Raw genomic sequence first — 1081536 nt, forward strand, 5'->3', positions numbered from 1 at the left:
ACTGACTGCATTTTATTATATTAAAGCTCGTTATTTGATTATTAAAGCATGGGGAGTATTTACTTCAATATTAATAATTATTATTAATATTTTTGTAGTAAATAAACTTTTATGAGTGTCATTAAAAATGTAAATAATTATTAGAATTTCTTTTATTGAACTAAGTTTTTAAAAAATATATTTTTCTTATTTTCTTTCATTAATTTAGACAGACTATCTTATTTAAATTAATGCCTAATTTATTATTATTATTGTTAATAATTATTTAAACCTATACTTTATGTAACATTATTAAGAATTATATACAAAACACTTAAAACTAAGACGGAAAAATATCGCACGCACAGGGGATCGAACCCTAGACCTCGAGGACGCAAGTCGAATACACATACCGCATAGCCACGCAAGCTTGGAAGCGACCTCGCTTAAACTTCCTTTTGAATCATGGGACCGTTATATACAGTGTTATCATAATAAATTGACTCTATCATATTTATTTATAGAAAAATTATTAAAAATGTATGTTATATATATAAATTAATATGTTTATCATAATAATATGGTAAAAATTATTAATCTAATTATTTATTCTCTATTATTTATAATTTAACTATTTTTTAAAATAATAAAAATTTTTTTATTATTAATAATTTACAATAATACTAAAAATTATTAATTAATAATAATTTATTTTTTTGCCTTAAACATGGAATTTCAATTTAAGTGCGAAAAATAATTAAGAGTTTTTAAGAGTTATAAATGTAAAAAATAATATGTCAATATTATAACCACAAATAAATTTAACATTTTAGGCAATATTTTCGGTTATCACCATGATAACATCGACAAATGGTTCACCCTCGACAATTAGTGCGTTTGTCCTATTGTTTTAAATTAAAGGAGAATAAATTCTTAAGACATCCCTCGAGGCCAATTTTTGAGTTTTTGATTGTTTATAATTTTTATTTTTAAATTTCAATCAAAGTTAACAAATTAACACAATTTTTTAAAAACGGACGTTTATTTTCTTATTCCGTTACTGCACATGCTCTAAATCAGTTCAAATTAATCCAATATTACCAGCAGACAATTAAAAACCCATAAAGTAATATATTTCAATTGTCATAAACAACATTAATTAACAAATAGTTAACTTTGATTCCTCTCCAATAAAAAATATTTTTTTCACATTTTCTTTTTAATTTTAATTCATTTGAAGAATATTTTTCCTTTATGATTAAAAAATAACTTATTTAAATTGTTATAAACAATATTAATTAACAAATAGTTAACTTATGATCCTGTCCAACAAAAAATTTTTGTTACAAATTTTCTTTTTTACTTAGGTTCTTTTAAAGAATATATGTCTTTTTTGCTTATAATAAACTTATTTAAATATTTAATATTATATATCCGTGGTCTTTTAACATTATCTAAATAAAAAAGTAAACGTGAAAAAAAAATTTTTTGTGGAAAGGAACAAAAATTAACTATTTGTTAATTAATATTATTTGTAACCATTTAAATAAGTTATTTTTTAAATAAAAAGGACACATATTTTTAAAATGAACTTAAATTAAAAAGTAGACGTGAAAAAAATTTTTTTGGTGGACAGGAACATAAGTTACATAACTATTTGTTATTCAATATATTGTTTATAACAATTTAAATAAGTTATTTCTTAATCAAAAAGGACAAATATTCTTTAAATAGAATTAAATTAAAAAGAAAATGTGAAAAAAAAATTTTTAGTGGAATAGGAATCAATGTTAACTATTTGTTAATTAATATTGTTTATAACAATTGATATAAATTACTTTCTGTTTTATTAATTGTGTGGTGGTCATATTGTATTAATTTGAACTGATTCAGATCATATGCAGCAACGGAATAAGAAAATAAGCCTCCTTTTTTGAAAAATTGTATTAATTTGTTAATTTTGATTGAAAATAAAAATTATAAACAATTAAGAACTAAAAAATTGACCTTAAGGGATGTCTTAAGAATTTATTCGCCTTTAATTTAAAATAAAGAATACTGAAACCGGATAAGAATTGTAGGCTGTAGACAGTTTTGAACAGTAAATTGTTAAAAAAATCCCATTGTGCGCTGTTTGTAGATCCTTGGGCAAACCCGGCCTGGTCCTGGTCGGGGCCACGAAGTCGGGGCCAGATCATGAAAACCCGACCGGGGCCAGGGCGGTAATCGGGAACAAAAGTGGCAATTTCTGCACGGGAATTTTAGGTCAAAAATTGAAGGACTAAAGAAAAGTACAACTTTTAAATGTTGCTCAATAGTCAAAAATAAGAATTTGAATTTTAAGTTCAACTCGTAGGTCAAAAGACAAAAATTCTAAAATTAAGGTCAACAGTAGCAATTGAATACCTAGAAAACTAAAAAAATTATTAATTAAAATATTATGAATATATTATAAATTTATTAATTTAGTCAAAAAAGGTCAAAAATCACAGGTCTAGAGGTAAATTAAAATAAAACATTTAGTCTAAATATAAAGGTGGTAAGGTGGATATAACTACTAAAATTATTGACATTATTTATTTATTTATTTACGGTCATTGAGTTATAAATAGATTTTTTAACATTTTAATAAATTAAATAAGTTACTTGGATATTTTACCATTATTTTGATAAAAAACAATTCTAGAACTCTGTTAATAGAGGAAAAAAAGGTAAATCATATCTGGTAATGAACAGCGGAAAATTAATCTGGTAAAAAATTCTTTTTTAACAGAGAAAAAGACAACGATATGATCTTTATTATATACAAGCTAAAGAAAATCTCGACGGTATTTAAGTCAGATGTCCAAGGAGTATCATTTTTTTTTTTGCTAAAGCTGGATTATAAGAAAGCAGACAAAAGATTGTCATCATGAGAAGAGAATATGTTGAAAAAAAACTATCTTTCCCCTTCACCATGACAAGATTAATGAAAGTAAAAAGTTTCCTAAAGGTTTTTCCGATAAACTAAAGTTAGAAATAGGTAAATAAATTTGAAAATTTTTCCTTCAAAGCCTTAAGGTTAAAATAAATAAATAATTAAAAAAAATTAAAATTAAAAAATATAACATATTTCTTCAATTCCATAATTTTTTTTCATTCAATTACCAGATTTAGAGAAAAATCGTTTCTTTATCATTATTTTTACAATCCTTTGAACAAAACTATGACCATCTCCCCGGACTTACCTTAGAATTTAAAAAAAAATTGGATCAAAAAGAAAAAATTTTTTAATGAAAATTTATCTTTAAAAAAAATTGAATATAATTCGATAATATGAAATTTATAATCAAATTTTAAGTTTGAATCAAACATAAAATTTCTAAACATAATTTTTGTTTAAATTAAAACAGAAAATATGTTTGAATTAAACATAATTATCTATTCAAACAAATAATATTTTTGAATCAAAGCAGTAGATATTTTTTATATAATGGGATTAAGCTTACAAACTAATTTCAATTAAACAAAATCACTTAAAATTATTTTCTCCAACGCCTTCAGAGAAATGGAGTCATTGTTCACTAGACACCAGTGGAGAAATGAGTGTGACTGAGAGAAGAATGAAGTTATTTGTATTATCATTTGTGTTTTGACTTACAATTCATTTATTTCTCTAATTCTTTTTTGCAAATATTGCTTTAAGGAAGTAACTAAGTAAACAAGTAAGTAAGCAAGTAATTAACTGAGTAAGCAAGTAAGCAAGCAAATAATCAAGTAAATAAGCAAGTAGGCAAGCAAGTAACGAACCAAATTCATAAGTTGATTTTTAAAAATTGTAATAAAATACTTTTAAAAAAATATATTATTTTCAATTAAATTTTAAAAAATTTCTATTATTCTAAAATTGTTTATAATTGTACATATTTTTAATATTTTATGATCGTAAAAAAATTATTCAAAAATATAATTTTGAAAGACTTGCCTATAGTTATGTTTAAGAGTACAGAAATCAAAATAAGTTGCATTTATACTAAAAATGTGTTATTTTGTTGTAATATTTTGAAAAAAGTCGAAAAAATCCCAATTTTTGAAAGTAAGTCGAAAAAGTCATAATATCCGAGGCCTGGTACTAGGGTTAGTCCGGGGGAGATAGCGAGTTCAAATGTTTTACAGAATTTGTAAATAAATATCACTTATTAAGGGTTATTCTTCAACCTTTTGTGACTACTAATAAATGTAAACAACAAATTGTTAAAAAATAATAAAAATGTAAGCGTAATCCTTCTACATTTTTTTGCATGTGTCCAAAATAATTTGAGAATTTTATATTTCTTACTGATACATTGTTATTTTTTAACGGATTTTTGAATTTGAAGTTTTATTGAATAGTTCATAACCCACGCTTTGATATACACAAAAAAGAAATAGAAAAATTATTTTACTTATTTAATATTTTTATGTTTACTTTTGTCATGTATTTTTGGGTGAGATGGCCATTAATGACTTTTATGTAAAAATTTTTATGTTAATGTTAGATACTTAACAAAAATCAAAGAAAAACAAATTAAAAATGTCTGAGAACAAAATAATTCATCTAATTGACACTAGAGATGAAGATATATTTGTAGGATAAGTCGAAAGTTACAATCAAACGACATTGATTGAAGATTGGATTCAGTGCAGTATTTAAAATTTTTTGCTACATGAAAACTGCACTGAATCCCATAATAAATGTTCAAAATGTGACCAGAATAAGAGAAAAGTAATTTGAACGATTAAAAATTAAGTTTAAACTAAAAGTAAAAAATTATAAGTATTGGCCATCTCTCTTAGAATGTCCGGGAGAGATGGCCAAATGCACTTTTTACAAAATGTAAATTTCGAGATTGTTCCTATGAAAATATTTTATTTTACTTTTCGTTACTTTAAAGTTAAGTGTTCAATGTTTAATTGTCAATAAAAGTTTAGACATAAATCGCTTTTTTTTATTTTAACAGTACTTTAAAAAAACTATGGCCATCTCCCCCGGACTTACCCTATTAAAAATACTTTTTTTGATAACAAATCTTTTTAAAAATAAAAAATAAATCTGTAGTGCAAAATTTAAAAGTAGGATAAACAAATTGTTCCTATTGTGAACAATAATAACAAATATAAATATTAATAATAAATAAATATAATATATTTATATTTGTTTAAAAATTTATATTCATATTTTTAATTTATTTAATAAATATAAAATTTTTTCATAACCTTCTTTTCATTTCATCAGCTTGCGAGATCTTTAAGGCGAGACTTCGACTATATTTTTAACTACTATATCAAGAAAATGATCTAAATCACAGATGGCAACCGGAATTTTATCGGTTTCGGTTTCCTTTTTCTGTATTCTTTTAAAAAAATTCGGTTTCGGTAATTCTGTTACGGTTTTTTTTCAAAGAATTTGGGTTTCGGTTTTTAATGTGAATAATTACGGTTACGGTGTCTTGTTTTCGGTTTCTTAAAAATTTCGGTTTTTCGGTTGTTTTCCCCGGACAATATATGAATCAAAATATTTGTGTGCATTTTAATTATTTAGAATTAAATATGTGTATTAATTATTCATAATTTATTTATAAATTTGTTTTATATTTTATAAGATGGCCATAGCGTTGTTAAGGAAAAACTAAAAAATTTTTGAAAAAACGGTTTTTCCTTAACTTTTACATTATTTGACCTAATTAGCTAAAAATTGTTATACTAGTGTATTTTTACAGGCTGATCACAAATAATTAATTTAAGAAATTTTTTTTCTAATTTATGTTCAACAAATTTTTTTTAATTAATTATTTTTAATCTGCAAATTTGGTTCCTCTACTTATTATTTACTATATTAGACATATACATCAATATTTCTTTTTCATTTATTCGGTTTTGGTTGCTATCCCTGATTTTAATCTTCTATAAAATTATTTTTATAGCAATTTTTTCAGAGGAAATCAATGGTCAGAAAATAAAAATCGGCAGAAAATATTTATTAATATAAATATATTTTTATAATAGGTATTCATATCATAGAAATATGGATTTTTCTTTTTCTTAAAAATTGATAGAATTTACAATCCATCCGTAATTTTGTAGAAAATTTGTTTTTGAATCTATAAAAAAGTTGCCGAATGAAAAATTTATTTTTACCAAAATTTGAAGCTTTTTTTGAAAATCGAAAAATTGTTTTTAGGCTGAAAATGCCAAAAAATACCATTGTTTTAAAGTTTTTTTTATATTGGAAAATTCACTAGTTCATTTTTCCAACTAATTTTAAATCATAATCTTATCATAATTTTTTTATATTTTATATTTTAAAAAATAATGATTTGAAATTTGTTAGAAAAATAAAGAAGTGAATTTCCATATAAAAAAATTGAATAACAGATTTATTGTTTAGCATTTTCAACTTAAAAACTGTTTTTTTTCATAAAAATTCTTCAAAAATTTTAAAAATAATCAATTTTTCCATTCGGCAATTTTTTTGTAGATATCTACAAAAAAAATTTGTTCTACAAAATTACAGATGGATTTTAAAATCTATCAATTTTTTAGAAAAATACAAAAAATCCAAAAAGTGACAAAATATTTTCTAACCATTGATTTCCGCTAAAAAATTACTATAAAAATAATTTTATGATTTAAATCATTTCCTTCATATAGTTAAAAATGTAGTCGAAGTCTTCCCTTAAAATCATTTCCTCGAAATAGTTAAAAATATATAGTATAAGTCTCCCCTTAAAATCATTTTAGCAAAATATTACCTACAATTTTTAAAAATTAATTGATGTCGACTTTAGTATCATTGACTCAAATTTTTTTTTATCTTCTAATTTTATATCCTAAGAACATGACTATTACAGAACAAATAAGACACTCATCACTATTAAGCTAAACGTTTCAAGTTGTGTAACAAGTTTAAAAAGAAAAGAAAAAAAGCAATCAACTAAAAGAGTATATATATCCTTTAAAAGGAAAAATAAAAAAAAATGATGGATTAAAATCACTCGTCCTGAAAGGCATTATAATAGAGCGGAGAGAGAGAGAGAGAGCCAGGTGAAGCGTGACGACAAGGCCCGATGGCCTACATTTTCCACGCGACGCACGCTTTTTCATACTCTTGACTGTTCATAGTGTTCATACAATACACGTTATCCATTTCTTCTGTCACGTAAAGTGTGAGGGGTAGAAGAGGGGGAGGGGGCGACGGTTAATTCGACCGCGGTCAGTGGTCGAAGGGAAGTTGCTCTATATTTTCCGCCCACGGTGTTCCGGCAGCGTTACTTTTTACACGGTTTGACCCCACATTCATGTGATAGCCTCCCACCCCCTTAAGAAGTGGCAAAGGGGGTAAAAAGGGCTGCGGGTGGGAGTGACCGAGTCGTTGAATCCTGCGACAAGCCTTTCTCTCCACATGCTTCTTTGGCGAGCCAACGTTCGCCATTCGCGTATTTAACCGGGGAACCTTAAAAAAAATGTGCCTCGATCACGGCTAAGCGGTAGTGAATTGCATTTTTTTACTGTTATTATTATTGTTGTTGTTGTTGTTCTTGTTGTTGTCTTCCCTTCAATTTTATACAATGAAGGTACAAAGAATTTTCTTCGATTTTCAAATTGAGAAATGTCTTTTTGTTTTTTCGATCAAAAAATAAGTGTTCATCAAACATTTTTTTCGAGTGCTAAATTTATTTAATTTTAATGTTATTTATTTACAAAATTTCTATAAATAATTAATAAAGGACCTGTCCAGTTAAAATTATAAATAAATTAATTTGTTTTGCTATAAATTTTTATAAACAATTCATTTATTAATGAATGAATATAAACAATTTGTTGGTTAATTTATTAATTAATTATTATTATTATTAAATATTAATTATTATTTATTAATCGATTTATAGTTAATTAACATAATTAGATAATAATAAATTAATTAATATATATTAATAATAAAATATATTATTAAACAATTTATCAATAAACTAATTTTTAAGAACAGTTTATTATTTTGTTAATTTTTGTAAACAATTCATTGATTGATAATTTTATCTAAATAATGCGTTCGTTGATAAATTTTAATAAACAATTAATTAATTGATGAAATTATTTAAACAATTTATTAAGGGCATTTGAACTATGACATTTGCACTATGACATATTTTTGAAACACATGCTTTGCACAAATTGTAACGTCATAATGGTTCCAATCCTCTTTATTGATGAAATTATTTAAACAATTTATTAATTAATAAATGTATGTAAACAATTTATTAATTGACAAAATTTATGTGAATATATTTTATTTTCAGATAAATTATAAATAATCAATTAATAGACAAATTTGCGTAAAGAATTTAATAATTAATAAATTAATATAAACAAATAAGTCACTTACAGTAGGGGAGACTGGGGCGAAAAGTTAAATTGTGAAAACAGTTAAAATTCATTATCTTTCGATCGGAAATAGTTAGAGCATTGCAATTTTAATTACAGAAGGGTGTTATCACCCTAAATAAATGTCTGGAGTTATGTGACATTCTGCTAATTTTTGTGGTGTCCATATTCAAATTTTTTTTTCACCCTACTTTTGAAAATTTTTTCGTAAAAGAAAATATCAACTTTTAAGTATATTTTTTGCATTTATTCTCACCGCGATTTTTTTACTTCATTAGTTGGGTCCCCTGAAGACATACCTGAAGGTATTTGCTGAATATCTTTAGTCAGATTTTTTATATTTGTTGTTAAAGCCAAAAACGCACCCTGGGGCGAAAAGTTAAATATATTTGTACATGTTATTAAAATTTTTTTTTTATTTTTCGTTTTTTTGGGTTTATTTGTTTAAAAATGATTTATTTGACATTAGGCAAGTACTCTATCAAAAAACAAGACCGCTCACGTGAAAAAAACCAAAATTTTTTTTTTTTGAAATTTCAATTTATTAACTTTATAACTATTCTAAAGCTTTTGTTAAGTAAACAAAGATCTTTTATTAACTAAATTACTTGTTTACGTATACTTTAACTTATCTACTACTTAACACCTATCAGAAAATAGTTTTAGTAGGCTAAAAATAGAATTTAACTTTTCGCCCCAGCATGGGGCGAAAAGTTAAAAAAAAAAAATTTTCAAAAAAGGACAAAACATGAATTGTTTGCGAAAATATCGGAAACTTTTTTATTGAAAGTTGTAGGGAACAAGTTGCCCTACAATATTGATCTATAAATATTTGCATCTAAGCGGATTATATTGTCTAAAAAAAATCATTTATGCAAAATTTAACTTTTCGCCCCAGTCTCCCCTACCTGTCAAAATTGAGAGACCACCCATTTTCAGGGGAATGAAAACAATTTTTAAACATAAAATTTAAAACTAAAATTTTTTTCGGTATATGTTTTGAAAGATGATAAAATTTTGAAAAGAATAATATTTTACAGAAGTCATTTTGCCAGTATTTTATTAAGATATTTTTAAAAAATCGTAATTTTCAAAGTTTTACAAAAATTTGAATAACTTCTAAAATAACGAATCCTTTTTAATGGTCTTAAGCTTATTTTAAAGGTCATTTTCTACAGAATGATAATTACTTATAGGCATTAACGTGTAATTTTTTTCTTAGAAAATACAGGTTGTCAAACTTGGACAAAAAGATTTAAAACAATCTCATTAACAGAAAAATAATTTTAAAAATTCAATCATATTTTTTTATTAAATTCTCTTGAAAAATCTACACCATATCATGTTTTATATATTTTCTAGAATAGTTTTTAGTACAAAAAATTATTTCAAATTTCTTGAATTTTTTTTTTCTAACTTTGACGACCTGTATATTCTAAGAAAAAAATTACACGTTAATACCTATAAGTAATTCTTATACTGTAGAAAATGACCTTTAAAATTAATAAGCCTAAGATCATTAAAAAGGGTTAATTATTTTAGAAATTATTCAAATTTTTGTAAAACATTGAAAATGACGACTTTTCAAAATATCAGAAATAAAATACTGGCCAAATGACTTCTGAAAGAACTTGTTCTTTTCAAAATGTTATCATCTTTCAAAAAATAAAATGAAAAAAATTTTAGGTTACATAAATTTTATGTTTTAAAATGTTTTTCATTCACCTGAAAATGAGTGGCCTCTCAATTTTGACCGGTAGTGTAATTTTAAAATAATTTACTAATTAATTGATTTTGTTTATGAAACAATTTATCTGTAAATAACTTGTAAATTAATAAAAGTGTAATCAACAAAATAATTTATACAAAGAATTTGTTGTGTATTAATAATTTTCCAAAAATATCATCTTATTTGCAATATAAAGTAATAAATACTTTGTTGTCAACCATTAATATATTAATAAACCGTTTTTTTTAAATTAATAAATAATTTTATCATTAATGTAATTAATCAGTATTTCATTACTAATTAATAATTATAGTAACTAATTAATTAATTCATATTATTATTTGTTACTAATTAAATATTAGTAACTAATTGAAAATTATAATTTTATTATTATTATATTATTTACTAATCTGTCAGTAATTGATAAATAGTTGATTAATAATTAGTTATTAATAATTTAATAATTAATGTTATTTAGATGTAATTTTTGTTTTAAAGTAAATCCATGATCTTAGTAAAATAAAAATAATTTATTTATAAGCTTTCGCTCGCTGAAAGCAAGCCTCTTCAGATACATTTATTTTAATCTGTAGAAATATAAAAGAATTATTCCATGAGGATATATATCAAAAATACATGTTTTTTGAGGTTATGTGTTTTTTCAAATAAGTTATTTCATAAAAAGAAATGCATTTTATACAAAGGTTTTTAACAAATTAATAACTTACCAAGAATGTTTCTTCAATTGCATTATATGTATCTAATTTTCAAAATGTTACCAATGAAAAAGAAAGACATGTTCTTTTTTATAATTATTTTTTTTTAAAACAAAATAAATTTTATCACATAATGCAATTGAAGAAACCTTCTTGGTAAGATATTAATTAGTTAAAAATCTTTGTATAAAATGCATTTCTTTTTATGAAACTTATTTGAAAAAACACATAACCTCAAAAAAACATGTATTTTCGATATATATATCCTCATGGAATAATTCTTTTATATTTCCACAGATTAAAATAAATGTATCTGAAGAGGCTTGCTGTCAACGAGCGAAAGCTTATAAATAAATTATTTTTATTTTACTAAGATCATGGATTCACTTTAAAACAAAAATTACATCTAAACTAAAATTTCTAAATCCAAACAACCAAAATATCATAAATTTAATAATTAATGTTTAACAAATAATTAGTTATTAATCATTTAATAATTAATAATTAATAAATAATTAGTTATTAATTAAATTATTAACTTATTATTAATTAGTTGTTAATTAAATAATAATTATGTATTGAACGATTTTTAATTAGTTACTAAATTACTAGCAATTAGTTACCAAATAATAAACAATTAATTATTACAAAAATCAGTAGAATTTGTTATTTATTAGCAAAATGGTATTTAGAATCTAATATTTACTAATAAAATTCATATAAACAATTTATTATTATTTATTATTTATATTCATAATTTATTATTTTTTAATAAAAAAATTCATATGTAAAGAATAGAAAGCGCAAATGAAAAGATAAGTAATAAATTAGCAACAACTTCAATCTATTTGTAATATTTGTGAACCTATATTTGAACTAATAATTATTTGTTTATTTAAAAATAATTATAATCAATATAATTATATTAAATATTCATATTAAATAATTTTTTTAACAGAACTCATCAGTGCTTTTAAAAGTTATTAAAGTGAAAATGTGGATACGGACATTTTGACAAAAATCAACAATTCATTGAGTGATTACATTTAATTATGTATTCTTCTGTGACTCTCCATTTTATTGAATGACCCAATCAGGTGAGTTTTAAAAATTCAATATTATAATTATTATTATTAAATTTATTTTCAGTAAAAACTCAATATTATCACTATAAATATTAAATATTGTCAAAACATTAAATCAACACAATTATTGAAACAAAAAACATTTTTTTCACTTTCTTTCTTTTTCTAAATACAGTTGAACCTGTCGGAATGCAACTATACATATTTTAAATAATTTTTTTGTATTCAAAAATGTTTAACAAGAATTATTTGCACTTAATTACAGAATATTGTAAAAATATTACAAAATTAAATTATAAAACAATTTTTTAAGGATTATTTACTGCAATAAAATTTGAAAAATTAAGTTGCATACTGACAGGTTTCACTGTAGTAAGAAAATTGTATTCTTGTATTTCAAGTATTAAGTCTAATTTAATTATTTACTTATTTATTTATAAATTTGTTATATACTTATTTATTTATCTACTCAACTGCTTATTTACTTATTTATTCCCGTATTTTTTAAAATGAATTATAAATTATTCTACTTATTTGTTTATTTACTTATTTAAGGGGACACCTAAGTCATCTAAAAACAATGCAAAAAGAGTCAACTTTCGGTACACTTTTCTCAAAAACTATTATTCCAATTGCGTTCGCCCTTTTTTCATTCGATTACAAATATAATCAATTATATGAATAAGAAGTAATACGACGTTATCTTCAATAGAAACTTTTTTATGAATATTTATACCAAAAGCAAAATAAAAATCCCATTTTCTCTGATTCATTGACTCATATCTCCGTTTGTACAACTCAAAATGATGTTAAACTTCTTATTCGTATTCTTGGAACCTTACTGAACAAAGTAAAAAAAAAAAATTACAAATCGGTTTAGTAGATTCGGAGAAAAGTGTATTGAAAGTTTAAAAATTGGAAAAAAACAATTTTTACAGGAGACACGAAAAAAGAAAAAATACTAAAAACTCATGGTATTCAGAATCATGTAATCAGATTTTTATGAAATTTGGAATACTTGGGTTTTTGGGGTTTTCTATTCCTAATTGAGTCTACTTTTAGAAAATCAAATAAAAAAAATCGATTTTTTGTCATTTTTCCACTTCGGTGTCCCCTTAAATATTTACGTACTTTTTTATCTACTTACTTATTACTTTTATTTACTTACTTATTATTTTTATATTTACGTACTTTTTATTTATACTTATTTATTAATCTACTTATTTGTTTGTTTACTAATTTTTTTATTTACATAGTTTTGGTATTTAAGTATTTGTTTATTTATTTACTGACTTATTTATTTACATATTTATTTATTTACTCCTTTATTTACTATTCATATTAAAAAAAATTTATTTACTACTCACATTTAAAAAAAAAAATTCAGACCAATTTAAAAATTCTCATGAAAAAAAACTGTAAGTTTCTTTTTACAGTTGTTTTTTGTTTTCTTTTTGTAATCAACAATAATAGAAATTGAAAAAAAGTGTTAATATGGCGGCTTATTTCAAGATGTGAGAATTATATCCTTTGCGGTATTATAAATTAAGAGACTAAATGTAAATTGTGCATTTCCTGTTCGAGATGTAGTATTGCAGAGAAATCCCTAGGGAATTGAGTCACGTGACACACGCAAATATTCTCATTGTTCAATCTACGATCGCTCCACATTTTGTTTGTCATGTTTGTTGTATACTTTTCAATCAGTTATTTCACATAAAAGCGCGCGAAAGTCGTTCAAGTTTTCGCTTTTAGATTACTTTAAAAAAAAACAAAAAGGAAAGAAATAGAGTAATCACAAAATTTACTTTTTACTTACTTACTGTTAATTTTTCACTTTCCTGCACAACGTGATTGGAGAATATTTTTTAAAAAAAAAAAAAAAATTACAATTAAATTTTATTTTTATAAATTTTAATTACTATACGTAATTATTTTTTTACGATAACAATCTTACACATTTTTTAATTATAAAATTTGTTTTTTATTTTTTCTGTCTAATGTAACTAAAATATATTTTTTATTATCGATATTTTTTATGTTTTTCATAATTACGAAGAGTACTTTTTACTCATATTAATCACTTTTTTAATTATGTTTTTAACTAAATAGAAATTAAATTTTAGATTGAAATAAGAAGAAGAAATTTTATAGTAAAATTTTTTTCAATGAATATTTATTAAAAATTTTACTTATTATTATTGATTATAAAAGTTTTATGAGTTTAGAAATTTTTAGAGTTTATTTGTATTATTTGTAATAATAATAATAATAATAATAACAATATTATTATTTTTTCGAAGTTATCACTTGGTCACTATTTTTTTGCCTGACTTGGATTGGTTAATAATTATTATTAATCACATATAACAATAACAATAATTAGTATATAATAATGTATAATATAATATTATATAATAAAAAAATTAAAACTAAATGAAAATAAAATCATTGACGAATATTGTAAATTTATTTTATTGAGTTATAAAAATTATAAAATAACATCTGAGTCAGGCTCTATGAACCTCCCTGTTTCACCAACATTCATGAAAATTAAAACCAAATACATTTTCTTGTAGCTATTATTGTAAGTAATGATATCTTAAAAGGATTTAAAAAATTTTTTAAATTAAAAAAGTTAAATAAGGGGCATTCCAGGCCAAATCGGAAATAATTTTGCTTTTGCATCTCAAATTTTTTTTAAACATTTTTTTTCTTTTAGCACTCTTTGAAACGAGTTACCTTGATTTTTTTCAAATTTTTTCATAAAGCGGTTCAGGAGATACAGATTTTTAAAAAATGACGTTTTGTACGTAAATTTTTTTTTTAAATGCTTATAACTCGGTCAAAAATTGATCGAATTGGACGTTTTTATAATGAAAAGTTTTGTTTTCATATCGATCAATTTTTTTCAAAATCTTTTGTAAGAAACTACCCAATGGGAAATGCCAGTGTAATGCCGATGTTCACCACTGGCTTAGTACTCAGACGATTGTTCGGCGTAGTCTAGCCGAGCCTCGACAATTAGTGCTGGCGCAGTACAGAATTTTTGTTTCGCCAAAGCTTGGACAAGCCACGGCGGCAAGTGCTGGCTGAGTATAGAAAAATTGTTCACGACGCTCTTTGCCAACATTGCTTTTTTGACATAAACTTGAAAAAAATTATAAAAAAAGTTTATGAATGTTTATAAATATAAATTTATTGAAAAAAATTAATATTTTACTTTTCAGTTGTTCATTTTTTATTTTTATTAAATTTAATAATAACAATTTAACATAATTGTCTAATTTTGTAAATAATAAATTATTTAAACAAATTAAAATTATAAACAAAATTTAAACTTTAATCTGAATAATAATTTGGTTCCTATTAAAATACTATTATACTTCTTGCTATGAATAAAAAATTATTAAAAAATTACCACGTAATTTAAGAATTACGTAAAATGTTAAATGCAGTAAGTAAAGTAATTTAATTTAATTATTAAAAATTTATTTTAATTTATTTTATTTCAATTTATTATTTCTAATGTATCCCTATTTTTTTCTCATCTTTGACTCAATAATTGTATGTCTGAATGATACTGAGATATTAATACTTTACTGTACACATGTGTCGTTAGCATAGAGGTTAGAGCGTTAGTCTGTTAGTCTGTAGGTCGTAGGTTCGATTCCCCTCGTCAGCAATTTTGTTTATTTTAGTCTTCATCTTTAATACAATTTCTTTAAGAAGAGAAATATTTTATAAATAATAACTATTTATTAATATTATTTACCATTTTGTTGTTAAATTATTTATAATTATTAATTTACGACTCATTAATAACAATACGGCATTTATTGCGGCAATATTCTCAGCCAGCACTGGTCCAGTGCTGCGCCAGCGCTGCCTGGCAGCACTGGCAGGCAGTACTTCGCCAGCGTTAGACAGCGTTATCATCCCAGAGTTATACCAGTGCTGTCTGTCAGCGTAGCTGCCAGTACTGCCAGTGCTGGCGCAGTACTCCGCCAGTTGTAAATTTCCCATTGGGTAGCAGTAAATTAACAATTTTTAAACCTTGTCCGATTGTAAGCAAACGATGGGATCTATTTATTTTAAAATTTTTAATTTTCATATACACAGTGAAAACGGTAGGCCTAACTTGGAATTTGATTAAATCACAATTTTACACGGAAAGAAGGTTAAGTTTGGAGAGACTCAGTCTGAAAACACATTTGCTGTGAAAAATTTGTGTGATTTTGTCAAATGGCAAGTTAGTCTTTGCCACCACTGCGTATATAAAAATTAAAAATTTCAAAATAAATAGATCCCATCGTTTGCCCACGATCAGAGAAGGCTTAAAAATTGTTAATTTAGTGCTAGTTTCTTACAAAAAATTTTGAAAAAAATTGATCAATACATACATTGTTAATAATGAAATTTTATTTTAAAAATTTTAAAATCTTATCGTAAATTATTTTAAAATTTTTTAAAAATATTTTTATTAAAAACTACGCGTGAAAACAAAACTTTTCATTATAAAAACGTCAAATTTCGTCAATTTCTGACCGAATTATAAAAGCATTTAAAAAAAACTTTTTGTAAAAAACGTCATTTTTCAAAAATCTGTATCTCCTGAACCACTTTATGAAAAAAATCAAGGTAACTCATTTCAAAGAGTGCTAAAAGAAAAAAAATTTGAAATGCAAAAGCAAAATGATTTCCGACTTGGCCTGGAATGCCCCATAAACAATTTAAGTTTTATACACCATTTTTTAAAAAAATTCAGTTTTTAGAGGTTAGGTATATTAAAAAAATATTTTAAGACCGGGATTTTATTGACAAATATATGTACTTTTAAGGATATTAAATGTTAAATTGAAAAATATTATTTTTTAATGCAAAATTCGGTAATTTTTTTATAAACAAATAGAGTTATTTTAGTGTTCCAAATCGAAAAATGAAATTCTTTTTTTACATCATTAATCCTCAAATTCTTAAGAAGAAGTACAAAAAAATATTTTAGTATTCTCTAATTTTGAACAAATGGCAAGAGTTTTGTTGTATAAAAGTAGGTATATAATTTTACCAGACAGACTGAGAATGTTAGATAATTTTGTAAAACAAAAACGAATCTTTTGTATTTAAAATGGAGGATAATTTAAACATTTTCGTTTCTTATGGTAAAATTATATACTTTTATACAACAAAACTCTTGCCATTTGCTCAAAATTAGAGAATACAAACAATTTTTTTGTACTTCTTCTTGAGAATTTGAGGATTAATAATTTAAAAAAAGAATTTTATTTTTTGATTTGGAACACTAAAATAACTCTATTTGTTTATAAAAAAATACCTAATTTTGTATTAAAAAATAATATTTTTTAATTTAACATAAATTCCTTAAAAGTACATATATTTGTCAATAAAATCCCGGTCTTGAAATATTTTTTAATATAAGCTCTAAAAACTGTGAATTTTTTTAAAAAATGGTATATAAAACTTAAATTGTTTATAACTTTTTTAATTAAAAAAATTTTTTCAAATCCTTTTAGAATATCATTACTTACAATAATAGCTACAAGAAAATGTAATTGGTTTAAATTTTCATGAATGTTGGTGAAACAGGGGGCCAGTTCATGAAGTCTGACTCATATATATTTAACAAAATAAATTGAAATACGTAAAAACATTACAAAATTAATAAAATATAGAAAATTAATTAGATAAATTTTATAAATTATATTACAAAATTATTTCATTATAAAATAATTATAAAATTACTGTACATTGTAAACTATTTATTTATTTAAATAATTACACGGTCTGAAAATCCAGAGTAAATTATAAAGGCATTAAAAGTATTTTAATAATAAAATAATTACATTACAAAATAATAAATATTTTTAATAATATAACAGAAATATAAATATTTGCTCGCTCGACACTAATTTTGACCGAAGTTAATTAATATGATATATTCAATAATGTTTGCAGAGGAAATTATTAATCTATTAATAATAATAATAATAATAAAAGTAGGGCTGAAATTATTTCGTAAAATGAAATTAATGTATCTAGTGAATATTTATAAGCGTTTTAATGATAAGCAACAAACATTAATGAGCCAAGTTTATTTTCTCAACAAATTTTATCGATTCACATTATTTTGTAAGAGAGACGAGTAGTAACTGCCCAATATATACTTACAAAACCTTTGGTAAATAGAGAACTACAATAATCGATTGTACTTTACTGGACTTTGCTCCTTGAATTCGTATTAATTTTTTATGTCACTGAATTTTCCACATTCAACACACGAAATATCTCCACTTAAACAATGTTGTCATTAGTGAAAATAAAACAAAAAATATTTTAAAAGAAAAGTACTTTATGTTTGAATTTTAGTCTTAATTTAACAAAAAATAAAATACTATTTATTAAATTAATTATTTTTTAAAAATATTGAAAGTATTACTTTAGAATATTGAAATTACTACATAGGAATATTCCATTCATATTCTTGGAATATTCGTCTACAATATTCCATCCGCATTTTTCGAAATATTGCAATGTCCGACCTTTGGAATAATTTAGGAATATTCCATCAGTCTTTTGGGAATATTTTTATATTTATTAGTATTATTTATGATGTCCTAATTAATTTTTTCTCTACTTAAATAAATTCATCAATTTATTTTGAACTAAAAAAGTTGTAAAAAGTAATATTCCAATAAAATATTTCTACTACATTCCAATTACAATATTGCAATAGAATTTTTTGAAATTTTTCCAATGGAATATTTCAAAATTTCAACATTTTCGTATTCCTGAATGTTGGATGGAATATTCCAAATGTTCCGACAGAATACTCCAGGAATGTAAATGAAATATGTCGTGCTAATTGAGATTAAAAAAATATTACTTTGGAATATTAGGGAAAAATTTACGGGAATTTTCTAAACAAAATTACACCCTGTTTTGGAAAGTATTAAAATTTCTAATCCACCTGAATATTCCTTTGAAATAATTTTGAATTATGGAATTAAAAAGTTGTAATTAAAATGCGAATATTCCAAAGGAATATTACTTTTTAAGTTTACAACTTTTTTACTTCTATGTTCAAAATAAATATATTTAAAAATGGTGCGAAAATTGATTAACAAATAATCAATAATACTAAAATTTAAAAAACTTTATTTTACAAAATTCCAATAGAATATTTTTGGAATATTGATATAATTAATATTCATTAAATATTATTGAGAAATGTAATGAAAATTTTTTCATTTTATTTTAATTTTAGTATAGAAATTCAAATACATTATAATTTGAAGAAATATTTTATTGACATTCCTGGAATATTTTTGGAATGTTTTGAATATTCCATCCAATTTTTAAGAATATTATAACGTCCAACCTTTGAATTGTTTTTTTAGATTAATGTAGGAATATTCCATCAAAATATTGTGGTAATATTTCATTGGATTTTTTAAAAATATTTTTTATTATTATTAGTATCTTTAATGATAATATAAATTTTCGCCTTATTTATATAAATTCCCATTTTTTTAAATGAAAATATGTAGAAGTAAAGTAGAAGTGTAATGTGCCATTGAAATGTTCCTGCACACCGAAAAAAATAAAATCTCAAAGTGAGAAGAAAATTCCGCTTAACAATTATTTTTACATTTTATTTTTAATATGCGAATATTCATTTACAAAAAAGAGGAATTTTTGTTTACATTTAAAAGTTTTTTAACTAAAAGATGAATTTTAACCTTTCTTCTTTGTTTGAAATTATTCCTCTCAAATTGAAACAAATTTATACTAGAAAGAAGATTTTTAAGCTGTTTTTTGTTTTTCTGAACGCACCTTCAAACTGCTTAAAAAGTGACATTTAATGGAAAATGTAAAAGAGGAAAAACCTCTCAATTAGAAATGAAAACTTTAGTGCCCATATATAAGAGGAAAAAATGCGGCAAAAGAAGAGGAATAGTCTAAAATTGAAATTATTTTTTTTTCGGTGCAGTATTCCAATGAAATATTACTACTGTATTTCAATTACAATGCTTAAATGAAATATTTCTACATTATTCCAAAAGGAACATTCCAAAGGCCGGACATATTGATATTCCCAAAATGTGAAATATTCCTTTGGAATATTCAGAAAAATGTGAATAAACAAATAAACTATTCCATATTTTTGAGAATGATTATATTTTTTACGAAATTGAAAAAAATTAGTATTGGAAAATAAAATATAAAGAATTTGTATTACTACATTTATTTAAAAGTTGAAGTTTTCTTTTTTGCAGAAAAATTAAAATTTTTTTCCAGAAAATTTAATTCAATTTCTCTTTATTTAAAAAATGATAATTGTTTTTTTCTCTTTTATTTCTATCTATAGACGAATGTGCATATACATAAATTGTTTTGGAATTGATTTATTTTTTCTTTTCCGTATTGCACTCAAGTTTGTATAATAGTGTTGTAAAAACCAAAGTTCAGTTTGCATGCAAAACGTGTTTTAAATAGTTTAACTTGAAATAGAAAATAGAGGAAATTATAAGTACCATACCCCATTCCATTTCCCTTTTTCGTCACACTCTAATTGAAATTTCTCGACTCTCAATATTTTACTGGATTAGTGAAACATATATTGTAAAAACAACCCCTTTCACATTTTTTTGTAAATATTATTTATATAGAGGTACCTACATACATGTTTTAAACATTTGTATTTTTCCAAATTTACAATTTTTATACGCAAGAAAATCATTTATTTTTCGATAAAAGTATAAGTTATTTATTAGTTATTATTATTAGTTTGTTATAATTAATTATATTATAATTTATTATTAGGTATCTACAATAATTATTAGTTACTTATTATTTCTTATTATATTAAATAATTATTTATTAAATAAGAAGTAAATATTCCATTCACATTCTTGAAATATTCCATTAAAACATGCGGAATATTTATTCAGAATATTCCATCCACATTTTAGAAATATTTCTTTGGAATATTCTGTCTGTATTTTAGGAAAATTGTTTGGAAATATTCCATCCACATTTAAGGAATATTAAAATGTCTGATCTTTGAAGATTTTTTTTAAAATAATGTAAACATATTCCATTGGAATATTTTTATTTTAATATAGTAAGAATATTTCAGAAGAATATTATAGGAATTTTTTTATTGGCATATGATAAGAATATTTCGTACAAAAATGGTAATTGGAAAATAGGAGGAATATATCATTTAAATATTATTATAGAAATATTCCATAGGAAGATTGTTTTTTAAATTTACAACTTTTTGAGTTCAAAATTAATTAATAAATTTATTTAATTGACTTGGAAATGGAATATTATATTATCGGTATTACCAATAAAAAATATTGTTACTGATTCTTAAAAGAATATTCCCACAATATTTTGATAGAATATTCATACATTATTCTAAAGAAAGATTGTAACGCTAGGACATTTTAATATGCTTAAAATATGTATTAAATATTCCAGAAGAATATTCCCAATGTTCCAATGGAATATTCCAGGAATTATAATGAAATATTCCGTGTTTGTTGGAGTCGTATATTCCTAGTGCAATAATCCTATATTATTTTAAAAGAAAATTTCCAAAACTCAGTCATTTTAATATTCCTAAACTGTCGATTGAATATTCCAAAGGAATGTTCTCAATGCTTCAAAAAGATATTTCCATAATATTTTATTAGAATGTTTCTAAAGTATTTGAGAAGAACATTCCAACTGTGGGACGTTTTAATATTCCCAGGCGACACCGAGGATATAATTCCATTCTCATTCTGGAATATTCCTCTGAAATTTTTTATTCATATTTTAAAAATAAAATAATTTCCGACTTATGTTTCCGAATAATATTCTTTTGGAGTAACGTTGAAATATTCCATCAAAATGTTGTATGAATATTCAATTGGAATATTTTCTAAATATTTTTCTTATTAGTATAATTTTTTGTTTCTAATCAATTTTTGAGCCACATAAATAAATTTACCAATTTATTTTAAACTGTAAAGTTTAAAATTAAAAAAAACTAATATTCTTTTGAAATATTCCTATAATATTCTAATTATATATTCCTACACTATATTCCAATTACAATATCCCAATGGAATATTTCTACATTATTCTAAAGGAACATTCCAAAGGACGGACATTGTAATATTCCTAAAATGTGTATGGAATATTCCAAAGTAATATTTCAAATTTTCCAATAGAATATTCCGTTCGATTGATGTAATGTAAATAAAAATCAAATTGCTCAAAAATAAATAAAATAAATTTCGTTTAAGAAAATTTAAATTTAAAAAATTCTTCTTCATATAAATAAATTATAAAATCAATAAACAAAAAATGTAAATCAAAAAGTTAAATAAAAAAAATAAAGAACAGTAATTAAATTTTTTTCTCTTTGCTTTTATGATTACAGTGTTTAGACATAAATTTTATAACTGAATGAGGTTATTTAAAATCTGTGTATTTATTCAATGATTTTAATTTACTTATATATATTATATACAAGGGTAATAAATCAGAAAGCACAAAACACTAAAGTTGTCTCATTAAAAATATGATTCATATTTGAGAGAAAGAAAAACGTAAATATCTGCTTTTTTAACGACAGAGTAGAAATCGTGTATTTACAAATGAATAGTAGAAAGATCTAGTCTTCTGATAAAATCGCAAATATCGATTTTATAATCAAAAAATGAGGTCGAGAGTTAGGTACAGGTGAGTTGAAATTACCAATTTTTTATCATTTAAAATACAAATTCTGGATTATTTTTCTTTTTCTCGTCTATTGTTTAATTTGACAATTATTTATAATTTAATAATTATAAAAAAATAAATAATTGTAAATTTAAAAAACATAAGTAATTATTAATCTGTATAAAATTTAGGTTTAATTTACCTTTCTTTTTATTACACACAAGGAATATTCCATTGATATTCCCAGAATATTCTATAGGAAAATTGAAAGTATTCTTCTGGAATATTCTATTCACATTTTAGGAATATTAAAATGTTCAATTTTTGGAATGTTCGTTTAGAATTATTTAGGAATATTACTTTTTAAATTTGACACTTTTTTAATATAAAATTAATGGATGAATTTATTTAAATGGCATGAAAATTGATTAGTATATGATTAGTGATGCCGCAAGACTCGAGATTTTCGAGACGAGACGAGACAATCATCGTCAAGACCAAGACCAAGATGAACTTTTTTCTCGTCTTGTCTGTTCAAAGCGAGTCGAGACAATAACTATCAAGACCAAGACAAGATTCAAGACTCGAAAACTATCGTTAAATACATTATTTTTTAATTTCTAAATAAAATTATTCTCTGAATATTTTATAAATAACAATTTTATGAAACTTTTTCAAGATTTAACTTATTTAAAATAAATTCAATTTCAGATTCTGTAAAGATCAATTTTATTGTCAGAAATGGAAAAAATTAAAAGTTTAGCATTAATATTTGTGGTTGATTTTAAGGTTTCCAAGCAGAACATGGAAAATTCAAAAATATTTAAATGTTTTTAATATCTTCAAAGGTTGCTGGACACAAAAAATTAAAACTTTTTCTTCAATTCTAGAAAGTTAATACTTATTCCAGTATTTTTGATAAAATTATCATATTTTTATAATATTTTAATGAAATATTCCTACATTATTCCAAAAGAGCATTCCAAAGGTCCGACATTTTAACATTCTCAATATTCCAATGGAATATTCTACGAATATGAATAGAATATTCCAATGTACTATTCTAGGAATATGTATGGAATATTCTAAAGATACCTATAAATGAAATATACCGTGCTTACGAAATTTTTATATTCTTCAAATAAATAAACAAAATTAAAAATAAATTACATCTACCTTATGTGGAAATTGTATTATTTTTTCAAAATTCTCCTCAAAAATAATGTTTTACAAAATTTAAAAATAATATTTTTTTTAGAATGCCCTTGATAGAAGCATGGCTCAAAGCATGGCTCTACTTGGGATTTATAATTGGATGGTCCGAGGGAACACGTCCGCAATTCGACTTTTCAACGGATATGGGACACGTTTTAGTTCCAGCCGATGCCGAAGTCAATTCTACAATTTTTCGCTTACGTGCTACCGATCAAGATGCCGATTTTCCATTGACTTTCGATATTTATGGTAAATTTTACAAAAAAGATGAATATCAATATATTTATTCCTATTTACAACTAAATAGAAAAAAATATTTTTCAATCCTATATCATATTAATAAAAAAATGTTTAAATTAATTACAAATAATAATAACTTTAATATTAATAAATAAAATAGAAATAGAAATATAATAAAAATAAATAAAATGAATATGTACCTAATAATTTTAATAAATTATAAATGTTATTAAAAAAATATTAATATTAATAATTATAAATAGGTAGAAACTATTTTGTGAAATAGAAATAATTATTTAATTTTATTAATAATAAATTTTTTCTATTAAAAATAATTTCTAATGCTGGTTCAAATTTCCACTGAATAATAACGAAACTTACTAGAAATATTCCATTCACATTTCTGGAATTTTCCATTAAAATATTCCATCCACATTTTAGGAATATTTGACGGAAAAACTTTGTAACGAAGTGTTTCGTTACTTACTCTGCCTAATTTGCCATGTGTAGGAAAAGCATTTTCAGCGTTTAGAGAGTCGTTTGTTTGTCTCTTTCTTATCTTAGGTCTGTCTCGTTTTTTGTCAAGTCTCTTGTATATTTCTTTCGAATCAGCGTGTGAGGAGATGTGGTTTTCGTGAAATCAGAATTTAAATGATTTTGCGCATGATTAATTGTCAGCGAGGGATTATTTACTTGTGTATTAGCGTGTATGCTCCTCCCGTAATAGCCACGTAATAGAGCATTATTACGTCAGTGTAATACCACATAATATAGAGGTAATATTCTGTAATAATCAGTAATACCCTGTAATAGTTCTGTAATACCCTATAATACTAGATAATACGCGTAATAGCAGGAAAATTTAGTGTATTAGAGTGTACACCATTTTAACTAGTAATTACCCCCTCGATTGTCAGCGTACGTCACATATGGTCAGCGACCCTTTCCAAGTTTCTTTCAGGTTCCGTTCCGTGGGGATAAGAAGAAGGGCTCTTTCGAAAATTGCGAAGGAAAAACGAGGAAACGATTTGATAATGAGGAAGCCTACTCCCAGGCGGAAAAGTCGGACGAACGTCGGAGTTTACAACCGGCTGGGATCCGCGCCCGTACAGACCGCAAGTACCGACGGTCTGTACCGATTCGGATCTGAAAAAGCAACCGGCGCGGTACAGATTATGCTCCGACTGTCGGAACCGTCTTCCCACTCCCAATGGGAAGTAAACGATTGGTTCAATAACAATTTATTTATGACACAATAAAATTGTACCTAATCATTAATCTTGTAAAAAAATGGTTTTATAATAGAAAAACTGTCCTTTTTAGAAAAGGGCCCATATTGTCGATTTTTCGTATTTTCAAAATTAAGAGGGTGGGATGGTTTTAAAAATTTTAAACCTTTTGGGTTTTAATCTTTTAGGTACCCTGGACTGTAAACAATTCTTATCTGAATAACTTCCCAGAAGAACCAGAGATATTAATGTTATAGTCTTTTTTTTCGTAATTGTCGAAATGAAAATTTGGATATTGCGTCAATTTCTTCATAATAGAGCTGTAAGAAAATTTTAAATAACCCAGTGAGAAATTTCTTACCCGTCCAATATCGGTCCAATATTGGGAGCCAAGAGACCAATCATCGGTCCAATAAAGGCTCCCAATATTGGACCAATATGGGCTGATGCTTGGGATGTAACGGGTTCGCCAAGCATCGGTTGTTATTATTGGTCCAATATTGGCTGAATATTGGCAACCAAGAGAAAAAAATTTTTTTAAATAAATTTTTAATTAAATAATAATAATAAAAAATTAATGTTTATAATTTTTGTTTAATATATTTATTTGTTTAATTATTTATTTTTAATAATTTATGTAAATAATAAATAATTTATTATTTATAAATTATAATTATTTAAAAATGCAGCAACTATTAGGAAATAATCGAAATACCATTCTGCAAAAAAATTCTATCATTGAAAAATCAATGATATTCGGCCAATATTAGACCAATATTAACAACCGATGCTTGGCGAACCCGTTACATCCCAAGCATCAGCCCATATTAGTCCAATATTGGGAGTCAATCGGCGCCCAGCACGGCAACCAATATTGGACCGATATTGGACCGATTAAAGTCTATTGGCAATTTCTCACTGGGAAGTTTAATCTCTATTCTTTTTCTTTAAATGACACAACAAAATTGTACTTAATCATTAATCTTGTGAAAAAATGGTTTTTTAATAGAAAAACTGTCCTTTTTAGAAAAGGGCCCATATTGTCGATTTTTCGTATTTTCAAAATTAAGAGGGGGGATGGTTTTAAAAATTTAAAACCTGTTGGTGTTTTATCTTCAAGGTTCCCTGAACTGGAAACAATTCTTATCTGAATAACTTCCAAGAATAACCATGAGATACAACAATTAGTTGCGGTATCGCAATCTTTAATTCCGTTTTTCTCGAAATGAGGTTTTTGGCGTTCTAAACTTTGAAATTCCGTAACTCAGCGAATTTTTAACCAAAAAAGTTCTAAGACCACTCAAAATTTACCAAATTTTGACAGGAATATGCCCATATAGATAACTCCAATAGTGCCAAAATGGGCCCTTTTCATGTGGACGTCCACATATAATTGTTGGATTAGTATATAAGAACAGTGACTTATTTTCTCGATATGAATTGTATATGCGTTCCGTCGATTACAGTGTGCGTTACTTTATCTGTATGTTAGCCGAATTAGATTAGGTTGCGTTAAAATTAAGTTATCAATCAACATATGTAAAATAGATTTCTTCCTTACTTATTAGTATGAGTGGCGACATTCTGAATACCTGTCACTGACATTTGACATTGTTTTTTTTAGTGAAATCGTGAATTTCAAATGTTGATCAACTGACTACTAAATTTTCAAACTCTCTTTCCGTGTTTAATAGTCAGACTACGAAATATTGATACCGTCGCAGTTTTTCCCCACTTTAGTAGTCAATTCACTAAAAACACATGGTGAGTTTAACAGAAACTAGTATACAAAGTTTCTCCGTGTTCCCTAAAAATTGGATGGAATATTCCTAATATTCTAATGGGATATTCCAGGAATTTGAATAGAATATTCCGTATTATTGGGATGTGAATGGAATTTGTCTAAAAATAATTATTTTATTACAGCTACAGCAACTCCAGTTGTCCGGGTTGAAAATTTACCGTGCACTTTGTACAACAAAGTGTGTCAGGCTAACGTGATTCTTGTGAGACGGTTAATACCCGGAAGACTACACGACTTCGTTGTTCGAGTTAGAGATACTAAGGGTGAATTAAATTCAATGCAAGCAACTATTTCTGTCACCAATTGCACAACACCTCGTGACAAAATATTTCCACACATTCCATCACTTGTCATGGTTCCCGAGGTGAGTTTCACTTTAAATTCATCGTGACGATAAAAATTAGAATTGATTGTTCATTTGTGGAAGTTTACTCCCTCATCACTTTTCTTTATCAAAAAATAAAAATTTTTGTCAATAAGGGTTATTAATTATTAATTTTATTAATTATTTAATTTATTTATTTTTTAATCAAAAAAATTCGTAACGTTTTTTTGAAACTTTTAATTTCCCAAGCGACAAGCTTGGCAAGATTGTACAGTAAGCTTGCCGCAAGCTTGCTTCTGTAGACTCTCGAGCTCTCAAAAGTATTTTTTAAATTAAAAAAAAATGTTAGTTTTAGTTTTTTATTTTTTGAATTGATGACAAATTTTTAGAAACAAATTATTCGAGGGGTACGCTTGCTGCAAACAGAAAAAATGGCGTTATTGCAATATAATATTATGAATATTATACTCATTATAATTATCACAATAATATTAGTAATAATAAAAATAATAAAAATAACAATGATAATAATCATAATTATGATTTTTTTTGTCAGGATGCGAAGCCAGGTACAGAACTTGATTACATTTTAGTAAGAGGAAATCCCTGGAGTGGAAAACCAGTCTACATAGAATTGTTGGTACGAGAAATGTTTGCAATTATTTCTTAATGAATAAATTAATTACTTAATTTAATGTATAAATTTTGTTTCCTATATTGAATCTTCCTAAACATATTTATCCTTCTTAAAATTGGAATATTCCTTATACTAGAATGAAAGATTCATTTTAAATATTTCTTCTTTAATATTTCTACTGTTTAAATGAAAAATTATTACTTTAGAATATAATTAATTTTCCAATTGGATATTGTAGGAATGTGAGTGGAGTATTCAGTGCGTTTGAAATATTTGTATCTTTATAAAATTAAATTTAAATTGTCAACTCTCCCAACTAATGTTTCAGTGGAATATTTCCAATGGTTCAATTAAATATTCCAGAAATGTTAATAGAATATTCCGCACTAGTAGTGCAAAATTATCTGTGACATATTCCCCAGTATCACGAAGTTTTTTATTCACATCCCTGGAATATTTCATTGGAACGTTCGGAATATTCTTGTGGAATATTCCATCAAAATATTGTGAGAATATTTCTACTTTATTCCAAAGGTCAAAAATCTTAATATTCGTATAATGTAGATAAATTATTCTACAGGAATATTTTGAAAGTTTCAATAAAATATTCCATCTACAATTTATAACAATTCCATCTACAACGGAATATTTAAATTATATTCCAGTTAAATATTCTTTTATTATTTTAAACAAATATTCCTTTTTTAATACATTTTTATTATTCAAAATATTAAAAATAAAATATTCTTATTTCCTAATTCAATTCACATTCCTGAAATATTTCATTGAACATTGGAAATATTTTTCTGGAATATTCCATGAAAATATTGATGGAATATTTCTACATTATTCCAAACGAACATTCTAAAGCTTGAAGATTTTAATATTTCTAAAATGTGGATAGAATATTTCAGAGGAATATTCCCAATGATCCAATGGAATATTCATGTAAGGTAAATTGAATATTCCGCGTCATTGGGTTTTCTGAAATTAATTAATATTTTTTATTAATTATTATAAATAATCGTTATTAATTAATTTTAATATAAAAAAATATTGCAACTATATTCCAATTATATTCCAATGGAATATTTTATTATTATTTCAAATAAATATTCCGACTTTCAAGTATTTTTATTATTCCAATATTAACTATAAAATATTACTTTCCATTTCCATTCACATTCCTGGAATATTTTATTGGAACATTCAGAATATGCTTCTGGAATATTCCATCAAAATATTATGGAAATATTTCTACATTATTCCAAGGGTTGAAAATTTTAATATTCGTAAAATGTAGATAAAATATTCCTTAGGAATATTTCTAATGTTTCAGTGAAATATTCCATCTACAAGTTAGGAATATTAGTAGAATAATAAAGAATATAATGCAATATTAGTAAAAATATTACATTAAAGTATTATAGAAATATTCTAACAGAATATTATATAAATATTCCATCGTAATATTATATAAATATTACATCGGATTATTATAGAAATATTCCATCGGAATATTACAGAAATATTCCATAGTAATATTATATGTTCCGCGTGATTGGGTTTTTTAAAATTAATTAGTAATTCGTTTTCATTAATTATTATAAATAATCCTTATTAATTAATTTTAATATTAAAAACAAATATTTCGTTCCATGAGGGAAATTTCACTTCGGGGAATATTTAAATTTGGAAAATGAATTTTATAATTTTAGGAACCAAAAGGCTTGTTTAAAATCATACAACGACAAACCGCAGCCACTACGCGAGGGGTAATTACGCTTATCGGAGAATTGGATTTTGAAACTCAATCCATGTTCACCCTCACACTGTACGCAACGGTACGTGACATTTATTTAACCAGGACATTACAAACAATGGAGAAGAATTGCTAATTAAAAGAAACAACCCTCGAAAAAAAATTAATTGCATTTTTCCATTTAGGATGCATACACTGAATTAGGAAAGGATACACGTAACATTGCCGGTTTGAAGGTCGTTGTCGTTGTCAAGGACGTTCAGGATGTCCCTCCAATTTTTACACTTGCACCGCCATTAACAAAAATTAATAACACCGTAAAACCGGTAAGTTCCTTTTTACGCATAACAATTACAAACAAAACTATTTTTTTCTAATAAAAATTGTAAATGAAATAATTTTTTTTATATCATAAAAATTGTAAACAAAAATTTATTTCTTTTTTTATTAAATTTATAAATAAAACTATATTTTCTTTCACAAAAAATTATAAGCAAAATATTTTCTTTCTATACCCATATAAAATTAGAAAGTACAATATATTCTTATTGGTGATAAAAATTGCTTATTTTATTGTTGTATTTTATGTTGTCTTAAAGGGCGATGTTGTCTTAAGAGTTCACGCTGAAGATGGTGATAAAGGAGTTCCCAGAGAAATAACGTATGGTCTCCTACCGGATAACAATCCTTTTGTTACATTCTTTAACATTTCGGAAAGCACAGGTGAGTTTGATAAAATTCTTTCTTAAATCAATTTTTTATAATAAATTGAAAAATGAAAATATTAGAAAAATATTTTTCGCTATTTAACGCTTGTTATAATACAGCCAAATAGCATGAAATCTTCAATTCACATTCCATGAAATTTTATATTGGAATATTCCAACCATATTTTAGGAATATTAAAATGTCCAAACCTTTAGAATAATGTAGGGTCAAATTTTCTCAAAAAAATCAAAGTTGGTCATGGGTCTTTCAATTTTTGTGAAACTTGGTATAAATGCAGTGTTTTATGACAGAAGATTGTAGGAAATAAAGATTTAAAAAAATTTTTAAAATTGTTAATTTTAACGGGCATTAAACATTAAAGTACATTTTTTTAAAAAAACGAATAACTTTTGTCCATTTAGTTAGATTTTGTTTATATTTTAGGTAATAATAATTGATTTTCTAAAAATTTAAAGTGCAATATTGAAAAACAAAAAATCCAAAATTTGACCGGAAAAAAGATGTCCAATACTTATAATTTTTGGCTTTTAGCTTAAACTTAATTTTTAATCGTTCACATAACTTTCCTCTTTTTCTTATCGCATTTTGAACATTCTTAATGCAATTAAGTGCAGTTTTCATGTAGCCAAAAGTGTCGATTATTATCCTCAATCAATGTCGTTTGGTTGTAACTTTCAGCACAACCTACGAATAGATCTTCATCTCTGGTGTCAATTCGATCAATTATTTTGTTATCAAAGGTTTTTAAATTTGTTTTTCTATAATATTTCTTGAATATCTAAAATTAACATAAAAAATTTAAGTAAAAGTCACTTATGGCCATCTTACCCAATAATATATGACAGAAGTAAACATCAAAATATATTAAACAAATAAAATAATTTCTCCCTTAATTTTTTGTTTATATCAAAGCGTAGGTTATTTACTACTCAATGAAATTAAAAATTTTTAAAAAAAATATAAATGTAACAATAAGAAATCTGAATTTCTCAAATTTTTTTGGGACCATGCAAAAAAAATTAATGATTCTACCTACAATTTTATTATTTGAATTGGTCATCTCCCCCGAACTTACCCTATATTGAATATTTCTTTAGAATATTTTTGAATTTTTTCAGTGGGATATTCCAGGAAGGTAACTGGAATATTTGATGCCTTCGGAATATTTTTTTTCCTTGTGAAATTTAATTGTTATCTAGGATTAGCGTATATAATAAATGATAATAAAAAATGACATTTAGTAGACAAATTGTTGTTTACTTTTTAAAGTATATAGGATAAAGAAGGGTACAAGAGTTTTAAAGCGCGACGATCGATTTAAGTGATAAAGTACAAGTAAAATCTCCAGACTACTGAAAAATTACACATGTATATAATTTACCCTACGACCCTGATACTTTGAAATGGACATTTTCCTTATCTCGCCCTTTAAATCAGTGCTGATACTTAAAATCGAAATGAGTCAAAACTGTACTGAGAGTTGTAAAAGAAAGTATGAGGAAATAAAAAAGGGAGTCCAGTTCAGTCACCACATGGATATCGATCGAATGGTCAGGACTCTCCTCGTGATTGTTATCATTTCTCTCTGAGACGCATGCGATCCAAACTCACCCCCTTTTCTTCTCCACCTACTTCATTACCTTATTTAACCCTTGTGAAGGTTTTCTTAGTCCAAGCACCTCTTTTGGTCTCGTGCCAAAATATGCAAAATAAAACCGTGGCGCGTGTTTTGTTCACGCACATTTTTCTTTTTTCTTTAATATAATTCCCCCATCTTTTTTGTATATATGTGACTGTCCACGAGAAAACAGGGCTTAGCTTTCACAGGGCGAGTGATTGAAGTAGAAGCAGAACGAAGGAATGCATACAATATAACATCTTTAAAACGTTGTATTGTCAAAAGTAATTGACAATTTACAACTTTTGATTTTTGCATTTGAAAAAGCAATATAATATCTATCGATTAGCATAAAAACTCAAAATTGATTTTTTAGAGCTAAGCCCTGTTCTCTCGTGGACAGTCACATATATATATATATATATATATATATATAATATTATCAATAATATTTTCGCGGCGCTACGAACGTAAACACAGTACTCTGAGGTTAACGCTTAGCACCACTCTACTATAGTATCCTCGTTTGATAGATTAATTCCTTTTTCAATATATGTTTTATATTATTGAAAAAAATTTATTTAAAAAGATGTTAATACTTCATAATTGTGACATATTTATTTATAACAATATTAAATGTTTACAAGCTTTTATTTTAAAAGATTATTTAAATCTAATGTAATAATTAATGTTATTTTATATTTATTTTAATAAATGTTTACATTTTATTCAGTAATCAAAACTTATTAAATTACTTTGCCTTTATAAAAAATATATCTATTTTTATATTTTAAATAAAATACAAGTAATTTGTTAAAAATTATAATGAAAAAAGTAGTATATACGTTAACCTCAGAGTACTGTGTTTACGTTCGTAGCGCCGCGAAAATATTATTGATAATATTTCGTAAACGGCTAATGGAATTGAAATCAAACTTTATAGAAAACTTATTTATATATCTATAAACATTTCATTCACTGGAAGTTTGTTCTCCGTAAAAATTTCCTGGATAAACGAAGCGTTTGAAAATTATCAAGCATTAGTTGAACATTGATTAAAGAAATTATTAATAATTGTTTTTTAAATTCAAAAATTTATAATTTTTAATATTTTTCACCAAAAGGATAGCATAAACTATAACTTTCGTGAATTTCATGAAAAATATTAATAACTTTTCATTTTAGAACGAGTTGAGGAGAAAAAATGAATGAAATGTTATTTCATAAAAAAATTAGTTTTTTGCCTTTTTCTTCTAATACCTTAATAGATACGAAAAATTTTTATACAAGAAAAAAGATGCGCAATAAAATTTCCTATTCAGAAGTAATTTAAACAAATTTTTTTTTTAAATTAATTTTTCAACCTTCAGGGACTCATATATATATATATATATATATATATATATATATATATATATATAGAGAGAGAGAGAGAGAGAGAGAGAGAGAGAGAGAGAGAGAGAGTTATATATTATAACAAAATAATGTACATTCATAATGACATGTAGCCTCGCATTTAGCAAGAAAGAAGGAATTCTTCGCTAATTCGCTTTATGTTTTATTCATTTTGAAGAGAGAGTTGGAATTAACGAAAGCGGTATATAGAGAATGCAAAAGGGTTATAATTGAACGCTGAGAATATGTACATCCCTTAAAAACACGGGGAAAAAGGGGTGTGGGATTGAATTTTATCTTTTTTTATTCTCAAGACAACACGAAATATACACTCAGAAAAATGATCTATTAAACATAAAACTTCTTTTAAAACAAGTTCTTTAATAGTTAGAAGAAAAATTTTTAAAAATAATAAATAGTTTATTTGTTACAACTTCAACTTTTTTTTATTTCTACACTGAGAAAAAAAACTATTGGCTCAACGCAACAGCGCCAATGCCAGTTCTTATTTAGTACTGCTTGGTACTATCTAGTACTACTCTACTGCTCAAAAGATTTTCCAACACTATTATAGTCCTACGTAACATTTCCTTAAGTATATAAAATTTCATAACTCCTACTTAGATTCTCTCTAATCTTAGAGAATTCTCTAAGATTAGAGAGAATCTTAGTAGGAGTCATGTAGATGTTAAGTAGAACTTAAATTTCGACTAAGGTAAGTTTCAGAAGGTTAATTTATTTATTAAGTCTGATAGAAATTTAAATTTTTGAAAAGAATTTTCATTCAAACTTACTTTTTTAAATCTAATCTTTTATTTGGCAAAAAATCCAGTTAACTGCATTTATTAAACTAAAATCTCATTTAACAAAATTCCTATTTCTGAGAAATCTTATTTAACCGGATGTTATTTATTTTAAATTTATACTAAAATGAATTTTTATGGTGCACAATTAGTATTGTTTACTACAATTTGTACTAAACGCAATTTTTAATTCATCTACCTATCTAAATTTGAATTAGTTAAAAATAAATAATTTGATAGTAAAAAGCTAGTCACTAATTTAAATAGTAATATTTTACTAACGAAATAGTTAATAATAACTAATTTATTTGTTAAATTTAATTTTATACCCAAAGAAAAATTTTATTTGAACCAAATATATTTTACTTGGGTTAAATAAACGTCTCAGAGCCAACTAGGTTGATTTATTTATTTTTAATAAAAATTTTATTTGAACTGAATAATTTCCCACGTGAAACGATTCAACGAAAACCACTCTGCTGAAATTCCGTATGGAATTCCGTAAAGAATTTCCCTACTGAATTTTTGCAAATATTCCACATTGTATATTTTTGTAGAGTTTTCGATAACTTTTAAAAAACTGTTAAACTGGTATCAACTTTAATTAGAGTTGGTAACATTTTTTTATACTTTTTAATATTTCCTTATTTAATTTTTTTAATTTTTAATTTTTTTAATTAATTTTATACGAAAGAAATCCTAAGCTGATAAGAAACTGTTAAACTGCACTGAAAGAATTTTGGGGAGGCTGCAGGCTTTACATGAATGCTGCTAGAGCTCGCTGCCTCAAGCTCGCAGTTTGTAACAGTTAGTTTATTAACGAGACAAGGGGATAAAATTAAATAAATAAAATATTAAATTTTAGTTTCGAGATCATGTATATATTGTTAATCAGAAAGAAATAAATCTCAAATGACCCGATTAATTCCGTCATGTATAATTAATCATGAATTTTCTTTACAAATAACAATAAAAGAGATTAAATTGAAAAAACGAATATAAATATAAAATATATCGAAAACTTTATCACACGTGACGTCACTTCACTCCTCAATATTCGCACACACATACAAATATATAAAAATAAAAATTCTCAGCATGACGAACGAACAATTATAAAATGTTAATAACATTCGAATCAGTATTTGAAAATTTGATAAATAAAAGAAAAAAGATAAATTTGATTACAGACCAAATTGACGAGCGGTGTAATTTAAGATCGTCTCTGGAAAAAGAGGCAGTGGGAAAAAGAAGCTGGCGTATTGTCGAAAGATATGTAAGATGATGCTGAGAGAATCCAAATGAATCCAGTATCCTCTTTTATCGATCTTTATGAGTGCACCTCAAGAACAACTGCATCGATTCAATATATTAAGGAAATTCCTCAGCACGTGTCAGCATGCGTCGTGATGAATATCCTCGCCAACGACTTCTTTTATTCCCATTTGCTTCTGGCCCTCTAAATTCGCCACACTGCGATTTTTATATAAAATAAACAATGATATGATTATAAATTTAATTAGAGAATAAACACCACAACTCAATCTTCTACAATAATGATACCTGCGATTTCTCGGCGAGATACGTAGCGTGGCCAGAACTCCAGAGACCATATATATATATAAAATGATTTGCGTGACTCTCAACGACGCGATTACATTTTCAGAGACATCCCTACCAATTTAATTACGTCATGAGCAGTAATAAAATTTTCGGGATATCGCGCATTCTTTGAGACGTCACTCTCTTACAAAATTCTCCCACATACTCATTCGCCGTACCCACATTGTCAAACACACCATTGTATAAATATTGTCATGCTTCATTATCCCCCTTTGCTTTTGACTAGACATAGTAACGTCGAAAGTAATTACATAATTTTAAAACATTCACATCCTAATTTTACAATCAACAATACAACTCACTAACATTTTCTTTAGATGCAATTCAACAAAATTTTCATAGATTACCTCAACATAACATTTTCAATTTATCGGCCTTTTAAGAATTATTTTAAAATTAAAATTGTTCTTATTTATAAACTTGAGAATAATGTGACGAATTCATGATTTAAAATCTCACGCTTATTTCGGCGATCGATATTTTTTCAAATTGCATCTATTATATGTTCCGATTATCTTACTCGATTCTTCGGGTGAACATAATTGATAGGAATTGTTTTTATAGTCCTTTAAAATTTTATAGGGACCATAATATAAGTGGATAAATTTCCTTGTCACTCTCTTCAATGCGTCCGATTGCTTAGGAATGTGCAACAAAACTAAATCGCCCTCCTTCAAATCTACATTGGAGGTTGTCTTCTGAGTTCGAGCACGTTTCTTATAATTTTTATTTATTCGATCCCTAGCCAATAAAATTTTTGCGTCTTTAGACAACAATTCATTATTTGGAAAGCTTACAATCCTCTCAATTAAATCAACAGGTTTTACCCCAAATTGCAACTCGAAAGGCGAAAATCCGGTACTGTGATGCGCAGTGATATTAAAAAAAAATTCAATATCGCTTACATGTCTACCCCAGCGAGTGTGCCGGTCCGAACACAACGTCCTGAACAACCGTCCCAACTCCCTCATCACCCTTTCAACAGGATTGCCTTGAGGATGTCTTATAGAGGAGTATATCACTTTAATATCCGCCTCTCGCAATTGTTCAAACCACTTTGGGGACGTAAACTGAGATCCATGGTCAGCCAGGATGCGCTTTGGCTTCCCCATTTCTGGAAAGTACAGGTCAAATAATTTTTTAAGAACGATTTTCGTGTTTTCCTTTTTTATGGGATATAACTTAATATACTTCGAAAAAACGTCCATTACTACAAAAATGAATTGCAACCCTCCTGTAGACCGAGGCAAAGGGCCAAAAAAATCAACGCATACAAGGTCACCTGGTTCAGAAGATTCAACCAGACGAAATTTCCCCTCCATTTTAATATTAGGTTTTTTACACGCTGACATAAGTCGCAAGTCAATACGAAATTTTTTATTTGCCTATTCATGTTCTTCCAATAATAATATTGTCTCAGGTACATCATTGTTTTATAAACCCCAGGATGCCCTAAAATCGTATGGACTCGTTCTATCAATTTATCTGTTATAAAAGCAGGAATTACAACTTGCCACAATTGCAAAAACTTATCCCTCCGAAATAAAATACCTTTCTCTATCACATAAAACTCGAGATTATCCCCCTTCGAAATTCGTTCAAAAATTAATTTGCATGCGTCATCCTCTTTTTGTAATACCGACAAATTCTTTAGAGAATTTGTAAGATTTTGACCCATATCGATTTCATTCGACCAACAATGGATTTGATCGGGTTGATTTTCTATTGACAAAACATCTATCGACAAAATATTACTTGAATGATCCTCAAAAATCCCCCTTGGATTTCTGCTGAAAAAATCTGCTATAATATTATCGCTACCTTTACAGTATGATATTGTAAAATGATACTGTTGAAGAATCAGGCACCATCGAATCAATCCTGCACTCAGATAAGCAGTTGATTTTAAAAAAATCAACCCCTTATGATGAGTGATGATTTCGAACTCGCGACCGAGGAGACATACTCGCAACTTTGTGACCGAATACACGATGGCCAAAAGCTCTTCTTCGGTCGTCGTATAATTCAGTTCAGCAACGCTGAGACAACGACTCACCAAGGACGCGATTCGAGGATTTCCATCACTATCATACTGGTACAAGATTCCACTCACTCCGGTATCTGACGCATCAGTTTGTAGGATATATTTAGCATTTGAAATATGATGACCAAGTTCAACACATCTAACGAACGCCGATTTCATTTTCTGGAATGCCAAATCATGAGATTCATCCCAATTCCATGATCGTTTGGCCTTTAGAAGATCTCGAAAGGGTTCCATAAGATTCGAATGACATGCAGTAAAGTTACGATAATAAGTGCATATTCCAAGGAATTGCTGTAATTCATGTACATTTTTTGGTTTTTGAAAATTTTTAATTATATCGAGTTTATCAGATAAGGGTCGAATTCCGGTTGTTGACAACTCATGACCTAAAAATTTTATTTTCTTTTGACAAAACAGGGATTTATCGAGCTTCAAGGTAAAATTTTTATTCTGCAAAATTTCAAAAGCGGATTCGAGCCCGTTCAAATGATCATTAAGGGGTAACACTACCCTAGAGTCAGAAAAAGAGACCTATATTTTTGATGATTTGTTTTGAGAAAATGGAAACTAGAATAGGATTTCTTTTTGGAAGGTTTATTAAATACATATTGAAGAGTAGAAAAACAAATTTTATTAAAAATTTTATAACAAAATGGCTGCGGTAAATTTCATAGTAAAAATCGACTATTTTGTTTACGGCCGGAAAGGTTTCTTGAACAGTTTAAGTCCTAAAACACAAAACAAAGAAATTTTATAATCTATATAATATAAACTTGAAAAGTACATAGGATTTTTTTAATTGGATGTAAACTTTAATTTTTATAAACAATTTACTTTTTATTTTTTGTCGAAAAATTGATTATTTTACTAAAAAAGAGCACCATTTCTACAAAAATTGATATAAAAAAAACTCCTATGTACTTTTCAAGTTTATATTATATAGATTATAAAATTTCTTTGTTTTCTGTTCCAGGACTTAAACTTTTCAAGAAACCTTTCCGGCCGTTTTGGTAAAGAAAAAAATAGTCGATTTTTCCTATGCAATTTACCGCCGCCATTTTGTTATAAAATTTTTAATAAAAATTTTTTTTCTACTCTTCAATATGTATTTAATAAACCCTCCAAAAAGAAATCCTATTCTAGTTTCCATTTTCTCAAAACAAATCATCAAAGATATAGGTCTCTTTTTCTGACTCTAGGGTAGTGTTACCCCTTAAATGAACCGCGGGTAGCGATCAAGAAATCATCGATGTATACAGTCAACACATCATTGAACTGATTACCAAGAGCGAAATTTATAGCACGAATGAACGCCGACCCAGCTGTTTTCAACCCAAAGGGCACACGGCAGAACTGATACATCTTAGAGTCATGCAAAAATGCCGTGTATTTTCGACTATTAGGATGTAACGGTATCTGCCAGTATCCCGTTTCAAGGTCAGCAGTAGTCATGTACGTCGTCCCATAAAATTTTTGCAATAATTCATTAATCAATGGTGGGCATTCGTGATCATCCTCAATGATTTCATTTATATATCGAGCATCGAGGCATACCCTAATCGAACCATCTTTTTTACAACAATCCGCAAAGGATTACAATAACAACTATCACACCTCTCGATTATCTTGACTTTTTCCATTTCCTCCAATTTTCCCCCCACTGATACCCTATGCGTCATCGGTACTGGATAATGTTTCCTAACAAATGATTTGTGTTCCTTTATTTTTAATTCATAATAGAAAGTGTCCGCACTTTCATTCTTTGGGGTAAAGAGTTTCTCAAATCTAGACATTCTGTTTACAAATTCCTTTCGTTCCCTATCAGACAAATGAGGAATGCTTTCCATAAGACCCGTTAATTTTTTAATAAAAATATTAGGATCATTTAATTCTTTATCAGAATGAAGATCAATATTATTAATGTGACATGAATCATCGCCCTGACAATCATCAACAAAATAATTAGTTTCCACACTATCAATGAAAATGTTTTTAATCAATTTATTTTTCACATAAAATTGAGATTTATCTTCAACAAACAAATTATTCAAAGTAAAATCATTATCCTTGAAAATATCATATTTTATAAATTCATTATTATTAAAAATTTTATTTTCTTGAGATTCAATAACACCATTATTTTTATTTCTTTCTTTCGTAAATTCTACAGTCTGAATATAAGCAATATCATCCTCAGAATCTGAACACATTAAACCAACAGATGGACCAGTGTTAAATTGAAGAACATCAGCGGGCATTTGAACCCCCTGAACAACAATAGAACCTTTTTCATAATCGATAACAACACCATTTGCCAATAACCAATCATTCCCTAGAATAATTCCATTTGAGAGTTTAGGAACAACCAAGAAACAAGAGGAAAATCGATTATTTCCAAGAAAAACTTCTTGCATTACCTGCTTCTTTATATTCGTGGGTGATTTCCCTATAGCTGTATATAACGATACATTCGATACGGGCAACTCATTTAAATGGCCATGCATTGATAAATATTTATACAAATTTTCAGAAATTGCAGTAATTTGACTGCCAGTATCGACTAAAGCGGGGATAGGCACTGAAAATAGTGAAACAATTATTCGTGGACACGGTGGTATTCGAGACAATTTTTTATCGCCATCGCTTGCTTCATCCGGTTCTAAATCATGTGATAAATGCTGGAAATCGTCGTACAAACACTGGCGCGACGTGCCGACTGATGACATCGCGCCTAGTACCCGTTTAAATGATACGATCCTTTACTACTCCTTCCATCTCTCTGACTCTGCGGATTAAATGAGGGGGGAGGGACGAACATGTCAGGAAGACGTCGAAATTGCTGCGTTTGAACCGACGGCACTGGAGGTACCGGCACCGAGTAATTAATTGATGAATTGACTGCAGCATCATTATCATTAAACCCCTGCGATAATATTCATCCCCTTGAATTTGAATATTATTAATTTTAGGTTTATTTCTATTTTCTTGATAACCATTATTATAATTATGCGATGCAGGACCATGAGGATGATTGTTTGTTTGATTAGCATTATTAGGTTGAGGTTTTTTAGTAACATTTGTTTTATCATTAAACGTGAGATCTAATTGCGTTAAAGCTTGTGAAATTTTGTCAAAACTCGAAAAATCAACGGTAGCCATTGCTTCACGCACACGAATTGGCATTTGCGAAACAATGGTATAATGCACCTCATAGTCCTCCATCTTTGGTAAAAAATATTGTGCTTCCTGTATTTGACTCAAAAAATAAGAATGCAAGCCCTCCTTATTTGGCTCAAATCGTTTGGCCAACCAATTAGATTTAATTTTTACTCGAATAGGGATGGAATAAAATTCATTTAAAAATTTACTTTTAAAATCATCAAAATCAGTAAAAGTATTTTTTTTGTTTCAAACCATATCTTTGCTCTTCCCTCGAAAACTCCCTCCAACACATTTAATTTATTCTCATTAGAAATTTTTTTGACTACAAAAAATTTATTTAATTTATCCATATATTGATTAGGATTTTCTGATTCTACAAATTTAGGTGGTTTAATATCAATGTTTATAGAACGCAGACCTTCAATTAAAGTTTCTATTAATTGATCGCCCGTGTTTATATTATTCTCGGTTCTTTGTTGCCTAAGCATGGTCAACTGTTCGTTTTGCAAATTACTTAACTCACGGAGCCTCATGATTTCATCATGAAGCTGTTCGACATTCATAGCATTGAGTGTTTCATCGCTATTTCTCGACATTATATTTAATAATCTACGATGAACAGTATTTTTATTTGAAATTGAAATATTTCTCCTTAAATAACTTAAACCCGGAACCAAATTTCCGACTTGAGAACGAGTCTTGCGAGTAGGAGTTATATTTTCGGTCATAAAAGAAAGCGACAAGAAATATTATTTTATATGAAAATTATTTCAATTCGATAAAATGTAACAGTTAGTTTATTAACGAGACAAGGGGATAAAATTAAATAAATGAAATATTAAATTTTAGTTTCGAGATCATGTATATATTGTCAATCAAAAGAAATAAATCTCAAATGACCCGATTAATTCCGTCATGTATAATTAATCATGAATTTTCTTTACAAATAACAATAAAAGAGATTAAATTGAAAAAACGAATATAAATATAAAATATATCGAAAACTTTATCACACGTGACGTCACTTCACTCCTCAATATTCGCACACACATACAAATATATAAAAATAAAAATTCTCAGCATGACGAACGAACAATTATAAAATGTTAATAACATTCGAATCAGTATTTGAAAATTTGATAAATAAAAGAAAAAAGATAAATTTGATTACAGACCAAATTGACGAGCGGTGTAATTTAAGATCGTCTCTGGAAAAAGAGGCAGTGGGAAAAAGAAGCTGGCGTATTGTCGAAAGATATGTAAGATGATGCTGAGAGAATCCAAATGAATCCAGTATCCTCTTTTATCGATCTTTATGAGTGCACCTCAAGAACAACTGCATCGATTAAATATATTAAGGAAATTCCTCAGCACGTGTCAGCATGCGTCGTGATGAATATCCTCGCCAACGACTTCTTTTATTCCCATTTGCTTCTGGCCCTCTAAATTCGCCACACTGCGATTTTTATATAAAATAAACAATGATATGATTATAAATTTAATTAGAGAATAAACACCACAACTCAATCTTCTACAATAATGATACCTGCGATTTCTCGGCGAGATACGTAGCGTGGCCAGAACTCCAGAGATCATATATATATAAAATGATTTGCGTGACTCTCAACGACGCGATTACATTTTCAGAGACATCCCTACCAATTTAATTACGTCATGAGCAGTAATCAAATTTTCGGGATATCGCGCATTCTTTGAGACGTCACTCTCTTACAAAATTCTCCCACATACTCATTCGCCGTACCCACATTGTCAAACACACCATTGTATAAATATTGTCATGCTTCAAGTTTACCTCAAAAAGGCGAGAATAAGCAGCCTCTCCAAAATTTGTTCAGTGTGTTACCAAATCCAATTGGAGATGGTAACAGTTTTTTAAAAGTTATCGAAAACTCTATAAAAATATACAATGTGGAATATTTGCAGAAATTCTTTACAGAATTTCCGTAGAACGGTTTCCGTAGAATCGTTTCACGTGGGTTAAATCAAATAAAATTTATTTGAAACATGTTTGAAACAAATAAAAAGTATAGTTGGCTCTGAGTCAAATATATCTTTTTCTGGGTGTGGGTTAAGTCAAAATAACTGAAACTTTTGGTAACTAATTTAACCCTTTAAAGCCCGAATTATTTCCACCGATTCGATTTCAACCACACTTGGTATATAATGGTTTTTGGGGTCGCTGATTACGAATCTGAAGTCAAAATTGCAAAATTCAAAATGGCGGATCCAATATGGCGGACGAAAAAATAAAAAATAATGGGATTTATATGAAACTTGTCACTCGGGGGTTTTTGGGGTCGCTGATTACGAATATAAAGTCGAAATTGCAAAATTTAAAATGGCGGATCCAATATGGCGGACAAAAAAATAAAAAATAATGGGATTTATATATGAAACTTGTCACTCGGGGGTTTTTTGGGTCGCTGATTGCGAATATGAAGTCAAAATTGCAAAATTCAAAATGGCGGATCCAAAATGGCGGACAAGAATTAAAAATTAAATAGGATTTACTTGAATATTGTTACCAGCTGACTATCATTTATTCTTTTTCATTCAAGTCATGCGCTCCAGGGTTGTCAATTGTTTTTATTGATTGGCCAGCTGATTATCATTTGTTCTTTTTCGTTCGAGTCAAGCGTTCCAGGTTTCCTTTCACAAATGGATTAAATTTCTTACATTTATTAAACATAATTCGCCCTATTAAATCCACCATTATGATTCTTAACATTTTAACCTCAGAAACCCCAAAAACCCAAAGCATCAAATTTAATGTAAATCCCATTAATTTGTTATTTTTTTGTTTTTCATATTGTATCCGCCATTTTGAATTTTGCAATTTTGACTTCATATTCGTAATCAGCGACCCCAAAAACCCCCGAGTGACAAGTTTCATATATCTCCCATTATTTTTTATTTTTTTGTCCTCCATATTGGATCCGCCATTTTGAATTTTGCAATTTTAACTTTATATTCGTAATCAGCGACCCCGAAAACCCCCGAGTGACAAGTTTCATATAAATCCCATTAATTTTTATTTTTTCGTCCGCCATATTGGATCCGCCATTTTGAATTTTGCAATTTTAACTTCATATTCGTAATCAGCGACCCGAAAAACCCCCGAGTGACAAGTTTCATATAAATCCCATTATTTTATATTTTTTTTGTCCTCCATATTGGATCCGCCATTTTGAATTTTGCAATTTTAACTTCATATTCGTAATCAGCGACCCCGAAAACCCCCGAGTTACAAGTTTCATATAAATCCCATTAATTTTTATTTTTTCGTCCGCCATATTGGATCCGCCATTTTGAATTTTGCAATTTTAACTTCATATTCGTAATCAGCGACCCGAAAAAACCCCCGAGTGACAAGTTTCATATAAATCCCATTATTTTATATTTTTTTTGTCCTCCATATTGGATCCGCCATTTTGAATTTTGCAATTTTAACTTCATATTCGTAATCAGCGACCCCAAAAACCCCCGAGTAACAAGTTTTAAACGAATCTGATTAATTTTTTAAAATTTTTTCGTCCGTCATAGGAGAAAATGTATCTTGACACTTTTTTTATTTATTATTATTTTAATTATTTATTATTATTTTTTTACTTTTGTTTTTTTTAATTATCTGCTGGAAGAGTTTTACTAGAGCTAAGAATTTAAAATTTTTAGTAATATGTATTAGTTTCAAAGTTATGATGACTTTAATGCATTTGTGGTACAGCGTATGTACCACTGGGCGTTAAAGGGTTAATTAGGAAAATTTAACTATTTTTATAGTTATTTATTTACCAAAAATTAGTAATTTTCTATTCATAATTAATTATTTGTAGATAAATATACTTATTATATGGCACAAATAAATTTTATATTTAGAGCATATCAGAGTCAAATAAACCTTTTCTCTAGGTGCATTTAATTTGTATTCGTTTATTATATTAATTAAGCTTATATGGAAAATTTACTCTCTAACAGCGATTTTTGCAAAAAATTAATAATTGTAAACAAAAAATTACTTAAATAATACACAAAACTCTATTTAAAAATACATTTTTATATCTTTAATACTCAAAAACTTTCAAGATTGAATAATCTTGCAAGTTTTTTTCAGTAAGTGGTGAAAAAAAAATTAATGGTAATGGTATCAATAGATTTTCCAAGCTAGTATTAACTAATATTAATTTTTATAATTGTTAAATATTTGTTTAGATACATGAATTTATATTATCCTTAGACCCTCTATATAAGTCCCCGCAGATTTCATTTGATACGCAAGCGCTAAGAATAAACCTATATCCATTAAATATAGGAGTTGGAAGGTGCTACTGAGCAATAAATCAACTTCTACTTGACTAAGAAGCTAAGTAGGCTTTATTTTCAATGAATCAAACTCCTACTTATATTATCTTAATACCTAAAATTTCAGAAGTTTGTAGATGTTAAGTAGGCGAGTTAAATTTCGACTCGGAATATATATAATACATAATTTAGAACTAGAAGCATAATGTTGTCTAATGAAATATGTAAAATGGTTGAGATAGGGTTGATACTATTAAAAAAATATTAATTAATTTAAAGTAAGTGCTTTTGTTCAAAAGCAGATGCTATAAAATTTACAGTCCCGTGCAGTAAAATTGTAGTCATACTTATTTAAATTAAAGATGTTAGGTATTGTCTTGTTGAAAATAATTTTTTAATTAGAAAGTATATTTATACTATTTAATAGTATTTGCCCACACAGCACATGATATTTCCTAAATATTTCCTGAATATTTCACTGAAAGATTGAAATATTTCAGTGCAAGGTCCTTGAAATATTTCTGCAAACAGGAAAATGTCCGCTTGTGTGGAAACATTGACGCAAAAGTTGAGAATATATTTCATTGAAATATTTTGGAAATATTCAACTGAAATGATGCGCACTGGTCGAACTCAGTTTCTATGGCCTGTAGAGCCTCGCAGTAGTTTTTGGCTTGCTATATCCTATGGGTTTTAAAATATTTCAGAAAATTCCTATTGGTTTCAGGTGTTTAACAAATTTTTTAATTTTGTGAAATATTTTCATAATATTGCAGGAATATTTCAATGAAATATTTTCTCAACTTTCGCGTCAATATTTCCACAAAAGCGGACATTTTCCTGTTTGCAGAAATATTTCAAGAACCTTGCACTGAAATATTTTAACCTTTCAGTGAAATATTCAGGAAATATCATGTGGTGTGTGGGTGCATTTCGAATAAAAATATCATGCTATAAACTTAAAAAAATAGGATTTAACAATGATAAAAATAAAGTCTAAAGAAAATTTATAAAATAATGTAATTAGGTTATTAAACATTTTTTGCCCCTGAATATACCCTATTTGAAAAATTAATTTTTTCTCTCACAAGCGGTATTAAGGAAGTTCTCCGGCGTCAGTGGTTCTCAATATCGACCTAGCTTTATACGAGTTTATACTTTAAAGAATTGCTTCTCCCTCATAATAAAAAGTTGAGAACACTTTCGTATCTCTCTTCGCCTCAGCCCGGCGCAGAAGTGCTGACTTTATAATTCTGCGCAGCTTTTCGTGAGACGGCAACGTAGTGTCGAACAGATAATACGAGTTTACTCTTCGCGCGGAGTACATAACCTATGCTTTTAAATGTTTCCGTACGGAAAAGTTAATAAAAACCGTACAAAGAACTATTTAAAATTTTTATACTATTAGACGATTGTTAAATTACGATTTTGTTTTATATTACTACTGTTTAAGAAAGTATCTCTTTGTTAATTTGTTTCAATTTATTAAGAATGACAAAAATAAGGTTGTGAGAACTGTTGACATTATACATATTTATTTTTCTGCAGAGATTTTATATAAATAATATAAAAATTTCTCTCAAAATTTCTAATAGTAATAAAAGAGATTTCTCCTAATTAAAATTAACATACATTTAAAATTATTTGGTTGGTTGGTTTTGTTTTTGGCCTGAAGTCCCCGAAGGTCAAATAGCCATGATTTTTATATTTGAATTTTCTTTAAACTGAATTGAATTTCATAGATGTCTTTATATTTCCTTTATTTTGTATTATTTTATTCATCGGTTGAATTATATATTGTAAGTGTTGATTGCAATTCTGGATTCTTTGAGAATTATGTTGATCCTTTCTTGTGAGTATAGTTAATTTATGAAGGAGATTAAGATAGAAATTGTTGAGCATAGGCATTGTGAATATTAGGTCCCACCTTGCCCGTCTGGAGCTCATCAAACAACTATAACATTAAATCAATTGAAATGACAGGTAATACATTTAAATCGTAACATTTGCTTGTTTAAAAAATTTGGGGACCTCAACATGCATGCCTTCCAACAATAATAATACCGCCCTTCTGATATTAATGACAGAGTCAGTAGTATCAGAAATACCCCCTTAGAGAAACTCCAGAAATCTACCCCTGCCCTTCGCCAAGAGTATGCAGTTACACAGTAGATGTCTAAGAGTGAGTTCGGAACATCCACATTTGCAAAGTAATTGTTTATCCCACGAGATTCTAGCAAAATGTTCATTTGTACGTGTATGACCACACTGCAAAAAATGGCGTCTAAAAATAAGACGTTTAGACGTTTATAAACGTCTTATGTAAATAAGCGTCTTATTTGACCGTCTTAAATGAAAAACATAACCTCGGAATACATGCATTTTAGAAGGCAAATAAGACGCTTATAAACGTCTTAAATGTGACCACGTAAACGTCTTAAACCAAGACGCCCTTTTTTACAGTGCAGTTCTTATGTCGTGATTAGGTTAGTAGAATATCTATTTAGATTAAATTTTTAAACCAAGGTTTAACAGTTTTCACATTAACGTCCAATCCTCATTGTCTTTTTTAATTACTTTTTTAAGATCTTCATATGAAATTTTATTACGTTGGAAGAAGGGTAACTTGGCTGCAGTCTTTGCCATTTTGTCTTTAGTTTCATTACCACTTATGCCCAAGCGTCCCGGTATCCAAACAAAATTTAACCCTCCCAAATCTAAATTTTTGTATTTGTCGGCCATCTTTACAATGGATTGAATGTGAGTTGATACCTTATATTTTCCATACAGTGGAGTTGATAATAATTTGACTGTCTGGAGTGAATCTGTAAATATTATAAAATTTTTCAGTTTTTCAGTAATAGCGTGATTTAATGCTTTGGCGACCGCTAAGTTTTCAAGGGAAAGAACAGAGTGCAGAGAAGAGGTCCTCAGACCTAATCTATTATTTGTAGATGGTATAAAGAAGGATATAGAAGATCTATTAGTTAGGTGATTGTAAGAAGCATCAGTGTATATAGATGTGTGATTTTGAAAATTTGATTTAATAATTAAGTCCAATTTAGAGTTAGGATCAGGATCGTTTTTGATTTCATTGCCAATGTGTGCGTCAGTGGAATTGGATTGAATAATTTGATCCCAAGAAAGGTCAAAGTAAGATGGCTTGGAAGGAATAATCATGAGATTTCTCAATTCTTCTGTAAATCCATATGAGGCCAATATGCCTATTTTGTCAATAACCTTTTTCTTTGATGATTCTAAGTATTCGTCTTGTAATGTTTTAAGTTTACTATTAGAGACACTAGTTTCATATTGAGAGGATCTCAGAGATGACTGTTGTGCACTATGTGATCTAGTAAATGACGGATGAGGAACTCCTGCTTCGGACAAAAGAATCGGGATAGGAACCGTGCGAAAGATACCCATTATAATCCTAATAGAGGTGAATCAATGCCTATCAATGCCCTGCAAATAAGTTTTGCTTGTCGTCCATGCGAAATGTATACCCCAGTTAGAGAGAGCACACATCAGTCCCTTAAAAACTGTTAATATTTAGAACTTTAGGACTAGGACCATAAGTAGTTTTTGAAAGGATACGTATGACATTGTTAGCTTTCATGATTTTTTTAATGATATAATCTACATGAGAATGCTAGGTGAGCGACTGATCAAGTACTATTCCGAGGTACTTTAATGTCTAATTGGACTGTAAAATTTGCAAGTTATTCTGATTTGCCAGTGCAATGATTTGTCTGTCCTTGAGTATGTTTCGATTTTTTGAGAAAACAATATATTGGGTTTTGGGTAGAGAGATATCTCCAGGCCCCTTTCCTTTAACCATTCGGCCAACTGGTTGAATACTGTTCTTATTTGTGTGTTAGCCACTTTGATGTCTATGGAAGATGAATAAACCAAAATGTCATCAGCATACATTATTATTTTTACCTCTTCAGGAATGATATCTTGTATGGAACGCAAGGCCAAGCTGAAAAGAAAAGGAGACAACACTCCACCTTGAGGTACTCCAATTCCAGACTTTTCAGGATTACTTTGATCCATAGAGAAGAAGAGATTTTTTTCCATAATGAGAAAACCAACAAAATCCACTAGTCGAGAGGAAGCCTCAAGCAACCTCATCTCCTGAATTATAAATTCCGGTAGAATGGAGCTGACAGTGTTGCCAGATCAGGAATTTTATTCCTATATTTAGGAGTAATTTAAAAAGTCAGGAGCATTTTCCGGAAAAAGAATATTTTAGGATTTTTATTTTGCGTATTTTTTGTTCCCAAACTTGTCCTTTACTTAAATTTGATGCTGCTACCCAGCGTTGCATCAGCAGTGTACAATGTTTTGATCGCCTGTAAAGGTTATAACCATATTATAAGCATGTCCACAAATTCAAAGTTTCTAGAACCTATTCGAAATATAAATTATTTTACAATTGCCGAAAATCCGAAATTAAAAATGCCACCAGTGCAATCCAAAACATATATTCAAAGATATGTAAAATCTTGAGAATTATTGCCCATTTTTAAAGGTAAGAGTGCAAAACAAAATTCAAGTTTTGTATTTCTTAATTTTTTAAAGTCAATTAGATTTTTTATAGTTATTTATTTTTGAAAACATATTTTAAAATAAACTAATTGTTCTAGAGTTAAAACTTTTTTTGTAATTAAAAATTCTTTGTTAAATATAAAATATTAAATAACTATTAAAGTGAGGTTAGAAAGATAAATTAGTATTAAAAAAAGATTATTTAAATTATAAATAATTTATAATTTTAAATTATACATAATTTATAACTTTAAATTATAAATAATTATGAAAAATTTGAAATTTACGACGATATATTTACTTAGGATGGTTGAAGCCTTTTCCTGGAGATGATACGAGGGCTTTTTGTGCTTTCTGCAAGCAAGATCTCTTGGCACACAAGAGATCTCTGGAAGATCATTCTAAACGAAGGAGACACCTTAGAAATATAAGAATTGATAAAGATATCAGCCAAACAACAAAAATAAGTTCGAAATTAGTAACATTAATTAACGATAAACGAAAAATAGCCGAATTAAAAATAGCTGCATTTATAGCAGAACACTGTTCTGTACATACTGTTGATCATCTGTCTGAAGTTATTACTTCCTTGGATCCAGAATCAAAAGTTCTGTCTCAAATTAAAATTCACAGAACAAAATGCACAGGACTGATCGTAAACGTTATATCACCTTGCTTGTTTGAAGAATTGATTGTAGATGTGGGTGAATCTTGGTATTCATTAATTTTAGATGAAATAACAACTATCGACACAAAAAAAGGATTAGGTATTATGTTACGCTATTTTAGTAAAAAATTTTAAAAAGTGAGAACTACTTTCTACAGATTGATTGAAATTGAATCCGGAACTGCTGAAGCTTTGACGAATAATACAATAAAACAGTTAGAAAATGACGGGTTAAAATTAAACAAACTCTTAGGAATTGGTGTTACGGAGCTAACGTCATGGTTGGCTGTAATAATTCTGTGTCTTCAAAACTGACTGAAATAAATCCTCACTTAGTCACTGTAAAACGTCTTCCTTACTCGTTACACAAATGTGCTGAAAAATCATGTGATGTTTTACCGCGATTCTTAGATTATATGGTCAAAGAATCTCATAACTGGTTTTCCCTGAGTACGAAAAGGAATATTGATTACAATTTTCTTCATAAAGTCATGACGGATAGATTGAATCCGAAAAAGATTCCTAAGGGGTCAGGAATGCGCTGGTTAGCTAGGTTAGCATCTATTGAAATAATACTCGATCAATGGGATTCGTTGAAGTTACATTTTAATCTAGCCAGAACTAAGGAAAGAGCCGATTCCGGATTTAAAGCTATACAATTGTATAATATGTACAACAGCCCAGATAATAAATTATATTTGTTATTCTTGCGTCAAATTTTGAGAAAGGTTGTAGGTGTCAATAAGTTATTTCAATCAGAAGATGTTAAACCTTTTAAATTACTGAAAGAATTGAACAACCTTTTGTATAATACCCTAAAGATAATTGTGGTTCCTGCTTGCTTAGATTTAGCTGTATCAGGCAAGGAAAATTTATCAACATTTGAATTTAAAAATCACCTCGTGCCAGTAACTTGTATAAACTTTGGTTATTCGTTCAACAACGAGAGCGTAAACTGTAATGCCGAATCTGTCACAATAATAAAACACAGATGCAGAGATTTTTTAATTAAGCTCTGTGAAGAATTGCAGTCCAGAACACCAAATAACATTCGAATTTTAGAAAAACTTAATCTTTTCAGTCCTGAAATTGCATCACGCCAATATAAGGAAAGCATTGTAAATATTGCTCAAGAGTTTCAAAGTTTATGCGACGATATGGATGCTGTTTGTGAGGAATGGGAACTTCTTTATCGCTTAAGAGTAACATTTAACTTGACCGATGAATACTGGACGAAAGTAAGCGAAGAAAAAAATGCAGGTGGTGAACCGAGATTCAAACACATCTCACAGTTGGCCTTGTCACTACTAAGTTTGCCTTTTTCGAATGCTTCAGTGGAGAGAGCATTTTCCATTCTTAATATTATTAAAGAAAAATTAAGAAATAAGCTGTCTTATCAAACTGCAGATGCTATCTTACGCGTGAGATACCTTTTGAACAATCGAAATTGTACCAAATTTCAGCCAACTGAAAGAATGTTACAAAAATTCAGAAGTGAAACTGTTTACGAGGGCAATTTTGATAACGATGTTTTAGATGCTATAAATGGAAATGTCCTCATATAATGAAATTAATTTTAAAAATGTAGTCAATTTATAAGTTCAACTTACAGTATTAATATGATCACCAAATGTAACCTTCTGTACTGATTAGTTTTATGTTAAAAAATATATAAATGTATATTGTTTAATCATAAAATATCCTATTTAAGTACTAAATATTAAAATTTATATACTCTTCATTATGTTATTAATAAATAATAATTTTATAAAACAAGTAAATTATTAGTTACAATAGTAATTAACATTTATGAACTTAATGTTATATATATATATATACATGTGTATTTGAAAAATTTCAGATTATTCAATCTAGGAATATTTATATTTTTCTAGGGGAAATTCTAGTGCATTTAGGATGTTTCAGAGAAACTCATCTGGCAACACTGGCTGAAAGCTCCCTTTATATCCAATGCAAGAGCAGAAGTAGATATACCTTGTAGAAAAGAATTATAAATATCAATAATTAGTGAGGAAACTGCATCTGTAACAGATTTACCCCTACGGAAGCCAAATTGGAAATTCGGGAGCTAGTCCCCCGTCTCGGATAAATACTCCAATCTACCCTGGACCAATCGCTCAAACAGTTTGGACAAGCAAGACGTTAGAGAAATCGGTCTAAATCCACCGCGGACCTTGGGAATAAATTTGACCAAAGTATTCCTCCATGACTCTGGATACTGTCCTGTTTCAAACATGCGGTTAAATTCTTGTAGGATAAATCTATGAGTAGAAGCAGAAAGCTTTTGAAGTGTTTCGTAGGACAATCTGTCCATTCCAGGTGAAGACTTAGCGTTACTGTTTGAGAATTGTTTATTATAGGGGTTATTATTATCATGATTCAATTCAGATTCGTGCAATCTAAGAGGAACATCTCTCCTGATCAGTTTTTCTTTCATATTCCTTAGTTGAATATTTCCCTTGGCTGTATAATTGTCTTTAATAACAACTCCAAGTCTAGGCATCATTCCTTCTACGGTCCTCCAAATATTGAAGGTTCCCCTGGAGAAATCTAGTTCTGTGCAGAAATTCTTAAAAGATTCTGTCTTGATTTTCCTCAACTCTCTTTTGACTTTATTTTAAATTTTTTTATATTTTATGATGTTCACTTCACTTTGTTCATTTAAGTAGATTTTAAGAGCTTCTCTTCTATGATCGACCAGCTCTTGACATGTAGCGTTCCACCAGAGTGGCTGTGACTTTCTATTACCCACAATGCCAGAATGTAAATACGCTCCGCACTCCAAAAGCAATTCAATAATGGACTTAGAAAGTTCATCTATGACTTTATCTGCAGAAATTAAATTTTGATTATCATTTAACAGACTTAATCTTTCTTCAAGTTTTGAATAAAAACGAATCCAATCTACATTTTTGGTATTAACTCTTGTTGAATTCGAATGGACTTGTTTGGTTCTGCAATTATAATCGATTACGACTGGGATATGATCTGACTGGTAAGAATCGTTTCCTATATAAAAAGAGAATTGGTTAGCCTTAACCAATGGTACAATGATTAGATCGAGATTATTTGCCACATTTCCTGTTCTTGGTATAGTCGTTGGGTGCTTATCATTAATGGGTACCATCTCACAGTCCTCCATGGCCTGGCACAGTTTGTTTCCCTTGGAGTTTGAATGAGCTGCTCCCCACGCCGGAGAATTGTCATTAAAATCTGCACATACAATTCTGCAACCGCCTCAAACCCTAGGGGTCAAAATTTTCTTCCATGTTTCGACATTAGGACAAGAATTAGGTGGAGAGTATACCGGCTGAACATCTACAACCCCAGTCACAGTGTGTATGTTAATACCCATGATGTCTGTTCCGTACAAATCTCCGATATCGTTGAATTGTATTTTCAATGATGATGTCTGTTAGATTTATGGACTGCAAAAAGAACACCTGCCCCCCTTTCTTGCACGCGATCCCTTCTAAAAATATTATATCCAAGTTATAGGTTAATTTACAAAACAAACAGTCCTACCGTTTCGGACCAAAAATAATATTTATAAATTTTTGTTCTAGGCTGCTACTATATGATCGACCAAAGGAATTATTTATAAATATAAACTCTTGTAATTCAAATTAATAAAATTCTCTTTTAAAATTAGATAAAATTTAAATTTTTAATTCTAATCATTTTGAATTGTTTGCTTTAGTTCGATCTGGTTTGACCCCCATGTAGCTGTGATCACGACTCTATTCCAAAGAGTCAGACAGAGCTCGGGAATCTTAGGATAATTTTAATTTAATTTAAATTGGACAAGGGCTTTTGACCAAGAATGGCACCATGAACTAGCATGAGGGCAACTGGCCAAGCCCCAGCCAAAACAAAAAGAAATCGATAAATAATATTATATATACAAGAGAAGAATTTAATGTTACTCAGGCTGCTTAATTTTTGTCAACCTATATTTGAGTAAAGGTAAACTATATATATATATTGGCGTTCTATGCATTTATCAATCAGATCCGACCTTTTTTGGGATCCTTCTGAGACATCTCAGGAGGACTGAGAGAATAAGATTGTCGTTGTGAGGTTTTGCCTCTATTTTGTATGTAAGATCTGAAAGTGAAGCTAGTGAATTATTTGAGTCTGATAGACCAGGTTCGTACTTGCTGGGTAATCCCTTATTTTGTGGGGACAACTTTATGTCCATAGGATGATCCTTGTCTGCAAAATACATTTGTCGATTGAAACCTACAGGTGATGTTGGATTAGATTTGGGGTTATCCTGTTCTGATCTTGGAAATTCTCTAAGTTGAAATTGTTTTTGCTGATCATTTTCACTTCCAGTCAAGGTTAGATCATTTTCTGAAGTAGTATCATTAGATTCCTGTTTTCTTAAAATCTCTTCTGCCTCCTGATACCCAACTCCATTTTCCGCCCTAATTCTCGGAATTTTAGCTTCCCTTTGGTAAATTGGACACTGGTCGGAAAAGACTAGATGTCTTTTCGAGCAATTACAGCAAGTTTCCCGTTTTAGACCATTAGGGCATTTATTTGGTTCATGTGATTCCAGGCAAAAAGCACATCTAGAATACGTTGATTTACACAGTGATTCAGTGTGTCTGTATCTCTGGCAGAACAAGCAACGTATTGGTTTCGCTGATACGGGTGTCAGTGGAAATTCAAAAGACGAGACGATTATGATGGTTGGTGAATTGAGACCATAGAAAGTGAGTTCCAATGATTCCAACATTTGTTTATCAAATGTAATCCTACGACGAACAGACATAATCCTGTCGACATCTTCAGCCTGTATTCTGTCGATAAATTCCACGACTGATATTGAACGATAAAAGTCTTTGATAAGACATCTAGAAAACCGACAGATTAGCTCCAGGCGCGGATCCACGGTGGGGCGAAAGGGGCGATCGCCCCCCCCCAACACACTTACTCACAGTGTAATGTTACGTATTAATATATCTGTGCCTTCATTACTATAAGGTTTTAATTTACGAATCGCCCCCCCCCAAAATTTGCTTCTGAATCCGCGCCTGATTAGCTCAGTCGAATAGATGCCTCGCTTGGCGGTCGTCTAAGGACCAAGTGTAAGTACCCTTGGTTCGCGCCGATTTAGCTTGGTATTTTTCCGGCACGTGAGACAATCTGAGCAGGAGGTTTGACGTCGAGGTATAATGATGTGGACCGTCGATTATTGTCCGGTACACACCATTAGAACTCGACTGTCGATAAACCGGTTGTACTCAGGAGAGGTTTTCTACAGTTTCCCTCTCCACTGGCGAGAAAACTCATTTGACGGGTGTTCCAGGCAAATGCGAGTACTCCTAATTTTTAAGTCGCTCTTTAGGCGCAAAATTTAGTATTAAGTATAGAAATAGAAAAATATTGTATGAGAGAAAATTTGTAAAGAGACACTTGTATAGCCAAGTTATGTAGACTGAAGACAGGTGTATAAACCAATAAATAAATAAGACATCAAGAATATTTAATAGAATTTGGGATATAAACCTTATAATTTTCTGTCACTAGCAATTTTGATTGGATTAAGAGATCAGCATCATTCCTGGAATCACAGGTGATTTTAACCCGATTAAGACCACTCCTATGAATCAACCGCTTACCCTTGATCACTCTTTGGATTAGATGCGCGATTGCGATAGGATTTAGTTTACCGACATTTAGTGATTTGACTACTCCCTCCATCAGTACTATATAGGGAGGGAGATCATTTTATTTAAAGGTCTCCATAGGAGGCTGGACCAAGAAGTCATCAGAATACTCTCTTGTTCCTGGATCTGATTGTGTTTCACCGCTAGTCAACATATTTTGAGATAAATAAAAAATTTGAGATATAAAGTTAGATATTTACTTTTAGTCTCCAAAAACCAATAAGCCTATTTTTTTACTTGTAAAGCTTGCATATAATTTTTAAACATATTGCAACAAGTTCGTACATAAAAACTAAACATTTTTCCCTTCGGAACCCCATCGCTAGAATTAACTGTGTGGTAAAGTGTTTTTTTACCACAATAAATAAATAATAATAATAATACCGATTTAATATAAATAAATAAATCAACACAGCTTTAAATAAACAAAGAATTTATTCCTTAAAACTCGAATCAGGATACACGAATCGCCAACAATTAAATATGATATTCTGAGATGCTGAATTCTCAAACAGATAAAGTGCATCTTCACACTTTGGACCCAAAACGGCAACTGCCCAAGCCATCCCTTGGAAAACCGCGCTTTCCTTGGGAGTCGCCAAATTCATATCCCTTGCTGTCCTTGTCTAGCATAGACCATATGGTTATCATATGGTCCTCGTACCGCCTAAATCTCTGAGTCTCTCATTGTTCCTGTGAAGTTAGACCCAAAGTTGTTGTCAAGCCAGTTTAAGACATTTCACAAAAATTTCCTCTCCGACACGGCCTTTCCTGACCACAACAAGCCGTCCTCGACTTTATTCTATTTTCAGTTGGATCCTGTAATTTCTGTAACAAACAATTCATCCAACATAAATGTTTCATACAAATTAATCCTGTGTAGAACTAAACCGTACCAATAGAATTCTCAATCTAATTTTGGCCCACTGTACAGAGTGGCCACTCTCTGACAGTGCCCTATTGTTTTGAGAAACCATTGTACTTGCATTCAGAATTCAGAAAGTGAAAAATCGACCATAGAACTTCCTAGGGCTTTACTCTGTAGAGCATCCCTACAAGATCACTTCTACAGATGCCTAGTCGGTCCTATCTGGATCTGTTAGGACTTTATTCCTTTTGAGCACCACGTTCGAGCGTAACTCATCAGGGGAACCTGTACAGACCTACCCGAGATTAGCATTGGCCTTTACCTCACTGAGCATATCTGCCTAGCAGACCTCGGCTACAACTACGTGCTCACCAGAACCTGGAAAGATGCAGACCTACAGTCCGTACCATCAAACCCAAAACAATTTTCGTGCGGCGATGACACACGTCACGCTGACCAATGTCCAGGCAAAGCTCACGCTTTCCCAACCTTGCTCAGACCCAAGGCCCAACAGTCTCAAGCGCTGACCTCGTTCGGACTTTAACTTGTCCCAATGTCACGCAGCTTACTGAGCAGCAGTATCGTCATGACCCATTTCCGCGGACTGCAAATACCACAGCCCTTGAACAGGTCCATGTCCATGATAGCTACGGCAATTCCAAATGCCCGATCACGGATTCCAGTCACCCTTCTCGCCAAAAGCTTGATGTCTCTCTACTATCAACTTCGGCAGTTAAAGGTGCAACCATTCTGTGAACATTCAAAATATTGTAAACAACTTCATACCAGCAGTATATTACAGAGTCAACCTTGTTTGATACTCGTAATACTTAGCCACTTTGTTTCTCTTTATTTTCTCGGTTCTTCTCCAACAGTGAAACCTTATGGCTCCAATCCATTTCATACGAGACGGTTTATTATCTATTGCTATTGACTTGACCTAGTGCTATTATTAACTCACACGGAACAATAAATTCCAGAAAAATACGGATTGATACAATTATCAATCTAATTCAAAATGCCAAACAAAATTTATGTAATAACCAATAAATTTTCAAACGTTAATGTTTTGCATTTACTTATTAAGAATGAGAACCTTAGAACAGAAAATGTCTACATGAATAAGTACCTATTTCCTTCTTATTTACAAAAATTTAATTTCGAAAATTAAATCATGACCAATCAATATAGGGAAATCTATATCTCAAATAGTTTATGAAAGAAGTTTGAAGAAAGAAGTTATTTAACTTAACTAAAATAAGTTACTTAACTTCGAATTGACAAACTCAAACCGCTCAGATTCAAATGACTCAAAATTTGAGTGAGTTCAAGCTTTATTACTCCTATGAGTAGACAAACAAAGAATAAATTACTAACATGAGTATAACCACCATTGTAGGAATAAAATCAGTGCCCTAAAAGAAACTCATTGCTCTCACTGCCATAATTTTGAGTGATTTTGACACATTGTATTGACACTTTGTCATGATCTCGTTTTTGTCAAACCTTTAGAGTGTTCCAGCCAAATGCATGGCAACGCATATGTTATTATGAATTAACCTTAACCTGCTCACAGTTATTTTGATTAACGAACCGATCAGACAACTTAAACAGCAATCAAAATTCACAACAAAAATTAATGCCAGTAGTCCCGAAAGCTCAAGTATCCCTCAGTGCAACTAATCAAGCATCCACACAATTTACTTTGTGGTATACAGACTCCAACTTTAACTTAGCAAAAATAAAATGCTATACATCCCCATAAGGTGGTGTTAAAATGAACTCACAACCATTTTAATACCAGTTGAAGTTCGTCACAGTGTATAACATTGTTGGTTAAAATAACCGATGACAGAAGAACTACCATCTTCTTTTCCTTTTTCGTAAGTTTTGTCTGCATGTTTTTATTTACCCAAACAATGCAGCAACGAAAACATGTGTCTCGTCTGAGACCTCACGAAAAATACCGTACCTTGTTAACAAAATGTTTTAAACATATCTAAAACATTTAGAACAAGAATTATTTCCCGCATTATGAAAATGCTCTCAACATTTTTAATTTTCCCAAAAAATTTTAATATTGAACAAAATTAAGACGTAAAGCTTTAAATTTACAAATCCTAATAGAAAACTAATTTTCTAGATTTAAAAGAACCTTTTTTTCATCTGTTTGAAAAACGAGTCGAAGAATCATTCAGAGTGGAGTACCCACTAGATTCACACTCAAAAAAGTCATAAAAGTTGTCCCTTTTTTTCTATCTATCTGATACTTCTCTAGCGGTCGGTCCCCCGCTGTGCAACGGACTTATTTCCTTCAACTATGCACATTTGGCATAACAAAATTCAGTTTTCACATGAATTCAATTTCCTTTTTCAATTTCAGTTCGAAACAAAAATTAAAATTCCAATCTCAATTATCAGTTACGTTTACTTTAGTTTTAAAGAAAGAACAACGTTACTTATACCAATAAATTATTCAATTTATTTGAATTGATAAACTACTATTTATCCTTGTATTAAAACAAAACCAATATGTTATTTTCCTTTTTCTAGTTAATTTACATAACCAATTTTCAAAACAAGAACTTTGTTAAATAGCAAATAAATATTTACTGTGAACTTCACAAAAACATGAGTAAATATTTATACTGAACCTTACAACGAAAGTTATACAATCCTGAAAAGATTATCATAACTTACATATTTCAAATATAAACATTAAATAATACGAATTTTATTTCTTTGCACAAAATTGACGCAAAAGCAACAACAACCAATAACAATCAAAGGTGAACATTTTTCTCCAAAAATCCTTACACCCTGTTAACTAATTATTTCTCGAAACCGATATTTAGAACAAAAACTTTAACAAGTAGCAAACAAATATTTGCTGTAAACTTTACTACAACATGAGTAAATATTTATGTTGAACCTTACAACAAAAGTCATATAATCGTAAAGAGATTATCATAACTAACATAGTTCATAATACATAAAACAGCTCTAAATAGTTATTCAAATAAACGTTAAATAAAACAAAGTTTATTATTATCTTAAAAATTAATGTAAAGCAACAACTAATTCAATTAAACGATGAACATTTTTCCCAAAATAATTACACCCTGTTAATTAATTATCGTTCTGTCATTAATATTTCATTTAAACCATCTTTTTTTTCAACTCATACTTCAAAAAGTATAGTTTCAAGATGAACTAAAATTAAATTAAACCAACGCACAAGATTCCAGATTTCTAGAATTAACTTCAAACTAGAAAACTGATTAATCACATCTGATTAATACAACTCATTAAACATAGACAATAACATGAAGAACCATTTTCTACGATTCATTACAGTTTATAATTTCTTTCTATTCAAAAATATTACATCCTTTCGCATTTATTGTTACAAATTTCAAAATGCAAATAAACAACTTCAATAGCACTAGTCAATCAACAAAGATCTGACTTACCGCTCGTTGAACATCATTGTCATTAAATCCTTAGCCATACCTTATTTCAGGTGTACAATACAACCTCAAATTTTCCATCATCTCTCAGGTCATCTCCAAACAGTCAGCTCTGTTATTCTCGCCCAATCACTCAATGATAATACCGATGATGATTTCCTCATCAGAACTGCTTCCCCATTGTTCATATGCGATTTTCCACTTGCAATATTAAATCACTTTTTGCACTTTAAAATCGCACTATTTTTTCACAGAACCAGTTTATTGTTTTTCTTATAATTAGATACACATGAACGTATGTGTATCCCACTTCTGATATGTGGTAAAATGTTTTTTTACCACAATAAATAAATAATAATAATACCGATTTAATATAAATAAATAAATCAACACAGCTTTAAATAAACAAAGAATTTATTCCTTAAAGCTTGAATCAGGATACACGAATCGCCAACAATTAAATATGATATTCTGAGATGCCGAATTCTCAAACAGATAAAGTGCATCTTCACACTTTGGACCCAAAACGGCAACTGCCCAAGCCATCCCTTGGAAAACCGCGCTTTCCTTGGGAGTCGCCAAATTCATATCCCTTGCTGTCCTTGTCTAGCGCATAGACCATATGGTTATCATATGGTCCTCGTACCGTCTAAATCTCTGAGTCTCTCATTGTTCCCGTGAAGTTAGACCCAAAGTTGTTGTCAAGCAAGTTTAAGACATTTCACAAAAATTTGCTCTCCGACAACTGTTTATGAGATATTCCATTTGTAACAACTGCACACTGTAACAACCGCACCTAGTCTCCCCTACTGTAAATGCTCATGTACTTTAAAATTGATAGCAGGATTGAAAATAAAATAGAATTGAAATCACTAGGATATGCTTTTAAATTGATTTAATTATACCTAGGAAATGCATTTCTTGATATTATATAATTTCCTATTAACACTATAACTTCCGTAATAATATAATACAAGATTTATTTAAATCTATAGTGCAATAATCAATAACACATGTTATTAAACCAACAGTATTTGTATTCGAACGATATTGAATATGCCGTTTATTGCGACAAACAAATATGTCATTGATTCGATAGCATTTTTGTCTCAGTGTAAAAATTTATTTACAAGAATTTCGAGTCTTATTTGAAAAATTAATTACTAATTAATTACAACTAATTAATTGTAGAAGATAATGAAAAAAGAAATTGTAAAATATGCTTCAACCAGAAAATTCAAGAAAAAAGTGGATTTCTTATAATTAAGAAAGAAATAAAGAAAGATAGAAAGAGAAAAGGGTGTGAATTAAATGTCAATAACGTGAAGAATGTAATGTTTCAGGAGAGATATTTTTGGCACGTCCGTTGCAGGAGTTGACACAAATTACTTATGTGGGAGCACCAGTGGTGTTGAAAGTGGTCGCCGAAGAAATTCGACGAAGGAAAGAAGAACCCCCTGCACAATCAACTGTCGTTGAAGTTGGATTTCTTCTCGGCGAACCCGGAAATAATCCACCTCATTTTGAAAACGATAAGTTGGTACCTAAGTTTTACTTTTTAATTTTATTTCCTTATCATATTAATATTTAATTCAATTAACAAAATTAAAACATGTTTCTTTTCTTCTTTAAAAAAACAAACAAATTATTTTAATTTCAAAATTATAAAATAAAAATTACTGAAAATTTGTTCTTATGGACTTCCAGAAGAAAATTGTGGTTTTGCAATCTCATTTTAAAAAGAAAAGAATATTTTGTGTTGAAATTTTTTGGAAATAATAGAGAAAGGTACTCTGATTGTTTAGATAAAATATTTAGAAATTATTTTTGTTTTTCATGTAATTTCCAGACAAAATGTTGACTTTTCCCCTGAACCTCAAGAATATTCTGATTCACTTTAAAAATGATTAGATATTCAAAAAAAATTTATTTAAGAATTTCTTTAATTGTTAAATAAATATTTAACAATTTAATTTATTATTAAATGAATATTTAATCATTATTATTTCTCCATTCAAATTAAGATTTTCAAAAATTCCAATTCAAATCTTTTGAAATTCAATTACTTTTCATCATTTCAATTCAATTAGAGTAGAACGGAGTGAAAAAGCCACATTTTTACATTTGACGCTATAAAATCTAAATTTAAAATTTTTTTCTCAAATTTCCAATTGGCATTGAAAGTTTAGTTATTAAGCTTGAATATTCTTGACGGAAATATTTTTTATCTAATGAAAGGACTAAGTTATAAGAGTTTTACGAAAGCATTGCAAGTGGCTTTTTTGTACCACCTGGGGGGGGGGGGAAACCACCTCGCGATTTTAGCAAAATATGTTATTAATTTTGGTATTTTTATAGTTTTTCTTTATTTATATGACAAATAATCTTAGTTTTAAAATATTTTAATAAATTTTAAAGAGGCTTTTATCAAGGAAAATTGAATATTATTAAGTTTACCTGTTTTCGATTTACACTACCAAGTTTTTGTACCTTTTTTAAAAGCCTTCCTTAAATTTTACCACAGATGCCATATTTTGTTGCAACAGTTTTTTTGTTATTTATTTTTTTACCGCATTTTGAACTATTTATTCGTCGTGTTTAATTAATTTAATTAAGTAAAAACGCGAAAATTTTGTAAAATTAGAATGTTAGTTTAAGTAAAAAACAAATGAATTTCACATAATATTTAATGGATTTTTGTCCCTGGCTTTTTCACCCCCAAGACCAGTTTTTCTAAAAGCTATAATATATTTTAAATTTAGTTCAATTTCCAAAAATTAACATTGTATACGTTTTGAGTATAGTTTTCTCCTTACGTACAAATATTTACTTTTATTACCCGTTCACTTAAACAGGTTGTGATATGTTGGAAAAGTTTATCGAAATATTATACGCAGAGAAACTCAAAAATTAAAATTACAATAAAAACCATGTTACTATAGGTACAACATACAAACTAGTATAAAAAGTTGAGTATTACCTACCCATGTAGAAATTTCCCTGCGTGTCCCTATCAAATAATGGATTCTGACTAGAATCACGCTAGAAAATCTAGTCTGGAACAATCTGACTAGAACCTGTTTAGATTCTTCTGAGGAAATTCGGACTAGAAATATCTAGCTAGATTCCACATAAAATCTAGATATATAATTCAGATTAGAAATCACTGGTTAGACCCTTGATTAACAGTGGTTTCATTTTCGATGAACCCATAAATTAAATACATAAAATGTCACAAACATAAGTTTGCGCGCATCAGATCGTACACATTTTCTGCGCAACTTTTAACCCTCAGATGTAATGGGAGAAAATATACAAGTAGATTTCCATTATCAATTCAAAATTTATTTTAGAAGGACTATTTAACTCTCTTCATAAGCAAAGAAAACATACACTTTTTGAACCTCTGAATTTGACTCTCCAGTTTTCTCAGTGTAAATACAATATATTTTGATGTTACAATACATTTTTTATTTGATTAAACAAATTATTGTTGTTATTTACCAACTTTTTACAGAATGCACCTAGAAAGTTGCATTTTGATCCTAATTTTGCAATTTACTAAACTCTATATGATTACAGATAAAGAAAAAAAATTGAATTATTATTTAAACAATTTTTAAACAAATTAATAATTTGCTTATAAATTGTAATCTATAATCATATAAGGTTTAGTATGTTGCAAAATTAGGAAAAAACTGCAACTTTGTAGGTGCATTCTGTAGAAAGTTGGTAAATAACAACAATAATTTATTTAAAAATTGTTTAAATAATTTAATTTTTATCTACAATATGCATAAAAACATTATTGAAATACAGTATTTGTATTAACACATAATTGTATGGAAAAACTTTGATGAATTTAAATCGTTTTTGGAAAATAAAAACAAAAAAGCGTTTATTTATGAAAATAAATTGATAAATCATGAAAATAATTGAAATCTTGATTAGACTTTTTAAAATAATCTTTGAAAATAATTGAATTTCTGGAAAGAATTATATTACTTTTGAAAATAATAGAACTCTTGTGATAAATATTGTTATGGAATTTCACTGAGAATCAGTAAAAACCACTGATTTATCAAAGAAAACTGGGCCACTGAATTGAAATCAGTGAAATTTTCACTGATTCAGATATAGAGTGTACGAGAATTCATTTATTTAAATACAAAAATGAATAATTTATTGAATAAATTAATGATTTTTATTATTTGTGAAAATAATTGAATTGAGGAAAATTTTTGAAAATAATTGAATTTCGGAGAACAATTTTGTTTAGAGGTGTGCAAAATTCTAATCGAGAAAAAATTAGATTCGAACTGCCAATTCGAATCCAAAGTTAACCGAGTCGAGTTGAGCAATTCGAAATTTGAAGTTTCGAATTGCTCGATTCGACTCGAGTTTCGAATAAAGTCGGCCAATTCAAAAATCGAAGTTAGACTTTCGAATTGCTATGTAAGGGAAGTGTGCCGGTTGTGGGCACCCTTTTATTTTTGCCTCATAACATTTGTCCATGTGCATATTATACAAATATATGACGGGTTCCACGTCAAGTGACCCAGGTCAAAAATTTACATGGAATATTTGAAAAATTTGTAGTTTCTTTAAAACAAAACGAAAATACGTTTTCTATTTTGGGTTTTGCTGCTGTTTTTCAACACTTTCTAATAGTGTGATCAAATGTAGAGAAAAAAAATTGTTTGACCTTGAAAAATTAAATTAAAAAATAAAATTTCATTTTTTTATCAAATGGGGAGTTTGTATTTTTTTAAAAAAAATTTATCATAAAGGTGAGGTTTTTTCCTAAAAAAAATGTATAGGTCAAAACGTGGGACAAGAACTTTTAACTAGTCAAATTAAGCATTTACTTCTGCCGTGCACCGTCCCACAGTGGAATTTTTTTTACAATTTACTATTAAAAAATGTCTATAGCTTACAATTTTTAACCGATTTGAGTGTTCTTTATCTTAAGTTAAAGGGGAATAAATTCTTAAGACATCCTTTGAGGCAGATTTTGGAGATTTTAATTATTTATAATTTTTTTTAAATCAAAGTTAACAAATTAATACACTTTTTTAAAAAAAGGAGGTTTATTTTCTTATTTCGTTGATGCACATGATCTAAATCAATTTAAATTCATCCAATATGACCACCAGATAATTAATAAAGCATAAAATAATTTATTTCAATTGTTATAAACAATATATAGCCCAACAACGAGCAGGGGCGGTGGATTGCAGAAGTAAATGTTTATTTTGACCAGTTAAAAGTTCTTGTCCCACGTTTTGACCTATACATTTTTTTTAGGAAAAAACGTCACCTTTATGATAAAAATTTTTTTTAAAAAATAAAAACTGTCCATTTGATGAAAAAATGAAATTTTATTTTTTAATTTAATTTTTCAAGGTCTAACATTTTTTTTCTCTACATTTGTTTACACCATTAGAGAGTGTTGAAAAACAGCAGAAAAACCCAAAATAGAAAACGTATTTTCGTTTTGTTTTAAAGAAACTACAAATTTTTCAAATATTCCATGTTAGACCAAAAATTTAAACTTTGACCCCCTCCAGTTTTAATATTTGTTTAAATAAATTAATAATATTTGGTATTTTTAATTGTATCTAATAGGACTACTGTTTCTGCAAAATTTTAACCCGATCCCAAACATTTAAAATTTTGACCTGGGTCACTTAACGTGGAACCCGTCATATGTGTACGAATTTAAAGCTAGAGGTCTAAGGTGACTGTCAGTGAAGGAATTAAATTGATTTATTTAAATAAAAAAGTTTTATTAGAAATTTAGTGAAATGGAAATTTTTTGACAAAAAATTTTTGTACCCGGTTGTGGCACAGTGGGATTTTTTACAATTTACTGTTCAAAAATGTCTACAGCTTACAATTTTTAACCGATTTGAGTTTTTTTTTTAATTAAAAAGAATTAAATTCTTAAGAGATCCCTCGAGGCCGATTTTTAAATTTTCAATTGTTTATAATTATTTATTTTAGTCAAAGTTAATAAATTAACACGATTTTAAAAAAAAATACGTTTAATTTCGAATTATATTACTGCAGATGACCAGAATCAATTCAAAATCATGTAATATGTTCTCTAGACGAAAAATAAAGAATACAAAATTTTTTTTCATTTGTTATAAACAATATTAGTTAACAAATAGTTAACTTTGGTTCCTCTCAACAAAAAAAAAATTTTTTTTTCACATTTATATTTTAATTTAGGCATATTTTAAGAATATATGTCCTTTTTTTAAAAAGCAAATTATTTCAATTGTTATAAACAATATTAGTTAACAAATAGTTAACTTTGGTTCCTCTCAAACAAAAAATTTTTTTTTTTACATTTATATTTTAATTTAGTCTTATTTTAAGAATATATGTCCCTTTTTTAATAAACAAATTATTTTAATTGTTATAAACAATATTAGTTAACAAATAGTTAACTTTTGCTCCTCTCAACCAAACAAATTTTTTTTTTCACATTCATATTTTTTAATTTAGGCTCATTTTAAGAATATATGTCCTTTTTTGATAAACAAATTATTTCAATTGTTATAAACAACAATTTTTTGAAAAAATAAATATTTTGCAGAAGCAAATTTTTATAATTCCACTCTCAGCCGAACCCAGAGTCATGAACGAGGACATGGCGGAAAATTTTTTTTTTGGTTGAGAGGAACCAAAGTTAACTATTTGTTAACTAATATTGTTTATAACAATTAAAATAATTTGTTTATTAAAAAAGGGACATATATTCTTAAAATAAGACTAAATTGAAATATAAATGTGAAAAAGAAAATTTTTTGGTTGAGAAAAACCGAAGTTAACAATTTGTTAACTAATATTGTTTATAACAATTGAAATAATTTGCTTTTTAAAAAAAGTACATATATTCTTAAAATATGCCTAAATTAAAATATAAATGTGAAAAAAAAATTTTTTTTTTGTTGAGAGGAACCAAAGTTAACTATTTGTTAACTAATATTGTTTATAACAATTGAAATAATTTTTTTATTAAAAAAAGAGATATATATTCTTAAAATAAGACTAAATTAAAATATAAATGTAAAAAAAAAAATTTTTTGTTTGAGAGGAACCAAAGTTAACTATTTGTTAACTAATATTGTTTATAACAATTGAAATAATTTTTTTATTAAAAAAAGAGATATATATTCTTAAAATAAGACTAAATTAAAATATAAATGTAAAAAAAAATTTTTTGTTTGAGAGGAACCAAAGTTAACTATTTGTTAACTAATATTGTTTATAACAAATGAAAAAAAATTTTGTATTCTTTATTTTTCGTCTAGAGAACATATTACATGATTTTGAATTGATTCTGGTCATCTGCAGTAATAGAATTCGAAATTAAACGTATTTTTTTTTCTGTCGTCGAGTCGATTAATTTTCGGTTCGACTCAATTAAATGCACACCTCTGATTTTGTTATTTATAAAGATAATTTAAATTTTGACCAGAATTTAAAAAAAAATTTTAACACAATTTAATTCCTGTGTTTTTATGTTTTAAACTAAAATTCTTTTATAAAATCATTATTATTAATAATTAATTAAATGTATGTTAAAAAGTTTAACTTCGTTTAGAAGAATTCGAATTATTACCTATAATTTTTAAAAAATCCAAGTTCTTTAAAATTTCTAATCAAATTCATTAAAAATTAAAATTTTATAAAATTTATAATTAAAACCTATCAACATCGTTACAATTTTTAAAACCTTTTGAAATTGATTTATTTATGAAAATTGTAAATTACGCAACTCTTTTAAAATTGAATTAATTTTGAAATATTAAGGTAAAATTATTCATTAATAAATTGTTTAAAAGTAGGTAATAATTTTATGATGGTTCTGCAAGAATTAAGTTATTTAAAAAGAAATTATTGTCAGAAATTGGAAAAATTAAAGGTTTTGTATTAGAATTCGTAGTAATTTCATAATTTTAAATTTATATTAAGAAAAATTAATTTTTACTTTTATTTTGTTTTCAAGTTACATGGCATGGCTTGTTGAAAATCCAGAAGCGGGTACAATAGTGACGTTCAGCGACCCTTATTCGACAAAAGTCAAAGACGAGGATGTCGGAAAAGCTGGTGTGTTTGCACTCAAATTGGAGAACAACAATGGGACCTTTGAAATAAGTCCGACAGTTGGTGAACGAGCAGCCAATTTTATAATCACAGTTCGAGATAATACGCTCATTAATTACGAAATTCATCATAGCCTTAATTTTAGAGTAAGTGACAATTAAAAATCCTTAATTCAAATCAATTAGTAGTCACAATACTATACGGAACATACGTTGAAAAAAATGATTTGATTTAGCAGGTAACAATTACTTGTCCATTATCAAATAAATATTTACTTGATTCAAATAATTTTTATTTTGAGTCAACTAAATTGTATTTTAAATCAATAATTTCAGTTTTTGAAGCAAATAGAATTTAACTGACTCACATAAGAATTATTTGATTCAAGTAAATATTTAATTTATAACAGAGCTTGTGTACACAGTAAAAAGAAAATCTTATTTTAAGGCACGAAAGCTGCCTTAAATTAAGATGCAACATTTTTGAGACAGTCAATGTTGAATTTACGCACGTTTTTCGTATCCTTTAACATTATAGCAGACAGTGTTAAATTTAAGGCAGCTCTTAAATTAAGATTTACTTTTTACTGTATACACCGAGAGGCATAAATTTATTCTCCGCGCATAAACGGATATATTAAAATTTTTTAAAAAATGAATTTTTTCGTGAAATTGTATTAAAATTTTGTTGAAAATAGGTATTTGAATTATTGCAAAAAATTTTATTAAGTATTTATAAAAATAACTGAATTTTTCAGAAGAATGTTATCCTTAATATGAAACGAGTAGATATGCAAATTAGGTAAAGAGAGACAGTCTAATGTTGCTTATCCTCGAAAAAGAAAGAAAGCAATAGCGTTAGATTTTCTGCGTTATAAACAGAGACCGATTTATGTTATTTCTATTTGGAAAGAGGAAGAAAGCAATAGCGTTAGATTTTCTGCGTTATAAACAGGGACCGATTTATGTTATTTATTTAGAAAGAAGAAGACAGAAAGATATTTTAAATATATATATATAAAATTTAAAGAGAAATGAAAGGTCTGCTCGAGTACCTGGCCTATTGTTTGAAGGGTTTCTTTCAACCAGTAGGCAGTCTATTGAGTGACCAGAGAGAGAGAGAGAGAGAGAGAGAGAGAGAGAGAGAGTTGGTAGTCTATTTTATACTTGAGTATACATATATATACACTGTAAAAAATTTAGGGAGTTAACGGACTCGGGAGTTTGGAATGAAATTTTTCGAGTTAAAAATCAACTCCAAAAGAGAGTTAATTTCTAACTCCCTTCATTCAACACCCGCGCGAGTTATTTTTTCATTGGGGAGTTAGCATTTGGGTGTGAAGTTTTAACTCTCTTTATTTAACTCCCCTAGCATTAACTCCCCAATGGGTGCGACTTTTATAGAATCCCCTGGGGAGTTAAAATTTAACTCTCTTTTTTTACAGTGTAGTTATAGTTTATTAACAGATTTTCGCATTATATAATACAGAAAAATAAAAGTGCAATGTGAAGAACACTTTTTTTCTCTTTTCAAAATTAAAAGACGAAAAAAATTTTTGTGATTAAAAATAAGGATAAGGAGGTAAGTTTTTAAAAATTGAGTAAAATACTACTTTTTAGTGATATAAAATGATTTTTCTTTTTTGTAATTAAGAAATGCAAGTAATAAATTAACAACTTTCCCGTCTAAGTCACTAACATTATCTACTTTTTCAACAATTAAACTTGTAAAGAAATTTAAATAACTTTCTAGAATCATTTTAAAAATGCTTGATCTCGTCCTTGAGTTTGCCTTGTTTTATTAAAAAATTAATATAATTTCAGAAATACTTTACATGGTTTAATATTTTTTTAATAAATCTTAAACCAGTACCCAGTTTTTTATTATAAAAAAGTTTATGTTGTCTTAAACAAAAAAAGAATATTTTTTATTTCAGTTCAAAATTAGAGTCTTGAAGGTAATAAACAGGTGCCATAATAATAAGGTGCCAGTTTTAGAATCATTATAATAATAATATTTATTCGCCAAAATATGACTATCAAATAAACACAATTTAATAGCTTCAACAAGAGCATTTAAATTGATTTCTTCTGAATCAATTGACTTTTTTTCACTTGACATGCCCAAAAATACTAGAAAAAAAAATAAAAACAACATTTAAATAGTATGTCTGCAAAGTCGTATTTTTTATGCTGCCCACACTGAGAAAACTGGAGTATTGGACTAAACATCTGGAGGGACAAATCGTTCATATTTGAGAGTTAGCTATTGGATAACAATCTAAATGTTCAAATACACCATTGACAGATATTCGTGCCATTTCTCTTGGAGGGAAAATGAGTTTATAACAGAGGGACAAATTAACCATCTTGAGAAATCCCTTCCTTCTCCGGCGCGAAATGAATAAATATGGCAACCTAACCCCTAAATTAAATACATAAAATGTCAGAAAAATAATTTCGCGCGCATCAGATCGTACACATTTTCTGCGCAACTTTTAACCCTCAGATATAATGGGAGAGAATATACAAGTAGATTTCCATTATCAATTCAAAATTTACACGAAAAAGTTGGCTCATATAAAAAGAAATGTTTTATATAAACCAATCGGCTTTTTAATATTGCATGTTAAAGAAAATTGACTGTCTCACAACTGGAGGTGTCTCACAACTGGAGACTCTCCCCTAAATATCAATTTTTGATACTATTTTTTTAAATGCGTTTTTCTCAAAACAGGATTTTTAAAATTGCCGTACAGTGTAGCTCAAAAAGTTATTGACCGATTTTAAAATGAAAAATTGGAAATTGTTCGTTATTAAATTTATTATTAAGTGAAATAAACTTGAAAAAAAAAAAATTTTAGTACCTTTTTTAAAATAAAAAAGTTGCAAAAAAGTAGGCAAAAAATCGAATTTTTTTTAAAGTAGTGTCAATTTTTAATATTTTCACTTAAAAGTTAGTTTACTTAATAATAAAATATTTATAAAATATGAATAAACTTGATTTTTGCTTTCGAACAAAATTTGTGGGCTCAGGACTGCACGGCAGTCATGAACTCCGGCGGAGCAGCTCTATATGCAATAGCTCCTAATTTGGAAGATTTTTGATATAAACGCTTATAAAAAATATGAGTTACAGTTAAATATATGAACAACATAGTAGAAATGTTTTATTTCATTCAAAAAAATTCTTACTTTAAAAAAAAAATTCGCGAAAAACGGCAAAAAACATTTTATATTGTAAATGTTTTGAAAGAGACAATTTTTGTTTTAGCTTGATACTTTTTTAACTAGAAATGGCCAAGCATTGAAGTTAGGATAATACATAAAATTCTGTCATGTTTGGCTTTTTTATTTACATATTTACTTGTAGATTTTAATGTTAAATACTATTAGCATAAATTAATACTATTAACATTAATTGTATTAAAATAAACTGAATGCTTATTTCAGCTTTATCTAAAGAACATTAAAACATGTAAAGTATTTCCAAAATTATATTAATTTTATTAAACAAGACAAAGTCAAGAAATTTTTTAATGATTTTGGAAAGTTAATTAAATTTTACTTTTAAGTTTAATTTTTGAATACTTATATTGAGTTTTAATGTCTTAGACGGGAAAAATGTTAATTAATACATTTTGCAAAATGAAAAAATTATTTATAGCACTAAAATGTAGCATTTACATAATTTTTGCAGATAGTGTACAATTAATTAAAATTGATTTAATAAATGGTAATAAATCATTAATTAGAGAATAATTTAATCCCAACAAAAACATCTTTGATGTTTTAATATAATGGGTTTTGACCCAATAAGGAAAAAAAAATTTTTTCCAATAAGGGAAACTTTTTCAAAAAAAAAAAATTGTATTGTTAAAGTAATTTGGTGTTAAAGTTTTAGATCATTTTATTTTCATGTTATTATTACTTTGAAACAAATAAAGAAACCGCTGCCAAGTTGTATATTTTTTATAATTTTGGTGCGCTCATTTCATGAACACTTTGCTTCCTCATAGAGATAATAATAATAATAGGAAAATATATGAATAACTTTTTATAAATATGGTAAAAGTGATTGAATCTTAGGTCAATCAATGTATTTTTAAATACTCTACAATATAGTTTTTGGAAAATTAAAAATCCAAAAAAAATTTAGTTAAACTTTATTAATCTATCACAAAGTACGCTCACTTTATGTCCGCAACTCCTGAGGTCAAATAACATAAAGATATATCAAGAAATCGAACTCGAATAATTTTGGTACACGGAGAGAAGGGCGTAGTAGATTCTACTGACATGGCAGTTAAATCTACTAAACAGAATCGTTAGGTTTGGACTGACGGTACAGACAGTGCCATCTACTGCACTGTTTAGTAAGATAGTAAGATACACTGAGCAAACAGTATATTCTACTAAACAGAGAGGTGTCGTAGTGTATTATACTAAACATACAGTTGGCGCCACTAACCGGTGCACTAAATGATTTACTAAACGCGTTCTGTCACATTTACTGCAACTCTTCTCTCCGTGTATTACAATACTTCCTCTATGAGGAAGTAATAATTAAGTAATTTTTTTTAATTAAAGCTTAAAGTCTATACTTTAATGATAAAATAAAGGGATTGTTAAAAAATGAAATTTTAAAATTGTTATTAACAATTCTTTAAAACAATTGCAAATTCAAGAATGTTCTCAATATTTTGGAAAAATTAAATTACCCTGTATTGATGTGCAAAACTCCAAGTATTAATTTAAAAAAAATTTCGCCTGTATTTTGGGAGAAAAATCTACACAATTTCTGTAATATAGAAGGTTACTGATTTTTCTCTTTTTAAATTAATCCTTGGAGTTTGTACATAATTTTTCAAGTCATTTAATCAATATTTTATTTAGACATTTTTAAAAAATGATAATTTTCAATGTTTTACAAAAATTTTAATGACTTCTAAAATACTGAATGCTTTTTAATGATTTTAGACTTATTTTAAAGATGATTTTCTCCAGAATGAGAACTTTTTATAGGCATTAACGTGTAATTTTTTATAGAAAATTCAATTCGTCAAACTTAGATTAAAAAAATTAAAAATTTTTTAAACAATCTTATTAACAGAAAAATAATTATTAAAATATAAACAAATGTTTTTGTTAAATTAAGATTTAATGTAAGGTTACATTAAGGTTTTATTTTGTGTGTCAAAGGACCAGGAGTGGGCGCGCAACGCGCGCCCTTTTGGTTCTAGTTATTTATGAAAATAATTGAATTCTTGCGAAGAGTTATATTAAAAGTTTTGAAAATATAAACAATAATAATTAATTATGTTCTTAATAAGTGACTTTTTAAAATTTTGATTATAAAATTGTTAAAATATTAAAATTTGAAAATAAAAAATTTTGTAATTTGTATAATAATAATAATAAATGGAATATCACGGAGAAAATAAATCATATTTAATAATAACCATAATCTATATTACTAATCGTTGTATTCCTGTAATCTGTTCGCAGTTCGAAGTTAGTTGTTGTTTGCTATTTTGTTTCATGTTTTTAATAATTTTTCTTTTTAAATTTAAAAAATTTTAAAATTACCTCATTGAAAATTATAAAATACCTAGTTACAAAGAATTTTACAAAAAAATTTGAAAATAATTGAATTCTTTCAAAGAATATTATCAAAGTTTTTGAAAATAATTAAATTGTCGCCAAGAATTTTATTATTTATGAAAATAGAATTCTTACGAACAATATTATGAAATTTTTTTAAATATAATTAAGGAGTAAGTTTTCAAAACCTGACCAAATTTTGTCATTTCGAGAAATTTAAACAAATGACAATTTTCACATACCCATTAAAATTAACTTTAATGTAGAAAAATTGTAATAAATTATTCATTTTTTAATATTTTTTCTATTTAAAACTCTATGTTTGTAAATAAATTTTATTGTTATAGGGAATTTAAAGGTTTTGGTAATTTTTTCTAATAAAAAGATCGAAATAAAAAATCATCAAGGTTAGGCCGAAATATTTTTTAAATTTTAAATTCTTTAGTAATAAATTTTTTTTTTAAATTGAATAGTGACAAATCGATTTCTAAGGATTTTAATATTTTGAATATGTGTTTATCTTAATTTTTTAAAAAATGGATTTATCAACTTTTAAAAAATTGCTCCTCAATTGAATTGTTTTGAAAAATTTCTTTGATTTTTCCAAAAATAATGGAGTTTCTTTAATAATTTTAATTGAAAAGTTCGACGTTAAATGTGATTTTCTATGAAAAATTGCAGTTTATAATTAAACATAAAGAATGTTGTAATTTTTATAATAGAACATTATATTTCATTGTCATAATTTTATATTATTTGAAATTATTTTTAATTTCAAAATACAGGAAAAATAATGTTAGGACCTAATGAAGCGACTATGTATGCGATCGTTTGCTATCTACAGGATGTATGCGCGGAGAATAAAATGCCTCACGGTGTACACAAACTCATAGTCAAGTATTATCAAATCAATGTTTACATAAATTTAATTAATTATAAAAAAATCAATAGCAAATATTATGTTAATAATTGTTCTGAATATAGATTTTGGAATTTTTGGATTTTTCTAGATTATAGCTCAAGAAGTTGGTCCAGCTACAAATTTATCGACGAGTGTTCCTGTAACAATTCTCTTGCGAGACGTGAATGACAATATACCAATATTTGACGAAAAAAAATACGAAGTCGATCTTTCCGAAAACACAACAATGGGAACAAGAGTTATTCAGGTAGAAGAATAAATTTTTTAATAAATATTAATCAATCATTTTTAAATTTTCTTTTCTTTAATTTATTATTAAAAAAATTAATAATATTAATTCATAATTATTAAATACAAGCAAATGATACACGTGCAACAATGCACAAAACGCAATGTTAAATTTTGTATTATTTTGCAAATTACAAAATTATATCAACTTCAATATTCAAAATTTAAAAATAATACATATTAACTAATTAGAGACTGGGGCTAAATGTTAAACTGTCAAAACAGTTACAATTCATTATCTTTCGAAAGGAAATAGTTAGAGCATTGAAATTTTGATTATAGAGGGGTATTACCACTCTAAATAAATGTCCGAAGTTATATGACATTCTGTTCATTTTTGTGGTGTCCAAATGTAGAGTGTGTTTTGACCCTACATTTGTAAATTTTTACGTATAAGAAAATTTCAACTTTTAAGTATATTTTTGGATTTATTCTCATCGCCAAAGGTATTTTAGCCTATTTTTGGTCCCCTAAAGATGTACCTAAAGGTCTTTGCTAAATATTTTTAGTCAGATTTTGTATATTTATTGTTAAAGCAAAAGACGCACCCTGGGGCTAAATGTTAAGTGTTTTTTCCCATGTTTTTTTTACATTTTTCGGGTTTATTTGTTTAAAAATTATTTATTTGGCATTAGGTAATAGTCTAAGAGCTGGCTACATAAAAATGCATGTTATAAGGTACATGAAAAATTAATATTTAGATAGGTTCCATTTGAGTCCCTGAGTACCGAATGCGAAGTCTGCCTGCGCGTTCTGGAAGATTAAGCCCGCGAATTGACGGTCGAAAATGATAAATTTGATAAGGAAAACATGTGATAAAGGTCATGGATAAAAGTTATAAAATTTAAAAGTATTTATCACCAGTAAGCTTATAAAATTTTGGCAGACAATTTTTTGGACGACAAAGTATTGGCAGACAGTGTCAAAGTTGCGTAATCCGTAGTGAAAAAAAGATCATAAGAGTCATGGCTAAAAATTAATGGAAATAGTTAATGAACTCTTATGGAAGCTATATGTCAAGTGGCAGACAAAAATTCGGATGATAACATCGAGGCAGACAACGATAAAAAGCGCGGTTCCCATGCGATTTCGCTGATTTCGCGCTATTTGCACTAAATAGTTAATTTTTGAAAAATGTGAAATTTTTTTGGGCTACATTAATTTTTAAACATAATTTAATGATTTTATAAACTTTTGAATGAATATGATTTATTTTAAATTAAATTTTTTATAAAAATAAAAAAAATAAAAATTGAAAATGTGATTTTTGTATAGAATTATTAATTTTTTTAATAAATAGATAATAGATTGAAACTTCTGAGAAAAATGTATCCTAATTTAAAAAAAGAAAGAGCAAAATCGGTCAGTTGGTTTAAAAGTTAGAGCAACTTTTCAGAATTTGAAAAGTTGGTATCAATTCTGGCGTGAGCGATTGCTGCCGCGTGTCGCTGGATTCCCCCACTCTGCCCACCTAAGGAAGGTAAAATCTCGCACTCACTTTTACCTCTATTTTAAACAACTAAATAGTGCAGTATGGATTCCATAATTTTTTTGGTAATAGTGTTGTTAAGAATCTTTATATTTGTATAAAAAAAATTGTAAAATGTTAATAAATAAAATGTCACGATTAGAAATATTTAAAAAAAATTATTTCCCCCCCCCTTGGAGTTAGGTGCAATTTTTTTCTTTTAAAATTTCAAAAAAATATGTTTAATTAAATTACTTTTTTTCCCGATATTATGAAACAAAAATTGGCTGAGATACGCTTAATTGTTTATAGTGGGAAATATTACCTCTTTTCTGCAACTATTTTTATGCAAATAAACAAGAAAAATCATTTAGTGTGTATATGTAAAGGATAGATCTCATCTTCGCAAGTGAAACGATATTTTGAAAAATGTGATTTTTTGAGTTTCCTTCATTTTTCATACATAAAAAGAAACATTGTTTTTAGTAAACAAATGGATTTATTTAAAAACTATTTATCCCATTGGGCTCAAATTTGATACACTCTTTAAAGGTATCAAGGGCAATACTTTCTGTCAGTTTAAAAGTCATCTCATTAAAATTAAACAAATTATTAAACAATTAAGAAATTGCAATTTTTATCTGTTTAAATTAATCAATCCAATCAAGAAGAGTCTGAAGGTACAAATCTTTATACATACACTGACAATTTTATTTATTAAAAGTATGAGTTATTAATTGTTTTCATTTTTCAGCTGACATAAATGAAATCGAATCTGAGGATGATATCGAGTGCGACAGTGAAGAAGATGTGGAGGAAATTGAATCAGATGTAAATAATGAAGCATAAGATTCTATTTTATACAATTAAAAAATTTATGCTATTAATTGATAAGTTCATATTATCAGGAAAGTATAATATAAAACTTATAATTTAAGGTTAAGTGTGCATAATTATATTATTATTACAGTCTTTCGTAGAAAATTTATTATAAACATTGAGGTAAATATTATTTGGCGAAATAAAAATTAGTATTTAATAATTAAGTAAATTAATTTAGTAAATTTACTTCAAAAAGTTAACATTGTATGTATAAATTTACCGAATACAAAACACTATTGTAGAGTGAAATTAATAAATCACATATGACACTCCTTATATTCTCAAAATCACTATTAACTGTATTTCTTAATTGTTTAATAATTTGTTTAATTTTAATGAGATAGAGCTTAAAAAGACATATAAAATGATAGGTCGCAAAAAATTTTCAATTATTTGTTCATGAGAAAATTAATTTAAACAGATAAAAATTGCAATTTCTTAATTGTTTAATAATTTGTTTAATTTTAATGAGATGACTTTTAAACTGACAGAAAGTATTGCCCTTGATACCTTTAAAGAGTGTATCAAATTTGAGCCCAATGGGATAAATAGTTTTTAAATAAATCCATTTGTTTACTAAAAACAATGTTTCTTTTTATGTATGAAAAATGAAGGAAACTCAAAAAATCACATTTTTCAAAATATCGTTTCACTTGCGAAGATGAGATCTATCCTTTACATATACACACTAAATGATTTTTCTTGTTTATTTGCATAAAAATAGTTGCAGAAAAGAGGTAATATTTCCCACTATAAACAATTAAGCGTATCTCAGCCAATTTTTGTTTCATAATATCGGGAAAAAAAGTAATTTAATTAAACATATTTTTTTGAAATTTTAAAAGAAAAAAATTGCACCTAACTCCAAGGGGGGGGGAAATAATTTTTTTTAAATATTTCTAATCGTGACATTTTATTTATTAACATTTTACAATTTTTTTTATACAAATATAAAGATTCTTAACAACACTATTACCAAAAAAATTATGGAATCCATACTGCACTATTTAGTTGTTTAAAATAGAGGTAAAAGTGAGTGCGAGATTTTACCTTCCTTAGGTGGGCAGAGTGGGGGAATCCAGCGACACGCGGCAGCAATCGCTCACGCCAGAATTGATACCAACTTTTCAAATTCTGAAAAGTTGCTCTAACTTTTAAACCAACTGACCGATTTTGCTCTTTCTTTTTTTAAATTAGGATACATTTTTCTCAGAAGTTTCAATCTATTATCTATTTATTAAAAAAATTAATAATTCTATACAAAAATCACATTTTCAATTTTTATTTTTTTTATTTTTATAAAAAATTTAATTTAAAATAAATCATATTCATTCAAAAGTTTATAAAATCATTAAATTATGTTTAAAAATTAATGTAGCCCAAAAAAATTTCACATTTTTCAAAAATTAACTATTTAGTGCAAATAGCGCGAAATCAGCGAAATCGCATGGGAACCGCGCTTTTTATCGTTGTCTGCCTCGATGTTATCATCCGAATTTTGTCTGCCACTTGACATATAGCTTCCATAAGAGTTCATTAACTATTTCCATTAATTTTTAGCCATGACTCTTATGATCTTTTTTTCACTACGGATTACGCAACTTTGACACTGTCTGCCAATACTTTGTCGTCCAAAAAATTGTCTGCCAAAATTTTATAAGCTTACTGGTGATAAATACTTTTAAATTTTATAACTTTTATCCATGACCTTTATCACATGTTTTCCTTATCAAATTTATCATTTTCGACCGTCAATTCGCGGGCTTAATCTTCCAGAACGCGCAGGCAGACTTCGCATTCGGTACTTAGGGACTCAAATGGAACCTATCTAAATATTAATTTTTCATGTACCTTATAACATGCATTTTTATGTAGCTAGCTCTCCGTCTATAAGTACTCAGTCAAAAAACAAGACCGTTCACGTAAAATAAACCAAAAAAATTTTTTTTTTGAAATTTTATTTTATAAACTACAGTACCGTCCGAAATTGTCAGTCCACCCATTCTCAAAGGAATGACAAAATTTTTTTAACATAAAATTCATGAAAAGTAAAATTTTTTTTGGTTTATATTTTGAAAGACAATAAAATTTTGAAAAGAATAAGACCTTACAGAAGTCATTTGGCCAAAATTTGTAGAAGATATTCTTAAAAATCGTCATTTTCAATGTTTTACAAAAATTTGAATAACTTCTAAAATAATGAACGCTTTTTAATAATCTTAGGCTTATTTTAAAGACCATTTTCTACAGAATAAGAATTACTTATAGTCATTAACCTGTAATTTTTAACTTGGCATAAGCATGACGTCAAAGTTTGACAAAAAAATTCAAAAAATTTGAAATAATATTATTAAAAGAAAAATAATTTTTGAAATTCAAACATATATTTTTATTAAATTTTCTTGAAAAATCTACACCATATCATGTTTTATATATGTTCTAGAATAGTTTTTAGTACAAAAAATTGATTTCAAATTTTTTCCAATTTTTTTGTCCAATTTTGACGTCATGCTTATTCCAGGTTAAAAATGACAGGTTAATGCCTATAAGTAATTCTTTTTCCGTAGAAAAAGACCTTTAAAATAAGCCTAAGATTATTAAAAAGCGTTCATTATTTTAGAAGTTATTTAAATTTTTGTAAAACATTGAAAATGACGATTTTTAGGAATATCTTCTACAAATTTTGGCCAAATGACTTCTGTAAGGTCTTATTCTTTTCAAAATTTTATCGTCTTTCAAAATATAAACCAAAAAAAATTTTAGTTTTCATGAATTTTATGTTAAAAAATTTTTGTCATTCCTTTAAAAATGGGTGGACTGACAATTGCGGACGGTACTGTACATAACTGTTCTAAATACAGTACCGTCCGAAATTGTCAGTCCACCCATTCTCAAAGGAATGACAAAATTTTTTTAACATAAAATTCATGAAAAGTAAAATTTTTTTTGGTTTATATTTTGAAAGACAATAAAATTTTGAAAAGAATAAGACCTTACAGAAGTCATTTGGCCAAAATTTGTAGAAGATATTCTTAAAAATCGTCATTTTCAATGTTTTACAAAAATTTGAATAACTTCTAAAATAATGAACGCTTTTTAATAATCTTAGGCTTATTTTAAAGACCATTTTCTACAGAATAAGAATTACTTATAGTCATTAACCTGTAATTTTTAACTTGGCATAAGCATGACGTCAAAGTTTGACAAAAAAATTCAAAAAATTTGAAATAATATTATTAAAAGAAAAATAATTTTTGAAATTCAAACATATATTTTTATTAAATTTTCTTGAAAAATCTACACCATATCATGTTTTATATATGTTCTAGAATAGTTTTTAGTACAAAAAATTGATTTCAAATTTTTCCAATTTTTTTGTCCAATTTTGACGTCATGCTTATTCCAGGTTAAAAATGACAGGTTAATGCCTATAAGTAATTCTTTTTCCGTAGAAAAAGACCTTTAAAATAAGCCTAAGATTATTAAAAAGCGTTCATTATTTTAGAAGTTATTTAAATTTTTGTAAAACATTGAAAATGACGATTTTTAGGAATATCTTCTACAAATTTTGGCCAAATGACTTCTGTAAGGTCTTATTCTTTTCAAAATTTTATCGTCTTTCAAAATATAAACCAAAAAAAATTTTAGTTTTCATGAATTTTATGTTAAAAAATTTTTGTCATTCCTTTAAAAATGGGTGGACTGACAATTGCGGACGGTACTGTAAGCTATTGTTAAATAAAAACAGATGTTTTACTAACTAAATTACTTGTTTACGTATACTTTAATAAACTGCTAGATTTCGACCTAGCTTTCGATTGGTATAGATTAGAAAAAAATAAAAAATACCGATTTTGAGATATATTGAAATTAAGAACTTGACTTTGAATTTCAAGGTTAAATTGAAAGAAAACAACTTTTTTCGTCATCAGCTTATAGCTCGTAAAAAACCCTTCAAAAATCACTATTCATACTTTTAATTTTATTAATTCTTTTTTATCAATATGTGACGGGCTCTGAAGAAAGGTACCTAATAAGCAAAAAATTTGAGGTTATGTTCTTAATTTTTCGAGTGAAAATACAGAAAGTGAATCAATTATTAATTAAAAATTATTGGTCTTAAAGTCTTCATTATATCCAAAATATTCAATGAAAATTGGTTTCAAATTCAAATAGGGTCAGAATTCGTGAAATTTTCACAGAAAATAAAAAGTATTTTTTTTAAAATCGAAATGTTGAAAAAACATTTCTATTTGGCCTTAAGAATGTGTCCACCAAAAAACAAAAAAAAATTATTTTTTATAAAAGTTATTGCAAAATTAATTTTTTTGCAACTTTTTAAACAAAATTTTATTTCTCCTAAATGAATGAACCCAAGTGCGAAAACCAACGCGGCCCAACACTGGCCCAGTATTGGCAAAGCTGGCATCGAGACTTGGCAGACAATATTGGCCCGACTTTGCGCCGACTCTTGTGGTGTTAACAGCGGTTGGACGTCGGCAGCCAGATCTTGGCAGACATTAATGGCCCAATATTGGCAGCCAGATCTCGGCAGACATTAATGGCCCCTTATTGGCAGCCAGATCTCAGCAGACATTAATGGCCCAATATTGGCTGCCATTACTCCCCCAGTGTTGACAAAATTAGAAAAAAATAAATTTTTTTTTATTCAATTAACTAATTAATTTATAACATTTATACGGCTTATTTCCCTAAATTAAACGCAAACTTACAAATATTTGAAAAATTCTTACCTCTCGCGGGGATCGATACCTGAACCTAACGCACCACAGCCTAACACTGTGACCACTCTGCTACTCTGACATGATGTCGAGGAAGCAAAAGGATTCTTATAAGCTACACTACACTGGCCGATACTGTGCCATTATTGGGCCGAGCTACGTCCCAATATTGGCAATTATAATTTGCCATCATAGATACAAAATGATAGACATTAATGTGCCATTCCTGGGCCAAGCTACACCCCGATTCTGGCAATTATATTTTGCCATCAAAGATACAACATTTTTGCCATTAAAGTGCCACTAATGAGCTATTAATGAGCCGATCTTCGTCACATCACTGGCAATTGTCTTTTACCATTAAAGATTGATCAACTTTACCAATATTGTACCGTTATTGAGCCAAGCTACGTCCCAATACAGGCAATTATAATTTGCCATGAAAGATACAAATTTTTTGCCATTAAAGTGCCAATAATGAGCCATTAATGAGCCGATCTTCGTCACATCACTGGCATCATTGTCTTTTACCATTAAAGATTGATCAACTTTGCCGTGAATGTGCCATTATTGGGCCAAGCAACGCCCCAATTCTGGCAATTATATTTTGCCAACAAAGATACAAAATTTTTGCCATTAATGTGCCTTTAATGGGACAATCTTCGTCACATCATTGGCAATTGAATTTAAAAAAATTTTAATATCAAAATTCATGCTATGTTTTTAATATTTAATTATTATCTAAAAATTTGACTAGAATCCATTTTGAAATCAATTTTTACTAGAAAATTCTACGAAAATTTAATTATTTAAATGCAAAAATAAATAATTTATTGAATAAATTGAAAATTTCTTAATTTTTAGATAATAAAGGGAAAATTTTACTCAAAAAAAGGTTTCTGTTACATTTATTTACGAATTTCTTTAATCGTAAAATTATTTAAAAACATTAATAACTTCTTTTTTAAATTAATACTTAATTAAACTTTTTCAAAAAAATTAATTCTTTAAAATTGACAGTAAAAAATATAGAAAATTCAAAGTTTCGAATATTTTAATTTGAATCCTTTTTAAGCTTATTCAATTATTTAAATACAAAATAAATAATTTATTGAATAACTGAATGTTTCTTAAAATTAAATTCTTATAAAAAATTTTACCAAATTAAAATGCCATTAATGTACCTTTAATGGGCCGATCTTCGTCACATCACTGGCAATTGAATTTTCCCATTAAAGATTGATCAACTTTGACAATAACGTGCCGTTATTGGGCCAAGCTACGCCCCAATACTGGCAATTATAATTTCCCATCAAAGATAAAAAATGTTTGCCATTAAAGTGCCATTAATGGGCCGATCTTCGTGATATCACTGGCAATTGAATTTTGCCATTAAAGATTGATCAACTTTGACAATATTGTGCCGTTATTGAACCAAGCTACTCCCCAATACTGGTAATTATAATTTGCCATGAACGATACAAATTTTTTGCCATTAAAGTGCCAATAATGAGCCATTACTGGTCCGATGGTCGGCACATCACTGGCAATTGTCTTTTGCCATTAAAGTTTATTGATCAACTTTGCCATTAATGTGCCATTATGGGGCCGAGAGCTGGCCTAGTCTTAAAAAATTTGAAATTCTGACCATCGGCGCCATCATTGGCCCAGTAATGGGACGTTTTGAACACCAATAATGGCCCAGTAACTACTGCCAATTCTCGGCAGACATTACTGCACCAATGATGGGCCGTTTTTGCAGTCTTGGCATTTCGCACTTGGGAACCGATTTAAATGAACCAAGCGGGAATATAAAGGGGATGAAATATACTTTCGTTTAGAATTAGACAATTTTTAAGAAGTTTATTTTTTAATAATAATTATTTAATAAATTTTTTATAAACAATTAATTTTTTTTAATGTTCTACGCCTTTTAAAAATTTGAAAAAAATATTAACATACACTTAAAACTATAAGAAATCAAAATCCGTTGAGAAAATTTAGGAGCGACAATTATTTTAAAAGTTATAATGAATATTATATTGAACGGAGATGGGATTTTGATTATTTTCAGAATTGAAACATTATTTTTAACTACGAAATGAATAAAACACTATCAAATTAACATTTTTATTCAATTATTATATAACCATAAAAATTGATAAAAACCCAATGGAAAATTTACAACTGGCGTAGTACTGCGCCAGCACTGGCAGCACTGGCGGCAAGGCTGAGAGCCAGCACTGGCATGGCACTGGGATGATAACGCCGTCTGGCGCTGCCGAAGTACTGTCTGTCAGTGCTGCCAGACAGCGCTGGCGCAGCACTGGACCAGTGCTGGCTGAGAATATTGCCGCAATGAATGCCGTATTGTTATTAATTAGTCGTAAATTCATAATTATAAATAATTTAACAACAAAATGGTAAATAATATTATTAATTAGTTATTATTCATAAAATATTTCTCTTCTTAAAGATATTGTATTAAAGATGGAGACTAACAATAAATATAGTAAATGAAGTAGAAAAAAATTGTTTATAACATTTAAAAATTAAATAATAAACAATTACAGTAAGTGTGCATTAGATTTTCATATTTTAGTACCTAACGATTGGAATCTAGAAATATCGCAAACCTATGAAAATAAACAAAACTGCTGACGAGGGGAATCGAACCTACAACCTACGGACTAACAGACTAACGCTCTAACCACTATGCTAACGACACATGTGTACAGTAAAGTATTAATATCTCAGTATCATTCAGACATACAATTATTGAGTCAAAGATGAGACAAAAATAGAGATACGTTAGAAATAATAAATTGAAATAAAATAAATTAAACTAAATTTTTAAAAATTAAATTACTTTACTTATTGCATTTAACATTTTATGTAATTCTTAAATTACGTGGTAATTTTTTAATAATTTTTTATTCATAGTAAGAAGTATAATAGTATTTTAATAGGAACCAAATTATTATTGAGATTAAAGTTTAAATTTTGTTTATAATTTTAATTTGTTTAAATAATTTATTATTTACAAAATTAGACAATTGTGTTAAATTGTTATTATTAAATTTAATAAGAATAAAAAATGAACAAACAAAAAGTAAAATATTAATTTTTTGAATAAATTTATATTTATAAACATTCATAAACTTTTTTTATAATTTTTTTCAAGTTTATGTCAAAAAAGCAATGTTGGCAAAGAGCGTTGTGAACAATTTTTCTATACTCAGCCAGCACTTGCCGCCGTGGCTTGTCCAAGCTTTGGCGAAACAAAAATTCTGTACTGCGCCAGCACTAATTGTCGAGGCTCGGCTATAATACGCCGAACAATCGTCTGAGTACTAAACCAGTGGTGAACATCGGCACTACACTGGCATTTCCCATTGGGAATTATCAAAAACTAAGTTCAGCGTTGATGCACTACACCGCGCCAATATAATTATCATTATAACTTTTAAAATAATTGTCGCTCCTAAATTTTCTCATCGGATTTTAATTTCATATAATTTTAAGTGTATGTTAATATTTTTTTCAAATTTTTAAAAGGCGTAGAACATTAAAAAAATTAGTAAGAATTTGATGTAATCGATCACACTGAGTCAAGGAAGTTAAAAATTAAAAAACTCTCTTTTTACGTTTCGACAGCGCTGCCGTCCTCATCAGAAACTACAATTTATTAAAAAAAAAAAAAAAGTTAAAAATTATTACAAAATTTTGTACATTATTAATTAATTTAAAACTATAGTAATAGAAAATTACCAGAAAAAAGAATATATTTACGCGTTCACATTATTGAAATAACGTACTACACGCTATAAGCGAAATGTGACACTGAGCAAACAAAATATTAAGAAGTAGACATATACAAGAAAAGAATCGACGATGAAGGGTCAACGACATTTCAGTAAACAGAGAAATTAGGTAATAAGAGAAATGTCAGAGCATCAAAATATGACAAGATTACGAGTATTTATTTTCATTGAGAAAGTGTGTATAATAATTATTAAGATTTTGTATGTCATCCCTTTTATTAATCGGGTTAATTTGTAAATTAATATAAATCATTTCTGATATTAAACGTTTTTTGTAATTATCCTCTCTGTCAAGAATTGCAAAATTAACAAAATCAAATCTGTGTTTTAAAGAATCACAATGATGTGCAACTATATTATCTTTAGAATTTTTATGTTCATTAATTCGGACGCCAACCATTCTTTTTGACTGTCCAACATATGAGGCAGAGCAATCATGACAATTAATCTTATAAACAGTATTAGTATTTTCAGTTTTTTTATTTTTGTCTTTATATTTAACGATAAGATTGTGACTCATATTAATATTACTAATAGGAATAGTTAAAATGTTGTAATTCTTTAATAAGAATGAAACATTCTCAAAAAGATTAGGAACATAAGGTAAAAAGACCTTGGGTAACATATTGTATATTGTCCTATTATTATTATAACTATTCCCATTAGAGTCATTGTGTTTATTTAAATTAATGAAGGAAATACGTTTTTTAGTATATTTACGGATAAATTCTATTGGATAATTATTATTCAATAGTAACTGTTCAACAAATTGAATGTTTTTTGAATGAAATTGCTTATCTGACAACCTAACAGCTCTGTCAATAAGATTGTATACAATAGCAACTTTTTGTGAAAATGGATGTTTTGATTTGTAATTGATAGTTCGTCCAGAAAATGTAGGTTTTAAGAACCAGTCAGTAATGAGCTTTTTATTGTCAATAATAATAAGAACATCTAAAAAGTTTATACTATTGTTATTTAACATTTCAAATGTAAATTGTAATCTTTCATCATAGCCGTTAAATTTATCAACAATTTCATTAATTTTGTCAGCTGGTATGCAAGTGATTATATCGTCAACGTATCTATAAAAAAACAATGGTTTAAAAGAAAGTTTAGAAAGACAAATAGTCTCAAGGTCCTCCATGACAATGTCCGCGAACAATCCAGAAATGGAAGAGCCCATAGGAGTGCCATAGATTTGTTGATAGTACTTATCATTAAACTTGAAAAAATTATTATCAAATAGAAATTGACAAGCATTAAGTAAATCATCCAAAGGAATATTTAGATTCCTAGAAATAGTTATATAACGTTTTATAATAGAATCACGAACATGCTCAGAACCAACATTTGTGAACAGAGAAGAAACGTCAAGACTAATAAGCGTATGATCAGTAGGAATGGTAAATTGTGTAATTTTCTTAATGAAATCACTACTATTTTGTATATATGATTTTGGTTTATTTATGGATTTATCCAGTAAATCAAATAAATGTTTAGATAAAAAATAAGTTGGAGAATTAACTGTAGAGACTACAGGTCTGAGAGGAACATTTATTTTGTGAATTTTTGGTAAACCATAAAGTTTTGCTATATTTGTGTTAGTTTGTGTAAGTTCAAGGTCATAATATTTTCTATTAAGAAAACCACTATTATTCCAATATTTTAAAATTTTATAAGTGTCAGTTTTTAATTTATTCAGAGGGTTTCTTTTAATTATTTTATAAGTTTTAGTATCATTAAGTAAATTGTTTTCAATTTTATTAATATATTCAACTTTGTCCATTGCTACTGTGACATTTCCCTTATCAGCTATTGTAAAAAAGATTTCACTATGATTTTTGACAAACAATTTAGCGTTATTTAGTTGTTTTGAATAAATAAGATCATTTACATTAATGTGTTTTGAGTTGCTTTTTACATGGCTTCGAAGATTCGTAATTAATTTGTTTCTTATGTCATTAGATAATTCATTATTTAAATTATAATTATTAATAAAAGTTTCAACAGATTTTATATAAAAAAACTTATAAAATTTTAAAATATTGGAATAATAGTGGTTTTCTTAATAGAAAATATTATGACCTTGAACTTACACAAACTAACACAAATATAGCAAAACTTTATGGTTTACCAAAAATTCACAAAATAAATGTTCCTCTCAGACCTGTAGTCTCTACAGTTAATTCTCCAACTTATTTTTTATCTAAACATTTATTTGATTTACTGGATAAATCCATAAATAAACCAAAATCATATATACAAAATAGTAGTGATTTCATTAAGAAAATTACACAATTTACCATTCCTACTGATCATACGCTTATTAGTCTTGACGTTTCTTCTCTGTTCACAAATGTTGGTTCTGAGCATGTTCGTGATTCTATTATAAAACGTTATATAACTATTTCTAGGAATCTAAATATTCCTTTGGATGATTTACTTAATGCTTGTCAATTTCTATTTGATAATAATTTTTTCAAGTTTAATGATAAGTACTATCAACAAATCTATGGCACTCCTATGGGCTCTTCCATTTCTGGATTGTTCGCGGACATTGTCATGGAGGACCTTGAGACTATTTGTCTTTCTAAACTTTCTTTTAAACCATTGTTTTTTTATAGATACGTTGACGATATAATCACTTGCATACCAGCTGACAAAATTAATGAAATTGTTGATAAATTTAACGGCTATGATGAAAGATTACAATTTACATTTGAAATGTTAAATAACAATAGTATAAACTTTTTAGATGTTCTTATTATTATTGACAATAAAAAGCTCATTACTGACTGGTTCTTAAAACCTACATTTTCTGGACGAACTATCAATTACAAATCAAAACATCCATTTTCACAAAAAGTTGCTATTGTATACAATCTTATTGACAGAGCTGTTAGGTTGTCAGATAAGCAATTTCATTCAAAAAACATTCAATTTGTTGAACAGTTACTATTGAATAATAATTATCCAATAGAATTTATCCGTAAATATACTAAAAAACGTATTTCCTTCATTAATTTAAATAAACACAATGACTCTAATGGGAATAGTTATAATAATAATAGGACAATATACAATATGTTACCCAAGGTCTTTTTACCTTATGTTCCTAATCTTTTTGAGAATGTTTCATTCTTATTAAAGAATTACAACATTTTAACTATTCCTATTAGTAATATTAATATGAGTCACAATCTTATCGTTAAATATAAAGACAAAAATAAAAAAACTGAAAATACTAATACTGTTTATAAGATTAATTGTCATGATTGCTCTGCCTCATATGTTGGACAGTCAAAAAGAATGGTTGGCGTCCGAATTAATGAACATAAAAATTCTAAAGATAATATAGTTGCACATCATTGTGATTCTTTAAAACACAGATTTGATTTTGTTAATTTTGCAATTCTTGACAGAGAGGATAATTACAAAAAACGTTTAATATCAGAAATGATTTATATTAATTTACAAATTAACCCGATTAATAAAAGGGATGACATACAAAATCTTAATAATTATTATACACACTTTCTCAATGAAAATAAATACTCGTAATCTTGTCATATTTTGATGCTCTGACATTTCTCTTATTACCTAATTTCTCTGTTTACTTAAATGTCGTTGACCCTTCATCGTCGATTCTTTTCTTGTATATGTCTACTTCTTAATATTTTGTTTGCTCAGTGTCACATTTCGCTTATAGCGTGTAGGACGTTATTTCAATAATGTGAACGCGTAAATATATTCTTTTTTCTGGTAATTTTCTATTACTATAGTTTTAAATTAATTAATAATGTACAAAATTTTGTAATAATTTTTAACTTTTTTTAATAAATTGTAGTTTCTGATGAGGACGGCAGCGCTGTCGAAACGTAAAAAGAGAGTTTTTTAATTTTTAACTTCCTTGACTCAGTGTGATCGATTACATCAAATTCTTACTATTTAATACGACTGAGTGATAGAATAAATCCATTATTCTTAATTAAAAAAATTATTTGTTTATAAAAAATTTCTTAAATAATTATTAACGGTGTTGGAGGTCGAGAACTGTCCAGTGTTGCCAACCCACTTTCTTACACTTTCCTGTATATTTTTACTTTGAGAATTTTTTGTAAAAAAACGAAGCACTTAATCAAAAAAGTGGGCCTTTACTTGGAAGCGAAATTAAATGAAGAATTTTTTAGAATTTATTTTGTCTCGATATGATGTTTCTACGAGCCACATTCTTATTTCCGCCACGAGAATTTACAGCTGCAGGTGACTTGGCATAGGGAAAAAATGGCCGCACAACAGAAAGGTGGAGTAAAGCGGGTTGCCTACGTAAAGGCATAACACTAGGGGAGAGTGGGGCAAAATGGGGTACCTTTTTGAAATTGGCTGTTTACAGAGAACCAAACGAATAAATCGATTCAGCTAAACTTCAGAATTCTTCTTTGTACACTTAGCTTTGAGGAAATTATGATAATAGCGGAGAAAAAAATTTTTGAAAGAACTTATATCGTATTTTCTGAGAAAGTGCTAAAATCCCATTTTGCCCCACCCGTGGGGCAAAATGGGGTGGTATCAAATAACTGTACAAAACATTGAATTTTTTTTCAAAATTCATTAAATTCTTGTTGTATGAGATTATAAATACAAACAAAAAGTAGGATTCTTTATTATTATGGAAAAACAAGTAATATTTATTAAAATTTAACAAAAAAACATGGATATTGCAAAATATCGATATATCGATAGTGAAACATCGATAGAAATGCCTCGAAACAAAAATATCGATTCTTCTGCAGGAAACCTTTAAATATTCATAATATAATGTTTTTAAATAGTTTTAATGAAACGGCGTAACTTCCGGCATGCCCCACACTTAGGTACCCCATTCTGCCCCACACTGCATATTAAAACAAAATGCAATGTTCACAAGTTATTGTAAACAATTAAACAATCCATTCTATTGAAAATTACTCTAGAATAAGTACTGAAAAAGATCCCACACTTGCCAAATTAAATGCATTGTCCCAAAAAGTTTGGTAAGCACTTTAATTTTGAAAAAAATTCATATTTTTTTTGCTTAAAACTTAAAAGTTAAAATTAAGATCCAATTAATATTAAAAGTTGTATTACTTTCAAAAAAAATTTTCTTTGGAGTGTCTTCATAATTAATAACAGTTTCTTATCAACATGAATGATATATGTCGAGGATAAAAAAATTAAAAGTACCTATCATGGAAAAACAGAGGTACCCCATTTGACCCGCCTACCCCATTTTGCCCCACTCTCCCCTATAATAAAACAGGGCAGTAACTTATAATTTGTTAAAAATTGTAAAACTATTATTTTGCAATAACCAAAATTAAACCAAAAGACATAAATAATGAGATTTTTGTTTATAATTATGCACATAATATAAAATATGTAAAATTAAAAATAAAAATATGAAATTTTTTTTTAAATTTTGATATTTTATTAACATAATTTTTTACAAAGAATAAAAATATAAATTGCTAATTAGTACTTATAGAGGTACAATTTATTAAATTGTAATTAATAAAAATATTACAAATGACAAATATATAGAATTTTTAAAAATTAAATTATATCTAAAATTTATTAAATGTTTTTTATTGTTTGGGAAAATTAGTTATTAAGTAATTGGAATATTAGATAAAATTAAAAATAATCTATTAATTACAATAATTAAAAAAAAATTAATCAATATTTACCTTATATATTGGTTTAATTATCTTTAATCATGTTTTTTAATCTATAAAAATTTATTTACTTTATTTACTTTTTTGAAAATAATAAATTTAATTATTTTTTCTTATTTTTCAAATATATAAGATATTAAACAAAAAAATGTCGCTAATTAATTTTTTATTCTTAAATAATAATTACCCCTTTCTATAGGCAACAAGTGTAATAAGTTTATTTTCGACGTTAAAGCTGTAAATTTGTATGGCGAAAATAATATTGACGCTCGTAAAAACATCGTATTATTGCAAACAAATTTTTACTTAAATCCTCATTTCATATAGAATTCCAATAAAGAGCCCTTTTTTCTAAAAATTTCTGCTTTTTTTCTTTCTTTTTAAATTATCCAACACTTTTGACTGATTTTTACAAAACTTTTTACATTTGAGAATTTTTTAAAAAATAATTTGACGCTTTCTTTTAAAAAAGGGCTCTTTACTGGGAAGTAAAAATACATAAATAAAGAATTAATTAAAATTTATTTTGTTTCGATACGATATTTCCATGAGCCACAATCTTATTTCCACCATAAAAATTAAGAGCTGAATGTGACTTGTGGAAGAAAGTGTCTAATTAGAAATGTTGAGCGGGTTGCCTACGCAAAGGTTTAATAGTATGATAAGAAAAGAAATAATAATTTTTAGTTTGTAAAAATTATAAAACTATTATTTTGTAAGTAAAAAATTAACATGAAAAGATTAATAAAGGGATTTTTATTTATGGGAACATTGTAAAAAAAAGGTTCTAAATTAGAGCTAATTTCGGTATTAAAATAGAACCAAATTACGATTTAGTACCAAAATTAGTACTAAATTAGTACCTTTCTTTTTACAGTGAAATGTACCTACATAATATAAATATGTCAAATTAAAAAAAAGATTAAAATTGCTAATTTTAAGAAAAACTTATTATTTAATTCTCTTTTCTGAAAGAGAGCCCTTTTTTGAGAAAGTGTCAAATTATTTTTTTAAAAATTGTTAAAGTAAAAAGTTTTTTAACCCTTGGGCGGGCAAGCTAAAAAAATCAGCGGGCAAGTGAGGTCCATTGGACCTCGCTTTAAAAACGCTGAAGGGGTTATACCTGTTTGGCATTTTTTATTTTTCAATTTTTTCTCTATTGGCTTAAAATATACTATAACATCCCTAGATTAATAATAATCTATAACGACCTTGCATGAAAACAAGTTTGGAAATATTTTTTTAAATTATTTTTTCTGGATCAATTTTTGTGAGACTTTCAAAATCAGCATTGTAAATAAATTCCTGGAGAAATACAGGACTGGTCTATAATATTATCGAAATTTTGTCGTAGAAATTATATTTCTTCTAAAATAGTATTTACAAGCGTCTAATCAAGGAGAACTCCAGTTTAAATTTCATAATAATTCCCGAACTTCATAGAAAGAAAAGATGTGCCGACCCCGTTTCTCACAAGCGCTGAATAAAAGTAAAGTCTAGTATATATGAGACTTCCCAGGTCCCTACAACCAGCGTGCGATTCAATGCGTCGTGTATTTGCGTTTATTTGTGTATAAATTATGTGTGCGTTAGAATATATGTAGGTAGCTATAAGTGTATTATGTATGTATGTATGTGTGTGTATCCTCCTCAACCCATAGAGTTATTAGAATAGAGTGCGCAAGCGACCAAAATGTTTCTTAGGCGCATAGACGGAGACAGCCATACGAAAAGAAGACCCCTTTCCTTTCTTTCTCTAATAACGCATGCGCGATAGTGAAACAGCTGATGCATCGAAACAACTGTTGCTTGCTTGCAATTATATTTTTCTTTTATTTACATGACAAATAAATAATTTAAAATAAATTTAAAATTAAAATAAAACATTTATAATATTTAAAACAATTTTTCATGCGATCTTTTTAGACAAAAACCTAACCAAAAACTTTCATTCTTGCACATGCGCCAATAAACAAGGTAAGAATAGGGGTCTACTTTCATGCTTTTGTCTCTTTCTATGCGCCTAAGAATGCCTCTCACGGTAAAAGGTATAACTCGCGCACTCTATTCTAATAATTCTATGCCTCAACCAATCACAGTTCGCCTTGCTTGACGAATGTCGATCAAGTATATACGCGTATACACAACTTCTTTTTTTATTTTCTTTGCTACGGAATTGTTCCGGAACTATTCTGTAATCTGTAGCCCTTATAAGAGCTTCTTCATATATGAAGCGACCCTCTGAATTTTTCCCGAACTAATCGGAAGTTCTACCGTCCAGACTATCTGAAATACTCAGCCGCTACATTTCGTAAAAACTATCACATAAATACCGAGTTCTTACCATATAATTCCTGAATATCTATTTTGAAAGTTCGACATTTCTTCCAAATAACAGCTCTATAATAATTACCGACTTTTGCTCATATCCTCAATTTCGGAACGAATTCAGGAACTATTTCCGAATTATTTTTTTTCGTGTTCATTTGAAAACAAAAATTATAACCTCTATTAATATTATAAAATTAAGGAGGCAGAAAGGAGCGACAACCTTAAAAAAAATGAATTAATCATAAAACCAAAAATTATATTTTTCAAAAAATTTTAAGTTTTTCTATTCTTGAAATTATATTATTTTTATCATTTTCACTTTTAAATTAGTCAAAATGACTATAATACCTCATTATGTTATGTATAAATATGCTGTATATATAATGAATATGTTCATTATGTTTCTAATATAATAATATTTTTAATTACAGTAATTTTATTGTAATTTCCCTATTTTGTAAAGTTAATTTTATTCAAAAATTATAGTCATTTTGACTAATTTAAAAGTGAAAATGATAAAAATAATATAATTTCAAGAATAGAAAAACTTAAAATTTTTTGAAAAATATAATTTTTGGTTTTATGATTAATTCATTTTTTTAAGGTTGTCGCTCCTTTCTGCCTCCTTAATTTTATAATATTAATGAAGGTTATAATTTTTGTTTTCAAATGTATAAGTAATAATTAATATTTATTTAATAAATATTTTAAATAATATTTAATAAATATTTATTATTAAAATAATATAATATATATACAAACCAAATGATAAATGCACAGTAAAAAAAAAGTCTGACTCCGTTTACACCTTAAATTCAGCCCATGTATTTCACATAAGTCTGTCCTTGTTTAACGGGGCTGACTCCGTTTACATCTTAAATTCAGCCTCAAAAATAGGCTGAAAGTAAAACTTTTTTTTAGTGTGTGCATCCTATAAATTAATAATTATTAAAATTCATTAAGTATAATTTATTAATAATAATTGTTTATTAATTATTATTTTTTAAATTCATAATTTTTATTTTTAAATAAATGTATAATAATTAATTATTCAATAACTATTATTATTCGTTATTTATAATTTAGTTGTTATTATTAATAAATAAACTTTATTATAATATTGTACTTAAAGAAAAAAAATTATATGTATTTTCGTTTTTTAAATATATTACCATAATTATTTTATAAAGTGTTTTAAAAGAACACGCTTTTTTAACTTAAATAACTGTTTTAAAAAAGTTAATTTTAAAAAATTAAATTTATTTACATGCTTTTAAAACGAGGAAAAAGTGTAGCATAATTACTCCGTTTAAGTAATTTCTTCACTTGTTTATAATTTTATTATAGGAATTAATTTTTTTAAATTAAAACTTAATTCATTTACACTTTATTCAAACGAGAAAAACTGTCGAAGCCCTGATCAGAGCCCTATTTAATATCTAGTGAGCACCTAACTTGGGGTTTTGGCCAGAAATTCTGGTCAAACCCACAAAATAATAAAATTATTAAAACGATAGTATAATTACTCCCTTTAATTGTATTCTTCAATTGTTCATTATTTTTTATTAAAAGTAATTTTAGAGATTAAATTTTTTTACACTTTATTTAAAGAAGGAAAACTATCGAGGCCCTGATCAGTACCCTATCTAAAATCTAATGAACACCCTACCTGGGGTTCTGGCTAGGAATTCTAGTCAAACCCCTAAAATAAAAAAATTATTAAATAACTAAAATAATGATTGCCTTTCATTGTTAATAGCTTCTACGACAAAAAGGAATTCTAAAAACTTTATTAAAAAAAAAAATTTTAATAGGGAAAACTGTCGAGGCCCCGACCAGAACCCTGTTTTAAATAGGGCAAAGTGGGGCATTTTCTGCACGGGTTTGACACTCCGCAATTGATCCAGAAAAAATAATTTAAAAAATATTTCCAAACTTGTTTTCATGCAAGGTCGTTATAGATTATTATTAATCTAGGGATGTTATAGTATATTTTAAGCCAATAGAGAAAAAATTGAAAAATAAAAAATGCCAAACAGGTATAACCCCTTCAGCGTTTTTAAAGCGAGGTCCAATGGACCTCGCTTGCCCGCTGATTTTTTTAGCTTGCCCGCCCAAGGGTTAAAAAACTTTTTACTTTAACAATTTTTAAAAAAATAATTTGACACTTTCTCAAAAAAGGGCTCTCTTTCAGAAAAGAGAATTAAATAATAAGTTTTTCTTAAAATTAGCAATTTTAATCCTTTTTTTAATTTGACATATTTATATTACGTAGGTACATTTCACTGTAAAAGGAAAGGTACTAATTTAGTACTAATTTTGGTACTAAATCGTAATTTGGTTCTATTTTAATACCGAAATTAGCTCTAATTTAGAACCTTTTTTTTACAATGTTCCCATAAATAAAAATCCCTTTATTAATCTTTTCATGTTAATTTTTTACTTACAAAATAATAGTTTTATAATTTTTACAAACTAAAAATTATTATTTCTTTTCTTATCATACTATTAAACCTTTGCGTAGGCAACCCGCTCAACATTTCTAATTAGACACTTTCTTCCACAAGTCACATTCAGCTCTTAATTTTTATGGTGGAAATAAGATTGTGGCTCATGGAAATATCGTATCGAAACAAAATAAATTTTAATTAATTCTTTATTTATGTATTTTTACTTCCCAGTAAAGAGCCCTTTTTTAAAAGAAAGCGTCAAATTATTTTTTAAAAAATTCTCAAATGTAAAAAGTTTTGTAAAAATCAGTCAAAAGTGTTGGATAATTTAAAAAGAAAGAAAAAAAGCAGAAATTTTTAGAAAAAAGGGCTCTTTATTGGAATTCTATATGAAATGAGGATTTAAGTAAAAATTTGTTTGCAATAATACGATGTTTTTACGAGCGTCAATATTATTTTCGCCATACAAATTTACAGCTTTAACGTCGAAAATAAACTTATTACACTTGTTGCCTATAGAAAAGGGTAATTATTATTTAAGAATAAAAAATTAATTAGCGACATTTTTTTGTTTAATATCTTATATATTTGAAAAATAAGAAAAAATAATTAAATTTATTATTTTCAAAAAAGTAAATAAAGTAAATAAATTTTTATAGATTAAAAAACATGATTAAAGATAATTAAACCAATATATAAGGTAAATATTGATTAATTTTTTTTTAATTATTGTAATTAATAGATTATTTTTAATTTTATCTAATATTCCAATTACTTAATAACTAATTTTCCCAAACAATAAAAAACATTTAATAAATTTTAGATATAATTTAATTTTTAAAAATTCTATATATTTGTCATTTGTAATATTTTTATTAATTACAATTTAATAAATTGTACCTCTATAAGTACTAATTAGCAATTTATATTTTTATTCTTTGTAAAAAATTATGTTAATAAAATATCAAAATTTAAAAAAAAATTTCATATTTTTATTTTTACATATTTTATATTATGTGCATAATTATAAACAAAAATCTCATTATTTATGTCTTTTGGTTTAATTTTGGTTATTGCAAAATAATAGTTTTACAATTTTTAACAAATTACACAGTGCAACATTTTTGAGGTCATCGAATGTGCACTAAGTTTTGACTTCAGTTTCTGAAAGTACTTATCGAAACTAGCAAAAACCTATTTCAGTTTTGCTAGATTAGCTCGGATTTGAATTTTATCGATATTTGAATTTTTTTTTTTGAATTTTCACATTTTTCAGTTTTCTGATACGGGAGGATGGGAACACTGGCTATTAAAAGTTTATTAAAAAAATTCGCAATGCTCACAATCTGAAAAGAAATAATCCCTCTTTAATTACAGAGAAAGAAAAAAAATTTGGTCAAAAAATGTTCCAGTTACGAATTTTTTTTTGACATTTTTATATTTCTCGGTTTTCTGAAACGGGCGGGTGAGAAAGCTGGCTATTCAAAGATTATAAAAAAAAAATTCGCAGTGGTCACCATTTGAAGAGTAATAATTCCTCTTTAATTTTTGACATTGAAAAAAAAATTTGGTCGAAAATTATTCGAGTTATGAATTTTTTTGTGTAATTTTTCAAATTTTTCGGTTTTTCTAATACGAGCGGATGGGAACTCTGTCTATTAAAAGTTTATTACACAACATTCGCAATTGTCATAATTTGAAAAGCAATAATCCCTCTTTACATTCTATTAAAGAAAAAAAAATTTGGTCAAAAATTGTTCGAGTTATGAATCTTTTTTTGACTTTTTCACATTTTTCGGTTTTTTGATAAAGCGAGTGGAAACGCTGGCTATGAAAAGTTTATAAAAAAATTTGCAATGGTCACCATTTGAAGAGCAGTAATTCCTCCTAAATTTCTGACATTGAAAAAAAATTTGGTCGAAAATTGTTCAAGTTATGAATTTTTTTCGTACTTTTTTAAATTTTTCTTGTTTTTGATTCGGGCGGGTGAGAGCGCTGGTTATTTAATTTTTTTTTTAATCGTAATGGTCACATTTTGGAGAGCAATACTTTCTCTTTAATTTCTAACAAAGAAAAAAAAATTGGTCAAAAATTGTTCCACTTATGAATTTTTTTTGAATTTTCACATTTTTCAGTTTTCTGATACGGGCGGATGGGAACGCAGGCTATTAAAAATTTATAAAAAATTTCGAATGATCACAATTTGAAGAGCATTAATCCGTCTTTAATTTCTGCCCAAGAAAAAATATTTGATTCGAAATATTTGATTTCGAAAAAAGTCAAAAAAAAATATAAACCCGCGGTTCGACAGGACCGCGGGTATACAAATGTACAGAAATAAATAAATAATACGAATAATTTTCTACTAATTTTTTTTTCTTTGTCAGAAATTAAAGAAGGATTATTGAATTTTAAAATTTGACCGTTGTTAATTTTTTAAATGAATTTTTAATAGCCAGCGTTTCCACCCGCCCGGATCAAAAAACCGAAAAATGTGAAAAAGTCAAAAAAATTCATAACTCGAACAATTTTCGACCAAATTTTTTTTTCAATGTCAGAAATTAGGGAGGAATTACTGCTCTTCAAATGGTGACCATTGCAAATTTTTTTATAAACTTTTCATAGCCAGCGTTTCCACTCGCTTTATCAAAAATCCGAAAAATGTGAAAAAGTAAAAAAAAATTCATAACTCGAACAATTTTTGACCAAATTTTTTTTTCTTTAATAGAATGTAAAGAGGGATTATTGCTTTTCAAATTATGACAATTGCGAATGTTGTGTAATAAACTGTTAATAGACAGAGTTCCCATCCGCTCGTATTAGAAAAACCGAAAAATTTGAAAAATTACAAAAAAAAATTCATAACTCGAATAATTTTCGACCAAATTTTTTTTTCAATGTCAAAAATTAAAGAGGAATTATTACTCTTCAAATGGTGACCACTGCGAATTTTTTTTTATAATCTTTGAATAGCCAGCTTTCTCACCCGCCCGTTTCAGAAAACCGAGAAATATAAAAATGTCAAAAATAAATTCGTAACTGGAACATTTTTTGACCAAATTTTTTCTCTTTCTCTGTAATTAAAGAGGGATTATTTCTTTTCAGATTGTGAGCATTGCGAATTTTTTTAATAAACTTTTAATAGCCAGTGTTCTCATGCGCCCGTATCAGAAAACTGAAAAATGTGAAAATTCAAAAAAAAAAATTCAAATATCGATAAAATTCAAATCCGAGCTAATCTAGCAAAACTGAAATAGGTTTTTGCTAGTTTCGATAAGTACTTTCAGAAACTGAAGTCTAAACTTAGTGCACATTTTATGTGTTGCACTGTGTTATAAGTTACTCCCCTGTTATGCCTTTACGTAGGCAACCCGCTTTACTCCACCTTTCTGTTGTGCGGCCATTTTTTCCCTATGCCAAGTCACCTGCAGCTGTAAATTTTCGTGGCGGAAATAAGAATGTGGCTCGTAAAAACATCATATCGAGACAAAATAAATTCTAATAAATTCTTCATTTAATTTCGCTTCCAAGTAAAGGCCCACTTTTTTGATTAAGTGCTTCGTTTTTTTACAAAAAATTCTCAAAGTGAAAATATACAGGAAAGTGTAAGAAAGTGGGTTGGCAACACTGGACAGTTCTCGACCTCCAACACCGTTAAAAAATAAACTTTTAAAAAATTTTCTAATTCGAAACAAAAGTATATTTTACCCCTTTATATTCCGGCTTGGTTTATTTAAATTGGTTCATTCATTTAGGAGAAATAAAATTTTGTTTAAAAAGTTGCAAAAAAATTAATTTCTCCAACACTTGCTCTGAAAGGAGTACTTTTCTTGGTAGAAAAGTGTGGCGAAAGTAAAATTTGGCGTGGCGAAAGTAAATCATGACCTAATTCTTTTTTCTTGTTCTTTGAACGAGATGTATTTTGTATCGAACTTCTTCCCCACTCAAAACATTCGTCTTTTATTATATTAAACATAAGCACACGTTAAATTAAAATTATACGAAACTCACGAAGAAACCTTTCAACATTTCTATTTAAAAAAAATACTTTTTATTTTCTGTGAAAATTTCACGAATTCTAACCCAATAATTAAAAATAAACTTTTAATCAAGATAAATCTAACACGAACCTAACATATAATTCGTTTGCTTCTTAGGTACCTTTCTTGGAAGAGCGTCACATTTATGTTAAATCGAAAAAAGATATTTTTAAAAAAATCAAAATTTTGAAACTTCATAACTCAAAAAATATTTTATGAAATTAAAGAAAAATTTATATTTACACTTCTACTAATTATAGTAACATTTTATCAAAGTTTCGAGAAAATTCATTTTTTTCCCTGGTCAGTTGAGGAATTTTTCCCCATATGAAGGTCAAAAGATAGAATTGTAAAAGTACAAATAAAAATATCAGAATAAGTTAAATTAAACAGAACAAATAAATAAAAAGACGATTAAAGACACAATTTAAAATGTAAAAGTCTAAAATTACGCTTTTTGCCTATTTTTGGTCCTTGCAAAAGTCTTCTTCGCCTCCTCAAGGGCAGTTCGAATGATCCCTTTAGGTTTCACTTCCCACAACGTGATGAAAATGTTTCTTTTCGTTTCCTCTTACAATCCACGACCTTGTAATCGACTTCTCCGTCGTGTTGCATTCTTATGCTGGGTGACCATATCCGAGGCATCGGTGACACCTCACTATCATAAACCTCCTTCTAATCGGGCATGACAAAGGCAACCTTTATGCTTCCGAGAACCTCCAGCTTCTCAGCCTGATCCTTGTCGGTGACAAAAACTGCGAGTTTTATCCCCCGCTTGTTAGGTCCAAGGACCGTTACCTTTCTGCTTACTGCCGGTTCCTTAATGAGACCTGATAGTGCCTCATCCACCTCGTCCTCTTGGGTAAGTCAATTCACGTTTCGGATCTCCAGAGTAACCCTTCGGTCCGCATTCTGCACCTTATCCAAGTCACCCACCACTCTTGTCAGTTCCTCAGAAAACCCGTTCATGTCTGAGGAGCCTCCTATCCTAATAAGGAGGTTACCCTTCTTGGTTGATCTTGCTCCAACTACTCTTGTCCGATTTACCTCCGAGTTAACCTTCTTACGGATCTTTCCCAGCACCTCGGCAAATGACCTTCCTTCCGCGACCCTGACGATCATTGTTGATTCTCCAGCCGCCGACCTCGCCCTACTACCATGACCTGATTTTGGCTTCTGTGTCTTAGAAGGCACTTCCTTTCTTTTCTTTACCTATTTTGTCATCTCTGGACTACTTTCACTTTTCTTCCTTTTCTTAGAGCACTCTAGCACGACATTTCTAATGACCTTTGCTTGGAATCGCTCTCATCTTCTCTTCCGATTCTCACGCATCTCTTCCGAAATGGAAATACCGTGGTAGAAGCGCGCATCTTGCTCCTTCGCGGCTTTATGCTTCTTCCTAACCTCCTGTACAATTTCTGTCAGGTTCTTCAGACCGTTTTTAATCGTCATACTGACGTTCGTCTGTACCTTACAGGACTCCAGGATCTTGCGTACCTCTTCCTCGATTTTTCAATGCAAGCCGCCTCCTGCTCTCGCAGCTTTATACAAGTGTCTCTATCCTGTTGGTCAATAGCGATAGCATCAGTAGAAGCGTTGCTGAAAACGCTAATGGTACGGTCACAGCTCGGCTGCAGCTGCCCACACTTGAATCGCTACCTTCTTCTTTTTTGGTTGTCCTTTGTCCCGTGTCGAGAAACGAGCGAAACAAACAGGGTACTATCGTTTGGCTATGATGGATCCTGAACCGCTTTCGTTAGATACATAGAAGTTATAGCATTTCCGAAGCATTGATGCGACGTCTATGATATGTAAGGGCACGTGAACATGTTGGTACGGACGTGGAGGTCGACGTGTCTCTCCAAGATTGCAGGAAGTATCCGCAAGGGATATGCATCCTGGTATCTCTTCACAGAGTTTACGCTTCAATAAGTTGTATAATTTCCTTATGTTTACACTAATGGGATTTAGTGTATTGTATTCTTGAGGATTTTACTTTTCTTCCAGACTGTCGCCTACAGAGCATTACCCCGCAGGTACTCTTCCTTGTTTTTACAATCGCTCATAACGGATGATTTTTTTATGGTTTTGGTCCGCTACGAGTATTTAATTTCTTCGATACCATCTATTTCTAGGAGGCACACCTATCCGCCAACTCGTACACGTCCAATAGAGGTCCAGCAACCCTCCGCAAGAGAACAAGTCCTAATGCGCTCCAATTAGAACGAGGAACTTTCGTTTTAAGGAGGTTCTATCGCTTGACGCAGCTAGTCAAAACAGTGAGAAATATGTAATGTTTTGACTCACTTGGTAACGTCAAACGTTTGGCAACGCAGAATTATTTCTAACATGTGATAAAAATTATCATTTAAATTTCGTGCTCAAATTTAATGTGTATAGTGCATGCAACGTTGCCAAACGTACTAAGTGTTGTTTATATTTTTAGATGAAACGTAAATTTTGTTTACAAATTGATTTATTGTAAATCTCACAGGTACCTATTGACAATTGTTTTAACAGATATGTAATTATTGCATATCGGTTTAGTATTTAAAAAATTTAGATCAATATCTGTTCATTTAATACTTTGCAGTTTGTAAATATATATGACAAACTACTCAATTCCCATAAGACTCAATGTTAAATGTTGAAAATCAAAAATGTTTATAACTTTTTTCCTAGGTACCTAGAGATTACAAAAATTTAACTACGCCTTTATATTAACTTTATCTAGTTGCTCATAAAATTTTATCAAAATCTGTTCATTAAATCAATTACACAGGACCACAAAATTTTTTTCGGGAAAATATACATTGATGGCACCATGTGTTCTATACGTATTTTGACGTAAAAATAAAAAAAAAATTTCAAATTTCTATAGGGATACAAGTTTTTCTCATAATTTTCTTCATATTTGTCAGAAATTTTATGTTAATTTGTAAAAATTAACCCTTCATTGTTCTCTAAATATGTATTTAATGTTACAAATAGTGCAAGTAAATAAGTAAAATGTATTCAATATATTAATGACTTACTTCAGAGATTTTGAATACTACGAGATCTGATATTACTTTCAGTTCTATTTAAAGTTAAACATTTTGTTCATAAATACAAAAATCTCAAGTACATTTAATTACATAGTAACTTTATATAAATCGAAGTAACCATCTACTTAACGATTTTTTCCATTAATTTATTTAGTAATTTCTAGATTTTATACACATTAACAGGTGTCAATTCTCATAACAAACATGAAATTATCAACAGATGTAAAGAAAATTATCAGAAAAATTTGTCTTTTTGTCTCTTTATAAACGTTTGCAAATAATGGTAAAAATGTCTAGTTTTTGGAGAAATTTTAATTTATCTCGGAACTGTGACGTGTTGGGGCAAAAGTAGACCCAGATTTGGATTCAGGACGTCAAAATACGTATAGAAGACATGGTCCCGTCTATGTATATTTACCCGAAAAAAATTTTGTGGTCCTGTGTTATCGATAGAACCTCCTTAACTGGAGCGCATTAGGACTTGTTCTCTTGCGGAGAACCATGTCTGGTTGGAACCAACCAGACATAGAAAATTAATTCTTCTTGAGTTTTCACTTATTGCTCGTAGTAAAATAGGTATATTTACTAGATGTTGTACCGAAGTCTGTTTCAAAAATATACTTGGGGATAAAGTTTATTTAACTTCTAAACTGTATACTGGGGTTTCATTTTGAGTTGACTTAGATGTCATCAGGTTGATTTCCAAAATATACTCTCTCTTTCGGAATTTATTCCTCTTTTCTCATGTGACGTAACAATATCTGCTATTTTAATACAATTTTCCAAAAGAATTCAATTATATAAAAAAAATTTGATCAAATTCTACACTAACATTCAATTATTTTCATAAGTAGGGGAGAGCGGTATTGAAAGTGGTGGGGGTAGGTTGTGCCATTAATTATATCTCAAAACCAAAAAAAGATTTTCAAAAAATTAAAATGAGGGAAGTATTGTTTAGCGGCTGCGCACCTTTGTCAGACATTTTTATTTTTTCTGCAGCGCGAAATAAATAGCTGTTAGTATCTTGGTGCTTCGACGCTACGCAAGTATAAATTTTCAGGTGTGCAACTTTAGGTCTATTTTTTAAATTGTCAAAGCTATCAATGCGTTTTTTCACAAAAATGATTCATATTTAATTAGGAATCAAATAGTACATAATACCTAACGAATTAAGTATATGTATAAGTATTATTATTTTAATTAAGGTTTTAACCTCTCCAGCAAGCAAGCGGTGGGAACCGTGTTTTTGTGGGTAATACTGTTTCCAGTGGTTTACAGAGATCGTTCAGTCCAGCGGCTAAAGTCAGTTATAATGGTTAGGTAAAAGTGAAAGTATATGGACTATTGTCTAGGCTGTAAATTAGATAAAATAGTGATTGTATGTAAGAAATTTTCCCAACTCTCTGACCACTTGCTCATTGGGCGAGAATACGAGTTCGTCAATGTCCGCCCAGTTGGGGTCTGCGTTGGGAAATCTGTTTTGCTAAAATCTTAGAAAGTCATGTCTTTCCGGAGCCAGACATGGACATTCATTTAATACTTGATTCAAGGAACGACGTTCTACGCCACAGTCGCAGCGTGCCGCTCCAATCCAATTAATTCTCAAAAGATGTTCACTCGTTAGATTGTGGCCTGTTCTTAGTCGAGTAACGATGTTTATCCAACTCCTCGGGAGCTTGAGATCATGAAACCATGGCCTGGCCGCCTTAGGATACACTCTTGAGAAGTATCTATGCTCCGTTAGGTCTCGCTCTAAGTAAGGCCAGAGATAAGAAAGCCAAGCTTTCCTGTCTGGGGCAAAGATACTCATTCTCAAATTATTACAAGGGAGTTTCAAATATATTCTGTTGTTGTTTGAAATATTGATTTCGCGGCAGATTGCATCAATATAGTCGTTACCTAGTATGCTGTTATGTGATGGTATCCAGAGGAATTTAAAGTAAGGAGGGGTGTTTGGAACAGAATGTGTGTCTGTTGTAAGTTTTAGTTTTCTGTTAAGGGTATACAAAAGGGGATTCATGAAGTTATCAGTACACGAGTAATTGCGTTGTATAAAAGAGTTTGTCAAAAATGTTCTACGAAGCGAAAGGGGGGGTCGCCCGCCTGCGACAGAAGGACCAGGATGGATGTTGATTTCATATAACCCAATGCTATTCTGAGGGCTGCAAACTGCACTCTGTCCAGACATTTCAGGGAGGTCATAGAAGAATAAGAGAACAGGGGAGAGCCCCAATCTAAGATAGCCCGCATTAGGTTTTTATAGACTGTCAATGCCAACATGGGAGAAATGACCCAGGCAACCCTTGTTTCCGGTCCAAAAGTATGCCCAGATGCTTCATTATGGGATCACAAGTGATCGAAGTAGAACCTAATTTTATTGTAAAATTTTCATAGGATGATCGGGATTTTGTGAATATGCAACAGACCGTTTTTTAAGGGCGACATCCATTCCCACCACAGACTTTTGAATCTGATCCGTCAGCTTTAAAGGAGACGAATCTTTTTCTAGTCATGTGATTGATGAAGTTTACCAAACAGGGATGGAAATTTAAATCTCTAAGCATTGTATTAAGTATGTGGGGGCGAACGTTACTAAATGCGCCCTTAATATCTATAGACACAGACAAAGTATGCTCTGAGTCCGCAAAGCCGATCAGGGTATCTGTGACAAAAGTTGCCATACAGTCAACCGCTGATCTTTGCTTTCCAATCCCAAACTGGTAAGAAGAGATGAAGCCCCGCCTCTCCACCTCATGTTCCAAATGTCCCAGAATTAATTTTTCAAAAACCTTTGATAGAACTAAGGTGAGAGCTATGTGGCGAAACCCCTTTCCACCTGGTTTCGGCAGTAAAATTTGAAATTAAAAATATTTCCGAATCGTGGCACAAAAATGTCATAGCTGGTCAAGATTGGCTTACTAGTTTCTTGAAATTCTTTTCAAGAAACTAGTAAGCTAATCTGGACCTATTTTTCCCTTTTGATAAGGACACCTGCATTAACGAGTTTAAGTCGTGCAATGTCGTTTAACCGACATAATGTAAAACTATTTTTGGAAAAACTCTGCCAAGTGCTTCTGAAATATAAGTTTAGTCCTTCTCGTATATGGGATTTAGACGATACTGGTGCCCAAACCGTGATAAGTCCAAGAAAAATTGTTGCAAAGAAGGGTACCAAACAAGTAGGAGCAATTGTGTCAGCAGAGCGTGGAATAGTATATTGTGCATCTAGGGAGGAAAATAGAAGATTTCCACGAGTGTGGATTTTGCAGTTCAAGGCGTAGCGAGCGCACGAGCCGAAGGCGAGTGCTGCGAGCGAAGACGAGAACTGTAAACACACTCGTGGAAATCATTTTCCTCCCGTGGTGCACATACTATTTTTTCTAACACACGTAAACGGAAAGTACAACCACTTCATAAAAAATTTTAACGACAATAGTGTTTTTAACCGAAAGTTTATTATAATAATAGTATAATTTTTGAAAATGATTAATTATTAAAAATTAACAATTTTAACAATAACAATAAACAACAATTTAACAATTAAAACCATTTTAAACAAAAAAAACAATTTAACAATTTTCAGTAAAACATATATTTAGTCGTAAATAAAGATATATTTTATCTTTACATTGTTATTAAAATATATTACATGTGATTTTGGACGACAGGGAGGTAAAGTACTTTTCCCTCCCCGCTATGACGTCATGGGGAGGTAAAGTATACTTTTCTCTCCCCGTTATGACGTCAGAGGGAGGTAAAGTAACATTCCCTCCCTCTCGTCGGAAAAGACATACTTTCCACCTTCTACACAGGTAAGAAATGATGTACTTTCCGTGCGTGTGTTAGAAAAAAGTCATTGTTGAGTTAGCTGGAAATGTTGTGGGAAATTCAATTCCACCTATGTTTGTGTTTCCACGACTAAAATTTAAAAATATGTTTCTTTACAACGGACCTTTTGAGTCTATTAATGATGGTAACAAATCAAGATGGATGTCGAGTTCGGAATTTCTCGAGGAATTTCTGATATACATGGATCATTTTATTAAATATACAAAGACTTTTCCTAAAGATCCAGTGCTTTTATTTCTATATAATCACTTTTCCGACATTGATATCAACGTGGTTCAAAAAGCAAAACAAAATCCAATTGTCACGCTTTCGTTCTCATCACATTGCACTCATCGGCTTCAACCACTCGACGTCGGTGTCAATGGACCATTTAAAGCGTACTCTTCTGAAGATCAAAATACCTGGATTCGAAACAATCCCAATCAATGCGTTTCAAAAGTCTGGAATATGGACCTATAACCCGAACATTTTTATGACGAAGAGTTTGCACCTTCTTTTGTCATTGATCGACCACATCAAGAAAATCAACTTTCAGTTGCAAATCCCAACAATGAACCCGGCTCATCTGGTATTCAGCAAAAGCATTTTACTTCTAATTCTAACCAAATTTCAAGTTCTCAAGTGCCTAGACTTCAGAATGTTTCAATTTCAGATTGAATCTGAATATACTTCTGATGATGATACCCAATGTCAACCACCTAAAAATGCTGTAATATTTTCACCGGAGATTATTAGACCATTTCCTAAAGCACCGGCTCTATCAGCAACAACAAGAAAACGACACATCAGAAAAACAGCTGTTCTCACTGACACTCCTGAAAAAATGAACTTGCTGAAGAACAGGCACACTGTAAAGGAAGAAAATTAGAAAAAAGTAGCTCTAAAGAGAAAAAAGTAAGAAAGAAAATAATGCTTCTGAAAATCCAGCTAAAAGAAAATTTTGCTAGACGAAATAAATAAGAGCGAAGATGTATCAGAATGTTATTGTCTCGTTTGTTCTGATAATTATTCAAATTCAAAGCTAAGAGAAAAGTAGATTCAATGCATTAATTGCAAAAATTGTGCACACTTAAAATGCACTAAAAACAAGAAAACGCTAGTTACACATGTGTTCATTGTGCCATGTGAAACCTGTTTGTAGGTAAGTATTATTTCAGAATAAGTATTTTATTTTATACATTTTAAGAATTTTTTATTAAATAGTTAATTTTATATATTTTTTATAAACATTAATATACAATATTTTATTAAGAAAACTGTATTAAAATAATAATGAACAGTATTATAGTATTTAAGTTCAAAAATGTTTATTTATACCCACTAAAAATGGTACCAAAATGTCTGAAAGACAAAAATTGTTCGAAAAAATGTTTAAATGTTTATAATAAATAATTAAAATACAATAATAAATAATATTTGTTAATTATTTTATTATTTCTTATGCGCAAAATTATTTACTGTAGGTAGTTAGTTAAGACTTCATGCGGCACAACCGGCCCCGCAGTAAGGGTCGTCGGGACGCGTCGCCGCGCTGCAGAAAATCACATTTTCATTGGAAACTATTAACATTTTCAAAAAGTATAAATGAATTCAAAAACTACACAAAATACTGCAATAAATAAAATCAAATAGTTGTTATTTTACTATTATTTTCTTTCATTTGGTCGAAATCGTCACTTTCAACCCCGCTTTCCTGTATTTAAATTTTTTTTATAAAATTTTTAGCAGTATTTCAATTATTTTCAGAAATATTAAAATTTTTTACAGAGATTCAATTATTTTTATAAATAATAAAATTATTTTGAGGAATTTAATTATTGCTTCCTCGTGAGAAAGCTTTGTAGTCGTTTAATTTACAAAAATTTTAAAAATCCTTTTAACAAATTTTCTTCTATATAGGACTATGTTATATAAGACCCTGTGAACAATTGTCCGGATCTATGTATGTGTGTGTGAGTGTGTGGATCCCGATTTTTGTGAACACGATAACTCGAAGAGGTTTTAACGAATTTGGCTAAAATTTACCAGATATATTTATGATAAAAATATCTCGAAATAGATTAATAGACTTTAAAAAATTCTCAGAAAAAAATTTTTTTTTTACTTTTTTCAAAAAAAATTTTTTTTTTTAAATTTTATAGAATTAAAACCAATTTTAGACAAAAAATTTGCACTTTTAATAAAAATTAATTGTTTCTTAAAAATCATGTTGCTGTACAATAAAATGTTATTATTTATTAAAAAATAAATAAAAAATCTTATTCTTTGCATCAAGACGAATCGATTGATGTATATAAAGTATATATTCTATTGGAAATTATAGAATTAATTACAATTTAAGTTAAACAATTCACTTTTTTACTAAAAATTTTTTTGTTTATTTAGATTCATATTACTGTATAAGAGAATTTTATTCTTTATATTAAGACGAATGAACTTTATTTTATAAATGTTAAATTAAAATTCGTCAAAAGAATTGAATTATTTAAAATATTGTTGATAAAATTCTTTACAAGAATTCAATTTTGAGAAACATTCAATTATTCAATAAATTATTTATTTTTGTATTTAAATAACTGAATTCTCTTAGAATTTTCTAATAAAAATGGATTTAGAAATGAATTTCAGTTGAAATTTTAGATAATAATTGAATATTAAAAGCATTATAGCGTAAATTTCTAGAAATAATTGAATTTTGAAAATATTTTAAATTAAAATCTTTAAAAATCTGAATTTTTCATACTTTTATTAATTTGTTTGTAAAACGTTATGTAATTGAAATTTTTTTTGAAATTATTTCAAGTTTTTATTTTCTAATTTGATTGGGTGATTCTCCGTGTAGCGCACAATTTAATGTCCCTCATGTTTTATAAGAAATCAGTTTCATATATTGTAATAAGTCTAATGGGGAATAGTAATTTTTATGATGACAAATAAAAGTCTATAGTTGTTTTTATTCAAAAGTTTATAATTTTGCTTAAAAATCTGTTTCAAGGTGCCAAAACGTCATAGTGTAATCAGTCCCTACTACCATTTTGTAAATTAAGTTTTATTTTATTTTTTCCTATGTTAGTGGAAATTAGAAAAACAAAACACTTGTGAAAAGAAAAATTTATTTTTTAATATTTTTGTAGTTACAGTAGGATCTTTCAATAGTGCAGTTCTGAACAGTGCAGTCATTAATGAGTTGAGTAGACAAGGGGTTTCGGGGGGTAAAGGGAAAGGGAATCTGTGATGTCAAATACAGTGCCGTCGCTCATTTGATTATTTAGTATTATTTAGTGGTGCCCGGTATTTAGTAGTGGGGGACCCTTAATTTTCTTGACACGGACCTGAATGTTTTAGTTTTTGCACGCTTCGAACAGTGCACAATATTCCCGACGACTGCACTATTGAAAGATCCTACTGTATTTTTGTCCCCAGTTTTCGCGTCATGGTAAAATCACTTTGTAAAATTGCATAATTTATATAGAAAATCAAATCGAAAAATTACTTAACATTCATAAAAAACAGCAATAAACTCTCCTAAGTAAATTATTAAAAGAGAAACTAATTAAAAATTTTTTTTTCTGTTTTATATGTGTTACAAGCATGAAAGTTGCATAGGGAATCACAGAATCGTCATGGTCGAATCATAATATATTTGCAATAAAATGAATAATTATTCATATTTTACGTCAAAACAAGTTTTGTAGTCTGGGTTAGTGAAAACAAAAGACGTGGAAAAAAATAATTTTTGAAATCGATAATAATTTGCTAAAAAAATTAGTTTTTCTTGTGCGTCATGGTGTAATCACAGCATGGTCGAATCACTCTTTCATAGTAAGGTTTTTCTGTGTTGAACTGTATCACCGAAGCACTCATAAGTGTATGGAAGATTTTAAGTTCCGAATATTTGAAATTTCGTTAAATTTAATTGTAAACAAATGGATTTGAAAATTCTCAAAAAAGTTTGATAAAAACTTTTATAAAAAAACTAATACCTTCTCATGCGATGAGAATGTAAAAAAATAAAAGTTTTGTTATTTCTAAAAAAATTCGAAAATTATTTAACAATATGTTAAATATTATTAACAGAAAGCTAAGAAAATTTATATAAGGTAAGTGCATCAATTGCTGCCGATGCTTCAATTGCTGCGCGTTTGTGAAATGTATAATTATTTGTCACATAAGAAAATATTAATGTTTAAAAAACTGTGAAAAAATTATTTTGAACAATACTTGATACAATTGACTATAAAGAATATACATTTAAAATAAAATTACTTTAATTATTTAACTTTAAATTATGCTTGCCACAGAAACTGAAGCATGCATGTCAAATGCATGTGCTTTAGTTGCTGCGGGCAAAATGACATCTAAATGCATGTTATTTTGGCCGCAGAAACTGATGCGCAGCAATTGACACAGCGCGCAGAATTAGACGCTTTTGATATTTTTTTTAATTATTTAAATTTTATCAAATGCTATAATATTTTATAGGCTATTAATTTTTGTAAAAATTTCTTAAGAATACAAACAATTAGTTTAATAAATTTTAAATTTAATTCCTTTGTTTTAAATATTTTTTTTGCAAAAGATACCTTGGCTGAAATGCCGCAGGAACTAGTGCACTTACCCTAATTTTTTTTAATGACGATTTTTAAAAAAATTCTGATTTTGGGAATAAATAAAAAAAATTGTCATAATTTCCATTTAATAATCACAATGTTCGTTGTATTTTTATATATACTACGTACTGTCCATAAGTCTGATATTCTTAATAAAGATTAATAATACTATTATAATATAGGTTTTAGTACAATTATAACTAATTTTTTCTTTAATTATTTTTTTTTAATTTAACCCTTTAGCTAGTGGATCCAGCTAGTGGATTTTATTGAAACGTGTTAGTCGGGGGTTTTTGGGGTCGCTGATTACGAATTTAAAGTCAGATTTTCAAAATTCAAAATGGCGGATCCAATATGGCGGACATTTTATTCAAAATTGCTCAAATTTGCATAAAATTTGTTACTCGGGAGTTTTCAGGGTTGCTGATTACGAATCTGAAGTCAAATTTTTGAAATTTAAAAGGGTTTGGAGAGTAAAAAATCAAAAACCAAGTATATTTTTTACAATTTATGTCCCTTTTATTAAAATTTGTTGGAAACCGGCCATTTTGCAAATTTTTTTAAAATGAATGTATTAAAGAAACGGTAATAAAAGAAATGAATTAAGCTATAAATTTTGAAAGTGAAAACGAAAGTGAACGGTATGGACGAGGGGGAGGGGGATAATTTAGTGGAGGAAGGAATTATTATCATGAACCATATGGTGAAAAAGTTTGATTACATTTATCGTTTAACAATTTGGTTCGAATATGTATATAAATCTATTTTATTGACGATGTTTAGGTACATGCAACTGATAAGGATTCAGGATTGTATGGAATGATACAGTATACGGGCATAACGGGAACTGGTAGTGAAGCGTTTACAATGGATCCCAATAGCGGCTTAATATCCGTCGCTATGGGGAATAAACTCGATCGAGAAAGGACTCCCCAACTGCAATTGTCGGTTGAGGCACGAGACGAAGTTGGCAGGGGTCTCAGAGGCGTCGTTCCCTTCATCGTTAACTTATTAGACGTCAATGACAATGCTCCAATTTTCGATAAACCCAGTTACGAATTTACGCTCAACGCCGATCTCACAAATTTCACTCTGCGAGCTTTCATCAAGGTACACATACATTTTCCTAATTAGCGATAAATTAAACATATTTTTTAGATTTTTAATTTTTCTTATAAATTAATTGACTATGTCAAAAATGTTTCCTCAACTCTCTAACTTTAGATTAGTAATTTTTTTACTAATTCATAACAATAGTGTACGGAATATTCTATTCGCAATCCTGGAATATTCCATTGCAATTAGAAATTAGGGCAATATAATGGCTGCGTAGTTTCTGTATACAGCTATATTAACATCGGCAAAATAGTTACAATATTATTGTAATATGTAGGCAAGATAGTGAATATATTGCGGCAAAATAATGGCAATATTATAACAATATAAGGCAAGTCAATGAAAATATTGCGGCAAAATAATGGTAAGATAGTGGCTATATTTTGGTAAAATAATGACAATGTAGTGAAAATACGGATAAAACTGGATATTCAAAAGTAGATATTGAAAAAATATGTGACGCGCTCCCAAGAAAGGTACCTAAGAAGCACAAAATTTGAGGTTATGTTTAAAATTTTTTGAGTAAAAATACAGAAAGAGAATCAATTATTAATTAAAAATTGTTTGTTTTCAAGTCTTCATTATATTCAAAATATTAAATGAATATTGGTTTCCAATTCAAATAATTAAAAATGAACTTTTAATCAAGATAAATCTAACTCGAACCCAACCTATAATTCGTTTGCTTCTTAGGTACCTTTCTTGGGAGCGCGTCATATATATTAACTCTTAACATCAAAAATATTAAACTTTAATATCTAGATATTCAAATCACATGCTAAATATTAACGCTTAACATCCAGCTATTTACTTTTAATATCTAGATAGCTGTCCCTATGTTAAAGAATAAAAATATTAAACTTTAACATCTAGATATTTACCTTAAATATCCATTTTTCTCCGTAAATATAGATGCTATGTTTTTGCAAAATAATGGCAATATTTTTACAATATAAGGTAAGATAGTGACAATATTGCGGCAAAATAATGGAAAGATAGTGGCTATATTGCGGTAAAATAATGGCAAGATCTCGGCAAGATAGGGGTCGTACACATAATACGTCACGCGAACAGAGGAAGGGGAGTCTAGACATTTGTGACGACCTATAGAAAAAATGGCGCTAATGTATGAGACAGTGTGTGACATGGGGGAGGGAGGGTCTAAAATGGTTAAAAATCACGTGACGTATTGTGTGTACGGCTCCATAGTGACAATATAAAAGCTATATCTTGGCAAAAAATGTCAATATTATTATAATATAAGGCAAGATAGTACCAATATTGCGACAAAATAATGGCAAAATAGCAGCTACATTTTGGTAAAATAATGGCATTGTAGTGACAATGTGGAAGCTATATTTTGGCAAAGTAATGGAAATATTATTATAATGTAAGGCAAGATAGTACCAATATTGCGGCACAATAATTTTGGTAAAATAATGGCATTGTAGTGAAAATATAGATGCTATATTTTTACAATATAAGGCAAGGTAGTGACAATATTGCGTCAAAATAATGGAAAGATAGTGGCTATATTGCGGTAAAATAATGTCAAGATAGTGACAATATAGATTTCAATAAATTATTAATTTGTTTTAAACTGAAAAAGTAGAAAATTTAAATATGGAATGAAATATTCCATTAAAATATTGTAGGAATATTCCATTGGAATTTTGCAAAAATATTTTTTATTAGTATAATTTACTAGTATATATTGTGGACGTCCACATGAAAAGGGCCCATATTGTCGGTTCTAGTTTTCGAGATAATCGCAATTTAGTAATTTTTGAGGAAAATCTTAATTTTTCTTATCAATCTACATGTTTTGACAAGTCGAATCATGCGGTTTTCATTAATTTATCGATAATTTAACTGTTTGATTTCATTGGTTCTTTAGAAAAATGAAAAGGGTCCATTTTGTCGGTTATTTTCAAAAGTAATCCGTATTTTAAAAATAGAGGTGTGGAAAAATTTAAAACATCTTGATTTTTCATCTATAACCCCTTAACTGTTTCAGGAAAATACAACATGATTGTCCCAAACTGCCCAGCGGAATCTGATACTTTTTCAAATAGTATAATATATTTAAATTATAACTAATTATTCAATTATTTTCTAAAATATCATTAATGACCCTCATAATTTCTTATAATATTGATATAAAGAAAAATATCTATCAATTTATTTACAAATTATATTTATTTTGAGTGATAGTGAACACGACCCACGGGTGAGTCGGAAACAGTTATGGCCATACTTTTTCACGACCCACCCGTGGGTCGGAAACAGGCAACGGGTTAAGGTGTCCTGGACTGTGAACAATTCTTATCTGAATAACTTCCCAGAAGAACCAGCGATATTGATGTTAGAGTCTTTTTTTTGTAATTGTCGAAATGAAAATTTGGATATTGCGTTATTTTTTTTATAATAGAGACTGTCAAAAAATTTTAAATAAGTTTAATTTCTATTCTTTTTCTTCAAATGACACTATACAATTGTACCTAATCATTAATCTTGTAAAAAATTTGTTTTTTAATAGAAAAACTGTCCTTTTTAGAAAAGGGCCTATATTGTCGATTTTTCGTATTTTCAAAATTAAGAGGGGGGATGGTTTTAAAAATTTAAAACCTGTTGGTTTTATATCTTCAAGGTGCCCTGAACTGGAAACAATTCTTATCTGAATAACTTCCAAGAAGAACCAAAGATACAACAATTAGTTGATATCGCAATTTTTAATTCCGTTTTTCTCGAAATGAGGTTTGTGGCGTTCTAAACTTTAAAATTTCGTAACTCAGCGAATTTTTAACCAAAAAAGTTCTAAGACCACTCAAAATTTTCCAAATTTTGCCAGGAATACGCCCATATAGATAACTCCAATAGAGCCAAAATGGGCCCTTTTCATGTGGACGTCCACATATGTTATGTTTTTTGGTTAAAAATTCGCTGAGTTACGAAATTTCAAAGTTTAGAACGCCACAAACCTCATTTCGAGAAAAACAGAATTAAAGATTGCGATATCAACTAATTGTTGTATCTTTGGTTCTTCTTGGAAGTTATTCAGATAAGAATTGTTTCCAGTTCAGGGCACCTTGAAGATTATAAAACCAACAGGTTATAAATTTTTAAAACCATCCCCCCTCTTAATTTTCAAAAATTTCGTACTTAAGTACTAAAAAAATCGACAATATGGGCCCTTTTCTAAAAAGGAGAATTTTTCTATTAAAAAACCATTTTTCACAAGATTAATGATTAGCTACAATTTTATTGTGTAATTTGATGAAAACGAATATATATTAAACTTATTAAAAATTTTTTGACAGTCTCTATTATGAAAAAAATGACGCAATATCCAAATTTTTATTTCGATAATTACGAAAAAAGACTCTAACATCAATATCTCTGATTTTTTTGGGAAGTTATACAGATAAGAATTTTTTACAGTACAGGGTACCTATAAAAGATTAAAAACCAATAGGTTTTAAATTTTTAAAACCATCCGCCCCCTCTTAATTTTGAAAATACCAAAAACCGACAATATGGGCCCTTTTCTTAAAAGGAGAATTTTTCTATTAAAAAACCATTTTTTTGCAAGATTAATGATTAGGTACAATTTTATTGTGTCATTTGAAGAAAAAGAATAGATATTACACTTATTAAAAATTTTTTGACAGTCTCTATTATGAAAAAATTGACGCAATATCCAAATTTTCATTTCGAAAATTACAAAAAAAAGATTCTAACTTTAATATCTCTGGTTCTTCTCGGAAGTTATTCTGATAAGAATTGTTTACAGTCCAAGACACTTTAGAGATGAAAAATCAAGAGGTTTTAAATTTTTCTACACCTCCATTTTTAAAATTCGGATTACTTTTGCAAATGACCGACAAAATGGGCCCTTTTCATTTGTCAAAAGAACCAATGAAAGCAAACAGTTAAATTATCGATAAATTAATGAAAACCGCATACTTCGACTTGTCAAAACATGTAGATTGATAATAAAAAATAAAAAAAAAATTAAGAGTTTGCTCCAAAATTACTAAATTGGGATTATCTCGAAAACTGGAACCGACAATATGGGCCCTTTTCATGTGGACGTCCACATATAATCCGACTAATCATGATCTAAAACCTAAATTGCTAAAAGCAAAATGAAATCTGTATTGTAGGCTAAACGCATGGATTAAATTTTAATTTGGGTCTGTTTACATAAATATTACATCAATAAAAATTAAAGTAAAAATGAATTTTTTAAAAACAAATTAATATAATAAAACTCTTTTAATTTGGAAAGAAAATTCCCGGTTTGTCATAAAATTACCGTCTTATTCCTGTTTTTCCTGGTCAAATTAAATTCCTGGTTATTTCTCCGTTTTTTTCCGCGCGGTTAGTAGACATTCTGTTATAATTATATATTAGTAAAAACTAAAACCCGTCAAAGACTGGTACGACAGCTAGTAATATAATATAACATGTGAACTTAAAAAAGAGTCTCTTTATAAAGTAAGTCTCAATAAAATAACATGTAATACTCAATGATAGAGAGTTTAAAAGCAATTCATCAAAAAATATGTAAAATTTTGAAATTTTTGAAAACATTTTTTATACTTGGGTGATTCTCCGCGTAGCGCAGAACTTGGTTTTTTTCATGTTGTAATGAAAAAATAATAAATAATTTTCATATATTTTTACAATTCCAACGTAAAAAGGTTATCTATATATGTTTAGAAACAAAAACCAATAATTACTTTTGTATCTAATATTATAATTTTTCATATACATATAAGTGGTTTTAAGGCTGAAAACGTCAAAATTTTACCTGTCCCCACAGGAAGTTAAGAAAAAAAAAAGTTAATAATTTTAGTAATATGCAATAATAAATACAATTACTATTGACATTTTAGTATCGTCTACTTTAGTACAGTTGAATAAAAAAAAATTTTTTTTTTAAATTCATTTTATGTATGTTTTTTTTCAGTTTATGCTTGACAGAAAATTTTGATGCTATTCATTATTTTATTAACAAACAGTAAATTATTTAAATGAAAATCAAATGTTAACTTAAAATTACTTTTGTAAACACAAAAAATAACTTCCTTAAGTTATTTCAGGAAAAAGAATCAATGTTCTATTTGATTTATTCATTTTTCACTCATTTTAAGTTGGAAATTTGATAAGGGAATCACAAAATAATCTCCACCGACATCCACTGATCCTTAAATATTTTACCACAAATTAAACAATTATTTAAAAAAAAGTTTTAAATAAAGCGTAGTTATATTGTTTTGGTCAATACGAATGAGATCCACTTTAAACCGATTGAAAATTAATGATACTTTTTTCAAAAAATTAAAATATCCAAAGTCGGTTGAAAAAGTTCCCACCAGCCTGAGTTTCCACCGACCTCAGAATTTCCACCGACCTCAGAATTTCCACCTTTTCCCAGGAGAGGGAAAAGAGAAGGTGAGAGCGTGGCGAAGAGTTTCCGATATCTCTAACTCGTTTCCTACTACTAATACAAGTTAGCGACCGTGTGTTCGGCCGTCATCGGCAATTAGAGAGAGATGGACTGAATGATTTCTTTCCGCTATGAAAAGAGTCAGGCGCTGAGTTAAAAAAATTCGATTCTTATGGAGTCGTTTTAATTATTTTATTATTAACAATATAATTATTATTTAATACAAATTATTACTCTACTTAAATTTGAAAAAGAATTTTTAATCTTTTTGAGATATTTTTCAAATTCAAAATGGTAACTAATGATAATCCAAAACGATAATAAGCACAAAAAATATTATACAGTGAGTTCTCGCGAGTCGTTCAATTCTCGAAAATTTTCAAGATCATAAAACTCACGAGTCGTTCAACGCATAAGCCACGCCTCCAAGGCGATTTCAGGGATGTGTGAAACATATTTATCGCCCCGAAAGACACAATTTCAATGACTTTGGTCCGTTTAAATTACACAGCACTGAGCACCGGCGCGCGCATGCTAGAAATTGAACGACTCGTGAATCGGACACTGATCAGCTGTTGAACGACTGGCGAGTTTGAACGACTCGTGAGTTGAACGACTCGCGAGAACTCACTGTATTCTAATTTTATTCATAACTTTTAATTTTATTTTCATTACAGTCAAATAAAAAGAATGCTTTGTTTCTTAGTTTAAATAATACTAAATTTAATAAAAAAATATTAAAATACTTTAATTTTGTTTTTCCCTAATTTACAGCCATGACTTTTTCGCTGAGCCTAAAGAATATTCTGATTCACGCTAAAAATGATATACTGAAAACAATGTTCTATTACATTTATTTATGAATTTCTCTAATTTTACAATTATTCGAAAACAGTTCTATTTAAAAAAAATATTTAATATTATTATTTTTTTTAAATTTCAATTTTTATAAAATCTTTCGCAAGAATTCAAATACTTTTACAAGGAATACAACTTTTCACATGAATTCAATTATTGAAAAATGTAATAAAATTCGTTGCAAGAATTCAATTTTTTTCATAAATAATAAAATTTTTCTAAGGATTTCAATTATTTTTAATACAAATTTAAATAAATTCCTCAAAAATGTAATTATTTTTAAAAATTTTTCGAAAAAATTTAGTTGGTGGTCGTTTAAGGACCAAGGGTATAAGTACCCTTGGTTCGCGCCCACTTGGCTTGGTATTTTTCCGGCACGTGAGACAATCTGAGCGGGAGGTTTGACGTCGAGGTATAATGATGTGCACCGTCGATTATTGTCCGGTACACACCATTAGAACTCGACTGTCGATAAACCGGTTGTACTCAGAGAGGTTTTCTACAGTTTCCCTCTTCTCTGGCGAGAAAACCCATTGACGGGTGGTCCAGGCGTAATGCGAGTACTCCTAATAAAGTCGGCTGTAGACGCAAAATTAGGTTAATATATAGAAAAATTTCTAAAGTAGAATGGTTATGCTTAATCCAAAAAAAAGTATTTCTCGGGGACTCTTGTCGAAGTGCGTAAGACAATAGGGCAGGAGTATAAACAATTAAAAAAAAAAAAAAAATAATGAAATTCTTTCCTAAAATTCAAATATTTTCGAAATCTACTATTTTAATAAAATTTTTCAAAAGAATTGAATTATTTAAAAAAATATAATAAAAGTTGTTGCAGTAATTCTATTATTAAAATTCCTTACAGGATTTCAATTATTTTTAATACAATTTTAAGTAAATTTCTCCAAAAGAAATAAATTATCAATTATTTGGAATGAAGAATTTCAATTAAATATTTAGAAAATAAAAACTTGAAATAATTTTTTTAAAAATTTCATTATTTCTAATAATTCAAGTTATAATGATTTTAATATTCAATTATTATCAAATATTTTAAATGAAATTCATTTTTAAATCAACTTTTGTTAAGAAATTCAACGACAATTTAGTTATTGAAATACAAAAATAAATAATTTATTCAATAATTGAATGTTTTTTAAATTTAATTTTTACGAAGAATTTTGTTAAAATTGTAAAAAATAATTGCAATTTTATGATGAGTTTTATTATTAATGAAAATAATTGAACCTCTAAAAAATTGTATTATTCATGACAATATTTTTTTAGTGTTTTTAACTAAAATTTTTCTGAATATCCATGATTTTGAATAATTAATTAAATATATATTAAGAAATTAAAAAAAATAATTTCAGAAGAATTTGGATTATTAAAATATTTTAAAAATCTAAGTTGTTTAAAATTCAATTAATTTAGAAATATTTAAGTAAAATTATTCATTAAATAATTTCTAAGTAATAATTTTATGATAGTTCTTGAAGAATTAATTAAATAAATTAAATAAAATTAAATAAATTAAATGCTCTGGGACAAGCGGTGCTCTCGGAATTTATAAAAATTTTGATAAATAATTATTGAAAAAAATTGTTTAAATATGCGGAAAAAAGGGTTTATGAACGGTTTGGTATAGACGTCTCATTTTGAGAGGATAAAATATTTCGGGTTCATATTTGGAGGGGTGATAGAGGAATTTCACTCTCCGAGGAGCGGCCCTCTCCGTTTTTGCAATAATTTTGCGAGGAAATTGTTTTATTAACGATTGAAAGTAGAGTAATTTGAGATTAATACATTTCCTTAGTTCAAGTCGCGACCACTTCCGAGAATTGGCGCCACCTCCTTGACCACTGACACATAGGACATAGATCCAATTGTCTGTGTGCTCACCGCCATATTGTCTCTCACTTTCGCCAAAAATCCAACTTTTGTAATTTCGTATTATGTTATGAAAACTTTATTTTCTCAAACCTTTATTAACTCAAATTAGTTTTAAAATATAATTTTTAATGTTTATAAATGTAATTTGACAGAATGTTTACTTTAACAAATATTGCAATTAGCATTGCAAACAATGTTTTTATACTCGAATAATCACTTTTTTTAGGTTAAAAAATCCAAATTTTGTCAACTGACAATTATAAACATTAAAAAATATATTTTATACTAATTTGAGTTAATAAAGTTTTGAGAAAATAAAGATTTCATAACATAAATATTTTATTACCTTACACATTTTCAAAAATTCAGCATTTGAATAAATATGACAAATAGAAAATAAAAATACAGGATAAATAACAATGTTGCCGATTTAATTTTTTTCTTCTTTAGAATTGGACGGTAATTTAATTCTTTAACATTATAATTATGATTAAATAAATCTAGGTCATTTTAACATTTGCAACTTTTAAATTCAAAAAAGTACCTATACGGTTAAAAGTTCTTCAAATGAGGAGATACAGGCGCGTATCTATAGAACACGTGCTTTCGTAGTGCGATAGAACGGTTTAGTCAGTGCGTCTCTCTCTTAATCCTGAATTTCGCCCCGAACTACAAGTGACACACGGATACAGTAAGAGGGGAGCGTAGATGAGTGTGCGTGAGGAGAAGGAGGCTCAACTCTAAGCATTAAATGCTCTTTTTTAAATCGTTATTACGAAAAAAGTATTTCTTTAAAATTAATTTTGACTTCAGATAATTCGAAAAGCAATCTATAGTTTATCTGAAACAATCAAAATATGAAAATTGATTTTTTGCTTCTTTTAGGTGCTTTTCTTCGCGACGCGTCACTATTATTATTTTTACAAATATAAGGCAAGATAGTGACAATATTTCGGCAAAATAATGTCATGATAGTGGCTATATTGCTGTAAAATAATGGCAAGATACTGAAAATATGGATGATATATTTTGCCAAAATGATAGCAATATTATTACACGCAAAAAAAGGTTGGATAGTACATCCAATTTTAATTGGATATAAGGAAATAAGCTGTTATATCTATGTAAAATAATATATGAACAAACGGCGTTGGTTCCAGTGACAATTTTAAATTTATACTTATGATTAGTCATTATATCTATTTACACTGGAACTCCCAAGAGAGTCCATCGCAGAGTCTTATGTGACTCTCTTGGAGAGTGACCTTGACCTTTTGAAAATGTAAACATTAAGGGCCGTAGGGTCTGTGAAAACAATATTTGTACGTCCACATGAAAAGGGCCCATTTATTCTATTTATATAAATGGATATAAATTTTTATATTTTTTAAAACTTTATATTATAAATTAAACAAATTTTATCAATATCAGCAGAATTGTATAATGTTTATATATAATTTAAAACTTGAAGAACAATATTTTTTAAGAAAACGTGTTAAATTCCACATATTTAGGATCAGAGAGTAAAAACAGAATTTTATTATTATTATTTAAATTAATTATGGGTCAGAATTCGTAAAATTTTCACAGAAAATAAAAAGTATTTTTTTTAAATCGAAATGTTGAAAAAACATTTCTATTTGGCCTTAAGAATGTGTCCACCAAAAAACAGAAAAAATTTTTTTTTTATAAAAGTTATTGCAAAATTAATTTTTTTGCAACTTTTTAACAAAATTTGATTTCTCCTAAATGAATGAACCGATTTAAATGAACCAAGCGGGAATATAAAGGGGATAAAATATACTTTCGTTTAGAATTAGAAAATTTTTAAAAAGTTTATTTTTTAATAATTATTTAATAAATTTTTTATAAACAATTAATTTTTTTTAATAATCTACGCCTTTTAAAAATTTGAAAAAAATATTAACATACACTTAAAACTATAAGAAATCAAAATCCGTTGAGAAAATTTTAGAGCGACAATTATTTTAAAAGTTATAAACAAATTATATTGGCGCGGTGTTGTGCATGAACGCTGAACTTAGTTTTTGATCATTTTTATCAATTTTTATAGTTATATAATTGAATAAAAATGTTAATTTGACAGTGTTTTGTTCATTTCGTAGTTAAAAATAATGTTTTAATTCTGAAAATCATCAAAATCGCATCTCCGTTCAATATAACTTGTTTATAACTTTTAAAATAATTGTCGCTCCAAAATTTTCTCAATGGATTTTGATTTCTTATAGTTTTAAGTGTACGTTAATATTTTTTTCAAATTTTTAAAAGGCGTAGAACATTAAAAAAAATCAATTGTTTATAAAAAATTTATTAAATAATTATTAAAAAATAAACTTTTTTAAAATTTTCTAATTCTAAACGAAAGTATATTTTATCCCTTTGATATTCCCGCTTGGTTCATTTAAATCGGTTCATTCATTTAGAAGAAATAAAATTTTGTTTAAAAAGTTTGTAATAAATATCTACTTCATTTTTTCAAGAAAATATAATAATTTAAAATTTTTGTAAATTTAGATAAAATAGCAATATGAAAATTTATAATTAATTAGACACAAAATAACGAATGATATACCGTCAACTGGGGCTATTTTGTGCATCCGGGGGCTATTTTGTGCACGCGAGTTTTTTAATGAAAAAAATTATTAAAATGAATTATTTTAATCTGCTATTTTGTAAAATGAAAGTTTGATTACATGACAATAGAGAGCACTAAATGTTATTATTTAATTCTTTGTCAATTAAGAGAAAAAAATTCCTAAAAACGGAAAATTTGTTTAAAAAATTTTGAAAGTTCGGAAAAATTATACCAGATCTTCTAGAGTTTTAATGTGTCTCATAAACTGAGTTAGATATTTGTTGTCAATTGTGTTGTGATGATACATACGTAATGCGCTAATTTTTTATTCATTATTTTAAGAGAAAAGTGGAAAAAACTGAAAAACCAGGATTCCATGGGGCTATTTTGTGCACTTAAAAAAATCAAATATTTTTCATAAATGTTTTATTTAGTAAGTAAAGAAGATTCAGTTTATCATTTTAATACATTTTTGTCTTACTTTTCTGTCAAAAAACTGTAAATACGTTAATTAAAATCATTAAAACGATTAAAAGCTCAACCGGGCGTGCACAACGTAACCTCAAAAAATGAACATTAATTAATATTTATAAGTTTTTCAAATTAGTTTTAAAACTATTTTCTCGTTTCTCTTAAAATAACTTGAAAAGCATATTAGATATTAAATTGTTATCTATTTAACCTTAAAAATATTTATTTCAAGTTTTTTAAAAATATCATTCAAAACTATTAAAAAAGCTCCTATTGAAATGATGTTTTTAAGTTATTTATAAGTGTTTAAACGATCATTTTATAATTATATTAGTATATTATTATAAAATATATATTAAAAAAGAAAAAAATGTTATTTACTATCTGCGTAATATACAATTTAAAGAAAGATTGTTAATTTTTAGTAAATTCAGATTTTAGCAAAATTTTAGTGCTTTATTTTACATTTTTTGTAGAATATATCTACAAAAAAATTGTACTAGGTCATTCTTTTTTTAACTTACTCTCAAATATATACACAAAAGATTTCATGAAGCAGAAACGATTAAAAAAATGTTTACGCAACATTATAGGAAAACAAAGTTCGATGCACAAAATAGCCCCATCCCGGGAGTTATTGTGTACACGACTTTCAATGACTATAACTAGACAAAAAAATTTTTTTCTTTGCCAAATTTATAGGAAACCTTCAGAAGGATGTCCACAACATATATCAAAAGTTGATTTTCTTTATTCTCTTAATTCTGAATTTAAATAAATCTTTGAATAAAAAAAAAGCTATTTGGTGCACAAAATAGCCCCGGTTGACGGTATAGATGAATTGTTCAATATAAAAAAATGAATTTATAATTATGAGTATAAAAAATCCGACAAAAATACATGTGCGATAATAAAATTTATTATAAATAAATAGAAATAGAAATCAATATAAAATTACGATCGCAATATATATTAAACATTATTCTACAAAATTCGTTCTTTATAATATTCAAAATTCGTTCTCGTCACAACATTCACACATATACATATACATAGACACAATAAATAGACGAATTAAGACATATATAAAAAAATAGTCATAAAGAGAGTGTTTAGAATAATGATTATAAAAATAAAGAAAATAAAATAAGACTCATCGTTCGGATGCTTTCTTCATATCTGGCGGAATCGTGGCACTGGTCCGGAGGAAGAGTTGACTCAGTCGTCAGCTTTTTATTTGATTTTCAAAATACGAGCATATTTCTCTCGTCCTTTTAGTCCTTGAAATGTGGGCCCAATCTGGCCAGGATCGCGCCTATATTGGAATTTCAAAGGATGCCTCGTGACTCTCGCCTATATCATCGCCTCTGAATATAGTTTATTTTCCGTCCATAAATGGATTACGCGCCACACTTTAATTTTACAAAATAATACAAAATTTAATCCATAAAAAAATCATTAATTATCACACTATTTATTTATTTGTTAGATTTTACCTTTATTGTCTCGGCGTCGGATATAAAATATGGCGCGGAGTTTTTCTTTTAAGTTCAGCTATTTCCGAACGATAGAGGCAAAGAATCACGAAACAAATCACTTTTATGAAAATCCGACAATTTTCCCCACCTTTACGAACGAATACCACGACTTGCCGAAATCTTCATTCGCTATTCCGACATTAACCGATCTTTTCGTCGGCCCGTCAATTATAAAGTTGAAGTCTCTCTCATACATATATATATATATCAGTATAATACAAACATATCCAAATGCTTCAAGTTGCTAAAAAATTAATTTTGCAATAACTTTTATAAAAAATAATTTTTTTTTCTGTTTTTTGGTGGACACATTCTTGGCCAAATAGAAATGTTTTTTCAACATTTCGATTTAAAAAAAATACTTTTTGTTTTCTGTGAAAATTTCACGAATTCTGACCCTTATTCTTCTATTAAAAATTTATTTATCTCGTCCAATTTTTTCAAAATTTTGTTAAATGTCGGACGAGAATTTATCTGCCTAGCCTAGGTTTGCAGTAAATTTATGCTTTAATTTTATGATACTATATATTTAATATTTAATTTTGAAACAAATTTTATGTTTAAATAAAGTATATTATTTGCGTTAATTAAATAAACAGTTTTCTCAAAAATATTAAATAAATACCAAATTTGATCAAACTATTACCAAAAATTTAGATCAAATTATAAAAAAATGTTTGGTATCAATTCATTGCAATTTGATCAATTTTATTTAACAGTGAAAAAAAAGTTTGAAACAAAAAATCTTTAAAAAATAGGTTTTAAATATGTAAATAACCAGGGCCTTGAAGGAACACTTTAAATTTACACTCCTGCTTTTCGTTAGTTGATTTTGACCCCGCCCATCTGTACCCCCCTGACGTCTCTAAACGCCGCGACCACAGCTGGTGACTCTCTTGGGTCAGACTCTCTTGGGAGTTCCAGTGTAGTTGGATACGGTTTCCAACGAGTTGGATGTAGCAGCCAACTGAAATTTGTAAGTCCCGATTCCTTTAATGCGCATGCGCTGTCAAGAAGTTGCGACTCGATTCTGACAATTTCGTGCGTGAACGTGAACTGTCAAGACGAAAATACTATAATGGACGAAAACACGATAAATTTTTTGAAAATAATCGCGCCAACAAACTGTGAACATTTAATAACATTGTTAAACGAAAGTGACTAAGTGAAAGTGTCAAGTAATAAAGTAGCAAAATTGAAATCAAAGTTTGTAAAATTCTGTCTTCGCTTTTACAGAGAATCTTATAGATTATGGAACACTATTATCTCTTAAAGAGAATAATTATGATTTTGATAAATTGATTTATTTGTGATGAGGAACAACCGCTCCACGATGAGGAATACCTAAAGCGGAAAAAATTTTTAGGTTATGTTTGTTAATTTTAAAGTAAAAAAATCATAAAGAGAATTAATTTTCAGTGATAACTAATGATATTTATATCTTAATTATATCTAAAACATTCAATAAGAATTAAATTAGTAAAATTAAATAAACAAATAATTTTATTAATATTCATGTGTAAATTTAATTAAATATGTAAAATATAAATGGTTATTTCACTATTAGAAAATAATTGCATTATCCAACTTAAAAGTAGTGATAACAAAAAAAATAGACAGTACACAAAACAAATTGGCTCCCCTATCCAACAGAATTGGATAGTACATCTAACATCTAAGAATCCAATTAAATTGGTTGTCCTGTCCAACTAAATAGATCGCGCTCCAGACAAAGTAGAGATGTAGAAGATTTCAAATCAACTATAGGGGAAAGGTGTACGAGATGATCCCCCTAAGGGAGAATGACCATTATTCAAAGAAAAATCAGCATTTTTGAGTTTGTTTTGTACGAACTATAGTAGATAATTAATCCATCTAACTTTTCTGATTAGAAATGTATGCAGCTAATTAATATTTTACAAGTAAATTTAATTTTTCTAAAACCTTACAAAAGGATCATCTTGGACACCGGGGTGTCCAAGATGGTCCCCCTGACATGGGCAAAATTATCCGTAGGTTTATCTTACCCCAATTATTGGAAAAGGAGACTAAATTGAAGAAATAACGTATATCAATATTAAATATGCTTTTTATCCCACATGCACAAAAATGGCGCTTTAAGATAGCTGACGACAGGGAGTAATGTCACTCATTTATTCGACCATATGAAAATGGCGTCCATTTTCTCCCAAGAGGCAAACATAACAGCTGATCCCATGCGTTATTTTTGCTCATGGGAGAAAACGGCCGCCATTTTCATATAAGTCGAACAAGTGAATGACTTTTACTCCCTGTCATCTGCTATCTGAAATCGCCACTTTTGTGCATTAGGAATAAAAAATATCGTAAGAAACACGGGAATAAAGGCAGTCAATTTGTTTACGATGATTTTTGTGACACTTGTTGCTTAATATACTATTATTTAGGTTATAAATGCCTTTGAACACTCACCAAGATTCATTTTTCCATTTTATAATTACGAGGCATTGTCTACAACAAGAAAATTAATAAAATATATGTAGATTTCAACTTTTTGTTTTAAATAAGTTAGTTTTGATAATAAAAACATATAAGAAGAGAGAAAAATTGAATTTTTTATTAATACTAGAAAATTCATTTTGAGGTGAGACGAAATACATGGAAATCAGGGGGGATCATCTTGTACACCCATTGAGGGATCATCTTGCCCTAAATGCCACTATTTTGTAATTTGTTCGTAACTTAACCTATGAGCTCTGTTATTCAATAATATACCAATCAGAACACTTAATTGAAGATATACTGAAGCTGTGAGTACAAGAAAAATGGAATTTCAGCTGCTACAACAAAAGTTATCTAAGTACAAAGTTAAGCTTTCCTTAGATCAAAAGTATGAAATTTTTATTTTTTACAATAGAATTTTTTTAATGACGCGTGTTGTCATGACAGTTTGACTAATTCATATGTATGTCATTGACAACGTATTACCGTATTTGCCTAAAAGGTTACGCTAATAGCCCAGTAAAAAAAAGTATTGAGTGATGCGTTTAGGAATTAAGTGAAGCTCTGAGCCAATACGCATTCGAGTAAAAACCGTATTGGGACGTTTGACTCAATCTTTTTTTCATCCGCCGAATACGGTCTTATTTTAGTATTAAAATTAAAATCACATGAGCAGAGTACACATTATAAAAAAAACATTATAAAAACGCTCAACTCGATACTTTTTTTTTACTGGGAGGCTCTCCAAAATTCAAAAGGATCATCTCGCCCCAGGGGATCATCTCGTACACCTTTCCCCTAGTTCGTATTCGAATCAAAATTTTTTTATAAAAATTAATTATAAATTATAATTATTAATTATAAAAATTTTTTATTATAAAATATTTTTTTTCTATTCTGTATCGAAAAAAAATAGAAACGTATTTTTTTATTTTTGTTTAATTGTCCAAATTTTCGAGTTATGAATTTTCGAAATTTTGGACTTATAATTGAAGATCTACCCAGGCGGAAATTTCCCACTGGCAGGGTACCGCGCCTGTACAGACGTCGGTAAGACTGTACTGGCATGGATCCGCCTAACGACCGGAGCGGTGCAGACATTGTACTGGAACCTGACAATGTGTTGTAGTGGCTGCGCGCCTGGCTCGGTACAGATTTGATGCTGATTCCACACTTACCCAGTCGCCCCGCTTTTCCGTGGCGCTTTGCGTGAGACAGAAAAAGATAGAGATAGTCCCTGTCTTTTTCTATCTCACGCAAAGCGCCACGGAAAAGCGGAGCGCTGGGTAAGTGTGGAATCAGCATGATGCCGCCGAACAACCGGCGTTGTACCGGCATTCGTCCGTCTGGCAACCAGGACGGGCCAAATTTTGTTCCGAAACATGACTTTCTACTGGCGTTCTACTGGCATTCGTCCGCCTAGCAAGCGACGCGGGCCAAATTATATTCTCTATTGAAAAATAAAATAAAAAAAATATTTAATTAACTATGCATGGTGCATGTTAATTAACATTTATTTATAGATCGTTTGAAGCATTTTTTACACATTTTACATTTTTTTTACACATTAAAATTCTAAACGCTCGCAGTGGGATACGAAGCCCAAGCCTATCCTAATCTACGCACCGAAGTCTAATACGCTAACCACTACGCTATTCGCTCGCTTGCGGATGTGAGCATAACAACGCCAATATACAATACCGCTAAACAAAAACTTATATATAAAGTGAATAATAATTTTTACTCAAATATTTTTTAATATTTTAGAATTTTATTTATATTATGCAAATAAATTTAAAGTTTTATTATATTTTTAATTAATCTTCAATGTTTTTAATATTTATCTCTATTTTATTATTTAGGAATAATTAGTTGAACACTTCACTTTATAACTATATATTCGAAATCAATACAAAATTAACTAAAATAAACATTTGTAACTTAGTGCGTTTCATTTATACTTTATAAATGTTTTTAAAAAAGAGAAAAAGATGAATGACGGGCTGAAACCTGCACCGAGCCGGACGCATTTTGCAATAGAATGACAGTGCGAATGTACTTTCGACTCTTAAAAATTATTAATAAAAAAAATGTTTAAAGCATGATGGATTAAATTTATTATTATTAATTTTTATTATAAAAAATAGCAAAACTTGTCAGATTTTAAAAGATATTTGTGGTAAGATTTTTAAAAGCGCATTTATAAAAAAAATTATCCAATATAAAAATAAAACTAATTTGAAAACTAGTAACAATTCTATATTCTAAGCATATTCTTATTAATAAATTAATTAATTAATAATTTTTAATTCACTTATTTATTGATTTATTATCAATAAATAAACAAATAAGTAATATTAAATAAATTAAATCAAATTTATTTAATATTACTTATAATTTATTTATAATAAATCAATAAATAAGTAAGTAAATTAAATTAATTAATATATTAAAAATAAGATAAATTATATAGTTCTCAGTCGGTAGAATGCCTGTACCGTTCGGGTCGTTAGACGGACGAATGCCAGTACAACGCCGGCAGCGAGGTGGTGTAAATTTTGATCCGGCGGTCGGATCAAATTTTGTACCGCGCCTGTACTGCCGACAGTAGAAAGACTGTACCGAAAGTCGGATCCGACTTTGTACCGCGCAAGCAGAAATTCTGATCCGAATCGGTACAGACTGCCTGCACTGGCATTGATGCTGATTCTACACTTACCCAGCGCTCCGCTTTTCTGTGGCGCTTTGCGTGAGATAGAAAAAGACAGGGACTATCTCTATCTTTTTCTGTCTCACGCGAAGCGCCACGGAAAAGCGGAGCGCTGCGTAAGTGTAGAATCAGCATAACTCTCCAATTCAACCGGCGCGGGCGCTAGACGGTTGGACGATCCGGTATTCGTCCGAATTTTCCGCCTGGGTATATTCAGTAGCTTATAAGTCCGAAAATAATGAGTTTAGGAAAAAGTTGTCAAAGAATGAAAGTTTTAGTTTTCTTTCGACTTTTAAGAAATGTAAACAAAAAAGTTTTTTAAAAATTGTTATTACCAAAAAATTTTTTTTTATAAACATATTAATTTTTTTTTATTTTTTAAAATTTATTTATAGGTACCTTATAATAAAGAGAAGATTTTCCAAAAAGTCCCGAAATGGACCTGATATGTTAAATGAGTTTTAAAACATTCTCAAAAATCACTTGCAAGCATCACAGTGGGATTTTTTTACAATTAACTTTTTAAAACTGTCTACAGCGTAGAACCTTTAATTTAAAACAAAGAACACGCTAATAGATTAAAAATTATACGCTGTAGACAGTTTTAAGGTACTACTACACTTAAGAATTAAAAAATTTTTTTTTATTGTATTTTTTAACTCCTTATGACTTCAGAAAACATCTCCTAAAGTATTTATAACCAATTGTAAAAAATAAAAGTAAATTTTTCAAAAAATATTGAATTAATGTAAAAAGTCTGACAAATTAAGTAAGTCTTTAAGGAGATGGTGGGGTCCAGGTTTTTGTTACGACCAGTAGAAACATTGGTGCTAATGTATGTAACAGTGTCTGGCATAAAAAAATGGTGGGGTTTCAATTTGCAAAAGAATTTTAGGTAATTTATGGATGGCCTCTAACGATACATATAAGTTTAAACGCGTTTTTCTCAAAATAACGTTTTCTCAAATTGCGGACAGTTTATCTCTGAATCTACTGAACCGATTTTAATAAATAATAACTCGTTTTGTTTGTTAGCATGTCCTGTGTGAGAATTTATCAGACTAGAAAAATACTGAAAAACATAGTGTATTTTGATAAAAATTATTGAAACATCTGCTTTTTTTTATTTTAGTCCATTTTTCATTAATAGTGGTAGATTTCTATGCCAGACACCTTCCTTTTTAAAAAGCAATTTGGATTTCTTGTTCCCGATTTGTCAATCTTGAGATAAACTGTCCGCAATTGGACAACTAACTTTTTGGAGTTTCGATCTGAATGCTGTCTGCAGATTATGATATTAAATAAAAATTAAAAACAAACCATTATTTTTATTTTCCAAATATGTACTAATATAGGCAAAAAAGTTTTTAAAATATTTATAATAAAAGACCTAAGAAATTTTTTTTTAAATTTGGTCTTTTAAGAGCCTTCTAAAGTGTAGTAGTACCTTAAAAAGTTAATTGTAAAAAATTCTACTGTGATGTTTGCAAGTGATTTTTGAAAATGTTTTAAAACTCATTTAACACATCAGGCCCATTTTGGGACTTTTTGAAAAATCTTCTCTATATTATAAGGTATAAATAAATTTTTAAAAAATACAAAAAAATCCGGCTCAAAGTTAAAAAAAATTAATTTGTTTATAGAAAAAAATTTTTGTTAATAAAAAATTTAAAAATAATTTTTTGTTTACATTTTTTAAAAGTCAAAAGAAAATTAAAACTTTCATTCTTTGACAACTTTTTTCTAAACTCAATATTTTCGGATTTATAAGCTACTGAATATAGATCTACAATTACAAGTCAAAAATTTCGAAAATTCATAACTCGAAAATTTAGACAATTAAACAAAAATGAAAAATACGTTTCTGTTTTTTTTCGATATAGAATAGAAAAAAAATATTTTTGGCCGATTTTAAGAGGTCGACTAAAATCTCAGGTGGAATTACCCATATGTTAATATTTTAATAAATGAAAAATAATGACTTTTTACATTAATTGAATATTTTTTGAAAAATTTACTTTTATTTTTTACAATTGGTTATGAATACTTTAGGAGGTGTTTTCTGAAGTCATACATGGAAAGAAAAAGTCCGTCAATCATTAATATAGACTAGTATATTACTTTGAGACGGGACACAAAATCATTGAATGGATAACATACTTTGAGTCACAATCAGTGACGAGTTGCTTGCTAAAATTTAGAAAACTTTCATCAATATATAAAACTCGTTCACTAAAATTTAGAAAACTGTCTATTAAATTTTCTATGACTATCAAAAGCATTCAAAAAATTCAACTTCTTTCAGAATTATCCCTAATTTTAGACACTATTTGGTACAGAATGAACACATTTTTTTCGTTGCACAGTTCCGATATTTTATTTACACTCTTAGATGCTTTAGACCAACACATTTTCGCACTTATAATAACTACACGTAGAAACGCACACTTATAACACTTTAAGTTTAGAAGCGAACTGTTCTTATATACCAAATAACAAAATTTTTCACAACTTGTGAGAACCCTGCTGGAAGTAAATAGATAGAAACCTTTTCTCTTTTAATCCCTTTCTATTGCTAATATAGAAAGAGATATGAATATTGTATAACTTTTAATCTCTTACCTATACTTCTTTATGCCTTTCTATTCCTACCTTTATCAACTTGTTCGCTATTTCTTTTAATCACCTTTTTTGAATAACTTTTAATAGCCTTTTTAAACCCTTCTATCTCTTTTTATATACAATCTTATTGCAACTTTTTGTTATCCCCTTTGTCATGGCGTCGGGTCAGTAGATCCGTAGATCAGAAAGCGTGTGTTATGCACTGTGCGATTTTACGTTTTTGTTTGAGTTTAACTTTCATATTTTTGTAGTTTATTGTAAATATATTTAACCAATAAATGCTTATCAGTAATAGACAACCAAAATTAGTTTTAAACTCACACAGCACCGAAACTTTTCTAAAAATATATTAAAGATTTACTTGCAAATTTTTTATAGTTAATAGTAATGAATTAGAACAACACGATTAAGAAACTCAATTAACAACAATAGAGAAAGTTTTTAATTGAAATTAATCGATTTCTTCTATAAGGGATATCTCTGTTTTTACTTTCCTGTGGATTAGAAAGGATGTGAAAATGGATAGAGAAAGATAGCAATGTGTGAATAGAAAGAGATAGAAAAGTTCTATCTTCTTTAATTCACCACTTTGCATCCCCAATTTCTTATCTCTTTTTATATATTTTTTTCTATATATTTCTATATCTGAAACTGTATATAAAGAGATTAGAAGGGATAAAAAGATATATAAATATAAGGTTATAGAAAGAGATAAACAATTTGTATCTCTTTTAAGTATCCATTTTGCATCTCCAAACTATTATACCTTTTAATCTTTTTTTATCCCCTTTTTTTAATCTCTTTGTATCTCTTTACTTCCAGCAGGGAAATGATTTTGCACTAATAACTACTTTTTAATTAGCGAGAAATATAAAAGAAAATATATTTTTATCGAGGTCAATTTCTAGACGCAATTCAACTGCAAATTATTAGTTAGGTTAAATATTCACATTACACATAATAGTATATAGGGATATGTATAGCAGACAGCAAAAACACATGGACTATAGAGAAACCGGAAGAAATGCGCATCGGTACACTGCGCAACAATGCGCTAGTGAAGAGCGCCGATTTAGAATACGAGTCAACTAACGTTTCACAAACTTTCACTAATGATTCGTAAACATTTAAACAGCCATTAATAACAATTCAGCATTAAATCTAAAACAATTGGTCACATACTGGCCTTCTAATCAATCCATGACTCGTTTTCAATCGTTAAGTAAAGTTAAGTAACCATCAACGGAAAAAGTGTCCCGTCTCAAAGTAATATACTAATCCATTAATGGTTGACGGACTTTTTCTTTCCGTGTAAGGAGTTAAAAAATACAATAAAAAAAAAATTTTTTTAATTCTTAAGTGTAGTAGTACCTTAAAACTGTCTACAGCGTATAATTTTTAATCTATTAGAGTGTTCTTTGTTTTAAATTAAAGGTTCTACGCTGTAGACAGTTTTAAAAAGTTAATTATAAAAAAATCTCACTGTGATGCTTGCAAGTGATTTTTGAGAATATTTTAAAACTCATTTAACATATCAGGTCCATTTCGGGACTTTTTGGAAAATCTTCTCTTTATTATAAGGTAGGGTAACTGTGGGTATTTCTGCGAATTTTTAGTATAGGTTAACTTTGCGAAGCTCGTCTAAGTATACGAAAAAATGAAATGCAGTTTTTTCAATTACAAATTAGAGATCAATTATTATATTTTCCAAAACATTAAACTTAATCAAATTTCGTTACTTATTTAAACTTAAAAAAGTAAATTAAAAACTAATTGTCAACACATGTATTATTGTTGACACGCGAGTATTATTGTGTGACATTTATGAAGCGGAAGTACCAATTATTGTGCGAGCATTATTGCAGAAAATCACGTGTCGCATAACGCGCTGGTTGTCAAAAAAGAGGTTTTGTTCAGTATGCGTTGCGCAGTAAACGTATTTAAAAATCGCAATAATACTAACATATGAAATATTAGCAATAAAATTGTTTGAATTATATGTTTTTTAAGTTGGCACGTCCTAGTTCTAAATATGTACTCATAGTTTTGTTTTTTGGTATAATGTTGGCGGCACTGTTAAATAAAGGACGCATCTTGACTCTTGACGTTGAGAAAGTTCGCATCGTTCGATTTTGTATTTTTTCCTTTTGTATTATAAATGTAGTTTCTTTTTTGGATTTAATAAATGTTTTAAACCTTTTATTGGTTGTCGGTTCGATAAAATTACTCCTTGCTTAACAGGTTATGGGCCCAGACCCGCTGGATTCGAAATAATCTGTACAAGGAGGTACGCGTGTGTGTTTTTGTAGGTTATGAACTTGGTGAGACACGAAACTGATCGAAAAGTGAAATTACGGTTCTGAAAGTTTACGACAATCATTAAAAAAGGGATAATAGTAAAAAAGGGTCTTCAAAATGGAACAGGTAGCACCGATAATAAAATTTTCGGGAGATAACTGGAATTTGTGGAAGTTTCAAATTCAGGTAATTTTAAAGTCAAGAGGATTATGGGATGTTGTTTCGGGAACAAGTGCAAGATCAGAGGAAAATGCAACTGAATGGGACAAACTTGATTCAAAGGCCCAAGAAATTTTTGTTGTTAGGATGGACGAAAAGCCTCTCACACATATTCTGACATGCACGACTGCAGCAGAAATGTGGAATAAATTAAAGACAATATATGAACACAAGTCTCAAGTGAGTGTACATTTGCTGCAACAAAAATTTTTCATGTTAGAATACAACGAGGGTGGTGTGACGGAGTTCATTTCTCGGATCGAGGATATTAAGAATAACCTAAAGCAAATGGGTGAAGAAATTAGTGACAAAATGGTTATTACAAAGGTGTTAATGTCGTTACCTGAAAGTTTAAAACATTTTGTATCAGCATGGGAATCTACACCCAGCGATAATCAGACTCTATCAGATCTCATGTCTAGATTGATGATCGAAGAGGAAAGAAATAAAACTGCAGAGCAAGTGACAGCTTTATCTATGAGAAGTAAAGACGGTAAGGGACAGATAAAAGTGAAATGTTTTTCGTGCAACAAGGAAGGACATATGAAAAGAAACTGTCCACAGTTAAAATCGAAACAAAGTGGCAAAGTTTGTTCGTATTGTAAAAAAGAAGGACATTTTTTAAGAGAGTGTTGGTTTAAAAAAAGAAGAGAAGATAATAGTGGTAAAACAGGTGATGGTTCGTCGAGTAATGTACCACAAGCTTTTGAGGGAATGTCAAGTGTGATAATGTGCGCGGATTTAAAAGCTCTAATCGGACAATCACATGATCTCGAAAATAGGTGGTGGTTGGACAGTGGAGCCACGGAGCACATGAGTTTTAATCAGGAAAATTTTGTGGAATTAAATGTGATAAATCACAAACGACACGTGAAAGTAGGGAACGGAACACTTTTGGAGGTTAAGGGTATAGGGAAAGTGAAACTCGAAGCTTGGAATGGAAAAGAATGGCGAGAAACCGAATTGGGTAACGTCTTATTTGTGCCTGATTTAGACGTGAATTTATTTTCGTTGAGCGCAGTTTTGGACAAGGGATTCGTGATGCAATCGGATAAAGAAAAATGCCAATTATTGGATAAAGATGGGAATATACGGGCAATAGCGAGCAGAGAGGGCAAATTGTTCGGAATGATTTTTAAGAGCAATAAATTATCCCAATGTAACATAGTAGAATCTTTGACCGATTGGCATAAAAAACTTGCACACATAAATTTCGATCAGGTGAGAAAAATTTTAAAAATGCATGATATAGATTATAAAGAGGAATTAAATTCTGTTTGCATTGACTGTCTTGCGGGAAAGCAGCACAGACTCTCATTTCCAAGGAGTGAATCAAGAGCAAAAATATCAGGTGAGCTTATACACATGGATTTATGCGGTCCATTTGAAGTGCCATCGCTGGGAGGATCGAGATATTTTTTATTGCTAAAGGATGATTTTTCTGGTTACAGACATGTGTATTTTGTGAAAAATAAATCTGAAGTGAAAGAAAAGGTGTGTAATTTTTTCCAGTTAGTAGAAAATCAGACTGGAAATAAGATCATTACTGTACGTAGTGATAACGGATTGGAATTTTTAAACAAAGATTTGACAGCTGTAACTGAGCGAATGGGAATATGTCACGAGAAATCTTGTGTTTACACGCCGGAACAAAACGGTAGGGCAGAACGCGAGATGAGGACGTTAGTGGAGGCAGCCAGAACATTTCTTCACAGCACACAATTAGATAAAATGTTCTGGGCCGAAGCGATAAACTCAGTAGTTTTTGTGCTGAATCGAGTTGGCAGTAGTCCTCAAAAAGAGCACACTCCTTATCAACTGTGGTACGGAAAGGAGTGTCAGATGAGTGTTTTCAAACAATTCGGATTGAAAGTTTCGGTCCATGTACCCAAACAGAAAAGGTTAAAACTTGATGCAAAAAATAGAATCGGAACTTTCGTGGGATACGACGATTGTGTGAAGGGTTATAGAACCTATTTCTCCGACAAAAACAAAGTAGAAGTTCATCGAGATGTTGTATTTTTGCATAGGGAATTGAAATCTGAAGAGAATAAACAAAAAAAAAGAAATCGAAGAGGTTATTTTGTTAGACTTCGATTATGATGATACAAACGGAGGAGAACCGGAAACGATCAACGAGGACGAGAATAATGGAAGTGTGATAAGTGAAGAAAATTTCGAAAGTGTCGGATCTGACGATTTGCAGCCAGAAGAAAATAGTGACAACGAACGAGATGAGCAACATCCAAGAAGAAGTGGAAGAGAGAAAAGAAGACCAGCCTGGACAAACGATTATGCAATGGATTGTGACACGAGTTTTTTCACAATTACAGAAAGTCCGACTACATATGAAGAGGCAGTCTCGTCGGAAAATGCCGACAAGTGGAAGGAAGCGATTGATAAGGAATTGAAAGTGTTACATGAAAATAATACCTGGACTATAGTGCAAAAACCGAATGATAAAAAAATCATTGAAAGCAAGTGGGTTTTTAAACAAAAGAGCGAAAATGAATTTAAAGCCAGACTTGTAGCTCGTGGTTTTCAGCAGGAGAGTAGTGATGAACTTTATGATGTGTATGCTCCAGTCGCGAAATTGGCTACTTTCAGGATCTTGCTTGTTGTCGCCAATAAGTTACAAAAACCGATACACCAAATGGATGTCAGGAGTGCTTTTTTATACGGCGACATTGAGGAGGAAGTGTATATGTCTCTGCCAGGTAATGTTGACGATATTGTGGTTTGTAAGTTGAATAAGTCCATTTATGGACTCAAAAAGTCACCAAAGTGCTGGAACACGAAATTTGACAATTTGATGAAAAGTGAGGGATTTACAAGGTCTAAAAATGATTATTGTCTTTATTTTAAATGTTCAAAGAATGGTAAGTTGTACGTATTGATTTATGTAGACGATTTATTAATTTTGGGCACAGATTTAAACGAAGTTGAAAGATTAAAAATCACATTTAAAAATAATTTTTGCATGAAAGATTTAGGTATTGTATCCCAGTACTTAGGAGTTGAAGTCAAACAAAATTTAGACGATGGTGTTACGGAATTAAGTCAAACAAATTATCTAAAAAAGGTTTTAAATGATTACGGTATGCAAGATTGTAAACCAATGAACACGCCGGTTGAATATAACATCGATTTAAACTCTTTGAGAAGCGAAATGTCAGACCTAAAAATGCAGAAAATTTGTCGAAAAATTGTAGGCAGTTTGATGTATGCAGTCATGGGCACGAGACCAGACTTGTGCGAGAGTGTGAATTTGCTTAGTCGTTTTCAGGATAAGGCGAATGAGAATTTGCTCAAAGCTCTAAAGAGAGTATTAAGATATGTTAAAGGGACAATCGATATGACACTGTTTTTTAAACCGAATTGTGAAAAAAATATTTTACATGGCTTTGTAGATTCAGATTGGGGTGGCGACACCACAGACAGGAAATCCACTACAGGTTATGTATTTAAGATGTATGATTGTACTGTCTCATGGGTTAGTCGAAAACAACAAACCGTGGCTATTTCATCTACGGAATCAGAATTTGTGGCTCTGAGTTTGGCGGTGAGTGAAGCATGTTGGCTGCGAAAAATACTTGCTGATTTTCACTTTGATGTTATAGAACCAGCTATTTTGTATGAGGATAACAAATCAGCCATATTCATAGCGAATAATCCTGAAAATAACAAAAGATTAAAACATGTCGACATCAAGTATTTTTTTGTGAAAGAAAAGATTGATCTCGGCTTTATTGAGATTGTTTACATTAAAACTGAGGATCAAATAGCGGATATGTTTACGAAACCGCTGAAGAAAATTAAATTTGAAAAGTTTAGAGCAGGATTAGGTTTGAAATGTAAGAATTTGAATGTCTTGAGCCGATAAAAGCGTAATTTTGTTTTATTAAATAATTTTATTGAGAGGCAGTATGAAATATTAGCAATAAAATTGTTTGAATTATATGTTTTTTAAGTTGGCACGTCCTAGTTCTAAATATGTACTCATAGTTTTGTTTTTTGGTATAATGTTGGCGGCACTGTTAAATAAAGGACGCATCTTGACTCTTGACGTTGAGAAAGTTCGCATCGTTCGATTTTGTATTTTTTCCTTTTGTATTATAAATGTAGTTTCTTTTTTGGATTTAATAAATGTTTTAAACCTTTTATTGGTTGTCGGTTCGATAAAATTACTCCTTGCTTAACATAACATGCAGTAAAAATTCTGCTACTAATATAGTTTTAAGTATTATTAATTGAAAATCAATAAAAGATTGGTAAATTAATATATTTTTCAAATAATAAAGTGTACTTCTTTGATTAGTAACACTAAAACGTGTATACTACAGTGAATATTGGAAATATCAACGGTTTTTAATATGTATTCATGACTGTCATATTTGATAATTTCACAGAATTCTGTCATAATATATTTCAAATTTAAATAAATAAATTAATAATTGTCGGAATTTACATTTTTATGAGCTATTCCATTAAGTAAGATTCAGAATAATTTTTTAAATTATTTTGAAAAAATTAGACGTAAATTCCAAAATGAAAATAATAATTTTTTAAAAATCGCAATAATTGTGTCCACGAAGTAGTATAAGGAGACCTCACGCCAATGCTTAGCAGCGGCAAAAATCAACACATTTTGGGGGGGTTAGAGTTATGAGTATTTGCACCACTAGCAGAGGTTGCGCCATTACGGCTGAAATGTAAACCATGGCCGCCATAACACTTCGTTGTATTTCACTAATTTGTAGGTTATGTTCATACACAGTAGCAGACGAACAATTTTAGTACAATAGTTTAACCACAGAGGCGCAACCTCTGCTACTGGTGCAATCTCCTATATCTCTGTCCCCCCAAATGTGAGCAGATTTTTATGTCCCGTTAGGTCTCCTTATACTACTTCGTGATTGTGTCACTCGCAGGAATACCCACACTTATCCTATAAATAAATTTTAAAAAATAAAAAAAAAAATAAATATATAAGATGTTATTGTTTTTTGGATTGTAATTAATTTAAGTAATATGTTGATTTGTTTATTATTTTTTAATCCATATTAAAATCATTTTCAAGCACGAAGCTTTTCGTCCATCAACGATGGACCTCATCAGGTGAAATTCGAAAATTCAAAATCTGTAAACAGTTCCTTAACTTTTACAAACAATTTACACTTAAAATTAACATCCATAAATTACATGTCAAAAAGATGTTCTGATTTAAAATTACATTATATAATACTAATAATTTTTATAAGGTTTTTTTTAAAAAACACAAAAATACAAAAAACATTAAATTTACAAAAAAACGTTAGAATAACATAACCTCACTTACTAATAGGATCTCTTCTCTCACATGTCGTCATTCATTTATAAAAGTGATATGAACATTGTAAGAAAACATTGTTGTGAATCCTCACAAATGTTCAACTTTTTCCAAAAAATAAACAAAAATAAAAAGATCATTGTTGCAAAAAACAGACACTTTGTGGGAAATAAAAACCACACGTATAATTTAAATCAAATGTAATTCAAAAAAAAAGTGAAAATTGGTGATTTAATTATTGGAAAATTTGAAAACTGCTTTATCAATACGGATATAGAAGTCTACTTTATCATGCTTTCACGAAAATTCAAAACGCGTTAAAACACAAAGTATTATGAGTTCGTAATGAGCGAGTGATAGATCTTATTTAATGATGTCAAGTCGCTTTTTTTGTTGACTGTATCATTTCTCAAAATATGAAACATCTCTCTAAATTTTCTTCTATTATTATTCTGCTCGTTACATATAATCTTAGTGTTTTGGAATATAAATTTGTGATCATGAATGTGTGAGTGTTCGACGAGAGCCGTACTTCTCTTATCAAGTTTGCAGTCTCTTTTATGTTCATATATTCTGTCTTTAATATATCGACTTGTTTCACCTATATAACAAGATCTACACTGGCATGGAACGCAGTATACTACATGATTTCTATGCTCAAAATCAATGGTATCTTTATTTTTCGAAAAAACTTCAAAAGGATCTTTTTCATAAGAGAAAACAACTCTGATATCATAATTTTTATATATATTTTTAAAAAAATCTTTTAACTCATTAACGAATGGGAAGACGATAATGTTATTATAATCAAAAGGTTCCTTAATGATGTTACACGGAAAGAAAAAGTCTAAAGAATATTTTAATGTTTGTATTAAAAAGTTGGACAAGAGTCACTTTTTAAAAATGTTTCAATACTGTATCTCTAATAAATATTCATAACAATTACAATAAAGTTTAAAGAAAATAAATACAAATATGAATAAAATTTGGATCAATATGAAATAAATTGCAATACTGCTTTAAAATACAAAGCCTTTCTATGAAATATTTAATCCTTACATTCATTGAAAGATTCTTAATACAGTATAGTAAATACGTTGAATCAATATAAAGTAAATTACTATACTGTATATAAATGTAAAACCTGACAATGAAATGTATAATAACTTATCATACAGAAAATTTATTTTAAAAAAATGTATATAGTTTACCTTTTAGTTTTTAAACTTTTTTAAAGCACCACGTATCTTGATATGGCACCCAGAATTCATACACTATAAACTCTAAACATTTGTTTATACTTAATGATAGCCTACCTAACAGAAAATCTACTAACGACTGGAATCGAACGCACAACCCTAATATTAATAGAACGCAACCCTAACCAACTAGCTACGCAACGCACGCTGCAGGTGGTCCTTCGATACTAGAGGACATTCTCACTGTGCAAATGTATGCGCAGCACACTACTGCGCAACTGACGCGTGCGCGATTCTTCAAAATATTTCATACAGTATAGTAATTTTTTTAAACTTGTCTGGAATACACATCTGAACTCATCTTTCTTATAAGTATTAAAATAATTTGACTTCTGTATATTGATAGTTTCATAAAATATAATAATAATTTTACGACAATTAAAAACATTTTTTTTATTATATGAGAATATTTATAATCTATAATTTTTTTAATACATTTCAAACGTTTTATCATACGCAACATAAAGTTTCTTAGACATCTTGAAATAATTTTCAGGAAATCAAATAAATATTATAAATTGTCCATCTTGTCCAACTTTTCTATAATATATTAGAATATTCTTTAGACTTTTTCTTTCCGTGTATTGTTATGAAAAATATTATCCCTTCTTAAATTGACATATTTTGACAAAAATGAGAGTGGGTAACTATTCTCAGTTAACACATCATAAATAAACTTAAAATTACTTTCGTGAAATCTACAATCGGATAATTTGATGGCTCTGTCAACAAGGCCAAAAATAACGGATATTTTGTCTTTATTTGAAAAATTGGAATGAAAGTTGACAAATCTTCCTGAAAATGTATCTTTATGATACCAGACAGAGTCATCAAATTATCCGATTGTAGATTTCACGAAAGTAATTTTAAGTTTATTTATGATGTGTTAACTGAGAATAGTTACCCACTCTCATTTTTGTCAAAATATGTCAATTTAAGAAGGGATAATATTTTTCATAACAATAACATCATTAAGGAACCTTTTGATTATAATAACATTATCGTCTTCCCATTCGTTAATGAGTTAAAAGATTTTTTTAAAAATATATATAAAAATTATGATATCAGAGTTGTTTTCTCTTATGAAAAAGATCCTTTTGGAGTTTTTTCGAAAAATAAAGATACCATTGATTTTGAGCATAGAAATCATGTAGTATACTGCGTTCCATGCCAGTGTGGATCTTGTTATATAGGTGAAACAAGTCGATATATTAAAGACAGAATATATGAACATAAAAGAGACTGCAAACTTGATAAGAGAAGTACGGCTCTCGTCGAACACTCACACATTCATGATCACAAATTTATATTCCAAAACACTAAGATTATATGTAACGAGCAGAATAATAATAGAAGAAAATTTAGAGAGATGTTTCATATTTTGAGAAATGATACAGTCAACAAAAAAAGTGACTTGACATCACTAAATAAGATCTATTACTCGCTCATTACGAACTCATAATACTTTGTGTTTTAACGCGTTTTGAATTTTCGTGAAAGCATGATAAAGTAGACTTCTATATCCGTATTGATAAAGCAGTTTTCAAATTTTCCAATAATTAAATCACCAATTTTCACATTTTTTTTTTGAATTACATTTGATTTAAATTATACATGTGGTTTTTATTTCCCACAAAGTGTCTGTTTTTTGCAACAATGATCTTTTTATTTTTGTTTATTTTTTGGAAAAAGTTGAACATTTGTGAGGATTCACAACAATGTTTTCTTACAATGTTCATATCACTTTTATAAATGAATGACGACATGTGAGAGAAGAGATCCTATTAGTAAGTGAGGTTATGTTATTCTAACGTTTTTTTGTAAATTTAATGTTTTTTGTATTTTTGTGTTTTTTAAAAAAAACCTTATAAAAATTATTAGTATTATATAATGTAATTTTAAATCAGAACATCTTTTTGACATGTAATTTATGGATGTTAATTTTAAGGTATTTGTCGCGCGACTGGTCATTGTCAAATGTTTTTATCCGTTGACTGTACTTATGAAACGATTATGAATGCGAGTTTCCGAAAAACTTTTGCGGACGTACAGTTTGACACACAGATGTTCTCAAAGTATATTCATAACCTATCTTGCATGAAAAACGATCGTGGCAACGTCGCAAGTTTGGCGTATGGCCGTCTTTAAAATTTCGCGCCAAAAGTAGCAGACAAGCTGTAGTATTTAACAAGCGCTATTGCCACGTTTACAAATTCACCTGTCATTTACAGTAAATGTTAAAATAATTTTTCATGTTTGATGTTAAATATCTTTTAAACAAGACGGTGAAAAATTTTCATTTTTTTATAAAAGTTCATTTTGGTTCAATAGATAAAACTTTAGTTTTTCTAAAAAATCTGACGATTAGTATAAGTGCAAAAATTAAAAATCTGTGGTTTTCATATGGTTTTCCTATATCGTACATGTTAAAAATCGAAACTTTGATTTCATTTTTTGAGACTTACAGACGATCAATTTTATTTTAATAGGCCTTATTTTGTAGATAAATATCCAAAGAATAATTATGTGAAATTTAAAAAAATTCTGTCGAAAACGAATTTACGCGACAAATACCTTAAGTGTAAATTGTTTGTAAAAGTTAAGGAACTGTTTACAGATTTTGAATTTTCGAATTTCACCTGATGAGGTCCATCGTTGATGGACGAAAAGCTTCGTGCTTGAAAATGATTTTAATATGGATTAAAAAATAATAAACAAATCAACATCTTACTTAATAAATTAATATGTTTATAAAAAAAATTTTTTTGGTAATAACAATTTTTTAAACAATTTTTGTTTACATTTCTTAAAAGTCGAAAGAAAACTAAAACTTTCATTCTTTGACAACTTTTTTCTAAACTAAAAAAAATATTGATTTTCGGACTTATAAGCTACTGAATATAGATCTACAATTATAAGTCCAAAATTTCGAAAATTCATAACTCGAAAATTTAGACAATTAAACAAAAATGAAAAATACGTTTCTTTTTTTTCGATACAGAATAGAAAAAAAATATTTTTGGCCGATTTTAAGAGGTCGACTAAAATCTCAGGTGGAATTACCCATATGTTAATATTTGAATAAATGAAAAATAAAATATGTTTATATTTATATAATATAACTATAATATTATCTTTTAAATATTTTGAAAAGCGTGAATTTATTACATTTTTGATTCACTATTTGACACAAATTTACTTGACCACCTGAGAAAAGTTTTTGAGATGTATTTAATATGTGTGCAAAAAAATTGCTAAAAGTAAGTTTCGAACGAAATTTTGATACTTTGTTATGCGACACATATTAGATTCTTGTTATTCTAATATTTACCTTAACAACTGTTGGATATCCTAGTTTCATGAAATGGTTTTGTTTTTTTGTGTCAGTCTCGAAATTTAAGATAAAAAATAATTATTCGAACCGATGCACAATTTTTCGCACCTAGGCAGTTTTATATTATGGCTTTAAAAGTATTTAGAGTTTTACAAATTTTCGTGTAAATCACTTTCATATTTTCGAAAGTAAAAAAAATATTAATAAAAATATTTTTCGAGTTGCTCTTTCATACATACGAAAGTTAAAAATCATTTCTACTTATAGGTTTTTTTGGTAATATTGAGCTTGTTGCTTTATTATTATTATTATTATTCCTCCTTAATTATTTAAAAATTCGCAGACAAAATTTGATTATTCTTAAATTTCTATAAAATATATTATATAATATTATTTTAAGCTATTATAAAGCTCAAATTGTTATTATAGATCGTAATTAAATACCAAAGATTGGTTTAAAATATCTAATTAGTGTTAAAGAAAACGAAATATGTGATGACCTAATTCCAAAAATAAATGAAGAATGAATAAATTTTTGGCTGAGTTATACTGGATACTGTAAAAATCGTTTTAACTCACCTCGGTCTCTCCTACGCATTGTAAAAGTATTCACTCGATTATAGATTACAAAAAAAGGATAAATTGAATTTACAAAAGCAAACAATTTAAAAAGAAGGGAAATTTATTTTAGCTTTACATATATGGTGTTATTTGTCGTTCAACTATATATTTTCCTCAACACAATAATTCTTTTTCATTTCAGGCAACGGACGCTGATTCCGAGCCGCCAAACAATGTGGTACATTACGAAATTATAAACGGCAACTACAACAACAAATTTTATTTGAACGAGGTTACAGGTGAATTGGTTTTACGAGAACCTGTTAACAAAACACGATACATTAGACAAAACACTCATTTAGAGAACAAAAAGCAACAACCGTCATCAAATTATAATTTCAATTTTAATGGAAATAAAAGTCTAAATTTTTTAAATTTCACAAAAAAATTTAATAACAGAAATTTGAATTATAGAAAAAATGGTGAAAACATTTTTTCCAATAGTGGAAACTTTAGAACGAAAAGAGCTGAGAATAATCCACTATTTACATTGACTGCAAGAGCCTACGATCAGGGTGAGTAATTTTTTTAGCAAAATAATATTTTACTAAGAATATTTTTTAAATTTCTACAGTTCAAGAATATGTGACTTGGTCTATGAAAAGGGACCTTAAGTGTCAAAAAATCATTTTTCACTTTTTTGTTGATTCGTATAGTTTGAAACGCTCTTTAAGATGATGAAAACCAAAAAGTCATAATTTGTTTAAAAGTTTTTTTAAAACTTTGTTTAAAGTCAAGAGAAACAAGAGTGCAAATACGAAAAAACTGATTATTTGTTACCATACAAATTAAATTAACGAAGACGATAATTTATAATTATTGACAGTTTCTTCGACAGCTGTCAACTGTCAAAATTCAAATTTGATATCATATTCGCAATCAGCGACCTCGAAAACTTTATTACGGTCTTTTTTTATTAAAAATAATCACTTTTAAGAGAATTTGATATTTAATTCAATTGACAGCTGTCAACTACTGTAAAATTGTCAATTTAACATAGATCACAATTTCTCAAACGGACCACTTAAAAAAATAATTTTGTTTTTCATTTTAAAATAATTTCTTTTACTCCTCGTAGAGTAAAAAAAAGACTGAAAATTCAACAATATAATAAAATAACAATATTAACAATATTTATAATTATATTTAACGTCCTGTATCGCTCTTCATTGACACAGTTATTATTTAACTTTTTTTGTGTGGGTAGAACACAATTTGTTATTAACATTTTATAAACAAATTATACAAAAAACTATTAAAAATAAATTTTTTAAAAACAAATAGTATATTACATTATAAGGGCAGAAAGTTCGAAATTCCCGCATAGTTTAGGGCTTTCGAATTTCTGCCCGTGTAATGTATACTCTTTTTCTTTATATACGGTCGAAAGAACGCTCGCAAATTTATTTTTTAAGAAAATTGCAATCGTGTTTCATTTGACAGTCGGCCATCTTTATTTACTTTTGCTCCTCGCTTCAACGCCTCTAGCGGACACTCGTGAAGCTCTAGTTTTTTCTCTGTCTCTCTCTTGCAAACAATATTCGCCTGCCCCGACATTTGATGCACGAGCGAAGCGAGTGCTTCTGGTCGGGGGCAGGCACGAAAAAAAATGTGAAAGATAAATTAGGGGCAAAATTCCTCAATTGTCCTAACTTAAAATCGAAAGTCTTCAAATCGGGCTGATTTTTGTACAAACTTTAATACTATGGGAGAGAACTTTACCCATAAAATATTAAGATATTTTATTAAAAATTGTAGGGGGGAGAGGGGGTTAAAGTTTTTGGTAACGTGTAGACAGTGGATTCTTTTAGCTAATATAGCTAAAATACTGTAGAGTGGACAAAATTTTGACCTATATGTTTTCGAAAGGTTTTTTCCTCCTCTTTCGAATGGTGTAAAAAATTTTTTTTTAATTAACAATTTAAGGGCATCCGGGAAAAATCGAGCCCAAAAAGTGTTTTCCCGCGTGTCGTCTCACTCCTAACACAGTGCAACAGAATTTCACTTTTTTATTATTTCTGGGATCGCATAGGGTGATTTTTATAGGTTTTTTGATGCTGAATGCGAATCCGTAATCAGAATTGCTCCATCACCCAAGGTTTTCGAGAAATTTGACCTTGAAAATTGAAAAAAGGACGTTTTTAGGATACTTTTTGGTTTTTTATCAGGGTACAAAAATTTTTTCTAGGGTTTTCATGATATGCGTACGAAAGCTCACATCCTTCTCAACAATCTCCAATTTAAACATTTTAAAAATATCTATTTTTCGATGAGTTATCTTTGTTTTTGTTAAATTATTGTTAAAGAATTTGAAATGATAAACAAAAAAAATGGTCAATTTATTTTTGATTTTCCTAAAAATATAATAATTTCTTTAATGAATCATTGGTATCTGTTTGAGATTTAATGGGTTAATATTAATAATATTAATATTATGTTAATATTTTTCTCACTGTTATCCCATTTGACGTTACGATGCGAACTTCAAACAAGGATAGCTCATCGAAAAATAGATATTTTTAAAATGTCAAAATTGGAGATTGTTGAGAAGGATATGAGCTTTCGTACGTATATCATGAAAACACTAGAAAAAATTTTGGTACCCTGATAAAAAACAAAAAAATACCTCGAAAACGGCATTTTTGCTGATTTTATGATGCGACGCGAACTTCAAACAAAGATAACTCATCGAAAAATAGATATTTTTAAAAGGTCCAAATTGGAAATTGTTAAGGAAGATATGGGCTTTCGTACGCACATAGTGAAAACCCTAGGAAAAATTTTTATATCCTGATAAAAAACCAAAAAGTACCCCAAAAACGGCCTTTTTTTAATTTTCAAGGTCAAATTTCTCAAAAATCTAGGGTGATGGAACAATTCTGATTACGGATTCGCATTCAGCATCAAAAAACCTATAAAAATCACCCTATGCGATTCCAAAAATAAAAATGCTGTTGCATTGTGTAATTAATTAGAGATATTTAGTTCGGATTTATCATGATAATTAGGGGAATTCATGATGATAAAGAATATTCTCGAAAATTGCAAGTAATTTTTGAAATAAATATTGAAAAACGAAATTACAAAAGTTGGATTTTTGGGGAAAGTGAGAGACAATATGGCGGCGAGCACACAGACAAGTGGATCTATGTGTCAGTGGTCAAGGAGGTGGCGCCAATTCTCGGAAGTGGTCGCGAGTTGAACTGAGGGAAATGTATTAATCTCAAATTACTCCACTTTCAATTGTTAATAAAATAGTTTCCTCGCAAAATTATTGCTAAAACGGAGAGGGCCGCTCCTCGGAGAGTCTTCCTCTATCACCCCTCCAAATATGAACCCGAAATATTTTATCCTCTCAAAATGAGACGTCTATACTGAACCGTTCAAAACCCCTTTTTTCCGTATATTTAAACAATTTTTTTCAATAATTACACTGGGTAACAAAAAAATGATCATGTCGTGTTTATTTCAAAATTTTTGTGTTTATTGAAAGTTTGGGTGTCAATGAACAAGAAAATACCAAAAAAAATTTTCAATTTATTCAGACCCCTAAAAAGAGGGGTTGAATTATTAAAAAACGGTGTTTTTTGCATTTTTTGAAGTCCTGTAAAAAGAAAATGGGAAGACATAAAAAGCTCTAATATGGCTTAAAAGAAAGCTCAAACCTTCATCTTTAAGAACCAAAACTTAAAAGTAATGTAAAAATTGCAGGGACCCTGTATTTACCGATTACCCCCCCTAATGTATCATACATTCTGGTAAAAATGACTGGGAATCTAAGCATATCAATTTTTCATAATCGGATTGGCTTCAAATTTGTTACTCGGGGGTTTTTGGGGTCGCTGATTACGAATCCGAAGTCAGATTTAAAAAATTCAAAATGGCGGCTTCAACATAGCGGATAAAATGTTAAAAATTGTTCGGATTCGCTCGAGACTTGGTTGAATCCGCCATGTTAAAGCCTTCATTTTGAATTTTTGAAGTCTGACTTCGGATTCGTAATCAGCGACCCCAAAAACCCTTTGAGTAACAAATTTGAAGCCAATCCGATTATGAAAAATTGATATGCTTAGATTCCCAGTCATTTTTACCAGAATGTATGATACATTAGGGGGGTACTCGGTAAATACAGGTTCCCTGCATTTTTCACATTACTTTTCAGTTTTGCTTCTTAAAGATAAAGGTTTGAGCTTTCTTTTAAGCCATATTAGAGCTTTTTATGTCTTCCCATTTTCTTTTTATAAGACTTCAAAAAATGCAAAAAACACTGTTTTTTAATAATTCATCCCCCCTTTTTAGGGGTCTGAATAAATTGAAAATTTTTTTTGGTATTTTCTTGTTCATTGACACCCAAACTTTCAATAAACACAAAAATTTTGAAATAAACACGACATGATCATTTTTTGTTACCCAGTGTTATTTATCAAAATTTCTCTAAATTCCGAGAGGACCGCTGGTCCCAGAGTATTTCTCTATATTTACCAAAAAATCCCGACTCAAAATATTCTTTTCTTTTTAAATGAGACGTCTATCACGAAACCAGTATTATTTCCCGGATGCCCTTAACTAATTTTTTTCAAAATTAAAAATATTTTTCACTTTTTTTTAAAAAACGGCATTTTTTTTTCTCTTTTTTTTGCTTTAAAATAAAGCTTAATATGTGTACTTTCCATAACTGATTCTGAAAAAATGACGTTTTTTTTGTTTTCGAATTATTAATTAATTAATTAATAAAAAATCGGGCAAGTGCGAGTTGCACTCGCATTAAGATCGAGGGTTCCGTACACCAAAATAAAACTCATTTTTTATAAAAAAAATATATATAAGAAACATAATTGATTAATATTAACATATATAAACCTATTGAGCTGAAATTCGGTACACATATGTATTTTTATTACATATAGATTAAGATTCCTAAAAGTTAAAAAGGGGGAGAGAAAAGTGTCATTTTTTGCAATTTTTTCGTAAAAATTAAATTTCTTTCCCTCCTAGTTCGCAAATATGTCCGTCAATCGAGTTCGCTATATTTTTCCTGTAATCTACACTTGAAACTTAAGATCCCTACGGAATTTTAGCTCATAATTTTGAGATTTGTAAAAGTTAAGGGGGGGGACAGGGTCATTTTTTGCAATTTTTTCGAAAAAATTGAATTTCTTTCCCTCCTAGTTCGCAAATATGTCCGTCAATCGAGTTCGCTATATTTTTCCTGTAATCTACACTTGAAACTTAAGATCCCTATCGAATTTTAGCTCATAATGTTGAGATTTGTAAAAGTTAAGGGGGGGGGGACAAAGTCATTTTTTGCAATTTTTTCGAAAAAATTGAATTTCTTTCCCTCCTCGTTCGCAAATATGTCCGTCAATCAAGTTCGCTATATTTTTCCTGTAATCTACACTTTAAACTGAAGATCCCTACCGAATTTTAGCTCATAATGTTGAGATTTGTAAAAGTTAAGGGGGGGACAGGGTCATTTTTAGCATTTTTTTCGAAAAAATTGAATTTCTTTCCCTCCTATTTTGCAAATATGTTTGTCAATCGGGTTCGCTATATTTTTCCTGTAATCTACACTTAAAACTGAAGATCCCTACCGAATTTCAACTCACCAGGTTGAGATTTGTAGAAGTTAAGGGGGGGGACAGGGTCATTTTTTGCAATTTTTTCAAAAAAATTAAATTTCTTTCCCTTCTAGTTCCCAAATATCTCCACCAATCAGGTTCGCTATATTTTTCCTGTAATCTGCACTTAAAACTGATGATCCCTACCGAATTTCAGCTCATCAAGTTAAGATTTGTAAAAGTTAAAGGGGGGGGACAGGGTAATTTTTTCAATTTTTTCGAAAAAATTGAATTTCTTTCCCTCCTAGTTCGCAAATATGTCCGTCAATTGGGTTCGCTATATTTTTCCTGTAATCTGCACTTAAAACTGAAAATCCTTACCGAATTTCAGCTCACCAGGTTGAGATTTGTAAAAATTAAGGAGGGGGGACAGGGTCATTTTTTGTAATTTTTTCTGAAAAATCCAATTTCTTTCCCTCCTAGTTCGCAAATATGTCCGTCAATTGGGTTCGCTATATTTTTCCTGTAATCTGCACTTAAAACTGAAGATCCCTACCGAATTTCAGCTCACTAGGTTGAGATTTGTAAAAGTTAAGGGGGGGAGACAGCCCATTTTGCGTAGCTGGGACGGACACACGAGTGATTTCATAAGGGTTCCGTCAGTACACCTATGGTGTACGGAACCCAAAAAATTACTAAAAAATGAAATATTTTTTAAGCAAGTAAACTTTTCTGAATTATGAGATTATCATCGTAAAGCTTACCTAATTCCGCATCCAGCAAGCATAAACTAAACTTTTTTATAAATAATTGTTAAATAAATAAATAATTGATTATTTATTTATTCATTTTTGGAAAAATGACATTTTTTATTTTTATTCTTATTTCAAGCAAAGCTTAATATGTGTACTTTTAATACCCGATTAGGAAAAAATGACATTTTTCTTTTCGTATTATTTATTAATAAATTAATAAAAATTATTTTAAAAAATTATTATTTTTCAAAGAAATAAACTTTTCTTAATTTTGCGCTTGCAAACGTAAAGCTTACCAACTTCAGCACCCAACAAGTTTATTTTTAACTATTTTTTATAGACAATTTCAAAAAATTAATAAATAAATTTTCAATTATTTATTTATTTAACAATTATTTGTAAAAATAGGTGTAATTATACTTGTTGGATGCGGAATTAGGTAAGCTTTACGATGATAATCTCATAATTCAGAAAAGTTTACTTGCTTAAAAAATATTTCATTTTTTAGTAATTTTTTACTGATTTTTATTAATTAACACTGTGTTACAAAAAATGAAAAAATAAAATTACTTTGAATCGGACCTAATACAACTTGTTCGTCTTGAAAAACTGAAGAAAATGGTATATAATAAATTGCTGAAACACCCCCAAAATTTCATTTTAGAGCAAAAAAACCAATTTTTTGTAGTTCAAGTATAAAATATCTTATAACTTTGTAATTTTTGGTCCGATTTCAACGATTTTTATATGATTTTAAAGCTGAATAACAGGGCTTTCCAATCATTATCGGTATTTTTTGTTATAGTTAAATATGAATTTAGAAAATTAAGAAAAAGATCGAAAATAGTACTTTTTTAAATAATTTTTCAACTTTAGTACTAATTTTCTGCCCCAAATTTTATTTGAAGTAGTTTCTTTCAATTACACGTTTAAAGAGTATTTAATCCTGCGTCGAATGCAATATTTTTTAAGAGAATTCGTTAAAAATTGACTGAGTTATTCCATTTTTTAGTTTTGCAGTCATATTATTGAATTTATGCTTAAGAGAGTATTTTCTTTTTTTCTTACCTATATTTGTTGCTTTTTCTTTGTTATTGATTTCGTACAACATTTTCTTAAATTTAACAATGCAGTAAATTATGTTCTTAATATAAATATTAAGTATTAATGATAGAACACAAAAAGATAAATTTTAAAATTCAAATATACTCATTAACGATTAATTTTTTTTCAGTTTTGTTGAAACAACTTTTTTCCTAAAATTATATTACACATAGTTTCTTTTAAAACAATTTATTGTTTTATTAACGATTTCCACAAGTTGTCTATTAGATATGTAATATTGAAACAAATGCAAACGACATTTATGACAGATTGTTCTTTCCTTGGTTACTGGTTATTTTGTGTACGTATCGAGTTAGAGTTTGAATTTATTCGATTTCATTTAAATTGTTTTATTGTACGTATAGTTCGTTCATAAAATTTGGTATTCCTTGTTGATGTGCAGAAGATAAAATGTGCGATAAACGTAATAGTTTTTGTTATATATGTGGCTATTTTGTGGACAATCGCCATCGGTACAAATTTGAAAGCAACAAAGTTGCCATTGAAGAATATAATAAATTATTTAATACTTCTTATGACGGTAGTTCTTGGTATGAGCCGGAGTACATATGTTTACTTTGTTTAACAATACTTAAAATAGGAAAATCCAAAAATAACGAAAAGCACACTTCCTTGCCCTTCTCGGTTCCAATGACATGGCATTATCAAGTTTATCATAAATCGGATGATTGTTACTTTTGTCAAACAAATATTGTAGGTCATCAATATAAAACGCGTAAGTTAATAAAATATGCCGATGTTTTGACTATCACAAAACCAGTACTTCTTGAGTCTTCTAAGACTGAAAAAGCGGAAAAAGAGGAATTGCCTGATTATTTTGATCAAAAGATGAATGATCTAAAGATTTCTGAAGATACAGATTATGTTCCACCCTCATCGTGTTCAAAGGAACCACATTTTGTTTCAAATCTGGATTTTATCGATCTTTTACGCGATCTAAAATTATCTGGAAGACAGTCTGAAGTCCTTGGTTCTAGATTAAAACAGTGGAATTTGGTCGAAAGAGATTTTAAAGTAACTTCCTGCAGAAATAATGATAAAAATTTGTTTAAAGAAATTTTTAAAACTGCCAATGACTGTAGCAATCTCGTGTATTGTTCGAACATTCCAGAGTTATTTTCAATTTTAAATCACGATTACATACCAGAGGACTGGCGACTATTTATTGATGGATCATGCAAAAGTAAGAATTTTTTCAACAAAATAAGGTGAAAATAAATTGTTTTTATAATTTAGCTAGAATGTACATACTTCTTTTTCTTTAGGTTTGAAGGCTGTATTGTTGCATAATGAGAATAAACTCCCATCAGTTCCTTTAGCGTATGCAACTGATTTGAAGGAAACATATGGGACATTGGCAAAAATTCTTGAATCCATCAATTATGCTGCCCATGAATGGAAAATTGTCAGTGATTTAAAGGTTTTAACAATTTTGTTAGGGATGCAAGGTGGTTATACGAAATATCCTTGTTATTTCTGTGAATGGGATAGTCGCGCACCAAACAAGTATGATCGAAAAGAATGGCCAGCACGTAAAATGTTTCAGCTTGGAAAGAAAAATGTTTTAAACATTCCTCTAGTGCAACCAGAAAATATTATATTACCACCCTTACATTTGAAACTTGGCTACATGAAGCAATTTGTTAAAGCTTTAAATTCGAATAGCGAAGCATTTCTACATCTTCAGAAAGTGTTTCCTAAATTAAGTGACGCTAAAATTAAAGCAGGTACGGCAGATTAGGTTGTAAAATATTTTTTTAGGCCTCAATTTTGCTGAAATAAATTACATTAATCACGATATTAACTGAATTCGTGGTCTTCGTTGACTTAATACTAAGTAAGCATACATATTAATATTTAAAACTAATTTTCTCATACTTTGTAGGTGTATTTGTTGGACCTCAAATAAGAAAGATTATGCGAGACAAAGAGTTTGCTGATAAATTAAATGATGTAGAAAGAAGAGCCTGGGATAGTTTTATTTCATTGTGCATTAATTTTCTTGGAAACCATAGGAGTGACAACTATGTTGATGTTGTCCAAGAATTTTTGACAGCATATGCTGAAATGGGATGCAATATGTCAATTAAGGTCCATTATTTACACTCCCATTTGGATTTTTTTCCTGACAACCTTGGTCAGTTCAGTGATGAACAAGGGGAGAGATTCCATCAGGAAATTCAGCATATTGAAAAACGCTTTCAAGGGAAAAGTTCTGTAAACATGATTTCAGAATATTGTTGGTCTCTGAAACGAGACACTGATGATTCTTTGTTCAAAAGAAGTACAAAAAATAAGCATTTTTAATTCAGATTGTACTTTGTTTCTTATGATTAAAATATTCAGTTCACAATTAATGAAATTGTTAAAATTTACAAACGATTTCAAGATACTTAATATTTATGTTAAGAACATAATTTACTACATTGTAAAATTTGAAAAAATGTTGTCAGAAATCAATAACAAAGAATAAGCAACAAATATAGGTAAGAAAAAAAGAAAATACTCTCTTAAGCATAAATTCAATAATATGACTGCAAAACTAAAAAATGGAATAACTCAGTCAATTTTTAACGAATTCTTTTATACAATATTGCATTCGACGCAGGATTAAATACTCTTTAAACATGTGATTGAAAAAAACTACTTCAAATAAAATTTGAGGCAAAAAATTAGTACTAAAGTTGAAAAATTATTTAAAAAATTACTATTTTCGATCTTTTTCTTAATTTTTTGAATTCATTTTTAACTATAACAAAAAATACCGATAATGATTGGAAAGCCCTGTTATTCTGCTTTAAAATGATATACAAATCGTTGAAATCGGACCAAAAATTACAAAGTTATAAGATATTTTATACTTGAACTGCAAAAAATTGGTTTTTTTGCTCTAAAATGAAATTTTGGGGGTGTTTCAGCAATTTATTATATACCATTTTCTTCAGTTTTTCAAGACGAACAAGTTGTATTAGGTCCGATACAAAGTAATTTTTCACTGTTGCACAGTGTTAATTAATTAATAATTCGAAAACAAAAAAAAGGTCATTTTTTCAGAATCAGTTATGGAAAGTACACATATTAAGCTTTATTTTAAAGCGAAAAAAAGAGAAACAAAAAATGCCGTTTTTTAAAAAAAAGTGAAAAATATTTTTAATTTTGAAAAAAATTAGTTAAATTGTTAATTAAAAAAAAAACTTTTACACCATTCGAAAGAGGAGGAAAAAACCTTTCGAAAACATTTAGGTCAAAATTTTGTCCACTCTACTGTATTTTAGCTATATTAGCTAAAAGAATCCACTGTCCACACGTTACCAAAAACTTTAACCCCCTCTCCCCCCTACAATTTTTAATAAAATATCTTAATATTTTATGGGTAAAGTTCTCTCCCATAGTATTAAAGTTTGTGCAAAAATCAGCCCGATTTGAAGACTTTCGATTTTAAGTTAGGACAATTGAGGAATTTTGCCCCATTAATATTATATTTTTAAAAGAATATTTCTGGTGGTACAAAATTAATTTTATGTTTCTAAAATTCTAAACGTTCTAATGAACACAATTTCATTATTTCTTCAAAATATTAAAATTTTATTATAACATTTTGGCACGTATTAAAAAAGAAATTAAAAATTTTTTAATTATTTTATTTTTGTTTTTAATGTTTATTAAAATAAGTTTTGAAAATAATTATATCAGCAAAAGATTTAGTTCATTTCAATATTCAGAGCATGTGGATAATAAATTTATAAAGTATAAAAAAAAAGTTTTATTGATAATTTTTTTTCTCATTTTATATTGCGATAACAATTACTCGTTAAATTGGCATTGAACTCGAAATTTTCTTATTTACCGACAGTGGTGTTTTTACTGACAGAGAATTCTTTTACTCCCGCTGTAATAGAGGTTGGGTATGAAAATCAACCGGGGTGACACTCCGAGTTGAGAGTTGCACATATGTCGTTATTCACCGGCTGGTGGCGCCACGTATGCGCTGGCCCTATATCTAATGTTTACGCTGTTTATAACGGTTATAAGCGTTTAAAGAGAATGAAATGAGTTCGCAAATTTGTTATAAAGTATGTAATAATAAAAATTTATGTAATAATAAAAATTTCAATAAATTTAAAGAAAATGGTGAAGTGTGTTGCTTTCGGATTCAAGTCGGGGTACAGGGGCAATAAAGAAATAGACAGAACTCAGAATATAAGTCATTTTAGCGTACCGAATGATCCCAAAATTATTAAACTGTAGCAAGTGGCTTATTACTTCTTTTAATTTAAATTTTATTTATAAAATTTTGTTTTTATAATTAAAAAAATAATTACAGTCAACTCTACGAATAGTGCCGCTATCAATAGTGCCACTTCTTCTCTTTCTCGCTCGAGCTCTATCCCCACTTTAGCGACTCAGCACGGCTTCTGAATTTCGAGTTTCCCCTAAGAGAGAAATATACAAACAGTGGGGGTACTACAGTTCCAAGAAAAGTCGTAAACGCTGTGCAATTTTGCGGCACTATTCATAGAGTTGACTATAATTACAATATTTTTTGAATTTTAGTCTTGTTACGATACATTCAAAGTATCGTTTTTTTATTATTGATTTAAAAGTTATACTTTGAAAAATCGGATCTCTATTTGATTATGTGCCATATATAATAATTAATTGTTATTTGAAATTTAAATAGATTATTAAATTCAATGAACTTATTTGTAAAAGCCGTAGTGTCGCAAACAGGTCAATAACATAAGGATTGCTTCGAGTTCATAACAGTCTTTTTGCATGATTAAGAAATTCCAAATTCTTTCATATTCTATTCCTTCTTACGATTCTATAATTTAAAATAATTAACAAGCACAAAATACAAGAATGATTTCACCACTTTTATGCATTAACTCGAAAATTTAAGTGTCAAAGACTCTTTTGGTTCAATGACCAGATTGTAGTTTGTTGACAAAACAGAAATTCTGAAAAGGTCCTTAACCTCACAGACCTTATTGCCATCACATGATGCAAAATCAAAAATGAGTTAAGCATTTTTGTACAATAAGAAAAAGTGCAATGAAATCATAATTATTCAGTTTCATCAGAACATATTTCCTAATACTTAACCCTTCCCAATAATTTGTCACACCCAAGCCTCAATTTCATGCAATAAAACTGGTGTGCTTACGATGTAATTCGCTTCTTCGCGACAGTTGACTCCTGGAGACAGATTATCGCGAGGTTGACCGTCTGCGAAACTCGACCAGTTCAAGGATTCGCCACGGGCAATCGAATTCGGGTAGACTATAAACTCAAAAATCGCGAAGTGTTTGGAATAGATAAGACTGAGAAGTTATAGTGAACACAAAATAAAGAAGTGGAATAATTTAAATCAATTCATTAAAAATAAACTAAAAATTGTTAATTACTCTCTCTCGCATATTATACAATTTTGGCAGCCCTTTCGTCACACTTTGAATTGCTCTGAATATATGACAGTGATCATATAACAAACTCAAAGCAATAGATAGTCGAATTAAATAGCCGCGTAAAGATTGAGAAATTAAGACGAGTAGAGACGAAAACAACATGAGGTTAAAAATGAGTGTTATAAATTGTCCCATTTAAATAAACCGTTAATAGTGAAAAGTTCAAAATAGTAATGACTGAGAATTAACAAATGAACAACCCATTAACAAAATAATCAATCATCAAATTTGCCCGTTCTGACCAGAAGAAAGGTTAGTTTTAAATGACTCTCTCTCTCATTCTTCTTGTTTTAGTGCGGTAGGGATTAAGGTTACATAATATAAAGATAATTGAAAGTAAAAATCAATTATGACTATTGCTAAATAAATATAATATCTTATTTGGTCTAAACAAGATGTTAAATTGTTCTGAACCCATAGTTCTTATCTGCAATCCCTAATGAAATTCCTAAAAGTCCTAAATTAACAATAGATTGAAAATTAAATTAATCGAGATATAAAGAGAAGAAGAATACACGATCCTATAAATAAAAACATTTAAATTTATTTTAAGTGGTTGTTGTGAACCGAAGATTAAGCTACAACTTTTGTTTTATTAATTAAATAACGAAGGACCTTATTGAATAACCTATATATATTATAAACATTTTTTCACAACAAGTCTATTATTTGTTAAAAACATTAAAGCATAAAAAAATATTTCGTTCATCATTTGAACGTTTAAAAGGTATGGAGTCAAAACCCTGTAAAAAAATAATTGGGTGGTCCGGGATTTCGAATTGGGATGTCGTTTCTTGAATTCGAGAAAACGACTTTTTCGAATTGGACTGATTTCTGAATTCAGAAATGTATGGTTCCGCGATCAACCCAATTCGACAGATATTTTAAAGATGAAAATAAAGAGTTTAACACTTCACTGGACATTGAACAGAAGTTAATTGAGACGGTGCACGTTATTCACGTAGGTGAATACATTTCTTTAAGCAATAATGTTCATTTTCAATAAAATAGAGAGAATTAAAAATTTGATGTGGTCTTTGTTTACAATATAAAAAGTTTTCTACTTTTAGGGTTATTAAAACAGCTTACTTACCGACAGCTGAGAAGTATTATGATAACAAATCAAATGATGATTTCTATACGAAAGTATCATTTACGTCGGTAATTGAATATTAATAAATTAATTTTAAATTTTTAAACGGATTAAAAATTTTTTATTAAGAATATTTAAAAAAAATTTACAATAATTACTGTAATTAATATATTTTTCAAAATATAATTATATGTTTGTTATAAAAATAATAATTTTAAAACAATTTATTTGAATCAACAAAAAAATAATTTCTTTTCTTGATTTTCATAATTAAAACGTTTTTAAATTATTTATTCTTCATTTTTATAAATTAGGATTAAATTAAGTATAAGTAAATAATGTTAAAATATTTGGTTTATTTAAAATCTTGTTAAACAATTAAAATAACGTTTATATATAAATTTAAAAAAAAAATCTGCATAAAATTTTAATTCATAAATTTTCTCCTTCTAATTCCTGTGACACTGAAGCTTTATAAAATTAAATTTTATTCAGTATGAAAAAAATATTTTATTTTAATACATTTCGATGACAACAATGATGCTCTCTTAAATATACTTAATATAGATGATTCCTAAATGTAAATATTCACAAGAGAAATAAAGAGTAAAGAAAAATAATTCTGCTTTAGCCTCATTTATTTTCATGATACAATTATTGTAATTTGCTCCATTTGAACTAAAGAGAAATTTATATTTAATTTAACATTTCTTGATTAACATAAAAAAATCAAATCAAGCTGTACAGTAAAGCAAATTCTTTTTAAAAAATAAGGTTTTGTTAATCAAATTTAAAAAAAATTATGGAGACTAAAATGAGCACCAAAGTTGAAATCGAAATGTCCTAGAACAACAAACCTTCACGGAAGTAAATTTCTTTTCATTATATATTCAGAAACAAAACTAAAAATGTTGAAAGAAAAATTCCTCGTAAAGTAAAATAGACTTTTTTAAAACTTGCATAGCAAACTTGTTGACTTTTAAATACATTTAAAAAACAAAAATTTAAAATTAATTTATTAATATTCAATTACCGACGTAAATGATACTTTCGTATAGAAATCATCATTTGATTTGTTATCATAATACTTCTCAGCTGTCGGTAAGTAAGCTGTTTTAATAACCCTAAAAGTAGAAAACTTTTTCTATTGTAAACAAAGACCACATCAAATTTTTAATTCTCTCAATTTTATTGAAAATTAACATTATTGCTTAAAGAAATGTATTCACCTACGTGAATAACGTGCACCGTCTCAATTAACTACTGTTCAATGTCCAGTGAAGTGTTAAACTCTTTATTTTCATCTTTAAAATATCTGTCGAACTGGGTTGATCGCGGAACCATACATTTCTGAATTCAGAAATCAGTCCAATTCGAAAAAGTCGTTTTCTCGAATTCAAGAAACGACATCCCAATTCGAAATCCCGGACCACCCAATTCTTTTTTCTTACAGGGAAGTTCCAAAACAAAAGTTCCAATTCCGAAGGATCCAAATTATTATTTTCCCAAATGACATTTTTTCCAAAGTATTATTTTTCCAAAGGCCATTTTTACCAAAGTATTATTTTTCTAATATTAGTCGTTTTTCTAAACATTTTTTTTTATTTTTCAAATTTCAAAGTGCAACTTCAAGTTAGGAAACTTTCAGTTATTATCGTTGTTATTTTCATAAATTGTCATTCGACGTGTGCTCATTTCAAAATTATGTTGTAAAATTCAAAATTTTATTCAAATTAAAAAATAGTAAACAGTGAAATTATATTCAATTGTAAATTAGAGAAATTAAAAATTTTATTTAAATTATAAAATAGTGAACAGTGAAATTATAATAAATTGTAAATTTTAATTATGGCAGAATTAATACAAGTCGGAAAAAAATTATTTACATATCGAAGGATTTCTGTATTACAATCATTCAGATGGGAAAAATAATGTAAAATATTGGAGATGCCTTATTTTTTCAAACAACTCCAATACTTTTCACTTATTTAACAATTCAACACTTTTTATTTAGAAAATTTCATACTTTGGAAAATTTATATTTTGGACATTTTGGGCTTTGGTACTTTTGTACAGTGGAAAAATAAATTTTTAATCTTTTCATTTTGGGAATTTTTTCTTGGAACTTTTTGATTGGAACTTTTTTTTGGAACTTTTGTACCCCAATCGTTTAAAACATATGGAAAATATGAACCCTATAAACGGTATATTTTTTAAAAATAATGTTTTAGTTATAAATCCAAAGTAATAAATTTATCCTAATATTTACTCACTTAATAACGCAAACAAAATCGTAAAGGATTATTTAGAATAATTTTTTACTGAGAATTCGGTTATTTCTTTTTTTAATGTAACTTGCAAGCGAAAAGTGTATTTTTTATTCAGTACTACTAAATAAAAAATAATTTATTATTATTTAATTACAATTTCTAATTTACAATAAATATATTAAAATTATTTAAATTCATTCGAAGTATTTGTAGAACTGACAATACAAAAAAAATATTATTTATTTGGATATTTTAGATTAATTTATTTTAATATTTTAGGCTCAGTATGAAAAACCACAACTAAAAATCAAAGATTATTTATTAATATAGAGAATTGTTTAATATTTAAAATATTAAAACAATAACTATTGATTATAGTATTTTATAAAAAAGTTCGAGAAATTTTATGAAAATGTGTTTTTCCTATTAAAAAATTTGATTACTTGAATTTTATATTCTATTTTTTTTCTCCTATCCTTTTTATTATTATATGTTTAATAAAATACTAAAAGTAATTAAATTTAATTTCAATTATTATTACATATATATTCTGAATTTTTCTAAATATAAAAATATCGAGAAATTTATTTTCAATTAGCTAGAATGATGTTTTCTTTAACAAACTCGGTAAAATTTCTTAATTTAAAAAAAGCTAACTATTCATGAATGCAATATTAAAAGCAATTAAAACAATTATTTATGAAGAATGACTAAAAAGAATATTTTTAAATATAAACAAAAAAATTTCATCTTTTATTGCATGCATTTTTGAACTTTTTGAATAATGTGAGGCCAATGCATAGGTGGCGCCGCCCTAGTGGTGAATAACGACTTTCATGACACCTTTCTAAAGGGGCTTGTATACCTCCTCCGTTCTAAGTATATCAGAAACGTCCAGCGTTTTGATTGGCTATGCTCATAGAGAATTTCCAAAAAATTTAATGTTTTGGAAATTCTCTATGAGCATAGCCAATCAAAACGCTGGACGTTTCTGAATATACTGAGAACGGAGGAGGTATACAAGCCCCTTAAACCAGCAAAAGCACGAGTGTCACCCCCATGAAATCAACCAAAGCACAAATGCTTGACTTTCTGCTGCGAAATCGCAGAGGGAAGTACGTACTTTCGACCGAGGTATGAAGAAAAATTATTTTTTTTCCTACAGGCAAAATTTTTCAAACTTTACAAATAGAAGGATAACTCTATAAAGAATGTATAGTTAAAATTCCAAAACAATATATAAAAAGTCGATTAACCGATGTACACTCGTGCTTATCGATGCCTTCTACCAGAGAAGGCACTAATTTCACGAAGTTTGCCTACCTTCTATACTGCCTAAAAAATCAGCCAATGGAAAAGCAGAATTCTGTTGACATTATTGACACGCACTATAAAGAATATAGAAAGTGGGTAAAACTCGTCAAATTTGTGCCTTCCCTGAGAGAAGACATCGATGAACACAAGTGTACTATCTTAATAACATTAACAAAATAATTTTTTTGTTCTAAAATTTACAAGCTCTTCTTTTACTCTATGAGGAGTAATAAATTATTTTAGAGGGCGCAGTAGGCGCCCTGAGACCTCCACTTTTGTCACAAAAATCATCGTAAAGAAATGGCTGCCTTTATTCTCGTGTTACTTACGATATTTTTTATTCCTAATGCCCAAAAGTGTCGATTTCAGATAGCAGACGACAGGGAGTAAAAGTCATTCACTTGTTCAGGCCTCAGCACAATAGGTTCGCGAAAGTCGTTCGCGAACGTAAAACATGAGTTAGAAAAGGACAAAGATATATTTGTGTCCTTGTCTATCTCATCCCAGGCGCGGAAGACCAGTGCTGACGATGGGTTGAAACTTGACTGAGTCTTGAACGCCCAGCGTGGGTAACCCAAAGTTGAAGCAGTCTTTATATCATTGTCACTAATTATTGGTTCAGCATGGAACACCAATGTTCGTCCCATGCTCGATTTAACACTCGGTCAATCTTCGTGAGTGGAGCTTCAACATCCCGTCTTTATTCAACCTTGAATCAATCTTGATAGTTTATTTATTACCGTATGTACCTACCAATATTCGATATAAATATTTATAAATTGAGCTCCCGCGTCCAATAACTCGATCTGCGCTTGAACTGAAAAATTCAAGCCAGTCAAGCCGTCAGAAAATGGAAAAAATAAAAGTAGGAATTTTTAATTTTAAAACATACTACCGTATAGAGCATAAAAATGCCCAAACTTTTTGTCTTTGAAATTTTTTTGTAGGACTTTTATTTTTAATAATAATGGACAAAAACTGAATTTTTTTTATTCTTCAATTTCATGGAATTTCAAAACATAAATCGACTTTTCTCAAACAAATCTTAATGAAATTAATTAAAAATTGATATACTTACTTATCAGGGTCTACCGAAGACAATGAAATGATTGAAACATTAAAAAATATTTATTGCAAAATTATTTGTTAATATAAATACAGACCTGTCGGTAAATACGTTTTCTCAACTTTGACGAGAAAAAGTGTACAGTGAACTTTCGAGTTGACACAACTTCCAGTGAGACATTTGTTTATTAACATGTGAAGAAGTTTTTTGGGAATTTTTATTTAAATCGGATGAAAAATAAAGAAGATACATAATGTTTAAAAAAATATGCGTAGTGCGGCGTTTTGACATTTTGACGCAAGAGGAGAAAACTATTGAAAACTATTGCTGTTTTCTGTTGATTTATTTAAAAATAAGTTTATTCATGTATTATATTTAAAATAAAAACAATTCTATACTTTAGAATTGTTATTAATTTATACTATAACTAACTATACTATACAATTGTACAATTTCTAGACTTTATATTTTAATAGAGTAGAACGGGGCGAGGCAGCCAATTGCTTCTTATTTCTGCGTCGCTTTTTGAAATCGCGCGCCGTCGATAATGTAGAGTGCTTATAGTAGTTCAATTCAGTTGCTAACAGATGGGCGTTATTACTGCACCAGCTTAGAAGTGACAGCATCATTTACAAAAACAGACTTTTGGATGTATCTTTTTAAAGAGTTATTTGTCTGATTTTCGTTAATTGAGGTGTATGAATAAAATTCAGGTAAGTGTTTTTTAATGCAGAATTTAGTGCTGAAGACGATGGTGTAAATGGAATCGCTATATTTTTAATATTACTGGTCCTGTGAATGTTTTTTAAAAAAAGTACTCGTGGGGTTAGACGGCCAACGAAAACATGGGGCGAGGCAGCCAACAATAATTTTTTTGTTTTTTTGTGTTTCAGTATTATTAGAGAATGGTAGATTATGCGATTGCATAATTGCATAATTTTTTAAAATCAAGTAGAAACATTATAATATTATGTTAATTCATGTTTTAAACCTTTTACAACATGTTTCTAGAGCGCATAATATTGCATAATTTTTTACTCACTGCATAATTGTACTCTTTTTGCATAATGATCGCAGAATAGACTCAAAATTTTCAAAATAGTGCTTTTTTTTACTAAAAACCATGAAATTTTTTTTTTAGTTTCTTTATTTTTAAAATATTTTTTTTAATTAAATAATAAAATAAATAAGTTTTTAAACTATTAACTAACATGTTAAATGTTATTGAAAAATTAAATAAATCTTAAATTTTAAAAATCAGTAAGTACTATATATATGATGAGTAACATCGTTTCCGGTCATTTTCCCGAAAGGCCGTGTCTGAATGTCTAATTTATTAAATATCTAAAATCCCGAATACTTTTATACAAAATTTTGTATAAAGATGTTTCCGTTGTTAAAATTTTTTTCGGAATCTCAAAGAAACCACAGCAAAGATTTGTTTAGTGTTTGCCTCATTCAATTTCGTTTGGTCGTTCAAGAGTTATTTAATTATTATTTAATACCTGTTTTGTTTATAAAAATATGTATAAACATAATATAAACAATTTTTTCATTTTTTTCTGAATTAAGTATGGTGGAAACATTTCTTTTTATGTGTAGATTAAAATTCCTGAATTTTATTGCAATTGGTTTACTTACTCCAAAAAAACTAAATTCTTACTTGGAGTCGCACATATACCATTTTTAATAAAAAACAAAAAAAAATTATGGGTACATAAATCTTTGGGAAATTAGATTCGGGAAAAAGGTATTTGGGATTTTAGACATTCGGGATAGGGCCTTTCGGGAAATTGGTTTCATAAAATAACCAGTAACTGTTCCAAATCAAAAATTTTTTTTAAATGCAACATAATTTTGTAAAATGAACATTTTTTAGCGCATAATTGAATCAGAATTCTTTTTAATTGCATAATTCTGCATAATCATGCTCATTTTATCGCATAATTAACGCAGAATTCATCTTTTTAGTCGCATAATTCCGCATAATTGTGCACAATTTAAGCGCATAATTCCGCATAATTGTGCACAATTTAAGCGCATAATTAGAGGGACTCAAAATGCATAATCTACCTTTCTCTAAGTATTATGGTGCGCACTTATGTTCGAAAAACTGAAAAATTAAATGAAACGGGAATGTCGGCGGCACTCGATGCCGTGAAAAAAGGCAATAGTATTAACAGCGCAGCTATGAAATTTGGCGTTTCACGAGGAGCTTTACGCTGTCGATTAAAGAGTAAAACTCCTGAAAATCCTCATGCATATAAACATGTAAACTAATGATGCCTTCTTTTGTTTTCTCGAGTGTTTTTTCTTATTACTTAAATATTTTTGCTTTTATTTCTAGATTTTCAGTGCAGAACAGGAAGCATCGCTGAAAAGATATTTATTGCGCTCAGTGGCAATGTATCACGGTTTGTCTTATCCTGCGGTTCGTAAACTTGCTTACGAGTTTTCAGTAACTTTAACAAAGAAAAAATTGATCAAATCTGTTCCGAAATCATAGAAAAAATCAAAGTGCGCTACCACGGATTGGCTTAATGGATTTATGCTTCGTCATCCAGATCTTTCACTGCGGAAACCAATGGCAACTAGTCTCGGCAGGGCGACTGCATTTAATCGTCATAATGTCAAGGAATTTTTCGGAAAATTGAAAGACGTCATTCAGCTATTTAAAATACAACCGCAAAACATTTGGAATGTTGACGAGTCAGCACTAACCACAGTACGAAAACCTGTTTCTGTCGTAGCTCCACGTGGTGCAAGAAGTGTAGGTGGCATTTCATCAGGCGAAAGAGGAACTCTAGTGACGCTCACTCTCGCATGTTCAGCACGTGGCATGGTAGCACCACCTTTTTACGTTTTTCCACGGGCGAAATTTCAAGAACATTTTTTGTCAGGCTTAGACGCAGATGGTGCGGCAAATCCATCCGGTTGGATGAAAAGCGAACAATTTTTTAAATTCTTGAATCACTTTGTCAAGTACGCACATTCGACGAAAAAAGTACCAGTTTTACTATTATTGGACAATCACGAATCGCATCTGTCGATTTCCAATTTAGATTTTTGTAAAGAAAATGGAATTGTCGTCCTTTCTTTTCCACCACACACTATGAATAAACTGCAGCCACTTGACAGATCCGTGTTTGGTCCCATTAAGCGCTACTTTCATGCCGCGTGCGACACTTGGATGCGATTGCCGCAAAATGCTGGAAAGACTATCACGATCTATGACATCCCACGGATTTCTGCGAAACCTATCGAATCGGGTGCGTCTGTTTCCAACATTAAAAGTGGGCTTCGCCGTGTCTGGAATTTGGCCATTGAACGAAAATGTGTTCACGGACATCGATTTCTTACCATCGGATATAACTGATCGCGAAAACACTGTTAATCGGGCATCCACTTCTGCGGATTCTGACATGGAGCAAGAACGGATGTCAGCTGTTTCCGATGTCAATGAAACAGTTGATTTGGATAAAACTCTAAAAGAAATTCATCCGTACATAAAGGCTTCACCGCGCAAACAGACAAAACGTGGCCGCAAACGTAAATCTGCGATTTTCACCGATTCACAAGAAATGGCACCATTGCGCGCAGAGCAGCAAGCCCTCAGTGAGAAAAAAGCAAAGAAAGCAGCTTCCAAAGCTGCTGCTGTAACAAGAAAAATATTAGCAGAACAAACCAAAAAAGCAAAAGTTGATAAGCAACTTAAGGAAGCGGCAAAAAGTTCAGGTTTGGATATTGAAAGTGCTAAAAAGAAAAGTGTTGGCCGCGGCCGTCCCAAAAAACAATAAGTAGATAGATTCTATTAGTTTTTCTAAATGTTTTTTCTTTTTTACTACTTCAATAAGTTTTAAAGTTCATATTTAATTTTATGAACTATTTTATTTGAGAATAAAAAATTTATATTTTCTTTAAATTTTAAATTAAATTTAATTAATGTTAGTTTGTTATAATATTATTGAAATGTAAATTTTTAAAGTTTACTAACAAAATAAAAGTAAATTATGAACAACTATCTTGTTAAACTTCATTAATTTAAACTTTAAGTTATGTTTATTTATTATTAAAGCAGTTGGCCGTCTCACCCCACATTTTTCAAATAAGCCAAAAACGTAGTCTTTTGGGAAACGTTCGTAGAAATTTTTAAGTGCAACCTACCTCAAAATGTTCTATAGCAATTTTTTAGCCAAGAAGGCAGGCTTTCTAACGCGATATTTCAATTGAAAAAACCTATTTAAATAACTGCCTAGCAATCTAAAATGTGTCGTGTTGGCTGCCTCGCCCCGTTCTACTCTATTATTAAATTTTTTATTATTACTTTACTATTAATTTGTAATTTTAAAACACGTAGTTTATTGAAAAACTTAACAGCAGTAATAAAGTAAACTGTGAAAATACAAGGACCTGCTTTGTTTACATTAACGGTGTTGCCCAATTTCAAACAGTGGTCGCCTTTTAAAAATGGCTGCTTGAACGTAAACGAAATTTCAAAAGGATTTTTCTCCTAATTTGGACAATTATTGCAAAATAGGGAAAAATACTAGTTATACTGAAATTTTGTTCTTTCATTTGTGCACAAGGAATTGAAAATCCAATATAATACACGACGTCAGGAAGTAAAATGAAAAAATTAGATGTGCCCATTAGGTGCTGCCCTCTGGTGGCAATTTTATGTATCGCGCATTTGTTTAACATTTTCCTATTTTTCTTCCTGTCGTTGTAAATCTAAATAAATCTTTTACTGCCTATCATATTATAAATGTATAGAATTCTTTTTATTTTAAATATAATACATGAATAAACTTATTTTTAAATAAATCAACAGAAAATAGCAATAGTTTCCAATAGTTGTCTCCTCTTGCGTCAAAATGTCAAAACGCCGCACGACGCATATTTTTTTAAACATTATGTATCTTCTTTATTTTTCATCCGATTTAAATATAAATTTCCAAAAAACTTCTTTACATGTTAATAAACAAATGTCTAACTGGAAGTTGTGTCACCTCGAAAGTTTACCGCACACTTTTTCTCGTCAAAGTTGAGCAAACGTATTTATCGACAGGTCTGTATTTATATTAACAAATAATTTTGCAATAAACATTTTTTAATGTTTCAATCATTTCATTGTCTTCGGTAGACCCTGATAAGTAAGTATATCAATTTTTAATTAATTTCATTAAGATTTGTTTGAGAAAAGTCGATTTATGTTTTGAAATTCAATGAAATTGAAGAATAAAAAAAATTCAGTTTTTGTCCATTATTATTAAAAATAAAAGTCCTACAAAAAAATTTCAAAGACAAAAAAGTAGCGCATTTTTATGCTCTATACGGTAGTATGTTTTAAAAATAAAAATTCCGACTTTTATTTTTTTCCATTTTCTGACGACTTGACTGGCTTGAATTTTTCAGTTCAAGCGCAGATCGAGTTATTGGACGCGGGAGCTTAATTATTTAATATTAAAATATTATTTCTGACAGTTTTTAGTAATTTTTTATACTATTTAAAAATTATTATTCTTATTATTAATTACACAGGCACACAAAAAAATAAAAAAGTTAAAACCCAGAGGTCACACCCCCCTATCTCCATGTTTTTGGGGTCGCTGAAACTGAATATGACCATGAAAATTTTTTTTCATCGGTCATTTTCCCGCTACCACCCCCTTACACCTGCTCCCGGGGGTTGATATTTCAGTTTAAAAAAAGTGGAGTAGGGTGTCTATTCCTATGTTTTTTGGGTCGCTAAAACCAAAAAAGACTACCAAAAACAAATTCTTCACTCCCTTAACCCCCTACAACCCTCTTAACATCCGAAAGGTGGGGGGTCGAAATTCGAATTTTCACGAAAAGTCGATTACGGTGTCTAGACCTACGTTTTTTGGGTCGCTGAAACCAAAAAAGACTACCAAAATCAAGTCCTTTCCACCCTCGACCCCCTACAACCCCCTGCAATAATTTTTGATAATTAATATTTAATTTTAAATTTCCCAAAAATCGGTTCGTTTTATTTGAAAAAAATTTTTGCAGGGGGTTGTAGGGGGTCGGGGGAGGAAAGGATTTGATTTTGGTAGTCTTTTTTGGTTTCAGCGACCCAAAAAACGTAGGTTTAGACACCGTAATCGACTTTTCGTGAAATTCGAATTTCGACCCCCCACCTTTCGGATGTTAAGGGGGTTGTAGGGGGTTAAGGGAGGGAAGAATTTGTTTTTGGTAGTCTTTTTTGGTTTTAGCGACCAAAAAAACATAGGAATAGACACCCTACTCCACTTTTTTTAAACTGAAATTTCAACCCCCGGGAGCAGGTGTAAGGGGGTGGTAGCGGGAAAATGGCCGATGAAAAAAATTTTTCATGGTCATATTCGGTTTCAGCGACCCCAAAAACATGGGGATAGGGGGGTGTGACCTCTGGGTTTCGACTTTTTTATTTTTTTGTGTGCCTGTGTTATTATTAAATAATATAATAAGTATTATTATTATTATTACTGTTATTAAGATATCAATTGGTAAATAAATATTAATATTTATTTAGTGTATAATATTTATATTAATTATATAAGATTCATATAAATAAAGTTAAATTATATATTATTTTTTTTCTCGCACAGTGTCAAATTATTATTTTCAAAGTTCAAGAGTTTCGTTTATCTGAAAAATTTTCAGTGAAAAAAATGTTCATTAGGTAGTAATAAATATTTATGCCTAGTAGTTTACACTAGGTTTAACTGTTTACTGAATATTATCAAAAATATATTTTTCGTCAAACGCGCGCGACTAAACACAAATAACCTTGAGACGTTGCGATTGTCGTGCTCCCACCATCCCATCTACTCAATGCACTCCCCGCCTGTGACGTCATGAGGGGAAAGCATTGAGTAGATGGGATGGTGGGAGCACGACAATCGCAACGTCTCAAGTTGAGTCTCCAATAAGACAAGGTGCGCATCGATGTTCATAGCTATAGGTATACTAAAGTATGATGTGGTATATCTATAGCTATGAACATCGATGCGCACCTTCTCTCACATTGGAGACTCAACTTCAAGGTTATTTGTGTTTTGTCGCGCGCGTTTGACGAAAAATATATTTTTGATAATATTCAGTAAACAGTTAAACCTAGTGTAAAACTACTAGGCATAAATATTTATTACTACCTAATGAACATTTTTTTCACTGAAAATTTTTCAGATAAACGAAACTCTTGAACTTTGAAAATAATAATTTGACACTGTGCGAGAAAAAAAATATATATAATTTAACTTATAAAATTATCAGAAAAAATATTTTAATATTAAATAATTTATTAATATTTATATTTAATATTGTACAGTGCACACGACAATAAAGGAACTGAATATTGTAACAAGATTACTGAGACTTGAAACGAGTATGGGACGAACATTGGTATCCCATGTTGAGTGACGGCACTGGCATTGATATAGTAGATTAGGCGAGAAGCCTTCCAGCCTTCTGTGGCCGAGCGGTTTAAATGCGTGCGTTGAGAACTTCCGGTATGCGTCCTAACGCACTGGGTACGTGAGTTTCGATCCCACCTGCGAGCGAATATTTTTCATTCTTTGTTATAAGCGTTTATATAAAATAATAAAATTGTGTGTTGTGTTGTGAATAAAAAATGGTAACATGTTTATAAATAATGTTAAAAGTCTGTTAAAAACCAAGAAAAAAATGTAACGATTAACAGAAAAATTGTCTTTTTTTACTAAAATTATTTTTTTTAAATTACTATTCAAATGATATTTATTGTTAGTAATATATTCTTATTTATATGAAAATAATATAATTATTACAAATAATAACTTATTGTCATTAAATGTATATAAACACATACATGAATTAAAATAATAACAATAATATTTATTATTAAATTTGAAGAAGTTAACAATTTTCCCGAATCAATCTACACAAATAAATTAAATATCTTAAATAAATCTCGATAAGCTCATGGGCTTCAATGTATCGACAGCACAGCTGCCCTAATACAGAAACCTGCTTAATTTGAAAAATATTTTCGAAATTAATTAATAATTTCAAAATTATCAAAGAACTCAGAAAAAAACGGTAGCATGGTGGGATACGATCCAACGACCTTTCTATTGTCGGTAGACTGCTCTGACCACTGAGCTTTTGAAATTATTAATTAATTTCGAAAATATTTTTCAAATTAAGCAGGTTTCTGTATTAGGGCAGCTGTGCTGTCGATACATTGAAGCCCATGAGCTTATCGAGATTTATTTAAGATATTTAATTTATTTGTGTAGATTTATTCGGGAAAATTGTTAACTTCTTCAAATGTAATATTTAATGACCGAATGATAAATTCACTTCCTTCAATATTTATTATTATTATTAATAATTTATATATTCACATTATATTGAATAAACGTGAGAAACGAGTAAATTTGGGAACAGTGGAAGCAGTCTTGTTTCAGTCCTTCATTAGGCGTCCGCAGCATTGATTGAGCATTGGTGCCAATGCTGAATCAAGGCTCGCGCTGCAGTCTGGAATCGGGTGTTACATTAAAGCTTCGATCATTCTTGCTCTCGCTGATTCACTCATGCTCAATCCATGTTGACCAATGCTCGGCCAATCTTTATAAAGCCTGAACTCGGCGTCACTTCGCGCCTGTGATGCATCTCGTTCGCGAACGACTTTCGCGAACGTATTGTGCGTTGGACTTGAGACTTGTATAAAAATGGCGGCCGTTTTCTCCCATGGACAAGAAAAATGCATGGAAACAGCTGATTTTCTTGCCCATGTGGGATAAAAAATTATTTTTTATCCCACATGCATAAAAATGGCGCTTTTAGATAGCTGACGACAGGGAGTAAAGTCACTCATTTGTTCGACCATATGAAAATGGCGTCCATTTTCTCCCAAGAGGCAAACATAACAGCTGATCCCATGCGTTATTTTTGCCAATGGGAGAAAACGGCCGCCATTTTTATATAAGTCGAACAAGTGAATGACTTTTACTCCCTGTCGTCTGCTATCTGAAATCGCCACTTTTGTGCATTAGGAATAAAAAATATTATAAGAAACACGGGAATAAAGGCAGCCAATTTGTTTACGATGATTTTTGTGACACGAGTGGAGGTCTCGGGGCGCCCTCGACCTCCACTCGTGTCACAAAAATCACCGTAAACAAATGGCTGCCTTTATACCCTTGTTGCTTAATATACTATTTTTTAAAGTGGTCCGTTTGAGAAATTCTGAAACACATCATATTCGTAATCAGCAGCCTCGAAAACCCTTACAAACATGTATGACTTATTTATACTAATTGTTGCTATTTGGAAAACTTAGATTATTTTTTCGATGTTTGGGGATTTTGTTATTAATTCATAAGAAAAATGATTAAAAAATAGTACATTGCGTAACAAGTGTGAACTAGCGGCCTTTTTGGAACGAGCGCTAAGTTTTCGTAACGAGTCGTAGGTGAGGGCGCCGAAGGCGCCCTCACCGGAGACGAGTTACGAAAAAGAAGCGCGAGTTCCAAAATGCCGCCACACGTGTTGCGCACGATACTTTTCATAACAAAATCATAAAAAGGCGTTGACACTGAAAAACATATATAACTGAAAAGAATGTTGAGAAACGCAAACATAAGATTCGGAACACAGAACCACTGTCAAGCGTACTTACTAGCTGATCGCGCGGGGGGGTTCGGGGGGCGAAGCCCCCCGACTACAAAAAAACCAACTCAAAAGAATAATAATAATATTCGACATTTCAAAGAATCGCATTTTATAATACCCCAAGCCACCGGACGCGTCGGGGGGCGAAGCCCCCCGAAACCTAGTCGTGTACTTCGACGTATTAATAAAAATAATATCATTAAAGAATAAAAACAGAATTTTTCACACGAGTGATCACGAAAAGGAGGTTAGAAACTCTCAGTATTTGATAGATACTGAGTTGCTGCTGTAAGACACGGTAAATGTAGTTAACTGAACGAAAACATAATCACGCCTCTTCTGGACGGAATTGCAACTACTCGAGCGTTACAAAAATACTCGAACAAGCACAAACAAAGCTCTTTTTTGAACTGAACTGTCATTCGCAGTATTTTCGTAACTACGTACTAAAAAGAATAACTTTACATTGGCCTACGGAGAGACAAATAACGCCATTTTTATGATTGCGTTATGAAAACTTTTTTTTATTACTTCTACGTTTTTTATTTTGATACTGTGATCTACACTGAAGAAAATAAGCCAAACTTGATTAAAAAATATTAATATTTAAAAAAGATACCAGGGTTTTTCTAAGTTTAAATTTTAACTGCTGTTTTCTCGTAAACTGGTTTCCGCACGTTAGGTCTTTTTAATTTTTCATAGACCAGGTCACACATAAGAATTTTTTAAATTTAGAATATTAATATTGGAAAATTCCATTAACAGATTACACTACCGGTGAAAATTAAGAGACCACCCATTTTCAGGCGATTGAAAAATGTTTTAAAACATAAAATTTATTGAAACTAAAATTCTTTTCTGTTCGTTTTCTGAAAGATGATAAAATTTGGAAAAGAACAAGATATTTCAGAAGTCGTTTGGCCAATAATTTATTTAGATATTTTTGAAAAATCGTTATTTTCAATGTTTTACAAAAATTTGAATAACTTCTAAAATAATGAACACAAACTATAAACTGCACTATAAGAATTACTTATAGGCATTAACGTGTAATTTTTTCTTAGAAAATGCAGGCCATCAAACTTGGACCAAAAAAATTCAAAAAATTTGGAACAATCTTTTTAACAGAAAAATAAGTTTTAAAATTCAAACGTATTTTTTTTATTAAATTTTCTTGAAAAATCTACACCATATGATGTTTTATATATTTTTTAGAATAGTTTTTAGTACAGAAGGTACAGAAGGTTTAAAAAATTTCCTATACTAAACTATAGAAAAAGTATCACACAGGAGGGGGTCTAAAATACCTAAAATATCTATCACGTGATATGTGAATAACCCCATAATAGGTATTTCTTTAGAATTTTTTTTAAACCTTGAGAATATTTCAACCATTCGAAAGAAATATTGAATGTCCAATCTTTAGAATGTTCCATTGGAATAATGTAGGTATATTCTATTACTTAATAGCAGTAAAATTATTTCACTGCTTATTTTAGGAATATTCCAATGGAATGTTACTTTTGAGTTTACAAATTTTTCAGTATAAAATAATTTAATAATTTATTTAAGTATCGTAAAAATTGATTAGTGCATCAGCAATAATACTAATAATATTCCCTAGAAAAATAGTTTTACAATTTTCATTGCAATCTCATCACAATCTGTGGGAATATTCCTACACTATTGACAAAGAAGTATGGCAATGGTCTAACATTTTAATATTTCTAAAATGTTTGTGTGGGATATTCCTAATGTTTCAATGAACATTCTAATGGAATATTCTAGGAATATGATTTAATATTCCAATTTCAGAAATATTCAAGGAAATTGATTGAATATTCTAGAAATTTTTCAGGAAAATGACTGGATATTCCTGAAAAATGACTGAATATTCCAGAAATATGTACATAATTGAATAATCCTTGCTATGGAGGGTTGAATAACATTGTTATACTACACTAAACTAAATAAAATTAAAAAATGTTTCTCTGCAATAAAAAAGAAGAAAGAAATACGAGAGAAATAAATTCTATATAAAAAGCTTTTTATGTGACAACAAGAGAGTATATTAATAAGACGTGTGAAATTGAAAAAAAGCTTTTGGCATCCTTTAGGTGTACCACATCTTTCAAGTCAGACGCAAATACGAGTGTTCAGAGGAACTGAGATGGGTGATCGCATTGTGTATTTTGTAATGCCTGAAGAACATCCGGATCCAGTGAAAACTGCCGACACATTAGCTACCATTACTGGGGGAATTGTTATTATTAGGAAAATTCGACCATACATACCTCAGACAAGTGATGATCCTGAGAGTGGAAAAAAGTCAGTTTTCTTCCTCCTACTATTCACTATAATTATAATATGATTAATGTCTATTAGTAACTGCACACAAAAAATTTCTCTCACATTTTAATATTTCACTAGCTACATATACCTCACTCGCTAACGCTCGTTCGGTTGTAATTAAACTTATTTGTTTTTATTTATTTCTTTGTTTTTATTTATTTGTGCTAAGTAAATATTTACTGGATATAAATATTTTAATTTATAGTATCAAATATATAGTTATTTGTAGCAAATTCGAATTATTTGAGTCAAATAATTGGATCTAATAAATATTACTTTAAATCAGTTATAGGAAAATTACTTGATTCAATAATGCATGGTTTTTAATTCAAATAAATATTTATTTGCATCAATAAAATATTGTTTTTAAAATAACTAAATACTTATTTGTATCAAATATGCAATTATTCTTCATAATTTATTATGTTAATTCAGACTAATATACTTTTAATTGCTTTAAATATAGTCCAAATACTCAATTTATTTGCATCAAAACAAAGCAGTGTTAGATTCAAATAAATCTCAATTTGTATTAACCCTTTAACGCCCAAATGTGCTGATTTTTAACTTCAGTTTCAAGCTCATAATATTGAAAGAACAAAATTATTTAAAATTCTACAAGGACATATCCCTACGTTTTTAGGGTCGCTTTTTCGAATGGCATGGTCAAAAAAGTGACTGATTACGAATCTGAAGTCAGATTTAAAAAATTCAAAATGGTGGATACAATATGGCGGACAATAAAATTAAAAATGCATAGTATTCGCTTCAAATTTGTTACTTGGGGGTTTTCGGGGTCGCTGATTACGAATCTGAAATCAGATTTTAAGAATTCAAAATGACGGATTCAATATAGCTGGATGATAAAATTAAAACTTTATCCTATTGGCTACAAAGACGTTATCGTATGTTAGAATATTTAACAGGGCATGAGCAGTTAATACGATGCATTTTTAATTTTGTGGTCCGCCATATTGAATCTGCCAATTTGAATTTTTTAAATCTGACTTCAAATTCGTAATCAGCGACTCCGAAAACCTCCGAGTAACAAATTTGAAGCCAATACATGAAGTTTTAATATTGTCGTCCGCCATATTGGATCCGAAATTTTGAATTTTTTAAATCTGACTTCAGATTTGTAATCAGCGACCCCGAAAACCCCCAAGTTACAAATTTTAAACGAAGGCGATGCATTTTTAATTTTTAGTCTGCCATATTGGATCCGCCATTTTAAATTTTTTAAATCTAATTTCAGGTTCGTAATCAGCGACCCCGAAAACACCCGAGTATCAAATTTCAAGCGAATACTATGCATTTTTAATTTTATTGTCCGCCATATTGAATTCGCCATTTTGAATTTTTAAAATCTGACTTCAGATTCGTAATCAGCGACCTCGAAAATCCTCAAGTAACAGATTTCAAGCGATTTCAAGAACTTTGGAAAATTGTATCGGTATCACAACTAAAATTGGATTTAAAAAAATACTTCCCAAAATTTTATATTTTTTGAGTATTTTTGAAAATAATAAGGGTTAAACGTCACTTTTTGGAAATTTTGACCATGCCATTCGAAAGAGCGACCCCAAAAACATATGGACATGTCCTTGTAGAATTTTTAATAATTTTTTTCTTTTAATATTATAAGCTTGAAACCGAAGTTAAAAATCAGCACATTTGGGCGTTAAAGGGTTAAAGAAATGAATTTTTTTCCATTTCTATACGTAAAAGAATTTTAAAAATAGGGGAGAGCCTTCAGTTGTGAGACGGGTTTTATTTTTGACCCGTAAATTGTAAACGGGTAAACGAAATTGTAAATAAAATACACCGTTCGAAAGGTAACAGAAATACGCAACTTTTATTAAAAGAAAGTGTAGTATTTCGATGAACTCAAAAAATGTTACGATACATTTTCCTAGCACATCGCTTTTGTCAAAAAAAAATGTCTCCAGTTGTGAGACACTCATTAAAAATTGCTAAAATTTAATAAGTTTGACATAAAACGTTATGTTTAGTGGAAATAATTAAATATATTAATAATATATATTATTACACTGAGAGAAAAGAAGGTACACTGCTGTTCATTTGGAGGTTGATCCAAATTTGAATTGCGATACACAACCTCCAAATGAACAGCAGTGTACCTTCTTTTCTCTCAGTGTATATACTAAATAATAATATTTATTTGACAAAATATGACTATCAAATAAACACAATTTATGAGCTTCAACAAGAGCATTAAAATTGATTTCTTCTGAATCAATTGACTTTTTTCCACTTGACATGCTTGCAAAGTCGTATTTTTTATGCTGCCCAGATGGGTGTTGACACCGTCTCACAACTGGTGATATGCTGTGTCTCACACCCAGAAATTGGCACTATTTTGAAAAAGGAAAATTAAATTATTTTCAACCGTAGATTGGAACAATGCAATATTGCATCACAAAATATAAGGAAAACACTAAAAGAAAATGCATTACATTTACCTTTTCTAATTAATTAACTTGGAAAAAAAGTACTTTGCATTTATTGAAAAAACGCTTTTTAGTCGATTATCACACACAGTGTTGGTATTTAACAAAAACAGTTTATATATCCGCTTCGGCGTACACGAAAAAGTTGGCTCATATAAAAAGAAATGTTTTTATATAAGCCAATCGGCTTTTTAATATTGCATGTTAAAAAAATTGACTGTCTCACAACTGGAGACTCTCCCCTAATAAAAAACTATTTAGAAAATTATATCAAGATTCGTGGTAGAGAATTGCCGCTAAGTAAAAATTAAAAACCGTGTATAGGGTAAACCAGACAGTAGTCGGCCACTTTTCAATTTTGAATAGCTATAAAACCGTATGAAATAAAAATATTTTGTTTGTTGATAATCATTTCTAAGGTGATTATAAACAAATCTAAGCTTTTGTAATTGAAAAAAAAATTTTGTACGGTTTTTGAAAGCTTTTTTAAGTGGCCGATCACTGTCAGAATCTTACTTGTTTATTTACTAATTTTGTTAACGAATAAAAATTTATTTTTTATAAACATGATTGTTTTAATAGTTTTGTGTGATCGTAAGGAACAACATTACATAAAAGAATTCGAAAAAAAATATGAAATGGCACTTTTAAAACATTGTTAATTAAAAAGATTGCCTTAAGTGGCCGACTACTGTCGGATTCTTACTTTTTTTGTAAATTTTTTTAACGAATTAGAAATTTATTTTTGTAAATATCAACTGTTTATCGATAAAATCGAATAACTCGAGTAAATCTTCACTGATTTTGCTCAATTTTTTTGATGGATAAAGAATGATAAAAGAAAGAATTATGATAAGGTTATTCAATATTTTGGATACTTTTATAGAACTGAAGCAAAGAAAACTAAACTTCTGAACGGATTTGTAAATATTTTGGAATATTATTAATTGGTTTAAAATCTCGATATATATTTCAGGCAATTTTAAAACATTTCGTATTTTTTGAAATATTTAGATTTTTCCGAAAACAATTCGATTATTTTTAAATTTTGACAAATGTAGAGCCTACACTGAAAAAAATATTTCTGTCTTAAGAAGATTTCTCTTATTTCAATTCATATATTAATTTGGTTAAAATCTTATAGAATTAAAGCAAAGAAAACTAAATTTCTAAACGGATTTGCAAAATATTTTGGAATATTATTAATTGGTTTAAAATCTCGATAATATATTTCAGGTTTCAATACATTAAATATTTTTTGAAATAATTGGATTTCTTGACAGTTAGACAAACGTATAGACTAAACTCCTTAACGGATTTGCTAACAGTCACATCCCACATAGCACCATATTTTGCGGGAAACTAACCATGTTAGCTTCTATAGCTAACATGGTTAGCTTCCCGTTAGCTTCCCTTGGCCTATAAATGTCCTACGCTTTTTAGTTTTCCGTGTTAGCTTGCAGAAAGTTATCTAAGAAACTTTTCTGAAAACAAGTAGAGAAGAGTTCTTTAAAACTATCTCTGGTAAGTATCTGTAAGCATTAGAAGTTAGTTTCTAGTAAGCGTCATAAGGTAAGTAATATAATATAAATTGATATTATACAAATAATCATTTACGGAATTTCCGTAATTATCTATTTAATTTGCACTTAAACTTATTTAATATTTCAGTTTACTTATTGCTAAAAAAATAGTATTTATAAATTTAATAAAAATATAAAATAAAAAATATTTCTCTCTATAATTTATTTATTGCCGCGAACTGATTACTTATTTATTCCTCAATATCAATATTATATTATTGAAGAATAATTTTGAAAATAAATTTGGAGGGACTGGGGGTAGAACCCGGGTTCACAACGCAGAAAGAAACAACCTAACCAACTAACCTAATCAACCATGTGTAGGGAAGAATATTTCGGATCCTTTTAAGCTTCAAGTGATCTCATTGGTTGGCGTCACTAATGGCGGGATAATTTAAAAAAGGATTCACAAAGATATTTGAATTTTCTCATTACAATAAATAATTTAATTTCTAATATTATTTATTAATTGAATCTTTAAAAAATAAGAATAAATAAATTATTAAAAATGAAAATATTAAATTAGAAAGTTAATAGATAAGCATTAAACTAAACTTTATTTTTTTCCTTACTTAATTTGACTTCACATCTATTCGCAATTTGAAGTTAGTTGTTTCTGTTTGCATTTTGTTCTCTAGTTTTTTTTATAATTAATTTATTATTCTTTTTAATATTTTAATATTTAAAATTAATGAAAATTCTAATGTATAATAAAATGCTTTCAATATTAGAAAAGCAATTAAACAAAATTTTTGTCAATTAAAAATATTCCTTATGCGTTATTTCTTACTTAATTCTATAATTTTTAACCTGCAATAATTTAATTTTTACAAAAAAATAAATCCAAAATTTTCAAAATAATTAAATTTTTTGCGAAAAATTAAAATAAAATCTTTTAAAAAAGTTTATTCTTACGCAAAATTTAATTAGAATAATATTTAAATTTTTATAAAGAGTTTTATCAAAATTTCTTATAATAATTTAATTCTTTTGTGAAATGTTATTAATTAATTATGAAACTAATTGAATTTCTGAGAAGAATAATTTTATTAAAATCTTTGAAAATCCTAATTAAATTCATTTGAATTTTTTTCAAATAATGGAGTTTCTTTAATAATTTCAATCGAAGATTTTGAAAGTAATTGAAAATTATGAACATTTTTATTTTGTTATTTGCATAATAATAGTAAATCATTCCGTGCATAACATTTGCTGATTTATTGATAACTTTTGCAAAATAAAATTTGTAAATACGTTAAGAATATTAAAATTTGAAAAAAGAATAGCAATTTTTATTAATGAATTATTTAATATTACAGGGTTGCCACAAAAAATTAATTTACTTAAAAAATTATTAGATAAAAAAAATATTCTATTACATTTACTTACGAATTTCTTAAATTGTAAAATTATCGCAAACATCAATAACTAAATTTTTAAATAAACATTTAATTATTATTTTCCCATAGAAATTAAAATTCTTCAAACATTCAAATTCAAACATTTTTAAAATTCAACAACTTATATAAGAATATTATTATAAAACATAGAGATATCAATCACTCCGAGTCTTCGACTCGGAATATAGAATATTTCGAAAAAGTTAAATTATTTACAAACATTAGGTATAATAAAATTCGTTGCACGAATTCAATTATTTTCATAAATAATAAAATTTTTCACAGGATTTCAATTATTTTTAAAACAATTTTTAATAAATTTCTCGAAAAATGAAATTATCTTCAAAAATTTTGTTGCAAGAATTTAATTACATTTCACGAATATAATGAAATTCTTCGTTGAAATTCAAATATTTTCAAAATCTACTATTTTAATAAAAGTTCTCAAAAGAATGCAATTATTAAAAAAAATGTAATAAAATTCATTGCAGGAATTCAATTATTTTCATAAATAATAGGTAAGATTCTTTACATTATTTCAATTATTTAAACAAAAATTTGAAATAATTCATTGCAAGAATTCAATTACTTTGATTAAATAAATAAAATTCTTCACATGATTTCAATTATTTTTTATACAATTTTAAGTAAATTCTTCGAAAAATGTAATTATTTTCAAAAATTTGATTAAAATTCTTCAAAAGAATTCAATTATAAATTATTTTTAAAAATTCATGCCATAATGCATTTAATATTCAATTATATCTAATATTTTAACTGATATTCATTTTTAAATCAATTTTTATTGAAAAATTCTACAAGAATTCAATTATTTAAATATAAAAATAAATAATTTAATTACTAAATAAATGTTTCTCGAAATTAAATTATCATAAAGAATTTTATCAACAAAATTGAATTTTTTTGAGGAATTTTAATAAAATTTTCAAGAATAATTAATTTTTTCGAGAAATTCAATTAAAATTGTATTAAAAAATTGAAATCTATGATGAGTTTTATTATTCATGAAAATAATTGAATTTTTTTAAAAAAATATTATTTATGAAAATAACTGAATTATTGCGAAGAAATTTAAAAAAAATTTTGTAAATAGTTGAACTCCTGTGAAATTTTTATTATTTATGAAAATAATTTAATGTTTGCTTAGAATTTTATGATTATTTTTTTATAAATATTTGAATTCTTTTGAAAAATTTTATTAAAATATTAGTTATTGAAAATCATTGAATTGTATTATTTTTAAAGATAATTGAATTTTAAGAAGAATTTTTTTTAATTTTTGAATATAATTGAATTTCTGCGAAGAATTTCATTACTTTTAAAAATAATTGAATTTCTGCAATCGTTTGTAACTTATCCAAAATTTAATTATTTCCAGTACTTTAATAAAAATCTCTGACTTTTCCGTGATTTCCCTTGCCTCTGGCAATCCTGTAATAGAAATAATTTATTGTTTAAATTATATATTTTTTTAAATCGATTCTTTAAATAAAAACATTTCAAATGAATATTTATTTATTTACACTTGTTATTAACACATTTACGTGATTACAAGGGAGTTTACGCGAAAATACACTTATCAAAAAATAAATACATTTAAATTCATATAAGTACATAAAAATAGAAAAACCAATAATATAAGACACAAGACGAAATGTACATTTAAAAAACGACTAGACATGACCTTAATAAGAGTATTTACAATTCCTTTAATTAATGTCCTATTACTGGACGACAAAACATTTAGGCACCTGTCCACTGGCTCAAGATTATTCAGTTCGCAATTATATATTACCTCAAATAAATGTTTCCATGCCGGGCAGGCAGAAAGGATATGATATAAGCTTTCTTTCTCAAAGTTACAAAAAGTACAATATGCATCAGAGTCGAATACAAATTTTCCATTGTTAAAAACAATTCTAGAAACATGTTTATTCAGGAGTCGGCACTGAGCAAAAATTTTTTTATAAAAAATAGGCATACTCAAAAAAAGGTAGTTTTGACTCCTTGTCTCATTAAAAATATGGGGATAAATCTCTAGGCTTTTAGAGTTTCTAAGACTCTCCATGTCGCGCGATCTAATAAAGTGCTCAAATTTTTCTAGAACCATCTTCTGGTCAAGGTAAAAATCCTGCGGGCTCATTTTGTCCCACAGATTCGATAGGCCACACGGGTCAAAAAATTCTGATTTTAGTCGAGTAATCCAATTGAATTTATTACTTGGGTTATTTTTCGCAAGTTTTAATAATTTTTCAAAGCATATTTTGGGGTACCGAGAACTACTCATTAAGTAAATTTTATTGATCCAGGATAGATTAATTTTGAAAATTTTATAAGCAAGGTGTAGACTTTTTGTTTCCAATCTTACCGCGTAATTCTGAGTGCAGATAGGAAGGTTCAATAATCTTTTAAAAAAGGGCAGTTGAATCCTCTCGATAAGCTCTACGAAATTTATTCCCCACACCTCGCAACCGTAAAACAATGTGCTCAGTGCACAACTTTGAAAAAGGTTAGTACAAGACAGAGATGCCATTGGGCGGAGGAATTTCATCCCCACTCTTGCACCATTTTACATTTAAGTCAATGTAAAATGGCGCAAGAGTGGGGATGAAATTCCTCCGCCCAATGGCATCTCTGGTACAAGATTCCCATGAGCTTACCCCGACCGAGAAAATAGCTCTTAAGATCGAGCCTACTGCTGTATTAGCAGCACTACTAAATTTTTTAGCGGCTGGCAAAAACGAGCAAGAGTTATGAAAGGGAACTCCTAAATAAACATATTCATTTGTCACTTCCACATAGCTCTCGCCAAATTTAAATAATTTAAACCTTTTTGCCTTCGAGTTACCGGACCTGGTAAAAATTACAATTTTTGTTTTATTAATGTTTACTTCTAGCTGATTCAAGACACAGTAATCATGTAAAGCTCTAAGCTTTTTATTAAGTTCAATCGGTGAGTCAGCCAGGAGCACATAATCATCAGCATAACCCAACATATTAACTTCAGTAGAACTGTCAATCGAAATTCCTTTACAATCGCGCTCAATAAAAAAATCCTCCATATCAGAAATGAACAACAAAAACTCAAGTGGGCTGAGAACCTCTCCCTGCAATACCCCTCACGTAACATTAACATTTTTAGTAAAACCGTCATTCGTTCTAATACAAGTGGAAGCCTTCGAATAAAAATCACGCTTAATGTTAATTATTTTAGAACTAAGACCAAGATAATATAGCTTATTCCATAAAAGTTGGTGAGAAACAGATGGGAAGGCCCCTTTAAAGTCGATAAATGCGGCGTAAACAACAGAGCCCGGATTGCTTAAATGAATCTGAAAGAGTGGCCAATTGAAGGACTTGTAAACCCTGAATAAAAGGAAGGGCTCCCGTCAAGCACCAAGCCAGATCTATTACGCTCGCGCCATTTGGACCCAAGAAAGTAAAATTAGCTGGGACGTCTCCCAAGCAACGACCATTAAGTAAAATGAGATCATTTAGTTCTAAATTATTAACAAGAGATTTAGCCCTGCTATTTAAAATTTTATCGAGAGATACTCTTTTACTAAAAACAGAATTAGAAAATTGAAAAGAGTCATGATCCAGTTGATTTAAATCAGCCACTCTTGAATTAAAATCACAGCCTACAATTAACGGTGTATTTGGAAAGTCAGAAAAAAATTTGTCAATATTACAGTTAAAATCATCTAAGAAAGATTCAAGACATTCATCCGGAGCAATATAGATAAGACCTAGTATAAAACAAAAATTATTCGAAATCACTGTAAATTTTACAAATATTTGATTATTAAGAATTGATATTACAGTAGCTGTATACAAACGTAAGTTGAAAATCATGAGAAGGCCTCCCTTCGCTCTCCCATACTTGTTGTTTCTCGTTGCTCGAGCCTGAATATATTTGAAATCGTTATTACAAAGTAGGGGTCTGACCAAGTCCGTCTCATTCCAGGTCTTGACTTCTTGAAAAAGGTTTCAGAGAATTATTTAAAACAGAATCGAATTTAGAGTCCTCCAGAATTTGAATCTTATTTTTAATTATTTTCGCTCTTATACCCTTATCTTGCATTTCATGGACTTTATGCAATAACTGTCTGTGCTGTTCTCTCTCTTCAGCGGTGCGGTCGTTTGCTATAAAAAATTTATTGTTTTTAAACTCTTTCACCTTCTTAAATGCCAGTTTTACCCATCTTGCACCAATGAACTTAATTAATACCGGTCGATTAGGTTTATTTTTTCCGAGGCGGAAAGCATCTTCGATAGCCAGATCGGGGATATTGAGATCAATTGCATTGAAAATTTGACTTATCACTTTTATTAAACTCGTTGTTAATTGCATCGGAATCTTCCAGGTTGAAGAGAACAATATTTTTTGCTCTTTGATATCTATCAGAATGAACGGAATTTTTTTCCACAGATTGTATTCTATTTTCAAGTTTGTCGAATTTACTGTTCATCGTTTCCAAAACATTGTTAATTGTAGATATTCCTTTCTTAAGTTCCGATTGGGACGAAGTGACATCATTCATTTGTGTAAACAATTGATTCCATCTCTCTTCCTCCATTGTGGACAATGTAGATGCTTAGCAATATAACAATACCTCAGAACGTAAAACCGTTATATCAAAATCCTTTCCAAAGATGCCAGGAATGATAAACATGGGTAAAAAAGAAAAGATGCACATCAAAAGGGGAATGCACATAAAAATAGGACAAATATATTCACTTCAAAAGGTGCACTGAAACGAGATGCATAGTTTAATCATTATTTTTCACCACAGAAACACGTAGTATGAAAAATAACTGTTTTCTATATTACAATTAGAAAAATTGCAGAAATGATAATTGCAACTGTTCCATATATAAAACACAAAAAACAATAGTTCACTATATCGGGTAATAAAAAATTGATAGAAAAACACAGTACATCATAAAATAACAGGAATCACTATAAATTTGAAAAGTATCAAATATTATAAATTTGAAGAGCTATATACAAACACGACCGCACTGATCGACAGTTCGAGCGAAACTCTCCAAATGAATAAATAACATAAAAATGATATAAAAAAATAGTAAAATAAATATAATTTAAAGAATAAATTATTTCTATTATTAAATAATTCATTAATAAAAATTGCTATTCTTTTTTCAAATTTTAATATTCTTAACGTATTTACAAATTTTATTTTGCAAAAGTTATCAATAAATCAGCAAATGTTATGCACGGAATGATTTACTATTATTATGCAAATAACAAAATAAAAATGTTCATAATTTTCAATTACTTTCAAAATCTTCGATTGAAATTATTAAAGAAACTCCATTATTTGAAAAAAATTCAAATGAATTTAATAAGGATTTTCAAAGATTTTAATAAAATTATTCTTCTCAGAAATTCAATTAGTTTCATAATTAATTAATAACATTTCACAAAAGAATTAAATTATTATAAGAAATTTTGATAAAACTCTTTATAAAAATTTAAATATTATTCTAATTAAATTTTGCGTAAGAATAAACTTTTTTAAAAGATTTTATTTTAATTTTTCGCAAAAAATTTAATTATTTTGAAAATTTTGGATTTATTTTTTTGTAAAAATTAAATTATTGCAGGTTAAAAATTATAGAATTAAGTAAGAAATAACGCATAAGGAATATTTTTAATTGACAAAAATTTTGTTTAATTGCTTTTCTAATATTGAAAGCATTTTATTATACATTAGAATTTTCATTAATTTTAAATATTAAAATATTAAAAAGAATAATAAATTAATTATAAAAAAAACTAGAGAACAAAATGCAAACAGAAACAACTAACTTCAAATTGCGAATAGATGTGAAGTCAAATTAAGTAAGGAAAAAAATAAAGTTTAGTTTAATGCTTATCTATTAACTTTCTAATTTAATATTTTCATTTTTAATAATTTATTTATTCTTATTTTTTAAAGATTTAATTAATAAATAATATTAGAAATTAAATTATTTATTGTAATGAGAAAATTCAAATATCTTTGTGAATCCTTTTTTAAATTATCCCGCCATTAGTGACGCCAACCAATGAGATCACTTGAAGCTTAAAAGGATCCGAAATATTCTTCCCTACACATGGTTGATTAGGTTAGTTGGTTAGGTTGTTTCTTTCTGCGTTGTGAACCCGGGTTCTACCCCCAGTCCCTCCAAATTTATTTTCAAAATTATTCTTCAATAATATAATTTTGATATTGAGGAATAAATAAGTAATCAGTTCGCGGCAATAAATAAATTATAGAGAGAAATATTTTTTATTTTATATTTTTATTAAATTTATAAATACTATTTTTTTAGCTATAAGTAAACTGAAATATTAAATAAGTTTAAGTGCAAATTAAATAGATAATTACGGAAATTCCGTAAATGATTATTTGTATAATATCAATTTATATTATATTACTTACCTTATGACGCTTACTAGAAACTAACTTCTAATGCTTACAGATACTTACCAGAGATAGTTTTAAAGAACTCTTCTCTACTTGTTTTCAGAAAAGTTTCTTAGATAACTTTCTGCAAGCTAACACGGAAAACTAAAAAGCGTAGGACATTTATAGGCCAAGGGAAGCTAACGGGAAGCTAACCATGTTAGCTATAGAAGCTAACATGGTTAGTTTCCCGCAAAATATGGTGCTATGTGGGATGTGACTGTTAGACATTCAATGGTAATTTTTTTTACCACATTTCTCTTTAAATATTTAATAAATTGAGCTGAAAATTTTGTAAGAAAGTCAAAAATATAATAAAGAAGGGCAGTAATGTGCAAAAGTTTTAATAATTAAAAAATATATTATAATAAAACACTTTGAAATCGGTAAAGACGAGAAATTGATTAGAAGTGACCGTGACAACTGATAATTTTAAAGTAATTTGTAATAATTGATTTTAAAAATACACTGTAAAAAATTTTTGGGGAAAATTCCCCAAAATCTTGGTGACGCAATTTTAACCAAAAAAGGTAAATTTCCACCAAGAAAACTTGGGGAATTTTCCCCAAGAAAACTAGAGGAATTTTCCCTTTAAAATCTTGTGGAATTTTCCCTTTAAAACCTTAGGGAATTTTCCCTTTATAATCTTGGTGAATTTTCCCCAAAAAACTTTAGGAATTTTCCCTTTGAAATCTTGGGGAATTTTCCCCAAGAAACTCGAGGAAATTTCCCTTTAAAATCTTGTGGAATTTTCCCTTTGCATCCTTGGGAACTGTTCCCTTTGAAATCTTGGGGAATCTTCCCTTTGCAACCTTGGAAAATTTTTCTTGTAAATTCTTAGAAAATTTCTCTTTTAAATTACTTATTATGGAATTTTTCTCTTCGAACATTGGGATATTTTTACTGTAAAATAGTACAGAATTTTTCAGTAAATTTTATCCTTTCATATTTGGGAAGATTGGTTTGTAAGGTTGAATAAATCTTGAACAAATTTTTTAAATACTGTTTATTATATTAGGTACTGTCAGTGAACGATAAGTACTTCAATTAAAAGTACTACATCTGAACTTTACAACATTAATAATTAATTTTTTGCTTTCGGATCGCAAATAGTCTTTGTGTAATGCGAAAGTTCTCCGTTTATATTGCCTTTAGGGGGTTGATTGTCCAACAACATACTGTAAAAATAAACTATCATTTACCTTTTACAATTGACATAAAAATACATAAAAATTAAATTGAACAATAATATATTTACCAAAAACTATGAATATATAGTAGTAATGGGGATATGACTTTTCTACTTCAATATTATATTTTATATTTTTATTTATATATTTGTAAAATAAATTAAAAAATTTTTATTTTGATTAAAATATAAAAAATACCTAAACTACGTTATCTAACTAAAATATTAAAAATTAATTGAATTCTATAAGTCAATTGTTAAATTAACATTATATGGCAAAATATGAATAACTAACTAAATTTTTTGATAAAACCAAAAATAGTTTTAAAAAACTTAACAATACAATATGTTACACTTACAATATAATTATAATATATCTTTAAATATTATTTACCTTTTTAATAATTTTTAAATAATCCTTAAATATCGTTCTAGAATATTATTAAATATTGTTGAATTGTCCACTTCACTATTATACATATAACCATCACTATATATTTAATAACTTTGAATATTTTTTTCACTCAAGGTTTTACTCTTACGAAGGCTGAAAAGCAACTAACATGTAAAATCATCTTGAAAGACTTTTCGAAGAAGACTTCTTGAGAATTTCTCAAACATTCTAGCTAAATAAATTTATAAGAAAAAAACGGGTCCTGCGAGAAACTCATAAAATACGTCCCCTTGCAACGAGAAACCCTTAGGTATTGTTGGTCATCCAAAGACAAACCAGATGTGCCAAATCTTTCAAAATGAGAAAATGCTTCAAAACATTTTATACTTTTGACTAAGAGCAAAAAAATTTTAAGGCCCCCCATAGTATATATCTTTTAATAAACCTAACTATTTATGGCAATAATGCTTTTTATAAGTAAAAAATAGTTTATAATTGTTTGTTAAACATGCTTTATTAAAAAATTTTTTACCAAAGTATTAATTGTATTTTTAATATAAAATTTTTACTATAAGTAGAACAAAAAATTTATGTAGTTTATAGTGAAAGTATTTTTTATTATATAATTATTAAATTATTAAAATTATAATAATTGTAAAGTTTAATTAATTTCATTTCTTCTAAATGCTTTTTCTAGTAAAAATTGTTATTTAAATTATAAATTAGACAAAGCTCATTTGTTTAAAACATTAATTTAATGAAGTATTATAAAAAAACATTTCACTGTAATATAAATATTAATTTTTTAGCCCCTAAATCATACATTTTGTAAAAATGTTAATAATTTTGTACATGCAATTTAGTAAAAATTAACCCATTTTATAAAATTTAAAAAAGTTTTTTCAACTTTGTGGAAATTTTCATTAAATTTGGGAAAATTCCACAAAGCTTTCATAAAATGACATTTTCTTACTAATATGTGGAAAATTTCCTAAAATTATATACAAATTTCCCTATAATATTGTTGAAATTTTCACTATTATGTGGAAAATTGCACAAAATTGTAGTGGAAAATTTTTTCCCCTTCGCTTTGTAGAAAATTCCCTAATATTTTATCACTTTTCCCCAAGTTTGTTCAAAATTTCACTAATTTGTGGAAAATTCCCCAAAATCGTAGTGAAAATACTTTTCCCCGTGAATTTGTGGAATATTCCACAAGGAACCTCAGGGAAAAATCCCCAAATTTTTTACAGTGTAGTAATACTTTTGCACATCACTGACCTTCTTTATTGTATTTTAGACTTTTGTACAAAATTTCAGCTCAATTTATAAATATTTGAAGAGAAAAGTGGTTGGAAAAATTACCATTGAGAGCCTAACAATCACATGCTGTTGAATACTCTAGAATTTAATAAATTGGGTTAAAATCCCGATATATGTTCCAGGAAATTCCAATACATTAAGTATTTTTTGAAATATTTGAATTTTTTCTAAACAAAATTGGATTCTTTGACATTTAGACAAACGTAGAGCCTGAAGTACTAAACAGTTTCATAAATACCCTAAAATTTTATTAATGATGCAAAAAGTATTTTGATCCCAATAAAAACATCTTTGATGTAAAAAGATCCGCCAAGTAAAAGTTTTTGCAAATGTCCAAACAATTAGTGAAATAAAAGTTTACCAAGTAAAATTTAGAACTAAAGTTTTAATATAGAATTGTAACAAATATAAAATTTAATTTAATACCCATTAAGTCCCATGAAGAAACCAGACGTTTTATTTAAAAAGTAACAATTGGATTTATAAGAAAATTGAAAAAAAGATAGGCCTGTTTTTTGTTTTTAATTTCCAATTGTTTAAACAAATTAAAAATAAACAAATTATGCTGAGTATAGGATGTTTTATCCCAAGCATAAACAAATGCATTTTGAGTAAAAAATTGAAAAAAATGTACCTGTTTTTGTTAATTTACAATTATTTAACAATAATTGTTTAAACCAATTAATAAAAATTAAAAAATTATCGAAAATTCTTAACGTAAATCGATTCTGTGTAGAAAATTAAGAAAGTTTTGTATGTGTTATTTTCTTTTCCAGGTCGTATTTTGTTTATAAAATTGTTATTAACAAATTATGCTGGATAAATGTGTTTTATCCTAATTAGTTTCTGAGTTGGCACAAAACTATTAAATTAACAAACTGAGTTTAGTTTCGTGTTGAATCGAAACTAAATTCCGTTTGTTGGTTTAGTTTCGTGTCGACCCGAAACTAAATTAACAAATTAGATTTAGTTTCATGTCGACTGCAAACTAAACTAAAAAAAATAAATTAGATTTTTAAACACTTGAATTTATTTTAGTACAGATCAAAAAAAATATCTGAGAAACTCAATTACCTAGTTCTAATTAAAAAATCACAGCTAACAATAAAATATTTAAAGAAATAATAGAATTATAACTTTAATAATAGATATACAGTAGTATGAGGAGACTTCAATAGAATTATAATTTATTTTTAGTTGACATGAAACTAAATTAAACGTAAATTTTTAATTTAGTTTCGTTTTAGAATCGGTCCCTGAGATTTACATGACGTACAAACATGAGAAAAATATGTTTTTAAATTATCATACATTTAAAAAAATTGTTTATTGGTAATTGCATTTAAACAATAATGAAGAATATGTTTTTTTCAAATTTATTATTTTGATATTATGAAAGTAGAAAATATTAGCTTTGAAATAAGATCTTAACTAACTTTCTATCCTTACTAGAACTTAAAATAAATAACTTTGTGTAATGTCGGTCGGTCGTTCTTCAACTGAATACCATAGAGTGGAAGAATGGATTGATAGAACACTACTGCGCATGCGTAAAACTGACAGAACACTACTGCGCATGCGTGATTTGATAGAACACTATTGCGCATGCGTAACATTGATAGAACACTACTGCGCATGCCTGACATTGATAGAACACTACTGCGCATGCGTAACATTGACAGAACACTACTGCGCATGCCTGACATTGATAGAACATTACTGCGCATGCCTGACATTGATAGAACATTACTGCGCATGCGTAACATTGACAGAACACTACTGCGCATGCCTGACTTCTTCTTCTTATAGTCATGGGTTGAATACAACTCACGACACATTGGCAACGTACTGTGGACTAAAGCCTTGTACATACAGCCATGATCTATCTGAAACATAAGTAACAAGCCGCCTCTCCACCGAGTCCACACCGTACTCGGAGGTAAAGCAGCACACAATCTCCCTCTCTCTCCAACCGTAGTTGAAGAGAGAGAGAGAACGACACCGCACCAATCAAGCGGACTCGTGAACGCATGGAGAGAATTTTAATCAAAAAAAAAATTAATAATAATAATAAATGAATTAATTAAAAAAAAGCGCATGCCTGACATTGATAGAACACTACTGCGCATGCGTAACATTGACAGAACACTACTGCGCATGCGTAACATTGATAGAACACTACTGCGCATGCGTGACATTGATAGAATACTACTGCGCATGCGTAACATTGACACAACACTACTGCGCATGCCTGACATTGATAGAACACTACTGCGCATACGTGATTTGTGAATATGTATACATGTGTTAATATTGTTTTTAAAAGATATATATATACGGCTAGGGTCGGTCGGTCGTTCTTCAACTTAATATAATAGAGGATTATTGCAGACCTCGGATCGACTTTAACGAGCCAAAAAAGTCGCTTTAGTCGATTAAATATAGAAAAAAGTAGAAAAGTTTATATTAGGGGAGACTAGGTGCAGTTGTTACAATTTTGATAAAATCAGTTACAGTCATTAGAGTTTAACTCCAATTTGTATGGTCATACGATTAAATCAAAGGTATATTATATTAAGTATAGTTTTAAAAGGCCATAATTGATTTAGCTCTATATCTATTTTTTAATTAACTAGAAGCATTTCAGTGACAGCATGTAAATTGTAACAACTGCACAAAGTGAATGTCTGTTGTTACAATACCAAGAATCATCTATAACATTTCTAAATTGAAGACAAATAATTTCATAATTTTCTACTCAACGTAATAGTGCGTGACAGTGTCATAGAGATGGCAGCACTAATATTGTTTCGAATTTTAAAAAAATATCCGTTCTCATCATCACTTGTAACAACTGCACAACAGGTACATTTTTTACAATAAATCACTTTATTAAAAAAGTATACACTAAATGTGGACAACCAAGGCAGTTTGTTAAAGCTAAATCCTCATAGAATTGATATAAAAATTTATTTATTTAAGTATAAAGGCCTATTAGTTTTTTAAAAAATATCAACCACAGAAATATTTATTTATTTTTTAACATATTGCAGCAAGTTCGTACATAAAAACTAAACATTTTTCCCTTTGGAACCCCATCGCTTTAATTAACTGTTTCTGAGATATTCCCTTTGTAAAAACTGCACACTGTAACAACCGCACCTAGTCTCCCCTATTTAATTCATTGTTGTCACAAAAAATTTTATTTTGTATTTCACTGATTCTTCACGGATTTCTAAATTCAATTAATCAAAACTTGAATAATTTTGCTAAATAAATATTAAAATACATCTTATTTCTTTTTTCACGGAAAATAATTTAAATACAAAATTTCAATTTTTTATAATAATTGAAACTGGTCATTTTTTCTATTAAAGATATTAAAGTAGAATATTTTCAAAAATTTTAATAAAGAAATTCTTAAAATTTTTTAAAAATTTTTTTATAATTACAGACAATTAAAAAAATTCCAAAAAATTGAAATTTAGTAAAATCTTTTAAAAAATAATTGAAATTTGGTAAAATTTTTTCAAAATAATTGAAATTTGATACAAAATTTTCAAAATAATTGAGATTTTAAAAAATATTAATAAAATAATTAAATTTTAGAAGAATTTTCATTAAAAATGATTACTCCAAAATTTTAATAAATCTAAAAAAGTAAATTATTAAAAAATTTTAATTTACTTTGTTCGAAAGTAATTAAATCATAAAAAATTATGATAAAACAAATTGCAGAATTAGTTTTTTATAAATATTATAATGTAATTTTTCGAAAATAATTGAATTTCTAAAAAGAATTTTTGTATAATTTTAAAAAAAATCGGGCAAGTGCGAGTTGCACTCGCATTAAGATCGAGGGTTCCGTACACCAAAATAAAACTCATTTTTTATAAAAAAAATATATATAAGAAACATAATTGATTAATATTAACATATATAAACCTATTGAGCTGAAATTCGGTATACATATGTATTTTTATTACATATAGATTAAAAAAAAACTATAACTATAATCCACATTAATATTAACATATATAAACATATTGAGCTGAAATTCGGTACACATATGTATTTTTATTACATATAGATTAAGATTCCTAAAAGTTAAAAAGGGGGAGAGAAAAGTGTCAATTTTTGCAATTTTTTCGTAAAAATTAAATTTCTTTCCCTCCTAGTTCGCAAATATGTCCGTCAATCGGGTTCGCTATATTTTTCCTGTAATCTACACTTGAAACTTAAGATCCCTACCGAATTTTAGCTCATAATGTTGAGATTTGTAAAAGTTAAGGGGGGGGACAGGGTCATTTTTTGCAATTTTTTCGAAAAAATTGAATTTCTTTCCCTCCTAGTTCGCAAATATGTCCGTCAATCGAGTTCGCTATATTTTTCCTGTAATCTACACTTGAAACTTAAGATCCCTATCGAATTTTAGCTCATAATGTTGAGATTTGTAAAAGTTAAGGGGGGGGGGACAAAGTCATTTTTTGCAATTTTTTCGAAAAAATTGAATTTCTTTCCCTCCTCGTTCGCAAATATGTCCGTCAATCAAGTTCGCTATATTTTTCCTGTAATCTACACTTTAAACTGAAGATCCCTACCGAATTTTAGCTCATAATGTTGAGATTTGTAAAAGTTAAAGGGGGGAACAGGGTCATTTTTAGCATTTTTTTCGAAAAAATTGAATTTCTTTCCCTCCTATTTTGCAAATATGATTGTCAATCGGGTTCGCTATATTTTTCCTGTAATCTACACTTAAAACTGAAGATCCCTACCGAATTTCAACTCACCAGGTTGAAATTTGTAGAAGTTAAGGGGGGGACAGGGTCATTTTTTGCAATTTTTTCAAAAAAATTCAATTTCTTTCCCTTCTAGTTCCCAAATATCTCCACCAATCAGGTTCGCTATATTTTTCCTGTAATCTGCACTTAAAACTGATGATCCCTACCGAATTTCAGCTCATCAAGTTAAGATTTGTAAAAGTTAAAGGGGGGGACAGGGTAATTTTTTCAATTTTTTTGAAAAAATTGAATTTCTTTCCCTCCTAGTTCGCAAATATGTCCGTCAATTGGGTTCGCTATATTTTTCCTGTAATCTGCACTTAAAACTGAAGATCCCTACCGAATTTCAGCTCACTAGGTTGAGATTTGTAAAAGTTAAGGAGGGGACAGCCCATTTTGCGTAGCTGGGACGGACACACGAGTGATTTCATAAGGGTTCCGTCAGTACACCTATGGTGTACGGAACCCTAAAAACTAATTAATTTCTTGAAGAATTTTAATTAAAAATTTTGAACATGATGTTTTTCTCCAAAATGTTAAAAATAATTTTACAATGTTATTATTTTTTTATGTAGGTATTTAAATTTTCAGAAATATGTAATAAAAAATAATTGAAAATAATTAAATTTTAAAAAATTTTAATGAAAATATTCTGAGAATTATTTTATTCAAAAATGTTTTAATATTATTTTTATAATTTAATTTTCATTAATTTTTATTTTTATTAAATTTATACCTTGAAGATTTTTAATTAAAATTTTTGAGAATTCAATTATTTCAAAAATTTTTAATTAAAATTCTTTAAAAGTTAATTTTCAAAAATTGTAATAAAATGCTTGAAAAAATGATTTATTTTCAATATTATAAAATTTCAATTATTCAAAATATTTTTAATTATGTATATTTTAAAAAGTTAATTAGGAAAATTATTCAAAAATATCTTTTCAAATATTTGTCTATAGGTATACTTTTTACAGTATAAAAATCGAAATAAGTTGCATTTTATTCTAAAAATGTGGTATTTTGTTGCAAAATTTGGAAGAAAAGTCGAAAAAGTCGCAATTTTTTAATATCGTCTCGGTGCAGTAATATGTAAAATATAACCACGATTGGTTAATTCGTTTGTTAAATAGAGCCGGTACCCTGTCTTACCCGCAATCCTGTCTTGACCTACTCTCCCCTATTTTATACTTTATTTTTTATCATTTTTTTTCAACAAAGCAAATAAGGGAGGAAACATTTTTTACACATGTTATTTTAACTAAGGAATAACAATAATATTTCTCCTTACAATATGTTTATTTTCTGGTCATTTGTTATATATTAATAATAATAATAATAATCAAAGTCGCCAGAGTGGGGTGAGACGAGACTCGACAAGAGAGGAATTCGTATTGGAGAAATGATCTCCAGAAACGACTTATTGGCTGTAAACCGAGGCAATACATGGACTTTTAGACGAGGTGCGATCGGATCAATTATAGATCTAACGATCGCATCGTCTAAACTATTTAGCCGCATAACCGACTGGCGGGTCTCTGAGGAATATACCGCAAGTGACCACCAGTACATTGAGTTCTCAGTCTCGATGGGAGACACACGAGAAGGAAAAAGACAGGATGTTCCTAGTCGCAAAACCTCCTCGTGGAATATAAAGAGACTCGACAAGGAAAAGTTTGGCCGGTTCCTAAGAGAAGCCCTTTTAATTGAGGACTTGGGCTGGGTGAAGAGGCCGAGCAGTCTGGATAGGGAGGTGCGAGCGGTGAGGAACATGATAATCACCGCTTGCAATGCGTCAATGCCACGCAAAAGCGCTATTCCCGTAAGAAAATCCTTGCACTGGTGGTCAGAGGAGCTAGCCTCCTTGAGGAAGGAATGCCTCAAAGCAAGAAGGACATATACCCGATCTAAGGGAGATCCCTTGCTGAAAGAGGTTTTCAAGGAGGCGAAAAAGAACCTCAAGAAAGAGATCCGCAAGTCGCGACGCCGTAGCTGGAAGGACCTAATCGAGGAAGTCGATAAGGACCCATGGGGTCTGGCTTTTAAAATCGTTACTAAGAAATTAGCGACGAGGCAAAAGACCCCCGGCCTGGACAATCCCGATTGGGTCAGAAAGATAATAAATTATTTGTTTCCTCCTGCAGAACCATACCTTAGAAGTGACTGGAGTTTTTGCAAAGTCGAAGAAAAAGAACTCTTCACACTTAGTGAACTACAAAAAGCAGGCAAAAGATTGAAAACAGGCAAGGCGCCTGGAATCGATGGGATAAGTAACAAGATCCTAAAGTTGGTAATCGACACTTCACCCCAGATTCTGCTTCGATGCTTCAATCTTTGCCTTGAGAGAGGAGAGTTCTTCCGCGACTGGAAGCGACAGAGGTTAGTCCTCCTAAGGAAAGGTGAAAAACCTATAGATAAGGTTTCATCGTACGGGCCTTTATATCTGTTGGATACGATGGGTAAACTTCTAGAGGATATGGTTTTGTAGAGAATGCAAAGCCACTTGACCGGAGAGAATAGTCTATCGGATCATCAATTTGGTTTCCGTAAAGGCAAGTCCACAGTTGATGCCATCCAGGCAGTTGTGGACATAGCAAAAGCAGGAAAAAACAAGTTGGGACTCGGAAAAAAGAAGAGCTTCTGTGCGTTGGTAGCAATTGACATACGCAACGCGTTTAATTCCGCAAGATGGAAAGATCTCATCGAGTCGATGAAAAAGAAAAACATGCCGCCCTACTTGTTGCGGATAATGGATAATTATCTTAGCGACAGGTGGGTTATATATGAGGGAGACACCTGCACTCTCAAGGAAGAGATGCAGCGTGGGGCTCCTCAAGGCTCGAGGGTGGGTCCATTTGTATGGAATGTATTTTACGATGATTTTCTGTGAATGGATCTGCCCGAAGGTGCGGTGATCATCGGCTTTGCGGACGACGCGTTGTTCGTGTGCACTACCGAAAGTGAGAAGGCTCTTGGGACATTGGTGAACGAATGTCTGCGACTAGCAAAAAGCTGGCTGGATACCAGAGGTCTTGAAATGGCCCTGGAAAAGACCGAGGCACTGCTGGTCACAGACAGACGTGGTTATGAGCTCCCACGAATCGTGATAGACGGATGCGAGGTCAAGTGGAGTAAACAAATTAAATATCTTGGTGTGGAGTTGGATGGAAGGTTAAACTTCCACCACCACATGGCTACGGTGTCAAATAAGGCGATCGAGTGTGCGGCTAATCTTTCACGGCTAATGCCAAATGTTGGCGGACCCCGTGAACAAAAAAGAAGACTGGTGGCGAGTGTCGCCCACGCTAAAATACTCTATGCAGCACCAGCGTGGGCCCCATCCCTGAGGAGTAAAAGATGTGTGACCATCTGTGAAAAGATACTGTCGGCGCAGAGATCGATAACAACGCGTATCATCTCTGCATATAAGACGGTATTTACGAGTGCTGTGCAGGTCCTTGCAAGTGTCCCGCCAGCAGATCTTTTGGCGAGGGAAAGAGAAGAAATGTTTCTCTTTTCTAAAGAAAGCAGTTCCTCGGATGAGGAATTAAGACCAAGCAAGGGCCTGATACGCAAAGAAGCGAGGCACAGGCTCATAGAAAGATGGGATGGTGAGGAAAAAGGTCGATGGACATATCGCCTTATCCCGGCACTCGCCACCTGGATAAATAGGAAACACGGTCAGGTTTCCTATTATCTGACTCAGGCGCTCACAGGTCACGGGTGTTTTAACTCGTACCTGTGTCGCTTTAAATTACGCGAGGACGAGGTGTGTGCATATTGCTAGTTCCCTGAGGACAACGCGGAGCACACCCTCTTCTTATGCAAGAAATGGGACTTGGAGAGGCGGGCCATGTTCGAAGGTGTAAACAGTCAAGTTACACCGGAGAACATGGTAGCGCTGATGACCCAGTCAGAAGAGAATTGGCGGCAAGTCGAGAACTTCATAATCTCGGTTATGTCGAGGAAGGATCTCGACGGCCGCCAAAAAGCGTAATTTAAACAGCTTTTAATTCGTTTGTTTGTCTTTTTTATTAATTTATTTTGTGATTTATTTGTCCTTATACATTTTTTAAAATTTGTTTTATGTTTGTATTTGTCTTTATACAGTCTTATGTTTTCAATATTATACGCGTTTTTTTTCTTTTTTTTATATATATCCGTTTACAATTTTATCTTTAGACTTCGTACACTTAATTAAACATTTGTTTTTTTTATTGTTGTGCTGTTAATTCCGCTTTTATATTGATATAGTTTTAATTTTTATAACTATTAACGCAGGATTACCGCAGAGAAAAGCAGAAAGTCGCATTAGCGACAGAGTTGGAGCGCCACCCTCGAAGGCTAAAGTCTTACGACAGTTCCGAGGGAGGGTAAAGGGCTCCAGAAGAAGGGTTACGGGTTTTAGTGGGTCGGGCTGGCAGTAGGTCGCCAGTGTATTAAATTTAATTTTTTATAGATTTATTTTTCTTTTTTTTATTTCCTTTTGTTTTATCATACGAACCCCACATAACCTTGGAGCGCGGAATCTAAGGTATCTGTAGGCAGATTTCCCAAAAGTCCCTAAGCAAAAAAAAAAAAGTCTCCACACTAAAAAAAAAGTTTTACTTTTAGCCTGTTTTCGAGGCTGAATTTAAGGTGTTAACGGAGTCAGCCCCATTAAACAGGGACAGACTTATGTGAAATACATGGGCTGAATTTAAGATGTAAACGGAGTCAGACTTTTTTTTCCTGTGTTTTGCCATCTCAAGCGTAAAATAATTCCTCCATTTACTACCCCTGTTGGAGCCCATTTTTTTGTCTACACAGCTTCTTTCAAAGGAGCAGTTAATCGTATCTTGCAGATATTCCGCTGCAAGTTCCAATTCTTCCTGCGTTCCATACGAAGTGGGGAAGCACGCCATGGAGGCCTTGAGGTCCTCAATATACGAAGCCCAGTCAGTACTCCTAGAATTATGTCTCCACTTATGTTCAAGATCCTCCGATTCCATTCTGAATTTAATAAGTCTGTGGTCCGAGAGGGAATCCTCATCAGATACCTTCCAGTCCCTCACACCACCACACAAAGACTTGAAACAGATTGTAATATCCACACGGAAAGAAAAGGTCTGGAAGAGATATCCATAAAAATATTGTTGAGCAGAATATTGTTGTGTTATCCAATTCAATGGAAGAGACAACTTTCAGAATGGAAGCACATTCCATATTCAATGGATGAGGAAGCCATATTATATTGTTGAATCAAATATGGATGTGACATCCATGGGCATGGTTGGGCTTACAATTTATGCTATGGATTTTCACATATGGCTGCCTCATCCATATAAACTTTGGTTGGGAGATCCATAGTTAGTTCAAAATTTCAATACATGTTGCGCACAATTCATTATCATGGCATCCATTTAAAAATGGTCGTCTCAATTTGTCCGTCGCGTCGGTTTCCTGTCACGTCTATATAATCGCATTGTGAGTTTATTGTGTATAAATAGTGTTATAATTGTTTATTATTTATTATCGTTATTGTTTATTAAGTGATTCAAATTTTTTTGTTTCCCATTTACATTACAATGGATCACCCAACCATAGATCTTTTGCTGCTCCAATAATATACAGCTAGCCATAGAATATGGAAGCAGCAACCTTAACTATGGATATCCCGTATTTTTCAATATAATATGGTTGTGATATCCATGTATCTGAATGTGTCAACTATTTATTTTTCTCCGTGCAACACTTCTTTTCTGTTAACAGTAACGAAAGTTGGCTCATTACCCTGATTTAAAATTTCTAAATCTGTGTCTATCAGAAAATCTAAGAGTTTTCTGCCTCTGTCATTAATGTCAGCGTTACCCCATACGACATGGTGCGCACATTGAAAAAAGAGGTGTCTTATTTTGAGACGTTTTTAGTGTCTAAGATACCAAAAACGTCTTAATTTAAGACGTTTTTGGTGTCTAAGACACTAAAAACGTCTCAAAATAAGACACCTCTTTTTGCAGTGCATTGGCATCACAACCTATTACCAAAGGGAGACCTTGTGTTTGACAATAATCTACCAACCTCTCCACTTCTCTAGGTGGTGCAGGTTCATCCCCTGATCCTGTAAAATAAACGGAAGCTGCTACTACCTCCCTTTTATTTCTGTTCTTTTCCAGGTACTTAGTCTTAACTACAGCTAAGTCCCTAGTAGTTAATTCCATTAGAGGGAAAGCGTCTAGACCTTTATAGAACAGGCAAGCCCTTGGAACTGGTTCCTGTGGTGAACTAACTAGCTCCCCACAGCCATTTAGACCTTCAATTCTCCCCTCAAAAACCCAAGGTTCTTGAATAAAGGCTAAAGCTGTCTGCATCCTTGTCAAGCTCTTGGCTAAAATCGCCGAAGCGCGTTTACAATGATGCAAATTAATCTTCGTACAATGAATCCCGGAAGCTGCCATTTTAAGGCTGATTCACGGTCTCCTCAGTCGCATCCTTCCCTGAGAACCCTGCTCAGCAACTGCGTCTGTCCCTTGCCTCGTCACTCTTAGAGTGATTTGGCCCAGTCCAAAACACAGTTTAAACTGCCGAGCTTGGAGAGCTTCAATCTCGCTCACCGGTACTCCAAGCGCGAGAGTCCATTCCACAGCCGCGGCTTGGTCAGTCCCTCTCTCGCCTCCCGAATACACCCTTCAAGCGGATGTATCCACCCCGGTATTCTGTCTACCGAGGTTCTTAAGGATTGAAGCTTGGTTCACCGTAGGACCGGGCTCCCAGGCAACAACCCTTACCAGCTTGATCAGCTGTGCCGGGTTATTACCTTATGGATGAGACCCCCTACCGCCTGGCTAAACCTAGGTATACGGCTGTTTAGCCATTCCCTAGAGTCTGAGTCCAGGCACTCTACCAAGAACGCTCCCCTAGTGAGACGAACCTCTCCAAAGTGAGGGTAGGGTCCTATTTCGTCCCCCTCTACCTCACCATGAATCGCTACCCTTAATTAATCGAGATGAACCGTCGTCATCAAGTCCATCCTTAAAGAGCCTCTATTTAAGGGTAAGGCTAAATTACGTCTAAAAGTTCGCCTGGTATCTCAAAGTCTCGTTCAAGATACCTCCATTCGGAGCCCCACCATGGGGGGGGGCCCTCCTGTAACACAACCGTTCCCGAACTTTACGAGAGCTAAGTAATGCCCAGCGATGGTTGTCCCCCGTCCAACCCATCCCCTGCAAGAACCCGACGGATTTGGTAACCCTGGTATCATTCATCCATGGACACGAGTCCATCACGAATTGGGTGGTAGCGACTCGCGCCTCAATCGCCATGGCACAGCCAACGAAACCATGGAAGGGTTTCTTCTTAGTCAGACTCCGCCAGCAGGAAATCTTCGGAATGGACCCGCGGTTAAGCCTCTGTCCATACCGTCTCTCTCGATAACCCTCTAAATCTCCATGCCCTGGGACACTGTCCAGCGAAACACAGAAGGTTTCTAAAGCGACCGACCCATTTTGAAGGGTTCGCCCCAGTCCCCACGAGAGACATCGAGAAGTAACTTCCCGCTGGGTAAGAGCCCCTCAAGCAACCTCCCACCAACGGCAAGGTCTTGAAATTCCTAGGAAGGGTTGAAACACGATATAAAAGCCAGATTTTTATTCTAACGAAATAAATATTATTGTTTAATTCAAAAACAAGAATTGAAGGGAACATTTTTTTGAATTCAAAAACAGGTATTTGTTCCTCTAAATGAAAATCGTCTCGAGAGTACAATAATTAAAAAATAAAATCATGCAAAATATTCCATTTACATTTCAAGTCCAGTGAATATCACTCATAAAAGTTTTAATTGCCTTTTAATAGTTGCTCTCATCATTAAAACTGGAATTTCGTGAAAACGAAATAAAAATCTCCTTTTATTGAGAAATATTTCAAATTTAATCGAATTAAAAAATTAATTGATTATATTTTCAAAAAAAAGAAAACAGAAATGTATTTTTGAAATTATACTTCTATTTTCGAAATTGTTTCAGTGCGATAATTATTATAATAATAATAAAAATGGTCTTTTTATTTATATCAATAGCATTAACAATAAATATTTTAGTTATTTTACTAATAGTAGAAATAGTTATTTTATTTATTTAAATAACAGTAAAACCATTTATTTAAATTATATTATTAATTATATTTTAATTATATTAATAATATTAAAATTAATATCAGTTTTTATTTCAATATTATTAAATATAACTATTTTCATTATTTTAATAACAGAAAAATAATTTTATTATTCATTTCGATAATTAATTAACTAATTATTTTTAATAATAAATAATGCACAAAAATTATTTCGTTTAGCTCAATACTATTAAAAATAATTATTTTTTATGCTATTGAAGTAAAATAATCATTTTTTATGCCATTGAAGTAAAATAGGGTCAGTTGGGGTAAATTTGGACAAAACATCTATTTTTCACAAATGACGTAAGTTTCTTATTAAAAAAGGCAATACTTTCGGTTTTCTATTGCATTAATTTCTTCCTTGTGTTCCCCAGATTAATTTTATGGAGGATAAAAGAATTTAGATAAGTTTCAATTGCATAAAACTAATTGTCCGGATTTACCCAACGATTTACAAAATTTCCTAAAATTTGGGGTAAATCCGGAGAGCTTAGTTTCTAAGAAAAGTTTTTAAAAAAAATTATTTTAAGTATACTACTGTTTTAAGGGATGGAACAACTTGGAAAAAATACATGGTAGATGTATAAAAGTTAATTCAGTTAAAAGTTATAGTATCACAAATGATAAGGAATCAACCATTCAAAAAGTAGTAATGAAAAACTTAAATAGCTAACAAATTTTAATGCATTTTAATTAAACTTGGTAAAAAAATGTTTTTGGGGTCGCTGAATAAGAATACAAAGTCAAATTTTGAAAATTCAAAACGGCGGATCCAATATGGCGGATAAACGTAAAAATTTTCTAATAAATTGACTAATTTAATTGATTTAATTTAAGAAAATTTGCTTGGATGAAATACTGAACTAGTCTGAAAATTGATGTCAAGATAAAAACTTGTAAATGCACAGAATCTCTTCTAGGTAATCTGAGCTGAAAATATTGACGTCGAACTTAATTTTTAATTTGTAAAATTAGGCTCTAATACCTCTTGTCCACATTTACTCCAACTGACCCTAATTATTTTGTTTATTTAATATTATTAAACCTAATTATTTTATTTTTTTATTCATTGTTGTAATACACGGAGAAAAATGGAGTTTGAAAAACTGGGAGTCAATATTGAAAAAACAGGACTCAGTCCAGTAAAAGTACATTAATTCATTTCCATCAAGCATCTTAGGGTATTGCGTATAGTGTATAGAGGGCCTTAGTTCCAAATGTTACTGTAAAGAGCATTGAAACACAGGCGAAGATTATAAGGCGCGCTGCAGTGTGCATAGTAGAGAAACTGGACTCAGTCCCCTACTTCGAAATTTTCATAATAAGGGAACGCAGGCGCGGAACCTGTCAAAATAAATGGCCGACGCGACGTGAAACGAGTGTTTCCTTTTATTCACTTTGTCAATTTTATATAAAAAAGACAATAACCAATCATTAAAAAAAAAGAAAAATATGTTAAATGCACTCTTTTTATATTCATATTCATTAATTCACAAGTTTTATTCTTCCCACATCTTCATACTTTCAATTAACAACTAAATGCATCAGAAAATCTTACAATCATACGGGATTGAACACCTACCTAACCATACAACTAAATATACGCATAATTATAAATCGCACGCTTTTACATTAAGCCTCTCGGCTACGCAATCGATGGGAAAAATTTCCTATTTAAGAAACATCCCTTACCAATGAAATAAATTAGATATTCATAATATTAAATAAATAATATTGTCAACTAGTTTAAATTTGATACGCGGTTATTAGAATTTAATAATAAATAAATAAAAAACATTAATTTTTTCCTAACCTTTTTCAAGTTTGACACTCCTCATGGTAAATTTGATTATTCTTTTTTTTTCGTGTACAAAATAGTGAATTGACCTTGAATGAAATGTATAATTAATTATTCTCACAGCAATATTTAATAATTTAATGAACTTAACTGCACTGCATAATAGTTGAGAGTAGTAAGAGTAAGTGAAACGGTAAGATAAGTTTACGACCATTAGTGTGTGAGAGAAAGAGAGAGAGAATAACTTGTGGTTTTCGAGTAGGTATCTACTTTATGTGCACGGCGTTCATTTTTCGAAAGAACTGGACTTAGTACTAGTTGTTCAATATTCGCTTCTATTATTGACTTGTGTTTTGTACACTGCCGCGTTCTTTTAACAATTACATGAGAAAGTAATTTCTCATTCCAATTTTTTATACTCTTATTCCCTCTTAGACTATATAAACAGTCTTGTTTAAGCTGATGAATGGGATAACTTTGTGTTGAGTCCCAAACTGTTCAGCTATGAAACTTTTAATACTATAGTGTGTACCTGTCATATATTATTCTATAAAGGAGTACTACACTGACTGCATAAATCATTTTTCCATTTTTCTCCGTGTACTAATAAAAATAATTATTGTATTTATTAAGGCTATTTATTTCAATTGTTACAATGACGTTAGAAATTACTATTAATCTACTTTAATATAATAAGAAATAATTATTTTTAATACTATATTGAAATAAACAAAGTAATTACCTATTTTTTTAAGTATTATTAAAATTATTAGTTTTAGTATTATTGAATTAAATATAAAATAATTATTTGTATTGTTATTAAATTACATTAATTAATTTTTATTAAATTACTTTAATTAGTTTAAATAACATTAGAGATAATTATTTTATTATTAAAAATAAAAATAATTATTCGAATAATATTAATAATAATTTTCGTAATATTTAAATGATGTCAATAGTAATTGTTTAATTCGGTTGTAAAGCTCTTTGTCGAGAGGCAAAAATTAGTAACATTTGACTGTGAAATAAATCAGAGGAAATGGATCTTCAAGGGAATAATTTACCGAGCGTCCAAAAGCGTCTTTCAGCCATGATCGGACTAGCATGAATAATGCAGATTGACTGTCTGACTAGGAAACCTTTATTCACTTTCGAGGATAAAGTGTATAAATTGCGCAGTGGATACAAACGGTTTTGGTCAGCCGATCGATTCGATGGACCGCACATGTGTTAATGGCGCGTGTCGTACTCATCACTTTTCAAAACCATTTTCGATGAGCAATGCCACCACTCTCCCTTTCCACAATTTCAGATTTTATAACTGATATACACACTCTTCCACTGGAATATATCTGTATACATTATTTCATTCTACCCACCCCCACTCCCAACTTTCCTTGAAACCAACATGACGAGAAATAGAATAGGGAATGTAACTTTTTTTCGTCTGATCACATAAAACTTTTACTACCGGAAATTTTTTTTTCGTCTGTTTCACTGTCACTCTAAATCAGGAGAAACCAAACAATAGGTTTCTAAATGGACCTTGACAGTAACATTGAAGTCCACTCGACCTTAGCCTTCAGTCATGACATCTTGAAATTCTCGTGATTGAGTTAATTGGGGGAAATAGTTTGATATTTAATTGATTTTATTTGCTTGGATATTTTTTAGCTTTTTTAACCCCTTCACAGAGCTGTAAAAATAACGTTTTGTATCAGTAAAAAAAATGTTTTCTAATACACTGAAAAAAATATATTTATGATACTGCCATCGTGCCATAAATATGGCCAATACTAACATATTATATTGGTGGATATGGGATAACCATACAGTATTGCTGTTTCAGCTATACGCAGTGTAGAACAGCCATATGTATGTGAAGAACACCAATACTGTATTTGAAGAACAGAAATACAGTATTGCTGTTTCAGCTATACGTCCTTACTATACTCGTATGACAAAATCGACAATATCATTTTTTTCAGTGTAAAAAGCGGTATTACCAAATTTTATACACGAAGAAACTTGAATTTGGAAAATTTGATATTAAAATACTGAATTAACTATATAATAATATTAATATTAACTATATTAATCTTCGTATTCTTTCATTCATTCTGTCCGCAGTTTGAAGTTAGTATTTGTGTTCGCTTTAGTTTTTTTCTTCAAAAAATATAAATATATATAAATAAATATACATGCAGGTATTTTTTCATGATTTATAATAAAACAATAATATTAGAAATTAGAAAATTTAAAAAAAATTATGATTAACAAATAAAAAATATAGGGTAGGGTGGGGCATTACTATTCTTGTTTGGATTTTTGAGTCTAAAAATTGTATTTAAAAAAAAAATAAAAAAATGAGTAGGACCGTTTGAAAACTCGACTTCTTAGCTACAATTTTGCCATTATTATTTTGCTGTAACTCGATTCTGTTCCGAACTATAGCGATTTTACGAATTTTTTTGATGTCGAAAAAAACAAGGGGCGTTACTATTATTGCAGCTATTAATGATATAATACTAAAAATAATATAAAAATTAATTTGTTAATTGGAGGATTTTTTCTGGTTTTTCTCTTCCAATTTCTTACCATTCTAACCTAAATTGGCACGGACCATACTAATTTTTTGTATTACTTTGTTAAAAGCTGATACGTTCGTACGATTAAATAACATAAAAACATCGTTTTCCCCTGTTTCAAATGCATCATATTAAAGTTTGATATGAATTCTATTAATTTTTAAAACAAAAAGTTTTTCAGTGTATTCGTGTATCGTGTTCAGCACTAAATTTGACTTTAGAAATAATTTTTCCGACTGTTTATCACTATTTACAATAGCAGACTAAATGAGTCAAAACAAGTAAGCGAGTATATCAAAATCACAATTTGAGTACCTAACTCCCATGATAGATGGCTCCAGAAGCTCAAATGTGGATTACAATGTTCATTTCACATGACAAGTATACAGTGTAAAAAAAACTTTAATCGGATAAATAGTTTTCTCTCCAGGACAAAGAATAGTTACCTACGCCCCGCGAATAGTAATGCCCCACCCTACCCTACCTATTTTGTTTATTATATGCTTTTTTCTATAACAAATTTCGTTTGACTAATCTAAATTATGCAAATTTTTCTCCTTTTTATTTACAAAAAATAGAAAATTGTTAATTGTTAATTGTTAAAAAAATATCATTAAGAAATAGGCACCTCAAAGGTGTCACTCCCCCTCAAAACTTTCTGAAGTTGATTTATTTATATGGATATTGTAAACGCAACTTTTTTAAAATTCAATTAATTATGAAATATTTAAGTTAAGTTATTAATTAGATAATTTCTAAGTTACAATTTTATGATAGTTCTTCAACAATTAAGTTCCCGTGTAGAAATTTACCGTGGAAGAGTATGAGAAACTGTCCAGTCGCGCTAGATTCAATCTAGCAACTAGATGGGAAAAATGGACATGATTGAACGAGGAATGTGACGCTAGCAACGTTAAGATTTTGTACAGTTATTTTGTCTAGTCCTTGTCTAGTAAAATAAATCATTCCTAGCTAGTTCATATTTTGCTACATTGGATTTTTTCTTTAAAACGCAAACACATTCACTATAAAGATTCGTACTTGTATACCGATAATAAAATGAATTGTATATTATATTGTTGCAATCACAAAAAATTCACTTAAAATTACCAAAGTTTTATTACTTATTATGAACATTATGATATGAAAAACAATCTGAGACTATGAATAATGACATCACATGTCCTTTTTCTAATAAATCTTCTTTTCTCTGTAATATATTTAAACTTGTACACTGTCCCTGTTCAGAAATGGGAAACTGAAAACTTTTCACTAGATTTATAAATTTGATTTTATCTTCACAACAAGATAAGTTACAATTGTAGACTCTTGGTTTCTTTTCATCAAGCACTACGTCAAAAACTGATTTCGTCATCTAGCTTAGTAGACTCTCACTCAGAGCCACCTTCTCCACGATCTTGTACTAAATTCTTAAGTCAGCGTCCTAGACAGTGGCTAGCTAATTCTTGGACAACCTGCTATACGAACTTGTACTGAATTTTCAATTCAGTATCCTAGACAAATTTTAGCCAGATTCTAGACTGTCTTCATAGCGAAGAAAATTAAGGGGAAAACTGTACATTAACATTTCGGGGCCAGGACAGTTTTTTCAGAATAATTTTCCACGACAAATGCTATCTAGCTGTAGTCTATTTCTAGGAAGGCCACGACAAATTTCTACACGGGCAGGACGATTACATTCGACTCTATGAAAAAACATGCCATCACTTTTTCAATCATATCTCGGAAATAAAAGGAAATAAAAAAAAATAAATACGGTTAGAAAGCTGATTAAATTTTGCTTAAAATAAGCCATCTTTGAAGTCATTTCGTTAACTATTTGTTGAGTCGTAGAGTGAGAAAGAAATAAAAAAAATGATAAAATTTTCTCATTTTTGTCTCTTGACTTCAACTTTTTCAAAAATCAAGAAAAATTTAAATAAAATTTTTCTAAAAACACAGAAATCTTTGTTAGAATTTCAGCTTTAAAATATGCCTTCGAAAATTAAAAAAGGTTAATCCGTCTTCGATATATCATTAAAAATGTGAAGCCGTATTTCGACCGATTGGTGGATTGAAATTCAACTGTGACGACTCGATTCTGGCTTCGCGCGGCAGCGAATGAGAGAAAACAGGGATGAATTTTTGCTGAAGAATAATAAATAATGATGTTTCACGAGTAATATAAAGAAACTCGAAAGTTCATCGTTCCCCCGCATGAATTCGTCTCTGTTTTCTCTCTCATTCGCTGCCACGCGAAGCCAGAATCGAGTCGTCACAGTTGAATTTAAATGCACCAATCGGTCGAAACACGGCTTCACATTTTTAATGATATATCGAAGACGGATTAACCTTTTTTAATTTTCGAAGGCATATTTTAAAGCTGAAATTCTAACGAAGATTTCTGTGTTTTTAGAAAAATTTTATCTAAATTTTTCTAGATTTTTGAAAAAGTTGAAGTCAAGAGACAAAAATGAGAAAATTTTATCATTTTTTTTATTTCTTTCTCACTCTACGACTCAACAAATAGTTAACGAAATGACTTCAAAGACGGCTTATTTTACGCAAAATTTAATCAGCTTTCTAACCGTATTAAAGTTTTTTTGTATCTCCTTTTATTTCCGAGATATGATTGAAAAAGTGATGACATGTTTTTTCATAGAGTCTAATGTAATCGTCCTGATACTCGTGGACGGTAGTATATTTGAAAAGAAATTAGAAAATAGAAAAATTTGAAGGTTTTAAATAAGAATTAGTTGCAATTTTGTAGCTTATGAAGCAAGCAGAAAAGACACCAAAATTCAGAAGTTTCTCATGAATTCTAAAAAATTAATTTTTTCAAAACTTTTTAATAAAAATCTCTGACTTTTTCCTGAATTCCCTGTCGCAGAATAATATTCATAATAGTATTAAGACTATATTCCAATTTATATTTTGTTTTTATGAGAAAAAATTTTTAAATTCTAGGTATTATTTTTAAAATTGCTAATTTCATTTAAAAAAAATAAGTAAGAAGTTAGCTAGTTTGATAATAAAATACTGAATTTTACAAAAAACGAATAGCGAACGAGAATATATCAGCATCTTTGTAAAAATTACTATTATTCAAATATTATATACTGAGTGTGTACTAGGGTGTCCCAAAAAAATAAAAAGTTTTTTTTTTATTGGGTCTCATCCCCTAAAATTCTTTCAAATTGTGTAAAAATAAGAACACAATATTTGGAAATAAAAAATTTTAATATTAACCCGTGGTTCAGAGCCTTTGAACCATAGAAACGCTAAAAATGTAGTGTTTTTTCATTTTTAACATAAATATAAATGTCAAAATATAATGAATAGGGTGTCATTGTAAAGATAATTAAATTACCTTTTGATCCATATGTCATAGTATAAGATTCAATGAAAATTAAGAGTGTTACAGTCGATTAAAGATTAAATTTCATGAAAATTTTGATGATTTTTATTTTTTAGACACTCAAGTAACTTGTATTTTTTTTACATTAAACAGTAAAAAATATTTAGGTTTTAATTTTTTTATTGAGAGTCTGTAACATTACGAAAATTTTTAGCCCTTGTGGACCTCGATTTGATTGAAAATGACAATTATACACTAGATTTAGTGAAGGAAACTATTTTTTTTATTCTTATCATTCCTTCAACATTTGGAGCAAAAATTGAAACAATAAATTTAGATATAACCACTAAACTTACTAAAATCAGTGATAAAAAAATACTGAAGTCGCTGATTTAGAGTCCAATGTCAGTTTTTCAAATTTCAAAATGGCGGAGAACTTCATAAAAGTCGATCGAATTCGTCTCAAAATCGGGTAACGGATTTTGAGACGAATTTAATCGACGATTAAATTACGGATTTTTGTAATGTTACAGACTCTCAATAAAAAAATTAAAATCTAAATATTTTTTACTGTTTAATGTGAAGAAAGTACTAGTTACTTAAGTGTCTAAAAATCATCAAAATTTTCATGAAATTTGATCTTTAATCAACTGTAACACTCTTAATTTTCATTGAATCTTATACTATGACATATGGATCGAAAGGTAATTTAATTATCTTTACAATGACACCCTAATCATTATAATTTTACATTTATATTTATGTTAAAAATGAAAAAACACTAAATTTTTAACGCTTTTATGGTCCAAAGGCTCTGAACCACGGGTTAATATTAAAATTTTTTATTTCCAAATATTGTGTTCTTATTTTTACACAAATTGAAAGATTTTTAGGGGATGAGACCCAATAAAAAAAAACTTTTTATTTTTTTGGGACACCCTAGTGTGTACCCTTAATGTCGAAAAACGTAATATAATAATTATGGATTTATATTTCTAAACAATAGCAAATTTTAATATATAAAAATGAGAAACTATAGTTAATGAATCGTTGAAAACGAACTTTATAAATATATAGGTATCAATAACAAAAAAGAATCATGAAATTTACAAAAATTGAGATAAAAATCCATCCTGTGTGAAAATAAAATTATTATAGTGTTTTATTGTCATTTTTATCACTATATCCTCTCTTCCTATTGGTTTTTTTTGTAAAAAGAATCATTACAATGTAAAATTTTCCAAAGTTTCTCCGTGTGTTTTTAGGGTCGCTGAATCTGAAGTCAAAATTTAAAAAATTTTAAATGGCGACCACTAAAAAGTCCTTTACTATTAAAAAATATAGAAAAGTAAATATAAATAAAATACTATTTCAGAAGTATAATTGAGGCACAAGTCGAGCAAAAAGGAACTGGCACATTAGTGGACATTGAAAAAATTCGTCACATACTAGAAGCAAAAGGAGTGGGTGTAATAATGCCTACGTCCAATACAGGAGTCACTGGAGACACAAAAATTATCACCAACAGTTCAGTTACAATTCACGACAAAGAAGTAGTGAGTAAATTTATAAAATCAATCAATCAATCAAAAGTATAAAATCAAGACTAAAACAATTTATTTGTCACTAAAAATAAAAGTTTCTCTTATTCGATCTGAATAAGATCTGATTTTTCCACTATTCATAACTCTCACTTTTGAGAAATAAATAGTTAAAGTTTAATTTCAGATAACATACAAGGCGGAGAATAAAATTTTGACATGGCTATTGATTCTCTTGGGACTTCTTATCCTGCTCGCTATTATATGCTTGATAATCTGTTGCATATGCCCTGGATGTCCCTTTTACATGGAACCCAGAAAGAGAAGAATACATTCGACTGAAACGCTCATTTATCGGGACGATGGGAGACCAAAAAAGCATCTTCGTCGAAAGCGGACAAATCTTGATGGTAAATTTCGAAATAATGTTCATAGCAACTATTTTTTAGACTCATATTTTATAGGAATTTAATGATTTTCTAAATAGACGATTATTTTATCAGCTATCGTGTCAGATGGTACGAAAAAGCAAGCATGGAGTGCAGATCCCATAAAGCAAAATTGGCAATTCAATCGAAGGAATACGAAACAGTATGGTTTGGCATCCCTTCCTGGCGACGTGGCTCATGAAACTTCAGTGGACATTGAGGCAAAAAGGAACGCCTTGTCTTTAAGATTACAACCCGATAGTCCAGCTCCGATCCACAAGTTTCGCGATTTCGCGCGTAAATCAGATGATGACAGAATTTACATCGAGGACGTTGAGGGCCAAACGAGAAATTACGAGGCAGATATGGATTCAATTCGAAGACACGAGATCGCCAGGGGATCGGATATATCGCGCCAGAGACATTTGGCTCAGCAGATTGCCAATCAGAAAGCGAACGTTCGCGAGCAGCACTTCTTTCGAGAAGGCAACGCCGAAGTCCTCCGACTAGTCACCAGAGGCCAAGAAGAGGAGCGTCTCAGGGAACTTCAAGAACATGGCCAAATCCATCGACCAATGACTCTGGTGATTGATCAACAATCTCATCTCTACCGAGACGGAAAAGAAATCCTCCTGCAAAGATTCATCGAGGATCAGGAAATCAGACAAGACCTTCTGGGAAGTAGACTTGATATCGAGGGTCTCAGTATGGAATCCCATCAGCATCCGAAGGAAGTATCGCCAAGACGTCAGGAAATTTTGCTAATTCCCCAAAGACTAGAGACTGACACTCTTCAAAATTACCAGTTTGAAAGAATCGCGCCATCTGGTCAGAGAATTCTTGTCGATCAAGGAGATTATGTAGAGACACGTCAAGTTGACGTTAGTCTCAATCTACAAGGTGGAAGGGAACCGCAAGGACCCAGAAATGGAGGTGGCGAAGCGTTGGCCAGCAATCCAGCGTCAAAAAGCCTTGAAAATTCAACCGACGACACCAGAAATCCGGACCAGACAAATGTTCAGACTTACACCATAAACGAAGTGGAACTATTCAGACAAAATGCCCTCCTAACTCGCCTTCTTCTAGAGAAGGAAGCAAATCGCGGTGCCATAGGTAATTTAGATACAGGCAGTTATCTAGAAACCCAAAGTCTTCCAGGTCAAGTGGCCATGGCAACCCAGACGGACAGAACGACCTCCACTCAAACAGACCGTCAACTACGCAGCCGAAGTGACAACGACGAATCCGATGATGAAAATCAATTACGAAAGAAAACGAAGGTCAAGAAAAAGGTCCAACCTAAACTAATGAAAACTATATGGATCAAGTCGATACCAGAAGAAATCCCCAAAAGTTCAAAAACCACTAAACGAACACCAGTTTCACCCGAGGTACTCCAGGAGATTTCCGATTCGCTCGACGATGTTGTCAATAGCACATCCCCAATAGACGAAGACGAAGAAGAATCTTCCTTCCAAATCCATCGGCGAACCCTAAAAGACAGTTCTGTTAGTAAAACTGAAGATTCCACTACTCCCGAAACAGAAAAAGAACAAATCAAAAACAAAATAAAAAAAACCCTAATTGAGAGGAAAAAAGAACCCAGTTTTCGCATACTAGAAAAAGAAATTACAAGTTTACAAAAAAGAATACGCACCTTCGGTCAGAAACAGTACGAAAAAATCAATCATCAAACGGAGGACGACTCTGAGGAGAAAAAAGATCGAAAAAAAGAAAAATTAAAAAAAGAATCAGCTTCAAGAAAAGATTCCAAACAATCGACAAGGGATTCCAAATATTTTGCAAAGCATAAAACAAACTCGTTGCCAAAGGAATCTGAGAGGAGAAAGAGACCAATTGAACGAAAAGAGAAACAAACTGCGTCAAATTCCGAATTTTCCGAATCGGATAAGAAGGAAGCAATTTTCAAAAAAACTGACGAGAAACCGACTAAACGACCGTTTAAAATAAAAAGGCAATCGAGACTACAAGTTTCAAAAGGAGCAATGAAAAATATAATTTCCCGAACTAAGGAAGCAACTAAACGAAAAGTTAGGGAACTGAAAAAAAGCGACGATTCCTCTGGCGAAAAGCAATTAATCACAAGTTTAAAAGTTACGCAAGCACCTAAAATTCACGAATCAGATACAACACAAACTGCCTATACGATCGTTAGCGCCCGCATGGAGAGTCCTCCGACGAAACTGATTTCTGACAAGCATCAAAAAGCAGAAAATCCCACAAAAATAAAAGAGGAAAGTAAATTTGCTACTCAAGACAATATACGTTCAACTGATGATAGAATAAAAAGAATTTCCCCTACAGATAAAAGAGATTTTTCTACCATTGAAAAAAGTTCTACAGAATCAAAATTTAAAGACGGAACGTCGCCAAAGTTGAAAAAAGATGAAAATACAAGGAAGGAGATTGTAGAGCAAAAACAATTAGACTCGTCTGGGAAATTATTTTCGAAAGAAACAATCGAAAATGAAGTGATAAAGGAACTGAGGGAAATTAAAAACGGTGGGAATAAAATAATAGCGGAGAAGAAGGAGCAATTGGTAGAAAAGGCGACCGTCAAAAAAGAACAATTGAAAGAAGAGGGAAAAATTAACAAGGAACAACTAAAAGAAGAGGGAAAAATTAACAAGAAGCAACTAAAAGAAGAGGGAAAAATAAAGAAAGAGCAGTTTCTAGAAAAAGTATCATATAAAAAGGAGGAAGCAAAAATTAAGAAGGAAATGGTTGAGAAAATAGAAGATAAGAAGGAGCAATTGGTGAAGGGGGCAGAAATTAAGAAGGAGCAGTTGGTGGAGGAAGCGAAAATTAAGAAGGAGCAATTGGTGGACGAAGCAAAAATTAAGAAGGATCAGTTGACAGGAATAGTAACAGACATGGTAGCAGATGCAAAAAGTAACAAGGATCAACTTGTAGAGACACTGTCAGAAAAAAAGGACCAATTGCTAGGAAAAGCAACTGATAAGAAGGAACAATTAGCAGAAAAAATAGCAGATAAAGCAGACCAATTTATAGGAAAAGTAACCAATAAGAAGGATCAAGCGATAAACGAAGTAATGAATAAAAATAATCACTTGATAAAAGAGGTAACAGATAAAAAGGACCAGTTGCTGAAAGAGGTAACAGATAAAAAGGACCAGTTGCTAAAAGAGGTAACAGATGAAAAGGATCAGTTGTTAAAAGAAGCAACAAACACGAAAGACGAATTAGTTGAAGAAATAACAGACAAGAAGGAACAGTTAATGGAAAAAGTAACGTCTAAGAAAGACCAAATAGCAGAAGAAGCGAGAGGTATTAAAAACCAAATAGTAGAAGATGCGTTGAATATTAAGAACCAAATAGTAGAAGACGCAGCAACTATTAAGAACCAAATAACAGAAGAAGCAACAGGTGTTAAGAAAAAAATAGTAGAAGATGCAGCAATTATTAAGGACCAAATAAAAGAAGAAGCAAAAGGTGTTAAGAACCAAATAGTAGGAGGAACCGTAAATACTACAAAGCAAATAACAGAAGAGACAAAAGGTGTTAAGAACCAAATAGTAGGAGAAGCAATAAGCACTACAAAGCAAATAACAGAAGATGCAAAAGGTATTAAGAACCAAATAGTAGGAGAAACAATAAGCACTACAAAGCAGATAACAGAAGAAGCAAAAGATGTTAAAAACCAAATAACAGAAGCATCGAAAGGTATTAAGAACCAAATAGTAGAAGCAACAGGTATTAGAAACCAAATAACAGAAGAAGCAAAAGGTGTTAGGAACCATGTGATAGAAGAAGCAACAGATAAAAAGAACAAATTGTTAACTTCAACAGAAAAGGATCAATCGGTAAAAGAGTTAACGGATGACAAGATGCAATTAATGTATACAACAGCAGACACAATGGACAACTTAGTAGACGTAGTAAGTGAAGCAATGAATAAACTAATGCCATTAGCAACAAGCGATAAAATTACCAAACAAGCAGAAGTACCTACTGACGAATCTCCAAAAACTTTCCAAAAAGACGAAAAACAAGGTCTGAAAGACAAAAGTTCTACAGATGTTGCAGAACAAAAAGAATCCAGTGACATTCTAAAGTCACTAATGCTGGAATCGGATGACTTGAGGTTCATAGACGATTCCCAGGAATCAACAGTGGACACAAGTGATGAGACTGACACAACAATTAAGCAATTTGAAAACATACAAGAAATCAATAAGACTGACAGTGATTCAAGAACGATATCGTCTGATGCACAATTTGAAGAAAAATCTAGTGAAACTTCGAGTACAGAGAAAGATGGAACAAAATTTACCGAAGAGAGTGAAACTTCTGACGATTTAAAAGTAGGAGAAATATCTGACTCGATTCGACAGAATCCCGAAAGTAGTTCCGATAGTTCGCGAACTGTTTCTAAAGAAAAAGCATTCAGGTTACTACGTACATCTACTGATTCGTTTGTAGATCATGAGCAATCTCTGAAAAGTTCTATGGATTCCCAAACATCTGAAGATTCTCCCAGTGACAGAAAAAGCGTTACAGAAGAAAATGCAAATGGAGAAACTAATAACACAAAGGATAAGAGCATAAAAACTGTGTCTAAAGAGACGTCACAGTTTGTTAATTTGGATCAAAGTAGTCCGTATAAAAAATTAGGTGTAATTGTCGAAAAGGCATTGGCAGATAGGGACAAATCGGGTATGAAAAAACAATTAGCGGAAATTGATAAACAAGACCCAAGTGTGATTAATTTAACTTTCAGACACGAAGAACATGAGCGTAAAATGGCTAAAGTTTTACTAGAGGAACAACAACGGTTGCAAAGATTGGAATTACTGTACAAACAATTTAGTGGTACGACAGACTCCGATAGTGATTCATCAACCGACAGTGATATGTCCAGTAAAACAATGTTGACAACTCAACCGTATCATACTCCTCGACATTCACCAAAAGTCTCAGCTACTAAAGATTCGAAAAAGATTTCTGAAAATCTGTCGAAAAATAAAACAGAAAAAGAAAGTACTTCGCGAATATTGAGACAAACTGCACTTGACATTGAAGATACATCGGAAATTAGGAAGCAAACCAAACTGCCTCCTACTGTTACAGAAGTAAAGAGGAAAAACATTAAAGAACAACAAAAATTAAAGACACCAAAACCCATGCCAAAAAAAGAGAGCAAAAATCAAAATTTGGTCCCTAAACAGCAAAATCTTCAAGAGGAGAATGTAAGGAGACAAATCAAAAGAGATAAATCACCGATGGTAAAAGTACCCAACGACACCAAAAAATTTGCAATTGAGAAAACGACAAAAGTCGAAGATGCAAAAAAGGAGAAAGTTAATGTAAAATCTCCCGCAGCAACTGAAAATGGAAGAGTGTTAAAAAAGGGAAAAACCGATCATGAAAAGAGAAAACAAAGAAATATATCTCCTCAGAAGGAAATAAGACTTCGAGATAAGTCGCCAATTCTACTTCAGACAGAACAAAAATCACCCCGAAGAAAATCCGCCAAGGAGCAAACAGCAAACAAGTCCCACTTCCCCGAATGGGGACAACATCCTGAAAAGCAACCTAAATCAAAAGTTTCTTCTAAAACAGAAGGTTTCGAACCTGAACAACATCCTCCAAAGCATCCTAAATCAAAAACTGATTCTAAAACAGAAGGTTCTGAACCGGAACAACATCCTGCTAAGCAACCTAAATCAAAAACTGATTCTAAAACAGAAGGTTCCGAACTGGAACAACATCCTGCTAAGCAACCTAAATCAAAAACTGCTTTCAGAACAGAAGATACCGAACCAGAACAACATCCTCCAAAGCAACCTGAATCAGAAACGGGTCCCAAACAAGAAATTTTTGAACTAGAACAACATCCTCAAAAGCAACCCAAATCAAAAACGGATCCCAAAACAGAACCAGAATCCATAAAGGCAGAATCAAGATACATGTCATGGTACAAGCATAAACGAGAGGAAATGAAAATGAAACGACAGGAACGAAAATCAGCAGAGGAGGAAAAGCAGAAACCCCGTTGGATGAAAACATCACCACACGGGAAACAAAAGGAACAAGCAAAATCACCAAAATCAGAGGGAACACCAAAACCCAAACACAAAGTGAAACCGTCAATAAATGTTGAATCCGAGCAACTAAAAGCTATCGTTCGCCAGGGAAGAAAATTGCGAAAAGATAAATTGGATGATGAAGATGTGACTGTGCAAATTTTTACACCAAAACGACCACCACCATCATCATCAACAGAAAGTATATTGCAACCAATTCCAAAACATCCTCTAATACAACATTCCGAGTACAAGTACGAGAAAATACCGCAGCCATTTTATCTTCATCCACCACCGGCACCATATCCCTCGCCACAAGATTCGCCTGAACATTATCACGTGCATGAGACAAGAAAAATTGACGACGATTTAGATTCTGGAATTGCAGTATCACTACAAGGTGGTACAAAATTGAGACATCAACAATTGTTGGAGAAAAAAAGTGTGTTCGATATTGCCTATAGTGAGGCTGCGCCTTCACATCTTCGCTCTGACAGCAGTACACCGCCATCCTAGACAGGAGATTAAATTATTTTTAAAAAGATTTATCCGTAACTGACAGAAATGATTTGTTCAAGAATTTGTTACTTTGTAATTGAAACAGTCAAATTTAGTTTGAATGATTTGTAATTATGTGCCTACTGATTATGCAAAACTAGTGTATTTGTATCTTTTAAGAGGAATACTGTTATCTAAACTTGAATTTAACAATTACCCAAGTGGGAAAATAAAAAGGGACAAAAAACCGAAATAAATATTTTAGAAACTCCAAAAATTTCGGATACAACATAGCAATCAAATTTTTTTAAAATAGGTAGATTTGCTTGAACTCATTACACTAGAGACTCCATAGAGAGTGACTCTATATAGAGAGTAAAACTTTGGTCGCGACGCAGTAGGGGGACAGAAGGAGAGAGGCGTTAACGAAATTGAAAAAGTCGAAACAGGAGCGGTTGTTTTGAGTGTTCCTTTGATAAATATTCGTTACGTTTAAGTATGGTAGTTTCGTTATTGTGGTTTTGTTTAAATAAAAGTTATTAATTATTATCCGACATCTTCTAGATGCATAAAAAAATAAAATATATTAGAATGTATATTAAAATAGGCATTGTACAAAGAGACACATTTTTATTATTCAATGTACAATCCTGTGTGTTTACAGTTTTCGTCGCCGGGGGTGGCGTCAAAGAGGAACTCCATAGAGAGGGCTACGGACTCGGACTCTACTCTCTATGGAATCTCCAGTGTAGTAGGGGGTTTTACAAATGCTAAATTGAAATTTTATTGTCAATTTAAAAATTCAATATGTCGAACCAATATGGCGGAAAATTGTTAAATTGAATCTTTTCCATCAAAATGTGATACTAGAGAGTTTTTGAGCTCGACAAAGCAGAAGTTTATATCAGATTTTAAAAATTCAAAATGGCGGATATCTTATTTCTCATCATCCAAACATTTTGAATGATAATGTAACTAGACAATTTTTTTAACTAAAAATCTTAAAAAATAATCGTAAAACAAATCATTTCTTTCAGCTTGTAGATATCGATAAGAATTTAGATATAAGTTTATCATTAATCGATGTTGAAATCCGTCCATAAGATTTATTAAGTGCAATATGTCTAAATTTTAATGAGTAATTATAAAATGGTTAGAAATTTAGCAACTGAAGAACTGATTTAAATTTTAAAAGTGCTCGTAAAATGGTTTTTGAATTATTTATATTTGTCATATTAATTGTATAGTAAAAAAATTTAAAAAGTATCAAAAAACTTTAAAAATTATTTTCAAAGCTGCTTCAAACTTTTGCACAATTTAATCTTCACTATATTCTTTAATAATATCATAATCGAAAAAAATTTATTTTTTTAAATAAAAGTTATTCTTTAATTGGAATAGGCTAAAAAATCCATTTTTCTCAATTCTCCAAATAGAAATCATCAAGTTTAATATGGTTTATTTTACACAAAGCCTATTTTATTCTTGTATTTATTTATTCTATTCGAAAGTTCATCTCCAAAACTACGTCTTTTGTGTAGCAATTTGCACGAGGCCGGAAAATCTTCTTTCGTACGTGTTGCACACAGTACTTTGTGCAACACCTGTTTACAAAAAAAGTAATTTTTATACTTTTCTAATCAATAAATATAGTTTTATGTTGATTATAGTGTATATTATACAGTTTACAGAAAAGTGTGCAGAAAAGTACACTTTCCTGCACACTTTTAAATGTGCAGAAATTGACCACTTTGTGCTGCATTTATGTTAAAGAAAAGTGCTACTTTACTTTGATGTAAATGCAGCAGAAAGTTGTTGATTTCTGTACTTTGAAAAGTCTGCAGGAATTAAAGTGTACTTTCCTGCACACTTTTCTGCAAAGCATAGTATAAGCATAGTATACTACACTATAGTATACTATACTATAACTTTTTCAAATGGTGTTTTTTTACACAGGTGCACTGTAAAAAATTTAGGGAGTTAACGGACTCGGGAGTTGGGAGTTAAATTTTTCGAGTTAAAAATCAACTCCAAAAGAGAGTTAATTTCTAACTCCCTTCATTCAACACCCGCGCGAGTTATTTTTTCCATGGGGAGTTAGCATTTGGGTGTTAAATTTTAACTCTCTTTATTTAACTCCCCTGGCATTAACTCCCCAATGGGTGCGACTTTTATAGACCCCCCGGGGGAGTTAAAATTTAACTCCCTTTTTTTACAGTGTGTTACACAAAGCACAGTATGCACCTCGTGCGAAAGAAGCTTTTACGATGAGTTTAATTACTGCTCTCGTTTTACTCGAGCAGCAAACTTCAAACTCATCGGAAAACAGCTTCTTTCTGTACTTGGTGCACAATGTACTATTCTACATAATTACGGATGGATTTTAAAATCTATCAATTTTTAAGAAGAATAAAAATTCAAAAAGGGTCAGAATCTCAAAAAATACTGTAAAAATAATTTTATGGAAGATTTAAATCATTTTCTTGATATAGGTAAAAATGTAGTCCCTTAAATTTTAATTATCAAAGGTTATATTTTTTTCTTTGCATCATTTTCAACTGAAAAACATAGGATAGTCAATAATAAGAAAATTGAATTTTTTTTGAGTCGTGATAATTCACGACTTTATTGTTTATACAAAATAAATTAATCATTCATAATAATAATTAAAATATTCGAAATTTTTTATTTAAAAAAAAATGAAAACGTTAATTTATTATTTGAAATATTTGACAAAATTTTGTTATCAGTAAAAAGAATTCAAAGACCATTAATGTTTTTTTTTAGAAAAAACAATGACATTTATATACTTTCAAGTGCCTTACGGTAACAATTGATGATACGAATTCCTTGAATAAACTTTTTTATAGTAAAAGAAATTCTATTTGAATTTATATACATCAAACATCGACTTCCTATGGAATCTATAAACTTTAGACAAAAATTAAGAAATATTAGTATATAAAACTTAAAATATAAACTACGTATACATGTGTATGTATATGTACACTGCCATTTATCAAATTGTTAGGAAATTATTGTTGTATTCTTTTTAAGAAGGTGCCAAGCAGTTTTAATCGGAAAAATACAGTTCTTTTTACAGAAACTAAAAAAAATTATTTTTTAATTTATCTTGTGTTAGAGAATAACGAGAAATAGTAAAAAATTATTTTTTACAATAAAAAATATAAACGGATCATTAAAATTAAAATATCATTTTCATAACGCGGTGCTGAAAAGGGCACTTTTTTGAACCTTGTTATGAAAAATATCGTTCGTAACTAGTACCAGCAGTTGCCAATTTTTAAACGAGCACTTTTTTTGGAACAAACTTTAGGCAAAGCGAAGCTTTTTTTCCAAAAAAAGTGCTCGATCAAAAATTGGCAACTGCTCGCACTCGTTACGAAATATACCTACTATTTTAGTTCCCGACTGACGAACTGAAATATCTATATAAAATTGTCTATAGAAACGCCAAAAAATAACATTTTAATTTTCATCATCTAATCATTGGCACTAATTATTATTCATGTTTTATATAAGAGAAAAATATTTTTTTGGAATTCAATTTACTAAAATTTATTGGCTATTATTTCTTTTAAAGTCTTACACATTCTCAGTAGGGGAGGATGGGGCAAGGATAGTTAGTTGCTGTTATGCTTAGACGGCTTGCTCAAAAATCGCGTAATTCATGGTATTTTCGTGTCTTAACACCAAAAGATGATAGTAAAAATTTGAAGGCAATCTATCACCATTTGCGAAGTTAGGAGTTTATTTTTGAAAAAAGTATGTTTTGCTAAAATGTCAACGTAATGTTTATCATATTGTTTTCTATATTAGAGTTTCGTATTTATTTTCAAATTAATTCACGTTGTTCCATAAAATTTAGAAAAAACTGAAATATGGACTCATGGGGGAAGGATAGTTAGAGATAAAACGCCACGGTAAAATCCTGTTAATGACATTGCAAATTTTAAAAAAGTGTTTAATTGTTCTTTTTAGGATGATATACATGATGGTGCGTAATTATTTAAGGCAAACGAAGCTTATTGACCAAGAAATTGTTGGTCGTCTGAAGAAAATTGGTTAAACCTCTGATTCTAGTTCAGATGAATTTTAATAGGGGAGAGTCTCCAGTTGTGAGACAGTCAATTTTTTTTAACATGCAATATTAAAAAGCCGATTGGTTTATATAAAAACATTTTTTTTTATATGAGCCAACTTTTTCGTGTACGCCGAAGTGGATATGTAAACTGTTTTTGTTAAATACCAACACTGTGTGTGATAATCGACTAAAAAGCGTTTTTTCAATAAATGCAAAGTACTTTTTTTACAAGTTAATTAATTGGAAAAGGTAAATTTAATGCATTTTCTTTTAGTGTTTTCCTTATATTTTGTGATGCAATATTGCATTGTTCCAATCTACGGTTGAAAATAATTTAATTTTCCTTTTTCAAAATAGCGCCAATTTCTGGGTGTGAGACACAGCATATCACCAGTTGTGAGACGGTGTCAACACCCATCTGGGCAGCATAAAAATACTACTTTGCAGGCATACTATTTAAATGTTGTTTTGATTTTTTTTCTAGTATTTTTGTGCATGTCAAGTGGAAAAAAGTCAATTGATTCAGAAGAAATCAATTTTAATGCTCTTGTTGAAGCTATTAAATTGTATTTATTTGATAGTCATATTTTGGCGAATAAATATTATTATTTAGTATATAATAATATATATTATTAATATATTTAATTATTTCTACTAAACATAACGTTTTATGTCAAACTTATTAAATTTTAGCAATTTTTAATCAGTGTCTCACAACTGGAGACATTTTTTTTTGTTGAAAAAAGCGATGTGCTCGGAAAATGTATCGTAAAATTTTTTGAGTTCATCGAAATACTATACTTTCTTTTAATAAAAGTTGCGTATTTCTGTTACCTTTTGAACGGTGTATTTTATTTACAATTTCGTTTACCCGTTTACAATTTAAGGGTAAAAAATAAAACCCGTCTCACAACTGGAGACTCTCCCCTACAATATGTAATATAACATTTTTAGCATTCGAATTCTTTTAACTATCCTTGCCCCGGTGCGGTGCTGGGGCAAGGTATCTTGTAGGGATTTGAGTCTACAGTAAAATAATGTATAGCAAAATTATAGCCAAATAACCAGGCTTTCCAAAAATACTTTTCATTTGCAGATACAAATTCAAGTTTGGCCGCTAGATCCGAAAAGGTCTTAACTATATCTATCCTTGCCCCATCCTCCCCTACACTGAAAAAAATTGTCTAAAAAAATAATTTCTGTCAAAGTAAGTTTTAGTCAGACTTAAAGTTTTTAATTTTACTTGCCTTGCTTTATGTAACTCATTTGTTTCTTCTTTTTGATGTAGTTTCTGTTTTTACATAACACTATGTTATTGTTTTGTTATTTTTACTTTTGTTTTTATTTATGTTTTTGCTTATTTATATTTTTGTTTCTTTATATTTTTGCTTTTGTTTATTTATATTTTTATTTCTGTTTATTTACTGTAAGTGTTAATTTTGTTGTTAATTAAATTATATAATTAATTGTACGGAATTAAATTATATAATTAAATGTATTTTACATATTTAATACCTACATAAAAAAAATAATATTAGGTTTTAATTAATATTAGGAAATATTACGTAATATTACGTATTATAATTTTATTACCTATAACAAAAATTTGTTATAAAAGTAAACGGAAAAATTGCAAGAAAATATTTTTCGAAGTAAAATAATTAGGACTTGGTACCTCGCCCAATGTAACTAGTGTAAACTTATACGAGGCCTGCACAAGTAATCAACTAGCGAGCAAAGAACTAGGGGAAGCGGCCCCCCACCATGCCACCGAATTTCTTTCACTGGGGGGCCGCTTTTCTTATTATAGCTTCGTGCTCGCTATTTGTTAACTTATACACGCCTATACTATAAAATAGCAGAGATTGTTTATAAACTTTTTTGTAAAAATATACTAAGTGTAAAAAAACTAATACTATTTATTTCCTTCCTTCCCAGAAGAAAACATAAAAATGTTTATTTTAACTTTTAGTCTTATTCAGAAAAAAACCAAAAGAATTTTTTACTTAATTTTAAGGGGAGGCACCACCCCCAACTTTGACAGATCTAGACTTTAATTACCAAAGTAGTTCATATTTCTTTCTTCCGCACCATTTTTAACCCTGAAATATATTGTCAAATCCACGGAATTGGTCCAATATTAACTTATAAAAATGAAATTTTTCAAATTATAAGCACACCTCTCATTTATGGTTCATTTTTTCAAAATTTACATCAGTATAATAAAATTATCTTCTTGCATGATGCATTTGATTTTAAATAAATATTACAACACGAAGGAGAAAATTCGAAAAAACTTTTGTTCGTGCAGAAAACTTAAAATGAAAACTGTATTTTTGGTTATATTTTCTTTCGGTGTTTTTTTTCGTCCTAAATCTCGACTGTGTTTTTTTTAGCATCGGATCTAATATTCGAAATAATATCAGAATTGACATTTGAAGTTATATTATAAACAACATCAGAAATTACATCGTAAATGACATCGGAAATTATATCGTGTTTTGGGACTATAAACGATGTCGTATTTGATATCATTTATGATGTTATTTTGCAATTTGTATTGTCATTTATGATTTTTTATATATTTTTGTTATAAATAGATGAAAAAGAATATAATAATTTTTTTATAAATGTTATCTAATGAAAATAATAATAGATATATTAAAAGACAAAAATATATATTATCTTGCAGTTTATTCTAATTATATCTTTATAATATAAAATAATAACATTTATAGTTAGTTACCAAGTAATATATAATCATAATATAATTTTAAAACAGATAGATATACATATTGTAGTACTATTTTTGTTATTTTTTAATTATCGAAATTATTAAAGAGAAGTTTAAATTTCAGTCCATTTTAACTCTTTGCTTTGATCCGTTCGTCTGAGATTGTGAGAGTCATTGTTCTTGACAATTTAGCCATCCTAACATTTCTGGAGTGGGCATCAACTCCGCTAGATGTAATTTTTTCGTACAGTAAATCTAAAATGTGAAAGTTATTATTACTATTTATTGAAAAAAAATTTAGCTTTTTATATAAAAAGAGAGAATTACAATACCTTTGACTAGCTGTCGTTTCTCTGGTGTTAGTTTTGTTTTTCGTTCGCCAGTATTGTCTTTGTTAGCTCGCTTCTCACAAAGGCATTTATTACGCAAATTTTCTTTGCCCCAAATGAGACCAAGTAATGATCTGACAAAGACTGAATCGTTTTTTCGAATTATGGCTTCCCAAACATCGACATGTACCATTATATTTAATCCAATATTTACCTGCAGAAAAATAAATTAATTTTTTTAAATTATTAGAAATATTTTTACGTATTTTATTAATTTTCTAACTGTAATTATTAAATTGACTTATAACAGGGTGTCTACTTAAAATATGACTTAAAATTTCAGGACATTTTCAGGACAGGTTTCTTATTTTTCCAGGACATTTATATGTGTAACAGCGTTGCCACAAGTAAGGGAAAAGTCAGGGTTTTTTATTATAAGTACTGGAAAAAATTTAATTTTTAGAATTTATAGGAAAATTCTGAATATTGGTGTCTTTTTTGTATGCCTTACAAACCTTGAAATTCGCATAAATTGAATTATGTTCAAAAATTTTTGAAAATTCTCATCAAAATTTAAATTATCTTTATAAATAATAAAATTCTTTTCCAAAATTAAATTATTTTCAAAAAATTTAATAAAATTCTTGGAAAAATTTCAATTATTTTCAAAAATTTTCCTCATTTCAATTATTTTTTATATCTACTGTTTTAATAAAATTTTCCAAAGAATTCTATTATTTAAACAAACTTTTAATAAAAAATGAACAGGAATTCAATTAGTTACCAATTTTTTAAATAAATTTCTTCTCATCAATTCAATTATTTTAAAAATTAGGGAAAATTAAACAAAAACATTCGGACAATGAATAAAATATTTATTTACTCCAACGTTTCGAAATCTAAATGATTTCCTCTTCAGGGAGTCAAAAAATAATAATTAAAATATATAAAAAGAATTATTATTTTTTGACTCCCTGAAGAGGAAATCATTTAGATTTCGAAACGTTGGAGTAAATAAATATTTTATTCATTGTCCGAATGTTTTCGTTTAATTTTCCTTAATTTATAAAGGATCTCGGACGGTAAAGATTATAAACTAATTATTTTAAATTTCTTAATGAAGTTTCTCGAAAGAATTCAAATATATAAAGAGAATTGAAAACAATAGCCTGAAAAATTCAATTATTTCGAAAAATTTAAATAAAATTCTTTTAATAATTCTATTATTCGAAAAAGTGTTGACGAAATTCTTTACAAGATTTAGATTATAAAATTGCAATTTTAATAAAATTTTCCTGAACAATTCATTTCTTTTTAAGAATTTAATTATTTTCACAAATAATACATTTTTTATGGGAATTCAATTATTTAAAAGAATTTGAATTAAATTCTTCGTTGGAAATCAATTATTTTCTTTCTTAAGAATTCAATTATTTTAAATAATAGTATACAATTTGCTAAAGCGTCTCTTCTTAATAAAGTAGCATCACATCCGTTAGATTTACCGAGTAAATAATTTGGTTGTTTTCTTTTGCAGATTTTATATTCTACTATGTTTTTACAATTGGTTTGATAGTCATTTTTTAATGGAGTGTATGATCCTTTATATTTTATGAAATATTCATGTTCAGGTGTATACCCTAAATAAGTGTCCTTAATTTTCTCTGGGATTGGTATTAGTCGAATAATATTTCCTTCTTCTTTCTCGATTACTGGTATTCTTAAAATGTAAGTCAATAACCCTTTTATTATTGCTACTTCCACTTCACTTAAGTCAATAATATATTGATAAGTTTCTTCAGTATTTTCAAAATGGTATCTCGTTCTATGGACTTGTTCGAATTCTTCTATAGTATTTTTTAATATTTTTGGTGTTAGTAGTTGGGGATGAACTATTCCATGTTTTCCGTCGTTAATAGCGTCTATTGCAATATTAATGTCTTTGTTTAATTCGTCAATCAGAAGTGTTACTATTACTAATTTTGAATTAATAAAATTTTCTTTTATAGTTTCGTTTATTGTCAATAAAGGCTTTGCTATATCTCCCACAAAATTGGCTAAACCTCTTTTTATTCGATGTCCTCCTAACAATTTATTTAATAAATCATGTTTACTTTTTAACCTGTCGAATCGTCCTCTTATTAAACGAATTTCGTTCTCAGAGCTACAATAAATAGAACATGCTGCTTCACTCATTTGAATTGTTTTCTCAATCATATCAAATCTACTGTTTACATTAGTGACGTTTATTCCAATTATTAATCGCCATTCTTCGTGATACTGGTGTACAGGTCCTATGTCTTCTATATACAAATTTCCTTTTAATTCTGTTATATTGATATTTCCATATGATAAACTAATCTTCAGAATTATCAGTAGAATTTTGCTGATCATCATTTTCATCATCTGAAAAATCGTAATATAGCATTAACTGGTTAGCATGAAATCTACCACTTTTCATGCTTTTCTTTCCATTGTTAAATTAATTATGGGTACTTAAGAATTGGCGAATTTTCAAGAGTAGAAGGGAGGTTTATTTCTCTTCCAAATGTGAGTTCAAAAGGTGTAAATCCTGTTGTTTCGTTTGTAGTTGAATTATGTGCAAGACTAATAATTTTTAAATTCTCGTCCCATTCATTTTGATTGTCTTCCATTGCAATTTTTAGAAGATTTTTTAATGTAGAATGCATTCTTTCTATTGGCCCATTACTTTGTGGATGATATGTAGTTGTCCTTATTGGTTTAATTCAAAAAAGGTTTTCGAAATTTTCAACTAATTCAGAAACAAAATTTCTTCCTTGATCGGTAAGAATGCTTTTGGGCGAACCAAATATATAAATGTATTGTTCTAATAAACTTTCTAATATGTTTTCACTTGTTGCTGATTTTAATGGAATAAGCATGATATATCTTGTTAATTGAACTTGGATACTTAGTATAAATTCGTTATCTTGTTTCGTTTTAGGTAAAGGGCCAAAAATATCCATTGCTATTTTGTCGTTTGGTTTTAATGGGATATCAGGGATAATGCCTTCTGCTTGTCTTTTAATACGTGTGCTTTTCTGTAACACAGCCCCACAAAAAAAAGTGTCGTGCGCGGCAGACCAGACTAGTCATTTCCTATGTATTTTGACGCGCTGAACACGAATCCGAAGTCCGTTTTGCTCCATCACGTCAGGATTTTTTTCTAACCTCAAAAAATCTGTCGGATTTTGAGAGGTAGGCTATTTTTTCTTAAATTAATGGATTTACTTCAAACTTGGTAACTAGGGGTTTTCTGGGTCGCTGATGACAAATTTGAAGTTAGATTTTCAAAATTCAAAATGGCGGCTCCAATATGGCGGACGAATTTTTTAAAAGTTAATGGATTTACTTCAAACTTGGTAACTAGGGGTTTTTTGGGTCGCTGATGACGAATTTGAAGTTAGATTTTCAAAATTCAAAATGGCGGGTCCAATATGGCGAACGGATTTTTTAAAAATTGATAGATTTGCTTCAAACTTGGTATCTAGGGGTTTTTTGGGTCGCTGATGACGAATTTGAAGTTAGATTTTCAAAATTTAAAATGGCGGATCCAATATGGCGGACGAATTTTTAAAAAATTGATAGATTTGCTTCAAACTTGGTATCTAGGGGTTTTTTGGGTCGCTGATTACGAATTTGAAGTTAGATTTTCAAAATTTAAAATGTTGGCTCCAATATGGGGGACGAATTTTTTAACTATTGATGGATTTACTTCGAAGTTGGTATCTAGGGGTTTTTTGGGTCACTGATTACGAAAAAATGTCCGTGCACCGCTTGTCTCACTTCCAGTGCAGTTGATGCAGAGGTTGTCCGATGGAAGTGCGTTTGCTGTCTCTAAAAAGGGCCGTATATGATCCCTTTTCAAAGTGTAAGATTTGTACTGTAATTAAGGACCATTGGTGCACATATAGAGATAAACAGAAATTTTTTTCGTGTGGCTGCTCCGAAAGATTTTTTGGTAGAGTGTTGTGTAGCGGGAACTGTAATTTTTTGTTTTGTAATGAACTACTCTCAAGAACTGACAGTTTGGTCTCATTGCATCATAGATATCAATTCGGCAAATGCACAAAACTTTTTTCATTGAGGTAATAATGTGACAATAAGATGTAAAAGTTAAATAATAAATTTTTAAGCAACGAGATAAAAAGGAACTTTAATATCCTCTATCCTTCACTACCTTATTCCTTAAAAATACATTGTTTACCTTGTACGCTTTGCACTTTTATTGTGTTTCAGCACAATACTAATCCTGCTGCTTCGATAAATGTAGTAGGCGATGACAACTGCCTCGAAAGGGGATGTGTAGAATGATTCGCTTCCTGTTTATCGAAGTAACGAAGCCAGCGTAAGCGCGTTGCCCTGCAGGGGGACGTTAGGGTGTGAGGATGATGCCGTAGTGTGTCCGACGACGAGTTGACTTTGTCCTCGTCAAAGTCGGAAAGCTCTCATACTTAGGCCTGGGGAGGTATGAGGGTTATCACCCCTAGGACGGCGGACTCACCTGCGATCGGGCCAGGATCCCTAACGTGCAGGTTTTCACATAAATCATGGCTTCTCAAAATCAAAACAATAATAAAACTCCAAAACTTATTTTGATCTTGAGATAACCAATCAGGATAAAAATTTTGTTCCACACAAAATTTGCAGTTTTTGTTACACAATGTTAACTCGTTGGAATCATAAAAAAGAGGATAAACTAAAGTTTATAAAGCCAACTTTGTGAGAAAAACCATTAAATCAAAAAGATTGTTTCCTGTGTTTGTGGGACAGTAGAGATCGAGCAAATCACTACATTAAAAAACAATGGCCAAAAAGAAATTCTTTCGAACCAGGTTCAAAAAATATAATAGAAAATCCCCTAATCGACCCTTCAAAGGTGATAATTCCATCTTTACACACGAAACTAGGAGGAATGAAACAATTTGTCAAAGCCTTAGATAAAGAAGGAAACTGTTTTAAATACCTGGAACAAAAGTTTCCAGAAAAATCTGATGTGAAACTAAAAGAAGGGGTTTTTGACGGACCACAAATTCGCAAATTGTTAAAAGATGAGCAATTTATCACCAAGATGAATAAAAAGGAGAAAGCCGCATTGGCTTAGTTTCAAAGCAGTTTTGTCGAAAATTTTCTAGGTAATCACAAGAGTGAAAATTGGGTGCAAATAGTTAGTGATATGATTAAAAATTTTGGTAAGTTAGGATGCTTAATGAGCATAAAGATGCATTACTTAGACTCGCATCGGGATCGATTCCCTGAAGATTTGGGAGATTACAGTGAAGAACAAGGAGAACGATTCTATCAAGATCTTAAAGAATTTGAGCGTCGTTATCAAGGAAGATGGGATGTAAATATGATGTCCGACTACTGTTGGATGCTGAAAAGGGTTATTGTACCTGGAGGCACCAATTTGAAACGAAAACCATTACACAGATCCTTTGAGGACAAAAGAGTGCGCTACCATAAAAGGACGTGAATACCTTACTTATGTATATAAGAATTTCCATTTCGAGTTTTGAAAATCTAACTTCAGATTCGTAATCAGCGACCCAAAAAACCCCTAGTTACCAAGTTTGAAGTAAATCCATTAACTTTTAAAAAATTCGTCCGCCATATTGGATCCGCCATTTTGAATTTTGAAAATCTAACTTCAAATTCGTCATCAGCGACCCAAAAAACCCCTAGTTACCAAGTTTAAAGTAAATCCATTAATTTAAGAAAAAATAGCCTACCTCTCAAAATCCGACAGATTTTTTGAGGTTAGAAAAAAATCCTGACGTGATGGAGCAAAACGAACTTCGGATTCGTGTTCAGCGCGTCAAAATACATAGGAAATGACTAGTCTGGTCTGCCGCGCACGACACTTTTTTTTGTAGGGCTGTGTAATTGACAAACTGAACATTTTTTAACAAAGTCAATTATCTCTTCGTCCATACCTTTCCATTCTCCTAATCTTTTTGCTTTTTGAATAGTTTTATTTTCCCCATAATGTTGACCTACAACAGATCCATGAGCTTCTTTTAATATTGATTTTCTTTCTTCTTTTGTAAGTTCTCTTATTTGACTAAAACATAAATGGAAAGATCGATCTTCATATTTTTTACTAAAAAATTCCATAACTTCTTTTATAAATGCCTTTTCTACAGGTGAAATCAAAGGATCCCCTAATTGAAATCGAACTATTACCATTTTCCTATCTATAAATTCTTTAACACGATTTTCAAAATATTTTAACCAGTTTTCTTTATTGAATGGAGGTAAATCTTTTTTTAATATTGTTTTCCATAATTTTCCTTGAGCGTTAGGTTTTATTGTAACATTTCCAATTTCTTTATTCCTTTTCCAGTCCTCAAAATATTGCGTTAAAATATTTGAATCGTCATTTTGTTCGGTTATAATGTCATTTTTATTATAGCTCGTTTGTGGAGTGTCATCAAACCTCTGTGTGTCGGGTGACATATCTTCGTCTTCTGTTGAGCTAAGTTCATTGTCTTCTGCACTTTCTGCTGATGCGTCTTTTTCACTATCCTCATCTTGTATTGGAAATAACCGTGAAAGACAGTCAGCTGCATTATTTTCTTTTCCTTTAACATATTCAATATCATATTGAAATTCTTCTAAACGTAATCTCCATTTTAATAATCTCGAACTAGGATCTTTTACATTATGTAACCAAATTAGTGCTTTATGATCTGTCTGAATAGTAAATGTCCGTCCTAATAAATATTGTCTCAGCCTTTTTGTAGCCCACACGATTGCCAGTAATTCTTTTTCTGCTGTATTGTAATTTTGTTCTGCTTTATTTAATACTCTTGAAATATAGCAACAAGGATGTCCATCTTGAGAAAGTACAGCTCCTATTCCTACATTACTAGCATCCGTCGTTAAAACAAATCTTTTGCTAAAATCTGGATATTTTAATACTGGTGATTTACACAGCAAATCTTTTAATAATTCAAAACTTGTACTGCAGTCTTTTGTCCAATCGAAAATAGTTTCTTTTGTTGTTAATCTTGACAAAGGTTTAGCTATATGTGCAAAATTTTTAATAAACTTTCTGTAATATCCAACTAGTCCTAAAAATGACTGTATTTCTGTCACGTTTTTTGGTTCTTTAAAATTTTGAACTGCTTGTATTTTTAAAGGATTTGGTTTTACTCCTTTATCCGTGATAACATGTCCTAAATATTCTAGTTCTGGTCGAAGGTATTCACACTTATCCGGTTGTAATTTTAATCCTAATGTTTTTACTCTTTCCATAAATTTGATTAAATTTTTATTATGTTCTTCTAATGTGGATCCAAAAATAACAATGTCATCCGAGTATACAAAACATACATCACCAATTAATCCTTGAAAAGCGCGATCCATCATTCTTTGAAACGTGGCAGGTGCATTTTTTAAACCAAATGGCATTCGGATAAATTGATAATGTCCTCTAGTTGTGCTGAATCCTGTATATTTTCGACTTTCTTTTTCCATTGGAATTTAGTGAAATCCTGAAGACAAATCAAATGCTGAGAAGAATTTTGCTTTTCCTAACTGTGAAAGAACGTCTTTAATCACTGGCAAAGGATATGCATCTTGATCTGTATCCTCATTTAATTTTCTAAAGTCAATGACCATGCGCCATTTTTGTATACCACTAGCATCCTTTTTCTTTGGTACTATCCATATTGGAGAGTTAAATGGGGTATCAGACGGTTTAATAATCTTTTTTTTGTAATAAATCGGCTATCTGTTTGTTGGTTTCTTCTCTGTGAAATTCAGGGGGTTTGTAAGATTTTACATTGATTATTTTTCCACTTTTTAATATAATTTTGTGACTGGTTAAATTAGTGCAGGGAATTTCGTCATTATCTAATGTAAAATTACTGTGATAATTTTCGATTATTCTCTAAATGTCTTCTTTTGTATTTTTGTCCAAATGATCTAACCTTGTTTTATTTTTTAATTCTATTAATCGTTTAGGCAGTTCTTCAGTTTTTAGTTTTGATTCATTTCCGAACGTTGTATCGTTTGTAACGTCATAATCAATTTTCTCTATAGGTATTCCTTCAATTTTGTTCGGAACTTCCAAGGGTTGATTAGAATAATTATAAACGGGTGCCTTCATAATTCCGTTTTGTATTTTATAAAGTCCGGTGGGAATATTTGGATGATCTTCTACTAATATATCACCATCTTCTTTATTCATTATGATGTTGCAAATCCGCATTTTATTTTGCTCTACAAAATATCCATCTTCATGTAAAGGTGTCTTCCACTTTTCTATGATAAGGAATTTTGGGGTGATAGCATATTTTTCATATTTTTGTAGAAATGGTAATCCAATTATTCCATCCTCGGGTAAAGGGAAATTTTCATCGACAATATGAAACAGTTGTTGTTTGCCGAAATAATTTAAATTAACAGCATATTCTGATTGGTACTTATCTTTACCCATACAAAAATTCTTTTTCACTTTAAAAGTCGTGTAATTGTTTCTGGGTATTTTATTTTCTTTTATTATGTTAACTGATGCTCCTGAGTCTATTAATAATCTGTATTCTCCTCCATTATCAGCTCTTCCGTATACAGATTGTAGTCGTCCACACAAGAATGATACTCGGCATTCTTTTCGTAATCCTCGTGGTATTGAATTTCTTCTTCGGTCATTGTCTGAGAGTCTAAAAATTCTTGGTCTTCGCGTGTCATTCTGATTGCTTGCGGAGGTCTCTTTGGCAACCAACCGTCGCGAAAATTTGCTGATGTTGTACATTCTTTTGCCATGTGTCCAGTCTTTTCACACTTGTAACACGACACCGGTCTTATATTTGACTCTTGTGCTGCAGGTGTATTCATTTTATTTGTCAACTGTCTATAATTTGTTAAAGGTTTAGATGTTATGTTTAATGTATTAGGTCTAATTGGAAATCTCGGTAAAATTTTATTTGTTAATTGTGTTTTATGCACGTTACTTTCCTTAAACCATAATTCTAACTCCGTGGCTTGCATTTCAGCTTCATTCAAATTAAGCGGTCGTTGAGCCTTTATCTGTAATCCTATATCTCGACGAATGTTCATCATGTATCTTTTTAAAATTTCATTTTCTTCGTTTTCTATTGCAATTTTTCGTTGAATTGGCTTTGTGTATTCCGATTGAATTGCGTATTTTAATTCGTGACAAATTTTCCTATATCTGTTGTTGAAACTTTGAATATCTTCAAGAGGATTTTGTCTGCAATTTAATAATTTTGATCGTAGCATTGACACTGAACCGACTTGTGTTAAATTTGCACGTAAAGCCTCGATAAGTTTTGCATAGCTGGCTATATCTAAGTATCGTATTGCTCTTTCTGCATTTCCGGTTATTTTTTCAGAAATAATAAAATCTAATAATAGATCTAGTTGGTATTGGTTGGTATCTGGTTGGTTCATTGTCCTTTTGCTCTTTTAACGTTTCTAATAAAATCTTCAACTCCACAATCATCTTGACCCGTTAATGTTTTTATAGTTCTAATTATATCTTTCGCTGCGATTTTTCCTAAATTTTGATTATGTAATGTTTCTCCATCATTCATTGTATTTGTTCGGATTTGAGCACCATCTTGAGATTCTTTATCACCGAATTGACTTGCGTTATCGGATCCATTTTCAAAGTCGTTTTCTGTTTCTTCTGTAGGATGTAACCCTAATTTTCTTCCTAATGTTCCTATCTCCTCTTTCCGGTTATCATTTTCTCGAACTAATCTCGTAACTCCTACATTTAATCGTGAAAGTTGATCCACTACAGATGCAAGAATCTCCTCCGTACTTCGCGGTGTTGATGTTTCGGTTGAGTTAAGGGCATTTTTAAATTAATTCTCCATTTTTGAACTAACGTCAGTCGAGTCAGAGTCTTTGTCAGATGTAGAGTTTGTGTGTTTGAAATCCCTATAAGTGTGATATGCCAGTATAAAAATTATTTTGTTTCGGGTGTAAGTGAATGTCTCGCGTAAGAATAATTATATGTGTGTTTAATTCTCTTCACTTGTTCAAGTGGCTACACACTTACAACAAGGTTAATCAGAGAAATAGTTTTATTTTATTGAGGAAACTAAGACTTACTAACACGCGTAGTCTAGTTACCATTTAATAAATCAAACATATAAATCAAATATGATTCATTCGTTGAATAAGTCTTACGTATTTATGCTTCTTCTGGACCCTGGTGATGTGTGAAAAGTGGCCGTAGACACTGCTGCAAAACACCCCCAAGTAAGTGGCTGACGTATCTGCCTAGTTCTCCAGTTGGATGAAATTCCTCCAGAAGTCGTCTTCTTCTGAGTCTTATTGTCTAGATCGACAAGCTCAAGCACCTCAATTACTATGACGTATTAAATTTCTCGAAGGTATCCGTAGAGTACCCACGGAGCCTTTCCTCCTTTGGTTGAACAATTATATTTTCCGTAGAAAATCAGGTTCACACTCGAAGATAGCACAGTTTGACGAATTACTTTTACGTCGTTTGTTGCTATCCTGGCAGGATCGCCAAAATGTTATGGTCTAATTTATAAAATAGACAACGTTTATTTTATATCACTTCTGAGAGTGACAATTTATTAATGAAATTAATAATACACTTCAAAGGTAGAAATGAGACTGAGTTGCAAAAACGGTTTGCAGCTTATGTCGAATATGAAACGATACAGGTGGGGATATTATTTTTGCTGACTATAACACCAAGAATTTTATAAAAAAAATTTAAATATAACTGATTTCTGTCGACTAATTTTATGTAAATTCGAATTTAAATAATTCAATTTCAGAGAAATTTTTATTATTCATAAAAAGAATTGAATTCTTACGAAGATTTATACGAAAATTTTTTAAATAATTGAACTCTGTTTGGAGATTTGATGAAATTAGTAGATATTGAAAATCAATGAATTGGGAAAAGTTTTTTAAAATAATTAAATTTTGCAAAGAATTTTATTAAAATTTTTGAGAATAATTGTATGTCTGTGTGGCATTTCATAAAATTTTTGTAAAAGTAATTGAATCCCTAAAAAGCATTTTATTATTTATGAAAATAATTGATTTCTTTTGAACGAGTTTATTAGAATTTTTTAAAATAATTGAATTTCCAAGAAGAAATTTATTAGTTCAAAAAATAATTGAATTCTGGTGAACGATTTTATTAGAATTTTTAAAAATAATTAAATTCTTTTGCCTTTTATGAAAATACTAGACATTAAAAATAATTGAGTTCCAAATATTTTAAAAATAATTGAATCGTTTTAAGGAATTTTATTATAATTTCTGAGAATATTTATTTGATTTCTAATATTAGCGAATTTAAAGTAGTGGAAATTCTAAGAAAAAACAGAAATAGTAGCCTTTAATGACTGAAATCTAAAAAAGTACCCAAATAGTAGAATAACGTAAGAAAAGTAGTAAATAGTAGGTTTTAGTAAATGAGTGCGAAGCCTGTATAATAATTGTGATTTTAAGTTTTTAAAGTTAAATTTTTAAATATTGATATTACTTCTTTACAGTCAGAAAAACATCTAAATGATTCTTCTGTGGCTCGTGATGAAAATTGTATTGAAATGAGCCAAGATTTTGCAACAGAGGAACGCGTTGAAATTGAAATGATGATTGGCGATAGTTTGGAACATAATATTGTTCATTCTGAGGAACAGGTACCTAAAATGTTTTTTTATGCATTAAAAAAAGTCTTTATAGTTTTTAATAAAAAACATAATTACGCAATGATTTATTAATTATTATATTGATTTATCTCCATCTTATTTAAATAATTTAAAAAAAGAAATAATTGCTATTATGGTTTTTAATGATTTTGGAAATTCTATGTAAAATGATCCAATAAAAAAAATTAGATATTAAGCGAGATTATTAATTTCAAATCAGTATAATTTCGACAAAACTTGATAGATTTTAAATTTAATAAGTATAGTGAAATTAAATGCATTTTTTGTACCTTTTTGATTGTAAAATTCTTTTTTCAAAAAAAATTTTAATACCTCTTTTTTTAAAAATAATTTATTTTTATAAAAACTACATATTTTTTTATTCTTCTATCATTTACATTGCATACGGACAAATTTTTGCAATAAATCATGTAAAGTTAGAAAATGGGATAATAATGGTATTTCAAAAAAAAGTTATTTAAAAGGTGATCGTTTCTTTATTTCTCGAAAGTATATTGTTGTCCAACTTTAAAACCTTACAAATTCTGATTGAAATTAAACAATTTCGCTTAAATCTGCATAATTGTGATGCCCATAATTTACACAATTAATTTTTTAAAAAGTTCTATATAGGAATAATTTACCAAAGTTTCAAACCATTTCCAAAAAAAAATTTTTTACTTGATTGTTTCGCTTGGATTGCTCATTCATTTAATTGAAAATTTCAGATTACCTGTCCACAGAAAGACATTTTAATATTAAATCTTATATATTTACTTAAACTTAATCAAAAGTTAAAAATAAATTCATACAAAAATCTAAAAATTTTACTTACTGATATTTACAGAGTTTACTATGAAATATTATATAAAATTGTAAAATATACAATATATAGGGGAGAGTGGGGCAAACCGGACCCCCCTCAATATTTCCGAAATGGCGAAATTGTCAAAAGTGTTGTTTACAAATTTAAAACAACCATGTTTAGTATACCTTATTTTTTTAATCTGACAGTTTTAGCTTGCGTTTGTGCGACGAAGGAAGCAAAAGTTTTTTTTAGTTTTTTTCTCCACTTTTACCAATTTTTTCTTAAGGAAATTCTGAAGAAATCGTGTAATGTTTCTAAATATTAGGTCTTAGGTTTTGAAGGTACACACCTCACGAATATTTACCACCAATCACTTTGATGAATTTGCAAAGCGTTTCTTTTTGACAAAAATTTATTCTCAAAATGGGCCTTTGGGGCAAACCGGACCGTTTTCGGTGGGGCAAACCGGCCATAGGATATTTCCATTGAATTAAAGTTTCATAAAAATTATTTTTAAATAAAATATTTCTTTCATTAAAATATTTACTTACAATGAAAAATAATTGTCTTCCAATGAGAATTGGACCCTTTAATATTGTTTCTCTGATAATGACAAACATTTTAATATTTTTATTAAAAAAAATATTTATTTAATTAAAATTCAATCCCGTATTATTATTTTCATTACTAAAACCATTGTTTACATGATTCTTTATTATTTATTAGGGGGTCCGGTTTGCCCCACTCTCCCCTATAGTAATATTAATATAAATGCAATATCAAAATATTATACAGTATAATTATAATAAAAGGATTTATTAAATATATTGGAAAAATTTCAGCCATCTTCTAATAGCGGTCATCTGCATTTAATGCCTGAACAAGATAATGACCGTATGCATATTGTTATTGATTCTCTGGCAGACGACATTGACGATATTGAAAATGAAAGTTCAACAAGATTTGTTCAGGTACATACAGCATAATATTATTAATATAGAGACGACGACTTATTTATGGAAATTTATATCGTCTATGAAAAATTCTGCAATTAAAAATATTACAAATATTAGAGAAGTTAAAATTTTAAAGTAACATCAGTATAATTTAAGCCAATAAGAATCGCCCTAATTTAAGGGTATCAAATCATTTTGACATTTTTTTAGTATCTAAAATTATATTACATTAAGAGAAATTTAAAAATATAATATTTTTAAATGTTTTATAATTAACTTTTATTTTCAAAATATAAAGTATACTTATTATAATTTTGAATATTAAAAATTGTGAGAAAAGAATTTTCCACCCATAAGACAAAAAAAATTTAGATAGGTTGAAATTTTATTAACCGCTGTCCAAAATGAAATTAGAAACAACAGTTTTATGTAGAGAAATAATTTAGAGTAGTTTTAAAAATACAGCTGTAAAAAAAAGGCATAGGCTAAGTGCTTCAATTCCTGCGCGTTCATTAAATGTGTAATTATTTATCACTTAAGAAAAATAAAAAAGTTGAAAAAATTATTTTGAACAATATTTGATCCAATTCCCTAAAAAGATGTTCATTTTAAATATAATTAGTTTAATTATTCAACTTTTAATTTTGCTTACCGCAGAAACTATAAAACATCCATGTGAAATACATGGGCTTGAGTTGCTGCGGGCAAAATGACATCTAAATGCATGTTGTTTTGGCCGCAGAATCAGACGCGCAGCAGTTGACACAGTGCGCAGGATTAGACGCTTTTGATACTCTTTTTAAAATTATTTAAATTTAATCAAATGCTAGAATTTTATAGACTATTACTTTTTGCAAAAATTTCTTAAGAATACAAACAAATAGTTCAATAAATTAGAAATTTAATTCTTTTGCTATAAATATATTTTCTTATATGCAAAATATATTTTGGCTGAAATGCCGCAGGAACTAGTGCACTTATCCTAGTAGGGAAAAGAAAATCTTTCTTTATCCATTTCAATTTAAATACACTTTGAATTAAAATTTTAAAAAAGTAACATTTATTTATCAATGTTGCTTGACTCAAAAATTTCTGATTAATATTTTATAACATTTTAGGAACTACCAGAAGATCACTACTTCTTTGATATTGATGAGGAAGATGACATTTTTACAACTAATGTTACTGATGAATCGGAAAACACCAATCAAGAATTTCAACGCTTCACTTCTCTAGAAGATTTAATGAACAATGAAAGATTAAAAGAACCAATAACCGCCCCTGTTAACAAAAGTGTTTGTGAAGTTATACTAATGGTTTTAAAGTATGCAATAGTGCATGCTTTATCTCTTACTGAAATCACTGATTTGTTTATGCTTATTAATTGTATTTTCTCCATTAACATTTTACCAAATACCAGATACTTCATTGATAAACTATTTTTTCCAAAAAGTTGTACTGAACTTCACGGCACTTGCCCAAACTGCGGCGCTTATGTCGGTCGCTTTAATAAAAAGGATCGGTCCTTAGAATGTATAGTATGTAAGTTGAAGATAGATGTAAAAGATTATGATTACAAAGACCTTTTTGTCATGTTAGATGTTGCATCACCAATCTCAAAGTTATTAGAATCTAATATTGATTATTATAACTTCGTTGTAAAAGAGCGAGTTTACGAAAAAAATATTCGCGATGTCTATGATGGGAAAGAATACAGAATACAGAATACAGTCTTTGTCGACAATTTCCTGAGAATTCTTTAGTAATGGAATTTATTGTCAATGATACTGCTACAATGCTGAGTCTGGCACGTCTTATTAATTTTTCAAGAATTTTAATTTTTTTGTCACGAATATTTCTGATACAGAAATTTTCACAATCGCTGAGGTATGATAACAATTCTCTTATAATTAAAATTATTTTTTCCTTATTATACCTTCTTGTCAGAAAACTTTTTGTACAAGGCTTGGGTTCTTGCTTTTAAAAGTTTTTGATTTTAAAATTTTCTGCGTATTTGTAAGACTTTTTGTTTTTGTTTTGTTTTTTTTTGTTTGTTTTTTTTTTTTAATATTCTTCTTCCTTCTTAATTGTTTTTGGCTAAGCCGATTATCAGACTCATATTAAATATATTTAATTTTGTTTGAAAAACTATCAGCTGAAATAATTTCAGACTTTTTCCTTACAATGTATTTGAAGAATTGACGGAAGTAGCGCTCTTATATTTAACGAAACATTTGTCGTTAATTGCATTTTATTATTTTCCGTCCTCAACTCATGATTGAGGATCAGAAATCCCTCTCGGCTATTGGCAGCAATTCGGGATTGAAGCTCAGCCATGTTGGGAAAAGCAATGCTTTCATGTTTAAATTACTTACACGTACATATTTGAGCTTACTTCCTTATTATTCGGAGACTTTGTCTCCTCATGCTGTATAGCATGAACTTTCTTTAAAATCCTATACTTCTTTATTATTCGGAGATTTTGTCTCCTCATGCTGTATAGCATGAACTTTCTTTAAAATCCTATAAACGTTCCGCTTCTGCTCTTCCACTTCCAGTTCTTCCATCTTCTTCCATCTTCTTCACACTTCACACACTTTTAATTTCGTTGAAAACGTGATGTGGCTGTCACCAACGCCAAGAAACGAATGAAAGGTAGAGAGTAGGTAGTAAGAGATAGACAAAGGAGAGAGAGAGGGAGTGAGTTTTTCTCTTTCTATCTCTGAACAGTGGCGTCATCTGACAACAAGTTGCGGTACTACATTAGTTATATCTTCGAACAAGTAAATGAAATATAATTAATATTTTTACGTTCTTTTAACAATATACACTATTTTTTCCTTTATTTACACCGTTTTCATAACTAATTATGAAAAATAACCTTGCTATAAAATCACAATGACATTTTTGCACATTTCAGTTAATTATTAATTATTCAAAGTTTTCTTTATAAAAATATTTGCATAATTTCATTCTCCAAATGTACATTCACGAAATGTACAATTCAACACATGAAATCAGCAGCAAAATTAAATAAAACAGTTTTTGGAGTCAAAGGTCCATCACATTTGATTAATTTAGTAAACTTCGACATTATCAAAGGCGTTGTACCAGACAGTTTACATTGTTGCACAGGCGTTGCAAAACAGTTTGCAACAAAATGGTTCGGAAACAAAAAAAAAGGCTGGATTATTTCCTAAGAGTTTTGTTTCTGAAATTGACACTTGCTTAAAAATTTGAAAGTGCCAAATCAAATAGTACGATTGACACGTTCCTTTTCTGAAAAAGAGTTCTGGAAAGCAAGGGAATGGGAGAACTGGATATTAAACTTCAGTTTACCGATTTTGCAGAATATATTGCCCTCTAGGCTGCTTATGCATTGGTCTCTTTTTGTTTCAGCAATGTACTTGTTATTGAAAGATAATATCCAGTTTTTTGATATAGATATGGCTGATAAACTGTTGCGACAATTTGTTGGTCAAACTGAAATTTTTTACTCGAAAGTATCCATGACTTTTAATATTCATCTACTTCTGCATTTGACACAAAGTGTTTATGACTGGGGACCACTTTGGGCGCATAACACTTATGCTTTCGAGTCTCAAAATAGAAAACTTTTAAAAGTGATCCACGTAGCTAAAGGAGTTCACCACCAAGTGTGTCGTCGAATCAGCTTACAATATAGTATGTTAATTTTAAAAGATCGTATATATCCTGATTGTTCGTATCACGTAAAACATTATTTTGACAATATTGGCACATCAACGGTTCAAAAAACTGCCAGAACTTTTTCAGTCAGATATTTTGGCTCTAGCCGTTGTGTTAATAAAAGCTTGATAGAAAAATTTGGTTTGTCTAGTCGCGCAATTTCATATATGGTCAAAATCGCGGACTATTAGGTTACACTCTTAAGCACTTTTTAATGGAAATTTTCCTAAAAGCGCATGAAATTGACCTTAATTAATATTTATTATTCATGCATCTCAAATTTGGCATTCGTAGTGACATTTTCTATTAATATAAATTTTTCTGTACATACTGTTATTTAAGAGTTATGAACGTCTCAAATGGACTGTTACGTTACATAATTTTGGAAGTAGGTTTGCCAGTTGATCGATACTTTCGAAAAAGTCTGCTCTTCTGATTGACTGTTTTTAATGAGTAGCGCATAATTTTGTAGCTTTGGGTTGGAAGTAATAAAGAAAACTTGAGTTATGTCAAAAAAAATATTTTTTACTTTTCTGGAAGCAAAATTGTTCGGACTGTTACGTTACATGAAAAGACTGTTACGTTACATGTGCGATCTTCGATTGCGAAAAAACTAAAGTTGGTTATGAAAAATGTCCTGAATTGTTTAATTATGCATTAAGTAATATAAATTCGGTTTTCTTATAATAAGATACATAAAATTCTTTAATTAGTACACGAATTAACACGAAAATAAAAAATACAACAATATTTAAAATATTTCTAAATACTAATTAAACTTTCTGACAAATAAAACACAAAGTGTAAAACAATTAAAGTTACAAAATGTATCCTTGTTTAGATGTGTTAAAACTGGTAATCACTCCATTAATTACTTGAATTTGGTGAGCTGACGCTATGTCACGGACACTTTTTGCTCTATTAAACAGAGCAGATGTATTCATAATCTCATTTGTGTCCAAAAAATCACAATCTGTAACCTCTTCGATGGTGATTTTTGATTCTGTACAATTAAATGCAGAAACAAAATCTGATAATAAACCCGAGTATATTATTATTGAAATTTCGAGTAAAGATGTGAAGCCTTTACTTTTTGTTGTAGTTTATAGACGACCTGGAGGCGAGAATCTTAATCATTTTGAATATAATTTTAGTAGATTTTTAAATTTTTATGAAAATGTTGTTATATGTGGAGATTTTAATTATAATCTTAATAAGAATACATCTGACTCAAATTATGTAAGAGATTTTTTTGATTCTTTCAATTTGTTTATTGTGCCATTCGCGGCAACTCATCATACGGCGAATTCGTCATCATGGTTAGATTTGTGTGTAGTGGATGATAAGGATAAGCTGATTGCAATATCTCAATCTCAAGCTCCTTTTGTGGCGGGTCATGAACTTATATCAATATCTTATAGATGGGAATTTGAGAATAAAACATGCTCTACTAAAAGTTATAGGAATTTGTCTAGGATTGATGATTGTACTTTTTTGTCAACTCTGCGTTCTTTTAATTGGTCTTGTTTTAATCAATCACAATCTGTTGACAACAAACAATCTTTGATTAGTGAAGCAATCACTAGTGCGTTAGATGAGCATGCGCCCCTTCATAACCATGTAATTCGAGGAAAAGTGTGTCCATGGATGAATGATGAGATTCGGGATCTAATATGCCAAAGAGACTCTGCTTTTAGAGCTTGGAAGAGAGGAGGAAATACTTTGACAAGAAGTAATTTTAAAAAACTTAGAAATAAGGTAAAGTCTTTAGTTAAGCAAGCGCGTGATAGGTACAACACTGATAGACTAAAAAACATAACGGATTCGGGAAAACTTTGGAAGGAGTTAAGACGTATTGGCATTGCTAAAGATAAAAGAGATGATTCTCCACTTAATTTTAATGTGAATATAATTAATGATTACTTTTTATCTGTTTGTGGAGACTCATCTTTTAATGTGACACCTTCCTTTATTTCGAACTTGCTTGTTAATTATGAGTTTAATGACGGTCTGTTTTTCTTTGAAGATATTTGTCCCTCTACATTATTAAAAGCTCTTAAAAGTATGAAAACAGAGGCGCAGGGATCTGATGGACTGTCTATAAGTTATATCATGAAAGGAATACCAGTGTTGTTTCCTTACGTGCTTGATCTTTTTAATATGTCTTTACAGACTTCTATTTTTCCGGAAGATTGGAAGAGGGTTTTGATTAAGCCTATTGGAAAGGTAAAAGTTCCGCAGCAGCCGGGGGACTACAGACCTATTGCTATTCTTTCTTCATTGTCAAAGGTTCTTGAGAAAGTTGTGTTTTACCAGTTGAATAAATTTGTTGAGACTAATGATGTTCTTAGCCCTTTTCAGTCTGGTTACAGAAAAGGGTTCAGTACACAAACACTCTTGGCTGGTGCAACTGATGATATATGTAAAGCAATTGATCAAAAGAAGGTAACCATAGTGGTGTTCTTTGATTTTAGTAAAGCTTTTGATTCGGTACCTCATACTATCTTGCTATCGAAACTCAAAGCCATAGGTTTGTCGGGATCAGTCATAAGATGGTTTGCTTCGTACTTGTCAGGTAGAACCCAGGCTGTTGTGGGACCAGATGGAGAGCTATCTGAGTGGGGACATATTGGAACTGGAGTTCCTCAAGGTTCAGTGCTGGGTCCTCTATTGTTCCTACTTTATACTAATGACTTCAGGGGTGTTCTCAAGTATTCTAAGCATATGTATTTTGTGGATGATTTGCAGATCTATATACATTCTAGTTTGGAAGACTTGCAGAATAATATAAGGTTAATAAATGAGGATGTTAAGGCTGTATTTGATTGGGCGAAAGTAAATATTCTTAAAATAAATTTTAATAAGACTTATTCTATGATAATCGGCTCTACTTGGTACGTAAATAAAATAAATTTGAGTGACTCTTCTGTAATAAAAATTAATGATAATACCATCCCTTTTGTTGATTTAGTTAAAAATTTGGGTGTTATCTTTACGCCAACTCTTTCTTGGGATAAGCAGGTTGGCAAAATGTGCAAGAGCGTCTATGCCACCTTATCACAATTCAAAACAAATAAGAAAGCCCTTACGGTTGAATTAAAGACGAAACTTGTTACGTCATTGGTTTTCCCTCATTTTGATTACTGTTGTGTTGTATATAATGATATGACTGAAGAATTAAATTATAAACTTGAGAAACTCCTGAATTCATGTATAAGATTTATATTTGATTTAAAGAGGGATGAACATGTAACTCCATATAGGTTACAGCTAGGTTGGCTTAGTGTTAGTAACAGACGACTTTGGTACATCGGCTGTCTTACACATGTAATTTTAAACAATAAAAAACCTTCGTACTTGTATGAAAAGTTTGTCTTTAGAGAGGAAATTACTACTAGAGAGTTAAGATCTCCTTGCATTCTTAGGGCTCCAAAATGTAAAACAGAAAAATATAAAAACTCGTTCATGGTTACTGCCATAAATTTATGGAACTCTCTCCCTCGTTCTATGACAAATATTGAAAGTCCAAAAACATTTAAACTACAATTATATAAATATTTATTTTCGTTGGATGTATAGAGTATATAGTGTATCTTGATTGGTATGTCATCTGTGTGTGAGTTGCTGTGATAATTTGTAAATCAAAGTATTTTATTTTTACATCTGTATATAGCTTTATTTAACTTTATACGATATATATGTTATTAATTACTGTATTTTTAATGGTTGTCCTCGTGGTATTTACCTAGGACATAATAAAATATATTCTAAAATATATTCTATTCTATTCTATTCTATTCTAACAATCATTTTGGTAGTAGCGCCAATTCCATCGATACAACCATTCCCATGGGAAGTCGCAAAATAGTTCCAGTAGATTTTTATTTCGAATTCACTTTCGAAAAAAGGAATAATTGCAGCAATAAACTTATTTTTAAATTGTGATGAAGGCCCGTCGCTCCAAATTTTTAATATTTTTACCGAGTTTGGCAATCCTGTTAGCAGTATGTACAAGTAGGTAACAATTTTTTCTTTTGTGTGTGTTAAGTTGTTAGAAACGAAAACCTTTGATTGAACTTCTTCATTGTGATAAAAGGCAGTAGTGAACAAAGTTAGCTGTTTTTGATTCCAATGAGCACTTTGCACTTCGTCTTGTCCCACACAGACAAAATTTTCAGCAAAATCAATTTGCAACATTGCCTCTTCAACAAATTCATTGCTTGATGCTCTTGGCCGATCGTATTTGTTAAAGATGTCCGACTTTTCGCGTTTAATGAAGCTATGGCACAAAAATTGAGACTATAACTTTGATATGTGTAAAAGCAAGTCCTCCAGTGTGCCAGATTCCTCATATTTCTCTAGAAAGAAGAATCATTTTTTCGCCAAAACATCCATTTTACGGGAGTGATTAGTGCCACTCCATTAACAGATTCCTTCAGTAGCTCAATCGATATTCCCTTACAGTTTTTGCAATTCGAAAACCAACAATCTATGTCGTTATCTTTGCACAAAAATTGCTGAACAAATCCATCATCATATGTAGGCACTGACGGAGCGAATTTATTAAGAGCAGTAACACTCTCAATAAAGTTAGCATGATAAGAACACATGCACATGTCATGAGGTAGATCCTTATTTAATTTAACGTGATTTGGTCTATGTTCTCCAAAGAAGGTGAGGCCACAACCATCTACCAGAAATAATAAAATAAGTTATTAAAACAACTTAAAAAAAATAAAAAGTCTAAAATATTGTTAAATTAAAATTTTTAAAAAATGAATAATTATATTATATATTAAATAATATAATATTATATTTATATTTTATTAAATATTAAAATTTTTGTTATTTATTATATTGTTTATTAAATCATAAATAAATTTAAATACCTTTCCCTTTGGTTTTTGCTTCGTCGTTAAAAATTAAGAAGGCTTCTTTAATTGATAAAAGCATATGTCTAGTTGATAGAAGGTTTTTTTCTCCAGTTTCCACATTATGGTACTGCTTAACATCTTTCATTTTCGGCGAAACTCTAGAAATATCATCACGTTCATAAAATACCTTAATTTCTTCGATAAGCTCAGAATTTATAAAAGCGTTTTTTCCAGACGAAGGTACAATATTGTTTATTAACTCGTTTTTCTCGGTTTCTTTCATATGCATAATGATTTTGGCCAAAACTACTGTTTTCCGTTCATCAGCAACAGGCAGTGCTCTCATGGTTTTTTTCACTGCTTTACCAAGCGATTGTGTGGATCTATAAGGATTATTTTTTTCACCTATATTGCTTATATTTGCACAAGCATTTTCCTTAGCATTTTTTTGGATCGAATTCAATTTCAAATTTTTTGTATATTTTTTTACTCTTTGACAATTCTCTATACGACGTCTTTCGTGGAGTTTATTCAATTGCGAAATCGGCATATTATTTTCCACCTCTTTCATCTTCTTGCGCCGCTCCCTCTGATCAGCTGCTCGTTTCTTTTTAAAATCTTCAAATTTTTCCGAGATTTTTAATTTCTCAATGAAATTTTTGTTTTTTTGAGCCTTGCTCAACTTTACCTATACATAAAAAGGTTTTTGAGGTTAGAAAATCAACATAATAATATAATATTTAATTATCAATAAAAAAAGACTGTTACATTACTAATATTTTAGTCTTAAAACTAAGGCATAGATTAATATATTTCTAATTTTATGTTTCATTTCAAAAGTAGGATAAAATTGATCGAAGAAAAGTTAATACTACTTTTTGTTGATGCTATAGATTTCACGTAAAAAAACTTTTAATAATTTCGGACTGTTACATTACATTAAAAATTGCAGTCGAATTCTTTTTATTTACAAAGGCAATCAACACTTTTTTTGAAAATATCTTACTCAGTTCACTTCAGTATAACCTAATTCTACTCGACAATATTAATAATTAAATAAAAATGACTTGAATTTATAATTACGTACCTTTTTGTCACCTGCCATGTTTTCGCTCATTTTCACTGACAAGGGTGCAACTATATGACAAGTGTGAGTTAAGGAAAAAATCAACAGATGTCGTGTTGGCAATTATGTTTCCGGATACGTAGGGATCTGTATAACCTAAAAATAATTAAGAACCCGCGAAATTTGAAAAAAAACAATTTTTTCCCGTGGTTTCGTTTTTCGCGATTTTGACCATATAAAGATTGTAAAAGATAGTTGCCTATACATGTCTTGTAAGAAAACTAATAAAAGATCTGACAATTCTTTTGCAATCTTAAACGATGGTTCTTATGTAGAATTGCTACAATTTATTGTGGATAAAGAATGTTTCAACGAATTTACCATAGTTAGAAAAAATAACACTGAACATTTTTTGCAGAATGATGCTTGTAGCATAAAAGAAATTGTAAAAATTCATTCTTATAAATCTTTGATCTCCACTATAAGCATTTATAAATCATGTGTTCATATGACTGTGAGTGATAACACACAATATTTGTCTTCGCTACCAAATTTATACCATTATTGACTTCTTTCAATTGAAATAAAGAACTGACCACCAAGGATTAAATTGTGAGTTATATTTTATATAAAATAAATTATGTAACAGTATATCTTCTAATTTTTTAATTTACCTATTTTATTTCTATAATTTATTATATTTAATAAATATTTATAATAATTTTTAAAAATTCTATTAGCTTTATCTATTTATAACAAAAAAAAATCTGCCCGCCCTTCGGGCGGACACATTCTCATCCGCGCTTCGCGCGGGAGGCTCGCTTCGCTCGCAAGTTTCAGCGCGCCTCGGGGCGCGCGAATTTTGGTCGTCGCGCTTCGCGCTCCGAGGATTGTTGCGCGCAAATAGCTCGCAGTCATCCACGACCGTTGTGCATTATTTGCGTTCTTTTCCTTTTTTCTATTATATGTTTCAAGGAATTATTTTTTCTTAAAGTTACTACGACTTTAAGGATTACATTCTCATCACATATTCTTACTTGCTGATAATTGCGAGATTAAGTGAACTTAAATGCAAATTTTTGTTCTTGCTGATCGAAAATGAGAAATTATTTTAACTACTAAATATTTTCGCAGAAATATGGGTTGTTGAAGAAGCTACAATATTTTAAAAATACAAGTCGGGTAACAGTGACAAGCCTTAAGCCGCTCACTGCTACTTGACTAGTATTATTCCTTTCAACCACGCGTTCGTCCCCTTATTGCAGCCAGCCCTTCATTTGTCAATAACAATTATTTGTATAAACTGCTGCTCAAATTGATTAAATCATAAAATATCTTTATGTTTTTATGAACATCTTAATTATTTGCAAAATTTAAAAATAACCCTAGTTTTTAGGCGCTTTAGATAAGAAAAATAATAAAATAATAATAACTACATAGTATACTTCTTATGAGATTCAATGCAATTCGAGGGGTAAAACATATAAAAAATTCAAATTGCTTATAAAATTATTATTAAAAATATGAAATTTTTAAATTTACAATCATGAAAATATTTTCATTTGAAAGAGTGAACTACTATGTGTAGTCAGTGTAAATTTCATTAATTTACTGTAAACGCATTTTAAGTTATTAATTATTTTTTAAAATGATGTAGTATTCTGTTCTAATGCAAACAAAAAATTTCAAATTTAAAAAAACAGTTAAAAGTTTTACTTTATATATTCTAAACAACAGATATTTATAAAAGTTTTAAGATTTTAAAAAACAATAAATTTTTTTAACACAGTAGAACTGGTCGGGCCCAAAAACTTAAAAAAAAAAAAAGTTTTTTAAAAAAAATGATTTTCAGTGTTATTTTAAGATGTTTTTAGTTTTTTTGACCATTTAAGAGACTATAACTTCGAAAATTGAGTTTTCATGAAAAAATGTTGTAAAGAAAAGTTGTTTGTATTTTCCTAATCTAAAATAATATAAAGTTAAAAATTCTGAAATTTGAAAAAATTGAGTTTTCAAAATTTTGAAACTACCGTAGTTTTTGTAGTTTTCAACGAAAATGGCTCGTTAACGAACTTAACCTTCATTTTTACACCAACTTTAAGTGTGTTAAATTTAAAAACGATCAGATAAGATTTTTAAAAGTTATTGTGTCAACAACATTTTGGTCTACAGACGGACATACATACATACAGACAGACAGACACACAGACAGACGGACTCGCCGGACCATGTTTTTCGGGTTCAGGGGACCTCAAAACGTAAAGATTTCATAAAATTATCAAAAGTCAATTTTCGACCAAAACTAATACTTTCTCATGTGATGAGAATGTAAAAATAAACATGAAAAATAATAAAATAAATAGAATAACAAATCAAAGTAATTTAAAAAGAAATAATTATATTTAAAATTCATCGCAAAAATTAAATTATTTTTTATAAATAATAAAATTCTCCTGAGGAATTCAATTATTTTCAATACAATTTTAATAAACTTTAAAAATCAAATATTTAAAATTACCTATTAACAGACACGATTATTTTAAAAAGGTAAAAAAATTCTTTGTATAATTCAATTACTTTCAGAATTTTCAATTATAACTATTAAAGAAACTCCATTATTTTAAAAAAGTTTAAAGATATTCTTCAAAACAATTTAATTAAGATTTTTATAAATTTTAATTAAATTTTTCGCGAGAATTCGATTATTTTCATAAATAATAACATTCTGCGAAGGAATTAAATTATTCTCAAAGTTTTTGACAAAATTCTTTGCAAGAATTCAATGATTTTTAATACATATTTTTAAATAAGGTTATTAATAAATTAATTATTTAATTATTTATTAAGATTTATTAAGATATATAAAAAAAATCAAATTTAAAAAAAATTTTGGTATTACAATACTTCCTCTATGAGGAAGTAATTTAAAATTTCAAAAAACAGTTAAAACTGTTCTTTTGTTTTATTGTAAACTACAGATTTTTATAAAAGTTTTAAGATATTAGAAAATCAATAAAATTTTTTTAACACAGTAAAGCTAGACGGGCCCAAAAACTTAAAAAAAAAAAAAAATTTATGAAAAAATGTTATAGAGAAAAGTTGTTTGTATTTTTCTAATCTAAAATAAAGTTAAAAATTCTGAAATTTGAAAAAATTGATTTTTCAAAATTTTGAAACTACAGTAGTTTTTGTAGTTTTTAACGAAAATGGCTGGTTAACGAACTTAGCCTTCATTTTTACACCAACTTTAAGTGTGTTGAATTTAAAATCGATCCGATAAGTTTTTCAAAAGTTATCGTGGGAACAACATATTACCGTCTACAGACGGACAGACAGACAGACACACAGACAGACGCACTCGCCGGACCATGTTTTTCGGACTCAGGGCACCTCAAAACGTAAAGATTTCATAAAATTAGCAAAAGTCAAAATTCGACCAAAACTAATACCTTCTCATGTGATGAGAATGTAAAAATATATAATAAATCATAAATGACAATATAAATTACATCATAAATGATATCAAATACGACATCGTTTATAGTCCCAAAACACGATATAATTTCCGATGTCATTTACGATGTAATTTCTGATGTTGTTTATAATATCACTTCAAATGTCAATTCTGATATTATTTCGAATATTAGATCCGATGTTAGTTTTTTCAACAGGGGTAACACTCATCGATTTATTTCTGCTTTTGTTTTCTCTGTACATTTTTGTAATATGTGCAAAATATTTTGAATAATAGAATGTGATTATAATTATTTGTTTAAGACAATTAATACTAATATTCTTATGATTAATATAATAATTAAATAATTTCATTTTAGCATATATTTTCTAATTCTGTAAGTTAAATAACACAAGCCTGCAAAAAAATAAAATTTTCCGTTGTCTGAGATCGAGAAGTCATTTCCCGCAGTATTTGGTGCTCTGAATCCGAATCTGGCAACAAAAACCTCCCATCACGTCAGGATTTAGAAAAAAGTGGGGGTAAATTCCCAAAAATCATATTTTTTGCAGTTTTTGAAAATTTCTACCGGGTAAATCCGACGTGCTAGAGACTTGTCATAGGAGTCAAATTAAAGCCTGAACCCTGTACTTTAAGATGATATAGCGATATTGTAAACAACAAACTAAATTAGCAGTCAAAAATCATTTTTTAACAGTTGGCAAGCATAACAATTGACCGCAAATACAACCATTTTAAATTTTCGGGGTTGTTGATTACAAATATGATGTCAAAATAAAAAAACCTGTGGTTAGATTCATAATAAACGTTCCCGACAACCCTTGAGTAACGAGTTTTAGACAATTTGAAATAATTTTTAACAAGTAGTCCGCCATAATGGATCCGGCATTTTGAATTTTGAAAATCTGCCATGATATTCGTAATCAGCGACCCCGAAAACCCATGAGTAACAAATTTTAAACGAATCCAATCATTTTTCAAAATAGTTTTATTTACGGACAGTGTCAGTCAATTTTTATACTTGACAATATTAAAAAAATCATTTTTGCGGCTAACTTAGTTTGTTGTTAGCAATATCGCTATATCTTCGTAAAGTAGAGTGTTTGACTTCTATGAAAAGTCTCAAGCACGTCAGATTTACCCGGTAGAAATTTTCAAAAACTGATAAAAATGTGATTTTTGGGACTCTTCTCAAAATCCTGACGTGATGGGAGGATTTTTCCTAACCGCAAAATACATATTAGATTTTACGTGAGAGACAAAATTCTATAAATATTGATGGATTTACCTTAATCTTAGTATTGAGGGTTTATTGGGGTTGCTGATTACAAACTTAGAGGTAAATTTTTAAAATACAAAATAACAGATCCAATATGGCTGTCAAATTTGTAAAAATTTCTTAAAATATTTACAGAACTTGGTATCTGCGATTTTTTGTACTCTGACAGATCATGGAATAACTATTCGCTGTCAGTGACCTTAAAAACACCTAGATACCAAGTTCTGTAAAAATTCAAAATTTTTTAAAAATCTGACCGCCATATTAGGTCCGCCATTTTGTATTTTAAAAATCTGCCTCTAAGTTCGTAATCAGGAAACCCAATAAAGCCTCGATACCAAGATTGAGGTAAATCCGTCAATATCTATAGAATTTTATTTGTCACGTAAAATCTGATATGTATTTTAAGGTTAGGAAAAATCCTGAAGTGATGGAGCAAAACGGACTTGATTCGTTTTCAGCGACCCCAAAAACATATAAAACACCAGGTTTGGTCGAAGGAACCTTTCATCGAATTTTTTATGTGGACCTGTGTTATTAGACTCTAATTACACTGTGTGACAAAATAAAAAAGTTGCCTGCACTTTTATAGAGACCTAGTACAAGTTGTAGGTCTAGTAAAACTATGAACAATAATGTGTGAGAAATTTCCCAAACACTCCCAAAATTTAATTTTAGGGGCAAAAACCGTTTATTGTGTGAATTCATGTAAAGAATTACTCGTAACTTCTGTAATTTTCAACCGATTTTCAAAATTTTTTTTTGTTTGAAAGGGGAAAGGCACACCTTTTTAACCGTGTATTACTCGTTTAGTCAAAATAAAAATTGACAAAACCGCGGTTGAAAATATTTGCGATTTATCGATTTTCATTCCATTTTTTCAACTTTAACGAGGTTTTTAAAATAGTATTCGAATTGACAGATTTTTTTCATAATAATTTCTTAAAAGTATACTTAATTCTGCGTAAAATGAGCATTTTTTGAAAAATTTTTAATACAAATTGAGGGAGATACGTGAATTTTAAGATTTTTAAATTTTTTCGCTAAATTTACAAATATTTTAATTTTGTTGTGCATGCATGTCATCAGGGCAATTTAAATTTTTTATTCACTAAATTTAATTGATTAACTAAAATGGCATGCATGTCAAACTTGTTTTTGATAGATTTAAATACAGTCAGAGTCCGTATTTAGAGGGGGAGGGGGTCCGGTTAAATTTTAACTTTTCTATATTTATATTGTTCAAGTGTGTCAATGTTTTTCAAACATTATTTAGGATTTAAATCTCTTCTATATTATCAAAATTAATAAAATTAGTTCAGTATGGCGAAAAAGCATATGAAAAGTTCGACAATAAAAAATAGTTAAAAAATGTGGTAGAAGTTCAAATTTATATTTTACAAAATTTTAAGACATTCTTATATAAATTGTCAAATAATGATCTGTTATTCTTTATTTGAAGATTTCAGAATAGATTTTAATCCTTAATAATCTTTGAAAAACATTGACACACTTAAGGGCATCCGGGAAAAATCGCCCCCCAAAAGTGTTTTCCCGCGTGTCGTCTCACTCCTAAATAATAAGAGATATTTAGTTCCAATTTATCATGATAATTAGGGGAATTCATGATGATAAAGAATATTCTCGAAATTTGCAAGTAATTTTTGAAATAAATATTGAAAAACGAAATTACAAAAGTTGGATTTTTGGCATTTTTGGCGAAAGTGAGAGACAATATGGCGGCGAGCACACAGACAAGTGGATCTATGTATCAGTGGTCAAGGAGGAGGCGCTAATTCTCGGAAGTGGTCGCGACTTGAACTAAGGAAATGTATTAACCTAAAATTATTCCACTTTCAATCGTTAATAAAATAATTTCCTTGCAAAATTATTTCAAAAACAGAGAGCAGCCCGCCTCGTAGAGTCTTCCTCCTCCAACCCCTTTTTTCCGTATATTTAAACAATTTTTTTCAATAGTTAATTATCAAAATTTTTCTAAATTCCGAGAGCAGCGCGGGTATATTCTTTTCTTTTTGAATGAGACGTCTATCACAAAACCTATTATTTTTCCCGGATGCCCTTAAACAATATAAATTATAGAAAAGTTAAAATTTTTCCGAAGCCCCCTCTAAATATGGACTCTGTCTTAATTTAAATCTATCAAAAACAAGTTTAACATGCATGCCGTTTTAGTTAATCAATTAAATTTAGTGAATTGAAAATTTTAAGTGGCCTGATGTAAATTCCACAACAAAATTAAAATATTTGTAAATTTAGCGAAAAAATTTAAAAATCTTAAAATTCACGTATCTCCCTCAATTTGTATTAAAATTTTTTCAAAAAATGCTCATTTAACGCAGAACTAAGTATACTTTTAAGAAATTATTATGAAAAAAATCTGTCAATTCGAATACTATTTTAAAAACCTCGTTAAAGTTGAAAAAAATGGAATGAAAATCGATAAATCGCAAATATTTTCAATCGAGGTTTTGTCAATTTTTATTTTGACTAAACGAGCAATACACGGTTAAAAAGGTGTGCTTTTCCCCTTTCAAACAAAAGAACAATTTTGAAAATCGGTTAAAAATTACGGAAGTTACGAGTAATTTATTACATGAATACACAAAAAATGGTTTTTTGCCCCTAAAATTAAGTTTTAGAGGTGTTTGGGAAATTTCAAACATACTACTTTTTTCAGTTTTTTAAGACGAACAAGTTAGGATAGGTCCGATTTAAAGTTCGATTTTACTGTCACACAGTGTTATAATAGAAATATTACAATATTTCCAGTGGGTACTCTATGGGATTTTTTGATGTGGGTATTATTTTACAATAGGAGAGCGTGGGGAAAAATGGGGTACCTTTTTGAAATTGGCTGTTTACAGAGAACCAAAGGAATAAACCGATTCAACTATAAATCAGAATTCTTCTTTGTATTCTTAGCTTTGTGGAAATTATGATAATAGCGGATATCGTATTTTCTGAGCAAGTGCCAAAACCTCATTTTGCCCTACCTGTAGAACAAAATGGGGTGGTATCAAATAATTATACAAAACATGGAATATTTTTTCAAAATGTATTAAATTCTGTTGTAAGATTATAAATATATAATAACAATATTTGTTAATATATTTAATAAATTATGTATAAAATAATATATTATAATATTCTATAAAATTTAAATATTTCTTTACAAAAATAAATTTTTTCCTTTCTGAAGGACGGTTGCCGTACTGCCGACAAGACGCCGTAATGTGCAGAGAGGCGCGTCCTGCCGGAAGGCTCTTCCAAAAGTTTAGGCGCTTGAACGTTCTCTTAAAAAAATCATGCAGAAAATTCATCTAATTGTTCATTTTTAAATCTTCAGTAAATGTAACGTTTTTCTTATAAGAATTAAAATATCAAATCCACTGTATCCGGATTTACATGTTTTTAATCATACATTTATATTTACAAATCACGTATATAGGGGGAACGGGACATAATGGCTAAGGGGCGTAATGAATAATTGTAATTTATTTAAAAATCGTAAATCGAAATGATTTCTCTCCAAACACAACTTGATGTACTGCAAGTTTCTACAAAGTTTGATTATTTATTATTCAATCACTATTGTAAGAAATATAGTAGAGAAAATGTATTTCACATATGAAAGTAACTTTTCAAAATTTTCATTTTTTCGTTCTAATTTTTTTAAAATAACTTTAAAAAAGAAACTAAAATCGCGTTTTAAGCTTGAAACATATTTTGAGGGCCAATTTGAGATTTTTGTTTCACACTTACTGTATTGATAAAAATTACAAAATATTTTCCAACTACCCTTGGGCGTGTTGGCTAATGCAACACGATATGCATAAAGAGCAACCTACGATACCTACGAAGTGTACGTTCATTGTAGAAACAAATGTGAGAGTAATATAGGGACGTTCGTTTTTTTAAAAGAAAGCTGAGATACCAGAGTAACTTTTCTAGGAGATGTCCGAGTAAATCAACAAAGAGTGAAAAGTTAGCTATTACGCTCCGGTCTACACTACACAAAAAATTTATAATAATACTAATACTTTAAGAATATTTTAGCTGCTTCTGCAAATCATGTTTCTGCTAAGAGAGTTAGTAGAATTAAAAATAACTTCACAATTTTATCATCAAGACCAAAAATATACATTTAAATGCACTTAATCTCGCAATCATCAGCAAACAAAAACATGTGATGAGAATGTAATCCTTAAAGTCGTAGTAACTTTAAGAAAAAAAAATATTTTATAAAACATATAATAGGAAACAAGAACAAGAACACAATATAATAATGCACAATAATGGCAGACCACCGCGAGAAAAGCGAGCCATTTGCGCGCAACAACACACGGAGCGCGAAATTTAATATTATCTATCAAAACATATAAAAAACAAAAGCATAAATTTTGTTAAAAAATCGTTATTTTATATTTTATTTCTATTTTCTATCAAAACGAATAAAAACAAAAGAATAACCATGACTAACTTCAGGTGTGGACAGACTGGACAGAATGAATACGACGATTATTATATCGATATATTGATAGTGAAAGATCGATAGTATAAATGCCTCGAGAAACAAAAATATCGATTTGCCTGCGGGAACTTTTAAATATGCATAATATAATGTTTTTAAATAGTTGAATGAAACGGCGCGGCGCAGCACCCGGTATGCCCCACACTGCATAATATTAAAACAAAATGTATAATGTTTCCAAGTTATTGTGAACAATTTAACTATCTATCCTATTGACAATTACTCTAGAATAAGTTTTGAAAAAGATCCCATACATGCCAAATTAATGCATTATCCCAATAAGTTTTGTAAGCACTTTAATTTCGATAAATATTCATATTTTTTGCTTAAGGGGACATTCCAGTTCAAAACAGGCAAAAAGAAGGCTTTTTTAGTATATATTATTAAAATAACTATGACATTTATTTAAAAAATTTCTATTACATGCAATAAATAATTTATTTAAGAATTTTAAAAAAAAAATTTTTTTCATTTTTATTTCAAAATGGCGGCGATATACGCCATTTTCGAAAATGCCCATTTTCGGTGGTAAGATCGATTCCAAACTTTCTAAAACAGATAAAACCAAAAACGAAGTGACATTCTCTTCGTTAGATATTTCTTTAGGTGTGGAACCTCAAAAAAGTGGAATTTTCTCCCCCCCCCCTTTTTTTAGAGTACTTTTTCCCCAAAATATGCAAAAAAAGGTGTTTTTATTCAGAATTTCTCTTATAAAAAAAAGGGAGTTGGAAATTTTTCAGTTTTTGAGGTTCCACTTATAGGCATGATGACGCTGAATCAAAAGCCGTTTGATTTTTTAAAATCGCTTCAGACGAACTTAAGATATCACTCTTACCAGATCAAAAAAAGACATTTTGAGAAAAACGCATTTAAAGTTTTTGTTCATAAGTTTCGAATTTTTTTTTAAAAATCATCGGATTTGCTTGAAAATCGTTACTCGGGGGTTTTTGAGGTCGCTAATTACGAATATGGAATCAGATTTTTAAAATTCAAAATGGCGGACATTTTTTTTTCAAAATCATTGGATTTGATTGAAAATCGTTACGGGGGGGTTTTTAGGGTCACTGATTACGAATATGACATAATTTTTTCAAAATTAAAAATGGCGGATGCAATATGGTGGACGAAAAAAAAATTAAACGAAAAAAAAATTTAAATAAAAAAATTTTCTTTTCCGCCATATTGGATCCGCCATTTTGAATTTTGAAAATTTGATATCTAATTTGTGATCAGCAACACCAAATACATTTTTGTTTGTCTTTTTTAAAAAATGCAAATGAGAAAACATTTAAATCATTCCCAACGGGAAGTTGCCAATGTTAACGATTGGTTCAATAATGGGCCATGCTTGGTACCCAATGGTTTTTTCTTGGCAAAACAATTGGCAACCATCGTTGGACCACCAATGGTTTAAACTTGGGATGATCACGCTACTGCCAATGATCGGTAGCCAAGCATCGGGCCAATATTATTTGCCAAGGAATTGCCAAGGAGACAAAATCGATTTTCAAAAGCTTGATTTTTTATTGGCAGCCAACAAAAAACCAAGGTTTTAAAAATTGATTTTTTTTAATTATTAATTAAAATTTATTTTTAAAAAATATATTTTTCAAAAATTTATTTTAAAAAAATATATATTTTTTTAAATTAATAGAACATATTAATTTAATTTGTCACCTCTGGTAAAACAAAGATGAAAGACTGATAAATTCCCTCACTTTATATTTTACAGTGGAGGGATGACTGTGAATGTCTTTGCGAGAGAGGAGCAGGTACTTATATAGAGCCAGTGAGAAAGGTCACAAGCGAGAACAAATCACTAGCATGCACTCTGGCGGCGCTTGTCGGAAGTGGCGCAACGTTGGTTGCCAAGCGCTGTGTCGATAATGTCAGGATATGCATGCGCGCCAGAAAACAGTTCCGACAAGCGCCGCCAGAGTGCATGCTAGTGATTTGTTCTCGCTTGTGACCTTTCTCACTGGCTCTATATAAGTACCTGCTCCTCTCTCGCAAAGACATTCACAGTCATCCCTCCACTGTAAAATATAAAGTGAGGGAATTTATCAGTCTTTCATCTTTGTTTTACCAGAGGTGACAAATTAAATTAATATGTTCTATTAATTTAAAAAAATATATATTTTTAAAAAATATGTTTTTTTAAAATAAATTTTTGAAAAATATATTTTTTAAAAATAAATTTTAATTAATAATTAAGAAAAATCAAAAACCTTGGTTTTTTGTTGGCTGCCAATAAAAAATCAAGCTTTTGAAAATCGATTTTGTCTCCTTGGCAATTCCTTGGCAAATAATATTGGCCCGATGCTTGGCTACCGATCATTGGCAGTAGCGTGATCATCCCAAGTTTAAACCATTGGTGGTCCAATGATGGTTGCCATTAATGTTCCAATAATGGAACGGAGTTCGCCAAGCATGGCCCATTATTGAACCAATCGTTTACTTCCCATTGGGTTTGATTGCTTATCCGAATACAAAAACATCTTTGACATGGCGAAGAATAAGGATGTATAACTTTTGTTTTACTTTGAATTTCGCAATAATATTTTAGGAGAGTATTTTTGACACTATAAGAAATCCGAAAATAAAAACAAAAAAAATCGATTTTTTTGACATTTTGAACTGGAATGTCCCCTTAAAACTTTAAAGTTGTATAACTTTAAAAAAAAAATTTTGGTAGTGTCTTCATAATTAATAACGTTTTCTTAATAATATGAATGATATATATCGAGGATAAAAAAATTAAAAGTACCCATCATGGAAAAACAGGGGTACCCCATTTAACCCGCCTACCCCATTTTGCCTCACTCTCCACTATGAGTGTTGTTTTAAAAAATTCTACCTATTTTATACTATTTTAATAGTTTATATACTATTATTCTTTATACAACGAACATAATAAATTCTAGTTTACATTTATTTCCAATTGAAGGGCGATACATTTTCTGTAAGAGCTTAAAAAGTGTTAAAATAACAAACAAAGAAAGAAAGAAAGAAAAAGCAAAATCTAAAGGGAATAATAATAGAAAGGGGGAATGGAGAATGAAATGAAAACTTAAACTTCTAATTAAACTTTGAATCCTTAAATTCTGATATCCGCGCAGTGAGTCGTTTCTCAATGTCGATTCACTTTGGATCCCTATTGAAGAATAAAGGAATGAATTTCCCTCGGCATTGTTGCGGGGCAAAGTTAAAGTTTTGAAATTGCCGGTGTTCCAAGGCGAGTTTTACAAAGGTGCTTTAAACCAAGTTTCAAAACAATAGGTCCGTGCACCCGATCATTGTCATCAACGGGCGGCAATCGTGTGGTGCATTAAACCTTTTAGGTTAACGTACATTTGTTACGTGCCGTTAGATTTTTCAGAGACGCTCTCATCGCTCTTAAACGCGGGTTGAGTGCGAGAGTTTTTCAGCGACTCTGCTTGTCGCTTACATGTATATACAACTCTCTTTTTAAAACACCGAGAACACCGTTGAAAAGCTTCCAGCAATCCTCAAAAAGCTTACAATCTCACCAAAGTATTTCCAACAGCTAGACTTATATATATTGTCGCAGAAAAAGGAGAAAAAAAGGAATGAATTTATTCCACGAGCCATTGTGTCGTTTGCCAATATAGGGAAAAAAGAGATTTGAAGAAGAAGCTGCATGAGAAATCATGTTCAAAAAAAGAAAGCATTGTTCGGCCAGGGCTAATAAATGGCCAACAATGCGTCACTTCAAAGAAAACGGGAAAGAATAATAAACACAAAACAAGAATGGGGAACCAATTTTCCTTTAGACTATCTTTTATCCGTAGAATTTTGTCCCTTCTTTCAATATTTTAAAGTGCTGGGCTTTATAACAAAGAAATGATGAGAGAATGGCATTTTCATGAAGATATAAATAAACGTGTGATTGTTCTTCAAATTCCACTTGATACTATAATTACATTTTGACCACAACTAACAAAAGTTACATTTGACAAAAAAAGACATAAATTTCAAATGAGAAAAATTACTTTCGTTACAAGTTTACCGAAAATGATAATTAGCTTTAGTGAAATTTAAGTCGAATGGCAGTTTTTGACAAGTGAATTTTGTCATGTGAAAATTATTCCAAATTGCTAAATTATGTCAAATCAGACAAATTATACAAAGCATAATAATATTTATTTATAATGATACTTGATCCAAAAAAAGTGTATACCAAGTGAGTATTATACAAAAAAGTCAGTATAATTAGTTTGACAAAAAAATCACTTGGTATAATTCTCATTTAACACAATTTTCGCTTTGGTCATTTAGTTATAATTATAAATGTAACTTTTTAATTTTATAATTTTCATTTGACATAATTTGCACTTGATGTATTTTCACTTAACGTAAAACTCACTTTATGTAATTTTTACTTGACAAAAAAGTCACTTGGCACATTACTCATTTGCAATATAAATTTTCTTGGGACAATTTTCATTATAAATGTCCACTTTATTGTTCTTGTTTAAGGTTAAATTCTCTTTCTGTAATTTTCACTTGGAATAAAACTCACTTGCCAAGATAATTCACTTGGCATAATTTTTCATTCGACAAAAGCTTATTTTAGAATAAGTCTTACTTTATGTCATTTTCACTTGATATAAAACTCACTTGACATCATTTTTACTTAACAGACATCAAGTAAAAATTACGTCAAATGAGTCTTATGACAAGTGACAATTAGATAAAGTGACATTTATAATGAAAATGATTCCAAAAAAAGTTTATGTCAAGTGAGTATTATACTGACTTCTTTCAAGTGAAAATTACTTCAAGTGACTTTTTTTTAAGTGAAAATTACTGCAAGTGAATTTTATATAAAGTGAAAATATATTAAGTGAAAATTATATAAACTGGCATTTATAATGAGACTTATTCTAAAATAAGTTTTTGTGCAATACAAAATTATTCAAAGTAAATTATCTTGTCAAGTGAGTTTTATGACAAATGACAATTATATAAAGTGACATTTATAATAAAAATTATTTCCAAGAAACTTTTATAAAATTATACCAAGTGACTTTAGATATCAAGTAAAAATTACTTCAAATGCATTTTCTGTCAAAGTGAAAATACATCAAGTGACTTTTTTATAAAGTGAAAATTACTTCAATTGAGTTTTCTGTCACAATGTAAATACGTCAAGTGAGTTTTATACCAAGTGACTTTTTTATCAAGTAAAAATTACTTTAAGTGAGTTTTCTGTCAAAGTGAAAATACATCAAGTGCAAATTACGTCAAACTTTAGAAATGCTTTCCTCAAGTGCGTTTTATATCGAGTGACTTTTAATTTAAGTACAATTTTTATGATAAATGAGTTTTAGATCAAGTGCATTTTTTGAAATTTGTAACTTATTGACAATTTTAGGCACATTAGTTTTATGCTAAGTGAATTGTAATTTCAAGTGCAACTTCTGGCAAGTGGGATTTATGTCAAGTGAATTGGGATTCAAATGTAATTTTTAAATGGTATTTTTTATGACAAGTGAATTGTTAATCAAGTGCAATTTTCGTTATGTAATTAAAACTGTTTAGAAATTTACTTCCTAAAAATTGTACTAAACAAAAATTTTGTTTTCTAAAAATTTGTCTAATTAAAAAAGTATTTAATTTTAAAAATATTTCTTTGGAAATTAGGCATAAAATTCGTCAAAATAAAAATTTTGTTCTTCTCAAAAATTCTCCTAATTAAATATTTTATTAAAAATTCGGCCAAATAATAATTTTGATAATTTTAAAATATAATTATAATTTTTTTTAAAATGATGCTAAATAAAAAAGACTTTTTGTTAAATTTCTCTAATTAAAAATTTTATTACTTAAAATTCAGCTAAATAAAAATAATATTTCTCTGGTAAATTAGGTATGAAATTCAGCAAAATAACAATTTTGTTTTAACAAAAATGTTGTAAAATAAGTTAAAATTTCATTTCTTGTAGAAATTCCACTAAGTAAAATAATTTTTGAAAATTAGGCCAAAATAATAATTTTTTTAATTTGGAAATTCGACTAAATAGAAATGTTTCTCTTTTTTAAATTAACCTTCCATTAATAAAATCTGTCCGAATTTAAAATTATCGAATTTATCTCAGATAAAAGAAATTTCAATTAAAAAAAACTTAAATCTATTCTCAAAAGAAAAAAATTTTGAAAATAAATACATAAATATTAACAAACTGATGAAAAAAAAATGAAATAATTTGCTCTCGAATGTTCGATTGCCGTAAAAGACACCGATAGAAGTTAATAAAATTTTGATATCCTCTGATCTTTTTTCATTTCCTTTTATTTGTTCCTACTCCTCCCCCCACCGCTCTATCTCTCTTTTCCTCTCATTCTTTCTTTGCTTACTATATAATATCCGCTTTTTCTCACTCCCTCGATCGCTATTTTTTCCTCCCTCTCACTTTTTCTTTAATTCTTCAGATTTTTCCTCTTTGTTTTTACCGAGTTGCAGACACACACACATAACCCCCTCTCCTCCTACTCACTTTTCTCTCTATCACGTCGATTACTACTGGTACCTCTAAAGCTCCTGGGGATTCGTTCGAAAATTCTTCTGTTTATTGAGTCCAACGCAGATACGGACACTGAAGTCAACAAAGGCTCTCTCTCCCTCTCTTTATTTTTTCTTTTTTTTTACTGTACAAAGTATTGAAGCTTTGAGAATGTCTATCCCATGGAAATGTCTGATTTTCAAAAGACAATTTCATATTGAGAGGGAAACGTTCGATTGAATCAACCAAGTGAAAAATTCAATGAATATGCTGATTTTTTTTTATTTTTAAATTCATATTTTTTCATTCGATTTAATACACTTATTCATTTATTTTAAATTTGTAATCATATTGGAGATTATTTACATTACACGTTAATATTAAAAAGTAAGAATTTTTTGAAAAATATTTACATTCTTGTTTTACATTTTTTGACAGAGGAATTTTTCACGCTGTAGGAATATGAAATGCTCTTTAGATATCGTATATAGTCTGTGTGACCCAGTGAAAAAAAATTTCGTATTCAATACGGTTTAAGTGAGGGGAAAAAAGTTATGTTTCATTCTTAATGTTATTATTGAAACAAATTCTGTGATCTAAATTATAAAACTTTGAGTGTATCAAGATACACTTAAAGTTTCATACCTATGACTTTTTAGCAGTAATGGCAACAAATCTGATAACAGAAAAAAGATAAATTTTTAAAATACCGAAAATCAGAAACCGAAAAAAGATTATATGAAACCGTAAACCAAAACTCGTATTTTAAAAATTTAAAACCCATTATTTTAAAACCTAAACTTTGTTTTTCGAAGGTAAAATTTAATTTAAATCACTTACTGATCATTGAGTTTTTTCTTATTTATTTCCTATTTTTATAGGGGAGAGTGGTCCTAAGTTGGCCACCTATTGTTTTTGTTTGTTTTTATTTATGTTTTGCTTCTTTTTTGTGTTTTTCATCACGAGAAAGACCGTGAAAGTGTAATGTAGGAATTAAACAAAGACAAAAAACAATAGAAAAGACATACTACAAAAACGCCAGTCTCCGCAGCCATCCAGCACTGCAAATAAATAAAATAAAACAATGCTTCATTTTCTAAAAAAAAATAGTTAAATAATGCGTTTTTATTCTCTTAAATGTATGAAATTTGTAAAATTTCTGCGTAATTGAAACGAATATTCATTTCTTCCTTATACTCAAGCAAAAAAAGTGGAGGCCAACTTAGGACCGCTATTTCTGAAATGTCCAAAATGCAACTTTTCACTATTTATTGTATTAAGACTACAAAAGCTATTCTATAACGTTCTAAATACCACAAAATTATAGCAAAACGATCTCTGAACACTAATATATAATTGCCGAAGTGATTAAATTTCATTTTGTTAGTATTTTCGACCAATTTGCTTAGGCTGCCAACTTAGGACAACTCTGCCCTATAAGTCGATAATAAAAGGATACTAGAATTAGAAGTCTTACTTTGAGGTCTGTTTGAATATACATAAGTGTTCGTAAACCTGGTGATATCTGGACGTTAATCTTTTTGTGTTCCAAACACAAATATTGAGCTCCCACAATGGTTATGCAGATGTTATGGTAGTTAATTTGACCTTTGATGTAGAGATAATCTTCTTGGTGTCCGATACCCAAGTAGAAATGTAATACTGGCATAGTACTGACCCAGTACTGACTCTAGAACTAAATCAGTACTGGGATTTCCATAGTTAAGGTCGCTGCATCCATATTCTATGGCTGACTGTATATTGTTGGAGCAGCAAAAGATCTATGGTTGGGTGTTCCATAGTAATGGAAATGGGAAACAAAAAATTTTGAATTACTCAATTAATTAAATTCAATGTCACTTGAGATATTTTATACCCATTTTTGTTAATTAATGCACACCACTTATTGAATAACCGCATATTTACGAAATAAATTATTAACCGATGGGGGAGACACGAACCCTAGACTTAGCGCATACTAAACACTAACGCTATCCACTATACTATACACGCAACTACAATATTTGAGCATATAATATTCCTTATATACTCTACACATATTTCATGAAAATGAATTTACATAAACACTAATAGACAATAAAAATAATAAACAATTATAACACTATTTATACACAATAAACTTACAACGCGATTATATAGATGCGACAGGAGACCGACGCCATGGACAAATTGAGACGACAATTTTTAAAAGGATGCCATAATAATGGATTGCACGCAACATGTATCGAAATTTTGAACTAAATGTGGATCTCCCAACCAAAGTTTATATCCCTGTTTTTTCTCCCATTCGCAGCCACGCGATGCTAGAATCGAGTCGTCACAGTTAAATTTCAATGCACCAATCGTCGGAACTCGGCTTCACATTTTTAATGATACACCGAAGAAGGATTAACCTTTTTTAATTTTCAAAGGCTTATTTTAAAGCTGAGATTCTAACGAAGATTTCTGTGTTTTTAGAAAAATTTTATCTTAATTTTTCTAAATTTTTGAAAAAGTTGAAGTCAAGAGACAAAAATGAGAAAATTTGATAATTTTTTTAATTTCTTTCTCACTCTACAACTCAAAAAATAGTTAACGAAATGATTTCGAAGACGGATTATTTTACGCAAAATTTAATCAGCTTTCTAACCGTATTTAAGTTTTTTTTTGTATCTTCTTTTATTTACGAGATATGATAGAAAAAGCGATGGCATGTTTTTTATAGAGTCGCGTGTAATCGTCCTGATACTCGTGGACGGTAGAATAAATATTTAATAAACTAATTTGAGCAAAAAATTTCTTGGAAAAGAAAGGCATTTTCATAAGCAAATATCTTTGTGTTTCTGATTGCAATGTGAGTCCAGAATACAAAAAAAGACAGCTTGATAGCGCTCAACATCCCGTGCTTTAAGGTAAAGTGCAAATTTCCTTAGAATAAACTTACTGTCAAGGCTCAAAAAAACACTCCTTCAATTGTACAAACCAGTTGAATTTTTTTTTGGGTCTGACTTTGCACTAATTGCCTTATTTGCCGCAGGGGCAAAGGAGCACGAGTTGTGGAACGGTATCCCTAAATAAGAGTAAACCTTCACAACTTTGTAATGGGCCATACAAATCACAGGGCCCAATAATTAAAATTTCTCCCCTGACCCGAGTGACTTTGGTGGGAAGACGAATCCGGGAATTCTGACGACCTAGGCGAGAAGAGCAGAACCGACCGGTAAGCCCGGGAGACCGGTCATAAATATAAATAATAGTACTATTTAATTAATTAATGAAATATAATTATGCATTATTAATTGTTTGTGTAGGCTCATATAACAAAGCCTTGTAATTCCTGTGGATTGTTCCATCAACATCAGCTGAATCCATCCTACATTTTGGAGGAGTGCAATATTCGGGGACGCCCGAGGAATATTTACACTGCAGACTTATTGGATCATTTTGTAAAAAGATCTCCGGAGAGATAAAAGGGCCCAGTCATAGTGAGAAATGTACATTATATTATTTGTGTCAGTCTTTTAATTGAATTGTAAGTGTGTAAGTTGTTGAAAATTGTATGTATATTGAGGTGAATGTTTGTTGATGCAATTTTAAATTTCTTTTAAAATTAATTGTCATTTGATTCATTATAGTTTATTGTTGCGTGCATATATGAATAAATGACAATAATTAGCCGATAATAAAATAATAAGAAATTGCTGCGGCAGAGAATTTATCTCGGTTTAATATTTAATTTCAAATTTTAAATTTCGTTGAATCTTTATTCGATTCTGTAAGAAAATTAGAAAATTTTAATTGTTAATAAATTTTAAACAATGAGTCAGCATAATAAAACGTTGTACTGATCATTCAGCGAATCACAACTTCAATGCGCTCCTCACCAAATTTAACATATTTATATCTTTTTGCTTTAGAATTGCCCGATCTAGTAAAAGTTTCAATTTTAGTCTTGTCAATGTTAACAATAAGCTTATTCTTTACACAGTAAGAACGCAGAGCACAGAGTTTTTTATTCAGCTCAACCGGTGTATCTGCGAGAATCACAAAATCATCTGTGTAACTTAACATAAAAACTTGTAATTTATTATTTATAGAAATTCCTCTACATCCAAAGTCAATAAAATATTTTTCAATGTCAGATATGAATAAAATAAAAAGTATGGGATTAACACCTCTCCCTGTAAAACTCCTTGCGTGACCTTCACTTTATCTGTAAAGCTATCGTTAGCCTTGATACAAGTACCTGCGGACGAATAAAAATCAATAAGAATATTTATAATTTTCGAGCTGACTCCTAAAGAGTGCAACTTGGACCAAAGCAGGCGGTGACTAACGGAGAGAAAAGCCCCTGTTCTTTCTGAAACCAGCCTGAGACTCCGGAATCAGCTGCAACGACTCAGCCCAGGAAACAAGACGTTCACATATAACTTGAGTAAATATTTTGTCCAATGAATTTACCAACGTAATAGATCTAAAATTTTCTGGATTAACAAAATCAACTTTTTTATGTAACATAGAAGTAGCCAGATTTCCCCATTCTTTTGAAACTTTTTCTAATTTTAAAATTTTATTGAAAAATTGAACAATATATAAAAGCCAGCTTTGAGGTAATACCGTCCAATCCAGGGGCCTTTCTACTCTTACATTTTGCTAAACATTTAATTAACTCATCCAATGAAACATCAACATCCAGAACCGAAACAGATTGTTTTGGGAAATCAGTAACTGCCTTTGGAAATAAAGTATGTGAAGGATAACATTTTTGCAAAAACTCAAACCAAACATCAAGACCAATTCCCGGGATATGACAGGATTTTCGTTTAGACGCGTTGATAACCTTCCAGAAAGCAGAAGAACTTCTACAATTATTAACAGCATTACATCTGGCCAAAAAATAATTTTTTTTCTTTAAATCCATAATTTTACGAAAATCTTTTTTGAAACAATAATAAGAAGTTCTAGATTCAATGGAAAAGTTCTCTACCCTGCAACGCTTCAACGCGTCTAGTGTTCGCTTTTTCGCCCTGACAGTCTACATTCCTCATCCATCCAAGGTTTTTGTCTACAAATATTCTTACTAAAATTCTTCTTAACCATTTTCAAATCACCGGCTACGTCTTTAATAGTCGATAAAACATTCACATTAAGAGCATCTATGTCATCCTCCAAAAAGCCACCTCTCTTCTCCAAGCCATATTATTAAAATATAATTCATTGATCTCTTTATTAACATAAAATTTATCCGAAAATTCAACAACAACATCCATGCAGAAAAAAGAAATAGATAGTGAAATCGGATAATGGTCTGAGAGAGTGTCCAATTGTAAAACGCACAAGTTCTCAACAAAGGCTAGAGCCCCAGATGAGGACCGCACCAAATCGATTACACTTGCCCCTTGTGGCCCCAAAAAAGTAAAATTAGCAGGGGTATCACTTATTGTGCGACCATTTAAAATAATCAAATCGCTAGTCTCTAAATTATTAACCAATTTTTTTTCTTTACCATTATACGTTATATCACATGAAAGTCTTTCTGCAAAAATTGAAGAATTAGATTGTAACACAATAGAGTTCAATTGATTTAAATCGGCAACTTTTTTAACAATTTTCTAACTTATTTATCCAAATTATAGAATTTTACAAATTTTAAGAAAGTAAATATTAGGAGAGAGTTGTTAGGAACTACTCTGGTCTGGAGACCTGGTACTATTAAAAATAATTTTACTTCCTCGTGAAGGAAGCTTTATAGTTGTTTAATTTACGAAATTTTTAAAAATCCTTTTAACAAATTTTCTTCTATACTGGACTATGTTATATAAGACCCTGAACAATTTTCCGAATGTAGGTATGTGTGTGTGTGAGTGGCTAAAAAATTGCTAAAAATTGCTAGGTATATTTATCATAAAAATATCTCGAAATGGATTGATGGACTTAGAAAAATCCTCAGAAAAAAATTTTTCTTTGACTTCTAACAAGAAAAATTTTTTTTAACTCGTCTATTGAAGTTAATATATGAGGCTCCGGATCTTAAAAGGGCACTTTCAGCATTGTTTTTAAATGGTAAAAGTGTCCTTTTAAGATCCGGAGCCTCATATGTGGACGTCCACATGCACGGTGGTCTTCAAGCACTTTTAGGTTCACCTAAAATGAGTAAAAATTGTGCTAACGCAGTTTTATCTGCAATCGTCCCAAAATTCCAAATTTTCATTTCCGAAAATCGTAGCTGATTCTTTTTTGAAAAAACATATATATAGGCAATTCCACGTGAGATTTTAGTCGACCTCTTAAAATCGTCCAAAAATATTTTTTTTCTATTCTGTATCGAAAAAAAACAGATAGTACGTATTCTTTTATTTTTATTTAATTTTCCAAATTTTCGAGTTATGAATTTTCGAAATTTTGGACTTGTAATTGTAGACCTATATTCAGTAGCTTATAAGTCCGAAAATATTGAGATTAGGAAAAAGTTGTCAAAGAATGAAAGTTTTAGTTTTCTTTCAACTTTTAAAAAATGTAAACAAAATTTTTTTTTAATTTTTTATTTTAAAAAAAAAATTTTTTATAAACAAATTAATTTTTTTAATTTTGGGCTGGATTTAAAAATTTTTTTTTAATTTATTAATACCTTATAATATAGAGGAGATTTTCCAAAATGTCCCGAAATGGGCCTGATGTGTTAAATGAGTTTTAAAACATTTTCAAAAATCACTTGCAAGCATCACAGTGCGATTTTTTTACAATTAACTTTTTAAAACTGTCTCCAGCGTAGACCCTTTAATTTTGGAAAATTTCCTCTATATTATAAGGTCTTAATAAATTAAAAAAAAAATTTTTAAATCCGGCCCAAAGCTAAAAAAAATTAATTTGTTTATAAAAAATTGTATATTAAGCAACAAGGGTATAAAGGCAGACATTTGTTTACGGTGATTTTTGTGAAACGAGTGGAGGTCGAGGGCGCCCCGAGACCGGAACGAGTGTCACAAACATCATCGTAAACAAATTGGCTGCCTTTATTCCCATGTTACTTACGATTTTTTTTATTCCTAATGCACAAAAGTGGCGATTTCAGATAGCAGACGACAGGGAGTAAAAGTCATTCACTTGTTCGACTTATATGAAAATGGCGGCCGTTTTCTCCCATTGGCAAAAATAACGCATGGGATCAGCTGTTATGTTTGCCTCTTGGGAGAAAATGGACGCCATTTTCATATGGTCGAACAAATGAGTGACTTTACTCCCTGTCGTCAGCTATCTAAAAGCGCCATTTTTGTGCATGTGGGATAAAAAAAATTTTTTTAAATAAAAAATTAAAAAAATTTTTTGTTTACATTTTTTAAAAGTTGAAAGAAAATTAAAACTTTCATTCTTTGACAACTTTTTTCTAAACTCAATATTTTCGGACTTATAAGCTACTGAATATAGGTCTACAATTACAAGTCCAAAATTTCGAAAATTCATAACTCGAAAATTTGGAAAATTAAATAAAAATAAAAGAATACGTACTATCTGTTTTTTTTCGATACAGAATAGAAAAAAAATATTTTTGGACGATTTTAAGAGGTCGACTAAAATCTCACGTGGAATTGCCTATATATATGTTTTTTTCAAAAAAGAATCAGCTACGATTTTCGGAAATGAAAATTTGGAATTTTGGGACGATTGCAGATAAAACTGCGTTAGCACAATTTTGATTCATTTTAGGTGAACCTAAAAGTGCTTGAAGACCACCGTCCACGAAACGGGCCCATTTGGTCACTATTGGTCTCATCTACATGGGCGAATTCCTTGCAAAATTTGGAAAATTTTGAATAGTCATAAAACTTTTTTGGTGAAAAATTCGATGAGTTACAGAATTTCAAAGTTTAGAACGCTAAAACCTCATTTCGAGAAAGACGGAATAAAGATTGTGGTACCAATTGATGGTGATATCTCTGGTTCTTCCGGGAAGTTATTCAGATAAGAATTGTTTGCAGTCGAGGGCACCTTTAAGATGAAAAACCAATAGGTTTTAAATTTTTAAAACCAACCCCCCCCCCTCAATTTTGAAAAATACGTAAATTCGACAAAATGGGCCCTTTTCTAAAAAAGACGGTTTTTTATTAATAAACCATTTTTTACAAGGTTAACGATTGGGTATAACTTTATTGTATCATTTGAAGAAAAAGAATAGAAATTAAACTTATTTAAAAATTTTTTGACAGTCGATCTCTATTACGAAAAATTTCACGAAATATCGAATTTTTCATTTCTATGACTACAAAAACAAAGAATCTAACATCAATATCTCTGGTTCTTCTGGGAGGTTATTCAGATAAGAATTATTGTTTACAGTCCAGGGCACCTTACAGATGAAAAATCAAAAGGTTTTAAATTTTTCCACACCTTTATTTTTAAAATACGGATTACTTTTGCAAATGACCGACAAAATGGGCCCTTTTCATTTTTCTAAAGAACCAATGAAATCAAACAGTTAAATTATCGATAAATTAATGAAAACCGCATGATTCGACTTGTCAAAACATGTAGATTGATAATAAAAAATAAAAAAATTAAGATTTTGCTCCAAAATTACTAAATTGCGATTATCTCGAAAACTAGAATCGACAAAATGGGCCCTTTTCATGTGGACGTACACATCTAATAAAATCTTATTCTTTGTATCAAAATGAATCGATTAATCTATATAAAGTATAAATTGCATGACAATCTATAGAGTTAATCACAATTAAAGCCGAAAAAATCGCATTTTTATCAAGAAATCAATTCTTTCAGCAAAATTATGTTGCTGTACAATAAAATCTTACTCCTTTCTTTCAAAAATCTTATTCTTTGCATCCAAACGGATCGATTGGTATATATAATGTATATATTATAGGGGAGACTGGGGCGAAAAGTTAAATTTTGCATAAATGATTTTTTTAGACAATATAATCCGCTTAGATGCAAATATTTATATATTAATATTGTACACTGAGAAAAATAGAGTTTGAAAAACTGGGAGTCAATATTGAAAAAACTGGACTCAGTCCAGTAAAAGTACATTAATTCATTCCCATCAAGCATCTTAGGGTGTTGCGTATAGTGTATAGAGGGCCTTAATTCCAAATGTCACTGTAAAGAGCATTGAAACACAGGCGAAGATTATAAGGCGCGCTGCAGTGTGCATAGTAGAGAAACTGGACTCAGTCCCCTACTTCGAAATTTTCACAACGAGGGAACGCAGGCGCGGAACCTGTCAAAATAAATGGCCGACGCGACGCGAAACGAGTGTTTCCTTTTATTCACTTCGTCAATTTTATATAAAAAAAAACAATAACCAATCATTAAAAAAAAAGAAAAATATGTTAAATGCACTCTTTATATATTCATATTCATTAATTCACAAGTTTTATTCTTCCCACATCTTCATACTTACAATTAACAACTAAATGCATCGGAAAATTTTACAATCATACGGGATTGAACACCTACCTTAACCATACAACTAAATATACGCATAATTATAAATCGCACGCTTTTACATTAAGCCTCTCGGCTACGCAATCGATGGGGGAAATTTCCTATTTAAGAAACATGAAATAAATGAATAATAATAATAATAATAATAATGAAATAAATTAGATCATGCGTGAATTTTACTTTGTAATTAATGTAAGTATGGATGTCAACAATATTCATAATATTGAATAAATAATATTGTCAACTAGTTTAAATTTGATACGGTTATTAGAATTTAATAATAAATAAATAAAAAACATTAATTTTTTCCTAACCTTTTTCAAGTTTGACACTCCTCATGGTAAATTTGATTATTCTTTTTTTTTCGTGTACAAAATAGTGAATTGACCTTGAATGAAATGTATAATTAATTATTCTCACAGCAATATTTAATAATTTAATGAACTTAACTGCACTGCATAATAGTTGAGAGTAGTAAGAGTAAGTGAAACGGTAAGATAAGTGAACGACCATTAGTGTGTGAGAGAGAGAGAGAGAATAACTTGTGGTTTTCGAGTAGGTATCTACTTTATGTGCACGGCGTTCATTTTTCGAAAGAACTGGACTGAGTACTATTTGTTCAATATTCGCTTCTATTATTGACTTGTGTTTTGTACACTGCCGCGTTCTTTTAACAATTACATGAGAAAGTAATTTCTCATTCCAATTTTTTATACTCTTATTCCCTCTTAGACTATATAAACAGTCTTGTTTAAGCTGATGAATGGGATAACTTGTGTTGAATCCCAAACTGTTCAGCTATGAAACTTCTAATACTATAGTGTGTACCTGTCACATATTATTCTATAAAGGAGTACTACACTGACTGCATAAATCATGTTTCCATTTTTCTCCGTGTAGGGCATCTTGTCCCCTACAACTTTCAATAAAAAAGTTTCTGATATTTTCGCATAAAATACATGTTTGTCCTTTTTTGAAAATTTTGTTTTTTTTAACTTTTCGCCCCATGCCTACTAAAACTATTTTCTGATAGGTGTTAAGTAGTAGATAAGTTAAAGTATACGTAAACAAGTAATTTAGTTATTAAAAGATATGTGTTCATTTAACAAAAGCTTTAGAACAGTTATAAAGTTTAAAAAATAAAATTTCAAAAAAAAAAAAAATTTTGTTTATTTTACGTGAACGGTCTTGTTTTTTGACAGAGTACTTGCCGAATGTCAAATAAATCATTTTTAAACAAATAAACCCAAAAAAAAACGAAAAATAAAAAAAAAATTTAACAACATGTAAAAATACATTTAACTTTTCGCCCCAAGGTGCGTTTTTGGCTTTAACAACAAATATAAAAAATCTGACTAAAGATATTTAGCAAATAACTTTAGGTATGTCTTCAGGGGACCCAAATAATGAAGTAAAAAAATCGCTGTGAGAATAAATTCAAAAAATATACTTAAAAGTTGATATTTTCTTTTACGAAAAAATTTTCAAAAGTAGGGTGAAAAGAGAATTTAAATATGGACACCACAAAAATAAACAGAATGTCACATAACTCCGGACATTTATTTAGGGTGATAACACCCTTCTATAATTAAAATTGCAATGCTCTAACTATTTCCGTTCGAAAGATAATGAATTTTAACTGTTTTCACAATTTAACTTTTCGCCCCAGTCTCCCCTACCTATTTAAATTTATAGAATTAATCACAATTATTGCCGAAAAATTCGTACTTTTATTAAAAATTCATTTTTTTCTTTAACATTATGTTGCTGTGAATAAAATGTTATTCTTTACTTAAAACAAATTAAAAATCTATTCTTTGCATCAAAACAAATCGATTGATGTATATAAAGTATATATTGTATTGGAAATTATAAAACTAATTACAATTAAAGTTGAAAAATTCACTTTTTTACTAAAAATTTTTTGTTTCTTTAGAATCATATTACTGCATAATAAAATTTTATTCTTTCCATTAAGACGAATGAACTTGATTTTATAAATGTTAAATTGTATTAAAATTATTTTAAAATTAAATATAGGGGAGACTGGGGCGAAAAGTTAAACTGCCAAAACCGTTAAAATTCATTATCTTTCGAACGAAAATAGTTAGAGCATTGCAATTTTAATTATAGAAGGGTGTTATCACCCTAAATAAATGTTCGGAGTTGTGTGCAATTCTGTTTATTTTTGTGGTGTCAATATTAAAAGTTTTTTTTCAACCTACTTTTGAAAATTTGTTCGAAAAAGAAAATATCAACTTTTAAGTATATTTTTTGCATTTTTTCTCACCGCGATTTTTTTACTTCATTATTTGGGTCCCCTGAAGAGATACCTACATGTATTTTCTAAATATCTTTAGTCAGATTTTTTATATTTGTTGTTAAAGCCAAAAACGCACCCTGGGGCGAAAAGTTAAATAATGGGTGGGGCGAAAAGTTAAATGTATTTTTACATGTTGTTAAAAAATTTTTTTTTATTTTTCGTTTTTTTGGGTTTATTTGTTTAAACATTATTTATTTGACATTTGGCAAGTACTCTGTCAAAAAATAAGCCGGTTCACGTGAAATAAACCAAAAAATTTTTTTTTTTTTTTGAAATTTCAATTTATTAACTTTATAACTATTCTAAAGCTTTTATCAAATAAACAAAGACCTTTATTTACTAAATTACTTGTTTACGTATACTTTAACTTATCTACTATTTATCACCTATCAGAAAATAGTTTTAGTAGGCTAAAAGTTAAAAAAAACAAAATTTTCAAAAAAGGAGAAAACATGTATTTTTTTCGAAAATATCAGGAACTTTTTTATTGAAAGTTGTAGAGGACAAGTTGCCCTACAATATTGATATACAAATATTTGCATCTAAGCGGCTTATATTGCCAAAAAAAAATCATTTATGCAAAATTTAACTTTTCGCCCCAGTCTCCCCTACTTGTCGTTAATGCTTCCTCCACATAATGAACATCTGGATTCACAACTTGTTTTTGATACATTGGTGATTCCTGAATGAGTTTAAGATTTTTAAGGAAATTACAATATTAATTTTGTTATTTCAATTATTAGCTGATTGAAAATAGTATAACTTTTCAAAAAGAAAGGGAAAAATTATCTTTTAGTGTCACAAATCTAAAAAAGTATCTACACAGTAAAATATATATTTAATCGTAAGTAGTAATCGTAGAAAAAGTAGTAAAATTCTTTATAGATAAGTGCAAAGCCTGCAAAAATTATTTTTTAAAAAATTTTTCTGACAAGGAAAAGCAGATTTCTATCTAAAATATAAGAAACTGAAAAGAGAGTAGAAAATATAATTTTTTAAAAGTAAAGAAAATTTTCTTCACAGTGGCTCCTTTTATAGGAAATTGGTTTTAAGACGAACTCTTGAATCGTGAAAAATACGATAATTGAAAATACAACATACACACGATAAAAATAAGTGACAGGAAATTGAAATATATATTTTTCTCCTTTCTTTATCTTTTCTAACAAATTTAATAAAACGAAGGAAATTCATTTTACATGATTGGATCTACTTTGAAAATAGGGAAGGTGATATAAATGAGTACTTAATGGGTCATAACAAGATGACATCGCTGGAAAACTGAATTAAATCAACCGAGATTTCGCGCATGTGCCATGAAGAGGGATGTTAAACGTGCCGTATATTTCGGAGGGGTGGTTCGGGGTTTTCAAGATCCACGTGGATTTTCCTCTCAGTCGCGTTAGCGAAACCGTCGCGGGTCCAATTCGTTCCGTGATTATTTACTCTCAATTTCTCACATTTTTCAAAACAAAAAAATTTTTAATTTCTAAATTTGAAAAAATTGAATAAAATTAATTGAATTCAATTAAGAAATAAATTTTTAAACATTTATAAACAAACAAATCTTTTGTATTCAGACGGGAAAATAATGATAAAAAAACCACTTTACCGAACAATAAATTCTCTATTTAAAAAATATTTACAAAAAATTCTGTTGGATAATTTTTTTAAATTTAACATAGTGTAATTAAAAGTTTGTGATTAATCGTTTTTTCGGAATAGAGCTCAGTGGAATTTTTTTTCAAAATAAATTATTGAATGTATAAAGTAATTTATTATACAAGTGAAATATTATTGTTATTATGAAAAACATATTTTCCAAAAGGTTTAATCTGACAAGTGACAATTCTACACGAGTGTAGAAGAGAAAATTCGTGTTTGAAACACTAATTTCGTCATTACAGTAAGTAGAAGAAAATTTATTTGGAAAAATATTTTTTAAAAATATATAATATAATTCTATTAACATTTATATTTATTAATTGTCAAGAAATTTATCAATCCTCCAAGTCAAATATTAAACAAATATTAAAACTCAATTTTACGTTTCGACAGCCCTGCTGTCCTCATCAGAAAACTGAAAATATTTATTAAAATTTAAAATATTATTACAAAATTAGAATATAACGTTATAAAAAACATAAATTGATAAAAGAAAAATTTACCGCAAATTAATTTAGATTTTGTGCGAACAACACAACCGGCTTAAGTTGACTGGCAAATATTATAAATAAAAATGTATAAAAGTACGAAATCAAGGGTCAGTGAATTTATCATAAAACAAAGGTGTTAATCATCGAAGAAATACAATAAGTGTCAATGAATACACACACACACACTTGACACGGAGATCGAGTATTGATTTCTGAAAATTAAAATTTGAATTTTTTAAAGAAAGTTTTATAATGTTGATTTAGATTGTTAGTGCCATCTTTTTTATTAAGCGATTTTTTATATGTCTGCAATATTCTGGAACTAAGTGAAAATATTTCTTGTTAAACATTTTTTGAATCCAAAGAAATATTTAAAATGTAGTTGCAGTCGGACAGGTTCGACTGTATAATTAAATGTTAATTATACATTATTGTTAATTAGATATATATATATATATATATAAATATATATATAATTACATATTAATTATTAATAAAATAACATTATTAATTATGTTACTAAATGTTAATAATATTAATGTAAGTAACACATATTTTTATTGATAATAATTATGGGACGCATGAATATTCCCCACATTGAACTTGCAACAATTTTTGTGGTATCGAAATAAAAAACTTAAAATATCTACTTATTAGAACTGCAATAATTCGAGTTTTCTTTTAAACAAATTTTTATAACAAGAAATTAGTATTTGAAAAAATATTTATTAACTACTTTTTTCATTTGACTGTATATTAATTTATAAAAATATCCATGTAGGGAAATATGAAAGAATAGAACATTTAGTTGTTCAGCGTTTTTTTTAGTATGTATTTTAAAAAATAAAAATTTTGCTTAAATGAAATTTTAAGTGCATAAAAGTTTATTTAAAAGGATTATAACCTAAAAAATTTGTCAATTATCAGAATTTTCATATCGTAGTATTTCTATATTATCGAATTTTTATGTAACGTAAAATATATGTAATTGAGCTATAATCTCACAGAATTTATATTTAACATAATTTTGATGTACAACTATTTATATTTAGTTGAAATTATATTTAAAATAATTTTTATTTAATCAAATTTTTATTTAACCATATCTGTAGTTAACCAAATTTTCGTATGAGTGAATTTCCAAAGTACCAAATTTATAAAACATAGAATTTTCAAAACGTCGAATTTCTAAAGCATTAAACTTTTAGAATGTCGAATTTTCATCTGTCCTAACTTTTTGTCACTATAGAGTTTACTATCTATGTTGTTAGTCGGTAAGGTAGATTAAAATTGCGCGCGAAATTTGATTTAACATATGATTTCAAATTTCCCGCACAATTTAAATCAACCATATCAATAAGAATTACAGAGAGGAAACTCTTGTGGCAAAAAAAGTTAGGACAAATGAAAATTCGACATTCTAAAAGTTTAATGCTTTAGAAATTCGACGTTTTGAAAATTCTATGTTTTATAAATTTGGTACTTTGGAAATTCACTCATACGAAAATTCGGTTAACTACAGATATGGTTAAATAAAAATTTGATTAAATAAAAATTATTTTAAATATAATTTCAACTAAATATAAATAGTTGTACATCAAAATTATGTTAAATATAAATTCTGTGAGATTATAACTCGATTACATATATTTTACGTTACATAAAAATTCGATTATATAGATATACTACGATATAAAAATTCTGATAATTGACAAATCTTTTAGGTTATAATCCTTTTATATAAACTTTTATGTACTTAAAATTTCATTTAAGCAAAATTTTTATTTTTTAAAATACATACTAATAAAAAAATCTAAACAACTAAATGTTCTATTCTTTCATATTTCCCTACATGGATATTTTTATAAATTAAAATACAGTCAAATGAAAAAAGTAGTTAATAAATATTTCTTCAAATACTAATTTCTTGTGATAAAAATTTGTTTAAAAGAAAACTCGAATTATTGCAGTTCTAATAAGTAGATATTTCAAGTTTTTTATTTCGATACCACAAAAATTGTTGCAAGTTCAATGTGGGGAATATTCATGCGTCCCATAATTATATTACCTATTAAATACTAATAGTACAATAGTAATTACATAAATAAATATATTAATAAATAAACTGAGTCCACAATTAAGAATTAATAATATTATTAAAAGTATATTTTTCTCTCATACGAATTTAATCAGAAATAAAAAAAATAAAACAATTTGTCAATTTTTCATTTTTGATATTAATAAAATTGTTGGAAAATAATTATGGATACTTGTATAGCTATATTTCATACGCGGAATGTCTTTGTGACATTCAGTTTTGAATATTATTCATTTCTCAAACTCTCATCGTTATAACTTTCATGATTAGCGAAAATTAGTGTAAATTTCTCATTTTTGACAAGAGAAAATCACTGCATAGTATGAAATATAAAATCAAAATTCCACCTTCATTCCATTCAAATATTTCGAGTTACAAATTTAATTATTAAAATTAAACTTCAACTTGAGTTAACATAAGAAAATTTCAATATAATAAATTATAATCAATTTTAATTTAATTATTTCTCGAAATATTACTAAAACATTTATTAACTAATTATTGTAGAAAAATATTTTAATTAAATTCTTAATATTAAATTCTTAAATTATTATTTTGTCAACATGTACACTACCGTCGGGAATTATCGGTACGGCTGCACACGCACGGCCCAAAAACATACCAATCTATAAATCACGATTTTTTTGTAAATACAAATGTCAGAAAATTAACAAATATACCATTCGAAAGATTATTAAATTCTACGATTAATGGTACATAACTGAAAATTTTAATAATTTATACAAAGATTGCAGCAATCGACAAATTTGACAAAAAAATTTTAAAAATACAATTTTTTTGGAAATTTTTTCAACCTCTGCACATTTTTTTAAAAATTGCAGAAAAAATTTGAAACTTATATATATTAATTTTTAATTTTTTACACACAGTTTTCCGTGTGTAAAATTCAATTTTAGAGGTTAGTGTTGCAAAATATTATTTTATTATAAATCATGAAAAAAAACCTGAATATTTTCGATTTGTCAAAGAATATTTTTTAAAGAAAAAAAAATAAAAGCATACACACAAAAAAAATATGGTAAATTTGACTACTTTTTTACTATTTCCTGTAGTTCCTATAGGCGCCCGTAACATTATTTAGTAAAATGAACTATCCCAGGCGGAAAAGTCGGACGAACGTCGGAGTTTACAACCGGCTGGGATCCGCGCCCGTACAGACCGCAAGTACCGACGGTCTGTACCGATTCGGATCTGAAAAAGCAACCGGCGCGGTACAGATTATGCTCCGACTGTCGGAACCGTCTTCCCACTATTGTCAGTACTGGCTCGGTACTGGATTCCTTCCGCCGGCGGATCTTATTCTTCTGCAGCGTCGGAAGAATGACGGATATGTTGAGTCTGTACTGGCTCGGTACTGGGGCGGATCCGACTGCGGATCTCATCATTTATTGTCACATTATAAATTAAATAATTATTACAAGCAATTGCATTATTTTAGAAAATAATAATTATTAAATAAATCTAATCAATATATTAAGTAATTATTTATTGAGACTTTTTTAAAAATTAAATAATTAAAACAATTCGTTATTAATTAATATTATATATTATTAATTAACATTAATATTATTGAGAATTAATAATAAATTATTAATATTAATAATAATATTAATTAATAATATCTCAATAATAATTGAATAATTGTTTCTCAATATAATAATATTGAAGGTAATGATATTAATAATTTTAATTAATATCTCAATAATAATAAATTTATGGTTATTGATATATTATTAATTAATATTAATATTGATAATTTATTATTAATTATCAATAATATTAATGTTAATTAATAATATCTTAATAATAATAAATTTATTATTATTGAGATGTTAATTAAAATTATTAATATTATTACGTTCAATATTATTATATTGAAAAACAATTATTCAATATAATATGTATTATATAATAATAAAAATATAACAAGTTTCTTTTTTAACGAAATATTGAAATAGTCCTAAATATACATTCAATAAAGTATTGAAAATATAGCGGTATCATTGACGCGTAGTAATTCTGCAAGTTTTATTTGAGCTAGTGACACTTGAGAGTATTTAAGATTTGAGAGTCCCATGCGAGCGTAGCATAGTGGTTAGCGTGCGAGATTTCGGTGCGTAAATATTCGGTTAGGCGTAGGTTCGTACCTCCAAGCGTTAGGATTTTTCAAATGTCTATGTAATAAAAAATTGCGTTTAAGTGTATAAAAAAATAAAAAAAATGTGTAAAGTGAACTGTCAATGAATTGTCATCAGTATTTATCTTTTGCAATTAATTATTATTTTTTGTATTGATATTTGTTGAAATTATCATTTGGATCCGACCCGGTTGTCAGTCGGTAGAATGCCAGCGCTCGGCTGGCTATTAAATGAAAAATCCACGGTCGGTAGAGTGCCAGATCCCAGCCGGTTGAATTATACACGGAACGGCTTCTCCCGGCCGGTCAGCGGGCGGTAGAATGCCAGTTCCGAGCCGGTTGCCAGCGCGCTCCTGGCCTAGTCACTATTCGGTAGAATGCCCGTTCACATTCGGTTGGCAGGCGGTTCCGAGCCAGTACAGTTACACCGGCGTCAGTACGGGCTAGGATCCGCGCCGGTTGGAAATTTCCGCCTGGGATGACAGAATAGTTAGTCTAACTGTAAAATGTAGTAATAAATACTATTTTTACAGTAAATTTAACTACTAAAACAGTTATCTTAACTATTTGCTGTTAGTCATACTAACTGCTTCATTTAGTTGCAGTAACTAAATTTTCATAGTTCCTATAGGCGCCCGTAACAAATTATTGTAGTTGTAACAACTGTAAAAAATAGTTAAATTAACTATTTAAAGTAGTAAAATGAAATTATTTATTTGTTTTTTATTATTATTGAGGTCCATTTTTTTATATTTTCTCTTACCTATTTTTGTTCATATATAATTTATATTAAATTCTTATACACCTAACAGAGAAAAATCCCCAAACGCCGGGGATTGAACGCTCGATCCTAACATTCGCAAACCGATAACCTAACCACGCTCGCACGCTACGATGACTGGCATTGTACTTGAGGACATTCTTCTTAGATTCCGTCATAATAACTACTCCGTTTAGTTGCAGTAACTAATTTTTTAAGCTCAAGGACTTAGTTGAAATGTAGCCAGCATATGATTTTAAATGAATCAACGATAGTGCAGTAGTTAAAAGTACTGTTGAGAATAGTTATTTTCAAAATTTCTGTAGTAAAATTATCCACTTTTTACTAGTTATAAAAAAATTAAACTTACTATTTTCATATAGTAAAAATAACATAAAAATTGTTACTTTTATGACTTTTGTAGTTATAAAAATAAATGTTTCTTACCACCATAGAGATAAATTATTAAAAGCTAGTAAGAATTGGTTCTTTTAACTTCATTGAACACAAAAATAACAAATTCCAGCGGTTGTTTTTACTCTTTGGAACAGTAAATTTTAATTTATTTTGCAAATAGCAAAAAATGGATATTTCTACTACAGAAATTCCGAAAATAACTATTTTTAACAGTACTTTTAACTACTGCACTATTGTTGAGTTATTCACAATCATAACGTGTAGTAGTAATTTTAACTACATAAAACCTACTATTCAATTTTAGTTCCACTAACTATGGAAGTTTAGTTAAAATGCTGCTGAATATGGTAGTTTTAACTATATTTTTTTAACTGTACATATGTGGATGTTTTTACCACTCACGTTTTTTCTCTGTAGAAAAAAATGATCTTTTCAACTGCATAAATAGTAAAAATAACTATTTTCAACAATTGATTTTACTATATGAAAACAGTAAATTTCTTTCTTTCTCTGCAACTAGTAAGAAATAGTTGTTTTAACTACATAAATCATAAAAGTAACAACTTTCAGAGGTTGTATTTACTGTATAAAAACAGTAAGTCTCATTTTGTTTGCAACTAATACAAAATAGTTATTTTTGCTACCACAATAGTAAAATTAACTATTTTTAACAATAGTTTTTACTACTACACTATAGTTGAGCCACTTACAAGCATCTGTTAGTTATTTCAACTACGTAAAGTAGTTATTTTAACTACACAGAGAGAAATTTATAGTAGTGGGTAACATAATTGTGGTTAGGGTGACCATCTTTAATGCTACGTATACAGACAGCTATCTAGATAGTCACCGTTACCATCAATAACATCAGGAGTAACATCTTGGTAGTAAGGGGTAGCATAACTATATTTTTTTAGCATCTGTGATGGTTGGCAGTAACATAATGATAGTATCGTGTAACATCATCTTTTTAACATCAAAATCTGACTATTCATTTCTCTCAGTATACATAAAACCAACTACTTCATTTTGGTTCCACTAACTGAGGAAGTGTAGTTAAAATGCTGCTGAATATGGTAGTTTTAACTACTTTTTTTCTAACTACACAAATGTGGTTGTTTTTACCATTCGCATTTTTTTCTGTGTTCACAAAAACTAACTTCAAACTGCGGACAGAATGAATGAAAGACAGAATTATCAGATTATTAAATAGTTATAGTAATTATAATAATAATATTAGTAGTAGTAGTAGTAATTAATTATTGATTAATTATTAAGTAACATACATAATATGCACTGAAAAAAAAATTCATTTGGTTATAATCCAATAAATATGTATTTGAACCAAATACATATTTATTTGACCTAAATATTTTATTTTATCGCATCAAATAACTATTTATTTGAATCAAATACAAATTATTCAAATAAAATAAATGGAATATTTCAAACTAATAAATAATTTTTTGAATCAATTATAGAAATTATTCAACTCAAATAAATATTTACTAGACCTAAGTAGTTTGTTTCATCGTATCAAATAAAAATAGTTATTTCTATCAAATAAAAATTATTCAAATCAAATAAATGTAATATTTCAAGCTAGTAAATAATTATTTGAATCAATTATGAAAATTATTTCATTCTATATTTAATACAAAAATTTTTTTTTAAATATTTAGTATTTTTTTAAATTTATTAATATATTATTATACTATATTTATATACAGTAGAATCCCGCTTATCTGAGATAATGTGGGGAAGGGGCACCTCGGATAAGCGAAAACTCGGATAACACGGATGAAATAAAGAATTTGAGAATTTTAATAATTTTTTATGTATTTTGAACGGAAGAATGAAATATGCACACAAAACTCGCAACCGTAGGGCACACAAATCGTGTTATAACAAGTTTATGTGTTCATAAGCCACGGCAACTTTCCGCATTATCCGAGCTGCACCTCGGATAATGCGGATTGGTCAGAGCGCAACGGGTGCCTCGGATAACCCGGAAGCTCGGATAAGCGGGATTCTACTGTATTATATTATATATATTAATTTATTTTTTAACAGACTTTTAACATTATTTACAAACATGTTCACACAGTTTTTATTCACAACACAACACACAATTTTATTATTTTATATAACGCTTAAAACGAAGAATGAAAAATATTCGCTCGCATGTGGGATCGAACTCACGTCCCCCGGTCCCTAACGCATACCGGAAGCCTATAAACGCACCTATTTAAACCGCACGGCCACTGAGAATTGATGAGGACTCGGGCTAATCTACTATATCAATGCCAGTGCCGTATATTCTGTATCCAAATAACACATTTATTTATAGAAATATTTTTTATTTGTCTTCATAAAATAGGGTATTAGTATTAACTAATTCATTATTCGTATATTAAATAATTAAGTTAATTAGAATCGATAAAATAAATTTATTGGATTAAATATTTTTTATTTGTATTAAATAAATGAAATATTTAAGTGAAATAAATAAATGAACAGTTTCAAGTGATTTATTATTTTATTTTCAAATAATTATTTAATTGATTGAAATATTTTTTTATTTGTCATGATAAAATAGTGTATTAGCTTTGAATAACGAATTATTCGGATTAAATAGTTAAGTTTATTAGAATCAATAAAATAAATTTATTGTGTCAAATAATTTTTATTTGCATCAAAAAAATACGAAGTAATTGAGTGAAATAAATAAAAGAATAGTTTCAAGTAACTCATTATTTGTATTAAACAAATTCATTTATTCAATTTAATTAATTATTTAATTGAATCAAATACGACTTATTTGGTTCAAATAAGTGTGATTCAAATAATTCAAGTTATTTGAATCAAATATACATATTTTTTTGATCCAAATAAAAAGTATTTGAATCAATTAAATATTTTTCAAATAATTTGAATTATTTGAATCAAATAAATTTTTTTTCAGTGTGGTATATAATAATATAATTGAGGGGCTGGATGCTATAATGTGTTACGCGCCATTCACTTAAAATGGCGCGTAACGCCTTACAGCATCCAGCCCCTCAATTACAATAATTATTATGTTATTATAAACTTATAAATATAAATATAAATAGGTAACTTATGCATAGAAATTATTTTTTGATGGAATGAATTTTAATAATTAATGAATTTGAGAAAGAAAATAGTTAACAAATTTGAAAAAGGTGAAGTCACTGATTCAATGAATGCAGATATTTATTTTTGCAAGTGATTTGTGATTGAACACCATATAGAAGATTCAATGGCAAAAGCACTTTTGAGAAATGATTGATGGCATGAAGTTTGGCTCACCAAATATCGTAAAATTTTTTTTTTCCGAAGGGGGGTGGAGAGTGTCATCTTGAGACTAATGGAAACTAGACTGATTGACAAGTGGGGATGAGATTTCACTGGGGAATCTCTTTTCCGTTGACAGTTGAATATCACATTTGTCAACTCTTCTTTTCTTATGCTTTTTCGATTTATCATTTTGACGTTACCATTCACTCGAGAAACTGTAACTTTATTTTAACGAACTTAAACATTGAGGTCTGAAATTTTTTTTGTTTCCGTTTTTTGTTTCACTAAGTTGCTTTTTATTCTCTTACATAATAAAGTGTTGAATATTTTTTTTTTCTTTTTAGAAACAAGTTTTATTGTCAAAGGAGAACATTTTTTTGTGGATTATATGTTTTTGTTTATTTTCTTTAACATACATAATAATAATGAACGATTTTTGTACGTATATCAAACAGTACTTAATCCTTTTGTGCCTCCGGGACATTATACGTCCCACTTACAAATTTTGATGTAATTCTTACAAATTTAAAGAAATCTTTACGATGCAAATTTTTTTCTTTAATAAATGCTCACTATTACATGTAAAACAAGTTGTGAATCCAGATGTTCATTACATGAACATTTTGCTTCCTCGTTGAGGAAACTTTATCGACAAGTATATTTAATTTTTATTTATTTATTTAAGTATCAACTGGCTTATAAAAATAAAATTGCCCTTTCGTACGAAGTACTAATATTAAAGAAAAAAAAATAGAATTATAATAAAAAATTATATAGCTACGCTGTGTTATTATAAAAATTAACAATAGAAGTAATTATTAATTATTATTAATTTTCTATACAATCTAACATTTACAAAATCAAGTTCATTTGTCTGAACGGAAAGAATAAAAATTTATTCTACAGTAATATGATTCTAAATAACCAAAAAAAATTTTAGTCAAAAAGTGAATTTTTTAACTTTAATTGTAATTAAATCTATATAAATTCCAATACAATATATACTTTATATACATCAATCGATCCGTCTTGATGCAAAGAATACGATTTTATTATATCATTATTATATCAGACATAAAATTTTTTTTTTGAAAAGTCAAAAAAAAATTTCTGAAGATTTTTTAAAGTCTGTTAATCTATTTCGAGATATTATTATGATAAATATACCTAGCAATTTTTAGCCAAATTCGTTGAAACCTCTTCGAGTTACCGTGTTCACAAAAAACGGGATCCACACATATACATCCGGACATTTGTTCAGAGTCTTATATATCACATTCTTATATAGAGGAAAATTTGTTTATAGCTTTTTTAAAAATTTTATAAATTAAACGACTACAAAGCTTTCTCCACGAGGAAGCAATAATAATTAACTACGTAACTCAAAGTGCAATATTGCGATATAGTGAGGCCGAAAATTAAATAAGTTTAAACTTCATTTCCATATAATAGGGTAATGTCACCTTGAGTGGACCGCCTGAGCTTTTAAGTTATCTGACAGCGGAGACGTGAAATAAATAGTGCGAATAGCAGCATCGCACCTAGATACCGTAAGAAATTAAGTTCCACGATAAACATATATACGTTATCGTTTGATGTAACGCGTTTTTAAAAACACAAACCAAAAAAAGTCGCTCTTTCAATAAGTAAAGTGATTCGGAAGTGTAAAAGTAGTGTAAAATTTAAGTTTTAAAAGGTAACTTATTTTTTTCCTAATACTTTGGACATTGAAATTGATTGTCTTAGTTTAATTAAGTGATAACTTTGACTGACAAAAAAATTGTGGTGGCTGCCATAAAAAGTTGCATGTCACCATGAGTGGACTGGCTGTTTTTTCCATTTTTAATGTCAGTTTACCATTTTTATGGATGTAAATTGACAATGAATTGGTTTGAAACTATGTATTATGTTCTTTATTAATTTCTTTGTGATATTGATGTGATATGTGCCAAAATTATTAAAAATGGTTTCACTTGCAAACATTGAGACACATACATGTTCTAAAGCTGCATAAGCATAAATTTTGTTTTAATATATCATAAATATTAAATTCATTAAAGAATTTAGAATAACTTTTGCCTTTTTTTGAGATTTTATTGATTGTTGGACCCTTTTCGCAATTTTGTAGGAGTGGTCCACTCAAGGTTACACTTTTTTTATTCCTTAAAAATTAGCTTTTTTTAAAGTCAATTTTTTCCAAATAAAAAAAATCAGAGCTATTATGGTATAAACACTTATCTAGGGATCTAAACTAAAGCTTGGAATAGAAACCTCCTATATTAATTTGCTTTCATAAAGTATTTTTTCGAAAAAAAGCTTAGGCGGTCCACTCAAGGTGACATTACCCTAAGTTAGGTACATTTTTTTTCTCTAGAATTGGCCATTTTATAAATATTTGAAATATAAATTATTTAACATTATTTTTTAAAGAGATTTAATTAATTGAAATTATTTTTTTATGAGATTTAAAATTTTTAATTGAGATTAATATCAAGTGATTATATTGAAAGGATATAATAGAAAGGACTTAAATAATTGGAGGACAAACTTTCAATGATTTTTCTTCCAACTCATCGAGATTACTTTAAAAATTTGTAATTAAAATTACTACTCTTAGCAATAAAATAGAATTAATGGAAAGAAATTGAATGCTAAAATCCCTAAATATATGAGAGGATATTCCAGCAAGAAAAACACAATAATGAGGGCGATATATGGTGTCAAAAATCATGACTCTAATTCCCCGTGGGTGTTAAGTAATCGCCTTGGGGGTAAGCAATCAGGAGAAAAACAGGACAAGCCCTCCAAACACCAATGCAATTTCGAATCTTGTAAGTCACCGTTTCTCTCTTTCTCTTTTACTTTTTTCCTCCTCTCTCAAGACACCCTCCACCAGTCGAAGCTGTTCCCGACTAATCAAGTGCGGCACTTTTTACGATCTAATACCAGGCTTTGGAAAACAAGATCAAGCGAGAAAATTGAGGGAAGGGAAAACTTGTCAAGAGCAGAGAGAGAGAGAGAAGAGGCGGAAAATCTAAGATGAGTATAAAAAGTAAAAATAGTGAGAGAGAAAAAAAAGGATACGAAAAAGAAAGAAGGAGGAAAAAGGAGTATAAGGATGAAAATGTAGAATCTAGATGATAAGGTGAAACGAGGAGAGGGGATGATTGAACGAACGATCAAGGAGAGTGGAGCAACTCTTCGAAAATTGTCTGCTGGAATGAAAAAGAAATGGTTGGAGGGGAGGGTGGTATCCTTCCTCTACTGTCCAGTCTAGATTAGATTGCCCTACACTCGTCGACTCTCGATAGATGCTCGTTTATAAGATCACTTGGAAATAAATATCTTGACCACCTCCTTAATTTCATGAAAAAGAACATCCGCCCGTGCATTTCATGTCTCTTGATTTATTCAAAAATCAATTTCATTTCGTGAAACCGCCAGGAAGATAAAATGGATTTCAAATACATTCGTCAATATATATTCATATTTCAAAGTTTTTAATAAATCAAAAAACTTTCTTTCATTTTCATATTTTCAAATCGAAAAAATTGAAAATCAAATTTGAACCGTATCGGTCGAGTACTTTTTCTCCTAGAGCAAGAAATGTAATTTTGTCAAAAAAAGAGTGTACGCAACACTAAAAAACTAGTTTAATAATATTTTTTCTTTGAGAATTTTCTAGAAATTAAGTAACTATAATAATCTTATTTGTTCCAATGCCAAAAGAAATTAATACGTATTTTTTTATTTTAAGTAATATTAATATTAACCTTTGCGCTACCAACGACATTTTATAACGCGGGCTCCGATGCAATCACCCGGGGTGACCAAACGCTTTTCTATTTTTATTTTCCAAAAACGATTTAAATTCATCAAAGTTTTTCGATATAATTATGTGTTAATACAAATACTGTATTTCAATACAGTATTCAATACATTTCAACTGTTTGAAATAATTAATTGTTATTTAATTTCCAATTCTCGTAAAATTACCCTAAAATTTTTGTTATTTTTAGTAGGTAGTTTTAACTGTACAAAGTATTTATAAATGTTTTTCAATTAATTAATTATTATTTAAATAATTTTAATTTGTTTAAACAATTAAATTTAAAAAATTATTTTTTAATTTTGCATTGCAGTTACATTTTTTTAAAACCAAATTTCCAATAAAAAAAATTGTCTTATGTTTTTTAAACTTGTAGGGGAGAGTGGGGCAAAATGGGGTACCTTTTTGAAATTGTCTGTTTACAGTGAACCAAACGAATAAATCGATTCAGCTAAACTTCAGAATTCTTCTTTGTACACTTAGCTTTGAGGAAATTATGATAATAGCGGAGAAAAAAATTTTTGAAAGAACTTATATCGTATTTTCTGAGAAAGTGCTAAAATCCCATTTTGCCCCACCCGTGGGGCAAAATGGGGTGGCATCAAATAACTATACAAAACATTGAATATTTTTTCAAAATTCATTAAATTCTTGTTGTATGAGATTATAAATACAAACACAAAGTAGGATTCTTCATTATTATGAAAAAACAAGTAATATTTATTAGAATTTAACAAAAAAACATGGATATTGCAAAATATCGATATATTGATAATGAAACATCAATAGTATAAATGCCTCGAAGCAAAAATATCGATTTTTCTGCAGGAAACCTTTAAAATATGCATAATATAATGTTTTTAAATAGTTTTAATGAAACGGCGTAGCTTCCGGCATGCCCCACACTTAGGTACCCCATTCTGCCCCACACTGCATATTAAAACAAAATGCAATGTTTACAAGTTATTGTAAACAATTAAACAATCTATTCTATTGGAAATTACTCTAGAATAAGTACTGAAAAAGATCCCACACTTGCCAATTTAAATGCATTATCCCAAAAAGTTTGGTAAGCACTTTAATTTTGAAAAAAATTCATATTTTTTTGGCTTAAAACTTAAAAGTTGTATAACTTTCAAAAAAAAATTTTCTTTGGAATGTCTTCATAATTAATAACAGTTTCTTATCAACATGAATGATATATGTCGAGGATAAAAAAATTAAAAGTACCTATCATGGAAAAACAGAGGTACCCCATTTGACCCGCCTACCCCATTTTGCCCCACTCTCCCCTAATTGTAATTTCAATAAAAGTAAGAATTCCTTACTCACTCAAAAAAAAAGAAAATTTTTTTTAATGGAAATATGGTTTAATAAAAAAAATTAAAAAAATAAAATATTATTTTTTTAAATTAATTGTTTCAACAAATTGAAATTATTTAAATAATTGTTAATTAATTGAAAAACATTTTGAACCTTTAAAGCGCACACTTACGAATCGCGGTTACTTGTCACTCAGTTTAAGTATGTTTTAGTGTTTTTGTCAAAATTTTCAAGTTTTGGTATAAAATTTGCAAATAGTAGATTTCAAGCTACGATTATAGGGGAGAGTCTCCAGTTGTGAGACACCTCCAGTTGTGAGACAGTCAATTTTTTTTAACATGCAATATTAAAAAGCCGATTGGTTTATATAAAAACATTTCTTTTTATATGAGCCAACTTTTTCGTGTACGCCGAAGCGGATATATAAACTGTTTTTGTTAAATACCAACACTGTGTGTGACAATCGACAAAAAAGCGTTTTTTTAATAAATGCAAAGTACTTTTTTTCCAATTTAATTAATTGGAAAAGGTAAATGTAATGCATTTTCTTTTAGTGTTTTCCTTATATTTTGTGATGCAATATTGCATTGTTCCAATCTACGGTTGAAAATAATTTAATTTTCCTTTTTCAAAATAGCGCCAATTTCTGGGTGAGAGACACAGCATATCACCAGTTGTGAGACGGTGTCAACACCCATCTGGGCAGCATAAAAAATACGACTTTGCAGGCATACTATTTAAATGTTGTTTTGATTTTTTTTCTAGTATTTTTGTGCATGTCAAGTGGAAAAAAGTCAATTGATTCAGAAGAAATCAATTTTAATGCTCTTGTTGAAGCTATTAAATTGTGTTTATTTGATAGTCATATTTTGGCGAATAAATATTATTATTTAGTATATAATAATATATATTATTAATATATTTAATTATTTCTACTAAACATAACGTTTTATGTCAAACTTATTAAATTTTAGCAATTTTTAATGAGTGTCTCACAACTGGAGACATTTTTTTTTTTTTTTGAAAAAAGCGATGTGCTCGGAAAATGTATCGTAAAATTTTTTGAGTTCATCGAAACACTATACTTTCTTTTAATAAAAGTTGCGTATTTCTGTTACCTTTCGAACGGTTTATTTTATTTACAATTTCGTTTACCCGTTTACAATTTACGGGTCAAAAATGAAACCCTTCTCACAACTGGAGACTCTCCCCTAATGATAAATTACAAAAAAAATGAAGAGAGTGTCAATATCACAGGATATTATTGAAAAGGCGATAGGAGAAGTATTGATAAATAAAAATAGCATACACGGAATATCCAGGTACCTTAATTTACAATATACAATAAGATTGGAAACTGTAAATAATAATTAGCAATCATTATTCATTATGCCCCGGGAGTTATCCAATATGCCCCGGTTCGAGGCGTTTTAGAGAGCTCTGCATTGCTCCAGAAAAACTGTTGTAGAATAAAAAGTAAGAGTCATATCGGGACGTTTTTAAAGAAAGCTGAGATACCAGAGTAACTTTTCTGGAAGATAAACATTTAATTAGAACAAAAATGTCCAAGTAAAACAACAAAGAGTGAAAAGTTAGCCATTACGTCCCGGTCTCCCCTAATAGAAAAAAAATTTTTAGGGTAATTTTACGAGAATTGGAAATTAAATTACAATTAATTATTTAAAACATTAAAAAATGTTTTAGACAAAACTCAAGTTTACTTGGAGTTCATAATTCAAAAAAAAAGTTCAAAGTGCAAAAAAATAGTTTTGAAAAAATTTTTTGTTTAAATTTGGATTTTAATAAATAAAAAATTTTAATTAAAAAGTTCTAAATTAGTTACTTTTTTGAAAAATTTTTATTTAAATTATTATATTTAATTAAAAAATTTTCAAATTGTTGAAATTTTATTAAATTGAAATGTAGACAAGTATATTTCAGAAATCCAAATGATATAATAGAAAAAATGTTATTGTTGAATTCAAAAGGACATTGTTTTCCCTTTAAAGATCCTCTAACAATGAGGCACGCGTCAAACTATATCAACTGATAAGATCTTATTTTGTCAACATATAGTAATAAATTTAATGAATGATATCATGTAATCTAAATTTCTCTTTAAATGAATATAATATTTTATTTTTGAGAAAATTTGTCGCTTTTTAACCAAATTAGAGGAATCTGCTCCAATAATTATTCGGTAATTCAGGTTTTGTTCTTTTCTATTTTATCCACTACTAAAAAATATAATTTTTTTATCTTTATTTCGTAGGATAATTATAAAATAATAAATTAATAAATTAAAGTTAAATCACAATAATCAACACAATTTTAACTATAAAGAAATCTTTTCTTATGATATAGTTTATTATAAATAAAATAATTTAGTAAGTTCGGTTACTATTTTCTATATGAATTGACTTAATAAAATAAAATAAATAATAAGTTGCATTCATCTTGGAATACTTGCCTCTTTCGCTTAATTAAGATAAAATTGAACCGCTTCAAATAGCCCTTTATATCGATTCTATAAAGAAAATTTAAATAAAATTTAACTTTTAATCTTCACAAATCCTGCCTACAATCACAAGGTCAAGCTTTCCCTATTCCCTAAATTAACTATTTCCTAACCAAATAAATATTCTTCAATAACGTGAATTTTTCAAATCTTGATTTATTTTAAATATTATAATTTACTAATATTGAAAAATGCTCAAGTTTTGTTAAATTCAGCTACAGAAATCTATTTATTTCTCTGAAAATTTAACTAAATAATTAATTCAAGTGAATTAATTATTTCCTATTATAAATAATGATTTTGGAGTGTTATGTTCAATATTTATCAAATCTTTCAAATTCCCACATTGATATAGTCTATTGCTATATGAACACGGCTCATAAGAATATTTGATAAACTTACGATTTGCTTTTTATACCATTTAAGGATTCAGATTGAGGTGGAACAAAGATTTCTCAATAGCCCCTCAGCACTTTTACCATGGCTTGACTTTGTAGAAAATATTTTTGTACAATTATTGATTTAATAATTACCTAATAATTATTTTTTATTTACAGTAAAAACGATGTGTTTAGTGTTTGCTTCATACAGGTAGAACAAAGATTTCTCAATATCCCCTGGATATTAATATAAGTGTATTACCATTGTAAGTTTCTTTCTAATTGAAAGAGCGACGCTATCACTTTCAGGGTTTATATAGTCGTGATCAACCCCCCAATTCACAATTTTAGTGTAAATTCAAATTATTGAAATAGTGTAAGTGAGCTTCTTCCCTTTGATTGACTAGATTTAGACGCTTACCCTTACCCTTTAATGATGCTCATTTTTGCCATGCATTTCTTACCGACAATTCTATCCCACTTTTCACTTTTCGGAAAACGTCTTTTTCTTTTCGCCAATAATATTTCACACTTAAAGACAGATATATATTTTTTCTCTCTCTGGTCTCCAACGTATCTAACGTTTCCCAAGAACAATGCCATTGTTTAGCTGTCAATCACTTTTCTCTATGAATCTATTTTATTTCTCTTTATTTAAATAATTCTTTAAATAATGAATTTTTATTTATTCTAATTTTTCATAATAATATCTACTAATTTTTATCTATTTATTAATATAAATTTTATTATATCTTTATTTGTTGTAGCTTATTTTAATTAAATAATTAAATAATTTTAATTAATACAATTAAGACTATTTTTATAAAACAAAATATACAATTTAAATACAAAATTAACATTATTTTAAACTTTTATGATTTATTTTTATAGGGAAGTGTTGTTAGAATTGGGCATAGTTTTGACTTTTCTTCATAACTTACCCTTTAGAACGAATTTCGCGATTTTGCGCATATTGTTGGAAAGATCAACTCAAATGCAATGTTTTTGCTGAATATTGTAAAAAAATTTGACCAAAAGATTCAGAGTTATAACCATATTATGCATTTTCATATAACTTTAGATCATTTATTCCTCATAAACGAAATCCAAAATTGAAAAAATGAAAAAAGGTTATCAAAAAAATTTTTTCCTCTCTTTCCAATGGGAATGTAGTTTTTAACACCTCTTTAAGTGAAAAAATGAATTTCTGCTGCAAGTACGCTTTGTAATTGCAAAATTTAGGGTGGCTCAACTCTAACAACCGCTCATGGCTCAATACTGACACACGCGACGTTTTGCGTCATATCGCACAGAACACAAACGCGTGACACAAACACCAAATTACTTTACACATTTTCACATATCATCTTAATGAACAATTTTTGTAAACTTACTTTGTCTTTGGCACATTTCTTCTACATTTAGTTCTCTTTTTTGACACCACAAAAAAGTTTTTGCTGAGCCTATATCACAAAGTGGTATATGACAGTAAAAGTATAGGTTCGTATACTTAACTGCGACTCATATGAAAAGATGGCTGACAATTAGTAGCAAGAATTTTCGTAAAAAGATAGATGGCGCTAGTGCGATAAAACGAAATAAACGCGGTGGCTCAACCCTAAACACTGCCCAACCCTGACAACTCTCCCCTTATATTTATTTTAATTCCAAATTACACAGTAAAAACAAAGTCTTAAATTTAATGGTGGCTAGTTTTAATTTTTGACTTATCTTAAGCCATCAACTTTATTTAATCATAAAAACTAACTGAAAATTAAAGTTAGTTGTACTCTTACTTAAATAAAACTCAGTTTGTAATTTATTTGTAATACACCGGACTTAATTTCAGATCCAATGGTATTAATAAAAAGTTAGATGAAATTAACTTCTAATAAGGTACGCTAACAGCTGTCTGTAAGTCTGGCGAGGCTGAAAAAGTTGATTGTGTTTTATTAATAATGTATAAGTCCATAAATTATATTTATAATTGGTGAATCTTAGACAGAAAGTTTAGTTTTATTAGTATGTTAATATTTTAATTCGATTATAAACAAGTTTATAAACATTTTGTAATCTTAATTTCACCTAATATTTGTGCAAATGCATTTAATTCTTTATCTTAAAGAGAGAAATTTCCACTGATAGTTTTAATAATTGTTGTTTGTTATAAGAAATTAAATGTGACATATGTTTATTTTAATAAAATTCAAGAATATGAACATACACTGTAAAACCCATTAACGCCTGAAACCTTTGAAATTTTGTGTTTAATTTAAGATATAATTTTATATATTAAACATGCTCCCTAAAAATAACTAAAGCGTTTCTTTATGTTTTCGGGGTCGCTCTACAAGATTCCATGCTCAGATTTTAAATTTATCGCATAGAAAATTAAATATGGCGAATTTTGTGCACCAAATTGCGAAAAAAATGAAATTTTTTTTTTAAATAATTATTTCTTACTGAAAACATTTTTATTAAATGAATACAAGTGTCACATATTGGCACAAACTTATTAAACTTTCAAAATATGCAATAGCGGAAACAAAAAAAACAAAATGGCGGCTTCAAAATGGCGCTAATTTGAGAAAAAATTAATTAATTTTTTTTATAGTGCACCGATTCAGGCAATAGCTATGAAATGTAATAGAACTTAGTGTTTATATGTTTTTGAGGTCTCTCATCACGAATATGTACTCGGATTTTCAAAATTCAAAATGGCGGATCCAATATGGCCGACGAAAATTTTAAAAATTTACTCGATTCGCTTGAATTTTGTTACTCAGGGGTTTTTGAGGTCGCTGATTGTGAATCTGCAATCGGATTTTCAAAATTCAAAATGGCGGATCCAATATGGCCGACGAACATTGTAAAAATTCACTCTATTCGCTTGAACTTTGTTACTCAGGGGTTTTTGGGGTCGCTGATTATGAATCTGCTATTGGATTTTCATAATACAAAATGGCGGATCCAATATGGCCGACAAAAATTATTTAAATTTACTAGATTCGCTTGAAACTTGTTACTCAGGGGTTTTTGGGGTCGCTGATTATGAATCTGCTATTGGATTTTCAAAATACAAAATGGCGGATCCAATATAGCCGATAAAAATTGTTTAAATCAATTCTAGTCGCTTGGAATTTGTAAAATGATGACCATCTATTTGCCGTCAGAATAAGACGTTTACCAACTCTCACCACGTGGAGGTTGATGGCCTTAAGAGTCATATTTTTTTTTTAATTTTTATTTTTTTTAATTTTTGTTTTTTAATTTTTAAGTTTTTAATTTTTTTTCTTTTTTTAATTTTTTATTTTATAACGTTTATATTTAAAAATAGCAATAATATTTGAACGATGATTAATTATTATTTCTATGTTCATGCAATTCGGGAAACCTTAATGGCTTTGAGGGAAACAAACTTTACAAAAGTACAAATTGCAATCGGAGCAAAATTTGTAAGTTTTTATACTGCAAGATGAGCATTTAGCTTGTTTATCTATTCTTTTAGATTCATGAGGTTTTTTTCGATTTTTGATTGCTGCATCTAAGTAGTACTTGCTGATGCTTAGCGCAAATGCTTTCGTACCTTCCTTTTTATTTTCATTATTGGCTGCATTAAACAAAACCACCGAATTTGTGATAGCTGCTTGTATCAATAGCACAAAAATAACCCATGTCCACTTTTTAGCTCTAATACATGGGAGTAAATTGTTGCAATGCATGTCGTGAATATCGACACCTCCCATGTATTTATTATACAAGTGAATTGCCCTTGGAAAAGGAATCTCAACCTTGGAATGTTCTTCAGAACTATATCGTCTACAAGGTAGCAATGAAGTTACGCCAGCAGTACTTGATGCTACTGATACCTGCTTTGAATCGATGATTGAAATATAATTTATACCACTCTTCTTGTCATTTTTCACAGCATATGTTCCTCTAGTAGCTTTCTTATCAAATACTATCTTATCATCTTTTTTGATTCGATTCTCTCTAATTGTACCAGTTGACTGTAACCCTCTCTTTTTTAGATGCAAAACCAGATCAAAGCTAGTGAAAAAATTGTCAAAATACAAGTGGTATAAACTTATATTTCTGAGAGTTGTTTTATGCAGGAAATCCTTCAATAAATACATTACCACTTGAGAACCCATTGCGCATTTATTTAAAACCCTATCGCCAATTGCACTGTTTTTTCCGCAGTAAAGATCAAAATATAAAACAAATCCATCGGAAGTACACAACGAAAATATTTTTAGTCCAAATCTAATTGGCTTACCTTTGATGAATTGTTTTAACACTGTCCTAGCATACGACTTGACCATCATTTCGTCGATGGATAAAGCAGTTCGAAAATATCCGAATAAAAGTATATTCTTTTGAAACAATTTCATTACAGCACGAACTCTCCATCCTCTATCATTAGGATGATTGTCTTTTAATTTCGAGTACTTAACTTTCGACTTTATACTTTCAAACTTATCACGTGACATTGCTGACGAAACAATTTGAGATGATAGATAAGGATCAGTTGACCAATAGTCTCGTTGTGACTTCCTTTTATTGAACGAGGAGTAAATTATAATCCCCATGAATGTATTCAAATCGTGTAAATTGAGATCATATCCATTCTCCTTTGTTGATGAAATAATATAATTTTTTATTTCCTCAGAGAAAAACGTTTCAAAAAGTTGAACAGGTGAACTTTCAATAATTTTTTTTTATCTCTTTCAGATAATAGAATTTTATCTTCAATTTCATCAGAATAAACTTTTTCACCACTGATCCACTGATATTGATGATCATTTTCCAACTTACTTTGTTTATCTGTATAGTTTTTATACACATTCGCATAACTCATTTTAGTAATAAAGTCATTGTCATTAGAAATACTCTCTTCGTCTTCAGATTCTTCATTATCAATATCTGAATCTTCTGCATTAGGAAGCATAACCAAATCGTCACAATCTTCATCAGAATCATGTAATTCCAATTGTATTTCACGAGAAGCAGTTTTAGAACGTTTCCGTTTAGTCACTGAATTTTCAGATTCAATTTGTTTTCTTTTTGGCATTGTATTTTCTTAAGAATAAAATACAGCTAAAAGTACAGAGGTATAAATAATAATGTTGAATTCAAGAATATCTCCTCTTATGAAAAAAATGACACAACTAAGATATTCATTTGTTTGCCATGTATTGCTAGGTTACCAAATAACAAAAAATTAATTTACGGAAAGCAAAGACGATCACAGTTTTGTATTAATCCTCAGCAAGTTCATTGCAATGAAGTTGCTAAGGATTCATGTAAAATGCCAAAAATAAAAAAATTTGAATCTGAAAATTCAGTGACAAACGGATACGTTTTTACAAACGCTTCTCCTGAAATATAATTTGAATTACATGATTTTGATAAAGATTGTGAAGATTTGGTTATACTTTCTAATGAAGATGATTTCGACGATGATTTAGATATTGATAATGAGGAATCTGAAGAAGAAGAGAATATTTCTAATTACAACGATTTTATTAATAAAATAAGTTTTGCGAATGTGTATTAAAACTATACAGATAAGCAAAGTAAGTTTGAAAATTATAATCAATATCACTGGATCATGAATGAAAAAGTTTATTCTAATGATATTAAAGCTAAAATTCGATAATATTGGTCAACTACTCCTTATCTGTCATCTCAAATTGTTTCATTAACAATGTCAGGTTATAAGTTTTGCAATATTAAGTCTTATGCTAAGATAGTGTTGAAACAATTTATCTAAGCCAATTAGATTTAGACCTACAATTTTTTCGTTGTGTACTTCTGAGGGATTTGATTTGTATTTTGCCTTATTCTGACGGCAAATAGATGGTCATCATTTTACAAATTCCAAGCGACTAGAATTGATTTAAACAATTTTTATCGGCTATATTGGATCCGCCATTTTGTATTTTGAAAATCCAATAGCAGATTCATAATCAGCGACCCCAAAAACCCCTGAGTAACAAAGTTCAAGCGAATAGAGTGAATTTTTACAATGTTCGTCGGCCATATTGGATCCGCCATTTTGAATTTTGAAAATCCGATTGCAGATTCACAATCAGCGACCTCAAAAACCCCTGAGTAACAAAATTCAAGCGAATCGAGTAAATTTTTAAAATTTTCGTCGGCCATATTGGATCCGCCATTTTGAATTTTGAAAATCCGAGTACATATTCGTGATGAGAGACCTCAAAAACATATAAACACTAAGTTCTATTACATTTCATAGCTATTGCCTGAATCGGTGCACTATAAAAAAAATTAATTAATTTTTTCTCAAATTAGCGCCATTTTGAAGCCGCCATTTTGTTTTTTTTGTTTCCGCTATTGCATATTTTGAAAGTTTAATAAGTTTGTGCCAATTTGTGACACTTGTATTCATTTGAAAAAAATGTTTTTAGTAAGAAATAATTATTTAAAAAAAAAAAATTCATTTTTTTCGCAATTTGGTGCACAAAATTCGCCATATTTAATTTTCTATGCGATAAATTTAAAATCTGAGCATGGAATCTTGTAGAGCGACCCCGAAAACATAAAGAAACGCTTCAGTTATTTTTAGGGAGCATGTTTAATATATAAAATTATATCTTAAATTAAACACAAAATTTCAAAGGTTTCAGGCGTTAATGGGTTAAGGCGGTGTCAAAGTCGATTGGATTTTTGCATTGAACTTCAATGGAAAAATCGCATCGACTTTGACACCGCCTTTAAGCTCGAAATTTGTCTTTTTTCAAGGTGTAAACGGAAGACTCCCCAATTGATACAAGTAAGGTGTTAAATAAACTGAAATTCAACTGTAAGCTTGTAAGAAGGCTGAAATTTAGCTAGATGGTTTGACTAAATTTTAGCCTTCCCACATAGCACAATAGTATGAGGTAAGGTTATGTTGAGTACTAATCGTAAGGCACATAAGGTTACACAATATTGCTGCGGTAGACCTGAGGTGAACTAAAAACTTCCGCCATGGAGGTAAGGTTACATGTTAGGGTGTGGTGAGTATATATGATAAGGCCATGGTAACCTTACACGTTAAGGTTAAGGTAACCTTACACGTTAAGGTTGATGTAACCTTACACGTTAAGGTTGAGGTAACGTTACATGTTAAGGTTGAGGTAAGGTTACATGTCAAGGTTGAGGTAAGGTAATTATTAAGTTGTAAGGTTGAGGTAAGGTTAAGGTAAGGTTGTGATAAATTTACCAGTTATGGAAAATATTGAAAAAATAATTAATAAATAAATATTCAATTAAAAAGTTAGTTTGTTGCTCCTCTCTATTTTGGAAACCTGATATGAAGCAGAAAATTTTGAAAACAAATTTGGGGGGACTGGGATTTGAACCCGGGATCGACGCGCATAAACCTATCATTCTAACTAACTGAGCTAAGTAGAGAACTGGTAGAAGGAAAATTAATATTGCCTTTAAGGAGTTAATCATCTTCTTGGTTCACCTTAAAGGCAACATTAATTTTCCTTCTGCCAGTTCTCTACTTAGCTCAGTTAGTTAGAATGATAGGTTTATGCGCGTCGATCCCGGGTTCGAATCCCAGTCCCCCCAAATTTGTTTTCAAAATTTTCTGCTTCATGTCAGGTTTCCAAAATAGAGAAGAGCAACAAACTAACTTTTTAATTGAATATTTATTTATTAATTATTTTTTTAATATTTTCCATAACTGGTAAATTTATCACAACCTTACCTTAACCTTACCTCAACCTTACAACTTAATAATTACCTTACCTCAACCTTGACATGTAACCTTACCTCAACCTTAACATGTAACGTTACCTCAACCTTAACGTGTAAGGTTACATCAACCTTAACGTGTAAGGTTACCTTAACCTTAACGTGTAAGGTTACCATGGCCTTATCATATATACTCACCACACCCTAACATGTAACCTTACCTCCATGGCGGAAGTTTTTAGTTCACCTCAGGTCTACCGCAGCAATATTGTGTAACCTTATGTGCCTTACGATTAGTACTCAACATAACCTTACCTCATACTATTGTGCTATGTGGGTTCTTACTAGCTTACAGTTGAATTTCAGTTCATTTAACACCTCACTTGTATCAATTGGGGAGTATTCTTCTTAAACTTCTAATCATTACTGACATTCAGCCAATATGGTCTACTTCCGTTTACACCTTGAAAAAAGACAAATTTCGGGCTTAAAGGAAGACTTTGTTTTTACAGTGTAATTTTAAACATCTGAAATATTAAATTTTCTTTTCTCTTTCTTAACCTTGGCCTTGAATCGGCTGGGCCTTTTTCATATGTAGTTGTGTGTCTCAGTACGTTTGTACTCTATTGACCTTATTTTGAATTTCATATACTTTAAATTTAACTGAAATTATATTTCTTATTGTGTAAATTATCTTTAATTTCATATTTTCATTAAATACTTGTTTTATAATTTATTTTTATTTAAATAATTTTTTATAATTTTAATTTTGACTATTGAAATACCATTTCAGTGTCTACAATTATTTTTAGAGTGAAATAAAAATATTCTTTGCGGTCAAGGAAAAAGTCACAATAATTTTGTCTGAAAATCAGGGAAAAATAAAATAAAATGTTTGTGCGGCAACCCTGAAAAATAAATAAAAGAAAGAAAGAATTAATATAAAGTACGGCGGAATTATTTAATTAATTACGAAATTAAAAATACAAAAATTTGTTAAATCTAAACGTAAATAAAGAAAATAATGAAATTTTCTTAATATTTTTTTCGTGTGAATAATTTATTAAAATTTAGAGAGTATATTGAACGTTAAATTGGATAGAATATCAAATAAATAAAATATGTAAAAAAAAGTTAGTTGCAAAATAATTTCATTGGTTTTGAAAATTGACATAATTTTGTGTTGAAGCATTTACAGCTACAGTAGATTACTTTACTTTGATTTAACGAATTTGCTTACTGCAAGTCTGGACTTAAATCCCGGAGGAGATACGCTCAAATCTGCGCAGACAGACGTGAACCTCATTTGCTAACTTTGATGTGGTAACATCAAAGATTCCATGATATATATTTTTCATTTCCGTATTTTTAGTCGTAAAACGCAGAATGAGGGGAAACGACTTTGTCGATATTGTAAAATAAACTATTATAAATTATCCAAATTACAAAACTACGAGCAATCGCGTTGAATAGGTTAATATATTTGTCTAAAAATAAAAATTAATTTTTCACATGAAAAATATCGTTTGTAACTAGTGCTAGCAGTTGTCAATTTTTAAATGAGCACTTTTTTTGGAACAAATTCTGGTCGAAAATTCAATTATCTTCATAAGTATCAAAATTTGTCGTATAAATTCAATTATTTTCAAAAAGTTTGATACAATTCTTAGAGAAAATTCAATTTTCTTCAAAAATATTAAAATTCTTCGCAGGAATTTAATTATTCTCAAAAATTTCAATAAAATTCTTAGTAAGAATTCAATTATTTTCATAAATAATTTTATAAGCTCTAAGCGAGCTTGCGTAGAAGAGTGATCTACAGTTTAGATAGTTAAGTGTCAATACTTCGCATATTTTGTCAATTTAGTTGAATACCTTATATTAAGTACTGCTGTACGAAAGGGCACTGCCAGTAAATTTGTAAAATAAATAAATAAAAATTCTTCACAGAACTTTAATTATTTTAATAAATTTCAATAAAATTCTAGTCGAAAAATTTAATTATCTCCATAAATAACAAAATTCTCCCCATTAATTCAATTCCCCAGTAGCACGTAATATTACATCGATATTGGGAACATTGCCTTAACATTACCAATATTGCCTCAATGTTGTGGCATATTGCTGGAATGTTCCCAATATTATTATTATATGTTTTACATATCCGTTTATTGAACTAAATTTAAAATTTATTATAGCTTTTAGAAAAACTGGTCTTGGGGGTGAAAAAGCCAGGGACAAAAATCCATTGAATAATATGTGAAATTCATCTGTTTTATACTTAAACTAACCTTCTAATTTTACAAAATTTTCGCGTGTTTACTTAATAAAATTAATTAAACACGACGAAATAGTATATTAAGCAACAAGGGATATTTTTTATTTCTAATGCACAAAAGTGGCGATTTCAGATAGCAGACGACAGGGAGTAAAAGTGATTCACTTGTTCGACTTGTATGAAAATCGCGGCCTTTTTTCCCATGGGCAAAAGCATGGGACCAGCTGTTTTTTTGCCCTTGGGAAATAAGGTCGCCATTTTCATACGGTCGAACAAATGAGTGACTTTACTCCCTGTCGTCAGCTATCTAAAAGCGCCATTTTTATGCATGTGGGATAAAAAAGTAGTTTAAAGAGGCGCATGAAAAGTCTCCAATTTTTATTTTCCGAATCTTTATTTTATCGAAATTCTTTTTATCTAATAAGAATTAATTATAATTTCTTTTAATCGAAAGAATAATTATCAAAAACATTATCTTTTTGAATGACTAATTAACAGAATGTTTAATACTGCGAAAGAAAATTTTTTATAATCTTCAAATAACTGAATTATCATTTCTAAAAATTATTATTTTTTATATTTCTTATTTACACTAATATTTTTATTTTCTAAATGTCAATTTTGATAAATATTATTTTTTAAATTTGTTAATAACTATAATAATTATATTCCCGAATTATTATTCAATATAATTCAAATAATACCGAATTACCAATTCTTAAAAAATTTATTGTTCCTAATAATATTTTTTTAAAATGTGTAAATGTTCTAAATTCTAAAGTCTCTAAATTTTGTTTTATCGAAATATCTTTTGTTATAAAACTTTTTTCTTATAAATGTTTTTCAAAATAATTTTAATTTTTACGAATTAACATTACTCATAATTATTCTTCTTTATAATTACTATATTTTCTAACATGTATTTCTTCTAACTATAACTTTACCGAATTGTCACTTCTCATAATTATTATTATATCGAAATATTATTTTTCAAAATTTTTGTAATATCTAATAATTTTTTATACAAATTTTTTTATTTTATAATAACCAGTGTTTATAATTTTATTTTATTCGAATAATTATTTCGTATAATTTCTTTCTTACCGAAATTATATTTTAAATAATTTTTTATTAATCAATTTTTTATTTTTCCTAATATTCATTTTTCCAAATAATTCTTTTTCATAATTTTTATATTTCCTAATTCGTATTTTACATAACATCCATTTTTTCTAGCATTTAAATTCTCTAATTTATTCTTTTCCTAACCTATAAATGTCATAATAAGAATTGCACAGAATAGTTATTTCACATACAAAATTTACGGTTTCGACGTTTCCCATCTCTGAAGAATATGGCGCCAAATTTGAAAAAAGTTTATTATTTTATTATTTAAAAATTATTAATTATTACAAATATTGTTTAAAACAATTAAATATCATTAGGAAAATTGTTTTAAACAATATTTGTAATAATTAATAATTTTTAAATAATAAAATAATAAACTTTTTTCAAATTTGGCGCCATATTCTTCAGAGATGGGAAACTTCGAAACCGTATATTTTGTATGTGAAATAACTATTCTGTGCAATTCTTATTATGACATTTATAGGTTAGGAAAAGAATAAATTAGAGAATTTAAATGCTTGAAAAAATGGATGTTATGTAAAATACGAATTAGGAAATATAAAAATTATGAAAAAGAATTATTTGGAAAAATGAATATTAGGAAAAATAAAAAATTGATTAATAAAAAATTATTTAAAATATAATTTCGGTAAGAAAGAAATTATACGAAATAATTATTCGAATAAAATAAAATTATAAACACTGGTTATTATAAAATAAAAAAATTTGTATAAAAAATTATTAGATATTACAAAAATTTTGAAAAATAATATTTCGATATAATAATAATTATGAGAAGTGACAATTCGGTAAAGTTATAGTTAGAAGAAATACATGTTAGAAAATATAGTAATTATAAAGAAGAATGATTAGGAGTAAAGAAAATTATGAGTAATATTAATTCGTAAAAATTAAAATTATTTTGAAAAACATTTATAAGAAAAAAGTTTTATAACAAAAGATATTTCGATAAAACAAAATTTAGAGACTTTAGAATTTAGAACATTTACACATTTTAATAAAATATTATTAGAAACAATAAATTTTTTAAGAATTGGTAATTCGGTATTATTTGAATTATATTGAATAATAATTCGGGAATATAATTATTATAGTTATTAACAAATTTAAAAAATAATATTTATCAAAATTGACATTTAGAAAATAAAAATATTAGTGTAAATAAGAAATATAAAAAATAATAATTTTTAGGAATGATAATTCAGTTATTTGAAGATTATAAAAAATTTTCTTTCGCAGTATTAAACATTCTGTTAATTAGTCATTCAAAAAGATAATGTTTTTGATAATTATTCTTTCGATTAAAAGAAATTATAATTAATTCTAATTAGATAAAAAGAATTTCGATAAAATAAAGATTCGGAAAATAAAAATTGGAGACTTTTCATGCGCCTCTTCTCAATATAATAATATTGAAGGTAATGATATTAATAATTTTAATTAATATCTCAATAATAATAAATTTATGGTTATTGATATATTATTAATTAATATTAATATTGATAATTTATTATTAATTCTCAATAATATTAATGTTAATTAATAATATATAAAATTAATTAATAATATCTTAATAATAATAAATTTATTATTATTGAGATATTAATTAAAATTATTAATATCATTACCTTCAATATTATTATATTGAAAAACAATTATTCAATATATGTATTATATAATAATAAAAATATAACAAGTTTCTTTTTAACGAAATATTGAAATAGTCCTAAATATACATTCAATAAAGTATTGAAAATATAGCGGTATCATTGACGCGTAGTAATTCTGCAAGTTTTATTTGAGCTAGTGACACTTGAGAGTATTTAAGATTTGAGAGTCCCATGCGAGCGTAGCATAGTGGTTAGCGTGCGAGATTTCGGTGCGTAAATATTCGGTTAGGCGTAGGTTCGTACCCCCAAGCGTTAGGATTTTTCAAATGTGTATGTAATAAAAAATTGCGTTTAAGTGTATAAAAAAATGTGTAAAGTGAACTGTCAATGAAGTGTCATTAGTATTTATCTTTTGCAATTAATTATTATTTTTTGTATTGATATTTGTTGAAATTATCATTTGGATCCGACCCGGTTGTCAGTCGGTAGAATGCCAGCGCTCAGCTGGCTATTAAATGAAAAATCCGCGGTCGGTAGAGTGCCAGATCCCAGCCGGTTGAATTAAACACGGAACGGCTTCTCCCGGCCGGTCAGCGGGCGGTAAAATGCCAGTTCCGAGCCCATCTTGCCCGCACCTACAAAATTGAATAAAATGATTAATTAGGGTAACAGATACAGTGACCGACACCCATATAGTGAACGATACCTGTCGGTGAAAAACAGAGATATTAACATATGGGCATGCTGACATTTATTGCTGTTTACGTTAAAAAAAAAGGACGATTTGTTTCGAAAATCTCGAAAAAGTTTTGATATTGTTATATTGTATACTTCTCAAGAAATTAAATTTTCTAAAATCAGCCTCAGGGTTGTTCTATTTTGTCGAATATTTTTTGTAGAAATAAGAATATTTGCAGTGAACTAAATGTGAGTTTTTTTTTAAGTATAGTGCTTTTTGAAGGTTATGCTTGTACAATTAAGTTTAAAATAAGTTTATAGAATAATAGAAAATTTGAAAAACACTATAAATAGCGTGAGTTTCTTAATAATTATTGTGTCGTTTACTGAAAATGTAAATTTCGTGCAATAACAGTGAACGACATAGAAGTGTCGTTCACTGTTTTAAATCAATAATTGGTGTATTTTTAGTGAACGACACTTTTGAAAAACATAACAATAATATTACTAACAACTAAAAAATAACGATTTATTTTATAAATCATTAACTTATTATCATTTATTGTGTTAATATTCAAAGTATCTTTAATAATATATGTATATTATTTATTATATTACACATAATTAATTTTTAAAAAATGAAAGTTTTTGAATGTTTCTTATTATTGATTATTTATTTAAATAGTAAAGGGAGATTTTTTAATAATATTGTTAAAAAATATTTCTCATTTAATATTTACAGAGATGCCGCAAGTTAAAAAAGGTGAAAAATATGTTAAAAAATACACGGAAATCGATTTGCAGTTTTGCATTAATGACATACAAGATGGTATGTCAAAGAAAAAAGCGTGTGAAAAGTACGGTATTCCTCGGGCTACTGTAATAGATAAAATAAAAAAGCGCTATAAAAAAGACACTTTCGGACCTAATTCGATTCTTTCTAGTAAAGAGGAGCAGAAACTTCAGTCTTGCCAGATGAGTTTCTCTGAAACATCCTAAATGCACTAGAATTTCCCCCTAGAAAAATATAAATATTCCTAGATTGAATAATCTGAAATTTTTCAAATACATATAAGTATAAACATGTGTATTTGAAAAAATTAAAAAAAATTTTTTTTTATAACATTAAGTTTAATATAAATGTTAATAACTATTGTAACTAATAATTTACTTGTTTTATAAAATTATTATTTATTAATAATATAAGGAAGAGTATATAAATTTTAATATTTAGTGCTTAAATAAGATATTTTATAATTAAACAATATACATTTTATATATTGTTTAACATAAAACTAATCAGTACAGAAGGTTACATTTGGAGATCATATTAATACTGTAAGTTGAACTTATCAATCGACTGCAATTTTAAAATTGATTTTATCATATGAGGACATTTTCATTTATAGCATCTAAAACATCATTATCAAAATTGCCCTCGTAAACAGTTTCACTTTTGAATTTTTGTATCATTCTTTCAGTTGGCTGAAATATGGTACAATTTTGATTGTTCAAAAGGTATCTCACGCGTAAGATAGCATCTGCAGTTTGATAAGACATCTTATTTCTTAATTTTTCTTTAATAATATTAAGAATGGAAAATACTCTCTCCACTGAAGCATTCGAAAACGGCAAACTTAGTAGTGACAAGGCCAACTGTGAGATGTGTTTGAATCTCGGTTCACCACCTGCATTTTTTCTTCGCTTACTTTCGTCCAGTATTCGTCGGTCGAGTTAAATGTTACTCTTAAGCGATGAAGAAGTTCCCATTCCTCACAAACAGCATCCATATCGTCGCATAAACTTTAAAACTCTTGAGAAATATTTACAATGCTTTCCTTATATTGGCGTGATGCAATTTCAGGACTGAAAAGATTGAGTTTTTCTAAAATTCGAATGTTATTTGGTGTTCTGGACTGCAATTCTTCACAGAGCTTAATTAAAAAATCTCTGCATCTGTGTTTTATTATTGTGACAGATTCGGCATTACAGTTGACGCTCTCGTTGTTGAACGAATAACCAAAGTTTATACAAGTTGCTGGCACGAGGTGATTTTTAAATTCAAATGTTGATAAATTTTCCTTGCCTGATACAGCTAAATCTAAGCGAGCAGGAACCACAATTATCTTTAGGGTATTATACAAAAGGTTGTTCAATTCTTCCAGTAATTTAAAAGGTTCAACATCTTCTGATTGAAATAACTTATTGACACCTACAACCTTTCTCAAAATTTGACGCAAGAATAACAAATATAATTTATTATCTGGGCTGTTGTACATATTATACAATTGTTCAGCTTTAAATCCGGAATCGGCTCTTTCCTTAGTTCTGGCTAGATTAAAATGTAACTTTAACGAATTCCATTGATCGAGTATTATTTCAATAGATGCTAACCTAGCTAACTAGCGCGTTCCTGACCCCTTAGGAATATTTTTCGGATTCAATCTATCCGTCATGACTTTATGAAGAAAATTGTAATCAATATTCCTTTTCGTACTCAGGGAAAACCAGTTATGAGATTCTTTGACCATATAATCTAAGAATCGCGGTAAAACATCACATGTTTTTTCAGCACATTTGTGTAACGAGTGAGGAAGACATTTCACAGTGACTAAGTGAGGATTTATTTCAGTCAGTTTTGAAGACACAGAATTATTACAGCCAACCATGACGTTAGCTCCGTAACACCAATTCCTAAGAGTTTGTTTAATTTTAACCCGTCATTTTCTAACTGTTTTATTATATTATTCGTCAAAGCTTCAGCAGTTCCGGATTCAATTTCAATCAATCTGTAGAAAGTAGTTCTCACTTTTTGAAATTTTTTACTAAAATAGCGTAACATAATACCTAATCCTTTTTTTGTGTCGATAGTTGTTATTTCATCTAAAATTAATGAATACCAAGATTCACCCACATCTACAATCAATTCTTCAAACAAGCAAGGTGATATAACGTTTACGATCAGTCCTGTGCATTTTGTTCTGTGAATTTTAATTTGAGACAGAACTTTTGATTATGGATCCAAGGAAGTAATAACTTCAGACAGATGATAAACAGTACACTTGAATCTCGCTATAACGAGAAGTTCGGGAGTCAAGTCTCCCTCTATTACGAGCGCAAGAGGAGAAATGAGAAAGCCCCACTTTTAAGATTCTTCATTCATTTTAACCAAATTTAAACCAACTGAATGTGCATTTGTTTATAAATAGTGGGGGTAATCGGGAGAAAATTTTTCTCGCTATACCGAGAGACAGAGCCCTCGTTATAGAGAGCGCTCGTTATAGAGAAGGTCGTTATAGAGAAGGTCGTTATAGCGAGATTTGAGTGTATGTACAGAACAGTGTTCTGCTATAAATGCAGCTATTTTTAATTCTGCTATTTTTCGTTTATCGTTAATTACTGTTACTAATTTCGAACTTATTTTTGTTGTTTGGCTGATATCTTTATCAATTCTTATATTTCTAAGGTATCTCTCTCGTTTAGAATGATCTTCCAGAGATTTCTTGTGTGCCGAGAGATCTTGCTTGCAGAAAGCACAAAACGCTCTCGTATCATCTCCGGGAAAAGGCTTCAACCATCCTAAGTAAATATATCGTAGTAAATTTCAAATTTTTCATAATTATTTATAATTTAGAGTTATAAATTATGTATAATTTAAAATTATAAATTATTTATAATTATTTATAGTTTAAATAATCTTTTTTCAATACTATTTTATCTTTCTAACCTCACTTTAATAATTATTTTATATTATTTATTCCACAAAGAATTTTTAATTACAAAAAAAGTTTCAACTCTAGAACAATTAGTTTATTTTAAAATAATGTTTCCAAAAATAAATAACTATAAAAAATGTAATTGACTTTAAAAAATTAAGAAATACTAAACTTGAATTTTGTTTCGCACTCTTACCTTTGAAAATGGGCAATAATTCCCAAGATTTTACATATCTTTGAATATATGTTTTGGATTGAACTGGTGGCATTTTTAATTTTTGATTTTCGGCAATTTTAAAATAATTTATATTTCGAATAGGTACTTGAAACTTTGAATTTGTGGACAAGCTTATAATATGGTTATAACCTTTACAGTCGATCAAAACATTAGGTTTGTTCTCGCTAGCTACACTTTCTACACTTTGTACAAAAGTGTACACTACGGCGTTCTCGTTACCAGAAGTGACGCAATAGTGTACACCTAACTCCCTAGAAGCCTCTGCACTTTTCCCTATTTTATTACACCCGATTGCGAGCGAGTGTAATTGAGTGTTCTTATTAAAATGGCGGTAAATGGACATTTTATTTAAAATGCATTAATTACTTTATGAACATAAAGTTATAATATATTTCTTAGTGACTTTTAATTTATGAAATTATTAGTAAGCAATCCTTATTTTGTTAATATTTATATAAAGTACCACCTAATAAACAATTGCCATTGTAAAGCAATTTTTAAATAATTATTCTCCCATTTATTAAAACCAAACTTTATTTACAGTGAATTTAAAAAATAATTTCTCAATTTTATGATGGTAAACATATTTTTTTAAAAATAATAGAATTTATGAAAAAAATTAAGTTTGAAAGATAACCTTTAGAATATTTCAAAACATGTCGCTTCCGTTTTTCTTGAAACTTATATGAAAATATAGCTTAAAAATTCTAGTTTTATTCTCTGTAAACATTATAATGAGAAATTCGGTTGAAATTAAGAAATTAATTAAATTTTACAAAGATGTCAGAGTTAAAACTGTGTAAAAATTTGAAAAAATAAATTTCGCTCGGTACATACATTGAACCTTCGAAATTCTTGTAAAATTTAATTAATGTCTCAAATTTCCATGATTGGAAATGATGTCCATTATGATGTTTACAGGGAATAATAGGAATAAATCCTATTATTTAAAAAAAAAATTTTACTATATCATAAAACTGAGAAATATTACTTTTAAAATCACTAATAGTAAATAAATTATGGCTTTAATAAATGAGAGAAATAATTATTTAAAAAATTGCTTTACAATGGCAATTGTTTATAAGGTGGTTTGTTTTGAATTACAGATTGTATGCAGTTTACAATTAATCTTTTTTTCATTTTTTCGTGCACTTTCTCTACACTTTTGCGTTCTCGCTAGATTTTGTACTTTGTTTAAGTGCGCATGCTCCGTTTCACACTCTCGCTACACTCGAGTGTAGCGGTGTAGTTAGCGAGAACAAACCTAATGTACACTGCTGATGCAACGCTGGGTAGCAGCGTCAAATTTTAGTAAAGGACAAGGTTGGGAACAAAAAATACGCAAAATACGTAAACCTGGAGACTTATAAAAAATTCTAACGCGCATTTTGTAACTAGACAAAATTTTTACTCTACGTGACACAGAATTCCTAAAAATTCCTAAGGACCTAAAATTTTCTCCGAAAAAAAATCCTAAAATATTTCTATTCCGGAAAATGCACTGACTCTTTAGATTACTCCTAAATATACGAATAAAATTCCTGATCTGGCAACACTGAGAAACTTACTACATGGCTAATTAGAAATGCAGAGAAAGGTTTTCCTCGTAGAAAAGGGGATTTACAAGAAAGTGTTAAAAAATTTGTAACTAATAATAAAAGACCGAATCCCTTCGCAGATAACAAGCCTGGTGATGGATGGTATAAACAATTTTTGCGACGTAATCCAACCGTTGTCGAAAGAACCATTGAAGGTGTAACGCCAGCAAGTGCTCAAGTTTCGGAAGCAGATATTAGAAAATGGTTTTCAGACATTTTTAATTATTTAACATCAGAAAATTTAGCAGATATTTTAAAAGATCCAACAAGAGTTCTAAATGGAGACGAAACCTGTTTCCAACTTTGCTCTAAAAGAAAGGCGCAAGTAAATGCAATATTACTGTTACACGGAAAAAAAAGGTCTGGAAGAGATATCCATAAAAATATTGTTGAGCAGAATATTGTTGTGTTATCCAATTCAATGGAAGAGACAACTTTCAGAATGGAAGCACATTCCATATTCAATGGATGAGGGTGCCATATTATATTGTTGAATCAAATATGGATGTGACATCCATAGGCATGGTTGGGCTTACAATTCATGCTATGGATTTTCACATATGGCTGCCTCATCCATATAAACTTTGGTTGGGAGATCCATAGTTACCCAAGTAGAAATGTCCGGAGTTAGGACGGAGTTAAACACCGACATGGTACTGACTCAGTACTGACCGTCGGTACTGACTTTCGGAACCCGATCAGTACTGGGAGTATACTGACTCCAAAACCGAATCAGTACTATGTCGGAGTTAGAAAAGTTCTAAAATCAGTACTGGCAGAAAACTGGCTTAACACTAAATCAGTACTGCGAAGGAGTTAAAAAAACAATCAAAATTTGTTATAATGTAATTAAACATTAAACATCGTTTGATTTATTAACAATTAAAATATTTGCAAAGATTTGTAAAAACATTATTCATCAACAATAATATCAAACATTTTATTAATTTATTATTAACTAATAGATATATTTTAATAATATAATAATAAATTATTATTAATTAATTATTTTTAGAATTATTACGTATTATTAATAATAAAAAAAATTTTATTTTTTAAAGCTGTATATATATTTTATTTATTTATTTAACAAAAATTTTTCTTAAATAAATTTTTTTTTATTATAATTTTAATAAATAATTAGATTATAAATAATAAATAAATAATTATATTAATAATTTTTACCATATTATTATGATGTATCTATTAATTACTACATAATGACTTGATAAAATGTATATAAAGATATATGTATAATAATTTTTCTTGAAATAAATATAATATGCAGTGGATTTATTATTAAAGCACTGTATATATCGGTCCCACAATTCAAAAGGAAGTTTATGCGAGATAACTCCCGAGCTTGCGTGGCTATGCGGTATGTGTATTCGACTTGCGTCCTCGAGGTCTAGGGTTCGGTCCCCCGTGCGTGCGATATTTTTCCGTCTTAGTTTTAAGTGTTTTGTGTATAATTCTTAACAGTGTTACATAAAGTATAAGTTTAAATAATTAATAACCAGTAATAATAATAATTTAGTCATTAATTTAAATAAATAAGATTTAAATAAATAATGAAAAAATAAGAAAAATATTTTTTTAAAACTTATTTTAATAAAAGGAATTCTAATAATTAATTAATAATAATTAATACTAATAATAATTATTAGTATTCAATAAATTACTCCCCATGCTTTAATAATTAAATAAGGAGCTTATACTGACCGCCGGTAAAAATCAGTACTGGACAGCGTTACCAGCCAGGGTTTTGCCAGTACTGACTTAGTACTGGAGTCAGTACTGCAATACTGGCAGTCAGTACAAGATCAGTACTATGCCAGTATTACATTTCTACTTGGGTTTCGATACATGTTGCGCGCAATTCATTATCATGGCATCCATTTAAAAATGGTCGTCTCAATTTGTCCGTCGCGTTGGTTTCCTGTCACGTCTATATAATCACGTTGTGAGTTTATTGTGTATAAATAGTGTTACAATTGTTTATTATTTATTATCGTTATTGTCTATTAGTGTTTATGTAAATTCATTTTCATGAAATGTGTAGAGTATATAAGGAATATTATATGCTCCAATATTGTAGTTGCGTGTATAGTGTAGTGGATAGCGTTAGTGTTTAGTATGCGTTAGTTTTAGGGTTCGTGTCTCCCCCCATCGGTTAGTAATTTATTTCGTTAATATTCGGTTATTCAATAAGTGTTGTGTATTAATTAACAAAAATTTGTATAAAATATCTCAAGTGACATTGAATCTAATTAATTGAGTGATTCCAATTTTTTGTTTCCCATTTCCATTACTATGGATCACCCAACCATAGGTCTTTTGCTGCTCCAACAATATACAGCCAGCCATAGAATATGGATGCAGCAACCTTAACTATGGATATCCCGTATTTTTCAATATAATATGGCTGTGATATCCATGTATCTGGATGTGTCAACTATTCCTTTTTCTCCGTGTATGTTCACATTTACTGCTGATGGCGTCGTCACTCCTCCTATGGTTGTTTATCCAACTAAAAGAAGAACTTTGGAGATCGCAAGAGGTTTGCCGAACGATTGGGGTTACGGATTAAGTGATACTGGATGGATGACAGCAGATTTATTTTATGATTATCTGAAACATCAACTGTATCCAAGTTTAACAAGAAAAGATGTGAAATTTCCAGTAATATATTTTGTAGATAGTTACTCGTCACATCTAACGTACCAAATTAGCGAATTTTGTTCTGAGAAAGGTATTATTCTAATCGCTTTGTACCCAAACGTTACAAGAATTCTTCAACCAGCAGACGTTGCAGATTTAAACCTTTAAAGAATGGTTGGAAGGTAGCTGTTATGGATTGGAGAAGAGAAAATCCATCAGATGAGTTAAAGAAAGAACACGTAGCTCCGATTCTCGACCAAGTTGTTCAAAATTATTTAAAAATGGAAACAATTTCGAATGGATTCGCTGCGTGTGGCCTTTATCCATGGAATCCTGATGCAGTCTACTATTCAAAACGTCTTGGAAAACAAAAAGATTTGGATACTGCAGAAGCAATAGAAAATGCTGGCCAAAATTGCCCAGTTCTTAACTACAAAGTTTCCAAGAGAATCATTGGTTCTGAAACTTTGAAAGAATGTGAATTATACAATGAAAACGTTGAACACTCGAGTCACTTCAACGAAATTTACCAAATCTTGCTTTTTTTAATGAAAAAGATAATCTTGATTTTAACAGGTCTTCTACAAGCTCAATTGACCATGTACTATCATAAAACGTTAATCATTTTGAAATTATTGAGCTTATAAACTCTGTCGATTAAAATGTATTGGATTCTACAGAATATGTTGAAAACGAAGAGTTAATTCTTGAAGCATTAAATTTTCCAGATGATGCGATTATTATACCATTCAGCAATATTATAACAGAAGGATTAGAAGCACAAAACCTGCAAAACTACAAAAACAAAGAATCTAACATCATTATCTCTGGTTCATTATCTCTTCAAATAAGAATTATTGTTTACAGTCCAGGGCACCTTTAAGATGAAATATCAAGAGGTTTTAAATTTTTCCACACCTCCATTTTTAAAATACGGATTACTTTTGCAAATGACCAACAAAAAGGGCCCTTTTCATTTTTCTAAAGAACCTATGTAATCAAACAGTTAAATTATCGATAAAATTATGAAAACCGCATGATTCGACTTGTCAAAACATGTAGGTTGATAATAAAAAATAAAAAAAATTAAGATTTTGCTCAAAAATTACTAAATTGCGATTATCTCTAAAACTAAAACCGACAAAATGGGCCCTTTTCATGTGGACGTACACATATAAATTCTGCAAATTCAACCAAAGGTCAGGTTAAAAAAAACGGAAAAAAAGTTACTAGGAAACAGGCAAAAGCCTGTTAGAAGCTATAGAAACGAGTGAGTTTATTTTAATGAATGGGCGTTCATCTTCAGATTCCCCAGCTAATTTTACTTTTGCGGGTCCTCAGGGTAATAGTGTCATAGATTTGATCTGGTGTAACGTCGATGCGCTTTATTTTTTCACCAATCTCCAAGTTATGCACATTACCACTTTATCAGATCATTTTCCAGTTATACTTTCTTTTGCAGGAGATCGGCGAATTGAGGTTGGTGAGCATTCTGTTTCTGCCAGTTGGAAATGGAATGCTGATAAATCACCTCATTTTGCCGACTCCATGGCTTGGAGGAGCGAGGTGGCTGGTGTAGGCTTGGGGGTGGATGAAATGAATGTAAATCTTATTAAAACAATAAAGGAGGTAGCACTGGAGCAGGGAATGCAGCGAAGTGCATCCAGCTCTAGGTTTTCTAATCGTAAACCCTGGATTGACCTTGAGTGTAAGGCTGCAAGAGAAAATTTAAGGGTTGCTTTGAAAGCTTTTAGGTTGAGTAATTTTGCTGCACGACCGAAGGCGCATTTTCTGAATGCAAAGAAAAAATTGTCTAAGATAGAAAAATTTAAAAGAAAAGTATATATGAAAGCTCGCATAAGTGACATTGAGAACTGTAACAACTCTTGTAATTTTTGGAGAGCCATCAATGCACTGCGTTCTAGATTTCCTTCTAAAAGTTGTATCTTGACAATTCCTATGCTGGATGAATGTATAACAACTGAGGAACTGATTTTGGTTTTAAATAATTGTAAAAATGGGAAGGCCCCCGGCTTGGTCGGTTTAAACTACAATTTTTTTTATGAATTTACCTCAAAACTGGATTCTCTACACTACCGTCCGTGAGTATCAGGACGACGCCCCTTTTTTCATGAGTGGAAAAATGCTTAAAACGTAGAAAATAAGAATGACAAAAATTTTTTGTATTTTTTTCCTGAAAGCTAATGAAATTATGAAAAGACTGTCACCTGATCAAAGAATTTTCATTGACTATTCGGTCAGATACAGAAAAAATACTGGATTTTGCATGCTTTTCGTAATTTTTTAATTTCTCGAAAACTAATTAATTTTTTTAGCGCTCTTGGTCTTGTTTCAATCTCTGTTCAATGTAGAATCTAAATTAATTAATGGTATTGTGATGTAATTTTTTCCAAAAAAATTTGAAACCGTAAAAGTAGGATTAAAAAATTCAAAAAATTATCATAAATATTAAAGTGTCAAAAAGGTCAATGTAAAATATGTTCATTTAATAGATATACTAAAAATCAAAAAAGCTTTTTAATTACTTAATTATTTAATTTTAAAAAAAAAATTTTTTGTTGAAAAAGTGTCAATCTGTTTTTCAAATTTTTTTATCCGACTTTCACAGTTTCAAATTTTTTTGGAAAAAATTATATCACAATACCATTAATTAATTTAAATTCTACATTGAATAGAGATTGAAACAAGACCAAGAACGCTAAAAAAAGTTAATTAGTTTTCGAGAAATTAAAAAATTACGAAAAGTATGCAAAATCCAGTATTTTTTCTGTATCTGACAAAATAGTCAACGAAAATTCTTCAATCAGGTGTCAGTCTTTTCATAATTTCATTAGCTTTTAGGAAAAAAATACGAAAAAATTTTGTCATTCTTATTTTCTACGTTTTAAGCATTTTTCGACTCATGAAAAAAGGGGCGTCCTGATACTCACAGACGGAAGTGTATATTCAAAATTTATTTAATAAAATATTATCCACTGAAAAAGTCCCTAAGGACTGGTGTAGACTCACCACTTTTATGCTTCATAAAAATGGCAGTTTTGATGACCCTGGGAACTACAGGCCGATCACACTGGTAAACTGTGTGGCTAAAATTTTCACGCAGATTCTGTGTGATCGCCTTGTGAGATCGGCTGCGGAATCTAACTTGATTCCGGAGTCGCAAAGCGGTTTCAGAAAGGGTAGGAGCTGCATTGATCATATTTTTACTTTACTTTCTACTATTCAAATACATTTAAGCAGACCTAAAACCGTTGTGTATGCCGTCTTTGTCGATTTTAAAGGGGCCTTCCCATCTGTGTCTCATAAGTTGCTTTGGCACAAGTTGTATTCTCTTGGTATGAGCTCTAAATTAATTAATATTTTAATGGATTTTTATACTTCGCCAACTACGAGAATTAAAACAAATGAAGGGTCTACTAATGAGGTTCGGGTATCGCAAGGTGTTCTTCAGGGAGAGGTCCTCAGCCCCCTAGAATTTATTTTATTTGTCTCGGACTTCGAAAAATTTTTTATCGAACAGGGGTGCAGAGGCCTTTTGATTGACAATAATGTGGAGATTTTGTTGTTAGGGTACGCTGACGATTTTGTTCTACTTTCTGATACCCCAACCGAGTTGAATAGGAAGCTGGATGTGTTAGAGCTTTATTGTTCAGAAAATAAGCTTACTGTAAACGTTAAGAAAACGAAAATTGTGGTATTCAGCAGATCTGGAAATTCGTCAGCCAAAAGATTAAAATCTTTCAAGTTTTCTGATAATCGTATAGAGGTGGTTGATGAGTTCACTTATCTTGGAGTTACGTTTTCGGGTAGCTGTTCCTTTTTGCCTGAGGCAAAAAGGGCCGTTAGTGCTGCAAGTGTGGCTGTGGGCTCGGTTTTGGGAGTGATTGGTAAGTGCGGAGCCAACTCTTGGAATTCGTACGTAAAATTATTTGAAAGTTTGGCTCTTAGTAATCTTTTTGCGCTGTTGTCACGATCTCCATGCTCGTAAAATTTTTTTACGAAATTTTTTAACGTAATTAAATAATAATATTTTTAAATATTTTTTGAGAATAATGAATTGGAATTATTAAAAATACTATTTTTTATGTCTAACATATTAAGTATTGCATATTTCACTTATAAAATATATATTAAAACAGTTGGTATTTGCAGTTTTAATCCCATATAAAAGCATGTGAATTCCCCTCTCGCCGCCTGCCCCAAAAAGACAGTCACCACCCTCCTTAAATTGAAATATAGAAATTATTGAAATTATTAGTAGAATGAGAAAAAAATAAAGATTTTTTATGAAAATTAGGAAAATGGCTAAAACGAATTTTTTTAGTTGTCAAATTTAATTTTTCGATTGATACTTTTTTCAGTCTTAAAGCTACTTTTTGCTATTTTTTTAAAATTAATTATCGAGTGCAAAGCCTGTTTTTATAATAAAAAATAATTAGAATCACCAGGCGAAATAGTTAGGAATATTATTGATAGTAACTCAATATTAACCTGTTTTTTTATTAGTTTGCCGTGAGAAAAAAGTATTGAACATGTTTTGATCAGAAACTCAAACATTTGGAAAATGAATTTTCTGATGATCCTGATATTTTTTGTTTTGATGAGAATGAAATGATAATAAATCAGAAAGTCATGGATTATTCTTTTGGGGGGAATTGTTAAGTTTAGTGAAGACGTTAAAGAAATTTTCCCTTTTCTCCAAATGAAAAATATAGTGCGAGTACATCCCATTAGATATCGTGAATTCTGTGGCACGCTTCGCATTATGTGCCAATACACTTTACGCCCTTAGTGTAAGAGGGGGGGGGGGGTCATCGATCAATTACGAAATAGCTTCCGAACGCAATCATGGTTTATCATCCATTATTCGATTCCATTTCATTACGTCTATCTAGCGATGAGAGGCGTCGTTTCGCATCTGAATTACATAATCTTCTCTTTAACTCCTTGACTCGAGGAAATTTTGTTTTTAAAACTATATAGGAAATGTTTATTTTTTTTCTTTCTTGCACTGCTAATTGTAAATTTAATTACATTTTTTTGTAGTTCTTGGAAATTAGTGAGATATTTGCCAAAGTGAATTTTGAATTAAACTGCCATAAAGTTATTACTTATAAATCATTTAAAGAAGTATTTTTTGAAAAATTTTAATTTCAATTCTGTTGAAATTGTTGAAATTTTATAAATTTTAACGCAATTCTTTGAAAGAATTCAACTATCTTAATAAATATCAAAATTCTTTGCAGTAATTCATTTTTTTCAAAAATTTGAAAAAAATTCTCAACTTTTCAATAATTATTATCTTTAAACATAACAAAATTCTTTGCCGAAATTCAACTGTTGTCAGGAATTTTAATATAAAATTCATTGCAAAAATCAATAATTTTTATAAATAACAACATTCATCATAAGAATTCAATTATTTTTAAAATTAATAAAATTCTTCGTCGAAAATCAATTATTTTCAAAAAATCTAAAAAAAATTGTCGTCAACATTTCAATTTGTATCTTTATAAACGAATAGCGTAATTCTTCGCCAAAATTCAAATATTTTCAGGAATTTTAATAAAAATCATTGCAAAATTTCAATTATTTTCAAAAATTTTTCTTAATTTAATCATTTTCAATATTCTACTATTTTAATAGAATTTCCCAAAAAAATCCAATTGTTAAACAAAAATTTTTGATAAAATTCTACACAAAAATTCAATTATTTAAAAAAAAATAAAAAATTAACATGAATACAATTATTTAAAATAGAATTTGCATACATTTTTTCGAAAAAAAATTAATTGTTTGAAACTTTTTTAATGCGTGTTACAGTTAATAATTTCAATTCTCTGAAAAGTGAGTATGTCAGTTGTAATAAATATTTACTTAATTTTTCAAGACGAACATTTTTTCTTTTTGAAATTTTGTTGTATTTTGTAAAGGTAGAAAAAAACTATGAATTTTCATTTTTGAAAAAACAAAAAAAATTTGTATTTCTCTTCAAGTCGCGGGACCCGATAAATTCTGTTGGAAAATAATCTATAAACTTCCAAAAAGTAATAAGAAAATCGGAAGGAAAGAAAACGCTTGGGTTTATGAGAAAATTTGATTTAAATGTTTTTCGAAAAATAGTCGCCATTTTGTTAAATTTAAAAGTTTTTTAGTTAAACCTGTGGAATTTCAAAGAACATTTAACCCGGAATTAGGACAAAAAGAATCATTACATTATAGGTAGATGCAAGAAAGATACAATTATTTTAATATTTTTTACCATCATTTTCTTGAAATCAGACTTCGCAGTTGGATCAGGGAATTCAGGGAAAAGAAGGTCAGGGAAGAACTAAAAAAATCATTTTGTTCTAGAAATTTTCTACAAAATAAAAAAGAACACTTTGGAAAAAATCCTGCATTAATCTACATTTTACTCTTTCCAAATAATAAAAAAAATATCAAATTTTGTAAAATTTGTAAAATTTGAAGACTTTCAATAGATGAAAATTCAAACGATTTCTCTTTTCCAATAATATTGTACATATTGGAAACCTAGTGCGCACTTTGAGATCTTGGCAATGGCCCTGACAAAGTCTGCATAATCACTTATCAGAGAACGATATTCATCGAAGAGTATAACATTCGATGAAACGAAAAGGGAACACATCAAAAGAGAAATATTAGATGGGAGGAAATTTTTTTCTACTATTTTTTCGCAATAGAAAACTTTGCAAAATAAACAATGTTGTTGGATATGTTTTTTGATAACAATATAATATGCTTTTTTATTTTTTCAATATAAAAGCTGATATTTAATACATTACATAAGAAAATTGTCAAAACTTATTAATAAAATATTGAAGTTCTATTGTTGCCTAAAGGGTATACCTGAATGTGAACCACAGAGAGAATATTGTTTTCCTTCAATTTCCCCCAAAACAAACAGCCTCTTATATCTAGATATGTGTGTACTATAAACTCGTTAATTTCCAACGAGAACGAGCTTTTGTACTGTGGACAAAATATCATATGAACTGTACACATTAAAATTCTCTAAAGAAAACTGAGTACACTTTTCGAAAAGGTTTTTTCTTTATTAAACTTTCAAAAAAAAATTCATTCTCTCTTGTATTTTTTGTTCTTCTCGTTCAATATTTTCTCTATTCGTTTTACTTATTTTCTCTCTCATTCAGAATCAAAATTATTACTACTAGCAACAATTCGCGAGCGGCTAACGTCTTACTCACTTTAATTAATAAAATTAGCAATTTTAAAAATAATAGAGTTCAAAAATTTTTAATTCAAATTATTTTCATGAAAATAAAATATGAATTGGAATACAGTTACTTAATATTATTATAACTATAATGATCATATATTCTGATACAGGCAATTCTGGAAAAAGTCAGGGATTTTTAATAAAAGTAAAAAAAATTAAATTTTTAGAATTCATAAATAAATTCAGAATTTTAATGTCTTTTTTGTTAGCCTCATAAACTGAAATTACCACGAATTCTAATACAAAACCCTTAATTTTTTCTATTTCTGACAATAATATTTCTTTTTAAATAACTTAATTCTTGAAGAATTATCATAAAATTATTACTTAGAAATTATTTAATGAATAATTTTAATTCAATATTTCAAAATTAATTGAATTTTAAAAGAGATGGGTTAACAATTTTCTTAAACAGATCAACTTCAAAGGGTTGCCGGGTTGCAATTTGAAATTTTGTAACATTTAGATTTTCAATGGATTTTTAGAAATTTTAAAGAACTTAGATTTTTGAAAAATTTCCATAATTCAAATTCTTCTAAAGTTAGTTAAATTTTTCAATATAACTATACATTTAATTAATTATAAAAAATAATGGATTTATAGAATAATTTTAGTAAAAAACACTAAAAAAATTGAATTTTGGAGAAGCTACAAATGATTGCAGAAATTCAATTATTTTCGAAAGTAATAAAATTCTTTGCAGAAATTCAATTACGTTCAAAAATTTAATAAAATTCTAGTCAAGTTTTCAATTATCTTTAATTGCAATTTTGTGTAATTGAATTAAAAATAATTAAATTTGATAAAGAGTTTCCTTAGATATTTTCAAAAAAATCGAAGTTTCAGAGAATCCTTTAATTTTAATTTATTCCTTTTGTAATTTTTGTAACTTTTTTATAATTTTCGAAACTGAAATAATTTTATTCTTGCATTGAATTTAATAAAAATTTTTGAACGTATGTAATTGTAAATTACTCTAAAGAATTTTATTATTTATGAAAATAATTTAATTCCTAATTTTCTACGAAGAATTATATTAAAATCATATTCAAAATAATTCAATAAATGAATTGATATTTGAATTCTTAAAAACATGTTATTCAAGAATTATCAAATTAATTTCAATTTCGTGAAATGAAATTAAAAATAATTAAATTTTATAAAGAATTTCATTAGATATTTTGAAAAAAATCAAAATTTCAGTGAATTTTAATTTAATAATCATAATCATAAAACGCAAATTTTCATGAGGAAGCAAAGTATTTAGGAAATTAATACAAAATTTCCTGCATTAACATTACCGTGGTTTAATATTATTATTAATATTATTATTATCACTATTAATTTAGTTATTATTACTGTATTTTTATAGTTTGCAATATAATTATTAGAGATCTGTCGTTTATGATTTGAGTTATCCATTATTATCGGATGCGAATACATTCGATGAAATTTATATGATTAGTGCCGTATTGGATCAATAGATGATGTAATAAGAAGCCATTAGTCCCATTAGTAACATATTAGTTAATAATAGACCAAGAGGATAAGCACGTGCAGTTAATGCACTTCAAACAAAGTAACAGAATAATTATACTTTTACTTCCCCAATTTAATGTCTACGAAATTATTAACCACATAATTCAAAAGATTATGAAACTTTGTCAATTTTTTATCCTAATTATTTATCAATACCGAAAGCAGAAAAAATAAAATTTTTTTTTTAAATCAGAATTCAAAATTACCACAAAAAATATACTTTTGCTTTTTAAATCATTCATTTATTCATTCTCCTCAAGGTAAAGAATTCTTTTATTCATATACTCTTTAAATTAAAATTTTAGTAATCATTTTTACTAATTTAAATTGATTAATTTTATAATTAATTTATTTAATTAATTTACTAATTCAAAAGCAAAAAGTTTAAATAATTTTTATCCAATTGTTACCCAATGGGAAATTTACAACTGGCGGAGTACTGCGCCAGCACTGTCAGTACTGGCAGCTACGCTGACAGACAGCACTGGCATAACTCTGGGATGATAACGCTGTCTAACGCTGGCGCAGCACTGGACCAATGCTGGCTGAGAATATTGCCGCAATAAATGCCGTATTGTTATTAATGAGTCGTAAATTAATAATTATAAATAATTTAACAACAAAATGGTAAATAATATTAATAAATAGTTATTATATTCATAAAATATTTCTCTTCTTAAAGAAATTGTATTAAAGATGGAGACTAACAATGGATATAGTAAATGAAGTAGAAAAAAATTGTTTATAACATTTAAAAATTAAATAATAAACAATTACAGTAAGTGTACATTAGATTTTGATATTTTAGTACCTAACGATTGGAATCTAGAAATATCGCAAACCTATGAAAATAAACAAAATTGCTGACGAGGGGAATCGAACCTACGACCTACGGACTAACAGACTAACGCTCTAACCACTATGTTAACGACACATGTGTACAGTAAAGTATTAATATCTCAGTATCATTCAGACATACAATTATTGAGTCAAAGATGAGAAAAAATAGGGATACGTTAGAAATAATAAATTCAAATAAAATAAATTAAACTAAATTTTTAATAAATAAATTAAATTACTTTACTTATTGCATTTAACATTTTACGTAATTCTTAAATTACGTGGTAATTTTTTAATATAATTTTTTATTCATAGTAAGAAGTATAATAGTAGGGGAATGTAGTCAAGGTTGGTCTACTGTCTAGGTAGGCCACTCGCGTTTTTTTGTCAAGTTCACTAGCGCCACCTACGCGCATATTTGTCGAAGCTTGTCTTAGTGAAACCTAACTTTTTGTTCAATTACATTTTCGGAGGATCGAAAATTGTGTTTTCTGTGACGTCGGTACAAAAAAAGCTCAAAAAAAGTTTTGTGCATAATGTGAAAAACCATTAATAAAAGATAAAAAACAAATTGAATCGTCAAGGCAAGTATGCAGAAAATTTGTGGGACTCATGGTTGAAAGGAAAACAAAGTAAAAAATCGAATCCCGAAACGTATTTTTTTATGGTTACAACAATTCGGCAATGTTACTTACTGTCAAGGTCGGCCACTATGTGTTTAAAATGCGCAAAGATGAGGACGAGCTACTTCATTTGCAAAATCTGCAATTCTGTATAACTCATAATATAATTGATCATCTTACTAATATTTTTATTTAATTTTATTAATATTTTAGTGCAAAATTTTTTTTTATTTATATTTATTTTTTTATATTGTTTATTTTTATTATTTTATTATTTCATTAAGTTACAAGCTGTAAACAATAAAGAATCAATTTTCCGTAACTCCAAACATGTTATTTTATTTTTTAACGATTAATGCCCTTTGAATTTTAAACATGGCCGACCTTGACTGTAATGTCCAACCTGGACTACAAATTTTTTTTTTTAAATCTTTATAACTTTTTCATTTTTAAACCTGTCAATTTACTTTGTACAGAAAAAATGTTCCTATTAAACAGGACTTTCCAACCATATACTTCAATTGTCCAAATTCATTTTTTAAAAAAAGTTATAAACAAAAGTCAAAAAGGTGGCCGACCTAGACTATGTTCCCCTATTTTAATAGGAACCAAACTATTATTGAGATTAAAGTTTAAATTTTGTTTATAATTTTAATTTGTTTAAATAATTTATTATTTACAAAATTAGACAATTATGTTAAGTTGTTATTATTAAATTTAATAAAAATAAAAAATGAACAACTGAAAAGTAAAATATTAATTTTTTTTAATAAATTTATATTTATAAACATTCATAAACTTTTTTTATAATTTTTTTCAAGTTTATGTCAAAAAAGTAATGTTGGCAAAGAGCGTCGTGAACAATTTTTCTATACTCAGCTAGCACTTGCCGCCGTGGCTTGTCCAAGCTTCGGCGAAACAAAAATTCTGTACTGCGCCAGCACTAATTGTCGAGGCTTGGCTAGACTACGCCGAACAATCGTCTGAGTACTAAACCAGTGGTGAACATCGTCACTACACTGGCATTTCCCATTGGGTAATTACAATTTTTTATGAAATTAATTTTTTTTAAATTTCTAAATTAAATATTCAATGCTTCAGTAATTTTGTTAAATTAATTTCAATACTTATCATTTATTTTTCCACAAGAACTACAATTTTTTAAAAATTACAAATGGGAGCGTTCACAAATGATGTCACGCAATTTTTGCAATTTCTCATGAGAAAAATACATTGTGTCACGTTTAGTAAGACCCCCCCCTACCCCCAAAAACGTGACATCATTTGTGAATGCTCCCAATTCAAATTTTTTAAAATTTAATTGTTTCTAAAAGTTACATCAAGAATTCTTCCAAAATTCAACTACCTAATTTTTAGAAATCTTAAATAAAATTCTTCTTTAAAGCAATTAGTTTTAGTAATTGTTTAGTAATTGCTTGAATTTTTGAATATATATTTAATTGAAATATGTTCGAAGAATTGAAATTTAGTAAAATTGAATTTTTAACTAAATGGATTTCAAAATTATTTCAGGTCATCTTTCTTTTTTTGTTTAAATAATTGAATTCGCAAAGAACATTCTCAAAAATTATTTAAAAAATAATTAATTTATAATTGAATTTTATAAGAGATGCGTTTACAACTTTTATAAATAATTAACTTTAAAAGTTTGTCAAAAAGTTAATTTTTTCAGAATTTTTAATTATAATTATGATTAAAAATTCTGAACAAGTTAGTTTTTTGAAAATTTGTTACACAAATTATTTTGAAATTGCTTGAAATTTTGTAAAATCGAATTTTGAACAAGTGGATTCTAGTATTATTTTAGATGAACTATTTTTTTAAACAACTAAATCCTCAAAGAACTTTTTAAACATTTAGGTATCATTAAAAATAATTATGCCATTTGATATGGAGAAGAATTTTCATTAGACATTTTAGAAAATATTTAAATTTAAATCTTGAAAATACTTTTGGAAACGTTACAGTAGTATAAATCAGAATAAAATGTTTGACCAAGGAAAAAGTCAAAATTCTGTCTGGAAATCAGGGAAAAGTGAGGAAAAAACAAAATCAAATTTAGTGTGGCAACTCTTAAAAAAAGTCGCATTTTTTGTAAATAGGGTAGTTGCACCAGTGAAAGAATTGACACCAGTAAAAGATAAAATTAATTATTTGTTGGAATATTGTATATTCGCGCCTAATATCTCGCTTGACTCTAACAGTAGTTGAATCTACGTCACTGCCGTGTGGCACGCACTCCTCCTTCTTCTTCTCGATATCGCTTCGACCGTGAACGTCTCGATCGTCAACGAGCTCTTAATAAACGACCGATTTCATCCGTATTTGTGTACTATTATTGACTACATCCTGCTCTAAATAATCTGCATGCCAACAGGTTATGGGCCCAGGCATGATTCAACTGCGCTGGATGTAGTTTTCGGTAAAATTAACGAAAAGTCGGTTCGTCGCGTACGGCGTGCTCGCGGCGTGCATGGACTTGTCGCGCGGAAGCCATTGTGATACAGTGTATGCTCAGGACTATAAAAAGTGTTCTAACGATTGGAAACGAAGTGTTTAAGACAGAAAGGATTTTTCAAAAAGGCCCTTTAAAGAAGAAAATATGTTACCGAACGAATGATTTTTGCTACGATACGAGACGACTGTGGCTAAAGCATTTTGTTTACGAAGGAGAATGAAAATTCCAGAAAACTAATTTCTTTGACGACTGTTACCGAAAGGAATTTGGATTAAAATAAATAAATAAATATATATGGTTATATATGGTTGCCATGGGTTGCCACGCGGCTCAGTGCAACCGCGACGCAGCGCGCCGCAATTTATTCTTTGAAATTCAATAACTCAAAAACAAAAAAAGGGCATTCTGAAAATTTACATGCCGATAGGAAAAAACCTCAGCTTTCGTTTGCAATAATTTATTTAAAAAAAAAAAACGGACCGATTTTTGGGTAATTGAAAATTAAATATAAATCATCAAAAATTAGGGTAAATTTTTAAAATATTAAAACTTAAAATACACCATTGGAAAGAGGACGAAAAAACCTTTCAGAAACATATTCTAAAAAATTTTTCCCATTACAAGTATGTTCAGAAAAAATTCACAAAGTAGCCGATGTTGGCAAAATTGGTCAAATTGACCCCCCTCTACCCCCTCCAATTTTTCGAAAAAATCAAAAATATTTTTTGGATCACATTTCTACTTGATAGAACAACAAATTTCTCGAGTTTCAATTTTTTTCAAGAAGTTGAAATTTCAACTTAGGACGTTTCACGTAAAATGCCTCATATATATATATATATATATATATAACGATTGTGTCTACTAAGGTAATAAAAATAAAGAATAGTTTGACATACGAAAATGGGTATCAACTTAAAAGCCAAGTGAAAATCAAAAGCGAATTTTTGACCGTAACATATGTTACGGATGGGTGAACTACGAAATTACGACGAATTCGTCGTCACTTCGTCGTCACTTCGTATTTCGTTATAATATTTTACAAATTAGATGAAAACAGTTTAAAAAAACTATTGAAATGAATAAATGAATATCTTAGGATGAAATTAATCTATTTTTTAGGATAAATTAAAGTTAAATTATTGAGAAATTAATGTTTAAAGTAGGAAATGTCAGTTTTAGTGTAGGATGTATGTGTGTGTAAGATCGATATTAGAATAAACTGTTGATATGTCGCCGCGCGTTTTGCGCGACAGATGGCGTAAGTGACATTTGTCCATGGCTTTAAATTACATGGTTTATTACAGAAAAATAAAAAAAGGAAACATAATAAGAAAGATTATTAAGATTGAAAATTTTTATACAATAATAGAAATAAAAATTGCAGAATATTTTTTAGGAAGTTAATTTTATTTATTTTAAGGTTTTATTTAAAAAAATTAAGTGTTAGACTTTAAATAGTGGAAAAAAGTTCATTAAAAAAACTAAAAATGTTAGAAAAAGCTCTTATAATTAATAAATTAACTATTCTATAGTCGATTTATTCATTATTTAAGTTGAATTAAATCGTAAATTGTGCAATTATTAATGATAAATATGCGAACTGTGAGACCTGTCAATGTATTGGTAACATGCGTGATACTTGTAGCAGACTACGATTGACTACAATCATATTCTGAACGGCGGAACGAAAGAAACTGATTTGGATAAACGCGCGAAGTTTCAAAATGATGTGTAAATATAGTAAACATTGAAAAAAATTGCTTTCTTTGATTTAAGAGATATTACTAATATATCATATCTTTTACTTTTAAAAAATGTTTTTTAAACAATGTGATCAAAAATTAAAAATTTAGCAAAACTTTTTGGATTATTAAAATAAATTAATTTATTTAAATAAATATTATTCATAGCTAAAAATCAGTATTTTACTTAGAAAAATAAATTTAAATAAAAATTTCTTAAACAATTTCATGTAAAAAATAAATAACATGAACAATTAATTTTGATTGAAAATTAATTATTAGGTATTATATTCAGTAGAATATAAAAAATAACTCCTCCTACTTTAAGAAAGCAATTTTTTTATTCGTTGGTTCAACAGTACAAAAAGGGAGTGAATATTTAATTTTTAAAAAGTTACAATTAGTCTTAACTCATTAAGAAAAAAAAGCTTCTGGCCAATAAAAATAAGCACCTCCTATTTTCAAACTGCAATTTTTTATTTGTTGGTTGAGTTAAAGAAAATGGAAAAATTATTTCAAAATGATGTGTAAATATAGTAAACATTGAAAAAAATTGCTTTCTTTGATTTAAGAGATATTACTAATAAATCATATCTTTTACTTTTAAAAAATGTTTTTTAAACAATGTGATCAAAAATTAGAAATTTAGCAAAACTTTTTGGATTATTAAAATAAATTAATTTATTTAAATAAATATTATTCATAGCTAAAAATCAGTATTTTACTTAGAAAAATAAATTTAAATAAAAATTTCTTAAACAATTTCATGTAAAAAATAAATAACATGAACAATTAATTTTGATTGAAAATTAATTATTAGGTATTATATTCAGTAGAATTTAAAAAATAACTCCTCCTACTTTAAGAAAGCAATTTTTTTATTCGTTGGTTCAACAGTACAAAAAGGGAGTGAATATTTAATTTTTAAAAAGTTACAATTAGTCTTAACTCATTAAGAAAAAAAAGCTTCTGGCCAATAAAAATAAGCACCTCCTATTTTCAAACTGCAATTTTTTATTTGTTGGTTGAGTTAAAGAAAATGGAGAAAGTAATTAATATTTGAAAAATAACATACGCATATTACCAACCCCCAAAGAAAAAATGGACGATTTAGACCAATAAAAATAGTAAACAAACTCCTCCCATTTTTAAAATTAATTTTTCTAGTTGTTGGTTGAGTTAAACAAAATGGAGAAAAAATTAATATTTGAAAAATAAATCATATAATTCCAACCCCCCAAAAAAATGGATGATTTAGACCAATTAAAATAAAATTTAAACTCCTCCTTCTTATAGAAAAATATTTTTTATTTGTTGGTTCAATAGAACAAAATGGAGAAAATATTAAACTTTAAAAAATTTAAAATTTAGTCCCAACCCTTGTAAGATACAATGGATGTTTAAGACCAATTAAATTAAAATTTAAACTCCTCCCTTTTAATAAAAACTATTTTTCATTCGTGGGTTCAAAAGAACGAAATGGAGAAAATATTAAACTTTAAAAAATATAAGTCTCAACCCCTCACGAAAAAAACTGCTATTAGCCAATAAAAAAATCAAACTCCTCCTAAATTTTTATTTCGTTCTTTTGAACCCACGAATAAAAAATAGTTTTTATTAAAAGGGAGGAGTTTAAATTTTAATTTAATTGGTCTTAAACATCCATTTTATCTTTTGGGGGTTGGGAATAAATTATATATTTTTTAACGTTTAATATTTTCTCTATTTTGTTCTATTGAACCAACAAATAGAAAAAAGGTTTCTTTAAGAAGGAGGAGTTTAAATTTTATTTTAATTGGTCTAAATCATCCATTTTTCTTTTTGGGGGTTGGAATTATATGTTTTATTTCTTAAATAATAAATTTTTCTCCATTTTGTTTAACTGAACCAATGAATATAAATTTAGGAGGAGTTTGATTTTCTTATTGGCTAATAGCAGTTTTTTTTCTTGAGGGGTTGAGACTTATATTTTTTAAATTTTAATATTTTCTCCATTTCGTTCTTTTAAACCCACGAATGAAAAATAGTTTTTATTAAAAGGGAGGAGTTTTAATTTTAATTTAATTGGTCTTAAACATCCATTTTCACTTTTGGGGGGTGGGACTAAATTTTATATTTTTTAAATATTAATATTTTCTCCATTTTGTTCTATTGAACCAGCAAATAGAAAAAAGGTTTCTTTAAGAAGGAGGAGTTTAAATTTTATTTTAATTGGTCTAGAACATCCATTTTTCTTTTGGGGGTTGGAATAGTATGTTTTAAATTTAAATATTTAATTTTTTCTCCATTTTGTTTAGCTCAACCAACAAATAGAAAAAAAGCTTTGATTAAGAAGGAGGAGTTTAAATTTTATTTTACTTGTTCTAGAACATCCATTTTTTCTTTTGGGGGTTGGAATTATATGTTTTATTTCTTAAAAAATAAATTTTTCTCCTTTTTGTTTAACTGAACCAATGAATAAAAATTTAGGAGGAGTTTGATTTTTTATTGGCTAATAGCAGTTTTTTTCGTGAGGGGTTGAGACTTATATTTTTTAAAGTTTAATATTTTCTCCATTTCGTTCTTTTGAACCCACGAATGAAAAATAGTTTTTATTAAAAGGGAGGAGTTTAAATTTTAATTTAATTGGTTTTAAACATCCATTTTATCTTTTGGGGGTTGGGACTAAATTTTATCTTTTTTAAAGTTTAATATTTTCTCCATTTTGTTCTATTGAACCAACAAATAAAAAATATTTTTCTATAAGAAGGAGGAGTTTAAATTTTATTTTAATTGGTCTAAATCATCCATTTTTTTGGGGGGTTGGAATTATATGATTTATTTTTCAAATATTAATTTTTTCTCCATTTTGTTTAACTCAACCAACAAATAAAAAATTGCAGTTTGAAAATAGGAGGTGCTTATTTTTATTGGCCAGAAGCTTTTTTTTCTTAATGAGTTAAGACTAATTGTAACTTTTTAAAAATTAAATATTCACTCCCTTTTTGTACTGTTGAACCAACGAATAAAAAAATTGCTTTCTTAAAGTAGGAGGAGTTATTTTTTAAATTCTACTGAATATAATACCTAATAATTAATTTTCAATCAAAATTAATTGTTCATGTTATTTATTTTTTACATGAAATTGTTTAAGAAATTTTTATTTAAATTTATTTTTCTAAGTAAAATACTGATTTTTAGCTATGAATAATATTTATTTAAATAAATTAATTTATTTTAATAATCCAAAAAGTTGTGCTAAATTTCTAATTTTTGATCACATTGTTTAAAAAACATTTTTTAAAAGTAAAAGATATGATTTATTAGTAATATCTCTTAAATTAAAGAAAGCAATTTTTTTCAATGTTTACTATATTTACACATCATTTTGAAATAATTTTTCCATTTTCTTTAACTCAACCAACAAATAAAAAATTGCAGTTTGAAAATAGGAGGTGCTTATTTTTATTGGCCAGAAGCTTTTTTTTCTTAATGAGTTAAGACTAATTGTAACTTTTTAAAAATTAAATATTCACTCCCTTTTTGTACTGTTGAACCAACGAATAAAAAAATTGCTTTCTTAAAGTAGGAGGAGTTATTTTTTATATTCTACTGAATATAATACCTAATAATTAATTTTCAATCAAAATTAATTGTTCATGTTATTTATTTTTTACATGAAATTGTTTAAGAAATTTTTATTTAAATTTATTTTTCTAAGTAAAATACTGATTTTTAGCTATGAATAATATTTATTTAAATAAATTAATTTATTTTAATAATCCAAAAAGTTTTGCTAAATTTTTAATTTTTGATCACATTGTTTAAAAAACATTTTTTAAAAGTAAAAGATATGATATATTAGTAATATCTCTTAAATCAAAGAAAGCAATTTTTTTCAATGTTTACTATATTTACACATCATTTTGAAACTTCGCGCGTTTATCCAAATCAGTTTCTTTCGTTCCGCCGTTCAGAATATGATTGTAGTCAATCGTAGTCTGCTACAAGTATCACGCATGTTACCAATACATTGACAGGTCTCACAGTTCGCATATTTATCATTAATAATTGCACAATTTACGATTTAATTCAACTTAAATAATGAATAAATCGACTATAGAATAGTTAATTTATTAATTATAAGAGCTTTTTCTAACATTTTTAGTTTTTTTAATGAACTTTTTTCCACTATTTAAAGTCTAACACTTAATTTTTTTAAATAAAACCTTAAAATAAATAAAATTAACTTCCTAAAAAATATTCTGCAATTTTTATTTCTATTATTGTATAAAAATTTTCAATCTTAATAATCTTTCTTATTATGTTTCCTTTTTTTATTTTTCTGTAATAAACCATGTAATTTAAAGCCATGGACAAATGTCACTTACGCCATCTGTCGCGCAAAACGCGCGGCGACATATCAACAGTTTATTCTAATATCGATCTTACACACACATACATCCTACACTAAAACTGACATTTCCTACTTTAAACATTAATTTCTCAATAATTTAACTTTAATTTATCCTAAAAAATAGATTAATTTCATCCTAAGATATTTATTTATTCATTTCAATAGTTTTTTTAAACTGTTTTCATCTAATTTGTAAAATATTATAACGAAATACGAAGTGACGACGAATTCGTCGTAATTTCGTAGTTCACCCATCCGCAAGGGATACACTGAAAGGTAAAAAACGATTAGTTTGAGTAAGTAAAACGTTTTACATCTAACTTGCAAGTTTTTACACAAATTACACGATTTACACATTTGCATGCATAACATTATTTTGAAATGTTTAAACAGATCTGTTATTGAACGATTATTGGATATGAAAAAATGACACTATTTTTATTTTCAGAATCAAATAAATATGAACGTTTTGATGTTTAATTATACAGGAAATGACTGTTTTAATATTAAAATTAATATATGGTTAAACTCTGGTTAATGACTGTTGTCGCGTCACAGGTTGAATTCACAAATAACCAATGGCTGGATTCTTTTTACTGTTATAACCGCTTGAAAGCGGGCACTGAAATTAAATTCAAATTTATTATTCAGATTAAAGGTGGGATAAATAAATATACACTTATAATTAATTGGAAAAACCCCTTTCGGGTAAAAAACCAATTTTATTTAAGTTCAAATATTGTTTCTTTAAATAAACACTTCACAATTCTATTTTACATTGCTTGTCGAAGATTTGATTTAAGTTTAGTTTATTCACACTTATAAGATTCGTTGATTTAACAATGTATAATACTTAAAAGATTTGCACTAACAAATAGTGGTCTCTTCTCAAGTCTCGAAAATTGTCTGAAGCTTTGGGTCTCAGGCGCTCTCTTTATATACCTAACTCAAAGGGGGGAGGTTTACCCTCTCCTCTTTGTTTAACCAATCACAGCGCTGATGACGTGGCATTCGACCAATAAGCGTTGAACATTCAAGGTCAAGTTATTGCGCATTTACCAAATGCCCAAAATAATGACACGTGTCAAGGTTAAATTATTACGCATTTAACAGATCTCAAGGTTAAATTATTACGCATCCTACAAATGACTCATTATTATCATATATTCTACTGCGCAGTTTTCAACTGCGCAATAAAATAACCGTCATACGAAGATTTACAATATAATTTCACAGTTTTTCTTATCAATAATAAGAAGTACAAATTCAGTATTTCATAATCATAATTTCGTTTCATTTTTAAATTATAAGTAAAATATTTAATGCATATTCCTTAATTAATTAAACACTAATAATAATAATAAACTTAAATTAATATTAATATTATATCTAATTACAGTTTTATATAATTATTTATAATAATAATTTTACAATATCTTTAAATAATACAATGATTACACGATAGAGAGAGAAAATAAAATTAAATAATCCTTATTAATAAAATCAGATGTCTGTCTGTACATTGCTTAAAACTTCAAAATGTTAACATGATTAGTTATTATGGACATCAGGGATTCCAAAAATATTCTTAAAAAATTTAATGTATGTACGTATGTATGTACGTATGTATGTACGTATGTCTGTCACAAAAACTTTGTAACCCAATCACACAAAAACATGTAAATCGATTTAAGTCCAACTTGGTAGGTTATTAGGTATTGACCCAAGGAAGGTTTATAAATTTACAGATTTAAAAAATATTAATTAGAACGGGAGATATTCAATTTCTTCAAAAAATTCAAAAAATCGAAAATTTTAAAATTTTTAATTTTTTTATGGATTGCTTTTAAAGTTTCTATACTTGAGTATCACATGTTATTTAGTCACATTTTAGCATAATTTTGCAAAAAATAAAGTCCTATAACTAATATGTAAGTATACAAATGTTTTCAAAAAATCAAAAATTTCAAAATTTTACATTTTTCATGGATTGCTTTTAATCTTTCTATATTTGAGTATTACATGTTATTCAGTCACATTTTAGAATAATTTTGCAAAAAATACTATCCTATAACTAAGATGTAAATATAAAAATATTTTCAAAAACTTCAAAAAATGGAAAATTTCCAAATTTCACATTTTTAATGGATAGCTTTTAAACTTTCTAAAATTCAATATTATATGTTATTTAGTCAGATTTTAGCATAATTTTGCAAAAAATACTATCCTATAAGTAAATATAAAAATATTTTCAATATCAAAAAATCGATACTAATTACTATGAAGTTTAATTCAGTAGTATTTTTGGAGTCTCTGATTATTATTTTGACGTAAAAATAGTGTAATTGAGAATTATTTATCAAATTAATCTAATATTTTCAAGAATTTCAGAAATATTGAAAATGCAAATTTTTTATGATTAAAATGATATTGCAGGATGTCAAGAAATTGTAAGTCACCTCTGATACAATACAAGCATATTATATGCCACTAGGCAAAAACTTATATGTTAAAACGTTTTTTTATTTTAACTCTAGATTTAACTTTTAGAGATGTTTTGAGCAATGTAAAGACAAAAGTTAACACGGTGTCTATTTTATTTAACAAAATTTCCTGCTTTGTCCTTTTTCACGGTTTATCTTTTTTTTGTTAAATTTAAATTTACTTGATTTTATCCATAAATAAATCTACAAATGGCTATAAAAATTTACTTATTTTTATGAAAATACTCTTTCTTAAGTTCATATAAAATATAGATTATATTACTAGCTGTCGTACCCGTCTACGACAGTTTTTTGTTTCTACTAATACATTTAACAGGGTAACTACCAAACGGGGAAAACTGGAAAAAGCTGGGAATTTTCCAATCAAATTAAGAAAAAGTTTCATTATATTAATTCGCTTTTAAAAAATTGCTTTTTACTTTAATTTTTATTGATGTATAATATTTATGAAAACAGACCCGGGTCAAAATTTAAGCCCTACTTTCAGTCTAAAATATAGGTCTTATGTTAGGTTTTAGCAGTCGTAACCTTTGCGATACAATTAGTTCCAATTAGACTCTACTATAACTCCAAAAACTGGGTGGGAAATTTGATAAATTTTTAATGCATTAATTAAAGTACTACAAATTGACAAATATTGTTCTCTGCATTTGAATTGGTTAAAATAACTAATTTGATAATAAAAAGTCAATCACTGATTCAAATAGTAATATTTTCCTACTGAAATAGCTATAATGGTACCTAACTAATTATTATTTTTTTCCGGTCAAATTAAATTCCTGAGCTATTTCCTTATTTTCCAAATTGGTAGACACACTGTTAAATGTATTGGTAGAAACTAAAACCCGTCGAAGACGGGTACGACAGCTAGTAGTAAATATAATAGTAATATTTTAATTACTATTCATTTTATTTTCAAATATCTGTTTAATTCTAATTTTGGCCATTTTTAAACTATTTAACTAATGCTATAATAAATATTACTAATAAATATTATTAATAAATATTAAAATTTACGACTGTTTAAGAATTTAATAACCAGTTAATTATTTATAATAAAATTTTTGAAAATATAAAATGTATCGATACATCAACATCTCTAAACATAAAATATAGTGCACAAATAATTTTGAGATCAAATAATATACATGTATACAAAACGATGTTTTAGTTAGAAAATATTACGACTGTTCGACTGTGTTAAAAATTCTTTTGTATAGAAAAGAATTAAAATGTGACAGAGTACACATTTAACGACTATACATTTTAATAAATGTATGTTTCTATATTCTATTAATTTTATTATAACTATATAGTTTATCAAAAAGTACTTTATAAATAAATATTTAAGTATTTATTTAATTTATTATTTGACGTCGTTAAAAATAAAACGCTACAACGAACGAAGGACCAGATTCAAACTAGAGGTTATTTTTTAACAAAAAGTTTTGTTTTCTTCAGAATGACAGTATTTAATGACGATGTGTTATAAACTCTTTATATTTCTTTTATAAAATTTTAAGACACATGAAACCGTTTTTCTGGGTTGTTTCTTTTTGGACGGAATTGTGTTCATTCCCAATAAACTGAAACAACTAGGTTTGTTTTTCGTAACAATCGATAGTAACGAGGGTTGGAAAAACGAATCAGTTCCAAATCATTTTAGCATGTGTTCTGTTTTAATGGTTTAGGAGCAGACAATTTTGAAGTACGGAAAATATTTAATGACAGTTTTTCTAGTTTTTGACAAACAGCGAATGTTTATTTTGAAATATAATTAACAATTTATTTTTAATGTACCATTCACTTGAACAGCGAATTGGACATTACAAAACGAATAGATAAGTGTGGAAAAAGGGTCAAATCCAGTTGGCGGCGTCGTCCAATAGCGTTGGGAATTTAAAACCCAGTGGATCATACCACAAATAATAAGTCTGAATATGCGAGAAGGTTGACAGAAAATTTATTTTCTGATTCAATCAAGGAAACAAATTGTTTCGATAATTCAGAATGTTATAAATGACTTTATAATTTCTACAGGTGATAAACGATTGGTAAACGAATAGAAAACGTATTGTTTACGACAGTATGCGAATAACGACTGTGTATGCGATTTATTAATATCTAACGACTGTACGAGGGGGTTGTCGACAACATAAATTTAAATGACTGTTTTATATAAACTTTTTAATTTGTCTGGTAAATGTGTCACCAGAAGAAAGTAGAGGTCCTAGAAGCAGCTACTACGAAGAAAATTGATTAACGAAATGATTGATATTTTGATCTCTCAGAACGAAACTGAGACAATTAGTAACGACTGTAATTCATAGACAACACTGTCAAAGACGGTTATAACAATAAATTATAAAACGACATGTATTATAGCGACAGTAGAGACGATTGTTAATTAAATTATAATAATAAAAATTAATAATTTTTATAAATTAAACAATGTTATATAATAGAAAGATAGTAAATACGAAAGTTAATATGATGACAGTAAATAATAAAGAAAAATTAAAAAACGAATGTTCATAATTTAAATGATATGCAATATAAATTTATAAAAAACGAAAGTATTGTTAATAAAGACGATGGTGATCACGATGAGTTGAAAGGCAGTATTGACGATCAATCAGAGACGAAAAAGGCGGTAAATCAGGCAATAACGAAAGGATATTTGTTAATTTTTAATAATAAATGACAGTTTAAATATAAACGATAGTGCTGACTTCAATTGACTGAATCTTACCCCCTTTTTATATGACCTTGACGATGCATAACAAAAATAAAACTACAGATTCAGCAACGAATGAACGATGATGAATAGCTAAAGCTACTTAGAATTATAGATAAATCTATTTGTTCAGTACTCTTAGATAATGACTGTTCCTTTAATTCAGACGAAATTTAAAAAATAAATAAATTTAAAAAAGTACATAAATAAACGAATTGTTAACAAAAATTAAACGACAATTACTAATAATAACTTTAAACCAAATGACTGATCTTTCCATGAATTCGCTTCAGAAAAAAAACTTAAAATAAATTTTTATTAGCGAATTAGTAACGACAGTATAGTATTAATTATTTAATAATTAATAATGGTTTCAATAAATTATAATTATTTTATAATTTAATAATTAATTAAATTGTTAATGAATAAATAATTGAACTTTAAATTAATCTATAACCTTATGTGTATTTTTACGAGTTGTTGGCGGATAAATTACAGACGATAGATTTGTTTCATATTTTAAAATTTTAAATACGACAATTATTTCCTTAAAATTCTTTTTAACAATAAATAAAAAAAAATTACTTGAAACTTAAACAAAACGAAATGTTCAAATAAACGATATAAGTCACAAAAAAACGATCGCTCTTGAAAGAATCAAGAATTCAAAAACAATATTTTTACGAATGTCAAAACTACTTTTTATAAGACTGCCATCAGTCTATGACCACTGTCGCTCATTAAAAAATTATAATTAAAAAAAACGTTAGGAAAACCAAGAAGGCTAGAGACAGGAGGTGAAACTTCGGTAGTGGGGATGAGTCAAAAGCCTTTCATTAACCAGACGTTTTTCGTTTCGAAAAGTCGCCGGCGCGGTGCTTCTGCACATCACTCACACATTCAAATTCTTGTATACCATGTTTTACATATGTGTATGATATGATTTTAATTTGAGGTTAACTTTAAAGTGCAATCAGTGCAATCGAGACACAATTGACAATGTGTGTCATAACGGATATATAGAAATAATGTGAGTGATTATTAAATTAAGTGTTATTCAAATAGTTAAAAATTCCGAAAACGTGCTGTGTGAAAAGTTGTAACAAGAAGAAAGATAAACCTACACAACACTATGACTATTACTTTTTCTTAACTTTTAATACACTTCATGCTACAGTTTACACATTTTTTTGTTTTTAAAAAGTTTTTTTAATAACTAAAAGATGTTTGAAAATATAAACACTTATATTTCATATTGTATTTGTATAGAATATATTTTCCCGTGTTTACGTGTGTTAGATTGCGCAGAAGTCCGTCTGGTATACTGCGGCGAAAACTTTTTTTGAAAGTAAACGCCTGACCATACATCAGCTGAGCGACTCAGCATTGCCATACCCCCACTACCGAAGTTTTACCTCCTGTCTCTAGTCTTCTTGGAAAACAAAGAGGTATTACCGGTAGGAGTTTAGTCAGCTCAAATAATAAGCCTAAGTGTTACTGATTCAGCCAATAATGAAAGACAGTTTTCAAAATTAAATATTATGACGAAAATGTTAATTTTGATCTATTTGAATGATCTTGTAATAATATTATGGTAAACACTTTTACAAAAAAAAGTAACGACAGTCAACTATTAAAACAATTTGATTATAAAATGACAGTTTAAAAACTCAACAACGAAAGACACAAACAAGTACGAATTGAGAACTAAAAATTGATTTCACAGAACATCGGAACCGAAATGTAAGTATGTTAAATCAAATCATTATTCCGTAAATGCCTAATAATATTTTCACCTTGGTAGAAAAATATAATTCACCTAATTATTTCTTCAAGCATAAGAAAGTCCGATTATAAATGCAGCAATAATTATAACGATATGTCTCGAAAATAATATTTATTATTTCGATAATAAAAAAATAATAATAAACGATTAGTTTCTCCTAAAGTAATCACAAGATTGATTTAAAAATATAAATACACGAATTTATGTTTTTTAAGAAACAGTAATCATTTCGACTGTTATTTTAGACAGGTTTTTCGATTTATTTAAACGATATTTATGTAAATAGTTTTAATCCTAAAACGAACGAATTGTTTGCATCAAACTTATATATACAAAACTTTATAGGTTTAACACTTCAGATACTTCGTATTGTTTTTGACACTACTGTAGATTACAAAAAAAAGCAAATCAAAATAACGAAATTCTCAAAAATAAGTGAAAGCCGAAATAACGATTGTACAAAAAACGACTTAATGAAAACAACTGAAAAATATATTAATACTCTAAAAATTACATTTTTACCAAATTTTACAAAAGGACAATGATAAAATAGTTAACGAAAGTTTCTAAAATGTCAGCAATTGCAAAGGTTCAAATTTTTACATCACAATAATAAAGCGAAAATTAACGAATGTAAGTAAACAATATTCTAGCTGAATTCAAATTATTCTCATAACGATTTTGTTAAAACAAATAAAGCTATATTGTAGCGTATACAAACTGATTAAATAACTATTGGTTATTTACGAAAGTTAGAGGAATATAATAGAAATAAAATAAAAGCCTAAAATCTAAATAATTTTCGACGACAGTCTTCTAAATTGCAATATATACATATATGTAAGAATATATACGAAAAAGTTTTTACAATACAAAAATATATATGACAGTTTAATAATTTCGATATTTCTTGACAAATAGAATCCTAGAAAGATTTAACCAAATGATACGATAAATAAATTAACTTTCGAATTTCTCTAAGTAAATTTATAATAAACGATTATTTTAACGAAATAAAATTAAACGATTCAAATGTTTAGATTATTTGTCAATAACAAAAAAAATGTTCATAGTAAGAGATGATAAAATAAATACTTAAAGCAGAACAATTTCATAAACGAATTTGTCATTAAACGATTGGTTCATTAAAATAAAAATTAATAAGACAGTAAATTTTTAGAAAAACAATTATATATTATTAAAAACGGAGGGAGTTAAAATAAAGAACAGTTTACTAAACCTTAAAGACGGATTATTAGAAACGGAGGGAGATGAATTAAACAAAAGTATAAATAAATAATTAAATTCACAAGAGAAAATTACGAGACTCATATAGTCAGAAAACAGTTTAAATTAGTAAAAACTAAATTTTCTGAATTTGCGATTGTTTTAAAGAATCTAATATAAAAGACGAGTTCATTAGAACAGAAAATAAGACACATAGAAATTTTATTTTACATTTATATTAAAGATTAGTGAAAATCAGTTGATTGTTAAACAAACGATAGAGTCTAAAAATTAAAACGATTGGTTGAGAAGAATTAGTAACTAATTGTATTTGACGACAAAGTATAAATTATATTCTATAATAGATTAACTAATGATAATTAAAAATAGTAAAAAGTCAAAATATTTATTTAATATGAGTTTTTCAATCGAAAATACGACAGTTTAAGATCTTTTAAATTGAAAGCAAGGTCAATAATTCCAGTATTTAAAACATAAAAATTTATATGATTTAAAATAAATTTATGCGACAGTATCTAAATATTAATTTTTATACGAACAGTGTTAACAACGATAACTCATAACGATCTTAATTAAACTCATGTGAAACTGAATGTCTGTTAGATATGAAAATACGACTTAGAGACAACAGAAAGCATGACAGTTATACAACAAGCAGATGTGATCGAAATTCTGATCAGCTAACAAATTTTATAAAATCAACAAATGTATTAGAACAGTTATCAAATCAAGAACAAAAGGAACGTGGAAACAAATGACAGTTTGGAATTCTATGAAAAAGCTCTTGATATTTCTGAAAGAATAACGATTGATTATTTTTCTATCACGTAGATAAAACTATAAGTTAAAATAAAATTTATATTATAATCTTACTGGAAACGAGTGGAACTTGATCAACTGAATAATTTAACGTTTGACTGAAATTAAAATTATATTTGAACTTTATAAGTAGACGAAACGATCTGTTTGCTAATTTAAACATAAGTTTTTGCTAATAGCAAATAATGTTTTTCAAATGTGATTCTTGTAATGCGACGGTTTCAAGACATTATCTCTTGAAATACTAATAATCAAATTTACATTGTTTATTAAAATTTGAGATTGAATATTGCTATTGATGAAAGTCAATATTTTAACAAAACTATGACGATAAGCGAATCCCTGACGAAAAAGTTTGACAAAGTTTTATTTACAACGACTAGTTAAATATGATAATAAAGCTGCAACGATATGTACAAAACTATTGGCGAAATAAATTAAGGCATATGACATGACGGATGTTCATCAAGAATGTATGAAATAATATGTTAAGTACGATTCCATTGCATATTTTTGCAAATCCATGCTAGAGGTTGTTCCAAAGTGTAAAATAAGCTTAGAAAAAAATGTTAAAAGTTTCAAAAGAAGATTAATTTTTAATGTTTAAGTTTTATAACTCTTGTCATTTTTCGAAATCCTATAATTAGGACTAGAAGATTATAATCTTTTTGAAAAGCACTGACTACAAAAATCATGCGGTTAAATTTGTCGCCTAACTCACTTCCTTGGTTAAAATTATAACACACATCTCAAAACTATTGTTTTTTTGCAATTATCTTAGTAAGTACATTATAATTTTTTTAAGAAAATAAGTCAATCCACAAATTTAACGATGATTTTTGCAGTCAGCGTATGAATTTATGTAAGCACACATAGTTTCAAAAAGTTTATATCTGTTGGGCTTTCGAATAATATCAAAAGTTAAAACATTTGAACATTAAAAATTAATCTTTTCTTACAACTTTCAATATTTATTGACGTTACTTTTTTTCTAATTATTCAAATTATTGACCATCCCAAGTGCGAAATGTCAAGACTGCAAAAATGGCCCATCATTGGTCCAGTAATGTCTGCCGATAATTGGCAATATAGTTACTGGTCCATTTATGATTTTCAAAACGTTCCATTGATATGCCAATGATGGCGCCCATTGTAAGATATTCTAATTTTCCAAGACTGGGCTGACTCTCGGCCCAATAATGGCACGTTATTGGCAAATTTGATCAATCTTTAATGGCAAAATACAATTGCCAGTGATATGACGAACATCGGCCCAGTAATGGCTCATTATTAGCACTTTAATGGCAAAAATTTTGTATCTTTCATGGCAAATTATAATTGCTAGTAATGGGACGTAGCTCGGCCCAATAACGGCACATTAATGGCTAAAATTTTTTAATTATGATGTTAAATTGTAATAGCCAATATTAGGACGTAGCTCGGTAAGAATTTTTCAAATGTTTGTAAGTTTGCATTTAATTTAAGAAAAAAAGCCATATAAATATTATGAATTAATTAAAAAATATAATTATTATTATTTTTTTAATTTTGCCAATACTGGGGGAGCAACCGCGGTTAACCTCCCAAGAGTCGGTCCAGTACTATTTGCCAAGATTCGGCACCAACTTTGGCAATACTTGGCCATTATTGGGCCGTTTTTAATTTCACACTTGGGATTGAATTTTTAGGTTGAAAATGATGCAAGGAAAAAAATATAACCTTCTTTGATAATTAAAATTTAAAGGGATCAAAGTTGGGAGTGTTGCCTCCTCTTAATAGTTTGTTAAAAAGGCAAAATCAATTTTAGAAAAAGCAATATTTCAAACCCGAGGGAGAAAAAACAATGTTTCGCGTAAAAAGAACAATAAAACACACTTTTTGCGCTCCATTAATTTTGGATAATGCGCAAAAAAAACAGTGATTGAATTTATCGAATGTTAAAAAAAACGTAAATGAAAAATCTATACACCCGATAACAGATTGGGAAGTAATGAGAGAGTGAGAGAGAGAGAGAAAATGTGAAAAAAATCGAGTTTTGAAGAGGTAAAGGTAGAGGGTGGGGAGGGGAGGGGGATAGTTAAAATGTTAAATGAGTGTGAATAGCCATGCAAGAGAACATGAGAGAAGCGTAATATTCACAGATTGGTCAGTGTATGCGAAACTAAAAGGGGAGGAATTTTCCTTGCACGTAAAACAGAGTTGAGAGCGGGTCTAATATGCTTTAGAATTGCCACGAGAGGCTAGAAAATAAGAGAGAGAGAGAGACGCGAAAACTGGAGAATATTCATAATACGAGGTCGAAGAATTAAGCTGACCCTGCAAACAAACCCCCTCGTTGGCACCGACGCGAAGAGAAAGAGTGAGAAAGTTCTTCCTCGTACGCTCGTTATTCCACAAAGTTCCCTCTTCTTTCTTTTTTTCTCTATCTTCTTATTCCAATTTTCCTCTCCTCTCCTACTCGTTCCATTCTTTCCACTTATTTTACGCCCTCTCACAACCCTATATACCTGGTACTCATCCTTAGTATATTCGCCTTGATAATCATTTTCCGCTCGTCTCGCATTTTCACTCAAATAAAACTAAACGTTCCCAGTCAATTAAAGAAGTAATGCTTCTTCTGAGGATCATTAAAACGAAAAGTTGATAATAGATAAAAGGAAAATCAAATACTTTATAGGGACTCGAGTAAATAATTTCGAAACACTGGCTTTTATTTTTCGTCTTTTTTGCGGAGAAGTACTTTTTAAAATAGCGCAAAATGATGCTTAATATTCTGCAAAAATATTGCCATATAAATGTATTTAATATTAGGCCGATACTAGTAGATAACTTAGTGACAATATTTCGCCAATATTTCCATGCAATATCGGCGAAAGTTCTCCACCAATTTTGCCGTAGGGGAGACTGGGGTAAACCCGCTCGCAGGGTAAACCCGCTCACTAGCGATTTGACGCTATGAACTCAACTTAAGATGGAAATATTGGTACTGTGAATAGTACTTAACATTCAACTTATATTAACGAACTTTTGTTTAGTTTCATGAATTCAACATAGAATCAGAGACAATCAAATGTTTTTAGAGGTGTCAGAAAAAAAACGTTTTTCGGATTTATGAGTTTTTCGATCATTATTTTTGAGTCTTAATTTATTTGGCAAATTTTTTTTGTTGCTATTGGATGTCCTTCTTCGAAGTACATATATAGTTTTGTCTTATTTTAAAAAGTTTTTGTAAAATTTATTCTGAAATGTGAGGAATACACTCGGGGTAAAGCCGCTCACTTTGTTTTAAATTTAAAATTTAGAATAAAATAATTTCACGTATTATATTTTAACAATAACACAATTTATGACTTATTAAAACCAAAATTGTAACTACAGTTCACTTTCTCCTAATAAAATATAACATTATTTAAATCCATAGTTGTAATTCATGAAACCTATATTCTTTATTTATTAAACCAACTTGTTGTTTATATAATTGTTTATAGAACTCATAGTTTATCAATAATAAATCATACTTAAGACGGGAATAAGACAAATTTTAATATTTAAAAAATAAAAATTTTCCGTCTTGAAAAGATAAAGTGAGCGGGTTTACCCTGGAAAATTGTAATTTTCAAATTTGGTATATGTGTATTAAAAAGTTTCTCTAAGTAAAACTAAAAAAGATAAATCAAAAAATCTTTTTTGTTTTTTTAGTAGAAATCATAAGCTTTCAAATGATATAAATTAACTTGGATTTAGAGAATAATTTCCTAGATTTTTACCGATCTGAAAAAAGTAAGCGGGTTTACCCCAGTCTCCCCTACTATGAAGTGTCAATATTCTGCCAAGTTTTATTAAAAAATTCAGCCAAAAATGCGGTGTAATATAGGAGAGAGTAGTCAGGGTTGGACATAATTTTGACTTTTCTACATAACTTCCCCTGTAGGACGAATTTCGCTATTTTGCGCATATTGTTGGAAGGATCTACTCAAACGCAATGTTTTTTCTGAACATTGTAAAAAAAATTGGACCAAAAGTTTCAGAGTTATAAGCAATTTAAAAAAGTGGTTAGGGCTGAACATGGTTGTCAGAGTTGAGCCACTGTAGAAAATCAATGAAATATTTAAGTAAATTATTAAAAATGACCTTTAAATGATAGAATGTTACTTGGGAATGAGGAAAGGAACCATGAAATTAAAATAAAATCCCATGTTATGCATTTTCATATAACTTTAAATATTTTATTCCTCATAAACAAAGTCCATAATTGAAAAAATGTTAGCAAAAATTTTGTTTCCCTCTCTTTTCAATGGAAATGAAGTTTTTAACACCTCTTTAAGTGGAAAAATGAATTTCTGATGCAAGTACGTTTTGTAATTGCAAAATTTCGGCTTTACTGAGCATATAGCACTGACTTCACTGCGGCTAAAATATAAAACGTTTGCTGACATTGGTTACAAGTGTGATAAAACAAAATAAACGCAGTGTCTCAACCCTAACCACTGACCAACCCTGACAACTCTTCCCTAGTACCAACATAACATTTACACAATATTTAGCCAATATTGTCCTGTCAGGGTTGCCACAAAAATTTAATCTTGCTTTTTCCTGACTATTCCCTGATTTCCAGACTAAATTTTGACATTTTCCTTGACCAAAAAGAATATTCTAATTCACTCTCAAAATGATTAGATATAGATATTCAAAAAAATGTTCTATTACATTTATTTAAGAATTTTTTTAATTGTAAAATTATTCGAAAACATTAATAACTTCATTTTTAAATAAATATTTAAATAAATATTTAATATAAATATTTTTTTTATCGTTCCCACACTGGGACAAATCGCAAATTTAGTACGACAAAAATGAAAAAAAAAATTTTTTTGATTTAATCAGTAATACATTTAATATGTTCTATATACCTGTACGAAATCAACCTATGTGTAGATTACACATTTTTATTACTCACTACATTTGTCTGTATGTATGTGCAAAGTCTTATATCTGTTCCATGCACATATATTTGTCACTTGCATCAACAGCGTTTATTGTTGCTACACACTCGAAAATTTATTATAAATTTTCAGTTTAAAGTTTTTTAAAATAAAGTTTGAAGCTTCAGGTATGTATTTTAACTTGCGATTATTATTAAAATACAATTTTATGTATGTAGTGTAAGTGTAGAGACTGTTTTTATTACAAAGTATATTCAAAAATTTAAGTTATGGATTTTTAATTGAAAAAAATACGTGGTTTTTTTCATGATTTTAGGAATAGCCTACTTTGAAAGCATGTAGCTCATTTCAAAAATATTCAATCGACATACTGATTTTCTTCTATATAATATTTGCATCTTTCTTAAATATATAGTGGAGAATTTAAAAAAATTTTTTAATAACTTTCGGAGATTATTTAAATTGAAAATAAAAAGTTATTTCTCTTGCGATCAGAAGCACAGATTTGAAATAAAATTAAAATATTTTACCGATATTCCCATGGAATATTAGTGTTAATATTGCACTAATTTAGCTCGAATGTTTTGCTAATAATTTCTCTAAAAATACCGCCATAATTAACGTGTAATATACAAAAATTTTCAGTTACGCTACAACAAGAGAAGAACATTTTTTTCCAATCCTACACGGAGAGACCAAGGTTACTAATTTTTGTATAAAATCACACTAGAATTAACTATTTTCACATTGCAACCACCGGAAATAAGGGGCCTTTTTTATTTTTTTACTATTTTCTACACTAAGTCACTAATTCGACAAAAGTTCACTAAATTAGCAAAGTTTCTTACTATTTCGTCCAATAGTTCCAAACAACTGTAGTAAACTCAGAAGTATTGTGTACATAAAATTACTATAGTCGTTTGTAAATGCAGAAAGAAAGAGTGAAAGAAAAAATACGGATTTTTATCGCCGGTTTTCCGTCAATTCTTGACTAATGGAGGTAAACTGGAAGGATTTTTACATACACAGACACACACACTCACACACTTATATATTTGTTGGATAAATATTTGAAGACACACACATGTTTATTTCACTTATATGTATAGACGCGGTTAATTAATACACTAATACACAACTGCACGCACGACAACGAATTTCACTGAAAGTATACATCTTTGTTTCCTTATATATTGAATGATGAAAATTTACAGCACTTACGAGAAAGCAGTTTACTTTTAACAACTCATAATAAGACATAGTTCTTGGGACAGGAATAAATGCAAAATTTATTAATTTATAATGGTCAATTTCTGAGTTAACGAACGACCTACGTTTCACTTTATATTTAATTATTGTAGATAATATCCAAATTTATTTTACATACGCGAAACATAGTCACTGTCAATGATCGGATGGCATCGGCTCATTTATGGAGATTGACGAAATTAGCAACCAATAGAAATGCAGGCGCCATATGACTGCACTCGCTAGCCACACTTGCTTACCAAAAATTACTACAGTGAATAGTAGGTTTTAGTGGAAAATGTTTTCATTTGTCAGATTTTGTCTAATTAAATTAGAGAAAACTATAATCAATTTTTGCTACATTTACAACTCTTACACAAAATATTAAAACTTGCTATTTCAATGTAGCAAATTTATCTATTTCTTTTGTAAATTTATCTAATTCTGTAGTACATTATGCTAAAAGTCCCCTTATTTCCGGTCATTGCAACCATTTTTAGTAATTTTTACGAATGTGGGTCTCTCCGTGTAAAAAATAAGATAAAATAATTAATATTTTCTGTCAAGTCAAGCAAAAATTTTTCCTTATCCCTTTATTCTTGCAAATTAATAAATATTTTTTTGAATAGACTCAGAATTAGAGGGAAGTTTGAAAATTAATTCACATTAAATTAAAAAAATCTTTCAAACAATAAAAATAAAAATAAAACTGTAATTAAAAGCCGCTGAATGAAACGGGCAGAAAGCAGACAATTCGATATCAGAGGAAGCTTTTAATTCGGCAATACGAAATCGGGAGACAAACATAATGAATGCAGTTTTATTTCAAGAGCTATTCATTTCAGTGTTGGAAAAGAGTTTGTTGTCAATCGAAAATAACTCTGAATGTCTACTTTTTTTTGCAGGTGCAATTATAAAAAACAAAAATACTATTTTTCGCAACTACTCTGTTCTTTATTTTTATTTTTATTTAAACAAATTTCTAATGAACACTACTCTTTTTGTTTTATAGTAAATTCTCTAATTTACTGCAAAAGATAATAATTAAGAACAATATTTTTAAAAAGAACAAATTTTAAAATAATAATTGCAATTTGAAAACATTTTAAACAATTTCAAAATTGAAGCGAAACAGTTTAAAAACAAGTAGTATATTTTTGTTTTAAGTTTGGCGCTCATTTCATGAACAATTTGCTTTCTCATAGAGATAATCATAATAATAATAGAAATATGAATAGAAATATGAAATTTTTTAGGAAAGTCTAAAATATAATAAAGAAGGGCAGTGATGTGCAAAAGTTTTACTATTTTTAAAATTAATTATTACAATTTACTTTAATAATATCAGTTGTTACGGTCACTTCTAATCAATTTATCGTCTTTACCGATTTCAAAGTGTTTTACTATATATTTTTTTTGAATTATTAAAACTTTTGCCCATCACTGCCCTTCTTTATTATATTTAAGACTTTCTTTCAAAATTTCAGCTCAATTTATTAACTATTTAAAGAGAAAAGTGTTCGAAAAAATTACAATTGTATTTCTAACAGTTACATGCTGTTTGCTAATAGTTAAAGAAAAGTTTTCAAACAAAAAAGTTGAGAAAATGTCATTTTCCACAATTTTTGGTTTTTAAAATATCAATAATTTCTAAATTTATGATCGAATTAGGTTCAGAAATAGGTCAATCGAAGCGTTTTTTACTTACTTACTTACTTACTTTAGGGGAGACCGAGGAGGAAAGTAACAAAAATCAGTTTTTTTATTGTAGCGTTAAAACTATTTGAGCAATAATTTTTGTTGATACCTCCCAATGGGAAGTGCCAGTGTAGTGCCGATGTTCACCACTGGCTTAGTACTCAGACGATTGTTCGGCGTAGTCTAGCCGAGCCTCGACACTTAGTGCTGGCGCAGTACAGAATTTTTGTTTCGCCAAAGCTTGGACAAGCCACGGCGGCAAGTGCTGGCTGAGTATAGAAAAATTGTTCACAACGCTCTTTGCCAACATTGCTTTTTTGACATAAACTTGAAAAAAATTATAATGAAAGTTTATGAATGTTTATAAATATAAATTTATTGAAAAAATTAATATTTTACTTTTCAGTTGTTCATTTTTTATTCTTGTCAAATTTAATAATAACAATTTAACACAATTGTCTAATTTTGTAAATAATAAATTATTTAAACAAATTAAAATTATAAACGAAATTTAAACTTTAATCTCAATAATAATTTGGTTCCTATTAAAATACTATTATACTTCTTACTACGAATAAAAAATTATTAAAAAATTACCACGTAATTTAAGAATGACGTAAAATGTTAAATGCAATAAGTAAAGTAATTTAATTATTAAAAATTTAGTTCAATTTATTTTATTTCAATTTATTTTATTTCAATTTATTATTTCTAACGTATCCCTATTTTTTTCTCATCTTTGACTCAATAATTGTATGTCTGAATGATACTGAGATGTTAATACTTTACTGTACACATGTGTCGTTAGCATAGTGGTTAGAGCGTTAGTCTGTTAGTCCGTAGGTCGTAGGTTCGAATCCCCTCGTCAGCAATTTTGTTTATTTTCATAGGTTTGCGATATTTCTAGATTCCAATCGTTAGGTACTAAAATATTAAAATCTAATGCACACTTACTGTAATTGTTTATTATTTAATTTTTAAATGTTATAAACAATTTTTTTCTACTTCATTTACTATATCCATTGTTAGTCTCCATCTTTAATACAATTTCTTTAAGAAGAGAAATATTTTATGAATAATAACTATTTATTAATATTATTTACCATTTTGTTGTTAAATTATTTATAATTATAAATTTACGACTAATTAATAACAATACGGCATTTATTGCGGCAATATTCTCAGCCAGCACTGGTCCAGTGCTGCGCCAGCGCTGACTGGCAGCACTGACAGACAGTACTTCGGCAGCGCCAGACGGCGTTATCATCCCAGTGCCATGCCAGTGCTGGCTCTCAGCCTTGCCGCCAGTGCTGCCAGTGCTGGCGCAGTACTACGCCAGTTGTAAATTTCCCATTGGGCTTAATTGAAAGCTTGGACTTTCACCTGTTAATTAAAATTTGAATTAGACATTGAGATTAAATAATCAGTTCACAGCATGACTTTTTCACGACCTCTGCATTTGTTACTTTCCTCCTAACCCCCGAGGAGGAAAGTAACAGCACCTAGGAGGAATGTAACATTATAGAATTATGGCAAATATTATAATTTGAAGACTATTATTAATTTCAAATATTTTTATTATCAACTTAGAAAAATACAAAGATACTTAAAGTACAAATTGTACATATTTGGCACAAATTTAATACATATATTTAATACATTTTGGTACATTATGTCTCCTAGATATTATCTTCTTATCTATATCACAGATATAACATCTACTTTTAAACGTTATAATATTAAATTATTAAAATGTACAACAAAAATACGAAGTATTTATATTAAATTAATAATTAATAACGTAATAGTTTTCACCACTTAAGAAAATTTGCCTAATTTTGCATATGCTTCATATTTTTGGCATGCAAAAAATAAAAAATAAAACATTAATTTTTTAAAACATAAAAGTAACTTTGTCTAAAGTTTAAAAGCAAGAATTAACAATAATAACAAACGGAATTATTTTCACCAGCTGTACAATCTTCGTGTGCCCAGAATTTGCACACTAGACATTTTAAGGCTATGTCCAAGTTGTAAAATGTAAACAAACCAAAAGGTTACTATACCAGCGACTATTTTTTTTCGTGTAAGGAACAAAATTTAATCTAAAAATTTAAATATGATTTACTTCACTCATTTCATAATGAATGCACAATATACTGAAACGAGGAGGAAAGTAACAACGTGTTACTTTCCTCCTCACTCTCTTTTTCAACAAAAAAGTGAAAATTACACAAAAGTATTACACACAATTTAAAAATACACTATTACAACTTAAAGACAGATAGTTAAGCTACAAAAAATCGAAAAGCACATTTTATTTAACTGTGTAATTGAAAAAATACGAGGGTTTGAAAATTTAAACGAAAACTTACTTTTGACGTGTTTTTGTAACGTCACATCACTAGCGGACCTAACCTCACCAGAAATGCTCTTGCACGCTATGGAGAAGTTGTAGGGGGCACTACTGACTACAAAAAAATTTAAACTCTGTATATCCGCTAATTTGTTTAAAAGATATTAGCATTGTTTCTCTCCTCCTCTGTTACTTTCCTCCTCGGTCTCCCCTACTTGTTACTTCTACATTTTTCAAAAAAGTTTTATTTTCCAAAATTTTAGATTTTTAAAAGTTTAATATCTCCGGTTAATATGAACGATAAATGTCCAACTAGGACTCAAAATATGCGTCTAAAAAAACTCTACAAAATTTTGGAAAAACATTTGTTGGTGTTCTAACATTTTTTTAAAATTATGGGCAAAAAACGTTTTTTTCCAAAATTAAAAATCCAAGAAAATATAGTTAAGCTTGATTAATCTATCTCAAAGTACTTTCATTTTATGTCCACGTGTGAGACCTGCAACTTAAAAAAAATTCATCCCTAAAGCTCTTCATATTTATATTATATTCATATTATATTTATGAAAATGTAATGTTTAAACACACACCCACACATACGGAATGACATTTTTTAAAAATGCCTAAATTTTGAACTTTTGAGGTGAAATAACAAAAAGATATGTCAAAAAATTGAACTTGGAAAATTTTGGTATTACAATACTTCTTCCATGAAAAAACAATATTTTAATTACAGAATAAAAAAAAATTTTTTTAAACAATTTCCAAAACGAAGCAAAACCTTTTTAATTTAGAAATAAGAAGCTTATGTCAGTTTTAGTCAGACTTGACAATTCTGAATTTGTTTTAGTTAGAAATCAGTAGTTCAAGTCAATTAAAGCTAGTTTTAGTCAGACAACGTTGTTAAACAGTTTTCACTTAAAAATAAGTAGTTTCAGTCGCTATATCAGTCAGACAAAATTGACTTGAATTTATTGAATATAAAGATTTAGTAGTTAACGTCAATTTTAGTCAGACAACTCACATGAAACAATTTCTACGGAAGCCGCTCTACGGAAATTCCGTAAAAAATTCCGCAAAATTTCAGAAAACATTTCACTTTGTTTATTTTTGCCGAATTCTAGAGGGAATGCCGTAAATAATTTCTGTAATTCGGTTTTCGTATTAGAAAATAATTCTTAGATTTTCAATTAGAAAATTAGTAGTTAAAATTAGTTTTAGTCAGACAAAATTTGTTTAACCCCTTGACTGTTTGAGGAAAATACAACATGATTGTCCCAAACTGCCCAGCGGAATCTGATACTTTTTTAAATAGTATAATATATTTAAATTATAACTAATTATTCAATTATTTTCTAAAATATCATTAATGACCCTTATAATTTCTTATAATATTGATATAAAGAAAAATATCTACACTGAGAAAAATGGATATTAAAACTCTTAATATATTAGATATTAAAAATGAGATACTTAAATATATTATCTAGATTTTAACGCTTAGTATATCAGATGTTTAGATTTAATATGTAGTGTATTGTAGAATATAACGTTTAGATATTGAACTTGACAATCTAATATATTCAAATCTAATATCTGTGCGTTGCGCAAGCGCAACGTCTAAGGCGCCTACAGCAGCCTACAATAAAGCAAAAGTGAGGTTATATTATCACCCTGTTTTGATGGGCGAGCATCAAAATGGAAAAACTTACGTCGTAACTGCCAGCGAAAATTAATATTTTTTAAGTTCATTAACAAAATTAAGCAAAAAATTAAACAAAATTACAATAATTTTGCAAGGAAATTATTTTATTAAAGTTTTAAAGCGAAGTAATTTGAGTTTCATTAGTTCACCGCGGCCACTAGAATTGGCGCCACCTCCTTGACCACTGACACATAGACCCAACTTGTATGTGGTTTTTCCCACATGACCATAATAAATAAAAAAAACATGTTATAATATTCTTTAGTAGTAATGTCGCGAGTATATAATTCAAATTTATATGACATACGAATTAATAAATATTGACTACAATTTCATGTGTTTTTTTAGAATTTTTCTTGCAATGACTGGGAAAAATAATAATTTTTCCCGCAGTCTCATCAAGAAAAATAACCGGAAAAAGATCAGGATTTTTGTTTTAAATTAGGACCCTGATTATTTATAAAAATTAAAAGATTGCTATAATTCTATTAATATTATTATCATTTATAAATATTAATTAATAAATTATGTATTATATCTGTAAATATATATTATAGAATAAATTAATAATTATTAATGCACTAGTAATGTAAGTATTTGGTAATAATGAATAGTAAATTATATGCACTGTTTGTCAAATTTTGGAATTTTAGGAATTTGATTATATGTTTAAGAATTTCTGTCAAGTTTTGAGCTCTACTTCGTGGTTTTCAGAAACGAAATGTTGTTATTTTACCGCAAGATTTAAAAATAAGGTACATTTAACCTATAATTTGAAATGACGTTTGCGTATATCTTTAGATAGTAAAATTATATATCCAAGATACTTGTCTTACAGTTCACTTTCATATAGATATTGAATTTTAACATCCTGGATATTATAGGTTAATATATTCTGTCCAATATATTTAGATAGTGAAATTAAATATCCAAGATACTTGTCTTATAGTTCACTTTCATAGATATTGAATGGTAATATCTAGATAGTAAGCCTTAATATCCATTTTTCTCAGTGTATCAATTTATTTACAAATTATATTTATTTTGAGTGATAGTGAACACGACCCACGGGTGGGTCGGAAACAGTTATGGCCATACTTTTTCACGACCCACCCGTGGGTCGAAAACAGGCAACGGGTTAATTCTTATTTTCAATCGGATATCGAGTAGTAGAATTAAATTTCAGTCAGACATAAAAATTATGAATTTCTTTTTACTTAGAAATAAAAAAAATCCTTGGGATAAAATTATTTTACTGTATAAATTCAGTTGATTAAAATTGTCAAATTTTTTTTTTGGTAAGTGCTAAATTTTTTACTACGTGTTCGATTCCCGAGAGTGTCAAATATTTTTTTATTTCCGGTTTGACATTTAAAATAAATGCATTAAAAATTAAATAACAATTTAATTATTTTCTACTATAAATTCCATACTTAGAGAAAATCTGATCCAATTTGGCTAAAAGAAATTTTTAAAAGAAATTTGTCGTTTAAGTCAAACAATTTTGTAATGAAAAAATATTTTTAAACAAAAATGAAAAACTCATTTATTACATATACAGTTTGCTTTTTTCAATCATAAATTGGCAACAGGCAGCAATTAAAAGTTGGAAAAATAGATAATATTTTTTTTTGCTTTTTATTTTTCACATTTTTTAAAAAATATTATTCCAGTCGAAAATTCTTCATTTATTTATTTTTTTTTGATGAACGATACGAATGCTGTATTGCATTGCAGATTCGTTATCCATTGGTAATAAATATCATGAGGTTATTCTCTCCCTGAGGTTTTCAAATGAAAATGCGTACAAACCGCAGGCTGTATTTCGTCTCTTATTTTATAATGTACATATATACAATTTTTATGACATGAGCGCACAATTGATAATGTGATTGGTGACGTGTAAATATGATTCATTAACATGCACTGTTTACATATTCTTTTCACTAATTAATCCCTTTAGTTGATTTTTGTTTTTAAATTCAAAACTTTCATGGAGAAAAATTTCACTCGATTTTTATACTTTATCGAAAAGTATCGCTGAAAAAAAAGTAATTTACAAACATGAAATTTTCCAATAATCCTGGAAAACAATGTTGTGTTTAATGTTTATTTTGTAACTAATTATAACACGGAAATTCTTTTCGCTAAAGCAAAATGTTTTTCCAACTCGATGCCAATTATTCTATCGAATTTTATATTAAAATTTGTTTGATTTTACAAAAGTCTGTAAAGCAAGAAAAAAATCACGAGAAATGTTTAATAGAAACGAGAATTTAATAAACAATCATTTTCAACAATTGAACAAATATTTTTTATTTTTTATCACAGAATAATTAATAATAAATTAAATTTTTATTTATTATTATTATTTTTATTATTTATTTTTTTTTTGCTTAGGGAATTTTGGAAAATCTGCCTACAGATACCTTGAATTCCGCACTCCAAGGTTATGTGGGGTTGGTATGACAATTAAAAAAAGAAAAATAAATGTAAATTTAATAAACTGGCGACCTACTGCCAGCACGACCCACTAAAACCCGTAACCCTTCTTCTGGAGCCCTTTACCCTCCCTCGGAACTGTCGTAAGACTTTAGCCTTCGAGGGTGACGCTCCAACTTTGTCGCTAATGCGACCTTCTTCTTCTCACTGCGGTTTTCCTGCGTCCGTAGTTAAAAAAAATGATTTAAACTATTTCATAGTCTAAGCGGAATTTACAGCACAACAATAATTTAAAAAAACAAAAAAAACAAAAAATTTTTAAGAAGTTTAAAAAGTCAAAAGATAAAATCGCAAACGGATATAAAAAAGAAAAGAAAAAAAAGTAAACACGTATATAATGTTGAAAAGACAATACTGTACAAAGATGAATAAAAAACACAAAACAATTAAAAAATGTATAAGGACAAATAAATCACAAAATAAATTAATAAAAAACAAACAAAACAAATTAAAAGCTATTTAAATTACGCTTTTTGGCGACCGTCGAGATCCTTCCTCGACATAACCGAGATTATAAAGTTCTCGACATGCCGCCAATTTTCTTCTGACTGGGTCATCAGCGATACCATGTTCTCCGGTGTAACTTGTCTGTTTACACCTTTGAACATGGCCCGCCTCTCCAAGTCCCATTTCTTGCATGAGAAGAGGGTGTGCTCCGCGTTGTCCTCAGGGAACTGGCAATATGCACACACCTCGTTCTCGCGTAATTTAAAGCGACACAGGTACGAGTTAAAACACCCGTGACCCGTGAGCGCCTGAGTCAGATAATAGGAAACCTGACCATGTTTCCTATTTATCCAGGTAGCGAGTGCCGGGATAAGGCGATAAGTCCATTGACCTTTTTTCTCACCATCCCATCTTTCTTGCCATCTTTATATGAGCCTGTGCCCTGCTTTTTTTGCGGATCAGGCCCTTGCTTGGTCTTAATTCCTCATCCAAGAAACTGCTTTCTTTAGAAAGGAGAAACATTTCTTCCCTTTCCCTCGCCAAAAGATCTGCTGGCGGGACACTTGCAAGGACCTGCACAGCACTTGTAGATACCGTCTTATATGCAGAGATGATACGCGTTGTTATCGATCTCTGCGCAGACAGTATCTTTTCACAGATGGTCACAGATCTTTTACTCCTCAGGGATAGGGCCCACGCTGGTGCTACATAGAGCATTTTAGCGTGGGCGACACTCGCCACCAGTCTCCGTTTTTGTTCACGGGGTCCGCCTACGTTCGGCATTAACCGTGAAAGATTAGCCGCACACTCGACCGCCTTATTTGACGCCGTAGCCATGTGGTGGTGGAAGTTTAACCTTCCATCCAACTCCACACCAAGATATTTAATTTGCTTACTCCACTTGACCTGAAATCCGTCTATCACGATTCGTGGGAGCTCATAACCACGTCTGTCTGTGACCAGCAGTGCCTCGGTCTTTTCCAGGGCCATTTCAAGACCTCTGGTATCCAGCCAGCTTTTTGCTAGTAGCAGACATTCGTTCACCAATGTCCCAAAAGCCTCCTCACTTTCGGCAGTGCACACGAACAACGCGTCGTCCGCAAAGCCGATGATCACCGCACCTTCGGGCAGATCCATTCGCAGAAAATCATCATAAGATACATTCCATACAAATGGACCCACCCTCGAGCCTGGAGGAGCCCCACGCTGCATCTCTTCTCTAAGAGTGCAGGTGTCTTCCTCATATATAACCCACCTGTCGCTAAGATAATTATCCATTATCCGCAACAAGTAGGGCGGCATGTTTTTCTTTTTCATCGACTCGATGAGATCTTTCCATCTTGCGGAATTAAACGCGTTGCGTATGTCAATTGCTACCAACGCGCAGAAGCTCTTCTTTTTTCCAGGTCCGAATTTGTTTTTTCCTGCTTTGGCTATGTCCACAACTGCCTGGATGGCATCAACTGTGGACTTGCCTTTACGGAAATCAAATTGGTGATCGGATAGACGATTCTCTTCGGTCAAGTGGCTTTGCATTCTCTGCAGAACCATATCCTCTAGAAGTTTACCCATCGTATCTAGCAGGCATATAGGCCTGTACGATGAAACCTTATCTAGAGGTTTTTCACCTTTCCTTAGGAGGACCAACCTCTGTCACTTCCAGTCGCGGAAGAACTCTCCTCTCTCAAGGCAAAGATTGAAGCATCGAAGCAGAATCTGGGGTGAAGTGTCGATTACCAACTTTAGGATCTCGTTACTTATCCCATCGATTCCAGGCGCCTTGCCTGTTTTCAATCTTTTGCCTGCTTTTTGCAGTTCACTAAGTGTGAAGAGTTCTTCCTTTTCGACTTTGCAAGAACTCCAGTCCCTTCTAAGGTATGGTTCTGCAGGAGGAAACAAATAACTTATTATCTTTCTGACCCAACCGGGATTGTCCAGGCCGGGGGTCTTTTGCCTCGTCACTAATTTCTTAGTCACGATTTTAAAAGCCAGACCCCATGGGTCCTTATCAACTTCCTCGATTAGGTCCTTCCAGCTACGGCGTCGCGACTTGCGGATCTCTTTTTTCAGGTTCTTTTTTGCCTCCTTGAAAGCCTCTTTTAGCAAAGGATCTCCCTTAGATCGGGTGTATGTCCTTCTTGCTTTGAGGCATTTCTTTCTCAAGGAGGCCAGCTTCTCTGACTACCAGTGCAAGGATTTTTTCCTTGGAAAGGCGCCTTTGCGACGTGGCATCGACGCATTGCAAGCAGTGACAATTATATTCCGCACCGCTCGCACCTCTCCATTTAGACTTTTCGGCCTCCTGACCCAACCAGAATCCTCAATTAAGATAGATACTTCTAGAGACCGGCCGAACTGCTCCTTGTTGAGTTTTTTAATGTTCCACGAGAAGGTTTTGCGACTAGGAGCTTCCTGTCTATTTCCTCCTCGTGTGTCTCCCATTGAGACTGAGAACTCAATGTACTGGTGGTCACTTGCTGAATATTCCTCAGAGACCCGCCAGTCGCTTATGCGGCTAAATATATTAGACGATGCGATCGTTAGATCTATAATCGATCCGATTGCACCTCGTCTAAACGTCTATGTTTTTCCCCGGTTTACAACTAATAAATCGTTCTTGGAGATCATTTCTTTAATCAGAATTCCTCTCTTGTCGAGCCTCGTCTCACCCCACTCTGGTGACTTTGCATTGAAATCGCCAGTGATGATGACATTCAGCTTGGATTTTATGAGGCTCGATTCTAGGTCTTCTATATTGGCTTCGAAGGCGGCCAGTGGGTCGTTGGGTGAGAAGTAGCAGCTATACATAAGTATATTAGCCACCTCTATCCACACAAACCCGCTGCTTGTCTCCAAGAACTTGTCAACCCGCAATTCTGGGTTGCACAGCTTGATGGCGGCTCTCTTCGCCTTATCCTGATACCAAGGTGCGAGGTCGCTTCCTTGATACTGCTCACTGCAGAACAGGATATCGACCTCATTTTCCCTAGCTGTTTGCATCAGGAGCACCTGTGCATCCTTACTTGTATGCAGGTTGACTTAAAGGAGCTTTAGGGATTTGCCCTTTTAAGTTTCTCCAGTTCCTCCTTGTAAACCGGGCAGGAAATTCTTTCAGGGATATGGTTGACTTCCGTTTTTCCCAAATCTGTACACGTTATGCACTTTGGCTTGTCGCTAGTACAACTCTTGGCGAAGTGTCCCGCTTCGCCGCAGCTCCGACAGTTTTTTGTTCTGTCGGGGCCCTTGCAAATTCGGGTCACGTGTCCATAGGCTAGGCACTTTTGACAACCTGTCACTTCTAAGTGCGTTCGAATGGATGCGTTTATCCAACCAATACGCACTTTGCCCAGCTTAAGCAGACTCTCTCCGTCCGTTTCACTCAAGCGTACTAGTGCCACTTTTGTACCACCAAAACGTGTCAGAAGTCGGCAAGTCACATCTAATTCGGGCTTCTCCTAATTTTCACAATCTCGGTGCCAGTTTCCTCTGGCTTTACCGAAGTTGTTGCCAGTTTTATAAGATCATAGTAGGTCTCTGGATTCTGGGCCGAAATTTTTATTGCCTCCGTGGTTCTAATTTTGGGGGGGCGCTTCTGAAGTCCCTCCCTCTCCTCCGCTCTCTTCAAGGCCTTTCTCTTAAGGGCCTCCCGTTTCCTATTGGAGACGGTTTTAAAGTCTTTTTCCTTTTCAGGCTTATTTTCCACAGTTGCCTCCGAATAAGAAGCAACCCTGGCCGAAGCAACCTTACTCACCTCCGTCTCTAGGGCGCTTCCTTGGGTCGATGGACTTGCTCTCGCTGGATGTGGCGTGCGACATCGATCTAGGAGTTTCAGGATTCGACCTTGGTTTGCTTGGGCTAATGAAGGGCATAGGTATAAAACGCAGGTTACTGCGAAGCACCTCGTGCACCTTTCCCAATGCCACCATTCCATCCTGAACATCCTTGCTAATGTTTCTTTGCTTTTTGCAAGCACGCCACATACTTTCCAGTATTTTAGGGATCAGATCGACCTGTTCTAAAACATTTCCTTCGAATCTGCTAAGTCCCACATCCTCAGAATTTTTGCTTTGGCTCCCTCCAAAATCCTTGGAGCCGTCTGCACCGACTACCGGGGCTTCAACCCGATCAGAATTGGTGGTGGGATTACTCTCTTCTGAGGTACCCACTTGGAGTAATTTTTTTAAATCTTTATCCATTTCATATTTTTTTTATTCTTTGTCCCGTGTCGATGGACAATCGGGCCTTAACAGGGTACGACCATCTGGCCAGGATGGGTCCTGAACCGCCTCCGTTAGTTACATAGACGTTATATCATTGCCGGAGCATTGATGCGACGTCTATTTTTTGTAGTCGGAAGTGGAAAATTTGCGAATTCAGATACCTGGTTAATGAATTCCAGGTTATGTGGGGTGACCGCTCTTGTTCTGGTGTACCCACTAAAAACCACTCCCGTCTTAATTTGGGACACTTTATCCACCTGCGGAACTACCGTCAGGCCTTCAACTTCACAAGTGGTGGTCCCCTTGTCCTACTCCTTAACTGGGCCATAATACGTGGGTGGGAGGAAAAGTAAATTATTTTCTCCCACCAACACTCACACACAGCAGAGCACTGGATTCCTCCGGTCAACCTCGTCTTCCGTATCGTGCCGCTCTTGTTCTGGCATTATTTCCTCCTTGTCCTTGACAAAGTCTTCTTTGCTTCCTCGAGGGCAGTTCTGAAGACCTTGCAACCTCCTGATCCGGCGACATGCTGGATATTCTCCTTCTCGCCGAACTTTGCCTGGCATAAAAAGCAGCATGGGCTCTTTTTACAATCTGCTGCCTTATGGCCAGCTTCCCCGCACTTGAAGCACGCAGCTGACCTATCTACACCTTGGCAATCTCTACCTAGATGGCCATAGTCAAGGCACTTATGACACCTTGTGACCATAGTTCTGCTTCTTATCTTACAGGAGACGAACCCAATCTTTATGTGCCCGATTTTCTCCAGCTTATCAGCGTCTTCCTGACTGGTGACCACGACAGCGAGCTTTACTCCTCGCTTGTTTGGTCCGAGAATCGTCACCCTCCTACCTCCTGCTGGTACCGTAGAAACTTTCTCCAGGGCACAGAGTACGTCATCTTTTTCGGTAAGGGCATCCATATCGCGGATTTCCAACGTAGTTCGCCGGTCCGCCATCTGCACCTTACCCAGATTGCCGATCACCTTTGTCACCTCTTCAGTGAACAACTTCTTGTTTGAAAACCCCCCAATTTTAATAAGCAGGTCTCCCTTTTTAGTGGGTAAAGCTCCCACAACCCTTGTCTGATTGGCCTCCATGTCAGCCTCTTTTCGAACTTTCGCCAGCACTTCGGCGAAGGTAGCTCCTTCAGCCACTTTCACGACCACTGTAGCTCTTCCCTTCTTATCTGGATTTGGCTTTGGTGCCGGTTTGGTCTCCTAACCTTTGGACCTTCTAGGGGGTCCCTCCTCCCTTTTCTTTTTTGGGTCCTTCGTAATCTCAGGATCACTTCTCTTCCGCTTCTGAGACTCCAGGACAACGTTTTTAAGCATTACTGCATTAAGACGGTCACGTCTCATTCTTCGGTCCTTTCGTGCATCCTCTGGCCAGGCTTGTTTTTAGGTTAGAATGGTAAGAAATTGGATGAGAAAAACTCCTCCAATTAACAAATTAAATTTTGGATTTTTTTAGTATTACACTGAAAAAAAATTTATTTAATCAAATAACCGATTAATTGACTATTATCAATTACATATTTAATTGAATCAAATAATATTTATTGGAGTCAATTAAATGATATTTGCTTAAAATACTGAAATTATTGGTTGAAATACCATTTAATTGACTTCAATAAATATTATGTGATTCAAGTAAATATTTAATTAATAATAGTCAATCGGTTATTTAAATCAATTAAATTTTTTTTAGTGTATATCATTAATAGCTGCTGGAATAGTTTCGCCCCTCGTTTTTTTCGACATAAAAAAAGGATTTCGTAAAATCGCTGTAGATCGGAACAGAATCGAGTTACAGCAAAATAATACATGTCAAAATTGTAGCTAAGAAGTCAAGTTTTCAAACGGTCATAAGCATTTTTTATTAAATACATTTTTTAGACTCAAAAATCCAAACAGGAATAGTAATGCCTCACCCTACCCTAATTAATTTTATATTAAATTTAATTAATAATTTAGTTAATAAAAATTGGAACCAAAAAAATTTCAATTTAAATTCTATTTAGAAATGTTTTAAAGAAAAATAGTTTGCCCTAAATTATTTTTTCTCCGCATTTAAATATAGAACTTGAAGATTTCTTTATTGAAGAAATAACAATACAGAATATATTTTCTTGCTCGTTATCGAAAATTCAGAGTGCCAAGAAAAAAAACATTCGATAAAGAGTGTACATATTTTTTCTAAAGCATAAACCGTAAAGTATAAATTCTCCCAAAAAAAGAAAAAAAAAATTTTTACTATGGCTGATTGAAGAAACAAAATCTTCAACGCCCTCAAGGCTCAGACAGATTATGTCGTCGGTTGACTGGAATAATTCGTCAAAAGAAAAATTCTTTCGACCATTTTTATAAAAATGAAGGAACCAACCATCATTTCTTTAAGTTAAATATATATAATATATATATATATATATATAGAAATAGAAGGAATAATAAATTTATTTTATTATTAAAAAAATGAGAATATTTCCGCTTGTCTATAATAATCCAACTAACAATGAACAACACGTAAATAAAACAGAAATGAAATCATAATATAAAACTATATGAAATATGGATTTTGAAAAATAACACAATTTTCTCATTTTATTTTTCTATATATATATATATATATATATATATATATATATATATATATAATAAACTGTATGTGATATGCACATACTCAGGCTCTCCAAGTTTCTATCTATTTTTATTGGTCCGTGCTTTCATCTCTCGTGACTAGAATACGTAGTTGAGAATAGTTGCTATTCTACTCTCTTATATACAACTTCTTTTTCTTATTTCAGAATTGTTTTCAAAGATCAGAACTGATAAAATTGTTTTTTGTATAATAGCCCTTTTTTCTACACCAAAAAAAATCAGTAAAAATATTACTAAATATTTTTAAGGAACAGAGTTTTCATTGAATAAAATTCGAATTTCAATTCTCCTTTTTATAGAGAAAGTTTCATCGAAATTTTATTTTGCAAAATAATTCAACCAAATTTTCATTTAGCAAAAGTTTTAATGAACAAAACTTTCGTTTAGCAAAATTGGTAATTAACAAAAAAGGTATTCTACGAATGATAAAAAAAGAAAAAAGTGGTTTTCTTTATAAACAAAATTGTTATTAATTTTTTTCTTTATTAATGTAAAAATCATGAACTACAATCTTCACGGCTCTCGTTTAACGGGCGAATTTTCAGTGAGAAAGTTGTTCATTATGATCCAAAAAAGTTTTCTGGAAAATCATAAAGCTAATAATTAATTAGTGTCGAAATGGTGAATGTTTAAAGTTGCTAGCGACCAAACGTATAGCACGCGTCACTAGCCATAGGTGCTTGGGGGTGTTGTTTCATAGGTTATGGCCAGTGGCGCGTGCTACACGTTTGGCTGCTAGAAACTTTAAACATTCACCATTTCAACACTAATTAATTATTAGCCCTATGATTTTCCAGAAAACTTTTTTGGATCATAATGAACAACTTTCTCACTGAAAATTCTGTTACTTAAAATTCGTCCGTTAAACGAGAGCCGTGAAGATTGTAGTTAGGCTATGTCCAAGTTGTGAAATGTAAACAAACCAAGCACTAAAATCGCACTTTTGTAACAGCCATTTCTCCCACAAAAATTAACATATTTACACTTTCTTTACAAAAATGGAAAATTAGAGTGTCAAATTTTCCAATGAAATCATTTTTGACTATGAGCAATAAAAAACAATTAGTAAAATAACTAATTAAAATGACCTGTAAAATAGCATTTTTACGCGTCGCGAAAAATAAACTGTTTGAGTATATCAACCGCACGGACGATGAAGATGGTCCCAGAGAGCGATTGGACCTTCAACATGTGGAAGGGAAAATTCTTCCCTTTCCTCCTTGTAATTACAAGGGAAAGGGTAAAAACTTCTTCATCGTCTGTGCGGTTGATATAGTCCAACACTTTAATTTTTGGCGACCTGAGACTCTGTTGCTCTCTGCGCATGCGCAGACCGTACTAAGAATGCATTGACAGCACCATGTGGAAGTGCACATTTTGTTTTGAATGAAACTTAGTTGTTTTCTCAAATAATTCAATCTTGTAAAAATTTTTTTATTATTTATGGAGATAATTGAATTATTATTACGAAAATATTTATAAAAAATGGTTAAATAATTGAATTTATGTTTCTTTTGTTCTTTGTAAGCCCGTATATATTTTTACTAAATAAATAAATTATTTATGAAAAATAATTAAACATTTGCGTCGAATTTTATTAAAATCTTTTTTAAACAATTGAATTCTTTCGGAAAATTTTATTCAAATAGTAGATATTGAAAATAATTTAATTGATGAAAAATATTAGAAAATTTAAAAAATTTCTTTGAAGAATTTTATTACAATGTTTAAAAAATAATTGAATAGTTATAAAGAATTTCATTAAAACTTTTGAAAAGAATTAAAATCATTTAAGAAATTTAATTAAAAATGTATGGGTAGGTCAATGCCTAAAAAAATCAAAGTTGTCCCCTACTTTTTCGATTTTGTTGAAACTTCGAAATTTTGAAGTGGAATACATGCCAGTAAAAGGCCCAAAATCGATTTCGAAAAATTTTGAAAAATATGGACGGCCCCGCATTGACAGAAATAGAAAAATTTGAAAGTTTTGTATTAGATTTCAAGAATAAACACAATCAAAATTCCCTGACTTTCCCAGGTTTTCTAGTTTTCCAACTCTGTTGGATTAAAAATAGCGGAAGAAAAAAATATGAACTTTTTTGATAATTAAAAATTGGGGTTGGTGCCTCCCCTTAAAATGGAACACTACATATGAATAAATTGTGAATTTCGAATGATAATACACATAATTTACTGTACATGACATGACAATAAAATTATCCAACAATACTGTGCGGGACAAAAATCGAATTTACATCATTATAACGTGTTTTAATTGATAAGCGAGAGGAGAATATTGATCCTATAGCAATATTCTGTTACCTATAAATCAGACTACAAGCAGACGTAATGTACGTACAACCCATATATTCAATGTATACGCTTATCCAACAACAAATGTATATAAATATACATCACATATATAATATTTACTTATATATGTGTTCTGAATGTGTGCACTCTATGATTTTCCACTCGAAACCATCTTCTAGTCACGACAGGTTAGAGTAAGTTTAATGTAGGCTGCCGCCTTCCTTCTGACAGCCATTGTAGCAAGGGAAACGTTCATAATAATGCGCATCTCAAGGGTAGCAGCAACTGTCGGTAGCAACTCATGAATTTCAGTTTAAGTAATTCTTCAAATTTAGAATTGTGCACGAATTAACTACTATTACATAAGTGTTTTGCTTGAGAAAACAGACTAATTGCATAATCTTCGTTTAAACAGATTCTCTGTATATATAATAGAACTATAAGAATATTTTTATTCACTCTAAAAATGATTATATTTTCAAAAAAATGTTCTATTACATTTATTTACGAATTTCCCTAATTGTAAAATTATTCGAAAACAGTTCCATAGGAACTAAGATTTTCAAAATTAGAATTAGCATTCAAACCTTCCGAAATTCAATAACTTATAAGAATATTTTCATGTTTTATAAAAATTAAAGATGACCGAGTGATAAAATCATTATTTTATATTATAAGAATATTGTTACTGTAACTCCTTCAAAATTATTTTCATCATTTTTAATTCAATTATTATTTTCTACAATTTTTAACTATATTAAAATGTACAAAATTTGTACATAATGTTTAAGGACATATTTCAATATTAAAATGCAACAAGAAAAATTTTTGAATACACATTTTTTTATGTATCAAGAGTTCCTTTTTCAAATGGCGTGCTCAAAAAACTAAAAAATAATGTTAAATAAACAATTTATACAACATTTTTTAAGAAAAAACACGATTTTTTAAGATTTTTTAATTGGTTTTTTTAATTTTTTATAATTAAACCCTTCAACATACCTTCTGCTGTTATAAATATCTCGTCAAAAATAGTATGGCTACAAGATAGTACAATTTTGTGAATTAAATTTTTAAATGTCTGCCACAAAATGGCGACTAAAGTTACTTTTTTAAACTATATTATAAACAAATGGAGGAAATGTTAAAAAATAGTTAATTCTGCTTGAAACTTGTTATTCGGGTGTTTTTGGGATCGCTGATGACGAATATGATCTTATTTTTTGAAAATTCAAAATGGCGGATCCAATATGGCTTACGATAAATTAAAAAAATAATTGTATTCTCTTAAAACTGGTCACTCGGGGGTTTTCGGAGTCGCTGATTACGAATATACCCAAGTGCGAAATGCCAAGACTGCAAAAACGGCCCATTATTGGTGCAGTAATGTCTGCCGAGAATTGGCAGTAGTTACTGGGCCATTATTGGTGTCCAAAACGTCCCATTACTGGGCCAATGACGGCGCCGATGGTCACAATTTCAAATTTTTTAAGACTGGGACAGCTCTCGGCCCAATAATGGCACATTCATGGCAAAGTTTATCAATGTTTAATGGCAAAAGACAATTGCCAGTGATGTGCCGACCATCGGCCCAGTAATGGCTCATTATTGGCACTTTAATGGCAAAAAATTTGTATCGTTCATGGCAAATTATAATTACCAGTATTGGGGAGTAGCTTGGATCAATAACGGCACAATATTGGCAAAGTTGATCAATCTTTAATGGCAAAATTCAATTGCCAGTGATGTCACGAAGATCGGACCATTAATGGCACATTAGTGGCACTTTAATGGCAAACATTTTGTATCTTTGATGGCAAATTATAATTTCCAGTATTGGGGCGTAGCTTGGCCCAATAACGGCACATTCACGGCAAAGTTGATCAATCTTTAATGGCAAAAGACAATTGACAGTAATGTGACGAAGATCGGCCCATTAAAGGTACATTAATGGCATTTTAATTTGGTAAAATTTTTTATAAGAATTTAATTTTAAGAAACATTCAGTTATTCAATAATTTATTTATTTTGTATTTAAATAATTGAATAAGCTTGAAAAGGATTCAAATTAAAATATTTGAAACTTTGAATTTTCTATATTTTTAACTGTCAATTTTAAAGAATTAATTTTTTTAAAAAAGTTTAATTAAGTATTAATTTAAAAAAGAAGTTATTAATGTTTTCAAATAATTTTACAATTAAAGAAATTCGTAAATAAATGGAACAGAAACCTTTTTTTGAGTAAAATTTTTCCTTTATTATCTAAAAATTAAGAAAATTTCAATCTCACTTTCAATTAATATTTGCAATTGATAAATAGAATTTATAAACATTTTTTTCCTTTATTTTTTAAAAATCTTTGAATTTTTCTTAAAGCAATTGTAATTAAAAAATAGAAATGATGCAAATTATTTCCTTAAGAAAATTTATTGAATAAATGAATGTTTTTTAAAATTTAATTCTCATAATTCAATTTTAAGAAACATTTAGTTATTCAATAAATTATTTATTTTTGCATTTAAATAATTAAATTCTCGTTGAATTTTCTAGTAAAAATTGATTTCAAAATGGATTCTAGTCAAATTTTTAGATAATAATTAAATATTAAAAATATACCATGAATTTTGATATTAAAATTTTTTTAAATTCAATTGCCAATGATGTGACGAAGATTGGCCCATTAAAGGCACATTAATGGCACTTTAATGGCAAAAATTTTGTATCTTTGATGGCAAAATATAATTGCCAGAATTGAGGTGTAGCTTGGCCCAGGAATGGCACATTAATGTCTATCATTTTGTATCTATGATGGCAAATTATAATTGCCAATATTGGGACGTAGCTCGGCCCAATAATGGCACAGTATCGGCCAGTGTAGTGTAGCTTATAAGAACCGTTTTGCTTCCTCGACTTCAAGTCAGAGTAGCAGAGTGTTCAGAGTGTTAGGCTGTGGTGCGTCAGGTTCAGGTATCGATCCCCGCGAGAGGTAAGAATTTTTCAAATATTTGTAAGTTTGCGTTTAATTTAGGGAAATAAGCCGTATAAATGTTATAAATTAATTAGTTAATTGAATAAAAAAAAATTTATTTTTATTTTTTTCTAATTTTGTCAACACTGGGGGAGTAATGGCAGCCAATATTGGGTCATTAATGTCTGCTGAGATCTGGCTGCCAATAATGGGCCATTAATGTCTGCCGAGATCTGGCTGCCGACGTCCAACCGCGGTTAACACCACAAGAGTCTTAAAAACTGCTGAAAAAATAAAAAAAAATAAAAAATGTGAAACAAACAAAATTATGAAAAATTTTTTAAAACGAGATCTGGCTGCCAATATTGGGCCATTAATGTCTGCCGAGATCTGGCTGCCGACGTCCAACCGCGGTTAACACCACAAGAGTCTTAAAAACTGCTGAAAAAATAAAAAAAAATAAAAAATGTGAAACCAACAAAATTATGAAAAATTTTTTAAAACTTAAAAAAAGATTTACCAAAATACTTTAACCTCATGCGGTGAAAATCAGGAAACGTTCTATATGTTTTTAATTTTCTGAAGGGTGAAGGACGTTACTATTTAAATTAAATTAAAATATTTTTTGTCCGTTATATTAGATCCAACATTTAAAATTTCTTTAAACTGAAGTTATATTCGTAATCAGCTTCTCCAAAAACACTCGCGTTATCAGTTTCAAGAGAATACATTAAATGTAAACTAAAAAAAGTTTTTAAAAATTCTCATCAGCCATATTGGATCCACCATTTTTAATTTTTGAAAACTAAGGTTATATTCGTAATCAGTAACGCCAAAAATCCCCAAGTTGCAAGTTCCAAAAGAATATGATCGATTTTAAAAAAAAAGTCCGCCATTTTGAATTCTGGAAATCTAAGGTTATATTTGTAATCAGCAACCCCAAAACCCCCAGAGTAACCAGTTTCAATAGAATAAAATCATCTTTTAAATTCCTCGTTCGCTATATTGGATCCGAAATTTTTAATTTTCAAAAAAAAGTCATATTCGTCATCAGCGACCCCAAAAACCCCCGAATAACAAGTTTCAAGCAGATTTAATTATTTTTCGAAATTTCCTTCATTTGTTTATAATTATGTTTAAAAAAGTAATTTTAGTCGCCATTTTGTGGCATCCATTTAAAAATTTAATTACCAACCCCCCGAAGTACCCTTCTCCTTGTAGGCCACACCAAAGGTTTTTCAACATTAATACTGAAATAAATTGTTTACCTTTAGATTGTCAATGAAAATTAATCTTTTGAGTCGGTTTTTTTTTGCAGTCCCCTTGGCCGGGGCTCCGCCCCTGGACCCCGTGGGGGAGGGCGAACCCCCCCGCGCGACAAAGCATGCCATGGGTGTCTCGTTTTTAACGCCTTGACCCTGAAAAATTTACATTAACAAACGGTAATTTAAAAAAATGCCGCACTGAAAAAGCTGTCAAATACAAAATTAACAATTTTTCGTCAGTTGAAATATTTCTTTTGGTATTAACTAAATCACGTATAATAATAAAAACAAGATATGGTTTGGTTCCACTTTCAGAATCAAAAAGACCAGATTTTTTTTAATCTGATGCTGGTTTTATTATTTGCAACCAAAATATCGAATTCGAAAATTTCTTCGTCAAATATTTTATAGATGCAAAAGAATTTGAAACTCAATTAATTATTCTAATGTATAGCCAAAAATGCCCTACTAAAAATCCCTGTATAAGATCTTGTACAAGAAAATGCACACGTTCAGCAGCTGAACTTGTACAAGTTCTGGTAAGAACATGTACAATTTCTTGTACCAGGATTTTGAACAAGTTCTTGTATTAGAACTTGTACAAGAAAATGTACGAGTACTTGTACAAGAAAATAAACTTGCACATGAACCCGTACAAGATTTTGTACAAGATCTTGTACGGGTTCATGTGCAAGTACTTGTACATTTTCTTTAAACATTATTTTTAAGTTGTAAAAATTAAAAACATTAAAGGCTGCGCAGTAGTTTTTATAAACTTTTAGAGCTGCGCAATAGTTTTTGGCTTGCCTAAAGTGGAGAGTCTTAATGCTTATAAGTTATTAAAATGCCAATTTAAAAAAAAAAATTTATTTATTAATTTACTTAATCCAATTTTCTAAAAAAAAATTATTTATAAATATACTTGTGCAAGAACATGAACGTGTTCATGTACAAATACTTGTACTTGAACTTGTACAAGATCTTGTACATTTTCTTGTACAAGTTTATTTTCTTGTACAAGTACTCGTACATTTTCTTGTACAAGTTCTAATACAAGAACATGTTCCAAATCCTGGTACAAGAAATTGTACATGTTCTTACCAGAACTTGTACAAGTTCAGCTGCTGAACGTGTGCATTTTCTTGTATAAGATCTTATACAGGGATTTTTAGTAGGGTGTACTTCACAATTTCCATTTTTCAATAATTCTCTTTCATATTGCATATAGGTATAACTTTTGCAGAATATGAGAAGTTTTTTAAATTATAATATATACCTTCGTAAGTTTTTAATTCCAATAAAGAATTTAGTGTGCAGTTGAATCAAATGAAATGATATAATGGAGAATGTATCTTGTCCTCTTTCAAGGCGATTCTTTTTCCACTTTACTTTTTTTTCCTTTTTTTCTTTTTAAAACGATATTGGAATTGCCGTCAAAGCTATTAAACTAGAGAGAGAGGGAGGGAGGAAAAAAAGAGTTAAAGCAGTTGTTATTTACAAATACTGTCATCAGCTGTGGCTGAGTTCCAATATTCGTTGCACTGAGAACTTCCGGTTCCGCATCTTCAGTAGTCATTCTGACATTCATTTGTTTGGTGCGTGAAGCAGTGGAAGTGCTTTACTCTGTCGATTACTCGAACTCATCACATTAATGCGGGATGAGAGGCACAAATGTGAGAGAACAATCCTTTGCCAGCAAATTTCGGCCTCGACGATCAAAGTCATTTTCATCCTGTAATGAATCTTCTCTGTCATATATCAAATTTTCCTTCGAACTTGAATCAAGTCATCTATACTTAATCATTTGGAAATTGATAGAATGTTTCAAATTTTAGTGCAGAATTATTATTCCGATTTCTAGTTTAGAGCAAAACTGTCATTTGCTTTATTTTAAGGGTAGTTGATTATTTAAAAAAGCATGATACTCCCTAAAAAGATAGTTGGTTTTACCAAGAAGCTTGTGTTAATGTTCTGCCTGTTTTCTCTACGTAACATCATTTTTGCTCCCGCTACTATCGACCAATCAGAAAACAGTGATTTTGCCTATTTCGCCTTTTTTTGCTGGTCTTGACAATTTTTTTCAACAATTTTTGAAGGCGAATATCAAATTTCGCATTTTTTCATCAAATTGGAGCTTTTTTATTCATAAACAGCTTTCCTGAAACACAGAGATACTTAGAACTCTTTTTAGAATTTACTTCCAATTAAGCAAAAATTGGTATTATTTTAAAAAAAATTAATCCAAATTTAACCATCAAATCAGATACTTTAACTAGATTTATATTTTAATCAAACTGAATACCAATATCTAGGGTAGATGCACCGGTTTTGGCCAACCACACACTTTTATCAATTTTACTAGTCTTCTGTTACCTTCACTGTTTATTTTTTGATAAAACGTCATTTCACAATTAGTGTTCTTGACAAATTCATTGAATGCTTATAATAATTACATTTATTATTCATGAAAATAAGGTGGCCAAAACTAGCAAAATTGACATTTTTATATATTTATTAATTTATTATATTATTAATATTTTTTTAACCGTTAAAGACAAGAAATTCATAACTAAGAATGGTAATTAATCTATTAGCAAGTGTCAGTCACTCATTTTGTATAATTAACATAAAAAAATGTCCTAAAAATCAGGAATTCCTTAAAGTGGCCAAAACTGGTACATCTACCCTATTTGGTATTAAAATATGCAAATTACACAGGTCAACAAAAAAGACTTATTTATTTATTCAAAAAGCATACGGACAAATAAATGCCCAATCGTACAAAGTACTAAAGTATACATAATTCTAAATATTGTATAAAATCAAATTATCTGGCTGCATCATAATTATTGTTACCATCAAATACAGTTTTTCGCAATTCCACTATGAATTTATTTAGTGAGACACCAAAAAAGTCAATATTAGAATTATAGTGATTGGTTAGCTTACGTAATCTATTTACCACAGAATTGCCCTGATAATCGGTTCTAATAATAGGAATCAGAAATAATTGTGAATGTCTACTTGGTCTAGGAGGCACATAGAATCCGAAGAGACTCAACAAATTTGAACAATTGATTACACCATTTAGAACTTTGAACATAAATAATAAATCTGCGTATAAAAATCACTGAGATAACAAAGGAACATTAAACATAGCCCTCAAAGTTGTATAATCATGATTATAATAGTTAAATGGTACATTATTTTGTTTAGCCATAAAACGAAGAAATCTATTTTGTACACGTTCAATACTATCAATAAGATAATCCTGATAAGGCCTCCACAACGTTGACGCAAATTCTTGAATAGACCTTACAAGCGCAAAATACAATATTCTCAATACTCTAATGTTACGGAAGTTTCTAGCATTTCTAATGACAAAGCCCAAGACCCTTGTAGCTTTATTAATTACATTCAGAATGTGGTCAGTGAAAGAGAATGAGTTATTAATCTGTATTCCAAGGTCACACACCGTTAACACTCTTGAAAATACAATATCATCGATAATATAATTCTGCTTTATGGGTGTCAAAGAAGTAGAAAATGTTATAACTTTACATTTATTCAAATTTAAAAATAGTTTATTGTTCTTACACCACAATTGTAGCTGATTTAAATCATATTGCAACTGCATGTAATCACTTTCATTAGTTATTGACAAATATAATTTTAAATCGTCCGCAAACAACAGAAACTTACTTTTTTTTATGAGATATCCGAATGGTTTCCGATGTATTTTTGGACGCTGAACACGATCCCGACTTCCAAAATTGTCCATCACGTCAGGATTTTGAGAAAAGTGGGGGTAAAGACCCCAAAAACGCTTTTTTGAGGGTTTCAAACATTTTTTTCCTCTTTAACGCAAAATAGGTGATTTCGCCAGAGTCGTAATCACCTTTGCGCCCATGATGCAAACATAATTTTTTGTCCTAACTGCATGGAAAGTATGGCATTGAAGGCACGAATGATTACGCTCATTAGTTGAAAATTAAACTCTATATGTGGACGTCCACATGAAAAGGGCCCATTTTGGCACTATTGGAGTTATCTATATGGGCGTATTCCTGGCAAAATTTGGAAAATTTTGAGTGGTCTTAGAACTTTTTTGGTTAAAAATTCGCTGAGTTACGAAATTTCAAAGTTTAAAACGCCACAAACCTCATTTCGAGAGAAACGGAATTAAAGATTGCGATATCAACTAATTGTTGTATCTCTGGTTCTTCTTGGAAGTTATTCAGATAAGAATTGTTTCCAGTTCAGGGCACTTTGAAGATGTAAAACCAACAGGTTTTAAATTTTTAAAACCATCCCCCCTCTTAATTTTCAAAAATTTCGTACTTAAGTACTAAAAATCGACAATATGGGCCCTTTTCTAAAAAGGAGAATTTTTCTATTAAAAAACCATTTTTTACAAGATTAATGATTAGGTACAATTTTATTGTGTAATTTGAAGAAAAAGAATATATATTAAACTTATTAAAACATTTTTGACAATCTCTATTATGAAAAAAATGACGCAATATCCAAATTTTCATTTCGAAAAAATTACGAAATTACGAAAAAAAGACTCTAACATCAATATCTCTGGTTCTTTTGGGAAGTTATTCAGATACGAATTTTTTACAGTCCAGGGTACCTAAAAGACTAAAAACCAATAGGTTTTAAATTTTTAAAACCATCCGCCCCCTCTTAATTTTGAAACTACGAAAAACCGACAATATTTGCCCTTTTCTAAAAAGGAGAATTTTTCTATTTAAAAAACCATTTTTTTACAAGATTAATGATTAGGTACAATTTTATTGTGTCATTTGAAAAAAAAGAATAGATATTACACTTATTAAAATTTTTTTGACAGTCTCTATTATGAAAAAATTGACGCAATATCCAAATTTTCATTTCGAAAATTACAAAAAAAAGATTCTAACTTCAATATCTCTGGTTCTTCTCGGAAGTTATTCAGATACGAATTTTTTACAGTCCAGGGTACCTAAAAGACTAAAAACCAATAGGTTTTAAATTTTTAAAACCATCCGCCCCCTCTTAATTTTGAAACTACGAAAAACCGACAATATTTGCCCTTTTCTAAAAAGGAGAATTTTTCTATTTAAAAAACCATTTTTTTACAAGATTAATGATTAGGTACAATTTTATTGTGTCATTTGAAAAAAAAGAATAGATATTACACTTATTAAAATTTTTTTGACAGTCTCTATTATGAAAAAATTGACGCAATATCCAAATTTTCATTTCGAAAATTACAAAAAAAAGATTCTAACTTCAATATCTCTGGTTCTTCTCGGAAGTTATTCAGATAAGAATTGTTTACAGTCCAGGACACCTTAGAGATGAAAAATAAAGAGGTTTTAAATTTTTCTACACCTCCATTTTTAAAATTCGGATTACTTTTGCAAATGACCGACAAAATAGGCCCTTTTTATTTTTCTAAAGAACCAATGAAATCAAACAGTTAAATTATCGATAAATTAATGAAAACCGCATGATTCGACTTGTCAAAACATGTAGATTGACAATAAAAAATAAAAAAAAAATTAAGATTTTGCTCCAAAATTACTAAATTGCGATTATCTCGAAAACTGGAACCGACAATATGGGCCCTTTTCATGTGGACGTCCACATATAAATGTTAACTCTTTGAAGTCTAGAATGATAGAAGTTTTAATATAGAAATAAGAAAACAATTTATTTTGGAAATATAGTATTTATTTATTTAGAACGTAGTAATTAATAATTAAATAAAACTAAAACAAGAACGTTTAAAATTGACAATTTTTACAAACGAAATAGGAACAAAACCAAATATGTCATAACTTTTTTTAGAGAAAATCGAAAAAAGTTGCAAATTTTTATAGACAAAATAAAACAAGTTGAAAATGTTTGCATTTTTATAGTCAACATAAAAAAAGTCGAAAATGTCGCATTTTAATGAAGAAAATCGAATAATTAACATGCGGGGGCAAAATACTTTTCCGCCTACTCGGAGGTAGAGGAAGCGGGTGGAATGTGTTACTTTGCACCCTCCTTAAGTGCTCGAAATGACATACTTTCCGTGCAGGTAGGACAAGAATAACTATTTTTTTATTTTATGGATATGGGTCTTGTAGTGCACATTACAAGCTTTAAGGGGGATCCCTCATTAAAAGTGTGCAAATATGTAAAAATTCAACATTTTTTTTCTCGCTTATATTATTATAAAATTTAAAAAGCCTTTTTGCATAATTAAAAGTATAATTTAAAGTATTTAAGACAATTAAAATTAAAAAAATGTTATATTATGTTAGGCTGTAGAGGGTGTCATAAACGAAGCATTTATTTTGAGGTGCTTCACGGTTGCAGGTCTAGAGCCGTCCCCAGTGGTCTAAAACAAAAAACTAAAAGAACTTTTACAGTTAAGGTAATAATCTAGTGTTTATACCTAAAATAACCTTAAAAAATCATAACTTTAAAAAATGACACTACTTTTAACAAAAAATTGAAAAATTACATTTTTTTCCCGACATTTTTTGTTAATAAAAAAAGTATTAAAAATGTTTTTTTTTAATTTTTTAGGTATACCCACTAAAAAACATATTTTTTAACAATATGCAAAAAGAATTTGAAAAACGGCAGTTAAAGTTTAAGTACGATTTTTTCAGATTTATTAACGTTAAATGTTTTTATAAGAGCTTACCAAATTTTAATTTGCTATCCTAGGTCAATAAAGTAAGTTATAAGCTTCCTCATAAGTCTCTTCATGTTCGTCGCGAGCCTTTTTATTATCAAAAACATACAAAATTGACTAATTCAATGCATTTGTACAAAAACATGCACTGGCATTTATAAGGATATCTCGCAAACCCCCGTGTGGAAAAATATTGTGGCAGTCTAGAGTCCAATGATTTCCCGATTAGCAATCATCAAATCCGTCTAATTCTAGACGGTCCATCAAGTCCCGAATCAGTGACTTAACAGATGGGCTTATTAGAAAAAATCTAAGTCAAATGTGTCCGCCTAGTACGGTGTTATTAAGACCGTCTAGATTTGGTCTAGGATGTTATATGCGCATGCGTCGATGTATGCCCAGCTGTTAAGTAACATGGCGCCTAATGGCGTCGCGTCGTTTGGCGTCGTTAGATCAGTCAGCGTATGGTGCATTTTCTTTGTGAATTTTAGTATTCGTTGTGGTTCCTGTTTTATGTGAATAATAATGTGCTATGTTGTTGCTGTTTTCTGTATAATTTAATTTTAAATGTGCACTAAAAAAATAGATTTTGATGTGTTTCTATGTGTTTTGACTAGTCGGCTGAAGCTAGCAGTCGCACTCAGCATCAATGTTTAGGCGTCATCTACCAATATGCCTCTCCTTCAAATTTAGTAATACTTAATGATTTAAAAAACCATCGAGTATTGTTATTTGAAAATTAATATCCACTAAATAGCAAATTTAGTAAGTTTTTATTTATTAATTTCATTAATTAGTGGTTGACGCCTAAAGATTGGTGCTGAGTACGACTGCTAGTTTCATCCGGCTGTTTTGATTTGCAGTAAATTTTATTTTACAAAAAGACTACTATATCTCCAATGCCAAAGATTGGGAGAGACACAAAGCCTTACGCTTAAAGAAAGTTGAAGTGAAAAATACAGAAAATTAAAATATTTTTTTATCCTTTTTATGTAAAAAAAAGTCATCAAAATTATTTCAAATATAATTAAGTTTTATCATTCTAAGAATAGTTGTCATAACATATAATGAGAAATTTTGAATAGACGTAGATTAGAATTTACTAGCACTGCTGATCAGACCAGAAACGCTGGTCTATTCTAGACGATAGCGTGGAAGTTTCGTTTCAATTCTGAACAGCCGCTCGACAAGACCGTCTGCCCTGGGTCTAGAAAGACGTTAGACAGTCTATTAAGCGCTTGGTCAGCGCCCTAAAACTTTTCCACACGGGCCGAACAAGATTTTTTACTAAAATCTTGGTCTTAAATTAAAGATGAGACTTGAAGGATGACACCTATATAAGTTTTAAATTTTGTCTGCAATTTTTAAAAAATATGCCAGATTTAAAAAAATTGTCAAAAAAACTATCCTAAAATTTCGAATTGTATATCATTTAACACAAAATATTATAAGCTTTCAAACGGTAGCTTTGTTAAGTTTCTGACATTAGTTTTTACAGGAATATCTTGATTTAAAGATTGGTATGTTTCTGGGCCATGCGCGTTTAGCCATACCGGTGGTAGTGTGATGTATTATAATTTTTGATAGTAGCTAAATTTCGTCATAAAATTTTAAACCTGTATTCTAGAGATATTAAGGATTTTAAAACAGCAACAACAAAAAATTCGAAAAAATGTTTTTTCTCATGAGTAATCTATCTTAATTTAAGACCTTGTGGAAGTCTCTAACACGTCAGGTTAAAGAGGAAAAAATGTTGAAAACCCTTAAAAAAGCGTTTTTGGGGTCTTTACCTACACTTTTCTCAAAATCCTGACGTGATGGGCAATTTTGGAAGTCGAGATCGTGTTCAGCGTCCAAAAATACATCGGAAACCATTCGTATATCTCATAGAAAAAAGTAAGTCTTATTTTGTTGACCTGTGTTATTATTTGTTAAGCAGTGTACTTTATTTTGGATTACGTGAACAATATTAGCTTGTATTTTTAATAGAAAAATTCGCGAATCAAATAAGACTAATCTAATGGAGCAACAATAAGTCAATCTTTTTCAAAGAAGAAAAACTTTAATATTTTAAACAATTAATTTTGCGCAACCCAAAAATCTTACTCTTCACTGAGAAAACTGGAGAGTCAAATTCAGAGGTTCAAAAAGTGTATGTTTCCTTTGCTTATGAAGAGAGTTAAATAGTCCTTCTAAAATAAATTTTGAATTGATAATGGGAATCTACTTGTATATTCTCTCCCATTATATCTGAGGGTTAAAAGTTGCGCAGAAAATGTGTACGATCTGATGCGCGCGAAATTATTTTTCTGACATTTTATGTATTTAATTTAGGGGTTAGGTTGTCATATTTATTCATTTCTCGCCGGATAAGGAAGGGATTTCTCAAGATGGTTAATTTGTCCCTCTGTTAGAGAAATGGCACGAATATCTGTCAATGGTGAATTTGAACATTTAGATTGTTATCCAATAGCTAACTCTCAAATATCAACGATTTGTCCCTCCAGATGTTTAGTCCAACACTCCAGTTTTCTCAGTGTTGAGTATGAAATAAAAAAAAATTGAAGTTCAAAAGTAGCACTTTCAGAAAAATCACCTGAATGTAAAATTAATTAGATGGGAATAGGGATTCCCACCATGCTTCAAAGGGTTAATTAAATACCATTGATGCTATTGAACCAATAGGTTTTGTTTCTCAGCGCAGTAAATGAAATTGCCCCATTTTCAAAGTTACCAGTTAACATATTTACTTTGAACCCATTTTATACTCGACCGGAATGTTGAGAGGGAAAATCGAAGACTCAGGAATAAGCTATGCGATATCCGCATAGGCCCAATTATCTTGGTCCATGTACTGCAATGGATTCTGGAGCAGAGTTGTCTGGGTCAGGTTCCACAAGACGATTTCCCATCCCAGAAGGAGTGCTTCGTTTGACCTCTGGGTTCACTGGAAGCAGGAAACTAGAGATCCTGGTGCGGATGACGGGTCTCTGGAGTAGAAATCGGGGGTGGTTTGTGGGTGAGAAGAACGTGGAAAGCTTTTGGTATCAAGGGATGGGTGTCAGTCGCGGAAAACGTGGAGGCTGAGAGGGGTGGTTGGCCCCTCTCCCTACCCTTGGTCACCATGAGGCGTTTAATTGTGTCGCGCGGAAATACTCAGACAGACGGATTCCTTTAATAATGCGCCTGACGGCGCGCTCAACCGTTCAGCTTCTCGTCGACATCGCTTTTCTCCCTTTTCTCTCTCCCATTCCCTATACTTTCTTATACACATAAGCTCACTCTCTCTCTCCTTCTCTCTTCTATCTATGCATGTGTGTACTTGTCTACAACTAAATAAAACTGAACGAGAATGGCACGAAGATGCACCCTCGAGAGCTTACTTCCAGGATCAAATCCTTCTCTCAGGATGCACCAGAGACCAAAAAACCCGTTTTTCTTTTTCTCTTTTTTTATTTCCTCTTCTTTGCAACTCTCGAAGAGTATTAAGAAAAAAGCTTTGCTCGATGCTCTGCTAAGTTTCGACATTTTTTTTCTTTTTTCTTGTCTTTTTTTCTCCACTAACCATCTTCTATGTGAAGTTCACATAAGGTTTCAAACTATTGTTATCTTCGTGAATTTCTCACATAGAATAATTCGAGATTCAGTGGTTTTTCTATTTGGGAGTACATATGTGTATTAAAATAATGTTGCCTTAAAAAATTTGGTTCTAGTGACAACAAAATTTTCTTTTTTAACTCAAAGACAAAACTGATTTTTGGATCAAATCTAGTCTACTAGTAACAATTATAAACTCTTACTTAGTTTTTGAAATAAAATTAGCAATTTTAAAAATAATAGAATTTAAATATTTTTAATTTAAATATTTTTAATTCAAATTTTTTTTATTCATAAAAATAAAATATGAATTACAATATAGTTTTAAATTTTGAATACTAATTATAACTACAGCTGTTTTGGGCGCCGAAATGTCGAATGTCGAAAATTCGACATTTGAATCTCCTAGTTCCAATGTCGGATGTCGCAAACTAGGCTAACTCGAATGTCGGTTTTTCGACATTCGAACTGGACTGACTCGAATGTTGAAAATTCGACATTTGAACTAGGCTATTGAAATGTCGAATTTTAGCCCCTACACTGAGAAAACTAGAGGTTTGGACTAAACATGCGGAGGGACTAATCGTTCATATTTGAGAGTTGACTATTGGAAAACACTCTAAATATTTAAATACACCATTTACAGATATTCGAGTAATTTCTCTTGGAGGAAAAATGAGTTTATGGTGGAGGGACAAATTAACCATCTTTTAAATCCCTTCGTTATCCTGCGCGGAATAAATAAATATGGCAACCTAACCCATAAATTAAATACATTAAATGTCACAAAAATAAACAACTATTATATTAATGTTAATCAATTAATAAGGAATCAATTAATTTATTTAAACATTAAGGGGACTGTTTTAATTAATGAATTATATTTTTTATTTAGTAACTCATCTATTAAACGACGAAATAAATAGAAAAACATTTTCAATAACCTAACCTCATTATCAGTGACATATATCGAGTTGAAACTTGGTGAAAATAAGTTTCATAATAGGTCAAAATTATTCCCTAAATATGGACCCAATCCAGGAGGGGGCACTTTTTACATGCTTATACTGCTACGGCCTGTCAATTTTGATTGAATTTAATTAGAAATTTTAATGAACTTAGATTTTTGAAAAATTTTAATAATTCAAATCTTTCTGAAATCAGTTAAATTTGTCAATACATATTTACTTAATTATTAAAAATAATAGAATTATAGAAGAATTTCAGTTAAAAGCACTAAAAAAATTGAATTTTGGAAAAGTTACAAATTGTTGCAAAAATTCAATTATTTTCAAAAATGTCAATAAAAATTCTTGTCTAAATTTCAATTATTTTCCAAAATTTGCCTCATTTCAATGATTTTTATTTCAACTCAATTATTTTTCAAAAATTTTATTAAAATTTTACACAAACATTTAATTATTCTCATAAATAATAAAAATTTCACAGGAATTGAATTGGGGGCGGTTCGGATTCTGCAAATATGAACTGTAGGGGAGAGTAGGCTACATTGAACCAGCGTCAACAGTGAACCACTTCAATTTTCTAAGAAATGACTGAGTGAAATTTTTTCTTATTCAATATATAAGTTAGTTTTACCGAAGCAGACTATGTCCAAAAATTTCCGGCACGTAAGTTTATTATTTACAAAGAAAAACTAAAAAAAACTGTTTTTCACGTACTACAAAACAAAAAATTTGGTGGAATTATAATGACGTTTTTTTTATTGAAGTAGGAAGTTTTAAAAATTAGTAAACTTGTGATTTATTTCGCTTAGGGTGTCAACTTCAATATTCCGATGTGATAAAGAATTTTAAACCTTACATAAATTTATTAAAAACAATTTTTGTTGTGAATGTCATGTGTATACAATGAGTGCGGCATCATTGAACCACCCGAAAAAGCAAAGAATTTTCAATTTTAAGAGTTGTAAAGTTGTCTGCTCTACTAATTAGTAAGAAAAATACTGGAAGACATGCTTTCATCACAATTGTGAACGAGATAAATTTAAACTGTCACTTTTGCTACCTAACCTGACATCGAAATATATTAATCTCCTATACACTGAAAAACTTTTTGTTTAAAAAATTAATAGAATTCATTTCAAATTTTAATATGATGCATTTAAAACAGGGGAAAACGATGTTTTTATGTTATTTAATCGTACGAACGTATCAGCTTTTAACAAAGTAGTACAAAAAATTAGTATGGTCCGTGCCAATCTTTAGTATAAACCATATTAATAGTTGATACGTTAATACGATTAAATAACATAAAAACATCGTTTTCCCCTGTTTGACATGATCATGTTAAATTTTGAAACACAAAGTCTTTCCGTATATTAACAAATAATAACTATTTAACAACAATTTTATATTTTTTTGAGTGGAAAATAAGATTTTTTACAATGTGTAAGTGGAAATATTATTTTCGAAGTAAATTGTAGTGTTTCATTAGAGGTGGTTCAATGTAGACACATATTCTTCAAAATAAGAAAAGTGTAGCTGGTTAGAAAAAATTAAATTTCATTATTTAATCATAATAATTTGTGTTTGTAACGTGTGTATCTATAATAAAACTGTATACAGTAAAATTATTTTCATTTGCAAAATTACATACAGCTGTTCTCTACACAAGCAATATTAAAAAGAATTTGTAATTTTTGAAAATCTTAATTTCTGTAGAAAAATAATAATTAAACATTTATTTAAAAAAGAAGTTATTGATGTTTTCGAATAATTTTACAATTAAAGAAATTCGTAAATAAATGTAACAGAACATTTTTTTGAGTAAAATTTTTTTCTTTATTTTCTAAAAATTCAAAAATTTTCAATTTCATTTTTAATTAAAATTTATAATTGACAAATAGAATTTATAGGGGAGAGTCTCCAGTTGTGAGACACCTCCAGTTGTGAGACAGTCAATTTTTTTTAACATGCAATATTAAAAAGCCGATTGGTTTATATAAAAACATTTCTTTTTATATGAGCCAACTTTTTCGTGTACGCCGAAGCGGATATATTAACTGTTTTTGTTAAATACCAACACTGTGTGTGATAATCGACTAAAACTAAAAAGCGTTTTTTCAATTAATGCAAAGTATTTTTTTACCAAGTTAATTAATTGGAAAAGGTAAATGTAATGCATTTTCTTTTAGTGTTTTCCTTATATTTTGTGATGCAATATTGCATTGTTCCAATCTACGGTTGAAAATAATTTAATTTTTCTTTTTCAAAATAGCGCCAATTTCTGGGTGTGAGACTCAGCATATCACCAGTTGTGAGACGGTGTCAACACCCATCTGGGCAGCATAAAAAATACGACTTTGCAGGCATATTATTTAAATGTTGTTTTGATTTTTTTTCTAGTATTTTTGGGCAGGTCAAGTGGAAAAAAGTCAATTGATTCAGAAGAAATCAATTTTAATGCTCTTGTTGAAGCTATTAAATTGTGATTATTTGATAGTCATATTTTGGCGAATAAATATTATTATTTAGTATATAATAATATATATTATTAATATATTTAATTATTTCTACTAAACATAACGTTTTATGTCAAACTTATTAAATTTTAGCAATTTTTAATAAGTGTCTCACAACTGAAGACATTTTTTTTTTTTTTTTGAAAAAGCGATGTGCTCGGAAAATGTATCGTAAAATTTTTTGAGTTCATCGAAACACTATACTTTCTTTTAATAAAAGTTGCGTATTTCTGTTACCTTTCGAACGGTGTATTTTATTTACAATTTTGTTTACCCGTTTACAAGTTACGAGTCAGAAATAAAACCCGTCTCACAACTGGAGACTCTCCCCTAAACATTTTTTTCTTTATCATAATTTTTTAACGAATTTTTTAAAGGAAAAAAAAATTGTATAATTTAGATCAGTCAAACGAAATTTTTTATAGAAAAAAGCATATAATAAATAAAATGTGTATATTTTTTATTTGTTAATCATATTTTTTTTAATTTTCTAATTTCAAATATTATTTTATTATGAATCATGAAAAAATACCTGCATATTTTCGATTTGTCAAACAATATCTTTTAACTTAGAAGTGTGGACAGACAGAAAAACTGAAAGAATACGAAGATTATTATAGTTAATTATTAGTTGCATATTTAAAGCCACTTAATATTTACTTGACATATAGGTACAGTGAAATTTTGATAATCTGAAACTTATACTTATTTATAAGTACTACTCGTATAAAATAATTATTTAATAAAAATTTGTTTAAAAAATGTTAGTTAACAAATGCATAAAACAGTCAATTTGAAAGATAAAGGGTTTGTTTTAATTCATATTATTTACTAATGAACAAAAGTTATTATAAATACATTTTATGGACATTTTCTGCAAGATTCCAATATTTTTTTATAAACAATAGTTAATTAACAAATGAACAAAAATGTCAATTTGGAAGATAAATGGTTCTTTTTAATTCACATTATTTACTAAGGAACAAAAGTTATTATAAATACATTTTATGGATATTTTCTGCAAGATTCCAATATTATTTTATAAACAATAGTTAATTAACAAATGAATAAAAATGTCAATTTGGAAGATAAAGGGTTCGTTTTAATTCACTTTATTTACTAATGAACAAAATTTATTATAAATACATTTTATGAACATCGGGTTTTGTACATCATAAAGCCCTTAAAAGCCCTTACTGATTGGTAAGACTGACTAAATTCTGGAAAAAGATCAAGATCAATAATGTTTCATTTATAAAACAAAATTTTTTGAATTTACTTAAAAAAGATTGAATCTAAAGAGAAAATTTGAGAACTATGCCGCAAAGGGTTCATCAGAATCGTTAAAAAGCAACTCTTTTGCTTCTGGCAACAAAGGTTTTTCTTTTACTGAAAATTCGCTTCTTAAACTATTTAAATAAATAGTGTTACTATAAATAGTTAATAGTTCACAGTAAAAACCGAGAAAAACAAAGTCTTAAATTTAATGGTGGCTAGTTTTAATTTTTGACTTATCTTAAGCTATCAACTTTATTTAATCATAAAAACTAACTGAAAATTAAAGTTAGTTGTACTCTTACTTAAATAAAACTCAGTTTGTAATTTATTTGTAATACACCGGACTTAATTTCAGATCCAATGGTATTAATAAAAAGTTAGATGAAATTAACTTCTAATAAGGTACGCTAACAGCTGTCTGTAAGTCTGGCGAGGCTGAAAAAGTTGATTGTGTTTTATTAATAATGTATAAGTCCATAAATTATATTTATAATTGGTGAATCTTAGACAGAAAGTTTAGTTTTATTAGTATGTTAATATTTTAATTCGATTATAAACAAGTTTATAAACATTTTATAATCTTAATTTCACCTAATATTTGTGCAAATGCATTTAATTCTTTATCTTAAAGAGAGAAATTTCCACTGATAGTTTTAATAATTGTTGTTTGTTATAAGAAATTAAATGTGACATATGTTTATTTTAATAAAATTCAAGAATATGAACATACACTGTAAAAACAAAGTCTTTCTTTAAGGCGGTGTCAAAGTCGATTGGATTTTTGCATTGAACTTCAATGGAAAAATCGCATCGACTTTGACACCGCCTTTAAGCTCGAAATTTGTCTTTTTTCAAGGTGTAAACGGAAGACTCCCCAATTGATACAAGTAAGGTGTTAAATAAACTGAAATTCAACTGTAAGCTTGTAAGAAGGCTAAAATTTAGCTAGATGGTTTGGCTAAATTTTAGCCTTCTTACTAGCTTACAGTTGAATTTCAGTTCATTTAACACCTCACTTGTATCAATTGCGGAGTATTCTTTTTAAACTTCTAATCATTACTGACATTCAGCCAATATGGTCTACTTCCGTTTACACCTTGAAAAAAGACAAATTTCGGGCTTAAAGGAAGACTTTGTTTTTACAGTGTTTTACTATACCAGTAAATAGTGAAGTAAATCTTCATTTGTGTTTTCCAATGAAGATTTTCTAGTGTGAGCTTCTCTGCAGTGTTTAAAATCTTTGTTTCTTGATTCTTGGGCTTCTTCAGAAAGTTGCCCGATAGGAATCACGAAAGATTTAATGATTTTAGCACCATGCAATAAAACTTTGTGCATTGAAACAGGCATATAATACCACTCATATGATTTTATATAAATCTCTGCAGACTTTAAACAAAACTCATCAAATTTGTCTGTATTAATTGCTTTCCCGCATGCCATAACCTGCAAAATAATATACAAATTTTTTATTAAATCTTTGCTCACTCCTGTAACATTGGCTACAATCTCAAAATTTTCGAAAAACCTTCTTGCGGTATTTCCATCATTAGTAGAACCTGTCCCTTGTTTTACAACATCTACAATTATGCCAATTTGTTTTCGAAGTTCCTCTTGAATATACCTTTTTCTATTTTCAAAAATTTCCTTCTGCTCTTTCGTTTTTGATCGCCATTGTTTAAAAGGTAATTTATATGCAATATGCAGAATGCATTCCATAAAACGAATCCAGGCATGTAAAGTTTGTAATCCAAACTGGAATGCATCAAAATTTTCTTCCTTATCTTTCACCTTTTTCAAATTGTTCATCTCAGATGGTTTAGCTCCACAAATTGTACAATTTGAAGCAGATGAAGTTCCAGTTATAGCTTGACATACCTTTCCGTCAATCATTGTACACATCAATTCGTAATTGATCTTGTAAATTTTATTACAGATTTCGATACACCCTTTTTTTAATCCGTTAATTTGGTTTTGAATTTTCTCAAGTTTAGTTACAATTGTTTGTTTCGTTTCAGGCATAAAATGGAAGGATATAGGTAAGCAAGATTTAGGAGATGAAGTTCGAAGGTTTTGCCAAACTGTTGTTAATTCATCAGTAGTCTGAAGAGAAATTGGAACAAGTGACATCATAAAAAGGCTAGATGAAGAATTTTCACCATTCTCAGCTTTATATTATTTATAAGGATTCAATCCGGATATTTCATCACAACCATATTTAATTTTCAATGTTTAATTTTTCGTTGTTTCCGGTAGATTTAAACTATTTATTTTCAAAATTCTATTAGATGTGTGGTCCAGTAAATCCTGTAATTTCAGGCTTGCACCTTTATCAGATATTTCAGTTGCAGATTTTGGCGGATAACATTGGGTTTTAGCATTTGTGATTTTTTTATAAGAAGGAAGAATATCAACTTGCTTATCTTTTAGACGTTTTCTAAGTAGCTCGTATGCATTTTTGGTTAACTTTAAATCCATGAAAAGAGAAAAAGCTTTATCATCAGTAAATATTGAGGAATTTTCATTTACTGTCTCTTCGGTTTTTACATCTTGCACAGTTAGAATTTCCACTTCTTTTTGTTCCACAATACTTTTTTTACAATATGAATTAAAATTTCTTAATTCAAATTTCTATTTTGTCAGTTTCATCAACATCATTGTTAAATATCAATGATTTTACTTGATCAACTCTTCTTTTTTTAATCTTCTCTGAACATTTATCAATATTTTCAGTTTTTCGGACATTTGAAAATGATGTTTCTGATACAAAAACGTACCTTTTAGCCAAGAATCATTTTTCTGCAGAAATTGAGTCGTAATACTTAAGCTAGATTTATATTTGCTTTTAAATGTTGGCAAAAAAAATTGCACAAGTGTTTTTAACAGCTTTTTCTAATTCTGCAGAAAGGTTATATTTCTGTTTTAAATATAACAGTAATACTTCTGCAGTTTTTGATTCCGTTTGTAATAATACATCGACAAGTTCTCTATTTTTTATTTCAATAGAATTCATGTTTAAAATGTATTATGAAAACAAAGCTCATCAGAATAGTGTATTTTAAAATTTATAAAAAGCTTACTAAAAATAAAAGACAATGAAATGGAAAAAATAAAGAAAAAAATTAAGAAAAACTAAAAAAAAAAAGATAGAAAATTAAAACAGCAATGAAAAACGGACTTTATGATGAACTCAAAAAAAACAGAAATATAGCTCTGACTAGCACTGATTAATAGATAGTTTTTAAATATCAAAATATAAAATACCACTTATCTGCGAAAAACACGAAAGATTCGTAATGTTTTCACATAAAAAGTTTGCTGTATATATATTGTTCGTAACGCGTTTCAATAGTGAAACGCAATAGTTAAGATAAAATTTAAGAAATAAATTTAACACAATTTGAATATTGTTTATTAAATTGTGATTAAAATTCTTTTATTATTATTAATTAATTATTATTTTTCAATTTTCGCACTATTCTCATAAAAAAAGTAATATTTTTATAACAGCTTTTCAAAAAAATCAGTTAAAAAATTAAGCTAAGAACTTTAGTTTACTAACTCATAATATAAATTAAAATGAACTTCGTAGTTTTAAAATTAGTAAACTTACGCATTTGTTAATTAACAATTTTAACAAAATTATTATCATCATTTTAAACAATTGCAGGAGCTGCAATTTAACAAAATTTAAGTAAATTTTGATATCAACCAAAAAAATTCTCTCGGTAGTAAGAATTACGAAAGATATATGATTGTTAACTAATTATTGTTTATAAAATAATAAACAAATTGAAGAATGCAATTTATTAAATTATGACTTGTTTCCATATAAAATAATCAAATCTCATATCTTGACTTATCTTCGAAATTCACATTTTTATTCATTTGTAAATTAACTATTGTTTATAAAATAATATTGGAATCTTGCAGAAAATGTCCATAAAATGTATTTATAATAAATTTTGTTCATTCGTAAATAATGTGAATTAAAACGAACTCTTTATCTTCCAAATTGACATTTTTGTTCATTTGTTAATTAACTATTGTTTATAAAATAATATTGGAATCTTGCAGAAAATGTCCATAAAATGTATTTATAATAACTTTTGTTCATTAGTAAATAATATGAATTAAAACAAACCCTTTATCTTTCAAATTGACTGTTTTATGCATTTGTTAACTAACATTTTTGAAACAAATTTTTATTAAATAATTATTTTATACAAGTAGTACTTATAAATAATATGATCCTTGTATTTTCTTAAAAAAACATTCTGTTAAAAACATAAAAACTTTAATTTGTCTTAAAAAAGTACGTGTCGTAAATTTATTTGTTTATAACTAATTAAATAAATTTTTTATTTAGTCTACACTTATAAATATTGTTTATCTGAAATTCCTTTTTCAATTATTGTAACATAGATGAATAGAAATGCATTTTAATAAAAAATATACTTGAATACAATTTTTTTTCTCTCTTTTTTTCATATTTATTGTTAAATAAAAAAAATTGTTAACAGTTAAATAAAATATATTATATTATATATTATTATATAATAATATATATATATATATATATATATATATATATATATATATTATATTATATTTTTTTTTATATTATTTTTAACAGATTGATGCGCAATTTTATAAGTTTTCATTTAAAAAGAAATTATTAAAAAAGAATAATATTTGTAACCTCTAGACTGATTTGTCCACGATAAACCACTTTTGCCCCACTGTGCAACGGGGTGAGGCAGCCAATTGCTTCTTATTTCTGCATAATTTTTTCAAATCGTGCGCTATTGATAATGCAGACTGCTTATGGTAGTTTACTTTAGTTGCTAACACATGGGCATTATTGCTGCAGCAGTTTAGCAATGACAGTGTCATTTATGAAAACAGACTTTTTGGATGTAACTTTTCTAAAAGTTATTTTGGTGATTTTAGTTAATAGAGTTACACGAATAAAATTCTTGTAAAGTGATTTTTAATGCAGAATTTAGTGCTGAAGACGATGGTGTTAATGGAATTGCGATATTTTTAATATTACGGGTTTTGTGGATGTTTTCTTAAAAAAGTACTCGTGGGGTTAGGCAGCCAACACTAAATTTTTCGTCTTTTTGTGGTGATTTTATTGGTTCTTCTAAATGTTTTCTCTTTTTTTCCTACTCCAATACATTTTAAACTTAACATTAAATTTTATAAACCATTTTTTAAGAATAAAAAATTTATATTTCCTTAAAATGTTAAATTGAATTTAATTAATGTTATTATTATAATATTATTAAAATGTAAATTGTTGAAGTTTACTAACAAAATTAAAGTAAGTTAAGGACAACTACCTTGTTATGTTTCACTAATTGTAACTTTAAGTTATGTTTTTTTAACTATTTAAATAGTTGGCCGTCTCACCCCACGTTTTTTCAAATATATGCCAAAATGTGGTCCTTTGGGAAAAGGGTTGTAGAAATTTTTAAGTGCAACCTATATCAAAATGTTCTATGGCAATTTTTTAGCCAATAAGACAAGCTTTCTAACGCGATATTAAAATTGAAAAAACCTATTTAAATAACTGCCTCGCAAACCAAAATGTGTCTTATCTACTCTTTGCGAGTCTCTTTGCCACATTTTTTAGTTTCATAAATTTCAATTTTTTAATTTTCAATGTAGGGGAGTGTACGGTATGGTGGCGGACACTTTGTTTTTTGCATCTCTCTCTCTCTCTCTCTCTCTCTCTCTCTCTCTCTCTCTCTCTCTCACAAATCAATACATATTTTTGAAAATTTCAAAAGCAGGCAGTTGCTGACATCTATTCAGCATATTTATGTCACAGAAAAAACCCGACTCACTTTTGTTGCAACGCATTTGGAAGTCGGTCTCGAAATGAGTAATCGACAATTTCAAGTCACTCAAAATGAGTAATCGGCAACTTCAAGTGACTCAAAATGAAAAAATGTCAGGTTCTAGTTTTTTTGTGTGTGTCATGTTGGCAACAACTATAAAAAATTAATGATTAAACGAACTTACAAGTGAAGTTCGATCATAATTATATGAATAGTACTTGTTCGAAGATATATAACTTTTAGTACCGCGACTTATCGCTGGATGACGCCACTGTTCAGAGATAGAAAGAGAAAAATTGTCCGGACTACCGTGTTCCCTGAGACGCATGCATATCCCCTAATCGCCAAGTCGTCGAATGATCAAATAATCGAATGCCAAGTAATCGAATGGACAAAACGTCGAATGCTAAAAACATCGAATCGTCATTTAGTCGAATGATAAAAACATCGAATCGGCATTTAGTCGAATGTTCAAAACGTCGAATGATTAAAACGTCGAATGCTAAAAACGTCGAATCGTCAATACGACGAATGTTCAAAAAGTCGAATTATCAATTCGTCGAATGTTAAAAACATCGAATTGTCAATACGTCGAATGTTCAAAACGTCGAATGATAAAAACGTCGAATGCTAAAAACAACGAATCGTCATGTAGTCGAATGCTAAAAATATCGAATCTTCAGTTAATCGAATGCTAAAAACATCGAATTCTCAATTCGTCGAATGTTCAAAACGTCGAATGTTTAAAACGTCGAATGCTAAAAACGTCGAATGTTCAAAATGTCGAATGCTCAAAACGTCGAATGATAAAAACGTCGAATGCTAAAAACTTCGAATCGTCATTTAGTCGAATGATAAAAACATCGAATCGTCAATACTTCGAATGCTAAAAACATCGAATTGTTAATTCATCGAATGCTTAAATCATCGAATTTTTCATTCGTCGAATGTTCAAAACGTCGAATGATCAAAACGTCGAATGCTAAAAACGTCGAATTCTCAAATCGTCGAATGCTCAAATAATCGAAACGCCATCTGTTCGAAATGTCAAGTAGTAGAATGGTAAAGTAGTCGAATGGTAAAGTAGTCGAAACGCCATCTGTTCGAATTGCCAAGTAATAGAATGGTAAAGTAGTCGAATGTTCAAAACGTCGAATGATAAAAATGTCGAATGCTCAGAACATCGAACTGTTAATTCGTCGAATGCTCAAAACGTCGAATGATAAAAACGTCGAATGCTAAAAACATCGAATCGTCAAAAGTTCGAAAAAGTTCTTTGTTTTAAGTTAACGTCTACTGAAGACAAAGAACTTTTTCGAACTTTTGACGATTCGATGTTTTTAGCATTCGACGTTTTTATCATTCGACGTTTTGAGCATTCGATGAATTAACAGTTCGATGTTCTGAGCATTCGACATTTTTATCATTCGACGTTTTGAACATTCGACTACTTTACCATTCTACTACTTGGCAATTCGAACAGATGGCGTTTCGACTCCTTTACCATTCGACTACTTTACCATTCTACTACTTGACATTTCGAACAGATGGCGTTTCGATTATTTGAGCATTCGACGATTTGAGAATTCGACGTTTTTAGCATTCGACGTTTTGATCATTCGACGTTTTGAACATTCGACGAATGAAGAATTCGATGATTTAAGCATTCGATGAATTAACAATTCGATGTTTTTAGCATTCGAAGTATTGACGATTCGATGTTTTTATCATTCGACTAAATGACGATTCGAAGTTTTTAGCATTCGACGTTTTTATCATTCGACGTTTTGAGCATTCGACATTTTGAACATTCGACGTTTTTAGCATTCGACGTTTTAAACATTCGACGTTTTGAACATTCGACGAATTGAGAAATCGATGTTTTTAGCATTCGATTAAGTGAAGATTCGATATTTTTAGCATTCGACTACATGACGCTTCGATGTTTTTAGCATTCGACGTTTTTATCATTCGACGTTTTGAACATTCGACGTATTGACAATTCGATGTTTTTAACATTCGACGAATTGATAATTCGACGTTTTGAACATTCGTCGTATTGACGATTCGACGTTTTTAGCATTCGACGTTTTAATCATTCGACGTTTTGAACATTCGACTAAATGCCGATTCGATGTTTTTAGCATTCGACGTTTTGTCCATTCGATGTTTTTAGCATTCGACGTTTTGTCCATTCGATTACTTGGCATTCGACTATTTGATCATTCGACGACTTGGTGATTAGGGGATATGCATGCGTCTCGTGTTCCCTCTCTATCTCCCGTGCAGAAATTAAAATGTGAACCTGATAGGGTACTGGACAGTTTTCCCGATCTCTGGCGTGGCTCTGGGTAGAAAAACTGACCAGTGCCCGACTACCCGTGTAGAAATTGCCCTACTAGGGCCATAGTAAGGAATGAAACGCCGCGCCCGATCAGGGCGACAAGAAAATGTGGATTTCCTGATCAGGGCCACATCGTGCGCGGCGTTTCATTCCCTAATAGGTCGGCCCTATCCGGCCCTGATCAGGGCCCCAGCGAAATTTCTACACGGGTAGTGTGTGACGCTGTTCCCGACCAATGCCCTACTTAGGGAAAAACTGGTCAGGGCCTCGTCAGTTTTTCTTAAAATTGCCCTATTTTGTGAGGTTAATTTTATTTAATAGAAATTACAATAAAATTACTGCAATTAAAAATATTATTATATTAGAAACATAATGAACATATTCATTATATATACAACATATTTATACATAACATAATGAGGTATTATAGTCATTTTGACTAATTTAAATGAAAATGATAAAAATAATATAATTTCAAGAATAGAAAAACTTAAAAATTTTTGAAAAATATAATTTTTGGTTTTAAGATTAATTCATTTTTTTTGGAGGTTGTCGCTCCTTTCTGCCTTCTTAATTTTATAATATTAATAAAAGTTATAATTTTTGTTTTCAAATGTATAAGTAATAAATTATATTTATTTAATAAATATTTTATTCAAATTTATTAATTATGTTTAAAAAATAGTTATTAAATATTGAAGGTGTTAAATTTAACAATCTCTCCGAATCATTTTCTCACTTTAAGCTAATATAATATAAAATAATCTTCAATAATCTTCAATAATATTAACATATTCGTCGTCGTTTTGTCGTCCGTCGGTCGTGTAATTCCGTACTTCATCGTTCGGTCGTTCGACTTTTATCATTTATTCATCGTATCGTATATATACATACTCATTGTACATACATATACGCATGCGCAGTAGTATTCTATCAATGTCAGACATGCGCAGTAGTGTTCTATCAATGTCAGGCATGCGCAGTAGTATTCTGTGAATTTCAGGCATGCGCAGTAGTGTTCTATCACTATAACGCATGCGCAGAAGTGTTCTGTCGATGTCAGGCATGAGCAGTAGTGTTCTATTACTATAACGCATGCGCAGTAGTGTTCTATCTCTATAAAGCATGCGAAGAACATTCAGAACTTTAAAATTGAATTTTTTAATCCATACACAATCTAAAAATTATTTTTCTACAATACAAAATTCCCAAAGCCCAAAATTTCCAAAATATGAAATTACTAAAATAAGAAGTGTTGAATTGTACTGTAAGTGAAAAGAATTAGATTATTGAGTATTGAGATTTAACAATTCTATTTCTGTGTAAGATATTTTTAAAAAATCATTATTGTCAATGTTTTACAAAAATTTAAATAACTTCTAAAAACATGAACACTTTAAATGATCTTAAGCTTACTTTAAAAGTTATTTTCTACAGAATGGGAACTACTTGTAGACATTAACGTGTAATTTTTTCTTAGAAATTGCAGGTCGGCAAAGTTATACACAAAAATTTCAATTTGAAATAATTTTTTTTGTACAAAAAACTATTCTTCAAAAAATATAAAACATGATATGATGTAGATTTTTTAAGAAAATTTAGTAAAAAAATGTTTGAATTTTAAAAATTATTTTTCTGTTAACCCGTTGCCTGTTAACGACCGTTGGTTAGTAAACTTCTTATAAAATAAATGCAATTTTTTATGTAAATTATAAAATAAATTGTTTTATATCATTATTAACACACTATTGATTGCAATGATCCTAAATTAAGTAATAAATAAATTATTATTTATTATTTTTAAATAATATAACAATTTAAAAAACAAGTAAAATTTATGAAAATTTATTTTTAATTTAAGTCACATTTAGTGTATAAGGGTTTTTGGAGTCGGTGAATTCGAATTTGACCTTAATTTTAAAAAATTCAAAATGGCGGACATCATTTTTGAAATTCATTTGGATTTTTATCAATTTCAGTACCTAAGGGTATCAGGTCGCTGAATTCGAGTTTGACGATCATTTTTAAAACTTCAAAATGCAGGATCCAAATTGGCGGACATACTTTTTGAAATTCATTTGGATTCTTATTAATTTCAGTATCTAGGGGTTTTTCGGGTAGCTAAATTCAAATTTGACCTTCATTTTTAAAAATTCAAAATAGTGGACATAATTTTTAAAATTCATTTGGATTTTTATCAATTTCAGTATCTAGGGATATTTTGGGTCGCTGAATTAAAATTTGTCTTTCAAAATAAAAAATTATGAATTTAAAATGAGGGACGTAATTTTTTTAATTCATCCCGATTTTTATCAAATTTTGTACTTTATTCTATATCCTTTGCATTAGCTGATAAAACGAATTACGACCCCAGAATGTGCCGAGTGGAGGCTGCAAAGGTTTTACATTACACTTTATGTTCTTTGTTTTTTTTTGTTTATAATATCTGTTTAAAATTTAAAAATTTTGTTCGATATATTGGATCCACCATTTTAAATTTTTTTTGACAAAAACCCTTGTATACTAAGTTTTATAAAAATTCATCTACCAGATTTTGCTGAACATTTTGGGCCAATCATATGATTATTTTTCCAAACAGCGAAGGGGTTTATAAGATTGTTTCAAATTTTTTAAATTCTTTTAGTCTAAGTTTGCTAACCTGCATTTTCTAAGAAAAAAGTTTTGTATATTCGCATAATTCAAGTTATTTGAATCAAATAAATATATAGATAAAAAAAATTATTTGAATGAGATAATTTTTTTTAGTGTGCTAATACTTTTACGTATGCAAATGGAAGAACATTAATTTATTTATTATAAATTTGGTATAAGGACTACATAAATAATTATTTGACGCAATTAAAGAGATATTGCTAAATTAAAATAATTAATTATGAAAAATAATTGCATATTTGATATAAATAAGGGAAATTCCACGTCAACACGGACAGAGCTCTAAACAAAAATTTTCATTTCCGATGCCAATAGAGCTGTCAAAAGTCAAAAGGTCCAAAAATCTCAAAATACTTTTATGAATTAAAAGCAAAAAACGGGGTAAATTATTTTGTAACTCATTCTTTAACAGTTTTTAGGGTCATCGAATATAAATCTAAAATTTTTTTTTAAATTCAAAATGGCGGATCCAATATGGCGGACAAAATTCAAATTTGAACAGATTCGATTAAAACTTGTTACTCGGGGGTTTTTAGGGTCGCTGATTACGAATATAAAGTCACTTTTTAAAAATTCAAAATAGCGGAAAAAAATTTCAAATTTGATCCGATTCCCTTAAAACGTGTTACTCGGAAGCTTATGGGGCCACAGATTCCAAATATGAAATCACTTTTTAGAAATAAAAATGGCGGATCCAATAAGTTGGACAAATTTTTAAATTCGATCAGATATAATTAAAACGTGTTACTCGGGGGTTTTTTAAGGTATCTGATTACGAATCTAAAATCACAATTTAAAAATTGAAAATAGTGGATCCCATATGACTGAAAAAATGCCCAATTTTGATACATTTCGCTTAAAGTTTGTAATAATAACAAATTGTTTACATTATAGAACAGTATGAAGCTAGAATTTCTTAAAAGTAACTTTAAATTTGTAATCAGATACGCTTAAAACCCCCGAGTAACACTTTTTAATTAAATGTGATCAAATTTAAAAATTTGTCCACCATATTGGATTCATCATTTTTAATTTCTACAAAGTAACTTTATATTCATAATCTGCGACCCCAAAAGCCCCCGAGTAACACGTTTTAAGGGAATAGGATCAAATTTGAAAATTTTTTTCGCCACATTGGATCCGCCATTTTAAATTTTTAAAAAGTGACTTTACACTACCGGTCAAAATTGAGAGACCACCCATTTTCAGTCGAATGAAAATCGTTTTAAAACATAAAATTTATTGAAAATAAAATTTTTTTCTGCTCATTTTTTTAACCCCTTGACTGTGGATGACGTGTATACACGTCATGAAAAAAACTAGCCCAAACAATAAAAACATCTTAACGTAATATATTCGCAAAAATTCATACTCGGGGGTTTTTGGGGTCGCTGATCACGATTCTGAAGTCAGATTTTCAAAATACATGATTTTTTATCCAAAATGTCCGCCAAAATTTTTTAAAAATATTAATAGTGGATAAATTTTTCTAAAAATTCTTACTCAGGGATTCTTCAGCTCGCTGATCACGATTCTGAAGTCAGATTTTCGAAGTACATCATTTTTAATAATCGTCTGCCATATTATCTTTGTTAAATTTTGAAAACCAAACATCGGATTATAGCAATCAGCGACCCCGAAAATTCCCGATTAACAATTTTCAGACCAATCTAATGAATTTTTAAAAATGAGTTGCTATATTGGATCTGCCATTTAAAATTTTTTAAAATTAATGACTGTTTCGTAATCAGCGACCACAGAAACCCTCGAGTAACAAATTTTACACGAATCCAATGAATTTTTCAAAACCATGACCGCCGTATTGGATCCGTCATTTTGAATTTTTAAAAACTAACACCGGCATCGTAATCAGCGACCCCAAAAAACCCCTTAGTACCTAGTGTCATTAAAATTTATTCATAAGAAGGTCTTACACATTTCGGGACCATTTTGTTATATTTTAGCTACACACTGAAGGGGTTAAAGATGATAAAATTTTGAACAGAAGAAGATATTTCAGAAGTCGTTTGGCCAATAATTCATTTAAATATTTTTAAAAAATCGCCATTTTCAATGTTTTACAAAAATTTGAATAACTTCTAAAATAAAAACTTGAACCAAAAAAATATAAAAAATTTGAAACATTCTTATTTACAGAAAAATAATTTTTTAAATTCAAACGTATTTTTTTAAATAAATTTTCTTATAAAATCTACACCATATAAAGTTTTATATATTTTCTAAAATAGTTTTTAGTACAGAAAGATTGTTCCAAATTTTTTGAATTTTTTTGGTCCAAGTTTGACGGCCTGCATTTTCTAAGAAAAAAATTACACGTTAATGCCTATAAGTAATTCCTATAGTGTAGCAAATGACCTTTAAAATAAGCTTAAGATCATTAAAAAGCGTTCATTATTTTAAAAGTTATTCAAATTTTTGTAAGACATTGAAAATGACGTTTTTTTTAAAAATATCTAAATAAAATATTGGCCAAATGACTTCAAAAAGATCTTGTTCTTTTCAAAATTTTATCATCTTTCAAAAAATAAAAAGCAAAATATTTTAGATTCCATACATTTTATGTTTTAAAATGTTTTTCAATCACCTGAAAATGGATGGTCTCTCAATTTTGACCGGTAGTGTAGATTCGTAATCAGCGACCCTAAAAACCACCGAGTAACAAGCTTTAATCGAATCTGATCAAATTTGAATTTTGTCCGCCATATTGGATCCGACATTTTAGATTTAAAAAAAAAATTTTTGATCTATATTCGGGGACCTTAAAAAACTGTTAAAGAATGAGTTACCATTTGACTTTTGACAGCTCTATTGGCATCGGAAATGAAAATTTGCAAAAAACGCCTATCGCCATTTTAAAGTACATGAATGTAGAAATCTTTTAAGCCCTAGAACGTTTAAATCTATCAAAGCAATTTTTGTTTAGAGCTCTGTCCGTGTTGACGTGCGGAGTGTCCCATAAATATTTATTTATTTTAAAAAAATTATTTTATTGATGCAAATAAATATTTATTTAAATTAAAATCCATGCATTACTGAATCAAGTAATTTTCCTAATTGATTTAAAGCAATATTTATTAGATCCAATTATTCCATTCATTTGACTTAAGTAATTCGAATTTACTACAAATAACTATTTATTTGATACTACAAATTAAAATTTTTATATCAAGGGCAGTTCCATACGAAAAGTAAATGGTGGATCACCGATTTTTCTTAAAGTTTGTAATTTTGTAGTATTTGGGGTACTAAATAACTGTGCAAAACAGTTTTGCAAAAAAAAAAATTTTTTGCAAGATATTTAGATTTGAAAAATCAGAAACTGAAAATAAATAAATAAATGTCAATTTTTTATAATATTAAAAAAAAGTTTAAAAAAATTAAATTTTCAATTTAATTGATGCCTACAGGCAAAGGAATGCAGATATTATAAAAGTAACTATTGAAATCCTGGCATGGGATCTAATGATAATTTTTGTCGTTGAATGTTAAAAAAATATTTTTTTAACAATTTTATTTTAAAAATAAATGAAGAAAAATCGATTTTCATAAGAAACTTATAGCGCTATTTGATTCTACGCTAAAAACCACTACAAAAACATATATTACATAATTTTTTAAAAAAGACCTATTAGTGTAAAAATGTTATAAACAATTAGCCTGCATTCATATTGTATGAGGTATAAGGATCGTTTTTGAAGTTAAAGATTTTTTTAAACAAAATTAGCTTAATCAAGAGAGTTTTTGACGTTAAAAATTTTCTTAACAAAATTTTTACCTCAAAAACTATTTATGTAAGTAGAAATAAATAAGAAAATGTCTTCCGAGCGAGCGAGGAGTATGACGCTAGTTATTATTAATAAAATAATATAATATATATATATACAAACCAAATCTGTACCTTACAAAAATTACGCCATCATACCTTACAAGCTATTATTGGAAATATGATGGTGTCACTTTCATACAGCGCGAATTGAGAAAAATATAAAATACCAAAAACTGTAGTTAAAGATATAAATAGTACGTTCCATACATTAACCTGACTCAATTTTAAAAAAATCTCCACTCTGACACTGTTAACACACATATATGCAATAACACTTTTTAATTATTACAATTGAAGCGTTTTGTGCAGAAACCGCATAAGTCCATTTTTTTCGAAAATCACTTTTTTATTGAAAATTTATCTTTAAATGAAGCTTTTTAATCTGGTAAAATATTACATAAGTGACTAAACTCAAAACCCTTAAAAAAAATAATTAAAATATCATTTTGTGCAGAAACAGCACAAGTCAATGATAAGTTTTATATTTATTTGTGATATTCTTGACGTATTTTAATAATTTATATTAAACAGTTTATATTATAAATAAAAACACTCATGGGAAGCAAAAAGTGACAGTGGTGACTGAATTATTTTAAAATTAGAAAATATTGAAAATTGGTTAAATTTATTCTTAAAACAATTTTATTATTTATAAAATGTTACTAAAAATTATCCAAATTTAATATTTTATATAAATGTTATTAAATATTTCATAAAACTTTGATATTTCACTGGATTTAATAAATTTTCTGTGTTTTTCATTTTATTTTGTGCAGAAACAGCATAAGTCCAAATGTTAATTTATTTTTTAATTTTTTATATTAAGTAGATAATTAATTAATCATATTGGATTTTTTAACTTATAGGTTAGTAGAATATAATGCAAAAAGCCGAATTAAAAAAAATCTTAACATTTACGAGAAAAACAGTTTTTATTGATTCCTGAACAATTTCGAATTATGGACTTATGCTGTTTCTGCACAAAACGCTTCAATTTAACAATTATTCTCAATATATTTTTAATTAAATTTTTTTTTTTCACTACTTTTTTATTCAAAATCACTTAGAGTACAAAGCATGCGTCCGCTTATTAAAACTACTGCATATAAAATGTCAGCACGTAAAAGACATCGACCACGCAGTGATAAGGCGTTTCAGATGTGACGTTACATGCCAGATTTGACAAGTCCGCCACCATACCTTACACGCCACGATACCTTACATTCCCCTATATTATTTATAACATATTTTTTAAATATTTTCATTCTGCTTTAAAAGTTTCTAAGGTGAAAAAAGTTCAAGAAGAATTTAAGGTTTTTAAGGTCTACAAAAATGTTTTTGAACATTAAAAGCAAGAATTGTTGTAGTAATTCTAGAAATTTCATATTTTCACAGTATTTTTGATCAAATATCAAATTAGTTCCCTGATTTATTTTGTAAATAGCCAAACAATAGCACTCTTATATCATGTACTAATTCGGGTTTCACCGAGACGATATAATTACAGAATGTAATTCACCGCAAAATTATTATTTTGTGCGAAACAAGGCGGGTAATTGATAATAATAATCATAATAATAGTATTTCAATGCCTTCATCACTAATAATTAGGATGTGGGCTTCTCTCTCTTGTTCAATTAACCTGATATTATATTGTGCAAGCCACTTGAGCTACCGTAACATTATCTCACGCTTAATTTTTCTTTTTGCTTTTTCACCTCTCTTTTCTCTCTTTAAAGTTTTCTTTTCACCATCCTCGTCTCTATTCTCTCTCTTTCTCTTTTTAACAATCAGTATAGTAACCATTTTCTTATATACAGTGGAAAAAAGCAAAGTTTCCTTTTACTTTGATATTGACTCTCTTTAAGAGTGATAAACGACTTCGTATAAATCATTAAGGGTGAACACTCTAGTTAAGAAAAGTAGAAAAATAGAAACCTCAAAGGAAACTAAATCTCGGCAATTTAATTAAAATGTTGTGTAAAGAGCCTGCTTTATCATTGACAAAGTATTAAATCAAGATCGGTTATACTTTTAATCGGATTCAATATAGAAGAGGAGGGAGAAAAGGAACTCAAGAAAATGATTTTCTTTTTTTTTCTTAATTGCAATTTTATAAAATAGATGAAAACGATTAATAATGCGGTAAAACTGCAAATTGTATATGAACGCTAGGAAAAGAGTAATTTTTACTATTTGTCTAAAAATTTCTGACGGTTTCTATAATAATTCTTACTATTTTAGGATTAAATTTTACTATTTACGGAATAAACTCAAGTGCAAATAAATACAACAAATATTTATTTTCGCCTTAAAAAATTTAATTTCGAAAACCGTAAAAATTGACAGAACTTCCAGACATTTTTAATTTTATTTTTGTAAAAGTATTTTCTTTTTTCTTTTTGTAAAAGTATAAAGTTTCCTTTATAATATTCTTCCCATCTAGTAAATTCTTTTAAAAGATTAAAAATCATCATTACATTTACATTACAAATCATTTAGTATCAGTGCAAATAGAATATACTCAAATTTATGCGTATAGTTGAATATTTGTTTTCAATATATTGAATTGCAGTATCAATCAATTACCGCTGATTGCAAATATAAATATTACGTTTCACATTATATTAATTATGTAATTTTAAGGAAGAATCGAATGAACGAAACATGAAATTATACACATTTAAACTAATTAATTAATTTCAATTACTACATTTTCATGTTTTCTTAATTACAAGAAACTTTGTTTCCACGTTTGGATATTTTTGTGTTAAATATTTATTAAATTATATTTTATTTACTGTATTATGGGTGATTGAAATTAAAATGTCGTATTTTTATGTTCTGTCTGAAAATCTGGTATTACTAGTTCATGTGTAAAAGTTTTTTAAGTCAATTAATTATCTTAGAAAAATGTTAATTGTTAAAACATTATGATTAAGAAATACGAAATTTATATTGTTCACTAACTGATTCTTTTTTTTGGGGGGGGGGGGTGGAAACATATTCCCGTTCCTTAATATTTTTGTAGAAAATTTTCAATTTTGATACGGAAATAATTTGCATCATTTCTATTTCTTAATTACAATTGTTTTAATAAAATTCAAATTAATGTTAATGTTTATATAAAATTTTTTTTATTGAGTAGCTAATTTTTCATAGAACTAAAAAAAATCTTTTTATCCCACATGCACAAAAATGGCGCTTTTAGAAATCGCCACTTTTTTGCTGATTTTATTCGCATCATTAAAAAAAAATGGTGAGTGAAATCTTTGAAAAATGTCAGGAGTGTCCCTTAATGTTCATATGTTTTCTTGGTCTTCAAAAGTGTATAATTTATGTCAAAATTAATTACAAATATTTCCACTATTTAAAGTACAAAGAATGTCTTTGAGAAAAGAATAAACAAAAACGTACATACAGAATGACATTTTTTAAAAATGTGATTTTTGAATTCTGAGATCAAAAAACCTAAAGATATGATAAATAATCGAGATTGAAATTTTTTGGTAAAGCAATGCTTCCTTGAGGAAGCAAAAAGAAGGAAAAATAGAAAAAAGCAAGAAAAAATGTGAAAAAAGGAACAAGGCCTAATAAGAAAAAAGTCTTTTTTTCCCTGTCTAAATGTTTCTGAAACCAAAAAACGAGTGATTTGCCAATTAGCATACGCTCAAGTTAATAAAGAGTCTTGGTCCTAAAGCAGGCGAACATTGGCTTGTGTTTGCGGATAAATTCTAAGGATTGCGTTCATGGGCTCTCTTTCTCTCTCTCTCTCTCTTTCTCTCTTGAGAATTCACTGGAGCGTTAAAGCGTCAAGTCATAACCACCCTGAGGGTGGTTGACGTTGACAAAGAGACTTCAAACAGACTTTTGGTTTGCTCAAGAAAATCATCAAGATATCTTGAGGGATTCGATTGTTGCTTCTAACAAGTTATTCTATATACTATTGTTTCCATTAACCACAAAGAAAATATTATTTCGAATAAACTACTATTCGTGCACAATAACATATTTTTCACACAACAATTCTCAAATTTTGTCAAAAGGAAACCCAATTGTGTTTTTTTAATGGTTTTTAACATGAAATTAAAAATTACGCCAATTTGCATAATCATTTTCATGGTCAGCGCATCAGAATACATAAAGAAAAAGGTATTTTGTTAAAATTTGGTGTCGTTTTAGGTGAAAGTATATTTTAACTAGTTTTTATGATATTTTATGATTTTTTACATTTTTCTCGAAAACAACAGATTTTAACAAAAAGAAAATGAAAACAATATAAAATGAGTAAACTTTTGTTTAGGAAGCCCAAGAAGGCTAGAGACAGGAGGTGAAACTTCGGTAGTGGGGATGAGTCAAGAACCTTTCTTTAACCAGGCGTTTTTCGTTTCGAAAAGTCGCCGGCGCAATGCTTCTGATGCACATCACTCACACATTCAAATTCTTGTATACCGTGTGTTTCACATGTGTATGATATGATTTTAATTTAAGGTTAACTTTAAAGTGCAATCGAGACACAATGTGTGTCATAACGGATATATATAGAAATAATGTGAGTGATTATTAAATTAAGTGTTATTCAAATAATTAAAAATTCCGAAAACGTGCTGTGTGAAAAGTTGTAACAAGAAGAAAGATAAACACAGCACTATGACTATTACTTTTTGTTAACTTTTAATACACTTCATGCTACAGTATACAAATTTTTTTGTTTTTAAAACTTTTTTTTTTAATAACTAAAAGATGTTTGAAAATATAAACACTTATATTTCATATTGTATTTGTATAGAATATATTTTCCCGTGTTTACGTGTGTAGCTGCGCAGAAGTCCGTGTGGTCTATTGCGGCGAAAACTTTTTTTGAAAGTAAACGCCTGACCATACATCAGCTGAGCGACTCAGCATTGCCATACCCCCACTACCGAAGTTTTACCTCCTGTCTCTAGTCTTCTTGAGGAAGCCTTATCGTTTGGCTTTTTTAAAAAAAAAAATTTTTTTTATACTTTTTTGACCCATAAAGTAAAAAATAACCAGGGTAAAAAAATGAGTTTTTTCTTCAAATAGCCTTTATTTTGCTAAAAAAACGTTTTTTAAAAAAAGCAAAACGATAAGGCCCCCTAAATTTATCCTATAGTTTAATAAATAATTTATTAAGAATTTTTTATTCCGCCCTAGTAGAAATTCGTCGTGGCATGACTAGATTCACTCAAGTTACTGTACAGTTTTTCTCATGGACGTTTATTCTAGTTCAACTGTCGAATTACTAGATAGCTTCCGCATAACACTGTTGAAGAAAATATAAAGTTGAACTTGATTATTACTGTATAGAAGTCCTGTACAGTTATTTTCCTGGCACTGTCTTGGCGTTCCGAGAAATTATGTTTCAAAGTTTGTCGTGGCGTTAGCGCTACCGTCAGGCATCAGTCCAGTAACTGAACATTTGTGTACTGACATTTTCAAAATATTTTAGTTTTACAGTTTTTATTTTTTTAATTTTGTTTTTTTATTTTACTGTTTACAAATAAATAACAAATTAAAAAAATTATTTAATATTAAAATTTTGATTTAATAATAAAAGATTCAATTTCTTATACTATTCCGTGGGAGTGAACCTCCTATCTGTATAACAGAACTATCTATAATTTATGGTAGTAGCCAGTATCAGCTTATTATGTAGGGGAGAGTCTCCAGTTATGAGACGGGTTTTATTTTTGACCTGTAAATTGTAAACGAGTAAACGAAATTGTAAATAAAATACACCGTTCGAAAGGTAACAGAAATACGCAACTTTTATTAAAGTAGTGTTTCGATGAACTCAAAAAATTTTACGATACATTTTCCGAGCACATCGCTTTTGTCAAAAAAAAAAATGCCTCCAGTTGTGAGACACTCATTAAAAATTGCTAAAACTTAATAAGTTCGACATAAAACGTTATTTTTAGTAGAAATAATTAAATATATTAATAATATATATTATTATATACTAAGTAAAAATATTTATTCGCCAAAATATGACTATCAAATAAACACAATTTAATAGCTTCAACAAGAGCATTAAAATTGATTTCTTCTGAATCAATTGACTTTTGTTGGTATTTAAAAAAAACAGTTTATACACGGAGAAAATTTATTCCTGAAATTTTACTGAATTTAGTTTGGTAAAACTGGGATGAAGTGTCAAAACAGTAATTTTTCAAGAACTAGACTGTAAAAGAAATTGCATTGAAAAATAATGTAAAAATCATAAAGCTCACGATACATGTATTAGCGCTTCAGTTACAGTTCGGTAAAACGTAAGCCAAGTGCTCGCTACATTCATATTTATTGAATAGTTCGGTAAAACGTAAAATAAAGTCTTCGGTAAAACTGACGAGTTGCAATTTATTGAATAGTTCGATAAAACGTAAGATAAAGTCTTCGGTAAAACTGACGAGTTGCAATTTACTGAAAGTTCGGTAAAACTTGAAGAACAAAAATAAAAAATAATGTTACTTCAGTAGATCTATATTAATAATGCCGTAACTCTCAATTTACCTACTTCAATCACTACCTAAACCCCCTACAATTGTTTACGAACAAATACTAATTGATACACCTGCCTACAGTACATTCTAAACGCATACACTAATACATACATCGCACGCTTTACATTATTGCTTCAGAAAGTTTCAACTGTCCTTATATATTAATCTCAATTTTATTTCACCGCTTGTGAGAAAGATTATTCTCAAATTTTTGTGTTTAAAATTAAAAATATACATATTAAAAGTGCAAGTTGGAAATTATTAAATTAATAATTAGAAAATTAATCTTTCTGAAATATTAAATAATAATTGTGAGGTATTAAAAAGCGAAAAGGAAATAAGCAAGTAAGCAAATAAGGAATAAAGTAAGCAAGAAGGAAATAAGCAAGTAAGAAAGTAAGCAAATAAGAAAGTAAGTAATCAAGAAGGAAATAAGCAAGTAAGCAAAGTAGGAAAGGAGGAAATAAGCAAGTAAGAAAAGTAAGCAAGAAGGAAATAAGAAAGTAAGCAAGTAAGCATATAAGGAAGTAAGTAAGCAGAAAGAAAACAAGCAAGTAAGCAAGAAGGAAATTAGGAAGTAAGCAAATAAGTAGGTAAGCAAGTAAGAAAAGTAAGCAAGAAAGAAATAAGCAAGTAAGTAGGCAAATAAGAAAGTAAGCTAGTAAGCAAGCAAGTTATTTCCTTTTTGCTTACTTGCTTACCTACTTATTTACTTACTTACATACTTACTTATATGTTTAATTGCTTACTTATTTATTTCCTTTTTGCTTACTTACTTATGTTTACTTGCTTACTTACTTGCTTTCTTGATTGCTTGCTTACTTACTTATTATTATTCATATTTAATTAAAATGAATAAATTATATGTTGAAAAAATAAGTATGTTATTGCCATTTTATATTTTCTTTTTACATGATTTAAAAGCATTTATTACATATTTGGCAATTAATAAGTGTTTAAAATAATTAATTAATTGAATTTTAATTTAAATAATAATAAAATGATTATTAATTAAGTCTAAATAAGTTGGAAAAATCAACTATTAGTGTGAAAGTCTTTCATTTGGCTGCGGGACACTTGAAATAAAGTATTTCAATCCAGAAAACTAAAACTTTAGGCAAGTCAAGGAAGTTTTACCGAACTATTCCTGAAAACTAACACTTTAAGCAAGTCAAGAAAGTTTTACCGAACTATTCCTAAAACGTTAGTGCCCATCAAGGAGGTATTTATTTAATTTACATTAAACATTCAGTTTCAATTTTTTTTCAACTTTTACAGTACTAGTTCTTAAGGAATAAAGATATCACATTAGATTTTAAATATTGTTACCAAAAAAATAATATAAAAATTATTAAAAATTACGATTATGCTACTATATCCCAACTTTATTGAAAAATTCGGTAAAATGTAAGGAACAAATTTTCTCCGTGTATATTCGCTTCGGCGTACACGAAAAAGTTGGCTCATATAAAAAGAAATGTTTTTATATAAACCAATCGGCTTTTTAATATTGCATGTTAAAAAAAATTGACTGTCTCACAACTTGAGGTGTCTCACAACTGGAGACTCTCCCCTACTAATTCCTTATGGAAAAAATAAACATAATTTTATCTATACCGGCAAATTATTTCTTTTAGTGTATACACTGTATTTATGGAAAATGTCTATGTTACGGTTAATGTGCGAAGTTGGTGAATGTGCACATTGACCGGTGAATGTGCACATTACCCGAATTGGGCGTTAGTTGAATGGTGAATCTGAGAATAGAATACGAATTTTTTGTTTCTACGCACTTTAACCTGTGAACGTACACATTCACCAAATCGTTTTGGTCAAAGTGAAAAATTAGTATACCCCGAACAAATGGCAGGGTAGTGCAGGTATAGTCGGACAGTACCGGTGGTCGGACACTTTCATGTTTTTTGTCAAATAAATAATAATGCATTGCAATAATTACTTTAAAGTAATATGAAAATAGTGTTATTTTACAAAATAATTAAACAAGAAATATTTTATTCATTATTTTAAAAATCATGTTGTCCGAATGTAGATGCAACCATTTTCGAGTAGCGCAATGAGTAGCACAAAGTTTTGTTGATAATTAATCGTAAATATTAAAAATTATAGGATTCAAATATTAAATTATTAACTTCTAATAAGCTCTAATTCAATTTTTCAGTAGGAAGCAATTACAAAATTATCTTTTTTACTGTATAAATCCAAAATATCTGACATATGTCACTGCCTCGGTCACTGCAGAATGCAAACTAGAATAATAACTGAGGTTGAGAATATAAACAGTCAACTGTTACAAATTTATTGTATTTGTAAAAGTTTGATTCTTAAACAATTGACATTTTAATTTCCATTTGTTACATTTGTATTTCTGTATTATATTATTCGTTCTATTTATACCTTTATTTGTTTTTTAAAATTAATATTATTTAATTACTTATATTAAGAATTAATTTATTTATAATAATTCCTTACATTATCATATTTTATAGTAATTATAATTACTGAACAAATAACTTGCTTTCAATTTCTACATTTACCAACTAACGTTGGTCAATGTGTACAATCACCAATTTACTTGGGAAATGTACATAATTTCTTCTGTGAATGATAGATTATTCACATTTACCAAAAAGCCCGGTAAATGTGCACATTCACCGGACTTCGCACTTTACCGTAACATCTACACAACACTGTTCAGTTGCTAGACTGACGGTAGCACTAACGCCACGACAAACTTTGAAACATAATTTCTCGGAACGCCTAGACAGTGCCATGAAAATAACTGTACAGAACTTCTTTACAGTAATAATCAATAAGTTCAACTTTAGAGTGTTATGCAGTAGCTGTCTAATAATTCGCCAGTTGAGCTAGAAAAGATAAAAAAGGGAACTGCTTTACCTGCCGGTAGAGAATGGTTTTTACTTTTCTGGAATCGTCCACCGACTAGAACGACCGTGATGCGTAAGCGTGCGTATAGGTATTTCGTCCTAGCGGGGACCCGAGTTCGTTCCCAGTTACCGCTAGATATTTTTCGTTTAAACTCAATTAGTTCTTCATTAGGGTTTACTTATAAGTTTGTAGTGTGATAAAATAATAATATTTATTTCAGTGTTGTGCTTAATTTAAGGAAAAAGAAAATGTTGCTTAATGTAGAAAATTACACGTGTATACACACTAAAAAAAAAGTCTTACTTTTAGCCTATTTTTGAGGCTGAATTTAAGGTGTAAACGGAGTCAGACTTTTTTTTCTTGTGTACAAGAATCATTTTTTTTTTTATTCAAAAATAGTTATTCAAAAATAATTTTACAGATAATTTATTATGAATCATTTATTATACGGAACAATAGATATACCAACAGTAAAAATATAGTTTCGTATAAAATTTTAATTTATTTAAGGGGTTACATGGGTCAAAACGACCTGAAAACGTATGTTTTTTTAATAATTTTTTTTTCATAAAATAAATAAATTTTTTTATTTGAACACTTTGGTATTTGGAAGTACACTATTAAATGAGAAAGATATTAAATTTTTGATAAAAAATATTAAAAATCAGGCCCGTAGCAACAGTTCTTCGGGCCCCTTTCAAAAAAAATTGCTTTTGCGGTGGTCAAGATATCTTTTGACTGCTTCATCTAAAATCAAAATACAAAAAATTTTCTGTTAGTGGGTGAATATATCTCGTGATTGAACGAAGGGTTTTCAAAGAAATTGAAATTTGGATGTTTGACAGTGTCTTTTATCAAAAGTTAAAATTTTTAGAACCATTAAGACCATGTAAAATCGGTTCTAATCAACAAAAAAAATATTCTTTCGTTCAATCACAAGCTATACTCATCCACTAACAGAAAATATTTGGTTTTTTGATTTTAAATGAACCGGTCAGAAGATATTCGACGGCTCCCGTTGATATGATCTTGTTTCAATTGTCAAAATAATATAATCGTCTTTGGAGCTCAGTTCAATATGATCTCTATTCAATTGTCAATTTAATATAATCTCGCAAAAGTTTCCGTGTAATAAAATCTTAATTCAGAGTAATTTTAAATTCATTTAAAAAATAAAATATTAATTCGTTTTTATTATTATTTACTGTTTTATAATGATTAAATAATGATTAATAAAATAAAATTTAGAAAAATAAATGAAGAAAATTATTAAAACTATTAAAAAACGATATTAATAAATTAATTTTTAACAATTAATATAAGAAATAAATATTTAAAAAAATAAAGAAAATAATAAAATTATTCGAAACTAATTAATAATAAAAATACTAAATAAACTAAAATTAATTAAAAAAATATATATCTATTGTGTAAGTACCTATATATCAATGAATTAATTTTTATTTTGTTACGTTTTAATTATATTTTATTTTGTTAATTATTATTTTAAATTTCTTTGATTTATTTTATTAACTTTATTATTGTAGGTTAATTATTGTTTTTATAACAATATTTATTTTTTATTATTTATATATTACCTACTTTTATTTCTACTTTTCTAATTTTCTTTATTTATATTTTTTGTTTTTTATTGTATTAATAGTAATTAAAAGTAAAAATTTAAAGAACGTTGAAATTAAATACATTTATAAGAGAAATTAATTATTTTATACTTACTAAAATAACCTGACATTAAAATACTTACCAAACCGAAGAAATTATAGGGATTTTTTACTAAGGCGTAAATAAATTATTCTGAAAAAGTTTTTAAAGTGTGATAATAAAAATAATAAAGAAATAAATAAAAATTGAAAACCTGAAAATGTTTTTAATTAGCTTGAGCTCTCTAAATGGGCCCATTATCACATTTCACTTTATTTACTTACTGTGTTACTGATTTTCATAATAATTAACCTTTTTTCAATGAAAAATAATTTATTTTATTTTTGTCAATAAATTAACTAGAGCAATAATCTGAACAAAATATTAAACATTTTTAGATTAATAATAAAAGATTCTTTTTTTTATTCTTCCTTTTCATTCTCACTTTCATCATCGGCAAATAGTCTTTCTTTAAATGTTTGGTAATAATTGTGATACTTTTCAGGGATGATATTGCTTGTACACAAAGCTTTCAAATCTTTCAGTTTTGGAGCAGTGAGTCCTTGTTGACTTGAATAAACATTCTTAAGAATGTACTTTTTGACATTCATATTACTTTTTTTTGTTCTTGTTACATGTGTCTTAAAATCCCTTGTAAATGATGTTTTGTAATCAATTTGATTTGATTTTTCTTTAGAAAAGAAGAGTTGCTTAATTTGTGATATTTTTAATGGATCTTTTTTTCCTTTTGTAGAGCCTTTTAACTCTGTATCTTTCCAATTCATTTGGCTTGATAGATCCTTGAAGTCATAGATCATGTCGAAGGTAACTTTTATTACTTCGTAGTAGGGTTTTGTTGTTTTCGCTTCCCTAATTATGTTACACCATTCATCGAGACTGAAAATTTTCCGACCTTTTGAGTATCGCTCAATCCTGGCATGCACCGAGTCACCCTCGTTTTGGGTGTGCCCAACTTCCAGAAACGAATGTTTAATATTCACCGAAAACTTCGAGGAGGCGTAAGCATACATGGCAAAAACATTTCTATTGCGGTTTTGACCGGCGCAATTGTCTGACCACATAAAGAAATCAGTTGTACCTGAAGATGACTTTTTTTCTATATAATCTAATAAACAACTGGCCACTTCGTTTGATCCTTTTTTGGCATCATTTTCGCACCAGACATAACAGATTGCTTCACGAGTTATTATATCATATACAGTAAAATTGTAAACGGACAATTTTCGTTTATAATATACTGCACCAGCATCTGTTTTTGGAGTCGACAACACTTTTTGAAAGTCAAAAAAAACCATGCATATGTTATTGTTTCCTTTAGCTGCAATTTTATCAAGCTCTTTAAGTTTTCTGGCCTCTTCTTTATTTTCGATATGAGAAGTGTATTTAGTTTCTAATGTCCCATTTTCGGATGCGTTTTTATATCCTTCGCACAGGTTACATTGATCCTTCTTGGGCTTGAAAAATCCAATATTGAACTTGGTATTGAACACATCAGAATAATAGTGTTTTGTTGCAAAAGGCTTTCCATTCTCTTTTCTCGATGTTACGTACAGTGAATACATTTTATTTAGAGATAAATTGTCCTCCAAGTATTCCCTGCTTGAGTCCTTTCGGGTGTAATGTGACTCGATTCTCGGAAACATGTTTATGTGTTCCATAACGCTGGTCGAAATTTCTTCATCCACAGCCCTTGGTCTTGTTTTTGAACAACCCCTTTTGTCAACCAATTTCGATTCTCCGCTTTTAAATTTCTTAAAAGCTGTTTTGACAACTTGCTCACTTATATTCAAAGTATTCAAGAACATTGTTTTGCAAACAACAATATTTTTGTTTTTGTCATTAATTGTATATTTTCTACGCAAATTTGTTGACTTTTCTGAATTTTCTTCATTGTACGTTTCGGTAACATGACGCAGAATAAAGTCGTATTTTCTCGAATGCTCTTGAATACTCCAATATTCAGTAAAAAACCCATTTCTTGCTGTTTCAGGAACTTTAGTTTCACATCTGAACCGACAACCAGGACCACATGATGTTAATAAATTTCGGGCAGGCATATCTTTTTTTGTAAAAGATGACGTGTATGGTAATCCTGAATTCGACGCCTTCTTTGTAATATTAATTTTCCATTTTTCAGGATTACATAATCTTTTTCTTGTCAAAATTTGTGGTTCTTTATTACTTTTCCTCTTCTCTCCTGTGGTTGCAGGTATTGATTCGTTTAAATTTTCATTGGATTTACTTAACGAAACTTCTTCGTCTGAAGACGAAAGGACTGCTTCATCTGAAGATGAATACACTTCTCCATTAAGAGTAGACGACTTATTTGAAAGATTCGTATCACTTAATTCATAATCGTTGGTATCATCAAAGTGATCAATCATAACCGCTTCTTCATAATCTGAAGATAAATTCGTCTCTTCATTATCTTTAGATGACTCATTTGCAAGATTCATATGTGTTAAATTGTAATCATTGACTTTACTTTCGAATAAATCTGTAAAAAATATATTAAGAAATACTTTTTATTTAAAGTGCACTATGTTTTTTAACTAAAATTCTGTTTGTAAATTATAAGTATACATACCGGTCGAAGTAGATGGTCTAGAATCCATTATAAAAGAGTATACTTTTCTTCTTTAATTAACACATATAATCTCATTCGACAAATCTGCATAGAAAACATTAATATTATAAATATTTGATTTATTTTTTATAATTTATAACAAAAAAGTTAATACAATTTTGTTACGTTTATTTAAATAAATATATCTAAATTATTAATTTATTCTCGTAATATATTAAACAAATAATACAAAAATTAATTTCAAGCACGGAAAATATATTTAATAATATTCATTATTATTTAAAAAATAAATTATATTAGGTTATAAATACAAATCAGAAAATTAAATCTAAAAATTGTTACTTCTGATAAAATTTTTTATATTGATAGTTCTATAGCACTCTGAATTAAGATTTTATTACACGGAAACTTTTGCGAGATTATATTAAATTGACAATTGAATAGAGATCATATTGAACTGAGCTCCAAAGACGATTATATTATTTTGACAATTGAAACAAGATCATATCAACGGGAGCCGTCGAATTATCGTGACCACCGCTTTTTTGGAAGGGTTCTCAAAGAACCTGTAGGTACGGCCCTGATTTTAAATATTTTTTAACGAAATTTTTACAAGTTACTCTTTTAATAGTGTACTTAAAGATATAAAAACACTCAAATAAAAAATTTATTTATTTTATGAAAAAAAAAAATTAAACAATCATACATTGTCTTGACGTTTTGACCCATGTAACCCCTTAATTTGTTCAGTGCCCTTAAAGATACTACGACAAATTTCTACTAGAGCGATAACTTGGCGAGGCTGTGGAACGTCAACAGTTATCCAACTCCCATTTTCGGTTTTTCTTTTATATACGACCATCTATAATTAATAAACAAATTCGAAATTCATATAATCTCCTATCTCCTATAATATTAACATATTCGTCGTCGTTTTGTCGTCCGTCGTTCGTCTACTTCCGTACTTCATCGTTCGGTCGTTCGACTTTTATCATTCATTCATAGTATCGTATATATACATATACTCATTGTACATACATATACGCATGTGCAGTAGTGTTCTGTCAATGTCAGGCATGCGCAGTAGTGTTCGGACAATGTTACGCATGCGCAGTAGTGTTCTGTCAATATTACGCATGCGCAGTAGTGTTCTATCACTATAACGCATGTGCAGTAGTGTTTTGGAATAAATTTAAATTTGTCTTTCAAAATTAAAAATTATGAATTTAAAATGAGGGACGTAATTTTTTAATTCATCCCGATTTTTATCAAATTTTTTACTCTATTCTATATCCTTTGCATTAGCTGATAAAACGAATTACGACCCCAGAATGTGCCGAGTGGAGGCTGCAAAGGTTTTACATTACACTTTATGTTCTTTGTTTTTTTTTGTTTATAATATCTGTTTAAAATTTAAAAATTTTGTTCGATATATTGGATCCACCATTTTGAATTTTTTTTGACAAAAACCCTTGTATACTAAGTTTTATAAAAATTCATCTACCAGATTTTGCTGAACATTTTGGGCCAATCATATGATTATTTTTCCAAACAGCGAAGGGGTTTATAAGATTGTTTCAAATTTTTTAAATTCTTTTAGTCTAAGTTTGCCAACCTGCATTTTCTAAGAAAAAAGTTTCGTATATTCGCATAATTCAAGTTATTTGAATCAAATAAATATATAGATAAAAAAAATTATTTGAACGAGATAATTTTTTTTAGTGTGCTAATACTTTTACACGGACAGAGCTCTAAACAAAAATTGCTTTGATGGATTTAAACGTTCTAGGGCTTAGAAGATTTCTACATTTATGTACTTTAAGATGCCGATGGACGTTTTTTGCAAATTTTCATTTCCGATGACAATAGAGCTGTCAAAAGTCAAAAGAACCAAAAATCTCAAAATACTTTTATGAATTAAAAGCAAAAATTGGACAAGTGCAAGTTGTACTCGCACTGCAATAACGGGTTCCGTACACAAATATTAAAACAATACTTGCAACATTTATCGGTAATTGGTAGAATTAAAATAAACAATTAAAAAAATATATTAAAATCATTTGATAAAAAAAATAACTAAAAAAAATTAAAGTATTGTATATCTAATATTGTAAACAATACTTTAATTTTTTTAAGTTATTTTTTTTTATCAAATGATTTTAATATATTTTTTAAATTTTTTATTTTAATTCTACCAATTACCGATAAATGTTGCAAGTATTGTTTTACTATTTGTGTACGGAACCCGCCATTGCAGTGCGAGTACTTGTCCAATTTTTTTTTATTTTTAGTTAAGAAATTAAAGTCAGAAAACAATCTCTCATTTATTCTCTTAAAATTTCACTCTTCCTTAAAATATTTAATGCCACGTGTTTAAACTAAAAAAAATTTAAAAAAATTTTTTTTTTTGAAAAAAAAATTAAAAAAAGATTTTTTTTGATTTTTTTTCAAAAAGTTTCTTAAATAAATTTTATGTCGTCAGACTGTAATAATACACTAGGATACCAATTTTCAGCTCATTAGGTCAAATATGTAATGTAAAAGTTAGGAAAAAACAATTTTTTAAAAAAATTTTTTAGTTTTTCCTTGACAACGCTATGGCCATCATTACATATCAAGTTCTCTATATTTTTCCTGTAATATTCGAGTAAAAATACAATAGCATGCAAAATTTCAGCTCTCCATGTCGAATAGTTTAGAAGTTAAGGGGGGGGAATGGTCACTTTTATGCATTTTTGGCCAAAAATCTTGTTATTTTCTTGACAACGCTATGCCCATCACGTCCAATCACATTCGCTATATTTTTCCTGTAATCTACAAGTGAAAATACATATTTGGGCCAAATTTGAGCTCTTTAGGTCAAATAGTTTAGCCGCTAGGGGGGGGGGACACGATTTGGCTACGGACACAAAAGTCTCACCAATAGGGTTCCGCCGATACACCGTAGGTGTACGGAACCCTAAAAACAGGGTAAATTATTTTGTAACTCATTCTTTAACAGTTTTTAGGGTCCCCAAATATAAATCTAAAGTTTTTTTAAAATTCAAAATGGCGGATCCAATATGGCGGACAAAATTCAAATTTGAACAGATTCGATTAAAACTTGTTACTCGGGGGTTTTTAGGGTCGCTGATTACAAATCTGAAATTACAATTTAAAAATTGAAAATAGTGGATCCCATATGACTGAATAAAATGTCCAATTTTGATACATTTCGCTTAAAGTTTGTAATAATAACAAATTGTTTACATTATAGAACAGTATGAAGCTAGAATTTTTTAAAAGTGACTTCAAATTCGTAATCAGATACGCTAAAAACCCCCGAGTAACACTTTTTAATTAAATATGATCAAATTTAAAAATTTGTCCACCATATTAGATTCATCATTTTTAATTTTTACAAAGTAACTTTATATTCATAATCTGCGACCCCAAAAGCCCCCGAGTAATACGTTTGAAGGGAATAGGATATCCTATTCCCTATAAAAAATTTTCAAATTTGATATCAAATTTGAAAACTTTTTTCGCCATATTGGATCCGCTATTTTGAATTTTTAAAAAGTGACTTTACATAGATTCGTATTTATCGACCCTAAAAACCACCGAGTAACAAGTTTTAATTGAATCTGATAAAATTTGAATTTTGTCCGCCATATTGGATCCGACATTTTAGATTTAAAAAAAAAACTTTAGATTTATATTCGGGAACCTTAAAAAACTGTTAAAGAATGAGTTACAGAATAATTTACCTTTTTTTTTTGCAAAAAACGCCCATCGAAATCTTAAAGTACATAAATGTAGAAATCTTTTGAGCCCTAGAACGTTTAAATCTATCAAAGCAATTTTTGTTTAGAGCTCTGTCCGTGGGTTGGTAGACGCTTTTCCTAATCCGTTTTTCCCAATGGTTTTTTTCCCAATTGACGTTCTTCCCAATGATCACTTTTTCCAAAAACAAGTCGTTTTTTCCAATGTTCTTTTTTCCCAATGAATATATTTTCATTTATTTTCTATTAAATATTATTATACAATAAAAAAGTTATAAAAATTATATAAAAATGGTTTCTTTGCAATTTGTTTAACACTAATAATTTGAAATTTTGTAACAAATTTAGAATTTAATGTGATAGCCTAGTGTTTTTAAATAGTTAAAAATATCACTCCGCTCTAGATAACATTCATATTGCTGAACAATGTTTAAAATTTTCTCTTCAATTTCTCTTCTTCTTTTGTCCAAGCCTTTCCGTATTCGTTGCCCAATCTGTAGTTGTACTCTCTAAATCTGAATCAGCGATAAGTATGCCACTATTTCAATTAGCGTATATGCGCTGTGAATTAGTGAAATTTCACTAAATAATCAGTGAAACTTCACTGATTAATTAGCGCATATACGCTGTTTTAAAATAGTGGCATACTTATCGCTGAGAATCAGTGAAATTTCGCTGATTCAGATTTAGAGAGTAGAAGCATTATTTCCGTATCTGCTTGTTCTTTTCTCAACTCGTCGTAAAAAACAAACAGACTCGGGTGGTGCTTACCAACAACTACTTGAAAACGGTTGTGCCATCACTCCGACAAATTATTAGTACGAACTGAACCTTCCAAAACTGATCTGTATTGGTTCCATAATGGAGGTGGATAAGTTGGAGAACAGTACTGTAATCGCAAACGAGTTCCCAATATTCATCCTCGTATTGATTTGACCCGACGAATATATGTGGATTCAAAGTAATCTGTAATAGAATTTAATTCTTCTGGCAGAAGATCTCTAATTTCCATAAAATGTTGTACAACTCTCTCCGTTGGAACGAATGCCAAAGCGCATAGCGCATGGACGCTTTTTTTAAACAATCTATCTTCACTCCTATATCTTTCTTGGAGTCCCTCTGCCTGGATTCTCCGATAAACGTTTTGACATAGGTGAAAGAAACAGCATCTCCGTCATTGCCAAGAACTTCCTGAGCAGCGTTTATAATGGCGAGTTCGAAGTCACTCATTATGTATATAGGGTTGCTTGGCATGTTCCGTAGACGGACACGAAAAAATTTGTTTTCTAAGGTTTGGCCGATCAGGCATCTATGCCAGAATTTCTAAATAAATATATAAATAAATAAAAATAAATATAAATAAAATAAATAAATAAAATAAATCTATTAATAATATTATAAATATAATTTAATTTAAAGCCATTTATGAAATGTACCTGATGTAACGCCTCGCAACTCTCTACGCAAAATTTGTGCTGGAAGTAACTCTAGATTTTCTTCAGCCTTTCTTTTAATTCCTTGTATTATTCTCTCAGCATCTACAGCATCTTGGTTTGGAGCATCTAAGTGAGGCGATTCCACAGGTCCCTTGAGAAGAATTAAATTTTCTGCATTGCCAAATGTTATTGCTCGAGCCGAACATTCTCCTTTTTGTTTACAATTCCAGTATGTCCGATTTTGATTTTGAGAATGTTTATAGTAAAAGAAGCCATCAACGTGTAAAAGCAAACTTTTTTTTGTATGAATTAGTTCGACATTTTTTTAATTATTTATTTATGTACTAAAAATTTTGACACAATTCGAATGGTTATGAATAACAAATGAATGACAAATTTATTTATTATACATCTTATATGTTCACTGCGAATAAAAAGATTTTGGGAAAAAACAAAATTTTAGAAAGTGTGACCTTTGGGAAAAATGATCATTGGAAAAAACGTCTATTGGGAAAAAAACCATTGGGAAATGCAGATTGGGAAAAGTGTCCCCTACCCTGTCCGTGTTGACGTGCTGAATGTTCCATAAATATTTAGTTATTTAAAAAAAATTAGTTTATTGATGCAAATAAATATTTATTTGAATTAAAATCCATGCATTACTGAATCAAGTAATTTTCCTAATTGATTTAAAGCAATATTTATAAGACCCAATTATTCCATTCATTTGACTTAAATAATTCGAATTTGCTACAAATAACTATTTATTTGATACTACAAATTAAAATTTTTATATCAAGGGCAGTTCCATACGAAAAGTAAATGGTGGATCACCGATTTTTCTTAAAGTTTGTAATTTTGTAGTATTTGGGGTACTAAATAACTGTGACAAACAGTTTTGCAAAAAAAAATTTTTTTGCAAGATATTTAGATTTGAAAAATTGGAAACTGAAAATAAATACATAAATGTCAATTTCTTATAATATTAAAAAAAAGTAAGAAAAATTAAATTTTTAATAATTTGTTTAAACAATAATTTTTTATTGTTAAAAAAATATGCTAAGGACATCATGGAGTTTCCTAAAAAAATTATTTTCTCAAAATTTAAACCTTCTTTAATAAGTGGTTAAATTTTTAAAGAAGTGCTTTTTGATGTTTTTGAGAAAAAAATTTTTGAAGTTTGCGCTATGAGTTTTTGTGCGTTGCGCTAACTAAGTAGCGCCTATATCAGTGTATTTTAAAAGATGATATGACCTTTACTGCTCGCCTCTAATACATTTATCAATTATATACGTATATATTATTATTATAAACAGTTTAACTATATATTTTTAACTTTTCTATACACTGTAAAAAATTTAGGGAGTTAACGGACTCGGGAGTTGGGAGTGAAATTTTTCGAGTTAAAAATCAACTCCAAAAGAGAGTTAATTTCTAACTCCCTTCATTCAACACCCGCGCGAGTTATTTTTTGCTTGGGGAGTTAGCATTTGGGTGTGAAATTTTAACTCTCTTTATTTAACTCCCCAATGGGTGCGACTTTTATAGACCCCCTGGGGGAGTTAAAATTTAACTCCCTTTTCTTACAGTGTACACATTATTTTCCTTTTTTATTGTAAAAAATCTTTTCCTCCACACTTTATCCAGGCTTATATTTCTAATTTTTTATTTTTATGGTCTTCAGTGGAGCAAAAGTCAAACGTTATTGTGTCAAATTTATTTTCTACTAACTGAAAAAATGCTTTAAGGAAAAGATTTTTTACATTAACCCATTGATGCCTATAGGCAAAGGAATGCAGATATAATAAAAGTAACTATTGAAATCCTGGCATGGGATCTAATGATAATTTTTGTCGTTGAATGTTAAAAAAATATTTTTTTAACAATTTTTTTTTATAAACAAATGAAGAGAAGTCGATTTTTATAAGAAACTTATAGCGCTATTTGATTCTGCGCTAAAAACCACTACGAAAACATATATTACATAATTTTTTAAAAAAGACCTATTGGTGTAAAAATGTTATAAACAATTAGCCTGCATTCATACTGTATGAGGTATAAGGATCGTTTTTGAAGTTAAAGATTTTTTTAAACAAAATTAGCTTAATCAGAAGAGTTTTTGACGTTAAAAATTTTTTAAACAAAATTTTTACCTCAAAAACTATTTATGTAAGTGGAAATAAATAAGTAAAATGTCTTCCGAGCGAGCGTTAGCGAGCGAGGAGTATGACGCTAGTTTTTAAAAAAATATTACAATTAAAAAAAACCGCTGCTAAGTTGTACATTTTTATAATTTTGGTGTTCATTTCATGAACACTTTGCTTCCTCATAGAAATAATTATAATTGAAATATAAGAATTACTTTTTATTAAAGGGTTAAAAATCATTAAATCTTTATCCATAAAATGTGTTTTTATATATTTTATAGGATGGTTATAGTAGTGTAATAATTACACATAAGTTAATAAACAAAAATGTTGAAAAAATAATATTTTCCACAATTTTTGATTTTTCAAATACTAATAATTTGACAATTTCTCACCGAATCAGGTTAAAAAATAGGTCAATCGAAGCGTTTTTTAATGCTCTACAAGTTGGTAATGATACTTTTAAAGTTACTTTTACATTTTTCGACAAAATTTTCAGAAAAGTATGATTTTCGAAAAATTTAGATTTTAAAAACTTTAATATCTCTGGCTAAAATGGACCAAAAATGTTCAATGCAGGCTCAAAAGATGCCTCTGAAAAAACTCTACAAAACTAAAGAAAACATTTATATGTAGGTGTCCTAACATTTTTTTAAGTTATGGCCAAAAAACGTTATTTAACATAATGAAAAATGCAAAAAAATATATAGTTAAAACTTTATGAATCGGGCTAAAAATACTCTCATTTCATGTCCTCCGGGGAGACCTACAATTTCAAAAAAATTGAAGACTTTAGCTCTTTCTCGTTCTGAGATATTAAGGCAAATGTAATGTTACACACACACACACACATGGGGACATGTTTTAAAATCCGTTTTTTGGACTTCTGTGGTCAAATTACATCGAAATTTTTATTGGTTTATTTATAACATTTATACGGGCAGTGCCCATTCGTATATAAAGTACTAAAAGATTAGGTATAATAAAAATAAGTTTATAAATATGTCAAAAAATCACAATCGAAAATTTTACTAATACAATCCTTCCTCTATGAGGAAGCAATATTGATTAATAATTCATAAGATTTGTCAGAATAAAAAGTTGTACCTAACCTCAAAGAAAGACAAATAGAAACTTTGATACTATTTTAAAATAACTAAATACTAAAAGCAGCAGCAATTATAAAAATTTTATTATACCTTACATACTGTTAATATGAAACAGATTACTTACCTTCCATAACAGAAATTTTGTGCAATCCCTGGTAAAGATTTCGGACTAATTCCAGATTAAATACGGACAGATAAGTACGGATTAGTCCGAAAATTGTACGAAAAATGTCCGAAAATGGGCGCGTTAGTCTGATATCAATCCGAAAACACTCCGGAGTAATCCTGAATGTCTACGAATTCAGTCCGTAATTAGTCCACAACAATCCAAAATTATGACCGGTGAAGAATTTTTCTGAAATATGTACGGAATTATCCAAAATCAGTATGTAAAGAATACGAAATCAGTCTGCAACAATCCGAATTTAATCTAGTTAAATAAACTTAATCCGCAAAATCTCCGGAGCAATCCGAACTCTGTAAGCAAGAAATCCGATATTAGTCCGCAACAATTTGAAATTAAGTGTGGCAAAATCCTATTCTGAAACAAGTACGAAACAATCCGAAATCTGCATGCTAAGAATCCGAAATTTTCTGCAACAATCCGGATTTAATCCAATTAAAAAGCATAATACAAAACAAGTATGGAACAATCCAAAATCTGTATGCAAAGAATCCTGTAATAGTCAGCGGCATAATCCGAATAATATCCGATCAAAACACCCCAGTTTAAAAATAAGTCTTATAATAATATGTAATTTGTAAATATATACAATCCACAGACAGTCCAAAACAATTCATATTCAATCCAATTCAAAGACTAACTTCGGACTAGATCGGACTAATTTCGGATTCACTGGTTATATACAAACCGTATTGAGGTTGGATTTATCCGGACTAATTCTGAGTGACAAAAACTTGACCATAAGCAGACTGTTTCGGATTAGCTGCGGTTTCACTGGTTAAACCAACCGGATTACTTCTGCATTTACTAGTTGCATATGATCTGACTATATCTTCAGACTAAACCAGACTAATCACGGATTCAATAGTTATTAAAAAAATTTATTAATTTCAAACTTAATTCAGGGTAAAAAACTCCACAATAAACCGTTCTGTTGCAGACAAATTCCGGATTAGTCCGAAATCGGTCTCACATTTTATTCAGGGTACTTACTTATGGTAAATAAAAAATTTAATTCTGCAGTCAATTTGTTTTTAAAAATTTACTAGTATTATTAGTTATCTTGTTTCAGCATTATAATTAGCAAGTCTCTGACAAGTGACTGAACAGTTTATCTGGTCATGATTTCTGATCATTACTTCTGACAAGTCACTGGCCAGAAATTCTGGTCACAATCGGAATAGAACTTCAGTTCTTAAACTTGTAGTTATGATAAGTTACTATCTAGTCACCGTGGCTGCGTGGTAATGCACATGCGTTGTGCCTCCAGGGTCTAGGGTTCGATCCCCCATGCGTGCGAATTTTTCATTCTTACATTTAAGTGTTATTGGTAGAGTAATTGTTCATTAGTCAATTTTTATTTGAATAAAGATAAAAATATAAATAAATATGTAATTATAAACAAAATAAAAAAAGCCGGGAAAAATTATATTTTATTCTAGATTTTGAGCAGAAAACTGTCCAGTTACTGGTCAGTTACTTGCCAGTCACTGGCCAGATAATCTAACCAGTGACTGCTAAAGCAGCGCGTTACATTTCTAATCAATCACTTTCCAGATTTTCTGTTCAATTACTGGCCAGAATCTAGAAAAACTTCCCAGTGACTGGTCATTATAGAGTTGAACTCTACCTGGGACTGTTGAACGGATTTTAAGTTTTAAAGGCTGAAATAAAAGCTGAGACTTTAATGATTATGTTGCAGGAGTTTAAAATTTTTCTCTCAATTTTTCTAGACTGTGCAGCCACACAAACATATTGTACGAAAATAGAAAAATTAATCAATTTTCAAAATCTCTTACGTGATAAAATATCTCAAATACATTGATTAATGTTCATTTACATATCAATCGACGCAGAATTTAATAGGCTTTCAAACAATCCAAGAACCAAGTTTCTATCATTTTTCAATAATAAAATATGTTAATTTAATTTCGGCTGCAACTTTTCTTAGCTCGCCCGTCGTTCGTACCGACAATTTCTGACGGTAGTGTATTTGTAAATAAAGAATACATTTGGAAATTATTTGTAAATAAAATATAAATTAAAAAAAACAAAATAAAAAAGTTGCAAAAGAAAATAAAGTAATTTGAGTTAAAAAAAATAAATTTCTTTCTCTACAATTGCAAATATATCTTTTGCAATGAAAATTATAATGAATCGTTGAAATGTAAATTGAGGTACAAAGTGAGTATTCCCATTAGAGTTGCTTTTGATCAGTGGTGATATTCGAGTAACACGTATAATTCAGAGGAGTGCGTATGCGACTCTCCCAACTCTCTCACTCTCTCGTTCTCGTTAAATAAGTTAAATTTTGGTGTTTAGTTTAGTTTTGCTTAATTTCCATTGGCTTGCTTCCTTTTCATTAATGGGAGGTTGGAACGTAGACATAATATTTTCTACTCAACGAGTAAACTAATAATTAGGTATAAACATATATAAGCTTTCCAAAACCAAAGTTATATGCATATATAAAGTTCTCTTTTAAAAGTTTTAAGAGATAATTTTCAATATGGATATAAATTTACCTTTCACGATAATTATACGGATGATTTCACACAAACTCCTATACATACTTTTGTACTATGATTTTCAATTTTCAAGATAAGTGTTTTAACTGACTTGTTAATTTTACTAGGTTATTCATGTAAACACATTTAGTTAGTAAACACATTCAGGCTAGTAGATTCTATAGGGGAGAGTGGGGCAAAATGGGGTAGGCGGGTCAAATGGGGTACCTCTGTTTTTCCATGATAGGTACTTTTAATTTTTTTTTCCCTCGACATATATTATTCATGTTGATAAGAAACTGTTATTAATTATGAAGACACTCCAAAGAAATTTTTTTTTTGAAAGTTATACAACTTTTAAGTTTTAAGCAAAAAAAATATGAATTTTTTTCAAAATTAAAGTGCTCTCCAAACTTTTTGGGATAATGCATTTAATTTGGCAAGTGTGGGATCTTTTTCAGTACTTATTCTAGAGTAATTTCCAATAGAATAGATTGTTTAATTGTTTACAATAACTTGTAAACATTGCATTTTGCTTTAATATGCAGTGTGGGGCAGAATGGGGTACCTAAGTGTGGGGCATGCCGGAAGCTACGCCGTTTCATTAAAACTATTTATATTATGCATATTTAAAGGTTTCCTGCAAAAGAATCGATATTTTTGTTTCGAAGCATTCATATCGATGTTTCATTATCGATATATCGATATTTTGCAATATCCATGTTTTTTTTGTTAAATTCTAAAAAATATTACTTGTTTTTTCATAGTAATAAAGAATCCTACTTTTTGTTTGTATTTATAATCTCATACAACAAGAATTTAATGAATTTTGAAAAAATACTCAATGTTTTGTATAGTTATTTGATGCCACCCCATTTTGCCCCACGGGTGGGGCAAAATAGGATTTTAGCACTTTCTTAGAAAATACGATATAGGTTCTTTCAAAAATTTTTTTCTCCGCTATTATCATAATTTACTCAAAGCTAAGTGTACAAAGAAGAATTCTGAAGTTTAGCTGAATCGATTTATTCGTTTCCCTATTGAAAATCCCCATATGGGAAACCACATGGGAAACCACATGGGATCCTATGTCAAAAACCATGTAAAACCCTACTTCCATGAAGGAAACCACGTGGTTTACCATGTGGTTTCCCATGTCAAACCATATAGGAAATTGAGACAGGATTTTAGTTAGGAATAGACATGGGGAATTTGAACAGTTCATCTATGCATAAAACCATATCAAATCCCACATGTTTTTCCCAGTCAAATCCTAAACCGAATTCCATGTGAAAAACAGTATCATTTATTTATAATTATTTTCCCAAGTCAATCCCCAAGTGAAAAACAGTATCATTTATTTATAATTATTTTCCCATGTCAAATCCTAAACCAAATCCCATGTGAAAAACATTATCCGCCTTATTGAATATCCCTACATGGGAATCCACTTGGAATTTTACAAGGGATTTCACATAGGATTTTATATGGGAATTGACGAGGCGCATGAAAAGTCTCCAATTTTTATTTTCCGAATCTTTATTTTATCGAAATTCTTTTTATCTAATTAGAATTAATTATAATTTCTTTTAATCGAAAGAATAATTATCAAAAACATTATCTTTTTGAATGACTAATTAACAGAATGTTTAATACTGCGAAAGAAAATTTTTTATAATCTTCAAATAACTGAATTATCATTCCTAAAAATTATTATTTTTTATATTTCTTATTTACACCAGAGAGAAACTGAGAGTACGCACGTAATGCAAATCGCTCTTTCCTTTGAAAGTCTGCCCCCTCGCGGCCAAAAGTCCCAAGCTTAGGTGGTTGGCTATATATATTGCCCACGAATTGCCTAAATCGGTGAGCTTGCACACATGGGTAAAACGCAATGGCTAAGCCGAAGTATATAATCGGAAGCACTCGTGATCGTTCGTAAAATGCAAGGAACGCGAACGCGAGGAATTGAACTAAAAAAGAGGTTATGACAATGTTTTGACATTTGTACACATAGTTTATGCAAAGTTTTTTGTGGTTTTTATGCTTATAAAATTTTGTATTTACACAAAAATTTTATTTTAGGGATTTGAGCGTATAACATTTTAATTAAGGCTATTTATTTTGATATATTTACATATTTATAGGAACAAATTCTCCTAAAAAAAAGGAATTCAAATATAGAGCAAATAAATATTGCAACAATATTCTTAATTCTCAACATTCATCAGTATTTTTATACTGAGTGATAAACTCTTACTATTGCATAAATTAGGAAAAAATTCGGGAATTTTATGAAAAGTACTGGAGAAATTAATATTAAATTTACAAAATTGAGAAAAAAATTGTGGTTTTTCCGGTGTCCACAAATTAATCTTTGTTAATATTAATACGTTTAGGAATTTTTCTTATAATTCACTTTCTAAATTTTGAAATCATTACTAATTTTCATACAGAACTTTGGACTTTTTCCATTTTTGACAATAATTGCAATTTATTTTAAATAATTTAAATCTTGAATTAAAAAACTTTCATAATATTATTATTTATAAATTTTTCAGGGAATAATTTTACTTAAAAAGCCGAAAAATGATTGAATTTTCGAAGAGTTAGTTGCAATTGCAATTTTTATAAATAATTGAGTTTTAGAAGGTTTTATATTTATAATTTTTGTAAATTATTAATGTTTCAAATAAAAGTTTAGAATTGAAAAAATTCTCAAATAAATGTGAAAAAGTCAAAATTCTATTTGGAAATCAGGAAAAAACAAAATTACTAATTTAAATCAGTGACGGACTTTTTTACTTTTGAATTAGTACATTTTACTAATAAAGTAAAGTTTTACTAATAAAGTAAAGTTTTACTAATAAAGTAAAGTTTTACTAATAAAGTAAAGTTTTACAAATTGAATTACTAAAGTGTCTAAAGTTAGTGTCTATGTTGAGCATCGAAAAATATTTTTTTTTACAAAACCGAAAAAATGAAACAATTATTTCAAAGATTTTAGATTTACAGGGTGGCCACATGTCAGTAAAGTCAGGGAAATGTCAGGAAAAAATTTTTTGTCAAAGAAAATTGAGACTTTTCTAAACTTACCAAAAATTGCAACTTTTTCGACTTTTCTTCCAAACATTGCAACAAAATATCAGAATTTTTAGTAAAAAAAAGTACAATTTATTTTGATTTTTATAATGCGAAAAATAACTATAAACAAATCTTTCAAAAATTGTTTTTGAATCATTTTTTAAGATAATTAAAATTTTTTAAATATATCTATAAGAAAAATCTTTTTAAATAATAATTGAAATTTTGTACAATTTTATTGAAAATAATTAATTTTTTTAAAGTATTTTGTTACAATTTTTGAAAATCAACTTTTAAAGAATTTTAATTGCAAATTTTCAAAATAATTGAATTATCAAAAAACTTCAAACAATGTAAAAAAATTATTTTAATATATTTTTACAAAATTAATTGTAAGAATTTCTCTGTAATTTTTTGAAAATAATACATTAATAACATAAGAAAAAACTATGGAGAGCTACAATTTATTATTATAAAAAATTAAGATTTTTGTATTTAAATAATTAAATTCTAGAAGAACTTTTGAAAAATTATTTAAATTAATTGATTCAGAAATTAAGTTTAGTTGAAAATTGTAGAAAATAATTGAATTCAGGATGAGTTATAATTGTAATTTTTAAAAATTATTAAAATTCATAAATTTTACTCATTTTTCCGTAAACATTCATATTTTCCTGTAAAAAGAATTTTGTCAGGAAAAGCAATTTTAAAGTCAGTAAATTGTCAGAAAAATTGATACTTATGAAATCACCCTGATTTAAAAAAGTAAAATTTACAAATTAAAAAGCGAAAAGTCAGTCACTGATTCAAATTAGTAAACATTGTCACTAATTCAAAAATAGCTAGAGTACACTTATTCTTATTAGAAAACATTTAATTTAATTAAATATGCTTAATTTTTCGCAATATTCCACACCGTAAAATTCTAAATTAGAAAAAATATAAGTTTGGATGCTTTAATTTAATTATTAACATTAAATTACAAAATTACAAAAAACAAATTACAATTAAAATTTTAAAAAAATTACACAAATTACATAAAAAATTACAAAAAAAATTACAAATTACACAAACATTCTTAAATAAATAATATTAAATTAAAAAAAAAATAAATTAAAATATTAAGAAATTAATTCCACCCCATAAATTTAGTAAAGTAAATATATATAAAAAATTAAGAATTAAGTTAAATTAAGTATATTCAATTATATTGTGTAGAATTTTTTTTTGTAAAACTTTCGTGTGTAGAGATTAATTTTCTAAAATTAATTTGAAGAGAAATTCAAATTGAAAAAATGTAATAGTGTAAAGAATTTAATGTCATAGATTTTCTGAAAACTATAGATATTTATTTGTGTAGAATTATTTAGTGTTTAACGGCGTAGAGTTAATAATTAAATTGGCATCCAAAATGATATTTTCTTCCCTGAATAATTTTACGTATACCTAGAAATTAATTCAACATGAACTATACAAATTTAATAAAATTAAATTTTATTTAAAATTATTAGGTACGTTTATACTAATTATTAATTTAAAAAAAATGTAATTAATTTTATTAAATTTAATTTACCTTTTATTTTTAGTTGAAATAATTTCAATTTATAAATTAAATTTCTTAAAAATTAATTTTTATTGTTATTTCATTTATTAAATTTATCACTTATAGTAATTAATGTGTAATAATTTTTAAATCACAATATAGTAAGAATGAATAAGAGAAGGAAGCAGACATTTCGCTGTCCTTCACTTTCTCATTCTCAGCATTGCGATAAATTTACTTTGGGGCCTTTGGGGACTCAAAATCATTTCTCGGCCTATTATCAGATTAGTTCAGTTCTATTCCTCGCGTTTCTTGAATTTTCCGAGCGATCACGAGTGCTTCCGATTAAAATTCGGCTTAGCCATTGCGTTTTACATATGTGTGCAAGCTCACCGATTTAGGCAATATATATAGCCAACCACCTAAGCTTGGGACTTTTGGCCGCGAGGGGGCAGACTTTCAAAGGAAAGAGCGATTTGCATTACGTGCGTACTCTCAGTTTCTCTCTGTTTACACTAATATTTTTATTTTCTAAATGTCAATTTTGATAAATATTATTTTTTAAATTTGTTAATAACTATAATAATTATATTCCCGAATTATTATTCAATATAATTCAAATAATACCGAATTACCAATTCTTAAAAAATTTATTGTTCCTAATAATATTTTATTAAAATGTGTAAATGTTCTAAATTCTAAAGTCTCTAAATTTTGTTTTATCGAAATATCTTTTGTTATAAAACTTTTTTCTTATAAATGTTTTTCAAAATAATTTTAATTTTTACGAATTAATATTACTCATAATTTTCTTTACTCCTAATCATTCTTCTTTATAATTACTATATTTTCTAACATGTATTTCTTCTAACTATAACTTTACCGAATTGTCACTTCTCATAATTATTATTATATCGAAATATTATTTTTCAAAATTTTTGTAATATCTAATAATTTTTTATACAAATTTTTTTATTTTATAATAACCAGTGTTTATAATTTTATTTTATTCGAATAATTATTTCGTATAATTTCTTTCTTACCGAAATTATATTTTAAATAATTTTTATTAATCAATTTTTTATTTTTCCTAATATTCATTTTTCCAAATAATTCTTTTTCATAATTTTTATATTTCCTAATTCGTATTTTACATAACATCCATTTTTTCAAGCATTTAAATTCTCTAATTTATTCTTTTCCTAACCTATAAATGTCATAATAAGAATTGCACAGAATAGTTATTTCACATACAAAATATACGGTTTCGAAGTTTCCCATCTCTGAAGAATATGGCGCCAAATTTGAAAAAAGTTTATTATTTTATTATTTAAAAATTATTAATTATTACAAATATTGTTTAAAACAATTTTCCTAATGATATTTAATTGTTTTAAACAATATTTGTAATAATTAATAATTTTTAAATAATAAAATAATAAACTTTTTTCAAATTTGGCGCCATATTCTTCAGAGATGGGAAACGTCGAAACCGTAAATTTTGTATGTGAAATAACTATTCTGTGCAATTCTTATTATGACATTTATAGGTTAGGAAAAGAATAAATTAGAGAATTTAAATGCTAGAAAAAATGGATGTTATGTAAAATACGAATTAGGAAATATAAAAATTATGAAAAAGAATTATTTGGAAAAATGAATATTAGGAAAAATAAAAAATTGATTAATAAAAAATTATTTAAAATATAATTTCGGTAAGAAAGAAATTATACGAAATAATTATTCGAATAAAATAAAATTATAAACACTGGTTATTATAAAATAAAAAAATTTGTATAAAAAATTATTAGATATTACAAAAATTTTGAAAAATAATATTTCGATATAATAATAATTATGAGAAGTGACAATTCGGTAAAGTTATAGTTAGAAGAAATACATGTTAGAAAATATAGTAATTATAAAGAAGAATAATTAGGAGTAAAGAAAATTATGAGTAATGTTAATTCGTAAAAATTAAAATTATTTTGAAAAACATTTATAAGAAAAAAGTTTTATAACAAAAGATATTTCGATAAAACAAAATTTAGAGACTTTAGAATTTAGAACATTTACACATTTTAAAAAAATATTATTAGGAACAATAAATTTTTTAAGAATTGGTAATTCGGTATTATTTGAATTATATTGAATAATAATTCGGGAATATAATTATTATAGTTATTAACAAATTTAAAAAATAATATTTATCAAAATTGACATTTAGAAAATAAAAATATTAGTGTAAATAAGAAATATAAAAAATAATAATTTTTAGAAATGATAATTCAGTTATTTGAAGATTATAAAAAATTTTCTTTCGCAGTATTAAACATTCTGTTAATTAGTCATTCAAAAAGATAATGTTTTTGATAATTATTCTTTCGATTAAAAGAAATTATAATTAATTCTTATTAGATAAAAAGAATTTCGATAAAATAAAGATTCGGAAAATAAAAATTGGAGACTTTTCATGCGCCTCGGAATTGACATAGGATTTTATGCAAGATTTCACCTAGGATTTAATGAGACATCACATAGTATTTTATTAAAGATCCAATGAAGAAATTTTCAAAGGATTAAAAATTATTAAATAAAAAATTAAATAATAAATAGTATTAGAATTTAGAATTTTTTTGAATAAATAAAACATTTCCATAAACTAAGCATTAAAATTAATTTTTTTTATTAAAATCACAAAATTTGCAACTGTTACAACTAACGTCGACATGTGTTACAACTCACCTTGGTACTACATGGAGAAAATTTGTTCCTTATATTTTACCGAATTTTTCAATAAAATTGAGATATAGTGGCATAATCGTATTTTTTAATTATTTTTAAATTATTTTTTCAGTAGCAATATTTAAAATTTAATGTGATATCTTTATTCCTTACAAGATAGTACTGTAAAAGTTAACAAAAATTTAAACTGAACGTTTAATATAAATTAAATAAATACCTCCTTGATGGACACTAACGTATCAGGAATAGTTCGGTAAAACTTCCTTGACTTGCCTAAAGTGGTAGTTTTCTGGATTGAAATACATTATTTTAAGTGTCCCGCAGTCAAACGAAAGACTTTCACATTAATAGTTGATTTTTTCAACTTATTTATACTTAATTATTAATAATCATTTAATTATTAATTAAATTAAAATTTAATTAATTAATTATTTTAAACGCACTTATTAATTGTAAAATATGTAATAAATGCTTTTAAATCATACAAAAAAAATATAAAACTGCAATAACATACACTGGAACTCCCAAGAGAGTCCGACCCAAGAGAGTCACCAGCTGTGGTCGCGGCATTTAGAGACGTCAGGGGGGTACAGATGGACGGGGTCAAAATCAACTAACGAAAAGCAGGAGTGTAAATTTTAAGTGTTCCTTCAAGGCCCTGGTTATTTACATATTTAAATCCTATTTTTTTAAGATTTTTTTGTTTCAAACTTTTTTTCACTGTTAAATAAAATTGATCAAATTGCAATGAATTGATACCAAACATTTTTTTTATAATTTAATCCAAATTTTTAGTAATAGTTTGATCAAATTTTGTATTTATTTAATATTTTTGAGAAAACGGTTTATTTAATTAATGCAAATAATTAGAGTTGTGCAAAAAGCTCGATCGAGTATTTCAAGCTTTTCGTTTTTCTAGCAGAGCTGAGCAGAATCAATCCGAACTTGAACCAAATTCCATCCGACACGTGCAGTATTAAACCTAAAATAATTTTGAGCACTTGAATTTTTCGAGCACTCAAATATTTTTGAGTAACTAAAACTCGAGCCTGGCTCGAGTATGGAGCCCGGCTCGAGCTCGACCATGCTATTCGAGCTTCTTGCACACCTCTACAAATAATATACTTTATTTCAACATAAAATTTGTTTCTAAATTAAATATTATCTAATAGTATCATAGAATTAAACTAAATATCTGAAACATAATTTTTGTTTAACTGAAATAAAATTTAATTTTGAACTATCAATTTTTTTTATCTAAAAATGAATAATTTTTGTAATCAAACGATTAAAAAGTTATTTTTAAAGATAGTAACTGTTTCATACACTTAGAATATATTGAAATCTTAATATTTACTGTCCTTACGAGACTTATTATAAACACAATACAATTATTAAGTGAAACAATAGCTAAGAATATATTTATTTTCGAGTGATAATTCTGTTTTTATACTCTCTGATCCTAAATATGTGAAACACACGTTTTTTTTAAGAATATTGTACTCCAAGTTTTAAATTATAAATAAACATTATACATTTCTATTCATATTGATAAAATTTATTTAATTTATAATATAAAATTGTAAAAAATATAAAAATTTATATTCATTTATATAAATAGAATAAATGGGCCCTTTTCATATGGACTTACAAATATTGTTTTCATAGACTCTACGGCCCTTAATGTTTACATTTTCAAAAGGTCAAGGTCACTCTCCAAGAGAGTCACATAAGACTCTGCGATGGACTCTCTTGGGAGTTCCAGTGTACTTATTTTCAAGCAAGAAGAAATTAAGTAAACAATTATACATAAGTAAGTAAGCAAAGAAGTAAGCAAATAAGTAGGTAAGGAAGTAAGCAAGAAGGAAATAACTTGCTTGCTTACTAGCTTACTTCCTTATTTGCATACTTACTTTCTGATTTCCTTCTTGCTTACTTTTTACCTACTTATTTGCTTACTTGCTTATTTCCTTCCTGCTCACTTACTTACTTATTTGCTTATTTTCTTATTTCCTTCTTGCTTACTTTGCTTACTTTCTTATTTCCTTCTGCTTACTTGCGTCCTTATTTGCTTACTTACTTGCTTATTTCCTATTTGCTTTTGAATACCTCACAATTATTATTTAATATTTCAGAAAGATTAATTTGCTATTAATTAGTTTAATAATTTCAAACATGCACTGTTATTCAAAATATGTATATTTTTAAATTTTAACACAAAAATTTGAGAATAATAAGGATTTTGATAAATTATTATTTTATTCCATTAAATACAAATTTTAACATTTTTCTTTATAACAATAAAAACATAATTTAAAAATATTTTATAAGTTGACCTTGAATACAGTTAGAAATGATTAATTAATATATACAATTTTAATTTTGTACAACGATAGTTTATTAATTTGAATCTTTCTCACAAGCGGTGAAATAAAATTCAGATTAATATATAAGGACAGTTAAAACTTTCTAAAGCAATAATGTAAAGCGTGCGATGTAATGTATTAGAGTATGTGTTTAGAATGTACTGTAAGCTGGTAAGCAAGTGTATCAATTAGTATTTGTATTCGTAAAAAACACGGCAGTATTAATATAGATCTACTGAAGTAACATTATTTTTTAGTTTTGTTCTTCAAGTTTTACAGAACTATTTAATAAATTGCAACTGGTTCCATTTTACCGAAGACTTTATCTTACGTTTTACCGAACTATTCAATAAATTGCAACTCGCCAGTTTTACCGAAGACTTTATCTTACGTTTTACCGAACTATTCAATAAATATGAATGTAGCGAGCACTTATAGCTTACGTTTTACCGAACTGTAAGTGTAGCGCTAATACATGTATTCTAAGGTTTATGCTTTTAACATTATTTTCCAATGCAATTTCTTTTACAGACTAGTTCTTGAAATATTTCAAAAGATTCTTCAAAAATTTCGACAGTTCATCCCAGTTTTACCGAACTAAATTCAGTAAACAGGAATAAATTTTCTCCGCGTAGGTGAGTTGTAACACCGGGAAATGATTTGGATTTTGCAATTTTTTCGTAAACCCTTACAACTTTTTACATTTTTCATTTTTGATTCACATACTACACAGAATTATACCTATCCAAAAATACAAAGCTCATAAAAATAGGACAATTTTTGGCAGAGATATACTGGATAATGTAAAAATCATTTCAACTCACCTCCCCAGGAGGAAAAGTCGGACGAATGTCGGAGTTTACAACCGCCTGGGATCCGCGCCCCACAGTGTGCCTTTTTCTGAAAATCTGTTCAAAACCTAGTATCTCTTGAAGGAATTAACGAAATTTCATGGTTCTGGGACGAAAATAAAGCTTAATAAATGCAGAATACAAGAAAATTATACAAAAACAATGTTAACAAATTTTAAGGTTAAGAAGCAGCGTCAAAAGTCAGAAATTCCGTCAAAAAAATCACAAATCTTAGTCTGTAAGCCATAAAAATAACTCAAATTAGGTAATATTACATATTTTAAAGGTTTTTGGGTCGCTAATTACGAATCAGAAGTCCGATTTTAACAATTCAAAATGGCGCATCCTGTATGACAGCTAAATAAAGCAAAAATTTTTAAATAATTTCATTTGAATGACACTGGGTACATAGGGGTTTTTGGGGTCGCTGATGACGAATCTGATGTCAGATTTTCAAAATTCAAAATGGCCGACCCAATATGGCCGACCAAAAATGCAGAAAGTTAATGAATTCAAAATGGCCATATTGGGTCGGCCATTTTGAATTTTGAAAATCTGACATCAGATTCGTCATTAGCGACCCCAAAAACCCCTGGATACCGAGTTTCATGTAAATTCATTAACTTTTTGCATTTTTTAGTCGGCCATATTGGGTCGGACATTTTGAATTATGAAAATCTGACATCAGATTCGTCATCAGCGACCCCAAAAACCCCTATGTACCCAGTGTCATTCAAATGAAATTATTCAAAAAATTTTGCTTTATTTAGCTGTTATACAGGATCCGCCATTTTGAATTATTAAAATCGGACTTCAGATTCGTAATTAGCGACCCAAAAACCTTCAAAATATGTACTATTACTTAATTTGAGTCATTTTGATGGCTTACAGATTAAGATTTGTGATTTTTTTGACGGAATTTTTGTCTTTTGACGCTGCTTCTTAACCTTAAAATTTGTTAACATTGTTTTTGTATAATTTTCCTGTATTCTGCATTTATTAAGCTTTATTTTCGTCCCAGAACCATGAAATTTCGTTAATTCCTTCAAGAGATACTAGGTTTTGAACAGATTTTTAGAAAAAGGCACACTGTGCGCCCGTGCGGACCGCCAGTACCGATGTTTTGTACCGATTCGGATCCCAAAATTCAACCGGCGCGGAACAGATTAGGCTCAGAATTTTGGATCCGCCTTTCTACTTTCGTCAGTACTGGCGTGGTACTGGATTTGTTCCGCCTGCGGATTTCATTCTTCTACGGGCGTCGGAAGAATGACGGATGTTAGGTCTGTACTGGCTCGGTGCTGGGGCGGATCCGACTGCGGATCTCGTCATTTATTGTTATAGTTCACATTATCAGTATAATCATAAATTTATTTTATTATATATATCATAGCTAATTAATTATTACAATAACTAATTGCATTTATTGTAATAATATTATTATTATTATTATTATTATTATTATTATTATTATTATTATTATTATTATTATTATTATTATTATTATTATTATTATTATTATTATTATTATTATTATTATTATTATTATTATTATTATTATTATTATTATTATTATTATTATTATTATTTAACCAATAAATAAATTAATTGTATTGATGCAAAGGAAGAATATAAGAAACTTAATTTTTTCATTATATTTATAAAAATCCAACTTTATTAATGTGCAATTAAATAAATAATTTTTAATAAATAATAATATTAACTTGAAAGAAAATGTGTTCAATATATAATAATACCTACAATAAATAACACATTAAATAAATATATAAAAAACAGATTATTAATTAATTTATTTATTGTTAATTAATTAATAATCTCTTTTTAATTTAAACAATATATTAAGTAATTATTTATTGACTTTTCTGCAAATTAAATAATGAAAAAAAGGTGTTGTGCATTCAAATTTCATTTAATTATTAATAATTACGTAATAAAATATTAAAAAATATAATAATAAAATAACAATTTTAACAAGTTCCTTTTTAAACGAAATATTAAAATATTCATAAATACCGATATAACATCAGTCCGTATTTGAAAATTGTTTATTGCCGCGTAGTAATTTTACAATTTTCATTTTAGCTAGTGAGACTTGAAAGCATTTAAGATTTGAGAGTTCCATGCGAGCGTAGCATAGTGGTTAGCGTGCGTGATTTCGGTGCGTAAATATTCGGTTAGGCGTAGGTTCGTACCCCCAAGCGTTAGGATTTTTCAAATGTGAATATAAAAAAATACCGTTAAGTGTATAAAAAAATGTGTAAAGTGAACTATCAATGAATTGTTATCAGTATTTATCTTTTGCAATTAATTATTATTTTTTATTGATATTTGTTGAAATTATCATTTTGATCCGAGCCGGTTGTCAGGCGGTAGAATGCCAGCATTGCCAGCGCACATCTGGCTAGGAAATGAAAGATCCGCAGTCGGTACAGTGCCGGGTCCCAGCCGGTTGAATTATACACGGAACGGCTCTTCGCGGCCGGTTACCGGGCGGTAGAATGCCAGTTCCGAGACGGATGGCCAGCCAGCTCCTGGCCAAGTCATCTTTTGGTAGAATACCAGTTCTCGGGCGGTAGGCAGGCGGTTCCCAGCCAGTACCACTACTCCGGCGTCGGTACAGGCGAGGATCCGCGCCGGTTGCAAATTTCCCACTGGGTCGGTCTCCCCACACAAAAAACCTGGACTCATTTTTGTTGCAACTCAAAATGAGCCCATGTTAAACGCCATATAACGTGGCGCCATCTACGAAGTTCATTTTTGTTGCGAGTAGCTTACGCTACTCAATTTGAACCTAGGTTTTTTCAGTGCCCTATGACTTTTTTTTGACTTATTTCGACTATTTTCAAATAATGCTACTTTTATCGCCTTATATTAAAAAATTGAGCCTTTTTCGACTTTTCTTCCAAATTTTGCAACAAAATACCACACTTTTAGTATAAAATGCAACTTATTTCGCATTTTATAGTGTGAATAAAATATAATTATAGACAAATCTTTAAATAGTTATTTTTCAATAATTTTTCTAATTAAATTTTTGAAATATGGATTAAAAATATTTTGAATAATTGAAATTTTGTAAAATTTAATTAAAAATAAAACATTATTTTCAAGTATTTTATTACAATTTTTAAAAATTAACTTTTTAAGAATTTTAATTGGAAATTTTGGAAATAATTGATTCTCAAAAATTTTAATGAAAAATCTTCAAGTGTAAATTTAATAAAAATGAAAATTAATAAAAATCAGATTATAAAAATAATATTGAAATATTTTTCAATAAACTAATTTTCAGAATTTTTTCATTCTAATTTTTTAAAATTCAATCATTGAATTTCAATTAAATTTTTCAAAAAATTCAAATATTAGAGCTGTTCAAAATAATTCGAACCGAACAGTTCGAATTTTTTCGGCTAGTTCGAATGCCGAAAATTCGACATTCGAATTGCCTAATTCGAATTACTACGAAATTCGAACCGAACCGAGTTTTGTTCGGTTTTGGAGAGCTAAAATGTCGAATTTTCGACATTCGACATTTCGGCGCCCCAAAACCGAACAAAACTCGAATCGGTTCGAATTTTGCACAGCCATATCAAATATAGGGTAATGTCACCTTGAGTGGACCGCCTAAGCTTTTTTTCTAAAAAATTCTTTATGACAACAAATTAATCAAACGTTTCTATTTCAAGCTTTAGTTTAGATCTCTAGATAAGTGTTTATACCATAATAGCATTGATTTTTTTTTATTTGGGAAAAACAATTGACTTTAAAAAAATAGCTCATTTTTAAGGAATGAAAAAAGTGTAACCTTGAGTGGACCACTCTTAAAAAATTGTAAAAGTTATTCTAAATTCTTTAATGTATTTAATATTTCTGATATATTGAAACAAAATTTATGCTTATGCAGCTTCAGACCATGTTTGTGTCGCAATGTTTACAAGTGAAACCATTTTCAATAATTTTGGCACATATCACATCAAAATCACAAAAAAATTAATAAAGAACATAAAACAGTTTCAAACCAATTTATTGTCAATTTATTTCCATAAAAATGGTAAACTGACATTAAAAATATAAGAAACAGGCAGTCCAGTCATGGTTATAAACAGTGGTCCACTCATGGTGACATGCAACTTTTTATGGCAGACACCAAAATTTTTTTTTGAGTCAAAATTATCACTTAATTAAACTAAGACAATCAATTTCAATGTCCAAAGTAGTAGGAAAAAAATAAGTTACCTTTTAAAACTTCAATTTTACACTACTTTTACACTTCCGAATCACTTTACTCATTGTAAGAGCGACTTCTTTTTTTGTTTGTGTTCTTAAAAATGTGTTACATCAAACAATAACGTGTATGATTATCGCGGAACATAAATTCTTACTGTTTCTATAGGTGCGGTGCTGCTATTCGTTTTATTTATTTCACGTTTCCGCTGTCAGATAACTTAAAAACTCAGGTGGTCCACTCAAAGTGGCGGTCCACTCAATGTGACATTACCCTATAAAAAAAATAATAACATTTCAGAATTATTTTTATCTTTTTGGAGAAAAAAATTATGTTTAAATTTTTAATTTGTATTCTTAAAAATTATTAATTAGTTTTAATTAATTAATTAATTTTTATTAATTAGTTTTTTTTAATTCTACAAAAATTCTTTTTAGAAATTCAATTATTTTCGAAAAATTATATAACAATATTTATAAAAAACTAATTCTTCAAATTGTTTTATCATAATTTTTTAAGATTCAGTTACTTTCAAACAAAGTAGAGTAGAGGGGCCAATGTAGTGCACTGGCTTTACTGACTAAACGAATGAATTGAATTACTTGCCGTTGGTATGGTAGGGTTAAGGTATCAAATTATAGTAATGTATATCATTTTGGCTTTATTGTGCTTCTTCTAAAAGAAGTTTCCGTTTTTTTAATGACTTGAAGAAAATGTAAGGCTCGTTAAAAAAGTATCAGGTAAGTGCTTTTTCCATGTAAAATTTACTTCTGAACACAAATTTAGTATTGTTCTGACGTTTAATTTTGTTTTTATTGAGATATTGAAGTCAACGTGAAAAAAGTGCTTGGGGGCATTCTAGCGTGCACGGGGTTGGGGACAATGTAGTGCAATTATACAGAGTACCGTAAATATGTATTATTTAACCATGTTTGCTTTTTGCAAATGTTTCCAGTTTTCTTTCAGTTTTATATAACACAGGACCAAAGAAATCTCTAGTTTATAGTGCTGTCCACGAGATGAGATGATACCATGCAAAGTCTAGATCTCGTCTCGGTTTTTACATGCAAAGTCTCGTCTTGTGGGCATCACTATTATAGTTTATAGTTTTTTAAGTTTCTTATGTTCCTAATATTATATCTAATAAAATAAAATCGTTTATATTATATTCTCTGCTTTTTATTTCACTCATAAAGTGGTGCACTACATTGCCCCACAAATTTTAGAATGTCGAAAAAAGTGCCTTCAGTTTTTTGGATATAGAAAAGCTCCATCTACCATCTACAAAAAAAATAATGTACTCCATAAATGTAGCTAGAAGCATTGTCTTTCCAACGAGTCCTTAGTGATCAAAATTGGTTGAAAATTGCTACCACATGAGTCTTTGAAAGAAAAGTGCACTACATTACCCCCTTCTACTCTAATATAAAATGTTTTAATAACTTACTTTTTTAGATTTATTAAAATTTCTGAGAAATCATTTTTAATTGAAATTCTTCAAAAATTTAATTATTTTTTAAATATTTCTTAAAATCTCAATTATTTTGAAAAGATTTTACTAAATTTCAATTTCTTAGACATTTTTAAATTGTAGGGGAAAGGCTTGCAGGTTGCCACACCTAAGCTTTTTTCTCATAACTCAATAAAAAGAAAAATAATAATTTATATGAACATACCATCGGAAAGAGGACCTACAAAGCTACAAATTTGACCCATAGATAATTTAAATTGACAAAAAATAAAATTTTTACATCAATTTTTAAAAATGATGTAAAATTAACGTTTCGAAATTTAGGCTTGCAGGATGACCCACCTTGAAAAATTGATAATAATATGGAACAACTCCAATAAATTTATTAAATTTCACTTACATTTAATGTTTCTAAACATAATAATTTCAATTTAAATTTTTTAAACAATTTATTAATAAATAAATTTTTTTTTAAATAAAAAATATTTTTGAAAAATAAAATTTTTTTTTAATTGAAAATCAAACGAAAAGCAAGATATGTGAAAAAAATTAAATTTCGGATATCGTGTAAATTTACTCCAAATTATCATTGCAGATTCGCATTTTGGACCTGCGAACCGTAAAGTGAGTCAACCTGCAATTTTGAACTCTATTTTTAAATCGATGAAAAAAAATGTTAATTCATGATATTTTAAAAATTTCTTTTGGATTATTAAAATTGATTAAAAACGCAACTCAGAAAAAAATTGTAACTTAAATTATCTATAAAAATATTTCATTTGTAAGCACATCAAAAAGTCACATTTTTAATTTTTCAATTTTTCTACAAGTCAATTTCAGAATTTGTTTAACAATAACATTTTTATTGCTTCTTTTTGCTCCAAAAGATCATAAAAAGTAATAACTAATTATGGCATTTCTATAATAAAAAAATAACAAGTGGGACAACCATAAAAATGCAAAATAAAATTGTTTGTAACAATGAATTAATTAAACGACTTTTTCAATTTTTTTCTCTTTTTAATCGACTAAAGCAACTTTTTTGTCTCGTTAAAATCGATCCGAAGCCTGCTATAATTATATCTATAGTTTTTTCTAAAAAAGTTCATACATACTTGTAATTAATAATAAAACTGTTCAAAAACGAGTTGAACGGTTGGAATTCATGTATCAACTGAATCCGAATCTAATGACAAATTTAAAAAATTTAAAGTGAAGAATTTAATATATGATGACTGAAAAATTTCGAATATTGGTAATTTCATTTTTTCTCTGACTTTCATTTACACTTTCATTTTTACAACTTTTAATTTTCACTTTGATAATTTATTTCACCTTCATTTTTATTTTAATAGATTTTTATTATTTACTTTCACAGTTTTTTATTTTCAATTTCGTTTTTAATTTAACAGATTTTTTTTACTTTTATTTTCATTCAGATAGATTTCTACTTCTACTTACTTTTATTTTCTCTTTTAAGCCCGATGAATTTTTATTTTCACTTATACTTTGATAAAAAGTGAAAATAAAAATCTAACAAAGTGAAAATAAAAAAATAAAAATTTGTCAAAATGACAATGAAAATAAAAATCTATCAAAGTGAAAGTAAAAATGAAAGTAGAAATAAAAAACAAAAATGAAAATAAATGTGAGATAAAAAATCTGACAACGAGATAATAAAAGAAAAAATAAAAAATTGTCGAAGTGAAAATGAAAATAAAATTTGTCAAAATGAAAGTGAAAGTAGAATTAAAAATTTACAAACGTGAAAATGAATGTGAAAATAAAAATGTTTTAAAATGAAAGTGAAAATAAAAGGAAAAATAAATTTTGCTTCGGAAATAAAAAAATGATCTTAAATGAATATGATGTCAAATTACATTTAAGTCAAATAAATTTTATTTAAAACAAATTTTATGTCAGATGAAAATGTCAATTAAAATTTGTATCATAAATTTTATTTTTTCAAGTGCAAAAAATCAGAATGTTATTATTGAAAAAAAGAAAAATTTAATAAAGAATATCTTTTACCATTTTTCCAAGCATTGTCATATAATTTTAAGTTTCTTTTTTTCATCTTTCCTTTTTTTTAATTCCCATTTCTTTAGTCTCTAATCTCTCAAGCCTCGTGCTCAGGAATTTAAATCACGAGACAGAGGAAGCGAAGCGTGCAGAGAGCTTAATAAGAACATCAGTCTATGGCGAACTATGGAATAAGATTTTCGTTGGTCGTTATTCTTAAGTGATACGTCTTTAGTCCTTAAGACGAAACTTGTACCATTTTCGTAATAAGTACGCAAAAAAAGAAGGAATGAAGAAAAATGAGACGAGGATTGCTTCAAGAATCATTCAGAAGATTTTAGAGAGCTTCATTATATTGTCAACAACACTGATTATTCTCAAGAGTCAATTGAAATTTATGGAAATTATTATCCATTTTATGCAATTATATTTTTGTTATTTTTCTTTGCGCCATTTACATTAAGTTTTTATATTTCATCAAAACATCGTGTGCACAAAAAAATGGAAAGTGATTTTCACTGTATTTGGAAAGTGAGGAAGAAAAAGAATATGAAAAATATGAGTTAATTTTTGCAACAAATTTTTGCCATTTTTAGGACTAAACACCACGCGCAGTCATATTAAATTTCAGTAATTTTCGATTAAATTTATTAAAAACGAAGCCTAACTTTTTACCGACTTTTACTAAAATTTACTTAGGAAATAGTTAAATTTACTTCGAATATAGTAAAATTTACTACGGCAGAATAAACTAAACAAATTTTTACTGGAATTTAATCTGAAAATATTAACAATTACTACGACCGCACCACAATTTACTAATTTTTACTAAAACTGTCTTTGCAAAAAGTAAAATTTACTACGAAATTTATTACAAATTTATTACGATTTACAAAAATTTTACTAACTTTTACTGAAATTTTACGTCGGAAAAAGCCGATGTAAAGCCAAAAAAAAATGTTAACTAATATTTTTACTAACATTTTTTTTGAAAATAGTCAAAATGTTTTGACATAGGGGAGAGTAGGCTACATTGAACAAGGTTTTTTATAAAGTACAAGAACTAATTGAATTTTACAAATTTTGATCAGGTTTTTGTTTAAAAATAAAACTGAAGTACTCCTTTAGTTAATATACACGTTACAAACACAAATTATTAAATTTTAGTTAAAAACAGTAAACTTTTTCAGTAAACATTTTTTTAAGTTCGACGAAAAATAATATTTTACTAAAATTTTCTAAGATCGAAATAAATTTTATACTCATTTTAACAACAATAATTCTCTTCGAAATGAATAAAAATTTTCTCCGATTGAAATAAACTTCAATATAATATTTTTCGTTAAAATTTTCTTCAGAAATTTAAAAAATTTTCTAAAGTAATAGGAAATTTTACTAATATTTTTACAAAAATTTTTCTAAGGTCGAAGTATTTTTTTTATTAAAATTTACACCGGCTGCAACAAATTCTACTAATTTTCATTAAAACTCTTATCAAAAGAAGTAAATGTTTACTACGGTAAATGTAAATTTCACTACTAACTTTTAATAATATTTACTGGAAAAATTGTTAAGTTTTTCTGCGACCGCAATATATTTTACTAATTTTAAACAAACTGCTCTTTGAAAATAGTAAAATTTACAACTAAAAATTTATTACGATTCACAACAATTTCACTAGTTTTTACTAAAATTTTTCTTTAGAAATGGTTAAAATTTTCTAAAGCTGAGATAAATTTCACAATAATATATTTTTTTAAATTTTCTTTAGAAATAGTAAAAGTTTTCAAATTTTTACAATATTTCTTTTTTTGTAATGAATAAAATTAAAATTTCAAAAATGAAGAATAAAGAAGATAAATACAAAAAATGTATTACTTTTTATTACAATATTCATTAAGTTTTACTGAAACTGTATAAATTTGAAATAAAATTCATTAATATTTTTAGTAAAATATTCTTGACAAATAGAAAAAATTTTCTTACGGTCGAAGAAAATTTAAGCAAATATTTTTACTAAAATTTTCTAAGTTTAATGAAAATTTCACAAATACTTTACTTACTTTTCAAAATTTTCTAAGATGGAAGTCAAGTTTAATAATTTTTAAAAGAATTTATTTCGAAATGAATAAAATTTACACTAACCGATGTAAATTTCACTAATTTTTATTAAAATTTGTATTGGATATATATTAAAATTTACCGCTAAAAATTTATTACAATTTACAAAAGTGTCACCAATTTTTGCTGAAATTTTTTGAATTCGAAATAAACTTCATTAATATTTTAACTAAAACTTTCTGCGGGCAAATGAAATTTCACTAATATTTTTTTTGTTATAAAATTTTCGAAAGTCAAAGTAAATTTTACTTATTTTTACTAACAATTATCTTTAAAAATTTTTTAATTTCCTGCTGCTAAAATATATTTAATTAATTTTTAATAAAATTACTATACGGTTACAGTAATTTTCACTATAATGTTTACTAAAATTTGCTTCGGAAATAGTAAAATTTATACTTATTCGGAAATAGTAAAAATTAACCAATGCACTGAGAGTATAGTAAAAATGACAGACCTTGGACTAAAATTACAATTAAAATTAAACAAAAAAATTAAAATGAAAAGTGTCATAAAATATTCGTAATAGTTGCAAATAGTCGCACATTATTTATTTACAAACAATCTGATTTTATTAACTAAACTGCCATTTAACGGCGACCTTTGACGTTCGCAGGTGGAGAGTAGCATCTCCATTATTGAATCTCAAGAATGTTCGTAAGTATTCGTAATTCTATAATTATTTACAATCAAATCTAGAAAGTTTGATAATTAATATAAACGAATTTTAAATTTTAATTTACTTTAATCTGTGCTATTTTAATAGTCTTGAATTTTTTTCGAGTCTTAGAATTAATATCTTTATTAAATAAATTGATATTTAAAATCTCGGTTAAGGAAACAATACCATTAGTTGCGTTTTTTAACGAAATAAGTGTCATTAGTAGGTAACTTACTTATAAAAATAGTAGATAAAAATAGTTGCATGTGGCAAAACAAGTGTCAGAAAGTATCAATAGTCGCGTGAGTCCGGAGCCTGAAATTACTTTATAATTTTATAGTACAAATTAATGTAATTTAAACTAAAAATTATTATATACAGTAAAAATTACTATATCGTAAAAAATACAATATAATAAAAATTACTATACTGTAAAAATTACAATATAGTCAAAATTACTATATATTAAAAATTACTACATAGTAAAAAATACTACTTAGTAAAAATTATTATATAGTAAAAATTACTATGTATAGGGTAAAAATTACTAAATATATTGTTTCCCACTATAATTGCAATATTTTAAATTTAAATTATTGTAAACTAAATTTCCGCACGAAATTTACAATTTAAAAGGATAAATAAATTTTTTTGAAAGTAATTTCAAGGCTAATTGCGACCAATAGACCTTTTCATTTAAGGAATCTGTACTGCGCAAGCGCGGAATATATATAGAACTTCCGACAAAGTTTCGAGCACTTTTTGTACAAAATGCACAGGTGCCAATAGTGAAAAGTAATTAACAAATATTACTTTATGAATGTAGAAAAAAAATTAGCGTGTATTAAAAATGAGCAATATCCCTGAGAAAAATAATCCACAAAGGAAAAAAATTGATGCACAAAAGAAATGTTGTTTTGGGAATTGCAAAAGTGATACTCGTTGCAAGTCTTATTTGACTGAAAATTATTACTTTATTTCTTTCCCAAAACCGTTTAACAGTTAAAAAATGAAATATTAGGAATTAAAATATTCGAAGTAATTGCAAAACTTGTCAAGTATGTCGAAAATGAGACCTGTTGGTAAGGCTATGTTCATAACATACTGCCGTACTTGGTAAAAACTTAGTTAAGTCATATTTTAGTGAAACCGAGAAAATGACGAAAAACTGTTTGTATTAATAAACCTAATATAGTATAAAAAATTATTTAATTTAACTTTACTTCCTAGGTAAATTGATAGAGTTCTTTTTAATTCTGCAGTCAAAAATTAATTATTTAAGCAAATTATATTAAATAATGGACTTAAGTGTTATTTTTATAAGCAAAACTTAGTTAAATTGACTTAAGAAGTGCTCAGCGAAAAGGTAGTCGAGTTCAGGCCGCCGATCAGAAGCAAGAACTCAGTTAACTCCACACGTGGTGGAATCTTATGACTTAAGGAGTCTGCTTTCGAAACACAGTGTCTGGCTCATGCCACTTTTCGAAATAAGAACTCAGTTAACTCGACTTAAGGTTTTTGCTTCGTAACGAAAGCTGAGTATTCACTATGTTTTTGATAGCAGAAATATTATTTCGACTTGACTAAGTTTTTGTTTCTTATCTTATGCTCGAGCTCATTGCCTTCTACGATTTTTACACTACGTAACTCGAGTTACTATACTTTTTCTCAAGTATATTTCCTTATTTTCTCGATTTTCGCAGATTTTTAATAATTATTTTTTGCAATAAATAATTAAAATAAAATTTTTTAATAACATAAGTAGATGCAGTTTTTTTTACGAATCCATTGATATAAAAAACTCATTTTTCACAAAAAAGTGACTTAACCAAGTTTTTACCAAGTACGGCAGCATAACATAACCTTATTTACATGTAAACAATATAGACTTTTTTACCCTTTAAACACTGACTTCGTCTTTATAACCATATTTTTAATTGACAGACAGTATTTTTCTCTACCTGTTCAAACATTAATTTTGCTCTTAGAATGTCATTTTCATCGAGTTTTTTATTTGAATTGTTATTAGCACAATATACATTCTGACACAAAGTTGCTCGAAAATTTTGAAATCGTGCCGTCTGTCATGGCGTAGCTCCAACTTCCGGTCTTAAATGAAAAGGTCTATTATTTTTTCACAGCCAATTATATGCACAAAATCAATATTCATTGCTGGGTAAATAATTTCTGGTACGAAGGAAGTATGAGGATATTTTTCCTGACTGTCAGTGAACCCAGTGAACTTGGACTGAATTCTAAAGGAGAGTGCTTCTTCCTGAAGCTGAGCGTTGCTAATTGCGAGTGTCTTAAACGTTGGAGGGGGAAAACGAGGGTGGAATGAAAAGGGGGCGTTTGGGGGAAAAAGTGAAAGTGCGGTTCTTCCGAGAAAAACCGTGAATCCGCAGACAATCAAGACGAGGAGGCATATTTCATTTGAAAAAAAGGAAATAATAAAACATTCGCAATCTTTTAGCCATTCTTTTTCTTTATTCGAATTTGCGCTGATAGAATGAGTAATTTTCCTACAGAAAAAAGGAGAGAGAGAGAGAGAGAGAGATACTTTTGTAAAAAGAATTTATCCAAAATCGAGTAAGAAACTGCTTCACTGCCTTAACATATGCATTACTTTCAACCGCTGGACAATCTTCTTTATCCTCTTTCTCAATTCTCTTTTCCAATTTCTACCCTTCCGACGAAAACGACTTGAAACTCGAAAAGGGAAGTAGACAAGCATATAATATAATCCTCAACCTTCGGTAAAAGTGAGCGCAATTTTTAGAATTGTTCACATATTTCCCAACACTCTCGAAAATTCTCACTAAATGACTAAAATTAATTCTATTCAATTTTCAATTATTTCCTTTTTCTTATTTATTTTTTATTCATTACTTCAACTTTCTAAAAATAACAAACATTCAGTTTAATAAAACTACATTTTTTATTTATTTTTTTACTTTTATTACTCGGATAAGTATATCAGTTGCTGCGACTTTCTGGTTAATGTATTTTCTGCATAGAAATGAAACATTTATGTTAAAGGAATTGAACTTAAAATTCGTGTTATTAGAGAATTTTTACAGAAAATAATACTCTAAATAAAAAAGAGCATTTAAGCCCGGAAATTATTAACTATATGAATACAATTAAAATATGAATTGGAACATCCCAGGCGGAAATTTCCCACTGGCAGGGTACCGCGCCTGTACAGACGTCGGTAAGACTGTACTGGCATGGATCCGCCTGACGACCGGGGCGGTGCAGACATTGTACTGGAACCTGACAATGTGTTGTAGTGGCTGCGCGCCTGGCTCGGTACAGATTTGATGCCGCCGAACAACCGGCGTTGTACCGTCATTCGTCCGTCTGGCAACCAGGACGGGCCAAATTTTGTTCCGAAAGATGACTTTCTACTGGCGTTCTACTGGCATTCGTCCGCCTAGCAAGCGACGCGGGCCAAATTATATTCTCTATTGAAAAATAAAATAAAAAAAAATATTTAATTAACTATGCATGGTGCATGTTAATTAACATTTATTTATAGATCATTTGAAGCATTTTTTACACATTTTACATTTTTTTTACACATTAAAATTCTAAACGCTCGCAGTGGGATACGAAGCCCAAGCCTATCCTAATCTACGCACCGAAGTCTAATACGCTAACCACTACGCTATTCGCTCGCTTGCGGATGTGAGCAAAACAACGCCAATATACAATACCGCTAAACAAAAACTTATATATAAAGTGAATAATAATTTTTACTCAAATATTTTTTAATATTTTAGCATTTTATTTATATTATGCAAATAAATTTAAAGTTTTATTATATTTTTATTTAATCTTCAAGGTTTTTAATATTTATCTTTATTTTATTATTTAGGAATAATTAGTTAAACACTTCACTTTATAACTATATATTCGAAATCAATACAAAATTAACTAAAATAAACATTTGTAACTTACTGCGTTTCATTTATACTATATAACTGTTTTTAAAAAAGAGAAAAAGATGAATGTAATTAATTCGAAAGAAATATTAAATATTAATTAACATACACCTTGCATAGTTAATTAAACTTTTATTTTAATTTTTAATAAAGAATATAATTTGGCCCGCGCTGGTTGCTAGACGGACGAATGCCAGTACAACGCCGGTTGCGAGGTGGTATAAATTTTGATCCGGCGGTCGGATCAAATCTTGTACCGCGCCTGTACTGTCGACAGTAGAAAGACTGTACCGAAAGTCGGATCCGACTTTGTACCGCGCCAGCAGACATTCTCATCCGAATCGTTACAGACTGCCTGCACTGGCATTGACTCTCCAATTCAACCGGCGCTAGACGGTTGGACGATCCGGTATTCGTCCGACTTTTCAGCCTGGGATAATTTAAATACTATTGAAACTATAATAACACAAGTCAACATGAGATTTGCGCCTAACATTTAAGATATTTTTTATGATAGATTTGTCGACAGATATGAGGAAAGAAATTATATTTTATCAAAAAGTTTGTTTTTGTAGATAGGAGAACGTTTTTACCATATTTTTGAAAATTTATGATTTTCTGAATGAAATGGTCAATCAAAAATCTGTAAAGTACGTAATAAAAGATTTTTTATTTACAGATTTTTGATTGACAATTTCATGAGTATTCATGTGCAAAATAAATATATTTTTAAATATTATTAAAAAATGGTAGCTGTGCAGCATTTCATTGGAAAGCGTCTCGTTTCAGGATTCCATGACCATAGATGTCCCCCCTTAAAATATCTGCAACTATACTACAAAAGCAAACTTTAAAAAGAATATGTATATTTTTCTTTTATTTTAGTGAATAATAAATAGAAAAATCATTATATAACCCAAGAAGACTAGAGACAGGAGGTAAAACTTCGGTAGTGGGGGTATGGCAATGCTGAGTCGCTCAGCTGATGTATGGTCAGGCGTTTACTTTCAAAAAAAGTTTTCGCCGCAGTAGACCAGACGGACTTCTGCACAATCTAACACACGTAAACACGGGAAAATATATTCTATACAAATACAATATGAAATATAAGTGTTTATATTTTCAAACATCTTTTAGTTATTAAAAAAACGTTTTAAAAACAAAAAAATGTGTAAACTGTAGCATGAAGTGTATTAAAAGTTAACAAAAAGTAATAGTCATAGTGTTGTGAAGGTTTATCTTTCTTCTTGTTACAACTTTTCACACAGCACGTTTTCGGAATTTTTAACTATTTGAAAACACTTAATTTAATAATCACTCACATTATTTCTATATATCCGTTATGACACACATTGTCAATTGTGTCTCGATTGCACTGATAGCACTTTAAAGTTAACCTTAAATTAAAATCATATCATACACATATGTAAAACATGGTATACAAGAATTTGAATGTGTGAGTGATGTGCAGAAGCACCGCGCCGGCGACTTTTCGAAACGAAAAACGCCTGGTTAATGAAAGGCTTTTGACTCATCCCCACTACCGAAGTTTCACCTCCTGTCTCTAGCCTTCTTGATATAACCCCATGGTTATTTTGGCCTGCAGGCGCAAAATTTTTTCGTTTTTTTGTTGAGCTGTGTTATCATATATTCTAAGACAGGGAATCCAGTGAAAAATCAGGGATTTTAATTTTAATAATGATTTCATCAATCGGTCATCTTTAATTATTATAAAACGCGAAGAAATCGATCGATATCATCATGTCCTATAGGGGAGAGTCTCCAGTTGTGAGACACCTCCAGTTGTGAGACAGTCAATTTTTTTTAACATGCAATATTAAAAAGCCGATTGGTTTATATAAAAACATTTCTTTTTATATGAGCCAACTTTTTCGTGTACGCCGAAGCGGATATATAAACTGTTTTTGTTAAATACCAACACTGTGTGTGATAATCGACTAAAAAGCGTTTTTTCAATAAATGCAAAGTACTTTTTTTCCAAGTTAATTAATTGGAAAAGGTAAATGTAATGCATTTTCTTTTAGTGTTTTCCTTATATTTTGTGATGCAATATTGCATTGTTCCAATCTACGGTTGAAAATAATTTAATTTTCCTTTTTCAAAATAGCGCCAATTTCTGGGTGTGAGACACAGCATATCACCAGTTGTGAGACGGTGTCAACACCCATCTGGGCAGCATAAAAAATACGACTTTGCAGGCATACTATTTAAATGTTGTTTTGATTTTTTTCTAGTATTTTTGGGCATGTCAAGTGGAAAAAAGTCGATTGATTCAGAAGAAATCAATTTTAATGCTCTTGTTGAAGCTATTAAATTGTGTTTATTTGATAGTCATATTTTGACGAATAAATATTATTATTTAGTATATAATAATTTATATTATTAATATATTTAATTATTTCTACTAAACATAACGTTTTATGTCAAACTTATTAAATTTTAGCAATTTTTAATGAGTGTCTCACAACTGAAGACATTTTTTTTTTTTTTTAAAGCGATGTGCTCCGAAAATGTATCGTAAAATTTTTTGAGTTCATCGAAACACTATACTTTCTTTTAATAAAAGTTGCGTATTTCTGTTACCTTTCGAACGGTATATTGTATTTACAATTTCGTTTACCCGTTTACAATTTCCGGGTCAAAAATAAAACCCGTCTCACAACTGGAGACTCTCCCCTACAAGTTGTTTAATTTCAAAAAGGTTTGAATTTGAAATTTTTTAAAACATTAATTCCTATGGAAAAATAATAATTATTATTTTTAATAATAATTAATAAAAAGAAGTTATTGATGATTTCAAATAATTTTAAAATTAAAGCAATTCGTAAATAAATGTACCTAATAGAACATATTTTTAAGTAAATTTTTTTTTATTTTTTAAAAATTCGAAAATTTTCAATTTCATTTCCAATTAAAATTTTTAATTAACAAATAGAATTTATTAACATTTTTTTCCTTTATTTTTAAATATTATTTTATTATAAATCATGAAAAATACCTGCACACCTATTTTTAATTTGTCAAACAATATTTAAAAAAACAAAAGCATGTACAAAAAATAACTTCAAACTGCGGACAGAATGAATGAAAGACAGAATTATCAGAATATTATAGTAAAATTACTAATAAAAAATAGTAGAAAATAAATGAAACCGAAATATAAATAGAAGCAACAATAGAGAATAAATTAAAAAGAATGAAATAGAAACAACAATAGGGACTAAATAAGATAAAAAAAAACAAATATAAAGGAAAATATTGAACACGAACATAATTGATTGATTTAGTTTATATATGCGAGTAAATAAATAAATTCTCATCTCTACTCATTCGTGTAGTTTATAAATATCAATAGAAAACTTGTTTTTTTCGTTTCCCAAAGCTAAAATTTGAATTTGTTTTTTTAAAGAGAGAGAGAGAGAAAGACAACAATAACCGCTCGTATATGTCATGGATCGTAGTATTTGCCTTGTAATCGCATTGGCGATTTCACGAATAAAAAAGAATCCGCGCGTTCGCATTTCAACAGAGAGACATAAAAGTTCCTCTCGAAACCGAACGAATACAAATTCAAGTTGCATTGATCGCAAACTGACGCTTCCTCTAAAGCTATATCGATATATTCAAATTTTCATATATAAATATATATGCGATACATGTACATGAATATAACAGAAAAAAATTTTAAATATATATATATATATATATATATATGTATTGCCAACAGTGGAAAAATCAAAAGTTTATTTGTCTACGATGAATATTTGCATTAGCGAGTAAAAAGGTGAAATTCACTTTTTTCCAATAAGCCAAAAAGCAAATTACGTTTGATCGTGAATGTGATAATATTTGAAACATTCTAAAAGTCGAAGTTGAAAAGCAGATATTATAGTATATAAAAAAATTGAAATATAGTCCTTTGAAGATACTTTTCATATAAAATTCAGTGGTACAAATTAGGAGCACGGCATCATTGACTGAAAGTTCAGTATTATTTTATTTATTTGAATCGTTTATAAAATATATAATAGAACAATATTGTTCACTTCATATTTTGTTTCCGAATTATGATAAATAAATTTCTTTCTACATCACATGCACGAAAAACTCGTGTTTTTTCCCTGTTAAGGTACTACTACACTTTAGAATAAGGCTCTTAAAGGACCAAATTAAAAAATTTTTTTTCTTAGGTCTTTTATTATAAATATGAAAAAAACTTTTTTGCCTATATTAGTACATATTTGGAGAATATAAATAATGGTTTGATTTTAATTTTTATTTAATATCATAATCTGCAGACAGCATCCAGATCGAAACTCCAAAAAGTTAATTGTCCAATTGCGGACAGTTTATCTCAAGATTGGCAAATCGGAAACAAAAATCCAAACTGCTTCTTAAAAAGGAAGGTGTCTTGCATAGAAATCCACCACCAATAATGAAAAATCGACTAAAATAAAAAAATAGCAGATGTTTCAATAATTTGTTTAAAAATACACTAAGTTTTTCAGTATTTTTCTAGTCGACAAAAATGTTTCTTTTTAATTTTTTGACTATTTTCTGGTGAATTCATACACAGGACATGCTAACAAACAAAACGACTTATTATTTATTAAAATCGGTTCAGTAGATTCAGAGATAAAGTGTCCGCAATTTAAAAACACGTTATTTTGAGAAAAACGCGTTTAAACATTATATTATATGTATCGTTAGAGGCCATCCATAAATTACCTAAAATTTTTTTGCAAATTGAAACCGCTCCACTTTTTTTTATGTCAGATACTGTTACATACATTAGCACTAATGTTTCTACTGAACGTAACAAAAAGCTGGACCCCACTTACCCAGTAAAAAAAAACTAATTCAAACGGATTGAAATGAATTAAGATTTTTGGTAGAAAGCGGGAATCATTCAAGCGCTCTTTGTATATTCGATTGAATTCAATGCAATTTGCCTGAAGTTGTGCAAACGAATTCGCATTCGTAAGAAATGACCAAGGCATGCATTGAATTCGTGCTGACGAATTAAAAAAAATTAAAGGCCCCAAAACTTGTCCATTGAATTAGTATGAATAGAAGGTTTGGAAGTTCAATACAGTTTGACGAATTCAGGAAAATTGCAACATAGCTCCAATTCGTATTTGTCACAAAGCGGGATTCACTGAAACTCTTTGTGAATTCTTTTTAATTTATTTCAATTAGTTATTGTTTACTGGGTACTTAATTTGTCAGTGGCTCTTTATATTTATTAAATAATTTTTGAAAAATTTACTTTTATTTCTTACAATTGGTTATAAATACTTTAGGAGGTGTTTTCTGAAGTCATAAGGAGTTAAAAAATACAATAAAAAAAATATAATTTTTTAAATTCTAAACATGTCAAGAAACAGACTTTTCTAGACTAGTAACTCGCAGCGAGGAAAAACTCTTTGAGCAGGGAAAAAAAACTCTCAAGCTTCAATTTCATTGGCTCCTGTCGCTCGTGTGAAGTGTACGATGTTTCCAGAAATATTCGTACACCATTTAGAGGGACCAACTCTTATATTTGAAATATTACTGGGACGTTTCACGTTCAGCGGGCCACCACGATGGCCAAAATTGAGAGCTTTATAAAAAATTGCTTATACCCAAAAATTATAAATAATAATAAGCTTATTAAATATGACTGTGAATACGACCCTAAATACGGGCCTTAGAAGGGTAGTGTAATTGAAACAGCAAATACAGCCGTTTTTATGCCCGTATTTAGGGTCGTATTTACGGTCATATGTGAATTCCATTTTTTTAAAAAATATATATATATACCCCCACAGCACCGAAACTTTCCTAAAAATTTATTGAATATTTACTTGTAATATTCGGCATATTTAACTGAAATGTTTAGTGAAAATTGTATTTTACACAACTTTTAATAAACATTGCAAGTAAATATTTAATAAATTTTTGAGGAAAGTTTCGGTGCTGCCCAATGGGAAATGCCAGTGTAGTGCCGATGTTCACCACTGGCTTAGTACTTAGACGATTGTTCGGCGTAGTCTAGCCGAGCCTCGACAATTAGTGCTGGCGCAGTACAGAATTTTTGTTTCGCCAAAGCTTGGACAAGCCACGGCGGCAAGTGCTGGCTGAGTATAGAAAAATTGTTCACAACGCTCTTTGCCAACATTGCTTTCTTGACATAAACTTAAAAAAAATTATAAAAAGAGTTTATGAATGTTTATAAATATAAATTTATTGAAAAAAATTAATATTTTACTTTTCAGTTGTTCATTTTTTATTCTTATTAAATTTAATAATAACAATTTAACACAATTGTCTAATTTTGTAAATAATAAATTATTTAAACAAATTAAAATTATAAACAAAATTTAAACTTTAATCTCAATAATAATTTGGTTCCTATTAAAATACTATTATACTTCTTATTATGAATAAAAAATTATTAAAAAATTACCACGTAATTTAAGAATTACGTAAAATGTTAAATGCAATAAGTAAAGTAATTTAATTTAATTATTAAAAATTTAGTTTAATTTATTTTATTTCAATTTATTATTTCTAACGTATCCCTATTTTTTTCTCATCTTTGACTCAATAATTGTATGTCTGAATGATACTAAGATATTAATACTTTACTGTACACATGTGTCGTTAGCATAGTGGTTAGAGCGTTAGTCTGTTAGTCCGTAGGTCGTAGGTTCGATTCCCCTCGTCAGCAATTTTGTTTATTTTCATAGGTTTGCGATATTTCTAGATTCCATTCGTTAGGTACTAAAATATGAAAATCTAATGCACACTTACTGTAATTGTTTATTATTTAATTTTTAGATGTTATAAACAATTTTTTTCTACTTCATTTACTATATCCATTGTTAGTCTCCATCTTTAATAAAATTTCTTTGAGAAGAGAAATATTTTATGAATAATAAATATTTATTAATATTATTTACCATTTAGTTGTTAAATTATTTATAATTATTAATTTACGACTAATTAATAACAATACAGCATTTATTGCGGCAATATTCTCAGCCAGCACTGATCCAGTGCTGCGCCAGCGCTGCCTGGCAGCACTGACAGACAGTACTTCGGCAGCGCCAGACGGCGTTATCATCCCAGTGCCATGCCAGTGCTGGCTCTCAGCCTTGCCGCCAGTGCTGCCAGTGCTGGCGCAGTACTACGCCAGTTGTAAATTTCCCATTGGGTGTGGGGGTATATAATTCAGGTCACTTCTACCCAAACCTACATACAATTTTGAATTTCTTAAGACAGGAAAAATATTTTGGGTGTTTACACCTCTGTACATCCTTAGAAACCAGATCTTCAAAGTTATAAATCAGTTTCAACCACAGAAAAAAATGACCAAAAAAAAGGTAGTAGTGCCAAACTTGGAGTCTCGGACAAAAAGACTTACAGTAGTATGATGCACCTGACTGCTAATGGTGCAATAAAGCAAAAAACTGAAAATACTTTTGCAAATAATTACTTAAAATAATTTTGTTTTCCAAACTTTTGTTGATGAATCGTAATAAGTGTCGTATTTTCCGTAACGTGTACTTTGTCTCATCTTCGTACCTTAATTTCCAACAAAGATAACTCAACTACGGTTTCGTTTAATAATCTCAAAAAGTTATTATAATAACGGTTATTTGTTTAAATAACATTATTCAGAAAGATTTAAGGAACATAGAAAAAAATCAGGAATATCATAGGACTCTCATTAAACGAGTTACATGTTACCAAAGTAGGCCTTATTGAAAATAGTGTCAAAAAACATGTTCCTTTTCCCTTCAAAAATTAATAACTTTAAGAAAAATTTTTTTATTTGTTTTTAATTTTTTACACTAATGTAGAAATAAATTACTTACTGATTCCATACAGTTTCAATATTGTGCGATTTTTTTTATTCAAGTTACAAGCCTTCAAAGTCAACTGACTACACTTTTTGAACCGATTGTAGATGCATAATATACTATTTTTTAAAAATGGCTAAAAATGTTCGAAAAGTATCAAAATATTAAAATTTTTATTTAAAAAAATTATTAATTACATTAGTTTTCTTTAAAAACTCTTAAAGTTTTAAATAAATAAAAAATAATTAAATTGTAAAAAGTTTTTCATTGAAATTATTTGAAATTTTAATTCCTGTTTGGAAAAGTAAATAAGAATAAGTTTTTACATTTTTGTTTAACAAAAAGTATTGAACTTTTGAATAATTTAATTTAGAAATTCCGAAAAAAGTTGTTTTTTTGAAAAAATGTTAATTAAAATTTTGCTTCCTCATAAAGGAAGCCTTATAGTGATGTCGATTTCCGAATTTTTTAGAACTAATTATTTTTACAAATTTTCAAGTGTAGTATATATAATTCGTCGAGAGGAACAAATGTCCGGATGTATGTGTGTATGTATGTGTGTGTGTATGTGTATGTCACCGATTCTTGTGGACAAATTTTCTCTTACACGTCTTGACGGATTTTGATAAAATTTTGTAGGTGTATTACGGTCACGAATACCAAAAATCAGACAAAAGAATTTTCAAAAATATCTAAAAAAAAAATTTTTTTTCAACAATTTTTTAATTTTTGAAAAAATAATTTTTGGATTTTTTGAAGTAACTTTTTTCTATATTAAAATTTTTATTAATTCTTGTCAAAATTGCATTCCTGACATAAAAACGAATCGATTCATGTATATAAAGTATATATTTTATCAAAATTTATAGAATTAATAAATATTTTAAATTTTCACAAAAAATTGAAATTTTGTATTTTTTGACATTTTATCTTAACACTTTAAAATAATTATTCTAAAATAAAAAATTAAACAATTGGTATATATAATATTGAGGAAGCTTAATGATCATGAAATAAACAACTTGTTTTTTAAATAATTGTATTTCCGAAAATAATTTTAAAAAATTGAAACAATTGAAAATTTGTAAAGTAAGTAAAAAATAAGTAAAGATTTGGAAAATAAAATTGAATTTAAAAAAAATTTAGAATTAAACTTATTATTTAACCTCTAAATTAAGAATTATGAAATTTTTTATGTAAGATTAAAAACAATTTAAGCTCAAATACCAACAAAATTATTAATTTCAAGCTTTATTAAAAAGATTTAAGTAGGAAATTTTCAAAAAAAATTAATTTTTTTAACAAGAATTTCCGGACTATATTTACCCCGAAAACGAGTTGCTTCACTAGTGACTGCGAAGAAGTTAAAAAAGCGCAAAGCATTAAAATCTTTACTTCACTTCAAGTAACTGAATTTTTCATATTCCCATTCAATACTTACACAGTATTTGAAGAAGAAACATTTCAGTCAACAAAAATTATTTACGTAGATTTTCACCTCCTTTTTTGAACAGTACAAGATAAAACTTTTATGAATTGGAAAAAGTAAATTCAAAGTGGAAGTTTCAATCGACAAGAAGCGAAGAACTTTTTATCGTCCAGTGAAAAGGAAAAAACTGTCAACGATTCAAGTGCTGATGTTATACACTATGTACATATATATATATATATATATATATATATATATATATATATATATATATATATATATATATATATATAGAATACATATAATATGACTTTTGAATTTACTTCCAAAAACGAGATGTAGATAAAAAAAGAACAGAAAATGAAAATAAAAATGTAATAATTTTTATTTCGAACCCTTCGTTTCTTATTATAATACGAAAGGGCATATTTCTTTTATATTTACTCTTCTCCCTTCTCTCTCTTTCTCTCTATATATATAAGAACCAGTTGAAAATACTTCACTTAAAATTAAAGTGGAAGCTTAACTTCAAATTTAACTGATCGCGAACGTTCAGAATGGAAACTCAGAGCTTTAAGTCCCTCTTAAATGAAGATGCTGAAATTACCACTTAGGTGGGTGGAAAAAAGGGATCAAAAAGACTCGAAATGAAATAAAATTCTTTCGGCAATGTTCCATCATTTCTAAGTATATATAACTTAATTACATTTCATTTTTTCATTTAAAAAAACGTCTACTTCCATTATTTATTTTTTTTACCCCGAAAACGAGAAAAAACGAAATATTCACATGAAACGTAGTCAATACACTGAAAAAAAAATTTATTTGAATCAAATAAAAATTATTTGATTCAAATAAATCATTTATTTGGTTATAATCCAATAAATGTGTATTTGAACCAAATACATATTTATTTGACCTAAATATTTTATTTTATCGCATCAAATAACTATTTATTTGAATCAAATACAAATTATTCAAATCAAATAAATGGAATATTTCAAACTAATAAACAATTATTTGAATCAATTATATAAATTATTCAACTCAAATAAATATTTACTAAACCTAAGTATTTCGTTTTATCGTATCAAATAAATAGTTATTTGTATCAAATACAAATTATTCAAATCAAATAAATATAATATTTCAAGCTAGTAAATAATTATTTGAATCAATTATAAAAATTATTTCATTCTATATTTAATACAAAATTTTTTTTAAGTATTTAGTTTTTTTTTAATTTATTAATTTATTATTATATTATATTTATTAACTGATATTTTAACAGACTTTTAATATTATTTACAAACAAGTTCACACAGTTTTTATTCACAACACAACACACAATTTTATTATTTTATATAACGCTTAAAACGAAGAATGAAAAATATTCGCTCGCATGTGGGATCGAACTCACGTCCCCCCGCCCCTAACGCACCTATTTAAACCGCACGGCCACTGAGACTTGGTAAGAATTCGGGCTAATCTACTATATCAATGTCAGTGCCGTATATTCTGTATCCAAATAACACATTTATTTGTCGAAAATTTTTTTATTTGTATTAGGGTCATTTGGGGTAAATGTAAACAAGGGGTAAATGTAAACAGTAGATGTTTCAGCTAAATTTAGTAATTTAAAAATAAGTACGACGTCAATATTTTTACCTCAGCTCACCTACAAGATGTTCTGAGTATTTCCAATATTTTATTTTAACAATTGGCAATGCCATAGTGTAAGTTATTTTTTAATGCAAAAAAAATTGAAAATCAAAGTTTTACTGTTTCAGTATTTTGTCTCGCATTTGCATAAAAATAAATTTAAAAATCAACCAAAAATATGTCATTATTCCTTATTAATGCACTAACAAAAATTAACTTTGATTTTTGATTTTCGTCAATTTAGTTAATAAATAATTAAGTGTTTACATTTACCCCGAGAATTCAAAAACTCGGGGTAAATGTAAACAGAACTTCAACTACATTTTAAAAGAAAATAATTGAATAAATTTGCTTCTATTTCACAATTTCATTAATTTGTCAATGTAAAATTACATAGAAAAGGAAATTAGGTCCTCTTTAAAAAAAAAATTGAAAAAAAAAATTTTTTTTGAAAATTTGATCAATTTTTAAAAATATTTTTAGGTTTATCCGCCATTTTGAAAATTTGAAATTTGACTTCAAATTCGTATTCAGCGACCTCAAAAACCCCCGAGTAGCCAGATTCAAGCAAATTTGATCAATTTTTAACAATATTTTATGTTTGACCACCATATTGGATCCACCATTTTGAAATTTAAAAATTCGATTTTAGATTCTTATTCATAAAAATAAAGAAAAAACTTCTTTTTACCAAGTTGAATGAAAATTTATTAAAATTTGTTCAAGTTATTCAAGTTTTTACATTACTAATTTTGTAATGGTTGATTGTTTATTTTATATGATACATTATCAGTCAACTGGTTAATTTACTATACATCTACGAAGAATTTTTTTCAGTTTTTCCATCCCTTAAAACAGTAGTATACTTGAAATAACTTGTTTCTTAAACCTCGCTTAACTACAGTGGTGTTTACATTTACCCCGAATTTTAGGAAAATTTCAAAATCTCGGGGTAAATGTAAACATTCAGTTTTAGGCGATTCAGGTGCATCAATATTTTTTTGTACCTCGTAAAATTTTTCTAGGGAAGTAAAGTAACAAGTTCATGCAAAAGAAATCCGTCCGTTTTACCTTTTAACAAAAAAAACTAATGTTTTTGGTCAAAAACAGATATTCCGTTTACATTTACCCCAATTGACCCTAAATAAATGAAATATTTAAGTGAAATAAATAAATGAACAGTTTCAAGTAATTCATTATTTTCGTTTCAAATAATTATTTAATTGATTGAAATATTTTTTTATTTGTCTTGATAAAATAGTGTATTAGCTTTGAATAACGAATTATTCGGATTAAATAATTAAGTTTATTAGAATCAATAAAGGGTCAGAATTCGTGAAATTTTCACAGAAAATAAAAAGTATTTTTTTTAAATCGAAGTGTTGAAAAAACATTTCTATTTGGCCTTAAGAATGTGTCCACCAAAAAACAGGAAAAAAAATTATTTTTTATAAAAGTTATTGCAAAATTAATTTTTTAGCAACTTTTTAAACAAAATTTTATTTCTCCTAAATGAATGAACCGATTTAAATGAACCAAGCGGGAATATCAAGGGGATAAAATATACTTTCGTTTAGAATTAGAAAATTTTTAAAAAGTTTATTTTTTAATAATTATTTAATAAATTTTTTATAAACAATTAATTTTTTTTAATGTTCTGCGCCTTTTAAAAATTTGAAAAAAATATTAACATACACTTAAAGCTATAAGAAATCAAAATCCGTTGAGAAAATTTTGGAGCGACAATTATTTTAAAAGTTATAAACAAATTATATTGGCGCGGTGTTGTGCATCAACGCTGAACTTAGTTTTTGATCATTTTTATCAATTTTTATGGTTATATAATTGAATAAAAATGTTAATTTGACAGTGTTTTGTTCATTTCGTAGTTAAAAATAATGTTTTAATTCTGAAAATCATCAAAATCGCATCTCCGTTCAATATAATTTGTTTATAACTTTTAAAATAATTGTCGCTCCAAAATTTTCTCAACGGATTTTGATTTCTTATAGTTTTAAGTGTATGTTAATATTTTTTTCAAATTTTTAAAAGGCGCAGAACATTAAAAAAAATTAATTGTTTATAAAAAATTTATTAAATAATTATTAAAAAATAAACTTTTTAGAAATTTTCTAATTCTAAACGAAAGTATATTTTATCCCCTTGATATTCTCGCTTGGTTCATTTAAATCGGTTCATTCATTTAGGAGAAATAAAATTTTGTTTAAAAAGTTGCTAAAAAATTAATTTTGCAATAACTTTTATAAAAAATAATTTTTTTTCCTGTTTTTTGGTGGACACATTCTTAAGGCCAAATAGAAATGTTTTTGTGCAACACCTGCAAGGAAAGTAATACTTTGCATGCCTGTAAAGTAGGCGCAAAACAGTACTTTGCTGCACTAGTGCGGCAAAGAGCTTACTTTGCTGCACTAATGCGGCAAAGTGGTTATTTTGCTGCACTAGTGCGGCAAAGTGCTTACTTTGCTGCACTAGTGCGGCAAAGTTCTTAAACTTTTGGGTTTTTTTGGTGATATACATAGGTATTTGTTTTCTATTTGTAGAATACCTGTTTTTTACAGTAATATACGCGTAAAAAACCACGAATATTAAGTGCGGTAACATACGTTCCAAACCCTGCTAAACAGTACGTATGTTGGCGTCAACTAGCGTTTCCAAACAGCTTTTTTTATCAAAACCAAAAGGTGTTGCACAAAGTACTGTGTGCAACACGTACGAAAGAAGATTTTCCAACTTCGTGCAAATTGCTGCCCTCGCTTTGCTCGGGACAGCAAACTTTGCATTCGTCGGAAAACAGCTTCTTTCCGTACTTGTTGCACAATATACTATTTCAACATTTCGATTTAAAAAAAATACTTTTTATTTTCTGTGAAAATTTCACGAATTCTGACCCTAAAATAAATTTATTGTGTCAAATAATTTTTATTTGCATCAAATATAAGAAGTATTTGAGTGAAATAAATAAAAGAATAGTTTCAACTAACTCATTATTTGTATTAAACAAATTCATTTATTTAATTCAATTTATTATTTAATTGAATCAAATAACGATTTATTTGGTTCAAATAAGTGTGATTCAAATAATTCAAGTTATTTGAATCAAATACATATTTTTTTGATCCAACTAAAAAGTATTTGAATCAATTAAATATTTTTCAAATAATTTGAATTATTTGAATCAAATAAATTTTTTTTTCAGTGTATTCAGGGTTGCCACGAAAATTTAATTTTGTTTTTCCCTGATTTCCAGACAAAATTTTGACTTTTTTCCTGACCCTATAAAGAATATTCTGATTAATTTTAATAATTAATAGATACTCGAAAAAATGTTCTATTACAGTTATTTATATGAATTTCTGAGGTGCCGTAAAATCTTATAATTACCAGTTATCCAAATTACCACTTGTCCGAAAATCAGTTATCCGTTTAAAAAATTTTCAAAAATTCTGTTTAATATACTAACCAATGTCAAAAATTTTGATTTAATAATATTTTAAATTAGTAAAATATTTGAAATTGTTAACTTGCCATAAGTGTAATTTTTGTTTTTAATAATATTTGTATAAAATATTATTCATTTAGTACAATTTTGAACATACCTAATACTTCTTTTAATTAGAACGAAATTCACATATTTTTTTCTTTTCTTAACTATAACTTTTTATAACTTTTGATAAGTTTAAATGCCAAATGACAAAAATTTTCGTCGTCAAATTGGCATTTGTTTAAATTTTATACATCTAAATTTTTCATTCAAGTCATGTCTTATAAAATCAAATCGCAATAATAAATATAAACCCTTTTGAATCTAATGGTGAAAAGGTTTAATGTTTCTTTTATAAAATCATCATTTGTCACAATTTTCAAACAACCTAACAATAACTTAACAGAAATACATTGTCTGCTAATTTTAATGTGTCGTAAATTTTTTAAATACGTAAACAACTTATTCCATATTTTCGTTTGTCTAAAATTACATATCAGACGATTTTAGTTTAACAGAATTTATAAATGTCATAATTACCACTTATCAAATTTACCATTTTTCCTAAAATTTCTTAGAAAGCCTGTATTATCTCCTATAGGAAACCATTATTGTTCGTCTTCAACAAAAGGAGATAATACAGGTTTTCTAAGAAATTTTAGGAAAAATGGTAAATTTGATAAGTGGTAATTATGACATTTATAAATTCTGTTAAACTAAAATCGTCTGATATGTAATTTTAGACAAACGAAAATATGGAATAAGTTGTTTACGTATTTAAAAAATTTACGACACATTAAAATTAGCAGACAATGTATTTTTCTTAAGTTATTGTTAGGTTGTTTGAAAACTGTGACAAATGATGATTTTATATAAGAAACATTAAACCTTTTCACCATTAGATTCAAAAAGGTTTATATTTATTATTGATTTGATTTTATAAGACATGACTTGAATGAATAATTTAGATGTATAAAATTTATACAAATGCCAATTTGACGACAACAAATTTTTGTCATTTGGCATTTAAACTTATCAAAAGTTATAAAAAGTTATAGTTTAGAAAAGAAAAAAATATGTGAATTTCGTTCTAATTAAAGGAAGTATTAGGTATGTTCAAAATTGTACTAAATAAATAATATTTTATACAAATAATATTAAAAACAAAAATTACACTTATGGCAAGTTAACAATTTGAAATATTTTACTAGTTTAAAATATTATTAAATCAAAATTTTTGACATTGGTTAGTATATTAAACAGAATTTTTGAAAATTTTTTAAACGGATAACTGATTTTCGGACAAGTGGTAATTTGGACAAATTTTTTGTCATGTAGGATTTCTATTTCTGCGTTTCTGAAAATTACAAAACTGGAATAGAATCGTTTGATGCGCAGTAAGCACTACGCAAGTACAACGGTGTGAGTGGTGATTAAGACCTTAGCCTAAACTGACATAACCGGCAAACGATAATACTTGGTTAACGGATTATTTAAAAGTGCTAATAATGAATTGATTAAATTCATAGTATAATTCGTAAAAGTCATAATAATAGTTTTTTGAAAAATTAAATTTGAACATAAATATGTTAGTAGATAGACAGGGAGGGTTCTAGACCAAGATCCCTGCACCGACATGTTACCGACACTTTTAGCTAAGACTCAAACCACTTAGCCCAGACTCAAACCATTTTGGAGGTGCGATTCAGATTATGATGCTGAGCCGGATATGACGTCATACTTCCTATAATTATTCGCGGGGGGGGGGATATTGAGATCATGATGCAAATGTGATTCTTGGAATTTATCTAATTTCTTGGAATTATAAAACAATCCTAGAATTTTCCATAGGGGTTGATGACTCAGAATTTTAGAATTTTTTATTGGAATTTCCCGTTTTTGTTTTTTTACAGGGTGCATTCTTTAACGATGACGCATAATTTCTTTGTTTTTCGCAAAATGGGGTTGATGACTCATTATCATTGGTATTTCCTGTTTTTGTTTTTTTACAGGGTGCATTCTTTAACGATGACGCATAATTTCTTTGTTTTTCGCAAAATGGGGTTGATGACTCATTATCATTGGTATTTCCTGTTTTTGTTTTTTTACAGGGTGCATTCTTTAACGATGACGCATAATTTCTTTGTTTTTCGCAAAATGGGGTTGATGACTCATTATCATTGGAATTTCCTGTTTTTGTTTTTTACATGGTGCATTCTTTAACGATGACGCACAATTTCTTTGTTTTTCCCAAAATAGGGGTTGATGACTCATTATCATTGGTATTTCCTGTTCTTGTTTTTTTACCACAATTCTAAGAAAACCATAATTAACTTGAAATCAAATTAGTCATAATTTGTGTATACCCAAGCAGCACGTAAGCTTATCTTGACATCACTGTATTATTACATTGGAGATTCGTCATATTACACTGTAATATTACAGTGATCTTACTGAGATATCAAAATGTCCGCCTGGAGGTAATATTACGTTGTTATATTAAGAGAATATGACATGGTAATATTACATAGGAATATTAACGTAATGTTAAGGTAATAGTCAGATAAAATTAGAATAATTTTATAATTTTGAAAAAAAAACATTTCACAAAGCTGGACTTGAACCCTGAACCTTGTGCACAGTAATCAAGAGTCTTACCACTGAGCCAAACGTACTTATAGTGTATTAAGATTTTTGATGAAATCTGAAGAACTTTAAAAAACTTACAAAGATTATATACCGTCGAGAATCTTAATACACTACAAGTAAGTTTGGCTCAGTGGTAAGACTCATGATTACTATGCACATGGTTCAGGGTTCGAGTCCAGCTTTGTGAAATGTTTTTTTCAAAATTATAAAATTATTCTAATTTTATCTAAATATTACCTTAACATTACGTTAATATTACAGTGTAATATTACCTTAATATTACCAGGTAACATTCTCTTAATATAACAACGTAGTATTACCTCCAGGCGGACATTTTGATATCCCAGTAAGATCACTGTAATATTAAAGTGTAATATGACGAATCTCCAATGTAATATTACAGTGATGTCAAGATAAGCTTACGTGCTGCTTGGGTATAAAGAAGGCAATTTTTCTTATCAAAATCATTCCTGCAGTTTAAGTTGTTCAATCAACATATCAGAAAAACATCGTGAAATTTAAGTGCGCTTAAAAAATCTCGTTTAAAAAAAATCGCTATAGCTAAAAGTTCAATTTTAGTCTGATCGGAGTCAATCATTGTAGTGAAAAAAATTGACAGTTTCAATACAAGTGATAAAAATGAATTTGGATAAATTAAATGCAGCAATTAAAGTTATGGAAACTGATAAAAGCTCTAACTATTGTAAAGATTTTGTGAAACTTATGAACAATGCTTTTAAAACATTAAGTAAAAAAACTACAACAGAGGAATTAAATTTTTGGATAAATAATAGTGTAAAAAACATTAAATTACTGAATAAATTGTTAAGGAATGGATCTGTGTCATGTGGAGAGAAAAAAAGATTTTGTCAACTGTTGGACTATTGAAAGCAAACAGCAGAAAGTTTAAGAAACTAAGAAGAACAGGAACTGGTTTATTTAAAAAGGATGAGAGATGGATCAGGTGGGAAGAATTAGAGAATGCTTTCGATAATCGAATTAGAACAGGTGTTGTTATTAATTTAAAACATAAAAATATAGACAGCTTTCTAAGTGATGCAAAGAAAATGATCATTTCTCGATTAAAAATTGCGTTTAAAAATGTGGGAAACATGAAAGTTAATGTTGTTCTTGCGGCAAATTATACTGTTTTAGAAGAAGGTGAGGAAATTGAAGATATTAAATATTTCAATACTAGAAATTCAAAAATTTTAGAATCAACAAACTTTGATGAATGGTTTGATCATAAAATTCGTGAAAAACTTTTTGTTAAGATTGATGATTTTCAACAAAAAAAGTCAGGTTGGTCTTTAAATAAAATTATAAATTTAAATGTTAATATAAATAAATATGTCCCTCTTGCGGCTGGATACTCAACTTTTATAAGAATGCCAAAATTTATAATTGATAAAAGAGCTGTTATTAATGTTATAAATAATGACAAATTCTGTTTTTTATGGTCAATAATTGCACAACGTTATCCAGCTAATAGTCACGTTGATCGTACAAGTTCATATCCCCACTTTAAAGATACTGATTTAAAGTTTGATAATTTTGAATTCCCCATTTTTCTCAGCGATATTCCAAAATTTGAAAAATTAAACAATTTAAGTATTAATGTGTACGGAATTGATAAAAGCAGTAATAAAAAGAATGAAATTGTTCCACTTTATTTAAGTAAAAACAAATAAAATGAACGTACTTATCACTTATTAATGATTGAAGATACAGAACTTGATTTAGACGATGATGATGTTATTAATTTTCAAATTAACAAAGTTTATCATTTTGCATTAATCAATAATTTATCTCGATTAGTAAAATCTCAAATAACAAAAGATCGAAATCGAACCATACTTTGTGATAGATGTTTATGCCATTTTAAATATGAAAAATCATTTAATAATCATAAAATTGATTGTGATAAAATAAACATGTGTCTAGTGATTTTACCTGAAGGAGAGAATAAAATTTTAAAATTTAAAAATCATAGAAATAAAGAAAATGTTCTCTTTGTCGTGTATGCTGACACTGAAAGTCTCTTAGAACCAATAGCAAGTACACACACAAACACATCAACATACCAAAAACATATCCCGACAAGTTTTGCTTTCTATGTACATTGCAATTTCAACGAATCTCTTTCAGAATTTAAATCATATCAGGGTCCAGATGATTGTGTTGATTGGTTCATGGCTGAATTAGAACAATTGGCTGAAAAAGCAAATACTTATTTTACAAATATTATTCCAATGGAAAATTTAACTATTTTACAACAAATTCAATTTGACACAGCAACAGTTTGTCATATTTGTGAAAAACCTTTTAAAAATGATGACATTAAACACCGCTATCATTGTCATTTCACGGGAAAATATCGTGGTCCGGCACATCAGAGTTGCAATGTAAATTATAAAGATTCGCATGTTGTTCCCATAATTTTTCACAACTTGTCAGGATATGATGCACATTTCATTATTAAAGCTTTAGCAACGTCTTTTGAGGGTGAAATGAAACTGTTACCAATAAACAAAGAAAAGTACATTTCATTTTCAAAATATGTGAAGGGTACTAAAGTGGTATTAAGATTTCTTGATTCATTTAGATTTATGCCAAGCAGTTTAGACAAATTATCCTCCTATCTTGAAAATGATGAGAAAAAATTACTAAAAAGTATTGTAAAAATATGGACGAGTTTAATTTATTGACAAGAAAAGGAATATTTCCTTACGAATATGTTAGTAGCTGAGAAAATTTAAAAGAAGGTCAATTGCCAGTAAAAGACTCTTTCTACTCTAAATTAAATGACTCTCACATTTCAGACGAAGACTATGAGCATGCTTGTAACGTATGGAAAACGTTTAATTTAAAAACAATAGGAGAATACTCTGACTTGCATTTACAGACTAACGTTCTACTACTTGCCGACATTTTTGAAAATTTTAGAAAAACTTGTTTTACAACTTATAACTTGGACGCGTTACATTACTATACTGCCCCAGGACTGGCATTTGACGCTATGCTCAAGTACACAGACATAAAACTTGATTTGTTGACAGATGTAGAAATGTTGCTTTTTATTGAAAAGGGAATAAGAGGTGGTGTTTCACAATGCTCAAACAGATACGCGAAAGCTAATAATAGATTTATGGAAAAAGATTTTAATCCCTTAATACCAGAATCTTATATCATGTATTTCGATATAAATAATCAGTATGGTGCTTCTATGAGCGAGAGCTTGCCATATACAGATTTTGAATGGTTAGAAAATTATAGTAATGACTTTTTCCTAAATATTCCAGATGATTCTCCTGAAGAATATATTCTTGAAGTAGATTTAGATTATCCAACTCAACTTCATGATTCACATAAAGACTTGCCCTTATGCCCTGAACATTTCATACCTCCTCTCCCAAAATGTACAATTCCTAAATTGATTCCAAAGGAGGAGGGTCTATAAGGCCTATTTTCGGCCCACTTCAAATTTTTATTTAAAAGCTTGAAATAAATTTTCCGCCAAAGAAAAATGATAATTATGATGATTGAAGGTTAAATGAGGGTGTTTGGAGAATATTAACCCTTAAATAATAAGGGTTTTCGAATAAAAAATGGGTAAAAAATAAGGGTAAAAAAATTTTCAATTATGAATCAATTGGCTCGAAACTTGTTACTCTGGGGTTTTTGGGGTCGCTGATTACGAATCTGGTGTTAGTTTTTCAAAATTCAAAATGGTGTACGACTTTTTTAAAAAATGAATTAATTGTCATGAAAATTGTCACTCGGGGGTTTTTGGGTCCTGGATTACGAATCTGATGTTAGTTTTTCAAAAATAACATCATATTCGTAATCAGTGACCCTAAAAACCCCCGAGTAATGATTCTCAAGCGAATTAATTCATATTTTAAAAAAGTCATCCGCCATATTGGATCCGCCATTTTGAATATTGGAAAACTAATACCAGATTCGTAATCAGCGACCCCAAAAACCCCTGAGTAACGAGTTTCAAGCCAATTAATTCATAATTGAAAATTTTTTTACCCTTATTTATACCCATTTTTTATTCGAAAACCCTTATTATTTAGGGGTTAATATTCTCCAGATACCCTCATTTAACCTTCAATCATCATAATTATCATTTTTCTTTGGCGGAAAATTTATTTCAAGCTTTTAAATAAAAATTTGAAGTGGGCCGAAAATAGGCCTTATAGACCCTCCTCCTTTATTACCAAAGAAGAACTATTCACTATAGAAATTTAAAGCTATATTTATCTTTGGAAATAAAATTAACTAAAATACATAGAGTTTTAAAATTTAAGCAAAAGCAGTGGTTAAAACCCTACATTGATTTAAATACCGAGCTTAGAAAAAAATCGAGTAATGAATTTGAGAAGAATTTTTACAAGCTAATGAACAATTCCGTATTTGGCAAGACAATGAAAAATGTTAGAAAACACAAAGATGTTAGATTAATATTAAAATGGGAGGGAAGGTATTGCGCGAAAAATTTAATTGCTCAACCAAACTTTCATAGTTGCACCATATTCGATAAAGATATGGTTATTATTGAGATGAATAAAACAAAGGTATACTTTAACAAACCAATTTACATAGGATTCACTATTCTAGACATATCAAAAATAATAACATATGACTTTCATTACAATTACATTAAAGAGACTTTCAGTGATTCTGCAAAATTACTCTACACAGATACTGACAGTCTTGTTTATCATATTACAGTGCCAAATTTTTATGATTATATTAAAAGAGATTTACATAAATTCGACACATCCGATTATCCTGAAAACAACATTTATAATATACCACTTGCAAACAAGAAAATCCTGGGTCTTATGACAGACGAAAATAACGGTAAAATTGTAGACGAATTTATAGGTTTAAGATCAAAACTATATGCATTCAAGTTATGGGGTGATGAGGAAGCTAAAAAGAAAGCAAAAGGGGTAAAATATTCAACTTTAAAAAAAATAGGATTCGATGATTTTAAGCATACTCTCAATGAAAATGAAAACCTGATCCGATCTCAGCACTTTATACGCAGCAAAAAACATGAAGTATTCACTGTTAAACAAAATAAAATTGCTCTAAGTTGGCAGGATGATAAAAGAATTTTGATACCAGGGAAAACTGACACCCTTCGTTGGGGTTACCAACAGCATGATCCAATGTAAATAGATGAAATTGATGTATAAAATGTAAATATTTATTTAAAATGTAGTTTGTATTAGTTCTCTACTATTCGCTTTATACAATTTTTACAATAAATTATACTTAAAAAATATTGTAATTTATTATAATAAATAAATGTATTTAAAATAAATGTCGTTTCTTATTCCTGAAAACAATAAGGTTAGGTTAGAAATAATAATTACAGTGCAATTGATATTTTATAATTTTATTGAGCAAAAAAATAGAATACATTTTCAACTAAAATACTCAAATATTGCAGTTTTTGCAGAACCAAGTTTTTAAGTTTATAACATTCTGAAGAGCACAAGTAAAAGTTTTCTTGTTGATTAAATGTTTTGAACAAGTTCCAGTACATGTTTCAATGTTTAACTTTTTTAATGAAGGACAATTTAAATCATTCATGTCGATAATTTTAATACAATATTTTTCATCGATTAAGCTTTTTAACCATTTTTTCTTCTCTAAACCTTTAACATAAATTGTCTTTGCTTCTTTAAACACATTTTCTAAACTTTCTTTTAAATAAACGTACGGTACATCACCAGCATTCCAACGAATACCATGGAAATTATTTTCTAACCAACGATTGATACATTTATATTTGTTTGTGACGCAATTCCATGGACAAGGAGGTTGGAAAACCATATTTATTGGTATTGAATCATTGTTTAAAGAAACTATAGCTAATTCTTTTAAAACAAATTTATTAATTGGCAATTTGAATCCTTGCACATCTATCAAGTACTGCATTTTTAAATCAACTAATCTCATTACGCGTAAAGAGTTAAATATATATAGGTTGATTCTATTTCAATTCATGTAGGGCGAATAGGTTGAAAATTCTAAATAAAGTTAAAGGTAATTTTTCTTGTTCTTTAGGACAAATAAAGAGACACGTATTTTTTTATTAAGCGAAAAAAAATTTTTTAGCTGAGTTATGTGTGTTTGAAAATCTACGGACATACCTTGATTTTAGAGCTAAACAGTTGAAAAATTATTTTCAAATCTTTCTAGTTTTTGCAAAAATAAATTTTTTTAAATTTTTTTTCTTGATTTTAGTAGTGTTTTTGATACTTTTTCTTTGCAAACTTGAAAATTTGAAAAATTTTGAAAATTAACAAAATGGCGGCCATTTTTCGATAAATCAAAAAAGTCAATTTACTCAAAAACATCATTTCTTATTTTTGTTAAAATTTTTTTGTGATTACTAGATGAAAAAAGGAACTTTTTCCAAAAGGTTTCATGTCCGCTAAAACTGTTTGGAAGTCGCTATAATTTTTTTCAGAAAATAACAAATCTCATTATTTTGAGTAATGTATCGGCATATATATATTTTGCATGTTTATGTTTTTCGATGATAAGTGGTGTTTTTGGTACCTACTTTTTATTTGCAAACTTGAAAATTTTGAAAATTAACAAAATGGCGGCCATTTTTCAAAAAATCAAAAACTAAAAATGCTAAAAATAGTTGAATAAAAATATTCATTTAGAGGTTTTTGGGGTCGCTGAGTTCGAATATTTGGTTAAAATTTTATAATTCAAAATGGCGACCAAGAAAATTTAACGGTCGCCATTTTGTTAATTTTCAAAATTTTCAAGTTTGCAAATAAAAAGTAGGTACCAAAAACACTAAAAATCATCAAAAAACATATAATGCCGATACATTACTCGTATCAACTCTTTAAAACTGAATAGTGAAATTTGACTGACAATCAGTGACTCTATTGTCTATTCTCGCGATCTGAATCAGTGAAATTTCTCTAAAGATCAGTTAAAAATGATTGAAATTTCTGTCATTTTTCACTGACTGGCTAATTAAAAAATAACTAAAATTTTCAATATGTGTGACAGAAATTTTCAGTAGTTTTTTAATTGTCAAATCAGTGGAAAATAACTAAAATTTCAGTTATTTTTAACTGATTTTCAGTGAAATTCCACTGATTCAAATCGCAAGAATAGAGTCACTGATTCTCAGTCAAATTTCACTGATTTTCAGTGGAATTTCACTGATTCAGATTTAGAGAGAAAATAATGAGATTTGTTATTTTCTGAAAAAAATTATAGCGACTTCCAAACAGTTTTAGCGGACATGAAACCTTTTGGAAACAGTTCCTTTTTTCATCTAGTAATCACACAAAAATTTTAAGAAAAATAAAAAATGATGTTTTTGAGAAAATTAATTTTTTTGATTTATCGAAAAATGGCCGCCATTTTATTAATTTTCAAAAATTTTCAAATTTTCAAGTTTGCAAAGAAAAAGTATCAAAAACACTACTAAAATCAAGAAAAAAAATTGAAAAATATTTATTTTTGCAAAAACTAGAAAGATTTGAAAATAATTTGTCAGCTGTTTAGCTCTAAAATCACGATATGTCCTTAGATTTTCAAACTCTCATAACTCAGCTAAAAAATTTTTTTTCGCTAAATAAAAAAATACTTCTCTCTTTATTTGTCCTAAAGAATAAGAAAAATTACCTTTAACTTGATTTAGAATTATTAACCTATTCGACCTGCATGAATTGAGATAGAATCGGCCTATAAGCTTAAAGTTAAACAATTTTTTTAACAATTCCACTGATTGGTTTATATTCAACGATGCGGTCATGCAAAACTAAGCAATAAGCTGAAGTATTGGCGGGGAAATTTTCTTTGGATTCAAATTCTAGGCGGATATCAACTGGTCCACTTTTTTAAGACTCATTTTGTTTTGAACAATCCACTACAACTAAAGGAGCATATTGTAAAAATTCTTTTTTTGTTAAAATTGGTTGAGATTCTTTACTATAATAAGATGCTTGAAAATTTGTAAACATTTCATATAAAGTAGAGTACTGGTTTCTACCAATATTCAGATTCATGTTACCATAAGGATAACATTGTGAATTTAAAAATAATTTTACATCAGATAAATCACAATGATCAAAATAACTAGAGTTTTGAACTGTATTATTTTTTCTGTTTCTCTGAAACCCTAATACAATAAATCTAGGTTTCTCTAATTGACTTGAAGTTTTTACACTCCAAATGTGCTTAGGAGTAATTGGTACTCTCTAAATCTGAATTAGCGAAATTTTACTAATTTCCCAGCGATAAGTATATCACTGATTCAATTAGCGTATATACGCTGTTAATTAGTGAAATTTCACTGATTAATTAGCGTATATACGCTAATTGAATCAGTGATATACTTATCGCTGGGAAATTAGTGGAATTTCGCTAATTCAGATTTAGAGAGTAATAAAGGATATACATACAATTCCCAAGTTCTAAAACTTATTGGAATAGATGGATCTTTTTCAATATATTTTAATAATTTAAACTTTCGAGCATCTGATAATTTTATGTACGGTAATAACCATTCAATTTTTTCAATGACAATTTTAAACTCTTCTAAAGGTGCTACTTGCAACACTGCGTTAGCATCAGTTTTTGATCTGATTAAAATAAGCTCATGTTTAGCGTTAATAATGACTTTTTGGTAATCTTCAGCAAAACCAAAAATCATACTCAGAGGAATACAAACATCAAAATAACCTTGCGCATTTGTTAAGGTAGGTTCATTGGTAAATTCTAACCAGCCAACATTTTCAAGAAATTTATTTTGACTAGAATCGAGAGAAATATAATTTTTCATTAAACTTGTAAGACCAACAGTTTTATTTTTATCAATTTCTACACCATTAAGTTCATACTTTGCTTCTTCAAATAAATGACATATGCCATTAGAAATTAAATTTGTACGCTCTAGAGCTGTTCCATCAGGTTTCACAAGTTTTCCAGTGATGTGAATCGAGCTTTTGCTTGGAAATAAGCAATGATTAATCTGATTCTGTACCGTAATGCGGATTTCATCACTATTGTTGTATGTTGATGAGGTGTATGGTTGTTGCGCATGAACTTCATAATGAGCAATAGATTCATCAAAAATTACTGGTGAATCAATATTTAAAATTTCCCTTTCCATAGCAAATAATACGTTGAAATACAAAGGCACAAATACAAGTAAAAATAAGTTTAAATCTCTTTTTTACTCTCTTCCTCTTTTTACAATCTTTAGACCGAGATTTTTCAGTAGTTGCAGGTTCTGAGGTGTTAATCTCTTCAAGATTCGCCGACGACTGATTTGATTCTGGCATGGTGTTTTAATTTTATAACCAAAACCAATCCTTTTTCTATTATTAAAAACAATACCCATTATTTTAAGGATTTAATATGAAGCCTTATTGTTAAAGTTTCCCCTCGAAAATTAACTAAATTTCCGTCTTGGTCTACAATTCGCAATTGAATATATAGTCTATTGTCTTGACAGCGACTGGCAAGTAAATGACGTGATTTGGTACTTCCACTATTTTATATCCTGGTGGAACAATAGGAAAAAATTCATGAATTGTATGCACTTTTTCATCATTGATGTATGCTCCCGTTGTTATATTACATTCTACTCTTAAGGAATTTATTTTAATGATTGATACTGGTTGATCAGACTCATGGTATTCTTGAGCTTTTAATTTGCGAGGAGAAAATCCTAACAAACTACCTATAGAATCATTGGGTTTAAAATTAATTTCTTCATCACAATAAACTGTACATTTTAAAGTATTATTATTTGGTTTAATTCTAAAATTAATACCTTTATTTTTTAAAATTAAATGCAAAACTTGATCAATATCACTAACTTCATAACTTCCTGTGGGTATAATAATTTCTTCATTTCCTACGTAAAATTTATTTTTCCCAACATCTATATTAGGAATAGAATTAAAAGTTAAAAATTCAACAAGACCAAGAGCATAATTTTTAAAATTAGACAACTCTATTGGTGGGAAAAATTGAGATTCTAAGATGGAAGAATTTCCAGACAACATTAAAATAAGTGAATCGTCCATGATGAGGTCAAATTAATAACTGACGTTTAAACTAAAAATATCATTTATTTATATGCAAAGTATACAAGTCAGGAATATTCAATTGATTACATAAAAATTTACGACATAAATGTCCGCATACATATGTATTATAGTTTTGATATCGTTTATGATTATATTTTATGCTACCAACACCAAAATATTTAACAAGATCCGAAGGTGGTCGAAGATTACCGAAGCTATCAAAATATACGATTTTATCTTTATTCTTTTTATAGGCACACCAATGTGTACCAGGATCATCTTTATCATCTAGATTAATAATTGCAAATTCATTTTCTTTAGGACCACGCATAGTTAGTTCATTTCGCATAAAAACTCCTCGAAAATATAGAATTTTTAAACTTTTTGCAAATTTTAGTAAATCTAAGTCTGTTAGCGCACGGTGAGGTAGCTTTACTTCAAGTTTTTTGACTTGCAACCTTGTCCTAATTTGTAGGGTTTCAGATGAAGGCCTAGTCCTGCTTTATATGGTTTTAGAAAGAGACCTTTTCCTAAGGCAATAGAATCCATTGTTTGATTATGTCGCTTGCTTTCCTCTAGTTGACGTTTTGCAGAATTTGCATCATTTACAGCTTTTGCTATGCCAACTGCTCCCCCTGCTAGAGCCCCTGTTGCACTTAAACCCGCAAACAAAGGAATAAGAAAAGGTAAAATTCCTCCCACTTTAGAAGGTATCGGTAAAACTCGAGGTTTATTAATTTTTCGCCTGCCACCAGCAATTTTAACTGCCAAACGTGCACCTTCAAGTGCTGATTTAATAGTAGACTGCGCATTTGTATCTAATTTCATAGATTTTTTCGCTGCGGTTACAATCTTTCTCAACGTTGATTTTTTATTTTCCCTCTTTTTCTTCATATTTTCTTTTGATTTAATTCCCATGCCCAATTTTGATTTGACCTTCATTGCATTTGTTATTGCGTAAGCTGCAGCTTTTTCACTATAATTTGCGTCAGGAGCAAACACACGATGCCAAGCTTTGTCAGCAAGTACTCTATCAGCTGCGTTTCTCGCTTCTACACTTTCCCTATTTTTTGAATAGGAAATATCGTGCTGTTTACAAGCAGCGTCGAGAGGGTTGATTCCTGGATCACCTCGTTCTAATCTTTTCGCCAATTTTGTTCCTAGACCACAGTATTGATAGCCAGGTATATGAAGTTCGAAAGGTAATTTATTGATAATTTTATTCAAAATACCTCTACCTCGTCTTACTCTTTTCGAAGTTTTCTTTAAACTAATTTGTTTTTTATTTACACCCATATTTATATTCTTTACGGTAAGAAAACTTTTTCAAGACTAAAGGGGAAATCTATATAACCAATGTATTTATAGTTTTTTGCCATTTAACTACAAACAGTCGACCTTTAATGATCTAACAAAAAAATTATGACAGTAATAGTCAATTATCACAGTAATAGTCAATTATCCCAGTTGCCTCCGACAGTAGGGCCTAACGTGGACCTTGCCCAAAGCATGAAAGAGTTAACCATCGACACAAAATCGCAAACATCTCCTAAAAAATTAGACCTAGCAGCATGAAGGAGTTAACTATAGACACAAAATCGCAAACCTCTCCTAAGAAACTAGATCCACATAAACGTCATTATTAGATTTGCATGCGAACGTTAAAAGCGACTACAGTAAACTGACATTGAAACTATTAAAAACCTTGTATTTATAGTTGTAACCTCAGTTATCGTAAGAATGGAGTTTGAAGCACAATAGATTAAATTGCCAGTCTACAATTTTGACACTCTTGTTCAAGATTGTAATAAGAAAACAGAAAAACGTCATGGAAATTTATTGCCAAATAGTGTGCGAGCAATATTTTGTGGACCGTCAAATTGTGGAAAGACAAATGCTTTACTTGCTCTTTTAATACATCCCAATGGATTACGATTTGAAAATGTTTATGTGTACTCAAAATCGTTATATCAACCAAAATACAAATTTTTAGAAAACATTTTGCAACCAGTAGAGGGTGTTGGCTACTTTCCATTTAATGAACATGTGGATGTTGTAGAACCAAACAATGCATTACCAAACTCAATATTTATATTTGATGACGTAGCATGTGAAAAACAAGATAATATTAAAGCTTTTTTTTGCTATGGGAAGACACAAAGCTGTGGATTGCTTTTATTTATGTCAAACATATGCGCGCATTCCAAAACATTTAATACGTGACAATGTTAATTTACTAGTTTTATTCAAACAAGATGAAATGAATCTTAGACATATTTATGATGATCATGTAAATACTGATATGACATTTATAGAATTTAAAAAACTTTGCAACTCTTGTTGGAAAAATAAGCATGATTTTATAGTGATTGATAAAGATCGTGATATTAATGAAGGTAGATATAGAAAATGTTTTGATTGTTTTATAAAATTAGAGAAATGATATTCTTTATAAACAGTTTCATTCAAGACATTGGTCAATCAACATGTCTTCTACACATTTGAAACATTTGCAAAAACAAAAAGATATTCTTGGTCAAATTGCAAAAGCCAGTGATGCTATTCGACGAAAGCATAGACTGATGAAATTGGGCAAGGAAGAAATTGAACAGACTTTAAATAATACCTTTAAACCTATAGTGACACCAATTCAGAAATTAGTTGACGACATTGAAATTGTTAAACAAATTCGACCAGAAAAAATTGAAAGAGAGGGAGACCTTCCTTTAGAGTTTGAAGAAGATCAAGAAGTTAAGAGAGAGAATGATTCATTTTTAAGAGATGACTTATCATTTGCAACAGCTGCTGATGATGACGATAACGGTGATGATTATGATGATGATAAGGGTGATGATTATGGTGATGATGATGATGGTGATGGAGATGTTAATGGAGATGGAGATAAATCAGAGAAAGATGGTGCTATTTTATATCTTCAAATGTTGGATGAAAAGGGAAAAGATTTAGATTCTTCATATGGAGTTCGTAAATTATCTAAAGGGCAATTAATGATTGGTAATTCAGGAATAAATTTTGAACAAAATAATATTAGTGTAGGTAATAAAACATATCCTGCAACGAAAGGTTTACTTGAGCTTTTATTTAAAAAAGTTCCAGAAGAAGCTGTTTTAAGTGTAGTTGATCGAGAAAATTATAAAAATATTGTAATATCAACTAATGCTCATAAAAAATATTACAAAGCAGATGGCGCTGTTAGAGATCAAAAGAGTTTAAAATATCTAAACTATATAGCAGTACATTCTGGTGAAGGTTTAATTCCAGAATATATGACTCAACAAGAAGATACAAAAATTGATTATGTTTATTGGGATGATCTTAATGAATTGGTTGATCGTTTAAGATTGCTCTTGGCATCTCAAGCAGCTGGAAATCCCAGTCATAATAATGAGATTATATCAATTATTGAAGAGTTGAGAGAAGCTGGAATTGTTTATTAATTAACATTTGTAGAAATTTTTATCACTTTCATGATGAGTATCGACATATTCGGACGTCAGTTTAAAAGCACAGAAACTTCAAATCGAGGTCCACCAGGACTTGGTTTTAAGTTGACTGCTGAAGGAGATTTTAATATTGTAAATAAGAAACTTTGTAACGTAGCTGATGCCGAGAGCAACGGTGATGCAGTAAACTTGAATATTGTAAACAAAGTTATTGAATCTAAAGCAAACGCCATCTATGATGTAATCGGTTCTGTAAGAAATAATGTAAATGACAATGTAGTAAAGATTTTAGATTTAGAAGATTTGATAAAAAAATATTTTGAAAATCTAAGAATCAGTATTGAAAGAAATATAGAGATGATGTCTACCAACAAAGACATTATTTTACAATTAGACAGCAGACTGCGCACACTTGAAGGTAATTAGCAATGGAGTATCAAAAACTACAGTTGGTGAAAGAGTTACATAAACCAGCGAGAAAAAATTATAAGCGAAGAAGTGTTGACATTCGAGGTTTTGACGAGACTTGGCAAGCTGATCTTGTTGAAATGCAACCTTATGCGAGAGAAAATAAAGGTTACAAGTACCTGTTAACCGTCATTGATACATTTTCAAAGTTTGCCTGGGCTGTTCCAGTAAAGTCCAAAAAAGGTGAAGTTGTGACTGCGGCAATGAAATCTATTCTAATTAAAAAACGCATACCGAAAAATTTGCAAGTAGATAAAGGAAAAAAATTTTATAATTCACATTTTGAAAATCTTATTAAAAATTATAACATTAATTTGTATTCTACTCATAGTAATTTGAAAACGTCAATTTGTGAACGATTTAATCGTACTTTGAAGAATAAAATGTGGATGCAATTAAGTTTACGCGGTAATTACAAATGGATAGATATATTAAGTGATTTAGTAAATGCGTATAATAATAGTAAACATCGAACAATAAAAATGAAACCAATAGATGTAAATGCTGAAAATGAAAATAATTTGTTGTTTAATGTATTTAGAAAAGTTGCAGTAAACAGGCAATATAACAAATTTAAAGTTGGAGATAGAGTACGTATAAGTAAAGTTAAACATGTTTTTGAGAAAGGTTATACACCAAATTGGACTACAGAAATATTTACTATAAGCGATGTAAAAAACACTAATCCAATAACATATATCTTGAAGGATTATCAGGAAAATCTAATAAGTGGATGTTTTTACGAGTAAGAACTTTCTAAAGTTAAATATCCAGATGTATATTTAGTTGAAAAAGTATTAAAAAAACGAGGATCTAATGTATTTGTAAAATGGTTAGGTTTTGATAATTCTCATAACAGTTGGATAAACGAATCTAAATTATAATGTGTTATAATGTGTTATAATGTGTTATAATATAATTATAATGTGTTTTAGTTAAAATAAAAATAAATTGAATTGTATGCATTTTTGTATTTATTTATCCTCTTTTTACAATAATTTACTATTTATATATTGAATATTTGACATTTGTTGAATAGCTTCATTTGATATTTGTTTACAGTGAAATGTGACAAGTTCCAGCAATAATGTCTCTAAATTTAAAACATTAGTTCTTCCCATCACTTTTTAAAGTATTCTACTGTAATGTTTTTTAATAAAATCCGTGGCATGTTTTGTAGACTTAACATTATTTTTAAAGATTAATTCTGCAATAAACTTTACAATTGAGGCAAAATTTCTCAAGTGTACCAATGTCAAAATTGCAAGTTGTTGTATCGGGCTAATATTTTCACAGTATTTAGTACTATGTATGAGTACTTCAACCACCAAGTATTATGAAATTTTATAACAAATTGTAGAGGGGGGAGGGGGTTGAAGATTTTGGATAAGTATGAACAGTGAGTTTTCTAAAAAATCGTAGCTTCTATATAATAAAGCAAAAAAAATTTTGACCTATATGTTTTTGGTAGGTTTTTTCACGCTCTTTCAAATGGTAAAAATTTTTTTTAAAAATTTTTAAAATTTAACCCTTTTTTTTGAAAATTAAAAATTTTTTTGATTTTTTTTTCAAGAAGGACCCTTTTTTTTCTTTTTTTTGCACCAAAAGAAAGCTTAAGATGTGTACTTTCAATAACTAAAACGAAAAAAATGACGTTTTTTTTTGTTTTCTAATTATTAATTAATTAATTAATAAAAATTAATAAAAATTGAAATATTTTACAACAAAATAAAGTTAACGCAATTCTGAAGTTACTACTGTGAAGCACTACAAAATCCGCATCCAACGAGTCCAATATGAAATATTTTGGATAAATTGACGTTTTATTAACAAATATTTATAAAAATTAATTAACAAATAAATATCATTTATAAAAATAAAGATAAAGTGTTAGTTTTTTTTACACAAATGTTTATACAATTCTACTTTTAAAAAAATGTATTCCAGTTATTTGCAATAATTGTTTAAATAAAATATTCAACACCTTATGCGTGTGTTCCGCTATATAACTATCTTCCCGGCTTAATATTATTTGACATTTTCGAAAGAATATTTTTTTATTTTTTACATTTTTAATGTAAGAAAAGATTGTTTCTTTTTTACATTAATAATTTTTTATTATTTTAATATCAACAAGAAATTTTTACGTAATTCCTAATAAATTAATTACAAAATAATTTAATAACAATAAATAATATTAAAATAATAAAAAATTATTGATGTAAAAAAGAAATAATCTTTTCTTACATCAAAAATGTAAAAAATAAAAAAATATTCTATAAAAAATGTGAAATAATATTAAGCCGGGAAGATAGTTATGCAGCGCAACACACGCATAAGGTGATGAATATTTTATTTAAACAATTGTTGCAAATAACTGGAATAGGGTAGAGTGGGGTAAAAAAGCCACATTTTTACTTTTGATGATGTAAAATCTGTATTTAAAATTTTTTTCTCAAATTTCCAATTGTTATTGAAAGTTTAGTTACTAAGCTTGAAAATTCTTGACGAAAATATTTTTTAACTCATGAAAGGACTAAGTTATAAGAGTTTTACGAAAGCACTGTAAGTGGCTTTTTTGCACCACCTGGTGGGGTGAAAAAGCCACCCTACGATTTTAGCAAAACATGTTATCAATTCAGGTATTTTTATAGTTGTCCTTTATTTATATGACAAATAGTCTTATTTGAAAAATATTTTAATAATTATGAAAGAGTTTTTAGCAAGCAAAATTGAAAATTATATTAAGTTTACCTGTTTTCGATTTGCACTGCCAATTTTTTGTACCTTTTTTAGAAGTTCTCATTAAGTTTCACCACAGATAACATATTTCGTTGCAACCGTTTATTCATTGTTTATTTTTTAAATGCACTTTGAACTACTTTTTCGTCGTGTTTAATTTATTTTATTAAATAAACACGAGAAATTTTGTAAAATAAGAAGGTTAGTTTAAATAGAAAACAAGTGAATTTCACAAAATATTCAATGGATTTTTTGCCCTGGCTTTTTTACACCCAAGACCAGTTATTAAAAAAAGCAAAAATAAATTGTTAATTCAGTTCAATTTCCAAAAATTAACATTGTATACGTTTTCAGTATACTTTTCTCCTTATGTACAAACATTTACTTTTATTATTCGCTCACTTAATCAGATTGTAATATGTTTAAAAAGTTTACCAAAATGTTTTCAAAAAAGCAACAAAAAATTAAAATTACAATAAAAACAATATTAATCTAGGTACAACATTCAAATTAGATTCAAAAGTTGCGTATTACCTAATAGTATTTATATTCTAAACAGCTGATAAATCGGTTTAATAGTTTTTAAATAAAACTCAAATGGCTTTTTTACCCCACTCTACCCTACCTTTTTTTTAAAGTAGAATTGTATAAACATTTGTGTAAAAAAAACTAACACTTTATCTTTATTTTTATAAATGATATTTATTTGTTAATTAATTTTTATAAATATTTGTTAATAAAACGTCAATTTATCCAAAATATTTCATATTGGACTCGTTGGATGCGGATTTTGTAGTGCTTCACAGTAGTAAGTTCAGAATTGCGTTAACTTTATTTTGTTGTAAAATATTTCAATTTTTATTAATTTTTATTAATTAATTAATTAATAATTAGAAAACAAAAAAAAACGTCATTTTTTTCGTTTTAGTTATTGAAAGTACACATCTTAAGCTTTCTTTTGGTGCAAAAAAAAGAAAAAAAAGGGTCCTTCTTGAAAAAAAAATCAAAAAAATTTTTAATTTTCAAAAAAAAGGGTTAAATTTTAAAAATTTTTAAAAAAAATTTTTACCATTTGAAAGAGCGTGAAAAAACCTACCAAAAACATATAGGTCAAAATTTTTTTTGCTTTATTATATAGAAGCTACGATTTTTTAGAAAACTCACTGTTCATACTTATCCAAAATCTTCAACCCCCTCCCCCCTCTACAATTTGTTATAAAATTTCATAATACTTGGTGGTTGAAGTACTCATACATAGTACTAAATACTGTGAAAATATTAGCCCGATACAACAACTTGCAATTTTGACATTGGTACACTTGAGAAGTTTTGCCCCAATTATATCTTTACTATACTGCAAATTGAATTTTGATAGTTCTACATATTTTTGTTCAACACAAGGAATAAGTTCATTAAAAATTGCAAATGAAGTTTCACTAAATGTATATGATTGATCTAAACGCTCAATTGATATTAAACGATATGTAACACTAAAACGTATTGTAAACGTTTCACAATCCAGCACTGACGCATCACAATCTCCGTTGAAAAATCGCATTATATGTTTTACTGCATCACACAATAGGCGCCATTCTTGAAGCTCCAAAGACAATGATACTCGTGGATGGCTGCTTCTTAGTTGAATTTTAGGTATTATATTCCCATTTATGTTTAGTTCTGCTCCAACGACAACTTGCTTTGTAAATGATGGATTCAAGTTGTAAATTTTTGATAATAACATTTCTCTGCATGGTAAATATGACATTTTATGTCTTCTACTGGTCAACTCCCTCAGGAACAAACTCTATCTGATTGTAAGGTCTTCCACGATTTCTTAAATATACACCACCTCTGACAGCTTCAGCTTTTAGACTGTTGAAAAGATTTGCATCCTCTTCAAATATTTTTAGCATTCTTGGTGGTAGGAAAATGTTAAATTCATTATTTATTTCAGCAACAATTTTCGGACCAAATTTCGTATCAATTTTTCGAATGTCTGTTACTTTATAGAATGCATCGATGATTAACTCCTTTGTTGTTTTGGTGACAAAGACTTTGCTTGCTTTGTTTAACTTATCGAAATTCATTTTTATCACTTAAATTTAAATTTTCAAATTTTTTTATTAAAATATTTAACTGCGACCTTGCTTCAATTAAACTTTTAACTTTATGTATTTCTTGAATTAATTTGTTCAAGCGCACTTGAATTTCACGACGTTGACTGCTAATATGTTCATTAACCAACTTAAACTGCAGGAATGATTTCGTTTATAAAAATTGCCGTCTTTATGTACATGAGATATGACCTATTTGACCTTCAAGTTAATTATAGATTTCATGGAATTTCGGTAAGATCAAAAGCATTCTTATGAAAAGAACCAAAAATGTTTGTAAAAATTCCTTAGATAAGAATCTAATAAACAGTGATTCGCAATATTTAGACGAAAATAAAAATTCCAAGAATAAAATAAGTAAAAAACAAAAACAGGAAATACCAATGATAATGAGTCATCAATAAAAAATTCCAAAACAATGAGTCATCAACCCCTATTTTGGGAAAAACAAAGAAATTGTGCGTCATCGTTAAAGAATGCACCATGTAAAAAACAAAAACAGGAAATTCCAATGATAATGAGTCATCAACCCCATTTTGCGAAAAACAAAGAAATTATGCGTCATCGTTAAAGAATGCACCCTGTAAAAAAACAAAAACGGGAAATTCCAATAAAAAATTCTAAAATTCTGAGTCATCAACCCCTATGGAAAATTCTAGGATTGTTTTATAATTCCAAGAAATTAGATAAATTCCAAGAATCATATTTGCATCATGATCTCAATATCCCCCCCCCGAATAATTATAGGAAGTATGATGTCATATCCGGCTCAGCATCATAATCTGAATCGCACCTCCAAAATGGTTTGAGTCTGGGCTAAGTGGTTTGAGTCTTAGCTAAAAGTGTCGGTAACATGTCGGTGCAGGGATCTTGGTCTAGAACCCTCCCTGTCTATCTACTTATGTTCAGAATATTATTTTTTTATTGTTTCACTAGAGATCATGGAGCCGTTCCGAAATGAGGTAAAAAGTGTTAATTAGTTTATACTGTCAAGTTATTAGACCTATAAAATTTATGTATTAAAGTTAATGGTTTTTTTTTTAAATTATTAAGTGTATATACTATTTAAGAAAATAAAATTGTTTGTCACAAATTGTTCCACTTGAATTCGTAATTTATAATAGTAAATTATTATATTGGTTAGCATTGATTTAAGGAGTGGTTTTGCATATATATTCTTTAAATATTGTAATAAATAAATTTAAATGAATAAAACATTAAAATTTATATAAAAATATTAAAATGTATAAGTAAAATAATTACTAGCTTTTTAATTTCGTCAAAATATAGAATCTTTTTAGTCGAAAAAATTAACCTTTACTTAATTATTCCATATTACATTTATTTTAATTTAAATTAATTAAAAAAAGTTAATTTTAATAAAACCTTATTTCTTCTCACAAGTGGCTAAGAAAACGCAGGTTTAGTATATAAGAGAGATTCAAAACAACTCGTGGTATGTTATATGCGTGCGTGCGAAAGCGAGCGTTATATGTATTCGTATAGTTGTAAGATAGTGTTAGTTTTAGGTGCGTTATTATAGTGTGTGTAATATGTGACAGAATAATATACTTTGTGTGTGTCAGTGTGTGTGCGACCCCTCCTAAACCCGTGTGTCTGCGCAGGTGTGTTCCTTCAGCGTAACCAAGAAGGCTAGAGACAGGAGGTGAAACTTCAGTAGTGGGGATGAGTCAAAAGCCTTTCATTAACCAGGCGTTTTTCGTTTCGAAAAGTCGCCGGCGCGGTGCTTCTGCACATCACTCACACATTCAAATTCTTGTATACCATGTTTTACATATGTGTATGAGATGATTTTAATTTGAGGTTAACTTTAAAGTGCAACCAGTGCAATCGAGACACAATTGACAATGTGTGTCATAACGGATATATAGAAATAATGTGAGTGATTATTAAATCAAGTGTTATTCAAATAGTTAAAAATTCCGAAAACGTTCTGCGTGAAAAGTTGTAACAAGAAGAAAGATAAACCTACACAACACTATGACTATTACTTTTTGTTAACTTTTAATACACTTCATGCTACAGTTTACACATTTTTTTGTTTTTAAAACGTTTTTTTAATAACTAAAAGATGTTTGAAAATATAAACACTTATATTTCATATTGTATTTGTATAGAATATATTTTCCCGTGTTTACGTGTGTTAGATTGCGCAGAAGTCCGTCTGGTCTACTGCGGCGAAAACTTTTTTTGAAAGTAAACGCCTGACCATACATCAGCTGAGCGACTCAGCATTGCGATACCCCCACTACCGAAGTTTTACCTCCTGTCTCTATTCTTCTTGAGCGTAACTTACAGACATTTAATTTTTTTCACGCGAGCCCGTATTTTTACGAAACTGTTCTTGAATTCTTATTTTGTGACGCCTGACTTTGTGCGAAATCAGAAATAGAACTCTTCTTTCAGATCTTAATATTAAAATTACTGAACAATTTATCAAGACCTTCAAAATTTTTCTTTATTTTATCAGAAAAAACCATTAGTAATAATTCAATAGACACTTTAACTATTCTTTTAAATTTTTTTCCATATCCTCATTTCCTGAAGAAATTTTGTAACCTTTCTTGAACAAAGATTTTCCGTGTAAAATTATTCCAAAAACACCAATAAATTTATTTTCAAATAAATATTTAACCATTATTATTTTTCCATGGGATCTAAGATTTTCAAACTTTCAAATTCAAACCTTTTGAAATCCAATTACTTATAATAATTAAAGATGGTCGAGTGATAAAATCATTATTTTGTATTATAACTATAAGAATAGTGTCACTGTAACTTCTACAAAATTATTTTCATCATTTCAATTCAATTATATTATTTTCTAAAATGTTTAACTAAAATGGTTAAAAAAATTCAATTAAACTTTTTTAAAAAGATTAGATTTATAGAATTTGTAATTAAAAGTACACTGAGAAAAAAATGCTATTAAATCAATGACATATTTGTTTGTCGCAATAAACGGTATGTTCAATATCGTTCGAATACAAATACTGTTGGTTCAATAACATATGCTATTGATTATTGCACTATAGATTTAAATAAATTTTATATAATATTATTACAGTAGTTATAGTATTAACGACAAATACTATAACATCTATAATAGTTTTAAGAAAAAAACATATCTTTGCTATCTTATACAACTGAATCTTATTTCAAGATTCACTTTTTTGAAGTTTTTGCACACAACATACACAATTTGAGATAGAAATTCATAACTTGACTTAAACTCATAATTTATGACAATATAAACTTAACACACTATTTAACATTACACATGCATACATACAATCATAATACATTAAAATGATATTGATTTGAATTTCCTTATATACAAAACTGATTAAATTATCACCGCTTGTGAGAGAACAAATTAATTTTTCAAGTAGGCATAGCAAATATTCAGTGAAAAAAATGTTTAATAACCTAATTACCTTATTTTATAAATCTTCTTTAAGGGGTAAGGCCACTGTAAACGCCAAAAAAAGACCAGTTTTCAAAAAAATTTTTTTGTTGGAAAATACAATTATAATAATGTAGTATGTTGTTAGTCATATATTGAACTAAAAAAATGTAAATTTTCAACAACAAAAAATACAAAATGGCGGAGTTACGGACATTTTAATAAGATGCTTTTTTTTAAAGAGCTCCGCGGCACGCAGCACATAGGGTGCAAAGTTTAATCTGAAACAAAATAAAAAAATTTTTTTATCCCACATGCACAAAAATGGCGCTTTTAGATAGCTGACGACAGGGAGTAAAGTCACTCATTTGTTCGACCATATGAAAATGGCGTCCATTTTCTTTCATGTGCAAACATAACCGCTGATCCCATGCGTTATTTTTGCCCAAGGGAGAAAACGGCCGCCATTTTCATATAAGTCGAACAAGTGACTGACTTTTATTCCCTGTCGTCTGCTATCTGAAATCGCCACTTTTGTGCATTACCCGTGCAGAAACTAAAATGTGGGCCTGATAGGGTACTGGACAGTTTTCCCGATCTCTGGTGTGGCTCTGGGTAGAGAAACTGACCAGTGCCCGACTAGTGTGTGACGCTGATCCCGACCAATGCCCTACTTAGGGAAAAACTGGTCAGGGCCTCGTCAGTTTTACTTAAAATTGCCCTATTTTGTGAAGTTAATTTTAATCAATAGAAATTACAATAAAATTACTGTAATTAAAAATATTATTATATTAGAAACATAATAAACATATTCATTATATATACAACATATTTATACACAACATAATGAGGTGTTATAGTCATTTTGACTAATTTAGATGAAAATGATAAAAATAATATAATTTCAAGAATAGAAAAACTTAAAAATTTTTGAAAAATATAATTTTTGGTTTTATAATTAATTAATTTTTTTTTGGAGGTTGTCGCTCCTTTCTGCCTTCTTAATTTTATAATATTAATAAAGGTTATAATTTTTGTTTTTAAATGTATAAGTAATAATTAATATTTATTTAATAAATATTTTATTCAAATTTATTAATTATGTTTAAAAAATAGTTATTAAATATTGAAGGTGTTAAATTTAACAATCTCTCTGAATCATTTTCTCACTTTAAGCTAATATAATATAAAATAATAATTATTATTATTAAAATAATATAATATATATACAAACCAAATGATAAATTCATCCTATAAATTAATAATTATTAAAATTCATTAAGTATAATTTATTAATAATTGTTTATTAATTATTATTTATTAAATTCATAATTTTTATTTTTAAATAAATGTATAATAATTAATTATTTAATAACTTTTATTATTCGTTATTTCCCACAAAGCACAGACATTTTCTGCAAGTTTGCATCTAGAGCTGCGCACTATATTTTAGTCACCTTCCCTGCAGGGAAGGCATCGTTCATCAAAATATATGCAATTTGAAAAAAAATTTTTTTTTTAATTTTTAAAGTTTTGAGACATATACAACATACCTATATGAAAAAATGAAAAATTTTACTTTTAAAAATTTTTTACCATTAATTTGTAATTAAAGCATCATATAGACATCCTTCTGTATTTGTATCATCATTATCTGAGCAGTTTCTGCCCAACAGGTAGCCATCAGGCGCAGGTAGTCGTTGCGGAACGGCCCGGCGCGCTCGGTAAAAGGGCTCGAAATTCCAATTAAATCGATTTCAGACACGTATAAAACCTTTTGCTCTATATTCTACAAGGTTCAAAGAATTTTTTCAGCTAATAAAAAAAAAATATTCCGGAAATTTATTTTTTTTTACGGAAATCATCCGGAAATTTTTTTTTTTACGGAAATCATCCGGAAATCTTCCGGAAACTTTTTGGAAATTTATTTTTTTTTACGGAAAGTTTCCGGAAATTAATTTTTTTTGTACGGAAATCTTCCGGAAAGTATCCGGAAATTTATTTTTTTTGTACGCAAATCTTCCGGAACATTTCCGGAAATTTATTTTTTTTTACGGAAATCATCCGGAAAATTTCCGGAAATTATTTTTTTTACAGAAATTATTCGAAAAATTTCCGGAAATTTATTTTTTTTTTACGGAAATCATCCGGAAAATTTCCGGAAATTTTTTTTTTGTACGGAAATCTTCCGGAAAATTTCCGGAAATTTATTTTTTTTTACGGAAATCTTACGGAAAATTTCCGGAAATTTATTTTTTTTATACGGAAATCTTCCGGAAATTAATATTTTTTTACGGAAATCATCTGGAAATCTTCCGGAAATTGTTTTTTTCCGATAATCTTCCGGAAATTAATTTTTTTTAACCAAGTCACTTTGAAAACTTTCCGAAAATTGATTATTTTACGCAAATCACTTCGGAATTGGACCCTGCACAAAATACACGTAAAAAATCTTCGAGTGAAATTGTTTGAAACTTCGTGGGAATGAAGTTTTTAGAATGCTAAACAAAATACTGAAGTCTAAAGTGCCCCACTTAAGGTCAGAAATAGGACTAGGAGAGGTTAAAATCAATTTGTAAATTGTCATAAATTTAATAAATAAACAAAATCTGTTTGGATTTTACGTAATTGAAATAATTTAAATTTAATTTATTATGTTCAGAAACATTAATGGTAAGTAAAATTTAATAAATTTATTGAAGTTGTTCCATATTATCTATTGTTCATGGTTGGTCAACCTGCAAAACTAAATTTCGAAACGTTGATATTACATCATTTTTAAAATTGTATGTAAAAATCTAATTTTTTGCATAATTTAAATTATCTATTGGGTCAAATTCGTACTTTTTTAGGTCCTTTTTCTAATGGTTTGTTCATATAAATTATTTTTTTTTTAGTTATGAGCAAAAAGTCTTAGATGTGTCAAACTACAAGCCTTTCCCCTAAATAATGTTTACTATAAAAAATTTTTTATTATATGTTTTATTTTATTTAGATAGCCCATTGAATGTCAAACATATCAAACTATTATCAAAGTGTACAAACTATAAAAATAATTAATTTTAAAGCAAACTAGACTTGCCCTTTCCTACAAAATGTACTCTTAAAATCTAAAAGATGGGCATACTAACAGTTTCGTCATGGTACTCAATCTATCTATGAAAATATTCCCAGGCTATACTCAGAATTGGTCAATTTTATGTGGGTAGGTGTATCTCACACAGGTTCTCATTATGATTATAAAACTAGTCCTTAAAAAGACCACAACCGATCTTAAAAATGAGTCCTCAATTTAATACTAAAACTAGTCCTCAAAGAAATCCTCAATATGAGCCTGAAACTAGTCTTCAAATAATTCTTCAATTAGACCAAAACGCAAGTCATAATGCATAATGCATAATGCATGATTTGTTTTAGGATCAGATTAACGACTTGTTTGATGACTACTTTTAAGATCATATCTAGGACTTGTTTTAGTATCAGATTCAGAACTCGTTTGAGAACAAGTTTTATGATCAGATTCAGGACTTGTTTAAGGACTAGTTTTAGGATCAGATTGAGGATTTGTTTCAGGACAAGTTTTAAGATCAGATTTAGGACTTGTTTGATGACTACTTTTAGGATTATATTTAGGACTTAAATAAGGACTTGTCTTAGTATCAGATTGAGGACTTGTTTGAGGACAAGTTTTAGGATCACATCTAGGACTTAAATAAGGACTTGTTTTAGGATCATATCTAGGACATGATAGAGGACTAGTTTTCATCATAAAACTAGTTCTTAATCTGATCCTAAACCTAGGCTCAAATAAGTCCTCAATCTAATCCAAAAAATAGTCTTCAAACAAGACCATAATATGATCCAAAAAACTAGTCCTCAAAGAAATCCTTAATATGAGCCTGAAACCAGTCTTCAAATAATTCCTTAATTTGACCAAAACGCAAGTCTTCAAAAAAGTCCTAAATCTAATCATAAAACAAGTCCTTAATTAAGTATTAGATATGATCCTGAAACTAGTCCTTAAACAAGTGCTAAATCTGATCCTAAAACAAGTCATGCATTGTGTCCTAGATATTATCCTAAAACTGGTCCTTATTTAAGTTCTAGTTATTATCCTAACACAAGTCCTGATTCAAGTCCTAAATCTGATCCTGAAACTACTCCTAAAACTATTCCTTAATCTGATCCTAAAGTAAGTTTTCGACATGATCCTAAAACTGGACCTCAATAAAGTGATGTGATTCAAAAACTAGTCCTTAAACAAATCCTAAATATGATACAAAAACCACTTCTAAAACATATCCTCAATCTGATCCTAAAACAATTTCTGAAATAAGTCTCAATCTGATCCTAAATCCAGCCCTGACATAAGGCTTCGATATTATTCTAATACTTAGTCTAAAACAAATCCTTATTCTGATCCAAAAATTAATCCTAGCCGCGTGAAGCTGGCAGACCAGCAGCGGTCCGCAGCCACACGTGGCAGCTGAAAATATGTGGCTGCGGACCGGTGTTGGTCTGCTAGCTTCACGCGGCTAATTAATCCTCAAACAAGTCCTAAATCTGATACTAAAACTAGTCCTTAAACAAATCCTCACTCTGATCCAAAAACTAGTCATAAAACAAGTCCTCAATCTGATTCTAAAACAATCCCTGATTTAAGTCCTAGATATGATCCTTAAACTGGTCCCCAAACAACTCTCCAATCTGATCCTAAAAGAAGTCCTGAAATAAATTCTAGATATGATCCTACAACTTCTCCTAAAATAAGTCCTGGACTTAAAAATTCATGAATGTGAAAGTCTTTGGAATTTTTATAAGTTAAATTCATTTCATTGACAAGGAAGATCATTAACTTTGTAGAGGTTCATATCTATCTTAAATGGCTGGGATGCTGAAGGCGCAGTTTTTAAGCTCAAGGTATCCTAGTTCGATCCCAGCTTCGTTGGAATTTTTTCATTATTACTCAACATTTTAGAAAAAGTAAAATTAAACTTAAGGCTTACTTGCGTTTGCGAAGGTAAAAAATAGGCCCCACTGTAATGTTTTTTTCACAGACATTTTATTTAAAATATTAAAAACGATTTTTGCACCTTGAAGTACATTATAAAAATTACAAAAGGAAAAAATTGTTTCGTTTTTTAACCGTTATTTATGATTCGTAGAGGTCCCCAAAAATTGTCGATCTCAAATTTGTAAGAGTTTGCGGTGCCACGCATAGAGCCTCTCCTGACTGTCTACAATCAAAAAAACAAAATTTATTCTTTAGTATACATTAATACCTAGTGGACGTATATGATGAAATTAAAAAAAAGTTAAAAAAACGAAAATGCGGTACTTTTAAAGTCAAAAATTCAAAAGATCAAAATCATCATTTCTTAAAAATTGACTTTAAAAGTACCGCATTTTCGTTTATTTAACTTTTTTTTAATTTCATCATATACGTCCACCAGGTATTAATGTATACTAAAAATAAATATTGTTTTTTTGATTTTAGACAGTCAGGAGAGGCTCTATATGCGGGGCACCGCAAACTCTTACAAATTTGAGATCGACATTTTTGGGGCCCTCTACGAATTGTAAATAATGGTTAAAAAACGAAACAATTTTTTCTTTTTTTAGTTTTTATAACGTACTTTAAGGGGCAAAAATCGTTTCTAATATTTTAAATAAAATAACTGTGGAAAAAAACATTAAAGTGGGGCCTATTTTTTGCCTTCGCAAACGCAAGTACGCCTTAAAATAAATTTAATACAATATTACTGAGTTTCAACTTAGAAAACGTTATAAAAGAAATGTCTATTTAAGATCTGGCGAAAAGTAAAAAAGACGTCTTTTAGACGTCCCTTTTATGTCTTTTAGAAGTCCAAAAGAAGTCTTTGAGACGTACTTTAGTCGTGCTTTCTTATGTCTTACAGACGTTTTTTTGACCTCTTTTGGACTAGACAGAGAACGTCTTTTAGTTGCCTTTTTGATAACTCAGAAACATTACTATCATTGTCCACGAATAGTCCGCGGACAAAAAGGGACGTCTTTAAGACGTCCATGTACCCTCTAAGAACTTGTCCTGAAAAAAGTCTTAGATATGATCCTAAAATTAGTCCTAAAACAAGTCCTAAAACTTCTCCTCACACAAATCCTTAATCTGATCCTAAAACTAGTCCTTAATTTAGTCCTAGATATGATCCTAAAACTAGTCCTCAAACAAGTCGTAAATCTTATCCTAAAACTAGTCCTGAATTAAGTCCTAATATGATCCTAAAACTAGTCTTTAACCAAGTACTAAATCTGATCCTATCACTAGTCCTCAAACAAGTCCTTAATCTGATCCTAAAACAAATCATGCATTATGTACTAGATATGATCCTAAAACTAATCCTTAAACAAGTCCTAAATCTGATCCTAAAGCAAGTCCTGAATTATGTCCTGGATATGATCCTAAAACTAGTTTTTTGATCAGATTAAGGACTTGATTTAAGACTAGTTTTAGGATGATATTTAGACATTATTCCAGCACTAGTTTTAGGATCAGATTAAGAACTTGTTGTAGGTCTAGTTTTATGATTAGATTGAGGACTCTTTTGAGGACTTGCGTTTTGGTCTAATTGAAGAATTATTTGAAGACTAGTTTCAGGCTCATATTGAGGATTTCTTTGAGGACTAGTTTTAGTATTAAATTGAGGACTCATTTTTAAGATCGGTTGTGGTCTTTTTAAGGACTAGTTTTATAATCATAATGAGAACCTGTGTGAGATACACCTACCCACATAAAATTGACCAATTCTGAGTATAGCCTGGGAATATTTTCATAGATAGATTGAGTACCATGACGAAACTGTTAGTATGCCCATCTTTTAGATTTTAAGAGTACATTTTGTAGGAAAGGGCAAGTCTAGTTTGCTTTAAAATTAATTATTTTTATAGTTTGTACACTTTGATAATAGTTTGATATGTTTGACATTCAATGGGCTATCTAAATAAAATAAAACATATAATAAAAAATTTTTTATAGTAAACATTATTTAGGGGAAAGGCTTGTAGTTTGACACATCTAAGACTTTTTGCTCATAACTAAAAAAAAAATAATTTATATGAACAAACCATTAGAAAAAGGACCTAAAAAAGTACGAATTTGACCCAATAGATAATTTAAATTATGCAAAAAATTAGATTTTTACATACAATTTTAAAAATGATGTAATATCAACGTTTCGAAATTTAGTTTTGCAGGTTGACCAACCATGAACAAGAGATAATATGGAACAACTTCAATAAATTTATTAAATTTTACTTACCATTAATGTTTCTGAACATAATAAATCAAATTTAAATTATTTCAATTACGTAAACTTGAATTGCAAACAACAGGACTTCAGTATTATTTTAGGTTAGATTTTTTTTTTTGAGTAATAAATTTAATTGTCAGAGAACTTTCTCAAAAAATTATTTAATTTTATGTTATAATTAATTAGTTAATTAATTAATTAATTAAAACATTTGTTTAATCATACAAAAATAGTCACAATGCATTTCCCAACAGATTTTGTTTATTTAATAAATTTATGACAATTTAGAAATTGATTTTAACCTCTCCTAGTCCTATTTCTGACCTTAAGTGGGGCACTTTAGACTTCAGTATTTTGTTTAGCATTCTTAAAACTTCATTCCCACGAAGTTTCAAACAATTCCACTCAAAGATTTTTTACGTGTATTTTGTGCAGGGTCCAATTCCGAAGTGATTTTCGTAAAAAAATCAATTTCCGGAAAGTATTCAAAGTGATTTGTTTAAAGAAAAATTAATTTCCGGAAGATTTCTGTACAAAAAAAATATATTTCCGGAAAGTTTCCGGAAGATTTCCGTAAAAAAAATAAATTTCCGGAAATTTTCCGGAAGATTTCCGGACAAAAAAAATGTCTGGAACTGTTCCGGAAGATTTCTGGATGATTTCCGTAAAAAAAAATAAATTTCCGAAAATTTTCCGGAAGGTTTCCGTACAAAAAAAATAAATTTCCGGAAAGTTTCCGGAAGATTTCCGGATGATTTCCGTAAAAAAAATAAATTTCCGGAAATTTTCCGGAAGATTTCCGTACAAAAAAAATAAATTTCCGGAAAGTTTCCGGATGATTTCCGTAAAAAAAATAAATTTCCGGAAATGTTCCGGAAGATTTCCGTACAAAAAAAATAAATTTCCGGAAAGTTTCCGGAAGATTTCCTTACAAAAAAAATAAATTTCCGGAAGATTTCCGAATAATTTCTGTACAAAAAAAAATTTCCGGAAAACTTCCGGAAACCGCTTCCGGAAACCCTTCCACATGCCCTTAATCTTTATTTGTATCACCCAGTGAGAAATTTCTCACCGGTCCAATATCGGTCCAATATTGGGAGCCAAGAGACCGATCATCGGTCCAATAAAGGCTCCCAATATTGGACCAATATGGGCTGATGCTTGGGATGTAACGGCATCGCCAATCATCGGTTGTCAATATTGGTCCAATATTGGCCGAATATTGGCAACCAAGAGAAAAAAATTTTTTTAAATAAATTTTTTTAAATTAAATAATAATAATAATAAATTAATGTTTATAATTTTTGTTTAATATATTTATTTGTTTAATTATTTATTTTTAATAATTCATGTAAATAATAAATAATTTATTATTTATAAATTATAATTATTTAAAAATGCATTAGAAAATAGCATTCTGCAAAAAAATTCTATCATTGAAAAATCAATGATAGGCGAGAGAAATCCGCGTCTTTAAATAGATTCGCAGATGATAGACAAGAGACATCCGCGTCATTAAACGGATTCGCAGATATACTCTGGTCTCGCGACGAATCTCTCGATACTTATATACACTGGAGTCGCCGTGTCAGTTGCGAGAACGGTTACAGCGTCCCTCTTGCGGCAGAGATAAGAATTGTCACGTAAACTGCTAAATCGCTTTACCGACCGCCTTATTATACCCGCAGTTTACGTGACAATTCTTATCTCCGCCGAAAGAGGGACGCTGTAACCGTTCTCGCAACTGACACGGCGACTCCAGTGTATATAAGTATCGAGAGATTCGTCGCGAGACCAGAGTATATCTGCGAATCCGTTTAATGACGCGGATATCTCTTGTCTATCATCTGCGAATCTATTTAAAGACGCGGATTTCTCTCGCCTATCATTGATTTTTCAATGATAGAATTTTTTTGCAGAATGCTATTTCCTATAATAGCTGCTGCATTTTTAAATAATTATAATTTATAAATAATAAATTATTTATTATTTACATGAATTATTAAAAATAAATAATTAAACAAATAAATATATTAAACAAAAATTATAAACATTAATTTTTTATTATTATTTAATTAAAAAAAAATTTTTTCTCTTGGTTGCCAATATTCGGCCAATATTGGACCAATATTGACAACCGATGATTGGCGATGCCGTTACATCCCAAGCATCAGCCCATATTGGTCCAATATTGGGAGTCAATCGGCGCCCAGCACGGCAACCAATATTGGACCGATATTGGACCGATTAAAGTCTATTGGCAATTTCTCACTGGGCATTGGTAAATAGATTATTTTTTTTAAGTTTAAGACATGATATTTTTATATGAAATGCAAGTGCTCTTAAATAGTAGAAATATGTTTTCATATTGAAAAATCATTTCAACAAAACAATACCTAACATCTTTTATTTAAATAAGTATGACTACTGTTAATTCTACACTGAGAAAGATGGGAAAATGATTTATGCAATCAGTGAAGTACTCCTTTATAGAATAATATGTGACAAGTACACACTATAGTATTAGAAGTTTCATAGCCGAACACTTTGGGACTCAACATAAGTTATTCCATTCATCAGCTTAAACAAAACTGTTTAAAAAGTCTAAATTAGAATTTGAACAAAATTTGAACGTGGTTGTATGAGAAAATATGGTACAAATGTATGAGTAAATGTGAAGAAAATAATTTTTATTTTTTACTTTATGAAATCAGAATTACAGTTGTGATCCGTTATGATTACAGAACTGTTTGTGAACGAGGCACGCCTGCGCCTTTTCTGCGCAGGTGTCACTGGTTTCTTATTTAAAAAAAAAAAGATCTGTAGTTAATAAGGGTACGATCATAATTTTTTCCAATTTTATTCCGTCTTTATTAATAGGCAATTTTATTTAACCATTATTGTTCGTGGCATTTCGTCCGAGCAGTACCGTGACAGTTCTGTAATGGCTACAGATAAAATGTTTTCCGTGTATATATAAACACAACTTTAAAAACAGTATATTATCTTATTAACAAATCTTACAATTGTTTATTACTCATTTATTATGTTATATAATAATTATATTATTCAAAAAGTGTATGTTTCGTCGTGAGTTTAACATTGTGTTATGTACAGGCGATATACTGGTGTATATGCGTGTGCGTATGTCCATGTGGTTCCATCCTTCGAGTTATTCGATTCGATTTGAATATTTCGAGTGTTTCTCGAACTGTCTTTTTTAAGAAAGGATTAAATTCCAATAACCGTATAAAATTTAAACTAGTTGACAATATATTTATTCAATATTATGAATATTGTTGACATCCATACTTACATTAATTACATAGTAAAATACACGCATGATCTAATTTATTTCATTGGAAAGGGATGTTACTTAAATAAGAAATTTCCCCCATCGATTGCGTAGCCGAGAGGCTTAATGTAATGCGATTTACAATTATGCGTATATTTAGATTTATGGTCAGGTAAGTGTTCAATCCCCCAGGTGCGAATTTGGGTTGGCCGCCACACTTAGAAAAAAAATTATTTGATTCAAACAAATTTTGTTTAAATCAAACTTAAAATATCTTTGCTATACAGTCAAACATATTTAAGTTTAATTCAAACATATTTTCTGGTTCAGTTTAAGAGATTATATATTGAAATCAAACATAAATTGTGATTGACTTTAAATTATCTGTAGTCAATTTTTAAGTTTGATTCAAACATAAAAGTTGCAAATATAATTTTTGTTTAAACCGTAACAGAAAATATGTTTGAATTAAATATAATTATTCAAACAAATAATACTTTTAAATCAATGTAGTAAACATTTTCTATATATTGAGATTAAACTCATAAACTAATTTCAATTAAACAAAATCGTCTAACATTATTTTTGTGTTTCATTTAAGTATAATGTTTTCTCAGTGCAGAGTTTGAAGGTTGGCCTAACTTAGGCAAGCGAAGTTTTGGTTGCCTGAGTTTGCCAAACTTTGGCAAGACTAGTGCCCACAGTTGGCCCGACTTTGCAAGCCAAACATTACATGCAGAGTCTAACCAACCGTCGAGCCAACTTTGGCGACAAAGGTTGGCACATCTCATCGAAACGTAGTTTAAAAGACTTTCAGTTTTGGTTGGCCAAACTCTTGGCCTTGGTTGGCCCAACGGTTGGCAAAACTCTATGAAACGCAGTTTAATTGGCTTACATTATTTTGGTCGACCGAACTCTGGGCCACGGTTGGCCCAACGGTTGGCAAAACTCTGTAAAACACAGTTTAAATGACTTGAACTTTCTTGGTCGGCCGAACTCTGGGCCACGGTTAGCCCGACTGTTGCAGCTTTTATATACATTGAACGTTATATATCCCCATGTAAGCGTAGCATAGTGGTCAGTGTATAAGTCTTTGGTGCGTTAGGTTAGGGATTCGATTAACGCGAGCGTTAGATATTTTCGAAAATGTATGAATGAGATTGTGTTTAATAATAATAGGTAGGGGAGAGTGGGGCAAAGGCGCTAGTTTTACATTTATCGATGTATATTTTTTAAATTAAGCAATTAATTTATGCGGTCTTTGTTTTTCATTATTCTAAAACTAATCAACTAGAAATTTTAATAGTTGTTATTTAGTATATTATAATTATAAATACATTATTTAATGAAATTTAAAAACAATGCAAAAAATGCCTTTGCCCCACACGCTGGGGCAGCGACGTTTTCGCTTATATTTCTAAAGAAAGCATTTATAAGCCTTAAAAAAATTAACAAGTGATATTTATTAGTATAATATTTACGAAACATAAGGTTAACAACATATTATTAAAAGAATTAAACTATTTAAATAAAAAATAAAAACTTTTAGTGATTTTAACTTTATATTGTGAATTAATACATAGAAAATTCGAATATTCAATTGTTTTTAACCAAATTATGTTCAATATTGCATTTGCCCCACATAACAAACTTTTTTTTCACTTTAAATTTAAAATATTTAGATACAAAATTAAACTAAAACACCACGCCAGTTGTATGGAGAAATATTTAATTTATTTACATGTTACGTTTTTAAAAATTAATTACTTAAACTTATGTTTTAAAAAATAAAAGTTTGTTCAGTAAAATTATCATTTTATTTTTGCAAAACAATTTTTTTGTTATATTTCTTAAAATATTTTATATTTTTAGGTTTTTCTTTTTTTAATCAATTGGTCTGATTGCATTGCAGCTTAATTTTTAATACCAATTGGAATAGACAGAAAATAAAGGAGATATTTTAAAAAACGTCTTTGCCCCGCATAGCGCCTTTGCCCCACTCTCCCCTAAAGGTTATATCTGATGTTCCCGCTAATAATAACGTGTTAATTGTATAAATAATTTAGTTTTTTAATAATTTTTTACCTTCGGCAGTTGAAGTTGGCCAAACTTTGAAAATTGTGGTTGGCCCAACTTACGCATCTAAAGTTGTGCAAACTTTGGCGTCAGTCTTTGGACCAACCATTGAAATGTATGGTTGGCACAACATATGCATTTTAAGTTGGACCAACTTCCTTATGAGTTGTCGGGCCAACCATCGTCGCCATTGGACAGTGAACCGTTATCATCTGTATGGTTGGCCCAACTCTGGGCCGACCAAAAAATCGCACCTGGGGGCCCTATGATTGTAAGATTTTCCGATGCATTTAGTTGTTAATTGTAAGTATGAAGATGTGGGAAGAATAAAACTTGTGAATTAATGAATATGAATATATAAAGAGTGCATTTAACATATTTTTCTTTTTTTTAATGATTGGTTATTGTTTCTTTTTATATAAAATTGACGAAGTGAATAAAAGGAAACACTCGCGTCGCGTCGGTCATTTATTTTGACAGGTTTCGCGCCTGCGTAATTACTTCCTTTATTGTGAAAGTTTCGAAGCAGAGGAGCCTAAGATGCTTGATGGAAATGAATTAATGTACTTTTACTGGACTGAGTCCTATTTTTTCAATATTGACTCCCAGTTTTTCAAACTCCATTTTTCTCAGTGATATAGCATGGTACTATCAATTCTATAGCATCTGTTTTTGAACATATTCAAATAAATTTTTTATAATAACAAAAGCACGTGCTATTGATTCAAAAGCATATTGCATCGTCTAAGATATACATACAATATACAAACAAATATACAAATTTACAATATACAAACTGTAAATTTTATTTATTAATTTATCAAAATTTTATTTAAAATAATGGCAACAATTATTTCATACTAATTAATATTTTTTTAATAAAATTGTATCAACCCTACATCTCAACCATTTTACATATTTCATTAGACAACATTATGCTTCTAGTTCTAAATTATGAATTATTATATATATTTTCTTAATTCAACACAGAAATTATTCTCTCAACAAAAATAAATTCAATAGCATTGGTGCTATTGGGCCAACAGTTTTTTTCTCAGTGTATGAAAAATTCAAATTTTCAAAGATTTTAATTTGAAACTTTTACAAAATTCAATTATTTCTAAAAATTGTAATTATCAATAACTTCTCAAAAATTCAATTATTATCTAAAACTTTAACTGAAATTAATTTTTAAATAAATTTTTATTAGAAAATTCTATGAGAATTCAATTATTTAAATACTAATATGAATAATCCGTTGAATAATTAAATGTTTCTTAAAATTGAATTCTGGTAAAGAATTTCATCAACAAACTTTTAAATAATTGAATTCTTTCGACGAATTTTAATAACATTTTCCGAGGAATTCGATTAAAATTTACACGGAGAGAAGGACGTAGTAGATTCGACTAACATGGCAGTTAAATCTACTAAATAGAATCCTTAGTTTTGGACTGACGGTGCAAATAAATGTTTTTGAAAATACTTGAACTTCTGTAAAGAATTTTAATATTTATTAAGATGGTTGAATTGAAATAAAAAATTTTCAAAAGAATGCTTCATTAAATGATTTATAAGTAATTAATTTATGGTAGTTCTTCAATATACCCGTGTAGAAATTTTGGCAGGGGCTTGGCCGGGTCCAGACCGGGCTTCCCTAAGTCGGGGTGAAACAATATAACCGGCCGGGGCCATGGCGAAAGCCCGATTTGCCCCCGATGTGCCGAGCTTCCAGACCGGGGCCCGGTCGGGTTCCCTGTTTCATGGGGGGTCAGGGCCCGGGTGGGCAATTTCTGCACGGATAGAATTAAGTTATTTAAAATAAATTGTCAGAAATAGAAGAAGTTTAAGGTTTTTGTTTAGAATTTGTGATAATTTCATAGTTTATGAAGCAAACAAAAAGACACAAAAATTTAGAATTTTCTTACAAATTCTATAACTTAATTGTTTCCAGTACTTTTAATAAAAATCCCTGACTTTTCCCTGATTTCCCTGGCCTGTGTCAACCCTGATATATTCCATTCCCAATAGCCATTGCATATTCCAATCACATTCCTGGAATGTTCCGAAGAAATATTTCATCCCAATGGGAAGTAAACGATTGGTTCAATAATGGGCCATGCTTGGCGAACTCCGTTCCATTATTGGAACATTAATGGCAACCATCATTGGACCACACCCAGAGAAAAATATTATTTAAACCAAATATATTTTATTTGAGTTAAATAAACGTATATTTGTCTCAGAACCAACTAGACTTTTTATTTCTTTTAAATAAAAATTTTATTCGACACAAATAAAACATATATTTGAGATAAATAAAATTTTATTTAAACCAAATAAAATTTATTTCAAACAAATAAAAAGTCTAGTTGGTTCTGAGACAAATATACCATTTCTCTGGGTGCACCAATGGTTTAAACTTGGGATGATCACGCTACTGCCAATGATCGGTAGCCAAGCATCGGGCCAATATTAGTTGCCAAGGAATTGCCAAGGAAACAAAATCGATTTTCAAAAGCTTGATTTTTTATTGGCAGCCAACAAAAAACCAAGGTTTTAAAAATTGGTTTTTTTTAATTATTAATTAAAATTTATTTTTAAAAAATATATTTTTCAAAAATTTATTTTTTAAAAATATATATTTTTTTAAATTAATAGAACATATTAATTTAATTTGTCACCTCTGGTAAAACAAAGATGAAAGACTGATAAATTCCCTCACTTTATATTTTACAGTGGAGGGATAACTGTGAATGTCTTTGCGAGAGAGGAGCAGGTACTTATATAGAGCCAGTGAAACAGGTCACAAGCGAGAAGAAATCACTAGCATGCACTCTGGCGGCGCTTGTCGGAACTGTTTTCTGGCGCGCATGCATATCCTGACGTTATCGACACAGCGCTTGGCAACCAACGTTGCGCCACTTCCGACAAGCGCCTCCAGAGTGCATGCTAGTGATTTCTTCTCGCTTGTGACCTGTTTCACTGGCTCTATATAAGTACCTGCTCCTCTCTCGCAAAGACATTCACAGTTATCCCTCCACTGTAAGATATAAAGTGAGGGAATTTATCAGTCTTTCATCTTTGTTCTACCAGAGGTGAAAAATTAAATTAATATGTTCTATCAATTTAAAAAAAAATATATATTTTTGAAAAATATTTTTTTTTTTAAATAAATTTTTGAAAAATATATTTTAATTAATAATTTAAAAAAATCAATTTTCAAAACCTTGGTTTTTTGTTGGCTGCCAATAAAAAATCAAGCTTTTGAAAATCGATTTTGTTTCCTTGGCAATTCCTTGGCAACTAATATTGGCCCGATGCTTGGCTACCGATCATTGGCAGTAGCGTGATCATCCCAAGTTTAAACCATTGGTGGTCCAATGATGGTTGCCAATTGTTTTGCCAAGAAAAAACCATTGGGTACCAAGCATGGCCCATTATTGAACCAATCGTTAACATTGGCAACTTCCCGTTGGGATCCATATTGAATCCATTTTAATTTTCGAAAATCTTACTTCAGATTCGTAATCAGCGACCCTGAAATCTTCCGAGTAACAAATTTTATGCAAATTTGAGCAATTTTGAAAAAATTGGACGCCATTTTGAATTTTGAGAATTTTGAAAATCTGACTTAGATTCGTAATCAGCGATTCCAAAAACCACCCCTGAGTAACAAGTTTTTATAAAATCCACTGGCTGGGCTTCCCAGGGGCAAGAAAGGGTTAATTCTCACTTAAAAATAACTAAATTTAAATGAAAAGACGACACTTAGATGACACTTGATTACCATCTTACAAGAAAAAAATTAAATAAAAAGATTATTAACAATACTTCAATAATTAAATAGCTAAAGATAAGAAAAATTTGTTCCGAAGACTTTTTGTTAAAAAATGAATTTAAAATTCCGCTTTTATTAATGTACACGTTAGAAAAGTGTCTACTATAAACAAAAATAAGTCGAGATTGTTGAGAAGATTTGGGAAAATTTAATATATGTAAAGTATCATTGAAGCTTATGTAAACTGTTTCCTTTATGTAATCCTCCTTCTTCTTCAGACAGGAACGTCCCAACTGCAGTTATCTAATGCCTCTTCTGCTAAAACATGGTGAAACTTAACCGAACTCGAAACTAGATAACATGGAGTGCGCATACGTGTAAAGTGTTTCCATAGGGATCGTAATGCGCATATTATCTCTTTGGTTTACCAAATATTCCTTGTGTACAGTCTGTATTATATACTAAATTGTTGAAAATTTATCTCCCCCGCCCAACTCAAAAGAAAAGTCCTCATTTTTATCCTTACAGGAGAAATATTTTAACCATTTTTAAGAAACTGATTCTGAATATTCCATTCTTACTACTAGAATATTGGTATGTAAAAACGTTTACATACTCAAAAAAATGTTCTATTTGTACACTTATTTACGAATTCCTTTAATTGTAAAATTATTCGAAAACATCAATAATTTTATTTCAAATAAATATTTAATCATTATTATTTTTCCTTGGGAATTAAGATTTTAAAACATTTCAAATACTGTAACTTTTTCAAAATTATTTTCATCATTTCAATTGAATTATTATTTTCTAGAATTTTTAACTAAATTCTTCTTTCAATCAATTATTTTTATTAATTTCTGAAAAAGGTCTTTGATGAGAATATTCAAATTCATTTGTTTACAATTCAATTTTACGAAATTTCGATTATGCGGAAATTCGTTAATTAAATGTATGTTAGAAATAAACATTTAAAATAATTTCAAAAGAATTGGAATTAAATTTTTTCAAAAACAAATTCTACAAGGAGAAAATTTGTTCCTTATATTTTACCGAATTTTTCAATAAAGTTGGGATATAGTGGCATAGTCGTAATTTTTAATAATTTTTGAATTTTTTTTTCAGTAATAATATTTAAAACTTAATGTCGTATCTTAATTCCTTACAAGCTAGTACAGTTCAAAAAAATTTAAACTGAACGTTTAACCCTAGAAGGAGTACGTTAATTTACTCACCCTCTAAGGAGTAATTGGGGTGTCCCGACACCTCACGCTTTAAACTTGTTTTATAAGGTTTATATTTGACGTAAAAAAAATTTATTATAATGAATTGATTGGTTTTTTAGTAAGAAATACAATAATATTATTTAAATTTTGATAAATTAAAAAAAATTTGAAGAAAACCATAAAAACCCAAAAAACACCCAAAAATTGCAAAATTGACTTTTTTCTCAAAAAACGTTGTAGTTTCTTAAAAATTTTACTAATTTAAAAACTATTTTAGGTTTTTAAAGTTAAATAAATACACTTTTAGGGTAAAAAATTAGTTTTTGTATTACTTCCAAAAAACATAATTATTTGAACATCTGAAGTGAAAGGAATTAAAGACAATAAATTGACGAATAGTGAAAATCATAAAAATGAACTATAAAATGGACTTAAACAATTAATATTTACTAAAAATGGTGTTATAAATTAAAAATTTTACAAACTTAATATATGGGTGATTAAATTTAAAATGTCATTTTCATGTCCTGCCCAAAAATCTGGAATACTAGTTCATATATTAAAGTTTTTGAAGTCAATTAATTTTCTTAGTCACTCCTTTTACTTAAATTAATAATTCTTAGTCGCTAGAAATTCTCTGAAAAAATTTAGCAGAAAAATTAGAAGCAAAATGTCAGTGGTGTCCCTTGTTCGCACTTAAGAAATCAGAACTTTACCTAATAATAAAAATTGTTGATTCTCACATTTTAAGTACCAGAAAAATTATTTTGTACAGCTAAGAGTCTATATTTTTATATAGTAATTGTGCTAGCAGAATAATTTTGATCCAGTGCTAGAAAAAAAATCAAAATCGCCTGTCCGTAAGTTTCATATTTTTAAGTAATTATCGCAAATTTTGAATATCATGTCTGATATTTAAATAACCTAGTGCAGATTAATAGTATTGATAGTAATTAATATTAATAAATATAATAATAATAATATAATATAATATAATATAATATAATATAATATAATATAATATAATATAATATAATAATAATAATAATAATAATAATAATATAATAATATAATATAATATAATATAATAATATAATATTAATATTAATTAATATTAATATTAATAGTATTTATAGTATTTTATTATTAATAGTATTGGTGATATGTATAGCTTCTTAAAGAAAAAACATTACAACATTCTATCACATCTATAACTTGTACGGTTGGTGGCAGAAAGCAAGTATCAGTTTGTCGAGCACACCATGTCAGTGGTGTCCCCATCGAAAAATTGTTTATAATATTAATATTTTTTAAATATTATTGAATCTCGTTTTCAGGTATTACGCGTAGTTTAAAAACCGCACCGACTTTAACTTAAAAATAAAGTCTTTCTTTTTCGAAATTGAGAAATCAAGCAAAATGTCAGTGGTGTCCCCAGTCCCCTCAAAATTCTGTTTCTTGCAGCTTATTATTTTATTTTTAATAAATTTGTGTTAAATTTACTCCTTATATGCAGTTAATGAAGATTTGATACTGGATTGTAATTTATAAGCTGATTTTATTCTCACTATTCAAAAAAAATTATCAGTGAAATCTTTCAAAAATGTCAGTGGTGTCCCTCAATGTTCATATGTCTTTTTTGTCTTCAAAAGTATATTAATTTATGGCAGAACCCATTACAATAGTTATTTTCGTAACAAGGGCGCAAAATAGGTGATTGCGACGATGGCGAAATGAAGGGACCGAGGGGACACAATTTCGCGCCCGAGGCGAAGCCGAGGGAGCGAAAGTGTCCCCGAGGTCCCGAAATTTCGCCAAAGTCGTAATCACCTTTGCGCCCATGATGCGAACATAATTTTTTGTCCTAACTGCATGGAAAGTATGACATTGAGGGCACGCACGATTAAACGCTCATATTAGTTAAAAATTAAGCTCTATATAAACATTACATCGAATGAAGTTTATAATGATAGAAGTTTTAAAATAGAAATAAAAAACTATGTATTCTGGAAACATAGTATTTATTTAGAACGTAGTAATTAATAATTGAACAAAACTGAAACAAGAACTTTTAAAATTGACAATTTTGATAAACGAAATGGGAACAAAACCAAATGTCTCATTATTTTTTTTAGAGAAAATAAAAAAAAAATTGCAAATTTTTATAGACAAAATAAAACAAGTTGAAAATGTTTGCAGTTCTATAGTCAACATAAAAAGAAAGTCGAAAATGTCGCATTTTAATGAAGAAAATCGAATAATTAACAAGCGGGCGCAAAATACTTTTCCGCCCGCTCGGAGGTAGGGGAAGCGGGCGGAAAATACTTTACCGCCCGCTGACGTCATACAAGCGGGCGCAAAATACTTTTCCGCCCGCTTCCCCCACTCCCGGGCGTAATGTGTTACTTTGCGCCCGCCTTAAGTGCCCGAAATGACATACTTTCCGTGCAGGTAGGACAAAAATATTTTTTAAGTCATGTTGAAACATTCATTATTGTAATTTGAAATATTTTAACTTTTTAAAGTTGTAAGAATTTATTTGAGAAAAGAGTAAACGAAAACAGAAAATTTCTTATCATTTCTGCCTATCGTTTTTCACCTGGTGAAAATTAAAATTTGCTTCCACCTGCTCGACCACTATTATTTTTGTCCATCATATATTCTAGTCAACCAAAATAGAGTATCGTTAAGTTCAAAATCCAACATCGAAAAATCAAAGTTAGTAGGATCAAAAATGACATTTTAAATTTAATCACCCATATATCTGAATATATTAACATTAAAATTAATAACTTATGAAATGATTCTGTAAATTAATATTTAATCAAAGTTTTAATTAACAATTCTTAATACCTTTAATATATGTTAAAATATTATTAACAATATAGAATTTATAATTTAAATTTGACTGTCATATACTACATTTTTCTGTATTAGAATTTAATTTCTGACTGTAGAGAGAGCACAGAAATTTTTAATAAATCTTAACTTAAATTTCATAAGTTGTTACAAATACAGAATGTCTATTTTTCATAAAAATAGAATTTTTGTATAAAAATGTTTCTTTTTTATAAAATACAACTTTTTCATGCATAACCTATCAATTTATACTTTATCAGATAATTGTAACTGATTAAAAACAATTTTTTAAAAAATTTGAATTTACTTATCTTGACAATTTTTCTAACGTTAGGGAGTAACTGGGGAGTCCAGACACCTCAGACGTATTTTGACAGGAGATAGAGCTCTTCCTAGAGCAAAACTTTTGGCGGCACATACAGGTGTCAAAAGATAGAGGTTCAAACTAAATTATCAACGGGTTTTAAGCGTAAAAAAATTATTAGTTAAGCCATGGGAATACTTTGAATTTTGCTTGGGGTGTCCAGACACCCCAGTTACTCCTTTTAGGGTTAATATAAATAAAATAAAATTTTAACGTTTATTTTAAATATCTCCTTGATGAGCACTTACGTATCAGGAATAGTTCGGTAAAACTTTCTTGACTTGCCTAATTAAGTGTTAGTTTTCAGGAATAAGTCGGTAAAACTTCCTTGACTTGCCTAAAGTGTTAGTTTAGGATTGAAATACTTTTTTAAGTGTCCTGTAGTAAAATAAAAAACTTTCACATTAATAGTTGATTTTTTCAACTTATTTGTACTTAATTAATAATTACTTTATTATTAATTAAAGTAGAATTCAATTAATTAATTATTTTAAACACTTATTAATTGTCAGATATGTAATAAATGTTTTTAAGTCATACAAAAAGAAAATATAAAATAGTAATAACATATACTTATTTTTTTAACACAACTTATTCATTTTAATTAAATCTCAATAATAGTAAGTAAGTAAGTAAACCACAGAATTATTATTTAATATTTCAGAAAGATTAATTTTCTATTAATTAATTTAATAATTTCAAACTTGCACTTTTATTCAAAATATGCATACTTTTAAATTTTAACATAAAAATTTGATAATAATAAGGATTTGAATAAATTATTATTATTGTTTTATTCCATTAAATAGGGGAGAGTGGGGCAAACCGGCCAGGTGTCAATATCTCCGAAATGGCGAAATTGTCAAAAGTGCTATTTAGAAATTTGAAAAAACCATGTGTAGTATACCTTATTTTTTCAATTTGACATTTTTTACTTTTGTTTGTGCAACGCTGGGAGCAAAAGTTTTTTTTTAGTTTTTTTCTACACTTTTACGAATTTTTTCTTAAGGAAATTCTGGGGAAATCGTGTAATATTTCCAAATATTAGGTCTTGGGTTTTGAAGGTACACACCTCAGGAATATTTACCACCAAAAACTTTGATGAATTTGCAAAGCGTTTCTTTTAAAAAAATATTTATTCTCAAAATGAGCAAAGCGGTTTTTCTCTGTGTGTGAATTCTAGAAAGTCAGAATACAAAATACGACTATTTTTTAACTACAATTTGGTGCTACGAAATTTATAGATGATCTCTGATATATATGTTACCGTTAAACCCCGAAATTAGTTAATACTAGTATTACCTAGTCAAAACTAGTTCTAACATTGGCCTTTCGTCAGTACTAATATTAACTAGTCAATACTAGAATTAACTAAAAGCACTTTAGGGAAAACTAATATTGACTGAATTTCTATTTTTTTACGGCTTTTCATTAGTTAAAACTAGAATTAACTAAAATCAATGATAAAATTATTTTTTGATTTTAAATTGTAAGGTGAAGAGTGGTACAAAAACATACAGGGTCAATAAATAACAATACAGGATCAACCACTTTATTTCTCATAATGTATTTTTGACCTTTATAAAAAATTTCAATACTTTGGGAAAATATTTTTATCTGTTTTGGGATGACGAAATGCATGATGATGTTTAAAAAAATAATTACATTTTATATAAAAAAGATGTTTTAAATTGAGAGTACATGAAAAAAGGTTACATTGACAGACATTACAAAATATTTAAAAAATGAGGAAACTCTTTAAGAAATATAAAAAAAGCGGTTGATATTTATTTTTAAAGGCTAAATTTGTGTTTTGTACTTGATAAATATCAAATAATTTATAATAAACTGTAAAATATGTTATTTAAGTTTCTGTACGAAATGTCAAAAATCGATCATATTTAACAATTTTTTTTGACAAAGTAATTTAATTTTAGCAAATCAGAATTATTTAAATAATAAGTATTTTAAATACTCTTTAATATTATTTAAATACCTTTTTGACTATTAGCTAAGAAATAAAAAAAAATTTACATTATAAATTAACCATTCTTCCCAACCCTGGTAAAAAAGCCTCATAGGAAATATTAGAAAACGCTTAAAAACCTTCTAGAAACACAATGTAAGATGAACTAGGTTCTACTATTTTTCTAATAGGTTTTTGTCCCAATGAGGAATGTACAAGGTTCCAATGTGTTTTTAATAGGTTGAGAAAATAATAATTCAGAAGGTTCCTAATGTTTTCTACTAGGTTCCTATGAGTGTAAAATAATCAAAAAATATTCTACGAGGTTGAACAATGTTTCTAATGTGAAATGAAAATAATATTATGAAATTAGGAAAATTGTCTTCTAAGATGATTTAACAGGTTTCTAATAGTTTTTTTTAAACAAATTTGTATTGATTTTATACGAGGTTTTATGACGTTCTTTATTTATAAGTAAATCTAGATTCGTAAAATTGCTTTTTAATAATATTAAGAAATATTTCAAAGCTATGTTGCACCCTAAGGAAAGTAATCTTGATCTTATGGATGTTTTCCTTTTATATATGACATCAAAAGTAATAGTTTTCACATAACGGTAACATATACATACTTCCCAATGGGAAATTAACCATTGGCGCAATAATGGGCCTATATTGGGAGCCAGCAGTACCAATAATGATCACGACTTTGACAAGCATTGGCAGCCAATATTGGATGACTATTGGCTGACAAGGCAAATGCCGGACTTTCAAAGCCTTGATTATTCATTGGCAACAAACATTGGATTAATATTAATGACCAATTATTTACCAATGCTTTAAAATTAAATTAATGCTTGGTTATTTCTTGGTTACCAATACTGAACCAATGTTTGAAAGCAATATTTTACAAATACCAACACAGCAAAAATTTTTCAAAAAAAATTGAATTACTAATCTAGAGAAGGAAAAATAAAATAAAAATAAAACCTACACGCTTTTGATATGTCGCCGCGCATTTTGCACGACAGATGGCGGGAGTGACATTTGTCCATACGTATTTTATCACATGAAAATTAAACAAAAAATACTATTTTTATAGTGCCAGATACTTATTACCCTTATTACCTTTCTTTAAATCATTTAAATTCAAAAAAAATAATGATAAATTTAAAGTAAAATGATAAATAATATACCTACTTAATTTATCAATAATTACTATTAAAGAACACAGCACCAAATACATGGTAAAAAACTCTCTGTCAACTTTCTTGCTTTTAGTAAACAGAAAGAGTTTTAATCTTATATTTATTGACAAAAAAACTGTTTTATCACATTCAAAACAAGAAAAAGGAAAACCAACTTTTCAAGATGATTTTTATTTAAATCAATTCTAGAAGTTGTATGATTGTATACTGGACTTAACCTTTTTTTAATTTAATCAATATTACAAAGACAATAATTAGTATTCAATAAAATATAAAAAATAAAAAAGCAGAAAATATAAATAATTATACTAAGACAGATAAATTAGGCAATTTTTTCCCGTTTTTTTAAACTTATTAGAAAATTTACTTTTTACACCAATTAAAATGAGATTCTAACTCCTCCTACTTTAAGAAAGCAATTTTTTTATTCGTTTGTTTAACAGTACAAAAAGGGAGTGAATATTTAATTTTTAAAAGTTACATTTAGACTTAACCCATTAAGAAAAAAAAGACTTCTGGCCAATAAAAATAAACTCCTCCTATTTTCAAAATGCAATTTTATATTTGTTGGTTGAGTTAAACAAAATAGAAAAAATAATTAATATTTGAAAAATAAAACATTATTCCAATCCCCAAAAGGAAAAATGGATGTTTTAGACCAATTAAAATAAAATTTAAACTCCTCCACCTTAAAGAAAGTTATTTTCTATTCGTGGGTACAATAGAACAAAATGGAGAAAATATTATTAAGTAGATAAATATATAAAATTTAGTATCAACCCCTCACGAAAAAATAGACTGCTATTAGCCAAAAAAAGATTCAAACTCCTCCTATTTTCAAAATCAATTTCTCTATTTGTTGGTTAAAAATGGAGAAAAAATTAATAATTAAAAAATAAATCATATTAATTCCAACCCCCAAAAGGAAAAATGGATGATTTAGACCAATTAAAATAAAATCTAACCTCCTCCCCCAGTAAGAAACGAAAAATTGAAAAGTATTAAAAAGATTCTATTCTTTTGAATGCCATTTCTGTCCAATACTTTTCTATCCAGTGAGAGCAATATGAAAAGTAACGATATCAATCCTCTTGAATACCCAGTAAGAAAGCAAAGATTAAGAAGCATTAAAAAAATTCTATCCTTTGGAATACCATTTCTGCCCTATGCTTCTGAATTCCGCGACAGTAGTATAATAATATAATACTAATATTATTGACATATAGAATGTTCAATTACTTTCAAATAACTGCACTCATGAATTTATTTGCTATTTTAAAAAGGAATAATTATTAAATTATCAGTTAAGAGGGTTAAAAGTGTTTAAAGGTCTCTGAAATTTTTAGGTTATGATTTATTGTCTAACAGAATAACGGCCCTGACTCGTTTAAATGACGTTAAATTGGTAAACAATCAATTTTTCAGCAAGTTTTTCTTTGAACACAAACACTTTTTACAAAATCTGCCACTGTATGTATCTTATAAATTACAAAAATCCAGAAGATTGCTTGAATGCATGCAGAAACGCGGTTCCAATGAAAAATTGAAAAGTGATATAATGACAGGCTGTAATAATTTCGGATGGGATTGGAAAGCATTCAGAAAAAAATTTTGTCTTTGTTAAAAATTACAAAAAGAATTGAATAGCATTGATTTTTAGACGAAACGTGGTCCTATCATGGTATAGAAAAGTATTGGACAGAAATGGCATTCAAAAGTATTGGATAATTTCTACTACACCATACAGAGTTTGAATTATTTCAATCCTTTTCAATTTTTCGTTTCTTACTGGGCCCTCTTAAAGAAAGCTATTTATTTTATTTGTTGGTTCAGGTATGAAAAAAATTGAAGAATATTTATAATTTTAAAAAATGTAAAATTTAGTCCCAACCCTCAAAAGATAAAATGAATGTTTAAGACCAATTACAATAAAATCTAAAATCCTCCTTCTTAAAGAAAGCTATTTTTCTATTTGTTGGTTCAGTTAAAAAAGTGGAAGAATATTTATAATTTAAAAAAAAATAAAATTTAGTCCCAAACCTCAAAAGATAAAATCGATGTTTAAGACCAATTAAAATAAAATTTAAACTCCTCCCTCTTAATGAAAACTATTTTTTATTCGTGGGTTCAATAGAAGAAAATGGAGAAAATATAAACCGACAGATTGGCTCAGTCGGATAGATGCCTGGCGTTGGTGGTCGTTTAAGGACCAAGGGTATAAGTATCCTTGGTTCGCGCCCACTTGGCTTGGTATTTTTCCGGCACGTGAGACAATCTGAGCGGGAGGTTCGACGTCGAGGTATAATGATGTGCACCGTCGATTATTGTCCGATACACACCATTAGAACTCGACTGTCGATAAACCGGTTGTACTCAGAGAGGTTTTCTACAGTTTCCCTCTTTTCTGGCGAGAAAACCCATTGACGGGTGGTCCAGGCATAATGCGAGTACTCCTAATAAAGTCGGCTGTAGACGCAAATTAGGTTAATATATAGAAAAATTTCTAAAGTAGAATGGTTATGCTTAATCCAAAAAAGTATTTCTCGGGGACTTTTGTCGAAGTGCGTAAGGGCAATAGGGCAGGAGTATAAACAATAAAAAATAAAAAAAAAAAAAAAAAATGGAGAAAATATTAAACTTTAAAAATTCAAAAATTTAGTATCAACTCCTCACGAAAAAATAGACTGCTATTAGCCGAAAAGAAAAGATTCAAACTCCTCCTATTTTCAAAATCAATTTTTCTAATCAAATTTTCTATTTGTTGGTTGAGTTAAACAAAATGGAGAAAAATTGATATTTGAAAAAAACATATAATTCCAACCCCCAAAAGGAAAAATGGATGATTTAGAACAATTAAAATAAAATTTAAACTCTTCCCTCTTAAAGAAAGCTATTTTTTTATTTGTTGGTTCAGTTGAAAAAATGGAAGAATATTTATAAGTTCAAAAAATATAAAATTTAGTCCCAACCCTCAAAAGATAAAATGGATATGTTTAAAACCAATTAAAATAAAATTTAAACTCCTCCTTCTTAATGAAATCTATTTATTATTCGAGGGTTCAATAGAAGAAAATAGAAAAAATATTAAACTTTAAAATATATAAAATTTAGTAACAACCATTCACGAAAAATTAATAGACTGCTATTAGCCAAAAAAAAGATTCTAACTCCTCCTACTTTAAGAAAGCAATTTTTTTATTCGTTGGTTCAACAGTACAAAAAGGGAGTGAATATTTAATTTTTAAAAGTTACATTTAGACTTAACCCATTAAGAAAAAAAAGACTTCTGGCCAATACTAAATTTTTTAATTTTTAAAGTTTAATATTTTCTCCATTTTCTTCTATTGAACCAACAAATAAAAAAATAGCTTTCTTTAAGAAGGAGGATTTTAGATTTTATTGTAATTGGTCTTAAACATTCATTTTATCTTTTAAGGGTTGGGACTAAATTTTACATTTTTTAAAATTATAAATATTCTTCAATTTTTTTCATACCTGAACCAACAAATAAAATAAATATCTTTCTTTAAGAGGGAGGAGTTTAGATTTTATTTTAATTGGTCTAAATCATCCATTTTTCCTTTTGGGGGTTGGAATTAATATGATTTATTATTTAATTATTAATTTTTTCTCCATTTTTAACCAACAAATAGAGAAATTGATTTTGAAAATAGGAGGAGTTTGAATCTTTTTTTTGACTAATAGCAGTCTATTTTTTCGTAAGGGGTTGATACTAAATTTTATACATTTATCTACTTAATAATATTTTCTCCATTTTGTTCTATTGTACCCACGAATAGAAAATAACTTTCTTTAAGGTGGAGGAGTTTAAATTTTATTTTAATTGGTCTAAAACATCCATTTTTCCTTTTGGGGATTGGAATAATGTTTTATTTTTCAAATATTAATTATTTTTTCTATTTTGTTTAACTCAACCAACAAATATAAAATTGCATTTTGAAAATAGGAGGAGTTTATTTTTATGGGACGCATAAATATTCCTTACATTGAACTTGCAACAATTTTTGTGGTATCGAAATAAAAAACTTAAAATATCTACTTATTAGAACTGCAATAATTCGAGTTTTCTTTTAAACAAATTTTTATCACAAGAAATTAGTATTTGAAGAAATATTTATTAACTACTTTTTTCATTTGACTGTATTTTAATTTATAAAAATATCCATGTAGGGAAATATGAAAGAATAGAACATTTAGTTGTTCAGATTTTTTTATAGTATGTATTTTAAAAAATAAAAATTTTGCTTAAATGAAATTTTAAGTACATAAAAGTTTATATAAAAGGATTATAACCTAAAAAATTTGTCAATTATCAGAATTTTTATATTGTAGTATTTCTATATTATCGAATTAACTATATTATAGAATATTTAAAATGTTATTAAATTGGTTAGAAAAAATTTATGATATGGAAGTTGAGAGATATCCTAGAATCTGTTTTGAGCGTCTTAAATTTTTGTCGGATTGTAACAAGAGTGAAGAGAAGTATAATTGGGCCTCTCAAGTCAAAAGAATATTTTTTGATAGCATAGGGGAGGAGGAGACCTGGATTAATCTATCACCTGAATTATTAAAATTTTCTAAAAGTAAATTATTGGAAAAATATAAAAACTTCTTATTTAATGAGGATATATTCAGTCTCCAAAAGTCCTCCTCTCTTAAGCTTTATAATCAATTAAATTTATATGACGGTACTCAGCCATACTTATTGGCAAGATTACCATTAGAGATCATGAAGGCATTAGCGCAATATAGATTACTCAATGTTTTTCAATGTAGAATAATAATAAAAAATAAATGTTTTAAACTCTCTAAACAACAAAAATGTAATTGCGAAGATCAGAAACTGATTTCTGATGAATATCATCTCCTTGTTCAATGTAAGGCTTTGGTGGGTATTAGGAATAAATATTTTGTTAATCCTGACGATGAGGAATGTGTGAGAGTGTCTTGGCTAGAGTTGTTAAATGATAGAAATCCTGCTTCGTCTAAGAAAGTGGTATACTATGTTTACGAAATTTTAAGTAACATCTTTTACGAGTAAAATTCTTTTTTTTTTGTATTTAGTTTTTAAGTATTATGTATCAAACTCTTTTGTATGGGTTCTCAAGCAACCCTATAACAAATAAATAATAATATTATCGAATTTTTATGTAACGTAAAATATATGTAATCGACTTATAATCTCACAGAATTTATATTTAACATAATTTTGATGTACAACTATTTATATTTAGTTGAAATTATATTTAAAATAATTTTTATTTAATCAAATTTTTATTTAACCATATCTGTAGTTAACCGAATTTTCGTATGAGTGAATTTCCAAAGTACCAAATTTATAAAACAGAATTTTCAAAACGTCGAATTTCTAAAGCATTAAACTTTTAGAATGTCGAATTTTCATTTGTCCTAACTTTTTTTGCAACAAGAGTTTTTTCTCTATAATTCTTATTGATATGGTTGATTTAAATTGTGCGGGAAATTTGAAATCATATGTTAAATCAAATTTCGCGCGCAATTCTAATCTACCTTACCGACTAACAACATAGACAGTAAACTCTATAGTGACAAAAAGTTAGGACAAATGAAAATTCGACACTGAAAGTTTAGTGCTTTAGAAATTCGACGTTTTAAAAATTCAATCTTTTATAAGTTCGGTGTTTTGGATATTCACTCATACGAAAATTAGGTTGCCTACAAGTGGTTAGATAAAAATTTGGTTAAATGAAAACTATTTTAAATATAATTTCAACTATATATATTAATGGTTGCACAGCAAAATATATGGTTAAATTTAAATTCTGTCAGGCTACAATTCGAGTGCATTATATTATACGTTACATAAAAATTCGATAATATAGAAATGCTGCTATATACAAATTCTGATAATTGACAAATCATTTAGGTTATAATCCCTTTATATTAGTTTTTATGTATTTAAAATTTCATTTAAGCAAAATCATTATTTTTCAAAATACATACTGTAAAAAACTCTGAAAAACTAAATGTTCTATTCTTTCATATTTCCCTACATGGATATTTTTATAAATTAAAATACAGTCAAATGAAAAAAGTAGTTAATAAATATTTCTTCAAATACTAATTTCTTGTGATGAAAATTTGTTTAAAAGAAAACTCGAATTATTGCAGTTCTAATAAGTACATATTTTAAGTTTTTTATTTCGATACCACAAGAATTGTTGCAGGTTCAATGTGGGGAATATTCATGCGTCCCATTTTTATTGGCCAGAAGTCTTTTTTTTCTTAATGGGTTAAGTCTAATTTTAACTTTTAAAAATTAAATATTCACTCCCTTTTTGTACTGTTGAACCAACGAATAAAAAAATTGCTTTCTTAAAGTAGGAGGAGTTAGAATCTCATTTTAATTGGTGTAAAAAGTAAATTTTCTAATAAGTTTAAAAAAACGGGAAAAAATTGCCTAATTTATCTGTCTTAGTATAATTATTTATATTTTCTGCTTTTTTATTTTTTATATTTTATTGAATACTAATAATTGTCTTTGTGATTGATTAAATTAAAAAAAGGTTAAGTCTAGTATACAATCATACAACTTCTAGAATTGATTTAAATAAAAATCATCTTGAAAAGTTGGTTTTCCTTTTTCTTGTTTTGAATGTGATAAAACAGAAAGCAGTTTTTTTGTCAATAAATATAAGATTAAAACTCTTTCTGTTTACTAAAAGCAAGAAAGTTGACAGAGAGTTTTTTACCGTGTATTTGGTGCTGTGTTCTTTAACGGTTTGATTCTCGTTAATGTTAGCATTACCTAGTTAATGTCCGAATTTCTTACTTAGGGGGAAGAAAAATTAAATTTTTGTGGCAACCCTGTGATAGAACTAGTAAGTTGGATTTTATATTACCTGTTCAATTGTAATCAGCGGTTCACTGATGTTTCGAAATCTAGAGAGTGTTAAATGTTTATGTAAATTTTCTAATATTTTAACCTTCTGTTCTTCATTTTGGAAATCAATTGTGAAATAAGTTCCAACTTTTTCAATCATTTTTTCAATTGATTGAAATAAATCATTCTCTGTTGTATTTCGCAAAATACAAAAGTCAAGTATTATCTAAAAATAAAAAAATATATTTTAGTTCCTGTTTTATTTAAATAGGTGAATTATATTTAGAAATTAGATTATAAAAATGATTTAAAAATGGGCAATTAAATTTTGAATTAGAAAAATAGAAATTTTGATACAGTATTCTAATAATATTAAGTGAGAAGGAAATTTTAATTTCAAAAAACGATTAAGTTTTAAAAAAGTAGAATTTTCAAATTAAGTTAAAAATTATTGTATTAAGTATAGAGTATTTAATTTATTTAAAAATTTTTCCAATTTTTTTCTTAATTAATTTTTTTAATCAGAATATATTTTTTGATTATTGATATTTTACTTTCTACCTTTTCCGTAATCTGTAAATTTTTAAAATTTAAATCAAAAATTTTAATATAAAGCTAATTTTGTTTCAAAATTTTATAAATTCAACTATATTCCTAGTAAATTGCAATACAAAAATTAGTAAAATTCAATTCGGACTTGGTAAAATTAACTTCAAAAACAATAAAATTTACTATTACAATTTTTTATTTGCAGAATAATCTTCAATATTTGCAAAAACTATTTTTTTATAAAAATTAGAAAAATTTATTACAAAAATATTAAAATTTAATATAAAAACAAGAATTTTTAATAGTTAAAGTACTATGTCCGTAGAAAGTCTGAATAAATATTTCTGAAGTTACAGTTAAAATGTTACAAAAAACAACTATTCTATACGGGGCGGTATTAATCCTACACAAATAAACTCTACACAAGAAAATTCTTCACCGCTAACTGTACACGAGAAAACTCTCAAAAGAATTTTAAAAAAAATAATGCTACACAAGTAAATACAACATCCTAAAACCCTACACAGTAAACTGAAAACTAAAAAACTCTCACCGTAAACTGCACACGAGTAAACTCTGCACATGCATGAAAAAATGAAAATAACATTTTCAAATAATTCCACACAAATAAATCCTACATTAGTAAACTCTCCACAGCTCTAAAAATTAATTAATGAATTCTTTTTATTATACTACACAATTAAATTCTACACATGAAAATTGTCATTAATCATTTTGGTTTATGTCTAAATTTCTACACAATTAAACTCAACATTTGTAAATTCTACACATAAAATGAAACTTAATAAACCCTACACAAGTCAATTCTAAACATTATGTGAAAATTAAACTCCACACGAGGTAACTGTACACATGTGTCATTTGTTGTTTGGAAAACGTTTCTCTTTTGTCTCTTTCGTAACGACATTTAATTGTTAACAACAAATGACACATGTGTACAGTTACCTCGTGTGGAGTTTAATTTTCACATAATGTGTAGAATTGACTTGTGTAGGGTTTATTAAGTTTCATTTTATGTGTAGAATTTACAAATGTTGAGTTTAATTGTGCAGAAATTTAGACATAAACCAAAATGATTAATGACAATTTTCATGTGTAGAATTTAATTGTGTAGTATAATAAAAAGAATTCATTAATTAATTTTTAGAGCTGTGGAGAGTTTACTAATGTAGGATTTATTTGTGTGGAATTATTTGAAAATGTTATTTTCATTTTTTCATGCATGTGTAGAGTTTACTCGTGTGCAGTTTACGGTGAGAGTTTTTTAGTTTTCAGTTTACTGTGTAGGGTTTTAGGATGTTGTATTTACTTATGTAGCATTAGTTTTTTTAAAATTCTTTTGAGAGTTTTCTCGTGTACAGTTAGCGGTGTAGAATTTTCTTGTGTAGAGTTTATTTGTGTAGGATTAATACCGCCCCATTCTATACTTACTAATGAATGAACTTGTAGTTGAGGATATTGTTGAATAATATCCACAACGTTTTTGGCGTTGGTTTCTATCCATTTTCTTCGTTCAGCATATGTTTCCTTTAGAAGGCGTTGCACATGTTTGGAGTCATCATCAGGTAAACATTTATTTAATTCGGACATAGCTTCTTTATTGTCAAAACTACTTTCGAGATTATTTACAGCTTTGGATGAACTTTTCCTATCGTGTAAACACAAATGTTTGTTAATTTGACTATTGTTACCACAACGCCGATTACGAATCAAGCTTAACATTTGACTCTTGAGAACATCCTGTAAAAGAGTTAGGAATAATTATTAAAATAATTTTCATCAAATCATTTTTAGTCTAAAATGAGTTCTCTTTAAATCTGAATATGTCAAATTTCATTTATAAGTCGCTTTCAGGGTCAATAAGTGCATATAAATTATTATGAGTAAAAATTCACTTATTGTAAAAGCGTATATATGCACTTGTTAAACGATAGAGCGAATTATACCATTTAAATGTGTGAATTTAGAAATTTAAAGAGTTAACATTAATAATTTTTTTTTTCATTAACATTTTTAGAAAAATTAATAATTTTTGTTTGGATAAAATAAATTTATGCAACACTTACGAAATTATTTTTACTTCCACCCTCTAACTCCGGAAAAGTTTCAATAATTGTTTTACAATAATTGAAGTACTCAATTTTTGTTGGTCCATTTTCAGTCAGTGATTCCAAGTGAATTGACCAGTGGTAAATAAATGACGATTGGAATTCGTTAACTTTGTCCTTTTCTTTTAATTTAATCAAATTTGAGGCAGTTTTGGCAGTTTTGCCGGATATGAAACTCGCGGTGTTTCAAAGCATATCTTTTTTGACGACGAGGGAATTTCTTGATTCTCCGATGTGGACGGTAGATTCGCCAATTTTGCACCAGAACATTTCTAAAATAAGGTCCATTTATAAATTATTTTTACTTTATAAATTATAATCTCACAAGAATTGAAAATATCGTACGTTTATGTAACTTACCTCACTGTTTATTATTATGACATCAGAATTAGTTTGCACTAACTGTTTATTTACCTCTAGGTTATCCAATATAGCAATTTCTTCGTCACCGCATGTCATTAATTGATTAGAAGGTTTCTCGGCTTCAGCACGGGTTTTCGGAACTAACAAAACGTTTATTAAACTATTATTTTCAATGATATCGTCCTCCTCGATGTCGCATTGTTCATTAATTACTGTATCCATTTTTTGTAACACTATAAAACTAGTCGACAAAACTGTGTATTGCAAAATTAATGACAGAAGGGAGAATCGAATCAAAAAAATCAAATATAGTGACGCAGGAAATATTGATGACTGCAGAAGCATTAAAGAGGCTCTTCTAAAATCCTGTGAGGACGATGAAAGTCTATCTTCAGAGTTGTCGAATAGTTTTATAGTGTTACAAAAAATGGACACAGTAATTAATGAACAATGTGACATCGAGGAAGACGATATCGTTGAAAATAATACTATAATCAACGTTTTGTTAGTTCCGAAAACCCGTGCTAAAGCCGAGAAACCTTCTAATCAATTAATGGCAGGCGGTTTCCAAGTACTTGCCACATTCGAAAATCCTGTAATAAATGAAAAGTTGGTGCAAACTAATTCTGATGTCATAATAATAAAAAGTGAGGTAAGTTACATAAACGTACGATATTTACAATTCTTGTGAGATAATAATTTGTAAAGTAAAAATGTGACGCGCTCTTAGGAAAGGGAATATAAACAAAAAATTATAGGTTATTTTTTCTATGTAGGAAATGAAAATGCATGGAAACAAAAATAGCAATTAAATTATAAAACTTAAACGACCATAAACATAACCAATAATTTTTTGGTGTTTAGGTTCCTTTCCTTCTTAGTATTTATTTTTTCTATTAACCCTCCTACGGTTTTAGCATTTTTCAATTTTTCAAGAAAAAAAATTTATAATTTTGTTGAAATTAATTTTGACTATTTCATTTTTACTTTGACATTAAATATAACTATATAGCTTCAATTTACACTGAAAGTTTTATTTATATGATTCTCAAATTAAATTATTTTAAAGAAATAAACGAAAGATACACCCCGAGTATACTCTGCTTAAACCGTAGGGAGGATAAAAGGAATATAAATATTAACATTTATTTAAAAATTATCAAGCTCTAATTGATAAATGAACCTTATTTTAGGAATGTTCTGGTGAAAAATTGGTAAATCTCTCGTCCACATCGGAGTATCAAGAAATTCCCTCGTCGTCAAAAAAGAGATGCTTTCAAACACCGCGTGTTCCATATCCGGCAAAACTGCCAATACTGCCACCAAATTTGATTAAAATAAAAGAGCAGGACAAAGTCTATGAATTCCAATCGTCATTTATTTACCACTGGTCAATTCACTTGGAATCACTGACTGAAAATGGACCAACAAAAATTGAGTACTTCAATTATTGTAAAACAATTATTGAAACTTTTCCGGAGTTAGAGGGTGGAAGTAAAAATAATTTCGTAAGTGCTTTGTATATTTATTGATATTAAAATTACTTTAATTTATGTTTTTTAAATTAATATTTCTGCTTGATTCGTAGGATGTTGTCAAGAACCAAATTTCTACTTCTATTCGTAGTCGACGTTATTTTTATAAAAGAAAAATTAACAATACCGGGAAATCAGGAGAAAAAAAGTTGTCGTCCACTGAAGCTGCAAGGAGCGAATGTTCTCTAAATTTAGATAATAATGAAGCATTAACAGAATTAAAAAAATGCTTACCTACAGAGGAATCCTCGAACGTGCTACGCTTGCTTAGAGAAACTTTTGCTTTACGCAGAGAATTTATTGAAACAAACGCCAAAACTGTTATGGATATCATTCGTGAATATCCTCAACTACAGACATACACGGCAGTATGTATAATTTTACTTTTTCAAAAATTAAGCTTTTTAATTAAACAATTATTTCCATATTTTTTCTTCAAATAAAAAAAATTTTCAGATTATTCTTGACTTCAGTATCTTGCGAAATACAAGTGAAAATGCATTATCTGATTCTACGGAAGAAATGATTGACAAATTGGGCACTTATTTTGCTATAGATTGCAAAAATAAAGAACAAAAAATCAAAGTCATGAAATGTCTTTATGACAATTTGACAGTTTCCAAATTTCGCAAAATAAGTGAACCGTTAATCTTAATCGAAGAAGTACTTTTTTTACGTTATTTATTTTGCACGATACTATAGTTAAAATTGATGAGTCGATTTAAAGAACCGACACATCGGTTGTTTGTAGCGACAATTCAATAGTACTATAGCTTTAACTTTTTTCGGTAAAATAAAAATAATTTTTGAATTTTAAAAAGGCAGGTAAAAGTACTTCTGCACTCATATCAACACTAAATTCTTCACCAAGGCTTGTTGCATACACAGCAGAGGAAAGATTGGCTGAAGCGTTCATCGTATGTGACGGGGCGAGAATAAAAATTGCGGAACCAACTGCAATAAAAGTAGTAATGTGTCTTTTTGCTACTTATTACTCTTGGAATTGCTCTTACCCAAATGTTTATTTAAATACATTGCAGTACTTTGAGTATGCAATATTAGGAAAAGTAAATGTAAATAAGAAACTTGACAAGCTCATTCGAGACGTAGAATATAAATTTAAAAAAGTAATTTAGTAGTTCAAAAGCAATTGGAAATTAAGATATTCATGATCAATATATTTTTTCTTAAATAATGATTAACTTTAAAATGCTTTTAATTAAAACTTTATGATACTGAGTTCAACAGAACAGTTTGTTTAGACTCGAAATGTGATTTACATTAGTTAAATAACTTACCTGATAATTATTATCTCCAAATGACTCGAAATGTGATTTAGATTAATTAATTAACTTACCTGATAAGTATTATCTCGAAATGACTCAAAATGTGATTTAGATTAATTAATTAACTTTCCTGATAAGTATTATTTATCTTACACTCTGTTCTCTTAATTTAAATATAGAGAACCACAATTAATTGTTATTTGTTATTTTTAATAAAATAAAGTTATAAATTTTTAAAACATAAAACCATAATTAATTGTTATTTCAATAAGTTGAAGTTATAAATTTACATCTTTTTCAATTACATAAACAAATTAATGTCAATAAAATCGGGTTTTATTATTTAATTAACTACATTTAATATTAATAAAATAGAAAAATTACAGTTTTTTAAATTTTATTGGTGAAAGGGAGTTAGGCTAATAGAAATTTTTGTAATATTTAAAGTACATAATGTAAATAGTTAAAGTATATTTTATTGATCTAAACAATATTAAGTTTTCTTAATAAAATGTGTACAATTTAGGCTTTTATATTTAATTTACAATATAAGTATATCATCCGTAAAATTCTGTACGTTCGTGATCGAGTAAAAAGACATATTTGCTGTTTTCAAATTTAAATTCAGGAATCGGATGTGGAAATATATTAGATCCTTTAGCCTAATTACATTTTGAGAGATAATACAAGGTTTATTAATTTTGTAACTATTTAAAGTTTCCTTGTAGTGTATCGTATCTAATTTAATGTAACAAAACAATATTATGTCGTCGATAACAAAGATTTCTTTAATCACTCCAAATATGGGGAGTGAATTTTCTTCGCATTCTAACAAAATAATTGATCCTTCTTTATATTTTGTTCCATGCGATTTCACTCGAAGACAGCGAGAAATATTAAAAGTTTCTATTTCATCCTGTGGAATAAAATCGAAAAGTAATTCCATATGCGGCAAATTTCTCAATAGCACTCTTTGACCGATAGTGATTTCATCTCCCTGATATAAGAATTTTTTGGATTCTCTTCCACGGAATGTAGCGAGTTGAAAACAAAGTCGCGCTTGATGTCGATAACACAATGTCAAGGACATGTTTTTAAAACTTCGAACTACCGGCACTAGCTGCTTGAAGTATCCGTGTTCTCTTTCAAATCCAAAACACCACTGCTGACGAGCAGGACCAAACATTCGTATATACTGAGGCAAGTGCGTTATAAAATGAAACTTTGGTACAAGCCATTCCGGAAATAAACGCTTGAATTTTAAATCAAATATTTCTATCATTCTTGCCAATACATACGTAGTATTGCGATGAATTTCATTTGAAAAGCAAACATTTACAATTTGTAACATACTTACATGAAGTAAAATATGCTCCAAATGTTCAATGTTGTCTTCTATAATCCATTCATTCAATAAAAACGGTAGGCTATGAGCAAGAGCCAATGTTTGCGATGCACTTTGCTTCAACTTCATATCCCTTCTGAGGTGGTCACGTAGAATTACCCCAGGTTTGTTGTTTTTGAAATGACCAAACTTAAAATTTTCCATCTTTTTATTTAATTGTTCCACAGATAAAAGTTCTTTCTCAATAATAAAATACCAAAGAATAGCTCTGGTGGTTACTTCCGTCACACCTTCAGGAAATAAATGCATTGCATCTTGGGGAAGACATTTAGTCACGTCCATAATTTCGAATAAAGCGGATTCCGAATTTACTCCATAACGCCGTTTCCAAAAGGAACCAACAGCCTTGGGTGCAGTTAGATCTGTTATAGCATCCAAATGTTGTCGATGAGACTCTGCATTTGAATGTGTGAACTCATCCTTAAAATTCGTATTCTAGTCTTCTTTTCTTACTAAACATGTTCTGCATAGTCGAATTGATGACACTGATTCTTTAAAACCACCTAAAAAAGCAGAAGCAGGAGTATCCCCGCACAAAATAGTAAGGAACCTTTGAAAAGTAAATCTTCGCCGTCAACTGTAATAAAAACACCTCTCGTTCGTAATATTTTCATGTCATCAATGAATGGCTTCAGTAACTTTTCAAGTCCAAATTTTTTTATTAACTTTGCCTTAACTATTGCCAATAAAAATATTGAATTTTGACTCGATCGTAATTTTGGGTCTATGTTTGCTAAAGTCCAATAAAACATTCCCAGTTTTTGGGTCGTCGAATGGCTTCCAAGAGGATTTGCAATCCCTACGTCATCATAATACAATATTACGGCTAGAGGATTTTCCATTTGTCGAAAAACTTCGTTTTCTCTATAATAAGTTCCATTCAAAACTGTCCTAAGAACACCATCATTTATGAAGTTTGTTTCATTAATATTGTCATGAATTTCTTTATTTAACAATAAATTTTTTAGGTTTTTTAAAAATGGAACAATAAAAACTTCTTCCTCAACTTCTATTAAATGTGGTATTTCTTGATTTTTTTCCATTTTAAGGAAACACCAAGTGTCACTGGTTCTGCGCAAACCATTAATAACTCATTAATTAAAAATTTATCTAAATACCATTTAGATTTGATTGGTTCAAATACCAATGTCGGATCATACGTTTCTTGTAATAACCTTTCCAATTGGTTAGCATCAACTAAATTTGTATTTGGATCTCTTTGATTTTTAATTTCATTCTGTAAAATAAATAAGAATAATGTTAATTATTTTTCTCTGTTGCTTTAAGCAAATTTTTTTTAAACAGCAATTTTATCATTTTGTTAATTAAATAATTTAACTAAAAGAAGTTGTTGTTAAAATAAATCTTTGGAAATACGAATAGAAACCATTAAAGTATTAATAGAATTAATTGGAAAAATGTTCAAAAGTTACTTAAAATAAAAACGTATACAAAATATATTTTTGCTAAAGGAATTGAATGTAAAAATTAAAGAAATACATTTATACAATACTTACTAATATGTTTGTCGTATACAATTTCATTAAATCTGTTACTCCATTTATAATTTTGTTCGTTGCGACTTGAGAAACTTTACAATTTTCTCGTATGTCAACTATAAATTGAGCTGCTGTCCAATTAAATTCCTCTAAGGGTGCAACAATTGGATCTCCAATATCTATAAAAAAATTAATTGATACATGAGTAAGTTCTATGCAGAAAGTGTAAAAGGGACTAAGAAGAATCTGACAATAAAAAAAGTTGGTCCAAATCAATATTTTGGTATATTAAAACAAAAAGTAAAAAAGTTTAATTTCAAAGTGATTTGAATAACATATTAAATTATATTTTTAACACTTTCTTACGTTAAAATCTGTACAAAATTGTATTAAAATGTAATGTAATATAATTAATATCATAATTTAAAAAAATGCAATTTTATTTTCCTTTAGAACAGTAGGATAAAATAAATAATATCTGAATTAATCTTACTTTGTGCATTTTGTACAATAACCACATTATTTGGTATGTTATCCACAATATTTTCTTCACCATTATTTTGCACATGTGGTTGACAATGATAGCGACTCTTATGTTGCTTATAGGAGCTACACTTTTTAAACGTAACTCCACATTGTGAATAATGACATGTCACTTTAAATAGTGGATCAAAACGATGAATTTATAATATAAATTTATAAAAATAATTGAATTCCAGTGAAAAATTGTATCACTTGTGAAAATAATTTTATATAGAAAAATTGTAAAAAAAATTATTTTCGAAAAAATGTATGACAATTATATTTCAAATAATTGAATTTCCTGTTTAATTTTTTTTTATTTATGAAAATATTTTACTGTTTGCGTAGAATACTACCAAAATTTTTTTTAATTAGTTGAATTCTTTTGGGAAATGTTATTAAATAGCAGATTTTAATAGTCATTGAGTTAAGAAACATTTTTGAAAATTATTGAATTTTATTAAAATATTTGAAAATAATTGAATTCTTGTGATAAATATTGTTATTTATGAAAATAATTGAATTTGGCAAAGAATGTTATTAAAATTCCTAAAAATAATTAAATTTCTGAAAAAATTATGATATTTATAGGCATAATTGAACTCTTTCGAAGATTTGCTTTAAAATTTTTGAAATAATATATATATAACCTATATATACATATTTATTAGAAAATTCTATGAGAATTCAATTATTTAGATGCAAAAATAAATAATAATTTATTGAATAGTTGAATGTTTCTTAAAATATAATTCTTATAAAGAATTTTATCAAGAAATTTTTAAATAATAATAGATATTGAAAATCATGGAATTGAGAAAAACTTTTTAAAATTTGAAATTTTGCTATAAATTTTATTAAAATTCTTTTTTCGGAAAAGTATTTTATTATTTATAAAAATAATTGGAATTTTGACGAGAAATTAAAAAAAAATTTAAACATATTTGAATTTCTGTGAAGAATTTTATTACTTTTGAAAATAATTGAATTTCTTTAATTGATGGAATATTCCTACATTATGCCAAAAGAACATTCCAAAAGTTAGGCATGTTAGTCATTTCAATATATTCCTTGAAAGTTTATAGAATGTTTCTTGGTAATATTCCTAATGTTACAATTAAATATTCCAGAAATGTGAATGGAATATTCCGTACTATTGGGGATAGTTGTTTTTATAATTCATAAATTGAGAATAAAATGGAAGGTTAAAAAATGGAGAGATTTATTGTGGGTTTGTTTTTGGATGGAGAAGAATTGTTGGCAGATGCATATTACATAAGTCCCTTCCAAAAGTTTTCTCTTTCTCTCTCTCATAGGGAAATGAAAGGGTTTGTTGCGTATTCATATTTGGTAACAAAAGAAAGGATTTTGCTACGAAGAAAAGGAGGTGCAAACTTAAGTGGCTGGGAAAAGAAGAACTTGACTTAGTATAAATTTGTAAAAGCCATGTTCTCCAGTGGGAGGTACGTCTTGTTATTTCATGTTCGTTACGAGGAATAACATATCTTCTCTCTTAGGATATATAACCATGATCCCTACAATGTTTCCTTCGAAAACCGCCAGACCTCATATAGCGCCTCTCTTCTCAAGTTAAGCGACGCGTGAGAGAAGGTTTTGCATATTCAAAAGCATTGCTTTGCCTGGAAGCTGACTTTTCTACTTCCTCTCTCTCTCTCTTTCTCTTTCTCTCTCTTTCTCCTTCTCAATTTACCCCTTTCGATCCCCTTCTAACTTCACTTAACCAATCCCTCAAGACGAATTTATTCTCCTCCTACTTTCCTTTTAATTATTGCGATTAATTAAATTGCAACAAGGACATCGCGCGTTAAGAAAAAGAGTTCGAGAGGGTTAAAAAAAAGTAGCGAGAGAAGGTAAAATTTAATTATCGTGACACACTCGAAAACAACAGACTAATCACTTGTTGATTAAATTTCTTTTATTTCATTTACTACAATGTCTGCGGAGATTTTAAAAACAGTTCTCTAATGCTTATTTGTTTACAATTGCTTCTCGTTTCTCGTTTTGTTATTTGACATTTGGTTCAATTTGAAAAACATCAAAAACATCTCAGTAGATTTAAAAGAGTTCTAGAGTTTTCTACAGTTTATGTAAATAGTTCTGATCAATAAAAACCCTATAATTAATGAAAGGTTCAAAAATTTTACGTAAGAAGAGTTCTGATCAGGCGAAAGGAGATTTATGTTAAGTTTGATTTCTGTCAAATGAGATTTATGTCAATTGATTTTTTTGTCTTGTGAGATTTATGTCCAATGAGATTTATGTAAGGTCAGAATTCTGTCAAATGAAATTTATGTCAAGTAAGATTTATGTCAAATTAGATTTATGTTATAGGGTGATTCTTCGCGTAGCGCAGAACTTGATTTTTTTCATGTTGCAATGGAAAAATAATAAATAATTTTCATATATTTTTACAATTCCAACGTAAAAAGGTTATTTATATGTTTAGAAACAAAAACCAATAATTACTTTTGTATCTAATATTATAATTTTTCGTAAATAATCGGTTTTAAGGCTAAAAACGTCAAATTTTTACCTGTCCCCACATGAAGTTTAGAAAAAAAACTTAATAATTTTAGTAATATGCAATAATAAATACAATTACACTGTGTGACAGTAAAATGGCACTTTAAATCGGACCTATTCTAACTTGTTCATCTTGAAAAACTGAAACAAGTAGTATGTTTGAAATTTCCCAAACACCCCCAAAATTTAATTTTAGGGGCAAAAACCGTTTTTTGCGTATTCATGTAAAGAATTACTCGTAACTTCCGTACTTTTCAACCGATTTTCAAAATTGTTCTTTTATTTAAAAGGGGATAAGCACACCTTTTTAACCGTGTATTGCTCGTTTACTCAAAGTAAAAATTGACAAATCCACAGTTGAAAATATTTGCGATTTATCGATTTTCATTCCATTTTTTCAACTTTAACGAGGTTTTTAGAATAATATTCGAATTTACAGATTCTTTTCATAATAATTTCTTAAAAGTATACTTAATTCTGCGTAAAATGAGTATTTTTTGAAAACATTTTAATACAAATACAAATACAAAACTCATTTTACGCAGAATTAAGTATACTTTTAAGAAATTATTATGAAAAGAATCTGTAAATTCGAATATTATTCTAAATACCTCGTTAAAGATGAAAAAATGGAATGAAAATCGATAAATAGCAAATATTTTCAACTGTGGATTTGTCAATTTTTACTTTGAGTAAACGAGCAATACACGGTTAAAAAGGTGTGCTTATCCCCTTTTAAATAAAAGAACAATTTTGAAAATCGGTTGAAAATTACGGAAGTTACGAGTAATTCTTTACATGAATACGCAAAAAACGGTTTTTTGCCCCTAAAATTAAATTTTGGGGGTGTTTGGGAAATTTCTCACACATCATTGTTCATAGTTTTACTATAGACCTACAACTTATACTAGGTCTCTATAAAAGTGCAGGCAACTTTTTTTATTTTGTCTCACAGTGTTACTATTGACATTTTAGTATCGTCTACTTTAGTACAGTTGATTAAAAAAAATTTTTTTTTTTAAATTCATTTTATATATGTTTTTTTTCATTTTATGATTGACAGCAAATTTGGATGCTATTCATTATTTTATTAACAAACAGTGAATTATTGAAATGAAAATCAAATGTTAACTTAAATAACTTTTGTAAACACAAAAAATAACTTCCTTAAGTTAATTCGGGAAAAAGAATCAATGTTCTAATTGATTTATTCATTTTTCACTCATTTTAAGTTGGAAATTTGATAAGGGAATCACAAAATAATCTCCACCGACTCTTAAATATTTTACCATAAATTAAACAATTATTTATAAAAAAGGTTAAATAACCGATTGAAAATTAATGATACTTTTTTCAAAAAATTAAAATATCTAAAGTCGGTTGAAAAAGTTCCCACCGGCCTCAGTTTCCACCGACCTCAGAATTTCCACAGACCTTCGTATTACGAAGAACCTAGTGCAAATGTAGTGTTATGGTGCCACATATATAAGGAATAAAAAAAACCTATAGCTCAGGAAAGTTTACCATAAATTACTTAAATAAATTACCGAAATAAAAATTTTTAATTGTGATTTCTACTTTGCATATTTTTAAAAATTACCGATAAAATTTCTTTAAATTACCTTACAAATTTCCATAAATTACCTTATAAATTACCATAAATTACCGCGAAAATTTCCATAAAGTACCAAAATCCAAATTTTTAATAATAATTAAAATTTTACATATTTTGATAAATTATCGCAAAAATTTCCATAAATTATCAAAATAATAATTTTTAAATGAGATTTACGCTATAATATTGTTTAAATTACCGTAAAATTTTTTTTTTTTTGACAGAATGTGTCCAAACAGTGAATTAGTTAATTACTACACTTGTTTACAACAAAAATTATAAATAATTTTTCCGGCCCGCTATGGATATTTCTTTCTAGAGCCTTTATCTTCAAAAAAATATATTGATAATAATCAGAACGATAAAAAAAAATTTTTTTAGTTTCATAAACCAAATCGTGCGCTACACGGAGAAAAAGGAACAGTTGACACATCCAGATACATGGATATGACAGCCATATTATATTGAAAAATACGGGATATCCATAGTTAAGGTTGCTGCATCCATATTCTATGGCTGGCTGTATATTGTTGGAGCAGCAAAAGATCTATTGTTGGGTGATCCATAGTAATGGAAATGGGAAACAAAAAAATTAGAATCACTCAATTAATTAAATTCTATGTCACTTGAGATATTTTATACACATTTTTGTTAATTAATACACACCACTTATTGAATAACCGCATATTTACGAAATAAATTATTAATCGATGGGGGAGACACGAACCCTAGACCTAACGCATACTAAACACTAACGCTATCCACTACACTATACACGCAACTACAATATTTGAGCATATAATATTCCTTATATGTGACTGTCCACGAGAAAACAGGGCTTAGCTTTCACAGGGCTAGTGACTGAAAGAAGCAGAACGAAGGAATGCATACAATATAACATCTTTAAAACGTTGTATTGTCAAAAGTAATTGACAATTTACAACTTTTGATTTTTGCATTTGAAAAAGCAATATAAAATCTATCGATTATAGCATAAAAAACTCAAAATGATTTTTTAGAGCTAAGCCCTGTTTTCTCGTGGACAGTCACATATACTATACACATATTTCATGAAAATGAATTTACATAAACACTAATAGACAAGAACGATAATAAATAATGAACAATTGTAACACTATTTATACACAATAAACTCACAACGCGATTATATAGACGTGACAGGAAACCGACGCGACGGACAAATTGAGACGACCATTTTTAAATGGATGCCATGATAATGAATTGCGCGCAACATGTATCGAAATTTTGAACTAACTATGGATCTCCCAACCAAAGTTTATATGGATGAGGCAGCCATATGTGAAAATCCATAGCATGAATTGTAAGCCCAACCATGCCTATGGATGTCACATCCATATTTGATTCAACAATATAATATGGCTCCCTCATCCATTGAATATGGAATGTGCTTCCATTCTGAAAGTTGTCTCTTCCATTGAATTGGATAACAAAACAATATTCTGCTCAACAATATTTTTATGGATATCTCTTCCAGACCTTTTCTTTCCGTGTACGCGGAGAATCACCCGTTAAGTAATTTTTTGTATCGTGAGATTTATGTTAAGTGAGATTTATGTCAAATGAAATAAAATTTATGTTCAATAAGATTTACGTTTGGTGAGATTTCTGTCAAATGAGATTTTTTTATTGTGAGATTTATGTCAAATTAGATTTATGTTAATTGTTTTTTTGTCTTGTAAGATTTATGTCAAATTAGATTTAGGTTAATTGTTTTTTTGTCTTGTGAGACTTATTTTCAGTGATATTTCTGTCAAATAAAATTTCCCAGGCGGAAATTTCCAACCGGCGCGGATCCTAGCCCGTACTGACGCCGGTGTAACTGTACTGGCTCGGAACCGCCTGCCAACCGAATGTGAACGGGCATTCTACCGAATAGTGACTAGGCCAGGAGCGCGCTGACAACCGGCTCGGAACTGGCATTCTACCGCCCGCTGACCGGCCGGGAGAAGCCGTTCCGTGTATAATTCAACCGGCTGGGATCTGGCACTCTACCGACCGTGGATTTTTCATTTAATAGCCAGCCGAGCGCTGGCATTCTACCGACTGACAACCGGGTCGGATCCAAATGATAATTTCAACAAATATCAATAAAAAAATAATAATTAATTGCAAAAGATAAATACTGATGACAATTCATTGACAGTTCACTTTACACATTTTTTTTATTTTTTTATACACTTAAACGCAATTTTTTATTACATAGACATTTGAAAAATCCTAACGCTTGGAGGTACGAACCTACGCCTAACCGAATATTTACGCACCGAAATCTCGCACGCTAACCACTATGCTACGCTCGCATGGGACTCTCAAATCTTAAATACTCTCAAGTGTCACAAGCTGAAATAAAACTTGTCGAATAACTACGCGTCAATGCTACAGCTATATTTTTATTATTATTTAATATATTAAATAATTGTATTTCAATATAATAATATTGAACATAATAATATTAATAATTTTAATTAATATCACAATAATAATAAATTTATTATTATTGAGATATTATTAATTAACATTAATATTATTGAGAATTAATAATAAATTATTAACATGAATATTAATATTTATTAATATTAATAATTTATTATTAATTCTCAATAATATTAATTAATAATATCTTAATAATAATAAATTTATATTAATAGTATAAATTTATTTATAATAATTATAAACTATAAGTGCACAACAAATTTTTTTAATTGCTTAATTTTGAAAAAACTCTTAATAAATAATTACTTAATATTTTGATTAAATTCATTTATTAATTAATCATTATTTTCTAAAATAATGCAATTAATTATTGTAATAATTATTTAGTTATGACACATTTATTGAAAATAAATTTATAATGTGACAATAAATGACGACATCCGCAGTCGGATCCGGCCCAGCACCGAGCCAGTACAGACTAAACATATTCGTCATTCTTCCGACGCCGCAGAAGAATAAGATCCGCCGGCGGAAGAAATCCAGTACCGAGCCGGTACTGACAATAGTGGGAAGACGGTTCCGACAGTCGGAGCATAATCTGTACCGCGCCGGTTGCTTTTTCAGATCCGAATCGGTACAGACCGTCGGTACTTGCGGTCTGTACGGGCGCGGATCCCAGCCGGTTGTAAATTCCGACATTCGTCCGACTTTTCCGCCTGGGTTATGTCAAGTGAGATTTATGTCAAATTAAATTCATGTTAAGGCTGAATCCATTTCAAATCAGGCAGACTGACAAACTTTAAGTCATGGATTTAACTGCTGATAAAATATGTTATTCTATATGAAAAATAAAGAGACCCGTATTTTTTTATTTTTCATAAAAACTATTGGTTTCGCTTGTAATTTTTTTTCTATTGAGTATGATCAAATTTTTTTTCTTGAAACTTGTAGATGGGCTAGTCCTCTTCAAAATCCAATTTGAAATTTGAAAAAAATTCAAAATTAACGAAATAAGAGATAGTTTTATAAAAAAAATAATGTCGATTTTCTCAAAAACCCCACTTTTTTTCTTTCTAATTTTTACCATAAATTCTCATCAATATGAAGAACAAATCCTATAATTTTCAAGTGGGCTAAACCATCCTGTCAGCGAGGAGAACTTTTTTTCGAAATATTTCTTTTTACAAAATTTGAAATTGTTTACGTGCACTTTGGAAAACAAATGAACGAACTGAAGTAAATCATTTTATAATTAATAATAATAAATGCAGGCGAAATAACCGCAAAATTAATTCTGTCAAAGGTTTTCAATTTCAATACATTTAAAATTGTACATTTTATGTAATATTTATTATCAACAATAATTAATTAAACCAACCAATAATTCGTATATGGCTCGAACCGCCAAACATGATTTGGAAAAAATTAAATAAACACTAACACAAACACATTCAAATCAGATGAAATATAAAATTGCGTCACTTTTTCGTCGGGTTAACGAACAAGTGAAAAAAATATTGTCTAGACTTTGGAACAAGCAAACGTTGATTGCATCAGAAAATTGTCTTCGGACACATACACTGTCAATATACTCTCTCATTCTTTAAATAAAACATCACCTGATACTTTTAATCTATATACAAAGTTAAAGTATCTCATGGATCTATAGTGTGATTCACTTGTCGCGATTAAATTCATCTTCTCACGAGATAATTCAATAATAAACTTCCTAAATTTTTATTTTACTTCGCGCATTGTGTATCATGAATTTTATCGTTTGGAGAGTAAAATATTATCATATGATACTAAAACTAAGTACATAAGAAAGTATATAGAGAATTTTGTGTTTTTCAAGAAAATATGTTTCGATGTAGTATCTCAATTTTTTTTACAATATTATTGCTACTTGAATTGGCCGCAATTCAACAGACATCAGTTAAAGTGACAGAAACGGAAAAAGTGTTTTTTGATTTTCGATCGGATAATGGAACAAAGAAAAATAAACCATTTCGGATCATTTTTCCAGGTAAGAGACGTGTTCATTAATTTAGAATATAAAAATTCATTATAATTATGATAACGAAAACTATTTTATGCTATTGCATATAAAATTGTTAAATTCTTGTATCTAATTTTGTATTTTTATATAAAATTACAATTTTATATGAAATCTTTTATATTATTAAATAAATTAAAATATTTCATTTGTATTTTTTGTTTTTATTTCAGTGAGTAATTTTTGAGAATATTTACCGTGCGGAAAAAATATTTTGTTTGTTTAAGCTTTCAATATGTTTTCAACAATAGGAAAATAAATTTTAAAAATCGATCAAATTTTCTCACTTCAAGAAGTTTAAATAAATTTGTATTATGTAGTAAAAAAATTAACTAATGTCAAGATTTTTTGCTTTTAAATTAGTAAATTTAACTAATTAATTAGTAGAAATTACTATTTATTAATAAAATTTACAAATTCAAAAACAGAAAGGCAGTTACTAATAATTCAAATTAGTAAACATTTTTACTAATTAAAATTTAGAGAGTAGGGGAGATTGGGGAATTGTGAGCCACACATTTTTAGCTCAATATCTTACACACAAAATTTTTTTTTCAAATTTTTAAATTTTTCGTGTTAGTAGGAGGTATAAACTAACATATATCATGGTCAGTTTCCCAAAATTATCACTTACCTTAAAGAAATTTCAGTTTTACCATAGAGTGCAATTTTATGATTTTTAAAAATGTTGGGGAATTGTGGGCCACTGCCTAAATTGAGTTCAAAATCAAAAATAACGATGAAATATATTTTATACATGGTTAGAAATATTAAAAATGTTTAATTATTAGTTTAAAAATTGAAAAGAAAAAGTAAGAAAATTAAATTAATCGGAATCACAATTAGTTAATTACAAATTTTTAAGTAAACAGCTTTATCGCATGAATCGCAATGAAACAAATTGTTTTTGTTAAATTACTATATCTATGAGTGATTTTAATAATATTTGCAATTAAATCGCCAAAAACAAGCAATAAATACTACCCTAAAAAAAGTGTCCCACAATTCCCCAAATGCTTCATTTTACAAAAAGCTTTGTATTATTATTCATTTTAATTTGATGCAAAGTTTCTTTTTGGAGTCAAAGTACCAATCCCACACAATAATTAAAAAAATATTTTTTATAATTTATTCTTGAAAATCCTTGTAAAAACAATAAAAACATGAAGGTCCAAAATAAATATTTGAATGCAATTTTTCAGGTGATTTTTGTTTACGGTTTATAGGTAATTATAAAGCGTTGTAAAGTAATAAAATGCTAATGAAAAATTTACTTTGGATGAACAAAAAAAAAAATAAAAAAAAATTGGATGATCAAACTTATAAATATTATTAAATAATTGAGGTGGCCCACATTTTCCCAATCTCCCCTATGATAAAATAAATTATTACTATAAGGGACACGTTGGTGTGGTGATGGAGACATTGCAGAACACAATGACGATTTGGGACATTTTAAAGAAACCGATGCTTGCTGCCGACAACATGATCTTTGTTCAAATATAATATATTCTGGAGAATCAAAATATGGCCTTTCGAATGGTGGACATTTCTCAAGGTTTATCCTTTTTTAATTAAAATAATATGTATATCATTGATTTGATTTACTCAGATTGAAATGTTTAACTAATTAAAAAACATTCCTCGAATATTCCATCCACATGCTAGGATTATTCCTACTTTATTTCAAAAGAAGCTTCCAAATGTCGAAAATTATTATTTTTTTCATTATTATTATAAAAATTTTTTTGTAATTTTTTTTTATTATAGAAAAATATGTTCCTTTTGAATAAAGTAGGAATATTTCATTAAAATATAGTATTTTGTAAATTTCCTACGTAGATTTTTTTAATGAAGCTTTAATTTAATTATTTTGTTGATATTTTAGCTAAAATTTTTTTTAATCTTATATAAACATTTTCAATATTTTTAATTTAGAGGTTAAATAATAAGAAGTTTAAAAAAGTCAGGTTTTGTTCATTAATAATAATACAAATAGTGTAAAAAATAAAAATAAAATGTATTCTGAGCATTTATTATTAAAATTATTATTTTAAATTTTTTTATTCATTAAGAATTCAGTAAAAAGTAAATAATAATAGTAGTAAAAATAGTAAAAATAACAATAATAATAATAGTAATAAAGAAATAATAAAAATAAAATAATAATAGTTCCAACAACGATAAAAATAGAAATAACAGAGAAAAAATGTGAATTCATCTTGACAAGTGTAAAATGAGAATCGCACTGTATAACAAAAATGAATGAGACTTCGCTCGCGCCACATTTCATACGATTTTCCCATTGTAGATGATAAACTTGAAGCGGACCACGGTAAATTGTAAAGTGTCAAAAATGATCCCAAGCAGGATCAAAACCTCTATCGAAATACTGCAAACAATTGAAAGTAATACATATATAAATTTATATATATACAAACTCACACAATGTATGTAGCGTTGTAACGCTCAAAAGTAATTTCAATGCCATACGAGTCAGCAGGAATGAAAAATCAGAATTCAAATATAAGTAAAATAAGGAAAATAAAATAATAAGTGGATAAAGCAAACAAAAATAAAATAAAAAGCAACTAAAAGAAGAATAACAAGCAGGAAATTTATAAATATGGAAAAAATTGTAACCAAACATTAGCCCATTCTTTTTGTAATTTAAATGTCAAAACTTAGAAAAAAGAGAAAGAAATATAACGAATTTAAAATGTGCAGGCTTCGTACTCGATAATAAATTTTAAAAAATAAGCAAAAAGTATTTTAAAGACAGAAAAAAGTAGTAAAAAAGTAGCTACACGGGAGTGGACAGTGAAGGCACTATCGGTTAATTTCTGATAAATGCAGTTTAGTTAATTTGTTAAAAGTCAGTTTTTGGATCGTAATATAATTTGTGTTTTGACGTTTAGGCCAAAGCCTAAACTTTCTTTGGCCTAAACCTCAAAACAAAAAGTTTAGTTAATTTTCGATAGACAAATCCCACGTCGAAAAATTCCATGGAAGTACCCCCCTGGAAAGTCCCTGGAACTTCTACATGGCATTTTTTAATGAAAATAATTTTGACTTAAAAAACAAATAAATACAAAATAATATTTTAATGGTAAGTATTACACATGAGTATGGATTTCTATTTATAAAAAAAAATTAGTATAGAATTCTTTCTTCTTGCTTCTTTTAAAACATTGCTTTTATCCAGGAAGGAAGAGTAAGCCCGAACTCTGTGTAGAAAGCGCTTTAAAAAAATCTTAGATATTTCCTAGCCAGATGTGCGCTGGTAATGCTGGCATTCTACCGCCTGACAACCGACTCGGATCAAAATGATAATTTCAACAAATATCAAAAAAAAATAATAATTAATTGCAAAAGATAAATACTGATAACAATTTATTGATAGTTCACTTTACACATTTTTTTATACACTTAACGGTATTTTTTTATATTCACATTTGAAAAATCCTAACGCTTGGGGGTACGAACCTACGCCTAACCGAATATTTACGCACCGAAATCTCGCACGCTAACCACTATGCTACGCTCGCATGGAACTCTCAAATCTTAAATGCTTTCAAGTCTCACTAGCTAAAAAATGAAAATTGTAAAATTACTACGCGGCAATAGGCAATTTGGAAATACGAACTGATGTAATACCGGTATTTATGAATATTTTAATATTTCGTTTAAAAAGGAACTTGTTAAAATTGTTATTTTATTATTATATTTTTTAATATTTTATTACGTAATTATTAATAATTGAATGAAATTTGAATACACAACACATTTTTTTAATTATTTAATTTGCAGAAAAGTGTCAATAAATAATTACTTAATATATTGTTTAAATTAAAAAGAGATTATTAATTAATTAATAATAAATAAATTAATTAATAATCTGTTTTTTATATATTTATTTAATGTGTTATTTATTGTAGGTATTATTATATATTGAACACATTTTCTTTCAAGTTAATATTATTATTTATTAAAAATTATTTATTTAATTGCACATTAATAAAGTTGGATTTTTATAAATATAATGAAAAAATTAAGTTTCTTATATTCTTCCTTTGCATCAATACAATTAATTTATTTATTGGTTAAATAATAATAATAATAATAATATTATTATGATAAATGCAATTAGTTATTGTAATAATTAATTAGCTATGATATATATAATAAAATAAATTTATGATTATACTGATAATGTGAACTATAACAATAAATGACGAGATCCGCAGTCGGATCCGCCCCAGCACCGAGCCAGTACAGACCTAACATCCGTCATTCTTCCGACGCCCGTAGAAGAATGAAATCCGCAGGCGGAACAAATCCAGTACCACGCCAGTACTGACGAAAGTAGAAAGGCGGATCCAAAATTCTGAGCCTAATCTGTTCCGCGCCGGTTGAATTTTGGGATCCGAATCGGTACAAAACATCGGTACTGGCGGTCCGCACGGGCGCGGATCCCAGGCGGTTGTAAACTCCGACATTCGTCCGACTTTTCCTCCTGGGAATATCACAATTGCAAATAAATAAATTTGCTTTTAAAATTAACACTGTTTAAACTATGTAATATTTACCTTGACATAACCACACTTTTCATCTATGTCAACACTGAACTTTAGTTCAATGCGCATGATCGACTTAATTGGTGATCAACTAGAACACAGTGAGTCTGGCACTTTTCGTGCATATTTCTCAGACATTTGTAGAAGCAGAGTTCGGTCTCCTTACTCTTCCTTCCTGCTTTTATCCCACATGCACAAAAATGGCGCTTTCTGATAGCAGACGACAGGGAGGAAAGTCATTAATTTCTTCGACCGTATGAAAATGGCGAGCGTGTTCTCCCATGGGCAAGAAAATCAGCTGTTCCCATGCGTTTTTCTTGACACTTTTGTGCATTTGGAATAAAAAATATCGTAAGCAACAAGATGATAAAGAAATGGGTTAATATACTATTTTTGTTGTTTCAAAGTTAGAAATTATTCTCAGATAGCACGTAACCTTATGGTAATCTTACTGTAACCTTGCCGTGCAATGTTAATAAGATTTCAGGGCAAGTAAAGTAAAGTTACCATAAAGTTAAAATGTCCTACCTGTCGTAAGGTTACACTGTGAGGTTTCTGTAAGTTTACACTGAAAGGTTACTACAATTTACAAAATTTTAATTTTTTAAATATACGCGCGTATTAAGAAATAAAAATTATAAAAGAGATAAAGAAACTTAGAAATTTTTCGTTTTTAAAATTTGCAGACATTTTTTGTAACCTTGCGGCAACCTTGCAATAACCTTACAGCAAGCTTACCAAATAACATTGTGACAATCTTACAGTGTAATCTTACGACAGGTAGGACATTTTAACCTTATGGTAACATTACGGTAACCTTGCGCTGCAATCTTAGTAACATTACACGGCAAGGTTACAGTAAGCTTAAGTTACGTTAGTAAGCATAAGATTACGTGCTATCTGGGATTGTTAATTATTATCTGTAATCTTTATGTTCGACAAGATTTTTCAAAATGACGATAAAAATTTAAAAATAAGCTAAAATAATATTTTTATGGTAAATAGTACACATGCGTACCCGTACTGAAGAGTACACACTTTTTTGACTAAATTTTCAAAAATATCAATTTTTTCGTTGAGAACCATATAAAGATCAACTCCAAATATTTTTGCTTTACACTGAAAAACTGTTGGTAGAACAGTTCCGCTATTGACTGTTGTGCAGCGCTACTTGACTTTAAACTCACAGCTCTATCAAAATTGGGCGAGCTGCTCTCTTAAACTTGACTACCGCAATGGCGTTGGTGAGAGGCTGCTTGACAAATAGTTCAGCAGCTCTATCAAAAAGGAGAGTTGCTCGCCCAAAAATAAAGTGAGCTGTGCGTTTCTTTTTAACACAGCAGTTCACCGCATTGGGCGAACAGCTCTACCAACAGTTTTTCAGTATATTATTCCTAAAATCTACACATAAAAGTACATAAATAATGCAAAACTGCAGTCCACTAAGCCAAGAATGTTACTTTACCTTCCTGTGACGTCATAGCGGGGAGAGAAAAGTATTTTACCTCCCTGTCGTCCAAAATCACATGTAATTATATTTTAATAACAATGTGAAGATAAAATGTATCTTTATTTACGACTAAATATATGTTTTATTGAAAATTGTTAAATAATTAATCATTTTAAAAAATTATACTATTATTATAATAAGCTTTCGGTTGAAAACACTGTTGTCGTTAAAATTTTTTATGAAGTGGTTTTTGAGACGCAAAGTATGCCTTTACTTCAAGCAGCAGTTTTATCAGCAGTTTTACCGTCCTAGGACGGTAAAACTCCTGCTTGAAGTAAATCCATCCCGAATAAAAATATAACACGGACTATGTACTAAATACTACGTAGTATTTATGTAGCCTTAAAATCGGCCTTCTATGTAGGCCAAGTTATGTATATTCTATGTGGAGTGTACGTAGATTTTCCTATAAAGGCCTATAAGATGTAGTATCTATGTAGGATATACGTAGGCCTTTCTATAGTCAATTGATGTAGGCCTTACAATGTAGTGTCTACATATGTTTTGTGTAGACATATCTATGTAGGCCTGCAATTTCTGAATCTATGTAGGATCTACATCAACATTCCTATGTCTGACAGATATAGGTCATCCAACATAGTATTGAGGTAATATTTGGGTAGGTAATGACCTACCTATGTAGGCCCATATTTATATTAAATTTATTTAGGATCTACATTAGTATTCGTACATAGGAAATATATAGGCCACCCTACGTAATGTTGAGGTAAGTTTTGTATAGGCTTTTCTATGTAGGCCTTTATTTCGTAAAATCTATGTAGGATCTACATCTACATTCGTATGTAGAAAAGACACAGGCCACCAAACGTAATATCGAGATAAGGTATGAGTAGGTCTCACTATATAGGCCTAGAGATGTAATATCTGTATGGGATATACGAACACAATATGATATTCATTAATATAATTTAGAAAAAACCCTGATTACATATGAGCAATCAAAAATCAAATAAAACAAGCTATTTTTCTGTTAATAGAAAATCATTTTTATCCAAAATCTTATTAAAAAATGTTGACTGCCAAAGATTTAGAAATATTTTTAGAAGTATGTAAAATATATTTAAAAATATAATTATTTTACAAACAATTAAAAGCAACTTTTTAATTTATTAATATTATTAAAACTGTAAAACATTTTTCATATGAAGGCAAAAATATAAAATGTTAAAAGAATATTCTTGTTTTTAAGAGTTTGTCACATCTGGTTAGTCGTAGTTGACCATCTTAAGGGTTCCTCATTGTAAGAGGGGGACTATTTTATAGCTGTTCCAGTTCTCTTTTTTTCTTATAGATTTACTTAGACAAAAACTTAGAAGTTTTTCAGATTGAAATATACAGAGCAAATGTTCAGAGACTTCAAATATTTTCTGTAAAATCTTTTTCCGAAGGTCTTTCGAGCGTCAGTTGCTCTTTAGCATTTGTCATAGAAAGAGTCTAAAATCGCATGGGATAAAATTATTTTGAAGTTAATATTTTGTTGTGAAGTGAGTTTTTTTGTGAATTGTTGCATTAAAATGGATATTTTTAAGTGAACAATTTGTTGCAAAGTGAATTGTTTAAGTGTTATTGTGTGATATGGAATTTTAAAGGAGTGATACATTTTAATTATATTTTATAGAAATTATTAAATTGATTTATTCAATAAATTTAAAATATGTATATAAAATAATTATAAATAAATTGTGTATCATAAATACGAATTTAATTTTTTTTATCTTATGAAAAACTGGAACTGAATAAATGTATATAAATATAATGAAATTGTTTTAATTTTATTCTTTTATTTAATTGTAATTTCTGTTTGTTTATTAGAACTAGAATAATAAAATATTTACAATTAATTTTAACACCAAACTAAACTTAATATCAATCCCTTCTATTTGTAGAGAATAAATTACACTCTATATAGACTGTATATTATTTGGCCTAGATAGATACTACATACACATAGATTTGACATCAGTTTGTCTACGTAGAGATAACATTTACACTCTATGTAGATTCTATATTATTTGGCCTATATAAATATTACACTTTAACCCTACGTAGATCGTATGTATATTTACCTACATAGAGCCTATTTAGAACTTTTATATAGGTCCTACATTGTTAAGCCTATATGTATAGTCTATGTAGCCGAGCGTTACATTTCCGTCATAGGCTGTATGTTAGTTTTAACTCGCAGGCTTATGTCGCATTGTTAGTATAGGCAAGATGACATAGGGTCTACATATAGAGCGGAGCCTAATTTTTATTCGGGCGGTAACACTTTAGTTTGGACGAATATATTCGGCTCTATGCGCAGGAGGGTTAACATGACAAATAATCTTATTTTTCAAATATTTTAATAAATTTTAAAGAGCTTTTAGCAAGGAAAATTGAATATTATGTTAAGTTTACCTGTTTTCGATTTACACTGACAAGTTTTTCTACCTTTTTTTAAAGTCTTCCTTTAATTTCACCACAGATGCCATATTTTGTTGCAACCGTTTTTCGTTGTTTATTTTTAACGCACTTTATACTATTTTTTCGTCGTGTTTAATTAATTTTATTAAGTAAACACGCGAAAATTTTTGTCCCCGGCTTTTCACCCACAAGATCAGTTTCTCTATAAACTATAATAAATTTCAAATTTAGTTCAATTTCCAAAAATTAACATTATGTATACGTTTTGAGTAGGGGAGACCGGGGCGTAATGGCTAACTTTTCACTCGTTGTTGTTTTACTCGGACATTTTTCTTCGAATTGAATGTTTATCTTCCAGAAAAGTTACTCTGGTATCTCAGCTTTCTTTTAAGACTACAAACGTCCCTACATGACTTTTACTTTTTATTCTACAGCAGTTTTTCTGGAGCAATGCAGAGCTCCAAAATACGCCCCGAGCCGGGGCGTATTGGACAACTCCCGGGGCGTAATGAATAATTATTGCTAATTATTATAATTATACAGTTTCCAATCTTATTGTATATTGTAAATTAAATTTCCTAGGTATTCCGCGAATGCAATTTTTATTTAGCAATACTTCTCCTATCGCTTTTTCAATAATATCCTGTGATATTGGCACTCTCTTAATTTCTTTGTAATTTATCATTTTAATCGTAGCTTGAAATCTACTATTTGTAAATTTTAGACCAAAATTTAAAAATTTTGACAAAAACACCAAATCATACTTAAACTAACAATAAGTGACAAGTAACCGCGAAAACGAACCTACGCACTTCGCCGATATGGTAGTTTGCTATACATATGCTTTACCTCTCTTTCTTTATGAAAAAACCTCAGCTTTCCAATGAAAATAAAATAAAAAAAAACGAGCCCGAAGATGAAAAAACATTTTTATTTTGGTTGGACATTTGGCGTGAATTCCGCCATAATCAAATCCTAATGATGCGCAATCATGCTCCGGATATCAAAACATTACCAAAAACCAAGGGTTAAAATTTTTAATAATGTTAATTGATAACTTATAAGATATCACACTTCATTAGACCAGATCACGACTATCTACAGATCTCTCACTCAACACTTTTCGACTCACATTACATGCATCCAATCACACATTCATAAAAAAACAATATTACAATAATACTCAATTTTTTTCCAATCGGTTATAAATTTCTTTAACAGTGTTTGGTGGATCTATTAAAACTAATTCGCACGCATTTGAACCAAAAATGCGATTTATTCGGTATGGTCGAAAATAAATGTGAAAAAATTTATAAATTTTTCTGCTCTCTTTGCTCGATTGATGAGGAACTTTTAATAATAAGAGTTGTCCTATTTGTATGTCTATTTTGCTTGTCGATTTTTGTTTCTCACTTCGTACTTCGCAAGCCCTTTTTATTTTTAATTGTACTATTTCAATTTTTTCCGTGTGAGAATTTTCTTGCCCGTCTGGAAACTCTAGTAGCGTTCTGATTTTGTCAATTGGATTTTGTTCATAGTTCAATTCGTATGGGGTATATTCGGTCACATTACTCGTAGAAAGATTAATCCAGTCTTGGATTTTTTAACGTATAGGGACCATCGCGTATGTCTATCGCTGCAGTAAGTGCGAAATAAACGCCCTATTTCTTGTATAACGTGCTCTGCCGGATTCGACTCAGGATGCCTGACAGAAACGAAGGCCGACTGCACTTCGCTTTCAGCCAAAAATGCACCCCATTTATGTAAAGTGACTTGCCTCCATTATCGCATAGGACACGTATAGGTTTCGCAACAGTTCCAAAATATTCTTTTATTTTATTTATTGCTGCCTCGGTTGTCTCACGCTTTATTGCAAAAAGTGTCACTAGTTTAGAAAACACGTCAATTAACATGAATATGTATTTTACTCCCCCACTCGACTGCGGGAGAGGTAAAAAAAAATCAACTGATACCGTATCATTTGGTTTATCATTTATCACGTTTCCAAAAGCCCCTGTCATTAAGTAATTTTTTTATTTCACTCTTTGACATAAATCACAATTATTAACGAATTTTTTGATATGGATTCGCATCCCTTTCCAATTATAATTTCTTGATAAATGCTTGAAAGTCTTGTAAGCTCCCATATGACCTATACTTTTGTGAACTTGTGATAACAACCCCCTTGTTAAATTTCCTGGGACAACTAAACGCCACAAATTTTCATTTTTCGAATTATAGCATAAAATTCCGTTCTTTTCGCAATAACCATCCATGAGTTTACCTTCCGATAAAAAATCAAAAATATCTTGTAATATAGCATCCTCATGCTGGATTCTTGCAACATTACGTAATTTTGGCAAATCAATACGATCAATTGCACCTATTTCCATGTATGACTCATATATAATATTCTGTTCATTAGATTCCCGAAAAGCTGCACAAATTTGAACTATTTTAGAATCTTCCGCACGTTTAGAGCCTATACGACTACAATAGTCTGCCAAACCATTATCAACTCCCTTACAATGCGATTTAATAAATGAATATTCCTGCAAAATCAGGGACCAACGAATGATGCGCGAACTCTAATACGATGTTTTTAACAAAAATGTCAATGCCTTATGGTCGGTGTAAATTTGAAAAGTTGAGCCCAGCAAATATGCTCTTAACCGAACCACGGTAAAAACTATTGCTAATAGTTCTAGTTCTGTTGCGGAGCAATTTGCCTCATAACTAGTAAGACAGCGACTAATAAGAGCTATAATCATTTCCTCACCCGAATCATCAACCTGACAAAACACCGCGCTAATACCACTTTTCGATGCATCAGTGCGCAAAATAAAAGATCTATCATTCAAATAATGTCTCAGCATTATGCATTCCGCAAATTTATCTTTTTTTTAAACTGCTCGCTATGTTCTTTTGTCCACTTGAAATCAGATTTGGAACTACGAATCTGTCGAAAACCAGCTAATAAATTTGCACATTTTGACTGAAATCGACGATAATAGCCACAAACCCCGATGAAACTTTGCAATTCCCGTCTAGATTTCGGTTCAGTAATATCTTGAATGGCCTTGATCTTACAGGGGATCCGGTCTAACCCCACTCGTGCCTAGTATAAAACCCAGAAAAGGGATTTTCTTTCTAGCGAACAAAGTCTTATCCAATCTGAGAGTTAACCCACATTCCCCACAAACGAGAAAATATTTTACTTAGATGCATTATATGATCACCGAAGCATTTTAAGGCGACAACGAGATCATCTGTAGATCGTCATTCGTCAAAAATTGTTCAAATTCAGATCCAAAAACCTGACTCAACGCACGAACAAATATGCCTCCTGCAATCTTTACTCCGAACGGCAATCGACAGAATTGATAACACCGACCCTCTACTACAAATGCAACGAACGGTCGCGATTCCTTGGCCAATAAATAGTATCTGGTAATAACCCAAGGTGAAATCTGAACTAGTGAAAAATGTAGTTCCTGCATATTTTTGTAATAATTGTTCCACTGATGGTGGGCCCTCGAGATCAATATCTATATATTGATTAAATTTTCGTGCGTCTAGACAAAGTCTAACACTGTCATCTTTTTCCAATACAACCCTAATCGGATTACAATGTCGACTATTGGAGCGCTCGATTACCTTTAGTGCCTCTAATCTATTTAATTCTCTTAAAACTTGATCGGAATCGTGTAAGACATTCAAATATAAGGATGATCAGAAGTCAATTTAAAAACATGTTCATATTCCTGCAAACAACCCGGATTGTCACTAAAAACGTCTCGATACTCCACCACGAGAACACTCAGGCAGCGGTAAACGACGGAAAATCTAGTTTGGAAATGTGTCACAAACGTTTTGGTCCCCTAAATGAACAAGATTTGAAGAAGATGACTGATAATTTGTCGAATTGCAATGTTTGTTCCTTTTCCGAAAAATGCCGATCGCTCTACAAAACCACCTAAAATCATTCACACCGATGTATGCGGACCGATAAGGGTGGAATCGCTAGGATAATAAAAATACTTCATTGTTTTTATCGATGATTGCACAAGATGGTGCGAAATACGATTCATCAAAGAAAAGTCCGATGTACTGGAAGCTTTCAAACAGTACAAATCTCTGATGGAAAATCAATTTAACGTGTCTATCAAATGTGTGCAGTCAGACAATGGAAAGGAGTACTGTAACAATGAATTTAACAATTTCTTGGATCAGTCTGGAATAAAACCAAGATTGACGGCTCCACACACACCCGAACAAAGTGGGATTGCCGAAAGGCGAAATCGAACTTTAGTTGAGATGGCTAGGTGTATGCTGCTCGAATCGAATCTGCCGCCGACGTTTTGGGGAGAAGCTATCGCCACAGCGAATTACGTCAGGGTCAGGAGCCCATCAAGGAGTGTAAATGGAAATACCCCATACGAAATTCTATTTGGATCAAAGACTAACATTTCGTACTTCAAGGTCTTTGGAAGTCATATGTGTTAAACAAAGATCCCACGAAGGGGAAGTTTGAACCCCGATCCATCGAATGTACATTTGTGGATTACTCAGAAAAATCGAAAGCCTACAGATTCTGGATTTCGGAAAAACGAAAAATAATCACGACTCGTGATGTAAAATTTTTGGATGAACTCGAAAAATCAAGCAACCGAAAACATCAAACTAAAACTTCACGGACAGGAGACGAACGAAAACGAAGGAAATCGAGATCGAATATCCCATTAACAACATCAATAACGAAGATGATGAATTTCTCTCAATTTCATCTAAAGAAGAACTTGATAAAATCGAAGAAGAAGCTGGAGAGGAAATCGAAGAAGAGATTTTACCTGAAGGGTAAGAAGTCCAACAACCTGAAGGTCAATGACGTCGTGGTAGTGGTAGACCAAGTCTAAGTCAGCTGATTGGCTACTTGCTGTAGGCGACGAAATTTAATCCTTAATCAACGACACCTGGGAACTCGTTGATAAACCTCAGGGTAAGAATGTTATTAGCTCTCGAATAGTGCTCAGGAACAAATATAAACCGGATAGAAACTTGGAACGACGAAAAGCACGGCTCGTGGCGAGAGGCTTTTCGCAGCAGCCTGAAATCGATTTCCACGAATCGTTCGCTCCGGTAGCGGCTTTTAGTTCATTCAGGATATTAACAGCTTTTGCGATTGAGAACAATATGATAATCCACCAATTTGACATCATCACTGCGTACTTGAACGGGATAATTGAGGAAGAAATTTTTATGAAATTGCCTGACATGTATGAGGAGATTTTACTTCGAATGATCAAGAAGATGCAACTGGATAAGGATCAATGCGATAAAAATTTGCACACAAAGGCTGTCAACTTACTGAAGAATCTTAAAAAAGAAAATCAATTTTACCTGTTGAAGAAGGGATTATCCGTTTTGCGACAAGCAGGACGACAATGGCACGAAAAATTAAACAAGGAACTTCGCAAACTAGGATGGAAGCCTCTAAATGCAGTTTCATACATTTACATGGCAAAACGTAATTCAGAGATTGTGATAGTAGAAACTTACGTAGACAATGTCATATTGATATCCAAAGGTCGAAAACGGATCGAAGAAATCACAAAATAAACTCGGACCGATATTGCGTTTGCTGTCAACTCTCTAAGTCAATACAATTGTTTTATGTTATACCAGAGAACATTGGATCGCCGCAAAAAGGATCTTGCGATACATAAAGGGTACTTTGGAATACGGAATTGTTTTTAGGAAAACAGGGATCGAACTACAAGGATTTTTTGATGCCGACTGTGGCTACGTGTTCACTTTTGCTGGACCTGCGATCAGTTTGGAGTCGCGAAAGCAACGTACCGTCGCACCCTCGAGTACTCAGGCTGAATATGTGGCCTTAACTGATGGAGCAAAGGAAGCAATTCATTTACGGAGATTTTTACAAGAAATCGGAGTCAACATGGGAGAACCAACCCCTATTTGGAACGATAACCAAGGAGCCCAATTGCTCGCACAGAATGCGGTATTCCATAACCGGACCAAACACATCAGTAATCGCTATCATTTCGTACGTGAGGTCTTGAGGAAAGGAATAATTAAAATCGTATACATCCCAACAGGCGAGATGATGGCAGATATTCTAACCAAGGGACTTGGAGGTTCTATGCATCTAGAACATATGAATCGAATGGGATTAAGTGTTTTGTGAATTTCGAATCAATACACGCATTTAAGGGGAACTGTTGAAACATTAAATATTCGAATCACCAGCGTGTTCATTTGAGACTTAAAGTAGTGGGGACAATTTAAATTCCGTGACTTGCACAGACAAAACTGTAGTCAACTCTCAGTCAATAGTCTTTTTTGAGATACACGGCGGAAGCCATTATTAGTGTACTTGTCTCTTATACTTTTTATTGTGCTAAATATATCATGATTCTTTAACTTAAGGGCATCCGGGAAATAATACTGGTTTCGTGATAGACGTCTCATTTAAAAAGAAAAGAATATTTTGAGTCGGGATTTTTTGGTAAATATAGAGAAATGCTCTGGGACCAGCGGTCCTCTCGGAATTTAGAGAAATTTTGATAAATAATTATTGAAAAAAATTGTTTAAATATACGGAAAAAAGGGGTTTTGAACGGTTCAGTATAGACGTCTCATTTTGAGAGGATAAAATATTTCGGGTTCATATTTGGAGGGGTGATAGAGGAAGACTCTCCGAGGAGCGGCCCTCTCCGTTTTAGCAATAATTTTGCGAGGAAACTATTTTATTAACGATTGAAAGTGGAGTAATTTGAGATTAATACATTTCCCTCAGTTCAACTCGCGACCACTTCCGAGAATTGGCGCCACCTCCTTGACCACTGACACATAGATCCACTTGTCTGTGTGCTCGCCGCCATATTGTCTCTCACTTTCGCCAAAAATCCAACTTTTGTAATTTCGTTTTTCAATATTTATTTCAAAAATTACTTGCAATTTTCGAGAATATTCTTTATCATCATGAATTCCCCTAATTATCATGATAAATCCGAACTAAATATCTCTAATTAATTAGGAGTGAGACGACACGCGGGAAAACACTTTTTGGGCTCGATTTTTCCCGGATGCCCTTAACAATCATTGTTTATTTTATGAGATTCTATCACCTATATAATTCGAAAGCAAAAAGTCAGTCACTAATTTAAATAAAAAAGTTAAAATCGAGATTAAAATTTTGACTGATTTAGAATTATAGAGAGAGTAGAAAATTATTAATAAAATATATTTTTCATTGACAGAGTAGAATGTTCCTGTGATGAAGAGTTTTACAATTGCCTATCAAGTCTCTGCTCACCACTTGCTTTAAGTATTGGAATAACTTACTTTGATATTTTAAGACCACAATGTTTTACACTTGATTATCCTTATTATGACTGCATTCAAGAAGAAAGGTACGTATTTCTCGAAACCATTATAATTATCATAAATTATTAATTCATTAATAGCTATTAAATATTTATTTATTATTATTAAATTTATAATTATTATCAAGCATTGCAATTTACAATTTACGAAAAATATTTAAATGACATATAACTTTACAAACCTGCAAAATATAAAAAATAAAAATTAATAAATTACGTTCAATTAAAAATATGTTTAAATTCAAACATATTTTTTGTTAAGCTACTTATTTTTTAATTAAAAAATGTTTTTCTCAGTGAAATTTTAAATTGCAAAATTAAATAAAATTTTATATATATGTACAGTACCGCTCAAAAGGATTTGCCCACCCTACGCCATGCAAGGGCATTACAAAAAGTTTTGTATCTTCAATAATAATAAAGATAAAATCTTAATCAAATATTTATTTTAAATCTTAAATATTTGACTTAAAATGCAAAAAAAAATTTAAAAAAATTTTTTTTTATTGTTTAATTGCTGAAAATAAAAAAAAAATTTCACTTTTTTTGAAAATTTAAAATTAATACAATTTTTGAAGAAATCATCACATTTAAAATCTACAAATGTCATTTGTTTATAAAAATAGCCTATTTTTTCAATTGTTGATAACTTGAGAACAATTGATTTTTGAAAAAAATTGTTAAGGGAAAAAATGTGCCTCTTTGTGCGTAGAATTAGAAAAAAAATATTTAAACATTGAAAAAAAATTTTTTTTTTTACATTTTTTCCTTCTGTATATATTTTTAAGACGAATAACATATACTTATCAATACATATCAATAAAATTGAATACAACATAAATTATCACTATTAAAAAGAACAGTTAATAATTACACTTTTTAAATATTTAAATAACATTAATTATAAAACATTTATTTGTTTATAAACAATTAAATCATTGTTGTTAAAAATAACATTCAATATAAAATCACGAAATTTAATATTCTTCCTAATAGAATTTAACACTTTTATTTTCATTAGTATTTGAATAGCTTTTAATGTGGAAACCGATATTGTTTATAAACAGCTTGAAGGTTTAGTTGTCTATTTTGTACATTATATTGTAATTAAAATATCAGTTTTATGAAAATTGTAGAAACTATCACATGCTTTATATTTCTATTTAATACGTAATCAGTTTGTAATATGTTATAATTATGTTTTAAAATAATAAATGATTGGTGTAAAAAAAAGTGGTAAAATACAGGAGTAAAATAATGTCTAAAAATTTGACTGTTAAAAAGCGCGTGAAAATTATTCTTCTTTATAAAAGTGGGAAGAGTTATCGTGAAATTTCTAAAGAATTAAAAATATCAAGACGTACCGTCGATTACAATGTGAAAAAGTTTTCGAAGTTTCATAGTGTTGAAAATAGATTTTTTAATCTTTCAAGACCAGGAATATCTACAAAAAGTGAGGATACATTTCTAGTGCGAACAAGCATTTTAAACAGACGTTTAACAGCACCGGAAATCACTTCTGAGGTTAATAAAGCTTTTAACAAAACATTAAGTGTGAGCACCGTAAAACGACGTCTTAATGAACGCGGAATTTTCGGAAGAATCGCAGTAAAGAAACCTTTATTAAAAGAAATTAATAGGAAAAAGCGACTGAAGTGGGCCAAACAGCATAAAAATTGGACTTTAGATGTTTGGAGAAAAGTTTTATGGAGCGATGAATCCAAGTTTGAAATTTTCGGTACCAAAAGAAGAGTATACGTTCGAAAAAAAGTAAATGAAAGATTTTCTAAAGATTGCATCGTCCCCACAGTTAAACATGGTGGAGGTTCTGTCATGGTGTGGGGATGTTTTGCGGGTTCAAAGGTTGGTGACATTAAAAAAATTGATAGAATTTAAAAAAAGAGGGTTATAAAACAATACTGCAAAAGAACGCTGTTACATCGGGAAAGAGGTTAATAGGTAAAGCAATACAAAATTACAACAAATGTACATAATACATTATATAGTATTTCTTAAAAAAATATTTTATTAAATTTATATCATAAGTTAATAAGTAAATATTAAAATTTTATAACGAAATATGAATGATTATTAAATATCCTTCTATAAATTAAAAGCTCATTTATTAGTTAATTTAATTTTTAATTTAATTTTTTATTTGAAATACATTTATAATTTGTTATAGGTAAAAATTTCATATTCCAACAGGACAACGACCCGAAACATACCTCAAAAATTTGCAAAAATTATTTAAATAACCTTGAAACCAAAAATGTACTGAAGGTCATGGAATGGCCACCGCAGTCACCGGATTTAAATCCCATTAAGATGCTATGGGAACATTTAGATCGAGCAGTGCGTAAATCTTGTCCTACTTCAACTCATAGTTTGTGGAGTATTTTACAAGAGGAATGGAAAAAAATTTCAAGCCAGACTTTAGAGAAACTTGTATCAAGAATGCCTCGAATTTGCCAGGCTTTAATTAAAACTAAAGGATATCATTTCGATGAAAAAAATATTTAATATTTTTACTCTCAAAATGTTTAAAAGTAAAATTTTTAACAACACTGATTTAATTGTTTATAAACAAATAAATGTTTTATAATTAATGTTATTTAAATATTTAAAAAGTGTAATTATTAACTGTTCTTTTTAACAGTGATAATTTATGTTGTATTAAATTTTATCGATATGTATTGATAAGTATATGTTATTCGTCTTAAAAATATATACAGTAGGAAAAAATGTAAAAAAAATTTTTTTTTCAATGTTTAAATATTTTTTTTCTAATTCTACGCACAAAGAGGCTCATTTTTTCCCTTAACAATTTTTTTCAAAAATCAATTGTTCTCAAGTTACCAACAATTGAAAAAATAGGCTATTTTTATAAACAAATGATCATATCTTTCTTAAAAATTATCGTAGAGGAATCTTCAAAAAATCGTTTGAAAGGTTACAAAAAATGCTTTCCAATGACATTTGTAGATTTTAAATGTGATGATTTCTTCAAAAATTGTATTAATTTGAAATTTTTCAAAAAAAGTGAAAATTTTTTTTTTATTTTCAGCAATTAAACAATAAAAAAATTTTTTTTTAAAATTTTTTTTTTGCATTATTTCAAGTCAAATACTTAAGGTTTAAAATAAATATTTGATTAAGATTTTATCTTTATTATTATTGAAGATACAAAACTTTTTGTAATGCCTTTGCATGGCGTAGGGTGGGCAAATCCTTTTGAGCGGCACTGTATATGTAATTTTACAGTGATTCAACATCATGGGAGACTTGTAACAGTTGCAAGATTGATAAGACAAAACCAAAAAAATGGCAATGGAGGGAAACAAAAAATTTCGCCAATTCTGAAACATCAAAAAAACTATTCACATGTTTTGAAGATGTTACTGCCGAAAAGTTAAAAATAACACAGGAAAAAATATCGAATTTCATTCAAGAAAACGGAGTCGAACCATTAATCAAAATGTGTTCTAATTTACCATTTGACTCGTGGTATAAAAAATTCTTATGTCCCAAAATTCTTCCCTTTTTTGTTTGATAATTAATTTATATACAAACTATTAAATTATAATAATGATGTATTTTTCTATTTATAGAAATCACAGAAAAAAAATATTAATTTTATCTCAGAAGCTAAAATTTTTTTGAATCAAATATAAAATTTGTGACGATAAAAAATAAATAAAATAATTATATATTTATCTTTTATTTAAATTTTAATTTTCATTTAAATAAACGATATAAATAAATATAAATTGTATGTAATTTTTTTTCTGTGTCACGTACTAAATAGTTCGTAAATTGTATAATCCTGTAGATATGTTATTTATTAATAAATAATTTATAACTATTATTATTATTATTATTATTATTATTATTATTATTATTATTATTTAAGAATAGGATTTTCAAGTTTTGTAAGTGTTTTTAATAAAGAAAAAATAAAAAATTTTATATATAAATTAACTACGAAAGTATCTCGAATTCTAATACAAAACCATCAAATTTTTCTATTTCTGACAATAATTTCTTTTAAAATAACTTCACTCTTGAAGAACGTACTATTATAAAATTATTACTTAGATGGGCTACATTGAACCAGCGTCAACAGTGAATCACTTTAATTTTCTGAAAAATGACTGAGTAAAATTTTTTTTTATTCAATATATAAGTTAGTTTTACCGCAACAGACAATGTCCAAAAATTTCCGGCACGTAGGTTTATTATTTACAAAGAAACAATAAAAAAACTATTTTTAACGTATAAAACAAAAAATTTTGTGGAAATATAATGAAGTTTTTTTATTGAAATAGAAAGTTTTGAAAATGAGTAAACTTTTGATTTATTTCGCTTAGGGTGTCAACTTCAATATTCCGATGTGATAAAGAATTTTAAGTCTTATACTTAAATTTATTATAAACAATTTTTGTTGCGAATGTCATGTAAATACAGTGAGTGCGGCATCATTGAACCACCCGAAAAAAAAGAATTTTCAATTTTAAGAGTTGTAAAGTTGTCTGCTCTACTAATTAGTAAGAAAAATACTAAAAGACATGCTTTCATAACAATTGTCAACAAGATAAACTTAAACTGTCACTTCTGCTATGAAATCTGACATTGAAATATATTAATATCCTATATTAACAAATAATAACTATTTAACAAGAATTTTCTATTTTTGTGAGTGGAAAATAAGAATTTTTACAATGTGTAAGTGGAAATATTATTTTCGAAGTAAGTTGTAGTGTTTTATTACACGGAAAAACTTTTTTCAAGAGTTATTTAGAAACTTATTCAAGAACTCAGGATATGGAAAAGAAACAAAAAATGCTACAAAACCGTAGATTGAAGTATTATTTTAAGCTGTTCGGGGATAACTGTAGTAAATTTCTGGACTACTTGTTGAATTTGCTTGAAAAAGTCTTGAACTGGTTTAAGAATTGAAAAATGTGAAATTAAAAAAAAAAACTTGCTCGCGTGAGTAGTCGAACTTGAGACCTCGAGATTTTAAGAAAGATCTCTCCACCTTATGCCACTCGGCTGTGGACGCGTTACGATATTATAGCTTTAGATCATATTTGAAGCGCTTAAAGCCATCAGGCGCTGTATACCTATTGGTTACTCTACGTCTTCTTTCTTAAATAATTCGAGACTTTTTCAGCGCGCAGTCACTGAAGTATTCAGTCGCAGCGTCAAGAACAATTATTTACAAGCCATTAGAAAAACACCTGAAAATTCTTTAATGAATATTGAACTTTTCTAAAAAAAGTTCTTTTTTTTCCATATCCTGAGTTCTTGAATAAGTTTCGTAATAACTCTTGAAAATAGTATATTGTGCACCTAGGGAGGAAAATAGTGATTTTCCCGAGGGTGAAGTTTGTAGTTCGAGACATAGCGAGCGTACGAGCCGAAGGCGAGTGCGAGCGAAGTCAATAAGAACTGCAAACTTCACCCTCGGGAAAATCACTATTTTCCTCCCTAGGTGCACATACTATTTTTTCTAACACACGTAAACGAAAGTACAAATCTGCAATTATTTAACGGAATTTTTTGAAATAAATACTATTAATTTTATAATGTTAATTTATTACTAGATTATTAGAAACAAATATTCACAATACTGATTATATTGAGATTAGAATGTTTGACAATTAAAAATAATTAATAATAATATATACATTTAACCACAATTATAATAATTATTATTGTTGTAATATTTATTTAAAATCCATTATTAATTAAAAAAACAATATGATATGTACATATTTAAGCTTAAAAAATATATAGCTCTTTTTATATTTTGCATTTATTAAAAAAAATTACAAATTATTATAGCAGCAGGAAGAAAATATTACTTTCTCTCCCCATGACATCCCACCCCGGGGAGGGAAAGTAACATTCTCTCCCTGCCTCCGGGAAAGACGTACTTTCCACCCTCTTTATAGGTGAGAAATGATGTACTTTCTGTGCGTGTGTTAGAAAAAAGTTTTTCCGTGTAGAGGTGGTTCAATGTAGATACAGATCCTTCAAAATAAGAAAAGTGTAACTGGTTAGAAAAAAATTAAATTTCATTATTTAATCATAATAATTTGTGCTTGTCACGTGTGTATTAACTAAAGGAATATTTCAGTTTTATTTTGATACAAAACCTGATCAAAATTTGTAAAATTTAATTAGTTCTTGGACTTTAGAAAAAACCCGGTTCAATGTAGCCTACTCTCCCCTATAGAAATTATTCAATAAATAATTTTACTGAAATATTTCTAAATTACTTGAACTTTAAATTTACAATATTCATAAATAGATAAACTCAATTCGCGCTGTATGAAAGTAACACCACCATATTTCCAACAATAGCTTGTTAGGTATAATGTCGTAATTTTTGTAAGGTACAGTAGCTGATCATTTTTTTGCAAGAGTTTCAATTGTCTTTGCACTTTTTGTGTACTAATGCCTCTTGTGCTCAACCGCAACAATTCACGAATTTGCGACACTTTTGGTCGAGAAGTTCATGCTAGTTGCATTAAAACATCCACCAGCTACTTCACATGTCCAAATTGTAACCATAACTGAAGTGAAACTTTTTTTTCTTTAATTTAAAATCATCAGTTTTTTCTCTTTTTGTTATTTTTCATCATTTCTAGTAGTTTTAATAAATGATTTTAATATCTACATAATGTTTTAGTAGAATACACCAATCCGCCACCATACCTTACAACTTTCGAAAATAAAAAAAATAAAAAAAAAAAAAATCTAAAAAAAATTTCACTGCATTTAAATTTTATCAACCGCTTCTGACAGAAATATGCTGAATAGATATCAGCAACTGCCTGCTTTTGAAATTTTTAAAAATATTGATTTGAGAGAGAGAGAGAGATGCAAAAAACAAAGTGTTCGCCACCATACCTTACACTCCCGTATTAAGTGCTAACAAATATCTAAAGAGTTTGAATTTAAAAATACTAATACTTTCTGCATTTGTTATTGAACTAGGAAGAGAGTTCCAAAATGTTACAGCAGTGACAATAAAAGAATTTCTATATTGTTCAGTTTTACAAACGCCTACAGAACGACTTGAAAATTAGGAGCACTCGCATTTACCTGGACCACCTGTCTAATGAGTTTTCTCGCCAGTGGAGAGGGAAACTGTAAAAAACCTCTCCTGAGTACAACCGGTTTATCGACAGTCGAGTTCTAATGGTGTGTACCGGACAATAATCGACGGTGCACATCATTATACCTCGACGTCAAACCTCCCGCTCAGATTATCTCACGTGCCGGAAAAATAAGCCAAATGGGCGCGAACCAAGTATCTTTGGTCCTAACACGTCCGCCAAGCGAGGCATCTATTCGACTGAGCACACAGAAAACCTTAACTCATTTTTGTTGCAACTCAAAATGAGCCCATGTTAAACGCCATATAACGTGGCGCCACCTACGAGGTTCATTTTTGTTGCGTTTCAAATTGAGTAGCATAGGCTACTCAATTCGAAACCATGTTTTTTCAGTGAGCTAATCTGTAGGTTTTTATAAAAGAATTCAATTATTTAAAAAAAAATGTTTATAAAATTATACGCAAATATTTAATTATTTTCATAAATAATAAAAATTTCACAAGAATTCAATTATTTACAAATTTTTTATAAACTTCTTAGCAATAATTCAATTATTTTCATAAATAATAACAATTTTAATCGAATTCCTCGAAAAATGTAATTATTCTTCAAAATTTAATTAACGTTCAACAAAAGAATTCAATTATTTAAAAATTTGGTGATAAAATTCTTTATAAGAATTTAATTTTAAGAAAAATTTAATTATTTAATAAATTATTTATTTTTATATTTAACTAATTGAATTCTCGTAGAATTTGCTAATAAAAATAATTGTAAAAATGATTTTTAGTTTAAATTTTGGATAATAATTGAATATTAAAAATTTAAAAGGATTAGAGTGCATGAATTTTTCGAAATAATTGAATAATTTAGAAAAGGTTTCAAATTAAAATCTTTGAAAATTTGCATTCTTCATACTTTTAACTGGCAATTCTGCACTGAGAGACCTTTGGGTCAGCAGCAGACTTTCGATAGGCTGCTACTGACCATTTTGGAGGAAAGCTACAGGACTATATTTTTGGGTTGCTGCGGTACATGAAGGAGTATAAGGAGAAGTATGTATATGTTTCCCTATTGACTGTACTTGACTGCGTAAAATCGCCATGCACGAAAATTGGCATACCGGAAATTTGTTCACTGATATTAGCGCCCCTACAGGAGAAAATATATACCCTCCATGCTGTCCATGATAAAAGTTTTGTTTACGTAGTTTTTTGGTTATGTACCAATAAGTTGATAATAACAATAAAATAATAGTTATATGAATTGTTTTATAAAAAATTGCATGTCTAGTTATAAAGCAAATAAAAATGCTTCTGAAAAAAGTGTTTTTTCAAAGCACCGAGAATGATAAGTTTATTTAATATACTATTTTGTAAGGGTAAAAGTTTTTATACTTTTACCAACAGACATTTATGAATTTAATGCAAAGAATTTTTGGTTGTTTATTTGAAGTCCTTTCTATTTATATAACGTATAAAACAATTTAATTCTGTTCATCTATTTTACAATACAACACTCAGAGGATCCTCTAACCTTAAATATCAATCAGCTGTCAAAGATAAAAATACTTAAAATGTAAAATTGCACTTATTTCTCCCGTTTGGCGGCGCTGTTATCAGTGAACATGAGGCTATTACTTTTCGCGTGCCTGTCGATTTTACTGCAGAGAAGTACAGTCAATATCAGGAAATTTTCCCATTGGAGATATGTCTCCTTATACTCCTTCATGCTGCGGTACAATCCAAAAGTTGTTCAGCTGCAAACCAAAGGCGGCATCCCCACTACTTCAATGAGCTGCTTACCAACATTTTGGATTGTCACGCACCCAAAATTGTACCGCAGCTCACCAAAACCATAGTGTAGCTGCTATCGCATACGTTGTTCTGCTACGGTCCAAAAGGTCTCTCAGTGTGTAGAATTAATTTTTTTTTAGAAAGTTTAATTGAATTTTTTTTGAAATTAGTATATTTTTTTATTTCCTATAATATATATATACATATTTAATTCAGGAACCTCCGAATAATCGAAATTTGGTTAAATTGAATTTTAAACAAATGGATTTGAAAATTATTAAAAATAGTTGATTTAGAGAAGAATTTTAGTTAAAAATTCTAGAAAAGAATAATTGAAAGGATGAAGATAATTTTTAAGAAGTTACAGTATAACAATATTCTTAAACTATATTTATGAAGATACTTCATCATTGTTACGTCAAAACAATATAACAACCATCCCTTGTAACTTGAATAATAATAATCATATTAAAAAAGGAAAAGATGTAACAAAAAAATGCGATAGGACGAACTGTGCACTGCAAAAATAGGTGTCTTTTTTGATATCTTAAAATAAGATGTAAGATGGAAAAATGGTATCATACATCTTAAAATAAGATGTTTTCTAAAGCATCTTACTGATATTTAAGATGCTTTATACGTTTTAGCAGTGATGAAGATATTTCTTCCATATTAGAAAAGTAAGATACTTTTGTAAGTTCTTTAAAGTATCTTAAATTAAGATGTTTCTGTTGCAATAAGATGTTTAGCGATAAGTTACTTGAGAATCATAAGATGCGCCATAAGTGTAAGTTACTAAATACTAAGATACATAAAGTGTTTTCCATAAGAGCTCATAGTTAACCTCAAAACTTTTTGCCCCAAAAATACACAGAAAATGTGTACGAAGATACTTTTAACATCTTAAATTAAGATGTTTCAAGTGACTAAAAAGTGTCAACCAAAACATCTTAGAAATGACTACCAAAACATCTTAAATTAAAATACTTCTTTTTGCAGTGTGTATATAAACTTAATTGTAACAATTGTTCAGTTTGCTATATTGACGAGTCTAAAAGAATGATTAAAAAAAGAATAACGGAACACATGAAGTCAAAAACAAATGTAATTTTCCAACATAAGAATAGTTTTAAACATGATTTTGACTATGATAAATTTCAAATTCTCGACAATGAACTAGTGTGGCAAAAGAGATTGATTTCTGAAATGATTCATATTAACTTGCAAAAGAAATCGCTTAATAGAAAAGATAACACTAACAATCTAAATCAACATTATAAAACTTTTTTAAAAAAATTCAAATTTTAATTGTCAGAAATCAATACTCGATCTCCGTGTCAAGTGTGTGTGTATTCATTGACACTTATTGATTGTATTTCTTCGATGATTGACACCTTTGTTTTATAATAAGTTCACTGACCCTTGATTTCGTACTTTTATACATTTATATTTATAATATTTGTCAACTTAAGCCGGTTGTGTTGATCGCACAAAATCTAAATTAATTTGCGGTAAACTTTTCTTTCATTAATTTATGTTTCTATAATATGTTATATTCTAATTTGTGTAATAATATTTTTAATTTTAATAAACATTTTCAGTTTTCTGATGAGGACAGCAGGGATGTCGAAACGTTAAATTGAGTTTTTTATTTTTTAATATTTGACTTGGAGGATTGATAAATTTCTTGAAAAAAAAATATATTCTTAAACTATAAAATAATGATTTTTTAACCTATCACAAAAATGGCGCTTTCTGATAGCGGATGACAGGGAGGAAAGTCATTCATTTCTTCGACCGTATAAAAATGGCGGTCGTGTTCTCCCATGGACAAGAAAATCAGCTGTTTATATGCGTTTTTCTTGCCCATGTGAGAAAACGGCCTCCATTTTCATACAAGTCGAATAAGTGAATGACTTTTACTCCCTGTCGTCTGCTATCTGAATTCGACACTTTTGTGCCTTTAGAATAAACCTCTTAGTTGAATCAATAACTAAGTAGAGGGGGAATCCACTACCTTTACAATTTCTTTGCCCGAAGGACACGTGAGTTAAAGTTTTAAAAACTAATCTTTTAAAATTAAATTTCTAAATTCTACTTTAACAAACTGGTGGCAGCGGTGGGATTCTTTCTCTTTATTCTTGGGAAATAGAAGATAGCAAAAAAAATCCAGAAAATACTAATAACTAAAAAAAAAATTTTTTTTAAAAATATTTTGATTATACACACAGGGTTACACTATACACATTAACACAAAAGGTTAATATATTTTATGAGATATAAATATTTACATATGTTCATATGCATTGAAAATTCTATTTTATAAAATTGTCTATCTGTTTCTTCACAGGAGAAAAATATATTAAATTTAAAAAGTGCGGTAAAAGAGATTTTTTTTGTTCGCTAATGTCGAACACAGGGAACAGTAACTACCCTTGCAACGGCAAGCTCTGGTTTCTTTAACAAACCGCGCCCAATTCCTTGACTTATCCTTGCCGGAAGTGTGTAGCCACTTGGGCAAGTGAAGGGATTAAAAAAAAACCGAAAAAAACTATCGCGTAAAACAACAATTTAAAATAAAAATTACCTTATTCGGTTAAATAAAAGCTTTTACTAAAAAAGAATATAAGTACTATACATTTTTTTTATGTTCAAAATAAAAAAAACGAAAATATAAGGGCATAATAGAAAGAAAATCACGAGTAAATTTTATTTAAAAAAATTATTATTTTAATATAAGTAATATAAATTGAGAGAAAAAAAAGAAACCTGAGAAGCAAAATTAAAATTCAACGAAAATCAAGAAAAGAAGCCTCCTTCTTAAAGAGCAACAATGAAGATAAAATTCGGGAAATGACAAAAATTATTTGCGAAATTAATTAAATTTATTTTTATGAGTAAATAAAAAGAATAATTGGAAATAAAATATAAAGAGACAATGTGCTAAATTAGATAGGTATACGAACTCGGTTACGCGACACTGTGTCAGGTTACACTTCAGGTGTGTAGGTCAGTAGGAAGTAGACATCAAAAGAAATGCTTATATAGACAATTAAAAAAAACTCATTTACTTCTTTATTATTTAAATGAATATATACTTTTTTATTGTTTCTTTTTCAATAAAATTCATATTTGACAAATAACAAATAAAATTTTAACGAAATTAAAAAACCTAAAATTACAAATTGAATAAAAATCCTAGTTAAAACGCATAGAAAAATGGAGGAAAATTCAGTATTTTATTGAACTTCGAAAATTAAGAAAACTTAGGCATTTTATTTAAAATTTTATAGCACAAAAAAAATTTTGCAGATCATGACTTTAGTGAAATCAGTCTACGAAATAGAAGAATGAAAAGTAACATATTAAAAATAAACCTTCATCAGTTGGTAGAACAATAAATAAATCATACTGAATTAACAGAAATACGCAAACAGAGGATTAACGTTTAAAAAAAATGTCGGAAGTAAACCGTGGAGAAGACTCTCGGATAGTCAATCAAAGATTAAATCTTGCATTGTCTTTAGCACTATTCGAAAAACAATTAAAATTTTTTGATGGATACAACATACCAGTTGAAGAATTCATAGAACAAATAACATTTGTAGCGTCACAAATACCAAGTACTTGTGAAGCCCTTATAATAACAATTATACTAGATAAATTAGAAGGTACCGCAAAAGCTAGCACTGTTGGCATCCAATTTAAAATTTTGATAGACTTATTAGATCATCTAAAAGAAAATTTTTCTCCAAATGTTCTATTCGACGACTCCTCTCCCTCTAACTACGATTTTTCGAGAACAAATTACAATGCCATTGATCATTATAAAACGTATGAACCAAGGAATCAGCGACAAAAATGGGGTCAACAACATAGAAGAAAAAATAGAGGCTACAATAAATTTAACAATCAGAATAGGAACAAGAGTTTCAGAGAAAATGGACAAAACAGGGACTTGCATTCGCAGGATTATGGAAGAGAAAACTTTTATGACTATGATCAGAATTTTGACGAGTTTAATATCGAATACAGAAATTCACAACACAAATTTAGAAACAGATACAAAAGCTACAAGGACGTCCAGGATGGTTACAGTAGAGATGATCATAGAGACCACAGATATGACAACTACGAAGAGACTTCTATGAGCTTAAACGGAATATTTTATAATATTTATCATTCAATGTGTTTGCAGAACTCGCTCACAAACCAAACTCTTTTAGAGGACGAAAAACAACTAAAATATGGTGTTTCACCTTCCGCAAATGATCCACAGCTCGCAACAGAAAAAGAAGAATCAAGCAACAAGAAAGCTATTCAAAATGAAAAAAAGTCTCTAGAGGAAAAACAAACAGCAGTGTATATGAATCCTATTATAGATACTTTGGACGATGAAGAAGATATCAGCCTCAATGAAGAATTTCCAAATAAGAAAATGGTGGACTCAACTAGAAGATTCGATTTGTCATTAGCGAAAAATCAAACTCATGTTTGTGACAGCAAAGTGTTCGAAGGAGAGAAAGAGAATAAAAAGGAATCTTTACAAAAGCAAAATTCGGAAAGAAGCAACAATATAATCGAATCAGAAGAAATGAGTGAATTGAAGAATTATAGTTGTCATGATGACGAAATTTCACAGCAAGAAAATAATATTTCAAAATCTAAAATTAGTCAGGAACTAATCGAGACAAAACCGGATCAAGAAATAAGTGAAAGAACAATGGAAGAAGAAGAACGTCAAGAACATTTTTGCGAAAAAATTTTACTCAAAACAAATAAGGAACAGAAAATAAGAAATAAAACAGATATACATAACTTAAAAATGAAAGCAGACACTATAAACACAGAAATAAAAAAGAAGGTAATATTATTAAACACCACAACTCAGCAAAAATTGTCTACTACGAAAATTCTGCCAATCACACGGGAAAATAATTTGGTGAAGTTAAAATCAAAAAGAAAACTTCGCACTTTACAAATACGGACAATATTACGAAAATTAGTTGAAGAAAAAGGTGTTCATCTAGTTAAAGAACAAGAAGTTAACCTCAAAGAAAATTCGAAACGCAAGTCAAATACGCCTCACCTTGAAGAAATCGAAAAATTACAGGATAAAACGTGGAGGAAATTCGTAACAAAAGTTAACTCGGAAAGGTTAGGAATAGGTTAGACGTATGTAAAATGAAGCAGGAGACAGAAATAATAACAGTGAAAGCACAAAATATCTTCAACGATTTTTTCGGGTAAAATAGTTAATTTACTCGCACTTTACAAGTTTCAAAGACTTAACTGTAATATATATTGTTACGATCCTAATTATTATAATTTCCCTAATGTTTCCCGATTTTATTTTAAAATTAATTAAAATAGGGACGGGGTAGTAAATAACAAGAAATTACTTTAGTTGAACAAATGTATGTGTATTTTATGAAATAAGATAAAATTGATGAAAATAAGAGATGGACACAGGGTTTCTAATGTGAGTCTTAGAGTGGTTGATTGTTTACCTTGGGACAAAGGGTGATGCTAGACGTTCAGGTATAATGGCACTGGTCCTTTAATGGTTGACTAATTGGATGCAGTATTGTGTCTCGAGAAACAGGAACACTCTTTTCAAATGGCAAATTTGACTTCCAGATCGACTTTCCAAAATGCACTTTTGAAATATACGTAGAGTAAAGGACAACTACTGAAACTGGGTTTAGGGCACTGTGTCGTGAAGAACCACTTGTTATAGATAAAATTTTAAGACTGACTTGTGCAGAGCACCACTTCTCAATTTGAGACTTATAATATTGATGACTACATTTTCTTGACTGCTTTTCTAGACTGAGCTGCTGTTGATGGTCTGGCTCTTCTTATACCCAAATTTCCCTGTGTATTTGAAGAAACTGTTCATTTTGCCATGTATTTGAAGAATCGTTCCACTTTGCCATGCATTTGAAGAATCGTTCCATTTTGCCATGCATTTGAAGAATCGTTTCATTTTACCATGCATTTGAAAAACCCTTTGTTATAGGAACACTTGTAGTGACTCATCATTAGATCGCACGTGTACATTCTCTTATTACTCATATTATTTTATAATTTTGTTATTAATTGTTACAATTTGTTAATTAAAATTGTTTAATTTTGTTGTTAATTATAATTATTTAAATTTGTTATTATTTGTTATTACAATTTTGTTGTTGTTGATATTTGTTATATTTAACTATTTATTACATTTTGTTATTATTTGCTAATATTTATTATTACAATTTATTATTGTTTACGTTTATTATTACAAGTTATTATTGTTTATGTTTATTATTGTTTATTATTATTTCTTAAAGATTGTTGTTAAGATTGTTATATTTAACTTATGTATTACAATTATTGTTTATGTTTATTATTACAATTTATTATTGATTATTATTAATATTTATAGTTATTATTTATAATAATATGTAAATAACAATTTTGTTATTAACTTTTATTATGATTATTACTATTATTATTAATTATTATTAATATTATTAATTAACATAATTATTATTATTAATTATTAAGATTAATTATTATTCTACATATTATTATTGAAAATAGGTTACGGTGACGTAACACCTCCCCCTTCGAAAATTTGGAAATTGGAAAATGAAATTGATCAATTTCCAAATTCAAACTTGTTTTAAAAACTTATTAGAATCGACGGGTTATGTTACTTATTACAATGTTTTGGATTAATTTTAGAAATTACAATTAGTGAATTTAATTATTATTTATAATTTAAAATTATTTAGACATTTGATATGAGTAAAATTTTGTTGATTAATTTTTCTGAATAGAATCGACGGGTTATGTTACTTGTTACAATGTTTTGGATTAATTTTAGAAATTACAATTAGTGAATTTAACTATTATACATCATTTGAAAGTAGTTAGACATTTGAGATCATCTTTTTATTATTGAAATCATATTTCTGAAATCATATTTTTGATTTAATCGTATTAACATTATTTTCGCTAATTTTTTTTTTTTTTTTTTTTGTTTGTTTTGTAATTTCTCAATGTTAATTTTAATGTAATTTTTGTCTTGTTCAACAGAACAAGTGTCAATTGTTTAAAGATTTAGATTAGATTTAGATTTTTTTATTTTAGTTCATGCTTTTTCTGTTATTTACTAAAAATTTTTTTTTCTTTTTTACTTGTACTTATACAATATTTGACTCTTTATAATATTTAAAATTTGCATGTGCAACTAAAAGAAAATTTTATTTGACTTGACTAAGTTGCTTATATAAAAATATGTTTAATTGTTTGTATTGATAACAAGGTATTGAGTTCTATATTTTATATATGTAGATATACTAGTTTTTATTGAATTTAGAAAATGAAAGAATTGAATATAATTTGTATATATTATATTGATGTTTTGAGATAATAGGTATTGTAAATGAAAAATATAATTTGTTTTTTAAAAATAATGTAAAGTTGTTTTGAATGCAATTTTTAAGATTTTCTTATTGTATAGATTTTAGTAATGTAGGATGCCATTGGTTATTGTTAGAATGTGTTATGATGTTTATTAGAGTTTGTGTATAGAAAATATATTGATATATAGGTTTTCTTAATTCTTTTATCTATAATTTTACGAATGATTCATAATTCTTTTTATATTGACTTGGAAAATCATAAAACAAATTTGTATAATTTTTTATTGTTCCATTAATGCGAGTTATGCTAATAATTTCATTAGAGAATTCTATCGGAAAAAATATTTATATCTTTTTGTATCCAAAATGACATTGGATTCAAATAGTTTTTTTTTTTTTTTTTTAATAATTTCTTGAAATATTTCGTTTATTTTCATCGTTATTATTGATGTTATCAAAAAGGTTTTCAATTTATATTAAAGTTTTTTTGTAATTTAAATTCTTTACTTTTTATTTGTTCTGTAATGTGATCATTTGAGCATTCATTTGTGCACTGTGTTTTTATTTCTTTAAAAAAATTTATTAATAACCTTCCAAATTCTAATATACCATTTATATTTACATAGATGTTTTTGTTAGTTGGAAAGATGACTGATTCAAAAAGAATATTGGGATTATTAGGTAGAAATATTTGTGTATATGATTGTGATGGTTTGAGAAGTATGGTGTAAAATATAATATAAAAATAATAAACCTTATCCATATATATCATGCTGGTTTCTTGGTTATCTATAAGAAAAGAAAAGAAAGAGACAGAACAAAAATTAATTAATACTTCTTTCTTGGAGATTGGCATGCAAATGTAAGTGGTATGGTGTTAGATCGCTATAACAGAAAAATTTATATTAGTTTTGATTCTTTAAATTATTATTTTTTTTTAATATGGTTTAAAATGAAATAAAGCTAAATTATTTCATTCTTTTTTATGGTTTTGTTGTCTAGAATATTTTTTGTTTGTTACACTGATTCTTCTGCCAAGAAGAAATCACTATTTCTTTTTAATTCAAAAAAAAATTTAATTCTTGTTGTTTTTAGTTTTTTTTTAAGTCGATTGATATATACTACTTGGTTTCTTGTTTATTTATATATATTATTTTATTTAAATTTTTTTTTTTTAGTAAATTTACTTTTGGAAATTTATTCTCTACTGGGGGGTGGTTCTGGAGGCGGTCGATCTATATTGTCTAATGATTGAGCCTTTTTGATTAATTGCATATATTTTTCTTTAGTGGGATATTTTGTACATCCATTACATGTAACAAATTTAAAAAATGAATTTTTATTATCTAGAGGATCTTCGTTGACTGAAACAAAATAGGTTAAATTGTCTTTGCGCATTGGTGATTGGTCTCTACAGTTTATAATATATTTTTCTTGTTTCATATTTGAATTATCGCTATCTTCTTCTTCAGATGATTCTTCATAATTGGAGGTTTCGTAGCCTTGATCAATTTCTTCGTGTTTTTTCAATTTTGATTTTTGTTTAACACACTTAGAATCTGAATCAATTTCGTCAATATAAACTTTATTATAAAATTTCTTGTGTGTATTTCCTTCTTGAATTTCTTGATTCTTCTTTTCTTGCATTTTTTGAGTCTGCCTTTCCTGTAGTCCTTGAGTCTTCTTTTCTAATGTTTCATTTTTGTTTTGTTTCTTGTCCCCTTGTATTATTTCTTGATTCCTTTTAATAATATTGCAAGTTTCACTACTTGCACTAAAATTTTTTCGTATATAATGTATATATTCTTTTTCCTCAATTTTTTCTTGCACACATTTAATTATATTTTCTTGAGTTTCTTGAATTATATTAACTTTTTCTTCTTTTACTCCTTGTACTTTTTCTTCAATAATGTTCTAAAAAGGATTTCTGGATAAAGCGTTGACTTTGGTTTCACTTGCTTTGTTAAAATTAGTTACTGGTTCATCTTTGTTAATTACTTCTTGCGATAAATTTTGTCCTGAAGCCTCTGTTTTTAGTATAATTGGTTGGGAGAAGTCTAGTATTTTTAAAGGTTGCTCCTCACGAAGTTTGTTTATGAATGTATTAAAAGCCGTTTGCTGTTCATCAGTCCAAAAAAAGGGTACATCCTTTTTTATAGGTTCATTTAAATGGTTTGCGATGTTTGAAAATGTGCGGTTATTGTTATTATCCCATATCTTATCTTTACAATTAGTGGAAATATGTCCTAATTTTTTGCAATAATTACAAGTTATTTGAGTTCTATCTGCGAAGCTTGTTGTAGTGTTAGTTCGTGGTTCTTTAGAAAAATGTTGTTGTTGGTTTTGGAAAAAATTTTGTTGTTGATTTTGCGAAAAAATTTGATGTTGATTTTGCCTTTGATCTTGAAACGGAGTGTAGAATTGATTTTGTGGTACCTTCCTAAATTTATTTTGTCTTCGATTTTGTTGTGGATTTCTATAATAATTTTGACGTTGAAATTCATTAAACATTGGATTTTGGTAGTTGAATCGATTTTGATTTGAAAAATTTTGTCGTGGGTCTGGATAGAAAAAGTTTTCTTGTCTTGATCTTGATATTTTATTAAGTTGAAAACAGTTTGTTGCAAAATGACCCTTTTTTCCACAGACTAAACAATTTATTACATTATCTTGAACAATATTAATTTTTGTTGTTTTAGCAAAATCTTTATTTGTATTATGCTCACTTTTACGTAGTTCACGGTATGATGATAATCTTCTTTCAATTTCTATTGCTTTATTAACTTTCGCTTGAAAAGTATCAGCTGTTCCAATTCGTATTTCAATTTCTGGTGTAAGTCCTCGCGAAAAACAATCGATAGTTGCTTTATCTAAACTTGTTTTAAATGCTTCGTCTACTCTATTTTCATTATTAATAATATGTGCGTCTAATATTCTTTCTGATGCTTCTGCAATTCTTGATCCGTAAGAAATTACATTTTCGTGTTCCCACATATACATTGCTCCTAACTCTCCTTGTAACTGACATACAGATTTTACTGGCGCGTAAATTTGTTTTAATCTTTCTGTTAATTGTTTTATTGTATTAAAATTATTTCCTATTATAATTCTTCTTGCTTCACCCGAAATTCGACTTCTAATTAATTTAACTAAATTTGTTTCTACTTGTGCAACGTCAGGAAGCATAGATTTTGCTTCTAAACAACTTTCAATAAAAATTGACAATGGTAAATTTTTTCCATCAAACATAGGTATTATTTCTAAAGCATCACGTAATGAGACTTGTTGATTACTTGGTAGAGCCATGTTATTTTTTTAAATTGTTATTATTTTCAGTACTTTTAAAAGAGTTATTGTCAATTAAAAAAAATGTCATAATATTAATTTGATAATCTTGTTTTTGTAAAAAAAAAATTTATAGTTAAAAAAAAAAAATTTGTTTTTATAAAATTTGAATATTTTCTGGAAAATGACTATTAGTAATGTATAGGCAATTTATTTCTATTTGCTTTGCATAGCATGTGTGTTTATTATTCTTTAATGAATAGGAATTATTTCGATAAAAATATCTATATCACTTTCGTTTGACAATTGGAATATGGACAGATATAAGAATGTTTAAATATGTAAATTTGAACTTATGCAGATATGTTCAGAGTAAATATTATAATGCAGTGAATATTATAAAATTAAGTGTGACAAATTTGTGTGAGTAATAAAATAACAATTTATAATTATATATTTTGCTGAAATTTTATTATATTTTTGTTAATAAACCATATAATTTATTATTTATTTGATTTTTATTATTATTTGTTATTATTTTTATTATTATTAATTTTATTTGTTATTTTTATTTATTATTAATTTATTTAATTTTTATTTATTATTTTACTTAATTTGAAATTATTAAAATGTAAAAATTTATAAAATTTTCGGATTATTATTGTTTTTAATAATTTATTATTACATGAATTAATTAATTCTGTTATATAAAAAAAATTTACTAAAAAGGGTGAAAATTTATAAAAATGTTACAAAATGTTAATATTAATTAATTTTATTTTTATTTAATTTTAAATTATTATCAGAATTAAACAATTTTAGACAAAAAAAAATGTAAAAATTTATAAAATATTACAAATTGGTATTTTTTATTTTATTTATTTATGATTATTTATTAATTTATTTAATTATAAACTATTATCAGAATTATATAATTTTGGATTAAAAATTTAGAAATTTATAAAAATATTGCAAATTATTATTATTTATTTAGTTATTATTTATTAATTTTATTTATTTATTTATATTTTATTTTTTTATTTAAATTATTATCAGAATTGTATAATTTTGTATTGGGAAATGTAAAAGATTTTAAAATATTACAAATTATTATTATTTATTTTTATTTATTGTCTTTATTAATTTATTATTATTTTAATTTTAAATTAGTATGTGAATTATTTAATTCGGTTTTAAATTTTTTTAGTTCAAAAATGAAAAATTTGAAAAATGTTAAAAAAATTGTTATTATTATTATTATTTATTTATTATTATTTATTTATTTTAAATTTAAATTATTTAATTCTGTTTTATAATAAAATTTTTGTCAGAAATGAAGAATTTGAAAAAAATGTTAAAAATTGTTATTATTATTATTATTGTTAATTAATTTTATTATTATTTATTTATTTTAATTTTTAGATTAGAATATGAATTATTTTAATTCTGTTTTAATTTTAAGTCAAAAAAATGAAAATTTGAAAAATGTTATTAATTTTATTATTATTATTATTATTTATTAACATATTATTATTTATTAATTTTGTTTAATTTTTAGATTGGTGTAAAAATTCTTTAATTTGTTTAATTTTTAAGTCTCGAAATGAAGATTTGAAAAAAAAGTTATAAATTTTATTATTGTTATTGTTTATTAATTTATTATTATTTATTAACTTTAATTTTTGTTTAATTTTTCAAATTAGTACATAATTTATTTAATTGGTTTAATTTTTAAGTCAAAATAAAATTTTGAAAAAGTGTTATAAATTTTTATTATTATTATTGTTTATTAATTTTTTATTATTTATAAATTTTTATTTTCGTTTGATTTTTAGATTGGTATATAAATTATTCAATTCTATTTAATTTTTGTATCAATAATGTGAGAATTTGAAAATTGTTATAAATTTGTATTATTATTAATGTTTATTAATTTATTATTATTTATTTTATTTTATTCTCTTAATTTTTAATTACTATTTAAATTATTTAATTCTGTTTAATTTTTTAAGTTAAAAATGTGAAAATTGGAAAAAATGTTATGAATTTTTATTATTATTAATGTTTATTAATTTATTATTATTTATTTATTTTATTTTTGTTTAATTTTTAATAAATATGTAAATTATTTAATTCTGTTTAAATTTTTAGTTAAAAATGTTAAAAATTTGAAAAATGTTATGAATTTTTATTATTATTAATGTTTATTGATTTATTATTATTTATTTTATTTTTGTTTAATTTTTAATAAGTATGCGGATTGTTTAATTCTGTTTAAATTTTTAGTTAAAAATGTGAAATTGAAAAATGTTATGATTTTTTATTATTATTAATGTTTATTAATTTTTTATTATTTATTTATTTATTCTGGTTTAATTTTAAGTTATTATAGGGTTTATTTAATTCTGTATCAATTTTTTAATGAAAAGTAAAATTTGTTATAATCATTATTTATTTATTATTATTATTTAAAATATTTATTATTGTTATGAATTAATTTTTGTTTAAATACCAAATGTAAAATTTGTAAGAATTGTGAAATTTGCAAAAAAAATTTGATATTATTATTGACTTATTTATGTTTATTTAATTTTTATATGAATTATTTGTTTGAAAATGAAAATATTATAATTTGTTATTATTATTATTCTTGTTTATTCACGTAAAATTCTTTCTTGTATTTACTAATTTATGACAAAAAATTAGTTGGGTGATTATTTTTTAAAAAATACTTCTTCCGTATTTATTAATTTATGACGGCTAATTAATTAAAAGTGCTCTTTAATTTTTAATTCACGACGGTTAATGCATAAAAAATAATTAAGATATTTACTCAAACTAAATGATTCTTGAATTTACAAATTTCACGACGGTTTATTTACCAAAAATAATTATTAAATATTTATTCAAACTAAACTACTCTTGCAATTACCAATTCACGACGGTTAATGCACCATTGAAAAATGAGACATAAAATGCTAAAAAATTCTTGCTTACTACAAAAAAAATATAAGTTTTTTTAATACATTTAATAATGCCTCGAATACTAACACATTAAAGAAATATAAGTCTAGTAAATGCTTCTAATGGAATAGCAAATTTAATAAAGTGGGATATGCTGTAATAATAAATTAAAATTATGGTAATGAATGAAAATATTAAAATGTCAAACAAAACATATTTTTAACAAATTTCAAAAATGAAATAAAAAAAATTCTAACCTTTTAATTTACTAATAAAACAGCAACTGCACATAATTTTATTATTATTAACCAAATTAACTAAATCCATAAACGAATAGTATTTCAAAAATAAAAGTACTGCAATGATTTAAAATAAATAATAGTATTCGTTGAAATACCTAAAAAATTAAGTTTCATTGATGCTCTTGTCAAATTATATTGAATTTCAGATTAAAATACGCTTTAAATACTTCTAGAATCTGCGACTATTTTTCTTATAACTCCTTAAAAATACATGATGCACTAAATAATATTAAAGGGAATGCTTTAAAGTTCGAGCACAAATGAAACTGTTGTAACACCAATAACACTAATATAAATTAACAAAGTTAACACCCTTAAATTATAAATATGAATAAAAATACACTTTGAAAAGATTAAATAAAAAGAAAAATTTATCTTAGAAAACGTAAAGCCATTTTTAATGTTTTTTTTTCTAAAAAAAACAAAAAAACATGAATCAATGGAAACATAAATATTGAAAGGCAAATTCTTAAAAATATTTTAAACAGCCATTTTTGATTAAAAGTGCCGTTTATTTCTTCTTTTTTTTAAAAAAAAAAGTTAAAGTATGATAAACAGCATTTTTTGTAAAAGAAAATCTAAAACGAAATGTTTTGTCTTACATTTTCTTCGTCAAAAAAAAAAGATAACTTATTCAATTTACACTATTTCTAAAATGAACTTATAAATAAATTTTTAAAAGTTGAAAAATTTCAATACAAAGCACTATATTTAAATGCTGTAAATAAAATTTTAAAACGGATAAGCATAATAAATAATTTAAAAAGTTTTGCTTTATCAAAACTATTTGACCAGAATTCCTATTAGTAATGATATTAAAAAAAAAATCAGAATGTTCCGTTCTTCTATAAATTCTCAATATTGTTTACCAATTTCTAATTGATACTGCACAAAAATGTAATAAGGAAACAGAGTTAAACTAATACAATTTAACATTTTTTTCCTTAAATTTTGTACGTCTTTTAAAAGAACTACAAAATATTCACAAAATTTTATAGTTAAAAAGACATTTTTTTAAATAAAAATCTATTCTCGCTACCACATATTAAAATAATTTAATGATATAAAGAAAAAAAACATTTTACTACAATTCAAAAAAAATATTTTAAATAGAATTTTTTCAAGAAAAGTATAAAAATCCACAATATTTCAACCTATGAAAGTATTTTTTTGCAAAAATAAAATTTTATCTTATTATTGTGTAATAAAAATATTCTGCAACCTATGTAAAATTATTTCATAACGGCATTAAGAAAAATTGAAATGATAAATAAATTCGACAATCTTCGTTAAAAAAAAAGTTTATAATTATAAATTTCTAGCAAAAACAATTTGTTATGATAAATTCAAATTTTAATACTATGAAATTATGTTTATTCAAATCAATAAAAGTAAAAATATTTAATGTATTCTTCGTTTGAAATTAATAGCACCCTAAATAAATGGTATACTAAAATTAGCTATAGGTTTTATAATTTACAATATACATTTAAAAATAAGGATCAATTAGAAAATACTTGAAATAATAAACGTTGTCACTCAAATTTTATAAAAAAGTGAAATGGAAATTTAGAAAAATTACATATCTTGAAATAAACGAATGCCTAGATTGGTAAAAATGCAATTAAAATATAAACCATTAAAATTCTGTTTTTTTTAGTAATATAATTAAAAAGACATGATTAAGAAAAAAAATAAAGCAGTTTTTTTTACCACTCTAGACCTTAAAATACTTAAAAATGTGTCAAAATAAATACAAAAATAATATGCAAATCAACAAAAATATTAAAAATATATTTTTTTTATATAAATAATAAAATTAATCATGCCTAATTAAAAGGGGGGCATGACAACAGAATTGTCGTCACAATTTTTTTTCTTCTCTTTTCGAAAATAAAAAAAAAATTTTTTATTATGACAGTCACATATAAACGTGACAATAAAACTTAGGTAGTCATGGTTACGTTAATTCATATGATACTAGTGAAAGACGATGTCAGCGTTTAAAGTCATATTCGACAAAATTCTTTTAAAATTGTATAATTATACTAAATCACAATGACTAGTATAACCATTTTTATCAACGATAAAATAAAAACATTGTAGAAAAAACAATTTAATCAAAGAACTTAGGCATACGGCATGTTAAATCGCATTTCATTTTTAACATGTTCTATAAATGAAAAAATATTAAAATTTGTAAGGCTAGTTTTTAAGAAAGATTAACATAATCACTCTTCAACATAAACTTTTGTAAAAAAAAATAACCAGGAAACGATTTTTTGTAAAACTCAAACGAGTTATATCTACAAATTTTAAAAGAGGATTTTCGATAACGCATTCATAGCAGCTGACAAGGGACGTCAGCCTAATAAAAGGGGGGCATTTGTTACGGCCGAACTCCGTAACTTTTCATATTGTTAATACCTTTTTTAATTATATTTAAACTAAAATTACATGCAACAATTACACGCAACATGAGATTTTGTTAAACATCACAAAAACATTTACACAAAATACAACCCTTTGTAATTTCACAAAAGGGGCATTCGTCTTTTTGAATATTTAAATCTAAAGTATTTTAATCGGATAAAAATCTAATTTTATATAAATAATAGATTTAATGGAATTTGACATTCCTTTAAGTTTCACAATTTAAAGTAAAAAACCTAAGAATAAAACACGGTATTTCTTAATAAATTCCTTTCTTGGACAAACAGTTTATTGACCCTTTTGAGGAATAGTTAGAAAATATGAAAAGTAAATTGCTCAATATAAGGAGTGGTGCATCTAAGTCACTGAACTCGGATCGCGCCACTGCCTAAATCTGCAAGCTTGCAGAATTGGCTTGGCAACAGTCAAGTGCAATAAACTTAACATACGATTTCCCCACTAAATCGTCTTTCAATAAAATTGATTGACACTGGGAAATCTGGGCAGTTTAAGCCAGGCCGTTGTAGCCGGCAGTTAGCCCGGGCAGTTTGGGCCCGCAGTTTAGTCCAGGTCGTAGTCACCTGTAGTTGTAGCCGGCAGTTTTGGCCAGGCAATTCTAAGTCCGGCAATCGGCCGTGTTCAATTAAATTTTGTAATCCCTGAGCAAGGGATTTCCTTAGAAGTTAACGGGTTTAATAAAAAGTTTGATCAGAAAAGTGAATTTGAATTGAGAATAAAAATATAAAGAAATAAAAAGTAAAGAAAGGTTGAATTTAAAAGTTATATTGAGAATAATAAAAGTGACAAGTGAAAAAGTAAAATAATTAAAAGAAAATATAGAAAATAAAGTCTTTATTTTGTGCAATAAAAGGAATATTAAGGTTCAAGACGAAATATCAATCTAGTGAACCTAGATTGGGTATTTCTTTAGTTTTTCGGAGATACAACGCGAAATTTACGAAGTCAGAACGTGTCATTGGATTAATATTTCAAGGAGATCGAATTACTGAGTAGTGAGTATAAAAGACTTACACCACATAACACACACTACAAGTTCATTCACACATATATAAAGTACTTTCTTTACACACATAAAAATTAGATTACTTGTATTAGGGACTTTTTGGGTAAAATATATAATTCATGGTTTACATCTTAATTTGGCATTTTAATTTAAACATCCTAATTAATTTTCCTATCTTCTCATTTTTCTTAAGAGTAGGGTTCTCAACCTCTTAGTTGAATCAATAACTAAGTAGAGAGGGAATCCACTACCTTTACAATTTCTTTGCCCGAAGGACACGTGAGTTAAAGTTTTAAAAACTAATCATCTAAAATTAAATTTCTAAATCCTACTTTAACAATACAATAAAAGAATTTTGTAAATAAATGTAACAGAACATATTTTTTAGTAAAATTTTTTCCTTTATTTTCTAAAAATTCAAAAAATTTCATTTTTAATTAATATTTTTAATAGACAACTTTCAATAAAAAACTTTCGGATATTTTCGCATAAAATACATGTTTTGTCCTTTTTTGAAAATTTTTACATGGCTGGGGCTTAATGTTAAATTCTATTTCTAGCCTACTAAAACTATTTTCTGATAGGTGTTAAGTAGTAGATAAGTTAAAGTATACGTAAACAAGTAATTCAGTTAATAAAAGATCTGTGTGTATTTATCAAAAGCTTTAAAACAGTTATAAAAATAAATTAAAATTTCAAAAGAAAATTGTTGGTTCATTTCACGTGAACGGTTTTGTTTTTTGACAGAGTACTTGACTAATGTCAAATAAATAATTTTTAAACAAATAAACCCAAAAAACAAAAAATGTAAAAAACATTTTTAACAGCATGTAAAAATACATTTAACATTTCGCCCCAGGGTGCATTTTTGGCTTTAACAACAAATATTTCCGTTCGAAAGATAATGAATTTTAACTGTTTTGACAGTTTAACCTTTCGCCCCAATCTCCCCTATGTAAATTTTTTTATGAAAATTGACAATTTTTCTAATTTCTTAATTTCTAATATTATTTTTTATTATAAATCGTAAAAAACTACCTGCATATTTTTGATTTGTCAAAGAATATTTAAAAAAAAGCAAATACTAACTTCAAACTGCGGACAGAATGAATGAAAGACAGAATTATCAGATTATTATTATAGTTAATTTCTTTTTTTTATTATTAATATATAAAATGGCGATTTATTTAATAAATTTTTAATTTTTAGCAAATCCTGTATGCAACTCGATCTCTCTTTCGAAACTGTTTTCCGTATAGTGAAAAATCTGAGCCTGATCCGGATTTTCTCTAGTGATGATGGTCATCCCTCGCGCTATACGCAAATCCAGTAGTTACGTTATCATGGGATGGCCACCATTATTCCGGTGTATTAGGCAAGAATTTAATATAACCTGCCAATATGTTTGCAGAAGCGTCATCCGTATCGTTATGATGGAAATACGAAAAAGCGTCTTTATCACTAAATCAAAAAAAAATCAAAATAACCTAAACGCTAGTCTGACTATTAAAAAAACATTTTTAAACAAGATAGGTAAATGAATCATTGGCTACAAATAATTAAAATAATAATAAAATGAAGATGATTGACAAAAAATGTAGTAATGAAATAATATTAATTATTTATTATTCACTTAATTATAATAAATATTATCAAAGTTTGTAGAAAACAAAATAAACAAGAATGGATTATATAAAAAGATTAAAATAAAAGAGAAATATTTCTATTTTATCGCAAATTGAGTGTTTTCTCATATTTGCATTTCGAATCTTTGACTTATATATAAGAGAAGAAGCAGAAGAAGAAGAAAAAAACAAGATCTTGAAATGCAAGATTTATACTTTATAAAATCTGGAACAGGAAAAGTAAATGAAATAAAAACAAGGGTAAGTGGACTGTAAAAATGAGGAATACTCCAACAATGATCATCCTCACAAAGTACCGACATTACATCCGTTTTCATCGTCCTTCGACAAAAGCCATTCTTTGTCTTACAATAATTACTGCTGCAATACTCTCAGTCGATCTTTCATTCGCCTCAGCAGTTTTTAAGACAATGAGTTTCCTTCGTGAAATCAGAATTCCTTCTACATTTTTCTGTTAATTTTGCTACTTCCACTGGTTTCGTTTATTTATATACATCACTAATATTATTACTCCCCCGTAGAGAAATAACACAAATATAAAAATGTATAAAATTCCATTCACAAGACTTCTGTCATTAAAATCAGTCATAAAAAAAACGAAATTTAAATTCTTTTTAATTACTTTATACATGCGCTGAGAACAATTTTTTTAATCCAAAAATATGTAGCCAACCAAAAAAAAAAATTAGAATTCAACATATTTTATAATTGAATTATTAATTTTATTGAATCAAACTTATTATGAACTATGCTTCTAATATTCAATTATCTAAAACTTTAATAGAAATTAATTTTTAAATCAATTTTTATTAGAAAATTCTGCGAGAATTCAATTATTTAAATACCTACAAAAATAAATAATTTATTAAATAATTGACTGTTTTGCAAAATTAAATTCTCCGGGAACTAATACGTCCCATGCGAGCCTTGAGTGGCACTTTTGAATGCTTTTATGTGAACCCTCGAATCGGAACGTCTCAAGCCCCGATGCGAAACGTGGAACGTCCCGAAGCGCGATTACGCAGAACTTGAAGTTTTTTCCACCAGTCTGTTGTTCTCTCACATGCGAGAACAATGTTTGACTGGATTCGGGGCGTCTCAGCACCAGATTCGAAACAACTCAAACGCGACAAGCAGAGTAGCACATAGCGACGTCTAGCGGGAACTATTATAAAAAAACTATTATAAAAAAAGTTTTAAAAAAATACTGATTTTACAGAAAAATTAAAATTAATTTTTAATTTTCAAGGTCAAAAAAATTTTTTTCTTTAAAAACTAACATAGCCATTGAAAAGTACACATAAAAACCTTTCCAAAACATATTTTGCGAAATTCACATCTTTTTTTAAGGGGAGAGACCGGCGAAATTTGAACCTATCAAAATATCCATCGCTGAGAGGTGCCAAATTTTTTTTAGCATCATTTTAGATGCAAAATTATAATTTGGTGTCAAATTTAAAAAAAAATTTTTTTGTAAATTTGAATTTTTCAAAATTGATACGATTGATTGTTGGGGGACATCTGAAAAGCTTGTAAAAAAATTTCGTTGAAAAATATTAAAAATTGTAGAAGTAGTTCCACTTTTTAGGTTAAAATTTTGCTAATATTGCATTAAAAACGCTCTTTTTTACCTATTATTTTTTATTTTTTACTCAAAATACATAAATACACATACACACACATAATACATACATAAACACACACATATATATGTGTGTGTATGCATGTGTGTGTATGTATGTAAACATAACGATTTCGATGATTCAAGTGATAGTCATTCCGATCAGTTACCCGAGATAAATAAAAGAATACAAAACAAAATTGATTTATTGTCGGATGATGTCCGTACAAATGATTCTGAGTTAGAATATGCTTTCATCGATATTTCGCAGCTCAATCCCCTGTTAACAAATGTGAAATGTAATGATTGCAACGGAACTGCATTGAAGTTCAATTTGGATTACATTGGTAATGGATTTGCTTGTAAAATCAATTTGCAATGTGAAGATTGCGATAGAAGTGGATTAGACTCTCTAAAGTCACAAGTTTACACTTCTAAAAGAACAGAATCGGAAGAAAGAATGACCAGACCACCTTTTGATATAAACTTACGTTTAATAACTGCCTTTTTGTATATGGGAAAAGGTTATGCAGCGATAGAACAGTTTGCTATGTTTATGAATATGCAACCTTTTGCTAAATCTACTTTTCAAAGCTATGTTACTAAAGTAAGTAAAGGCATTGATATAGTAACCGAAAAATTTATGGAAGAAAGCAGATCGCTTATTAGGGAAGCATACGAGAAAAACAAAGATCTATTGGAAGTTTCTCAGGAGGAAAATGATTTTGAAATGGCAGTACCAGATGTACAAGTTCTATTGAAAGATTCTCAAGAGGAAAATGATTTTGAAATGGCAGTACCAGATGTACAAGATCTATTGGAAATTTCTCAAGAGGAAAATGATTTTGAAATAATAATACCAGATTTACACGAGAAAAACAAATATTTATTGGAAGTTTCTTAGAAGGATAATGATTTTGAAATGGCAGTACCAGATGTACAGGTTAAACTACCAAATGCAATAGAGAAACAAAATGAACAGATTTTGCATATCAGTGTCAGTTATGATGGATCCTGGCATACTCGTGGCTTCAAATCAAAACATGGAATCGGATGTGCTATTGATTTGGAGACTGGATTGATCGTTGATTTTGATTTTTGATGTCATGTCAAAATTTTGTCTGGCCTGCAGTATATCAGCAAATGAATTAGGAGAAGATTCTTCTGAATTTTATATATGGCAACAAGGACATGCAAATGATTGTCAGAGTAATCACTCTGGTTCTTCAGCTTCAATAGAAGTAAAAAATTGGTGAAGAAATTTGTAAACGTACGGAGTCATATGGTTTCCGCTTTACTACTTATGCTTTCAGATGAAGACGCAAAAACAAATACAAAGTCTAAATGTATATGGAGCAGAAGTCGAAATTGTAAAAGAAGAGTGCGTGAATCACGTCGGGAAAAGGTAAATAAAACATTAATTTTTTATTATTATTATTATTATTATTATTATTATTATTTGCTTAGGGACTTTTGGGAAATCTGCCTACAGATACCTTGGATTCCGCACTCCAAGGTTATGTGGGTTTGGTATGATAAAACAAAAGGAAATATAAAAAAAAGAAAAATAAATATATATTATAGTAAATTTAATAAACTGTCGACCTACTACCAGCCCGACCCACTAAAACCCGTAACCCTTCTTCTGGAGCCCTTTACCCTCCCTCGGAACTGTCGTAAGACTTTAGCCTTCGAGGGTGGCGCTCCGACTCTGTCGCTCATGCGACTTTGTTCTCTCTCTGCGGTTATAATATGGTGACAGAAGAACGAGCACAAAAAAATACACTTGGAGGAAGAGGATTTGGCCAATTAAAGCAGACAACCATACAAAAGCTTTCTGAATATTATAAGAATGCCATATATATGCAACTAAGGGAGATATTCAGGTATGTACTTTTAGGTTTTCTAAAAATCTCAAAAGATCAGAAGAAGACAATTCAGAATTATTACGATATTCCATGGATGTCCTGTGGATATCTATGTATATAAAGATATACATAGAATCTCTAGGAATATACATGCATTTCTTCCTTAGGGGCGGTTCACCAAGTACGTAACGGTGTATTTTGAAAATTTTACCCCCCCCTCCCTCATGTGACAAACTATTGCATACATTAGCGTCTTTATTTCTACTGGCTATAACAAATAGTATTTACTTATATATTTTGTGAACGGTCCCTAGCAACGCATGCCGACGACTATTCATAGTAATCCTTAGGACTATTGTTTTAGGGATATCCACCGGTAGGAATATCCCTGGAACATCCTTGATAGAATGCCTCAAATATATGTGTGGTAAAAGAAACAATAAACAAACAAAATAATTTTATAGAAAATGAAGAATGCAATTCTGGCTTCAATATACCATGCTGTATCCACTGACTAAGAACCCCAACACTCAAAGTGTCCTGAAGGTGAATCTTCCTGGTGCTTTTTCAATGCATCATTAGCAAGAGGAAAAATTCCCGGAGACCACAAGACCAATGTTTATACACAAATCGCAGTTGCTTTTTGAAGCTCGTTCTTAAAGCACGCTGAAATGTGTTGAAACTTTTATTTATTTCTGATTATTGTATTATTTGGATATTTATATTATGGCGGATGTAAATGTGTGTGAAATGATGGAGTGTGATCTCAGTGATAATGAAGAAATTAATGAAACTAAAGATAGTGTTATTGATAGATTTTTAAAGTTGCGTGAAAACAGTAAGATGAAGCATGTTTTAACTGTTGAAGAGAAATTATTACTTTTGAAAGTAAGAAGCTTTTTTGAAAATGAAAAAGAAACTAAAAACTGTCGTGCACCTGTTGTCAAACGTACATCGGAATGTTTACAAATTTCTGTAAGCACAGTAAAACGTGTAACTCGGGAAGCTGCATTATTGAATTTAAAGAAACCACATCAAAAATATGGACGGCCACCTATCTACATTGACGACTTTTTTTTAGGAGTTGTGAGAAGGAAAGTTTTTGATTTTTATATGTCAAAAACTATTCCCACTGTAGAAAAACTTCTTAAAACCCTTAAAAAGACGTTTCTGATTTTCCCAACATATCTCGGACAACTTTATGGAGGCTTCTAGAAAAAGTTAATTTCAAATATGGAAAGTTGAATAAAAAGCCTATCCTCATGGAAAGTAAAAAATTACTGAAAGTCGGAGGTACTATTTAATGCAAGTACAAAAGTTCAGGAACATGAATTATTCTATTTTTTTTTACTGATGAATCATGGTGCGGTGGAAATCATACACTTTCCTATGGATGGATGGAGCAAGTTTTGACAGAGTATGTGGACAATTACGATATGTACCGTTCAGGGGTTCAGAAAATTGGAAATTATCGAGGCGGTTTTGTTACTCCGTCAGGCGCTGGTAAACGTGTGATTTTATTACACATTGGAAATGAAGATTGCTTCCTCCCAAACTGCATGAAGTGTTTCATTGGAAAGAAAAGTTCAGCCGATTACCATGGTGAGATGAACGCTTTACATTATGGAGAGTGGTTCAGGGACGTTCTTATGAAAGTGCCAAAAAATTCTGTAATCGTATTGGATCAAGCACCGTACCATACGATGCTTGATCCAAATTTTCGAAACGTAACTTCAGCTTGGAAGAAAAGTGATATTATTGACTGTCTAGTAAAGAAAGGTGTCAACATTCTGGAAAGTCATTCTTCTTTTTGTGACATGAAAAGAAACGAATTATATTAGTTATCACAACAATTTCGTTATCCCAAAGTTTATCTTTTAGATACGATAGCACAAGAAGTAAGAAACAGAGAAGTAAAATTGTTGTGGCTTCCTGTTGCCCACTGTGAACTGAACCCAATAGAACTCATTTGGGCCTTCATTAAAAAACGCGTTGTTGCTACTAACAAAACGTTTAAAATCCAAGACGTTTTGGAATTGTGGAAAGAAATAATGTCGAATTTGCCACCAAATTTGTGGAAAAATTGTGTGAGGCACGCAAAAGAAATTAAAAACGAATACTGAGGACGCCATTCTGCAATTATGGAAGCAATGAGGTTAGTTTTGAAGATACAATCGTCTTCGCTGAGGACTGCAATAACATTTAACGTATGTATTTTCATCAATCAAAATAATTACAAAAATCAATTCAGAATAATAAAAACAATAATAAAAATATTAAATAATATTAAATAATAGTAAATAATAATAATAACAATAATTATATTAGTAATAGTAATTATAACAATAAAAATAATAATAATAATAATAATAATAATAAAAATAAAATTAATAGTAATAATAATAATAATAAAGAGGGTAAACTCTGTGAAGAGATACCAGGATGCACTCCCTCTGCGGAGACTTTCTGCTATCTTGGAGAGACACATCGACCTCCACGTCCGAACATACATGTTCACGTGCCCTTGGATATCATAGACGTCGCATCAATGCTCCGGCAATGCTATAACGTCTACGTAACTAACGGAGGCGGTTCAGGGCCCATCCTGGCCAGATGGTAGTACCCTGTTAAGGCCCGATTGTCCATCGACACGGGACAAAGAATTAAAAAAAATGAAATGGATAAAGATTCAAATAAATTACTCCAAGTGGGTACCTCTGTAGAGGGTAATCCCACCACCGATTCTGATCGGGTTGAAGCCCCGGTAGTCGGTGTAAATGGCTCCAAGGATTTTGGAGGGAGCCAAAGTAAAAATTCCGAGGATGTGAGACTTAGAAGATTCGAAGGTAATGTTTTAGAGCAGGTCGATCTGATCCCTAAAATACTGGAAAGTATGTGGCGTGCTTGCAAAAATCAAAGAAACAGCAAGGATGTTCAGGATGGAATGGTGGCATTGGGGAAGGTGCACGAGGTGCTTCGCAGTAACCTGCGTTTTATTCCTAAGCCCTTCATTAGCCCAAGCAAACCAAGGTCGAATCCAGGAACTCCTAGATCGATGTCGCACGCCGCATCTAGCGAGTGCAAGTCCATTGACCCAAGGAAGCGCCCTAGAGAGTATGAAGGTCCGGAGACTGATTCTACTGTAACCACTCCCAAGGGTAAGAAAGTTAAGAGCAAAGAGACCAAGGCAAACCCTACTGCTATGGAGACGGAGGTGAGTAAGGCTGCTTCGGCCAGGGTTGCTTCTTATTCGGAGGCAACTGTGGAAAATAAGTCTAAACAAAAATGACTTCAAAACCGTCTCCAATAGGAAACGGGAGGCCCGTAAGAGAAAGGCCTTGAAGAGAGCGGAGAAGAGGGAGGGACTGCAGAAGCGCCCCCCCAAAATTAGAACCACGGAGGCAATACAAATTTTGGCCCGGAACCCAGAGACCTACTATGATCTTATAAAACTGGCAACAACTTCGGTAAAGCCAGAGGAAACTGGCACCGAGATTCTGAAAATTAGGAGAACTCTTAAAAAGGAGGTTCTTGTTGTGGTCAAAAAGGGGGGTGAAACTTCAAAGTTCGCTGAGAAACTTACCTCCGTCCTTCAGGACAAGGCCGAGGTTACGGCTCTTGTCAGTAAAAAGACCCTCGAAATTCGGGAACTCGACGAAACAACTTCAGAAGCGGACGTTTTAACCGTCTTAAAGGAGAAGTTGCAAAAGCCCGAACTAGATGTGACTTGCCGACTTCTGACACGTTTTGGTGGTACGAAAGTGGCACTAGTCCGCTTAACTGAAACTGACAGCGATTGTCTACTAAAGCTGGGCAAGGTGCGCATAGGTTGGATAAACGCATCCATCCGAACGCACTTAGAAGTGACAAGATGTCAAAAGTGCCTAGCCTATAGACACGTGACCCGAATTTGCAAGGGCCCCGACAGAACAAAAAACTGTCAGAGATGCGGCAAAACGGGACACTTCGCCAAAAGTTGTACTAGCAACAAGCCAAAGTGCATAACGTGTACAGATTTGGGAAAAACTACGGAAGCTTCTACGCGCCACCATGCGGCACTCACTCGTGTTGTGCGGCACGCAGAGAGAAACCGGCCTGTTCGTAAGTTCCTTGATGCGTGCCTCCCTACGTGCCTAGTAGCGTTCCTAGTTGTAGCAGAAGAGTTTTGAAAATATTTTGTTACTGAGTATTTTACTTATGAAATTGAAATAAATCTAATCGAATTATGTTTTATTAATATCATTTCCAGTCTTTTATTTTGCATATATTGTCATTGGTTTGCTCGAAAATTACAAAAATTCAATTGAATACCTTGACATAAACATAACCGCAAAAGTGATTATTTTGAATAGCAAATAAAAGTATATAATTTAAATTTATTTCAAAAATATCAATTGCAATGTTTCTTGTAATTAAGATGTTTTGTTTGTATTTAAAGTCGATCTGTAATTATAATTAAGGGAATTTTAAGGGGCACACCTAGTGTGAGCGCCTAAAAAAACGGTGATTTTTAGGAATTTTTTTTGAAGAATGTATTGCCTCAAATGTTTTCAATTTTTTTTACCTTTATTTGTCTATAAATCAGTTATTAATTTTTTATTTTTGTAAAGAAAAATACATATTTTTTTAAAAGTTATGTCCCATCTTGCAAGTGTAAAAAAAAAAGTTGTCCCACTGCTGCAGTGATTGCGGCCTTCTGAGTGACTGAAATCAAAAAAACCAAAAAGATTATTAAACTAGAAGACATTTGCCGTACTATGACCCTCGGATAGAAAAAAATATTGAATTTCAAAAAAATGGCGGAGTTTTGAAAAAAAATTATAAATTTCGACTAAAAAATTCGATAGTTTTTGGCATCCCAAAATTTTATGTTTCATCCAAAAAAAAACTGGAGCCTCAAAGTACGGAAAATATCTTCTAGTATAATAATCTTTTTGGTTTTTTTTATTTCAGTCACTCAGAAGGCCGCAATAACTGCAGCAGTGGAGAAACTGGTTTTTTTATACAGCGAATAACTCTTTTAAAAAAATATATTTTTCTTTGCAAAAATTACAAAATGTTCACTATTTATACAAATATACATGTACAAAACTTTAAAAAAAATTAGATGCAATAATTTCCTTGAAAAAAATTCCTAAAAATCGACGTTTTTTTTAGTCACTCACACTAGGTGTGCCCCTTAAGGTTTTGGTAATTTTCTATAAAAATTGAAAATTACAATTCATTTAGGTTATGGGCAGAATTGAAGCAAGCGAATGTATCAAAGATTATAAAAAATTGAATTGAACTTATAATTGAAGAACAATTTTTCAAAAGTAGATAAATCAATGTATTTTTAAAGAAAATTGAGATGAAAGCAGATTTAAAATATTAAGGACCTTCTGAATCGATCTGTCACTGTTGAATTAAAAAAATATTTTGTTATCAAAGAATTTTTAATTTTAAATACCTTAATTGTATTTATTTAAATTAAAGGAAAAACACAAATAAATAATTTTCAATAACAACAATTTATTCTAAAAAATTGATATTGTTGAAATAAATTTAAATTATATTTTATTTGCTATTCAAAATAATCACTTTTTACTTTGCGGTTATGTTTATGTCAAGGTATTGAATTGAAATTTTGTAATTTTCGAGCAAATCAATGACAATATGTATATGCAAAATAAAAGACTTGAAATAATATTAATAAAACATAATTCATTAGAATTATCCTATTAATCAAAATAATCACTTTTATTTACTTTGCGGTTATGTTTATGTCAAGGTATTTGTATCGTTCAATTAGAGAAATATCTCATGTAGGTGAAGGAAGGATTCCGCAGAGGAGTTGTTCCAGATAAAGAAAAATAGTAACTTTAACTTTTGAAGAAAAAAGGAATTTATTAACTGAATTTAAAGTTAATGAAATGAATTTCACAGAAAATGAAAAGGGTACTCATCGAGTCGATTTAACATGTGGGAAGTTGGGTCCAAAGGGTCCAATGCTGAAGTTGAAAAGGAGATCCAGTTCGATTCAAGCACGTGGTGAATTTGAGGCCAAATGATCCAATGCTGAGGTTGAAAGGGAGATCCAGTTCGATTCAAGCACATGGTGAATTTGAGGCCAAATGATCCAATCCTGAGGTTGAAAGGGAGATCCAGTTCGATTCAAGCACGTGGTGAATTTGAGGCCAAAGGATCCAATGTTGAGGTTGAACCATAGAGGTGCGTCTTCTCTTGCTGCCGGAACAGGACTGCTATCGCCAGCCTTCTCCCCTCTCCAGTAAGGAACACTGTACCCGTCGGCAAACGAAAAAGGCCGAAGATTGGATTCGGAGCGAATCGTAGCAACGCGACTGAAACTTTAACTCAAAAGGAACAAGAAAAAAAGGAAATAAAACGTATAACTCCGAACAGTATTGAATTGAAATTTTGTAATTTTCGAGCAAACCAATGATAATATATGCAAAATAAAAGACTGGAAATAATATTAATAAAACATAATTCGATTAGATTTATTCTAATTTCATAAGTAAAATACTCAGTAACAAAATATTTTCAAAACTCTTCTGCTACAACTAGGAACGCTACTAGGTACGTAGGGAGGCACGCATCAAGGAACTTACGAACAGGCCGGTTCCTCTCTACGTCACGAGTAAGTGCCGCATGGTGGCGCGTAGAAGCATCCGTAAAAAACGGAAGTCAACCATATCCCTGGAAGAATTTCCTGCCCGGTTTACAAGGAGGAACTAGAGAAACTTAAAAGGGCAAATCCCTAAAGCTCCTTCAAGTCAACCTGCATACAAGTAAGGATGCACAGGTGCTCCTGATGCAAACAGCTAGGGAACATGAGGTCGATATCCTGTTCTGCAGTGAGAAGTATCAAGGAAGCGACTTCGCACCTTGAAATCAGGATAAGGCGAAGAGAGCCGCCATCAAGCTGTGTAACCCAGAATTGCGGGTTGACAAGTTCTTGGAGACAAGCAGCGGGTTTGTGTGGATAGAGGTGGTTAATATACGTATGTATAGCTGCTACTTCTCACCCAACGACCCACTGACAAACTTCGAAGCCAATATCGAAGACTTAGAAGCGAGCCTCACAGAATCCAGGCTGGATGTCATCATCACTGGTGATTTTAACGCAAAGTCGCCAGAGTGGGGTGAGACGAGACTCGACAAGAGAGAAATTCGTATTGGAAAAATGATCTCCAGAAACGACTTATTAGCTGTAAACCGAGGTAATACATGGACTTTTAGACGAGGTGCGATCGGATCAATTATAGATCTAACAATCGCATCGTCTAAACTATTTAGCCGCATAACCGACTGGCGGGTCTCTGAGGAATATACCGCAAGTGACCACTAGTACATTCAGTTCTCAGTCTCGATGGGAGACACACGAAGAGGAAAAACTAGGATGCTCCTAGTCGCAAAACCTCCTCGTAAAATATGAAGAGACTCGACAAGGAAAAGTTCGGTCGGTCCCTAAGAGAAGCCCTTTTAATTGAGGACTTGGGCTGGGTGAAGAGGCCGAGCAGTCTGGATAGGGAGGTGCGAGCGGTGAGGAACATGATAGTCACCGCTTGCAATGCGTCAATGCCATGCAAAGGCGCTATTCCCGTAAGAAAATTCTTGCACTAATGGTCAGAGGAGCTAGCCTCCTTGAGAAAGGAATGCCTCAAAGCAAGAAGGACATATACTCGATCTAAGGGAGATCCCTTGCTGAAAGAGGCTTTCAAGGAGGCGAAAAAGGACCTCAAGAAAGAGATCCGCAGGTCGCGACGCCGTAGCTGGAAGGACCTAATCGAGGAAGTCGATAAGGACCCATGGGGTCTGGCTACATAGAGTTATTAGAATAGAGTGCGCGAGTTATACCTTTTACCGTGAGAGGCATTCTTAGGCGCATAGAAAGAGACAAAAGCATGAAAGTAGACCCCTATTCTTACCTTGTTTATTGGCGCATGTGCAAGAATGAAAGTTTTTGGTTAGGTTTTTGTCTAAAAAGATCGCATGAAAAATTGTTTTAAATATTATAAATGTTTTATTTTAATTTTAAATTTATTTTAAATTATTTATTTGTCATGTAAATAAAAGAAAAATATAATTGCAAGCAAGCAACAGTTGTTTCGATGCATCAGCTGTTTCACTATCGCGCATGCGTTATTAGAGAAAGAAAGGAAAGGGGTCTTCTTTTCGTATGGCTGTTTCCGTCTATGCGCCTAAGAAACATTTTGGTCGCTTGCGCACTCTATTCTAATAACTCTATGTCTGGCTATTAGAATCGTGACTAAGAAATTAGTGACGAGACAAAAGACCCCCGGCCTGGACAATCCCGGTTGGGTCAGAAAGGTAATAAGTTCTTTGTTTCCTCCTACAGAGCCATACCTAAGAAGGGACTGGAGTTTTTGCAAAGTCGAAGAGGAAGAACTCTTCACAATTAGTGAACTACAAAAAGCAGGCAAAAGATTTAAAACAGGTAAGGCGCCTGGAATCGATGGGATAAGTAACGAGATCCTAAAGTTAGTTATCGACACTTCACCCCAGATTCTGCTTCGATGCTTTAATCTTTGCCTTGAGAGAGGAGAGTTCTTCCGCGACTGGAAGCGACAGAGGCTAGTCCTCCTGAGGAAAGGTGAAAAACCTCTAGATAAAGTTTCATCATACAGGCCTATATTCCTGCTAGATACGATGGGTAAACTTCTAGAAGATATGGTTCTGCAGAGAATGCAAAGCCACTTGACCGAACAGAATCGTCTATCCGATCACCAATTTGGTTTCCGTAAAGGCAAGTCCACAGTTCATGCCATCCAGGCAGTTGTGGACATAGCCAAAGCAGGAAAAAACAAATTGGGATCTGGAAAAAGGAAGAGCTTCTGCGCGTTGGTAGCAATTGACATACGCAACGCGTTTAATTCCGCAAGATGGAAAGATCTCATCGAGTGACTGTCTGTGAAAATATACTGTCAGCGCAGAGATCGATAACAACGCGTATCATCTCTGCATATAAGACGGTATCTACGAGTGCTGTGCAGGTCCTTGCAAGTGTCCCGCCAGCAGATCTTTTGGCGAGGGAAAGGTAAGAAATGTTTCTCTTTTCTAAAGAAAGAAGTTCCTTGGATGAGGAAATAAGACCAAGCAAGGGCCTGATCCGCAAAGAAGCGAGGCACAGGCTCATAGAAAGATGGCAAGAAAGATGGGATGGTGAGGAAAAAGGTCGATGGACTTATCGCCTTATCCCGGCACTCGCCACCTGGATAAATAGGAAACACGGTCAGGTTTCCTATTATCTGACTCAGGCGCTCACAGGTCACGGGTGTTTTAACTCGTACCTGTGTCGCTTTAAATTACGCGAGGACGAGGTGTATGCATATTGACAGTTCCGGGAGGACAACGCGACGGTGTTAACTGTCAGGTTACACCGGAGAACATGGTAGAGCTGAGGACCCAGTCGGAAGAAAATTGGCGGCAAGTCGAGAACTTCGCAATCTCGGTTATGTCGAGGAAGGATGTCGACGGCCGCCAAAAAGCGTAATTTAAACAGCTTTTAATTTGTTTGTTTGTTTTTTTATTAATTTATTTTGTGATTTATTTGTCCTTATACATTTTTTGGTTTGTTTTCTGTTTTTTATTCGCCTTTGTACAGTTTTGTCTTTTCAAAAAAATTAAAATTTGTTTTTTTTATTATTGTTGTGCTGTAAATTCTGCTTAGACTTTGAAATAGTTTTAATCATTTTTTTTAACTACGGACGAATGAAAACCGCAGAGAAAGGAAGAAGGTCGCATTAGCGACAGAGTTGGAGCGCCATCCTCGAAGGCTAAAGTCTCACGACGGTTCCGAGGGAGGGTAAAGGGCTCCAGAAGAAGGGTTACAGGTTTTAGTGGGTCGGGCTGGTAGTAGGTCGCCAGTTTATTAAATTTATTATAACATTGATTTATTTATCTTTTTTTTAATATTTCCTTTTGTTTCATAGTACCAACCCCACATAACCTTGGAGTGCGGAATCCAAGGTATCTGTAGGCAGATTTCCCAAAATTCCCTAAGCAAAATAATAATAATAATAATAATAATAATAAAAATAAAATTAATAGTAATATTAACAGTAATAATAATAACATTAATAATAATACTAATATTTATATTAATAATAATAGCAATAATGAAAATAACAACAACTTTAACAGTAATAAAAGTAATAATAATAATAATGAATACTGACGTTGATAATTTTAAATTTTATTATTATATTTTTTCGTTTCTACGCCTATGGAGTTTGAAGCACTCACTACTTCTGAATTTCTTTTCAGGCATAAAGGATACAAAGAAAGGACCAAGTCTTTTCCTGATTGTGGTGATAGTATCAGTTTCAAGAGCCAATAAAAAATAGTGATGAAAGAAGAATCGCGTTCTAAACTTATAATAATTTTTATTGTTAGGGGAGACTGGGGTAAACCCGCCCACTTTTTTTCAGATCGGTATAAATCTAGGAAATTATTCTCTAAATCGAAGTTAATTTATATTATTTGAAAGCTTATGATTTCTACTAAAAAAATAAAAAAGAGTTTTTGATTTATCTTTTTTAGTTTAAATAATGAATATAGGTTTCATGAATTACAAATATGGATTTAAATAATGTTATATTTTATTAAGAGAAAATGAAATGTAGTTACAATTTTGGTTTTAACAAGTCATAAATAGTGTTATTGTTAAAATATAATACGTGAAATTATTTTAATTTCTCAATTTTAAATTAAAAACTAAGTGAGCGGGTTTACCCCGACTTCACGTGAGCGACTTTACCCCGAGTGTATTCCTCACATTTCAGAATAAATTAAATTAAATCTTTTTGAAATAAGATAAAACTATACATGTACTTCGAAGAAGGACATCCAATAGCAACAAAAAAAATTTTCCAAATAAATTAAGACTCAAAAATAATGATCGAAAAACTTAAAAATCCAAAAAACGTTTTTTTTCTGATACCTCTAAAAACATTTGGTTGCCTCTGATTCTATGTTGAATTCATGAAACTAAACGAAAGTTCGTTAATATAAGTTGAATGTTAAGTACTATTCACAGTATCAATATCTCCATCTTAAGTTGAGTTCATCGCGTTAAATCGCTGGTGAGCGGGTTTACCCTGTGCGCGGATTTACCCCAGTCTCCCCTACTTAATTTTTTGAGTTAATTGATTTTTTTGAAATTTATTGTTTTTTGAATGAACTTTCTATCACTGTTAGAAGCTCAGATAGCATTGTCGTGTATTATTGGTTGTATTTCTAAAAGTTAATAACATTTTTGAATTTTTATTGTCACTATTGATTAAGGAGAAACCAAAGAATATGCTTGATTTTTTTTAATGTTTTATTTTGAATCGTGCAATTGCCAGAATTCGCCAAAGTTCGTCAATCGCATTTTCCTGTATTTCCCTGTGTTTTTATATACTCTAATGCTAATTACTTTATAAGAAATGAATGTATGTATGTTTCATGAAAAGAAAGTATGTACTCAATAAAATGATCTATACAGTGAATGTTTTTTCGCTTGATTTTTTTTTGTTGAGTTATTACAGTTTAAGTTTCAGGGCTCAACATTTATGAAACGCATAGTAAGTATGTATACCTAAGTATCTATGTAGGTATGTTTGTGAGTATCTATGTATGTAAGTATCTACGTATGTGAGGCATTCCATGTCAAGTGATCCAGGTGTCTTACGGTGTAATGCTTATTTCGATAATTTTTTACTCTTAAACTATTAAACATAAAAATTTGGCAAGGTACATTTTGGAAAGGTTTTTTCATGCTCTTTCGATTGAAAATAAGCATTTAAAAAAAAAATATTTTTTGACCCAAAAAAATCAAAATTAAAAATAAATTTTAATTTTTTGGAAAAAAGGTCCCATTTTTTTTTTTATACGAAAGCTGAGGTTTTTTCCTAAAAGGACATATAAATGAAAAAGTGGGACAAGAATGTTTAAACATTGAAAAACAGAGGTTTCTACTCTCTAAACCCGGTTTTTAGCTCTGTTTACGAGAAAATTCATTTTTTCAATGTTTAAACATTCTTGTCCAACTTTTTCATTTATATGTCCTTTTAGGAAAAAACCTCAGCTTTCGTATAAAAAAAAAAATGGGACCTTTTTTCCAAAAAATTAAAATTTATTTTTAATTTTGATTTTTTTGGGTCAAAAAAAATTTTTTTTTTTAAATGCTTATTTTCAATCGAAAGAGCATGAAAAAACCTTTCCAAAATGTACCTTGCCAAATTTTTATGTTTAATAGTTTAAGAGTAAAAAATTATCGAAATAAGCATTGTACTGAAAAACCCAAAAATTTAACCCCCTCCCCCTCGGAAAATATTGGACTAGGTAAAAAAATATTTTCACGAAAAATTACTATCTATTAGTACTACAAAAGCCCCAAGTTTTGCTACGATTGGAGAAAAATTTTTCTCCACCCGGATCACTTGACATGGAATGCCTCATGTATGTATCTATGTATTTGAGTGTGTATATATGTATGTGTGTATGTATGTGTTTATGTATGTATTATGTGTGTATGTGTATTTGTGTATTTTGAGTGAAAAATAAAAAATAATAGGTAAAAAAGAGCGTTTTTAATGCAATATTTGCAAAATTTTAACCTCAAAAGTGGAACTACTTCTACAATTTTTAATATTTTTTAACGAAATTTTTTTTACAAGCTTTTCAGATGTCCCCCAACAATCAATCGTATCAATTTTGAAAAATTCAAATTTTGAAAAAAAAATTTTTTTTGAAAATAGCCAAAAAATTTTCTTTTTCAAATTTGACACCAAATTATAATTTTTCATCTAAAATAATGCAAAAAAAATTTGGCACCTCTCAGCGATGGATATTTTGATAGGTTCAAATTTCGCCGGTCTCTCCCCTTAAGAGAAATACAAGTCACCAAAGTATGAAGGAGTTTACACCGAGTGGCATATATTTATATACTCGTGCGCCCATAAACGGATATACCTCCAGAAGAATAGACTCGCGCCTGCGCATAATGTTTGCCTGCAGCTGTGTAGTGAAAGACTTTGCCTTGACCACGTGTTTGCGCAGGCGCGAGTTTATTCTCGTGGAGGAATATCTGCTTTATCTGCTTATACTCGCACGAGTATAAATATATGCCTCTCTTCTATGAAGGAGTTTACACCGTAAGCCTTAAATATAAGCCTCCGCGAGCATAAACGGATATGCCTCCAGGAGCATATATTTGCGCCTGCGCGAACACGTGGTCAAGGCAAACTCTTTCACAACACAGCTGCAGGCAAACACTTTGCGCAGACGCAAGTATATCCTCATGGAGGCATATCCGTTTATGCTCGCGGAGGCTTATATTTAAGGCTTACGGTGTAAACTCCTTCTATGACGTGTAAACGCATGAGCCCAAAGTGTTCATGACGCATATATGCGCAACTTCAAAAAGGTGATTAAAAACTTCTTAAATATTTCTGAAACCGCATACTCGGGGGTTTTCGAGGTCGCTGATTACGAAACTGAAATCAGTTTTTAAAAATTCAAAATGGCTGATACAATATGGCGGACGACAAAATAAAAAATTAATTGGATTGGCTTGAAAGTTACTTGGGGGTTTTAGTATTACATAGCTGCATGCAACGATGCGTGTAGTATATAATCTAGTATATAAAAAATAAAATTAAAGAAAATAAATAAAAATTTTTAAAAAATGGAATGTACACTGAGAGAAATGGATAGTCAGATTTTGATGTTAAAAAGATGATGTTACACGATACTATCATTATGCTACTGCCAACCATCACAGATGCTAAAAAAATATAGTTATGCTACCCCGTACTACCGAGATGTTACTCCTGATGATATTGATGGTAACGGTGACTATCTAGATAGCTGTCTGTATACGTAGCATTAAAGATGGTCACCCTAACCACAATTATGTTACCCACTACTATAAATTTCTCTCCGTGTAAAATCCTATGGCAGCCTCCTTGTGGTACATTCTAGGGTAGTGAATTTAAAAAATTTAATAAACTATAAAAATTAAATTGAATCAGCTATTTTGAATTTTGGAAAACTGATGTCAGATTCGTAATCAGCGACCCTAAAAACCCTCGAGTATTCAGTTTTAAGACATTATAATTAATTTTTTATTTTGTCGTCCACCATATTGAATCCGACATTTTGAATTTTTGAAAACTTATGTTAAATTCGTAATCAGCGACCCTTAAAACCCCCGAGTAACTGGTTTCAAGCAAATTCGATGAATTTTGAAAAAATTTTCTCCATCTTGGATCCGCCATTCGAATTTCGAAAAACTGATCTCAGATTCGTAATCAGCGACCCCAAGTTTCATAAAAATCCATTAAAAATTGTTTCAACACACTTTTGGCCCGAACAGTGGAAATCTCGTTGACAACCAAGGGGTTAATAAAATTTCTTTGATTTTTTTGTATTGGTTGTCGTATAAAGTACAAGCCACAATTTTAACATTATTTTTATGGCAAAGTTTTTAGCAATTGACTTTGGACCTCATTTTGAGGTTATGTTAGCCTTTTGTAGGTTCAAAGTTAGGTCAAAATTGATATAAATTGATATAAGGTCAAATTTAACCTCAATTTTGATGTATCGTAACGAACCATTACCGTAAATTTTGACGTAACCTGAAGGAAGTCAAAAATGGTAAATTTGACCTAAATTTTAAAGTAGGACAGTTCCAAGGGAAAAGCAAATGGTAGATCACCGATTTTTCTTAAACTCTGTAATTTTGTAGTACTTGGGGTACTAAATAACTGTGCCAAACAGTTTTTCAAAAAAAAATTTTTTTGCAAGATATAATTACATTTGAAAATTCGGAATTTGAAAAAAATTACTTTTTTCGAGGATTTTTATTTCGAAAACTATTGATTCTACAAAAAAAAGTCATTTATTCAAAATTATAGACAAAATGTCAATTTTTTATAATAATAAAAAAAAAGTTAAGAAAAATTAATTTTTTAATAATTGGTTTAAACAATAATTTTTTATTGTTAAAAAAATATGGTAGGGACATCATGGAATTTCCTAGAAAAATTAGTTTCTCAAAATTTAAACCTTCCTTAATAAGGCGTTAAATTTTTAAAGAGGTGCTTCCTGATGTTTTTGAGAAATTTTTTTGAAGTTTACGCTACGAGTTTTTGTGTGTTACGCTAACTAAGCAGCGCCTATAAAAGTGTATTTTAAAAGACGATATGACCTTCACTGCTCGCCTCTAATACATTTATTAATTATATACGTATATATTATTATTATAAACAGTTTAACAATATATTTTTAACTTTTTTATAAACATTATTTTCCCTTTTTAACCCATTAATGCCCATGGTCCCAGGAACGCAAATATAAAAAAGTAACTATTGGGATCCTGGCATGGGGTCTAATGATAATTTTTTTAAACAATTTGTTATAAACAAATGAAGAAAAATTGATTTTCATAAAAAAACTGATAGCGCCATTCGATTCTACGCAAAAAACTACTACGAGAACGTATATTACATTATTTTAAAAGAAAGACATATTGTTGTAAAAATATTATAAACAATTAGCCTGCATTTATACTGTATGAGGTCTAAGGATAGTTTTTGAGGTAAAAATTTTGTATAAAAAATGTTTAACGTTAAAATCTCTCCTAATTAAACTAATTTTGTTTTAAAAAATTTTTAATTTCAAAAACGATTCTTATACCTTATTCAGTATAAATGCAGGCTAATTGTTTATAACATTTTTACAACAATAGGTCTTTTTTAAAAATTATATAATATATGTTTTCGTAGTGGTTTTTAGCGTAGAATCGAATGGCGCTATAAATTTCTTATGAAAAACCATTTTTCTTCATTTGTTTATAACAAATTGTTAAAAAAAAATTTTTTTAATATTCAACGTCAAAAATTATTATTATACCCCATGCCAGGATCTCAATAGTTACTTTTATTATATCTGCATTCCTTTGCCTATAGGCATTAATGGGTTAATGTAAAAAATCTTTTCCTTAAAGCTTTTTTTCAGTTAGTAGAAAATAAATTTGACACAATAACGTTTGACATTTGTTCCATTGAAGACCATAAAAATCAAAAATTAGAAATATAAGTCTGGGTAAAGTGTGGAGCAAAAAATTTTTTACATTAAAAAAGGAAAATAATGTTTATAAAAAAGTTAAAAATATATTGTTAAACTGTTTATAATAATAATATATATATATGTATATAATTAATAAAAATGTATTAGAGGCGAGCAGTTAAGGTCATATTGTCTTTTAAAATACACTGTTATAGGCGCTACTTAGTTAGCGCAACGCACAAAAACTCATAGCGCAAACTTCAAAAATTTTTTTCTCAAAAACATCAAAAAGCACTTCTTTAAAAATTTAACCACTTATTAAAGAAGGTTTAAATTTTGAGAAAATAATTTTTTTAGGAAACTCCATGATGTCCTTAGCATATTTTTTTAACAATAAAAAATTATTGTTTAAACAAATTATTAAAAATTAATTAAATTAAATTAATTTTTCTTAACTTTTTTTTAATATTATAGAAAATTGACATTTTCTCTATAATTTTGAATAAATGACTTTTTCTTGTAAAATTAATAGTTTTTGAAATAAAAATTCTCGAAAAAAGTCATTTTTTTCATTTCAAATTCTAAATTTTCAAATGTAAAAATATCTTGCAAAATATTTTTTTTTTGCAAAACTGTTTGGCACACTTATTTAGTACCCCAAGTACTACAAAATTACAGAGTTTAAGAAAAATCGGTGATCCACGATTTGCTTTTCCTATGGAACTGCCCAGTATCATAAAGACAATTGACCTAAAGGTAAAAAAATAAGTCAAAATTGACTTAAATTTTGACCTAACATAACGGCCCTTATGGACAGCCTCAAATGGGATATTTTAGGCCCCTGAGAGGCCCTTTGGGACCTCCTTTTGACGTGTAAATCAAAAAATAGGTCAAATTTTATCTAAATTTTGACGTAACATAACGACCCTTATTAGGGGCTGTACCTTGCGGCTTTAATCTTTTTGTAATTTATTAAGATAAATGATAATAGAAAATTTTATAATTTGAACATTTTACTAAAAAAATTTTTATTTCCAAAATTAAAGAAATATAAAACAATTTCTTCAAGGTGTGAAAAATAAATAATATCTTTTCTATTCTTCTTTTTTCCAGAACAAATTCTCAACAGCGATTGGCTACGTCACAAGTGGATCAGAATATGAAAACCAAATGGAAGAGTGAGTAAAATTTGATTGTCCTCATTTGTAACTGTGGATTCGAGACAAATCATAAAACATAAAAAAAACAAGTCGAGTTTTTTCCATGTCATTGGTAGACGGCTTAGGAAAAGAAACTGGGCCAGCTGTTCAAGCGAATACTTCACAAGGGTTTCCTGCTTTTTATAAAGTATCTTTCTCTCTTAGTTTTTCATGCTTTTGTCAAACGTTGCTTGTTTTTCTCGACTCAATATACACACACATATACATATAGAAAACCTTTTTAATAAAAATCGTTAATGGCTCTGCCTTTTTCGACTATCTATCTATACTCATAAACTGTTCTCAGCCTTTTTGACCTTATTTTTCTCTAATTAACATTCCATTATTTATATTTTAATAAAATGATACGGAAAAGAGCGCAAGATTTTTTTTTATCATTAATTTTTCAATAAAAAAATATGACGCATAAAAACTAAACTTATTGCTGAAGGTAAAAAAAATGTTTGCAATTACGAGAAGATTTAAAAAACTGAAAGAAATAATTTAATTCAAATAAACGATTACTCGTCTAGTAATAAATGAATATTTATTTCAATCAAATAATTCTTATTTAAATCAATTAAATTGTATTTGAAACAAAAATTTCAGTATTTGAAGAAAATATGAATGGAACCATTTAATTGATTTAAATAAAAATTATTTGATTCAAGTAAATATTTATTTGAGAATAAAGAAATTAAAAATTTTTTTACTCTCTCGAAATTTTGTATTTAATTTTCATTAATTTTTTTATCTAACTTTCAGTCACGCTATGTTAATATTTATTTATTGTGAATTCACGAGTAAATATCTGACCATATAAAAAAATTGTACAATTTTTCATAAATATACAGAAAGTTTGAACACGTAAATAAATATACATGTGGCAATTTCATTACTTTAGATTTGGTTTTCGGCCAAATACTCTTGGTCCATTTATTTAATATCGTAGGGACGCGAACGAAATTTGCTCTAAAATTAATTAACTGACCAGTATGAAAAAGTAAATTTTAATTAAAATATCATCGAAAATAATGTATTTCATGAATTATTCGTTTTCGTACTTGTATAAACACGAAGCAATTCCCTTTGATCAATAATATACAACAATTGGAATTTTGTCATTTAATTACCCTATTTATATCGCTTTTGAACATGTCGGAGAAAAAAAACTGATTTTAAATCGCTTTGTTCAATTTTCCAACGATATATATTCAGTTCAGTCATCAAAGTTGAACATTCAATTGCACCGAAAATGAAATACATTCCAAAAAGATAAATTTGTGTAATAAAAGAATCAAAAAAAGACCAACCTTTAAAAATTACTATAAAGAGAATAAATTATTTTATAGTAATAACAGTGAAATGTTTTACAATATGAAAATAATAAATTATTTTACAATAAAATTCATATATGTGACCGGGTCTGAGAAAAGGGACCTACTTACCAAAATCAACTTTTCGAGAAAAACGCGTTTAAAGTTTTCTATCCAAATAAATTAGATTTCTTGAAACATTTTACATTTTAAATTAACATGATGAGTGTTTTGAATTTTCCCAGAATTATTCACGAAATGATGAGTGTTCTTTATGTATTTTTTATGCTGAATCCGATTTTCATTGTTAAATAATTGTTCAAACAACCCTGTAATTGTTATAAACAATTTATTTTGCAAAAGTCAAATTATGGAATTTTAAAAATTAATTTAAAAGACTTCCGGATGTCCTAGAGGTCTGAAATTTTTTATGCAAGTTCAGAAATGATACAATAATGAATAATTCTGATCTCTACAATAATCCATAGTTATTTTTTGACTCGCAGAACCAGGTTGCCGATGACGGGTATACTTGGGGATCATCTTTGAGGAATTAAGTCGAATTTTTTGTAAATGGTTAAAACCATCATAAAAAAATCGATTTTTTGGTAAGTAGGTCCCTTTTCTCAGACCCGGTCACATATATTATATTTTTCAAAAATATGTACCTAATACATTATTTTGTAATAAAAAATAAAAATAAAACCGCTGCCAAGTTGTACATTTTTGTTATAATTTTGGTACTCATTTCATGAACACTTTGCTTCCTCATAAAGATAATAATAATAATAGAAATATACATATGAATAACTTTTACTTCCTCATAGAGGAAGTATTGTAATACTAAAATTTTTCGAGTTCGATTTTTTGACATATCTTTACGTTATTTGACCTCAGGAGTTCAAAAATTCCGTGTGTGTGTGTATAAACATCACATTTTCATAAGTATCTCGAAATCATGAAGAGCTTTTGGGTTGAATTTTTTTTTTAATTGTAGATCTCACCTGCGGACATAAAATGAGAGTACTTTGAGATAGATTAATAAGTTTAACTAAATTTTTTTTGGATTTTTAATTTTGCAAAAAAAACGTTTTTTTGTCCATACCTTTGAAAAAATGTTAGGACACCTATAGGAAATGTTTTTCAATAATTTTGTAGATTTTTTAGACGTATCTTTTGAGCCCTAATTAAACATTTTTCGTCCATATTAACCGGAGATATTAAACTTTTAAAAATCAAAAATTTTGGAAAATAAGACTTTTTTGAAAATTTTGTTGAAAAATGTAGAAAAAACTATTATAACTATTTTGTAGGGTATTTAAAAATACATTAATTGACCCAAGATTCAATCACTTTTACCATATTTGTAAAAAGTTATTCATATATTTCTATTATTATTATCTCTATGAGGAAGCAAAGTGTTTTTGAAATGAGCACCAAAATTATAACAAAAATGTACAACTTGGCAGCGGTTTTTATAAATATGATAAAAGTGATAAGATTTTGGATAAATCAATGTACTTTTTAATATCCTACAAGATAGTTATAATAGTATAATAGTTAAAGAAAAATTTTCAAACAAAAAAGTTGAGAAAATGTCATTTTTCACAATTTTCTGTTTTTAAAATACTAATAATTTCGAAACTTTTTATCAAATTAGGTTCAAAAATATGTCAATCGAAGCGTTTTTTACTGCTCTACAAGTTGGTAACGATAATTATTTTAAAGTTGCTTCTACATTTTTCAATAAAATTTTCAAAAAAGTCATATTTTCCAAAAATTTTAGATTTTTAAAAGTTTAATATCTCCGGTTAATATGGACGAAAAATTTTAATCATGGATTAAAAGGTGCGTCTAAAAGACTGTACAAAATTATAGAAAAACATTTATAGATGTCCTAACTTTTTTTTAAGTTATGGGCAAAAAACTTTTTTTTGCAAAATTAAAAATCCAAAAAAATATAGTCAAACTCTATTAATCTATCTCAAAGTACTCTCATTTTATGTCCGCACGTGAGACCTACAATTTAATAAATATTCATCCCTAAATCTCTACATGATCTCGAAGTATTTATGAAAATATGTTTACACTCACACACACACACATGTAATGACATTTTTGAACTCCTGAGGTCAAATAACATAAAGATATGTCAAAAAATCGAACTTGGAAAATTTTGGTATTACAATACTTCCTCTATGAGGAAGCAACCCAATGGGAAATTTACAACTGGCGGAGTACTGCGCCAGAACTGTCAGTACTGGCAGCTACGCTGACAGACAGCACTGGTATAACGCTGAAATGATAACGTTGTCGCTGGTGAAGTAGGTACTGCCTGCCAGTGCTGGCTGAGAATATTGCCGCAATAAATGCATATTGTTATTAATTAGTCGTAAATTAATAATTATAAATAATTTAACAACAAAATGGTAAATAATATTAATAAATAGTTATTATTTATAAAATATCTTTGATACAATTACAAATAATCCTAAGTGACACGCCAAATTCTGAACCGGCTATATACTGCTATTTAACCGTGGTGACCGTTTTCTCAATTGTCACTTAGCCTAATAGATATTTAACTGAAATTTTGGCATTTCGGTCAAATATCAATTCTGTAAAATTGCAATTTGTTTAAAGACAAGACAGAATTCGATAAATAAACAGTTTGGTAAAATAATAGTTCAATTAATAAATTGTCAGTTTGTACTATTGACAATTCGGTCAAACGACAATTTGATTAATTATCAGTTCGGTCAAACGACAACTTGGTTATTTGGCAGATAGGACTATAGATCATTCCGTTAATAGCATTTCGAACAAATAATTGTTTGATTTTTCGTCAAAGTAGCCAATTGACAATTTCGACAAAAGATAATTGTATTAATTGACAGATAAAACAATTCAGGCAAAATACAGTTTGATAAATTTACAGATTGGACAAACGACAATTTGGTTTATTAGCAGTTCGGACAAAAAACAATTAGATTAATTCGCACATTGAACAATCGACAATTTGGTTAATTAAAAATTAGGATACAAAATACTATAATTAATTGGCAGATTGGACAATTAGCAATTCGGTTAAAAGACAATCAGATTATTTTGCAGTTCAGACTGTCGCCAATTTTGTTAATTTTCCATTAGGATAAATGACAATTCGGTTAATTGTCTTTACAGTGAGATAATACGTGGATTAATTATTGTCATTTTGCACAAATTAATAGAAATGTCTACCCAAGTAGCAAGTAATATTAGGAATATTCAAGCAATATGCCAAGACATTGAGGCAATATTGGTAATGTTCTAATGTTAAGGCAATGTTCTCAATGTCGCTGTAATATTACGTGCTACTGGGGTATTGACTAACGTACTAATTGTCTAATCTGACAATTAATCGATTTGTCTTTTAACCGACTTGTCAACTGTCTGATCGGTCAATTAGGTAATTACATGACAATTTGATTAAATGACAGCTTGGTGAATTACAAATTCTGCAAATTGAAAGTTTGGTTAAATGTCTATTCGATTAATTGACAATTGGGTCAAATGACGGTTGGGTTACTTGTCAGTTTGGTCATAAGACGATTCGATTTACTGTCAGTTTGGACAAACGACAATTCGCTAATAAGCAATTTAGTTACATTATAGTTCGATTAATTATTGTCAACTTTGACAATTGAAAATTTGGATTAATTGGTCAATTAGACATTTGACTTAAATGGCACTTCGATTACTTAATTAATAATTCGATCAAATGATCATTCTGTCAAATGACAGTTGAATAAAATTGACAATTGGCAAACATTTTCGTGCCTAATGTTTATAACGAAAATTCTTTTCCTTTTTTTGTCAATTTTAGCTGCGCATATTTCACAGATGTTGACTCTTGTCGAGAAGATTGTCTTTTCACTAAAAAGAGAGTTTTCTGAGCGTATAAAAAAAGAAGAAAAAAGAGAAAAAACAAACACACACACACTTTTCCACATATAAAGTGAGATCGCTTGGAAATGTAGGCGAAATACCCTTGTAGAATGGGTTTTAGAAGGGTTATCAATCAGGATAAGGGCGATATACCCACACAGAAGAGCGACCGGCATTAGTCTCTGCCGCTTGGATTACGATATGAGTTTCGCGCTGCCAATCACTTCGAAATGCTTCCCAGTCTCTGGAGCCCAGACTTACCGCACACGATTCCCAAACCCAATATAACATCAACTTCGCACCTATTTCAAATTTCGAACAAGAAGAATAAATTGCCTTTGCATGAAATAATATCCAATTTTAATAATTTCCATTTTTCATATATTCAAACGCAGGAAATCAAAATTTTTTGTTGCAAATCACTAACTCCAGTAGAGGATTAATTTTTTTTCATCTTAAAAATGATTCATTCCGAAACAAAACTGGTGGAAGAGGAAGAAAATTTATATTTCAATATCAGTTTCATTTTAATATTATTCTCTTCTCTGTTTATATTAATATTATTTTTTGATATGCATAAATTGCATATAACATGAATTTACATATTTAACATTCATACTTCATTTGATATAAAATGTGTAAATATCCTCAAAAATATATATTACGGCATTTGACATTTCTTTTGATACAATTATGCAAAATTTGACATTAATACCATAGAACATAAATATCGTTTAAATTTCTGTTAAATGTGATAGACTGTCTAACGTCTTTCTAGACCCAGGGCAGACGGTCTTGTCGAGCGGCTGTTCAGAATTGAAACGAAACTTCCACGCTATCGTCTAGAATAGACCAGCGTTTCTGGTCTGATCAGCAGTGCTAGTAAATTCTAATCTACGTCTATTCAAAATTTCTCATTATATGTTATGACAACTATTCTTAGAATGATAAAACTTAATTATATTTGAAATAATTTGGATGACTTTTTTTTACATAAAAAGTATTAAAAAATATTTTAATGTTCTGTATTTTTCACTTCAACTTTCTTTAAGCGTAAGGCTTTGTGTCCCTCCCAATCTTTGGCATTGGAGATATAGTAGTCTTTTTGTAAAATAAAATTTACTGCAAATCAAAACAGCCGGATGAAACTATCAGTCGTACTCAGCACCAATCTTTAGGCGTCAACCACTAATTAATGAAATTAATAAATAAAAAATTGGACAAGTGCGAGTTGTACTCGCACTGCAATGGCGGGTTCCGTACACAAATATTAAAACAATACTTGCAACATTTATCGGTAATTAGTAGAATTAAAATAAACAATTAAAAAAATATATTAAAATCATTTGATAAGAAGAAATAACTAAAAAAATTAAAGTATTGTATATATCTAATATTGTAAACAATAATAAGCAGAGGAACTATAATTTTGAAAATTTTGTGCCTCTGCTTATTATTGTTTACAATATTAGATATACAATACTTTAATTTTTTTTAGTTATTTTTTTTATCAAATGATTTTAATATATTTTTTTAATTGTTTATTTTAATTCTATCAATTACCGATAAATGTTGCAAGTATTGTTTTAATATTTGTGTACGGAACCCGCCATTGCAGTGCGAGTACAACTCGCACTTGTCCAATTTTTTTTTTTTTTAGTTAAGAAATTAAAGTCAGAAAACAATCTCTCATTTATTCTCTTAAAATTTCACTCTCTTCCTTAAAATATTTAATGCCACGTGTTTAAACTAAAAAAAATTTAAAAATTTTTTTTTTTTTTGAAAAAAAAATTAAAAAAAAATTTTTTTGATTTTTTTTTCAAAAAGTTTCTTAAATAATTTTTTTGTCGTCAGACTGTAATAATACACTAGGATACCAATTTTCAGCTCATTAGGTCAAATAATGTAAAAGTTAGAGAAAAAAATTTTTTTTTTAAATTTTTTTAGTTTTTCCTTGACAACGCTATGGCCATCATTACATATCAAGTTCTCTATATTTTTCCTGTAATATTCGAGTAAAAATACACCAGCATGCAAAATTTCAGCTCTCCATGTCGAATAGTTTAGAAGTTAAGGGGGGGGGGAATGGTCACTTTTTATGCATTTTTGGCCAAAAATCTTGTTATTTCCTTGACAACGCTATGCCCATCACGTCCAATCACATTCGCTATATTTTTCCTGTAATCTACGAGTGAAAATACATATCTGGACCAAATTTGAGCTCTTTAGGTCAAATAGTTTAGCCGCTAGGGGGGGGGGGACACGATTTGGCTACGGACAACAGAGTCTCACCAATAGGGTTCCGCCGTTACACCGTAGGTGTACGGAACCCTAAAAACTTACTAAATTTGCTATTTAGTGGATATTGATTCTCAAATAACAATATTCGATGGTTTTTTAAATCATTAAGTATTACAAAATTTGAAGGAGAGGCATATTTGTAGATGACGCCTAAACATTGATGCTGAGTACTACTGCTATGCTAGCTTCAGCCGACTAGTCAAAAAACATAGAAACACATCAAAATCTATTTTTTTCAGTGCACATTTAAAATTAAATTATACAGAAAACAGCAACAACATAGCACATTATTATTCACATAAAACAGAAACCACAACGAATACTAAAATTCACAAAGAAAATGCACCATACGCTGACTGATCTAACGACGCCAAACGACGCGACGTTATTAGGCGCCATGTTACTTAACAGCTGGGCATACATCGACGCATGCGCATATAACATCCTAGACCAAATCTAGACGGTCTTAATAACACCGTACTAGGCTAATGATATTTATGTCACATTAGATGAATGTTAAATGAGATTATGTTAAAAAAAAGATTATACCGGACACAATTATTTTTATCAAACAAGATTTATGTTAAATTTATTTTAAATACACTGAGAAAACTGGAGAGTCAAATTCAGAGGTTCAAAAAGTGTAACTTATTTTTGTGACATTTTATGTATTTAATTTATGGGTTAGGTTGCCATATTTATTCATTTCGCGGCGGATAAGGAAGGGATTTCTCAAGATGGTTAATTTGTCCCTCTGTTATATAAACACATTTTCCCTCCAAGAGAAATGGCACGAATATCTGTCAATGGTGTATTTGAATATTTAGAGTGTTTTCCAATAGTCAACTCTCAAATATGAACGATTAGTCCCTCCAAATGTTTAGTCCAATCCTCCAGTTTTCTCAGTGTAATAATCATGTCAAAGGACGTCTATAACAAAGGAGATTTACGTCTTATACAATTTATGTCAAATGAAATGAATGTCAAAGGAGATTTATGTTGAAAGAGACTATTGTCAAATTATAATTATGTCATAACCCAGCAAACATTGTTACATAAAAGTTATGTAACAGTTATGTCACAGAATATCACACGTGATATAACATGATATGAACATGTGACACGAAATGTCGTAACATGAGGGTCACAGTTACATAATTGTTACAAGAAGGGTGATATAACAATTATGTTGCAGCGTGATATTTAATTATTATATCACAGTTATGTAAATATGTTACATAATTAGAAGAATATGATACATAATTGCTATATCACACTTATATCACGTTGTGACTTATTATTATATCACAGTTATGTAAATATGTTACATAATTGTTATATCACACTTATATCACGTTGTGACTTATTATTATATCACAATTATGAGATTCTGTTACATAATTTGATGAGCTTGTTATATAATTGTAACATCACTAATATGACCTACGTGAAAATTATTGTTATTATTTTTATTCAATAGATAATAACAAATGCCATTTGACATGGTAATATCCAAAAATAATTTTAGTAAAAAACTGATTTACTAATTAGTACATTTTTTAAACTTGATTTTTTTAAAGATCTTTAATATTATTTATAAACATGTTCACAAGTTTATTTTATTCACATTTCACAACACTTATATACAGATTAAATAGTAATTTTATTATTTTACATAACGCTTAGAATGAAAAATATCCGCTCGCATGTGGGATCGAACTCACGTCCCCCCGCCCTTGACGACCCGACGCAACGCATTTAAACCGCACGGCCACTGAAGGCTTGATGAGAATTCTCCTAATCTACTATATCAACTGCAGTGCCGTATATTCTGTTACTTACTGTTATGTAACTATTACGTAACAAAGACAAACTTGTGGTTTTTTTTATTTGTAATATACGATTAACGTGTTAATAAAAATATCTACCACACATTAGTCAGTGTTCAGTAACAATTCTGTAACATTTACGTAACAATGTTACACACATATAAGTAACAATTTTGTAGCATTTACATAACAATGTCACACACATGTAAGTAACAAAAAGAAACGATTACAATTATACTAATCGGGATTACAAATTTTTATTTTATTCTGAAAATTCTATTTTTCTTCACATAAAATTTGAGAGTTATAAACTTTAAATTAATTTTATATAAATTTGTTCAAATTAAAATTTTTCTTTATTAATTTCTGACAACTTTTTACAAAAAAAATTAAGATATTTTTTAAATTATTAATAGACAAACTTTTCAGAGTACGTTAAAAAATTTTAAATAAAATTAAAAGTGAGTGATATTATATTAAATATCGTAAAATGTTCCAAAAGTCGGCTTCTTCACCCCACTTTACTTTTACGTACTTCTTTAAAAGTTTTGGACATTAATAATTATAATAAATAATACTGATAATAATTATTAATAATAATTTATTGTAAATTAATAAACTTAAACAGTTAAACTAGATTTATAATCAAAAATATTTATTCGAAACAATAATTATAAAATAGTGTTTCATGTTACATAACAGTTATGTAACAATTACATAATTTTATTGCGTAACAGAGAGACTACAATTTTACGTAACAATTTTGTAACGACAGTTACAGAACATTGTTACTTTTATGTTACATAACAATTACATAACAGTTACGTAATTTAGCTCTTATTACTACAGAAATGTTACGTAACAGTTACAGAACATGTTTGCTATTTAAATAATTTGTTTTTAAATATTTTAGTTGTAATAAAGACTTAAAATGTCAATTATTTATATTGACGGTTGTTACTTTTTTGTATTTTCATTTAAAAAATTGCAAACATAGCCTACAATTTTTTGCTTCTAAGTTCCCTTTCTTCAAATCGCGTCACATATAATTAATAAAAATGTAAAATATAATTTTTTAATTTTTAAATAATAAACTATAAAAATACATTATCATTATATTCACGATAGTAAAAATGAATATATATATAATATTAATTCTGTTTATAAGGTTTAATCTCTTCATTGGATAAGTTGTGAATATTGGAATAAATAAATTTATTATTTCATATAGTATTCTCTAAATATTCAAATTAAAATTTGCCTTGTTATGTTAACCTTAGGAACTAAAGCAAAAATTTCTTTTTAAAAGGAAGCAATTGCTTTGCGTGTATTGCTTTTGTTTTTAGGAAGAAATTGCCTATGTAAAAAACACATTCTGCCTATTATTTATTTAAGTGCAGTTTAAAAGAATGTATCACATTGTTGTATAATACGTATATTATGAAACTATGTTACTGTTATATCACGTCCCAGTAACAGTGTTAATATTTCATTATATAATAGTTACATAATAATATTGTCACAGTGTGATATAATAATGTGACCTACTTTATTAATTATAACAAAATTATGTATTTATTATGTCACACAGTTTCGTATCAGTTATGTAACAATTAGAGAACGATGCAATAAGACAAAAATTATTACTCTGTGATGTAATGAATATATCACACAGTTATATAATAGTTATTTGAAAAAATTATGTAACTGTTATATCACCATCCAGTAACAGTGTTATATAACAGTGTTACTATCTCATTATATAATGGTTACATAATAATATTGTCACAGTGTGATATAATAATGTAACCTACTTTATTAATTATAACAAAATTATGTATCTGTTATGTCACACAGTTTCGTAACAGTTATGTAACAATTAGAGAACAATGTAACAAGACAAAAATTATCACTCTGTGATGTAATGAATATATCACACAGTTATATAATAGTTATTTGAAAAAATTATGTAACTATTATATCACCATTCAGTAACAGTGTTATATAATATTGTTACTATCTCATTATGTAGTTGTTACATAACAATATTGTCACAGTGAGACATAACAAGGTGCTTTATTTGTTATGTAACACTTACGTAACGTGTTTGCTGGGAAAAGTTTCATGTTAATTCGATTTTTCACAAGGACTAATGTTTAATGCTACTTATCTGAAATTAGATTGATGTTTACTGCGATTTTTATTCAATGAGATTTATGTCAAATAAAACTAATTGTTACTTGATAATAGATTCATATGATATTTGCATCATACGAGATTCATCACAAACGAAATTAGTATTATTTACTGTAAATTAAATTCAAGTTAACTGATTCATGTCAAATAAGACTAATATCAAATGAGATATGCCAAATGATATTTACGTCACTTCAGACGAATGTCAAATGAGATTTGTGTTAAATAGGAATAATGTCAAATAAGATTTAATACATACGAGACTAATACATATTAAATAATATTTATGTCAAAGGAGATATTTATTAAAAGAGACTAAGGTCAAATTGTCTAAAAAGATTCATGTCATATACGATTTGTCAAACATTACTAATGTTTAATGCTACTTATATACAATGAGATTGATGTTTAATGCGATTTTTATTCAATGAGATTTATGTTAAATAAAATTAATTGTTACTTGAGAATAGTATCAGATGGGATTTACGTCATACGAAATTCATCGCAAACGAAATTAGTACATATCATTTACTGTAAATGAAATTCAAGTTAACAGAGATTGATGTCAAAAAAAGATTTTTTTGCAACACTAACCTGTAAAATTGAATTTTACACACAGAAAACTGTGTGTAAAGTACTTCATTTTATAGCGGTGTGTAAAGTGTTACTTTACACACCGCTAGCAGTGTGTAAAGTGTTACTTTACACACCGCTAGCAGTGTGTAAAGTGAATTCCAGTGTGTAAAGTGATTTTCAGTGCGTAAAATAATTACTTTACGCATTCTTGTGACTGTTTGATGAGAAACCATGAATTAAAGCTTTTAAACAACAATTTACAATCACATTTTTATTTTAGCTTCTAGAAAACTTCATTTAACAGTTCCCCCACTACACCTAAACTTTCAGTAATATTGGCAATATTGCTGCAAGTTTAGTTGTTTTAGTGTTGCAAAAAATTTTGTATGACACTCGTGCGTAAATCAGATTATACGCACTTGTATCATAAATAACTATTTTGCAACACTAACCTGTAAAATTGAATTTTACACACAGGAAACTGTGTGTGAAGTACTTCTTTTTATAGCGGTGTGTAAAGTGATTTTCAGTGCGTAAAATGGTTACTTTACGCATTCTTGTGACTGTTTGATAAGCAACAATGAAATAAAGCTTTTAATTAACAATTTACAATCATATTTTTTTATTTTAGCTTCTAGAAAACTTTATTTAACAGTTCCCCCACTACAACTAAACTTACAGTAATATTGGCAATATTGCTGCAAGTTTAGTTGTTTTAGTGTTGCAAAAAATTTCGTATGGCACTCGTGCGTAAATCTAGTTAGGAGCCCTAAAAAATGTGGTTATTCAAAAATTTTTCCTGAGAAAACTTTTGAATTTATTATTTTAAGCATTTGTACACATATTATGGTAACTTTGAAGAGTATTTAAAAAATTTTTATTTGTAAAAATAACAGTTTTTGAAGCAGATCTCCAGGAACCCCTCCCAAAAACTGCGTTTTGCTGTGACCACTATTTCTCTGAAGTGAATCATTCGAAATAAAAAACCAAACGGATTTCGTTAAAGTAATGTATAATCTTGTAATTAATCAAAGGAATAAGCAAAAAAAAATGTTTTGACAAAATGGCTGCTTCTCAAAAAAATCTATTTTTTGCCATAATTTTGGCCTTAATTTGTTTATAAAAAAAAATTGTTATCGGTAATAAAAAAGCTTCAATTAAGTACTAGAAAATATAGTTCAGAAGCCTGTATAAGAATTTGAGACTAATCGGTTCAGCCATTTCCGAGAAATCTTGGTCAATGACTTTCAAAACACAGTTTTGAGAAAAACAAGGTTAAAGTTTCAAAAGCATTTTGCAAGAGTTAAAAAAATTTTTTTTGTGAATGAAAAATGTACATTTACAGTGTAGGTGAAGAATCTATACTAATACACTGTCACTTTAAGCATCTGATTACATCAGAAGGGAACATTAACAAAAGGGAAAAACAAAATCTCTGACGTGTCGTTACAATTATTATGCGTGTAACTTCAAAAATAACCGTCGGATTGACTTGAAATTTTCAGAGTGTTTACTTGAATACATGTACATTACGAAAATAAAAAAAAATCGATTTTTTGAAAATTCTAACTAGATGTAACCCCTTAAATAATACTTATAGAATATGTGTCAAAGAAAAATAGAATTTATGTCATAGAAAATGAACATTAATCACTTAATTCTTTATTTTTCCAAATTAGCTTACTTCTTAAAGAAGAAAATTTTCACCTTTAAAGACCATATAGTCATGCATTTATATAATTATCAACTAATTTAATACGTGCAGTAAAATTTTGAAATAGAATAGAAAGTTTCATATTACGTCTAATGTTTATTGTGTACGAGTTGTGATTCGTGTAATTCGTACAATTGGATGCGTGCCAGTCCCCTCGTAAACGTAGAATATTAAGCATTCTCGAGATATTCAAATTTTCCGAAACATTAAAATTTTAACCACACAGTGTTTATAGATCCCAAGAGAATATAATTTTTTCTTATTCTTAAAACTGTATTTATTTATCAATTAAACTTTTAAACCATAATCTTCAAAATTTCATAAGTCTGAAAATATAATAATTAACGAACGCAGCAGGCCTCGGATCGACTTTAACGAACCAAAAAAGTCGATTTAGTCGATTAAAAATAGAAAAAAAGTCGTTTACTTAATACATTGTTGTCACAAAAAATTTTATTTTGTATTTCCCTGATTCTTCACTGATTTCTAAATTCAATTGATAAAAACTTGAATAATTTTTCTAAATAAATATTTCAATACTTCTTATTTCTTTTTTCACAGGAAATAAAATTTAAAAAATTGTAACTTCTAAAATTTATTAACAAATTTCTAAAAATTATAACTATAACCCTTCAAAAATTCAATCATTCTACAATTTTGAACTAAACTTTATCTCTAAATTAATTACCGATATTTTCAATTTTTAATTATTAATTTTTTATTAACTAAAGTAAAGTAAGTTTTCATTGTATACCTGTCATAAGGTCTTTCGAAGTCATCATTTTTGTAATCTGCATAAACTTCGTAGCTTTATTTTTGTAACTTTTTGACCCCATGCTTTCTAATCTGGCTACGTGTATTATGGACGACCCCAAAGATTTTAAAGATTTAACAATTCAACAACTGTTTAAACAGATAATCGTTATTTACTAACTCCATTGTTAAATAAAGGATCTAAAGTAGACCTGATTACGGTATTAAAAGAGAACCAAAATACGATTAATCACCAATATTGGTACTAAATTATTTAAAATTTGGAATTTCTTCAGCTAACCATGTTTCTACAAAGAAAAGTAGTAATCAAAAATAATTTCGCATTCGTAATCTACGATCCCAAAAATTAAAATTAACCTTAATTAATCTCGTAATCAACAGCAATAAATAATATGTGATGAGAATGTAATTCTTAAAGTCGTAGTAACTTTAAGAAAAAAAGGCTTTTATGAAATATATAATACCAACAGCGGAGAAGAAAACAACATTTTACGAAAGAAAAAGGCATAAGCCATATAAAAAATTCTAGTAGATCATGATGTTAGGGGCCGCACTGCGAGCAAAGCGAGCTACTTGCGCGCAATTATTGTCGGAGCGCGAAGCGCGATGACCTTTCTTCGCGCGCCCCGATATAATTTTTCAAAAATAATTGAATTTCTAAAAAGATTTTTTATAATTTAAAAAAAAAAAATTTATTTTTTGAAGAATTTTTATTGAAAATTTTGAACATGATGTTTTTCTCCAAAATGTTAAAAATAATTCTAAAATGTTATTATTTTTTTATGTAGGGTCATTTGGGGTAAATGTAAACGGAACATCTATTTTTCACCAAAAACATTAGTTTTTTTTTGTTAAAAAGTAAAACGGATGGATTTCTTTTGCATGAACTTGTTACTTTACTTCCCTCGAAAAATTTTATGAGGTACAAAGAAATATTGATGCACCTGAATCGCCTAAAACTGACTGTTTACATTTACCCCGAGATTTTGAAATTTTCCTAAAATTCGGGGTAAATGTAAACACCACTGCCCAAGTAGAAATGTAATACTGGCATAGTACTGATCTTGTACTGACTGCCAGTATTGCAGTACTGACTCCAGTACTAAGTCAGTACTGGGAAAACCCTGGCTGGTAACGCTGTCCAGTACTGATTTTTACCGGCGGTCAGTATAAGCTCCTTATTTAATTGTTAAAGCATGGGGAGTAATTTATTGAATACTAATAATTATTATTAGTATTAATTATTATTAATTAATTATTAGAATTCCTTTTATTAAAATAAGTTTTAAAAAAATATTTTTCTTATTTTTTCATTATTTATTTAAATCTTATTTATTTAAATTAATGACTAAATTATTATTATTACTGGTTATTAATTATTTAAACTTATACTTTATGTAACACTGTTAAGAATTATACACAAAACACTTAAAACTAAGACGGAAAAATATCGCACGCACGGGGGACCGAACCCTAGACCTCGAGGACGCAAGTCGAATACACATACCGCATAGCCACGCAAGCTCGGGAGTTATCTCGCATAAACTTCCTTTTGAATTGTGGGACTGATATATACAGTGCTTTAATAATAAATCCACTGCATATTATATTTATTTCAAGAAAAATTATTATACATATATCTTTATATACATTTTATCAAGTCATTATGTAGTAAGTAATAGATACATCATAATAATATGGTAAAAATTATTAATATAATTATTTATTTATTATTTATAATCTAATTATTTATTAAAATAATAATAAAAAAAATTTATTTAAGAAAAATTTTTGTTTAATAAATAAATAAAAATATATAGGGTAAGTGTACTAATTCCTGCGGTATTTTGGTCAAGACGTCTTTTAACTATAAAATATAATTTTTATATTGATCAAATTGAACTTATGTCTTATTAAATTTGTAGTTTGTGTTATTAAGATATGTTTACAATAAATAACATCTCTAAAATATAATTTATTTTAATAAATTTAATGAATTAAAAATAATATTCAATGCGTTTAATTCTGCGCGTTTGAGTCAGTTGCTGCGCATCAGTTGCTGCGCGAATTTAATTCCTGTGGGTCAGTTTCTGCGCATAATTTTGTGCTTATGTGTATAATACCGCAAACTACTATGAAATCAAAATGGGACAATGATTTTAATCAATGTTTAATTGAATAGAATATAAATTTATTAAAAATAAATATATCATATATTAACAAAAGTAACAAATAATTTCTGAATTATCACATTTTTGAAACATTTAGTTAAAACTTAATAACAGAATTCTTCCTTAATTAATTTATGTATTTATTAAATTTTCTTTAGTTTTTCCTCCATAATCTTCATTTTTTCTTTCATTTTCATAATTTTTTCTTGCTCTTTTTCAAAATAGATAGTCTATTGTAACCAGTCTTAGTTGATTTTCTGAGGGTGCAGAAATTAAATCAAGCCCAAATTCTGTGTTAATTACTACTCTTAAAAATAAAATATAATAACAGACAAAAATAAAGTAAAGTTTAATTTTTCTTTTAAAACAAGGTTTTCTTTATCTAAAATCATCATAATAATAACCACTTTAAGTCTAAAAACAATAATAAAGCCTTTTTTATGTAGGTATTTTTGCACCGCCAGCAAAGTTAGCAATGAAAATAAATAAAACCTTGCACACGTCAACTTTTAATTAAAATAAAATACATAAATATTAAGTTTTGGTATATACTTCCTATATCTATTTTAAAACTTACATCGTTAAGTAATTTTTAAAAAAAATTTCAAAATTATTTGTGCCCTGAACAAATGTATTCACTTAAATTATTAAAATGCCGCAGAAACTGAAGCACCCGCAGCAATTGACGCACTTACCCTATACAGCTTTAAAAAATAAAATTTTTTTTATTATTAATAATACGTAATAATTCTAAAAATAATTAATTAATAATAATTTATTATTATATTATTAAAATATATCTATTAGTTAATAATAAATTAATAAAATGTTTGATATTATTGTTGATGAATAATGTTTTTACAAATCTTTGCAAATATTTTAATTGTTAATAAATCAAACGATGTTTAATGTTTAATTACATTATAACAAATTTTGATTGTTTTTTTAACTCCTTCGCAGTACTGATTTAGTGTTAAGCCAGTTTTCTGCCAGTACTGATTTTAGAACTTTTCTAACTCCGACAAAGTACTGATTCGGTTTTGGAGTCAGTATACTCCCAGTACTGATCGGGTTCCGAAAGTCAGTACCGACGGTCAGTACTGAGTCAGTACCATGTCGGTGTTTAACTCTGTCCTAACTCCGGACATTTCTACTTGGGTGTAGTTAAGCGAGGTTTAAGAAACAAGTTATTTCAAGTATACTACTGTTTTAAGGGATGGAAAAACTGAAAAAAAATTCTTCGTAGATGTATAGTAAATCAACCAGTTGACTGATAATGTATCATATAAAATAAACAATCAACCATTACAAAATTAGTAATGTAAAAACTTAAATAACTTGACAGGGTGTCTAGTATTTTCGTTCAACAAAATTCCCGGTTATGTCCAAATTTTTTCCCGGTTTTCTTTCTCATCAAATTTAAATTTAAATTTAAATTTGATTCTGAAAATAAATAAATCTTTAAATTTTTTTAATTTTTCAAAAATAATCTTGTCTCTTTATAATTATAATTGAAAATTTGATTTTTCAATTTTATTAAAATTATATTGATAATAATTGAATTTCTGCAAAAAAATTTCACTATTTATAAAAACAATTGAATCATTCCAAAGAATGCTATTATTTATGAAAATAATTTAATTCTTGTGAAGAATTTTATTAAAATGTTTGAAAATAATAATCATTAATAACTAATTATTTACTTAATAAGTCATAAACATTTAATCAGAAATTTAAAATTATAAAAATTTAAGAGAAGTTTAATAATATTTTTAGAAGCAAAAAATTGATTTAAAACTGTAAGACGGACTTTAAATTTTAAAAATTAAATTATAATTACGGTCAGTAACTTCCCTTGATTATTTTCGAAAAATTTAAATAAAATTCTTTAAAAGAATTCAATTATTTTTCAAAAAATGTAAACAAATTTCAATTATTTAAAAAAATTTCAATTATTTGTTTAGAAAAATTCAATTATCTTGAAACAATATAATTAAAAAATCACAACAATCTTATTTTTCAGAATTAAAAAAAAATTTGCGAAAGTTCAATTTTATTAAACAATTTTAAGTATGTATATTTTTTTAAATTAACTAATAAAAATTTTAATTATTAATCTTTGCAATAAGAAACATGAATACATTAGAATTTAACTCTTTATAATATTCAATTATTAATCAATTATTAAATTAAAATACTTTGAAAATTCTATTTGTTAAAAAGTTTCTAATGAAATTCTTTAACAAATTTAATTACATATTTTCAGTCAAATTGAGGCCTTGGATCCAATAACTCGCCCGACGCTTGGAGGAACGCGCAACTGCCAGTCAGTGAGCAGTGAGCGCCTCTGGGCCACTCACTGCTACCCGACTGGTATTGGCGCGTGCCTTCGAGCGTCGGGCGAGTTATTGGATCCAAGGCCTCAATTGATTTTTTACTATGAAATTAATTATTTTTAACTAACTTAAATTTAGAGAACAGTATAAATACCTATAAAAATATTTCTATTAACTCCATATTTTTTTAAAAATTTATTTACATAATATGTTTGAATTGGTGACTGATTTTTTACTATCAAATTAATTATTTTTAACTAACTAAAATTTAGAGAACAGTATAAATACCTATAAAAATTGAAATAAAAAGTGATTTTTTAAAAACAAATTAAAATAATAAAACTTTTTTAATTTTGGTAAAAAAATTCCCGGTTTGGTATAAAATTCCCGGCTAATTCCCGGTTAGTAGACACCCTGAATTGAACAAATTTTAATAGATTTTCATTCAACTTGGTAAAAAGAAGTTTTTAAGGTTGCTGAATAAGAATCTAAAATCGAATTTTTTAATTTCAAAATGGTGGATCCAATATGGCGGTCAAACATAAACTATGCAATACAAAACTGACTAACACGAAGGAGGTATATATATGAAAGAAGTCCTAATTTCCTTTTCTATGTAATTTTACAATGCTAAAGTAATGAAATTGTGAAATAGAAGGAAATTTATTCAATTATTTTCTTTTAAAATGTAGTTCAAGTTCTGTTTACATTTACCCCGAGTTTCCGAATTCTCGGGGTAAATGTAAATACTTAATTATTTATTAACAAAATTGACGAAAATCAAAGTCAATTTTTGTTAAGACATTAATAAGGAAGAATTACAAATTTTAGTTTGATTTTTTAAATTTATTTTTATGCAAATGCGAGACAAAATACTGAAACAGTAAAATTTTTATTTTCAATCTTTTTTACATTAAAAGATAACTTACACTATGGCATTGCCAATTGTCAAAATAAAATATTGGCAATACTTAGAGCATCTTGTATAGGTAAGCTGAGGTAAAAATATTGACGTCGTACTTATTTTTAAATTTGTAAATTTAGCTGAAACATCTACTGTTTACATTAACCCCTTGTTTACATTTACCCCAAATGACCCTATTTCAATTTTCGGAAATATGTAATCGAAAATATTGAAAATAATTGAATTTTAAAAAATTATAATGAAAAAATTCGGAGAATTAGTATATTCAAAAATATTTTATAATATTATTTTTATAATATTCAATATTAATTTAATTGGCTTTAGGATCCGTGAAAAAAGATGTCACTTTCTCTTAATAAAATATAACATTATTTAAATCCATAGTTGTAATTCATGAAACCTATATTAATTATTTATTAAACCAGTTTGTTGTTTATAGAACTCATAGTTTATTAATAATAAATCTTTAAGACAGGAATAAGAAAAATTTTAATATTTAAAAAATTAAACTGTTCCGTCTTGAAAAGATAAAAAGAGCGGATTTACCCTGGAAAATTTGTGATTTTGAAATTTGGTATATGTGTATTAAAAAGTTTCTCTGAGTAAAACTAAAAAAGATTAATCAAAAACTATTTTTTATTTTTTTAGTAGAAATCATAAGCTTTCAAATGATATAAATTAGCTTGGATTTAGAGAATAATTTCCTAGATTTTTACCGACCTGAAAAAAAGTGAGCGGGTTTACCCCAGTCCCCTCTAAGTATTATTTTATATTATAATATTTATGTTTTGTTATAAATTAACTAATTGTCTAAATTTTTAATAAATTATTTTAATAATTATTATTAATTGTTATTACTATTGTTAATATTATTTATTATTATTAATTAATTTATATTAATGAGTCTGATATAAGGAATGTTTTTTAAAGCAAAATATCAAAAATTCATTTTCCAAATTTAAATAATTCATTTCTAATTTTCATGTGTTATAATGTGTAAGAAAAAAATGAATGCAATGCAATGACTATTAATAAGAGTCAAGGTCAAACATTTGATATGATTGGAATCGACTTATGAAAAGATGTATTTAATCATGGACAATTATATGTTGCATTTTCAAGAGTTCGTTCTTGGGAATCTTTTAAAATTTTTCTTGGGAGTCAACGAACATCTAACATTGTTAAAAACTATGTATATGTATAAAGAATTGTATGTTTAATTAATTAAATACTAATTGATTAATATGATTTATTATTTAAACAAGTATTAAATAAAAGAAGAAGTAAACACGCGCGCTCGGTCTCGTATACTAAAAATGTGGTATTTTGTTGCAAAATTTGGAAGAAATGTCAAAAAAGTCACAATTCTTGCGAACGTTTACCCTAGTAGAAATTTGTCATAGTAGGGTAAGAATTCCTGAAGTGGGCCCCTATTTTTCATTGGGTCGGTGGATTTTTCTCATTCTTATATGTTTCGATAGCCTATGATGGCATAATAAAAACTTGTAAATAGTTTTCCGAAATTCGAATATTTGCCAAAGTTATTCAAGGTCAAAGTTATTTGTAGCGTTTTAGTAAATAGCTAATTACTCGCGATCGGATGAACCGATTTTAATAAAAATTGGAGGAGAGTTTACCTAAAGAATTGTACTTTAGATAAATGATCAAAATTTTAATTAAAAAATATAATTTGTTTAAATAAATTAACTTTTCAATTTTTGGGGTTAAAAAAAAATTTGTTCTCCATCTTTTTTTTGGATTTTTTTTAATAATCAAATAGAGAATACTTTTAAGATTTTATTTCAACAATAAAAAAGTGGGATTCTCTATCACTTTAGAAAATATAATATTTTTAGTTACAAAATTTTTTGAAAAGTTAAAGAAATTTGAAGCAAAACAAATGAATGAACTAAACTTGGTTGGTTAAAATTGTCGAGTTTAGTTCATTCATTTGTTTTGCTTCAAATTTCTTTAACTTTTCAAAAAAATTTGTAACTAAAATATTATATTTTCTAAAGTGATAGAGAATCCCACTTTTTTATTGTTAAAATAAAATCTTAAAAGTATTCTCTATTTGATTATTAAAAAAAAATCCAAAAAAAAGATGGAGAACAAATTTTTTTTTCAACCTTAAAAATTGAAAAGTTAATTTATTTAAACAAATTTTATTTTTTAATTAAAATTTTGATCATTTATCTAAAGTACAATTCTTTAGGTAAACTCTTCTCCAATTTTTATTAAAATCGGTTCATCCAATCGCGAGTAATTAGCTATTTACTAAAACGCTACAAATTACTTTGACCTTGAATAACTTTGGTAAATATTCGAATTTCGGAAAACTATTTACAGGTTTTTATTATACCATCATAGGCTATCGAAACATATAAGAATGAGAAAAATCCACCGACCCAATGAAAAATAGGGGCCCACTTCAGGAATTCTTACCCAGTATCTTTAAGAGTACTGGACAGTTCCACTGGAAAATTTTGAGGCACTTTACAGTTAAACTGGCTAAAAACTATAAAGTGATGTCACGAAAATTTCTTCAAGTTATTGTCCAGTCAAATTTTACAGTTTTTGATCATCAGTCCTGTAGAAAAACTATACAAAATAATTCATTTGTAAATGTCAAAACTTTCTTTATATTGACGTTTCGTATTAAACACGGACAAATTTGAAAATATAACGTTACATTTTTTTGTCAACAAATTAAATAAATTAAAATTTTATACGAAACTATATTTTACTGTTGGTATATCTATTGTTCCGTATAATAAATGATTAATAAATTATCTGTAAAATTATTTTTAAATAACAACATAATAAAAAAATTATAAACATCACTGTAAATATATAATCTTTAAAAGAAATCTTCTTCTGAATTAAAAAAATTAGTTATTTTAATTAACTCAATTAATTAAAGCGAATTTTAAAAAAGTTTTATTTTTTCTAAAGGAATTTTCATTAAAAATAAATTTTGATTTAAAAAAAATTTTTATTATTAAACCAAAATTTTTATATTAAATAATTTAAAAAATTTGTTATTTAGTTGTCAACAGTAAAATAAAAGAACAAAATTAAAAATATATAAAAACTGTAATCTGGAAAACCAAAAGATTTATTTTACAGAAAATATTTCGAAAATGTCAATACACAACTGTTTAGTTACTGAAACTGGCTGTAGCGCTAACGCCACGACAAACTTTGGAACATAATTTCTCGGAACGCCTAGACAGTGCCATGAAAATAACTGTACAGGACTTCCATACAGTAATAATCAAGTTCAACTTTATATTTTCTTTAACAGTGTTATGCAGTAGCTGTCTAGTAATTCGCCAGTTAAGCTAGATTAAACTTATATGACTAAAACTGTACAGTAACTTGAATAAATCTAGTCATGCCACGACATTCTACTATTTCTTATCTCATAATTCATGCGAATTTACAACGTGTCCCAGTTTTCTATTAATGAGAAATGTCTTAACGTAAAAATAATGCCAGACGAATTTTTAATCTGTATACAAAAAACTTAATACAGTGTTTAAAGTGAAATCGTCCGTTATTTAAATATTGTCTAGCTCCGTCTCTATACATTTCATCCCAAAGCCTTTTTTAGTTGCATTCTAATCTAAAGATGAAAAATTGCAGTTAAATCTCAAGAGAGAGAGAGAGAGACAGAGAGAGAGAGAGAAGAAAATTTTTTTCTAAAGATTTTCTCCACTAGATTCTCCTTAAAAAATGATGAATATCTTTTCCTCGGAGCTAAGTATTAAGAAATATAAAAAAAGAATAAAATACTAGTAAGTAAAGGATTGGTAGGTTGATCAATGTGAAGTTCTGTTAGTAGGTTTTCCGGATAAACCCCGGATTTCCTCGAGAGATATCTGGCACGACCAGATATTCCTTTTTCAGATTTCTTCCTTTTTTTCCCAACTGCATTCCTATTTCGTAAATGTCATGCAATGCAGAGAGCAATACGAGAGCCACCTTATCGCATCTATATATACAGAGAGAGAGAGAGAGAGAGAGAGAGAGAGAGAGAGAGAGAGAGAGAGAGAGAGAGAGAGAGAGAGAGACTATATTCCTAGCCTATTCTAAACCCCTATATTTCGGTTTTCTACTCAACGAAAGTACAACACAGCAGTGATACTCTCATACGACACATATACATACATACTGGGCGGCAAAACGCAAACGCCGACGGCCGGATTTCCCTCAGAAACTTCCTATATATATGTATATATTCCATCCCCATTTCATGTGAGGGTAGAAACTTTCGCGGTTGTTACGCGTGGGACCACGATTCTGTTGGCGATACCAAGCGAGAATTCTTTTCAGCTTTCACATTGCTATATATATAGGAAAAAAGGACACACGGTGAGACGACCCGCCACTCACGTAATGATCACAAGTTTTGAGCAATGTCCGGCCTTCTTTTCTCTCCTTTTACTTGAAAATCTTTACTTTTTCTTTTCCTTTCTTTTCCTGATACTGTCTGCAAAAGAAACTTAGCCCAAATCCTTCAAACTTCTCCTCGAAAGGCGACTCTGAAAATTGGATATCCTCTATCAAACAATTTTTTTCTATCTCGTTATTTATTTTTTTCTATGCAAAAACTATTTTTTCTATTCTGAACCTCAAATTTTTAGATATGGGCAATTTCACGTGAGATTTTAGTTGACCTCTTAAAATCGGCCAAAAATATTTTTTTTCTATTCTGTATCGAAAAAACAGATACACGGAGAAAAATGATTTATGCAGTCAGTGTAGTACTCCTTTATAAAATAATATGTGACAGGTACACACTATAGTATTAGAAGTTTCATAACTGAACACTTTGGGACTCAACCCAAGTTATCCCATTCATCAGCTTAAATAAGACTGTTTAAATAGTCTAAGAGGGAATAAGAGTATAAAAAATTAGAATGAGAAATTATTCCCCTTCAATTTGAAACAAAGAACACTCAAATAGATTAACAAAATCTGACTAAAAATATTTAGCAAATACCTTGAGGTATATCTTCAGGGAACCCAAATAGGCTAAAATTCTTTTGGCGATGAGAATAAATCCATCTCTTTTACGTAAAAATTTACAAATGTGGGGTCAAAACACACTTCATATTATGGACATCACAAAAATGAACAGAATGTCACATAACTTTGGACATTTATAAAGAGTGATTGCACCCTGCTATAAACAAAATTGAAATGCCCTATGTATATAAAATATTTATATAAAAATAAATTTTGTCAAAAATTGTTTGAGTTATGAATTATTTTTTGTCCAAGTTGTAATTTCGTTTGTTCACCCACTAGAAAATTAATTCCACACTCCAAGACTAAGTTACAAACCAAAAAAGTCGAAAATGTACATTTGTCAGAAGTCAGCTAGTGAAATTATTTTAACAATTGGTGTGAATGTTGAATTTGTTATTTCTTACGTTTGTCCAAGTTGTAATTTCGTTTGTCCACCCACTAGAAAATTAATTCCATGCTCTAAAACTGAGTTACAAACAGAAAAAGTCAAAAATGTACATTTGTCAGAAGTCAGCTAGTGAAATTGTTTAAACAATTGGTGTGAATGTTGAATTTGTTATTTCTTACGTTTGTCCAAGTTATAATTTCGTTTGTCCACCCACTAGAAAATTAATTCTACACTCCAAGACTGAGTTACAAACCAAAAAAGTCGAAAATGTACATTTGTCAGAAGTCAGCTAGTGAAATTATTTTAACAATTGGTGTGAATGTTGAATTTGTTATTTCTTACGTTTGTCCAAGTTATAATTTCGTTTGTCCACCCACTAGAAAATTAATTCCACACTCCAAGACTGAGTTACTAACTAAAAAAAGTCGTAAATGTACATTTGTCTGAAGAAATTTGTTTGAACATTTGGCGTTTGATTTCATATTGTTGATTATAATTTTTTTTCGTATATCTAACTTAAAAAAATGCCAGAATTTTTTGTTTTGTTTAAAACTTTATTTTGGTGGACAAAAAATATAATGGGTGGACTAATATGGACCTATCTCGGACCTGCAAAATGGGGTAGGCGGTTCAAATGGGGTACCCCCTGTTTTTCATGATAGGTACTTTTAATTTTTTTTCCTCGATATATATCATTCATATTAATAAGAAAATGTTACTAATTATGAAGACACTACAAAAAAAATTTTTTTTTGAAAGTAATAGGTACAACTTTAAAGTTTTAAGCAAAAGAATATGAATATTTATCGAAATTAAAGTGCTTACAAAACTTTTTAAAATAATGCATTTAATTTAGCAAGTGTAGGATATTTTTCAGCACTTATTCTAGAGTAATTTCCAATAGGATAGATTGTTAAATTGTTTACAATAAGTTGGAAACATTAAATTTGTTTTTAATATGCAGTGTGGGGCATACCGGGTGCTACGCCGTTTCATTCAACTATTTAAAAACATTATACATAATTATACTCCTTTGGCCGATACACGGCATCCTCATGAGAGAAGCTATTGAAAATTCGCCCTAAACTAATACCAACACAAGTTCCCTACCTCTTTTACCGTAGTACCAACGTAAATGTTTCATTTACGTACCAGCTGCGCAGTAAGTTGTGCGTCTTAAGGCCAACGCAGAATAGATCTGTAACCAGAACCGCAATCGTAACCGTAAGCGTAAGAATGAGTTAGAGAAGGATAAACAATATACCTATCCTTCTTTAACTTATTCTTACGGTTACGCTTACGATTGCGGTTCCGGTTACAGATCTATTCTGCGTTGGCCTTTACCTCATAGCATTGAGAATTTTCGCCGCATAAAGACGCTTAAAAATTTCGGCATCTTGATATCTCGAAAAAATTGTTAATATTTTTGGTTTAACTTGCTAAAGTGCAATAGTTTTTTGTGTTTTAGGGAGACATTAAGTTTATTTTGCAAGCTGACTAGTGATCCTCAAGTTTCTCCTGCTACTGGCGAGAAACGTGGCAGGGAAGTTTCGCATCTGACGGCGGCCATTTTGAACCCAATGATGATAGTGAAATAGTTAATCCAGTGAAAAAACAAAAAAGTAAGGATAGTGTAATCATACAGAAATTAAGCGAAAATTTTAAATATTTGACTGACTTATTAGGTAAGGAAATATTTGTCAATTTACTCCTGATGAATCAAACCTGTCACAGTCCGAAACAGATGGAATTATGGATTTTGGCCAGTTAAGGACTGATATTGATGAAAGAAAACTTGTACAGGCTGCAGACAAGGAAAGAGTAGCTTCTTTAAATAATTTACAAAGATTCAATACACCTGACTGGACGGAAGTCAGATATGCGAATTCCTTAAGAAATTTGATTGCGACTCCAGGTTTCACGGAACTCAAGGTAAATGAGGAGTTATGTTATCTCGACAAAAATAAAGATCCTCTATTGACAACACAAAGGGTCATGGCTTGTTTGACGAACGCAATTCTTCTACAAAAAGAAATACTTCAGGGAAATCTTTAGGGTATTATCAAAACCGTTAGAGAGAATGACGGCACAATTGATGTTGACTCATTGACTGAAATCATCGCACTTAATTTTGGACCTAGTTCTCCTATTTTTAACCCTAGAAGGAGTACGTGAATTGACTTACCCTCTAAGGAGTAACTGCGGTGTCTAGACACCCCAAACTTCAATCTTGTTTTAAAAGGTTTCTATTTAACGTAAAGTCAATTAAAGATAGTAAATTTTATTGGTTTTTTAATCAGGAAAGCAATGGTTTTATTTATTTTTTGTTAAATTAAAATTTTTTTTTGAATAATGGCTAAAGTTTGAAAGCGAAAAAATAATTTTCTAAGTTAGAGGCGTATTTTGAATATTGCGTGGGGTGTCCAGACACCCCAGTTACTCCTTCTAGGGTTAAAAGTACGAAGCAGACTCTGCAAGTTCTCTATGGAAAGAGAGCCGAGTGTGTCGAGACCAGAAGAGATCGTCTTCTACCTGAAATTAATAACAAAAATGTCCAGGTTCCTTTACGTCGAGTACCTCCAAGTGACGAATACTTATTATTTAACAAGGAGGGCTTGACTTCTCTTGTTCAACCATTGGAGGGAATGCAAATCTGGTTGAATACACCTTCTTACGCTATGTCTAGAGCGATAACTTTAAGGGGAGATTCTTTTTAAGGTAAATCTAATAGATCTTTTCAACATCCATCTAAAATGCCTTAACGCTTCAGAAACAACACTGAGTAAAAACATTCTGGTAACGCCTTTAAGTCTAAAAATAACAAAACAGATTTCTCGAGACCCAGACGTAATGATTTTTTTGTAAGAAATCAATGGCAGCAAGAGCAGCCACTTTTACAGGACACGGTGGGCGGGAAGGAATTTAGAAATGGAAAAAAATGACGACAAAATCTAACACTGACATCTTTTTTGTCACTAAAAATTATGTAAGAAAATGTTTCTGCCAAAATCTAAATCGCAGAGTTTCGCTTCTTTTAAAGTATTTTGAAGAACAGACGTAAGAAATCAAAAACACGTTTTTATTACTTAATTATGTTTAAAGCTTTAACTTTTTCTGCAATATCTGATGAAGATTAGTTATTCTTATTCTCATTTTGACAGACAATATAAATTAATAATGATTGACATGAATAAAGATACGAAATTTACTGTTTTTATCGTTTGTAAGAGTGAATGGTGTCAAAAATATACTTTGTGAGCAGCAAATAACAACACAATGTTTTCATAATAGACCAGACGGGTCAAATAAGGATACGTAAAGTTGTTTTGTTTTGAATAGGAAAGCCTCTGCACACAACTAAATCGACGATCAGAAGCCACCATTCATAATAAAATAATTAATGCGTGCAGTAATTGATTGCTGAATCCATTCAATGTTTGCAGAACAGTTATGTCTTGTCGAAAGTATAAATAAATAAAATAATAAAATGACGTTTCCTCTGACCCACAGTGAAAATAGAAGGAAAGTGTGTTTTGTGTGTGGTGAAAAAATAAAATTTGGAAATAAAAAACGAAAATTTCACAGAATTAGCGATAAATTATGTGAATTAGTTAGAAGATTTTGCGACAAAAAATTTTCTATTGAACACGAAAGGTACCCTTGCAGTTTATGTGCGTCTTTGGATAACATTTACAGAACACGAACAAAATGTTACCAAATGGCCTTTACCATCAAAGAGTATTAACTTTAAAGATATTCAATTAGTCAAGGAGACAAGAAATATCAATTCATGTCAGTGCGTGTGTTATATTTGTTTAAAAGCTCGATCGACTGTTTCCAATGTAAAAACAAAAAAAGGCCGTGGACATGTACGTAAACTTAAAAACGAAATAAACGAATCTACTGGATTGTGTGGTACAATTAATTCTAAGTAAGCTTCGAATCTTGAAGATACTGTGCAAACTACAACTGATCTTCGTGAAGAAAATAACATTTTAAAATTGTGTAAAGTTTGTTGGCAATCAATCAGCAAAAACATAGAGCATAATTGCTACAAAAATGATTCGAAGAAAAGGGCAAACATTGAAGTTTTAATTGACAAACTTCCCAAAAAACAAAAAATCCAAATTTCTAGTACCATAATAAAAAATGTGGTAAGTACTGAAAAGTTAAAAGGCCAAAATTCCGAACTCCTTTTACATACAACTGGAGGAAGAAGAAGGAAGATTGGACTTAATTCGCAAAAGGTTACCCAAGGCCAGTGTAAGTTTTCAGAAGAGCAAATACACACCTATCGGATCAAATCTGGAGCTTCGTTGAGAACCATGAAGAAAGAGGCAATTTTTCTACGCAGTGCTGCGGGTAGAAAATCTGTCCTAGTTGCATTGAGGAATATGTATCCCAGAAATCGAAATTATTACACGATTTTTATAAGTCAACGGTTCTTACCTTTGAAATTGATAAAGACAGGAAAGAGAAACGACCGGTTATATATGCTGATGCCGAAGAATTTTTGAATTTCGTATTACAAAAAAAAAATTGGAGCCCACGTCGTGTAAATTATAGCTTATGGAGGTCAAGGCTTTTTTAAAATTAGTATGGCAATTTTACCCAAGAACTACCTTGACGAGGATGATAATAACAACGAAAAACCAATGCGGAAAAAAGTCAGTACCAGGGAGGAAAGTAAACTAACCTGTGTCGATCGTTTAATTTTATTGTTTATTGTACCTAACATAAGGAAACTCATGCCAATATCAAATTACTTTTTGATCTGATAAAGATAAATAATATATCTTTCAAGTTTGTCGGGAACTTTAAAATTATTTTAATAGTCATTGGGCAACAAACAGCAACATACCTTACTGTTTTGTAACTTTAGGTGATTTGCGTGTAAATAAAAAAATTTAAATCAAATCAGAAGCGCTTCAGCCTCACAGCATGAAAAAAATGAACTTAAAACTTTTGGAGATTTAAAAACTGATTTTCAATCCTATTGCTCGATTGGTCGAGATAAGAAAAAAGCTCGCGAATGCCGCAGCACAATTAATTCTTCTATTTTTGAAGAAAGCAACGAGATTACAGCGCTAGAAAAGTGCATTATTTCAGAGCTACACATTGTAAAGGGCTTCGTTAATCACCTGTTTTTGGATGTTCTGATTCCTTTGTTAGGACGAAAAAATGCTTTTAAATGGCCTCAAAAAATGAAGGTAATTCACAAAAATTACCACGGAGAAATCTTCGAAGGAAACGCTTGCCGAAAGCTTCTGAAATGTGCAGACCAGCTCAACGATCCGGATATTTACAAAAATTTGGGAAATTTAAAATTTTTGCCTTATTTAAATGCTCTGAAAGCAATGAACAAAGGTAGTAAACTCGTCGTTCGAGGCTAAACGTGACAGCCCAGATGTTGATAAACACATTGCTGAATAGGAAAAGTTTTACGCGGCATTATAAATAAATGAAACTCTTAAAGTTCACGTCCTTATCAAACATTTAAAGCAGAGCCTGTCATTCTTGGGTGATTATGGACTCGGAATCTGGTCAGAGCTGGTGAAAATTAATTAATATTATTAATATTATTAATATTATTATTAATATTATTAATATTATTTTTTTTTTTTTTTTTTGCTTAGGGACTTTTGGGAAATCTGCCTACAGATACCTTGGATTCCGCACTCCAAGGTTATGTGGGGTTGGTACAATGAAACAAAAGGAAATATTAAAAAAAAAGATAAATACATAAATGTTATGATAAATTTAATAAACTGGCGACCTACTACCAGCCCGACCCACTAAAACCCGTAACCCTTCTTCTGGAGCCCTTTACCCTCCCTCGGAACTGTCGTAAGACTTTAGCCTTCGAGGGTGGCGCTCCAACTCTGTCGCTAATGCGACCTTCTCCCTTTCTCTGCGGTCCTCCTGCGTCCGTAGTTAAAAAAATGATTAAAACTATTACAAAGTCCAAGCGGAATTCACAGCACAAAAATAATTAAAAAAAACAAATATTTTAAGAAGTGTAAAAAGTCAAAAGATAAAATTGTAAACGGATATAAAAAAGAAAAGAAAAAAAAAGTAAACACGTATATAATGTTGAAAAGATAAAACTGTTTAAAGACGAATAAAAAACACAAAACAAATTAAACAAAATAATGTATAAGGACAAATAAATCACAAAATAAATTAATAAAAAACAAACAAACAAATTAAAAGCTGTTTAAATCACGCTTTTTGGCTCCTTTTAATACTTCTTATTTGCTTTTAGTTCTTGCGAGAGTCTTCTTCGCCTCCTCAAGGGCCGTCCTGAAGACTCCGCATCCTCCGCTGCCTGCAATATGGGTGGTTGACACCTTATTGCCAATCTTTTCCTTGCACAAAAAGCAACTTGAGTTGTTTTTACAGTTGGAGAACCTGTGACCGGCCTCACCGCACTTAAAGCACGCAGCCGATCTGTCCTCCTTCTGGCATTTGGCTCCAATATGGCCGTATCCCAGGCATCGATGACACCGGACGACCATTACTCTTCTTTTGATTGGGCAACACATAAAACCAATTTTTACGTGTCCCAATTTCTCCAGCCTGTTCGCCTCTTCCAGGTTGGTGACTACAACCGCGAGCTTCATCCCTCGGCGGTTGGGTCCTAAGACCGTCACTCTCCTGTTTACTGGCTTACCCATTGCTTCAGACAACACTTGTTGCACCTCAGCTTCTTGGGTAAGGCAATCCAAATCACGGATCTCGAGTGTAACTCTTCGATCCAATGACTGCACCTTACCCATGCTTCCAACCGCCTTGGTGACCTCAGCGGTGAAAGCGTCCTTATCGGAGTCTCCTCTGAACTTAATCAGAAGGTCCCCCTTGTTTGTAGCTTTTGCTGCTACTATTCTCGTATGGCTGTCCTCTGGGTTGACTTCTTTGCGAAGCTTACCCAGAACGTCAGCATACGTCAATCCTTCACCGACTCGGATTAGAACTGTGGATCTTTTTGACCCAATTCTTTCCAATTGAGGAATCTTTGGATCTGGTACTTCCGTTTCCATTGGAGGAGCTTCCTCCTTCTTCCTCTTATCGGTTTTGGTTCGAGTCTCTTCTGGACTGTCACCCTCTCTCTTCCGTTTCTGAGCATCTCTTAAGACGCTTTTGAGATTACGCCTATAGAAACGCTCTCTCTCTTTCTTACGGTCCTTGCGGTTGCATTCCGCACCGCTCAGAACGCATGCCAAATCGAAGTCCGACTCATCGGCCGCGGCATGCTTTGCCCTTGCCTCCTTTAGCAGGACGTCGATGACCTTGAGTCCATCCTTTACCGTCCTATTGACGGTCTTCTGAATGTCGCAAGATTTTATCATCTTTGCGACCTCCAACTCCATTTTTTCGAGACAAGTCGCCTTCTCCTTTCTGAGCCGCAAGCATATCTCGCGAGTCTCTTCTATCGCCTCGTCGTCTACTTCTGAGTGGATAGCGCTATGAACGGTTTTTCCGCTACTGCAGCTTGACACACTCAGAAGGCTCGACGTGCTTCCTTTCCTCGTTTTTTTTATTTTCCACGATGTTCTGTGGATTTACCCTTTCCACGATCACTCGTGGCACTGCAAGAAATTGTGCGCCCCCACAATCCGCGCGCACTTGAGCATCGGTCCTGGGACCGATGGTGAGATTTCCCGTTTCCGGCCTGCTCACATGGGGTACCTTCTCAGAATTTTTTGAATTCATTTTTTCTTGCTGTTTGGTTGTCCTTTAGTTGAAAGCCCCGCCACCACGACAAGGTCTACCGAACATATCCATGATGTCAATCATGTCTGGCAGTGGATATGCATCCACTTCTCCCAGCACATCGAAGACATCGATGATGTTCGGCAGTGGACAACCAGCGGCGGAGATTATTAATATTATTATTAATATTATTAATATTATTATTAATATTATTAATATTATTATTAATATTATTAATATTTAAAAGAGAATGCTAAAAAAAATTGTCAATAAGAGTTTTTAAATCAATCATCTTACATATCCAGACTGAGAAGAGCTGTCGTCGATTTCTCATTAAGTCATGTTTAAATACCGCGTTTGTGTAATAATTCCATCGATTATAATTTGCAATGAATTTAGTGTTTATTGTTCAATTCAGGTATATACTGTTATTCTGTCATCATAAAGTGTATACAATTTTTACTTTTTTCATTGTTTTACATAATATTTTACTTTTTTGGGTAAAATTTAGCATACAATATTCAATATTGAACACATGTGTCAATAAAGTTCTAAAACTTGAAAAAACTGAATTTTTCACGATTTTTTTCAAATTCCTTCAAAAAACGCGAAACTCTCCGATTTTGAGTCTATCTAGACGACTTCCTCTTGGCTGCTTAAGACAGGACAACGTTGAAATCTTAAGTATTGTCAGCAATAAATCTGTTGGAATCCCTGGGCTGTTAGATAAACAAACAAAAGAGTATTCTAGAACCTTGCCAGTGTCTAATATTTCTAGGGATTTCATGGAATACCAAAGAAAATCAAATGACTCTTTCGAGCGACAAGATCGAGAGGATCACTCACCTGATCAGGGACATCAGAAGAAGAGGAAGTTGTACGCTGAAACAACTCCAGCAGTTACTTGGCCATCTGAACTTCGCCGATTTCGTCATATTCAGAGGTCGTTTCACTACCGCACTTACAAAAATTCATGACTCACTTCACACAGAATCGTCCTCGCGAGAGACGCTTTCTATACTACCAGGTTGTTCAGGAACTAGAGTGGTGGCTCGGAGCCGCAGCTACAACGAGTTGTATACACAGGATTCCTGTTTCCAATTATTTGACAACAGACGCAGCCGATTCAGGTTCGGGTGCACAGTTAGACGGCATTCAGATGTCAGGCTCCTGGACAAGAGCTCAGAGGAGTTGGCATTCCAACAAAAAGGAATTGTACGCAGTGTATATATCAATAAAGCAGCAGTCCCACAGATTGAGGGATGCTCATCTGCTCCTCACATCAGACAACCGCACAGTAGTTTCATACATCAAGAGGGAGGGGGGCACACGATCAGTACAGCTATACAACCTAACTTACAAATTATTGGAACTGACAGACAGTTTAAATCTAACATTGTCCTATCCTGTAGACTCACAAGAATCATAATTTATGGGAATCAATATTCATACTATATCCGGTATACTCAAACTTGTCTTGGTTTATTCTCTACTGAATTCAAACCCAGAAACCGAAACTTGGCAAGAATTATTTACTAAAACTCAAAATAATACTAATAGAATCATTTGTGGGGATTTTATCGCACACTCATATAGCTGGGCTTGTATGCACATTAATTCTAAGGGCAATCGTATATCCGAAGCTTTGAAATTTTGTAACATGATTCCTGTTAATGATAAACATTCAACATATATTCACAAATCTGGCGAAAATGCAAACAATTTAAATTTAATTCTCATACCTACTTCCTTAACCCCTTAACTGTTTGAAGAAAATACAACATGATTGTCCCAAATTGCCTAGCGGAATCTGATACTTTTTTAAATAGTATAATATATTTAAATTATAACTAATTATTCAATTATTTTCTAAAATATAATTAATGACCCTTATAATTTCTTATAATATTGATATAAAGAAAAATATCTATCACTTTATATACAAATTATAATTATTTTGAGTAATAGTGAACACGACCCACGGGTGGGTCGGAAACAGTTATGGCCATACTTTTTCACGACCCACCCGTGAGTCGGAAACAGGCAACGGGTTAAGCGACAAAACTAAATACATAATTTTGGATTCATCCTTTGATCAGTTCACATACCGATTATGCTAAAACATATAATTAAACCTAATAATGTCACTAACAACTCTACCAGAATTAATACTCGTACATAATGTTAATTGGTTACAATTTAAGGAAAAACTAGAAACACTAACCTTAGAACTATATAACACACGTAAGGAGATACTTCCGGGACCTTTTTCAGAATTTATCATCAGCAGAATAATGAAAGATCTACAGGAGAGTGGTGCACACTACCCTGCTGATTACAAAGGCAAAAGAAAGCTGCAACCACTCTGGATGAGCGCTGAATGTGATATACTGAATAAAAAAAGAAAGAAGCACTTTAAAAATATCTGAAAAATCAAACAACCGAAAATATTATTGAATATAAAAGCGTCGAAAATAGGGTCAAAAGAGAGTTACTCAAAATTAAAACAAAGTCTTTTACTGACTTTTGTGAAGGACTTAATTTTGACAAGGGTATGTCAAATATTTGGCAAACAGTAAAAGGAATGATTTCCAAATCTGGAATAATTACAAATAACACTCACACTTATGAAGAAACAGAGGAGATTATAACCCTGAGAAATAATCTACTTAAAGAACATATTCCCCCCGCGTTCACACTCTTATTGAAGTTAATGATTTAGACAAACAGATGAACAATAGGTTTAATAAGTACGAATTTAAGGCCGCTTTACTGGCTTCTAATATTCGCTGTTCACCAGGACTAGACGTGATTAGCTCTGACTTCTCGCATGGCTAGACTTTTCGAAAGAATAGTACAAAAGAGGCTGAAGTATCTCTCTGAGGTTGAAGACTAGATCCCTGACTTTCAGTTTGGTTTCAGGCGGGGTAGGTCTGCGATGAATGCAGCATCACTTTGGTCTGCAATATCTATAGAGCTTTTGGTAAGGGATCCAACTCTTAACTTTATCAGTTTCTTAATATCAGAAAAACATATATATTTTAATAAAAACTCAAAAACACCAAAAATTTCCGGAGTGAGAGTCCCTCAGGGAGGAGTTCTATCTCCTATATTGTTTATCATTGCACTGCGTAAGATTGGTGAGTGCCTTCCCCTGGGAGCACAGACTATTATGTATGCCAATGACATCATCATTTACGTCACTTCAAAGGACCTAATTGCGGCAAAGGAGCTCCTTTCAGAAGCGTTTAATATTATCTCTGAGTGGTTAGCAGAAATAAGTCTTGAAATATCCATTCCAAAAACCCAATATATCTCATTCTCGAAATCTAATAATAACATCAACAAAGATCGAAACACACAACTTGGAGATCAGGTACTGGATGGCTCTAAATATATAAAATATTAGGTATCTACTTGGACCAAAGTCTGTTATAACATCAACACAGATAAATCTATCACTAAAATTAGCAGAGCCAACAATCCCTTAATAGTGTTGAGTAGAACTTCTTGGGGTCCCATCCAAATTATACTATAGAAAGCAGGTTTCCCAGATTAAGATTTAAGTAGGACAGAAAAGGCTCAACAATTTATAGCGAGAAACTTACAATGGACTAAAAATCCAATAATCCAAAACTTAACAGATATTTTCAGAGAGTTAAACACATCTAAAACCAAACTTAAAATAGAGACAATAGGTTTATTTTCGTCATTTGAAACAATGGAGGGAATAAAAGATATCATCTTATCCTCTTCTAACCCTTCATACTTTGATTTGCCATGGTCGCTGATTTGTGAACAAGTTAACACAAATACATCATTTGGATTAGATATTAAAAACACGCAATGTCCAACTCGAAAATATCCAAATAAAACATTGGTATTTACAGATGCTTCCTTTAACTTTTCAACGAACAGGGCAGCTATTTCATTTCATATCCCCTCGAAGAATATTGATTATGGAGTACGAACCTCCAACCTCCACTCTATTCTAACCCTTGGAACCTTAGCCATAATTACTGCAATTCAACACTCTTACACATTAGGTTTTAGTAATATCCTAATAATCACTGATTCTAAATTTGCTATAAATTTGATTTACAAACCCATTCTATATAATCCTAAAACTCCTCTACTCACTAAGTTGTTAATTGGATTAATGGAAAAGTACAGAAGCAAAGGATTAGGGGAAGTGGAGTTCCTCTGGATTCCGGCTCATGCTGGAATCCCGGGGAACGAAGAGGCTGATAGACTCGCAAAAATCGCCACAGAATTTCCGACCTCTATGAGAAACCAATTGGTGTTTGATGATATCAAAAAACTTATCAGAAATTATCTTGGAGATTGGGGAAAACTTTTATGGCCATTCGGCCCAATTTAGAATAATATTTATTGTATACATATTAACGTTAAGACGAAAAGACCGTGGTTTACAAATGTAAATGCAAATAGACGGCTAATTTCTCTAATCACAAGACTAAGATCTGGACATGTACATACGGCTGAATTGTTTCAGAGATTTAATTGGAATATTGACTTACCTTGTATTTGCGGATTTGAATATATGACATTAAATCATATTTTGCGTCATTGTCCGCTTTTCAGCAATGAGAGATATCGATTTTTGGAATTTTTAAGCAGTTGTGAATTTTATACCACTGATCCGGCAATTAATTTAAGAATATTAGCCCTTACACTTCCGCCATGTACATTATTAGAAATAAAAAGATTTTTCAAACAAAACAAAATCGTGATTTGATGCATGAAATAATTTGAATAGGGTAAGTGCGGGTATAGTCGGACAGTACTAGTAGTCGGACACTTTCATGTTTTTTGGCAAATAAATAATAATGCATTGTGATATTTACTTAAAAAAATGTACTGGACGAATGTGTAAAGTTTATATTTTATGAAAATAGTGTTATTTTCGAAAATAATTAAACAAGAAATATTTTATTTAATGTTTTAAAAATCATAGTGTCCGACTATAGATACAACCATTTTCGAGTAGCGCAATGAGTAGCACAAAGTTTTGCTGATAATTAATCATAAATTTTAAAACTTATACGATTTAAATATTATATTAATAACTTCTAGTATGGTTTAATTCCATTTTCCAGCCGATAGCAATTACAAAATTATCTGTTTTACTTTATAAATCCAAAATATCTGACAGATGTCCGACTATAGAAACAAGGAAAAAAAGTGTCAGACTACTAAAGCATTCGTAATTTTTCATTAAAATGTTTATATTTTATTAAATACTCAAGTATTTGTAACAAATTTACATGATTTTTAATCCTGAAGAACTCATTTAATTGATAATGTGCTTATAAACACAGTAGATATTTGCTATTTCAAGAAAAAAAGCATAATATAAGATCGTATCCTTAAGTGTCCGACTACTAGTGCATTTACCCTATATAAGGACATGAAGTTCTATTTAAAAAAAATAATATATGCGACCTGGTCTATGAAAAGGGACCTTACGTGTCAAAAAATCATTTTTTACTTTTTTGTTGATTCGGATAGAGTTTGAAACGCTCTTTAAGATGGTGAAAACCAAAAAGTCGTAAGTTGATTAGAAGTTTAAAAAAAAAATTTTTAAGTCAAAAGAAACAAGAGTAAAAATACGAAAAAACTTATTTTTTTGTTATTCTACAAATTAAAATAACGAAGACGATAATTTTTTATTATTTAGAAAAGTTACAAGAATTTTTCTAAGTTAAAGTTTAACTGCTGTTTTCTCGAAAACTTGTTTTCGCACGTAAGGTATCTTTTCATGGACCAGGTCACATATGGTGGATATCACGTCAAAAGTCCACCCAAAAAAAATGTCCAATTATTCCCAAATTTTTTTATGATATGCCCTATAGGTTAGTAATTTGTCAGATAAATTTTTTTGAATTTTATAAAAAATTGTCCGAGGGGGAGGGGGTAGAAGTTCTGAACTTTTGTGTGACATGCTCTACTTTGATTATTTCTTATAATTAGAGGAAAAATTTTTTTAAAAAATTAGGATATGGGTTTTTTAGATTTTTTCATGGGCTTTCGAATGGCACAGTCTATTTTCAAAATTCTTTTTATTTTGACACAAATTTTGAAAAAATAAATTTTCACTTTTCGCATCTTTGTGTCCATTTTTTCTTTTATTTTTAAATGAAAGCTGAGCTTTTTCTGATGAAATACTTATTTTCCAAAAATAGTATATTACGATACTAGGCCAGAAAGTTGGATTTCCTGGCCGGCGTGATATATAAGGCCGAGGCTTTATATATCACGCCCGCTAGGGTATCCAAATTTCTGGCCGTGTGTCGTATACAATTTTTCTGTATCCCCAGCCGAAAGTACGTTAAATAATTATTGTTTGAATAATAAAATAGCTCAATAAGTTGCCCGCCCGACTTTTGCAAAGTCGAGGCGAAGCCGAGACTTAGCTGGTCGGGGCGGGCATGAAAAAAAAATTATAAGTAAAAAATAATTGGAAGTAAATTTAAAAAATAGTTAACAAGAAATTTTCTTTTACAAATAAATATTTAATACTTAAAAAATAATAAAAGAAAATAAGAAATTTCATGCATTATTTTGATGACTGTCAGTTGTTTTCAAAACGTGAGCTCTGTAACTAACGTGTCTGTGTGGTTGCTATGCTAAAATGTACGTGTGTTGAAATTCTTGTAACCAATCAGAGCGCTCGTTGGGTCTGTCAAGCCGGCCACAAAAGTCGCTATTCCCGGAGCCAAATCAGACCGGGAAGCTCACGTTTTGAAAACAACTGACAGTCATCAAAATAATACATGAAATTTCTTATTTTCTTTTATTATTTTTTAATTATTAAATATTTATTTGTAAAAGAAAATTTCTTGTTTACTATTTTTTAAATTTTACTTACAATTATTTTTTATTTATAATTTTTTTTTCATGCCCGCCCCGACCAGCTAAGTCTCGGCTTCGCCTCGACTTTGCAAAAGTCGGGCGGGCAACTTATTGAGCTATTTTATTATTCAAACAATAATTATATAACGTACTTTCGGCTGGGGATACAGAAAAATTGTATACGACACACGGCCAGAAATTTGGATACCCTAGCGAGCGTGATATATAAAGCCTCGGCCTTATATATCACGCCGGCCAGGAAATCCAACTTTGTGGCCTAGTATCGTAATATACTATTTGAATATAGCGCATCACGTCGTCGCGCCGCAATTTAATTTATAAAACGTTACATTGAACTATTTTCTGCATTTTACAGGGTTGAGACTGACATTAGAATAATATAATGCCTGCATTATAGTTTTTTTTATTTTTTTTAAATTTAAAAAAAAATTAATTTTTTAAAATGTTTAACAAAATTTTTTAAAAAAATTTTTTTAGACTTTTATTTCTAATGTAATGCCTACATTTTATTTATTTTTATTTCTTCCCATTGTTTTTATTTTTTGATGTTGAAAAATTTCCTCCGATTTTTAAATATTTCAAAATACTGATTTCGTTACATTTTCAAAACAGGTATTTTATTTTTTCTTTTTTTTGGCTTTCTTACTTTAGCTGTTCTCGACTTTGTCTCTGTACTTTTTGTTTTAGTGCCCTTATTTTTCTAATCTTTTGACTCAACGGGATATCCCTACAAATGACGAAAAATTGTTCTTTAAAATAACTTCGTTGGGTTTAAATTATGTGGAGTTTCCAGCATCAACAGATTCAAAAAGTAAGGGCACAAAAACAAAAAATTCAGAGACAAAGTTGAGAACAGCTAAAGTAAAAAAAAGCCAACAAAAAATAAAATACAAGCATTAAATTAAAAATAATATTGCAAAAAAATTTTGTTAAAAATTTAAAAAAATTAAATATTTTTTTTTTTTTAAAAAAATAAAAAAAAACTATAATGCAGGCATTATATTGTTCAAATGTCAATCTCAACCCTGTAAAATGCAGAAAATAGTTTAATGGGACGCTTTATAAATTAAATTGCGGCGCGACGACGTGATGCGCTATATTCAAAAATTCATTTCTCGAAAACAAAAAAAACGGTTTTTTGAAAAACAAGTATTTCATCAAAAAAAAGCTCAGCTTTCATTTAAAATTAAAAGGAAAAAGAAAAAATGGACCCAAAGATGCAAAAAGTAAAAATTTATTTTTTCAAAATTTGTGTCAAAATAAAAAAAATTTTTAAAATAGACTGTGCCATTCGAAAGCCCATGAAAAAATCTAAAAAACCCATATCCTAATTTTTTAAAAAAATTTTTCCTCTAATTATAAGAAATAATCGAAGTGGAGCGTGTCCCGCAAAAGTTCAGAACTTCTACCCCCTCCTCCTCGGACAATTTTTTATAAAATTCAAAAAGATTTATCCGACAAATTACTAACCTATAGGGCATATCATAAAAAAAATTTGGGAATAATTGGACAACATTTTTTTTTGGGTGGACTTTTGACGTGATATCCACCACATGCATAAATTATTAAATAAATCAATGTAATTCTTTCTAGTATAATCCATGGATTTCCCGAAAATCTGAGGTCCTGAAATCATACTAATTCTATCATTTTCCTTACTTGCCTTCCCCACAAGATATATTCACAAATATAAACAGGAAACGAACATCTCAACGCAGACTCTGGGAACATAACCATAGAAGTGTAAAAGAAGAAATTCTTGATCTGATTACAATGCATAACACGACAAAGGTGGTAGATATATTTAAGAGTTTTCACGACGCAGCAACAGAATTTGATGTTGCTCCATCCATGACCGGTAAGGACAATGGTTTTTGTGGACAATTAAAAAAGAATGGAATTAATTGTATCACAATCCATTGTATGGTTCACCAAGAAGCCTTATGTGGTATTAATTTAAAATTAACTAGAGCCATAAAATTTGTAACGTCCGTTATTAATTTTTTACGAGGTGGAAGAAAAGCTTTAATGCACAGAAAATTAAAAAATTTTCTAGAAGAAATTGATGCAGAGTACAAAAATTTGTTATTTCATTGCGAATCACAGTGGTTAAGCTCAGGAAAATGCTTAGAGCAATTTTTTGCTCTTCGAAAAGACATTTTGACATTTTTGAAAGAAGAAGTAGATAAAACTGATACTACAGAGTTTGAAAATAAATTAACTGATGAGAATATGCTAAGCGAGATTGCTTTTTTAACAGATTTTACGAGACACTTAAATAATTTAAATTTACATTTACAGGGAAAAGACAAAACTGTAAGTGATTTGTTCCATTTTGTAAGTGGTTTTTAAATTCAATTAGATCTATTTAAAACTGAAATTTTGAAAGAAGAATTTCATAACTTTCTTTCTTGCAAAGAAATTGCTCAAGAATACCCAAATGTGGACTTAACAGAATTTGAGGATTCTTTGAATGAAGTTCAGTTAGAATTTAATTCCTGTTTTCAAGACGTTCTTAAATTGCGAACGGAAATAACATTATTCAATAATCCATTGAATAGTATAATAGAATATCAAGAACCTAAGTATCGTCTCGAATTATGCAATTTACGTGCAGATCCTTACCTATCCCTTAAAAAAGAAACAGGTGCAGAATTTTCCAAACAGCTTCCGACTAATTTGTACCCAAATCTTAGTGATTTTTGTTTAAAAATGACCTCAATGTTGGGAAAATCGTACCTACGTGAAAGCTGTTTTTCAACAATGAATTTGATAAAAAAGTAAGCATTGATAGAAGGAAGAAATATCGCAAAAGAAAATTCAGAATAAATTAACAAAGGATATTACACATTGAATTTAAAATTTTTTGAACTTAATCTATTGAATACATGGCTATTTGACTTTCGGGGACTAAGAGGCCAAAAACCAACCAACGAACCGAATTATTAGAACTGACAGACAGTTTAAATCTAACATTGTCAGCGTTCTACCTTCCAGGAAGGTACAACAGTACGGCAGATCGGCTGTCTCAAAGGGCGTCATTTCCGGAGCTGCATCTGTTACCTCAGGCGACAGAAAGGATTTTCGCAAAATGGGGTATTCACGAGATTTCTCGTTTTTTTCGAGCGATTTCTCGATCGAATGCAACACTAATCGTCCAGCTTCACCGATGCATTCAGTCATCCTTGGAAATTCAACCTGACATGAGTGTTTCCACCCCCCAATCTAATGCCAAGGGTTTTAGCCAAATTGAACATAAGCAAGGGGCTATTCATAGCAATAGCACCCAGATGGGACCAAACATTTTGGATGACAGATGTTATATATATTGGAGCACAAGGAAATCAAAGTGAAGTGACAAATGTTATCAATCGAAGTCTGGAACCACCAATAAGGATCAAGAAACTGAGCATAGTTCTAGTGGATCTCTCAACGAACCTTCTTCCTCCACAGGTAGATCAGGTGATCTTAGAAACTTGGATAATTGGGGGTGGGAAGAATGTGTCCAGGGTTGGTCTGAGCAAGAAAAGGACCTGGTCAAGAGTAGTTGGAGAAAATCCACTTTAAATACTTACAGAGCTCCTATTCAAAGGTGGATTCGCTGGTGTCAGGAAAGGGAGATTAACTCTAGAAATCCAAAAGGCCAAATACTCAAGTCGACATCAGTAGCAAGACAAAGAGAATCTCAGGCTCAAATCTGGGATGTACAGATATTATTTAACTGCTTATTGAGAAAGACGGATAACTTATCGTTTTTTGAGGCTTCGAAAAGAGCTACGACAATACTTTTATTAGCTTCCGAGAGAAGGATTCACGATCTCACATTGTTAAAAATCTCAAAAGATTTTTTGATCAATCTTGGAGATGAGATCATACTTTGGCCTGTATTTGGATCTAAGACGGATCATGCTACATTCCGACAATCGGGTTGGAGGCTCAAAAAGCACCCGAATCTTTGGATCTGTCCAATCACGTGGATTCAAGTTTTATTAAAAAGATCTGAGGAAAGATGAGCTAATAGCAACCTTGATAACTTGTTCATCACAATTACTGGCCCGGTAAAACTAGCTTCACGTACTATAATAGCTGGTTGGATTAGATCAGTGCTGACGGAGGCAGGTCCTAATGCTTCTTCAGAAAGTGTCAGAGCAGCTGTTGCGTCGAAGAGTTGGATGGAAAATTTACCTATTCAGGAGATTCAAGTCATTTAAACTGCATTTGACAAAGATTTGCCAACCGTTGGGCCAACCGTGGCCCAGAGTTCGGCCGACCAAAATAATGTAAGTCAATTAAACTGCATTTCACATAGTTTTGCCAACCGTCGAGCCAACCGTGGCCCAGAGTTCAGCCGACCAAAAAAGTTTAAGTCATTTAAACTGCATTTGAAAAAGTTTTGCCAACCGTGGCCCAGAGTTCGGCCGACCAAGAAAGTTTCAGTCATTTAAACTGCATTTGACAAAGTTTTGCCAACCGTTGGGCCAACCGTGGCCCAGAGTTCGGCCAACCAAGAAAAATCAAGTCATTTAAACTGCATTTGACAAAGCTTTGCCAACCGTTGGGCCAACAGTGGCCCAGATTTCGGCCGACCAAAAAACTATAAGTCAATTATACCGCTTTTCTTGAGTTTTGCCAACCGTCGGGCCAACCGTGGCCCAGAGTTCGGCCAACCGAAACTGAAAGTCTTTTGAACGACGTTTTGATGAGTTGTGCCAACCTTTGTCGCCAAAGTTGGCCCGACGGTTGGTTAAACTCTGCATTTAATGGTTGGCTTGCAAAGTCGGGCCAACTGTGGGCACTAGTACTTGCCAAAGTTGGGCAAACTCTGGCAACCAAAACTTCGCTTGCCAAAGTTAGGCCAACCTTGGGCCAACCTTCAAACTCTGGCGGCCAACCTAAATTCGCACCTGGGTAGTGATATCTGACTATCTCTTTTGCACTGACGAAATTCTGCTTTGCATTCTGTTTTCTGTTCATCATGGGACCGTACCCTAAGTGTAACTTTTACGCCACCGCAAGAGTAGGTGCATAAAGTGTAGCGAAATGTATGGTAAAATTGCGTCACATCCGGTAAAGAGAACAACATAGTGCAGGTTAGGTGTTAAAGTGTAAGAAGTGCAGGCAACGAAAACATACCTATTGTATGTTTTGTTGGAGTTCAAAACATTATTATTATATATCTTTGTTTCGATATTATCGAAATACTATCGATGTTTTACTTTCTATAAATCGATATTTTGCATTCTCGATGTTTTTTTGTTTAAATTCTAAAAAATATTACTTGTTTTTTTCATAATAATAAAGAATCCTACTTCTTGTTTGTATTTATATTCTCATACAACAAGAATTTAATAAATTTTGAAAAAATATTCCATGTTTTGTATAGTTATTCGATACCACCCCATTTTGTCCCATGGGTGGGGCAAAATGGGGTTTTAGCACTTTCTCAGAAAATACGATATAAGTTCTTTCAAAAATTTTTTTCTCCGCTATTATCATAATTTCCTCAAAGCTAAGTGTACAAAGAAGAATTCTGAAGTTTAGTTGAATCGGTTTATTCATTTGGTTGTTTGTAAACAGCCAATTTCAAAAAGGTACCCCATTTTGACCCACTCTCCCCTATAATATTTTCTAAATTCCTAAAAAATAAAAGTAAATACGCAAAACCGATCCTCCATTTATATGAACAATAAGGAAGAATAAAATAAACAATTACAATGTAAAAATATACTCGGGTTCGGACCACCCCCACTATTTTCACAAAATGTTTTGCCAATCATTTATATCAATGGAATCAATTTAATTTGAATATTGTGCGTTGAAGTTAAGGTCATAAAGAGTCAAAATTAATTACGTTTAAATTTTCCTGTGTACAAAAAACACTGTCATCTCGAATTCCGTATATGTAAAAAATTAATTTAACCAATGACAAAAACTAATATTGGTTGAATCCCCAAAATGAAATCAAACAAATTGCTATAAAAACCTGTGGCCATATTGTTGATGTTGTGAAAGTGTTCGACTGACGGTACTAACGAATTTTCTAGTCGTACCATCTTTAAGAAACAGAAGGAGGTCGGTATGGGACCACCCTTTTCTTACGATTTTAAAGTAAATCCGAAAAATTAAAATTTCTAACGACCGCTATATTGAATCCGACATTTTGAGTTTTTCAAATCTGACATCATATTTGTAATCAGCGACCTCAAAAACCTCCGAGTACCGATTTTAAAGAAAATCAGATCGACTTTCTGTTCATTAACTTTTGGGACGTGAATTTCCCAAAAAACGTATAAGACACACTGTATTTTTCGCTCTATGTCGCTTTCGGAAATATTTGGAATACGTTTACACTTATTATACAGTAGGTGATCTTAAGACACCGCAAAATAATGCAATATTACATAAAAATTGCTAACTTTTTATACTTATTTATAATCTGAGCCCCTCGGACCCAGCTTGAGCCTTTACGTATGTTCGACCTAAAAGGTAATTTACCAGAGTATATTTTATAAACAAAAAATTATTTGAAAAGGTGAAAAATGTGTGGTTTTACGTTCCCAAGTCTAATGTGAAGTTGATTTTCTAATAATATTTTCTTAACCGGAAGTAGATCAAAAAAACTTTACTCTGGGTCCGAGAGACCTACCTCGAGCCGGTGAGGGTTAAGGGGATGAAAATGGGGAACAGAGGAAAAAGGAGATGAGATAAAAAAAGAAGACTAACTTTTGATCCCTATGTAGTTTTATTAAATCAAATTTTCGAATATTATAATAAACTAAAGTTCCGCAGATTACAAAATTTCGTTTAATTTGTCAGATTTTTACTCGGCTGACCATTAGTATACATATAAATTCATACAGTGAATCTATAGAGATTCTCAAGAAGAGAGGTTATCACGCCCGGAAATTAAAGGTCGGAAATTGCCACCAAAGAGTTAGAGGCATAACGAATCTAAAAGCCTGCGGCTGAACACTCACTTACTGCATTTCCAATCCCCAGAGACTCATACCTTTGTCAATGGTATCTTTGAGTGCTACATCACTCTATTTTATAGCATTCCAACTCCCGAAAGGATATTACGGCCTTTACTCTACATCCTCTAGACTATAAGGACATCTTTATTTAGGTGTCTTTTAATTTATTTCATTTTCCACACTCAAGTAACGAAATTTCAAGACAACAAAAGAAAACAATTCCAGTATCATAAAAAATTCTATTCATATTCCTAAAATAGTTTATTGCAATATCCCACGTCGAAAAATTCCATTGAAATTCCTTTGGAAATTCTGCAAGTTTTTAATTTTAATAATATTTTAACGTTTCTATTACAATTAGAGTCTAATAATAAACCGAAACACGGGGGTACTCAGAACTTTTTTAGAATTTATTTCCGATTCAGACAAAATTTGTATCTTGAAAAACGACGCTGGTCTTAATAATTTTTTCAACAATGTTTTGAGTCGAATATCAAATTTAGTCTTTTTTCATCAAATTGGAGCTATTGTTTATTAAAAAAGAGCTTTTTCTGAAACATGGAGGTACTCAGTAATTTTATAGAATTTATTTCTGATACAGAAAAATTTGTGACTAGAAAAACGACGCTGCCTTGACATTTTTTTAAACAATTTTTGGAGGCGATTATCAAATTCAGGCTTTTTTTCATAAAATTGGAGTTTTTTATTAAAGAAGAGCTTTTTCTGAAACACGGAGGTACTCAAATCTTTTTTAGAATTTATTTCCGATTCAGAAAAAATTTGTGTCTTGAAAAACGACGCTGGTGTTGCCCACGTCGAAAAATTCCATGGAACTTCTTCATGGAATTTTCTTGTAGATTCCAGGAAAATTCTGCAAGTTTTTTATTTTAATAATATTTTAACATTTCTATTATGATTAGAGTCTAATAATAAGCTTTGTTGCAATTTTTGGTAAAATGCGTATTTCAATCAAGTTTTGCAAATAAGGATATTTTTCGGAAATGTTTGACCCACCCCCTCCCCCCATGTAACGCAATTTTGTATACATTAGCGCCATTTTTTCTGCTGGCCATAACAAATAACCCCTTCCCCCCAGAAATCGTTACGTTATTTTTTAAACGGTCCCTAAATTGCAACAATATTTATTATTAGACTCTAATCATAATAGAAATGTTAAAATAATATTAAAATAAAAAACTTAAAGAATTTCCATGGATTCTTTTGTAAAACTTTATTAAAATAGTAGATATTGAAAATTTTTTAAAATAATTGAAATTTTGCCAAGAATTTTTAAGAAAATTTAAGAAAAATTGTATTATCTTTGAAAATAATTGAATTTTTGCAATCATTTGTTTGCAGATTCCTATTTTTAAAGATTTTAATTTGAAACCATTTCAAAATTATTGTATTATTTCTATAATGTCATGCGCTAGAGTGCTTTTAAAATTCAAATACAATCCAAAATTTTAACTAAAATTCATTTTGAAATCAATTTTTATTAGAAATTCTACGAGAATTCAATTATTGAAATATACAAAACTTAATAATTTTTTGAATAATTTTAGAATGTTTCTTAAAATTGAATTTTCATAAAGAATTTCACCAACAAATTTTTAAATAATTGAATTTTTTAAAGGAAAAAATTATATTAAAAATTACTGAAACTGTGCGATAAGTTTTATTATTTATGAAAATAATTAAATGTTTGCGTAGAATTTTGTTAAAATGTTTTTTTCATAACGCAATCATAAAAATGGCGTTATTTGTCTCTCCGTAGGCCAATGTAAAGTTATTCTTTTTAGTACGTAGTTACGAAAATACTGCGAATGACAGTTCAGTTCAAAAAAGAGCTTTGTTTGTGCTTGTTCGAGTATTTTTGTAACGCTTGAGTAGTTGCAATTCCGTCCAGAAGAGGCGTGATTATGTTTTCGTTCAGTTAACTACATTTACCGTGTCTTACAGCAGCAACTCAGTATCTGTCAAATACTGAGAGTTTCTAACCTCCTTTTCGTGATCACTCGTGTGAAAAATTCTGTTTTTATTCTTTAATGATATTATTTTTATTAATACGTCGAAGTACACGACTAGGTTTCGGGGGGCTTCGCCCCCCGACGCGTCCGGTGGCTTGGGGTATTATAAAATGCGATTCTTTGAAATGTCGAATATTATTATTATTCTTTTGAGTTGGTTTTTTTGTAGTTGGGGGCTCCGCCCCTGGACCCCGTCGGGGGGAGACCCCCCAAACCCCCCCCGCGATCAGCTAGTAAGTACGCTTGACAGTGGTTCTGTGTTCCGAATCTTATGTATGCGTTTCTCAACATTCTTTTCAGTTATATATGTTTTTCAGTGTCAACGCCTTTTTATGATTTTGTTATGAAAAGTATCGTGCGCAACACGTGTGGCGGCATTTTGGAACTCGCGCTTCTTTTTCGTAACTCGTCTCCGGTGAGGGCGCCTTCGGCGCCCTCACCTACGGCTCGTTACGCAAACTTAGCGCTCGTTCCAAAAAGGCCGCTAGTTCACACTTGTTACGCAATGTACTATTAAATACACTCGACTCTCGGATCTTTTGCACTTTATGGGACCAAATCCTTTCATATCTTTTACCAAAACAAATGCCATGGTAACGCAAAACAATACAATATGTATAACCAAATATATAAATTAATGACAGTATTTATGTTTTAGTTTTAATATTTACATTTATAGTAATTAAAATTTTAATGTAATTTTAATCACATAATGGAGGAACTGCTATAATCCACTTTAGATAACCTAAGTTATTGTGATATAAATATTTTGACACTCTGATAGTCATTTATTTATTTAATGTAAAAGGTAAAAGGTGCGAGAGAAAAATTGCAAAAGAATCGAGAGTGTAAAAGGTCTGAATGCAAAAGATCCGAGAGTTGAGTGTAATTGAATTCTTTTGGAAAATTTTATTAAAATAGTAGATTTTGAAAATCCTTGAAGTGTTACAATCACTTGTAACTTTTCCAAAATTAAATTTTCTAAGGTCTTTAAAATTTTTAATTAAGTTCATTGAAAATTAAAATTTTATAAAATTTCAAATTCAAACCTTTTGAAAATCATCTTTTATGAATATTGTAAACGCAACTCTTTTAAAATTCAATTAATTTCGAAATATTTAAGTAAAATTATTTATTAAATAATTCATAAGTAATAATTTTATGATAGTTTTGTAATAATACTAAGTATAACAGATCTTTTATTAATAATCAATTAATTTGTATCGACCGTTTAATGATCAACCACACATAAAATATCGAAGAGGAGATTCCGCTTCAGACCAAAACCGACGGATACAAAATAATGATAGCGAGACAATAAAACGATGAAACTGGACATGATGACTTACCAACGGCGACTCTTATTAAAAATAATCCTTAACAACACAAATAACTAGTAACAAATAAAAACAATAAAAACACAAAAGATTCCACTAAAGCAATTGTTAATTTATTAAACCCAAAAAACTCTCAAATACACTATACAAACGACTCTAGAGTTTCCACGAGTAGAAAACCCTGAGTAAAACTTGGCCCTACTATTTACATGACCCATGAGCTACAGAAAAAAGATTGGACAGCGACAACCTGTAAAGAAAACTCGGAAGGGACCGCGGAGATTCGGGACTTTTCGCAACCTCGCATTCGCAATTCATTTTCACAGAGATCTCCACAGAGAATCAATCCCTTGACTAAATGAAATTTCTATATTCCCAATGACAGGAACCACACAAGATTCATGTAACGAATTGCTTCGTTACATAAGTTATTTAAAAAGTCGTACACAGTCGTACGCAAGCAAAAGATCCAAATTTGGGGAGAAAGACGTTTAAATTTAATTTCTGTATTTATTACGAAAAAACGGAAGATTTATTAAAAAATTGTGATTGAGAAATGTAAATGGTACAAATTTATTTCTTTTTCTGATTTTTCAAAAGAAAAACAGGATTTTGTATAAAACTTGTAATTATAAAATAGAAAATCTTCTAATTTTTTTTATAAATCTCTAAATAAAATTTACAATAATTTCGATAAGAGTTGTGATTAAAAAAACCTCTAGTTGGACAATTTTTTTTCTAAAAGAAACTAAAAATTTCGTATCAAAAAATGTTGTTGACAAATCAACATTAGGGAGCGTTCATAAATGATGTCACGCAATTTTTCGGGATTTTAGACCCCTCCTCCCCCTGTCACGCAATTTCATGCAACTTCACATGTAAAAATACATTGTGTCACGTTTAGTAGAGACCCACCCCCCTACCTCTCAGTTTTATAATTTGCAATAAACATTCAAAAATTGTGATTCACAAATCAAAAATCATATTTTTTCATTTCTTTATCTTTATTTTACTAATACCTACATATTTAAAAAGCTATCCGGCTATTATAAAATTAAATTTACAAATTATTCAATGAAAGCGTAAGGCCTCTAATGATACAAGTAAATAATATTTGTATAAAGTCTTGATTAAAAAAAATTTATTTTTAATAACCCAAACCAGTGTGTCTTAAAAAACACGACAATACAGACGGAAAATTATTTTTTTTTAAATGCATTTCCTTCATCAAAAGAGAGCCCCTTCAAAAGAGCAGATTGTAATACATGCTTGTAAACTTCGCTGCAAAGCTACAGGCATTCTATTTAAATTATAGAGAAATATTTTTTTTCTCAAAAATTTTGTAATTTATAATAATGTTTAAAAATATTCATATCATAAAGAGTTAAAAGGGAAAAAATCCTCTTATTAAAATTTAAAAAAAGTAATAAGTAAATCTTCAAACATAATTCCGTACTACTTTTCAGTTTAGGAAAAAATTATACATTTCAATTTACGTTAATTTAATTTATTTATTTATCTAATTTAAATTAATTAATTCATTTACTTATTTAATTTAATATTAATTTTCTTACCGTGTATATTGGTAAAATTATATTTTCTCATTAAAACATTTTTCTTTTCTTTCGTGATTCGTATTGATTGACGTTCTTTAGTACCTGAAACAAAAAACATTTGTATTACCTACAATTTCAATTAACTATTTCTTAACGTTTAATTAACCATTTACTATAACAATAATTTAAAATTTTTTCAATTTTTATAACTTAATAATAAATTATTCAAATATAATGTTAAAATAATTGCAGTTCTTGTCTTCTATACGAATTTGGTTTTTAACTATTTGTTTACTAATTAATTAAGAAAATAATGATAATAAATTAAAAAAAATTGTGGAGGTCGAGGGCGCCCTCGACCTCCACTCGTGTCACAAAAATAAATGTAAATAAATAAATGGCAGCTTTTACGTACCTTGTTGCTTAATATACTATTTGTTAAATAAAATAAATTAAAATAAAAACTAAACATTTTAATTCTTTTCTCTATTTTATCTATATTAAATTATTACTAATAAATTCTAATATAATTTAAGCAAAAAATACGAAAAAGGAAAAAATTTTACAAAAAAGATTTGTAAAATTCTTATTATTGCTTATACACAAAACTTGTATTATTGACTACAGTGCTTTCACATAACACTCGAAAGTTTTTCGAGCATGTCGCGAAAGTTCGAACAAGCAGAGAACAGAAAGAGCACTTTCAGATAAAAAGTTAAATCACATATTCACTTAAAAAAGTGGAAACTATACATACATCTATATAATATGATCGGATCTATACGTCCGAGGGTGACAATATATAAAAGCTCTGTACTTTATCCTATATAAGAAATCTCTAAACGAGAATCTCTCGAAATATCTCGAAGTATAGTAACGCCTTCAGATATATTATTGACGTAATAAAGTGATTTAATCCAATTAAATAAATTATAAATTAATAAATTATTATTGATAAGAAATTATTTAGATAAATATAATTGTTAAATAAATTTAATTGAATTAATTTTTAAATGATTAAGTTTTATGTATTCAATTTATGTAAATAATATTAATATTTAATTTATTCTAATATAAAATTGTTAAAATTAAATGTTAGAAAATGTTATAAAAGATTAAATTCAATATAAAAATTTTATACATATTTTAATAACTAATACAATAATTAATTTTACTAATGTCTTTCATTGCAGATAATAAAACGTATATTTATCTGCTTCATCTAAGAAGTGTGTATTATCTATAAATTTTAAAACATTAATTCTAAAAGAAATTATTAAAGAAATACATAAACCAACAGAGAAAAGAAGGTCAGAAGAAACTGACAACATTAATAATAAATAAAAGTGTTTGGTTATTAAAAGAATTTTATTATTAGAAAACGTTTTGAAATTAATAATAATAATATTATTGATTTAAAATAAAATATACACTACAGTCAGAAATTGTCGGTACGAACGACGGGCGAGCTAAGAAAAATTGCTGCTGAAATTAAATTAACATAGTTTATTGTTACAAAATGATAGAAACTTGGTTCTTAGATTGTTTGAAAGCCTATTAAATTCCTTCGACTGATATATAAATAAATATTATTTTATATTTTTCAGAGATTTTATCACCTAAGATATTTAAAAAAAAAATTGATTAATTTTTCAATTTTCGTGTAATACATATGTTTGTGTGGCTGCACAGTCTAGAAAAATGGGGAGCAAAATTAAAAACTCTTATAATATAACATAATCATTATAGTCTCAGCTTTTATTTAGGTCTTTGAAATTTAAAATTTATTCAACAGTTTTTGAAATATCTAAAAAATGTCCAAGTATGTTTTTCTAAAATTTGATTTGATTCCGAATCCTCTAAACTGAATGCATATTTTCCTCTTATATATGGTATAAAAATTAATACTCTTCACTTTAGAGGATTTTTCTCTCGCATATTATTTACTAATTACGATTATGAACTTATGAAGGAAAGTTAATTTGATGCACTGAATTTAATGTTTTTAATTAAATAAATATAATTAAAAACTAATAGTTAATTACTTACAATTATTAATATATTTATTCCTTTATTTATTTCATTTGAATTCAATTTTTCTGACATTTGAACATCAAAAAATTGTTTTGTTCTATTATTAACCACCAAAGAATAAAAATAATATACATTAAATTGGAATATTTTCCTTTGGAGAAGAAAACTTTAGAGGATATTATAAGAGGATTTTTTCTTTAACTATGAGATTACTCTTTTTAGGGTGCACGAAATTAGAAAAATTAATCAATTTTTTTCAAAATGTCTTAGGAGATAAATCTCTCAAAAATATAAAATAATATTTATTTACATATCAGTCGACGCAGAATTTAATATAGGCTTTCAAACATAATATTTTTAAACATATTTTTTGTTTAAACCAAAACAGAAAATACATTATAATTAAATATAATTATTCAAATAAATAATACTTTTGAATGAAAGCAGTAGATATAAATAATTAATATATATTAATAAGGGTGTCCAGCGGTCAGGGAAGTCAGGGAATTTTAATCAAAGTCAGGAAATTTTTTTCTTAGTACTTGCAGGACACCCTGAATTAATTATAAAATAAATGTATATGCATTTTATAAGTAAATAAAATTTATTTTTGAATAAATACCAAGAACCGTTTCGAAATTTTAGTTTCGTTTTAGTTCCTGATCTTCAGTTTCCGTCATTTTTAACTGATTTTCAGTTTAATTCCACTGCCCGTGCAGAAAATGCCCCACTTTGCCCTATTTAAGACAGGGTTCTGGTCGGGGCCTCGACAGTTTTCCCTATTAAATTTTTTTTTTTTAATAAAGTTTTTAGAATTCCTTTTTGTTGTAGAAGCTATTAACAATGAAAGGCAATCATTATTTTAGTTATTTAATAATTTTTTTATTTTAGGGGTTTGACTAGAATTCCTAGCCAGAACCCCAGGTAGGGTGTTCATTAGATTTTAGATAGGGTACTGATCAGGGCCTCGACAGTTTTCCTTGTTTAAATAAAGTGTAAAAAAATTAAACCTCTAAAATTACTTTTAATAAAAAATAATGAACAATTGAAGAATACAATTAAAGGGAGTAATTATACTATCGTTTTAATAATTTTTTTCATTTTGTGGGTTTGACCTAAATTTTTGGCCAAAACCCCAAGTGAGGTGTTCACTAGATATTAAATAGGGCTCTGATCAGGGCCTCGACAGTTTTCCTCGTTTGAATAAAGTGTAAATGAATTAAGTTTTTTAAATTAGTTCCCATAATAAAATTGTAAAAAATTGAAGAAATTAATTAAACGGAGTAATTATACTACATTTTTAAGAATTTTTTTATCTTATGGGTTTGACCAGAAATTCTGGCCAAAACCCTAAGTGGGGTGTTCACTATATATAAAATAGGGCTCTGATCAGGGCCTCGACAGTTTTCATCGTTTTAAAAGCATGTAAATAAATTAAATTTTTTAAAATTAACTTTTTTAAAACTTTTATTTAAGTTAAAAAAGAGTGTTATTTTAAGGCTATGTCCAAGTTGTGAAATGTAAACAAACCAAAAGGTTACTATACCAGCACTAAAATCGCAATTTTCCGACAGCCAATTCTCCCACAAAAAATAACAATTTTACACTTTCTCTACAAAAATGGAAAATTAGAGTTTCAAAATGTCCAAAAATATCATGTTTGGCTATGAGCAATAAAAAGCAATTAGTAAAATAACTAATTAAAATGACCTGTAAACAGCATTTTTGACGCGTCGAGAAAAATAAACTGTTTGAGTATATCAACCGCACGGATGATGAAGAAGTTCCATGTCAGCGATTGGACCTTCAACATGTGGAAGGGTAAATTTTTCCCTTTCCTCCTTGAAATTACAAGAGAAAGGGTAAAAGCTTCTTCATCGTCCGTGCGGTTGATATAGTCAAACACTTTAATTTTTCGCGACGGGAACTCTGCTGCTCGCTGCGCGTGCGCAGACCGTACCAAGGTCGCAATGACATCACCATGCAAAAAGGCACATTTTGTTTTCGACTGAAACTTAGTTATTTTCTCATTTTTTTCAGCTATGCAAGGTGTAGTAACCAAATTCGATACTTTAGTTCACCATTTCCAAAAAGAAAATGTGAATTTATATTTATTTACGCAAATGCGAACCGCGAAAAAATGCTTCACTATTCGGTCTATAATGAAGCATTTTTTCGCTGTTCCCATTTGCGTAAATAAATATAAATTCACATTTTCTTTATGGAAATGGTGAACTAAAGTATCGAATTTGGTTACTAAACTTTGAATAACTGAAAAAATGAGAAAACCACTGAGTTTCAGTCAAAAACAAAATGTGCCTTTTTGCATGGCAATGTCATTGCGACCTTGGTACGGTCTGCGCACGCGCAGCGAGCAACAGAGTTCACGTCGCGAAAAATTAAACTGTTTGACTATATCAACCGCACGGACGATGAAGAAGTTTTTACCCTTTCTCTTGTAATTTCAAGGAGGAAAGGGAAAAATTTACCCTTCCACATGTCGAAGGTCCAATCGCTGACATTTAACTTCTTCATCATCCGTGCGGTTGATATACTCAAACAGTTTATTTTTCGCGACGCGTCAAAAATGCTGTTTACAGGTCATTTTAATTAGTTATTTTACTAATTGCTTTTTATTGCTCATAGCCAAACATGATATTTTTGGATATTTTGAAACTCTAATTTTCCATTTTTGTAGAGAAAGTGTAAAATTGTTATTTTTTGTGGGAGAATTGGCTGTCGAAAAATTGCGATTTTAGTGCTGGTATAGTAACCTTTTGGTTTGTTTACATTTCACAACTTGGACATAGCCTTAAAACACTTTATAAAATAATTATGGTAATATATTTAAAAAATGAAAATACATATAATTTTTTTTTCTTTAAGTACAATATTATAATAAAGTTTATTTATTAATAATAACAACTAAATTATAAATAACGAATAATAATAGTTATTAAATAATTAATTATTATACATTTATTTAAAAATAGAAATTATGAATTTAAAAAATAATAATTAATAAACAATTATTAATAAATTATACTTAATGAATTTTAATAATTATTAATTTATAGGATGAATTTATCATTTGGTTTGTATATATATTATATTATTTAATAATAATTATTATTTTATATTATATTAGCTTAAAGTAAGAAAATGATTCAGAGAGATTGTTTAATTTAACACCTTCAATATTTAATAACTATTTTTTAAACATAATTAATAAATTTGAATAAAATATTTATTAAATAAATATTAATTATTACTTATACATTTGAAAACAAAAATTATAACCTTTATTGATATTATAAAATTAAGGAGGCAGAAAGGAGCGTCAACCTCCAAAAGAAAAATGAATTAATCATTAAACCAAAAATTATATTTTTCAAAATTTTTTAAGTTTTTCTATTCTTGAAATTATATTATTTTTGTCATTTTCACTTTTAAATTAGTCAAAATGACTATAATACCTCATTATGTTATGTATAAATATGTTGTATATATGTCGTAGGCAACTAGAAGAATCCGGCATTAAGCTTAATTCCTAGGCAATAAGCTTACTGCCGGCAATTAGACGAATACACGACAAAATTGTTCAAATTTGTCTATTTGCCTAGGCAGTAAGCTTAATGCCCGGCAGTAAGCTTATTGCCCGATGAAGATTCGGCAATTAGACGAATCACATTAGAATCCATTTGCAGTGCACAAACGTCCTATAAAAAATTAATTAAAAACAATAATAATGATAATAATAATGATAATAATATTCCTTGACTCATATAAATAATTCTCGACTAAAATAAATATTGCTTGAGTCAAATAAACATTTCTTAACTGAAATAAATCATTCTGGACAGAATTAAATATTTCTTGGGTAAAAAAAATATTACTTGAGTCTAATAAACATTTCTTGGATCAATTAAATAATTCTGGACAGAATTAAATATTTTTTGAGTAAAAAAAATATTTCCTGAGTCAAATAAATAATTTATATTTTCCTAAGAAATATTTTTTTTCATCCAAGAATTATTTCTTTTTGAGTCAAAAAATATTTATTAGACTCAAGAAATATTTCTCAATGATAACAAATATTTATAAGAGTCAAGAAGCATTTATTTGAGTCAAGAAATATTTATTTAAGTCAAACAATCTCTATTTGACACAATAAATATTTATTTCACTAAAGGAATATTTTAGTCAAAAATTGTTTGATAGACTTAAACAAAATTTATTTTAGTCGAGAAATATTTTTCTTTATGCAAAAGTAAAAAAATTATTTATTTGACTCAGGAGATATTTTTTTTACTCAAGAAATATTTAATTCTGTCCAGAATTATTTAATTGATCCAAGAAATGTTTATTAGACTCAAGAAATATGTTTTTTACCCAAGAAATATTTAATTCTGTCCAGAATGATTTATTATTATTATTATTATTGTTTTTAATTAATTTTTTATAGGACGTTTGTGCACTGCAAATGGATTCTAATGTGATTCGTCTAATTGCCGAATCTTCATCGGGCAATAAGCTTACTACCGGGCATTAAGCTTACTGCCTAGGCAAATAGACAAATCTGAACGATTTCGTCGTGTATTCGTCTAATTGCCGGCAGTAAGCTTATTGCCTAGGAATTAAGCTTAATGCCGGATTCTTCTAGTTGCCTACGACATATATAATGAATATGTTCATTATTTTATGTTTCTAATATAATAATATTTTTAATTACAGTAATTTTATAGTAATTTCTTTTGAATAAAATTTATTAACCTCACAAAATAGGACAATTTTAAGAAAAACTGACGAGGCCCTGACCAGTTTTTCCCTAAGTAGGGCATTGGTCGGGAACAGCGTCACACACTAGTCGGGCACTGGTCAGTTTCTCTACCCAGAGCCACACCAGAGATCGGGAAAACTGTCCAGTACCCTATCAGGCCCACATTTTAATTTCTGCACGGGTGATTCAAATCGCGAGAATAAAGTCACTGATTCCACAGGCACACAAAAAAATAAAAAAGTCAAAACCCAGAGGTTACACCCCCCTATCCCCATGTTTTTGGGGTCGCTGAAACCGAATATGACCATGAAAAATTTTTATCATCGGCCATTTTCCCGCTACCACCCCCTTGCACCTGCTCCCGGGGGTTGGAATTTCAGTTTTAAAAAAAGTGGAGTAGGGTGTCTATTCCTATGTTTTTTGGGTCGCTAAAATCAAAAAAGACTACCAAAAACAAATTCTTCCCTCCCTTAACCCCCTACAACCCCCTTAACAACCCCGGGGTGAGGGGTCGAAATTCGAATTTTCACGAAAAGTCGATTACGATGTCTAAACCTACGTTTTTTGGGTCGCTGAAACCAAAAAAGACTACCAAAATCAAATCCTTTCCACCCCCGACCCCCTACAACCCGCTACAATAATTTTTTTCAAATAAAACGAACCGATTTTTGGGAAATTGAAAATTAAATATTAATTATCAAAACTTATTGCAGGGGGTTGTAGGGGGTCGGGGGTGGAAAGGATTTGATTTTGGTAGTCTTTTTTGGTTTCAGCGACCCAAAAAACGTAGGTTTATACACCGTAATCGACTTTTCGTGAAAATTCGAATTTCGACCCCCCACCTTTCGGGTGTTAAGGGGGTTGTAGGGGGTTAAGGGAGGGAAGAATTTGTTTTTGGTAGTCTTTTTTGGTTTTTGCGACCCAAAAAACATAGGAATAGACACCCTACTCCACTTCTTTTTAAACTGAAATTCCAACCCCCAAGAGCAGGTGTAAGGGGGTGGTAGCGGGAAAATGGCCAATGAAAAAAAATTTTCATGGTCATATTCGGTTTCAGCGACCCCAAAAACATGGGGATAGGGGGGTGTGACCTCTGGGTTTTGACTTTTTTATTTCTTTGTGTGCCTGAGGTCTTAGTCAAATTCCACTAATCTTAAGTAGGAATTTCACTGATTCTGATTTAGAGAGTAAATTTTAATAAAATTAGGCCTAATTTTTGATGATTTTGTTCGTATTACTTCATGTAATAAATGTTTTTTATAATAAACAAAATATGATCATTTATTTTATATAAATATGTCTATTTTTTATAAATTATGTTTAATTATTTGATTTTTTAATTATGTTTTGAAAATTAATTTTTCATCGTCAAACTCGAAACACTGTTGGCGCGCGCAATTTGTCGTCTAGTATACATTATATATATATATAAAATACAGAGCTTTTCCTGACTGTAATGGGATAATCGTATAAGCTCGCAGATTCAACGAGACGAGCGTTGGAATAGATGCTGTGGCTGCCTAGGTAAACATATTGCCAGAATACTACAGAACACTTTAACCCCTTCCTAATCCTGCATAAGGATTAAAGCACAACCCCAACGTTCGATGCCCTTCACCTTCCACGTTTCACAATATAAACTTCATCCAACCTTCCTGTTCTATATCATTTTACTTTTTAAATGCGCAATTTTTTTTATTTCCTTTATTACCCGAAGATTAAAGTACATTTTTTTAAGAGATGACTTTTACGATAATTTTTTTCTATTTTTTTGACAAAATATTGTATATTTTTCAGCATTTTTTTGTAATCTTCTTCCAATCCTTTGGGCTATTCCACTCTCATTACATACGTGGGCGATTTTTATAAAATTGACATTTTTGTACTTTGACTTTTCAATTTATTCACTTTTTTTATAAATTTATATCGTTTTTTCTTTTAAAATTTCCTTTTTAAGATAAAGATCACGTAGTGGACTGTGAGGGTGCTCTTATGGTTTTACTCATTTCCGTGCACATATTTTTTTAATATGTGTTTTTGATGCGTGTACTTTTCAGATGGTGTTGTTTTAACACAATTTTTGTGTTATTTTGACCCCATTAAAAATGTATATTAATTTAACACACTCTAGTGTTATTTTAACACCAATAAAGTGTTAAAATCACAGTGTCGGTAAAAAATGTTGCGTGTTGTTTTAACACTAGGACTTTTAGTGTTAAAATAACACTTCTTTTTTCCTTTGTGTATGAAATAATGCCCCCATGCAAACTTGACAAAAACAAAATTTTAAGAGTTGAAGTTACTTCAAATGAGAGTAAATTGTACTCTGAGAGTTTAAACAAGAGTAATCCAAACCCAATGAAAGTCCCAGTAAGAAGTAAGGAATTGAGAAGAATTGGACATTTTTAACTTTTTACAGAAAATGTTAAATTATCAATTTTTTTGAATTCCGTTTCTGTCCAATTCCTATGTATTCCTTTTTGAGGCAAAGATTTCTTGAAAGTGAATTCCAATCAATTCCGTTTTAATATTTCTTTAATTTTTGAATTTTTGTGAATTCCGAAATACTGTGTGATACTCGGTAAGTTCAATTCCTGTCTATTCCGTTTTAATATTTTGTAATTTTTTAATTCTTTTGAAGTTTGCAAGACTTTGAGATAAGTGCTTCTAAAATTCGGAAGTCATAGTACAGTTTAAATAGCTGAGCGGACAAGCTGTTTGTCTCCGACAATGAAGCTTGAGGGTTCAAATCTTCGAACAGTCAAATTTTTTTTCCGCTTAAAATATTAAAACGGTATTCAAAAGAATAAACTAAGCTTCTTTTCCGCTCCTCCAAATGAAAATGAAAAGAATTGGTCACAAACGGAATTCAAAAGAATTAAAAATTTCGAATTCTTATATATTAATTCCTTACTTCTTACTGGGGTACGACATATTGTCTTTTGTCCACTGAAAAAAATTTTTATTTTGAACACACAATATTTTAAACAATTTTTATAAACAAATTATGATTTGAAATATCAGGGTTGACTCAAAAATTTAATTTTGTTGTTCCCTGATTTCCAGACAAATTTTTTTTTCAGCAATCTTATAAATAATTCTTGAAAACAAATTACTTAATATTAACAACTGGAGGTGAAAAAATTTATTTTTTTTTCTGTAGGATGAACGAAATGCATAAAATTTATCATGAATATTTTTTAACTAAGTTATAAACAAATTATAAAGTAGCAATTATTGCAGCATCTCTAAACTACTGGTATCATCAATAATGAACAGCAGAAAAAACTTTTTATGAATTTCGAAAGAATAAAAATTGCTAATAATGCCTAAATGAAAGGTCAAACATTTTGGACGCATCATTTTGTCATTCTAAATTTTTCCTGAAGCGATTTCCAATCAAAAATGTAGTTTTAAAGAAAGAATATCCCAAAAATTCTGTCTTTTTTGTTTAAGGGCATCCGGGAAATGTCCCTCTCAAAAAGTGGTTTCCTGCCTGTCTTTTTATTTCTAAGTGAAACTCGATATCGAGCTGGGATTTTTCGATGTAATTAGAGGAAAGCTAACTGATAGAGAATTTTCTCCATATTGACAAATAAATTTTAACTCCAAATATCGTATTCTAACAATGAAATACGAAAATGAAGTACGACCTTTTTCGCTCAAAACCGAATATTTAAACAATTTTTTTAACAATTATTTATAATAATTATGCAAAATACCGAGATGTTCCCCCTGCAGGTTCCCTTCCTCTATTATTTCCAAAAAATTCCAACCCGAAATATGCTTTTCTTTTTGAATTAAGTGTATTTTACGAAACCACTATTTTTTCCCGGATGACCTTAAACAATCACAACTTTTTATCCTTAAGTCAGAAAATAAATTTTCTTGTAAATTCTGAAAGAAGGACTAAAAAATATGTAAGAAACACGCATATATGCAAATTTTTCTTCCACCATAATTATTTTATAAAAATCAAGAATTAATATACAGAGAGAGATAAAAATAGAAAGATTTTATAAAATATAAGCTCTGGATGTTGAGAATATTTTATCATTTTAATTTATCTTTGGAAAATCCTGAAACCAGGTACGCTAATCATTTTTTTCTCATTTTCAGATGAGTCTGGATTTTCTTTGTCTATGTATACTCTTTTAACTTTTTAATGTAAAATTTATAAAATACTAAAAATTTAATTTATTAAAAGCAGTTAGTCCCTCAAAACGAAAGTAGGACGTAATCTATAATACCAAACGAGTTCATAATAATTAATATTCTTAATAAAGAAAAAATGTACAAATTGTTTTATAAAATCAATTTTTCTACCTTTTCGTGTGTAATCAATCGATTAAACCGAAGGCATATTAAATTCTATAGAAACTAGAAGAAATAATCCGATTGACTTCATTAAAGTTTAAAGTTGCATTCGAAATTTAAGCAGTCGTTCGCCATCTGGCTGAAGGAATAATTAATTACAAGCTGCATCTTTTCTACTCAAAAATTAACTGAAACTTAGTCTCAGTTATTCACACAATGCTTCTTTAGAAACTTTTAAAGTTGTTAATTTTCGTAAAGTTAATTACAAACTAGACACTCTCTGGTAAAGTTTTTTTAGGGAGATATTCATTTTTTAAATAAATTTTTTAATATATCATGATTTTGATGAAGAGAAATTTCTTGTTTTTAGGGTTCCGTACACTGAAAAAAAATATTCTTAATTTAAGAATATATACTAAAAAAAAGGTGCCTAGGATATTCCCCACTTAAATTAAGTGGGAAATATTCTTACAATAGGTGTACTGACTGAACCCTATTAGTGAGACTCTTGAGTCCGTAGCCAAATCGTGCCCCCCCCCCCTAGCGGCTAAACTATTTCACTATTTGACATAAAGAGCTCAAATTTGGTCCAGATATGTATTTTCACTCGTAGATTACAGGAAAAATATACCGAATGCTCGAGCAAATGTGATTGGATGTGATGGTCGTAGCGTTGTCAAGGAAATAAGATTTTTGGCCAAAAATGCATAAAAAGTTACCATTCCCCCCACCCCTTAACTTCTAAACTATTCAACATAGAGAGCTGAAATTTTGCATGCTGGTGTATTTTTACGCGAATATTACAGGAAAAATATAGAGAACTTGATATGTAATAATAACCATTGCGTTGACCTAATAAGCTAAAAATTGGTATACTAGTGTATTTTTACAATCTGATCACAAAAAATTAACTTCAGAACATTTAAAAAAAAATTTTTTTAATTTTTTTAGAAATAACTTTTTTTGGTACTAAATGATCTAAATATTAGTGAAAAGAACCCGCCATTTCAGTGCGAGTGAAACTCGCACTTGCCCGGTTTTTACTCTTCAATATTAAATAAAGTAATAGATGAATAAAGGGTCATTTGGGGTAAATGTAAACAAAATATCTATTTTTTACCAAAAATTTAAGTTTCTTTGTTAATCCACAGTTTTTCTATGGATATTAAATTGAGACAAAAAACGAATCAAAACGTTGCTTCTCAACACTTATGATCCATTTTTTGAATCTTTTCTTTTAATTTTTAATTGTTTATACTTTTTTTGTTACTCAGAGTTAACAAATTAGAATATGTTTGGAAAAAATCATGTTTATTTTTTTATTTTTTCATCCCTGCTGGAAGTAAGGGGATAGAAATCCTATCTCTTTGAATATTTTTTTATCTCTGAGATAGAAAGAGATAAAGTTTCTCTATCTTAGTCTATCCCCACTTTATCACTTCAATCACTTTTTATCTCTCCTTCTGTATAAATCTTTTTCAATAACCTTTATTTAATCTCTTTTAATACTTTCAATATCCACACCTATCTCTTTCTATCTCTAATTTCATCTAAGAATATACTTATCTCTTTTAATAATCTTGTTTCTATCCCAGGCTATCCCTTTTTTATTCACCTCAATTTCTTTCTATCTTCCCTTTTTATTCAATCTCTTTTAATAACCCTTACTTTATCGCCTTTTATCCTCTTACTATTCACTTCTTTTCCTTTCTATCCCTATTTAAATCTCAGTCCATACTTGTCTCCTTTTATTTCTTTGGTTCTATCTGAGTCTATCTCTTTTCTATTAAATTTTAAAAAATTCGATTTTTTCTTTTTTCTTAATCTTTTTCAATAGCCTTCATTATATCCCATTAAATCCTTTTTCAATCCCCAAAGATAACTTTTTATACCTTTTTCAATATCACTTCATACTTATCCAGTTTTATATCTCCCTGCTGGAGGTCAAGGGATAGGAATCCTATTTCCTTGAATATTTGTTTATCTCTGAGATGGAAAGAGATAAAGTTTATCTCTCTTAATCTATCCCCATTTTTATTACTACTATCGCTTTCTATCTTCTCTTCTTCTCAATCTTTTTGAATAACATTTTTCTTATCTTCTTCAATTCTTTTCCTATTAACTTTCTTTCCTTTCTGTCGCTGCTTTAATCTATTTAATCTTTAAACTTTAATCCAAGAACACACTGATCCCTGCTTATGACCTTCCTTTATCCCAGGCTTTTCCTTTTTTAATCTTTTCAATCTCTTTTTATCTCATATTTTTTCTCAATCTCTTCTAATAACCCTTATTTTCATCCTTCTACTATTTACTTCATTCTCTTTCTATCCACATTTGAATCTTAGTATTTACTTTTTTCCTTATCTTTATAAATAATCTCTTTTAATAACCTTTACTTTATCTCTATATTAATTCTTTTACTATTTACTTTCTTTTCTTTTTATCCTAACTTTATTCTAATGCCATACTTTTCTCTTTTTATCCGCTCGATTCTATATCAGTCTATTTCTTTCTAATTCGATTGAAAAAGGCCTTTTCTTCTTTTATCTCAATAATTTTGTTATGACATTTTTATGCTCCTTTTAGCCCTTATACTATTCTCTTCCTTTGCTTTCTTATACCAATTACATATCAGTACATACAATACTTATCACTTTTATTCATTTAACTCAATTGCAATTGGTTGCAATATAGACTGCAGTCTGTTTCCTTCCTATACATTGAATTAGCTACGTGACGATTTCATGATAAATAAAGAGAAATTAAAACTTTAAAAAGGAGATCAACTAAGAGATAAAGAGTGATAGAGTAAGAGATAAAAAGAGATCAATACAGTCCCAAAATTTATAAGGTAGTTCAAGAAAAATATCTTCCAAGCTAGCGTGGCTAAGTAACATGTGTATTCGACTTGCGTCCCTAAGGTTCAGGGTTCGAGCCCTCCTTCGTGCGAGATTTTTCAAATTTGGTTTTAAGTGATATATGTACAATGTTGGTTAATAATGTGAAATGAAATATAGATTTAAACAATAAATAATAATTTCATAACAAATAAATAAATAACTTGAATAGTTAAAAATAGGTTATAAATAGAAGTACGAAAACTCAAAAATATTTTTTTAAAATAATGAATTCAATTGAAATTGTAATACTTCATAAAGTCTTTAATATTGTTAATAATATTGGTTAATTAATTCTTTATATATTAAAAAGAGATAAAATTTTGCAGCAAAGACAAATAAAAAGAGATAAAAGTACATAGGTATAAAAAGAGATAGATAGGGGATAATAAGGTATAAAAAGATATATAAATTTGGAGATAAAAAGGTATAATATTTCGGGTATGCAAAGTGGCTATTTCAAAGGGATAGAAAAAACTTTATCTCTTTCTATCCCCAAAATTCTATCTCTTTCTATCTTTTTACTTCCAGTAGGGATTGGACATGATCGAAATCAATTCAAATTAGTCTAGTATGACCACCAGATGAATAATAATGTAACTTATTTAAATTGTTATAAATAATGTTAATTAAGAAATAGGTGATTTTGGTCCTTCCTCATAAAAAATAGATTTTTTTAGACAAATTACCTAAGCATAAACAAATTATTTATTTTTTAAACAAATAAATTGATTATTTTTGCAAGAAAAATTATTCATTTTACTTTTTTATATTTAGTAGCATAAAAATAAACTACTCAATGAAATAGGAGTGAATAAAATAATTTATTTAATTTTCATAAACATTATAAGTTAACAAATATTTAAATTTGCTCTTTTTCACAGACAAAATTTTTTTTATTTATTTGCATTTAAATTTATGGTTATTTAACTGAAAATTTGTTTATTTCATTAACCTTCGCGCTCCGAAGCGGTCACCTGGGATGACCAAACAATGAAGAAAGTTGTAAATCTGCTCGATTTTTACATCAATCGAATCACGATTTTAATTCACTGAGCAAAATTTTATCTACTTTCGAAAAATAAAAAAATTTAAGTTTTTTTACATTTCTTCTTGTTTATTTATAACATTTAAAAAAGTATGTACGAGACGACCGAAAATTTTCCGGGTGTTTATTTTGTATATTGCAAAAAAATAAAAATAAAATCATTAAAGTTTTACAAAGAATTGTTTTATGTCAATAAATACCATATATTTTGATGTCACGATGAATTTTTTATTTGTTTAAACAAATTATTGTTGTTATTTACCAACTTTTTACAGAATGTACCTAGAAAGTTGTAGTTTTTTCCTAACTTTTCAATTTACTAAACTCTATAAATGATTACAGATAAAGAATAACAAATAAATTATTATTTAAACAATTTTTAAACAAAATATTGTTGTTATTTACCAACTTTTTAAAGATTGCACCTAGAAAGTTGCATTTTGTTTCTAATTTTGCAATTTACTAAACTCTATATAATTAAGAATAAAAATAAAAGAATAAAAATTAAATTATTATTTAAACAAATTTTTAAACAAATTAATAATTTGTTTATAAATTGTAATCTATAATCGTATAAGGTTTAGTCAGTTGCAAAATTAGGAAAAAACTGCAACTTTCTAGGGGCATTCTGTAAAAAGATGGTAAATAACAACAATAATTTAGTTAAAAATTGTTTAAATAATAATTTAATTTTTATCTGCAATATGCATAAAAACATTATTGAAATACAGTATTTGTATTAACACATAATTATATATGGAAACACTTTGATGAATTTAAATCGTTTTTGGAAAATAAAAACCCAGTAAACAAAAACTAATTGAAATAAATTAAAAAGAATTCACAAAGAGTTTCAGTCAATCCCGCTTTGTGACAAATTCGAATTGGAGCTATGTTGCAATTTTCCTGAATTCGTCAAACTGTATTGAACTTCCAAACCTTCTATTCTTACTCATTCAATGGACAAGTTTTGGGGCCTTTAATTTTTTTTAATTCGTCAGCACGAATTCAATGCATGCCTTGGTCATTTCTTACGAATGCGAATTCGTTTGCACAACTTCAGGCAAATTGAATCGAATTCAATCGAATATACAAAGAGCTTGAATGAATCCCGCTTTCTACCAAAAATCTTAATTCATTTCAATCCGTTTGAATTAGTTTTATTTTACCGGGAACAAAAAAGTGTTTGGTCACCCCGGGTGACTTTTGGAAAATCTGCCTACAGATACCTTGGATTCCGCACTCCAAGGTTATGTGGGGTTGGTAAAATAAAAAAAAACTGGGCAAATGCGAGTGGCAACCGCACTGTAATGACGGGTTCTGTACACTAAAATTTAGATCATTTGGTACAAAAAAAATTTTTTCTTAAAAAAAATTTTTTTATTCTTTTTTAAAAATTTTTTTAAATAAATTTTTTGCGATCAGACTGTAAAAATACACTAGAATACTAATTTTTAGCTAATTAGATCAAATAATGTAAAAGTTAGAAAAAATTTTTTTTTAGTTTTTCCTTGACAACGCTATGGCCATTATTACATAGCAAGTTCTCTATATGTTTCCTGTAATATTCGCGTTATAATACACCAGTGTGCCAAATTTAAGGGGGTATTCTGGTCTAGAGGTCTCAATTTTAAGGCGTTTTTCCGAGTGGGATAAAAAAGAAAGTTTAACATTTTTAATATTTACTTTTTTTGCAAGTTGTTTATTAATGTTCAACGAATACAGAAAAAAATTAGGAAAAAAAATAATCAAAAATTTTAAAAGTTATGATCTGGTGAAGTGGGAATTGAAAAAAATTCTTCTTGACACGATAACTCAAAATCTACTTAACCGATTTACTTCAAATTTTGCAGAAATGTTCTTTGTATATCTCTTTATGGTCGGAACCTTGGATTTTGAAAAATATTTTTTTTACTATTTTTAAAAAATTCAAAAAAGTTAAAAAACAGAATCAAAAAACAGCATTTTTTTAAATCGTCGCCATTTTGCTAAAAAATTTTATTTTTTCTTTTCCAAGGTACCGACCATAGCGAAGCCTTTAATAATCAAGAATTTCTTTGAGTTTTTTGTTTTAGAACATTACAAAAGTCTCCACACTGTCAACCAGTACGCACTTTCTTTTTTTCAGTCCCCACTTCATCAGTTTATAACTTTTAAATTTTTTTATTATTTTGTTTCCTAATTTTTTTCTGTACTCTTTAAACATTAATAAACAACTTGCAAGAAAAGTAAATACTAAAAATGTTAAACTTTCTTTTTTATTCTACTCGGAAAAACGCCTGAAATTGAGGCCTATAGACCAGAATACTCCCTTAAGCTCTCCATGTTGAATAGTTTAGAAGTTAAGGGGGGGAATGGTCACTTTTTATGCATTTTTGGCCAAAAATCTTGTTATTTCCTTGACAACGCTATGACCATCACCTCCAATCACATTCTCTATATTTTTCCTGTAATCTATATATGAAAATACACATCTGTACCAAATTTAAGCTCTCTAGGTCAAATAGTTTAGCCGCTGGGGGGGACACGATTTGGCTACGGACGCAAGAGTCTCACCAATAGGGTTCCGTCGGTACACCTACGGTGTACGGAACCCTAAAAAAAAAAAAATATAAAACAAAATAAATGAAATAATAAATTTAATAAGCTGGCGACCTACTGCCAGCCCCGACCCACTAATGCCCGGTTCCACCAACCTCGATTAAGACATAAACGGACCGTCAAATTTCTACTTGCGTTTCACAAGTGTTTTCTAAAGTGACAGATAGTGAAATTCTTGTTGCCAGAAAAATAAATTTTATAAACCATAAGTCAGAGAAATTAAGAGAAAAGTCAAATAAATTTTATTTGAAAGAAATTTTAAATCAGTTGTTCAAAGATACTTGAATTTTTAAAATAAATTTTATTAAAAATAAACACATTAATTGAAATTTTCTTAAAATTAATACAAGTTATAAATAATGTTGTTTAGAATTCTGATAAAATTGTAAATTTCAATTCAATTGTTAAAAGATTTGAATTTTTAAAATAATTTTATTAAAAAATAATAAAAAATGAATTGAGATTTTATGAAATTTTCATAAAAATAATACAATTGGTTGAGGTGGTACTAATTTCCCACAATTCAAATGTATATAGAAAAACTGCATAAGTTAAAATACATACGAGTAAACTGTATTTAAAAAATAAAATCATTAAATTATCTACTTTCGATTCAGCCATAAAAATGAGCAACTCAAAAAAGGACATTTTCATTCAAGACAACCATTTAAATTTTTATATCTCAAATTTTTCATTGGATTTTTAACTTCTTTGGACTTTTTGATCAGGACAAAAAACCAAAAAATAAGTTCAAAGTGAAACTATTTTATTTTTACTTATTTAGATTTTTTAGCTTGGACTTTTTGTTTGGGATTTCTTGTCCGACCCTTGTATACAGTTAAAAATAATTTTAATTCTTCATTAAAATGTGTTATTTCTAATAGTGTGCTGTTTTCTCGTGGTTGATGATCCCTAATTTGATAATTAAATACTTTTTTTGTTTTTTTTTTTTGCTTAGGGACTTTTGGGAAATCTGCCTACAGATACCTTGGATTCCGCACTTCAAGGTTATGTGGGGTTGGTATGATAAAACAAAAGAAAGTAAAAAAAAAGAAAAATAAATAATAATTAATTGATTGTTAATTATTAAAAATAAATAAATAAAAAAAAATAAAAATTATAAAAAATAATTGAAATTTTGTGAAACTGTCTTAAAAATATTACAATTTGTTAAAAAATTTAATTAGAAATTTAAAAAAAAAACAAAGTCTCAAAGAACTTTTATTTAATAATTTATAAATAATTGAATTCACAATTTTTATTAATTAGTAAATTTTAAAATAATTTAAATTAAGTAATTTATTTAATAAAAGTCTAGAAAAATTTTACTTAAAATTCTAAAAATTTAAGTTTTTAAAATATTTGAATTTTGTTATTATTAATTGAATTGAAGATGATTGAAATTTGATAAAGAAGTAATTGAAAGTTTGTAAAATAAGTTTATAAATTCTATTAAAATTTATAGAATTTATAAAGAATTTTATAGTAATTTTTAAAAATAATAGACGCAGAAGTTTGGTCCAGTAACAAATTTTATTTTGAACTGTTTCAATTTTTTAAAAAGGGATAAGGGAAACAGTCAAAATTCTATCTAGAAAACGCACACTTTTCGTTAGAATTGACCAATCATAATAGAGAAAGTAATGTTATTACGAACATAGTATACGTTTAGTTAACCATGGCTTATAACATGTTGGTGGAACGCACAGGCGGTTAAAGTCAAGTTAACAGCGCCTTTAACTTTAGCGGACCGTCAGTTAATCGAACTTTTAACTACGAGTTGGTGGAACCGGGCATAAAACCCGTAACCCTTCTTTTGGAGCCCTTTACCCACCCTCGGAACTGTCGTAAGACTTAAGCCATCGAGGGTGGCGCTCCAACTCTGTCGCTGGTGCGACCTTCTTCTTTTTCTGCGGTTCTCCTGCATCCATAGTTAAAATTTAAAACTATTTCAATATAAAAGCGGAATTTACAGCACAACAACAGAATAAAGAACCAAATTTTTAAATATAAAATTGTAAAAAGTCAAAAGATAAACTTGTAAACGGACAGAAAAACAAAAATAAATTAAATAAACATTAAATAAACATATATATGAAGGTTAAAAGATAAAATTGTAAAAGGACAAATAAAAATCACAGAATAAGTTAGATTAAACAGAACAAATAAATTAAAAGCTGATTAAAGACACAGAATTTAAAGTGTGAAATTAAAAGTGAAACTATGCTTTTTTCCTACTTTTCGTCCTTGCAAAAGTCTTCTTCGCCTCCTCAAGGGATCGGTGACACCTCACTATCATAAACCTCCTTTTAATCGGGCATGACAAAGGCAACCTTTATGCTTCCGAGTACCTCCAGCTTCTCAGCCTGATCCTGATCGGTGACAACAACTGCGACTTTCATCCCCCGCTTGTTAGGTCCAAGGACCGTCACCTTTCTGCTTCCTGCCGGTTCCTTCATGAGACCTGATAGTGCCTCCTGCACCTCGTCCTCTTGGGTAAGGCAATCCAGGTCGCGGATCTCCAGAGTAACCTTTCGGTCCGCGTTCTGCACCTTACCCAGTCACCCACCACTCTTTTCACTTCCTCAGTAAACCCCTTTCTTGTCTGAGGAGCCTCCAATCCTAATGAGGAGGTCTTCTTGGTTGGTCTTGCTCCAACTACTCTTGTCTGACTTGCCTCTGAGTTCACCTCCTTACGGACCTTTCCCCGAACCTCGGCAAATGATCTTTCTTCCGGATCCCTGACGATCATTGTTGATCCGCTAACCTCGCCCTACTACCATGATCTGGTTTTGGCTTTGGTGTCGTAAAAAGCGCTTCCTTCCTTTTCTTTACCTCCTTTGTCACCTCTGGACTACTTTTACTTTTCCTCCTTTTCTTAGAGCACTCCCGCACGACATTTATAATTACCTTTGCTTGGAATCGCTTTCGTCTTCTCTTCCGATCCTCACGCATCTTTTCCGAAATGGACGTGGTAGAAGCGCGCATCCTGCTCCTTCGCGGCTTCATGCTTCTTTCTAACCTCCTGTACAATTTCTTTCAGGTTCTTCAGACCCTTTTTGATCGTCATATTGACGTTCGTCTGTACCTTGCAGGACTCCAGCATCTTGCGTACTTCTTCTTCGATCTTTTCAATGCAAGCCCCCTCCTCCTCTCGCAACTTAATACAAGTGTCCCTGTCCTGATTATCAATAGCGATAGCATCAGCAGAAGCGTTGCTGAAAACGCTAATGCAGCTGCCCACACTTGAATCGCTACCTCTTCTGGGTCCAAGTACACCACTTTTGTCTACTTGGATTCTTTTCACGATGATCTGTGGAATCTTTAAAACGTTTTTCCCTCCTGCATCCACGGGCCACCGGCCATCGCCTCTCCATGCTATGCGCTTGACGATCGGAACCGGAGAGGGATTTAGCCGAAGAATTACCCTGCAGGTAGTCATTTTTTTACCGCTCATTTTCATGATTCGTGCTGTTTTATTCCATGTTCCGTGTCGAGGAACGAGCGAGCCAAAGCAGAGTACTACCATCTGGCCAAGATGGACCCTGAACCGCCTCCGTTAGTTACATAGACGTTATAGCATTGCCGAATCATTGATGCGATGTCTATGATATCTAAAAGCACGTGAACATGTTCGTTCGGACGTGGAGGTGGATGTGTCTCTCCAAGATAGCAGGAAGTTTCCGCGCAGGGAATGCATCCTGGTATCTCTTCATAGAGTTTTATTATTATTATTATTCAATTTTATTAAAATGAAAAATTAATACTTTTGCATAAAAATTCAAATCATGTAATATAAAATTTTAAAGAAAAATCATTAATTTATTAGGGGAGGATGGGGCAAGGATAGTTAGGTAAGACCTTTTCGGATCTAACTGCCAAACTTGAATATGTATCTGCAAACGAAAAGTATTTTTGGAAAGCCTGGTTTTTTGGCTATAATTTTGCTATACATTATTTTACTGTAGACTCAAATCCCCCTACGAGATATGAATGAAAAAGTAAAAAAAAATTGTAACTATCCTTGCCCCAGCACCGGGGCAAGGATAGTTCAAAGAATTCGAATGCTAAAAATGTTATAGAAATTCAGTAAATTTTCGTTTTCTTTATTTTATTGGATTTAGACTATTCAATATTGATATCTCAAGTATTAAAAATATGTATTGAACATTTTCTGAATTTCAATTATTGTATCAAAATTCATCTGAACTAGAATCAGAGGTTTAACCAATTTTCTTCAGACGACCACCAATTTCTTGGCCAATAAGCTTCGTTTTCCGTATATAGAGTAGAACGGGGTGAGGTAGCCAAGACGGCACATTTTGGTTTGCGAGGCAGTTAATTGAATAGGTTTTTTCAATTTTAATGTCGCGTTAGAAAGCTTGTCTTTTTAGCTAAAAAATCGCCATAGAACATTTTGACGTAGGTTGCACTTAAGATACACTTTAGAATATTTAAAAAAAAAAATTTTATTGTATTTTTTAACTTCTTAAGGCTTCAAAAAAACACCTCCTAAAGTATTCATAACCAATTGTAAAAAATAAAAGTAAAATTTTCAAAAAGTATTCAATAAATATAAAAAGCCATTGACAAATTAAGTAAGTCTTTAAGGGGATGGTGGGGTCCAGCTTTTTGTTACGACCAGTAGAAACATTAATGCTAATGTATGTAACAGTGTCTGACATAAAAAAAGTGGAGGAGTTTCAATTTTCTAAAGAATTTTAGGTAATTTATGGATGGCCTCCAACGATGCATATGTCGTAGGCAAATAGAAGAATCCAGCAGTAAGCCTACTTCCTAGGCAGTAAGCTTACTGCCTAGGAAGTAGGCTTATACTGCCGGATTCTTCTATTTGCCTACGACACATATAAGGTTTAAACGCGTTTTTTTTAAATAACGTTTTCTCAAATTGCGGACACTTTATCTCTGAATCTACTGAACCGATTTTAATAAATAATAGGTCGTTTTGTTTGCTAGCATGTCCTTGTGTGAATTCACCAGAAAATAGTCAAAAAATTTTAAAAAAACTTTTTTGCAGACTAGAAAAATAGTGAAAAACATAGTGTATTTTGAAAAAAAATTATTAAAACATCTTCTTTTTTTTTTATTTTAGTTGATTTTTCATTAATGGTGGTGGATTTCTATGCAAGACATCTTCCTTTTTAAAAAGCAGTTTGGATTTTTTGTTTCCGATTTGTCAATCTTGAGATAAACTGTCCGCAATTGGACAACTAACTTTTTGGAGATTCGATCTGGATGCTGTCTGCAGATTATGACTGTTTTAATAGTTAAAAAAACAGAACTTTAAGTTAAGATTAGTGAAACATATCAAGGTAGTTGTCCTCAACTTACTTTTATTTTGTTAGTAAACTTCAAAAATTTACATTTGAATAATATTATAATACATACATTATAATTAAATTAAATTTAATATTTTAAGGAAATATAAATTTGGTATTCTTAAAAATGGTTTATAAAATTCAATGTTAAGTTTAAAATGTATTGGAGTGGGAAAAAAAGAAAAAACATTTAGAAGAACCAATAATAACTTTAATTACGCACTATTATGTATATCAACCTTAAAAGAACACTTTTTTAAAATTTGCAATATGGCATTAACAGGATTTTACTGTACCGTATTATCTCTAACTATCCTTGCCCCGTGAGTCCATATTTCAGTTTTTTCTAAATTTTATGGAACAACGTGAATTCACTGAGAAATCATTATACTTAATTTAAATAGAAAAATAATTTTAAGTAATTTTGTTTTTGAAATTATTTTGTAAGCTTCATCCCAATATATAGAAAATATTTACTGCTTTGATTCAAAAATATTATTTGTTTGAATAATTATATTTAATTCAAACATATTTTCCGTCTTGATTAAAACAAAAAAAATTTTATGTTTGATTCAAACTTAAAAGTTGATTATAATTATTTTAAAAACAACTGTAACTTATGTTTGAATTAAATATATTATTTCTTTAAAGGAACCAAAAAATATGTTTGAATTAGGGTAAGTCCGGGGGAGAAGGTCATATAGGAGAGATGGACACCTTTTGTGACTACTAATAAATGTAAACAACAAATTGTTGAAAAATAATGAAAATGTAAGCGTAATCCATCTACATTTTTTTGCATGGGTCCAAAATAATTTGAGAATTTCAGAGTAACAACTTTGCTATTTTTATTTTACTCTTTCGATCAACTAATTATAAATTTCAATAGATTGCTCTTAGATAGGTTTTACAAGAATGTCGAATTTTCCATTCATCGGACAATTTAGTCAATTACTCCCTACTTCTAGATTATATCCCTTCTACTCTCATTATTCAATACATACATATACACTTATTGATTCATTACATTATATTTTCATCGTTAATCGTCGACCCCAGTAGTACACTCAATAACATATATGCTTTCCTTCCGGTTTGGAAAACTTTTTGAAAAGTGGTGTGCCTTCTATAACAATGTTTTAAGTCTATAGCTTAAGTCTATGGTTTAAGTCCATAGACTTAAAACATTCTTATAGAAGGCACACCACTTTTCAAAAAGTTGTCCAAACCGGAAGGAAAGCATATATGTTATTGAGTGTACGTAATATTACAGCAATATTGAGAACACTGCCTTAACATTACCAATATTGCCTCAATGTTGCTGGAATGTTCCCAACATTACATGCTACTGGGGGATTCTTCTAACAATCATCACACAATGCATTCACATACCATCAAACTACTACAAGTGCAGTATTTAAAATTTTTGGCTACATGAAAACTGCACTAAATCCCATAATAAATGTCCAAAATGTGACCAGAATAAGAGAAAAGTAATTTGTAAATTTTGAGATTGTTCCTATGGAAATATTTTATTTTTCGTGACTTTAAAGTTAAGTGTTCAATGTTTAATTATCAATAAAAGTTTAGACATAAATCGCTTTTTTATAATTTTTACAGTACTTTAAAAAAACTATGGCCATCTCCCCCAGACTTACCCTAAACTTAAATATGTTTGACTGTATAGCAAAGATATTTTAAGTTTGATTTAAACAAAATAAGTTTGAATCAAATAAATTGTTTTCTTATTGTTAATTTGAAAATAAATACGATATTCGTGTTCAGTAGGAAATTCCACTCCGGAAAATACTTACGTAAATAAATATTCTGAAACTCTAATGTAGAAAACAATATGATAAACATTACACGGAAAAAAAAGGTCTGGAAGAGATATCCATAAAAATATTGTTGAGCAGAATATTGTTGTGTTATCCAATTCAATGGAAGAGACAACTTTCAGAATGGAAGCACATTCCATATTCAATGGATGAGGGAGCCATATTATATTGTTGAATCAAATATGGATGTGACATCCATAGGCATGGTTGGGCTTACAATTCATGCTATGGATTTTCACATATGGCTGCCTCATCCATATAAACTTTGGTTGGGAGATCCATAGTTAGTTCAAAATTTCGATACATGTTGCGCACAATTCATTATCATGGCATCCATTTAAAAATGGTCGTTTCAATTTGTCCGTCGCGTCGGTTTCCTGTCACGTCTATATAATCGCGTTGTGAGTTTATTGTGTATAAATAGTGTTATAATTGTTTATTATTTATTATCCTTATTGTTTATTAGTGTTTATGTAAATTAATTTTCATGAAATATGTGTAGAGTATATAAGGAATATTATATGCTCAAATATTGTAGTTGCGTGTATAGTGTAGTGGATAGCGTTAGTGTTTAGTATGCGTTAGGTCTAGGGTTCGTGTCTCCCCCCATCGGTTAGTAATTTATTTCGTTAATATTCGGTTATTCAATAAGTGTTGTGTATTAATTAACAAAAATTTGTATAAAATATCTCAAGTGACATTGAATCTAATTAATTGAGTGATTCCAATTTTTTGTTTCCCATTTCCATTACTATGGATCACCCAACCATAGGTCTTTTGCTGCTCCAACAATATACAGCCAGCCATAGAATATGGATGCAGCAACCTTAACTATGGATATCCCGTATTTTTCAATATAATATGGCTGTGATATCCATGTATCTGGATGTGTCAACTATTCCTTTTTCTCCGTGTACGTTGACATTTTAGCAAAACAGACTTTTTTCAAAAATAAACTCCTAACTTCGCAAATGGTGATAGATTGCTGCCTTATAATTTTTACTATCATCTTTCTTGGTGTTAAAACGCGAATATATACCATGAATTACGCGATTTTTGAACAAGCCGTCTAAGCATAACAGCAACTAACTATCCTTGCCCCATCCTCCCCTATTATTTATAATTATCATTATTATTATAAACATTGAGATAATTTTTAATTAAATAAACAATTTTCAGTTCACTAACCGTAAATTTAAATGTAAATAAATAAAAAGTTTATTTTTATGCAAGTAAATATAAAAAAGGAAAAGAAAATTTTTTTCAGTAATAAGGCATTTATTTGTTTAAAAAGAAAATAATTTGTTTATAACAAATGTAAATATTTATGCTAATTAATTTTTTATGTTTTTAACAGAATGTACGTATATATTATGATATAAACATTTTAAGTTTAAGAAATGCCGAAAATGTTTACATATGCAAAAGAAACTTGATTATTGTTCATATAATTGTTAATAACAATGATAATTATGAACAAAAAAACAATTTTTTATGAAGGACCAAAGTCATCTATATTTGTTCATTGACATTGTTTATAACATTTTAAATAAATTGCATTCTTATTTTTGGACTAATTTGAGTTGATTTCAATCATCTGCAATTAAAAAATAAAATAATAAACATGATTTTTTCCAAAAACGTTCTAATGTGTTAACTTTGAGTAACAAAACAATTGTAAACAATTAAAAATTCAAAAATCGACTTCGAGGAATCTCTTTGGAATTTTATCACCTTCAATATCCTTGGCACCTATTTTTAGTATATATTCTTAAATTAAGAATATTTTTTTTCCTGTGAACATAATTTTTTAAATAAGTTGTGAAAAATTCGAAGTTTAAAAAATATTGAAGTTTCAATTTTATAAAATTACTAAAAATTTGATTTTTGTTATAATCTTACTTTAATTGATATTGAGTTAATATTTATGATTTCTGATTTATAATTAATGTTTTAAATATTTGTTGCAAATTTCTAAAATCGTTTTTTGAGAATATAACAAGAAATAATTTATTTTCATGAGGCATTCTTTAGGACCCCCTCCTTCAGATAGCACGTAACCTTGCAACTTTACACAGCCTGTGACGTAATATGTGAATGATCGCTAACCTTCTGGCAACATTATTATGCAATATTTCAGTAATGTTATTTGGCAACGTCTCGTCAATATTACTGTGCAATGTTGGCGCAAGGTTGCACAATAAGCTTGGAAGTAAAATATTTTAAGTATTTTTTTATCAATTTTTAATCTTTAAGCAATAAGATGTTTAATGTAATTAAAACAATCAAAGAATTCTAAATTATTTTGCTAGCTTACTTTGAAACTTTGCAGCAACATTACAGAGCTCAGAATTTGTGTCAACATTACTCGGCAATATTGATGCAACATTTCCAAGTAACCTTACAACAATATTGCACGATAACGTTGAGAAAGGTCGCCGTGTAATGTTGGATAACCTTGCAACATATGGGTGGCAACATATTAAGCTTTTAAAAACATTGCGACAACATTATCGTGCAACATTTAGATGTCAAGTGACAGTTTTTGAAAATTCAAAATGTCGGATTCAATATGGTGGACGATATGTTTAAAACTATTGCAGTTTTTATCAAATTTTTTTACTCGGGAGTTTTTTGGGTCGCTAATTACGAATCAGAATGATTAATTAATTACGAACGAAGATATGGGATATTCGGAGTAATATTAACTTGTATTTAGAGTATAAAATAAACTCATCGCATTGAACCACTTCTGAACCAAAATTTTTGCCACCAAGATTCCAATATTATCCTAATTGCTCAAAAAATGAATTTTCCCTTATTTTGACACCAAAAAAGAAGCATTTGACCACACTCTAGAGTTTAAAAAAACGCTAGAAACGAAAACCACACACCTTCTCAGCTTTCATCCACATCCTCCCTTCTTGTCGCTTCGTTTTTTCCCACTGGAAAGCTGTTCGCCATAGGGACATGTCAGCAAAACTCATATCAAAAACTGTGCGATTTGGAAAAAGGTCTGAATGTTCTTCGGTTTGGTATCCGCGTGGAGGTCAAAGAACGTCTCTTTCTCCTTCTCTCTCTTGTACGATCGCTTCAACTTGGAGTCAAGGTGGTATTTGCCAGCTGCCGTTGATCGTGTTCAATGCCGCAGTCGGAGCAAGAAAGCTGCCTTTAAGTAGAAAAAGAAGTGGGGATAGAGTTCGTACACAGGCTATGCCACAGCATCGGCTTCGGTTTCAGTCTCTCCATACACCAATATATTCTTAACCCTACACTCGACTCTCTTTTAATATACACTCCACCTTACATTTATATCTATATCTACATCCTTCTTGTTCATCCTTTCTCTCCTATCCAAAGCAGCTCGTCACCTCTCACTTGCACACGCAAACCACTCGAATCACTGATGGTGATGGTGATGCTGTGCAGTTCAACTGGCATGTTCGTACCGTGTGGACGTGCCACTACGTGGATTGAGAATTTTCAAAAAAAGGAAAAAAATCGAATTCCAACACCCGTTCCTTGTCGCTTCCTAGTCAACCAGTGATACCATTATAACTAGATAGGATACAAACAACCGGAAACTACAAATTCCCCCCGTTTCCATTTTGTGATACGTGGCTTTTCCTTATCACGTGCAGCAACATCAGTGCTACTCTCTTCAAAAAGTGTTTAATCGTATCAAAAATTCGCGGAATAATTATTATTTTTGCAAATTTTGGGTAAAGAAAACTTTCTAAATTGGAATTTTTTGTTTTCCATTTGGAGAATAGAAATATAGAATATAGATGTACAATTGTTGCATATATATACCTTTAGAGAAAGCAATGTATATTGTATGTCATTGAGGAATTTGGATTCTAAATATACAGTGAAAAATTATTCGCTTCATTCAAATCAACTATTACTTGTCTAGTATTAAATAAATATTTGAACCAAATAAACCTTTGTTCCAAATAAACATTTGTACCAAATAAATATTTGCATCAAATAAATATTTGTACCAAATAAACATTTGTTCCAAGTAAATATTTAAACCAAATAAACATTTGTATCAAACAAATATTTGCATAGAATAAATATTTATTTTTACCAAATAAATATTTGTATGAAATAACTTTTATTTAAGTCAATACAATGGAATATCGGCAGTTCTATAAAGAAGGAAGAAAACGAAGTGAATTTTGACAAGACAATTATCTTGCAAAAAAGACCACAGGTCAGGGAATTCAGCAAATTCAGGGAAAAGTCAATAAAAGTAGAATTGGTCAGGGAAATCAGGGAATAGTCAGATATTTTTATCAAAAGTACTGGAAGAAATTAAGTTTTTGAATTCATAAGAAAATTTTGAATTTTGGTGTCTCTTAGGTTTGCCTTATAAACTATGAAATTAACACCAATTCTAATACAAAACCTTAAATTTTTTTCTATTTCTGACAATAATTTCTTTTTAAATAACTTAATTCTTATCGTTAAATTATTATTTATAAATTATTTAATGAATAATTTTACTTAAACATTTCAAAATTAATTGAATTTTAAAAGGGTTGCGTATACAATTTTATTAAATAGATGAACTTCAAAAGGATTCAATTTGAAATTTTATAAAATTTCAATTTGAATGAATTTTATCAGAAATTTTAAAGAACTTCAATTTTTAAAAAATTTTAATAATTCAAATTCTTCTAAAATTAATTCAACTTTTTAAATATACATATTTAATTAGTTGTTAAAATTAATGGATTTATATAGAAAAATTTCAGTTATAAATTTCTTTGCAAGAGCTAGATTATTTTGACAAAAAATAACACTTTTTTCAGGGATTCAATTATTTTCATAAATATTAAAATTCTTTTTAGAAATTCAATTATTTTGATAAATAATAAAACTCATCGTAGAATTCCAATTATTTTTAATACAATTTTAATCGAATTCCTTGAAAAATGTAATTATTCTTAAAAATGTTATTAACATTGTCCAAAGGATTCAATTATTTAAAAATTTAATGATAAAATTCATTATCAGAATTCAATTTTAAGAAACATTCAAATATTCAATAAATTATTTATTTTTGTATTTACATAATTAAATTTTCATAAATTTTGAACAAAATGTCAGCCATATTGAATCTGCTATTTTGAATTTTTTAAATCTGACTTTATATTCGTAATCAGTGACCTTAAAAACCCCCGAGTAACGAGTTTAAAGTGAATCCTATGAATTTTTAAAAAAAAGTCGTCAGCCATATTGGATCCGCCATTTTGAATTTGAAAAATCTAGTTCTGAATGACCTGAAAACTCCTAGGAAACTATAATTTTTATCTAAATATTCTAATGAATGTTTCTTAAATAACATTAAAAATTATGTTCCTATTATATTTTGACATTACACTCAAAAAAGTATTTATTTAAAAGTATTTATTCAAATAAACATTTTATCAAACATATTTTTGTTTAAATTACACCTATATCTTTGTGCAATACCTGCTGGAAAAGAGCTACTTTTCATTAACATAAATGCAGCACAAAGTGGTCAATTTCTGCACATTTAAAAGTGTGCAGGAAAGTGTACTTTCCTGCACACTTTTCTGTAAACAGTATAACATACACTATAATCAACATAAAACTATATTTATTGATTAGAAAAGTATAAAAATAACTTTTTTCGGTAAACAGGTGTTGCACAAAGTACTGCTCGGAGCAGCAAAGCTTTGCACTCGTCGGAAAACAGCTTCTTTCTGTACTTGTTGCACAATATACTATTGCTATACAATCATACATATTAAAATTTAATTGAAACATATTTTTTGTTTCATTTGAAGAAACAATATATTTAATTCAAACATAAATAAAATTATGGTACATATTACTGAAAAAAAATTTATTTGAGACAAGCAATCGGTTATTACAATTACAACAACGAAATACATTTTTTTCAGTGTTAGAATAAGGTTTGGGGACATTCGAAAAAATAGTTCGGAATTTTTATTGCAGCAACTTTTTGCTGTTTTTTTTTGTTACTATTTTATAACAATTCGGAAACGCTTCTTACCAGAATTTGTTAATTTAGTATATTTTATTACCTTCTTTTTTTATGCTTTGCAGCATTATAGTAGCATATATTATTAGAAATTCTTTAACAATTTTGTAGCAATTTTGTAATACTTTTTAATAATCACAAAAAATAGCAACACAGTAAAAAGAAAGTCTTATTTTAAGGCAGAAAAGCAGTCTTAATTTAAGACGCAAAATTTTTAAGGCAGTCAGTGCTGAATTTAAGTAATGGATTTTGTATGATTTAACATTAGAGCCGACAGTGCTGAATTTAAGACTGATCTTAAATTAAGATTTACTTTTTACTGTGAAATAAGGATGCTACTAAATTGCTACTTGACATTAATTAAATATATTTTTTGTTAACATTTTGGTAGCAATTCAATAGTAATGTATAGCTTATTAATATTTTAGTAGTAACTTAGTATATTTTTTGTCATCACTTTAAAAAAGTTTCTTATTTGAATTTTTGTTTCAAATTACTAAATTTACTACAAAAATGATACCAATTTGCTACGAAAATAAAGAATGCTTCTAAATTACTATTTATTAAGAATAAAAACAATACTTAATTGCTACAAAAATTCTTACAGAAGAATGATTCTAAACTACTATTAAAGCTAATGGGCAAATGCTACAAATGCTAAAAAATTATCTACAAAAATGCTTATAAAGAATGCTTCTAGATTTCTAATAATGCTAATAAAAAATGCTACCAAATTGCTATCAAAAATTCTTATCAAAAATTCTTCTAAACTGCTTCTGATGCTAAAGAAAAATACAACTAAAATTATTCCATAAAAGCATAAAACACTGCAACAAAAATCTAATTCAAAATCAAGAAATGTACTCCCAATAACCAAAACTTACGTTACTAAAATTTTAGTACAAAAAACATTTTTAAATCTTCAAATGCAAAATCTATATTTACTCGCATCTGCCTCTCAAAAAATGTCAGTTCCAAATGCGAATAACATTGCAAAAGGCCAATGCAAAAAATACATTTAGAAATACAACCATTTTCACAAAGAATGTGTTTGCACTTTGGATTGTAAATATTTTTTAAAGCATTTTTCACATTTTTCTTTTCCAATATGTACATATATACAACACATTTTGTAACACACGTTTTGAAATATACTAAATTTTTTTACAGTAAACCATAAAAGAAAAATTTCGTATGCACTTGGTATTTTAGTGAGATGAAATTGCCGTATAAAATGCGTGTGTTCCAGTACAGTATTAGGAGTGTAAAATAAATGCATTTTCATCCGTTACTGTATATCGTTGAGTTGTGTGTAAAATAAAACGCACATACAAATTACAATCGTTGATTTTTTACATTTACGTTCACATTCACATAATTGAAAAAGTAAAGAAAAATTATATTACATAATTTTGTTTGTAGCAATAATTTTTAGAGTATTTTAATTTTGTGAGACAAAAATTCATTAAACAATATTAGAAAGTACTGGGGAAATATTAAATTTATAGAATTACTACAAAAATAAATCGTTTTTGATGAAGAAAAATATTTTTGAAAACCTTAAAAATCATGAATTCTCCTTGAAATTTTTTCACTTTGAAAACTTTTAAATCACAAGGTTGAACAAGGTTCAAGGTTGAACTTTTCGGTTTCATAAAAAGTCGTTTATACTTTTCATAAAACCAAAAATTTTAATCCCCTTTAGGGATACTTAGGGAGTGCTAGTGGATGGAGGAGGGGACAAATTTATTTTTGGTGGTCTATTTCGGTTTCAGGGACCCAAAAAACATACGAATAGATTTTTTACAAATGTTTAGCGCGAAACGCGGTATTCGAATTACAAGTATATGTCCTGATTATGCAAATTACAAAAATTTTTATATGCAAAATTTCAACTTCAATTTTTGAAAAATACCAGATTCACAATTTTAAAAAAATTTACTTATTAAATAATTCAATATAATAGGATATTATTTATTATTTTCAAAAATGTTAATAAAATTCTTCGAAGCAATTTAATTACTTTCAAAAGTTTTCAAGAATTTCTTCGAAACAATTCATTTATTATCATAAATTTAAATAAAATTCTTCAAAAAAATTTTATTAATTTCTATTCATTGTTTTGTTAACATTCTTCATAATAATTCAATTATTTTTAATACAATCTTAATTAAATTTATCGAAAGAATTAAATTATTTTCAAAAGTTTCCAAAAACATAGTTTGAAAGAATTTAATTATTTTCAAAAATTTTAATGAAATTTGTCAAAACAATTCAGTTATTTTTAAAAGTTTTAATAAAATTCATCGCAACAATTTTAACTATTTCTATAAAAAATAAATTTCTTCGCAGGAAATCAATTATTTTCATTTTGAATAAAATTCATCAAAAAAATTCTATTCCTAATTTCAGATATTTTGATGAAATTATCTAAAACAATTCAATTAATTTCATAAATTTGAATAAAATTCTTTAAAAAAAATTCAATTAATTTAAAATGTTTTGATAAAATTCTTTATAATAATTCAATTGATTTCAAAATAATTTTAATTAATTTTATCGAAATAGGGTCTCAGTTGGGGTAAATCCAGACAAAATACCTATTTTTCACAAATAACATAAATTTTTTATTATAAAAGGCAATACTTCCTGTTCTCTATTGCATTAATTTGTTACTTTAGTTCTCTAAAAAATCAAATTCTCAAAGAATTTTAATTGAATAAATAGTAATTAATTAAATTTTACAAAGCAAATTGCATTTATAAATTTTAAAAAGATTTAAATTTAAAATCTTTTTTAAAAATTGAAGTTACAAAAAGTTTTACTTAAAATTCTAAAAAAATGGGGTTTAAAAATATTTCAGTTCTATTTTTTCAAGATTTTTGAATTTTATAAATAAGTGATTGAAATCTTCTTTGTTTTTTTTCATATTCAAACCTTATAAATATATAAATTATTTTTAATGATTGAATACAATTAGAATAAATTTAAAATTTGAAAAGGAACTTATTTCGTCCATTTGAATTTTTAGAATTTTAACCATAATTTTATATTTAAAATAGGTAAAGAAATAGTTTAAAAATTAATTTTTGCTTCTATAAATTATCTTTTTTATAATTGAACTCCCGTTGAATTTATTTTTTTAATAACTATCTGGGAAGAGGTTAAAATTCTGTCTCAAAATCCGGGAAAAATGAAATTAAACTTTCGTGCCAGAAAAAAGGAATAGGCCAAAAAGTGCTACTTTGCTAAGTTAAAACGTCTACAAGTAACATTCGCTTTAAGGTCATGTTATTCAGTGTGAAGTTTTTCCATAGTAAAGTATATGGGGCACGTGACCACTGAATAACATGACCTTAAGATCGATTAGTAGACTATTTTAATATTTGTTAACATCTATTCTCCAAATAGGAAAACATTTCTCTCCAAATTGAACAAGAAACTCAAAATTAATCTCAATTTCAGATCGTTTAGAGTGAAAAAAATGTTCTCGCTTCCATCGATGGAAGATCTTGAAGACCTCAATTCTCAGTGTTCTTTAGTGTTCAAGTTCTTATTTTGGTACAGCAGATGATATTTGATGCACCTGCTCGCAAATTGAAGCAACTAATTTTTTGCTAGCCAATTTTATTATTTGCAAAAGAAAACTTTTCGCTTATGGAAAATATCTAGAACCGGTTTTTATTTTTTTTCCTGTTTTTTTTTTTGCCTTGCTCAAGAACCCTTTTATAGAAATTTCTTGAAGAAATCAAGTGTTGGGCGCCAATGAGCACCACAAGCAAGAGAGCAGTGTTAATAGCGAGAGACGAGACGAGGTACCGTAAGCAGCCTTCCTCCACGGGAATAAAGGATATATAATGTGTCGCGTCGATGCAAGCAGTCTTGAGAGTCAGCCTCTGGAATTCGATGGAACGAGACCATTGCAAGAATGATGAGTAAGCGAAAGGAATTTTTGTGAGAAAAAAAAATTACGAAAAAAAAGTAAAGTAAAGTAAAGTAAAGTGAGAAAGTGTAACGATGACGACGACCATGATGATAATGATGATGATACTAAGCTGCAGAAAGGGTTTTCGAAGAAACCTTGGGGAAAAGAAGTGAAAAGTGAAATGTCCATGTGACTCGTGACAGTGTGTGCTGTGTGTGCCCTCTTGTGAGGAATTTCTTCCCTCATTGGGGAAGAGGCATTTCTTAAAGAGGGACTTCACCAAGGTGTATATATACCTTTTGCCAAAGGTACCCAACATCCTTCAAGGAACCGCTTTAAAAGTGTTAAAGAAAAGGTACCAAAAATGTACTTTTCTTCTTCATTCCATACGTTTCTCAAAAAAAAATTGCCGATCTCAATTCCTTTAATAATCGAGTTTTTATGTGTAATTATTTTTAAAATAGTTCTACTGCTCGAATACTCTCTAAAACTGAATCAGTGTTTGACTGAGAATCAGTGACTCTATTCTCGCGATTTGAATCAATGAAATTTCACTGAAAGTCAGTTAAAAATGATTGAAACTTCAGTCATTTTTCACTGATTGACCAATTAAAAAATAACTGAAATTTTCAATATGTGTAACAGAAATTTTCAGTAGTTTTTTAATTGGCAAATCAATGAAAAATGACTGAAATTTCAATCATTTTTAACTGACTTTCAGTGAAATTTCATTGATTCAAATCGCGAGAATAGAGTCACTGATTCTCAGTCAAACACTGATTTTCAGTGGAATTTCACTGATTCAGATTTAGAGAGTATATAGTTACTGGGTTAAACACCTTATGAAATATCACTCTTTAAAGTGCCACTTAAAGTGCGTCGTAAAGTACACATTTTAGAGTACAGATCACTGTACCATAATACGATTAGAATAGAAATTTAAAATTATCTCATTTCCAAAAAATTAAAAAGCTTTCACATATCCATGTGGCTCTCTAAATCTAATATTCCTAAAGTTTCCAAACACGATACTTTTTTTTACTTCTTTTAATTTGTATTTTTAAGTGCAAATATTATTACCGTCAACCGGATCTTGACTCAACGATTTATTAAAATTCAGAATTAAAAAAAAGAAAAGTAAAAAAAAAAAAATTGATATAGTTGTAGACAACCTTCTAAAGGTGTCTTCTAAAGGCCGATAGAAAAAATTTTTGGTCTAAATTATAGTCATTAAAAGTTGTGCACAAATACTAACAATAAGAATGCTATTAATATTTTTCTGAAAATAGTTTCCTCTAAAATGAAAATCGGAGAAGTTTAAACAAAACATAAAATTATATAAGTTCTCATTTAAGTTGTGAGTTATTTAAGCATCATTATAGTAAGTTATTAAAATAATCCTAAATGCAAGTTTGCTCTAAACCAAAAATTATGAGTAAATATTACCAAAAAAATCAAGTTCCATGAGTTCTATAAAAAATTGTATTAATATCTTTCCAAAATCAATTCCCTCTAATTGTGAGCTTAAAATCTGTAAAAGTTGTTGAACTATAGAAAGATTACAAAATTTAGAATTCTATGAGTTTTGAGTAAAGTTACATGAGTTCTATAAGAATCATAACTTCATTACAAAGATTTTTTAAAGTACACTGAGACAATTTTTTTTTAATCCAAAAATAAGTAGCCAATTGAGGAGCTGGATTCTAGAACCGGCTCTTCGCTCGGACGCACGCGCTAATACCAGTCGGGTAGCTGTGACAGGCCCAGAGGCGCTCACTGCCACCCGACTGGTATTAGCGTATTATTTTTATTGAATCAAACTTATTAAGAATTAAATAAAACTTATTCTCGAACTTATTACGAATTGAATCAAAATTATTATGTTTAATACAAAAATAATTTTTTTGTGACTGTACAACAAAGATAATTATTTTTGATTCAAATTTATTGTTTTCTTAGTGAAATCCTAAAGACAGTTTAATATTATTAAAAAATTTCGAGTTTTATGAGTGCTGATTAAAGTTTTGTAAGTTGTGTTAAGAGTTTTGGCATAACTATCAAAGGTTATACAAAGAATGTTATAAATATTTTTCTGAAAATAGTTTCTTCTAAAATAAAAATCTGAAAAGTTTAAACAAAACTTTAAATTATTGAGTTCTTATTTAAGTTCTATGAGTTATTAAAGCCTTATTACATCATTCTAATAAGTTATTAAAATAATTCTAATACTGCATAATTATAATAAGTTATTAAAATAATCATCTTACCAGTTCACTTTCAACCAAATATTATATAAAAACAATTGTGCACCTTAAAATTTTTAATTTTGAGTCCTGATTAAAGTTCTGAGTTTATGATTCTATGAGTTTTGATTAAAATTTTGAGTTATGATTCTATGATTTTGAATAGAAGTCCCATGAGTTTTTTTAACATTATTAAAGCATTAAAATTTTAAGTTTTCAAAATTTAGAGTTGTATGAGTTTTGAGTAAAGTTGCATGAGTTGCTTAAAAATTATGACATCATTATAAAGGTTTTTTAAAAAAATCATAATGACAGTTCCTTTTGAAGCAAAATTTAGGAAAAAATGATCAGGTTAAAATTTACGAAAAATTAATTTTAAATTTAAATTAATTTTAAACAGTTCACAAGACTGAAAATGTTATGAGTTTTCAGTAAAATTGCATGAGTTCTATAAAATTTATGACTTCATTACAAAGATCATCATTACAAATATTTCTATTACTATAATTCTTCTAAAAATACGCACTTCTAAACAAAAAATCCGTAAAAGTACTTAAACTTCAAAAAGTTTACAAAATTAAGAATTTTCTGAGTTCGAATTAAGGTCGTAAGAGCTTTATTAAAGTTATAACATCTTTAAAGAGAGTTAATAAAATAATCCTACTGACAATATTCTCTATAGCAAAAATTACAAAAAAATATGCACTTTAGACTTTTTTTTATGAGTTCTCATGCATATTCTATAAGTTTTCTTAAAAATTGTGTCAATATTGTAAAAAAAACTCTTCAGGCTTATGATAGTAATTGAATCTGTTAAATAAAAACTCGGATGAATATTAAATAGAATTTCCGGTAAATGAAAATTCACAGTAAAAAGAAAGTCTTATTTTAAGGCAGGAAAGCAGCCTTAAATTAAGACGCAACATTTTTAAGACAGTCAATGCTGAATTTAAGCAATAGATTTTGTTAAAAAAAAGTTAAAAAGTAAAGTTTGTTAAAAGTTAGCTAATGCAACTAATTCTTAGCAATCGCAGCTAATTTTAATTGCTATTATATGAATAGCAATTATATTAGGTACTCCAGCTACTAAGCTGGACTATCTAGGCGTTGTTAGCTATAGCACACCGAAAAAAATAAAATCTCAAAGTGAGAAGAAAATTCCGCTTAACAATTATTTTTACATTTAATTTTTAGTATACGAATATTCATTTACAAAAAAAAGAGGAATTTTTGTTTATATTTAAAAGTTTTTTAACTAAAAGATGAATTTTAACCTTTTTTCTTTGATTGAAATTATTCCTCTCAAATTGAAACAAATTTATACTAGAAAGAAGATTTTTAAGTTGCTTTTTGTTTTTCTGAACGCAGCTTTAAACTGTTTAAAAAGTGACATTTAATGGAAAATATAAAAGAGGAAAATCCTCTCAATTAGAAATGAAAACTTTAGTGCCTATATATAAGAGGAAAAAATGCTGCAAAAGAAGAAAAAAAATACTGTCTAGTGCATGCGTGAAAATCTATGGGGTTCACAAGCACGGATTGCTAACTTATTAGCTGTAGTTGCTAACTTGTTTGCTGTAATGGCTAATTTGGATAACTTTTACAGCTAATGATTATTAATCTGTATAGCAAATTAAAAATTAGGTGCTATAGCAAATAATTTGCTCACTCAGCTAAATTATTAGCATCAACAGCTAATAAATTTCTGCTAATGCGCTGCTGTTGCTAAAGTGTTTTTCTCCGTGTATGATTTAATATTAAAGCAGACAGTGCTGAATTTAAGACTGCTCTTAAATTAAGATTTACTTTTTACTGTGTTTTATTAAAAAATATTCTTTAAAGTTGGAAATTCACATTTAAATGTAATAAAAATGATATAAAAGGAAAAGTTCGTTAAATAAAGAAAATCTGCTTGAAGTGAAAAATCGCCTAAACAGAGTTTCGCTTTAATAAAAATTCAACTTCATAAAAATTCAGCTAAATAAAAATTCTACTTACTAAAAATTCAGATAAATAAATATTCGACTTAATATAAATTTGACCGAACAAATATTTCGTAGCTTAATAGAATTACGCTTAATATAACCGGCTTAACGGAAAATCTAATTAATATGAATTTCCCCTTGACAAAACTTTCGTAGCATAAGACAATTAAACTTAATTGAATTTTGATACTAAAAATTTAACTAGACAAGTATTTATTTCTAATCAATCGAATTTTTTGTGTACTTTACGAGTTTTTAAATTTCCTACGAACATTTTTTTCCTATTTTCTTTTGACATTTTTCTTGTTCAACCCATTGACATGTAACATTAGGTTAACAAAATTCGAACATTTATCAAACAAAGTAATACAATTTAGTAACGGTTGTGCTAAATTCCGTTAACAAACTTTTATAAACTCACTTAAAAATCTGCTCAGATTGAAAAATACGAACAGAGACAGGGAGAAAGAGAGAGAGAGAGAGAGACTGTAATATTAATTCAACATAATAAAATTTTATTAATTTATGGAGAAATAAAGTTTCCAACTAATCAAAAGATACAAATTTTATTACGTTTCTTAATTACCAAAAAAGAAGGAGAAATGAAAATATTGCGGAAATTATTTTATATTTATAATCATCTTAAAGCTACCTTCTTGCTCTAAAAACTATTTTTCAACTGATTTCAAACAAGTTTTTTGACGTAACTGCAATTTCTAATTCAATCTCAAATATAGAAAAAGAAAGGTCATGAATATTTGAAAGGCAGTTTATTGAAATAAACTGCGCTGAAAAATCTATGAGAAAAAAGTTTCTTGTCTCTTTTTCACAGTAGGAATGCAACATTTTTTAAGAACTGAAGTAAACAATTTAAAGATTTTCATTAAAATAATTTTAGAAATAAAACAATTTTCAATGATTTTTAAGGAACAAATTTTTATAAATATTCAAAGAATTCTAATATTTATTTTCAAAACTATATGTATGTATTACTTTATATGTATTTACAACTAAAAATACTAAATTAGAAATAAAATATAAACAGGGTTCGAAGTAAGGAATATTAATTGATTTATTTATTTTTAAAATGCCCTGAATTAAGGAATATAAAAAAAATTAATTCCTGGGAAAAAATTTTATTATAAAGTTATATATGTCAATCGATTGAACATGTGAATAAGAAAAAACATTCACTTAGCGATTATCCAACTCGCAGATTAAAGGAATTTTTTGTTTATTTGAAATTTCCGATTATAGGAATAAAATAGGATATCTGATCCTGAAAATTTTTTTGAACTTGGGTATGAGGAGATTCACATGCAGGCGAAAGACCCTGGCAGCAATTTCGGCGATTATGGGACGCCTCGGAAAGAGTCTACAGAATACAACTCGACCCATTTTCAATGTACATTATCGTAAACTCGACGACGAATATAATCAAAATCATCATCAGCAATATCAAGAACAAGTGAGGTGCATGTCATCATTACCAGAGTACATGTCATACTGTTGCTGTCAGTGTGGACACACGCAAAAATTGAAAGTAAGTTTCACTGCGTTTTTAATCAACTATTCACTTTGACACACGATAAACGAAGAAAATTATATTCAATAATAATATCCAGACAGTCGGAATATAAAATTTAAATTTTTAAGCAAATCCTGTCATTTTCAATAATGATGCAGTTCATCATTTGCACCAAGTTTCTTTTTTAATATTTGTTTCTTCCCTGACCCTAAAGAATATTCTTATTCACTCTAAAAGTAATTATAGATACTCAAAAAAAAATTTTATTACATTTATTTACGAATATATTATTCAAAAACATCAATATAACTTCATTTTTTAAATAAATTTTTAATCATTATTTTTCCATAGGAATTAAGATTTCAAAAAATTTAAAATTCAAACCTTTTTGATATTTAATAAAGTACAATAATTAACCCTTTGGCAGTCGATGTCATATACAGCGGGGCTCAAACTGTCGATGTCGTGTACAAACGCAAGCAGATTTTTGGTTAGAAAAACAGACAGATTTCTCCTAAAATTGTTACTCGGGGGTTTTTGGGGTCGCTGATTACAAATCCGATGTCAGTTTTTAAAAATTTTAAATGTCGGATCCAATATGACGGACATCTTCAAAAATTCATCGGTTTCATTTGAAACTCGTTCTTACGAAGGTTTTCGGAGTCGCTGATTATGAATTCGATGTCAGTTTTTAAAAATACAAAATGGCGGAAGACATTTTTAAAAATTCATCGAATTGACTTAAAACTCGTTACTCAGGGGTTTTCAGGGTCGCTGATTATGAATATTGCATCAGATTTTTTAAATACAATAATGTGGCGGTTCCAATAAGGCGGACGCAATTTTATAAAATTTATCAGATTCACATAAAACTTCACTGACCAAACGATTTATTTGGTTCAAACATATTTTGTTTAAATAAAACTTAAAATATCTTTGCTATACAGTCAAACATATTTAAGTTTAATTCAAACATATTTTTTGGTTCATTTAAAGAAATAATATATTTACAGTAGGATCTTTCAATAGTGCAGTCGTCGGGAATATTGTGCACTGTTCGAAGCAAGCAAAAACTAAAACATTCAGGTCCGTGTCAAGAAAATTAAGGGTCCCCCACTACTAAATAATCAAATGAGCGACGGCACTGTATTTAACGTCACACATTCCCTTTCCCTTTACCCCCCGAAACCCCTTGTCTACTCAACTCATTAATGACTGCACTGTTTATAACTGCACTATTGAAAGATCCTACAGTACACTGTAAAAAATTTAGGGAGTTAACGGACTCGGGAGTTGGGAGTGAAGTTTTTCGAGTTAAAAATCAACTCCAAAAGAGAGTTAATTTCTAACTCCCTTCATTCAACACCCGCGCGAGTTATTTTTTCCTTGGGGAGTTAGCATTTGGGTGTGAAATTTTAATTCTCTTTATTTAACTCCCCTGGCATTAACTCCCCAATGGGTGCGACTTTTATAGGCCCCCTCGGGGGAGTTAAAATTTAAATTTTATTTAAAAATGTGTTTATTTAAAAATATGTTTATAAGTCATTTAAATGACTTATAAAAAACGAAACGAAAATTTCTATCAATACACAGATATAAGTTATGGTTGATTTTAAATTATTTATAATTAACTTTTAAGTTTTAATCAAACATAAAATTTTTAAACATAATTTTTGTTTAAATCAAAACAGAAAATATGTTTGAATTAATAGTACATTGCACAACTAGTGGCGAAAGTGTGATTTTTCGAGAGTGAAGTTTGCAGGGGCTCGAGCGTAGCGAGAGCAGCAATCACTCTCGAAAAATCATTCTTTCACCACGTGTTGTGCACTACGTTTTCTCCAACGCCTTGCGAGAAAAGGTTTCTTCGTGAGTTTCATATATATCAAATAATGGATTTTGACTAGAATCACGCTAGAAAATCTAGTCTGGAAAAATCTGACTAGAACCTGTTTAGATTCTTGTGAGGAAATTCGGACTAGAAATATCTATCTAGATTCCGCATAAAATCTAGATATATACCTAATTCAGATTAGAAATCACTGGTTAGATCCTTCCCAGGCGCGAAAAACCAATGCTGACGATAGATTGAAGCTTGATTGAGTCTTGAACGCTCAGTATGGGTATCCCACAGTAGAAGCAGTCTTTACATCACTGTCACTCAATATTAGTTTAATATTGGTTCAACATTGGACCCAATGCTCGTCCCATGCTCGCTTCAAGACTCGGTCAATCTTTATGAGCGAAGCTCGAACATCTAATCTTGATTCAAGCTTGAATCAATCTTTACACAATATTCAGTTTATCTTTATTTATTATCGTGTTCACTTAATTAAATAATATTATAATATTTTTTATAATAATTATAATTATAATAATTGTTTCAAATTATAATAATAATTAACATTAAGTTATCAATTGATAAATAAATATTTATATTTATTTAGTATAAATATATTATTAATTGTAACATTCATACACGGAGAAAAAGGAATAGTTGACACATCCAGATACATGGATATCACAACCATATTATATTGAAAAATACGGGATATCCATAGTGTTAAGGTTGCTGCTTCCATATTCTATGGCTGGCTGTATATTGTTGGAGCAGCAAAAGATCTATGGTTGGGTGATCCATTGTAATGGAAATGGGAAACAAAAAAATTTGTATCACTTAATTAATTAAATTCTATGTCACTTGAGATACACTACCGTCGGGAATTATCGGTACGGCTGCACGCGCAGGGCCCAAAAACATACCAATCTTCAAATCACGATTTCTTTGTAAATACAAATGTCAGAAAATTAACAAATATACCATTCGAAAGATTATTAAATTCTACGATTAATGATATGTAACTGAAAATTTTAATAATTTATACAAAGCTTGCAGCAATCTACAAATTTTACAAAAAAATTTTTAAAATAAAATTTTTTTGGAAATTATTTCAACCCCTGCACATTTTTTAAAAATTGTAGGAAAAATTTGAAACTTATATAAGTGTAATCATTGAAATCTCATCTTTAATTTAAGACCAAAAGAGTTAAAAAATCTTATTCGGTTCGAGAGATATCATTATAAACGGCCGAGCATTTTCAGCCAAAAAACGTTCAAAATCGACTAATTCAATGCATTTGTCAAAAAACATGCTCGGACGTATATAATGATATCTCACGAACCGAATAAGATTTTTTAACTCTTTTGGTCTTAAATTAAAGATGAGACTTAAATGATTACACCTATATAAGTTTCAAAATTTTCCTACAATTTTTAAAAAATGTGCAGGGGTTAAAATAATTTCTAAAAAAATTTTATTTTAAAATTTTTTTGGTCAAATTTGTAGATTGCTGCAAGCTTTGTATAAATTATTAAAATTTTCAGTTGCATATCATTAATTGTAGAATTTAATAATCTTTCGAATGGTATATTTGTTAATTTTCTGACATTTGTATTTATAAAGAAATCGTGATTTGAAGATTGGTATGTTTTTGGGCCCTGCGCGTGAAGCCGTACCGATAATTCCCGACGGTAGTGTATTTTATACACATTTTTGTTAATTAATACACACCACTTATTGAATAACCGCATATTAACAAAATAAATTATTAACCGATGGGGGGAGATACGAACCCTAGACCTAACGCATACTAAACACTAACGCTATCCACTACACTATACACGCAACTACAATATTTGAGCATATAATATTCCTTATATACTCTACACATATTTCATGAAAATTAATTTACATAAACACTAATAAACAATAACGATAATAAATAATAAACAATTATAACACTATTTATACACAATAAACTCACAACGCGATTATATAGACGTGACAGGAAACCGACGCGACGGACAAATTGAAACGACCATTTTTAAATGGATGCCATGATAATGAATTGTGCGCAACATGTATCGAAATTTTGAACTAACTATGGATCTCCCAACCAAAGTTTATATGGATGAGGCAGCCATATGTGAAAATCCATAGCATGAATTGTAAGCCCAACCATGCCTATGGATGTCACATCCATATTTGATTCAACAATATAATATGGCTCCCTCATCCATTGAATATGGAATGTGCTTCCATTCTGAAAGTTGTCTCTTCCATTGAATTGGATGACACAACAATATTCTGCTCAACAATATTTTTATGGATATCTCTTCCAGACCTTTTCTTTCCGTGTATTTAAAGAAAGTTAAATGGGGAATTTTTTTTTATAAAAGTTTTCAAAATTATTATAGATAATTAATAAATAATAATTAAAATGTGCAATAAGTATTCCTGACACTGCATCATATTTAATAATTTTATTAATTTAATTATGTTAATTTTTAGGGTTCCGTACACCTACGGTGTATCGGCGGAACCCTATTGGTGAGACTCTGTTGTCCGTAGCCAAATCGTGCCCTCCCCCCTAGCGGCTAAACTATTTGACCTAAAGAGCTCAAATTTGGCCCAAATATGTATTTTCACTCGTAGATTACAGGAAAAATATATCGAATGTGATTGGACGTGATGGGCATAGCGTTGTCAAGCAAATAACAAGATTTTTGGCCAAAAATGCATAAAAAGTGACCATCCCCCCCCCCTTAACTTCTAAACTATTCGACATGGAGAGCTGAAATTTTGCATGCTGGTGTATTTTTACTCGCACTGAAAAAAATTCTTAGTAGATTTGACTACTTTTTAACTACTTTCTTTAGTTCAATAAGTCCCCAAAGATAATTTTGAACTTACATTAATTATCAGATATGTAGTTGAATGAAGTGATAATACAGTTGCATTAACTACTTTTCTTAGTTAAATAGGAATCAATGACAGTTTTGCAGTAGAATTAACTGCTGATATGTAGTTAAAGTTACTAAGATAACTCAGTAATAAAGACAACTACTGAAAATGGTAAAATAAAATTATTTATAATTTATTATAAATATTATCGAGTTGTATTTTTTTATATTTCCCCCTACCCACTTTTGTTTACCTATACCTTATTTATTTAATGTCTATATACCTAACGGAGAAAAATCTCTAAACGTCGGGAGTTGAACGCTCGACCCTAACATTCGTAAACCGATAACCTAACCACCTAACCACGCTCGCCCGCTACGATGAGTTGCTTAATACTTAAAGGCATTCCTGACACAGTTCAACTGATAACTGTAGTTAATTTTACTACTTAAAGTAGTTGCATTTACAACTTTTCACAGTTGATAATCTTCTATAAAAACCTATAACATAAATTACATGGAAAATAATTCAACTCCTAGAAGAAGTAAAAACTACTACAAAATTAGTCTATCGAACTACTTTAAGTAGTAGAATCTACTACTTTCTGTAGTCATTTCTGTAACATACCTGCAGTTACAAAGTTAACTATAAAATTACATTAATTTAATTAATAATTTTTAACAACATAAAACAGTTAAAATAAGTATCAAAGTAGCCAGACTAACTAAAAAAGTAGTTCGTTTTATTACTTTTTACTCTACTAAGGGAATGTAGTTGAAAATGTCTCATGTATTTTTTTCAGTGCGAATATTACAGGAAAAATATAGAGAACTTGATATGTAATGATGGCCATAGCGTTGTCAAGGGAAAACTAAAAAATTTTTTAAAAAAATTTATTTTCCCTAACTTTTACATTATTTGACCTAATGAGCTGGAAATTGGTATCCTGGTGTATTATTACAGTCTGATGACAAAACATTTATTTAAGAAACTTTTTAAAAAAAAAATTTTTTTTAAATTTTTTTTTCAAAAAAAAAAATTTTTTTTAATTTTTTTTAGTTTAAACACGTGGCATTAAATATTTTAAGGAAGAGTGGAATTTTAAGAGAATAAATGAGAGATTGTTTTCTGACTTTAATTTCTTAACTAAAAATAAAAAAAAATTGGACAAGTGCGAGTTGTACTCGCACTGCAATGGCGGGTTCCGTACACAAATATTAAAACAATACTTGCAACATTTATCTGTAATTGGTAGAATTAAAATAAATAATTAAAAAAAAAAAATATTAAAATCATTTGATAAGAAAAAATAACTAAAAAAAATTAAAGTATTGTATATCTAATATTGTAAACAATAATAAGCAGAGGAACAAAATTTTTAAAATTATATAGTTCCTCTGCTTATTATTGTTTACAATATTAGATATATACAATACTTTAATTTTTTTAGTTATTCTTTTTTATCAAATGATTTTAATATATTTTTTTAATTGTTTATTTTAATTCTACCAATTACCGATAAATGTTGCAAGTATTGTTTTAATATTTGTGTACGGAACCCGCCATTGCAGTGCGAGTACAACTCGCACTTGTCCAATTTTTAATATTGATTTAATTAATTTATTATTTATTTATTTATTAATTAATTATTTTATTAATTATTAATAATTATTATTTAATTAATAAATATTATTATAATTAATAATAATTATGATATTTAACATTATAATTCATTATTATTCCAAATTATATTTATTTAAATAATATATTATTATTATTAATATACCTAATAATAAATGTTAATAATTTTGTTACTGAATAATAAAAAAATATCAATTATCGATGTTTATTAAATTATCCATTAAACATTTTTAATTGTAAAATGTTTTAAAAGTAGAATTTTGTAATGATTGTGTAATGATTATAATTTTATTATGAATTATTTAAGGGCATGTCCAACTTGTGAAATGTAAACAAATCAAAAGGTAAACAAACCAAGCACTGAAATCGCAATTTTACGACAGCCGATTCTCCCAAAAAAATTAACATTTTTACACTTTCTTTACAAAAATGGAAAATTAGAGTGTCAAAGTTTCTAATGATGAAGAAGTCCCATGTCAGCGATTGGACCTTCAACATGTGGAAAGGGAATTTTTTCCCTTTCCTCCTTGTAATTACAAGAAAAAGGGTAAAAACTTCTTTATCGTCCGTGCGGTTGATATAGTCAAACACTATAATTTTTCGCGACCCCATCTCTATAACTAACTGTTTCTGAGATATTCCATTTGTAACAACTGCACAGCGTAACAACCGCACCTAGTCTCCCCTACTTAAATTATATATTACTGTAATTTTGTAAATTAATTAACTAAAGTCTAACTAAGTCTTAGTCAAATTCTTAGTCAAAGTCTTAATCTGAGTCTAAGTCAAACTCTTAGTCAAAATCTAAACTCAAAATCTAGACTCAGACTTAGACTTACACCCTGACTAAGACTTGACTTAGACTTGACTAAGAGTTGACTAAGACTTGACTTAGACTTGCTTTATGCCGAACTATTCAATAAATATGACTGTAACGAGCACCTAGCTTACGTTTTACCGAGCTGTAAGTGAAGCGCTAATACATGTATCGTAAGGTTTATGCTTTTTACATTATTTTTCAATGCAATTTCTTTTACAGTACAGTTCATCCCAGTTTTACCGAACTAAATTCAGTAAAATTTCAGGAATAAATTTCCTCCGTGCACCAAATAATCCTGCCTTCTCTCTCTCTAAATCTGAATATGTGAAAATTCACATATTTGTACGTTATAAGTCGTCTTCTCGATCAATAAGTGCATATACACTTATAATAAGTGAAATTTCACTCAGAATAAGTGAAAAATTCACTTATTTATAAGTGCATATACACTTATAAATAAGTGAATTTTTCACTTATTCTGAGTGAAATTTCACTTATAAGTGTATATGCACTTATTGATCGAGAAGACGACTTATAACGTACAAATATGTGAATTTTCACATATTCAGATTTAGAGAGTTGCACTCAGAACTGTGTCTTAATCATCATTTTTATATTTTAATGCATTAAAATTCATAATATAATAAAAAGAAAACAAAATATACAAAGATCTACGTTTGGTTAAGCGTTTTTAAAGCGGGGTATAATGGACCCCTCTTGTCCGCTTACGTAATTTGTTTAGAAGGGTTAAAATTTAATTCTCATAAGAAATTTTATTAACTATCTTTTAAATATTAAAGGAGAAGAAGCTATCAATAATCTGACAATTTTTCAGATTAAGCAGGTTTCTGTATTCGGACAGCTGTGCTGTCGATACATATGAAATCCATGAGCTTATAGAGATTTATTTAAGATATTTAATTTGTTTGTAAAAAATTTGATTCGGATTATTGATAGCTTCTTCTCCTTTAATATTTAACTGCCGAATGATAAATTCACTTTCTATAATTATATCTTTTAAATAATTTAATTCTTTTGATGAATATTTATAAAATTTTTAAGAATAATCATGTAGGGGAGACTAGGTGCGGTTGTTACGCTGTGCAGTTGTTACAAATGGAATATCTGAAAAACAGTGAATTATCTATAGAGATAGGGTTCCAACCCGTGTGGAAAAATATTGTGGCAGTCTAGAGTCCAATGATTTCCCGATTAGCAATCATCAAGTCCGTCTAATTCTAGACGGTCCATCAAGTCCCGAATCAGTGACTTAACAGATTGGCTTATTAGAAAAAATCTAAGTCAAATATGTCCGTCTAGTACGGTGTTATTAAGACCGTCTAGATTTGGTCTAGGATGTTATATGCGCATGCGTCGATGAATGCCCAGCTGTTAAGTAACATGGCGCCTAATGGCGTCGCGTCGTTTGGCGTCGTTAGATCAGTCAGTGTGTGATGCATTTTGTTTGTGAATTATAGTATTTGTTGTGGTTTCTGTTTTACGTGAATAATAATGTGCTATGTTGTTGTTGTTTTCTGTATAATTTAATTTTAAATGTGCCCTGAAAAAAAATGATTTTGATGTGTTTCTATGTGTTTTGATTAGTCGGCTGAAGCTAGCAGTCGTACTCAGCATCAATGTTTAGGCGTCATCTACCAATATGCCTCTCCTTCAAATTTTGTAATACTTAATGATTTAAAAAACCATCGAGTATTGTTATTTGGGAATCAATATCCACTAAATAGTAAATTTAGTAAGTTTTTATTTATTAATTTCATTAATTAGTGGTTGACGCCTAAAGATTGGTGCTGAGTACGACTGCTAGTTTCATCCGGCTGTTTTGATTTGCAGTAAATTTTATTTTACAAAAAGACTACTATATCTCCAATGCCAAAGATTGGGAGAGACACAAAGCCTTACGCTTAAAGAAAGTTGAAGTGAAAAATACAGAAAGTTAAAATATTTTTTAATAATTTTATATAAAAAAAAGTCATTAAAATTATTTCAAATATAATTAAGTTTTATCATTCTAAGAATAGTTGTCATAACATATAATGAGAAATTTTGAATAGACGTAGATTAGAATTTACTAGCACTGCTGATCAGACCAGAAACGCTGGTCTATTCTAGACGATAGCGTGGAAGTTTCGTTTCAATTCTGAACAGCCGCTCGACAAGACCGTCTGCCCTGGGTCTAGAAAGACGTTAGACAGTCTATTAAGCGCTTGGTCAGCGCCCTAAAATTTTTCCACACGGGAAAGGGAAAAATGTTTAGTTTTTATGTACGAACTTGCTGCAATATGTTTAAAAATTATATGCAAGCTTTACAAGTAAAAAAATAGGCACATTTGTTTTTGGAGACTGAAAGTAAATATTTCTCTGCTTGATATTTTTTAAATGACTAATAGACCTTTATACTTAATCAAATAAATTTTTTAATATCAATTCTATGAGGATTTAGCTTTAACAAACTGCCTTGGTTGTCCACATTTAGTGTATACTTTTTAATAAAGTGATTTATTGTAAAAAATGTACCTGTTGTGCAGTTGTTACAAGTGATGATGAGAACGGATATTTTTTAAAAAATTCGAAACAATATTAGTGCTGCCATCCCTATGACACTGTCACGCACTATTACGTTGAGTTAAAAATTGTGAAATTATTTGTCTTCAATTAAGAAATGTTATAGATGATTCTTGGTATTGTAACAACCGACATTCACTTTGTGCAGTTGTTACAATTTACACCCTGTCACTCAAATGCTTCTAGTTAATTAAATAATAAATATAGAGCTAAATCAATTATGGCCTTTTAAAACTAGATAATATTAAAATTGTATTAAAAATAATTGAAATTCTGCGATGAGTTTTATTATTTATGAAAATAGTTAAGTGTTTGTGAAGAATTTAATTTTTTTTAAATAATTGAATTCTTTTGGAAAATTTTATTGAAATAGTAGATATTGAAAATCATATTGAAGCGAGAAAACTTTTTGAAAATAATGAAATTTTGCCAAGAATTTTATTAAAATTTTTGAAAATAATTGAATTTCTGCAATCATTTGTAACTTCTCCAAAATTTTCTTTCTACAAATTTAATTTTTTCCAGTACTTTTAATAAAATCCCTAACTTTTCCCTGACTACTTTGACCTGTGGTTACAATAGCTAAAAAAAATATAAAAGCTTCGAATTAAATCCTCGTAAAAATTACTACTCAATGTTTGTTGGCATCGAATTCAGTACCAGATTTTCAAAATTTTAAATTTAAATCATTTTACAAAAACAAGATAAGAAGAGAATCAATTTGAGATTAAGAGATGGACATAGCTTCAAAATTTAGGTCAATAGGAGAAAAGAAAATCTAAAAATTTTAAAATAAGATTAAAAATACGTAATCAAACTGCAAATTTAAAGTTCAAGAAAATTTACTGGTCGAAATTGAAGAAAAAATATCAAAATTCGGGTCAACATATCGTGATAATTTATAACATTTAAATTAAATCCATTTTAAATATTTCCAAAATACAATCGTTAATCACCAAAAATATATAATGCTTAGAATTAAAATTGTTTCTGAAAGTTCAATATGGTGGAACCAATATAGCGAACAAAAAAAATTACAATTTTTTAATATTAAAAATTTATATCATTCTTTCGAAATATACAAATTTTACCCTCGTAGGTAGTAAAATAAATAATAATAATAATAATAGATAATAATACATTTAATAACAAAGAGGCTAATTTCACACGCTGTCAAGAATCAGACCAAGTTTTTTCTTTGCGAAGATAACTTCAAATTTTATGTCAAAACGCGACAAGAAAATCTCAAGATTTAAAAAAACATTCAATATAGGTATATATACAAAATCAACAGAAAATTTAAATAAAAAAATATTATGTCAAAATTGCAAAAGAATATCAAATTTGAGGTCAAGAATAATTGAAAATGCATATTAAGACAAAATTGTATTATTAATATTTCTATATTTCTGTTATCTAGACCGACAGATTAGCTCAGTCGGATAGATGCCTGATGGCGTTGGCGGTCGTTTAAGGACCAAGGGTATAAGTATCCTTGGTTCGCGCCCACTTGGCTTGGTATTTTTCCGGCACGTGAGACAATGTGAGCGGGAGGTTTGACGTCGAGGTATAATGATGTGCACCGTCGATTATTGTCCGGTACACACCATTAGAACTCGACTGTCGATAAACCGGTTGTACTCAGGAGAGGTTATCTACAGTTTCCCTCTTCTCTGGCGAGAAAACCCATTGACGGGTGGTCCAGGCGCAATGTGAGTACTCCTAATTTTCATGTCGTTCTGTAGGCGCAAATTAGGTTAATATATAGAAAATTTATGTAGAATGGTTATGCTTAATCCAAAAAAGTATTTCTCGGGGACTCTTGTCGAAGTGCGTAAGGCCAATAGGGCAGGAGTATAAACAATATTTCTGTTATCTAAATTATCATTTTTTATTAAAAATCAAGAAATAAAATTTTATTTAAAAATTAGCTTAAAAGTTATATATGTCAAAAACAATCTTAAAATTAAGGTCTTTATTAAAGTGAGAAAAATTATTTCACGTCATAAAAAGATTGTTAAATATTTATTTAATTTAATCTTTTATTTAATCAAATTTACTTAAAAATAAAAAATTTTCGAAAAAATAACTAAAAAACCCTCCGAAAAAGTGTTTTCCATGAAATCATCTGTTTGAAAAAAAAATGTTGCGGTTAAAACTTTTTTTTTGTACCACAGAAATGATAAAAATTTAAATTAAAAAGAGTGCTGCGTGTTGAATGGTAAGGGAAATGTTTTATTATCTAAATTAAAAGAATGTTTCCTCGACTCTAGAGAATTGAAAAGTTTGAAAAAAGAAACTTTTGGTATAATGGGTGGGGGGAAATGAGTAATATTCTGTGAAGGGCAGTCGGACAATATATGTATAATAAAAAGTGAAAGATATGGCATCGGATCAGTAGATATAGGGAGGTATACTGTGGAGGAAAGTAGCTTGGCAAACTCTACTTGATATTTGAAAGTTTCCCATCCGCGCGCTTTTATGAGTCTGGTGATGATCGATAGCGTTCACGAATATATACTTTGTGCGGAGTTGTGACCATATATATATATATATATATATATATATACGTACCCACTTTGAAAGCTCAAGTATAACGAGACCAGTTAACGAGCGACGATCTTTCGCGATCGAGATTATCAAAGAAATTGGCAAAGACAAAAAAAAAAGTTTACTGACGAAAGTTGATAAGAAACAACAAGAACTTTTAATGGAATTTTTTTCTTCAGCGAACTAATAACTCTAAATCTGAAATAAAAATAGTATAAAATATTAAAGAGCTTTTGGATTCTTGGAGATTTTGATTAGCCACTGTTTTTAATTTTTAATATCTGACACTAAATTCGTAATTAATAATTCCGAAAAACTTTCAAGTAATGATTTTTAGGAGCTGAAGTCGAAATTTAAATTTTTTCATCGCCAAATTGACTCCGACATTGGTAATTTTCAAAAATTGACACTTCCCAATGGGAAATGCCAGTGTAGTGCCGATGTTCACCACTGGCTTAGTACTCAGGCGATTGTTCGACGTAGTCTAGCCGAGCCTCGACAATTAGTGCTGGCGCAGTACAGAATTTTTGTTTTGCCAAAGCTTGGACAAGCCACGGCGGCAAGTGCTGGCTGAGTATAGAAAAATTGTTCACGACGCTCTTTGCCAACATTGCTTTTTTGACATAAACTTGAAAAAAATTATAAAAAAAGTTTATGAATGTTAATAAATATAAATTTATTGAAAAAAATTAATATTTTACTTTTCAGTTGTTTATTTTTTATTTTTATTAAATTTAATAATAACTTTAAAAAAATAACTTTTAAAAATAAAAACTTTTAGTGATTTTAACCTTATATTGTGAATAAATACGATAAATATATAGAAAAATTCGAATATTCAATTGTTTTTAAACAAATTATATTCAATATTGCCTTTGCCCCACATAACAAACTTTTTTTTTACTTTAAATTAAAAATATTTAGATACAAAATTAAACTAAAACACCACGCCAGTTGTGTAGAGAAATATTTAATTTATTTACATGTTACGTTTTTAAAAATTAAATACTTAAACTTATGCTTTAAAAAATAAAAGTTTGTTCAGTAAAATTATCAATTTATTTTTGCAAAACAATTTTTTTGTTATATTTCTTAAAATATTTGATATTTTTAGGTTTTTATTTTTTTAATCAATTGGTCTGATTGCATTGCAACTAAATTTTTAATACCAATTGAAATAGACAGAAAATTAAGGAGATATTTTAAAAAACGTCTTTACCCCGCATAGCGCCTTTGCCCCACTCTCCCCTATTATTATTTACATATTGTAATTAATAATGTTATTAAGTATATAGATTTAAATATACCATTTACAAACAATTTATTATAAATAAAGGCAAAAATTGCAGTCTCGAAACTGAAAAGGTATTTTAAGCAACACATCTTCCAAGTCAGCGTGGCTGTGTGGTATGTGTATTCGTATTGCGTCCCAAAGGTCTAGGGTTCGAACCCCCGTGCGTGCGATATTTTTCCGTCTTAATTTAAGTGATTTATGTTAATAATGTGAAGTGTAGTATAGGTTGAAATTCTTAATTAGAATTTAAAATAATAACAAATAAATAACTGGACTTGTTAAAAATAAAATATGGTATAAAAGAAGAAAGCGAATAATCGAAATTTTTTTTTAAATTCAATGAAATTTTTGCACCTTTTAAAATCTTTAATATTGTTAAAAATTAACAATAGTTTATATACTATAATTATAAACTTTGTTAATATTGTTAACTTTTATGATCTTAGGTGAATGAAAACAGTGACATTAGTGAAAAAACGGAAAAATAATTTTAACCCTTTAATGGCCAGTGGTACACATACGTACCACCTACTTCAATAAATCATAACTTTATTAAAACTTAACGGATCAACTCCACTAACGTCTCATTTTGAAGGGGTATAAATTCAAGAAAAAAATTTTTTTTTCGGTTTTCAAAGTAACATATGTTTTATAATATTATAAACTTCGTAAAAAAATTAATAACAAAATTTTACCTCAGGTTAAAAAAAATAAATAAAAAAATTCAAAATGGTGGATCCAACATGGCGGACGATAAATTTAAAAATCTACCAAAGTCGCATAAAATTTGTTACTCGGAGGTTTTTATGGTCGCTTATTACGAATCCGATGTCAGTTTTCAAAAATTAAAAATGTCGGATCCAATATGGCGGACAAAAAAATTAAAAAAATTTATCAGATTCGCCTGAATCTTGTTATGCAGTAGGGGTGGTTGAGAGGGGTGTGCTTATTAATATTATCCATATCTGTGTCACTTAGAAACATTTTTTTTATAATTTAGAAGCATTTAGAAGCTATAGATTTTTTTTATCATTCACAAAAACTTTTATCAACAAGGGGTGGTTATTTGACCATAGGGTTGTTTTTAGAGGGTAGTTTACATTTACTATCATTACCTAGTCATCATAAAAATATTTTTTTGTATTCCCAAGTGCGAAATGCCAAGACTGCAAAAACGGCCCATCATTGGTGCAGTAATGTCTGCCGAGAATTGGCAGTAGTTACTGGGCCATTATTGGTAACCAAAACGTCCCATTACTGGGCCAATGATGGTGCCGATGGTCAGAATTTCAAATTTTTTAAGACTGGGCCAGCTCTCGGCCCAATAACGGCACATTCATGGCAAAGTTTATCAATGTTTAATGTCAAAAGACAATTGCCAGTGATGTGCCGACCATCGGCCCAGTAATGGCTCATTATTGGCACTTTAATGGCAAAAAATTTGTATCGTTCATGGCAAATTATAATTGCCAGTATTGGGGCGTAGCTTGGCCCAATAACGGCACATTCACGGCAAAGTTGATCAATCTTTAATGGAAAAAGACAATTGACAGTGATGTGACGAAGATCGGCCCATTAAAGGTACATTAATGGCATTTTAATTTGGTATAATTTTTTATAAGAATTGAAATTTAAGAAACATTCAGGTATTCAATAAATTATTTATTTTGTATTTAAATAATTGAATAAGCTTGAAAAGGATTCAAATTAAAATATTTGAAACTTTGAATTTTCTATATTTTTAACTGGCAATTTTAAAGAATTAATTTTTTTGAAAAAGTTTAATTAAGTATTAATTTAAAAAAGAAGTTATTAATGTTTTCATATAATTTTACAATTAAAGAAATTCGTAAATAAATGTTACAGAAACCTTTTTTTGAGTAAAATTTTTCCTTTATTATCTAAAAATTAAGAAATTTTCAATTTTACTTTCAATTAATATTTGCAATTGACAAATAGAATTTATAAACATTTTTTTCCTTCATTTTTTAAAAATCTTTGAATTTTTCTTAAAGCAATTGTAATTAAGAAATAGAAATGATGCAAATTATTTCCTTAAGAAAATTTATTGAATAAATGAATGTTTTTTAAAATTTAATTCTCATAATTCAATTTTAAGAAACATTTAGTTATTCAATAAATTATTTATTTTTGCATTTAAATAATTAAATTCTCGTAGAATTTTGTAGTAAAAATTGATTTCAAAATGGATTCTAGTCAAATTTTCAGATAATAATTAAATATTAAAAATATACCATGAATTATGATATTAAAATTTTTTTAAATTCAATCGCCAATGATGTGACAAAGATTGGCCCATTAAAGGCACATTAATGGCACTTTAATGGCAAAAATTTTGTATCTTTAATGGCAAAATATAATTGCCAGAATTGGGGCGTTGCTTGGCCCAATAATGGCACATTCACGACAAAGTTGATCAATCTTTAATGGTAAAAGACAACTGCCAGTGTTGTGACGAAGATCGGCTCATTATTGGCACTTTAATGGCAAAAAATTTGTATCTTTCATGGCAAATTATAATTGCCAGAATTGGGGCGTTGCTTGGCCCAATAATGGCACATTCACGACAAAGTTGATCAATCTTTAATGGTAAAAGACAACTGCCAGTGTTGTGACGAAGATCGGCTCATTATTGGCACTTTAATGGCAAAAAATTTGTATCTTTCATGGCAAATTATAATTGCCAGAATTGGGGCGTTGCTTGGCCCAATAATGACACATTCACGACAAAGTTGATCAATCTTTAATGGTAAAAGACAACTGTCAGTGTTGTGACGAAGATCGGCTCATTATTGGCACTTTAATGGCAAAAAATTTGTATCTTTCATGGCAAATTATAATTGCCAGAATTGGGGCGTTGCTTGGCCCAATAATGGCACATTCACGACAAAGTTGATCAATCTTTAATGGTAAAAGACAACTGCCAGTGTTGTGACGAAGATCGACTCATTATTGGCACTTTAATGGCAAAAAATTTGTATCTTTCATGGCAAATTATAATTGCCAGAATTGGGGCGTTGCTTGGCCCAATAATGACACATTCACGACAAAGTTGATCAATCTTTAATGGTAAAAGACAACTGCCAGTGTTGTGACGAAGATCGGCTCATTATTGGCACTTTAATGGCAAAAAATTTGTATCTTTCATGGCAAATTATAATTGACAGTATTGGGGCGTAGCTTGTCCCAATAACGGCACATTCACGGCAAAGTTGATCAATCTATAATGGCAAAATTCAATTGCCAGTGATGTGACGAAGATCGGTCCATTAATGGCTCATTAGTGGCACTTTAATGGCAAAAATTTTAAATCTTTGATGGCAAAATATAATTGCCAGAATTGGGATGTAGCTTGGCCCAGGAATGGCACATTAATGTCTATCATTTTGTATCTATGATGGCAAATTATAATTGACAATATTGGGACGTAGCTCGGCCGAATAATGGCACAGTATTGGCCAGTGTAGTGTAGCTTATAAGAACCCTTTTGCTTCCTCGACTTCAAGTCAGAGTAGCAGAGTGGTCAGAGTGTTAGGCTGTGGAGCGTCAGGTTCAGGTATCGATCCCCGCGAGAGGTAAGAATTTTTCAAATATTTGTAAGTTTGCGTTTAAATTAGGGAAATAAGCCGTATAAATGTTATAAATTAATTAGTTAATTGAATAAAAAAAAATTATTTTTATTTTTTTCTAATTTTGTCAACACTGGGGGAGTAATGGCAGCCAATATTGGGCCATTAATGTCTGCTGAGATCTGGCTGCCAATAATGGGCCATTAATGTCTGCCGAGATTTGGTGCCAATATTGGGACAGTAATGTCTGCCGAGATCTGGCTGCCGACGTCCAACCGCGGTTAACACCACAAGAGTCGGCGCAAAGTCGGGCCAATATTGTCTGCCAAGTCTCGATGCCAGCTTTGCCAATACTGGGCCAGTGTTGGGCCGCGTTGGTTTTCGCACTTGGGTTTTTGAAACTTATAGAATCTTTGGAAATTATTTTTTTAATTGTTCAAAACTATTGACAGTTTGTAAGAATAATTATAAAATAGGGGTGGGTTCCAAGGGGGGTGTTTAACATTATTATCCATATTTGTGTCACTTAGAAACATTTTTTATAATTTAGATGCATTTAGAATATATAGATTTTTTTCAAATATTCACAAAAACTATTATCGTCAAGGGGTGGCTATTTGACTTTAAGGGTGATGTTCAAGTGGTTATTTATAATTATTTTTTATTTTTAAACAACCAGAGAATATTTATAAATAATTATAAAGCAGACAGGAGCTAGAAAATATTTAATTTATCACTTAGATTAATTATTATCAATTTTTTTGGGTACACTGAGAAAAATGGATATTAAAACTCTTAATATATTAGATATTAAAAATGAGATACTTAAATGGGTGATTCTTCTGAAAGTGACATTTTTTATGTCTCGATTAATTTTTAAAAATCTACTATCTAATAATTAATAACAATTTTCATAGTAGAAATTTAGCATTTACTTATCATTAAAAAAAAAATTTTAAACAATTTTATTCAACTGAATTTATATAATACCTAAAATAATTTCATCTCCGAAGCCTTTTTAGCATGTCTCCAATAGGACTTCCAGAGGGAAAATAAAATTTTATGGTATTTTTCAAACTCTTAAAATTTTTTTGAAAATATTGTCAAAAAGTACAATGTTTTTTTTATTATTACATGAATTTTAAAAATTTGTATATTTTGGTTTTGTATATGATAAAAATGTTTAAACTTTGTCTTCAGTTTTAGGTTAAAATTACTTCATGATGATTAATCGTATTTTCACATATTAAAAATACATTGAACGAAATTTTTATGTATATTGAAATAAAGCTGAGAGTCTGCTGTTTACTTTTTTCATATATTACTTTTAAAAAGAAAGAAAAATATTGCTTCTAGAAATAATCTAATTTTCAATATTGATCCGAGTAAAAATTCAATTTCATCTCCGAAGCCTTCTTTTTTATTAAATAATTTAATATACAACTAAATTTAATGGAATGTTTCGGTGATAATATAAAATTACGGTATCATATTTGTATACTCTACTAACAAATACTTTTTAATTGTGCCCTGACATGAATAAATATTAAAAAAAAAATATTTTTCATCTCCGAAGCTTTTCATCTCCGAAGCTTTTTCCTTGAATGTGCGAGTTTTTCTTCTGTTTTTAATACTTAACCTGCCTTGTTTTGAAAAAATTAACCTAAATAAATGCAAATAACTATCAAACTAGATACGTCAAATGTAAACAATTCGTCAATATTAGTCTTTTAATTGAACTGAATGTAATTGGTAAGTATTACAATGTGCATATTATAATTTTTGTAAATAGTGTGAATCATACGTAAATGACAATAGCGTGTATTTTTTTATAGAAAAACTCCCAAACCAAGTAAAAGTAATAAAATGGAGCAACAAACTCAATCTTCTTCGCAGAAAAAAAAAGCAGAAGATAAATTAAGAAAACGAAGAGAAGCTCAGAGAAAAAGAAGAGAAAAAATAAAAAATGATCCAATAAAATATGAGTTAATTAAGAAAAAAGAAAGGGAAAGATTTGAATTCAGAGTATTGAATGGCAAAATAAAATCAAAGGCTAGTATGACGAAAGAGGAATTAAAGAAACATCGTGGAAAAAATTTGGAAGCAGTTCGTCGTTATCAAAGGAAAAAATCTCAGAATATTGAATCGAGTGAAATAAGAGCGAATAAATCTGAAAATCACGATATAAACTTAAAATCGAAAAGAGGACGGAAAAGAATTAGGAAAAGTCAGGATTCAAAATTGTATAGAAACAATATTCAGTTAACGGAAAAAGTGAAATCTTTAGATAAAAAATTAAAAGCTGTCCAAAAGAGACTATTGAGAGTAAATAATTCAAATAACAATTCAGTACGTAAAAAGAACTCTAAAATATTAAAAAAAATACTAGACAAGGATACAGTTAATTCGACGATTGCAACAAAATTAGTAGAAGGAGAAAAATTCAAAGAAAAACTTAAAACTATTTATACAAATACAAAAAATTATAAGAAAAAACAAGAACTTAGATCTGTGTTTAAAGATAGTGAAAGAAAAAATTCTAATTTGCTGGTCTCCTATAAAGAAAGAATGCGAAAGAAGGTTATGATTCGAAAACAGAAGCAAAAATATCTTGAGGAAATTGTGATAAAATTTTACGAAGAAAACAGTCGAATTCGTCCAGGTAAAAGAGATTGTATTACTAAAAATAAAATTAAGAAACAATCGTCCTTTCTTAATTCTCCATTAAAAGATCTTCACAAAAAATTTTGCTTTGAAAACCCGAATGTTAAAATTAGTTATTCACACTTTTCAACTTTACGTCCTTTTTGGATAATTCCGCCAAAAATTAGCAATCGTGATACTTGCTTGTGCATGAAACACGAAAACATGCATTTAATTACAAATTCACTAATAAAAAATAATATTATTGTTGGTAAAAATATCGAAACTGTCATTGATTCCATTGTGTGCCAACCGAAAAGCGAAGATTGTATGCTACGTAGGTGTAAAAAATGTAATCTGAAGAAAATACAATTCAAAGAAAATTTAAATGGAAAGAGTGAAGTAAAATACCAAAAATGGAAAACGAAAAAGGAAAACAGAATTTCGGCAAAAACAAAGAAAGAAATAACAGTTCAAATCACTTGTAAAGAAGAAACTGCAATGACAATTAACGATGTGAAAAAAAACTTTCAATCCAATTTGCTTGTTGATTTTATGGCCCACATTCAACGCATCAATCGACAATTTAATGCGACAAAATGCATCAAAGAAGCACTTTCTGAAACAGAAATTTTTATTTTAATGGACTGGAGTGAAAATTATGATTGTAAATTTGCAGAAGAACCTCAAGCAGTACATTTCGGAGCGTCAAGGGAACAAGTGTCTTTACATACTGGTATGTTTTATGCTCAAAATTTTTCACAGGGTTTCTGTACATTTTCGAAAGACTTACGCCATGATTGTGCAGCAATTTTAGCTCATTTAAATCTAGTAATGGAACACATTTTAAAAAATTTTCCAAATTTGAAGACAATTCATTTTCAAAGTGACGGGCCATCGACTCAGTACCGGAATAAAAGTATGTTTTGGTTACTTTGTACTCAGTTTTCCAGAGCCTACAATTTACAAAACATAATCTATAATTATTCTGAATCTGGCCATGGAAAAGGTCCAGCCGATGGAATTGGTGGTTTCATAAAACGTACGGCAGATTCTATTGTAGCTCATGGCAAAGATGTCCATAATTATGACACTCTTGTAAATGTAATTCAAGAAAAATGTAAGAATATTTTCATCGGTAAAGTTGGTGAAGATGAAATTAATCAAATAAGTGCACTAGTACCAAAAACAATCAAGACATTTAAAGGAACCATGAAAGTTCATCAGTGGAAGTGGAACACATTATACCCAAACTTGATTCGATTCAATGAAATGAGTTGTTATGACTGCAGCGTAAAAGAAAAGTGTAAACATTTCTATTTAGGAGAAATAGAAATTCAAGCTACACCATCAGAAGTTGTTGAAAAACGAAAAAGGCAGAGCAAACAACATAAAACTGCTTCAAAAAAAGTAAAAAAATAAGAAAGTTAAAAAGCAATAATTTTTTTCATTTAATTGTTTAATGTAAAAGTTTATGAATTGTGTAAATAAATTTCGTTTTAACAAAAGTGACTTTTTTTTACTAAAAAATTTGCAATAATAATATAATTTAATCAAAATTTATCAAACTTATTTTCCTTCTTAACCTTAAATTAAAAAATGTGCTATAACTTTAATATTTATAATAATTAATTTTGCGCAACTTGAATTCTTACTCTTGAGTATGAAATAAAGTAAGTTCAATAAAAAAAACCATATAATTTAAAAAAAAAATTAGTTGCAAAATCGAATTTCAAAAGTGGCACTTTCAGAAGAATCACCCAAATATATTATCTAGATTTTAACGCTTAGTATATCAGATGTTTAGATTTAATATGTAGTGTATTGTAGAATATAACGTTTAGATATTGAACTTGACAATCTAATATATTCAAATCTAATATCTGTGCGTTGCGCAAGCGCAACGTCTAAGGCGCCTACAGCAGCCTACAATAAAGCAAAAGTGAGGTTATATTATCACCCTGTTTTGATGAGCGAGCATCAAAATGGAAAAACTTACGTCGTAACTGCCAGCGAAAATTAATATTTTTTAAGTTCATTAACAAAATTAAGCAAAAAATTAAACAAAATTACAATAATTTTGCAAGGAAATTATTTTATTAAAGTTTTAAAGCGGAGTAATTTGAGTTTCATTAGTTCACCGCGGCCACTAGAATTGGCGCCACCTCCTTGACCACTGACACATAGACCCAACTTGTATGTGGTTTTTCCCACATGACCATAATAAATAAAAAAAACATGTTATAATATTCTTTAGTAGTAATGTCGCGAGTATATAATTCAAATTTATATGACATACGAATTAATAAATATTGACTACAATTTCATGTGTTTTTTTAGAATTTTTCTTGCAATGACTGGGAAAAATAATAATTTTTCCCGCAGTCTCATCAAGAAAAATAACCGGAAAAAGATCAGGATTTTTGTTTTAAATTAGGACCCTGATTATTTATAAAAATTAAAAAATTGCTATAATTCTATTAATATTATTATCATTTATAAATATTAATTAATAAATTATGTATTATATCTGTAAATATATATTATAGAATAAATTAATAATTATTAATGCACTAGTAATGTAAGTATTTGGTAATAATGAATAGTAAATTATATGCGCTGTTTGTCAAATTTTGGAATTTTAGGAATTTGATTATATGTTTAAGAATTTCTGTCAAGTTTTGAGCTCTACTTCGTGGTTTTCAGAAACGAAATGTTGTTATTTTACCGCAAGATTTAAAAATAAGGTACATTTAACCTATAATTTGAAATGACGTTTGCGTATATCTTTACATAGTAAAATTAAATATCCAAGATACTTGTCTTACAGTTCACTTTCATATAGATATTGAATTTTAACATCCTGGATATTATAGGTTAATATATTCTGTCCAATATATTTAGATAGTGAAATTAAATATCCAAGATACTTGTCTTATAGTTCACTTTCATAGATATTGAATGGTAATATCTAGATAGTAAGCCTTAATATCCATTTTTCTCAGTGTAGTAATATACGTTAAGGGTGGTTTTAAGGGGTGGAACATGTTAAAAAAAATATTTTTCTCATATTGAATAATAGAATAATCGAATTTACTAAACATTATACATTTATAATAACGGCAAAAAACTCGGCCATTAAAGGGTTAAACGCTTAGCGACGCCGCTAATTGTAGATACCTTTAATTAAATCAAAACTGGAAAAATTCTGCTTGTTTAAAAACAATGTAAACTAGAGATTTAGGTCAAAATAACCAAGCGAAAGTAACCTCGTGATATTCGTCAAAAGTCAAAAGGGCAAAGAATTAAAAATTACTTCAAGATTCAAATCAAAAGAGTCCAAGAGATGAATACATAATTTCAAGATTTATGTCTAAAGGCAAATGTAAACTTAAAATTTAGGTCAAAATCTATAGGTCGGGAGGAGAATACATATAGTATAATGATCTTTTGTCAAATTATTCATTTTAAAAATTTCAAAAATGTCAATATTATCAAAAATTTCAAAAACTAAAGTTAAACATAATTTTGAAACCCTTTTTTGTAAATGAAAAAATTGAGGAAAAATATAAATCGCTAATTTATAAAAAATGATTTTATTTCGTCAAATTGCCTGCAAATTTTGGCTTAGTTCTGTTACAGAAAAAGTGGTAGGTGATTCTTATAGCTTTTTTGACGTAGAATAATACGAATCCGATTTCCAAAATGGCCCATCACGTCAGGATTTCTTGTATAATATTGCCTTAAATAGCCAAAAAATGGCTATTTTGGACACTTTTCGGAATTTTTTTTGGTTAACCAAAATTTTTTTGTTCAATTTGCACAATTGAATCGTATAGTACTATATCTAAGCTTTAAAACCCATTTTTCAAAATTGCTTTACGATTTTTTAAAAAAAAGTTATGTAGATTTGAAATTTTTTTATTTAGGAAAATGTATGTATAAAGAAGTTCAAAATGGCATTTAATTTCAAATCTACATAACTTTTTTAAAAAAAATCGTAAAGCAATTTTGAAAAATGGGTTTTAAAGCTTAGATATAGTACTATACGATGCAATTGTGCAAATTGAACAAAAAAATTTTGGTTAACCAAAAAAAATTCCGAAAAGTGTCCAAAATAGCCATTTTTTGGCTATTTAAGGCAATATTACAAGAAATCCTGACGTGATGGGCTATTTTGGAAATCGGATTCGTATTCTACGTCAAAAAAGCTATAAGAATCACCTACCACTTTTTCTGTAACAGAACTAAGCCAAAATTTGCAGGCCTGTATTATTAACTTTTCAAATTAAGGCTTTCAAAATGAACATAATTTTATGCCCTTTTTCCAAAATAAATTAATTCAGAAATAATATTTAATCATTTTTTTAAGAAATTAAAAAAAAAAAATTTTTAATATTTCTCTTTTGGTCAAATTATTTATTTTAAATTTTAAGACTAATTTCAAACTGAAGTTAGCTGCCGTATCCAACTGAATAGTTGCTGGAGCGCGATCCAATTAATTGGATGGAGCAACTATTTCTTGGTTGATACATCCAACTTTTTAGCTGCATTATATTTGCGATAGCTGGGGTACCTTCTCGCATGGAAACAGTATCCAATAGTTGGATGTGTTAACCAATTTATTGGATTGCGCTCCAGCAACTATTTAATTGGATATGGCAGCTAACTCTTTTTCTGAGTGTAATTTTTAAATCTTTTTTTTTGTAAATGAAGAAATTGAGGAAGAATATAAATCGTTTATTTATAAAAATAATTCATTTTATTCAGTCAAATTATTCATTTTTAAAATTAAGGCAAATTTAAAAGTGTCAATATTAAAAAAAATTACGAAAAAAAGAAGTTGAACATCATTTTAAGCCCTTTTTCGTAAATGAAGGAATTGAGAAAGAATGTAAATCGTTTATTTATGTGAGTTAGAAAGCAGTTTTATAAAATGTGAGATTCTTTAAATTCTTTTCAATTGAATACACTAAATACAATTTATTTCCCGAACAAAATTTCACAAAAAAGACGGTAATTTAAATTTAACATTTTGATCATTTAAAATAAGTATGATTTATTAATATGCAGATTTTTTGGAAAAATATTTCTTTCAGATTCGTTTCATTTATAAACCAACTGACCAAAAAATAAAATTATTATTTATATCTTGTTAATAATTACAATATTTATTATATTATAGGGGAGAGTGGGGCAAACCGGCCAGGTGTCAATATCTCCGAAATGGCGAAATTGTCATAAGTGCTATTTAGAAATTTAAAACAACCATATGTGTAGTATACCTTATTTTTTCAATTTGACATTTTTTCTTAAGGAAATTCTGAGGAAATCGTGTAATATTTCCAAATATTAGGTCTTAGGTTTTGAAGGTACACACCTCAGGAATATATACCACCAAAAACTTTGATGAATTTGCAAAGCGGTTTTTTTAAACAAATATTTATTCTCAAAATGAGCCTGTGGGGCAAACCGGCCACAGGATTTTTTCATTGTATCAGAGTTTCACGAAAATTATTATAATTTAGAATGTTTTTTTCATTAAAATATTTACTTTCAATGAAAAATAATTATCTTTCAATGAGAATTAGACCCTTTAATATTGTTTCCCTGATAATTTCAAACATTTTTATTTTGTTACTAAAAAAAATTATTTATTTCATTAAAATTCAATCCTGTATTATTATTTACATTATTACAACCATTGTTCACATGATTCTTTATATTTGTTGTTATTGTAGATTACAAAAATGCAATATTATAGATAAAAAACCCAACTGGCCGGTTTATCCCAGGGGGTGGGGCAAACCTGCCAGTTTGCAAATTTTTTTAAAGTTAACACAGCAACTAAACAATTAAAGATAAAGTATATGTGTCTCTGGGAAAAAGTTGCGCAATTAAATGATCTTTCAAACAAGCCATCGAAAAATGAAATCGGTTGATTCCTTTAGTCACAAGAGTCAAAAAACCGTTAGGGGGTCCGGTTTGCCCCACTCTCCCTTATTCTGTTTATATATATATTTATTTTTTTTTCTTTCATTTAATTGAATTTTATTAAAAAATTAATTGAATTTTATTACAAAATTAATTTTTTAATTTACATGGGTAATATTACAAAAAGTAAAACACACATTTTACTATTTTAATTGGATGAAAATAATTTTTCTTTATAAAAAAAAATTTAATGTCACTCAGAAAGAAAAGAGGTTCTATAATAGTTTTCCTGCAAATATTAAAATACCTCTCGCCTTTTTTCCACATTATTGCAATTTCTGTTCAGTGGTGAGCGACTCCGTGAAAAAAATGTGTCGCTGACACTAATTAAGCTAATTAAAAATCGTTACCGGACGTTATCAACGGTCACGCAATTTGTCGCAATTATTTCAGACCATTATTTTTAATGAAAGAAAACTTTCGAGTCAATTTTCTGTTCAAAAAGTTTCTGAACAACATTTGACAACTTTTTTATTTTTATTTAAAAAAAAGGAAAAAACAACTACGTTGTGTCTTCAATTTGCATTTCATTTTATTCACTTATCATAATTTAATTACTTAAGTGCATTTCTCAATTGGTTTTCATATTATTATTATTATTATTATTTTTTTTTTTTTTTTGCTTAGCGAATTTTGGGAAATCTGCCTACAGATACCTTGGATTCCGCGCTCCAAGGTTATGTGGGGTTGGTATGATAAAACAAAAGGAAATAAAAAAAATTGGACAAGTGCGAGTTGTACTCGCACTCCAATAACGGGTTCCGTACACAAATATTAAAACAATACTTGCAACATTTATCGGTAATTAATAGAATTAAAATAAACAATTAAAAAAATATATTAAAATCATTTGATAAAAAAGAATAACTAAAAAAATTAAAGTATTGTATATATCTAATATTGTAAACAATAATAAGCAGAGGAACTATAATTTTGAAAATTTTGTTCCTCTGCTTATTATTGTTTACAATATTAGATATACAATACTTTAATTTTTTTTAGTTATTTTTTCTTATCAAATGATTTTAATATATTTTTTTAATTGTTTATTTTAATTCTACTAATTACCGATAAATGTTGCAAGTATTGTTTTAATATTTGTGTACGGAACCCGCCATTGCAGTGCGAGTACAACTCGCACTTGTCCAATTTTTTTTTATTTTTAGTTAAGAAATTAAAGTCAGAAAACAATCTCTCATTTATTCTCTTAAAATTTCACTCTTCCTTAAAATATTTAATGCCACGTGTTTAAACTAAAAAAAAATTAAAAAAATTTTTTTTTTTGAAAAAAAAAATTAAAAAAAATTTTTTTTTTAAAAGTTTCTTAAATAAATTTTTTGTCGTCAGACTGTAATAATACACCAGGATACAAATTTCCAGCTCATTAGGTCAAATAATGTAAAAGTTAGGGAAAACAAATTTTTTTTTTTAATTTTTTAGTTTTTCCTTGACAACGCTATGGCCATCATTACATATCAAGTTCTCTATATTTTTCCTGTAATATTCGAGTAAAAATACACCAGCATGCAAAATTTCAGCTCTCCATGTCGAATAGTTTAGAAGTTAAGAGGGGGGGAATGGTCACTTTTATGCATTTTTGGCCAAAAATCTTGTTATTTCCTTGACAACGTTATGCCCATCACGTCCAATCACATTCGCTATATTTTTCCTATAATCTACGAGTGAAAATACATATCTGGACCAAATTTGAGCTCTTTAGGTCAAATAGTTTAGCCGCTAGGGGGGGACACGATTTGGCTACGGACAACAGAGTCTCACCAATAGGGTTCCGCCGTTACACCGTAGGTGTACGGAACCCTAAAAAAGAAAAATAATTCTATAAAAAATTAAATTTAATACACTGGCGACCTACTACCAGTCCGACCCACTAAAACCCGTAACCCTTCTTCTGGAGCCCTTTACCCTCCCTCGGAACTGTCGTAAGACTTTAGCCTTCGAGGGTGGCGCTCCAACTCTGACGCTAATGCGACCTTCTTCTTCTCACTGCGGTTTTCCTGCGTCCGTAGTTAAAAAGATGATTAAAACTATTTCATAGTCTAAGCGGAATTTACAGCACGACAATAATAAAAAAACAAAAATTTTTAAGAAGTTTAAAAAGTCAAAAGATAAAATTACAAACGGATATATAAAAAAAGAAAAAATAAACGTGTATAAAATATTGAAAACATAAAACTGTACAAAGATGAATAAAAAACACACACAATTAAAAAATGTATAAGGGCAAATAAATCACAAAATAAATTAATAAAAAACAAACGTACAAAATTAAAAGCTGTTTAAATTACGCTTTTTGGCGGCCGTCGAGATCCTTCCTCGACATAACCGAGATTATGAAGTTTTCGACTTGCCGCCAATTGTCTTCTGACTGGGTCATCAGCGATACCATGTTCTCCGGTGTAACTTGACTGTTTACACCTTCGAACATGGCCCGCCGCTCCAAGTCCCATTTCTTGCATGAGAAGAGGGTGTGCTCCGCGTTGTCCTCAGGGAAGTGGCAATATGCACACACCTCGTCCTCGCGTAATTTAAAGCGACACAGGTACGAGATAAAACACCCGTGACCTGTGAGCGCCTGAGTCAAGTAATAGGAAACCTGACCGTGTTTCCTATTTATCCAGGTGGTGAGTGCCGGGATAAGGCGATAAGTCCATCGACCTTTTTCCTCACCATCCCATCTTTCTTGCCATCTTTCTATGAGCCTGTGCCTCGCTTCTTTGCGGATCAGGCCCTTGCTTGGTCTTAATTCCTCATCCAAGGAACTGCTTTCTTTAAAAAAGAGAAACATTTCTTCCCTTTCCCTCGCCAAAAGATCTGCTGGCGGGACACTTGCAAGGACCTGCACAGCACTCGTAGATACCGTCTTATATGCAGAGATGATACGCGTTGTTATCGATCTCTGCGCCGACAGTACCTTTTCACAGATGGTCACACATCTTTTACTTCTCAGGGATGGGGCCCACGCTGGTGCTGCATAGAGCATTTTAGCGTGGGCGACACTCGCCACCAGTTTTCTTTTTTGTTCACGGGGTCCGCCTACATTTGGCATTAACCGTGAAAAATTAGCCGCACACTCGATCGCCTTATTTGACGCCGTAGCCTCGTGGTGGTGGAAGTTTAACCTTCCATCCAACTCCACACCAAGATATTTAATTTGCTTACTCCACTTGACCTCGAATCCGTCTATCACGATTCGTGGGAGCTCATAACCACGTCTGTCTGTGACCAGCAGTGCCTCGGTCTTTTCCAGGGCCATTTCAAGACCTCTGATATCCAGCCAGCTTTTTGCTAGTCGCAGACATTCGTTCACAAATGTCCCATGAGCCTCCTCACTTTCGGCAGTGCTCGGATAGACGATTCTCTTCGGTCAAGTGGCTTTGCATTCTCTGCAGAACCATATCCTCTAGAAGTTTACCCATCGTATCTAGCAGGCATATAGGCCTGTACGATGAATCCTTATCTAGAGGTTTTTCACCTTTCCTTAGGAGGACTAACCTCTGTCGCTTCCAGTCGCGGAAGAACTCTCCTCTCTCAAGGCAAAGATTGAAGCATCGAAGCAGAATCTGGGGTGAAGTGTCGATTACCAACTTTAGGATCTCGTTGCTTATCCCATCGATTCCAGGCGCCTTGCCTGTTTTCAATCTTTTGCCTGCTTTTTGCAGTTCACTAAGTGTGAAGAGTTCTTCCTCTTCGACTTTGCAAAAACTCCAGTCCCTTCTAAGGTATGGCTCCGCAGGAGGAAACAAAGAACTTATTATCTTTCTGACCCAATCGGGATTGTCCAGGCCGGGGGTCTTTTGCCTCGTCACTAATTTCTTAGTTACGATTTTAAAAGCCAGACCCCATGGGTCCTTATCGACTTCCTCGATTAGGTCCTTCCAGCTATGGCGTCGCGACTTCCGGATCTCTTTCTTGAGGTTCTTTTTCGCCTCCTTGAAACCCTCTTTCAGCAAGGGATCTCTCTTAGATCGGGTATATGTCCTTCTTGCTTTGAGGCATTCCTTTCTCAAGGAGGCTAGCTCCTCTGACCACCAGTGCAAGGATTTTCTTACGGGAGTGGCGCCTTTGCGTGGCATTGACGCATTGCAAGCGGTGACTATCATGTTCCTCACCGCTCGCACCTCCGCATCCAGACTGCTCGGCCTCTTCACCCAGCCCAAGTCCTCAATTAAAAGGGCTTCTCTTAGGGACCGGCCGAACTTTTCCTTGTCGAGTCTCTTCATATTCCACGAGGAGGTTTTGCGACTAGGAGCATCCTGTCTTTTTCCTCCTCGTGTGTCTCCCATCGAGACTGAGAACTTAATATACTGGTGGTCACTTGCGGTATATTCCTCAGAGACCCGCCAGTCGGTTATGCGGCTAAATAGTTTAGACGATGCGATTGTTAGATCTATAATTGATCCGATCGCACCTCGTCTAAAAGTCCATGTATTGCCTCAGTTTACTGCCAATAAGTCGTTTCTGGAGATCATTTCTTTAATACGAATTCCTCTCTTGTCGAGTCTCGTCCCACCCCACTCTGGCGACTTTGCGTTAAAATCACCAGTGATGATGACATCCAGCCTGGATTCTGTGAGGCTCGCTTCTAGGTCTTCGATATTGGCTTCGAAGTTTGTCAGTGGGTCGTTGGGTGAGAAGTAGCAGCTATACATACGTATATTAGCCACCTCTATCCACACGAACCCACTGCTCGTCTCCAGAAACTTGTCAACCCGCAATTCTGGGTTGCACAGCTTTATGGCGGCTCTCTTTGCCTTATCCTGATACCAAGGGGCGAGGTTGCTTCCTTGATACTGCTCACTGCAGAACAGGATATCGACCTCATTTTCCCTTGCTGTTTGCATTAGGAGCAACTGTGCATCCTTACTTGTATGCAGGTTGACCTGCAAAAATTTTAAGGAATTGCCCTTTTAATCTTTTGCAGTTCTTCTCTGTAAACCGGGCAGGCTCTCTTTCCGGAATCGTGATCCGTCTCTGGCTTCCCCAGGTCCAAGCACGTAAGGCACTTCGGCTTAACTTTACAGCTCTTCGCGAGGTGTCCCTCTCCGCCGCATCTCCAACAGTTTTTACTTCTGTCGGGGCCTTTGCAGGTTCGGGTAGAGTGTCCATAGGCTAAGCACTTTTGGCACCTAGCTACTTCAACATGCTCGCGAATTTGAGCATTTATCCAGCCGATTTTGATTCGGCCAAGTTTAAGCAGAATGTCACTTTCTGCTTCTGCCAAGCGGATTAGAGCAACCTTAGTTCCTTTGTAGCGCGGCAGTAATTTGCACTCTATAGGCAGGTCGGACTTGCCCAGCTTTTCTTCCAATGCTGAAGTCACCTCACTCTCTGTAGTGGCTTCATCCAGGTCTCTGATTTCTAGAGACCTCTTATTTACAAGAGGTATGACCTCGGCCCTGCCATGCAGGGCCAAGGACAGACTTTTCGCAAATTTTAAGGTCTCTCCACCCTTTTTCACTATCAGGAGAACTTCCTGTTTAAAAGTTCTCCTGATTTTCTGTACCACGGTGCCTGTATCTTCAGGTTTAACCTTTTCTTTTATCAGCGGCAAGATACCCTCGTAAAACTTTGGGTCTCTTGCCGTGATCTTCACAGCTTCCGTGGACCTGAGTTTCGAAGGGGGCTTCGTGAGCTCTTTTTTCTCGCCTTGGGTCTTTCTTCCTGGAGCCCGTTTGTTTCTTTTTCCAACAACCTTAAAGTCTTCCTCAATGTCCGCTCCGTCTTTCAAGACGGTATCGGCATACGTCTTACTAGGACTACTTGAGGACGCCCCTTTTGCTTCAACTAGCGACTCAGGATTAAGCTGTGGAGCATCCTTTTGCTTAATCCTCTTTTCACTTTGAGTCGCTCGTTGTGGACTCACATCCGGGCTTACTCCTTCCCTAGGGCGCTTATTAACCTTTTTCGTCTTAGTTGCGCCTGCAGCCGCGCTATCCCGGGTTGCAATAACACTCTTCGTCTGCCGTGGAGTTTCCACAGTTGGAAATTGCGGCTCTTGGTCTTTGAAAGGCTCGGGGATAAAACGTAAATTCTTACAGATTATATCGAACGCATTTTCCAAAACCGTCACGCCATCCTGGATGTCACGACCGACGTTTTTTTGTCGCTTGAATCCTTGGCGCAAGCTTTTAAAAATTCCCATAATAGCCAGGAACTGATTTGCGACATTTGATTCGTAGCATGTCACCTGGCTATCTATTTGGCTCCCTCCAAAATCCTTGGAGCCATCTGCACCGACTATCGAGGCTTGCACCCGATCAGAATCGGTGGTGGGATTACCCTCTTTCGAGGTACCCACTTGGAGTAATTTATGTGATTCTTTATCCATTTCATTCATTTTTTTTGGTTTTAAAATCAGGGAACCACCCTGTTGGTTGTCCTTTAGTGAAAAGCCCCGCCACCACGGCAAGGTCTACCGAACATATCCAAGATGCCAGTCGTGTCTGGCAGCGAACCCACTTCTCCCAACTCATCAAAGAAATCAATCATGTCTGGCAGCGGACCCACTTCTCCCAGCCCATCAAAGAAATTAATGATGTTCGGCAGTGGATCCACTTCTCACAGCACATCAAAGAAATCAATGATATTTGGCAGTGGATCCGCTTCTCCCAGCACGTCGAAGACATCGATGATGTTCGGTAGTGGACAACCATCGGCGGGGATTATTATTATTATTATTATTATTATTATTATTATTATTATTATTATTATTATTATTATTATTAATATTGTTTATATTTATAATACCATATATAGGTTTGGAAAATGGAAAGAAACACAAAATCTAATGGATTTTTAAATATTCATTTTTTCTTCTTGGGTAAGAATTCCTGAAGTGGGCCCCTATTTTTCATTGGGTCGGTGGATTTTTCTCATTCTTATATGTTTCGATAGCCTATGATGGCATAATAAAAACTTGTAAATAGTTTTCCGAAATTCGAATATTTGCCAAAGTTATTCAAGGTCAAAGTTATTTGTAGCGTTTTAGTAAATAGCTAATTACTCGCGATCGGATGAACTGATTTTAATAAAAATTGGAGGAGAGTTTACCTAAAGAATTGTACTTTAGATAAATGATCAAAATTTTAATTAAAAAATATAATTTGTTTAAATAAATTAACTTTTCAATTTTTGGGGTTAAAAAAAAATTTGTTCTCCATCTTTTTTTTGGATTTTTTTTAATAATCAAATAGAGAATACTTTTAAGATTTTATTTCAACAATAAAAAAGTGGGATTCTCTATCACTTTAGAAAATATAATATTTTTAGTTACAAAATTTTTTGAAAAGTTAAAGAAATTTGAAGCAAAACAAATGAATGAACTAAACTTGGTTGGTTAAAATTGTCGAGTTTAGTTCATTCATTTGTTTTGCTTCAAATTTCTTTAACTTTTCAAAAAAATTTGTAACTAAAATATTATATTTTCTAAAGTGATAGAGAATCCCACTTTTTTATTGTTAAAATAAAATCTTAAAAGTATTCTCTATTTGATTATTAAAAAAAAATCCAAAAAAAAGATGGAGAACAAATTTTTTTTTCAACCCCAAAAATTGAAAAGTTAATTTATTTAAACAAATTTTATTTTTTAATTAAAATTTTGATCATTTATCTAAAGTACAATTCTTTAGGTAAACTCTTCTCCAATTTTTATTAAAATCGGTTCATCCAATCGCGAGTAATTAGCTATTTACTAAAACGCTACAAATTACTTTGACCTTGAATAACTTTGGTAAATATTCGAATTTCGGAAAACTATTTACAGGTTTTTATTATACCATCATAGGCTATCGAAACATATAAGAATGAGAAAAATCCACCGACCCAATGAAAAATAGGGGCCCACTTCAGGAATTCTTACCCTCTTTAAATTTATCTTTGACTGAAACAAATGAAACAGTCATGTTGCATTAATGGCAATTAAAGGATTCGATAAAAGCTGGGATTAACTTCGAAATCGATGAATTTACAAGATTCGTATCTCACTATAACGAGTTAATTTTAGCAGTTTAATTTTAATTCCCGACAGGGAGAGAGACTGGATTTTATTCTAATGCTAACTGGTTCAGCAATAGATATAACTATCTTCAAAACCGGAATTTAATCTTCCATCGTCAGCTACTGTTTATCCTCCTCTCCCTCTCCATTAAGAAAAAATATATACATAATATATAATTCTCCTTAAAATATAATTTATTTTTACTTGAAAACATACACTTGAATAAAAACCACTGATACACATATTACACAAGACATGGTTGTCAAATAAAAAATGGTAAAACAGTAAAAAAATAAAATAAAAGTCCCAGTTATGGAACGCTTTTATAATTTCGTCCCTATTATGGAACAGTATTACAAAAATTAAAATAAATGCAATATTAAAATTGGTGATAAGAAAATTCTAGTTATTTCAATAAATTTTACACGATATAAGAATTATTATTTCTGTATTGATTTTATAATTACCTATTTAACTAAAATTTGTTCTTTGTATTTAATTCTTTATGCATGGAGAAAAAAGGATAATTAAGGATAATTAATTTTACTATGAGAAATGTAAATTTAACTCTCCTCAGGTTAAGTTCTAAACAGAATTGTATTAACTTTTTCAAATTTGACACTCCTCAGGGTAAATTTGATTATTCTTTTTTCTCCATAGATAATATTCAAATTATTGGGATAAGTCAATAAAATTTTAATTAGGTACTAATTGAAAAAATAGGTGTTTCATAATCGAGACATTCATTTTGAAACACCCGTACATACAGGAAACCATCGTTTCATATTCGGTATACTATATAGTGCAGGGTTTCACAATTTAATTAATATTATTTTTATTTCATGAAAAATAAACATTTTAGGTCCTAAATACTGTTCACAAAATATCAACTTTTAAATCTATACCCAAATTATTCATATTAAGAATCCTAATTCCAAGAAATTTATCATAGAAATTTAGTTAGCTTAAAAAGCGTTCAATAATTGGGACCTTTGCCTTATATGGCGAAAAATGTGGAAAAAAGGCAAAAAGAAAAGTAAAAAAAGAAATAAAATCGTCAAAAATAAAACTGATAAACAAAAAGTCAGACAGATAAACCAAAAATTACCGAAAATAAACAAAAATCAACTAACCTAGCTAAAAGCCATTGAAACTAAAAAAATTTCAATAAAAGCAAGAAACCAAAAATATACCAATCATAAAACTAAACAAACAAAAATTAAAACCAAATTAATAAAAAGTAATCAAAAAGTTGAAAATAAATGCAATTAAACTACAAATGAAAACGAAAAAGCAAGAAATAACACCAAAATTAAAAAAGGAACCATTTAAATTAACATAAAAATTAAAATAAAAACAAAAAACTAGAAATATACCAAAAAAACTCAATACATAATTAAACAAGCCAAAAGTAGACACCAATTAAGAAAAAATAAAAAAACCAAAAAATATCCAATTAAACCAAAAATGAAACCGAAAAAGTACAAAATAAAACCAAAATTAAAGAAAATAACCAAAAACAGCCAATAAAATGAAAATCAAAATTAAAATAAAAGCAAAAAAACAAAAATATAACAAACAAAGAGAACATTTTAAAAATAAACGAACCAAAAGTAAACAAAATAACAAAAAAGAAACAGAAATCCAATTAAACCATAAATGAATCTGAATAAGTAAAAAATGAAAACAATATTAAATAATAGAACCAAAATGAAAACCAAGAAAACTTAAAAAAACCTAGAATAAAACAACAATAAATATATAACTAAATTTAAAGAAATTAATCGAAAAGAAAACCAACAAAACTAAAATAAAACATAAAATGAAATGTAATAAACTAAAAATGGTAATAAAGAAAATAAGAGAACTAACAAACAAACAAAAATTTTAAAACCAGACAAAAAATAAAACTAAAAGAAAAGAATAAAAATGAAGCTCACAAAAATTTAAATAATTGACAATTGATAGTTGATAAAAAAAACCAAATAAAAAAAAGATAAAACTAAACAAGCAGAGAATAAAACCAAATTAATCAAAAGCTTAACCAAAAATGAAGCCAAAATTAGACAATAGTTATTATCGTATCAAGGGCGCAAAATAGGTGACTGCGGCGATGGCGAGATGAAGGGGCCGAGGGTGCGAAAGTGTCCCTGAGGTCCCGAAATCTCGCCAAAGTCGTAATCACCTTGGCGCCCATGTTGCGAACATAATTTTTTGTCCTAACTGCATGAAAAGTATGGCATTGAGGGCACGAGCGAAGCGGGCGCAAAAGTACAGCAAGCGGGCGTAAAAGTACTTTTGCGCCCGCTTCATCTAGCCCGAGCGGGCGAGAATCAGTTACTTTGCGCCCACTTTAAGTGCCCGAAATGACATACTTTTCGTGCAGGTAGGACAAAAAAGAAATTCAATATATATAACTGAGAATGATACAAAAGAAATAAAACCAAAATTTAAAAAACAAACCAAAAGGAAACCACTAGAACTAAAAATAAAACCTAAAGTAGAACAAAGAGAAAAAAAACTAAAGTTAAAAAATAAACCAAAAAGAAAACCAACAAAACTAAAATGACACATAAAATAAAACGTATTAAACCGAAGAAATAAAATATGAAACTGAACAAAATAAATATTAGATAAAAAAAATTAAAAACAAACAGAAAATAATTATAAAACTCGACAAAAAATAAAACGAAAAATAAAGAAAAGAACCAAAATAAAAATCGATAAAATTTAAAAAAAAATTAAATAAAAGCCTAAAAATACTGTTGCCAAATAGACGTGTTACTATTTACTTTATGAACGCCTTGCTTCCTCATGGAAAAAGATATAAACATATGCCAAAAATCGAATTTAAAAAATGTTAGTTTACGAAAATTTTTAAACAAAAAAGTTCTTACATTTTCTCTATATATTTTAATCACCATTTTCGGTAAAAATAAATTTGCTCTCTTTTCTGAATATAAATATAAATTATTTACATTTACAGAAATAGAGAATAAAGCAATTTTTATCAATTTATGCTTAAATATAAAAAAACCGCTGCCAAGTTGTATATTTTTTTTATAATTTTGGTGCTCATTTCATGAACACTTTACTTCCTCATGGAGATAAAAATAATAGAAATATATGAATAACTTTTTATAAATATGGTCAAAGTGATTGAATTTTGAGTCAATGAATGTATTTTTAAATACCTTACAAGATAGTTACAATAATTTAATAGTTAAATAAAAATTTTTAAACAAAAAAGTTGAGAAAATGTCATTTTTCACAATTTTTGGTTTCTAAAATACCAATAATTTCGAAATTTATTATCGAATTAGGTTCAAAAATAGATTAATCGAAGCGTTTTTTAATGCTTTACAAGTTGATAACGATAATTTTAAAGTTACTTCTACGTTTTTCAACAAAATTTTCAAAAAAGTCTTATTTTCCAAAATTTTTGATTTTTAAAAGTTTAATAACTCCGGTTAATATGGACTAAAAATGTTCATTTAGGGCTTAAAAGATGCGTCTAAAAAAACTCTACAAAATTATGGAAAAACATTTATAGGTGTCCTAACATTTTTTTAAAGTTATGGGCAAAAAACGTTTTTTTACAAAATTAAAAATCAAAAAAAAATTTAGTTAAACTTTATTAATATATCAAAAAGTACTCTCACTTTATGTCCGCAGGTGAGATCTACAATTTAAAAAAAAATTCAACCCAAAATCTCTTCATGATTTCGAGATATTTATGAAAATGTGATGTTTACACACACACACACACACACACATACGGAATGACATTTTTTAAAAATGTCATTTTTGAACTCCTGAGGTCAAATAACATAAAGATATGTCAAAAAATCGAACTCAAAAAATTTTGGTATTACAATACTTCCTCTATGTTCTATGAAGAAGTAATTATAAATATAGATTGAAAATTTAAACAAAATAATTAATGAACCATGTTTTATTATAAGAGTTGCTAAAATAAGCACCGACTATTTTTGTATTCTCAATATCTTGCATTTAGCACAAGAAATTTTCATAGCGTCAAAAATAATTTATGTCGTGTATTTATATCCTTCTAGGAATGTTTCCAGGACACAGAGTTATTTTCTGCGGCTCAATGAATCGATAGTTTCAATTTTACTCGTAATTTTAGCTGAGAATGGTGTCACATTATTAGATTTCAAAGATTCCTCATGTTACGAAAAATAAAATTTCTAAAGAAAAAAAAATTTAGTTATAAAAGAAGAAAAAGCATGACTTTATATTCTTAAAAACAAACATAATATGTTTAGTGTTTATTTTGATTTCATTTTGAAGATTATGTTTTTTTTACCTAATATATATCATAAAACGTATAAAACTTATAAATTGTCATCTCTTGACCTATTATTTTTATAATAGGTCTATAACAGGTTTATAATGAATAAATTTTTATTATAAAGAAAAACTTTGTATTAAAATTTTCATGTAATTTTAAACTTGGAATCATTTTAAATTTTTGAGGTTTTTTATCGTTTTTTGACACCTAAATATTGGGGTTTTGTTATGTCAATATTTAACGCTGAGGAGCTCTTCTATATTTAAAACAACTTTTAATTAAAATTCAACAAAATCTTTAAATCACAATTATTATCAACTAATATGTAAATTGGAAAACGCTTTTAATTAAATTGATTGATTGTCTTTGCATATATGTATATTTATAAAAAAAAGCGATGAAAAATATGGAAACTTGAGTGTTTTGCGATATTTAAAAAAAACCCTTAAATATTCTTTGTGCTGCGCGAATAAACGGTTAACAGCCTCGATTCTTATCGTTTCGCCTCCACAAGTGTTTTTTCAAATATCAATTTGCATTTTGACGTGCAGTTACACAACGCGAAATTATACGTTATAGTGACGCGATTACGTAATCTGTCAGGTGTCATTGTTCTCAAAATTGCCGTAATTCTTTTTTAAACATGTCCATTACAAGATGATCCATTCAAAATTTATACGAAAAATGAAAAGAAATAAAAAAAGAAGAAAAAATTAGATAAACAAATTTTGACTGTATATTTTTATACTATTTAAGAATTTTGGTAAAACGAACAAAATAAAAACAAAAAAAACAAAATGCAGAATTAAAGAAAAGAACAAAAGAGAAAACCAATAAAACTAAAAATAAAACCTAAAGTAAACCAAGAGAAAATAAAACCAAAATTACTGAAAAGAGTCAAAACGATTACCAATAAAATTAAAATGAAACTTAAAATAAAAGCGAGAAACCAAAAATGCATCTAACAAAATTTTAAAATAAACTTACAAAAAAGTAAAACCAAACTAACCAAAAATAAAAAAGCAGTAAAAAAATCCTAATCTTCTTCTTCTTAAATCACTGGCATTGCCAAATGTCGGAACAACAAGAAGTCCAAATAAACTACAATTGAAGGGCTGGCTGCAATAAGGGGACGAACGCGTGGTTGAAAGGGATAATATCAGTCAGGTAGCAGCTAGCAGCTGATGGTTTGTCACTGCTACCCGACTGGTAGTATCCCTTCCAAGTCTCGCGTTCGTCCCCTTATTGCAGCCAGCCCTTCATTGAAACTAAAAAACAAAAAATAAAATCAAAATTAAATGAAAGAACCAAAAAAAAAGCAATAAAACTAAATTTTTTTTTTAAATTAAGGAAATAAAGCAAAAGGAAAACCAATAAAACTAAAATGAAACATGAGATTTAACGTAATAAACCAAAAATAAACCAAAAAACCAAAGCGTAAAACTAAGCAAAGGAAATAAAGGAAAGAGCCAGAAAGAAATGCAATAAAATAAAAATAAATCAGAAAGAAATAAAACTAAAATTAAAGAAATAAACCAAAAATAAACCTATTTTTCTTTTGCTTAGTGTTAAGTTTTGTTTATTAGCTTTATTACGTTTTTTTGTTTGGTTTTAGTTTCTACTAGTTTTTAACAAAAAATTAAAAGTAAACAGAAAAAAATTAAAGACACTCGACAAAGAATAAAACTAAAAAAGTAAAAAAAATTGGACAAGTGCGAGTTGAACTCGCACTGCAATGGCGGGTACTGTACACAAATATTAAAACAATACTTGCAACATTTATCGGTAATTGGTAGAATTAAAATAAACAATTAAAAAAATATATTAATATCATTTGATAAAAAAAATAAATAAAAAAATTAAAGTATTGTATATATCTAATATTGTAAACAATAATAAGTAGAGGAACAAAATTTGTTGCTGTTTTTATTGTTTTATTTTTAAAGTTTTGTAAAAAATTTTTAAAAAATGTAAAAAAAAATTTTTTTGTTAAAAAATCTAAAAAAAAAAATTTTTTTAATTTTTTTTTTTTTTAGATTTTTAAATATATTTTTTGTGATCAGACTGTAAAAATAGACTAATAAACCCATTTTTAGTTAATTAGATTAAATAATGTAGAAATTAGAAAAAAAAAAAATTTCAAAATTTTTTTTAGTTTTTCCTTGACAACGCTATGGACATTAATACATAGCAAGTTCTCTATATTTTTCCTGTAATATTCACGATAAAATACACCAGTATGCCAAATTTTAGCCCTCCATGTTGAATAGTTTAGAAGTTAAGGGGGGGGGAATGGTCACTTTTTATGCATTTTTGGCCAAAAATCTTGTTATTTCCTTGACAACGCTATGACCATCATCTCCAAACACATTCTCTATATTTTTCCTGTAATCTACGTGTGAAAATACATATCTGTACCAAATTTGAGCTCTCTAGGTCAAATAGTTTAGCCGCTAGGGGGGGGCACGATTTGGCTACGGACAACAGAGTCTCACCAATAGGGTTCCGCCGATACACCGTAGGTGTACGGAACCCTAAAAAGAACCAAAAAATAAAACTAATGTTGAACCTTAAATAAACGAAACAAACCAAAAATATACCAAGCAAGCAAAATAAAAAACTAAACAAACAAAAAGTAAAGGAAAACTAACTATAAACTACTAATTTTATTAACCGAAAAATAAAATTAAAAAAACCAAATAAATGAAATATAAATCTAAACAAGCAGAGAATAAAATCAAATTAACCAAAAGCAAAACCAAAAATAAAGCCAAAATTAGAAGAAGAATTTTTTAAAGATTTTTTTGGCATAAATTAAGTTATTTTGCTTTGAAAGATTCGGGAGGCAAAAAAAAAAGTTCGGATAACAGAAGTTCAAATAAAATTATTTTCGGTTCGGATGATCGAGGTTCCACTGTAACTGAAAATGATACAAAACCAACAAAAAATAAAACCAAAATTTAAAAAAACAACCAAAAGGAAACCACTAAATCTAAAAATAAAACCTAAAATAAACCAAAAAAAATAAGACATTAAACTAAAATTATAGGAAAGAACTAAAAAGGAAACCGAAACAAACAAAATATAAGTAGAAGTACAGAAATTGGAAATGGAACCTAAAGAGAAACCAAATAATTAAACTAATATTGTAGCGAAAAAAACCAAAAAGAAATCCAATAGAACTAAAAAATAAAAAAAAATCGAAATTTAAAAATCTGTTTCGTCTTAATTTGTTGTACTAAATTTTTTTGTATCACAAAGAGAAAAGGGAAAATAAAATAATATATCAAAATCCACTTATGTGTATATAAAGAAGTGCTAAAAATGAACAAAGTTTAAATCTAAAGAGTAATGTTAGCCTTAGGAGTAATACCACGTAAGTTGAGAGGGGCAAAGGGGTAAGAGCCGTGGGATCGGACGAGCGCATTCCTTAAGTCCCAACTTGCTTCAGTATTGGATCCCTCCTGTAAATGTAAACTGCTTTCGCTTTTGCCTCTCGCGTTATGTATGCACACGTGCGTGTTTAAAAATTCCAGTTATCCAAATTTATACATTTTTTATTTTCCCTTAAAAAATGATAGAGCAATCTTACAACGTACATCTACTAATCAAATGTTATCTTTAATGCTTTAAAAAAAAATATTTCTTCTTCTTTTTTCTACAATAACCTGATTTACAACTCTGACAACTCTGACAATATTTATGATATTTACAAACAAATATCATAAATAATTTATAGTGTACTTTCCACCAAAATATTTCTCAAACTATTATAAAGTTTTTTTATTTTTAATGGTAATTCCAATTTTATTTCCTTCTGAATATATTTATAATGCTATTTTATTATTCTTTTTATTTGAGAAATTTAATTTTTTCTACATTAAAAAAAATTATTATACATAAAAAATGATAATATGTATATGATTTTATGTAAAAAATAATTAAGAATTATTTCTATTTCAAAAAAGTTAATAATTCATTTTTTATTGGAAAAAATTTATTCCTCTTTTTTTAACACGTAAAATAAAAATGTAAAATATTTTTAAACTCTGAAAATTTGAAATTTTCGTAAAAATGAATAATGAGAAAATTTTTGAAAAATGACTACAATAATTAATAGAGGCACGTAAAATATTGAAAGTTGAAAAAAATGGCGAAGATTCAAAATAACAGTCGATTTATTATAACGCATAACGAGGGCCAAGAGCGAGAGTGAGAGAGAGAGAGAGACGGATTGACAGAAAACAAGATGGGGTTGATAAAAATAAAGAAAGAACAAAAAAAGAGAAAAGGCGGAAGAGATAAGGGAAAGGAAAAAGAAGAAGAGAAATCGGAATAAATAAAAGTAACACAAAAAGAACGAGGCTGATATTAACGTATACGAAAATAGAAAACAGGAGAAAGGAATGTATATACATGAGATACGAAGAAAAGAATAAAAGAAAGAGAAGGAAAAAAAGTGAATGAAAAAAAGGACTTGACATTGGGCAAATAAGACGGGAATGAAGAGACAGAAAGGAAGAGATCGATCGTCTTTCTGCAGGAAAAAAAATTCCACTGATATTGGCAACTGTCCATTTATTGGTATTTTTTTTAACTCTAAGTTCTTTTTTTTCACATTCGTATATTTGAGAAAAAAAGAATCTTTTTTTTGAACAAGGAACAATTTTTTATTGAAATTAAACGAGACACGATTGTCAAATAAAAAATGGCAAAACCGTTAAAAAAATACAAGCGCGAAGAATGTGGAAAAAAGACAAAAAGAAAAAACAAAAAAAATGTTAAACAAAATAAAACAAGAAAGAATATAACCTGAAACAAAAATTTACTAAAAATAAAACCAAGCGAATCACAAAATAAACAAAAATAAATACAGAAAACAATTAAAAAACTAAAAACAAAAGAAAAACTAAACATACTACATAAACAGACAAAAACCAATTGCAAAAACAGAAATAAAACCTAAAAAATGAAACTTAAAAAAGGCAACTAGAAAAACCAAAAAAGGAAATAAAAAACTAACAACAATCAAATTCGAAAAATGATGTGAAACAACAAAAAATTCAAAAAAATTACCGAAAAGAAGCAATTAATCCACAAAACGTTGAACCTCATAAAAAATGTCAATAAAGGCAAGAAACCAAAAATATACCAAAGAAAATATAAAATTAAACAAACCAAAAGTAAAAACAAATATTATTAACAAAAAGCCAAAATTAATAGCGAAATTAAACCATAAATGAATCCGAATAAATAAAAAATAAAACCAATATTGAAGAAAAGAACCAATAAAACTAAAAATAAAAAATAAAACTAAAAGTAAAGAAGACCACCAAAACTAATTGAAGCATAAAATAAAACGTAATAAACCTAATGAACAAAATGTGAAACTAAACAAACTAAAATTATATACAAAAATTAAGAACAAAAAGAAAATGAAAATTATCAAACACAACAGAAAATAAAGGGACGCACGATTATTCGCCAAATGTCATTTTACCGAACTGCACTTTTGCGAATTGGCATTTTTGCGTAAACCCATTTTTGCAAATTGTCATATTTGCGAATTGTCACTTTTCCGAATCGCCATTTTTACGAAAAGCCATTTTTGTGAAATGTCATTTTTGCGAAAAGCCATTTTTGTGAATTGTAATTTTTACGATTAGTCATTTTTGCGAATTGTCACTTTTGCGAAAACTCATTTTTGCAAAAATTACTATAGTAAACTTGTATATATAGATTCACTATAGGAATTTTCGCAAAAATGACAATTCGCAAAAATGACTTTTCGCAAAAGTGCCAATTAATAAAAATGGCGATTCGCAAAAGTGACAATTCGTAAAAATGACGATTCGGAAAAATGGAAATTCGCAAAAGTGACAATTCGCAAAAATGGCGATTCGCAAAAGTGACAATTCGTAAAAATTACGATTCGGAAAAATGGCGATTCGCAAAAGTGACAATTCGCAAAAATGACATTTCTCAAAAATGACTTTTCGCAAAAATGACTTTTCGCAAAAATGACTAATCGTAAAAATGACATTGCACAAAAACGGCTTTTCGTAAAAATGGTGATTCGCAAAAAAGACAATTTGCACAAATGACTTTTCGCAAAAATGACTAATCGTAAAAATGACATTTCACAAAAATGGCTTTTCGTAAAAATGGTGATTCGCAAAAATGATAATTTGGACAAATGGCTTTTCGCAAAAATGACAATTGGGACCGTTCACAAATGATGTCACGCTTTTGGGGCTAGGGGGGTTTGACTAAACGTGACTCAATGTATTTTTCTCATGTGAAATTGCAAAAATTGCGTGACAGGGGAGAGGGGGGGGGGGGTTGATAATCTCCAAAAATTGCGTGACATCATTTGTGAACGCTCCCATTCGTAAAAATGACTTTTCGCAATAATTACTACACTCGACTCTCGGATCTTTTGCATTCAGACCTTTTACACTCTCGATTCTTTTGCAATTTTTCTCTCGCACCTTTTACCTTTTACATTAAATAAATAAATGACTATCAGAGTGTCAAAATATTTATATCACGATAACTTAGGTTATCTAAAGTGGATTATAGCAGTTCCTCCATTATGTGATTAAAATTACATTAAAATTTTAATTACTATAAATGTAAATATTAAAACTAAAACATAAATACTGTCATTAATTTATATATTTGGTTATACATATTGTATTGTTTTGCGTTACCATGGCATTTGTTTTGGTAAAAGATATATGAAAGGATTTGGTCCCATAAGTGCAAAAGATCCGAGAGTCGAGTGTATTCGCAAAAATGGCTTTTCGGAAAAATGACTATTCGCAAAAATGACATTTCGCAAAAATGACAATTAGCAAAAATGACTATGCTCAAAAGTGCAGTTCGGTAAAATGACATTTCAGAAAAATGACATTTGGGGAATAATCATGCGTCCCAAAATAAAACTAAAAGTAAAGAAAAGAACCAAAACGAAAACCAATAAATTTAAAATGAAACCTAAAAGAATACGAAGTAAATCAAACAAACATAAAAAAAAATTTAAATAAATTAAATTAAAACTAAAGAAAACTTATAAAACTAAAATTAAGCCTAAAATAAAATAAAAAAACGAAAATTAAATCAAACTAATAATGAAAAAATATATAGAAAAATTCAATAAAACGGTACAATCAAAAAATAAAAGTAATAATAAATAAAATACCGAAAAGACAACTATAAATCAAACCTGTTAATCAAAACCGAAAAATAGAGAAAAAATCGAAACCAAATAGTCAAAAATAAAACCAAAAATCTTATCACTATAAAATGTAAAATAAAATATATTTAATCAAACAAACAAAAAACAAAAATAAACCAAAAATTCATAACCAAAAACGAAGAAATCAATGAAGGAATCCAAGACAAGGAAAAATAAAATCCAAAAAGTAAACAATAAAACCACAAGTAAACCACTAAAATTAAAATCAAACAAGAAATAATAGAATTAAAAATTACAAACGAAAAACGAAACTATCAAAAGGTGAAAGTTGCAATAATTTCTGGGTAAATTGTGAAAAATTTTAACAATATACAAAACGAGAAATTCTCGCAGGAAATTATATACGCGGAATTTAAATAGATTTCATCGTGAAACTCGTTCAGGATGCAAGTAATCTCTTCGCCAACCAGTGCGAAGAAAATAAAAGGAAAAAAAGAACGATACTTTTTTCCCTTGCAACTGTTGCAATTGTTTACATAAATTAAATCAAACCCATATGTTTGCGCCAGATGAATAAATAAACTTAAATAAAACCTGAATAATTACTGCGAAACACAGATTATCCTATTTAGGGTGAAGGAACCAGTTGTCGAGTCGACACCAGTTTTCGAGTCCTGGTGACTATTTATGCTCATAAATAGTAAATTATATTAAATACGTATGTAAAATAAAATAATATTACAATATTCCCAATTTAGTAAAGTTATTTATAAAAAAAATGTTTTATATTGTAATGTTAAATTGTTTTTCTTAAAAAAATAATTTTATGTGCATTGCTCACGAAATCAGAGGAATGACACCATTTGCTATTTTCATTCGTAATGTGACTAGTGTTATTTTACTTCTAAAAAGAGTATATTTTTTAATATTTAAAAACCTTCTTTAATACCATCAAATTCAGAAGAAAACAAAGAGTATATAACTGTTGATAATTACTTTATATGATTATTTATATGTTTAAATAAAATTAATACTCGGTAACTGGTACTGAATTTTGATTGCTCTCCAATTGTCGATTTGTTGACTCGAGAAATGGGTTTGGCATATTTTATTATTTGACACCATTTTTCGATTGTCAATTAAAAACGTAAGCATAAATATTATCTGTCATTTTCGTAGATTAATATATGGTTAGGTTTATGTAAACATCATCTACACGGAGAAAATTTCTTTCGTAATGATTACAATAGTCTACCCACATAGCACAATAGTATGAGGTAAGGTTATGTTGAGTACTAATCGTAAGGCTCATAAGGTTACACGATATTGCTGTGGTAGACCTGAGGTGAACTAAAAACTTCCGCCATGGAGGTAAGGTTACATGTTAGGGTGTGGTGACTATATATGATAAGGCCATGGTAACCTTACACGTTAAGGTTGAGGTAACGTTACATGTTAAGGTTGAGGTAAGGTTACATGTTAAGGTTGAGGTAACGTTACATGTTAAGGTTGAGGTAAGGTTACATGTCAAGGCTGAGGTAAGGTAATTATTAAGTTGTAAGGTTGAGGTAAGGTTGTGATAAGTTTACCAGTTATAGAAAATATTGAAAAAATAATTAATAAATAAATATTCAATTAAAATGTTAAGTTTGTTGCTCTTCTCTATTTTGGAAACCTGACATGAAGCAGAAAATTTTGAAAACAAATTTGTGGGGACTGGGATTCGAACCCGGGATCGGCGCGCATAAACCTATCATTCTAACTAACTGAGCTAAGTAGAGAACTGGCAGAAGGAAAATTAATGTTGCCTTTAAGGAGTTAATCATATTCTTGGTTCACCTTAAAGGCAACATTAATTTTCCTTCTGCCAGTTCTCTACTTAGCTCAGTTAGTTAGAATGATAGGTTTATGCGCGCCGATCCCGGGTTCGAATCCCAGTCCCCCCAAATTTGTTTTCAAAATTTTCTGCTTCATGTCAGGTTTCCAAAATAGAGAAGAGCAACAAACTTAACATTTTAATTGAATATTTATTTATTAATTATTTTTTCAATATTTTCTATAACTGGTAAACTTATCACAACCTTACCTCAACCTTACAACTTAATAATTACCTTACCTCAGCCTTGACATGTAACCTTACCTCAACCTTAACATGTAACGTTACCTCAACCTTAACATGTAACCTTACCTCAACCTTAACATGTAACGTTACCTCAACCTTAACGTGTAAGGTTACCATGGCCTTATCATATATAGTCACCACACCCTAACATGTAACCTTACCTCCATGGCGGAAGTTTTTAGTTCACCTCAGGTCTACCACAGCAATATCGTGTAACCTTATGAGCCTTACGATTAGTACTCAACATAACCTTACCTCATACTATTGTGCTATGTGGGTATATTACAGCTCTGATATGTGACCACTTTTTGTAATGATTACGAAAACTATGTAATTTATTAAGAATTTAGTAGGAGCGATTACTATAGTTACTTTAATGAATCCAAACACTGTATTAATCGTGTTGAAATTTATTTTTTGGAATCATTAATAGTTTAGATGTACAGGTTCAGAAAGGGTACTGTAGGCATTCACGCAGAGACTTGTTATAATTACAATAGTCTACGTTAAAAGGAAATCTTGGATTCTGTTCACATTTGCAGCGGTCTAAGGGAATCAGTGATACAGACTGTAGTAGCCTTTACAACAGGACTATTGTAAAATAAGGTGACCGCGGCTGCCTTGCCTTCTTAGTTTACTATAGTTCTTCGTAAAGACTACTATTGCTATATTTCTGATTACAAATGACTGTTGTAAAGTTAAAAAATAAAATTTTCAACTAAAATAAAATTTTTTTGTAATTCATGACTTGCGTAAAGTACGTAAGTTACCTAATTAGTACAATTTACAATAATTCGCCCATTACGTAACTTAAGTTATTTACGTAAGTGCAACTTACGTACCTTCGGTGCGTGTGTTAGAAAAAAAATTTTCACTATGGAAATGTAATAAAAAATAGACCTTACAATATTACAGACTAACAATGAACAATAATTGTATTAATTATTGAGAACGAAGTGATTTTTTTACATTTAAAGTGTATAAGTCTTTCTCGTAAGCGGTGAACTTTCATAGCAGTTAGTATATAAGGAAGTTTAAGTCATGTATAAATAATTATGTGTAAATAGCGATCGTTATTATGTTATGCGTTTAGTATTTAAGATAGATTTATGTACTTAGGGTTTAGTGAAATTGTCTAGTTTAATAATATAATTAATCTTGAAGTGGGTAGTCTTGGAAGAGTGAAATTAATGTGCAATACATTATTAGAAGTCATGAATTACAAAAAAATTTTATTTTAGTTGAAAATTTTCTTTTTTAACTTTACAACAGTAATTTGTAATCAGAAATATAGCAATAGTAGTCTTTACGAAGAACTATAGTAAAATAAGAAGGCAAGGCAGCCGCGGTCACCTTATTTTACAATAGTCCTGTTGTAAAGACTACTACAGACTGTATCACTGATTCCCTTAGATTGCTGCAAATGTGGATAGAATCCAAGATTTCCTTTTAATTAATAAGTTAATAATAATAATAATAATAATAATAATAATAATAATAATAATAATCAAATTAAGTTTGACCTTCTTTTCCATTCCATTAAATTTTGTTGATGGAGAACGAGCTACTTTGTAGTTTTATTCATGTTTAAAAAATCGACATCCAAAAGCGAGTTTGTTGGTTAAAATGTAAGTAATTTTATAACACTGAAGTTGGCTATCTCAATAGTCTTGCAAAAATCTACTTGCATTTTAACCAACAAATTCGTTTTTTCAGCAGATTTTTTAAACTAAATTTAAACTGAAAAGTAGCTCGTTCCCCACCACAAAAATTTAATAGAATGGAAAAGAAGGTCAAATTTAAATATTAAGACAAAAATTGGATTTTTTAGTCTTGCACCTGACAAGAAATAAGTGATTAAAAAAACTGAAAATCATTAAACACTCAATATTAAAGGTAAAATTTTTCATATTTCTATATTTTAAAATTAAAAAGTTAGCACATATTATGGAAGTACATTGAAAATACTTTACATTAAATAGTAATAAATTTTTTAATATTTATAATCTTTTTAGAAAAGGGTAATTAAAATGTAGTAACTTTTGACATTTCATAGGTAACTTTTAAAATTAATTTTTATCTATTATTTCGGGTATGTTTACATAAAAATCTATTTATACAAGTGAAATAGCTCATTTTAACCAAATATCAATCAAGAAATTTGTATTATCTAAATTATTTCCATGCTTTTTTATTAAATTTTCATAACTGTCAATCTAACCTTTTTTTTGGCCAACTCAACTTAAAAATTAAAATTCTAAGTTAAATTCGAAAAATTTTATAAAATAATTCTCAAAAATGAATTCTATGGATATTAAACATCATTTTTACAAATTATGAGATTTTTTTAAAAATAGGCCGCAACGGCTTCAGGTGAAATATAATGGACTAACCCAATAATAATAATAATAATAATAAATAAAATAATTATTAAATAAATAAATTTATTATTTAATAAAATTTAATAAAAATTTTTTTTTTTATTATTGGTTTTTTAATGGCAGCCAATAATGTGCCAATAATGGTTGCCAATTATTGGCATCGGCGTGGACATCACACGATTTTACCATTAGTGGTCCATTATTAGGTGCCAATAATAAACCCAGAGAAAACCAATGGCTTCCAATATTGGGCCATTAATGCACCAATGGTAGACTAATGGCCAGTTCCCATTGGGTTTAACATCTATTTTTACAGAAATATTTGAATTTGAAGTGAAGCGAGCATTTAAAAGTAATCAGTACAAATGTACTGAAACTTTTTGACCCCAGTGTATCTCGCCATTTCGATCGACTAATTGTAAGTACCTCCCTGAAGTATAAGACAATTATGTACCAGTAAACACGATGTAAATGCTCGTTGTAGATCGTTAAAGCAAGTAAAAAGCAATGTAGGGTGCAGCATAAAACTAAGTAGCCTTGGCCGTGGCTCAAACTATCTTACATGAAAAACCCTTTTGCGAAAGTGTAACACATACTCTTAGTCCCGACTTGACTTTTTTAAAAAAAAGAAAAAAATATTATCTTTTAAAAAAGCAAAACCTTAAAAGTTGCATTTACCAAGTGCAAAATTGGTAATAAGAAATTTAATAATTATAATTATATTATTATTATCATACTAGCTTTTGTACCCTTCTTAGAAGAGTATAATATTGAGATATTTAAAATTTTGAAATTTATAAGTGTATGACAAATTTTGATTTAATATTTAAAAGCTATACTTACTTTTTTAATGCTGTAAAGATTTTTTTATTTACTAAAATGTATTGCCTAACATTTTTTCCCTCTAAGCAATTATAAAATCTTTTTAATTTTTAAAAATTAAACCTCAAACAAACAAATTTTTATTAATTTCCTGTAGAAAAAATAAGAGATAGTAATACTTTTAAAAAGTAATTACAAGAAATTAAACATTTTTTGCAAAATATTAATCGAAAACCTCTCGCAATTTATGAAAAGGACGCAGGTGTTTATTGAATGACAAGCAATTAGTCAAAGAAAAATATTTTTAAAAATTGCGTTTGAAGTAATTTGTAGATAATTATAAAAAGAAGAAAAATCTACTTTTTGTATGTATATTTCTCTTTAGTGAATTTCCATTTGATGAATGATAAAATAATTAATATTTTTAAAAGAGAAAAAAAGAATATAAAAAGTCAGTAAAGAATAAAATATTCAACTGGTCATAAATAGAGTCATTAAAAGCATATTTTATGTGAAAATTGTCTGGACAGGAGCACACATTGCCCAGCAGCTGCATTTATTGAATCTAGTGCGGGCGAACTTCTTTCTTTCTTTTCTTTTTTTTCATGTATTTTAAGGGCACACGCACGCAATATTTTTAAAGGCTTTTGTGATTCACATTAATACCGAGTTAAAAAGCGTGCCTGTGATTATGACCATGTACTTCTTCTCCTTTATGTAAACGTATGTCAATTTGTCAAACTTAACATGTATGCAATTATTTTATTTGAATTCTGTTTTTTTATTCTCAACTTTTTTTGTATTGAAAATAATTAATCAATAATATTATTAAATAATGTAAATAATTACATTATTCAAGAAAATCTGACATTAAACCTAATGTAAATTTTTACTTTCATGCTTGAATTTTTCATAAAGCGGAATTATTTTAGGTACCTACTTAATTTATATTCTCTTTATGCGGAATTCATACGGATTCTTCTACAAATATTATTTAAAATTTTTAATTATTTAAAATTAAAATTTTTAAATTAAATTATTTTAAATTATAAGAATATTGTTACTTTAATTCCTTCAAAATTAATATAGGGGATTAATATAGACTTGCAGATTGTCCCACTTGCATTATTTTCTATTCTTGAAGTGTCATAATTAAAAACGCGACTGACATTGTTGTCAAATGATTAGTTATTACTTTTTATGCTCTTTTGGAGCAAAAGGAAGCAATTAAAAAATCATGAATTAAGGCCTTGGATCCAATAACTCGCCCGACGCTCGGAGGAACGCGCAACTGCCAGTCAGTGAGCAGTGAGCGCCTCTGGGCCACTCACTGCTACCCGACTGGCATTAGCGCGTGTCTCCGAGCGTCGGGCGAGTTATTGGATCCAAGGCCTCAATTAATATTTTTGTTCATCGATTTAAAAATAGAGTTCAAAATTGCAGGTTGTCCCATCTCTTTTTTACGCTTATTTACACTAAAATGACATTTTTATGATTGTTTAATGTTTGAAATGGTTATCAAGCCAAAAATAAAGTGTATTTATTACATTTTAGTTTTTCGTTTTATTTTCAATTGAAAAAAATTTTTATTTATTAATAAATTGTTTACAAAATTTAAATTTAAATTATTATGTTCAGAAACATTAAATGTAAGTGAAATTTAATAAATTTTCATAAATTTATTTGAGTTTCTCCATATTATTTTACGAAATTTCGACTATTCGGAAATTCTTTAATTATAAATATATATGTTACAGTAATAGTACGTAGCTGGTAAATGTATACATACCATTTTAGATGTCAGAAGTGCGAATAGTAAATGTAATATTTGGTTTGTGTGTACTTTAACCGGTAAATGTATGCATCCAGATCGTTCTGGTCAAAGTAAAAAATAAATGACAACCATGTTCAAAAGCAATCTAGAATGAATAATAACTGTCATTCGCAGTATTAATATTATTTTCCGATTTCGATTTATAATTACAGGGTGTCTAACGGTGAGAGAAGTCATGGAAGAGTCTGGGATTTTTTTTGTCTTGGAAAAATCAGGGAATGTCAGAGAATTTCATTTAAAGTCAAGGAAATTTCTATAAATTTATACCAAAATTGAAATTTTTTGTGAATTAAAATTTTCTTTTAATCTAACAAAACTTAAAAGACCGATTACCGTTTGTTTATATAATTACCCCAGTAGCACGTAATGTTGGGAACATTCCAGCAACATTGAGGCAATATTGGTAATGTTAAGGCAGTGTTCTCAATATTGCTGTAATATTACGTGCTACTGGGGTAGTTATTAATTTAATGTTAAATAGTAATCATATTTTTGTCCCAAGAAAGCAGAATTAAATTAGTAAAAATAAGGGAAAAAGTCAGGGTATGTTTTTCTCAATCCTTGTTAGACACCCTGAATTACAAGTTTTGTTTTTGAAACTATGACTAATACATACTAGAATAATAAACAAAATATAGAGTATCAGTTGTCTAAAAACATTCAAAATAGTATTGTACAAACATCTATTTTCTCAATCACTCTAGAGTGTCTTAGAATGTTGTATCTTACAATTGTACATTTATTTTGTTGTACTATTGTGTGTAAAGGGGAAATTAATAGTTTATTAATAATTACTCAATTTAAACTATTGCATCGATAACCCGAAAAACAGTCACTATCATCTCAAAACTCTAATTTACAAAGGACACAAATTCAACAAAATCTCATTAAAGGGGGGAACTGCTGAGAATTAAAATCGCGATGCATCGATCTCCAGTGATAAATAAATTCAAACCTTCGTAGAATGAACTCGCCAACAACCAACGGCGTCTCCAAACTCCAACGGTCAATTCGAACACAATTAACAAAGAAAATAATTCAAAGGTTAAAACACCAAATAAAATAACATAAATTAATTAAAAAAAACAATACTGATAATTTATTAAGAAATTAAAATATTAAAATAATGGCAATAATTAAACTTTAAATAACTTTGATTTTCGCACAAACGAAATTACAAATTCAGACCAATTACAATTTCAAAACTCAACCAGCTCGATTAATATCTGGGCGACGAGTGTTCCTCCGATCCGCGGCTTTTCAGGAAACCAGCAGCGAATTTGGGAAAACTCCTTCCTTATCACACCTCATGATTTTTCCTATGAATCCTTCCTTGTCGAATATCAACGATACCTATTAGAAAGAAGGGAAAGGGTCGCTAAAAGCCATGTGACATCTCCCTCTTATCAAACAGACGAGAAATCATTCAGGGAAGGGGCACTAGGTGAGAAGGACACAAGACGCTGAAAGGGGCAAATAAGGTCGGTCACAAAAAGAAAAAGAAAAAAAAAAAAAAAAAAAAAAAAAAACTCAAGAAAATACTCATTTCTTTCACTTCTACCGTTAATTTTCCCTCGGGATTCAGGGCTACATGCAACCAATGCATTCCCCCCTCCCTAAATTCTACTACCCTTGGTTCCGGTAAAACACAGGAACCACAATGGTCTCTAATTTCTCATCATTATAAAAAAATGAGTGTAAGTCTCGTTGGCACACATTTCCCTCAGAAATAAACTCTTTCTCCACTCAACTTAGTACAAGGCTGACTGCAGGGTACCCATTAAATATCCCCCACTCGACTCAGCACTCTGTACCTTACGCACTTCCCCTCTCGCTATACTCAACACCACGCACGGTATCTCTGAATATACAGCGTTTACACCACTAACGCTTTTTCTCTCTCATGGCCCGTTTGGTGCCATGATACATTACTTTAACTATTTTGAACTATTTAAAATTTTCGAGCTCTTCTTTCCTCTAGTCTCTAAACGTACTAACTTACGTCTCACTGCCACACTCACATATTGGACCTGGGTGCTGCCATGGGAAAAATCATTTGGTCTCTAGAGGGGGGTGGGGCGTAACGACTGTCAATCCTCTTGATTTGCTCAAAATTTCGCAGAATTTTCTCCAAATCTTCTACACAATTGACACTGAAAGACGAGACGTAACGCCTGTTTTCCGGATTCAACCCACGAAAAGCAATACGCAATAATTCACCATCCGTCAAAGGATTACGAAAGTGTTGAGCAATAGAACGCAAACTCAACAAGTAATCTGTAATCCTTTCACCCTTCGCCTGGGTACGGGCCTTTAACTCATCATAGACATCCTCATCGTCTACAATCTCTAAAAATTCACGCTTAAATAGTCTCTGGAATTGTCCCCACGACCTAATCTCAGGCTTGACGATACGATACCACTGACTCGCCGATCGTCGTAAGACACTAGGTATTACACGCAATAATTCCAGGTCACTAATAAGATTAGAATTTTTACAATCATTCACTCGGTCTAGAAATTCCTCCGGATCTTCTTTATCATCAGCAGAAAAACGAATATCCCAGTCCTTTAATAATTTAACCAATTTAAACCCTAATCCTGTACTATGGGTCAATTGGGGGCGAGCCGGGGCCGGGTTTGCCTCACTATCTAGACTCGAAAGTGAATCTCGATTACCAAATTTCAACTGTGCACCAACACCAATATTCGAGTTGAAACTAGTCGAGGGGCCTAGATATGGCCAAGCTTGCGAACAGTTATCCAGACCCTGAGCAAAAACACTCGAAAACTGGCTTCGAGAAGAACGCTCACAAACTGGTGTTTCAACTTCCCCAGGTGCACTAACAAACGTAACTCGGCGCTGGGCAGGCCCAACTTGGTCAATAGACTGTTCTGCATTTTGTCTATTCAAAATTTTAGGCACTGCTCCCCTGGACACAACAAATGGGGTATTAACGGGTCTCAAAAAATCATCATCCACTACCCGGATTCCCCCCGGACACAAAAAAGGGTGTACATTAGAACTACAGGCCCCATTCTCTAAGAAAACAACGTCCTGACCAACACTGGTCGTGTGGACCTGCGCGAAGGACATCCTGGCCACACCAGGGCTTAAACTCAACGAACTAGGTACACAACAAGGTGACGAAATACCCGAACTCGGTAAAGACCATGTAATTCTGGTTGGACATGAAGTCGAAAACCCACTCGACATAGTAGTCATGGGCGAAGAAGTTGTCGCTACAGAGGTCACAACTAACACCTGCTCAACTGGGCCCATACCCACACTACTCTCTAATAAATCACTGTGGGCCATTTTAACTACAGTCGTATCGGCCCCTATACCAAAAATTAATTTTGGTCTCTAACCCAAAAGTAAATTTGGTCTCCAACCAAAAATTATCTTGGTCTCTATCCCGAAAATTAATTTGGTCTCTAACTAAAAAATTATTTTGGTCTCTATCCAAACGTCAATTCGGTCTCTACCCACAAATTAATTTGGCCTCTGACCCGAAAATAAAAACAAGTTCAATCTCTCATAACACCACTCTAATTTGCTCACCGCGGTAATCAATCGAGCTGGTTAATTGGTTTCAATAAAAAAAAAACAACATAAAAAAATGGGGTATGTCATTAAATGGTCGCTAAACCCTTACACAGACACTAAAATAACGGGACCAAAAATAAGACATACGAAATACACAAAACCCAACTCAAAAACCACGAAAATAATACTCTCAAGAAAAATAATTTTATCTGAAAGGAAAAACGGAAATTTCCAAACGTCAATGACACACCGGTTTGTGATTATTTACAAACGCGTGCTACACACTGTCAGCTCACTCGCCTTACTCCGCTTCACCGCCAAAACCGCGACCCGCCAAAACTACCGCGTCTCCGTGCGGACTTGAAAACCGTTGGTCGACAAATTAACTCTTGACGACGCCCAAACCATTTTAGGAATTCACATCAACTTTCTCGAATAATTTATATTTTTTAATGACACAGAAAAAAGGACACTAAAAATTATTATTGGAGGAAATTCAATGGTCTCTATGGAAGGGAATAATTACAGGTACAATCCGCACTCAAGAACTGGTCTCTTTGGTCTCTAAATCAGTCACAAATCACATCAGACAAAAATTATAATTTCTTTATCACAAATCCTCTGGTCACAAAACAGAACTACTCGGTCACTATTTTTTTAAAACTGGAGATCTCAGCGTGGCCCCACGTTGGGCGCCAATTTGTAAAGGGGAAATTAATAGTTTATTAATAATTACTCAATTTAAACTATTGCATCGATAACCCGAAAAACAGTCACTATCATCTCAAAACTCTCATTTACAAAGGACACAAAATTCAACAAAATCTCATTAAAGGGGGGAACTGCTGAAAATTAAAATCGCGATGCATCGATCTCCAGTGATAAATAAATTCAAACCTTCGTAGAATGAACTCGCCAACAACCAACGGCGTCTCCAAACTCCAACGGTCAATTCGAACACAATTAACAAAGAAAATAATTCAAAGGTTAAAACACCAAATAAAATAACATAAATTAATTAAAAAAAACAATACTGATAATTTATTAAGAAATTAAAATATTAAAATAATGGCAATAATTAAACTTTAAATAACTTTGATTTTCGCACAAACGAAATTACAAATTCAGACCAATTACAATTTCAAAACTCAACCAGCTCGATTAATATCTGGGCGACGAGTGTTCCTCCGATCCGCGGCTTTTCAGGAAACCAGCAGCGAATTTGGGAAAACTCCTTCCTTATCACACCTCATGATTTTTCCTATGAATCCTTCCTTGTCGAATATCAACGATACCTATTAGAAAGAAGGGAAAGGGTCGCTAAAAGCCATGTGACATCTCCCTCTTATCAAACAGACGAGAAATCATTCAGGGAAGGGGCACTAGGTGAGAAGGACACAAGACGCTGACCAACGGACTATACCAAAATTGGGAAAAATGCGACGGAACGATAGAAAAGACGGAGACAAAGTCACCAACTATAGCACTGGACTCAGAACGAAAATTTGCCTATACAAGTAACGATTTACTTCGTTACATGTGTTAACTTTACAAATTTTACAATTGTTAATTTATTTTGTTTAAGATTAATTTTAAGTATTCTTTTTGTTACATGATTTATGAATTGTACGTTTTCTTTCACTGTATTCTTAATGCTTGACCACGTGGATTTCCTAGGACAAAATAAAGAAATTCTAATTCTAATATAATACCTACATTTACCAAACGATGATGGGCATTCTGTACATTCGCCAGTTTACTTTATAAATGTACATAAAATTTTCATTCAGTGAACTATTTTTCACTTTCACCAAATAGCCTGGTGAATTCTCACATCTGTACAACGATTTTTGTACTGATCGCGGTTGGTACAAGCTGTTTTGTTGTTTGTACAGAGCTGTTATTTCTGGGCTTTGTACAGAGATATTTGTACTGAGCTAGCTCAGTACGATTCCTCCTGTACAATGTTGTCCATAACAGTTGATTGGAAGAGGGTTTTGATTAAGCCTATTGGAAAGGTGAAAGTTCCACAGCAGCCGGGGGACTACAGACCTATTGCTATTCTTTCTTCATTGTCAAAGGTTCTTGAGAAAGTTTTGTTTTACCAGTTGAATGAATTTGTTGAGACAAATGATGTTCTTAGCCCTTTTAGTCTGGTTACAGAAAAGGGTTCAGTACACAAACACTCTTGGCTGGTGCAACTGATGATATATGTAAAGCGATTGATCAAAAGAAGGTAACCATAGTGGTGTTCTTTGATTTTAGTAAAGCTTTTGACTCGGTACCTCATACTATCTTGCTATCGAAACTCAAAGCCATAGGTTTGTCGGGATCAGTCATAAGATGGTTTGCTTCGTACTTGTCAAGTAGAACCCAGGCTGTTGTGGGACCAGATGGAGAGCTATTTGAGTGGGGACATATTGGAACTGGAGTTCCTCAAGGTTCAGTGCTGGGTTCTCTATTGTTCCTACTTTATACTAATGACATATGTATTTTGTGGATGATTTGCAGATCTATATACATTCTAGTTTGGAAGACTTGCAGAATAATATAAGGTTAATAAATGAGGATGTTAAGGCTGTATTTGATTGGGCGAAAGTAAATATTCTTAAAATAAATTTTAATAAGACTTATTCTATGATAATCGGCTCTACTTGGTATGTAAATAAAATAAATTTGAGTGACTGCTCTGTAATAAAAATAATGATAATACCATCCCTTTTGTTGATTTAGTTAAAAATTTGGGTGTTATCTTTACGCCAACTCTTTCTTGGGATAAGCAGGTTGGCAAAATGTGCAAGAGCGTCTATGCCACCTTATCACAATTCAAAACAAATAAGAAAGCCCTTACGGTTGAATTAAAGACGAAACTTGTTACGTTATTGGTTTTCCCTCATTTTGATTACTGTTGTGTTGTATATAATGATATGACTGAAGAATTAAATTATAAACTTGAGAAACTCCTGAATTCATGTATAAGATTTATATTTGATTATAATTACAGCTGATTATTATTACAGCTAGGTTGGCTTAGTGTTAGTAACAGACGACTTTGGTACATCGGCAGTCTTACACATGTAATTTTAAACAATAAAAAACCTTCGTACTTGTATGAAAAGTTTGTTTTTAGAGAGGAAATTACTACTAGAGAGTTAAGATCTCCTTGCATTCTTAGGGCTCCACAATGTAAAACAGAAAAATATAAAAACTCGTTCATGGTTACTGCCATAAATTTATGGAACTCTCTCTTCCTCGTTCTATGACAAATATTGAAAGTCCAAAAACATTTAAACTACAATTATATAAATATTTATTTTCGTTGGATGTATAGAGTATATACACGGAAAAAAAAGTACGTGAAATTTTCATTGACTCGGTACTTGACTTTTGGATACGACACAAAATACTAAAAACAGTCTAGTACTTTTGCATGAGAGTTTCAAAAGCAGTCAATGAAAATTTCTAGTACCTTGCTTGAGAATTTCATTGACTTTCAAAAAAATTGTAAAATAAAAAAAATAATTTCCACTTGTTCACACAGTTTTTCTGAAATTCACTCATTCATTCACATATTTGGATAATTAATCACACAAACAAAGAACAATTATTGTATCACTTTTCGACGTTCGTCAACACTTATGAACTAACCTATAACACACACATATATTCGCGTATAACTTAAATATAAACACACATTTAACACTTAAAAGTACGTATCGAATTGTTCTTATATACCACATGGTGAAATTTTTCACGACTTCTGAGACATGCTATTTCACTGAAAACTGAGACTTACATAACATTCTGTTTTGTGAGAAACAAAAAATAAAAAATATTTTTTTGAAAGTCAATTCTTGAAGACAAATATATATTAACACTATTTGTTTTTCATAAAATAATAGTATATTCACATCTGAAATTAACACAAATGGAAACAGACGATCAGCTGGCATTTACCTTGGGTAGAAACGCGCAACGCACACTGCGCATGCTCTACAGAATTTTCAAGCGCAGTCAACTAATCTTTCACGTACTTTATAAAACTGAACAAATGACTTTTCGTTAAAATTTAAAAAACCATGTTGCCCATACTAGTACTAGAATAACTCTAGGACTTTTCTATATTTTCTAATAAAAAGTATGATACAGCCTTTTATTTTGTGTCCTATCCAAAAGTCAAGCACTTTCAAGGAAGGATTTACGTACTTTTTTTCCGTGTAGAGTGTATCTTGATTGGTATGTCATCTATATGTGAGTTGCTGTGATAATTTGTAAATCAAAGTATTTTATTGTCTGAAAGAGATGTATATAGCTTTATTTAACTTTATATGATATACCTATATGTTATTAATTACTGTATTTTTAATGGTTGTGCTCGTGGTATTTACCTAGGACATAATAAATCTATTCTATTCTATTCTATTCTATTCTATTCATAATAATGAAATTTTTAATATACTGAAAGCTGATTATACTATTATGTACTAGTCATGGTGGAATACAATAAAATGCATAAATAACGCATTATAAAATTTATGCTTAAAAATTTCAAATTTAAATTACATAATAAATATTATACAAAATAATATTCATTTGTTTTAATCGACTGCTATGGACAACATTGTACAGGCGGAATCGTACTGAGCTAGCTTTGTACAAACATCTCTGTACCGAGCTAGCTCAGTACAAATATCTCTGTACAGAGCCCGGAAATAACAGCTCTGTACAAAACACAAAACAGCTTGTACCAACCGCGATCAGTACAAAAATCGTTGTACAGATGTGAGAATTTACCAGGCTATTTGGTGAAAGTGAAAATAGTTCACTGAATGAAAATTTTATGTACATTTACCAAGTAAACTAGCGAATGTACAGAATGCCCATCATCGTTTGGTAAATGTAGGTATTATATTTTGTTTATTATTATAGTACGTATTAACCATAGTGTCAAAAACAAAACAGCTTGTACCAACCGCGATCAGTACAAAAATCGTTGTACAGATCGGGCTTTGTACAATTTCGGGCTTGGTACGTAACATATATACATTACAAAATAAAAGCTTCAAATAATTTAAAAAAAAATAATTAAACTTTTTCAAGAAGCTTAATTCAACAGAATTGTTAGTTAAAACTATAAAACATTCAGATTTTTAAAAATTTTAATTTGAAATCTTTCCCAAATTCTGAATTGTCATAAAGAATTTTATCAACAAATTTTTAAATAATTGAACTTTATCGACGAATTTTAATAAAATTGTATTGAAAATAATTCAAACTGTGCGATGAGTTTTATTATTTTTTAAAATAAATGGATTCATCTTGCAAAGAATTTTGTTATTTATGAAAATATAAGTGGATTTCTCCGAAAAATTTTAATATTAATGAAAATAATTGAATTTTTGCACAAACTTTTTATTATTTATGATGATAATTTAATTCTTGATAAAATTTTTGGAAAAAATTGAATTCTTCCGAAGAATATTAGGCTGGAGGCCCATGGTAGCGTTTTGCGTTGCGTTTTGTAACTAGGCAATGAGTGCAAATAGAGCAAACCTATATCTGTATCTCTCTCACACTCATGGCCTAGTTACAAAACGCAACGCAAAACGCTGTCATGGGACTGCACCCTTAATATTTATGAAAATAATTAAATTTTTGCCCAGCATTTTTATTATAAATGAATTCTTCCCAAGAAATTTATTAAAATTTTTAAAAAATAATTGAATTCCTGAGAAGAATTTTATTATTAATTATGAAAAGAATTGATTTATTGCGAAGAAATTTAATAAAAAATTTGTAAATAATTAAATTCCAGATCAATTTTTATTATTTATAAAAATAATTAAATGTTTGCGTAGAATTTTATTAAAATTTCTTTCAAATAATTGAATTCTTTTGGAAAATTTTATTTGAATAGTAAATATTAAAAATCATTGAATTGAGGAAAATTGTTGAAAAAATTGAAATTTTGACAGGAATTTGATTAGAATTTTATTATTTATAAAGATAATTTGAAATTTTTACGGTTATGTGTTGAGTTATTATTTCACTTCCGTGGAACAATTTTATGGAGTAGTAAAAAATATGGGAATTATTAAATCGTAATAATCAACTGTTTCTATTTACCCCTAAATTTTTCAACTTTGCTAAAATTTAGGGGTAAATAGGAACAGTTGATTATTTCTTACAAAATTTAAGAAAAAATCAATTTCAAGTATGGAAATGTTAAATGATACAAAGAATTACATAAAAATGATGTTAGTCATAAAATAATTTAGACTTATAAATAATAATGCATTACGTAAGTTTAACCCTTTAACGCCCAGCGTTTTCGATCAAAACCACTTTTGACTTTAAACCTTCACAACTTTGACAAAAATAAAAATATTTTTGATTTCAAAACACCCAACACCCACAAATTTATTCTACTTTGTGAAAAAAATTTATAGTACAATAAATAATTTACAATTTTTTAATTCAAACAATAATAAAAAAGAATGTTTATGGCAAGATTTACAACAAAATTACAAAATCGAAAATAAAATAAGGCTTAGCTAATGAAAATAACTACTTGAGGGTTTTTGAGGTCGCTGATTACGAATCCAAAGTCAGTCTTTTTTGTTTGCCTCATAAACTATAAAATTACCACAAATTCTAATACAAAACCTTCAATTTTTTATATTTTATAATAATTCAAATTCTTCTGAAATTAGTTAATTTTTTAAATATATTTATTAATTATTAAAAGTAATGGATTTATAGAAGAATTTTAGTTAAAAACACGAAAGAAATTGAATTTTGGAGAAGTTACAAATGATTGCAGAAATTCAATTACTTATTTTCAAAAGTAATAAAATTCTTTGCAAAAATTCAATTAGGGTCAGTTGGGGTAAATAGAAACAAGGGGTAAATCGGAACAGTAGTTATTTTAGTTAAATAAAAAATTTTAAAAATAAATACGGCCTTACATCTTGAAGCTTATATTACCCCCAACAAGTTCTAAGTGTTTTCCTATTTTCCGTTTGTCAATTAGCAGTAGTATATACAAAAATATTTCCTATTGCACAAAAAATTGAAAATCAAAGAAGACACCCTTTCACTTTCTTGACTCGCATTTAGAAAAAAATTAACTAAAAATTCATATTAAAATTTATATTTATCTCTTATTAATACTACAACAAAAATCAACTTTGATTTTTTAATTTTGCAAACTTTAATTAAAAATATGAGACTGTTTCTATTTACCCCTAAAAACTGGAAATTCGGGGTAAATAGGAACAGCAGAAATTTCAATAATATTTCTTATAATGGAAAGAGAAAAAATTGTTTCTTTCAAACTACAACACTATTTTCAGCATTATATATGAGAATAAGAGAGAAAAGAAGAAAAAAATAAAGAAAAAAACCTTTATTTGTGAAATGTGTTTCATCTTTTGGCTTTCAAACTCAATTTTACAGAAACCAGAATTTTTTTAGTAATTCTGAAAATTTGATTTTTTTCACAATACTTTTGACAAAATTCCCTAATATTTCCCTGCTTTATTTCCCTAATGTCTAATCTGTCACAACTCTAAAATTAGCAAAAATCGCTACAATTGGGTAACGAAATTTGAAAAACGGTAAAAAGATCTGATTGCTATAATATTTTTTGTATAATTTATACAATAAAATAAATCATTATTTAAAATCAATAAACATCTAAAAGAAAAAAATGTGACAACATTTTTCCATCGAAGTAAAATGAAATTTTTTAAAATTTGATTGCAGCCAGAGGAGCTAAACGCCATTGTGGGTAATGCATTTCGTATGGCGTACGTGGCCCAACTTCAACGACAACCTATTCTTCAGGACGTAATTTCGTCACGAACGTCGCCGCACTACCGCAAGGATAAACAAGATACTAGGACAACTTGGGTATAATATAAAAAAGTTTCACTTAATATTTCACCAATAAAACTTTACTGCTCTCTCTCTCTCTCTCTCTCTCTCTCTCTCTCTCTCTCTCTCTCTCTCTCTCTCTCTCTCTCTCTCTCTCTCTTTTTTAGGTGTATGCCTAAAAAAAAGAAAAAAACACCACCACCCGCATATAAACAGCAAAAACACCATTACTCATTATTCCACAATTCCCTTCAATTGACAAATTTTATTACCCCATTTACCAATTCACTTCAATTGAATTCGAAAATGAGACAAATTTTTGTATTAAAATCAATCTTAATGTTTTGTAATATTTTACTATTAGCCTAGACACTCACATTGTGATTTATTGTCTTCATTATAACTTTTTCCTTTCTCGCATGCATAAATAATTATATGATTCATACATTAAAACTATATATTGTTTTGCATTTTCTATTTATATAATTTATAAATATTAATATAAATATAATTGTCTGCGGTGAAATTTTTCTAATTTAAAATTCTAATTTACTAAGTGACTGGAATTCCGATAAATTGCTTTTTTAATTCGAATCACTTGAAGGTAAATTAGACCTTAAATAAAACGTACACAGTCGTTGAGGGATTTTTTCGAAATTTAAATAAAGTTCCCTTAATTTACTTTTTCATTTAATTTCAATTTTATTTATTTTTCCCTTTTTTGTTTGGAACGTTTTTCAAATGCATTTAATTTCGTCCGAACATACATGTTCACGTGCCCTTGGATATCATAGAAGTCGCATCAATGCTCCGGCAATGCTATAACGTCTATGTAACTAACGGAGGCGGTTCAGGGCCCATCTTGGCCAGATGGTAGTACCCTGTTTAGGCTCGATCGTTCCCTCGACACGGGACAAAGAAATAAAAAAAAATGAATGTAATGGACAAGATTTTAAATGAAATACTCCAAGTGGGTACCTCGAAAGAGGGTAATCCCACCACCGATTCTGATCAGGTGCAAGCCCCGATAGTCGGTGCAGATGGCTCCAAGGATTTTGGAAGGAGCCAAATAGATATCCAGCTGACAAGCTACAAATCAAATGTCGCAAATCAGTTCCTGGCTATTCCCGGAATTTTTAAGAGCGTGCACCAGGCATTCAAGCGCCAAAAGAACGTCAGTCGTGACATCCAGGATGGCGTGGCGGTTTTAGAGGGTGCGTTCTTTAAAATTTGTAAGAATCTGCTATTTAATCCCCGAGCCGTTCAAGGACCGAGAGCCGCAGACTCCAACTGTGGGAACTCCACGGCAAACGAGGAGAGCTGCTGCAGCTACAGATTGTAATAAGAGAAAAAAGGTAAACAAGCATTCGATGGATTTTAAAAAACTCGTTCACCATTATGAATCCATCCTTTTCAATTTTCGAAATCCGACATCAGATTCGTAATCAGCGACCCCGAAAACCCCCGAGTAACGAATTTAAGACGAATTTAATCGATTTTTAAAAACTTGTCCGCCATATTGGATCCGCCATTTTGAAATTTAGAAAACTAACATTGGATTCGAAATCTACGATTTCAGAAATCATTTATTAGTGATTTCAGTAACTTTAGAGCTTAACTAAATTTTATTACTTCAATTTTTGCTGCAAATGTTTAAGGGATACTAAAAATGAAGAATGTAGTTTCGTTCACTAAATTTAGTGTAGAATTGTCATTTTTAATCCAATCGAGGTCGACAAGGGCTCAAAATTTGTGTAATGATATAGTCTATCAATAAAAAAATTAAAACCTAAACATTCTTTCCTGTTTGATGTAGAAAAAAATAGTAGAAGTTACTCAAATGTCTAAAAATCATCAAAATTGTCATGAAATTTCATCTTTAATCGACTGTAACTCTCTCAATTTTTGTTGAATGTTATTCTGTGACCTATGGATCGAAAGGTAATTTAATAACCTTTCCAATGATACCTCATTTATTATATTTTGACAAGCTAATTTTCCTACAGGTTAGTTAAAAAAAACTATGATTTTCTTACTCAAAAAACACCTACTATTAAAAAAAAATTGTTTTGTTCGATTGGAAAAAAAAAGTTTTTAATTTGTAAACCTGTGCAAGTAAGGATCCACAGTTGCTCCTATTGCAAACAGCAAGGGAAAATGAGGTCGATATCCTGTTCTGCAGTGAGCAGTATCAAGGAAGCGATCTCGCCCCTTGGTATCAGGATAAGGCGAAGAGAGCCGCCATAAAGCTGTGCAACCCAGAATTGCGGGTTGACAAGTTTCTGGAGACGAGCAGTGGGTTCGTGTGGATAGAGGTAGCTAATATACGTATGTATAGCTGCTACTTTTCACCCAGCGACCCACTGACAAACTTCGAAGCCAATATAGAAGACCTAGAATCGAGCCTCACAGAATCCAGGCTGGATGTCATCATCACTGGCGATTTTAACTCAAAGTCGCCAGAGTGGGGTGAGACGAGACTCGACAAGAGAGGAATTCGTATTGGAGAAATGATCTCCAGAAACGACTTATTAGCTGTAAACCGAGGTAATACATGGACTTTTAGACGAGGTGCGATCGGATCAATTATAGATCTAACAATCGCATCGTCTAAACTATTTAGCCGCATAACCGACTGGCGGGTCTCTGAGGAATATACCGCAAGTGACCACTAGTACATTCAGTTCTCAGTCTCGATGGGAGACACACGAGGAGGAAAAAGACAGGATGCTCCTAGTCGCAAAACCTCCTCGTGGAATATGAAGAGACTCGACAAGGAAAAGTTCGGCCGGTCCCTAAGAGAAGCCCTTTTAATTGAGGACTTGGGCTGGGTGAAGAGGCCGAGCAGTCTGGATGGGGAGGTTCGAGCGGTGAGGAATATGATAGTCACCGCTTGCAATGAGTCTATGCCACGCAAAGGCGCCATTCCCGGAAGAAAATCCTTGCACTGGTGGTCAGAGGAGCTAGCCTCCTTGAGGAAGGAATGCCTCAAAGCAAGAAGGACATATACTCGATCTAAGGGAGATCCCTTGCTGAAAGAGGCTTTCAAGGAGGCGAAAAAGGAGCTCAAGAAAGAGATCCGCAGGTCGCGACGACGTAGCTTTTTCAAGCGAATCCGATAAATTTTTCAAAAACGTGTCCGCCATAGTGGATCCGCCATTTTGAATTTTTGAAATCAGACTTTAAATTCGTAATCAGCGACCCAAAAAACCCCCGAGTAACGAATTTCAAGCGAATCCGATAAACTTTTCAAAAATGTGTCCGCCATATTGGTTTTTTGAGGTTATGTCAAAATCCTGATCTGATGGGGTTAAATGGAACTCGGATTCGGATTCAGCGACCCAAAAACCATAAAGTCTACATAGTGAGACCCCCAGATCAGAACTTTTTTTTGTGTGGCTGTGTTATATACGCGTTTATTTTTTCTTTTTTTATATATCCGTTTACAATTTTATCTTTTGACTTTTTACACTTAATTAAACATTTGTTTTTTTTTATTATTGTTGTGCTGTTAATTCCGCTTTTATATTGAAATAGTTTTAAATTTTTAACTATTAACGCAGGTTAACCGCAGAGTAAAGCAGAAAGTCGCATAAGCGACAGAGTTGGAGCGCCACCCTCGAAGGCTAAAGTCTTATGACAGTTCCGAGGGAGGGTAAAGGGCTCCAAAAGAAGGGTTAAGGGTTTTGGTGGGTCGGGCTGGCAGTAGGTCGCCAGTTTATTAAATTTACTATTTTATATATTTATTTTTCTTTTTTTATACTTCCGTTTGTTTTATCATACACTGAGAAAAATGGATATTAAAACTCTTAATATATTAGATATTAAAAATGAGATACTTAAATATATTATCTAGATTTTAACGCTTAGTATATCAGATGTTTAGATTTAATATGTAGTGTATTGTAGAATATAACGTTTAGATATTGAACTTAACAATCTAATATATTCAAATCTAATATCTGTGCGTTGCGCAAGCGCAACGTCTAAGGCGCCTACAGCAGCCTACAATAAAGCAAAAGTGAGGTTATATTATCACCCTGTTTTGATGGGCGAGCATCAAAATGGAAAAACTTACGTCGTAACTGCCAGCGAAAATTAATATTTTTTAAGTTCATTAACAAAATTAAGCAAAAAATTAAACAAAATTACAATAATTTTGCAAGGAAATTATTTTATTAAAGTTTTAAAGCGGAGTAATTTGAGTTTCATTAGTTCACCGCGGCCACTAGAATTGGCGCCACCTCCTTGACCACTGACACATAGACCCAACTTGTATGTGGTTTTTCCCACATGACCATAATAAATAAAAAAAACATGTTATAATATTCTTTAGTAGTAATGTCGCGAGTATATAATTCAAATTTATATGACATACGAATTAATAAATATTGACTACAATTTCATGTGTTTTTTTAGAATTTTTCTTGCAATGACTGGGAAAAATAATAATTTTTCCCGCAGTCTCATCAAGAAAAATAACCGGAAAAAGATCAGGATTTTTGTTTTAAATTAGGACCCTGATTATTTATAAAAATTAAAAAATTGCTATAATTCTATTAATATTATTATCATTTATAAATATTAATTAATAAATTATGTATTATATCTGTAAATATATATTATAGAATAAATTAATAATTATTAATGCACTAGTAATGTAAGTATTTGGTAATAATGAATAGTAAATTATATGCGCTGTTTGTCAAATTTTGGAATTTTAGGAATTTGATTATATGTTTAAGAATTTCTGTCAAGTTTTGAGCTCTACTTCGTGGTTTTCAGAAACGAAATGTTGTTATTTTACCGCAAGATTTAAAAATAAGGTACATTTAACCTATAATTTGAAATGACGTTTGCGTATATCTTTAGATAGTAAAATTAAATATCCAAGATACTTGTCTTACAGTTCACTTTCATATAGATATTGAATTTTAACATCCTGGATATTATAGGTTAATATATTCTGTCCAATATATTTAGATAGTGAAATTAAATATCCAAGATACTTGTCTTATAGTTCACTTTCATAGATATTGAATGGTAATATCTAGATAGTAAGCCTTAATATCCATTTTTCTCAGTGTACCAACCCCACATAACCTTGGAGTGCGGAATCCAAGGTATCTGTAGGCAGATTTCCCAAAAGTCCCTAAGCAAAAAAAAAATAATAATAATAATAATAATAATAATAATAGTAATAAATTAGAAAGATAGAATAAAATATATAAATATATAAATTAGCCTTAAAATGTCAAGTGGCGATTTGGTTGAGCGCATTAAAGCACTATCCCAGCAGCACACTTGAAGGCTTATGACTTGTGGTTCGAGTCCGCTCACCCTCATGTGCTGTAGTTATAAAAATCCTTTTTTTTATTTTATAATAATGCAAAATATGAATATTTCATATTTTTTAAAGCTTTTTTAATAATAATTTCATTAGCAAAAATATTAATAGTTTTTGGAAACTTCCAGGAAACTTACTTTGACAACTTCCAAGAAATTTCCACCGGTAATTTGCAGTAAGTTTCCAGGAAACCTCCTGGAAGATTCCATAGGAAGCTTCCAAGTGCGGACATTGGTGAAGAATTTAGAGAATTTTCCAGGAAGCTACCGAAGGTAACTTCCGAAGTTACCACGGGAAGCTTCCTGGAAACTTCTTGGAAGTTTTTGTGCTATCTGGGCGGAGTGGTTTTCAATGTATTTTTGTCCCCTGAATACGATCCCTAGTCCCAAAATTGACTAAAACTTCAGTATTTTGAGAAAAGTAGTGGTTTTTCTAATTATGCCACAATAATTATTTTTCTACAAATTACTTAAATTAAAACATTCCATCCCGTTTGCGCTCGGGTAATTTTGCTACTAGTAATAATAATAATAATAATTTCGTTCTTTAAGCCTACTCCACTGAGTAAATAAATAAATACTAAACAATATAAGTAATTTGTCTTTTTTGGTAATGTTTTTCATTCCCTGTTTCAATTTTATTGCTCCAAATAAAATACACACGAAATCCCTTTTAATTTTATTTGTGCGTTAGGTTTTTCTTTTTTAACTGTTCCCCCTGTTTTTTTGGCAATTTATAAAAATGAGGAATGTTTGGACCATTATTTTGAAACCACAGTTTGTCTTTGGAGTTAGAAACTTTACTATGGGTGTGGTGTAGAGAGAAAGGGTTGAGAGAAGAACGAAAGCCACTAATTTGAGGATAGCTAGTAGCTACAATGTGAATAATCCCCGTGGAACACGATTGCGTAACTTTAGCGCTGAATTAGCGCCAAATTAATGAAGGTTTTCAACCGATCATTGTAGACCCACCATTAAGTTCTGACTGTGATTCATTTATAAAATGTTATATTCTCTAATTCAAATAACTAACCTTATTTCTCGCACTAAAGTCATATACGTATCTACAATTCAACTTCATCATAATCTCGAGCTAACTATAATATACACTAAGAAAAAAAATTATATTTGCATCAACTACTCTATTTTGTTATATAAATCAAAGTCTATAAATTCAAAATATTTATTCCAAATATAAAGTTTTGTTTAAAGTAAATAATTCTTCTTTTCATTTAAATCAAAATTTGTTTCAAAATATTACAGGCCTCGGATTGACTTTTAAAGCACAAAAAGTCGATTCAAAGTGCAAAAAAGTCGAAAAAGTCTGTCACTTTATTCAAAAAATTTAATTTCCTAATTCCTTGATTTTTTCCTTATTACCAGAAATTTATTCAACTTCTTCCCTTATCCCAATGATAAATTTTATTATTATTCTTTTCATTATTATTTATTTACTATTCCACAATAAATTCAATTATAAGTTTTTTGTAAAATTAAATTATTTTCAAAAAAGTTTTTCATATATTTTAACATTCTTCTTCAAAAAACACGATACGTTTAAAAAAACCGGACAAGTGCGAGTAGAACTCGTACTAAAACCGAGGGTTCGTACTCACGTTTAAAACTTCTACTTTTTTTATGAAAAAATATAAAGATCAACTCCAATATTTTTCGCTGTATTTTTTCTGTAATCTACAGGTGAAAATAAATAAATAACCAATTTTCATCTCTTCAGATAAAAACTGTGAGCGCTAGGGTAAAAAACACACATTTTTGACGAAATTTTTAAAAACTTTGGGTTTTTCGCTAAAAAAATATGAAGATATAATCCAATCATATTCGGTCTATTTTTCCTGAAATCTACACATGAACATTCATAAAATAAGCAAAAGTATAGTCCAATAGGCCAAGAATTGTGAAAACCAAGGGGGGAGTACACACTTTTTTTCTAAAACGAAAAAAATTTTTAGTTTTTCGCAAAAAAAAATATGAAGATGAACTCCAATCATTTTTTCTGTATGTTTGTTGAAATCTACACGAAAAAATAAATAAAAATGTATAACGCTAGTCCACTAGACTAAGAATTGAGAGAACTAGCATAGGTATAATTATTATCAAAAATTGAAAAAAAAATTTAGGTTTTCGCTCAAAACGCAATGAAGATCAATTCTAATCATTTCCACTATACTTTTCCTGTAATCTACACGTGAAAATACAAAAGTGTACCAATCTTCAGCTCTCTAGGTAAAAAACTGTGAGCGCTAGGGTGAAATACACGCTTTTTAGACGAAATTTTTAAAAACTTTGAGTTTTTCGCTGAAAAAAATATGAAGATCAAATCCAATCATGTTCGCTACATTTTTCCTAAAATCTACACACGAAAATACATAAAATAAGCAAAACTGCAGTCTAATAGGCCAAGAATTGTGAAAACCAAGGGGGGGGTACACACATTTTTTTTAAAAACGAAAAATTTTTTTAGTTTTTCGCAAAAAAAATATGAAGATGAATTCCAATAATTTATTCTGTATGTTTGTTGAAATCTACACGAAAAAGTAAACAAAAATGTATAACGTCAGTCCACTAGATTAAGAATTGAGAGAACCAGCAAGGGTTAAAGAATTTTCGAGCTTGCAAAAAGAGATTTTAGTTTTTCGATGAAAACACCATGAAAATAAATTCTAATCACTTCCGCTATATTTTTCCTGTAATCTATGCGTAAAAACGAATAAGTATGCCAATTTTCAGCTCTTTAGATAAAAAACTGTGAGCGCCAGGGGGGGTACATGTATTTTTTTCGAAATTTTCCAAATTTTCGAGTTTTTCGATGAAAACACTATGAAGATCAATACCAAATATGTTCGCTATATTTTTCCTGTAATCCATTTTTGAAAATACATATGCATACCAATTTTCATCTTTCTAGGTAAAAAACTGTGAGTGCTAGGGGGGGGGGGTACATGGTCATTTTCCGTAACCGTTTTAATAGGGTTCCTACCGGGTACGGAACCCTAAAATTAGAATAAAACTTTTTAAAACATAAAATTTTGTTACAATAGCAAAAATTCAATTAAGATTTATAAAAATTACAACCGTATTCTTCTAAAACTGAATAAATTATTTTCAGGAATGTACAATTTTTTTAATTTGTCTAAAATTCAATTGTTCTCAATTCAATATTACGAAATTTCAATTATTTTAAAACTCTTTATTTAAATTCTATACAATATTTGTAACATCAAATACTCTTAAAAAATAATTTTCTAAAGATTCTTATTTCAAATTCAAATTTTCAAAACTTGTATTTGAAAACTTTTGAAATTCGATAGTTTATAAAAATTACTACTGTAACTTCTCCAAAATTATTTTGAAGATTTCAATTAAATTATTTTCTAGAATTTGTAACTAGAATTGTTCTTTAAATCAAATAATTTTTATCAAGTTTTGAGAAATTTCTTTGAGAATTCAATAATAAAAAAGAAAATCCACTTTAAATATTTCTAAAATCTACTTTTTTACCATTCAATTTTATTAAATTTCAATTAGTATTCGAAAATTTTTGAATTAAATAAGGTATTGAAAAATTCAAACTAATTTAAATAAAAAATTGGATAAAAATTTTAATTAAAATTTTTCAGAACACAAAGTTCTTCAGAATTTTTAATAAAAATTACTCCAAAAATTCAAAATTTTCAAAAATTGAAATTTCAAACATTTTTTATTACCTACCTATTTCTAAAAATTGCAACTGTAACTTTTCCAAAATTAAAATATTTTCTAGAATTTTTAACTGCAATTACTCTCTCAATGAATTATTTTTAATAATTTTAAAAAAGTTCCTCAAGAGTTTAAATTAAAAAAAGATTTTCATTCAAAATCGTCTAAAATTCAATTGTTTTCGATTCAATACCAAAGAAATTTTGATTATTCGAAACTGTTTTAATTAAATAATTAATACTGAAAAAAAGATTTGAAATTAAAGTTTTCAAAAAACAAAATTCTTTACAATTTTTAAATTATTCAAAATTGAAATTCTCAAAAATTATAAAAATTTCAAACCTTTTGATATTTTATGATTTATAAAAACTGCTTCTCTAAGTTCTCAAAAATGACATATTTTGATGACTTCAATTCAATTATATTCTAGAATTTTTAACTAAAATTCTTCTCTAAATCAACTATTTTTTTAATAATTTTTTAAAAAGTTCTTTGAGAATTCAATTTTTTAAAGAAATAAAGAAAATTCACATAAAATATTTCTGAAATATTTTTTACAATTCAATTTTATGGAATTTCTAATATTAATATAAGAAAATTTTTCAATTAAATATGTATTAAAAATTTCAAACTAATTTAAACAAAATTTGAATAAAAATTTATCATTAAAAAATTAACTTCTTCAGAAAGTTATAATTAAATTTTTTTTTAAATACAAATTATCGAAAACTCTTATTTGAATCTTATTGCAATTCAATTATTTATAAAAATTGTACACGGAACTCTTCTAAAATTAAATTATTTTTGGAAATGTTAGGTAAAATTATTCACCACAAATATAATTTATAGGTAATAACTTTATGATAGTTCTTGAAGAATTAAATTATTTAAAATAAATTACTGTCAGAAATAGAAAAAATCAAAAATTTTGTTTTAAAATTCGTGATAATTTCAATGTTTATAAATAAAAAAAAACTTCAAGAAGAATTCAATCTTTTTAGTGTTTTAAAAAATTGTTGGACACTAAAATACACCTTATGATTTCTAAAAATAAAAAATTTTTTAGTATTTTTCTTAAAGTTCCCTGATTTTCTCTTGATTTTCCTGGTCAATTTTACTTTTCCTGGCTATAATTAATAATAATATAAATAATAATAATGAATGTTTGTAATTAAAAGTAAATAAAATCGATACGGAAAGATGAACCATATTTATTTTTTATTTTTAAATGGTGAATAAAATTAAAATTTAAGTAGGGCCCAGAGGAATGTGATCCAGTCAATTCGAATGGAATCGACTCTCCGAGTGAGAAGTGCCTTCTGCCTCCCCATTCAACCACATCGAGGTCATCTGCGGTTTACGTTTTCTTTTACTGTTAAAAAACAAAAATAATAAAAAAAATCCCAACCTTTACGTATTTCCAGTTTAATATTCATAAGCTTTGAAAAGTCTATTTAAACTTCTCATTAGTAAAATTGCTACCTTTACTCCTGCCACACTTTTTAAGGTAGCAAAACATTTTATTATTATTACTGCTGTTTATTATTTTATTTTTAAAGTTATTCTTATTTTATTATTATTCTCTATCTTTCTTGTGTATTTATTAGTTATTTCTTGATATAGATATTTATATACAAAATTATAATGAATAACAATCATTATAATTTTGATATCCTATCTTGTAACTATACTTTTTTCATATTTAAATATTTATGTAAAATATTTGTTTTACGTTTATATAATAATTGATTTTATTTGAGTTATTTGTTTGTGTACACTTGAATTAATGATTGATAGGATAGCTATCGGAAAATTTATAGAAGAAAATATAAACGGAAAAAAAAGTTTTAATTGGAAATCATAATTGGCTTATTTCACTTTAGATATAAACATTTTCTACTCAAGTTTTTGCTGCTCTTGAGGGAGTTCGATTCACAAACCATATTTGCCAATTATTTTATTTTTCTTTTTCATTACAAATACATAATATTTGATTTGTTATTTTTCCATTTTTTTAAACCTCATGAAAATATTACATTTAATACATTCTAAAGAAGAAATTTACATTGAAATTAAAAATTACAATTTTATTCAGTTTTTGTCTATTACGTTCTATTAATTTATCATTTTTTCTAATTAAATATTACATATTAAAAAGTAAAATTATGAATACGTTAATTATTTATTTGGATAGGTACGTGCGTTCTTAATTATAGCATTATCAGGGTTGCCACAAAAATTTAATTTTGTTTTCCCTGACTTTTCCCTGATCTACAGTCAAAATTTTGACTTTTTCCCTGTCACTAAAGAATATTCTGATTCACTCTAAAAATTATTAGATATTTAAAAAAATGTTCTATTACATTTATTTACGAATTTCTTTAATTATTATTGTAAAATTATTCAAAAACACCAATAACTTTATTTTTAAATCAATATTTAATAATTATTGTTTTTCCGTGGGAACTATGTAAGATTTTCAAAATTTCTAATTCAAACCTTTTGAAATTCAATAACTTATGAGATGACCGAGTGATAAAATCATTACATTGAGAAAACTGGAGTATTGGACTAAACATCTGGAGAGACAAATCGTTCATATTTGAGAGTTAGCTATTGGATAACAATCTAAATGTTCAAATTCACCATTGACAGATATTCGTGCCATTTCTCTAACAGAGGGACAAATTAACCATCTTGGGAAATCCCTTCCTTATCCGGCGCGAAATGAATAAATATGGCAACCTAACCCCTAAATTAAATACATAAAATGTCAGAAAAATAATTTCGCGCGCATCAGATCGTACACATTTTCTGCGCAACTTTTAACCCTCAGCTCAGATATAATGGGAGAGAATATACAAGTAGATTTCCATTATCAATTCAAAATTTATTTTAGAAGGACTATTTAACTCTCTTCATAAGCAATAAAGGAAACATACACTTTTTGAACCTCTGAATTTGACTCTCCAGTTTTCTCAGTGTATTTTATATTATAAGAATATTGTTACTGCAACTTCTTCAAAAATATTTTCATCATTTCAATTCAATTATTATTTTCTACAAGTTTTAACTAAAATTCTTCTTAAATCAATTATTTTTAATAATTTTTAAAAAAGTTATTTCAGAATTTTCAAAATTTGAAATTTGTTTAGTATTCGAAAATTCTTTAATTAAATCGAATTAAATATAAATTAGAAAATGATAATTTTAAATAATTTAAAAAAATTTCGATTAAGCTTTTTGAAAAAAATTAGTTCCATTGAATTTTTAATTTAAAGTATGAAAAATTCAAATTTTATAAAATTTTAATTTGGAACCTTCCCAAGCAGCACGTAAGCTTATCTTAACATCACTGTAATATTACATTGGAGATTCGTCATATTACACTGTAATATTACAGTATGATCTTATTGGGATATCAAAATGTCCGCCTGATGGAGGTAGGTAATATTACGTTGTTATATAAGGCTATTCAAGTTCGGTGGGGGAAAATTCAAGATGGATGCTAACTGGTGCACCAACATTGTATAGAAAGTGTATGGGATAGAGTCTAATTTTTTAAATATCTCGCTTAAACGAAATTTTTAACCATAAGTTTATTAGGATTTTATGTTTCATTTTTAAAGAACTATTTTTTGCAATAATAAAAATCGATTTTATTTTTTTATTGATTTTATTATTGCAAAAAATAGTTCTTTAAAAATAAAACATAAAATCCTAATAAACTTATGGTTAAAAATTTCGTTTAAGCGAGATATTTAAAAAATATACCGTCGAGAATCTTAATACACTACAAGTAAGTTTGGCTCAGTGGTAAGACTCATGATTACTATGCACATGGTTCAGGGTTCGAGTCCAGCTTTGTGAAATGTTTTTTTCTAAATTATAAAATTATTCTAATTTTATCTGAATATTACCTTAACATTGCACGTTAATATTACAGTGTAATACTACCTTAATATTACCAGGTAATATTCTCTTAATATAACAATGTAATATTACCTCCAGTCGGACATTTTGATATCCCTATAAGATCACTGTAATATTACAATGCAATATGACGAATCTCCAATGTAATATTACAGTGATGTCAAGATGAGCTTACGTGCTGCTTGGGTTTAGGTACAATATTCAATTATTTCTGAAAATTTCAATTATTATTAATTTTTAAATAAATTTTTATTAGAAAATTCTACGAGAATTCAATTATTTAAATAAAAACATAGATCAGTTATTGAATAATTGAATGTTTCTTAAAAATGAATTCTTATTATTTTATCAACACATTTGTAAATAATTGAATTCTTTCGACGAATTTTAATAGGGGAGAGTGGGGCAAACCGGCCAGGTGTCAATATCTCCGAAGTGGAGAAATTGTCAAAAGTGCTATTTAGAAATTTGAAACAACCATGTAGTATACTTTATTTTTTAAATTTGACATTTTTTACATTTGTTAGTGCAACGATAGGGGGCAAAAGTTTTTTTTTAGTTTTTTCTACACTTTGACGAATTTTTTCTTAAAGAAATTCTGAGGAAATCGTGTAATATTTCCAAATATTAGGTCTTAGGTTTTGAAGGTACACACCTCAGGAATATTTACCACCAAAAAGTTTAATGAATTTGCAAAGCGGTTTTTTTAAACAAATATTAATTCTCAAAATGAGCCTGTGGGGCAAACCGGTCATAGAATAATTTCATTGTATCAGAGTTTCACGAAAATTATTATTAATTAGAATGTTTTTTTATTAAAATATTTACTTTCAATGAAAAATAATTATCTTTCAATGAGAATTAGACCCTTTAATATTGTTTCCCTGATAATTTCAAACATTTTTATTTTGTTATTAAAAAAAATTATTTATTTCATTAAAATTCAATCCTGTATTATTATTTACATTATTACAACCATTGTTCACATGATTCTTTATATTTGTTGTTATTGTAGATTATAAAAATGCAATATTATAGATAAAAAACCCAACTGGCCGGTTTACCCCAGCGGGTGGGGCAAACCGGCCAGTTTGCAAATTTTTTTAAAGTTAACACAGCAACTAAACAATTAAAGATGAAGTATATGTGTCTCTGGGAAAAAGTTGCGCAATTAAATGATCTTTCAAACAAGCCATCGAAAAATGAAATCGGTTGATTCGTTTAGTCACAAGAGTAAAAAAACCGTTAGTATGGCCGGTTTGCCCCACTCTCCCCTAACATATTTAAGAATAATAAAATTCGATTAAAATTGTATTAAAAATAATTGAAATTCTACAATGAGTTTTATTATTTATGAAAATAATTGAATTATTGCAAAGAATTTTATAAAAAAGTTTCAAACAATTGATTTTTTTCGAAAAAATTTATGCAAATTCTATATTTTTAATAATTGAATTCATGTGAATTTCCCATTATTTTAGAAAATAATTTAATATTCATGTAGAAATTTATTAAAATTGTTTTTAAATAATTGAATTCTTTTGGGGAATTTTATTAAAATAACAGATATACAAATTATTAAATTAAGAAAAATTTTTGAAAATAATTGAAATTTTGCCATGAATTTTATTAAACTTTTTGAAAATAATTGAATTTTTGGCATGAATTTTAATATTTATGACGATATATAGTTGAATTCTTTCAAAGAATTGCATTAAAATTTTTAAAATTAAAACTACATAATTTCAACAGAATTGAAATTAAAAATTTTCAAAAAAATACTTCATTAAATGATTTATAATTAATAACTTTATGGCAGTTCTTCATTAGAATTAAGTTATTTAAAATCAATTATTGATAGAAGTAGAAACAATTTAATAAGGTTTTTTTAGAATTCTACTTTCCCTGACTTTTTTCTGAATTCCTTGATTTCCCTGATATGACCTGTGTTTTGAATTGGTAAATTTTACTAATAAATAGTAGGTATAGTTTCTACTAATTTATTAGAATAATTTACTAATTTAAAAGCAAAAAGTCATTAGGTAATTTAAATTAGTAACCATTTTTTACTAATTCAAAAGAGAGTACTATTTATTTGTTTGAGAAAGATTTTCTTCAGTACAACTGTAGATTTTATTTGGTGCAAATGAATTTTATTTGATGCAAACAAAAATGTTATTTGCGGAAAATAAAATTCATTTGTTGAAATATAGAAATAAGAGAAATTTTGAAAATTATGAAAATATATAACAATTGTAAATTGATATACAAATGTGTGTGCATATTTATTTTCAGAATAAACAATTAGAAGATGGTAGCATGAGCAATGGTAATACTGGAGGAGGAGTAGGAGGAGGTTGTAGGATTCCATTATCAATTTCGTGGCTGAAAAGTCAAACACCGTTGACGCCCACGTCCCGAATTGAAAGCGGTTCACTCGCAGCGGATATGAACGTTCAAGTCGACAGCGCCGGTTCACCTACGCTGAGACTCGTCAGCGTAAAGGTATGTACAATTATATACATACATATATATATTACACTCTCTCAATTGACGAAGAGCTAACAAACATTACATTAACGCGGTCAAGACTAAAGCGAAGACTAAAACTAACACCACCTCTCTCTCACACTCAAATCTTACCAAGCGAATCTACTTTAATTAGAATCTATCCCAACCTAACAAGCTTACAGAGTATATAAACAGTACAATATTACCTATTACAATATTACCCATTATTTACAATTTAAATTTAATATTCAATCAATTTTGAAATTGGTATATACATATACACAGTAAATACATAATAGGAGTTCGTTTTAAAAATATATAGTATAAAATACAATTAAATATATTTATAACAGCGATTACCGCTCTCTAAATCTGAACTGAAATTTCAGTCATTTTCCACTGATTCGCCAATTAAAAAACTACTGAAAATTTCTGTCACACATAGGGGAGAGTGGGGCAAAATGGGGTAGGCGGGTCAAATGGGGTGCCCCTGTTTTTCCATGATCGGTACTTTTAATTCTTTTATCCTCGATATATATAATTCATATTGATAAGAAACTGTCATTAATTATGAAGACACTACAAATTTTTTTTTTTAATGTTATACAACTTTAAAGTTTTAAGCAAAAAAAATATGAATATTTATCGAAATTAAAGTGCTTACAAAACTTTTTGGGATAATGCATTTAATTTGTCAAGTGTGGGATCTTTTTCAGCACTTATTCTAGAGAAATTTCCAATAGAATAGAGATTGTATTGTTTACAATAACTAGGAAACATTAACCCAGGTAGAAATTGACGACCGGGATGGTACCGGCCCGGTACAAACGGCGGATTATAAGTGCCGGGGCGGTACCGGCATAAGACCGCAATTTTCAACGTCTTGGTACCGGCAAATTGCCGGATGATAACTGCGGCAGGTATCCGGCATACGTACCGGGCCGGTACCGAATAATCCACCGGGACGGTACTGGCCCGGTTATTGTTGGAAGGCCTTTGGTGCCGGTTTATTACCGGCTGCACAACCGGCTAGGTACTGGTCCAGTACCGGCATAAGTCTGTTCATTCCACCGGCGCAGTACCGGTAAATTGCCGGATGATAACTTCGGTAGGTATCCGGCAACCGTACCGGGCCGGCACTAATAAATATCTGACGCAGTACCGGGCCGGCACTAAAAAACAACCGGTGTGGTACCGGGCCGGTTAAAAAAATTATATTTCAGTCTGAACTCCGGACCCTGAGGCTGCAAAGTCGACACCACATCCGCTAACCTAAACCTGCATATGGAAAGCAAATGCAAAGTGAGCTTATAAAGTCCAACCGACATTCCACCTGGCAGCAGTACCGGGCCGGCACTAATATTCAACCGGTGCGGTACCGGGCCAGTATTTGTATTTCTAATTTATTTTAATTCAATTTAAATTATTAAAAATAAATAAATAAAAATAGTAATTATATAAATAATAATAACCACACTATTCACCGGTTAAATACCGGGCCGGCACCAATAAGCAACCTACTCGGTATTAACATAATTGCCGGCACAACTAACTAATTAATTTATTATTAATAATTAAATTAATAAATTAATTAATAAATTAATTTTCAAATTCTTTTTCTTTTCTTTAATTCTTTTTCTGATAGTTTAACATTGGCAAACAACCGGGAGGACACTGGGTTAGTACTAATATTTTTGTCGGCAAAACTTCTGTGCCAGTAGAAAGCATTAAGTAAATTTTTGTGCTGGGCCGGCACAAACATTATCACCGGAAAATCTCCTTCGGCGGTATAAAACAGAGCGAAATGACAGTACCGGGCCGGTGATACGCCGGTGCTGGGCCGGTACAAATATTATCACCGGCAAATCTCCGTCGGCGGTATAAACCAGAGCGAAATGACAGTACCGGGCCGGTGATACGCCGGTGCTGGGCCGGTACAAATATTATCACCGGCAAATCTCCTACGGCGGTATAAACCAGAGCGAAATGACAGTACCGGGCCGGTGATACGCCGGTGCTGGGCCGGTACAAATATTATCACCGGCAAATCTCCTACGGCGGTATAAACCAGAGCGAAATGACAGTACCGGGCCGGTGATACGCCGGTGCTGGGCCGGTACAAATATTATCACCGGCAAATCTCCGTCGGCGGTATAAAACAGAGCAAAATGACAGTACCGGGCCGGTGCTGGGCCGGTAAAAATATTATCACCGGCAAATCTCCTTGGGCGGTATAAAAAAAGAAGTAAATTATAGTACCGGGCCGGTGCTGGGTCAGATATTTTTAATCAACCGGCCCGGTACACACTACCAGTACTGGTAGAAATACATTTACCACCGGGCCGGTACTGGGCCGGTATTTATTTCATATCCGGCCCAGTACCTTTTTGCCGGTACCGGCATATGTCCGACTTTACAACCGGTTCGGTACCATGCCGGTCGTTAGTGCTGGCACACCTCCAACTTTTCTGCCTGGGAAACGGAGAAAATTTGTTCCTTATATTTTACCGAATTTTTCAATAAAGTTGGGATATAGTAACATAATCGTAATTTTTAAAAATTCTTGAATTATTTTTTCAGTAATAATATTTAAAAGTTTATGTGATATCTTTATTCCTTACAAACTAGTACTGTAAAAGTTAAAAAAAAATTGAAACTGAATGTTTAATAAAAATTAAATAAATACCTACTTGATGAGCACTAACGTTTCAGGAATAGTTCGGTAAAACTTCCTTGACTTGCCTAAAGTGTTAGTTTTCTGGATTGAAATACATTATTTTTTATCCCACATGCACAAAAATGGCGCTTTTAGGTTGAGTCCACAATGAAATAAATCGCCTCGATTTCGATGCGCAGTAAGCAAAAATATGTATGTACGCGCATCGAATCGTCTTGAAAGTGGAGACGATTTTTAGCTATTCTGGAATCAGCCTTAGATAGCTGACGACAGGGAGTAAAGTCACTCATTTGTTCGACCCAAGAAGACTAGAGACAGGAGGTAAAACTTCGGTAGTGGGGGTATGGCAATGCTGAGTCGCTCAGCTGATGTATGGTCAGGCGTTTACTTTCAAAAAAAGTTTTCGCCGCAGTATACCAGACGGACTTCTGCGCAATCTAACACACGTAAACACGGGAAAATATATTCTATACAAATACAATATGAAATATAAGTGTTTATATTTTCAAACCTCTTTTAGTTATTAAAAAAACGTTTTAAAAACAAAAAAATGTGTAAACTGTAGCATGAAGTGTATTAAAAGTTAACAAAAAGTAATAGTCATAGTGTTGTGTAGGTTTATCTTTCTTCTTGTTACAACTTTTCACACAGCACGTTTTCGGAATTTTTAACTATTTGAATAACACTTAATTTAATAATCACTCACATTATTTCTATATATCCGTTATGACACACATTGTCAATTGTGTCTCGATTGCACTGATTGCACTTTAAAGTTAACCTCAAATTAAAATCATCTCATACACATATGTAAAACATGGTATACAAGAATTTGAATGTGTGAGTGATGTGCAGAAGCACCGCGCCGGCGACTTTTCGAAACGAAAAACGCCTGGTTAATGAAAGGCTTTTGACTCATTCCCACTACCGAAGTTTCACCTCCTGTCTCTAGCCTTCTTGGTATTAGTGTATGCGTTTAGAATGTAGGCAGGTGTATCAATTAGTATTTGTTCGTAAACAATTGTAGGGGGTTCAGGTAGTGATTGAAGTAGGTAAATTGAGAGTTACGGCAGTATTAATATAGATCTACTGAATTGACATTATTAACTGTAAGTGAAGCGCCAATAAATGTATCGTAAGGTTTATGCTTTTTACATTATTTTTCAATGCAATTTCTTTTACAGTCTAGTTCTTGAAAAATTACTGTTTTGACAGTTCATCCCAGTTTTACCGAACTAAATTCAGTAAAATTTCAGGAATAAATTTTCTCCGTGTATGTATATGGCACTTAAATTTATAATTTAGAACAATTATTTGAAATAATAAAATAGATAATTAGAGTGATTATTTGTCTTAAAATTTTCTTCACCAATATTAATATTTTTTTGCAAAATTAATTCTACTTTATTGTTTTAATTATTTTTATAATTCTTTATGTTTATTACTTTAACCCATACTATTAATAAGGGAGCGTTCATAAATGATGTCACGTTTTTGGGGGGATCTCTACTAAACGTGACACAATGTATTTTTACATGTGAAATTGCGTGACATATTGCACTTACATAGGTTAAAATCCCCGTACAGGATCCTTAAAGGATCCTCTCGGGATCCTGTGCAGGATCCCGACAGGATCCCGTACCCGTCCTGTACAGGATCCCGACCGGATCCCGTGCAGGAAATTGGAACAGGGTTCCTGTGCAGGTTCCGATGCAGGAACCTTATCTATCAAAGGTTCCTATAAAGGTTCCTGTACAGGGACACTTGCAGGATCATGTACAGGAAACTTTTTAATTTTTTTAATTTTTATATGTTAAGCAACATTTGACATACATAGACTTCATATTTCAATATGTTAGGCTCGTATAACAATGTTGGCCAGAAAAATGTATTGCGCATTCGAGAAACTCATAGAAAACTACTGCGCAGGAGTTAAAAATATAAATAAATTAATTGAGGAAACTGTGTAGGATCCTTTACGGGTTCCTTACGGGATCCTTTATACTTAAGTACCTGCAGTTTACAAAACTACAAAGGTTCCTGTGCAGGAACCTTTATAAAGTTTCCTGTACATGATCCTGCAAGTGTTCCTGTACAGGAACCTTTACATGAAACTTTGATAGCTAAGGTTCCTGCATCGCAACCTGTACAGGAACCTTGTCCCAATTTCCTGCACGGGATCCGGTCGGGATCCTGCACAGGACCTGCACAGGATCCCGACAGGATCCTTTAAGGATCCTGCACGGGGATTTTAACCTGGGTATAGTTTTAAATTTTTTTTATTTTTGAAAAAAAATAAACTGTATTTGGTTAAAAGCATTTTGAGAAAATGATATTTTAAAATAATTTCTTTACACTTGTCACGTTTCAAAATACCACATTTTAAATAATAGAATGTAGCTTTTCTAAATGATTATTTTTCTTTAAATTTTCTTGAGCAAATAAAACACGATTTTTGCTACCTCGTGGAAGCATTGATTTACTGAATATTTTTAAACTCAATTTTCTTTGTGTTCTAACCTTAGGAACACAACAATCATATTTTTAAAAAAATGTCATTTTTTATGTGTGGTGATTGTAAACATTACTTTCTCATAAATACATATCTTGAGTTCTAAAGGAGCTAAAGGTATAAATTGTTTTCAAATTATAGATCTCATTAGCAGGCACATAATTAGTGATCCCTTAGTTGAACATTCTTCGTACATGTTAGGCAAAGTTAATTATTTATGTTTTTAAAATTAGAAATTAAAAAAAAATAACTTTCTGTGTTTTTTGTTTTTTTGCGATAACATCACAATGATAATTGCAAGGGGTTAAATTTGTTTACACAATGTTTATAACAATAGTAATTGTTAATTTCATTATTTTTTTGTTAACAATTATATAAACAACTTAATAATCAAAATAATAGGAAGGATTAACTAAACAGAAGTAGAACAAGATCATGCAACACATGTACCTCAGATGCGACGCATTTGCGTAAGTGCAAAGTATGTGTGCTGCCGGACAAAAAAAATTCGATAATTCGGTTAGTTTTAAAGTCTCCAGAAATATTTTTTTTGCAAAAAATTCTGGAGAAGATAAGGAATCCACATATCATAGTTCCAAAAAATCAAAGGGGTGCTCTTATGCCCGAAAAAATGAAATCAAAATTTTTTTTGACTTTTTTTCCGGGCAAATTTTGGATTTTTTGTTTTTTAATATTGCACTTTAAATTGTTAAAAAATCAATTATTATTACCTAAAATATAAACAAAATCAAACTAAATGGACAAAAGTTATTCGTTTTTTTAAAAAATGTAGGTACTTTAATGTTTGATGCCCGGTAAAATCAACAAATTTGAAAATTTTTTAAAATATTTTTTTCCTACAATCTTTTGTCGTAAAACACTGCATTTATACCAAGTTTCACAAAAATTGAAAGACCCATGACTAACTTTTATTTTTAATATAACATTAGTTTTTATTAATACAATAATATAGTTATATTTTACTCTTTTTCTTTTTACTCCAACCGGGTTTTGGTTGCTGTACAAGAACTTGAGAAATAAATTTTTTGGGATAAATAAATGTGCATTCCGAGATCCAATTTATTTTTAAAGGTAAAAAGGAAAATTTAATATATACTTGAAATGGAAAGAAAGTTTAAACGTACACTGAAAAAAAAATTTATTTGATTCAAATAATTCAAATTATTTGAAAAATATTTAATTGATTCAAATACTTTTTAGTTGGATCAAAAAAATATGTATTTGATTCAAATAACTTGAATTATTTGAATCACACTTATTTGAACCAAATAAATCGTATTTGATTCAATTAAATAATAAATTGAATTAAATAAATGAATTTGTTTAATACAAATAATGAGTTAGTTGAAACTATTCTTTTATTTATTTTACTCAAATACTTCGTATATTTGATGCAAATAAAAATTATTTGACACAATAAATTTATTTTATTGATTCTAATAAACTTAATTATTTAATCCGAATAATTCGTTATTCAAAGCTAATACACTATTTTATCAAGACAAATAAAAAAATATTTCAATCAATTAAATAATTATTTGAAACGAAAATAATGAATTACTTGAAACTGTTCATTTATTTATTTCACTTAAATATTTCATTTATTTAATATAAATAAAAAAATTTTCGACAAATAAATGTGTTATTTGGATACAGAATATACGGCACTGACATTGATATAGTAGATTAGCCCGAATTCTCACCAAGTCTCAGTGGCCGTGCGGTTTAAATAGGTGCGTTAGGGGCGGGGGGACGTGAGTTCGATCCCACATGCGAGCGAATATTTTTCATTCTTCGTTTTAAGCGTTATATAAAATAATAAAATTGTGTGTTGTGTTGTGATTAAAAACTGTGTGAACTTGTTTGTAAATAATATTAAAAGTCTGTTAAAATATCAGTTAATAAATATAATATATAAATATAATATAATAATAAATTAATAAATTAAAAAAAAACTAAACACTTAAAAAAAAAATTTTGTATTAAATATAGAATGAAATAATTTTTATAATTGATTCAAATAATTATTTACTAGCTTGAAATATTATATTTATTTGATTTGAATAATTTGTATTTGATACAAATAACTATTTATTTGATACGATAAAACGAAATACTTAGGTTTAGTAAATATTTATTTGAGTTGAATAATTTATATAATTGATTCAAATAATTGTTTATTAGTTTGAAATATTCCATTTGTTTGATTTGAATAATTTGTATTTGATTCAAATAAATAGTTATTTGATGCGATAAAATAAAATATTTAGGTCAAATAAATATGTATTTGGTTCAAATACACATTTATTGGATTATAACCAAATAAATGATTTATTTGAATCAAATAATTTTTATTTGATTCAAATAAATTTTTTTTTCAGTGTACAAATAATTCTATTTGGTATAAATGTCAAAAAAAAGAAATGAAAAAAATTTTCATCATAACTGACGAATTGTAAAGAAAACGGAGTACATTTCAATTAAAAGCCCTTCCCGCAAACACCAACATTCCAGGGTTATATGAGGAATATCTACGGAATTCCCGACATCACCCTGCAGGCATATCATTGGCATTCTCTGACAGGTGAAATTTAGTTCTGACAGAGACGTTTTTGAAAAATTGAAATCACAAATGCAGAAACGTTAAAATCAAAAGCTTTTGAATTTTCAATTCATACTCTTCCATTCATTCTCAAAACTTCCAGGATTATGTTAATTTTTTTCCTATAAATAATTTAAATTATTTAGAAAATTTTAAAAAAATAATTTAAATTATTTAGAGAATTTTTAAAAATAAATTAAAATTATTTAGAGAATTACGAAAGGTAAATTAAAATTATTTAGAGAATAATTTTTTCAATACAATGTTAACTTTATTTTCAATTTCATTTGTAATTAAACATTGTTTAAAAATTTGAAACTTGAGCACCGAAATAACAATAAATTAAATAATTAATTAAATATTACCTATAATTTTAAAACAAAATGAAAGAAACCTAATTTGAACTTAGAAATTAGTTTTTGTTTCCTCTTTCTCTTTCTCTTTCCCTGCTTGCTATTATTTATTCGTTGCAATTGAATACGAGGATACAAAGTCCCCAATTTCAGTGAAGCTTCTCTCCAATTTTACACTAGCAACTGCCAATCATTGTAGTCAGGAAACTGACACTCCCAGTAACCCTCGTCTTCCAATATTGCTGCTTTAAACTGATCAATCCTTTATTCATAGGAGTCGTCTTCATCTTGATTTTCAATATTAAACAATTGGATTTCAACTAGTTGGATTCCGAAATTTGCCAAAACTTATTTTTTGCAAATTCCTTTTTCTTCTTTCAAAGAAAATTTCTTCTTTTCCTAGAAAAAACATTAAAAATATAATATATTAATAGTAATAATAATTATAGAGGTACCTAATAATAATCAAAATATTCTGTCCTCATGTAAATGTTTGATTCCAAATTTTTTTACAACTCAAACTATAGTGTCAAAAGTTTGAAAATTAATTTTTAAATAGAGTGATAAGTGTTTTATTGAAATTAATCTTTTATATTAGTATTTTAATTAATTAATTATATTCAAAAATTAAAATAATTTCAAAAAAATTTGAACTAAAATTTTTTAAAAAACAAAGTTCTTTAGAAGTTTTAATAAAAATTACTCCAAAAATTCAAACTTTTCAAAAATTAAAATTTTAAACCATTCGTATTTTTTCTAAAAATTGAAACTAACTTTTCCAAAATTCAATTATTTTCTAGAATTTATAACTTTAATTACTCTCTCAATGAATTGTTTTTAATAATTTAAAAAAAAAATTCTTCGAGAGTTTTATTATTACAAAAATGATTATTTCATTTAAAATTCGTCTAAAATTCAATTGTGTTCGATTCAATATTATGAAATTTGAATTATTCAAAAGTTATCCAGTTAAATTTAAATTTAAAAATTCAAATAATTACAACAAAATTTGAATAAAAAATTTTCAGAAAACGAACTTCTTTAGATTTTTTAATTAAAGTTACTGAAAATTCAAATTTTCTGAAATTTTAATTTGAAACCTTCTGAAATTTACAATTGTTTCAAAAAATGTTTACTATAACTTTTTTAATATTCAATTCTTTTCTAAAATTTTTTAATCACAATTCTTCTCTAAATCAATTTTTTAAAATAATTATGTGAAACTTCTTTATAAAAGTTTAATTATTTAAAAATAAATTAAAAGGAAATTCGTCTTAAATTCATTTGTTTTCAATTCAATATCAAGAAATTTTGATCATTCGAAAATGTTTTAATTAAATAATCGATACTCAAAAGCTCTCAACTAATTTTTAAAAAAATATTCTTTAGAATTCTCAAAATTGAAATTCTTAAAAATTTTTAATTTTAAACCTTTTTAAATTTGATGATTTATAAAAATTATTTTGATGACTTCCCGAGATGAAATTTTCAACTTACATTGGCCCATAAAAACCTAGTTTAAAACTGATTCAAACCTTTTAACGATTGTTTGACCCTTATGGCATTACTTTAACCTTTAATCAACCTTCGATTGTACATTTCCAACCCTAAAAGGAACCTTATGAACCTCAAAAGAACTTCTTAATTTTATGATTCTAAAATAGTCAACCTTACTAACCTTCCTTTAACCCTAACATACACTACTTTCTTCCTCACCAACTTCGTTTGAACCTAAAAAATTGATTTTCGAATCTCCTTTGTCCCAAAAATATCCTTTATCGTTTCCGGAAACAGACCATAAAAATGTAGGCAATCATAAAAATGGGACCAAAAATTGTTAGCAATCCTAAAGTAAGTGTTTAAAGATGTTTAGCTTAGTGGAGCTTAGTGGATCTTAGTGGATATGAAGAGGTATATTATATGAATAAATATACACAAAATATAGTTTTGGGATTTCCAAATTGCCCACCCAAAAATTTACTATAGTAAAAACACAACTATCACATGGCCCAAAACTCATATTGCAGTTAGTTTTTCGTCAACTACGACAAAGTTTGCACTCATTTTTTGAAAGTGTCGAATAAAATTTGATTTAAACAAAATTTATGTAATAAAAATATAAAAAAAACAATTTTGTGCTTGTGTGGTGGGTGACAAGTAAGATAAAAACTATCAAGGAGTAGGTGGACCCTAATGAACCGAAATCAAAAGGTTAATTATCAAGGATTGTAATGTTTGGAGGATTGGAGGTAAGTGATATTTATTTTGTGTAATAATATTAAATAACTTCAAATATCACAGGTACACTACAAAAACTGGTATCTCACTCGTGTCTTAAAATGAGTTCCTTTAAGTGTTTAAACCATTGAGATACAAAATCTGTTTTATATTGAGACATTTAATTTCATCTCGTGTCTCATTTTAAGACATTAAAGGTAATTCAATGCGTATAAGACACGTAAAACGTCTTCTTAGTGTGAGACTGATACTCGAAACACATTTCGTGTCTCAAAATGCATTGCTAAATGTGTAAGACACTTTGAAACGTCTTAAAATGAGACACATATCTGTTTCAAATATGTGGACTAAGACATCTTATGTGTTTCAAATATGGGACAAAACGTCTCAAAATGAGACACTTGTTTTTGCAGTGTATTAGGCGTAAAAACACAATATCCATTGTTAACCCTACATTAAAAAAATTATTTAAATCAAATGTTATATTACTGAGGCAATAATGAAACGATATTATACCAAGCATTTTCGCATAGTATTAAATATTTTGTATTTAGAACAAATATTATAAATTATTTCAACGTTGTCTTCAGATCATCACAATAAAAATTACCGCTGTATTGAATGACAATATTACCTGAATATTTTCGAGCATCGACACTACAATGTCGCCATGCTTTATTGCTTCAAGTCGAATATAATATTTGCAAAAATATTGGCAATATTTCTATGCAATATTAATCTATTTTATTTATTGTTTAGAATGGACAAGAAGATTGTTAACTGGATGATGTAAAGCTGACAAGGGCCGATTATATCAACATCATGAATAAAAAAGATTCCAACAAAATATATATAAAATGCAAAAAGAAAAAAGAGCAATAATATAAAAAAATTCGAATTAAGTGAGAAACTTAATAATAATGTTTGTTGTAACTTTTAAAGTTTAATTTAATTTAAAATGTAAAAACTATAATTGTAAAAGTAACAAATAAAAAATTCATAAATCTGAAAAACGTCATTTTCTTTCATTTAATCCTGCTTGGCAATAAAATAGGCCATAAATATGGAAACACTCCAGACGCTACCTTAAGGGCATTTGAACCATGATGACGTCACAGATTTAAAACTAATGCTTTGCACAAACTGTGACGTCATCAAGGTTCAAATCCCCTTAAGGAATCTTAACCCTACATGTACGTGCTTCATTAGCAGGTATAAATCGCACTGTCGAACCTTCTATCAAACTTTTGAGGCTGCAAAATAAACCTTACAACACTATAATCAACCAGAAAATAGAAAAAACTGGACGAAAGTGACAAAACTTAGCCTGATTGTAGCTTCGTTAGGAGCAAATATCTATTATAAGTCGGTTTCAAATGAATATTATAAGATTTTTAAGGGGTAAAGAATTGTAGATTCAAAGCATGTTGAAAGTAGGCTGAAAATTTTGTCTCGGGTTCTATATAATAATTATTTTCTACAATTTTTAACTAAAATTCTTCTTTAAATCAATTATTTTTAATAGTTTTTGAAAAAGTTCTTTGAGAATTCAATTATTATTTAAAGAAACAGAGAAAGTTCAAGATAAAATATTTCTGAAATCCATTTTCTTACAATTCGAAAAATTCAAACTAATTTAAACAAAATTTGAATATTTATTAATTTTAGATAAATTCTATTTATTTTAGAAATTTTATTTTATTTTATTTATTTTAGAATTTATTAATTTTAGATAAATTTTTATCTAAAAACTAACTTCTTCAGAATTTGTAATAAATATTTTTTTAAAAAATATGTACAAATTTTCTAAAACTTGTATTTGAAACTTATTGCAATTCAATTATTTATAAAAAATAGAAACGCAACTCTACTAAAATTAAAATATTTTTGGAAATTTTAGGTAAAATTCGAAAGTTTTTAAATTAAATATAGATATATTTAAAAATTCAACTAATTTCAAGGAAATTTGAATAAAAAATTTTCAGAAAACTAAGTTCTTTAGACTTTTTTTATTAATGTTACTGACAATTTAAATTTTCTAAAATTTTAATTTTAAACCTCTGAAATTTAAAATTGTTTAAAAAAATTTTTTTATAACTTTTTTGATATTCAATTATTTTCTGGAATTTTTTAACCGCACAATTCTAATATTGATAATATTTTTCTAAAATTATTTTTAAGATTTTAATTCAATTATTTTCTAGAATTTTCAACTAAAATTCTTCTCTAAATCAATTAATTTTTAATAAGTAATATAAATAATTACTATAAATTATATATTTTAAAAATTCTACGAATTTTCGTTTCAAATAAAATAAAATTGAAAAATGTATCAAATTTTGAAATGAAAATCTAAAATTTCTTTCATGTAATACATTTACCAGTGAAAGAATTTTAATAATAATAATAATAATTGAAAATCGAATTTTCCTTAAAAATCCACGTGTGAATTCGAGTTAATAGTCAAAGAGTTAAACGCAATGTCAACTAACTTTTGCTTTAGATGCAAAAACTCTGATGGCAAACAAACTCTCTCGTCACAGGAATATACCCTTGAAGCTTGAAGCCCACTCTTAACACAAGGAGACTTTAACATCGCTTGGTAAAATACTCTAATCCTAGAATACTCCAATTTCTAGTTTGTATCACAACTTTTCCATTTTTTTTCTTTCCTACAAAATATACACAACTCCAAGTTTCTTTCGTCACTGATTCATAAAAGTTATTAGCCCCGAACAATTCCACATCTATACTGGTTATAAAAATAGGTCACGCATTGACTTTCCTGCAAAAAATTACCCACAAATTTTATGTAGTAAAAATTTTCCCCCAAGATAATATGAAAAATATGTAAGAAATTACTATTAAAATTATAATTGCAAAAAAAAGTTCATCACTGGAATTTTTCCAACTAAAATTTAAAATAATTTTATTAATAATTATATTTAACGATTATTTAAGTATACCTATATAAATGGAAAATAATAAAATTTCCCTCTATTTAGAAAAATAAAAGTGAAAAGTTTCTTTTTAATGTTTCAGCCAACTTCAATACCGGACCTTCGACCAGTGCATAATTTTCCAAACATCCTAGAACCCTTCACAAATACAAATGAGCCAAAGAGTAATTCGCAACAAAATAGTCCCAGTAGTAATGAGAGTAATTCACCAACGGAACTAAATTCTTGTAAGAGATTAACGGATAAACCGCCGTTAATAAAACGATTGGCAATGGGTCTCACTGGTGGCAGAGACTTCATTGGTTTTAATGGTGTCGATGATAGTTGTCCTTTAGTCAACGATAATAGTAGAAATAAATCCCATACAGGGGGCTATGTTAATGAGGCGATTATTGACTCCGAAGGTTCCAAATCATCTTACAATAAATTAGCGCCCTCCGAAAGTATCGACAATTCAATAAATGCCTCCATCACTGAGAAGAATTTTTGCACTGAAAATGAAAGGTAATTTTATTCCTCATTAACAAATGAATTTTTCTATTTCACAATCGTACTTGAAAATACTTCAAATAATAAATAGTATATTACGATACTAGGCCAGAAAGTTGGATTTCCTGGCCGGCGTGATATATAAGGCCGAGGCGAAGCCGAGGCTTTATATATCACGCTTTTTTCTGTATCCCCAGCCGAAAGTACGTTAAATAATTATTGTTTGAATAATAAAATAGCTCAATAAGTTGCCCGCCCGACTTTTGCAAAGTCGAGGCGAAGCCGAGACTTAGCTGCATGAAAAAAAATTATAAGTAAAAAATAATTGTAAGTAAAATTTAAAAAATAGTAAACAAGAAATTTTCTTTTACAAATAAATATTTAATAATTAAAAAATAATAAAAGAAAATAAGAAATTTCATGCATTATTTTGATGACTGTCAGTTGTTTTCAAAACGTGAGCTCTGTATGTAACGTGTCTGTGTGGTTGCTATGCTAACATGTACGTGTGTTGAAATTCTTGTAACCAATCAGAGCGCTCGTTGGGTCTGTCGAGCCGGCCACAAAAGTCGCTATTCCCGGAGCCAAATCAGACCGGGAAGACAGTACTTTCGGCAAAGGGATACAGAAAAATATTTTGAATTATATTATGTAAATTGAACAATTATAAATAAATTATTGATATATGTAAAAGTGACAAAGTAGTTTCCAGTGAATATAGTGGGTTTTAAATAGCATATTTAGTGAATAATGAAAAGAAAAAATTAGGAAAACTTATTTAATTTAACAAAAGTAATCATTAAAGCATTTATTTATTACATATTTAGGGCAAATTAATGTTTACTTATTGAATAATTAATGTTTAAAGTTGGAGATGTCAGTTCTACCGTGAGATGTATGCGTGTGTGTCAAGAAGGCTAGAGACAGGAGGTGAAACTTCGGTAGTGGGGATGAGTCAAAAGCCTTTCATTAACCAGGCGTTTTTCGTTTCGAAAAGTCGCCGGCGCTGTGCTTCTGCACATCACTCACACATTCAAATTCTTGTATACCATGTTTTACATATGTGTATGATATGATTTTAATTTGAGGTTAACTTTAAAGTGCAATCAGTGCAATCGAGACACAATTGACAATGTGTGTCATAACGGATATATAGAAATAATGTGAGTGATTATTAAATTAAGTGTTATTCAAATAGTTAAAAATTCCGAAAACGTGCTGTGTGAAAAGTTGTAACAAGAAGAAAGATAAACCTACACAACACTATGACTATTACTTTTTGTTAACTTTTAATACACTTCATGCTACAGTTTACACATTTTTTTGTTTTTAAAACGTTTTTTTAATAACTAAAAGATGTTTGAAAAAATAAACACTTATATTTCATATTGTATTTGTATAGAATATATTTTCCCGTGTTTACGTGTGTTAGATTGCGCAGAAGTCCGTCTGGTCTACTGCGGCGAAAACTTTTTTTGAAAGTAAACGCCTGACCATACATCAGCTGAGCGACTCAGCATTGCCATACCCACACTACCGAAGTTTTACCTCCTGTCTCTAGTCTTCAGGGAGTAAGACTAAGGAGACTGAACTGACTGTGTGAAGTCTCTCAAAAATGAAACCTTTTTCTGTAGGGGAACTATACTCGCAGAATGACAAAACTTATGCTCCGCGCGCATGCGCAGTACATGCGCATATTGCTCTCTTTCTTTATATCGTAAAATATAAGCAAGTGAGAGAACAAAAACTTATCAATAGGTTATGGTTATGTTTTGACATATGATTCTTGAAATAAAATTTCAAAATTATGGTTTGTTGCATACCAGGATGCAAAACATCATATTACAATGATCGACAAACGAATAAATTAACTTATTGATAACTTTTATGTGACATTTAAAGCTGTTTATTTATAAAGTATATAATTAAAGTAAATTACAAATTCGTAAATATTATTTATTTAGGAATTGTTCAATTGTTTCCACAAAGAATAAAACACTTTGTAGTTATATACCAAAAAAATTGATTCTGAACATTTATAAATATTTCATTATATTATTAATATATTACTTATCACTGAAAAATATACACTCTTTAGTATATATTTTTGTATGCACATTTATATTTATTAAATTAATTTTTTTTTCAATTTACTAATAGTTATTATTAATAATATTTCCTGAAACGCACAACATTCACAAATATTAAACATAACCTTCTCAACTTGTAGCTTATAATGATTTTCTCAGTCGCATCTGAGTTACTGAGAAAGACAGAGACAAATATGTTGCATGTGCGCATGCGCGAAAACCATAATTTTCAGTCTTACGTATAGTTTCAATGCGACGAATGGTTTCACTTCCATAGCATTAGTTCAGTCTCCTTAGGGCCAGTTTCACCAACTGGCGGTTAAGCTTGGTTCAACTGAACTCGTTCAACTCTTGATCGTCAGAGTTAACCGCTAGTGCGTTTCACCAGCCTAATCCCAGTTTAAAATGAACGCGTTTAGTTAATCTACATTCCCTAGAATTTCCTAGTGGTTATGGCGCTTAAATCTAACCACGGAATGTAAATAAACAACTGAACTAACCTAAAATATAAATGTCGCATAGGTTCTTTTGAGCTTAATATCTATTATTTTAAATTAAAACCTTAATAAAAAATGAGTAGTGGAGTAAAAAACAAGTTGTTCTTTTCATGATCATTTAGCTTCCACAATATAATATATACCAATTGCTTAATTTCTTATTCTAGAATAATTATTTAAAAGTATTTAAAAAAATTTCAAAAAATACAAAATTTGAATTTTTTGTTAAAAATAAAAATATCGTCCGATTAATTTTATAAATATTGATAAAATATATACTTTATATACATGAATCGATTCGTTTTCATGGCAGAAATACAATTTTGACAAGAGTAAATGAAAATTTTAATAAAGAAAAAAGTTATTTCAAAAATTACAAAATTTAAATTTTTTGTTGAAAGCAAAATTAGACAGAGAGAGCCAAACTTTTTTTAAAGTCCTTTTTTATATTTTCTTAATTTAATAACATAATAGTGCATACATATTTTGTGATTGTGGTGTAGTAGATCAGATTTGTAAATTTCAATACGAATGTCAATTAAATGACCATTTAAAATTTGTAAAGGCTTTTATATGAATATTTCTAAACATTTGTCAGATTTATTTTTCTTTTGTTAAAATCCTTCTTTCTTTATATTTTTTAAATTTAATTTACATTTAATAAAGTTAAATCTGTTGAAACAAAGCATCTACATGCAATATTGTTTTGATAGTGGGTCAGTTTAGGATAGAATGCTTTGTATATATAATGATTCCACTTATTTTGTTAAGTAAATAATACACTGAATGTTAATTAATTTTTTATACCTATAGGTAGTGGTCCCTTAAGAAAATCAACAAATCGTAAAAGTTCGCACTGCGCTTCGGGAGAGTTCGGCAAGTTGAACGCGGTCAACTCTGCTTAAACCGACAAAATTCAGCGATTAAAATATAAACTTAGTTCAACCGAGTTGAACGTGGTTAAGTAGATGGTGAAACGTACGCAGAGACTTGATCTCGTTCAACTCATACTTTGAACGAGTTCAGTGCTTGAACTAGTTTGGTGAAACTGGCCCTTATAGTCTAAGAGCTGGCTACATAAAAATGCATGTTATAAGGTACATGAAAAATTAATATTTAGATAGGTTCCATTTGAGTCCCTGAGTACCGAATGCGAAGTCTGCCTGCGCGTTCTGGAAGATTAAGCCCGCGAATTGACGGTCGAAAATGATAAATTTGATAAGGAAAACATGTGATAAAGGTCATGGATAAAAGTTATAAAATTTAAAAGTATTTATCACCAGTAAGCTTATAAAATTTTGGCAGACAATTTTTTGGACGACAAAGTATTGGCAGACAGTGTCAAAGTTGCGTAATCCGTAGTGAAAAAAAGATCATAAGAGTCATGGCTAAAAATTAATGGAAATAGTTAATGAACTCTTATGGAAGCTATATGTCAAGTGGCAGACAAAAATTCGGATGATAACATCGAGGCAGACAACGATAAAAAGCGCGGTTCCCATGCGATTTCGCTGATTTCGCGCTATTTGCACTAAATAGTTAATTTTTGAAAAATGTGAAATTTTTTTGGGCTACATTAATTTTTAAACATAATTTAATGATTTTATAAACTTTTGAATGAATATGATTTATTTTAAATTAAATTTTTTATAAAAATAAAAAAAATAAAAATTGAAAATGTGATTTTTGTATAGAATTATTAATTTTTTTAATAAATAGATAATAGATTGAAACTTCTGAGAAAAATGTATCCTAATTTAAAAAAAGAAAGAGCAAAATCGGTCAGTTGGTTTAAAAGTTAGAGCAACTTTTCAGAATTTGAAAAGTTGGTATCAATTCTGGCGTGAGCGATTGCTGCCGCGTGTCGCTGGATTCCCCCACTCTGCCCACCTAAGGAAGGTAAAATCTCGCACTCACTTTTACCTCTATTTTAAACAACTAAATAGTGCAGTATGGATTCCATAATTTTTTTGGTAATAGTGTTGTTAAGAATCTTTATATTTGTATAAAAAAAATTGTAAAATGTTAATAAATAAAATGTCACGATTAGAAATATTTAAAAAAAATTATTTCCCCCCCCCTTGGAGTTAGGTGCAATTTTTTTCTTTTAAAATTTCAAAAAAATATGTTTAATTAAATTACTTTTTTTCCCGATATTATGAAACAAAAATTGGCTGAGATACGCTTAATTGTTTATAGTGGGAAATATTACCTCTTTTCTGCAACTATTTTTATGCAAATAAACAAGAAAAATCATTTAGTGTGTATATGTAAAGGATAGATCTCATCTTCGCAAGTGAAACGATATTTTGAAAAATGTGATTTTTTGAGTTTCCTTCATTTTTCATACATAAAAAGAAACATTGTTTTTAGTAAACAAATGGATTTATTTAAAAACTATTTATCCCATTGGGCTCAAATTTGATACACTCTTTAAAGGTATCAAGGGCAATACTTTCTGTCAGTTTAAAAGTCATCTCATTAAAATTAAACAAATTATTAAACAATTAAGAAATTGCAATTTTTATCTGTTTAAATTAATCAATCCAATCAAGAAGAGTCTGAAGGTACAAATCTTTATACATACACTGACAATTTTATTTATTAAAAGTATGAGTTATTAATTGTTTTCATTTTTCAGCTGACATAAATGAAATCGAATCTGAGGATGATATCGAGTGCGACAGTGAAGAAGATGTGGAGGAAATTGAATCAGATGTAAATAATGAAGCATAAGATTCTATTTTATACAATTAAAAAATTTATGCTATTAATTGATAAGTTCATATTATCAGGAAAGTATAATATAAAACTTATAATTTAAGGTTAAGTGTGCATAATTATATTATTATTACAGTCTTTCGTAGAAAATTTATTATAAACATTGAGGTAAATATTATTTGGCGAAATAAAAATTAGTATTTAATAATTAAGTAAATTAATTTAGTAAATTTACTTCAAAAAGTTAACATTGTATGTATAAATTTACCGAATACAAAACACTATTGTAGAGTGAAATTAATAAATCACATATGACACTCCTTATATTCTCAAAATCACTATTAACTGTATTTCTTAATTGTTTAATAATTTGTTTAATTTTAATGAGATAGAGCTTAAAAAGACATATAAAATGATAGGTCGCAAAAAATTTTCAATTATTTGTTCATGAGAAAATTAATTTAAACAGATAAAAATTGCAATTTCTTAATTGTTTAATAATTTGTTTAATTTTAATGAGATGACTTTTAAACTGACAGAAAGTATTGCCCTTGATACCTTTAAAGAGTGTATCAAATTTGAGCCCAATGGGATAAATAGTTTTTAAATAAATCCATTTGTTTACTAAAAACAATGTTTCTTTTTATGTATGAAAAATGAAGGAAACTCAAAAAATCACATTTTTCAAAATATCGTTTCACTTGCGAAGATGAGATCTATCCTTTACATATACACACTAAATGATTTTTCTTGTTTATTTGCATAAAAATAGTTGCAGAAAAGAGGTAATATTTCCCACTATAAACAATTAAGCGTATCTCAGCCAATTTTTGTTTCATAATATCGGGAAAAAAAGTAATTTAATTAAACATATTTTTTTGAAATTTTAAAAGAAAAAAATTGCACCTAACTCCAAGGGGGGGGGAAATAATTTTTTTTAAATATTTCTAATCGTGACATTTTATTTATTAACATTTTACAATTTTTTTTATACAAATATAAAGATTCTTAACAACACTATTACCAAAAAAATTATGGAATCCATACTGCACTATTTAGTTGTTTAAAATAGAGGTAAAAGTGAGTGCGAGATTTTACCTTCCTTAGGTGGGCAGAGTGGGGGAATCCAGCGACACGCGGCAGCAATCGCTCACGCCAGAATTGATACCAACTTTTCAAATTCTGAAAAGTTGCTCTAACTTTTAAACCAACTGACCGATTTTGCTCTTTCTTTTTTTAAATTAGGATACATTTTTCTCAGAAGTTTCAATCTATTATCTATTTATTAAAAAAATTAATAATTCTATACAAAAATCACATTTTCAATTTTTATTTTTTTTATTTTTATAAAAAATTTAATTTAAAATAAATCATATTCATTCAAAAGTTTATAAAATCATTAAATTATGTTTAAAAATTAATGTAGCCCAAAAAAATTTCACATTTTTCAAAAATTAACTATTTAGTGCAAATAGCGCGAAATCAGCGAAATCGCATGGGAACCGCGCTTTTTATCGTTGTCTGCCTCGATGTTATCATCCGAATTTTTGTCTGCCACTTGACATATAGCTTCCATAAGAGTTCATTAACTATTTCCATTAATTTTTAGCCATGACTCTTATGATCTTTTTTTCACTACGGATTACGCAACTTTGACACTGTCTGCCAATACTTTGTCGTCCAAAAAATTGTCTGCCAAAATTTTATAAGCTTACTGGTGATAAATACTTTTAAATTTTATAACTTTTATCCATGACCTTTATCACATGTTTTCCTTATCAAATTTATCATTTTCGACCGTCAATTCGCGGGCTTAATCTTCCAGAACGCGCAGGCAGACTTCGCATTCGGTACTTAGGGACTCAAATGGAACCTATCTAAATATTAATTTTTCATGTACCTTATAACATGCATTTTTATGTAGCTAGCTCTCCGTCTATTAGTCTTACTCCCTGCTAGTCTTCTTGGTGTGTCTAAAGCGATGATAATATACTACTTGATTTATCGCCAAGCATTTGTCACGACAGATGGCGGGACTGACATTCGAACTCCTCTGTTTTATCCACAATTAGGTAGTCCAAGTTGGATGGGGGAAATTCAATATGGCTGACATCAGCTGATTTACCGGAGGACAAACAATGCATTGAATTCAATGGGACAAATTAGTTTTTTAACCATAACTTTTTAAATATTCATTTTTGAACCATAGTGTAATGGAAAATTATTCTTTATTTATCGAAATCTATTTTTTAAAACAATAAAACAAAAAAATTAAATTTTATTGTTTTAAAAAATAGATTTCGATAAATAAAGAATAATTTTCCATTACACTATGGTTCAAAAATGAATATTTAAAAAGTTATGGTTAAAAAACTGATTTGTCCCATTGAATTCAATGCATTGTTTGTCCTCCGGTAAATCAGCTGATGTCAGCCATATTGAATTTCCCCCACCCAACTTAGACTACCTAATCAAAACAAGAAATAGGAAAACCAACTTTCCAAGATGAATTTTATTTAAAGGAATTCTAAAAATTGTATATTGAAATTAACCTTTTTTTAATTTAATCAATTTCAATGACAATTATTAGTATATTTAATAGAATATAAAAAATAAAAAAGCAGAAAATAAATAATTATACTAAGAAAGATAAAATATGCAATTTTTTCCCATTTTTCTAAAATTACTACACGGAGAGAAATCTGTTGCGAATAATGCATAGAGTAGAGGTTATGAATATAGCATAAGCACTTACTAGCGAAAAGTATAAGAGGTCCGCCCGAATATCAGTCGACTCCGCCTAATATTCAGGCGGACTCGAGCAATAAATAGGCTCTCTGTTAGGATTTTAGCATCAAAGAATCTATGGAAAAAGTATATGAAAAGTTTCGAGGATTAATACTAACAGATTTCTCTCCGTGTAGAAAATTTACTTTTTAGACCAATTAAAATGAGATTCTAACTCCTCCTACTTTAAAAAAGCAATTTTTTATTCGTTGGTTTAACATTACAAAAAGAGAGTGAATATTTAATTTTTAAAAAGTTACATTTAGTCTTAACCCATTAAGAAAAAAAGATGTCTGGCCAAAAAAAATAAACTCCTCCTATTTTCAAAATGCAATTTTTGATTTGTTGTTGAGTGAAATTAATATTTGAAAAATAAAACACATATAATACCAACCCCTAAAAGGAAAAATGGATGATTTAGACCAATTAAAATAAAATTGAAACTTCTCCTTCTTAAAGAAACCTTTTTTTCTATTTGTTGGTTGAGTTAAACAAAATGGAAAAAAAAGTAATATTTAAAAAACCGGACAAGTGCGAGTAAAACTCGTACTAAAACCTAGGGTTCCGTACCCTCCATAAAAACTTCTAATTTTCTTTCTTATAAAAATAAATATATATCAATTCCAATTCAATTTGAAGTTACTCTGTTTTGAAAATATAAACAAAATCATATTTAATGATTGTATTAATAAAAAAACAAATTTAATTTTTAAATATTTTTTTAAAAGATTATTTTTTAAAAATAGTGAATTAATAATGATTACTAAATATAAAACGCGTAATCTACGCGTAAAAATACATAAGTGTACCAATTTTCATCTCTTCAGGTAAAAAACTGTGGGCGCTATAGTAAATAACACGCATTTTTGACGAAATTTTTAAAAACTTTGACTTTTTCACTGAAAAAAATATGAAGATAAAATTCAATCATGTTCGGTGTATTTTTCCTGAAATCTACATATGAAAATTCATAAAATAAGCAAAAATATAGTCCAATAGGTCAAGAATTGTGAAAACCAAAGGGGGAGTACACACTTTTTTTTCTAAAACGAAAAAAAATTTTAGTTTTTCGAAAAAAAAAATATGAAGATGAACTCCAATAATTTTCTCTGTATGTTTGTTGAAATCTACACGAAAAAATAAATAAAAATGTATAACGCCAGTCCACTAGACTAAGAATTGAGAGAACTAGCATAGGTATAATTATTATCAAAAATTGAAAAAAAAATTTAGGTTTTCGCTCAAAACGCAATGAAGATCAATTCTAATCATTTCCACTATATTTTACCTGTAATCTACACGTGAAAATACAAAAGTGTACCAATTTTCAGCTCTTTAGGTAAAAAACTGTGAGTGCTAGGGTGAAATAAACGCTTTTTTGACGAAATTTTTAAAAACTTTAAGTTTTTCGATGAAAAAAATATGAAGATCAAATCCAATCAGGTTCGCTATATTTTTCCTGAAATCTACTGACGAAAATACATAAAATAAGCAAAACTGCAGTCCAATAGGCAAAGAATTGTGAAAACCAAGGGGGGGGGGTACACACTTTTTTTTTTAAAACGAAAATTTTTTTTAGTTTTTCGCAAAAAAAAATATGAAGATGAATTCCAATAATTTTTTCTGTATGTTTTTTGAAATCTACACGAAAAAATAAATAAAAATGTATAGCGACAGTCCACTAGATTAAGAATTGAGAGAACCAGCAACGGTTAAAGAATTTTCGAGCTTTCAAAAAGAGATTTTAGTTTTTCGATGAAAACATCATGAAGATCAATTCTAATCACTTCCGCTATATTTTTCCTGTAATCTATGTGTAAAAACGAATAAGTATGCCAATTTTCAGCTCTTCAGATAAAAAACTGTGGGCGCCAGGGGGGGGGTACATGCCTTTTTTTGCGAAAAATGGACAAAATTTGATGTTTTTCGACGAAAACTCTATGAAGATCAATCCCAATAACGTTCGCTATATTTTTCCTGTAATCTACGCGTGAAAATACATACGTGTACCAATTTTTAGCTCTCTAGGTGTAAAACTGTGAGTTCTAGGGGGGGGGGGGTACATGGTCATTTTTGTAACCGTTCCAATAGGGTTCCTACCGGGTACGGAACCCTAAAAATATAAAATTTAGTCCCAACCCCCAAAAGATAAAATGGATGTTTAAGACCCATTAAGTTAAAATTTAAACTCCTCCCTCTTAATAAAAACTATTTTTTATTCGTGGGTTCAATAGAACAAAATGGAGAAAATATTAAACTTTAAAAAATATATGTCTCAACCCCTCACGAAAAAAATGCTATTAGCCAATAAAAAAATCAAACTCCTCCTATATTTTTTTATTCATTGGTTCAGTTAAACAAAATGGAGAAAATTTATTATTTAAGAAATAAAACATATAATTCCAACCCCCAAAAGAAAAAATGAATGTTCTAGACCAAGTAAAATAAAATTTAAACTCCTCCTTATTAGTCAAAGCTTTTTTTCTATTTGTTGGTTGAGCTAAACAAAATGGAGAAAAAATTAAATATTTTAATTTAAAACATACTATTCCAACCCCCCAAAAAAATAAATGTTCTAGACCAATTAAAATAGAATTTTAACTCCTCCTTCTTAAAGAAACCTTTTTTTCTATTTGTTGCTTTAATAAAACAAAATGGAGAAAATATTGAACTTTAAAAAATATAAAATTTAGTCCCAACCCCTCACGAAAAAATAGACTGCTATTAGCCAATAAAAACAATCAAACTCCTCCTATATTTTTTTATTCATTGGTTCAGTTAAACAAAATGGAGAAAAATAAATATTTAAAAAGTAAATCATATAATTCCAACCCCCAAAAGGAAAAATGGATGATTTAGACCAATTAAAATAAAATTTAAACTCCTCCTTCTTAAAGAAACCTTTTTTTCTATTTATTGGTTGAGCTAAACAAAATGGAGAAGAAATTAATATTTAAGAAATAAAACATAATTCCAACCCCCCCAAAAAAATGGATGTCTTAGACCAATTAAAATAAAATTTAAACTCCTCTTTCTTAAAGAAGGAGAGTTCTTCAATAGAACAGAAATTTATTTTATATTTTTTAAATATTACTTTTTTCTCCATTTTGTTTAACTCAACCAACAAATAGAAAAAAAGTTTCTTTAAGAAGGAGGAGTTTAAATTTTATTTTAATTGGTCTAAATCATCCATTTTTCCTTTTGGGGGTTAAAATTATATGATTTATTTTTTAAATATTAATTTTTTCTCCATTTTGTTTAACTCAACCAACAAATAGAAAAATTGATTTTGAAAATGGGAGGAGTTTGTTTATTATTTTTATTGGTCTAAATCATCCATTTTTTCTTTGGGGGTTGGTATTATATATGTTTTATTTTTCAAATATAAATTTCACTCAACTAACAATTCAAAAATTGCATTTTGAAAATAGGAGGAGTTTATTTTTATTAGCCAGACATCTTTTTTTCTTAATGGGTTAAGACTAAATGTAACTTTTAAAAAATTAAATATTCACTCCCTTTTTGTAATGTTGAACCAACGAATAAAAAATTGCTTTTTAAAGTAGGAGGAGTTAGAATCTCATTGTAATTGGTCTAAAAAGTAAATTTTCTAGTAATTTTAGAAAAATGGGAAAAAATTGCATATTTTATCTTTCTTAGTATAATTATTTATTTTCTGCTGTTTTATTTTTTATATTCTATTAAATATACTAATAATTGTCATTGAAATTGATTAAATTAAAAAAAGGTTAATTTCAATATACAATTTTTAGAATTGCTTTAAATAAAATTCATCTTGGAAAGTTGGTTTTCCTATTTCTTGTTTTGAATGTGGATAAAACAGAGGAGTTCGAATGTCAGCCCCGCCATCTGTCGTGACAAATGCGCGGCGATATATCAAGTAGTATATTATCATCGCTTTACACACACACGCATACATCTCACGGTAGAACTGACATCTCCAACTTTAAACATTATAATTATTCAATAAGTAAACATTAATTTGCCCTAAATATGTAATAAATAAATGCTTTAATGATTACTTTTGTTAAATTAAATAAGTTTTCCTAATTTTTCTTTTCATTATTCACTAAATATGCTATTTAAAACCCTTTATATTCACTGGAAACTACTTTGTCACTTTTGCATATCAATATAATTTATTTATAATTGTTCAATTTACATAATATAATTCAAAAATTTAATCTACAAATGTTACTTTATTATTCTCAATACATAATTTATTTTATAATATTTCATTGAATAATAGCAATTTTTTAAGTCTACCCAAAACCTACCTTAAATCTACCATAACTTGGGTAGATTTACGGTAGCCCAACCCGCCAGGGCATTCATACCCCTAATCATTATATTTCTTTTTCTTTTATCCTTTTCCATCCATTCCACTCTTCTTTCCAGCTCATTCACCTTTTGTTCATAATATACACTTTCACTCACCTCACTACACATTTTTACCCCCTTTTTTAACATAACCTCCATTTTCTTATCCTTTTCCTTCTTCTCTAATGAGCAATTCCACGCCACTTCGACAGCGTTTCGGAGTAAGCAAATGGATTTTAATGAAACTCAGGGATTGTAATCTATATAAAAAAAGAAATATTTTCACCAAAAATGAAGTCAAAATATTCGCTACTTTTTGAGATAGCAAAATTTTGAAAAAATTTTGAAATCGTTATATCTCCCATAAAACTTTATAAAAACTAAAAATTTTTTTTTTCAAAAATTCAGGATGAAAAAACGAAAAAAAGAATGTTAATAATGTTTATATAAAATTTTGTTAATTAAAAAAGTTATTTAAATAATTTTACTTAACTTTTAAGCGGCCAGTTCAAATTCTATTGTTTAAAGAGAAAAATGAACTTGATTGTTTAATATTTAATATTCCGAAAGAAAATTTATATACCACCAAGAAATTTTCAAGTTATTCAATAAAATACTCAAAATTTTGCCAAAAACTCTTAACCCTTTACAAACGCGTGCACAACTCAACGGTACCGGAAACGGAAACCGTCATAAACCGTACAAAAAATTTTTTTTTCAATTACAAAAGCTTAGATTTGTTTATGAAATAAATTTTTTTTGGTTTATTTCACAAACTTTAAATATGGGCACCACAAAAATAATCAGAATGCCACATAACTCCGGACATTTATTAAGAGTGATATCACCCTTCTATAATCAAAATTGCAATAATGAAATTAAATTATTTATTAATATTTTATAAGTTGTTTTAATACTTATTTTGCTAAATATTTTCTACAAGAACAGTTATTTAAAAAAATGCAATTATATATTTTCTAAAATTTAATTAATTCTAATTAATTATTACAACAGTAATTCTTCCAAAATTGAAATTATTAAATTATTTAATTATTAAAAAAGGGATTTAATTTAATATATGCCCACAAATAAATTTCATTTGAATTAAATTTTACGATATTTAAATTATCTAATTTTTTTGAATGAAATTATCAATAATTTTAATTTTAAATCTTTGAAATTCAAGTATAGTTTTTTATATTCACAAAAATTAATATTTTATTGCAATATGAGGAAGAAATATATAATATATAAATTAGCTTCTCAATGTCATGTGGCGATTTGGTTGAGCACATTAAAGCGCTATCCCAGCAGCACACTTGGAGGCCTACACGGAGAGAAGAGTTACAGTCGTAACAACAAAACGCGTTTAGTAGCAGAAACACATGGAGAGCGATTGTAGCGCCCCTGGCGGTTTAGTTCCTGTTTAGTATCCCTGACTAAACTGACAGTCGTTCCTACTATAGTTTAGTAGATGCGACTGTTAAATTTGTCCGTCGAAAATTAACAAAACTGTTTAGTTATCACAACTGAACCGATAGTCGCCTTCACTATTCTCTTCTCTCCGTGTATGACTTGTGGTTCGAGTCCGCTGACCCTTATGTGCTGTAGCAGGGTGGCCGCAAGATTGACTTTATCAATTTCCCTGACATTTCCCTGACATTTTACTGACATAACAACGAATTTCCCTGACAAAAATTTTTTTGTTTAGAGCAAAAAATGTATTACATAACTGTCTTAATTTCTTTAATTGCCCTGACAAAAGAAATTTCCCTGACTTTAGTGACAAAAAAATTTTTTTCCTGACATTTCCCTTCTTCTTTTTTAATTTTAATTTAATATCTTTATTGGGATCTAACTTCCCATACCTTAATACAGAGTTTTTACCTCTCCTTACAAATATACATTACGCTTACAAGTTAAGCAAAATAAAAGAGTAGAAGACACAATTCAATAAATTTACAAAACAATATACAATACAATTAAAATAAAATCACTGTACAATACTGGTTACGCTCGGGGTTTGCTTTGTTATCCTTACTTTTTCTTTTTTATGTTCTTTTCGCACTCTATACTTTACTTAACTAATTACATATATTGTTCCGCTTCTCTAACATTTTGATAAACATTTTAGTACACTTTTTTGCCACAAAGGTATTTTGCGTGGATAGCAAATTTCTCCAAAACGCATACTGATCAGAGGCTGTATTCGCTTCCGGGAAAAATTCGAGCCTAATCACATTGTAACACTCACACACTACAAAAAAATGATAAAAATCCTCCCTTATCTCTTCACACCACATACAGTGTTCCATGTTGGGTACTTCTAATCTGACGCCTGAGATCACAGTATATCTTACATGTTTATTTATTAAGCGACATTGGTCAAATAATCTTTTTAAGTACAACGTCATTCTATTAATAAGATCCCTACTGAAAAAGAACGACTGTAAATACGAGCGTAAATATGATTGTGAATACGACCCTAAATACGGGCCTTAGAAGGGTAGTGTAATTGAAACAGCAAATACAGCCGTTTTTAAGCCCGTATTTAGAGTCGTATTTACGGTCATATGTGAGTTCCATTTTTTTAAAAAATATATATATATATATACCCCCACAGCACCGAAACTTTCCTAAAAATTTATTGAATATTTACTTGTAATATTCGGCATATTTAACTGAAATGTTTAGTGAAAATTGTATTTTACACAACTTTTAATAAACATCCCGCGTGGAAATGAAAGTACGGGCAAAGTCCAGCAAAGTCCATCAAAGTACAGAATAGTATGGGCAAAGTACAGTAAAGTACGGCTAATGAGCGTTTCCCATACTTTGGAATGTGCATGGTTAACAACGATATTTCAAGTACGGGGACAGCTCGGCAAAGTACGGGATCAAGAAAATAGGTTTTTCGGGAATATTTTCGAATAGAGAACTACACCAAAGTATTTGAGGCCAGTTTTTTGGGAAATATTAAATCAGAAAATTCTAAATCTGAATCTTTAGAGTTCGGCAAAGTACGGGAAAGTACAGCAAAGTATGGGAGAGTAAAAAAAAAGTTTTTTTTGAAATATTAAATATAAAAATTAAAATTCTGAATTTTTGGAGTTCGGCAAAGTACAGAAAAGTACAGCAAAGTATGGGAAATTTAAAAATTAGTTTTTTTTGAAATATTAAATTAGAAAATAAAATTCTGAATTTTTGGAGTTCGTCAAAGTACAGAAAAGTATAGCAAAGTATGGGAAATATAAAAATTAGTTTTTTTTGAAATATTAAATTAGAAAATAAAATTCTGAATTTTTGGAGTTCGGCAAAGTACGGAAAAGTACAGCAAAGTATGGGAGAGTAAAAAAGGGTTTTTTGAGAATCTTGAATAAGAAAATTTAAAATCTGGATATCGGAGTTCGGCAAAGTACGGAAAAGTGCAGCAAACTATGGGCTAGTAAATAAATGGTTTTTCGTAAAATATAACTTCATAAAATTAAATTTTGGAATTTTGGATTTTCGTAAAGAATATGTCAAAATGTAGAAGAATCCTATTGCTTGATAAAATGGTGTGTTAAAGAATTAAAATCAAATTTAAGTTTCCGTGTGTGCAGTATGGTCAATGTTTTACAAAGTACAGCGAGGTAAGGGTGTGGAATGAAATTTTTCTGTACATTACCGTAATTTTCCGAACTTTAAAAATTCAGAATTTTATTTTCTAATTTAATATTTCAAAAAAAATCTATTTTTTAAATCTCCCATAGTTTGCTATATTTTCCCGTAATTTGCCGAACTCTAAAAATTCAGAAATTCAATTTTCATATTTAATATTTCAAAAAAATCAATTTTTTAAATCTCCCATACTTTGCTGTACTTTCCCGTACTTTGCCGAACTCCTAAAATTCAGAATTTTATTTTCTAATTTATTATTTCAAAAAAAACTAATTTTTAAATTTCCCATACTTTGCTGTACTTTTCTGTACTTTGCCGAACTCCAAAAATTCAGAATTTTATTTTCTAATTTAATATTTCAAAAAAAACTAATTTTTAAATTTCCCGTACTTTGCCGAACTCCAAAAATTCAGATTTAAAATTTTCTAATTTAATATATCAAAAAAAATCTATTTTTTAAATATCCCATACTTTGCTGTACTTTTCTGTACTTTGCCGACCTCCAAAAATTCAGATTTAAAATTTTCTAATTTAATATATATAAAAAATCTATTTTTTAAATATCCCATACTTTGCTGTACTTTTCTGTACTTTGTCGAACTCCAAAAATTCAGAATTTTATTTTCTAATTTAATATTTCAAAAAAAAAATATTTTTTTACTCTCCCATACTTTGCTGTACTTTCCCGTACTTTGCCGAACTCTAAAGATTCAGATTTTGAATTTTCTGATTTAATATTTCCCAAAAAACTAGCCTCAAATACTTTGGTGTAGTTCTCTATTCGAAAATATTCCCGAAAAACCTATTTTCTTGATCCCGTACTTTGCCGAGCTGTCCCCGTACTTTAAATATCGTTGTTAACCATGCACATTCCAAAGTATGGGAAACGCTCATTAGCCGTACTTTACTGTACTTTGCCCATACTATTCTGTACTTTGATGGACTTTGCCCGCACTTCCTTTTCGACGCGGGATTGCAATTACATATTCCGAACATTGCAAGTAAATATTTAATAAATTTTTGAGGAAAGTTTCGGTGCTGTGGGGGTATATATATATAATGAAACATCATTAATTATTATTAATTTAATATATTAAATATAATATTGCAACTAAAATAAATATTATTTAGGGTAAGTATTGAAATACGATTTATTCTTATAATAAATGCATAACAAACAAATATATAAATGTCACTTCATTTTAATCACAAACACACATATACACATGGTACAATTATTTAATACAAATTGTAATTGTAATTTTTATTATTTTTATTATAAGAGAAAAAATACTTGTACGCACAATAAAAACACTTGTACATTTTTCAACAGCTAAATAAAAACCAAATGACGCGAATCACATGTAAGTAAGCACTGTTGTAAAAAAGGTTGGGTCTATTAGGATGGGTAGTTGCACGTAACTTGAAATATTAATACTAAATTTGTTTGTTTTTAAAATAGTGATTAAACTTTTTAATTACATTTAATTCATAAATATACTATTATTATTTCTGTTAGTATTATTATTACATTTATTACTAATATTTAAAGTTACGTGCAACTACCCATCCCTATAGACCCAACCTTTTTTACAACAGTGCTTACTTACATGTGATTCGCGTCATTTGTGGTTTTTATTTAGCTGTTGAAAAATGTACAAGTGTTTTTATTGTGCGTACAAGTATTTTTTCTCTTATAATAAAAATAATAAAAATTACAATTTTTAATAAATAATTGTACCATGTGTTGCGACGATGTAAATAGTCACTCTCTTAAAATCCCGAAAACCTAAATTGTGGTGCCACCTGTTAGAAGTCATTGAACCGTAGAGTTCAAAATTATGGTAATGAGGGAAACTTGATGCTGCCGGACGACCCAGTGAAAGTCGTGAAAGTGGGTCGCGCGGCTAGTTAGTAGGAAGAGAAAGTGACAGGTGGCAGGGCCAGTATTGAAATTTGAGAACGAGAAGAAGACGGGCCATGTGGAGAGAAATTGGACGCTACAGGTGTTCCATATATTAGCCGCCATAACGGTTTTTGTTCTGTCGTGCCACTGATCGTGTACCGCCAGTAAACTTTTAATAAATCGTTTTCTTTCGTAGAAATTTATTGTGAGAACCTTTTGTGAAGTGTAGCGTGAAGCTCAAAGAGTTTATAATTAAAATTCAGTGATTGAAAAATACAACTTGTGTATTATTTAATTTGTGATTCCCTTTTCCAACCCGGATTTAAGTCGCCAGAATTCAAAGAGGGACATAAGTCGAAGGGCCGTGAAGAAGGTGAACGAGGTCAGAAGTCCAAGGAGTGAGCGTCGTGGGTAAGTCGTTTGCCGGTACTAAGCCAGTCGTGTCTCGTCGTTGGCATTTTCTGCTTGCCAATTGTTCGAGCAGAATCTCCTTTGAGTGAGAGAGAAGCTCAGAGGGTCGAGTTGTAATTGTTGGTCGAGTCAAATTAAAGTTTATTAATTTAGCTTTTAAAAATTAATTGGCGCCTGACGGCGAAGTTTATTTAATTAAATTTCACATTTAAGTATTGTTGAAAGCGTCAGATTTTGCTTGGCGTAAGCATAACTTTTATACTAAATTAAAATATTTTAAAATTATACGTCACAAAATTTGGCGCCCAACGTGGGGCCAGGCTCGAACCGAGACACGACTGAAATTTAATTGTGAGCCAGATTTTAGTGCAAGTGTGCCAGAAATTTGAATCTTTAATTTAGGCAGAGCCAAAGTTTAATTTGTCAATAGCCAGAAGATTCAAATTTTGTTGCTTGCCAGTGCCAGAAAATTGTATGTTATCAGCTGACAGAAAATTCAAAATTCCCAGTGCCAGATTGTTTATTGATTTATTTTGCCAATGCCAGAATTTACTTATCGATAAATTATAAGTAAATTAATACCAAAAATTGTGTAAAATAAAATTGTAGAGTGCCTTTGCCAATTATTTGAAAATTTAATTTTCTTTGAGACTGTAAAAATTTCCTGCCGTGATAAAAATTGAATTCAACAATTAAAAATTTTTTTTTTGTTTGTCGAAAGCCAGTTTTGTGAGAAAAATCCGAGTAAAATTCCCCACAACTTGTGCAAAATCAAAAATTTCCCCAAAATTTTATGCCGAGCACATGTTAGCCCGGAAATAAAATTCGAATTAGTCACGTGACTGTAAATAGTGCGCCGGACGGTCGAGAGAAACGACGCGCCGGGATATTTAAAATTTCGATAGCCGAGAGAAAGTTGCGCGCGCCAGGAAAGAGTGGCCTAGTAGTAGTAGTAATAGCGGCTACACAGAGAGAGAGAACGAGAAGAAGAGACAGAGGGAGTGTCGAGTCACCAGTCCGCCAGAAATTTAAGAATTTTAAAAGGGGGACCTCCTTGAGTAGTCACGTCCTTGCTTCAAGACAGCACAGTGCCGTATATACTAATTGTGCACCCCCCTGAAAATTTAAAATTTTTCAAACTTAGAAAATTTTCTTTACAAATTTTTTTTAAATGGCAAAGGCAATTGACGAGATGCAGGATTACAAGAGACGCATGAGCGAATTAATTGGAGTACCATGTGTAAGCCGAGCATGGGAAAAAATTAAAATCATGCAAGTTGGCCAGGTAGTGACGAATTTATTGAGACACCAATTGTGTATCAGTGGTTCGTCACAAGTTTTGAAGGAGAGACTATTGCGAGCGGAAATGAGGTTAGCTCAAATCGACGATTGAGATGTACTATTTAGCGACATCTATGATTTGGGAAGTTCCGACAAAATTTTCTTAATGGAAGCTTTTCCAGAGCCAGAGTTCGACAAATTCCCATTTGTAAATTATCGTCGGGGTGGCCAGATGTCATCGGCAGATGACGAAGAATCAGATAGTGGGGCAAGTCAGGTCATCGAACGTATTAGGGCCAGGAAAACTCCAGGGAGTGGGGGAAATAAAACTAAAGTTGGAACATCGTACAGTAGACACAGTCCGACAAGCGTTGCACCCACCCCAAATTTTACACTCCCAATCCCAGTCATGACAACCGCCAGCATGACGACGTTTTCCCCCACAACATCGAATGCTCAGCTGAGTATGACAACGAGCACGGTCATGACAGCACCCCATACTATTCAGTCGGCCACGATGGCCCAGTGGTCCAGAGCCTCCGTGATTCAGTTGCGCGTTTGGGTTTGTCACACAAAATAAAGAAGATAATGGAGTACGCTGAGAAAATGGACCGCCAGTATTCGGGAGGGGGGTGGGAACTACAACAAAGCCAGTGTAGGGCCGAGGTTGCCGAGGGGCACCATCTGATTCACCACCAGCAATCGAGATTCGTATCCCCTCAAAGGAATTTCCTTGTAGCCGAGACCTCACACAATCACCAAAATGATGACAGAGTGAGGCCCACACCAGCCCCGAGGAGCCATTCCAGCCGAAGTAGCGCAGTTGATACTAGCAATAATCATCGTAGAGTGCCAAAGAACGGAGAGCCAGCTTTGAATCCCGAAAACAATGAAAGCCGAAGTAGGGGTAAAAGAGACAAAGTAGAGAGACAGATCGAGTATAGTGGTAGTGAAGAGGGCCGTGTAAGTAGCAGATGTAGTTGTAGGAGTAAGAACAATGACCGATCGGACGAGAAAATTATAAGAAAAGTGGATAGGGAACGTAGAGCAGGAAAAAGAGTGGGGGAGAGCCGAAGATCGTTCTTAGATGACTCTTCGAGTGAGTCCGAAGTTGAGAGCGATCTAAGTCAGAGATTGAGCAGTAGTGGGGAAACTATAGAACTTAGGCCCGGCCGGAGGTCCAAAGTGATAAAAACACTGAAGGATTGAGACCTAAAAGGAAAGGGGAGAAAATTTCTCCATATTTAACCAGTTTTCGGTTGATCTTGGGTCACATGAGACGACCACTGAGCCAGAAACAACAGGTCAAACTGGCCTATAACCGTCCAGTTGACGACGGTAGGCTGGTGTCAACCAGCCTACCGTCGTCAACTGGAGCGACTCCATTTTGAATCCTTGAGCCAGATGGAGAAAATTTTGAGAGATTACGAGATGGCCAAAGACTTAAACGAAAGATACGCCCCACCACTACCCAAAGAGAAGATGCGTTTCCCAGCAGCAGCCATGAAGGAGAAGAAGAGTGGCCAGAAGAACGTCAAGAGTGAAAAGGTAGCAGCACTAGAGAAGGAGTCAGAATCGAGTGAGAGCGATCACTCTACAAAGACAGAAAAGCCGAAGAAAAAGAAGAAGAAGAGTAAGAAGAGTAAGAAAGAAAAGAGTAAGCCAGAAGAAAAGAGCGTCGAGGCCATTAGTCCAGCGACACCAAGCCAGAAGCCAGCAACGGCCCAGGGCCAAGTTGCCAATACTGCACCACCACATGCAGTGCAAATGCCAATGCAATTTGCCTACCCAATGGTTTACCCAGGGATGTTTACGCCTGGAATAAAACCAAATTACCCCAAGCCAAATGGTCCTAAAGGACCCAAGCCGGAGCAAAATGGTACACAAACTTAAAATACTCCTAAAGAATTCGTTGGGGCATGTTTTCATTGCCAGACTACAGGACATCGACCCACAGATTGTCCTCAGAGAACCTGCTTTTCTTGCCACAACAGGGGCATTATGCAAATCAATGCCCTCTGAAGCCAGCCCAAACAGAAGCATGTTTGGTATGTAAGAGGCCAGGATGCAATTTTCTAAATTGCCCAAATTGTGTGAAGGTCAGAGCCGCCTTGGGAAACGGCTTGTGGGGGGCATAGAGCAGTCCTGTACCCCCCTCAAACCCAACAGGACAGTAACTAATACTGTCGAGGGGTGTAGAGCCGAATCGTGTGAGCCGAGGGTAGTAGAAAAGAGAGCCGAGATTTTTAAGCCATGTAGAGTAGAGATAAACAGCGAGTATAGAGACAGATTCGCGCCAAATTGTAGTTGGGTAAAAACGGAACGAGAATTAGAATTAGAGAGAGGAGAAGAAGTTAAGAAAAGTTTGGAGCCAGTCATAGGTAAAGACGACCTAACTGAGAACAATGTGTACAAATTTATACCAGATTATAGTCAAGAGAGGTCGAGTGAAAAGAGCTCACTCTACCGAAACGTAGTAGAGAAAATGGCCGAAGAGTGTGGGACAAAAGGTACGGAAGTGATCCCGGTACCTATAGTCCAGGGGAGGGGAGAGGCTGTGAAAGTCACAGCTGACCCGAACTTAAGGCATGTCCAAGTTGTGAAATGTAAACAAACCAAAAGGTAAACAAACCAAACACAAAAATCGCAATTTTGTAACAGACATTTCTCCCACAAAAATGAATATTTTTTCACTTTCTCTACAAAAATGGAAAATTAGAGTTTCAAAGTGTCCAAAAAAATCATTTTTGGCTATAAGCAATAAAAAGCAATTAGTAAAATAACTAATTAAAATTACCTGTAAAATAGCATTATTGACGCGTCGCGAAAAATAAACTGTTTGAGTATATCAACCGCACGGATGATGAAGAAGTCTCATGTCAGCGATTGGACCTTCAACATGTGGAAGGGGAAATTTTTCCCTTTCCTCCTTGAAATTACAAGAGAAAGGGTAAAAACTTCTTCATCGTCCGTGCGGTTGATATAGTCAAACACTTAAATTTTTCGCGACGGGAACTCTGTTGCTCTCTGCGCGTGCGCAGACCATACTAAGAATGCATTGACAACACCTTGCAGAAGTGCACATTTTGTTTTAAATTAAACTTAGTTATTTTCTCATTTTTTTAGCTATGCTAGGTATAGTTACCAAATTCAATACTTTAGTTTACCATTTCCATGAAGAAAATGTGAATTTATGTTTATTTATGCAAATGAGATGGTCGAAAAAATGCTTCATTATAGACCGAATAGTGAAGCATTTTTTCGACCATCTCATTTGCATAAATAAATATAAATTCACAATTTCTTTATGGAAATGGTAAACTAAAGTATTGAATTTGGTAACTATACCTAGCATAGCTGAAAACATGAGAAAACAACAAAGTTACAGTCGAAAACAAAATGTGCATTTTCGCATGGTGATATCATTGCGACCTTGGTACGGCCTGCGCACGCGCAGCGAGCAGCAGAGTTCCCGTCGCGAAAAATTAAAGTGTTTGACTATATCAACCGCACGGACGATGAAGAAGCTTTTACCCTTTCTCTTGTAATTTCAAGGAGGAAAGGGAAAAATTTCCCCTTCCACATGTTGAAGGTCCAATCGCTGACATGAGACTTCTTCATCATCCGTGCGGTTGATATACTCAAACAGTTTATTTTTCGCGACGCGTCAATAATGCTATTTTACAGGTAATTTTAATTAGTTATTTTACTAATTGCTTTTTATTGCTTATAGCCAAAAATGATTTTTTTGGACACTTTGAAACTCTAATTTTCCATTTTTGTAGAGAAAGTGAAAAAATATTCATTTTTGTGGGAGAAATGTCTGTTACAAAATTGCGATTTTTGTGTTTGGTTTGTTTACCTTTTGGTTTGTTTACATTTCACAACTTGGACATGCCCTTAAGTAATGAGGAGGACATCGATGGATCTAGGACGGAGAACAGATACTTCTTCGACATGTCTATCGGCAACCATCATTACGGGGCAATTTTTTGATCCTGGTGCTATGATTTCAATAATTACCACCAGAGTCGCAGAGCCTTTCAAAAGCGGAATTCAGCCGTGTGGTACAGTTGTGAGGAGTGCAACAGGAGGTATCACCGAAACAGCCGGACTTCTGGACCTTAACATTGTAGTCGATGGATTTGCTCAAAAATTCGCAGTAAAAGTCATGAAGACTTTGACACAGGATATCATCTTGGGCATCGACTTCTGCAAGGCCTGGGACATGGAAGTGAAGCTTAAAGAAGGACTGTGGAGAGTTTTTCGAGGAGAATGGCATGAGTTTGGACCAAAAGAGAGAGAAGAGGACGAACAATTAATATTCGCCGAATGTGCCGGTATTTCTGCGCTTGACGATGAGCAGAAGAGCATAATCCAAGCCATAGTAGACAAATGGGTATTGCCAGAGTCGGAAGAACACGGAATGACAGACTTGACGGAACATCATATACGTGTTACGGACGAAACGCCAGTACAACATGGAATCAGACGGATGTCTCCAGCCATGTTAACTTGGGCCCAAGGCAACGCTGCCAAATTGTACAAACTAGTTATCATCGAGCCATCGGCCAGCCGTTGGAGGAGTGCGCCAGTAATAACGAGAAGAGGAGAGAACGATTTTCGACAGTGTAACGACTACAGAGACGTCAACAAAGTTACGATCAAAGATGGGTATCCACTGCCATCCATCGATTATATTTTGGATAAGCTCCGAAAAGCCAGATATCTGTCGAAGGTAGATCTCAAGCTGGCATATCACCAAATACCAATGGCCGAAGAGAGTAAGAAATATACCGCTTTTGCCATACCTGGGTCAGGACTGTGGCAGTTCCGCCGAATGCCGTTTGGGCTCATGAACGCGCCGATGACGTTCCAACGCCTAATCGACGCATTGTTGGGGCCGAAAGTAGAGCCGCATGTCTTCGGGTATCTGGACGACATCATAGTAGTCACAGGCATTTTTGAAGAACATGCTAAGTGGTTAGAGTTCGTTCTCAAGAAATTGAATAAGGCGAAGTTGATAGTGAATCCAGATAAGTGCGAGTTCGGGTGTTCCGAAGTGACTTATTTGGGTTACTTATTGGACAAAGAAGGTTTGAGGCCAGATCCGAATAAGACAGAGCCGGTGAGAAACTATCCAGAGCCGAAGAACGTGAGACAACTCAGCTGACATCTGCGCCAGTCTGCAACTATGCCATTGGAGCCGTACTGACACAAGAGTTCGAAGACGGAGAGCACCCAATAGTTTACATCAGCCGAGTCTTGACGGAGCCAGAGAGAAACTACAGTGTGACAGAAAAGGAGTGTCTGTCATTATTGTGGTCGATCAAGAAGTTCAGGCCGTATATTGAAGGGTACAAGTTTCATGTGATCACAGATCACAGTGCCCTAAAATGGCTCAGGAACTTAAAAGATCTTACAGGCCGGTTAGCCAGGTGGGCCTGGGAAATGCAGCAATTGGACTTCGACATAGTTCACAGACGAGGTGCACAACATCATGTCCCTGATGCATTGTCCAGGCTTCAAGAAGACAAAGAAGAGTCAGTAGCCGCGTTTGAATCCATTGAGGATCAGTGGTACCTCAAACGCCAAGAGTTGGTGAGCCAGCATCCTCAGAGGTTCCCGGGGTGGATCGTTGAGAACGAGAACCTATATCGTCACAGAAGTGACCCACTGTTACTGCCGATAAACGGAGATGAGGACGGCTGGAAGTTAGTAGTGCCAGAAGAGTATAGAGCAAGAGTGATGGAAGACGGACACGCCTAAACTTCAGCCGGACATCTGGGTATTGAGAAGACCTACGACAGAATAGCACGAGAGTACTATTGGCCAGGCATATGGAATGATGTACACAATTACGTAACACATTGTCTCCAGTGCCAATTACATAAGGTGTCTCAAGCCGGACCAGTCGGACTAATGAGCCAAAGAATTGTTGAGAGGCCGTGGGCCGTAGTAGCAGCAGATACGATGGAGTTTCCACCAAGTAAGAGCCATTGTAAGTACCTGGTGGTGTTCCAGGACTTGTTCTCGAGGTGGATAGAGGTGAAGCCACTGAGGTCAGCTGATGGGAAGTCGGTAGCCAGAGCATTCGAGGAGTTGGTCCTATTCAGATGGGAAACGCCAGAGTACTTATTGACCGACAACGGTAAGGAGTTTGACAACAAATTTCTCAAGTCCACACTTGAGGAATATGGAGTCAAGCACATTACGACCCCTCCTTACCATCCACAAGCCAACCCAGTCGAACGAAGCAACAGGACTCTTAAAACGATGATCTCCACCTTCATTGGTGCTGATCATAGGAATTGGGATCTTCATGTGCATGAGTTCCGTCATGCGGTGAACACGGCGACACAGGCGGCGCCAAAACGTCTCCTGCGTTCCTGAATTACGGAAGACACCCCAAGCCAGTAAAGAGCCTACGAAGAGAAGTCGAGGGAACGAGAAAAGTAGTCAGAATAGGGCCAGAATAGTGGGTAGATAGAATTAAAAGATTAGACGCGTTAAGAGACATGGTGGCCAGACACATTGACAAAGAACGAACGAGACAAACAAAGTATTATGACAAAGGTAGGAGAGCAGTGACTTTTAAAGTAGGCGATTTGGTATTGCGAAAAAGCCATAAGTTGTCCAGTGGGGCACAAAAGTTCGCGACAAAACTAGCACCGAAATACGAGGGTCCATTTGAGATCGTCGAGGTCCGGTCGCCAACTGTATTTATCCTACGAGATGAACAAAGCCGGCGAGTCCCTAAAGTCCACATTACCGACCTGAAACCATACTTACCTGTCCCAAATTCGTAAATTGTCATGTTCCTATTGTGAATAAAGAAATTGTTTTAGAGCGAGCGGGGAGCCAAGGCCAGAGAGAGAAGTCGAGGAAGAGAAAGGATATGCCCGGACAGAGGAACAACCGTAGCCGACGGTCACCGAGCCGTCACAGGGCTTCGTCCGAATTCGTTGGACCTGATTGGGAAGCATCCCCATCCCCACCACGAATTACACGTCAGGGAAGAAGTCGAAGCGGTCACCGCCCAGCGCCAGAATTCCACCAGGGAAACGTCCAAATGATTAGGCCGTCTCTCCTATCCTTCCCGATTACGGAACCAGTATCGGCGGAACCGATAGTGGCCAGAAGAGCGGACGTGAGAAGAAGAAGAGATGCTCACCAAACGGCGGAGGAAGTACGACGGCCAGAGGAAACGGAGAGGGCAACTGGAGAACAGGCAGGGTTAGTCACGAAACCAGAGGACTGGGCGGAATTAAGCATGTTAGAGGAGAGAGGAAAGAAAGAGAAGAAGACGACAATTAGACCGGATGGAGCGGAGGTGGTATTACCACATCGATGGCCAGCTGACCAGGGCCCGACTGAGAGCCTCGAGGCGTACGAGAGCAGACTGGCCGAGTACGAGTTGGAAATGTTTTTGAACTCAAAGGAGCCGATGACAACGGTAGCCTTAGAGAGAGCCAGAGCCAAGCAAAGGAAGGCGCTCAGAGAAAGAAGTGAAAAACAATGGACAGCCAACGACATAGAGAGCCAAACACCCGTACCGCAAATGAGGAAGTTGAACAGCCCTCAACCAGGACCACCGACCGAACCGGAACGGATGTTAGGAGCCAGGCCGAAGGAGAAACAAGGATCGCAAGTCAGGGACATGAATGAGAGCCAGAGACCAGAGAATAGAGAACGAAGACTAGAGGAACCTGTTCTAAACCAAAGGCCCGAGGAATAGTCTTCGGGGGATTGACACTAATTCCCACGGACAAAGCATTAGATCCACCGCCCTATAGTTGTTTCAACTGTTAGCGAGTAGGGCATAATGCCGAACATTGTCGTGATCCAACACGTCACGAATATTGTTGGAACTGTGGCCGAAGTTTCACCAGTGTGGAGAAATGCCCCAGGTGTGCCAAGGCGTACGCGCGCTACATGGGAAGGCCGTACGAAGAGGAAGCGAACATAGCGAAGGAGCCGAGGAAAGAGGAACAGGAGAAAGAAGCCATTGAGGAAATCCTTTTGACTACAAATTCCCCGAGTCAAGAACCCGATCCAGAAGACAAGCAAAGTAACCAAGATCAGCCAGTAGTAGATGAGAAAGAGGAGGAAGAGGAAGATCTGGATAACTTAGCACAAAGCATATTGATCCTGACGAAAGCACTAAAAGGTCTCCCAGTTGAAACCTTGGATCTGGCGATTCGTCAACTCATTAACGAGAGGAAGAAGAAACTGGAAAGAGGATTCCGCAAGTGAGGAGAGAAGAAAAAGGAGGGCCAGTAGAGAGAGTAGGAGAGCCAGTAGAGAAGGTCAGAGAGAGGAGAAATAGGAGGGCCAGTAGAGAAAGTAGGAGAGCCAATAGAGAATGTCAGAGAGAGGAGAAAGAGGAGGGTCAGATAAGAGAGTAGGAGAGCCAGTAGAGAAGTGAAATGCCGGAGAAAGGAGAGTCAATAGAAAGGCCAATTTTGTCATGAAATGACGGTCCTATATAAAATAGTACCGGTCATGGGGAGGGGATTGTGACGATGTAAATAGTCACTCTCTTAAAATCCCGAAAACCTAAATTGTGGTGCCACCTGTCAGAAGTCATTGAACCGTAGAGTTCAAAATTATGGTAATGAGGGAAACTTGATGCTGCCGGACGACCCAGTGAAAGTCGTGAAAGTGGATCGCGCGGCTAGTTAGTAGGAAGAGAAAGTGACAGGTGGCAGGGCCAGTATTGAAATTTGAGAACGAGAAGAAGAAGACGGGCCATGTGGAGAGAAATTGGACGCTACAGGTGTTCCATATATTAGCCGCCATAACGGTTTTTGTTCTGTCGTGCCACTGATCGTGTACCGCCAGAAAACTTTTAATAAATCGTTTTCTTTCGTAGAAATTTATTGTGAGAACCTTTTGTGAAGTGGAGCGTGGAGCTCAAAGAGTTTATAATTAAAATTCAGTGATTGAAAAATACAACTTGTGTATTATTTAATTTGTGATTCCCTTTTCTAACCCGGATTTAAGTCGCCAGAATTCAAAGAGGGACATAAGTCGAAGGGCCGTGAAGAAGGTGAACGAGGTCAGAAGTCCAAGGAGTGAGCGTCGTGGGTAAGTCGTTTGCCGGTACTAAGCCAGTCGTGTCTCGTCGTTGGCATTTTCTGCTTGCCAATTGTTCGAGCAGAATCTCCTTTGAGTGAGAGAGAAGCTCAGAGGGTCGAGTTGTAATTGTTGGTCGAGTCAAATTAAAGTTTATTAATTTAGCTTTTAAAAATTAATTGGCGCCTGACGGCGAAGTTTATTTAATTAAATTTCACATTTAAGTATTGTTGAAAGCGTCAGATTTTGCTTGGCGTAAGTAGAACTTTTATACTAAATTAAAATAGTTTAAAATTATACGTCACAGTGTATATGTGTGTTTGTGATTAAAATAAAGTGACATTTATATATTTGTTTATTATGCATTTATTATAAGAATAAATCGTATTTCAATACTTACCTTAAATATTATTTATTTTAGTTGCAATATTATATTTAATATATTAAATTAATAATAATTAATGATGTTTCATTATATATATATATATATATATACCCCCACAGCACCGTAACATTCCTAAAAATTTATTAAATATTTACTTGAAATGTTCGGAATATGTAATTGCAATGTTTATTGAAAGTTGTGTAAAGAACAATTTTCACTAAACATTTCAGTTAAATATGCCGAATATTACAAGTAAATATTCAATAAATTTTTAGGAAAGTTTCGGTGCTGTGGGGGTATATATATGTCTCCCACCCCCACCTTCCGCGCGAGCCATCGCCATTAATCTTGACATACACTGCCTCGGAAATCTTGCACTCTCGATCCCGGAAATTTTAGAGATCCAAGACAGAGCTCTGTCAAGAATTTTGCATGACAGTGGAAGCCTACCTGTCTCCAGGCGGACCGCGTAATTAGGGGTGCATGAGGGAAGATGTAATAACTTCTTAAAAAATCCCAACTGTACCTTCTCAATATCATTAATTGAATTCAACCCCCATATCCGGACCTCATAAAGAAGCATACTAGCTACAAGGCTTTCAAAGAGTCTTGCATACGTCGGCCATGAATACGCTCTAAAGTTGTTTACTAAGTTCAAAACTGTGCCCACTGAAACATTCGCAGAGCTTACAAATTTACTCGACGCATTATTAAATGTACACAAATTGTCAAAAATAACCCCTAAGTATGTATATTGATTTACAACTTCTATTTTATCCATGCCAAATTTAAATGCCGAGAAATTTTTTGTGGACGAATTATTTCCATTTCTGAAAATGACAATTTTGGTCTTTTGGACATTAACTTCCAAACAGTTTAGCTTACAGTAATCATGAAGTGCCTTTAGTTTCCTTCCCAATTCAACCGGGGTATCCGACAACAATACGAGGTCATCCGCGTATGCCAGCACTATGATCTCCATTAAACTATTAATCGAAAGGCCTCTGCACCCCTTTTCTCGCAAAAATTTCTCCAGATCATTAATAAAAATCGAAAATAAATGGGGGCTGAGGACTTCCCCTTGTAACACGCCCTGAGAAACCCTAATATAACACTGGGTTACAAAAAAATGGTCATATCGTGTTTATTTAAAGTTTCCTGTGATTATTGAAAGTTTAGGTGTCACTGAATAAGAATATACCAGTAAAACATTTTTTCATTCGGTCATTCCCTTAAAAAAACGAGTTTAAAGTGTCAAAAACCGTATTTTTAGCACTTTTTGAGGCAGCGTAACAAGAAAACGCAACATGATAAAAATCTCTACAAGAGCTTAAATAAAAGCTTAAACCTTCAACTTTGAGGCTCAGAACTGAAAAGTACTTAAATAATCAATAAAAACCTCCTTAATCAAGCAGTCGCTACCTGAAATTGTCAAAAAAGCTAGAACAGGAAGCAATTGGTAAAAATCGATTTCCTTAAGCGGATTCGGTTGCAACTTGTTACTTGAAGTTTTTTGAGGTTTCTAATGACGAATTGGAACTTAGATTTAAAAAATTTCAAAATGGCGGACTGAAAATAATGAATTCACTCAATTTTTCAAAATTTGCGTTGATAATTTTAAAAAATTGAGTCCGCCACTTTGAAATTTTTTAAATCTAAGTTCCAATTCGTCATTAGAAACCTCAAAAAACCTAAAATAACAATTTGCAACCGAATCCGGTTAGGGAAATCGATTTTTACCAAGTGCTACCTAACCCAGCTTTTTTGATAATTTCAGATAGTGACTGCAGGTTTTCAGTGCTTCTTTAAGTACTTTTCAGTTCTGAGCCTTAAAGTTGAAGGTTTAAGCTTTTATTTAAGCTTTTGTAGAGATTTTTATCATGTTGCATTTTCTTGTTACGCTGCCTCAAAAAGTGCTAAAAATACGGTTTTTTGAGACTTTAAACTCGTTTTTTAAGGGAATGACCGAATGAAAAAAAGTTTTTCTGGTATATTCTTATTCTGTGACACCTAAACTTTCAATAAACACAGTAAATTTTAAATAAACACGACATGACCATTTTTTTGTAACCCAGTGTAATCCGTAGATCCTTCCCTAGTTCTGACACAAGCTACCGCCTTGCTATAGAAATCCTTAATTACATTTATAAATTTTGCACTTATCCCTGCCTCGTGTAACTTGCGCCACAGAATATTATGCGAAACCGACGAGAAGGCACTTTTAAAATCTACAAATAGTGCGTAGACTACTCTTCTAGGGTTGCTCAAATGTATTTGAATTGCAGACAACAATACAAATAAGTTATCCACACATCCACGCCCTTTTCTGAACCCCGACTGGAATTCCGAGATTACATTAAATTCTTTTTCCCACTCCAAGAAGCGGTTGGCCATAACCTGGGTAAAAATTTTTGCCGAACAATTAATCAGAGAGATGGGGCGAAAATTGTCAGTTGTCTCAAGGTCACCTTTCTTGTGAAGCATACACAAAGTTAAATTTCCCCAAGATTCCGGTACACACTCCGAATCTAGAATCTTATTAAAAAAAACCTCCAAAAAAACTATCCAATTTTCAGGCAAGCTTTTGTAAAATGCATAACCGATATTATCCGAACCCGGTGACTTTGAGGCCTTGCATCTGACCAAACTCTTACAAATTTCGTCGTAGGTGATATAGCCATCAAGAGTAGGATGAGTGGTTTGCGAAGCAGAGAATAAATTAGGTACAATAACTGGAAAACATTCACGTAAATATGTGTACCAGTCCTCCAAACTGATGCAATTTTTTGCAGACGGTACAAATCTTTTTTTGTTAATTATTCCCCAAAAATCTGCTGAATTACGCGCCAACGCAATTTGTTCGGAGAGCTGGCCCACATATAAACTTTTCTTCCTCGACAGTATTTTTGTATATTCTTGCCTTTTATTAGCGTAGATTAGCCTATCAGATTCCAGGTTCGACTCTTTATAAGCTTGGTAAGATTCCCTAAAAATACGTTTAGCCTCCAGGCACTCCCCATCATACCATGGTTTATTTTTTAATACTATACCCGAGTCATGAGTCACACGCACACACATCCCCAACTCTTACGCAACCTCGTAGATTACAGTTGTAAGCGTATCACTCATATTTTCGACTGTATCCCCACCAGATCCCCCCACCTCCGGTCTCCACCACATTGTGTTAGCAAATTCCCCCACTCTTTCATGGTCAAATTTCAACTTCAATTCTGAATGAGTAAATCGGGTTAAATGATCTTGTAACATCCCTTGAAAATTTAAAAAGATAGCTACCGGTAAGTGGTCAGATCTGGTCGGTATTTTCATGACCTTAAAATCCCGAATGCATGGCAAGGAATGCAAGGAGCTCCAAACCAGGTCTATAACGCTGGCACCCAAAGAACCTATATAAGTATACTCCGCTGGATAATCATTTATAGCCCGACCATTACACAAGAGAAACGCATTATTTTCCATACATTGTGTTAATTGTTTTCCCTTATAATTGCCCACCAAATCTTTAGAGGATCTTGTTGCTAAAAAAACATTATTATTTAAAAACAGATGAGCATCCAAATCATTTAAGCTCGCGACATCACCCCCAATAATAATAGGGATGTTAGGTTAGGACTCGGTTAAAAAATTAAGTTTCTCATTAAAATCAATTAAAAAATTATTAATATCTGTCCTTGGTGAGATGTAAACCACTCCCAGAATGAAAGAAGTTGAGCCGTCGTGTACCTTTAATATGATATATTCCGGTACCTTCATGATCAGCTGTGAGGTAAACAATGATCTATTCACCACAACCACCAGTCCCCCACTTGCCCTTCCCTTCTTTCTCCTCTCACTGCCGGTGTCATGTAAATTACCGAATCCGACGAGAATGTTGCACGAATCCAAGCTTCCGAGTCTGTCCAAGTTTCGTATAGACTTAATACATCCTTAGAATCATAACAATACTTAATGTCCTCCACATTCCCAAAACCGTGCATATTCCAAAATATAATTTTTCTCGAAAAGTTCACATGTCGCATGGAAACCGTTGCTTGAGTTGGGAAATTCATTAAGACCTTCTTGTCTAACTGTGTGAAATCATTATTTAATTGCTATGCCTCAGCAGAGTCTTGAGAACGTGTATCGTGTGTCGCAGAAGTAGATGTAGAAGCCATGGTATTGAAATAGGTTTCAAGACGTTTGGAGGGGGGAAACTCCTTCCCTTTACGCCCCCTCTTTTTACCACCCGGTGTGGTTCCCGGGGTTGCCCCTTCCTTATCTTTCAGGTGTAGTTGAACATTAGTAACTTTAGGTAAGTTGTCAATAAAGAAGGTCACCTCATCCTCATCCAGGAATTTACTTTCCACCGATAATTTGTTTTTAACAATCTGGACATTCACACCATTCTTTTTCATTATCTCCGCCCGTACGAGAAGTTTTTTTCTATTTTCTCTCTCTTGTTTAGATCTGTCATAAGCAATGCCAATATTGAGATTGCGAAATTCCGAAACTTTCGCAAATACCAGCTTAACCCATCTAGGAGCTATAAATTTAACAATGACTGGTCTACTGCCGATGTTTTTGCCTAGTCTGTAGACATCTGCTATAGCCATATCTGGAATTTTAATTTCCAGCTTAACGAAGAGAATAGAAACCGTTGAGTACAGATCCACGTTGTTTACCTCATTATCTTCAAGGTTAAACAATAAGATATTGTTCAATCTGTCCTTACGATCCACGCCATCGATTCTTTCAGCCAAAGTGTCTGTCTTTTTCGATATTACTAGGATGCTTTCTTCCGTCGATTTGGATCTACACTGCAAAAACAAGTGTCTCATTTTGAGACGTTTTGTCCCATATTTGAAACACATAAGATGTCTTAGTCCACATATTTGAAACAGATATGTGTCTCATTTTAAGACGTTTCAAAGTGTCTTACACATTTAGCAATGCATTTTGAGACACGAAATGTGTTTCGAGTATCCGTCTCACACTAAGAAGACGTTTTACGTGTCTTATACGCATTGAATTACCTTTAATGTCTTAAAATGAGACACGAGATGAAATTAAATGTCTCAATATAAAACAGATTTTGTATCTCAATGGTTTAAACACTTAAAGCAACTCATTTTAAGACACGAGTGAGATACCAGTTTTTGCAGTGTAGAGCAGGAGGCCTGAACTTCTTTTTTAAGCTCCTCATTCGATCTCGTTAATTCCTTTAAATACAAGCAGTTAGAGTGTTGATATCGTCTCTTATCGTATTATTCACGTCTAATTCCGACATTTCTGTAGATATATGGAGTTTTAAATGAGAGTAATTAAACATAAAATCTCACATTTAGCATGTGGATAACACATCACACACCAGAAACTAAACGCACATTACTCGATGCACCACTCGTTATCGAATTTTCCACCAAGAGAATTTTAAAAACCAAATCAGAAAATTCACACAGTCCAACTTCTCACAACGCGAGCGGAGCTTATTTACAAACACGTCTGTGCCCTATGAAGGTTCAGGCAGAACTCCTCCCTTCTTCTTCAATTGCCCTGACAAAAAAATTTTTCCTGACATTTCCCTGACTTTACTGACTTTACTGACATGTGGCCACCCTGTGTAGTTATGAAAATCCTTTTTTCTTATTAAACTCATTTTTTTATTCTATAATAATGCAAAATATGAATATTTCATATTTTTTAAAGCTTTTTTAACAATGAATTTCATTAACAAAAATATTAATAGTTTTTGGAAACTTCCTGGTAACTTCCAGGAAACTTACTTTGACAACTTCCAAGAAATTTCCACCGGTAATTTGCAGGAAGCTTCCAAGGGAAGATTCCATGGGAAGCTTCCAAGTGCGGACATTGGTGTATGTTAGAGAAGTTTCCAGGAAGCTACCGAAGGTAACTTCCGAAGTTACCACGGGAAGCTTCCTGGAAACTTCTTGGAAGTTTTTGTGCTATCTAGGTAGTAAGTAAAATTCATCGCTAGAATTAAATTATTTTTTATAAATAATAAAATTCTACTCAGGATTTTAATTATTTTCAATACAATTTTAATAAACCTCAATAATCAAATATTTAATTCTAATTATTAACAGACACGTTTACTTTAAATAGATGAAAAAAATTCTTTGTTTAATTCAATTATTTCAAAAATGTTCAATTAAAATTATTCAAAAAACTATATTGGGCAATTCCACGTAAGATTTACCTGTGACGTTTAAAATTCGGTTAAACAATTTTTTTTCTTAATGTTTATAGAAAAATATGAAATACGTATTTTTTTTATTTTTGTTTAATCGTCCAAATTTTCGAGTTATGAATTTTCGAAATTTTTTATTTGTAACTGTAGACATATTTTCAATAGCTTATAAGTCTGAAAATATTGAGTTTAGAAAAAACTTGTCAAAGAATGAAAGTTTTAGTTTTCTTTCGACTTTTAAGAAATGTAATTTGGAAAATCTGCCTTTTACAGGAGTTATGGAGGGGGAAAGCAAAATCAAAAAATTGATTTTTCTCGAAAACGGCTCAACCGATTTTAATTTTAAAAATATGATTTTTTGTAGAATCAAATGCGAATTATAAAAAAAATACTCGACAAATTTTTGCCCAAAAAAACCCGAAAAAAAAAGTTTTTGAAATTTTGAAAATTTTATTTAACAGGATTATTGCAGAGGTACCACTTTTTAAACGTGACAAAAATTTCTCTAAAAGTGTCTACTTTAACATATAATTTTTCTAGATTTTTAAATTTGGTGGAACATATTGAAAAAAATTGAAAACCGAGAGCGTAACGTCATTCTAGCATCTGCGTACTTCGGCTTGAAATAAAATAGTTTTATAAACCATTCCATAAAACTCAATTTTCATAATCATAAGATGAATTATATAAAAATTCTCCACAAATTTTTGCCCAAAAATACCCGAAAAATTTTTTTAATATAGTGTTGTTGCAGAGGTACCATCACAATTTGCGTAGTGCAGTGATGCTGCTACTATCCTTTTTTTTACAAGAACTTCAATATCTCCTGACACAGTTGAGTCTTCATCAAATTTTTAAAAAATTAAAGATGCCCCCATAGCACGTAATGTTTCAGTAACATGGAGGCAATATTGGTAAAGTTAAGGCAGTTTTCTCAATATTGCTGTAATATTACGTGCTACTGAGGAATTCATAAGGAATACAAATATGTTAATAAAATTTCTCTTAGAGAGGAGTCAATAAAAAAATTGTTTTAAAAAAAACTTTTTATATTTCTTTTAAATTAAATTTTTTTTTATTAATTTTATTTTCATTTTAAACTACATACTTTTACCTGAAAAAAGTGTAAATTTCATTAAAGAACCATATACAATATTCCTATATATTCAAAATTTTATAAAATTATTAAAATTCAAAATAGCGTATTTTCAACAATTTTGAATTTAAAAGGAAAGAAGTCTCTTATATGGGTGATTCTTCTGAAAGTGACATTTTTTATGTCTCGATTAATTTTTAAAAATCTACTATCTAATAATTAATAACAATTTTCATAGTAGAAATTTAGCATTTACTTATCATTAAAAAAAAAATTTTAAACAATTTTATTCAACTGAATTTATATAATACCTAAAATAATTTCATCTCCGAAGCCTTTTTAGCATGTCTCCAATAGGACTTCCAGAGGGAAAATAAAATTTTATGGTATTTTTCAAACTCTTAAAATTTTTTTGAAAATATTGTCAAAAAGTACAATGTTTTTTTTATTATTACATGAATTTTAAAAATTTGTATATTTTGGTTTTGTATATGATAAAAATGTTTAAACTTTGTCTTCAGTTTTAGGTTAAAATTACTTCATGATGATTAATCGTATTTTCACATATTAAAAATACATTGAACGAAATTTTTATGTATATTGAAATAAAGCTGAGAGTCTGCTGTTTACTTTTTTCATATATTACTTTTAAAAAGAAAGAAAAATATTGCTTCTAGAAATAATCTAATTTTCAATATTGATCCGAGTAAAAATTCAATTTCATCTCCGAAGCCTTCTTTTTTATTAAATAATTTAATATACAACTAAATTTAATGGAATGTTTCGGTGATAATATAAAATTACGGTATCATATTTGTATACTCTACTAACAAATACTTTTTAATTGTGCCCTGACATGAATAAATATTAAAAAAAAAATATTTTTCATCTCCGAAGCTTTTCATCTCCGAAGCTTTTTCCTTGAATGTGCGAGTTTTTCTTCTGTTTTTAATACTTAACCTGCCTTGTTTTGAAAAAATTAACCTAAATAAATGCAAATAACTATCAAACTAGATACGTCAAATGTAAACAATTCGTCAATATTAGTCTTTTAATTGAACTGAATGTAATTGGTAAGTATTACAATGTGCATATTATAATTTTTGTAAATAGTGTGAATCATACGTAAATGACAATAGCGTGTATTTTTTTATAGAAAAACTCCCAAACCAAGTAAAAGTAATAAAATGGAGCAACAAACTCAATCTTCTTCGCAGAAAAAAAAGCAGAAGATAAATTAAGAAAACGAAGAGAAGCTCAGAGAAAAAGAAGAGAAAAAATAAAAAATGATCCAATAAAATATGAGTTAATTAAGAAAAAAGAAAGGGAAAGATTTGAATTCAGAGTATTGAATGGCAAAATAAAATCAAAGGCTAGTATGACGAAAGAGGAATTAAAGAAACATCGTGGAAAAAATTTGGAAGCAGTTCGTCGTTATCAAAGGAAAAAATCTCAGAATATTGAATCGAGTGAAATAAGAGCGAATAAATCTGAAAATCACGATATAAACTTAAAATCGAAAAGAGGACGGAAAAGAATTAGGAAAAGTCAGGATTCAAAATTGTATAGAAACAATATTCAGTTAACGGAAAAAGTGAAATCTTTAGATAAAAAATTAAAAGCTGTCCAAAAGAGACTATTGAGAGTAAATAATTCAAATAACAATTCAGTACGTAAAAAGAACTCTAAAATATTAAAAAAAATACTAGACAAGGATACAGTTAATTCGACGATTGCAACAAAATTAGTAGAAGGAGAAAAATTCAAAGAAAAACTTAAAACTATTTATACAAATACAAAAAATTATAAGAAAAAACAAGAACTTAGATCTGTGTTTAAAGATAGTGAAAGAAAAAATTCTAATTTGCTGGTCTCCTATAAAGAAAGAATGCGAAAGAAGGTTATGATTCGAAAACAGAAGCAAAAATATCTTGAGGAAATTGTGATAAAATTTTACGAAGAAAACAGTCGAATTCGTCCAGGTAAAAGAGATTGTATTACTAAAAATAAAATTAAGAAACAATCGTCCTTTCTTAATTCTCCATTAAAAGATCTTCACAAAAAATTTTGCTTTGAAAACCCGAATGTTAAAATTAGTTATTCACACTTTTCAACTTTACGTCCTTTTTGGATAATTCCGCCAAAAATTAGCAATCGTGATACTTGCTTGTGCATGAAACACGAAAACATGCATTTAATTACAAATTCACTAATAAAAAATAATATTATTGTTGGTAAAAATATCGAAACTGTCATTGATTCCATTGTGTGCCAACCGAAAAGCGAAGATTGTATGCTACGTAGGTGTAAAAAATGTAATCTGAAGAAAATACAATTCAAAGAAAATTTAAATGGAAAGAGTGAAGTAAAATACCAAAAATGGAAAACGAAAAAGGAAAACAGAATTTCGGCAAAAACAAAGAAAGAAATAACAGTTCAAATCACTTGTAAAGAAGAAACTGCAATGACAATTAACGATGTGAAAAAAAACTTTCAATCCAATTTGCTTGTTGATTTTATGGCCCACATTCAACGCATCAATCGACAATTTAATGCGACAAAATGCATCAAAGAAGCACTTTCTGAAACAGAAATTTTTATTTTAATGGACTGGAGTGAAAATTATGATTGTAAATTTGCAGAAGAACCTCAAGCAGTACATTTCGGAGCGTCAAGGGAACAAGTGTCTTTACATACTGGTATGTTTTATGCTCAAAATTTTTCACAGGGTTTCTGTACATTTTCGAAAGACTTACGCCATGATTGTGCAGCAATTTTAGCTCATTTAAATCTAGTAATGGAACACATTTTAAAAAATTTTCCAAATTTGAAGACAATTCATTTTCAAAGTGACGGGCCATCGACTCAGTACCGGAATAAAAGTATGTTTTGGTTACTTTGTACTCAGTTTTCCAGAGCCTACAATTTACAAAACATAATCTATAATTATTCTGAATCTGGCCATGGAAAAGGTCCAGCCGATGGAATTGGTGGTTTCATAAAACGTACGGCAGATTCTATTGTAGCTCATGGCAAAGATGTCCATAATTATGACACTCTTGTAAATGTAATTCAAGAAAAATGTAAGAATATTTTCATCGGTAAAGTTGGTGAAGATGAAATTAATCAAATAAGTGCACTAGTACCAAAAACAATCAAGACATTTAAAGGAACCATGAAAGTTCATCAGTGGAAGTGGAACACATTATACCCAAACTTGATTCGATTCAATGAAATGAGTTGTTATGACTGCAGCGTAAAAGAAAAGTGTAAACATTTCTATTTAGGAGAAATAGAAATTCAAGCTACACCATCAGAAGTTGTTGAAAAACGAAAAAGGCAGAGCAAACAACATAAAACTGCTTCAAAAAAAGTAAAAAAATAAGAAAGTTAAAAAGCAATAATTTTTTTCATTTAATTGTTTAATGTAAAAGTTTATGAATTGTGTAAATAAATTTCGTTTTAACAAAAGTGACTTTTTTTTACTAAAAAATTTGCAATAATAATATAATTTAATCAAAATTTATCAAACTTATTTTCCTTCTTAACCTTAAATTAAAAAATGTGCTATAACTTTAATATTTATAATAATTAATTTTGCGCAACTTGAATTCTTACTCTTGAGTATGAAATAAAGTAAGTTCAATAAAAAAAACCATATAATTTAAAAAAAAAATTAGTTGCAAAATCGAATTTCAAAAGTGGCACTTTCAGAAGAATCACCCATATATATACAACTATAATTCCACGAAGTTTTGCAAAAATCGGCCTACGTTTTGCAAATTGTCATATTTCTGACATGTAAAATGCCCCAACACTAGAATAATGTAAACCATTCTCAATGCAATAACTTTTACTACCTTAGGCATGTTTAAAACATCATATTGTACAAACAACTAAGAAAAAATTGTCCAATTACCCCAAAGTAACCAATTTCTACTTCACACCCGCTTTATTTAAAAATCTAGAAAAATTATATCTTAAAGTAGACACTTTTAGAGATATTTCTGTCACATTTCAAAAATGGTACCTCTGCAATACCTCTCATAAACAAGAATTAAATTTTTTATTTCATTGAAGACATGAAGTTCCAGTCTTTTTTTTTCTTTTTTATTGACTAAAGCTCAATACGTTTGGGTTCGATAATGTTTCATCGGAACTCGGCCAAGAAGAAGAAAAAAAAGAGAAAAAATGCAATTTATCTTCATGATCCACGGCTGATTGAACCACTCTTATAAATCTTGTTCCATGACCCCCAGAGTCCTCCATTACTTGCGCAAACCCCTACGTGGCTAGTCATATACTTCAATAGGCGATGAAAAAAATGTCACCACACGATGCTAAATTATCCACTCAAACTCATTTCGTCCCCTGTTAGACAACAAATTTCATTAAACAGTTATTACGATTTCCAAGTGAATTTTATGCATTTCTTTTTTTTTAATGGTCTCTCATTAAATTTTTAATTATCTCTAAATGAATAATAATAGATAAAAAGATCTATAAGTTATACAAATATTTATAAAATAAAATGCCTAATAACAGTAATGATAAATTTTATCCTATGTATTTATTTTCTTTTTTTTTAAATAATTTGGTCAAATTTTTAAAAATAATTGAATTCTCGTGGATTTTTTTTAAAGAATTTCTTTAAATATGTTGAAAATAATGGAGTATTTATTTACTAATATTTTTAATTGAAAATGTTGAAAAAATTTGAATTTGAGGCAACGCATAATTTCTTTCAAATTTTAAAATAATTGTGTTTGTTAATGAAAATTGCACTTAAAACTTGAATTATTAAATACTAAATTTACAGAAAATAATAAATTTCTTCGCAGAATTTTATTAAAATATTTTTCAATAATTGAATTCTTTCGAGAAATTTATTAAAATTGTATTAAATTAAAGAATTTAATTATAATTGAATTCTTTCAAATTTTTAATAATTGAATTCCTCCAAAAAATTTTATCATTTGTGAAAATAAATGAATGCTCGTCCAGAATCATATTAAAATTTTTGAATTATTGCAAAGAATATTAATATTTATGAGAATAATTGAATTTTAACGCAAGAATTTAATGAAATTTCCAAAAAAAGTAAATTTTTTTCAAAATTTTATTACAATTTTTAAAACAAATTAAATTCAAGTTTTTAAAATAAACCTTTTTGTTAATAATTGTAATTAAAAATTTTTTTAATGATTTTGATTATTATTTCTGGAAAATAATTGAATTTTTTTGAGAAACTTTATTAAAATTGTATGGGAAAAATAATTGAACTGTTTCGAAGAATTTTGTTAAAATTTTTACAAAATTTAATTCTTTCTAAAAATTAAAAAAAATCACGAATCCTTCAGTGAAATTTTATTAAAATTGTATTGAAAATAAATGAATTCCTGGGAAGAATCTTATTGTTTATAAAAATAATGAAATTCTTGCATAGAATTGTATTTAAATTTTACAAAATTTAATTATTTCGAAACATTTTTTTTTAATAATTGAATCCTTTTCTGAAATTTTCTTAAAATTATATTCAAAATACCTCAAATTTAATTTTTTAACGAGAAAATTAGAAGATTTTTTACTCATTTCAGAGTGGTACCAAGTTCTCCAAGTTCGGAGACAGAAACGGAGATGCGATTAAAGAAGAATAAGTCACAATTGAGTCCAAGTGTTTCCGGTCCAGTAGATGGACTTTTGCACAAAGTGACCTCAACACCACCTCCACTTCCGGAAAGAACTGATAGTCTTAATAATCGAAGCGAGGAAAGTGAATTGAGGAAAGCCCCCTGGTTTCAAGCAGGAATCCCTAGGTAAACAAATTTTTTTTTATTATACGTACAATTTTCTAAAAATTTTAAAAAATAACAATAATTTTATTTAAATTTTATTTAAATTTTAAAAAATAATAAACTGTAATAATTAATAAGAGAATTTTTTTTAATTTTGAATCTGTAATTATTCAAAAATTGAAGTACACTCGACTCTCGGATCTTTTGCATTCAGATCTTTTACACTCTCGATTCTTTTGCAATTTTTCTCCCGCACCTTTTACCTTTTACATTAAATAAATAAATGACTATCAGAGTGTCAAAATATTTATTTCACGATAACTTAGGTTATCTAAAGTGAATTATAGCAGCTTCTCCATTAAAGAGTTGTGCAAAAAGCTCGATCGAGTATTTCAAGCTTTTCGTTTTTCTAGCAGAGCTGAGCAGAATCAATCCGAACTTGAACCAAATTCCATCCGACACGTGCAGTATTAAACCTAAAATAATTTTGAGCACTTGAATTTTTCGAGCACTCAAATATTTTTGAGTAACTAAAACTCGAGAGTATCGAGCCCGGCTCGAGCTCGACCATGCTATTCGAGTTTTTGCACACCTCTATCCATTATGTGATTAAAATTACATTAAAAGTTTAATTACTATAAATGTAAATATTAAAACTAAAACATAAATACTGTCATTAATTTATATATTTGGTTATGTATATTGTATTGTTTTGCATTACCATTGCATTTGTTTTGGTAAAAGATATGAGAGGATTTGGTCCCATAAGTGCAAAAGATCCGAGAGTCGAGTGTAAATATTAAAAAAAAAATTTGATAATATGCATAATATGTAATAATAAATGGAATCTCATGTTTCGCGCTTGTAATTTCTAAAATAAATTTTTAATTTTACTAATTTCTGTTTAATAAATATTTATATATTTATTGTTATTTTTTTGTCCATTAACCCTTTAACGTCCAAATTTTTTTTTCCATTCAAAATTCATGACACTTGGTACCTAGGGGTTTTCGGGGTCCCTGATTACGAATCTGATGTCAGATTTCAAAAATTCAAAATGGCGGATCCAATATGGCGGACCAGAATTTTAAAATTTGGTGAATTTTTATGAAACTTGGTATCTAGGGGTTTTCGGGGTCGCTGATTACGAATTTTAAGTCAGATTTTAAAAATTCAAAATGGCGGATCCAATATGGCAGACCGAAAATTTAAAATTCGATGGATTTTCATGGAACTTGGTATCTAGGGGTTTTCGGGTTCGCTGGTTACGAATTTTAAGTCAGATTTTAAAAATTTTAAATGGCGGATCTAATATGGCGGACCTAAAATTTAAAATTCGTTGGATTTTTATGAAACTTGGTATGTAGGGGTTTTTGTGGTAGCTGATTATAAATCCAATGTAGCTTGGAACTAGTGGCTTACTAAGTCCACGTCGTTAGTTCTGGGTCACGCAAAGTGTAAGTTAGTTTCGTATTTAAAAATTATTAAAGACCTAATACAGTTTCTAAAATTTATCCATTATCTATAAATGCGACATTTTTAATATTGAAAATATGACATCTAATTCGTAATCAGCGACCTCGAAAACCTCTACATACTAAGTTTCATAAAAATCCATCAAATTTTAAATTTTTCTATCCGCCATATTGGATTTGCCGTTTTTAATTTTCAAAATCCTACATCAGATTCGTAATCAGCGACCTCGAAAACCCCTAGATACCAAGTTCCATGAAAATCCATCTAATTTTAAATTTTCGTCCGCCGTATTGGATCCGCCATTTTGAATTTTAAAAATCTGACATTAGATTCATAATCAGCGACCTCGAAAACCTCTACATACTAAGTTTCATAAAAATCCATCAAATTTTAAATTTTTCTATCCGCCATATTGGATTTACCATTTTAAAATTTCAAAATCCGACATCAGATTCGCAATCAGCGACCTCGAAAACGCCTAGATACCAAGTTCCATGAAAATTCATCGAATTGTAAATTTTCGTCCGCCATATTGGATCCGCCATTTTTAATTTTCAAAATCTGACATCAGATTCGTAATCAGCGACATCGAAAACCCCTAAAGACAAAGTTTCATAAAAATCCATCAAATTTTAAACTTTTCGATACGCCATATTGGATTCACCATTTTGAATTTTCAAAATCCGACATCAGATTCGTAATCAGCGACCTCAAAAACCCCTAAATACCAAGTTCCATGAAAATCCATCAAATTTTATATTTTTGTCCGCCATATTGGATCCGCCATTTTGAATTTTTAAAATTTGACATCAGATTCGTAATCAGGGACCTCGAAAACCCCTACATACCAAGTTTCATGAAAATCCATCAAATTTTAAATTTTTCGGTACGCCATATTGGATCCGCCATTTTGAATTTTTAAAATCTGACATCAGATTCGTAATCAGCGACCCCGAAAACCCCTAGATATCATTTTGTAATTAAATATATTAACCCTATTTGAAGATAGGTTTTTTTATTCTTTATGGTACAGCATATGTACCGCTGGACGTTAAAGGGTTAAGAATTAAAATTTCAAATTACTTTTAATGTAAAACCTTTTGAAATTTAATTAAAATTATAACTGTACCTACCTAATTCTTGAAATATTTTCTAAAATTTAAACTGAAATTCTTTTTCAAATCAATTCTTATTAAAAAGTTGTATGAGAATTCAATTATTTAAATACAAAATTGAATAATAATTGATTATTTCTAAAAATTGTAACTATATATTGAGGTTTTTTTAATTTGAGAAAGAAAATTCAGACTATTTAAGATTTTGAATAATTTAATATCCTATGAAAATACTGTTATTGTAAAACTTCTAGGGAAATTAATTTCACTAAAACACTAATCACTTTATTTACAAATTAATTGTCAGATTTTTGTCAACTTTTTGAGCTTGAAAAAAAATTTGGAATAAAAGATCTCGATTATTATTAGGTACCTACATAATATTAGAAAAAATATTCGTTTATTTAAAAGTTCAAATTTGAGGCAGAAGAATTTAATGGTCATAAATTTTAAATAACTTATATTCACTAATCATAAATTTATTTATTATTATTATTATTATTATTTATTTATTTATTTATTTATTTATTTATTTATTTATTTATTTATTCATTTATTTATTTATTTATTTATTTATTTATTATTTATTTATTCATTTATTTATTTATTTATTTATTTATTTATTTTATTTTTTTTTTAACCATAAATTTATGGTCGTGAAATATAAATAATTAAATTTGTATTATAAAGTTATAAAAAATTAATTTTGTACTTTAAATTCAGTGTAGAATTTTTTGTTCTATTGTATAAGGAAAAAAATAAGCAAAATTTCTAAAAAGCGAAAGTAGATACCTTTGAATAATTTTTGAATAAAAAGAAAGGAATAAATTCCGGGTGTGTATAATTTTGAAATACAAGAAGTGTGGAATTATAATAATAGGAGAATTTTTTTTCGCTAAGGGGGAGGGTAGAATTGCTTTTGTAATTTAATGACTTCTCTTTATGATATAGGGAAATAACACTGGAGGTGTTGAACCAAGAGCCAGAAGGAGCATTCATGGTTCGTGAAAGCACGAGTAAACCCGGGTGTTTTGCTCTTTCCCTACGAGTTCCACGGGAATTTCAACCAAGCGGTATAGCTCATTATCTCATTTTACGTACGAACAAAGGCTACAAAATCAAAGTAAGTTAATTCCCATTAATTTTAACAAAAATACACTGCCTTCATTTCATTACATTTCATTCCTCTCCTTTATTACTTCATTATTCATATTTTATTAAACGCATCATTAACCATTTCAAACATATTAATAATAATAAATCTCTTTTCTTCCCTTGCGTAACAATATTTATTATTTTTATTATTCACTTTCCTTTTTCCTCAAATTTTTCCTAAACAGTATTTCTGAAAAAATAAAAATTGCTTTGATAAATTAATTTCAAATATTGCAAACAATTCCAATCTTGCAGTCAAATTAAAATAGGAGAAAGAATTAAATTATTTTCTAAAATTTTAATAAAATTCTTCGCAAGAATTTGTTTATTTTCATAAAAATATTCATTAATAAAATAAAAATTATTTTTAATAATGAATTTTTATAAAATTCTGCATAAGAATTAAATTATTTAAAATACTACAATTTAACTATTTTCATAAATAATAAAATTCTTTATAAGAATTCAATTTTATATTCTCGATACAATTTTAATTGAACTCCTCCAAAGAATTAAATTATTTTCAAAAATTTTCACATAATTCTTCAAAACAATACAATTGAGGCCTTGGATCCAATAACTCGCCCGACGCTCGAAGTCACGCGCCAATACCAGTCGGGTAGCAGTGAGTGGCCCAGAGGCGCTCACTGCTCACTGACTGGCAGTTGCGCGTTCCTCCAAGCGTCGGGCGAGTTATTGGATCCAAGGCCTCAATTATTGTCTAAAATTTCATAAAATTCTTTATAAGAATTCAATTACAGTAGAACCCGGTTAATACGATTTCCCGCTTAAAACGCTCATTTATAGTGGTCCCTGCAATTAAAGACATACATTTTATTTCCCGCTTAATACGTTTTCCCGCATAAGACGCATTCTTAGCGCGGTCCCTACAGAATCGTATTAACCGGGTTCTACTGTATATTCAATGCAATTTTAATTGAATTCCTCCAAAGAATTTAATTTAATAAAAATTCTATATAAGAATTGAATTATTTAAAATACAACTTTAATTAAATTCGTTGAAATGTTGAAAAAATTTGAAAAGATTCAATTTTGTTAATTCTATGCAAGAATTAAATTATTTCAGATTTAAAATTACAAAAAGTGACAAAAATCATAATAGAAAGTATTTTTTATAAAAATTAGTGAAAAAAGTTATCAAAAATGTTATCTTTTAAAAAAGAAAGGCAAAATTATAAAAAATAAATTTCTATATTTTGTTGCAATAATATCATAAAACTTATTCACTAAATTTCAATTAGTAAAGAGTTACATAATTAAAACAAAAGTCACATAAATTTTCTAAAAGTTAATTTTTTAATTCTACATAGAAGTTGATATAAAATAAATAAAATTCAGTTTTTCTTAGAAAATAAATTTGAAAAAAACTTACTTTTAATCAATAAGAAGTAGTTTTTTCTACAATAATCTATAAATAACTAATTTTTTATTTTAGATTGTTAAATTATAATATTTGTTAATAATCTAATAATTGTTGCTTTAATAATTAAATGGATTAAAAAATTTATTGATTAAAATTTGAATAATTGAAAATTTGATTAATTGAAATTTGAATAAATTAAAATTTGAAATATGTATCTAATTACAATTTCGATCAATTAGCAATGAATAGTTTAAAATTTTAATTTAATTTAATTTTCGATTAATTAAATTTCTTTTATTAATAATTGTTGCTTAGATAGTTTCAAATTTTACCAGGATTTCAATTTGGATAAATAGAAATTTAGATATACATTGAATCTTTGATCAATTAAAATTTAAATCGATTAAAATTTTACTTATGAAAATTTGAATTTATTGAAATTAGAATAATTGAAATTTTAATAAATTATAATTTGTATTAATTATATTTTTCATAAATTTTAACTAAAATAGTTTTAAATTTCTTAAAAATTGGAATTTAAATTCGTTGAAAATTTGATCATTTGAAATTTAAATTGATTAAAATTAGAATTAATTAAATTTGTCATCAACTTTGACTCAAATATGTAGTTTAAAATTGTTATTATAGAATTTCCATTTAGATATATTAAAAATTGGATAAATTAATAATAAATAATTAATAAATTTTAATTATTATTATGTATTATTAAATTGATTTGTGGATTAATTAAAAATTCGATTAATTTTTCAAATTTTAAAGTAAATTTTGCATAAAATAGAAATTTGAATTCATTAAATTTCGGATAAATTTTCGATCATTTTAAGTTTCAATAGTTTGAAATTAAAAAAGAAATATTGGATCGATTGATTTTTTAAAAAATTAAACTAGAAAACGATATAAATGGGCTTTGCCTGTATAATTTTGAATAAATATATTAATTAATAAATTAAAAATACTACATAATTGAAAAATAATCAAAGTTGAATTCTGATGGATTGAAATTTAAATAATTTGAAATTTTTAATAAACTAAAATACAAATAATTGGAAATTTGAATTAATCAAGTTTGAAATAATTTTAAGTTTTGGTTGAATTTCTTTTCTCATTAAAATTTGCAGTAAAATTTATTCAATGACTTATTTAAACAATTAGTCGTGAATTTTTTACATTCTCATCACATGAGAAAGTATTAGTTTTGGTCGAAAATTGACTTTTGCTAATTTTATGAAATCTTTACGTTTTGAGGTCCCCTGAACCCGAAAAACATGGTCCGGCGAGTCCGTCTGTGTGTCTGTCTGTATGTATGTATGTATGTATGTATGTCCGTCTGTAGACCAAAATGTTGTTGACACAATAACTTTTGAAAATCTTATCTGATCGTTTTTAAATTTAACACACTTAAAGTTAGTGTAAAAATGAAGGTTAAGTTCGTTAACCAGCCATTTTCGTTGAAAACTACAAAAACTACGGTAGTTTCAAAATTTTGAAAACTCAATTTTTTCAAATTTCAGAATTTTTAACTTTATATGTTAAAAAAATACTACTGTGTTAAAAAAAATTTATTGTTTTTTAAAATCTTAAAACTTTTATAAATATCTGTTGTTTAGAATAAATAAAATAAAACTTTTAACCGTTTTTAGGGTTCCGTACACCATAGGTGTACTGACGGAACCCTTATGAAATCATTCGTGTGTCCGTCCCAGCTACGCAAAATGGGCTGTCCCCCCTCTTAACTTTTACAAATCTCAACCTATATAGTGAGCTGAAATTCGGTAGGGATCTTCAGTTTTAAGTGCAGATTACAGGAAAAATATAGCGAACCCAATTGACGGACATATTTGCGAACTAGGAGGGAAAGAAATTGAATTTTTCAGAAAAAATTACAAAAAATGACCCTGTCCCCCCTCCTTAATTTTTACAAATCTCAACCTGGTGAGCTGAAATTCGGTAAGGATTTTCAGTTTTAAGTGCAGATTACAGGAAAAATATAGCGAACTCGATTGACGGACATATTTGCGAACTAGGAGGGAAAGAAATTCAATTTTTTCGAAAAAATTGCAAAAAATGACCCTGTCCCCCCCCCTTAACTTTTACAAATCTCAACCTTATGAGCTAAAATTCGGTAGGGATCTTAAGTTTTAAGTGTAGATTACAGGAAAAATATAGCGAACCCGATTGACGGACATATTTGCGAACTAGGAGGGAAAGAAATTGAATTTTTAGAAAAAATTACAAAAAATGACCCTGTCCCCCCTCCTTAATTTTTACAAATCTCAACCTGGTGAGCTGAAATTCGGTAAGGATTTTCAGTTTTAAGTGCAGATTACAGGAAAAATATAGCGAACTCGATTGACGGACATATTTGCGAACTAGGAGGGAAAGAAATTCAATTTTTTCGAAAAAATTGCAAAAAATGACCCTGTCCCCCCCCCTTAACTTTTACAAATCTCAACCTTATGAGCTAAAATTCGGTAGGGATCTTAAGTTTCAAGTGTAGATTACAGGAAAAATATAGCGAACCCGATTGACGGACATATTTGCGAACTAGGAGGGAAAGAAATTCAATTTTTTTGAAAAAATTACAAAAAATGACCCTGTTCCTGCGGTTAACTTTTATAAATCTCAACCTAGTGAGCTGAAATTCGGTAGAGATCTTCATTTTTTAGTGAAGATTGAGGTAAAAATATAGCGAACTCGATTGACGGACATATTTGCGAACTAGGAGGGAAAGAAATTTAATTTTTACGAAAAAATTGCAAAAAATGACACTTTTCTCTCCCCCTTTTGAACTTTTAGGAATCTTAATTTGATGAGCTGAAATTCGGTAGGGATCTTCATTTTTAAGTGAAGATTAAGGTAAAAAAAATATAGCGAACATAATTGTTTGAGATATTTGCGAAATTTAAGGGCAAGAATTTGAATTTTTTAAAAAAACTACAGTGTCACTAATTTAACTTTTATAAATTTCAATGTGGTGAGTTAAAATTCAGTTTGTATATTTTTTTTAAGTGCAAATTACAGAAAAATAAAGATAATGTGATTGGCGAAGATAAAAATAAAAATAAAATAAAATAAAAAGAAAATAAAAAAATAATATAAAATAAAATAATAAAAATATTTATTCCAAATTTAAAAAAATATATTAGCATTTTTTTAATTATTTTTTTTATATTTTTAAGAATTGTTGAAATAATTAAAAATAACAAAATTTATTTGAATATGAGCTATAGATAAAAAAAATGAAGATAGGTAAAAAAAATATTATTATTATTATTATTATAATTAATAATATAAGTATCTTTTGTTAGTTTATATCCAATATATTATTTTAAATATTATCTCTAGGTAAAATATATATTTTTTGTTATTTGTAAATGAAACATAAGAATTCAATGTGGATTATAGTTATAGTTTTTTTTAATCTATATGTAATAAAAATACATATGTGTACCGAATTTCAGCTCAATATGTTTATATATGTTAATATTAATGTGGATTATAGTTATAGTTTTTTTTTAATCTATATGTAATAAAAATACATATGTGTACCGAATTTCAGCTCAATAGGTTTATATATGTTAATATTAATCAATTATATTTCTTATATATATTTTTTTTTATAAAAAATGAGTTTTATTTTGGTGTACGGGAACCCTCGATCTTAATGCGAGTGCAACTCGCACTTGCCCGATTTTTTAAATTTGAAATTTTTTGTTTGCATTAGAACAGAATACTACATCATTTTAAAAAATAATTAATAACTTAAAATGCGTTTACAGTAAATTAATGAAATTTACACTGACTACACATAGTAGTTCACTCTTTCAAATGAAAATATTTTCATGATTGTAAATTTAAAAATTTCATATTTTTAATAATAATTTTATAAACAATTTGAATTTTTTATATGTTTTACCCCTTGAATTGCATTGAATCTCATAAGAAGTATACTATGTAGTTATTATTATTTTATTATTTTTCTTATCTAAAGCACCTAAAAACTAGGGTTATTTTTAAATTTTGCAAATAATTAAGATGTTCATAAAAACATGAAGATATTTTATGATTTAATCAATTTGAGCAGCAGTTTATACAAATAATTGTTATTGACAAATGAAGGGCTGGCTGCAATAAGGGGACGAACGCGTGGTTGACAGGAATAATACTAGTCAAGTAGCAGTGAGCGGCTTAAGGCTTGCCACTGTTACCCGACTTGTATTTTTAAAATATTGTAGCTTCTTCAACAACCCATATTTCTGCGAAAATATTTAGTAGTTAAAATAATTTCTCATTTTCGATCAGCAAGAACAAAAACTTGCATTTAAGTTCACTTAATCTCGCAATTATCAGCAAACAAAAATATGTGATGAGAATGTAATCCTTAAAGTCGTAGTAACTTTAAGAAAAAATAATTCCTTGAAACATATAATAGAAAAAAGGAAAAGAACGCAAATAATGCACAACGGTCGTGGATGACTGCAAGCGAAGCGCGCAACAATCCTTGGAGCGCGAAGCACGACGACCAAAATTCGCGCGCCCCGAGGCGCGCTGAAACTTGCGAGCGAAGCGAGCCTCCCGCGCGAAGCGCGGATGAGAATGTGTCCGCCCGAGGGGCGGGCAGATTTTTAATTTTAAATTTCATTCTCTGCAAAAGATAATTCTAAACAATTGTGAAAAAAATATTTTTTTAATTCTAATAAAATAGACTAAAATTTTTATACTTTTTTGTGTATACTGAGAAGATTATTTTAATCTCATTCCTCTTTTTTCTTTGCAGGGTTTCAAGAAGGAATTCTCGTCACTGCCAGCCCTCATAACGCATCATTCTGTCATGCCAGAACTTTTGCCATGTCCCTTATCCCTAAGTCGTTACAATCCAAATTTAGCGAATAGTAGCTCGAATAAAGACTTTGCCGATATCGATTTAGATCCCGATTATAATTCACTTGCAGATTTTCGTAAGACAATGGCCAATTTAAGCGTTTAATGTTCCTTGAAAAAAATATTTGTTGCCGAATTTTCAATAATCGAAAGTCGAAGGAAAAAAATTAAGTTTTCCAAAATTTCAAAATTTGCAGTGAAAAATGTTCTATTTTCTCCAATTTTTTTTCTTTTTAAATTCACTCTCTTTCTAATTTTTCAGATTAATTTTCTTTTGTGTTCCGTTCACAATGGCTACATTCCTTTTGAGACTTTCTCAAAGACCATTTTTCGAATATAATCTGCAAAAAATTAAATTAAAGATTAAATAATATTTCATAATTTTCAAATAAAATTCAAATTGAAAAATTGTATATAATAAAAGATTTTCCATTCGTTTTTTTACAAAAATTTATTTATTAATAAAATACTTTTTAAATAAAAAAAACACGAAAAATCGAAGAAAATATAAAACAAAAAAAAAGTCAAAAAATAAAATAAAATTCAACATAAATGAGGAAATAAAAAATCTTTGAATTAAAATTTTAAAAAAAATCTGAAAGTTAAAAACGAGATGGAATTTAAAATTTGATAAATTGGAAAAGTAAAGAAAGTAATTTTTATTAACGAAAAACCACAGTTTTTCACTGTTCTGAAATTTCCCTTGCGATCCCCTATATATTAAAAAGAAGCAACGAGTGAATAAAATAAATATTTCGGAGAAATGAAATTGCGTTAAATTGAGCAATCTCGAAGCATTTAAACCTTCTTAAGTACCTACTGTAAACAGCGCGATCTTATAAAAACGTCATCGCTTCACCAAGAGCTCTCTATTAAAGCTTAAACGAATGGCATTACTATCCACTTGATCCATAACAAAAATTTTCATTCTCAACGAGAAAAAAGAAATTATTCCTTCAATTTCATAAAGTTATTTTCGCTTATTTATTTTTAAAACATTTTTTTAAAAAAATGTTCCCCTTATACTTTTGCACGACTTTGCGCATGAAATCAAAAGAATAATTTCTTTCACCTCATTCTCAAAAAAAGACGAGAATTCAAAAAGAATATATTTTTTTAAATTAGAAACTAATTAGAATTGTTAAAAAATTTATTATTTGTTGAATATTTAGAATTATTTCTAACGTTGAATAATTGTCAAAAGAGAGAAAAATTCTTAATTACTTATAAAAAGAAAAATTTGAAAAAGTGGAAAGAAAAAAAATTTTTTTAGAGACTCTGAAAAAACTGAATGTTACGACGAAAGAAAGAGAGAGAATATATGTGCAATATATATACGTATATGCGAAAAAAGAACAATTTTTTATGAAGCGGTAAAAATTTATAATTCTGACAATTGAAAATTGTAGTCTAGTCTTTGTAATACTCGTGTTAATAAATAAAATTATCACGAGATTGAATCAAAATTGTATAGTGTTGCGATTTAAAAAATTAGAAGAGAAAAATTATTTAAGATATTTAAGCGACTGAAGAGAAATTTTGACATCAATTTTCTTTCGGCTTAGAAACCATTTTGTATGTCGTCTCGTTTAAAAACAAAATTTGTTTTCTTTTTTGTTTGTTTTTTTTTTTTTTTTGAAATCGTCATTTTCTTTCAATTCTGAGAATAAAAAAAATTGTTAATGGCTAATTGCCAAAGAGTTGTCGATTCATCTCTTTTTTTTAAATGTTATTTGTGAAACGATTTTTCGTTACAAAATTTAGACTATTCCATAATTTCCTTACTCGAAATAAATTAATTTTGCAAGTTTAAAAAAAATGTCTATTAATGAAAAATAATTTATTTTAATCGAATGAGGAAAAATAGTACATTGTGCAACGAGGACGCAAAGCGCAAGTTTCTCGTCCGAGCTTGATTTTGCAGTACGAGGCGAAGCCGAGTACTGTAAACAAGCGAGGACGAGAAATGCGTGCGTCCGAGGTACACACGACATTTTATACAAAACGAGAATGTAATCCGCGGTTACTCGGTGCGTTTTGAGAGGTAAAGCATGGCTTTGCTTCAAGTAGTAGTTTTACGGTCCTAGGACGAGAAAGTAGTCTTTACCGTCCTAGAACCGTAAAACTGCTGCTTGAAGTAAAGGCATACTTTGCGTCTCAAAAACGCGCCGAGAAAGCGGGGATTACATACTTGTTTTGAATAAAATCAATTTCTAATCTAATTATTCCTTTAAAAAGTAAAATTTTTTATTTGTTCTTGTTGCCTGAGTTTAAACGTCATGAATGTATATATTTATTTACGAAATTGAAAATACTGCCAGACAACAATTTTTAGCCGTTTGCAGTGTGGAATATAATTTGCTTATGAAATTGTAATCAAGCAACTTTTTTATGGTGTTTGCAAGTAGGTTTCCTTTTGAAATTTTGCGCGCATACTTCTGATCTATTGTGCTACTCATTGTCTGGAAAAAAATGAATGAGAGAGAAAGAGAGGAGACAGTGATTCGATCACGTCTTTAAATATTGTAAAGTTACATTTTTAGTATTAATTATTGTTTGTTAAATATTTATTGGGAAATAAAGAATTTCGTGATACCTGAATTTTCCTCTTATTTTGAATTTTTTTTCCTTTTTCTCATATTGTAGATTTTTCTACTATTTATATATTGTATTTATTTTTCAAATTATTCATCTTATTCATCATCGTTCAGTTTCTAAATTCCAATAGAAAATCACAATATTTATAAAATTATTTATTTCAAATATTTATCGAGACTGAAATTTGCGTAACAGAAAAATTCGTTTGCTAGATTATTTTTATGTTTTGGTAAGAATTCACATTTTTTTAAATTCAATAATTTTTCAACGTGTTCTTCCATAATTGCACCTAAAAAAGAAAAGCAAAAGTTTCAGTAAATTTGAAAAATTATTTTTTTAAATCATATTTTGAATTATGGAATTAAATTTATATGTTTTGGCATTTTTACTTTCTTACCTGTGCAGACTATAATTTTTTCTTTCGCTATTGATTTGATTGTTGAAGCAGTTTTCGTGAAACATTCTTCAGACAAGAAAGGCGGATCTGTTATTACTAAATCGTAATTTTCCTTTAATTGTGAAGGAAAATTTAAGGGTTCGTTATAATCGTAGTAAATAAAATCCGAACCAAAAGCGCTGAATCTTTTATCGAACTCGAAAATTGTCACTGGAAGAAACAAATTAAAACATTTTATTAAATCGTTCAAACTATAACGTACAATATGACCTAAATATTAAAGAAATTAAAATATTAAATATTATTAAATATTAAAGAAATTTTAATAAAAAAATATTGAAGAAAATAATAAAATCTATATTAATAATAATTCAATTATTTTAAATACAATTTTCATAAAATTCTTTTCAAAAATTCAATTATTTTGTTTGCTTGCTTTTTTGTTTTCTAACTTTTGAAATAATTTTCCTTTTTAAGGTCATTTGGGGTAAATGTAAACAAGGGGTAAATGTAAACAGTAGATGTTTCAGCTAAATTTACAAATTTAAAAATAAGTACGACGTCAATATTTTTACCTCAGCTCACCTACAAGATGTTCCGAGGGGGTATTTTATAAGAAAAACGGTGTACACAGTAATCCCTATTACGCACATTACGGCTAATACATGACTAATACGCCTATTACGCTAGTATTATACGCCAATACGTTATATTACCCGAATATTACGCTATATTACAGGAATATTACACAATATTACAGGTGTAATTCTGAGTATTTTGGATGAAATAAATAATAAAATTCAGTTATAAGTACATAGGGTAAATGTGGGTATTACCGTGGTTTGAAATCTAATTCAGACTTAGTCAATAGATTGATATCAATATTTGATATAATAAAAAAATTTACAATGTCGTAATGCGTATATTTTATTAAATAATAAATATTTTTGAAAGTAATGCAAGTGCTGGTATTACCGTGGTGCACAAAGCTTCATGATCGGAATACCGTGGATGATCTAGTTACCGTGTGCCTTATACCGCGAAAATTTCAACTTGTAGAATTAGCAAACGGTTGAATGAAATTAAGCAAATTTGAAACAATGGTTTATTAATTTAACAATAAATATTCTTATATTTTAGCAGATACTAATAATAATCACAGAATTCGTTATAAATCTATTAATAACTTTATTTAGTGCCTTTATTTAGTACATACATACCTAATAATATTTAATTAAATATTTTTTATGAAAATAGTAATTATTATTAAAATAACAATAGTATTTGGTCTAAATCATTTTGAAATTATTTTTTAATTCCTGCGGTTCTCCTTTAACTTGAAAAGCACGATTTGTCACTTTACATATTATTTTTAATGATAATAACGACCCACGGTATTTGGCGCGAAAAAGTTCAAAACGTTATCCAATTACCGTGTTGGTAAAATAAAAATACGTTAAATCATAATTTACCACGAAGTTTTGACTTTAAAAATACATTAATTAATCGAATATACAAAAATTAACAAGTTTAAAAGTATTAATAATGAAAAAAACGATTTATATAAAACTGTATTTTTGCATTACAATGAGCAATTTATCAAACTTTCCGCACCTACAAAATTTAGAAGTTTTTAAAACGAGAAATGTAAGTTAAATAACAATAATTTTTTATTTATTAAACACATACAATATGAAAGTAACTATCTGAATTTTTTGATTAACAAATTGGAATATAAATGGTAAAATTTGACAAAAATAGCGAAACCACGGTAACTCACGCACCCACAGAAATACCCACACTTACCCTAATATTTACTTTAAATAAATAAATAATGCACATGAAACGAAATGAAAAATTTTCATTAATTTACAAGAATAAAAAATTATAAAGCAAACGAGAACATTGTTTTAAATCATGAAACACTTGAAGCATTTAAAATCGAGTTTAATGTACATAGTAACTTAAAATTATTTTCCTCTATTTGAGGGCGTGGTACTGTACAAATATAATTTTTAATATCATAGAACCCATGAACATCCATATTTATAAGAGTCAAATTTCTGTGTTAATTGAACTATGCAAATAACAATACTATTACACGATATTACTTACTATTACACACCCAGTAAACGAAAACTAATTGAAATGAATTAAAAAGAATTCACAAAGAGCTTTCGTGAATCCCGCTTTGTGACAAATACGAATTGGAGCCATGATGCAATTTTCCTGAATTCGTGAAACTGTATTGAACTTCCGAACCTTCTATCCGTACCAATTCACTGGACAAGTTTTGAGCCTTTAATTTTTTTCAATTCGTTAGCACGAATTCAATGCATTCCTTGGCCATTTCTTTCGAATGCGAATTCGTTTGGACAAATTGGTACATATTGAATTAAATTCAATTGAATATACAAAGAGCTTGAGTGAATCCCGCTTTGTGACAAATACGAATTGGAGCCTACCAAAAATGTTAATTCGTTTCAATTCATTTGAATTAGTTTTTTTTACTGGGCAGCTATTACTCGGTAATACGCTATATTATTGACTATTACGCACCATTACGCACTATTACGGGTATTACATAGTTATTACCAGGAATGTGTACACTCCAATACGCAAGAAAATACCCCCTCGAGATGTTCTGAGTATTGCCAATATTTTATTTTGACAATTGGCAATGCCATAGTTTAAGTTATCTTTTAATGCAAAAAAGATTGAAAATCAAAATTTTACTGTTTCAGTATTTTGTCTCGCATTTGCATAAAAATAAATTTAAAAATCAAACAAAAATATGTAATTCTTCCTTATTAATGCCCTAACAAAAATTGACTTTGATTTTTGATTTTCGTCAATTTAGGTAATAAATAATTAAGTGTTTACATTTACCCCGAGAATTCGAAAACTCGGGGTAAATGTAAACATAACTTGAACTACATTTTAAAAGAAAATAATTGAATAAATTTGCTTCTATTTCACAATTTCATTAATTTGGCAATGTAAAATTACATAGAAAAGGAAATTAGGTCCTCTTTGAAAAAAAAAATTTGATAAAAAAAAAATTTTTTTTTTTAAATTTGATCAATTTTTAAAAATATTTTTAGGTTCATCCGTCATTTTGAAAATTTAAAATTTGACTTCAAATTCGTATTCAGCGACCTCAAAAACCACCTAGTAACCAGATTCAAAGAAATTTGATCAATTTTTAAAAATATTATTTTTAGGTTCATCCGCCATATTGGATCCACCATTTTAAAATTTAAAAATTCGATTTTAGATTTTTATTCAGCAACCTTAAAAACTTCTTTTTACCAAGTTGAATGAAAATCTATTAAAATTTGTTTAAGTTATTCAAGTTTTTACATCCCAGTAAACGAAAACTAATTGAAATGAATTAAAAAGAATTCACAAAGAGCTTTCGTGAATCCCGCTTTGTGACAAATACGAATTGGAGCCATGATGCAATTTTCCTGAATTCGTGAAACTGTATTGAACTTCCGAACCTTCTATCCGTACCAATTCACTGGACAAGTTTTGAGCCTTTAATTTTTTTCAATTCGTTAGCACGAATTCAATGCATTCCTTGGCCATTTCTTTCGAATGCGAATTCGTTTGGACAAATTGGTACATATTGAATTAAATTCAATTGAATATACAAAGAGCTTGAGTGAATCCCGCTTTGTGACAAATACGAATTGGAGCCTACCAAAAATGTTAATTCGTTTCAATTCATTTGAATTAGTTTTTTTTTACTGGGATTATACTAATTTTGTAATGGTTGATTGTTTATTTATATGATACATTATCAGTCAACTGGTTGATTTACTATACATCTACGAAGAATTTTTTTCAGTTTTTCCATCCCTTAAAACAGTAGTATACTTGAAATAACTTGTTTCTTAAACCTCGCTTAACTTCAGTGGTGTTTACATTTACCCCGAATTTTAGGAAAATTTCAAAATCTCGCGGTAAATGTAAACAGTCAGTTTTAGGCGATTCAGGTGCATCAATATTTCTTTGTACCTCATAAAATTTTTCTAGGGAATACTAGCAACAAGTTCATGCAAAAGAAATCCTTCCGTTTTACCTTTTAAAAAAAAAACTAATGTTTTTGGTGAAACATAGATATTCCGTTTACATTTACCCCAATTGACCCTAAATGTTTTTAATTTTAAAATTAATGTTCTGAAAATCATTGAATTCTTGCAAAGTATTTATAAAAAAATTTGAAAATAATTGAATTCATTTCAAGAATTTTATCAACATTTTTTTTTAATGTAGGGTAAGTGTGGGTATTCCTGCGAGTGACACAATTATTGCGATTTTTAAAAAATTATTATTTTCATTTTGAAATATACGCCTAATTTTTTCAAAATAATTACAAAATTTATTTTGAATCTTACTTGATAGAATAGCTCATAAAAATGTACATTCCGACAATTATTAATTTCTTTATTTAAATTTAAAATATATTATGACAGAACTCTGTGAAATTATCAAATATGTCAGCCCAGTAAACGAAAACTAATTGAAATGAATTAAAAAGAATTCACAAAGAGCTTTCGTGAATCCCGCTTTGTGACAAATACGAATTGGAGCCATGATGCAATTTTCCTGAATTCGTGAAACTGTATTGAACTTCCGAACCTTCTATCCGTACCAATTCACTGGACAAGTTTTGAGCCTTTAATTTTTTTCAATTCGTTAGCACGAATTCAATGCATTCCTTGGCCATTTCTTTCGAATGCGAATTCGTTTGGACAAATTGGTACATATTGAATTAAATTCAATTGAATATACAAAGAGCTTGAGTGAATCCCGCTTTGTGACAAATACGAATTGGAGCCTACCAAAAATGTTAATTCGTTTCAATTCATTTGAATTAGTTTTTTTTTACTGGGATTATACTAATTTTGTAATGGTTGATTGTTTATTTATATGATACATTATCAGTCAACTGGTTGATTTACTATACATCTACGAAGAATTTTTTTCAGTTTTTCCATCCCTTAAAACAGTAGTATACTTGAAATAACTTGTTTCTTAAACCTCGCTTAACTTCAGTGGTGTTTACATTTACCCCGAATTTTAGGAAAATTTCAAAATCTCGCGGTAAATGTAAACAGTCAGTTTTAGGCGATTCAGGTGCATCAATATTTCTTTGTACCTCATAAAATTTTTCTAGGGAATACTAGCAACAAGTTCATGCAAAAGAAATCCTTCCGTTTTACCTTTTAAAAAAAAAACTAATGTTTTTGGTGAAACATAGATATTCCGTTTACATTTACCCCAATTGACCCTAAATGTTTTTAATTTTAAAATTAATGTTCTGAAAATCATTGAATTCTTGCAAAGTATTTATAAAAAAATTTGAAAATAATTGAATTCATTTCAAGAATTTTATCAACATTTTTTTTTAATGTAGGGTAAGTGTGGGTATTCCTGCGAGTGACACAATTATTGCGATTTTTAAAAAATTATTATTTTCATTTTGAAATATACGCCTAATTTTTTCAAAATAATTACAAAATTTATTTTGAATCTTACTTGATAGAATAGCTCATAAAAATGTACATTCCGACAATTATTAATTTCTTTATTTAAATTTAAAATATATTATGACAGAACTCTGTGAAATTATCAAATATGTCAGCCCAGTAAACGAAAACTAATTGAAATGAATTAAAAAGAATTCACAAAGAGCTTTCGTGAATCCCGCTTTGTGACAAATACGAATTGGAGCCATGATGCAATTTTCCTGAATTCGTGAAACTGTATTGAACTTCCGAACCTTCTATCCGTACCAATTCACTGGACAAGTTTTGAGCCTTTAATTTTTTTCAATTCGTTAGCACGAATTCAATGCATTCCTTGGCCATTTCTTTCGAATGCGAATTCGTTTGGACAAATTGGTACATATTGAATTAAATTCAATTGAATATACAAAGAGCTTGAGTGAATCCCGCTTTGTGACAAATACGAATTGGAGCCTATCAAAAATGTTAATTCGTTTCAATTCATTTGAATTAGTTTTTTTTACTGGGAGTCATGAATGCATATTAAAAACCGTTGATATTTCCAATATTCACTATAGTATACATGTTTCAGTGCTATACTAATGAAAGAAGTACACTTTATTATTTGAAAAATATATTAATTTATACCCATCTATTATTGATTTTTAATTAATAATACTTAAAACTATATTAGTAGCAGAATTTTTACTGCATGTTAGTATTATTGCGATTTTTAAATACGTTTACTGCGCAACGCATACTAAACATAACCTCTTTTTTGACAACCAGCGCGCTATGCGACATCTGATTTTCTGCAATAATGCTCGCACAATAATTGGTGTTTCCTTCATAAATGTCACACAATATTACTCGCGAGTCAACAATAATACATGTGGTGGTGTTGACAATTAGTTTTTAATTTACTTTTTTAAATACAAATAAAGTAACGAAATTTGATTGAGTTTAATTGTTTGGAAAATATAATAATTAAACTTTAATTTGTAAATGAAAAAACTGCATTTCATTTTTTCGTAAACTTAGACGAGCTTTGCAAAGTTAACCTACACTAAAAATTCGCAGAAATACCCACACTTACCCTAGTTGAATTCTTTGGAGAAAATGTAATTAAAATATTGTATTGAAAATAATTTAGTTCTTGGCAAGATTTTTATAAAAATTCTTTAAAATAAATGAATAGGGAGTTTGCATCAAAAAAATTTCAAGTTTTTTTTTTTTTAAGAAATAGTAAATATAGATATTTTAAAATATATTGAATTATATTGAATTTTTTGTCAAATGTTATAAATAATAATTAAAAATTTTTTGTTAAAAAAATTTTCTCTTTTATTTTTAAAAATATTGTATTTTGAAAAAATATAAAATCATTTTTGGATTCGGCGTAAAAAATACATCAAATTAAAAAAAGAATGATTAAAATCGGTAAATAATTAACGAAGTTATGACAATTTTTGCAAATTTGAACGGCTGAATTGAGTTGTGGCGGCGAGAATCACGCTCCTCCGAGTACCCCCACTCCGACGTTTAGAGGTTGAAAAAAGGATATATTTACTTTTACTTGATGTAAATGAAAAATAAATGCACAAAACCTTATGTTCAATTTTTTTTCGTAAAATACATGTATTGAACTATAAGTGGCACAATTTTCAATTAAAAATATTAATTATTATCTAGTCAGGAATTTTTTGAAAAATAAAAACTAACTCTCCCTCCCTTGAAACTAGGTTGGATTTTTTTTTGAAAAAGTTTTGTGAAAACAAATAAAATTAAATGCCGTTTACACTAAATTGATAAAGTGAAAATTGACTGAGTTATTCCATTTGTTTATGTAAAAAAAACATACCCTTTTTTGAAGTCCATTATTATGCACTTAGATAAAAAAAATCAATTGGCCATTAAAATAGGATGAAAGTTTGACTTCTTAAGTGTACTTTCCAAAAAAAAAATCGAAATTCGATGGACCAAAAGTGGGGAAATTCCGTTGAAAAATTACATGTTTTTAGTTAACAAATGGAATTATGCATAAACTATTTCTCCGATCTAGTTAATTTTTTTTGGGATTTATTTAGCTACGCAAGGAGAACATTCCTGGTAAGTTATGAACAAATTCGATAATTATTAACAAAGTTATTAAACAATTAAAGAAGTGCTATTTTTAATGGTTTAAATTCATTTGCAACTAAACTAATTAACCTTTTTTAACATATGACCCATCATTTGAAAGGTATTTCCAAGCTCTATAACTTTCAATAACAACTTTTTCCCCTAAAACTTAACCGGAAGCAACGAGCATCGAAAAACCATGTTTTACAAACTTTGGCGATTGTTTACACTGTTTTTCGCACCCGGAAATCGAGAGCAAACTGTGGGGCTCTTATAAGGAGCCCCCAAACTACCAGAAACCGTTGAGACTTTGCTGTTTGCATTTTTGGGCAGTTTTTGCACTCACCGACTGGCCTACGAAACGAATTTCTATATCTGGCGGAGCCAGCCAGGACTGTCTGTTTTTTCATTTCACAGCTTAGAATAATGAAAATATTTAATATTTATTATTTTAATAATATTTTTAACGCTAATATAATAATTTATTTATTCTTATATTGAGTGATATGAAAAAATATTGTTTTCCGAAAAAAGCATATTAATGTTTTGTTTTCATTATTCTAAGTTGTGAAATGAAAAAACAGACAGTCCTGGCTGGCTCCGCCAGATATAGAAATTCGTTTCGTTAGAGTCCGCCGCGCGAGAAAAGTTAAACGTTGTTAGAATTTTTTCTATCAATTTTGATAATTTAATAATTTCCAGAAAACTTTTTTATACTATTTTGAACAACTTCTTCACTGGAAGTTTTCATTTGCTCAAAATTTCCTCGATAAACGAAGCGTTCAAAGATTATGGTGTTAAAATTTTACCATTGGCTAATAAATATTTTTTAGTTTGTTTATAAACAAACATATAAATTTTTAAAATATATATGCCCAAAAAGGATAATATAAAGTGTGTCCATTCCAAATTTGATTGAAAAATATGCAAAATTGTAGATTTGGCAGCGAGTTGAAGATGAAATTTTAATTAAAAATTCGTTTGAGAAAAAACAAGTTTTTTAATTTTATTTAAAAAAATATTAATCCTACAACTTTTTCTCAAAGGAAAAAAAGATGCAGTTTTTTATTCTTTATAAGAATAAAATTTAAAAATTCAAAAATTTTGAAGTTGAATATTTTATTGCAAGGGGACTACCCCCCACTCTTTTCTCGGAGCTATGTCTGGTTCTTGCATCAAGGCGTTCATTAAGAAAAAATCCTCTTCTAATATCCTCTAAAGTTTTCTTCTCCAAAGGAAAATATTCCAATTTAATGTATATTATTTTTATTCTTTGGTGGTTAATAATAGAACAAAACAATTTTTTGATGTTCAAATGTCAGAAAAATTGAATTCAAATGAAATAAATAAAGGAATAAATATTTTAATAATTGCACGGAGAAACTTTTAATACCACTAATTCTTAAAACTGGTGAGACATTTTAGTATGTTAGGTTAGATTCAAGGGAAAAACGACATAGGTTATAGAAATTGCTATTGAGACTATCAAAAACACTCATTCAGTATATATTTTACAGTTCTTCATAAGGAAACTAACGAAAATTAGTATGTTGTTTTAGAAAGAAAATAATAATTTTTGCAAAGTTGGGAAAGCCATGAATTAAAAAGAAACACAACAAATTAATTGTCTATAGATACTCATAGAGACGATAGTGATACTTGGATCTGATGGTAGATGGCATTAGTGTATGTCACTGTAACTGTAGGTAAATATATTTAACACGACGTAAGAACCTAACCTATATTATTAACGCACACACGCAAGTAAAGACACGACGATTGGTCACGGAAACCGAAAGATCGCACGATTCGTTAGAAGTACACAGCTGAATCGTCCTTATATATTAAACGAGTGGAAAAATATGTGCCTTCGAGAGAGAGCATTTTTTAAAATAACTTACTAATCAAATTATGTAAATAAGTAAAAGTCGTGAAAAAAATTATGTTATATTGAGGAACAGTTTTTGAATTTAATTTGGCATGAGGAGACATTCACGTTTATTAATAAAAGGTTTTTTCTTTCATACACGTGTGAATTTCAACTTCTTCTTCTTTAGAATTTCAACTTCGAAAACATTATAGGGTTAGTTCGCGACGTCAGGTGATGGACTCGGTGATGCTCGGGCGAAATCGGTTAAGTCCGCCCGCAGTCCTTCCAAAATTGGTATGTTACGTTAGAATGTCTGTTATATATTCTATCTATATGTGGAAAAAAGGTTAGAATTACCGTATTATTTCACAAACAAAAACTAGCATTTTATTCTTTTCTAAAGAAAAATAAGACTATTTCTAATGCAGATAGTAATTTTTGTACACCGAAGGTTGCTTAATATATAACGAATTTATCATATTTTCGTATTAATGTTGAAATTATTAGCACAACGCACGAAAAATCCTCACATTCTAACGTACTTTTAGAATAAACATAACCAAATATATTTAATATTATAAGAAAAAGTTTCTCCGTGTGTAAGTAATTAACTATTAGTTTTTAATTATATTTATTTAATTAAAAACATTTAATTCAGTGCATCAAATTAACTTTCCTTCATAAGTTCATAATCGTAATTAGTAAATAATATGCGAGAGAAAAATCCTCTAAAGTGAAGAGTATTAATTTTTATACCATATATAAGAGGAAAATATGCATTCAGTTTAGAGGATTCGGAATCAAATGAAATTTTAGAAAAACATACTTGGACATTTTTTAGATATTTCAAAAACTGTTGAATAAATTTTAAATTTCAAAGACTTAAATAAAAGCTGAGACTATAATGATTATGTTATATTATAAGAGTTTTTAATTTTGATCCCCATTTTTCTAGACTGTGCAGCCACACAAACATATTACACGAAAATTGAAAAATTAATCAATTTTTTTTTTAAATATCTTAGGTGATAAAATCTCTGAAAAATATAAAATAATATTTATTTACAAATCAGTCGAAGGAATTTAATAGGCTTTCAAACAATCTAAGAACCAAGTTTCTATCATTTTGTAACAATAAACTATGTTAATTTAATTTCAGCAGCAATTTTTCTTAGCTCGCCCGTCGTTCGTACCGACAATTTCTGACTGTAGTGTATATTTTATTTTAAATCAATAATATAATTATTATTAATTTCAAAACGTTATATAATAATAAAATTCTTTTAATAACCAAACACTTTTATTTATTATTAATGTTGTCAGTTTCTTCTGACCTTCTTTTCTCTGTTGGTTTATGTATTTCTTTAATAATTTCTTTTAGAATTAATCTTTTAAAATTTATAGATAATACACACTTCTTAGATGAAGCAGATAAATATACGTTTTATTATCTGCAATGAAAGACATTAGTAAAATTAATTATTTTATTAGTTATTAAAATATGTATAAAATTTTTATATTAAATTTAATCTTTTATAACATTTTCTAACATTTAATTTTAACAATTTTATATTAGAATAAATTAAATATTAATATTATTTACATAAATTGAATACATAAAACTTAATCATTTAAAAATTAATTCAATTAAATTTATTTAACAATTATATTTATCTAAATAATTTCTTATCAATAATAATTTATTAATTTATAATTTATTTAATTGGATTAAATCACTTTATTACGTCAATAATATATCTGAAGGAATCGCGTTAATTAAGATAACGATTTTCACGAACGTATTTCCGAAATAGACTGAGACTTTCTTTTTTTAAGTACTTGAAAGACGAAGATGATGAAAAAGATTTGGATAAAGGGAATATACCCCTCTTACAAACACTACTTTTATTTTAATGTGTAAGTATATGTTCGTATAGTGAATGAACCTCTCTATTTCAAGTGTTTAAAAGACAAAGATAGAAAATATGAATTCAGCCAATTGAGTATAGCTCACGAGTGATAGCAACCAACGGGATAGGCGTTACTATACTTCGAGATATTTCGAGAGATTTTCGTTTAGAGATTTCTTATATAAAAAAAAAATATATAGGACCAGAAGATAGGACTGTATCACACTGAGGCATCGATTTATTTTTTTTATCAAAAAATGCCTTGTACATTAGACCCGGGATTTGAAAAAGCAGATCCATCGAATTTGCCTAAAATATCGATTTATTATTTTATTTTTAGGTTATGTTGACTACTCTATTTTACATTATATACAATAATATTAGAAATTTTTATTTACTCTTGCATATCTCAAAATATAATTTATAACTAGTATAATTTAAAATTCTTGCAATGTAATTATATAAATTAAAATGATCTTGACAGCAGAAAAATTTGGTTTACAACGACAGCACATTGTCATTTTATTTTTCAATAGAAAGCTTGTCTCTTGATATTTTTTTGTAGTGGTAGTACAGAACAAAATAATTTTTCTGATTAAACATAACCTCAATTTTTCCACGCTTGTCAAAAATATATTCTGAAGACAGACGGACGTGACGTAGCAGTGTCGCGCGCAGGTGAGAACAGATGATCATTTAGTTGCAAAATAATTGTAAACAAGCGAATCATTGTATAAATTATAAGTTATTGAAAAACTCTAGCAACTGTTTTTCTTCGGAATATAAAAGTGTGAAAAAAAAGGAATTTTTTGGTTCGTAAGTCATTTAATTTTGAAATCCTGATCAAAAGTTAATATTATTTATTTAAATAACTTTTTTAATTAACAAAATAAGAAAAAAATGTTAATAACATTTTTGAAGCGTCTCGTCTTTATGAATTTTTAGCAAAAAAGTAAACTCAATTATCTTGAACCGTTTAAAAGATATGGGCATTTAAACAATTTTGAGCAATTGTTGTAACTTTTAAATAAACAATTGATTTTACTTAAAAAATTGATTTTCTGAAACTTTAGACCAACAAATGTAATACTACCAAGTTTGAAAGAAATCGGTGAGGGTACTCCGAAAAGTAGTAAATTACTCCTGGAATGCCACTTTTATAAATAACTTCAGGCTTAGCCAACTGTCAGAACACACACTCTTATATACCAACTTGTTTTTGCGTTTCTACAGAACGACTTTGAGGTTAGGAGTACTCGCATTTGCCTGGACCACCCGTCTAATGGGTTTTCTCGCCAGTGGAGAGGGAAACTGTAGAAAACCTCTCCGAGTACAACCGGTTTATCGACAGTCGAATTCTAATGGTGTGTACCGGACAATAATCGACGGTGCACATCATTAAGGCGCTCTCACAGCTAGTAGGCAGCATACAAATTTGAATTTACTATCTCTTTCACTCTAATTGATTTTCTCTCTTACTCCAATTACTGCCTGCGCAGGCAGGCAGAGCTGTGAGAGCTCCATTATACTTCGACGTCAAACCTCCCGCTCAGATTATCTCACGTGCTGGAAAAATCCCAGGCTAATGGGCGCGAACCAAGTACCCTTGGCCCGCCCACCGAGCCAGGCATTCATCCGACCGAGCTAATCTGTCGGTCAAATACATTATAAATGAGCCAGATTTCTGTACCCGCTTAGTAGGTGAAAAATACCGAAAGGAACACTAGCGCTGCGCATGGGAAAAATGGAAAACACAGTTCATTCACAATTGATAGAATTATAACACTGAAAATAACACTATAATTATTTTACTTTGATAATATTTAAAAAATATGAGGAACACGTGGAAACATATATGACACACATGAATTAATGAAACATAAACAAATAATATAGGTTATGTTTTGTGCATCTCATAGTCAACAATTTAACCACATGCAGCGCTGGTGTTCCTTTCGGTATTTTTACCCACTATTCAGGTATCGAAATCTGTCCCACTTTCAATACAAAATTTGCACGGTCGTTCGGTCTCCTTATACTACTTCATGCCGTCTGCCATGAAATTTCAACAGAAAACCATATACTGAACATAACCTTAAAATATATTTTATTCATTTTTTTTTCTTGCACGTTTATAATATTTATATAAATATTTTTTTAAATGATTATTAGAATGTGTTTAAGTTATAAAAATGAATATTTTTTTTTATAATAAAATTAATGAAATATACGTTTAAAATAGAATAATATATTTTTCCGAAATAAAATTTTTAAGTGTAATAAAATTAAACAAATATGTAGAACTTTCAATACTCCCGGTAAATTTACATATCCTACCATGTGAAATTTCACCAGGTTTTTATTGAAAATTCACACGTTGCTCGATTGTAACTTTATGTACAGCGTTGCTCCTGTGAAAATTAAACATTTCTAGTAAAATTAATGAAAGTTGGTAAATTTAAATGGACTATCTAATTAAAATTCTTTTAATCTAGTGATATTCATACGACATTCGAATGAAAATTTTACACATTCACATGAAAATTCAGAAAGGATTTTTTACAGTGAACATAGACAACTATAAGCACCTCTGACGTCACAGTCCCTTCGGTAGAACTCGGTTATTTCCGGACCGTTTTCGTTATTTTCAAATTATGCAAACTGTTTTTATCTATTTATACGCTTATTTTTCATTAAAAAATTATTAGAAAAAAAATTTGTTATATAAATCAGACCTAATCTATCGATTTAAATAAAAAAATTTTTTGATGAAAACTCCCTATTGTTTTGAAGAATTTATTTCAATATTCTTGAAAATAGTGGAGTTTATTCTTTTAAATTTTTACTGAAAATTTTGAAAGTAATTGAATTTCATGAAGAATTCAATTATTTTCAATAATTGTAATAAAATTCTTTGCAAAAAGTCAATTTATAAATAATAAAAATCTTCGTAAAAAATTTCAATTATTTTTATATTTAAACAATAAAATAATTCTTATCAGTATTTCACTTATTGTCAATACAATTTTAATTGAATTCCAGGGAAAATTAAATTATTTTTGAATCCTTCGTAAGAATTCAATTATATGAATAAATAGTACATTTTTTCTAGGAATTTAATTATTTTAAATAGGGTAAGTGCGGGTATAGTCGGACAGTACTAGTAGTCGGACACTTTCAGTTTTTAGACTAAATAAATAGTAACTTATTATCACAATCCCCTAAGGCTGCGGTTACATACACCTCTGCAGGCAGCCTGCCTGCCTGCAGGTTGTCATGGTAACATACAAGAATAAGAGAGTCAGTGACTTCAAACTTCTCCCTTACTCTCGTTGCTCCTGCCTGCGCAGGCAGGCATGATAAAAATGCACTGCAGCGCACTCTGTTGATTTCTAAGCGAGTGAAAAAAAAAATACGATACTCATCCAGGTGTTTTGACATTTTGTGTGAATTTCTTATTCCAGCATCAACAATTCAGAGATTTTATTTAGTAATAGTATAAACTTTTTTAGGTAGTATTAGTGTAACAGAATGATTTAAAAGTAATTCTTCTCGAATATTTAATGGGGATGAAACGGCTTTTTCTTTGTGTCCAAAAAATGGGAAAGTTATTGGGCCAAAAGGCTGGAAAAATGTATATGATGTGCAGTTTGGAAATGATAAAGAGACACTAACTTCTTCTTCTTCTTCTTCTTCTTGTTGCTACCTTTAGGAGGTAGCGAAGGTGTGGCTTCGAATAATCAGGCCAATTCTTTTCACATAAAGATAATCTTTACTCTTATAAACAGTTTATAAATATCGTAACTAGCAATTTATTATTCTTGCTAGTTCAAGTTATCACGAAACAAGCTTTACTTAGGTTAAATTCTCTCATTCATTTTCTGTATGCGCATGTCAAGTTTAAGTGTAAGTGTGTGTATAGGTGTATATGGACAGGGTATGGATATGAATGAATTGGCGGGGATTTCAAATATGGATATTTATACTATTGTCTCTTTATTTCCGTATGCATATATACATATACATATTTTCTTATTGTTTTTAAGTTTACTTTAATATCTTATTAACAAAAATTTCCCCTTTAGCAACATTCAGGCAATTGACGCCTAAACTCACGGCTTGCTTGAGCCAAATTTCTAATATCTTGATTTCTCTGACTAAATATTGGATATAATTACACTTTACTTTATCTGACATACGATCCCAAGTTCTCCATACTGTATACAAATATGACTTCTCAACACAACGTAACAGACCAGTGTGTCTACGCACAGAATTCCGTATCCCTCGGATTCAATTCAAATCAATTTTTAATATCCAGAGCAAATATATCTCTATCATAGATTGCTATCTTTCGAAATTAATTAATTAGGCAAATAAATATTGATCAAATATCATTAAGGATGTGATAATGCATCACATTAATGAGTCAATATACAAATCAAAAATTTTACCTTATCACTCCTTCTTTCTTTCCTCTTTCTTTCCTCTCCCACTATTCATTATCTTCATCCATGGTTAACTAATTGACCATTTTCAACTGCAAACTTGCATAATTTCTTTTATTTTCAAACAAACTATAACTAAAACCAAAACACAAACTCAACTTATATCTAAATAACTTAAACTTTAAACTGATCTATATGATAACACCCTTCCCAGTGAGGAAATTGCCTATCTCTGTGATTACCTCTAAATTTGGATAGAAAATTAAAAAATCAAGATTTTCTAGTAGTCTATATGTTCTACCCAACTTTCTTGACAGAAATTCATAGAATTGGGTTCTTCCCTGTGAAAAAATTTCACAGTTGTGTAAGAAATGCTTTAGTGAACTATTCTCCTGCCCGCACTTACAAAGAGGAGATATATTCCATCCCATTTTTATAAAGTGAGATCCAGTACATATATGTCCTGTTCGAAGTCGTGTAATTAGATTAATATGACTTCTAGGAGCATCATAACCAATGAACCAAGGTCGCTCTGTTTTCATATCTACGTGTTCAAAGTATTTTTGTCTTGCCCTATCAGTGTTGAAGAATGGCCAATCGTATTTCAGGTGTGCCTCGTAGTCCTTAAGAATCAATTTCTCCATGTCCTCCTTCATAGGTAAGATATATAGTCCTATATCTAATCCTATTGCTGTTTTCGCTAGTTGATCCGATCTCTCGTTTCCTTCGATCCTGGAGTGTCCAGGTATCCATAGGAATTTGACTTTTCTCTCCCCCTTATTAATGAGAGTTATATAACGCGTAATTTCGAAAATAATCTTATCCTGTGCGAAGTCCTTTGCTCTGTCCCTGATCTTAATAAGTGCTGCCTGTGAATCTGTACAGATAACAGACAGAGGACATTCCACCTCAAGGACATATTTTAGAGCCTGGAAGATTGCGTGAAGTTCCGCTGTTACCGCTGAAAAGCAGTTCTGCAGTTTGGATGCTTGCTTCACGTTAATCCCAGGAATGAAAAAGCTGGAGGCTCCTACCATTTCCCCTCTCATATGCGCCCCGTCCGTGAAAATGCACATATATGAGTCATAATCCCTTTTGATCAACTCTTGAAATTCCTCATTGGGATCTTCAGCGCTCCTTAAATTATACCCCGTTTGCAGGTCCATGATGGGGTTCATTTCGTACATGACCTCCGTCCACGAGTAGTCGAAATATCCCGGTCTCCTAATTCCTGGTTTGAACTGCATGATATCTGAGATGGGTTCTAAACATTGCAATAAAGAGAAATTAGTTAAATAGTTGGCTGCTCTCGGATTTTTATTCAACTTTTCCTTTAGGCCTTTAAGTCTTGGTGCAATTGGATTATCCCTCTAAGAAGCAACTCGTATTGAATATCTTTTTAAAATTCTCATTCTCCTTACCTTCAATGGTGGTTCTCCCGCCTCTGAAAGCAATATAGGTATTGGTGTGGTTCTCATGCAACCCATGGTGACACGCAGAGCCTGGTATTGCGCTCTATCCAGAGCCTTCAAAGTACTGCTAGGGACTCCTGCAAATATTGCTGCCCCCCACTCAAGATGGGCTCTAATGAGGCCCTTGTATACCCTGAGTAGGATCTCCGGGTTAGCCCCCCATGAGACCCTTGCCAGGGCCCTCAAGATATTCACTGGTCTCAATGCCTTTCCTGCAATGTAATCCACATGATTCTTCCAAGACAACCTTGCATCCAACATTATTCCCAGGTAAAGAATTGCCGGGGAAGCCCTGATGATGTCTTCATCCAACCTTACAGAAACTCCCGTATAATCCCTTCTTCTCCGTTCCAGGATGCACAGCTGTGTTTTCTTCGCAGCCAAACTCAGTCCGTAGCTGAGCAGCCAGGGCTTCAGCTTTGCGACTGCTTCTTCCAAAAGTTTAACTGCCTCATCAATATCGTCAAACCTACAATATAACAAAATGTCATCGGCATACTGCAAAATCTTCACTCCATCAGGAAGATAATAATTTATTTTCCTCAAAGCAAAATTGAATAATAAAGGCGACAATACCCCTCCCTGTGGAACCCCTGATCCACAAGGGTGTGAGTCTCCAGCAACCCTACCAAAAACAAGTTTCCTATCCGTAATCATGTGCGCAACGAAGTTGAATATCCTCTCTGGTACTTTACAAGTTGAGAGGTCCTCCAAAACTCTAGCCGGAAGTAAGGCATTAAATGCCCCCTTCAGATCAAGCGCCATGATTGCTGTATCCCTTCCTTTGGCGAATCCATTCATCGCATCAATCACCAGCACCGAGACACAATCTATCGCTGATCTACTGCGTCTAAAACCAAACTGATGCGGAGGTATCAGTCTCTTAGATTCCAAAAAATGCTCGAGTCTGCGCTGCACCATCCTTTCCATTAATTTCCCAGCATTTGAAGTCAATGAAATTGGGCGCATTCCTTTCCCACCTGGTTTAGGAATGAATTTCACAAATGATTCTCTCCATGAATCTGGGAACTCAGAGTGTTGAAAACAATCATTAAGTATTGACTTAAAATAGTCATTACCTTCTTTAGGAAGTTTGGATAGTGCCTCATACGATATTTGATCCAGACCCGGGGAGGATTCCTTATTACAAGATGTCAACGCTGAATTAAATTCCTCCAGGGTGAATGGTAGGTTATAAGGTGAGATGTCATCTATCGCGTCCTTTTTTGGAGTGGGTATTACACCCACCTCCCTCCTAATTAATTCTTCTTTCAAATCGGTGAATTCATCCGCTTCAGGATCATTTGACAGATTTGTAGGTGTAGTAAACTTGCCTTGGAAGGCCTTAATGAGTCCCCAGATTCTTTTAGAACCCATAGTGGGGTTTATTGAATCACATAGATCTCTAAACGATTTCTTTTTACTTTCGAACAAAACTCTTGAGGCTTTTTTTTCAATTTCGAGATAAACTTTCATGTTTGCATCCGTGGACTCCTTTATATAAATTTTCCTGGCATTCTTTTTTTCTTCTAGCACCCTTTTACAATCCTCCGTCCACCATAAAGGTTTTACAGGTGATTTTTCAGTCGAGTTTTTGGGAATATATGCTCCCATTTTTTTAAGATTACTAATTGAGGCGTTAACAAAGCCATAATACTTATCTGTCAAGGTTGAATGATTTGTCTGTTTTTCTACTAGAACAGACTGCTCCATTGCCTCTCTAAATCGTATCCAGTCCACTTTATTGAGTCTAAGTCTATTCGAGCTTTCACAAGCTTTTGGTGATTCAATTGTGATTGTGAGGAATACCGGAAAGTGATCACTACCATTTGTATCCTCAGAAGTCCAACATTCCGTTGCCACACTGAGCGATGCTGATACCATGATCAAATCCAAAACGCTCCCCGTCATCCCCCTCTGATCCCCGAACGTTGGGATTCCATCATTTAATAGAATTAGATTGTTGATTTCCATGATACCCATAATTGCTCTTCCTGAGGGATTAATCCCATATGGTCCATAAATTGGGGTGTGTGCATTCAGATCACCCATAATGACCACTTTTTCCTCCCGTGGTATTACATCTAACAGCTCTAACCAATGATCCAACGTGACCTTAGAATTTGGCGTAATATATACTGTAATTACATAAATTGGTCCATTTCCCGTTCTGACTTTTATTCCTACAGCCTCCATGACCTCGGTCCATGTCGCCTTGAGTTGTATTTTTTCGATGATATGTGAATTTTTAACCAGTGTCAGTACTCCACCTCCTGCCATTGGTCCTTGTCTGGCAAATCGAAAAGCTCGATACCCTCTCAGTTGCCAATCACTTTCACTATTTAGCCAGGACTCTGTAACTGATAGTATATCTAGATTATTTTGGAAAACTAGAGTTTCCACCTCTATCTTTTTATTTTTAACACTTCGTGCATTCCAAGTAGCACAAGTGAGGTTCTTATTTATGTTCATTGTTTATTTAACTAATATCCTAACGACAATCTAATAATATCGGTTTCCTTCTCGCACTCATAGACCTAAAATTATTTACTAAGTTGAACAAATACCATTTTGTATCAATGTGTCCAGCCTTGTTAACTCAGTTATAACTAAAATGTTCTCAATTATATACAAACTAATTAAACCAAAACCAGAACTAAAGTCTATAATTTAAACTAAATTAATGTAACTCAATATAAAGCAATTATAATTAACAACGGTTTCATCAACAATAACTCGTGATTTTATTCTACCAATAAGTCACTGCGTTAGTTTATTTTATACGTATTTTCACCAGCACTTTAACTTTTCTTTTTCTCCTATTATAAATCAATTAATTAAATTAAACTAAACTAAATTATAATGCCAGTCCAATATTAATTAATTCAATAATTAAATTTGTTTTAATTTAATTTAATTTCAGTTCTTATAACACACTGAGTATTTTATTTATTTTATTTGATCAATTGAACTTAAAGTATATTTAGGCACTACTAAATGGACGATTTTTCTCTCGATTATCTCACTCTTCCTCTTCACTCTCCTTCTCCTCTTCTTGTGTAAGATGTCTTCTCGCGGATGCACTTTCATTTACCAGATCATCATCCACCATTTCTTGTGTATTGAGAAGGCCCAAATGCGCTCTTGCTGCTGCCTCAGATCCCGTTATATTGTTTGTTAATTGTCTGTTTGAATGTTCTAATTGAGCAGTGCTTATATTAGTTGTTCTGTTTCCTAGTTGTTCTTTGTTGGCTTTCACGCTACTATTTTCAGATGGAGATGTTGAACTATTTGATGATGATGAGCTTCGATTGAAAAAATTTCTTGGGTTAACCCATCCAAGATCATTTAACTTCTCATAAGCCATCTCTTTAGAGATATTATGAAGGTACCTCTCCTTCATCAACTGGAACTCGTATTTATACACAGGGCAGTCCCTTGATGACGCCTTGTGATCCTCGGAGCAGTTAAAGCAGATATTCCCTGGTCTTGGATTATTGCATTTCTTCGTATCGTGCCTCTCTGCGCAAAATTCACAGTTAGGATGACCAGACCTGCATTGATTCAAAACATGACCAAAGTGTTGGCAGTAGAAGCATCTCTTAGGTGATGGTATTGAAGGAGTGACAAAAATCCGGACACTCCAGATAAAAAGGCTTCTTGGTACATGGGTTGTTGAAAACACTAAGTCAATAATGTCCTGCGGTTGGCCATTTCTCCTACTCTGCCTTCTGCGTGCTGACACTATGGTGCTCCTTTCCTCTTCATCCATATTCTCTATGATCTCTGAAACTGAATACTCAGGTGAAATTTTAATAAAACCTTTTTTATATAACAAAGAGTATGGGACATAAACTTTATAACCTCTTGCCGTCAGAACGGAGGATTTAAGAAGTTGGTTTGCATCATTCAACATTGAGCACCAAATTTTCACTTGGTTTTACCCACTTTGGAAGATCCTTCTTTCTCCCTTAATAATTTCAGATATTAATTTCCCCAGAACCACGGGGTCATATCTGCCTACATTCCGCTCCCGATCAAATGATTCTAGGAGCACCAGATATGGTGCTTCATTGTAATCATCATATTGAACTAATTGCTGGTCTTCCTCGTCTCTTACCCATTCACGAAATGAATCTCGTGAACTCGCTGTGTAAACTTGTGTTTCTGTAAAGGGGTGATCATACTGTGACCGATTGAACTCTTTTCCTCCCTCTCCCGTAACTTGATTTGAGGTCTGTGGTAATTGTTCAAACTGTTGCAGAGGATCAGCAACACTTTTCTTATTGGTTTGTGAGGGTGATGAAAATTCGCCTGTCAGTTGATTGAATTCCTTTATCCGCTTACCCTCTTTTTCATTAGGATTTCTGCTATTGTTATTGCTGTCACTGATCTCTCGTTGTTTTGTTTCCCTTGTGCGCTTTCTTAAATGTCTGGTATTCTTTTGTTACCCTTAAAGTCTCCCAGCAAGTCCTCCGTCCAAGATCTGGTTCCTCTCTCCCCAATACCCAATATATTTTCGGCTAGTTGTTCTGTAACTGATTTTAGTCTCTCCGAGGGAGACATTACCGTAGAACTTGACAGAGCGGATCCCGGTCGAGAGCCAGGATCCTGGAGTGGATGAGACTCCTGCCCTGGTAGGAGGAAACCTCTGCCCTTCGCATTGTATTTAGTCATCGTATCCCCTTTATTTGAAGGTGAGCCTTTTCCCCTTCCTGCCTTAGCTGAAATTTTATTATTATTATCCATCTTGTGATTGAGTTTAAACTTTAGTTACTATTCTTAATTTATTAAATTCATTAACTCTTTATTCAATATTCAAATCAACACCTTGTTCCCAGTCCCTTAAATCAGTTTCCTCTAAAAGAACAAGCAAAGAAAGAATTGTCCAGACTAATCATATCCCTTTGTAGTGCCCTTTATTATATTTATTTCAACAACATATTAGATTAATTTGTTTAAAATGTTCTCGATTTCTTAATATAATTCAATTGCCGTATAAAATGAGATGCATTACCACAAACCCAAATTTAGAAATATTCTTAAGGCTATCTTGCCTTATGAATTATATACTTATCCAATCAATCTCCTACTATAATTTAATTTAATCATTCTTCGCATTGAGTTCTGGATCAGCACAAACAAACTTGTCCGTTTACGGCAAGTTTGTCCTTTAAACTACTGATTATATTTATTATTATTATCATTCAATATTATTAGTATTTCTTAAACTTAAAGAAAAAAAAATTAAGCATAAATCATGGAACCATATGCCAGACGAAGTTCCTATTTCAAAAAATTTCAAAAAAGAAAAAGAGAGAAAAAAAAGGACTAATGAACCAATTTATGTTCGAGAGACCAATTTCCTCAAATCTGTCTGATTTTCAGCCATTATATTCCCCTGTAAACGCCCCATAGTTTCTGTATCTAAAATCTACAGTAAATAAATTCAAATTCAAGAGAGTTACAACAGTACAGAATTCAGACAGAATGACAGGAAATTATGGAAATAAATACAAACTTGGGATGTCGTGTTTTGTTTCGCATGTGACCTTTAGTGTCCTTTGTTATCGAGAGTTCGTTCCTTCATCATTTGGTTGAGTAGGAATTAATTCGCAGTTTATTCGTTATTTAAATTATTTCCCTTCCAGGATCCAGAGATTCATCCTTATTTTCCAATTTACATAGTCCACATTAGCTCCAATTAACCTCTATAACGTTACATCCAAATGCCGGTCAAAATCGCACTTTAGAGACAGGTTATGTTTATACACCACTTGCACATCAGTTTCAACTGAGTTAATAGTTTCAATTAAATTCAGTTCGGATTTGTAATAAATCCAATTAATTCAATTCAGTAATATCTGTTCGTTTCTCTTCACTTTTCTTATTCACTTTCTCACTTATTTAATTACTTATTATAAACTTCATAATAATTAATAGGCGCGGGTATACCGTCAATCGCCTCACCGTAAATTCACTATATCTTTACCCTCCGGTAGTCAAACACGGAGTCCAAGAGACACTAACATTGTTACTGGTTTTTTCTGCTGATGGAATTCTAGCCCCTCCAATGATCATTTATCCTTATATTCGAATGCCTAAAGAAGTTGCAAACAGTGTACCGGCGGATTGGATAATTGGGAACTCAGAAAGTGGTTGGATGAAAAGTTGTACATTTTTTGAGTACATTTCAAATGGATTCAACAATTGGCTGGATGACAATCACGTGGAAAAGCCTGTATTGCTTTTTATTGACGGACATAAGTCTCATCTAAATACTTATACAAGTGAATTTTGCGAAAAACATGGCATTATTTTATATGGTCTTCCGCCAAACACAACACACATGTTGCAGCCGGCTGATGTGAGTGTATTTCGACCTCTGAAAGCAAATTGAAAAACAACGGTTCGAGAGTGGTTATCTGACCCTACAAATTGTGAAGATTGCCACTGGTAGCTGAGACACTTACAAGAACAGATCTTGTTGATACTATAAAAAATGGTTTCCAAGCCTGCGGATTATATCCATTCAACCCTGACGCAGTGGATTATTCCAAATGTATCCAGAACACTCTCGAAAATCTAAATTGTAATGTATCTGTCAGTGCACCAATTGATCCTGCAAATTACGTAAATTTGGAAGCAGCAACTCGAGCAATAGCTTCAGACTTTAGAGACCGAGGCATTAATGTTGATGTTCTCTTAGATGAGCTTTAGAAAGCTCAGACATTGCATCAAGAAAAAAACCGAACGACTGAAGAGTAGGGTGTCCCAAAAAAATAAAAAGTTTTTTTTTATTGGGTCTCATCCCCTAAAAATCTTTCAATTTGTGTAAAAATAAGAACACAATATTTGAAAATAAAAAATTTTAATATTAACCCGTGGTTCAGAGCCTTTGGACCATAAAAGCGTTAAAAATTTAGTGTTTTTTCATTTTTAACATAAATATAAATGTAAAAATATAATGATTAGGGTGTCATTGTAAAGATAATTAAATTACCTTTCGATCCATATGTCATAGTATAAGATTCAATGAAAATTAAGAGTGTTACAGTTGATTAAAGATCAAATTTCATGAAAATTTTGATGATTTTTAGACACTTAAGTAACTAGTACTTTCTTCACATTAAACAGTAAAAAATATTTAGATTTTAATTTTTTTATTGAGAGTCTGTAACATTACAAAAATCCGTAATTTAATCGTCGATTAAATTCGTCTCAAAATCCGTTACCCGATTTTGAGACGAATTCGATCGACTTTTATGAAGTTCTCCGACATTTTGAAATTTGAAAAACTGACATTGGACTCTAAATCAGCGACTTCAGTATTTTTTTATCACTGATTTTAGTAAGTTTAGTGGTTATATCTAAATTTATTGTTTCAATTTTTGCTCCAAATGTTGAAGGAATGATAAGAATAAAAAAAATAGTTTCGTTCACTAAATCTAGTGTATAATTGTCATTTTCAATCAAATCGAGGTCCACAAGGGCTAAAAATTTTCGTAATGTTACAGACTCTCAATAAAAAAATTAAAACCTAAATATTTTTTACTGTTTAATGTAAAAAAGTACAAGTTACTTGAGTGTCTAAAAAATAAAAATCATCAAAATTTTCATGAAATTTAATCTTTAATCGACTGTAACACTCTTAATTTTCATTGAATCTTATACTATGACATATGGATCAAAAGGTAATTTAATTATCTTTACAATGACACCCTATTCATTATATTTTGACATTTATATTTATGTTAAAAATGAAAAAACACTACATTTTTAGCGTTTTTATGGTTCAAAGGCTCTGAACCACGGGTTAATATTAAAATTTTTTATTTCCAAATATTGTGTTCTTATTTTTACACAATTTGAAAGAATTTTAGGGGATGAGACCCAATAAAAAAAAACTTTTTATTTTTTTGGGACACCCTACTGAAGAGTTGCCGATCTCAGAAGAAGCAGCTGTCGAAGATCAAGGTAGGTTTAACAAATATATTGATTTTTGAAATTGTAAATATTGACAAAAAAATAATATTTTCGTTTACATTTTCAGAGATTCTACAAGATTTAAACGATGTCGAGTGCATTGAGGTAGCAGTAGGACAAAATGGGATTGATGACGAAGCTACGATAGAAATTGAAACTGCGCGAAACCCAAGTTACGTTGGATCCATTGAAGGCATTCACGTAGATTCTATTATAGACATGGATTCTATTCCAAATCTTAGTAAGTTTTCTAAATTATATTGCAATTATTTTATACATTTATGAGATTGTAAAAAATAAATTAAAATAAAAATAAATAATTTTAAATTATTGTATTATATTTATTAAACTAATTAATAATTTAAATTAAATAATTAAAAATAAATAATAAAGTAAATAATAAATAAAAACAAATGAAAAAATAAATTACTTTTTTTCTCTTTCAGAAATTTTATGCAGTTGGAATGATCCAATTTTAAATGAAGAATCTCATATACTTGAACCTAGCGAGCAATCACGTCAAGATTTCGATGACTGGATGTTATTACACGATTTAAACCTCCCTGTTCATACTGATAATAGTATAAATATTCCTAATTTGAATCCAGATGGTATTTTGAAAGAAAAACTTAAATCTATTTTCAAAAAATTTTCCGAAATTGAAACAATAATTTGTTTTTTTATATATTGAAACATTTTTTTTATTCTGTTCCTGTCCAATAGTTAACGAAAAAATACCACTTGATGTTGAAGAACTGTCTGAGAAATGCGTGGAAGAAGATTTTTCAGAACCCCAACATTCCCAACTTGAAATTATGAAGCATCAAACTTACGAAAAATCAAATTTTGAGAAACATTTGTTCTACCCGGAACCAATAATATCTCAAAATAGAAGACAAACTGAACCGAAACCTAGTGCTATTTCTTCTGCAGCCTGGAGAGAATATTTTAATAAAAAAGATGAAGAAAAAAAAATCTGGAAACGTGCAGACAACAGCGTCGAGAAGAAAAAATTCAGAAAAAGAAAGAGATGGAAGAATTAAAAAAACTTGAGCCACCAAAAAAACGAGGACGAAAGAAAAAAATTCTTTCCCAAGAAGAAGAAGCAAAAAAATTAGAACCACCAAAAAGCGAGGACGAAAGAAAAAACTACAGTGCCAAGAAGAAACCATTAGATCTGTCGAAGATAAAATAAAAATATCAAATCAATTAAAATAGTAATTTAATCTAGTTAATAGATATATTAATTAATTATTATTTAATTAAAATACATATCTGTACAGTTTATTGATATAATTTTTAAAAATGTTATTCTTATTACCTCAGTTGTAAATATTAAAATTATTTATTGAGAGTTATTTATTGCTGTTATAAAATGTTCATCGGCATTAAAATATAATAAATAATCACTTTTTGAAATTTTGGCACTCATTCTTCTATTTAAAATTTAAAATGTTATTCTTATTACCTCAGTTGGAAATATTAAAATTATTTATTGAGTTATTTATTGCTGTTATAAAATGTTCATCGGCTTTAAAATATAATAAATAATCACTTTTTGAAATTTTGGCACTCATTCTTCTATTTAAAATTTAAAATAGTTTTGCAATAATAAAAGTCATTATCTTATAACAATTCTTTAACATTATTTCATAATATAAATGCAGTTAAAGTTGAATTTTTTTCTTTATTAATCCAGTGTCCGACTACTAAAACTTCTCTGTCCGACTATAGAAAAAAGTGTCCGACTACTGAAGCTTTTTCAATTTTTTATTAAAATGCTTATATTTTATTAAATGGGCAATTCTCTGGAACCTTTAACCTTTAGGTGTCTTATATTTATTATGCAATTACTCAAGATATATCAAATGTTTTATAAAAAGAATTATTGTTCCATGTAAAGAATGTTTGATAATATTAAAATATGTTAGTTTAAAAATTATTAAATTATGTTTAGTAATTAATATATATTTTTTAATGTGGAAAAGTAAGCAAATCACGAGAGTCCCTTTAGGTACTTTCAGAAACATAAACTAATTTTATAAGTTGGCACATCAACATAGAATAAAACGACGAATACATAAATGTAAATGAATATCTAAGGATTATTTTAAAAGTAATTAGAAGATTATACGCATTTGGAAGGTAAAGATATTTAATTTCGAAAAATTTTCCTTATTTTCGTGTCAGGACCGTAACTGCAAACGTACTTGCAGATATTTCAAGAGTGCCTTAATAAAATGAATTCAACAATACATAGAATGAAAGCTTAAAACTTACTAAAACTGTGGCCAGTTGAAATTTTTATGTGCAATAATTTATATTGAAATTATTGAAGAATATTGTTCTTGAATTCGACAGAGAACCTGGTTATGTCAGGACCGTAAATGATTCGGCACAATTAAACAAAACTATAAAAATTTATCAAACCTGTACGCACATTCGCACAATTATATTTTTTACTTGTGTGTAAAAGCACGCCTTAAAATTTTCAATAATTATCGAGATACAAGGAGGTACACGTGAAAATGTCAGGACCGAAATTGTCAGGACCGTAAAAAACTAATTTTTTGTCGCAATAAATTAGGATTTCAAGGTTGTCAGTGTGATAAATTGATAACTTCACTATTGACCGTTTTGTTTTTAAAGTTCAAAATAGAAATATGTAATTCGTAAAGTTAAAAATAATGAGGTCAATGAAAGAAATTTAGAATAAAAAGCAGAACAAATGAGGGAAAAAAGAAGGAAAAAAAGGGAAAAAGAAGCAGAATACAATTTGAAAAACTTGCATCAGAGAAGGAAATTATTAAGGTTATCTAGAAAAAATATTACAATTAAGAGAAATTTAATTAAATAAATAAATAATAATTAAATTCACTAATTTTTATTAAAATATTTAAATTTGACCAATTTAATTTAAATTTAATATAACTCTAATAGAGAATATTAAAAAATAAATAATAAATATTATAAAAAAGTAAAGACAACCAAAATATTTAAATCCAAAACAATCGAAAACAATAGATTTTAACCTGTAAAAAATCGTCTTATTAAAAAAGAATAAAAATATATGAGACCTTCGAAATATTACATTTTTATCTGCAAAAATAAATTCTAAATGCTAATTTTAATTTATATACAAATTTTTATTAATGTGCTAGTAAATTTTTTTTTTCAAGTCAAAAGTTAAAGGTTCCAGAGAATTGCCCAATTATACTTAAGTATTTGTGACAAATTTTTTTTAATTTTCTTCATGAATACGTCCTTTATTAGATTATATGATTGAGAATACCATAGCTATTTGTTATTTTAGGAAAAAAAAGCATAATATAAAAACCTATCCTTAAGTGTCCGCCCGAGTCGAACTTTTAGACCTGCTTACCTCCTGGTAAGTATAATTTAACCCTAACCTGCACCTAACAAACCCTTGGTGTTTTTTTCCTCCTGCGTAAGTTCTATTTAACTCTGACAACTCCTTTTTAAGTCCTAATTGAACCTTAAACCCTGTATTGCTTCTACCACATTCTTACGCAATAGGAAATGTTACGCGCGGTACAAGATATTCAACTTATTATTGTTTTGCAAATTACAAAATTTTTTATTTTGAAAATTTCACGACAGAATTCAATTATTTTCTAAAATTTTAATAAATCTTTCGAAAAAATTCAATTATTTTTATAAATAGTAAAATACTTCGCAAGAATTCAATTAATTTTATAAATAGTAAAATTCTTTGCAGGAATTCAATTATTTTCAAAACAATTTTAATTGAATTCCTTAGATGAATTCAAATATTTAAAAATATTTTCATAAATTGCAATTATTTTATTAAACTTTAATAAATTCTTCGAAATAATTCAACTATTTTTATAAATACTAAAACTCTTTGCAAGAATTAAATAATTATTAACCCAATTAAAATAAAATTAAACGAAAGAATTTAATTATTTTCAAAAATTCCCATAAAATTTAGTTTCAACAAGAATTTAAAATTCTTGAAAAACAATTTAATTATTCTCAAAATATTTTTAAAAAATTCTATATAAGAATTAAATTACTAGCTCAATACAATTTTTGAATATATTCGTCAAAAGAATTGAAATAATTCTATTACTTTCGAAAAGTAATTAAAATTCTTATGATGAATTCAATTATTTTGAATATAGTTAATTTTAATAAAATTCTTTAAAGAAATTCAATTATTTTCGAAACAACTTTAACTGAATTTTTCGAAAAAATTTCATGATTTTTAAATATTTCTATAAAATTCTTCATAAACAATTTAATTATTTCTTAAAATTTTAATAAATTCTTCGCAAGAAATCACTTATTTTGAATAGGTACAATGTTAATAAAATTCTTCTTCATAAAATTCAATTGCTTTCGAAGTTTTCAATTAAAATTATTAAAAAAACTCCATTAGTTTAAAAAAAAAATTCAAAGAAATTTTTCAAAAAAATTTAATTAGGATTTTTAAAAATATTAATAAAATTCTTTGCGAGAATTTAGTTATTTTTCTAAATAAAGAAATTCTTTGAAGGAATATTCTATTATTATCAAATTTTTTGATAAAATTCTTTGCAACAATTCGAAGATTTTCAATACATTAATTTTAAAATTGAAAATATTTTAAAAGAAAAATTAAAAAAAGATTAAGAAACCAAAATGTAAACAACAATTAACTTCAAACTGCGAATAGGTTACCGAAACATGTACTTTTTTATTATTAATTTATAAATATTATTTTTAACTGAAATGTTTTGACATTTTTTTTAAATAATAAAAATATTAATTTATAAATGTTTAAAGGTTATTATTACTAAACAATTTATTTATTTGCTGTAGTGTATTAGTGTCAATTAATGCTTAATTAAATCACTCAACAAGTCACTGGAAATAGAGCGTCTGTGTTCAGTTAGGTTCCGTAGCATAGTGGTTAGGGCGTTAGTTTCGTAGTCCGTAGTTCGTAGGTCGTAGGTTCAAGTCTCGCGTGCGTTAGATTTTGTTTATTTCGTAGGTTTGCGTTTATTCCGATTTTTCTGTATTGTATAGTTATAAGTATGCAATTTAATGATTATATACACCGTTAAATAATTTAATTACCAAATATTAAATTAAAATTTTTTTTTATATATAAATGGATATGTATTAATCCCCACATATATACTAACATTATTTATGAATTCGCTATTGGTCACGATTAAATTAAAAAAAAAGTAAAAATCATTAAATAATAATGCCATTTATTAATAATTAAAGTTATTATAAAAATTAGTTAAAAATGATCTCAAATATGCTATGAGCAGTTTTTCCAGGGTTTTTGGAGAGGAAAGAATTCTGTAAGTAAGGGTCAAGCAGTATTTAATAAGGTTCTAGGAACACCTGCTTTCCCCCTTTTACCATCTAAATTTGTCGCTAACCAGGGGTTTGCAGGAGGTAATCAGAGTTAACTTGCAATGCAAATAAACTCTGCTTTCATCCTATTACATCCTTACAAACCCTCAGTTTTAAGGAGGTAAGCAGGTCTAAAAGTTCGACTCGGGCGACTACTAGCGCATTTACCCTACAATTTTTATCAAATTCTTCTCAAAAATTCAATTATTATTTAAAATTTTGCAAAAATTCAATTTTTTGCAGAAATAATAAGTAAAATATTTATAAAAAAATTTGAATATAATTGAATTCATTTAAAAAATGTTATCAACATTTTTTCAAATAATTGAATTCTTTCAAGAAAATGTAATTAAAATTGTATTGAAAATAATTTAATCCTTGGCAAGATTTTTATTAAAATTCTTGAAAATAATTAAATTGTCTTGAAGAATTTGTTTCAATTCTCCTGAAAATAATGGAGTTTTTTTTAATAATTTTTACTGAAAATTTTAAAAGTAATTGAATCTTATAAAGATTTTCTTTTAAGTTTTTTAAATAATCGTATTTACTATTAATTGTAATTGGTAATTTTCCAATTAAAATATACTAAATTATTCATAGAAAATTAAATTTTTTTAATTAATTTTATTATAGAGTTTTTGTAAATAATTACATTTTCTTTTTAAGATGTTCATTAAATTTCGTAGAATTAATGTAATTTTTTTAAATAATTTTAATTGAAAATTTTGATAATAATTGAAATTTACAAAGAATGTTATTAAAAATTTTTGAGAACAATTGAATTGTTTAGAAAAATTTTATTACAATTTTTAAAAATAATTGTACCTGTTAGAGAAATCTTATATGGTGCAGGCATCGTAGATTAACAGTGGTTTAATTTTTCATGTTTTCACATTACAATATAGTTTAAATGCGTTTTTCTCGAAATGACGTTTTCAAATCGGTGGACAGTCTGACTTAAACAGTTTTGATCGAATTGACTTCGGCCAAAGTGTTTTCAGTTTTATTATTATTAAAATTGTATTGAAAATAATTTAATTCCTCCGAAATATTTTATTATTTATGAAAATAATTTAATTCCTTTGAAGAATTTTCTTATTTAATTTATGAAAATAGGGTCAGTTGGGGTAAATCCGGACAGGGAGTAAATGCGGACAAGAGGGTTTAGAGCTTAATTTACAAATTAAAAATTAAGTTCGACATCAATATTTCAAGTTTACATCACCTACAAGAGATTCTGAGTATTGCCAAGTTTTTATCTTGACAATTGGCAACAGGATAATTAAAGTTGTCGTTTAATGCAAAAAAAGTTGATAAAATTAATCTAGGAAACACAAGGAAGAAATGAATGCAATATAAAACCGGAAGTATTGCCTTTTATAATAAGAAACTTACGTCATTTGTGAAAAATAGGTATTTTGTCCAGATTTACCCCAACTGACCCTACACTGAGAGAAGTCCGGGAACTAATACGTCCCGTGCGAGCCTTGAGTTGTACTTTTGAATGTTTTTATGTGAACCCTCGAATCGGGATGTCTCAAGCCCCGATGCGAAACGTGGAACGTCCTGAAGCGAGATTACACAGAACTTTCAGTGTTTGCCACCAGTTGTTTTCTCACATGCGAGAACAATGTTTGACTGGATCGGGGAGTCTCAGCACCCGATTCGGAACAACTCAAACACGACAAGCAGAGTAGCTCATAGCGACGTCTAGCGGGAACTATTACGTCTCGGTCTTCTCTCAGTGTAATTGAATTCTTGCGGAGGATTTTACAATTTATAAAAATAATTTAATTGTTTCGAAGAATTTTATCTGAATTTATGAAAATAATTTAATTTTTTAAAGGAATTTTCTTAATATTTTTAAAAATAATGATTTTTTTAAGAGAATTTTATCAAAATTGTTGAAAATAATTGAATTTTATTAAAATTTTTGAAAATAATCGAATTTAATTAATATTTTTAAAAATAATTGTATTCTTTCTAGAAATGTTATTAAAGTTGTATTAAAAATAATTGAATTGCTATAACGAGAAGTTCGGGAGTCAAGTCTCCCTCTATTACGAGCGCAAGAGGAGAAATGAAATATCCCCACTTTTAAGATTCTTTATTCATTTTTTTTGTGTTTACAATTTACGTAAAAATTGTTTGTTTATAAATAGTGGGGGTAATCGGGAGGAAATTTTATAGAGAAGCTCGTTATAGAGAAGGTCGTTATAGCGAGATTTGAGTGTATATTAATTATTTTAATTGTTGAATTTTATATATTAATAAAATTATCCATCGAATATTAATTCTAATAATATTAAACAAAAACTCACCTTCTCTATTGCCACATATTTTTTTAATACTTTTATACAAAGTTGGACACGAAATCAAAGCAATTTTTCCATTACTTTCTGTAGAATCTATTGCTCCTTTCGTTAGTTTATCGACAGTTTCGTCGTCATACCAAAATTGACTTAATTGCTGTAATAAAATTAAAATAGGTATGTTCTTATAATTTTCTCAAAAAAATGAAATTTTAAAATTCATTTTTTAATGAGGATTAGAGGCATAAAACAATTTTTACACGTAGAATAATATATTTTCTTTATAAAATTGCATTTATATTTATGTATTTAATGAATAAATTAGAATTTTAGTCTTTAATGTTTCATTTTCAATTAATAAACTAAATGTTTCTAAATATTCAGAAAGCTATTAAATTTCAATGTTTTATGAATTTAAGCCGAAATTTTTGTTTTGATTCTATACTCTTTGATTTTTGAAAACAAAAACTTTTTCTATTTGGATTTTATCGAAATCCTATATTTTCACTTTGTAAATAATAATGAAAATATTCAAATTTAAAACCTACCCAATTTTCATCAAATACTTCGTTGCTTGTTGAATTATTTTGTAATCTTTCTCTCTCTTCTCTTTCAGAATAAAATTCTTGTAGAGCTGCTAATGTCGAAGGACATAAACTTAACTCATCTTCATCTTCAGCCACATTTAAATTACTCATTATTTATTAAAAATGTTAAAAATATAAATTAACAATCTTTCAAAATTAAGAGTTAACCGAGTTAACAAACACAACAGTCAAAAATACGACAAGTAAATACCGCAAAAGTGAGGTTAGGTTGTCACGTGGGAGAACATATAAGAAATTTCCGAAATTTCCTTCCGTTTCTTCCTGATTAACAGCCGCGAAATTCAAATAAAAAAAGAAATTTATTGAAAAAAAATTAGTTCTATAATTATTTTTACCAAATAGTTTGTTAATGTACGAAGAGACTGTTTATATTATTTAATAAAATATGTAATGACTGAATATAATTGTTAATAATACTTAAGAAAAAATTTTTTTTGTTCTCATTGCGCATGTCTGGAAATAAATGTCCGCCATTTTGGATTTTAAAAATTAAAGAACCGTTTGAAACTTTAGTTGTTGACATGTGTAAACCTCAGTTGTAAACGTTGTAAACAATGGCTCTCTCGAGTCTTTCACAAGTTTTCATTTATTATTAATAAGGTTATTAACAAAACTATTATATTTGACATAACTAATCAACATTTATTTCATCTCCAGTGAAAAATTTCTATTGTACATAAACCTGCGATTTTTTTTTAATATTATAAACATAAAAATCTCTTTGAAAATGTGCAATATTTATACATACATACAAGTCAATTATTACTCAATTACAAATAATAAGAAATTTTAACGCAAGTATATTTCATCAAATACCAAATTATTATTATTCTTCTTAAACAAAAGTAAAGGAAAAAAATCCAAAATGCAAAATTCGAAGAATTTAAAAATCTCAACGTCGAAAATAAAAAATACTTTTCATCGTGATAAAGAGAATATTGTGAATAAAATTTCAAAAGAAAATACCAAAGAAGAATCACTTCTCTTTAAGAGAACTGTGAGGAGGAAAAGAAATGAATCAAAAAGAGCTGTGAAATTAAATTTAAATCTTCAAGAGAGAAATATTTTGGAGGAAGAAAATGAATTGATTTCGCCACTTGGAAATGAAAGTTCAACTAGTAATAATGATTTTAATACTAATATATATTTTGCCTCCACTCAAGAAGCTTCCAATTGTACGACAATTGATTCACAGGGTTTTTCAGATCAATTGAAACTTTCCAATTGGGGTTTACCTCGACAAATCCTCAAGGTAAGATTATTATTATTATCATAAATTCAATAAATTGGTTTTTGAATTTTTAATATTAAGTAATTTTTAATGTCTTTTTATTTATTCACTTTAAAATTTTTCAGAAATACGAATCAAGAGGAATTAAGTCAATGTTTCCCTGGCAAGTTGAATGTCTGTCGAATGAACGAATTGTAAGAGAAAATAGAAATCTTGTTTATTCAGCTCCAACATCGGCTGGAAAAACTTTAGTTGCTGAGATTTTACTTTTGAAAACAGTATTGGAACGAAAGAAGAAGGCAATTTTTATTTTGCCCTTTGTTTCGGTTGTTCGCGAGAAAATGTTTTACTTTCAAGTTGGTATATTTATTAAAATTTATTTATTTCATTTATATTTTAACAGGCTTCGAACTCATCTACTAAAACCTACTATTTTACTTTTTTTCGATTTGCTACTATTTAAATACTTTTTTTAGTTTTGTGCTTCTAAAAGATACTTTTCTCTTTTTTTTGAGAATTTCTACTATAAACCCGTTAACAGTTGAAATCAAAAAAATTAATATTTACTTTCTTCAAAATAATTATAAATTCAGAAAATAACTATTCAGTTTCACATAATAAATTTACTTTTATTCATGTATCAAAATTTTGTTATTAAATTTAACTTTATCAATCCAAATTAATCTAATCTAATCAAATTTTAGTCGACTCAAATTTCAAAATATACTGAAGCTTTAAGTATTAGTAAAAGGCAACAATTGGTTAAAATTGCAGTACATTAATTAATTTACAAGTTAATTTCTTTTATCTGACATTTCTTAGCACCTTTTTTTGATAAATAATTCCTCCTTTTATTTATGAAACTGAAGTTACCAACGTTTGTTCGACGAAAAATATAATACGTAACAATTTCTATTTCCCCGCCTCAGATCCAATTTTTTTTCCACTTTTATTATAAATACTAATGTTAGAAGCCATTAGAAATTATTTTCAAGTGGAACCAGGTCGGGGAGGGCAACGATTTTGACTTTTTTTTCACGGATTTTTCGAAAATTCAGAAATTTCGAAACAATTTCTATTTCCCCGCCTCAGATCCAATTTTTTTACACATTTATTAAAAATACTAATGTCAGGAATCATAAGAAATTATTTTCAACTGGAACCAGAAAGGGAAGGGCAATGATTTTGATTTTTTGTCGTGGATTTTTCGAAAAATCCGTGACAAAAATAAAATGGTTGCTCTCCTCTACCTGGTTCCACTTGAAAATAATTTCTAATGGCTTCTAATATTAGTATATCTATAATAAATGTGGAAAAAAAAGTTGGATCTGAGGCGGGGAAATTGTCACGTATTATATTTTTCGTCGAACAAACGTTGGTAACTTCAGTTTCATTTTTATTTTATTCTTTTCGAGAATTCAATTATTTTCATAAATAATAAAATTCTTCAAAGGAATTAAATTATTCTGAAATTTTTTTATAAAATTCTTTGCAAGAATTCAATGATTTTCGAAACATTAATTTTAAAATTGAAAATATTTAAAAAGAAAAATTATAAAAAAAAGTTAGGAAATAAAAAAGGAAACAACAACTAATTTCAAACTGCTAACAGATTGCCGGAATACAACGATTATTAATATAGATTATATAATTATTATATTATTTTTTACTATTTTTGTATTATTTCATTTGTTTATTTTCTTTGTACATTGATTTAACTAAAATAAGTTTTTTAGTCGTCAAATTTTATTTTCTCGATAGCTACATTTTTTACTATTTCTATTTAGTTTTAAAGCTACTTTTTTGATACACTTTTTTAATTAATTAACGAGTTCGAAGCTGGTAATAATTTTTAAAATTTTATTGATAATATTCAAATACGAATATTAGAAATATTAAATAGCAAAGCTTTATATTATTGTAAGGAGAAATTATTATTATTAATCTATTTTAGGATTTACTTTCGGACAGTGGAATTCGAGTTGAGGGATTTATGGGAAGTGTAATTCCCGCTGGTGGATTTCAATCTGTAAATATTGCAATAGCAACAATTGAAAAAGCAAATTCATTGATAAATCGTTTATTAGAGGAAGAAGATTTGATGTCAATTGGTGCAGTTGTTATTGATGAACTTCATCTCTTAGGGGATCCAAATCGTGGATATATTTTAGAACTTTTACTCACGAAACTCAGATACATAACACTCAAGTAATTATTTTCTGAAGACAATGTAGAATTATTATTTATAATTTTACTTTTAACAGTTATGTATTATTTTCTGAAGAAAGTGAAAAATTGATATTTATAATTTAATTTGTTTTCTAAAAAAATACCTATTTTTACGTTTTGTTTAATTTTTCTGAGTTTTTCACTCTAAATGTAAATTACACCAAATCAAATATTTTCATGTTTTAAAATGTTGACCTTATTGCCTTCATTTAATTTGTTTTCTACAAGAAATTTGTCTATTTTCTCCATGGATTTATTTATTTTCTAAATTTAAATACAGTTTTTTGTACATTTTGTTTTATTTTCTGTATACTTTTTTTCTTCTATTAATTTCATTTCAAGTTGAAATTTCTTCAAGAATTAATTTATTTGTTTTTTTTATAGATATGAAGATATCAAGATACAATTAATAGGAATGTCCGCAACTCTTCCAAATTTATCGATGTTGGCTGATTGGTTGGATGCGGAATTGTATAAAACAGATTTTCGACCTATTCCACTGGATGAGCAATGCAAGGTAATTAAAAAACCAAAGGCGATTAAATTACAAATTATGAGTATTATTAGTTTTATTAATATTATTATAGTCCCTTATTAATTAATTTACTTATTTATTTAATAAAATAATTATGTTTTATAGATTGAGACGATAATTTATAACCGAGAGCTGGAATTAATAAGGGAATTACCAGTGATACCGGAAATAAGAAACGATGTTGAGAATATTATTCAACTCTGCATTGAGACTATCGAAGGTGGCCATGGTGTATTAATATTTTGTCCCACAAAAAATTGGTGTGAAAAATTAGCTCTGCAGGCGGCTTCGGCATTTTTTAACATAGGTCCGCTATTTTTTAAGTTTTAATTAAATATTTAATTAAATAATAGTTATTTTAGTAATTATAATAATTTGACTAATCATGCAATAATAATCATTATTAAAACACAAAAATAACTGAGAAATTCGAAGATGCATTCTAATGAAAATCAAATCTCTACTTTAATGTCTTATTTTCAGGTCGTTCGAATTCACATTTAGGTCAGGTTTTGCAAACAACTTTAGATGCAACGGCAATTTTTGAAACTCTAGAGCAACTTAAACGAACGCCAACTGGTTTGGATAGTGTTCTAAAAAATACAGTTTCTTTTGGAGTTGCTTTTCACCATGCGGGACTGACTATCGACGAACGTGACATCATTGAAGGAAGTTTTAGGTTTTTACATTGTATTCGATTTATTTTAAAAAACTTTTCCAAATTGCAACTACAATCCATAAATTTTTAAATTGCTATTAAACTACTTTCTACTCTATAACTAATTTCTATTTAATCTTTTCAACTCAATATATCTAAAGAATCAGATAATAAGATAATCTTTTTCTTCTCGTTTACTTTTTGTTTCCTAATTTTTTTGATACTTTTTCTTTCTAAAATGTATTAAAAATAAGTGAATTCTTATAAAGAATTTTGACAAAATTTTTCAAAATAATTGAATTTCCTTGAGACGTTTTATTGAAAATAATTGAATTCCTGTGTAGAATTTTATTATCTTTAAAAATAATTGAATAATTGTTTGGATGAATTTTATTGTATTAAATTTCTGCGAAGGATTTTTATTTCAATTATCATAAATAATTTTATCAAAATTTTTCAAAGTTATTGAATTTATGTGAAAAATTTTATTAAAATTTTTTTAAATAATTAAATTCTTTTGAGAAATTCTATTGAAATTGTATTTAATATAATTGAATTTCTGCGAAGAATTTTATTAAAGTTTTCGAAAACAATAAATTATTATAATTTATTAGTAAATTAGTTAATAATTATTGGATACTTTTAAATTTTTAGTATGAAATTATTCTAAAATTTTAATTAATATTTGAAAATAAAAATTTCTTTAATTTCCATAATAATAAATGAAATACCGCATTTTGTGCGCGTAACATTTGCTACTAATAATAATAATTAAATTTTTAATAATGAATTAACGTAAGTAATAAATTTAGAATTTTATATCATCGCTAACGAAGTAAATCTTATAATTACAAAAATTAAATTTTTTCAGAACTGGCTCTTTAAAAGTTCTCGTGGCAACTTCAACATTAAGCACAGGAGTTAATTTGCCAGCGAGAAGAGTTATAATTCGATCGCCTTGTTTTCATGGAAAACCATTGGATACTCTCTCCTATCAGCAGATGAGCGGACGCGCTGGTCGCATGGGAAAAGATACTGCAGGTAAAAATATCGAGAAATTTACAATAATAAAAATATTCTTCTTCTTCTTCTTCTTCTTCTGTATATATTAATAATCATTGTATTCCTGATGTTTGCTCGAAGTTTGAAGTTGTTTTTGTTTGATTTTTTGTTACCTAATTTTTTTCATAATTTTTCTTTTTAAATTAAAATCTTAATTATTTAATTTGTAAATTCAATTTCTTAATTATTTATTAACTAGCAAAGTCCTACGCGCGTGAATGATTTAAAGAATTCAGAAAAAATTTAATAATTTCAATTTATATTCTTGCATGTTTACAATAGTTATGATTTTTTAAAAAATGTCGGTATTTCAACTATATTATCATTTCCACGCCTCAGAAGCCATTTAAAAAAATTGCAAGAAGATCGAAGGCGGGGAAAGCAGTGATTTTTATTTTTTGCCACGGATTTTTCAGAAACCCTAACATATAAAATAAATCAAAATCACTGCTTTCCCCGCCTTCGATCTTCTTGCAAAATTTTTTAATGACTTCTAACATTAAAATAAATAATTAGCAAACGAAAAAAATTGCTTCCAAGGGGTGGAAATTATAATTTAGTTTAAATACCGAGATTTTTAGAAAATCCTCGAAAAATCAAAATTGCTACTTTTCTTGCCTTGGATCCTTTTGCGATTTTTTAATGGCTTCTGTTATTAAAATAAATATAATTACCAAGTGAAAAAACATGCCTCTACTCAACTCAAGTTTCAAATGTAATTTTTATACATGTAATTTTCTCATGAAATCCCTCAAACATTTTTTAAGCTCATATAAATGTAATAAAATTCAAACTCAAAAGGTTTAAATTATAATTTCTTCAAATCTTTTAATTTTCATTTTTATGTTTCTAATAATGGTTGGGGTACAGTTTTTCTAAATCCAGGGTTGCTACAGAACCTGGAAAACCTGGAAAAGTCAGGGATTTTTTAAAAAAGGTCTGGAATACCTGGAAAAGTCAGGGATTTTTTAAAAAAAGGTCTGGAATACCTGGAAATGTCATGGAAATTTGAAATGCCTGGAATTTTATTCCACTTAATATTTTTTACTACATTTTTTCTTTTAAAAAATGATGTCTTGGAATTCCTGGAAATGTCCTGAAATATCCTTGAATTTTCCATATTTTGCTTTTAAATATTCAATAATTTAAAAATTTTACTCAAATTTAAAAAAATAATTTTTTTGATCCATCAAAAAATAATTTTAATTTGTCGTTTGATTAAAGAATCTGATATCTATATTATATAATATTGATTTTTAACTCTTTTTATAATAAAATTAATATTTTTGTTCAAGTGGGTTAATTTAAATTATGTTAATCGTAATATGAAATAATATTACACATGTAATAATGTCTTGGAAAAATAAAAAATCTGTCCTGGAATGTCCTGGAATTTTAAGTCATATTTTCAGTAGACACCCTGTCTGTGCTTTAATAATCAAATAGAGATAATCTAACGTGAATATTTTTATAATACAGAAAAATTGCTCTAATTTATAATGTTCAAAAGGTGACCTGGAAATTTATCAGATTTGGTACTGGAAAACCTGGAAAAGTCATGGAAATTTAAAAACAGACTTCTGTAGCAACCCTGAAATCGTATTTTCTAAAATTTTTTTTTCTAATAAAGGTGAATTTCTAAAAAAATTTTTTCTAATAAAGGTGATTTTAAAATTTTCTGTCTTCTAATAAAGCTAATTTTCTAAAAATTTATTTTTCTAATAAATCAGGGTGTCTACTAACCGGGAATTCCGGGAAAACCGGGAAATAACCGGGAATTTTATTTGACCGGGAAAAACCGGGAATTAGCCGGGAATTTTATACCGAACCGGGAATTTTTTCACAAAAATTAAAAAAGTTTTATTATTTTAATTTGTTTTTAAAAAATCAATTTTTATTTCAATTTTTATAGATATTTATACTGTTCTCTAAATTTAAGTTAGTTAAAAATAATTAATTTGATGATAAAAAATCAGTTACCAATTCAAATATATTATGTAAATAAATTTTTAAAAAATTATGGAGTTAATAGAAATATTGTGAAATTCGACTGAAAATATGTAATTAAATTTGTTAAAGAAATTCATTAGAAACTTTTTAACAAATAGAATTTTCAAAGTATTTTAATTTAATAATTGATTAATAATTGAATATTATAAAGAGTTAAATTCTAATGTATTCATGTTTCTTACTGCGAAGATTAATAATTAAAATTTTTATTAGTTAATTTAAAAAAATATACATACTTAAAATTGTTTAATGAAATTGAACTTTCGCAAAATTTTTTTAAATCTAAAAAATAAAATTGTTGTAATTTTTCAATTCTATTGTTTCAAGATAATTGAATTTTTCTAAACAAATCATTGAAATTTTTTTACTTTTTTTGAAAAATAATTGAATTTTTTTAAAGAATTTTATTTAAATTTTTCGAAAATAATCAAGGGAAGTTAGTGACCATAATTATAATTTTATTTTTAAAATTTTAAGTCCCTCTTACAGTTTTAAATCAATTTTTTGCTTCTAAAAATTATACTATTCTATTATTATTTAATAATTATAATTATTGAACTTCTCTTAAATTTTTATCATTTTAAATTTCTGAATGTTCAAATAAATGATATTTATTTATTTCTTGAGCAAATTAAATGTTTATTAGATATTAAGTAAATAATTAATTATTGCTGCTTATTATTTTCAAAAAATTTAATAAAATTCTTCACAAAAATTAAATTATTTTCATAAATAATAGCATTCTTTGGAAGGATTCAATTATTTTTATAAATAGTAAAATTCTTTGCAGAAGTTCAACTATTATCAATGTAATTTTAATAAAATTGAAAAATCCAATTTTCAATTATAATTAGAAAGAGACAAGATTATTTTTAAAAACTTGAAAAAATCATTATTTTCAGAAAATTTAATGATTTATTTATGTTTAAAATCAAATTTAAATTTACATTTGATAAGAAACAAACCGGGAAAAAATTAGGATATATCCGGGAAAAACCGGGAAATAACCGGGAATTTTGTTAAACGAAAATAGTAGACACCCTGTAAATGTAATTTTCAAAATTTTTCTTTTTTCTAACAATATTCTATTTTTGTAATCACGATCAATAAGTACATATTATGATTAAAAAATAAAATTTACGAAAATTTGTTAATTCTTTAAAAAAATACTTGATATTTCGTTAAAAAATTATAATAAAAAAATAGAAATTATGCAAATTACTTAACAAAATTTATAAATAATCTAGTTAAAAATCGTAATTAACAAATTATAGGGATTTTTTCCCTAAAGATATTTAAAATTATCTAAAAAATTTTTTATAAATATATTAACTTTGGAAATTTAAATGTAAAAATGATGCAAATTATTTTTTTCAAAGAAGAATAGAATTTTGTTAACAAATTGTGATAAGAAATAGTAATTTTATAAAAAATTTTCTTCATTTTCAAAAAGAAACTTATAATTTTGTAAACAGAATTGTAATTGAGAAACAGAAAATTTAATCTTTATTTTTAAACAATTTTCTAATTCTTATCAAAATTATGGAATTTTAGAAATTTTAGGAAAATAAACATTAGAAATTATAACTTTTTATAAAAACTTTTTTCAGAAAACAGATTTAATTAGAAATCGCCTTTTTAGACAAAAAGGTGTAGAAAATACTTTTTTTTAAAATAGTGTTCGCCTACCCTAATAATTGTTAGTATTCATCCGAAAAATATATTGAATACATTGAAATGTTGATAATTGAAGGAAAGAAATGTTTAATAGAATTTATAAGTATTATTTTTTCTGAAATAAATAAAGTACCCGATTCTGCGTAACCGGAATGGCAAGAGTATCAAAAAATGTAAAAAATGCGGAATTTTTTTTTAAGTTTATTGAATTATCATTTTATAGGAGACTGAATTTACCAAAAGAAATAAAAAATTCTAAAGATTTAATTGAAAAACACTATTTTAATCTAAAAAACATACTAAATATTTAAACTTCAAAATTTAAGTGTCTTTAATCAATTTATTTTTGTCAAACAAAAGTGGCAAATAAAATTCAGTTCACTAATTAAATAATATTGTAAAAAAAATTGTTCGATGTTAGAATTTAAACTTTTTATCAATACCAAGTTTGAGAATTTCATTAAATTTATAAGAATTAACAAAATAATAGAGAATTCTTGAAAAAATTACATGTATTTACCATTTTTAACATCAGTTGAATTGAATAAAGGCATGTCTTGATAATATTTCTTTTATTTGAAAAAAATTTCTTTGCCTCAAGTGGTTATCACACATATGGGAATACTCATAACCAAATTTTCTATCAAAACATTAATTACTATAGAAAAACAAAAGACGACACTTTCTGTTCACGGAATAGCAAATTATTATTATGTACTAGCAAAATCCTACGCGCGCGATGCAGCGTGAATGATTTAAAGAAATATCACGGTAGCAATCTGTCTACCTGCCTTCCACAGAAAAAGTTTAATAAATTTAATTTATATTATTCCATGTTTATAATAGTTATCATTTTTTAAAAAATCTCGGTATTTGAACTAAATTATCATTTCCACGTCTCAGAAGCCACTTAAAAAAATTGCAAGGGGATCCAAGGCGGGGAAAACAGTGACTTTTATTTTTATCACGGATTTTTCATAAATCCTAGAATATAAAATAAATCATTATTGAAAAAAATCAAAATCACTGCTTTCCCCGCCTTCGATCCTCTTGCAAATTTTTTTAATGACTTGTAACATTAAAATAAATAATTAGCAAACGAAAAAATTACTTCCAAGGCGTGGAAATTATAATTTAGTTTAAATACCGAGGTTTTAAGAAAATCCGTGAAAAAAATAAATATTACTACTTTCCTTGTCTTAGAACCTTTTGCGATTTTTTTAATGGCTTCTGTTATTAAAATAAATATAATTACCAAGTGAAAAACATGCCTCTACTCAACTCAAGTTTCAAATGTAATTTTTATACATGTTGTTAAAGTAGGATTTAGAAATTTAATTTTAAAAGATTAATTTTTAAAACTTTAACTCACGTGTCCTTCGGACAAAGAAATTGTAAAGGTAGTGGATTCCCCCTCTACTTAGTTATTGATTCAACTAAGAGGTTGAGAACCCTACTCTTAAGAAAAATGAGAAGATAGGAAAATTAATTAGGATGTTTAAATTAAAATGCAAAATTAAGATGTAAACCATGAATTATATATTTTACCCAAAAAGTCCCTAATACAAGTTATCTAATTTTTATGTGTGTAAAGAAAGTACTTTATATATGTGTGAATGAACTTGTAGTGTGTGTTATGTGGTGTAAGTCTTTTATACTCACTACTCAGTAATTCGATCTCCTTGAAATATTAATCCAATGACACGTTCTGACTTCGTAAATTTCGCGTTGTATCTCCGAAAAACTAAAGAAATACCCAATCTAGGTTCACTAGATTGATATTTCGTCTTGAACCTTAATATTCCTTTTATTGCACAAAATAAAGACTTTATTTTCTATATTTTCTTTTAATTATTTTACTTTTTCACTTGTCACTTTTATTATTCTCAATATAACTTTTAAATTCAACCTTTCTTTACTTTTTATTTCTTTATATTTTTATTCTCAATTCAAATTCACTTTTCTGATCAAACTTTTTATTAAACCCGTTAACTTCTAAGGAAATCCCTTGCTCAGGGATTACAAAATTTAATTGAACACGGCCGATTGCCGGACTTAGAATTGCCTGGCCAAAACTGCCGGCTACAACTACAGGTGACTACGACCTGGACTAAACTGCGGGCCCAAACTGCCCGGGCTAACTGCCGGCTACAACGGCCTGGCTTAAACTGCCCAGATTTCCCAGTGTCAATCAATTTTATTGAAAGACGATTTAGTGGGGAAATCGTATGTTAAGTTTATTGCACTTGACTGTTGCCAAGCCAATTCTGCAAGCTTGCAGATTTAGGCAGTGGCGTGATCCGAGTTCAGTGACTTGGATGCACCACTCCTTATATTGGGCAATTTATTCTTTTATATTTTCTAGATATTTCTCCAAAGGTCAACAAACTGTTTGTCCAAGAAAGGAATTTATTAAGAAATACCCTGTTATATTCTTAGGTTTTTCACCTCGAAATTGTGAAATTCAAAGGAATGTTAAATTTCATTAAATCTATTAATTAAATAAAATTAGATTTTTATCCGATTAAAATACTTTAGATTTAAATATTCAAAAAGAAGAATGTCCCTTTTGTGAAATTACAAAGGGTTATGTATTTTGTGTAAATGTTTTTGTGATGTTTAACAAAATCTCATGTTGCGTGTAATTGTTGCATGTAATTTTAGTTTAAATATAATTAAAAAAGGTATTAACAATATAAAAAGTTACGGAGTTCGGCCGTAACACATGTAATTTTCTCATGAAATCCCTCAAACATTTTTTAAGCTCATATAAATGTAATAAAATTCAAACTCAAAAGGTTTAAATTATAATTTCTTCAAATCTTTTAATTTTCATTCTTATATGATTCTAATAATGGTTGGGGTACAGATTTTCTAAATCATATTTTCTAAAAAATTTTGTTGCTAATAAAGGTGAATTTCTAAAGAACTTTTTTCTAATAAAGGAAATTTTATGTCTTCAAATAAAGGTAATTTTCTAAAAATTTATTTATCTAATAAAGGTAATTTTCTAAATTTTCTTTTTTCTAATAATATTAAATTTTTGTAATCACGATCAATAGGTACATATGATTAAAAAATAAAATTTACTGAAATTTGTTAATTCTTTAAAAAAAATACTTGAGATTTCGTTAAAAAATTATAATAAAAAATAGAAATTATCCAAATTTTTTAACAAAATTTTTAAATAATCTAGTTAAATAGAATATATTAACTTTGGAAATTTTGGTGTAAAAATGATGCAAATTTCTTTTTTTCAAAGAAGAACAGAATATTGTTAACAAATTGTGATAAGAAATAGTAATTTTATAAAAATTTTTCTTCATTTTCAAAAAGAAACTTATAATTTTGTAAACAGAATTGTGATTGAGAAACAGAAAATATGTAAAATAGTTTCTATTTTATAATCTTAATTTTTTAACAATTTTCTAATTTTTATCAAAATTATGGAATTTTACAAATTTTAGGAAAATAAACATTAGAAATTATAACTTTTTAGAAAAACTTTTTCGAAAAACAGATTTAATTAGAAATCGCCTTTTTTAGACAAAAATGATTAGAAAATATTTTTTTAGAAAAAGTGTTCGCCTACCCTAATAATTGTTAGTTTTCATCCGAAAAATATATTAAATACATTGAAATGTTGATAATTAAAGGAAAGAAATTTTTAATAGAATTTATAAGTATTATTTTTCTGAATTAAATACAAAGTACCCGATTCTGCGTAACCGGAAGGGCAAAAGTATCAAAAAATGTAGAAAATACGGGATTTTTTTAAAAGTTTATTGAATTATCATTTTATAGGAGACTGCATTTACCAAAAGAAATAAAAATTCTAAAGATTTAATTAAAAAATACCATTTGAATCATAAAAAAATCGGACAAGTGCGAGTTTCACTCGCATTAAGATCGAGGGTTCCGTACACCAAAATAAAACTCATTGTTTATAAAAAAATTATTTCAAAAATTCTTACAAAATTTGAAAAAAATAATTAAAAAAATAGTAATATATTTTTTTAAATTTCGAATAAATATTTTTATTATTTTATTTTATTAATAAATCTTTATATTTTTTCTTTTATAGTACTTATCTTCGCCAATCACATTCTCTTTATTTTTTCTATAATTTGCACTTGAAAAAGAATATACAAGCTGAATCTTAACTCACCAGGTTTAAATTTATAAAAGTTAGAGTAGGGACAGTGTAATTTTTTCGAAAAATTCAAATTCTTGCCCTTCAATTTCGCAAATAACTCCGCCAATCAGGTTCGCTATATTTTTCCTGTAATCTTTACTTAAAACTGAAGATCCCTACCGAATTTCAGCTCAACAGGATAAGATTTGTAAAAGTTAAAGGGGTGGGACAGGGTCATTTTTTGCAATTTTTTCGAAAAAATTGATTTTCTTTCCCTCCTAGTTCGCAAATATGTCCGTCAATCGGGTTCGCTATATTTTTCCTGTAATCTGCACTTAAAACTGAAGATCCCTGCCGAATTTCAACTCACCAGGTTGAGATTTGTAAAAGTTAAGGGGGGGGGGACAGCCCATTTTGCGTGGCTGGGACGGACACACGAGTGATTTCATAAGGGTTCCGTCAGTACACCTATGGTGTACGGAACCCTAAAAACATACTAAATATTTAAACTTCAAAATTTAAGTGTCTTTAATCAATTTATTTTTGTCAAACAAAAGTGTCAAATAAAATTCAGTTCACTAATTGAATAATATTGTAAAAAAATTGTTCGATATATAGAATTTAGACTTTTTATCAATATTAAGTTTGACAATTTCATTAAATTTATAAGAATTTACAAAATGATAGAGATTTCTTGAAAAAATTTACATGTATTTACCATTTTTAACATCAGTTGAATTATAGAGGCACGTCCTCATCATTTTTCTTTAATTTGTAAAAAATTTCTTTGCGTCAAGTGGTTATCACACATAAATGGGAATACTCATAACCAAAATAATCTATCATCAAAACATTACTTATTATAGAAAAACAAAAGACGACGATTATCACGGTAGCAATTTACCTGCCTGTCTTACCACAGAAAAAGTACATACGGGAAAATGTTCATGATTAATAAAATGAAGAATATATTTTAGAACTATGGATACGGAAAAATTTTTGAAAATCCTACAAAACCGTAGGTTGAAAATGTACGGAAAAAATTTTCCAGGGAAAGTTCTCGAACTGTACCTGAACACCTGAACAGTGAGAAAAGAACATGAGAAAAAGTTGAGGTCTAATCCTGCATTACACTAAAGAAATTCTTGAACTTTTCAGGAATCTACTGTGTAGAGCAGGACAAATTCTCGAAGTTCACGGCAGATTTTTGAAAAATTCAGGGACATCTTTAGTGTAATGTAGAATTAGACCTTAAGTTTTTCTCATATCCACCGTAGGTACAGTTCAGGAACTTTGACTGAAAAAATGTTTTCCGTGTGCTAAGAGTTTTCGATAAAAATTATAATGAATTTAATGGAAACTTTCTGAACTTTAGATAGAATAATTGTTGAACTACTCAACAATCGCAAAATTTTAAATTGTCTCTCAGTTTTCTCTTTTTTACTAATTAATATTGGTATATATTAAACAGTAAAAAATTTTTCTCAAGAATTTAATTATTTCTGTAAGTTGCAAAATTCTTTAGATTTACTAAATTCTTTTGAATACTATTTTTAAAAAGAATCCTTTACTAGAATTCAGCTATTTTCATAAATTTCTATAAAATTCTAAAAAACAACTCAATTATTTTCAAATGTAATAAAATTCTTCGCAGACATTCAATTATATTTAAAAATTTGTTTAAATTCTTATCAAAATTTTAATTATTTTTATAAATAATTAAATTGTTCTGTACAATTCATTTTTTCGAAAATTTTAATAAAATTCTACGCAAACATTCAATTACTTTCATAAATAATAACATTCTTTGGAAGTATTCAATTATGTACTTTCATAAATAGTAAAATTCTTTGCAGAAATTCAATTATTATCAATAACATTTTAATAAAAATTAAATAATCAAATTTTCAATTAAAATTATTAAAAAACCTTATTTTCAAAAAATTTTAAGAAACTCGCCAAAAGAATTATTTAAACCGGGAACAAAAAAAAAAATTATTATTTACTCAAAAGGTAGATATATCTAAAATTTAATGCTAACATTATTGCTTAGTTTTTATTTTATGTCACTGAATACGTAATTCATAGAATATTCTATGAATTAATGAAAATCTATTGTTGATTATATGCAATAGAGATTATAAAAAATTATATCTTCCATTAAATTAAAATTATGTAAAATATTATTTCGCGTATTTAAATTTATGTTATTTGAAAAATATCCTATAAAACCATCACTATTTCAAATAAATAAAAATAATTCATAAAAATTATGAGAAATAAATATTATATTTTTAACGATTGTATTTCAAAATTAAAATATTAAGAATTGTAATAATGTTGTCATTAAATTATAGCCACTCACCTTAAGAGTAATTGGTGTTTATAAATTTTAAAATTCTATTAAATAACAATTATGATTGTATAAAGTAGAATTTGGGGGAAGTCATGCGCCCCGAATTTTTAACCACAAAAATAGAAACAACACTTTAAAACATATCTGTCAATCAAATCAAAACATTAATTATATAGAAAAACAAAAGACGACACTTTCTGTTCACGGAATAGCAAATTATTATTATGTATATATATTGTGTTTATTTTGGCCTCCGCAATGAGAACCTCCCCTTAATGTCTTATTCTATGTGCATTTAAAAAATTAATTTTGAGAATTAGATAATAACAGAAATCTATTAATTTATTAGTTATTAGTAAATTTTAATCATTAATTATTATTATGTTTAATTATTTGAATTGGCTAATAATAACTATAAAAGAAAAAAAAATAAATAGAAAAAATAAAAAATAATACAAATACCTAAATTTTGTTTAATTTAATTTTAATTAAAATACAATTTAGAGTAAAAATAGTTTTATTTTTAATTTTACTTTACAGGGGAAAGTATTCTTATTTGTAAATCAAATGAGAAGGCAGTTGCTGTAACTTTATTAACTGCTTCACTGAAGCCGATAGAATCTTGTCTGGAAGATTCTGGACCATTAATGCGATCTCTTCTCGAAGCAATTGCTAGTGATATTGTACGAACGCCTGAAGATCTTGATTGTTACATAAAATGTACTTTTATCAATTTACAAGAGGAAGGCGAGGGTTCAATTTCCAATGCAGTGAAGGAAGCTGTTCAATTTTTAGTGATTAACGAATTTCTAATGTGAGATTATTTTTCATAAATATTATCAACGTAATTACATACCATATTTTATTTATTTATGATTTAATAATAAATTCATAATTGGAATTAAACAATTACGAAATAAATTATTTATTATTTATTTTAATATTTGAGAAACTAATTAATAGATTAAATTTTTGAATTCTTTATTTAAAATTTGAAAAGTATTTTGAAATATTAAAATTTCAATTATTTTAATATTTGAGGAACATAAATAACTGAAATTTGATATTTTTTTCATAATTAAAAAATGTATTTAAAAATAAAATATTTTGCTATTTACATAATATTAAATCTAGCACTGCATTTCACGCGTAATTTTGTTAGTTTACTATAATGTTCTTAATTATATAGCAAAGATTATAATAATACTAGTAAATGATACGTATTATTTTGTAAATAAAAAAATTTTATACTTTCAAGAATAAACATCAATTTTTGAATGATTACAGATTCAAAATTTAAAGAATTCACTTATTATTAAGTACATAATTACATATAAATATTCTTGTTTATTATTATTCAAAAATTTTAATAAAATTTTAGCAAGAATAAAATTTCTCGAAAGAATACAATTATTTTTAAAAATATTCATTAAATTCAATTATTTTCAAGAATTTTAACCCTAGAAGGAGTGACTGGGGTGTCTGGACACCCCACGCAATATTCAAAATACGCCTCTAACTTAAAAAATGATTTTTTCGCTTTCAAACTTTAGCCATTATTCAAAAATTTTTTTAATTTAACAAAAAATAAATAAAACTATTGCTTTCCTGATTAAAACACCAATAAAATTTACTATCTTTAATTGACTTTACGTTAAATAGAAACCTTTTAAACAAGATTGAAGTTTGGGGTGTCTAGACACCCCAGTTACTCCTTAGAGGGTGAGTTAATTCACGTACTCCTTCTAGAGTTAATATAAATTCAATTATTTTCGACAATTTTGATAAATTATTTTTCAAAAAATCATTATTTTCAAAATTTTTAATTAAATTTCTTCAAAAAATTCAATTATTTTCAAAAATTTCAGAAAAAATTCTTCGAAATAATTTAATTATTTTTATGAATTGTAAAATTCTTCTCAAGAATTTAATTATTTCCATAAATAAGAAAATTCTTTGCAAGAATTCTACAATTGAATTTAATTATTTTCATAAATAATAAAATGTTTCGGAGGAATTCAATTAGATATTTTCAATACAATTTTAATAAAATGTCTCGAAAGAATACAATTATTTTTAAAAATATTATTTAAATTTAATTATTTTCAAGAGTTAAAACTCTTCAACTATTTTAGACAATTTGGATGAAATTCTTTTAAAAAAAATCAGTATTTTCAAAATTTTTAATAAAATTTCTTCAAAGAATTCAATTATTTTTAACAATTCTGATATAAAATTTTTCGAAACAATTCAATTATTTTTATAAATTGTAAAATTCTTGTCAAAAATTCAATTATTTTTGTAAAAAATAAAATTCTTCTGAAAAATTCAATTATTTTCAAAACAATTTTAATCAAATTTCAACGAAAAAATTCAATTATATTCAAGATTGTTTCAATATTTCTCTAACAGGTTCATTTATTTTTAAAAATTGTAATACAATTTTTCTAAACTATTCAACTGTTCTCAAAAGCTTTCAAAAAAATTCTTTGTAAATTTCAATTATTTTCAAAATTTTCAATTAAAATTATTTATAAAAATTACATTATTTTTATGAAATTTAATCAAATTCTTAAAAAAATGTAATTATTTACAAAAATTCTAATAAAATTGTTTAAAAGAATTTAATTTTCTATGAATAATTTTAATATAGTTTAATAGGAAAATTATTAATTACAAATAATAATAAACACGATTATTTTTAAAACTTAATAGAAAATCTTCATAAACTTCTATTTCTTTCAAAATTTTCAGTAAAAGTTGATAAAATTCTTGAAATGGATTCAATTATATTCAAATTTTTTTATAAATATTTTACAAGAATTCAAAGATTTTCAGTACATCGAAAATTTCATTATTTATGAAAATAATTGAATCGTGAATTTCGAAATTAAGGGCTCAACTCGGTTTTTTGAAATTTTACAGGAGACACAAAAAACTGTTTATTTTAAACAGCTTTGATTAAAAGAGTTCAGCTTTTTTTCGTAGTAACTAGATATGATATTTTATATTAGAAAATGATAAAAGAATTTTTCTTAATAACAGTGAGTTTGAGAAAATTGATATTATAGTTGTCAGAGTTGAGCCCTTTTCGAAATTCATGAAAAAAATTTAATCCTTTTAATCATAAAAATTTATTAATTAAATATTTTACTATCGAGAAACAATTTATTTATTTATTTATTTATTTAATTTTAAAATGTATTACATTTTTTTTAACTCAAAAACAATTTAGCATTAGGTTAGAAAACAATCAATCTTAGGTTAAAAGTCAAAGGAAAACCAACTTTAACACACTTTTTTCTGCTAAAAGTACCTCAGATGAAATTTTCCTTTTAAGAAAACGTAAATGGATGTGTAATAATGCAAAAAAGTGAAATTTGAAAAATTCTTGAATAGAATTTTATTAAAAGTTTTTTAAATAAATTGAATTTTTGCAAAATTTAAAAAAATAATTGTATTTCAAATAATTGAATTCCAGCGAAAATATCGTTATTTATGAAAATAATTGAATTCTTGAATTGAATTTTATTAAAAGTTTTTTAAAGAATTGAAGTCCTGTGAAAAATTCAATTATTTTTTTAAATATTTGAATTTTCTCGGAGAATTTTTACAATATTTTTAAAAATAATTGAAATTTTCGAAGAAATCAATTAAAATTGTATTGAAAATAAGTGAAATCCTGATAAGAATTTTATTGTTTATATAAAAATAATTGAATTTTTTACGAAGATTTTTAATATTTATAAATTGCGACTTTTTGCAAAGAGTTTTATTACAATTATTTTTCAAGAATATTGATATAAATTCTTCAAAACAATTCAATTATTTTAAAAAATTGTAATAAAAATCTTGCCAAGAATTTTGAAAAATACTTTGCAGGAATTCAATGATTTTCAGTACCTACCTAGGTAACATTAATTTTAAAATTGAAAACATTTCAAAAGAAACAAGTTGTTCATTTTATGACCATTTAGCTTCCTCAATATATAAAAATTGCGGTTTTGCAAACTTTTGAAAAACTATGTACAAAAGGGTTCGTCTAGAAGATTTGTTAAAAATAAAATTATATAAATCATTTATAAGTTGTATAAATATTTGATGAAATTTACACTTTCATTTGCCAATTGCTTCTATTTTATGATAGAATAATCATTTCAAAATATTAATATTAATATTAAATTAATTATGAAAAAAATACAAAATTTGAATTTTTTGTAAAAAAGAAAAATATTTATTAATTTTATAAATTTTGATAAAATATATACTTTGTATACATCAATCGATTCGTTTTCTTGTCAGGAATGTAATTTTGAGAATAATTAATAAAAATATTAACAAATAAAAAAATTATTTCAAAAAATACAAAAAAAAATTTTTTCTGAATTTTAAAAAAATTGTATAAAAAAAAATTTTGTAGATATTTTTGAAAATCCTTGTGTCAGATTTTAGGTATTAATGACTGCAATAAAACCTGCAAAATTTCAGGACATTCCATCAAAATTTGTATGAGATAATTTTGTACACAATTTTTGTGACATACACACACACACACACACACACACACACATACATACATACACACACACACATACATCTGGACATTTGCTCATAATTGAATATACATATGTTCTAGATGAAAATGAGTCCATATAACCTTCTTTTGAAAAATTGAAAATCGTCACCAATGCAAAGCTTCCTCATGAGGAAGCAAAATTATTCAAAAAGTTACACGGAGAAAAAAATCAAGCGTTTGTAGTAAGACATGGTCTATACTTAAAAAGCACGGCGCTGTTTATACTCGATTTGTAGAAATCTATGCTAAAAGAGTATAGGTCTCTACTAAAAGAGTATAGGTCCCTACTCTTTTAGCATAGATTTCTACAAATCAAGTATAAACAGCGCCGTGCTTTTTAAGTATAGACCATGTCTTACTACAAACGCTTGATTTTTCTCTCCGTGTAGGAAACAAAAAAGCAAACACCAACTAACTTCATACTGCGAACAAATTACCGGAATTCAACGATTGTTAAAAGATATAGATTAATTAAAAATAATTTTCAAAAGGTTTTGAAATATCAACAATATTAACTACTAATTAGTATTTACTATTTAGTTTTTATTATAAAGTTATTGTAATAATAAATAATAGTATTAACATAAAACATGTAATAAAAATTTTTTTATTTCTAATTATGTTTATTTTATTTTTTAAGATATAAATAAACATTTGATGTTTGAATATTTAGGTTGCAGGAGAGTGAAGAGGAGCATTTGAAAAGATGGAGTGCAACTGCACTTGGAAAAGCATGTCTCTCGGCTTCAGTTCCTCCCAAGGAGGGATTATTTCTCTTTGAGGAATTACTAAAGGCACGAAAGTGTATCGCTTTAGACACGGAATTACATGTTGTTTATTTGGTGACGCCTTATAATTCAGGATCGCAAATTGGTCAAATTGATTGGATGAATTATTTAGAAATGTGGTCGACATTGTCCGAACCAGAGAAAAGAGTCGCCAAACTTGTAGGTGTTGAGGAACGATTTTTACTGACTGCAGTCAGAGGAAGTGTCGCACCAGGCAAAAGTGTAAGGAAAATTTATCCTATTTTTTTCTTTTTCGTTTCTTAATTTCTCTTCTTTTCAGTTTTTCTTTTTTTTTCTTAATTTTTCTGTTTCTTTGCTTAATTTTTTCTTAATTTCCTTTCTGAATTTTGCATATTAATTTTTTCCTCTTGTTTTCTTAATTCTTCTCTTATTTTTTTGTTTCTTTTCCGAATTTTGAATGCTTCAATTTTTTTCCTACTGTTTTTTTCTTTTCTGTATTATTTATCTCTTGTTTTCCTTATTTTACTGGGTCAATTTTCTTCGTTAATTTAAAAAAAATCCTTTTACCAATTGTTGTTCGAAATATTTTAATATTATATTTCGTTTATTTGTTGTTTCTAAATATAGCTAAATATTCATAAGAGATTTTACACTGCACTCGCTCTCTACGAACTTGTGAGAGAAATACCTCTACACAAGGTTTGTAAAAAATTTGGTTGCGGTCGCGGATTGCTTCAAAGTTTACAACAATCGTCTTCAACTTATGCAGGTAAATTTTAAACACTTTAATTTTTTGAAATCACTTTATTTTCTAGTTGGAAATAAATTAAACAAAAAATAGAATCGTTTTAATAAATATTTTTTTGAAATTTGTAAAAAAAAATCTTTAGGGTTATTAAAAATTGAAATTTGATTTTTTTCAGGAATGATCACCAGTTTTTGTAAGCAATTAAATTGGAATAGTATGGAATTACTAGTTGCTCAATTTCAAACACGATTACAATTTGGAGTCAGCAGGGATTTAATGGACTTGTTACGACTTCCAAGTTTAAATGGCCTTCGAGCAAGAAGCCTTTATAAAGAAGGAATAACTAGTGTTGTTGAATTAGCAGTCGCGAGCGAACTTGAAATCGAACGAGCTTTGCACAAAGCTCTTCCGTTTGAAAGGTATTTTAAACATTAATTCATATTTTTTCGAACAAAAAATTCTAAAATTATTATTATCAAAAAGTTAGTTTTGTTCTTAAGCAATTTTTCTATACTGAATTAATTCTTTTTGGGATACAAATGAATTTTCTTTTTTAGTGAAAGGGAACAGAATGGAGAAGGACAATTTGAACTTGCGAGACAAAATAAAGTGAGAACAACATTTATTACTGGAAAAGATGGTCTCACTACTCGTGAAGCGGCTTTACTTTTAATTCGAGAAGCTCGAACTCTTCTTCAAGTTCGTAGATTTAAATCATTTTCTTTTAACCATTTGAATTTGTTTAAAGGAAATTTATTAATTTTTGTTGTTCTTCTCTATTTTTAGAATGAATTAGGAGTCCGTGATGTGCAATGGGAGGAGAAGCCCCCGAGCGTAATAAAAATTTCGCAAGGAAGCAATATTTCTAATTCAGAAAAACACCAATCGAGTAGTGAAAATCAGGAAAAAATCGATGGTGATAATCAACTGACACTAAACACTAAAAATTCATCAAATCTTACCAATAAAAAAATAGATATTTCCAAAAATGATAAAAATATTACAAGAAATAAACAAGAATTGACAATCGAAAGGACAAAAATTTCACAAAAATCCCCGAGAAATGAGGATATTGAAGAAAGTCGTCACTTTATTCTCGAACCATTGGTTTTATCAGAAAATACTATTCTGCCAATTTCACAAAAAAGTGTTTACGAACATATTGACAAAGACGTGGAAAGCGCTTTAGAAGAGATAATTGTCAATAATATTTTACTAGAGAAAGAAAATGAAAATATTAATCACGAATCTTTCGAAAGTCCAAATTTATTCGACAGCGAATATTCAGTCAACGATTGTAGTGCTTTAGAACAAAATGTTTTGGGTTCATTACGTCTCTCTGATTTTGAAGCAACGAATGTCTCGTCAAGAAAACAATCATTGCCGTCAACACAATCAAATAATCAAGAAACTAAAACATCAGAAACAAACGATTCACCAAAATTGAATTCTTGTTCAATTCAAGAAAAAGTCCAATTGAACGAAAATTTCGTAGCTATTGATTTAGAAACAACATTCTTCGAGGGAAGTGCATTTAACACAATTTTAGGAGAAAATAAAGTTAATTTAAACGTAGGAAATATTCACGAATCATCAGAAATTCGTGTATCCGATTTTGAATTAACAGCACCCGAGAAACGTAATTCAATTCCCAAAAATTTGGAAATTACCACCGAAAATGTACCCGATATTTCTGGAATTCGAATTTCTGATTTTGAAGTGACACTCACTCAAAATAAATCAAAAGAAAAATTACAAGAAGAGAAAGAAATTGAAAAAGTTTTAGAAACTTGGACAAAATCGGATATTTTTACAAATTCAGAAAATCATTTAGAAGATCATCAAAGAATTAACAATCAAATTGAAAACGAAAGTAATAAAAATTATCTCTCAGGAATAAATGCCTCCGACTTTGATATAACAGACAAAAATGACGATACTGTACTCTTAAAAACAGACGCCAGTGATTTAAATATAAGCATTTTATCTAAATGTTCCTTGAATACAACTTTAAAAACAACAAAAGAACTTTTGTCCGGAATTAATTTATCCGATTTTCTAATAAGCAAACCGCCAACGATTAATGTAGGAAAAACTGATCGAATTACCGAAAATCAAGCCGAGAGTATAAAACAAAGTGTAAGACAAAGTCAAAAAGAAACATCGAAAAAAATTACTAAAGAAATTTCCAATTTATCGAGAATCAAATCAAATATAAATATGAATAACTTGGAAATAACGAAAGTTAAAGTCGTTGCGAAAAATTCTCAAGAGGCAAAAACAAAACCCGATAGTTTATCATTTTGGGATCAAGATTCTTGGGACGGTGTTCAAATGAAAAGAGCAATTTGTGGTGAGAAGAGAAAAAATGAAAATGGTACAAAAAATGAAATATTGACGAAAAAAAAAATTGTGACGAAAGATGTAAGAAAAGGAGGGAAAAGTACAATCGGAAAGAGAAAATTTTCCGTAGCGGAAGGTTCTCCGATTGAAATTCAAAGCAGAAAATTTTCCGTCGCCGAAGGTTCTCCAATTGCGAGTATTGAAACATTCGCCAAACGTCGTACTTCCATCGTAACAAGTGATTCAGATTCCGAAGATATGTTCGTATTTCAAAAAAAGATTAAAGCCTCCTTACGAACACTAATTAATAATACAAATTCTGAGAAAATTGAGCCGAGAAATTTGGCAAAAACAGATTTTTCAAAAGCAGGACCAAGTAAAATTGAAATGAAAAAAACACGTAAAACATCCGTTGAAAAATTAATTCGATCAAATTTAACAAGTGCTTCGAGTTATGATGATAGTATCGTATTTTCTGATGACGATGATGATGATGATGATGATGATGAAAGTACAATAGAAAAATCAGTAGAGAAAAAAATCCCCAAATTATCCAACAGTCGAAATAATCGTGAAAAATGGAAACCCGCTAATATTATATCGAGTAAAAAAAAATTAACACTTTTGAAACAAAAATTAATGAAACGAACGGACATTGCATTGTCAATTCATTGTGAAACAATAGTTGAAGATAAGGTTATTATTGGCGCGAGAATTCTTGGCGTTGAAAATAAGGAAAATGAAAAAAAGATGAAACATGAGAAATTTATTTACAAAGATAAAAAAATTTGCGGAGTAGCAATTTCATGGGGATTTCAAGCTCTTTATTATATTCCACTTGACAATGAACCAGGTTTGTTAAACAATATTTTTCAATTATATTATATACCTACTATGAAATGTTACGCGCGTTAAACGTGATATTCCATTTATTATTATTATGCAAATTACAAAATTTTTTCATTTTCAAACATAGATTTTTGAATAATTTCATAATCAACATTTAAAAAATTCACTTATTAAGTACATAATTAATTATTATTGTTTATATTTTCAAACGTTTTAATATAATTCTTCGCAAGAATTCAATTATTTTTATAAAAAATAAAATTCTTTGCAAAAATTCAATTGTTTTCAACAAAATTTTAATTAAATTTGACGAAAGAATTCAATTATTTTCTAAAATTTTAATAAATCCTTCAAAGCAATTAAATTATTTTGATAAATAGTAAATTTTTTTTCAAAAATTCAATTATTTTATAAAATTTTAATAAATCCTTCAAAATACACTACCGTTCGTGAGTATCAGGACGCCCCTTTTTTCTTGAGTGGAAAAATGCTTAAAACGTAGAAAATAAGAATGACAAAAATTTTTCGTATTTTTTTCCTGAAAGCTAATGAAATTATGAAAAGACTGACACCTGATTGAAGAATTTTCGAATTCTTTCTCGAAAACTAATTAACTTTTTTTAGCGCTCTTGGTCTTGTTTCAATCTCTGTTCAATGTAGAATCTAAATTAATTAATGTATTGTGATATAAATTTTTCCAAAAAAATTTGAAACTGTGAAAGTCGGATAAAAAAATTTTGAAAAACAGATTGACACTTTTTCAACAAAAAATTTTTTTTTAAATTAAATAATTAAGTAATTAAAAAGCATTTTTGAATTTTAGTATCCTATTTTATATAAGAAATCTCTAAACGAAAATCTCTCGAAATATCTCGAAGTATAGTAACGCCTATCCCATTGGTTGCTATCACTCGTGAGCTATACTCAATTGGCTGAATTCATATTTTCTATCTTTGTCTTTTAAACACTTGAAATAGAGAGGTTCATTCACTATACGAACATATACTTACACATTAAAATAAAAGTAGTGTTTGTAAGAGGGCTATATTCCCTTTATCCAAATCTTTTTCATCATCTTCGTCTTTCAAGTACTTAAAAAAAGAAAGTCTCAGTCTATTTCGGAAATACGTTCGTGAAAATCGTTATCTTAATTAACGCGATTCCTTCAGATATATTATTGACGTAATAAAGTGATTTAATCCAATTAAATAAATTATAAATTAATAAATTATTATTGATAAGAAATTATTTAGATAAATATAATTGTTAAATAAATTTAATTGAATTAATTTTTAAATGATTAAGTTTTATGTATTCAATTTATGTAAATAATATTAATATTTAATTTATTCTAATATAAAATTGTTAAAATTAAATGTTAGAAAATGTTATAAAAGATTAAATTTAATATAAAAATTTTATACATATTTTAATAACTAATAAAATAATTAATTTTACTAATGTCTTTCATTGCAGATAATAAAACGTATATTTATCTGCTTCATCTAAGAAGTGTGTATTATCTATAAATTTTAAAAGATTAATTCTAAAAGAAATTATTAAAGAAATACATAAACCAACAGAGAAAAGAAGGTCAGAAGAAACTGACAACATTAATAATAAATAAAAGTGTTTGGTTATTAAAAGAATTTTATTATTATATAACGTTTTGAAATTAATAATAATTATATTATTGATTTAAAATAAAATATACACTACAGTCAGAAATTGTCGGTACGAACGACGGGCGAGCTAAGAAAAATTGCTGCTGAAATTAAATTAACATAGTTTATTGTTACAAAATGATAGAAACTTGGTTCTTAGATTGTTTGAAAGCCTATTAAATTCCTTCGACTGATTTGTAAATAAATATTATTTTATATTTTTCAGAGATTTTATCACCTAAGATATTTAAAAAAAAAATTGATTAATTTTTCAATTTTCGTGTAATATGTTTGTGTGGCTGCACAGTCTAGAAAAATGGGGATCAAAATTAAAAACTCTTATAATATAACATAATCATTATAGTCTCAGCTTTTATTTAAGTCTTTGAAATTTAAAATTTATTCAACAGTTTTTGAAATATCTAAAAAATGTCCAAGTATGTTTTTCTAAAATTTCATTTGATTCCGAATCCTCTAAACTGAATGCATATTTTCCTCTTATATATGGTATAAAAATTAATACTCTTCACTTTAGAGGATTTTTCTCTCGCATATTATTTACTAATTACGATTATGAACTTATGAAGGAAAGTTAATTTGATGCACTGAATTAAATGTTTTTAATTAAATAAATATAATTAAAAACTAATAGTTAATTACTTACAATTATTAAAATATTTATTCCTTTATTTATTTCATTTGAATTCAATTTTTCTGACATTTGAACATCAAAAAATTGTTTTGTTCTATTATTAACCACCAAAGAATAAAAATAATATACATTAAATTGGAATATTTTCCTTTGGAGAAGAAAACTTTAGAGGATATTAGAAGAGGATTTTTTCTTTAACTATGAGATTACTCTTTTTAGGGTGCACGAAATTAGAAAAATTAATCAATTTTTTTCAAAATGTCTTAGGAGATAAATCTCTCAAAAATATAAAATAATATTTATTTACTTATCAGTCGACGCAGAATTTAATATAGGCTTTCAAACATAATATTTTTAAACATATTTTTTGTTTAAACCAAAACAGAAAATACATTATACATTATAATTAAATATATTTTATTCAAATAAATAATACTTTTGAATGAAAGCAGTAGATATAAATAATTAATATATATTAATAAGGGTGTCCAGCGGTCAGGGAAGTCAGGGAATTTTAATCAAAGTCAGGAAATTTTTTTCTTAGTACTTGCAGGACACCCTGAATTAATTATAAAATAAATGTATATGCATTTTATAAGTAAATAAAATTTATTTTTGAATAAATACCAAGAACCGTTTCGAAATTTTAGTTTCGTTTTAGTTCCTGATCTTCAGTTTCCGTCATTTTTAACTGATTTTCAGTTTAATTCCACTGATTCAAATCGCGAGAATAAAGTCACTGATTTTTAGTCAAATTTCACTAATCTTAAGTAGGAATTTCACTGATTCTGATTTAGAGAGTAAATTTCAATAAAATTAGGCCTAATTTTTGATGATTTTGTTCGTATTACTTCATGTAATAAATGTTTTTTATAATAAACAAAATATGATCATTTATTTTATATAAATATGTCTATTTTTTATAAATTATGTTTAATTATTTGATTTTTTAATTATGTTTTGAAAATTAATTTTTCATCGTCAAACTCGAAACACTGTTGGCGCGCGCAATTTGTCGTCTAGTATCTATTAAATGAACATATTTTACATTGACCTTTTTGACACTTTAATATTCATGATAATTTTTTGAATTTTTTAATCCTACTTTTACGGTTTCTAATTTTTTTGGAAAAATTTATTTCACAATACTAGTTAATAATTTAGATTCTACATTAAATAGATATTAAAACAAGACCAAGAGCGCTAAAAAAAGTTAATTAGTTTTCGAGAAAGAATTCGAAAATTCTTCAATCAGGTGTCAGTCTTTTCATAATTTCATTAGCTTTCAGGAAAAAAATACGAAAAATTTTTGTCATTCTTATTTTCTACGTTTTAAGCATTTTTCCACTTATAAAAAAAGGGGCGTCCTGATACTCACGGACGGTAGTGTAATTCAATTATTTTTTTAATATTCAATAAAATTTTTCGAAAGAATCTAATTATTTTCCAAAAATTTAATAAATCCTTCGAATTGAATTATATTCTATATTTTAATAAAATTCCTTGAATGACTAAATTATTTTAGAAAATTGTAATAAAATTCTGGGAAGAATTTAATTATTAAGAAACACGATTATTTAAAAAATTTGAAAGAAAATTTGAAAGTTCATAAAATTCAATTACTTTCAAAATTTGCAATTAAAATTATTAAAGAAACTACATTATTTAAAAAAAATTCAAAAAAAATCTTCAAAAGAATTTAATTAGGATTTTAAAAATTTTAATGAAGTTCTTCGCGAGAATTCAATTATGTATTTTCATAAATAATAAAATTCCAAATTGTTTTATAGCTCAAATTTTAATGTCAAAAGTTTGACATTTAATTTGTTAATAATGTGATTAGTGTTTTAGTGAAATTAATTCCTCTAGAATTTTGACAATAACAGAATTTTCACAGGACAGTAAAAAAAGGAAATCCTGCGAAGAATTTTATTAAAATTTCTTTTTTAAATAATTGAATTTCAGCGGACAATTTCATTATTTGGGGAAATAATTGAATTCTTGCAAGGATTTTATTAAAAAATTTTCAAGGAATTGAATTACAATTGTTTTAAAAATATATGAATTCTTATAAACAAATTTTATTAAAATTCTCAAGAATAATTTTTTATTTCAACTATTAGAGGATTTAAGCTAGTGCTAATTTTCAAAAAGAAGAAAATGTATCTTTTAGTTCAAATTTTAGAAAATATTTCAAGATTCGGAAGAATTGCAGTTCTAATCTTAATTAAATTTCAAAAGATTTACAATAAAAGTATTTTGAAATTTTAATTCCTGGTGGACAAAAAAATAACAATAAGAATTGAAATATTTATTTTTGTCATTAATTTTTTGTTGTAATTAATTTCATTTCCCATTACATTATTATTATTGTTTTTATTTACAACTTATTTGTTTCTTATTTAAATATATTTTTTAGATTTGTATGATTTTAAAATATGTGACTTTTTAATAAAAAGAAATATAATATTTTTCAGAGATAAAAGTAACAGTTAAGGAACGTGTAAATTTTTTAAACGAAATTTTGACGAACTCTTTGATGAATGTTCGATGTCTTTTATCGAGAAAACTTTACAAATTATTTTATCTTTGTTGTGGAATAATTTCTTCTTGTAAATTTATTGATCCATCTGTTGCTGATTGGACACTAAATTCTGAGGGAAAAAACAAAAATATGAATTATTTGGTAAGTGATATGTATATAAATTTTTATTGACTTATAATGTAGTTTTACAATATTGAAATTTTGTAAACCCATTTTTTTAAAGATAAAATGTAGTTTCGCAATTAATATTTATTTAATTTTAAACAATATTTAATATAAATTGTCCTTTCAGGTGGCAAAATATTATCCCATAGCTCATGAATATTACGAAAATCGTAATGTACTACAAGAAAATTATGAGTTTACTGAAAATGAATCAACCAAGGAGGCTGTACTAATTTGGTACATTACGGACGTAATTTTAAAGCAATTACATGAAAAGAGCACCACATTGCTAACCACGTTTAAAGGTATTTTATTATCTTTATTTTTTGAAAACAATTGAATTCCTGGAAAAAATTTTATTATTTACGAAAGTAATTGAGGTTTTAGGGTTCCGTACACCGCAGGTGTACCGACAGAACCCTATATTGGTGAGACTCTTGCGCCCGTAGCCAAATTCGTGTCCCCCCCCCAAACGGCTAAACTTTTTGACCTAGAGAGCTCAAATTCGGTACAGATATGTATTTTCACACGTAGATTACAGGAAAAATATAGCGAATGTAGAATAGAATATAATTAACGTTGGCCCATATACTTGCGTTGCGCCTGTATATTTGGCCATGACCTGGTGTGTTTTAGCGAATGTCATGGTCATAGCGTTGTCAAGGAAATAACACAATTTTTGGCCAAAAATGCATAAAAAGTGAACACCACCCCTCCCCCTATCTTAACTTCTAAACTATTCAACATGGAGAGCTGAAATTTTTATTAGACCGAGAGGCTATGGTTTTAGTACGGAATATAACCAGATTAAAATAAGACCTTTTTATTGGTAACGAATGACTCGAGATTAACTCTGGAGAGAGTACAAAGGAACTGTGATGATAAAAGTGTGTGTGTAAAGAAAGTGCATTAGCGCATGCGTAGGGACCCGGTAAGAAGGCTTGAATAAAAAGGTATTAAAAATTATTTCATCATCAATAAAAAGACGAAAATTTTTAATACTTCTGAATTCCTTTTTTGTCCGCTAAATTTAATACTTCTATTAAGTCAAATTCTACTATAAAATGAATCCTTTTCAATGCCCAAAGTTTACAATATTAGAATGAATACTTTTTAATCACTTAAAGTGGAATAAATTTGTGATCTATCTAATGCCTTTTAATTCCTTGTAAATCAAATGCTTGCTGGTGACAAAACAAAAATTGACCAATCAAAATCCAAGTTACTTGAGAAAAGAATGAAAAAAGAAAAGAAAATGGCTCTGTTCATTGACAGTTGTAATGTGCTTGACTTTGTAACTGGTGATAAATGGCGTCAACTGCGACTGTCCACGTGCATATTATAATCGGGTGAAAATTACCAAAGTGCAAATAAAATCCCACATAGCACCGAGAATTTCTCTAAACTAGACAGGATCTCGCCCACTGAGGTTATAAATATTACCTTGGTCCCCTTGGTCAACGTTTATGTGACGATATTAAAGGGAATTAAAAATCTTTTATTTGTATACTTTTATTGGGAATTCGAAACTCAGGACAAAAAAGGAATTAAAAGGAATTCAATTTTTTCAATACTTTTTAATGCAAGCCTTTTTACCGGGGACGTAGTTAGTATAAAATGATACATACTTGACACATTTTTCCTCAAACAAGTCCGTGTTTTGTCTTTGTATTATTATTTTGAAATAATTTCCCCCCATTTAAACGATAAAAAATAAAAAAGCACTGAACTAAACACTTTTTTGATGTCACGTGATCTCATACCGAACTGAGATATACACTTGAGATGCTTTGTTCCACTTAGTCCTTTAGTAAAGACATCAGCCATCAAATCATTCGTCGGTATGTAGTCGATGGAAACCTTGCCTTTTTCCAGGGCCTCCTTGATGAAGTGGTACCGAATTTCGATGTGCTTACTTCTTGAGTGGAACACCGGATTTCTGGCAAGTTTCTGCGCACTTTGATTGTCGTTATACATTTGGACCATTTTTTGATTTCATAGTCCGATTTCTTTCAGCGTGGTTGTTAAGGCCACGGTACCTTGTTTTTTGGACTCCCAGGTCACTGCCCCCCCTGCCAAAACAAAAACGTATCCTGTGTAGGATCTTCGATCTTCTGGGCATCCGCCCCAGTCGGAGTCAACGAAGCCTTCCAGATGTTTTGAACACTTTTGACATCTCAGAGCGAGTCTTGACGTTCCTCGGAGGTAACGCAAAATTCTCTTTGCTGCAATCCAGTGTTCTTTTTCCATTCGCGTTGTTAAACTGGCTCAAGTAGTTCACTGCATACTGCATAGGCGATGTCGGGTCTCGATCCCACGACCAGGTACATCAGGGTGCCAATGAGTTCCCTGAAGGGGTGATTATTTTCTTTTTCAGCTTTCGTTTGATCGAGTTTCTTTAAATTAATTCCAGCATTCGTCGGAGTAGAATATTTTTATATTATTTTACACTCATAGGAACCTTGTAGAAAACATGAGGAACCTTCTGAATCACACGGAAAAAAATAGTCGCAGAAATTTTCAGCGACTAATCGAAGACTCTCGGATATGAACGAATCTTTTATAGACTTTTAGAAATGTTCTACGATTTTAGCAGAAATTCTCCAAAAAAAGTCGAGGACTTTCTAGAAACCTAGTAGCGGAAAACAGTCTCGGAATTATTCTAACACTTCATAGAAGGTTTCGTCGACGAGTCGCGGAAAATGGTGCGCACAAAAGTTGCGCGCGTTAAAACCAATAAACACTGTTTTTTTAACATTTTTTTTTAACAATTTATGACAATTGATTGTCAAGATTATTATTATTTTTATTATTCAATGTGTCGATATTAATATATACATTAAAAAATTCTAAATAATTTCCGCGACTGTCAATTAAAAATTAGAACGCTGTAGAGTAAATTCAGGTTTGTAATTTTCCGTGTGGCGGAATCGGTTACATGCGCGTGGAGTCTTCATTTTCTTCGACAGTCGCGGAAAGTTTCTTCAAATGTAGTCTATTTCTTCAAAAACTGTGAATATGATTTTTATAACACTTTCCACTAAATCCGAGAGTCTTCAACAAAGTCGAGGAAAATTTCCGCGACTTATTTTTTCCGTGCAGGCGCGGATCCAGAAGCAAATTTTGGGAGGGGGGCGATTCGTAAATTAAAACCTTATAGTAATGAAGGCATAGACATATTAATACCTAACATTACACTGTGAGTAAGTGTGTTTGGGGGGGGGGGCGATCGCCCCTTTCGCCCCACCGTGGATCCGCGCCTGTTCTGAATTATTATTTTCTCAATCTATTAAAATCACATTAGAACTTTGTTCATTCCTCATTGGGACAAAAACCTATTAGAAAAATAGTAGAACCTAGTTCATCTTACATTGTGTTCCTAGAAGGTTTTTAAGTGTTTTCTAATATTTCCTATGAGGCTTTTTTATATACCACCCAGTAAAAAAAAAACTAATTCAAATGAATTGAAACGAATTAACATTTTTGGTAGGCTCCAATTCGTATTTGTCACAAAGCGGGATTCACTCAAGCTCTTTGTATATTCAATTGAATTTAATTCAATATGTACCAATTTGTCCAAACGAATTCGCATTCGAAAGAAATGGCCAAGGAATGCATTGAATTCGTGCTAACGAATTGAAAAAAATTAAAGGCTCAAAACTTGTCCAGTGAATTGGTACGGATAGAAGGTTCGGAAGTTCAATACAGTTTCACGAATTCAGGAAAATTGCATCATGGCTCCAATTCGTATTTGTCACAAAGCGGGATTCACGAAAGCTCTTTGTGAATTCTTTTTAATTCATTTCAATTAGTTTTCGTTTACTGGGATAGTTCGATGCTCTGTATCCTCTATTGCCAATGTTTAAGTGTGTACTTTTTCTTGGTATTTTACCAATACAATTAAGAGTCTTTTCTGTGGACAGTAACTTATAACAAAGTAGACAAATTCCTTTTGAAATAAGAGTGATGTCCATATTATTTCAACCAATTTTAGAATTATAATTTTAAAAATAATATTGAATGTTATTGGGAATGAAAACAATTGAAGAATGATTATCGTTATTTTTTAAGTTTGGATATAATTTAATTATGAAAAATAGTTTTAAGACAAATTAATTGATGAGTTAATTATGTAAAAATCCTCTTATGTCCTGATAATATGTGTATTGAGTACTTAATTCTATTTACAAAAGTCCCAAATTTTTAATGAAATTATACAATATAACAAATTTTTAATTAATGAAAAAATTAAAAATAGTTACGAAATCATACGTAACACTGAATTCGAATATTTGGTTAAAATTTTTAAATTCAAAATGGCGGCTTTAAAAATTTAAAAGTTTCCTGATTTGACTAAAAATGCTCACTTGGGGGGTTTTTGGGGTCGCTGATTTCAAATATCTGGTTAAAATTTTTAAATTCAAAATGGCGGCTTCAAAATTGCGACCGAAAAAATTTTAAAGTTTTCGGATTTGGCTAAAAATGCGCATTTGAGGTTTTTCGGAGACACTGAATTAGAATATTTGGTTAACATTTTATAATTCGAAATGGCGACTTCAAGATGTCAACTAAAAATTTAAAAGAAGTTAACAATTTTCCAATTTTAATTTTTTTTTAAATTTTTTTTAATTTTTTTTTTTTTTTTTTTTTTTTTAATTTTTATTTTTTTATTTATTTTTTTTTATTTTTAATTTTTTTTTTTAATTTTTTTTTTTTCCAATTTTTTTCAATTTTTTTTTTTTTTTTTTTTTTTCAAAGAACTCAGAAAAAACGGTAGCATGGTGGGAAATTAATAATTTTGAAATTATTAATTAATTTCGAAAATATTTTTCAAATTAAGCAGGTTTTTGTATTAGGGCAGCTGTGCTGTCGATACATTGAAGCCCATGAGCTTATCGAGATTTATTTAAGATATTTAATTTATTTGTGTAGATTGATTCGGGAAAATTGTTAACTTCTTCAAATTTAATATTTAATCACCGAATGATAAATTCACTTCCTTCAATTAAAAATTTAAAAGTTTACGAATGTGGTTATAAATAGTTATTTGAGTCTTTTGGGGTTTATATTTTTATATTTTTATATATGCGTATAATATATTTTACATATATTATATTTTTATATTTATATATATATTTACACAAACTATTTAAAACACCGCTCTTAGTCGAATCCGGAGTCACGAACTATTTAATTTAATTACTATTATTAAATTTTTTAATATAGATCGATTTTGAGTATTTCACAATGTTTTAAAACATCGGACATATTAATTCCTCTGCTTTAAGTTTTAAGAACTAATTTGAGAACTTTAAATTTCTTTTGGTTGCCATTTTAGAGCCGCCATTTTCAATTTTTGATTAAATATTTGGATTTGGAGACCTCAAAAACCCCCGAATGAGCATTTTCAGCCAAATTCGTAAACTTAAATAATTTTTGGTCGCCATTTTGAAGCCGACATTTTGAATTGAAATATTTTAACCAAATATTCGAATTCAGCGACCTCAAAAACCCTCAAGTAAACATTTTTAGTCAAATCCGTAAACTGTTAAATTTTTTTTGGTCGCCATTTTGGAGCCGCCATTTTGAATTTTAAATTTTTGACCAAATATTTGGATTTAGAGACCTCAAAAACCCCCGAATGAGCATTTTCAGCCAAATTCGTAAACTTAAAAAAAATTTGGTCGCCATTTTGAATTTAAAATTTTCAATAATGGATTTGGATTCAGCGACCCCGAAAACCCCCGAGTAGGCATTTTTAGCAAGATTCGTTAACTTTTATATATCTTTTTGTTCGATGCCGCTATAGCGGTCATACACACTGGGGGCACGAATTATTTTTGCCTCTATAGACGTCAAACACTGTGAAGGGGTTAAAAATTAAGTTCGACGTCAATATTTCAAGCTCAGATCACCTACAAGAGATTCTGAGTATTGCCAAGTTTTTATCTTGAGAATTGGCAACAGGATAATTAAAGTTGTCGCTTAATGCAAAAAAAGTTAAAATCAATTTTCAGACTGGTTCAGTATTTCATCTCACATTTAAAAAGTACCCAGTAAACGAAAACTAATTGAAATGAATTAAAAAGAATTCACAAAGAGCTTTCGTGAATCCCGCTTTGTGACAAATACGAATTGGAGCCATGATGCAATTTTCCTGAATTCGTGAAACTGTATTGAACTTCCGAACCTTCTATCCGTACCAATTCACTGGACAAGTTTTGAGCCTTTAATTTTTTTCAATTCGTTAGCACGAATTCAATGCATTCCTTGGCCATTTCTTTCGAATGCGAATTCATTTGGACAAATTGGTACATATTGAATTAAATTCAATTGAATATACAAAGAGCTTGAGTGAATCCCGCTTTGTGACAAATACGAATTGGAGCCTACCAAAAATGTTAATTCGTTTCAATTCATTTGAATTAGTTTTTTTTTACTGGGTAGCAAACTTAAAAATCATACAAAAAATTCTTATTATTCCTTATGACTCCCGGAAGAGAAATTGACTTGGATTTTTGATTTTTGTCAATTCAGTTAATAATGACAAGTTGTCCGAATTTACCCAAAGAATTCGAAAATTTGGGGTAAATCCGGAGAGAGTTTCTATTACATTTTAAAAAGTAGAGAACGTAAGAGAAAGTGAAAGAGAGATAGAGAGAGTGAGAGATAGAGTAAGACGGAGAGAGTGAGTGACTTCAAATTCTTAATCAGCGACCCCAAAAACCCCCGCGTAACAATTTTCAAGGAAATCCGATCGAAATTTAAAAATTGTCCGCCATATTGGATCCGCCATTTTGAATTTTCAAAATCTGACTTCTTATTCTTATTCAGCGACCCCAAAAACATTTTTTTATCAAGTTTAATTAAAATCTATTAAAATTTGTTAAAGTTATTTAAGTTTTTCATTACTACTTTTCGAATGGTTGATTTTTTAACTTTTATGATACTATACACTTAACTGATTCAACTTTTATACATCTATACTATGAATTTTTCTCAAGTTGTTTCATCCCTTAATAAAGTAGTATACTTAAAATAATTTTTTTTTAAACTTTTCTTAGAAACTAAGCTCTCCGGATTTACCCCAAATTTTAGGAAATTTTCTATAAATCGTGGGGTAAATCCGGACAGTTAGTTTTATGCGATTAAAACTTATCTAAATTTTTTTTATGCTCCATAAAATTTATCTAGGGAACACAAGGAAGAAATTAATGCAATATAAAACCTGAAGTATTGTCTTTTATAATAAGAAACTTACGTCATTTGTGAAAAATAGGTATTTTGTCCGGATTTATCCCAACTGACCCTAAATTAATTAAATTCTTCAGAGCAATTTGATTAAAATTGTAGGTATTGAAAATAATTAAATTTCTGTGAAAAATTATATTTAATTTTTTATGAAAATAATTGAATTCTTGCGAAGAATTTTATTATTTATGAGAATAATTGAATTCTTAATGTTTCTATAAAAATTTTCAGATGTGGAAATGGAAGTTTTGACTGTTTTGGGCCGAATGGAACTTAGAGGTTTGGGTATTAATTTGCCAGCTTTGAATGAATTGTCCGACGTTATTAAACGAGAAATGTCACTTTTAGAAAAAAGAGCATTTTACATAGCAGGGAAAAAATTTAATTTCATGTCTTCATCAAGCGTCGCCCAAGTTCGTGAAGTTTTTTTCTTCATTTTCTCTCTCTCTCTCAAAATATAATTTTTAGTTTATTGTATTGAAATAAGATTTATGACGAAATTGTTTTAGATTTTAGGAATACAGAAAGGAAAACGTACTTCGACCAGTAAAGCTGTTTTGGAACAGTCCAATCATCCAGTTGCCAAATTGATCATATCCTGGAGGAAATTAAGCACTCTTCAATCATTGGTAAATATAAATATATATAATAACTTCTTTTCCTGAAAATTCTACACAAAAATCTTTTTAGAGAAAAAAGAAACAATTTTTTTTGTTCATTTCATTTTATCAAAAGACAGAAAGATATCGAAAAAGAAATTATTTTTCCAAAAGTAGAAATTAGTTATAAAAACTGAAAATTAATATTTTTTAAAAATTATAATTTTTTGAAATATAATTCTTCACAAATACGATTCTTTTTTAAAACAATTTTTAAAAGTAATAAAATTAAATACCTTCAAATATAAAATTTATTTCAATTAAATTTAACAAAACTTTTAATTGTTTCAGTTTTTAAAATCATTTTCGGGAATTCAGTTATCTTTCAAGAAATTATAATTACAATTTTTCAAAAACTAAATTTCTTTTAGAATTTCTTCCGAGAAATGTGATTATTTAGGAAAATAATTGAATTATTGCCAGGAATTTTATTAGAATTTCTAAAAATAATAAAGTAATATTCAAATTTAATTATTCGATAGCTACTTTTAATTACTTTTTTCAGTCTTAAAACTATTTTTGCAACTTTTTTAAAATTAATAATTATCTAGTGCGAAGCCTGACTTGTGGTTTTTTTAATTTGAGAAAGAAAATTCATAGACTATTTAAGATTTTGAATAATTTGATATTTTTGTGAATAAAATTTCCTTTTTTTACTGTCTCGTGAGAATTCTGTTATTGTAAAAATTCTTGGGGAATTAATTGCACTAAAACACAAATCACTCTATTTATAAATTAATTGTCAATTTTTCGACATGAAAATTTGAGCTGTAAAACAATTTGGAATAAAAAATTCTAACTTCACGTGAGGACAGAATATCCCGATTATTATTTATTATGTTTTTGTTATTAATTTTAGGTGGTGATTCCGTTGTTGAATGAGGCAGAAAATTCGCGTATTCATGGCACCCACATAAATCACACTGTAACAGGAAGAATTTCAATGCAAGAACCAAATCTTCAAAATATCCCTAAAGATTTTAATTCCGAGGATAATACATTTGTGATAAGCATTCGAATGGCTTTTATTCCAACAGCTGGAAATATTATGCTTTCCGCCGATTATTGTCAACTTGAACTTCGTGTTCTTGCACATTTTTCCAACGATTCAGTTCTTCATTCAATTATGAAACAGGAGGGAACTGATATTTTCAAAAGTATTTCTGCAAAATGGAACAACATCGATGAAAATATGGTTAGAAAAATTAATTTCAACAAAATTATATTACCATTAATATCAAATATTTACTTATTTAGTTCAAATACTTAGTTTATATATTAATAACGAATATATTAAAATAAATTTATTAATTATAATTTTTTGGACTTTGAATCCAATAAAACATTTTTTTTATTCCTTAAAGTCCATCTGAGGTCTGTGCTTTTGATATTTCTTTTTGATATTTTGTAATTTCTTTTTTCTTTTTCTTTATTTTAGGTTGACGATAAAATTCGACAGAGAACAAAGCAGCTTTGCTATGGAATGATTTATGGAATGGGAACAAAATCACTAGCTGAAAGTTTATCGGTTACTGAAGATGAAGCTAAAGAATTTTTGGAAACTTTTATGAGAACATATAAAGGAATTCGCTCTTGGCTATCGAGTGTCGTTGAACGAGCTCGTATCGATGGTTATGTAACAACAATAACAAAACGATGTCGAATAATTCCAGGCATATGGAGCGAGAATAGATCTGAAAAATGTAAACTTTTTTTAAAATTATTACACAAATTTTAAATCTTTCAAAAACTTTCTTTCTTAGTTTTTAAAGTGATTTTTTTCTGTTCATTCCAATTTCTTTCAATTAGCTTTTAATCTAAATATTTTTTTAAAATTATAAAAATTGTTGAAAAGTATATTATTGTTTCCAAAAAATGGTTATAATCTTTTAGGAATTTTTTATTTCTATATTTTCTATATTTCTGACGATAAAAATTGTTAATAATTATTGTAACAAAGAAAAAAGAATTGAATTTGATAATTAATGTAATTTCTTTAGAAGTAAAAATAATGAATAATGAATTTAATTAAATAATTAATAATATTTAATTATTTTTGATAGCACAAGCTGAACGACAGGCAGTAAACACGAAGATTCAAGGATCAGCGGCAGATATTGCTAAAAAAGCAATGGTTCTCATTGATAAAAAATTACAGGAAGAATTTCCAAGCAGTCCTGTTATTTTTCCTGCTCCGCGTCCGAGAAGAAAATTGCGAAATTCAGGATCAAACTGCGATTTTAAAGGAGCCTATCTCGTTTTACAGTTACATGATGAATTATTATTTGAGGTAAAGGGACTCGTTTTTAATTAGTGTTTTTTTTTAATAAAATGATTATTATTATCCGTATTTTACAGTAATGAAAATTGTATTTCTACAATAATTAGTTAAATTTTAGTTCATTTCAACGTTACATTTAAATTATTATGATAATTTTTATAGGTAAATGCAAAGGATTTACATCATGTTGCTGCTTTAGTAAAAGAATCAATGAAAAAGGCGTATTCTCTCGAAGTGCCACTACCAGTAAAATTGAAAGTTGGTCCAGCATGGGGCGATCTCAAGGAATATAATTTTTAGAAAACATCTCAATTTAATGAAAAAATTTAGAAAATTTTGATCATTCGATTTACCATTTACAATTTTTTTTTCTCTTTTAAAAGAAACAGGCAAACATGATTTTTCGATTTATTTTACATGTTGCCAAAAAAAATGATGTTTATATTATTTTTAATCTAATTCATTAGTGATATTTTATATTTATACTACAAGTCGATGTTTTATTTTTATTTTATTACATAGACTATATTTTTACTATTACTTGTAGTTATCTATATTATGTTATTATAATTAATATTATTATTATTTTGTTAATTTACAATTTTTATATTAGGTGAAAAAATTGTACATAGAATCAAATTAAATTCCATGTAATGCTCGATTTATTATTAATTTCAGTCGTATATAGAAACTGAAATTAAAAAAACTGTTATTTGTAAATGACGTTTAGTCTCAAATTCAATGTTTTTTAATAGTTTTTAAACTTGTATATATTTGGAAAATAAATTTAAAAATGTTTTGCAAATTAATTTTTTAAATGTAATAAAATAAAGAGAAAATTATTTTCAATATTTTAAAAATCTATTTATTAATAATATATTCAGGTAATATGTTTGATTTTTTGTTTCCAAACTTTTAAAATAATTTTACTTTTTAAATGTTTTCAATTTAAAAATTAATGTACTGAAAATCATTTAATTCTGGCAAAGTATTTATTTATAAAAAAATTTGAAAACAATTGCATTCATTTAAAAAAATTTTTTCAATACCTAATTGAATTTTTTTAAGAAAATGTAAATTGAAAACAATTTAATTCTTGCTTTTTTGCTTCCTCATAAAGGAAGTATTGTAATACCAAAATTTTTCGAGTTCGATTTTTTGACATATCTTTATGTTATTTGACCTCAAAGTTCAAAAATGACATTTTTAAAAAATGTCATTCCGTATGTGTGTGTGTGTGTAAACATCACATTTTCATAAATATCTCGAAATCATGAAAAGCTTTAGAGATGGATTTTTTTAAATTGTAGGTCTCATGTGCGGACATAAAATGAGAGTACTTTGGGATAGATTAATAAAGTTTAACTATATTTTTTTTAGATTTTTAATTTTACAAAAAGACGTTTTTTGCCCATAACTTTAAAAAAATGTTAGGACACCTATAAAAGTTTTTCCATTATTTTGTAGAGTTTTTTGAGACGCATCTTGAGAGCCATAATTGAACATTTTTCGTCCATATTAAGCGGAGATATTAAACTTTTAAAAATATAAAATTTTCGAAAATAAGACTTGTTTGAAAATTTTGGTGAAAAATGTAAAAGTAACTTTAGAAATATCGTTAGTGACTTGTAGAGCATTAAAAGACGCTTCGATGGACCTATTTTTAAACCTAATTCGATCATAAATTTTAAAATTATTGATTTTTTAAAAACCAAAAATTGTGGAAAATTATATTTTCTCAACTTTTTGGTTTGAAAACTTTTCTTTATCTATTAATTGATTTATCCAAAATTTAATCACTTTTACCATATTTATAAAAAGTTATTCATAATTATATTTCTATTATTATTATTATCTTTATGGGGAAGCAAATTGTTTATGAAATGAGCACCAAAATTATAACAAAAATGTACAACGCGCGTTTCAATTGCTAGTTGGATAATAAATTTTAAAAAATGCTTTGCAGCTATTAAAAAATTTTTAATAAAACAAAGAGAAAATAAAATTAAATGAAACATTAATATTTTGAAAAATTAGATTTATTACTTTTTTTAATGTCAGATACAAAAATTATTCGATAACAAATATACAAAAACTAATTGATCTGATTTTATATAATTATATACACACAAAAAATATTGACAAAATCTTATAGATTAGACAAAAAAAAGTGATTGCACTAAATACAAAAAAAATTTTTTTTTCGAAATTCTTGAAGAAAAAGTTAGTATTTCTCAGAAATAAACAATTTTCTTTTGTAACTCTTCTTCAAAATTGGTGCAAAATTAAATTTTAAATTTGATAAAATACATTAGTAATTAATTCTCACATCGCTAATTATTTTTAACATTTTTTTTCATTGATGATAACAAATAATTACTTGTCAAAAAAAAATATACGAAAAATAGTTCGTCAAGTTTTCTTTCTCTTTAAAGAATATTTACCCCTTGTTTCGTAGAAATTTTTTTTTTTTTCAATAAGTTAGGATAAATAGAAAAAGATTTTTAAAAATTAATTTTTCGTCGGTGTTTGAATATGTCGTCTACGCAAAATTCTTGTTGGTGTTTCTGGTTCTGATTCTGATTCAGTGCTATTGTGGGCTTTTCTTTTTCGTCGTTTTAAAATTTTTTCTGGCGATGATACAACTTCATCTATTGAACCATCGAGAGCAACTTGATAAATTGCTGTTTCATTATAAGCATTTTCTAAATGACGATTTAATTTTGTTGGCGTATTTTCTTCACTGGGAGAATATTTACGTGGACGACCACGTTTTCTTAATGGTCTATGAAATACATTATCAACATCTTCATTGTTCGGTTCATTTTCTTTGTCGGATGCTTTTTTATTTAAAAAATTTTCATCATAACTCTTATCAATTTCTGATTCATATTCTTCTTCATTATTAATGTCTGATTCAATTTGCTTTGTACTTATATCCAAATTCATTTTCATTTCCTTTTCATTCATTTCGGAATCATTCAAGTTCTCTTCGTTCTCAGCAACTGTAAAAAAAACTCTCTTTTCCGTTCATTCGCAAAATTAGAAAAAAAAATCATTTCACTAATAATTCAATTCAATTATTGATAAGGTGAATTACAGAATTCGAAATATTAAAAATTTTGTCGATTTAAATCCAGAGTCAATTAAGATTTTAATCGATGAAAGTTTCAACATTTTAGAATTTCAATTTATTGGAATATAAATTAATTAAAAATTTTTAAAAACTAGTTTTGATTGAAAATAATTGTTATATAAACAGTTGAAAATGAACTATTATAGGAATAGGTGAATATGTGCAAAAATTTAAAAAAGGTGAATCGTGATCTCTGTATTTAAAAAAAATTATTTCATGCTTCACATAATTTTCTTTTAAAATTGTATAAAGAGACAATTTTTTTTGTCTTAAAAATAAATAAAAAAAACAAAATAAATAAATTCGTAAATCTAAAATTTCTTTTTGTAAAAATCTCGTCTAGGTGAGAAATAAGTTTCCTATTATCTGTTCCAAAAAAGAACTTGTCAAATTAAAATAGAAAGAAATGTACAAATTGAAAACTAGCTACAAATAAAAATATCACATTGTATAATGAAAAATATTTGAGAATATAGAGTTATATTTTAGAGAGAAAATCACGTACCCTTACTTGTATTTGACTCGACACTCTCACTGGTCATATTTAAGGAAATATCTTTCAACTCCTCATCATTGTCAATACTCTCTAAAAGTCTATCAATCTCTTGAATATTATTTTCAACACAAGGTTTCGATATTCTTGGCTTTTTAAATATTTTCCTCGCTGAATTGTCACTTTTCTCCGGTGAATTAATAAAATTTCTTCTAACATTATTTGAAATTTCATCATTCAAATTTGCGGCTATTTGTTTATTTACATAAAGATTTAAAACAGTATTACTTTCTGAATCATTCGATGAGTCATCCAGTAATGAAGAAAATTGCATATCAGCCTGTAAATTATTTTTCTCCTCATAATTTGTATCGTCCTCATCTACTAAATTAATAATTTTGTCATTTTCTATATTCGAATCAGATTCAGTTATTGTTTGTCCGTCATTTGAATATCTTTGCTGATGACCGGAAGTTCCTGAATCTGAATCGTTTGATACATTTGCTACTGTTTCGGCAACGAGATCTTCATAGAGTGATGATAATTCGTTTTTTTCTTCTTCACTTGTTACTTTTTTTTTCCTTGGATTACGTTTTCTAACCTGCTCGATTAATTTGTTAAAACTGCTTTTGTTGGCTTCACCTAAAATTAATTAAAAATAGAAGATTATTTTATTATTTGCTTCTAATTAATTTTACAGGGTTGTCACAAAAATTTAATTTTGTGTTTCCCAGACTTTTGTCTGATTTACAGACAAAATTTTTACTCTTTCCCTGAGCCTAAAGAATATTCTGATTCAATCTAAAAATTATTAGATAGGTACTTCTTTTTTAAACAAATATTTAATCATTATTATTTTTGCATAAGAATTCAGATTTTCAAAAATTTCAAATTCAAACCTTTTTGAAATTCAACTACTTATAAGAATATTATTATAAAATATAAAGATATCGATCACTACGAATCTTCGTCTCGGAATGATCAATTTCTTCATGTTTTATAATAATTAATAATTGTGACAGAGACAGTTAAAACGAGCCGCTCTTTCCAACGCAATTCTCACAATTTCACTTCAAAGTTAGGTACTTCAACAAAAAACAGTGCAAAAAAACCAACTTGGTAAACTTCGAAATCGTTTTTCTCGAAATCTTTTTTTCGGGCTGTAGGTCCCTTTTAACTGTCCCTGTCACAATTAAAGTTAACTGAGTGATAAAATCATTATTTTAAATTATAAGAATATTTTTACTGTAACTTCTTTAAAAATATTTTCATCATTTCAATTCAATTATTATTTTCTACAATTTTTAACTAAAATTCTTCTCTAAATCAACTATTTTTAATAATATAATATAATAATATAATATTACCCTAAAATTATAAATCCAAACAAAATAGCAGCACAATATTTTTAATAATTTTTGAAAAAGTTCTTTGAGAATTTTCAAATCCATATTGATTGCAATTCAATTTTACGTGAAATTTTGATTATTCGGAAGTTCTTCAATTATATATTAGAAAATAAAAACTTTAAATAATTTCAAAAAGAAATTCAATTAAACTTTTTCAAAAAAATTCATTCTACAAAATTGTTAGCTGAAATATGAAAATTTCGAATTTTCAGATTTTAACCTTTAAAGTGCTAAGTGTTGAAAAATCACGCTCAGTGCTAACCCCGGTCTGTCAGACCGCTATTCCCTTTTGACAGTTTTTTAGTCATTTATAATTTTTAAAAGACAACTATTATAAATATTTTTTACTTTCTAACAAAAAAAGTCATTTCTGTATTATGCATTTATTTATTTTATTTATTTTATAAATCGACGGCTCCCGTTGATATGATCTTGTTTCAATTGTCAAAATAATAAAATCGTCTTTGGAGCTCAGTTCAATATGATCTCTATTCAATTGTCAATTTAATATAATCTCGCAAAAGTTTCCGTGTAATAAAATCTTAATTCAGAGTAATTTTAAATTCACTTAAAAAATAAAATATTAATTCGTTCTTAATACTATTTTTTGTTTTATAATGATTAAATAGTGATTAATAAAATAAAATATAGAAAAATAAATAAAGAAAATTATAAAATAAATAAAAAACGATATAAATAAATTAATTTTTAACAATTAATATAAGAAATAAAAATTAGAAAAAATAAAGAAAATAATAAAATTATACGAAACTAATTAATTATAAAAATACTAAATAAACTAAAATTAAGTAAAATTTCGTTACGTTACGTTTTAATTATATTTTATATTGTTAATAATTATTATTTGAAATTTCTTTGATTTATTTTATTAATTTTACTATTATTGTAGGTTAATTATTGTATTTATAACAATATTTATTTTTTATTATTTATATTACCTACATTATACCTAAAAAATAATTTCAGTTGAAAAATGTAGTGTAATATAATTCTTAATATATTTGTTTAAAAAAATATAGATAATACCCATTTTATTATACTTTGTTTTTTTTTATTTAATTAATTTTATTATTTTTTGCAATATTATTTCATACTTTTTAATGAATAATGAATTTTATTAATTAAAATTAGTTAGTTTACTATTTTTATTATTATCTAGATTTGTATAATTTTATTATTTATTTTTCGATTTAATTAATGATTGAAAAGTATGAAATAATATTACAAACGAATTAATATTTTATAGTTAATAATTTATTATTTTTCTGATATTTTTAATAGTTTTAATAATTTTCTTCATTTATTTTTCTATATTTTATTTTATTAATCATTATTTAATCATTATACAACCTAAAATAATATTAAAAACAAATTAATATTTTATTTTTTAAGTGAATTTAAAATTACGCTGAATTAAGATTTTATTACACGGAAACTTTTGCGAGATTATATTAAATTGACAATTGAATAGAGATCATATTGAACTGAGCGCCAAAGACGATTTTATTATTTTGACAATTGAAACAAGATCATATCAACGGGAGCCGTCGAAATGCAGTCTATGAGAACTATCAGTAGAACTAGCTGCGCGTCAAGTTGCGCAGACGTCACTCATGGGAATATACTGGAATATACTTTCACTTAAAGCTAACCCCGGTCTCACAGACCGCTATACTTCAAATATTTATTTATATTACAAAATTTAACGAATAAAAATTTTTGAAAAAGTTGTCTCCTAACAGATTTTCATAAAATATGAAGCTACTAAAAAGTTCAAGTTCTTATTATACTTTGAAAAAAAGTTACAAGCAAAGAAAATTTTAATAGCGGTCTGTCAGACCGGCATAGCACTTTAAAGGTTAATTTGAAACCCTTTCAAAATTCAATTATTTTTAAAAATTCACGCTATAATTGCTTCAATATTCAATTATCTAAAATTTTTACTAAAATTCACTTTTAAATCAATTTCTATTAGAAAATTCTACGAGAATTCAATTACTGAAATACAAAAATAAATAATTTATTGAATAATTGAATGTTTCTTGAAATTGAATTGTCATAAAGAATTTTATCAACAAATTTTTAAATAATTGAATTTTTTCGACGAATTTTAATAAAAATTTTAAGAATAAAATTGTATTAAAAATAATTGAAACTCTGTGTGATGAGTTTTATTATTTCTGAAAATAATTGAATTCTTGCAATGAATTTTATTATTTATGAAAATAATTGAATTCTTGCGAAAAAGTTAATTTATTTTTTTTTAAATAATTGAACTCTTTTCGGAAATTTTTTATTAAAATAGGAAATATTGAAAATAATTGAATTTCGAAAATTTTTTAAATATAATTGAATCATTTGAAAAAATTTTTGAAAATAATTGAACCTTTTGAAAGAATTTAAAAAAAATTTGTTGAATTGTTTCTAAGAATTTTAGGTGTTAAAATTTTAAGAATAATTTGTTTATTCCAACTATTAGCGAATATTAAGTAGTGCTAATTCTCAAACATAGAAAAAGTAGCTTTTAGTGTCACAAATCTAAAAAAAGTATCCAAATTGTAGCAAATAGTAGAAAAAGTAGTAAATAGTAGGTTTGCAGTAGATGAGAGCTAAGTCTGCATTAGTAAAAATCTTTATTAATTCGAATTTAATTCTCGTATTGAATTTTATTAAAATTTGTGAAAATAATTAAATTGTTTTTAAGAATTTTATTAAAATTATATTCAAATTCTTTGAATTCATCTAAAGAATTAAAATCCTTTAGAGTCATTCCATTATATTTCGACTAAAGTCGTTGCCGACTAATTTTAAAAAATTGTAATATTTTGCAGGAATGATTTTAAAGATATTAGGATCACCGAACAAAAAGAATTTTTTAAATATTTTTTATATTTATTGTAAAATAAGCATCTAAAGTATATGAAGTCGTAAAAACTGACACTTTTTCATCTATTAGAAAATATTAAAGAAAACACATAATTTACTATAAAAACGTAAAAAAATTATTAGAATTTATTAAGAATGAATTATTTTATTATTATAAATTGATAGAAACAATTATTAATAAGAAATATTAAATAAAAAGTAATTTTAAAGTTTACATGGAAAATAACCTATTTTTGCAAATTTCATTCACTAAATATGAGAAAGAGAAATCATTAAATTGGATAAAACCTTATGAAATATAAAGTACCTGTGATTAACTTTTAGTTTTTCTAATCACTTTCTTCCTGTTTTCTTCACAAATATTAAAAAATAAGCAATTAAAATTGGCACTTTGCTTACTTTCACGATTTTCAAATGTAAATAACTTTTGCCTAGAAAAATGAAAAATTACGAAAATTGGGCAATAATTAATTCATCACTAGATACACTTACTGGAAAAAGATTTTCTTTGGTCCCGAAGCTATTTCTCGAATTAATTAACTTTAAACTTTTTACTATTTTTATCAGGTTAATACATGTGATTTCTTTAAAACTGAAGTTGGTTCAAAACGATTAAACAAGAAGAGCTAACTTCGTCCTTTAAAAAATTATTGCCCAATTTTCGTAATTTTTCATTTTTCTGGGCAGAAGTTATTTACATTTTAAAATCATGAAAATAAGCAAAGTGCCAATTTTAATTGCTTATTTTTTAATATTTGTGAAGAAAACAGGAAGAAAGTGATAAGAAAAACTAAAAGTTAATCACAGGTACTTTATATTTCATAAAGTTTTATCCAATTTAATGATTTCTCTTTCTCATATTTAGTGAATGAAATTTGCAAAAATAGGTTATTTTCCATGTAAACTTTAAAATTATTTTTTATTTAATATTTCTTATTAATAATTGTTTCTATCAATTTATAATAATAAAATAATTCATTCTTAATAAATTCTAATAATTTTTTTACGTTTTTATAGTAAATTATGTGTTTTCTTTAATATTTTCTATTAGATGAAAAAGTGTCAGTTTTTACGACTTCATATACTTTAGATGCTTATTTTACAATAAATATAAAAAATATTTAAAAAATTCTTTTTGTTCGGTGATCCTAATATCTTTAAAATCATTCCTGCAAAATATTACAATTTTTTAAAATTAGTCGGCAACGACTTTAGTCGAAATATAATGGAATGACTCTTTAGATTTAAATTTTTCAAAATAATTGTATTCCTTTGAAAAATTCCATTAAAATTTTATTAAAAATAATTGAATTCTTTCGATTAAGTTAATAAATGAATTTTTAAAAATTTTGTATCTGAAGTTATTCAAGATTTGCTAGTTACTTATAAAAATTATAAACACTACTTTTATAAGTTTCAATTATTTTTTTAATTATTAAATAAAATTATTTGCTAAATAATTTATAAATAACAATTTTCTTCAAGAATTAAATTACACTGAACTCTTGCTGTAATGGACTCGAATGTGCTGTGGTCCATTACAGCAAGAGTACCCTTGAAGCAAGGGCACAATGACATTCAGGGCCATATGAAGATTTAAAACATAGATTCTAAATAATTTTTTTTTATTTTCTTTAAATGCACAAATTTTTAACTAAAAGCAAGTAATTAAGGAATGGAAACATAATTTTGGAAAATATTTTTTTTTTTAAATGACTGAACAGCTCATAAAATAATAAAAAATTGAAAATAAGATTTTAGTGGGGAGACTGTGCACCCGCAAAATTTAAAAAATAATACTTTGTTGGTGGCGCTAGTCGCCGAGCTCAGCGACCCCGTTTCCCCGCTCACCACTTCATCTACAAACTAGTCCATTACAGCAACGTCCATTACAGCAAGAGTTCAGTGTATTTAAAATAAATTCAATTTCAATTCTGTAAAGTTCAATTATTGATAGAAATAGATAGAATTTAAAGTTAAATAAAATATTTTCAATATAACAAAATTGAGACATTTTTTTTATAAATTCTGGAAATTTTATAGTTTTTCAGTACTTTTAATAAAATTCCCTGACTTTTCCCTGAACTGTAGCAACCCTGTTTTAATAATTAAATACTTAACTATTAAATCTTTAAGGGGGTATTCTGGTCTAGAGGCCTCAATTTTAAAAGTTATGAACTGGTGAAGTGGGAATTGAAAAAAATTCTTGTTGACACGATAACTCAAAATCTACTCAACCGATTTACTTCAAATTTTGCAGAAATGTTCTTAGTATATCTCTTTATGGTCGGAACCTTGGATTTTGAAAAATATTTTTTTTTACTATTTTTAAAAAATTCAAAAAAGTTAAAAAACAGAATCAAAAACAGCATTTTTTTAAATCGTCGCCATTTTGCTAAAAAATTTTATTTTTTCTTTTCCAAGGTACCGACCATAGCGAAGCCTTTAATAATCAAGAATTTCTTTGAGTTTTTTGTTTTAGAACATTACAAAAGTCTCCACACTGTCAACCAGTACGCACTTTCTTTTTTTCAGTCCCCACTTCATCAGTTTATAACTTTTAAATTTTTTTATTATTTTGTTTCCTAATTTTTTTCTGTACTCTTTAAACATTAATAAACAACTTGCAAGAAAAGTAAATACTAAAAATGTTAAACTTTCTTTTTTATTCTACTCGGAAAAACGCCTGAAATTGAGGCCTATAGACCAGAATACTCCCTTAAATTACATGTAAAATTTAATAAAAAAATAAGTTTTTCTAAAAAAGTACTTACAGTAATTTTCGTTTTGTCCCTTAACTGGCTTGACGACTATTGGCTTGCTGAATGTCAGAACCTAGAGAGAATAAAAAATGTTGTAATGAAGAGCTAAATATCTTTTTTTAAAATTATTTGAATTATTTTATTTACATTTCCAGTAGTTGGTAGTACGGCCTTCGTTTCCATTTTTTCTTCGTCCTCGCATTGTTTAACAATTTCCGCAATTGGTCGTTGAACAGTTTTGTCACGCTCAGCGTTGTAAAGAATGTAGAATCTATTAAGTCGTCCTTTTAATGCTTTTGAATCGCCAACAGTTGAACATCCAAAGTCTTTCAATCTTCTTCGTAATTCAGAATCTTTCATTAAATTAAGAACGAGTTTTGGTATTTGCTTCAATTTTGGTTCAAGTCTGAAATTTCAAGTAGAAATTGAGAAGAAAAAAATTAATATTGTAAAAAATTTAGTAGTTGATTTTTAAATTAAAAAAATGTATAAAAAATATTGTTTTGAGAAAATACTCACGATACTGGTCCGGAAGTATTATTCTGTCGTTTTAAACAGTCGTCTAAATGTCTATTAATATGTGTTTCAGAGACATTAACACTACAAACTGGACATGGAACAGTGGGTCCAATATTTTCCTTTTTGCCGACAATTTTGAAACGTACGGGGTTATTAAAAATTGGCGCAATTCCACTAGTTCCAGGACTGAATAAATGCTTCTCGATATTTTCTCCATGCGCTGTTGAATCAATTTTCGATGGTGTTTGAGGACTTGCTGCGCCCATTTGATTTATTCGATTTGCCCGAACAGGTGTTGTGGCATCTTCATTTCTAAAATTACTGGGACTTTTGCAAATTGATTTTGGAGTGGACATTACTTGATTGAGTCGAGATTTTACTGGTGATAGATTTTCTGTTGTCCCTCGACGTTCGAGTGACGGTCTCGTTGGAAGTCCTTTCATGCATAATTTCAAATTCTCGCGTACCTTTAAAAAACTTTGTTTAATATTATCCAAACTTCTATTCACTCGGAGATCGGTGTCATGAACTTGATTGAAACAAGCGGGACACTCGTTTTTGAAATTGAGATATCTCCTTATGCACAGGGTGCAATCTGAAAAAGAAAAATGTATTTTATCAAAGGTGAAAGAAGTTGGCTTTAAATTAAAAACATATTTTATATTTCCTTTGGTTCTCATTCTACTAAAATAATTATTGTAATTAAATAAATTAAATTAAAACTATATTAATAAAATAATTTATTTTTCACTAATGAATAACTTGTATAACTAATTATCTAAAATTTTAACTGAAATTCAATTTTAAATCAATTGTTATTAAAAAGTTGTACAATAATTCAATTATTGAATAATTGAATATTTCTTAAAATTTAATGCTTATAAAGAGCTTTATCTAACTTTTTTTACAAAATGGAATTGTTACGAAGAATTTTATTACAATTTTTGAAAATAATTGAATTTTTTCAAGAAATTTAATTAAAAATGTATTGAAAATAATTATTAAATTCTAATAAATAAATTATATCAAATTTTTTTTAAATAATTCAATTGCTTTCAAGAATTCTAATACAATTTTTAAGAAAAATGGCATTTTTTTGAGGTGTTCATTTACAATTGATTTAAAAATAATTGCGAAATCTTGTGATGAGTTTTATTATATTTCTGAAAATAAACGAATTCTTCCAAAGAATTTTATTATTTATAAAAATAATTGAATTCTTGAGAAGAACTTCCTTAAATTTTTTATAAATAATTGAATTCTCGCGAAGTACTTTATTAAAATTTTTAAAATAATTGAATTCTTGCGAAGAATTTTATAAGAATCTTTTTGAATAATTGAATTTTCTCGAAATATTCAATACTTTTTGATAAACTAATATTTAAAAACCTATTGTTATTTACTTTTTCCACGAGAATTAAAATTTCAAATAATTGCAGTGAAAACTTCTTGAAATTTATTTATTTCTAAAAGTTACAATTCACGGTGGTCTTCAAGCACTTTTAGGTTTACCTAAAATGAGTCAAAATTGTGCTAACGCAGTTTTATCTGGAATCGTCCCAAGATTCCAAATTTTCATTTCCGAAAATCGTAGCTGATTCTTTTTTCGAAAAAAACATATATCTGAAATGTCACCTTGAGTGGACCGCCTACGCTTTTTTTCTAAAAAATTCTTTATGAAAGCAAATTAATCGGAGGTTTCTATTCCAAGCTTTAGTTTAAATCCCTAGATAAGTGTTTATACCATAATAGTTTTGATTTTTTTTATTGGAAAAAACAATTGACTTTTAAAAAAAGCTAATTTTTAAGGAATGAAAAAAGTGTAACCTTGAGTGGACCACTCCTAAAAAATTGTAAAAGTTATTCTAAATTCTTTAATGTATTTAATTTAATATTTCTGATATATTGAAACAAAATTTATGCTTATGCAGCTTCAGACCATATATGTGTCGCAATGTTTACAAGTGAAACCATTTTTAATAATTTTGTCACATATCACATCAATATCACAAAAAAATTAATAAAGAACATAAATCATAGTTTCAAACTAATTTATTGTCAATTTATATCTAAAAAATGTTAAACTGACATTAAAAATGGAAAAAACAGGCAGTCCACTCATGGTGACAAACAACTTTTTATGGCAGCCACCACAATTTTTTTTGAGTCAAAATTATCACTAAATTAAACTAAGACAATCAATTTCAATGTCCAAAGTAGTAGGAAAAAAATAAGTTACCTTTTAAAACTTAAATTTTACACTTCCAAATCACTTTACTCATTGAAAGAGCGACTTCTTTTTTGGTTTGTGTTCTCAAAAATGCGTTACATCAAACGGTAACGTATATGATTTTAAATTGTTATATTACTTAAAAATAATAAACAATTATTTATTTATTACTTTTTCTAGTGTCATTGATACCTATAGTATGTAAATAATGATATAAAAGAATTTATTTCATAATTTAAATAACATATTTCTATTTTTTGCTAAAACTTTCACGACCCAACGTTGGGTCGCAAACAGTCTGGGCCATCTTTTTTCACGACCCAACGTTGGGTCGCAAACAGGCAACGGGTTAAAACTCATTTAACACATCAGGCCCATTTCGGGACTTTTTGGAAACTCTCCTCTATATTATAAGGTATAAATAAATTTTAAAAAATTTTTTTTAAATCCGGCCCAAAGTTAAAAACAATTAATTTGTTTATAAAAAAAAATTTTTGTTTACATTTCTTAAAACTCGAAAGAAAACTAAAACTTTCATTTTTTGACAACTTTTTCCTAAACTCAATATTTTCGGAATTATAAGCTACTGAATATAGATCTACAATTACAAGTCAAAAATTTCGAAAATTCATAACTCGAAAATTTGTACAATTAAACAAAAATAAAAAAATACGAATCTAATTTGTTTCGATACAGAATAGAGTAAAAATATTTTTTGTCCGATTTTAAGAGGTGGAATTGCCCATATATATATGTTTTTTTCGAAAAAAGAATCAGCTACGATTTTCGGAAATGAAAATTTGGAATTACTTAAAATTCCTGCGTTTAATGCTTCAAATATTTAAGAGGAGACCCCACCTTAATTTTGACCCCTTTAAAATAAAATTATTAAACGAGGTAATATTTTTTTTCTTGCATCATTTTTAACCTGAAAACATATAAGATGGTCAAAAATATTTAATTTTAATTTTTGAAGAGGTTAGAATTTTTTCCTTCTGACCTATTGCATATTATTGCAAATCCATGCGAGAAGTTGTTTAGAATGGTAAAATATGCATGGAAAAAAATTTTTGTTAAAAAATATTAAAAGCTGTAAGAGAAGATCGATTTTTAATATTCAAATCTTTAAATTTTGCCGAAATTTCGAAAGCCGTAAATCTTTAATTTTTTTCCAAATTGTGTATATTTACGTAATTTGATGCTATTATTAAAAAAACATTGTTAAAATTTATATTTAGCTCATTTTCGTGGTAAATTCCATAAAAATCATAGTCCGAAGCTTTTATGGTATACTTTATATATACCGAAATAAATGCAAAAAGCCATGATTTTTATAGTTTTTACCATGAAAATGAGCTAATCGTCAATTTTAACGATGTTTTTTCGACTCAGAGCATCAAATTGGAAAAAAATAAAGGTTCAGGACTTCCGAAATTTTATTTTAAAGGGGTCAAAATTAAGGTGGTGTCTCCCCTTAATTATTCTCAAAAATTTTAAGTGAAATTCTTTTCAATCAATTCCTATCAAAATTCGTCTTTGAGAATTGAATTATTTAAATGTAATAATTTTTGTAAAATTCAATTATTTTCCAAATTTTTAGTTACAATTCTCCAAAAATACAATAATTTTTAAAAGTGAAAAAATAAAGTTCTTTCAATTTATAAATGTGATAAAATTTCCAATTGGGGAGCGTTCGCAAATGATGTCACGCTTTTGAGGGGAGGGGGGGGGGTCTCTACTAAACGTGACACAATGTATCTTCACATGTGAAATTGCATGAAATTGCATGACAGGGGGAGGGTGGGGGGTCCAAAACCTCGAAAAATTGCGTGACATCATTTGTGAACGCTCCCTTGTACAAATTAAAAAAACAAATTTCGGGAATAAAACTGTCTTCAAAAAATTTTAATAGTTTTTGTTAAAAAAACCTATTTTTTCATAATTTCCAAATAAATTATTTCAATCTTGTAAAATAAATATTGAAATACTTATTGTTATTTATTTGCCCACGTGAATTAAAAATTTAAAATTATTTTCAATTATTTTTTAGAATTTTAGAAAAATATTATTCAAACCTTTTAATTTTTAAGGAAACTAACAAATTAATAATTTTTATATTTAAATATTATTGGTTTTACAGTAATTAAAATTTCAAAGATTTCAATTTATTAACTTTTTGAAATTTAACAAAAATAAATAATTCATAAAATTTAAGTTTTTTAATACTTTTATTTTTTTCCAGTAGTTTGAGTTAAATTTTTTTACTTCACTTATTTTATTATTTACGAATTTAGTGTTAAACTTTTGACACTTTTGACAAAACAATAAATTTAGAATCAAAAACCAGTAATAAATAGAAATAAATTATCTTACAATTGTGTGAACAAGGAGTCATCACTGCTGTTTGCATATATTCGTAGCATATTCCACATGTTAACGATTCTTCAATAGTCTAGAAATAAAAAATTTCAATTATCAATAATTTGATCAATTCTTTAATAATTTATCATTAACAGTTCAGTAAATTTAAATTTTATAACTAAACAATTCATGTAATTTATAATTGTTTTCAGTTTTTAAATGAATTTGATGTCATTTTAATAAGTCGTTCATGATTTAAAGCTTAAAGGTCATTAATTACCGCTAAGTGTCTTAATACCCATTACGAAAATATTGATATGAAGCATTGTCAATATAATGTAAATAATAAACAAAACACCAAATTTTATCAAAAAGCTATATAAACATTTTTTCTTACATGGTTAAAGGATATGCTTAATATTTACAATTACGACCAAGTAAAAATAATTATAATTTTTCTATTTTAGACGTTAATTGTTATATAGCAAATAATAGAATTTAACCTAAAAATTGTTATTATTGCTTTTCTCTATAACAAAAGAATACGTACTTTAAGTTCCGCAAATTCCTCAGGCCAGAGATTTTCTGAATTTTCCACTGAATTATCCATTATTAAATACAAGAAAAGATTATTAAATTTTTCAAATAGAAAATAAACAACAAATAAACATTTAATGCATTTAATTGTCAGTTTTTTCCAAATGACTGATGAAAAAGCGCGGGATGCTTAAGGTACTGCGCACACAGTTGATTATTTCTACCTCGACGTTGATTGGTTACACGGGTTAGGCACAACATTCTGGACAAAATATTTAAAGAAAACTAAAAATTTTATAAAAAAAAATGTAGAAAATTTTTCAACAAATGTGTAGAATAAAATTGTATGGCTACATAAGAATTATTTGAAATTGACCTAATTTAGAAAAAGAGTTTAAAAGTAATAAAAATTTATGGAAAAAAATAAACGGATCGATATAATAATGTCATATTTCTAATTCTTGATTATGTTCCACCAATGAAAATGTACGCTTAATTTTTATTTTCATAAAAAGCTAAAAGTAGATGAACGGAGCTTAAGGCCATGATGATGCAACGCTCAACAAATTTTTGTAGTTTTCCAGACGATTTTTTTTAATAAAAATCCTTTATTTTCATGAGAAATTTACTAAATTTCGAAAGAAATTCTATTAAGTTTAAAATGATTAACAAAATAAGAATGCAAATGTTTTTCTAGAGAGTAAAAATGATGATTTACAAAGAAACCATCAGACATAAGGTGTCATTAATAAGTTGTGTTGGAAATTGAAGAGAGACTACTATTACATGCATTATTCGCATTTCAAGTTTTTACATATATTCTATATAAAAATTGGTGAATTTGCGGATGTTTGCTCGACACTGTATTTTTCATTTTAATTGTTCTAAAAACGAATTTGTCAAAGAAATTATATAAATTGTTTGTTTAGTCGCGACTTCAGGCCTAACCTATTTCGCGGCTATATAACATGAAAATGACAAAGGGTGGCATCACTCTCTCGGGGAACAAGAGTGAACAAGAGACCGAGACCGTAACTCTTCAAATGACGCCATTTTATTAACCTTTTCGGCGCGGATCGCGACGAGGCAGTCGGGGGATCAGTTTGCAGTTGTTATTCGTCGAGAGTGCAAGTTTTTACCCAGCATCTTCGTAAAGTTTATTTCAAAATCTGGTGGAAATTGATTACAAGATAACGAAATTCAGATTTCGTCGAAAGGTACGGTACCCACGTTTTTACACGTATCCCGGAGTCATCCGGACCTTTGAATGAGATTTTTCTATTTTCCTCGTCAATTTTTTTTTGTTTTTTTAAATGCTTTTCCAATATTCATCTTGGTTTCGTGAAAATTAACTTTACGCACAATTCGTAAGTTTTCTTTTCGCTGTTTTTTTAACATTTTTTTAACGCTTTTCCACTCTTGCAATTTACGACCTGGTGATATAAAATCATGTAATTATATTAGGAATTTGCCTTCATTTTTTGCGCAGTTATAGTCAACTTTTTTTTATTTATTAATCGAAAAGCACCACATTTTTTTTCATCTTCCGAAAAAGCCGAAAGATTTTAATCTTTTTCACATTTATCTCATCGTTTTTTTTTCTATTTCAAGATTGTCGCATTCCTAGAATTTGAAGGCCTTTATTGATAAATATTATAAATTTGATACATTTCGTATAATTTCATATTCAGTTTAAATATTCGATTAATTGAAAGTGTAACGAACAACGTATTTTACATTCATCTCGATCTTAAAATTTTTAATATTATTTTCTTTTTTTACTTTAAAAAAAAAATTATTTTATTTTTTTAATTTTGTGAGCAGATAAGTAATAAATATAGTTGGCTCTGTATTTTCCTTTCGTTTTAAATTACAAATGTATGTTACGAGATTATGTGATTTATAAAATTAAATTTTATGACACAGAGAAGATTATATGCACACATACATTAAATGCATTCATCTCTTTGTTATTTAAACTCTCAAGCAAAGTAGACGAAAATTTTTCTCATTGTCAGGGATTTATCTCTCTTGAAAGTTTTCTCGAATCTCTTTAGAACAAATGTTGTAACTTAAAATGGAAATAACCTCTTGAAATGTTAAGTCAGGAATTCATTACAATCGTGTTTTTTACTCTATACAAATAATTTCATACTTTCATAATTATTTTATCCATTATACAATTATTTTGTGTGTAAAAATCATGCAATTAAGTCTTCTTTTAAAAAAGTAAATATTTTATCTAAATTTACTAAATCTAAAATTTTTTCCAAAATTTTGATGAAATTCTTTTTAAAAAAACATTATTTTCAAAATTTTTAAATAAAATTTCTTCAAAAAAGTCAATTATTTTCAAAAATTCAGATAAAATTCTTCGAAAGAATTCAATTATTTTCATATAATTATAAATAAGAAAATTCTTCGCAAGAATTAAAATATTTTTATAAATAATAAAATTCTACAAAGAAATTCAATTATTATTTTCAATAAATATAATTTTAATAAAATTTCTCAAAAGAATACAATTGTTTTTAAAAATATTTATTTAAATTCAATTATTTTCAATACAATAATAATAAAATTTCTAAGAAAAAAAATCAATTATATTCAAGATAATTTTAATAAAATTTCTCTAACAGGTACAATTATTTTTAAAAATTGTAATAAAATTTTTCTAAACAATTCAATTGTTCTTAAAAGTTTTTAATAAAATTCTATGTAAATTTGAATTATTTTCAAAATTTTTAATTAAAATTATTTTAAAAAATTACATTATTTTTACGAAACTTAATGAAATTCTTCAAAAAATGTAATTATTTACAAAAACTCTAATAAAATTGTTTAAAAAAATATAATTTTCTATGAATACATAATTTTAATATAATTTAATAGGAAAATTATTAATTACAATTAATAATTAATAAATACAATTTGTTTAAAAACTTAAAAAAAAATCTTCATAAAATTCAATTGCTTTTAAAATTTTCAGTAAAAATTATTAAAAGAAACTTCATTATTTTCAAGAAAATTGAAATATATAAATTCTTCAAAGCAATAGAATTTTAATAAAAATCTTGCCAAGAATTAAATTATTTCCAATACAATTTTAATTACATTTTCTCGAAAGAGTTCAATTATTGAAAAAAATGTTGATAAAATTCTTGAAATTAATTCAATTATTTTCAAATTTTTTTATAAATACTTTATAGGAATTTCATTATCTATGAAAATAATTGAATTCTTGAATAGAATTATATGAAAATTGTCTTTTTGTTAAAAACTTTGCAAGAATTCAATGATTTTTAGTACATTAATTTTAAAATTGAAACAGTCTTGTTTTAAAAAAGTAAATATTTAAATATATAGATTTACTAAATTAATCTAGAATTTATTAATAAATACAATTAGTTAATTTCAATTTAATTAACAATATTGAATATTCAGAATTTAGGAGGTTAAAGTTTTGAACGTTCAAATGAACGAAATTTATTTATTTCTTCTTCAAATTAAATTTTTATTACTATAATTTTGCGTCACTATTAAGAAAATTAATTATAATGTTTCTAAATGTAAAATTCGAGTTTTTAATTTGAATTGTAATCAATAATCTATGAAAATATTTTTAACAAAAAATATTTCGTTCATTTGAATCTATTTTTATTTTTATCTATTTTTATTATTATATTTTTTTATTTCTTTTTTCATAATTAAGAAACAAATTGGAAACAATAAAAATCTGAATACGAATTATTAGACAATTCCTGTTCATTGAATGCTAAAAATACTGTTCGTTTAGATAGAAAATCCTTTAAAAATTGTCAATGAACTTAATTAAACTAAATTACACAACGATTCTAATTCTACAATTGCGTAATGTTACAAAATTACCAAGAATACTTGAAACATTAACGAATTCTAATCTAATTTTCCATTTAATCAGTGTTTAAATTTTTCTCTTTTTTTGTGTGAATTAAAAATTTAATTCAGTACTGAATTAATAATTATGTTGATACATTTTTTTAAAAATTGAAATAAGAATGTAAAGAAGGAAAATTGAATCTTTTTCTTAAAGTTTTGAACGCTCAAAGGAAACAGAATTTTTTTCTATTTAAATATGTATTTTTAAAAATTACGACTGGAATTAAAAAAAAAAAAATGAAATTCAATAGTTTGAATTAAAAAAAGTTTTCTAACAAAATTTGAATTTTAACGAAATATAAATAAAATCGCCGTTGGTTTGAAAGTTGAAATCTTTAGGAATTGTTGAAAAATTTATTGAAGAATAAAAATATTTTCTTTATTTATAAATTTATTAAATTATTAAATAAATGAATAAGTAAGAGTAATTAAAGTAACTATACAATTTTTCGTGTATTTTTAGGTGACGCTGCTGAGGCAGTGGCCGATATTATGGAAGATGAAGACACCGAGAGTCGAGTTATGGACAATTGGCCGGCTTTGGACGACTTGGAATACAAAAATTCAACAATTGACGATACAATAACGCATTTTAATAATAGAAATTCGTATTCAGACGGTGACGATCAGTGCCATACAAATTGTCCTCAAGATTCAATTCCGAAGAATTCCGATTTGAATGCAAAAATTTTTAAAGGCTTCAAGAAACGTATTCTCGCACAAACGCAAGAGAATCAAAATACAGTGAAAAAATCCTTTAGTCAGAAGAATTATCACCATCATCCAAATTATTATCATCATCATCAGCATTCAAAGAAAACGAAAGAAAAAACGGGCAAAGTGAATGAGTACGCTCAATATTTGGGTTTACAACCATCACTAAATTTAGAACATTTATCATACAATTCACATAATAATTCAGAGTCGTCCTTAAATTCACGAAGTAATAAAAATACAAATTCCCAAAAATCAATTGCTTGCTTCAAGTGCCATTCGGGTAATCAAAATTTCTTAGCCAAAAAACAGTCCTGCAGTTGTTCAACGACAATGATTCCATTGCAGGGAATCGCAAGTACCTCCGATTTGCCATCAAATAAATTTAAAATACAACGAAAAGTCTATCTTTGCTCGGCATGTGGAACTTATTTTGAAAATTGGAATCTTTATCTACACGTCAAGGAAATACATCAACGACATTTATGTTTATTTTGCCTTGGACTGTTTGATCATGCCGAGAGACTTTCACATCATTTAATGAAAAATCACAGTATTCCCGATACATCATTCACGTCTGTTGAGGAATTTTATCAAATTTTCAAAGGCTCATGTTATCTGATTTGTTGTAGTTGTGAAAAGGTTTTCACTGAAAAGGACAATTTTTATAATCATTTTTGCACATCACCGCAAAAGGTGCAAGTGACAAAGAATGTGTGTTCAATATGTCGTCAAGTCGATGGTAATCATATGACGACTTGTGGTTTAGCACCAGGTTCCGATAGTGAAGTGAGCCTAACGCCTGGCAGTCCGGATGAATTAATTTCCTCGTGCAAGAATAAATTGTCCGGCAAGGGTGCGACGAAAAAACAAATGCGAATCAATAGGATAACGAATGTGACGGAAACTTTAGTGAATCACTTTCAAAATAAGAAAGTTGACATTGAGATTAAGAAAACTAGTGTTAAGTTAATGAAGGAGAGTCAAAATCGAGAAATTAGGAGAGATGATGTGTTGAATAAAACGGAAGTGCCGGCGAATTCAACGAGAGATACTGTGGCCGAGACGATAATGGAAGTTTCAAGGTGACTTTTTTTTAGTTCATTTTCAGTTTATTTTTATTTTTATTTTTATCAAACGCAGTATATTATCTTCGTTCTTAAACGATTTTCTGTATTTTTACATCGTTGGAAATCAGTTTATTCATGGCCAGTGATGTAATTGTACATAAAATATAGATTTCAAAACAGAAAAAGAAACCAACTGAAATAATAATATTCACAGAAAAAATGTTAATTTTAAAAGTTATATTCAAAATTATTACACAATACATTTTTCTCTCAACCTCAACATTCGTGAGGATTGCCACAGTTAAGGGAAAGAAAAAAGTACTGGAAAAATATCAAATTTGTAGAATTACTACAAAAATAAAAAAAAAATTTTAAATTTCAGTTCAAATTTTAGAAAATATTTCAAAAATTGCAGTTTTAGTTTTAATTACCATTTCAAAAGGTTTTACATTCAAAGTATTTTTATTTATTTGAACATAAACGGGTTTCAAATAAACCCTTTCGTACAAAAGTACTTTAAAATTTTAATTCCTGCTGGACAAAAAAATAACAATAAGTATTCAAATATTTATTCAACAAAAATTAATGAAATTAAAAATTTAATTTAGAAATTACACACGCGAAACATGAGATTCCATTTAATATTATTATGCAAATTGCAAAATATTTTCTTTTTTTATATAAATTTCAATTTTTGAATAATTTCAGCTTCAAAATTAAAAAAAATTCACTTATATTAACTAATTTTGCTATTTAATTATTACAGTTTATTATTTTTAAAAATTTTAATAAAATTCCTGTCAAAAATTCAATTATTTTTCTAAATGTTCACATTTTTTCGGAAGAATTCAATTATTTTTATAAATATTAAAATTCTTTGCAGAAATTCAATTATTTCCAATTCAATTTAAACAAAATTCAATAATAAAATTTTTCATTATAATTATTAACAGACAAGATAATTTTAAAAACTTGAATGATTTTCTTCATAAAATGCAGTAACTTTTCAAAATTTTCAACTAAAATTATTAAAGAAACGCCATTATTTAAAATAATTTCAAAACAATTCTTCAAAAGAATTTAATTAGCATTTTCAAAAATTGCAGTTGGGGCCATCACATATTACTAGATACATTTAGGGGTGGGAGGGGGGTAAGCAAAGTATTACGCTTTAACAAATTTTCTCTACTAAACTATAGAAAAAGTATCACACAGGGGGGGAGGGGGTCTAAAATAATATCACGTAATAAGTGAATGACCCCAGTTCTAATTTATGATGGAAATTATTAAAAAATAATTTATGGAAATAATTAAATTTCAAAAGGATTTACATTGAAAGTATTTTTTTGAAATTTTTATTCCTGGTGGGCCAAAAAATAAAAAACAATAAATATTTAAATATTTATTCAAGAAAAATTAATGAATTTTGAAATATTTTATTAAAAATATTCCGAAAAAATGAGGTTTTTAAAATTTCACTTTAAAATTTTGAAAAACAATTTTGTAAGAGAAATTTTAAGAAATAATTCAATTTTAAATCTTAAAGAAATCAAAGATAAGATTATTTTAGTGTTTGATTCATTCAATTTCGTCAGGCTATTCAAAAGTTATTCAATTATTATTTAATAACTTTTTTGTTTATAAAAATTGTGAATAAACATATAATATAAAAATTTTTTCGTTTTTTTATGCTGAATTTTTTCCAAAAAGAATTAAGTGATTTGGTTAAGATGGAAAGGAGATATAAAGATTTCAAAATTTTTCCAAAATTTTGACATCTCAAAAACTACTGAATATTTTGACGTAATATTTGGTGGAAATATTTCTTTTGAGTGTAGATTAAAATTCCTAAGTTTTAATGCAATTGGTTTATTTACTCCGAAAAAACTAAAATCTCCCCCCATGGAATCGCACTTTTAGAGAATTGTAATTAAAATTTTTTTTGAAGATAATTCAAGCCTCGAAAATAATTTTAAAAATTGAAATAATTAAAAGATTTGTCAAATTTCATTCAAATAAATTTTATATTTGCTAAAGAATTAATTTAATTATTTTGAAATATATAATCGTTTTTTTAAGGAATTAAAATTATACTTCAAAAATTTGTATTTTTTAAAAAGTTTTAAATTTTCATTAAATTTGAAAAAGTAATGTTTTGTAACTAACTATAGACCGCAAAATTTCACGCTCTTGTTCTGCTAGTTTTTTTCTAAATTCGTAAAAAAATAGATTTTTGAGAACTTTTAATTCAATTTTTTAAACTTACTTCAATTGAAAATAATTGGATTTGCTATGTGCCTGAAGTTGCCATCGATGCTCAGCATCGAAAATTTTTTTTCATCAGACCATAAATTTTTTTGCATTTTCTTACTCAAGTAGGCACCCAATAAATACCAACTAAGTTTCATCCCATTATCGATAGGGGAAAGTTGTCAAATCAACCCCTAAATTTAAAACAATTAAAAAAAAATAGGAAATAGTATATTGTGCAACGAGTGGAGAAAAAGGGCGATTTCTCGCGAGCTGAAGTTTGCTGCTCGAGCGTAGCGAGTGCAGCAATCAAGCGAGCGAAAATCGTTTTTCTCCACGAATTGTACACGATACTTTGTCCAACAACTGCAAAACTTATTTTATTTAACTCAATTTTTATTTATAAGATTTTTGTGGTTATAACAATGTTTATAATTAATATTTCAAAATGTGTAACTCACTAATGTATTACATTTTTAATAATTCAAAGCGAAAAAACTCTTTATGATTTGGTTATTGTTACGTAAGAACATAATTTACGTAAATTACGTAAGAATACAAACTCACGTGATTTACGCAAGAAGATAACTTACGTATTTTACGTAAGAACATAACTTACGTATTTGGGTATGTTACGTTACTTACGTAAATTGCGTACCTTGCGTAAACTATGTAAGTCATACCCTTAGGTTAGTTACGTAAGTTACATTAATATTAACAATTTAAAAGGAAAACACAAATAATTCTATTTTTCTTCCAGTCATTAAACTCATTTCTCCACTGGCCAAACCACCAGTCGAGGAAAGTAGTACTTTCCTCCACTGGCCAACCACCAGTGGAGGAAAGTAGCACTTTCCTCCACTGGTGCCTAGCGTACAATAGTTCAATTCCACTGCAGGCGTTGGACAAAGAGTGTTATTTATAAACCAATAACGAGACCAAAAATTTTATTGCATAAAATTCATTCACTCGATGCCCAATGAATACAAAAAAATTTTCACCCCCATGTCGATAGGGGAAAGTTGTCATTTTCAACCCTTAAAATTAAAAAAATAAAAAAAAAAAAAATAGAAAACAATTTATTAAAATTGCAGTTATCCTTTGACCAGGGATTTTTTTTTGTTTATTTGCTTCTACATACTCCACTAATAAGTAAAAAGAATTTCACAAAAATCGCCGTCCGGAAAACTTGATTTTTCTGCCCGTAAAAATTAAAAAATTGAAAAAACTTAGAAAACAATTTGTGAAAATTACAGTTATCTTTTGACCAGGGATTTTCTTTTTTTTAATTGCTTCTACATAGTCCACTAATAAGTAAAAATAATTTCAGAAAAATCGCCGTCCGGAAAACTTGATTTTTCTGCCCGTAAAAATTAAAAATTGAAAAAAATTAGAAAAAAATTTGTGAAAATTACAGTTATCTTTTGACCAGGGATTTTCTTTTCGTTAATTGCTTCTACATAGTCCACTAATAAGTAAAAATAATTTCAGAATAATCGCCGTCCGGAAAACTTGATTTTTCTGTCCGTAAAGATTAAAAAATTGAAAAAAAATTAGAAAAAAATTTGTGAAAATTACAGTTATCTTTTGACCAGGGATTTTCTTTATGTTTATTACTTCTACACATTCCCCTAATATATATTAACAATTTTTAATAAATCGTCGCCTGGAAACTTTGACTTTTTTGCCTGTAGAATTTAATAAAATTTTTAAAAAAATTAAAAAAATAATTGTAGAAATTACAATTATCTTTTTACCGGAGATTTTCTTTTTGGTTATTACTTCTAGACATTACCCTAATATATCTACATAATTGTAGAAAAATCGCTGCTTTGTTTGCTTTTTAATCTGTAAAAAATTACTTGAAAGGGGCCGTACACATAATACGTCACGCGATTTTTGACCATTTTTGACCCCTCCCTCCCCCTATGTCACACTTCGTCACAAACCTTGAACCCCTCCCTCCCCCTACGTCACGTCACACACGTAAATTTCACTGTAAATTTTATACATTGGACATTATATATTATATACAACACTCTAAATTATTGAATCAGTTAGAAATAACTTATTTAGAAGCAAGAAATCAGTCACTAATTCAAATAGTTATATTTTTTTCTGACAATTAGTTAAAAATAACTGATGTTTCAATAAAATTTTTTTGGATTGATTCAATTATTAGTCACGTTTAACTACCTACATAGCACCGAAACTTTCCTAACAATTTATTGAAGGCAAGCTTCGAAATATTTAAATGCAATGTTTAGTGAAAATTGTATAAAGATTTAAATATCCCACTTCAATAATTGTTTAGCGCGAAACTTTCCTGAAAATTTAACTTAAATTTTCAGCAAAATTTTTACGAAAGTATAGTCAAAAGTGTAATTAAATGTTCAGGAAAGTTTCAAGCTATATTTTTAAGAAAATTTGACGATAAACATTTATTGGAGTGAGAAATTTAAATCTTCACACAATTTTAAATAAACTAATTGCTAGTAAACTTTTCGAAGTATGCAAGCAAATCTTTAATATACATATATTTAGAAAAGTTTCGGTGTTTTGTGGATAATTTTTCAGTTATTTTTAACTGATTCAGATACAAAAAGACAGTAACTGCTGATTGCCAGTTTAAACCATGATTTTTAACTGATTCAAATTAAGAGAATATATTACTTATCATATTATAAATAATATACCAATAGATGTTAAACAGGTACATATAATAGATATTAAATAGTTTAGAGCATTTTTAACTTGTTTTATTTAGAAAAAGTGACATTGTCACATATAATTTCTTATAATCTTTGAATTTAAAAGATTGTGACGTAACACATGAGTTCACCCCCCCCTCCCCCATGTCACACTTAGTCACAATTCTCAGACCCCCTCCCTCCCCCTAGCCGCGTGACGTATTATGTGTACGGCCCCAAAGTAAAAAAATTATATTTTGTAAATTTATCATTATTTGATGATATGAAAAACTTTTTGTTTTTTAATTATCAAAATTGACGCAGGATAGTTTGTTTGATTTTTTTCTCCTTAGTTAGTAGTATCTCTGTTACAAAATTGAATGGTTTTAATAAAAGTATGAAGTAAAAAAATTAGAAATCAATGAGAATATAAAACTTTTATTTTCATTTTGGGCTTTAGTAAACATTTGCAGTAATTAGTACATGTCTCTTAAAACGAATTTTTTTCAAGAAAATAAATTTTGATAACATTGAAGGTATATAGAAACCTTATTCTCTGCATTGAATTTTGAACAGATCTTTGAAAACGCTAGAAAACAACACTCTTTTGAAAAAGTTTGATGATTTTGTAATAAAATACGAGGTTTATAAATAATAGATTAAAGTAAATAAAATACAATTTTTATATCACAGTTCTTAGCATTGGTTCATACACTGCAAAAACTGGTATCTCACTCGTGTCTTAAAATGAGTTGTTTCAAGTGTTTAAACTATTGAGATACAAAATCTGTCTTATAGTGAGACATTTAATTTCATCTCGTGTCTCATTTTAAGACATTAAAGGTAATTCAATGCGTATAAGACACGTAAAACGTCTTCTTAGTGTGAGACTGATACTCGAAACACATTTCGTGTCTCAAAATGCATTGCTAAATGTGTAAGACACTTTGAAACGTCTTAAAATGAGACACATATCTGTTTCAAATATGTGGACTAAGACATCTTATGTGTTTCAAATATGGGACAAAACGTCTCAAAATGAGACACTTGTTTTTGCAGTGTATTGCAATATTTAAGTCGTTTTGATTTTATTAGACTTGTTTTTCCCATACCATGGTATTTCCATACCATTATACCAACAGTTGTAAGATTGAAATTTCATTTTCGGTTTTACATTTATAACAATTCGTAATGTAACAACACTTTTCAAAATAATAAATAGATAAATTGGTGTAAAAATTACAATTTGAAGTAATAAATAGAATAATTTTCTTTGTATCACAGTTGTTTTTCAAAAATGACATAATTTAGTAGAAGTAAAGGTATATACTTCCGTTTTTGTTAACATAACAACATCAGTTCTAAGGTAACTCTTTGTTACAACTCTTTTATAACATTAAATGTTTTGGCAAGAAGGCATAAAATGTAAAATTAATAATCAAAATAAATGTGACAATTCTCCTTGTATCGAAGACTTCAACTTTAGCGCACGTTTAGATAAAATCGTTTGTCATTAAATATTATGTTCATATTTCCTTTTAAAAAAGAAGTTTAATATAATCGTAATTTTATAATAGCGGTAGTCTTTGCATTACAAATTAACAAAATCGTTGAAAATTTTGTGATATAACACTTTTAAATATGATAAATAGATTTTCAAAATTATGATCTTGAAAAATAATAGATTGAAGTAAATAAAATACAGTTTTTGGGGTTTTTGGCATTGGTTCAGGTTGGCATAATTTAATCCATTTCGATGGAATTAGACTTGTTTTTTACAAACGTTAAAGTTTAATACCAATGGTGGTATTTTCTTTGATTTTCGGCATTACATTTATAACAATTCGTAATGTAACAACACTTTTCAAAATAATAAATAGATAAAATGGTATAAAAATTTCAATTTGAAGTAATAAATAGAATAATTTTCTTTGTATCACAGTTGTTTTTCAAAAATGACATAATTTAATAGAAGTAAAGGTATATACTTCCGTTTTTGTTAACATAACAACATCAGTTCTAATGTAACTCTTTGTTACAACTCTTTTATAACATTAAATGGTTTAGCAAGAAGGCATAAAATGTAAAATTAATAATCAAAATAAATGTGATAAACCCTTTATATCAGTTTTAAAATTTAGTGCGCATTTGGAAAAAAAATATTTGTAACATAGAAACGTATTTTCTTTTCAAGAAAATAAAAATTTGATAACAATGAAGGCATATGTAGAAACCTTATTTTTTGCATTAAAGTTTGAACAGATCGTTGAAAACGCTATAAAACAACACTCTTTCGAAAATGTTCAATGATTCTGTAATAAAATATATGGTTTAAAACAATAGATTAAGTAAATATAATGCATTTTTTTGTATCACAGTTTTAAGTATTGGTTCAAGTTAATTCAATTTAATGCATGTCAGTTAAATTAAAACTTGATTTTTAATAACGTTAAAGTTTCATTTTTAACATTATTTAACATTAACATTAACATTATTTAACATTAACATTAACATTATTTAATATTAACATTAACATTAACATTAACATTATTTAACATTATTTTTATTTTAACATTATTTTTATTCTTTTATAACTTTCTTTGTACCACAGTTGTTTTTCAAGTAGTTAAAATTTAATAGAAGCAAAGGTTTAAAGTACCTTTTTGGTAACACAATTACATCATTTCTCAGAAAACTCTTTGTAACAAAACTTTTACAAAATTAAATATTTTTGTGAGAAAGTATTAATTTGGAAATCAATAACCGAAATGAATATATTTCTCTTTATACCGCAGTTATAAAATTTGGCGCGCACTTACGATAAATTATATATGGCACTTAACCCTCTACAAGTCTCATTATTAGATAGGAGTTTTTTTTAACTCTATTTCTAATTTAATTTAATTTAATCCTTGGTCAAAAGACATTTGCAGTTTTTACAATTTTTTTACGTATTTTTTCTTAATTTCTTTATTTTTAGGGGCAAAAAAGTCAAGGTAGTGGGAGAGTGGGGCAAAATGGGGTACCTTTTTGAAATTGGCTGTTTACAGAGAACCAAACGAATAAATCGATTCAGCTAAACTTCAGAATTCTTCTTAGTACACTTAGCTTTGAGGAAATTATGATAATAGCGGAGAAAAAAATTTTTGAAAGAACTTATATCGTATTTTCTGAGAAAGTGCTAAAATCCCATTTTGCCCCACCCGTGGGGCAAAATGGGAAATAACTATACAAAACAAATACAAATAACAAATACAAATAACTATACAAAACATTGAATATTTTTTCAAAATTCATTAAATTCTTGTTGTATGAGATTATAAATAAGAACAAAAAGTAGGATTCTTTATTACTATGAAAAAACAAGTAATATTTATTAGAATTTAACAAAAAAACATGGATATTGCAAAATATCGATTATTAAACATCGATAGTATAAATGCTTCGAAACAAAAATATCGATTCTTTTGCAGGAAACTTTTAAATATGCATAATATAATGTTTTTAAATAGTTTTAATGAAACGGCGTAGCTTCCGACATACCCCACACTTAGGTACCCCATTCTGCCCCACACTGCATATTAAAACAGAATGCAATATTTCCAAGTTATTGTAAACAATTAAACAATCTATTCTATTGGAAATTACTCTAGAATAAGTACTGAAAAAGATCCCACACTTGCCAAATTAAATGCATTATCCCAAAAAGTTTTGTAAGCACTTTAATTTTGAAAAAAATTCATATTTTTTTTGCTTAAAACTTAAAAGTTGTATAACTTTCAAAATAAAATTTTCTTTCGAGTGTCTTTATAATTAATAACAGTTTCTTATCAACATGAATGATATATGTCCAGGATAAAAAAATTAAAAGTATCTATCATGGAAAAACAGAGGTACCCCATTTGACCCGCCTACCCCATTTTGCCCCACTCTCCCCTACATTAGGAGAATATGTAGAAGTACGAAACAAAATGAAAATCCTTGGTCAAAAGATAACTGTAATTTTTACAATTTTTTTACGTATTTTTTCTTAATTTCTTTATTTTTACGGGCAAAAAAGTCACGGTTTCCGGGCGACGATTTTTTTGAAATTGTGTAGATACATTAGGGGAATATGTAGAAGTAAGAAACAAAAAGAAAATCTCTGGTCAAAAGACATTTGCAGTTTTTACAATTTTTTTACCTATTTTTTCTTAATTTTTTGTCTTTACGGGCAAAAAAGTCAAGGTTTCCGGGCGACGATTTTTTTGAAATTGTGTACATACATTAGGGGAATATGTAGAAGTAAGAAACAAAAAGAAAATCCTTGGTCAAAAGACATTTGCAGTTTTTACAATTTTTTTACGTATTTTTTCTTAATTTCTTTATTTTTACGGGCAGAAAAATCAAGTTTTCCGGACGGCGATTTTCGTGAAATTCTTTTTACTTATTAGTGGAGTATGTAGAAGCAATAAACAAAAAAAAAATCCCTGGTCAAAGGATAACTGCAATTTTAATAAATTTTTTTCTAATTTTTTTAATTTTAAGGGTTGAAAATGAGAACTTTCCCCTATCGACATGGGGGTGAAAATTTTTTTGTATTCATTGGGCATCGAGTGAATGAATTTTATGCAATAAAATTTTTGGTCTCGTTATTGGTTTATACACGGAAAAAAATACTAGGCTAAAAACACATGAGCGTCTGTTGTGTATATTGCACGCACACTACCATGCGTGATTAGCTTGGAATCCATCCTATTTTCGCATGGTGCTGTGGCAAAAGTCACAAAAGCCATGCATTTTTAGTAAACTCCTGTGTGATATTTGCAAAATGGGCTCATGTAAAAATCGAACCAATAGACTCCATGCATTATTAGGCTGATTTTTTTTCCGTGTAAATAACAATTTTTTCCTATTTTTTTTAATTGTTTTAAATTTAGGGGTTGATTTGACAACTTTCCCCTATCGATAATGGGATGAAACTTAGTTGGTATTTATTGGGTACCTACTTGAGTAAGAAAATGCAAAAACATTTATGGTCTGATGAAAAAAAATTTTCGATGCTGAGCATCGATGGCAACTTCAGGCACATGATTTGCTAATAAATTTCATTAGAATTTTAAAAGAAAATTGATTTCTCGGAGAATATTAATTTAATATTTAATAATGAATAATGAATAATCATCGTAAAGTTCTGAACGTTAAAATCAAAATATTTTTAATAAAAAATATTTCGTCAACCATTTAATTTTTATATTTGATTTTTAAATTAGACCCAGTTGTCTTGACAACTGTTTCCGTAGAAACGAAATATAAGAGGTAGAGGATGTTGCCATAACAACTGTCCATAATTTGAAAAAGTTTTAAAACTTTCCCTGTAGAAACTAATAAAGTAACAGTGGAATATACTTGTTTCATGCGGGAACGATTTAATAGAAACAAAACAATGATTCACTGCAAAAGAATATGCGTAATACATTTTTTTTTATTTTATCATTTATTTTTAAATACATTTATTATATTTTTTTAACTTATATATTGTTAATTTTATTTATTTATAATTTTAATATTTTTTTATTATATACTAAAACCATGAAATTAAAAACATTATTTTTTATAATTTATATTTTTTTGTAAATTATAAATTTTCTTTAAAATTTTACTGATAAAAAAAATTAAATAATTGAAAAATTTATTTCTATACATACAATATAGTTAATACTTAAATATTTATAATAAATAAAATTTATTTAACTAATTTTTGTTTTTCAGGTATGTCGACGAATCGGATAGCAACGAAAAGGAGGAGAAAAAAATTGTCGCTGAAGAGAAACAAAACGTTTCCGAAGAACCTTCTTCTGAAAATCTTCAGAAAACATACGACAGTTATACAGAAACAATAATGGAAGTATCGCGTGTTGGTATCAGTGAAAAATCCCAAATCTCCAAAGAAGATGACGAGGAACAACAAAATCAAGAAGAAACAAATGATAATGATACATCCAAAAGTGTTTCATTAAACGAAACAATAAATTCAATTAGCGATGAAAATAAAGAGGACGAAATTAAATCATCAAATCCAAAAAATGAAGATGATGTGAGATTGAGTCCCCATTCAGATATTAATGAAGAAAAATGTCACGAAAACGAAACACAGAACAATCTAGAAATTAATTCACCATCCAATAGTCCAGTCTCGAATAAATCTCTTCTTAGTCCTCATCAATCAAAACCCGAAAAAGAAGAAGAAGAAGAAGAAGAAGAAGAGGAGGAGGAGGAAGATGAAGAAGAAGAAGCAGAACCGGAAGTAGAAGAAGAAGAAGAAGAAGAAGAAGAAGAAGAAGAAATAGATGTAGAAGTGCCCAAAACAATGGACACTGTTGATTATCAATCATTTAATACAGTCACAAAAACTGATAGAAGTCTAGTTATAAAGATCTGCACAAATAAAAATTCTCAATTTTCGATTGCCCCTCGAAATGTTGAGAATAGTTTAAATCCCGAGTCCGAGGAGAATAATAATCGTGAATCTTCCGCGTCTGAGGAGAAAAGTTCCGAGAGAGGTAGAGACAGTCCTGAAAGTTTTCATCTCAATGAATGTGACAGTGATTCGGATAGTGAGAAACTTGCGGTTGTTGATAATAGCGCCGAGGATCAAGATTTAATTGCAAAGGACGACGAAGGGGAGCAGGAGCAGGAGGAGGAGGAGGAAGAAGAAAAAATTGATGATAATTTTCTGAAAGAACAAGTTGAAGAGAAACAAGAGAATGATGGTATCATTCTTGCCAGTGAGGATCTTCCGTTTATTGAATTAAACGTTGAGGATATACCCGATAATATGAATCCACAAGATCTTTTACGAAAGTGCATCGATGCGGCGAGTTGTTTTTGCGTTTATTGTAATCACGCGCGTCAAATTGCCGTCAATGGAAAACAACTCGGTCTCCATTTACTGAGTGAACATCGTTTTCAACCTCAACATCCGGCAGTGATTCTAAATTGCGAGCAAGTCATTTCAAAAATCAAAAAATCATTAAACGACCTCGAGACGCAGTGTTTCAATTTTGATTCCTATAATTCCGAGAAGGGAACCTACAATATTCCGAGTCCAAGAACTTACGAGTGTTTTCATTGCCGGCATTATTCGCTCCTACACAAGGACATTTATCTCCACAATCGGAAAATGCACCAGAAGACAATTCTCATTTGTATAATGTGCAAATCATCGTTTTATAATTACAGCGAACTTCTTTGTCATTTGTGTCCCGGTGTTTATTCACCAAATGATAATGTCAAATATCGATGTTGTCTGTGTCCGTTAAACAATATCCCCTCTGCTTTTCGTCTAATGGTTCATTTGAGAAAGAAACATCACACTTGTGACGTGTGCTTGGAGTCGACCGGCAATCAACAAAAACTCTCGAATCACGTCTGGAAGCACAAACTCCATCATCTTTGCTATCGTTGCGGCATTGCCTACAGAAATAAACCGGACATAACGAAACATTTATTTTGGAAACACGGCACCGAAAGTGTACTCTGTAAAAAGTGTCTACAAAAAAAGTGGCCCCACGTCTATCATTTTTGCATTCCACCAACCGCGTTCATTTGCGAGGAATGCAATTTAAATTTCACCCGTGCGGTCGCACTCAAAGTTCACAAGAGACTCCACTCCGGCGATTTTCCCTACGCGTGCCAAGAATGTGCGGAAAGATTCATCTCAAAGAAATTATTAGCCAAACATGAAGAAACTCACAAAGAACAACCGGTGATTGAGGAAACCATACCAGTCAACGAGGGAAAGGAACCAAAAGAAGCAACTCAAGTTGAACCCGAAAACGAACAAGTCAGCGAAAGTAAAAAGAAAGAGGAGGAGGAGGAGGAGGAGATAAAGGAGCCGGTGAAGAAAGTCGACGTCTACGATTTACCCCCTTTGAATCTATCCTCCGACAGTGATAGCGATTTAGACGATAAAGTTAGGGAGACGATTAATCTCGATTTACTGGAAGAACCAAAGAATGATCAAGTCATACACGAAACAATAACGCAAATCGACAACATCGTTCATGTCGAACTCAACGAGGAGGAGAAGAAAGAAGAGGCGCAAATAATGGATGGAATATGGGACAATTTCAAAACATACGCCGCCAGTCTAGGAATACAGGACACTTCAATTCCAGTCAAGGGCACCGACACCGACATCGAATTTCTCAAGAGCGTCATTCTCGCCGATCACGACTACTGCACCGTCTTCTCTAAAAAAGAGAAAGACGAGCACCACAAAGCAAGAAGCAAAACACCGGAAGTCGTTTTGCCAGAAGTAAAAACCGGCTACGAGCAAGAAGCTCTCAACAAAAAGAAAATAAAAACTAAAAAACGCAAGAGAACCGACAGTTCCTCGTCGAGCGATTCATCCAGTGACTCAGATTCAAGCAGTTGTTCCTGTGGCAGCAATTGCAGTTGCAGCAGTTCTTCCGGTAGTTCCTCAAGTTCGAGTTCAAGTTCCGATTCCAGTTCAGCGTCCGAAACCAACTCCCCAAAGAAGAAAAAGAAGGAGCGGGAAAAAGGGAAGGAAAATGAAACCATCGAACCAAAAGAAACCACCACTCAAGAAAATGGTACCACCGAGGAAATTATCGAACCTGGCGAGGCGCCTCAAGCACTCCGCGAATCCGATCTCGAAACCAACGAATCGGAAACAGACGAAGACTTCTATGATCAATATCCCCAACAACTGAACAAACAGACCAAAAAACCAATCGACGATCAACAAATAAACAACGGAGTTCTTCTAGAAACCAATCCCATCACCCCATCATCTTTACCTTCTGTACCTTCCGTACTTTTTGTACCTTCTGCACCATCTTTACCTTCTGCACCATCTTTACCTTCTGTACCATCTTTACCGTCTTTGCCATCTCCACCATCTCTACCACCACAGAAAAAAAAAATAAAAACAAAAAAACGAAAACGTGTCGATAAAGGAAAAAAGATCGTCGAGTCTATTAAGCTCAACATTCCAAAGTCATTCTATCAAAATAAACCCGGTTCATCGCCAAGTGTAATAACGGTAACATCATCGAATTTTTCCACGCCGAAAAATTCCCCAACAGCGAAACTCATTGAAAATGAAAATAAACGCTCGTCAAAAAGAAAGCGAATACCAAAACGTTTCTATGGCGATTCGAGTGACGAGGAAAATGAAAAGCAATTGCCAAAGTGGAAAAAAATTGAAACAAGCACCCCGGTGGGTAAAATTGGAGCTCAAATTTCGCAAGTGACACCGAGAATTGTGACGCCACCATTTCTCGAACGTACAACATTAACATTAAAGCGTACGGCGAATAATTATAAGATTGAAGAGCCAAAAATTGAATTACAACCAAGTGGAAGTGATTCGGATGAAGATGGTGAGAGTAGTAGTGACACGGAATCGGATAATGAGGGAAAAGAGCAACAGCTACAGTTGCAGCAACAACAATTGCAGCAGCAGCAACAGGAGCTACAGTTGCAGCAGCAACTACAACAGCAACAGTTACAGTTGCAGCAACTACAACAGCAACAGTTACAGCAGCAGCAGCAACATCATCAACATCCATCAAATTCAGAGCGTGCGACAAATTTATATTGTTATTGTCAGTGTCCTTATGATGAGGTTTCGGAAATGATTGCCTGTGATGGAAGTGACTGTCGTATCGAGTGGTTTCATTTTGAATGCGTGGGAATAATGGTACCGCCAAAAGGTAAATGGTACTGTCCTGATTGTCGTAAGAGGCTTGGAATTCTCGATAATTATGACGAAATTATCACAACTAACACACAGTAGCAATTCTTTTTTTTTTGCCTCAAAATGATTAATAATAGCCGTGAAATTTTTAAAGAGACTATACTTAAATTCTGTTTTCTTTTTTCTAATCTATAAATTTATTATTACCAAACTCGCAAGCTGTTTAGTCACACACACAAACTACAGACGAAGAAAGGCCGAATATTTCACAAGAAAAAAATATTTTTTCTTCTCTTTGGTGTCTTTTGTTTCATTACACTAAAAGAAAATTTATTTGATTTAAATAATCGATACTAACCAGTAAATATTTCATTGAAGCGAATAATTTTTATTTCAAGTAATTAAATGGCATTTGTCTCAAATGCCTAAAAATTTAACTGAAATTATTTATTTAAATACAATTTAATTGATTTAAATAAAACTTATTTGATTCAAATAAAATGTATTTGGCTTAAATAAAATTTATTTGATTCAAGTAAATATTTATTTGATAACAAATCAGAAATCCCTTATTTGACTTAAATACATTTTTTCCAGTGAAAAAATGAAAATACTTTCGATTATTTCTACCTACACTGAAAAAAATTTACTTGATTCAAGTAAATATTTATTTGATAGTAGACAAGTAATTGGTTATTTGAATCAAAAATTTTTTTCCAGTATAGATAGAAATAATCGAAAGTATTTTCATTTTTTCACTGAAAAAATTGTATTTAAGTCAAATAGTCGATTTCTGCTCTATTAACAAATATATATTTCCATGAATCAAATAATTTTTATTCAAGTTAATTAAATAAAGAAATTGAATTGAAAAAATTGAAAAATATTTGAAAAATTGAACTGAAATTATTTATTAGAATACAATTTATTTGACTTGAATAAAATTAAATTAGAATCAAGTAAATATTTATTTTATAATATACAAGTAATCGGTTATTTTAATCAAATAAATTTTGATTTCAGTATATATAGAAATAATCGAAATATCTATTAATAAATAAATATTTACTTGAATTAAATAAATTTTATTTATGTAATTTAAATTGAAGTTGAACCAAGAATTTCAGTATTTAAAGCAAATACAATTTTATTAATTCAAATAAAAATATTTTGATTCAAGTAAATATTTAATACTAACAAGTAAATTATTTAATAATAGTTAAATAATTGCTTATTTGAGTCAAATACATTTTTTTCTGTGCTCACTTAAAACTAATTACTTAACATATTTTCATTATTATTTCGATTTTTTATCAATCGAAATAAATTTCTAGTATTTCAAGAAAATTCTTTTTAAATACTGTTATTATTTTCTAACAAAAAAAAAGGTTTATTTATTTATTTAGAAATACAGAAGGAAAATTTGACAATACTTGACTTTAATTTATAAGAATTTTTCTTTAAAGGAAACGGACAGTCAATAAAAGAAAAGTTCAATTCGATATTAATATATTTTTCTTTAAAAAAAAGTATGACGAATTGAACTTTTTTCCACTTTGAATCAAATTTTTATGGATTTTTCTGTTTCAGAAAATGATACAATTTTGTTTGATTATTGAAAAGTAATGATTTTTTGTCATTAACGAAACTGATTAATTATATCATCAATTATTAATAATTGATGATTTAACTTAATCATCAAATTCACAATTTCCAATGGTTCAAAATAAAAAAATTTGATTAAATTTATGAAATTAAAAAAATTCCCACTTTTTAACAGTTTTTGTTGTTGTTGTAATTACTGACTTCTTTTTATTAAAATATGAAAATATAGAGTTGGACTAACTTTTTTTTACTGTCTGTCCGATTCTTATTTTTAAAGAGAAATTTCGTACAATTTATTAAAATGACGATTAATATTTATAAAAACGATTATGTAATTAATTATTTGCTGTGATTAATGAATAATAGAATTGCTAACTAATAGTTAATTTAGAAATTAAGAATTCAATTAATAATTGTGTTAGTAATAATAATTAACAATTGAATTTCTAATTAATAATTTAATTATTAGTTAACAATTGTATTGTTAAATTATAATTGAAATATTAGTTAATACTTGAATTAGTAATTAATTATTAACTAAATTAATGATTGTTAGTTCAATTGCTAATTAATAATTGAATTATTAGTTAATAATTCAATTATTAGTTAATAATTCAATTATTAGTTAATAATTTAATGAATAATTAAGTATTTTAGTAATTAATAATTGAATAATTAATCAATAATTGACTTAAAATTTAATAATTGAATTGAATGAATAATTTAATTTGTAATTAGTAATTGAATCGGTAGTGAATCATTAAATTAATAATTATTTATTTTATTAGTAATTAAAAAATTTTTGTTAATATATTGAAGTGAATTTCTATTTCATTTGCATTGAATTTGACTGAATCAAATTAAAAGAATTAATAGATTATAATAATTAATGTGAAATGAATTAATTGTTTTTTATTATACATTATTTTCATGTTCAAAAGAAAAAAAAATTGGCAACTTATTGTTGTTTCCAATCTGATAAATTTTGGTGAATTTTTGCAAAAATATCTAAATTGGAAAATGGATTCAAATAATAATTTTTTGTTAGGTCAAGTTTGAAAAAATGTAAATTAGATGCATTTATGCGTTGTCATATTTGGAAATTATGTATTTTTTTTAATTTGAAGGATTATAATTGATTTTTTACAGTAAATTGACGTACTGTAAACAATTTTTTATTATTACTTACTCTTTTATGTATTAAAAAAAAGTTGATATTTTTATTGTATTTTTCAAATGATACATTTTTAACGCTTAATTTTAATTTAGAGGGAAATTTGAAATATTTGCACTTATAAAATTAATTTTAAAATGGAAATTTTACAAACCTGTATTTGAAATGGAATTAATTTAATTTTAATTAATAAATTAATTTACATTTGTCATTGAATTTGTAAGTAAATTTTATACATTTGCAATTAAAATCTAATTTTTAATGTAATTGGGTCAGAATTTCTCAAACGGATCACCTAAAACTAAAAAATTTTCTTTTTGAACCAAAATATTTTTTTTTGACTCTTAATATGGTTAAAAAAAGTCCCTAAAAATATTAAGACAAAAAAAAATTTTTTGTAAAAGTTATTAACAATTGAATTTTTTAGTACTGCTAAATTAACAAATTTTTTTCTCGAGTTCCAGTTGACGCATTTAAAATTTAAAATATGGGTTTTTTTCGTCTTGAATTGCACTATTCGAATATATTTTTTGTTTTTAAATTTTTTTATTTTTTATAATATTTTACATTATTTGTTTATAAAATGTTAATAAACAAATATGTTCTTCAAGTCCTAACAAAAAAATTAAAATTGTATTATATTCCTTAAACGTCTCCGAGTGTAAAACTGTTTTGAAAAAAATGAGCCTCAATTAGAAAAAAAGTTATTAATTAAAAACTGCAGCTGTGTAGAGCTTTACATGACGTTAAACTCGCCCCGCGCACATTGTCATTTTTTACAATTTAATGTTCAAAATTGTCTGGAGCCTAGAAATTTTATCGGATTTTGATGGTTTTGGTCTTAAATTAAAGGGGATAAAATTTCTAAGAGATCCCTCTAAACCAATTTTTAAATTTTAAATTGTTTATATTTTTTTTGTTATTTAAAGTTAACAATTTACAATATTTTTTTAAAAAATCATGTTTATTTTTTTATTTTTCCATTGCAAATGATTGAAATCAATTTAAATTAGTCTAGCATGACCACCAGACAAATAATAATCCATAATGCAATTTATTTAAATTATTACAAACAATCTTAATTAACAAATAGATAACTTTGGTTCTTTTTGTTTTTTGAATAAACTTTTAGGGTTATAAAATTGAGTTCTTCTTAACAATAAATAATAAATTACTTGATACAGATATCATTTACACACATGTAGAAAAAATTTAAGAAAAAAAATATAATTTTTGCCTACAATAATTATTTAAATTTAGTACGCGACTTTTAGTATTTCGTAAAAATATCAAAAATGTTGATTTTTTATCAGGGATTTTTTCTACTATTTTTATCGTTAAAATGTTAAATAGAAGCTTTTAAGGCCTAAGGCCCATAAAAAAAAGAAAAAATATTTTCAAAAACTTTATTAGCACAAACAATTACATTTGTTATAAACAAATTATTTACTTTTTAAACAAATAAATTAAGATTGTTTGCAACAATTTAAATAAATTGCATTATGCATTATTATTTGTCTAGTGGTCATGCTAGACTAATTTAAATTGATTTCAATCATTTGCAATGGAAAAATAAAAAAATAAACATGATTTTTTAAAAAAATATTGTAAATTGTTAACTTTAAATAACAAAAAAAATATAAACAATTTAAAATTTAAAAATTGGTTTAGAGGGATCTCTTAGAAATTTTATCCCCTTTAATTTAAGACCAAAACCATCAAAATCCGATAAAATTTCTAGGCTCCAGACAATTTTGAACATTAAATTGTAAAAAATGACAATGTGCGCGGGGCGAGTTTAACGTCATGTAAAGCTCTACACAGCTGCAGTTTTTAATTAATAACTTTTTTTCTAATTGAGGCTCATTTTTTTCAAAACAGTTTTACACTCGGAGACGTTTAAGGAATGGAATACAATTTTAATTTTTTTGTTAGGACGTGAAGAACATATTTGTTTATTAACATTTTATAAACAAATTACATAAAAAATTATAAAAAATAAAAAAATTTAAAAACAAAAAATATATTCAAATATTACAATCCAAGACGAAAAAAACCCGTATTTTAAATTTTAAATCCGTCAACTGGAACTCGAGAAAAAAATTTGTTAATTTACACTGAAAGAATTTTAGGCAGGCTGCTGGCTTTTCATGTCCGAAATTAGTGCCCCTTGCACAGGGCTCGCAGCTCACCTCAAAAAAACGAGCATCTACTCCCGAAAGGTGAGCAGCTGCCCCTGAGGAGTTGCTGCTTAAGGCCAACGCAGAATAGATCTGTAACCGTAAGCGTAAGAATGAGTTAGAGAAGGATAAACAATATACCTATCCTTCTTTAACTCATTCTTACGGTTACGCTTACGATTGCGGTTCCGGTTAAAGATTCTATTCTGCGTTGGCCTTTACCTTTCGGGAGTAGATTCTCGCCTTTTTGAGGTTAACTGCGAGCTTGAGGCAGCGAGCTCTAGCGGCACTCATGTAAAGCCTGCAGCCTGCCCAAAATTCTTTCCGTGTAGCAGTACTAAAAAATTCAATTGTTAATAACTTACAAAAAATTTTTTTTTGGCTTAATATTTTTAGGGATTTTTTTTAACCATATTAAGAGTCAAAAAAAAATATTTTGGTTCAAAAAGAAAATTTTTTAGTTTTAGGTGATCCGCTTGAGAAATTCTGACCCAATTTTTTAAAATTTGCATTTGAAATCTTTAATTGGCATTTGTAATTGTAAATTAATTTTTCTAATATATACATATTTCCAAATTTACATTTGTAATTTAATTTTTAATTTTTTTCTAAATACTCCAAAACAAGGTTATTATTATACATCAATGGGATTATAGGAAATATATCATCGTATGTTTTGATGGGTTAGTACTTAAAAGGCAGAAGGCATCTCTTGGTATTTGGTTTTAAAGGCAATCTGAGGGAGGGGGTCTCTACTAATCCTACAGTAGGAGCACACTGTCCCTTGCATTTACAATCACGTTCTCCATAGGTGAAGCACTGTCTACAGGGTCTGTTTCACTCGGTTGTCCCCCATTTAAAAGTCTGAATATTAATGAGTTGCAACTTCAACATCTGCATACTCAAACTCAGTGATGGTTTCTACCTCCATCCTCGTGGGCTTCCTATGTTTCATAAGCTTAGTAAGTACATGATTTACAAGTTGAGGGTTCTTAGATCCTAGAGCATGTTCCAACTCTGATACCATGTCAGGATGCACTTTCCCACTCTTAACAAGGGTAGTTCCTACTCTCTTGATAAACTTGTTAACATGTGGTTGCACCACGCGCATTGTCCTTATTCCAGATGGTCCAGGTGACACTTCGATCTTATCCTCTAGTGCTCTAGACATTATTATATTCTTTAAGCGGTTAACATCTGAATTGTTTTATTTTGCTCACTCAGTGTTTCCAGCATCTGATTTTGCTTTGCAAAGGGAATCCAACGGTTCCATATTAACCAAGCGTTTCATGATTTCATTCAGGTTATCATTCACAGCAGTTATAGATTTAATAACCCATATCTCAAAAGTCTCCGCGCTTCCCGGAGCTGCTTTTGAAGTAGTTGTATCTTGGGGAGGACACTTGTTCTTTCCTCCTTCCGGGGGATTAGTCGAGCATAAATCTTCTTCCTTCCCCATTAGGTTGGTTAAGGTGTCATCGTCAGACGACTCATCAAGCTTTCCTTCTCTTTCCTCTGCAGCTGATAAGTTTTCCGTGGTCAGAGGCTCTGTATGAGAAGCATGGTCTAGAATCTCATTTACCACGTCATTTTTGTCACTGGCAGTTTCAGATAAAGTTGCACTGACCATTCTATCTTCCAAGTTGGTATCTACCTTGTGTTCTGCCATAATATCTACTATGTGAACTCCTTGCTGCTGCAATAAGATAATGTTCCTCAATTGATTCGCTAAGTTGTTGTTAAACCCTAATCTGACGGATTCAGATCCTACAGAATCCTCAGACAAATTCTCTAAGTAAGTTCCTTGGCTTGTTTTCAGATCTCTTCTAGGCAATCTATTAATAGCTAACCTAGAAAAGCTACTTTGCATCTCTATAAGGATCTCTTTAGATAGATAATTGGGATTACTGAGAATAAATTAGAATATTAGATCGTACAACACTTCAATTTCATTTTTAAGTTACAATAGTAAATTCATTTTTTAAACATGTTTCCAAAATTACATACATTCGTACTTAGATTTTTAAATTTACACAGTTGTAAATTAATTTTTTAAATATATTTCTAAAATTACATTTATCATTTATTTTCAAAGTTACATTTGTAATGTATTTTCAAAATTACATTGTGTATTGTACTTTAAATGTTACATTTGATAATTTAGTTTGCTGTGAATTTGAAATTTTACTCTCGTAATTCAATACTTTAATTTACAGTCTTAAAAACAAATTACATTTATAATATTAGATAAAAGTTTGAAAAAAATTACGTCTGTCAACAGGAAAATTAACTTTTTGTAAATTTAAAACATTCAAAATAGAAAAAAATATTTCTAGAATTTGTAAATTTACATTTTTATGATTTTTAAAAAAAAGGAAGAATGAGTAAACTTTTTAATACTGTTTTAGCTGGAATATTTATTCTCGTATTAAAAATTAAAAAATTGCGGAAAAATAGAAATTGAGGAGCTGTATCGAAGAACTCGCTCGACGCGCGAGTTCTTCGATACAGCTCCTCAATTTTTTTTTAGAAATTCACTTCAATTGAATTATTTATTTCTAATTTATTAGAAATTAATTTATTAATTATTAATTTAATCATATGTTACAAACTAGTTTATGTAAATGAACTAGTTTATTATTAAATATTAGTCTAATTATTTTTCGGAATTTAATTATTAATTTTTAAATTATGAAAATAAATAAAATAGAAATTGTTTATTATTAACTATAAATTTAATAATTAGTTACTAATTAATTAATTATTAACTATTAATTTAATAATTAGTTACCAATTAATTAATTATTAACTATTAATTTAATAATTAGTTACTAATTAATTAATGATTAATTTAATAATTAGTTACAAATTGATTTATTGTTAATTATTAATTTAATAATTAGATACAAATTAATTTATTATCAATTGTTACTTTAATAATTAGTTATAAATTAATTTATTATTAATGATTAATTTAATAATTAGTTACAAATCGATTTATTGTTAATTATTAATTTAATAATTAGATACAAATTAATTTATTATCAATTGTTACTTTAATAATTAGTTATAAATTAATTTATTATTAATGATTAATTTAATAATTTGTTACAAACGAATTTATTATTAATATTAATCTAATAATAATTTGTTACAATTTAATTGTTAAATTTTAAATTACGAAAATAGAGAAAGTAGAAATTGTCGAAGAATTATGAGCAAAATGTCTCTTGATATAAATATTTTCGATTAGACGAAAACTGGAGATAGAAGGAAATATTTTTTTGCGAAATATTCATGAGCGTTCTAAGATCCGAGTAGTTTATTTGGTTTCCTTTCTTTTCTTTTCTTTTCTTCGGCTTGGTAAATGACACAACTGTTCCATGTTGATATTCTTCGTAAATTGAAATATGATGTTTGTAAATAGTTGTAAATATTCCCTAGAGTTTATAATGAGTGACGAAGAAGATTTTTTGTGTAAATTTGTTTGTACTTCTTTTAATGGCGACAAGTGTAAAGATATTTTTTAGGCGATTGAGGTACTAAAAAAGGTTAATAATATTTTGACTGGGGATCTTAATTAGGAGATTGCAATTTGTGAAAAAAATAATGTTTTTGGAGAAAAGGAATGAGGGCTGAAGTATTCTTTATTTTTTTTCTTCTTTTTTTCAATAAGATTTGTTACAAAAGAAAAACAAAACTGCCGTGTCAACACTGCTGGCAGTGTCTTGGCCTACGTTTCAATTTATTTTTCACTTTTTTTTTACTGCCGAGGAAAATTAATTCTGTGGCCTAATAACACGTTGATTACAAAATAAATTTGAATTTGAAAATTTTTTTTTTGAACTAAAAATATAAATATGAGATCAAATATTTTCTTTTGATTTTTCAATCAGCTTTCTATTTAAATATTCTTTGAAAAAATTTTTAAAAATTATTTTTCTCGGTAAGTTTTTAATCACTATAATTAATTTAAAAGACAAAAACACAAAAATTGAAACAAAATTTTACAAAAAAAAAATGCACAGAAATGAAAATTTTGTATATTTTTCATTTCGAAGTATTAATCAACAAAGCTTTATACATACGAATAATTCTTTATAGTTCGTATAGATATTTAAGACAGGCGAGACAATTAAAAAAAATCGTTTTTTTTCCTGAATAATATTCAGAGAATATTTTCTTTTGTGAAAAAAAATTTTAATATTAAAAAAAAAATAATTTCTAATTTCCATTGAGAGAAATTTAGTAGAGTTCATGATTATTAATTTATCTTGATTTCAAGATATTCTATTTTTCTAATTTCCAATTAGTTCTTAAATTTAATGAATTTAATCGAAAAATTGACTAATATAATCGACAAAAAAATGAAAAAAATTAACATTCCAAAATTAAAAAAAAACTTGTTCATCACTGAAATAATTAACGAAAAATTCGTCGCAGTTTTGAATTTTTAGAAAAATATTTCATTGTTAAAAAAATCATATTTTTGTGATTCCTATAATGTCAAAATTATTATTTGTTTATAAAATAAAAAATAACGAACGTGAAACATTATTTATCACGCATTTAGAAAATTCGTTAAAAACGAATTTTTAATTTTCAAAGTTTGTGCAAAATTAATTTTTTGTATTAAGAGTAGAATATTCGTATTCAAGAAAGGGAAGAGTTTCAAATACTAGAAATTTACATATATATATATATATATATATATATATATAAAATATTTATAAAAATATATTATAAATAAATATATTATATATAAATATATTATATATTTATAAAAATAAATAAAGAATTTTCCTGATATATATATATATATATATATATATATCTTTTTATATAAATAAAAATAAATAAAGAAATTTCCTGAAGGGAAAGAAAATATTTTAGTCTTTTTAGCATTTTTTATAATTGTTGACTATTTCATTTTTAAATTCAAAGGAAAAGAAACTTTCATACTTGTCATTTTATTTCGAAAATATTTAAACTTTTCCCTTAATATTCTTATAATTCAATTTTTTTTGGCAAATTTTTATTGGATTTAAGTTTTTTTAAATTTTTTCAAAACAATCTTTGTACAGTACAGCGGAGTTTGTAGAGTTCAATTATAAATAATAATAATAATATAAAAGTCAAGTCTCGCCAAAGAAGAATTTTTTAGAGTAGAAAAATGATATATGTTTAAACGAAAAAAAATATATTTAAAAAAAAGCTAAAAAAAAATGACGAATGCGAAAGAAAGTGAAACATTTTTTCCGCTCAAATTATGTAAATGCCATTTTCTAATAATGCAGAACGAAGTATAGACTTTATATAATTATATAAAAAAAAGGAAAATTGTAGTTTTTAGCCGAAAATTAATGATTAGACGAAATTTTTTAGTCAGCCCTCCTTTCCTTTGGCAGTTCGATTCCCATAAAGTTCGTGGTAAAATCTTTGTAAGATATTCTCTGTACCATAAAAAAAATAATAATACATTATTCTCATGAAGCCTATATAAATGAATTTTGTTCTTTTTCTCACAATTATCTCTCAATGTCTCAATTAATTTTTTTCAGCTTTTGAAAATTTTATAAATATTAATTTTTAATAATAAATACCTATAAAAGAAATAAATAAAAGAGAAAATATTAAATATTAAATTGAAGAGAAGAAATAAATTGAAAACTTTAATTCATAAAAAGAAAATTTTTATTAAAATTTAAAAAATTATATTGATAATTAAATTTTTTTTAATTTCAGGCTTCGCACTCATCTACTAAAAACGTACTATTTACTACTTTTTTACGATTTGCTACTATTTGGATTTTTTTTAGATTCGTGACACAAGAAAAGCTACTTTTTTCTTCTTTTTGAAAATTAGCACTACCTTAAATTCTCGAAAAATAAAATAATATTCTCCAAAATTTTAATAAAAATATTAGAAATATTTAAAAAAAAAATTTAATATAATTTTTCCCCAAAATTCAATTATTCAAAATACAATTTTCATAAATTTTTTTTGAAAGAAATTATTTATTTAAAACAATCTTGATAAAGTTTTACGAAAGAAGTAAATTACTTTTAAGGATTTTAAATTTTATTCAAATTTGTTTATTGAAATTCATATATTTTTAATGCAATTATAATTAAATTCCTTGAAAAAATTTAAAATAATTAAATTATTTTCATAAACAAATAAAATTCTACACAGAAATTTAATTATTTTTAAAAAAATTTTAATAAAATTCTTCGCAAGAATTCAATTATTTTTACAAAAAAATAATAAAATTTTTCACAGAAATGCAATTATTAAAAAAAATTTAATATAATTTTCCCCAAAAATTCTCAATTATTTTCATAAAAAATAAAATTTTACAGAAATTAAATTATTTAAAATACAATTTTTATAAAGTTTGTTGAAAGAAATTAATTATTTGAAACAATCTTTGTGAAATTTTCCAAAAGAAAAGTCAAATTTTATTGAAATAAATTTTATTTTTTACTTTTAAAATTATCGACTGAAATGAATTTCTTTAGGTGTCAAATTTAAATTTTTCAATAGGTAGCTATTTTTACTGCTTTTTTTCATTCTTAAAGTTACCTCTTTAAAATTAATTATTAAGTGCAAAGCCTGTAATTTAATACAAAAATTTATTTTAATGAAAAAGAAGACATTTTTTCGAAATTTCCACTTTTGTATATTTTTGAAAGTGAACATTTCAAATAATTGTATAAAGTAAAATTTACCTCAAGTAGAAAATTAAAATCTGATCGTGAAATTTTTTCTGATAAAACATTTTCAATTTGTAGGGGAGACCGGGGCGTAATGGCTAAGGGGCGTAATGAATAATTGTACTTTGTTTAAAAACCGTAAATCGTAATAATTTCGCACAATAGACAAGTTATTGTACTTGGTATACTGCAAGTTTGTCGGAAGTTTCATTAATATTTATTCATTATTGTAAGAAATATAGTAGAAAAACTATTTTTGACATACAAAAGTAACTTTTCAAAATTTTCGTTTTTTCGTTCTATTTTTTTCAAACATAGCTTTAAAAAAAAACTGAATCGAGGTTTCGATCTTGACACGTTTGTTTTTAAGGGACAATTCGAGATTTTTGATTCACACTTCCGGTATTGTTAGATGGAGAGTCCACAATATGTGCAAAATGCAGGTAGCAAGTCCAAGTGCAAGTGCGATTCCTATACATTTAGCATTGGTTCGCACTTGCACTTCTTGCCTTTTGCACCTATTGTGGACTCTCCAAAAAAAGCCAAATATTTGCCGAGTACCCCCGGGGCCTAATGGCTAGTTTTTCCCGGGGCGTGTTGGCTAATGCAATACGCTATGTATAAAGAGCAACCTACCATATCGGCGAAGTGTAGGTTCGTTTTCGCGGTTACTTGTCACTTAGTTTAAGTATGTTTAGGTGTTTTTATCAAAATTTTTAAGTTTTGGTTTAAAATTTACAAATAGTAGATTTCAAACTACGATTATAATGAGAAATTACAAAAAAATGAAGAGAGTGCCAATATCACAGGTTATTATTGAAAAAGCGATAAGAGAAGTATTGCTAAATAAAAATTGCACTCACGGAATACCCAGGAACCTTAATTTACAATATACAATAAGATTGGAAACTGTAGATAATAATTAGCAATCATTATTCATTACGCCCCGGCTCGGGACGTATTTTGGAGCTCTGCATTGCTCCAGAAAAACTGTTGTAGAATAAAAAGTAAGAGTCATATCGGGACGTTTGAAGTCTTAAAAAAAAGCTGAGATACCAGAGTAACTTTTCTGGGAGATAATCATTCAATTAGAACAAAAATGTCCGATTAAAACCACAAAGAGTGAAAAGTTAGCCATTACGCCCCGGTCTCCCCTATTCTGCAGAAGAATTTTTAAATAATTGAAACCTTCTTCAGGAGACAAAGGTTCACCTGTTTTTTAAAAATGAAATATTTTCAAAAAAGATTTTTCAAAATTAATATTGATACATTCAAATTTTTCTTTTATTTCAATTTTTAATTTTACTTTTTGATGTTAATTTCGATTTCTAATTTTAATATCAATTTTTAATTTAAATATAAACTTTTAATTTTAAATCAAATACTTTTTCATTTTAAAACTAGCGTTTTTAAATTAAAATTTTTAATTTCAATTTGACTATAATTTTTTATTTTCAATTTTTCATTTCTAGTGATTAATTTTTTTTGCATAAAAATTCAGAATTAGATTTAAAATTTCTAGTCTTAAAAAGGAAATGAATTTAATGAAATGAAATGAATCGGAATAAGTAATAACTTTTCCAAAAAGAATATCGAAAAATTCATCTTTTCACATAGTGGGATTTTCAAAGTTTTTCGAATTTCCAAAAGTTTGAAAGGCTTCTTTAAATTGATGTAAGAAAACTCCAAATGCTGGACGATGATTTATATTAATTATTTATATAATTATTTTTATATTTTATTTATAATTTTTATTTAAAATTATTTATATTAATAAAGTTTGATAAAGTCTTGGAAATTTATTTCGTCCACAAGCGAATTGCCAGTTTTCACATAAGTTTGATATGAAATTTCATCTATCATACCTACACTGCAACTTGAGGTGAGAAAATTAAACTGATTTGAATTTTTAATAATTAAAACTATTCAATGATAAGATTAATTGATAATAATTCAATTCTAATATATTATTATTTTTTCAGAAAGTAAAACCTCTTCATTGCTGGGATAATAACCAAGAGATCGTAATAAATTTGGAATTTGTTTGATGGAAATTTTGTCATTTACTAATCCACTTATACTGTCGCCGTGCTACAAAATTTGGGAGTAATAGAAAAAATTTTTCATTTCATTGAAGAACGATCCATTTTTACCGCCTTCAATGAGATGATAATAGGGCTCAATACCATCGCCACCAATTTGTGACATTTCTTCTACCGATCTATCAAAATTAATCCAAGGTACAACAATCATAATAATAAATCTTTTCATTCTTTAAATAAAAATTTCCATTTCTTTTCATTTTTTTAAAATTACTTAAATGTAAAATACAAATTTTAGAATTATCTAGACATTTTTAGTTAGAGAAATTAAATAATTGATTTTACCGTAAATTTATTCTCCACATAAAGACACAATGATCGTTGCTTCGAAGAGTGAATAAAACTTTTTTACATGGACTGAAACGAATTTTTAAAATCTATTGAAAAAAAAGAATATTAAATTTTTTTTTATAAATTACAGGGTTGCCACAGGTCTGCAAAATCAGAGAAGTCAGGGAAACCAAAATCAGTCAAGGAAATCAAGGAAAAGTTAGAGAATTTTATCAAAAGTACTGAAAAAATATTTTTATAGAATTCGAAAGAAAATTCTAGAAAACATTAAAAAGATTTAATTCCTTTTCTTAAATTTTTTTTTGTATTTTCATAGGTATTTGTACTTAAAATTCTTCAAAAGCTTGATTATTTTTTAAACATTTCCAAAAATTCTTTTAAAAGATTCGACAATTTAAAAAAAAAGACTATAGAATTTAAATTATTTCAAATTAAAAATTCTGAAGAAGTCATAGTTTTTTGAAAAATTCTTTTTCAAATTCTATTAAAATTAATTCATTTTTTAAAACATTTTTTGGTGCACCTAATCATTTTTTTAGTGAATCAAAATTAATATTCTTTAGAGTCATGGAAAAAGGTAAAATTCTCTCTCGAAATCGGGGAAAAACAAAATCAAATTTTTGTGGCAACCCTGAATTTAAAAAATAATTGTTCTCGTTTTTTAAATGGATTTTAGATAATTTTTGAAAATTGTTTCCTTCACACTTTTTGATGATGACCAATAGTGTCAATTTGCTTGTAAGGATTTCCATCTAATGGAATTTTTTGTATTCCAATTTCTTTTTCGGTGGCAAAAATAACATACGAATTAAGAGTTTCATTCACTTGTTCAGATAAAGTCTATAAATTTTTGAAAAAAAAGAAAATTCAAATTTAAAAAAAATTTTCTTTGTAAATATTTATAATTTTAAAATTGATTTACCGAAAATCATTGAATTCTTGCAAAGAACTTTATAAAAAAACTTTGAGAATAATTTAATTCCTTTGAAGAATTTTATTTAAATTTTATTTACATTTTTTAAAATCCTAATTAAATTCTTTTGAAGAATTTCTTTGAATTTAAAATTTTTTTTAAATAATGGAGTTTCGTTACTAATTTTAATTGAAAATTTTGAAAGCAATTGAATTTTATTTTTGTAAAATTTTGTAAAAATTTTTTACAATTTTGTAAAATAATCCTGTTTCTTAATTATTGAAATTCAACATTTAATTATTGAATTTTCTTTAAATTTTTAGAAAATAATTAAATCCTTCTCAGAATTTTATTACAATTTTCTAAGATAATTTAGTAATTCAAGGAATTTTATTAAAACATAGAAAATGAATGTTTTATAGAATGTTTTCAACTTTTTAAAATAATTGTGTCTGTTAATAATTGTAATTAAATATTTGATTATTGAAGTTTATTAAAATTGTATTAAAAATAGTTGAAATCCTGAGAAGAATTTTATTATTTATAATAAAATAAATTTTTTTTTTGCTTAGGGACTTTTGGGAAATCTGTATACAGACACCTTGGATTCCGCACTCCTACTCCTACTACCCACCTACTACTTATAAAAATAATTGAATTGCTTCGAAGGATTTATTAAAATTTTAGAAAATAATTGAAGTTTTTCAAAAAATATTAAAAAGAATGAAGAAAAAAATTGAATTATTTCGTACATTTTACTGAAAATAATTGAATTCTTGCAAAGATTTTACTATTTTAAAAAAATAATTGAATTGTTTCCAAGGATTTATTCAAATTTTAGAAAATAATTGAATTCTTTTGTGAAATTTAATTAAAAGTTTGTTATATGCAATTGAATTTTTGCAAAAAATGTTACTTTTTATAAAAATAATTGAATTCTTCCAAAGAATGTTATTATTTATGCAAATAATTGAATTCTTGCGAAGAATTATATTAAAATTTTTGAAAATATAAACAATAATTAATTCTGTACTTAATTTGCATAATAATAATAATAATAATAATAATAATAATAATAATAATAATAATAATAATAATAATAATAATAATAATAATAATAATAATAATAATAATAATAAATAATATTCCGTGCCCGGTTGGAACTTTTGTTCTACCCGGGGCGCATTAGAACCTGTTCTTTTGCGCGGGGTTGCTGGTCCTCTATCGGACGCGTGCCAGGTGGCGGATAGGTTAGCTTCCTAGAAATAGGTGGTATCGAGGAAATCAAATACTCGACGCGGACCAAAACCAGCAAACAAGAAAACATCCATCATGAGCGATTGTAAAAACGAGGAAGAGTACCTGCGGGGTAATGCTACGGCTAAATCCCTCACTGGTTCCGATCGTCAAGCGCTTTCGAGCGTGAGGGCGGTGGCCAGTGGCCCAAGGATGCAGGAGGGCAACAACGCGTTGGTAGTGCCACAGATCATCGTGGACAGGTCGGAGAGACGAGGGAGTACGAGCAGCGTGACGAGTCAAGCCAGCTGCATTTCTGTCTTCAGTAATGCCTCGGCAAAGGACATTGCAAGCTGCAACCAAGATCGAGATGAATGCGTTAAGCTGCGGGAGGAAGAGGCAGCGAGCATTCTAGAAATGGAGGAGGAGGTCAGCAAGATGCTGAAGTCCTGTGAAGTCCAGAAGAATGTCAATAGGACAATCAAGGATGGACTCAAAAGCTTAACATCGCTCATAAGGGACGTAAAGGAGAAGCACGCAGCAGCTGCGAAAAAGGACGAGAGTTTCTACCAGGGTTTGACCTGGTCTGAAGAAGCTAGACAAGATCGCAGAGCTAGACGAGATCGCTGTAACGCGATCGTGTTGAGAAACGTCGTCTTGGATGCTCAGAAGCGGAAGAGAAGTGATCCTGAGCCTGCGAAGGATCCAAAAAGGAAAAAGGAGGAGAAACCAAAAAAGACTGGAGGCAAGGGGAACAAAACGGTTCCAAAGCCAGACCAGGTCAAAAAGGGAAGAGCCACAGTGATCGTTAAAGTGGCCGAAGGAAAAACTTTCGCTGAAGTGCTGGCGAAGGTTCGAAGGGAGGCTGACCTGGAGGCCAGCCAGACAAGGGTTGTGGGAGCTTTACCCACTAAAAAAGGAGACCTTCTCATTAAAATTGGAGGGTCTTCCAACAAGAAGCTGTTCACCGAGGAGGTGACAAAAGTAATCGGCGATTTGGGTAAGGTGCAGATTGCGGTCCGGCAAACTACGTTGGAAATCCGCGATATGGACGCCCTTACTGAAAAGGAAGACGTTTTGAATGCCCTGGAGCAAATCTCTACGGTGCCAGCAGGGAGCAGAAGGGTGGCGGTCCTTGGCCCAAACAAGCGAGGAGTAAAGCTCGCTGTCGTTGTCACCAGCCAAGAGGATGCAGATAAGCTGGAGAAAATAGGACACATTAAAATTGGGTTCGTGTCCTGCCAGGTCAGAAGAAGAACTACGGTCACAAGGTGCCATAGGTGCCTTGGCTACGGCCACATAGGAAGAGATTGCCAAGAGGTAGACAGGTCGGCTGCGTGCTTCAAGTGCGGAGAAGCCGGCCATAAGGTAGCAGATTGTAAGAAGAGCTCATGCTGCTTCTTATGTCAGGCGAAGTTCGGCGAAAAGGAGGACATTCAACACGTCGCCGGATCAGGTCGGTGCAAGGTCTTCAGGACTGCCTTAGAGGAAGCTAAGAAGACTTTGTCAAGGACAAGGAGAAAATAAGGCCAGAACAAGAGCGGCACGGGAGAGTCGCGCCAGCGACTACATGGAACCATTCATCTACGAAGTCTGAAGCCACTAGGTAGTTCCGTAGGTGGATAGAAGGTTCGAAACCCAGGGGAAACAAGAAGAGGTTTTAGTCGGTAGGGTGACTGCCGTTAAAAGCAGGTATGTGAGGCTTCTTTTTTTTCCTTGCATTTTGTACGAGTCCGACATACCCCAGGTAAGTGGGATCTTCCTGGGGATGCGTAAATGCATTTCCTCTTCTCCCCCGTGAATAAAAAAAAAAAAAAAAAAAAAAAAAAAAAAATAATAATAATAATAATAATAATAATAATAATAATAATAATAATAATCAGGAGAACCTTTAAACAGGAGGTTCTCGTGATAGTGAAAAAGGGCGGAGAGACCTTAAAATTTGCAGATGCACTGTCTTCGGCCCTGCATGGTAAAGCTGAGGTCACACCTCTAGTGAATAAAAGGTCTCTAGAGATTAAGGATTTGGACGAAGCCACCTCAGAGGATGAGGTAACTGCAGCACTAAGAGAAAAGCTGGGTAAACCCGACCTGAAGATGGAGTGTCGACTTTTGCCGCGATACAGAGGAACTAAGGTTGCTCTGGTACGTCTGACAGAGGCAGAAAGTAACACTCTGCTAAAGCTTGGTAAAATAAAAATCGGCTGGATAAATGCTCCAATTCGCGAGCATGTTGAAGTAGCTAGGTGCCAAAAGTGCCTAGCATACGGACACTCAACCCGAACCTGCAAAGGCCCCGACAGAAGCAAAAACTGTCGGAGATGCGGCGGAGAGGGACACCTCGCGAAGAGCTGTAAAGTTAAGCCGAAGTGCCTTACATGCTTGGACCTGGGAAAGCCAGAGACGGATCACGATTCCGGAAAGAGAGCCTGCCCGGTTTACAGAGAAGAACTGCAAAAGATTAAAAGGGCAAATCCTTAAAATTTTTGCAGGTCAACTTGCATACAAGTAAGGATGCACAGTTGCTCCTAATGCAAACAGCAAGGGAAGAGAATCGTCTGTCCGATCACCAATTTGGTTTCCGTAAAGGCAAGTCCACAGTTGATGCCATCCAGGCAGTTGTGGACATAGCCAAAGCAGGAAAAAACAAATTGGGACCTGGGAAAAAGAAGAGCTTCTGCGCGTTGGTAGCAATTGACATACGTAACGCGTTTAATTCCGCAAGATGGAAAGATCTCATCGAGTCGATGGAAAAGAAAAACATGCCGCCCTACTTGTTGCGGATAATGGATAATTATCTTAGCGACAGGTGGGTTATATATGAGGGAGACACCTGCACTCTCAAGGAAGAGATGCAGCGTGGGGCTCCTCAAGGCTCAAGGGTGGGTCCATTTGTATGGAATGTATCTTACGATGATTTTCTGCGAATGGATCTGCCCGAAGGTGCGGTGATCATCGGCTTTGCGGACGACGCATTATTCGTGTGCACTGCCGAAAGTGAGGAGGCTCTTGGGACATTGGTGAACGAATGTCTGCGACTAGCTAAAAGCTGGCTGGATACCAGAGGTCTTGAAATGGCCCTGGAAAAGACCGAGGCACTGCTGGTCACAGACAGACGTGGTTATGAGCTCCCACGAATCGTGATAGACGGATTTGAGGTCAAGTGGAGTAAGCAAATTAAATATCTTGGTGTGGAGTTAGATGGAAGGTTAAACTTCCACCACCACATGGCTACGGCGTCAAATAAGGCGATCGAGTGTGCGGCTAATCTTTCACGGCTAATGCCAAATGTTGGCGGACCCCGTGAACAAAAAAGAAGACTGGTGGCGAGTGTCGCCCACGCTAAAATGCTCTATGCAGCACCAGCGTGGGCCCCATCCCTGAGGAGTAAAAGATGTGTGACCATCTGTGAAAAGATACTGTCTGCGCAGAGATCGATAACAACGCGTATCATCTCTGCATATAAGACGGTATCTACGAGTGCTGTGCAGGTCCTTGCAAGTGTCCCGCCAGCAGATCTTTTGGCGAGGGAAAGGGAAGAAATGTTTCTCTTTTCTAAAGAAAGCAGTTCCTTGAATGAGGAATTAAGACCAAGCAAGGGCCTAATCCGCAAAGAAGCGAGGCACAGGCTCATAGAAAGATGGCAAGAAAGATGGGATGGTGAGGAAAAAGGTCGATGGACTTATCGCCTTATCCCGGCACTCGCCACCTGGATAAATAGGAAACACGGTCAGGTTTCCTATTACTTGACTCAGGCGTTCACAGGTCACGGGTGTTTTAACTCGTACCTGTGTCGCTTTAAATTACGCGAGAACGAGGTGTGTGCATATTGCCAGTTCCCTGAGGACAACGCGGAGCACACCCTCTTCTCATGCAAGAAATGGGACTTGGAGAGGCGGGCCATGTTCGAAGGTGTAAACAGTCAAGTTACACCGGAGAACATGGTATCGCTGATGACCCAGTCAGAGGAGAATTGGCGGCAAGTCGAGAACTTCATAATCTCGGTTATGTCGAGGAAGGATCTCGACGGCCGCCAAAAAGCGTAATTTAAACAGCTTTTAATTTATTCGTTTGTTTTTTATTAATTTATTTTGTGATTTATTTGTCCTTATACATTTTTTAATTGTTTGTGTTTTTTTTTATTATTCATCTTTGTACAGTTTTATGTTTTCAATTTTTTATACGCGTTTATTTTTTCTTTTTTTTTATATATCCGTTTATAATTTTATCTTTTGACTTTTTACACTTAATTACACATTTGTTATTTTTAATTATTGTTGTGCTGTTAATTCCGCTTAATATTGAAATAGTTTTAAATTTTTAACTATTAACGCAGGATAACCGCAGAGAAAAGCAGAAAGTCACATTAGCGACAGAGTTGGAGCGCCACCCTCGAAGGCTAAAGTCTTACGACAGTTCCGAGGGAGGGTAAAGGGCTCCAGAAGAAGGGTTACGGGTTTTAGTGGGTCGGGCTGGCAGTAGGTCGCCAGTTTATTAAATTTACTATTTTATATATTTATTTTTCTTTTTTTTATCTCCTTTTGTTTTATCACACCAACCCCACATAACCTTGGAGTGCGGAATCCAAGGTATCTGTAGGCCCACTACCGAACATCATCGATGTCTTTGATGTGCTGGGAGAAGTGGATGCTTATCCACTGCCAGACATGATTGACATCATGGATATGTTCGGTAGACCTTGCCGTGGTGGCGGGGCTTTTCACTAAAGGGCAACCAACAGGGTGGTTCCCTGATTCTAAAACCAAAAAAAAATGAATGAAATGGATAAAGATTCAAATAAATTACTCCAAGCGGGTACCTCAAATGAGGGTAATCCCGTCACCGATTCTGATCGGGTTCAAGCCCCGGTAGTCGGTGCAGACGGCTCCAAGGATTTTGGAGGGAGCCAAATAAAAAATTCTGAGGATGTGGGACTTAGCAGATTCGAAGAAAATGTTTTAGAACAGGTCGATCTGATCCCAATAATACTGGATAGTATGTGGCGTGCTTGCAAAAAGCAAAAAAACATTAGCAAGGATGTTAAGGATGGAATGGTGGCAATGGAGAAGGTGCACGAGGTGCTTTGCAGAAACCTGCGATTTATACCTAAGCCCTTCATTAGCCCAAGCAAACCAAGGTCGAATCCTGAAACTCCTAGATCGATGTCGCACGCCACATCCAGCGAGAGCAAGTCCATCGACCCAAGGAAGCGCCCTAGAGAGTTTGAAGGTCCGGAGACTGATTCTTCTGTGACCACTCCCAAGGGTAAGAGGGTTAAGAGCAAGGAGACCAAGGCAAACCCTACTGTTATGGAGACGGAGGTGAGTAAGGCTGCTTCGGCCAGGGTTGCTTCTTATTCGGAGGCAACTGTGGCAAATAAGCCGGAAAACGAAAAAGACTTTGAAACTGTCTCCAATAGGAAACGGGAGGCCCGTAAGAAAAAGGCCTTGAAGAAAGCGGAGGAGAGGGAGCGACTTCAGAAGCGCCCCCCCAAAATTAGAACAACGGAGGCAATAAAAATTGTGGCCCGGAATCCAGAGACCTACCATGATCTCATAAAACTGGCAACAACTTCGGTAAAGCCAGAGGAAACTGGAACAGAGATTGTGAAAATTAGGAGAACTCTTAAAAAAGAGGTTCTTGTTGTTGTGAAAAAGGGGGGTGAAACTTCAAAGTTCGCTCAGAATCTTACCTCCGTTCTTCTGGACAAGGCCGAGGTTACGGCTCTTGTCAGTAAAAAGACCCTCGAAATTCGGGATCTTGTCGAAACAACTTTAGAGGAGGACGTTTTAACCGTCTTAAAGCAGAAGTTGCAAAAGCCCGAATTAGAGGTGACTTGCCGACTTCTGACACGTTTTGGTGGTACGAAAGTGGCACTAGTACGCTTGAATGAAACGGACAGCGAGAGTCTGCTTAAGCTGGGCAAAGTGCGTATTGGCTGGATAAATGCATCCATCCGAACGCACTTAGAAGTGACAAGATGTCAAAAGTGCCTAGCCTATGGACACGTGACCCGAATTTGCAAGGGCCCCGACAGAACAAAAAACTGTCGGAGATGCGGCGAAGCGGGACACTTCTCCAAAAAGTGTACTAATGACAAGCCAAAGTGCATAACGTGTACAGATTTGGGAAAAACGGAAGTCAACCATATCCCTGGAAGAATTTCCTGCCCGGTTTACAAGGAGGAACTGGAGAAACTTAAAAGGGCAAATCCTTAAAGCTCCTTCAAGTCAACCTGCATACAAGGAAGGATGCACAGGTGCTCCTGATGCAAACAGCTAGGGAAAATGAGGTGGATATCCTGTTCTGCAGTGAGCAGTATCAAGGAAGCGACCTCGCACCTTGGTATCAGGATAAGGCGAAGAGAGCCGCCATCAAGCTGTGCAACCCAGAATTGCGGGTTGACAAGTTCTTGGAGACAAGCAGCGGGTTTGTGTGGATAGAGGTGGCTAACATACGTATGTATAGCTGCTACTTCTCACCCAACGACCCGCTGACCACCTTCGAAGCCAATATAGAAGACCTAGAATCGAGCCTCATAGAATCCAAGCTGGATGTCATCATCACTGGCGATTTTAATGCAAAGTCGCCAGAGTGGGGTGAGACGAGGCTCGACAAGAGAGGAATTCTGATTGGAGAAATGATCTCCAAGAACGATTTATTAGTTGTAAACCGGGGAAAAACATGGACGTTTAGACGAGGTGCGATCGGATCGATAATAGATCTAACGATAGCATCGTCTAATATATTTAGCCGCATAAGCGACTGGCGGGTCTCTGAGGAATATACAGCAAGTGACCACCAGTACATTGAGTTCTCAGTCTCAATGGGAGACACACGAGGAGGAAAGAGACAGGAAGCTCCTAGTCGCAAAACCTTCTCGTGGAACATTAAGAAACTCGACAAGGAGAAGTTCAGCCGGTCCCTAAAAAAAGCTATCTTAATTGAGGATTCTGGTTGGGTGAGGAGGCCGAAAAGTCTAAATGGAGAGGTGCGAGCGGTGCGAAATATAATCGTCACCGCTTGCAATGCGTCGATGCCACGTCGCAAAGGCGCCTTTCCAAGGAAAAAATCCTTGCACTGGTGGTCAGAAAAACTGTCCTCCTTGAGAAAGGAATGCCTCAAAGCAAGAAGGACATATACCCGTTCTAAGGGAGATCCCTTGCTGAAAGAGGCTTTCAAGGAGGCGAAAAAGGACCTCAAGAAAGAGATCCGCAAGTCGCGACGCCATAGCTGGAAGGACCTAATCGAGGAGGTCGATAAGGACCCATGGGGTCTGGCTTTTAAAATCGTAACTAAGAAATTAGTGACGAGGCAAAAGACCCCCGGCCTGGACAATCCCGATTGGGTCAGAAAGATAATAAGTTCTTTGTTTCCTCCTGCAGAACCATACCTTAGAAGGGACTGGAGTTTTTGCAAAGTCGAAGAGGAAGAACTCTTCACACTTAGTGAACTGAAAAAAGCAGGCAAAAGATTAAAAACAGGCAAGGCGCCTGGAATCGATGGGATAAGTAACGAGATCCTAAAGTTGGTAATCGACACTTCACCCCAGATTCTGCTTCGATGCTTCAATCTTTGCCTTGAGAGAGGAGAGTTCTTCCGCGACTGGAAGCGACAGAGGTTAGTCCTCCTAAGGAAAGGTGAAAAACCTCTAGATAAGGTTTCATCGTACAGGCCTATATGCCTGCTAGATACGATGGGTAAACTTCTAGAGGATATGGTTCTCCAGAGAATGCAGGGCCACTTGACCGAAGAGAATCGTCTATCCGATTACCAATTTGGTTTCCGTAAAGGCAAGTCCACAGTTGATGCCATCCAGGCAGTTGTGGACATAGCCAAAGCAGGAAAAAACAAATTGGGACCTGGGAAAAAGAAGAGCTTCTGCGCGTTGGTAGCAATTGACATACGCAACGCGTTTAATTCCGCAAGATGGAAAGATCTCATCGAGTCGATGGAAAAGAAAAACATGCCGCCCTACTTGTTGCGGATAATGGATAATTATCTTAGCGACAGGTGGGTTATATATGAGGGAGACACCTGCACTCTCAGGGAAGAGATGCAGCGTGGGGCTCCTCAAGGCTCGAGGGTGGGTCCATTTGTATGGAATGTATCTTACGATGATTTTCTGCGAATGGATCTGCCCGAAGGTGCGATGATCATCGGCTTTGCGGACGACGCGTTGTTCGTGTGCACTGCCGAGAGTGAGGAGGCTCTTGGGACATTGGTGAACGAATGTCTGCGACTAGCAAAAAGCTGGCTGGATACCAGAGGTCTTGAAATGGCCCTGGAAAAGACCGAGGCACTGCTGGTCACAGACAGACGTGGTTATGAGCTCCCACGAATCGTGATAGACGGATTCGAGGTCAAGTGGAGTAAACAAATTAAATACCTTGGTGTGGAGTTGGATGGAAGGTTAAACTTCCACCACCACATGGCTACGGCGTCAAATAAGGCGATCGAGTGTGCGGCTAATCTTTCACGGTTAATGCCAAATGTTGGCGGACCCCGTGAACAAAAAAGAAGACTGGTGGCGAGTGTCGCCCACGCTAAAATGCTCTATGCAGCACCAGCGTGGGCCCCATCCCTGAGGAGTAAAAGATGTGTGACCATCTGTGAAAAGATACTGTCTGCGCAGAGATCGATAACAACGCGTATCATCTCTGCATATAAGACGGTATCTACGAGTGCTGTGCAGGTCCTTGCAAGTGTCCCGCCAGCAGATCTTTTGGCGAGGGAAAGGGAAGAAATGTTTCTCTTTTCTAAAGAAAGCAGTTCCTTGAATGAGGAATTAAGACCAAGCAAGGGCCTGATCCGCAAAGAAGCGAGGCACAGGCTCATAGAAAGATGGCAAGAAAGATGGGATGGTGAGGAAAAAGGTCGATGGACTTATCGCCTTATCCCGGCACTCGCCACCTGGATAAATAGGAAACACGGTCAGGTTTCCTATTACTTGACTCAGGCGTTTACAGGTCACGGGTGTTTTAACTCGTACCTGTGTCGCTTTAAATTACGCGAGAACGAGGTGTGTGCATATTGCCAGTTCCCTGAGGACAACGCGGAGCACACCCTCTTCTCATGCAAGAAATGGGACTTGGAGAGGCGGGCCATGTTCGAAGGTATAAACAGTCAAGTTACACCGGAGAACATGGTATCGCTGATGACTCAGTCGGAAGAGAATTGGCGGCAAGTCGAGAACTTCATAATCTCGGTTATGTCGAGGAAGGATCTCGACGGCCGCCAAAAAGCGTAATTTAAACAGCTTTTAATTTTGATCGTTTGTTTTTTATTAATTTATTTTGTGATTTATTTGTCCTTATACATTTTTTTTAATTGTTTGTGTTTTTTTTTATTCATCTTTGTACAGTTTTATGTTTTCAATATTTTATACGCGTTTATTTTTTCTTTTTTTTTATATATCCGTTTGCAATTTTATCTTTTGACTGTTTACACTTAATTAAACATTTGTTTTATTATTGTTGTGCTGTTAATTCCGCTTTTATATTGAAATAGTTTTAAATTTTTAACTATTAACGCAGGATAACCGCAGAGAAAAGCAGAAAGTCGCATTAGCGACAGAGTTGGAGCGCCACCCTCGAAGGCTAAAGTCTTACGACAGTTCCGAGGGAGGGTAAAGGGCTCCAGAAGAAGGGTTACGGGTTTTAGTGGGTCGGGCTGGCAGTAGGTCGCCAGTTTATTAAATTTACTATTTTATATATTTATTTTTCTTTTTTTTATCTACTTTTGTTTTATCACACCAACCCCACATAACCTTGGAGTGCGGAATCCAAGGTATCTGTAAGCAGATTTCCCAAAAGTCCCTAAGCAAAAAAAAAAAAAAAAAAAAAAAAAAAATAATAATAATAATAATAATAATAATAATAATAATAATAATAAATGGAATATCACGTTCAGCATGCTAGCGCGCGTAACTTTTGGTAGTAATAGTCATAATGTTTACTTTCATAATTCTCACAGGTGTTCCGAATGTTGGACCCAAAAATGTTCCACAAACTTTTTTTGTCCTACTGCAAATAATTCTGAACTTGTACTAAAAAAAAATTTTTTTTTATTATTTGATTGAAATTTTTAGACAAAAGCAAAATTATGAATTCTTTCTGAATATAGAAATAATAAAAAAGTTAAAATCAATACATTTTTAGGGTAATTCCAAAAAATTTAAAAAAATTTTAATATTAAAAAAAAGTAAAAACCTCGGTGGAAATATTATTTTCCAAGTAAATTGTAGTGTTTTATTAGAGGTGGTTCAATGTAGACACACATCCTTCAAAATAAGAAAAGTGTAGCTGGTTAGAAAAAAATTAAATTTCATTATTTAATCATAATAATTTGTGTTTGTAACGTGTGTATTAACTAAAGGAGTACTTCAGTTTTATTTTCATACAAAAACCTGATCAAAATTTGTAAAATTTAATTAGTTCTTGGACTTTATAAAAAACCCGATCAATGTAGCCTACCCTCCCCTACAGATAAATTTGAATTAGATTCAACGAAATTTTTTTTTTTATAAATTAATTTATTGAATGTTTTTGATATGTTTATACAGACCCATGTGACAAACAGTACATGATTCTTGAGTGTAAGAATAAATTGATCTGAATTGTTGTCATTGAAGCTAATATCTTTGACTCGGTCCTTTTTAATGGCACTTAGTTCGATTGATACTAAAACTATTTTTTAATAATAATAGTTATTGTAACTTTTTAACTCTGACGATAATAATAATTACTGAATAATTATTAATTAATAATGCAGTATTATTATTAAAATAAAAAGTAATAGTAATAATTTCAATTAAAATTCTTAATTAAACTCATTTACGACTATCTTATTACTATTAAAATTTTCTTTTAATGTTTAACATTTTTTAATTAATTAAATTCTAATTTAATGTTTGTGAAAATCAAATAATAACAAAAATTACAACGAAATTGTTTCAAATTAAAAATCATAATTTCATTGTACTATGTTTGCAAGAAAAATTTAGACATTTTTTTCATAATGTTGCGTTACTAAGTAAATTTTTATTTTAAATTGAATCTAAAATACTTTGATTCTTGCATAGAATTTTATTAAAATTTTAAAAAATTCAATGCTATCCAGTTTGTTAATAATTGCAATTAAAAAATTTTGTATTCAATGTATTAAATATTTTTGGACAGAATTGAATTCTTTCAAAAATTTTACTACAACTTTCTAAAATAATTGAAGTCATTTAAAGAAATTTATTAAAGTTTGGAAAAAATTGAATGTTTACGAAAAATTGTATTCTTTTTTAAATAAATGAATTCTTGTAAAAATTGTTATTAATATTTTTAAAAGTAATTGAATTCTTGCAAAGAATTTTGCTATTCAATGAAAAATAATAAAATGTTTGCCAAGAACTTTATTAACATTTTTTTAAATAATTGATTCCCTGAGAAGAATTTTATTATTTATGAAAATAATTGATTTTTTGGGGAGAATTTGTATTATTTTTATAAAGAAAATAAATTTAATGAAAATAATAATTGGATTCTTATAAAGAATTGCGTACGAAAATTTTTGAAAGTAATTGAATTCTTTCGACGAATTTAATTTAAATTTAAATTTATCCAATAAAGAATTTAGTCAAACAATATCTCGTTACACCATTCTTCTGTGTCCCAAATTATGATAGTAGTTGAATTTTTTCCAAAATCAGCCGAAAGCAGATATTTTCCATTTGAATTTATCGATAATGTTTTTATTTCGTTCGACAATTGAGAAAAATGGTTATAAAAAATAATTTACATAGGTATAATATTTTATCTAACGTGTCCTTGGAGTGTAAACATTTCTCTCGAACAATAATCGTACAAAATTGTCACAAACATACGATGAAGCATAACCAATCAGAGGTCTTTTTTTCGTTGTTAAATTTACTACTGTCACTGTAGAATTCATTCCAAAAATCCATTTTATATTCTGGAAAAAATACGAAATGCAGTACAAAATAAAATGCAAAATAAAATACAAAATAAAATAAAATGTAAAGTTAAATAAAAACTAAAATACAAAATTAAATATAAAACACATAAAACAAATTCTTTCAAGTTTTAAACAAAAACGACAGAACAAAATGTTTTTTTTAAATGGGAAAGAGAAATAATTAATTTTTTACTTACAAAAGGACAAAGATTGGAATTTTTTAAAGTAGAATTAGTTATAGAAGAAAATTCGGAATCTGTTAATTCAGATATTGTTTCAGAAGAAATTCTCGACATTTTTTTATGGTATAAATTATATAATAATTTTTGTAATTAGATTTTTTGATAATAGGTTTTCAATTTTTGTTTTCAGAAAATTTCTTTATTTTTAAAAGTCACTTTTGTAACTTTTCATTCAATGGAATGAAATTCTAGAAATATAAATTTATTTGCCTCATTTTCTTTCGAGAACAATTGCAAGACACTTAATTATTTCAGTCTGTTCATTGCTGTCTGAGTTGAATGCTTGTTTCAACTTTTATTTTTCGCATTAAAAAAAAGGCGGCAATTCATTAAAGAAAAAAGAAAATTGAGGGGAAAAAATTTAAAAATAAATAAATTGGAATAAATTAATATTTTTGAATTTAATAATTAGTTTTTACTATTTTTTCAAATAGTTGATTTGATTAGTCGATTAATATAAAAAATTAATTTATCAATCATATTAATTATGTTAACAAAAAAAAGTGAATTAATTAAAATTATTTTTTAAAAATTGTGACAAAATGAGACAATTTTTAATTTTTGTTTGTCTGATTTTTAATTTTAATATACAATTTATTTACTTGGCACCAATTGATATTTCGAATCTTTTGATGCAACGACTTTTTCTGTCGACCAAATCGGTACGTAGGTAATTAATAATATAATAATTGAAAATATAAAAAAAAAATTTTATTTCCTGGATCTTTTTTTTTATTTTTTTTGAGAACTTATTTAGTTAAATTAATTAATTATAGGTATTTATTATTATCGTTATAGTTAATGAATAAAAATATATTTTTTCCAGATAAATTTTATGAAAAGATTTGGATATTTGCCAGCGAGTGAAAAGTCAGAGTCTCTTTATAAGGAAAGTGCTTTGGTCGATGCAATAAAAAGTCTACAAAAATTTGGAAATATTCCAATGTCTGGAGAAATTGATAATAAAACTTTAGAGGTAATTTTTTTTTGATCCATTAATTTAATTAAAAAAGCAACTTTTATTCTTTTTTTAAAATTAAATCCTTATTTTTAATTTATTTAAATTTTCTATTTTTGTTTTTATTTTTAAAATTTTCTATTTAAGAATTTCTACTCTTTCTAATTAAAACTTTTTTCCTTGCAATTATTTTTTTTTGTAAATAAAAAAAATGGGAAAAAATTATTTTCTTGCAAATAATTAAAAAAATTTGTTTTTCAAGTTGATGAAAATGCCACGTTGTGGAGTTGCAGATATAATAAATTCGAAAACTCGAGAAAAAAGATATATTGTCGGCTCCGAAGGATGGAGGAAGCGCAGAGTCACTTATTAGTAATTATTAACTTTTCTTTTTGTGTTTTTTATTGTCTTTTAGACAAAAACAAAAAATATAAAAATAATGGTAATACTAATTCAGCATTGCCAATTGGTCTCCAAAATTGAAAGAAGAATCTGTAATTAAGGAAATGGAAAGAGCATTCAATGCCTGGACTGATTATTCGAGACTTAATTTTCAAAATATTGACAATCCTAATGCAGATATTACAATAAGTTTCAGCCAAGGATCTCATGGCGACGGGTAATTTCTTTAATTTCAATACTAATTTAAAAAAAAATATTTTTGAAAGAAAATTTTATGCGTATGGAATTTTTTTAACGATAATGAATTTAATAATTTAAATTCAATTTAATTTAATCATTCATTTAAAAAAAAATTATCAGAAAAAAATGTTTTGAGTTTAGGTATTTTTGAATTTATTTTAGATATCCCTTCGATGGACAGGGAAATATTTTGGCGCACGCCTTCTTCCCCTATGAAATGGATTCATTTGGAGGCGATATTCATTTTGACGATGATGAAAAATGGGAGATAAGTTCCAATTATTCTGAGGATGGAACGGATTTTTTTTCAGTCGCTGTTCATGAATTAGGACACAGTTTAGGTTTATCTCATTCAACAATACCGACATCAATTATGTTTCCCTATTATAAAGGATACACTTCTGGATTTCAATTAGATTATGACGATCTCCTTGGATTATACGATCTTTATAGTGAGATAATTCTTTATAATTTTATTTATTCCATTATTTTTTTAATAGGGTTGCCACAAATCACTTCGAGTCATGCTATAATGCTTTTAATATTCAGTTATTATCTAATATTTTAACTAAAATTCATTTTTAAATCAATTGTTATTAGAAAATTCTACGAGAATTCAATTATTAAAATACAAACATAAACAATTTAGTAAATATTTCAATGTTTCTTAACATTGAATTCTCATAAAGAATTTTATCAATAAATTTTAAAATAATTGAATTTTTTCGAAGAATTTTAATAAAATTTTTAAGAATAATTACATTTTTCGAGGAATTCCATTAAAATTCTTTTAAAAATAATTGAAATTCTGCGATGAGTTTTTTTATAATTATGAAAATAATTGAATTATTGCGAAGAAATTTATAAAAAATTTGTGAAGAATTGAATTTCTGTGAAATTTTTATTATTTTTAAAAATAATTATAAAAAATTTTCCCGAATTCAATGATTTTCATTATCTACTATTTTAAAATACATAGTAGATATTGAAAATCATTGAATTCGGGAAATTTTTTTATAATAATTAAAATTTTGTCATAAAGAATTTTAACAACAATTTTTTAAATAATAGAATTTTTTCGACGAATTTTAATAAAATTATTTTAAAAATAATTGAAACTGTGCGATTCAATTATTTATGAAAATAGTTGAATTCTTTTGACGAATTTTATAAAAATATTAGCTGTCGTACTCGTCTTCGCCGGGTTTTAGTTTCTACTAAAAAATCTATTTTTATTTTTCAAGTAGGTATAATTTTTCCATATCCCTATTGAAAATTTCCACATGAGATTTTACATTTTACCCGTTTTTGCTTAAATGATGCCCGGATAGAATTTTGAAAAGCAACAACATACCCCAAACTTTTCTAAAATTCAAGAAGAAAAATTTTAATTCATAAATAGGAATTTGTTATTTATTTTCAAAGTCATTTCTAAAACATTTCTAGAAATCAAAAATAAGAAAATTTTGATTCATAAATCCCAATTTGCCCCAGTGCCCGCTGAAGTCAAATTTCAGTTTTATTGATACTTTTACTGTACCCTTTATATTGAACATATATATTTTATTTTCTACGTTAGATATGACAATACATACTATGAAATTTTCAAACTTAAAACCTTAAAATATCAATATAGAAATTGTTTGCAAACTCACGTTCATTGATTTTAGAAAATTTGTAATAGACATCAAATTCATGACTCTAAACTTGTTAATAAAATAAATTTAATGAATGTAATTTAAAATTTAAAAACGTCAACCGATATCAATACGAACTTCATAAAAAATTAAACAATATTCAACAAAAAAAATTAATTAAAAATTCTGTCGAAAATCAAAAATATGATTTTGGCTTAAAAATTCGGATTTATTATTTATATTTCATTTTTATAGTGAAAATTAGTTGTATTTATATTAAAAAGTAGATACAAAAAATGTCACATCAATTTGACAAAAAATTTAAAAATTTTCATTTTTTGAATTTTGTTAAAAAAGCTATAACTTTTGTTCAGCTTAATATTTTTCAATCGGATATGGCTAGGATTTTAAGTTAGACTAATACCTAAGAGTCAAGTCAAGTAGTCTTTGTATCGCGGACAGACATACATACATACATAATTTTTTTTATTGTCATTTTTGGAATTCTTACTACTCGAATAGAAAAACTAAACATGAATTTTCAAATTCTATGCAATGTACAGACAAAAGTCTGATCTTATTTATAAAGATTTTTTTAAAAATTTCATTCTTTCGAAAAAATTAATAAAAATTTTATAAAATAATTCAATCTTGTCGACAAATTTTATTGCAATTGAGCAGCTGGATCGAAGAACCGGCTCTTCGCTCGGACCGCAAGCGCTAATATCAGTCGGGTCACTCCTACCCGACTGGATAGGAGTGCAGTCCGAGCGAAGAGCCGGTTCTGCGATCCAGCTCCACAATTGTATTGAAAATAATTGAATTGTTTCAAGTTTCAAGTTTTTATAACAGGGTGTCTACAACACCTGGAAAACCTGGAAAACCGGGAAATGTCAGGGAAATTAAAAATGTCCTGGAAAACCTGGAAATGTCAGGGAATTTTTTCCATGATAACTTGAAATACTCTTGAACAATATTTTTAAAGCTCACAATTAGTTTTACAAATTTTTAGTAAAAAATTAATAGTAAAGCTTTCCAGAAAAATCTAATTAATTAAAAAAAAATTTCCACAATATTTATTATATTTTGAAAAAATTCATAATTTAAAATTTATTCTTTTACATTTTAATAAAATTCTTTGCAAAATTCAATTATTTTCATAAATAACAATATTCATTACAAGAATTCAATTATTTCTAAAAGTAATGCATTTTTTCTTGGAAATTCATTTATTTAAAAAAATTCTTATTAAATCGTTCGAAAGAATTCAATTATTTTAATAAATAATAAGAATTATAATAGAATTCTTTGTAAAATTAAATTATTTTTAAAAACTTTTTGCAATTCAATGATTTTCAATATCTACTATTTTCACAAAATTTCCAAATAGAATTTAATTATTTAAAAATTTTTTGTAAAAATCTTCGTAAGAATTCCATTTTTTCGGGAATAATACAAATTTCTCAGGACTTCAATTATTTAATTTGAAATTTTTTTATAAAATTGTTAACAACTATTCAATTATATTCATAAATAATAAAAATCATCAAAGAATTTCAATTATTTCTAATCCAATTTTAATCGAATTCTTCGAAAAATGTAATTATTCTTAAAAATTTTATTAAAATTCGTCATCAATTGAAAAATTTGTTGGTAAAATTCTTTATGAGAATTAAATGTTAAGAAACATTCAATAATTCAATAAATTATTTTTGTATTTAAATAATTGAATTCTAATAAAAATTGATTTAAAAATTAATTTCAGTTAAAATTTTGGATAATAATTGAATATTAAAAGCCGTATAGCGTGAATTTTTATAAATGATTGAATTTTGAAATTAATTTTTTTGAAATATGTTAATTGAAGTTTTTATTTTCGAATATATATTTAATTGAAGAATTTACGAATAATTGAAATTTCGTAAAATTGATTTAAAGAAGAATTTTAGTTAAAAATTGTTGAAAATAATAATTGAATTGATAATGATTTTATCACTCGGTTATCTTTAATTATTATAAAACATGAAGAAATCGATCACTCCGAGTCGAAGACTCGGAGTTATCGATATCTTTATGTTTTATAGTTATGAAAAATTTAATTTCTAATTTTAAGTAAAATGTTCTCTTATTTGACTCGGACTGCTTATATTTTTGTTCGTAAATGGTCCGTAATTTTTCATTTTTAGTCCGTAAAGCACGTATTTTTAAATACTGTGTCATTGGTTCGAGCCCTGATAATTTTTTTAAAAATGTTCATTTTACATTCATAATTTATAACGTTGGTGACGTTTACAATGATTTAGAAGAAAAAAAAATTTCCTATTCAAACTTTTGTCTTAATAAAACTTAAAAAAAAACTTAAAAAGGAAAATTTTGTAAACGTAAAATATTGTTTTCTGAGTGAAAAACAGTTTTTTTCTTCAAATCGTTGATAACAAACGTTGTGAATACTTCTCCCACGTCATTTATAAGTACATATTATCAAATAAAATTTAAGCAATGTATTTTCTATTATGTCGATTCTTAAAACCTGGAAAAAAAATTTTAGAAGGCCTGGAAAACCTGGAAATGTCAGGGAAATTTTTTTCAAATTAGGGAATGTTCATAAACTACGTAGCACGTCTAGGGGGAGGGGGGGGGGGTCAAGCAATTATCTACCATAAGAGGAACAAATGGCACTAATACATGTAATTGCGTCCACGTGGGGGGAGGGGGGGATAAAATTTCCAAAAAAATTGATCTACGTAGTTTATGAACGTACCCTTAGTTATAGACACCCTGTATAAGAATCGCGTTTGTTAATAATTGCAATTAAAAATTATATTATTGAATTGTATTAAGTATTTTTAGTTATATTTGAATTCTTCCAATTTTTGAAAATAATTGAATGCATTTAAAGAAATTTATTAAAGTTTAAAAAAAAATTAAATGTTTACGGAAAATTTTATTATTTTTGAAAATATAAATGAATTCTTGCAAAGAATTTTGTTATTTATGAAAATAATCTAATTTCTTTAAAGAACTTTAATATTTATTAAAATAATTGAATTTTTGCAACAAAGAATTTTTATTATTTATGATATAAGAATTGAAAATTCTTGCAAAAAAGGTTATAAAAATTTTTGAAAATAATTTAATTCCTCTAAAGCATTTTAATATTCATGAAAAAAATTGAATTTTCGCCAAGAATTCTAATAAATAATTGCTTAATAATTGGAATTGTGTGGGTCACTATTTATGATTAATTCATAAATAGTGACCCACAACTTTAGAAATTGAGGTGTTTAAACTTCCTGGGTCCCGAAATTGAAGCACTTACGCAAGCGCGCGTTCACGTCCTCTGCTACCGCGCACAGTGGGAAGAAATGCAGTGTTTTGGACAAAATTCTGCCAACAATACAAATCTCCACCGATTTCAATTTTTTTTTAAATACTAAAGAAAGTTTTTTGTACAAGCCTTCACTGCTATAAATTTGAAATTTTCAAAATTTTTGTATTATTACAAAAGCGAGTAATTTTTTCATTTTGTTAACTAAACTTGTGCATTATAATGTTGATATTTAATTGAATATATTACTATAAAATATATCGTAAGACTTTTTAGAATAATAAATATGTTTTAATACATTAAAATAAAAGTGTTCTTTCATAAAATACTTAATTTTGTTTCATTTTTAGTGGTTCGCCGGAAAAACCACTTAAGTCATTTGTTATAAAATAATGTTATTAAAGTAGCAAAACATTGTTTACTCGACCTTCTTTTCTTTTAAAGTATTCTTTGATAACACCTTTGTATTGAGAAAAATGAGCGATATAATTAATACGTAAATTATATTAGTAATTCGTTTCTGAATCTTTAATTTAATTTTTTCGTCAAAAACTTAAGTCGACTTAGGTCGTTTTTCTAGCGAACGGCTCAAATGTAAATTCTTTCGACGAATTTAGTTAAAATTGTATTGAAAATAATTGAATTCTTATAAAGAATTGCGTACCAAAATTTTTGAAAATAATTAAATTCTTTTGAGGAATTCAATTAAAATTGTTTTGAAAATAATTTAATTTAGAAGAAGAATTTTATTATTTATAAAGATAAATTAAATTTTGACGAGAATTTGAAAATAATTGAATTTCTGCAATAATTTTCAACTTCTTCAAAATTCAATTTTTTTTAGTGTTTTTAATTTTAACCCTCCGTCACACACCTTAGAAATAATTACACCATATTACACACGTGTAGAGGGAATCCCTCACCACATTATAAAATAAGCAGCATTGCAACATAAACGAAGGAATCAACAAAAATTTAGTTTTAACACAAACTTACAAATATGTAGTAAATTATTTCAAATCATAAAATTAATTTTCGGTCTCACAAATAAAAAATAATTACACGAAAGCATATCTTCGAAGGAATTCCATTTCCACTTTGCGCATGTAAAAATAATGTAACATTAACAAATACGTAAAAAAATCATTAAATAATTCATTTTAATTGCATTTATAATCTAATTTTGTCAACAACCAACAGTGGAACAAAAAATGTTTTGTCAACTTGATTTTTTTAGCTTAAAATTTCCTCAATTTTTCGAGTCTTTTTATAGCTTTGAAGCCTCATAATTAAAGATTAATTATGTTTAAACTAAATGTTTTTATAGAAATGTGTTGAAGAGGGAACTGTCGAAAGGTATTATAGAAACTGTGACGAAACCGTGTGTGACGGAGGGTTAATGAAAATTCTTCTAGAAGTCTATTATTTTTAATAATTAATTAAATATATATTAACAAATTTAATGAATTTCCGAAGAATTTGAATAATTAAAATTTTTCAAAAATCCCTGACTTTTCAATGTTTTGAGAATTTATTAATGAAATGAAATTAATTCAAATAATAATTTGTTATAAGAATTAGAATGATTCAAATAGAATTTATTTATGAATTTATGACCCGAAGTGATGCATAATAAATGAAAAAATAAAATCAATTTTAGTTTTACATCACAGAGGAGAGCAGGATATTCCAAGAACGACTGAAAGGGTAAATACAAAATCAACTTCAGCAATAACAGAATTAGAAATTGATGTAACATTATCGACAATTTCCTATTCAACGACTCAGAAATTTGATTTTCAAAATATCACATTTATCGGAGATTATGAATCAGTCGAAGAGCATCGAATTCACGAGAAGAAAATGCATACAGTCACGGACAATTTCACGATTCCTGATATTTGTCAAGGAAATTTTGATACCATTTCAGTATTTAGAAACGAATTATTCATTTTTAAAGGGGAGGTAAGTTGTTAATTTTTTAATTTTAAAAAATTAGAATGAAAAAATTCTAAGAATTACTTTTGTTAAAAATATTTTACTATAATTTTTAGAACCTAATTTCCATTAATTTTCATTTTTAAATTTACACTTGAAGATTTTACATTAAAATTTTTGAGAATTCAATTATTTTCGCAAAATTTGCAATTAAAATTCTTCAAAAGTTGATTTTCAAAAATTGTAATAAAATAGGTACTTGAAAAAAAACCTATTACCTATTTTCAATTAAATTTTACAAAATCTCTTTTATTCAAAATCTTTTTAATTGTATATTTAAAAAATTTGATTATAGAAAAATTATTCAAAAATAACTTTTCAAAGTTTTGTTTATAGTTATACTTTTCACACTATAAAGATCGAAATAAGTTGCATTTTTGTGGTATTTGGTTGCAATATTTGGAAGAAAAATCGAAAAAGACGCATTTTTTGAAATGAAGTCGAATAAAGTCGTATTTCTTTGAAAATACATATTTGAAAAAAGTCATAATATCCGAGGCCTGCATTTATGAAATAATTTAATTATCAATAATAATATTAAAAAATTATTCTCTAATTAAATGACTTTTTTAAGTACCTTTGGCATATGATTCAACGTGGAATAATGGATAACAATTATCCAGTGAAATTTCATCAACTATTTCATGGCATACCAAATTCAGTGATTAAAATTGATGCCGCTTATCAAAGAGAAATCGATTCGAGTATCGTTCTCTTTTCTGGTTTGTAGTTTTTTATAAATGAACCTAAACGGAAAAATTAATCCACTTCCACATTTTTTATACTATGTATTCATTAAAAATTTTAAATTGACAAAATTTAGTTTATGAACTTGAACTTTTAATTTTCAAGTAATTTCCTTTTAAATATAGGAAACAAATATTGGATTTACAATGGCGAGAGATTCATTAGCGAAAATCCGGGATTATTGTCCGATTACGGAATTCCCGATCATGTGAATAAAATTGACGCAGTATTTGTTTGGCCTAAAACAGGAAAAACTTATTTTTTTCGGTAATTAACAATTTTTATACAATTTCACTTTTAAATATTTAAACATATTTTTTTCAAATTAAATACCTAATATTTTTCGTTTCTTTTTTAAATATATAAAAATAAAGAGACGATGAATTTTGGACCATCAATGAAATTGAACAGTTGGATTCAAATTATTCTCATGATGATGAAAAATTAAATGGTATTCCAAGAAATTTTGACACCGCAATGACCTGGACAGATGGTAAAAATTGTGCTTAACAAAAAAAAAGGAGAAAAAAGTCTATATAAATGTATAAAAATAGTTATTTTCAGGTTCAATATATTTTTTCAAGGACAAATATTTTTGGAAATTTAATACCAAAACTGCAGCAATGGAAAATAATGGTCATCCATTATTTTCGACACAATATTGGCTTGGATGCCCGGAATAAAGTAAATATTTTCTCCAACACTTGCTCTGAAAAGAGTACTTTTCTTAGTAGAAAAGTGTGGCGAAAGTAGATCTTTTCTCAACTGCTCCAAAGAGCGTGGCGAAAGTAAAATTTGGCGTGGCGAAAGTAAATTCAGCGTGGCGAAAGTAAATTTGGCGTGGCGAAAGTAAATCATGAATTTATTCTTTTTTCTTGTTCTTTGACCGAGATTTATTTTGTATCTAACTTCTTCCCCACTCAAAACATTCGCCTTTTATTATATTAAACATAAGCAGACGTTAAATTAAAATTATATGAAACTCACGAAGAAACCTTTCCTCGCAAGGCGTTGGAGAAAACGTAGTGCACAACTCGTGGTGAAAGAATGATTTTTCTCGAGTGATTGCTGCTCTCGCTACGCTCGAGCCGCAAACTTCACTCTCGAAAAATCACACTTTCGCCACTAGTAGTACAATGTACTATTTAAACAACTAATTATTCAGGCCTCGAATTTCTAAATTCAAAACTTGAATCACTTTGTTAAATAAATATTTAAATGCTTCTTATTTGTTTTACGAAGGGAAATAAAATTTAAAAAACTCCAATTTAACAAATTCTAAAAACTTTGTAATTTTTATCATTTTTATCCTATTATCCTTCAAAAATTCAATTATATTTTCTACAATTTTTAACTGAACTTCATCTCTAAATCAGTTATTTTTAATAATTTTCTTAAGTTATTATTTAAATACAAAAATTCAATTTTTTATAATAATTGATACTGTAACTGTAAAAAACATTTTCAAATAATTATAATAAAGAGATTCTTAAAATTGAAAAATGTCCAAACAATTTAAATTTGGTAACATATCTTTTAAAAATAATTGAAATTAGGTCGAATTTTATAAGAATATAATTGAATTTTTAAACAGTATAAAAAAATAATCGAAATTTTTGAAGAATTTTAATTATAAATATGAACATGATTTCTAAAAAATTTAACTTTTAACAATTTAAATTTATTTTGTTCTAAGATAAATGGGTCAATCCACTGAAAATCATCTGAGAGAGGTCGCTGGCATATTCTTAAAAAATTTAGTTTGAAAATATGTGAAACTAGATGAATATCTGAGTTTATTAATCATAATATTATCATGTAAATTGTATTCCCTTTTAAATTATTATTAATTGAAAGTAGGAGGTTCACGGCGAAATTTCGTAACCTTAAATGTTGCACTTTCTTTGGAAACGTTATTGTTCAAAAACTATTAAATATTAGATAATATTACTTACCAGAAACATAAATTAATTTATTCTGCGTGTAAATTTGATATAATTTTTATACAATTATTCCATTCAAAGATATTAATTTGAATTTAAAAATTTTATCGAAAAAAAATTTTCACAATTTTCCGAAGCTTGGAACTTTTCTTTGGAAGCTTTAAAAAATTTGGGGTTTTGCGCATATTTTAATATTCATATAATTTACCTGCTATTAAAATTTGATAAGGGTATTTTTCTTCGTTTGAGAAATAATAATTTTGGAAAATTGTTACTTCAAAAGTTTTACATCTCTCTCTATTCTCATTAAAAAAAGAGAGACGAGTAATTAATTGTTTTGTTTACTCCAGTTCCCTATGATTAACCTTTTTCAGTAACAATTTTTCAAAATTATTATTTCTCAAACGAAGCAAAATACCCTTATCAAATTTTAACAGCAGGTAAATTATTTATTGAATATTAAAATATGTACAAAACCCCAAATTTTTTAAAGCTTCCAGAAAAAAGTTCCAAGCTTCGAAAAATTGTGAAAATTTTTTTTCGATAAAATTTTTAAATTCAAATTAATATCTTTGAATGGAATAATTGTATAATAATTATATCAAATTTACAAGCAGAATAAATTGATTTATGTTTCTGGTAAGTAATATTATCTAATATTTAATAGTTTTTGAATAATATAACGTTTCCAAAGAAAGTGCAACATTTAAGGTTACGAAATTTCGCCGTGAACCTTATGACCAATAAACTCATAGATATTCAAAATATGCCAGCGACCACTCTCAGATGATTTTCAGTGGATTGACCCAAATGAATCTTAAAAAATTATGATTAAAAATTATAAGAATTAGTTTTTTGAAAATATTCTACTGTCAATTTTTTGAAAATAATTGAATTTCTTAAAAGAATTTTTCTAGAATTTAAAAAAAAAATAATTCTAAAAAATATTAATGTTTTTTTGTATGTGTTTGAATTTCCGGAAATAAGGTAAATGTCCCTATTTGTGCACGTGTACCAATTTGTGAACATTTGCTCATATATGTGCAAATTTCAATGGAAATCAATTAAATATAGTGTAGGAAGTAGTAAAGTATTTTTTGGTATAAAACGGTATTTTATGACAAATGTTTTTGAAAAATTAATACTTAGTTATTAGCTTTTTGACATCTACAAGCAATCAAGTGATTTGACAGGTTAACATTTTAGAATTTACCAGAGCAAAAAAAACTAAATTTTTATAAATTAAAGTGAGTATTATAATTTACCTTTTTCAACAACTGGTGCATATAAAGGTGAGTGTATTCTGGCTTATACATGAAAAAACAAATCGGTTCTCAAATTGGTACGTTAACCTTTTTTCATAAAAACATAATAATTTACTATATTTTGACAATAAAACTTGATTTAATGTCATATTTGCTTTAAAAATTGATATATCTTCTTATCAAAAGAAAAAGATTTTATATATATATATATATATTTATATATATATATATATATATATATATATATTTATATATATATTTATATATATTTATATATTTTTATATATATATTTTATATATATATATATATATATATATATATATATATATATATATATATATATATCTATCCCTATTAATATAAAATCATATCGCCGCCGCCGCTGTTTCAGAAAGTTTTAAGGGACCCTTATAGTAGGGGGAACATAGTCAAGGTTGGCCCACTGTCAAGGTAGGTCCATCGTCAGAAACAAGTTATATTTGACCTAAATTCAGGTCAATTTAAGGGCAGTTTTAACCTACAGGTCAAAATTACTCAAAATTTAGGTCAATTTTAAGGGCAGATTCAACCTACAGGTAAAAAACTAACAAACTAACCCCTCTGCCCTCAAAATTTAAGTTAATTTTAAGAGTAGTTATGACTTAAAGTTAAAAATTGACAAACTTATCGCTCTGCTTTCAAAATTTAGTTTAATTTTAAGAGCAGTTTTGACCTAAGCGTTAAAAATTGCGTTTTACTCTGCCCGTAAAATTTATGTCAATTTTAAGGGCAGATTTAACCTACAGGTAAAAAATTGACAAACAATTCCCTCTGCCCTCAAAATGTAGGTCAATTTTAAGGGCAGTTTTGACCTAAACGTCAAAAATTCACAAATAATTCCCTCTGACCTCAAAATGTAGGTCAATTTTAAGGGCAGTTTTAATCTACAGGTAAAAAATTAACAAACAATTCCCTCTGCTCTCAAAATTTAGGTTAATTTGAAGGGCAGTTTTAACCTACAGGTAAAAAATTGACAAACAATTCCCTTTACCTTCAAAATGTAGGTCAATTTTAAGGGCAGTTTTGACCTTAACGGAAAAAATTGACGAACAATTCCCCCTGCCCTCAAAAATTAGGTCAATTTCAAGGTCAGTTTTCATCTACACCGCAAAAATTGTCGAAAAAACTTCCTCTGACCTGACCTTTCCTTAAAATTTAGGTCAAATTTGACATATTTTTTAGCCTATACATGAAAAAAAGCAAAGTAATTAGGATTTTTTAAAAAGTCGTACCCTTATATTAAAGTTTGACGGAATTTTCGACCTATTGGTTAAAAGAAGTTTGACCTAAATTTCAATATTAAGTTTCAATTAATAAAAGATGTTATAAATTGACATATTTTTTTTTAAATTCTATTAAAATTATTTTTCTGTCCTCAAAATGTACTTTAATTTTAAGGTCAGTTTTGACCTACACATCAAAAATTGACAAGAAAATTCCTTCTGACCTACTGTTTCCTCAAAATTTAGGTCAATTTTAAGGTCAGTTTTGACCTACGGGTAAAAATGAAGCCCTCAAACGTCTATTATTTTACGTCGAAATCTTTAGTCCGTCCATAAATTACGTAAGACATTTAGGGGGGAGGGGGGTCAGCAAGATCTTGCGAACAATAGGAAAAATGGCGCTAATTTATGTAAAATATCTTACGAGGGAGGAAGGGGGTCAAATTTACCCAAAAAATGACTTACGTAATTTATGGACAGCCCCTAATGGCCCTTACATTACGTCAACATTTATGTCAACTGCAGGTAAAAAGGGGCCCAATAATACTTTTGACACTGAGAAAAAAGAATTATCAAATTTACTATGAGGAGTGTCAAACTTGAAAAAGTTGACACTATAATCACTTCCGTAAAGTAGAATTCTCTACTAGTTATCTTTTTTAATATCTGTTATAATTTACTCTAACTCATTACTATGCCATCATATTAAGATAACATGATTTTAAAAATGAAAATAAATATTAAAAATGGGGGGTTGGCGCGCGAAGCGCGCAGGGGGGCGAAGCCCCCCTAGTATATATATATAATTTCAGAAGCCTGCAAAAAAATAAAAATTTCCGTTGTCTGAGATCGAGAAGTCATTTACCGTAGCTTTTGGTGCGCTAAATCCGAATTAACATTTAACAAAAACCTCCCATCACGTCAGGATTTTGAGAAAATTGGGGGTAAAATACCCAAAAATCACTTTTTAGTAGTTTTTGAAAACTTCTACTGGGTAAATCCGACGTGCAGAGACTTGTCATATGAGTTAAATTCGTTAAATTAAAGCTTGAACCCTCTACTTTACGAAGATATAGCGATATTGCCAACAACAAACTAAATTAACTGTCAAAATTGATTTTTCAACAGTTGTCCTCGTTACTCGAGGGGTTTCGGGGTCGCTGATTAGGAATCTGTCCACAGATTTTTTTATTTTGACATCATATTCGTAATCAGCGATCCTGAAACCCCTGAGTAACAAATTCTAAACCAATCCAATCATTTTTTAAAACAGTTGTATTTACGGAGTGTGAGTCCATTTTTATGCTTGCCAACTGTTAAAAAAATCACTTTTGATAGCTAATTATTTCGTTGGCAATATCGCAATATCTTCGTAAAGTAGGGGGCTCAAGCTTCAATTTGACTCCTATATCAAGTCTGTAGCACGTCGGATTTACCCGATAGAAATTTTCAAAAACTGCTAAAAAGTGATTTTTGAGACTTATAAGGGAGAGTGGGGCAAGACGGGGTACCGGCCCTATTTAACAAACGAATTAACCAATCGCGATTACATTTTACATAATACTGCACCGAGACGATAGTTTCTTGTTTACAAAACCTAAAAGCCATGAGAACAAATCTTTTATCTGTTTTATTAAAAAAACGGTTTTCGACGATTTTCTTGTGTTTTTTTCACTTTTTTAGAAGGTGTTTATTATTTAATAATAACAGTTAATGAACTATATAAAATTTTTTATAACTGGCAAGGGTTACAAAAGAAGGGAAGCATATGTTTTTTTCTTTGTTGAATCGTAAATTGTAGTAATTAATCGTTTTATTCAATTTCGTAGGTGCGGGCAAGATGGGGTAGGGGAGAGTGGGGCAAGACGGGTTACACAAATGAAGCAAAAGAAAAGAGAAATAAGGGAAGTTAAGAAAACTATTTAAATCAAGACTGAATAAAATAAGAGTGACCAAAAATAAAAAAGTTTGTCAGGTTAAATTATTAATTATTAGCGATGGTAAAGTGCAGTTGTGCTGGTGTCGATGACGAAGATGAAGATGCAACCTTTACTTGTAAAATTTGTCGACAGAAATAGGTTGCTTTTTTAGTACCCCATCTTACTCCTTAGGGAACTTTATCTTGCCCGCCGCTGGGGCAAGATGGAGAGATTTGCAATTTTTTTCATATTATTAATTTTATGCTTTTTTAAGAAACAGATGGCCTTTCTACGCCTTTATTACGAAAGACTGATTCCCAAAGATGGTTATTAAATAAAATAATAAAATATATGAGCAGATGGGAAGAAGAACTCGCCGAGCGTGAGACCGTAAAGGATAGTTCCAGTCAGGTAGCAGTGTGTGGCCCAGAGGCGCTCACTGTTACCTGACTGATATTATCCCTTACGGTCTCGCGCTCGGCAAGTTCTTCTTCCCATCCGCTCATATATTCGATAATTTTCGTTTTTTTGCGCTTTAAACCTTAAGCACACCGTCTTGCCCCACTCTCCCCCACCCCAACTTTTCTCAAAATCCTGAACATAATTATCTATAAAATCTTTGCCTAAAAAATTTTTAATAACGAAAAATCAGCAGTCTTCTGAATCAAAGCTTCCACATTAAGATAATATAGTTTTTAAGTTTCCGACTATATGTAAAAGAGATAATTCGAAAAGAGGATCAGGTACGATTTATCGGTTTGAAAATTTGGAATCTGGAAGTCATTTGGAACAACTCCCCACCAAGTTTGTAGCGTTACATTTTAGAATAACCTGCCCACCTCTGAGGAGACCTGTGAAAAAGAAACATAAAAGGCATCTTTTCACTAAGAAATTTTCAGTAGTCCACAAATTGGGACATTTTCATTATGTAATTGAAAATATTGAAAATAATTGAATTTTAAAAAATTGGAATGAAAAAATTCTAAGAATTACTTTTGTTAAAAATATTTTACTATAATTTTTAGAACCTAATTTCCATTAATTTTCATTTTTAAATTTACACTTGAAGATTTTTCATTAAAATTTATGAGAATTCGATTATTTTAAAAATTTGCAATTAAAAGGATTGTCACCAGTAAATTAAGGAAATGAGAGAAATTTATAAAAATTTGTCAGTTTCTTCTTTAGATTATTTTAGAAACATATGATTTTTTTCAGAATTTTTACTACGTAGTTTTTTCTTAAAAAAATAAAATAAATTTGCAATTTAACATAGGCACTTATGGGAGCTCAGATAAGTTTTAGAAAAATGGTTTTCGACACTCGCCCCGGTTAACTCCGAGTTAACGATTATCCAATCATCAATCACCACAGCCTGAACAATTAAATCCTTAATATTAAAATTCTTCAAATGTTGTTTTCTTAAAACTGTAATCAAATACTTGAAAAAAATCAATTATTTTCGATTAAATTTTACAATATTTCAATTATTCAAAATCTTTTTAATTGTTTAATTCGAAAATTTAATTAGAAAAATTATTGAAAAACAATTTTTTTTAAAGATTTGTCTTTTATTTTTCACACTGTAAAAATCGAAATAAGTTGCATTTTATACTAAAAATGTGCCTTATTTGAAACAATTCTTTTAAAGAAGGAAATATTTTCAATGAATCATTCAATTAAAAAATATAATTTACAACTGAAAAATAAGAATTTAATGTTAAAACATTCTTAACAAAGTTGTGTATATAATTTTTTTTCGCTCATTGGAATTGCAAACTAAAATACTGAATATAAAAATTAATGTGCTTCTTCAACAAAGCCTTTTGTATTCAATTCTCTTGTCATTAGTAATTATTACTATTAATTAATAACAACAAACTGTTTAGAATTCACTTTTTTTAAACAATTAAAACTACGTCTATTACTTAAAAAAACCAAAAAAAAGAATCGTCTTTAGAAATATTCTTTTTTAATTGTATATAAAATCAATTGGAATCTCGTTAAAAATATGCTATCACCTTACCCATCACTGTAAAAAAAATTAGATGCATTCTTTTTTTAATAATAATTTCAAAAAGTTTCTAGGCGTGTCAATTGTTACTTTTTGTTTTTAATTTAACTACAGCAACTTTGTGGTGTTGGGTCCATTCCGGATCTTTTTGTTATGAAAACTCGGGTAAATTCTTCGGCAGTTGTTGGATGAATGCCAACAGTTGATTTTAAAATTGGGAATGTCAAATTAGACCTGAAAAAAATTAATTTCAAAATTAATCATCTATGAAGAAATTAATTTACAAATTAAACATTTTCAATAAAAAAAATTTAGAAATTTAAATAATTAAAATGAAGTTAAAAGAATTATTTACAAACCAAATAAATTAAAATTGAAAAACATATTTTGAAATTATATGAAAAAGAGAAAGAATGGAAATATATTTCGAATAAATACAAGAAAAAATATATGTACTTGATAGCAGCGGAAAATCCTTGAATAACTTCACCAGCGCTCGGTCCAATGAAATGCATTCCAAGAACTCGTTGATCATCATCACGAAGTGCAACAACTTTAACGTAACAATGTTTCACATTTTTTTGTGGAACGAAAAATTCTGTCGGTTTATAATAGGCGTGATAAATTTCAAGTTTCTCCTCTCCGTACAAAGCAATCGCTTGTTCTTCACTCAATCCAACACATCCATATTCTAAGGGACTGAAAACAGTTGTAGCAACATTTGCATAATCCATTTGATCAGTTGAACCCCCATAGAGTCGGCGTGCCAATAATTTTCCCGCATGTATTGCCACTGGCGTCAATTCCGGTCGTTTCTAAAATTTAAACAAAAATAATAATAATTATTATTTTAATGAAATTATTAGGATTTCCAGTGGGGGTAAATTATTTTTCTGAGAAAAAGAATGAAAAACTAACGTGAAGAACATCTCCAACTGCAAAAATATTGGGAACGTTCGTCTGTTCATTTACGGCCTTTATTTTCTCACTTTCAGGAACAAGCATAAGTCCTGCATTTTCTGGTTTTAGTTCCTTGGTAAGTGCTCTACGTCCAATTGCAAACAGAACAGTATCGTAGACATCCTGTTGAACAGCTCCATCCTGTTAATTAAAAGAAAAATCATTTATTTCACTCAAAATTCAGTAATTTATCAAACGAACAATTTCAACTTAGTTATTATGTATTTGCTTTTCTGTTACTTAAATAAAATTATGCTTTTTAAATGTTTTGAACTTTTAAATGAATTTATTGAGAATTATTCAATTCTTAAGAAGAATTTAATCAAAAATTTTTTAAATAATTTAATTTTTTCCAAAAATTTTATTAAAACAATTAATTTTAAAAATATTAATTAAATTCGATTATTTTCAAGAATTTTAATTTAAATTCAATTGTTCTCAAAAGTTTTTAATAAAATTCTTTGTAAATTTCACTTAGGTATTTTAAAAATTTTCAATTAAAATTATTTTAAAAAATTACATTAATTTTACGAAATTTAATAAAATTTTTAAAAAATGTCATTATTTACAAAAAGTTTAAAAAAATTTAATTTTCTATGCATAATTTGAATACAATTTAATAGGAAAATTATTATTAATAATTAATTTCATTACAATTAATAATAAACACGATTATTTTAAAAACTTAAATCAAAATCTTCAAAAAATTCAATTACTTTCAAAATTTTCAGTTATAATTATTAAAAAAATCTCCATTATTTTCAAGAAAATTGAAATAAATTCTTCAAAACAATTCAATTATTTTAAAGAATTTTAATAAACATCTTGACAAGAGTTAAATTATTTTTAAATTTTAGAGTGGGGTGAAAAAGCCACATTTTTACATTTGATGATATAAAATTTGTATTTAAAATTTTTTTCTCAAATTTCCAATTGATATTGAAAGTTTAGTTATTAAGCTTGAAAATTCTTGATGGAAATATTTTTTATCCCATGAAAGGACTAAGTTATAAGAGTTTTACGAAAGCACCGCAAGTGGCTTTTTTGTACCACCTGGTGGGGGAAAAAGCGACCTCACGATTTTAGCAAAATATGTTATTAATTTTGGTATTTTTATAGTTTTCATTTATTTATATGACAAATAATCTTGTTTTTAAAATATTTTAATAATAATAATAATTTAATAATAATAATTTTAATAATAATAATTTATTATTCCTTAGATGAATTCAATTAATTTAAGTACAACTTTAATTAAATTCCTTGAAAAAAATTTAATTATTTTCAAAAGATTTTAACAAAATTCTTCAAAACAATTCAATTTTTTTTAAATTGAGACTAGACTCTTTCCACTTCTACACAACTCGAAGTAGATATTGCGGTTCAGAAAGAAAGCCCGAGCGTATTAACCGAGAATTAATTAACAAAATTAATTCTCTAAATAAATTAAATAATAAATCTGAAATCTAAATAAATCGGAATTTAGTAAGAATTTGAACTTATTGTATAAAATTTCTGAAAATTAATTTTTCAATTTTACATAAAATAAGTGTTTTTTTAATAAAAAAAAAATACAATTAGCATTAAATTAATATAGAAGATTTATTTTTATTAAAAATCTTTTCTAATCAATAAAAAAAATTACCTTGTCGACCCAGTGAACGAGGAGGCGACCATCGGCTTGCTTTTCAATTGCCTTTGGTTTTGCTTGATAAATAAAATGAACACCACGATCGGACATTTCTTCAGCGACAATATTCGACATTTGTTGATCGAATCCACGCAAAACAATCGAGCGAACCATTATTGTTGCATCGTAACCCATTCCATTCAAAAATCCTGCACACTCCAATCCAATATCTACAAAATTTTTTAGTTAAGAAAGAAAAAATAATGTAAAATTTTTGCAACATTTTTTCCTCTTCATTTTTATCCAATTTTTTGTTTCAATAATGACGATTTAAAATTTTATTCTTTTATCCTCTCTTCCTATTCTTTCTCACAGTTAACTTATATTCCTGTAGTGTTATTAAATAAATTCTACCCATTTCATAATAAACATAAAATAACAATGAAAATAGTAAAATAAAAATTTTATTTCGAATACACTCAAATCTCGCTATAACGACCTTCTCTATAACGAGCGCTCTCTATAACGAGGGCTCTGTCTCTCGGTATAACGAGAAAAATTTTCTTCCTATTACCCCCACTATTTATAAACAAATGCACATTCTGTTGATTTAAATTTGGTTAAAATCAATTTTATTTATATCATAATGAGCATAAAAAGTCACTTCTTTTTTTAAATTAAATCAATGAGTCGAAAATCTTAAAAATTTTAGCTTATATAAATTTTCTGTATGTTGAAGTTCAAATTAAACTAGGTTATGTTTGTAATTTTGACATTACGTAAATTGTAAACACAAAAAAAATGAATGAAGAATCTTAAAAGTGGGGATTTTTCATTTCTCCTCTTGCGCTCGTAATAGAGGGAGACTTGACTCCCGAACTTCTCGTTATAGCGAGATTCGAGTGTATCAGTAAAAATTTGGTTTGCAAACATTTAAATTTAAAAGACGTGAAAAAAGTGTCAATCCCTTTTTAAAAATATTATCTGAAATTGAAAAAAAAACGTTGAATAAATAATAAATAGAAAGAAAAGGATACATCCAGCACCAACGACAAGCGTTTTGCCTGGAGCTTTCTCCAAACTGAAAATATCGTCACTAGTGATTCCATATTCAACGGCTCCAGGAATATCAGGATACCTGGGTCTTCCACCCACGGCAATCAAAACATTTTGCGCTGTAATAATTTTCTGGTCTCCATTCTTCATAATGCCAACAATTGTATTTTGATCTTGAAAGTGTCCAAGAGCATTTATGTACTCAACTTTCCTGAGAAGAAAAAAGAGAGAAAGGTTCAATAAAAATATAAAAATAAAACAATTTCAGATATTAATTAATTTTACTTACTTATTTCTGAGTTCAACTCGAGTTACCCAATTCACAGATTTTACATGATTTTGAACAGCATTTCTCAATGCTTCCCAATCAATGGAAATTGTTTTTGGATCAGGTAATTGCCATCCGAATGCAACAGATTCCTAATAATAAATTATATTTCTAAATGTTATTTGGAAAATTAAAACTAAGGAACAAAAAGAAGAAGAAAGTAAAACTATGAAAAAAGATTTCTTTGTGAATAATTCACAAAAAATTTTTATGTCATAAAAATGTTATTTATTAACAAGATTGCCACAAAACATTAATTCTGTTTTTCACTGGTTTTCAGACAAAATTTTGACTTTTTTTCTGACATTAAAGAATATTCTGATTCACTCTAAAAATTATTAGATACTCAAGAAAATGTTCTATTACATTTATTTACGAATTTCTTTAATTGTAAATTAATTCTTTGAAAACATCAATAACCTCTTTTTTAAATAAATATTTAATCTTTATTATTTTTCCAACGGAATTAAGAATTTCAAAAATTTCAAATTCAAACCTTTTTGAAATTCAACAACTTAAGGCGCTCGCACAGCTCTACTGCCTGCCTGCAGGTCGTCATGGTAACACATAAGAGTAAGAGAGTCAGAAAATTCAAATTAAATGTTTTTTCTCCCTTACTCTTATTGCGCCTGCCTGTGCAGGCAGGCAGGCAGTAGAGGTGAGAGAGCGCCTTTATAAGAATATTAATATAAAACATGAAGATATCGATCATTCCGAGCCTTCGACACGAAGTGATCACTTTCTTCATGTTTTACAATAATTGAATCGTGAATTTCAAAAAGGTCTTAACTCGGATTTTTTTCAAATTTCACTTTTTTGAATTTTTTTCATTATTATGTAATAATGAAAAAAATTCAAAAAAGAAAAAAATTCAATTCATTGACGTTTTCTTAACCCCTTAACTGTTTGAGGAAAATACAACATGATTGTCCCAAAATGCCCAGCGGAATCTGATACTTTTTCAAATAGTATAGTATATTTAAATTATAACTAATTATTCAATTATTTTCTAAAATATCATTAATGACCCTTATAATTTCTTATAATATTGATATAAAGAAAAATATCTATCAATTTATATAAAAATTATATTTATTTTGAGTGATAGTGAACACGACCCACGGGTGGGTCGGAAACAGGCAACGGGTTAAGAGAAAAATTTCATGCGAGGTACTTTCAGAGGAGAAAAATGTATTAACCCTCCATCCGTCGCATGGTGAGAATTTCCCTCACCCAGTTTCTTTTTTTATTTATAACTTTTAAAATATAAAAAATTATAATTTCATATTCTCAGTACCTTTTACGGCACTTTTCTTCTTTACATTAAAACAATTTTGGTGTTTTTTTATATTTTAATTTCTTTGTTATTGAATTTGAAAGCAGCAAATGTCGGGGATTTTTGACGCGAAGTGAGGGAACTTCTCACCATGCGACTGACCGCGTATACTCGATTTCATTTGTCATTAATTTTTTATTTAACCCGTTGCCTGTTTCCGACCCACGGGTGGGTCGTGAAAAAGTATGGCCATAACTGTTTCCGACCCACCCGTGGGTCGTGTTCACTATCACTCAAAATAAATATAATTTGTATATAAAGTGATAGATATTTTTCTTTATATCAATATTATAAGAAATTATAAGGGTCATTAATTATATTTTAGAAAATAATTGAATAATTAGTTATAATTTAAATATATTATACTATTTGAAAAAGTATCAGATTCCGCTGGGCATTTTGGGACAATCATCTTGTATTTTCCTCAAACAGTTAAGGGGTTAAATAATTAACAGGAAATAAAAGTTAATTTTACTGACAATAGGTTGTTTAGAAATTCTAATGAACATTCAAAAAAAAATTTGGCATTTTAGAACAAGTTTGGACTAATTTATGAGGGTGAGAATTTCCCTCACCTGCGACGGATCGCGTTACAAAAAAAAGTGCGACGGATGGAGGGTTAAACTGTTTTTTCCTTTGATTTTTAACCTAAGATTGTTTGTTTTTTAACCTAATGCTGAATTGTTTTAGAGTTCAAAAAAAATTTATTATATTCTAAAATTAAATAAATGAATAAATAAATTGTTTCTCCATAATAAACCGCTTTATTAATATGTTTTTTTATGATTAAAAGGATTAAATTTTGTTCATAAATTTCGAAAAGGGCTCAACTCTGACAACTATAATATCAATTTTCTCCAACCTACTGTCATTAAGAACAATTATTTTATTATTTTCTCATACATATAACAAAGCACCTAGTTACTAAAGTCCATTAAAGCTGTTTGAAATAAACAATTTTTTGTGTCTCCTGTAAAATTTCAAAAACCCGACTTGAGCCCTTTTCGAAATTCACGATTCAATTAAAGATGATCGAGAGTAATAAAATCATTATTTTATATTATAAGAATAATGTTACTGTAAACTTCTTCAAAATTATTTTTATCATTTCAATTCAATTATTATTTTCTAGAATTTTTAACTAAAATTCTTCTCTAAATCAATTATTTTTAATAATGTTTTAAAAAGTTCTTTAAGAATTTTCAAATACATTTGTTTACAATTCAATTTTACGAAATTTTGATTATTCGGCAATTCTTTAATTAAATACCTATATATAGGGGAGAGTGGGGCAAACCGGACCCCCTAACGGTTTTTTGACTCTTGTGACTAAACGAATCAACCGATTTCATTTTTCGATGGTTTGTTTGAAAAATCATTTAATTGCGCAACTTTTTCCCAGAGACACCTATACTTTATCTTTTATTGTTTAGTTGCTGTGTTAACTTTAAAAAATTTTGCAAACGGTCCGGTTTGCCCCACCCCTGGGGTAAACCGGACCCCCCCATGGGCAAACCGGACCGTTTGTTTTTTTTATTTATAATATTGCATTTACATAATCTACAATAATAAAAAGCATAACGAATCATTGAAACAATGGTTGTAGTAATGAAAATAATAATACGGGATTGAATTTTAATTAAATAAATATTTTTTTTAATAAAAAAGTAAAAATGTTTGTCATTATCAGAGAAACAATATTAAAGGGTCCAATTCTCATTGGAAGACAATTATTTTTCATTGTAAGTAAATATTTTAATGAAAGAAACATTTTATTTAAAAATAATTTTTATGAAACTTTAATTCAATGGAAATATCCTATGGCCGGTTTGCCCCACCGAAAACGGTCCAGTTTGCCCCACAGGCCCATTTTGAGAATAAATGTTTGACAAAAAAAAAAAGCTTTGCAAATTCATCAAAGTTTTTTGTGGTAAATATTCCTGAGGTGTGTACCTTCAAAACCCAAGACCTAATATTTGGAAATATTACACGATTTCCTCAAAATTTCTTTAAGAAAAAATTCGTAAAAGTGTAGAAAAAAACTAAAAAAAAAAAACTTTTGCTCCCTTCGTCGCACAAACGCAAGCTAAAACTGTCAGATTGAAAAAATAAGGTATATTAAACATGGTTGTTGTAAATTTGTAAACAACACTTTTTCCAATTTCGCCATTTCGGAAATATTGAGAGGGGTCCGGTTTGCCCCACTGTCCCCTATATTAAAAAAATAAAAACTCCAAATAATTTTTTTTAAAAATTCAATTAAACATTTAGTATGAAAAATTCATATTTTCGAAGATTTTAAATTGAAACCTTTTCAAAATTCAATTATTTCTAAAAATTCACGCTATAATGATTTTAATATTTAATTATTATCTAAAATTTAAACTAAAATTAATTTTAAAATCAATTTTTATTAGAAAATTCTACGTGAATTAAATTATTTAAATACAAAAATAAATAATTTATTGAATAATTGAATGTTACTCTTAAAATTGAATTCTCATAAAGAATTTTAATAATTTTTTTAAGAATAATTACATTTTTCGAAGAATTTTATTAAAATTGAAATTCTGCGATGAGTATTATTATTTATGGAAATAATTGAATTCCTAAGAAGAACGTTATTATTTATGAAAATAATTGAATCTCTGTAAAAAATTTTATTATTTATAAAAATAATTGAATTATTACGAAGAAATTTATAAAAAATTTGTAAATAAAAGAATTCCTGTAAAATTTTTATTATTTAAAGTAGCTATATTAAAAATCATTGAACTGAGGAAATTTTTTGAAAATAGTTGAATTTCGGAAAAGAATTTTATTTTTTTTAAAGATAATTGAAACTTTTAGGAGAATTTAAAAAAATTTTTAGAACTTAATTGAATTTCTGCAATCATTTGCAACTTCTCAAAAATACAATTTTTTTAATTTCAGAAGAATTTGAATTATTAAAATGTTTCAAAAATTAAAGTTCTTTAAAATTTCTAATTAAATTCATTTTGAAGTTCATTTACTTATGAAAATTGTAAACTCAGCTCTTTTAAAATTCATTTAATTTTGAAATATTTAAGCTATTCACTAAATAATTTCTAAATAATAATTTTATGATAGTTCTTCAACTCTCTAAATCTGAATCAGCGATAAGTATGCCACTATTTCAATTAGCGTATATGCGCTGTGAATTAGTGAAATTTCACTAAATAATCAGTGAAACTTCACTGATTAATTAGCGCATATACGCTGTTCTAAAATAGTGGCATACTTATCGCTGAGAATCAGTGAAATTTCGCTGATTCAGATTTAGAGAGAAGAATTAAGTTAATTAAACGTAAATTATTGTCAGAAATAGAAAAAATTGAAGGTTTTGTATTAGAATTCATGGTAATTTCATATAGTTAATGACGCAAATAAAAAAGACACCAAAATTTAGAATTTTCTTATGATTTCTAAAAATTAAATTTTTTCCAATACTTTTAATAAAATTCCCTAAATTTTTCTTGATTTCCCTGACCTGTGGCAACCCTGAATCCTTTTATTCTTTTTTTGTTGGTTATATGGCCTCTTGCAAAGCAGGTAGCCAAACACTATATCGCTGATTTCATTGGTTTTAGTCGTTTTTATAGTTTCAGAGTTCACTTATAATGCACTATACATTTCCCTTGTATCTTCTTTATCATCGAATAGAATGTAGTTTTAAGGATATCGGGTAGGGAATTTAGTATAACAGGAGGGATAGTCAGTGCCGTAGTTGACACCATCCAACCCCCGCCCGATAGTATAGAATTAAACGTAAAACTAAAAATTCAAACAAAACCATAATAACAACTATATCTACTATATACATTTTACTATATACATTTATTCGTTTATTTTCCTCCTTGCTTATTTATTCTCCCTTATATTCCCCTTTTCTTTTCTTAGTTTCCCTTACTTCATCCCCTCCCTTAATATTCCATTCATATTCCCCCACTTCCTGTCTGCTCCTGGACAAGAAATGGACAAAAGAAAGCGAAGGAAAATCAGATTATTTAAAATCTAAATATAAGAGAAAGGGGAGGAAAAGGTTAATTGGGGAAGTGAAGAAGGAAATGGAAAATGAAGAAAAGGGAAAAGAAGGAAGCAGAAGGGGGTGGTGGGATAGAGAATGCGAAAAGAGTAGGGAAAAGCTAAGAGAGGATATAAAGAAATGGAGAAGAGGTAAAATGGAGAAAAAAGAGTACAACCGAAGGCATAGGAAACACGGAAAATTGATCAGAAGAAAAAGAGAGGAAGGAAGAGAGAGATACCTAAAGGAGGTGGAGAAGGCAATAGAAAAGGGGAAGGAATGGGAGGTGATTAATAGAGAAAGGAAAAGGGGAAAAGAGATTAATAAGGACATCAGGATGGAGGATTGGACGAATTACTTTAAAGGATTAAGCGGAGGAATGGAGCGTAAAATAAGAGGAGAGGGGAGAAGAAGAGATGTAGAAGTGGAACAGTCGGAAGTAAGCAGGGAGGAAATAAATGAGGCGATTAAAAGATTGAAAAGGGGTAAGGCGGCGGGGGAAGATGGAATGGAGGAAGAGAGTTTAAAATACGGGGGAGAAATGGTGAGAGAAGAGATGTGGAGGATAGTGAACTTGGTGTGGAAGGGGGAAGGATGGCCGGAAACGTGGAAAACGAGATTGATAGCACCGATTATGAAAAAGGGAGATGGAAGAAGGGTGGAGGATTATAGGGGGGTGACGTTGATGCCAGTTGGTTAAGGTGTATGCGGAAGTCATAAGAAGGAGGTTGGAGGAGAAAGTAGAGGAGCTGGGCTGCATACCGCATAACCAAACTGGCTTCAGAAGGGAAATGGGAACGATGGACAATATATTTGTCCTGAATTATTTAGTGAATAGGAATTTGGGGAGGGTTAACGGTAAAATGGTGACAACGTTTGTGGACCTGAAAGCAGCATTTCCATCGGTTAACAGAGGAATATTATGGAGGGTATTAAGGGAAAAAGGAATCGAGGAGGGGTTGGTGGAAAGGATAAAGGAGCTGTATGAGGACACTATGGAGAGAGTAAAAATCGGGGATAAAAGGGGGGAGGAATTTTGGTTGGGTAGAGGGTTGAGGCAGGGCCGCCCCCTGAGTCCATTACTGTTGAATATGTTGATAGCGGATCTGGAAGAGAGAATGAGGAAAAGAGGGAAGGGAGGGGTTATATTGAAGAATGGAAGAATATATAGTTTGGCATATGCGGATGACGTAGTATTGATGGCTGAGGATGAAAGTGGAATGAAACTGTTAATGAAAGAATTTGAGAAATATGTGAGAGAAAAAGATCTAAGTGTGAATGTGGAGAAAACGAAGGTGCTTAGGTTTAGGAAGAAGAAAGATAATGATGAGGTGGAATGGAAAATGAATGGAAGGATTGTGGCAGAGGTGAATGAGTTTTGTTATTTAGGGTATTGGTTTATGAGTAATGGAAAGCAGGATTTGAATGTGATGAAGAGGGTGGAAAAGGGGGGTAAGGCATTGGGGCAAGTATGGGGAATTGGGAAAAGGAGATTTAAGGATGATTGGAAAAAGAGAGTGTGGTTGTTTGATGCATTAGTGTGGGCGATAGTGAGTTATGGAGTGGAAGTGTAGGGATGGAGTGAGATTGGAAAGTTGGAAAGTATGCATGATAGATATTTAAGATGGACGATGGGGGTGGACCGGAACTGCCCGGGGTACATGTTGAGAGAGGAATTGGGTAGGGAGAAGATGGTAATAAAACAGAGGAGAAGGGCGAAAAAGTTTGAGGAAAAGCTGGAGCAAGGAAGAGGAAGTAAAATCGCGCAGATATGTTGGGGGTTAATTAAAGAGGGGGAGAGAGGGTGCAAATGATGGGAAAAAGAAAGGAAGAAAGCAATACAAGAGGGTAGAAATTATATGGGAAAAGGGAAGGATTTGTCGGAGGCGTGGGGTAGGAAGGATTCGGAGGAAAGGTGGAAAAAGATTACAGAGTCCAGGTACAATAAGTGGTATTTGAGGAGAAGAATGAAGAGTGAAAGGTGGGGGAGGATTTGTAGATTTAGAATGGGGGAAGGAATGAGAGAATGTAAATATTGGATGGAAGAGGATGAAAGGAAATGCAGAGTATGTGAGTATGAAAGGGAAGACTGGGAACATGTTTTAGAAAGATGTAATGGAGGAATGGATAAAGAGAGAAGTATAGGGGAGAGGGTTATATGGATATTGGATGAAAGTGGTCAAGGTGAAAGATGGATGAATGGTTTGGAATGTTTGAGAGAAAAGAGGAAAGAGGGTTTATTGTAATACCGTAAACGTTGGAAGGGAATTAAAGTAAATAAGACGATGCCAAAAGAGCATAATGGAACTGGAAACGGAAGCACTGGCACTGGTTGAAAATAGGTTAAGCTTAGTTTGTAAATTTAGGTAGGGATGTATGGTTAGATATTAAGTTGCGTTAGTGTGTAAGGTAAATAGATAAGTAGATTTAAGTATTATGTATTTGTTGAGCCTCGAACCCTGTACATTTACAGGGAGAGTAAATAAAGTTAAGTATATTACCACTGTAAAAAAACTTTCCAATTTTAACCACAACTCAGTGTCTGGATTGAAGGCACATTCAGTTAAATCAAAAGTTTCAGGATTAAAGTTTTGAAACCTTGTTGATAGGAAACTGTAAAATGAAGGCCTTGCAGGTGATAAGAGAACACAATCAAAAAAGAGATGGTTTAATGTTTTCAGAGAATTTCCACATTTGCATTCTGAGTCAATCATCCAGTTCATTCTTCTAAAGTGATCACTCGTACAAATATGGGATGATCTCAGTCTTGTAATTAAGTTTATAGATCTTCTAGAGGCTTCAATACCGTTAAACCATGGACGAGGACTTTTGTAATTTATTTTATTAAAATATTTAGTAGCGGAATTAATTTTCTTTTCATGAGGCCACAAAAATTTGTACCAAGAACCAAAATCCTTAAGAAATAAATCTTTATAATCACAGACAGGCACACCTACACGGAGAGAAAAAAAAGTAAGCGGCTCTACCTGTCGGTAGAGCGGTTGCGTTAAATGCGAAACAGCCGTTCAACTTGAGGTTAAGCACGCTGCTTACTCTCGAGGGGCGAACGGTTCTCCTTTTTGGGGAAAGCGGGTACACTTTTTGGAAAGTAAGCGGCTCTATTTGTGTGGAGAAGAGAACCGATACTCCTCAAAAAGTATAACCGTTCGACGTTTGCGGCGCTACTGCTGCGCTTTATAAAGGGAAAACAGCGCTCTCTTGCCAAATCAAACGGCTCTCTTTTTTTTCTCTCCGTGTACTGATCTTCCCCAATTTAATGAGAGGGATAACTTAGCAATTTTATCCGCCTCTTCATTTTGTTTTATTCCAATATGACTCGGTACCCAGAGGAATGACACTTGACAATCATTATTTTTTAAAAAAAGGATCATTTGCTTTATTTTTAATATTACAGGATGTATTGATTTTTTTTGGAAGATTGTATATTGAATTTGTTGTAAAGCCACACGACAGTCAGAGATTATAATAGTTTTTTTGACCTGGGAAAATTTTAAGTCTTTAAGAGGATTTACTATAGCTGTAAGTTCACCAGAAAGAGGGGTAGTTCTGCCATTTAATTTTACTCCAGATCTTAAATTGAATTCTGGTGCATAAAAAGCAGAACTAGATGATTGGTTAGACATATCGTGAGCACTATCAGTATAATATTGTGTATGATTTGCAAAGTTCTCAATTAAAAAGTTTTTTAAAGCCGAATCTGGTATAGGATGTTCCTTAAATAAAAAACCTGTATGTAAATCTACATCAATTTCCGTTCCAAACGTAGCAACCCAACAAGAATCTATCAGCAAGCATCCTCCTACGCATATCTAATGTAGGTTCATCACACTCAGCTAAAAGGATACTTCTAGGAGTCGAGCACATACATCCCAGAACTACTCTTAGTGCTTCGTTTTGTACTCGATCTAGAATTTTTAAATCCGATTTATTTGCTTTAATAAAAAATTGAGAACCCCATTCAAGGTGAGCTCTTATGAGGCCTTTATAGGCCATTAAGAGAGTTGAAGGGTGAGCACCACCTGTAACTTAGCCATTGATTTTAGAGCATTTATGGCTAAACTTGCCTTAGCTGCTATATGTTTTATATGCAATAACCAAGTCAGCTTTCTATCCAAAATAATACCCAAATAGAGAATAGGATTTTTCGCACGAATTGTATGATTGTCAATTTCCAATCTGACATCATTGGCCACAATTTTATCACGAGTAAACAATGTTAGTTGACACTTACCTATAGAAATAGAAAGATTTAAAGATTTCAACCATTCAGATAATATCTCAACCGATTCCTTCAAATTTTTCAATGCATCAGTAACAGAAGTATATCTAGTATATATCATAGATCATCCGCATACATTGCTGATTTTACCTCAACTGGTAAGAGCCGGAACAGAGATCTCAGATATATATTAAATAATAAAGGAGAGAGGACCCCACCTTGGGGAACTCCTACTCCACAAACTTCCGGTTTGTCGAACAGTGGATGGAAGAAAAGGTTTCTTTTAGAGATTAGAAAGTTTACAGAATTAAGGATTTTATGCGGAACATTCAGGTCTTTTAATTCACTAATCATTACATTAGGCAAAACATTATTAAAGGCACCCTCTATATCTATAGCCAAGGCCAAAGTACCCTGTTTTCTTAAAAAACCTTGTGTGATATCGGTAGTGACTGCTGCCACACAGTCTAATACAGAGCGACCCTTTCGAAATCCATATTGTGAGGGGGGAATCCAGTCCTCTGACTCCGCCAGAAACTCCAATCTTTTATGCACAAACTTTTCAAATAATTTACAAAATGAGGATGTCAGAGAAATAGGCCGAAAGCCTTTTCCTTCTGGCTTTGGTATGAATATAACTTTTGTATTTCTCCAACATTCCGGAAAATTGGAGAAATAAAACATATTGTTAAAAAGTCTTAAAACAAATTTTAAAACAAAAGGGGGGAGTTTACGAATTAATTCGTAAGTGACCCCATCTAAACCCGGAGCTGTACCACATTTAGAACCCAAGAGCGCAGTGTTAAATTCGATTTCCGAGAACGGAGAATTGAATTGATAGAACGGTTCATTTTCATTTCCAGTTTCAAAAGGAGTCTCAACGACTGGTATTTTAGAATTTATTAATTTTTCACGTTCCGGATCATTACAAATATTAGTTTTAGTTGCTGTATTTTTATTAAGAAAAGATCTGATTGTTTTCCACGTAGAACTTAATCCCATTGATGGGTTAATATTATTACAGAATTCGAAAAAAGAGTCCTTCTTTTTTTTCCTAAGAAACCATTTAACATCGTTATCAATCTCTTCAAATTCAATTCTAAGCTCATCGGTTTGGTTTTCGATCCAGATTTTGCTAGCAACCCTTCTACGAGAGAGAGCCTCCTCACATTCCTCATCCCACTATAAAGGATCCACTTTCCTTTTACCTGGGTGGTTTACTGGTCGAAAAGCGCCTTTTAATTCAAGTATTTTCGTAAGATGAAGAATAAATTTATCATAAACTAATTTAGGTTCCACACTATCATCAATCAATTTTTATAGTCTCAACTAAAGATCGAAGATCTTCTTCTGCTTCTAGCCAATTAACATTTTTGAAATTTATTCTATTTGAGTTAGATGTGATGTATTTTGGACACCCCTATCTATCTACATGTCGTTTTCCATTGAAATGCGTTAGTTCTTAGTGATTCCACATGGAACTAAACCAGCAGGTGGCGCCACATCTGTGGTGTCCGCAATTTGTACATAAACTCATTAAAATGATTATAAAAATGCAAATAATTATTTTTTTTAAATTTTAGAACAGTTTCATTTGACATTAGCATAATCTACATTTTTTTTACAATTAATGGGATAGTTATTTAATTAAAGTATTATTTGAAAAATATTAATAAATCGACAAATAGTTAAATAAAATTTTATTTTGTATTTTTCATGTTAAATTTAATTTTGTTATAAATTTGAAATGTAATAAAGAATATTAAATTAATAAATTATTAATAATAATTAATAATAGGGGAGAGTGGTCCTAAGTTGGCCGCCTAAGCAAATTGGTCGAAAATAGTAACAAAATGAAATTTAATCACTTCGGCAAGTATATATTAGTGTTCAGAGATCGTTTTGCTATAATTTTGTGGTATTTAGAACGTTATAGAATGACTTTTGTAGTCTTAATACAATAAATCGTGAAAAGCTGCATTTTGGACATTTCAGAAATAGCGGTCCTAAGTTGGCCACCACTTTTTTTCGCTTGAGTATAAGGAAGAAATGCATATTCTTTTCAATTACGCAGAAATTTTACAAATTTGATACATTTAGGAGAATAAAAACGCATTATTTAACTATTTTTGTTTAGAAAATGAAGCAATATTTTATTTCATTTATTTACAGTGGTGGATGGCTGTAGAGACAGGCGTTTTTGTACTTCATTTTTACTAATGTTTTTTAAACCATTTTTTTTGTTTTTTGTCTTTGTTTAATTCCTACGTTACACTTTTACGGTCTTTCTCGTGATAAAAACACAAAAAAGAAATAAAACATAAATAAAAACAAACAAAAACAATAGGTGGCCAACTTAGGACCACTGTAGATTTTTACAAGTTTCAAATTATTACGCTAATAAAAAAAATTTATTTAAAAAATCAACAGAACCTCTTATTACAACATTAAATAAAGGAACTAGCGCACACACTTATTTAGAAATTTTTAATTATTTATCTCTTGTAGCTGCTCTCGAAAAAACAAGAAAAATCAAATTTTTTTGGTCAAAAACAATATTATTGTCCTCACAATGCGTAGAAGAATCTTAGATTATAATTAGGTCCATAAATTATATCATGGTTTATCAATATATCATACCACAAAATTATAGATTCGTCCAGTATACCATCTCTGAGAAATGCAGGGTGGCCAACTTAGGCCCACGGCCAACTTAGGACCACTCTCCCCTAATAATAGTTAATATTAATAAATTATTAATAATAATTAATTATGAGACTTCAAAGCCAGAAAAAACTCGAAAAAGTGAGGTTATGTTAAGTAAAAAAATCAAGTTTTCAAAACATTTTTTGTTCCACTGTTGGTTAATGACAAAATTATATTATAAATATATAAGTAATTAAAATGAATTGTTTAATCATTTTTTAGCTTATTTTTATTTTTACATGTAAAGTGGAATTCCTTCGAAGCAGATGTGCATTCGTGTAATTAATTTTTATTTTTGAGACCGAAAATTAATTATATTAATTTTATAATTTAGAATAATTTACTATATATTTGTATGTTTGTGTTAAAACTAAATTTTTGTTGATTCCTTCGTTTATGTTGTAATGTCGCTTATTTATATAACAATGTGGTGAGGGATTTCCTCTAAACGTGTGTAATGGTGTAATTATTTCTAAGGTGTGTGACGGAGGGTTAATAATAATTAACATTAATAAATTAATTCTTTTCATATTAAAATTTTTTAAATTCAACAGTTTTAAATTAAATTATTAAACAAATTTTAAAGGTGAAAGGATAAGATTAATAAAATATGACAGATTTTTTGGCAAATTTTGTAACCCGAGTTACAATTAGGAACAATACATTTGTTTCCTTTATTTCGGCCCATATTGTCATATCGTATCTATCAACAACTATTCTTACTTTATTCTCGATTTAATTAAATTAATTTAATCTATATTTAAGAAATTCAACTGTCAAAACTGTTAATAAACATAGCAGACAACCGCGAAAAACATTGTAACCTCGGACACCACAGATGTGGCGCCATCTGCTGTTTTAGTTTCACGTGGAATCACTAAGAGCTAACAGAAATCTATGCACATCTACAGGGGTGATTTTGGACTAGTATCGAATGTTGCAAGAACCAACAGATGATCTGAGCTATAAGTATCTTCGGTTACCTCAATTGATGCTTGTGAAATTAAACTTTCAGACACCACTATGAGGTCAAGGTTATTATTAGTACGACCCTGTTGGTCATATCTAGTTGGAAGATGATCATTTAGAGAAAGAAGACTATAGTGCTCAAAGATTTTGGACAAATTTAATCTTCTTGGAGAATTAAAAGTTGCGCCCCACGTCATTGATTGAGCGTTGAAATCACCACATAAAACGACTGGATACTGGTGTGGAAGGCTTTCAAAGAATCTAAGCCACACTTGAAAGAGAATATTAATTGATGGCGGAACATAGAAAGAAGCAATTAACCATTTTGTATTTTGTACACTAACAAGGACAACCGTGACATCAAAATACTGAGAGACATCATGCTGTGAAGAAACTGGATCTACAATAATGTTGTCCCTAATTAGAAGTATAGTGCCTCCTCCTTGTGCATTATTACTTCTATCCTTACGGAAAGTATTGAAACCGTATGTTTGCCAAACCGGATGGGAATCATTGAGCCATGTTTCGGAGATTGATAATATGTCAACATCAGTTAATTTTATAAGAGCTTCAATTTCTGTTCTCTTGTTCACAACACTACGGGCATTCCATGTGCCAATACGAAGCGGGCAAGATTTAGAATCCATTGAATCAAAGTTTATCTATACAGAAATTAATTATTCCATTACCTCTACTAACTAGGGAGAACAAAAAGTATTAAAACAATATATTAGTTCATTAACGAACAAAAACAAAAGAGGAAAAAAACAGGATAACAATAAAATCTAGATTTTATTTCCAACGGGAAATTATCACTAATATTACAGATAACAAAAAGTAGAATAATTAAATTAATACTAATAGAGAGAAAAGGATTTGATTTTTGTTTTGTTTCCCTTTTAGTTCCGTTCAGTCAGAGCTGAGTAAATTTTCAAAGAATATAGAGAGGGGGACTAAAATTCTTTAATCTAAATTAATCAGAACTATAAACTCAAAAATAAAAAAAAACAAAAAACAAACAAACATAAAAAAACAAATTTTCTTCTTCTTTTTTTCATCTCCTTCTAACCCCTCAAAATTAAGTTTCGATCATAGCCTCATTTGAGCTATTTGAACTTGCAGTTTGTTCTGTACCTACAGCAATCATCTCTTGTTTAGAGGAGTTAATAGATGAGTTTACACCAAGAGCAAACGCAAGGTAACGTTGGGCTCTTATTTTAATTTCTGGTGAAGGACTATTCTGCAAGATTCTTAAAGCATTCGTTCTATGGCAATTGTTTATATATTTGCATCTATTCACTTCAAATTTAAAATCAAAAATAGAACAATGGATGTCGACAGCTTCATGAGGGCCATTACAATTAGGACATAAAGGATCTTGGTCTAGATTAGGACAGATGTCAAATCTATGATTGCTAGAACAATGAGAGCAAACAGGATGGGTTGATCTACATTGATCAGCCACATGTGAAAAACGTTGACATCTATAGCATCTTGCAGGCCTTGGAATGACAGGTGTTATAGTTAGGGCATATCCATTCAAAAATAAATATCTAGGAATATTCATTGAACAAAAGACAAATTCCACTCTATCAGACAATGTACCGTCTCTCTCAAAACATCTCTTAACCACAGCTAAATGACTTTTCGATTCCTCATCCAAACTCGCTACAATTTGTGACACAGGGTAAGAGGTAGGGATATTTTTACAAAAACCCTTTCTACAAACTAAATTTTCTGGAATGTAGGCTCTGTATCCTGAAGTTCTAAGTTCCGAGCTATCCACCATTTTATTAGCGTCTTCCCACTTATCGCAGTGTACCTTTACTTGATTTAAACCACTTCTAAAAATCCTCTTTTGACCGGATACAACAGAACTGACAAGATCAGCAACAGCAAATGGATCCATTTTTCCTAAATCTTTACCTGGGATAGTACACGGAGAAAAATGGTTGGATAATGTATACAATTTTTATTGGATAAAATAAAATTAGTTGCATTATCTATCAAAAATGTTTGATCAGCTAACTGGGATGGTCACTACAACATTTAAAAATTTTAATCTGTAGTTGTATACTCCATCATTATAACTGGTTATTTTATCCAACGTGTTGGATAAAGTATCCAATTCGCAAGTATACCGGGTCAGTCACGTGACGCGCAAGCGCTGTGTACAGAAAACTAATGGATGTCACATGGTTCTTGTCGTGAGGGCGTCTTTGACATTGCGTTTTCGTGAATTGTTTTCGCTTTATATAAATGGACGAAAACACTGAAAGTTTTATTCAAATGGCTGTTCCAGTCAATGCCGAAGTTTTGATTGCTTCATTTAAAGGGTAGTATATATATATATATTTAATACAGTGAAAATTCCACAAAAGTTTTATCCTAACCCTACTTTATTTATCTTTTATGTATGTGATTTTGAAACTAATTTGCAGTTTATTAGTTGAAACTTTTAGAAGGAGACTCATTATTTTTTAAATTTTATTTAAAAATAAGTTATGTTTGAAAAGAAGAATGTAAGTTTTTTGCCTACTTGAAATTAACGTAGTAGTTATGAAACGGTTTTTCATATTTATACTTTTTAGATACTCAATATTTAATATTATTAATATTATTAAATAAAAAGGTAGATATTCTACCAGTGAAAAATAGATGAACTAACTAACTCGAAAGTAAATGTGCACTAGAGAATTGGACAAAGCAACCAAGAGAATGTTTCTCCTAGCTATTGGAATTGGTTAAAATATCAAACTTTTAAGGATCCAATAAAATTGGTCGCACTATCCAACTAATCGGATCGCGCTCCAGAGTCTATCAAAAATAGATACATTATCCAATACTTAGTATAATCTATCCAATTATTTTTCTCCGTGTAGATTCAAGGAGAACGGTAAATGGAGGAGAAGATGAATCTGAGTATCTTAGAAATTCAGAAAAGTCTTCAATAGAAGACCAGAAGAAAAGAGGGTTTTTTTTACATAATTCTCAATGTTTTCCTTATTTCTATTTACTCCAGATTGTGATTGCAAATCATCTATATCAGTTGAAGATTGATTTGGTGGAACTTGATCTTGAGGAATGATAGGATCAGGTGTTGCAACTTTTTGTAATTCAGGATTAATCAAAAGATCATTAAAAGAATCAGACAAATTGTGGTTCAGATCTTGTTCTACTGCTAAACTTTTTTTTTTAATAAGTTGAGTCTCGCCTGATGTAGGTGACACATGGGGAGAATCAACTGCAACTGTAGAATGAGTTCTTTTTAAAGGAGTATTTTTTGAATTGGGGTTTTTTGATTCTAGAGGAGTATTTTTAATTGTTTTTTTATTAACTGTGGGTGAGTTTTTATTTGTTTTTTGAGAGTCCGCAGAAGTGGAAGGCCTTTGGTTTGTTGTATAATCGAATCTTTTAGTGACCATGCTTCTAGAATTGTCTGAATTTCGATTCCTATTATAATAACCTCTGCCTCGAGAGCTGTAAGTTTGAGTTTCAGAGAGTTTACCCGAATTAACCTTTGGTGATCCACCATATTTATTTGGGTCTGACCCAGACATTTCTTGTTTTAAGTAGTTAGGTTTTAAGTTGAAGTAAATAAATAATTTTAATAAGGTAGTTTATTAAATTAAATAGATAGTTAATTCAATTTAATACAAAAAGAATTAAAATAAAAAAAAACGAAAATAAACAAATTTAAATAAAATATTCACAAGTTATTTTTCCCCTGCAGTAATGGCAATTCAAATTCCAGTCCCATAAGAACAAGAATTATTCAGACATGACGATATATTTTCAGGGTGTCTACTATTTTCGTTTAACAAAATTCCCGGTTATTTCCCGGTTTTTCCCGGATATATCCTAATTTTTTCCCGGTTTGTTTCTTATCAAATGTAAATTTAAATTTGATTTTAAACATAAATAAATCATTAAATTTTCTGAAAATAATGATTTTTTCAAGTTTTTAAAAATAATCTTGTCTCTTTCTAATTATAATTGAAAATTGGATTTTTCAATTTTATTAAAATTACATTGATAATAGTTGAACTTCTGCAAAGAATTTTACTATTTATAAAAATAATTGAATCCTTCCAAAGAATGCTATTATTTATGAAAATAATTTAATTTTTGTGAAGAATTTTATTAAATTTTTTGAAAATAATAAGCAGCAATAATTAATTATTTACTTAATATCTAATAAACATTTAATTTGCTCAAGAAATAAATAAATATCATTTATTTGAACATTCAGAAATTTAAAATGATAAAAATTTAAGAGAAGTTCAATAATTATAATTATTAAATAATAATAGAATAGTATAATTTTTAGAAGCAAAAAATTGATTTAAAACTGTAAGAGGGACTTAAAATTTTAAAAATAAAATTATAATTATGGTCACTAACTTCCCTTGATTATTTTCGAAAAATTTAAATAAAATTCTTTAAAAAAATTCAATTATTTTTCAAAAAAAGTAAAAAAATTTCAATGATTTGTTTAGAAAAATTCAATTATCTTGAAACAATAGAATTGAAAAATTACAACAATTTTATTTTTTAGATTTAAAAAAATTTTGCGAAAGTTCAATTTCATTAAACAATTTTAAGTATGTATATTTTTTTAAATTAACTAATAAAAATTTTAATTATTAATCTTCGCAGTAAGAAACATGAATACATTAGAATTTAACTCTTTATAATATTCAATTATTAATCAATTATTAAATTAAAATACTTTGAAAATTCTATTTGTTAAAAAGTTTCTAATGAATTTCTTTAACAAATTTAATTACATATTTTCAGTCGAATTTCACAATATTTCTATTAACTCCATAATTTTTTAAAAATTTATTTACATAATATATTTGAATTGGTAACTGATTTTTTATCATCAAATTAATTATTTTTAACTAACTTAAATTTAGAGAACAGTATAAATATCTATAAAAATTGAAATAAAAATTGATTTTTTAAAAACAAATTAAAATAATAAAACTTTTTTAATTTTTGTGAAAAAATTCCCGGTTCGGTATAAAATTCCCGGCTAATTCCCGGTTTTTCCCGGTCAAATAAAATTCCCGGTTATTTCCCGGTTTTCCCGGAATTCCCGGTTAGTAGACACCCTGATTTTAAAACTCAGTATACAATATTGAATAGAGGAAAGCTCGATTACAGTGTTTATTTAATTCGTAAATAAAAGTGTCTCTAATATAACACAATACGTAAATTTCACTTTCTGTCCCTTTATTTGTTTATTTCATTATTATCTTCATTCAAATATTTCCTCCTTCCCCTTACACTTCCTTCCCTTTCTTATTATTTTACATAAATTTCAATTTTATGTTTTAGGTTTTTGGTAAAAAAAAATATTAAGAAAAACCCATTAATAAAAAAAAATGTTGGCAAAAAAAGATAAAAATTTTATTTATTTAACTTTTTTTTTTTTTGAGTTAGAACTCTTTTTGTAGTTTTTCAATTCTATTCCAGAGACAAATAAATAAACAAACCAGAGTAAAATAAAGTAAAAAAAAAAATAGTTACCAAAAAAAATCTTCAGGCGAAAGCATTGATGTAAAAAGGATAGAGTTAATATACTCTATATAATTTGGAATGATTTGGTAGTAGCAAGAAGGCTAGAGACAGGAGGTGAAACTTCGGTAGTGGGGATGAGTCAAAAGCCTTTCATTAACCAGGCGTTTTTCGTTTCGAAAAGTCGCCGGCGCGGTGCTTCTGCACATCACTCACACATTCAAATTCTTGTATACCATGTTTTACATATGTGTATGATATGATTTTAATTTAAGGTTAACTTTAAAGTGCAATCAGTGCAATCGAGACACAATTGACAATGTGTGTCATAACGGATATATAGAAATAATGTGAGTGATTATTAAATTAAGTGTTATTCAAATAGTTAAAAATTCCGAAAACGTGCTGTGTGAAAAGTTGTAACAAGAAGAAAGATAAATCTACACAACACTATGACTATTACTTTTTCTTAACTTTTAATACACTTCATGCTACAGTTTACACATTTTTTGTTTTTAAAACGTTTTTTTAATAACTAAAAGATGTTTGAAAATATAAACACTTATATTTCATATTGTATTTGTATAGAATATATTTTCCCGTGTTTACGTGTGTTAGATTGGGCAGAAGTCCGTCTGGTCTACTGCGGCGAAAACTTTTTTTGAAAGTAAACGCCTGACCATACATCAGCTGAGCGACTCAGCATTGCCATACCCCCACTACCGAAGTTTTACCTCCTGTCTCTAGTCTTCTTGGGTAGTAGATAGTTGTTGGATGATTTAAGTTAAGGAATAAAGGAACTTGAGTATGGATTTTATTGAAATTTATGTTGTCACTTTGAGAACAGCTATTTGTTGAATTCACTTCATAAATAGTTAATAAACTAATATATATATATATACTAGCTGTCGTACCCGTCTTCGACGGGTTTTAGTTTCTACTAATATATTTGAACAGGTGTCTACCAATTGGGAATTTAATTTGACTGGGAAAAACTAATAATTAGTTACCATTAACTATTTCATTATCAAAATATTACCATTTGAATCAGTAAATGACTTTTTCTATCAAATACTATTTTCAACTAATTCAGATTTACAGAACAGTATTTGTCAATTTGTAGTACTTTATGCGTTCGTAGTATTTTAATTAATGCATTAATAATTGAGCTCCCGCGGGCAATAACTCGATCTGCGCTTGAACTGAAAAATCCAAGCCAGTCAAGCCGTCAAAAAATGAAAAAAAATAAAAGTCGGAATTTTTAATTTTAAAACATACTACCGTATAGAGCATAAAAATGCGCAACTTTTTTGTCTTTGAAATTTTTTTGTAGGACTTTTATTTTTAATAATAATGGAAAAAACTGAATTTTTTTTATTCTTCAATTTCAATGAATTTCAAAACATAAATCGACTTTTCTCAAACAAATCTGCATAAAATTAATTAAAAATTGATATACTTACGTATCAGGGTCTACTGAAGACGATAAAATGATTAAAACATTTTAAAAAATTAATTGTAAAATTATTTGTTAATGTAAATAAAGACCTGTCGGTAAATACGTTTTCTCAACTTTGAAGAGAAAAAGTATGCGGTGAACTTTCGAGTTGACAAAACTTCCAGTGAGACATTTGTTTATTAACATGTCAAGAAGTTTTTTGGAAATTTTTATTTAAATCGAATGAAAAATAAACAAGATACATAATGTTTAAAAAAATATGCGTCGCGCGGCGTTTTGACATTTTGACGCGAAAGCTATACGATAGGAGGAAATTATTGGTAACTATTGCTATTTTCTGTTGATTTATTTAAAAAATAATTTTATTATTAATATATCTGACTTTTTAAAATATATACATAACTTAAATTCTTTTGTTCTTAAAAATTTGTTAATACTGTTTGGTTTTTCAAACCAGATTAAAACATTAAATAATAAATAAAAGTGTTACGCAGAGAAAACATACTCGATTCAAGTAAAAAAATAATTTTAATTGATTTTGTTTAATTTAAATTAGTTTGTAAGCTTAATCCTAATATATAGAAAATATCTACTGCTTTGATTCAAAAATAATATTTGTTTGAATAATTATGTTTAATTCAAATATATTTTTTGTTTTGGTTTAAACAAAAAATACCTACGTTTAAAAATTTTATGTTTGATTTAAACTTAAAAGTTGATTATAAATAATTTAAAATCAACCATAAATTAAATATATTATTTTTATAAATGAACCAAAAAATATGTTTGAAATAAACTTACATTTATTTGACTGTAAAGCAAAAATATTTTAAGTTTGATTTAAAAGAAATTTGATTGAATTAAATAAATTGTTTTCTCAGTGTATTCTTAATCTGATTGTTTTACTTTTTTGGTCGTTTTCTTAAAGCATCTTGCACACACTCTACTTCTGACATTATTTAAATTTTTTTTATTAATTTACAATTAATTTTCAATTTTAAAACACATGGATTATTAAAAAAACTTAACGACAGGAATAAAGTAAACTGTATTTTCTTCAAAAAAATACAAGGACCTGCTATGTTTAAATTAATGCACAGTATATAGTGCATCAAAACAATCTTAACCTTGGATTGAGTTAAAAGTTGGAAATAAGATTCAAAAAACGTAAAAAGCTGCCTATCATATATAAATGTATAGAATTGGTTTTATTTTAAATACAATACATGCATAAAATTATTTTTTAAATAAATCAACAGAAAATAGCAATAGTTACCAATAATTTCCTCCTATCGTATAGCTTTCGCGTCAAAATGTCAAAACGCCGCGCGACGCATATTTTTTTAAACATTATGTATCTTGTTTATTTTTCATTCGATTTAAATAAAAATTTCCAAAAAACTTCTTGACATGTTAATAAACAAATGTCTCACTGGAAGTTTTGTCAACTCGAAAGTTCACCGCATACTTTTTCTCTTCAAAGTTGAGAAAACGTATTTACCGACAGGTCTTTATTTACATTAACAAATAATTTTACAATTAATTTTTTAAAATGTTTTAATCATTTTATCGTCTTCAGTAGACCCTGATACGTAAGTATATCAATTTTTAATTAATTTTATGCAGATTTGTTTGAGAAAAGTCGATTTATGTTTTGAAATTCATTGAAATTGAAGAATAAAAAAAATTCAGTTTTTTCCATTATTATTAAAAATAAAAGTCCTACAAAAAAATTTCAAAGACAAAAAAGTTGCGCATTTTTATGCTCTATACGGTAGTATGTTTTAAAATTAAAAATTCCGACTTTTATTTTTTTTCATTTTTTGACGGCTTGACTGGCTTGGATTTTTCAGTTCAAGCGCAGATCGAGTTATTGCCCGCGGGAGCTCAATTAATACTAATTTTCCTCCAGCTTTTGGAGTTATATAAGAGTCTAATTCGAACTAATTGTATCGCAAGTAGGCCCCACGTTACGACTACTAAAATCAAAAATAAGACCTATATTGTAATCTGAAAGTAGGTCTTAAATTTTGACAAATAAAAATATTACATCAATAGAAATTAAAGCAAAAACAATTTTTTAAAAATGAATTAATATAATAAAACTTTTTTTAATTAGATAAGAAAATTCCCGATTTTTCTAGTCGAATTAAATTTCCGGCTATTTCTCGGGATACCTTTCCGATTAATAGACACTCTGTTAAATGTATTAGTAGAAATTATAACACGTTTTTGATTCCCACATGGGAAATCTACATGGGATCTACTTTTATAAAGGAAACCATATTGATTCCTATGTAAAACCGTATGGTATAATTTTTCCATATCCCTATTAAAAATTTCCACATGGGATTTTACATTTTACCCGTTTTTGCGTAATGCCCGGATAGAATTTTGGAAAGCAACACCATACCCCAAACATTTCTAAAATTCAAGAAGAACAATTTTAATTCATAAATAGGAATTTGTTATTTATTTTCAAAGTCATTTCTAAAACATTTCTTGAATTCAAAAAAAGAAAATTTTGATTCATAAATCCCAATTCATAAATCTTAAGAACTTTCTGTGTCCCAGTGCCCGCTGAAGTCAAATTTCAGTATTATTGATACTTTTACTGTATACCCTTTATATTGAACATAAATATTTTATTTTCTACGTTAAATATGATAATACATACTATGAAATTTTCAAACTTAAAACCTGAAAATATCAATATAGAAATTGGTTGCAAACTCTCACGTTAATTGATTTTAGAAAATTTGTAATCGACATCAAATTCATGACTCTAAACTTTTTAATAAAATAAATGTAATGAATGTAATTAAAAATTTAAAAACATCAATCGATATCACTACCAACTTAATAAAAAATTAAACAATATTCAACAAAAAAAATTAATTAAAAATTTTGTCGAAAATCAAAAATATGATTTTAACTTAAAAATTCGGATTAATTATTTTTTATATTTCATTTTTATAGTAAAAATTAGTTGTATTTACATTAAAAAGTAGCTACAAAAAGTGTCACATCAATTTGACAAAAATTTAAAAAATTTGCATTTTTTTGATTTTTTTGAATTTTGTGAAAAAAGCTATAACTTTCGTTCAGCTTAATATTCAATATTTTCTCCTTTTTTACTGACTAATTAAAATAAAAATAAAAAAAATTGACACATTCACATAAATAACATTTCAGAATAGCGAGACTTTATCTCGCACACAGAAAAACACAGAATTTTTCCTTTTATTCTTTCTTTTCTCTCTTTAGAAAAAAGGCATGAGTGAGAAATCTCGAATTTAAATCTTCTTCTTCTTCTTATAGCGAATTCGGTTATCTGCACCGGAGCACTCTCGGAGTGCTCCAGAGCAGGAGTAGCATGTTCGGTTTGACAAATGTGCTCTAGTGCAGATCGTTTGGAGTATTCGCTTTAGCAGCACTGCTCCGGCGCAGATCGTTTCGAGTATTCGTTTTGGCAGCACTGCTCCGGCGCAGATCGTTATTTGTGTTCGAATTAAGAAGTGTGCACTCTCAAGGATCGAAAGGTGCAACAAAATTTGCTCCCACAATTTTGTTAGCGCAGTTTAAAAAAATGTCAAGAGAAGCGGCAAATTTAAAAATTTCACTTCTAACAGATTTAATTGACACCTCTAGCGATAGTAGTGAAGACGAATTATGTTTTTTATAATGAATTTTGTATTTAGAGAAAGACTAACATTCAATATTTTAATATTTAATAAAAACAGTAAATAATTTTCAATATTTTTAATATTTAAATAAAAATACTCATTATAAAGTAATTATTTGGTCTCAAAGAAATAACCTTTTCACTTATTTTATTATTGTTGTTGTTAGTAGTTCAAAATGTCAAATAATGTAAACAAAATTTATATCAGAAATATTATTCGATAATTTTGTGATTAACAATTCTGCTATATCAAAACATTGACCGAATAAGATTTTAAAATTCTAATAAAAATATCAAATTTTTTGCTTTTAAAAATATTATTTATGTATACATCATAAAATATTTAATTTTAAGTAAAATAATTTTACATTTAAGAAGAAAATATATTGCATAATATAATGTATAATAATATATATAATATAATAAATATAATATTATATTATATAAGTTTAATTAAATTTAAACTTCGCGCCAAACGAGCAGTGTATGCTTTACACCATAGCAGTTCATGTTGTGCTCCTGCTCCAAAAACAGTCGAACTTTGCCAGTGTTCATGACGTCATAGATTGCCTCAGAGTAGAGCACAGCTTTTTGAGAGCAGAGTAAACTATACTCCTACACCGAGCAAGATCGCTCTCGGAGCAGATAACCGAATTCGCTATTAAATGACTTTAGGCTTTGCCAACTGTCAGAACAAACACTTAGAAGAATAAGAGTTAAGAATTAAAAGTTTCCATGAAATTGGTTAATGTGAAAAAAAAATGGCGTCAAACGCGATTCGGTAAACTATATAAATCTATGGCGGTTGATGAACACGTGTTGGGAGGTAAAAATGTGAATTAAATGTTTATACTATTGCAAATATGAGTTTAAGTTAAAAAAAAGTCTGTTTAGAATCATTTCCTCCGAATACTTGAAGTTAGACATTTTAAAATTACAAATAAGTCAAAATTAGAGAACTATAGACATTGTGAGGTGAATCCTCACTTAAATTAGTGCTTGAGAACTGTACTTGGGAACGGTCAAAACCGAACTCTCGAATTTAAATCGAAAATAATCAAATGTACTCTCGCAGTTATAGCAATGAAAATGAAACATAGAAGGGCACACTCACATTTCCAAATCTAAAGAAATATAGTACCTTAAAAACTTACACATAGCTAGAAGATGGAGCTACAGTCGCTCTTTTCAATATCATTATGAAGTGACAATTTTTATTTTAATTAACTTAACTTTAAAGAAATTAAATAAAAATTTAGGTAATTTTAAATGAGTCACAATAAACAATTTAAAATTAAATAAAAGGAAAAATTTGAATAGAAAGAAAGAAGAAAGCAAAGAAGTCGACCTCTAAGCGGTCGACGAAGCGCTAGTGTCATATAAATGTTATTTATTAAACGTTAAATTCGAGAATGGATACGAAACAAAAAATTGGAAGAAAAGTATAAGAGAATTTCTAATGGAAATTAAAAATTGTAATTTTTTCTCTTTGAATTATATTTACGTGAATAGCTTCACCGAGAAGAGCGGCTTGATGCATAAGCTTTTTTGGAATGCAACCAACGTTAACGCAAGTACCACCTAGACCCCATTTTGTACCCAAAGGAGTTGGGGTCACATAGTCGAGAACTGCAACCTTTGCACCAAGTTCAACAGCCTCTTTTGCAGCAGCTAAACCTCCTGAACCTCCTCCCAGAACCACCAGATCGTACATATATTTGTGTTCCGCTGAAAAATAAATTTATCACTCAGTTAAACTAGAATAAAAATAAAATTTATTTATTTAAAAAATCCCCGAAATTTTAATGTACATTCGTAAAATTAAAGTAAAATAAAATTCAAAACCAAAGCAGAAGTTTTCTCGAAAGAGGAGAAGAAATTACATAACGCACAAAATTCTCAATATTATTTTCCTTAATGTTCACTAGTTTTTGCTCGGATCAGTCTGAGCACCTCGTCCGTTATTGCATCTGTCCCCAGTTTCTTAAAAATATTCCAATTTATTTTTTCGAAAATAAATGCATTTCTTAAAAAAAATTTTTGTATAATTTAAAAAGAACTAATTCACTTTTTGAAGAATTTTAATAAAAAATTTTCAATATGATTTCTCCGAAAAGTTAAAAATATACCTAGATATATTTGAATTTTCGGAAACATGTAATTGAAAATTTAATATTGAAAATAATTTAATTTAAAAAAATTAGAATGAAAATATTCTAAGAATTACTTTTTTCAAAAATATTTTACCATAACTTTTTAGAAGATAATTTCCAATTATTTTAATTTGTACTTGAAGATTTGGCATAAAAATTTTTGAGAATTCAATTATTTTCGCAAAATTTGCAATAAAAATTTTTAAAAAGTGGATTTTTAAAAATTGTAATAAAATATGTACTTGAAAAAAACAATTATTTTCAATTAAATTTTACAAAATTTCAATTATTCAAAATCTTTTTAATAGTATATTTTAAAAGTTTAATTAGAAAAATTATTCAAAAATAATTTTTGAAAGATTTGTCTATAGTTATTAGTAGCATTTTATACTAAAATTGTGTTATTTTGTTGTAATTTTTGGGAAAAAGGCGAAAAAATCACAATTTTTGAAAGTAAGTCGAAAAAAGTCCAACTTTTTGAAAATAGTCGAAAAAGTCATAATATCCAAGGCCTGGAAAGATAACAATTTTCAAAATACAATTCTAAGAAGATGATTGTATTTATTTTTAAACGATATATAAGACAATTTTAGTATAATTAAAATTATATTACGCAAGTTACTATAATTATTACTTCACTTATCTTAATTCACATTTTTTTCAAACGTAAACAAAAAATACATTCTTTAAACTATTAATTCCATTTTAAAATACTCTTTTCCGTTAAGAAAAAACAATTTTTTGAACTTTTAATCAAAATCAAAACTAAATTTTCTATTTATTTAATATATTATTATTATTATTATTATTATTATTATTATTATTCACAAACAGTGCTTATTTTGTATTTATAGGTTATAATTCGCAAAAGTAAAATTAATTATTATCATTATTATGAAATATAGATTTTATTTCATAACTATTCGAAAACAAATTTAAAAACAAAAATACAGAAAAATTATCTAATTATATTGTGGAAAATTAATAACAACACAGGTAGATATTGACAAGCGGGGAAAGTATTTTGAAAATCATTTTTTTTACGTAATAGATCGGAATTTAAAAAAAAGTTTACATAAAATCAGATAAAGCTCACTCACTGCATAAATAAGCCACTAGAACTTTTCCAAAAGGGGAATATTTATTTCTGCTTAATGATATTTCTAATAAATTAGCCGGTTTTCTCCGAAATGACATAAACTTCGGGATGATTGTTAATGTCGCCATTGTGGCATGTGGCGCGAACTCAATATAAAAATTCTGACGTCACTCTGCGAATTATATCAGTGAATATAATTTCAAAGCTGTTATTTATAGAAAAATAGTTTATTTTATCTCTTTTACATTATTATCATATTTTTTTTAAACATAACTTTCACTTTTACACATTTATTACTAAATTATTTTTTATGACAGTGTTTTTAATTTTAATTTTTGGATAAAAAAATACAAAATGTTAGCTTTTCTTTTGAAGTCCTACAAAATTTTGATATTATTTTATTAGAAAATTATTTTCCTTTATCAATTTTTGGAGGGAAATTCAATTGCTCATATTAAAGTTAAAAATAAATTGTTGTTGAAATAAATTCAGACAATTGAGAAAAATATTAAACGGATATAAGACCACAAATCTCCATTATTTTTCACTTATTGCCTAAAAATATATTCCGGAAAAAATAATCAAACCGAGATTAAATCATATGACAATAGTCAAGTATAAAATGCACTGTCAGTAATGAAGAGCGTGCGCCGCGTCTAACATTAAGAGAATTTTTTTCGTTTTTGTAAAAAAAAGCCGGTTTTTGTATTTAAAGGGAAGAAAAATGCGTTCTGTATTAATAACGGGCGGAAATCGAGGAATTGGTCTTGGTCTCGTCAAAAAATTTGTTCAAGGAACAAAATTCCAACCGGAATTTATCTTCGCTACCTGTCGGGACATTAGTAAAGCGACTGTAAGTATTTCTATTTCATGGACAAATAAAAAAGGGTGTTTCATTGTTAAAATTACACTTTAAATTTTATGTAACCTAAAAACAAATTTTTACCACACTTACCAATTGGTGCCATTATTTCCGATTTGTGTCAAAACTTTAAAAAATATAATCGGTTATTAGGATTTTTATAAATAAAAATTGTTTCACACAAAACCACAACTTTCAGTAGTAACGGTTGTAAATGAACTAAAAGAAATTAATTTTTCTTGACGGATATATAAAACGATGATGATGTTTCCAAACACTGTTAATTTCAGTATTGCGTATAGGCCATAACGTTTGCCCTCATTGGTTCGAAATTCCCGCGTGAATTTAAAATCCTAAATGTATTTAAACTTTTAAGAGAAAAATTGTAATTTTAGTTCAAAAATGAAAAATATTATTTCTGACAATCAGTAAATACTCTCAATGCACAAGGAAATAATTTTAATTGTTTATGAAAAATAAACTTTTTTTAATAATTATTTCAAATGCACCTTTGGATTATAATAAACCAACAGAAAAAAAAGTTTAGACGCATGCGCAATTTTAGACTTAGATTTTGGAAATGCTTGTTTTAACAATTCTGATTCTGCATTTTCAAAAATGAAATTTTAATTGTTGTTTACGATTTACACAAAAACAAGAAATATTTTTTAAAAAAAAAGGTTTTTTTGAGTTTTTTGAACTTGTATTAATGTTGTTGAAAATAAATTATCCGTTCATCATGATAAAAAAAACTAAGGGTGGAAAAAAATAATTTGCTAAAGAGCATTTGTTGGTAAGTAATTTTAAGTTTACAACTTTTACACCGTTTTCAAAGAATAAAAAATAAAATAATTATTTTTGAGGTTATGTAAATTGTGAAAAGCTAAATTTAATTTTTAATAACGACAAACGAATAAATTTTAGTATATTTTTAAAACTCATTGAAAGTTTAATAACATAATAAATGTTTATTTAGGCATAGAATAAAAAAAGAATATAATATAGAAAAAAGTACCTTTCAATAAAATATATTGCATTTTATTTAATATAAAAAAAATTTTCAATGTCATGTTGTAAAATATGGATTACACCTGATTGTGTAAGACAATGACGGAGATAAATTATACAATTCTGGAAAATTGCAACTCAAATTGAAACGAATTAAAAATTGAGATATGAAGTTAAAAATTCAAATTACATAAAATTACAATATAAAAGGTAATTAAAAAAATCATGGAACTTGAATAAATAAACGTATAAATTACATATATAAAATAAATAATAGGTAGTAATAATAATAACAACAAATCATTGACAACTCATCTGAAAATGACCTTGCAAATTTCTTCCGTTGTAATAATAATTACAATTAGAAAGGAATTGCAATGAGGTCATTATTATGACAAATCGAATAAATTGATAAATAACTATTTACCCTTAAAATTATTACTTTGTTTATAATAATCACAATAAAATAAATATTATTATATTAATATAAGCACAAATTTCAAAAAGAAATAAAATAAACAAGTTGTTCATTTCATGATCATTTAGCTTCCTCAATATAATATATACCAATTGTTTAATTTTTTATTTTAGAGTAATTATTTTAAAGTGTTAAGATAAATTGTCAAAAAATACAAAATTTCAATTTTTTGTGAAAATTTAAAATATTTATTAATTCTATAAATTTGGATAAAATATATACTTTATATACATGAATCGATTCGTTTTTATGTCAGGAATGCAATTTTGACAAGAATTAATAAAAATTTTAATATAGAAAAAAGTTATTTCAAAAAATCCAAAAATTAATTTTTTCAAAAATTAAAAAATTGTTGAAAAAAATTTTTTTTTTTAGATATTTTTGAAAATCCTTTTGTCTGATTTTTGGTATTCGTGACCGTAATACACCTACAAAATTTTATCAAAATCCGTCAAGACGTGTAAGAGAAAATTTGTCCACAAGAATCGGTGACATACACACACACACATACATACACACATACATCCGGACATTTGTTCCTCTCGACGAATTATGTATACTACACTTGAAAATTTGTAAAAATAATTGGTTCTAAAAAATTCGGAAATCGACATCACTATAAGGCTTCCTTTATGAGGAAGCAAAATCATAATACCAGAACTAAAATTAATAAGTGTCGAAAAAAATATTAATCATTTTCATTGTTTTTTCAGGAACTCAAAAGTCTTGCTGACTCGAATCCGAATTTGCACATAATTACTATTGGTAAATAAAATAAAAATAATTATTTTATCAGTTGTAAACAAAATTAATTAATTTAATAGAAAATAATATTTGTTTTCAAAAAAATAAAAAAAGAAAAATAATATCAAGTTTTTGACAATATTTATTTTCAAATTATAACCAAGAAAATGACCGAAAGAAAAAGGTTTTGTTAAATTATAAATAATTTTATCAATTTTCTTCACCTTTGATTAATTTTCCATTTTTTGAAGATTTTAATTCTTCAACGACTTTTACTTCCTTTTCGCCCTCATCACTCGACTCAGAATGCAAAGTTTCAGACATTTTAAGACAGGAAGAAAAAAAACCTTTATTTTTGTCCGCTTTCCGTTGTCTTTTTGATTTCATTTCGAACTTTTTTTTAGATTGAAAATAAAGGAAAGTTCTCGTTCCTCACTTCACTGCGCACTTAAAATTTCACAAATTTTTTTCTAAAATTTCTTTTATCGAATTATTTTTATTGAATATTTTCATTATATAATTTTTATCGGACAATTTTTATTATAAAAATTTCTATTACATATAAAATATTTATTTTGAAATTTCTATTATAAAATTTTCATTCAAAAACTTCTGCTTTAGACTTTTTATTATTTGTTGTACATACATACATACTTTTAATCTTTTGGTAGTTAGGGTAACTGTACCAATTGTCGAGGGTTTTAGGCAACATGTGACTTTGACATTTTTTTTCTCGGAAGTAAATGCACTTTAAAATTTGATTTTTGTATATTATTGGACGAAGGATCTAATAATGTTTAATATTCATATTTATTTTTTTAATATAAACTAAATTGTTAAGCAAAAAATATATTTAAAAGTCAATCGAGCAAAAGCACCATTTGTCGATGGTCTTGTGCTAATTTCTCGAGGGTCTGTTCCAATTGTCGAGGGTATGACATTTTTAAACATATAACCCAATATAACCTAACAATTAACCTGTACAGATATTAGAAAATCGAGTAGATATTTATTTTTTCGATAAAAATATTATAGAACATTACCAGAAAACAAATATATTTATTTAACTATAATTGAATAATTTAATTTAAGTCACATTAAATTTGTAAACGAATAAAATAAACTTTTATTACGAACTGTAAATATAATGGTTAATTATAATTAAACTATAGCACAAAATTTTTTAGTTTTAAATAATGCATTTTTTTATTAATTTTTTTTTCGGTCTTCCTCGTTTTTTTGGTTGATTATTTTCTGTTGGTTGTAAATTTTTGGAGCATTTTTTTTCTTTTTCTCTGTACCTATAAATGTTTGGCATTTATGTTTGACGTTTAGTAAATTAACACTTAACCATCGATAAATAGTGCATCAGCGAAAAAAGTGACTACACCCATTTTCGAGTCATTACCTCGAAAAATGGAACTGTCACAAAAAAGGAACCAAATACCGATGATTTGCTTTTAAAAAATATTAAATATTTTTTTTTAACAAAAAAACATGCATACAAAATTAATTTAGTTCGTGTACAAAATTATAATAATAATTTTGTACACAAAAAGTCATTATAAATACGTTTATTTTGCATTTCTAAAAATCTGTTTTAATCAACCTGAAGTATTAAGAAAATGGAGATTCGTGTAAATTTCACAGCAGTGAATTATAATATTAATTAAATAATTATTTTAGTAGAACCGCTACGAAATTTGTATATATAAATATACAGTTGAAAATACAAAGATTATTTAGAAATTTTTTTTGTTCTTAAATATTATATATTATATTATTTATCTAAAAAAGAAAATTATTATCCTCGACAATTGGAGCACCCTCGGCAATTGGTGCAGTTACCCTATTTCAAAATTTTCAATTTGTATTTCTTGTTGTTCTAATACATAATACTAAAAAAATGCATTAATTCAAGAGTTTTATTGTGTAAATAATATAAATATCGATTAAAAGATCGTATCAGCATCATCACGGAAAGATTAGATTTCTACTAAGAATAAAACTATGTTTCGGATCGATACTAGACATTTTTCTTTCAAACATATTGTTAATTTTTAATTCAAGGTAAAAAACTAATACAACAACAAAAGTCTTTATATTGATCATGTTTTCCACTATATATATAATTATTATCGAAGAAGTTATAAAATGTATTCCATTTCATAATAATAATATTTAATGAATGTGAAATATAATAATTACAGAATGTAAAGTAAATTAAAGACAATTCAAATAGTTTCCAAGTGGAAAAATTAATTTATGCTGAAATAATAATATTTTAATTTCTTTCTTTTCGACGGAAAATAAAATTAAAAAAGTGAAATTTTAGTTATTTTAGTTACAATTTTTATCATTTTTTTGGTTTGACGTTTATTTTTTTTAATTATGGAAAATATATGTATTTTTATTCGTTTTCAGATTTGAAAAATGTGAACGATTATAAAAAAGTATTTGAGGCTGTTAATGAAGTAGTTGGTGAAGCTGGACTTAATCTTCTCATTAATAATGCGGGAGTTTCAACAAAATTCACTCGACTTGGATTGGTGAAAGAAGAACAGCTTAAAGATAATTTTGCTATTAATACAATTGCGCCTATTATGCTAACACAGGTATTTACAATTATTATTAGTATTATTAGTAGTTTTATTATAATTATTTTTATTACTTTGGTTAAGTTTACAACATGTACAGGTCTCCGATTGACTTTTGTATTATTTTCTACATTTCTACATTATATCTACAGTTACAAAATAATTGAACTAAAAATACTCAAAAAAATTTTTTTTTAATTCTTTTCTTGTAAAATGTAACAATATCCAAAAGAAATTTTTGCAATAACTATCATAAATTTTTTACAATAAGAGTTTTAAAAAATGTATTTTTTAATAATTCTACACCAAAAAGTTCACTTAATACAGATAGGCAAACCTCTCTGTGGCGCACAGTGGGACTTTTTGCATTTTTTTTGTTAAAACCTAATATCTCTTGATAGAGTGGACCAAAATGAGTGATCCTTGTACCAAAATAAAGCTAGATAAATATAAAATAAGAAAAAATTATAGAGAAGTTTTTTCTAATTTTCCTGGTTCAGGAAACATTCGAGAAGTTAGCAATTTTTAAAAAATTGACAAATTGAAGTATACAGACAAAAAAAAATTGTGAAACCCTACAAAACTCATTAATGGTAAGCTTCTGAGGTTGCTACATTAAAATGTGTATGAAACTTTAACTTTCAAAATGGCGAATACAATATGTCGGACTAAAATCTAAAAAAATAATTGATTTTTACAAAACTTGGTTTTCAGATGCTTTTTGGGTCGTAGAATATAAATATAACATTCAAATTGAGAAATTCCACATGGCGGTTCCAATATGGCGGACTAAATTCCCAAAAAATACTCGATTTTTACCAAACTTAGTTTTTAGATGTTTGTTGGGTTGCAGAATATAAATATAATATTCAATATGGCAGACCACATTCCCCAAAAGTACTCGATTTTTACCAAACTTGGTTCTTATAGATGATTTTTGGGTCGTAGAATATAAATATAATATTCAAATTGAGAAATTCAATATTGTGGACTTAATATTATGGAATATAAGCACTCAAAAAGTATTTTGATTTTTCCCAAACTTTGTATTTTACTGCTTTCTTAAAGATATTTTTTTAAACTTAGAATTAATATTAATTGTAAAGTGTGAAAGTGAGGATTAACTAATTGAAGTAAGCAAAAATTCCAAAGTGTCCTAAAAAACAGTATAAAAATCGAGTGTTTTTTGGGAATTTAGTCCGCCATATTGGAACCGCCATGTTGAACTTCTCAATTTGAATGTTATACTTATATTCCACGACCCAAAAAGCACCTAAAAACCAAGTTTTGTAAAAATCGATTATTTTTCGAGATTTTAATCCTCCATATTGTATTCGCCATTTTGAAAGTTAAAGTTTCATCATTCATATTTTAATGTAGCAACCTCAGAAGCTTACCATTTAAATTGCTTACTTCTGGAATGTTTTCTGGACCAGGAAAATTAGAAAAAAACTTCTCTATAATTTTTTCTTATTTTGTATTTATCTAGCTTTATTTTGGCCCAAGTATCACTCATTTTGGTCCACTCTATCGAGAGATATTATATATATATTATATATTATATATATTATATATTATATAATATATTAAATAATATATTATATTATATATTATATTATATATTATATATTATATATTATATATTAGATTTTGACAAAAAAAAGTGCAAAAAGTTCCACTGCGCGCCGTCGACTGCGGCTTACGCAATGTTTTCGTTGGCCCCGCGTTCAGCGAGTCTCCGCTATTCGCCAACGAAAACATTGCGTAAGCCCTTCTGGTCGTCGGCGGGTTCAATTTTAATTGAAAATTTTGTAAGTAATTGAATTTTATGAACAATTTCTTTCAAGTTTTTAAAATAATTGTGTTTCTTAATAATTGAAATTAAACATTGAATTAATTTTATTAAAACTTTTAGAAAATAATTAAATTCTTCTCAGAATTTTATTACAATTTTCTAAAATAATTTAGTCATTCAAGGAATTTTATTAAAAGAAAAAATAATTTAATTCTTTCGAAGAATAGATGGGTAGGGTAATGTCACATTGAGTGGACCACCTGAGTTTTTAAGTTATCTGACAGCGGAAACGTGAAATAAATAAAACGAATAGCAGCACCGCACCTAGAAGCCGTAAGAATTTATGTTCTGCGATAATCATATACGTTATCGTTTCATGTAACGCATTTTTAAGAACACAAACCAAAAAAGAAGTCGCTCTTACAATGAGTAAAGTGATTCGGAAGTGTAAAAGTAGTGTAAAATTTAAGTTTTAAAAGGTAACTTATTTTTTTCCTACTACTTTGGACATTGAAATTGATTGTCTTAGTTTAATAAGGTGATAATTATGACTCAAAAAAATCTGTCCGCGCTTCGCGCGGGGGCTCGCTTCGCGCTCCGGCGATTATTTCGCACGTCGCGCTCCGTGTGTTGTTGCGCGCTTCGCAAGTTACTACGACTTTAAGGATTACATTCTCATCACATGTTTTTGTTTGCTGATGATTGCAAGATTAAGTGCATTTAAATGTATATTTTGCTTCCTCTTAAAGGAAGCCTTATAGTGATGTCGATTTCCGAATTTTTTAGAATCAATTATTTTTACAAATTTTCAAGTGTAGTATACATAATTCGTCGAGAGGAACAAGTGTCCGGATGTATGTGTGTATGTATGTGTGTATGTGTGTGTGTATGTCACCGATTCTTGTGGACAAATTTTCTCTTACACGTCTTGACGGATTTTGATAAAATTTTGTAGGTGTATTACGGTCACGAATACCAAAAATCAGACAGAAGGATTTTCAAAAATATCTAAAAAAAAATTTTTTTTCAACAATTTTTTAATTTTTGAAAAAATTAATTTTTGGATTTTTTGAAATAACTTTTTTCTATATTAAAATTTTTATTAATTCTTGTCAAAATTGCATACCTGACATAAAAACGAATCGATTCATGTATATAAAGTATATATTTTATCCAAATTTGTAGAATTAATAAATATTTTAATTTTTCACAAAAAATTGAAATTTTGTATTTTTTGAAATTTTATCTTAACACTTTAAAATAATTATTCTAAAATAAAAAATTAAACGATTGGTATATATTATATTGAGGAAGCTTAATGATCATGAAATGAACAACTTGTTTGGTCTTGATGATAAAATTGTGAAGTTATTTTTAATTCTACTAACTCTCTTAGCAGAAACATGATTTGCAGAAGCAGCTAAAATATTCTTAAAGTATTAGTATTATTATAAGTTTTTTGTGTAGTGTAGACCGGAGTGTAATAGCTAACTTTTCACTCTTTGTTGATTTACTCGGACATCTCCTAGAAAAGTTACTCTGGTATCTCAGCTTTCTTTTAAAAAAACGAACGTCCCTATATTACTCTCACATTTGTTTCTACAATGAACATACACTTCGTAGGTATCGTAGGTTGCTCTTTATGCATATCGTGTTGCATTAGCCAACACGCCCAAGGGTAGTTGGAAAATATTTTGTAATTTTTATCAATACAGTAAGTGTGAAACAAAAATCTCAAATTGGCCCTCAAAATATGTTTCAAGCTTAAAACGCGATTTTAGTTTCTTTTTTAAAGTTATTTTAAAAAAATTAGAACGAAAAAATGAAAATTTTGAAAAGTTACTTTCATATGTGAAATACAGTTTTTCTACTATATTTCTTACAATAGTGATTGAATAATAAATAATCAAACTTTGTAGAAACTTGCAGTACATCAAGTTGTGTTTGGAGCAAAATCATTTCGATTTACGATTTTTAAATAAATTACAATTATTCATTACGCCCATTAGCCATTATGTCCCGTTCCCCTTATATACGTGATTTGTAAATATAAATGTATGATTAAAAACATGTAAATCCGGATACAGTGGATTTGATAGTTTAATTCTTATAAGAAAAACGTTACATTTACTGAAGATTTAAAAATGAACAATTAGATGAATTTTCTGCATGATTTTTTTAAGAGAACGTTCAAGCGCCTAAACTTTTGGAAGAGCCTTCCGGCAGGACGCGCCTCTCTGCACATTACGGCGTCTTGTCGGCAGTACGGCAACCGTCCTTCAGAAAGGACGAAATTTATTTTTGTAAAGAAATATTTAAATTTTATAGAATATTATAATATATTATTTTATACATAATTTATTAAATATATTAACAAATATTGTTATTATATGTTATTTTGAGCTTAAACAAGAAATTCTCTCAGAGATTTTGAAAAAATCGCCATTTTTAATTCTATACAAATATTTGAATAACTTATAAAATAGTAAACGTTTTCTAATGTTCTCTTATTATTATAAAGGTCATTTTCAAAAGTATGAGAATTACTTCAGGTATTAACGTGTATTCTTTGCTTAAAAAATTGTAAGCAAAGCAAAGGAAGGATACCCAAATTAGAACAAAATAATAAAAAATAGCACAGAATTTCAAAAAAAATTTTGAACTAAGAGAATAAAAACAATCCTCCAAAATTTACACGTCGTTTCAACAAGAAAAAATAAATCACTTCTACTGAGATGAGACAAAAAGTCAACAATTCGAAAAAACTTAAAAAAATTAAGTTTTTCAAAAGTTATAGTCAGAACAAAGTTTTTGTCTACGGACAGACGGACAGACAGGCTTACAGACAGACGTAATCGCCAAACCATGTTTTTTGAATTCAGGGAACCTCAAAACGCAAAGATTTCATACAATTAGCAAAAGTCAGTTTTCCACCAAATATAATATCTTCTCATGTGATGAGAATGTAAAAATATTTTAAATTAAAAATAAAATTTTTTAGTTCTAGATAAACCGTTTGGCTATACCTGACCCAAAAACTTAAAAAATAAACCTGGCCCAAAAACTTAAAAAAAAAATAAATTCATAACTTTTTCGTTTTTTGTTATACAAAAAAGTGTCTAAAGGAAAAGTTGTTTGTTTTTGTACAAATTTTAAGGACAAAATTAGAAAAAAATATTTTTTTGAAAATTGTAAAAAATACAAAATTTTGAAAATTTAAAAGTTTTGTATTTTTGTCGTTTTTTGACGAAATGAAATGTCCAACGAAATCAGGCTTCATTTTAATGGACTAAAAAAGCACCCCAAATTGCAAGTCGATTCATTAAAATTTATTCGAGTTATCGTCGAGACAAAATTTTCTACAGACAGACAGACAGATCGACAGACAGACACTTCTCTAAAAACCATTTTTTTTGGAATCAGGGGGTCATGAAACGTGAAGATTTATCAAAATTAGAAATTTCTCAAAATCGCACAAATCCAAGACTTTCTCATTTTTGATGAGAATGTAAAAAAATTTTGGTGTCTGCCATAAAAAGTTGCATGTCACCATGAGTGGACCACAGTTTATAACCATGAGTGGACTGCCTGTTTTTTATATTTTTAATGTCAGTTTAACATTTTTATGGAAATAAATTGACAATAAATTGGTTTGAAACTGTTTTATGTTCTTTATTAATTTTTTTGTGATTTTGATGTGATATGTGCCAAAATTATTGAAAATGGTTTCATTTTGTAAACATTGCGACACAAACATGGTCTGAAGCTGCATAAGCATAAATTTTGTTTCAATATATCAGAAATATTAAATACATTACAGAATTTAGAATAACTTTTACAATTTTTTAAGAGTGGTCCACTCAAGGTTACACTTTTTTCATTCCTTAAAAATGAGCTATTTTTTTAAAGTCAATTGTTTTTCCCAAATAAAAAAAAATCAATGCTATTATGGTATAAACACTTATCTAGGGATATAAACTAAAGCTTGGAATAGAAACCTCCGATTAATTTGCTGTCATAAAGAATTTTTTAGAAAAAAAGCTTAGGCGGTCCACTCAAGGTAACATTACCCTAATACTATTACAGGTTTTGAGAATAATTGAATTCTTTCAAAAAAATTTCTTTAATTTATTGAATATACTTAATCGATTTTGTTAATAGTTGTAATAAATAATTTTACTATTAAAATTTTAAACCGATGGTATAGCTCGGTTGGTGGAATCCCGTTGCTTGCGATCACGGAGGTTTAAGCCACTTTGAGTGCGGTTAATACTTGGATGGGTGACCCTCTGTGAATCGCTACAGTTTCGGTGTTTTTCACTGATCGAGATATATCAAACGGGAGATTTTACGCCGAGGTTATGTTTGTGCATTTGTGATGGCTATCCCGCTATCCAAATGTACATTCATGATTCGACGTCAATAAACTGGTTGTACTCGGGAAGTAGGTTTTCTGCAGTTTTCCTCTCCCCTGGCCGAATGTCCAGGCAAATGCGAGTACTCCTAAACCTAAGTCGGCTGCAGCCGCAAAAGTAGGGACCCCAAAGAGTTTAAAATTTAAATATTTGATTATTGAAGTTTATTAAAATTGTATTAAAAATAATTGAAATCATGAGAAGATTTTTATTATTTATAAAAAATAATTTAATTCTTGCGATTAATTTTACTTACCTACTACTTATAAAAATAATTGCATTGTTTCGAAGGATTTATTAAAATTTTAGAAAATAATTGGATTCTTTTGAAAAATTTTATTAAAAAATAAAAAAATAATTGAATAGTTTTGAAGGATTTATTAAAATTTTATAAAATTTATTTTCCTAAAGTTTTTAACGTTCAAATGAACGAAATATTTTTTACTTATTTTTCAAAAAATATAGTGAAATAGTGAAATTAAAATTAATATGTAATTAAACATTAACTTATAGTAAAAAATTTTAAATATAAAAAACATTAATTTGTAATTGTATATAATTAATATAATTAAAGGGGGAAAATGCAGTTAATTATTATTAATTAAGTTTATCTTAAGTAGAATTAAGATTTATATTGTGTAAATAATAAATTTGTTTGTTAACAGAATCTTTTGCCTCTTTTGAAAAAAGGAGCGAAAAGCCAAGAAGATAAACCAATGAGTGTTTCGCGGGCTGCAATTGTGAATATTTCTTCAGTTCTTGGAAGCATATCTCAAAACGATTCGGGAGGATATTATCCTTATAGATGCAGCAAGGTTTGTTGATTAATATATTCTATAGAATTTAATTAATTTTGAAAAATGAAATACGCTAATTAAAGAAATTTATTTATATTTATTTACTTATTTCATTTATATTAAATTAATCTGATTTAATTATACCTATTTTTGCTTATATTTATTTAATTCCATTTCGATTTATATTCATTTAATTCTATTCTACTTTTATTCATTTATTTCATTTTTCATTTATATTTTATTTTACGGTTAATGTGCTAGTTACAGCGAAACTCTTGTTTAGACGCCTTTAAAATAGAAAATTCGACATTTATAATAAAAGAAATCAATTGCAAAGTTTCCATTATTCGAAAGTTATGAAAGGAAATTTAATTTATTTAACATATGTAACTTAAATCTTGAACAACTATCATAGAATTATTAGTGTTGAATAATCAAAATTATTTTTGTAATCAAAGAACAATCCTTCGTCACTTTTAGGGCTTTCACTGTAGGTTGGGAGTTTTGCCATTAAATTCAATAACTTAGAACACAAAAATACATTAAAATAGTTCTTTACTATCTTTTCGAAACAAAGAAATACAATATCAAATTTTGAGAATAGATTATAAACTGTTGACTACTCATCTTGACGAGTTGTCATCGACTTCCGAATTTTACATTCTGCCTTCTAATCTCGATAAAACCACACAAGTCAAAATAATTCCTCAACATTAGTATTACTCATAAATTATTAAGCAAATAATTTTACTTAAAAATTTGAAAAATAATTTATTTTTACTAGAGTCGCGTTTACAATTTTTACAAATAATTGAATTTCAAAAAATTTCAAATTATATTTGGAAAATTTGAATTACAAATTCTGAAGAAGTTAGTTCTTTAAAAAGTGTCATTCAGGGAAAAAGTCAAAATTTTATCTGTAAATCAGGAAAATGGAAGGAAAACGAAAATCAAATTTTTGTGGCAACGCTGGTCAATTACTACGCACTTTAGTCAGTTTCTGCACGTCAATTACGACATCAATTACGGCGCATAATTAATTATTACTGATAAACCAGTGCAGATTTTTTTAAAATTAAAATTGCCAATTTTACTGCAATAAATATTCATCTAAACTGACAAAGAACTTTATTAGACATAAATTTTTATTATCTAGTAACAAATGGTGTAGGAAAATATTTCCTAATATTTACATTTTTTTAATATTATTAATTATTTCATTTAAATCATTAAATCATATTATTTACAATTTTCAAATAATATATATAATAGGGAAAAATAAGCTAATAGTTCACCAGTTCAGTCAAAGTTAATTTTTATATTTTTTTTTAAATTAAATTTAATTCAAAAACTCAGAAATTAAAATATAATCGATAGATATCTAAATATTTAGTTTTCGTATTTACTTTTTGTTTTAGTTTAATAACTACCATAACTACACGCGTGTACAATTTTTGATTGCTTCAATTTTTTAAATTATTTTCGGGAATTCAATTATCTTCGAAAAAATTTTAATTACAATTCTCCAAAAACCTAATTTTTCTTAAAATTTCAACATTAAATTATTCAAAACTTTAAAATTAATTTATAAAAATAAAAATTTTAAACAAATTAGTTAAAACCTTTTTGTTATTTATTTTAATTGAAATTTCAAATAATTTCAATTTAAAACCTTTTGACATTTAATTATTAGGGGAGAGTGGTCCTAAGTCGGCATACTAAGATATTTGGATGAAAATAATAAGAAAATTGAATTTATTGACTCTGGTGAGTTTTTACTTGTGTTCAGCGATCGTTTTCCTACAAGTATATGTTGTTGAGAACGATATTGAATGGCTTTTGTAATCTTAATCCAATGAAGAGTGAAAAGGTGCATTTTGTCAATTTCTTAAAATAGTGTTCCTAAGTCGGCACCCCCCTGGTCCTAAGTCGGCACCCTTTTCTTTGCTTGAATATAAGAAAAAAGACCATAATGTTTACGTTTAAAAGCTGAATTAAAACATATTTAAACCATTTAAGACAATAACTTATTTTCCCCCCGCTCTAACAGATGGCTAGTGCGAAGATCAACCAATGCACAAATGTTCTACTTTCTGCTGCGAAAGCGAAGAGGGAAGTATGTACTTTCGACCGAGATATAAAAAAAGTAATTATTCACCATCTTATGGCCAGCAGTTACAACAACTAGATTCTCTAAATTTATTTCCATTGGTATCGTGCCATCATTCTCCGTTAATGATTCGTTTTGATTTTTTTTCCAAATTTTTTTCCATATATATGTATAGCTCGTTTACAAGACATACCGAGCTTCATTGCTGCTAACGCGCGTTTAATGCAACTAATATTTTGCACCGGAGACTTGCGCTTAAAGCTGCGCCCCATATCTGTAGAGAAAAAACACAAAAAATATAAAAACAAAAATATGTCAAAACATAAAAAAAATAAACAAATAGGTGCCGACTAAGGACCACCTGTTTGGTGCCGACTCAGGACCATCACCAATGTATACAAATTTCACATCATTACACAAACAACAAAATTTTAATTGAAAAATTGACATAACCCATCAGTTACAACATTAAATGAAGAAACCAGAACAATCATTTATTTGGAATTTCCAAAATATTTACTTATCTGCAGCTACTTCCGTGTAAAGGAGGAAAATGATATTCAGTTTGTGGAAAAAAATAAAAACGTGCTCACGATGAGTAGATTAAACAAGAATAGAAATTTTGGGCATAAATTATGTCCGTGTCTATTAACATGTAAAATCACAAAATTTTCGAATCGACATGTGAACCATCTTTGCAAAAAAGGGGGGTGCCGACTTTACCCACAGTGCCGACATAAGACCACATTCCCCTATATTTCTAAAAATGACAATGTTTCTAATATTCAATTAGGTACTTTTGAAAATTTTAACTAAAATTTTTGTTTAGATCAATTCTTATTAGAATTCAACCACGATAATTGAATTATTTAAATACAAAAATATTTTTGTGAAATTTAATTATTTTCAAAATTTTTAGTTACAATTCTTCAAAAAGTACAATAATATTTAAAAATAATTTTTTAAAGTGAGAGAATAAAATTCATTGAAATATAAAATTTATTTTAATGAAATTTAATTGCGATTTTGTAAAAATCTCATTTCTTTTAGAATTTCTAAATAGGTACAATTTTTGTAATATAAATTTTGAATATTTTTTAATTATTTATTCACGAAGAATTAAAATTAAAACTGAAATTCTTGAAATATTTTCTAAAATTTGAACTGAATTTCTTATTGAAATCAATTCTTATGAAAAAGTTGTACGAAAATTCAAATTACAATTTAAATACAAAAATGAGTGATAAAATAATTGATTATTTCTAAAAATTGCTTACTTTACTGCCCTGTGAAAATGCTGTTATTGTAAAAATTCTAGGGTAGAATTTCCAATTAGCTGAATATAAAGTTTTTGAATTTAAAATTTCTAAGAAAATAATGAACGGTTAAATGAACATTAAAATTACCATAGTAAATTAAAACCTGACTGAATTGATTTTATCTTTTATCATTAATCTAATTGTATACTCAACTATTAATTTAATCATATTGTACCTATAATTAATTAATACATTAATTTACATTTAATTTTACATTTCAGAGTGCATTGAATGCGGCAACAAAATCAATGAGCGTTGATTTAAAAGAAAATGCAATTTTGTCAATTAGTATGCATCCAGGTTGGGTGAAAACTGAAATGGGTGGAATGCAAGCACCATTGGAAGTTGATAAAAGTGTTGATGATATTTTAAATACTTTGCATAATTTAAAAGCCGAAGATACTGGTACTTTCTTACAACACGACGGTAAAAGTTTACCTTGGTAAAAAAGATTATTCTTTTTTGCCCAATATTTTCCTCTTTTTGAAATATTTACTTTTTTTTATATATTATTTTCGATAATTTGCCCTTCACGTTCTCTGCAATTTATTTTTCTTTTTATGATTTTAATAATGCCGTTAGCATTGAATCTTTGAAAACCAATAGAAAGTGTTTACACTGTAAATTGAGATCTTGAATATTACATCAAAATAAAAGTAGAACAGCAATTTTTTTTTCATTCCTAATCTTTCAATTGTATCAATAATTATTATGTATTATAATAAAGATATTAACTTATAAAATTGTATAGAATTTTTATAAATTTTGTGGAATTAATAAAGATAATTTTAAAGAAATAAAAGATACACGAAAAAATTTATTCCTGAAATTTTACTGAATTTAGTTCGGTAAAACTGGGATGAAGTGTCAAAACAGTAGTTTTTCAAGAACTAGACTGTAAAAGAAATTGCATTGAAAAATAATGTAAAAATCATAAAGCTCACGATACATGTATTAGCGCTTCACTTACAGTTCGGTAAAACGTAAGATAAAGTCTTCGGTAAAACTGACGAGTTGCAATTTACTGAAAGTTCGGTAAAACTTGAAGAACAAAAATAAAAAATAATGTTACTTCAGTAGATCTATATTAATACTGCCGTAACTCTCAATTTACCTACTTTAATCACTACCTAAACCCTCTACAATTGTTTACGAACAAATACTAATTGATACACCTGCCTACAGTACATTCTAAACGCATACACTAATACATACATCGCACGCTTTACACACGGAAAAAAAAAGTACGTGAAATTTTCATTGACTCGGTACTTGACTTTTGGATACGACACAAAATACTAAAAACAGTCTAGTCATTTTGCATGAGAGTTTCAAAAGCAGTCAATGAAATATTCTAGTACCTTGCTTGAGAATTTCATTGACTTTCAAAAAAATTGTAAAATAAAAAAAATAATTTCCACTTGTTCACACAGTTTTTCTGAAATTCACTCATTCATTCACATATATTGATAATTAATCACACAAACAAAGAACAATTATTGTATCACTTTTCGACGTTCGTCAACACTTATGAACTAACCTATAACACACACATATATTCGCGTATAACTTAAATATAAACACACACTTGAGGGGCTCAAAGTAAAAGTGGTATAAAATAACAGTGCAAGCAAAAGTGAGTCAAGTTTTCGTAAGCGCGGAAGAAAGAAACAAATGTTACGCTACGAGGAAAAACGAATTACTTTTGGCTGCGAGCAAAAGCGGGATAAGATTTCACTGCGCGCAAGAAAGGGATACAGATATATTCCGTTTTTGCCCGCACTCATTTTAAGATTCATTTTTGCCTGTTTCACTCTTCCCATATATTTTATATTATTACCACTTTAATACTTATAATGATATTATTTCAAAATTAATTAACAAATTCAATTTTTTAAAATTTTAATTTTAAAATAATATAATTATTTCAAGTTTTAGGTATTTAAATTTAAATTCAATTACTTTACAATCAGACAAGAATCGAAAATTTTTTTTCAGCAGACCATCAATTTTTTTGCATTTTCCTACTCAAGTAGGTACCCAATAAATACCTAATAAGTTTCGTCCTATTATCGATAGGGGAAAGTTGTTAAATCAACCCCTAAATTTAAAAAAATAAAAAAAAATAGGAAAAAATTGTTATTTAAAAACTAATAACGAGACCATAAATTTTATTGCATAAAATTCATTCACTCGATGCCCAATCAATACAAAAAAATTTTGACCCGCAAGTCGATAGGGGAAAGTTGTCATTTTCAACCCTTAATATTTAAAAAATCGAAAAAAAATTACAAAAAACTTTATTAAAATTGCAGTTATCCTTTGACCAGCGATTTTCTTTTTGTTTATTGTTTCTACATACTCCACTAATAAGTAAAAATAATTTCAGAAAAATCGCCGCCCGGAAAACTTGACTTTTTTGCCCGTAAAAATTAAAAAATTGAAAAAAAGTTAGAAAAAAATTTGTGAAAATTACAATTATCCTTTGACCAGGGATTTTTTTTTTGTTTATTGCTTCTACATACTCCACTAATAAGTAAAAATAATTTCAGAAAAATCGCCGCCCGGAAAACTTGATTTTTCTGCGCGTAAAAATTAAAAAATTGAAAAAAAATTACAAAAAAATTTGTGGAAATTACAATTATCTTTTGACCAGGGATTTTCTTTTTGTTTATTGCTTCTACATACTCCACTAATAAGTAAAAATAATTTCAGAAAAATCGCCGCCCGGAAAACTTGATTTTTCTGCCCGTAAAAATTAAAAAATTTAAAAAAAAATTAGAAAAAAATTTGTTAAAATTACAATTATCTTTTGACCAGGGATTTTCTTTTTGTTTATTGCTTCTACATACTCCACTAATAAGCAAAAATAATTTCAGAAAAATCGCCGCCCGGAAAACTTGATTTTTCTGCCCGAAAAATTGAAGAAAAAATTAGAAAAAAATTTGTTAAAATTACAGTTATCTTTCGACCAGGGATTTTTTTTTGTTTATTGCTTCTACATACTCCACTAATAAGTAAAAACAATTTTAGAGAAATTGCCGCCCGGAAAACTTGATTTTTCTGTCCGTAAAAATTAAAAAATTGAAAAAAATTAGAAAAAAATTTGTTAAAATTACAATTATCTTTTGACCAGGGATTTTCTTTTTGTTTATTGCTTCTACATACTCCACTAATAAGCAAAAATAATTTCAGAAAAATCGCCGCCCGGAAAACTTGATTTTTCTGCCCGAAAAATTGAAGAAAAAATTAGAAAAAAATTTGTTAAAATTACAGTTATCTTTCGACCAGGGATTTTTTTTTGTTTATTGCTTCTACATACTCCACTAATAAGTAAAAACAATTTTAGAGAAATTGCCGCCCGGAAAACTTGATTTTTCTGTCCGTAAAAATTAAAAAATTGAAAAAAATTAGAAAAAAATTTGTTAAAATTACAATTATCTTTTGACCAGGGATTTTCTTTTTGTTTATTGCTTCTACATACTCCACTAATAAGTAAAAACAATTTCAGAGAAATTGCCGCCCGGAAAACTTGATTTTTCTGTCCGTAAAAATTAAAAAATTGAAAAAAATTAGAAAAAAATTTGTTAAAATTACAGTTATCTTTCGACCAGGGATTTTTTTTGTTTATTGCTTCTACATACTCTACTAATAAGTAAAAACAATTTCAGAGAAATTGCCGCCCGGAAAACTTGATTTTTCTGTCCGTAAAAATTAAAAAATTGAAAAAAATTAGAAAAAAATTTGTGAAAATTACAATTATCTTTTGACCAGGGATTTTCTTTTTGTTTATTGCTTCTACATACTCCAATGATAAATAAAAATAATTTCAGAAAAATCGCCGACCGGAATACTTGATTTTTTTGACCATAAAAACAAAAAAAAAATAAGAAAAAAATTGTAAAAATTACAGATGTCTTTTGACCAGAGATTTTCTTCCTCTTCTTACTTCTACACATTCCCCTAATGTATCTACACAATTTCAAAAAAATTGTCGCCCGGAAACTTTGACTTTTTTGCCCGTAAAAACAAAAAAATTAAGAAAAAATAGGTAAAAAAATGGTGAAAATTACAAATTTCTTTTGACGAGAGATTTTCTTCTTGTTTCTTACTTCTACATATTTCCCTAATGTATCAACAAAATTTCAAAAAATTCGTCGACCGGAAACTTTGATTTTTTGCCCGTAAAAATGAAAAAATTAAAAAATTAAAAAAAAATGTAAAAATTACAGTTGTTTTTTGACCAGGGATTTTTTCTTCTTTGTTATTACTTCTACATATTCCTCTAATATGTGTACATAATTTTAAAAAAATTGCCTTCCGGAAAGTTTTACTTTTTGCCCGTAAATATTAGTAAAACTCAAAAAAATAAGAAAAAAAATTGTTAAAATCACAGTTGCCATTTGTCCGAATTGTGCAATTCAAGGGGAGATTTTTATTTATCGTGTCTTCTTTTGGCATTCGTTCAGTGCTCGGCCAATGCAGCGATACTTTAAATCCTACGGGAAGACGAGATTACCCGAATACACCCGAAGTAATTCTCCAACACAAACTCTCAACGTCGCCTGTTCTCTCCGCGAACTTGAGTGTTTGCCTGTTGGGTCCTAGCTCTGGTGCGTTCGGCAATTTTCGGCTTACCTTGAGATTTAAAGACTCGCTACGTTGCTTTCCACGTTTAGCACAACGAACGAAAATCGAATAGGGACTACCAAATGACATTTTGGTCCTACACACAGTGGGATTTTTTTACAATTTACTTTTCAAAAATGTCTTCAGCCTACAATTTTTAAACGATTTGAGTGTTCTTGTATTTAAATTAAAGGGGAATAAATTCTTATGACATCCCTTGAGACTGATTTTTGAGATATTAATTGTTTATAATTTTTTAGTTTAATCAAAGTTAACAAATTAATACAATTTTTTAAAATGGACTTTTATTTCTTATTCCGTTACTGCACATGATTTAAATCAGTTCAAGATAATCCAAGAAGACCACTAGGCAATTAATAAAACATATAATAATTTTTTTAAATTGTTGTAAACAATAATAATTGAAAAATAGATTTTTCTGAAATTATTTTTACTTATTAGTGGAGTATGTAGAAGCAATAAACAAAAAGAAAATCCCTGGTCAAAAGATAATTGTAATTTTCACAAATTTTTTTCTAATTTTTTTTCAATTTTTTAATTTTTACGGGCAGAAAAATCAAGTTTTCCGGGCGGCAATTTTTCTGAAATTATTTTTACTTATTAGTAGAGTATGTAGAAGCAATAAACAAAAAGAAAATCCCTGGTCAACAGATAATTGTAATTTTCACAAATTTTTTTCTAATTTTTTTTCAATTTTTTAATTTTTACGGGCAGAAAAATCAAGTTTTCCGGGCGGCAATTTTTCTGAAATTATTTTTACTTATTAGTGGAGTATGTAGAAGCAATAAACAAAAAGAAAATCCCTGGTCAACAGATAATTGTAATTTTCACAAATTTTTTTCTATTTTTTTTTCAATTTTTTAATTTTTACGGGCAGAAAAATCAAGTTTTCCGGGCGGCGATTTTTCTGAAATTATTTTTCATTATTAGTGGAGTATGTAGAAACAATAAACAAAAAAAAATCGCTGGTCAAAGGATTTCGATTTTTTAAATATTAAGGGTTGAAAATGACAACTTTTCCCTATCGACTTGCAAGTCAAAATTTTTTTGTATTCATTGGGCATCGAGTGAATGCATTTTATGCAATAAAATTTATGGTCTCGTTATTAGTTTTTAAATAACAATTTTTTCCTATTTTTTTTTATTTTTTTAAATTTAGGGGTTGATTTGGCAACTTTCCCCTATCGATAATAGGACGAAACTTATTAGGTATTTATTGGGTACCTACTTGAGTACGAAAATGCGAAAAAATTGATGGTCTGATGAAAAAAAAATTTCGATGCTGAGCATCGATGGCAACTTCAGGCACATTAAAATTTAATTATTTAAAATTTCAATCTAAATTCTAATGTATATTTAATAAAAATTGAATTTTAGAAAAATTAAACTACGAATATTTGTAAATTTTAATTGCTAAAAATTTGCCTTAAATTTCATACTATAATTTTTTGAAAATAATTAATTTGAAATATAATTTTTGTTAAAAAGTTTGTAAATAATATAAATGTAGGAAATTTGAAATACAAATTTTTGTATATTTGAAATACTTACTTTTTTTCACAAATTTAGGTCAGTAATTACATTTTAAGGAATTTTTAATGCGAGATTTTTTAAACATAATTGAATTTCTAAAAAATTTTATTACAATAATTGAAATTGACTTATGAAACTAAACTTTTATTAAAAAAATTTTAATAATTGAACTTTGGAAGAAATAGAGTTATAATGTTTAGGAATTTTGACTTGAAATTTTTTGTTAATTTCAATTATTAAAATTTGTTATTTAACAACCTTTTGAAAATAATTTTTCGAGAAAAATTTTCGAGAAAAATGAAAAAGTTTTCCAGTAAAAATTAGCATGTTAAAAACTTGAAAAATATTAGGAAATTATTTATCTACATATAAATAAATAAATAACATGATCATATTTTTAATGTAACTAACAAATTTTTCAACAACAACAAAATATTAAAAATAAGTTTTGGAAGAAATATTCTGTTCACTTTAAAGGAATATTCTATCAATATTCACACATTATTATTATTATTTTTATTATTTATTCTTATTTTATTATTCACACATTGAAACAATTAAATAAAAGTAAAATAAACGAAATGGAATCAAACGTCAAATTGTCAAAATGTAGCGACGGCTCGTATCTCGACATTACTATAGACTTCACGGTGCGAGCAAAAGCGGATCAACTTTTGACTAAGAGCAAAAATGGGATAGCCATTTAGCCCGCTTTTGCTCGCGCTCGAAAGAAATTCTGTTTTTCCTCGCAGCATTCATCTGGCCCATTCTTACCCGTCAGAAAAGTTAACTCACTTTTGCTCGCACTGTTATTTTATACCACTTTTTCTTTGAGCCCCACACTTAACACTTAAAAGTACGTATCGAATTGTTCTTATATACCACATGGTGAAATTTTTCACGACTTCTGAGACATGCTATTTCACTGAAAACTGAGACTTACATAACATTCTGTTTTGTGAGAAACACAAAATAAAAACTATTTTTTTGAAAGTCAATTCTTGAAGACAAATGTATATTAACACTATTTGTTTTTCATAAAATAATAGTATATTCACATCTGAAATTAACACAAATGGAAACAGACGATCAGCTGGCATTTACCTTGGGTAGAAACGCGCAACGCACACTGCGCATGCTCTACAGAATTTTCAAGCGCAGTCAACTAATCTTTCACGTACTTTATAAAACTCAACAAATGACTTTTCGTTAAAATTTAAAAAACACTGTTGCCCATACTAGTACTAGAATAACTCTAGGACTTTTCTATATTTTCTAATAAAAAGTATATAATACAGCCTTGTATTTTGTGTCCTATCCAAAAGTCAAGCACTTTCAAGGAAGGATTCACGTACTTTTTTTTCCGTACATTAATGCTTCAGAAAGTTTCAACTGTCCTTATATATTAATCTGAGTTTTATTTCACCGCTTGTGAGAAAGATTCAAATTAATAAACTATCGTTGTACAAAATTAAAAATTATTTATATTAATGAATCATTTCTAACTATATTCAAGGTCAATTTATGAAATATTTTTAAATTATGTTTTTATTATTATAAAGAAAAATGTTTAAATTTGTATTTAATGGAATAAAACAATAATTTATGAAAATCCTTATTATTCTCAAATTTTTGAGTTTAAAATTAAAAATATACATATTAAAATTGCAAGTTGGAAATTATTAAATTAATTAATAGAAAATTAATCTTTCTGAAATATTAAATAATAATTGTGAGGTATTAAAAAGCGAAAAGGAAATAAGCAAGTAAGCAAATAAGGCATTAAGTAAGCAAGAAGGAAACAAGCAAGTAAGAAAGTAAGCAAATAAGAAAGTAAGTAATCAAGAAGGAAATAAGCAAGTAAGCAAAAGGGAAATAAGAAAGTAAGCAAGTAAGCATATAAGGAAGTAAGTAAACCGAAAGGAAACAAGAAAGTAAGCAAAGTAACCAAGAAGGAAATAAGGAAGTAAGTAAATAAGGCAGGAAGTAAGCACAGGAATGAAATAATCAAGTAAGCAAATAAGTAGGTAAGCAAGTAAGTATGCAAATAAGAAAGTAAACTAGTAAGCAAGCAAGTTTTTTTTTGATTACTTGCTTACCTACTTATTTACTTACTTACATACTTACTTATATGTTTAATTGCTTACTTATTTATTTCCTTTTTGCTTACTTACTTATGTTTACTTGCTTACTTACTTGCTTTTTTGATTGCTTGCTTACTTACTTACTATTATTCATATTTGATTAAAATGAATAAATTATATGTTGAAAAAATAAGTATGTTATTGCCATTTTATATTTTCTTTTTACATGATTTAAAAGCATTTATTACATATTTGGCAATTAATAAGTGTTTAAAATAATTAATTAATTGAATTTCAATTTAAATAATAATAAAATGATTATTAATTAAGTCTAAATAAGTTGGAAAAATCAACTATTAGTGTGAAAGTCTTTCATTTGACTGCGGGACACTTGAAATAAAGTATTTCAATCCAGAAAACTAAAACTTTAGGCAAGTCAAGGAAGTTTTACCGAACTATTCCTGAAAACTAACACTTTAGGCAAGTCAAGAAAGTTTTACCAAACTATTCCTGAAACGTTAGTGCCCATTAAGGAGGTATTTATTTAATTTACATTAAACGTTCAGTTTCAATTTTTTTTCAACTTTTACAGTACTAGTTCTTAAGGAATAAAGATATCACATTAGATTTTAAATATTGTTACCGAAAAAATAATATAAAAATTATTAAAAATTACGATTATGCTACTATATCCCAACTTTATTGAAAAATTCGGTAAAATATAAGGAACAAATTTTCTTCGTGTATAAAGGCGATTATGATTAATTCTAGAAATAAATTGTTTGGAAATGATGGAAATTTAAAAATTGTACCAACCTTTTTTGAATTTGTAACTAAGTTTGTATTTCGATGAATTTTACTATAAAATAGAACACCAAGGGATTCGTGTTTCAAAATCACTGTAATTTCCCGATTTTATTTGCTGACTTTTAAGTTCTAAATAACTGTTTTCGTTTCTTTTTTGTAACCATTCTGGCAGTGGTTTGGCCCAATCTTCCGGCGGTTTATCTCTCCTTTTCCAAACATTATTTGCATAATGAGCCTTTAATCTATTCATTCTTCTTGTTGTTTCACTTTTAACTAATTCATCCTTTAAAAAACAAAAAAATTTTAATTCAAGTATAAGAATTGAAGGTAATTTTTTATATAAATATTTAAATATTTATTTTAATGTTTTCAAATTTAGGTAAATATATTTCTTTTTTTCTACACAACAATTTTTATTTTCTATACGTAAATAAATTTATCGATATCTTACAATTTTTCTAAATAATTTTAAGAACAAAACTTACAAAAGCTTGGGTGTCCTTTTTTTTATTCCATTTTTCACAATTTTGATAATCAGTTTTCCATTGTGAACAATCGGTTAATTCACCAAAAACGAAATATTGTTGGAAACGGTCTTTTATACCCGTGCAATCACCGTATTCTTCTTTATACATGTGACAAGGTCTAATCTGCAAATAAATTCATTTATAGACTATTTTTATTTTTATAAAAATTAAAATTTTTTGCAAAAATTCAATTGTTTCCAACAAAGTTTTAATTAAATTTCACGATAAAATTCAAATATTTTCTAAAATTTTAATAAATCCTCCGAAACAATTAAATTATTCTTTTAAAATATACAGTAAAATCTTTGCAAGAATTCAATTATTTTCAATGGAATTTACGAAAGACTTCAATTTTGTTCTTAATTCGTTATAATATTTTTTGAAACAATTCAATTATTTTTTAATTTTTAATAAAATTTTTCAAAAGAATTCAATTTATTATTTTACAAAATTTTCATAAATCTGTTAATTTTCTATCAATAATTTTAATAAAATTCTAATAGTAAAATTATTAATTATAACTATTAACAAAATCGATTATATTCAATAAATTAAAGAAATTTTTTGAAAGAATTCAATTATTATTATAACCTGTAATAGTACAGTGAGTTCTCGCGAGTCGTTCAACTCACGACGGATTCACGAGTCGTTCAATTTCTAGCATGCGCGCGCCGGTGCTCAGTGCTGTGTAATTTAAACGGACCAAAGTCATTGAATATTATGTCTTTCGGGGCGATAAATATGTTTCACACATCCCTGAAATCGCCTTGGAGGCGTGGCTTATGCGTTGAACGACTCGTGAGTTTTATGATCTTGAAAATTTTCGAGAATTGAACGACTCGCGAGAACTCACTGTATCTATTTTTTGAAAGAATTAAATTATTTTTTATGTTTTAATAAAACCCTTGAATGAATTAAATTATTTTCTATATATTTTAATAAAATTCCTTAAATGACTAAATTATTTTAGAAAATTGTAATAAAATTCTGAGAAGAATTTAATTATTTTCTAAAAATTTTAATAAAATTAATTAAATGTTTAATTTTAATAATTTTAAGAAACACGATTATTTTAAAAACTTGAAAGAAATTGTTAATAAAATTCAATTGCTTTCAAAATTTTCAATCAAAATTATTAAAGAAACTCCATTTTTTAAAAAAAATTCAAAGGAATTCTTCAGAATAATTTAATTAGGTTTTTAAAAAATTTTAATGAAATTCTTCGCGAGAATTCAATTACATATTTCTATCAATAATATAATTTTTTGTAAGAATTTAATTATTTTCAAATTCCTCGAAAGAATTCCATTATTTAAAAATTTTTTTTTTACAAAATTTGTCAAAAGAATTCAATTATTTTGTTAAATTATAATAAAATTCTTGGCAAGGATCCAATTATTTTCATAAATATTAAAAATTTTCAGAAGTAATTCAACTATTTTCAATAAGGTTTCAAGAAAATTTCTTGATAGACTTAAATTATTTTGGAAAATTTTAACAAAATTCCTTGAAAAAATTAAGTTATTTTCAAAAACTTTGATAACATTCTTTAGAAGTGTATTCAATTGATTATTTGAAGTACCTACGTAATTTTAATTAAATTCATCGAAAGAATTAAAATTTTTTTTCGAAACAATAAATTTGTATTTTTACTTTTCTTATTTTCATAAATAATAAAGCACTTCGTAAGAATTCAAACTTTTTTCAATATAATTTTCATAAAATTTCTCGAAAGAAATAATTCTAATTAAATTTCTTGATAGAATTGAATTAATTAAAATTTTTTTTTACCATTGTTAAGAAAATATTATAATATTACTAAGAAAAAAACTTACCATCCATTCATCAGATTTTCTGTAATTATCTTTATCTTCCTCTATATTCACTTTATTTTCTTCTTGTTTTTCATTTTCATTATTCAATTCTTTCATATTCACATTATTATCCCTCTGATTAAAACTGTTATCACTGAATTCATTATTATCAATAGAAGTTTTACTTTCTTCACTAAATTCGTTTGTTTTTAAAGGATCATTCATTTTTTTACAAAACTTTTAAAAAACTGAATTATATTTTTAATAATTTATAATTTATTTGATATAAACATACACGTGATTTGGAGGTTATGTTACTTTTCGTAAGCGAACACCGGTTATGTAATTATAAAGGTAATAAAATAAATACAAATCATAGTAAATAGACATTAAAAATAACTTTTCTAAGAAATTAATTAAAAGTAAAATTTTAATTTATTGTTAAAAATTATTTCTTTTTGTTAATTTTTTGGTAAATTATTATAGCGAATTCGGTTATCTGCTCCGAGAGCGATCTTGCTCGGTGTAGGAGTATAGTTTAAGGCGCACTCACAGCTAGTAGGCAGCAATACAAATTTGAATTTACTGTCTCTTTCACTTTAATTGACTTTCTCTCTTACTCCAATTACTGCCTGCGCAGGCAGGCAGAGCTGTGAGTGCTCCATTACTCTGCTCTCAAAAAGCTATGCTCTACTCTGAGGCAATCTATGACGTCATGTACATACACTGGCAAAGTTCGACTGTTCTTGGAGCAGGAGCACAACATGAGGTTTGTTCTCGCTAGCTACACCGCTACTCTCGAGTGTAATAAGAGTGTAAAACGGAGCATGCGCACTTAAACAAAGTACAAAATCTAGCGAGAACGCAAAAGTGTAGAGAAAGTGCACGAAAAAATGAAAAAAAAAAATTAACGCTATCTTAATTGTAAACTGCATACAATCTGTAATATAGTTAGGTTTTATAATTAAATATATGGGTCATTTTATTTAAAACAAACCACCTTATAAACAATTGCCATTGTGAAGCAATTTTTTAAATAATTATTTCTCACATTTATTAAAGCCAAAATTTATTTACTATTAGTGATTTTAAGAGAAAAATTTATCAGTTTTATGATGTTAAAATTTTTTTTTTAAATAATAGGATTTATTCCTATTATTCCCTGTAAACTTTATAATGGGCAATTCATGGAAATTTGAGATATTAATTAAATCACCCCAGTCCGACTCCTATGTATTTTGAAGGAAAAATATGTCAGCTTAGTGGTTTGCGTTTTCATGTGCCAAAAAGTAACACGTGATGGCGCTGTTCTCAACACTCTGTTACGTGCGGAGTTACGTTATTTACGCGCAGGCGTAAGATCCGCGATTTGATTTGATGTTCAATCTTGGTTTAATCCTTTGAAAAGGAAGGCGGAAATATTCAAATAAAACAAGTTAATTTCCGTTAAAACGGAGGGAAAAACCTCACAAATAAGAAGGATCAATTAATAATTAATAATATCAATTAATTATTAATCCAACTAAATTCGCGAGTAAACCCAATACATTTATTAAAGTGAAAACATTACACAAGTCGAAGTTATTCTTAAGGCTATTTTTGGGACTACTCTGAAGTACATTACGAAAGAACTCCAAAAATAGAACTGAATTCGTGAGGGAGCATTTATCCCTTGGTCCATGGCAGAATCTTTGCGCATGCCCTGTTATAGAGTTTGTAAAGTCTATGGAGTGTTCAGAATCACAACACTAACACTGTATTGCACTAATACACTTAAAAACATACTCTATGTATTGAAAACATGTATCACAACAAGTGAACATAACCCTTTTGCATTCACACTAATTACACAATTATTAATTATTTACATCATATCTAGTAACAATAAATCTCTTATACTGCACTCATCATATTTAGATATAAACAACAATTATAACGATAACCAATTTGATAATGTATCATAATATAATACTATTATTATATTAATACGTTACAAATATATACATAAATATATATATATATATATATATATATTTGTATATATCCTATACCATAATATTACAACAATCAATCAGATAAAGTTTACTAATAATATCATTTTCAAATAATACATTCATGCTGCACTATTAGCAACAATATAATATTGTTGTTAATTGTTCATAACGTTCATATTATACAATTGATAATTAAGTTTCGTCGCATAATGAAAGTCTATGTGTACGTGACTTTTCGAAGTCATTTCTGTGGTCACAAGTATGGTAAACACATGTTGCATTGTCCTATGGAAAAGGACACTTGAGATATTTTTTATATTCTTTCAAGAATTTCTCGGTTTTATGACTCTAAAGAAACTAGAGATTACATTTTCTTTCGCTATTCCACTTGATTTATGACAATTCTAAGAAATGTTGATTTTCAAATACATTTTTGGAATTTGGAAACTATTAAACCGTAAAGTATTATATTTTACAATAGTCAAACTTTCTTGTTTAGTCTCGTCAATATTTGTCAAAAGTCGTAAGAAAATCCTAAAATAATTAGATTATTAACGAAATTTTATTGTTTCGCGCTTCGATAACTCGTTAATCGATATATCGAAAAGTTAACGAGCGAGATGGCAGTCGCTCGTCACAACTCGCTCAAAATTCACTAAAGCAATAGAAAAATATCATAGAAACGAATAAATTATTTGTTTTTATAATGAAATCTTGTTGTTAGTGATGTTAAAAATACACGATAAGAAATAATATTGTATTTTTAACTCATAAAAGATGATAGAACAATTGAATAATTAGTATGAAAATACATAAATGTGTTGCACAATAAACTGATGACTTTCGTTTAAATCGTTTAAATTATCAGATAAACTGATTTATAATAAAAGTTAAAGGAAAGTCATAGATAAATAGTATATTTAAAATAAAGAAAACAAATTTAGATAATATAAATAGCATTAACCCTCCGTCACACACATGGGAAAAAATTACGACTTTACACACGTTCAGAGGGAATCGCTCACCACATTGTAAAATAAGCAACATTACAACATAAACAAAGGAATCAACAAAAATTTAGTTTTAACACAAACTTACAAATATGTAGTAAATTATTCTAAATTATAAAATTAATCAAATTAATTTTCGGTCTCAAAAATAAAAATTAATTACACGAATGCACATCTTCAAAGAAATTCCACTCGACATGTAAAAATAATGTAACATTAACAAATAAGCAAAAAAATCATTAAACAATTTATTTTAATTATATTTATAATATAATTTTGTCATCAACCAACAGTGGAACAAAAAATGTTTTTAAAACTTGATTTTTTTATTTAACATAACCTCACTTTTTCGAGTTTCTTCTGGCTTTGAAGCTTCATAATTAAATATTAATTATGTTTAAACTAAATGTTTTTTTTAGAAATGTGTTGAGGAGTAAATTGTCGAAAGGTATAGAAACTGATTTTATTTTGCAATGAGGAAAACAAAAGTTATTTAAAAAATACTGAAACCGTAGAGGGAATCCCTCCCTAGGTGTGTGACGGAGGGTTAACTTTAATCCATTTTTTTTATTTATTATTTGAGATGAAATTTTACTCAAGACAAAAACAAACATGAACGTATACAATGAATAAAAAATATAATATTAAATAAAAATTTTAAAGTTTTAAACTTTTTTTAAAATTTTTAAACTAAGGCAAGCTTTGCCGGCTACTTATTAAAAACATTTTCACTTTTTAAACAAAATGCTCTTTTTACAACATTAAAATAGTTTTTAATGTTAATACTTTTTTTACTTTCACATTTTTTTATAAAATTTAGTTGAGATTTCTAACCGATTTCAACACAACAAATACAATAATGAATGAGGTAACGAATATTGCTGACGAGTAGTGAGTACTGCGCCATCTCGAGGAACTTTTTTGCACATTAAAGTGCAAACCACTAAGCTGACTACTTTCTGGGAAAGACGGACAGGGGTGATTAAATTTTACAAGAATTTCGAAGGTTAAATGTATGTACCGAGCAGAATTTAATTTTTTCAAATTTTTACACAGTTTAAGGTCATGTTATTCAGTGGTCACGTGCCCCATATACTTGACTATAGAAAAACTTTACACTGAATAACATGACCTTAAACTCTGACATCTTTGTAAAATTTAATTAATTTCTTAATTTCAACCGAATTGCTCATTTTTACAGAAAATAAAACTAGAATTTTTAAGTTTCATTTTCACATAAGTTTCAAGAAAAACGGAAGCGACATGTTTTGAAATATTCTAAAGGTTATCTTTTAAACTTAATTTTTTTCATAAATTCTATTATTTTTTAAAAAATATGTGTACCATCATAAAATTAAGAAATTTTTTTTTAAATTCTATGTAAATAAAGTTTGGTTTTAATAAATTGGAAAATAATTATTTAAAAATTGCTTTACAATGTTAATTGTTTATAATGTGGTACTTTATATAAATATTAACAAAATAAAAATTGCTTACTAATAATTTTACAAATTAAAAGTCACTAAGAAATATATTATAATTTTATGTTCATAAAATAATTAATTACAGGGTTGCTACAGAACCTGGAAAACCTGGAAAACCTTAAAAAGTCAGGGATTTTTTAAAAAAGGTCTGGAATACCTGGAAAAGTCAGGGATTTTTTTAAAAATGGTCTGGAATACCTGGAAATGTCATGGAAATTTGAAATGCCTGGAATTTTATTCCACTTAATATTTTTTCCCACATTTTTTCTTTTAAAAAATGATGTCCTGGAATTCCTGGAAATGTCCTGAAATATCCTTGAATTTTCCATATTTTGCTTTTAAATATTCAATAATTTAAAAATTTTACTCAAATTTAAAAAAATAATTTTTTTGATCCATCAAAAAATAATTTTAATTTGTCGTTTGATTAAAGAATCTGATATCTATATATAATATTGATTTTGAACTCTTTTTATAATAAAATAAATATTTTTGTTCAAGTATAGATAGGTTAATTTAAATTATGTTAATCGTAATATGAAATAATGTTACACATGTAAATGTCCTGGAAAAATAAAAAATCTGTCCTGGAATTTTAAGTCATATTTTCAGTAGACACCCTGTCTGTGCTTTAATAATCAAATAGAGATAATCTAACGTGAATATTTTTATAATACAGAAAAATTCTAATTTATTATTATTAGGCCAATTTTTCTTCAAAAATTGCTCTAATTTATAATGTTCAAAAGGTGACCTGGAAATTTATCAGATTTGGTACTGGAAAACCTGGAAAAGTCATGGAAATTTAAAAACAGACTTCTGTAGCAACCCTGTTAATGCATTTTAAATAAAATGTCCATTTACCGCCATTTTAATCAGAACACTCAATTACACTCGCTCGCAATCGGGTGTAATAAAATAGGGAAAAGTGCACGGGCTTCTAGGGAGTTAGGTGTACACTATAGGCCAACGCCACGGAGTAATAATAAGGAGACTGCTCTCCAGCGTATCCCCTAGTCAAACTGGTGCCAGATTTCTGCCTTGGTTCACTGAGTAGTAATGACTTTTAAAAAATAACGCGCATGTGCAGTTTGCAACTATCTTCGTCACTCTTGAAAGAACGATGAGAGAGATCATTATTTTGACGTGCGAGTTGGAAAGTGTGGTTATGTTTTACTGTTGACAATATATATTACACTATTAAATAATATTAATAAATTGTAATATAGGAAATGTGTGAGTAGATATTAATTATATTAGCATTATAGCGATTATAGCATTATATTATATTGTATTCATTCACTTTATCATACAAAGAAAATAATTACTCCGGTTCGACAAAAATAATCTTTTTATTAATATCTACTCACACCTATATTACAATTTATTAATATTATAATATATTGTACTTACTCTTCTCTTTGCAGTTTGTTAATTAATATTTTTTCTTATTTAAATGTTGATTTTCCCGTATAGTTGCTGTTGTCAACAATAAAACATAACCACACTTTCTAACTCGCACGTCAAAATAATGATCTCTCTCATCGTTCTTTCAAGAGTGACGAAGATAGTTGCAAACTGCGCATGCGCTTTATTTTTGAGAAGTCTTTACTACTCAGTGAACCAAGGCAGACATTTGGCACGGTATCTCACTGGTAGTACAGTCTCCTTATTATTACTCCGTGGCCAACGCAGAATAGATCTGTAACCGGGGGCCGTATTCTCGAATCGATGACCCTAGATGTCGCATGCGACAGACCATTCGAGATGGAAAAAGCTATTCTCGAACGCTTGTCGCATGCGAGATTTCATGTCGTATGCGATAATTTCCGAATGGTTCATCTCGAGTGGGTAGTGGCCATTCGAGATGCAAAGTCGTATACGAAATGCTAGTAAAAAATAAGGTTGTGTGTCATCCTTGTAATAAACGTATATAATATAAAGTAGTATTAGTGTACATGAACCGCATGCTAAAGTAGAAAAACTATACAAAATAACCTAAATGTAATGTTTAAGAATTAAAAGTAAACTTGTGAAATAAAAGTTTAATGTAAATAATTTATAATATGCAAAATTTATAATGGATAAATTGCACATGTTTGTGTTATTTTTGTGAATGAATCATGTTAACAATATATTTATTTTATTTTTTATTTTTTTTAATTTTTTAATCTTCGTTTCATTTTTTCTGTCTGTTCACACTTTAAAGTTAGTTTTTGTGTATGCTTTTGTTTTTTTCTTTACAAAATATTGTTTCACAAATTGAAAGTATGGTCTTTTTTAAGATTTAAAATAAAATAAAATTTAAAATTATAAAATTACAAAAAAATTTGATTAACAAATAAATTTTCTTTTTGCAAAAATAGGAAATATATATATTTATTAATTAAAATTATGCATAATATAAAGGGATATATCCCTTTATTATGCATAATTTTAATTTTTCAATAACAATATTGTTCACAAACTGATTCTTTTCTTTAAAAAAAAAATATTACATATTCCAGTTTCTTAACATTTTTGTAAAAAATTCTCAATTTACAAATGCTAATATTAAAACTTTAATATAAAAAAAATGTTGTTACATTTATTTACGAATTTCTTTAATTATAAAATTATTCGTAATAATATCAGTAACTTCTATTTAAATAAATATTTGATTGTTATTATTTTTTCATTATTTTATTACATTTAAAAATAATTAAATTTTTGTAATCATTTTGTAACGTACGTCTACAAAATTCAATGTATTTAGTGTTTTTAACTAAAATTCTTCTATAAATTCATTATTTTTAATAATTAATTAAATATATATTGCCAAATATAACTAATTTCAAAAGAATTTGAATTATCAAAATTTTAAATTAAATTCATTCAAAATTAAAATTTTATAAAATTTCAAACTGAAACCGCTTAAAGTTAATTTGTTTATAAAAATTGTAAACGCAAAATTGAATTGATTTTGAAATATTTAAATGAACGGATAACTATTTGTATTTTTCTCATATGTCAAGTTCTCTTCCTCCTCAATTATGATTGGCAGATAAGTATTTGGAAACGACGGCAACAATGTATGAATGTCGCACACGGAAATTTTCGAACAACCTATCTCGAACGGTCATTGAGAATAGACTTTCAGAGTCGCATGCGACATTAACCATTCGACATTTTACGCATGCGAGAATTGTCGAATGCTTTCGAGAATACGGCCCCGGAACCGCAATCGTAAGCGTAACCGTAAGAATGAGTTAAAGAAGGATAGGTATATTGTTTATCCTTCTCTAACTGATTCTTACGCTTACGGTTACGATTGCGGTTCCGGTTACAGATCTATTCTGCGTTGGCCTTATTGCGTCACTTCTGGTAACGAGAACGCCGTAGTGTACACTTTTGTACAAAGTGTAGAAAGTGTAGCTAGCGAGAACAAACCTATGAACTGCTATGGTGTAAAGCATACACTGCTCGTTTGGCGCGAAGTTTAAATTTAATTAAACTTATATAATATAACGTAATATAATATTATATTTATTATATTATATATATTATTATACATTATATTATGCAATATATTTTCTTCTTAAATGTAAAATTATTTTACTTAAAATTAAATATTTTATGATGTATACATAAATAATATTTTTAAAAGCAAAAAATTTGATATTTTTATTAGAATTTTAAAATCTTATTCGGTCAATGTTTTGATATAGCAGAATTGTTAATCACAAAATTATCGAATAATATTTCTGATATAAATTTTGTTTACACTATTTGACATTTTGAACTACTAACAACAACAATAATAAAATAAGTGAAAAGGTTATTTCTTTGAGACCAAATAATTACTTTATAATGAGTATTTTTATTTAAATATTAAAAATATTGAAAATTATTTACTGTTTTTATTAAATATTAAAATATTGAATGTTAGTCTTTCTCTAAATACAAAATTCATTATAAAAAACATAATTCGTCTACACTACTATCGCTAGAGGTGTCAATTAAATCTGTTAGAAGTGAAATTTTTAAATTTGCCGCTTCTCTTGACATTTTTTTAAACTGCACTAACAAAATTGTGGGAGCAAATTTTGTTGCACCTTTCGATCCTTGAGAGTGCACACTTCTTAATTCGAACACAAATAACGATCTGCGCCGGAGCAGTGCTGCCAAAACGAATACTCGAAACGATCTGCGCCGGAGCAGTGCTGCTAATGGTACGGTCACAGCTCGGCTGCCTGCCTGCCTGCCTGCAGGTCGTCATGGCAATACATAAGAGTAAGAGAGTCAGACAATTTAAATTATTCGTCTCCTCTCTCTTAGTCTCGTGGCGGCTGCCTGCGCAGGCAGGCAGGCAGCCGAGGTGTGACCGTGCCATAAAGCGAATACTCCAAACGATCTGCACTAGAGCACATTTGTCAAACCCAAGAAGACTATATACAGGAGAACCAACTCGCCTGCTTGTTCATAGAGAGCAGTGGTCCCGTTTTTAACGGACGACTGGGCGTACTACCCCGAGGCGCACTAGTCTTCTGCACATCGCAACACATGCATAACTGTATAAACTCTATCTGTGTATCTTTAAATAATGTGTGTTTGTTTTGTTTACAATTTTCTTGGTTATGTGCAAGTTCTGTGACAGTTGATTTTGAAAACACTACACTGTAAAAAATTCTCATGTAAATTTACTACGTCCGACGTAGGAAAAGAAAATCACTACGTCAAGCGTGTAATTTTACAAATGGCTGATCATTTGACATAACCTGCATGTTATTTTACATGCTCAATGTTAAAATGGGTTGCTTCAAATAGCGTTCTGTTCAAAAACATGCCGCATGTAATTTAACTAATGCGTAATCTGTTAAATAATACTAATTGAAAACACTAAAATATATATACTAATAATAAAAACACAAAAAAGGCAAAATGTCGGTGTTGGCAGTTCACTTTATTTTGAGCATGTGCAAGCATCCATATAATATATTTAACTCCGCGCTAAAGGAAAAATACACGCGGCATGTAATCTTACATGCAATACAACGTAAATTTACGTATCCGTGGTAACTTTACATGACCATTGTAAATTCACAGAATAAAGTAAAAAAACAGACGAGTGTAATACAACATGCTGGACATAGTGATCAAATTTTCCTACGTCGGACGTAGTAAATTTACACAAAACTATTAAATTACATAGTCATATAAAGTAAAATTATTAAAAATAGTAAAACTACTTTGAAACTTAGTAAATTTACTACGTCCAGCCTATAATATTGCTGTGTAAAATTACATTCAGTATGTTTTAATACACCAGAATTTTTTACAGTGTAAATGAAATGCCCCAAAAGAGTTTTTATCTTCTGAAATATTTTTACTTGATTTCATCTTCATTAGTTTTTATAATTTATAAATCTCTTTTAAAATCTTTGAAATATCGTAGAGCGTTAAATCCGAAAACTTAGTTCAGTTGGAAAAATTCCTCTTTGGAGGTTATGGTTAACCTCAAATACAATGCTATAACAGAAATAAATATAATTGGAGCAATAATAAATATATAATAAATTATATATTACAATAGGATAGATAATAATTTATAATATAACATGCCCTTTTTTTTATTGTAAGATAAAAAATGGTTATGAAAATCCCATTACAACTTTTATTATTTAAATTAACACTCTTCATCAATACGAATCATAATTAAAAACACTAGTGTTAAATACACTTCTCACTTTTATTAGAAATTTCTGTATTAAAAATATTAAGTTCACTTAATATTTACACTTATTATTCAATATGAGGGGATAATAAAAACTTGCAGCTGTTACAGCTGTCAGATGGAATAAATGGCTGTTTTCGGCATTCACCCAGGGTTAACCCCGAGTTAACAATTATCCAATCATCAACAACATTCTGTTGGATCTAACCAATCACCGTTAACCGGGAGTTAACCCGGGGCGAGTGCCGAAAACGGCCTATATAAAATATACACAGTTATGCATGTGTTGAGATGTGCAGAAGACTAGTGCGCCTCGGGGTAGTACACCCAATCGTCCGTTAAAATCGGGACCATCGGAAATACTCGAGTTGTTCCTCCTGTATATAGTCTTCTTGGTCAAACCGAACATGCTACTCCTGCTCTGGAGCACTCCGAGAGTGCTCCGGTGCAGATAACCGAATTCGCTATTATTTAATTAAGACCAACGCACAATCGGTCGCGGATCGTAAAGGCCTTTCTCCAAAGGCCTTTCTCCAATAGGTTCCCAAAACTCTGTGTCTGCGTCGGTTGCTATAGCAACACATGCTAAAATCATCGCAACGCAGTCATTCGCAGACAGACGCAGAGTTTTTGGATCCTATTGGAGAAAGGCCTCAATAGGTTTTAAAAAGTGTGCGAATGACTGCGTCTGCGTCGGTTGCTATGGCAACACATGCTAAAATCAACGCAACGTAGTCATTCGCACACTTTTTAAAACCTATTGGAGAAAGGCCTTAAAGTATAAAGTCCAACGTACAAAGGCCTTTCTCCAATAGGTTTTAAAAAGTGTGCGAAGGACTGCGTCTGCGTCGGTTGCTATAGCAACACATGCTAAAATCAACGCAGTCATTCGCCAGGAAGGAAGAGTAAGGAGACCGAACTCTGTGCAGATAGCGCTTTGAAAATGTCTGAGAAATATGTACGAAAAGTGCCAGGTTCGATGCGTTCTAGTCGACCACCAAATGAGTTGATCATGCGCATAAGCTGTGTTGTGTCTCTGTTTCTCGTAAAAATTGTGCGAGTGAGATGTAATATCTAATGTTTACATTTAGCCGGTCTTAGTGAGATACATATATAATACGTTTCGTTTTAAAAATTATTTATTTATTTTATTTAAAAAAATGTCGTGTTGTGTGCCAGGATGTAAAGAAAGAAAAAGAGTCTAAAAACATTAGTCTCTTCTATCCTTCTACGGTATGTAAATATACTCTAGTTATAAACACAATTCTTCTTAACCATTTTCGCAAAATTTTTCCCTTTTTATAAATATATTATTAAATTATTTTGGAAATCTAAATAATATCACAATTACAAATAAATAAATTTGCTTTTAAAATTAACACTGTTTAAACTATGTAATATTTACCTTGACATAACCACACTTTTCATCTATGTCAACACTGAACTTTAGTTCAATGCGCATGATCGACTTATTTGGTGATCAACTAGAACACAGTGAGTCTGGCACTTTTCGTGCATATTTTTCAGACATTTGTAGAAGCAGAGTTCGGTCTCCTTACTCTTCCTTCCTGTCATTCGCACACTTTTTAAAATCTATTGGAGAAAGGCCTTTAAGGCCTTTCTCCAATAGGATCCAAAAACTCTGCGTTTGTCTGCGAATGACTGCGTTGCGTTGATTTTAGCATGTGTTGCTATAGCAACGGACGCAGACGCAGAGTTTTGGGAACCTATTGGAGAAAGGCCTTTAGAGAAAGGCCTCAATAGGTTCGCGAAAGTCGTTCGCGAACGTACGGAAGCGCCTACGCGCTACGAGGCAAAGAGAGGAAACCTGTTTCTGCTAATGTCGTTTTAGCTTGTGAAACATAGGGACACGTTCGATGGTTCGCTGGTTCGGTGGTTCGATGATGTGATTGTTACTAAATAAAAAATTTAAAATAAGAAATAAAAATGAACCAAATTAATTCAAATCGACAATTTTAATGTAATAAAATATTTTTTAGATATTATTTATAACAGATATTAATTACGAGGTAAATTAGGTACTTTAAAAAAATCATATATTTTGAGGTTATAAAATGTTATCACATTTAAGGCTGGAGTCCCATGACAGCGTTTTGTGTTGCGTTTTGTAACTAGGCACTGAGTGTGAGAGAGATACAGATATATGTTTGCTCTATTTGCACTCATTGCCTAGTTACAAAACGCAACACAAAACGGTGCCATGGGACTGCACTCTAAGGGTGGAGTCCCATGACAGCGTTTTGCGTTGCGTCGTAATGGGAGAGAAAAAGACGCAAATATACGTTTGCTGCATTCTCTCTCATTACAACACAACGCAAAACGCTGCCATGGGACTGCGGCCTAAGGCCTAATGTTGACCTTTTTCCATTGCTTTTTCATAAAGGCCAACGCAGAATGGATCTGTAACCGGAAACGCAATCGTAAGCGTAACCGCAAGAATGAGTTAAAGAAGGATAGGTATATTGTTTATCCTTCTCTAACTCATTCTTACACTTACGGTTACGATTGCGGTTCCGGTTACAGATTTATTCTGCGTTGGCCTTTAGTAACAATCACATCATCGAACCACCGAACCAGCGATCCATCGAACGTGTTCCTATGAGTGATGGGCAGAAGCACCGCGCCGGCGACTTTTCGAAACGAAAAACGCCTGGTTAATGAAAGGCTTTTGACTCATCCCCACTACCGAAGTTTCACCTCCTGTCTCTACCCTGTTTAAAAAAATTATTAAAATGGATAGGATTTGATAGAATTTTCTTCCTTCACTCCTTGAAATTCGAATCCAATTTAATCAAATATTGAAAATCCAATCCACTTCTATCCAAAGTAGAAAATTAAATCCATTCCTATCATAAGTTTTGATGTATTATCTATCAAAGTTAATAATATACTAAAATTCAATAGTTTACTATCAAGAGTTTGGATACGAATTCTATCAAATTCTATGAGTCGAAAAATCTTATAATTTTCTATCCATGAGTTTTGATTGAATATGTATCAAATTCTTTCCAAATGAAAATCTAATATTTCTCTATCCAAGATTTGGATACAAATTCTATCAAATTCTATGAGTCGGAAATTCTTATAGTTTGCTATCCATGAGTTTTGATTGAATATCTATCAAATTCTTTCCACATGAAAATCCATTATTTTTCTATCAAAAGGTTTGGATACAAATTCTATCAAATTTTATGATTATTCCCCAAATGTCATTTTACCGAACTGCACTTTTGCGAATAGTCATTTTTGCGAAAAGTCATTTTTACGAATTGCCATTTTTGCGAATTGTCACTTTTGCGAATCGCCAATATTATGAATTGTCATTTTTGCGAATAGTCATTTTTGCGAAAAGTCATTTTTACGAATTGTCATTTTTGCAAATTGTCATTTTTGCGAAAAGCTATTTTTGCGAATTGTCATTTTTGCGAATCGCCATTTTTACGAATTGTCAATTTTCCGAAAAGTCATTTTTGCGAATTGTCATTTTTGCGAAAATTCCTATAGTAAATCTGCTTGTATGCATATATAGATTCACTATAGGAATTTTCGCAAAAATGACTTTTCGGAAATTTGACAATTCGTAAAAATGGCGATTCGCAAAAGTGACAATTCGCAAAAATGATTTTTCTCGAAAATGTCTTTTCGTAAAAATGACAATTGGCAAAAATGACTTTTCGGAAAATTGACAAATCGTAAAAATGGCGATTCGCAAAAATGACTTTTCGGAAAATTGACAATTCGTAAAAATAACGATTCGCAAAAATGACAATTCGCAAAAATAGCTTTTCGAAAAAATGACAATTCGCAAAAGTGATATTTCGCAAAATTGGCTTTTCGCAAAAATAAGTACTTATTCGCAAAAGTGCAGTTCGATAAAATGAGATTTCGGAAAAATGACATTTGGGGAATAATCATGCGCCCCTTTATTGTTTTGTTGTGAACTACAGATTTTCATAAAAGTTTTAACATTTTAGAAAATCAACGAAATTTTTTTAACACAGTTGAGCTGTGTTTTTTATTTTTTTATTTCGTTTGATGTTATTTTTTGCAAATATTTACAAAAAATTACAAAGCGGTCAAATGACATTTAAGCAAAAATTTATTAAATATTTAATTAATATTTTTAACATAATAGCATATATTGCAAATCTCTATAAATATTTTAATTTCTGCTTGTATTTTTATGGGTACTTACAAAAATTATAATATTTTACATAAACTTACGTTTTTCAAATTTGCAGTTTATATAGACAGGTCGAAAAATATTTCTTACGTCGATTCGGTAGCCGCGGTCGTTAAGCGTTTAGATAGATAGGTCATAGGTGCGGGGTTCGATTCCCATAGGGTACAAATTTTAATTTAATTCTTCCAGTTTAATTAAAATGTTTGTATGTTTGGAGTGTGCTAAGAATATAATGTTATTAATGGTCATAAGAATCTTTTATTATTTTTTCCACAAATATTTTTTTTCAAAGCGTATGTTTTCAATTGTAACCACCTTGGATACAATAGGAAAGAACTTTCTGTCATTTTTCGATATGGGATTTGATAGAATTTAAATCAAAAAATATTATTGGATTGGAAACAATTTTTAATAATCAATTTTGATAGAATTTGATAGGACTTTCTTTGAAATCAGTGGGACAACATGGGACAATTTTCGGATAGACAAAGTATTGATTTGGATAGACTTTCTATTAAAAGTATGTGATAGAAACTGATTGTAATTTTTGAAAATTTTGGATTCAGAAACAGGATTGAAATGGAAAGAAATTTTTTT

At 29.0% G+C, this 1081536-nt stretch overlaps 19 protein-coding genes and 2 long non-coding RNA genes across 27 annotated transcripts; 11 read left to right on the forward strand and 10 right to left on the reverse strand.

Moving 5' to 3' along the window:
• The first annotated feature begins 7418 nt into the window (after positions 1 to 7418).
• LOC122504102 lies at positions 7419 to 223279 on the forward strand. Its single transcript, XM_043614999.1, has 20 exons — positions 7419 to 7484; positions 11783 to 11921; positions 23908 to 24117; positions 27258 to 27501; positions 28019 to 28102; positions 29818 to 29943; positions 30047 to 30187; positions 30461 to 30584; positions 62160 to 62352; positions 68840 to 69083; positions 75551 to 75709; positions 113494 to 113820; positions 136932 to 138927; positions 139055 to 139705; positions 139895 to 140526; positions 147650 to 148022; positions 177934 to 178144; positions 215083 to 215263; positions 215436 to 215658; positions 215752 to 223279. Exons 3-20 carry the CDS (start codon positions 23909 to 23911, stop codon positions 222258 to 222260), a joined length of 12627 nt encoding a protein of 4208 aa, XP_043470934.1. The 5' UTR covers positions 7419 to 7484; positions 11783 to 11921; position 23908; the 3' UTR covers positions 222261 to 223279.
• Positions 90297 to 90634, forward strand: LOC122504059. The gene is made up of 2 exons (XR_006301799.1): positions 90297 to 90431; positions 90517 to 90634. It is a non-coding gene; the product is annotated as an uncharacterized LOC122504059 (long non-coding RNA).
• On the forward strand, positions 155057 to 157588 carry LOC122504058. The gene is made up of 2 exons (XM_043614941.1): positions 155057 to 156128; positions 156211 to 157588. The coding sequence occupies exons 1-2, from the start codon at positions 155336 to 155338 to the stop codon at positions 156684 to 156686; spliced, it is 1269 nt and encodes a 422-aa protein (XP_043470876.1). The 5' UTR covers positions 155057 to 155335; the 3' UTR covers positions 156687 to 157588.
• A 5925-nt stretch (positions 223280 to 229204) lies between the features above and the next one.
• Positions 229205 to 229607, reverse strand: LOC122504055. Its single transcript, XM_043614937.1, has 2 exons — positions 229414 to 229607; positions 229205 to 229336 (listed from the first exon to the last, which is right to left on the reverse strand). The coding sequence occupies exons 1-2, from the start codon at positions 229601 to 229603 to the stop codon at positions 229212 to 229214; spliced, it is 315 nt and encodes a 104-aa protein (XP_043470872.1). The 5' UTR covers positions 229604 to 229607; the 3' UTR covers positions 229205 to 229211.
• An 11397-nt stretch (positions 229608 to 241004) lies between these two features.
• LOC122504103 lies at positions 241005 to 250018 on the forward strand. Its single transcript, XM_043615001.1, has 5 exons — positions 241005 to 241097; positions 242757 to 242885; positions 243989 to 244165; positions 247797 to 249905; positions 250004 to 250018. The coding sequence occupies exons 1-5, from the start codon at positions 241005 to 241007 to the stop codon at positions 250016 to 250018; spliced, it is 2523 nt and encodes an 840-aa protein (XP_043470936.1).
• Positions 250019 to 281548: 31530 nt separating this feature from the next.
• Positions 281549 to 848345, forward strand: LOC122504061 (tensin-3-like). Of its 3 annotated transcripts, none has more exons than XM_043614943.1 (9): positions 281549 to 282042; positions 609671 to 609735; positions 702058 to 702343; positions 766198 to 766344; positions 781600 to 781809; positions 795261 to 795682; positions 837723 to 837941; positions 841463 to 841634; positions 847849 to 848345. In XM_043614943.1, exons 2-9 carry the CDS (start codon positions 609728 to 609730, stop codon positions 848056 to 848058), a joined length of 1674 nt encoding a protein of 557 aa, XP_043470878.1. In that variant the 5' UTR covers positions 281549 to 282042; positions 609671 to 609727; the 3' UTR covers positions 848059 to 848345. The 3 variants fall into 3 exon arrangements, with proteins under 3 accessions (XP_043470878.1, XP_043470880.1, XP_043470879.1); XM_043614944.1 differs by lacking the exons at positions 281549 to 282042; positions 609671 to 609735 and adding exons at positions 689869 to 690329; positions 696113 to 696927 and having other exon boundaries at positions 847849 to 848342; XM_043614945.1 differs by lacking the exon at positions 702058 to 702343 and having other exon boundaries at positions 847849 to 848339.
• LOC122504104 (piggyBac transposable element-derived protein 3-like) lies at positions 302492 to 303688 on the reverse strand. Its single transcript, XM_043615002.1, has one exon. The coding sequence runs from the start codon at positions 303686 to 303688 to the stop codon at positions 302492 to 302494; it is 1197 nt and encodes a 398-aa protein (XP_043470937.1).
• On the reverse strand, positions 533411 to 534641 carry LOC122504062. The gene is made up of 2 exons (XM_043614946.1): positions 534312 to 534641; positions 533411 to 534206 (listed from the first exon to the last, which is right to left on the reverse strand). Exons 1-2 carry the CDS (start codon positions 534639 to 534641, stop codon positions 533496 to 533498), a joined length of 1041 nt encoding a protein of 346 aa, XP_043470881.1. The 3' UTR covers positions 533411 to 533495.
• Positions 533411 to 539797, reverse strand: LOC122504105. The gene is made up of 5 exons (XM_043615003.1): positions 539791 to 539797; positions 536352 to 536513; positions 535877 to 536037; positions 535478 to 535596; positions 533411 to 535250 (listed from the first exon to the last, which is right to left on the reverse strand). Exons 1-5 carry the CDS (start codon positions 539795 to 539797, stop codon positions 534863 to 534865), a joined length of 837 nt encoding a protein of 278 aa, XP_043470938.1. The 3' UTR covers positions 533411 to 534862.
• Positions 544579 to 564663, forward strand: LOC122504064 (phospholipase A2-like). The gene is made up of 4 exons (XM_043614949.1): positions 544579 to 545040; positions 546469 to 546628; positions 560868 to 561020; positions 564258 to 564663. Exons 1-4 carry the CDS (start codon positions 544875 to 544877, stop codon positions 564544 to 564546), a joined length of 768 nt encoding a protein of 255 aa, XP_043470884.1. The 5' UTR covers positions 544579 to 544874; the 3' UTR covers positions 564547 to 564663.
• On the reverse strand, positions 789988 to 795282 carry LOC122504065. The gene is made up of 3 exons (XR_006301800.1): positions 795185 to 795282; positions 794711 to 795003; positions 789988 to 790379 (listed from the first exon to the last, which is right to left on the reverse strand). It is a non-coding gene; the product is annotated as an uncharacterized LOC122504065 (long non-coding RNA).
• On the forward strand, positions 813372 to 823099 carry LOC122504063. Its single transcript, XM_043614947.1, has 2 exons — positions 813372 to 814080; positions 822210 to 823099. Exon 2 carries the CDS (start codon positions 822260 to 822262, stop codon positions 823097 to 823099), a length of 840 nt encoding a protein of 279 aa, XP_043470882.1. The 5' UTR covers positions 813372 to 814080; positions 822210 to 822259.
• A 2345-nt stretch (positions 848346 to 850690) lies between the features above and the next one.
• On the reverse strand, positions 850691 to 896496 carry LOC122504068 (EEF1A lysine methyltransferase 1-like). 2 transcript variants are annotated; one of them, XM_043614954.1, is made up of 3 exons: positions 895649 to 896496; positions 850948 to 851157; positions 850691 to 850839 (listed from the first exon to the last, which is right to left on the reverse strand). In XM_043614954.1, coding segments are annotated over exons 1-3 (345 nt in total). In that variant the 5' UTR covers positions 895650 to 896496; the 3' UTR covers positions 850691 to 850705. The 2 variants fall into 2 exon arrangements, with proteins under 2 accessions (XP_043470889.1, XP_043470890.1); XM_043614955.1 differs by lacking the exon at positions 895649 to 896496 and adding an exon at positions 883163 to 883406.
• Positions 870658 to 874896, reverse strand: LOC122504067. Of its 2 annotated transcripts, none has more exons than XM_043614951.1 (2): positions 873806 to 874896; positions 870658 to 873008 (listed from the first exon to the last, which is right to left on the reverse strand). In XM_043614951.1, the coding sequence occupies exon 2, from the start codon at positions 872198 to 872200 to the stop codon at positions 871307 to 871309; it is 894 nt and encodes a 297-aa protein (XP_043470886.1). In that variant the 5' UTR covers positions 872201 to 873008; positions 873806 to 874896; the 3' UTR covers positions 870658 to 871306. The 2 variants fall into 2 exon arrangements, with proteins under 2 accessions (XP_043470886.1, XP_043470887.1); XM_043614952.1 differs by having other exon boundaries at positions 870658 to 872076; positions 872149 to 874896.
• Positions 885091 to 925367, forward strand: LOC122504066 (DNA polymerase theta). The gene is made up of 21 exons (XM_043614950.1): positions 885091 to 885836; positions 885941 to 886171; positions 887770 to 888023; positions 888429 to 888561; positions 888685 to 888886; positions 889063 to 889258; positions 890109 to 890278; positions 901018 to 901291; positions 905727 to 906063; positions 906430 to 906571; positions 906726 to 906969; positions 907108 to 907249; positions 907337 to 909746; positions 914536 to 914744; positions 914896 to 915073; positions 922251 to 922432; positions 922529 to 922648; positions 923538 to 923873; positions 924117 to 924381; positions 924742 to 924968; positions 925122 to 925367. Exons 1-21 carry the CDS (start codon positions 885450 to 885452, stop codon positions 925257 to 925259), a joined length of 6777 nt encoding a protein of 2258 aa, XP_043470885.1. The 5' UTR covers positions 885091 to 885449; the 3' UTR covers positions 925260 to 925367.
• Positions 925368 to 927344: 1977 nt separating this feature from the next.
• On the reverse strand, positions 927345 to 941526 carry LOC122504089 (E3 ubiquitin-protein ligase RAD18-like). Of its 2 annotated transcripts, none has more exons than XM_043614986.1 (7): positions 941327 to 941526; positions 940789 to 940867; positions 936186 to 936780; positions 935814 to 936072; positions 935679 to 935739; positions 928607 to 929230; positions 927345 to 927964 (listed from the first exon to the last, which is right to left on the reverse strand). In XM_043614986.1, the coding sequence occupies exons 1-7, from the start codon at positions 941384 to 941386 to the stop codon at positions 927471 to 927473; spliced, it is 2172 nt and encodes a 723-aa protein (XP_043470921.1). In that variant the 5' UTR covers positions 941387 to 941526; the 3' UTR covers positions 927345 to 927470. The 2 variants fall into 2 exon arrangements, with proteins under 2 accessions (XP_043470921.1, XP_043470920.1); XM_043614985.1 differs by having other exon boundaries at positions 928601 to 929230.
• Positions 941527 to 941922: 396 nt separating this feature from the next.
• Positions 941923 to 962182, forward strand: LOC122504073. Its single transcript, XM_043614964.1, has 3 exons — positions 941923 to 942530; positions 945695 to 947030; positions 957707 to 962182. The coding sequence occupies exons 2-3, from the start codon at positions 945724 to 945726 to the stop codon at positions 961758 to 961760; spliced, it is 5361 nt and encodes a 1786-aa protein (XP_043470899.1). The 5' UTR covers positions 941923 to 942530; positions 945695 to 945723; the 3' UTR covers positions 961761 to 962182.
• A 28423-nt stretch (positions 962183 to 990605) lies between these two features.
• LOC122504085 (matrix metalloproteinase-25-like) lies at positions 990606 to 1000253 on the forward strand. Its single transcript, XM_043614982.1, has 10 exons — positions 990606 to 990750; positions 990915 to 991064; positions 991309 to 991418; positions 991504 to 991665; positions 991851 to 992140; positions 998314 to 998618; positions 999226 to 999373; positions 999524 to 999665; positions 999773 to 999891; positions 999963 to 1000253. Exons 1-10 carry the CDS (start codon positions 990631 to 990633, stop codon positions 1000079 to 1000081), a joined length of 1665 nt encoding a protein of 554 aa, XP_043470917.1. The 5' UTR covers positions 990606 to 990630; the 3' UTR covers positions 1000082 to 1000253.
• A 7227-nt stretch (positions 1000254 to 1007480) lies between these two features.
• LOC122504052 (thioredoxin reductase 1, mitochondrial) lies at positions 1007481 to 1040107 on the reverse strand. 2 transcript variants are annotated; one of them, XM_043614934.1, is made up of 8 exons: positions 1039950 to 1040107; positions 1037247 to 1037470; positions 1011738 to 1011868; positions 1011430 to 1011659; positions 1010408 to 1010622; positions 1008721 to 1008903; positions 1008259 to 1008617; positions 1007481 to 1008036 (listed from the first exon to the last, which is right to left on the reverse strand). In XM_043614934.1, exons 1-8 carry the CDS (start codon positions 1039960 to 1039962, stop codon positions 1007907 to 1007909), a joined length of 1485 nt encoding a protein of 494 aa, XP_043470869.1. In that variant the 5' UTR covers positions 1039963 to 1040107; the 3' UTR covers positions 1007481 to 1007906. The 2 variants fall into 2 exon arrangements, with proteins under 2 accessions (XP_043470869.1, XP_043470868.1); XM_043614933.1 differs by lacking the exon at positions 1039950 to 1040107 and adding an exon at positions 1038996 to 1039154.
• On the forward strand, positions 1039567 to 1055787 carry LOC122504053 (C-factor). The gene is made up of 5 exons (XM_043614935.1): positions 1039567 to 1039847; positions 1042056 to 1042107; positions 1044511 to 1044701; positions 1051559 to 1051708; positions 1055341 to 1055787. Exons 1-5 carry the CDS (start codon positions 1039719 to 1039721, stop codon positions 1055563 to 1055565), a joined length of 747 nt encoding a protein of 248 aa, XP_043470870.1. The 5' UTR covers positions 1039567 to 1039718; the 3' UTR covers positions 1055566 to 1055787.
• Positions 1055788 to 1064240: 8453 nt separating this feature from the next.
• On the reverse strand, positions 1064241 to 1067173 carry LOC122504054. The gene is made up of 3 exons (XM_043614936.1): positions 1066556 to 1067173; positions 1064679 to 1064843; positions 1064241 to 1064476 (listed from the first exon to the last, which is right to left on the reverse strand). Exons 1-3 carry the CDS (start codon positions 1066757 to 1066759, stop codon positions 1064246 to 1064248), a joined length of 600 nt encoding a protein of 199 aa, XP_043470871.1. The 5' UTR covers positions 1066760 to 1067173; the 3' UTR covers positions 1064241 to 1064245.
• Between the last annotated feature and the right edge of the window lie 14363 nt (positions 1067174 to 1081536).

This window comes from Leptopilina heterotoma, unplaced genomic scaffold, assembly GCF_015476425.1.
Source record: "Leptopilina heterotoma isolate Lh14 unplaced genomic scaffold, ASM1547642v1 Lhet_278, whole genome shotgun sequence".
Taxonomy (NCBI): Eukaryota; Metazoa; Arthropoda; class Insecta; order Hymenoptera; family Figitidae; genus Leptopilina; species Leptopilina heterotoma.

Excerpts from the sequence above, each read along its gene's own strand:
- LOC122504102 (XM_043614999.1), top strand. The coding sequence starts at position 23,909 with ATGCCCTTGATAGAAGCATGGCTCAAAGCATGGCTCTACTTGGGATTT. Across the intron at positions 29,944-30,046 it reads CCCTCACACTGTACGCAACG|GATGCATACACTGAATTAGG; the intron begins GTACGTGACATT and ends TTTTCCATTTAG. Across the intron at positions 75,710-113,493 it reads TGGGAACAAGAGTTATTCAG|GTACATGCAACTGATAAGGA; the intron begins GTAGAAGAATAA and ends GACGATGTTTAG.
- LOC122504058 (XM_043614941.1), top strand. The coding sequence starts at position 155,336 with ATGTGCGATAAACGTAATAGTTTTTGTTATATATGTGGCTATTTTGTG. Across the intron at positions 156,129-156,210 it reads TATTGATGGATCATGCAAAA|GTTTGAAGGCTGTATTGTTG; the intron begins GTAAGAATTTTT and ends CTTTTTCTTTAG.
- LOC122504055 (XM_043614937.1), bottom strand. The coding sequence starts at position 229,603 with ATGGTACATGTCGATGTTTGGGAAGCCATAATTCGAAAAAACGATTCA. Across the intron at positions 229,337-229,413 it reads GAAACGACAGCTAGTCAAAG|ATTTACTGTACGAAAAAATT; the intron begins GTATTGTAATTC and ends TTCACATTTTAG.
- LOC122504103 (XM_043615001.1), top strand. The coding sequence starts at position 241,005 with ATGAGCCAAGATTTTGCAACAGAGGAACGCGTTGAAATTGAAATGATG. Across the intron at positions 241,098-242,756 it reads TTGTTCATTCTGAGGAACAG|CCATCTTCTAATAGCGGTCA; the intron begins GTACCTAAAATG and ends GAAAAATTTCAG. Across the intron at positions 242,886-243,988 it reads GTTCAACAAGATTTGTTCAG|GAACTACCAGAAGATCACTA; the intron begins GTACATACAGCA and ends ATAACATTTTAG.
- LOC122504104 (XM_043615002.1), bottom strand. The coding sequence starts at position 303,688 with ATGGGGATTATAATTTACTCCTCGTTCAATAAAAGGAAGTCACAACGA.
- LOC122504062 (XM_043614946.1), bottom strand. The coding sequence starts at position 534,641 with ATGGACGTGACTAAATGTCTTCCCCAAGATGCAATGCATTTATTTCCT. Across the intron at positions 534,207-534,311 it reads TGGAGCATATTTTACTTCAT|CGTTTATTTCCGGAATGGCT; the intron begins GTAAGTATGTTA and ends TTAAAATTCAAG.
- LOC122504105 (XM_043615003.1), bottom strand. Across the intron at positions 535,597-535,876 it reads TGTATACGACAAACATATTA|AATGAAATTAAAAATCAAAG; the intron begins GTAAGTATTGTA and ends TTTATTTTACAG. Across the intron at positions 535,251-535,477 it reads GAACCAATCAAATCTAAATG|GACAGTTTTGAATGGAACTT; the intron begins GTATTTAGATAA and ends TGGTGTTCTTAG.
- LOC122504064 (XM_043614949.1), top strand. The coding sequence starts at position 544,875 with ATGTTTCGATGTAGTATCTCAATTTTTTTTACAATATTATTGCTACTT. Across the intron at positions 545,041-546,468 it reads ATTTCGGATCATTTTTCCAG|GGACACGTTGGTGTGGTGAT; the intron begins GTAAGAGACGTG and ends TATTACTATAAG. Across the intron at positions 546,629-560,867 it reads AATGGTGGACATTTCTCAAG|AGTAGAATGTTCCTGTGATG; the intron begins GTTTATCCTTTT and ends TTTCATTGACAG.
- LOC122504061 (XM_043614943.1), top strand. Across the intron at positions 702,344-766,197 it reads GACACACGCAAAAATTGAAA|CCAGAGGAGCTAAACGCCAT; the intron begins GTAAGTTTCACT and ends ATTTGATTGCAG. Across the intron at positions 795,683-837,722 it reads TTTTGCACTGAAAATGAAAG|AGTGGTACCAAGTTCTCCAA; the intron begins GTAATTTTATTC and ends TACTCATTTCAG.
- LOC122504063 (XM_043614947.1), top strand. The coding sequence starts at position 822,260 with ATGCCCGGACAGAGGAACAACCGTAGCCGACGGTCACCGAGCCGTCAC.
- LOC122504067 (XM_043614951.1), bottom strand. The coding sequence starts at position 872,200 with ATGTTGAATGATGCAAACCAACTTCTTAAATCCTCCGTTCTGACGGCA.
- LOC122504066 (XM_043614950.1), top strand. The coding sequence starts at position 885,450 with ATGCAAAATTCGAAGAATTTAAAAATCTCAACGTCGAAAATAAAAAAT. Across the intron at positions 922,433-922,528 it reads CTTCATCAAGCGTCGCCCAA|ATTTTAGGAATACAGAAAGG; the intron begins GTTCGTGAAGTT and ends AAATTGTTTTAG. Across the intron at positions 922,649-923,537 it reads TAAGCACTCTTCAATCATTG|GTGGTGATTCCGTTGTTGAA; the intron begins GTAAATATAAAT and ends TATTAATTTTAG.
- LOC122504068 (XM_043614954.1), bottom strand. Across the intron at positions 850,840-850,947 it reads AAAAATTATAGTCTGCACAG|GTGCAATTATGGAAGAACAC; the intron begins GTAAGAAAGTAA and ends TTTCTTTTTTAG.
- LOC122504089 (XM_043614985.1), bottom strand. The coding sequence starts at position 941,386 with ATGGATAATTCAGTGGAAAATTCAGAAAATCTCTGGCCTGAGGAATTT. Across the intron at positions 936,073-936,185 it reads AATACTTCCGGACCAGTATC|ACTTGAACCAAAATTGAAGC; the intron begins GTGAGTATTTTC and ends TTGAAATTTCAG. Across the intron at positions 929,231-935,678 it reads GGGACAAAACGAAAATTACT|GTGAAGCCAACAAAAGCAGT; the intron begins GTAAGTACTTTT and ends AATTAATTTTAG.
- LOC122504073 (XM_043614964.1), top strand. The coding sequence starts at position 945,724 with ATGGAAGATGAAGACACCGAGAGTCGAGTTATGGACAATTGGCCGGCT. Across the intron at positions 947,031-957,706 it reads ACGATAATGGAAGTTTCAAG|GTATGTCGACGAATCGGATA; the intron begins GTGACTTTTTTT and ends TTTGTTTTTCAG.
- LOC122504085 (XM_043614982.1), top strand. The coding sequence starts at position 990,631 with ATGAGACAATTTTTAATTTTTGTTTGTCTGATTTTTAATTTTAATATA. Across the intron at positions 991,065-991,308 it reads TTGATAATAAAACTTTAGAG|TTGATGAAAATGCCACGTTG; the intron begins GTAATTTTTTTT and ends TTGTTTTTCAAG. Across the intron at positions 991,666-991,850 it reads CAAGGATCTCATGGCGACGG|ATATCCCTTCGATGGACAGG; the intron begins GTAATTTCTTTA and ends AATTTATTTTAG.
- LOC122504052 (XM_043614933.1), bottom strand. The coding sequence starts at position 1,039,122 with ATGGCGACATTAACAATCATCCCGAAGTTTATGTCATTTCGGAGAAAA. Across the intron at positions 1,011,660-1,011,737 it reads CGAGTTGAACTCAGAAATAA|GAAAGTTGAGTACATAAATG; the intron begins GTAAGTAAAATT and ends TTTTCTTCTCAG. Across the intron at positions 1,010,623-1,011,429 it reads GCTTGTCGTTGGTGCTGGAT|ATATTGGATTGGAGTGTGCA; the intron begins GTATCCTTTTCT and ends AAAATTTTGTAG.
- LOC122504053 (XM_043614935.1), top strand. The coding sequence starts at position 1,039,719 with ATGCGTTCTGTATTAATAACGGGCGGAAATCGAGGAATTGGTCTTGGT. Across the intron at positions 1,044,702-1,051,558 it reads CGCCTATTATGCTAACACAG|AATCTTTTGCCTCTTTTGAA; the intron begins GTATTTACAATT and ends GTTTGTTAACAG. Across the intron at positions 1,051,709-1,055,340 it reads ATCCTTATAGATGCAGCAAG|AGTGCATTGAATGCGGCAAC; the intron begins GTTTGTTGATTA and ends TTTACATTTCAG.
- LOC122504054 (XM_043614936.1), bottom strand. The coding sequence starts at position 1,066,759 with ATGAATGATCCTTTAAAAACAAACGAATTTAGTGAAGAAAGTAAAACT. Across the intron at positions 1,064,844-1,066,555 it reads GAAAATCTGATGAATGGATG|ATTAGACCTTGTCACATGTA; the intron begins GTAAGTTTTTTT and ends ATTTATTTGCAG. Across the intron at positions 1,064,477-1,064,678 it reads AAAAGGACACCCAAGCTTTT|GATGAATTAGTTAAAAGTGA; the intron begins GTAAGTTTTGTT and ends TGTTTTTTAAAG.